This window comes from Pleurodeles waltl, chromosome 7 (assembly GCF_031143425.1).
Source record: "Pleurodeles waltl isolate 20211129_DDA chromosome 7, aPleWal1.hap1.20221129, whole genome shotgun sequence".
NCBI classification, from domain to species: Eukaryota; Metazoa; Chordata; class Amphibia; order Caudata; family Salamandridae; genus Pleurodeles; species Pleurodeles waltl.
The window spans coordinates 702,598,101-703,751,533 of record NC_090446.1 but is presented as its reverse complement, the minus strand read 5'-3'; the positions used below and the strand labels follow the sequence as shown (position 1 = coordinate 703,751,533).

The 1,153,433-nt window shown below is 46.9% G+C and overlaps 1 protein-coding gene across 4 annotated transcripts; it reads right to left on the bottom strand.

Moving 5' to 3' along the window:
* Positions 1 to 181,244: 181,244 nt before the first annotated feature.
* On the bottom strand, positions 181,245 to 1,083,612 carry AFF4 (ALF transcription elongation factor 4). 4 transcript variants are annotated; one of them, XM_069244725.1, is made up of 23 exons: positions 1,083,273 to 1,083,612; positions 1,043,047 to 1,043,140; positions 1,025,115 to 1,025,158; positions 967,652 to 967,778; positions 906,319 to 907,104; positions 880,646 to 880,690; positions 826,564 to 826,650; positions 813,826 to 813,862; positions 758,609 to 758,657; positions 654,000 to 654,054; positions 641,236 to 641,273; positions 605,759 to 605,921; positions 577,752 to 578,654; positions 542,247 to 542,335; positions 496,727 to 496,955; positions 486,351 to 486,448; positions 439,629 to 439,698; positions 432,188 to 432,324; positions 398,109 to 398,180; positions 341,198 to 341,291; positions 321,182 to 321,225; positions 256,553 to 256,773; positions 181,245 to 184,833 (listed from the first exon to the last, which is right to left on the bottom strand). In XM_069244725.1, exons 4-23 carry the CDS (start codon positions 967,772 to 967,774, stop codon positions 184,706 to 184,708), a joined length of 3,468 nt encoding a protein of 1,155 aa, XP_069100826.1. In that variant the 5' UTR covers positions 967,775 to 967,778; positions 1,025,115 to 1,025,158; positions 1,043,047 to 1,043,140; positions 1,083,273 to 1,083,612; the 3' UTR covers positions 181,245 to 184,705. The 4 variants fall into 4 exon arrangements, with proteins under 4 accessions (XP_069100826.1, XP_069100828.1, XP_069100827.1 ...); XM_069244727.1 differs by having other exon boundaries at positions 654,033 to 654,054; positions 1,083,273 to 1,083,372; XM_069244726.1 differs by lacking the exon at positions 1,025,115 to 1,025,158 and having other exon boundaries at positions 1,083,273 to 1,083,366.
* Between the last annotated feature and the right edge of the window lie 69,821 nt (positions 1,083,613 to 1,153,433).

The following is a 1,153,433-nucleotide window of genomic DNA, read 5'->3' as shown; positions in this document are numbered from 1 at the left end:
TATGCATTTTCTCTTCTGGTCTGTGCTTTGGACCTGAAAGAATAAAGACTCTGATGTGCTACTTAAAGCCAACCTGATGGAAACAAGTAATCTTTCTAGGACCAAAGCCCCTCAGCACCTTGTCCCAAGGCCTCGAAGAACGTATAAAGTCTTTTATACAATAAATGGCAACATCCAAGTGCATTTGCAGTTATACAGCGCATTCCTGCCCTCTCCCTATCATGCAACGCAGCAAAGTGACTTGCTGCGCTGTGCAGTGTGATTTTCTTTTAATAAATACTCCTCTATGTCTTTTCAAAAACCACTACCTGGCTCATATGAAATAAGTGTTACCGTGCGCTCCGGAACCAAGCTTCTATAGTATGTTCTGCAACATTAATTAAAATGATTTATTTTAAAAACATTTTTTTTTACCTCAAGTACCCCCCTACCCGGAACCCGACGGGGACCTTAGATGAAGGACTCCTGGGAGACCTGGGGACCTAGGGTTCGGAACTCCAGAGGGACCTAGTGTTTGGCACCCCCAGGGAACCCAAGGTTTAGGACCCCCAAGGGACCCATGTTTTGGTAGCCCTGGGGGATCCAGGGGTCAGTGTCCCAGGGCTCGGTACCCCCTGAGGACGTAGCATTTCGTGCCCCTGGGGGACCCAGTGTTTGGCACCCCTTTGGGGAATCCAAAGGTCAGTGTACCAGGGAACCCAGGTTTCGGTGACCCAGGGGGTTCCAGGGTTCAGTACCCCTAGGAGAACCAGGGTTCGGTGTCCCCAATGGGACCTAGGGTGTAGTATCCCAAGGGCACCTAAGGTTTGGTACCCCGGGAGACCCAGGGTTCTGTGCCCCAGGTGGAAGCCAGGGTTCGGTGCCCCTGAGGGACCCAGGGTTCTATGCCCCCTGGAGGACCCAGGATTCACTACCCGCAGGGGACCTGGGGTTCGGGGCCCCAGGGGGACCTTGGGTTCAGTAGTCCAGGGGCCCCCTAGGGTTCCCTATATAATTGCATGAGTATTGTTATACTTGCTACAAGCCATGTTAAGCAGCCATAGGACCAAGCACTCGGTGTCCCCACACTCAAACAAAACCTTTAACTCTGAGAGTGGTTTAAAGCAATGGTAAACTTCTCCTGGGGTCATGTTCTCGAGGCCCCAGAGAAGGCTGGACTGGCCATACCGGGCATCAGCCATTTCCCCCAGAGGCTGGAAGGATGGGGGGGCGCTATTGTTACTGGGGGCTGGTTTTGTAGCAGTGCAGCAGTTTTAAAAGAATTGCAGAGTTCTTTGTATATCCAGCAGTTTTCAGGCAAAAATAAAAGTGTTGCAGTAACTCTGTTGATTATGTACCTTCTGGAGAGAGACCAGAGTTTTGTCTAGTGGCAGTTTTGACTCATCTAAGGGAGCACAGAGGCTTAATATACCTGCTGCAGAGAACGTGTACATTGCAGCTCACAGAACAGTATTTTTTGTGCATACCTCAATGGGTTACTGCTTTTGTCACAGAGAACCTTTTCTTACTGTGCAGTTCATAAATTACAATCGTAATCTAAGTTAGAAAGTTATCTTTTTCCCCAGTCTTTCATTATCCTGATTTTGCTAACAAGTGCTTGGTTGGGTAGAAATAAATTTTTATTAGTAAAGTCAACCCTAACCACTGTGTTATGTTCTGAATCCCGAGTTTATGCTTCTCCAGACCAAGCACTCTTAAAAAATGCCCACTAGTGTGGATGACATGAATCCTACACCTTGTAGTCCCCTTTGCCTAACGTAACATTATCTATACACTGATTTACACACATTTGATTCATTGTCTTTGTATGTGTGTGCGATGTAAAGTTCTCCAACACCCTAAGCTGTTAAGAGAGGTGCCATAAAACAAATTAAATACATGTGGGGGAAGGGCTATGGAGAGGTGAGGGGCAATGTTGGAGGGTGATAGTTAGGGAATCATTGAAGAGCCCCAATACAATAAAGATTGCCCGTATCCTGGTGCACTGTAAAGTCATCATTTACTATGCTTTAAAATAAATACAACATATATATATATATATATATATATGTATATATATATATATATATATATATATATATACACACACACACACAACACGATATCCTCATACATCAAAGGAAATGCTCGGACACCTTTGAAATTGCGTACATTCTTTTACTAAAACGATACTTCCTCCCAACGCATTTCAGCCGTAGCCTTGATCACGAATGGGACGGCTGTGAAATTTACATATTAAATACTGAAATTGACACAGACATAGATAATGGACTAACACAAAAGTATTCACATAGTGCATTGAAAGGCTGCCGCCATGTTAAGGTGTCAAACCTTCTCCATGTCATTACTCTTTACCTAATGTTTATCCAATCTGAGAAACACTGGCTAACTACATGTTACCAATTCCATTGCAAAATTACTTTTATACAAGCCACTGTAAATTTCAGGACTGAAACATTTTCACCCACCATGTTGCACAGTATATACAATTTCAAGGACTACCTTACCAATGCAAATACATGTCCTCTTGCAAATTGTGTATAACCTAAATATCACCATTTGCTTGTAATACATATTCCTTCAATATATATACACAATTCTCATGTTAATCATATCAAATTCCTTTACATATATAATATCTGTCTTCCCGTTTCTTAGGAATTACTAGTAAAATATATTTCCATATTTGTTTGGATTTCCGGGTACACGCTCGGACCACCACAGATGCAAGCAAGGGCTATATATATATATAATAATGTGTTGTAGAATGCACCATTATCCCAAATTTTCTTGGGTTGGAGAACCCCCTTCTAATTCCCCTTGTAGTGGTCAAGCTCACTCACTGCATGTGCTCGCTTTGCACCATAAGGGGGCTGGTCTGACAAAATGTGCCAAGGATGCTTTGGGTTCCCAGTCCTGCCATGGGCCAACAACAAAAAAAACCACTGCTGCATAGTCCTGAACCCAGGTTATACCTCTCTTTAATCCATTGCCAGACTTTGCCTGTCCCTTTATCTCACTCTTACAGGTTCCTCCTTTCTTCCGTACTGATGGTTTTTCCACCTCTTTCTTCCTCAGTCTTTCCGTTTGTGTTTCTCTCTCTTGCTCTCGAGGAATGTCTGATGAAGAAAAATAAGCATTGATCCCCAAAAACGAGTGCTGGTGTCCCCCACCTGCTTATATTAAGCACTGGAAATGCCTTTCAAAACCTACATAGTCAACCATGAACTTTAAAGGTTAAAGTCTCAACAGATTCCATTCCTTTCTTGAAACATGGCAGACAAAATAAAGGACCTGCTGTGCTTGAGTTATTGTAGCTTGAAACTGCATGCAGATTTACCATTCTCGGTAGTGGCTTGAAAGATCAAAGATAGCCAGACTGTACTTCCTGAGCAACACGTCTGGTTTTAATAGGTGAGTTGTGTCCCCACTCTATAACAGTAACTAGCAAGGATACCATGGACCCTGGTGCAAGAAAGGAAAATAACCCTTTTAATTGCTGGGGTGGGAGTGGGGAAGTCATTTATAGCAGTTATCAATAAGTGTCCAACTGAGGTGGAGGTGAAATTAAGAATATATAGCAAGGGTGAGAAGAGACTTACTTTGAGGGGGGACCTCTCTTTGTCATCCTACAGAGGGACGGATGTATGGGTGAAGGACAGTACTTTGTAAGGGCTGTACGTCAGACTAACTAGGACAAAAATATCAACCGGCCAAAACACAGACAACCACTATATCGCGATGTCAGAACCCAGCACATGCTGTCTGCCAGACCACCTCATTTCTCACAGTCAGTACACACTGCTGTACCAGTACTGGGACCTCGGGCGCAGCTCCATCAGTGCACCTCAGTTCGAACATTCCAAGCCCCTCAGCAGTGCCAGAACCCCACACACTCTGTATGCCAGAGCAGCTCAGTTCTTACAGTCAGTACACACTGTTGTTCCAGTACTGGGATCTTGGGCACATCTCCATCAGTGCACCTCAATTCACACACACTCCAAGCCCCTCAGCCATGCCAGAACCCCACAGACGCAGTCTGCCAGAGCACCTCAGTTCTTACAGTCAGTACACACTACTGTTCCAGTACTGGGAACTTGGGTGCAACTTTATCAGTGCTCCTCAGTTCACACACTCCAAGCCCTCAGCCGTGCCTGTGCCAGAACCCCACACATACTGTCTGCCAGAGCACCTCAGTTCTTACAGTCAGTACACACTACTGTTCCAGTAATGAGCCCTCAGGCTCAGCTCCATCAGTGCACCTCAGTTCACACACTCCAAGCCCCTCAGCCGTGCCAGAGCCCCACACATGCTGTCTTCCAGAGCACCTCAGTTCCTACAGTCAGTACACACTACTGTTCGATACTGGTACTTGGGCGCAGCTCCATCAGTACACCTCAGTTCACACACTCCAAGCGCCTCAGCCGTAGCAGTGCCATAACCCCACACACGCTGTCTGCCAGAGCACCTCGTTCTTACAGTCAGTACACACTGCTGTTCCAGTACTGGAACCTCAGGCGCAGCTCCATCAGTGCACCTCAGTTCACACATTCCAAGCCCCTCAGCCATGCCAGAACCCCACATACGCTATCAGCCAGAGCACCTAATTTCTTACAGTCAGTACACACTGCTGTTCCAGTACTGGAACCTCAGGCGCAGCTCCATCAGTGCACCTCAGTTCACACTTTCCAAGCCCCTCAGCCATTCCAGAACCCCACATACGCTGTCAGCCAGAGCACCTCATTTCTTACAGTCAGTACACACTATTGTTCCTGTACTGGGACCTTGGATGCAACTCCATCAGTGCACCTCAATTCACACACTCCATGCCCCTCAGCCGTACCTGTGCCAGAACCCCACACATGCTGTCTGCCACAGAACCTCAGTTCTTACAGTCAGTACACACTACTGTTCCAGTACTGAGCCCTCGGGCTCAGCTCCATCAGTGCACCTCAGTTCACACACTCCAGGCCCCTCAGACATCCCCGTGGCAGAACCCCATACACGCTGTCTTCCAGAGCACCTCAGTTCTTACAGTCAGTACACACTGCTATACCAGTACTGGGACTCGGGCACAGCTCCATCAGTACACCTCAGTTCACACACTCCAAGCCCCTCAGCCGTGCCAGAACCCCACACACGCTGTCTGCCAGAGCACCGCAGTTCTTACGGTCAGTTCACACTGTTGTTCCAGTACTGGGACCTCGGGCACAGCTTCACCAGTGCACCTCAGTTCACACACTCCAAGCCCTTCAGCCGTGCCAGAACCCCACACACGCTGTCTGCCAGAGCACTTCAGTTCTTACACTCAGTACACTCTACGCTCCGGTACCAGGACCTGGGGTGCAGCTACATCAGTGCACCTCAGTTCTACACTGGCGAGGTCACTTCCTTTCCTATACCGGGACCACGCTCACATACAGTTCCATTTTTACAGCAGCTCAATTCTAATATTCAGTTCCACTCCCACACCAAAACTGGACCCAAAAGAGCAAAAAGACAGCTCAGCCAGTGCACCTCAAGTCTAACATCCTACGCCAGAATCTATCAATTCTAACATTCAGTACATATTTCTTCTCTGTACTAAGGCTCACATACACGCCTTTCAGGACTCCTCGCTTATGTGATTCAGAGGCAATGCCACTCCCATACTGAGCCCCATTCGCAGCTTCACCAGGGCACCGCCAGGCTAACACTCGGCAATACTGGCACATCAATACTAGGTTCCACACACAGCTCCATTAACATTCCTCACTTCTGCCTTTTTGTTGCTGTTACTATTCCAATACTGCAGCCCACATAAAACTCTGTCAGTGCATCTCAACCCTAACCTGCAGCACCCCATTATTCAAATTCCAGGAATTACACAGCGCTACGTTTCTCATTCCTCACCCGCTGCCTTTCTGTTATTCTAGCACTGGGCTGGAACACATCTCTGCCTATACCCCCAATCCTGATGTGAAGCACCCCAATATTGCTATATTGGGGTTCACATACAACTCTGCTGATGCACCTCCTGCTGTTCTGCAGCGCCCCTTGCTGTTTCACACTCTGAATTCTGTTTGAAGATGTTGGGGAGCCAATCAAATCTATTCTTATCTGACATTTTTATGTGGGAGGGTCTGTTCCACCTATCTCACTCCGTTCTTTCCTTTACTCTGTTTACTCTCATTGTTTTCCTTCTCCCCCACTTTTTTCTTCCCAGCTCTTAAAATCCAAACTTTAACAGTTTCGCTCTTCCTTTCTACTGTTTATTTTTACTCCTCTCCCTTTTTTTATTTCCCTCTTGCTACCTCCTCATTCAAACTTGCAAAAGCTTGGTTGTTTCTTACCTTGTTTCATTCCTCTCTTTTCTTCATCAGGCATTCATTCTTTCACGATTTTATTTCTCTTTCCTTCATTCTTTCTTTGTCTTTTTTATTTGGTCTCTCCTTCCTTTCTCTGGTGTTTTTCTTATCTTTATCTGTCAATTCACATTTTACTATAAATCCCTCTTTTTTCCATCTGTATGTGGAAGCCACAAGTTACTTGTCGGGCCCGCAGTGGTTTTCCCATTATGTGCCTGTGGGAAATGTGTCAGTACATATATGCCCTGGTTCTTTCGCTGCTTGTTTCTCTGGCCATCTCTCTTTTTTCTCTAATGTTCATTTTTCTCTTTCTTTTCATGCTTCTTTTATTTTTTCCTCTTTAACTTTCGTTCACTAACTTCCTTCCCTTTTTTCTTTTGTCTCACACATTTGCTCTATTTCTTCTCTTAGTTGTGTTTTCATTTTCTTGTTTTTTCTTTCTCTTCTTTTTTTATTTCTTTGCAATCCCTTCTTCTTCTTCCTTTTGTCTGTTGTATTCCTTTTGCTTCTCTTTTTCTACCCCATCCGCTTTCTCTCCTGAAGCCTAGTTATCAATGGAGCAACAGGTGCAGTGGCACTGGGGCCCAGAGACCTATGGAACTCACTCAACTCTAATTACTGCTATATTTTCCTTCTGAAATTGCAGCCAAACATTTTCCTTTCTTATTCCAGGGCTGATGACACCATTACTATGCCACTTGTCCTCTCCATCTTTACTCCCAACTCCCTTTTTCCTTCCACCCTCCAATCCGTCCCAAATGATATTTTTGATATGCTTGAGCATTACACTCTAATGCCAAAGGTTTATTTCTGCTGAAGGTTTATATGATAATTGTATATGTTTTAAAATAGAGGAAGAAGGTAAATGGAAGTGCTTTACTTAAATGCTGGGAACTGGAATTATATGGCAGGAAAAGATAAAATTATGAGGCAATTTATGTAGCAAGAAAAGTCCAGTGCCAATAGCTCTAACTCAAGAAAATGTGAGATCTATTACATTGCAAATGCTCATTTTGCTTTGGTGTAATTCCATCCAGTAGTTTTAGAGAAATTAAAGAAAATCCAAATTTGTATACCTAAGGACGCAAAGGATTCACAACCCATCCTGATCTTGTAAAGAGATCTTAGTAGCTGTTAATATTTCAATAACAGAAGCCAAGTCCTAAAAAAAAAAAAGTTAAAAAAGAAAGAAAAGGGGATAGGGTACAGGCACCCTGACCCCTTAGCTCTGGCGGTTGGGTCCCAAAGGGCTTAGGAGCTGAGTCGCAGTGGATCAATGGATCTGCAGTGAAACTAAAAAAAACTCCCGTGCTCCATAACTATAATGCCTAAAAGTGGGAGGGGGCCCCCTCCTGCTGCCCCGGGGACCTCCACCTCCCCGGGGCTTATTATTTGTATGTGGGGGCCATGTGCCCCCCTCCCCGCTGCCCCGGGGATCACCACCTTCCCAGTGCATTCACGTAATATATATGCAGGGGGCTCCCCTGTGCGCAGGGGACCACCACCCCTGGGGCAAAATGTAATTTATTTGTGGGTGCATGCACCCTCCCCCCCCCACCTCCCGCTGCCCAGGGGATCACCACCTCCCCAGGGCGTTCACATGTGCAAGGGACAGAGATTAAATGCTTCAGCAAACACGGAGCTGCTGTCAAAGCTTGCTTGCTGATGCAATGGCAATGTGGGGAAAGCCTTAAGGCTTCCCCTGGAATGCCAGGTAACCCATAAACCCATAAAAATATCTATAAATAAATAAATAGGGACCGCAGGGAAGCCCTTGAGGGCTTATTCACAGTTCCAGAAAGCCCATAAATCGCGATAAAAAAACATAGCTCAGTGTGAAGCTGAGCTTTGGGAGTTCGAGTCCAGCGGGGTTTTTAAAAATAGTTTTTTAAAAATAATATATATTTTTAAATCCAACACATATATCTCATTTTAAGTATATGAAATATTAAAGCCTAAAAATATATATCTTTCCCTCTCACTTTCTTTCTCTGTTTCTGACTCTCTTTCAATCAATTTCTCCCACTCATACACCCACTCAGACACTTACACACCCACTTACAGACCCACTCAGACACTCACGCACCCACTCACAGACCCACTGACACCATCATGCACCCACTCACAGACCTGCAACCACTAAAACACTGATGTATACAGTCTCACACCCAGACACCCAATCTGATGGCCACTCTCACCCCCAGATACACCCTCTCACACCTGTTCTTACACCAAGAGAAGCTGCAGGCCAGGTCTTGCGGGCAATCCCCCCTTCGCACAGGTGACGGCCGTGCACGGTGCAAGATTGGGTGCTTATGGGGGGGTTGGCCTTGCCTGGCCCTGTAGCCAACCACTGTTGCTCGCGGCCAAAGTCCGTGTGCCGTGGTGGTTGGATTAGTGTATAATAATTAATAGTACTACACGTTAAAAAATCCATAGAAATTGACTGAAAAACCAAAGGTTTCAGGGACGTTATAGTTAGGAAATAGTGACTATAACTCGCGGCCTAAGATAACTATAACTCATGCCCTCACCATGCACTGCTAATTACCCCACAAATTACGACACTCATACCATCTTTCATAACATAATTGATAATATCAGTGTAATATTTGCAGTGAAATTTGTGATGAAAAACTGTGCATGGCTGGCCCACGAATTATAGTTATTTCAGGTAACTAACTATGTGAGTCTGACTATAACGTCCCTGTAATCTTTGTTTTTTTCAGTTAAAAAAATAAATAATATATATATATATATATATATATATATATATATATATATATATATATATATATGCATATATATATATAAATATATATATGTATATATATATATAAAACTCAGTGGCAGTTTTAGTTAGGACCATGTTTCCATAGAAAAAGCGTTTTTTGACTTGCCTATATCTTTGGCACCGCTTGACGAAAGTTCATGAAATTTTCCAAAAGGGTACCCCGGTAATTCTTATTGCACACAAAATGTTTTGGGTGATCCGTTAAGCAGGGGCTGAGAAAAATGGGGGGTGGGGGGGCGAGGCAAAAATGTTGTGTTCCCCATGTTAATTCATATAGGGCCTTGAGATACGACTACAGCCTGAACCACTGGACGTAATTTGGAAATTTGGAATTTAGCAAATTTGGAAGAAAGCTAGCTTTCGGTTTGCATATTACGCTTTTGCTTATTTGATGTAAATATGTTTAGTAGTTTAGGAGCTATTAAAGAGAAAACAAGTTTGCATATCTAGGTCCGCGGATCCTTGTTGGTGAATTCACAAACAATAACGAGCTCACGCAGGAAAATGCACAGCTCTGATTGGCTGCCAACACTTCAACCTGGAAATGTTGGCAGCCATCTTGGGACTCAGCTTCAGGAAAGGAAAAGGGTTCAGAGTAGAGTCACCCTGACTCTTTAGCTCTGGTGTTGGAATCCCAGAGGGACCCCACAAGGGCAAAAAAGCACTTTAAAAATAATAAAAGTTTACCGCAAATTTGCAACTTCATTGCAAATTTGTGTTAAAAATAATTTTTAAAATGTGTCGTCTCCTGCACTTAATTGATTAAAGCCGAGCCAAATCCCAGAGGCATGTTTAAAATTAAGGAGGTGGGCGCATGGGGCACCCCTCCTGGGCTTATTTGTTATTTTAGGCAGGGGCCACCACCTCCCTGGGACTTAATACTAATTAAATGGAGGGGGACCATGCAGCCCCAGGGACTGCCACCTCGCCAGGGCTACCTCAAAAGAGTGAAGGGGATCCGTTTTGGACCCCCGAGTCAATGGGAACACCACCTCCCAGGAGCATGAAAACATTGCTGAAACAAGCAGGGAGCTGCTTTTTAAAGCAGCTCCTTGCTTGTAGGAGCAACGTCGGCTCCCGCAGAATGTGGAGAGCTAGCTAGGACTGCAGGGCCTTTAGGCCCCCCCCCAACAGTCCTCAGGCTCCAATCATGGCCCTGCCACTTTCTTTCTCTCTCTTCCATCCCATAACTGACATTGCAATGATCTCTCCATACAATTACTTCAGGAGTAAGAGTAGCAAGATGTTTGGGACGAATGCTATAGTTATGTTTGGATGCAGAGCGGAACAGAGTCACTTATGGGTAATGGTCAAGGTCTTGTGCTATCACTCAGACTGAAAGCTCCAATCCTAGTATGGCTTGGTAGTGAATTTGTTTATTTATAAGTGTTTTTGCTGTTAAACATTCCTAGTGATGAAACATTCACATTTCTTTCCAATCACATGTATGGGTTGACTGTCCTAGGTATGTCTGGAAGCATCACAGTAAGCAGTCACCTATGGCCTAAAGGTTAAGATCACAGACCCTCACACTGAAAGTTCAGGGTTCTACTCCAAGTGTGTCTGTGGTCATTTTTCTTCTTTAATTTCTTTTAAACTTCAAAAGTATAAGGTTCATACTGAAAAGCCATCTCACTCTTTTTAATTGACAAATACATTTTTCTTTTCAATTTGTCCAGAAATATCTCATTCTAAATATATCCTTTTGTCGTGCGCGGTGGTGGTTGGCTTAACGTATAGTAATGAAAATTGCTTTACTTTAAAAAAACATAGAAATTCACTGAAAAAAACACAAAGGTTACAGGGACGTTATAGTTCGGAAAAGGAATTAAAAAAACATAAATATTCACTTAAAAAACACTCGTTAAGGAGACATTATTGTTAGGCTCACATTCTAAACATACATAACCATAGATATTCATCTTTTTTAGTTAGTGTTATCTCAAGTAACTATAACTCGTGCACTATGGTAACAATAACTTGTGCCCTTGCCATGCAATGCTAATTATCCCACAAATTACAGCACTCATGACATCTTTGATAACATCATTGATAATATCAATTTAATATTTGCAGTAACAGTTTTTGACAAAAAAAAACTGTGCATGGCTGGGGCACAAGTTATAGTTACTTGATATAACTCAGACTATAACAGGTGAATTGCTCTAGTTTTGTATGTTTAAAATGTGATCCTAACGTCCCTGTAACTGTTGTTTTCTTGAGTGGATTTCTAATTGTTTTTAATTCTATTTCCTAACTGTAGGAATCTGGCCTGGTGTGTGGTAGGTACCTAAGGTACTTACTCCCTATACCAGGTCCAGATATCCCCTATTAGTGCAGTGTCTAGAAGCCAGGCTCTCAAGAGGTAGCTTTGGATGTGCAGCCAAAGCTTATCTAGGAGGCATGCAAAACTCATGCAATACACACATGAAAGAAAACACTCAGTGGTACGAAAATGAAGGGTCTTTACTACAGTAACACAGTACCAAAACAATAGATAGGCAACCCTCCAGTAGGAGGTAAGTTAACACACTAAATATGTACACTAGTTATCAGAATTAGGAATAGAAAGTGATAGAAAACAGTGCAAATGCAGTTAAACAGTAGTGACCCTAGGGGGACCCCAAACCATAAACTAAAAAAGTGGAATGCGAACACAGGACCCCCACCTAGGTAAATGAAATGTGTAGAGGGGAGCTGGGCTGGGGGTACTAGGAAACCCAAAAGGTAAGTAGCAGAGTGCCTCCTAGCGACCAGGAGGAAAGGTGAATTACTAGATTTTCCCCAAACCACCCAGCCTGCCACTTCCAGACAAGTTTCTGGCCACATGGGGTGAGTGCCTTTGTGAACTCTGTGACCAGGAACAAAGGCTGTCATGGGTGGAGGGGCTTCACACCTCTCCCTGGAGGAACTGTAACACCTGGTGGTGAGCCTCAAAGGCTCAAGCCTGGTGTTACAATACTCCAGGGTACTCCAGCTAGTGGAGAAGCCCGCCACCCCGGACACAGCCCCCACTTTTTGCAGCAAGTCCAGGGAGATAATGAGAAAAACAAGGAGGATTCCCCCCATTAGGATTAGGGATGTGCCCCCCTCCCCACATGGAGGAGGCACAAAAAGAGTGTAGTCACTCTCCAGGACAGTATCCATTAGCTACTGCTCCCCAGACCTAAACACACACCTAAATGTTGTATTTAGGCCAGACCCTGAACCCAGGAAGACAGATTCCTGCAACCTGAAACAAGAAGGACTGCTGACCTGAAAGCCCTGCAGAGACGACGGAGACGACAACTGACTTGGCCCCAGCCATACCAGCCTGTCTCCAGACTCAGAGAACCTGCACAACAACACATCCACCGGGACCAGTGACCTCTGAGGACTCAGAGGACTGACCTGCACCTAAAGGGCCAAAATAGTCCTGAGGACAGCGGCTCAGTCCAAAACTGCAACAAATAAACCATCTTCAAAGAGACTCCAGCCTCACTCCGGAAGTGTGAGTTTCCACACTCTGCACCCCATGCCCCCGGCTTGTGTCCAGAAGAACCAACACCGCAGAGAGGACCCCCAGGTGACTTTCACGATGTGGACACCCTGAGATGACCTCCCTGCACCCCCACAGTGACGCCTGCAGACATGATCCAGAGGCTCCCCTTGACCTCGACTGCCTGGTAACAAAGGAACCAGACGCCTGGAAGAAGCACTGCACCCGCAGCCCCCAGGCCCGAGAGGCACCAACTACCCGTGAAGGAGTGACCAGCAGGCAGCCCCCCTAACCCCCCCTAGCCCAGTCGGTGGCTGGCCCGGGGAGCCCCCCTGTGCCCTGCATGCAACGCCAGAGTGACCCCCAGGTCTCTCCATTGATTCCTATCTACAAACCGACACCTACTTTGCACACTGCACCCGGCCACCCCTGTTCCGCTGAAGGTGTATTTTGTGTGCCTGTTTGGGACCCACCCAGTCCTCTACAAAACCCCCCTGGTCTGCTCCCCAAGGACACAGGTACTTATCTGCTAGCAGACTGGAACCAGAGCACCCCTATTCTCCATAGGCACCTATGCTATTTGGGCCCTACTTTGACCTCTGCACCTGACCAGCCCTGTGTTGCTGGCACTGGGTGTTTGGGGTTGACTTGAACCGCCAGCGGTGGGCTGCCTATTCAGGAGACTGAACTTGTCAGTGCTTTACTTACCTGAGAAACTAACCAATACTTACCTCCCCCAGGAACTGTCGATTTTTGCAGTGTCCACTTTTAAAATAACTTATTGCCTTTTTGCCAAAACTGTGTTCATTACTGTTTTAATTCAAAGTTCCATACTTACCTGTGTCAAGTACCTTATAATTTATGTACTTTCCTAAATTCTGGATCTTGAGGTTCTAAAATAAATTAAGAAAATAATACTTTTCTATATAGAAACCTATTGGCCTTGAGTTAAGTCTTTGAGTGTGTGTTCTTATTTATTGCCTCTGTGTGTACAACAAATGCTTAACACTACTCTCTGATAAGCCTACTACTCGACCACACTACCACAAAATAGAGCATTAGTATTATCTAATTTTGCCACCATCAACCTCTAAGGGGAACCCTTGGACTCTGTGCACATTATCTCTCACTTTGAGATAGTATATACAGAGCCAACTTCCTACACCATCTTTATGCTAAGAAGGGATGGAATGGCCCTGTTTAAACTATCTACTTTGGCAAACAGACACTAAAAACCTTTAAGCAATTGAACTCTTGGAAAGTCTGTGTGTACCCTGGACACCTGAGTTTTGAAATCTGAGCCTTTGGAAATCTTATGCCCGTTTGGACACTCGTCTGCCAACCACTCACCAAACTAGCACTATTCATTTCAAATATTGGCAATGATGTTATTGACCTTTGCCTCACTTGAGAAACTACGGCATCCATTGGCTGTAATGTTTAGTGTCATATGCACAAATACAAACCAAACACGAAAAGGGGCCGAGGCAGGAGCAGAAGGACAAGTGCACCATGAATGGCTCTCAGCCTCGCTATCCAGATCCTCTCTCGTGCGCTCATAACTTCCCTCACTCAGAGCCCTCAAAGAGTTTTCAAAAAGAGTTTGCTTCTCATAGCAGTACCTGTTTGCTGAAAGCATGCAGGACTGTCTGACTTATCTAGATAGCCTCATGTTTGTGTTCCAGGTCGTTATTGCATGTTTCCTTATTATTTTACAAGAACTTCATCGGTCGTTATTATCGCCTTTATTTCCTATAATTGAACCTTATCTATCACCGGAATAGGTTCACATTTTGCAGGAGGTTAAGGAGGAAGTTTTGTTGAGGAGGCAAATGCCCATCAATTTCCTACAGTGCAATGAACTGCAGTTCAACTTTGCTCAAGATGACTTCGAGCCTCAGGGTCACCCGCAAACATGGACTACAAAGTATGGCATATTGAAGCATGGGTTGTCCACCCCAAAAGCACAAATTATCAGTGGATACCTACAACTCTGAAATGGCACGTTCATCCATGCTTCACATCCATGGATATGGGACCGGCCTGGACATATCTTAATGGAGTTTCTTGTGTTATGTTGATCATTGACACCTACTAAAAGTGGCTTGCTCTTAGAATTGCAACAGCCTTTATTCTAGTATCTCCACCATATTTTGTGTGTTATGCGATAAGCACTGCACCCCCTACATTTTTTTCCCAGGTAAATTTCGATAGGTCAAACCTGTCAAAATTTAATAACGGAAAAATGGCTGGTCAATATTGAGACAGGCAGATTCTTTTTTTTTTTTTTTTACTGTTATGACGTAGTTTTTAGTGCAGTTATCTTAACTGAGTAACATGTATTACAAATGATAAATTCCAATCATTCTGGTGTCAGAGTTTATTTGGTGCAATAATATTGCACCATTTCCCAGGCCAACTGTAATTCGGACCTTTGCCTCATACTCCATGGTCAATTGCTGAACTATCTTGCAAAACTGCCCGTCCCTTATCTGCTGACCGAAACCTCAGGACTTGTACAGGTAAACTGCCATTACATCAGGAGTCATTACATTGCATACAGTACATCAAGAGACTTTATCATGCAGGTCGGCACTAGTAAACAATTAAAAAAAGTAAAAGGTATATAATCCTTGTCTCTCTCTCTCTATCTCTCTGTATATATATATATATACACACATTATTTTAAAGATTAGGTACAACTGAAATATAATCTAATATAATGTAAAATGTTACATTCAAAATACTATATTATTTAAAATAACAATAAATATATTTATTAAAATGATATATTAATATATTGATGTATATTAATGTTATTAAAAGTAATCTTTTATTAAACACTTTCAGACACAATAGAAATGAAACATGGTTAAAGTAAAATAATTTAAAAAAGAAAAAGAAATGGGATTAGGGAACAAAAATATGTTAAGGAATTAAGTGTACCTGTGTATATATATATATATATATATACATATACATATTGGGCCGTATTTATACTCTGGTTGCGCCGAATTTGCGTCGTTTTTATCAACGCAAATTCGACACTAAACTAACGCCAACTAACGCCATATTTATACTATGGCGTTAGACGCTTCGGGCGCCAAAGTGCCCGGAGTGTGCGTCATTTTTTAGCGTGAACCCCTTCCTTGCGTTAATGATATGCAAGGGAGGCGTTCCCGTCTTAAAAAATGACTCCCAGGCCTTTACGTGGTATTTATACTCCCGGGCAAAAATGACGCCCGGGAGTGGGCGTGGCCAAAAACGGCGCATTTGCGCCGCTTTTTAACGCCTGGGTCAGGCATGGCGTTAAGGGACAAGTGGGCTCAAAATGAGCCCAGAGTGCCCTCCCCTGCCCCCAGGGACCCCCCCTGCCACCCTTGGCCACCCCAGGAGGACACCCAAGGATGGAGGGACCCATCCCATGGACATTAAGGTAAGTTCAGGTAAGTTTTATTTATTTTATTTTTTGTGGCATAGGGGGGCCTGATTTGTGCCCCCCTACATGCCACTATGCCCAATGACCATGCCCAGGGGACAGAAGTCCCCTGGGCATGGCCATTGGGCAAGGGGGCATGACTCCTATCTTTACAATGATAGGAGTCATGTTGATGGGGGATGGGCGTCGAAAAAAAATGGCGCAAGTCGGGTTACGACGATTTTTTCGACGTAACCTGACTTGCCCCATTTTAAGACGCCCATACGCCATTTTCCCCCTACGCCGGCGCTGTCTGGTGTACGTGGCTTTTTTCCACGCAAACCAGGCAGCGCCGGTCTGCTTGCGCCGGCTAACGCCATTCCATAAATACGGCGCCCGCATGGCGCTTCAGAATGGCGTTAGACGGCGCTAAATTTTTTGACGCTAAACTGCGTTAGCGCAGTTTAGCGTCAAAAAGTATAAATATGGGCCATTATCCTAAAAAATGTGGCAAGTTTGCCTCCAAGCATCCAATCAGATGTGGTGTACGGCTTCCCTGACGATCGCCACCCATGGTGTATTTAAAAAAAAAAAGTCCTCCCTGTCAGAATCAAGAAAGGCGCTGGCACTCTTCCAGTGCTTAATGCAGTATTTATTCAACTGTGGTGCAGTGACATCGACTCAACACGTTTTGGCTAACAAGAAGCCTTGTTCACGATAGTAGGCACCATTTTGAGCATAACATCATTAACCCCATGTGCTAACTATAAAGGATCATAATTAATATTGATATTTCAAAATTAGCACTCAGTCAATGTCCATTTTATTACCAATCTCATAGTTCATCGTTGCAGAATACATGGCAAAATAATGTTTTTTCAGAGACATAATAAAATTACCTGGTCCTGTAGAACAATCAAGCCCAAGTGGGCCAAGTAAAGTTGATTAAAATCATAATGATTCGATCTTGTTGATGGTTGTAACATTGAACATAGTTAACAAAGATAATAAGAGGAAACCAAATCTAATATTTAAATTATTCATACAATATTTTTTATACAGTATTGTTGTGGTTTTCTGGAAAGATGTGAGAATTGAAAACAAAAAATGATAAAACTAATTAATAATAAAACTGAATCACAAAATTATCACTACTTCTAAGACAGAGTAAATGACACATATTTCATAAGTGTATATATAACTCTTCGTCCACATTGAGACCAGTTGGATCCTTGGTATCAAATTCTAAAGTGTACAAGCATTCCAACTTCCAGAGAGCCTTCACTATATCCCCACCTCTGATTGTATGTGGGATCCCATCAATCACACTATATTGTAATAGGGATTTTTTACACTCATTTGTGGACCAGAAATGTCTGGCAAGACGGTGAGTGTTCTCATGGTGTTCAATCGTTCATAATATTGCACATTTCTTTTATAAACAGGCAACTTCAATATATATCTTTTGGCAAGGACAACCCATAGAATAAAATACATAATCATCTCTACAAGTGTAGTGTTATTTACACACTTTCATGGACAATGACTTTCTGATTGTTATTTTAGGTTTATTCTCAAGCTTTGTTCCTATAATAGGCTTATTTTTTAACTAAGGCCAGTATTTTTGGAGGATATGTCTTAGAGAGTAGTGTTGGGTACAATAGGTCGTTATCAACTTAAGTGACTCATATTGGTCTTTTACATTTCTTGATTGCTTTGACGAAGAACAAAATGTCCAGTCAGAAAGCCAGGGCAAGTAGGTTTCGTTTGTTAAAACCTCTACCTCAACTCTGGATAGCTGTGGCTCTGAGCAGCAAGGCTTACACAAAGGAACACATGTAAATCATTTAAGCAGCACCAAAACAATTGAAGAAGAAATATGTTAGACATTAAAGAAATCCTACACCAATTTATCAAAAAAGACTGTATTTTTATGTATCTTTAGACTCTGCAATGAATAAGATCCACTGGGGAGTCCTGGAGCTATAAATTTTAAAAAGTATAGTAAATATGCACTTTTACTCAACCGCAAACAAGCACTGCAAATCCAAAAATTTGACAAAAACCTTTTGATCTAAACCCTTGGCTGGTTGTATTGCGGTCAATCAGAGTTACGTTTGGTGACCAATTTTGACAGGGAGCCAGTCTGGGAGATCAGTAAGGTCCTCAGAAACAGTCATCTAGGCCAAGGAAGCAGTCTTCAGTCAGTTCCAGTTACTTTTATCTCTTTGCTGTAGGTCCTTATGGAGGTACTCCTGAAGGAAGGGATAGAGGATGCTGAAGATACTCAAGGCTGCTGTCAATGTGATGCGGTTGACAAGGGTCTTCCGGCGGCTACTCCTCGGTCCATGGAGGGGGTGAGGTGGTCCTCGCCAAGGGGTCAACTTCCCTCAAAGACCTGTGTGCCCTGGTAGAAGTCCAGTCACCACTGGCTACTAGTCACCCAATATTGCGGTCACAGCCAAATCCTTCCATGGGTGATAACTTATCTTCTCTGTGACCAAGCTGCACTGCAATGACTCTCCCAGGTCCAGCAGACTTGGGTGCAACATTGAGTTTCAGGTCCTGGTCTCTGGTACTGCATGGCGGTGGTTGACAGCTGTGTCACGATTATGGGCTACCAACTTGCCCCAGCAGGCTTCTTTAGCTGTTGCAGCCCTGTGCTGCAAACAGGAGGTCGCCAAATGGCCCTTGGAGTCTTTTGCTTCAGCTGGGCTCCAGAGATAACTTCTCCACGAGCAGGACATAGCAGGCACAGTCTCTTCTCCTCTGCTAACCATCAGGTTCAGTTTCTCTTTATCGGGTCCTTGGTGCAGCAGGGCTGTCCTTCGGTCCTTCTTTCGGTCCAGTCATGATCTGAGTTCTGAGTTTCAGGGGTGCCCTATTTATGCTCTGAAAATGCCCTCAGGGTTGTATGTGGCTGGTAGCTAGTGGGCTGCCAGGTTCCTTCCCTCCTGGTGACTGCTTCCTGCAAAGTGTGGCATTTAACTATCCCAGGATGCACTATTCTTCCCACTTCCAACATGGTAGAATCCCTCACTCAGTGTCCAGAGCTCTCTAGCGCAACTCAGAGGTGCATCTACCAAGGGGGGCTACACGCCCCTGGAAAACCAATTTGGCAACTGCTTTCCCTTTTCCATCCAGAGTGCCTGAGTGTCTCCCAAGTGTTAGTAATTTGCCCTTCAAAGCAGCTTCACCTTTGAAGCTCACCTTTTGGGCTAACAACTGTGTGCGTAACACTTCTCCTCCCATGCAGGTTTCCAATGTATTCTTTCCTGGGTGTCATTGGCAGGTCACCCGAGGAGGGCAAGAAGATGTCTGCATGACAGATCTGATGTGCAATTGTAGAAGGGCACTGGAAACCTTGGGCAAATAAAGTGGCAACTTCTGAAGTTGTGCTTTGCCCACCAGTGACATTAAATTCGATTTCACCATGAAATTTGATTAAATGCACTGATTATTTTGCTACCTTACCATACCAACTCTAGTAGTCCCATTCAGAAGTTAGCAGGACTGAGATGTCCGCCTTTATCTCTGTACTTGCCAATGGTGCTATTAACCTTTCCACTGTAAAAGCTACAATTTAGCTTTTTAATGTTGGGACATGATAATGTACATGTTCCACTTTTTAACATAAAGCAGCCTGCCTTAGGGCTGACAGGCCTACATTAAGGGTGACTTAAATATATTGAAAAGTGAGGGGGTTGGCTTTGCCGTTACTTTAAATAGCACAGTTGACTTAGCACTTTAAATTGCTCTTCCAGTATGTAGTGGCAGTGTGGGAGACATGTTTTACCTTGTCACACTTGTGATGGCACAACTAGTGTTGTAGTCCACAAGAGATACCTCAATCTACAGGCCATAGGTGTCTATGGTACCATGTACTGGGGACTTACAAGCAGTCTGAGCTATACCAATTGGGGACAAGCCAATAAACCATATACCATTTTAAGTATTGGGGCACATGCTCGGAGTCTTATTTTGCAGAGCTCAATGCATTTCAAAGCAATGACACCAGTCCCGAGTACTCAAAATGAGGCAGCAAGTAGGGTGAAACCTGCAAAAGGCCTGTATCCCTACAGTGTCACATTATACAATGTCATAGCAAACAGTGAAAACAGATTATGCTTTGAATCCCATTAGTCTCTCTACTAAATCAGACAGATTTTATCTCTATAACTAAATAGCATTGCTAGTCTTGCATTACCAAAATATAATTTGTGTGTAAAACACATGAATGAGTTTACATAAAATTCACTATCATAACATTCTCTGAGACCGACGCATTTTTTTTTACTTCACTACATAATCAAACGTAATGAAAAAACTTGTCAACTCAAAACATCTTCCAAATTTGGGGATTTTCATTGTACTTCAGTAAAAAGAAAATATATATATATTATTACAAACCTTCCTATAACAACTCAGGAAAAAGGGGCTTATAAACATTGAGCTAAAAATAAAATGTAAAATATATTAAAAGTACAAAATAAAAGCATATAACAATGTAACATAAAAACAAGATTCCATAAATAGACAAACTTAAATATTACTATGAAGAGGATAGTTTTGCGGTTCAAAGAGTCATCTGCTGAAGCAAAAATAATTATGAATACCAAAGTTTATTTGTTTTAAAAAAAAATCATCAGAATCCTATATTCAATTAGGGAAAATTCCATATAAAATTAAGATATTAAGTGCAAACAATACCAACACTTGTTTTGCGTTATTAATATTTAATTTGTCACTTTCTCGGAGCATAAACAATTACACTTCACTAGTCTAAACAGAGTATTGATGGTCCAGTGGTGAACCTTCTTATTTACCACTTAATATAATAGTTCCACTAAAATTAAAATTGAGCACTTTTCCTAAGAGTGAATGGTTCCGTAGTTGGAAATGTGCGATTGGCCACATTATAAGGACCCCCAATGTAAATAACGATAACCCTGGCAACAAGTGTTTATTGACTAATGCATGGACTAGAAGCAAGAGATTCTGCGACGATGTTCTATTTAAGGGCTCTTCCCTGTGAAATTCTTTGCCACTTCATGTGAGTATGAAATATGAAGCCCTCAAAAAGAGAGAGGTCCACTTCTTCTCCCTGGTATTTAGTTGATTCACTCATCCTCATGACATTCCTTTTAAGCAGTATCCTGTCCATGTCAGAAGCTTAAGAACAGCCCTTCCTTATTACACACAGGCATTCAAGATTCTTGCTGTTCTTCAAGGCAGAGCCATCTTTGGGTACATTTACGACCAGTAATATCATCTAGCAATGCCTTCCATTCTTGCCGGATGATCTAAAGCTCTCCACCAGAAGGTTCTTGCAAATATATGATATTGCAACTCCTTACTACCTATATGTTCCCAAAGTGCTATGAGGCCAATGAGGCGGGAGTATAATTGCTTTACAAAAACTCCAAATAAACTAAGGCCCATATTTGTACATTTTTGCACTGCGTTTGCATCACTTTCTGATGCAAAAGCAGCGCAAACTTACAAAACACAATTATATTTGTAAGTTTGCACCGCTTTTGCGTCAACAATGACGCAAATACAGTGCAAAAAAAAGTATAAATATGTGCCTAAATTTGCAACGTCTGATGACATTTGTTTACCACTAGACACTGCAGGAACTCAGATTATGAGCACCTGATTTACGTAAACTATAAGATCTTTACCTAGAGTCACTAAATAATGCATGTGTTGATACAACTACATTATGACTACCTGATGCATGCTGAGAATTTGAGCTCGCATCAGATGGCCATAATGTAATTGTAATGTCATTGTATGAAAACATGCATTTGTGCAGCCAAAATTAATCTAACTGTTGTGAATGTTGTACTCTGAGTACAATATAGTGACCACTTAGATATCAAGATGATTTAAATAACAAAATAATTATGGCAAGAAGGGTGAAGTGGGTAGGTCTGTCCAAAAAAGCATAAGAAGGTGATTGTATAGTGATTAACTTTACCAATCCTCATTTTGTTAACTATTTGTTGGCGACTCTGCCATTGTGTGCGAAAGGGGATGGTGGGATCAAAACTCACTCGTTAAGTTTTTTCTATGAGTCAACTGTTTCTCCAATTCCCTTTATGAAGGCTCCCTATGGACTAAATGTAGCCCTGCTAAAGGTGCCTCCACAAAACCCCATCCTTGACCTTGAGGGCAACCAAAATCTGCCCCTCCTTGATGCAATCGATTGACAAGTGGAGGGGATGGGGTTTCCAAATGATACTCCGAAGGAAATTGAGATGGCGGGAGGGTTTGTATCTTTGGAATCATCAATAGGGTCTGATGAGCAAGTTATTTTATTACAGAATACAACAGATATTGCCATAATTAAGGAGCCAGGGAATACGTCCCAGGAAAGCACAGAATCTTTATCCTTAATTAGCTGGAATATTGCAGGGCTTCGATCCAAAGCTGAAAACTCAGAATGGCTGGAGTTTGTATCCACTTATGATATTATTTGTCTCCAAGAAACTTGGTCTACGGCCTCTTTTTATTTGGATAGTTATTATTCCGTGTTCCAGCCAGCTCTTCCATCTATAGCAGGCAGAGCAAGTGGTGGGCTTCTGGTACTTGTGTCACTACTACTTCCAAAAATTGAGGTCTCTTTGATTTGGTCTTCTGCCTTTTTTATGATGGTCTTATTATCTATGACCGGGCGCAAGGATATTCTACTTTAAAAAGTTTATAATAATATTCCGAGCAACGCACTGTCACGAAGCCTCGAAGAGTTTACAGACTTTTTAGACTCTGCTGGAAAACTCCAGGACAGGGAATTTGATATGATTTGGGTCGGAGATTTTAATGTTCAATTGTGTAATCATGAATTACCTCATATATGTGGTGCCTCTATAGAAGGTAAAGAGTCACTTACACACTTCATACACTCTAATTTAGGTAACGCTCTTAATACCCTTATCTATAAATTTGATCTTGTTTTCGCGAAGGGATATGACAAATAGTCAGATAAGGGAAATACCCACCTATACAGGGAGCATGAATGATAGCATTATTGATTTCATCCTTATCTGCTCTTCACTTTCACGTTCAATTGTGGATTTTAAAATTATATCCCACTGTGCCAGTGACCACAATCCCTTGAGCATAAAATTAGCTCCTAAAACTAGGGCAATTTTACCTAGGACAGCATGCAAGGGGAAAGTGGTTTTTAAAAGAAATTTTGGCCCCCGTGTGAAGTGGGAGAGAGTAAATTCTAACACCTTTCATGAGGATCTTATAACACAAAATATGGTCCATATTAATACTTGTTTGTCTCTGCAACCTATTTGTGCCCATCTTATAGCTGCTTTTGAGTCTTTAAGCTGTGTTATTTCTGAGGCACTGACGTGTGCCGAACACTCTAAAGGCACAAAACCTCAACGCTGGTTTAATTCGGCCTGTACGCCGGCCCACAGAGATTTAAAAACAGCTATTAAAACTATTCCATTTAGCTGTGACTTAGTTAAACAGGCTAGGGGCCGACATAAGTTAGTCCTTGAGGAGAGGAAGAATGAAGTACGCACTAACGCATGGGAAGATCTCATGGCAGCCACGGAATTGAGGGACCCCTCTCAATTTTGGAAGGTGGTTAATCACCCATATTTTTCAGGACAGGCTAATAGGGAGGATGACTGTCTGATACCAGAGGGGGTCTGGGTAGAACACTTTTCATCTGTATTTAAGTCCGCAAATAACCCTAACTATGGTGTGGAGGCATGTGGCCTTTCATGTTTGGCTACTTCCATTCCAATCAAGAGTGGAATTTCACTTGAGACACATGAGATCACCATAGCAATAAATAAAATGAAACTAGGGAAAGCCCCCGGCCCTGACGGGGTTCCAGTGGACTTATTCAAATCTTTACCTGACTTGTGGGTCCCGCTAATCACAAATGTTTTGAATAGTGCTATTCAAAGTTCTATCCCTTCCTCATGGCTAACGGAAATAATTGTCCCGTAATTTAAAAAAAGGCAATAGGCTTGACCCCTTTTGCTACAGACCCATTCTCTCATTGACTCCACGGCAAAGATTCTGGGGAGTGTCATTTTGAATCGGCTTGAGGAGTGGGTGGCAAGGACAAATATTCTATTGCCAATTCAATATGGGTTTAGGCCTGGATAAGGTCCTAAATTTGCACCTTATTCTTAGCAAATATGTTATTGCGAAAAGGGAATCTATCCACCTAGCCTTTATAGATCTGTCCAGTGCATTTGATATGGTGAATAGAGTGAAATTGTGGGCACTAATGGACACAATGGGGGTTGAGCAAGATTTGTTGGATCTGATCAAACGTTTATACTCTGACCTCACTATCACAATTCAGTTTGGTCAACACAGCGAAATATCCCATCCCCTTGCATCCAATCGGGGTGTTAGACAGGGCTGCACTTTGGCACCTTTTTTATTTCTGTTGTACATTAATGGCTTGTATAGCTATTTAGCTCAAAATGATAAGAATTTCCCAAGGATGAGTTTTAGACAATTGCCGATTTTATTGTATGCTGACAACGCCGTTTTAATTGCCCGCACGGCCAATGGCCTACATACCCTTTTGGATCTTTTTTTAACGTACACACAAGAGCTTGACTTGAAAGTCAATTTTAAAAAGTCACATGTCATGATCTGCAGTCCTAGAAACACACGCACTAAGGAGGTCATTACAACATTGGCGGTAAAAGGCGCTTACCGCCGTGCAGAACACTGCCAATACACCGCCGCGGCTGCAGAATACCGCCACAGCTATTATGACCCACATCTCGGAATCCGCCGAAATTCAGACACCCACACAAGTCCGCCACACCAAAGGTCAGTGATAAACTGGCGAAAACAAAACCTCCACCGTCACGCCAACAGAAAACACGCCCATGCTATCACGACACACGAATCCACGCGGCGGTCTTTCAACCGCGGTATTCCATTGGCGGTACACACCGCCGCGCTCAAAATACACACACATCTCCAAAACACCGCCACATTGGACAATTTGAAATACACACGCCTGACACACATACAAACACCACTCCCACACACCCAACACAATATAAAACACACACCCACATCACCCACAAACCCCTACGACCAAAAAATCAGAAAGAAGGCCAGAGAGAGACTACAGCAATAGACAACCCTACCACACAGAGGCACACAACACCATCACCCATACAACATCCACGCTCAAAACACCCCACACCACCACACATCACCACACTCATCAACACATACACCACCCCACACATCACCTACACCACCCCATGTCACGCCAAAGACACCCCAGGTTTTCCGAGGAGGAGCTCAGGGTCATGGTGGAGGAAATCCTACGGGTAGAGCCACAGCTATTTGGAGCACAGGTGCAGCACACCTCCATAGCCAGGAAGATGGAGCTATGGCGCAGAATCGTCGACAGGGTCAACGCTGTGGGACAGCATCCAAGAAATCGGGAGGACATCCGGAAGAGGTGGAACGACCTACGGGGGAAGGTGCTTTCAGTGGTCTCCAGGCACAACATCGCGATTCAGCTGACTGGCGGCGGACCCCCACCTCCTCCCCCACAACTAACAACATGGGAGGAGCAGGTCTTGACCATTATGCATCCTGAGGGCCTCGGAGGAGTCGGTGGAGGAATGGACACTGGTAAGTCAAATCTTAACTCTCATATCCCCCACCCTACCTGCATGCTATCACACCCCCCCACCTTCACCCCCTCCCCTATCACTCCAACTCCTCACTAATGTACTAATAACACAAACCACACATCCCAACACCAAGCCCTGCATGACACAACTAAGCATGGACACCCAGCACTAACGCATGCACACTGCACATACCCATAACAACCCCCCAACCATCATAATACAAGCCCCCACACAGGAATGCTAGCACTGGGGTACACGCTCACCCACCCATTGCCCACCATGACACACACAGATGCAATAATCATGCTCTTATACCCCTGCAGGACCACTACGTAACGTCACCACACAGGAGGGTCCAGACATCTCCACTCCACCCACAGAAGAGGCCCACAGTGACGACAGCAGCTCTGGCCAACTGGATCCAGATGACCAGCCCGGACCATCGTGAGCCTCAGGACAGTCGGTTCCCCTTGCACAGGCACAGCCCAACACTGACCTTCCACCCTCTGGTAACACCAGCACAGCACCCACCCAGCGGGCCCATCCCTCCGTACCCAGGACACGTCAATCAGCTGTGTGTCCACCACTACAGGGAACCCAGGGTAAACCACCACCCCAACAACAACAGGGACCTGGGGGCAGTGGTAGTGGGCACACGGTCCAGGGGACGGAGGCACAGGAACACAGGGAAACTGGGAGGGCTGCTGTGCGACAGGGGGCGGACAGGCCAAGGGAACCCACTCTCCACAAGGCCCTCTCCTCCATCATGGGAGCATACCACCACTCCCAGGAGACGATGGCGACGGTCCTGGCCAAATTTCAGGAGACCCAGCGCCTGCAGGACGAACAGTATTTGGGATTCAGGGAGGAGCTCAGAACCATCAGCTCCACCCTGGGCACCATCGTAGGGGTGCTGAAGGACATACAAAAGACCATGAGGGACACTGTGGCACTCCAAGTGGCCCCTGACACTAGCATGGACGATGAACTGCCCACCACCTCCGCCGGCGCTAGTGGACAGGACGCCACACCAGCACCCAATCTCATAGTTCATCGTTGCAGAATACATGGCAAAATAATGTTTTTTCAGAGACATAATAAAATTACCTGGTCCTGTAGAACAATCAAGCCCAAGTGGGCCAAGTAAAGTTGATTAAAATCATAATGATTCGATCTTGTTGATGGTTGTAACATTGAACATAGTTAACAAAGATAATAAGAGGAAACCAAATCTAATATTTAAATTATTCATACAATATTTTTTATACAGTATTGTTGTGGTTTTCTGGAAAGATGTGAGAATTGAAAACAAAAAATGATAAAACTAATTAATAATAAAACTGAATCACAAAATTATCACTACTTCTAAGACAGAGTAAATGACACATATTTCATAAGTGTATATATAACTCTTCGTCCACATTGAGACCAGTTGGATCCTTGGTATCAAATTCTAAAGTGTACAAGCATTCCAACTTCCAGAGAGCCTTCACTATATCCCCACCTCTGATTGTATGTGGGATCCCATCAATCACACTATATTGTAATAGGGATTTTTTACACTCATTTGTGGACCAGAAATGTCTGGCAAGACGGTGAGTGTTCTCATGGTGTTCAATCGTTCATAATATTGCACATTTCTTTTATAAACAGGCAACTTCAATATATATCTTTTGGCAAGGACAACCCATAGAATAAAATACATAATCATCTCTACAAGTGTAGTGTTATTTACACACTTTCATGGACAATGACTTTCTGATTGTTATTTTAGGTTTATTCTCAAGCTTTGTTCCTATAATAGGCTTATTTTTTAACTAAGGCCAGTATTTTTGGAGGATATGTCTTAGAGAGTAGTGTTGGGTACAATAGGTCGTTATCAACTTAAGTGACTCATATTGGTCTTTTACATTTCTTGATTGCTTTGACGAAGAACAAAATGTCCAGTCAGAAAGCCAGGGCAAGTAGGTTTCGTTTGTTAAAACCTCTACCTCAACTCTGGATAGCTGTGGCTCTGAGCAGCAAGGCTTACACAAAGGAACACATGTAAATCATTTAAGCAGCACCAAAACAATTGAAGAAGAAATATGTTAGACATTAAAGAAATCCTACACCAATTTATCAAAAAAGACTGTATTTTTATGTATCTTTAGACTCTGCAATGAATAAGATCCACTGGGGAGTCCTGGAGCTATAAATTTTAAAAAGTATAGTAAATATGCACTTTTACTCAACCGCAAACAAGCACTGCAAATCCAAAAATTTGACAAAAACCTTTTGATCTAAACCCTTGGCTGGTTGTATTGCGGTCAATCAGAGTTACGTTTGGTGACCAATTTTGACAGGGAGCCAGTCTGGGAGATCAGTAAGGTCCTCAGAAACAGTCATCTAGGCCAAGGAAGCAGTCTTCAGTCAGTTCCAGTTACTTTTATCTCTTTGCTGTAGGTCCTTATGGAGGTACTCCTGAAGGAAGGGATAGAGGATGCTGAAGATACTCAAGGCTGCTGTCAATGTGATGCGGTTGACAAGGGTCTTCCGGCGGCTACTCCTCGGTCCATGGAGGGGGTGAGGTGGTCCTCGCCAAGGGGTCAACTTCCCTCAAAGACCTGTGTGCCCTGGTAGAAGTCCAGTCACCACTGGCTACTAGTCACCCAATATTGCGGTCACAGCCAAATCCTTCCATGGGTGATAACTTATCTTCTCTGTGACCAAGCTGCACTGCAATGACTCTCCCAGGTCCAGCAGACTTGGGTGCAACATTGAGTTTCAGGTCCTGGTCTCTGGTACTGCATGGCGGTGGTTGACAGCTGTGTCACGATTATGGGCTACCAACTTGCCCCAGCAGGCTTCTTTAGCTGTTGCAGCCCTGTGCTGCAAACAGGAGGTCGCCAAATGGCCCTTGGAGTCTTTTGCTTCAGCTGGGCTCCAGAGATAACTTCTCCACGAGCAGGACATAGCAGGCACAGTCTCTTCTCCTCTGCTAACCATCAGGTTCAGTTTCTCTTTATCGGGTCCTTGGTGCAGCAGGGCTGTCCTTCGGTCCTTCTTTCGGTCCAGTCATGATCTGAGTTCTGAGTTTCAGGGGTGCCCTATTTATGCTCTGAAAATGCCCTCAGGGTTGTATGTGGCTGGTAGCTAGTGGGCTGCCAGGTTCCTTCCCTCCTGGTGACTGCTTCCTGCAAAGTGTGGCATTTAACTATCCCAGGATGCACTATTCTTCCCACTTCCAACATGGTAGAATCCCTCACTCAGTGTCCAGAGCTCTCTAGCGCAACTCAGAGGTGCATCTACCAAGGGGGGCTACACGCCCCTGGAAAACCAATTTGGCAACTGCTTTCCCTTTTCCATCCAGAGTGCCTGAGTGTCTCCCAAGTGTTAGTAATTTGCCCTTCAAAGCAGCTTCACCTTTGAAGCTCACCTTTTGGGCTAACAACTGTGTGCGTAACACTTCTCCTCCCATGCAGGTTTCCAATGTATTCTTTCCTGGGTGTCATTGGCAGGTCACCCGAGGAGGGCAAGAAGATGTCTGCATGACAGATCTGATGTGCAATTGTAGAAGGGCACTGGAAACCTTGGGCAAATAAAGTGGCAACTTCTGAAGTTGTGCTTTGCCCACCAGTGACATTAAATTCGATTTCACCATGAAATTTGATTAAATGCACTGATTATTTTGCTACCTTACCATACCAACTCTAGTAGTCCCATTCAGAAGTTAGCAGGACTGAGATGTCCGCCTTTATCTCTGTACTTGCCAATGGTGCTATTAACCTTTCCACTGTAAAAGCTACAATTTAGCTTTTTAATGTTGGGACATGATAATGTACATGTTCCACTTTTTAACATAAAGCAGCCTGCCTTAGGGCTGACAGGCCTACATTAAGGGTGACTTAAATATATTGAAAAGTGAGGGGGTTGGCTTTGCCGTTACTTTAAATAGCACAGTTGACTTAGCACTTTAAATTGCTCTTCCAGTATGTAGTGGCAGTGTGGGAGACATGTTTTACCTTGTCACACTTGTGATGGCACAACTAGTGTTGTAGTCCACAAGAGATACCTCAATCTACAGGCCATAGGTGTCTATGGTACCATGTACTGGGGACTTACAAGCAGTCTGAGCTATACCAATTGGGGACAAGCCAATAAACCATATACCATTTTAAGTATTGGGGCACATGCTCGGAGTCTTATTTTGCAGAGCTCAATGCATTTCAAAGCAATGACACCAGTCCCGAGTACTCAAAATGAGGCAGCAAGTAGGGTGAAACCTGCAAAAGGCCTGTATCCCTACAGTGTCACATTATACAATGTCATAGCAAACAGTGAAAACAGATTATGCTTTGAATCCCATTAGTCTCTCTACTAAATCAGACAGATTTTATCTCTATAACTAAATAGCATTGCTAGTCTTGCATTACCAAAATATAATTTGTGTGTAAAACACATGAATGAGTTTACATAAAATTCACTATCATAACATTCTCTGAGACCGACGCATTTTTTTTTACTTCACTACATAATCAAACGTAATGAAAAAACTTGTCAACTCAAAACATCTTCCAAATTTGGGGATTTTCATTGTACTTCAGTAAAAAGAAAATATATATATATTATTACAAACCTTCCTATAACAACTCAGGAAAAAGGGGCTTATAAACATTGAGCTAAAAATAAAATGTAAAATATATTAAAAGTACAAAATAAAAGCATATAACAATGTAACATAAAAACAAGATTCCATAAATAGACAAACTTAAATATTACTATGAAGAGGATAGTTTTGCGGTTCAAAGAGTCATCTGCTGAAGCAAAAATAATTATGAATACCAAAGTTTATTTGTTTTAAAAAAAAATCATCAGAATCCTATATTCAATTAGGGAAAATTCCATATAAAATTAAGATATTAAGTGCAAACAATACCAACACTTGTTTTGCGTTATTAATATTTAATTTGTCACTTTCTCGGAGCATAAACAATTACACTTCACTAGTCTAAACAGAGTATTGATGGTCCAGTGGTGAACCTTCTTATTTACCACTTAATATAATAGTTCCACTAAAATTAAAATTGAGCACTTTTCCTAAGAGTGAATGGTTCCGTAGTTGGAAATGTGCGATTGGCCACATTATAAGGACCCTCAATGTAAATAACGATAACCCTGGCAACAAGTGTTTATTGACTAATGCATGGACTAGAAGCAAGAGATTCTGCGACGATGTTCTATTTAAGGGCTCTTCCCTGTGAAATTCTTTGCCACTTCATGTGAGTATGAAATATGAAGCCCTCAAAAAGAGAGAGGTCCACTTCTTCTCCCTGGTATTTAGTTGATTCACTCATCCTCATGACATTCCTTTTAAGCAGTATCCTGTCCATGTCAGAAGCTTAAGAACAGCCCTTCCTTATTACACACAGGCATTCAAGATTCTTGCTGTTCTTCAAGGCAGAGCCATCTTTGGGTACATTTACGACCAGTAATATCATCTAGCAATGCCTTCCATTCTTGCCGGATGATCTAAAGCTCTCCACCAGAAGGTTCTTGCAAATATATGATATTGCAACTCCTTACTACCTATATGTTCCCAAAGTGCTATGAGGCCAATGAGGCGGGAGTATAATTGCTTTACAAAAACTCCAAATAAACTAAGGCCCATATTTGTACATTTTTGCACTGCGTTTGCATCACTTTCTGATGCAAAAGCAGCGCAAACTTACAAAACACAATTATATTTGTAAGTTTGCACCGCTTTTGCGTCAACAATGACGCAAATACAGTGCAAAAAAAAGTATAAATATGTGCCTAAATTTGCAACGTCTGATGACATTTGTTTACCACTAGACACTGCAGGAACTCAGATTATGAGCACCTGATTTACGTAAACTATAAGATCTTTACCTAGAGTCACTAAATAATGCATGTGTTGATACAACTACATTATGACTACCTGATGCATGCTGAGAATTTGAGCTCGCATCAGATGGCCATAATGTAATTGTAATGTCATTGTATGAAAACATGCATTTGTGCAGCCAAAATTAATCTAACTGTTGTGAATGTTGTACTCTGAGTACAATATAGTGACCACTTAGATATCAAGATGATTTAAATAACAAAATAATTATGGCAAGAAGGGTGAAGTGGGTAGGTCTGTCCAAAAAAGCATAAGAAGGTGATTGTATAGTGATTAACTTTACCAATCCTCATTTTGTTAACTATTTGTTGGCGACTCTGCCATTGTGTGCGAAAGGGGATGGTGGGATCAAAACTCACTCGTTAAGTTTTTTCTATGAGTCAACTGTTTCTCCAATTCCCTTTATGAAGGCTCCCTATGGACTAAATGTAGCCCTGCTAAAGGTGCCTCCGCAAAACCCCATCCTTGACCTTGAGGGCAACCAAAATCTGCCCCTCCTTGATGCAATCGATTGACAAGTGGAGGGGATGGGGTTTCCAAATGATACTCCGAAGGAAATTGAGATGGCGGGAGGGTTTGTATCTTTGGAATCATCAATAGGGTCTGATGAGCAAGTTATTTTATTACAGAATACAACAGATATTGCCATAATTAAGGAGCCAGGGAATACGTCCCAGGAAAGCACAGAATCTTTATCCTTAATTAGCTGGAATATTGCAGGGCTTCGATCCAAAGCTGAAAACTCAGAATGGCTGGAGTTTGTATCCACTTATGATATTATTTGTCTCCAAGAAACTTGGTCTACGGCCTCTTTTTATTTGGATAGTTATTATTCCGTGTTCCAGCCAGCTCTTCCATCTATAGCAGGCAGAGCAAGTGGTGGGCTTCTGGTACTTGTGTCACTACTACTTCCAAAAATTGAGGTCTCTTTGATTTGGTCTTCTGCCTTTTTTATGATGGTCTTATTATCTATGACCGGGCGCAAGGATATTCTACTTTAAAAAGTTTATAATAATATTCCGAGCAACGCACTGTCACGAAGCCTCGAAGAGTTTACAGACTTTTTAGACTCTGCTGGAAAACTCCAGGACAGGGAATTTGATATGATTTGGGTCGGAGATTTTAATGTTCAATTGTGTAATCATGAATTACCTCATATATGTGGTGCCTCTATAGAAGGTAAAGAGTCACTTACACACTTCATACACTCTAATTTAGGTAACGCTCTTAATACCCTTATCTATAAATTTGATCTTGTTTTCGCGAAGGGATATGACAAATAGTCAGATAAGGGAAATACCCACCTATACAGGGAGCATGAATGATAGCATTATTGATTTCATCCTTATCTGCTCTTCACTTTCACGTTCAATTGTGGATTTTAAAATTATATCCCACTGTGCCAGTGACCACAATCCCTTGAGCATAAAATTAGCTCCTAAAACTAGGGCAATTTTACCTAGGACAGCATGCAAGGGGAAAGTGGTTTTTAAAAGAAATTTTGGCCCCCGTGTGAAGTGGGAGAGAGTAAATTCTAACACCTTTCATGAGGATCTTATAACACAAAATATGGTCCATATTAATACTTGTTTGTCTCTGCAACCTATTTGTGCCCATCTTATAGCTGCTTTTGAGTCTTTAAGCTGTGTTATTTCTGAGGCACTGACGTGTGCCGAACACTCTAAAGGCACAAAACCTCAACGCTGGTTTAATTCGGCCTGTACGCCGGCCCACAGAGATTTAAAAACAGCTATTAAAACTATTCCATTTAGCTGTGACTTAGTTAAACAGGCTAGGGGCCGACATAAGTTAGTCCTTGAGGAGAGGAAGAATGAAGTACGCACTAACGCATGGGAAGATCTCATGGCAGCCACGGAATTGAGGGACCCCTCTCAATTTTGGAAGGTGGTTAATCACCCATATTTTTCAGGACAGGCTAATAGGGAGGATGACTGTCTGATACCAGAGGGGGTCTGGGTAGAACACTTTTCATCTGTATTTAAGTCCGCAAATAACCCTAACTATGGTGTGGAGGCATGTGGCCTTTCATGTTTGGCTACTTCCATTCCAATCAAGAGTGGAATTTCACTTGAGACACATGAGATCACCATAGCAATAAATAAAATGAAACTAGGGAAAGCCCCCGGCCCTGACGGGGTTCCAGTGGACTTATTCAAATCTTTACCTGACTTGTGGGTCCCGCTAATCACAAATGTTTTGAATAGTGCTATTCAAAGTTCTATCCCTTCCTCATGGCTAACGGAAATAATTGTCCCGTAATTTAAAAAAAGGCAATAGGCTTGACCCCTTTTGCTACAGACCCATTCTCTCATTGACTCCACGGCAAAGATTCTGGGGAGTGTCATTTTGAATCGGCTTGAGGAGTGGGTGGCAAGGACAAATATTCTATTGCCAATTCAATATGGGTTTAGGCCTGGATAAGGTCCTAAATTTGCACCTTATTCTTAGCAAATATGTTATTGCGAAAAGGGAATCTATCCACCTAGCCTTTATAGATCTGTCCAGTGCATTTGATATGGTGAATAGAGTGAAATTGTGGGCACTAATGGACACAATGGGGGTTGAGCAAGATTTGTTGGATCTGATCAAACGTTTATACTCTGACCTCACTATCACAATTCAGTTTGGTCAACACAGCGAAATATCCCATCCCCTTGCATCCAATCGGGGTGTTAGACAGGGCTGCACTTTGGCACCTTTTTTATTTCTGTTGTACATTAATGGCTTGTATAGCTATTTAGCTCAAAATGATAAGAATTTCCCAAGGATGAGTTTTAGACAATTGCCGATTTTATTGTATGCTGACAACGCCGTTTTAATTGCCCGCACGGCCAATGGCCTACATACCCTTTTGGATCTTTTTTTAACGTACACACAAGAGCTTGACTTGAAAGTCAATTTTAAAAAGTCACATGTCATGATCTGCAGTCCTAGAAACACACGCACTAAGGAGGTCATTACAACATTGGCGGTAAAAGGCGCTTACCGCCGTGCAGAACACTGCCAATACACCGCCGCGGCTGCAGAATACCGCCACAGCTATTATGACCCACATCTCGGAATCCGCCGAAATTCAGACACCCACACAAGTCCGCCACACCAAAGGTCAGTGATAAACTGGCGAAAACAAAACCTCCACCGTCACGCCAACAGAAAACACGCCCATGCTATCACGACACACGAATCCACGCGGCGGTCTTTCAACCGCGGTATTCCATTGGCGGTACACACCGCCGCGCTCAAAATACACACACATCTCCAAAACACCGCCACATTGGACAATTTGAAATACACACGCCTGACACACATACAAACACCACTCCCACACACCCAACACAATATAAAACACACACCCACATCACCCACAAACCCCTACGACCAAAAAATCAGAAAGAAGGCCAGAGAGAGACTACAGCAATAGACAACCCTACCACACAGAGGCACACAACACCATCACCCATACAACATCCACGCTCAAAACACCCCACACCACCACACATCACCACACTCATCAACACATACACCACCCCACACATCACCTACACCACCCCATGTCACGCCAAAGACACCCCAGGTTTTCCGAGGAGGAGCTCAGGGTCATGGTGGAGGAAATCCTACGGGTAGAGCCACAGCTATTTGGAGCACAGGTGCAGCACACCTCCATAGCCAGGAAGATGGAGCTATGGCGCAGAATCGTCGACAGGGTCAACGCTGTGGGACAGCATCCAAGAAATCGGGAGGACATCCGGAAGAGGTGGAACGACCTACGGGGGAAGGTGCTTTCAGTGGTCTCCAGGCACAACATCGCGATTCAGCTGACTGGCGGCGGACCCCCACCTCCTCCCCCACAACTAACAACATGGGAGGAGCAGGTCTTGACCATTATGCATCCTGAGGGCCTCGGAGGAGTCGGTGGAGGAATGGACACTGGTAAGTCAAATCTTAACTCTCATATCCCCCACCCTACCTGCATGCTATCACACCCCCCCACCTTCACCCCCTCCCCTATCACTCCAACTCCTCACTAATGTACTAATAACACAAACCACACATCCCAACACCAAGCCCTGCATGACACAACTAAGCATGGACACCCAGCACTAACGCATGCACACTGCACATACCCATAACAACCCCCCAACCATCATAATACAAGCCCCCACACAGGAATGCTAGCACTGGGGTACACGCTCACCCACCCATTGCCCACCATGACACACACAGATGCAATAATCATGCTCTTATACCCCTGCAGGACCACTACGTAACGTCACCACACAGGAGGGTCCAGACATCTCCACTCCACCCACAGAAGAGGCCCACAGTGACGACAGCAGCTCTGGCCAACTGGATCCAGATGACCAGCCCGGACCATCGTGAGCCTCAGGACAGTCGGTTCCCCTTGCACAGGCACAGCCCAACACTGACCTTCCACCCTCTGGTAACACCAGCACAGCACCCACCCAGCGGGCCCATCCCTCCGTACCCAGGACACGTCAATCAGCTGTGTGTCCACCACTACAGGGAACCCAGGGTAAACCACCACCCCAACAACAACAGGGACCTGGGGGCAGTGGTAGTGGGCACACGGTCCAGGGGACGGAGGCACAGGAACACAGGGAAACTGGGAGGGCTGCTGTGCGACAGGGGGCGGACAGGCCAAGGGAACCCACTCTCCACAAGGCCCTCTCCTCCATCATGGGAGCATACCACCACTCCCAGGAGACGATGGCGACGGTCCTGGCCAAATTTCAGGAGACCCAGCGCCTGCAGGACGAACAGTATTTGGGATTCAGGGAGGAGCTCAGAACCATCAGCTCCACCCTGGGCACCATCGTAGGGGTGCTGAAGGACATACAAAAGACCATGAGGGACACTGTGGCACTCCAAGTGGCCCCTGACACTAGCATGGACGATGAACTGCCCACCACCTCCGCCGGCGCTAGTGGACAGGACGCCACACCAGCACCCACCCCCTGCAGACGGAAAACCACCCTGCAAGCGGTCCCTGAGATCCAGGAACAGGACAGAGCAAGATGGCAAGACCCCCGCCAGGAAATGAGACCACCCTGATTGTCCTCCCACTGTCTCACTATGTAACCCTGTCCAGATTGGAACTGCCCCAGCTCCACTTCCTATGCCCATATGGGCAGTGCACCTGTGAGACTTATAGACTGGACTCTGCCATGGACAAACCTCCACATCACCCATCACCATTTTGCCACCCCTCCAATAATTAGCACTTCAATAAACACCCTTGAACCAAAAAAACAATCTGGAGTCAGTCTGTGATTTGGAAAATGTATATTAGCAATGACAGTGACAAAATGCCTTTTCAAATGTAATGCCAACATACCTATGTCACACATCACAAGTCCATGAAGGATGCAAGCAGATGACACACGTTGGTAACCACACCTGTGAAACCGTAAGGGAAATGTACAACTCAGTTACCAAATACTGCTACTAATTGACAGACAGGATAGAGGTAGAAGTGTGAAAGTGAATGTAATAGTAAAACAATTGTTCTCACCTGTGTGTCACTGGAAATATTGCTGTATGACTGACTCCCTGTTGTCTATGTCTTCTTCCTCAGCTTCCTCCTCATCACTGTCCACAGGCTCCACAGCTGTCACAACTCCGTCATCTGGACCATCCTCCTGCAGAAAAGGCACCTGGCGTCGCAAAGCAAGATTGTGAAGCATCGAGCAGGCGATGATGATCTGGCACACCTTCCTTGGTGAGTAGAATAGGGAACCACCTGTCATATGGAGGCACCTGAACCTGGCCTTCAGGAGCAGGAGGCCGAAGGTGCGTTCGATCACCCTCCTAGTCTGCCCATGGGCCTCATTGTAGCGTTCCTCTGCCCTGGTCCTGGGATTCCTCACTGGGGTCAATAGCCAGGACAGGTTGGGGTAACCAGAGTCCCCTAATAGCCACACCCGGTGCCTCTGGAGTTGACCCATCACATATGGGATGCTGCTATTCCGCAGGATGTAGGCGTCATGCACTGAGCCAGGGAACATAGCATTTACCTGGGAGATGTACTGGTCTGCCAAACATACCATCTGTACATTCATGGAATGATAACTCTTCTGGTTCCTGTACACCTGTTCACTCCTGCGTGGGGGGACCAGAGCTACATGGGTCCCATCAATAGCACCTATGATGTTGGGTATATGTCCCAGGGCATAGAAGTCACCTTTCACTGTAGCCAAATCCTCCACCTGAGGGAAACCGATGTAGCTCCTCACGTGTTTCAGCAGGGCAGACAACACTCTGGACAACACGTTGGAAAACATAGGCTGGGACATCCCTGATGCCATGGCCACTGTTGTCTGAAATGACCCACTTGCAAGGAAATGGAGCACTGATAGCACCTGCACTTCAGGGGGTATTCCTGTGGGATGGCGGATTGGTGAGATCAGGTCTGGCTCCAACTGGGTACACAGTTCCTGGATTGTGGCACGGTCAAACCTGTAGGTGATGATCAAATGTCGCTCCTCCATTGTTAACAGGTCCACCAGTGGTCGGTACACCGGAGGATTCCGCCATCTCCTCAAATGTCCTAGCTGACGGTGCCTAAGAAGGACAACAGCGACCACAGAGTCAACAAATTCCCAGGTATGTACCCACAGCTACACAGAACACGACACCAAATACAAAACTCTTCCTGTATGTGTGTTGAGTGTAGGCCTAGGTATGTGTGACGCAGTAGTAATTGAAGCCATGTGGGCCCCTGAAATGGCGGCTGCCTGACCTCTAAACTGGGACAATGGGATGTGAGGTATTTGCGCTGGCGTTGTACACCGTTGCGGTAGGCGGTCGTAGACCGCGGCGCAATGCTGCATTGGTTAACATTGGACCCTATGGGTCCCAGGAGCCAATGATGAAATGCGCCGGCGGGGATGATACGCACTGCCGCGGGCGTCACCACCACGGACGTGACCGCCATTTTATATCTGTTCAATCACTCGATACCTGATCTTCGACAGGAGAGGACCTACACTGCAAGTGCTGCTGTGACCTCGGACTGGAAGAGACAATGGCTGCTGCGCCTGGGGAAAGGGCCCCTGCCTTCACTGCTCAGGAGTTGGAGAAGCTAGTCGACGGGGTCCTCCCCCAGTACACGCTACTCTACGGTCCTCCAGACCAACAGGTAAGTACACAGGGAGCCCCTTGAATGGGCTATGCCTGTGTGGAGAGGGCTGGTTGTGAGAAGGAAGGGGGCAGAGTTCAGCAAGCATGAAGGAGTGTGAATGCATGTGCCACATGGCAAGGGTAGGGATGGGGGCCACTCACTTCGACGGTGCAGTTGGTAATGACTTCTCTTCTTCCCCTGTACATGTCATGTAGGTCAGCGCCCACCAGAAGAAGGACATTTGGCGTGCCATCGCCAAGGACGTCCGGACCCTGGGGGTCCACCAGAGACGGGGCACCCACTGCTGTAAAAGATGGGAGGACATTCGCCCCTGGAGCAAGAAGACGGCGGAGGCTCAGCTGGGGATGGCCTCCCAACGTGGGAGGGGTGCCTGTCGCACCATGACCCCCCTGATGTTCCGGATCCTGGCGGTGGCCTACCCGGAGTTGGATGGGCGCTTGAGGGCATCACAGCAGACACAAGGGGGTGAGTACAACATCATTCAGCAGACTTTGCGCGCAGTGGAGGGGTCTGGGTGGGGGAGGAGGGCTGTGGGTTTCCCTAGGCCAGGGCGAGTTATGTAGGCTAGGCCCCTCCGGAATGCAGGCCATGTGGCACTCCACCCCACCTATGTAGAGTGCCAAGTACAGGAATACATGCCCCTGTGTCATCTATGTGTGCAGTTGTCTACCATAGCCATGTAGGCCAAATCCCAGGAATTGCATCTGTAGAGGCCAAGAGCACGGCGTAGTGCAGGGGGCTGCTGTGTCTGTATTGTCTGCCAACGGTAGCGGTAAGCCATGCACTCAACCTGTCTTTCTTCTGTTGTCCCCCCCCCCCTTTTTGTGCTCTCCCTGTTCTTTTGTGCATCAGCATCATCAGGCGGAGGTCAAGTGGCACCGGAGCACGAGGGAGGTGCAGCCCACATGACAGTGGAGGGCCACACCACGGACCATGAATACACCAGTGGGACGGAGGGCGAGGGGAGCTTCACGTCGGTCACCGGATCACCAAACAGCGACACGGACTCGTCCGCAGATGGGAGCTCCCTTGTGGTGGCGGCACCATCTGTGCCACCCCACTTCTACAGGTACAGCCGCCACCCCCCCTACCAGCACCGCCCTCCCAGCAGCCCCTCAGCCTTTGCCCGTGCCCGCTCACCCAGGAGGGTGGGCATCACCTTCGTCCCAGGCACCTCATCCCCTGCCCCTGTCACCCCTGCTGCCCTTAGTGAGGAGGCCATTGACCTCCTCAGGTCACTCACTGTTGGGCAGTCTACCATTGTGAATGCCATCCAGGGTGTATAAAGGGAGTTGCAACACGGTAATGCATTCCTGGAGGGCATTCATTCTGTTCAGGCTGCCCTTCATCGAACCCTGCAATCTCTGGCCTCAGCAATGATGGCAGCCATTGTCCCTGTGTCTAGCCTCCCCCCTTCAACTTCCTCCACCCAGACCCAGTCTCCTGTACCCCAGCCTATCCCAAGCACACCATCAGACAAGCATGCACACACCTCAAAACACAAAAGTAGCTCAGGCAAACATAAACACCACACAACCCACAGGCACTCACACAAGCATCACCCACATACAGACACAGCAACATCCACTACCTCCACTGTGTCCCCCTCCTCGTCGTCTCCCTCCTCCCTCCCAGTGTCGTCTACACTCTCACCTGCATGCACTACATCTACAGGCACTAGGACTCGCACCAGAACACCCAGCACCACACCCCGCTCACCTGCACTCACCACCCCCACTACCATTTACACGTCCCCTGCGGGCACCCACACACCCAACATCCATCCACCTCACGACAGCCTCCAGTACCTGCACATGCACCCAAATCACCTAAAGTTACACCTCCTACAACCACCTCCTCTTCCTCCACTCCTAGACCCCCTCCAGCTACCCGTCCCAGTGTTCCTAAGAAACTCTTCCTGAGCAACGTTGACCTCTTTCCCACCACCCCCACCTCTCCAATTCATAGGTTCCGTAGTAGCACCTCAGCCAAAAAAAGTCCGGTACCAGTGGTGCGTGTTAAAGGTGTGTGGAGTGCACCGGCCACCAGGGCAGCCAGTGTGACACGGAGCCAAAGCACTGCCAGTCCACCCCCTGTAAAGCACCTTAAGTTGGAAAGTGGCCGAAGGGAGAGGGTGAAGACTCCTGCCGGCAAAACAGCTCACAAGGGTCCCGGGGGGAGTGCCAAGTCAGCTGTGACTCCTCCCAAGGTGGTGAAGGGGCTGAAGAAGTCTCTAAAGTCTGGGAAGAGCAGCACGGCGGAGAAGGCCGCCATCCTCCCCGCCGGCCGGGACGCCACCGCCAGCAGTATCGTCACTGGTCCGGAGACCACCGCCAGAGTCAGTGCCCTGGAGGGCAGCAGTATCGTCACTGGTCAGGAGACCACCGCCAGAGTCAGTGCCCTGGAGGGCAGCAGTATCGTCACTGGTCCGGAGACCACCGTCAGAGTCAGTGCCCTGGAGGGCACCACTATCGTCACTGGTCCGGAGACCACCGCCAGAGTCAGTGCCCTGGAGGGCACCACTATCGTCACTGGTCAGGAGACCACCGTCAGAGTCAGTGCCCTGGAGGGCACCACTATCGTCACTGGTCCGGAGACCACCGCCAGAGTCAGTGCCCTGGAGGGCACCACTATCGTCACTGGTCAGGAGACCACCGCCAGAGTCAGTGCCCTGGAGGGCAGCAGTATCGTCACTGGTCCGGAGACCACCGTCAGAGTCAGTGCCCTGGAGGGCACCACTATCGTCACTGGTCCGGAGACCACCACCAGAGTCAGTGCCCTGGAGGGCACCACTATCGTCACTGGTCAGGAGACCACCGCCAGCGTCAGTGACCTGGAGGGCCCCGGCAGCCACAGCCCCGCTGGGCACTGAGGGACTGTAATGCCACACACCGCCCAACAGGGCAAAGACCGCCATGGTGAAGACCGCTGAACAGGGCAAAGCACCGCTGAACAGGTCAGAGACAGCAAAGGCAAGCACTGCTGAACAGGGCAAAGCACCGCTGAACAGGTCAGAGACCGCCAAGGTGAAGACCGCTGAACAGGGCAAAGACCGCCATGGTGAAGACCGCTGAACAGGGCAAAGCACCGCTGAACAGGTCAGAGACAGCAAAGGCAAGCACCGCTGAACAGGGCAAAGCACCGCCATGGTGAAGACCGCTGAACAGGGCAAAGCACCGCTGAACAGGTCAGAGACAGCAAAGGCAAGCACCGCTGAACAGGGCAAAGCACCACCATGGTGAAGACCGCTGAACAGGGCAAAGCACCGCCAAATCAAGCATCGTTAGCCCATGTGCAGCTGGGACAGTGACGGAACTGGGACCGTCACGGGGAGCGTGATGCACTCTGGGCACCATTCACCCTCCAGAACCAGTGGAGACCTGCATCACTCTGTCTGTCCTTCACAGGATGAAGCACTCTGGGCACCAGTCCCCCTCCAGAACCAGTGGAGACCTGCATCCACTCTGTCTGTCCTTCACAGGATGAAGCACTCTGGGCACCAGTCCCCCTCCAGAACCAGTGGAGACATGCATCCACTTGAGAGACTGTGGCTTTGCACTCCCCAGGATCGTACAGTGGGCAAGCCACCCACTGTAGAGACTTGAGAGACTGTGGCTTTGCACTCACCAGGATGGTACAGTGGGCAACCCACCCACTGTAGAGACTTGAGAGACTGTGGCTTTGCACTCCCCAGGATGGTACAGTGGGCAACCCATCCACTGTAGAGACTTGAGAGACTGTGGCTTTGCACTCCCCAGGATACATCAATGGGCATGGAGCCCCGTCGTGGATCTGGCGTGGTGCTCCTTCGTCGTGGAGTGTGTTAAGGTGAGCGTTTTCCCATTGCAAATGCTGTTTCCGCCGTGTTTTTATCCACGGTGAATCCGCCCCGGAAAAGGTGGCGGATTGGCGGGTTGTGATACTGTGGGCGGTACATTGTATTCCGCCTGTCTGTTGGCGGTGACCGCCGCGCCGCTTGTCTGTACCGCCGTGGCGGGCGGAGTGTTAAAGTGGCTGTCTTTGTTGGCGGTTTCCGCCACGGTCATAATTCCCTTTTTTTGTCCGCCGGCCTGTTCGTGGTATTACCGCAGCTTTAACACCGTCCGCCAGGGTTGTAATGACCACCTAAATGTTTTTAAATGGGGGGGAACACCTTAACAAAGGTAAAAGATTTTTGCTATTTAGGTTTGTACTTAACTTCCTCTCTGTCATGGAAATTCCATTTGAATTTTAAGCTCCAACAAATGGAAAGAAATGTTGAAGCAATCTTTCGCTTTGCTCGTAGATTAGGGCACAGACCAGTTCATCAGATCATCACGCTCTATAAATCCAAATGTGTCTCGGCGGCGATTTATGGGGGGGGGCATCTGGGGATATACCAGCTCAAGTACACTACAACGGGCAGAGAACAAATTTCTCCACCGGCTACCTATGGTACCCAAGAATGTAGCGAAATTATATGCCATGAGGAGTTGGGAATCCGCTACATTACAGATTTGATAGACATTGCCCCCCTTTTGTTATGGATAAAAGTATGGTCAAACCCGGCGGCTACTTTAACACATGATTGTGTAAAAGACTGTATTTCGTTAGCAAATCACAACAAAATTCCATGGTTAAATTTTATTCGAAATTGTTTTCGAAATTTGGACTTGGAGTTTATGTATTCTAAACCGGAGCTCATGCCCGCCAATGCGAAGGAAATTGTTAAATTCCAATATAAAGAGTACGCTACGAATCTTAGATACCAAGTGGCAGAGAAATTGAGTTCTTTTGATTTATATGTACAAATTTCATCATCAAATTCGATAGAACCTTATTTTGTCTGGTTTCCGTTTCCTTCCCTATATTCTTTACTTGTACTTTTTAGATTTAATATGATTCATTTTAGAGTGGCGTTTCCAATAAAATGCATGTGGGAAAAAACATTACCGCCATGCCCTTGTGACAATTTCTCGAAACAAAGTACCTGTCACTTTATTTTATTTTGTTCACTTTATTCAGTTCCTAGGGAAACTTTTTTACTACCTATTTTGCGCAATTTACACACTCTTTCTTTCAAAGAAGGATTGATTGGCATTCAAAGCCTTTCATCCAAACAAATGTGCAGCTGTATTTTAAGTTTTATCAAATCAGCTATCACCATTAGAAATCGATATGAATTAGTGATGTGACTATTTAATAATGTAATTTAAATACTGCTTTACTGTTGTATACAATTTTACAAGTATTAAATATTATATATTGACTTAGTAGGTTTAAGGGATACGCTTAGATTTTATAGATTTGCAGATCAAAGTGTCTCGCTTTTTGAATTAAGTTAAAATTACTGTATTTTATGATGATTCATATGTATGCATGTGTACTTTTTTGGCAATACGCCGAATAAAGTTATTTTGACTGACTGACTGACCACTTAGTGACCTTTTTGGTGCATAACGTATTCCATTAGTTAAGCATGTAAAAGGTCGGATGAGCAGTCACAGCATCTTTTCTGGTCTACAAGGTGTTTTCTAAGCCACCAGTAGAGAGATTTAACAACACCCTACTGACAATATACCCTCTTTGCTGTATTCCACAAGTTTTGAACTTTTGTGCTTCCTCAAGAAAGTAGACAAAACCCACACACATCAGTCTGACCAAACTCCAAAAGCAGCAGTTCTGTGGAAACAAATAAACTGTGTCTCTTATACTCAGTCTAACAAAATATTTCAAATGTGTTTCTGCCTATTCCAGCTCCACCAGTGAAGCTGGACAACCTAGACACAAATAGCGCAACATCTATGTAGGTATCCTCCTTTGTACTTAGATTTACACTATGTGTCTGTTATTGTGGCAGTTCCTGGAGGTCCTGAACCAGCCCCCCGTCGCTGTGCACCCCTAGTGCTCCTCTAGCACCGGCCAGGTAGTGCTTGCACCTGCTTCCAAGGCATTGGAAGGCGTTTGGGAGGGTTCTGTTGATGATATTGGGTTGGATAAGTGTTTAGTAAAAGGGGGCTCCGATGAGACAGATACTCCCCCTTTAGAGGCAGTGAGCGATGAGAATATGGTGGTAGGTTCAGGATCTAAATCGTTAATGTTACTTTGTTGGAACATTGCAGGGCTTCGGTCGAAGGCAAAAAATCCAGAATGATTAGAATTTATATCCTCTTATGACATAATTTGTTTTCAGGAGACCTGGTCAAAGGACCCCCTTTTTTTAGATGGATATTATTCTGTACATCAACCAGCAATCCCCTCCCCATCGGGAAGGGCAAGCGGGGGCCTTATGGTTCTTGTCTCTTTGCATCTCCCAAAACTGGAGGTTTCCTTAATTTGGTCCTCATCCTATTTTATGATTGTTTTATTGTTAATGAAGGGAGTAAAGGCCTCCTGATAATAAACTTTTATAATAACATTCCAAACGATCTTCTGAAGGAAAGCTTTGAGGAGGTTACAGATTTTCTGGATTTTTCTGACCAGCTCCAGGACAAGGAGTATACTATTATATGGGCTGGGGACTTTAATACTCCATTATGTAATATGGAAGTTTCAGATGCTCATTGTATTCTTATGGAGGATAGACAGGCTTTAACTCATTTTATTCATACTAATCAAGGGGAGGTCTTAAATACTTTTGTTTATAGACTTGACCTTGTATATGCTCGAGATAAGGCAAACGCATCTATCAAAAAATTACCAACTTTCACAGGGAGTTCCAAATGAGTATTATTGATTTTATTCTTATTAGTTCTGTTGACTTCCTTTTAATTCTCTATTTTAAGATAATACCTCATTGTGCCAGTGACCACAACCCATTATTTATTGAACTTGCATGTAATATTAACCAGTTACAAGTAACAGGGATTTAAACAGGACAACCACTTTTAGTAAAAACTTTGGTCTTCGTATTAAGTGGGAAAGAGTAGACCCTAAAATATTTAATCAGGAAATTATTGAACAAAATTTGGATTCTATTAATTTATGTCTGTCGCAACAAAGCACCCCTGATGAGTTAGCATTAGAGTATGTGAAATTATGTTCTGCTATCTCAGAATCTTTGGTAATTGATAGGCCTATTTGCGGTCCAAGGGCATGCCGCTGGTTCAATTCTGCTTGCACAAAGGCCCATAAAAATTTGAAAAGGGCTCTTAAATCAAGCCCTTTCTCCCACGATTTAGTACGAACAACCAGGGCATAATATAAGGAAGGCTTGGTAGTGAGAAAAAGTTAAATCAGGTCTAACGCATGGGACCAACTAATGGCAGCTACCGAACTGAAGGATACCTCACAATTCTGGAGAGTGATCAATCATTCTTATTTTTCGGATCAGAATAATAAGGAGGATGAATGTTTATACCAGAAACAATGCAGGTAACCCATTTTACTAAGGTTTTTCAGCCAGAGAACAACACATTGTCCTTAGGGGATGAAAGAGATAATCAGAGCCCTGTGGACTTTAACTCGACTACTGTTGATTTGTCGTTTGACCTGTGTGAGGTCAATAATGCTCTTGCTCGTTCGAGATCCAGGAAAGCCGCTGGACCGGACAGGGTTCCGATTGACCTCTTTAAGTCCATGCCAGACCTTTGGGGTCCTTTAGTTAATAATGTACTAAAGTGTGTAGTTATAAGTAAGATCCCCTCTTCGTGGATATTGGCTACTATTATCCCTATTTTTAAAAAGGGCTGTAGGAAAGATCTATCTTGTTACAGACCAATTTCCCTTATAGATTCCACAGCCAAGGTACTGGGAAGTGTCATTTTGACCCAATTGGAGGATTGGGCTACTGAGGCAAAGATTATCTCTCCAATCCAATATGGTTTTAGACCCGGTCTTGGCACTATTGAACAATTGTTGAACTTGCACCCAATTTTGAATAAATATGGGACCGCAAGGAAAGAATCTATCCACCTGGCTTTTATAGATTTATCTAGTGCTTTCGACCTGGTGAATAGAAAGAAACTTTAGTCAATTATGGAATCCTTGGGGTGGATCGGAACATCTTGGAGTTAATCAAATGTTTATATATAGATTTGAGGGTTTCAGTGCAATATGGATCACATGGCGAGAGGTCTGCCCCTTTCTCTTCTCTGAGAGGAGTTAGGCAGGGTCTGTATTTTAGCGCCATTTTTATTCCTGTTATATATAAACAGCCTTTATAGTTTTCTAATAGCAAATGGTAAAGAATTCCCTAGAATGGGTGCGAGACATCTCCCTGCATTATTGTACGCAGATGATGCAGTTTTGATCGCCCGCACTGCTAATGGTTTACAAAGTTTGATGGATAATTTTTTAATCTTTATACAAGATTTAGATCTGAAAGTAAATTATACGAAGACGTATGTAATGACATGCGGTCCTAGAAATACAAGATCTAAACGTTTTACCATGGGAGGGATCACTATAAATAAAGTAAAGGAGTTTTGCTATCTGGGTTTATATCTTAATTCCTCCTTACAATGGAAGTCCCATCGTACCTGCAAGACCCAACAGATGATGAGAAACTTGGAAGCAATTTTCTGGTTTGCTCGCAAACTAGGTCATATGCCAGTTTACTATATAATTAGGCTTTATAAAGCAAAATGTGTATCTGCAGCTACTTATAGGGCAGCTCTTTGAATAAAGCTGATTCTCTCCAATGTGTTGAGAATAAATTTGTACATAGAATATTGATGGTGCATAAGAATGTTGCTAATTTTATTTCTCATGAGGAATTGGGACTAAGTTATATCGGGGATTTGGTTGATGTTGCCCCACTTTTATTATGGCTGAAGGTCTGGTTGAATCCTGCAGCCGTTTTGGTACAAGACTGTCTTTTGGATTGTATACATCTGGCCAATTCCAGCAGGATCCCGTGGCTTTCTTATTTACAAACTAATTTTCGGAATTTAGAATATGTTTCCCATCCTGAGTCGCTGACCTCGAATGCTAAGGATCTGGTTAAAATTCGATACTCTGAATATAGCTCAAATAAGACATTACATGAGGCGTTGCAATTGAAAACCTTTGACCCCTATGTTCAGATCTCAACAACATCTTGGATGGAACCCTATTTATCTTGGTTCCCGAATTTCTCAGATTATTCTCTTCTTGTTTTATTTAGATTAAACCTGATTCATTTTAGAGTGGCTTTTGCTAAGCAATGTTGCTGGCAAAAAGCGCTTCCGAATTGTCCTTGTGACTCTATTTCTAAACAAAGTGCATGTCATTTTCTTTTATTTTGTTCACTTTATTCTGCTCCTAGATGTACATTTTTACTGCCATTTTTACGGAAATTACAATTTACATTCTATAATGACACTTTAACGTTTATACAGCAGCTGAATTCAATTGATATTTGTTATGCCATTTTAAATTTCTTAAGACTAGCTATTGCTATCAGAAAACGTTATGAATTAGTGGAGGCAGTTGTACTCTAATATAGTGAGATAGTGTACAGGATTGACCATTATGAGAATTTTCTTGTGGTTTAGGCATTTTATGTGATTAAGGAATTTATTAATTTGAAATAAGTCTGTAATCACTATAGATTATGTATTTTACTATTGATGTTTTTACGTCCTAATATTGTAAATAATATTATGTACAACAATTGAATTCGTTTGATTTATGTTATTTTAAATTTTTAAAGGGTAGCTTTTGCTATCAGAAAAGGTTATGAATTAGTGGAGGTAGCTGCACTTTAATTCAGGATGTTAGCTTATAGGACTTGATCATGATGAGAATCTTCTTGTGGTTCTTGTTTTTTTATGTGAATATGGAATTTATGAATTTGAAGCAAGTCTGTAACTAATATAGACGAGGCATTTTATTATTGATGTTTTATTTCATGGACTATATTGCATTGTAAATAATACTATGTGTAATAAATTCTGTGCTTTTATGGCAATTTGCCGAATAAATAATTTTGACTGGCTGACTGACACAAATAGCGCAACATCTATGTAGGTATCCTCCTTTGTACTTAGATTTACACTATGGGGGTGATTCTGACCGCGGCGGATGGCGGTCGCCGCCCGCCAAGCGGTTCCCGCCGAAAGACCGCTCCGCGGTCAAAAGACCGCGGCGGTCATTCTGGCTTTCCCACTGGGCTGGCGGGCGACCGCCGAAAGTCCGCCCGCCAGCCCAGCGGGAAACACCCTTCCCACGAAGAAGCCGGCTCAGAATGGAGCCGGCGGAGTGGGAAGGTGCGACGGGTGCAGTTGCACCCGTCGCGAATTTCAGTGTCTGCAAAGCAGACACTGAAATTCTTTGTGGGGCCCTCTTACGGGGGCCCCTGCAGTACCCATGCCATTGGCATGGGCACTGCAGGGGCCCCCAGGGGCCCCACGGCACCCCATACCGCCATCCTGTTCATGGCGGGCGAACCGCCAGGAACAGGATGGCGGTAAGCGGTGTCAGAATCCCCATGGCGGCGCAGCAAGCTGCGCCGCCATGGCGGATTCCCATGGGCAGCGGAAAGTCGGCGGTACCCCGCCGGCTTTCCGCTTCTGGCCGCGGCTGTACCGCCGCGGTCAGAATGCCCGGCGGTGCACCGCCAGCCTGTTGGCGGTGCTACCGCCAACCTCCGCCATGGCGGTAATTACCGCCAGGGTCAGAATGACCCCCTATGTGTCTGTTATTGTGGCAGTTCCAGGAGGTCCTGTATTGAACCAGCCCCCTGTGGCTGTGCACCCCTAGTGCTCCTCTAGCACCGGCCAGGTAGTGCTTGCACCTGCTTCCAGTGCCTGCTGCTCCTAATGTTTTCAGGCCCCCACTGCCTTCTTGCTCCTTGCTGGCTCCTCAGTTTCAGGCCCCGTTGCCTTCCCCACCTTATTTCCAGCTCTTTGGACTCCCACCCGTCTCCCCCCTCCCACCCCAGGACCTACTTAATGATGTTTGCTGCACAACCCCACTGAGCAGGTCCTGAACCAGCTCCCCCCTCCTTGTGCACTACTAGTGCTCCACTAGCGCCTGCCAGGTAGTGCCTCCACCTACTTGGTCCTGCTTCCAGTGCTTGCTGCCCCTGCTGTTTCCAGGCCCCCACCACCTCCCCACTCCTTCCTGCTGCCCCTGTAGTTTCAGGCTCCCACCGGCTCCCCTGCTGTTTTCCCGTGCTTCGCACAGTCGCCCACCCCACTTCCCCTACCCCAAGACTTATTGGCGGTTGCTGTGCAACTGTGCCAAAGGCACACCAAAGGCAAACCCATCTGGGCCCATCCATCCATCCATCCCCGGGATCACTGTCGGACCCTTCACCTACCTCCAATGCCACTTCACCTGCAACACCCAGACCAACACCGTACCCTCACTGTTGCCCTCCAACCCCTCAAAACAACTCCAGTGCCTGCTGATCACCGCACCTTCCCTCTGCAAACATGCCACCAAAATCTGGGACACCGTATCCACACTCCAGCTGGACCTGATGTTTATCACCGAGACTTGGCTCACACCTGTGTCAGCCCCCAACATCACCTGCACCACTCCAAAAGGACACAAACTGGTCCACAAAGACGCCACAACAAGCACGAAGAAGGCTTCGCCATCATGCAGAAGGTCAGCCTCCCATACACCACCTTTGAAGAGGAGTCCCATCTCATGGAACACCTAAACTTTTGAATCCAAACCAACACCAGAACAGCCTTCAGAGGAACCCTCACATACAGAACCCCGGACCCCACCCACATTCTGCAGAGCCATTGGTGACTCCATTGACCCCTAGCGATCAACTCCACAGACTACATATTCCTAGGAGATCTGAGCTTCCATCTAGATGATCCCAGCAACCACAACACCACCAGTCTCCTAGACAACCAAAGCAACATCGGACTCAAACAACTAATTACCAGCCCCACCCCCTGGATCTCATCTTCACAGCCAACGAAAAAATCAAGTTTACCCACACAACAGAGCTCACATGGACAGACCACCACCTGGTACACTTCACAATAACCAGCAGAACAGAACCTTCCAATGCACTTCCTCCTCTCCCTCTCCGCAGATGGGGAAAAGTCACAAAAAACACAATGGGCCTCTGCCCTCCAGTCCAACAAACACTTCCTCTCCGGCAATCTCGAACAAGACGCCGACAAGCTTTCAGAATGGATCATCTACATTGCCAACAAATTCGCCCATGCAAGAAGCTCTGCCTCCAGTAGATCCAGCAAGCCCGCAAGGTGATTCACCCCCCAAACTATGCATACAGAATAGAGAATGCAAAATGCTAGAAAGACAGTGGCGGTGCACTAGGGAAATCGATGACCGCACAACCTTCAAAGATGTGCTGAACAAATACCATCCTCACGTCAGAGAAGCTAAAAAGGTTGCCCTACTCAGCCACATCGAGGAAAGCCCCACCCACCCAAAGGAACTCTTCAAGATCGTCAAAGGGTTCTCCCGCCCAGCAGCACCCATAAACACAATGCAACCTACCGAGACCCTCTGCAACTCTCTAGCCGAATACTTCCACAAAATAAATCACAGCTATCTACAGCAACTTTCCCCCTCAACTCAGCAACATAGATCACCTTCTGACCTGTCTGAGGACTGCCCCAGCTACCTCATCACAGAATGGAATTCAATATCCATCCAAGGATCAGCGGCCCTCAATCCACTCCGGCCCACATTACATCTTCAACCTGGACCAGAAGAAGATCAGCAGCATTCTCTCTCCCACCTTCAACACCTCCATCAAGACTGCCACCATCCCAGAAGCATGGAGACAAACTACTCTTGAAGAAACCATCTGCCGACCCCAGTGAGCTAGAAAATTACTGCCTCATCTCTCTGCTCCCCTTTCCAATCGAGGTCCTGGAAAAAGTCATCAACAAGCAGCTCTCCGAACATCTGGAAAGATACAACCTACTGGACGTTTCCCAATGTTGTTTCTCCTCCAACCACAGCACCGAGACTGCCCTTATTGCCGCAATGGACAACATCAGGTCCCTCTTCGACCACAGAGGGAAAGCGGCCCTAATTCTCGTAGACCTCTCCACTGTGTTCGACACCATCTCCCACTTCACCCTCACCTCGAGACTCCACCATAATGGGATCCTTAGGAGCCCCCTCAAATAGATCCACGCCTTCATCACAGGCTGCACCCAGAGGGTCTGCCTCCCACCCTTCACTTCAGAACCTAAGAGCAACATATGCTGGATCCCCAGGGATCCTCTCTCAGCCCCACCCTCTTGAACGTCTACGTGATGCCGTTGGTCCAGATTGTTCGTTCCCATGGACTCAACATCATCTCCTACTCTGACGACACTCAACTAATACTCTCTCTTTCCGAAGACCATGCCACCCTCAAAGACAACTTCAGCAACCATGACACACGTCGCCGAATGGATGAGATCCAGCTGCCTGAAAGTGAATACAGACAAGATGGAGGAGATCATCTTTGGAAGCAACCCCTCCCCTTTGGATGGCTCCTGGTGGCCATCCAAGATCAGACAACCCCCGACCCCTACGGACCATGCCCGCAACCTCTGTATCATCATTGTCAGCCAACTCACCTTCAAACAGCAGAAAAACACAGTGACCTCCTCCATCTTCCATTACCTCTGCATGCTATGGAAGATTTTCGAATGGATTCCCATTGAAACCAGAAAGACGGTCATTCAAGCTATCATCACCAGCAGACTAGAGTACAGAAACACTCTCTATGTTGGACTCCCCACCCAGCTCCTCCCTCACCTCCAGACCATCCATAACGCAGCAGCAAGACTCTTCCTAGACCCCCCAAGAAGGACCCACATCACCCTACACCTCAGAGGGCTACACTGGCTGTTAGTGCACAAGAGGTGCAAATTCAAGGCTCTCACCATCATAACAAAGCTCTCCCCAACATCAGACCCAAGCTAATCAACCGCGGACTCTCCTTCCACCAGCCAACGAGGGAGCTTTGTTCAACAACTCTCACCCTCGTGCATGTCTCAAGAGTCCACCGCAGCCGCAGTGGAGGACACTCCTCCTACCTTGCCACCAAGACCTGGACTGACTCCCCCCCCAATCCCCCTCTCCTTCGCACCTCGGACGCCCGCCTTGACTTCAGGAAAATGCTCAAGGAATGGCTGTTTGAAGAGTAGCCACTGACGCACAGCAACATCTCAGAGCGCCTGGATACCCCCTGGGGAGATAAGCCGCTCTTTACAAATCCAAAGACTGAATGATTGATTGTGTGAGAAATAATTTATTGGATGGGTTATACTCTTGACAATGGACTGCAGGACTTGGGAAATATATCTTCTGAGTAACACATTGTGTACAAATTTACTTTAGACAATAGTAGGAAATGGTCATAAGGCTCAAAAACAAGACGGAAGCAGGCTACAACCAAAAGGCCTCAAATATTACCTTGTTGATAAGGAGGTGGAGGAGTCGGCAAAACTGCATTGTGTCTGGGTGTCTAAAAATCCTTGCCCTGAAGCTGGTTCAGCTCCACTCCACAGGGAACATCACAATTTGTCTGATAAGACGTGTCACAGTAATTTTAATGGTTTGTAGCTGGTCACTGAATTTGCACATATAATATCAGTCAGGGTGCACTGTTCCACACTAGTGAAAGAATATATAAGGCAACCTATGTTTGTACTGAGTATTCTCAGGAGAGCCCTCAAGCACCCACTTGGGTGACTGATATCATCATCGGGCTTACTCCTCGCCAGACTGGTGCTGCAATGCCTGGCGGGCAACCCAGCAATCTGGGTAGCACTCAACCATAGTGAAGTTATTAACAACACGGGTCTGAAAAAACTGAATAAAGTAAGGAGAGTGTAGAAAACAAGACAGAGTACTTAAAATTAGCTCTGACCCTAAGCTATTATTTTTAATGCGATAGAGGAAGGGTTCAGGCCAAGATTAAAAACAAAGATTTCAGAGTGTTAACTGGAAATAATGTACCAGAACATTCTATAATAAGGGAAGGTAGTTTACCTCATCCTACATGGTCAACATGTTTCGCGTCTATGGTTGGTCACAAAGTGATCCCGTGACGCTTCTTCAGGACCCACGAAAAAACAGTCTTTAATAATTAAACTACTTCTCCTATGTGTCAGAAATTAATTAAGTGCATTTATAGTCACTTACAGAGTAGGAGACAAAGTATGTCTATATCAGTTGGTCAGTACAGTCGCCCACACCTGCAAAATGTAAAGGTACAGGGCCTTTTTTTCTTAACCAGGTTCATTTCTAAGCCTTTTGCTGAATATAGGTAACCAAGAGTATCTGTTTCTCTACTCTAGACTTGTTCCAACGTAAAACTGGACTGTTGCACTGATACTTTCGTGTATTTCAGATTAATTGTGCAGTCTTACCGGCTCCAGATGCTCCACCAGCCGTAAGGCTGAGAAGGATGACTCCGTTCTGGAGAGGATTCTCTTTCAGGCCAATTGGAGCCTCGTGTAGAGATGCCACAGAATGCAGTTCTCGACTCTGCAGGTAACTCACCTGAGCAAAATGAAATGTGTGCTTTTGATTAAAACAAGTGAATGTTTTGCAAAACAATGGTCAAGTTGCAAGTTCTTTGTATGTTTTCAATTAGGACTAAGTTAACGAGAAATCGTAATATGTCAATGAATATTCAGTTACCACAATCAAGTCCAGTGCTTAATTTGAGCCAGTGTTTGCCTGTGCTCAGCACCACCACTTAATTCTCACCACTGGCATTTATGACAGTTTATCACATAGAGGCGCCTTTTGCCTATTGTTGAGGTGAGCACATCAACTGAGTATTTGCTAATACAATATACATTAACAAATGCTAGCAGCTGTCCAGATGATTTTAAAGTTTTGGATGGCCTGAAATAGTCCAAATTGTTACACTTTCAGGAGTGTAATGGTTAGCAGTTGTTTTGGTTAGCCTACTGTACCTAACAGTGAGGTGCATTTTGGCTGATGAGCTGGGTCTTTCGCATAAAATGACTCCAGAGTATCATACAAAGTATAAATGCTGGCTAAGTGACGGGTGGCATACAAATTTATGTTCTTGTCTTCAGCACCCGTTCTGAGAACACATGACACTCTATAAGAACAGAAGGGATCACTTGCAAGATCGTTGAAGACCACACTGAGAAGTGAATAAATAGACAGGGAGTTGCAGAATGCGTATCACTTATTTCCATTGCAACCTGTGACAATCTACAAAAAATCGGTTTAGATTAGAGTTGAAATTGCCAGAATCTCCTGCAGCGAACATGTTTTTTCTGCAGGTTCCGATAAAGTACATGAAACGTCCCTGACATATTTGTTCTGCACCTTGAACGGCTCAAAATGACCATTGTAGGATGCATAAATGTACATTAGTGCTGCAGCTTTCTGGATCTGACATTTGTATCCACTTTTTTGTTTACAGCCTCAAATGGGTATAGGTCAGGTTTGTCCTTTTCCTTTTTATTCTGGCCATGGAATTTTATTCATGTTTGGTTAGCCATAATACTACAAATAGTGTTTTTGTTTTAAATGTCTGCTTTTACTAAATATATTTTTGTTCTTCAACACTGGTTCTCCTTCTAGCGTTCTGATCTTGTTTGATTTATTGGAATCTTTGCATCCCTTTGGTTTCCAAAAGCAATTAGGGTAAGATTGAAAATAAGTGAATAGGCTACAGAAATAATGGTCTTTCTACATCCCTCTCCCTCCAAATCTCCATAAAAGACAATGGACCTCATTATGACACTAGCAGTCTACTGACCGCCAGGGCCACGGTGGCGGTATCACCACCAACAGGCTAACGGTGAAGATCTCCACATTTTGAGCCTCTGCCAACTCTCCACATCAGCGATCAGACCGCCAGGGCGGTTGGATCCGCTGGGCCGTAGAAGAGCATCTCTGACCCTGCAGTCCACAGAAGACTGCCGGCGGTATTAGGAGCAGCCTTTCCACCAGGGTTTCCGCTGCGGTAGCACCGCCCGAAAATCCTGGCGGAAAGGCTACCGGTGATAGGGAATCTCTTCCCTGTCACCGGCAGACGACTCCCCCAACCCTCCCAGCAAGCACAATACCCCCAACACCCTTCCGACCACCCCCCCACCCAGGTACAGCGCCCCCCCACCCCGCATACATGCACACGCACAGACTCCCACATGCACCCCGCATACACTTATTCACCAACACTGACACAAACACGCATTCACTCACATGCATCGATACACTCTTTTGCTTCAACACTCATACTGCATTCACCTCAACTCATACTCACATTCACCACAACACTCATACTCACATCCACCACAACACTCATACTCACATCCACCACCACACTCATACTACATTCACAGCAGAGGCTGTGTCAGTGGAGAAGTGACTAAAATCTGCTGCTAACACAGGGTTTAAGAAGACCTTAAATAACACATCCGTCCTCTGCACTTCGGCTAGATTTGCATAATACAGTTTCTTTATACATTCAGCATATTACAAGAGAACTGTCCTCTGTACCTAGCACTGGGAGCTTGTTAGCAGTCCTATTAGCACTATTTGGAGAAGACAGGCATCACACTAATTACCTTATCACAAACATGACTTGAGGTGTACACATCGACTGGGCATTTCAAAATGGTGGCACAGAATCCACGTAGAACACACAGGCACCTACAATACTACTTTTAAAACACATAATGGATCTGTTGAGAGCGTCTTGGTAAACACTTTTTGAGGCCGGATGTATTATGCAATTTTGCGATTGCAAACGGCCCAGTCGGGCCATTTGCGATCGCAAAAATGCATTTTGATATGTATTAATTCCAATTTGAGATTCAGTAACTTGTTACCGAGTCACAAATTGGAATTGTGACTACATCCCGATTCGGTATTAGGAAGGGGCGTGTCAAGAGAATCCCATCCTAATACCGAATTGCAGCGGTATGTAGAAATGTTTTGTGACCGAAATGCGGTCACAAAACATTCGCATTTTACCACCTACTTCAAGTAGGTGGTAACCCACTCGCAAATGGGAAGGGGCCCCCACGGGACCGCTTCCCATTTGTGAATGCATGCAAAAACATTTTTTAAGAGCAAGCAGTGCCTACTCTTAAAAAATTAAAAGAAATCTTTTCATTTTTATTTTATAAACTCATCCCGTTTTCCTGTAAGGAAAACGGGCTGCATAAAAAAAAAAAAAAAAAAGATTGCTTCATTTAAAAGCAATCACAGACATGATGGTCTGCTGTGCCTACTCTTAAAAAAATAAAATACATTTTTTCATTTTTCTTTTATAAATTCATCCAGTTTCCTTTAAGGAAAACGGGCTTTATTTAATTGCTTTATTTAAAAACAATCACAGACATGGTTCTCTGCGAAGCCCAGCAGGCCACCATCCCTGGGATTATAGCCATTCACAGTGGGTCGCAAATTGCGACCTACCTCATGAATAATAATGAGGTAAGTCAATTTGTGAATCATTGGAATCGCTAAATGAAACTAATGGAGTTTCATACATACAAATAGCGATTACGTAATTGCGCTTCGCAGATAATCGCAATTAGGTAATCGCTATTTGGTAAAATGATAAATCTGGCCCTTAAGTCCCTATGAAACATCCAGTCAATGAAGACAGGGAAACATGTTGCCCTCCATTAAAAGGTAAGCACATGCTCAAAATTGTTTAAATTATTTGCAAAAGCACAAAAAATAAATCAGAAAAAAGATGTATCAGTTTTTAGATTTCACACTAATTAAATTGCTTAGCCATAGACTCATCCACTCTGACCTCTACTCACTAAGTGAGGGACAGTATTATAAACAGATCTGGCTACACCGTGTCTGAAATGGACCTGGGTATGCTGGTGATACATAAAAACACGATGCTTCATCTGGACAAGTGTCTATACCACCATGAAGGGTGTGTACAATAGCTAATAAATCAGCACAGATTTCTTTTTAGCCAAATCAGTTATTTCAAAGTAGAAACTGTGTATACTTAGACTTGAAAAAAGTCAAAGGAATAAGGGCCAGATGTAGCAAAAGTCCAATTTGCGAGTTGCAAATTGCGAGTCCTTCCGACTCGCAATTTGCAACTCGCAAATTGGTATGCAGAACGGTGTCTCAGACACCTTCTGCAAGTCGGTATGGGGTCGCAAAGACCCACCTCATTAATATTAATGAGGTGGGTCGCAAATTGCGGCCCCATAGCAACTATGGGCACTCGCAAACATGGAGGCCTGCTGTAGTCAGCAGACCTCCATGTTCGTGACTGCTTATAAATAAAGCAGTTTTTTTTTTTTTTAAAGTGTAGCCCGTTTTCCTTAAAGGAAAACGAGCTGCACTTAAAAAAAAATCCGAAACCTTTAGTTTCGGTATTTCTTCAGGGCAGGTAGTGGTCCCTTGGACCACTACCTGCCCTGAAAAAATAATTTGTGGTCCATTCACAAAGGGGAAGGGGTCCCATGGGGACCCCTTCCAATTTGCGAGTGGGTTACCATCCACTTCAAGTGGATGGTAACTGCGACACCATTTGCGACCGCACATGGTATTGCATACCACTGCGAATCGCAAATGGGAAGGGAACACCCCTTCCTATTTGCGATTCGGAAATGCATTTTGCGAGTCGGTCCCGACTCGCAAAATGCATTTCTGCATAGGAAACACACATTTGCCAGTCGCAAACGGCAAATTTTGCCGTTTGCGAGTCGCAAAGTGTTTCCTACATCTGGCCCTAAATGAGCAGTCAATATCTTTAAAGAGCCCCATTTTAAAAAATATCAGAAAACAACTATTCGCTTAACTGAACTGCTTTTCTCACCACTTCTTTTACGATTGTTGGTGATGTTTTGTTTCTTACAACACTACACCCACACGAGCATCTGAACACTGCATCGTGCTATGAGAATCGATCAGATTTTCCATATAGAAATATTGGAATACAGATTTGTCTCTCACCACAGCCTCTATACATAATTTATATTTTGCACTAATTCATATGGCTTAAAAAGGAAACCTTGATGAATTATTCACTCATGTACACACCTTGAAAATTATCCAGATGAACCATTGTGTTTTGTAATGCTACGTGAGGTTACGGAGAAGACAGATGCTAATGATGTGAGGCAGTAGATGACTGGCACCCAAGTAGGAGCCAGATGTAGAGACAGTCACTGTGTCTCCCCACTTCCTTGCACAAACAGCAAGAGAAACTCCAATGACCAGAGTCCAGCATTGCAGTATAGTAAAGCCTTGGTGCCTCTGGGTGGGGTCTTCTATTTAGCAAGATTTATTTGCACTAACTTGCAGGCTGCACATACTACTGATTGAGACACTTTGCAGAGCAATCCTACACCACACGAAATCATGAGGGCGCACCATATACTGAAATGTTTATAGAGTAGCAGGTGACAGAGTAGGTTTCTACACATGTTGTCAGGGCCTTGAGACTTCCTAGTATTTTATGCGAATGACTACAAGAGGATCTTGGGCACTAACAGTGGGTACATTTATGCCACTTTTCATTGTACTGCAGTCTTGCTTAGTGTGATGAATGTGGGTTATTGTTTTTTGCCACTTTTATTCTTTCGCGATTTATCTGTTTGACCGTACATTAAATTGCTTTCTTCAAAAATCGATTAAAGTTTATAGATGAAAAATACAATTAACGTATTTAATATATTTTCATCTTCTGCTGTCTATTTGCAGAAACGGACGGTGTTCCCTGAGGCCCTTTGTGGATTGATTCCCTCCGACCGACAGCAATAAAATCAATTCTATCACCTGCATCAATATTTATTACAAAACAAATGCACTTCTGTACTGACATTTTTTAGAATCTATGCACCACCGGCACATATTTATTATCTAATACAGATGTTTATGTGCTATGCACATTCACTATGTTTTAAAATACACCGAAGTTTGCTTTGATTTATGCTGGAAAGACTAGATGCATGACTGTAGGTGGTATCTCTATAGTAACAGCAAATGGGAAAATCAGAGTTGTAAAATAAGGTACCATCAAGGTGGTATGAAAGTGGATTCACAATAAATATCGCAGAACTTATACTACCACAGAGATCACTGCTACACAGAATAGGTCAATCGGTTATCCACTCAATACTTGATTACTGCAAACCCTTTGCATGCCTACAGCAGTGATGGAGTAACTGGAAATCACGGGCTACATCCAGAGGGTGAAAGAGCTCCGCGAGCCCACTAGCACTGTCATTACCAACCTATTGGGGCATCCACCATTGGGGCCTGATTTTGTGTTCACCTTAGGTTTCACTAATGTAAAATAATACCTACACCTTCACACCATGTCCCAGATGGTCCCCATTGTTCTTGGACAGATCAATAAAACTGCCAACAGAAGTAGAAGACCACAAGGTGAAATAAAAACAAGGGATACTGCAGCTAAAAGTAACATCCTGGATAAGTGCCCGGCCACCCACCACTCATCCGTGAAAAAAAGGAAAAACTTCATACGAACTCGATGCCACCAAAAATAAATAAATAATTTGCAACTGGTGGAAGCCGATTAGTCACATATGATATTTTTTCACCGCCCATGGAACTCTGATTCACAACCTGGTGTTCTCGGACTGTCATTCTGGGATTGATCACTAGCAGCACATTTTGAGAAGAACAGCAAATTTACCCCAGAATCAAATACTGAACTAAAGTATTTCTATGTTAGATGGAATGATTTTCAATTTAAAGAGAAAGTATGCTCCCTGGACCTTGCGCAGAAGCTGCTATGCCCAATGAGTAATGTTGAGAGGAAGGCCAGCATGTTACACAGTGAACTAGAAATTAGAACCTAATATGAGGCTACAGTTTTTACAACCACGACCGCGATACAAAAAGCTTTTTTGTATGAGTAGTGATGTTTTACTCCTGTCTTAGATGTAAATTATCCTTGATCACCTAAGCATTATTCGCAAAGCTCTTTCTGTACGTATTTGTGTCATGTCAGACCCCTTAAAATTCATGAATAAGTCACACCTTTGCTTGGAGTGATTCGTAGCAACTCAGAAAAAGCCTTGTAAATTAGGCCCACTACATCTTGGCTGCATCCACCATTATGAATACCTTACAGTGCCACCTACAACTAATGGTGATTTCTTTGTACTACCAATTCTCAAGGTTCTTGAGGGGGGTATTGAAGTTCTGTGTATTTTGGAAATGATAGTGATAAAAGCGATTAAGATTTACCTGCAAAGACTTGTTAGCTTTCATAAATAAATAAAATTCACAGGTATACTTTTCGCAGTTTTGTCACTTGAATAACTGGAAGTCGACGTCTTCTTACAGCTTGTATAACTGAGGTAATCTGATGAAAAGTATCTAGACTTTCTCAAAGGAGCCAATCTCCCCTGACGCATAGTACATATACATTGGATGAAAGGTCACAAACCACCAGCCCTCCTAAATCCCCTAGTATCAATACAGTGGCAGAAAAAAAGGTATTGGCAGTAAATCATAGAAATAGGGATACAAGCCCCATTTGCAAACCACACCCTACTTCAACGGTGACACTCAGCTTTGAATGCGCCTAGCAAACACAACATTTCCAAGCAAGAGGAACAAACAACGTGAGAACACTGGACTGGGTAGGGTGCTTTTGACATTACGTGAGGTGCTCAGCGTGCACATCGTTTGAAGTGGGTGGGTGTATGGACGTCAATTCACTTAAATGCCAGGGGTAGCGGAAGTGATGCCACACGCCCTTTGACCTTCAATTTCACTCACATACACACATTCACACACGTTGTCACGTAAACACACACTCACCCTCAAGCACACACACAAAAAACATTTTAAAACATTTGGGGCCTGATTACAACTTTAGAGGAGGTGTTAATCCCTCCCAAATGTGACAGATATACCACCAGCCGTTTTACGAGTTCCATAGGATATAATGGACTCGTAATACGGCTGGTGGTATATCCGTCACTTTTGGGACGGATTAACACCTTCCTCCAAAGTTGTAATCAGGCCCTTGTTTTTTACTTACCTCAGCTGCCAGAGAGGCCCATAGTCCAGCTATTTGCATTCCATTTTTTTATTATACTAATAGTGAATAATTACACATTATGAACCATTAGTGTAATTAAAAAAATGAAAGAAAACAAAGAGAAAGGAGGCCAACCGACGTCTATAATGGCGAGCTGCCACTGTATTCCTGGCACTGATTTTTTCACCTCTGAATCCAGGGGCGCAAAGTCAGTGGCAGGGGTCACAGCTGCGACCTATGGCGACCCCTAAATGACGTCCATGGGTGGGTGTCCAAGAGGTACCATGTCATGCACAGCGTAGGACATTGCCTTTCCTCCCTGATGCTATCCTGAATGGAATTACTACACATTAGGAAAAGCAAAGGATCAAGTTGCAGTTTCTTCTGTTAGGAACATTTTATTTCCTGCTAATTGTTGGTGGGAGAAGGGGTGTTCTTTTCTCTATTAACTTTCGGTTCCTTCTGCTTAGAACATTTGATCCACAGGACCTGTGGCTGAGGGGTTACAGAATTCCAGTTACGTTGCTTTTCTGGGAGATAATTCCAAGCAAATTAGAGGATTCTTTTTGTAAAATGGAGCTTTACTGTTTTGTAAGTGCAGTGCGTCATGCGTCCCTGGACGTGGTTTACATTTTTGGAATACTAACCAGCTTGTTAACTGAAGCAAAGATATATTTGTTGAATGAAAAGTGAACTCCGCAGGGTGCTCTTTTTTTTTGTTAAGTATTTGAGATTTGCAAAAAAACTCTCTGTACAGATACTTAGCAGAAATCAGGATAATTTCGAGAGTGGGGTACTCATATTAACTAAATAATCACAATACGTTTAGGTTACCACAGTAATGCGAGAATTTCTGCTCAGCCCATGGTAAACATAGTATAAGCAAGCTTTTCCATAGAGATATGTGTTCAAGCATTAACAATCAACATTAAAGTCAAGACCACAACATGAAAAAAATGGCAAAAGAATGTAAAAAAAAAAAATCAACAACAACTGAAAAGCAAAAAGACGCCAAAATGATCAAAATTGGATTAGGGGAAATGGAGTTGTGCTGGTCAAACTTTTACAATCAGACTTAGGCCCATATTTATGAATGGTTAGCTTCGCTTTAGTGCCATTAATTTTGGTGCTAAAACAGCGCTAACCTAACTCCATATTTATATTTTGACACTCAACCCATCTAGCGTCAAAATATTGGAGTTAGCGCTATGTTTAGGATGCGTGAAACCACCTTGCATCAATGAGATGCAAGGTCGGCTTTCCCGTCCTAAACACAACGCTATCCCCCCTTGCACCATATTTATCTCCAGACTCAGAAACGATGTGAAAGAAGGAGGCGGACCTTAATAATGATGCTAAGCCCGCTTAGCGCCATTATTTAACGCCTGGGTCAGACCAGGCGTTAGGATGTAGGTAGGCCCAGTTCCATGGTGGAACTCCATGGAATGGGCACAAAGATGCCCACCCCAAGCCATAGGAACACCGCCACCCACACCACAGGGACATTACAGGAGGGGGACCGCATTCCAGGTAAGTTTAGGTAAGTATAATTTATATATTTTTTTGTAAGTACCATTGGGGATCCTTTACATGGGGTCCTCTGCCTAGCACTGAATATGTTGGGTTTGCCCAGGGGACACTAGTCCCCTGTGGTGGGCATTGGAGTGGTGGTAATGACTCCTGTCTACACTTAGACAGGAGTAGTTTTTGGCTGCTTGGGTGTCAAAAAAAGGACGTAAGGCTGGTTAGGGGCATACTTTTTGCCCCTAACCATCCTAACATAATTTCAGATCCACTAGCTCCATTTTCCCTAACGCCATCTCTGACCAGCCTGCGTCTTTTTTTTAGACGCTCGCCATTCCTTAGCACCATCTTACGTCATTTAATAAATATGGCACAAAGATGGCTCTAAGGAATGGCGTTAAGAAAAATGATGCAAAACTGAATTTGTGCAGTTTTGCGTCATTTTTATATATATGAGCCTTAGTTTCCAACTACTGGGAAGGCTTATTCTGGTCAGGGCTGCAGTACCTAGCTCTTCAGGGCAGTCTTTTGGGCCTCAGACCTCTCTCCAGTAATGCCTCATGGAGAGTTTAGTCCTCTGTGGTCAGCTGGGCCCTCTTGGAGTCAGGAGTCCTTCTGCTTTTTGTGTCGTTAGGGGGTAACCAGAAAGCCAACTACTTGACCCTTAGTGAGCAATTCCAGTCCCAGCTTGCCAGGAAGATTCAGAAGTCATTGTGAGAGTCCTATTCTTCCAGCTGGAGCCAAGAATCAAGATTCATCTTTCAGCATGGTCTTATGCTTCAGATGGAGTATTCCCAGGTCCAAGAAAGTTCTGAGGAGATGGCTGTGGAGGTACCAGATTCATACTGTGCACTAGTCAGTAATTGGAGGAACTCTACCACCCAATCGTAATATTTTTTTTGCAGTCCTACCACTTCCTTTTGCAGCAAGGTAACATTACCCAACAACCCCTCATTTCAAGGTGGCATAACCCAGCTGTCACAAGTTAGACCTGTCTTCAGCTTCTTGGTAACTTTCCTACCTGACAGGGTCAAAGCTGGCTTTCCCTCCTACTGTGGTTGGAACCTGCCTAGGAGGGTCCTGAGGAAGAATAGAAGAAGCCATATTTGGCATCGCCAAGTCAAAAGAGGTAGTGAGAGATCTGCATTTTTTCTGCCAACTGTTCCTGTCTACTCCAAATATAGCTAATCCCTGCCATTCGTCAGCAGTTTATGCCCATTGGTTAGTCCACAGGCAAGGAGGCAAAGCACTGTCCTCTAAGCCAGGGTCATTAACCCCCTCAGCCAAAAATGTATATTTCAGCGCTGGAGATATGATGAGCGACAGAACTGGGTTTAAGCCAGTTCTGGTTCAGGCAGCCTAAAGTAATTCTACAAAGTTACTTTTCTGCCTACGTTATCAAAAACCTGATCTTACAAAACATCAAAATTGTACTTTATTGTGTCTCAAAGCCATAAAAGAGTCATAAAATAAGATAAATACATTCTATAAATACATACTTAATCATACATTATATAAAACCGAGGTCATTAGTGAGAAGATAAAAACTACACATGCATTTTATCCTCAAATCAAATTAAAAAAACTAAGCAGGAAATGCAACTTTGAAGCATTTTTAAAGCCCCTCGATATACAAAGGTAGAAAATAAAGATTTTAAATGAACCTACGCCTATTAGAGAAACTTCTAGCCAGGTCTAGAATGTGAAATAGCTTTTGGCTTTCATTGCACTGAGGGCAGACATAAAGCAATATGTAGCATGCCCTATTTTTACATACTAGCAAAATGCTCTGTGGGCTTACAAGATGCACTTTAGAAGTGACATGGATATATAAAAACTGTTTTTTTCTACATGGCAAATGCCTTTTTATCAACCACATGTTGCTGCAGTGCACTTAAACTGCCTCTTTCATACCACCCGAGAATATACTCGAACACCCACCCCAACCGTTCGTCGACGTATGGAGCTAGCTAAAATGGAGCTCAACTGGCTCTATATGTCGCAAGAGGAATATGCCTTACAGAGATTGAAAGGCCGTCATTATGAACACAGCAAGAAGGCAGGTCGTCTACTAGCTGCTGAACTCCGTCAGAGGGAGGCGGCGCTGCCTATCTCAGCTTTACGCAATCCCGACGGTTTGTTTATCACTCATTTTTATCGGACCATATATACACCTACTGCAGATATTGGACGATTGGAGGCCTTCCTTGAGAGGGCAAACATACAGGGCCATATTTATACTCCGTTTGCGCCGAAATTGCGTCGTTTTTTTTGACACAATTTCGACGCAAAACTAACGCCAACTAACGCCATATTTATACTATGGCGTTAGAGGCGAATAGCGCCAAAGTTCCCGGAATGTGCGTCATTTTTTAGCGTGAACCCCTTCCTTGCGTTAATGATATGCAAGGGAGGCGTTCCCGTCTAAAAAATGACTCCCAGGCCTTTACGTGGTATTTATACTCCCGGGCAAAAGAGACGCCCGGGAGTTGGCGTGGCTAAAAACGGCGCATTTGCGCCGCTTTTTAACGCCTGGGTCAGGCATGGCGTTAAGGGACAAGTGGGCTCAAAATGAGCCCAGAGTGCCCTCCCCTGCCCCCAGGGACCCCCCCTGCCACCCTTGCCCACCCCAGGAGGACACCCAAGGCTGGAGGGACCCACCCCAGGGACATTCAGGTAAGTTCAGGTAAGTATTTTTTTATTTTTTTTTAATAATATTTTGTGGCATAGGGGGGCCTGATTTGTGCCCCCCTACATGCCACTATGCCCAATGACCATGCCCAGGGGACAGAAGTCCCCTGGGCATGGCCATTGGGCAAGGGGGCATGACTCCTATCTTTACAATGATAGGAGTCATGTTGATGGGGGATGGGCGTCGTTAAAAAATGGCGCAAGTCGGGTTAAGACGATTTTTTCGACGTAACCTGACTTGCCCCATTTTAAGACGCCCATGCGCCATTTTCCCCCTACGCCGGCGCTGTCTGGTCTACGTGTTTTTTTCCCACGCAAACCAGGCAGCGCCGGTCTGATTGCGCCGTCTAACGCCATTCCATAAATACGGCGCCCGCATGGCGCTTCAGAATGGCGTTAGACGGCGCAAAACTTTTTGACGCTAAACTGCGTTAGCGCAGTTTAGCGTCAAAAAGTATAAATATGGGCCACAGTGTCTTTCAGATGAGGGTAGAGCACTCATAGAGGGTGACATTAGCAAAGAGGAGATACAGCAGGCTGTGGCCAATCTTTCTTACCATAAGACACCCGGTGAAGACGGATTCACGTCAGAGTTCTATAAATGGACAGGAGCAGATACTGTAGATGCATTGTATGAGGCATTTTGAGGAGCTGATCAAATGGGTACATTACATCCTCTTTCCAACAAAGCCTCCATAGTAGTTCTCCCCAAGACCCTCTTCTATGCGGTAGCTGTCGACCTATATCTCTTCTTAATGGAGATATCAAGATACTGGCAGGGATTCTGGCTTCTCGCCTCAGGAAGGTCATCCCGTCTTTAATTCATCATACCCAAGTGGGTTTTGTTCCGGGCCGTTCGTCAAGGAATCATCTTCGCAGATTATACTATTTGGACTGCCCGGGACTCGCAGGAGGAGGCCCTTGCCCTTTCACTTGATGCTGAGAAAGCGTTCGATCGAATAGAGTGGTGGTACCTCTTCGAAGTATTGCGCTGTTTTGGTCTGGGGACGAATTTTATCAACCAAGTACGTTTGTTTTATGACTCCCCGACAGCCCAGGTAAACTGTGGTGGGTTCCTTTCTGATGTTTTTTCGATCAGTAGGGGGACACGTCAGGGCTGCCCTCTGTCCCCGTTATTATTTATTTTTGCTGTGGAGCTCTTAGCGGCACTGATAAGCAATTCCAATCTTATATCCGGTATCCAGGTCCCAGGCGGCTGATCCACCATTTATTGGTATGCTGATGATATTCTCCTCACTCTCACTGACTTATCCACTTCTCTTCGAGCTGTTCTGGCGGAGTTTGAACATCTTTCAGGCTACCGGATCAATTGGGACAAAAGTGAGGCGTTACCACTGTCTCCAGTAACAGTTCATGCTTCAGCCAGGGACACCTAGGTAAATGGAAACAGGCACATCTTTGTTATTTGGGCATTGATATCAACAGAGGTTTGGACAACATGGTGGCGGACAACCTGGATCCTTTAATTTGCAGTATGAAACGGGATTTTGCAAAATGGACCCATTTGGGCCACCAAACCACCCCCCAGTTAGGGATGACAGCAGAAGCACTTCCGCTGCCACCCCTCACAACCACCCCCCCTACCCGGGTGACATCTGATGACATGAGTGCGCATTCTACGCTGACTTCATCAGAGGTCGCCTCTGTTGCGCTGGAAGCTATGCTTCCAGGCGTCCCTGGGAGAAACTGATTAGTTTCTCCTCTAGAAGGTGGATGGTGGGGGGTGGGTCAGTGAGGCATGTCAGGAAAGAAAAGGCTTTTCCTTTCCTTTCATGTCTCTTTGAGCATTCCTGCAGCACAATCGCATAGCAATCGTGCTGCAGGAATGCCCACTAGACACCAGGGAGTTTTCATTTTTTTATAAATAAAATAAGGGGAGTGGCTCCTTAGGGCCCTTAGGCAAGGGTTGCTCCCCGGGGGAGGGGGCATTATCATTCAGGCCATTTCTGCACCCCTTCGGGGCAGATTGGCCTATTTTAATTAGGCCTATCTGCTCCTAAGGTGGGCATAGACCCCTAGACATCAGGGATTATTTTTATTTGATTTTTTTAAATAAGGGGAGCGGCCCAGGGGGGGATATTATTTTAGGCCAATTCTGTCCCCCTAGGGGGCAGACCAGCCTATATTTATTAGGCCCATCTGCCTCCAAAAGGGGCAGAAACCACTTAGGCACCAGGGATCGTTGTGTGTGTGTTTTGTTTTGGGGGGGCCCTAGGGCAAGGGTCGCTTCCCATTGGGGCACATTACTGATGGCCATTTCTGCCCCCCCATGGGGGCAGATTGGCCTATTTTTATTAGGCCCATCTGTCCCCAAGGGTGGCAGAAACTACGTAGGTATCAGGGATCTGTGTGTGTGTGTGTTTTGCTTGGGGGGGACGGCCCCTAAAGCAAGTGTCGCTCCCCATGGGGGCACATTACTGATGGCCATTTCTGCCCTTGGGGGGGAAGATCAGCCGATTATTGTAAGGTCCACCTGCCCCCAGGGAAGAATTTATAAAAATTTTTAAAAAAGAGGGTGGGGGTATGGCCAAACCCCTACCCCAAATAAATGGGGACAAAGTTGTTCTGCCCACTGGGGGACTGATGGGGTCATTACCCCCATCTGCTCCTGGGGGGAGGGTGACGGGGGTCAGAAAGCCCAGTAGATGTCAGGGAATAAAAAAATATATAGAGGAGTGGGGGCTGCCAACCACTATGGGCATGATTATATCCCCAAACCAACGGAAGAGGGTAACAGTCTTTCAGCCCCCCTTGCACACTAAAACATCTCATCACAATGGCAAGCGAGAGGACATTTGATTCTTTTGGCTTTTAATTTTACATCTGGAGAGCTTAGCTAACTCCCAAAATCGTCCTACTTGGAATGGTGAGCGGCTGCATTTTTGGACTTTGGGATGCTGCCACCTAGAAAAATCTACCAGACCTAGACACATCTGGAAACTAAACATCTGGGTGAGTCCAGGTTGGTGTGCTTCACATGCACCCCACATCATTTTCTTACCCTCCATGCCCTGCAAACCTCCAACTTTGCTTGAAATCATGCATTTTCCCTACATTTTTGTAATGGCACATTCCGGAATCCTCAGGAATCCACAAAATTCCTACCACCCACCATTGTTGCCTCTATACTGATAAAAATTCTGCCCCATCTGTCAGCCTAAAAACATTATTTTCCATACTGTCCTTTTCAACCTGCTTTGTTTCCCCCTCAATTTCGACATGTTTTTAGCCCTTCCCTGTCACGGGCTATTGGCCCACCTACACAAGTGAGGTATCATTTTTATCGGAAGACCGACGGTAAGAAATTTGTGCCAGTGTGGTGATCCCACACAGCAATGTGAGGAAAATGTGATTTGTTTTAGATAAATTTGAGGTTTGCAGGGGACTCTGGGTAAAAAAAATATAGGGTGATCCAAACAAGTCACACCTCCCCAGACTCTCTCGGGTGTCTAGTTTTCAGAAATGGCTGGGTTTGGTAGGTTTCCCTAGATGGCTGCCAAGCCAGGACCAAAAACACAAGTGCCACTCCTTGCAAAAATAAGTAGTTTTATAATAGATATTTTTGATGTGTCCATGTTGTGTTTTGAACCCTTCCCTGCCGCTGGCACCAAGCCTACTCACACAAGTGAGGTACCATTTGTATCAGGAGACATGGGAAAATGCTGGGTGGAAGGAAGTGTGCGGCTCTTCCCAGATTCCATAACATTGCAGCATTGAAATTTGAGGAAAATTTGTTTTTTAGCCAGATTCTGAGGTTTGCAAAGGATTCTGTGTGACAGAACCCAGTGAGAGTCCCACAAGTCACCCCATCCTGGTTTCCCCTAGGTGTATAGTTTTCAAAAATGCAAAGTTTTGCTAGATTTCCATAGGTGCGGCTGAGTTAGAAGCCAAAATCCACAGCTAGGCACTTTGCAAAAAAGTGTCTGTTTTCATTAGAAAAATTTGATGTGTCTATGTTGTGTTTTGGGCATTTCCTGTCCTGGGCACTAGGCCTACCCACACCAGTGAGGTACCATTTGTATCGGAGACTTGGGGGAATGCTGGGTAGGAGGAAGTTTGAGGCTCCCCTTAGCTTTCAGAACTTTCCATCAACGAAAAGGAAAAGGTGTTTTTTTGCCAAATTTTGAAGTTTGCAAAGGATTCTGGATAACCGAGCCTGGTGAGAGCCCCAAAAGTCATCCCATCCTGGGTTCCCCCTATGTGTCTTGTTTTAAAGAAATGACAGGTTTGGTAGGTTTCCCTAAGTGCCGGCTGAGCTACAGCCTAAAATCCACAGCTAGGCAGATTCCAAAAAAATACGTCAGTTTTCAATGTAAAAATGTGATGTGTCATGTTGCATTTTGGGTTTTTTCCTGTCACAGGCACTAGACCCACACAAGAGAGATACAATGTTTGTCGGAGTCTTGGGGGAACATAGAGTAGAAGAACAAGTGTTTTTGCCAATGGTCTTTCTCTACAATTTTTCCTTCCAAATGTAAGACAGTGTGTAAGAAAGAAGTCATTTTGAGAAATGCCCTGTAATTCACAAGCTAGTGTGGGGACCCCCAAATTCAGAGATGTGCAAATAACCATTGCTTTTAAACTCCTTATCTTGGGTCCATTTTCGAAATACAAAGGTTTCCTTGATACCGATTTTTCATTCTTTATATTTAACCAAATGAATTGCTGTATACCTGGTATACAATGAAAACCCATTGCAAGGTGCAGCTCATTTATTGGCTCTCGATACCTTGGGTTCTTGATGAACTTACAAGTCCTACATATCCTGCAACCAGAAGGGTCCAGCAGACGTAAAAGTATATTGATTTAAAAATCTGCCATAGCTGGAAAAAGTTATTGAAGAAAACGTAGACAGAAATGGCTGTTTTTTCCAACTCAATTGCAACATTTGTTTTTTTCAACTGTTACTTTCTATGGCAAAACCTTGAAGGATCTACCGGAATGACCACTTGCTGAATTCAGAATTTTGTCTACTTTTCAGAAATGTTTAGCTGTCTGGAATCCAGCATTGGTTTCACACCTATTTCTGTCACTAACTGGAAGGAGGCTGAAAGCACAAAAATAGGAGAAATAGACTATATCCCAGTAAAATGCCAAATCTTTGTTGAAAAATTTGGTCTTCTGATTCAGATTTGCCTGTTCCTGGAAGCTGGTAATTTTAGGACTGCAAACCCTTTTTTGTTGCCATTTGTAGGGAAAAAAAAAATTGATTTCTTCTGCAGCACTTTTTTCCCCATGAAACCCAAATTCTAGCTGTACTTTGACTCATTTCTTGGTCTCCTCCATGGGAACCCACAGATACCTTTAGAATCCCTAAGAAGTTGGAAAAAAAAGGACGCAAATTTGGCATAAATAGCTTATGTGGACAAAAGTTATGAGGGCCTAAGCTGGAACTACCCCAAATAGCTAAAAAAAAGGCTTAGTACAGAAAGGAGAAAATGCCTGGCAGCAGAGTGGCTAATTTGCTTCGTGATGTGGGAAAACATGCATGCACCAAACATTCATTTTAAAAGATCACACACGCATGCACATCCATTAACAACACTCATAACATTCAAACATGCACGCATGCACCAAACATTCATTTAAAAAAATTACACACACACTTACCTTCAGCCTCGAGGTCCCAGGAGAGTTGGTACTGTTTCCTTCCCTAATGAGGGAAGGCAGCAGTCCCAGCCTCATCACAGAGTGGGATGGGGCCAGTGAGACTGCTGACCCCACCCCACTCTGTGACAAAGTGTCACTGATTGACACTCGCCCTGGGCGCATCAGGGCTTAAACCTGAAGCGCCCAGGTCGAAGTCAATGGGTGACACTTTCCTCGTTACCCAGAGAAGGGCCTCGATGCACCTTTGCTGAGCCGAGGACGTCAAGCCCATAGGAGCTGTCACCTCCTCAGCCTAGCAAAGTTCAGCCCAGGCAGCCAGGAGTCTGCGCAAATCGCGCATGTCTCACTCCTGGCTGTCTGAGCTGAAAATGAAGAGTGTCTGTCAGGCTGACCCCATGTAAGTCCCTAGTGTATGGTCACGAGGTACACAAGGCATTGGGGTTCCAGGGGATCCCTATAGACTGCAGCAGTTATTCAGCCACCCATAGGAAGCTCATGCAAAGGGTTCTGCAAGCCTGCCATTGCAATCTGCGTGTAACACGTGCATGCACCAGTTTTCACTACAAGTCACTGCACCATGTTGCTATAAGTCACCCCTTTGGTAGGCCCTCTCAGTCAAGAGGGCAGGGTGCAGGTACCTGTGTGTGAGGGTACCCCAGCACTAGCAGAGGTGCCCCCACAAACTCCAGATCCATTTGCCTGTATTTTGTGAGTTCAGGGACACTATTTTACACATGTACTGGACCTATGTCCAGCTACATAATGGTAACTCCGAAACTGGGCATGTTTGGTATCAAACATGTCAGAATTATACCCCAATGCTGTTGCAAGTATTGGACGTATGGTTCCATGCACTCTTGGGGCTCCTTAGAAAAACCCCAGCATTGCTACCACCAGTCTTACATGGTTTTCCAGGCAGCCAAAGTTGCTTCCACCCCTCAGACAGGTTTCTGCCCTCCTGCTGCTTGAGATCAAGCCCAGGAGGGCAGAACAAAGGATTTCCTTTGGGAGAGGGTGGTAACACCCTCTTCCTGTGGAAATCAGTGTAACTGACTTTGGAGGAGTAGCCTCCCAAGTCGCTGGTATACTTTGAAGGGCACATTTGATGCCCTCCATGCATAAACCAGTCCACATCGTTTCAGGGACCCCAAGTCCCTGCTCAGGCACAAAACTGGACCCTGGCGTGGTGCTCAGTGCTCCTCCAGAGGGTCCCTGGGTTATGCCATCTTGTTTCCTAGGTTGGCAGGGAACTCTGGGAGCATCTGAGTGGCCAGACCAGGCAGGTGATGTCAGAGCCCCCTCCTGATAAGTGCTTACCTGGTTGGGTGACCAATCCCCCTTTCAGGGCTATTTGGGGTTTCTCTCTCTTGGGTGGGTCCTCAGATTCGACTTGCAAGACTCCAGCAGGATTCCTCTGCAACCTCCACTTCGACTTCTGGCCACTGGAACTGTGACTGGACCCCCCAGGAACCGATAACGCTGCAATCAATGAAGAAGACGCATCTGCAACTGTGTTTCCACATCTCCTGCCAGCTTTGCAACATTTCTCCAGCCGTACATCCTCAGAAGACAGCAACTCTTCAGCCTGCACAAGAAGAAGAAGGAATCTCCCTTGGAGTGAAGGAGTCACTCCTCTGCAACCGCAGGCACCTAAAGCAAATTACGACCGACTGCATGGATCTCCTCTTATCCATGGATCCTGCATCAGAGGTGGTGGTCCAAACTAGTTGTTTTGGTCCTTTCTGCCAGCTGTCCAACTTTGGTGGAGGTAAGGCTTTGCCTTCCCATGCAGAACAGTACCCCCATGCACCACATCTCTTGTAACTGCCAAGGCTTGTTTGCATCTCCTCCAAAGGATCTTCAGGCGAAGTGTAGCACCAGCCCTCAGCCCTCCTTCCTGCGACACTCAGCCCTCTGCATGGTTCTCCTGCGGCATGGGATCCCTTTGTGTAGTGTTGTGTGGGCTCCTTCTACGACTTCTGTGTTCCCATCCTCTGGGACTCCTGTGGGTGCTGCCTCTGTTCCTGTGGACTCTTTGTGACACCGAGGGTCCCCTGCGACTCCCCCTCCTGCGTTGAGTCCTCCTGGACCTTGCTGGTCCCAGCAGCACCACTTTTCCACTAATGGCAAGTTTCCCTTTGCCAAGGCTTGTTGGTGGAATTCCTGCACCGACACCCATCGGCAATCCTCATTCCAGCATGGGACATCTTCTGCATCCATCAGGAACTCTTCTCCTGCTCCAGGGCTGCAGTGCTGACCTGTTCTTCCTCACCATCGACCAACTCCTGCAAGTACAGCTGGGTGGAAAGTAGCTCCTATTCCTAATGGACTCCACTGTGGCTTTTGGAATTGGTCCCCTCTCTCCACAGGTCTTCTTCTTCAGGAATCCACCAGTAGTTTCTTGCAGTCTTGTCTGGGTGTCTTCTTTTTTTCTTTTCCTCCTTCAGGGAGGTTTGGGGAAAATCCAGTGATTTACTCCTGCTTCCCTGGTCGCGTGGGGGTATTGTGTTACTTACCTCTGTGGTTTTCTAGTACCCCCCAGCTCCCCTCTACACATTCCACTTACTTAGGTGGGGGTCCTGTGTACGCATTCCATTGTTTTAGTATATGGTTTGGGCTCCCCTATGGTCACTATTGGTTATTGCTATTAGCACTGTTTTCTAACCTTTTCTATGCCTATTTCTGATTACTAGTGTCCATATTTAGTGTATTACTTACCTCCTATTGGAGAGTTTCCTTTCTAGTATTTTGTGATGTTGTGTTCCAAAAATAAAGTATCTTTATTTTTGTACAATTGAGTGTTTTCTTTCATGTGTGAAAGTATTGTGTGACTACAGTGGTATTGCATGAGCTTTGCATGTCTTCTAGATAAGCCTTGGCTGCACATCCATAGCTACCTCTAGAGAGCCTGGCTTCTAGACACTGCCTACACTTCGGGAAAAAGGCGGATACCTGGACCTGGTATAAGTTGTAAGTACCTTAGGTACCCACCACACACCAGGCTAGCTTCCTACACCCGTGCACACTAATGTCAGGGTAATGAATAGACATTCTGCATCTTAGAACAGAACCGAGCCAAAAGACGGGGCCAGTTTTGCAAGGCCCTAGCACCACCGGAGCATCACTTTTTGCAATGTTCTGGTGGCGCTAACCACTTCTCCATATTTACAAGGAGGTGTAACACCACTTTTTGTGGCTTTACGCCTCCTTGTAAATATAGGCCCCTCCGACACAGTTTTCTGCATCAGAGGGGCATGCAATGGGTGTTGCCTTGGTTGCTCCACCACAACATCCATTGCTTTTGATGCTACCCCAGATTTACAAGAATTCGTAAATCTGAGGCGGTGGCATTACCATGTCACAACGATGAGGAATACTTTTATTCCTCCCTGTTTTTTGCTTTTTCTATGTGTGCTGCATTCTGCAGCACACATAGAAGAACCAATATACCATGGATGATTGTTTATGTGCAGGAAGGGACAGCTTTCTGCACATAAATAATCACACCCCTCAACGCAAACACTCTTGCACTATGGTGGAAGCATGCCTGTGTAGGCGCAGGTGCTTAATTTAGCACCGGCCCGTGAGGAAACCTGGGGGTACGCCATATTCTTGTAAATACGGCGCATCCCTGGGTTTCAAAACTGGGGCCGCGCGCTGCTGCTAATTTTGGCACAGCACCTCACTGAGCCAGTCTCTTGTAAATCTGGCCCTTGATCTTTCACTGGCAGCATGTGAAAGATAACCAGGGACCTTTTCAATATCGAAAAGTCCACTCCATGGAATGAGGAGGTGGGCAAGTTGTTAGGAGTAGCCACCAGGAAGAGTTTTACTGCAAATAAGTGGCTTATTTTTCTGATGAATACTTCTAACCACGGATTCATCACTTTGTGAATCAGCATCAAAGCAATAGCCTCTCCAATCAGGGAAGTCTTGGGAGTGGCCTGCGTACGGGAAGTTCTGCAGTACCAAGTTGGCAAAATTACCACATGTGCATTTGTGAGCTGATGCAGTAGTGCCTGGTGAAATTATGGAATAATGCCCATGTGCCTACCTGAATGATGTCTAAATCTTTAGCACCTGAAACTAAAGCAGTAGATGTGGCCTTAGCACTACTGGAATGAGTGTGATATACAATATCCAGAGGGATGTACAATATCAAGAGGCCGAGCAGCCTCAGACGCATCAAGGCTGGAACAGAAGCTCCTGCCAGATGCATAGGGACCACAATATGAAAGTCCCAGCATTATTGAAGGGGTGCAGGTCTTCAAGGCAACTGTGTTGAGACAGCACCAATAAAGGGAATTCCCTGCACTGGCTCCAGGTGAACTTTGGGCTTGTTAATGGCGAACCCTTGGGTTACAGCAATGACACTAACAGTTTGGCACTAGTGACCAGTGATGAGGAGTGTTGCCGCTGTTGTTGGTCTTGCCTCTTGGAACCTCCTTGCCCACCAACAAAAAGGTCTTAGCGGGTTGCTGTATAAGCTCAGAAAGTTTTCACTGGCAAATTTGCAAGTGTGGAAAATCCTTTTAATATCCTATATGTTTTAATAAAGTGGCAAACAGGGGAAAATAGCTTCAGGGAGTGACTCATAGCTCTGCTACTATATAAAGCCCTATCAGCCTTCTTGCCAAAGAGCCTAGATTCATCAAATTGACTGTCCATTAGGGAAGCCTGGAGGTGCCCTGAGAATCCAGTGGTTTTGTTAGAGGACATGCAGACACATCATCTAAGAATGATGCAGTGATCAGAAATAAGGGTGCCCGACTCCATAGAGTCCAGTCCAGATTATAAAACCTACCTTGTGTCATCTTGACCATCACATCTCTAGCAAGGCCAGCAACACAATCCAGGAAACAATCTGCGTTCAGGCAACCTAATGCCAGATTAGCAGGAGAAGACTTACTTGCCCATTGTGTAACAATTTTGGCTGTCTGATGGCAAAGTAAGTAAATAGTTGTGGTTTACTTTGCCAACATGGAGGCTTACCAAAAACATTCAGATCACCTGGCACTAGCCTCTGATGCCTCGCAGTGACATGACTCATAACCAGAGCTGAAAATGTCTTAGATCAATTAGCCAAGACAGATTCAGTAAGGGCGTCATTTAAAGGCAACAAGGGCTCATAGGCTGCCTAGGCTGCAAAATATCCATAAGTACATTAGCCTTAGTCTCTTCCTTGTGGAGTGGCATATGCAGGATTTCTAAAGCCATCTGAATCACTAATGCAAAGGAGGCACATGCCTCCATTAGAGAACTTAAAGGTGAATCTAGTACAGACTAAAGAAACGTACTGGAGCCCCAGGCATTTTGCAAATCCAGGTATAGGCCTAGCATCTGTATAATGGGGGTGAAAAAAGTATCTTCCTTTGTATTGTCATCATGCAGAACATGCTGAAGACCTTGAATAGTGTCTGATTAGGACCCCAAACTGTCCTTTATCCTTTGACAGTACATCACAATCACCAGGATTTTCTTTGGTAGTCCTGTACCTTGATGTCATCTGAAGATCTGCTGGAATCGCACACACTGTAGATAGAGGATTAGAAGGCAAGGCCGGAGGCATGGATATGGAGGCACGGTCTAGTGGCATTGGCAGAGCAAGCTGACTTCCTCCAGGGTCAATCGGTGCAAGGGGAGAGGGCAGTGGAGGAAGTCTCACTGGAGGCCTCAACAGGTCCACGGAGCCGGAAGGCTCACAGCACAGACTGCTTGAAGGCCGCAACTTACTGCAGCATCAATAAAGGCACAGGGAATCGCTTTGGGTTGGAGTTAGACACAGTGGACAGAGATGGGTACTGTGAGGGCTGTTTGATCTTCCCTTCTGGAATGTCATGCTGCAGCTCTTTAAAGTTAATCTTTGTGCGATTAATCCAGTGGGACCTCCAGTTATTGGGTGATCTGGACCCTGAAATATCCCATGCTTTAGCTATGTCCTTTAATTGATCTGTGACACCAGGGCCCAGATGGAACAAGTAGTAGATAACAGGGGAAAATGATCAGTGAGCTGGCTCCTTTCAGCTATGTTGTACTTGCTGGGATAGTGAAGCTGACCTTTAAAAGGGAGGCAGAGGGTCTCACGAAAGGAAGTCTTACTGCCTCAACAGAAGAAAGGGTAATATGTACCATGCTTGGTGGCTGCAACCCTGTACTTATATACTAGATCTTCTTCCCAGTATCTAACTCCTAAGCATTCAACATAGGCAGTTATGTAAAGACATTGTAATGATGGAAGTACACAAATCACATTTATGAATTAAATAACACAGATAATACAGGTCAGCTGTTGCATCAACTGAAAGAACGATACACATGACCAGACACTGAAGCATTGTGGCATAAGCTTCAGAAGTGCTCAGGGAACTGGTTAGGATACCTACATACAGGGATGGGCACATGCAGCATATGACAGTATGCAAGCAGATACAGAAACAGTGTTGAAAGATCTGTATTAAAACTGCTTTAGAAATTGATTTCTGTCCTGCAGCTAAGTGGCAAACATACCGATATATTGTGAAATGAAACAAGCCCAGACATGAAGAACAAGCTACTTACCTCTGGTAATGGACTTTCTGGTGAATACTTTATCTAACCTCAGATTCCTCACCCTGTGAATATCATCAAGGGCCAAACTGGATTGGGGAAAATTCAAAACAGAGCTCCTCCCAGCTGGTAGGTGGCACCGTGCAACTCCACATTTAAGTTTTTCTGTGATGCAAGTGACAAGCTAAGCCAAATATAAGCGCCACCCATGTGCTGTTAGTTTTTGTCTGACCTGTCCATGTCATGTCATGTCCCGACACAGAGTTCACAAGTATAATTTGAAGTGTATTTCGTATTTTATTTTTATTAGTTTGATATCAGGCCAATTAGGCCATACAAAACCAATATCTCATCAAATAATCCACAATACCCCATTTCACATAAATACAATAAATACAATGGTCTTAAAATTCATGGAAATGTCACTAAAACATCTTAATAATCATAAACAGATCCACCCCTCATACCATGGTGGCACTTGCATAAATAACATGATGTACAAAAAACACAAAGTGCCAATCCATTTTCAGATTCTGTAGGGGATCCTTTTTAGTTTTAGTGGGAATCAGGAGTTTAGCTTAGCCCTCTGGCTTGCAGGCCTGTGTCCCCAACACCTAGGCCCATATTTATACTTTTTTAGCGCCGCATTTGTGTAATTTTTTGACACAAAATCGGTGCAAACTTACAAAATACAATTGTATTTTGGAAGTTTGCTCTGCTTTTACGTCAAAAAATTACGCAAATGCGGAGCTAAAAAAGTATAAATATGGGCCCTAGTGTCTTCTAATCTACTTAGCTTGCTGTGTCTTAGCCCATTTATTTAACTATTTCTTTCAAAATGGCGGCTACGTTTGTAGGTAGTCAAATGTTTTGATTTTACGATACCACTCTGTGAAGATACATTATCAGCATCAAAGTTAAGTGAGATACGTACGTAATCACATCATGTCCCTTTCCCACTTACGTGTGACAGGAACATAATGTACTTTTAGAGGGAATTGTTTATATAATTGCTCCCCCAAACGTGCCTCCTTATCAATTGTTTGGGAACATGCCTGCATCAGGGGTCTTACAAGAATTGTATAAATGCATCTCATGCAAACAAGTTTATCAGAGGGATTTCTACCAGATGCCATCAACTCTATCTATGCTACATGTCACCTTGATGCAGACCCAGCCTTCGTGTCACCACAGAGTCTGATCTAGAGACCTCATTTCAAGGTAACAACGGTTGGGGGGCACTTCTAATGGATGTGATACAGGCAGATTAGTTTTATCACACAGAGCTCTCTTTTAGGTTATAGATTAGGTTCTCCATGCTAGGGTTTTAGGGATATTTTACAGTTCATGTTATTGCAAGATGGTGGAGGTCTTTGTATTCACGACTCTCGTCTTTACAATTCTGCTTCTTGCATTGTTCATTATCCTAACATTGCAGCTCAAGCATTTTACAGTAGATTGCAGTCTTGTTAATAAACCTATTGAAAACTTTACTGCATCTCCTTCATTGCCTGTGTTTGAGACTTATTGCTCATGTAAGAAAAGGGTGCTTTATGTTTAACCACGACTCCCCAGAGATGTCGCACTCTTGAGTCCACGTGGAAAGGCTGCTAGAAATCACCTTTTACTGTTTGGGTTTTTGGTGAGGTACTGCTTGTGACCCAGGAGGGTTGGACCAACATTTGCAACTTGTTGTAGGATTAGCTTAGTTGCCTACAAACAAAAGTGCTGTCACCCTTACACCTGTAGTCTCACCTAGGAGCAAGAGTACAACTACGACATGACGCCACCAATGATGATGTTTTTGCATGGATTTACGGATGCCCTGAGTATCTCTGTCTCACACACAACAGGTACCCTAAGTACCATTATAAGGAGACATCTGTGGCCTTGGGGATGATCCTTCTCACTGAACAGGGAGCACCTAACTAGGATGTAAGTTGTTCGAGCTTGAACTCTTAAAAGGACTTTGCTCCCTATTTGGTATTCCATCACTTTACCCATTTCGCAATATGGCTAATGCCATAGACATTCCCGAGAATGTCAGAAAAGCATTAACACTACATCTAATAGGCACTGCTAAACAGATGAGGGCGTTGATGTCACAATCTTTGTAGAAGCCATGAAGCTTACCAAACAGAAACATTCTATTTCTAGGACACCTGAGGGAGACTTTAAAACATGCACATTCCACACATACAGATTTGCAAACATACCACAACGGTACCAGGTATACCAGTATCTTGAAATACCGATTACTGATCAAGAACATCAGAACTGGTTTAATGGCTCCCTGCCACAAGTAATAAAACCTCTGAGATTAGGTCACTTAGGTAACGACTGACTGGCATGGCCAATGTTTGCCACATATACACCACACCCAGGTGTACAAAACATACAGGCAGCTGAACTGCGTAATCTTTACAATGAGCTAGTAACATTATATAGACGACTTGCTCAATTCGTAATGCGAACTTTGAACACAACACCAGCGTGTCCAGCACCACAAGCACCCACTGGAAACCAATTGGCCATTACTGAGATTAATCCACAAACAGTACATTTTATCATGGGCTTGGTGCCCGCGGAACAAGAGAAAATCACGTTCTGGATAACCCAGAAAACTAATCAGCTAGAAGCTGTGTTTCCCTCATACGGGACCACAGGAGAAACATAGAATTCTCACAATATGCTTGCCATTTAGAATGGTTCCTTCAGTGGACGATTGCACCACATGGGGTACAGTCTTTGCTGCATTATATACTACAACACATGGTGCCCCAACTCTTCACAATTTACCGGAAGTATTAAAATAAATTCAGAATGAACACAGGGCTACACCAGCCCTGGACTTGGGGATGAAATTGATGCGTAACTTTGAGGAAGTCTCCTCAATAATATTCAGTAAGATTAAAGGGGAAGCAATAGCATTGGCCATAAGTCAACGGCTCTGGGAGATTCCACACTTGGAACTGGAGAAACAGCTACCAAAACTTATTTCCAATACCTATACTAGTTTAGGACGGGATAGTTTGGGACCCAAGCCGAAAAAGCCTGAAAATTCAGAGTACCACCTCTAAGGAAGGTAACAAACAAGCATAGGAGGTTTCTAAAAAGCACTGAGTGTGTAAGTACAAAATACGTACACACGTGATAACAAATTTGGTCATCAGAATAATTGCTGGTGCCATTGGGTTCACTTATGTAACCTTTAATGAAGGTGACACCGTTCCTATAGCATATAAATCACATTTATACTCCAATGCAGAAAAACGCTTTGCACCCACAGAACAAATTCTGACTCCTGTACAGATAGCTGTCATTAAGGAGAGACCGCTTGCCCAAGGGAAACACATTATTGTCGTTACCCCAGTGCCAGCCTTAGAGGCTGTCACCAAAGCAAGCGTTCCTAATTCTAAAGCATTACATCCACGTTGGATCCAATTGGCAACCTCCCTGACTGCCACAGGTGTTGATTAATCTTTGACCCAAAACTTCAAACACAAGAATTTCTCCAATACAAACAGGAGTACCCCGCACCTTTTAATATCTTGCCACTCAACAAATATGATACTGTCATTTACACTGATAGTTCAACACAACAAACTGTAGGTGCAAAACATCAATACTCAGCCATTTGCACAGCTGTGAGTGGCGAGATGAAGGATTATGTATTCCACATTCACAATATCTTCACACAGACCCTAGGGGACTGCACAATTGGCTGAACTCAAAGCCTTCATCCTGGCATTGGAACATACAGATCCAAGACACCTTACATTGATAGTGTGTGATTTGTACTACTGTGCCCAGTCTTACAATGATTCTCTCAGTCACTGGCGGTTGAACGGGTTCAGAGACCCAAAGGGGAAACTATAAAACACAGAACTCTGTAGGGGAGGGTGGCTGCTCTTAAGGATAAGCTACCTGATGCTCATGTAGTCCATATATTGAGTCACCAACGTGTAGAAGTACACGTTATTGGAAACACTTTGGCTGACGAAGCGTCCAAATCTGCAGTTGCTACAGCTTCTGTTGCTGCAGTGACTTGTTCGCAGACAATATTGGATAATAAATGTCTGGCTGCCGTGAAAGCCTCGGCTGAAGGCAAGCCTCTCCCAAAAGCATACCCTACTAAATATTCTTACCACATCAGTGCACAGAATGCAGCAATTCCTGGGGTTGGAGATTGAATGATTCCTAACCAAGACCAGAGATTAGATCTAATCAAAGCAGCGTATGACGGTGTCACCTCTACACAGTCTGGTGTTACGGCCACACTCTTAAAGAAACGCTTCTGGTGGCCAGGTCTGTACAAACAAAATGTCCTTTGCTGCGACATTTGCCAGCAGATTAAGGGCTCAAACATCAAACACCCTCCACAGACATCCCTCGTAGTGTCCAATAGGCCACTGCAATGTGTGTACCTGGACCATTGTGGTCCCTTACAAACTGATGGTGCATACAAGTATATCTTAGTCGCTGTACATTCTTGTGCTAGATTCCTCTGGGTATGGCCTCAGTGGTCGGCTGAAGCTCGATCTATTATAAATGACTTGCTGATCTTTATCGGTACATATGTGGTTGCAGCATTCCATTCGGACCGGGGCCTTGCCTTTGTCTCTAAGGCATTCAGTGACACCATGAAGACGATGGATGTTGAAGTCCATTAGTCCTCACCCTACCATCCTGAGAGTAATTTGGTCGTGGAGAGGAGGAACAGAGATCTAAACAGTCCTTAACAGCTAGAGTATTAGGTTCAGGCCACAGGTGGCTTCATCACCTATATGGATTTTAGAGAGCACAGAATTATTTGCCAAGACGGTCCTTGGGAGGAAGCATGTAGGAAGCTGGCCTGGTGTGTGGTGAGCACCTATGGTATTACCACCCTAAACCAGGTTCAGGTGTCCCCCATTAGTGAAGTGTAGGCACTGTCTAGGAAGCCAGGGCTTTCTAGGGGTAGCTGTGAATGAGCAGCCAAGACTTATCTAGGAGACATGTAACGCTTATGCAATACCACTATAGTCACACAGCACTGTCACATTAAAAGAACCACACAGTGTTACAAAAATAAAGGTACTTTGTTATGGTTACCCAAACACTAGAATACTATAGGGAGTCCCCAAAACTGGAGGTAAGTAAACACACTATTAATAATTAGCAATCAGTAAAGAGCTCATACTAAGAAAGTGGAATGCGAGAAACAGTCCCCCACCCAAGGATGTGGAATCGTTATAGGGGAGCTGGAGGAACTAGGAACCCAAAGAGGTAAGTACCAGAGTGACCCCCAGCGACCAGAGGAGCAGAGGTAGGTACCTGGTTTTCCCCAAAACTAATGGGAGGATTTTGGAAAAGGATTGTGCAAGATCCAGACAAGACTAGAATATCTCAAAGGTGGATTCTGACAGAAGAGGACTTGCAAAGGAAGGGGACCAAGTCCAGTTTATGATGGAGTCTATGGTTGTGGCAGAGCCTCCACCAACCCTTCTGTGCATGCAGGACCAGGTCGATGGTGGACAAAGAAGGCCAGCACTGCAGCACCAAAGTTGAAGAGAAGTCCCACGAGTAATGTAGGTGGTGTCCTACGTCGGCGGTCCAGATGACGTCAATTAGTGGTGCTGGAAAACCACCAACAAGCCATGGCAAATGCAAGACATGGAGAAGACGTTTGGCAAGTCTGAAGAGGACCAGCAAGGCCCAGGGGACTCAACCCAAGGAGGAGAGTCTGGGGTGACCCTCAGCAGTCGGGAGAGTCACAAGAAGAGAAGGCAGCCCCCACAGGCAACCCACTGGCAGCAGTCGCAGTGAGGCCCACTCAGCACACATGAAAAGGAGTCCCATGTTGCTGGGGCAGCAGAGAGGAGACTGTGCTTGGCAGGAACAAAATGCTGGGGGCCGGGGCTACATGAAGCCTGAAGATCCCTTGGAAGAGGAACAAACAAGCCTTGGTAGCTGCAAGAGAAGTGGTGCACAGGGTTACTGTCCTGCAAAGAGAGGCAAGGGCTTACCATCTCCCAAGTTGGACAGCTGGCAGAGAAGACCAAGGGGAGTCTTCAAGACCACCACCTGTGATGCAGGATTCATGAAGATCTGAAGAAGAGAAGATCCACGCAGCCGGTCGTTGTTGCAGTTGGTGCCTGTAAATGCAGGGAGTGACTCCTTCACTCCAAGGGAGATTCCTTCTTATTTCTTGTGCAGGATGAAGATTCACCACCCCAGAGGATGCACAGCCAGGGAAATGTTGCAGTTGCTGGAAGAAGATGAAGTAAATGATGCAGAGGAGTCCTGCTGGAATCTTTCACATTGAATCTGAGGACCCACCCAGTAGGGAGACCCTAAATAGCTCTAAAAAGGGGATTGGTCAACTACGAGGGTGACCACGTATCAGAAGGGGGCTGTGAGGTCACCTGCCTGACCTGGCCACTCAGATGCTCCGAGGGGACTCTGTCCACCTTGGATTCAAGATGGCAGAATCAAGTGGCCACCTGGAGGAGCTCTGGGCACCACCCCTGGGGTGGTGATGGACAAGGGAGTAGTCGTTCCCCTTTCCACTGTCCAGTTTTGTGCCAGAGCGTGGACCAGGGGTTCCTGGACTGGTACAAACCGGTTTATGCAAGGAGGGCACCAAATGTGGCCTTCAAAGCATACTTGTGGCTTGGGGAGGCTACCCCTCCTAAGCCATGTAACACCTATTTCCAAGAGAGAAGGTGTTACCTCCCTTTCCCACACAAAATCCTTTGTTCTGCTTTCCTCTGCTTGAGCTGATCAAGCAGCAGGATGGCAAAAACCTGTCTGACAGGTGGCAGCAGCGATGGCTGCCCGGAAAACCCCAGAAGACTGGTAGGAGCAATACTGGTGGTCCTCTATGGAGACTCCAGAGTGCATGGAATCATATAACTAATACTGGCAACAGTATTGGTGTATGATTCGGACATGTTTGATACCAAACATGCCCAGGTTCGGAGTTACCACTATCTAGCTGGACACAGGTAGATGTCCAGTACAGGGGTAAAATGGCTTCCCCGCACTTACGAAGTCCAGAGTAATGGAGCTGGAGTTCCTAGGGGCACCTCTGCTCATGCAAGGGTGCCCTCTCACACAGGGACTCTCACTGTGCCCTCTGGGCTAGGAGGGCCTACCATAGGCGTGACTTACAGTGACCTGGTGCAGTGACTTGTAGTGAAAGGATGCATGCACCTTTTCACGCAGGCTGCTATGGCAGACCTGCAGACACATTTTGCATGGGCTCCCATGGGTGGCATTGTACATGCTGCAGCCCGTGGGGAAACTCTGGTGCCCTAATGCCCTGGGTACCTAAGTACCATATACTAGTGACTTATGAGGAGCACCGGTATGCCTATTGTGGGGTGTGCAAAGTCCTAGGCAACCAAATCTATAGGGAGAGAGGACGATCACTGGGATCCTGGTTAGCAGGATCCCATTGAAAACAGTCCAAGCATACTGATAGCAGTCAAAAAGTGGGGGTAACCATGCCAAAATAAAGCACTCCTTACGAGGCCGTCTTTGGTGATACCTATGTATGTCCTAGATCTAGATGGCCCTGGTTTGGTGGCAGCAGAGACACTTTCTGACATAAATGAACGTCTCACTGTCTTACAGGAGCTTAAGCAATTTCATGATGATAATTCATCCACCAATGCTACCACCTTAGGAATAAGGTATTTGCCAACAACTCCTTCAGGCTGGATTCCTAAAGTCGGGGATCTGGTTTGTGAGAAGATTCCTGTGAAAAAGAAATTCGGCCCATCCTACAGGGCACCAGTCCCAGTCCTGGGAATACAAGGCACCAGAACAATCATCTTATCACCGCTGCCAGGTTCCAAAGGCAACCGATTTGTCTCCACTGACAAAATCAAATTGCACACTGTGGCCAATCCTTCATAGTAGACGCTGAGGTCCCTTAAGTAGTTCCTGGTCCCCTCTTACTGCCCAACAGGACATACCTCTTTAGAGAAGAACCAACAACGCTTCTTACTACACCAGCATGTATTACGATGCTGCACATGATCCTCGGGCATGGGGAGCATGGAGAATGAGCTTCTGCTGATTCCTGTTACCACTTCACCGACAACAACTGTACAAGATGTGGCTGTTTTGTACTTCAACTCGACACAAACAGACAACATCGTCTACTATGAACACCTACGCAAAGTGGATCCATCTACCAGTATTGAACTGGCTCCTGTGTTTGCAGAGACTGCTTCTGGTTATTTCATCGACCTTGGTGACTTTTCTTCAACTTTGTTTGCACCTGCAACTGAAACAGTTTTAAAGTCACATAAGATGTACGTATGGCTTAAAAATAACTATTTGATTTATCCATGGAATTATCTGTGGATATTTCTGACATTGCTTACCTTTCTGTTATGGATTGGTTTTGGGAAAGTTTTCTTTCTCTTGATGAATGGTCATTATCTTCCTGAAAGCTCTTCTGTCGAGCCATAGAATGAAGTCTTAAATCCTTATCTTTCCTCTCATAAGGTCCGAAGAGACTTGCCCCTTGTGAACATTTCAGCAGTACCAATTCCAGATAGGATTGTTTGAGATAAAGGGGGTCATTCCGACCCTGGCGGTCATGGACCGCCAGGGCCGGGGACCGCGGATGCACCGCCAACAGGCTGGCGGTGCATCCATGGGCATTCTGACCGCGGCGGTACAGCCGCGGTCAGAAACGGAAAACCGGCGGTGTCCGCCGGTTTCCCGCTGCCCCAGGGAATCCTCCATGGCGGCGCTGCAGGCAGCGCCGCCATGGGGATTCCGAACCCCTTACCGCCAGCCTGGTTCTGGCGGTTTTGACCGCCAGAAACTGGCTGGCGGTAACGGGTGTCTTGGGGCCCCTGGGGGCCCCTGCAGTGCCAATGCCACTGGCATGGGCACTGCAGGGGCCCCCTAACAGGGCCCCACAAAGATTTTCAGTGTCTGCCAAGCAGACACTGAAAATCGCGACGGGTGCAATTGCACCCGTCGCACCCTTTCCACTCCGCCGGCTCCATTCGGAGCCAGCATCCTCATGGAAGGGGGTTTCCCGCTGGGCGGGCGGGCGGCCTTCTGGCTGTGGCCCGCCAGCCCAGCGGGAAACTCAGAATTACCGCGGCGGTCTTTTGACCGCGCAGCGGTATTCTGACGGCGGGAATTTGGCGGGCGGCCTCCGCCGCCCGTCAAAGTCAGAATGACCCCCAAAGTCTGCTTTGATATATACAGGCCTTCTGAGGTTATACCAATTCCATATGTGTTCAAAATGTCAATGACTGATGTAATTGCACCTGGTGTTGTTTCTGATGTCTGGGATGTTCAAACAGTTGATTCAATGCTTGCTGAGCTGCAAGATTAAACTGTAATTTGAAAGTGATGATGTGAACACTAACACAAAGAATTATGGGGAAATGTTCTGTTATAATAAATGTGGACATTACTACCTGCACCAAGTCATAGATCAGTATTTAATTACATACAGCGGTAACACTGTTCAACTCCACCTGTGTGGAGCCCAAAGCACTATTCAGATAAATGTGCATACTTTTCTGGGCATCACATTAAAAATACAGCATCATACTGCTTCAAGTTACCAGCTTCTAAAATTAGGAAGATTTTGCTAACACTAAATTGATTTATTCAGATTCCTTTGTTTCTGGACTTGCAGCTGAAGGGTAATAATACTGAAAGGACACTATTGATGTAAAAAGTGTAAGGGGAAAATGAGATTGAACAATTCAGGGTAGGGAGGCTTTGTTTAGATGATGCCTTATTCATGTTCAAATTATATTTTTTAAATGACACAGTTCAGAAGACATCCTGCCTAGGGTTAGCAAAAATGAAGGAAATGAATGTGCCCACTATTCCCACACCGGCTAAATTCACCAATCGGCACTCCTTCCTCATTGTAACAGAGGAGGAACTAAATGCAAAGGTTCAGGATGGTACCTACAATTTGTCACTTTACAGTCCCGGTGGATGGTTATTGTGGCCAATAGACACAAATGGGTGTCGAGCCAGTTTTGTTAATTCCTCAGAGGGTTTCAAGATTAGCCAGCTGGATCCTCGCTTCGTCTCGGGTCAACACTCGGGTATAGTTACCTCATAGAGTGCGGGTAAACTGTGCCAGCAATGGTTACATACTAATACCTTAGCAGCAGTGAAAGAACATCTTCATCTCCTTTCAGAGGAAATGGACTTGCAGGATTTCTTGCTAGTTCCCAGAAAGCCCCGCTCTAAGAGATTCTTGTACACCATATGCAATGAGATCAGGAAGTTTTCGCAAATAGAAGTGGCTGCACGTTTGAGGCAGGTAGATAAGGAAAATTTGGAAAAAACTTAAGCTGATGTCGACAATGGCATGAATACTCTGTCCACCAGAATATACACCCTTAATAACATTGACCCTCATTACAACCCTGGAGATCGGTGATAAAGCAGCGGTAATACCGCCAACAGGCTGGCGGTAAATACCGCCAAATTATGCCCATGGCGGAAAGAGCTCAGGCAGACAGCCACTTTACCACACCGACCACCAGGGCGGAATCAACAGGCAACACGGTGGTAGCCGCCAACAGCCAGACAGAAGCCAATGTTCCGCCCACTGTATTATGACAGGCCAATCCGCCACCTTTTCAAGGGCGGTAGCAATGACATCATAAGCTTGGCGGAAACACTGCACAGAAGGGAAACAACTCACTATTGGAGACTAAGAGAAGAACCACGCTGCCATGGAACCTGAACTGCAGATCTTCCCCATGATATTCTACGTCCTGCTCCACCACGAACAACAACAACGGCAAAGACGACCGCAGTGAGTTCAGCCGCCTAGCATACAGGGGAGGGAGGGAGGAAAAAGAGAGTGACACAAGCACCCCCAACCCCAACACCATACACACAAACACATGCAGTAACATAACATATTTACCCCGTACCCCTCAGGAATAATGCAAGGACCACAGGAATAGATGAAAGTGAGAGTAATAATATAAATACATCATAAATACGTACATCCAATCTAAAATTATATACATATGTACAAATCAAGGGACACTGCCCAGTCCTCAATCTCGGCCACATTACAAAGTCCAAGGCCCCACTTGACTCCTGCAACAACACGGAGAGAACACTGCAGGTGCATCAGTTTGAAAATAGACAGGCACCTCAGGGGGACAGGGAACGGGGGGCACCTCAGCCGGTAGATGGAACAACAACACTGGTCCTGGAGGGGGCAACATGCCCTGTGCTTGGTCCTGGGGCGTGCAAGGCCACAGCCTCTCAAGTGGGTGATTTGCCCACATGCTCTGGAGGAGGAAACATGCCCTGTGCTTGGTCCTGGGGAGTGCAAGGCCACAGTCTCTCAAGTGGGTGTCTTTACCACTGGTTCTAGAGGGGGCATCGTGCCCTGTGATCGTCATCCTGGAGAGGATGGGGTGAGTGGGTGTCTTTACCACTGGTTCTGGAAGGGGCATTGTGCCCTGTGATCTTCATCCTGGAGAGGATGGGGTGAGTGGTTGTCTTTACCACTGGTTCTGGAGGAGGCATCGTGTCCTGTGATCTTCATCCTGGAGAGGATGGGGTGAGTGGGTGTCTTTACCACTGGTTCTGGAGGGGCCATCGAGCCCCATGATGCAGATCTTGGGGAGTGCAAGGTCACAGTCTCTCAGGTGGGTGTCATACCCACAGGATTTGCAGGGGGCACGCTGCACAACAGGACATGGACACAGGACTACAGACTGTCCGCCAGTGGTGACGCCTGCTCAGTGGTGGTGGTGCTACTGCTGGTGGTTGTGGGGGGGGGGCTCCTGCCCATCCCCTGCAGCCTCAGAGGGCTGGCCACTGCTGGTGGTGGTGGTGCTGCTGCTGCTGCTACTGCTGGTGTTGGTGGTGGGTAGAGGCTCCTGCCCATCCCCTGCAGCCTCGGACGGCTGCGCACTGTTGATGGTGGTGCTGCTGCTGCTGGTGGTGGTGGGGGGAGGCTCCTGCACATCCCCTGCAGACTCAGACAGCTGCACCACCATGGTTGGGTGTGGGGGCACCGACTGAGTCCCAGCACCAGGCCCCTTGTCCTTTATGCCTGCTGGTGCAGGCCCCTTGCCCTCCCTGGCAGCAGCTGGGGATTGCTCCTTGCCCTTCCTGGCAGCAGCTGGGGGTGACACTTTGACCTTCCTTGCAGCAGCTGGGGGTGGCACCTTGACCTTCCGGCAGCAGCTGGGGAGGGCTCTTTGCCCTTCTTGGCAGCACTTGGGGCAGGCACCCTTTCTGGGTGGCCGCCTGGTGCCCGGGATCCTTTTCCACCAAGAGTTGCTGTGGACACTACTGGGCCCGTGGACTGAGTGGCTGAGGTGCTTGCCTGGTCTTTAGTCACCCTGGCCAGACATGAAGGACGGGGGGAGGGGTAGGGAAGAGGTCATTGGTGGAGAGGAAAAGCTTCTTAGGGACATTGGGGCGGGAAGAGGGAGAAGGTCTTGGAATGGAGGAAGAGGGAGTGGTTGTAGGAGGTGTCTGTCTGCTATGTTTGGGTGAAGGTGCATGGGCTGGATGCTGTTGTGAGGTGGATGGCTGTTGGGTGTCTGAGTGCTTGCGTTTGTGTACTTTGTGAGAAGGGGGCACAGACACAGTGGGAGAGGACACAGGGGACGTGTGCATGGAAGTGGGGGTGGTGACTGCCAGTGAGGGGCGTGTGCTGTTAGGTGTGCTGGTGATGGAGGTAGTGGATGAGAATGTAGTGCATGCAGGTGTGAGTGTAGACGCCACTGAGAGAGGTGGAGGACGAGGAGGAGGGGGCCACAGTGGAGGCAGTGGATGTTGGTATGTCTGCATCTGGATGGTGTTTGTGTGAGTGCCTGTGGGATGATGCGTGGTGCTTGTGTTTGCCTTGTCCACTCTTGTGGGTTGTCCTGTGTGCATGCTCGTCTGCCTGTGTGCTTGGGATAGGTTGGGGCTGAGGGGAATGGGATGGGGAAGAGGAAGTTGAAGGGGGGAGGGTGGGAACAGGGACAATGGCTGCCATCAGAGAGGACACCAGAGCCTGTATTGATCTCTGTTGGGCCGCCAAGCCAATGTGAATTCCCTCCAGGAATGCATTTGTCTGTTGCATTTGGGCTGCCAGCCCCTGGATGGCATTCACAATGGCTGACTGCCCAACAGAGATGGATATCAGGAGGTCAATAGTCTCCTCACTCAGGGCAGCAGGACTCACTGGGGCAGGGCCTGAGGGGCCTGGGGCGAAGGAGATGCCAACCCTCCTGGGTGAGCAGGCACAGGCAACTCGATGAAGGGCTGCTGGGAGGGCAGTGCTGGTACGGGTGGCGGCTGTACCTGTAGCTGGGGTGGTCACAGAGGTGTCCACCACCACCATGCAGCTTCCATCAGAGGAGGTATCCGTGTCCAAACTGTCCCCTGCAGTCTCCACCGTGGTGCTCCCCTCACCCTCCATCCACTGGGGCCCTCACTGTCGGTGGACTTTGCCTCCTGGGTCCTGTGGGATGCAGCTCCCTCCGGTGCAGGTGCCACTGCTCCTCCACCAGATGATGCTAATGCACATAAAGACAGGGTGATAAAACAAAAAAGGGGGGAGAGACAAAGGATACACTGGGTCAATAGCTGCACCAATAGCACCGTTGGCGTACATACCACCCTCACACACAGGGAACAGCCCTACGCACTATGCAATGCACTACCATAACAATGCTAGTCACCAGGGCATGGGGAGGGACACATACTGCCAACTGCAGCATACCTGGGACCCACACAGCCCTGCCCAGTAGTGGACGCATACTAGCTAGGTTGGAGGAATTTCACATCAGATCCCTACCCAACTTGGGACCTACTCTGCAATGTCAGGCCTGGTCTAGGGGCACCCACAGGGCCCACACCCCCCACCCGGATACCACCCCACCATGCATAAGTTGAAATGATGGGCACTCTACTCACCGGCTGTGGCCGCTGTGATGCCCTCAAGCGCCCATCCAGCTCAGGATAGGCCACCGGCAGTATGTGGGCCATCAGGGGGTTAGGGTTCGACAGGCACCCCTTCCTCGTTGGGAGGCCATCCCCAGCTGGGCCTTCCATCTTCCATGCCCAGCGTCTCAGGTCCTCCCACCGTTTCCGACAGTGGATGCTCCACCTGCCATAGACCCCCAGGGTCCGCACTTCCTTGAAGATGGCACGCCATATACCCTTCTCTTGATGGGTGCTGACCTGCAGAGGAAATATACACAGGGTAAGGTATTAGCTAGACCGTCCTGCCTGTTACACTCATGGCCCACCATAGCCCTTCCCATCCCCTTTCTCACAGACATGGCCCAGCATACATGCTGCATGCTTCCCAGGGCGCATTCACCAACCCCCCTCCGACACAAGTCCTTCACACACAGCACTCCATGCATTCATGTCCCATGCATCGTGCTCACGGTGTACTCACCTGTTGGTCTTGAGGCCCATACAGCAGTCCGTAGTGGAGTAGGACCCCATTCACTAGTCTCTCCAACTCCGCCGAGGTGGAGGCAGGGGCCCTTTTCCACAGTCACACGGGCCATGGTGGGTTCCAGACAGGTCACAGCAGCACATGCAGTGTAGGTCCTCTCCTGCTGAAGGTCAGGTAGCAAGTGAGTGAACAGGTAGGAAATGGTGGTGACGCCTGCAGCGGTGCACACTGTCACAGCCAGCATACATCACCATTGGCCACTGAACCCCATAGGGCCCAATATTATCTAATGAAGCCTTGCACGGCAGATCCCGACCGCCTCCCACAATGGCGCACAACGTCAGAGGAATTACCTCACTTCCACCTGTCTCTCCATACAGGTCAGGCAGATGCCATTTCAGGGAGGGGGGGGCAGTGCATGGAACATAACTGCATCACAGATCACAAATGTACATACAGGACATATGCCACTAATATATTTAAAATTCACATCATGCATTGAACTGTAGTGGCTACACAGTACATTTTATGACCGGCTCCACACTCTTTTGCCCCATAAATTGCAACCGCTGCGGATGAATAGGAGATGGAGACATCCTCCCACGTGCAGACCCCTGGTGGACTTGGCAACAATGGAGGACAGGCACATTATCCTCACCTACAGACTTGACATGGCCACAATCATGGAGCTGTGCCCCCAATTGGAGCCTGACCTGATGTCTGCAATCCGTCACCCAATGGGATCCCTCCCTCTTGTGCAAGTCCTATCTGTGCTCCATTCCTTGGCAAATGGTTCTTTCCAAGTGACAGTGGGCTTGGCAGCAGGAATGTCACAGCCAATGTTCTCAATTGTGCTGACAAGAGTGTTGGCTGCCCTGATTAAACACGTGCAGCTACATTGTTTTCCCCCAGGTTGAGAATTTGCCCACGGTGAAGGCTGACTTCTATGCAATGGGACATATCCCCAACATAATTGGGGCAATTGATGGAACACATATTGCATTTGTCCCCTCCCGGCAAAATGAACAGGTCTTCAGAAATCGAACAAGTTTTCACTCGATGAATGTGCAGATGGTGTGTTTCCTGAGCAATAGCAGCATCCCAAATGTGATGGCCCAACTACAGAGGCACTGTTTGTGGCTAATAGGTGAGCCCTGGTTCCCACCAAGGGGATGTTGGTACATGGTTATTGTGTGGGCCATAAGGGATAGTGTGTGGCTAACAGTTGTCCAATGATATTTGCAGGTGACTCGGGTTATCCGAACCTATCATGGCTACTGACCCTTGTAAGGAATCCCAGGACAAGGACTGAGGAACGTTAGAATGAGGCACATGGGCGAACAAGAAGGATCATTGAACATACATTTGGCCTCCTGAAGGCCAGGTTTCGGTACCTCCATCTGACTGGTGGATCCCTGTGTTACTCACCCAAGAAGGCCTGCCAGATAATCGTGGCATGCTGCATCTTGCATAGCCTTGCCTTGAGATGCCATGTGCCTTTTTTGCAGGTGGAGGAGGATTGAGATGGCCATGTGGCAGCAGTGGAACCTGTGGACAGTGAAAATGAGGAGGCAGAGGATGAGAATGAGGACAACAGATCTGCAGTGATTAGACAATACTTCCAATGACACACAGGTAAGACACTGTTACTTCACATTTCATTGTCAGTTTTTTGTTTCACATTGTCACTGGCAGGCTGTGATTTCCCTCTTCTATGGCCACTCACTGTACCCTTTGGCAACTCTTTTTGCAGATGTTGGTGCCCCACTATCGCTCCTGCTGTTGTCACTGCAGCCAACTACAGGTCTTTCCTATGTTGACATTATCGTTCAGTTAAATTGCAATGTTTAAACCTTGTTAAACAAATACATACTTCAATCATTTGACATACTCCATACTTGTATTTTTTCAAAGTGTGTTTATTGCAGTGCTATGAAGAAAAGGGAGAAGTGCAATGGACTGGGGTGACGATGGAAGAAAGTCCAGGGTATAGTTCCAGTCTATTTGTAGCACATTTGCATTGTCCAAGGGGGCATAGGAAGGGGAGCAATGGCAGTTCAAGGTGGGCAGGGTGACAGAGTGGGACACAAGGGTGACAATCAGAAGAGTCTCATTTCCTGGCGGGGTCTGGGCAATAGTCTCTGGCTAGATCGCAGGGAACGTTTGCGGGTGGTCATCCTTCTGCAGGGGGAGGGTGATGGTGGCCTGCTGGTCCTGCGGCGGGGCCTCCAGTCCACTAGCGGCAGCGGAGGTGGAGGTGGAGGGCTGTTCAGTAATCTGGCTAGTGGCAGGGGCCCGCTGGTGTGACACTGCCTCCCTCATAATATTGGCCATGTCTGCTAGCACCCCTGCAATGATGACCAGGGTGGTGTTAATGGCCTTCAAGTCCTCCCTGATCTCCTGGTACTGTCCCTCCTGCAGCCGCTTATTTTCCTGCACGTTGTCCAGGATTTGGCCAGTGTATCCTGGGAATGTTGGTATGCTCCCAGGATCTCGGTGAGTGCCTCCTGGAGAGTCGGTTCCCTAGGCCTGTACTCCCCCTGGTGCACAGCAGTCTTCCCAGCTTTCCTGTGCCTCTGTCCCCCGAACAGTGTGCCCACTTCCACTGACCCCAGGTCCCCGATTGTCTTCGGTTTGTGGTGTTCCCTGGGGTCCCTGTAGTGGTGGACACACTGCTGATTTACGTGTCCTGGGGAAAGAGATATGGGCATGCTGGGTGGGTGCGGTGGTGGTGTTTCCTGAGGAGGGAGACTCTGTGGTGATGTGTTACTGTGGCTGGGTAACCGACTGTCCGGAGATCCCTGATCGGCTAGGTTGGACATCCAGATCCAGGCGAGGAGAGTTGCTGTCATCACTGTGTGCCTCGTCTGTGGGAGGACTGGATGTTGCTGGCACCTCTTCTCTGGTGACATTGTCTGGGATACCTGTGGGTATGTAAATGGAGTGTTATTGTTTCTGTGTGTGACATATTGTGCATGGGTGGGTTGCCCTCTATGGTTGTTTCTGCCCTGGCAGCTTTCACTTGTGTACATTGGAGTATGGTGGGATGATTAGTTCTCTATTGTGTGCATGCTTTAGTGATGAGTATCCATGCTGGTCTGTGAGTGGTGTCCATGCATTGGTAGAGCATGCAGGGCTTGGCATTGGGATAAGTGAGATGTGATGGTGGGGTGTGTGGGAATGGTGGAGTGATGGGAGTGAGGGTGAGGGTGGGGGTATGTGATGGCATGCAGGTAGGGCGGTGATAGTAGTATAGAGTTGACCTACCAGAGTCCAGTCCTCCAGCTACTCCTGCTAGGTCCTCAGGATGCTGATTGCCAAAACTTGCTCCTCCCATGTTGTAAGTGGTGGGGGGGTCCACTGCCAGTCCTCTTACAGCGAGTTGGTGTCTTGCTGCAATGGAACGTACCTTCCTCAATAGGTCGTTCGACCTCTTCCTGATGTCATACCTTGTTCTGGGGTACGTTCCCACGGTGTTGACCCTGTCCACGATCCTCCCCCATAGCTCCATCTTCCTAGCAATGGATGTCTGCTGCATCTGTACTCCAAATAGCTGTGGCTCTACGCGCATGATTTCCTCCACCATGACCCTTAGCTCCTCCTCAGAGAATCTGGGGTGTCGTTGTGGGTGTTGTGTGAGAATTGTGGGTGAAGGTGTGTAGGGTGATGTGTTGCGGTGTGTGTTGTGAGATGTGTGTGTGGTGTATAGGTGATGGTGGTATGTGGCTCTGGTTGTGTAAGTGGTCTTGCTGTCTCTCTCTGGTGGCAATGGTTTGTAGTTGTAAAGGGTTGTAGGTAGTGTGGGTGTGTGTTTTATAGTTGTGTGGGTGTGGTGTGTGTATGGTCGTCAGGTGTGTGTTGTTTGAATTGACCAATGTGGTGTGGTTTTGGATGTATGTGTGTATTTTGAGCACAGCGGTGTGTACCGCCAATGGTTTACCGCCATTGACTGTCCGCTGTGGTGATTCGTGAATCATAATGTTGTGGGCGGTATGTTGGCAGCAGTCAGCATGGCGGTAAGTGGGATTTACCGCCAATGTCAAAATTGGTGCCCATAGTGTCATTTGCGATTGACACCATTCAGAATGACATGTCCCTTCTACATCATCGACCAAATCAGCTGCAATCCATCATGAAGTTAGGTTGGTCATTACAGATTCGGAGAAATGGTTGCGTTCCATGGAAATACATTAACACTAGTGACCTGTTTGCTGCTTTTAATTTATCCAGGGAATAAGAGATAATGACTAAAAGGGAAGCAAGTTTCACCATACTTCATTTAGAAAAACTGCCTTTCACAGATGCAGAAAGTCCATCAACAGTATGGCTTATACATGGCATTATAAATCTGCCCATTTCCACTTTTCGTTTCACAAAATCTTACACTTTTAGGAAGGTGGCCCTGTGCACAATCCTCCAAACCCTGCTCAGCAGGTTTGATAAATATGAAAATTACACTAAGATCATATATAACAATCAGAAAAATTCAAATGTGCTTTCAAAATTAAATACCAGACCTTCCCCGTTCCTGGTCTCCCCAATATATATATAAAATCACCCCCCCAAGTCCCCCTTGTTCTCAGTCATAATTAATTGCGACAAGTACATAACTTGTGAACATTTAACTTGATAGTACAGGATAAAAAGGTAGTGCGACTGTGTAAGTTGGCGACCAGTCTACAGCATACCTTCCCATAATCCACAATCTTGTGGAAAAATAGCAATCCAAATAAATGCAACCAATATATGGTGTGTGCACATTGAGCTTAATAGGGCAGGATAAACATAAAGAGCAACAGTGGAAGATGAATCTGAAGCATGCCTTCCCATAATCCTCAATCGCGTGCAAAAATGGCAATATCATAAAATCAAGTCATAGCCCCTAACCTATCAGAGACCATAGAAATAAAAGTGGGCCCATGGTCCAGCAAACCAGCATGTTGTCACACTTACTATTTAACCACTCTGAGCTTGATAGGGCAAGAAAAAAGGAAGTGTGATAGTGGAAGATGGCACTCAGTCTAGAGCATACCTTCCCATATTCCATGATCATGTGCAAAAAAAGCAATCCTAATAAATTGAGATCAGATTATGACTTGTGCACAATAAGCTTAATAGGAAAGGATAAACAGGGAGTGCAACAGTGGAAATCCGCAATCGTGCAAAAGATACCAGTATCATAAAATCAAGTAATATCCACTAGCCTTTCAGAGACTACAGACAACATTTAGCCATGGCCCAGCAAACCGCCATACTGTTGAATTGCATAATTAACCGCTCCAGATCTCTTACGGAGAGTACCTGCAACTTTTTGAAAACGGCACTAGCGTATTCCCTCGTATATTACAAAAAGAGTGACAAAAAACAAGGATATGCGCCAAATAAAAGTGATTCCAGGTTACAGAAAGGACAGTGATCCCAAACCATCCACTCCTAGCTAATACTCCTTCACCTAACAAAGGCAGGAACCTGGCCCGTCCTAGCCCCCAGGGCCCAACACCGTACAAAGCTGCTTTTCATATCCTTCAGGAAAGGCTGTAAATGGCTCGTATTTCCAACCTTCCATAAATGCTGCAACTTAATTCTCTTGCGGACGCCGGCCACATCGCAATTATGCACACACTCTTTTGTTAAACCTTTCAGTACTTGATTTTGGTGAGACACCAGCATCTTCAAAGGAGTATACTCAGCAGGAAAATTAAGAGCCGAATCGATGGCCTGTACATTATTTACCTATTCTCCCAGCTGTATCTCTTTTAGATGTGATTTTATTAAAAAAAACAAAAAGTCCCTACTTTAGCCTTTAGGAGCCCGGTCCAACAGTTGAGCACGCATGGTCTATATTTAAGTATTAAATCTGGGCGTCCAAGGCACTATTAACGCAATCCCTGGGAAAGCCTAACCAGCTTTTCCAAATGTTCGTTTCTATTGTTTGCATACGCTTCTCCTTTTTTTCAAGTAGTGCCTCACAGCCCTATAGCAACAGGAAGACAACTTTAGCAGTATTCACCTCCCTAAGTACTTCCACAGATTTCTGGCCTAAGGCAGAATCCAACCTCTGCAATGCCCCTGCTACCAACTTGGCGCCAGATTCTTGAGAGGAAATGTGAGCCCCAAAGTCCAGATTATATCTAAACAATAGGCCCAAGTATCTATACTCCTTAACTACCTCACCTTGCGAGACCTCCAACCACCCCCAGGACTGTCTCTCGCCTTTGGAGAAGACTATGGGCCTGATTACGACCTTGGCGAATGGGATACTGTCACAAATGTGACAGATATTGCACCTGCCGTTTTACAGGTTACACAGGATATAATGGAACTTGTAGTACGGCGGACCGGAGATCCGTCATGTTTGTGGTGGAGAATCGCATCCACCAAGGTTGTCATCAGGCCCCATAATCCTAGTTATAGCAGTGTTTATCCTTAGCTCATTTCTCTTACAAAACAGCGAGAAGGTCTCTAATTGCCTCTGCCATCCAACTGGTGTCAGGTATAATAGCACCATGTCGTCTGCGTGAAACAGATATGCTCTAGTTTCCATCTATAACTTGGGGGAAAAACATCTCCCCTGGTGAGCCCCCGCTGCATCTGCAATATAGATTTAAAACAGCAGTGGAGCCAAGATACAACCTTGCCTCAAACTATCAGGGGTACTGATCTTTATTGAGAGAGCCCAGTTACCCCCCTAACTCAATTCTGGTCCATGAACCCTCATATAGATGAGCTATCCATTTCAAAAGACCCCTTTGCCAGTTCCATTTCGCCATTGTTTCCCAAAGAAGGTATCAAACCGTTGTTAAATCAATGTATGCCACATAAAGTGGCTGCTTTCTTTAAGGGCATTATTTTCAGCCAACACTTTCAGTGTCACACAACCCTCTATGGTGGAATATCCTTTCCTAAAGCCCATTTGGGTCAAGGGGAGAACACTCGCTGAGCACACCCATCCTTCTAAAAGACCCAACATATGTTGTGCAAAACATTTTTTTGTGATATCCAGCAGTGATATCATATGATAATTACAGGGCAGGTACCGATTCCCCTTTTTGAACAGTGGTACCCTGATACTACCCTTCCAAGTATTGGGCACTTCATGCCCCTCTATTAGTTCGTCAAACACAGGTACCAGAGGCTGAGTCCACAACTGAGGATTAAGTTTCATGATGTTTGAAGGAATACCATCAGGCCTTTGCGCCCTTGAGCTTTTCAGACCCTTTATCACTGCTACAATCTCCTTAGCTGTTGGGGCGGGTACGCCCGCCTTCTTTTCCTCTCCCTTACTGGACATACTCCTTACCCGAGAATCAATAAACCTTCCCCTGTCAACTCTAGATTTATATAATTCCAAAATATACATGGCCCAGGTGTACTTGAAAATTAAGCTAGCTAAAATGTGTTTGACCACTCCCAGAGTGTCATTTATAACCCTCCAAAAGCTCTCAAAGTTACAGCTACGCAGGGAAGAGATTACTCTTGCCCAAAGGGTCTCTCTTTACTTCCCCTTAATGTGCCGCATCTGTTTCCTACAGTCTTTCCTATGGAGTTTGATCTGATTCTCCCTGCAAGGGCCCCCAACGCTAAATGCCTCTCGAAAATTCCTAAGAGTAGCCTTGGCCCTTAAAATCTCTGGATTCTGCATTGCCTTACCGTCGTCTCTTTTATTTGTTCCCAACTCCCCCATGACCCTTATGGAGGATATACATTTTTCAAAGTCCTGGACTCCATATTAAGAGGGTGAACTGGCATGCTCCTCTAACAACCTCCTCAAAGTATTTATTACATGTGTTTTCATTTGGCAGGCCACAATATTGTGTGGTTATTCTTATGTCGCAAATGCAAACTATTGGACCACTGATCCCTTTTCAAAGCTAACCTGGCAAGCAAGATGATAATGGGCTTATGGTTACTGACTTCCAGAGCCCCTACTACTAATCCCTTACCAATCTAAAATCCTCCGAAGCGATAATCGCACAGTCCAGCAAGGAAGTGACCTTCCCATTATCAAATGTTGATTGCGCCATCTGGTCACCTGGACACCTACCATTAATAATTGTCAGTTTAAAACTCTCAAGCAGGATCCCTAGGTGTCTACCTGCCACCTTCCCTCTCTGACTCCCCCACACCTGGCTGGGTATATTTAATGCACTGTCTTTAGCGCTATGAGCGCCCTCCCTTATCTGGCTCGAGGAGATTTTGACATTTAAATCATCCACGAAAAGGATAGGCACCAGTGGGAAGCCCTCTTGAATCATTTCAAGTAAGCGGTCCAACTCCTTGAATTGAGACTCTTTGCTAGAAGTCAGGGGCAGGTACGTATTAATAAATATCAGGCCTCAGCCCCCCCCAAGTGGCCACTGTAGCAGGGAAGAAGATTAAGCTGACAATAATAAAATCAAGAAGTTAACAGAATCCCAAGACATGGCGGAAACTCTTATATTACACTGTGCTGCTATCAAGAATGCAAGTCCTCCCGCTGGTCACCCAAAGTGCCCCTTCACTGCTCTTAAACTGAAAACAACAAATTCTAGTAACACCCATTCCTTCATAACCCAGTTTCTTGCAGGGATGCAACCACCACTTTATTGTCCTTAATAACGGGTATAAGCGTCTCAAAGTTCCCTCTCAGCCCAGCAATGTTCCAGGACAGAAAACTAACCCCTATGGTATCAGGAATTACAGAATGGGGGTTTTGGCGACTCCTTTTTTAATTACTTGCCCCAGCGATTCAATTCCAATTTGTTTTACTTTCCTCTACCGGCTCCACGCAATTGGAAACAATTTGTCCACCCTGAGCTGCTCCCTCCCAAAACCAACACAACTATTCTTGACCACAGGAGAAGACACAGGGGCCGGTAGGGAAAAACCATAATAATTAGGCCAGACCCTACTGCTTGAAGCTGACAATAACTGATGTGATGGGAGATCTTGAGGCATACACACCAAAGCCTGACCACCTAAGGTCATCCTGCGATTTCATTACCTCTTCCACCACTGCCCTAGAATGGAAATAAGCACAAACATGAGGCCAGTCTGATGCTGATACCCATACATGTGGCTGGACAACCAGAGTGATTTATTTAGAAGAGATCTTCCCATACTGGGGGTTAGAATGAGGGAGTGTTAATAACCATGATCTATTTAGGATCCTGTCTGCCTCCACATCAATGAAGATGACCACAAACTGAAGAGCCCAAATCTTATTGTCATAGGGATTTTCATTTGAGTTCATCGACCAGCATACATCCTCCACAGGACCCACCTGCAGCCTCTCACCCTCCACAGGTGGGGCCCCTTCAGCCCAGGGAGCCACACAACCCCTCTGCCCAGCTTTACCAAAATCCAGCACCACACCTGTCAGGGCCCCTACTGGGTGAGCTGGAATTACGGCCCCTTTAGAGGAAGCCAATAAGGACCGTCTGCCAGAGCCAAAGCCTGTGCCCTCACTAAAACCAAGAGGAGTTCAGCCTTGCTGGACTTATCATTAATCTGCACTAGAGAAGAATCAGGAGAAATGGCATCAGTCAAAAAAGTAACCTTCCTGGACCTTTCTTAGATATTCTTCTCACTTTTCTTTTACCTTATGGGAGGATTTAGCTCGTTTCATCAAGGAGACATTCTTCTTTTCTACATACTGAGATTTCTTCTTTTCTATATACCGAGGTAACTCATTACATGGAAGCTGGGATTTTTCCTTTCCTGGATGTTGATCATGATCTTTAATCAGAAATGCTGACCTGACTTTTACTACAGTTGTTAAAAAGAGGAAAAACTTCCCCTGCTTCCCAAAGAGCTGGGGAAAACCTACAGGTCCTGGACCATCACCTCCTTTCTCCAAAGCTGGTGCATGGTCCTCAGTAAAAAGAACTTCAAGATCACTTAGAATAAACAAATGGCCGCCTTTATTCTCCAGACACCAAGAGGCCCTAGGATCACCCACCCAATGTGATGGTAACGGAATCTGTTACATCAGACTTAGGCAGATCCCTACTAGAAGAAACCAGCAATACCTTTAATATTACTGATAAAATGTCTAACGTGATCCGAACTGTCAGTGTTCTTTTCTAGTATAGATAATATAGATCCCAAAATGTGTTCAAGATTCTGCAGGGGCGGGGAAAAAAATACATAGCCTTGGGAAATATTCTTTGGTGGGTTCAGCATTAAATCCGAGGAGGCAGAAAGAGTCCCCTGATCTCAAATGGACAAACTCGGCATGCTTGAAAACAGGGCCATAATTTGTTTCTGTTGCTCTAATACATCTGACGATGAGTCCTCCCTCCTGTTCAACACAAGAGACTCCTGTTTACATGGCAAGATCTCAGGTACAGATTAGTCCAGACTAAGAGAGGGTTGGGAACTGGGTGGGGATAGCCATCCCCTCCCCATCACTTCAAGTTACTAAGCATGTAGAGGGACGCTCTCCATATGAACGCTGGCTAAATACACCAAAAGAATCCACTTGAGTCTGCGTAAACAACAGGTTTGGTGAAGTGGTGATGGCCATTGTGGCAGGCACAGGGCTTCTCCCCCTGGCTGCCCAATCTTCTACAGAGACTGCTTTCACCTCTTCTGGCCCCTGAGGGATTAAGTGGACAACTTCTACCATAACTTAAGACGTAGAAGCTTTCTCCTCTGACACTCTTTGGAAGAAGGATGGTATTATGCCCCCTCCTTTTAGAATATCCAAATGGGAGGCTCTGTTCCTCATCAGATTTTCCTTTGTCTTTTGGCACAAAAGAATGCCTAACATACAGCCTGACCTCAATTTTTTTGCCGTCCTCTTTGCACCCACTCAAAAAGGCTACTATCACCACAAAACGTTTAAATCGCAAGAGATTGGGCTCCCAGACTTGACATTCCCAAATGACACGGCCCAGGTACTCCAGCCAGGTACTCAAGCCCCAATCTGACACTCTCACCGTCAGGCCGTTGATCCAATTAGTTGGATGTAGTAAAAATCAGGACCGAGCAGCGCACACTATATGCACGCAAGCCGCACCCGTGCCTAGCTGTACCGCCTCTGCGAACACCGGGGCACACACTCGCAGAGACTGACTACAGCCCCCATGCTCACCTCTACATTACTACTTCTTCTCTTACTGAGCACTGCCATATCTGCACTTTCTCCATTCTGATAGTCCTAACGGCAGGTGCAGGCGAAACGCAGGGGTAATTGAGGACCAACTATAAAGAGGCCACCAGCACTATCAGAAGATATCCAAGGGCACTTTCAGTCTTCAGTCTTTAAAGTGTCATTCATGCACCTTTGGCATATTCTACTGCAGAATATAACAGTGCCCCCAGAGCACCGCCTAAGCCCCCTGCGCTGTCTTTTACTCCTTGCCCTGGTGAGGCATGAGCACGCACTCGTTGAGGGTCCTGGTAATCCCATACTACTTATAAAACTTGGAAAAAGTATTTTAAAATCTCTGGGGCTCTTAAAGACCTTTTTTAGATCCTTAGAACTGGGGACCAGGTACTAACTCTGATTTTGGGGTTGAAGGGGGGGGCAGCGAGTTATGACATGGGAGCACCCGCATCAGCCTACTGCCGGCTGCTTCTGCTACACAAGCCCGACCTGGTCCACGGCTCTGAGCCTTCCCCCCCTCCACCACCCACTTCACTCACTGCGTGGACACCAGACATGCCAGAACGCCACCTCAGACCTCCGTGCGGCCTGCGCTCAAAAGGTCTCTTTTTCCTGGCCTCCTGCACTTCAAGCCTTCCACTGCCACCTGAAAAAAAGATGGTGGCTCGGGGTACAGGGCATGGGTGCAGCAGCGGTAGTGCCTGCGGGGGTTAATGGAGCGCTCCGAGTGCTGCCCTCCGAACCCTGACCTACATCTTGCTCTGCCTCCTCCTCCACACCTCATGCAACGTACAGCGTACAGACCACTCCTAAGGGATAGTACCAGTGAATTGTGTGAACCATTGTGCAGATTCCTAAACTAGGACTTTTTTTAGTTGGAAAGGAGACCATTCCATAGAACGAAGAGGTGGGAGTGCAATGAGGACTCTGCAGTTAGACTATCCACTAAAATAAGCAATACTGAGGGTGAGTAACTTATTCTTTTGATGGATAATTCTAACCGCAGATTCCTCACCTCCTGCATATATATATACCAAAGGAGTACCCCCCATGATGATGGATCTGTAGAATGGTACACCCTAAAAAGTCCTGCTGGGCTGAATAGCAAAAAACTGCCCATCTCAGCTGACCTGTTGAGGCAGTAGTCCTTCATGAACATGTGCACTGATGCCACGTAGCTGCCTGAGACATATTCAGGATAAGCACTCCACATGCCAATGCACTGGTAGCAGATTTAGCTCTAGTAGAGTAAGCCCTCAAACCATCTGAAGGCAGCTTCATAGCCAATGAGTAGCAGATCTTAAATTAGAGAACTACCCATTATGAGACGGTGTGCTTCTGAATTGCATTGCCATTCTTTGCCCCAGAGAACCCCATAAAGACTTGAAGATTTGAACATTCACCTGATGTTGCCTGGTCAGATTGATGTAACAGCCTATAGAGCCTCTTGAGGACAGGAGTGGCTCACGGTGCTTAACAGGGGTGGGGGCGCGCACGGGGGGGTAGGGGTGGGTTGGGTTACATGGAAAAAAATAAAATAACAAATAAATAAAAAAAACTTACCTGGATCGCCTCTGCCGTCACCACCACGCCACACCTCTGCTGCAGGCAGGCTGCAGACATAGGCTCCCAGCCTGCCCTGCAGCCAATCCCAACACTTCTCAGAGCAGCGTCAGGATTGGCTGGGAGCCTGAGCCTGCTCTCTCCAGCCCGGCAACACAGTGCTTGACTGGAGAGAGCCTACTGCACGTGTGTTTGGCCGGCCTGAGACGACCGGTCAAACATACATGCACAATGAGGGGGAGTGCTGTCCACTTCGCCTCAGTGCTCGTCGCAGCCTGTGGCCCCATCCCTTTTAATAAAAAACAATAATAAACTGTAGGAAGTTGGCTCTGTATATACTATCTCAAAGGGAGAGATAGTGTGCACAGAGTCCAAGGGTTCCCCTTAGAGGTAAGATAGTGGCAAAATTAGATAATTATAATGCTCTATTTTGTGGTAGTGTGGTCAAGCAGTAGGCTTATCAGAGGGTAGTGTTAAGCATTGGTTGTACAAACAGGCAATAAATGAGGAACACACACAAAGACTTAACTCCAGGCCAATACGTTTTTATATAGAAACATATATTTTCTTAATTTATTTTTAGAACCTCAAAATTCTAATTTTAGGTAAGTACATAAATTGCACAGTACTTCACACAGGTAAGTATAGAACTTTGATTTAAAACAGTAATACACACAGTTTTGGTTAAAATGGCAAATAGCTATTTTAAAAGTGGATACTGCAAAAATCAACAGTTCCTGGGGGAGGTAAATAATAGTAAGTTTCTCAGGTAAGTAAAGCACTTACATAGTCAGTCTCCTGGGCATAGGCAGCACACCATTGGGGGTTCAAGGCAACCCCAAGGCCACAGCACCAGCAACACAGGGTCGGTCAGGTGCAGAGGTCAAAGGAGGGCCCAAAACAAATAGGTGCCTGTGGAGAACAGGGGTGGTCCGATTCCAGTCTGCTAGCAGGTTAGTACCTGCGTCCTGAGGGAGCAGAGACCAGGGGGGTTTTGTAGAGCACTGGGGGGTACACACACAAGCACACAAAACACAACCTCAGCGGCACAAGGGCGGCTGGGTGCAGTGTGCAAATTAGGCGTTGGGTTTGTGTTGAAAACAATGGAGGGACCCGGGGGTCACTCTGGCGATGCAGGCAGGGCACAGGGGGGCTTCTTGGGCCAGCAACTGACTGGTCTAGGATGAGGGCCGCCTGCTGGTCACTCCTGCACTGGTAGTGGTTCCTCAGTCCTGGGGGCTGCGGGTGCAGTGCTTGGTCCAGGTATCGGGTTCCTTCGTTACCAGGCAGTCGCGGTCAGGGGGAGCCTCTGGATCCTCTCTGCAGGGGTCGCAGTGTCACGACTTACATGCTGCTTCACCCTGGAGGCCGCAGAGCGAGTGGTGTGGATCCTGTTCTGGAATGTTCGGCCTTGGCCCAAGTAGGGGTGACTCTTTCTGGTAGCCATGGTGCTGCAGGCAATGGGTACGCCAAGAGCAGGCCGTGTCCCTCAGAAGTAGTGCCAGAGGGAAAAAAAACCCTGAAAGGGGGAAAAAACCTCCAAAAAGATAGAATCCTGCAACAGGAACAAAAAGAATAGGTAACAGCAGGAACAAAATACAGGAAAATACACTGGAACCGACGAGAACCAGCACAGGAATACAAGGAAGCAGGAGCGAAGACACCTTCCAAACAGAAAGTGTTGCAGCACAAGGAGAGAAAGAAAAACAGCCCTTAAACTTAAATACCAACAAACATGAAACGACCAACAGGAAGTAAAAGGACACCATCTTAGATAGGGAAAAGCACATGGAACAGAATGGACTAGGAACCATAGAGAGTAGGGAACAAGGAAGGCTGGGAAGAGAAGGGTACTATGAGAAAGGGGGAAAAACATAAAAGAAGGCACAACCAGATGTCCAGAAAAAAGAAGAAAAGAACAGGTGAGTGGGGGGTCAGACCTGCCTAGACACACGGTGCGCTAAAAAAGAACAAGGCCCCATGCCCAATTTGGGGCCTCGTAAGGTACAGAGCAGACTGGGGGTGCGGTGCGTCTTATGACCGCATGCTGCGGTTCGAGCCGAATGTTCGGCTCGTGCCACACGCAGCGGCGCGACAAGCTGTGGGGGTGCAGAGAGGTTGACTCAGGATGTCCACGTCGTTGGAGTCACCTGGGAGTCCTCTCTGCAGTGTTGGTTTTCCAAACTCGAGCCGGGGGCGTCGACTGCAGAGTGTGAAGACTTACGCTTCTGGAGGGAAGTTAGAGTCTCTTTCAAGTTGGTTTCTTGTTGCTGTTTTTGAACGGAGCCGCTGTTCTCGGGAGGTTCTTTGAGTCTGGAGACAGGCCGGTAGGGCTGGGGCCAAGTCAGTTGTTGTCTCCGTCATCTCTGCGGGGCTTTCAGGTCAGCAGTCCTTCTTGTTGTAGGTTGCAGGAATCTGATTTTCTGAGTTCGGGGTCGCATCTAAATACTGAATTTAGGGGTGTGTTTAGGTCTGGGGGGCAGTAGGCAATGGCTACTGTCCTGGAGGGAGGCTACACCCTCTTTGTGCCTCCTCCCTGAGGGGGGAGGGGCACATCTCTATTCCTATTTGGCGAATCCTCCAAAACCAAGATGGTGGATTTCTTAAGGCAGGGGTCACCTCAGCTCAGGATACCTCAGGGGCTGTCCTGACTGGCAGGTGACTCCTTCGTGTTTTTCTCATTGTTTCCTCTGGACTTGCTGCCAAAAGTGGGGGCTGTGTCCGGAGTGGCGGGCATCTCCACTAGTTGGGATGCCCTGGGGCGATGTAACAACAGGCATGAGCCTTTGAGGCCCACCGCCAGGTGTTACAGTTCCTGCAGGGGGAGATGTCAAGCACCTCCACCCAGTGCAAGCTTTGTTCCTGGCCACGGAATGACAAAAGCACTCACCCCTTGTGGCCAGAAACCCATCTGGTTGTGGCAGGCTGGCAGGAACTGGTCAGCCTAACACTAGGAATTGGACTGATATACAGGCAGCATCTCTAAGATGCCCTTTGTGTGTATTTTTCAATAAATCCCACACTGGCATCAGTGTGGATTTATTGTGCTGAGAAGCTTGATACCAAACTTCCCAGATTTCAATTTAGCCATTATGGAACTGTGGGTTTCATAACTGACATACTTCCAGACCATACACTCTTTATGGCTACCCTTACACTTACAATGTCTAAGGTTTGCCTTAGACATTATAGGGGCATAGTGCTCATGCAACTATGCCCTCACCTGTGGTATAGTGCACCCTGCCTTAGAACTGTAAGGCCTGATAGAGGGGTGACTTACCTATGCCACAGGCAGTGGGTTGAGGGCATGGCACTCTGTGGGGAGTGCCATGTTGACTTAGGCGGTCATTATGAACACGGCAGGAAAGACCGCCGACCGCTGTGGCGACAGTGAACAGAATCCCGCCGTTGCCGGTGAATGGAAACCCGTCATATAATGAACGAAAATCCCAACCCCGCCAAAAATCACCAGACCACCACTCCCTGCCATGACTCTGTCGGCGGGAATCCCGGACCTCCCCACCCTGCCACTGCCAAGCACTCCCACATTCCACCGTCCAACTAATGATGCACAAATCACCTCGGCGGACAGTGGAGGCCAGACGACCATTGGCTGCTGCGACCGCCACAGGCGGCAAGTGGACTCAACAGTAAGAAGTGCACACATTGGATAGGCGTATGACCCACACATCCAGAACCCCATAAAACACCCCCAGACAAACCTCACAATCCCTTGCAATGAAAGCAGGACAAGAAGACAGAGAGCACTAGAGGCAGACAGCGAACGCCAGCATAAAGGATACGCACACCGTGCACATCTGCACTTTCTCCATTCCGATAGTCCTAATGGCAGGTGCAGGCGAAACGCAGGGGTAATGGAGGACCAACTATAAAGAGGCCACCAGCACTATCAGAAGATATCCAAGGGCACTTTCAGTCTTCAGTCTTTAAAGTGTCATTCATGCACCTTTGGCATATTCTACTGCAGAATATAACCGTGCCCCCAGAGCACCGCCTAAGCCCCCTGCGCTGTCTTTTACTCCTTACCCTGGGAGGCATGAGCACGCACTCTTTGAGGGTCCTGGTAATCCCATACTACTTATAAAACTTGGAAAAAGTATTTTAAAATCTCTGGGGCTCTTAAAGACCTTTTTTAGATCCTTAGAACTGGGGACCAGGTACTAACTCTGATTTTGGGGTTGAAGGGGGGGGGGCAGCGAGTTATGCCATGGGAGCACCTGCAGGAGCCTACTGCCGGCTGCTTCTGCTACACAAGCCCGACCTGGTCCGCGGCTCTGAGCCTTCCCCCCCTCCACCACCCACTTCACTCACTGCGTGGACACCAGACATGCCAGAACGCCACCTCAGACCTCCGTGAGGCCTGCGCTCAAAAGGTCTCTTTTTCCTGGCCTCCTGCACTTCAAGCCTTCCCCTGCCACCTGAAAAAAAGATGGTGGCTCGGGGTACAGGGCATGGGTGCAGCAGCGGTATTGCCTGCGGGGGTTAAGGGAGCGCTCCGAGTGCTGCCCTCCGAATCCTGACCTACATCTTGCTCTGCCTCCTCCTCCACGCCTCATGCAACGTACAGCGTACAGACCACTCCTAAGGGATAGTACCAGTGAATTGTGTGAAACATTGTGTAGATTCCTAAACTAGGACTTTTTTTAGTTGGAAAGGAGACCATTCCATAGAACGAAGAGGTGGGAGTGCAATGAGGACTCTGCAGTTAGACTATCCACTAAAATAAGCAATACTGAGGGTGAGTAACTTATTCTTTTGATGGATAATTCTAACCGCAGATTCCTCACCTCCTGCATATATATATATACCAAAGGAGTACCCCCCATGATGATGGATCTGTAGAATGGTGCACCCTAAAAAGTCCTGCTGGGCTGAATAGCAAAAAAATGCCCATCTCAGCGGACCTGTTGAGGCAGTAGTCCTTCATGAACATGTGCACTGATGCCACGTAGCTGCCTGAGACATATTCAGGATGAGTACTCCACATGCCAATGCACTGGTAGCAGATTTAGCTCTAGTAGAGTAAGCCCCCAAACCATCTGAAGGCTGCTTCATAGCCAATGAGTAGCACATCTTAAATTAGAGAACTACCCATTATGAGACGGTGTGCTTCTGAATTGCATTGCCATTCTTTGCCCCAGAGAACCCCATAAAGACTTGAAGATTTGAACATTCACCTGATGTTGCCTGGTCAGATTGATGTAACAGCCTATAGAGCCTCTTGAGGACAGGAGTGGCTCACGGTGCTTAACAGGGGTGGGGGCGCGCACGGGGGGATAGGGGTGGGTTGGTTTACGTGGAAAAAAAATAAAATAAAAAATAAATTAAAAAAACTTACCTGGATCGCCTCTGCTGTCACCACCACGCCACACCTCTGCTGCAGGCAGGCTGCAGACACAGGCTCCCAGCCTGCCCTGCAGCCAATCCCAACACTTCTCAGAGCAGCGTCAGGATTGGCTGGGAGCCTGAACCTGCTCTCTCCAGCCCGGCAACACAGTGCTTGACTGGAGAGAGCCTACTGCACGTGTGTTTGGCCGGCCTGAGACGACCGGTCAAACATACATGCACAATGAGGGGGAGTGTTGTCCACTTCGCCTCAGTGCTCGTCGCAGCCTGTGGCCCCATCCCTTTTAATAAAAAACAATAATAAACTGTAGGAAGTTGGCTCTGTATATACTATCTCAAAGTGAGAGATAGTGTGCACAGAGTCCAAGGGTTCCCCTTAGAGGTAAGATAGTGGCAAAATTAGATAATTATAATGCTCTATTTTGTGGTAGTGTGGTCAAGCAGTAGGCTTATCAGAGGGTAGTGTTAAGCATTGGTTGTACAAACAGGCAATAAATGAGGAACACACACAAAGACTTAACTCCAGGCCAATACGTTTTTATATAGAAACATATATTTTCTTAATTTATTTTTAGAACCTCAAAATTCTAATTTTAGGTAAGTACATAAATTGCACAGTACTTCACACAGGTAAGTATAGAACTTTGATTTAAAACAGTAATACACACAGTTTTGGTTAAAATGGCAAATAGCTATTTTAAAAGTGGATACTGCAAAAATCAACAGTTCCTGGGGGAGGTAAATAATAGTAAGTTTCTCAGGTAAGTAAAGCACTTACATAGTCAGTCTCCTGGGCATAGGCAGCACACCATTGGGGGTTCAAGGCAACCCCAAGGCCACAGCACCAGCAACACAGGGTCGGTCAGGTGCAGAGGTCAAAGGAGGGCCCAAAACAAATAGGTGCCTGTGGAGAACAGGGGTGGTCCGATTCCAGTCTGCTAGCAGGTTAGTACCTGCGTCCTGAGGGAGCAGAGACCAGGGGGGTTTTGTAGAGCACTGGGGGGTACACACACAAGCACACAAAACACAACCTCAGCGGCACAAGGGCGGCTGGGTGCAGTGTGCAAATTAGGCGTTGGGTTTGTGTTGAAAACAATGGAGGGACCCGGGGGTCACTCTGGCGATGCAGGCAGGGCACAGGGGGGCTTCTTGGGCCAGCAACTGACTGGGCTAGGATGAGGGCCGACTGCTGGTCACTCCTGCACTGGTAGGTGGTTTCTCAGTCCTGGGGGCTGTGGGTGCAGTGCTTGGTCCAGGCATCGGGTTCCTTCGTTACCAGGCAGTCGCGGTCAGGGGGAGCCTCTGGATCCTCTCTGCAGGGGTTGCAGTGTCACGACTTACGTGCTGCTTTACCCTGGAGGCCGCAGAGCGAGTGGTGTGGATCCTGTTCTGGAATGTTCGGCCTTGGCCCAAGTAGGGGTGACTCTTTCTGGTAGCCACGGTGCTGCAGGCAATGGGTACGCCAAGAGCAGGCCGTGTCCCTCAGAAGTAGTGCCAGAGGGAAAAAAAACCCTGAAAGGGGGAAAAAACCTCCAAAAAGATAGAATCCTGCAACAGGAACAAAAAGAATAGGTAACAGCAGGAACAAAATACAAGAAAATACACTGGAACCGACGAGACCCAGCACAGGAATACAAGGAAGCAGGAGCGAAGACACCTTCCAAACAGAAAGTGTTGCAGCACAAGGAGAGAAAGAAACACAGCCCTTAAACTTAAATACCAACAAACAGGAAACGACCAACAGGAAGTAAAAGGACACCATCTTAGATAGGGAAAAGCACATGGAACAGAATGGACTAGGAACCATAGAGAGTAGGGAACAAGGAAGGCTGGGAAGAGAAGGGTACTATGGGAAAGGGGGAAAAACATAAAAGAAGGCACAACCAGCTGTCTAGAAAAAAGGAGAAAATAAAAGAACAGGTGAGTGGGGGGGTCAGACCTGCCTAGACACGCGGTGCGCTAAAAAAGAACAAGGCCCCATGCCCAATTTGGGGCCTCGTAAGGTACAGAGCAGACTGGGGGCGCGGTGCGTCTTATGACTGCGTGCTGCGGTCCGAGCCGAATGTTCTGCTCGTGCTACACACAGCGGCGCGACACGCTGTGGGGGTGCAGAGAGGTTGACTCAGGATGTCCACGTCGTTGGAGTCACCTGGGAGTCCTCTCTGCAGTGTTGGTTTTCCAAATTCGAGCCGGGGGCGTCGGCTGCAGAGTGTGAAGACTTACGCTTCTGGAGGGAAGTTAGAGTCTCTTTCAAGTTGGTTTCTTGTTGCTGTTTTTGAACGGAGCCGCTGTTCTCGGGAGGTTCTTTGAGTCTGGAGACAGGCCGGTAGGGCTGGGGCCAAGTCAGTTGTTATCTCCGTCATCTCTGCGGGGCTTTCAGGTCAGCAGTCCTTCTTGTTGTAGGTTGCAGGAATCTGATTTCCTGAGTTCGGGGTCGCCCCTAAATACTGAATTTAGGGGTGTGTTTAGGTCTGGGGGGCAGTAGCCAATGGCTACTGTCCTGGAGGCAGGCTACACCCTCTTTGTGCCTCCTCCCTGAGGGGAGAGGGGCACATCTCTATTCCTATTTGGCGAATCCTCCAAAACCAAGATGGAGGATTTCTTAAGGCAGAGGTCACCTCAGCTCAGGATACCTCAGGGGCTGTCCTGACTGGCGGGTGACTCCTTTGTGTTTTTCTCATTGTTTCCTCTGGACTTGCTGCCAAAAGTGGGGGCTGTGTCCGGAGTAGCGGGCATCTCCACTAGTTGGGATGCCCTGGGGAGATGTAACAACAGGCATGAGCCTTTGAGGCCCACCGCCAGGTGTTACAGTTCCTGCAGAGGGAGGTGTCAAGCACCTCCACCCAGTGCAAGCTTGTTCCTGGCCACAGAATGACAAAAGCACTCACCCCTTGTGGCCAGAAACCCATCTGGTTGTGGCAGGCTGGCAGGAACTGGTCAGCCTAACACTAGGAATTGGACTGATATACAGGCAGCATCTCTAAGATGCCCTTTGTGTGTATTTTTCAATAAATCCCACACTGGCATCAGTGTGGATTTATTGTGCTGAGAAGCTTGATACCAAACTTCCCAGATTTCAGTGTAGCCCTTATGGAACTGTGGGTTTCATAATTGACAGACTTCCAGACCATACACTCTTTATGGCTACCCTTACACTTACAATGTCTAATGTTTGTCTTAGACATTATAGGGGCATAGTGCTCATGCAACTATGCCCTCACCTGTGGTATAATGCACCCTGCCTTAGGGCTGTAAGGCCTGATAGAGGGGTGACTTACCTATGCCACAGGCAGTGGGTTGAGGGCATGGCACTCTGTGGGGAGTGCCATGTTGACTTAGGCGGTCATTATGAACATGACAGGAAAGACCGCTGACCGCTGTGGCGACGGTGAACAGAATCCCGCCGTTGGCGGTGAATGGAAACCCGTCATATAATGAACGAAAATCCCAACCCTGCCAAAAATCACCAGACCACCACTCCCTACCATGACTCTGTCGGCGGGAATCCCGGACCTCCCCACCCTGCCACTGCCAAGCACACCCACATCCCACCGTCCAACTAATGATGCACAAATCACCTCGGCGGACAGTGGAGGCCAGGCGACCATTGGCTGCTGCGACCGCCACAGGCGGCAAGTGGACTCAACAGCAAGAAGTGCACACATTGGATAGGCGTATGACCCACACATCCAGAACCCCATAAAACACCCCCAGACAAACCTCACAATCCCTTGCAATGAAAGCAGGACAAGAAGACGGAGAGCACTAGAGGCAGACAGCGAACGCCAGCATAAAGGACACGCACACCGACCCACAGAAGAGCACCCTTACCTCGTTCCCAGCCCGACACCATTACCCACACTCACCATGTACCCCCCAAAAAATCCACGCTTCACCGAAAGGGAGTTAAGGACAATGGTGGATGAGATCTTGAAGGTGGAGCCACAAATATTCGGGGCCGAGGTAGAGCACACACCCATCGCAAGGAAAATGGAGCTGTGGCAGACCATTGTGAACAGGGTCATTGCAGTGGGACACCATCCACGCACCAGGGACGACATCCGGAAGAGATGGAACGACCTGCGGGGGAAGGTCCGGGGCATGGCATCAAGGCACCACATCGCAGTGCAGAAGACTGGGGGAGGACCGCCACCAACACCACCCGACTACACTGACTGGGAGGAAAAGGTATTGGCCACCCTGCACCTAGAGGGACTCACTGGACTCAGTGGAGGAATGGACTTGGATAAGTGATCTACAATTATCCCATATCCACCACACCTGTAATGCATGCACCACTACATCCCACCCAGGCATCAGCCACTACATCCAACCCCTTGCATGACCACAAACCCACTAACAGGCCCTCCCGCTGTGCACAGTCACCCACCCCTGCACGTACCCACAATGGAACAACACCCCCCACCACAATGTAACCCCACACTGGTGCAAAATGCAATGTCAACCTCACAAAGGCACCCTGGAAGGCCACAGAAAGTAACACCAGCACAAAATAGCCCAGTCCTGTGCACCCCATTACATTCATGCATTTGTAACTGACATGTCTATGTCCCCCAACAGGCACCACCACCCATGCAACCCTAACGGAGGGGACAAGGAGTGCCAGTGCCACCCAGGGAGACAGAGGCACCTCACAAGACACTGGTGAAGGATCCCAGGACACTGATGAGCAGGCAGGCCCCTTCCACAGTCCTGGACTTTCACCATGTAGAAGCCCCACCCAGGAAACCACTGTCGCTCCTACCACCCAGTCAAGACCAGCAGCCCAGGGCAGGCGTCCCCACACCAGTGTATCCAGGACACAGACTGGTGGAACACAGGTACAGAGGCCACAGTCTCCCACTCCCAACATGCAGGAAGGCAAGGGTCCCAGTACAAGTGGGGCTGCCACACCTGTGCAGGGGACAAAGGCACAGGGGGCTAGGGCAAGGGTCGCAGTGGGCCAGGGGAGAGGCCACAGGATGGATGCAGCAGCCCAGGATGTGATATCAGAGGTATTGGGGGCTTACCAACACACCCATGACAGGTTGGCACAGATTGTGTCCACCCTGGAGCACAGTCAGAGGATGCAGCAGGAACACCACCAACAGGTCATGGAGCAGTGGAAAGAGCACAATGCCACAATGGCCGCCATAGCAGGAGCACTGCTGCAGCTGGTCAAAAACCAGTCTGACACCCACCCCCCACATAAGGTCCCCACAACAGCACCGGACAACCAGCATCGGATGGCCCCAGCAGCAGAAACATCTCAGGAACTACCTTCAAAAGAAACACAAGGGCCTACCATGTTATCCCATGAAGCTCAACAGCAGGCGCCCAAACGGACCCTCAGGCCAAGATATGGCACTGGAACCCCAGCTAATAACAAGGTCCACTCCAACATTTAACTCTGCAACAAATGCAAAGCAACCATCCCACCCAATCACCAACCACACATTGCTAAGAGGCAACATGAAGTACTGTTAGACAAGATGGACCCATCAATACTACCAAAAAGGCTGCCACAATGTTGGTCTTGAGGACCCCCCCATCCTTACGACTTCCCATCACTGTAAATTGTACAATTCACTCACTTCAACCAATAAAACACTTTTCACACCTGTAACACTGTCCCCTGTGTTAAATTGTGAACAAAGTGGAGTATGGATGCAACTGGCAGAGAACAACTTTATTGTCAAATCTGTGCATGATGGGAGTCCTGTGTGCCCAAATGGTGGCAAGGAGTAAATGTGTATATGTTCAGTCAGGACCATGCAGAAGTGGGCCATGTTTTGCCTATCATTACCACCCCCCCCCCCCAATATGACAGAGCACACTGACAGTATTAGTCACTAACCCCAATGACAGGCCCAAGTCCCACATTACTGTTACTGGAAGTAGAGTTGTGTCAGTTGGTTCCTAGAATTGATATCTTCCCCTTCCTCATTATCACCATCACTCTCCTCACCTCTCTGAAGTAGCTGATCAGGACCTATAGCACCCTCCACCTCCAAGAGGGGGAAAGAATGTCTCACTGCGATGTTGTGCAGCATGCAGCAGGCCACCACTATTCTACACACCTTATCAGGCCCATAGGCCAGGGAACCCCCAGAGATATGTAGACACCAGAATCTAGCCTTCAGGAGACCTATAGTTCGCTCTATTACCCTCCTAGTATGTACATGGGCCTCACTTTAATTCCTCTCTGCATCCGTCCTGGGATTCCTCAATGGTGTCAGGAGCCAACGCAAGTTTGAATAGCCAGAATCACCTAGAAATGGTGCAATACAGACTTGTCATTGGTATTACCCTTAGTCAGACAGGCTGATTTCCTGCAATGTGTCAGTTACTGACAGGCACACTTACCTATGATTCACCCTCTGTCCTCTTGTAGTTGTTCCATCTTCTGTGGCACACTACTGTTTCTCAACACAAATGAATCATGGACTGAACCTGGAAACATGGCATTCACATGTGAAATGTACTGGTCTGGAGTACATACCAATTGGATGTTCATGGAGTGAAAGTTCTTTCTGTTTCTGTACACCTGTTCACTCACTCTTGTGGGGATGATAGCTATGTGGGTGCCATGTATGGCGCCTGTGACATGGGGTATATTGCCAAAGGCATAGAATTCTGACTTGATGGCAGGTAGGTCAGTACTTTGGGGAAACCTCACATAGGACTGCAGATGTCGGACAAATGCATTCAGAAATCTTGTCAGTACCCGGCTGAAGATTGGCTGTGAAAAACCAGCACCCATGCCCACTGTCACTTGAAATGAGCCTGTGGCCAGGAAATGGAGTGCGGAAAGCACCTGCACTTCAGTTGGAATGGCATGCTGATTACGAATTCCCCGAGTTAGTGCAGGATCCAGTAATGCACCAAGGTCCTGAATAGTTGCACGTGTGAGTCTGTAAGTGATTATGATCTGACGCTCCACCATGGTCCCCATATCCACAAGTGGTCTGTACACCGATGGTGCCCTTCCTCGCCACCTCGGTACCTACGAGGGGTTACAAAAAGGAGTGATGAAGACACATATATAGGCACATTTGACATCATTTGTGCACTGCATTGTTCATTGTAGTGTCTCTACAATAACTGCTACCTGACAGATATACATGTACATCACAAGGAGGGTACAGAGATTTTTCATGTGTGCTACAATACTGAGAGGACAGGGGCCTAGGTGGTTCATGTGGCTAGTAGGGCCTGCATTGTGAGTAGTAATTAATTCTAGATGCGTAGGGGATGGCAAAATGTCTGCCCACTGTAGATCTGTCCTTTCGTTGTGGAAGTGACCTCATACCACTAGCGGTTGACGTCACAGCGTAAGGCGGTGTTTACTGCTATTCGCACCCTCATTGGCTAACATGGATGCCAATGGGGAATCCTGGAGTATCATGATCGCCGCTGGCAGTGACAGTGCATACCGACGCAGAACGTACGCGCGTTCGTCATCATTTGATCACTTGACTCCCTGATCTCGTGAGGACAGGTACTCCACTCTGTGTACTTATGTGGCCTGCCTCTCACTATGGATGTGCCACATGTTGCAGGGGAAAGGGCCCCGGCCTTCAACCAGGAGAAGCTAGTTGACGGGGTCCTGCCCCTGTACGCGAAACTGTACGGACGGCCAGAGGTACAGGTGAGTCTGGGTTGGGGGTGCACTGTGTGTGTGTAATGGATGGTGTTGATTGCACATATGTGTGCACCTCTGAGCCTGCATGGGCCATGGTGCATGGCATGCTGCGTGTGACTCTCCTGTAAGTCTGAGAGTACTGTCTGTCCCATAGTGGACGTTTAGCCAGCTGTCCCTATCGTGCAAGTGCCTTACCTGTGTGTTCCATTTCTGTGTCACCCTTTTAGGTCAGCGCCCACCAGAAGAGGGCACATTGGCATGCCATTGTCAAGGAGGTGCGGACATTGGGGGTCTACAACCGGCGGAGCACCCACTGTAGAAAGAGGTGGGAGGACCTGCGGCGCTGGGAACAAAAGATCAGTGAAGCCCAGATGGGGAAGTCCTCCCAATGTGGAAGGGGTGCCTGTCGGGCACTGACCCCCCCTCATGCGACGAATCCTGGTGCTCGCGTACCCAGACCAGGATGGGCGCTTGAAGGCTGCACAGCAGTCACAAGGGGGTGAGTACTCATTTCACATACATCAGTCTGGAAAGATGTCCGGGTGTGCATTAGGGTTCATGCTGCTTAGAGGCAGGGACTTTCCCTGGTGTTCATCTACTTTATGGTCCCCAAAGGGTGTAGGGGTGGCTTTGTCAGGTCTCCTGTACGTCACCTCCTTAGGTAGTCCAGGGGATGGGTGTAGAGCAGTATTCTGGTCAGTAGTCAGGGGTATGGCCATTGGCATAGTGAACGGCGCTGCCTGTTGGATGTGTCTTCTGGGTGGGTGTAAGTCTGGTCATTATGTACCTGCATTAAGCTATTTACAAGTGTCTCTCCTCTTTTGTCTCCCATCCCTATTCTCTTGTGTTGGTTTGGTACAGCATCAACATCAGGGGAGGGAGCTGAGGCACCAGCAAGTGGGGAGGCAGCGGCCCACGGGTCCTCCGAGGCAGAGACAATCGACGCCCAGGGGACCAGTGAGTGGGAGGGCGATGGGAGTTCCACGGGGGAGACTACTACCACAGGAGGTATTGACTCCGAGACCTCCTCCGATTGGGGCTCCCTGGCAGTGGCGGACCCTAGTGCACACACCACTACCATGACATCTTCCGCCACCCCCATTTCATCACCGCCCTCCCTTCTGCTCCCCACCGAGTTGCTCGTGCCCGCCCACCCAGAAAGGTGGGCGTCTCCTTCGCCCCAGGCAGCTCCTCCCCGGCCCCAGTCAGCCCTGCTGCCCTCACAGAGGAGGCTATTGACCTCCTGAGAACCATCTCTGTAGTGCATACAACCATCGTCAATTAAATCCAGGGGCTAGCATCAGGGGTGCAGCAGACTAATTCCTATCTGAATGGCATTCACGGTGCCATGTCTGCCCTACAGAGATCTTTTCAGGCTCTGGCATCCTCTCGGACGGCAGACAGTTACCCTGGCCATTCCATCCCCCCTCCAACCTCCTCTACCCCTACCAGCAACCCACTCCCTTCACCCGTCCAAGGCACACATTCAGACACCCAGTTAAGCACATCAACACACAAGAAACACACTTCAAAACACAAGCACCACACCTCCCACCACAAGCATTCACACAGCCAACAGACACCTGCACACACAACAACATCCACTTCCCCCAGTGTGCCCACCTTTGCTGCCTCCCTGTCTGTCCCCTCTACATCCACACCCTCATGCACTGCACCTTCACTCACTGTTGCTGCTCATCTTCCTGCACTCACCACAGTAGCAGACAGCCATACATGCACCCCATACACCACACCTGCACTCACCACCACTACTGTAGTTGACACATGCATCACACTCACCAGACTTGCAGGCACCCATACAACATACATCCACACTAGCTGTCTGTCTTCTCCCACTGTGTCCACCCCCCTCCTCCCAAAACCCACAAACGCACCAAGACATGCACCCATCAGACATTCACCACACCACAGCATACTGAGCAGTCACCTGCACCCACAACACGCACCCCTACACCACATACATCCACACACTCTGCCTCCACTCCCACGCCCACCTCAATTGCTCCAAAGAAACTTTTCCTCTCCCGTGCTGACCTCTTCCAACCTACTGGCCCACCCAGTCTTGTCCCCAAACGTGCTCACCTTCTTGCCCTTTCCGCTCCTTCCACATCACAGCCCACCCCTGTCTGCCCTTCACATTCCCGTGCCCCTTCCCCAGATAAGAAAAAGGCCCGGACTGAGCGTAGGCCATCTAGCTCCACCTGATCCAAACAGCCCCAACCCCCTTCAAAGGACAAGCCCACCCCCTCCACCTTCCAAACAAAAGTCAAAGGCCCACTCCTGTTGAAAATCCCCACCCCCACCACCTCCTGCCCCCTTTCCTTGAGGTGCCTGATGCCCATATGGTGTCCCATGACGTGGAGTACCATGCACTTGTGGGAGTCAGGTTGGGCCTGTTGTGGCCCATGGCAATTGTCGCCATACGGATTGGCCATTGGCCCTGTTTAGATTGTTTGGCTCAGTGAGCTTCATATTAAAGTCTCTGTGTGGCCTGTGCTCGGGCTGCATGCCGTTGAACCCTGGGTTTTTGTTTCAATTGTTATGGGTGTGGGGCATTTGTATGTACTATGGTCATGTTGAATTAGCCTTGTGTCGGGTAAGTACCTCTTGCTGTGGGGGGTATGGGTTGTGCTGCTGTGAACGGTTGGGGGGCATTGCAGGGTGGGTGGAGTGGGTGGGTATGTGACTGTGCCCTTTCTTTCCTTGTTCAGAAGGTTGCGGTACTAACCGTCATCGTCTTCGTCAGCGGTCTCGGTCGAGGAGGTATATGGCAAGGAGTAGGGCTGGTATGATCTGCAGCTCTCTATCCATGTCTGCGGTGGCGCGTTCTGCGGGACTACGGTGGGTGTTTCCTCATATTTGGTTAATTTCCGCCTGGCTTTGTGTGGCGGTGGTTCCCGCCCTAGAACTGGCGGCGGAATGGTGGTTCTTAATTTGATGGGCGGGTTGGGCCTTTCTGACGACCTGTGGGTGGACTCTGCCATCATCGTCTGCACTCCCTCTGCTGGCGGTGGGTGGTTTGCGGGATGCCTGACTTTCGTTTGGCTCATTATTTGGCAGTCCGGCCCGCTCCTCTCTTGGCGGTTTCTACCGCCGCAGCCGGCGGAGTGGAACGGACCGCCATGTTCATAATGAGGGCCTTAGTCATTTTTCTCCCCACCAGCACACACACAAGCTGGGAGGCAGTGTGCATGTGCTGAGTGAGGGGTCCCCAGGGTGGCATAATACATGCTGCACCCCTTAGTGACCTTCCCTTGCCAAAGGGCCCTTGGTACCCGGGGTGCCAGATACAAGGGACTTATCTGTATGCCAGGGCTGTGCTAATTGTGGGAACAAAGGTACAGTTTAGGGAAAGAACGCTGGTGCTGGGGCCTGGTTAGCAGGATACCATCACACTTTCAATCATAACTAGAATCAACAAAAGGCAAAAAGTTAGGAGGTAACCATGCCAAAGGCTGCATTTCCCTACATAAACATAGTGTAATATTGTATTTTAGTAAAAGGTTTGCAGCTGTTGCTGCTGGCAGGGGTGGGGGCCAATGCTCCTCCGCCCTAGAGGAAAAGCCGCGCCTGGATGAGGAGGATCAAAGGTCAGAAGAGTAATGGCTTGTCAGATGTGGAAAGATATCACCACCTTCAGTAGGAACACTGATCTAGTACTTTACATTAGTTTGTCCAGAAAAAAGGTTTTATAAGGCAGAAAAAAGGTTTTGTAAGGCAGGACCGAGAGGGCCTGACGCTCACTCACATAATGTGCTGAAGTTATCTCAACCAGAAAGACGGTTTTAAAGGTAAGGAAATGCAATGGACAACTATACAAGTCTCTATCAGAAGGGATAGAAATGCGAAAAGTGAGGACAAAATTTAAGTTCCACTTTGGTATTCCAAAGGTCCTTGGAGGAAACATATGTTGAAAAGCTGAAGGAAAACACATCAAAACAGTTGATTTAAATAAGGACAGCTAATCTGGCAGATGTAAAAAAGGCTGTGTGCCAAGAGAAACTGCTTGTGGAGCCAAGAACAAAACAAATAACAATGCATCCAACAGTTTGGCATGTAACAAGTCCATATAGCAGGTACCGCACCATGCCACAACCTTATCCCAGCACCTGGCATAAACAGATTTCACAGAAGGGTGCCTGCCAGCCAGATGAAATCAACGACTTCGGAAAGGAAATTGAAAGAGATTAAGGGCCTGATTACGACCTTCGCCAAAGGATACTCCATCACAAATGTGACAGATATCCTTTTCGCCGTATTCCAAGTTCCGTTATATCCTATGGAACTTGTAAAACGGCAGGCGGGATATCCGTCACGTTTGTGATGGAGTATTCCATCTGTCATGGTCATACTCAGTCCCTAACGTTGCAGCATGCAAGTCCATGAAGGTGCAGGTTGTGCAGGCCCTGGGATAATGCCCTGCCACTGTACCAGACGATTCTCCAGAAGCAGAAGCCTGACTTGAGGTGGATGCTCAGACGCAGAAGTTCTGCGTACCACACTCTCCTGGCCCATTCTGTAGCCACTAGGATGTCTTGGGCCTGGTTGTTCCTGATCTTCCGAAGTCTGGGTAGGAGAGGTAGAGGCAAAAATGTGTACATGAAATCCATGCTCCACCGCATGCGGAACTGAGGGAGACCTTTCTTGAGAGCATGTAAAAGTATTGACAATGCATGTTTTTGGTGGGGGCAAAGAGCTAGAACCAGGTTCTCCCCAATACTGGAAGACTCCCTCTGTCACCTCCTGGTGTAACTGCCATTTGTGATCCGTGAAGGGTTGGCGCCTGAGCTCATCTGCTTTAACTTTTAAAATATCCCGCCAGGCGGTCGGTCCTCAAGCAAATGTACTGACAGCTCAGCCAGTTCCAGGAGAAAAGCCTGTGGTCCAGGATCCAAGACTCTGTCCTCCTTGTTGCAGTTCAACCTGGCAGTGATGTTGTTTGTGGGAATCTGAACCAGTCTGCCCATGATTAACAGCAGAAAGCGCTTCAACAACAAGCAAATAGCCAGCAGCTCCAACAGATTTATGTGGAGGCACGACTACACTACACCTTTCCCAAGTGCCCTTCCCAACACAGTGGTGATGAGTATGTCATCCTTGTCAACCATGGGTTGGTTAGGAAGAAGGGGTCAGCTACTGGTCCAATTCCGGTCAAGCAGCCACCACCTCATATCTTTTGTAGTCTCCTCTGACACCTGGATGGAATCCAAGAGGTTCTTCATGTGCTGGACCCACTTAGGCTTCGGAGCCCACTGCAAAGCCCACAATGCCACCAGGCATGGTTGACAAGCAGGATGCAGAAGGCAAGCAGGCCAAGAAGCCTCAAAGCTATCCACATTGAGACCCAGGACAGAGACTGAAACATCTGGATCATAGTTGAAGCCTCCAGGACTTTTTGGTCTAGTGGAAAGACCTACAAGTGCACATTATCTAGGATCGTGCTTATGAAGGAGAGCATCTATGAAGGAGTCCGATGTGACAGCAGCAGGTTGACTGAGAACCCCATGGGTGTCAAGAAGTTCGCTGTTATCTGGAGGTGAGTGTCACACAACCCACTTCAACTGTCTGTCTTTGAGGTAAGGTAAGACTGACAACTCTAACCTCCGCAGGTGGGATGCAACCACTGCTGTTACCTTTGTGAATACCATGAGGCAGTTGTGAGTCCGAAAGAGAGCATGGCAAACTAAAATTGTCATGGCCCACCGTGAACTGCAGGTAGCAACTCTGGGCCTGCAGAACAGACATGAAGAAGTAAATGGCATTACATCCACTACATGCTTCGCATGCCAGCACCGTCAACTATGGCTCCTTTGGCCAAAAGGCCTCCTGATGCAAATGTAACCAAATACCCTCCATGGGCTCCTCTGATGTAAGTGACAGGTGCTGTGAGTCAAGAAGGAATAACAGGACATTTCCCTGTAGAACAATTCAGATGACCTACCTGTCTGATATGCTGCTCTATAACCCTGAAAGGAAGTGCTTGATTCTGCCTCCTGGATGGCTGTGGACCATGAAGGGTACAGTAAATAGGATGTGAGGTTGTTGCCAGAAGGGCAGTGGCTTGAGAGGTATACTTCCCAGATAGTCTGCTGAGCCAGAGGCCCGACATCGAAAGGGCTAGGAAACCTGTTGTGCGGACAGTAGCGCCTGGCACTGTCAGTATGCCATGCCCCTGGTATATCTGTAAAACAAGCAAAATCTTTGGGGAGGATTAATAGACTGGTGGTGAAAGGCGCAAGGAGCATACAGTGGCTTGGCTCTCCTTAAAACACTACAGGGCTGATTCCACCTTTTCACCAAACAGGCAGATACTGAAGGGCATGTGCATTAAGGAAGCCTGTTGACTTTATCCATTTGTGCCACCTGAGCACCATGCATGTCTCAATAGCCCTCCCCAGGCAATCTGTGGTGTCTAGGCCCAAGGAGATTACAAACGTGGTTGCATCTTGCTCATCCCGAATGGTTTGGGCCAAGGAAGCATGCAGGTGTTCTGGGACTGCTGGTAAGATCTTACATACTTGAAATGCAAGACCTAAAATACTTGGGTGTAGCATCTAAGAAGGCAGCTGGAGCTGATCGAGCTCAAGGTAAGACTGGGCAAGGAGAACATTCTCTTGATAAACGTTTCCATACCTTTGGAATCTCTGTAAAAAGCCATAGCTGGAAAGGAGTTTGGGGTGATTCTGCAGGTGGACGCATGCACCACCAAATTCTCAGGAGTTGGATGCAGGGTTAAAAAGTCGGGGTTACCTGGAGCCACTCTCTAGCTATCTGCTAATTGATCTGAGGGGCAGAAAATGTTTTTTTCCAAGTGTCCAATAGTGTGTCTGAGACAGCCTCACTGGCTGGAGGGCCTGTGTGAGGACATTTGTTTTCACCTTCATAGTGGGGAGGTGGAGGTCAAGTGACTAGCTGAGCAGAATATAAGTGCCACCCATGTGCTGACATCAGTTTCTGCCTGACTTGTCTCTGCCCTCAGACATGGAGCCCATTAGTGAAATTGTATGAACCAGTGTGCAGATTCCTAAGCTGGCACTTTTTTTTTTAGGTGGAAAGGAGACCATTCCACATAACGGAGAAGTAGGAGGGCAATGAGTGATCTTCAGTTGGGATTTCAAACAAAATAAGCATTACTGATGGTAAGTAACATATTCTTTTGATGGATACTTCTAACCGCAGATTCCTCACCTCCTGACTATATATCAAAGGAGTATCTCCCATGGTGATAGGAATGTGGAATGGTACAGACTAATAAGTCCTACTGGACTGAAAGGGAAAAAAAGCCCATCTGAGTGGACCTGTTGAGGCAGTAGTGCTTCATGAACATGGCCATCCTGAGAGATAATCAAGACAGGCACTCCACATGTCAATGCAGTGGTAGCAGCTTTAGCTCTGGTAGAGTGAGCCCTCAAACCACCTGAAGGCTATTTTATAGCCAATGAGTAGCAGATCCTAATTGAAAGAACTATCCATTAAGAGATTGTCCGCTGCTGTACCACATTGCCATTCTTTGCCCCAGAAAACCTCATGAAGACCTGAACATTCACCTGATGTTGCTTGCTCCAATTGATGTAAAAGCTTAGTGCTCTCTTGGGGTCCAAATTATAGAGCCTCTCTTCTTTTGCGGGGTGAGGAGGAGTCACAGTGGAAAAAGATGTACTTTCTCCCGTAGCTGGTCCTTAGGATGGACACCAACTCGGTATCAGGTGAGGTATTCAACCCACCGGCATCCTGTAGATCCATATACCAATTGTTTTCTTCATAAGGGGAAGCAAACTCTTCCCATCCCCTCCACTGTCGACTACATATTGCTGGCTCTGGTCTCAGTCCGAGCCAAAAAGTTAGTGTATTGTCTCTGCAGTAAAGGAATAGTGTCTGAGGGCCCAAGTATTGGTGGACCGCATCAAGAATCTGGGTGCGACATTGGTCGAGATGAATTCAACTGCAGCTCCTCTTCTGGTGGCATCAGTTCCATCATCGACACCTGTGAGAAAGGCAAAGAGTTTGCACCAAAGCCAAACACAAGGTGGGTTCAAGGGTCACAGATGGTGCAGAGGGCAGGCCAGCTATCAGTAACCAGACTAGAGGTACTTGCAGATCCTTGTCCCCCAAAGTAACGCCAGAGGAGGTCGGAAGCGTGCCAACGATATGAAGCATGTCCCCTTGAAAAGCTTCAACCTACTGCAGTGTCTCTAACGGAACAGTGAACTTAAGGTACATTGAGACCAAAGATTGAATTGGCTCCTCAGTAGAATGGAACAAGATGTAAGGGCATGGTGGCATTCTTGCTTCTTTCCCAGAGAAAAAGAGTGGTGGGAAGGGGCTGAGTCCCGCTTGGACCTCAAGCTTTTTCTTTGACTTTCCTGAAGACTTCGACCATGAAGATTATCTGCCATGGGAACTGATCTATACTCGCTGAACCCAAACACCAGAGACATACCTCATGAGACCCTGTCACAAACATTTGTTTGCGACAATTTCTACAAGTTTTAAACCCTGTAGTCGTGGGGGAAGATATGTTCCCTTGCACACATTTTGAATGAAAACAATCACTTCAAAGAGTGAAGAAAAAGAGGAGCAGCACTTCAGATACTCATCTGAAGCACAGAAAAAAGGAACCAAGGACTGTGCACCTGGGTGACACTTATATGCAGCTCTGCTTGTCACTTCTGGAGCAGAACAGTATCAACACAGAGCCACCTCCTGCACCAAGAATCACTACTTTTGAGTTTTCCAGAACAAGTCTGGCACCTGGGGACATTCACAAGGTGAAGAATCTGCAGTTAGAAGTATCCACCAGAAAGTACCTTATACTACACTTTACTAGACGTATTTATAGAGTGTGTAATGACCCATAGGCATCCCAGCGCTAGATGAGCGGCACTGCCTATGACGATTGCTCATTTTGGGGGTTAGTTCTGAAATAACCAAGTTTTGAATATTTTGTGGAAGAAAAGTTCATTGTCCACTGTCTGGAGGGCCAGGGAAAGGGAGTTCCAGAGATTGAAGACATTGACACTAAAGGACCATCCTCCACTTCTTGATCTTCTAATAGGGCGAACCAAGGCTCAATGTGCATTGGAGAATCTGAGGACCCTCTTGGGGATATTTAGAACAATGAGCTGATGAGAAATGGCCAGTCCTTGCATTAGGAGCTCTCTGTGTACAATGCCCAAGATCTTTTAATTTGATTCTTAGGGCGACTGGTGGGGACTGTCAGTCCACCAGACCTTCCATGACTGAGGTGTGTCTAGGTATCTTTAACAAGGTCCATGCAGCTGGCGTTCTGCACAACTTATAATTTGCTAATGACTGCTTTGGGTGCACCTAGGTATAGCGAGTTACTGTAGTCCAGGCGAGACAGGATAAATGCCTGGACTATTAGCCTCCTGGAAGTCAAGGGGAGAAGGTGGAGGATTTTTCTTAGCATTTGAAGGATTCCAAAACAACAGGCCAAGAGTTTGGTAGGCTGGGTTTCCATTGGTAGAGTCTTGTCCAGCTATACCCCCAAACATTTTATAATTATTTTGGTGGTGGGCCTATAAATTCCAGCCAACACAGAGATCGTTGGGGTGTAGATTATCCCCTAAAATCACCAATTCAATCTTGTTTCCGTTCAACTTGAGGCACGATTTGTCCATCCAACGGACTACCAACTCCAGACATTGTCTCAGGGCCCAGGCCTGGGGTAAGTGAGAGTACCAGTTGGGTGTCATCCACATAGGATACTATGGAGATCCTGAATAGTGTTACAACATCGATGAGTGGCTGCATATATAGACACAAGGTGAAGAATCTGCAGTTAGAAGTATCCACCAGAAAGCACCTTATGTAAACATCTTGTACCAAAGATAACAAGATGAATTGCCTTTGGACTCCTTGTGTGATACTTTCATTCCTAGTCTTAAATTATTTGAATTTGTAGCGAACTCCTCTGTGTGGAAGTCCTCACTAATAAAATAAATAAGGCCAACAATTATCTGTGTGATTCTAAAGCATCTCTATGTGGAAACGTGCATAGGGGTGATGAAGTGGTCTAAAATAAACTCATCATACTTTGCCTGTTTTGCTGTTCATAGGTTTTGTAAATAAGTCATTGTCTCGTTGGAGAAATTCTGGTTAATATTCCCAACCTAGTCGGATGCATCTTAAGGTAGTCATGTGTACTAGTCGGATGCATCTTAAGGTAGTCATGTGTACTGTCCTCCGCTTTGACCATAACAGTTTGACAGAATTAGTAATTTTTGATCTGTGCTTGTAGGAGGCTGGACTGGCTTGTAGTGAGTACCAAGGGGTACTTGCACCTTGCACCAGGCCCAGTTATCCCTTATTAGTGTATAGGGTGTCTAGCAGCATAGGCTGATAGATAATGGTAGCTTAGCAGAGCAACTTAGGCTGAACTAGGAGACGAGTGAAGCTCCTACAGTACCACTAGTGTCACTTGCACAATATCATAAGAAAACACAATACACAGTTATACTAAAAATAAAGGTACTTTATTTTTATGACAATATGCCAAAGTATCTCAGAGTGTACCCTCAGTGAGAGGATAGGAAATATACACAAGATATATGTACACAATACTAAAAATATGCAGTATAGTCTTAGAAAACAGTGCAAACAATGTATAGTTACAATAGGATGCAATGGGGACACATAGGGATAGGGGCAACACAAACCATATACTCCAAAAGTGGAATGCGAACCACGAATGGACCCCAAACCTATGTGACCTTGTAGAGGGTCGCTGGGACTATTAGAAAATAGTGAGAGTTAGAAAATTAGCCCTCCCCAAGACCCTGAAAAGTGAGTGCAAAGTGCACTAAAGTTCCCCCAAGGACATAGAAGTCGTGATAGAGGAATAATGCAGGAAAGACACAAACCAACAATGCAACAACGATGGATTTCCAATCTAAGGTACCTGTGGAACAAGGGGACCAAGTCCAAAAGTCACAAGCAAGTCGGAGATGGGCATATGCCCAGGAAATGCCAGCTGTGGGTGCAAAGAAGCTTCTACTGGACAGAAGAAGCTGAGGTTTCTGCAGGAACGAAAAGGGCTAGAGACTTCCCCTTTGGTGGACGAATCCTTCTCGCCGTGGAGAGTCGTGCAGAAGTGCTTTCCTGCCGAAAGAACGCCAACAAGCCTTGCTAGCTGCAAATCGTGCGGTTAGCGTTTTTGGATGCTGCTGTGGCCCAGGAGGGACCAGGAGGTCTCAAATTGGACCAGGAGGTAGAAGGGACGTCGAGCAAGACAAGGAGCCCTCTTAGCAGCAGGTAGCACCCGGAGAAGTGCCAGAAACAGGCACTACAAGGATGCATGAAACGGTGCTCACCCGAAGTTACACAAAGGAGTCCCACGTCGCCGGAGACCAACTTAGAAAGTCGTGCAATGCAGGTTAGAGTGCCGTGGACCCAGGCTTGGCTGTGCACAAAGGATTTCCACCGGAAGTGCACAGGGGCCGGAGTAGCTGCAAAAGTCGCAGTTCCCAGCAATGCAGTCTGGCGTAGGGAGGCAAGGACTTACCTCCACCAAACTTGGACTGAAGAGTCACTGGACTGTGAGGGTCACTTGGACACAGTTGCTGGATTCGAGGGACCTCGCTCGTCGTGCTGAGAGGAGACCCAAGGGACCGGTGATGCAGCTTTTTGGTGCCTGCGGTTGCAGGGGGAAGATTCCGTCGACCCACGGGAGATTTCTTCGGAGCTTCTAGTGCAGAGAGGAGGCAGACTACCCCCACAGCATGCACCACCAGGAAAACAGTCGAGAAGGCGGGAGGATCAGCGTTACAGAGTTGCAGTAGTCGTCTTTGCTACTATGTTGCAGTTTTGCAGGCTTCCAGCGCCGTCAGCAGTCGATTCCTTGGCAGAAGGTGAAGAGAGAGATGCAGAGGAACTCTGATGAGCTCTTGCATTCGTTATCTAAAGTTTCCCCAGAGACCCTAAATAGCCAGAAAAGAGGGTTTGGCTACCTAGGAGAGAGGATAGGCTAGCAACACCTGAAGGAGCCTATCAGAAGGAGTCTCTGACGTCACCTGGTGGCACTGGCCACTCAGAGCAGTCCAGTGTGCCAGCAGCACCTCTGTTTCCAAGATGGCAGAGGTCTGGAGCACACTGGAGGAGCTCTGGACACCTCCCAGGGGAGGTGCAGGTCAGGGGAGTGGTCACTCCCCTTTCCTTTGTCCAGTTTCGCGCCAGAGCAGGGCTAAGGGGTCCCCTGAACCGGTGTAGACTGGCTTATGCAGAATTGGGCACATCTGTGCCCATGAAAGCATTTCCAGAGGCTGGGGGAGGCTACTCCTCCCCTGCCTTCACACCATTTTCCAAAGGGAGAGGGTGTAACACCCTCTCTCAGAGGAAGTCCTTTGTTCTGCCATCCTGGGACAAGCCTGGCTTGACCCCAGGAGGGCAGAACCCTGTCTGGGGGGTTGGCAGCAGCAGCAGCAGCAGCTGCAGTGAAACCCCAGGAAAGGCAGTTTGGCAGTACCAGGGTCTGTGCTACAGACCACTGGGATCATGGGATTGTGCCAACTATGCCAGGATGGCATAGAGGGGGCAATTCCATGATCATAGACATGTTACATGGCCATATTCGGAGTTACCATTGTGAAGCTACATATAGGTAGTGACCTATATGTAGTGCACGCGTGTAATGGTGTCCCCGCACTCACAAAGTCCGGGGAATTTGCCCTGAACAAAGTGGGGGCACCTTGGCTAGTGCCAGGGTGCCCTCACACTAAGTAACTTTGCACTTAACCTTTACCAGGTAAAGGTTAGACATATAGGTGACTTATAAGTTACTTAAGTGCAGTGTAAAATGGCTGTGAAATAACGTGGTCGTTATTTCACTCAGGCTGCAGTGGCAGGCCTGTGTAAGAATTGTCAGAGCTCCCTATGGGTGGCAAAAGAAATGCTGCAGCCCATAGGGATCTCCTGGAACCCCAATACCTTGGGTACCTTAGTACCATATACTAGGGAATTATAAGGGTGTTCCAGTAAGCCAATGTAAATTGGTAAAATTGGTCACTAGCCTGTTAGTGACAATTTGAAAGAAATGAGAGAGCATAACCACTGAGGTTCTGATTAGCAGAGCCTCAGTGAGACAGTTAGGCATCACACAGGGAACACATACTTATAGGTCACAAACTTATGAGCACTGGGGTCCTGACTAGCAGGGTCCCAGTGACACATAACAAACATACTGAAAACATAGGGTTTTCACTATGAGCACTGGGCCCTGGCTGGCAGGATCCCAGTGAGACAGTGAAAACACCCTGACATACACTCACAAACAGGCCAAAAGTGGGGGTAACAAGGCTAGAAAGAGGCTACTTTCTCACAGTGCTGCAATGTGAACTCTTATAAGACCAGCAGGTTACTATCCAAACCCCTTAAGAATAATGATTTATGTTTTCATTCTTGCCTTCATGTTTCGTATTTGGATAGTGTGCCCTCTGGAAACCACAAAGATCAATGTCGTCTGCAAATTGGGCTCCTCTGTTATGGAGTTACGTTTTTAAAAGCCCTTCATTTGATTTCGGCACCAGCGTGACTCATTTGCTTGGACAGCCATGTCATCATAACATGACTTCACAAGTATGTCTGGGCTCTTCCCTTCACCTAAAATATTCGGGGACTAACAAATAAGTTACTTACATTAGGAGAGTCTCTTTCTGATGTATATTCTAACTACATAGTCCTCAGCTTTTCCAGAAATTGTTGCCAGCAATTGCTCCAGCCTGTAAATAGGTGCTGTCATCTGACTCAATGATGACCTCGTCCCTTCTTCTGCAGAACAGTACAGAGCAGTACATAGGCTCCACCCCTGCAAAGCGATGTCAGTTACAACAAAGTATTCCACATCCTTAGGCAAGATATCAAAGCAGTACCTACTTAATGGTAGGTTTTGAGGAGTGAACCGCAAACCAGGGAAATCCAACAGGACGAGGGCAAAATGGCACTCCCTCCTGTCTTCGAAGTCAAGACAGCAATGCCTGTTGTAGGTGTGAACGGATGCCCATGTAGCCACCTCACAGATATCAGGCACCAGAACACTTCTGGCCAACGCAGAAGTGGAGGACTTAGCTCCGGTGGAATGGTCAGTAAGAGCCCCTGGAAGATCCTATTCAGACAATGGTATAGTACATTTTTATGCAAAGAACGATCATTTAGAATAAGGTCTGTTTTTGGACTGCCCTTCCCTTCTTAACTCCACAGACCTCCACAAAAGTTTGTGTAGGAAAGTGCCCCTTTTTGATGGTCACCCCCACTTTTTGCCTGATACACAATGCAATTTTGACTGAAAGTGTACTGGGTACCAGCTATCCAGGTCTCGAGTACTAGATCTCTTTCCCTAAAACTGTACAATTGATCTCCAATTGGCAACACCTTTGCCACCCCTGTAAGTCCCTAGTAAATTGTACCCCAGTTACTTAGTGCATGGGTACCAAACAGCGTCACCAAGGGCTGCATTATGTATTGTGCCACCCTCAGGAACCCCTCAAATTGCCCATGCAGACTGCCATTGCAGGCTGCATGTCTTGGTGCAACTAAAAGTGAAAACACAACCTGGCACACAGTCTGTGTGCCATGACCCCCTACCACTGAGTGCAATATATGTAAGTCACTCCCACAGCAGGCCGTACAGCATAAAGGTAGGGTGCATTATATTACGTGTGGACATATCTGCAAGAACAGATATGCCTCTGCCATGCCTTTGTCGATTCTTAGACAGTGATTGAACAGGGAAGACATTTTAAGTGCATGCACCAACACTGGTCAAAACATGTTTCCCAGCTACATGATGGCTTTACTGAACCTAGCAATGTTTGGTATCAACCATGTTGTTTACTAAATCCTCACTGATGCCAATGATCGATGTATTATTACATGCAGCTAGAGGGCACCTTAGAGGTGACCCCTTAAGCACCTACCAACAACCGGTGTGCTGACCACCTAGTTTTAGCCAGCCTGCCACCAACAGACATTTCCAGAGCCATTGCTCTCTGGTGGTCAGGAACAAAGCCTGCTCTGGGAGAGGTGTTTATACACCCTCCTCCCCCAACAGGACAACCTTCAAATCTGTATTCCAAGGCAGGTGGGTTCAAAGCAGCCCATTGCCCTTGGTATGCACATCCGGCTTTCCTCAGAAGCCAGATGCTGACCCCTTGCCCCAGGGCCCAATTGGCACCTAGACAGGTGGGAAGATTAATATTTAGCGAGGCATGCCCACTCTCAGGCTAGTTCCACCCCTAAGGTGGGCTACCTGATATGAACACTAAATTTAGAAATCTGCCATCTTAGAGGTGGTAGAACTAGGAATTATGGGAAAGGGTTATACCCACTTCCCACAGGAAGTGGTCATATATGGGTCATTGTAACCCCAGGGAAAGGCAGCTCATTGGCTACTACCCTATACTCCCATAAATGCCCCTAAAATACTATTGAGGGGAGCACCTGGCACCAGGAAATCAAATTTCTGCTGACCTATGAAGAAGGACACTCAAGAGTTGCGAAAGCAAAGACTGAGGAAGAAACAACTGACTTTGCATCAGCCCTGCCAGCTTGTCTGCTCTTCCCTCCGAATTGCGCCGAAGACATCTCGCCCTGCAAGCTGTTGTGCCTCCAAAAACCCGGAAGGACTGCCTGCCTTCAACAAAGACCCAGTAACTCCTGTGGAGCAGCGGAGCTGCTTGTATGCATCCTGCAGGCACCCCAAGAGACCTGAGAGGACTCCGGACCACCAAAACTAAACATTGGCAAGCACCACTGCACCCGTGCCACCTAGCCTGAGCAGAAGTGGGCCAATGGCGCCAGCGTGTCCCCCGACCCCCCATAGACAAAGCCTAACTTGGACTTGCCCACTGTGGACTCATTGACACCACTTGAAACCTCTGTTTGCAGGCCTCTTTGACCGCGTGTGCTCCCTGTGATGAAAATCCAACACCTCAAGTCACCTCTGCACCCATCACCCCTGTTCCATGGAGAAATTAGACCTAAGGTGTCCCCACATCACCGAGCATCATGAGAGCTGAGCCCACTTGTTGGTTCAGCTCGACTGGCCTTCCAGTCCAAACCTGCAGCCTTTTTTTAACCGGACCACTCCCCATTGACTAACATTGGGTACCCAATGCAGAAAGGCACCTCTGCACCCTGCCATCTCAGTGCGGCTCGAGGTGACCTGTTGGAGCTGCCTGGGACCTTTCCCCATACTTACCTTAAGTCCATGAGATTGTTCCTGTAAATCGCTGTGAAGTGCCCAAATGCAGTACGTTTTTCTCCCATAGGATAACATTAGGCACCAGATGCTGAAAAGCATCTCTGCACCCGGCCGCCCCAGTGGCTCCTGAGGTGACCTATTAGAGCTGCCTTGGTCCTTAACCCATCCTTACCTTTAGTCCAGTATTTGTTTTTCCTCCATAGGATAACGTTGCCGCTTATGAAAAATGCAACTTGTCGACTTATGAAACCTGAAAGTATTTCTCTTGCAAAACGTACTTACCTGATCGAATTGATTCTGGTGCCTAAGTATATATAAAGATACTTGTTATTTCTGTATATTGGTGTGGATCTTTTTATTGACTCATGTGTTTGTTTTAATGACTGCGTGCCTATGGTAAATGTCTAACACTCCTCTCTAATAAGCCTAAAGCTGCTTGATCACACTATCTTCTAATAGAGCACTTTGGAATTGTTAGAGCAAAACCCTGTCCACTAGTAAGGGAACCCCTAGATGATTTGCAAAGTATATCTCATTTTGATATACTATGTTTAAAGCCAGCTTCTTACATTGCTGGGGCAGCAGTGGGGTATAATAATTTATATTTACTGTACCACTCAGTTAATAGGTGATACCACTAAGGAATCCAAAATTGTCTCTAGTCAGGGAACATTATTCCAATTTTCTGTTAGGGCCTTGTGTTAAGTCCCCCAGTCTAACCTATTTAGAATATAAAATCGTTTAGCAAATTAAGTCTTTTTTTAAAGTGTACTTTTTTAAATGTTTTTCTAAAATGTTCCCAACTACTTTAAAACCACGACTGAGGCAGCATGTTCAACCCATGGGCTCAACATGGACCCCTACCAAAACCAAAAGTGGGCCCAACTTAAGGCCCTTTGCCAAGAATGGAAACTTGCCATGAGGTCTAAACTTACAAAAGGCCACCTGCAGCAGCTGCTTGTAGAAAAAGATAGAGCCACTGGCAAGCAAAGAAGCCCCTCATGAAAATAAAGTGAGAGGCATGGCAAGCCAAGAAGGCCCTCACGAAAATAAAGTGGAAGAGGATGATTAATCTCTCCACAACTCCACAGTACCACCACTGGGAGCACATCTGATACTACCCCACAAGATGGAAAAAGTGAAGATGCTGATTTGCAGAAGTGAGTTAGAGGATAGAATTAGAGACTAAACTCTTAGCTATGGAAAAAGAAAGAGCTGAGATGGGCCTAGGACTCATCTCTGGCCACAGCAACATTTTAAACAGGGAGAAAGAATAAGCCTTTGATCCTAAGATCCCCAAAGAGATCGCCCCCAAATATACAGAAGGTGATGATATCACCAAATGGAGTACAGCCATTGAGGGGCTTGTAAAATGAGAAAACTCAGCCAAACATATTGGGACTCTACTCTGGGAGCTGTTTTTAGGAAAGTGTAGGTATGGGCTCCTGACACTGAATGAGGCAGATGCTGAGTCCTATGACCGAATGAAGGACACTCTGATTGAGGGATTTGGACTCACAACTGAGCAGCACAGTATCAGCTTGAGGGAGACTAGGAAAGCCTCTAGTCCATCCTGGGCAGATTTTGCCAACTTCTCAGTCAAAACACTGGGTTGCTTGTTAAAAGGGAAACAGGTGCAAGACTATGATGGGCTTTATAATCTTATTATGAAAGAGCATCTCTTAAGTAACTGTGTTTCTGAAAAATTGCATTAGTACCTGATAGGCCTGGATCCAATTTCTCCCCAAGAATTAGGGAAGAAGGCAGGCCACTGGATCAAGGTCAGGGTATACAGGACAACTCATGGTGGAAGTGACCAAAAGAAAGGGGTTGCTAAGCCTCCAGAAGAGAAAGATGGTGACCAGGCTAAAGATAAAAACAAAGGGGGTCATTATGACCCTGGCGGTCACTAGACTGCCAGGGTCACGGTGGCGGTCAGACCACCGTGGTCGGTGCGGTCTGACTGCCAAATTAAGACCGTGGCAGAGCTGCCACCATCCAACCACCGATACTGCCAAGCTGCCGCCAGCCTGCAGCCTGGTGGTCCCGGCGGTTGTAATCCACCAGGGCAGCGCTGCCCTGGGGATTACAAGTCCCCGTCTGCCAGCATGTCCATGGCGGTAAACACTTCCATGGAAAGGTTGGCGGAATGGTGGACTCACCTAGACTGCCCATGCACTTGGCAGGGTAGTTCAGGGGTGCCCCAAGCACAACCCCATTGCGCATTCCACTGCCCCAATTATGGGCAGTGGAATGTGCAACAGGTGAGGCTGCACCAGTTGCACTCCCACACTGCAGCCGGCTCCATTAGTGCCGGCAGGGTTCAGGCCGCACAGCAGCCTGATGGTGGTATGGCAATGGAGGGTGGCCTCTGCAACCGGCCAATGCCATAACGAGGGCCAAAGAGTCTTCTAAAGACCCCCAAAAACCTGTTCAGGAGGGTGGGCGCAGAGGCAAGACACAGATCAAGGGTGGGTACCAGGGTAAAATCTGGGATCCTAAGAAGGCTTGGTGCTTTAATTGCAAAGTTAATGAGCACCAAACTCGAGACCCTGTCTGCCCTTAAAGGAATCCCCCTAATGCACCTGCAGCTCCTGCTGCAGTAGTAAGTCTCCAGATGGGATCCCAAGTGTGCCCTGACCATGTCAGAGCACACAGAAGCAACGTTAGTCTCTGAGGGACAATTGGATGTGGCTGCTGTGGCTCTCTGACCCAGTAACCTGGGGAAATACAGACAACAGCCACAAATCAATGGGAACAACGATGAAACACTAAGGAATATAGGCGCAAGTGTCACCATGGGGACTGAAAAACTGATACTCACAGAACAGTATCTTACTGGTGAAACCTTCACAGTCATCAATGCTGACAACCAATCTAAGGTCCATCCCATGGCAATGGTGCCCTTAGACTGGGGAGGGGTTACTGGTCAAATGAAGGTGGCGGTATTTTTTGTAATTCATGTAGCCTGTCTGCTAGGGAATGATCTGGAGTCCTCAGAATGGGCTGACGTTGAAATAAAGACCCATGCAGCTATGCTGGGTATACTTGAATGGGTGTGCGTGAAAACCAGCGCACAACACAAAGCCCAGGGTGAAAAAGAGGTGCAGGACCCTAGAATGATAGACCAGCCCTCCAAGGGAAAAGGCAGGAAGCCTGGTAAGTCAACTTCTGAGCAGCCACAAGCTCAGATCCCCTATCATCAGGGAGAAGACCTATCAGCACTTGAGGGTACTGAGCCCCAGGAACCTGGGCCTTACACGGCAGAGCTCATGGGTCCAGGAGCCCCTCTAGGGAAGAGCTGTGCCAGGGACAGAGGATCTATCCTACTCTTGAAAGCCTGAGAAACAAGGTGCTGACCATGAAAATGGAGATTATACCCACAAAAGTGGGGCAGGAGCTTCACTCACTATCGTATACTTGTCTAATGCCTACTGCGCTATCATGAATACTTCCCTTCTTTAGGGTGCATTTATAGTATCCAAATCATAGTTAAAAACTTATGGGAACAGTATTTTGGCATAATTTAGCATTCTCAATTCTTATCACACTCTCCTCCATGAACTCACTTTCTGGGTGTAGTCTCTAAATGGTCCTCACATACCTCTTGTTTCCTCATGTTCTCCCCTAATATGAAGTGACTCTTTGATACTATATTTTGGTGTGTCATGTCGGACACGTGCAACGCGGTCCATTGTCATCTTCAAGGCCCAGTAATTTCTGTATAATTATTTGTCCCCCCCATGCAGGGTTATGCATTCTTATTTTAATACTCTTGGACACTCATCATATGGCCCATTAAAATATTTCTGAACCATTCATATGCTGTAGGAAGTTGGCTCTGTATATACTATCTCAAAGTGAGAGATAGTGTGTACAGAGTCCAGGGGTTCCCCTTAGAGGTTGATAGTGGCAAAATTAGATAATACGAGCGCTCAATTTTTTGCGGTAGTGTGGTTGATCAGTAGGCTTATCAGAGGGTAGTGTTAAGCATTTGTTGTACCCACACAGGCAATAAATGAGAACACGCACTCAAAGACTTAACTCCAGGCCAATAGGTTTTTTATAGAAAAATATTATTTTCTTAATTTATTTTAGAACCACAAGATTCAGAATTCAAGTAAGTACATAAATTGTAAGGTACTTGGCATAGGTAAATATGAACCTTTGAATTAAAACAGTAATGCACACAGTTTTGTCAAAAATGGCAATAAGCTGTTTTGAAAGTGGACACTGCAAAAATCAACAGTTCCTGGGGGAGATAAGTACAAGTTAATTTATCAGGTAAATAAAGCACTTACAATTTCAGTCTCTGGGGAATAGGCAGCCCACTGTTGGGGGTTCAAGTCAACCCCAAACACCCAGCACCAGCAACACAGGGCCGGTCAGGTGCAGAGGTCAAAGTAGGGCCCAAATAACATAGGCGCCTTTGGAGACCAGGGGTGCTCAGGTTCCAGTCTGCTAGCAGGTAAGTACCTGCACCCTCGGGGAGCAGACTGGGGGGGTTTTGTAGAGCACTGGGGGGGTCACAAACAGGCACACAAAATACACCCTCAGTGGCACAGGGGTGGCCAGGTGCAGTGTGCAAACTAGGTGTCATGTTTTAGACAGGAATCAATGGAGGGGCCCGGGGGTCACTCTGGCGATGCAGGCAGGGCACAGGGGGGCTTCTTGGGCCAGCCACTGACTGGGCAAAGATGAGAGCTGCCTGCTGATCACTCCTGCACCAGTAGTTGGTTCCTCTCGGGCCGGGGGGCTGTGGATGCGGTGCTTCTTCTAGGTGTCGAGTTCTTTGTCACCGGGCAGTCGCGGTCAGGGGGAGCCTCTAGATTCTCTCTGCAGGCATCACCGGTGTGGGTGCAGGGAGGTAGTCTCAGGATGCCACGTTGTAGGAGTCACCTGGGGGTCCTCACTGCAGTGTTTTCTCTGGACCCGAGCCAGGGGCGTCGGGTGCAGAGTGTTGGGGACTCACGCTTCAGGAGTGAGGTTGGAGTCCCTTTAAAGATGGTTTCTTCTTTGTTGTTTAGAAAGAGCCGCTGTCCACGGGAGTTTCTTGGTCCATTGGGTTGCAGGGCAGTCCTCTGAGTCGGCAGAGGTCGCTGATCCCGCTGGATGCATCGCTGTTGCAAGTTCATTGAGTCTGGAGACAGGCCGGTAGGGCTGGGGCCAAGTCAATTGTCGTCTCGGTCTTCCCTGAGGGGATTTCAGGTCAGCAGTCCTTCTTCTTTAGGTCATCAGGAATCTGATTTCCTGGGTTCAGGGATGCCCCTAAATACTAAATTTAGCGGTGTGTTAGGGTGCAGGGCAGTAGCCAATGGCTACTGTCCTTGAGGGTGGCTACGTCCTCCTTGTGCCTACTCCCTTTGGGGAGGGGGCACATCCATAATCCTATTGGGCTAAATCCTCCAAAGCAAGATAGAGGATTTTCTAAGGAGGGGGTCACATCAGCTCTGGTCACCTTAGGGGTGGACGTGGCTGAGGGGGTGACTCCTCTTTGTTTTTCTCATTATCTCCCCTGACTGGCCGCCAAACGTGGGGGCTGTGTCCGGGGGGGGGAGCTGGTATCTCCACTAGCTGGAGTGCCCTGGGGCATTGTAACACAAAGCCTGAGCCTTTGAGGCTCACTGCTAGGTGTTACAGTTCCTGCAGTGGGGAGGTGTGAAGCACTTCCACCCAGTGCAGCCTTAGAGAGCACAAATCCTTTCACCCCAGGAGGTCAGAAACTCATCTCTCAGTTGCAGGCTGGCACAGACCAGTGGTCCTGCACTGAAGGATTGGGTTAAATACAGGGGGCATCTCTAAGATGGCATCAGTGTGGGTTTATTATTCTGAGAAGTTTGATACCAAACTTCCCAGTGTTCAGTGTAGTCATCATGGAACTGTGGAGTTCGTTTTGACAAACTCCCAGAGCATATACTTAATATGGCCACACTGTACTTACAATGTCTAAGAATGGACTTAGACACTGTAGGGGCATATTGCTCATGCAGCTATGCCCTCACCTGTGGTATAGTGCACCCTGCCTTAAGGCTTTAAGGCCCTGCTAGAGCGGTGACTTACCTTTGCCACAGGCAGTATTTTGTGTGCTGGGCATCCTGAGGGGGATGCCATGTCAAGTTTGCCTTTTTCTCCCCACCAACACACACAATCTGCAATGGCAGTGTGAATGTGTTAGGAAAGGGGTCCCTTAGGGTGACACAACACTTGCTGTGGCCCTTAGGGACCTTCCCTGGTCACAGGGTCCTTGGTACCACTGATACCTTTTACAAGGGACTTATCTGTGTGCCAGGGTGTGCCAATTGGGGAAACAATGGTACATTTTTAGTGAAAGAACACTGGTGCTGGGGCCTGGTTAACAGGGTCCCAGCACACTCTCAGTGAAGTCAGCATCACTATCAGACAAAATGTTGTGGGAGGAGGGTAGCTGCAACAAGGAGCCATTTCTCTACACATGCCCTCTGCCCATGATTTTTATAAGTATGTCCTCACAGCCACTCTCTTTACTCACATTACAGATCAGCGCAGTCCATGGGCATCTTCAAAATGCGCATAATCTCTGTATAATAGTTTGTCCCCCTATGTGGGGTTATGCATACATATCTTGTGCTCTCCCTGGGAGCTTTATACGTTTATACCCACATTCATTCTCTTCCCTTCTATACTTCTTATCATGCAGTGTGTACAATCATGTTTATATTTGACTAGCACAGGGTGGGGCTCAGTCATTTGCCCTTAGCCTTTCCGCCTGGGACGTGTTTCAATATGTTTCCACAGTCACACTCTGCACTCGCATAACCAAAGTTGTGTTGTACACACTACAAGGTTGTGGGCAATATGGAGCCACCGCCTTGCTCCTGCCTTATTTGGCCCGCAACGTTCCTTTTACTCCGTCAAAAGGAATCCTCCATTTGAGCCCCTATGTCGGGCTGCTTCTTAGGACTGCTGCTGCTTGGTCTCCTCATTGCTGGCTGGGCTATTTCTTCCCATTCCTCCCACTGCCAACACCCATGACACTCCTCTGGTTACATCATCAAACTGTGCTTGCTGTTTGGGGTGATGGGAATTGTAGTAGCTCTACTTGTATGGAACTGCTGTTGCCCTTTGGGGAGTGCTATCTTCCCTCTAACTGGATTAAGTGAAGGGGTCTCAGACAGAGACCCACTAAATAAGCATGATAAGGACAGACCAGTCACAGATACCACATGATGGTGGAAGGCTTATCCTATGATAAGGAGGTTGTAGCCTCCCTCTTGGTGGCACCGTCACTACTGGGGGGACACCAATACAAGTCAGAACATTTAAGAAATCGGTGACTGGGAAACCCCGACAGAGTTAAAGTGAAGCCAAGTGAAGACCTTACTACATGGAGTGGTACTTACTAAATATCTGAGGGCGAATGCAGCCCCACGAGGTTTGAAAGTGACCAATTCCCCCCAGATCTCCCTAGAGGATAGAGAATTCCACAGGGACTGGTGGATAATAGCCTGGAAATGCACCAGGGATTGGATTATCCTAATAATCAAGATGGCCAAAAGGCTGTCAGATGATCTTCTGGTTCACATAAAGAAGAGTGAGAACAACCTAAAGACTCTAGTTATCAATGAGTGCCTTCAAAAAGAAACTAGAGGAGAATAATAAACTGATAAATGAATTTAACAAAATCAAAGATCCCAAACTTTCAGAATGTACTGAAGAATTTCTCACAAGAGAAATGTTACTCCTGCATAAGGGATGATTCCACTGGGAAAGTTGACTGGAGTTTTAATGCATCATCAAGGAGCGATTCATCCTCTGATTCTGAGACATCTAGTCCCTCTACGGGTAGAGGCAGGAACTGGAGAAATAGACAACAGGGCAGGGGAGCTTATGGCCCAGTGGGCCCCACACACTGGGGACTGGGATAAGTGCTAGGACCATTGTCAAAGTTCTGTGATTGCTTCTTGAGACCCATAGTACAGAAAACCTCTACCTACATAAAAGACACTCAATAAGATGCCCTTTAGTCCAGAATCAGAACTTCTGACCGGGCCAGATGATGAAGCTCAGTATGCAACTATCCCCAAGGAACAGACACAGAGTAGTAGATACCATTGTGCAAGAGTCATCTGGGGATTCCATCATGCCAAAAGACTTTGTAATGGACTGCGCACACATGGCACTCACGCAATTATTTTGAGTATGAAGGTGAATTCTTCCTCCAGATTCATGGGGTATCTAAGGGGGTATATTTTTCCCAAGTCTGGCCTGTCTCTATGTCTATGTCTATCATCTTGAGAGAGATCTATGGTACGAACTGAGGAGAACCCATATCAACAGAGCATCTGAGTAAGGAAGACATAAATTGACGATGTACTACTCATATGGAGAGGGACAATAGATGGAGCAGCAGATTTCTGTACATTGGTTAACAATATCAATCCCTTCTTAAAATTTCACAGCAATATGAGTAACAGGAAATCAAATTTCCTCGACTTAAGGATCTTTGCAGATAAAGGATTGTTTCATATGGAAGTCTGGATAATAACAATTTACCCCGCTATAGTAGCTTTCACCCAAAGAGTCGGCGGGATAACCTCCCAGTAGGGCAATTCCTTCACCTCAGAAGATATTGCACACAGAGAAAAGATTACATAAAACATGCAGAATTCCTTACCAAGAAACTCAGAGAAAGAGGATACCCACATAGGGTCAGTGATAAAGCAGACAAAAGGGCATATAACAGTAATAGAGACTCTTTACTTGAAGACCTCCCCAAACAAACAAAGGAGAACCTCATATGCGTGATGACCCCTACCTAACACAGTAAAAAAGATTGCCAAAAAACACTGGAGATTCTTACGTACAGGTGGGTTGGACTTGGAAGCTCCGTTGTTTTCATTCAGACGCTCAGGAAGCATTAGTGACCAGAATATCCCTACTAAACCAAGGATTCTGAAAAAAACTCACAAAGGACTCTGTGGGATCTTACCTCTGTGGTAGGCCACCACCCATGTGGAAATTGCAATGTATGCCATTTAACAAAAAAAAAAAAATTCTGGGATTGGACTTTCACACACCCTGGGAGTTAAGGAGCTTTTCCAACTGCAATACCAAGAAAGTGGTTTATATAATTACATGTCATTGTGGACTTAGATATATAGGTAGAGCAATCGAGACACGCATTCATGAGCACCACAGCACTTCTAGGTGCAAAAAGACGACAACAAAGTTAATGCTCCATTTTCTTGAGAGAGGACATTGGGTAGATGACTTCATGTGATCTGTCCTCGAGCAGGTCACAACCACAACAGATACTGCCCAGACTTTATTTCTGAGGGATCAGAGATGGGTGTTTAGAATCCACATGGATGCATGGGGTCTGAATGATGAAATACCCTGGGCCCAGCTAAATAACAGAAAGGACATGGTGCATATTCTGAAAGATGGATGATAATACTAGTGGATTGGAACCAAAATGAACATCGACGTATGCAAGCCAAGCTGATTTACGCACCTCGACTGACTAAAGGATTTGGATATTAGGCCCCCAGAGGTGTATGAAGAATAAAATTTGAGATAAAATAAAAATGGAGGTTTAGGACCTTGTGGGTCCAGAAAGGATCATTAAATCAATACACGTATTGAACAGGGATTGAAGACTAAGATTCCCTTGGGTTCAGTGCCTTCAGAGCTAGGTTCCTTAATTAATGTTAGCACAGAGACCAAGGCACAGGTAAATAAATTGTTACCTATATAATCAGATAGTTACTAATATTCAAATTCAAAATTTCAATAATCCAATTCACATGAAACATATATATGAATAGAGATTCGATGGAGTCCTTGAGGTGAAGAATTCATCTTTAATGAAAGACAGAAACAGCCAACACGTGTTTCGTCATGGGAGCGAATACTCCCCCGTGACTTTTTCAAGGCTGCAAAGAATATTAAACATATAAGATATACATATAATGTACATACATAAAACAAAACATACATTACGCATAAGACACAAAACTTATATATACATCTCAACGTTCAATCAGGATAACCCATAATATCAAAACTGACACATTTACCAATTACATCAAAATGCTTATTATACAATCCAATATGTAAATATAATCTTACAGTAAACGTAAGGTCAACCATATCTAGTTTGGAAATTAAAGGGAGGAACCAAGGTACAAACCGCAAGGAAAATAAAGAGTATAAATAGTACTAGATAGAAAGAGTTCCAAATTATCAAAAGAACCTCAAAGCCTAGACCCACAACCGACCCCAAGGAAAAGGGAGTGCAGTATTCCACAGATACTTCACTTAATAGAAATACTATAGCCACATATACCCAGTGTGAACAAAAACACCAATCCTAACCACCGTAACCTCAAGTAAGACAAACCATACCTACATTGGGTATAGCACAAGCCAACTCTGTGCTCTGTTATTGACAGGAATACTTTATTGTGTCAACAAAGTCAAAAACGTGAAAAGGTAATGAAATAAATTATAAAAACCATGTGAATTCACCCAAGGTTAATCATAAAAAAACACCTACCAATCGCTGACCACGTGTAAGTGGGTACGTGCAACGTAATAATGTATAAACGACCCCTATAGCAATAAAAATTAACACAAATTTATAAACATTAGTAAAAATGTATCCCGTGGTGTCAGCCAGAAAAGCATCTATCCGCGCTGACAAGGCATAAACATACCGCCTGTGTGCCATGTTTCCTAACACTGCGTGCAATATATGTAAATCACCTATACAGCAGGCCTTACATCCCGTAGGCAGGATACAATATATTATATGTATGGACATCTTTGCAATAGCAGATATGCCCCTGCTTTGTCTTTGTCGATTCTCAGATATAGTGAGTGAATAGGGAAGCCATTTTAATTGCATGTGCTGGACACTGGTCAGTATTACTTCCCCTGCTACATGATGGCTTCATGGAATCTAGGGATGTTTGGGATCTATGGTATACAGATATGGCTTCCATCAGAAGGAAGATGCTAACAGGACCCCAGGGCCCATTTGGCACCTGATTAGGTGGGAAAATTAGTAGCCAGAGAGGTGTGCTCACTCTCAGGCTAGTTCACCGCCTTAGGTGGACTACCTGATATGGGCAAGAAATTTAGAAATCTGCCATCCTGGAGATGGCAGAATTAGGAACTCTGGGACAGGGTTCTGTCCACTTCTGTCAGGAATAGGTGCCTAGTGGGCTCAGGGGTAGGAACCCTACAGTCCCCTAAATTCAGTATTTAGGGGAGTTCCTGGCACCAGGAAATCAGATTTCTGCTGACCTACGAAGAAGGACTCTCAAGATTTGTGAAAGCGAAGACTGAGAAAGAAGCAACTGAATTGGCACCAGCCCTGCCAGTCTGTTTGCTGTTCCCACTGAATTGCGCCAAAGTCATCTGATCCTGCAAGCTGTCATGCCTCCAAAAGCCTGTCTACAAGAAAGACCCAGGAACTGCCATGGAATAGAGGAGCTACTTCCCTGCACCCCAAGAGACATGAGGACTCTGGACCTCCAAAACCAGACAACGGAGAGCACCACTGCACCTCTGCCACCTAGCCTGAGCTGAAGTAGGCCATTGGTGCCAGAGTGGTCCCCTGGCCCTACAGGGACAAAGCCCAGCTTGGACTTGCCCACTGTTGTCTCACCGATGCTGCCTATATCCTCTATTTGCAGGCCCCCTCAACTGTGCGTGCTCCCAGTGATGAAAATCCAGCACCTCAAACACCTCTGCACCCGTTGCCCATGGCCCGTGAAGAAGAGGCCCCAAAGTGTCCCCATATCCCGAGCATTGTGACAGCAGAGCCCATTTGCTGGTTCAGCCCACCTGGCCTTCCATACCTGAAGCCTCTTTTTAACTGGACTGAGCCCCACTAATATTGGGCACCTGAGGATGAAAAGCACCACCTCTGCACCCCTCCACCCCAATGCCACCCAATTTACCAGTTGGTGCTGCCTGGGACCTTGCCCATACTTACCTTAAGTCCAGGAGCTTGGTCCCATGCGTTGTTGTGAAGTGCCTGAATGCAGTACATGTTTGTTTCCCATCGGATAACATTGGGCACCCAATGCTGAAAATCACCTCTGCGCCTGGCTGCACCAGTGCCACCTGAGGTAGCCTGTTGGTGCTGCCTGGACCTTGCCCCATACTTACCTTAAGTCCAGGAGATTGACCCTGTAAGTCGCTGTGAAGTGCCCAAATGCAGTACATGTTTTGTCCCCATAGGATAACATTGGGCACCCAATGCTCAAAAGCACGTCTGTGACTGGTCGTCCCAGGTGACTTGTTGGTGCTGCCTTGGACCTCACTTCATACTTACCTTAAGTCAAGTAGATTGGTCCCATAGGTCACTGTATGTAGGATTTCTTTTTGCTCCATAGGATAACATTGCCGCCTCTGAAAAGTGTTGACTTTTGAAACCTGAAAGTATTTCTCTTGCAAAGCATTCATAACTTTCTATTGATTCTGGTACCTAAATTATACATAAAGATAAATTATTTTTGTAAATAGGTGTGGAATTCCTTACTGAGTCGTGTGTCTCATTTATTGACTGAGTGCCTACAGTAATGTCTAACACTCCTCTATGATAAGCCTAAGACTGCTCAACCACATTACCCCTAATAGAGCACCTTTGGATTGTTAGAGCAAGCCCAGGATCACCGGTAAGGGACCCCCTGGACTCGTTGCACAGTCTATCTCATTTTGATATACTATATAAAGAGCCAGCTTCCTACAGTTTGTCATCCCCTTGTTATAGTCCAATCAATAGACAAAGTAAAGCCTCTCATGGACTCCAAGTGCAATCTCATCTGCCCCTTTGAGGGATGTGGCAAAATTGGTACCAGAGTTCATAGAACCAGCTTGTTTTAAAAGAAAATTGTATATAGCGGTTGTACAGGCAGCACCTGCAGTTCACGGATACGGTGTGCAGATGTAGATTACCACGAGCGAGACAGTTTTAAGAGTCAGAGTACACAAAGAAAAGCTGTGCTTTGGCTTGAAACGCATGCACATTAAAAAGCGAATACCAAATTTAGGTCCCATTGCATCAAAACAAAAGGCTCTGGAGGAAACATAAGTAAGCCCTTTAAAAAACTCCTGACAACTGGTTACTTAAAGAGAAAGGGCTGATCATCAAATATAGAAGAACACCGTGGAAGACAGACAAAGAACCTTTAACAATGCCTACAGTAAATGCTTACAAGAGCCAAAGGCAGGATAAACAGAAGCACTGCAGTTCAGCCTGCAGTAGATTGACCAGATGGTCTTAGTACCAGGCCACAAACTTTGCCGAACATCCAAAATAGGGCGACTTTGTGGACAGGCGATGGGTAGTCAAGATGACATCTACCACTTCCTCAGGTATATTGAATCCATTCAGCTGGTTGAGGTCCATCCCTATCCATTGAATTATAGGTTGTGGATGTTGGGGTTTAGAATCTTGCCCTGTTGTTGGAAAAGCATGTATCCCTGAAGAAGTAGACAGACAAGATGCAGGCGCTCAGACTCAGAAGGGTGGAGCACCAGATTCGCCAAGCCCACTCTGGGCTAAAACTTACATCACAGCACCCTGCAGCCCTCCCTTTCCTCAGGACCTACTTAATGGCAGCTGCAACATAAATGTGCTGAAGGTGCGCCAAAGGCAAGCGAGTCTGCGCCTGAAACCTCGTGTAGTACCAGGAACCCTAATGCCCTGCAGGACTGCTTAGGTCATTAGACTCTGGATGGCGTTCCCCCAACTGCTGCCTTGTCGCGCCTCACACCACGATAGGAGCTTTCACCTGAACCTACAGCCAGTGCTTCAGCAGCCACAACCCCCCAACAACACCTTCATCCCACCCTACACCACAGCAAATCCGCATGTCAACACCCACTCGCATTCATGCTTCTCAACACACATTCACTCAACAAACACACAACCGAAATACAGGACCTGTTGAGTAGTGATGCACTTGACATTTTTATTACAGAGAGCTGGCTCAACCACTCATCGACTCCTGACAAAGACACAGCAATCCCATTGGGCTACAAGATTGCTCGACAGGACCGTCTTCACAAGCCAGGAGGAGAACTTGCTATTTTCTACATGGAATCCATCAAATGCACAGCTACATCGAACGCCACCTCGTTCATGAAACAGCTGTACTTTAAGCTGCAAATCCCAGAAAACCTCACCTTGACTGGAACCGTCGCCTACCTATAATCCGGACCATGAACCACCCTTTATCAACCTCATCAACTTCGTCGCTCTGCTCACCATCGATTCCAGAGCACACATTCTCATTGTGATGTAATCTTTCACCTGGAAGACCGAAACGACCCCTGCTCCACAGCACTCCTCGAAAACTTGAGCAACATCAGATTCATCCAGCTCGTCCCAGAACCACCATACACCACAGGACATACACTGAACCTAATCTTCACAACAAGCGACACTATCAAATACAACTCCACCACACCGCTCATATTGACTGACCACTCCATCATTCACTTCCAAATCAGCACACCCAAGGTCAACACCCCTACCAGGTTCAGCATTTGAAGCAGCAGCTGGAGAAAAAAATCACAGAAGCAAACTGCCTCAGCACCCTCAGCATTGATCAATGTAGCCCCACGGACAACCTCGACTAGGATATCAACAACTTCAATAATTGGATCAAGAACTGCGCGCACTACGTCACACCCATCAAACTTAAAAAGCATAGTATATCACACCAGCTGGTACACAGAAGACTTGCAACACAAAATAACAGTGTAAACAGCTGGAAAGGAAACAGAGAGCTAGCTACAACACCACCAACAGAACTACCTACAAGGCTGAATTCAGATGCTATCACCAGCAAATAAGACACCAAGAAAAAAAATACTAGCGGACCGCATCAAAGGAAGCTCCAACAGCTGCAAGGAACTCTTCTTGATCTTTAACTCAATCAATCAATCAACCAATCACCGATTTGTAGAGTCAGCTAATTACCCCTGAGGGTATCCAGTCACTAGTTTGAGGCTGCTCGCAGCTTCAGTTGAAGTGCCAAGTATAGGAAAATGGCTCCCTTTTGCAGTTACCCCCCCCCCCCCACACACACTTTGTGCCAGATATTGATGCTAGCTTGACTGAGTGTGTGCTGGGACCTTGCTAACCAGGCCCCAGCACCAGTGTTCTTTCACTAAAAATGTACCATTGTTTTGGCAAACCCCTGGCGCACAGATACATTTCTTGTAAAAGGTACCAGTGGTACCAAGGGTCCTGTGACCAGTGAAGGTCCCTAAGGGCTGCAGCATGTGTTGTGCCACCCTAAGGGAACTCACCTAACACATGCACACTGCCATTGCAGATTGTGTGTGATAGTGGAGAAAAAAAAGGCAAAGTCAACATGGCATCCCCCTGAGGATGCCATGCACACAAAATACTGCCTGTGGCATGGGTAAGTCACCCCTCTAGGAGGCCTTAGAGCCCTAAAGCAAGGTGCTCTATTCCACAGGTGAGGGCATAGCTGCATGAGAAATATGCCCCTACAGTGTCTAAGTCCATTCTTAGACATTGTAAGTACAATGTGGCAATATTAAGTATATGGTCTGTGAGTTTGTCAAAATGAACTCCACAGCTCCATAATGGCTACACTGAATACTGGGAAGTTTGGTATCAAACTTCTCAGATTAATAAACCCACACGGATGCCGACCCCCTGGGGTGAGAGCCTTTGTGCTCTCTGGGGTCAGAACCAAAGCCTGCACTGGGTGGAGGTGCTTCACATCTCCCCTCTGCAGGAACTGTAACACCTGGCGGTGAGCCTCAAAGGCTCAGGCCTGGTGTTACAATGCCCCCAGGGAACTCCAGCTAGTGGAGATGCCCTTCCCCCAGACGAGCCCCCACTTTTGGCGGCAAGTCCAGAGGAATAATGAGGAAAACAAGGAGTCGTCACCTACTCAGCCAGGTCCACCACTAAGGTGACCAGAGCTGAAGTGACTCTCTCCGTGAGAAATCCTCCATTTTGCTTTGGAGGATTAGGACCAATAGGTATAGGGATGGGCCCCCCTCCCCAGGGGGAGTGGGCACAAGGTGGGTGTAGCCACCCTCAGGGATAATAGCCATTGGCTACTGCTCCCTGACCCTAACGCACCCCTAAATTTGGTATTTAGGGTCGACCCTGAACCCAGCTCTTCAGATTCCTGACAACCTCACAAGACGGACTGCTGAGCTGAAAACCCAGCAGAGAAGAAAAGGAGATGACAACTGACTTGGCCCCAGCCCTACAGGCTTGTATCCTGCTTCAAAGACCCTGCAACTGAGAAGCGACACGTTTTTCAGGACCAGCGACTCCTGAAAAGCCTCCATGGGAATACCTGCATCACCGAGGACCAAGTACTCCTGTGGGGAGAGGCTCTGACCAACAGGAAGAAAAGACACCCATTTTTAGAGGGAAACCCACCTCTCTCCAGAAGTGAGAGTCCCCAACACTCTGTACCAGACGCCCCCAGTCCCTGTCCAGAGAAACCAACTGTCCAGAGAGGATCCCCAGGCGACTCCAACCACGTGTCCACCCTGGGCTGACCTCCCTGCACCCCCACAACTATGCCTGCAGAGGGAATCCAGAGGACCCCCATGACCGCGACTGCCCAGGACAAAGATATCCGACGCCTGGAAGAAGCACTGCTTCCGCAGCCCCTAGGTCCGTGGGAAACCGACCACCAGTGCAACAACGACCAGCAGGCGGCCCTCACCCAGCAGCTGTAAACCTTTCACTATAAAATGATAATAAACTATTATTGTTTCATAGTGAAAGGGGCAGGCCCATGAGACTGTGACGGGGAGGAGTGCGCAGCACTCCCCCTCAGTGCGCATGTATGTTTGGCCGGACATCTAGGGCCAGCCAAATATACATGTGCACTAGGCTCTCTCCAACCCAGCACTGCGTTGCCAGGTTGGAGACAGCAGGCAGAGACTTCCACTCTGCCACGGAGCACTGGGCGCTTCATCCAATCCTAACGCTGCTTTCGTGCTGCCAGTGTTAGGATTGGGCGTAGGACAGGCTGGGAGTCTGTGCCTGCAGGCAAGTCTAGGAGCAGATGGGAGCGGCGAGGCACAAAGCAAAAATATATGTTTTTTTTCTCCATTATATATATATATTTTTTTTTACGTTGTGTTTCCCCCCACTTCCCCACCAGCTGCGCCACCCGCCCCTTTTCCCTCCAGCTACTGCAAATATCTTGCACTTTTTGTGGCGGGGAGGGCCTGAAACTGCACTGTATCCAGGGTGGCTCAGATAAAAGGCTCCGAGTTAAGGAGTCAGAATGTCAACCATGTGAGGTTTGCCGTCATCTGGTGGTGGTCTATGACGGACTGTGGCAATTCGACTTTAAACAGCCAGTTGAGATAGGGGAAAAATGGAATTTTGTAATCAGCAAAGATGTGCTGCAAACACCTCTATCACCTTTGTGAACACCTGCGGAGAACTGGTGAGGCTGAAGGCAAGCATGGCAAATTAAAAATGGTCCTGACCCACTGTTAAAAATTGGGTCACTAGTTGGCAGAGTCCTGCACCCTGTCCAAGTAGGGACCACAAGCCTAGTTAGGGCAACATAAATTAGCCAGTGCTCACCCTCTGGTAGCTTGGTGCATTTCAGGCAGGCCTTACTTAGAAGGCAATGTGTAAAGTATTAGTGCAACACACACAAAAAGGAGGTACACCACAAAAAGACTCCACACAGATGTAGAAAAATAAAGCTAATTTGTCTAGTTAATTCGAGATCAGAACTACACAGATCCAGTTAGTAAATGGTTAAATATTTGCTTTGCATGATAAACAAGGTTGATAATCGATGAGATCAAAGAGGTAGTAGCGGGGACTCCTCTGCACAAATGCGTGTTTATTCTACAGATTGTGGTAATGCCCGGGCTGCGCTCCCCTCGGGGAGCAGTAGAGTGATTCCCTGGAGCGGTCACCAGGGAAGCCGGTGGGGACCACAGTGGAACTGTGATGTGGCCAGTTTTAGCAAGGCTGGTCCAGGTCCTTGAAGAAAGCAAGTGACTAAGGTTATGAGGGACACCCCGGGTGACAGAAGATGCAAGCAGCAAGGTTTGGGAAAGCTGCTTGGGGAGATTGAAGTGGCAAGCAGCAAGGCTAAACAGGGCAACTCCGGGTGATCGATGCAAGCAGCAAAGTTTTGCAAAGCTGCTCAGGCAACTGAAGCAGCAACAGGCAAAGCCTTAGCAGGGCTGCTCTGGGTGATCAAAGATGCAAGTGTCAATTTGGCAAAGCTGCTCAGGGAGATTCAAGTAGCGAAAGGCAAAGGTTTAGACAGGACACTCTGGGGGATCGAATGCAAGCGGCAAGGTTTGGCAAAGCTGCTCAGGGTGATTGAAGAAGTAGGCAGCAAAGGTTTAGCAGGGCCACTCCGGGGGTTCAAAGATGCAAGCTAGCGACAAAGGAAAGCAAAAACTGATCGGAGTCACTCTGTTTGATGAATGAGTCTTGGGCTACTGGGCAGAGACCATGAGGCAGCAGGGCAGCAAAGCAGGACAGCAGTTCCTAAGAGCAGTCAATCCTAGAAGAGTGGCAATCCTGGCACACAGCAGTCTTTACCCCAGCTGCGTTTCCTTGAGTTCAGAAGTATACTGATTTGCATAGGACCGGGGACCCAGTACTTATACTAAAAAGTGCCTTTGATGTGGGGGATGACTAGAAAGAGTTCTTTTGAAGTGCACAGGTCCCCCTTTCTGGTCAGCCTCGGCTCCAGACTATCAGTGGGACTATCAGTGGGAGGTAATCAGCCCCTTTGGGTGGGGCGCTGGTAACTCACCTAGCCCAAGCCAGAGGTGTATTGGAGATAGGCTGTAGGCACACAGGGCATTGAGTGCAGAGAAATGCCCACTTTCTGAAAGTGGCATTTCTAAAATAGCGATAATAAATCTGACTTTACCAGTGAAAATGATTTATTACCACCATTCCAATGGTACTAAACATGATACAGCTACTTCTCTCAGATTACGAATTACAGCTTAAAGGTATTATATGGAATTCCTAATACTGATCTATGAGAGGGTCAGGCCTCAGTAATTAGTTTTTTATTACCAAGACATGAAAACTTTCAATTTTATGTCCTGCCTTTTACGTATGTGGCACCCTGTCCTAGAAGGTCCCTAAGGCCTACCTTAGGGGTGATCTGTATATAGGAAAAGGAAAGTTCTGGGCTTGGCAAGAGGTTTTAGATGCCAAGTCGGGATGGCAGTGAGACTGCACACACAGGCTCCGCAGTGTCAGGCCTGAGACACGTTTATGGAGCTAAGTGGGTGGCACAATCAGTGCTGCAAGCCCACTAACAGCATTTAATTTACGGGCCTTGGGTATATGTATACCACTTTACAAGAGATTTAGAGGTAAATATGGCAATTGTGGATGCACCAATGTTACCATGTTTAGGGGAGAGGCATGGGCACTTAAGCAGTGGCAAAGTGCTCAGAGTACTGAGGCCAACAAAAAATGGTCAGACAAAATAGGAGGAAAACCAAAAAGTCTGGGGTAAGACCACCCTAAGGATGCCAGGTCTAAAACCCACCTTGAATGCAAGTAGTGCCTGCAGGAAGGGAATGTAAAAAGCATCCTACAGATCCAAAGCCATCATCCACTCACCTGAATCCAAGGCAGACAGAACCTAGGACAACGTGAGCATCTTTAATTTGTCCTCCCGTAAGAAGGCATTCAGAGGGTGGCAATTTAAAATGGGAGGAGACCTTCTACACTAGGAAATAGGGGGAGTAAAAGCCAATCCCCAATTCCTGGGCCAAAACCCTTTCTATCGCTCCTTTGTCCAAAAGAGCCAGAAATTCTTGGAGCAATACAGATAAGACAGGTGTTGCCTCCCACAAGATGGTCATGTGCCACTAAAGGCAAAACTAAAGCCGCTTGGAGGCTGATGCTGCAGGGGCAGCAGGCTTGGAGGTGCGCTGCCCATATTGGCCTGGGTGTTGTCTGCTTGATCCATGACAGGATTGGTGTGTCTGTTGCAGCGGTGATGGGCTTAAGTGCTGTTGATATCCCAACCTTCTGGAATAGCCTTGAAATGTACTAAACAGTTGAGGGTACTGTATCACAAGGGTAGAGAGGCCTACGTAACGCAGCATAGCTCAGCTTTCTTTAAAACGTTGCATTACTAAATAAATCTTCTTGCTAAACAAGCAAGATCTATCAAAAAATGGCCAACAAAGGTTTGCACATCTCCAAGAAGCCTGTGGATCTCATCCAAGCATGTCGCTGAAGCACCACTCCAGTGTCATCTGGTCTGCCCAACAGTCATAGGGGGTTATTCTAACTTTGGAGGAGGTGTTAAACCGTCCCAAAAGTGACGGAAAAGTGACGGATTTACCACCAGCCGTATTACGAGTCCATTATATCCTATGGAACTCGTAATACGGCTGGTGGTATATCCGTCACTTTACCGTCACTTTTGGGACGGATTAACACTCCTCCAAAGTTAGAATAACCCCCATAGTGTCTAGAAAGACCGGATAATATATTTTCCAACATCCTGACCATCTTGGATGGTTTACGACAGGTAGGCCTGAAGTTCCTCAGGGACTGCTGGCAAGATCTCACCAACCATATCACATAAAGCATGAGATTATCCTCAGCAAGCAGCTGGCATTGGCAAACACCAGTTATTGTCAGTAACACTTTTTCTGGTAGGGACTCTTTCTAGCTGCAAATATCTCACCTTCTGAATATTCCTCAGGCGTCACACTGGGTCCAGAAAATGTTTCGTAGTTCTTCAGCACACTGTAAGGTAACGCTCTGGACAGGACGTTCAGGGCTTATAAAGGCACCACTGCTGTACACTGACATTGGTTGCTTTAGAGACTGTCCGTGCCTCCAGACCCAAAAGCAAATCAATTTACCAGTGTGCACGTCTCGACTGGGAATCTTATTAATGGATAGAATGGGGAGTATGGAAGGGGTTGATGAGGAATCAGCAGATAGATAAAATCTTTATCAGAAAGAGCATTACAGAAAGTTAAGTACCTTGTTCTTCTAATAGAGACTTCTAGCTGCAGATTCCTCACCTTCTGAATAGAAGCCAAAGTAGTACCTGGGGCCGGAGGGCTGTGGATGAACTCAACCCTGAAAATCCTGCTGCACCAAGCAGTTAAAAAATGACCTTCCCGGCAGACTTGGCTGTTCAGACAGAGCTTTGTGAACGTATGGAGGGATGCCCACATAACCACCGGGCAGGTGTCTAGGATAGGGACGCTGCATGCTAACAAAGATTGGCCATGGCAAAATGAGCACACAGTTTTTTTTGGAGGCTGCTTCTTTGCCAGTGCATAATAGATATTGATGCTGAGCACGATTCAGCTTGAGATGGTACACTTCTGCACAGCCTTGCCTTTTTTGCACTCCAGCGAACACCACAAAGCCACTTGTCCAACCTGTGGTCTTTCATTAAGTCAATGTAGAAGCTGAGCTCTCCCTTAGGATCCAAGTGATGGAGCCTCTCCTCCTTAGAAGGGTGAGGAGGGGCAATAGAACACCAGAAGACAGACTGACAGATACGGAACAGCGTCACAACTTTCGTGAGAAAGGATGCCCTCGTATGGCAGAAACAGCTTGTCAGGCAAGAAGATGGTGTATGGATAATGAACATACATGGCCTGAAACACTCACATGCCATGCTGAAGTGATGGAGACTCTGAACACAGTTTTGATGGTGAGAAGCCATAAAGGAGAACTGTAGAGCGGCTTGATTGGAGTTCACATCACATATGAAAACACAAAATGGAGGTCCCATTGGGGCAACACAAACACAGCTGGGGGAACAGATGTTGCAGCACTTACAAAAACTCATCACAACAGGTGATTTCAATAAAGTGGGCTGACAACCGTAAGAAGACACAGAGCAGAAGGATAACCTTTAATGTGCCCAGAGAAAGCCCTTGCCAGGCAAGAGACAGCAGAAACAAAACATCAGACAATTTGCTCAAGGGGGTTTCAATGTGGCGAGAGCAGCACCAGACCACAAATTTTTCCCAACAGCATTATACCGTTTTTGTTGAGGGATGCCTGGCTGCCAAATTGAAAAAATTCACCTTCAGAGGAATTTCGGTATTGCTCAGCTGTCGCCACTCCATCTCCACACATGAAAGTGGAGATTGTGAAGGCTGGGGTGGATAACCTAACTGTTCTGCTATAACAGCAGATCCTCACGGAGGGGCAGCCTTGTTAGAGGACAGAAGCTCAACCCTAGGAGTTCTGGATACCATACTCTCAGTACCCAGTCTGGACACACTAGGTTGACTTGGGCCCAGTCTGTCCTGATCTTCTTGGGAACTTGGTGTAGGAGTAGCATTATCGGAAAGGAATACAGAGATCCTCTATTCCCATCGAGACTGAACACGTCAAGGCACCTTGGAGACTCCAATGTGCTGAAGTGCTGATATTGCTTATGGCAAAAAGATTGAGCCAAGGTTTTCTCCATTCGTGGAAAAGACCTGGCGCCACCTCTGGGTGTAACTGTCACTCATGATCTACTAGACGTTGATGGCTGAGTTAGTCTTCCCTGGCTTTCAGTGAGCCCATCAAATGGTTCACCATTAGTAAGATACCTTAGTGGTACAACCATTTTCAGAGGTGCGAAGCCTGTTGGAGTTCATTACCCCCACCCACACTTTTTGCTGCAGTACAACATGGGGGTGATGTTGTGCATGAGCACCTGCACAAGGGTTTCCTTGATGGATGGCAGGAAAGCTTTCAGCCTCAAATGGATGGCCCTCAGCTCCAGAAGGCTGACAAGAGGAGATGGAGCTGAGAGTCCACTGGAGACCAGAGGACTCTGACCTCCATTTCTCACAGATGATTGCACCAACCGAAAAGTGATGCATCAGTCACCTCAGTCAGTTCTGAGTAAGGAAGAGATGGGTATCTGCAGCAGACCTAATCATGGTCCAGTAGCCTTCAATGCAGATCTTTCATAGTCCCCTCTGAGATCCAACAGTGGTCCCCTCGATGTTGGGCCCACTGGGACTTCAGATCCCACTGCAGAGCCTGCATATGCCATTGGATGTGCTCGACCAGCAGGCTGCAATCAGTTTCAACAGCCTCAGAGTCGACCTCACTGAAATCCAGGACGGAGGGTGAAATATAATGATCCTATCAATGGCCTGGATGCTCCTACATGGAGGGAAAGAATTAAACTGAACCATGTCACGAATGGTTTAGATGGAAGGGAGCACCTGAGGATGAGTAAGGTGTGACTTCAGCACCTTTCCAGTGAACCCCAAAGACGGCAGGCTCACTATTGTCTGGAGGTCACTAACATCTGCCTTAAGCAAATCTGCCTTGAACAGCCAATCATCAAGGTAGGGGAAGACAGGCACCCTTGAACTCCAAAGGTGTGCTGCGACCACTGCCATAACTTTTATGAAAACCTAACTGGGGCTGTTGGGACCAAAGGGGAGCACAGTGAACTGAAGATGCTCCTTTCACACCACAATCGCAAGTAGCACCAAAGAGTTGGCAGGATGGGAATATGGAAATAAGAGCCCTGCAGGTACATCACACCATCCAGTATTCAGGGTCGAGGGCAGACAAGACCTGGGCCAGGGGGAGCGTTTATTGAAGTTCTTGCAGAGAAAGAAATTGAGAGGGTGCAGATCCTGAATAGGCCGAAGACCTTCACCTATCTTGGGCACCAGAAAGTAAACAACCACATCTCACTTCTGGCACCCTCTCTATAGCCCGTTAGCCAAAAGGGCTTGTGCATCCTGTCATAAAATGGAGAGATGGTCCACCATCAGTTGTTGTGTAGACGGTAGAAGGTGCAGTAACACCTTATCAGGTTGAGACGATCTGTGGAGAATTCTCTAGGCATCAGACTAGATCTGGAAGTTTGAGCAGTACCCCTGCGTGCCAGTAGGTATCATAATTTAGCTCTGCATTTGCAGTTTCCGCACCGGAAGTGACCAGAGCAGGCCCCTACCTGGCCAAATAAAGAACAACTAGCAGAACTTGGAAAAGGGGTGCAGACAGAGGGTCCATTTAACAGGAGGCACACTGTGTTACAAATTTATACCATTGGTAGGTGAGACACTTGGCTGCTAGAATAATATGACAGACACCACGAGGAAAGTTTAAAGTTGTCAACTGTTGCCACTCAATCTCCACGCATGAATGTGAAGGATGTGCAGTTTGGGGTGGAGAACCCTCCCCTGTTGTGACAGAAGATCCTCCAGAAGAGGTAGCCTGACCAGACTACCAATGTTTATGATACCTGACTCTCCTTGCCCACTCCAGAGCCACAAGAACGACTTGGGCCTGGGCCTTCCTGATTGTCCAGGGAACTCTGGGCAAGAGTGGTATAGGCAGGAAGGCGCACAATAGGCCAGAGCTCCACTCAAGACGATCCTCTTAGCGACAGCCTCCTCGGAAACTCCAGTGCGCAGGACTACTGGCATTGTGGATTCTTGGCTGTAGCAAACAGATCTAACCAAGGCACTCTCTATTCTTGAAAGAGACCTTGTACCACGTCTGTATGGAGATACCATTTGTACTGCGCTAGGCACCAACAGATGAGTTCGTCCACTCTAGCGCTCAGAGAGCCACCAGATGTTGGACCATCAGGGAAATGCCTTGACTTTCCAGCCATATCTAGACATGAAGGGCCTCTTGAAAAAGGGTCCACGAGCCCATTCTGATCAAAGGAAGAAAGGGTTTCAATGCCAATTGGATCGCCCAAAGCTCAAACAGGTTCCTATGGAGTCCAGATTCCGTGTAGACCAGAGTCCGTTGATCAGCACCTCTCCTAGATGGCCACCAGAACCCAGTAGTGATGTGTCTGTCACAACAGTCAACTCTGGTTGGGGAAGGGAGAGGGATCTGCCACTGACCATTGCAGATCACCAGGCACCAATACATATCATTCAGAGTTCCCTTTGAGCTCTGAATCAGGTCAGAGACATTCCTGTAATGTTGTGCCCGCTGGAACTTCAGGTCCCGCAGCAGAGCCCAATTATGCCTACGGTACAAGAAGGATGTAAGAAGCAATGAGGTCTAACAGCCTCAAAGGCCGTGTCACCAAAACCCAGGATAGAGGCTGAAACATTGATATTATAGGCTGAATACTGTGGACTCATTGGTCGGGTGGATTGGCCCAAACCTGCAGTGTGTCCAGAATGGCTTCAAAGAAAGGGAGCATCTGAGAAGGAGCCAGGTGTGACTTTGGCACATTCATAGAGAACCCCAGTAGGTGCAGGTTTGCTGGATGTGGAATATGACTGAATGAGTTGAGCCAGACATCAACAGCCAATCGTTGAGGTAGTGAAAGACTGGAATCCCTGAACTTTCCAGATGTGCTGCAGCCACCACCATCACCTGGGTGATTACCTGAGGGGTGCTGGTAAGACGGAAGAGGACCATAGCAAACAAAGTTGTCTTGGCCAACTATGAACAGCAGGTAACATCTGTGGGCAGGCAGGACAGGATGTGGAAATATGCAAAATATGTCCTGCAAATTTAATGCTACCATTAAGTCTCCCAGGCAGACCGGACTTGAGCAAGCATGAAAATTCTGAATTTCTTTTTTTTTCAGGAAGAGATTCAGAACGTTCAGATCTAGGTTAAGACGAAGGCCTCTGTCATTTATGGGCACCAGACAGTAGCGGGAATAGCAACCACAACCTACTTCTGATGCTGGCACCCTCGTGATGGCTTCCCTAGTCAAGATAGCCAACATTTCCAGATAGAGAAAGGAGAGGTGGTCCTCCATCAGCCGGTTGTAAGTGGAGGGTCACAAAGGGGATGAAGTACCTCCATCGGACTATCGGTAAAATGCAAAGGCAAGATGTTATCGACCTCCAGTGGTGCAGGTGATGGCCTATCCTGCCTTCCACTGGGTGCATGTGATGGTAGGAGAGCAAACTAAAGGAGGCTGCTGCTGCCAGAGGAGTGGTGTACTGGCCAGACATCTGGCTACATGTCCCACCTGTTGTCTGTTGGGGCTGGAAGGGTATGAACGTGGATGCAAACCCCTTCCATGGCCATAAATGGTGTCGAAGGCGGACTGTGGGTGACAAAGGGACACAGAAAAGCCAATGCAACAGGACGTAGCTCTGCTGTCAAATTGATCCAGTGTTGAGTCCACCCTCTCTCCAAAAAGAAAAGCTCCATCAAAGAGTATGTCCATGAGCGTGGCTTGGAAAACCCTTGAAAACAGTGTTTTCAAGGTGCCTGAGGGCCACCAATGATGAAATAGCTCTATCCAGCGAAAATGTTGAGTCAAGTCGACATCTTATGGTGAACTTTGCTGTGTCTGTCCCATCATTTGGGAGATTATGGCTCTGGTCTCCGAAGAAACCATAGGCAGCACCTGGGCAATATGGTTTTACAGGATCAAGTGGCATGTGGTGTTCACCGCCCAGAGTATCAGGATGTCAGAAGAGAATATCCTTTCCCCAAGAATGTTCAGTCTCTTGGATTCCCTATCTGGTGGAGTGGTAGGGAATGCACAAGAAATGACCCTTGAAGTGGAGGCTTGCCAACCAATATCTCTGTAGTGGGGTGCTGGGTAAGAAAATCAGGGTTACCAGCAGCAGGGAGATGGTGGTGGACAGCTGTCCTGTGCACAGAAGCCACTGTGCAGAGCTTGGACCAGACACAGAGTATGATTGTTAAATGCTTCAATAAGGGGAAGTAAGATGGGGCAACTCCCGGATTAAGCACCTATGTAAAGACATTCATCTTCAATGCCATGGAGGACAATCAAAGGTCCAAGACCTCCACCGCCCTATGCACCACCACAGCAATTGAGGCACCCTCCACCATAGCCATGGTAGGGCAAGAGACCAAGCCAGTGTCTGGTGAAGTCAGAAACCCGCCGGATTAATCTGCCAGTTCCTCATATCAGTTGTGCTAAGTATCTTCTACATGAGATACTGGCTTTGTTAACTAAATATTGTTATATCCATGTTGTTACAGAAAGTTAAATGAAAGCAAAAAAAAAAGTTGAAAGGCCAGTGTTTGACATGTCATATCGATTTTGTATAAATTATTGGTGGAAGAGAGGGCAGGGCAGAAGGCAACATGGAGGTAAGAAAATAGTAAGTATTTATGATGCTGCCAGCAGTGACTAAATCAAACATCAATTTGCAGAAATTATTTCTGCACCCTCCCAATAAAAATGTTTCCAGCACCATTGGCCAGGTGTACAAAGGGTTGAGAGCACTTGGAAAGTAAACACTGCTGTGTTGATTTTAACAAATAGGGTCAAGTCTGCCATTTTGTGAACATCTGCATAAGCACTGCAACAACAGCCGCCTCAGAGAAGCCTTTGGTACGTAATGATCATCATATGGAACCGTTCAATAAAACCATTATCGCTAATAGTAGAGTGATATGCCCTAAGCACAGAGAGACCAAATTGTCTAATGAACAACAGGGACGACTGGTATGAGTGTGTGAAGGCAGGTGGAGGGTTAAAACTGGCAGTCAACAATCCAGTATTTCACATGTGAAAATGATTATTGTTAGGACTGATGCATCCCATGTTCACAGATTCAGCACTTCCTTGTTGTGGGTTAAATGGAAAGGTGTGCCCAGCAGACGTCACTTGGGAGCACCAGGGTCTACTGACCGCAACATCTTGGTGAGTCCGATTAAAGCATACTTACTAAAAAATAAAAAAATAAATAAAATATACTAAAATGTATGTGGGTAAAATGCATATTTCCAATGTAAACTATTTTTCCCCAAATCAGGATACGATATATGGCCACACATTAAAATATTCTGTAGGAAAATGCCTCTGATGGCATGGTTACCCCATAATTTTTTGCCTTTTGTTGATGCTAGTTATGATTCAAAGTGTGCTGGGACCCTGCTCACCAGGCCCCAGCATCAGTGTTCTTTCCCTAAACTGTACCTTTGTCTCTACAATTGGCACAGCCATGGCACACAGATAAGTCCCTTGTAAACGGTACCCCTGGTAAGAAGGGCCCTGTGACCAGGGAAGGTCTCTAAGGGCTGCAGCATGTATTATGCCACCCTGGGGACCCCTCACTCAGCACATTCCAACTGCCTCACAGATTGTGTGTGCTGGTTGGAGAAAAAGACTAAGTCGACTTGGCACTCTCCTCAGAGCGCCATGCCCACAACCCACTGCTTGTAGCATAGGTAAGACACCCCCCTAGAAGGCCTTACAGCCCTAAGGCAGGGTGCACTATTCCACAGGTGAGGGCACAGCTGCATGAGCACTATGCCCCTACAATGTCTAGGCCAATTCTTAGACATTGAAAGTGCAGGGTAGCCATAAAGAGTATATGGTCTGGGAGTTTGTCAAATATGAACTCCACAGTTCCATAATGGCTACACTGAATACTGGGAAGTTTGATATCAAACTTCTCAGAACAATAAATCCACACTGATGCCAGTGTGGGATTTATTCAGAAATGCACACAGAGGGCATCTTAGGGATGCCCCCTGTATACCAGTCCAACTACTAGTGCTAGGTTGACCAGCTTCTGCCAGCCTGCCACATCCAGACGGGTTTCTGGCCACATGGGGTGAGTGCCTTTGTCACTCTGTGTCAAAGAACAACGCCTGTACTGGGTGGAGGTACTTCACACCTTCCCCTGCAGGAACTGTAACAACTGGTGGTGAGCCTTAAAGGCTCAAGCCTGGTGTTGCAGCGCTCCAGGGCACTCCAGCTAGTGGAGATTCCCGCCACTCTGGACACCGCCCCCACTTGTGGCGGCAAGTCCGGAGGAGATAGTTCGAAAAACAAGGAGGAGTCCCCCACCAGTCAGGACAGCCCCTAAGGTGTCCTGAGCTGAGGTGACCCCTGCCTTAGGAAATCCTCCCCCCCGGTGATTCCCACGACATGGACACTGAGACAACCTCCCTGCACCTCCACAGCGACGCCTGCAGAGGGAATCCAAAGGCTCCCCCCCTGACTGTGACTGCCCGGTAACAAAGGAACCAGACACCTGGAAGAAGCACCCGCAGCTCCCAGGCCCGAAAGAGAAACTAACTACCGGTGCAGCAGTGACCAGCAGGCAGCCCTCATCCTTGACCAGTCAGTGGCTGGCCTGAGAAGCCTCTCTGTGCCCTGCCTGCAATGCCAGAGTGACCCCCGGGTCTCTCCATTGATTCCTACATACAACCCGACACCTACTTTGCACACTGCACCCGGCCGCCCCTGTGCTGCTGAGAGTGTATTTTGTGTGCCTGTTTGTGATCCCCACAGTGCTCAACAAAAACCCCCCTGGTCTGCTCCCCGAGGACGCAGGTACTTACCTGTCTTCTCCATAGGCGCCTATGCTATTTGGGCCATACTTTGACCTCCGCACCTGACCGGCCCTGTGTTGCTGGTGCTGGGTGTTTGGGTTTACCTTGAACCCTCAACAGTGGGCTGCCTATGCCCCGGAGACTGAACTTGTAAGTGCTTTACTTACCTGAGAAACTAACCAATACTTACCTCCCCCAGGAACTGTTGATTTTTGCAGTGTCCACTTTTAAAATAGCTTATTGCCATTTTTGCCAAAACTGTGTATATTACTGTTTAAATTCAAAGTTCCATATTTACCTATGCCAAGTACCTTACAATTTATGTACTTACTTGAATTCTGAATCTTGTAGTTATAAAATAAATTAAGAAAATAATATTTTTCTATATAAAAACCTACTGGCCTGTAATTAAGTCTTTGAGTGTGTGTTCCCATTTATTGCCTGTGTGTGTACAACAAATGCTTAACACTACCCTCTGATAAGCCTACTGCTCGACCGCACTACCACAAATAGAGCATTAGTATTATCTATTATTGCTACTATCAACCCCTAAGGGGAACCCCTGGACTCTGTGCACACTATCTCTCACTTTGAGATAGTATATACAGAACCAACATCCTACATTTTCCTACTCACAGACAAACATGGTATGTTTGTAAGCATTCAGCGTTCTGAACTTTTGACCATATGGTATTGAAAACAGGTAGAAGCAGTACTTTTATTTACACCTTTTGTTGAAAACACTCCCTCCAGAACAAAACTAATCACATAAGAAATAGTTTTAAAGGAAGGCACGTTTTGCATTTGTATAACAACTTGTTTTTAAATTACACTTGTACCACAAGTGTGGACATCTCCTACCACTGCACATATAACAGATGCTCTATTACCCAATGTAATATGTCTCCGTACCAAAAATGAAGATGAAAGTCTGAGTTATGATGTTAGATCCTGTGATTGCAGGTAGCCACAAAACCTTATAGCAGACTCTTTCTAGATTGAGCCAATTTACAGTGTAGATCAGAACACACATTATATTTCATGGTCAGAAGTCTAGTTTATAAATTTTTTTGGTCATGACAGACAAGTGTGGAAGAGAAGCTGGGCCATACCGTATCAGAAAACATTATTAGGAAACCTGCCTGTGACCTGCAGCTACGGAGAATGAGCTAATATAAAAATAAAGCTCAGGTGTGGAGGCAGAATGAACAAGCATTTACAATGCATCGGGTCTCGCGTTTGCTCATGTTAGAGCTGATTGCGTTGTAAACTCCTAACCCGACTTTTCACCTATCGGGCAAAAGTGCATTTATGTACATAACCCAAAAAAGTGAAATCAAGTATGTAAAGCGCTCGACTTCTGCCAAGCGAGATCGGGCTCGTAAATTAGAGAAAAAAAAGTCCACGAGCACGATGGAAAACAGCGAGCCTCGCATGTTTTCTGCACTTGGTCACTGCGCTGGAGGAGGGCTAGCCACCGGAAAAGGCATGACATATGTGTGCTTTCGACTAATGAAAGCAAGCAGATTTTCATAGGGAAGCCCACCAACCAATAAAAAACACTGACGTGAAGTTGACAGGGCTCCGAGCCCTTTTCTAAATACAAAAGAGTCTCGCTGCGAAATGCATGCGCGAGCGCATGCAATGCAGTCTCGACCCTAAAAAAGTAAATGACATGTTGCTGGCCAGCACGTTTATTAATCTTCTGTCACGTTAAAAGGAGCCTGCCTTTAATGCTAATACCAAGTGTAGCATGCAATGATCTGTGCACACAAGGACAAATCGGAACCTGTAGGCATCTGTGATAGCAATCACGATTTGAATCACTTTTCACACACATGGTAACATTCAGTAGAGTAGCCACCAACATCACGCTGACATCAGAATTCCTGGTAGGGAGGGGTTCATTAACCTGTTATAAAAAAAGGATAGTGAACACGAAAAGTTGTTTGATATTGAAAAACGCTTGTCCCTTTAAAGGGTTCTTACATAACAGCAGGATACAATTTAAAAGATAAGATACCAAACACTGCCCAGCTAAGCCCACAGCAGCTTTGGAACAGAGCTTGTAAAAACACAGGCTCTTGTATACTCAGACAGGCAGAAAAATGCAGCTCCTTAAAAAAGGAGGAATGGAAGGATACAAGTACTTGATTCATGCTCTGGGGAAGGGCTAAACACAAGAGGAGGCATGACTCACGCAATCCATGGACAAATGGGAAGAAAGAAAATGAGACCAACAGTGGAGGAAGCAAATGGTAAGACTATGGGCAGGCTGAAGACCATAGACTGAAAACATGTTAACAGCACACACACTGTCTACCCAAGATCTAAAAAACACTGACTCCAACACAGTGGCATGGTCTTGGTCAGCACTGGAAACTGCTTTGGATGACATCCATTTAATCAAAGAGAGGGACTAGTGGCTAACAAAGGTCTAGCACCCACGCTCCTAACTCATTGTCGCTATGTAAGAAAAGGGTGCTGTTCTTAAGGAAAAATTTAAAAAGTGTCCGAACCAGAAAAGGGGATTGAAGATCTCTGTGATCAGAAGTGAGCCCTCGACACCAAAATGAGTTTCATGGTTCATCATTGGGCTGCTTCTCTTTGGACGGTGCTGCAAAGCCCAACCAGCCCTGCAGGGGAGGGGGTCTCTTTTTCAGAGATCTTTTGCCGCAATGATGTGTAGTTGGTAGTATTGTGAGTGCAGGGTAGCATGCTAACTGGATTAAAACTGTTCAAGGGGTAGAAAGTTAATTTTAATGTGGTGGTCCTCTTGACAGAGAAAAGCAAAATGAAGAATGTTGTCGTTAAGTGTGATGGACCTTAACAGCGTCAAAGTGAGTGATATAGGATTGACATGTTTCACGCTTTGCGCCCCAACTCGATCTTCAGCATTTCTTCAGGACCAAGAGGTTAATCCCTACCCTACACCTAGCTGGGATTTATAATGTGTGAAATGAGTGTCCCCAATCAATGTGTGTCAGTTATACCTGTTGTGTTACAGGACAATGGGGTCCCAACCTTTTTGGAGATTCAATATTGCCCCTTAGGTCTATGCAAAATACAGTGCTTAGCTGCTGAGAAAAGTGGTCCCACGCAGCATCTTCCAAAGAACTTACCATTCTGTAAGGAGGATGTGGTTAAAACACTGCGTGGGACCATGGGAACAGCATCCCTTCCCTGCGTAGTGGGCACCCGTCCAGCTTCGTGTTGGAAATAACAAAGGTGATTGTGCCTCTGTGGGGTGGCACCTGCGCTGGGAGCTTCAATATGGGATCCAGTGCAGAAGGTCTCGATCTTGCAGGCAATACTGCTCTGGCTCCAACACTGGATCAAAAGGCCCTACTGGCGCTGAGGGCCAACCCACTGATGTGGATCCAGTGGGGGCCCATCCTGAACCCACAGAGCCCAAAGGCAATCGATAGGGGCCAGGTAACCCAAATCTGCGAAGCATGGCCTCATAGAATTTGTTCAGTTGGGTGGGTGTCTCTCTGGCACCAGGAAAGTCAGGGAAGCACACAGTGGACCCTGTCTCAGGCTCTGCCGAAGCACAGGCCTGGAGTGCACACTCCCGCGTCTCGCCCAAGGATTTTGTCATCCGACTATGTAAGGTAGGTATACTGTTCCTATAAAAATGTGAAGCTGTCTGATAGGAATAAAGGATCTATTTTGGATTGAAACAATATCATGGCTCCCGCTTCATTTCAGAAAGACTGTATTTTTATACAATAAGACTTATAAGGAACGTTCAGAATTCTTTGACCATTCAAGGAAATTTCTTAGCACTCCCTTTTATTTATGTATCTTGATATCTAATGACCTGCCTATTGACTGGCTGTTCAGAACACCCAGGTGCCCAAAAGGGTATCCATGACTGCTTTGTTGAATGGCAACAGAGGTTTTGTATGTGCTTGCCCAGGCTAGAATAATTCAGACAAAACATTTGTCTTCACCTCCAAAGAGGGGAGTTGCAGGTGGTGTACTTCTCCTGCCCTCCTCCTAACTTGAACAAGGATGAGAATACCTCACAGAGAATGGTTTATATATGTATTCAATAAGAAACGGGAGCAAATCAGCTGATCAATAATAAATTCATCAATAAATATTTTTAAATTCTTGTCATGAATTTTCGGTTAGCAGACTAAGTGATGAAAAAGCAGTAGTATCCAGTCTCTGTCATGCAAATTATGTGTCCGGTCACCAATATGTTACATTTTTACACAAGAGTAAATCATGTAATGTAGAGGATGAAATCAAGTTGTCCAGGCTGTTTGAAATATATGCAAATGTTTGTTGGTTACAAAAGATACACAATCTTATTTTATGAAAACTCTTTAGCAAGTAGTACACCATTAAAGCTGCAAGAGATTCAGCAATAAGTAACAGAGAAATAGTCCAGATATAGCTGTCCCATAAGTGATAGAAATTGCCCCAGGAAACTATTTAAATGTCCCTATTTACCCCTTGGTGGAGTGTTAATGGGTGTAAAGCATCTTCCTTTTCAAGGGTCTCCTAAGGATGGGGGAAATAGTAGGTCCCGTATGTGAAAAGATGTGAAGGAATAGTTATTAATGGGTAAGAGTTTAAGGCTGCAACCACATGTGTTGGTGCAAAAGTGTTTTTTTGAAGGGTAACTTGAGTCCTTCCATATATCAGTGTAATGTGCATGCTTCTTTTAAGTGTTCCTGAATGGGGGATTGAAAAAAAGTCCATAGATTAAAAGTGAATAATTGAGATTGATACAAATACTTAAACTTGCTAAGCACAAAGTACAAGTTAGTTACTTCGGTAAAAAAAAAAATTCTGGTAGAGACATATTCTAGTTGCAGATTCCTTACCTTAGAATTTCCCCCAGATAGAGTGGAACCGGAGATTTTTTTTTTTTTTTTTTTAAATCAAGCAATACCCTTGCACATCGGTACGTGACATCGGTGGACTTCGCGGGCGTCATTGGCTTCGTAGTCGTCAGGAGTAGTACATAGATGCCGCCTCAGTGCAGTGATGTCAGTTTCTTTTAACGACTTTCCACGCCAAAGCGCAGAGCTGCTAAGAACACGGAGATTGGGGCGCCAGAGCTAAGGACCTGAAGGGGTAATCCCTGTCTCTAGAAATCAGTTCGCAAGCGGGGACGATGGGTGGGTCGGTAAGTAACCTGCAACTAGAATATGTCTCTACAAGATATTTTGTTACTGAAGGTAAGTAACTTGTACATCTGATAGAGACTTCTATTTGCAGACTCCTTACCTTAGAATAGATACCCGAGCAATGCCATCCTCAGTGGTGGGCTGCAAACCAAGATCATACTAGGAAGTCCTGTAGGACCGAACGATCAAAGTAGCTATCCCAACGGATCTGACTGCCCAAGAAGCAGTGTTTAGCAAACATGTGCAGGGACGCCGACATAGCTGCCCGGCAGATATCCAGGACACCAGGACAAGAACTCCATGTGCCAACACAGTGGAAGCAGGAGTCACTCTGGTGGAATGAGCACGCAAGCCCTTAGGGGGTTGCTTCTTGGCCAAAGCGTAGCACATCTTGATGCAAAGAAGTACCCATTGAGAGATGGTATGTTTTTGCACGGCTTCCACTTTTTTTGAACCCTCACACCGGAACAAAGAGTTGATCGTCCACACAGAAATCTTTAGTACGATTAAGATAAAACACCAACGCTCTTTTTGGGCCCAGACGATGGAGTCTCTCCTCCTCATGGGAAGGATGTGGGGGTGATTAGAAAGTAGGTAGGGTGATAGACTGACCTACATTAAAAGGTGTAACCAACCATCTTTGGAAGGAAGAAACCTTAGTGCGCAACACCACTTTGTCATGGTGCACAGACAAGTATGGAGGTTTGGACGAAAGGGCCTGAAGCTCACTCACCTTATGAGCAGAGGTGATGTCAACAAGAAAGACAGTTTTGAAGGTGAGGAGCCGTAAGGGACGATGGTGTGTCAGCTCAAAGGGAGTAAACATTAAATGAGTAAGGACAAGATTGAGGTCCCACTGAGGCATGATAAATGGAGTGGGAGAGAATAAATGGGTGAGACCTTTAAGGAATCTACTCGCAACAGGAGATTTAAAGAGTGAGGGCTGATCAGGTAACCTAAGAAAGGCCGAAATGGCAGATAAATACCCTTTAAGGGTGCCTAAAGCAAAGCCCTGTCGGGCTAAAGAAAGAATGAACAAAAGAAACTCGGATAGAGGGGATCAACAGATTTGTTGGTGCACCATGCCACAAATTTATTCCAACGACAGGCATACACAGTTTTGGTGGAGGGATGCCTGGCTGCCAAGATAACATCACAGACTTCGGGTGGATGATCAAAAGTCATCAACTGTCGCCGCTCAGTCTCCACGCATGAAGGCAGTGACTGAACAGGTTTGGGTGGAGAGCCGTCTCCTGTTGCTGTGTCAGAAGATCTGCCCGAAGAGGCACTCTTAGTGGAGGATCGATGGCCATGCTCAATAGCTCTGGATACCATACTCTCCATGCCCAGTCCTGAGCCACCAATATTACTTGGGCCCGGTTATTCCTGATCTTCTTTAGAAATCTGGGCAGAAGTGGTGTAGGCGGAAAGGCGTAAGGGAGGCCAGAGTTCCACTCGAGACGAAAAGCGTCTCCTAACGAGTGCCGCCTTGGAAACTCTAACACACAAAACAGCTGACATCGCGCGTTCTCTGCGGAGACAAACAGATCTAACCAAGGCTCTCCCCACTGCTTAAAGAGACCTTACGCCACCTCCGGATGGAGATGCCATTCGTGATCGGCTGTGCATCGACAGCTGAGTAAATCCGCTCTGGCATTTAGAGAACCAGCCAGATGTTGATCACCAGGGTAATGCCCTGATGTTCCAGCCATGTCCAGTGACATAGGGCCTCTTGACAAAGGGTCCAGGACCCTACTCCGCCTTGTTTGTTGCAATACCACATTGTGGTAGTATTGTCCGTGAACACCTGCACTATTTTCCCTTTGAGAGAGGGAAGAAATGCTTTCAACGTAAGCCTGATCGCCCGGAGCTCTAGAAGATTGATATGTAGCCCAGACTCCACCAGAGACCAGAGGCCTCTGATGTCTGCCTCTCCCATGTGGCCACTCCAGCCCAGAAGTGATGCACCTGTCACTATAGATAGATCTGGTTGAGGAGGGATCTGTCATGGACCCAGTGAGGATTCGAAAGCCACCACTGCAGGTCTTTTGTAGTCCCTTCTGAGATCGGGATCATGTCGGAAAGAGTCCCCTGATGCAGCAACCACTGGAACTTCAAGTTCCACTGCAGAGCCCACATATGCCATCAGGCATGTGTCACTAGCAGGATACAGGGGGCCATGAGGCCCAGCAGTGTCAGTCTCACCGAAACCCAAGACAGAGGCTGAAAGATCGGAATCGTAGCCTGAATAGCTTGGACTCGCTTTTCGGGAGGATAAGCCCGATACTGCAGTGTGTCCAGAACAGCTCAGATGAAAGGGAGTGTCTGAGAGGGAGTCAGGTGTGACGTCAGCACGTTTATAGTGAACCCCAGCATGTGCAGGAGGTTCGCCGTAGTCTGAAGGTGGGAGATGACTTTCTGGGGCGAGTCTCCTTCAACAGCCAGTTGTCGAGGTAGGGGAAGACTGATACCACTTAACCTGCGCAGATGAGCTGCAACCTTTGCCATCACTTTCGTGAACACCCGAGGGGCGCTGGTAAGGCCGAAGGGGAGCACAGTAAACTGATAGTGCTCGTGACTTACCACAAATCATAGGTAACATCTGTGGGCAGGCAGGATGGAGATGTGGAAATAAGTGTCCTGCAAGTCCAACCTACCATCCAGTCTCCTAGGTCTAAGGCAGACAGAACCCGAGCTAGGGTGAGCATTTTGAATTCCTCCTTCTTCAGGAAGTAGTTTAGGTCTTGAAGGTCTAGCATAGGATGTAAGCCCCTGTCCTTTTTCGGCACCAGAAAGTAGCGGGAATAACAACCGCAACCTACTTCGGGCACAGGGACCTTCTCTATAGCTCCCTTGGCCAAGAGAGCCACGACTTCCCGGCGGAGAAGTGCCAAATGATCCTACCGGGGGTGGCTGACTGATGGAGGCATGGCTGAGGGGGCAGATTGGAAAGGGAGGGAGCAGCCCTTTTGAACGTTCTGCAAAACCCACCTGTCCGTAGTGATGGATTCCCAGTGGGGCAGGTGATGGCCAATTCTACCGCCAACTGGAAGGGAGTCAGGGGACAGACTAGGAAGATTTGGAGGCTGCAGCGGGGGCAGAGGTGGAATGGGCAGACCTCTGGTTCCCTGTTCCACGTGTGATTCCACGTCCCCGGCCACACTGCGGCTGAACAGCATGGGTGGCATGTTGGGTGGGTGGGGGACGCAACAGGGAGCCCCTTCCGTGGCCACGAAAGGGGCACAAAGTGGACTGCGGGAGCAGAGGGGCACAGGAAAGACCAAGGGACCGAGCCGTGTCCCGGAAACCCTTGAATCTCTCCACAGCAGAGTCTGCTTTGTCTCCAAAGAGACGGGAGCCATCAAAGGGCATGTCCATGAAGGACTGTTGGAGATCCCCAGAAAAACCCTAAGTATGCAAGTGTGACGTCTCAAGGCTACAGTAGTAGCAACCGATCTGCCCAGAGTTAGTCTTGTCCAGCCCACAATAGATTCTGAACTTCGCTGCATCTCTCCCATCGTTGATAGCTTGGGAGACAATAGCACGGGCCTCCTCCAGTATTTGCGGCAGGACTTGCGCAACCGTATTCCACAGAGAGTGGGTATAGCAGCCCAAAAGGTATGCGGTGTTCACAGACCGTGGCGCAAGCCTGGAGGAAGAAAACAACTTCTTCTGAAATTGTTCCAGCCTTTTTGATTCCCTATCCGGGGATGAGGAAGGGAATATGCCTGAAGAAGAGAAAGCCTGGATGACAAGACTCTCAGACGTGGAGTGTTGGGACAGGAATTTAGGGTTGTTCGTAGTGGGCAGATGGCAGTGTGCGATAGTCCTATTAACAGAAGCCGCTGCGTTGGGTTTGGACCAAGTACCCAACAGGACATCAGTGAGGGCTTCATTGAACGGTAAAAGTGGCTCAGATGTGGAAACCCCTGGCTGAAGCACCACCGTCAGGAGGTTGGACCTGACCTTTCCAGTAGGAAGCTCAAGGCCAAGGACCTCAGCCGCCCTACTGACCACCATACCATAAGTTGCTCCCTCCGCCGTAGCTACGGTAGGAGGAGACAGCATGCCAGTCCAAAGATGGGTTATCCTGGTATTCATAAGGGTCCAGGGACCCCTCCAATCCTTTCCCGAATTTGTACCCATAGGAAAAAGGGTCAGAATCTAACCTTGGGTGAATAGGCCCCATCGAAGACAAAGGCCGACGCCGCTCTGAGTCGTCGGGGATAAGGATCAGGTCGACGTTGAAAGTGGGCACTACTGGCGTCAGGAACATCAACCCAGCGCCAGATCCGCTCGTGGAACCAGAGGGAACCTCGGTGGCAGAGCCAAAGCCATCGGTGTGAAACCCATAGGCCCCTCAACTGAACCCCTTGGGCCCAAAGGTGCCGTATTGGGGTTGGTCCGGCCAAAGATGAGGCGTATGGCCTCATAGAATTCCTTAAGCTGGGTGGGGGTTGCTCTGGCTCCTGGAAACTCTGGGAAGCACGGTGCGGACCCAGACACAGGTTCAGAGTATGCAGGCCTTGAGCATCGACGCTCCTCCATCGTCGGGTCAGCCGAGCGACGGGGCGAAGTCGAAGAGCGATGAGAACTCTTTGACTTCTTCTTTTTACCTGCACCCAAAGATGTTGAGGACAAGTGGTGATGGCTCCAAGAAGCGTCTCGAGACCTTCCTCTCAATTGAGACCGGGACCTTTGCCACACTCGGAGCACAACTTCGGGTTGTGGTCGCACTCGAGACACCACAAACCTGATGTGGATCCGTCACCGACATCATGCGGTGACAGTCCTCGCACGGCTTGAACCAGGTCTTCAGGGATATCCTAGATGCAGACAAAAGCTCATTAAAAAACTCAACAAAATGATCAAAAAGCAACCAGGGAAGCTCTATCAGGATCAGCGCGTGCCGCGGAAAGGAGAGAACTGACGTCACTGCGATGAGGTGGCATCTATGTACTACTCCTGACGTCATCACGGCGACTATGACACCAACAACGCCCGCGGAGTCGACCGACGCGCAAGGGTATTGCTCGAAGAAAAATCTACGGATCCAGTCTGACGCCTGGGGGAAATTCTAAGGTAAGGAATCTGCAACTAGAAGTCTCTATCAGATTTAGGCATATCCAATGTAGGTATGTTGCCAAAAAAGCACCCAAACTCACTGGGTGCAATAAAACCGAACCCATGATGTCAACACATACACACACATTGTTGCAACTTTCTTTAAGGTCTCCATACAATTCGGGAACCAAAACAGATGAGAACAGTTTAAATATTAAAGAACAAAATGTTTAGCAATACAGAAAATCTTTATTAAACTTACTTTTTATTACATTTTAGCGTTATACAAAGCATTTTTATGATCGCTAAAAAGATATTTTTTTACAAATTGAAATGTGGATACCCTTTTCTCCAAATATTTAAGTCTGGTTAAAAATACACATTAAACACATGTTTCGGACATTCTAAACGTTCTATAATCTCAATACCACAAAGTACATAGATATACAGATGTGGAAAAAAATCTAGTTAGTATATAATACTCCCCAATAACAATTTTAATACATGAAATGACCATACTGATTTAGAACGGATATTTGCGCTCAAGAGCATCCTTCTGATATTTTAATTGTATTGCAACAAACAGAACCACAGTTTTATTTTGGTTGAGAATACCAGACGCTTGATTATTTTGGATAAAGCAAAATGATAAAAATAAGTTTTGTCCAACGATTAAAGAAACAACACCAACTCGTCTGTCACCCCCAGTAATTTCTAAATGCTCCCCTGGTGCCTGATTGATAAATCATTTTATTTTAAACAGTCACACACTCATCCAAAATAAACATACCAAAAACAGCTCCCTGGAACCAAATTATTTCTAAACTAGATAAAGGATCTGTAATAAATATATAACTACTTTATCCTCCATATACAAAATGTATTAAAATTATTTTTAAGGACAAGCAGATAGAAATATGGTTACAAACACAGACCCTGGCCTATGGAGGCTGTCAGACGTGCATAAGAACTCCCACCGCATAAATATGAGTTGCCGAGTTACTGAATATTGTGTTCTTTAGAATTCATATTATGTAAAATATAAATAGGTGCATTGATTAAAGAGTTAGCAGACCACTAGTTAAATTTGTACACATGAAGGTATACTGTCAAAAGTCCTTCAAATTAGTTTAAAAACTACTGTGATGTGGGGATCAACTGACTAAGATAATTTCAAATAACTTGACTGATAAATGATAACTAATAGTTGGATGGATAACCTCAAAATGCTAGAAAAGTATGGTTCTTGTTGATTAGTGCAGATGAACCCCTTTCTAAAAGTGATGTTGGATTGACAAACAAATAAAAATCCTATGTTTTTTTTTATATTTGTTCAATTCATAGGTGTCAAGCAGCAGAACTACTTTGCAGGAGACAACATACACCAGTAGAGTGATGTGCTTGTTGTTTCTACCAAAGGTTGTTGAAAAGTAGATATACAGACATAACAATGAAGCAGGAAAGGCAATGTTATGTTTAACATTTTGATGTCAAATGCGATGCATGTTTAAAAAACATTTAGGAATATTTAAAGAACAGTAATGCAAATATTTGACAAAGGAAATATAGGCAAACCATTAAATTAGTGCCAACACAGGCATTCATCTCAAAACCATGCTTTCTCTAATGAAAAGGCAGCCACGAAAGTAGACAGCCACAATGATATAGCCTAGACATCACTGATTAAAATGTAGCTGTTTATAGAATTAAGAGACCATTGCTTCTTTATGTGATTAGGCTTCCTCACCAGCTTTTCCACCCATACCTGGTCAAAATCCATGCACAGAAATTAAAGACTCTTAGCTCCAAGTTTTGTGTCAGTAAGTGTTACTTTTAAAATGACTATTGAAAATTGCATAGCTCTCTACAAAATTAGTAATGGTTCATTAGGCAGGTAAGCAAAACAGCAGGTTGGCATGCCTCCATAAAGACATTTGTTTTACAGTAAACTGAACCCAAGGAAAATGTGAAAAATTATTTTGTCAACTCCTGTTAGGCTGTTTTTGATAATACTAGCCATATTTCATTTGCAAACAATTTGAACAATTTGCAGTTATTGGGCAGGATTCTCTTCACAATACTATTTCAATATATTTAAAACAAAGCATCCTTAAAACTAAAACTGCATTAAATATTTATCACTGAACTTCTATAGACATGCCTCTAAGCTTTGCTGAAAAATATAAGCCTCCCACGCAGAGCTATCCTTTGACTTGACAATTTTAAAGTATTCTTACAAAAATACTGCAGCGATGGGAAAAGTGAGGGAGTACAACTGCGAAGTCCATGGTTTCATACAGAACACTGTAAAGGTTGTAACTAGGTGCATGATATTGGAATGGGAAACAGATTTGTTTTAACAATCTATGGCTTTGCTAGATTGCAGACAAATGCTATTTAGATGGACAGTAAGGTACTGGTGTTATATGATGGGGCTTTAATCTACATGTGTGTATCATATCACTTAGCAATCAAACAAACTAAAGAAGCACATTGAACTTTTATAGATATATAGATTGATTTCCAGGCACAGATACCATAAAATGGTCACTCAAACATGCTTACATTTTTAATAAATAATTTAAGATGTGAAGTTATAATGGAAACTAAAAACAAACCATCATAAACATATATGATAAATTTAGAATATATCCTTTAAAAATACAATCTACACAATGGGCTAAAAACAACCAAGGTAATCAGGGTGAACTGGCTAAAAGTGAAATACAAATAGAAACATATTCCTGGTGTTCTAACTAAAATATAAAAACTAATGTTTCCAACAACAAAGCACATTTGCCACAACATGAAAAATTATTGGAGCTAGTCATCCTGCTCTTGTGTGGTAACTAGCAGCAAAGCACCTCACCAGACAGCTTTTGTTGCTACTTGCTGAGAAGTGATAAGAAAAATATATATGATGTGTTTAAATTGTCATGTATGCAATTATGTTTAATTAAAGTGGACATACAAAAGCAAGGCTGCTTAAAATATCATATGATTACAATTCCACAGCATGTCAAGCTTACAACTCAAGTGTGGTTTCTAGACACTTTCTTTTATGAAACTAAAACATGCTTCAACACGTTTTACCGATTGGCGATTCAGTTCCGAATGCATATTTGGATTTCATTTTTGCATATGCGGATTCAAACAAATATCTAACAGTCACTTCTAACCGGGTCATAAAGTAACCTGAAATTCTTTATGAGGAAAATGCAGCTGACACAGTGTTACCTTCACTCACTATTTTGAAATCAATCACATGACCCACCATATTCCCAATACCTTAGTGAAGTTTAGCTCAAAATTATACTTTAAACTACATCTGACAGAAACTTGCTACATTACTGCACATGTGGTTTATTTTGTAATCAACAATGACTTGGAATTAAGAAATCTCTTCATTGTGAATCCTAGTCCTTCTGCTTCTTCCTTCTAAAACATCTGGAATTGACCCTATAAGTAGGAATGGTCTGCATGCCTGCACAGGCAATTCCCATTCAATTAGGAAGAAAGAAGTGCAGCACGACAGAGTAACACTCCACACCTTTTAACAGTCTCCAACCATAGTTTTTTATACATACCTAGAAAAAGGTCACAGATGTGGTATAAAAAAGAAATGAAAATGCATGAGAAATATTAAACTGTAAGAGTTTTAGAGCTACAAGTCTGGAAGCCCCGCCAAGTAAGTGAAATATAACAATGAGGCCTTTCTTTACTCAAGATGTGTAACAGTTTAATGAAACATTCATTTATTACCAAGTTTAAAGTTCAATGTCCAAGTGTGTGAAAACTTCCAGCGTGTAAGGAAGTGACTGACTTTTTGGAAAACAAATGCTTCTATTGACAAGGATGCTATTTAATGTGTTAATTTTGTGCTAATATTTGTCTACACCTTTTATTCTCTATGAAGTTTGCAATTTAAACTAAAATAAAATACTCTGATTTTTGAGGAGGTCGATTATCTACCATAAAAGGCTCTTGCTTGAAAACAAGGCAACAGAACAACCTGAAACCATAATTAACTTCATCAAAATGTTTCTGCCTCTTTTCACTACCTTATGTACCATCACTGGGCATACATGCCCTATTGAGGACCCACTCCCCTTTGCAATCAACACAGGGTTTCCTTAACATAAAATTTAAACAAGTACACAGATGTCCATTTTTAACCACAAACATCATGACATCTACTCAGCTGGAAAGGTTATTTAAGGTACCCATAGTACAGCTTTTTCCAAAGTAAAGAGGTAAACATTTCTGTAAAAGGAAAACAGGAAACACTTCTGTAATGCATTTGCTGCACTTACACTGTGCATTACCAAATCCAACACAAGTTTGTGTTACCAAGAGAGTGAAAAAGGGTTAGTAGCAGAAAAGTATGAGGTTTCAAAACAATGCTATGGGGTTACTGGTAATTCAGCTAACTAAGTATTTGTCTACTCCATTAAAATGAAACAAATGTTTACAACTGAACCAATATTCCAATAAGGTAACTTTACATTATCAAAGATCTTCATTTAAGAGGAGATAAAAAACATTATAACCGATATATCACTAAACTGCATAGGAAAAACGAGGGGATAATAGGCTTTTTTGCACCAACAGCTAAGTAGCATGGCATGGCATGGAACACATGAGAGCGCTAAGACAATGAAAATATATATGTATTAACAAAACACTGAGTAGGTGTGAATGATCATGACATTTTCACAGAGTGATAAGAACACTGTGCATTGTGCATGCAGAAGAAATACTATGACTTCATAAAAATATAACTAAAGTAAAACTATTTTGTTCACTCTTCTTGGTATCACATCCATGCCAAAGGTGATGAGATCTGAGACCCCAAACTGGATAGGATGATATGATATGATGGGCAACACATTTTTTCCATGATTTGTTTCCAAAGAAATAGCCTAAAAATGCTATCAGTTTCCTATCAGTGAGGCATAAGAAAAGTGGATTAATGGGAGTGATAATTTGCACCTTAGTACCGGTTTAATGCAGAAACATCAAAACACTACTGTGCAACAGAAATATATGCCCCAAAACAAGTGTAACACCAAAATATGGAATGTGTAATTCCTATGGAAAATCATGCTGAATTTAATTGCTCATATTGTACGATGTGCTGATTCAGGTACCATTTTCAGTAACCTATTTCCTGAAGAATCCTTTTCAAGGCCCTACAGAAGGGGGGGGGTCAAAGAAAGAGATGCATACTGACAATATGTGAATACAATTAGAACTACTAATTTTCTGCCTAGTAGCACATTTATGCTGAAGTAAATGTATCTCTGATATAGGTGCAGTACTAGAAGTAACACTGTATTCCTTCTCTGAAACTGAATTGATTGGCACATACCCAAATGTCAAACAAATGTAGTGCAGTTATTTTGCTACATGAGAAAGTCAATACAAGCAGAATATGAAGTGAGAAAAACAAATTACTGAGAGGAATGGAATGGGGCAAAGTAACCCAGATCTACACTCTTGAATCTTACTGCACAGGTTAAATTTTCTAATAATGTGTGCTGGAAGTACACCCCATAATTTAACATAGATGAAAGACAGTTATAGAAAACTTGACAGTAGGAAAATAAATACTGCAACAGCACTGCAGGTTGTCAACCTGTATATGACACAACAGGTCTTAGTACAGATCTTCTGTTAACAGTTAAAAAATATTATGTCAGAAAATGACATATGACACAGAATAACCATTAAAATGCATCTAATGTACCTCATGTTTTTACAAAAGCAGAGGGCATAAAAAGGTACTTTGGTTTTAAAATATGTTATACACAGCATTTTAAAGCATAATATTTACAGGTGTTCATATTTAACCCCCTGAAACAAGTCACTTTAATAAATTCCACTGACAAAGGTCCTCAAGCTATCTGAATAAATCATGATATGTACATATTCTACAACATACGATATAGTGTTCACCGTAGTGAGTAATTTACAAACTATTGAGAATCTTAGTTTCCAATGGCTGTTGAATGATCATCTACAAGGAGTGATTCAGAACTGAAGAATAAGTTACTTATCAATAGGAATCTTACAAATCTGGATAGGCAAATGGCTGCTGGCTCAATTACATGAGCAGAAACTAAAAAGAATAGCTCTCATTTAACATATTCACAAGGTTGCCAACTGGCCTGAAGAAATCATGAGTACAGTTAGCTAGCGTTTTTTTAAATCCAGATTCAGTTTACACGCATAGACTTGCAAGCTAACATTTCAGGAAAATGAGAATTACAAAACATATAGCGCTGTTGACTACAAAAACAGGACAACTGAACAAACTCATGAAACTGGTCTGTGTTAACCATGTATCTTCGAAATCCTGAAACTGGGTGCTTTCTGTCCAGAATGTACTAGTATTTTTAGAAACCAAGAAGACAGGTAACCATTTTTAAAAGATCAGGCATGTGCATCCCTTAATACTTTGGATTTACTTCATTATTCTGTTTTTGTACATTGCAGAATGAGAAAATCTAGGAAGTGTAGGGATGCTGTAAGAATCTAAATACAACTTGAGTGAAACCTTATTTCAAATATCAATACTTTTAAGCAGGTAAAACAAAATATTTTTTAAAGTTTAATTTGATTCTAAAACTTATACAGTGTGCTATTACCCAAAAGGGTGTCTAAATTCCTAAATCTGAAAATGTCTTTGGACAATCGCCTAGAAACAACCACTACCAGTTAAATGTGCACACAAAAGAACTGCCAAAAATCAAAACCTCATTCTTGTCTGTATTAAGCCTGAGAGAATCTGCATTCATACAATTGGTGACTGATAGCAAGCAATGAAATGGTCCAGGAAAAGTTTGCCCTCTCCATTCAGTCACAGAATGATTTTGATATTGTCTACGTAAGAATAAAACTGAAAGCCATACGATGCTACAAGGTCAGCTTGGAAGCAACAAAGATTTAAGAACGAAGGGCTTAACGAGGAGCGTTGGGGAACCCCACAGTTTACTGTTTTGAATGTGGATGGATAATTGACCATAAAAACCGCTTAAGTATGTCCCTTCAGAACAGATTTAAACCAACTTATTAGTTGCCCAGTAGAGCAGCTGCAAATAATCTGTTCAAACGAATGTCACAAGAAATGCTACTGAGAGCAAATGAGAGTTTAACAAAGGTTAGGGCAGCAGAGTATAATCATCCATATTTAATTACTGGTAGCTGTCAACACATTTTTAGTGCAAAGACTCAGAAAATTGCCTTATATATTTTTGACAGTTGCATATTAATGCTTCTTTCCATGATTTGTGCTATTAGGATTAATAAGGGTAAAGGACAGTAGCTGGACAAAATTGCAGGATCAAGTGTGGATTTTTTTTTGCGGATGGAAAATAATCACTAGTTTCTAAAGATCAGGCACCTGACCAGAAGAGAAAGTGGCACTGCATACTGATGCTGCTACAGAAGAAGCAATACATTTCATAATCTTAGTTGGACAGGGATCTAGAAGGGAACTAGAAGAAATATGGTTAAGTTTAGAAAGGAGGACATCTTGTCCATGTATGCAAAATCTGATCAGGGTGCTGGAGGAGAAAGAGTACAACTTGAAGAGTCTTGCACAGAGTTAAGTGTACAAATATATGCTACACAAAAAAGCTCATATGTTGCACAACGTTATCCTGAAAAAAGGCTGCAAAATCAAAGCAGAATTTTGGTGTAGCAAAGACTAATTTATTAGTAGCTTCAGGATATGCAGAAGAATTTTGAAAATAGCTAAAATTTATTTAGCAGTATTTTTTGCAGCGGTAATATGGCTGAAGTGTTATATAATAACTTTTTGTAGACAAGTAATTCATGTGTATACATAAGTTTGTCCTCCGTTATAACTGCAGCACCACAGTGTTTCCTGCAATTGACATCATCTTTTAACCAAAGAAAGCTCTTCACGTCTGTTTTTTTGAAGAAAGGGTACCACCATTTAGGCTGATGCAACCCAGTCATTAAAAAGATCCATGGAGGTTTTGATCTTTCTGTAAAGTGGGACAGGTATTGTCTAAAAGAGTAATGAGCTTAGAAAAGTTTAGCGAGGACCGTGGACAATACAGTAATTTGGGTGGTTCTACAATAAGCTTTGGTATGATGTATTTTATTAGTAAGAAAAAGAATTGCCTAATGATCAGTCAAAGTAAGATCCAGTGCAGAGAAGGAGTCCGTTAGGCAATGTTGTGTAATTCTGGTCAAGTGTGCGGACGCCCGAATGGTTAGTCTCTTCGTTGAGAGATATCAAATACTGAACAAACATTGAGTAATTCCGATGCTGCCTTGTTCTGCTAGTTAGCAACATGACAGTTAAAATCACAAAGAATAGAACCCAGAGCTCCGTATATTAGTAATACTTAAATTGACCAATTAGAGGTCATGGAGATAATGAGGTAGAAATTCAGTATCTGAGAGCTGATCTGTTGCCCACATGGAAACAGAAAAAAACAGCTCTATAGACGACTGCAACACTGCTGCCAGGGTGTCCTGGACAATTAACTAGCATAATACGACATAGCTTGGTGGAGTTGCTAATGAGATGTCCGGGCAGAATCCTCTTTAAGGCAGGTTTTAGTAATAAAGTTAAACTATGTATATTGATTTCATGCACCCCATTCTATGTCTGCAGGTAGAAATCTGGTTAAGCAAAAAGTTGTCTCGTTCGTTTATTTTAAAGCCTCTGATGTGATCAGTCAGCAAAGGCTGAAGAGAACCATCCTATGACAAAACTGCAGCTGTAACTAGTTTGGAAACATTTCTGGAGCAGTGCATGTGAAAGCTGGGGTGGAACTTGGTTTACCTGTTAATCACCATATTTATCTGTTGGGAGTAGTTTCCTAAATATAGAAGGATACAATAGGCACATTTGTAGCACCCCTCACTGGCTTGTTTCAGGCATCTTCTTCATTTACTTGCAACAAGTCAAATGCCAGTGGTTGAAGACAAAGTCCAACAAAGATCCTTTTTGCAGATTTCAATGTACTTGTTTAAAAAAAAAATAATAATAAAAAATAAAAAAAATCGCAGGGACCATATGACCACTCCCTAATTAGTTCTATCTATACAAACATCTACTTTAGCATTTGCACCTTCAGAAAAAGTAATTAATACATTTTTTTGCAGCAAAGCTGACAAACACTAGTAATGTGTAGCACTCCCTTTAATGTGTTTCCTTATGGATGCGGTAAGTGAGAACAGTTCAACAGTAAGACTGCCACTTGTGAGTTAACTCCTGGAAAGTGGCAAGAAATCACACATTTTGTGTATATACTATTCTATATGAGTTAATACTTTGCTTCAATGGACAATTTATCCTGCAGTCTTGCATTAGGTATAGGCAATCCCTGGATCACCATACAAAATCTGGAAATGCCTGGTGCTTAAAATCCATATGTGAAAATGTTCAACCAACTAACCATTATTCCAAAAAACAGTGACTTTCAATTTCTATTGAGCAGACAAAGGATTTGAAAAAATGTATTACTTTCTTCTCATGCAGAAGCACACAAAATACAACATGAAAGTAGTTTGTCCATGGTGGAGAAGCATGTTTGCTTGTCTAAGTACTTCTTATCTATTTAGACTGAGAAACAAAAATTCAAGGTTTCAGTCTGATACATGCAAGCAAACAACTCAATATTTGTGTAATGATTATCTACTTCATGTCACTGAGAAGCAGAAAGTTATTTGGGGCAACCAGTTCTGTAATATCCTCTAACTGTGCATGAGGAGAACTTCTTTCAGCTCCTTTCATATATCTGATGTGTAAACATTTAAAGTCCATAAACACTGTGTTTAACTACTAACCATCTTTATATTTAGCTTATAGCCCAAATATATCACTATACTCATGCCCTTAAGATATCTACAAATGCGGTTTGTTTTTGAAAGGAAGGCTGTCCTTTCTTTAAAAAATTGATACACTAATGGCACATACGTTCAGAATCTCAAGGGTACATTGCTTATCCATGAGCCTCAAAGGGCAACAATTAATATTTTCTTCTAAAACCTCATATACCCTGTGTAAACCTTTTTATATTGCATCAAATGCACATAGTTTTATTAGCCTAGTGATTATTCTGGTGTTATATGACAGTTTAAATTTGTATTGGACAAGCCAGGCAAAACAAATACTTTTCCATATATGTGTGTGTGAATATATAAATATTTAAATTTTTATACTATAGTTAGACTGACTTTTTAATCTGTAGAAGAATATCTCTTAAAAATCCCTGCTTAACTTTTTGCACATATTGCAAGCAAAGTTTTCTATAGGAGCTGCATGTGCAAGTGTAACAATGACTGTCCCTACACTTTTACATTAATCGAACCAGGGGTTTTACACAATCTCCACCACAAAAAAGACATAATAATGCTTACAGATATAAAACAACAGCATGATTTTGTATGTTTGTTATGAAACCTGAAGTATAAATGTAGATAGTGAAGTTTTAAAATAGCCCAGTAGTTTGCTTTCTTCTTAAATAATAAAAAAATAAATAGGGGTCTGCATAATTATTTGTGCAATATGATAGAATCCATTTCCATTGCAGATTCATCCAATTAGCATTTCGTGTTCCAGAATTTTAAAATATTTAAATAACGTTTTAAAATGGAAAACACTAAAAGTTCTTTAAGAGTTCATAGAAGTGTAAAGGAAAAACACTGGAAAAGATGGAAAATAGTCCTTAATCTTAGTGTCAATGCAGCAATGAGTTATGGCAGTCATCCTCATCCACAGACACAGTGTTCAGGAGTAAACGAGAGGCAGCTTAAGTATCCAGCTTGAGATTCTCTGTTCCTTAAGAAATTAATTTGGCATCCAGTCGTAACCAATGTAGCCCTTGGCGGGTGAAGCGTACCAGTTCGGTCATGGTGCTCGTATTGAATATCAGTGGACCCATGACTTTGTCCAGTTCCACAAAGAATTCTAGAATAAAATAAAATAACTTTAAATGGATTCAGAACTTCCAAGGCAAAGACTGCATTTTCACTTAAAAACAAGTGTTGGCTTCTTAGTCAAAATTACTTACATGTGACTTGTTTTTGGGTGACAAGAATCACTATGGGCTAAAGAGCGTATGAAATGAAGCAAATAGGCTAAAAGGGCTACTTTGTTAATCCTTTTAAAATGGAGACAATGGGTGATTAAGGCTACATAGTGCTCTGGATATCAAGAGTAATGAAACCCCATTTCTACATCAATGTCCTTCACAAAAGAAGTAGCATTAAGAGTAGAAAAAATAACTGAAGACTATATGTTATGCTATGATTAGTTTCAAAAGTTAATGGATATGTTATTTGAAAACCCTGTTTCAGTTACACTCACTGCTTCAGATAATCAGATGACTGAATTACTAGCTCATAAACCAAGTATTAAAGAGCAAGTTACTTACCTGTAGAAAAAGCTCTTTCTGGTAGATACCCTTTTTAACCACAGATCTCTTGTCTTCTGAATACCCCCAGGCACCTGATTGGATCAGATTAATTTTCTCTGTAATGCCCTCATCCGACAGATCTGTCTAGCCCAGGATGTGACATTGGAGCTCAAACTTAGGTGCCACCTCTACACACTGACGTCCTTTTATTTACATCTGTCTGTGCCGTATGATGTGGAGACTTCAATAACCTGATTGTGCCAATGTGCAGATCTCAAGATGGGAATCTTTTTGGTATGGACTAGATGAGTCGATTCCACAGAATGGGGGGTGGGTGGATCTGTGAGGAATAGGTGGATAGACAGAGTATGCACGAGAAAGAGCATTACTGAAGGTAAGTAACATGTTCTGATGGTTACGTCTAATAGCAGATTAATCACTTTGCGAATAGATAAGAAAAAAAGTAGCTTACCAGGTGGCAGGTCTGTGAAATGGCTAGGCAAGGAAATCCTGGAGGACAGAATGGGCAAAATGCCCTTACCATCCGGCCTGGCTGTCCAGGCAACAGTGCTCTGGGAATGTGTGGAGTGATGCTCATGTAGCAGACGGGTTACAAAACGGACACAATGTGCGCCAGCACAGTGGTAGCAGCTTTTGCCCTCGTGAAATGAACATGCAGACCTTTTGGAGGCTTTTTCTTGGCCAGTCCATAAAAAATCTTAATACTTAGGACAACCAATCTTGAGATCGATCTTTTCTAAACAGCTTTCCTCTTTTTTCAGCCAAAAAATCCCAACAAAGAGCTGATTATCCACCGATGTTCTTTGTTATTGATGTAGAAGCTTAGGGCTATCTTTAGGCCAAGGTGATTAAATCTTACCTCTTCTTTAGATGGATGAGGCAGGCCAAAGAAAGCCGACAGGGTGACAGACCTGTCATGACAACCTTCGGGAGAGAATAATCCCTGAGGACTAGTCTGCCTGGGATGGTGGTGGTGTACAAGTAATGGACAGAGTGCCTGTAATTCACTCAGGCAACGATCTGATGTGATAGCTAAATGGAATGTTGTCTTCATCTTAGTAGGTGCAGAGAACAGCTGAGCATTCGTTCAACTGGGGTCCACATTTGGAAAGTGAGAACCAAATTAATTTCCCACTGAGGCTTCACAAATGGCGTTGGAGGAAATATATGGGCCAGCCCTTATAAAAATGTATCACAATAAGTGATTTGAAAAAAACGTACAGACGATTAGGAACATAGGAAGACCAAAAGAGCCGACAGAACCTTTAAATGTTGCCACAGCAGGGAATGCTATCCAAACTAAAAAACAAAACAACAGTAAGTCACACAACTGTGCCTGATGAGGATGGATATTTTGGCAGAGCACCACACAACAAACTTCCCCCACAGCACCACAAACTATTCCAATGGAGGGACACCTGGCTGCCACGCTGACCCCTACTACATCAGAAAGAAGATCAAATGTCATCAACTGCTGCTAAACAATTTTCATGCATCGAGATAGAGGTTGTTCAGGTTTGGGTTCGGGACCCTTCCCTGCTGCTGCAAAAGTAGGCAGCCGTATCAGAGGACAGATGTTCATGACCAGAAGCTCCAGGTACTTCACTTATCCCCCACTAAGACGACGATTTATACACTTCCAAAAGCTCAGCACTTTCCTGGCACAGCACCAACAAACCCACTCTGTCCTGTTTATTGCAGTACCATACAGCGGTAGTTTTGACTGAGTATCTGCACCCATTCCCCCTTGATGGACAGAACGAAGCTTTCAGTGCCAGCTGTGCCAACAAGGTGATGTGGAGACAGGCTTCCACCGAAGACCAGAATCCTCTGATCTCCACTTCTCCCAGGATAACCTCCCCAACACAAACAATGAATCTGTAACGACTGTTTGTTCTGGGAGGAGTAAGGCGAGGGGTCTGTCACAGGGCCAACTGCGTTCTCAGCAACCACCACAGCGGGTCTTTTGCAGGACTCTCAAACACCTTGATGTAATCTGGAATGTTTCCTTGGTGCTGAGCCCACTGAGACTTAAAACCCAACTGCAGAGTCCGCATATGCCACCTGTTGTGGTCCACAAGCAGACTGCAGGAGTCCAAGAAGCACCATCTCTCTGGTTCCCTTATCCAAGAGAGCCTGAACGTACACTTGAAGGCAGTGTGATGTCGGAGACATGTCAGGAGGGGTATAAAGGAAAGTGAAAGCGTATACATTCTGGATGATCTGGAGCATCTGCTGATCTGATATTATCTGCCACCAGTGGATCTAAAAGGTGATATGGTCTTCCAGCACTGTTTATGAGCCACACAGCGTAAATTAAAGTTATTTTGCAATGGCTGTGGAAGGAGCATAGGAGTCTGGGTAGTTTGTTGCCCCTGGGGGTCCTGGACACAGGCCCGCAGGATCCCTGCCTCTAAAGGCTTAGGAGGCCTGTTGATGGTGAGGCAGGGTCTAGTGCTAACTCTGTTAAAAACCCCTTTAGAAGTCTCAAAAGGGGCAAACTTTTCAGGGAAACCGCTGTGCTAGCAGTGTGAGCTCAAAGGAGCATGCTCTAACCTTGCTCCACTTGAAATGCTTCAATGTTGAGTCGGACTCTTTTTTGAAGAGGAGTGTGCCATAGCTAGGAAAATGTTTTTGCCCATCATTCAGAAATCATGCTGAGTAAAACTAAATGTGGCGCCAAAGCACCACATTGGTTCAGAATGTCCTTCACAAGTAGACAGTATTGTCCTGCCTCGAGCGAATGACATATTTCGCAGAGTCCTCACCATCCTGGGTGACACTCTAGAGGCTGGATCTGAGGTCTTGAGGGACTGCTAGTAAGATCTTGCCACAACATCAAACAACACATGAATTTCTGTGTCAATGCCTTGAGGGGTAGTAGGTGCTATATAAAAGCATTAACAATTACAGTCTGCCCAGGATGCAACCAAGGTTCATTGAGTGTAGGGCAGGACTAGTGGAGGATAATGTGCATTTGGATAAAGTTTTGATTCTTCTGTGTGTGGTGGCTGGAACAGCACTTGGGTTCAACCGGTTTGTTACCACCTGATCAACCAAGCTTTCAGTTTTAGGGTGTTGGAGAAGATTAGTGTCTCCTAAAGCAGGTCTGCTTCTCATTGCTATATGGTACTTTTATTGTGTGCAAGATCGGGGTTTTGCCCAGATGCCCAGCATTGTGTTAGTAAGATCCTCTACAATGGCCAGAAAGGCTCCTGTGACATCTTCCCTGGCAGTAGGGCCACAGTAAGAATGTTAGAATTGATTTTAGAGGTTGGAAGTGTCAAATCAAGGACCTCTGCTGCTCTCCTTATTCCTATTCCGGAAGAGGCAGACTCTTCTGTAGCTGGTCCTGGTGTGGGTAAATGGAGGCCAGTATCAGGAGAGGTATCAAGTCCACTGGCATCCTGTGGGTCGAAAAACAGATTTTTATCTGAGTGGGCCCTCACATTCATCATTGTCAGCATCAGAAATGTGTAGTGCTGGGGTAGTGTCTTGGATTCAAAGTAGGCAATTGGACGAAGTGGTTGCAGAATTTGTGGAGCTCATAGAGGATTCAACAGTTGGAAAAAAACTATAGGAAACCCTCTGATGGTGGTCCCAGTGTTGATGGTAAAGGGCGGATCAGCCTTGAGGAAGAGACTAGTCTGCATCCTCTACTTCAAACAGGAGTGGGCCTTCCTGGCCTTTCGCCAAAGTTCCGTTATGTATAACTTGGCCTCGCAGTTCCAGATGGCCTCTGGACTCATCTTTGCTCACATGTTACATGACATCAAGTCGTGTAAGGGTCCTAGACACTAGAGACAGATCTTGGGCATGTCCATCACCGATATCTGTTTGTGGCCATCTTTCAGGGTTTAAACAGTTGTTTTTGGGGATGAGAAGTACTTTCCACAGGCATCAGTGTATGGAGGTGACACCTGAGTAGGAGCTGCAACATCACATCTGGGGGAGGATGGAGCCATTTGACACCACCGACCTATGAGTGAGGGAATTGCTGAGAAAATTCTGATCCAGTCTGCTGTGTAGGGCTACTCATAAGGTGAGAAATCTGCATGTGCTTAAGTTATATACATGCATCTCTTATGTGGCTTCTTAAACACCCAAGTGAAAAAGGTACTTACCTTTAGTAACAATATTTCTCTTGGATGCATTATCTTCCCAGAGATTTGCCACTTTATGAATTATTCTTCCAGGATTCAGACTGGCCTGGAAAAGTTTTTACAGGTATCTCTCTAGCACCACTGGGTGGCTCCAACTGTAACTGCAACTGCAACTTCTCCCCTGGACATGATGACAACAGGAAAGTGGAGAAGAAAACAAGTTACTTACCTGTAACTAGTTATCTAGTATTGGTACCTTTCATAAATTCACATGCTTGAATCATCCCTGTCGAAGTAGGAGTCCCATGGTATCCTAAAAAAGCAGTAAGTAAGAATATCCATAGGCTATAATGCTAGCAAACCCAAACATACAACCTCCATGTCCTTTTGCAAAAATAAAACGAAAAAAAAACCTGACTTATGACCAATCAGAAGCCAGCATCCTCTAAAATATTCCCAAAAGAAGCGCATTCCCTCAGATTTTCTAGCACTAGAAGTGAAGATTATGTACTGAAAAAATAAGGTGAGCCTCAAAGGGGAGGACTGTGGGACGCATGTAAATTTATGAAAAGATACCAATACTGGATAATGAAAATGTCACTTACCCAGTGTACATCTGTTCGTGGCATCAGTCGCAGTAGATTCGCATGTTCTGCAATAGCTCGCCATCTGGTGTTGGGCCGGAGTGTTACAAGTTGTTTTTCTTCGAAGAAGTCTTTCGAGTCACGGGACCGAGTGACTCCTCCTTTTGTCTCCATTGCGCATGGGCGTCGACTCCATCCTCGATTGTTTTTCCCCGCAGAGGGTGAGGTAGGAGTTGAATTGTAGTAATGGTGCCCATGCAATGGAGTGACTAAGTATGCACTTATTTAAGGTTGAGATGATACATATATAAATAATTGAAGGTAACTTCCAAACTGCTACAGGCTCCCGGGGAGGCGGGTGGGCACATGCGAATCTACTGCGACTGATGCCACGAACAGATGTACACTGGGTAAGTGACATTTTCAGTTCGATGGCATCTGTCGCTGTAGATACGCATGTTCTGCAATAGACTAGTAAGCAGTTATTTCCCCAAAAGCGGTGGATCAGCCTGTAGGAGTGGAAGTAGTCTGAAATAATGTCCTTAATACAGCTTGACCTACTGTGGCTTGTTGTGCGGATAACACGTCTACACAGTAGTGCTTGGTGAATGTGTGAGGCGTAGACCATGTGGCTGCCTTACATATTTTTTGCATTGGGATGTTTCCTAGAAAGGCCATGGTAGCACCTTTTTTTCTGGTTGAGTGTGCCCTTGGTGTAATGGGCAGCTGTCGTTTAGCTTTAAGGTAGCAGATTTGGATGCATTTAACTATCCATCTGGCTATACCTTGTTTTGAAATTGGGTTTCCTGCATGAGGTTTTTGAAATGCAATAAAGAGTTGTTTAGTCTTTCTGATGTTCTTTGTTCTGTCAATGTAATACATTAATGCTCTTTTGACATCTAATGTATGTAGTGCCCTTTCAGCTACGGTATCTGGCTGTGGAAAGAACACCGGAAGTTCCACTGTTTGATTTAGATGGAACGGTGAAATAACCTTTGGCAAAAATTTAGGATTGGTCCTTAGGACGACTTTATTTTTGTGTAGTTGTATAAAAGGTTCCTGTATAGTAAACGCCTGAATCTCGCTTACTCTTCTCAGGGAAGTAATGGCGATGAGAAATGCCACCTTCCAGGTTAGGAACTGTATGTCGCAGGAGTGCATGGGTTCAAAAGGTGGACCCATAAGTCTAGTTAGGACAACATTTAGGTTCCATGAAGGAACAGGTAGTGTTCTTGGTGGTATAATTCTCCTAAGGCCCTCCATGAATGCTTTAATGACTGGTATTTTATATAGGGAAGTTGAATAGGTAGTCTGCAGGTATGCAGATATTGCTGCAAGGTGAATCTTAATGGAAGAGAAAGCTAGGTTAGATTTTTGTAAGTGAAGCAAGTAACCCACTACATGTTCTGGAGTTGTGTGTAATGGTTGTATTTGATTAATATGGCAGTAGCAAACAAACCTCTTCCATTTACTTGCATAGCAGTGCCTGGTGGATGGCCTTCTTGCTTGTTTTATGACTTCCATACATTCTTGGGTAAGTTGTAAGTGCCCGAATTCTAGGATTTCAGGAGCCAGATTGCTAGATTCAGCGATGCTGGATCTGGGTGTCTGATCTTTTGGTTGTGCTGTGTCAACAGATCTGGCCTGTTGGGCAATTTGATGCAGGGTACCACTGATAGGTCTAGCAGCGTTGTGTACCAGGGTTGCCTTGCCCAAGTTGGTGCTATCAATATGAGTTTGAGTTTGCTTTGACTGAGTTTGTTTACCAGGTAAGGAAGGAGAGGGAGAGGGGGAAAAGCGTAAGCAAATATCCCTGACCAGTTCATCCATAGGGCATTGCCTTGGGATTGTTTGTGTGGGTATCTGGATGCGAAGTTTTGGCATTTTGCGTTCTCCCTTGTCGCAAACAAGTCTATCTGAGGTGTTCTCCAGAGTTTGAAATAAGTGTTCAGTATTTGGGGGTGAATTTCCCATTCGTGGACCTGTTGGTGATCTCGAGAGAGATTGTCTGCGAGTTGATTTTGTATCCCTGGTATAAACTGTGCAATTAGGCGAATTTGGTTGTGAATTGCCCAATGCCAAATTTTTTGTGCTAACATGCTTAACTGCGTGGAGTGCGTCCCTCCCTGCTTGTTTAGATAATACATTGTTGTCATGTTGTCTGTTTTGACGAGAATGTATTTGTGAACTATTATTGGTTGGAAAGCTTTTAGTGCTTGAAAAACTGCAAGAAGTTCTAGGTGATTGATATGCAGTTTTGTTTGATGTACGTTCCATTGTCCTTGTATGCTGTGTTGATCGAGGTGTGCTCCCCACCCTGTCATGGAAGCATCTGTTGTTATTACGTATTGTGGCACTGGGTCTTGAAAAGGCCGCCCCTTGTTTAAATTTATGTTGTTCCACCACAGAAGCGAGAGGTAAGTTTGGCGGTCTATTAACACCAGATCTAGAAGGTGACCCTGTGCTTGAGACCACTGTGATGCTAGGCATTGTTGTAAGGGCCTCATGTGCAGTCTTGCGTTTGGGACAATGGCTATGCATGATGACATCATGCCTAGGAGTTGTAATACCATCTTTGCTTGTATCTTTTGTGTTGGATACATGCGTTGTATGATGGTGTTGAAATTTTGAATTCTTTGTGGACTTGGAGTGGCTACTCCCTTTGATGTGTCTATTATGGCTCCCAGGTATTGTTGTACCTTGCGTGGCCGAATCTTGGATTTTGTGAAATTGACGGTGAACCCTAGTTTGAAGAGGGTTTGTATGATATGATTTGTGTGATTTGAGCACTCTATTAACGAATGGGCCTTGATTAGCCAGTCGTCTAGATATGGGAACACATGTATTTGCTGCCTTCTGATGTGTGCAGCGACTACCGCTAGACATTTGGTAAAGACTCTTGGTGCGGTTGTTAATCCGAAAGGCAGTACCTTGAATTGGTAATGTATTCCTTTGAATACAAACCTTAGGTATTTCCTGTGCGATGGGTGAATTGGTATATGGAAATAAGCATCCTTGAGGTCTAAAGTTGCCATGTAGTCGTGCAGCTTTAGCAATGGCAATACTTCTTGTAGTGTGACCATGTGGAAGTGGTCTGATTTGATGAAAGTGTTGACTACTCTGAGGTCTAGGATTGGTCTCAGTGTTTTGTCCTTCTTTGGTATCAGAAAGTACAGTGAGTAAACTCCTGTGTTTATTTGTGTGTTTGGCACTAATTCGATTGCATTCTTTTGCAATAGTGCCTGCACTTCTATCTCTAGGAGATTGGAATGGTGTGTTGTTAAATTTTGTGCTTTTGGTGGTATGTTTGGAGGGAACTGTAGAAATTCTATGCAGTAACCATGTTGGATAATTGCTAGAACCCAAGTGTCTGTAGTGATTTTCTCCCATGCTCTGTAATAATGATCTATTCGTCCCCCCACTGGTGTTGTGTGGAGGGGGTGAGTGACATGTGAGTCACTGTTTAGTAGTAGGGGTTTTGGGGCTTTGGAATCTTCCTCTATTTCTAGGGAATTGCCCTCCTCTATATTGTCCCCGAAAACCTCCTCTATACTGTCCTTGGTAACTGGACGGTGTGGCTTGTGAGGTGCTGGCTTGTGTGCTTTGACCCCGAAACCCCCCTCGAAAGGGCGGTTTACGGAATGAGCTGTAATTCCCTCTGCTCTGCGGGGAGTAGAGTGCGCCCATGGCTTTGGCAGTGTCCGTATCTTTTTTGAGTTTCTCAATCGCTGTGTCCACTTCTGGACCGAACAGTTCTTTTTCATTAAAAGGCATATTGAGAACTGCTTGTTGAATCTCTGGTTTAAATCCAGACGTTCGGAGCCATGCATGCCTTCTGATAGTTACAGATGTATTAATTGTCCGTGCAGCTGTATCTGCAGCGTCCATGGAGGAGCGGATCTGGTTGTTGGAGATGGCCTGTCCCTCCTCAACCACTTGTTTTGCCCTATTTTGGAAGTCTTTGGGCAGATGTTCAATGAGATGTTGCATCTCGTCCCAGTGGGCTCTGTCATAGCGCGCAAGTAGTGCCTGGGAGTTCGCGATGCGCCACTGGTTTGCAGCTTGTGCTGCGACTCTTTTACCAGCTGCATCAAACTTGCGGCTTTCTTTATCTGGGGGTGGTGCATCTCCAGATGTGTGAGAGTTGGCCCTTTTCCTAGCTGCTCCTACAACAACAGAGTCTGGTGGCAGCTGTGTTGTGATGAAAGCCGGGTCTGTAGGAGGCGGCTTATACTTTTTTTCCACCCTTGGTGTGATTGCCCTACTTTTGACCGGGTCCTTAAATATGTCTTTTGCGTGCCGGAGCATACCAGGGAGCATAGGCAGGCTTTGGTAGGAGCTGTGGGTGGAGGAGAGTGTGTTGAACAGGAAATCATCCTCGACCTGTTCTGAGTGGAGGCTTACGTTGTGAAATTGTGCTGCTCTAGCCACCACCTGAGAGTACGCGGTGCTGTCTTCTGGTGGAGATGGTTTTGTAGGGTATGCCTCTGGGCTGTTATCTGACACTGGGGCGTCGTATAGGTCCCATGCGTCCTGGTCTTGGTCACCCTGGCTCATGGTGGTGTGAGCTGGGGAGTGTGATGGCGTTTGTGCTGGTGAAACGTTAATCACGGGTGGAGGAGAGGGTGGTGGTGTAACTCTTTTCACCACTTTTGGTTGTGGTGCTTGTTCCGTCTGGAACTCCAACCTTCTCTTTCTCCTAATGGGGGGAAGGGTGCTTATTTTTCCTGTCCCCTGCTGAATGAAGATACGCTTTTGCGTATGGTCCGCATCCGTTGCTTGTAGCTCTTCCTCAAACCTATGCTTCTGCATTTGGGAGGTTAGCGAGTGCTCTTCTGTATAAGAGCCTGAAGCTGGGTCGCTTGCAGTTTGTTTCGGCGTCGAAACTGTGTCTGCGTGTTTTTTCGGCTCCGAGGTGACTTTTTTCCTTTTCGGGGCCGAAACCTCTCGGCGTCGATCTGTTTCGGTGCCGCTGTCTCGGCGTCGAGCCGTGTCCACACCGGCATCTCGGTGTCGAGGCTTGTCTCCAGCACTTTCTCGGTCCCGAGAAGGCTGCGTGCCGGTGTCTCGACCGGAGTCGGACGATCTCGGCACTGTTTTGGCCTTTTTCGGTGCCGACGGTCGGTCACCGAATTTATGGGTGGAGCCATGGCCTGGTGGCAGTGGCGTCCCCTGGGCCTTGTAAATGTTTCTTTGTGTGGTTTTCGACGTCTTACTCACGGTTTGTGTGTCGTCGAATCCTTCGGAGTCTGAGTCTTGGATCGAGAAGGTACCTTCTTTTTCCTGTTCCTCGAACTCCCGTCGGGCTGTCGGTGCGGACGCCATTTGAAGTCTTCTGGCTCGACGGTCTCGGAGTGTTTTTCTGGACCGGAACGCACGACAGGCCTCGCAGGTGTCTTCGCTGTGCTCAGGTGACAGGCACAGGTTGCAGACCAAGTGTTGGTCTGTGTAGGGGTATTTATTGTGGCATTTGGGGCAGAAACGGAACGGGGTCCGTTCCATCGGCGTTCTTCAGCACGCGGTCGGGCCGACCATGCCCCGACGGAGGATCGAAAAATTACCCCGAAGGGCACCGGAGCTCTTCGATCTTCGATGCGGTGTTGAATGTAGGTATGCCGATCCCGAACGCAACAATACCGACGAAAATCTTCCGAAATTAACTATTTTTTCTGTTCCGAAACTCGGAGCGACAGGAACACGTCCGAACCCGATGGCGGAAAAAAAACAATCGAGGATGGAGTCGACGCCCATGCGCAATGGAGACAAAAGGAGGAGTCACTCGGTCCCGTGACTCGAAAGACTTCTTCGAAGAAAAACAACTTGTAACACTCCGGCCCAACACCAGATGGCGAGCTATTGCAGAACATGCGTATCTACAGCGACAGATGCCATCGAACCTGTAGTTACAGGTAAGTAGCTTGTTTTCTTATCCAGTACTGGATCTTTCATAAATTCACATGCTTGAAATTGAATAGCCAGCAGTACTCATAATAAGTTATGCCCGTAGTGGATGATGGGTGCGAGCATTATGGTGGGTGCGAGCATTTCATGTTGAAATTGCTCTTGAAGTGTGCTTTAGGCCGGCTGGTTAGTGGGTTTCCAGCCTTTGTATGACAAAACTGAATGGTGGATGCAAATCGTTGCTTTAGTAACTCCTGTGCCCTGACGACCTTGGCCGTAAGAGACTAGTAGTTGGTCTGTCTTATGGAGTTGTTTAGTACACTGAAGGTAAAATTTCAAGCATTGTTTGATATCCAGCGTGTGGAGAGTCCTTTCGGCCACAGTTAATGGATTTGGGAAGGAAGTTCTCAATATCACTGGTTTGTTTAGGTGAAAAGATAAAGGCACTTTAGGAATGTATCTTGGAGTAGCTCCGAGAAGAACAAAGTCGTATGAGAAAGTGAGGTAGGGTTCCTTGGTGGTAAAGGCCTGTGTGTCACTGACTCTCCTAGTGGACGGAAGTGCAAGGAGGGTTGCCACCTTCCATGTGAGATACTTCAGATCCACTCTGTGTATGGGCTTGAAATGAGCTTTTATCAATCGCGAAAGGACAATGTTTAGATGCCATCGAGGAAGAGGTGGTCGCAAAGGAAGAAAAGTGCGAAACAGACCTTTCAAAAATTGTTTTATGAGCCTGAATGACCCAAGGGAGGATGCATTTGCAGAGCATCTCTATGAGGATATAACTGCCAGGTGAACCTTAACTGAGGCATGTCTGACCCCAGTTTTGGATAGAGCAAGGAGGTATGATATAATTTGCTCTGGTAGATCCTTTAACGGATATTTATTTGTTTTGTTGGCACCACATACAAAATCACCTCCACTTGAACCTGTAAGTCTTGTTTGTACTGTCAGCGCGCGCTCTGGACAGAATTACTTTGCATTCTTCGTCAATGTTCATGCCCTGGAACTCATGGAACTCAGGAGCCTTGGGTGCAATTGGAGAAAGGTTGGTTCTGTATGAAATATCTGACTGTATCTCTTCGTTAGAAGGTTGTGCTTGCTGGAAAGTCGTAGGGAATTGGCTACCGACAGGAGAATGAGCCCCGTGTACCAATACTGTCTGGGCCACTTGGGTGCTATAAGTACGAGCTTGTAACCCTCTGATTTAATCTTCTTGAGAAGTCTGGAGATCAATTGGAAGGGGGGGAAGATCCTGGCCCATCGCATCGAAAGAGCATTCCCCCACGACCCTGGGAGTGGGTACTGACTGGCGTAAAACTGGCATTTGGTATTCTTGTTGGTGGCAAAGAGATCTAATGTTGGCCATTCCCAGCATTGAAAGATCTTGTCTATTTCCTTCTGATTGAGCTCCCACTCGTGGCAACTGTCATCCGTCCTGCCAGGGCATTGTGGATACCTGGAACGTGTTCTGCTCTCAGAGAAATCTTGTGATGAGTGAGCCATTCCTAGAGAGATTGTGCTTCTCTTGAGAGGGACAGAGATTGTGTTCCTTCTGGTTTGTTGATGTATTATATGCTTGTTGTGTTGTCTGTTTGGATCAACACTGAGGATCTTGAAATCCGAGGGAGGGACGCTTTGAGAGTAAGAGATATTGCCTTTAATTCTAACAGATTTATGTGCATTTAATTCTGAGAGTTGGACCATTTTCCCTGAATGCACGTCTTGCAAATGACCACTCCAGCCTTCCAGAGAAGTGTCCATTGTTATAATGAAATCTTGCATTGGCGCTAGGAAGCTCAATCCCTAAGAGATATGGCTGGTTTGGGACCACCACCATCTTTGGTGTAATATTGATACGTTTTCAAAGGATCCTTGAGACTGGGTCCATTGCAGTTGAAATTCCTCCTGTAATGGTCTCATTCTTAGTCTTGCTTGATGGACCAAGATGATTGATGAGTAAATCATTCCTAAAAGCAACTTGAATGTTGTACTGAAACAGACTTTCTTTTTGAGATCGTGGTAGCCATGTTGGCCAGCTTCTGTTGCTGTCCCATTGAGATAAAAGAGATAAGCCTTGCTTTTGACTGTGTCAAGTTCCGCACCCAAAAAGACTATTTTGCGTGTTGGAAGAGTAGATGATTTTTTTCAGTTGACCGTTAGATCTACGTTGTGAAAAAATGCTAGGCAGGCACTGATGGCCTTGGACACCTGCTGTGAAGTTGGTGCCTTTTTCAGCCAGTCGTCCAAATACGGGAAGATTTCAAAGCTCTTGTTACGGAGAGTGGCTGCAATCAGCGCAAACCATTTTGTTAAGATTTTTGGTGCCGACTTTAATACGAATGGGAGAACCTTGAATTGGTAATGAAGCGGAGGTATTTGTGATGCTTTGCATGTATGGGGATGTGGAAATAAGCATCCTGGAGATCCAACGATGTCATGTAATCTCCGGTGTTGAACAGTGAAGGATATCAGACAGTGTGATCATACGTAAGGATTGCTTCCTTAGAAATTTGTTTAATTGTCTAAGGTCCAGGATCGGTCTCCATTCCCTGACTTTTTTCTTATAAGAAAAAAAACAAGAATAGAGTTCTAGCCCCCTCTTGTGTACAGGGACCTCTTCTATCGCACCCTTGTTTAGCAAATGAAGATGAAGTTGATGCGATTTCCCAGGAGGGTGGTCTGGTGGTTTCAGTACAAATTCTAGCATATGACCATGAGCCACTATATCCAGCAACCATTTGTCTGATGTTATCTTTTCCCAATTCTGTTTATAATTGGAGACGTTCGCCCACACTGGATGAAATTGTGGGAAACATTGAACTGCAGCCAGTACTCAATGAGGATCATTGTTTATGGGGTTGATCGCGGGCTTGTGAGGTCTGTAGGAGGCTCGCCAGGTTTGTAGTGGGTACCTATGGTACTTACACCTTATACCAGGTCCAGTTATCCCCTATTAGTGAAATGTAGGCAGTGTCCAGAAGCCAGGCCGTCTAGAGGTAGATGTAGGCAGGGCAGCCAAGGCTGAACTAGGAGACATGCAAAGCTCTTGCAATACCACTGTAGTCACACAGTACTCACACACGACAATACTCAGTGTTACCAAAAATAAAGGTACTTTATTTTAGTGACAAGGCCAAAAATATCTTGGAGGCTATACTCCCTTAGGAGGTAAATAATACACACAAAACATACACTAGTAACCAAAGTCAGCCACAAAATAGGGCAAATAGTGAAAATCACCATAGGCTAGAATAGACCTAGGGGCAACACAAACTCTATACTAAAATAATGGAATGCGAAAATCAGTTCCCCACCTAGGCAAGATTAGTGTGTAGAGGAGCGCTGGGAGTTTACGAAAACACCAAATGTAAGTAAAGTACCCCACCCCAGAGCCCAGGAAAACCGAAGTAAAGTATAGCTAGTTTCCACAGAACACTCTAGGAGTTGTGGTAAAGGATGATGCAAAAACCAAGCAAGAATGCAAGACACTAACAATGGATTCCTGGACCTGAAGACCTGTGGAGAGAGGAGACCAAGACCAAGAACAGTCATGAAGAGTCCAGGAAGAACAGGAGCCCCTGCTTACCAGGATGAAGGTGCAAAAGTGGATTCTCCGGTTGGAAGAAAAAGTCAGAAACGCACCAAAGAAGACAGCTGCAGGTTTCTGCTGGGTGCAAGAGATGTCCCACATTGAGTCATTGGATGCAGGTTGATTTTTGTTGTGGATTCCACCAACAATCCTTGGCTTAGGCAAATGTCGCGGTTGGCGGGAAAGGGCACTACCTGGGCCCAGCAGGGACCTGGGGTCTCAACTCGGACTGAGGAGACATAGGGGGGTTCTCTCAGCACTTTAGAGAGCCCTCAGAAGACCAGGCAGCACCCACAGGAGTCCCAGGACACGGGGACAAAGGAGTTGCAGAACGCTCAGAGCTTCTTCAGAGTGTCCATGGGTTCTGCCATATTGCTTTCAGGATGGTCAGGGAACTCTGGGAGCATCTGAGTGGCCAGTGCCAGCAGGTGACGTCAGAGACCCCCTCCTGATAGGTCCATACCTGGTTAGGTGACCAATCCCCCTCTGAGGGCTATTTAGGGTGTCTCCTCTGGGTGGTTCCTCCGATTCGATTTGGAAGACTCCTCTGCAACCTCTGCTTCACCTGCTACTGTCGGAGAACCCCAATGCCCTGGGTACTTAGGTACCATACACTAGGGACTTATAAGGGGGTCCAGTATGCCAATTTGGAGTGGAATACTGGGTTACCAGTATGTAAGTACAAACTTGGAATCAGAGAGAGCATAGGTACTGGAGTTGTGGTTAGCAGGACTCCAGTGACAGTCAAGCATAGTGACAAAACAGTAAAACATACTGACATGTGGGTCACAAACTATGAGCACTGGGGTCCTGGCTAGCAGCATCCCAGTGAGACAGTAAAAACACACTGACAAACAGGACAAAAATGGGGGTAACCATGCTAGAAAGAGGCTACTTTCTCACAAGGTCTGTTTACTGTTTTCTTCTTCCACCTTGCCTGATGTAGGTTGCTGTAGATGGGTGTCTATAAGTGTTGATAAGCTGGCCTGTACTGTGACTGTTGGTACTGTCTATGGAACGGACCTCGAAACGACGAGAAACCTCTACCTCTGGCCCCCTGAAAGGGCTGCTTCTTGTACAGTAGCGTACCCAGAGAACGAGCAGTCTCCTCATCAGTCTTGATGGCTAGTAGGACGTCATCTATGTGTTTGCCGAAAAGAGATTTGCCATCATAAGCCATGTCTAATATTTTGGACTGGACTTGAGGCCTGAAAAAGGTTGCTTTTCACCATCCTTGGAGGGCGCAAAACCGCTGCTCCTGCCAGTGGTCAAAAGTCTGTGGCGGCTATGTCCAGGGTGCAGACGATTATCTCTGCCCAAGTACACTCTCCCTTCTGCAGTATCTTACATGCCTCAGGTTGTCTTCCGGGATGAGTATTCAATGAAACCATTCATGTCAGACCACACTTGACAGTCATAGCGACCTAAGATAGCCAGGGTGGTGGCAGCACGAATGGTAATAGCTTGCATGGATGAGAACTTCTTGCCAACGTTGTCCAGAAGTCTGCCTTCCTTATCTGGCAGGGAAGAAATAGGCATAGATGGATTCTAAGAATGTCTTTGGGCAGCCTGAGATATGACAATCTGGATTTGTGTGCCCTGTCAAACAGACTGGAGAGTCATGTGTAGCCTTGTGTTTTTTATGTATCTTTGGTGAGACTGGCGGAACTGTAGCTGGATTTCCCATAATTTTTAGACCTTCACTCCAGCTAAAGTCTATGAGGGGGATTGCCCTCACCAACTTTATTGCCTATTCTTTAAAATCATGGAGGAAGCACTCTAATTGAGAGACAGATGTTGGTAAATGGAAACGTGTGGCAGCTCTATCCATTAAATTATGGAAACCTCTTTTATCCTCCAGTGGAGAATCTGATGGATGAGGAGGTGGTGGCAATGCTGTAGGAGCTAAATAGTCATCCCATTCATTGTTAGGGTATTGGGGAGTAAGAATCTCTCATTCTTCCCTTTCATCTTCTGAGGAGGAAACGTCCTCTCTGTGGGGAGCGGCTATTGCTGACGTGGGTGCGAGCCTGGGCATTGCCGGAGGCAGAGGCATATTCCTCGGTGTAGCTTGGTAGGAGGGTTGTTGCAGCTGTGTCTCAGTTGCAGTTGGAAATCACCTTTTATAATCGTGTAACATGGATTGCAAGATCAGAATTAAGGAGGCAGGCATTTGTACTGTGTCTTGGCTGATGCAATGGCTCCTAGTAGCATCTTTGATATGGATAATAAGACTGGTACTGTTGCTCGTAATCATCATCCTCCTCTTGGTATTTGACATGTAACTGGGATGGGCTGTGTGTGTCACCAAACGGCCCTTCATCCTCCTACTCCTCCCAGTCTAACAGGTGACTAGGCAGTAAGGGTGTCACCTTACTAGGGGATGTATCAGCGGGATATATGGCAGACCTAGGAAGTGTTGTAATCTTTACCGTTGCCTGAAGGTCAGGAGAACCAGAAGAAATGGGGATCACGCTGTCTTGGCTGGTAGGAACTAGTGCTGTTGACGACGATGGTCTCGTGGACGGTGTTGTTGTTGCTCTATTCAATGGTGTAGCCGTTGACTGTTTTGTCGCCATCAACGGTGATGTTGAGTGAACTGTTTCTGTCAATGAGGCCCTCGTCGACGAGCCTCTCACCGTCGAAGGCTTTTCTGGAGGTGATTTTGTCGACTGCTCCAAGGATGAATGTCCCTTCTCACTGACTTGGACTGATAGAATTGGAGCTTTTAAAACAGATGTCGACGTTGTCTTAGTCGACAAGGGTCACGTCAATGAGAGGGTGGAGATGGTAACTGCAGTAACCTTCATTGTCAATGGTAGTGTCGTCATCAACTTGAATTTAGGTGGAACCTTTTTAGAAGTTGATGGTTCTGAGGAAGGAGAACGGTGGCGAAGCTCCTTCTTGCGACGTGAAGAAGATGGCTGGGAGGAGGATGAACCTTGTAAGGTTTTGTCGCCATCTTTATGGTTCGTGTTGTGGTGTTTTCTGCCTTCCTCAGCCTACCTTAGGTCTTTTATGAGGCCTTGTTTCTGAATCACTCTCCTCACCTGAAGGATCGGATTTTGCCTTTAACCATATCAGACGTCTCTTCTCTGTCTCTCAGGGTTTTAGCAGAGAAGGTGTGGCATATTTTACAGTCTTTCGCCTGATGTTTAGGATGCAGGCAGTATAGACAGTCCTAATGTGGATCATCCACATGTAGCCTTTTCTTGCCACAGGTATTACAAGGGCGAAAAAGGCCTTTCTTGGAGCTATCAGACATCTCCTGAAGTAGAAAGTTGTCTTGACAGGAAAAAAAAGAGCAGAGCTCAGGGAGACTTCCTTCACACGCCGTGCAGTAGAGAATATGAGGTAATGAGCCTATTTTGGGAATACTCTAGAGGGTGCTGGCGCCTGATTGGTCGTAAGTCACGTTTGGTTCTTTTATTTCATTTCAAAGGACATGGATAGGCTATATTTTGAGTTAGCTAGAATTATAGGGTATGGATATTCTTACTTACTGCTTTTTTAGGATACTCACTTAGACAACGGGGATGATTCAAGCATGTGAATTTATGAAAGATCCAGGCAAGCAAAAACCTTGAGGGCAGCCAAAAGCTCCAGAAATTAGGGTTTGACCAAAAGGCTGCTATGATGGAGTTTCAGCCAGGGCCGAGAGTCTGGGTTCTGAAGCCTCTGGCTCCAAGGGCACTTCAGGACAGATGGAGTGGCCCTTACCCAGTTCTTGAGAAAGAGAGCCAGGTCACCTCCCTGGTGGTCCTAGGCACTAGCAGGACCCCTAAGAGGGTGATCCGTGTGAACCGCCTCAAACTCTTTCATGATAGGGCAGATGTAAACATGTTAATGGTTACAGATGAGGACCAGGAAGTGGAGAGTGAACCTCTCCCTGATCTCCTCTCCACTGACCCTAAAGACGGCTCAGTAGATGGCGTGATCTATTCAGACACCCTCTCTGGCCAACAGCAGGCTGACAGCAGGCAAGTCCTCCAGCAGTTTGCTAAGCTCTTTTCTTTAACCCCTGGTCAGGCACACCTGTGTACCCATGATGTGGACACAGGAGACAGTATGCCTGTCAAAAACAAAATATTAAGACAGTCTGACCAAGTTAAAGAAAGCATCAAAGTGGAAGTCCACAAGATGCTGAGGTTGGGAGTGATTGAGCATTCTGAGAGACCCTGGGCTAGCCCAGTGGTCTTGGTCCCCAAACCTCACACAAAAGATGGCAAGAGAGAGATGAGGTTTTGTGTGGACTACAGAGGGCTCCACTCTGTCACCAAGACAGATACTCACCCCATTCCAAGGGCAGATGAGCTCATAGATAGATTTGGTGCAGCCAAATACTTAAGTACCTTTGACTTGACAGCAGGGTACTGGCAAATAAAAATGGCACCAGGAGCAAAAGAAAAGACAGCATTCTCCATACCTGATGGGCACTACCAGTTTACTGTGATTCCCTTTGGTTTAAAGAATGCCCCTGCCACCTTCCAAAGGTTGGTGAATCAAGTCCTTGCTGGCTTGGAGTCCTTTAGTGCAGCTTTTCTTGACGATACTGCTGTCTTTAGCTACAGCTGGCAGGATCACCTGGTCCACCTGAAGGTTTTGAAGGCCCTGCAAGCAGCAGGCCTCTCTATCAAGGCATCCAAATGTCAGATAGGGCAGGGAACTGTAGTTTACTTGGGACACCTTGTAGGTGGAGGCCAAGTTCAGCCACTCCAGCCAAAGATCCAGACTATTCTGGACTGGGCAGCTCCAAAAACCCAGACTCAAGTCAGGGCATTCCTTGGCTTGACTGGGTACTACAGGAGGTTTGTGAAGGGATATGGATCAATAGTGACACCCCTCACAGAACTTACCTTTAAGACAATGCCCAAGAAAGTGAACTGGACCTTGGACTGTCAAAGGGCCTTTGACACCCTGAAGCAAGCAATGTGTACAGCATCAGTTTTGAAAGCTCCAGATTACTCTAAGCAGTTCATTGTGCAGACAAATGCCTCTGAACATGGGATAGGAGCAGTCCTGTCCCAAACAAATGATGATGGCCTTGACCAACATGTTGCTTTCATTAGCAGGAGGTTACTCCCCAGGGAGCAGCGTTGGAGTGCCATTGAGAGGGAGGCCTGTGCTGTGGTCTGGTCCCTGAAGAAGTTAAGACCATACCTTTTCGGTACTCACTTCATAGTTCAAACTGACCACAGACCTCTCAGATGGCTAATGAAATGAAAGGAGAAAACCCTAAACTGTTGAGGTGGTTGATATCCCTACAGGGAATGGACTTTGTAGTGGAACACAGACCTGGGACTGCCCATGCCAATGCTGATGGCCTTTCCAGGTTATTCCACTTAGAAAATAAGTGGGGGGGGGGGGGTTGTGTAAGGAAATGCCTCCTTGGCATGGTTACCCTCTGACTTTTTGCCTTTGCTGATGCTAAGTTATGATTGAAAGTGTGCTGGACCCTGCTAACCAGGCCCCAACACCAGTTTTCTTTCCCTAAACTGTACCTTTGCTTCCACAATTGCCACAGCCCTGGCACTCAGATAAGTCCCTTGTAACTGGTACCCCTGGTACCAAGGGCCCTTATGCCAGGGAAGGTCTCTAGGGGCTGCAGCCTGTCTTATGCCACCCTGGGAACCCCTCACTCAGCACATGCACACTGCCACACAGCTTGTGTGTGCTGGTGGGGAGAAAAAGACTAAGTCAACATGGCACTCCCCTCAGAGTGCCATGCCAACCTCACACTGTCTGTGGCATAGGTAAGTCACCCCTCTAGCAGGCCTTACAGCCCTAAGGCAGGGTGCACTATACCACAGGTGAGGGCATATGTGCATGAGCACTATGCCCCTACAGTGTCTAAGCAAAACCTTAGACATTGTAAGTGCAGGGTAGACATAAGAGTATATGGCCTGGGAGTTTGTCAAACACGAACTCCACAGTTCGAGAATGGCTACACTCAAACCTGGGAAGTTTGGTATCAAACTTCTCAGCACAATAAATCCACACTGATGCCAGTGTGGAATCTATTGTAAAATTCAACCAGAGGGCATCTTAGAGATGCCCCCTGAATACCAATCGACTTCTAGTGTTAGGCTGACCAGTTTCTGCCAGCCTGCTACAACCAGACGAGTTGCTGGCCACATGGGGAGAGTGACTTTGTCACTCTGTGGCCAGGAACAAAGCCTGTACTGGGTGGAGGTGCTTCACACCTCCCCCTGCAGGAACTGTAACACCTGGCAGTGAGCCTCAAAGGCTCACCCCCTGTTACAGCGCCCCATGGCATCCCAGCTAGTGGAGATGCCCGCCCCTCTGGCCACTGCCCCACTTTTGGCAGCAAGGTTGGAGGAGATAATTAGGAAAATAAGGAGGAGTCACTCAACAGTAAGGACAGCCCCTAAGGTGCCCTGAGCTGAGGTGACCCCTGCCTTTAGAAATCCTCCATCTTAGTTTTGGAGGATTCCCCCAGTAGGATTAGGGATGTGCCCCCCTCCACACAGGGAGGAGGCACAAAGAGGGTGTAGACACCCTCCCAGACCTAAACACCCCCATAAATTTTGTATTTAGGGGCACCTCAGAACCCAGGAAATCAGATTCCTGCAACCTGAAACAAGATAAGGACTGCTGACCTACAAGCCCTGCAGAGATGATGGAAGACGACAACTGCTTTGGCCCCAGCCCTACCAGCTTGTCTCCTGACTTGAAAACTTGCAACCAGCGACGCATCCAACAGGGACCAGTGACCCCTGAAGCCTCAGAGGACTGCCCTTACCCCCAGGACCAAGAAACCCCCAAGAGCAGCAGCTCTGCTCAACAACCTGCAACAAGCTTGCAACTTTGACAACTTTAAAGACCTCACTCTTCCCGCCGGAAGTGTGAGACTTCACACTCTGCACCCAACGCCCCCGGCTCGAGATCTAGAGAACCAACACCACAGGGAGGACTCCCCAGCGACTGCGACCCCGTGAGTAGCCCGAGACGACCCCCCTGGACCACCACAGCGACGCCTGCAGAAAGAATCCAGAGGCTCACCCTGACCGCGACTGCCTGTAACAAGAGACCAGACGCTTGGACCAAGCACTGCACCCACAGCCCCCAGGACCTGAAGGAACCGAACATCAGTGCAGGAGTGACCCCCCCCAGGCAACCCTCTGCCTAGCCCAGGTGGTCGCTGGCCCAGGAAGTCCCCGCCTGTGCCTGCCTGCACCGCTAGAGTGAACCCCCCCCCCCCCCCCCGGGTCCCTCCATTGTTTTCTATACAAAACCCGATGCCTGCTTTGCACACTGCACCCGGCCGCCCCTGTGCCACTGAGGGTGTGTTTTGTGTGCCTACTTGTGTCCCCCCCCAGTGCTCTACAAAACCCCCCTGGTCTGCCCCCCGAGGACGAGGGTACTTACCTCCTGGCAGACTGGAACCGGAGCACCCCTGTTCTCAATAGGCACCTATGTGTTTTGGGCACCTCTTTGACCTCTGCACCTGACCGGCCCTGAGCTGCTCGTGTGGTAATTTTGGGGTTGCCTTGAACCCCTAACGGTGGGCTGCCTATGCTCAGGAACTGAGACTTGTAAGTGTTTTACTTACCTCACAATCTAACCTTTACTTACCTCCCCCAGGAACTGTTGAATTTTGCATTGTCTAATTTTAAAATAACTTATTGCCATTTTAACAAAAGCTGTATAGGTTATTGCTCTAATTCAAAGTTCCTTAATTACCTGGGTGGCGTACCTTGCATTTTATGTATTTACTTTTAATCTTGAACTTGTGGTTCTAAAAATAAATTAAGAAAATATATTTTTCTATCTAAAAGCTATTGGCCTGGAGTTAAGTCTTTGAGTGTGTGTTCCTCATTTATTACATGTGTGTGTACAACAAATGCTTAACACTACCCTCTGATAAGCCTACTGCTCGACCACACTACCACAAAATAGAGCATTAGAATTATCTATTTTTGCCACTATTTTACCTCTAAGGGAACCCTTGGACTCTGTGCACACTATCTCTTACTTTGGGATAGTATATACAGAGCCAACTTCCTACAGAAATTGTTATGTTTTTAGACATGCACAGAAATGATGGCATCATGGCTGACATTTTAATGTTTTAGTTATGGACGTCACCATAATATCTTGGCCATATTATGGACACACACTGTGGTAGCTGACATGATTTTATTGTTTTAGTTAGAAGTAGATTATAATTAGTTGGTGATTGAAGATGACACATTTATCACAATATCTTGTTAATACTTTAGTATTTGGTAGTACAACTGTCTTTTAGGACTATAACAATAAGATTGATGGTCAGATAGTATACAAAACCCAGGTATATGACCATAAGCTGGAGGGACTTGGGGCTACGACTAGCAGGCCAGAGGTCATGTCCGCTTGCAGCACCATCCAGCCCCAGTTGGGAGCACTGCAGAGAAATGGGATTCAGCTTAACATGCTAATTTTCCAGAGAACAGCCTTAGAGAATAGCTGAGTTGCTATATTTGTATCAAAAATGGGGATGCTGTGCAATCCATCTTAAACACACAACACAAGTTTGTTATTTGCTACTTTCGCTTAAATTTAGTGTAGCACCTACAAATGGAAGTAGGGTATTAGGATGTAGGAAGTAAAAGTTACTTACTTTCGGTAACAATATATCTGGTAAAGACATTCTAGTTGCAGATTGCTTACCTTAGAATTGGATTGGCTCCGGAGATTTTTTCTTCGAACAATACCCTTGTGCGTCAGTAGGTGGCGTTGGTCGACTCCACAGGAGAATCGATTGAAAATAGGAGGCTTAGGCAAGAGTGAAGGCTGATCAGGTAACCTAAGAAAGGCCGAACTAACCAATAAATACAATTTAAGGGTGCCCAAAGCAGACCCCTGCTGGGCTAAAAAATAGAATGAACAAAAGAACCTCAGAAAGAGGAGCAGAGAGGGGTCAGATTTGTTGGTACACCATGCCACACATTTATGACGACAGGCGTATACCGTTTTGGTGGAAGGAAGCCTGGCTGCCAAGATAACGTCACAGACTTCTGGTGAAAGGTCAAAAGCTGTCAACTGCCGACGCTCAATCTCCACATATGAAGGCGGAGATTGGACAGCTTCGGGTGGAGAACTGTCACCTTCTGCTGCAACAGAAGATCCTCCCGAAGAGGCAGTATGAGTGGAGGATCAATGGCCATGCTCAATAGCTTGGGATACCATAATCTCCCTGCCCAGTCCAGAGCCACCAAGATAACTTGAGCCCGGTCGTTCCTGATCTTTTTGAGAACTCTGGGCAGAAGTGGCAGAGGCGTAAAGGGGGGCGGAATTTCATTCGAGACGAAAAGCATTCTCAAGCGAGTGCCGGCTTGGAAAGTCCAACGCGCCAAACAGCTGACCTTGCGCGTTCTCTGCAGAGGCGAACAGATCTAACGAAGGCTTTTCCCACTGGTGAAAGAGACCATGCACCACCTCTGGATGGAGACACCATTCATGATCGGCTATGCATCAACAGCTGAGTTCGTCTGCTCTGGAGTTCGGAGAGCCTGCCAGATGTTGAGCCTGCCAGATGTTGAACCACCCATGTTGAACCACCAGGGTAATGTTGTGATGTGCCAGCCATGTGCAGAGGCGCAGCGCATCCTGAAAAAGTGTCCATGACCCTAATCCGCCCTGTTTGTTGCAGTACCACATGGCGGTAGTGTTGTCCATGAACACTTGCACTACTTTCCCATTGAGAGAGCAAAGAAATGCTTTCAACGCAAGCCTGATTGCCCGGAGCTCCAGAACATTGATATGGAGCCCAAATTCGCTGGAGACCAGAGGCCTCTGAGCTCCACCTCTCCCATGTGGCCGCCCCATCCTAGAAGTGACGCATCCCTTGCTATGGATAGACCTGGCTGGGGAAGGGAGAGAGATCTGCTGTTGACCCAATGCAGATTCGAAAGTCACCACTGTAGGTCTTTAGCAGTACCCTCTGAATCTGGACCATGTAGGAGAGATTTCCCTAATGCTGCGCCCACTGGAACTTTAAGTCCCACTGCAGAGCCAGCATATGCCATCTTGCATGTGTCAATAGCAGGATGCAGGAGGCCATGAGGCCCAGCAGCCTCAGAGTCAGTCTCACAGAAACCCAATGTAGGAAGTTGGCTCTGGCACTTAAAGTGAGAGATAGTGTGCACAGTGTCCAAGGGTTCACCTTAGAGGTTGATAGTGGCAACATTAGATCATACTAATGCTCTATTTTGTGGTGGTGTGGTTGAGCAGTAGGCGTATCAGAGGGTAGTGTTAAGCATGTGTTGTACACACAGGCAATAAATGAGAACACACACTCAAAGACTTAACTCCAGGACAATAGGTTCTTATATAGAACAATATATTTTCTTAATTTATTTTTAGAACCACAAGATTCAAATTTTAGGTAAGTACATAAATTGTAAGGTACTTCGCACAAATAAGTATAGAACTTTGAATTAAAACAGTAGTACAGACAGTTTTGGTTAAAATTGCAATAAGCTATTTTAAAAGTGGACACAGTGCAAAAATCAACAGTTCCTGGGGGAGGTAAGTAATAGTTTTTCAGGTAAGTAAAGCACTTACACGTTCAGTCTCCTGGGGATAAGAAGCCCACCGTTGGGGGGGTTCAAGGCAACCCCAAAGCCACAGCACCGGTAACACAGGGCTGGTCAAGTACAGAGGTCAATCAATCAATCAATCAATCAATGACACTTATAAAGCGCGCTACATACCCGTAGGGTCTCAAGGCGCTGGGGGGGGGGGGGTGCCGCTACTGCTCGAATAGCCAGGTCTTCAGCTTCTTCCTGAAGGAGAGGTGGTCTTGGGTCAGGCGCAGGTCGGTCGGGAGGGAGTTCCAGTTCTTGGCGGCCAGGTAGGAGAAGGACCTTCCTCCTGTAGTCGCTCTTCGGATGCGGGGGACGGCGGCGAGGGCGTGGTTGGCTGATCGGAGGTGGCGCGTGGGAGCGTAGAAGTTGACTCGGCTGTTGAGGTAGCTCGGGCCTTGGTCGTGTAGGGCTTTGTGTGCGTGGGTGAGGAGGCGGAAGGTGATTCTCTTGTTGACGGGGAGCCAGTGCAGGTCTCTCAGATGTCCGGAGATGTGGCTGGATCGTGGGATGTCGAGGATGAGTCTGGCTGAGGCGTTCTGGATCCGCTGGAGTCTCTTCTGGAGCTTGGCGGTGGTACCGGCGTAGAGGGCGTTACCGTAGTCCAGTCGGCTGGTGACGAGGGCCTGGGTGACGGTCCTCCTGGTCTCGGTGGGGATCCACCAGAAGATCTTCCGAAGTGTGCGTAGGATGTTGAAGCACGCCGAGGAGACGTTGTTGACCTGCCTGGTCATGGAGAGGGAGGAGTCCAGGATGAAGCCCAGGTTGCGTGCATGGTCTGTCGGTTTGGGTGCGGTGCCCAGGGCGGGAGGCCACCAGGAGTCGTCCCAGGCGGAGGGTGAAGAGCCCAGGATGAGAACCTCCGTCTTGTCCGAGTTCAGTTTCAGGCGGCTGGTCGTCATCCACTCGGCTACCTCTTTCATCCCTTCGTGCAGGTTGGCTCTGGCGGCGGCGGGGTCGTTGGTCAGGGAGAGGATCAGCTGGGTGTCGTCGGCGTAGGAGATTATGCTGAGGTTGTGTTTGCGTACGATGGCCGCGAGGGGGCTCATGTAGACGTTGAAGAGGGTGGGGCTCAGAGATGATCCTTGTGGGACGCCGCAGATGACTTCGGAGGCCTCTGACTTGTACGGTGGTAGGCGGACTCTCTGTGTTCTTCCGTCGAGGAAGGAGATGATCCATTCCAGCGCCTTGTCCTCGATTCCGATGTTGCTGAGGCGCCGTACTAGGGTGCGGTGGCAGACCGTGTCGAATGCCGCGGAGAGGTCTAGGAGGATGAGGGCCGCTGTTTCTCCATTGTCCATCAGGGCTCGGATGTCATCGGTGGCGGCGATGAGGGCGGTCTCGGTGCTGTGGTTGGCTCGGAAGCCGGACTGTGAGGGGTCGAGGGATCCGTTCGTCTCGAGGAAGGCGGCCATCTGCTTGTTGACGGTCTTCTCGATGACTTTGGCTGGAAACGGGAGAAGCGAGATGGGGCGGTGATTCTTGAGGTCGGTGGGGTCCGCTGTTGGTTTCTTGAGTAGAGCGCTGAGTTCGGCGTGTTTCCAGCTCTCGGGGAAGATGGTGGTGTCGAAGGATGTGTTGATGATGTCTCGCAGGTGGGGTGCGATGACAGCGTCGGCCTTGTTGAAGACGTGGTGAGGGCAGGGGTCGGTCGGTGATCCGGAGTGGATGGAGTTCATCGTGCGGATGGTGTCTTCGGTGCTGATCGGGGTCCAGGCGTGGAGGGTGGTGGTGGGGGGTGGTTGTTCGGTCATGGTGTGCGTTGGTTGGTTGTTGAAGCTGTTGTGTATGTCCGCGATCTTGTTGTGGAAGTATGAAGCGAGGGAGTTGCAGAGGTCTTGTGATGGGGTGATTTCGTTGTTTCCTGCGCTGGGGTTGGAGAGCTCATTCACGATGTTGAAGAGTTCCTTGCTGTTGTGTGCGTTGTTGTCCAACCGGTCCTTGAATGCTGTTTTCTTGGCGGCGCGGATCAGCTGGTGGTGTTTCCGGGTGGCAAGTTTGTAGGAGGTCCTGTTGTCCGGTGTTGGTTCCCTTTTCCAGACTTTCTCGAGGGCTCGGAGGTTCTTCTTGGAGCACTTGAGTTCGTCGGTGAACCATGGGGCCTTCTTGCTGCCGGGTCTGCTAGGCGGGGTCCTCAGCGGGGCGAGCTCGTCCGCGCAGTTGCTGATCCACTTCGTGAGGTTGTCGGCGGCCTGGCTGGGGTTCGCTGAGCTGGCAGGAGGGTGCTGGCTCAGGGAGGTGGCGAGCTGGTCTGCTGTGATCTTGTTCCAGCTTCTGTGGGCGGCTTGTTGCTGGTGTTGGTGGGTCGTCGTTCTCTTGAAGGTGAAGTGGACGCAGCTGTGGTCCGTCCATTGAAGCTCTGTGGCGTGGCTGAAGAGGATGTCTGTGCTGGATGAGAAGACGGCGTCGAGTGTGTGTCCGGCGAGGTGGGTGGGGGTGGACACCAGTTGCTTGAGTCCCAGGTTGGCGAGGTTGTCGAGCAGGGTGCTGGTGTTGTGGTCGTTGTTGTTCTCCAGATGGTAGTTGAGGTCTCCCAGGAGATGATCCATTCCAGCGCCTTGTCCTTGATTCCGATGTTGCTGAGGCGCCGTACTAGGGTGCGGTGGCAGACCGTGTCGAATGCCGCGGAGAGGTCTAGGAGGATGAGGGCCGCTGTTTCTCCATTGTCCATCAGGGCTCGGATGTCATCGGTGGCGGCGATGAGGGCGGTCTCGGTGCTGTGGTTGGCTCGGAAGCCGGACTGTGAGGGGTCGAGGGATCCGTTCGTCTCGAGGAAGGCGGCCATCTGCTTGTTGACGGTCTTCTCGATGACTTTGGCTGGAAACGGGAGAAGCGAGATGGGGCGGTGATTCTTGAGGTCGGTGGGGTCCGCTGTTGGTTTCTTGAGTAGAGCGCTGAGTTCGGCGTGTTTCCAGCTCTCGGGGAAGATGGTGGTGTCGAGGGATGTGTTGATGATGTCTCGCAGGTGGGGTGCGATGACAGCGTCGGCCTTGTTGAAGACGTGGTGAGGGCAGGGGTCGGTCGGTGATCCGGAGTGGATGGAGTTCATCGTGCGGATGGTGTCTTCGGTGCTGATCGGGGTCCAGGCGTGGAGGGTGGTGGTGGGGGGTGGTTGTTCGGTCATGGTGTGCGTTGGTTGGTTGTTGAAGCTGTTGTGTATGTCCGCGATCTTGTTGTGGAAGTATGAAGCGAGGGAGTTGCAGAGGTCTTGTGATGGGGTGATTTCGTTGTTTCCTGCGCTGGGGTTGGAGAGCTCATTCACGATGTTGAAGAGTTCCTTGCTGTTGTGTGCGTTGTTGTCCAACCGGTCCTTGAATGCTGTTTTCTTGGCGGCGCGGATCAGCTGGTGGTGTTTCCGGGTGGTCCAAGGGTCCAAACAACAGACAACTATGGAGAACAGGGGTGCTCTGGTTCCAGTCTGGTAGCAGGTAAGTACCTGTGTCCTCAGGGAGCAGACCAGAGGGGTTTTGTAGATTAACTGTGGGAGACACACACAAGCACACAAAACACACCCTTAACGGCACAGGGGTGACCGGGTACAGTGTGCAAAGTAGGTGCCGGGTTTGCTGTAGAAAATAATGGAGGGACCCGGGTGTCACTCTGACGATGCAGGCGGGGCACAGGGGGGCTTCTCAGGTGCAGAGTGTGAAGACTCATGCTTCTGGCGGGAAGTTGGAGTCTCTTTAAAGTTGCTTGCTTTGTTGTTGTTTCTGGACAGAGCCACTGTTCTTTAATGAGTCTGGAGACAGGCCAGTAGGGCTGGGTCCAAGTCAGTTGTTGTCGGTCATCTCTGCGGGGCTTGCAGGCCAGCAGTCCTCCTTGTTGTAGGATGCAGGAATCTGATTTCCTTGGTTCCGGTTTGCCCCTAAAAACTGAATTTAGGGGTGTGTTTAGGTCTGGGGAGCAGTAGTCAATTGCTACTGTCCTGGAGGGTGGGTACACCCTCTTTGTGCCTCCTAACTGAGGGGAGGGGGGCACATCCCTATTTCTATAGGGGGAATGCTCCAAAACCAAGATGGAGGATTTCTTAAGGCAGGGGTCAACTCAGCTCAGGACACCTTAGGAGCTGTACTGACTGGTGGGTGACTCCTCCTTGTTTTTCTCAATATCTCCTCTGGGCTTGCCGGCAAAAGTAGGGGCTGTGTCAGGAGGGGCGGGCATCTCCACTTGCTGGGATGCCCTGGGGCGCTGTAACAACAGGTGTAAGCCTTTGAGGCTCACCGCCAGGTGTTACAGTTCCTGCAGGGGCAGGTGAGAAGCACCTCCACCCGGTGCAGGCTTTGTTCCTGGCCACAGAGAGACAAAGGCACTCACCCCATGTGGCCAGAACCCCATCTGGTTGTGGCAAGCTGTCAGGAACTGGTCAGCCTAACACTGATGTTTGGACTGGTATACAGGGGGCATCTCTAAGATACCCTCTGTGTACATTTTTCAATAAATCCCACATTGGCATCAATGTGCATTTACTGTGCAGAGAAGTTTGATACCAAACTTCCCAGATTTCAGTGTAGCCATTATGGAACTGTGGAGTTCGAGTTTGATAAACTCCTAGACCATACACTCTTTATGGCTACCCTGCACTTAAAAATGTCTAAGGTTTGGCTTAGAGACTGTAGGGGCATAGTAGTCATACAACTATGCCCTCGCCTGTGGTATAATGCACCCTGCCTTAGGCCTGTAAGGCCTTCTAGAGGGGTGACGTACCTATGCCACAGGCAGTGTGAGGTTGGCATGGCACTCTGAGGGGAGTGCCATGTCGACTTAGTCATTTTCTCCCCACCAGCACACACAAGCTGTGATGCACTGTGCATGTGCTGAGTGAGGGGTCCCCAGGGTGGCATAATACATGCTACAGCTCTTATAGAGCTTCCTTGGCCACAGGGACCTTGGTACCAGCGGTACCAGTTACAAGGTGCTTATCTGTGTGCTAGGGCTGTGCCAATTGTGGGAACAAAGGTACAGTTTAGGAAAAGAACACTGGTGCTGGGGCCTGGTTAGCAGAATCCCAGCACACTTTCAATCATCACTAGCATCAATAAAAGAAAAAAGTTAGGAGATAACCATGCCAAGGGAGGCATTTCCCTACACACAAGACAGAGGCTGACAGATCGTAATCATAGCCTGAATATCTTGGACTTGCTTTTCGGGAGGATGGGCCCGAAACTGCACTGTGTCCAGAACAGCTCTGATGAAAGGGAGCGCCTAAGAGGGAGTCAGATGTGATATTTATCCCAGCATGTGCAGGAGGTTCACCATAGTCTGAAGGTGTGAGATGACTTTCTGGGGCGAGTCCGCCTTGAACAGCCAGTCGTCAAGGTAGGAGAAGACAAACTCCCAACTTGTGCAGATGAGCTGCAACCACTGCCATCACTTTCGTGAACACCCGAGAGGCACTGGGTAAGGCCGACCGGGAGCACGGCAAATTTGAAAGTGCTCGTGACCTACCACGAATCATAGGTAACATCAGTAGGCAGGCAGGAAGGGAATATGGAAATAAGCGTCCTGCGAGTCCAACACTACCATCCAGTCTCATGGGTCCAAGGCAGACAGGGCCTGAGCCAGGGTGAGCATTTAGAATTTTTCCTTCTTGAGGAAGAGATTGAGGTCCCAGAGGTCTAATATGGGACTTAAGCCCTTGTCTTTTCTAGGCACCAGAAAGTAGCGTGAATAACAGCCACAATCTACTTCTGGCGCAGGCACCTTTACTATGGCTCCCTTGGCCAAGAGAGCCACAACTTCCTGGCAGAGAAGAGCCAAATGATCCTCTGGAATACAGCTGACTGATGGAGGCAAGGGTGGTGGGACGGATTCAAAGGGGAGTGAGAAGCCCCTTCGAATGGTCTGAGAAACCCACCTGTCCGCAGTAATGGATTCCCAGTGGGGCAGGTAATGGCGAATCCTGCTGCTAACTGGACCGGGGTGAGGTGACGAACTAGGGGGGGTTGGAGGATGCAGGAGGGGCAGCGGTGGACTGGGCAGACCTTTGGTTTACTGTCCATGCCCACTTGGGATTCCACATCCCCTGCAACACAGTGGCTAAAGAGCATGGGTGGCACGGTGTCTGGGATAGGGACGTGACAAGGAGCCCCTTGATAGAGGTGAAAGGCAGACTGTTGGGGGCGAGGGGCAGGGGCAGTGGCAGTGGAAAGGCTGAGGGACCGAGCCGTAGCCCGGGAGTCCTTGAACCTCTCTGTAGGAAGCTGGCCTGGTGTGTGGTCGGTGCCTGTGGAACTTACACCTTTTATCAGGTCCAGGTATCCCCTCTCAGTTAAGTGTAGGCAGTGTCTAGAAGCCAGGCTCTCTAGAGGTAGCTGTGGATAAGCAGCCAAGGCTTATTTGGGAGACATGCAAAGCTCATGCAATACCACTACAGTCACACTGTACTTACACACAAGAAAGAAAACACTTGGTTGGGTAAAAATAAAGGTACTTTATTTTTGGAACACAGTATCATAAAATACTAGAGAGGCAACCCTCCAACAGAAAATATATATATATATATATATATATATATATATATATATATATATATATATATATAAAATGTCACTTACCCAGTGTACATCCGTTTGTGCATGTAGTGCTTCAGATTCACATGCTATGCACTGCTCTGCCATCTAGTGTTGGGCTCAGAGTGTTACAAGTTGTGTTTCTTCAAAGAAGTGTTTTAGGAGTCAGAGGTTCGAGTGACTCCTCCTCTCGGTTATACTGCGCATGGGAATCGACTGTTGTTAGATTGTTTTCCCGCAAAAGTGTGTAGGAAGGAGTGACAGAGTTTAAGAATATAAATGTTCTATAAAAAATATTAAGTAAAAATAGATGTCCAGACAATTGTAAATGTATATACATATGTGCAAATAAGAAAACTACAACGACCACATGCTTCCAGGGAGGAGGGAGTGTGCATGTCAATCTGCAGCACTACATGTCATGAACAGATGTACAGTGTGTAAGTGACATTTTCCGTTCAATGGCATGGTAGCTGCAGATACACATGCTGTGCATAGACTACAAAGCAGCTGTTCTCCCCATAAATTGCAGTGGCTAGCCTGTAGGAGTTGAAGTTGTTTGAAATAATGTTTTTAAGACTGCTTGACCAACAATGGCCTCTTGCTTTGAAAATACATCTACACGGTAACGCTTTGTAAATGTATGTGGTGTAGACCATGTGGCAGCTGTGCATATATCTGCCATTTGTATGTTTCCTAAAAATGCCAGAGATGCACTTTTTTTTTTCCTAGTGGAATGTGCTTTAGGTGTGACTAAAAGTTGTCTTTTTGCCTTAATATAACATGTTTGAATACTTTTAACAATCCATCAAGCTAACCCTTATTTAGAGATAGGATTACCTTTATGTGGTTGTTGTAAGGCAACGAAAAGTTGTTTAGTTTTCCTAAAATCTTTTGATCTATCCACATAATACATTAAAGCTCTTTTAAGGCCAAGAGTGTGAAGGGCTCTTTCTGTGGTTGAATCTCGCTGTGGGAAGAAGACTGGCAATTCCACTGTTTGGTTTATGTGAAAAGGGGAACAATCTTTGGCAGAAATTTTGGATTAGTTCTAAGTACGACTTTATATTTGTGTACTTGGAAAAAAGGTTCCTCAAGAGTGAATGCTTGTATTTCACTAACTCTTCTTAATAAAGTAATCACTACTAGCAAAGCAACTTTCCAGGTTAAAAATGTATTCTCACAGGAATGCATGGGTTCAAAAGATGGACCCATTAGTCTTGTGAGGACAATATTCAGATTCCAAGCAGGAACTGGTGGTGTTCTAGGTGGAATAATACGTCCTTCCATGCAGGCTTTTATAACAGGGACTCTAAAGAGTGAGGTATGTTGTATAGTCTGCAAATACGCTGATATGGCAGTAAGATGATTTTTAATAGATGAGAAAGCTAAATTTGACTTCTGTAAATGAAGTAGGTAGCATACAATATCTTTTATTGATGCTTTAATTGGTTCAATATTTTAGATTTACAGTAATAAACTAATAGTTTCCACTTGTTAGCATGGGATTGCCTAGTTGTAGGCTTGCATGCTTGTTTGAGAACTTCCATGCATTCTAATGGAAGTTGTAAGTATCTAAATTCTATGACTTCAGGAGCCAAATTGCTAAGTTGAGTGCACTGGGATTTGGATGTCTGATTTGTCCTTTGTTTTGTGTTAACAAATCCGGTCTGTTTGGAAGTTTGTAGTGAGGAACTATTGACAGGTCTAGGAGTGTTGTGCACCTATGTGTCGTGCCCACGTTGGGGTTATGAGTATCATGGTGATAGAGGTCTGACACAGTTTGTTGACCAGAAATGGAAGTAGTGGGAGAGGAGGAAAAGCATAAGCAAATATCCCCGACCAGTTTAACCATAGAGCATTCCCCTTCGACAGAGGGTGCGGGTGTCTGGATGCGAAGTTTTGGCATTTTGCATTTTGGGTTGTTGCGAATAGGTCTATTTCTTGTGTCCCCCACTTTTGAAAGTACTGATTAAGTCCCTAAGAGTGAATTTCCCATTCGTGTATCTGTTGGTGTGTTCTGCTTAGGAGATCTGCTAGCTGATTGTGTATTCCTGGGATGTTTTCTGCTAGTAGATGGATGTTAATGTGAATTGCCAGTTTCCATATTGTTTGGGCTAGAAGGGACAGTTGAGATGGATGTGTCTCCACCTTGTTTCTTTAGATAATACATGGTATTGTCTGTTTTTATCAAGACAGTCTTGTGTTTGAGAAGTGTTTGAAACACTTTAAGGGCAAGGGACACAGCTAATAATTCTAAATGTTTTATGTGATAATCTAGCTGTTTTGAATCCCATTTCCCTTGAACGGTAAGGCTGTTGAGATGAGCTCCCCAACCTATCCTTGATGCATCTGTTATTGTGCTCTGAGGCACAGACACAGGGTCTTGAAATGACCGCCCTTTCATCAAATTGCTGAGATTCCACCACTGAACGGACCTGTGCGTTTGCCGGTCTAACAACACTAGATCTTGCAATTGAACCTGTGCTTGAGACCATTGCTGTGAGAGGCACTTTTACAGTGTTCTCATGTTTAGTCTTGCATGCAGCACTTGCTATGCAGGATGCCATTATTCCCAATAGTTTCATGATACATCTTACAGTGTGTTGTTGATTTGGTTGTATTTGTGGCATGAGATTTTGGAAAGCTTGTATCCTTTGTGTACTTGGATAGGCTAAGGCTTTTTGCATATTGAGAGTAGCACCTAGGTAAGGTTGCACCCTGTGCTGGCTGAAGATGGGATTTTTGGTAGTTGAGTGAACCCTAGTGTATGTAGGGTTTCTACCGTGTATTGAGTGTGTTGTAGACACTGTATAAAATTGCTTGATTTTATTAGTCAGTCTTCTAGATAAGGAAAGACATGTATGTGTTTGCCTTCTTAGGCAAGCTTCTACTACCAATAGACATTTGTGAATACTCTTGGAGCTGTTATGCTGAATGGCAGAACTTTGAATTGGTAATGTTTTCCTGCTATCACAAACCGTAGGTATTTTCTGTGAGCTGGATGGATGGGTATCTGGAAATACGCATTTTTGAGGTCTAACGAAGTCAAGTTATCTTGTTTTTGTAGTAGTGGAATGACGTCCTGCAGAGTTACTAAGTGAAAGTGTTATGACACGATATATAGATTTAGTGGTCTGAGATGTAGAATGGCTCTGAGAGTGCCATTCTTTTTGGGAATGAGGAAGTATAGTGAGTATACCCCTGTTCCTTGTTGAGATTTTGGGACCAATTCTATTGCCTCTTTTAGTTGTAGCAATTGTACTTCTGCTTGTAATAGAACACTGCGTTCTGGGTACAACCTGTGATAACGTGAAGTAATGCTTGGAGGGGTATAAATCAATTCTAGGCAATATCCACTGCAGATAATTGAAAGTACCCATTGGTCTGTGGTGATATTTTGCCACTGGGAGTGGATTTGCTGCCATCTGCCCCCCACAGGAGATGTATGGGGTTGTGGCATGCTTAATAAGTCACTGTTTTGATGGGGTAGTGACTTGTTTTGAAGCCTGGAATTTGCCTCTGGCTCTAAAGTGTTGGCCTCTATAACAGTCTCTAAATCCCACTCTCTGGTACTGCTGTTGTTGCCCTTGTTTAGACTGGGAGGTAGAAACCTCTGTGGATTGTGGCTTGAATCCTCCTCTAAATTGCTGTCTACGAAAGGAGCCTCTGTAAGGTGTTGTATTTAAGGCTCCCATTGCTTTAGCAGTGTCTGAGTTCTTCCTGAGTTTTTCTATTGAGGTGTCAACCTTAGGCCCAAAAAGTTTTTAATAATCGAAAGGCATATTCCATACTGTCTGCTGTATTTCTGGTTTAAATCCAGAGGAACGCAGCCATGCGTGTCTGAGTATAGTGACAGCAGTATTCACATTTCTAGCTGCTTTATCTGCAGCATCAAGGGCAGACCGTGTTTGGTTATTACTTATGGCCTGACCCTCCTCAACAATTTGTTGAGATCTTTTTTGATGCTCTTTTGGCAGGTGTTGTAATAGCTCCTGCATCTTGTTTCAGTGGGCTCTATCATACTTTGCTAACAAGGCTTGTGAGTTCGCAATTCGCCATTGGTTAGCTGCTTGTGTAGCTATCCTCTTGCCAGCAGCATTGAATTTCCTACTCTCTGTCAGGGGATGGGGCATACCCTGACAACTGACTATTGGCCCTTTTTCTAGTAGCACTCACAATCACTGAGTCTGGTGGTACTTGGTGGGTAATGTATGCAGGGTCTGTAGGTGCAGGCTTATATTTTTTGTCAATGCGGGGTGTTAAAACCCTAGGTTTAACCGGCTCACTGAATGCCTCATCCACATGTTTTATTATGCCAGGTATCATTGGAAGGCACTGGTATTGTGAGCGCGTGGAGGATAAGGTATTAAAAAGGAAATCCTCTTCCAAACGCTCACTGTGCATAAGTACCCCGTGGTACTCTGCTGCCTGAGAAACAACCCGCCGTATCACCATGAGAATATGTTTGTGAATGAGTTGGTGAAAGTAAAGGTGGTAAAGGCTAGTGGGTGGTGGCGAAGAAGAAAGTTGTGAATGAGGGGGAGAAGTATGCACAGGTAATGGCTTCTCCTTCTGTTTGATAATCTTTGCTGTGGTGGAGCAGTATCTAAATGTTCCTGAAAAGCCAACTTTCTCTTAGTCTGTAGAGGAGGTGCAGTCATTATTCTGCCAGTCTCTTTATGGATATGGATCCTTGATTGTCACTCATCCATGATTTTCAAAATGGGTTGAATCTCTGTAAAATCTCTCTGTCCCCAGAAACATATTCAGATGGTTTCAATGGTTTAGAACACTGTTCGGCATAGGATTTAGAACTCTGCTTAAAATAGCCTGAAAGTCCTTGTTCTTCTGAATAAGAAGACTTTTTCGGCTCCAAAGATGACAGTTTTATCTGGCCCGAAAACGCAGCAAGTTGTTTCAGCTCTGAGGCAGGACGTTGAGGCTTCGACTCCAAAGAGTGTAATTGTTGGCTTGGGTTGGAAGTTACGCTTTTGGTGGACTTGCTTGACTCCGGTATCGAAGGAGGTGTGGCCTTTTTTGGCGCCGAACCCGAAGGTCGGTCGAGGAGTATTTTCTTAAGGCTCGAACCATGGCTCTCTGGCAGTGGTGCACCCAAGGCCTTCGAGGACTTTTTAGGAGTGGGCATAGGGGCAGTCGTACTCATGTGCTGACCGACAGTGAAGAGTATCTTCCTCAGAGTCTTTTTCGGAGTCAGTGTCTCAGATGGAAACTGCTGTCTGTGCATGTTCTTCCTCCATGGTGTCGATAAACTCTGTACTCTTCTAAGCCATTTCCAGTCTCCTGGCTCTCCGGTCACGCAAGGTCTTCTTGGATCGAAACGATAGACAGGCCTCACAATCCGCTTCTCGGTGATCGGGAGAGACACAGATTACATACAAGGTGTTGGTCTGTGTATGGAAATTTAGCGTGGCATCGGAGACATAATTGAAATGGAGTCGGATCCATTAGGCTTCTAAGTGGTAGGCCCGAACAGGCCCGAGTTGGGCCCTCACGCCCCAAAGGGCAAAATTTTGTTTTTGACTGTACTATCTGTTCAACTATGGGTGGAAACGCGATCAAAACAATTCTGACGGTCAAAGAAAGTTATCGAAGGTTTCCGAATCAAAATCTCAGAGTGAGAGTAACAACGTCAGAACCAGACAGTGGAAAGTAAACAATCTATCTATAGAGTCAATGTCCATGTGCAGTATCACAGAGAGGAGTCACCACTCGATCCTGTGACTCTGAAAACACTTATTCGAAGAAAAACAACTTGTAACACTCCGAGTCCAACACTAGATGGCGGAAGCAACGCACAGCATGTGTATCTGCAGCTACACATACCGTCGAACATAGATAGATATATGGAAAATGTCACTTACCCAGTGTACATCTGTTCGTGGCATGTTCGGCTGAAGATTCACATGCTGTGAATTAGTAGTCCACCATTTAGTGTTGGGTTCGGATTGTTACAAGTTGTTTTTCTTCGAAGAAGTGTTTTCAAGTCACGGGATCGAGTGACTCCTCTTCAGTTCCACTGCGCATGGGCATCGACTCCATTGTTAGATTGTTTTCCCGCAGAGGGTAAAGGAAGGAGTGATAGAGTATATAGGTAAAAAGTAAGAGATTTCCATGCTAATGTAAATTTATACACAAATGTTTGTAACTTAAATGACTACAAGCTTCCGAGGAGGAGGGAGGATGCATGTGAATCTGCAGCAGAACATGCCACTGACAGATGTACACTGGGTAAGTGACATTTTCCGTTTAATGGCATGTGTAGCTGCAGATACACATGATGTGCATAGACAACGTCATGTTGTCTGTTTTGATGAGAACATTCTTCTGTGTGAGAAGAAGTTGAAAGGCTTTGAGTGCTAGAAAGACAGCTAATAACTCCAAGTGGTTTATGCATAGCTGTTTGTGTTTGACATCCCATTGCCCTTGAATGTTATGATTGTTTAGGTGAGCTCCACAACCAATCATTGATCCATCTGTTGTGATTATGGTCTGAGGCACAGGGTCTTGAAATGGCCGCCCTTTTTGTTTTTTTTAGATTTGTGGAATTCCACCACTGAAGGGACATGTACGTTTGGCTGTCTATCAACACTGAATCTTGAATGACCGTGTGCCTGTGACCATTGTTGTGCAAGGCACTGTTGTAAGGGCCGCATATTTAATCTTGCGTGTGGCACAATTGCAATACATCATGCCATCATTTCTAAAATCTTCATGACAAATCTGACAGTGTATTGTTGATTTGTTTGTATTTGTGTGATTATATTTTGGAAAGCTTGTATCCTTTGTGTATTTGGATATGCTAGAGCTTGCTGAGTGTTTGGTATTGCTCCTAAATACTGTTGTATTTGCGCAGGTTGTAGGTGTGATTTTTGGTAGTTTATGGATAACCCTAGGTTGTGTATGGTTTGTATTACATAATGGGTATGGTTTTGACACTGTGTATAACTGTTGGATTTTATTAGCCAATCGTCGAGATATGGGAAGACATGAATGTGTTGCCTTCTTAGGTAGGCTGCAACTACTGCTAGACATTTTGTGAATACTCTGGGAGCTGTTGTTATTCCGAAGGGTAACACTTTGAACTGATAATGCTTTCCTTGAATCACAAACCTGAGATATTTTCTGTGCGCTGGATGAATGGGTATGTGAAAATACGCATCTTTGAGGGCTAATGTTGCCATGAAATCGTGCTGTTGAAGTATTGGGACAACATCCTGTAGTGTTACCATGTGAAAGTGTTCTAACGGGATGTAAAGATTGAGGGTTCTGAGATGTAATATTGACCTTAAGGTTCTGTCCTTTTCGGTAAGGAGGAAATACAGTGAGTAAACTCCTGTTCCTAGTTGATTTTGTGGCACTGGCTATTGCTTGTTTGAATAATAGAGATTTTACTTCCTCTTGTAACAGGGCGATATGTTGTGTGGAGAGGTTGTGTGGTTTTGGTGGAAATTTTGGTGGACTTTGTGCCAATTCTATGCAATAGCCATTGCAGATAATTGATAATACCCAGTTGTCTGTGGTGATGGGTAGCCAATTGTTGTGGAACTTTTGTAGTCTTCCACCCACAGTTGAGGTGTGAATTGGGAAAGGATTGATTAAGTCACTGCTTTGGCTATTGTGAGGCTTGTTTTGTTGACTAATATTTTCCCCTGCCTCTGGGGTACTGGCCTCTGTAAGTGCTTTTGAAACCACCACTTTGATATTGAGGTTGGTAGGCCGACTGTTAGTGAGGTGGATGCCTCAGGTGTTTGGGTTCTAAATCCACCTCTGTATTGGGGCTTACAAAAGGATTCCCTGTATTGTGTTGTATACAAAGCACCCATGGCTTTAGCTGTGTCCGAACCTTTTTTCATTTTTTTTCCCAATAGCTGTGTCTACCTCCGGGCCAAAAAGCTGTTTTTAGTTAAATGGCATATTGACGACAGCCTGATGTATTTCAGGCTTAAATCCTGAAGACCTAAGCCATGCGTGTCTTTTTATGGTGACAGCAGTGTTGATTGTTCTAGCTGCTGTGTCTGCAGAGTCTAGAGCTGACCTGATCTGATTGATTGTGATAGCTTGCCCTTCCTCAACTATTTGTTGCGCCCTTTTCTGTTGTTCTTTGGGGAGATGTTGTATTATGTCTCATCTCATCCCAGTGGGCTCTATCATATCTAGCCAACAATGCCTGAGAGTTGGCTGCCAGAGAAGCCACCCTTTTGCCTGCAGCATCAAACTTTCTGCTCTCCTTGTCTGGTGGGGGTGCATCACCTGATGACAGAGTTTGCTCTTTTTCTGGCTGCGCTTACCACTACAGAGTTCGGGAGGCAATTGTTGTGTGATAAACGCAGGATCAGGGGGAGGTGGCTTATATTTTTTCTCTACCCTAGTAGTAATTATTCTAGTCTTAACTGGCTCCTTGAATATTTAGTCTGCATGCTTTAACATTCCTGGGAGCATGAAAAGAGACTGATAGGTGGTGTGTGTAGAGGAGAGTGCATTAAAAAGGAAGTCATCCTCTAACAGCTCAGTGTGCATGGCGACATTGTGAGAGGATGCCACCCTAGCTATGACCTGAGTGTAGCCTGTACTATCCTCTGGTGGTGATGGCTTAGAGGGATAGCATTCTGTGTTATCTGGAATGGGATCTGGATCATAAAGATCCCATGGATCCACATTGTCGTGCTGTGAATCAAATGAATGTACAGGAGATTGCATAGGTGTGGGACTAGTAGGGGGAGAGATAAGCAAATGAGGAGAGTGATGAGGAGACTGAGGAGGAGAAAATTGAGGAGGTGGAGGTTTCTCTTTGGTTTTTGGCACTTTAGCTGGGGGCTGAGCAGTGTCCAGTTCTTTCTGAAAGGCTAATTTCCTCTCAGGCTTTAGAGGAGGTGCTGTTATAATTTTGCCAGTGTCTTTGTGGATGTGAATCCTGGCTTGCCTTTCGTCTATTGCCTCCATTTGTGAGTGTTCCTCATTTATTTTATGGCTTTGAGTGCTTGTGAAAGTCCATGTTCCTCCGTATAAACTGGCCTTTTCGGCTCCGGAGCTGTTTTTTTCAGTATTGAAAGGCTCGCGGTGGATGATGGCCTCAGCTCCGAAAACGATTTTCGAGGTTTCGTCTCAAAGGATCGATGCTTGGTGGACTCGGAGACAGAGCCTCTGCTCTAGTCCGAAGGCTGGGGTGGAGTGGCCTATTTCGGTGCCGAAGTTGTGGGTTGGTCACCGAAGGTCTTTTTACAGGTCGAGCCATGGCCTTCCGGCAGTGGCGTTCCCAAGGCCTTATGTTTGGGCTTGGCTAGGACTGGGCAGGCGTACTAAGGTGCTGTCCTGCCGTGACCGGTCTGTCCTCCTCGGACTCTTGTTCGGCGTCTGATCCTCGAATGGAGACAGCCGTGTGCATTATCTCCTCTTCTTCGACGTCGAGACGTTCGGTGCTCTTGGATGCTATCTCGAGTCTCCATGCTCTTCTGTCTCGGAGTGTTTTCTTGGAACGGAAGGATCTGCAGGCCTCGCAAATTTCTTTCCGATGGTCTGGGGAAAGGCAGATATTACAGACGAGATGTTGGTCTGTGTAGGGAAATTTTGCATGGCACCGTTGACAAAAGCGGAATGGGGTCCGGTCCATGAGGCTTCCACATGGTCAGCCCGACCAGGCCCGAGTTGGGCATGGGCACCCAGAAGGGCGAGTAAAGATGCTTGACCCGGCGGTACCGAAGTGTCGATAGAAGAATGGTACACGATCAAAACAATACCGACGAAAATTAGAGAGTTTTAAAACTTTTCCGACTCAAAATATCGGAGCGAAAAAAAAAAAACACGTCCGAACCCGATGGCGGAAAGAAAACAATCTAACATGGAGTTGATGCCCATGAGCAATGGAGCCGAAGAGGAGGAGTCACTCGATCCTGTGACTCGAAAACACTTCTTCAAAGGAAAACAACTTGTAACACTCCGAGCCCAACACTAGAAGGCAGACTATGCATAGCATGTGCATCTGCAGCTACACATGCCATTGAACACACATATATATATATATATAAATATATATATATTTATATGGAAAATGTCACTTACCCAGTGTACATCTGTTCGTGGCATGAGACGCTGCAGATTCACATGCTGTGCATTATCCTGCCATCTAGTGTTGGGCTCGGAGTGTTACAAGTTGTTTTTCTTCGAAGAAGTCTTTTCGAGTCACGAGACCGAGGGACTCCTCCCTTTCAGCTCCATTGCGCATGGGCGTTGACTCCATCTTAGATTGTTTTCCCCGCAGAGGGTGAGGTAGGAGTTGTGAATATACTAAAAGTGCCCATGCAATGGAGTAAGTATGTATGTACATAATGTGTATTAAAATAGTATTTATTTACAAATTTACAATTTTCATTCAACTTATAACGGCTACAGGCTCCCGGGGAGGGCGCATGTGAATCTGCAGCGTCTCATGCCACGAACAGATGTACACTGGTTAAGTGACATTTTCCGTTCGATGGCATGTGTAGCTGCAGATACACATGCTGTGCATAGACTAATAAGCAGTAATCTCCCCAAAAGCGGTGGCTTAGCCTGTAGGAGTTGAAGTTGTTTGAAATAATGTTCGTAATACAGCCTGTCCTACTGTGGCTTGTTGTGTTAACACATCTACACAGTAATGTTTTGTGAATGTATGAGGCGTAGACCATGTGGCTGCCTTACAAATTCCTGTCATAGGTATATTTCCTAGAAAAGCCATTGTGGCGCCTTTTTTCCTAGTGGAATCTGCTCTTGGTGTAATAGGTAGATCTCTTTTTGCTTTAATAAAGCAAGTTTGAATACATTTCACTATCCATCTGGCAATGCCTTGCTTGGATATAGAATTTCCTGCATGAGGTTTTTGGAAGGCTAAAAACAAATGTTTTGTTTTGCGAAACTGTTTTGTTTGGTCAATGTAATACATTAGTGCTCTTTTTATGTCTAATGTATGTAAGGCTCTTTCAGCTACTGAGTCTGGTTGTGGAAAGAAGACTGGGAGTTCCACTGTTTGGTTTAGGTGGAATGGTGATATAACCTTTGGTAAGAATTTGGGATTTGTACGGAGAACCACTTTATGTTTATGTATTTGTATAAAGGGTTCTTGTATAGTGAATGCTTGTATCTCACTTACTCTTCTAAGAGATGTGATAGCTATTAGGAAGGCTAGCTTCCAAGTTAAGTATTACATTTCACAAGAGTGTATGGGTTCAAATGGTGGTCCCAGAAGTCGTGTTGATACAATATTAAGGTTCCATGAAGGTACTGGTGGTGTTCTCAGTGGTATGATTCTCTTTAATCCCTTCATAAATGCTTTGATAACTGGGATTCTAAAAAGCGATGTTAAATGTGTAATCTGCAGATAGGCAGATATTGCTGTAAAATGTATTTTAATAGAAGAGAATGCTAGTTTAGACTTTTGTAAGTGTAATAAGTAACTTACAATGTTCTTTGCGGAAGCATGTAGTTGTTGAATTTGATTATTGTGGCAGTAGTAAACAAATCTTTTCCATTTATTTGCGTAGCAATGTCTTGTAGTAGGTTTTCTAGTATGTTTGATGACCTCCATGCATTCTTGTGTAAGGTCTAAGCGTCCAAATTCTAAGACTTCAGGAGCCAGATTGCTAGATTGAGCGATGCAGGATTCAGGTGTCTGATCTGTTGTTTGTGTTGAGTTAACAGATCTGGCGTGTTTGGTAATTTGACGTGAGGTACTACTGATAGGTCCAGCAGTGTTGTGTACCACGGGCGGCGAGCCCAAGTTGGTGCTATGAGTATTAGCTTGAGTCTGTTTTGACTCAGTTTGTTTACCAGATAAGGAATGAGTGGGAGAGGGGGAAAAGTGTGAGCAAATATCCCTGACCAACTGATCCATAACGCATTGCCCTTGGACTGAGGGTGTGGGTACCTGGACGCGAAGTTTTGGCATTTTGTGTTTTCTTTTGTTGCGAATAGGTCTATTTTGGTGTTCCCCAGCGTAGAAAGTAATCTTGCAGGGTCTGGGGATGAATTTCCCATTCATGTGTTTGTTGGTGATCTCGACTGAGATTGTCGGCTAACTGGTTTTGAATGCCTGGGATGTATTGTGCTATTAGGCGAATGCGATTGTGAATTGCCCAATGCCAAATTCTCTGTGCTAAGAGACACAGTTGTGACGAGTGTGTCCCTCCTTGTTTGTTGAGGTAATACATTGTCGTCACGTTGTCGGTTTTGACAAGAATGTGTTTGTGTGCTATCAGTGGTTGAAATGCTTTCAATGCTAGAAACACTGCCAACAGTTCTAAATGATTTATGTGCAGTTGTTTTTGTTGATTGTCCCATTGTCCCTGTATACTGTGCTGGTTGAGGTGTGCTCCCCACCTGATCATGGAAGCATCTGTTGTGATCACGTATTGAGGCACTGGGTCTTGGAATGGCCGCCCTTGGTTTGAATTTATAGGTTTCCACCATTGAAGCGAGAAGTGTGTCTGGCCGTCTACCAACACTAGATCTTGGAGTTGACCCTGTGCTTGTGTCCATTGTTTTGCTAGGCACTGTTGTAAGGGCCGCATGTGTAATCTTGCATTTGGGACAATGGCTATGCATGAAGACATCATGCCTAGAAGTTTCATTACAAACCTCACTTGGTAGTGTTGGTTTGGCTGCATGTTTAATGCTATATTTTGGAACGCTTGTACCCTTTGCGGACTTGGAGTGGCAATCGCTTTTTGTGTGTTGCTCCCAAGTATTGTTGTATCTGGGATGGTTGTAGATGTGATTTTTGGTAATTTATAGAAAACCCTAGTTTGTGTGTAGTTTCTATAACCTATTGCGTGTGAAGAAGACACTGTTGCTGAGTGTTGGTTTTTATTAACCAATCGTCTAAGTATGGGAATACGTGCATGTGCTGTCTCCTTATATGGAGAGGTGTGGCTCAATGGTTAGAGCGGCAGACCCTGAAGCAGAGATCTGGCTCAAGACCAGGATTCAAGTCCCGCTTCGGCAGGTCTTGGGCTCAATTCCCCTTGACCAGATAATTCTCGCCTCGGTGCCTAATCTAATTCATGGGTCCCACTCTGCAACTCTGGGCAATAGCTTGCTTAATCTCCACAACGGCCCCAACAGCGCTTGGATGCCTGGCTTCACCCTGGGGGTGCTCAGGAGTGGGCGCCTCACAGGGAAAAGCCAGGAGGGGTTCCATAGCGGTATGAGTACAGCGCCTTGAGACCCTAATGGGTGAGTAGTGCGCTATACAAGTGCTAATTTACATTTTATATGAGCGGCTACTACTGCAAGGCATTTTGTGAATACCCTTGGGGCTGTTATCCTGAACGGTAGCACCTTGAATTGATAATGCACGCCGTGGATTACACACCTTAAGTATTTCCTGTGCGAAGGATGTATGGGTATGTGGAAATATGCATCTCTGAGATCTAACGTTGACATGTAGTCCTGTTTTTTGAGCAAGGGAATCACGTCTTGAAATGTTACCATGTGGAAGTGATTTGATTTGATGTAGAGATTCAGCGTTCTGAGGCCTAATATGGGTCTCAATGTTTTGTCTTTCTTTGGAATTAGGAAATATAGTGTGTAGACACCTGTTCCTTTTTGATGGTTGGGTACTAATTCTATTGCTTGATTTTGTAACAATGCTTGGACTTCTAGTTATAACAGGTCTAAGTGTTGTTTGGACATATTGTGTGCTCTTGGGGGCACATCTGGTGGGAAATTTTTGAATTCTATGCAATAACCATGTTGGATAATGGCTAGGACCCATGAGTCCGTAGTTATGTTTGCCCAGTTTTTGTAGTATGCGCTAAGTCGCCCCCCCCCACTGGTGTTAAGTGTTGGGGGTTTGTGACATGGTAGTCACTGTTTGGTTTGACTTGTTTTAGGGCTTTGGAATTTTCCCCGTGCTCTTGGGAATTGTCGACCACTGTATGAGCCTTGAAACCATCCTCTCTGGTACTGCCGTGATTAGGTGGGTCTGGTTTGTGAGGTGGAAGGCTCTGGTGTTTGGGTACAAAACCCCCCTCTAAATTGTGGCTTTCTAAATGTGCCTCTGCTTTGTGGGGAGTAGAGCGCGCCCATGGCTTTGGCCGTGTCTGTGTCCTCCTTTAATTTCTCAATTGCTGTGTCCACCTCCGGCTCAAACAACTGCTCCTGGTTAAAAGGCATGTTTAACACAGCTTGCTGGATTTCCGGTTTAAATCCTGAGCTACGTAGCCATGCATTCCTGCGAATGGTCACCGCAGTGTTGACTGTCCGTGCTGCTGTGTCTGTCAAATCCAATGCGGACCTTATCTGGTTGTTGGAAATTGCTTGTCCTTCTTCAATAACCTGTTGGGCACGTTTCTGGTGTTCCTTGGGCAAGTGCTGTATAATGTGTTGCATCTCGTCCCAGTGTGCCCTGTTGTAGCGAGCCAGTAGGGCTTGCGAGTTTGCGATGCGCCATTGATTGGCTGCCTGTGTTGCCACTCGTTTGCCCGCTGCATCGAACTTCCTACTCTCTTTGTCAGGCGGTGGTGCGTCTCCTGACGATTGAGAGCTTGCCCTCTTTCTTGCTGCTCCCACGGCCACCGAATCTGGTGTCAGTTGCTGTGTTATAAACACAGGGTCCTTTGGGGGAGGTTTGTATTTTTTCTCCACCGTAGGCGTGATAGCCCTTCCTTTCACTGGCTCCTGGAAGACTTGTTTAGCATGCTTGAGCATGCCTGGGAGCATTGGCAGACTTTGGTAGGAAGTGTGGGTGGATGCCAAGTTGTTAAATAGGAAGTCATCCTCTATTGGCTCCGAATGCATTGCTACATTGTGGAATGTAGCTTCCTTTGATAATACCTGCGTGTATGCAGTGCTGTCCTCTGGAGGTGACAGCCTTGTCGGGTAACAATCTGGATTGTTGTCGGAGACCGGCGCATCATATAAGTCCCATGCATCCGGGTCATCCTGTGTCATCCCCGTATGTGTCAGTGACTGCATTGGGGGTGTTGTTACCGGGGACAGCTGTGGTGAATGTAGTGGAGAAGGCTGTGGCAAAAACCTTGGTGGTGGTGTTTTATCTCTTGCCACCTTTGCCTTTGGCTGCATTTCGGACTCCTGAAATGCCAGCTTTCTTTTGATTTTAATTGGAGGAAGAATTTGTATTTTACCAGTCTCTTTCTGGATATGCAGCCTCCTTTGGGTATGGTCTGGTTCCCCCATAGTTATTTCCTGCTTAAATCTATGTTCATGCATTTGGCCCGAAAGTCCTTGCTCTTCCGTGTAAGAGCCTAATTTTGGCTCCTAGGCTGCTTTTTTCGGTACCAAAGGTTTCAAAACAGTCTTTTTAGGTTCCGAGGTAACTGTTTTCACCTTGGGTGTGTCGAGCTCTTGGTACCGAGATCGTTCGGAGCCTGAATCTCGACCGGAGTCAGATGTCTTCGACAGTTGTGTGGCCTTTTTCGGTGCCGATGGTTGGTCACTGTGTTTTCGATGGGTTAAGCCATGGCCTGCTGGCGGTGGCATCCCCTTGGCCTTTGGGATCGTGGAGTGAGTCTTGGACGAGGCAGTTTTACTCACAGTTTTCTGCGTTGTCCCCAGTCGCTCACTTTCGGAGTCGTCTGAGTCCGTTCCCTGGATAGAGATTCTTTCCTCCTCTTCGACGTCGATCTGTTCTCTTGGTGTCGACGCCATTTGCAGTCTTCTGGCTCTTCGATCGCGTAGGGTCTTCTTCGATCGAAATGCCCGACAGGCCTCGCAAGTATCCTCCCTGTGTTCCGGTGATAGACACAGATTACAGACCAAGTGTTGGTCTGTATAAGGATACTTCGCGTGGCACTCCGGACAGAAGCATAAGGGGGTCCGGTCCATTAGTTTCAGCGATGGACACGGTCTGGCCGACTAGTCCCCGCTAAAGAGTGGAAGCCCCGAACAGCCGCCGGAGCGCTTCTACTATCGGTGTCGATATACTAACACTAAACCGGTACCGAGAGCAAACAATACCGTCAAATTTTCGATATTTAGCTAACTTTCCCGATTCGAAATACGGAGCGAAGAGGAACACGTCCGAACCCGATGGCGGAAAGAAAACAATCTAAGATGGAGTCGACGCCCATGCGCAATGGAGCGGAAAGGGGAGGAGTCCCTCGGTCTTGTGACTGGAAAAGACTTCTTAGAAGAAAAACCACTTGTAACACTCCGAGCCCAACATTGGATGGCAGGATAATGCACAGCATGTGTATCTGAAGCTACACATGCCATCGAACATATATATATATATATATATATATATATATATATATATATACACACACATATATATACATACACACACACACACACACACACACACACAAATAAACAGTAAGAGGCAAAAAAGGTTAGAAAACAGTGTAAAATAGGAATATGCAATAGAAGCCCTAGGGGGAGCCCAAACCATAAAACCATATACTAAGAAAGTGGAATGCAAACCCAGGGCCCCCACCTAGGTAAGTAAATCCTGTAGCGGGGAGCTGGGAGTACTAGGAAACCATACAAGTAAGTAATGCAATACCTTCCAGCGACCAGGAATGCAGGAGTGACACACTGGATTTCCCCCTAACCACCCTAAAGGATGAAAAGAAGAAAAAGAAGACACCCAGACCAGCCTGCAAGGAATACTGAAGATGGAGACCTGTGGAGAGAGGGGACCAAGTCCAGAAGTGTTTTGGTGTCCAGGGGGGAGAAGGAGTTGGTCGACGAAGAAGGAAGACAGGTCAGCACTGCAACACAGAAGCTGGTGTCCCGTGATGGAAGCTGTATTGCAGATGGGTGTCAAAGGATTTTCACCAAAAAGCCTTGGCAAAGGCAAACTCAAAGTTGGAGGAAAAGGGGTGCTCCCGGGAACCACCAAGGTCCAGGAGGACTCTACCCAAGAGGGGAAGTCACAAGGGACCCTCCACGTCACAGAAGGCCTGTAGGAGCAGAGGCAGCACCCACAGGTGTCCCACAGGACACAGAAGTCTCTGAAGCACCCCACGCAGCACCACAGAAGTTGCTCCCACGTCGCCTGAGGACCACACAGAGGACCAGGAGTTGCAGGAGGGAGTGCTGGAAGCTGTAGCTACTCGTTGCCTGAAGTTTCCCTTGGAGATGAAAAAACAAGCCTTGGAAGCTGCAAAGGACACAGTGCACGGAGTACTGTCTTGCGTGGAGTGGAAAGGACTTACAATCACCAAAGTTTGACAGCTGATGAGGAGGACCAAGGGAGACACTCCGGACCACCACCCGTGATGCAGGACACACACCACTTAGGATTAGGGGAGATTCAAACAGCCGGTCGTCGTTGCAGCCAGGTACCTGTAGTTACAGGGGAGTGATGCATACACCCCAAGGGAGATTCCATCTTCTTCTTATGCAGGCTATAGAGTTGCAGTCTTCTGAGGACGCACAGCTTGGACAATATGGCAAAGCTGGCAGGAATTCTGGATACAATGTTGCAGAAGAGTCTTTTCTCATGGATCTGCAGGTTCCTGGAGGGTCCAGACACAGTTCCGGAGGCCAAAAGTCAAAGCAGAGGTTGCAGAGGAGTCCTGCAAGCCAAATCTGAGGACCTACCCCAAAGGAAGCCCCTGTAAAGCCCAAAGAGGCGGCTTGGTTACCTAACCAGGTAACTACCTTTCAGAGGGTGCCTCTGATGTCACCTGCCTGGCCACTCAGATGCCCCCAGAGTTCCCTGCCAACCTTGGAATCAAGATGGCAGAACCCAGGGACCCTCGGGAGGAGCTCTGGGCATCACCCCTAGGGTGGTGTTTGTATGGAAATGGCTCCCTGTTGCAGTTACCCCCCACTTTTTGCCTGATGCTGACTAGACTGAGAAGTGTGCTGGGACCCTGCTAACCAGGCCCCAGCACTAGTGTTTTTTCACCAAAAATGTACCATCGTTTCCACAATTGGCACATAGATAAGTCCCTTGTAAAAGGTACCAGTGGTACCAAGGGCCCTGTGACCAGGAAAGGTCTCTAAGGGCTGCATCATGTCTTGTGCCACCCTTAGGGACTCCTCACCTAACACATGCACACTGCCATTGCAGATTGTGTGTGTTGGTGGGGAGAAAAAGGCAAAGTCGACATGGCATCCCCCTCAGGGTGCCATGCAGACAAAATACTGCCTGTGGCATAGGTAAGTCACTCCTGTAGCAGGCCTTACTGCCCTAAGGCAGGGTGCACTATACCACAGGTGATGGCATAGCTGAATGAGCAATATGCCTCTCATTGTAAGTACAGCATGGCCATATTAAGTATATGGTCGGGGAGTTTGTCAAAAACTAGCTCCATAATGGCTACACTGAATACTGGGAAGTTTGGTATCAAACTTCTCAGAATAATAAACCCACACTGATGCAGTGTTGGATTTATTAAAAAATGCACACAGAAGGCATCTTAGAGATGCCCCCTGTATGTTACGCAATCTTTCAGTGCAGGACTGACTGATCTGTGCCAGCCTGCTGCTGAGAGACGAGTTTCTGACCCCCTGGGGCGAGAGCCTTTGTGCTCTGAGGCCAGAAACAAAGCCTGCACTGGGTGGAGATGCTTAACACCTCCCCCCTGCAGGAACTGTAACACCTAGCAGTGGGCCTCAAAGGCTCAGGCTTCATGTTACAATGCCCCAGGGCACTCCAGCTAGTGGAGATGCCTGCCCCCTGAACACAGCCCCCACTTTTGGCAGCAAGTCCAGGGGGAGATAATGAGGAAAAACAAGGAGGAGTCACCCACCAGTCAGGACAGCCCCTAAGGTGTCCTGAGCTGCGGTGACCCCTACCTTTAGAAATTCTCCATCTTAGTATTGGAGGATTCCCCCAATAGGAATAGGGATATGCCCCCCTCCCCTCAGGGAGGAGGCACAATGAGGGTGTAGCCACCCTCAAGGACAGTAGCCAGTGGCTACTGCCCTCCCAGACCTAAACACACCCCTAAATTCAGTATTTAGGGGCTCCCCAGAGCCTAGGAAACTAGATTCCTGCAACCTTAACAAGAAGGATTGCTGACCTGAAGCCCTGCAGTGAAGACGGACAGGACAACTGCTTTGGCCCCAGCCTACCGGCCTGTTTCCCAACTTCAAGGAAAACTGCAACAGCGACGCATCCAACAGGGACCAGCGACCTCTGAAGCCTCAGAGGACTGCCCTGCAACCAAGGACCAAGAAACTCCAGAGAACAGCGGCCCTGTTCAACAACTTGCAACTTTCTGCAACAAAGAAGCAACTTTAAAGACTTCACGTTTCCCGCCGGAAGTGTGAGACTTTCCACTCTGCACCCCCGGTTCGACCTGCGGAAAACAAACACCTCAGGGAGGACTCCCCGGCGACTGCGAGCAACCAGAGTTGACACCCCTGATCCCCCACAGCGATGCCTGCAGAGGAAATCCAGAGGCCCCTTCCTGACCGCGACTGTCTGTAACAAGGGACCTGACCCCTGGAACCAACACTGCACCCGCAGCCCCCAGGGCCTGAAGGAACCGAACTCCAGTGCAGGAGCGACCCCCAGGCGACCCTCTGCCTAGCCCAGGCGGTGGATACCCCGAAGAGCCCCCCCCTGTGCCTGCCTGCATCGTTGAAGAGACCCCCGGGTCTCCCCATTGCTTTCAATACAAAACCAGACGCCTGGTTGCACTCTGCACCCGGCCGCCCCTGTGCCGCTGAGGGTGTACTTTCTGTGCCTGCTTGTGTCCCCCCCCGGTGCCCTACAAAACCCCCCTGGTCTGCCCTCCGAGGACGCGGGTACTTACCTGCTGGCAGACTGGAACCGGGGCACCCCTGTTTCCATTGAAGCCTATGTGTTTTGGGCACCTCTTTGACCTCTGTACCTGACCGGCTCGGAGTTGCTGGTGTGGTAACTTTGGGGTTGCCTTGAACCCCTAACAGTGGGCTACCTTGGACCCAACTTTGAACCCTGTAAGTGTTTTACTTACCTGTGAACCTAACAATTACTTACCTCCCCCAGGAACTGTTGATTTTTGCACTGTGTCCACTTTTAAAATAGCTTATTGCCATTTTGTCAAAACTGTACATGCTATTGTGATTAGTCAAAGTTGCTAGAATACCTGAGTGAAATACCTTTCATTTGAAGTATTACTTGTAAATCTTCAACCTGTGGTTCTTAAAATAAACTAATAAAATATATTTTTCTATATAAAAACCCATTGGCCTGGAATTGTCTGAGTGTGTGTTCCTCATTTATTGCCTGTGTGTGTACAACAAATGCTTAACACTACCCTCTGATAAGCCTACTGCTCGACCACACAACCAAAAAATAGAGCATTAGAATTATCTCTTTTTGCCACTATCTTACCTCTAAGGGGAGCCCTTGGACTCTGTGCACACTATTTCTTACTTTGAAATAGTACATACAGAGCCAACTTCCTACATTGGTGGATCAGCGGTGGGGTAAAAGACTTTGCATTTGCTGGACTACTCAGCCAATACCTGATCACACGACTAGATCCCCAAAATTGTCATTAGAAACTGATTTTGGAAATTTGAGCTATTTGTCTAAATTTTTAAAAGTCCTGCTAGGGCCTTGTGTTAGTCCCTGTTAGCATTTCATTTAGAATTTAAACGTTTTGAAAATGTTTGCATTAAGTTCTAGAGATAGTTTTAGATTCTTAAAAAGTATCCCAACTTTTAGAAAAGTAATGTCTAGCACAGAAGAGATGGTGGTGGAACTCAACCTCACCCCTTACCTGCATCTAAAGATGTCAGAGTTAAGGTCTCTCTGTAAGCTAAAAAAGATAAAAACTGGGTCCAACCCTACCAAAGTACAGCTCCAGGAGCTTTTGGCGGAGTTCAAAAGGGACCACCCCTCTGAGGATAATCCTTCAGATGGGGAAATTAGTGAACAGGAGGATGACTCCCCAACCCCCCTGTCCTAAATAGGGAGAACAAGGTCCCTCAAACCCGGATTCCTATAATCCTAGTCAGAGAAACAGCTCCTAGCCATAGAAAGGGAAAGAAAGAGATGTGTTTAGCTACCATCAATGGTGGCAGCAACATAAATAGGGTCAGAGAGAATACTGACATGCTAAAAATCCCCAAAGGGATTGTAACAAAATATGAAGATGGTGATGACATCACCAAATGGTTCACAGCTTTTGAGAGGGCTTGTGCACCCAGAAACCTAAACAGATATCACTGGGGAGCTCTCCTTTGCGAAATGTTCACTGGAAAGTGTAGGGATAGACTCCTCACACTCTCTGGTAAAGATGCAGAATCCTATGACCTCATGAAGGCTACCCTGATTGAGGGCTTTGGATTCTCCACTGAGGAGTACAGGATTAGGTTCAGGGGGGCTCAAAAATCCTCAAGCGAGACCTGGGTTGATTTTGTAGACTACTCAGTGAAAACAATGGATGGTTGGGTAACTGGAAATGATGTGCATGACTATGTCGGGCTTTATAATTTGTTTATGAAAGAACACATTTTAAGTAACTGCTTCAATGAAAAGTTGCATCAGTATCTGGTAGGACCTAGGTCCAATTTTTCCCCAAGAATTGGGAAAGAAGGCAGACCACTGGGTCAAGACTAGGGTAACCAAAACTCCCACTGGGGGGTGGCCAAAAGAAAGGGGTTACAAAGCCTCCCCAGGAGAAAGTGTGTGACACTAGAAATAAAGAAAAAGAGTCCTCTGTAGGCCCCCAAAAACCAGACCAGGTGGGTGGGTCCCAAGACACAAACCAAAACAAAGGTGGGTACCAGGGTAAGAACTGGGATGCCACTAAGGCATGGTACCAAAACTGTAGACAGACAGGACACCACACCAAGGACACTTCTTTTCCCAAAAACAAACCCCCTAGTAAAGTCCCCGGGGTGACTAGTATAGCCATTGGGGATGACTCCTCAGATGAGGAGGTCTTCATAGCCTTCAACTGGAAAAAGGGCCCAACAGGTGAGTTGGAGATTCCAGAGGGAAGTACACTTCCACCACCTACTGGTGAATGGAATCCCAGCCACTGCCCTGACAGACACTTGTGCCGGTCACACTATTGTGCATGCCAGGCTGGTGTTCTCAAACCAGTACATCCCAGGTGAGACTGCCAGAGTAAGAGTTAGCCCAGACAGGGTCACTGATAGGCCTGTGGCTTTTGTGCCCATAGAAGTGGGTGGGACTTTTAGCTGGAGAAGGGTGGTAGTCAGTACAGACCTTCCCCTTGATTGTCTCCTTGGAAATGACTACCCAGAGGTTAGTCAGAGCCCAAGAGAGGAACTGGTCCAGTGCCAGTCCTCTCCCAAGGATTCTAGAGGTGCTACCCCTGCAGTAACTGCAAGTAGACCCCAGAAGAAAAAGAAAAGAAAACAGAGTAGGAAGGGTGGACAACCTTTAGCCAAAGTTCCAGCAAGCCAAGGAGATTCTGCTCTAGAAGACATTAAAAGCACAGACAAGAGGCAATTCAGACTAGGTCCTATCACTGTGGAAGTGGGTCAGTACCCCAGAGGAAATGACCTGAACAGGAGGATGTAAGGCAGAGTAGGCCCTGCAACAAACCAGCCTATTTCCCCTACTCTTCCTCGCCTGACAGACTAGGAAGACTCTCCCATGTTTGGCTGAGTCTCCTGGCCTGTGGGGGGCTTGTGTAAGGAAATGGATCCCTGCTGCAGTTACCCCCCACTTTTTGCCTAATACTGATGCTGACTTGACTGAGAAGTGTGCTGGGACCCTGCTAACCAGGCCCCAGCACCAGTGTTTTTTCCACCTAAAATGTACCATTGTTTCCACAATTGGCACACAGATAAGTCCCTTGTAAAAGGTACCAATGGTACCAAGGGCCCTGTGACCAGGGAAGGTCTCTAAGGGCTGCAACATGTGTTGTGCCACCCTTAGGGACCCCTCACCTAACATGAACACTGCCATTGCAGATTGTGTGTGTTGGTGGGGAGAAAAAGGCAAAGTCGACATGACATCCCCCTCAGGGTGCCATGCACACAAAATACTGCCTGTGGCATAGGTAAGTCATCCCTCTAGCAGGCCTTACAGCCCTAAGGCAGGGTGCACTAAACCACAGGTGAGGGCATAGCTGCATGAACAATATGCCCCTACAGTGTCTAAGTCTATTCTTAGACATTGTAAGTACAGTTGTGGCCATATTAAGTATATGGTCTGGGAGTTTGTCAAAAACGAACTCCACAGCTCCATAATGGCTACACTGAATACTGGGAAGTTTGGTATCAAACCTCTCAGAATAATAAACCCACACTGATGCCAGTGTTGGATGTATTAAAAAATGCACACAGAGGGCATCTCCCCTGTATTTTACCCAGTCCTTCAGTGCAGGACTGACTGGTCTGTGCCAGCCTGCTACTGAGAGACGAATTTCTGACCCCCGGGGCGAGAGCCTTTGTGCTCTCTGAGGCCAAAAACAAAGCCTGCATTGGGTGGAGATGCTTAACACCTCCCCCCTGCAGGAACTGTAACACCTAGCAGTGAGCCTCAAAGGCTCAAGCTTCGTGTTACAATGCCCCCGGGCACTCCAGCTAGTGGAGATGCCCACCCCCTGGACACAGCCCCCACTTTTGGAGGCAAGTCCAGGGGAGATAATGAGAAAAACAAGGAGGAGTCACCCACCAGTCAGGACAGCCCTTAAGGTGTCCTGAGCTGAGGTGACCCCTACCTTTAGAAATTCTCCATCTTAGTTTTGGAGGATTCCCCCAATAGGAATAGGGATAGGAATATGCCTCCTCCCCTCAGGGAGGAGGCACAAGGAGGGTGTAGCCACCCTCAAGGACAGAAGTCATTGGCTACTGCCCTCCCAGACCTAAACACACCCCTAAATTCAGTGTTTAGGGGTTCCCCAGAACCTAGGAATCTGGATTCCTGCAACCTTAACAAGAAGAAGGACTGCTGACCTGAAGCCCTGCAGTGAAGACGGAGACAACAACTGCTTTGGCCCCAGCCCTACCGGTCTGTCTCCCAACTTCGAGTAAAACTGCAACAGCGACGCATCCAACAGGGACCAGCGACCTCTGAAGCCTCAGAGGACTGCCCTGCAACCAACGACCAGGAAACTCCAGAGAACAGCGGCCCTGTTCAACCACCTGCACCTTTCTGCAACAAAGAAGCAACTTTAAAGACTTCACGTTTCCCGCGGGAAGTGTGAGACTTTCCACTCTGCACCCGACGCCCCCGGCTCGACCTGCAGAAAACCAACACCTCAGGGAGTCTCCCCGGCGACTGCGAGCCCGTGAGTAATCAGAGACGACCCCCCTGAGCCCCCCACAGCGACGCCTGCAGAGGAAATCCAGAGGCTCCCCCTGACCGCGACTACCTGTAACAAGGGACCCGATGCCTGGAACCAACACTGCACCCGCAGCCCCCAGGACCTGAAGGAACCGAACTCCAGTGCAGGAGCGACCCCCAGACGACCCTCTGCCTAGCCCAGGCGGTGGATACCCAAAGAGCACCCCCCCGTGCCTGCCTGCATCGTTGAAGAGACCCCAGGTGTAAGGAAATGCCTCCTTGGCATGGTTACCCCCTGACTTTTTGCCTTTGCTGATGCTATGTTTTGAATTGAAAGTGTGCTGAGGCCTGCTAACCAGGCCCCAGCACCAGTGTTCTTTCCCTAACCTGTATTTTTGATTCCACAATTGGCACACCCTGGCACCCAGATAAGTTCCTTGTAACTGGTACCCCTGGTACCAAGGGCCCTGATGCCAGGGAAGGTCTCTAAGGGCTGCAGCATGTATTATGCCACCCTAGAGACCCCTCACTCAGCACAGACACACTGCTTACCAGCTTGTGTGTGCTAGTGAGAACAAAATGAGTAAGTCGACATGGCACTCCCCTCAGGGTGCCATGCCAGCCTCTCACTCCCTATGCAGTATAGGTAAGACACCCCTCTAGCAGGCCTTACAGCCCTAAGGCAGGGTGCACTATACCATAGGTGAGGGCACCAGTGCATGAGCACTGTGCCCCTACAGTGTCTAAGCAAAACCTTAGACATTGTAAGTGCAGGGTAGCCATAAGAGTATATGGTCTGGGAGTCTGTCAGACACGAACTCCACAGCACCATAATGGCTACACTGAAAACTGGGAAGTTTGGTATCAAACTTCTCAGCACAATAAATGCACACTGATGCCAGTGTACATTTTATTGAAAAATACACCACAGAGGGCACCTTAGAGGTGCCCCCTGAAACCTAACCGACTATCTGTGTAGGCTGACTGGTTCCAGCAGCCTGCCACACTAGAGACATGTTGCTGGCCCCATGGGGAGAGTACCTTTGTCACTCTGAGGCCAGTAACAAAGCCTGCACTGGGTGGAGATGCTAACACCTCCCCCAGGCAGGAGCTGTAACACCTGGTGGTGAGCCTCAAAGGCTCACCCCTTTGTCACAGCACCGCAGGACACTCCAGCTTAGTGGAGTTGCCCGCCCCCTCCGGCCACGGCCCCCACTTTTGGCGGCAAGGCTGGAGGAAACAAAGAAAACAACAAGGAGGAGTCACTGGCCAGTCAGGACAGCCCCTAAGGTGTCCTGAGCTGAGGTGACTCTAACTTTTAGAAATCCTCCATCTTGCAGATGGAGGATTCCCCCAATAGGATTAGGGATGTGACCCCCTCCCCTTGGGAGGAGGCACAAAGAGGGTGTACCCACCCTCAGGGCTAGTAGCCATTGGCTACTAACCCCCCAGACCTAAACACGCCCTTAAATTTAGTATTTAAGGGCTTTCCCTGAACCTAGAATTTAGATTCCTGCAACTACAAGAAGAAGGACTGCTGAGCTGACAAACCCCTGCAGAGGAAGAACAGAAGACACCAACTGCCTTGGCCTCAGACTTACCGGCCTGTCTCCTGCCTTCCAAAGAAACCTGCTCCAGCGACGCTTTCCAAGGGACCAGCGACCTCTGAATCCTCTGAGGACTGCCCTGCTTCAAAAAAGACAAGAAACTCCTGAGGACAGCGGCACTGCTCCAAAAGAACTGCAACTTTGTTACAAGGAGCAGATTTAAAGACCCCTGCAACTCCCCGCAAGAAGCGTGAGACTTGCAACACTGCACCCGGCGACCCCGACTCGACTGGTGGAGAACAACCAACTCAGGGAGGACCCTCCGGCGACTCTACGACTGTGAGTAACCAAAGTTGTCCCCCCTGAGCCCCCACAGCGACGCCTGCAGAGGGAATCCCCAGGCTCCCCCTGACCGCGAATACCTGAACTCCATTTCCCGACGGCTGGAAAAGACCCTGCACCCGCAGCCCACAGCCCCTAAAGAAACGGAACTTCTGTGCAGGAGTGACCCCCAGGAGGCCCTCTCCCTTGCCCAGGTGGTGGCTACCCCGAGGAGCCCCCCCCTTGCCTGCCTGCATCGCTGAAGAGACCCCTTGGTCTCCCATTGAAAACTGAAGGAAACCCGACGCGTGTTTGCACACTGCACCCGGCCGCCCCCGCGCTGCTGAGGGAGTACTTTCTGTGCTACTTTGTGTCCCCCCCCGGTGCCCTACAAAACCCCCCTGGTCTGCCCTCCGAAGACACGGGTACTTACCTGCTGGCAGACTGGAACCGGGGCACCCCCCTCTCTCCATTATAGCCTATGTGTTTTGGGCACCTCTTTGACCTTTGCACCTGACCGGCCCTGAGCTGCTGGTGTGATAACTTTGGGGTTGCTCTGAACCCCCAACGGTGGGCTACCTTGGACCAAAAACTGAAACCTGTAAGTGCCTTACTTACCTGTTGAAACTAACCATAACTTACCTCCCCCAGGAACTGTGAAAATTGCACTGTGTCCACTTTTAAAACAGCTTATTGTGTTTTATGTAAAAAGTAAACATGCTAAAGTAATGATTCAAAGTTCCTAGAGTACTTACCTGCAATACCTTTCAAAAGAGCTATTACATGTAAAATTTGAACCTGTGGTTCTTAAAATAAAGTAAGAAAATATATTTTTCTATAACAAAACCTATTGGCTGGATTTGTCTCTGAGTGTGTGTACCTCATTTATTGTCTATGTGTATGTACAACAAATGCTTAACACTACTCCTTGGATAAGCCTACTGCTCGACCACACTACCACAAAATAGAGCATTAGTATTATCTCTTTTTACCACTATTTTACCTCTAAGGGGAACCCTTGGACTCTGTGCATGCTATTCCTTACTTTGAAATAGCACATACAGAGCCAACTTCCTACACCAGGTCTCCCCACTGCTTTCAATACAAAACCCGACACCTGGCTGCACTCTTGCACCCGGCCGCTCCTGTGCTGCTGAGGGTGTACTTTCTGTGCCTGCTTGTGTCCCCCCCCGGTGCCCTACAAAACCCCCCTGGTCTGCCCTCTGAGGACGCGGGTACTTACCTGCTGGCAGACTGGAACCGGGGCACCCCTGTTTCCATTAAAGCCTATGTGTTTTGGGCACCTCTTTGACCTCTGTACCTGACCGGCCCTGAGCTGCTAGTGTGGTAACTTTGGGGTTGCCTTGAACCTCCAACGGTGGGCTACCTTGGACCCAACTTTGAACCCTGTAAGTGTTTTACTTACCTGTGAACTTAACAATTACTTACTCAGCAGTCCTCCTTCTTGTTTCAGGTTCCAGGAATTCCTCTGTTAAGGGTCGCCCCTAAATACTCAATTTAGGGGTGTGTTTAGGTCTGGGGGGCAGTAGCCAATGGCTACTGTCCTTGAGGGTGGCTACACCCTCTTTGTGCCTCCTCCCTGTGGGAAGGGGGACACATCCCTAAACCTATTGGGGGGAATCCTCCAAATCAAGATGGAGGATTTCCTAAGACAGGGGTCACCTCAGCTCAGGACACATTAGGGGCTGTCCTGACTGGACGGTGACTCCTCCTTGTTTTTCCCATTATCTCCTCCAGACTTGCCACCAAAAGTGGGGGCTGTGTCCGGAGGGGCCGCTATCTCCAGCTGGAGTGCCCTGGGGCGCGGCAACACCAGGCTTGAGCCTATGAGGCTCACCGCCAGGTGTTACAGTTCCTACAGGAGGAGGTATGAAGCACCTCCACCCAGTACAAGCTTTGTTCCTGGCCACAGAGGGACAAAGGCACTCACCCCATGTGGCCAGAAACCTGTCTGCATGTGGCAGGCTGGCAGAAACTATTCAGCTTAGCACTAGTAGTTGGGCTGGTATACAGGGGGTATCTCTAAGACGCCTTGTGTGTATTTCTCAATAAATCCCACATTGGCATCAGTGTGGATTCATTGTGCTGAGAAGTTTGACACCAAACTTCCCAGTATTCAGAGTAGACATTATGGAACTGTGGAATTCGTATTTGACAATCACCCAGACCATATACTCTTTATGGCTACTCTGCACAAACAATGTCTAAGAGTTAGTTTAGACGCTGTAGGGGCATAGTGCTCATGCAACTATGTCCTCACCTGTGGTATAGTGCACCCTTCCCTAGGGCTGTAAGGCCTGCTAGAGGGGTGACTTACCTATGCCACAGGCAGTGGGTTGTGGGCTTGGCACTCTGAGGGGAGTGTAATGTCGACTTTGTCCTTTTCTCCCCACCAGCACACACAATCTGTGAGGCAGTGTGCATGTGGTGAGTGAGGGATCTCAGGGTGGTATAATACATGCTGCAGCCCTTAGAGACCTTCCCTGGTCACAGGGACCTGGGTACCGTTTACAAAGGACTTATCTGTGTACCACGGCTGTGCCAATGGTGGAGACAAAGGTACAGTTTAGGGAAAGAACACTGGTGCTGGGGCCTGGTTAGCAGGGTCCCAGCAGACTTTTAATCATAACTAGCATCAACAAAAGGAAAACAGTTAGGGGGTAACCATGCCATCAGAGGCATTTTCCGACACTTCCTGGAGCATCCACAATTGAACCAGCGCTGGGGAAGGTCCAAATGGTACGACCGGCACTGGTACGGATCTGAGAGTGGACCCACAGGGGACCTCAGTTGCCGGAGCCAGGAAACCCGAAGGCTCCCCAGTCGTACCCCTTGGGCCCGAAGTCGCTTTATCGGGTCGGTCTGCCCAAAAATGAGGCGCAGGGCCTCATAAAACTCATTTAATTGGGCAGGGGTCGCCCCGGCTCCTGGAAACTCGGGGAAGCGCGGAGCGGACACACAAGCAGGCTCCAAAGATGGAGGCCTCGAGCTTCGATGCTCCTCCCGCATCCCATCAGCCGAGCCACAGGGTGAAGTTGAAGGCTGATGAGATCTCTTCGACGACTTCTTACCTTGACCAGATGACTTCAAAGAAGAAGAATGGTGGTGGCTCTGGGACCGGTCTCAAGGCCTTCCCCTCGAGCGAGACCGGGACCTACGTGGAGTTGAGCACTGGGACGCTCAACGCTTAACATGTCACTCTGTGGCCAGGAACACAGCCTGCACTGGGTGAAGGTGCTTTTCACCTACCCCTGCACGAAATGTAACACCTGGCGGTGAGCCTCAAAGGCTCCTGCCTGTTGTTACAGCACCCCAGGACATCTCAGCCAATAGAGGTGCCCGCCCCCCCGGACAGCCCCCGCTTTTGGTGGCAAGTCCGGAGGAGATAATGAGAAAAAGAAGGAGGCGTCACCTATCTGTCAGGACAGCCCCTAAGGTGCCCTAAGATGAGATGACCCCTGCTTTTAGAAATCCTCCATCTTAAATTTGGAGGATTCCCCGAATAGGGATGTGCCTCCCTCCTCTCAGGGAGGAGGCACAAAGAGGGTGTAGGCACCCTCAAGGACAGTAGCCATTGGCTACTGTCCCCCAGACCTAAACACACCCCTAAATTTATTATTTGGGGGCGACCCTGAACCAAGAAAATCAGATTTCTACAACCTGAAGAAAGAAGGACTGCTGACCTGAAAGCCCCGCAGAGACGACGGAGACACCATATGACTTGGCCCCAGCCCTACCGGCCTGTCTCCAGACTCAAAAAACCTGCACAGCGACGCATCCAGAGGGACCAGCGACCTCTGAGGACTCAGAGGACTGCCCTTCACCCAAGAAACTCTTGAAAACAGCGGCACGGTTCAGAAACAGCAACAACTTTGAAGAGACTCTCACTTCCTGCCAGAAGCGCGAGTCTTCACACTCTGCACCTGACGCCCCTGGCTCGAGTCCAAGACAACCACCACCGCAGAGAGGACTCCCAGGCGACTCCAACGACATAGACACCCTGAGTTGACCCCCCTGCACCCCCACCCTGATGCCTGCAGAGAGGATCCAGAGGCTTCCCCTGACCGCGACTGCCTGGTAACAAAGGAATCCGACGCCTGGACCAGGAACTGCACCCACAGACCCCAGGACCGAGAGGAACCACCTACTAGTGCAGAAGTGACAAGCAGGCGTCCCTCATCCTAGCCCAGTTGGTGGCTGGCCTGAGAAGCCCTATTGTGCCCTGCGTGCATCACCTAAGTGACCCTCAGGTCCCTCCATTGCTTTCTATAGCAAACGAGACGCCTACTTTGCCTGCTGCACCCTGCCGCCCTTGTGCCGCTGAGGATGTGTTTTGTGGACTTTTGTGTGGTATTAGTATAGGGTTCACTACACACGCTTTTGGTAACGTTCAGTAAGAAGGAGGTTACTTGATAGGTGGGAAAATGTAGTCAAACTTATTCCACCTTGTGGCATTTAAATGTGATGATCCTTTGCCTGGCGGTGGTAAATTGATGTGAGTGCCCTGATCAGTTGGATTGTGCCTGTGATATGAAAGTCTTGTGTGTGATGTGTGAATGACGTATGAATTAAGCTGTTGGTGCCATGAAGAGGCTTTATGGCTCACCTTCAGAAGGCTTGGTTTCAATATTCAAATACTTTGGTATTTGTGCCTTGAAGCCACAATTTCTGGAGGTTCTAAACAAACCATTTTGGAGTAGTGGATTAACTGTAACAAATTAGTACAAGATTTATATATGTGGTAGTAAAATGGCCTTTACTAGGAACTCCTTTTCTTTGTCATTATGTTTAGCTGTGGACTTTTGGCCCTAGCTCAGCTGGCACCTAGGCAAACCTGCACAATTTTTAAAACTAGAAAACCAGGGTAATCCAGGGATGCATGACTTGAATGGCTCTTACCAGCTGTTTACCCAGAATCCCCATGCAAAGCTCACACTTTGCCTAGAAACACATTTTCCTTACATTTCTGTGAGGAAAAGTCCTGGAATCTGCAAGCAGCCAAGCCCCCGAGAAAAACAGTACCTCATTTCTGTGAGTGGGCCAAGTGGCCACGACAGGGCAGAGCCCAAAACATATTGTGGCGATAATGATAACTAAGGTGGGTGTACTAATTAGTACTGGGATCGGGGACCACGTAGGGAAACCTATAAACCCCAAACATTTCTAAAAAACAGACAGCAAGGGGAGTCCAAGAAGGTATCGCTTGAGTTGATTTCCCAATGTTTTCTTATCCAGAATACCCTGCAAAGGTGAAACCCTGAACAAAAATACCTTTTCCTTGCATTTCTGTGACAAACTACAAGAATGTGGAGGAACCCACAAAATTCCTACGACCAGCGTTCCCCCACCACTACCCCACTGGAATGCCTGTGCCTAATGCCTGCTTCAGGAATGGATAAACCCAGGGTCAACAGCAGCCCTCATGCAAGGAGTCCCATTGACCCTTGTATGATCCATTCATGTCATGGGCACTAGGCCCAGGCATACCAGTGGGGAAACGTTTTTTATTGTGACAAGTTAAGAAACACTGGGGGTTAAGAAGTTGGTGGATCCCTCCATATTCCTGTAGTTCACGTCAAAGAAATACAAGGAAACAGTGTTTTTATTCAACATTTGACCTTTGAAGGCTATTCTATTCTAAAGGAAAACTTTAGGGTATCCTCACAAGTGATACCTCCCTAGACTCCCCTTGATATCTATTTTTCAGAAATGCCTGGGTTTGATATGTTTCCCTACATGGTACCCGATCCCAGGACTAACTAGTACACTCAGCTTAGTTATCATCGCTACAATCCGTTTTGGGCCCTTCCCTGTTGCGGTCACTTGGCCCATCCACACAAGTGAGGTACTATTTTTTCCCGGAGGCTTGGGTGAATGCTGGCTGGTAGAAAAATTGTGACTGCCTGCAGATTCCAGAACGTTCCGTCCTAGAAATATGGGGAAAATATGTATTTTTTCTTATTCAAAGTTTGAGGTTTGTAAGTGATTCTAGGTAAAAAAAAACGTGGTGTGAGCCATGCAAGTCAGCTCATCGTGGATATCCCTAGGTGTATAGTTTTCAACAATGTACTGGTTGGCTAGGTTTCCCTAGATGCCGGCTGAGTTAGTGTCCAAAATCTCGAGCTAACCACTTTAGAAATAAAGGGTGCGTTTTCAGTGGAAAAGTGCGTTTTGTCCACGTTACGTTTTGGGCCGTTTCCTGTCGCAGGCACTTGGCCTACCCACACAAATGAGGTACCATTTTTAGTGTGGGATTTATGGGAGCATAGAAATTACCTACTAGATTTCACTGCATTTGTGCCTTTCAAATGTAGGCCAGTGTATAAGAAAGATGACATTTTGAAAAATACCCTCCAAATCATACGCTATTACAGGTACCCACAAAGTAAGAGATGTAGAAATAACCACTGCTCCTGAACTCTATATTATGTGCCCATTTCAGAAATATAATGTAGGAAGCTGCCTCTGTATACACTATATCAAAATGAAATATAAAGTGCACAGAGTGCAGGGGTTCCTCAGAGGCTTACCAGAGGCTAAAGTAGATCATACTAATGCTCTCTTTTGTGGTAGTGTGCTTGAGCAGTTAGGCTTATCAGAGGGTAGTGCAAAGCATTTGCTGTACACACACAGACAATAGATAAAGCACACACTCAATAACCACTCCAGACCAATGTTTTTTTATACAGAAAAAATATCTTTTCTTAACTTATCTTTAGAACCGCAAGATTCAAGTTGCAGGTAAGCACTTCAATAGATTCGTATTTCACACTTGTAACAACAGTACTTTGTTTGAAATTGTAAGTTATACAGTTCTTGAAATATTGGCAATAATTTGTTTTAAAAATGGACAGTGCAATTTTCAAAAACAGTTCTAGGTAAGTACAACACTTACAGATTCAGTCTCCGGGTTTTAGAAGTCCACCGGTTGGGGTTCAAGTCAACCCAAAACATCCACCACCAGCAACACAGACGGTCGGTTGCAGAGGTCAGAGATATGAAAATTTAACGTGGGCTCCTATGGAGACGGGGGTACTCGAAATCAGGTCTGCCTGCAGGTAAGTACCTGCGACTTGGAGGGCAGACTAAGGGGATTAGAGAGGCACTAGAGGGGCCACCACAAGTAGGCACCAAACACACACCCTCAGAGGCACAGGGGCAGCCGGGTGCAGGGTGCAAACAGGACTTCGGGTTTCCAATGCTGGTCTATGAGGGGATCCCGTGAGTCACTCAAAGGCTGCAGGGGAGGTCCAGGGGGATGTCTCGGGTACTCCACGGTGGGACAGGGAGGAGGGCAGTCTACTGAACGTTGCTGCACTGGGTGTCGTTTTCTCCAACTCCTGGAGGTCGTGGGTGCAATGTGTCTTTAAGCACCGGATAGCTTCGTCTGGGACTTCAGTCAGCGGGGTCCTCTGGATTTCCTCTGCAGGCGTTGTCGTGGAAGAGTGGAGAGGTCAATCCAGGGTGGGCATTTGCTAATAATCGCTTGGGGACCCTCTCTAGCTGGGTGGAACACATGGACATGGGCTGTGGGCGTCAGGTGTAGAGTGGTCAGTATTCATGCATCGGAGTGAGGTTGGAGTCCTTAGTTGTTCGCTTTTCTTAGACAGGGCCGCTGTTCTCAGGAGTTCTTGGTCCTTTTGGGTGCAGGGCAGTCCTCTGGAGCTTGGCAGAGAGCGCTGCATCGCTGTTCTTTTGCAAGTTTTCTGAAGCAAAAGACAGGTCGGTAGGGCTGAGGGCAAAGCAGATGTCTTCCTTCTCAGCTGGGTGTTTCAGCTAAGCAGTCCTTCTTGTGGGTCACCAGGAATCTGGTGAGCTGGGTTCAGGGAGGCCCTTAAATCCTAGATTTAGGGGCGGTTTAGGGGTGAGAGAGCAGTAGCCAATGGCTACTGTCCCTGAGGGTGGCTACACCCTCCTTGTGTCCACTTCCTTTGGGGAGGGGAGCACAAACCTAATACTATTGGTCCCTGTCCTCCAAACCAAGATGGAGGATTCTGCAGGGAGGGGGTCACCTCAGCACTGGACACCTTAGGGGTGGTCCTGGCTGGGGTGGTCACTCCTCCCTGTTTTCCCTAATTTTCCCGCAGGAACTTGCTGCCAAAAGTGGGGCTTTGTTTGGGGGGCGGGCAGATCCACTAGCGTGAATGCCTTGAGGAACTGTATTCCGAGGCCTGAGCCTTTGAAGCTCGCCGCCAGGTGATACAGTTCCTGTAAGAGGGGGGGAAGGTGTGAAGCACCTCCACCGAGGACAACATTTACTTCTAACCACAGAGTGCACAAAAGCACTCTCCCCATGTGGTCAGAAACTTGTCTGAAAGTAGCAGGCTGGCACAGACCGGTCAGTCTTACACTAGCAGTTTGGCTAATATACAGGTAGCATCTCTAAGATGTCCTCTATGTGCATTTTTCAATAAATCCCACACTGGCATCAGTGTGGGTTTACTGTGCTGAGAAGTTTGATACCAAACTTTCCAGTATTCAGTGAAGCCATTATGGTGCTGTGGAATTCGTAATGACAAATTCCCAGACCATATACTTAATAAGGTTACACTGCACTTACAATGTCTAAGAATGGACTTAGACACTGTAGGGGCATACTGCTCATGCAGCTATGCCCTCACCTGTGGTATAGTGCACCCTGCCTTAGGGCTGTCAGGCCTGCTAAGGGATGACATATATGCCACAGGCAGTGGTTTGTGGGCATGACACCCTGAGAGGGGTTCCATGTCAACTTATTATTTTTCTCCCTGCCAGCACACAGGCTGCAAGGCTGTGTACATGTGCTGGGTGAGGGGTCCCCTATGGTGGCATAATGCATTCTGCAGCCTTTAGAGACCTTCCCTAGCCACAGGGCCCTTGGTACCATTACACTGGACTTAAATGTGTGCCAGGGTTGTGCCAAGTGTGGAACCATGTGTGTGTGTGTGTAGGTGTGTCAGGGTTTGTTTTTTTGGGGGGTGGGGGGGACTAACCATGCCAGCAGTGGTGTAAGTTTCCTTGACTTCCATTTTTCACTCTGCTTATTTTGCTGTAAGAATTGGTCTATACTTGCTACTCAATGAGAAACCATTTAATGATGCAGCTCAGTTGTTGGCTCTTGGTACTTTGAGTTCTTGGAGAACCTACAAACCCTATATATACCTACAACCAAAAGGGTCTAGCAGATGTAATGGTATGTTGCTGCTGTCAATTGGCCATCGTGGCAAAAAGTTAAAGATGAAAGTGTTGTCATAAATGCTCGTTTCCCCCTACTCATTTTCAATATTTCTTTATTTCAATGGTTATTTTCCTTAGCAAATACTTGTGGGATCTACGCATATGACCCCTTGCTGTATTCGGAATGTTCTCTACTTTCCAGAAATCTATAGCTTTTCTGGATCTCGCATGGGTTTCACACTGGTTTCCAACACAAACTGTAAATAGGTTGAAAGCACAGAAAATAGGGGAAAATAGACTACTGCTTAGAAAAATGCCAAAACTGGGGAACAAAATTACGTTTTTTGATTCAGCTTTTCATGTTTCTGAAAGCTGGGAAGATGAGGACTTCAGTACACTAAAACCATTAGTGGGTGGCATTCTTTGGGGGGTAAAAAAAGACACTTATTTTGAGTACATTTGCTATATTTTACTTATTTTCTCAGTCCCCTCCAGAGGAATCCACAAACCCTGGGTACCTTTACAATCCCCTAGGATGTTGCAAAAAAGACACAAATTTGGCATAGATACCATATGTGCAGAAAAGGTTATGGTGCTCTAAGCCCGAACTACACCAAATAGACTCAAATGAGCTCAGCACTTGGAGGGGTGGGGGGTTTGAATTGGATTGGGGTGGGGGAAGGCCCAGCAGTTAAGGGCCAACTTCTATTTTTCTGTAAAAAGAAATTACTATAGAAGATGTAAACAAATGAAAGAACACATGGAAATGGTGAAACAATGAAACACTGGAAATATAAAAACTACTGAGGCTCCATTAAACATTTGTAGAAAGACAACAAAAAAAAAACATGGTTTAGTCATTAGCTGGTACCAGAAGACTAAGCATAAGACCACCTGTTCCTAATTTTATCAAATCAAAAGGCACTTGTAAAGCGCGCAGCTACTCAGTGTCCCGCCGCTAAAGGTTCATTGACCACTGGCCCACAAAATAGAAAAAATTCTAAAAGGCGGCACTAAATTGCCAAGTGTTTTAAATGACATTTAAAGGAATCAACCTCCTTTATAGCACGAAGATGTAGAGGAAGCGCATTCTAACCAGAAGTAGCCAATGCAGATAAAGGTGCCACCCCATCTCTTCCTCTTTGTCTTAGGTATCATCACCAGCAAACCACTGGTTGAATTTAATACCCAAGATGGCTGATAATGGAAGATTCTATTCAGTAGGTGGGTCCAGGAGAAATCTCTATGGGCTAACACCAGCAACTTGAACCTCACTCTCTCCCGAATAAGCAGCCAGTGCAGCTCCTTGAGGTGGAGCCTGATTGATGTTCCTCGAAGGTTACCCAGGAGCCATGCTGCAGAGTTCTGAATCAGATGGAGTCTCTTAGGTTGATACATGGGAAGACCCCAGTATAATGCATTAGCATAATCCAGACGTGAGGTAATGAGGGCATGGAAAACCGTCTTCTGACAATAAGTCAGGAGCAGGAACAAGAACTTCCTAAGGAGCAGAAGCAAGCTGAAACAGGTCCCAACCACAGTTTCCACCTGAGGTTTAAAGGACAAATGTTAGTCATATCTCACTCCAAGATTCCGGACCACTTTAGCCAGAGTAGGAGTAGAGAAGCAGAGCTAGGCCAGACTTCACCACCACATAGAGGGAGGGGGGACCCAAAAAACAGAACTTCAGTCTTACTCGTGGCACATTCACTGAAACACAGCTGACAGACATGCTTCAAATCTATGATGGGTAATAGAGATATTCCGATCCCAAGTTAAAAGGATCTGTGAGACACCAGCACAAGAGAGGACATCCACTACAAAGGATTCCACCAGAGTAACCAAGGATGATATGTAGACATTAATAATGTTGGACTCAAGGACCCTGCGGAACCCCAAACTTTAGAGTTTTGGGGTCAGGCGCAAATGGTGGCATCCATACAGACTGGCACTTGTTCAACAGAAAAGAGCCCAGCCTTGACAAGGCAGTCCCATCTACCCCCATACCTGCAGGTGGTGCATCAAGATTGGATGGGAAACCATATCAAATGCCGTAGACAGATTTATTAACAGTAAGGCAACGTTCCTAATGTTGTCTAACTGCAGGGGTGATGGTATCAGAAACTTCCACCAGCATGGATTCGGTGCTTCTGTGAAGGATGGAACGACCTGCAGGTCTCAAGATAGCCAGAGAGTTGAGTATTCATCACTTTTTCAAGGATCTTAGAAAAGGCAGGCAGGAGAGAAATAGGCCTATAATTAGCCAGGACAAATTTGTCCGCTGAGGTTTTTTTTTTTTTTTTTTTAAAGTGGAATCAACTTCGCATTATTTCAGCAGCTGAAAACAGGGGCTTGGCAAAGTGAATTATTTAATAGAGAATTCAGGATGGGGTTTATAATCTCAGCATTTAGTAGCTAGAACCTAAGAGGGACACGATCTGTCAGGAAAGCCAGACTTGCAAGGTTTAAGAGCTTTCATGGAATCTTCCAAAGAGATGCTAGTAAACTGTCAAGAAGCAAGAATATACAATGGGAATTATTAAAGGCTGCTCCTCCAACCCTTTAACCTTGAATGAGAAAGCACTGAAGGACTAACAAACTTTTTTTTTAAATTTGAAAACCCTTTTTGGCTTTCTTATTAGAGCTGGCAATTCCCTCAGCAAAACACTTTGCTTGAGCTTTTTTCTTCACACGATGGTAAGAGTCCAGCTCCCTTTTATACTGCTCCTTGCCCTTAGGCAGATAAAACTTACACCATGCTCTTTCAAGATTTTACAATGTTGCCAAATTAATCTGAGCTCCTCATCAAACCAAGGGATGTCTCAAAGCTCCCGACCCAGACTTGATGGGTGCCACCTGATCAGCCATACTCTCTAGCCAGCAATTATTTGCCAAAGCATCTGTTTCCATCCTACATGATAGCACCAAGGCACTATTCATGAGGGTACACGTTATTTCCTCAGTATTCGCCTTGGCCCAATTGCGATGAGGAATCAAAGGACCAGGCCCTCCACAACTAGGGCCATGCTCCAGTGAAAGTGAATGGCACAGTGATCTGACCAGGTGTTGCTTAGAACCTCTACAGCCTTGATACAACCATTCAAAAACACGGGATGAAGTAGATGACCTGCAAATGAGTGGGCTTATCCACAAATTTAAATTCCAGGCATACAATGTACAAAACAAGGCTAGAATGATGATCCTCAGGCGTGTCCAAATAGATATTAATGTCTCCTAACACATAAAAGTTGGAAGATTTTAGAAGGTAAGTAGATAAACATTCATCCGGTGAGACCAGATATTCAGTTGTCAACCCAGGCGAACAATAGATTAACATTCCGGCTACAGATTTGTTAGCTGAGGGAGAAAGGTGAAAGTCCAGAGAATCAGCCCGTTAGAGTGCATTACCTAAAAATGAGTGAATTTCAAAGACCGCTTTTTTAACAATAGCAATTCCCCCACTTCTCTTACCAACCTCATCATGGTGGATAATCAAATAGCTCACAGGAATTGCAAAAGCAATTTCTAGTGATGAACTGTCGCTCATCTATATTTCAGCGAGAAAGAGGATGTCCAAATATTCTCCTCTAAGAAGTTAAAAAATGTGCAAAGTATTTTAGTGAAGAGACCAAACATTTACTACTGCAGCATTCATCTTCAGAGTGTTAGCAGAATGATTCCTAAGCCAGAGGGCGCTGATATTCAAGGGGGACGGACATATATTAGTTGCTAACAGAGAACTAATATCGCTGTGGATATCAATATTCAAAGAGACCTGAGAAGCGTAAGCACCCTGAATTTCTAAGGAACATAGATGACACGAAAGCGGCAGTGATGAGATGGGCACATCAAACTGGCAAGAGCAGGCTACACCTGGAATTTAAGGTAGGAAGCACATAAGAAGAATATATTCTACTTGTACTCCTATGGGAATACATTTAGGCAGCATGACTGACGCAGAGAGTGGGCAGAGTGTGGAAAGACATAGAAGGGCTAGCCTTAGGTGCAACTTTGGCATGATAGCGGTGCACCCGCTGTGCATCTGTGCACCAGCCTCCCCTTACATCACTTGCAGCCATGCGTCGCAGCAACTAGACCACATATTTCCAGACTGGCAGCTGCAAAGTTCAAGAGGCACAAAAACGCACTAAACACTTCGTTATCCTAGGAGCCAGCACAGTTTAGATAGGTAAAACACAGTCAAATAAGCACAAGTAAAAACCGATTGCTCATCCAACTAAATCACAAAATCGCTCAACATAGAATACTAAAATGCCCCAAAAAGGGCCAACTGACCTAGAAGCGCGTCTTTGCGTTCAAAAGTGTTTCTGATCTTCAACATGGACCTAAAGTTTCATAAGCTTGGAAACTGGATTAGTGAGTTGGTCAGAAAGTTAATTCAATACAATGACTATCTTCCAAGTTTGAAAAACCAGCCTGAACAATGTAATCTGCCTGGTACAAGGACTAATATAGCAATTACAAGTTACAAAGGTCTGAAATTGAGAATGAAAGACTTAAACAGTCTCTTGCACATTAACAGTCTCCAAGATCAGGGTTACTGATGTGCTAGAATGCCACTATACAGTTATGGATTAAAGATACTTTGTTGCTTATGACAGGCTTTGCACATAAAATAGATAGGAAACCTAGAAGTAAACACCCAAAAACGCGCAACTGTGATGCATGGAAACCGAAGTATCACCAAGGAAGTCAATGCAAACATCTTCTACACACTTTGCAGAGGCTCACCTTTTTGTTCCTTTGAGAGCTGCTCAGCTTGGTCCCAAATTTCAGTGGCAAAGAGGAAGTTTGATGTAACCTGAACATAGCTGGCTGCCATCTGGTGAATTCTATATGGAATAGTTACAGAAGAACTGCCCCCAGAGGGGTTGGTGGGCACAGAGGAATAATTTCCGGTATTGCCTGGCGATAGCTTTGGCGAGACCGGGGAAGGCATGCTGACTGTCTTACTGTTAAGAGAAAAAAAAAAAATCTAAAATGTGACAAATACAAAAGCAGGAGTATTTTTATTTTTACCTATAGCAAACTCTATACAAAACAAATCATTAGCAAAGTAACAGTATATTTGTATTAAGGGTCTTTCACAATTTCAGCAACAATAATTGTGACGATAAGAAATATAAATTTGTATGTAGTCTGAAAAAAATATAATAAAACTGTCAAGCATACTCTCTAACTTCAATCTCTGTTACTGCTCAACCGCTGTTGGGAAAAACCATCCAACTGGTGTCACCAAAAAGATCTTTTTAAACGTGTACTAATAATACAATTACTTGAGCCAGGTATTTAACTGTGATTAATTTTAAAAGGTGGGCAACTAACTGCTTGTGCTGTGTACTGCATTCAGCAAGTGCAATGTGGTGACAAGTTTATGTAATTTTTGCAGAGATTCAATAAATACTTTACTCAAGCAAGTGACATGTTGCAAGCAAGATGGATATCACATTTTATTTGCAGTATCAGTAACGGTTTTTGGCACCGTAACAACAGCGGTGTCATAGGCTACTTGAGGCTCAAGATGCATTGACAGGTTGCTCAGTCTGCCAAATGGCATTATCTCTCTCATCCCTATTGTCCTTGTTTTAATATATTTTTAGAACAGGGAGACTATAGCAAATATACATAATAGAAGATTCACACAATTGATCAATTCTAAGAATGAAGCATAGAATAACACTAAGCAAATCTATATATGATTGTAAAAATTATTAAATAGATTACAAAAATTGCAAAACAAATTCTCATAGCCCAGTAAATTGTTCTGCGGACACCCATCCTAGCCACAATCTTAAACACTGCTTGCATTTGTTCCTTTTGTTCTAACTATTCTGAAAAGCTACAACATATTTTCTGTAATTTTGCAGTATTAAATATCTGCTAATTTTCATAAAGTAAATGAGGAGTGAAGTTTTTCTGTTACCCCTTGGTACAACATAATTTATAGGTTTGGATGGTAGCTATGACCGAGGAACGCAACCAGAAACAGAATACTCCCCGTACATAGAATATAAATATACCAATAGGAAATATAAGCTGATGGAAGCCCCCTTACACCATGCTTTTAAGAGTTTTTCATTTGGGTATACTTGTCCTCATTGTATGTTTAAGGATTTCAGACTGACTTACACTTTTTCATTCTACTCTAATAGAGATTATAACCAGGAGGCTTAGCAAGGCTCCTTACTGGTTGCTACACAGGAACTGTGACGTACGACTTTACTGATTACTTTTGACTGTAAATCTAACTTTTGGTACTTTTTGAGTACAAAATGAGGGATTTCTTACCATTGTTCCAATGAAGGCTCTTTGACTTACACGTCTAGTAATTTGGAGGTTAGTGTTATATGGAAAATGTCACTTACCCAGTGTACATCTGTTTGTGGCATGAGACGCTGCAGATTCACATGCTGTGCATTATCCTGCCATCTAGTGTTGGGCTCGGAGTGTTACAAGTTGTTTTTTTCGAAGAAGTCTTTTTGAGTCACGAGATCGAGGGACTCCTCCCCTTTCGTCTTTATTGCGCATGGGCATCGACTCCATCTTAGATTGTTTTCCCCGCAGAGGGTGAGGTAGGAGTTGTGTATATAGTAATAGTGCCCATGCAATGGAGTAAGTATGTATGTACATAATGTGTCTAAAAGTGATAAATATTTACAAATTTACAAATGTACAAGTTTTATCAACACCTAATATATATAATTTTTATCAATTTATAAGGGCTACAGGCTCCCGGGGAGGCGGGAGGGCGCATGTGAATCTGCAGCGTCTCATGCCACGAACAGATGTACACTGGGTAAGTGACATTTTCTGTTCGATGGCATGTGTAGCTGCAGATACACATGCTGTGCATAGACTAGTAAGCACTTATCTCCCCAAAAGCGGTGGGTCAGCCTGTAGGAGTTGAAGTGGTTTGAAATAATGTCTGTAATACTGCCTGTCCTACTGTGGCTTGTTGTGTTAACAAATCTACACAGTAATGTTTCGTGAATGTATGAGGCGTAGACCATGTGGCTGCCTTACAGATTTCTGTCATAGGTATATTTCCTAGAAAGGCCATTGTGGCGCCTTTCTTTCTAGTGGAGTGTGCCTTCGGTGTAATAGGCAGGTCTCTTTTAGCTTTAACATAGCATGTTTGAATACACTTTACTATCCATCTGGCAATGCCTTGTTTGGATATTGGATTTCCTGCATGAGGTTTTTGAAAGGCTACAAACAACTGTTTTGTTTTGCAAAATTGTTTTGTTCTATCAATGTAATACATTAGTGCCCTTTTGATGTCTAATGTATGTAATGCTCTTTCGGCTACTGAGTCTGGTTGTGGAAAAAAGACTGGGAGTTCCACAGTTTGATTTAGGTGGAACGATGATATAACTTTTGGTAGAAATTTGGGATTTGTGCGTAGAACCACTTTATGTTTGTGTATTTGTATAAAGGGTTCTTGTATAGTAAATGCTTGTATTTCATTTACTCTTCTAAGAAACGTGATAGCTATTAGGAAGTCTACTTTCCAGGTTAAGTATTGCATCTCACAAGAATGCATGGGTTCAAATGGTGGACCCATGAGTCGTGTTAATACAATATTGAGGTTCCATGAGGGAACTGGTGGTGTTCTTGGAGGTATGATTCTCTTTAGACCCTCCATAAATGCTTTTATGACCAGGATTCTAAAGAGTGATGTTGAATGTGTAACTTGCAGATATGCAGATATTGCTGTAAGATGTATTTTAATGGACGAAAAAGCTAGCTTTGATTTTTGTAAGTGTAATAAATAGCTTACAATGTTTTTTGTGGACGCATGTAGTGGCTGAATTTGATTATTATGGCAGTAATAAACAAATCTTTTCCATTTATTTGAGTAACAATTTCGTGTAGTAGGTTTCCAAGCTTGTTTAATGACCTCCGTACATTCTTGAGTAAGGTCTAAATGTCCAAATTCTAAGACTTCAGGAGCCAGATTGCTAGATTGAGCGATGCTGGATTCGGGTGTCTGATCTGCTGTTTGTGTTGAGTTAACAGATCTGGTCTGTTTGGTAGTTTGATATGAAGTACTACTGACAGATCTAGTATTGTCGTGTACCATGGTTGGTGAGCCCAAGTTGGTGCTACTAGTATTAGTTTCAGTTTGTTTTGACTCAATTTGTTTACTAGATACGGAAGAAGTGGGAGAGGGGGAAAAGCGCAAGCAAATATCCCAGACCAACTCATCCATAACGCATTGCCCTTGGAATGAGGGTGTGGGTACCTGGACGCGAAGTATTGGCATTTTGCATTTTCTATTGTTGTGAATAGGTCTATTTGTGGTGTTCCCCAGTTTTGAAAGTAAGTTTGTAGTATCTGGGGATGAACTTCCCATTCGTGTATTTGTTGGTGATCTCGACTGAGATGGTCGGCTAACTGGTTTTGAATTCCTGGTATGTATTGTGCTATTAGGCGAATGGGATTGTGATGCCAAATCTTCTGTGCTAAGAAACACAGCTGTGATGAGTGTGTCCCTCCCTGTTTGTTTAGGTAATACATTGTTGTCATGTTGTCTGTTTTGACAAGAATGTGTTTGTGGACTATTAACAGTTGAAATGCTTTCAATGCTAGAAACACTGATAGTAGTTCTAGTTGATTTATATGAAGCTGGCTTTGTTGAGTATCCCATTGTCCCTGGATGCTGTGCTGGTTGAGGTGTGCTCTCCACCCTATCATGGAAGCATCTGTTGAGATCACGTATTGAGGCACTGGGTCTAGGAATAGCCGCCTTGGTTTAAATTTATAGGATTCCACCATTGAAGCGAGGAGTGTGTTTGGCAGTCTATCAACACTAGATCTTGAAGTTGACCCTGTGCTTGTGTCCATTGTGTCGCTAGGCACTGCTGTAAGGGCTACATGTGTAGTCTTGCGTTTGGGACAATGGCTATGCATGAAGACATCATGCCTAGAAGTTTCATCACTAACCTCACTTGATAGTGTTGGTTTGGATGCATGTTTAGTATTACATTTTGGAATGATTGTACCCTTTGTGGACTTGGAGTGGCAATCCCTTTTTGTGTGTTGATTGTTGCTCCTAAGTATTGTTGTATTTGACACGGTTGTAAGTGTGATTTTTGGTAGTTTATTGAGAACCCTAGCTTGTGAAGGGTTTCTATGACGTATTTTTTGTGTTGAAGACACTGTTTCTGAGTGCTGGTTTTTATTAACCAATCGTCTAGATACGGGAATACGTCTATGTGCTGTCTCCTGATACGTGCAGCTACTACCGCAAGGCATTTTGTAAATAATCTTGGTGCTGTTGTTATCCCGAATGGTAACACTTTGAATTGGTAATGTACTTCTTGGATTACAAACCTTAAGTGTTTACTGTGGGAAGGATGTATGGGTATGTGGAAGTAAGCATCTTTGAGGTGTAATGTTGACATGTAGTCCTGTTGTTTGAGCAAGGGAATCACGTCTTGAAGTGTCACCATGTGAAAGTGATCTGATTTGATGTAGAGATTTAGTGTTCTGAGATCTAAGATGGGTCTCAGTGTTTTGTCCTTTTTTGGTATTAGAAAATACAGGGAGTAAACACCTGTTCCTTTCTGATGGTTGGGTACTAGTTCTATTGCTTCTTTTTGCAACAACACTTGGACTTCTAGTTGTAATAGATCCAAGTGCTGTTTGGACATGTTGTGTGCTTTTGGGGGCACATTTGGTGGTAATTGTAGGAATTCTATGCAATAACCATGTTGGATAATGGCAAGGACCCACGAGTCCGTAGTAATGTTTTCCCAATTTTTGTAATAATCTGAGTCTCCCCCCCACTGGTGTTATGTGTTGGGGATTTGTGACATTGGAGTCACTGTTTAGTTTGTGGGGTTTTTGGGCTTTGGAATTTCCCTCTTGTCTTAGGGATCTGTCCACCCCTATACTGTCCCCGAAAGCCTCCTCTTTGGTATTGGCCCTGGTATGTGGGTCTGGCCTGTGAGGTTGAAGGTTCTGTGCTTTGGGCCCGAAACCCCCCTCTAAAGTGTGGCTTCCTTAAGATGCCTCTGCTGTGTGGGGAGTTAAGCGCACCCATGGCTTTGGCCATGTCCGTGTCTTTTTTTTTTAGCTTTTCTATAGCTGTATCCACCTCCGTCCCAAACAACTGTTGTCCATTAAAAGGCATATTCAGCACAGCCTGCTGGATCTCTGGCTTAAATCCGGAGGTGCGTAGCCATGCGTGTCTCCGAATGGTGACCGCCGTGTTTACTGTTCTGGCTAGCTGTGTCCACTGCGTCCATAGCCGATCTTATTTGGTTGTTGGAGATACTTTGGCCCTCCTCCACAATCTGTTGTGCACGCTTCTGAAACTCTTTGGGAAGGTGTTCAATGAAATGTTGCATTTCATCCCAATGTGCCCTGTCATATCTTGCCAATGAAGCCTGTGAATTGGCAATTCGCCATTGATTGGCTGCTTGTGCTGCAACCCTTTTCCCTGCCACATCGAACTTTCGACTTTCTTTGTCGGTGGTGGTGCATCCCCAGAAGTCTGTGAGTTTGCCCTTTTCCGGGCTGCCCCTACTACCACTGAGTCAGGTGTTAGCTGTTGAGTAATGTACACAGGGTCCGTAGGGGGAGGTTTGTACTTCTTCTCCACCCTAGGTGTGATGGCTCTGCCTTTGACTGGGTCTTGAAACACCTGTTTCGCGTGTTTTAACATGCCTGGTAACATAGGCAAACTTTGGTATTGGCTATGTGTTGATGACAGGGTATTGAATAAGAAGTCATCCTCTATAGGTTCAGAATGCAGTGCTACGTTATGAAAAGTAGCTGCTCTGGAAACCACCTGCATGTAAGCAGTACTGTCTTCTGGTGGCGATGGTCTTGCCAGGTAGCAATCCGGACTATTATCAGATACTGGTGCATCGTATAGATCCCATGCATCTGGGTCATCTTGGCTCATCCCTGTGTGCGTTGGTGATTGCATCATTGGGGGTGTTGCAATTGGGGACAGTTGCGGTGAGTGCTGTGGCGATGGCTGTGGTGAAAAACGTGGTGGAGTTTTTTCTTTAGTCATCTTTGCTTTGGCTGTTTTTCAGTTTCCTGGAAAGCGAGTTTCCGTTTCATTTTAAATGGGGGAAGAGTTCTTATTTTCCCTGTGTCATTTTGTATATGGAGCCTTCTTTGTGTAGTCTGGCTCTCCCATCTCTAGTTCTTGTCCAAACCTATGGCTTTGTAGTTGTGAAGAAAGGCCTTGTTCCTCGGCATAAGAGCTTTGTTTCGGCTCCGAGGCTGGATGTTTCGACACCGAAACCTTTTCAGCAGTCTTTTTCGGCTCCGAAGCAACTTTTTTCAGTTTCGGGGTGCCGATATCTCGGTGGCGAGTTTGGTCGGAGCCGGTATCTCGACCAGAGTCGGATGTCTTCGGCTCGTGTGTACCCTTTTTCGGTGCTGATGCTTGGTCACCGTGCTTACGTGTTAAGCCATGGCCTGTCGGCGGTGGCGTCCCCTGGGTTTTCATCATTTTGAAGTGAGTTTTGGGCGGGGCTGTTTTACTCACGGTTTGATGCCTCGTCGGCTGCTCACTCTCTGGCTCGTCAGAGTCCGAATCAGGAATGGAGAATGTCTCCTCTTCTTCGAAGTCGGGGTGTCCAGCCGGCGTCGACGCCATTTGAAGCCTTCGAGCTCTCCGGTCCCGTCGCGTCTTCGACCGAAATGCCCGACAGGCCTCGCACGTATCCTCTTTGTGTTCGGGGGACAAACACAAATTACAGACCAAATGCTGGTCTGTGAAAGGATACTTAGCGTGGCATTTGGGGCAGAAGCGGAATGGGGTCCGTTCCATGAGCCTTGAAGAAGCACGCGGTCGGACCGACCAGGCCCCGCCGGGGAGTGGAAGCCCCGAAGGGCTACCGGAGCTCTTCTGTTCTTCGGTGTCGATGTGCTATTACTAACCCGATACCGAGCGCAAACAATACCGCCGAATTTTCCGAATGTTAACAAACTTTTCCGAACCCAAACACGGAGCGAAGAGGAACACGTCCGAACCCGATGGCGGAAAGAAAACAATCTAAGATGGAGTTGACGCCCATGCGCAATGGAGCCGAAAGGGGAGGAGTCCCTCGATCTCGTGACTCGAAAAGACTTCTTCGAAGAAAAACAACTTGTAACACTCCGAGCCCAACACTAAGCAGGACCGCTTCAAACATGGAGGAGGTCTGAGACGCGGACGCTGTTAAATCAAGTACAGCGCAACAGTGTTTCCTTTGAGATTTAGACTATAAATGAAGGATTGCCTCAGAGTTAGAGGCAATTACAGAGGCAAGTATAGACGCGCGTACTGTATAATGAGTACAGCGCAACAACGAATTGCTTACAAACGAAGGATCGCTTCGGGGATAGAGGCAATTAGAGACACGCACGCTGTACAATGAAGCACAGCGTAACGGTAGCCTCTCCTCAATGTGGATTTTGGGTGAATGCGTGAGCAACAACAGTACGGTGTACATGAGGCTGCATTCAGAGGAGTACAAGGTAATAATATCTTGTGTCTTTTTGCCTTTGTGAACATTGTGATTATTGATATGCCGTTGCCGAGGCTCTGATTCTATTAAAGGAGCATAACAGCAATAGTGAATTACTCAGTATAGTAGAACAATCAGTTGCTTTGTTTTATATCAAAATGTATGCAATGAACTGCCCTCACCTCCCTTGGTAATGACTACTGCAGGAGTCGAGTGGATGATTTATGAGTGAAGTAACATTTGGTTTTTCATCCACATCCGTATATTGCGCAGTATAGTAAGAGTTTATCCAAGTCATCACCGCAAACATGGCTTCCGACTGGGAAGTCCGACGGAAGGAGAAATCTAGGAAGATGTTTTTTTTCCCAAATGGAGGGTTACAGCCCACTCAATCTGCTCAAGGCAGTATTGGAGATGAAGTGAAACTACAAACGCTATATGATAAGTTGGAAAGTTTACACAAAAGAGAGCTTTCCAAATGGTGTGCGGTAGAGTCTTTGCAAAAATATATCGAAGTTGAGCGAGTCCCAAGGGGTTTGAGAATCTACACCATACCAACGTATGAAGATTTTGATCAGGAAATGTTAGTAGAATGGGCTGAAAACTCTAAACAGAGTTCATTAAACATGATGCGGATACTAATTAAATATGCAGCTAAGGACAGGAGTAAAATATTAGAAGAGATTGACAAGATTCGTCTGGAGATACTAACGATTATTACACAAGAAACATTGGATGACTTCATGCGAAATTTGGAAAAGAAACTAATTTAGTTGGAGGAAGACATTACCACCAAAAACAAAGAAAGTTTATAAGAGATTTTAAGGATTATCAAGCAGGTCGTATCCTAACTTTTCATCGGAAATACGATCATATGTACAAGGAAGAGGTATCTGAATTAAGCTTAAAGAATTTAGAAAGTACAGCAGCATCCACAGAGGAACTAGTGGAGAGTGTGGTTTCAGACGGAAACCTGTCAGATGTATCGGATACAACACTGTCTAAGGGTCTGGTAGTTGACAAGGGAACGGAGAGATCTCATTTTTTTAAACAATTTCAACTTTTGAATCAGGGACGGATGGATCAGTACAACGATTTTCAGTCTCAGAGAGGCAGAGGGGGAGGGCCCAGGGGAAAAAGAAGAGGAACAGATAGGCAAAGAACAGAAGACGGAGAAGGAAACTCAAGATCGGTGGGAGTGGCTACCCGTGCCCGAAAGTAAATAACATGAATGTTATTAATTTGTCAAGCAGGATATTATCCAATGACGAAAAGAGCCTCCTGTCCCTGGGCCTTTCCTTTTCCCAACAGGCTGTTTCAATTATGTACAAACTAGAATAGACATCTTCAAATTAATTTGAAAGTTAAAATTGAAGAAATGGTATCAGACTAAAGTTAGTAACATGAAGAAAAAGGAAGTACAATGTGAATATAGCAACTTGTGTATTTCAGATATTGAGATTTTACATACACTTGCAGATTTGCATGATGGGATATCTGTACACGAGGATGCAATTTTGAATTTAAAGGGATTGGGTATTTCTTTAGATGATCCTTGCCCCAGTAATTTGAAGCCTAAGTCTACATTCCTACCGGCCATTCAATGTGATGCTATTAATGTATTTGAACGTGAAGTCATCAAACATCTAAAAAGATTGAGACATAAGGGGAGAGATGGTAAAATGAATTTATCCAAAGCACAGTGGAAAGCTCTTCAAGAATTAAAAAGAGATCGGACTATTGTTATCTGACAGTCCGACAAAGGTGGCAATGTAGTGGTCCAGGATGTCAGTAAATATGTGGCTGAAGGGTTAAGACAGTTGAGATCAAGCGAGTGTTATAAACAAATTTGCTATGAGGATATTAAATTGATGAATGATTAATATTATGGCATGTTGGTTGACTGGAGGGAGAAAGGTTTATTAGACTGGGATGAATTTTTGTTCCTTAAATGTGATCATCCCAGGATTCCAATATATCTTTTACCTAAGATCCATAAAAATAGGACAAACCCCGCCAGGTAGACTGACAGTTTCGGCCATGGGCTCTCTCTCTTAGAGAATACATCAAAGTACATAGATTATTTTTTTCGTCCTTTTGTTGAGGCATTACTATCTCATTTGAAGGACACAACACATTTTTTAAAGATTATTGAGGGTATCCAGTGGTAGGATAATTATCTCCTTACTCTAGATGTTACCAGCTTATATACCTGCATAGATCATGATCTAGGAGTGAATGCTACTAGACACTTTTTAAGGGCAAGATCATTGTCCTTTCATTCAGTAATGCTGTGTGATATGATGAGGTTCTGTCTCAGGAACAACCTATTTATTTTTGACAACAAACTGTACAAGCAGTTGCAGGGTACAGCTATGGGTACATGTTTTGCCCCCACAGCTACGCAAATTTATTCATGGGCTGGTGGGAGGAACAGGTATCAGAAACAATGACAGAATTTGATAAGAATGTAATTCTATGGTGTTGTTTTATAGATGACATCTTTGTAATTTGGAAAGGTGATGAGAAGTCAGCTGTGAATTTTGTGCAGGAACTGAATGAAAATGAATACAATTTGAGATTCACTAAACACTTACATCCTAGACAAGCGGAAATTTTAAGATGTGGCAATTACAGCAACCACAGATGGTTTGATTTCAAAATTACATAGGAAAGAAACAGCTGGTAACAGTTTACTGGATGCTCGCAGTGCACATCCGAGGAGTCTAATACAGAGTATCCCTTATGGGGAGCTATTAAGAGCTCGGAGGAACTGTGGTAATGAGTTGGATTTTCATCAAGAATGTGATAAGATGTGTGAGAGATTTAAAGAGAGGGGCTATGGGGCTAAGACTATTGAACAAGCCAGACGTAAAGTGTAGAAATTAAGGAGGGATAATTTACTCTACCATGTTGATAATAACAAGAATAGAAGTGAGGATAAGGTTAGACTTGTAACAACATTTAGTAACCTAGCCTAAGAGGTACAGAAGATATTTAGTAAGAGCTAAATAGGCAATAGAGAACGTATGTTGAGGATAATGGAGTCACGTTACATCATAGACTTTGAAACATTGGACCCTATGGGGCTGAATTCTAATGAAGAACTAAGCATACATTTGGGATGAATAATGTATGTTGTAGGTGTATTTAATTTAATTTTGAAATTTTGATGTGGGTTGAGTTATATTTCTTTCTTCTTATATTTTTTTCAGTTTCTTGGTTCATACAAGAAGAGGACTATATTAGATCCGAGAATAAGAGGAAGGCTAATATTGCGCATGAAAAATTAGGTACAGAACAGCAGCATGGTAAAGTAATCCTGCCCACTTGGGCAGTACTATATCGTTGGGTGTATGTTTATATAGGTCGTTTACATAATAATCATTAGTTTGATGCAGCAGGAGATGTATTATGTAGGAGATTGCCAAGAAATGAAAGTATTTTGATAATTTTGTTGAAAATGACCAAACTATAAAGATACAGTGTATAAATAAAGCTGCTATGTAGGTAAACATAGGTACACCAAGATGGCCGCCATTGGTATGGATCAAATTAGTCCTTCTTTTATGTTATTGTATTAGGATATTTAAATGAGATGAAGAAATGATGCTCTATCCGTGATCAAGGCTGATTGCCGAAACGTGTTGGATTTGTTTGATTTGCAGTGAATAAACTCTTGAAATTGCATACGGAGGTGTCCTGGTTCTCTTTGGAACAAGGAAAGAACGTTGGAGATATATATATATATATATATATAATGTCACTTACCCAGTGTACATCTGTTCGTGGCATGTTACGCTGCAGATCCACATGCTGTGCACTGTTCCTGCCATCTAGTGTTGGGCTCGGAGTGTTACAAGTTGTTTTTCTTCGAAGAAGTCTTTTCCAGTCACAGGACCGAGTGACTCCTCCCTTTCGGCTCCATTGTGCATGGGCTTCGACTCCATCTTAGATTGGTTTCCCCGCAGAGGGTGAGGTAAGAGTTGTTAAAGTAAGGATACTAGAGGTACCCATGCAATGGAGTAAATGTGTATGTACATAGAGTATTAAAACAAAATTATTTAGATATATACAATTTCAATTCAACTAAAACGGCTACAGGCTGCCGGGGAGGTGGGAAGGTGCATGTGAATCTGCAGCGCAACATGCCACGAACAGATGTACACTGGGTAAGTGACATTTTCCGTTCAATGGCATGCGTAGCTGCAGATACACATGCTGTGCATAGACTATAAAGCAGTAATCTCACCAAAAGCGGTGGTTAGTCTGTAGGAGTTGAAGTTGTCTAAAATAATGTTCTTAGTACAGCCTGTCCTACTGTGGCTTGTTGTGCTAACACATCTACACAGTAATGCTTAGTAAATGTATGAGGCGTAGACCAAGTGGCTGCCTTACAAATTTCTGTCATTGGTATGTTACCAAGAAAATACATTGTGGCGCCTTTCTTTCTAGTGGAGTGTGCCCTTGGAGTAATGGGTAATCCTCTTTTAGCTTTTAGGTAGCAGGTTTGTATGCATTTGACAATCCATCTGGCAATGCCCTGTTTGGATATGGGGTTACCTGAATGTGGTTTTTGGAATGCTACGAACAATTGTTTTGTTTTTCGAAATTGTTTTGTTCTGTCAATGTAATACATTAGCGCTCTTTTTATGTTTAACGTATGTAATGCCCTTTCTGCTACTGAGTCTGGCTGTGGGAAGAAGTCTGGGAGTTCTACCGTTTGATTTAGATGAAACGTGATATGACTTTTGGTAAGAATTGTGGATTTGTACGGAGAACCACCTTATGTTTATGTATTTGTAGAAAGGGTTCTTGAATAGTAAACGTCTGTATTTCGCTGACTCTTCTAAGTGAAGTGATGGCTATTAGAAAGGCTACTTTCCAAGTTAAAAATTGGATTTGACAAGAATGCATGGGTTCAAATGGTGGGCCCATGAGTCGTGTTAACACAATATTAAGATTCCACGAAGGCACTGGTGGTGTCCTTGGGGGTATGATTCTTTTTAGTCCTTCCATAAAGGCTTTAATAACTGGAATTCTAAAAAGGGATTTTGTATGTTTAATCTGCAGATAAGCAGATATTGCAGTGAGATGTATTTTAATGGAAGAGAAGGCTAGATTGGACTTTTGTAAGTGTAGTAACTTACAATGTTTTGTGTGGAGGCGTCTAGTGGCATAATATGATTAGCCTGGCAGTAACAAACAAATCTTTTCCATTTGTTAGCGTAACAATGTCTGGTTGTGGGTTTTCTTGCTTGTTTAATGAGCTCCATACATTCTTTAGAAAGGTTTAGATATCAAAATTCTAAGACTTTAGGAGCCAGATTGCTAGGTTGAGCGATGCTGGATTCGGGTGTCTGATCTGTTGTTTGTGTTGTGTTAACAGATCTGGTCTGTTTGGTAGTTTGATGTGGGGTACCACAGATAGGTGCAACAGTGTGGTGTACCATGGTTGGCGAGCCCACGTTACTGCTATAAGTATTAGTTTAAGTTTGTTTTGACTCAGTTTGTTGACCAGATAAGGAATGAGCGGGAGAGGGGGGAAAGCGTAAGCAAATATCCCTGACCAGCTGATCCATAGAGCATTGCCCTTGGACTGAGGGTGTAGGTACCTGGAAGCGAAGTTTTGGCATTTTGCGTTTTCTTTTGTTGCAAATAGATCTGTGTTTGGTGTCCCCCAGCGGTAGAAGTGATCTTGTAGAATCTGGGGATGTATTTCCCGTTCGCGAGTCTGCTGTTGATTGCTATGGTAACTTCAGAGTGGGGAGGGGTCAATGGCCTGAAACAGGTGGTGGTCTCCTCAAATATCCCTGTAGACTGTTTGCTTGGAAATTACCTGGAGTCCTCAGCATGGGCTGAGGTAGAACTCAAAACCCATGCAGTCATGCTGGGTATCCCTGAACTGGTGTGTGTCAAGACAAGGGCACAGTGCAAGGCTCAGGGTGAAAAAGTGGTGTTGGAGCCTGGAAAAAGGGCCCAACCCTCCAAGAGAAAAGGAAAGAAGACTGGGGAACCAGCTTCAACACAACAAGAGAAAGAGAACCTCTTCCCAGGAAGAAGTTCTGCCCTCTGAGGGAACTGAGCCCATGGAGTTAGAACCTTATCAGGTTGAGCTCCTAGGCCCAGGGGGACCCACAAGGGAACAGTTGTGTAAGGGACAAGAAACATGTCCCTCTCTTGAAGGCTTTAGGCAGCAAGCTGCTGAAGAGTGCAAAGGAAAAATCACTGGAACACAGAGTCTATTGGGAAGATGGACTCCTCTACACTGAGGCAAGATATCCCAAACCTGGTGCCACTAGGAGAATTGTAGTGCCCCAGGAGTTTAGGGAGTTCATTCTAACCTTAGCTCATGATATTCCACTTGCTGGGCATTTGGGACAGACCAAGATTTGGGAGAGATTAGTCAACCATTTCTATTGGCCCAACATGTCCCAGAAGGTAAAGGAGTTCTGTGTCTCCTGTGCCACCTGTCAAGCCAGTGGTAAGACAGGTGGACACCCAAAGGCCCCCCTCATTCCACTTCCAGTGGTGGGGGTCCCCTTTGAAAGAGTGGGTGTGGACATAGTGGGTCCACTTGAACCTCCCACAGCCTCAGGGAACCAATACATACTAGTAGTAGTGGTTCATGCTACTAGATACCCTGAAGCAATTCCCCTTAGGTCCACTACTGCCCCTGCAGTAGCTAAAGCACTCATTGGTATTTTTACCAGAGTGGGATTTCCTAAGGAGGTGGTGTCTGACAGGGGTACCAACTTCATGTCAGCATACCTGAAACATATGTGGAATGAGTGTGGGGGTGACTTACAAATTCACCACACCATACAATCCACAAACCAATGGTCTTGTAGAAAGATTTAACAAGACATTGAAAGGCATGATCATGGCGCTCCCAGAAAAACTCAAAAGGAGATGGGATGTCCTCTTGCCATGTCTGCTTTTCGCTTACAGAGAGGTGCTTCAGAAGGGAGTAGGGTTTTCCCCCTTTGAACTTCTGTTTGGCCAGTCTGTCAGGGGACCACTAGCTCCTGTAAAAAGACTGGGAGAGACCTCTTCATGAGCCTAAACAAGATATAGTGGACTATGAACTAGGCCTACGTTCAAGGATGGCAGAGTACATGGAAAAGGCAATCAAAAACCTTGAGGCCAGCCAACAGCTCCAGAAGATGTGGTATGACCAAAAGGCTGCTATGGTTGAATTTCAGCCAGGGCAGAAAGTCTGGGTTCGGGAGCCTGTGGCTCCCATGGCACTTCAGGACAGATGGAGTGGCCCTTACCCAGTGCTAGAGATAAAGAGTCAGGTCACCTACCTGGTAGACCTAGGCACTAGCAGGACCCCCAAAAAGGTGATCCATGTGAACCGCCTCAAACTCTTCCATGACAGAGCAGATGTGAATCTGTTGATGGTAACAGATGAGGACCAGGAAGCTGAGAGTGAACCTCTCCCTGATCTCCCCTCGCCAGACCCTAAAGATGGCTCAGTTGATGGAGTGATCTATTCAGACACCCTCTCTGGCCAACAGATATCTGACTGTAGGAAGATCCTGCAACAGTTTGCTGAGCTCTTTTCCCTAACCCCTGGTCAGACACACCTGTGTACCCATGATGTGGACACAGGAGACAGCATGCCTGTCAAAAACAAAATTTTCAGACAGTCTGACCAAGTTAAGGAAAGCATCAAAGTGGAAGTCCACAAGATGCTGGAATTGGGAGTCAATGAGCACTCTGACAGCCCCTGGGCTAGCCCAGTGGTCTTAGTCCCCAAACCTCACACCAAAGATGGAAAGAGAGAGATAAGGTTTTGTGTGGACTACAGAGGACTTAATTCTGTCACCAAGACAGATGCCCATCCCATTCCAAGGGCAGATGAATTAATTGACAAACTAGGTGCTGCCAGATACTTAAGTACCTTTGACTTGACAGCAGGGTACTGGCAAATCAGAATGGCACCAGGAGCAAAAGAAAAGACAGCATTCTCCACACCTGATGGGCACTACCAGTTTACTGTGATTCCTTTTGGTTTAAAGAATGCCCCTGCCACCTTCCAAAGGTTGGTGAATCAAGTCCTTGCTGGCTTGGAGTCCTTTAGTGCAGCTTTTCTTGACGATACTGCTGTCTTTAGCTACAGCTGGCAGGATCACCTGGTCCACCTGAAGGTTTTGAAGGCCCTGCAAGCAGCAGGCCTCTCTATCAAGGCATCCAAATGTCAGATAGGGCAGGGAACTGTGGTTTACTTGGGACACCTTGTAGGTGGAGGCCAAGTTCAGCCACTCCAGCCAAAGATCCAGACTATTCTGGACTGGGCAGCTCCAAAAACCCAGACTCAAGTCAGGGCATTCCTTGGCTTGACTGGGTACTACAGGAGGTTTGTGAAGGGATATGGATGAACAGTGACACCCCTCACAGAACTTACCTCCAAGAAAATGCCCAAGAAGGTAAACTGGACGGTAGAATGCCAACAGGCCTTTGCCACCCTGAAACAAGCTATGTGCACAGCAGCAGTTCTCAAAGCTACACATTACTCCAAGCAGTTCATTGTGCAGACTGATGCCTCTGAACATGAAATAGGGGCAGTTTTGTCCCAAACCAATGCTGCTCCCTACCTCCTGCTAATGAAAGCAACAGGCTGGTCAAGGCCATCATCATTTGAGTGCCATTGAGAGGGAGGCCTTGGCTGTGGTTTGGTCCCTGAAGAAGCTGAGACCATACCTCTTTGGTACTCACTTTGTAGTTCAAACTGACCACAGACCTCTCAGATGGCTAATGCAAATGAAAGGTGAAAATCCAAAACTGTTGAGGTGGTCCATCTCCATACAGGAAATGGACTTTATAGTGGAACACAGACCTGGGACTGCCAATGCAGATGGCATTTCCAGGTTCTTCCACTTAGAAAATGAAGAGGGGGTGGGGGGGGGAAGAGAGGGTTGTGTAAGGAAATGCCTCCTTGGCATGGTTACCCCCTGACCTTTTGCCTTTGCTGATGCCAAGTTATGATTTGAAAGTGTGCTGAGGCCTGCTAACCAGGTCCCAGCACCAGTGTTCTTTACCTAAACCTGTACTTTTGTTTCCACAATTGGCACCCCCTGGCATCCAGGTAAGTCCCTTGTAACTGATACCCATGGTACCAAGGGCCCTGATGCCTGGGAAGGTCTCCAAGGGCTGCAGCATGTCTTATGCCACCCTAGGGACCCTTCAGTCAGCACAGACACACTGCTTGCCAGCTTGTGTGTGCTGGTGGGGAGAAAATGACTAAGTCGACATGGCACTCCCCTCAGGGTGCCATGCCAACCTGACACTGCCTATGGCATAGATAAGTCACCCCTCTAGCAGGCCTTAGCCCTAAGGCAGGGTGCACTATACCATAGGTGAGGGCATAGGTGCATGAGCACTATGCCCCTACAGTGTCTAAGCAAAACCTTAGACATTGTAAGTGCAGGGTAGCCATAAGAGTATATGGTCTGGGAGTCTGTCATACCCGAACTCCACAGCACCATAATGGCTACACTGAAAACTGGGAAGTTTGGTATCAAACTTCTCAGCACAATAAATGCACACTGATGCCAGTGTACATTTTATTGTGAAATACACCCCAGAGGGCATCTTAGAGATGTCCCCTGAAAACATACCCGACTTCCAGTGTGGGCTGACTAGTTTTACCAGCCTGCCACACACCAGACATGTTGCTGGCCACATGGGGAGAGTGCCTTTGTCACTCTGTGGCTAGTAACAAAGCCTGTACTGGGTGGAGGTGCTTTTCACCTCCCCTTGCAGGAACTAACACCTGGCGGTGAGCCTCAAAGGCTCACCCCCTTTGTTACAGTGCCCCAGGGCACTCCAGCTAGTGGTGATGCCCGCCCCCTCCGGCCACGGCCACACTTTTGTCAGCAAGGCCGGAGGAGATAATGAGAAAAACAAGGAGGAGTCACTGGCCAGTCAGGACAGGCCCTAAGGTGCCCTGAGCTGAGGTGACTGACTTTTAGAGATCCTCCATCTTGCAGATGGAGGATTCCCCCAATAGGATTAGGGATGTGCCCCCCTCTCCTCAGGGAGGAGGCACAAAGAGGGTGTAGCCACCCTCAGGGCTAGTAGCCATTGGCTACTAACCCCCCAGACCTAAACACACCCCTAAATTGAGTATTTAGGGGCTCCCAGAGCCTAGCAAGATAGATTCCTGCAACCTAACACGAAGAAGGACTGCTGACCTGAAAGCCCTGCAGAGAAGACGGAGACACCAACTGCCCTGGCCCCAGCTCTACCGGCCTGCCTCCCCACTTCAAGAAAAACTGCAACAGCGACGCATTCCACAGGGTCCAGCGACCTCTGAAGCCTCAGGACTACCGTGCATCTAAAAAGACCAAAAACTCCCGAGGACAGCGGCTCTGCTCCAAAGAAGAAACATCTTTGCAACAAAGAAGCAACTTTTAAAGACCACACGTTTCCCGCCGGAAGCGTGAGACTTTGCACTCTGCACCCGACGCCCCCGGCTCGACCTGCGGAGAAACAACACAACAGGGAGGACTCCCCGGCGACTACGACCCTGTGAGTAGCCAGAATTGACCCCCCTGACCACCCCTAGCGACGCCTGCAGAGGGAATCCAGAGGCTCCCCCTGACCGCGACTGCCTGCTTCAAAGAACCCGACGCCTGGTAAAGACACTGCACCCGCAGCCCCCAGGACCTGAAGGATCCGACCTCCAGTGCAGAAGCGACCCCCAGGTGGCCCTCTGCCTTGCCCAGGTGGTGGCTACCCCGAGGAGCCCCCCCCTTGCCTGCCTGCTTCGCCGAAGAGACCCCTGGGTCTCCCATTGAAACCTATTGCAAACCCGACACCTGTTTGCACGCTGCACCCGGCCGCTGAGGGTATACTTTTTGTGCTGACTTGTGTCCCCCCTGGTGCCCTTCAAACCCCCCCTGGTCTGCCCTCTGAAGACGCAGGTACTTACCTGCTGGCAGACCCGAACCGGGGCACCCCCTTCTCCATTGAAGCCTATGTGTTTTGGGCACCACTTTGACCTCTGCACCTGACCGGCCCTGAGCTGCTGGTGTGGTGACTTTGGGGTTGCCCTGAACCCCCAACGGTGGGCTATCTTGGACCCAACTTTGAACTCTGTAGGTGGTTTACTTACGTGCAAAACTAACAAACACTTACCTCCGTCAGGAACTGTTGAAAATTGCATTGTGTCTAGTTTTAAAATAGCTTATTGCCATTTTTGTGAAAACTGTACATGCTATTTTGCTAATTCAAAGTTCCTAAAGTACCTACCTGCAATACCTTTCATTTGAAGTATTACATGTAAATCTTGAACCTGTGGTTCTTAAAATAAACTAAGAAAATTTATTTTTCTATACAAAAACCTATTGGCCAGGAATTGTCTTTGAGTGTGTGTTCCGTATTTATTGCCTGTGTGTATGTACAACAAATGCTTAACACTACCCTCTGATAAGCCTACTGCTCGACCACACTACCCCAAAATAGAGCATTAGAATCATCTCTTTTTGCCAATATCTTACCTATAGGGGGAACCTTTGGACTCTGTGCATGCTATTTCTTACTTTGAAATAGTACATACAGAGCCAACTTCCTACAAGGATATATAGTGAGTAGACGCCTGTTCCTTTCTGATGATTGGGTACTAGCTCTATTGCTTGTTTTTGTAATAGTGCTTGGACTTCTATTTGTAATAGGTCTAAGTGTTGTTTGGACAGATTGTGTGTTCTTGGTGGCACATCTGGTGGGAAATTGGTGAATTCTATGCAATAACCATGTTGGATAATTGATAGGACCCATGCGTCTGTGGTAATATGTGTCCAGTTTTGATAATATGCGGTTAGCCTCCCCCCACTGGTGATAAGTGTTGGGGTTTTGTGACATTGAAGTCACTGTTTGGTCTGGCTTGGTTTGGTTGCCTGGAACTTTCCCCTTCCTCTTGGGAATTGTCCTCTATAGGAACCACGAAACCCTTCCCTTTGATACTGTGCCTGATAGGTGGATCTTGTTTGAGAGGTAGAAGGCTCTGATGTTTGCTGTCGAAAACCTCCTCTGAATTGTGGTTTCCTAAAAGTGCCTCTGACTTGTGAGGAGTAGAGCGCGCCCATGGCTTTGGGCGTGTCCGTGTCTTTTTTTAACTTTTCAATTGCTGTGTCAACTTCCGGCCCAAACAATTGTTCTTAGTTAAATGGCATGTTCAACACCGCTTGTTGGATCTCTGGCTTGAATCCAGAGCTTCTTAACCACGCATGCCTGCGAATGGTTCGTTCGTGCTGCCGTGTCTGCAGAGTCTAGTGGGGACCTTATCTGGTTGTTGGATATGGCCTGTCCTTCTTCCACAACCTGTTGGGCACGTTTCTGGTGTTCTTTGGGCAAGTGCTGTATGATGTGTTGCATCTCGGCCCAGTGTGCCCTGTCGTAGCGAGCAAGTAGGACTTGCGAATTAGCAATCCGCCATTGATTGGCTGCTTGTGCTGCCACTCGTTTGCCCGCTGCGTCAAACTTCCTGCTCTCTTTGTCAGGTGGTGGATCATCTCCTGACAATTGAGAGTTTGCTCTCTTTCTTGCTGCTCCTACAACCACTGAGTCCGGTGTAAGTTGTTGTGTTATGAACACAAGGAGGCTTGTACTTCTTCTCAACCCAAGGCGTGATAGCCCTTTCTTTAACTGGCTCTTGGAATACTTGTTTTGCGTGTTTGAGCATACCCAGGAGCATTGGCAGACTCTGATAGGAAGCGTGGGTGGATGCTAAGTTGTTAAACAGGAAATCGTCCTCTATTGGCTCTGAATGCATTGCTACATTGTGGAACGTAGCTGCCCTGGATTGTACCTGCTTATATGCAGTACTGTCCTCTGGAGGTGACGGCTTTGTTGGATAACAATCCGGACTGTTATCCGATACTGGTGCATCATATAAGTCCCATGCATTAGCATCATCCTGTGTCATCCCTGTATGTGTGGGCGACTGCATTGGAGGTGTTCCCACTGGAGACATTTGTGGTGAGTGCGGTGGGGACGGTTGAGGTGAAAACCTTGGTGGTGGGGATTTGTCTCTAACCACCTTTGCCTTAGGCTGCATTTCTGTCTCCTGAAATGCAAGTGTCCCTTTAGACTTGACTGGAGGTAGAGTTTGTATTTTTCCAGTCTCTTTATGGATATGCAACCTCCTTTGTGTATGGTCCGGTTCTTCCATACTTAATTCCTGCTCAAATCTATGTCTTTCCTTCATTTGGCTGGAAAGTCCTTGATCTTCTGTGTAAGAGCTTCTTTACGGCTCCGAAGCCGCTTTTTTCAGTACCGAGGTTTCAGATATAGTCTTTTTCGGTTCCGAAGATATTTTTCTCACTTTGGGTGAGTTGAACTCTCGGTGTCGAGAGCGTTCGGTGCCGGAATCTCGACCGGAGTCTGAAGTCTTCGGCAAATCCCAGGCCTTTTTCGGTGCCGATGTTTGGTCACCTTCTTTTCGATGGGTTAAGCAATGGCCTGTTGGCGGTGGCGTCCCCTTGCCTTAAAGATCTTTGTGTGAGTTTTGGACGGGGCAGGTTTTCTCACTGTTTGCTGCACCGTCGAGGTTCAGTCACTTTCGGATTCGTCCGCGTCCGATCCCTGGATGGAAATGCTTTCCTCTTCTCCGACGTCGAGTTGCTCTCTCGGTGTCGACGCCATTTGCAGTCTTCTTGCTCGTCGATCTCTTAGGGTCTGTTTTAATCGGAACGCTCGGCAAGCCTCGCAAGTATCCTCCCTCTGTTCCGGTGATAAACACAGATTACAGACCAGGTGCTGGTCTGTATAGGGATACTTCGAATGACACTTCAGACAGAAGCGGAAGAGGGTCCGGTCCATTAGTCTTCGACGACGGGTGTGGTCGGGCCGACCAGGCCCGGTGAAGAACGGAAGCCCCGAAGGGCCGCCGGAGCGCTCTTGATGTCGGTGCCGATACAATAACACTAACCCGGTACCGGATGATAACAATACCGTCGAATTTGATACTTTAGCTAACTTTCCCGATTCGAAATACGGAGCGAAGATGAATACGTCTGAACCCGATGACGGAAAGAAAACAATCTAAGATGGAGTCGACGTCCATGCGCAATGGAGCCGAAAGGGAGGAGTCACTCGGTTCTCGTGGCTCGAAAAGACTTCTTCGAAGAAAAACAACTTATAACACTCCGAGCCCAACACTAGATGGCAGGATAATGCTACTAGGAGTTGCGTATTATAGTAATAGTGCCCATGCAATGGAGTGAATACGTATGTACATAATGTAGTTTAAAGTGATATATTTACAAATGTTCAAGATCAACTTCTAAACGGCTACAGGCTCCCGGGGAGGCGGGTGGGCGCATGTGAATCTGCAGCAACTAATGCCACAAACAGATGTACACTGGTTAAGTGAAATTTTCCGTTCGATGGCATGTGTAGCTGCAGATACACATGCTGTGCATAGACTAGTAAGCAGTTACCTCCCCAAAAGCGGTGGCTCAGCCTGTAGTAGTTGAAGTTGTTTGAAACAATGTTCGTAGTACTGCTTGGCCTACTGTGGCTTGTTGTACCGTTAACACATCTACACAGTAGTGCTTGGTAAATGTATGAGGCGTAGACCATGTGGCTGCCTTACATATTTCGGTCATTGGAATATTTCCTAGAAAGGTCATGGTAGCACCTTTCTTTCTAGTTGAGTGTGCCTTTGGTGTAATAGGCAGTTCTCTTTTTGCTTTAAGATAACAAGTTTGAATGCACTTAACTATCCATCTAGCAATGCCTCATTTAGAAATTGGATTTCCTGTATGGGGTTTTTGGAAAGCAATAAATAATTGTTTTGTCTTCCGAATTAGTTTTGTTCTGTCAATGTAGTACATTAACGCTCTTTTGATGTCTAATGTATGTAGTGCTCTTTCAGCTACAGAATCTGGCTGTGGAAAGAACACTGGAAGTTCTACTGTTTGATTCAAGTGGAACAGTGATATGACTTTTGGTAAGAATTTAGGATTTGTTCGTACGACTACTTTATGCTTGTGTATCTGAATAAATGGTTCTTGTATGGTAAATGCTTGTATTTCACTTACTCTTCTTAGAGATGTGATAGCAATTAGAAATGCAACTTTCCATGTTAAATATAGCATTTCACATGAGTGCATAGGTTCGAAAGGTGGACCCATGAGGCGAGTTAAGACAATATTGAGGTTCCATGAAGGAACTGGTGGTGTTCTTGGTGGTATAATTCTCTTCAGGCCTTCCATAAACGCTTTAATGACTGGTATCCTAAATAAAGAAGTTGAGTGTGTAATTTGCAGATAAGCTGAAATTGCGGTAAGATGTATTTTAATGGATGAGAAAGCTAGCTTTGACTTTTGCAAATGTAGTAAGTAGATTACAATGTCTTTAGCAGATGCGTGTAATGGTTGGATTTGATTATTGTGGCAACAATAAACAAATCTTTTCCACTTATTTGCATAGCAATGTCTAGTGGTTGGTTTCCTAGCTTGTTTTATGACATCCATACATTCCTGTGTAAGGTCTAAGTGTCCGAATTCTAAGATTTCAGGAGCCAAATTGCTAGATTTGGGTGTCTGATCTGTTGTTTGTGTTGAGTTAACAGATCTGGTTTGTTTGGTAGTTTGACATGAGGCGCCACTGAGAGGTCTAATAGTGTTGTGTACCAAGGTTGTCTTGCCCAAGTTGGAGCTATTAGTATGAGTTTGAGTTTGCTTTGACTCAGTTTGTTTACTAGATATGGAAGGAGTGGGAGAGGGGGAAAAGCGTATGCAAATATCCCTGACCAACTCATCCATAACGCATTGCCCTGAGACTGATCTTGTGGGTATCTGGATGCGAAGTTTTGGCATTTTGCGTTTTCTTTTGTTGCACATAGGTCTATTTGTGGTGTTCCCCGTCTCTGGAAGTAAGTGTTTAATATTTCGGGGTGAATCTCCCATTCGTGGATCTGTTGGTGATCCCGAGAAAGGTTGTCTGCTAACTGATTCTGAATCCCTGGAATAAACTGTGCTATTAGGCGAATGTGGTTGTGAATCACCCAATGCCATATTGTTTGTGCTAGGAGACATAACTGAGTTGAGTGTGTTCCTCCCTGTTTGTTCAGATAAAACATCGTGGTCATGTTGTCTGTTTTGACAAGGATGTGTTTGTGGCTTATTATGGGTTGAAATGCTTTTAGCGCTAGAAATTCTGCCAGCAGTTCTAAGTGATTTATGTGAAATTGTCTTTGCTGAGTGTCCCATTGTCCCTGGATGCTGTGTTGATTGAGATGAGCTCCCCACCCAATCATGGAGGCATCTGTAGTTATTACATATTGAGGCACTGGGTCTTGGAAAGGCCGCCCTTGGTTTACATTTTTGCTGTTCCACCATAGAAGCGAGGTGTATGTTTGGCGGTCTATCAACACTAGATCTAAAAGTTGACCCTGTGCCTGTGACCATTGTGATGCTAGGCACTGTTGTAAGGGCCACATGTACAATCTGGCGTTTGGGACAATGGCTATGCATGAGGACATCATGCCTAGTAGTTTCATTACCATCTTGACCTGTATTATTTGTTTTGGATACATGACCTGTATTACCTTGTGAAATGCTTGTACCCTTTGTGGACTTGGAGTGGCAACCCCTTTTGTTGTGTCGATTGTCGCCCCTAAGTACTGCTGTGTTTGGCACGGCTGAATGTGCGACTTTGTGTAGTTGAGTGAGAAACCTAGTTTGTGGAGGGCCTCGATAACGTACCTTGTGTGTAGTGAACACCGTTTTTGCGTATTGGTTTTGATTAACCAATCATCTAGGTACGGGAAGACGTCTATTTGCTGTCTTCTAATATGCGCAGCTACCACTGCCAGGCATTTTGTGAAAACTCTTGGCGCAGTTGTTATCCCAAATGGCAACACTTTGAATTGGTAATGTATCCCTTGGAATACAAACCTTAGGTACTTTCTGTGTGAAGGATGTATCGGTATATGGAAGTATGCATCCTTTAGGTCTAGTGTTGTCATGTAGTCTTGCTGTTTGAGCAATGGGATTACGTCCTGTAACGTCACCACGTGAAAGTGATCTGATTTGATGTAGGTATTTAACGTTCTGAGATCTAATATAAGTCTTAGAGTTTTGTCCTTTTTGGGTATGAGAAAGTACAGAGAGTAAACTCCTGTTCCTTTCTGATGAATTGGTACTAATTCTATTGCTTGTTTTTGTAACAACGCTTGGACCTCTAGTTGTAGAAGACCCATGAGTTGCTTTGACATATTGTGTGTTTTCGGTGGGACATTTGGTGGGAAATTGAGAAATTCTATGCAATAACCATGCTGGATAATTGCTAAGACCTAAGTATCTGTTGTTATCTCCTCCCATTGTTTGTAGAACTTGGTTAGTCTCCCCCCCACAGGTGTTGTGTTGGGGATTTGTGACGGGTAAGTCACTGCTTGCTTTGTGGAGTTTTGGGACTTTGGAATTTCCCTCAACTTTTTTGAAACTGCCCCCCTCTATATTGTCCCCGAAAACTTCCCCTCTGATATTGGCTTTGATAAGTGGGCCTTGTTTGTGAGGTTGTGGGTTCTGTGTTTTGTCCTCGAAACCCCCCTCGAAACGGTGTCTTTCGAAATGTGCCTCTGCTCTGTGGGGAGTAGAGTGCGCCCATGGCTTTGGCCGTATCTGTATCTTTTTTAAGCTTTTCGATGGCACTGTCCACCTCCGGCCCAAACAACTGCTGTCCGTTAAATGGCATATTCAGCACGGCTTGTTGTATTTCCGGCTTCAATCCTGATGTACGCAGCCATGCATGTCTCCTTATTGTCACTGCTGTGTTTACAGTTCTAGCAGCTGTGTCTGCTGCATCTATTGCTGACCGTATCTGATTGTTTGAGATACTCTGTCCTTCTTCCACTACTTGATGTGCTCTCTTTTGGAACTCCTTGGGCAAATGTTCTATAAAGTGTTGCATTTCGTTCCAATGAGCTCTATCGTATCTGGCCAACAAAGCCTGTGAGTTTACAATACGCCACTGGTTTGCTGCCTGTGCCGCTACTCTTTTTCCTGCTGCGTCGAATTTACGACTCTCTATCTGGAGGTGGTGCATCTCCTGAAGTGTGTGAGTTCGCCCTCTTGCGAGCTGCCCCTACTACTACTGAGTCCGGTGTTAGCTGTTGTGTGATGTACACGGGGTCAGTTGGTGGCGGTTTATATTTTTTCTCCACTCTTGGAGTAATGGCCCTTCCTTTTACAGGCTCCTCAAACAAACACTTGTTTGGAGTGCTTTAGCATTCCAGGAAGCATGGGGAGACTCTGGTACTGGCTGTGTGTGGACGACAGTGTATTGAATAGAAAGTCTTCTTCAATTGGCTCTGAATGTAGGCTGACATTATGAAACGCCGCTGCCCTAGACACCACCTGCGCGTAGGCTGTACTATCTTCTGGTGGGGACGGTCTAGCTGGATAACAGTCAGGACTATTATCTGACACTGGCGCATCAAAGATCCCACGCGTCTGGATCATCCTGACTCATCCCTGTCTGAGTCGGGGATTGCATCATTGGTGGAGTGGCTACTGGTGATGGTTGCGGAGAGCGTTGTGGGGACGGTGGCGGGCTTACTTTTTAGCCACCTTGGCCTGTGGCTGCTTGTCTTTCTCCTGGAAGGCAAGTTTGCGTTTCATTCTAATAGGAGGGAGAGTGCTGATCTTCCCCGTTTCTTTTTGGATGTGGAGCCTGGCTCATTGTCTCTAGTTCCTGTCCAAATCTGTGTGTTTTCATTTGTGAGGACAGTCCTTGTTCCTCTGTGTAGGAACTTGATTTCGGTTCAGATGCCGGATGTTTCGGTATCAAAACCTTTTCGGCTGCTTTTTTCAGTTCCGACGAAACCTTTTTTATTTTCGGCATCGTGGTCTCTCGGTGCCGACTTATTTCGGTTCTGCTGTCTCGGTGCCGAACTTGCTCGGAGCCGCTGTCTCGGGCCCGAGATTGCTGAGTGGCGGTATCTCGACCGGAGTCGGATGACTTCGACACTAGCGTGCCCTTTTTCGGTGCCGATGATCAGTCACCTATTTTTCGGGTTAAGCCATGGCCTGTTGGCGGTGGCGTCCCCTGGGGTTTTGTGGTCTTCTCGTGAGTTTTATGTTTCAACGTCTTACTCACAGTTTTCAGCGTTTCTTCTGGATCGAGCTCGTCCGAGTCCGACTCCTGGATGGAGAAGGTTTCTTCTTCCTCCTCGAAACGCCCTTGTCCTGTCAGCGTCGACGCCATCTGCAGTCTTCTTGCTCTTCGGTCCCTTGAAATGCTCGACAGGCTTCACAAGTATCTTCCTTGTGCTCTGGAGACAAACACAAGTTACAGACCAGATGCTGATCTGTATACGGATACTTGTTGTGACATTTTGGGCAGAAGCGGAATGGGGTCTGTTCCATCAGCCTTGAAGAGACACGTGGCCGGGCCGACCAGGCCCCGACGGGGGATCGAAAAAACCCCGAAGGGCCTCCAGAGCTCTTCAAAAATCAGTGTCGATCTGTTATAACTAACCTGATACCGAACGCAAACAATAGCGACGATTTTTCCGAGATTCTAACTAACTTTCCGACCCGAAACACGGAGCGAAAAGGAACACGTCCGAACCCGATGGCGGAAAAAAAACAATCTAAGATGGAGTCGACGCCCATGCGCAATGGAGCCGAAATGAGAAGAGTCCCTCGATCTCGTGACTCGAAAAGACTTCTTCGAAGAAAAACAACTTGTAACACTCCGAGCCCAACACTAGATGGCGGGATGTGCACAGCATGTGTATCTGCAGCTACACATGCCATTGAACATATATATATATATTTTGATTTAATTATTCTTGGTGTCTTTCAAGAAGGAACTTATACTTACCCTGTATACTTGTGTTATTATACAGAGAATTTACCAAAGAGAAGGATGTTACTAGGATCCATACTCCTCTTTCATCATTCTTACTGGTGATACATTTTACTGATAAGAACTGTGTTCTGTTTATATTTGGTAACTTTAGGAAACTATGGGCTGTTTCATCCTTTTAACTTCTTATATTCTGTGATTTCGAAGGTCATTCTCTTACATGCTTATTGATTCACTAACATTATTTCTACAATTATTAATTGGGAGTATGCAGTATATTTTCTCATCCTTAAACAAGTTGACCTAGACTTATGTTGTACGGTATTGTGTCTCCTTATCATTGATACTTGGCACTTCTTTTGGTGTGTGATTATATTCTTATTACTGAACAATGATTCTCAAAAAATGATAGTTATGAGTCAGGATACAAAGTTCACGTTAGTTGTGTTTATAGGGTGTGAAAACATATTATTGTTTCTTATTATCAGCCTTGAAGAAGTCTCTCATTAGGGACAAAACATTTGTCAGCTCAATCGTCAACTGGACTAGGATCATTTACACAGACTAATTGGATGGATACAAATTATTACTTATTTCATGGATAACATTTCTTGTAATATTGCAGCATAAATTTGGGTTCTATGTAGATTGATGTATCGCTACTGTACTATATTAATGTGCTCTTCTTATTCAATGTATATGAAATTAAAAGATAGTAAAAACAGAAAACGTCTTATTTACATTTTTTATGTAATTTGACTATTAATAATTCTTTACTAGAGTGCTCTGTTACTTTGCATTACTAAAGTGTCCATCCCTATGGAAGTGACTGCCCAAGGAATAGTGCTTTGTGAATGTGTACAAAGAGGATAACCTAGTGCTTGCAGCTTTAGCACTGGGTGAATGAGCTTGCAAACCCTCAGGGGGTTGGTATTGTGGCCAGTGCTTAGCAGATCTTTATGCAGAGTACAAACTCCATCTCCAGATGGTCTTCTGCACGGCCAATTCATTAATTGCTCCAATATAGCCCACAGAGTTTGTCACCCGCCTGGAACTCTTAGTCAATCAAGATAGAACGACAATGTTCTTTTTGGGTCCAGGTGGTGGAGCCGCTCCTCTTCTTTAGAGGGGTGTGGAGGAGCATAAAAAAGTAGGCAGGGTGATGGATTAGCCTATGTAAAATGGATTAACCACTTTCAGAAGACAGGAGGCTTTTGTGCGAAGCACCAGTTTGTCAGGATAGATGGTGAGGTAAGAGGCTTGGCTGAAAAAACCTGAGACTCGCTCACTTTTGGGCAGATGTGAACGCCATGAGGAAGGCTGTCTTGATAGTAGTAAGGAGCTTGCGGGGACAATTATGGAGAGGCTCAAAGGGAGCATACATCTAGAATGTCAGCACAAGATTAAGGTCCCACTGAGGCATGATAAATGGCAAAGGTGGAAAGAGATGTACAAGACCATTTAGAAACCTATTTACAACAAGGGCCTTGAAGATGGATGGCTGGCAGACAACTACAGAAGAGATAGAAGAAAGGTAGCACGTCCTCAGAGCAGAGCCCTGCTTGGAAAGAGAACAAAAAGGGGACCTGAAGAGGGGTGCAGTAAGGAGATCAACTTATACTCCTGCACACCATGCCACAGATTTTTTCCAAAAGCAGGCATATACAGTGTTAGTGGAGGGACGCATGGCTGCCAAGATGACATTACAGACTTTAAGAGGAAGGTCGAAAGCTGTCAACTATCATTGCTTAATGTCCACGCAAGAAGGCAGAGGCTAGAAAGGTTTGGGTGAAGGAACCTCTTCTGCTGCTGTGACAGAAGATCCTCTCAAATGAGCAACATGCTCGGAGGATCAATGGTCATGCTCAGAAGCTCGGGATACCAGACACCTTGTGCCCAGTCCGGAGCCACAAGGATTACTTGGGCCCGGTCGTTCTTTATCTTCTTGAGAAATCTGCGCAGATGCAGTACGGACAGACAGGCGTACACAGGAGGCCTGAGTTCTACTCAAGACTAAAAGAGTCGCAGAGTGATTGCCACCTTGGACGCTCCAACATACAATTCTGCTGACATTGCGCATTCTCTGCACTGGCAAGCATATCTAACCAAGGCTCTCCCCACTGCTGACAGAGAACCTGTGCCACCTCTGGTCCTTTTTGATCTTCTTGAGAACTCTGGGCAGGAGTGGTAGGGACAGAAAGGCATACAAAAGGCTTAAGCGCCACTCGAGATGAAAAGCGTCTCAGAGTGAGAGCTGCCATGGAAACTCCTGCATGCAAAACTGCTGACATTGCACATTCTTGGCAGAGGCTAACAGATCTAACCAAGGCTCTCCCCTCTGCTAAAAAAAAAAACATTGCACCACATCTAGGTGGAGAAGCAATTCATGTTTCACTAGGCATCTTTGGCTGATTTTGTCCAGCCTTGCTTTCCGAGAACCCGCCAGGTGTGGCACCACCAGGAATATACCCTGATGTTCCAGCCATGATGCAGGGCCTCTTGACAAAGGGTCCACAACCTCCTCTCGCTCTGTTTGTTGCAGTACCACATGGCGATGGTGTTGTCCATGAACACCTGCACTAGCCTTCCCTTGATAGAGGGTAGAAAGGCTTTCAATGTCAGTTGGATCGCTCAAAGCTCCAGCAGGTTGATAGAGTCCTGATTCTACCGGAGACCAGAGTCCTCTAATCATCACCTCTCCCAGATGGCCGCCCCATCACAGGAGTGATGCACCTGTCACTACTGTTAGATCTGGTTGGGAAAGGGGGTGGGGTCTGCTGCAGACCCAATGGTGGTTTGTTAATCACCACTACAGATCTTTAGCAGTTCCCTCCGAAATGTGGACTGTAGGAAGTTGGCTCTGTATGTGCTATTTCAAAGTAAGGAATAGCATGCACAGAGTCCAAGGGTTCCCCTTAGAGGTAAGATAGTGGCAAAAAGAGATAATACTAATGCTCTATTTTGTGGTAGTGTGGTCGAGCAGTAGGCTTATCCAAGGAGTAGTGTTAAGCATTTGTTGTACATACACATAGACAATAAATGAGGTACACACACTCAGAGACAAATCCAGCCAATAGGTTTTGTTATAGAAAAATATCTTTTCTTAGTTTATTTTAAGAACCACAGGTTCAAATTCTACATGAAATCTCTCATTTGAAAGGTATTGCAGGTAAGTACTTTAGGAACTTTGAATCATTTCATTAGTATGTATACTTTTTACATAAAACACAAATAGCTGTTTTAAAAGTGGACACAGTGCAATTTTCACAGTTCCTGGGGGAGGTAAGTTCTTGTTAGTTTTAACAGGTAAGTAAGTCACTTACAGGTTTCAGTTTTTGGTCCAAGGTAGCCCACCGTTGGGGGTTCAGAGCAACCCCAAAGTTATCACACCAGCAGCTCAGGGCCGGTCAGGTGCAAAGGTCAAAGAGGTGCCCAAAACACATAGGCTTCAATGGAGAGAAGGGGGTGCCCCGGTTCCAGTCTGCCAGCAGGTAAGTACCCGCGTCTTCGGAGGGCAGACCAGGGGGGTTTTGTAGGTCACCGGGGGGGACACAAGTCAGCACAAAAAGTACACCCTCAGCAGCGCGGGGGCGGCCGGGTGCAGTGTGCAAACACACGTCGGGTTTTCAATGGTTTCCTATGAGAGATCAAGGGATCTCTTCAGCGTTGCAGGCAGGCAAGGGGGGGGCTCCTCGGGGTAGCCACCACCTGGGCAAGGGAGAGGGCCTCCTGGGGGTCACTCCTGCACAGGAGTTCCGTTCCTTTAGGTGCTGGGGGCTGCGGGTGCAGGGTCTTTTCCAGCCGTTGGGAAATGGAGTTCAGGCAGTCACGGTCAGGGGGAGCCTCGGGATTCCCTCTGCAGGCGTCGCTGTGGGGGCTCAGGGGGGACAACTTTGGTTACTCACAGTCTTGGAGTCGCCGGAGGGTCCTCCCTGTCGCGTTGTTTCTCCACCAGTCGAGTCGGGGTCGCCGGGTGCAGTGTTGCAAGTCTCACGCTTCTTGCGGGGAGTTGCAGGGGTCTTTAAATCTGCTACTTGAAACAAAGTTGCAGTTCTTTTGGAGCAGGGCCGCTGTCCTCTGGAGTTTCTTGTCTTTCTCGAAGTCGGGCAGTCCTCAGAGGATTCAGAGGTCGCTGGTCCCTTGGAAAGCGTCGCTGGAGCAGGTTTCTTTGGAAGGCAGGAGACAGGCCGGTAAGTCTGGGGCCAAAGCAGTTGGTGTCTTCTGTTCTTCCTCTGCAGGGGTTTTTCAGCTCAGCAGTCTTCTTCTTCTTGTAGTTTCAGGAATCTGTTTTCCTAGGTTCAGGGAAGCCCTTAAATACTAAATTTAAGGGCGTGTTTAGGTCTGGGGGGTTAGTAGCCAATGGCTACTAGCCCTGAGGGTGGGTACACCCGCTTTGTGCCTCCTCCCAAGGGGAGGAGGTCACATCCCTAATCCTATTGGGGGAATCCTCCATCTGCAAGATGGAGGATTTCTAAAAGTTAGAGTCACTTCAGCTCAGGACACCTTAGGGGCTGTCCTGACTGGCCAGTGACTCCTCCTTGTTGTTTTCTTTGTTTCCTCCGGTCTTGCCGCCAAAAGTGGGGGCCGTGGCTGGAGGGGGCGGGCAACTCCACTAGCTGGAGTGTCCTGCGGTGCTGTGACAAACGGGTGAGCCTTTGAGGCTCACCGCCAGGTGTTACAGCTCCTGCCTGGGGGAGGTGTTAGCATCTCCACCCAGTGCAGGCTTTGTTACTGGCCTCAGAGTGACAAAGGCACTCTCCCCATGGGGCCAGCAACATGTCTCTAGTGTGGCAGGCTGCTGGAACCAGTCAGCCTACACAGATAGTCGGTTAAGGTTTCAGGGGGCACCTCTAAGGTGCCCTCTGTGGTGGATTTTACAATGAAATGTACACTGGCATCAGTGTGCATTTATTGTGCTGAGAAGTTTGATACCAAACTTCCCAGTTTTCAGTGTAGCCATTATGGTGCTGTGGAGTTCGTGTAAAACAGACTCCCAGACCATATACTCTTATGGCTACCCTGCACTTACAATGTCTAAGGTATTGCTTAGACACTGTAGGGGCACAGTGCTCATGCACTGGTGCCCCCACCTATGGTATAGTGCACCCTGCCTTAGGGCTGTAAGGCCTACTAGAGGGGTGACTTATCTATACCTGCATAGGCAGTGAGAGGCTGGCATGGCACCCTGAGGGGAGTGCCATGTCGACTTACTCGTTTTGTTCTCACCAGCACACACAAGCTGGCAAGCAGTGTGTCTGTGGTGAGTGAGGGGTCTCCAGGGTGGCATAAGACATGCTGCAGCCCTTAGAGACCTTCCTTGGCATCAGGGCCCTTGGTACCAGGGGTACCACTTACAAGGGACTTATCTGGATGCCAGGGTGTGCCAATTGTGGAATCAAAAGTACAGGTTAGGGAAAGAACACTGGTGCTGGGGCCTGGTTAGCAGGCCTCAGCACACTTTCAATTCAAAATATAGCATCAGCAAAGGCAAAAAGTCAGGGGGTAACCATGCCAAGGAGGCATTTCCTTACATGGACCATGCCAGAGACTCCCCAGATACTGTGCCCATTGGCAGGCATGCATCACTAGTAGGATGCGGGGGCGATGAGTCCCAACAGACTCAGGGTTTGTGTCACAGAAATCCAGGAGACAGGCTGAAATCAGTTTCAGCCTGAATATCCTGCACTCGCTGTCTTGGAGTAAATGACAGAGACTGCAGTGCCCAGAACAACTCTGATGAACGGGAGTGTCTGGGAGGGAGTCAGGTGTGACTTCAGCATGTTGATAGTAAACCCCAGTGAATACAGGAGGTACGCTGTAGCCTAGGAGCAGGAGACAACAGTCTGATGAGAGTTCGCCCACAACAGCCAGTAGTTGAGGTAAGTGAAGACTGGCACCCCTTACCTGCGCAGATGAGTTGGACCACTGCCATCACATTGGTGAACACCCGAAGGACGCTGGTAAGGCCAAAGGGGAGCATGGAAAACTGAAAGTGCATAACGCCTACTGTGAACCGCAGGTAACGCCAGTGGGAAGGCATTGCGGCAATATGGAAATATGTGTCCTGCAAGTCCAACACTATCATTCAGGGCAGATAGGACCTTCGCTAATGTGAGCATTGTGAACTTCTTCCTGAGAAAGTGGAGGAGGGACCATATGTCGGGGATAGACCAAAAGACGGTGTTCATTTTGGACACCAGAAAGTAGCGGATTAGCAACCATGACCCACTGGCGACAGCACCCTCTATGACTCCCTTGGCCAAGAGAGTTGTGACTTTGACAGAGAAGTGACAGACGATCCTCAGTCAGCCAGTCATAAGTTGGTGGCATGGGGGACAGATGGTTTTAAAGGTCAGGGAGTAGCCCCTTCGGATGATCTGCAAAACCCAGATGTCTGATGTTATGGACTGCCATTGTGGCAGGTGATGGTCAATCCTGCTGGTAAATGGGCACATTAGGAGTGTTTGGAGGCAGCGGCTGCATGGGAGTGGGGATAGGGAGGGGACTGATGTGACCCGGCCGTTGGTTGTCCGACCCATGCATCGGCTGGGCAGCATGCACAGCAGTGGCTGGGAGGGCACTGGCATGGATGGAAGGCCCTTCAGTAGCCACAAAAGGAGTGAAAGGTGGATTGTGGGCGACATGGGGCTATAGAAAAGCCCAAGGACATGGCAGTACCCCAACTATTCTTAAAGCGATCCAGCTCTCAATCTTACTTGTCTCCAAAGAATAGAGCCATCAAAGGGCATAAGCCTTCAGAGATGACTGGGCATTCCCTGAAAAGCCAGTTGTCCTTAACTGTGCGCCTCAAGGCCTCCGTTGATTAAACTGCTTTTCCCAGCGAGCCAGTCATGTTGAGTACAGAACTGTTAAAAATGGGGTTTCTGGATGGATAGGATAGGCACTTCAGCCAGCCAGACCCCCATCACTCTATTCAGGGCAAGGGAGCTACACACCCAAGAAAACTCCTGCTCACCCCCCTTGGTAGCTTGGCACAAGCAGACAGGCTTATCCCAGAGGTTATGTGTAAAGGGTTTGCACAACACACGTGACACAATAAATACACCACAAAGGAAATGCTACAATTTATATAAAAATAAACTTTATTGCATAAAACATCATTAGACCAAACATAACATGTATCAGTAATAACCTGCTACACAAGCAGTTGTCAGAACAGCACACATTACTATTACTCTGTGAAAGCAAGCAGTAGTCAGGTAAACATATAGGTTACTAGTAATATCCTGCAACCCAAGCAATAGTCAGGGAAACACCTAGGTTACTAGTAATACACTGCAACACCAGAAGTAGTCAGGTCATAATTATCACCAAAAATGCCTGTCCCAATAAACATGTTATAAGGAAACAAACCAGTGGGGCACACCAACAAAACAATATCTATACTTTGGAGATAAGATAATATCTTGATGAGATAAAATGAAAAATCATAATAAATTCAACTAGAATGCTTGTTTGGTCCTCTCTCTTCCTTAAACAAAGTAAACAATCACATATCTGACCAAAAAATATGATATACACAAATGTAAAACTACCCAAGAGAAGAGTATGTCCATGCAGATAGTCATTTTATCTCATCAAGATATTATATTATCTCCAAAGTATAGATATTGTTTTGTTGGTGTGCCCCACTGGTTTGTTTCCTTATTACTAGAACGGGTTTACTTGTATAAACCTGGTTTTACACATCAGGGCAACGATGTGTTTCAGTGTATGAGCACCCATAAGTTTCTTCTTACATAATTAGAATGTGCATTGATTTCAAATAATGAGTTGCCATTTGTTTTTGATCTAATAAACATGTTACCCTGAATGCCAAGACATTAACATGAATGCCAAGACATTGCTATGAATGCCCATAGACGAGAAACATTTCCAACTGGCATATGTCACAAATGCTGGGCTTATTATCCCATAGGATTAGTTATTCAGGCCAATTTAATGATTAGGGATTTGTCACATGACCCCCAGATTTTAGGCGCACCTGCACTCCTATTAGATTCTCTACAGTAATTTGTTATGTACACTGAAGCTGACAGTTACCAGGCCAAAAAAAAAAGTACATGTTGCGGGAGCACCAGCGTGTGTCCCAGGACATTTACGATAACCTCAGAGAGTCATCTGGAGGTGATTTCCTCCCCCAACTTCCTTTCCGCTGTGGGGATATTATCCCCTGGTTAAACAATATCCCAGTGCCTGGCCCAAGGCAAGGGAAGCTGGGGTGAGGGGGAGCAAGCACACAGGGGAAGAACTGCAGGAAGCTCTCCTGGCCCACTGAAGAGTAGCCAATACCGCCTGCCGGGTTAATGCAGTCGGATCAAAAGTCAGCAGAACGCGTGCAGCTTGTGCGCTCCCCAGCTCTTGGAGAAATGCGGAAATCCCCCCATGGTCCTTCCCCAGCCCCCACGAGGTCACAGTACCTGGTGCTGGTTCCTGGCAAAGGGCTAGGTAACAAGGTCCTGTTTCCAGATCATGGTGCTCTTTAGGGGTAATACCTGGGGTCTGGAGCATTTCCTAGTTTCTGCCCAGAATGCCCACAAAGACGCTCTTCTCACAGCCGGGTCGTGTGGTGATCCCCCTGCAGCGGTGAGGTGTCAAAGTCAAAACCACTTCCTTGCATGGGTCGTGGCTTCTCCCTTGTTGGATGGGCCAAGCTGAGGGGGATTTCTTTGTGTAGCAGCGGGCGCAGAATTTACCAAGTTGAGAGGAAATGTGCCAGCATTAGGCTTGGGAGGCTGCAGTCTTCTTTGGCGGTTGCGGCATCTCCCCCGGAATGCTGATGCAACAGCAGGACCAGGGGCTACTCCTCTCCTGAAGTCCCTGGGGGTGTGGTCCTCACTCAGGGACAGCCGCACTTCGACCACATGGGAGGGTCAAACGATAAATTCAAAGAAAAGCGCCCTTCACACGCTGTATGAGGGAACAAGTGGTATTAAAAGAAAAACGTGTTTACCGCGCACTAGACAAAAAGGGATGAGCACTCACCATGGACAGGATGAGCAGTAGGAAAAAGTGTTCCAGTGCTTCAAGGCATTACACAGATGCTCATGTCTTAAGGACAATACAAAGCACTTGCCAAGCTCTAGTGGCCAGTAAGCAGCAGAACTGTGCCCTTTCCACATTGGGCTCCCTGGGAGGGACTAAAGTGATGGGGGAAAATAAATGGGTGGCGGCGAAACAAAAGGGGCATGCAGGCCAGCACACAATATGTGGTTCCAGTGGCCGATCCTCCAAGCAGCCCCACAGAACCTAGGCAGTCCCTAGAAACGGAACAGGCTGGCAGCAGGGCAACATACCGAAAAGCAACCCAGAGGAGTCATTTGGGCCAACCAGCAGGCACTAGGCAGCAGGGCAACAACAGAAGAGCAGTCCAGATGAGTCCTTTCAGCAGTCCAGCAGTCCTTCTGACAGAGGTTTGGTCCCAGTTTCAAAAGTACTCTCTCAATCAGGGGGCAAGCCCCTTCTACTTATACTCATTTTACACAGCTTACACAAAGGGGGATGAGGGGTTCCTACCAGCCCTAACTGGTTTCAGGAATGTCCCCTTTCTCCTTCAGCACTGGCTCCAGACATCAGTAGGGGGTAACAATCCCTTTATGTGAGGCCAGGGCACAGCTTTTACAGATGCCTCTCCCAGACTGGGAAGAAGATTCAGTATTCTGATGTACTCTTGTTACACCTCCATACACCCTGTGCACAGGCTGTCTGAGAAGTATGCCCAAAGCCCAGCTGTCACTCTGCCCCCAGATGTGGACTGGAATCAAGCTGCTAAACACTAGAGTTATAAGCACAGAGAAAATCCACTTTCTAAAAGTGACATTTCTACAATGGTAATAAAAAACAACCTACACCAGAAAGCAGAATTTCTCACTACCATTCCAACCATGCCAAACTTGCCTACACCACCCCTCATAGATCAGACAATACCACTCAAACCTGTTAGGGCTTTTCCAATGCAATCCTATGAGAGGAGCAGCACTCACAGGAGTGAGAAATTAAATAGGCTGTTTGTCACTAATAGGACATGTAGTACATAAAGACATTTGTTCCACTTTTTACATACACAGCATCTTGCCCATAGGGCTTTCTAGGGCCTACCTTAGAGATGACTTAGGTGTACGAAAAAGGGAGTTTAGGCCTTGACAGGTAGCTTGACTTGCCAAGTCGGTGGCAGAAAACTGTGCATGCAGGCCCTGCAGTGGCAGGACTGAGACCGGTTTAAACGGCTACTTCTGTGGGTGGCATAATCTGCATTGCAGGCCCACTAGTAGCGTTTAATTTACAGGGCATGAGTATAGGTTATACAACCTTAAAAGGGACTTACAGGTAAATGAAAAAGGCCAAACAGGTTGTAGGAAGTTGTCTCTGTATGCACTATTTCAAAGTAAGAAATAGCATGCACAGAGTCCAAAGGTTCCCCTTAGAGGTAAGATAGTGGCAAAAAGAGAATTCTAATGCTCTATTTTGTGGTAGTGTGGTCAAGCAGTAGGCTTATCAGAGGGTAGTGTTAAGCATTTGTTGTACACACACAGGCAATAAATGAGGAACACACACTCAGACAATTCCAGGCCAATGGGTTTTTATATAGAAAAATATATTTTCTTAGTTTATTTTAAGAACCACAGGTTGAAGATTTACAACCAATACTTCAAATGAAAGGTACTTCACTTAGGTATCATAGGAACCTTGAATCAGCAAAATAGCATGTACAGTTTTGGCAAAAATGGCAATAAGCTATTTTAAAACTAGACAGTGCAAATTTCAACAGTTCCTGGGGGAGGTAAGTATTTGTTAGTTTTGCAGGTAAGTAAACCACCTACAGGGTTCAAAGTTGGGTCCAAGGTAGCCCACCGTTGGGGGTTCAGGGCAACCCCAAAGTTACCACACCAGCAGCTCAGGGCCAGTCAGGTGCAGAGGTCAACACTGGCTACTCACAGGGTCGCAGTCGCCGGGGAGTCCTCCCTGTAGTGTTGGTTCTCCGCAGGTCGAGCCGGGGCGTTGGGTGCAGAGTCGAAAGTCTCACGCTTCCGGCGGGGAACATGTGGTCTTTAAAAGTTGCTTCTTTGTTGCAAAGTTCCAGTCTTCGTGGAACAGGGCCGCTGTCCTCGGGAATTCGTGGTCCTTTTAGATGCAGGGTAGTCCTCTGAGGCTTTAGAGGTCGCTGGACCCTGGGGGACGCGTCGCTGTTGCAGTTTTTCTTGAAGTGGGGAGACAGGCCGGTACGCTGGGGCCAAAGCAGTTGGTGACTCCATCTTCTCTGCAGGGCTTTCAGGTCAGCAGTCCTTCTTTGTCTTCAGGTTGCAGGAATCTATCTTGCTAGGTTCTGGGGGCCCCTAAATAGTCAATTTAGGGGTGTGTTTAGGTCTGGGGGGTTTGTAGCCAATGGCTACTAGCCCTGAGGGTGGCTACACCCTCTTTGTGCCTCCTCCCTGAGGGGAGAGGGGCACATCCCTAATCCCATTGGGGGAATCTTCCATCTGCAAGATGGAGGATTTCTAAAAGTCAGAGTCACCTCAGCTCAGGACACCTTAGGGGTTGCCCTGACTGGCCAGTGACGACTCCTTGTTTTTCTCATTATCTCCTCTGGCCTTGCCACCAAAAGTGGGACCGTGGCCGAAGGGGGCGGGCATCTCCACTAGCTGGAATGCCCTGTGGCACTGTAACAAAGGGGGTGAGCCTTTGAGGCTCACTGCCAGGTGTTACAGTTCCTGCAGGGGGAGGTGAGAAGCACCTCCACCCAGTACAGGCTTTGTTACTAGTCACAGAGTGACAAAGGCACTCTCCTCATGTGGCCAGCAAAATGTCTGGTGTGTGGCAGGCTGGTAAAACTAGTCAGCCCACAATGGAAGTCGGGTATGTTTTCAGGGGGCATCTCTAAGATGCCCTCAGAGGTGTATTTCACAATACAATGTACACTAGCATCAGTGTGCATTTATTGTGTTGAGAAGTTTGATACCAAACTTCACAGTTTTCAGTGTAGCCATTATGGTGCTGTGGAGTTCGTGTATGACAGACTCCCAGACCATATACTCTTATGGCTACCCTGCACTTACAATGTCTAAGGTTTTGCTTACAGTGTGTGACACTGTAGGGGCATAGTGCTCATGCAACTATGCCCTCACCTGTGGTATAGTGCATCCTGCCTTGGGGCTGTAAGGCCTGCTAGAGGGGTGAATTACCAATGCCACAGGCAGTGGGCTGAGTCCCCTTGTAGTTGTCCCATCAAGTGTGGTACACTGCTGTTTCCCAGGACAAAGGAATCATGGATGGAGTCTGGGACCCTGGCATTGACATGTGAAATGTACTGTTCAGCAGTACACACCAATTGTATATTCATGAAGTGACAATTCTTTCGATTCCTGTACACCTGTTCATTCACTATATGTGGGTTCCATCAATGGCACCAATCACATGTGGGATGTTGGCAAAGGCATAAAATCCAGATTGGATGGCAGGAAGAGCAGACCTTTGGGGAAACTGGACATATGCTTGCGAGACCCCTGCACCCATGCCCACTGTCACCTGAAATGAGCCCGTACCCCAAACAAAAGGAGTACAGATAACCCTTCCACAGTTTTAGGGATGGCATGCTGATTCCAATTTGCCGGTTTCAGAACAGGATCCATTAATGCACTGAGGTCATGGATAGTAGCTCTACTTAGTCTGTAGGTGATAATGATGTGACGTTCCTCCATAATCAACCAGAGGTTTGTAAACAGAGGGGGCCCTCCCTCGCCACATGGGTCTGTTCCTATGGTGGAGGAAGGAACACATATTGAGTGTAAACATACACCTGCATCACATGATGTCACTGTATCTTTATAAGTGTGACACGTAGGTAACACACAGGTTTACACTGTCGTCAATGGGGAACCAGGGCCAATCGTGATCGCCGGCGGCGGTTATGGAGCACACCGCTGTGGTACCTACGCCATTTCGTCAGGCCCTTGACACTTGACCCCTGATTCCCATGCAGGCTAGTATTCCACTGCGTGTGCAGCTGTGTCCGGACACTGGTCCCTGAGATGACGCGGCTCACAGGGGAACAGGCCCCGGCATTCACCACAGGTGAGCTGGAGAAGCTGGTGGACAGGGTCCTACCCCTGTATGCCAAGTTGTATGGGCGACCAGAGGAGCAGGTGAGTTGGTGTCGGTCATCCTTAGATGTGTGTGATTGCGGTGGATGCCTGTATGGATGTGTGTTCGATGTGTGACTGCCCAAGCCATAGACTATCTGGCATTTACTGTATGCGAGGTGAAAACATGCCTTTCAACAACGGCTGTTCCATAGGGAACAACTTGTCATCTATATTCGGTGCATACATAATGACATCTGTTTATTTGCTCTGTGTGTCCCATTCAGGTCAGCGGCCATCAAAATAAAGGCCTGTGGCAAGCCATCACCAAGGAAGTGCAGACCCTGTGGGGGGTCTACAACTTGTGGAGCACCCACTGCAGGAAGCAGTGGGAGGCCCTGAGGCGCTGCGCCAGGAAGACCGGAGAGGCCCAGCTGGGGAAGGCCTCCCAACGAGGAAGGGGTGCCATGGGACACTGACACCCACCTCCCCCCCCCAATGGTCTGCATTCTAGCATGGGGCTTATCTGGACTCGGATGGACGCTTGAAGGCAGCACAGCAGCCACGGGGGGGCGGAGTACCAACACTGTTGTGATACTGCTTTGATGGATGTATGTTGGTGCTGTGGTATGTATGCATTCTAGTGGCAGGCACTTGGACGGGTGGGTTCCTGAATTCCTGCCGCCTCAAAGTCCATGGGAGGGTGTGAGGGCTAGTTTGGGCAGTCTCTATAGGCCCATGGGGGGTCCCCTTTCTGTTATGCTTTGTGGCCTTGTAGACTTGTAAGTGTATTGGCTGGGCATGGTTTCTCATGGGTATACTCCACACAGTGTATCAGGTCTGTATTTTCTGTGGGTATTGTGGTGGATTCTGGGGGTAATGGCCACTATTCAAGGGCCCAAGCATGACGTATGTTGTATGTGCTGCGTGTAAGTATGTGACCTGGATGGGAGTGTGTGTGAGCCAGAGATGTACATATATTCAATTTCTGACAAAGTTGTCCCTTGTTTTGTCTCTCCATCCCTGTGCTCGTGTCCTTTGTGTACATCAGAATCATCTGGCGAGGGAGCAGTGGCACCAGAGAGAGGTGCTGCAGCAGCCCATGGTTCCAAGGAGGCAAAGTTGGTGGATGCCAAGGGGACAAATGGGTTGGAGGGGAGTACCACAGCGGAGGCAACTACCACTGGAGGTAGTGAGACTGATACTTCCTCCGATGGGAGCTCCCTGGAGGTGGCGGATCCTACTGGGTACACCCATTCTATGCCATCCTCTGCCAACCCCCATACCATCACCGCCCTCCCAGTAGCTCCCCACCCAGTTGCCCCTGCGGCCCACCCAGGAGGGTGGGCATCTCCTTAGCCCCAGGCACCTCATCCCCTGCCCCAGTCATCCCTGCTGCCTTCACGGAGGAGGCTACTGACTTCCTGAGGACCATCTCTGTAGGGCAGGCAACCATCGTGAATACCATCCAGGGGCTGGCATCCCACGTGCAGCAATGCAATGCCTACCTGGAAGGCATTCACAGTGCCAAGTCTGGCCTACAGAAATTTTTTCAGGGTCTGGCCTCCTATTTGACGGCAGCCAGTGTCCCTGGTCTTTCGGTCCCCCCTCCCACCACCTCTACCCCTTCCAGCACCTCACTCCCTTCACCCATCCCAAGCAAACGTACAGACAGCCATGCACACACGTCAACAACATAAGAAACACACAGACAAACCCAAGCACCACACTTCCCACCACAGGCAGGCACACACACAACATACCCCAGCACACACAACAAAATCCACTTCCCAGAGTGTGTCATCCTCGCCCGCTACCCTGTCACCTCACCATGCACACCCACAAGCACTGCAGTCACTGCTGCTGCCCCCATTCATGCAGTCACCACAACATCTGACATCCAGACATGCACCTCAGGCACCACACCTGCACTCACCACAACTACATTGACGGACACTTGCAGCACACTCACCAGACCTACAGACACCAAGACAACATCCATGTACACTGGCAGCCTGTCTTCTCCCACTGTGTCCACCCCTGCCTCCCAAAAGATTCAAACATTCGCAGACATCCACACCACGTACATCCACCACACATGAGCATACTTTACAGACACCTACACCTGATAAAAAAAAACTCCCTCTACCTCCACTCCCACACCTGCCTCCAAATCCCCTCCAACTGCCCCATAGAAGCTTGTCCTCTCCCGTATTGACCTGTGCGAGCCCAACGGCCCACCCCGTCTCGTCCCTAAACATGCCCATCTCCTTGCCCTTCTCATTCACATGCCCCTTCCCCAGGGAGGAAGAAGCCCTGTGTTGCCCCAGGTCCCTCTGCCACCCCCTGGTCCAAGCCCGCTCCCCCTCCTTCCAAGGGCAAGCCCAAACCCCCTCCACCCCCCAAATCCCCCCACCCCTGTTTCCTGAGGTGTCTGGCGGCCCCACTGATGACACTTTCAAGTGGAGTACCCTTTGCACATGTGGGAGTCAAGTTCGGCCTATTTTTGCTCTTCAGGGTATTTGAAATGGACTGGCCAATGGCCTTATTTGCACAATAATTTTTTTTCATTCAATAAAACTTGAGTGCCAAGTGATGCTGTTGGCACAATACAGTGACGTTGTTCAGCGTTTCACTGTGGGGGTGTGGTGTGCACAGGTGTGTACACTGGTGCAGATCTTTGCTGCCTTGTGTCTGGTAAGTACATCTTGTTTTGGTATGTATGGCTTGGGATGGTGGGAGGGGTTGGGAATGCGTTGCAAGGTGGGCGGGGTGCGTGTGTAACTGTGCCCTTTCCTCCAATGTGTACTAGGTTGCGGTACTTACCGTCATCGTCTTTGTCGGCAGTCGTGGAGCAGCACAGGCATGATTTTCAACTCTCTCTCCATGTCTGCGTCGGTGTGTTGTGTGTGCCTGCGGTGAGTGTTTCCTTTTATATTGTTTGTTTCTGCCACTCTTTGCCTGGCGGTGGTTCCCGCCCCGGAACTGCTGGCGGTCTCGTTTTTTATTATTTGGTGGGTGGGCAGGACCTTTCCGCCGGCCTGTGGGCGGCCTCCTCCATTCTTGTCGGGACTACAAAGATGGCGGTGTGTGGATGGACCGGTACTTGTTTCTCACTGGCTTTATTATTTGGCGTTCCGGACCGCCAGTGTGTTGGTGTTAGTTGCCGCCACCACCGGCAGGGCGGAGTTTCCCACCATGTTCATAATGACCACCTTAGTCTTGTCAATGTAATACATAAGAGCTTGTTTTATGTCTAAGGTATGGAGAGCCATTTCTACAACTGAGTCAGGTTGGGGAAAATACAGGCAGGTCAACAGATTAATTAAGGTGGAATTGTGAGACCACCTTTGGAAGAAATAAGGGTTTGGTATGAAGTCCAAACTTATTATAGGCGCTGGTTTTCCAATGTGGTGCCCTAAAAAGAAGTACCACGTGCAGACAGTCCAGTGGATCCCCAATTGCTTGACAGAGGCAAAAGTAGATAATACTACTGCTCTCTTCTGTGGTAGTGTGGGCAATCAGTTAAACTCTGAGGGTAGTGCTAAGCATTTTTTGTACTCCGAGAGCCAATAAAGGACACCCTCAAAGAATAAATCAGAGACCAATTTAGAAAAATACCACTTCTTTTTATTTATGTTTTGAAACCAAGAACTTCATAAGAGAATAAGCACTGCTTTCATTATTATTATTTCTTACAAGTAGGTAAAGAGTTCAAACCTGTATGTCTTTATGTACAATGCATGTTTCTTAAAGGCTTCACTCGTGTTTCCTCCCATCCTGTTCATCGTGCCCCCCAAGTTGGATTTAAACTTGGTCCTCACACACCTCATGTGCATCCCTTTCGAGCCACTCCACAACTGTTCTTTACGGCTCTTAACCCTTAAAACAGCTTTCTTTGTTGCCATAACTTCTGCTTGCAGAGTAATTGAGCTTCAGGCCCTTTCTTCAAAGCCACCATTCCTAGCAGTGCATCGTGACAAAGTGTTGCTTTGTACCAGGGCTTACTTTCTTCCCTAAGTGGTAACCCCCTTTCACGTAGGCCAATCTATCACCTTGCCTACTTTTTATGCACCCCTGCATCCCTCTCATGAGGAGAGACTCCACCGTCTGGATAAAAAAAAAAGCATTGGCGTTCTACCTAGATCGTACCAAAGATTTGCGGATGGATGATCAACTCTTTGTGGGATATGTGGGTGCGAAGAAAGGGAAGGCGGTGCAGAAGAGGACCATCTTGCGATGGGTAGTCCTCTGCATCAAGATGCGCTATGCTTTGGCGAAAAAGCAACCCCCTGAGGGTTTGCGCACTCTTTCAACCAGAATAACTGCTGCTACCACAACGTTAGCCTGCGGAGTTCCAGTCCTGGATATCTGTCAGTCCGCAACGTGGACGTCCTTACATACATTCACCAATCATTACTGCCTAGACATTCAGGTCCGCAAGGACGACTATTTTGGCGGTTAGGTCCTGCAGGACATTTTAGTGTGATCTTAGTTCGCAGCCCACCACCAAGGATGGTATTGCTGAGGTATCTTTATTAAGGTAAGGAATCTGCAACTAGAAGTCTCTTTCAGATGTACAAGTTACTTATCTTCGGGAACGATATATCTGGTAGAGATATATTCTTGATGCGGATTCCTTACCGACCCACCCATCCTATGGACAGGTACTTCCCCCTCAGGGGTCCTACTTTTGGGGCACCATTCTCAGTGTTTTTCATGGCACTGCCCTACTGGTGTGTAAGTCGTGAAATGAAACTGATGTCAGAGCACCGGGGTGTGCCTATATACGACCGCAACGTCATCACTGCGACCACAATGCCAATGACACCCGCAGAGTCGTCCGATGCGACCTAACGGTGCACAGGGGTACTGCTGGAAGTAAACAAAATCGCCATATCCAGTCTGACACCTGGGGAAATTCTAAGGTAAGGAATCTGCAACGAGAATATGTCTCTACCAGATATATCATTACGACGCCGAGGTGGCGTCTACATAGGCGACATCACAGATGAAAGCCACGATGAGCCGGAGGACACACACGGAACCGAACGGCGCCACCCGACAGTGTGTGCAGGGTATTGCTTAGCAAAAAGATGGCGGATTCGAAGCTGACACCAGGGAATTCAAAGGTAAGGAATCTGCAGCTAGAAGTCTATCAGATATATCGTTACTGAAGGTAAGTAACTTGTACTTTTTGTTACCCTATGTAGTATAACAGACGGTACCCCCATCAATTACTGGTTTGCCTGAAGTGCTAAAACAAATTCAAAATGAATACGGGGGCACTTGCCCTTGACTTGGGGATGAAATACACTGGCAATTCTGCCATAGTGTCCTAAATTATTTCAATTAATAATAATATTAAAGGGAAGGCAGCATCATTGGCAATAAGCCAATGTCTCCCAGCAGTCGCTGCTACGGATCAGAAGCATAAGCTACCGAATTTTTTTTCAGACTTATGCATTTATAGGTTGTGATAATTTGGGAACCAGGCCTGGTAAACAACAATTTAAGAATAAATCAGATTCAGACACACCTGAGCCTTCTAAAAAGCATCAGGGTAAAAACAAAGAAAAACAGGCAACCAAGGAGTGGATCTCCGCAACCGGAGTCACTGAAAAACGTTACAACTTGTGTAAATGTGATACAATTAAAAAGCCTAATTGGTATCTGTAGGAAGCTGGCTCTGTATATATCGTATCAAAATGAGAAAAAGTGTGCACAGAGTCCAGTGGTTCCCCAGAGGCTTAACAGATGCTAAAGCAGATAATACTAATGCTCGCTTTTGTGGTAGTGTGGTCTAGCAGTTAGGCTTATTAGAGGGTAGTGCAAAGCATTTGTTGTACACACACAGTCAATAAATGAGGCACACACTCAATGACCAACTCCTGTTTTTAAATAGCAAAAATATATTTTTTTACTTTATTTACAGAACCAAAAAGGTCTTGTTGCAGGTACATACATTAGCAAGTACGTTTCAAGCATATGTATCAACAGCACTTTGTTTAGATTTGGCAAAGAAAACAGTTTACAGTCAAGTAACACTTTTCACTTTAAAAAGTGGACACTGCAATTTACAACACAGTCCTAGGGGGGAAAAGTGTTAGAGCAGTTTTGTAGTAAGTACATGACTTACAGTTCAAGTCTCCGGGGGTTAGGATGTCCACAGGTCAAGGTTCAGGTTGACCCCAAACGCACATCACCAGCTACATGGGGCCGGCCGGGTGCAGAGGTCAAAGTTGGTGTTGGATTTAAAATGGGATCCCATGGAGATTGGGGGCACTCTGAAACAGATCTGCTAGAAGGTAAGTACTCGTGACTTCAGAGGGCAGACCTGGGGGGTTTAGCTGAGCACCAGGGGACCACATGTTATTACCAAACACACAGCCTCAGCAGCACAGCGACGGCAGGGAGCAAACACACCTGCTCTAGACCGATGGGCCACCTGTACATGGGTCGTGGGCGTCAGGTGCAGAATGGGCAGGACTTCCAGATCCAGGGAAGTTCTGGAGTCCTTTTGGAGGGTTTCTTCTGGAAAGGGCTGCTGTCCTCTGGAATTCGTGGTCCACTGGTAGGCAGGCAGTCTTCTGGGTGGGGTTTGGAGAGGTTGCTGGTCATGCATCACCCTTTGGTAGCAGAGTCCTTGAAGCTGTAGACAAGCCGGTAGGCCTGGGGCCAAGTCAGTTGTCGTCTGGAGTCTTTACAGGGGTGGGGGTGGGGGAGGAGGGGGTCGGCTTAACAGTCTTGCTTTCTTCTTGTCTTGAGGTCACCAGGAATCTGGTCACTTGGGTTCAGGGGAGCCCTTAAATCCTAGATTTAGGGGCATTAAAGGGATCAGAGGGCAGTAGCCAATGGCTACTGTCCCTAAGGGTGGCTACTCCCTTCCTGTACACACTCCCTTTGAGGGAGAGGGGCACACTCATAACCCTATTGGTCCCTGTACTCCAAACCAGGATGGAGGATTCCACAAGGCGGTCACTTCAGCACTGGACACCTTGGAGGTGGTCCTAGCTGGAGTGGTCACTCATTCCTGTTTTACCAAATTTTCCAGCCAGACTTGCTGTCAAAAGTGGGCCTTTGTCTGGGGGGCGGGCATCTCCACTAGCTGAGCTGGAGTGCCCTGGGGCACTGTAACATGAGGCCTAAGCCTTTGCAGCTCACCACCAAGTGATACAGTTCAATCAGGGGGAGGTGTGAAGCACCTACACCCAACGCAGGCTTTGTTCCTGGCCTCAGAGAGCACAAAGACTCACCCCAGGAGGTCAGAAACCTGTCTTTTAGTGACAGACTTGCACAGACTTGGGTGGTTAAAATACAGGGAGCATCTCTAAGATGCCCTCTGGGTACATTGAACAATAAACCCAACACTGGCATCAATGTGGGTTTATTGTGCTGAGACGTTTGATAAACTTCCCAGCCTTCAGCTATGCCCTTCACCTGTGGTATAGTGCACCCTGCCTCAGGGCTGTAAGGCCTGCTATAGGGTGACTTACCTATGCCACAGGCAGTGGTTGGTGGGCATGGCAGCCTGGGAAAAATCCCATGTAGACTTTACCTTTTTAACCCCACCAGCACACATAAGCTGCAATGGCAGTGTTCATACGTTTGGTGAGAGGTTCCTTAGGGTGGCACAATACATGCTACAGCACATAGGGACCTTCCCTGGTCACAGGGCCCTTGATTCCGGTGGTAACTTTTACAAGGGTCTTATCAGTGTGCCAGGGGTGTACCAATTGGGGAAACAATGGAACAGTTGTAGGGAAAGAACACTGGTGCTGGGCCCTGGTTAGCAGGATCTCAGCACACACTCAAGCAAGCCAGCATCAATCTCAGGCAAAAAGTGTGTGTGAGGGAGGGGGGTGGTAACCATGCCAAAAGGGGCACTTTCCTACAGTATCAGTATACTGAGTCACGTCTTTCTCCTTTCTTTCAGGACTCTGACGAAGTCAGAAAGAGTGGGACAAGGCGAGCATAGACAGGAAGAGTACATGAAACTGTGAAAAGGACTCAGCGCTCTTCTGACATCATAAAAAAAGAGAAACTTCAACATCAAAAACTCCCAAATCAAAAAGTGGCATGAATTTTCGCTAACTAGGCCACAAATACTGACAACACTTCTTTTGAACAAAACGTGGAAGAAGACACTGTTTGACAGCACAGCAGAAATCATGATAGGTTGTCAGTCTCTTTAAGAATTTCTGATGGCAAAACCTACTACTGATTTCATTCAAGTCCAGACTCCAGATCAACAACTCTGCCCTCCAGATAGACGTTTTGATTTGGAAATCCCAAACAATGGTGATATACTGTGTGCTAAATAATATTCTGGTCACACTTGTCTAATGCTTATGATATTCACTTGGCTAAGGTAGATTGGCCACCTGAGTTTGTAATAGAAGTTTAACAAGGGGAGGATGTCATTTTACCAATCTCATCTAGTTTTGCTCCTGAGGAAGTTAAAGAAACAAATACCACAGAATGGGCTGCTGTGCAAGTTCCTGCATTATACTGCAATCAAGCAGACTGGAATAAAGACTCACGTTATCATATCATATCATACCATACCTATTAGGTCCAATCCGCAAGGGCAACCACAATACCCCATAAACATGAAGCTAAACACCTTGTTAGAGAAACTGTAACAGTTGGAATGTCAAGGTGTCATTGAAGCTTTTATCTCTTCAATGAATAATCCTTTATTTCCAGCATTGAAACCAGATCATTCCTAACGCATAGACTATAGACAAATAGTCATACATGCACTTTTGTAATACAAAATGCACACAGTACAGGTCTGCTTAGCACTGTTCTCAAACAATACATAACTGACATTTTTATTGTTTTTACTGTCAAAACATGGCAACCAAAAGCAGAGATTTGACAGCGTTTACCTCCCTACAGTCAGAGAAAATTCTGCAAGGGTATAAGAACAGTACTGGGCTGTTTGCTGCCCATGTGTCAATTCTACATGAAGTTGACTCAAAAGCTTTGTCATATGATGATTAAATTTACCTCACTGATGATTATTTAAATTCATATTTGGCCACATAGGACCTCAAAATTCTAGGGTTTCCAGTCAAAGGCTATACACTCAACTTTAGAAAATCAAAAATTGCTTTCCTTACTGTCCTGTTCTTAGGATCTGAATTATCAAATGAAGGAAGAAGCCTTGTAACACTTCTTAGAGAAGTGTGCTCTCCTATAACCCCCAAATACATTAAAAAGCTACAATCAAAATTTAAGCTTTCAAGATTTTCATAGAACATACATATCAGATTATGCACAACAGGTTAAACTGTTGCACAATTTTTTTTGGTCCTAATTTTTCAAACCAATATTGGACTACAGAACACACAGGTATTCTCAGAACATTGCAAACTGACAGGCTTGCACGCAAACATTTACACACTTGTGTTAACAAAAAATCTTTAATGATCCATATGTTTGCAGGTTTCACTGCCTATACACGTCACCTTTAATGAAGGTGAAACAGCACAGATGGCATAAAATAGCAGTTATATTCTATGGCAGATTTTTTTTTGCATTGATTGAAAAAAATCTGACTGCAGTTCAAACAGCTGTTCTTCAGGGGCGTCCACTGGCTCAGGGTAACACATGGCTGTGGTTTCTCCTATTCCAGCCTTAGAGGCTGGTACAAAAGACAAATGTTCCTTACAACCATGATGGATACAGTAGGCAACTTCCTTGACAGCTACTGATGTAGATTACTTTTTTGATCCTACATTAAGTAAACACTTTCTTAAGTATTATCAATAAAACTCCAGGTCGACTGACATTTTGCTTATACAACCGTATGATTTTGTAATGTATACAGATGGTTCATTACAGCCCAGAGTTGGTACTAAACAAATACTCGGCAGCATGCGCTGCAGTGAAGGGAATAATGAAAAATTGAGAATTTCAGGCACAAAAAACATACACAAACTTTAGTGGACTGTACCGCTCAGCTGGCTGAACTGAAAGCTTTGGTTTTGACACTGCAGAATATGGATCCTGAATTGTGTGTGATTCCTATTTCCTGCTTCAAGGCTAAAGAAAATTTACATTACTGGCGCTTGAAGCATAAGTTGCTTTAGGGAAAGGGGGCAGAACTAAAAGATGATCTGCCACAGGCTCATGTAATACACACATTGAGTCATTCGCTTGTTGGAACAAACGTACAGAATTCACTGGCTGGTAAAGCTGATAAGGGGGCCAATGTGTTTTTGGAATACACATTGTAGGGAATTCACTGGCTGGTAAAGCTGATAAGGGGGGGCTTTCAGACTGTACAAGTAGCTGTGATTACTTCTTCCCATGTGAGTGCTGTTGACATCATGGTGGCCACAGTCGCTAATTCGGCTAGTGGTGCACCATTACCAAAACATTTTTAAGCAAAATACTCCTAGCTGTTGAGTGCCCAAAACATTCCATTTGCCAGCAATCCCAGGGTGGGTGATCGAGTGACAACCAACCAGGACCGCATGTTGGAGCTAATAATGGCTGCCGGTGAAGCATTGTCTGCCCACGTTGGTGTGGCAGCTGCAGTTTCCTGGTTACAGAAACGCTACTGGTGGAAGGGTCAAAACAAACAGACTAAACAATATGTCCTCACTTGTGACATTTGTCAGCAAATCAAAGGTTTCACCATTGCCCGCCCACCCTTCTAATTTCTAATAAACCACTACATTATATCTATGTGGACCCCTGCGGACCACTCCATTCGGATGGCGCATTTAATTTTATATTATTGTCTGTTGATTAAAGTTCTCAGTTTCTACTGATGTGACCACAGTGATCAGCTAATGCTTTAACTGTTATCAAAGACATGCAAGTCTTCATCAGTACATATGCAGTACCAGCATTCCACTCTGACCAGGTTTCTGCCTCTAAGGCTTACTGGGACACTATGTGAACCCTCTGTGTTTCTGTCCATTTATTCCTCCTGGCACTCAGATAAGTCCCTTGTAACTGGTACCAAGGGCCCTGATGCCAGGGAAGGTCTCTAAGGGCTGCAGCATGTCTTATACCACCCTGGGGACCCTCACTCAACACATGCACACTGCCTCACAGCTTGTGTGTGCTGGTGGGGAGAAAATGACTAAGTCGTCATGGCACTCCCCTAAGAGTGCCATGCCAACCTCAAGCTGCTTGTGGCATAGGTAAGTCACCCCTCTGGCAGGCTTTACAGCCTTAAGGCAGGGTGGACTATACCACAGGTGAGGGCATAAGTGCATGAGCACTATGCCCCTACAGTGTCTAAGCCATAAAGAGGATTTGGTCTGGGAGTTTGTCAAACAAACGCCACAGTTCCATAATGGCTAGACTTAATTCTGTGAAGTTTGGTATCAAACTTCTCAGCACAATAAATCTACACTGATGCCAGTGTGGGATTTATTGAAAAATGCACACAGAGGGCATCTTAGAGATCATAGCGCTAGGCTGGCCAGTTTCTGCCAGCCTGCCACAACCAGATGAGTTTCTGGCCACATGGGGTGAGTGCCCTTGTCACTCTGTGGCCAGGAACAAAGTCTGTACTGGGTTGAGATGCTTCTCACCTCTCCCTGCAGAAACTGTAACATCTGGCGGTGAGCCTCAAAGGCTCATGCCTTTTGTTACAGCACAGGTACAGGTGCAGAGGTCAAAGGAGGGCCCAAAACACACATGTGCCTATGGAGAACAGGGGTGCTGCGGTTCCAGTCTGCTAGCAGGTAAGAACCTGCGTCCTAGGGGAGCAGACCGGGGGGGTTTTGTAGAGCACAGGGGGTGGAGGGGGGAGAAGGGGAACGACACACAAGCACACAAAACACCCTCAGCGGCACAGGGCCGGCAGGGCGCAGTGTGCAAAGTAGGCATCGGGTTTTGTATTGAAAACAATGGAGGGACCCGGGGGTCACTCTGGCGATACAGGGGGGCTTCTCGGGCCAGCCACCGACTGGGCTCGGATGAGGGCCGCCTGCTGGTCACTCCTGCACTGGTAGGTGGTTCCTCTCGGTCCTGGGGGCTGCGGGTGAAGTGTTTGGTGCAGGCATCGGGTTCCTTTGTTACCAGGCAGTCGCGGTCGGGGGAGCCTCTGGATCCTCTCTGCAGGTATCGCTGTGGGGGTGCAGGGAGGTCGACACTACTATAACACCCATGGGCAAAGAGAAATTTTGGGCATCACTGCACATGGCATTGATGCAATAAGCAGTCTACCTAGGGGTGGTAACAAGACCTCGTGACTTAGACTTCTTGAGAGTAGCTGGATCGTCAAACTGAGGGCTGTGGAAAAAGGCCTCAACATCGAGAAGGACCTACATGTATTCCTATGATTCTTTACCTATGCACATAAAATTGGTTCCTGTCCCCTATATGATTACGTTAACCTTCAAAAACTGTATGTTTATGTGTGATACTGCCATAATATTTCTCTTGTTATTTGACCATATACCCTCTGTATATATTTGATCATGCTGGCTCTCTCGTCAACACACTATCACCGTAACACGTGTTATTTTGTGATATATATGTTTATTAGTTCTGTTTACACTTATTTCCATGATCTTTACTATTGTTTTTGACAGGTTGGCCCAATAGTAAAACCACATTGGCTTTTATTATATTAATGTTTTTATTAGACGGGGTATAATAAGCTGGGATGCACGTATGTACTGCCTCTCATGTACATAGACACACGGAGACTGTTACATACTATAATCTCATCACTACTGTATATCTTTTTCTCTACATATACCCTCTCTCCACACTGTTATAATTCTAACATCCTGCCTTTCTGAACTATTTATCTATATTACCATGTTTTATATCTATACACTACCTCACTTAAAACACCACTATGTCTATTATAACACACTGACCCTTCCCTATATGGCGTCCATGGTTACAGTCCCATTGGTGCACCTCCTCAAACTTGCCCTTTTTCTACTTTCGAGGAATCATTAATCTAGACGGCCCATACAAGCCATACGTACGAGCATTTCCTGAACGTCCTGACATACAACCGACGTTAGCTTCTCGGTAAGATTTCATTCCTTCAAACTACTCCGTTTTGACCCATATTTTTTAATATGCATCCTCTGATTTAGCTATACCGACTCTAGTTTGTGCTAGCTGAACCAGCGGCAAGCGCTATTTTGGCCTTTCCTACCTGCCGGTTTCCCCACGTCAACGCACGTTTCATGGCATTTTACATGCCGCGTTTTAACTTTCCCAGCCGCACGATATACATCCCACTGTCTATGCAGTTATCGGTGATTCACACCCCCACATGTTTATAAGTTTAACATCCTTGTGAAGTCCTTGCTTGGTAGATTGCTCCTCGGACACCCTTTTAATTGTATCACACGGCATCATGGTTCATTATTTGTCTGCACTCATTAGTAGATCTCTTATCTGTTTCTTTCTGCTCACTTTGTCATTACGGCCATTATGGAAATACGTTCACTGAAACACAGGTTGTCCTTCAATATATTTAATATCAACCATGCTTCTCGGGTCCCCCTCCCTTTTTTATCTCAATATCGTCATATCACAACTTTTTTATCTTCAATAGTAACTAACTTCATATACCTCATTTTTTAATTTTTAGTTTTCCATGGGCTTATCATGGCCCTTTCCTCCAATACCTCACCTTGGACACATGATGCCATAACAACCTATTTTGGTTACTACATTTTTCACTAAACCGGAATAACTTACCTGGATCACCACAGGAACACCGATGGATTATATGATTTCCTCAACCTCTTATATCTGAACCTCCTTTACCTACAATTTTGGTACGGTGCCTCCTTACCTATATGGCATGATTACATCACCTCCCCACTGGGTGTGGATATTCTGACGTAATTTTTTAATTTATGGTTACAGAGGCACATGAACAAGCTTATTCAGCTTTTTGGCTTTCCTAGCAAGCCATGATCTCACCCACTTTCATCTGTGCTTGGTTCACGATTCTTACTTAGAGCACATTTGTTTGACCTGTGTGTTCACCAACTATGGTCTTCTCCCACCCCCTGTCTGTTTTTGATATCTATTTCACTCCCTCACAGATTTTAATCCCTTTCTTCTTACTCATTGAAATCAGACGCTCTGGGTTTTGCAACGGTACACCCTCACCTGCTTCCTCACCCATTCTTCTTGCTTCCGCTCACCCAATTTATTCTCCCTGTATACTTCTATTTCATATACTTTTTCTCTCTTCTCTTACTCCAGTGTCTCCAATTTCCAATATGCTCTACTACATTTCTGATCATTACATTCTCTGTTTATGATTTCTGATCCAGAGCCTTGAAAAAGTCCTTTGGACGAAACGTGTTGGCGGAATGTATATACTCACAAGGAATAAACCTTATTTCCTTGAAAAACACCATTGATTGAACCTTGGACTCATTTCTATTTTGGAATATACTGTTCGGACTACTTTCTGGAGTGCCCTGTTTTTGTTCCTTCAACAGGTCGACTCAGGGTGTCCACGTCATTGGAGTCGCCTTGGAGTCCTCTTTGCATTGTTGGTTTCTCCCAACTTGTGCCGGGGGCGTCGGGTGCAGAGTGTGAAGACACACGCTTCTGGCGGGAAGCTAGAGTCTCTTTAAAGTTGGTTTCTTGTTGCTGTTTAACAGAGCCACTGTTCTCAGGAGGTTCTTGGTTTTTTAGGTACAGGGCAGTCCTGAGTCCTCAGAGGTCACTGGTCCCGCTGGATGCTTCGCTGAGCAGATTCTTTGAGTCGGAAGACAGGCCGGTAGAGCTGGGGCCAAGTCCGTTATAGCCTCCGTCATCTCTGTGGGGCTTTCAGGTCAGCAGTCCTTTCTTCAGGTTGCAGGAATCTGATTTCCTGGGTTCGGGGTCACCCCTAAATACTGAATTTAGGGGTCTGTTTGGGTCTGTCCTGGAGGGGGGCTACGCCCTCTTGGTGCCTCCTCGCTGAGGGGAGGGGGGCACATCCCTAATCCCATTGGGGGAATCCTCCAAACTCAAGTTGGAGGAGTTCTAAAGGCAGGGGTCACCTCAGCTCAGGACACCTTAGGGGCTGTCCTGACTGGGGAATGACTCCCCCTTGTTTTTCTCATTATCTCCTCCAGCCTTGCCACCAAAAGTGGGGACAGTGGCCGGAGGGGTGGCCATCTCCACTAGCTGGGATGCCCTGGGGCGCTGTAACAACAGGCGTGAGCCTTTGAGGCTCACCACCAGGTGTTACATCTCCTGCAGGGGGAGGTGAGAAGCACCTCCACCCAGTACAGGCTTTGTTTCTGTCCTCAGAGAGCACAAAGGCTCTAACCCCAGGGGGGCAGAAACTCATCTCAGTGGCAGGCTGGCACTGACCAGTCCGTCCTGCACTGAAGGATTGGGTAAATTACAGGGGGCATCATCTAAGATGCCCTCTGTCTGCATTTTGTAATAAATCCAACACTGGCCTCAGTGTGGGTTTATTATTCTGAGAGGTTTGATACCAAACTTCCCAGTATTCAGTGCAGCCATTATGGAGCTGTGGAGTTCGTTTTGACAAACTCCCAGGCCATATTCTTAATATGGCCACCCGGTACTTACAATGTCTAAGAATAGACTTAGACACTGTAGGGGCATATTGCTCATGCAGCTATGCCCTCACCTGTGGTATAGTGCACCCTGCCTTAGGGCTTTAAGGCCTGCTAGAGGGGTGATTTACCTATGCCACAGGCAGCATTTTGTGTGCATGGCATCCTGAGGGGGATGCCATGTTGACTTTGCCTTTTTCTCCCCACCAACACACACAATCTACAATGGCAGTCTGCATGTGTTAGGTGAGAGGACCCTTAGGGTGGCACAATACGTGCTGCAGCCCTTAGGGACCTTCCTTGGTCACAGGGCCCTTGGTACCATTGGTACCTTTTAAAAGGGACTTACCTGTGTGCCAGGGATGTGCCAATTGTGGAACAATGGTACATTTTTAAGTGAAAGAACACTGGTGCTGGGGCCTGGTTAGCATGGTCCCAGCACACTTCACAGTCAAGTCAGCATCAATATCAGGCAAAGTGGGGGTTAACCAACAGGGAGCCATTTTCCTACACCTGTATTTACCCAGGTTGAGGGGACAGGCAGCAAAGGTGGCAAGATCAATGACCCCATCCAAGACTAAAACAGCCTCAATAATCTTCCTAACTAAGCCAGCCCCCACCACACTCCCTAAAGGGAGCCCAGCTACACCCTTGAATTGGCTGTTACCTGACCCATCACTACCGCTGTTACTATGAGAACTAGTAGCAGAGGTGGGGGTTGCACTGATGGGAGGCTTGGTTCTTTTCTTGGGGCAGGATGTGTCTTCTGGCCTATGGTCCTACAAACAAAATACCAAAGCTTCTTGTTATGGGAAGAGGAAGAGGTTGTGGACCCACCCCCAGAAGAATTTTGTGGGCCTGGTGAAGACTCTTTTGGTTTGTTTTTGTCCCTACCCTTGTCCTGAGGCGTACCGGTTTCCTTTCTTTGTCACCCCGTGTGAGCTTTTCTGCTCACCCTTGTTCTGACCCATTTGTCTGCCTTCTTTCCCAGTTCTTGGGAAGAGGTCAGATCTGAGTCTACCAAGTAGTGGTGCAACAAGTCAGGCACACAATTATTAAGTATATGCTATCTAAGAATCAGGTTGTATAAGCCCACATTATCCGTGACCTTGTTACCATGTAACCAGCCTTGCAAAGCCTTCACAGAGCAATCCACAAAATCAACCCAATCTTGTGAGGACTCTTTCCTGGTCTCCCCGAACCTTAACCTGAACTGTTCTGTGGTGACACCAAAACCATCCAAAAGAGCAGATTATAAAACTGTGTAGTTATCCACATCTTTCTCTCTGACAGTAAGGAGTTTATCCCTACCCTTGTCAGAGAAGGCAAGCCAAAGGATAGCAGCCCACTGCCACTGGGGGACCCTCTGTAGTTTACAGGCCCTCTCCAGAGCAGAGAACCACTTATAGATGTCACCCCCCACCTTGTAGGGGGAACAACTTTACTAAGGTTTCTGGAATCGAAAGAGTCCTCCCTGACCCTGGTTCCCTGAAACCAAAGCTGCTGCCAAGATGGGGTACTAACCCCAAACCCTGTCACTTCCTCTCCACTGCCAATGCCTCCCTACCTATCTAGGGCTAGCTGTTGCAGTCTCTGCTTGGCCTCCTCCAGTCTCAGCTTCCTGAGCTCCCTGCCTTAGGAGTCTTCTTCTGGATTTGAGCAGCATGTCCCCTCAGATACTGAGGTGACGTGTGGGCAGAGGGGGGATCAGTCCCTTGTGTCACTAACCCTCGGAACTAGCCCTCTGGGCACAAAGGTGGGCCTACTAACATGGCTTCCCCTCACACTACCTGTAGTGCTCCCAGCTGTACTAGTGGGTTTACTAGGGACCCTGAGAACCTCGGAAGCACCCTCCTGACCTTCCTCAGTGTCTGGGTATTCCCTTTTTAACACTTGAGGGCTAAAGTCTACACCCTCCTCCCTCTCCTCCTGGCCACCAGCATGGTCCTGGTCATCCTGGAGGAGAAGGCCTAGGAGCAGACTCTTGTAAGGGGCCCTCCCTGACTTCAGTTTCCTGCTCTTACACACTTCCCTCAGTTGGGGAACCCCTGGTGCCCAAAGCCCTGGGTACCTAAGTACCATATACTAGGAACTTATAAGGGGGCACCAGTATGCTAACTGTGGAGTGCACAAAAGTCCTACCAACCAAATTTAGAGGGAGAGATCACAGGCACTAGAGTCCTGGTTAAGAGGATCCCCGTGAAAACAGTCTATGCGCACGGACAACAGGCAAAAAAGTGGGGGTAACCATGCCAAAAAGAGGGTACTTTCCTACACCAACTGTCTTCAGAATCTCCATTTCCACTTTCATTTTTGCCATCTCAACATTGGTGTGGCTTCCGGAAAGTGTGATACCGGAAAATGGCAGATTAGATATTCTCTGCTGTGATTCTGGCTTGAGAGAGATAAGATGAAGCCAAGAGTGCCTTCCGAGAGCGACCCCGTGGCAGTACTCATGTGCTGCTAGTAGTGAAGAATGTGCAGCAGCACTAATTATTTGATTAGGCATCAGTAATCCCTCATTGAGGATTTCAACAAAGTCTTCCTGTTTCTCTCGTGGGAGATGATCAACAAAGTGTTGCATGGGGTCCCATACAGCCCTGTCATACCGGCCTAAAATAGCGGTTGAGCTCGCCGGTTTCATTGTGGTTGCTGCTGTACTGCAAACCTTTCGACCCATTGAATTAACTTCAGACTTTCTTTATCAGGAGGAACAACTGAAGTGGGAACAGTGGCACAGTGTTTCTTTGCTGCTACTACAATGAGAGTCAGGTGTTTTGTATGTACGCAGAAAGGCAGGATCTTGCTCCATAGGGTATTATTTTTTCTGAGGCCTGAATGGAGCTGGCTTCACAGAGGCTGGTGTTAAGAGAAGGTCCATAGCCTGTTCTAATAGTCCTGGCAGTAGTGGCAGCAAAGGTTTTGATGCTGACCTATGTTGAAGGGCTTCAAAGATTATGGATGTCGATGGAGCTGGAGTTGACATCACAATGTTCAGTCTTGCAGCTCCCCTCACCAAGACTTCCTGAAAGGTGGTGAACTCATCCACTGGAGATGTGCGTGAAGGTGGGGCGTCTAAAAGAGGTGGAGAGTATCGTCCTGTAGATGTTTCCGTAGTGTGTCTGGACCAGGATCATTGTGGGTGGTGAAGATTATGGGAATGTCTGGATAACAGAGTTGAGCGCCTTGAGCTGTCTCGGTGTCGCCTAGAGTGATAGCACAATGTAGGCCGAGATGTAGGCCTCGTTGTGGGAGCAACTGGTGCCAGTGAAGGAGGGGAAAGGGCAGGCGGTGGAGGAGGTTGAGGAGAGATGGCACTGGCAGAGGAGAACCTGGTGCGTCCCTTGAAGGGGAGTATGTTCTTGAATACTCTGAATCTGGAGAGGTATAAATGTGCCTCCTCTTTCCTATCGCCTTGTGGACAGTGAGAGGGTTCTCAACACCTCTACGTAGACCTGTTTGTGGACTGTGACTGATGTCAGTGCCTCGACGACAGGGTGGATCTTGATGTCATTCTTCTGCAGAGCCTCGACTGAGATCTGTATCTCGGCGCTGAGCGTATTGTCCTCGATTGATAACTAGGTCTGCGAGTCAATGGTGTGAATGACGTCGACACCCCATGTCTTGACGCTGACTGGCGACGTTTCCTCAACATCGAACCATGGATAGACAGCGAACAAGTAGGTGCTGCACCTCACCTCGACAGGTGGTGTTTTTCTGCTGTTTTCTTCCTGGCACACTCTCCAGAGATATTTGACAGAGCCCTGGTAGAGGTCTGACCCTCTCCTTGCTCTGAGGTCCCACCTTATGACTTCATCTGTTGTATTCTTTGCCACTCTATACCATGGAGGTAAATTTTCTCGGTCTTTCAGGGTGCGTTTAGAAAAGTTCCTACAGTGATGGCAAGACACAGGAACATGATTCTCTGGGAAGCAGAGACTACACACCTCATGAGGGTCTGCTTAGTTGTTTTCCTCCCACAGGCTGGGCATTTGTCAAAGAGAGGGCCCCCCCCCCTCTACCTTGACTGCTACGGTAAGGAATAACAGATGCCTGAAGACTCCATTGGACCCGTAAACCCTGGGCAGTAGAGAAGATGACCAGAGATTTCTACCTGTGTCCAAGCATCATGAGGCCTGAGCCCTGCTGTTGGTTCAGCACCACTGGCTTGTTGGCTAGAGTTTGCAGCCTCTTTTCCCAGTGACCGATCTCCGCTGAAATGCATTGGGCACCCAACGCTGTTTTGCACCCTGCATCCAGCGGCCCCTGTGCAGTTGGTGGTGTACTGCTGGTGCTACTTAGACCTTGTCCACCACTCACCTTAACTTCTGGAGATTGGTCTTGTAAGTACTCTACTTGTTTGCAGAACTTGTTTTTGCTCCAATAGGATAACACTGCAGAACTCAGAAATTGCACTGTGTCCACTTTTTAATGTGAAAATAATTTCTATTTAAAAGCGTACTTACCTGAACAATTCTTTTCTGATGCCTTAACATATATAAAGGGAAACCTGCTATTTTTAAAAATTGGTGTGCATCTCCTTTTTGATTTGTGGCTCATTTATTGACTAATGTATGTATTTGTAGATGTCTTGTACTACTCTGTGTTAAGCCTAAGGCTGCTCAACCACACTACCTCCAAATAGAGCACTTTGGGATTTCATAGCATGCCCTGTCCGTTCATTAGGGAACCCATGGACTCTTAACTCTGTGTATCTAGTTATTGATTTACCACATAAAGAGCCAACTTCCTACATGTACCCTCAATGACACATAATTGACCTTCTACTCTACCAAATGTGCAAAATACCCAAGTCATTTTCACTAGTTAACTGATCCTGAATATTGTTCTGAGAACATTGATAAAGTATGTTATCCATTTAAATATGTAACATTACCCTGTTAAGGGCCTATGTACACCCCTTATAAAAATCATATTTTTTCAACAAGGTTAAGTGACTGAGTTTGCTACTTCAGGATTCAAGCTGCTTGTTGTACAGCATTTGCAACAGGAGGCAATATACCCCCCTTGCATTAGTACATCCATGTGGCAGGCATTATAATAACATTCTAATGTGCTATTTGCATGAGAGACGAAAGCCACACCCAAAGTATACTTTTGGATGCTCTGTAATTATCACCTTGAAAAAGGCACAAGCAAGTATTCCGCACCAGCTTATCAATGGTACATTTCCCCATGACGCGGCATGGTAGTGCCTAGATGCGAAGATTTAACTTTTTTCCTGTGGCAAACAAATCTATGTTTAGTGGTCCCTCAAAATTTCAGGATCATTTGGACTTTTTTAGTTCCCACTTATGGGAGGTGCTTGTCCATCTGCTTGATTAGTAAGCAAGAATGTTGACCAGCCCTGTGTGTGGTTTGCCACATTGGAGACCTTTCTGGCTATGATTCTTTCCTAAATGTCCAGCACCAACTTTAACAGGGGATATGAAACTGTGCCTCCCTGTTTGCCAAGCAGAAATACTGCAGTGGGTTGTCTGTCAATGCATACACTGTATTGTTTATTTGGCCTTGGAAAGCATTCAGAGACAGAAATCAGTCTGCTGAGCCAGGTAATTTAACATTTCAGAGGAATTCTTGCTAGGGCCTCGGACTCCTAATTATTTACTTTTCAACATGCACCCCAGCATAAATTTGATGTATCCACTATGATGGCTTGAAAGATGGGTGTTTTGAATTAACTAACTATTGTCATATTGTCTTTGTTCCACCATTTTTGCTATTTGTGGACACCATACTTGTAATGACCACTAGGTACACCCAAGTCCCACTGTATCTGTGCTCAATCATTCCCAGATGGTTTCCTATATAGTCTTGCAAAATAAATAAAAGTATGGCACCAAACTAATTAGGTTCATTACTGTCCTCCCTGCTAGAACAGATATCTGGTATAAGAGAATTTGATCATCCAGTGTTTTCACCAACCATGGTATTGGTAGGCTAAAGCGTGTGCTATCAACTCTCAAAAGGTTATCATATGGAACCTACGCATTTTGTTGCATTTTCACACATTGCCGATCCAGTGTTAGTCTCAGTTATATTTTGCTATGTTAAGGAAAAGTAGAATACATTAATGTGTCTACTTTGTGGAGTGAAAAAAACAGATTTTGCATTCATTAGACAGTTACTGAATCTCTTGTTGCAGAATGCATATTTGGTCTGCTTTGCAGTTTTGTCTATTTGATTTTATTGTGGATGGTGTCTTTTGGAATTCTATGAAATAAGTAATACTTTTATGGGCACCCACTTGTCTGATGTTATTTTCTGCTAGATGCTATAAGCCATTACTCTGCACTCTTATCGGGATAGATGTTGCTCTGGGGGTGGAAGTGGTGTAAAGGATGAGGTCTGTTCATTGTGTGAGAAAGCCCAACCCATTCCCTGGAGGATGACCTCTGCTTTTTCCAACACCTCAAAAATGAGTTTGGGGCAGATGAGGCAGTGCCACTAGGCTAGAGGTGAAAACATGCTTCCTAAAGACTGTCTCAAACTGTGTGGTGTAAGGTTGCCTCCTCCCACCCCAACACCCCTATCCGATAAACCTGCTCTTCTAAATGTACCTTTCATCCCCTGTAATGCCCTGATAGCGATAGCCGTTTCACTAGCCTTACCTTGTGCGACCGGTCAACTTCTGGACCAAGTAGGTGATTACCTTCGAAAGGCATCTCTAGTATTTCCAGTATATTGGCTTATACATCTTGCTTACAGCCTGCAATACAAGTCTAAAAGGGTCTACGTAAAACTATACCTGTAAGCTGTCTGTCAGTAGCTGCTAAATATAATGCAGATTTTAGCCCAGCGTGGTCAACTGTTTCACCTTCTTTCATTATAGATTATGCCTTTTTGTTTTTCTTCAGGCAGGTGCTCAATTTATCTGTGTCCTTCCTTTGTTGGTGCATATACCTAAAGGGGAGCCCACTGGATTTAGCTATGCCCCTCCTGCATAGCCAGAGATTTTCATTTTTTTGCTCAACACCTCCAGTTATTTTTTACTGTCCTGTCTGGATGAGTACTTTGAGTAGCTGGATACAATGACCTTTTCCTCATTGTTACAACAAAGTCTAATTTTACATCTGAATTCTGTAAATGATCACTGCTCCCTCATTCACTGATGATATATTGATATATCATCAGGTGGAGATGGTTTAGTAGGATATTATGTTCCTCGGGGGGAGGGAAGCTTGGTTGGGGGGGAGATGGTGTGACTGAGTCAGCATCAGCATTGTGACATATTTTATCATCTTCCTAAATGTGGTAGATGGTGCCATCTTCAACCTCTGGTACAAACTGCGATATCTTCTGCAACTGAGTCTTTCTAACAATACACCTCTTTTGGCACAACTGGGGGTTTACTCTTCTGTTCAATTGGCTGTATCACCCCTTTTTCTTTTGATCACTAAAGATCTTGATATTTTGTATACAGCAATATTTATTTTCTTTTTCAACATTCAGTGCTGCTGTTCTTTTCTGCCTTGGTAAAATGGGTTTTCAGGGTGCCATGTTGATCTTTCTTAGTTAATGCTCTTCCCCTTCAATCCTGATAGTCATCAGAATTCAAGTGCAAGCATTTCAGTAATTACTCTGTGGCTGTCTTTTCTTTTGAGCCATAAAGATAGGATTTATTAATGTCTGCAACCTTTTATGTGCCCCCAAAGGTTTTGGTTTTGACGGTTTAAGGGTAGACTTAGATGCCTTCTCTTTGAACAGTTTTAGAAGTCTGAGTTTAAGGCAATCTAAAGAAATTTGGACATCACTTTGAGTTTATTCACGTACCTAGACATATGAGGAAATCTCTTTGAGGTCAGCATGTTAGTGATGTTCCTCGGAAATATAAACCGCTGAGCGATATCCTCTTCCCCAGAGAAACTGGTCTCCTCCATAGATGGATCCTCCCTTATTTGTTTTTCATGTTCTCTGTGACCAGACATGTCTGCTTTTGTTCAGTGTGCCAGAAGTAGTTTATTTCTATGGACTAAGTCTTAGGCTTGGAGTTAGCCGTCCAGCTCTCTCTCTGGAGGAACTTACATCAACAATACTACCAGCCGTGAGAAAGCCAAGGGGTGTACTCTTTCTTATTATTTGTCCGGCTCTCAGCCGTCGGTAAAGGACACTCAATTATTGATCCCCTAGAGACAACGGCAGGGTGCCAAAAACATTTTAACAAGACCTGTGTAACTGCCTCAGTAATAGACAATATTATTATAGATTGTCATCTTACGCTAAAGTGAAAGAAAAAGCCATCCAAATTTTAAAGAAAAACAAAAACAAACAAAAAAGCGCATCTCAATCAAAATGCCCTATTTGCTATTGATCAATGATTACTAAACATTGGTTATTTAAACAATGTGCAGGTTGTCTTTTTACAAACAATGAACAGAATAAATTCAAATTATTTCTCACCTTCCTAACCCAGGCGATGGAGCTTGAGAATTGTTGTACGAATTCTGTTGAAAGAACTCAAGTCTGTCAGACAGTACAGATTTATATGAACAGTACATTCATAGGTCTTATATTTGCAAAGCAACTTTTTAGCTTCATGAACCAGAGGGAAAGCCAAATAATACTACAAATGCACATTTCTGCAAAGGTACACAGGATGTTTTTATAGAACAACAAAGAAAAAAATGTAGAAATCTAAAAATATAACCTTAAACTTATTAAACATCAGTGAGTAATGAAAATTTACATCATTGAAAGAAACAGGATTGCTAAAAAGGGTGTAGACACGCCTCTGTCTTCAGCTTGGTCTGTGGCTGAGCACCCAAATGTAAACGGAGCCTAAAATTAAAAGAAGCTTTCTGTGAGGAATCCATGAACCACATCTGGTAGCTTGCCACAAGCGGACAGCACCAAAAACAACACTAAAGTTAAGAAATAAATATGGTTCAAACAAATTTAGAAAAAACTGACAGAAGGCAAAAATGAAGCAATCAAGTGTAGGGATGAGAAGCTATCCAAAATTTGAACTTCACGTTGTTGTAATTAAAATGGAATTTGAGCACTTAAGAGCAACTGTGCAGTTTAACAAAAGACCACAGAGCATAAATATGTTTTTTAAATTCTGAAACCAAGCAATAATTCTGCTCTTACAAAAGACATTTAAATTTCCAGGTAATTCCACCCTTCAAAAAAAGGTGTCCATTCACTTGCACCAGCGAATTTCACAATTGAAAAAAAAACGTAAATGAAGCCGACTGACAAAGCTTTCGGAACCTGCAGGAAAAATTGTTAACTCCCAGTCTGGTAATCTAACTTTTCCCCAAACTGTCATGGATGTTTTTCCAGGGCTCCAGCCTTCTCATTTCCAACCTGGGACCCAGAGCTGCGTAGTTTCATGCAGACATCACGGTTCTATCTTACAAAACAAGTTATTTACCTTTGTTTACACTCATTCTCGTAGAGACTACCACAACCAGAATTCTCATAGAGATTTCTAACTTTTTAAATATTTGCCAGGCATCAGACTGGGTCCGGCACCATTTTCAGCAGTGTCTTTGTGTGCTCGTAGGTAAGGTGTGTGGCTCCGCACTGACCCTGTTCCATGCCTTAAAGGATGTGCAGAAGCTACATAAGCACTGCTCTTGTGTGCTGATAGTTACTTAGAAAGCTCCCCGTGCCCTGAGACACAGCCCGAACAGCAAATTGACTGTGACCAGTGTGCATATTCCTAGACTTGGGATCTTATTACCTGTAGATTCCTCACCTTATTAATTCTAACAATGTGCCAGCATTCAATGGAAATTCTTTCCCTAGGTCTCCACGTCGACGAGGACGTCACAATTGCATGGCTCCGCACGCAACTCCGTCTGATGTCACTGGAGTCATAAAAAGTTCTTGCTGGCCTGCTGACATCAATTTCACCACTTTTTACCATTCCTTCGAGGCAAATAGGTGAATACCGACATCAGAAGCACAACATGTGCCAACTCAATATGAAAAATGTCTCTTTCCTAGTGTACATCTGTTTGTGGCATGTAGTGCTGCAAATTCACATGCTTTGCATACGTTTGCCATGTAGTGTTGGGCTTGGAGTGTTACAATTTGTTTTTCTTCTAAGAAGCTTTTTTGAGTCACGAGCTCGAGTGACTCCTCCTCTCGGTGATAGTGTGCACGGGCATCGAGTCCTTTGTTAGATTTTTCCCCCGCAGGAGGGTGAAGTAAGGAATGAAGTACAAGTTACTTACCTTTGATAACAAAATATCTGGTAGAGACATCTTCTAGTTGCAGATTCCTTACCTTAGAATTTCCCCAATGCATCAGACTGGATGCGGAGATTTTTCTTCGAGCAATACTCTTGCACATCGGTAGGTGGCGTTGTAGTCGCCGTGATGTCGTCAGGAGTAGTACACCGATGGTGCTTTCGCGCAGCGACATCAGTTTCTTTTAATGACTTTCCACATCAAAGCACAGAGCTGCTAAGAACACTGAGATTGCTGCGCCCGAGCTAAGGACCTGAGGGGGAAATCCCTATCCCTGGAAATCAGTTCACAAGCGGGGAGGATGGGTGGGTCGGTAAGGAAACTGCAACTAGAACATGTTTCTACCAGATATTTTGTTACCAAAGGTAAGTAACTTGTACATCGGATAGAGACTTCTAGTTGCAGATTCCTACCTTAGAATAGATACCCAAGCAATGCCATGCTCTGTGGTGGGCTGTAACCTAAGATCATACTAGGAAGTCCTGCAGGACCGAACGACCAAAATAGCCGTCCCGACAGACCTGACTGTTCAGACAGTAGTGTTTAGCAAATGTGAGCAGAGATGCCCACATAGCTGCCTGGCAGATATCCAGGACAGGAACTCCACTCCACTCCAAGCAGCAGTTGCCCTGGTGGAATGAGCACACAAGCCCTCAGGGGATTGCTTTTAGGCCAAAGTGTAGCACATTTTGATGCAAAGAAGTACCCATCGAGAGATGGTATGTTTTTGCACCGCCTTCCCTTTTTTCGCACCCACATATCCAACAAAGAGTTGATCGTCCACCAGGAAATCTTTAGTACGATTAAAATAGAACGCCAACACTCTTTTTGGGTCCAGAGGGTGGAGTCTCTCCTCAGGAGAAGGATGTGGGGGTGCATAGAAATTAGGCAGGGTGATGGACTGGCCTTCATGAAAAGGCGTAACCACCTTTGGAAGGAAGGAAGCTTTAGTGCACAACACCACTTTGTCAGGGTGCACAGATAAGTATGGAGGTTTGGACGAAAGGGCTTGAAGCTCACTCACCCTCCGAGCAGAGGTGATGGCAACAAGAAAGACAGTTTTGAAAGTGAGGAGCCATAAGGGACAATTGTGCATCGCCTCAAAGGGATTACACATTAAATAAGTAAGGATAAGACAGAGGTCTCACTGAGGCATGATAAATGGAGTGGGAAGAAATAAATGGTGAGGCCTTTTAAGAATCTACTCACAATAGGAGACTTAAAAAGTGAGGGCTGATCAGGTAACCCAAGGAAGGCCGAAATGGCAGATAAATACCCTTTAACGGTGCCCAAAGCACAGCCCTGCTGGGCCAAAGAAAGAATGAACAAAAGAACCTCGGCTAGAGGGGTAGAGAGGGGATCAACCGATTTGTTGGTGCACCATGCCACAAATTTGGTCCAACAACAGGCGTATACAGTTTTGGTGGAGGGACGCCTGGCTGCCAAGATAACATCGCAGACTTCGGGTGGAAGATCCAAAGTCGTCAACTGTCGCCGCTCCATCTTCACGCATGAAGGCGGAGGTTGGACAGGTTCGGGTGAAGAACCGTCCCCTGTTGCTGCGACAGAAGATCCGCCCGAAGAGGCACTCTGAGTGGAGGATCGATGGACATGCTCAATAGCTCTGGATACCATACTCTCCGTGTCCAGTCCGGAGCTACCAAGGTGACTTGGGCCCTGTTGTTCCTGATCTTCTTGAGAACTCTGCGCAGAAGTGGTATAGGCAGAAAGGCGTAAAAGAGGCTGGAGTTCCACTCGAGATGAAAAGCGTCTCCGAGCGAGTGCGCCTTGGAAACTTCAACATGCAAAGCACCTGACATTGCACGTTGTCTGCAGAGGCGAACAGATTTAACCAAGGCTCTACCAACTGTTGAAAGAGACCTTGTACCACCTCTGGATGGAGACGCCATTCGTGATTGGCTGTGCATCGACGGCTGAGTTCATCCACTCTGGCGTTGAGAATCGCCAGATGTTAAACCACCAGGGTAATGCCCTGATATTCCAGCTATGTCCAGAGGCGTAGTGCATCCTGACAAAGGGTCCAGGACCCTACTCCACCCTATTGCACTATCACATGGCAGTAGTATTGTCCGTGAACACCTGCACTACTTTCCCTTTGAGAGAGGGAAGAAATGCTTTCGACGCAAGCCTGAACGCCCGAAGCTCCAGAAGACTGATGTGGACTCCAGACACCTCTGATCTCTAGCCTCTCCCATGTGCCCTATCCCAGGAGTGACGCATCTGTCACCACTGTAAGATCTGGTTGGGGAAAGGAGAAGGATCAGCCACTGACCCAATCCTGATTCGAAAGCCACCACTGGGTCTTTCTCAGTCCCCTCCGAGATCTGGACCATGTCTGAGAAATTCCCCTCATGCTGTGCCCACTGGAACTTTACGTCACACTGCAGAGGCTGCATATGCCATCTGGCATGTGTACGAAAGTGCCTTCTTTTGTGGCATGGTTACCTCCATTTTCTGCTTGTTGTCTGCATATTTGACTGTGTCCACTGGGATCCTGCTATCCAGGACTCCAGTGGTTATGCTCTCACCGTTCTAATTTGCTAGCTGTACCTTTTTCTCTAGTATATGGTACCTAGGTACCATGAGCATTGGGGTACCAGGGGATACCTATGGGCGTGCAGCACTTATTCTGACAGCCACAGGGAGCGCATGCAAAGGGTTCCACAGGCCTACCATTGCAGTCACTACAGGTCACTGCAGCAGGTCACTAAGTCACCCCTATGGTAGGCCCTCTCAGCCAGAGAGCAGGGTGCAGGTAACTGCGTGTGAGGGCCCACCTCCACTAGCAGAGGTTCACCTAGGAACTCCAGTTTCATTTTACTGGACTTTATGAGGGCGGGGACGCCATTTTAAATGTGTACTGGACATAGGTCACTATGTATGTCCAGCTACATAATGTTATCTCCAAACCTGGGCATATTTGGTATCAAATATGTCAGAATCATACCCCAATACTGTTGCAAGTATTAAAAGGAGGATTCCGTGCACTCTGGGGGCTCCTTAGACGACCCCAAGCATTGCTACCACCAGCTTTACAGGGTTTCCAGACAGCCCAAGCTGCTGCCACCCCTCAGGACAGGTTCCACAACTAAGCCTGCATCGCATGCTATTAAGCAAAATCAGCAGAAAGCTAAGGAAAAGACAAATGCATCTCCACTAGCTGGAGTGCCCTGGGGCACTGTAACAAGAGGCACGAGCATTCTAGGCTAACTGCCGGGTGTTACAGTTCCTGCAGGGGGAGGTGTTACACACTATAAGGGCATGTTGCACCTGCAGCTATGCCCTCACCTGTGGTATAGTGCACCCTGCCTTAGGGCTGTAAGGCCTGCTAGAGGGATGACTTACCTATGCCACAGGCAGTGGTCTGTGGGCATGGCACCCTGAGAGGGGTTCCATGTCGACTTTGCCTTTTCCTCCCCAACAACACACACAATCTGCAATGGCAGTGTGCATGTGGTGGGTGAGGGGTTCTGTGGTGTCGCATAATATATGCTGCAGCCCTTGGGGACCTTCCCCGGTCACAGGGCCCTTGGTACTATGTGTTCCTTTTACAAGGGACTTAACGGTGGACAGGAGTGTGCCAATTGTGGGAGCAATGGGTCAGTTTTTGGGAAAGAACACCACTGGTGCTGGGGTCTGGTTGGCAGGATCCCAGCACACACACAGTCAAGTCAGCATCAATATCAGGCAAAAGGTGTGTGGTGTTGGGGGGGTAACCATGCCAAAAGGGGTACTTTCCTACAGTATCAGCAAACTGATTTACGTCCTTTTCGTTTCTTTCAGGATTCTGACAAAGTCGGAAAGAGTGGGAAGAGGCGAGCAGAGACAGGAAGAGTACATGAAACTGGAAATCCGACATCATAAAAAAAAGAAACCTCAATCAAAAACCCCCAATTCAAAAAGTGGCATGAATTTTTGCTAATTATGCAGAAATATTGACAACACTTCTTTTGAACAAAACGTTGAAGAGCACACTGCTTGAGAGCACAGCAGAAATCTTGACAGGTTGCCAGTCTCTTCAAGAATTTCTGATGGCGAAACCTACTTATGATTTCTTTCAAGTCCTAACTCCAGATCAGCAACTCAGCTCTCCAGATAAGAAGCATCTATGCCAGAGAAGAGGTTGAGTCCTGGGCTCGGTGGGGTAGGGGTGTTACTCCCTATCTCGGACCTTCCTAAGGCAAATCGGTTTGCCTTACTTGCAATAGAGGCTTCAGAAGAGATCGCCTCAGTGAGCCCAGAAGAAATAGAGGACCAGCATGCTTTGAGGCCTCTCAAGTGACTGATCCGGAAGGAGACTCCCCCTCAGGATATTGCCTCCGAATGCAGAGACCAACCTGGGTGGCAAAAAGTTTAGGAGATGACTGGGACCTTGATGGAAGAAGGAAAGTACAGATTTCCTATTTCTGAAACAGATCTCGTCCTCATTTGGCCTTCTGCACAAAATTCAAAGGGTACAACGAGATCCATTCAAGCTGAAGCCATGTCACAACTAACCCCATAAAATCTGAGTTAATTTCCTGTTAAGGTGGCGGTTCAGAGATATAGAGACTCAAACACAGGAAAGATGGGTGACCAGCAGTGCAATTCAGTCCCCTTCTATTCTGTGCTGTAATGTTAAAGGGTTGTGAGTGGCAAGGAGACAGCGGATGACAGTACAATACATGAGGGAGTCAAAGGGAAATATAATGCTACAAGAAACCTATCTGTAAATGCGTGATTGCAGAAACCTCATGCTGAAATACACCTGGGTGGAGAAACTAGTAGCCACTGGGCAGCACTGTACAAAGGGAGTAGTCCTGGTGATTAGGTCAGATTCTGGGGTAGAACTTGTGAGATACAAGTTAGATGAAGGGGGAAGGGTGCCAGGTGCAGAAGTCAGAAGTTACTAACCTTGGCAAGTTACAATGGCCCCAATATTGATGAAATCGATCTACCGACCCAGCTCCTCACTGTATTCCTGGAATTTAAGGGCCACCTAATATTTGAAGGTGATTTTAATATCTTGTTAGACAATTTCCTGGATAGGTGATCACAACTCCTCCAATTAAGCACCCTGAAGATGAGGGCCTATTTACACTTCATAATAGAGGTTCTGAACTTGTGCGATGCCTGGAAAAATTAATGGCAAACACAGATTACACATTTCATAGCAAGAATTATGTCAATCTCTCTCGCATAATCCTTTTGTAGATCGCAAAGAGGCAGATAGGAGTCTAACAATAGACCACATCTCCCTACACATTTATCAGATCACGCTGCCCTAATATTGAAAATTAAGATTTAAAACCAGAAAGGATGTGGGAGATTGACACTCAATCGAAAGTTTCTCATTAAGCCTGAGATAGCAGAGGAGCTGAAAAAGGGGATGGGGGAGGTTTTTTATCTATAACTTGACCTCTGCCCCAATTCGTATAACTTGGGATGCTTATAAAGCTTGGCTAAGATTGACCCTTCTTGGTATATCCACCTCCTGGAGTAGGAAGGAGAGGCTGATGAAAGAGCAGCTAGAAGAGGAGAGCACCAGAGTGGATGCTGCCATGAAAACAGACATTTTGGAAGAAGACTCAAAAGAGGTGCTAGAGAAAACACCAACTTCGCTTCAGTTGGAGTTTAGGTTATTGATGGAGGGGAGAGTGAGGTAGCAGGGGAAGGTAAACATGATCAGGAATTATGAATATGGAGAAAGTGAGAGACATTACTAGCATGGAAAGCAAGAACAGAAAGAAGCAGGAACCACTCAGGGAGATACAGGATTTGACATCAGGAGTCATCATAGCAGATGCCGAAGGCATTGAGGAGGCGTTCCATAGGTACTTTCAGGACTTATATGAGGAAGATTTATCCTGTGATATGGAGAAGCTATAAAAGTGGCTGTAAAGTAAACATCTGCCTACGCTAACATCAGTTCATATGCACGTTTTAAACCATGCGCTCACAGAGGAGCGATTTTGAATGGTGTTAAGAAATTACATAGGGGTAAAGTTTGGACTAGACTGTTCAATCTATACTTATTATTTGTGCACTCATACCCGAGTCACAGAATGAGGCAACAATCTCTTTAATCATGAAACCGGACAAAACTCCTGCGGAATATCAGTCGTATCGTCTGATCTCGCTGCCAAACTGAGATTATAAGATCTGCCAGTTTTCTGGCTTCGCAGGTGAGAAGTGTGGTTGAAAGTGTCACACATTAGAAGGGCTTCCTTCCCGGGATACACTTACAGGAATTAACACATTCATTGATAGGCTGCACTGATTTAGCAGTAACGTCAAAGGCTCTGTTGGTTATTATGACTCTTGACGGGGCCAATGCATTTGATGGAGTGAACTGTGAATACTTAATGCCTACTTTGTATCACTATGGGGTAGAGGGCCAGTTTCTGAAGGTCATTTGTCAATTTTATAGTTCTCAGAGGGCACGTGCGTTAGTTAATGAGAGCTTGTCCTTACTGGTCAAGATAGAGAGATAAGTTAGGTGTGACCCTGCTCCCTACATCTTTTCGATCTTTATATAGAACCCCGGGCCCGAAGTCCGAGAATAAGGAAGAAGATTTAGCCCTTTGCTTTCGGTGAGGTCTCCAAGAAAATAACACTAAATGCTGATTGTAGGAACTTGGCTCTGTATATACTATCTCAAAGTAATTAATAGTGTGCACAGTCCAAGGGTTCCCCTTAGAGGTAAGATAGTGGCAAAATTAGATAATTCTAATGCTCTATTTTGTGGTAGTGTGGTCGCGCAGTAGGCTTATCAGAGGGTAGTGGTAAGCATTTGCTGGACACACAGGCAATAAATGAAGAACACACACTCAAAGACTTTACTCCAGGCCAATAGTTTTTAAATAGAAAAATGTATTTTCTTAATTTATTTTTAGAACCACAAGTTCAAGATTTGAAGTAAATACATAAAATGCAAGGTACTCCACACAGATAAGTTAGGAACTTTGAATTAGAGCAATAACATATACAGTTTCTGTTAAAATGGCAATAAGCTATTTTAAAAGTAGACAGTGCAAAAATCAACAGTTCCTGGGGAGATAAGTATTGGTTAGTGTAAAGAAATGGCTCCCTGTTGCAGTTACCCCCCACTTTTTGCCTGATACTGATGCTGACTTGACTGAGAAGTGTGCTGGGACCCTGCTAACCAGGCCCCAGCACCAGTGTTCTTTCACCTAAAATGTACCATTGTTTCCACAATTGGCACAACCCTGGCACCTAGGTAAGTCCCTTGTAACTGGTACCTCTGGTACCAAGGGCCCTGATGCCAGGGAAGGTCTCTAAGGGCTGCAGCAAGTCTTATGCCACTCTAGGGACCCCTCACTCAGCACAGACACACTGCTTGCCAGCTTGTGTGTGCTGATGGGAGAAAATGACTAAGTTGACATGGCACTCCCCTCAGGGTGCCATGCCAACCTCCCACTGCCTGTGGCATAGGTAAGTCACCCCTCTAGTAGGCCTTACAGCCCTAAGGCAGGGTGCACTATACCACAGGTGAGGGCATATGTGCATGAGCACTATGCCCCTACAGTGTCTAAGCAAAACCTTAGACATTGTAAGTACAGGGTAGCCATAAGAGTATATGGGCTGGGAGTCTGTCAAAAACGAACTCCACAGCTCCATAATGGCTACGCTGAATACTGGGAAGTTTAGTATCAAACTTCTCAGAATAATAAACCCACACTGATGCCAGTGTTGGATTTATTAAAAAATGCACACAGAGGGCATCTTAGAGATACCCCCTGTATTTTACCCAATGGTTCAGTGCAGGACTGACTTGTCTGTGCCAGCCTGCTGCTGAGAGACGAGTGTCTGACCTCATGCGGTGAGAGCCTTTGTGCTCTCTGAGGACAGAAACAAAGTCTGCTCTGGGTGGAGGTGCTTCACACCTCCCCCCTGCAGGAACTGTAACACCTAGCAGTGAGCTTCAAAGGCTCAAGCTTCGTGTTACAATGCCCCAGGGCACTCCAGCTAGTGGAGATGCCCGCCTCCTGGACCCAGCCCCCACTTTTGGCGGCAAGTCCAGGAGAGATAATGAGAAAAACAAGGAGGAGTCACTGGCCAGTCAGGACAGCCCCTAAGGTGTCCTGAGCTGAGGTGACTCTGACTTTTAGAAATCCTCCATCTTGCAGATGGAGGATTCCCCCAATAGGATTAGGGATGTGACCCCCTCCCCTTGGGAGGAGGCACAAAGAGGGTGTACTCACCCTCAGGGCTAGTAGCCATTGGCTACTAACCCCCCAGACCTAAACACGCCCTTAAATTTAGTATTTAAGGGCTCCCCTGAACCTAAGAATTTAGATTCCTGCAACTACAAGAAGAAGGACTGCCTAGCTGAAAACCCCTGCAGAGGAAGACCAGAAGACAACAACTGCCTTGGCTCCAGAAACTCACCGGCCTGTCTCCTGCCTTCCAAAGAACTCTGCTCCAGCGACGCCTTCCAAAGGGACCAGCGACCTCTGAATCCTCTGAGGACTGCCCTGCTTCGACGACGACAAGAAACTCCCGAGGACAGCGGACCTGCTCCAAAAAGACTGCAACTTTATCCAAAGAAGCAGCTTTAAAGAACCCTGCAATCTCCCCGCAAGAAGCGTGAGACTTGCAACACTGCACCCGGAGAACCAACACCTCAGGGGGGACCCCCGGACTACTCTACGACTGTGAGTACCAAAACCTGTCCGCCCTGAGCCCCCACAGCGCCGCCTGCAGAGGGAATCCCGAGGCTTCCCCTGACCGCGACTCTCTGAAACCTAAGCCCTGACGCCTGGAAAAGACCCTGCACCCGCAGCCCCCAGGACCTGAAGGACCGGACTTTCACTGCAGAAGTGACCCCCAGGAGTCCCTCTCCCTTGCCCAAGTGGAGGTTTCCCCGAGGAAGCCCCCCTTGCCTGCCTGCAGCGCTGAAGAGATCCCTTGATCTCTCATTGACTTCCATTGCGAACCCGACGCTTGTTCTAACACTGCACCCGGCCGCCCCCGCGCCGCTGAGGGTGAAATTTCTGTGTGGGCTTGTGTCCCCCCCGGTGCCCTACAAAACCCCCCTGGTCTGCCCTCCGAAGACGCGGGTACTTACCTGCAAGCAGACCGGAACCTGGGCACCCCCTTCTCTCCATCGAAGCCTATGCGTTTTGGGCACCACTTTGAACTCTGCACCTGACCGGCCCTGAGCTGCTGGTGTGGTAACTTTGGGGTTGCTCTGAACCCCCAACGGTGGGCTACCTTGGACCAAGACCTGAACCCTGTAAGTGTCGTACTTACCTGGTAAAACTAACAAAAACTTACCTCCCCCAGGAACTGTGAAAATTGCACTGTGTCCACTTTTAAAATAGCTATTTGTGAATAACTTGAAAAGTATACATGCAATTGAAATGATTCAAAGTTCCTAATGTACTTACCTGCAATACCTTTCAAACAAGATATTACATGTTAAATTTGAACCTGTGGTTCTTAAAATAAACTAAGACAAGATATTTTTCTATACAAAACCTATTGGCTGGATTTGTCTCTGAGTGTGTGTACCTCATTTATTGTCTATGTGTATGTACAACAAATGCTTAACACTACTCCTTGGATAAGCCTACTGCTCGACCACACTACCACAAAATAGAGCATTAGTATTATCTATTTTTACCACTATTTTACCTCTAAGGGGAACCCTTGGACTCTGTGCATGCTATTCCTTACTTTGAAATAGCACATACAGAGCCAACTTCCTACAGTTAGATTGTGAGGTAAGTAAGACACTTACAAGTCTCACTTCCTGGGCATAGGCAGCCCACCATTGGGGGTTCAAGGCAACCCCAAAGTTACCACACCAGCAGCTCAGGGCCGGTCAGGTGCAGAGGTCAAGGAGGTGCCCTAAAACACATAAGCGCCTATGGAGAACAAGGGTGGTCCGGTTCCAGTCTGCCAGCAGATAAGTACCCGTGTCCTCGGGGCGGCAGACCAGGGGGGTTTTGTACAGCACTGGGGTGGGGTGGTGGGGGATTGGGACACCAGTAGGCATACAAAACACACCCTCAGCTGCACAGGGGGCGGCTGGGTGCAGTGTGCAAAGCAGGCATTGGGTTTTGTATTGGTTTCAATGGAGGGAGGTCACTCTAGCGGTGCAGGCAGGGCAAAGGGGGGCTTCCCGGGCCAGCCACCACCTGGGTTACGCAAAGGGCCACTTGGGGGTCAATCCTACACTGAAGTTCGGTTCCTTCTGGTCCCGGGGGCTGCGGGTGCAGTGCTTAGTCCAGACGTCAGGTCCCTTGTTACAGGCAGTCGCGTCAGGGGGAGCCTCTGGATTCTCTCTGCAGGTGTCGCTGTGGAGGTCCAGAGGGGTTCGTCTCGGGCTACTCACGGGGTCGCAGTTGCCTGGGAGTCCTTCCTGTGGTGTTGGTTCTCTGGGTCTCGAGCCGGGGGCGTCGGGTGCAGTGTGTGAAGTCTCACGCTTCCGGTGGGAAGAGTGAGGTCTTTGAAGTTGTAGAAAAGTTGCAAGTTTGTTGCTGGTTGTTGAGCAGAGCCGCTGCTCATAGGAGTTTCTTGGTCCTGGGTTTCAGGGGAGTCCTCTGAGGCTTCAGAGGTCTCTGGTCCCTGTTGGATGCTTCGCTGGTTGCAGGTTTTCGAGTCAGGAGACAAGCCGGTACGACTGGGGACAAAGCAGTTGTCTTCCGTCGTGTCTTCAGGCTTGTAGGTCAGCTGTCATTTTTAGTTCAGGTTGCAGGAATCTGATTTCCTGGGTGCCCCTAAATACTAAATTTAGGGGTGTGTTTAGATCTGGGGGGGCAGTAGCCAATGGCTACTGTTCTGGAAGGTGGCTACTCCCTCTTTGTGCCTCCTCCCTAAGGGGAGGGGGGCACATCCCTAATCCTACTGGGGGAATCCTCCAAAACTAAGATGGAGGATTTCTAAAGGCAGGGGTCACCTCAGCTCAGGGCTGTCCTGACTGGTGGGTGACCCCTTGTTTTTCTAATTATCTCTTCCAGCCTTGCTGCCAAAAGTGGGGGCAGTGGCCAGAGGGGCGGGCATCTCCACTAGCTGGATTGCCCTGTGGTGCTGTTACAAAAAGGGTGAGCCTTTGAGGCTCACCGCCAGGTGTCACAGTTCCTGCAGGGGGAGATGTGAAGCACCTCCACCCAGTACAGGCTTTGTTCCTGGCCACAGAGCGACAAAGGCACGCTTCCCCATGTGGCCAGCAACTCGTCTGGTTGTGGGAGGCTGGCAGAAACTGGTCAGCCCCACACTAGAAGTTGGATTGGTATGCAGGGGGCATCTCTAAGATTATGGAACTGTGGAGTTCGTGTCCGACAAACTCCCAGACCATATACTCTTATAGCTACCCTGCACTTACAATGTCTAAGGTTTGGCTTAGACACTGTAGGGGCATAGTGCTCATGCACATATGCCCTCACCTGTGGTATAGTGCACCCTGCCTTAGGGCTGTAAGGCCTGCTAGAGGGGTGATGTACCTATGCCACAGGCAGTGTGAGGTTGGCATGGTACTCTGAGGGGAGTGCCATGTCGACTTAGTCATTTTCTCCCCACAAGCACACACAAGCTGTAAAGGCAGTGTGCATGTGCTGTGTGAGGGGTCCCCAGTGTGGCATAAGACATGCTGCAGCCCTTAGAGACCTTCCCTGGCATCAGGGCCCTTGGTATCAGGGGTACCATATACAAGGGACTTATCTCAGTTCCAGGGCTGTACCAATTTTGGAAGCAAAGGTACAGTTTAGGGAAAGAACACTGGTGCTGCTGGGGCCTGGTTAGCAGGGTCCCAGCACACTTTCAATCATAACTTAGCATCAGCAAAGGCAAAAAGTCAGAGGGTAACCATGCCCAGGAGGCATTATCTTACATTGATGGCTTAATGGTCTACATCTCTGAGGCAGACAGTGCAGTATCTCAAGAAACATTGGAAGTAAGGCAATTTGGTAATTTTCTGGATCTAAGGTCAATGTAGCTAAATCTGAAATAAAGACCTGGAACTCTGTATGGGAAGGAGCGTAGCACAAAGAAAAGATAACATACCTGGGAGTAAGGATTGTGCAGAATTTAGAGGACATCGCGAAGGTCAATCTAAACAGAGTCAGCAATGAGGTGGAAAAGTTGCTGAAAAAATTGAAAAATCTGCCACTCACTATTTATAGATGGGTAAACCTGGCAAAAAATGTCCATTTATCCGAGACTCAACATTTTTATTCGACCATTTTATTGAATTTAGCAGGAAAGAGTTGGGGAAGATTCAAGGGAAGATCACCTCCTTTGTCTGGGTGGGTAAGGCCATACAGCTGTCCTGGAAAAATCTTAGGAGGAGGCTGGAAAAAGGGGGCCTTGAGCAGTTGTACTGTTGGGCGCTCCGGCTGAAGAACTGCAGCATGATCTTCCTTCCCCCGGGTGAGTATTCTTCAGTAGGAAGTCATGTCAGTAGGCCATTCAGGGAGGGATTTTCCCACAAATCTAGTGTGTGAAAATTCTTTAAAAGGTGCAGCTGAAATGCCTCCACTTAGCTGCAAGCCTATGGTTTGAGATCAGATCATTTTTGAGAATCCCATACTATAGCAAGTTATCACCAATATGGGACTTCTCAGGAACACCTGAATGTATGGGAGACTGTTGAGGAAGAACCTTAAGAGTGTGGTGTAAATAAGTGGGGGTAGTTAGTACAGGAAGGCAAAGCATTAATGTGGGACACCTGGGAGAGGATTAATAGGGGAATGCTATCAAGGTGTAAATACTATCAAATGACTGCCTGGTTGGGAGCCCAAGGGTGAACTCAGTTGGAGATCCACATATTGGAGGAGAAACTGCAGGATACTAACAAAGAAGAAGAAGGTAGCCCTGTAGTATCAACATCTGTAAGACGTGGCAGAGGGGAACATGAAAATGGCCCATCATGTCTGAGATGGATGCTTGCTGGACGCGGACTTCTGTGTGTTATGGCACATATTAAAGAACTTACTTTATTGAGTGAAATCTGCGACTTTAAAGAAGAACCACTTTTTTACTCTACACAGAACTTTTTTGGTCCCCGTGGAAGCTGGCCACATTCAGTAAGAGCGACAATGCCAGCTATAAGAGAAGCAGTGTTCAGGGTGCGGATGGTGTACATATATTTGTCAGCTAATCTGTGTAAGGAAATGCCTCCTTGGCATGGTTGCCCCCTGACTTTTTGCCTTTGCTGATGCTATGTTTACAATTGAAAGTGTGCTGAGGCCTGCTAACCAGGCCCCAGCACCAGTGTTCTTTCCCTAACCTGTACTTTTGTATCCACAATTGGCAGACCCTGGCATCCAGATAAGTCCCTTGTAACTGGTACTTCTAGTACCAAGGGCCCTGATGCCAAGGAAGGTCTCTAAGGGCTGCAGCATGTCTTATGCCACCCTGGAGACCTCTCACTCAGCACAGACACACTGCTTGCCAGCTTGTGTGTGCTAGTGAGGATAAAACGAGTAAGTCGACATGGCACTCCCCTCAGGGTGCCATGCCAGCCTCTCACTGCCTATGCAATATAGGTAAGACACCCCTCTAGCAGGCCTTACAGCCCTAAGGCAGGGTGCACTATACCATAGGTGAGGGTACCAGTGCATGAGCATGGTACCCCTACAGTGTCTAAACAAAACCTTAGACATTGTAAGTGCAGGGTAGCCATAAGAGTATATGGTCTGGGAGTTTGTCAAACACGAACTCCACAGCACCATAATGGCTACACTGAAAACTGGGAAGTTTGGTATCAAACTTCTCAGCACAATAAATGCACACTGATGCCAGTGTACATTTTATTGCAAAATACACCCCAGAGGGCACCTTAGAGGTGCCCCCTGAAACTTAACCGACTGTCTGTGTAGGCTGACTAGTTCCAGCAGCCTGCCACACTAGAGACATGTTGCTGGCCCCATGGGGAGAGTGCCTTTGTCACTCTGAGGCCAGTAACAAAGCCTGCACTGGGTGGAGATGCTAACACCTCCCCCAGGCAGGAGCTGTGACACCTGGCGGTGAGCCTCAAAGGCTCACCGCTTTGTCACAACCCAGCAGGGCACTCCAGCTTAGTGGAGTTGCCCGCCCCCTCCGGCCACGGCCCCCACTTTTGGCGGCAAGGCTGGAGGGAACAAAGAAAGCAACAAGGAGGAGTCACTGGCCAGTCAGGACAGCCCCTAAGGTGTCCTGAGCTGAGGTGACTAACTTTTAGAAATCCTCCATCTTGCAGATGGAGGATTCCCCCAATAGGGTTAGGATTGTGACCCCCTCCCCTTGGGAGGAGGCACAAAGAGGGTACCCACCCTCAGGGCTAGTAGCCATTGGCTACTAACCCCCCAGACCTAAACACGCCCTTAAATTTAGTATTTAAGGGCTACCCTGAACCCTAGAAAATTAGATTCCTGCAACAACAAGAAGGAGGACTGCCTAGCTGAAAACCCCTGCAGAGGAAGACCAGAAGACAACAACTGCCTTGGCTCCAGAAACTCACCGGCCTGTCTCCTGCCTTCCAAAGAACTCTGCTCCAGCGACGCCTTCCAAGGGACCAGCGACCTCTGAATCCTCTGAGGACTGCCCTGCTTCGAAAAAGACAAGAAACTCCCGAGGACAGCGGACCTGCTCCAAAAAGACTGCAACTTTGTTTCAAGGAGCAGCTTTAAAGACCCTGCAAGCTCCCCGCAAGAAGCGTGAGACTTGCAACACTGCACCCGGCGACCCCGACTCGGCTGGTGGAGAACCAACACCCCAGGGAGGACCCCCGGACTACTCTACGACTGTGAGTACCAAAACCTGTCCCCCCTGAGCCCCCACAGCGCCGCCTGCAGAGGGAATCCCGAGGCTTCCCCTGACCGCGACTCTCTGAAACCTAAGTCCCGACGCCTGGAAAAGACCCTGCACCCGCAGCCCCCAGGACCTGAAGGACCAGACTTTCACTGGAGAAGTGACCCCCAGGAGTCCCTCTCCCTTGCCCAAGTGGAGTTTTCCCCGAGGAACCCCCCCCTTGCCTGCCTGCAGCGCTGAAGAGATCCGTTGATCTCTCATAGACTAACATTGCAAACCCGACGCTTGTTTCTACACTGCACCCGGCCGCCCCCGCGCTGCTGAGGGTGAAATTTCTGTGTGGGCTTGTATCCCCCCCGGTGCCCTACAAAACCCCCCTGGTCTGCCCTCCGAAGACGCGGGTACTTACCTGCAAGCAGACCGGAACCGGGGCACCCCCTTCTCTCCATTCTAGCCTATGCGTTTTGGGCACCACTTTGAACTCTGCACCTGACCGGCCCTGAGCTGCTGGTGTGGTGACTTTGGGGTTGCTCTGAACCCCCAACGGTGGGCTACCTTGGACCAAGAACTGAACCCTGTAAGTGTCTTACTTACCTGGTAAAACTAACAAAAACTTACCTCCCCCAGGAACTGTGAAAATTGCACTAAGTGTCCACTTTTAAAGTAGCTATTTGTGAATAACTTGAAAAGTATACATGCAATTGAAATGATTCAAAGTTCCTAATGTACTTACCTGCAATACCTTTCAAACAAGATATTACATGTTAAATTTGAACCTGTGGTTCTTAAAATAAACTAAGAAAAGATATTTTTCTATAACAAAACCTATTGGCTGGATTTGTCTCTGAGTGTGTGTACCTCATTTATTGTCTATGTGTATGTACAACAAATGCTTAACACTACTCCTTGGATAAGCCTACTGCTCGACCACACTACCACAAAATAGAGCATTAGTATTATCTATTTTTACCACTATTTTACCTCTAAGGGGAACCCTTGGACTCTGTGCATGCTATTCCTTACTTTGAAATAGCACATACAGAGCCAACTTCCTACAATCTGCCTTGCAAGGTTTCTGGCTGAAAGAAGGCAAGGTAATATCACATCTTTCAGAAATAGCAGTGGAGGTAGGCCCCATTACTATTATATCTGGTTTATTCTGGAAAGATGGAGATGTGGAAAAATTGGCACCGACCCAATCTAAATTGTTTTTTCTTGTGTCTCCTGATGAGGAAACGAATATGTAAGAAATGGTGTCGCTCAGATCCTCTTCACTGTTGTGAGTTGTGGAGCTAAGTTGTTTCTATAAAACATATAAGAAAATTGAAGGGGAAAGTGGGGGAGTGCATATTTCTTTTGGGGACTGGCCAAGCATTCGTTACAGCAGAAGATAAGTCCAATGATTAGACCAAAGTCAGTAACAGCAGGAAGGAATTTTATGGAGCCATTACCCATATTACCAACTGTCTCTGAACCTTGGACAGAGCACTTGGGACAGTCATATTTATGAGATTGTGCTCTTTGAGGTGGAATGAGGGCAGAAAAAACAAACAAAAAAAAGACCGATAAGGGGGCCTTCCATCAGACTGTCCAAGAGAATTGTTGGATCCTGCAAACAAATGGGGGTGCTGAGAAACAAATGTGGGATCACACCAGGAAGGTTGATGGAGTTTTGAAATCGGAGGAAGGGGAGGAGAGGGGGGGGGGAGGTTACCAGAGCAATGTGTGACCCAGCCCCATAGAAGACTATCTATGAGTACTTCAAAGCTTAGTAGGGGTTCAGTAGTGGTTTGTCTCAGTCCACACATTTAGATCATAAGAAGAAGAGCTGGTGGTAAGAGCTTTGGCTGTTCTCTGCATGGCCACTGCAAATGAAGCACTCTTCAGTAGCTGAAACATGGGGGTGTATGAAGACCACAGTTCGGAAAGGTATCAAGGCCACTGACATCCTGGAGGTCATCACACCAATTTTCCTCATAGTAGGTTTGGTCAATTCACCTGCATCATAATCATTTTTTAAATCTGTGCCAAACAAAGAATGCAGTGTATGGGATCTTCATTGTGGCTGTGGGCCGTCAAGCGGTGCAGGATGTGTTTTGATGGAAACAGAGCACAGGCTTGGTTGAGACTGTAGACGGTTTACAGTTTGAGAGCACAATGGGAACATCAGCTGGTGTCGATCCAGTCCCCATCGGCGTTAATGCTGTGGGAACCAGGGTGTATCATGGAGGTGGAGTCAAATCCAGTAGCCAGAGTAGGCTCAGTGGAGGCTTCAAGACTGTCCAACTGGTGCCGAGGGTGAACTTGCCACAGTATCTGAGCTGGAGGGCCTCCCAGCTCCCTGGAGCTTGCAGGGGCACTAGAGAGAATCAGAAGGGATATGGAGAATAGAAAATCGCTTTGTGGATGTCCTCAATCTGCCTCGGCGTCGCAGACAGCCACGGAAATTCAGCTTGTGGTTGACTGATTAGCTCCAAAGGCGACCAGCTGCAAGAGTGAGATTGAGAGGTATAGTGACACCCTTGTGCGTTTTCAGGAGTATGCGAATGACCGAAAGGGGGTAGAGCCCCACTTGGACGTTTTATATTTTTTTCTTTGACTTACCCCAAGATTTGCTTAACGAGGACAAACTACCTCTAGACTTTTTTGACTTCTGTACAGGGAACGGGACTGAGACTGACCTTTAGACATGGACCGTTCTCAACGAGGAATGTTCCAGAGCATGGTGATGTACAGATTCACCTCGCAGGCCAATATGGCGTCTGGTTCATGGAGGCGCTGTCACTGAAGGCCGTAGAGTCATGACTCGACCCCAGCACCACAGGCAAGCCTGATGATGATCTATCACAGACATTTGTTAAAGGCATTCGATACAAGGTTTAAACCCTGTCGTTTTGAGGTGACATTTCTGTTGCACTGTAAATTTGTGAGGTAAAAGAGGTCTCGGAGACAAGAGACAGCTCCATATCCATGTCTGATGAAGCAGCAAGAAAGGAACTGATATCAACACAAGGATGGTGCCTATATCGGCTCCACAAGGCATTTCTGGAACAGAACAGTGTCAGTGCAGGGCTGCATGGTGCCACATACCCGCACAGAGGGGTACTGCTGAAAATATTTCCGGATTCAGTCTGACACCTGTGGAATATTCAAAACGTGAGGAATCTGCCATTAGAAGTCTCTATCAGATATTATGACAATTTAAGTACATACAAATGAAAGAAAAAAATAGAGAATACATGAAAAGGGCAGACTGGAACACCCATAAACTGACAAAGTGCTCTATTCCTTTACAACATAAATGCAAATAAACTGAAAAACATAGCACACGTTTTTCATGGAAAACATGTGAAAAGGTGGGGAAGGAACACCTTGAAAGTTAGCTTTAGGTGAATTAAGTGAATGGTCTAGAGATAATAAAACAAAGGTAATCAAATTATAAGACAACAAAAGTCCTTACCTTTAAATGCTCTGTGAGAGTTTTAGAATACTTCAATGCACTCTCTTTCTTTAGTTTGAAGAGTCGTAGGTACAGAAGTGACTTACATCTAAGACTAACAAAGGAAAAGAGAACATTTATTAGAGGTGCCCATGGTCTCACCAATCCAGGTACTTGACACAAATTATCCAATGGATCTCACAGAAGATAATGAAAAGGTGCATTGTGCTGACCATAATATAACTTCATCAAAACCATTATATATTTTTGCATATGTCGTATGATAAATATTTTCATCTTATCCATAATATCATAGTATTACAACAATGGAATCCCACAGTGCATTTTAAAATTCTATATATTTCCTTGCCTGCCATTCTCACAGGCTACTTAAGTAAGACGTGCGCAGCTAGATCAGCTGCAAGTCATCTTGATGTTAATCGGGGGTCATGATACATATAGCCCAAAATACGCTTACATTTGCCAGGAGACAATCACCAACAGGGATGGGAGAGCTTTGTTGTAGGTGGAGGCACACACTATCAACAAAGTGAAGGGAATGGCTATCTCTCCTGCTGCACCCTCATCCAAGTGTTCAGATTCATTTGGCCCTTAGATGAGGGATATGCAGGATACCCTGGATTAAGAAACGGAGCTTGCACGAAAGCTACTTTATTGTGCCACCAAACGGTGTCCAAAATGTAAACTTTTCATTGATTATTATATAGTGAAACAATCATACACATGGGCATGGAAGTCCTGCTGAGGGCCTGGTATTTTTCAAAAGATTCACATGCTTGAATCTTTCCTGCAGTGGGAGCCTCCTGGAATTATGGAAAACACATTGCCATAGAACCAAGTGAAAAAATATTCCTGAACATCAGGAAATTAGGTTGAAAGGCCATGAACACCAATCCATCCAGGTTATAAAGCATAAGTGATGCATACTATGCCCAAAGTGGGGAAGGAGGGACACGTGAAACTATGAAAATGGTCAACAATAGAAAGGAAAACGTTACTTACCTTGTAAGCATGTGTTCGTGGCATGTAGTGCTGAAGACTCTTGTTGTGCATAATCCTACCATTCAGTGTTGGGCTCGGACATAAGCAAGTTTTTTTTTCTTTTTCTTTTTCTTAAGAAGCCTTTTCGAGTCAAAGTACCGTAACTCCACCTATTGCTGATAATGCACATGGGCTTCGGCTATGTGAGGATACAGATGGAGAATTGAGAAACAGAAAGATGGCCATGCAAAGGAAAGATTATAGATTAAATTTAAAGATAGAACCTCTGCAAAACCAAAAAGCGACTGGGGAGGGTGGGCAAGTGTCAATCTACAGCACTACACGCCACGGACAGATGCTTACAAGCGAAGTAACATTTTCTGTTTGTGACATGTGTAGCTGTACATACACATGCTGTGCACAGACTGAAGCAGTGACTAGCCTGAGGGTTGTTGCAGAAACTTGGAACAGTGTGCGGAAAAAACCCTGATCAACTTTGGCTTGTTGGCATGCTGAGACATCCACGCAATGTTTTGTGAAAGTGCGTGGTGTAGAACAAGTAGCTGCTATGCAAATGTCAAGTATAGGAATATTACCGAAGAAAGCCATAGACACTCCTTTCTTGTGAGATGATTTGGGTTTAAGAGGATCTGGCAAAAGGCACTTGGCTTTGGCATAACTGGTCTGTATACATTTGAGTTTCCAGTGCGCAATAACTGCTTGGATAGTGCACACCCCTTATGCAGCATGGAGAAAGACAATTTGTTGAGTTTTGCAGAAGTGCTTCGTCCTTTCAATGTAATACTTGAGCGCTCGATTAACATCTAGCGAATGGAGAGCTCATTCTGCTACAGATTTTGGATGTGGAAAGTACACTGGAAGCTTGATGGTATGATTAAGGCGGAAGCTAGACACCACCTTGGGTAGGAATTTAAGGTTTGTTCTGAGGTCCAACATATCATGATGTAGTCAGAAAAAATCCTCTTCCGGGTAAGTGCTTGTATTTTGCTTACCCGTCGAATGGGTGTAATAACTACTAGTAAGACTACTTTCCAGGAAAGGAACTGGCAACGACAAGAACGTAAAAGGTTGAAAGGAGGGCCAATTAGACTAGCGCAAACGATATTTAGGCTCCACAAAAGGGCGGATCAAGGTTGATATAACCCATTTGAGCCCATGAAGGCTTCAATTACGTTTCTCTGAAAAGAGACGTGCTGTCTCTTTTGTAGGTAAGCTGTGACTGCAGTTAAATGAAGTCAATTAGAAGTAAATGCTGGGTGTGAAGGTCGCAAATGCAAAAGTTAACAGACAATGTGTAGGAAGTTGGCTCTCTATACAGTGCACCGAAATGAATTACACTTTGCAGAGAGTCCAGTGGATCCCCATTTGATAAGGTAGAAGCAAAAGTAGATGGGACTAATGCTCTATTTGTGGTAGTGGGGACGAGCAGTTAGTGCTAAGCATTTGTTGTACTCAAAGAAGCAATAACTGAAAGATTGAGTCTGAGACCAATTTAGAAAAATAACAATTCTTTTTAAATATGTTCCAAACCCAAGAACTAGGGAATCAGGTAGGTAGACTTTTAAACTTGTATACTTCGCAGTTTCAAATATAGACATTGCAATTTTCAGAGTTCTTTCAATGTTATCCTATGAAGGAAAAACTAAATTCAGCGATCACAGGGTTAACGACTTACAAAGATAATTTCAGCGGGTTAAGTACTGGGCACTGTTCAGAACCACACCAACAGGTCACACCAGCCGGCACTGGGACGGCCGGGGGCAGAGGTGCAATAAGGTGTTGGGTGCCCAATGGTTTCCTTCAGGAGTTTGACCTTGTGACAAACAGGCTGCAGGCTCTGGATGGAAAGTCAGCAGGGGACAACAGGTAGGTAGTAGACTGAGGGCTCAGAGACGTAGCTGCACCTTTGGTCCTCTTCTCTTGCGCCCTATGGGATGGATGTAGGGGTGTATTTTGGTGTCTGTTTTTCTCGTCCAGGAGCACTCGCGGTCAGGGGGTCCTGTGAGTTGAAGTTGCAGGAGTTGTGAGGAAGTCCGGCAGGGGTGGACCTAGGGTGGACTTGTGCTCTCAGGAGATGAGTGACATTGTTGGCACCGATGAACCACCTCAAGTGGGGTCATGGGTGCAGTGGTTGCTGTAGGTGTAAGGTTTTCTCTCACCACCAGGCTGGGGAATAGGGGGTCCACATGTAGGCGCTGCAGGCGACTTGGAGGAGTCCAGGATGGGTGAACTCGGGCTCAGATCAGCTGGGGAAGCCCTGCTGGCACTGTTGGTGGGCTTCTCACCGGTTTGAGGTCGTCGGGTGCAGAGGTCTCTTCAGGTGTTGGGTTTCCAGGCTGCTGTCCTTGTTGGATACTTCGCTGCTGAGCAGGTCCTCTGCTCATGGGAGTTTTAGTATTTTTTAGAAGGTAGGCAGGCTTCCTAGGTTTCTTGAGTTACAGCTTCAGGACAAGTCTGTATGTGCAGAGTCCGGTGAGGTGAGCAGGTAAGCAGCAAGGGCTAGTACTGGGTTCAGCTGCTTCTTCTTCCTCTTCTGTGGGGTTCATGGGTGCCATCTAAATACTCAATTTAGGGTGTTACAGGAAGTGCCAGGTGGTAGCCAATGGGCTAACCACTTTTAGAGTGACTACACTTCTTATGATCACTTCCGCTGGGAAATGGGTGTAGGAAGCTGGCCTAGTGAGTACCTATGGTGAATACATCTTATACCAGGCCCAGCGTTCCCCTATTAGTGAAGGGTACACAGTGTCTAGTAGTCAGGCTCTCCAGAGGTAGCTGTGGATGAGCAGCGAAGGCTTGTTTAAGAGACATGCAAAACTCATGCAGTACCACCGTAGTCACACAGCACTTACAAACATGAAAGAAAATGCTATGTTACAAAAATAAATGCACTTTATTTTAGTGACAGAATTACCAAAAGCACTAGATAGGTAACCTTCCAATAGGAGGCAAGTAAACACACTAAATATGTACTCTAGTAATCAGCAATAGGCATAAATAGCAATAGAAAAAAGTGCAATAGCAATAGAGACCCTAGAGGGAGCCCTAACCATATACTAAAACAAGCATTTGGAATGCACTGGGGTCTCACGTTTGCTCGCGTTAGAGCTATTAGCGTTGTAAACTCCTAACCAGACTTTTCGTGCCACAAACTAATAATGGAAAGTAGAACTATTTCTCATATGCGAGCCGATGGGTGCCTTGACCTTTGAATAGATACCCAAGCAATACCATCCCCGGTGGTGCACCTGCGAACCAAGATCACACCAAAAAGTCCGGCAGGACCGAACGGCCAAAGCAGCCATCCCTTCGGACCAGACTGTCCAGGCAGAAGTGATTAGTAAAAGTGAGCAGAGAAGCCCACGTTGCTGCCTGACAAATATCCAAGACTGGAACACCCCTTGCTACTAGCAGTATCTCTGGTGGAGTGAGCTCGCAAACCTTCAGGAGGTTGCTTCTTAGCCAGAGCGTAGCACATCTTGATGTATCTCCACGTAAGTCGCAGAGTTGACAGGTTCGGGTGGAGGACCTTCCCCTGCTGCTGCCACAGAAGATCCTCCCGAAGGGGCAGTCTGAGTGGAGGAGCAATGGCCATGTTCAAAAGCTCAGGATACCAGACTCTTCTCACCCAGTCCAGAGCCACCAGAATTACTTGGGCCTGGTCTTGTCTGATCTTCAGAACTCTTGGCAGAAGTGGTTTTGGCAGAAGGCGTACAGGAGGCCTGAATTCCACCTGCGATGAAAAGCGTCGCTGAGCGAGTGCCGCCTTGGAAACTCCAACGTGCTTAACAGCGGACATTGCACCTTCTCTACGGAGGCGAACAAGTCTAACCAAGGTTCTCCCCACTGCAGGAAGAGACCTTGCATCACCTCCGGATAGAGATAACATTTGTGGTCAACCATGCATCATCGGCTGAGTTTGTCTGCTCTGGCATTCAAGGAGCCTGCAAGGTGTTGAACCACCAGGGAAATACCCTGATGTTCCAGCCAAGTCCAGAGACAAAGGGCCTCTTAAAGGGTCCACAACCCTACTCCGCCTTGTTTGTTGCAATAACACATGGCAGTGGTGTTGTTTGAAAACCTGCACTGCTTTCCCTTTGACGGAGGGAAGAAATGCTTTTAATGCTAGTCAAATCGCTCGGCGCTCCAGATGACTGATATGAAGCCCAGTTTCCGCAAGACCAGATGCCTCTGACCTCTGCCTCTCCCATGTGGCCGCCCCATCCCAGGAGTGACGCATCTGTCACGACCGTAAGATCTGGTTGGGGAAAGGAGCTGGATCTGCCCTTGACCCAATCCTGATTCATTAACCACCACTGCAGGTCTTTCACAGTCTCTTCCGAGACCTGGACCTTGTTGGAGAGATTTCCCTGATGCTGCGCCCACTAGAACTTCAGGTCCCATTGCAGAGCCCGCATATGCCATTTGAACCAGCAGGATACAGGAAGCCATGAGGCCCAGCAGCCTCAGAGTAATTCTCACTGAAATCCAGGACAGAGGCTGAAACATCGCTATCGTAGCCTGAATATCCTGGACTTGCTTTTTGGAAGGATATGCCCGAAACTGCACTGTATCCAGAACAGCTCTGATGAAAGGAAGCGTCTGAGAAGGAGTCAGGTGTGACTTTGGCACGTTGATAGCGAACCCCAGCGAATGCAAAAGGTTTGCAGTAGTCTGGAGGTGGGAGACGACTGGGGAGTTCACCTTCAACAGCCAATCGTCGAAGTAGGGGAGAAGACTGGGACCCCTAAGCTGCGGAGTTGAGCTGCCACCACTACCATCACTTTCGTGAACACCCGAAGGGCACTGGTAAGGCCAAAGGGGAGCACAGTAAACAAAGTGCTTGTGACCTACCACGAATCGTAGGTAACATCTGTGGGCCGGCAAGATGGGAATGTGGAAGAATGCATCTTGCAAGTCCAATGCTACCACCAAATGTCCGGGATCCAGGGCAGACAGGACTTGAGCCCATGTCAACATTTTGAACTTTCTTTTTCAGGAAGAGATTGAGGGACTGAATATCTAATATAGGTCAAGACCTTTGTCCTTTTTCTGAACCAGGAAGTAGCGGGAATAGCAACCACGACCTACTTCTGGCAACGGGACCCTCTCTATAGCCTTTGGCCAAAAGGGTTGGACTTCTTCGCGGAGAAGCGCCATATGATCCTCCGATATATGATTGTATTAAGGTGGCATGGCTGGAGGAGATGTCTCGAATGGGAGGAAGTAGCCCCTTCGGACAATTTGGAGGACCCAACTGTCTGAGGTAATGGATTGACATTGGGGCAGGTGACGGAGCACCCTGCCACCTACTGGCTCCTGATGTACCTGCGGACTAGGAAGGTGTAGGAAGTTGGCTCTGTATATACTATCTCAAAGTAAGAAATAGTGTGCACAGAGTCAAAGGGTTCCACTTAGAGGTAAGATAGTGGCAAAATTAGATCATTCTAATGCTCTATTTTGTGGTAGTGTGGTTGAGCCTTAGGCTTATCAGAGGGTAGTGTTAAGCATTTATTGTACACACACAGGCAATAAATGAGGAACACACACTCAAAGACTTAACTCCAGGCTAATAGTTTTTATATAGAAAAATATATTTTCTTAATTTATTTTTAGAACCACAAGTTCAAGATTTGAAGTAAATACATAAAATGCAAGGTACTTGTAAGGAAATGCCTCCTTGGCATGGTTACCCCCTGACTTTTTGCCTTTGCTGATGATAAGTTTTGATTTGAAAGTGTGCTGAGGCCTGCTAACCAGGCCCCAGCCCCAGTGTTCTTTCCCTAACCTGTACTTTTGTTTTCACAATTGGCACACCCTGGCATACAGGTAAGTCCCTTGTAACTGGTACTCCTGGTACCAAGGGCCCTGGTGCCAGGGAAGGTCTCTAAGGGCTGCAGCATGTCTTATGCGACCCTGGGGACCCCCCACTCAGCACAGACACACTGCTTGCCAGCTTGTGTATGCTGGAGAGGACAAAACGAGTAAGTCGACATGGCACTTCCCTCAGGGTGCCATGCCAACCTCACACTGCCTATGCAGTATAAATAAGTCACCCCTCTAGCAGGCCTTACAGCCCTAAGGCAGGGTGCACTATACCATAGGTGAGGGCACAAGTGCATGAGCACTGTGCCCCTACAGTTTCTAAGCAAAACCTTAGACATTGTAAGTGCAGGGTAGCCATAAGAGTATATGGTCTGGGAGTCTGTCATGCACGAACTCCACAGCACCATAATGGCTACACTGAAAACTGTGAAGTTTGGTATCAAACTTCTCAGCACAATAAATGCACACTGATGCCAGTGTACAGTTTATTGTAACATACACCCCAGAGGGCACCTTAGAGGTGCCCCCTGAAACCTAAACCGACTATCTGTGTAGGCTGACTAGTTCAAGCAGCCTGCCACACACCAGACATGTTGCTGGACACATGGGGAGAGTGCCTTTGTCACTCTGTGGCTAGTAACAAAGCCTGTACTGGGTGGAGGTGCTTCACACCTCCCCCTGCAGGAACTGTAACACTTGGCGGTGAGCCTCAAAGGCTCACCCCCTTTGTTACAGCACCACAGGGCACTCCAGCTAGTGGAGTTGCCCGTCCCCTCCGGCCACGGCCCCACTTTTGGCGGCAAGGCCGGAGGAGATAATGAGAATAACAAGGAGGAGTCACTGGTCAGTCAGGACAGCCCCTACGGTGTCCTGAGCTGAGGTGACTCTAGACTTTTAGAAATCCTCCATCTTGCAGATGCTAGGTGTTACAGTTCCTGCAAGGGGAGGTGTGAAGCACCTCCACCCAGTGCAGGCTTTGGTTCTGACCCCAGAGAGCACAAAGGCTCTCATCCCAGGGGGTCAGAAACTCATCTCTCAGTGGCAGGCTGGCACAGACCAGTCAGTCCTGCACTGAAGCATTGGGAAAAATACAGGGGGCATCTTCTATGATGCCCTCTGTGTGCATTTTTTAATAAGTCCAGCACTGGCATCAGTGTGGGTTTATTATTCTGAGAGGTTTGACTTCTCAGTATTCAGTGTAGCTACAGGGAGTGCAGAATTATTAGGCAAGTTGTATTTTTGAGGATTAATTTTATTATTGAACAACAACCATGTTCTCAATGAACCCCAAAAACTCATTAATATCAAAACTGAATATTTTTGGAAGTAGTTTTTAGTTTGTTTTTAGTTTTAGCTATGTTAGGGGGATATCTGTGTGTGCAGGTGACTATCACTGTGCATAATTATTAGGCAACTTAACAAAAAAAAATATATACCCATTTCAATTATTTATCATTACCAGTGAAACCAATATAACATCTCAAAATTCACAAATATACATTTCTGACATTCAAAAACAAAACAAAAACAAATCAGTGACCAATATAGCCACCTTTCTTTGCAAGGACACTCAAAAGCCTGCCATCCATGGATTCTGTCAGTGTTTTGATCTGTTCACCATCAACATTGCGTGCAGCAGCAACCACAGCCTCCCAGACACTGTTCAGAGAGGTGTACTGTTTTCCCTCCTTGTAAATCTCACATTTGATGATGGACCACAGGTTCTCAATGGGGTTCAGATCAGGTGAACAAGGAGGCCATGTCATTAGATTTCCTTCTTTTATACCCTTTCTTGCCAGCCACGCTGTGGAGTACTTGGACGCGTGTGATGGAGCATTGTCCTGTATGAAAATCATGTTTTTCTTGAAGGATGCAGACTTCATCCTGTACCACTGCTTGAAGAAGGTGTCTTCCAGGACCTGGCAGTAGGACTGGGAGTTGAGCTTGACTCCATCCTCAACCCGAAAAGGCCCCACAAGCTCATCTTTGATGATACCAGCCCAAACCAGTACTCCACCTCCACCTTGCTGGCGTCTGAGTCGGACTGGAGCTCTCTGCCCTTTACCAATCCAGCCACGGGCCCATCCATCTGGCCCATCAAGACTCACTCTCATTTCATCAGTCCATAAAACCTTAGAAAAATCAGTCTTGAGATATTTCTTGGCCCAGTCTTGACGTTTCAGCTTGTGTGTCTTGTTCAGTGGTGGTCGTCTTTCAGCCTTTCTTACCTTGGCCATGTCTCTGAGTATTGCACACCTTGTGCTTTTGGGCACTCCAGTGATGTTGCAGCTCTGAAATATGGCCAAACTGGTGGCAAGTGGCATCGTGGCAGCTGCACGCTTGACTTTTCTCAGTTCATGGGCAGTTATTTTGCGCCTTGGTTTTTCCACACGCTTCTTGCGACCCTGTTGACTATTTTGAATGAAACGCTTGATTGTTCGATGATCACGCTTCAGAAGCTTTGCAATTTTAAGAGTGCTGCATCCCTCTGCAAGATATCTCACTATTTTTGACTTTTCTGAGCCTGTCAAGTCCTTCTTTTGACCCATTTTGCCAAAGGAAAGGAAGTTGCCTAATAATTATGCACACCTGATATAGGGTGTTGATGTCATTAGACCACACCCCTTCTCATTACAGAGATGCACATCACCTAATATGCTTAATTGGTAGTAGGCTTTCGAGCCTATACAGCTTGGAGTAAGACAACATGCATAAAGAGGATGATGTGGTCAAAATACTCATTTGCCTAATAATTCTGCACTCCCTGTATTATGGAGCTGTGGAGTTCGTTTTGACAGACTCCAGACCATATACTTAATATGACCCCACTGTACTTACAATGTCTAAGAATAGACAGACACTGTAGGGGCATATTGCTCATGCAGCTATGCCCTCACCTGTGGTATAGTGCACCCTGCCTTAGGGCTGTAAGTGGCCAGGGGTGTACCAACTGTGCATACAATGGTACATCTTTAGTGAAGGAACACTGATGCTGGAGCCTTGTTAGCAGGGTCCCAGCACACTTCTTAGTCAAGTCAGCATCAATATCAGGCAAAAAGTCGGTTGTAACTGCAACAGGGAGCCATTTTCCTACACTTCCTATCTGTTACCACTTTGGACAGGAGAGTCCGGGTCTCCTGCGGACCTGCAGGCAGCACTTGCGCGACCATATCCCAGAGAGTATGGGAATAGCGGCCCAAAAGGCATGTGGTGTTCACGCAGCGCTAGACTGTTGGAAGAAAACATCTTCTTTCCCAAACTATCCAGTCTTTTTGATTCCCTATCCGGGGGTGCGGAAGGGAATGTGCCAGATGAAGAACAAGCCTAGATGACAAGGCTCTCAGGCGTGGGGTGTTGGGTCAGGAATTTCGGGTCTGACAGCGCAGGCCGATGACGGCAGGCAATTGTCCTATTCACAGGTGCCCTCTTGCTGGGTCTGGACCAAGTACCCAAAAGGACGTCAGTCAGTGCTTCATTAAAGGGTAAAAGGGGCTCGGAAGAGGAAACCCCGGCTGAAGCACGTCGGTTAGGATGTTAGGCCTAACCTCCAGGGAAGGAAGCTCGAGGTGCGGGATGTCAGCCGCCCTTCTCACCACCACAGAATAAGAAGCACCCTCCTCCATAGCCACGCTAGAAGGCGAAAGCATACCAGTGCCAGGGGAGGTGTCTAAACCACTGGCATCACGCAAATCCTGCACTCAGTCCATTTGGAGGTCAAGCTGGTATTCTAAAGGGTCCAGCATACCCTCCATACTCTCCCCGTATCCATACCCAAAAGAATAAGGGTCTGGATCAACCCTGGGCCCTGGAGAGCCCATAGAGAATGGAATCAGCGTCGATCAATGTCGGTCCAGTTCCGGGCCATCGAGTATGAGGATGGGATTGACGTCGATTGTGGACCCAACCGACGTTAGGAGCGTCAATGTCTGACCAGATGCCGGGGAAGGTCCATGTTTGGATCGGGAGGGGCCCTACGGAGCGGAGGCCAAAGCAGACTGCTTTGAAACTGAGGGAACCCCAATAGACTCACCTGCGCCCGAAAATAGGTTGGACCGCCCAAAAATGAGGCGCATGGCCTCGTAAAATTCCTTAAGTTGGACGGGGTGGCTCCGGCTCCTAGGAACTTGTGTAGAAGCGCAGAGCCGACCCAGAAGAAGGCTCCGTTGATGAAGGCCTAGAGTGTAGACACTCTTCCTGCATTGTATCATCCGATCGACGGGGTGAAGTCTAAGAACGCTTGTCCTCCTTCAACATCTTTTTGTGACCCTAAAGCGTTAATGACTTGGATGACGAAGAGTGGTGGGGACTTCGCGGCCGGATTCGAGATCTTCCTCTCGAACGGGACAGTGAGCACCGTGGAGTAAGGGGTCGAGCCACCTTGAGCTTTAGGGACCGCTCCCTCAAAGCCTTCAGATTCATGGCCCGACACTCTGAGCACGACTTGGGGTCGTGATAGCTCTCCAGGCACCAGAGACACACAAAGTGCGGATCAGTCACTGACATAGTTTGGTGACAGGAGTCACAGGGCTTGAATCCGGTCTTGCGGGACATCCCTCGTCCCATCCACAAACTCATCAAAAATTCGACAAAAGGGTTGACGTAGTCAAAAAATGGTTGAGGTAGCTCTTCTCCGGATCTGCGCGTAAGCTGACTTGGAAAGGAAAGAACTGACGTCAGCGCGCCGGGGTGGCCCCTATATACTACCACGACATCACCACGGTGAAGCTCCCGCGGAGTCGACAGTCGCCACCGGATGGCGTGCAGAGGTACTGCTCAAAGAAAAATCCCTGGATCCAGTCTGACGCCTGGGGAAATTCAAAGGTAAGGAATCTGCAACTAGAAGTCACTATCAGATACCAGATGAAAACGGAGCCTCGTATGTTTTCAGTAGTTTACCGGTGCGCTCGATGGGGGCTAAACACCGGAAAAGGCAGGACGTTTCCAATGCCTTTCACAAATGGAATCAATTGATTGACGGGCATGACACGGGCATGGTTAGAAGCCCACAGCGAGATTACATGCGTGCTTGACCCTAGAAAATAGAATATAGATGCCGAGACCGCACCCAGGTAAGGGGAATCTGTAGAGAGGAGCTGGGGGAACCAGGAAATCCGAAAAGTAAGTACCACAGTGCCCTCCCCACCTCAGCAACCAGGAAGAAAAGAGTAAGTTACAGTTTTTTTCCCAAAACCACCAAAAGGACGAAAAATAAGGACATGCAACACCCAGATGTAGGAAGTTGGCTCTGTATGTGCTATTTCAAAGTAAGGAATAGCATGCACAGAGTCCAAGGGTTCCCCTTAGAGGTAAAATAGTGGTAAAAATAGATAATACTAATGCTCTATTTTGTGGTAGTGTGGTCGAGCAGTAGGCTTATCCAAGGAGTAGTGTTAAGCATTTGTTGTACATCCACATAGACAATAAATGAGGTACACACACTCAGAGACAAATCCAGCCAATAGGTTTTGTTATAGAAAAATATATTTTCTTAGTTTATTTTAAGAACCACAGGTTCAAATTTAACATGTAATATCTTGTTTGAAAGGTATTGCAGGTAAGTACATTAGGAACTTTGAATCATTTCAATTGCATGTATACTTTTCAAGTTATTGACAAATAGCTATTTCAAAAGTGGACACAGTGCAATTTTCACAGTTCCTGGGGGAGGTAAGTTTTTGTTAGTTTTACCAGGTAAGTAAGACACTTACAGGGTTCAGTTCTTGGTCCAAGGTAGCCCACCGTTGGGGGTTCAGAGCAACCCCAAAGTCACCACACCAGCAGCTCAGGGCCGGTCAGGTGCAGAGTTCAAAGTGGTGCCCAAAACGCATAGGCTAGAATGGAGAGAAGGGGGTGCCCCGGTTCCGGTCGGCTTGCAGGTAAGTACCCGCGTCTTCGGAGGGCAGACCAGGGGGGTTTTGTAGGGCACCGGGGGGGACACAAGCCCACACAGAAATTTCACCCTCAGCAGCGCAGGGGCGGCCGGGTGCAGTGTAGAAACAAGCGTCGGGTTTGCAATGTTAGTCTATGAGAGATCAACGGATCTCTTCAGCGCTGCAGGCAGGCAAGGGGGGGCTTCCTCGGGGAAACCTCCACTTGGGCAAGGGAGAGGGACTCCTGGGGGTCACTTCTCCAGTGAAAGTCCGGTCCTTCAGGTCCTGGGGGCTGCGGGTGCAGGGTCTTTTCCAGGCGTCGGGACTTAGGTTTCAGAGAGTCGCGGTCAGGGGAAGCCTCGGGATTCCCTCTGCAGGCGGCGCTGTGGGGGCTCAGGGGGGACAGGTTTTGGTACTCACAGTCGTAGAGTAGTCCGGGGGTCCTCCCTGAGGTGTTGGTTCTCCACCAGCCGAGTCGGGGTCGCCGGGTGCAGTGTTGCAAGTCTCACGCTTCTTGCGGGGAGATTGCAGGGTCTTTAAAGCTGCTCCTTGAAACAAAGTTGCAGTCTTTTTGGAGCAGGTCCGCTGTCCTCGGGAGTTTCTTGTCTGTTTCGAAGCAGGGCAGTCCTCCGAGGATTCAGAGGTCGCTGGTCCCTTGGAAGGCGTCGCTGGAGCAGAGTTCTTTGGAAGGCAGGAGACAGGCCGGTGAGTTTCTGGAGCCAAGGCAGTTGTCGTCTTCTGGTCTTCCTCTGCAGGGGTTTTCAGCTAGGCAGTCCTTCTTCTTGTAGTTTGCAGGAATCTCATTTTCTAGGGTTCAGGGTAGCCCTTAAATACTAAATTTAAGGGCGTGTTTTAGGTCTGGGGGGTTAGTAGCCAATGGCTACTAGCCCTGAGGGTGGGTACACCCTCTTTGTGCCTCCTCCCAAGGGGAGGGGGTCACAATCCTAACCCTATTGGGGGAATCCTCCATCTGCAAGATGGAGGATTTCTAAAAGTTAGAGTCACCTCAGCTCAGGACACCTTAGGGGCTGTCCTGACTGGCCAGTGACTCCTCCTTGTTGCTTTCTTTGTTCCCTCCAGCCTTGCCGCCAAAAGTGGGGGCCGTGGCCGGAGGGGGCGGGCAACTCCACTAAGCTGGAGTGCCCTGCTGGGCTGTGACAAAGGGGTGAGCCTTTGAGGCTCACCGCCAGGTGTCACAGCTCCTGCCTGGGGGAGGTGTTAGCATCTCCACCCAGTGCAGGCTTTGTTACTGGCCTCAGAGTGACAAAGGCACTCTCCCCATGGGGCCAGCAACATGTCTCTAGTGTGGCAGGCTGCTGGAACTAGTCAGCCTACACAGACAGTCGGTTAAGTTTCAGGGGGCACCTCTAAGGTGCCCTCTGGGGTGTATTTTGCAATAAAATGTACACTGGCATCAGTGTGCATTTATTGTGCTGAGAAGTTTGATACCAAACTTCCCAGTTTTCAGTGTAGCCATTATGGTGCTGTGGAGTTCGTGTTTGACAGACTCCCAGACCATATACTCTTATGGCTACCCTGCACTTACAATGTCTAAGGTTTTGTTTAGACACTGTAGGGGTACCATGCTCATGCACTGGTACCCTCACCTATGGTATAGTGCACCCTGCCTTAGGGCTGTAAGGCCTGCTAGAGGGGTGTCTTACCTATACTGCATAGGCAGTGAGAGGCTGGCATGGCACCCTGAGGGGAGTGCCATGTCGACTTACTCGTTTTGTCCTCACTAGCACACACAAGCTGGCAAGCAGTGTGTCTGTGCTGAGTGAGAGGTCTCCAGGGTGGCATAAGACATGCTGCAGCCCTTAGAGACCTTCCTTGGCATCAGGGCCCTTGGTACTAGAAGTACCAGTTACAAGGGACTTATCTGGATGCCAGGGTCTGACAATTGTGGATACAAAAGTACAGGTTAGGGAAAGAACACTGGTGCTGGGTCCTGGTTAGCAGGCCTCAGCACACTTTCAATTGTAAACATAGCATCAGCAAAGGCAAAAAGTCAGGGGGCAACCATGCCAAGGAGGCATTTCCTTACACAACCCCCCCCCAAACGAAAGAGGATGAGACTAACCTTTCCCAAGAGAGTCTTCATCTTCTAAGTGGAAGAACCTGGAAAGGCCATCTGCATTGGCATGGGCAGTCCCAGGTCTGTGTTCCACTATAAAGTCCATTCCCTGTAGGGAGATGGACCACCTCAACAGTTTAGGATTTTCACCTTTCATTTGCATCAGCCATTTGAGAGGTCTGTGGTCAGTTTGAACTAGGAAGTGAGTCCCAAAGAGGTATGGTCTCAGCTTCTTCAGGGACCAAACCACAGCAAAGGCCTCCCTCTCAATGGCACTCCAACGCTGCTCCCTGGGGAGTAACCTCCTGCTAATGAAAGCAACAGGCTGGTCAAGGCCATCATCATTTGTTTGGGACAAAACTGCCCCTATCCCATGTTCAGAGGCATCTGTCTGCACAATGAACTGCTTAGAATAATCTGGAGCTTTTAGAACTGGTGCTGAGCACATTGCTTGTTTCAGGGTGTCAAAGGCCTGTTGGCATTCCACAGTCCAGTTCACTTTCTTGGGCATTTTCTTGGAGGTGAGTTCAGTGAGGGCTGTCACAATGGATCCATATCCCTTAACAAACCTCCTGTAATACCCAGTCAAGCCAAGGAATGCCCTGACTTGAGTCTGGGTTTTTGGAGCTACCCAGTCCAGAATAGTCTGGATCTTGGGTTGGAGTGGCTGAACTTGGCCTCCACCTACAAGGTGTCCCAAGTAAACCACTGTTCCCTGCCCTATCTGGCATTTGGATGCCTTGATAGAGAGGCCTGCAGATTGCAGGGCCTTCAAAACCTTCTTCAGGTGGACCAGGTGATCCTGCCAGGTGGAGCTAAAGACAGCAATATCATCAAGATAAGCTGTGCTAAAGGACTCCAAGCCAGCAAGGACTTGATTCACCAACCTTTGGAAGGTGGCAGGGGCATTCTTTAAACCAAAGGGCATAACAGTAAACTGATAATGCCCATCAGGTGTGGAGAATGCTGTTTTCTCTTTTGCTCCAGGTGCCATTTTTATTTGCCAGTACCCTGCTGTCAAGTCAAAGGTACTTAAGAATTTGGCAGCACCTAATTTATCTATGAGCTCATCAGCTCTAGGAATTGGATGAGCATCTGTCTTGGTGACAGAATTGAGCCCTCTGTAGTCCACACAAAACCTCATCTCTTTCTTTCCATCTTTGGTGTGAGGTTTGGGGACTAAGACCACTGGGCTAGCCCAGGGGCTGTCAGAGCGCTCAATTACTCCCAATTCCAGCATCTTGTGGACTTCCATCTTGATGCTTTCTTTAACATGGTCAGATTGTCTAAAGATTTTGTTCTTGACAGGCATGCTGTCTCCTGTGTCCACATCATGGGTACACAGGTGTGTCTGACCAGGGGTTAAGGAGAAGAGTTCAGGAAACTGTTGTAGGACTCTCCTACAATCAGCTTGCTGTTGGTCAGAGAGGGTGTCTGAGTAGATCACCCCATCTACTGAGCCATCTTTTGGGTCTGATGACAGAAGATCAGGGAGAGGTTCCCTCTCTGCCTCCTGATCCTCATCTGTTACCATCAACAGATTTACATCAGCCCTGTCATGGAAGAGCTTAAGGCGGTTCACATGGATCACCCTCTTGGGGCTCCTGCTTGTGCCCAGGTCCACCAGGTAGGTGACCTGACTCTTCCTTTCTAGCACTGGGTAAGGGCCACTCCATTTGTCCTGGAGTGCCCTGGGAGCCACAGGCTCCAGAACCCAGACTTTCTGCCCTGGTTGGAACTCAACCAGTGCAGCCTTTTGGTCATACCAAAACTTCTGGAGCTGTTGGCTGGCCTCAAGGTTTTTGGTTGCCTTTTCCATGTACTCTGCCATTCTAGAGCGAAGGCCAAGTACATAGTCCACTATGTCTTGTTTAGGCTCATGAAGAGGTCTCTCCCAGCCTTCTTTAACAAGAGCAAGTGGTCCCCTTACAGGGTGACCAAACAGAAGTTCAAAGGGTGAGAATCCTACTCCCTTCTGTGGCACCTCTCTGTAAGCAAAAAGCAGACATGGCAAGAGGACATCCCATCTCCTTTTGAGCTTTTCTGGGAGCCCCATGATCATGCCTTTTAATGTCTTGTTGAATCTCTCAACTAAGCCATTAGTTTGTGGATGGTATGGTGTAGTGAATTTGTAAGTCACTCCACACTCATTCCACATGTGTTTTAGGTATGCTGACATGAAGTTGGTACCTCTGTCAGACACCACCTCCTTAGGGAAGCCCACTCTGGTAAAGATACCAATGAGGGCCTTGGCTACTGCAGGGGCAGTAGTCGACCTAAGGGGAATAGCTTCAGGATACCTAGTAGCATGATCCACTACTACTAGGATGTACATATTTCCTGAGGCTGTGGGAGGTTCCACTGGACCAACTATGTCCACACCCACTCTTTCAAAGGGGACCCCCACCACTGGAAGTGGAATGAGGGGGGCCTTTGGGTGCCCACCTGTCTTACCACTGGATTGACAGGTGGGGCAGGAGAGGCAAAACTCCTTAACCTTCTGGGACATATTGGGCCAGTAGAAGTGGTTGACTAACCTCTCCCACGTCTTGGTTTGTCCCAAATGCCCAGCAAGGGGAATATCATGGGCTAAGGTCAGAATAAACTCTCTGAACGACTGAGGCACTACCACTCTCCTAGTGGCACCAGGTTTGGGGTCTCTGGCCTCAGTGTACAGGAGTCCATCTTCCCAATAGACCCTATGTGTTCCATTTTTCTTGCCCTTGGACTCTTCAGCAGCTTGCTGCCTAAGGCCTTCAAGAGAGGGACAGGTTTCTTGTCCCTTACACAGTTCCTCCCTTGAGGGACTCCCTGGGCCCAAGAGCTCAACCTGATAAGGTTCAAGCTCCAAAGGCTCAGTTCCCTCAGAGGGCAGAACTTCTTCCTGAGAAGAGAGGTTCTCTTTTTCTGACTGTGTTGCAGTTGGTTTCCCAACTGACTTTCCTTTTCTCTTGGTAGGCTGGGCCATTCTTCCAGACTCCAGCTCTACTTTTTCACCCTGTGCCTTGCATTGTGCTCTTGTTTTCACACACACCAGTTCAGGGATAGCCAGCATGGCTGCATGGGTTTTTAGTTCTACCTCAGCCCATGCTGAGGACTCCAGGTCATTTCCAAGCAGACAGTCCACTGGGATGTTTGAGGAGACCACCACCTGTTTCAGGCCATTGACCCCTCCCCATTCTAAAGTTACCATTGCCATGGGATGTGCTTTAGTTTGATTGTCAGCATTGGTGACTGTATAAGTTTTTCCAGTCAGGTATTGGCCAGGGGAAACCAGTTTCTCTGTCACCATGGTGACACTGGCACCTGTATCCCTCAGGCCCTCTACACTTGTCCCATTAATAAAGAGCTGCTGCCTGTATTTTTGCATGTTAGGGGGCCAGGCAGCTAGTGTGGCTAAATCCACCCCACCCTCAGAGACTAGAGTAGCTTCAGTGTGGACCCTGATTTGCTCTGGGCACACTGTTGATCCCACTTGGAGACTAGCCATTCCAGTGTTACCTGGATTGGAGTTTGGAGTGGAACCTTTCTTGGGACAGGCCTTGTCTCCAGTTTGGTGTCCAGACTGACTACAGTTTCGACACCAGGCCTTTTTGGGATCAAAGTTTTTACCCTTGTACCCAGGATTGTTTTGTGAAGAGGCTCTGGGCCCACCCTCCTGTGCAGGTTTTTGGGGGCCTTTAGAAGACTCTTGACTATTTTTATTTTTGGCTGTCTCACCACCTTTCCCCTGGGGAGGTTTTGTGACCCCTTTCTTTTGGTCACCCCCTGTGGAAGTTTTGGACACCCTAGTCTTGACCCAATGGTCCGCCTTCTTTCCCAATTCTTGGGGAGAAATTGGTCCTAGGTCTACCAGATGCTGATGCAGTTTATCATTGAAACAATTACTTAACAGGTGTTCTTTCACAAATAAATTGTACAGCCCATCATAATTACTTACACCACTGCCTTGAATCCAACCATCTAGTGTTTTTACTGAGTAGTCTACAAAGTCAACCCAGGTCTGGCTCGAGGATTTTTGAGCCCCCCTGAATCTAATCCTATACTCCTCAGTGGAGAATCCAAAGCCCTCAATCAGGGTACCCTTCATGAGGTCATAAGATTCTGCATCTTGTCCAGAGAGTGTGAGGAGTCTATCCCTACACTTTCCTGTGAACATTTCCCAAAGGAGAGCACCTCAGTGAGATCTGTTCACTTTTCTGGTTACACAAGCCCTCTCAAAAGCTGTGAACCATTTGGTGATGTCATCACCATCTTCATATTTAGTTACAATCCCTTTAGGGATTTTCAACATGTCAGGAGAATCTCTGACCCTATTTATGTTGCTGCCACCATTGATGGGTCCTAGGCCCATCTCTTGTCTTTCCCTCTCTATGGCTAGGATCTGTCTTTCCAAAGCCAATCTTTTGGCCATCCTGGCTAACTGGATGTCCTCTTCACTGGAGTTATCCTCAGTGATTTCAGAGGTGTTGGTCTCTCCTGTGAGGGAACCAGCATCTCTGACTATTATTTTTGGAGTCAGGGTTTGAGAGACCCTGTTCTCCCTAGATAGGACTGGTAGGGGGGAATTTTCCTCCAAGTCACTATCCTCTTCCTCTGAGTTGCCACCCTCAGAGGGGTTGGCCTTTTCAAACTCTGCCAAAAGCTCCTGGAGCTGTATTTTGGTAGGTTTGGGGCCCATTGTTATTTTCTTTATTTTACAGAGTGACCTTAGCTCCCTCATCTTAAGATGGAGGTAAGGTGTGGTGTCGAGTTCCACCACAGTCACATCTGTGCTAGACATTTTGCTTCTAAAAGTTGGAATACTTTTTAAGAATCTACAACTAGTTCTAGGTTCTAATTAAAACTTTTACAAACTTTTAAACTCTAAAAGAAATGCTAAACAGGATCTAACACAAGGCCCTAGGTCTTTTAAGAATTTAGAAAACTTTTCAAATTGCAAAATCAATTTCTAATGACAATTTTGGAATTTGTCGTGTGATCAGGTATTGGCTGAGTAGTCCAGCAAATGCAAAGTCTTGTACCCCACCGCTGATCCACCAATGTAGGAAGTTGGCTCTGTATGTGCTATTTCAAAGTAAGGAATAGCATGCACAGAGTCCAAGGGTTCCCCTTAGAGGTAAAATAGTGGTAAAAATAGATAATACTAATGCTCTATTTTGTGGTAGTGTGGTCGAGCAGTAGGCTTATCCAAGGAGTAGTGTTAAGCATTTGTTGTACATCCACATAGACAATAAATGAGGTACACACACTCAGAGACAAATCCAGCCAATAGGTTTTGTTATAGAAAAATATATTTTCTTAGTTTATTTTAAGAACCACAGGTTCAAATTTAACATGTAATATCTTGTTTGAAAGGTATTGCAGGTAAGTACATTAGGAACTTTGAATCATTTCAATTGCATGTATACTTTTCAAGTTATTGACAAATAGCTATTTCAAAAGTGGACACTTAGTGCAATTTTCACAGTTCCTGGGGGAGGTAAGTTTTTGTTAGTTTTACCAGGTAAGTAAGACACTTACAGGGTTCAGTTCTTGGTCCAAGGTAGCCCACCGTTGGGGGTTCAGAGCAACCCCAAAGTCACCACACCAGCAGCTCAGGGCCGGTCAGGTGCAGAGTTCAAAGTGGTGCCCAAAACGCATAGGCTAGAATGGAGAGAAGGGGGTGCCCCGGTTCCGGTCGGCTTGCAGGTAAGTACCCGCGTCTTCGGAGGGCAGACCAGGGGGGTTTTGTAGGGCACCGGGGGGGACACAAGCCCACACAGAAATTTCACCCTCAGCAGCGCGGGGGCGGCCGGGTGCAGTGTAGAAACAAGCGTCGGGTTTGCAATGTTAGTCTATGAGAGATCAACGGATCTCTTCAGCGCTGCAGGCAGGCAAGGGGGGGCTTCCTCGGGGAAACCTCCACTTGGGCAAGGGAGAGGGACTCCTGGGGGTCACTTCTCCAGTGAAAGTCCGGTCCTTCAGGTCCTGGGGGCTGCGGGTGCAGGGTCTTTTCCAGGCGTCGGGACTTAGGTTTCAGAGAGTCGCGGTCAGGGGAAGCCTCGGGATTCCCTCTGCAGGCGGCGCTGTGGGGGCTCAGGGGGGGACAGGTTTTGGTACTCACAGTCGTAGAGTAGTCCGGGGGTCCTCCCTGAGGTGTTGGTTCTCCACCAGCCGAGTCGGGGTCGCCGGGTGCAGTGTTGCAAGTCTCACGCTTCTTGCGGGGAGATTGCAGGGTCTTTAAAGCTGCTCCTTGAAACAAAGTTGCAGTCTTTTTGGAGCAGGTCCGCTGTCCTCGGGAGTTTCTTGTCTGTTTCGAAGCAGGGCAGTCCTCAGAGGATTCAGAGGTCGCTGGTCCCTTGGAAGGCGTCGCTGGAGCAGAGTTCTTTGGAAGGCAGGAGACAGGCCGGTGAGTTTCTGGAGCCAAGGCAGTTGTCGTCTTCTGGTCTTCCTCTGCAGGGGTTTTCAGCTAGGCAGTCCTTCTTCTTGTAGTTTGCAGGAATCTCATTTTCTAGGGTTCAGGGTAGCCCTTAAATACTAAATTTAAGGGCGTGTTTTAGGTCTGGGGGGTTAGTAGCCAATGGCTACTAGCCCTGAGGGTGGGTACACCCTCTTTGTGCCTCCTCCCAAGGGGAGGGGGTCACAATCCTAACCCTATTGGGGGAATCCTCCATCTGCAAGATGGAGGATTTCTAAAAGTTAGTCACCTCAGCTCAGGACACCTTAGGGGCTGTCCTGACTGGCCAGTGACTCCTCCTTGTTGCTTTCTTTGTTCCCTCCAGCCTTGCCGCCAAAAGTGGGGGCCGTGGCCGGAGGGGGCGGGCAACTCCACTAAGCTGGAGTGCCCTGCTGGGCTGTGACAAAGGGGTGAGCCTTTGAGGCTCACCGCCAGGTGTCACAGCTCCTGCCTGGGGGAGGTGTTAGCATCTCCACCCAGTGCAGGCTTTGTTACTGGCCTCAGAGTGACAAAGGCACTCTCCCCATGGGGCCAGCAACATGTCTCTAGTGTGGCAGGCTGCTGGAACTAGTCAGCCTACACAGACAGTCGGTTAAGTTTCAGGGGGCACCTCTAAGGTGCCCTCTGGGGTGTATTTTGCAATAAAATGTACACTGGCATCAGTGTGCATTTATTGTGCTGAGAAGTTTGATACCAAACTTCCCAGTTTTCAGTGTAGCCATTATGGTGCTGTGGAGTTCGTGTTTGACAGACTCCCAGACCATATACTCTTATGGCTACCCTGCACTTACAATGTCTAAGGTTTTGTTTAGACACTGTAGGGGTACCATGCTCATGCACTGGTACCCTCACCTATGGTATAGTGCACCCTGCCTTAGGGCTGTAAGGCCTGCTAGAGGGGTGTCTTACCTATACTGCATAGGCAGTGAGAGGCTGGCATGGCACCCTGAGGGGAGTGCCATGTCGACTTACTCGTTTTGTCCTCACTAGCACACACAAGCTGGCAAGCAGTGTGTCTGTGCTGAGTGAGAGGTCTCCAGGGTGGCATAAGACATGCTGCAGCCCTTAGAGACCTTCCTTGGCATCAGGGCCCTTGGTACTAGAAGTACCAGTTACAAGGGACTTATCTGGATGCCAGGGTCTGCCAATTGTGGATACAAAAGTACAGGTTAGGGAAAGAACACTGGTGCTGGGGCCTGGTTAGCAGGCCTCAGCACACTTTCAATTGTAAACATAGCATCAGCAAAGGCAAAAAGTCAGGGGGCAACCATGCCAAGGAGGCATTTCCTTACACCAGACAAGACTGCAAAAAACAGTGGTTGATTCCTGAAGAGGAAGACCTGAAAAAGAAGGGGACCAAGTCCAGAACTCAGAGAAGTGTCCGGTAGTGGCAAGAGTCACTACCCACCCATTTGTAGTTGAAGGAGTTGGTCGACGGTACGATGAAGACGGTCAGCAATGCAGCCCTGGATCAGTGAGGAGTTCCTGGAGGATGCAGTCGACGTCCCACGCTGGATGGAAGATTGCGGTGTGTCTGTGGCGTGCAAAAGCCACCAACAAGCCTTGGCAAAGGCAAGAGTCACAGTAGATGAAAAGTGGAGCTGCTGGGGACCAGCAAGGTCCAGGGGGACTCAACCCACGGAAGGGAGTCCCAGGGGACCCTCAGCAATGCAAAGAGTCAACAGAAGAAGAGGTAGCCCCCACAGAGGACCCATTGTAAGAGGACCCAGGAGTCGCAGAGGAGCCCATGCAGCACAACTGAAGAAGCGTCCTGTGCCACAGGAGAAGCACGCAAAGGGCTGGGGGTCACAGGGAAGACTGCTGGGGGCTGAGGCTACACAGAGCATGAAGATCCCTTTGAGGAGAAGCCAACAAGCCTTGGTAGCTGCAAAAGACACAGTGCACAGGGGTACTGTACTGTGTGGGAAGGTAAGTGCTTACCTTCGCCAAAGTGCAACAGCTAGTAGAGAGCACCAAGGGGACTACTCCAGACCACCACCTGTGATGCAGGATCAAAGCAGCTAGGATAAGAGGAGATCCACGCAGCCAGTTGTTGCTGCAGTTGGTGCCTGCGGATGCAGGGGAGTGACTCCTCCAGTACAAGGGAGTTTCCATCTTGTGCAGGTTGAAGACTTGCTGCCCTCAGGGGATGCACAGCATGGAGAAATGTTGCAGCTGCTGGAAGTGCTTTGGTTATCTAGGCACCAAAACACTATCACTAAGGGTTGCCTGGACTAAGTATAGAGTGCCACTCCATAGGTGGACACCATAACTGAGCTAGCCTCCTATTGACACTTACCATGAACCTGAGGTAAAGCGGCATGAAACCGAGGTAACACCGATTTCCTGGGTGTATTAGTATGTGGAAGTAGGTATCCTTTAAATCCAGGGCGGTTATGAAGCCATCTTGCCTTAATAGCAGTATGACATCTTAGAGCGTTATCTTATGGAAATGTGCTAACCCAATGTATTTGTTGAGAGTCTGCAGGTCTAAGATGGGTCTGGGAGAACCATCCTTTTTGGGGATCAAAAACACAGTGAGTACACCCATGTGTTTCTGTGATGGTGCGGCACTGGCTATATGGCTCCTTTTTGTAGGAGAGCTTTTACTTCCTCTATGAGAAGGTGCAGATGTGGGGAAAGTGGGTGTGTTCGTGGTGTTGCAGTGAGCTCTAGGCAATATTAGTGTTCCACAATATCCAAGACCCACTGGTCTGATGTTATGTTGCACTATTGTGGGAAGAACCCCTGCAATCGTCCCTCAACATGTGTTAAATGGTCAGGGAGGAAGGTTAATGGAGTCACTGCTTGGAAGAGGAGGCTGTGCCCCTATCCATTCGTTCCTTCTGCTTCTCCTTTTCTTCAAAAAGTGGGTTCTCTTTTCCAAGGAAGAGTCTGCTGCATATGAAGTGGGGCTTGGTGATGATTTTCCCTGTATGAGGATGAATTGCCATGAGTTGCCGAGAATCCAGCTCCTCCTGAAGTCAATCCAGAATAAGTTGCTGCTGAGGGCCAACTGTGATGTGCCGGAATATCTGGTCTTCGAAGCAGTTTGGAGCGAGATTCTTGTTTGGACTGAAGTGCTTTTGTCAATCAGCAGTTGCTTCGACTCCGATGCTGGCTTCGGAGTCAAGCTTGTTTTTGGTGCAGATGGAACTTATGGCTGCGTCACAGTTTTCAGTGCCAATGGATGTTTTGGCTTTAAAGTCTGCTTTGGCGTTGCTATGCCTGCTGGCATCGAAGATCCATTGATGTTCATCAAGATTTTGTTTTGTGGTTCTGACTGAGTCAGGCCCAATGACTGAGCTGTGTCAGCACAGTCAACAGTTAATGAGGTCTCAAAGCTTTGGCCCCAGAGGTGCATTGAGTGCCATGGTCTGGGGCAGTACTCACTCCGTGGGTAGCGATATCTTTGTATGGAAGCCGGCTGCAGACCTGCTTCTTCAGAGTCTAACTGCGACTCTGGGCTGAACGGTGCTAGCTGCCCGGAGTCAATATCCTCCTTGACCTCCTCCATTTCAACATCTTCACCAAAGATACTGGGCCTCTCTTCATCTTTCAAATGCTCAGTCACAGGTTGTGCAAGGCGTGAATCCAGATGGTTGAGGTCAAACCTGAAGGCAAGGCAGGTGGCACAAAATGCCTTTTTGTAGTCTGAGGAAAGGCACAGGTTAGAGACTGTGCGTTTGTCCACAAATACCTGGAGTGGCACTGTGGATAGTATCAAAAGTGTTTTTTCCATAAAGCTGCAACCATTTTCAAAGGCGAGCGATGCTGAAGGAAAAAAGGCACAGTCGGGCCACGACCCTGGCTGAGATGTCCCACAACGCATAAGCTGTCGACTATGGCATCGTTGAGGAAAAAAACTGGTGCAGGAATTGTTCTTCAGCTATTGGAAGCAGAGAAATCCTGACAGACCTCGACAAATGTTGCCACGTGCCTTTGACTCAGAGCCTTGAGGAAGCACGACAAACCCGATAAGGAAAAAAAAAAAATCTGAAGATGGATCCAGTGTTCATGAGCAATATTGCCAGAGGGAGGAGTCACTACACCTCATGGCTCGTAAGACTTTCTTCTAACAAAAACAAGTTGTACACGTCCAAGCCCAACACTAGATGGCAGGAGTAGGCATAGCATGTGTATGTACAGCTACACATGCCACAAACATATTTTTTTCTTCCACCACCAACTCCCAGCGACATTTTCTGTATTGCTCAGAAAGTTCCTGAACCAGAGCTTTCTTCCACTTTGTCCAAGTTGGTGTGGGCGTAGCAAGACAGCAGGCCCACTGAAATGATCCGCAAATGTGTGTCAGACTGAGCAGCGACATGCCAGCCAGCTGCATCAATCGTCTTACTCTCCCAGTGTGAAGCGGGGGGGAGGGGTTTGACTGTGGGTGGACTGGGGGGGCTGGGAGCATCACTTGTACTTTGTGAGTTAGCACACACTTCTGTGTATTAACAGTCTGGTGGAAGCCTTACATAAGGGGGGTGGGTGTCAAAAGAGGAAGCTTTCAGTTTTTTTTTTTTAACCACCCTAGGGGTGACAACACGCGCTTTCATTGGCTATTTGAAGATGTCCTGCGCAGGCTGTAGCATGCCTTTCAACATAGGAAAATATTGCATTGACCTATGCGTGGAGGTGAGGAAGTCTTCCTCAGGGTATTTGTGCATTTCCACATTGAGGAAGATGGCTGCACACTTGTGCACTTCATGATACGAAGTGGTGCCACCTGGGGGTGACAGCTGAGCAGGATAAAGATCTAGGTATCTATAAGCTGGGGTTCCATGTCGTAATCATCCCAGAGGTCCTTATGTGATTGTGTTACGTAAGAGGTGTCAGATGGGTCATAGAGAGAACTTGGACTTTACCCACCCCCAAAGGAGATTCCAATGGTCAGTGGTCATAAAGGTCCACAGAGAGGTGCGTTGTGGTGCAGGAGGCACATAAGAAAGGGGAGGAAGAAGAGGAGTCAACAGTGGTGGAGGGGTGCTGGCCCTGGTGACGATACTAATGCTTCCAGGGCACCTGTTCTGACTGCTGGTTTCATGCCTCCTCAAAAGCTAATTTCTTTTAAAAAGGAACATGGTCTTTAGAATTGTACGGAGGCTCAGCAAGGGAATGAACTATGCCTGGCTGTATGAGTATTTGACACGGTCTAGCATCGAGTTCCTTACGTAAGTGCTGAAGTATAGGCTGCTCAAAGTACTCCAAAGCACAGGAAGATGCCGGGGTAAATGGCACCTTCCTCTGAGCCGACAGTATTGAGAGCCATGCAGCATTGAGGTTGATTACCAGTCTTGCGGCCCTGGGTCTGAAACAGGTATCTTCTGTTTGATGCCTCACAGTTGTTGATGAGTGGCCATCCTGTATACAGGGCTGAGATGGACACTCCTCTCTGGGTGGTCAACAGCCCTCTGTTGTACTTTTGAAAACACAGGTAGTGCTGCTGCAATCCATCATAAAACCCCTTGCTTGTCAAAACGTTCTACATTTGCTTGGATAGCTAAAGGAAACTAACAGCTGATCAGGGGTAAACTTTCTTGTCTTTGCTTGGTAAAATTTCAAACACCTACTCACATACAGAGAATGTCATTGACATATGTGAAATATGGCTCTTTCATGGTTAATGCCTCTGGATCTTTTATTCTCCTAAATTATGTAGAAGTCAGCAGTAACGCTGTTTTCCAATTCCAATTTTGCCTTATGCGTGGGCTCAAAGGGGCTCTTCATTAATTTAGAGAGCAAAGCTCAACTCCCAGGTCACTGTTTTTTTTTTTTAATTGGTGTCAATGTCCCGAAAGGACTGATCAGCAATTCGTTAAAGGCTCTAGTGGAGGGACGGGATAGAGGGGCAAATTCAAGCTCCATAATCTGAGGATTGCTGACAGATGGACTTTGAAGGAACTGTGTAAGAGGCCAGAGCTGTGGAAGATATGGAGGTACTTGTGGTAAAATGTACAATGGATTAAGTCCTTTTATTTAGAAGTCCAGAAGAAACAGCAACCCTTCCACTTTCCATGATGTGTTTCATGTTGGATGGTGCTATGACCAGAGTGAGGTATTTCCTACAGTGCTCCAGAATGTATAATCCTGTAAACCTATGTTCAGGAGCAATGGTGTCAAAGTCAATGACTCAATATCTGAAAGGACTAACTTGCCTTTCTGGCATGATGAAAGGATCAAGCTCCTGCCTACATAAATCAGTGGCACCAGCAATAGGCTCACAAACCTATAGACTCTGGTGATTGTCCATGGAACAATGAGAAATGGCAAAACGTTAAGTGAACTTTTCGTTCCCTGTCAATGAAAACATATCCCCTCTCGTCCGTGGTTGTGTCTGCTGCTAAAGACCAGTCGTTTTGTGCTCACTTTTACCACAAACAGGTCAAAATTTGGTGACATCGAGTCCTGTATTTCCATTTGTGTCACTCTTCTACACTAGCCTACTGAAAGACTTTGCCCACTTGTTATGACTTGGGGAAGCACCTCAGCACTTAGATATGCCATTGAGGTCTGCCCATGCCTATAGTGGCTGGGTTAACTGGGAGAGTGTTGGTGACCTAGTCCCTCTATTGCAGACTTAATACATGGACATAGTGTGGTCCATCCCTATTAGCAGAGATGAATGACGAATCCTTGGATGGAATGAAGTAAGCCCTTTATAAATTACTCTGAGCTTGAGGATTCAGAAGTGGAATGGCGTCTGTAAGGAAATGCCTCCTTGGCATGGTTGCCCCCTGACTTTTTGCCTTTGCTGATGCTATGTTTACAATTGAAAGTGTGCTGAGGCCTGCTAACCAGGCCCCAGCACCAGTGTTCTTTCCCTAAACCTGTACTTTTGTATCCACAATTGGCAGACCCTGGCATCCAGATAAGTCCCTTGTAACTGGTACTTCTAGTACCAAGGGCCCTGATGCCAAGGAAGGTCTCTAAGGGCTGCAGCATGTCTTATGCCACCCTGGAGACCTCTCACTCAGCACAGACACACTGCTTGCCAGCTTGTGTGTGCTAGTGAGGACCAAACGAGTAAGTCGACATGGCACTCCCCTCAGGGTGCCATGCCAGCCTCTCACTGCCTATGCAGTATAGGTAAGACACCCCTCTAGCAGGCCTTACAGCCCTAAGGCAGGGTGCACTATACCATAGGTGAGGGTACCAGTGCATGAGCATGGTACCCCTACAGTGTCTAAACAAAACCTTAGACATTGTAAGTGCAGGGTAGCCATAAGAGTATATGGTCTGGGAGTCTGTCAAACACGAACTCCACAGCTCCATAATGGCTACACTGAAAACTGGGAAGTTTGGTATCAAACTTCTCAGCACAATAAATGCACACTGATGCCAGTGTACATTTTATTGTAAAATACACCACAGAGGGCACCTTAGAGGTGCCCCCTGAAACTTAACCGACTATCTGTGTAGGCTGACTAGTTTTAGCAGCCTGCCACAAACCGAGACATGTTGCTGGCCCCATGGGGAGAGTGCCTTTGTCACTCTGAGGCCAGTAACAAAGCCTGCACTGGGTGGAGATGCTAACACCTCTCCCAGGCAGGAATTGTCACACCTGGCGGTGAGCCTCAAAGGCTCACCTCCTTTGTGCCAACCCAGCAGGACACTCCAGCTAGTGGAGTTGCCCGCCCCCTCCGGCCAGGCCCCACTTTTGGCGGCAAGGCCGGAGAAAATAATGAGAATAACAAGGAGGAGTCACTGGCCAGTCAGGACAGCCCCTAAGGTGTCCTGAGCTGAGGTGACTCTAACTTTTAGAAATCCTCCATCTTGCAGATGGAGGATTCCCCCAATAGGATTAGGGATGTGACCCCCTCCCCTTGGGAGGAGGCACAAAGAGGGTGTACCCACCCTCAGGGCTAGTAGCCATTGGCTACTAACCCCCCAGACCTAAACACGCCCTTAAATTTAGTATTTAAGGGCTTCCCTGAACCTAAAGATTTAGATTCCTGCAACTACAAGAAGGACTGCCTAGCTGAAAAACCCCTGCAGCGGAAGACCAGAAGACGACAACTGCCTTGGCTCCAGAAACTCACCGGCCTGTCTCCTGCCTTCCAAAGATCCTGCTCCAGCGACGCCTTCCAAAGGGACCAGCGACCTCGACATCCTCTGAGGACTGCCCCTGCTTCGAAAAGACAAGAAACTCCCGAGGACAGCGGACCTGCTCCAAGAAAAGCTGCAACTTTGTTTCCAGCAGCTTTAAAGAACCCTGCAAGCTCCCCGCAAGAAGCGTGAGACTTGCAACACTGCACCCGGCGACCCCGACTCGGCTGGTGGAGATCCGACACCTCAGGAGGGACCCCAGGACTACTCTGATACTGTGAGTACCAAAACCTGTCCCCCCTGAGCCCCCACAGCGCCGCCTGCAGAGGGAATCCCGAGGCTTCCCCTGACCGCGACTCTTTGAACCTAAAGTCCCGACGCCTGGGAGAGACCCTGCACCCGCAGCCCCCAGGACCTGAAGGACCGGACTTTCACTGGAGAAGTGACCCCCAGGAGTCCCTCTCCCTTGCCCAAGTGGAGGTTTCCCCGAGGAATCCCCCCCTTGCCTGCCTGCAGCGCTGAAGAGATCCCGAGATCTCTCATAGACTAACATTGCGAACCCGACGCTTGTTTCTACACTGCACCCGGCCGCCCCCGCGCCGCTGAGGGTGAAATTTCTGTGTGGGCTTGTGTCCCCCCCGGTGCCCTACAAAACCCCCCTGGTCTGCCCTCCGAAGACGCGGGTACTTACCTGCAAGCAGACCGGAACCGGGGCACCCCCTTCTCTCCATTCTAGCCTATGTGTTTTGGGCACCACTTTGAACTCTGCACCTGACCGGCCCTGAGCTGCTGGTGTGGTGACTTTGGGGTTGCTCTGAACCCCCAACGGTGGGCTACCTTGGACCAAGAACTAAGCCCTGTAAGTGTCTTACTTACCTGGTTAACCTAACAAATACTTACCTCCCCTAGGAACTGTGAAAATTGCACTAAGTGTCCACTTTTAAAACAGCTATTTGTGAATAACTTGAAAAGTATACATGCAATTTTGATGATTTGAAGTTCCTAAAGTACTTACCTGCAATACCTTTCGAATGAGATATTACATGTAGAATTTGAACCTGTGGTTCTTAAAATAAACTAAGAAAAGATATTTTTCTATATAAAAACCTATTGGCTGGATTTGTCTCTGAGTGTGTGTACCTCATTTATTGTCTGTGTGTATGTACAACAAATGCTTAACACTACTCCTTGGATAAGCCTACTGCTCGACCACACTACCACAAAATAGAGCATTAGTATTATCTATTTTTACCACTATTTTACCTCTAAGGGGAACCCTTGGACTCTGTGCATGCTATTCCTTACTTTGAAATAGCACATACAGAGCCAACTTCCTACATTGGTGGATCAGCGGTGGGGTACAAGACTTTGCATTTGCTGGACTACTCAGCCAATACCTGATCACACGACAAATTCCAAAATTGTCATTAGAAATTCATTTTTGCAATTTGAAAGTTTTCTAAATTCTTAAAAGTCCTGCTAGGGCCTTGTGTGTTAAGTCCCTGTTTAGCATTGTCTTTTTAGAGTTTAAAAGTTTGTTAAAAGTTTGAAATTAGATTCTAGAAACAGTTTTAGATTCTTTAAAAAGTATTCCAACTCTTAGCAAAATAATGTCTGATACAGAGATGCAGGTGGTGGAACTCGACACCACCCCTTACCTCCATCTTAAGATGAGGGAGCTAAGGTCTCTCTGTAATATCAAAAAAATAACCATTGGCTCCAGACCTACCAAAATTCAGCTCCAGGAGCTGTTGGCAGAGTTTGAAAAAGCCAACCCCTCTGATGATGACCTCACAGAGGAAGAAATTAGTGACTTGGAGGCCAATGTCCCTCCTCCAGTCCTAAATAGGGAGAACAGGACCCCTCAAGTCCTGTCTCCAACTGTGTTAGTCAGAAATAGTGAGTCCCTCACAGGAGGGTCCCACATTTCTGAAATCACTGAGGATGCTCTCAGTGAAGATGACCTCCTGTTAGCCAGGATGGCCAAAAGATTGGCTTTAGAGAGACAGCTCCTAGCCATAGAAAGGGAAAGACAAGAGATGGGCCTAGGACCCATCAATGGTGGCAGCAATATAAATAGGGTCAGAGATTCTCCTGACATGTTAAAAATCCCCAAAGGGATTGTGACAAAATATGAAGATGGTGATGACATCACCAAGTGGTTCACAGCTTTTGAGAGGGCTTGTGTAACCAGAAAAGTGAACAGATCTCACTGGGGTGCTCTCCTTTGGGAAATGTTCACTGGAAAGTGTAGGGATAGACTCCTCACACTCTCTGGAAAAGATGCAGAATCTTATGACCTCATGAAGGGTACCCTGATTGAGGGCTTTGGATTCTCCACTGAGGAGTACAGGATTAGGTTCAGGGGGGCTCAAAAATCCTCGAGCCAGACCTGGGTTGACTTTGTTGACTACTCAGTGAAAACACTAGATGGTTGGATTCAAGGCAGTGGTGTAAGTAATTATGATGGGCTGTACAATTTATTTGTGAAAGAACACCTGTTAAGTAATTGTTTCAATGATAAACTGCATCAGCATCTGGTAGACCTAGGACCAATTTCTCCCCAAGAATTGGGAAAGAAGGCGGACCATTGGGTCAAGACAAGGGTGTCCAAGACTTCCACAGGGGGTGACCAAAAGAAAGGGGTCACAAAGACTCCCCAGGGGAAGGGTGATGAGACAACCAAAACTAAAAATAGTAAAGAGTCTTCTACAGGCCCCCAAAAACCTGCACAGGAGGGTGGGCCCAGAGCCTCTTCACAAAACAATGGGTACAAGGGTAAAAACTTTGATCCCAAAAAGGCCTGGTGTCATAGCTGTAAACAGCATGGACACCAAACTGGAGACAAGGCCTGTCCCAAGAAAGGTTCCACTCCAAACTCCCATCCAGGTAACACTGGTATGGCTAGTCTCCAAGTGGGATCAACAGTGTGCACAGAGCAAATCAGGGTCCACACTGAAGCTACTCTAGTTTCTGAGGGTGGGGTGGATTTAGCCACACTAGCTGTCTGGCCGCCTAACATGCAAAAATACAGACAGCAACTCTTAATTAATGGGACTAGAATAGAGGGCCTGAGGGATACAGGTGCCAGTGTCACCATGGTGACAGAGAAACTGGTTTCCCCTGGCCAATACCTGACTGGAAAAACTTACACAGTCACCAATGCTGACAATCAGAGAAAAGTACATCCCATGGCAATGGTTACTTTAGAATGGGGAGGGGTCAATGGCCTGAAACAGGTGGTGGTCTCCTCAAATATCCCAGTGGACTGTCTGCTTGGAAATGACCTGGAGTCCTCAGCATGGGCTGAGGTAGAACTAAAAACCCATGCAGCAATGCTGGGTATCCCTGAACTGGTGTGTGTGAAAACAAGAGCACAATGCAAGGCACAGGGTGAACAAGTAGAGCTGGAGTCTGGAAGAATGGCCCAGCATACCAAGAGGAAAGGAAAGTCAGTTGGGAAACCAACTGCAACACAGCAAAAGAAAGGGAACCTCTCTTCTCAGGAAGAAGTTCTGCCCTCTGAGGGAACTGAGCCTTTGGAGCTTGAACCTTATCAGGTTGAGCTCTTAGGCCCAGGGGGACCCTCAAGGGAGGAGCTGTGTAAGGGACAAGAAACCTGTCCCTCTCTTGAAGGCCTTAGGCAGCAAGCTGCTGAAGAGTCCAAAGGCAAGAAAAATGGAACGCATAGGGTCTATTGGGAGGATGGACTCCTGTACACTGAGGCCAGAGACCCCAAACCTGGTGCCACTAGGAGAGTGGTAGTGCCTCAGCTGTTCAGGAAGTTCATCCTAACATTGGCCCATGACATTCCCCTTGCTGGACATTTGGGACAAACCAAGACGTGGGAGAGGTTAGTCAACCACTTCTACTGGCCCAATATGTCCAACATGGTTAAGGAGTTTTGCCTCTCCTGCCCCACCTGTCAAGCCAGTGGTAAGACAGGTGGGCATCCAAAGGCCCCCCTCATTCCACTTCCAGTGGTGGGGGTTCCCTTTGAAAGAGTGGGTGTGGACATAGTTGGTCCACTAGAACCTCCCACAGCCTCAGGAAATATGTATATCCTGGTAGTAGTGGATCATGCTACCAGGTATCCTGAAGCTATTCCCCTTAGGTCGACTACTGCCCCTGCAGTAGCCAAGGCCCTCATTGGTATCTTTACCAGAGTGGGTTTCCCTAAGGAGGTGGTGTCTGACAGAGGTACCAACTTCATGTCAGCATACCTAAAGCACATGTGGAATGAGTGTGGAGTGACTTATAAATTCACTACACCATACCATCCACAAACTAATGGCTTGGTTGAGAGATTCAACAAGACATTAAAAGGCATGATCATGGGGCTCCCAGAAAAGCTCAAAAGGAGATGGGATGTCCTCTTGCCATGTCTGCTTTTCGCTTACAGAGAGGTACCACAGAAGGGAGTAGGATTCTCACCCTTTGAACTTCTGTTTGGTCATCCTGTAAGGGGACCACTTGCCCTTGTTAAAGAAGGCTGGGAGAGACCTCTCCATGAGCCTAAACAGGACATAGTGGACTATGTACTTGGCCTTCGCTCTAGAATGGCAGAGTACATGGAAAAGGCAACCAAAAACCTTGAGGCCAGCCAACAGCTCCAGAAGTTTTGGTATGACCAAAAGGCTGCACTGGTTGAGTTCCAACCAGGGCAGAAAGTCTGGGTTCTGGAGCCTGTGGCTCCCAGGGCACTCCAGGACAAATGGAGTGGCCCTTACCCAGTACTAGAAAGGAAGAGTCAGGTCACCTACCTGGTGGACCTGGGCACAAGCAGGAGCCCCAAGAGGGTGATCCATGTGAACCGCCTTAAGCTCTTCCATGACAGGGCTGATGTGAATCTGTTGATGGTAACAGATGAGGATCAGGAGGCAGAGAGTGAACCTCTCCCTGATCTTCTGTCATCAGACCCAAAAGATGGCACAGTAGATGGAGTGACCTACTCAGACACCCTCTCTGGCCAACAGCAAGCTGATTGTAGGAGAGTCCTACAACAGTTTCCTGAACTCTTCTCCTTAACCCCTGGTCAGACACACCTGTGTACCCATGATGTGGACACAGGAGACAGCATGCCTGTCAAGAACAACATCTTTAGACAGTCTGACCATGTTAAGGAAAGCATCAAGGTGGAAGTCCACAAGATGCTGGAATTGGGAGTAATTGAGCGCTCTGACAGCCCCTGGGCTAGCCCAGTGGTCTTAGTCCCCAAACCTCACACCAAAGATGGAAAGAAAGAGATGAGGTTTTGTGTGGACTACAGAGGGCTCAATTCTGTCACCAAGACAGATGCCCATCCAATTCCAAGAGCTGATGAGCTCATTGATAAATTAGGTGCTGCCAAATTTCTAAGTACCTTTGACTTGACAGCAGGGTACTGGCAAATAAAAATGGCACCTGGAGCAAAAGAGAAAACAGCATTCTCCACACCTGATGGGCATTATCAGTTTACTGTTATGCCCTTTGGTTTAAAGAATGCCCCTGCCACCTTCCAAAGGTTGGTGAATCAAGTCCTTGCTGGCTTGGAGTCCTTTAGCACAGCTTATCTTGATGATATTGCTGTCTTTAGCTCCACCTGGCAGGATCACCTGGTCCACCTGAAGAAGGTTTTGAAGGCTCTGCAATCTGCAGGCCTCTCTATCAAGGCATCCAAATGCCAGATAGGGCAGGGAACTGTGGTTTACTTGGGCCACCTTGTAGGTGGAGGCCAAGTTCAGCCACTCCAACCCAAGATCCAGACTATTCTGGACTGGGTAGCTCCAAAAACCCAGACTCAAGTCAGGGCATTCCTTGGCTTGACTGGGTATTACAGGAGGTTTGTGAAGGGATATGGATCCATTGTGACAGCCCTCACTGAACTCACCTCCAAGAAAATGCCCAAGAAAGTAAACTGGACTGTGGAATGCCAACAGGCCTTTGACACCCTGAAACAGGCAATGTGCTCAGCACCAGTTCTAAAAGCTCCAGATTATTCTAAGCAGTTCATTGTGCAGACTGATGCCTCTGAACATGGGATAGGGGCAGTTTTGTCCCAAACAAATGATGATGGCCTTGACCAGCCTGTTGCTTTCATTAGCAGGAGGTTACTCCCCAGGGAGCAGCGTTGGAGTGCCATTGAGAGGGAGGCCTTTGCTGTGGTTTGGTCCCTGAAGAAGCTGAGACCCTACCTCTTTGGGACTCACTTCCTAGTTCAAACTGACCACAGACCTCTCAAATGGCTGATGCAAATGAAAGGTGAAAATCCTAAACTGTTGAGGTGGTCCATCTCCCTACAGGGAATGGACTTTATAGTGGAACACAGACCTGGGACTGCCCATGCCAATGCAGATGGCCTTTCCAGGTTCTTCAACTTAGAAAATGAAGACTCTCTTGGGAAAGGTTAGTCTCATCCTCTTTCGTTTGGGGGGGGGTTGTGTAAGGAAATGCCTCCTTGGCATGGTTGCCCCCTGACTTTTTGCCTTTGCTGATGCTATGTTTACAATTGAAAGTGTGCTGAGGCCTGCTAACCAGGCCCCAGCACCAGTGTTCTTTCCCTAAACCTGTACTTTTGTATCCACAATTGGCAGACCCTGGCATCCAGATAAGTCCCTTGTAACTGGTACTTCTAGTACCAAGGGCCCTGATGCCAAGGAAGGTCTCTAAGGGCTGCAGCATGTCTTATGCCACCCTGGAGACCTCTCACTCAGCACAGACACACTGCTTGCCAGCTTGTGTGTGCTAGTGAGGACCAAACGAGTAAGTCGACATGGCACTCCCCTCAGGGTGCCATGCCAGCCTCTCACTGCCTATGCAGTATAGGTAAGACACCCCTCTAGCAGGCCTTACAGCCCTAAGGCAGGGTGCACTATACCATAGGTGAGGGTACCAGTGCATGAGCATGGTACCCCTACAGTGTCTAAACAAAACCTTAGACATTGTAAGTGCAGGGTAGCCATAAGAGTATATGGTCTGGGAGTCTGTCAAACACGAACTCCACAGCTCCATAATGGCTACACTGAAAACTGGGAAGTTTGGTATCAAACTTCTCAGCACAATAAATGCACACTGATGCCAGTGTACATTTTATTGTAAAATACACCACAGAGGGCACCTTAGAGGTGCCCCCTGAAACTTAACCGACTATCTGTGTAGGCTGACTAGTTTTAGCAGCCTGCCACAAACCGAGACATGTTGCTGGCCCCATGGGGAGAGTGCCTTTGTCACTCTGAGGCCAGTAACAAAGCCTGCACTGGGTGGAGATGCTAACACCTCTCCCAGGCAGGAATTGTCACACCTGGCGGTGAGCCTCAAAGGCTCACCTCCTTTGTGCCAACCCAGCAGGACACTCCAGCTAGTGGAGTTGCCCGCCCCCTCCGGCCAGGCCCCACTTTTGGCGGCAAGGCCGGAGAAAATAATGAGAATAACAAGGAGGAGTCACTGGCCAGTCAGGACAGCCCCTAAGGTGTCCTGAGCTGAGGTGACTCTAACTTTTAGAAATCCTCCATCTTGCAGATGGAGGATTCCCCCAATAGGATTAGGGATGTGACCCCCTCCCCTTGGGAGGAGGCACAAAGAGGGTGTACCCACCCTCAGGGCTAGTAGCCATTGGCTACTAACCCCCCAGACCTAAACACGCCCTTAAATTTAGTATTTAAGGGCTTCCCTGAACCTAAAGATTTAGATTCCTGCAACTACAAGAAGAAGGACTGCCTAGCTGAAAAACCCCTGCAGCGGAAGACCAGAAGACGACAACTGCCTTGGCTCCAGAAACTCACCGGCCTGTCTCCTGCCTTCCAAAGATCCTGCTCCAGCGACGCCTTCCAAAGGGACCAGCGACCTCGACATCCTCTGAGGACTGCCCCTGCTTCGAAAAGACAAGAAACTCCCGAGGACAGCGGACCTGCTCCAAGAAAAGCTGCAACTTTGTTTCCAGCAGCTTTAAAGAACCCTGCAAGCTCCCCGCAAGAAGCGTGAGACTTGCAACACTGCACCCGGCGACCCCGACTCGGCTGGTGGAGATCCGACACCTCAGGAGGGACCCCAGGACTACTCTGATACTGTGAGTACCAAAACCTGTCCCCCCTGGGCCCCCACAGCGCCGCCTGCAGAGGGAATCCCGAGGCTTCCCCTGACCGCGACTCTTTGAACCTAAAGTCCCGACGCCTGGGAGAGACCCTGCACCCGCAGCCCCCAGGACCTGAAGGACCGGACTTTCACTGGAGAAGTGACCCCCAGGAGTCCCTCTCCCTTGCCCAAGTGGAGGTTTCCCCGAGGAATCCCCCCCCCTTGCCTGCCTGCAGCGCAGAAGAGATCCCGAGATCTCTCATAGACTAACATTGCGAACCCGACGCTTGTTTCTACACTGCACCCGGCCGCCCCCGCGCCGCTGAGGGTGAAATTTCTGTGTGGGCTTGTGTCCCCCCCGGTGCCCTACAAAACCCCCCTGGTCTGCCCTCCGAAGACGCGGGTACTTACCTGCAAGCAGACCGGAACCGGGGCACCCCCTTCTCTCCATTCTAGCCTATGTGTTTTGGGCACCACTTTGAACTCTGCACCTGACCGGCCCTGAGCTGCTGGTGTGGTGACTTTGGGGTTGCTCTGAACCCCCAACGGTGGGCTACCTTGGACCAAGAACTAAGCCCTGTAAGTGTCTTACTTACCTGGTTAACCTAACAAATACTTACCTCCCCTAGGAACTGTGAAAATTGCACTGTGTCCACTTTTAAAACAGCTATTTGTGAATAACTTGAAAAGTATACATGCAATTTTGATGATTTGAAGTTCCTAAAGTACTTACCTGCAATACCTTTCGAATGAGATATTACATGTAGAATTTGAACCTGTGGTTCTTAAAATAAACTAAGAAAAGATATTTTTCTATATAAAAACCTATTGGCTGGATTTGTCTCTGAGTGTGTGTACCTCATTTATTGTCTGTGTGTATGTACAACAAATGCTTAACACTACTCCTTGGATAAGCCTACTGCTCGACCACACTACCACAAAATAGAGCATTAGTATTATCTATTTTTACCACTATTTTACCTCTAAGGGGAACCCTTGGACTCTGTGCATGCTATTCCTTACTTTGAAATAGCACATACAGAGCCAACTTCCTACAGCGTCCTATCAGGGTTCCTGGGGCAACATGACGGCAATCTGTGCATATGCACCCACATCCTTCCACAAAGGCATTTGTTATCAAAAAGATGAAAGGAATGGGAAAGTAGCAAAGGCCTTGAGACATTCTTTTTTTTTTGTCCACAAAGACTTTACCATGTAATTTTGAAAATATTCTCAGATGTTCCTTCACATTGGATTCACTGTTTTAAGTTTCTCTGGAAGTTGTCTAAGTAGATGGCAATTATGCATGGAAGGATGATCCTGTTCATGGACTGTTCTAGTAAGAAGTAGATGAAATTGATTAAGCCATTTGAAGATAGGTGGCACGGTCTTCTGAAGGGTAGCCTTTCCCCGTAACTCTATCCTGAACAAGCCCTATGAATTGTAACCTGGTTGTTGGTGTTATGGAAGATTTTGCTGTAATTATGGCTGTAGGAAGCTGGCTCTGTATATATTAGATCAAAATGAGATATAGTGTGCAGAGTCCAGGGGTCCCCAGAGGCTTAACAGAGGCTAAAGCAGATAATAATAATGCTCTCTTTTGGGGTAGTGTGGTCGAGCAGTAGGCTTATCAGAGGGTAGTGTTAAGCATTTGTTGTACACACATACACAACTCCAGACCAATAGTTTTTATATAGAAAAATATACTTTCTTAATTTATTTTAGAACCACAAGATTCAAGATTTGAAGTAAATACATAAAATGCAAGGTACTCTACACAGGTAAGTTAGGAACTTTGAATTAGAGCAGTAACATACACAGTTTTAGTGAAAATGGGCATAAGATATTTTAAAAGTGGACACAGTGCAAAAATCAACAGTTCCTGGGGGAGGTAAGGAATGGTTAGTTTGTCAGGTAAGTAAGGCACTTACAAGTTCCAGCCCACCATTGGGGGGTTCAAGGCAACCCCAAAGTCGCTGCATCAGCAACACAGGGACGGTCAGGTGCGGAGGTCAAAGGAGGGCCCAAAACACATAGGCGCCTATAGAGAACAGGGGTGTGTGGGGGGGGGGGGGGGGTGTGTGTGTGGGGGGGGAGGGGGGGGCGAAACACAAGTAAGCACTCAAAACACACCCTCAGCGACACAGGGATGGCCAGGTGCAGTGTGCAAAGCAGGTATCAGGTTTGTAATAGAAATCAATGGAGGGACCCGGGGGGTCACTCTAGCGGTGTAGGCAGGGCACGGGGGCTTCTCGGGACAGCCACTGACTGGGCTAGGCAGAAGGTTGCCTGATGATCACTCCTGCACTGAAGTTCGGTTCCTTCTGGTCCTGGGGGCTGCGGGTGAAGTGCCTGATCCAGGCGTCGGGTTCCTTGTTACAGGCAGTCGCGGTCAGGGGGAGCCTCTGGATTCTCTCTGCATGCGCTGCTGTGGGAGTCCAGGTGGGTCGTATCAGGTTACTCACGAGGTCGCAGTTGCCTGGGAGTCCTCCCTGTTTTGTTGGTTCTCTGGAGCTCGAACTGGGGGCGTCGGGTGCAGAAGGTGAAGTCTCACGCTTCCAGCGGGAAGTGTGAGTTCTTTAAAACTCGCTTCTTTGTTGCAAAAATGTTGCTGTGGGTGAACAGTGCCGCTGTTCTCAGGAGTTTCTTGGTCCCTTGGTTTCAGGGCAGTCCTCTGAGGCTTCAGAGGTCGCTGGTCCCCGTTGGATGCGTCGCTGTGCAGTTTTCTTTGAGTCTAGAGACAGGCTGGTAGGGCTGGGGCCAAAGCAGTTGTCGTCTCTGTCGACTCTGCAGGGCTTTCAGGTCAGCAGTCTTTCTTGTTTCAGGTTGAAGGAATCTGCTTTCCTGGGTTCTGGGGTGCCCCTAAATACTAAATTTAGGGGTGTGTTTAGGGCAGTAGCCAATGGCTACTGTCCTGGAGGATGGCTACACCCTCTTTGTGCCTCGGGGGGGGGGGCGAAAGGGTGGGCACATCCCTAATCCCATTGGGGAATCCTTCAATCCTAAAATGGAGGATTTCTAAAGGCAGGGGTCACCTCAGCTCAGGGCACCTTAGGGGCAGTCCTGACTGGTGGGTGACTCCGCCTTGTTTTTCTCATTATCCCGTCAAGCCTTGCTGCCAAAAGTGGGGGCAGTGGCTGGTGGGGCAGGCATCTCCACTAGTTGGGATGCCCTGGGGTGCTGTAACAGAAGGCATGAGCCTTTGAGGTTCATCGCCAGGTGTTACAGTTCCAGCAGGGGGAGGTGAGAAACACCTCCACCCAGTACAGGCTGTGTTCAAGAGTAACAAAGGCACTCTCCTCAAGTGGCCAGCAACTCATCTGGTTGTGGCAGGCTGGCAGAAACTGGTCAGCCTAGCACTAGGAGTCGGACTGGTATTCAGGGGGCATCTCTAAGATGCCCTCTGGGTGCATTTTACAATAAATTCTACACCGGCATTTATTGTGCTGAGAAGTAGGAGACCAAACTTCCCAGATTTCAGTGTAGCCATTATGGAACTGTGGAGTTCGTGTTTGACAAACTCCCAGACCATATACTCTTTATGGCTACCCTGCACTTACAATGTCTAAGGTTTTGCTTAGACACTGTAGGGGCATAGTGCTCATGTACATATGCCCTCACCTGTGGTATAGTGCACCCTGCCTTAGGGCTATAAGGCCTGCAAGAGGGGTGACGTACCTATGCCACAGATCCGATGAAAAGCGTTGCCAAGTGAGAGCCACCTTGGAAACTGCAAGCACAAAACAGCTTATGTGTGTTCTCAACAGAGGTGAACAGATCTAACCAAGGTTCTCCCCACTGCTGAAAGAGACCTTGCGCCACTTTCAAATGGAGATGCCATTTGTGATGTGCTAAGCAACAGTTGCTGCATTTGTCCACACTGGTGCGCAGAGAACCTGCCCAGTGTTGAACCACCAGGGATATGCCAAATGTTCCAGCCATGTCCAGAGATGTAGGTCCTCATGACATAGGGTCCACAACCCCACACCGCCCTGTTTGCAGCAGTACACATGGCGGGGTGTTGGCTGAATACCTGCACCAGCCCCTCCTTGCTAGAAAGTCAGAAGGCCTTCATTATTAGTAGGATCACCCACAACTCCAGCATATTGATGTGGAGTCTGGATTCTGCTAGAGACCAGAGCCCTCTGACCTCCACCTCTCCCAGTTGGCCGTCCCATCCCAGGAGTGACTCATTTGTCACTACTGCCATTTCTGGATAGGTAAGGGCGAGGGAATCTGCCATTGACTCAATCACAGTTTGTTAGCCACCACTGCATGTCTTTTGCAGTTCCCTCTGAGATCTGGACCATGTGGGAGAGATTTCCCTGATGCTGTGCCCAATGGAACTTCAGGTCCCACTACAGAGCCTGCATCTGCCAACGTGCGTTTGTTGCTATCAGAATACAGGAGGCCATCATTCCCAGCAGCCTCAGAATTTGTCTCACAGAAAATCAGGATACAGCCTGAAACATCTGTTTCATAGCCTGAATATCTTGGACTTGCCACTCAGAAGGATAAGCCCAAAATTGTACTGTGTCCACAACAGCTCCAATAAAAGGGAGTGTTTGAGAAGGAGTAATGTGTGACACTGGCGCGTTTTTAGTGAACCCCAGCAAGTGCAGGAGGTCCACCATAGTCTGAAGATTGGAGAAGACAGCCTGGGGCACGCCCACCTTCAACAGCCAGCCGAAATAGGGGATTACTGGCACTCCTGGTCTCTGCAAGTGAGCTGCAATTACTGCATCACCTTGGTGAACATCCTAGGGGCGCTGGTCAGGCCAGAGGGGAGCACGGCAAACTGGAAATGCTTGTGGCCAATCGTGAACCGCAGGTCCAACGCTACCATTCATCCTCCCGGGTCCAGGTCAGACAGAAAATGAGCTAATGTGAGCATTTTGAATTTCTCCTTCTTGAGGAAGTAGTTGAGGGATTGCAAGTCTAGGATAGGAGGAAGGACTCCATCATCCTCTGGGACCAGGAAGTAGCAGGAAAAGCAACCACAACCTACTTTTGGAATCAGGACCCTCTCTATAGCTCCCTTGGGCAAGAAAGCTGCAACCTCCTCACGGAGAAAAAAAAGATAATACTCTGTCAGCCCGTTCTGAGGTGGTGGCATGGGGCAGGGGAATGAAGGGAAGGGGAGGCAGTAGTCCCTTCAGACTATCTGCAAAACGCACCTGTCCGATGTTATGGACTGCCAGTGGAGCAGGCGATGGCATATCCTGCTTCCAACTGGATCCCTGAGATGGCATAAGGGCAGATGAGGAAGGTTTGGAGGCTGCAGCTGAAGAGCTAATGGTGGACTGACTTGACCTTTGCCTGCCTGATCCCGAGGTCTATGAATACCACACTCTCAGCCACACAGGGGCTATGAAGCATGTGCAGCATGATGGCTGGGTAGGTATTGGTGTGGTTGGTAGCCCCTTCCATAGCAGCGAAAAGGTGACTGAGGATGGCGTGGGGCTGCAGGACAGACCAACAGATCATAGCCAGACTACCCTTAAAACGATTGGGTACGAATCCGCTATGTCTATAACTAAACAGGCGCCATAGAAGGGGATGTCCAACAAAGAAGATGTGACATCCCCCCAAAAGCCAGTAGTTCGAAGCCTGGTATGGCACCTAAGGGCCACCATTGATGAAACTGCTCTACCCACTGAGTCAGTTACATCAAGTATAGGAGATTGAGGTTTTGTTGCATTAGTTCCCTCACTTTTTGCCTGATATCTGAGGCAACTTTGACGCGAACTGGGCTCCTGCTAACCTGGTCCATAGTGCCAGTGTTCTTTCCCTAAAACTGTACAATATCTTTGGCACCCTTCTAAGTCCCAAGTAAATGGTACCCCAGGTACCTAGGGCACATGGGCTCCAAAGAGAGCTCGTAAGGGATGTAGCACAGATTTGTCCACTCTAGGGGACCCCTCACCTAGCTCATGCAGAGTGCCATTGCAGGCTGCGTGTCTTGTGCAGCTAAAATGTGAAACCACGATGTGCCATGCCCATTGACACTGCATGCAATATACATAGATCACCGCTACAGAAGGCCTTCCAGTCCTAAGACAGTGTGCATTATATTATATATGCGCCCATATCTGCAAGAGCAGATGTGCCCCTGCAATGTCTGTCGATTCTTAGACATAGTAAGTGACCAAGGAAGCCATTTAAGTACATGTGCTGGACACTGGTGTAGGAGGCTGGCCTGGCTTGTAGTGGGTACCAGTGGTACTTACACCTTGTGCCGGGTCCAGTTATCCCTTATTAGTGTAGAAGAGGTGTTTCTAGCAGCTTAGACTGACAGAAGGTAGCTATGGCAAAGCAGCTTAGGCTGAACTAGGAGACACGTAAAGCTCCTACTATACCACTGGTGTCATATGCACAATATCATAAGAAAACACAATACACAGAAGTACTAAAAATAAAGGTAATTTATTTTTATGACAATATGCCAAAAGTATCTCATTGAGTACCCTCAGTATGAGGATAAGTCATATACACAAGATATATGCACACAAACTAAAATTATGCAGGTAATAGCAAAAGGAAGTAATGCAAGCAATGTAAAGTTACAGTAGATTGCAATAGGAGCACATAGGTATAGGGACAACACAAACCATATACTCCAAAAGTGGAATGCGAACCACGAATGGACCCCAAACCTATGTAAGCTTGTAGAGGGTCACTGGGACTGTAAGAAAACAATGAGGGTTAGAAAAATAGCCCACCCCAAGACCCTGAAAGGTAGGTGTAAAGTGCACCTACTACCCCCAGAGAGCACAGAAGTCGTGATAGGGGGATTCTGCAAGGAGAACAAACACCAGCAATGCAACAACAGTGGATTTCCGGACTTGAGTACCTGTAAGACAAGGGGACCAAGTCCAAGAGTCGCGACAGTGTCGAGAGTGGGCAGGAGCCCAGGAAATGCCAGCGGAGGGTGCAAGGAAGCGGCCACCGGTTGGAAGAAGCTTGGTGTTCTGCAAGAACGAAGAGGACTAGGAACTTCCCCTTTGGAGGATGGATGTCCCACGTCGTGAAGAAGCTTGCAGAGGTGTTCCCACTCAGAAAGACCACAAACGAGCCTTGCTAGCTGCAAGGGTCGCGGTTAGGGTTTTTGGGTGCTGCTGTTGCCCAGGAGGGACCAGGATGTCGCCACTTGGATGAGGAGACAGAGGGGGCACCCAGCAAGTCAGGGAGCCCTCACAGAAACAGGCAGCACCCGCAGAAGTACCTGAACAGGCACTTAGAAGAAAAGTGAACCGGAGTCCACCCGAAGTCACAAAAGGGAGTCCCACAACGCCGGAGGACAACTCAGAAGGTTGTGCACTGCAGGTTAGAGTGTCGGGGACCCAGGCTTGGCTGTGCACAAAGGAAATCCAGGAAGAGTGCACAGGAGCCGGAGCAGCTGCAAATCACGCGGTACCCAGCAATGCAGTCTAGCGTGGGGAGGCAAGGACTTACCTCCACCAAACTTGGACTGAAGAGTCACTGGACTGTGGGGGTCACTTTGACAGAGTTGCTGAGTTCCAGGGACCACGCTCGTCATGCTGAGGGTGGACCCAGAGGACCGGTGATGCAGTCTTTTGTTGCCTGAGGTTGCAGGGGGAAGATTCGGTCGACCCACGGGAGATTTCTTCAGAGCTCCTGGTGCAGAGAGGAGGCAGGCTACCCCCAGAGCATGCATCACCTGGAAACAGTCGAGAAAGCCGGCAGGATGAAGCGATACAAGGTTGCTAGTATTCGTCTTGCTACTTTGTTGCGGTTTTGCAGGCGTCCTGAGCAGTCAGCAGTCGATCATTTGGCAGAAGGTGAAGAGGGAGATGCAGAGAAACTCTGGTGAGCTCTTGCATTCGTTATCTGGTGAGATCCCCAAAGCAGAGACCCTAAATAGCCAGAAAAGGAGGTTTGCTACCTAGGAAGGAGGATTGGCTACCAAGAGAGGTAAGAGCCTATCAGAAGGAGCCTCTGACGTCACCTGCTGGCACTGGCCACTCAGTGCAGTCCAGTGTGCCACAAACACCTCTGTTTCCAAGATGGCAGATGTCTGGGACACACTGGAGGAGCTCTGGGCACCTCCCCTGGGAGGGGCAGGTCAGGGGAGTGGTCACTCCCCTTTCCTTTGTCCAGTTTCGTGCCAGAGCAGGGCTGGGGGAATCCCTGAACCGGTGTAGACTGGCTTATGCAGAGATGGGCACCATCTGTGCCCATCAAAGCATTTCCAGAGGCGGGGGAGGCTACTCCTCCCCAGCCTTCACACCTATTTCCAAAGGGAGAGGGTGTTACACCTTCTCTCAGAGGAAGTCCTTTGTTCTGCCTTCCTGGGCCAGGGCTGCCTGGACCCCAGGAGGGCAGAAACCTGTCTGAGGGGTTGGCAGCAGCTGCAGTGGAGACCCCGGAAAGGCAGTTTGGCAGTACCTGGGTTCTGTGCTAGAGACCCAGGGGATCATGGAATTGTCTCGCATTGGGGTGACAATTACATGATCTTAGACATGTTACATGGCCATGTTCGGAGTTACCATTGTGACGCTATACATAGGTAGTGACCTATGTACAGTGCACGCGTGTAATGGTGTTCCCGCACTCACAAACTCCGGGGAATTTGCCCTGAACGATGTGGGGGCACCTTGGCTAGTGCCAGGGTGCCCTCACACTAGGTAACTTAGCACCCAACCTTCACCAGGTGTAGGTTAGACATATAGGTGACTTATAAGTTACTTAAGTGCAGTGGTAGATGGCTGTGAAATAACGTAGACGTTATTTCACGCAGGCTGCACTGGGAGGCCTGTGTAAGAATTGTCAGAGCTCCCTATGGGTGGCAAAAGAAATGCAGCAGCCCATAGGGATCTCCTGGAACCCCAATACCCTGGGTACCTCAGTACCATATACTAGGGAATTATATGGGTGTACCAGTATGCCAATGTGAATTGGTGAAAGTGGTCACTAGCCTGTTTAGTGACAAATCTGGAAAGCAGAGAGAGCATAACCACTGAGGTTCTGGTTAGCAGAGCCTCAGTGAGACAGTTAGGCATCACACACGGAACACATACAGGGCACATACTTATGAGCACTGTGGCCCTGCCTGGCAGGGTCCCAGTGACACAAGGACTAAAACAACATACATACAGTGAAATATGGGGGTAACATGCCAGGCAAGATGGTACTTTCCTACAACTGGTCAATATGAGTTTGCCAGCTACATGATGGCTTCACTAAAACCAGGGATGTTTGGTATCAAACGTCCTGTATTATTAAATCCTCACTGATTCCAGTGACAGACTAATACATGCAACCAGAAGTCACCTAAGAGGTGCCCCTTGAAAAATCTACCAACAACTAGTGTGCTCATGACCTGGTCTTAACCAGCCTGCCCCCACAGGCAAGTTTCTGACCTCCAGGATTGACAGCCTCCACTCTCGGGCAGTCATGAACAAAGTTTGATCTGGGAGGGAAATTACACACCCCTTCCAACAGGATGAATTGCAAATTAGCATTCCAAGACAAGGGGGTTCAAAGGGGTGCTGCATTTAGTGTGCACAACTGTCTTCTGTCACAGGTAAAGGGGAGCCGACCCCCGATCAGGCCCAATTAACCATTAGAACAAATAGTAGTCAGAAAAGCATGTTAACATTAAGGCTAATTTCACCTTTAAGGTCAGCTACCTGATGGGGACAAGACATTTGAAAGTCTGCCATCTTGGTGATGGCGGAATTGGGAACTCTGGGACAGGGCCATGCCTACATCCCATAGGATATGGTCATATAAGGTGCGCAGTGGCCACAGGGGTACGTGGCCTATTGGCTACTACCCTACAATGCCCTAGAGCCCTTAACTCCAGTATTAAGGGGAGCCCTAGGAACCAGAGAAGCAGATCCTGTCAACCTGAAAGAAGAAGACTGACACTGAAGAGTGTCAATAGCAAGAACATATGACTTGGCACCAACCCTGCCAGCTGTCTTTGACAACTGCACCAAAGACGACTCATCCTTCAGCTGCTTGTGCCTTGTGCTGCTTGTGCCAAAAGCCTGGGAGGACTGTCAGCCTTCAACCAAGAGCCAGGAACTCCCGTAGAGTAGTGGAGCTGCTTCCCTCTATCAACCAGGCATTCCAAGAAGAACTGCGAGGACTCCGGACTGCCAAAAACCTGACACCAGACAGCATCACTGCACCTGTACCCTTGAATTCCGAGTTGAAGGGGGCCAACAGTGCCAGCATTGTCTCTAGACACTTCAGTGACAAAGCCCACCTTGGGTTTGCCAACTGTGGACTGTCAGATGACACCTGCAGCCTCTTTGTGCAGGCCCCCCTCTAGAACGAGTGCCCCGGTGACAAAGACCCAATGCCTTAAGACACCTACGCACCGAGGACCGAGTAGAAGAGGACCAAAGGAGTCCCCACATCCCTGAGACTCAAAAGACCTGAGCCCTCTTGTTGGTTAAGCTGGACTGGACATACAGTCCCAGCCTGTAGCAGCTTTCTGCAAGCCCCTTATACGTGACTGTGCCAGTGACAGAAACAAGAGGCTTCAGGACACCTTTGCACCCTGGCCCCAGGAGAAGAGGCCCAAAGGTGCCCCACACCCCTGAGCATCACAAGACCTGAACCTCCTCTTGTTGGTTGAGCAGGACTAGCGCCCCTCACATCCCCACCCTCCAGTCCCAACGTGCAGCATCTTTCTGACTGGACTGATCCCCATTGATTTCAACAAGGCACCTGGCACTGAACTGCACCTCTGCAACCAGCTGCACCAGTACCGCCAGAAGTGACCTGTTGGTGTGCCCTAGGACACTGCCCTATACTCACCTTAAGTATAGTAGATTGGCCCTGTATCTCACTGTTGAGTATCTGTTTGCAGAACACCTTTTTTCTCCATAGGTTAACATTGCCACTTCAGAAAAGAATTTCTATTTCAAAACATACTTACCTGATTGTGTTGATTTTGGTGCCTAATATTATATAAAGATGCAAGTTTTATAAATAGGTGAGGATTTCCTTATTGAGTTGTGTGCATCTTTTATCAGCTGTGCGCCTATAGCAGATGTCCAACACTCCTCTCTTAGGAGTCCAAGGCTGCACAACCACGCTACTCCCTTAAGAGAGCACCCAGGAAGTGAACAAACCCCTATCTACCTATAAGGGAATACCTGGACTTTTTGCACAGTATACCTCATTTTAGTATACTATATATAGAGCCAACTTCCTACATCGAGACCACAGCAAAATGTGAATTTTGCTGCATCCCTCCCATCTCCACAGCTTGAGAGAGTACGGCCGGAACTCCTACGGGACCGTAGGCAGCACTTATGCAACCATATTCCATGGAGGATGGGAGTAGCAGCTCAAAAGGCATACAGTTTTCACATACTGCAATGCCAGGCTGGGGGGAAGAAAATATCTTCTTCCCAAGTGTCTCCAGCCTCTTGGATTCCCTATCCAGTGGAGCAGTATGGAAAGCACCAGGGTTAACATGGGTGGTGGAAGCTTGACCACCAAATTCTCAGGGGTGAGGCTGTTGAGTGAGGAATCGTGGGCCCCCCAGAGTGGAACGGTGGTGACGGGTAATTGTCCTATTCACATGAGCCCCGGTGTTGGGCCTGGACCTGGAACACAAAAGGACATTGTAGGAAGTTGGCTCTGTATATACTATCTCAAAGTAAGAGATAGTGTACACAGAGGCAAAGGCCACCGACTGGGCAAGGATGAGGGCCACCTGATGGTCACTTCTGCACCAGCAGTTGGTTTCTCTCAGGCCTGGGGGCTGCAGGTACAGTGCTTCTTCCCGGCGTCGGGTTATTTGTTACCAGGTAATCGCGATCAGGGGGAGCCTCTGGATTCTCTCTGCAGACGTCGCTGTGGGGGTGCAGGGGGGGGGGGGGGGTCATCTCAGGGTGTCCACATCGTGGGAGTCGCCTGGGGGTCCTCTCTGAAGTGTTGGGTCTACTGGTCATGAGTCGGGGCTGTTGGGTGCAGAGTGTTGGTGACTCACGATTCCGGAGTGAGGCTGGAGTCCCTTTAAAGATGGTTTCTTTGTTGCTGTTTGGAGAGAGCTGCTGTCCACGGGAGTTTCTTGGTCCTTTGGTTGCAGGGCAGTCCTTTGAGTCCTCAGATCACTGGTCACGCTGGATGTGTCCCTGTGCAGGGTCTTTGAGTCTGGAGACAGGCCGGTAGGGCCGGGTCCAAGTCAGTTGTCATCTCAATCGTCTCCGCAGGGCTTTCAGTCCTTCTTGTTGTAGGTCGTCGGGAATCTGGTTTCCTGGGCTCAGGGGCGCCCGTAAATACTGAATTTAGGGGTGTGTTTAGGTCTGGGGTCCTGACTGGAGGGTGACTCTTCCTTGTTTTTCTCATTATCTCACCGGACTTGCCGCCAGAAGTGGGGGCTGTGTCCGGAGATCGGGCATTTCCACTAGCTAGAGTGTGCCCTGGGGCAATCTAACACCAGACGTGAGGTGTTACAGTTCCTGCAGGGGGAGGTGTGAAGCACCTCCACCCAGTACATGCTTTGTTCCTGGCCATGGAGTGACAAAGGCACTCACCCCAGGCGGCCAGAAACCTGTCTGGATGTGTCAGGCTGGCAGAAACTGGTCAGCCTCGCACTAGTAGTTGGACTGGTATACAGGGGCATCTCTAAAATGCCTTCTGTGTGCATTTCTCAATAAACCATACACTGGCATCAGTGTGGATTTATTGTGCTGAGAAGTTTGATACCAAACTTCCCAGTATTCAATGTAGCCATTATGCAACTGTGGAGTTCGTAACTGACAGACTCCCAGACCATATACTTTTTAAGGCTACCCTGCACGCACTTACAATGTTAGGCCTGCTAGAGGGGTGACTTACCTATGCCACAGGCAGTGGGTTGAGGGCATGGCACCCTGAGGGGAGTAGCATGTCGACTTAGTAATTTTCTCCCCAGCAGCACACACAAGCTGTGAGGCAGTGGGCATGTGCAGAATGAGGGGTCTCCAGGGTGGCATAATACATGCTGCAGCCCTTAGATACCGTCCCTGGCCACAGGGCCCTTGGCACCAGGGGTACCAGTTACAAGGGACTTATCTGTGTGCCAGGGCTGTGCCAACTGTGGGAACAAAAGGTACAGTTTAGGGAAAGAACTGGTGCTGGGACCTGGTTTGCAGGGTCTCAGCACACTTTCATAACTGGCATCAACAAAAGGCAAAAAGTTAGGGGGTAACTATGCCAAGGCCCCAGAAGAAAAAGAGGAGAAAACAGTACAACAAAGTTGGACAACCTTTACCCAAGGAGTATCTGCTCCAGTAGGGGAGGACTCCAAAAGGTGGCACTGATAAAGTCCAACCTGACCCACAAGAAGTCCTGACTAGTCAGGCAGCTGTTAAGCATGAGTGGGAGGCCCCTCAGCTAACAGAAGAAAGAGTGGAAGAAGGGTGTTCACTACCAGAAGTGCCCCCCCCCCCCCCCCCACTCCACCACAGTATATAGGCACCGTGAACCCAAAGAAGCCTGTAACTTAGTCCCTTCCCTTGTTGGTGAAGAGCTAAAGTTGTGGTTCTGGGCACTGACAGCGGTCAGTGGCCTCTGCTGGGTGTTAGCATTTATGGCTGCACTGTCCTTGGCATTATGGTCTGAACCCATGCCAAATAGCAAGTTAGGCCCTCTGACCCTGTTGGTCATGGTGGGGTTACTCCAGCTATGGGTAACCTCTTTGGGTCAGCATGGGGTGACCCTGGCTAAGATAAGATTAGCAGAGGTGGATACCTCTAACCCCAAAATAAAAATAATGAATGAAGACACTAAAAACACAGACAAGAGGCAATTCAGACTGAGTCCTATCACTGTGGAAGTAGGTCAGCTCCCAAGAGGGAATGACATGAACAGGATGTAAGGCAGAACAGGACCTGCAGGAAACCAGTCTGTTTTCCCTACTCTTCCTCGCCTGACAAGACTAGGAAGTCTCTCCCAGCTTTGGCTGAGTCTCCTGGCCTGTGGGCTGAAGGGTGTGGGGGCGCATTGTGTAGGAAAATGGCTCCTTGTTGCAGTTACCTCCCCCAACATTTTGGCTGATATTGATGCTGACTTGACTGTGTGTGCTGGGACCCTGCTAACCAGGCTTCAGCACCAGTGTTCTTTCCCTACAAATGTACCATTGTTTCTACAATTGGCAAACCTCTGACACACAGAAAAGTCTCTTGTAAAAGGTTCTAGTGGTACCAAGGGCCCTGTGACCAAGGAAGGTCCCTAAGGGCCGCAGCATGTGTTGTGCCACCCTAACGGACCCTTCACCTAACACACGCACACCTTCCATTGCAGATTGTGTGTGTTGGTGGGGAGAAAAAGGCAAAGTCGACATGACATTACCCCCAGGGTGCCATGCACACATACCACTGCCTGTGGCATAGGTAAGTCACCCCTCTAGCAGGCCTTAAAGCTCTAAGGCTGGGTGCACTATACCATAGATTAGGGCATAGCTGTATGAGCAATATGCCCCTTCAGTGTCTAAGTCTATTCTTAGACATTTTAAGTATAGTGTGGCCATATTAAGTATATGGTCTAGGAGTTTGTCAAAACGAACTCCACAGTTCCATAATGGCTACACTGAACACTGGGAAGTTTGGTATCAAACGTCTCAGAATAATAAACCCACACTGATGCCAGTGCTGGATTTATTTAAAAGAAAATGCACACAGAGGGCATATTAGAGATACCCCCTGTATTTTACCCAATCCTTCAGTGCAGGACTGATTAGTTGTGCTAGCCTGCCACCGAGACGAGTTTCTGACCCCCTGGGGTGAGAGCCTTTGCGCTCTCTGGGGCCAGAAAAAAAGCCTGCACAAGGTGGAGGTGCTTCACACCTCCCCCTTGCAGGAACTGTAACACCTAGCAGTGAGCCTCAAAGGCTCAGGCTTTGTGTTACAATGCCCGAGGGCACTCCAGCTAGTGGAGATTCCCGCCCCCTGGACGAGCCCCACTTTTGGCAGCAAGTATAGAGGGATAATGAGAAAAACAAGGAGGAGTCACCCCCTCAGCCAGGTCCACCCCTAAGGTGACCAGAGCTGAAGTGACCCCCTTCTTGAGAAATCCTCCATATTGCATTGGAAGATTAGGACCAATAGGGATAGGGATCTGCCCTCCTCCCAGAGGGAGTGGGCATAAGGAGGGTGTAGCCATTGGTTACTGCCCTCTGACCCTAACACACCCCTAAATTTAGTATTTAGGGGCGACGCTGAACCCAGATCACCAGATTCCTGATGACGTACAAAGGACTGCTTAGCTGAAAAACCTCGCAGTGAAGAAGGAAGACGACAACTGCTTTTGCTCCAGCCCTAGCAGCCTGTTTTCAACTTCAGAGAACCTGCACCAGCGACGCATCCTGCGGGCCCAGCAACATCTGCCGACTCAGAGGACTGCCCTGCAACTACAAAGGATCAAGAACTCCTGTGGAGACCGGACCTGTCCAACCAAAGATAGAAGAAACCATCTTTAAAGGGACTTTCACCTCACTCCAGAAGAAAGAGTCCCCACCACTCTGCACCTGACGCCCCTGGCCCGTATCCAGTGAAACCAACAACCCAGAGAGGATACCCAGGCTACTTTGACAACGTGTCCACCCTGGACTAATCTCTCTGCACCCCCACGACGACACCTGCAAAGGGAATCCCGAGAACCCCCCTGACCACAACTGCCTGGGACGAAGAAATCTGACACCTGGAGAAGCACTGCACCTGCTGCCCCCAGGCCCGTGAGAAACCGACCACCGGTGCAGCAGTGACCAGCAGGCAGCCCTCATCCTTGCCCAGTCGGTGGCTGGCCCGAGAAGCCCCCCTGTGCCCTGTCTGCAACATCTGAGTGACCCCCAGGTCCCTCCATTGAATCCTATTACAAACCCGATGCCGTGTTTGGCCACTGCACCCAGCCGCCCCTGTGGGTGTGTTTTGTGTGCCTACTTGGGGGCCCACCCAGTGCTCCACTACCGCCCCCCCACCCACCAGTCTGCCCCAGAGGACACAGGAGAACTTTCTTGCCAGCAGACCAGAACCAGAGCACCCCCTTCCTCCATAGGCGCCCATGTTATTTTGGCGCCTCTTTGACCTCTGCACTTGACTGGCCCTGTGTTGCTGGGTGTTTGGGGTTGACTTGAACCCCCAACGGTGGGCTACCTATGCCATGGAGACTGAACTTGTAAGTGCTTTACTTACCGTATTAACCAGACTGTACTTAACTCCCCCAGGAGCTGTTGAGTTTTGCACTGTGCCCACTTTTGAAATAGCTTATTGCAATTTTATGAAAAACTGTGTACATTACTGTTTTGGTTCTAAGTTCTAACTATACCTATGCAAAGTACCTTACTTTTAATGTACTTACCTGCAATTTGAATCTTGTGGTTCTAAAATAAAGAAAATAATATTTTTCTATATAAAAGCCTATTGGCCTGGAGTTAAGTAATTGAGTCTGTGTTCTCATTTATTGATTGAGTGCGTACAACAAATGCTTAACACTACCCTCTGATAAGCCTAACTGCTCGACCACACTACCACAAACAGGGCATTAGTATTATCTATTAGTGCCTTTGTTAAGCCTCTTGGGGAACCCCTGGACTCTGTGCACACTATTTCTCATTTTGATATAGTATATACAGAGGAAGCTTCCTACAGCATCCAATCACGGAAATACAATATCTATATCCTGGACAAAGCAAACCTCTTAAGATATCTTAACAGTGAAGGAACCTGTATAGAATTATGAACCTGCTGTAAAGTTAAAGCAGCAGAACAAGGGTGTGTAGTCTACTGCAGTAAAGAATTGCCATGCTTAAGTGCAAACAAATCAATTACAACAGACAGAACATTCGTAATTTGTGAATTTATTTATAAAGCACATGTAGGAAGTTGGCTCTGTATGTGCTATTTCAAAGTAAGGAATAGCATGCACAGAGTCCAAGGGTTCCCCTTAGAGGTAAGATAGTGGCAAAAAGAGATAATACTAATGCTCTATTTTGTGGTAGTGTGGTCGAGCAGTAGGCTTATCAAAGGAGTAGTGTTAAGCATTTGTTGTACATACACATAGACAATAAATGAGGTACACACACTCAGAGACAAATCCAGCCAATAGGTTTTGTTATAGAAAAATATATTTTCTTAGTTTATTTTAAGAACCACAGGTTCAAATTTTACATGTAATATCTCATTTGAAAGGTATTGCAGGTAAGTACGTTAGGAACTTTGAATCATTTCATTAGCATGTATACTTTTTACATAAAACACAATAAGCTGTTATAAAAGTGGACACAGTGCAATTTTCACAGTTCCTGGGGGAGGTAAGTTCTTGTTAGTTTTAACAGGTAAGTAAGTCACTTACAGGTTTCAGTTTTTGGTCCAAGGTAGCCCACCGTTGGGGGTTCAGAGCAACCCCAAAGTTATCACACCAGCAGCTCAGGGCCGGTCAGGTGCAAAGGTCAAAGAGGTGCCCAAAACACATAGGCTTCAATGGAGAGAAGGGGGTGCCGCGGTTCCAGTCTGCCAGCAGGTAAGTACCCGCGTCTTCGGAGGGCAGACCAGGGGGGTTTTGTAGGGCACCGGGGGGGACACAAGTCAGCACAAAAAGTACACCCTCAGCAGCGTGGGGGCGGCCGGGTGCAGTGTGCAAACACGCGTCGGGTTTGTAATGGTTTTCAATGAGAGACCAAGGGGTCTCTTCAGCGATGCAGGCAAGGGGGGGGGCTCCTCGGGGTAGCCACCACCTGGGCAAGGGAGAGGGCCTCCTGGGGGTCACTCCTGCACAGGAGTTCCGTTCCTTTAGGTGCTGGGGGCTGCGGGTGCAGGGTCTTTTCCAGCCATCGGGAAATGGAGTTCAGGCAGTCGCGGTCAGGGGGAGCCTGGGGATTCCCTCTGCAGGCGTCGCTGTGGGGGCTCAGGGGGGACAACTTTGGTTACTCACAGTCGTAGAGTCGCCAGAGGGTCCTCCCTGAAGCGTTGTTTCTCCACCAGTCGAGTCGGGGTCGCCGGGTGCAGTGTTGCAAGTCTCACGCTTCTTGCGGGGAGTTGCAGGGGTCTTTAAATCTGCTCCTTGAAACAAAGTTGCAGTTCTTTTGGAGCAGTGCCGCTGTCCTCGGGAGTTTCTAGTCTTTCTTGAAGCAGGGCAGTCCTCAGAGGATTCAGAGGTCGCTGGTCCCTTGGAAAGCGTCACTGGAGCAGGTTTCTTTTGGAAGGCAGGAGACAGGCCGGTAGGACTGGGGTCAAAGCAGTTGGTGTCTTCTGTTCTTCCTCTGCAGGGGTTTTTCAGCTCAGCAGTCTTCTTCTTCAGGTAAGTTGCAGGAATCTAAAGTTTTAGGTTCAGGGAAGCCCTTAAATACTAAATTTAAGGGCGTGTTTAGGTCTGGGGGGTTAGTAGCCAATGGCTACTAGCCCTGAGGGTGGGTACACCCTCTTTGTGCCTCCTCCCAAGGGGAGGGGGTCACATCCCTAATCCTATTGGGGGAATCCTTCATCTGCAAGATGGAGGATTTCTAAAAGTTAGAGTCACTTCAGCTCAGGACACCTTAGGGGCTGTCCTGACTGGCCAGTGACTCCTCCTTGTTGTTTTCTTTGTTTCCTCCGGTCTTGCCGCCAAAAGTGGGGGCCGTGGCCGGAGGGGGCGGGCAACTCCACTAGCTGGAGTGTCCTGCGGTGCTGTGACAAAGGGGTGAGCCTTTGAGGCTCACCGCCAGGTGTTACAGCTCCTGCCTGGGGGAGGTGTTAGCATCTCCACCCAGTGCAGGCTTTGTTACTGGCCTCAGAGTGACAAAGGCACTCTTCCCCATGGGGCCAGCAACATGTCTCGGTTGTGGCAGGCTGCTGGAACCAGTCAGCCTACACAGATAGTCGGTTAAGGTTTCAGGGGGCACCTCTAAGGTGCCCTCTGTGGTGTATTTTACAATAAAATGTACACTGGCATCAGTGTGCATTTATTGTGCTGAGAAGTTTGATACCAAACTTCCCAGTTTTCAGTGTAGCCATTATGGTGCTGTGGAGTTCGTGTAAAACAGACTCCCAGACCATATACTCTTATGGCTACCCTGCACTTACAATGTCTAAGGTATTGCTTAGACACTGTAGGGGCACAGTGCTCATGCACTGGTGCCCTCACCTATGGTATAGTGCACCCTGCCTTAGGGCTGTAAGGCCTACTAGAGGGGTGACTTATCTATACCTGCATAGGCAGTGAGAGGCTGGCATGGCACCCTGAGGGGAGTGCCATGTCGACTTACTCGTTTTGTTCTCACCAGCACACACAAGCTGGCAAGCAGTGTGTCTGTGCTGAGTGAGGGGTCTCCAGGGTGGCATAAGACATGCTGCAGCCCTTAGAGACCTTCCTTGGCATCAGGGCTCTTGGTACCAGGGGTACCACTTACAAGGGACTTATCTGGAGGCCAGGGTGTGCCAATTGTGGAATCAAAAGTACAGGTTAGGGAAAGAACACTGGTGCTGGGGCCTGGTTAGCGCAGACCTCAGCACACTTTCAATTCAAAACATAGCATCAGCAAAGGCAACAAGTCAGGGGGTAACCATGCCAAGGAGGCATTTCCTTACAGCACAATAATGTCATTTTTTATCTACATAGTTTACCAATTTATTTCAGAGTTAAAATGGCACCTACCAAAGCACTGCAAGCCTTTTATCTGCAACAGTGGCATCTGGGGCCAAGTAGTTCTTCAGTTTCATAGTGTACCTGTCAAACAACATAATTTTTAGTGACGCATATCAGTATAAACATACAAGTATTACTAGTTTCTCTTTTTTACTTATCTTCATTACTCATTTAGCTTCAGCATTTTAAAAGAAAATTCTGCAACTCAATATGTAGTCCCAATGTATTTTGTGAAGGGAGTTTGCTTGATGGAGTAGTGGAGCCATTTAATTTACTTTGTTACAAAACAGTAAGTTTAGGCCTATTTATTTCTTTAGTTTACATTTCACATAAGCATTACCCATGCAGAGCAAAGCCTAAAATATCAAAGTTTTTAGAGAAACGCTCAATTAAAAACGGATATAAACCTCAATAATAAAATGTCAGAATAAATGTAATACCATGTAAAAGCAAACAAAAGTGGCTAAATTCAAAAAGACAAGCTCCTTTTTAATATTCCAAGGAAAAGGCAAACTTCCTTGTACTAAACCCAATAGCATCTGCAGAAACTCAATGTAGGAAGCTGGCCTGGTGTGTGGTGAGCGCCTATGGTGTTACCACCTTAAAGTAGGTCCAGGTGTCACCTATTAGTGAGGTGTAGACAGTGTCTAGGAAGCCAGGGCTCTCTAGAGGTAGCTGTGGAGGAGCAGCCAAGACTTGTCTCGGAGACTTGCAAAGCGTATGCAATAGCACTACAGTCACACATCACTTACACCCATGAAAGAACCCACAGTGTTACGAGAAAGAAAGGTACTTTATTATACTAAATACTAAAAAGAGAGAATCCATGCAGCCGGTCGTCACTGCAGTTGGTTCCTGCGGAGGCAGATGAGTGACTCCTTCATTCCAAGGGAGATTCGCTCTTACTCCTTGTGCAGGCTGAAGACTCATCGTCCTCACAGAATGCAAAGCCTAGGAAACGTTACAGTTGCTGGAAGGAACCGGAGAAACAATGTTGCAGAACTGAGACATCCGTGGAGTCGGATACTCTAGGTTCCTGAAGGGTCTAATTGCAGTCCCAGTGGCCAGAAGATAAAGTAAACGATGCATAGGAGTCCTACTGGAATCTTGCACGTGGAATCTGAGGAACCACTCAAAAGGGTGACCATAAGTAGCCCAGGAAGGGGGAGTGGTCACATAGCAGAGTGACCACCTATCAGAAGGGGGCTGTGACGTCACCTGCCTGACCTGGCCACTCAGATGTTCCTAGGGGCCTCTCCCCGCCTTGATTCAAGATGGCAGAATCAAGAGGCCACCTGGAGGCGGTGTGGGCACCACCTCTGGGGTGGTGATGGACGGGAGAGTGGTCACTACCCTTACCATTGTCCAGTTTCGTGTCAGAGCAGGGACAGGGGTTCCCTGGACTGGTGAAAACTGGTTTATGCAAGGAGGGCACCAAATGTGCTCTTCAAAGCATACGGGTGGCTTGGGGAGGCTACCCCTCCCAAGACATGGAACACCTATTTCCAAGGGAGACTGTGTTGCCTCCCTCTCCCACAGGAAATACTTTGTTCTACCTTCCTCTGCCTGAGCTGGTCAAGCAGCAGGAGGGCAGATACCTGCCTGAGGGGTGGCAGCAGCACAGGCTGCCGGAAAACACAAAAAGACTAGTAGGAGCATTGTTGGGGGCCCTCTAAAGAGCCCCCAGAGAGCATGGAATCATAGAACCAATATTGGAAACAGTATTGGGGTATGATTCCAACATGTTTGATCCCAAACATGCCCAGGTTCAGATTTACCATTGTGTAGCTGGACACAGATAGTAACCTGTGTCCAGTACATGGGTAAAATGGCTTCTCTGCACTTACGAAGTGCAGTGCAACAGAGCTGGAGTTCATAGGGGCACCTCTGCACATGCAGGGGAGGCTTCACACACACAGGTACCTGCAGCACCCGTTCCTCAGGGCTAGGAGGGCGTGCCACTTGGTGACTTACAGTGACCTGTGCAGAGACCTGTAGTTAAAGGGTGCATGCACCTTTTCACGCAGGTTGCAATGGCAGGCCTGCAGACACTTTTTGCATGGGCTCCCATGAGTGGCACAATACATGCTATAGCCAATGGGGAACCCTTGCTAACCCAATGCCCTGGGTAGCTAAGTACCATGCACTAGGGACTTATCTAGGAGCACCAGTATGCCAATTGTGGGGTGTGCTTAGTCCTAAGCAACTAGGTTTAGGGGGAGAGAGCAATCACTGGGGTCCTCGATAGCAGGATCCCAGGGAACACTGTCAAAACACACCGATAGCAGGCAAAAAGTGAGGGTAACCATGCCAAAAAGAGGGTACTTTCCTACACTCAAGAGCAAATCTCAGTTCCTAAATCAAAGCTTGAAAGTCTTACTGAACCAGGCAAGAGTGAGATATCAGCCTTTTCGTACAGCAAAATGTTTTTAGATGTAAGCAAAGAAGGAACATAGCATTAGTCAAACTGTATGGATTGAAGATTTTAAAGCCAAACTTTGGTACTCAAAAATACCATGTGAAACTTCTTTAATACTTGGATGTAACAGATACTATTGTAATTGGTGTAATGTTCCCCTAACGATTAAAAGTGTTGGAATTTTAGTGTACTAAGTCACTGACATCCTACAAACAAAAAAACAGCTCATTCAGATATCAAAACCAACAAGCATTGGCAAACATTCTAAGTCTTGTTCTTAGGACCTACTGCTTTGCCTAATGGATTTTAGTCAAGCTGCACAGCATCTGATGCTGTGCACCATGTGTAGGAAGCTGGCTCTGTATATACTATATCAAGGGGTTCCCTAAGAGGCTTGACAGAGGCAATAATAGATAATACTAATGCTCTATTTGTGGTAGTGTGGTCAAGCAGTAGGCTGATCAGAGGGTAGTGTTAAGCACTTGTTGTACACACACAAGCAGTAAGTGAAAACATATACTCAATGGCTTAACTCCAGGTCAATAGTTTTTCTTTTCTTTTTTAAATACAGAAAAATATTCTTTTGTCAATTTATTTTTAGAACCACAAGATTCATTTAGATGGTAAGTACATCAAATGAAAGCTACTTTGCATAGTAATACTTTGGACTTTGAAAATAATCAATAATGTACACAGTCTTCTTTAAAATGGCAAAAAGCTATTTTAAAAGTGGACAGTGCAATTTTCAACAGTTCCTGGGGGAGGTGCAGGAAAATGCCACTGGTTACCCCCTAACCTTTTGCCTTTTGTTGATGTCAGCTTTAATTTGAAGTGTGCTGGGAAGATGCTAACCAGGCCCCAGCACCAGTGACCTTTCCCTAAACTGTACCTTTGTCTCCACAATTGGCACAGCCCTGGCATACAGTTAAGTCCCTTGTAAAAAGGTACCCCTGGTACCAAGGGCCCTGTGGCCAGGGAAGGTCTCTAAGGGCTGCAGCATGTATTATGCCATCATGGGGACCCCTCACTCAGCACATGCACACTGCCTCACTGCTTGCGTGTGCTGCTGGGGAGAAAAAGACTAAGTCGACATGGCACTGCCCTCAGAGTGCCATGCCCACAATCTACTGCCTGTGGCATAGGTAAGTCACCCCTCCAGCAGGCATTACAGCCTTAAGGCAGGGTGCACTATACCACAGGTGAGGGCATATGTGCATGAGCACTATGCCCCTACAGTGTCTAAGCAAAACCTTAGACATTGTAAGTGCAGGGTAGCCATAAATAGTATATGGTCTGGGAGTGTGTCAAACACGAACTCCACAGTTCCATATTGGCTACACTGAAATCTGGGAAGTTTGGTATCAAACTTCTCAGCGCAATAAATGCACACTGATGCCAGTGTGGAATTTATTGTAAAATGCACCCAGAGGGCATCTTAGAGATGCCCCCTGAATACCAGTCTGACTCCTAGTGCTTATCTGACCAGTTTCTGCCAGCCTGCCACAACCAGAAGAGTTGCTGGCCACATGGGGAGAGTTCCTTTGTAACTCTGTGGCCAGGAACAAAGCCTGTACTGGGTGGAAGTGCTTCTCACCTCACCCTGCAAGAACTATAACACCTGGTGGTGAGCCTCAAAGGCTCACCCCTTTTGTTACAGCGCCCCAGGACATCCCAGCTAGTGGAGATGCCCTCCCCTGCCACTGCCCACACTTTTGGCAGCAAGGTTGGAGGAGATAATGAGAAAAACAAGGAGGAGTCACCCACCAGTCAGGACAGCCCCTAAGGTGTCCTGAGCTGAGGTGACCCCTGTCTTTAGAAATCCTCATAAGTTTAATCCGCAATAGGATTAGGGATGTGACCCCCCCCCCCCCCCCTTTTTCAGGGAGGAGGCACAAAGAGGGTGTAGCCACCCTCCAGGACAGTAGCCATTGGCTACTGCCCCCAGACCTAAACACACCCCTAAATGTAGTATTTAGGGGCACCCAAGAACCCAGGAAATCAGATTCCTGCAACCTGAAACAAGAAGGAGGACTGCTGACCTGAAAGCCCTGCAGAGACGACAGAGACAACAACTCCTTTGGCCCCAGCCCTAAAGGGCTGTGTCCTGACCTGAAGAAAACTGCAACAGCGACACATCTGACAGGGAAGCAGCAACCTCTGAAGCCTCAGAGGGCTGCCCTGAACCAAAGGATCAAGAAACTCCAGTGAGCAGCAGCTCTGCTCAACAAAAGTAACAACTTTGCAACTTTCAAAGACCTCACTCTTCCCGCCAGAAGCGTGAGACTTTACCCTCTGCACTAGACGCCCCTGGCTCGAGTTTGGAGAAACTAACAATGCAGAGAGTACTCCCAGACGACTGCAACGATGTGGACACCTTGAGTTGACCTCCCTGTAGCCTGCAGAGAGGATCCAGAGGCTCCCCCTGACTGCGATTGCCTGGTAACAAAGGAACCTGACACCTGGACCAAGCACTGCACCCACAGCCCCCAGGACCGAGAGGAACCACCTACCACTGCAGGAGTGACCAGCAGACAGGCCTCATCCTAGCCCAGTCGGTGGTTGGCCCGAGAAGCCCCCCTGTGCCCTGCCTGCATCCCCGGAGTGACCCCTGAGTCCCTACATTGTTTTCTACAGCAAACCCGACATCTACTTTGCACACTGCACCCAGCCGCCTGTGTGCCGCTGAGGGTGTGTTTTGTGTGCCTGTGTGCTCCCCCCAGTGCTCTACAAAATCCCCCTGAGTCTGCTTCCCAAGGACGCAGGTGCGGTGCTTCCCTGCTAGCAGACTGGGACCGGAGCACCCCTGTTCTCCATAGGCGCCTAAGTTGTTTCGGCCCTCCTTTGACCTCTGCACCTGACCGGCCCTGTGTTGCTGCTGCTGTGGTTTTGGGGTTGCCTTGAACCCCCAACGGTGGGCTGCCTACGCCCAGGAGATTGAACTTGTAAGTGCTTTACTTACCTGAGAAACTAACCAAAACTTACCTCCCCCACGAACTGTTGATTGCACGGACTACTTTTAAAATAGCTTATTGCCATTTTAGCAAAAATTGTATATGATATTGCTCTAATTCAAAGTTCCTAACTTACCTGTGTGGAGTACCTTACATTTTATCTATTTACTTCAAGTCTTGAACTTGTGGTTCTTAAAAAAATGCAAGGATATATATTTTTCTATATAAAAACTATTGGCCTGGAGTTAAGTCTTTGAGTGTGTGTTCCTCATTTATTGCCTGTGTGTGTACAACAAATGCTTAACACTACCCTCTGATATGCCTACTGCTCGACCACACTACCACAAAATAGAGCATACTCTGTGCACACTATCTCTGTGCACACTATCTCTTACTTTGAGATTGTATATACAGAGCCAACTTCCTACATCTGGTCTTCGTTGGGGATTGCTCGATCTCCAAACCCGGGAAGTGTTGCATAAGCAACATTCTGTGCACTGATGTGGTAAGAATATTTTGTAGGGTACCCTTTCGGGAGAGACTTGCCTTCAACCAAAGCTTTCAGGGCAGTCACTATTTCATTATCCAATCTCATATGCGAATGAGTCACTGCAGCTACAGAAGCCGCAGCTACTGAGGATTTGGCTGCTTCGTCAGCCAAAGTATTAACGATAAGGTGTAGTCCTACACGTTGGTGGCCCAATGTATGTACTACATGGGAGCACAGTAGCTTATCCTTAAGATCAGCCACTCTCCCCTACAATGTCTTGTGTTTTATAGTGTTCCCTTTAGAATCTCTAAACCCGTTCAGTTTCCAATGATTAAGATAATCATTGTAAGACTGAACACAGTAATATGAATCAAAGTCAGTCTTCCTGTCTGTTTTTTCTAGCGCCAAAATAAGGGCTTTGAGTTCGGCAAATTGAGGTGTAGGTGTTAGGACGGTGGAAGACTCCATCTTTCAGCACTCCACTCACGGCTGCGCAAGCGTCTCAATATTGATGTCTGGTACCTACAGCTGGTTGAGCTGAACCATAAGTATAAATAACAGTATGGTAGCTGTCTAAAGGCAAAAGATGTTGAGGAGGGGGCACTCCTGCTCGTATTGGAGAAATTCTTGTGTTTGGAGTTTAGGGTCAAAGATGTAGTCAACATCAGTAGCGGTCAGGGATGTTGCCCACTGAATCCAACGTGGATGTAATGTTTCAGCGTTAGGAACGCTTGCTTCGGTGGCGGCCTCCAAGGCTGGCACCGGGGTAACAAAAATAATGTGTTTCCCTTGGGCAAGTGATCTCTCCTTTATGACAGCCATCTGAACTGCAGGTAGAAGTTTTCTGTGGGTGGAAAACGTTGTTCTGCATTGGAGTATAAATGTGATTTATATGCTATGGGCATTGTGTCATCCTCATTGAAGGTGACATAAGTAAACCCAATAGCACTAGCAATTATCCTGATAACAAAATTTGTTTTATTGTAACGTGTGTGTAAGTGTTTAGCTTCTAGCATGTCCTGTTGCAACTCCCTAAGGATGCTTGTGTGTTCAACTGTCCAGTGTCTGCTAGAAAAATCTGGACGTATGAAGTCGTACAGTGGCTTGATATGTTCTGCATAGTCAGGAATATATGTTCTGCCAAAGTTGAAGAAACCAAGTAAAGACTGTAGTTTCTTCAAAGTGTTCGGTGGGTGCTGTGCACATTTCTCTAGAAAGTGCAGGGCCAGGCTCTTCCCCTCGTTCAATAGTTGTATCACAGGAATAGTACATTGAGAAAGGCTATTTCTGTTTACTTAAAATTAAATTTGTATCCAAGGACTGCAAATCCTAAAACGATCCGATCGACCCTGAGAAGATGAATGTTGAGGTCGTCATCCGTGAGATAGATGTCATTCACATAGGACAACGCCTCAGAATCAACCTCATGTAATATTGATGTAACACGGGTTGAGAACAGCCCTGGCCTATTCTTATAGCCTTGGGGCAAACTGTAAAAGCGTTTTTGGGAGCTAAATGAGAATGCCCTCAAGTCCCGACTTTCTTCAGCTAAGTTCTGGCAGAAAAACCTGTTGGAGATATCCAGCATTGTTTTATATTTTTTACGTACTATATTGTTTATTAGTGCTGTACCATGTGGATTTTGTATAGCATATGTGCGAGAATGACTGTTTAAATGTTTGTAATTCAAGACGAGCCTATGGGAATGATCTGGATTCGCAACCAGGAATAATGGATTATTCAATGCAGAGACACAGGACTCAATTACCCCCTGATATTCTAGTTGAGTGAGGATCTCTCTCACTGGAGCTTAAGCCTCGTGTTTGACTGGATATTGTGTCTGAGGCTGGGGGGTAGACCTGATAGTTATTACATGACACGGAGAATCCCTGTACCAACCTACATGATTGCGATATAATGCAGGTGCTTGCGCTAGAGCCCATCTGACAGCATAGGCTTCCTTTTCTGCCTCTGGAACAAGATTAGAGAAAGAAGGCAAAATTACATTTTCCCCATGTGGGAGCTTACAGACGTGTTCGGGCGGCCGATCTCTTTCGGCCAATAGGATGTCACAATTAATTTCGTCCCAAAAAAAAAAAATTACATCAATGGTGCGTTTCAAGTCTCCCTCAATTTGGATCTTTAAATCATAAAGTCTAACAGGTGGGAGTACGCGCCCGTCCGCCGTTTCAACTGCAACAAAATCGCTAGTTGGTGTCGCATCTAGATGATCTTTCATACTCTGGCGACATATCGTGATCTCTGCTGCACTGTCTAGCAGCGTCACTGCCCATGTCTTGTTCTTCAGCAACATTCTCAAGTGTATTGGCATTCTTAACTGATATTGCTGCCACCTTTTTCTTTTTAAAGTGACGTTTCTGTTGCGAAGTCTTATCTTGTTTTTGGACTGTAGACTGTGACAAGTCTTTTTTTGTTTCACGTTTTCAGGATGTCGGCCAGGATGCCTTCCCCCACCCTCCCTCGCTACACCTATCCGGAGCGTCCTGAAAGGAACGCAAGGGAAGTGAATCAGTATATCTATCAGGAGTTCTAATATTCTCCCCATTTCTCAGAGTATATCTCCTTTCGGAGTTCTCCGGATGCGGAGAGTCTGCTCTCGGTTTCTGTCTCTCTTTAAATTGTTTTGGCTTCTCCCAATGCTTTTTCAAACTCTCTTGTGTCTGGTTCGTACCTTCCTTAGGGGTGGTACTCTGTACTTCCAATTTCTTTGGCTTGGCTCCCAGACTATCCTGTCCTATACTAGTATAGGTATCGGAAATAATTTTTGGTAACTGTCTCTCTTGATCCAAATGTGGAGTTTCTCGGAGAAGCTCACGTATAGGCAGTGCTACCGCTTCCCCTTTAATGTTACTGAGTATTATCGAGGATACAGCGGTAAAAAAATTACGCATTAATTTCATCCCCAAATCTAGGGCAGGTGCTGCCCCATGCTCGTTCTCTATTTGTTTTAACACTTCCGGTAAATCGGCAAGTGTCAGGGTACCATGTGTGGTAGTATATATTGCAGCGAAGACTGTCCCCATGTGGCACAGTCATCCACAGAGGGAACCACCCCAAAGGGCAAGCACATTGTTAGAATTCTATGTTTCTCCTGCAGTCCTGTATGGGGAAACACAGCTTCCAGCTGATTTGTTTTCTGGGCTATCCAGTAAGGTATTTTTACCCGCTCTGTGGGTACTTTACCCATAACAGCATGCACAGTTTGTGGATTAATCCCAGTAGCCAATTGGTATCCAGCAGGTACTGGACGCGCTGGTGTTGTGTTCAAAGTCCGTAATACGAACTGAACAAGCCGCCTATGGAAAATGTCACTTACCCAGTGTACATCTGTTCGTGGCATTAGTCGCTGCAGATTCACATGCTGTGCATAGTCCGCCGTCTGGTGTTGGGTCGGAGTGTTACAAGTTGTTTTTCTTCTAAGAAGTCTTTTCGAGTCACGAGACCGAGGGACTCCTCCTCCTTTGTTTCCATTGCGCATGGGCGTCGACTCCATCTTAGATTGTTTTCCCCGCAGAGGGTGAGGTAGGAGTTGTGTATGTTAGTAATAGTGCCCATGCAATGGAATGAATAAGTATGTACAAAATCAAGGTTAAGGTAATATATTTACAAATGTACAAATGTTGGATATTACTTCCAAACGGCTACAGGCTCCCGGGGAGGCGGGTGGGCGCATGTGAATCTGCAGCGACTAATGCCACGAACAGATGTCCACTGGGTAAGTGACATTTTCCGTTCGGTGGCATGTGTAGCTGCAGATACATATGCTGTGCATAGACTAGTAAGCAGTTATCTTCCCAAAAGCAGTGGTTCAGCCTGTAGGAGTGGAAGTAGTTTGAAATAAAGTTCTTAGTACAGCTTGACCTACTGTGGCTTGTTGTGCAGATAGCACGTCTACACAGTAGTGCTTAGTAAATGTGTGAGGCGTAGACCATGTTGCTGCCTTACATATTTCATTCATTGGAATGTTTCCTAGGAAGGCCATTGTGGCGCCTTTCTTTCTGGTTGAGTGTGCCTTTGGTGCAATAGGCAGCTCTCTTTTTGCTTTAAGGTAGCAGGTTTGGATGCACTTAACTATCCATCTGGCTATACCTTGTTTTGATATTGGGTTTCCTGTATGAGGTTTTTGAAATGCAATAAATAGTTGTTTTGTTTTTCTAATTGGTTTTGTTCTGTCAATGTAGTACATTAGTGCCCTTTTGACATCTAATGTATGTAGTGCCCTTTCAGCTATTGAGTCTGGCTGTGGAAAGAACACTGGTAGTTCTACAGTTTGATTTAAGTGGAACGGTGAGATAACTTTTGGTAAGAATTTTGGATTGGTTCGTAGAACTACTTTATTTTTGTGTATTTTAATAAATGGTTCTTGTACAGTAAACGCTTGAATTTCACTTACTCTTCTTAGAGATGTAATGGCAATGAGAAATGCAACTTTCCACGTTAGGTATTGTATTTCGCAAGAATGCATGGGTTCAAAAGGTGGACCCATGAGTCTTGTTAAGACAATGTTGAGGTTCCATGAAGGAACAGGTGGTGTTCTTGGTGGTATAATTCTCTTTAGTCCCTCCATGAATGCTTTAATGACAGGTATTCTAAACAGTGAAGTTGAATGAGTAATCTGCAGGTATGCAGATATTGCTGCAAGATGTATCTTTATGGAAGAGAAGGGCAGATTTGATTTCTGCAGATGTAGTAAGTATCCTACTACATCCGTTGGAGATGCATGTAATGGTTGAATTTGATTGTTATGGCAGTAGCAAACAAATCTTTTCCATTTACTTGCATAGCAGTGTCTAGTGGATGGTCTTCTAGCTTGTTTAATGACCTCCATACATTCTTGTGTGAGGTTTAAGTGTCCAAATTCTAGGATTTCAGGAGCCAAATTGCTAGATTCAGCGATGCTGGGTTTGGATGCCTGATTTGTTGTCTGTGCTGTGTCAACAGATCTGGTCTGTTGGGTAGTTTGACATGAGGCACTACTGACAGGTCTAGTAGTGTTGTATACCAAGGTTGTCTTGCCCATGTTGGTGCTATTAGTATACGTTTGAGTTTGTTTTGACTTAATCTGTTTACTAGATATGGAAGAAGAGGGAGAGGGGGAAAAGCGTACGCAAATATCCCTGACCAATTCATCCATAGAGCATTGCCTTGAGACTGCTGGTGTGGGTACCTGGTTGCGAAGTTTTGGCATTTTGCGTTCTCTTTTGTTGCAAATAGGTCTATTTGAGGTGTTCCCCAAATTTGGAAGTAAGAGTTTAGAATTTGGGGGTGAATCTCCCATTCGTGTATTTGTTGGTGATCCCGAGAGAGATTGTCTGCTAGCTGATTCTGGATCCCTGGAATAAACTGTGCTATTAGGCGAATGTGGTTGTGAATTGCCCATTGCCATATCTTTTGTGCTAGGAGACACAGCTGTGTCGAGTGTGTTCCCCCCTGTTTGTTTAGATAATACATTGTTGTCATGTTGTCTGTTTTGACAAGAATGTATTTGTGGATTATGATGGGTTGAAATGCTTTTAACGCTAGGAATACTGCTAACAATTCGAGGTGATTTATATGAAGCCTTTTTTGATGTACGTCCCATTGTCCTTGGATGCTGCGTTGATTGAGGTGTGCTCCCCACACTGTCATGGAAGCATCTGTGGTTATCACGTATTGTGGCACTGGGTCTTGGAAAGGCCGCCCTTTGTTTAAATTTACACTGTTCCACCATTGAAGCAAGATGTATGTTTGGCGGTCTATCAACACCAGATCTAGAAGTTGACCCTGTGCATGTGACCATTGTGATGCTAGGCACTGTTGTAAGGGCCTCATGTGCAATCTTGCGTTTGGGACAATGGCTATGCATGAGGACATCATGCGTAGGAGTTTTAACACCATCTTTGAATGTATTTTTTGTGTTGGATACATGGCTCGTATGACTTTGTGAAAATTTTGAACCCTTTGTGGACTTGGAGTGGCAATCCCTTTTATTGTGTTGATTGTCGCTCCTAAGTATTGCTGTGTTTGGCACGGCAGAATGTGTGATTTTGTATAGTTGATGGAGAACCCTAGTTTGTAGAGGGTTTGTATGACATAATCTGTGTGGTGTGAACAACTTGTTAGGGAGTTGGTCTTGATTAGCCAATCGTCTAGGTAGGGGAACACGTGTATTTGCTGCCTTCTGATATGTGCAGCAACTACTGCTAGACATTTTGTAAAGACTCTTGGTGCGGTCGTTATACCGAACAGCAACACTTTGAATTGGTAATGTATTCCCTTGAATACGAACCTTAGGTATTTCCTGTGCGAGGGATGTATCGGTATGTGGAAATACGCGTCTTTTAGATCTAAGGTTGTCATGTAGTCTTGCTGTCTCAACAGTGGTAACACGTCCTGTAGCGTGACCATGTGAAAATGTTCCGATTTGATGTAGGTGTTTAGTATTCTGAGATCGAAGATTGGTCTCAGTGTTTTGTCTTTCTTTGGTATTAGAAAGTACAGTGAGTAAACTCCTGTGTTTCTTTGTGGACCTGGTACGATTTCTATTGCGTCTTTTTGTAGTAATGCTTGAACTTCCAGATCTAGCAGGTCTAAATGCTGTTTTGACATCTTTTGTGCTTTTGGTGGGACGTTTGGAGGGAATTGGAGAAATTCTATGCAATAACCATGCCGGATAATTGCTAAGACCCAAGTGTCTGTTATCGCCTCCCAAAATTTGTAGAACTGGCTTAGTCTTCCCCCCACTGGTGTTGTGTGAAGGGGTTGAGTGACTTGTGAGTCACTGTTTGTTTGGCTGGGTTTTGGGACCCTGAAATTTTCCCCGGTTTCTAGGGAATTGTCCACCTCTGTATTGGCCCCGAAAGCCTCCCCTTTGGTACTGTCCCTGGTAGGTAGACGGTGTTGTTTGTGAGGTACTGGCTTGTGTGGCTTGACCTCGAAACCCCTCTCTGAAGGTTGTTTTACGAAAGGTCCCGAAAATGCCTCTGCCCTGCGGGGAGTAGAGTGCACCCATGGCCTTAGCTGTGTCCGTGTCTTTTTTCAATTTCTCAATTGCCGTGTCAACTTCGGGTCCAAACAATTGTTGCTCATTGAACGGCATATTGAGCACTGCATGTTGTATCTCGGGCTTGAAGCCGGATGTGCGCAACCATGCATGCCTCCTTATGGTTACCGCGGTGTTAATTGTTCTTGCAGCTGTATCCTCTGCATTCATAGAGGAACGTATCTGGTTGTTGGAGATATTTTGTCCCTCCTCAACCACTTGTTTTGCCCGTTTCTGGTGTTCTTTGGGTAGATGCTCGATGAGATGCTGCATCTCGTCCCAATGGGCTCTGTCATAACGCGCTAGGAGCGCCTGCGAGTTAGCGATGCGCCACTGGTTTGCAGCTTGTACTGCAACCCTTTTCCCAGCTGCGTCGAACTTGCGGCTCTCTTTGTCCGGAGGTGGTGTGTCGCCTGATGTGTGCTAGTTGGCCCTTTTACGAGCAGCTCCTACTACAACTGAATCTGGTGGCAGTTGTGATGTGATAAAAGCAGGGTCCGTGGGTGGTGCTTTATATTTCTTCTCCACCCTTGGAGTTATCGCTCTGCTTTTGACAGGTTCTTTAAAGATCTGTTTTGCGTGCCTTAGCATTCCTGGGAGCATAGGAAGGCTTTGATAATTGCTATGGGTGGAGGAGAGGGTGTTGAAAAGGAAGTCCTCCTCGACGGGCTCCGAGTGTAATGACACGTTATGGAACTCTGCTGCCCTAGCTACCACTTGTGCATACGCTGTACTGTCCTCAGGTGGTGAGGGCTTGGTAGGGTACGCCTCAGGGCTATTGTCTGATACTGGGGCGTCAGAGATCCCACGCATCTTGGTCATCTTGGCTCATGGTGGTATGAGCTGGTGAATGTGACGGAGTTTGTGCCGGTGATGTATGAGTTATTTGTGGTGGAGAGGGTGGTGGAGTTACCTTCTTTACCACTTTTGCTTGTGGTGTCTTTTCATGAGTTTGGAAATCAAGTTTCCTTTTTCTCCTGATTGGGGGAAGAGTGCTGATCTTCCCTGTACCACTTTGTATGAAGATCTGTTTTTGGGTATGGTCTACATCTGTGGTTTGTAACTCTTCTTCAAACCTATGTTTGCGCAGTTGGGAGGACAGTGATTGTTCCTCTGAGTACGAACTGGCTGTTGGTTCGGTTGCTGGGTGTTTTGGCACCGAAACTGTGTCTTTGGTTGTTTTCGGCTCCAACGAGAATTTTCTCTTTTTCGGCGTCGAACTATCTCGGCGTCGACCATCCTCGGTGCCGCTGTCTCTGGGCCGAGCAGCCTCGGCTCCGGTGTCTCGGTGCCGACTTTTTTCAGCAGCACTTTCTCGGTCCCGAGAGTGCTGCGTGCCTGTGTCTCGACCCGAGTCGGATGACCTCGGCACCAGTTCGGCCTTTTTCGGTGCCGATGGACGGTCACCTACTTTATGGGTTGTGCCATGGCCAGCCGGCAGTGGCGTCCCCTGGGCCTTGTCTGTTTTAGCGTGTGGTGCTTGCTTCGACGTCTTACTCACTGTTTCCTCGACGTCGAATTCTTCCGAGTCCGATTCATGGATGGAGAAGGTTTCTTCTTCTTCTCCCTGTTCCTCGAACCCTCGTTGTCCTGTCGGCGTGGACGCCATCTGCAACCGTCTGGCTCTTCGGTCCCGGAGCGTTTTCCTCGACCGAAACGCTCGACAGGCCTCACACGTCTCTTCCTTGTGCTCGGGCGACAGGCACAAGTTACAGACCAAATGTTGGTATGTATATGGATATTTATTGTGGCATTTAGGACAGAATCGGAACGGGGTCCGTTCCATAGGCCTCGATGTTAAACGCGGTCGGGCCGACCAGGCCCCGACGGGGGATCAAAATTACCCCGAAGGGCTACCAGAGCTCTTCAAGATTCGGTGTCGACTCTAATCTAACCCGATACCGAACTAAACAATACCGACGTAGTTTTCCGAAGTTATGACTATCTTTCCGTCCCGAAACCCGGAGCGAAAAGGAACACGTCCGAACCCGATGGCGGAAAAAAAACAATCTAAGATGGAGTCGACGCCCATGCGCAATGGAAACAAAGGAGGAGGAGTCCCTCGGTCTCGTGACTCGAAAAGACTTCTTCGAAGAAAAACAACTTGTAACACTCCGACCCAACACCAGACGGCGGACTATGCACAGCATGTGTATCTGCAGCTACACATGCCACCGAACATAATGTTACTATTTCATTATGTAAGCTTCGTAGATCTGCTGCTTGCAAATTTTGTATGTCCAGGTGAGGTGTGTATGTGGCAAACATAGGCCACGTTGGTCCATCATTACCTAAAGGACCTAATCTCACTTGTTGTATTACATGAGGTAGGGCGCCTTCAAACCAGTTCTGATGCTCTTGGTATGTGAGCAGTATTTCATGATACTGGTTGCTTGGTACCGTTGAGGTACGTTTTTAATTCTATATGTGTGAAATGTTACTGACCTGCGGTCTTCCTCAGGAAAGGTGACCCAGGAGTAGAATGTTTCTGTTGAATAAGCTTCATTAGCTTCTACTATGAAAGTGACTCCTCCGTCCTCATCTGTTAAGCCATGCGCGACTAGATGTAATGTTAATGCTTGTCTAGCATTCTTAGGAATGTCTATGTCCATGTAGGAGGCTGGACTGGCTTGTAGTGAGTACCAAGGGGTACTTGCACCAGGCCCAGTTATCCCTTATTAGTGTATAGGGTGTCTAGCAGCATAGGCTGATAGATAATGGTAGCTTAGCAGAGCAGCTTAGGCTGAACTAGGAGACGAGTGAAGCTCCTACAGTACCACTAGTGTCACTTGCACAATATCATAAGAAAACACAATACACAGATATACTAAAAATAAAGGTACTTTATTTTTATGACAATATGCCAAAGTATCTCAGAGTGTACCCTCAGTATGAGGATAGCAAATATATACAAGATATATGTACACAATACCAAAAATATGCAGTAGAGTCTTAGAAAACAGTGCAAACAATGTATAGTTACAATAGGATGCAATGGGGACACATAGGGATAGGGGCAACACAAACCATATACTCCAAAAGTAGAATGCGAACCACGAATGGACCCCAAACCTATGTGACCTTGTAGAGGGTCGCTGGGACTATTAGAAAATAGTGAGGGTTAGAAAAATAGCCCACCCCAAGACCCTGAAAAGTGAGTGCAAAGTGCACTAAAGTTCCCCCAAGGACAAATAAGTCGTGATAGGGGAATTCTGCAGGAAAGACACAAACCAGCAATGCAACAACGATGGATTTCCAGTCGAGGGTACCTGTGGAACAAGGGGACCAAGTCCAAAAGTCACAAGCAAGTCGGAGATGGGCAGATGCCCAGGAAATGCAGCTGTGGGTGCAAAGAAGCTGCTACTGGACAGTAGAAGCTGAGGATTCTGCAGGAACGACCAGGGCTAGAGACTTCCCCTTTGGAGGATGGATCCCCCACGCCGTGGAGAGTCGTGCAGAAGTGTTTTCCCACCGAAAGACCGCCAACAAGCCTTGCTAGCTGCAAATCGTGCCGTTAGCGTTTTTGGATGCTGCTGTGGCCCAGGATGTCCCCAATTGCGTCTGGGGACAGAAGGGGCGTCGAGCAAGACAAGGAGCCCTCTCAGAAGCAGGCAGCACCCGCAGAAGTGCCGGAACAGGCACTACGAAGAAGAGTGAAACGGTGCTCACCCGAAGTTGCACAAAGGAGTCCCACGTCGCCGGAGACCAACTTAGAAAGTTGTGCAATGCAGGTTAGAGTGCCGAGGACCCAGGCTTGGCTGTGCACAAAGGATTTCCGCCGGAAGTGCACAGAGGCCGGAGTAGCTGCAAAAGTCGCGGTTCCCAGCAATGCAGTCTGGCGTGGGGAGACAAGGACTTACCTCCACCAAACTTGGACTGAAGAGTCACTGGACTGTGGGAGTCACTTGGACAGAGTTGCTGGAATCAAGGGACCTCGCTCGTCGTGCTGAGAGGAGACCCAGAGTACCAGTAATGCAGTTCTTTGGTGCCTGCGGTTGCAGGGGGAAGATTCCGTCGACCCACGGAGATTTCTTCGGAGCTTCTAGTGCAGAGAGGAGGCAGACTACCCCCACAGCATGCACCACCAGGAAAACAGTCGAGAAGGCGGCAGGATCAGCGTTACAGAGTTGCAGTAGTCGTCTTTGCTACTTTGTTGCAGTTTTGCAGGCTTCCAGCGCGGTCAGCAGTCAATTCCTTGGCAGAAGGTGAAGAGAGAGATGCAGAGGAACTTTGATGAGCTCTTGCATTCGTTATCTAAGGAATCCCCAGAGACAGAGACCCTAAATAGCCAGAAAAGAGGGTTTGGCCACCTAGGAGAGAGGATAGGCTAGCAACACCTGAAGGAGCCTATCAGAAGGAGTCTCTGACGTCACCTGGTGGCACTGGCCACTCAGAGCAGTCCAGTGTGCCAGCAGCACCTCTGTTTCCAAGATGGCAGAGGTCTGGAGCACACTGGAGGAGCTTTGGACACCTCCCAGGGGAGGTGCAGGTCAGGGGAGTGGTCACTCCCCTTTCCTTTGTCCAGTTTCGCGCCAGAGCAGGGCTAAGGGGTCCCTGAACCGGTGTAGACTGGCTTGTGCAGAAATGGGCACCATCTGTGCCCATGAAAGCATTTCCAGAGGCTGGGGAGGCTACTGATTCCAAAGTGGCCAGGCCCCTTTACCACGTTTGTAAGTCCCTAGAAAATGGTACTTCTGCTACCTAGGGCCTAGGTTCTCTAGAGGGACCCTACGTGTTGCAGCCTAACTTGTGCCGCTCTAAGGGACCCAGCGCCAACCTCATGCAGCCATTGCAGACTACGTGACAAAGTGCTCCCAAAAGTGAGAACACAACATGGCAAACAAACACTGCATGTAATATATGTAAGTCACCCCTACAGCAGGCCTTACAGCTTTAAGTCAGGGTGCATTATATTACATGTCTGGACATATCTGCAAGAGCACATATGCCCCAGCTATGACTTGGTAGATTCTCAGACATAGTAAGAGTACAAGAAAGCCATTTAATATGCACTTGCTGGACCCTGGTTAATGCAAGTACCCAAGCTACATGATGACATCACTGAAAATAGGGATGTTTAGTGCAGTCCGTGCCTGCAGCCTGTGTCGGTGGGACCCCCTCCAACCGTGAGTAACTCCGGCACCGGAACAGATGCTAAAAGACACCACTGTACCTGAGCCCCACAGCCCGGGGAGAAGTGGACCAATGGTGTCCCCTCATTCCTGAGGACCTCAAAGGTCAACCCCCGTTGGTTATCCCAAACTGACCTTTCAGTCCCATCTTGCAGCACCTTCCCAACAGGACCACTTTCCATTGAAGTGAATGCGACACCCAATGCTGTAACACACCTCTGCATCTGGACACCCCAGAGCCTCCCAATGTGACCTGTTGGTGTGGGCTTGGACTTTGCCCCATACTCACCTCAAGTCCAGGAGAACAGTCTTGTAAGTCTCTGTGAAGTGTCCGAATACAAGCTTTTTCTCAATACGATAATATTACAGCACCCAAAAAAATTTAACTGCCCACTTTCTATGAAATGCTGAGTTTTCCTTCCAGTTGAACACCAACTTTTTGGTGACAAATTTCAGTTGTCTGTGTTATCCATCTCTGGTGGTTTTCTTTGTAACTGGTTCACCTGTATTGCCATTTGCAATGAAGAGTTGTTTTCCCTTACTGATGGTGTTAGATTTTTCTAAGCAACATATTATTGCCCTACAGGCACCCAAAGTATGTAAACATTTCACTGCTTGAGTCTTAAGATTTAGAAAAAAACCTGTATTTGATTTGTTTGATTTATGTGAAATTATGATATGACCTTTGAAAGGAATTGTGGGTTATTTCTCAAGACTACCCAGTCTTTGTTATGCACGGTTCCTATATGGTGAGTGCTTATAGCTCGGTTACTCTGCAAAGCAAAGTCATGGCTGTTAGAAGCGGTGTTTTTAGTGTGATACATTTCAAGGTTGCTTTACAGATTGGCTTGAATGGTTCTTTCATTAACTGCATGAGCACCACATTAAGATAGGGTGATGTGGCACTCCTAGGTGGTGCTGGTCTTTTAGCCCCTGTAGGAAGCTGGCTCTCAATAAACTACACTAAAATGAGTATTTGTTGTACTCAGAGAGACAATAAATTAGACACACTCAAAGAATAAATCGACAGCCGATTAAGAAAAATAATTCTTTGTATATATGTTTAAAACCCAAGAACTTTGTAATAGGGTAAGTAGAGTTTTAAGCATGAATACATAGTAGTTTCATGAAATCAACATTTGGTGCAATTTTCAGAGTCTCTCAATGTTATCCTATAGAGGAAAAACTATTTTCAGTAAACACAGGGTTAACAACGACTTATGAGGTGGAGCTCAGGAAGCAAAGGTAACCGGGCAGCTCTGCGACAGCAGGGTGCAGGGGTGCAGTGAGGTGTCCGGTGCCCAATGGTTCTTTATGGGAGTTGGACCTCGTGACAAAAAGGCTGCAGGCTCTGGCTAGGAATCCAGTCAGGGACAACAAGCAGGTAGGTAGTAGACTTCGGGTGCTTGGGGACATAGGTGCACCTTTGGTCGTCTTCTCCTGCACCCAGGGTCGACTGATGCAGGGGTGTCTTTAGGCATTGGGTTTTCTCATCCAGGAGCACTGGTAAGGGGGTGGTCTTTGTGTTGAGACTGAAGGCATCCTCGGGGAGTGCGGCAGGGGTGGACCCAGGATGGACCCGAGTTCTTAGGAGCCATGGGATGTAATTGACACCAGTGACCACCTTAGATGGGATCAGGGGTGACAGGTGTAATGGATGCTGGAGGTGTCAGGGTTTCTCTCACTACAAGGCTGCAGGAGAGGGGGTATGTATGTACAGGCTGTGGATGTCTCAAGTGAGTCCAAGATGGGTGAGACCACACTGGACTTGGTCTCTGGACAGCCGAGGACCCGCATTGGTACTGTTGGTTGTGGAAGTCGGGAATAGTGGTCACGTCAGATGTAGGGTTTCCAGGGTTCCAGCAGCTGCAGTGTTTTCCTTGGATTATCCGTTGCAGAGCAGGTCTGCTGCTCATTGGAGACTTGAGACTTTGTTGACAGTTGGACGAGTTGGCCTCTTGGGCAGAGTCCTTTGAGGTCAGCAAGCAGTTCAGCATGGTCAGCTACTTCTTATTTTCCTCTTCGGCTGATGCAACTCTTCTTTGTACTAATCTGCGTAGGTCGCTAGGATCCAAGTTCTAGGGTTCAGGACTGACATATCTGCACATACATATAATGCCCTCACGTGGCTTGATGCACCCTGCCTTAAAGGTGATTTACACCTGGCACATGCAGTGACAGGGGACCTGGCACACAGGTGTGTGTGACAGGTCATGCTTTCAATTTAGCCTGCACCAACTATAGCAGCACTGCGTGGGTTTGGTGAGGGGTCTCTGGGAGTGGCACAACTGGTGTTGCAGCCCTCAGAGACCTTCCTTAGAACCCAAGGCCCTCTGTACCAGGGGTACCAGTTACTAGGGGCTCATGGTGGTAGCTAAAGAGTTGGCCATTTGTACAAAACAACTGTGAAGTTTTCGGGAAAGAGATCTGGCACTGGGGACCTGGTTAGCAGGGACCCAGTGAATTGACAGTTAAAGCCACATCAGAAACCAGACAAAGTGGGGGCTAACCATGTCAAAGGGTGCTTTCCTTAGCCCCTTCCAGAAATCGTTATTGGGGCAGTAAAACAACTTCTTCCTATGTAGCCCCTTGTGTAGGCTACAATTGCTGCCAGTTGTACTTTTAGAGAATCAAAAGTTAGGCATTCTCCTAACAGGTATTATAGGAATCCGATTTGCATAGTTTCAAGTCTTATTTTGAAGTAGATTGTGTCTTCAGCATCTATGTGTGAACCTTTCCTATTTTGCGGTGTAATATTCTTGTTCTTGGTTTTCTTGCTTTCTGAGTACTGACATTGATTTTTGAGGCAGCTCTACTCTAGATTACCAAATTCTAGGTCTGCAGGAGCCATGCCGCTAGACTCAATGTGTTTGGTTATGGATGAAGTACATTTATCTTTTTTATGGAGAGCAGGTCTTATAACACTGGCAGCCTGTGCCACCTCCATTAGACCAGGGTACCAAGTCTGTCCTGCCCACTGTGGAGCTATGAGTATGATTGTCATCTGTGATCGCTTGCATTTGATGATTTCTCTTGAGAGCAGTGGTATCAGGGGAAAAGAGTAAGCAAATTTCCCTGAACAGTTCATTGATGGGAGCAGGGGTGGTGGGTTGTCAGGAGAGAATCGGGGCCAGTCGTCCACTATCCTGCATCTATATGCCCCACAAGCCCCCTCAAAATGCAGGCAAGTCCCTTACCCGCTGCCACAGCCTAGTGTGGGAGCATCAGAGTCCTCGCCTGGTGAAGCTGGCAGAGCATTGTCCATCCAGGCAGTGATTTGGCTGTGCGGGCTGCTGCACTAACAGATAAGGCTCACCTCTGAGCTCAGCACTGGGAGTCTGCAGCACTTATCAATCATGACGTGAACCCACAGCTCAGACCGTAATAACACCCTCGGCCACATGAGTGCTTTGGGTGCTCTGTGACCAGTAAGCTGTATTGACGCATGCACAGCCGCCGTGCAGAAGACCCAGTGTTTTCCCAAACAGGACACGTGATGAGCGGGCAGCTTGAGACCTAAGCCTGAATCTGTCCTGTAACCTTTGCTTAAAGAAGGCGAGCCATAAGAGACCAAGGAGGTGAGCGCATTACCGCCCTATCACGGCCCAGATACAGTAAGCGCACCAGCGCTGGGGGACTGCAAGGATTGGGTCATGCACTAGGGGTTGGTCAGACAGTGGAGCCTGTTCTGGCACTGGCCACCACTTGGAGGTTGATTGAGAAGCTGCCTTCGGTGACGGTGAGCTGCTGGTCACCCAAAGGGGAGACTTGCCTTGATGCTTTGTGGGAGCTGAAGCCACCAGCAAGGGTGTGGTGGCCAACAGACTGATACTGAACCTTATGACACTGTCCTAGCTTTACCTGTATGATTAGGAAGAAGGGGACTGCTCCAAGGCCACCACTGATGTATAGCCCAATGAAAGAGTAAGGGATGCCATCTAAATACTCAATTTAGGGTGTTGCAGGGTGTGCCTGGTGGTTGCCAATGGGCTGATCAATTTTTAAGGTGACTACATCATTGTTATAACCACTTCCGCTGGGATGTGGGCATAACCCTTACCTTAGTGGCCTAATTCCTTCTGAAAAGATGGAGGAATGTAAAAAGTTGTGCCTAGTTCAGCTTGTCCACCCTAGGGGTGGGAGTGGCATGAAGTGAGCACACCTCCAATGAGGCTAAATTTCTCACCTGTTCTGCTGCCAAAAGTGGCGTCAGGACAGAGGGTCGGCCATCTCCCCCAGCTGGAGAGACTTGGGACGCATTACAAAGGCAGCTGGGCCTTTGAAGCTTCCCGACTTTGAATCCATCCTGCCTGGGTGAGGTGTTAACATCCCCACCGAGTCCAGGTTTTTGTCTCTGGCCCTCAAGGTTGCAAGGTTTCAGTCTTGGCCTAACAGATTCTCCACCCCGGGAGCTCCCAGCACTGGAGTAAGATGATCGGCTGCCACGATCTGTTTGATCAGTCAGTGTGGACAGCAGCCTTTGGGGCAAGCCCACATCGAAAGCCTCCACCCACTCAGAACACAATAGTGGCTTTGCTGGCGGCTTCCCCCGCTGGTGTATTCTATCGGACAGCTGGAAAGCACCCTTGAAAAACATACTGGGATGTTTGATAGAGTACTGCAGGCCAGCAAAACTGGGCTATAGCGAGCAGACTACATCAAGCTTGTGGAAAGCGTGGACAAGGCAGAGTCTTTCTTGACTACAATAGGGTTCTCCCTGATGGCAATGCAGCATTAACCAAAACTACTACAGACTACAGCCCCCAGGACCGAGAGGAACCACCTACCAGTGCAGGAGTGACCAGCAGGCGGCCCTCATCCTAGCCCAGTTGGTGGCTGGCCCGAGAAGCCCTCCTGGGCCCCCCGGATCCCTCCATTGCTTTCAATAACAAACCTGTTGTGTACTTTGCACACTGCACCCAGCCGCCCCTGTGCCGCTGATGGTGTGTTTTTTGTGTCCTCCCCCCCCGTGCTCTACAAAACCCTCCTGGTCTGCTCCCCAAGGACGCAGGTACTTACCTGCTGGCAGACTGGAACTGGAGCACCCATGTTCTCCATAGGCACCTATGTGTTTTAGGCCCTCCTTTGACCTCTGCACCTGACGGGCCCTGTGTTGCTGGTGCTTTGGGGTTAACTTGAACCCCCAACGGTGGGCTGCCTATGCCCAGTAGACTGTACTTGTAAGTGCTTTACTTACCTGAGAAACTAACCAATACTTACCTCCCCCAGGAACTGTTGATTTTTGCAGTGTCCACTTTCAAAATAGCTTATTGCCATTTTTGCCAAAACTGTGTAAATTACTGTTTGAATTCAAAGTTCCATACTTACCTGTGGGAAGTACCTTAACAATGTATGTACTTACCTAAATTCTGAATCTTGTGGTTCTGAAATAAATTAAGAAAATATTTTTTTTCTATATAAAAACCTATTGGCCTGTAGGTCTTTGAGTGTGTGTTCTCATTTATTGCCTGTGTGTGTACAACAAATGCTTAACACTACCCAAGAGCAACTATTTTCACACAATGTCCCTGTGATAGTGTTGCAACTCAGTCTACGATGCACTTTATGCTCTATTTTGGGGCTATTTTCTTCGGCCCATTTAAAACGCATGCACTTTACTTCTCATATGCATGACAATCCGCTGCCACACCCGAAGTTTGCCATATTGTTTCATTAGGGTCGCGTTAAAATGACGTAAGTGATACGGCGCTGGGGCTTGAATGTTTAGACTGTTAATATATTATGTTTAAGATAAATGTTGTAAGTAATTTTAGAATGTGTCTTACTGTTTTTTTTTGTGTAAATTGCTAGGGTGGATGTTATACCTTTTTTCTTATTATCTTTTCATAAGGCCTATATAGTCTGAGACATTGATAATTGTTTTTAACGTTTGGAGATGACACATTTTTATTATTTATATGGTGGGCCAAACAAAGTTTTACAACGATGACAAATGTTCTGTGTCGGCTTAGTTTTTATGGGTGAAATGTAACACATTTAATGTCAAAGTGACCTGCTCCTATTTTGACTGTTATATATATATATATATATATATATATATATATATATATATATATAAAATGTCACTTACCCAGTACATCTGTTCGTGGCATGAGACACTGCAGATTCACATGCTGTGCACATCCCGCCATCTAGTGTTGGGCTCGGAGTGTTACAAGTTGTTTTTCTTTGAAGAAGTCTTTTTTCAAGGCACAAGATAGAGGGACTCCTCCCCCTTTCGGCTCCATTGCGCATGGGCGTTGATTCCATCTTAGACTGTTTTCCCCGCAGAGGGTGAGGTAGGAGTTGTGTATATAGTAATAGTGCCCATGCAAAGGAGTAAATATGTATGTACATAATGTGTTTAAAAGTGATATATTTACAAATTTACAAATGTACAAGTCTAATTTTTGTCAACTTAAAACGGATACAGGCTCCCGGGGAGGGCGCATGTGAATCTGCAGCATCTCATGCCATGAACAGATGTACACTGGGTAAGTGACATTTTCCGTTCAATGGCATGTGTAGCTGCAGATCCACATGCTGTGCATAGACTAGTAAGAAGTTATCTCCCCAAAAGCGGTGGTTTAGCCTGTAGGAGTTGAAGTTGTTTGAAATAAAGTCCGTAATACTGCTTGTCCTACTGTGGCTTGCTGTGTTGTTAACACATCCACGCAGTAATGCTTGGTAAATGTATGAGGCGTAGACCATGTGGCTGCCTTACAGATTTCAGTCATTGGTATGTTTCCTAGAAAGGCCATGGTAGCACCTTTCTTTCTAGTTGAGTGTGCCTTTGGTGTAATAGGCAGTTCTCTTTTTGCTTTTATATAACAGGTTTGAATACATTTAACTATCCATCTGGCAATGCCTTGTTTGGATATTGGATTCCCTGTATGAGGTTTTTGGAAAGCAACAAACAATTGTTTTGCGAATTTGTTTTGTTCTATCTATGTAGTACATTAGTGCCCTTTTAATGTCTAATTTATGTAATGCTCTCTCAGCTACCGAATCTGGTTCTGGAAAGAATACTGGGAGTTCCACTGTTTGATTTAAGTGGAACGGTGATATGACCTTAGGTAAGAATTTAGGATTTGTTCGTAGAACTACTTTATGTTTATGTATCTGAATAAAGGGTTCTTGTATAGTAAATGCTTGTATTTCACTTACTCTTCTGAGAGATGTGATAGCTATCAGAAATGCTACTTTCCATGTTAAGTACTGTATCTCACATGTGTGCATGGGTTCAAAAGGTGGACCCATAAGTCGTGTTAAGACAATGTTGAGGTTCCACGAAGGAACTGGTGGTGTTCTTGGTGGGATAATTATTTTCAGACCCTGTAAGGAAATGCCTCCTTGGCATGGTTACCCCCTGACTTTGTTGATGCTAAGGTTTGATTTGAAAGTGTGCTGAGGCCTTCTAACCAGGACCCAGCACCAGTGTTCTTTCCCTAACCTGTACTTTTGTTTCCACAATTGGCACACCCTGGCATCCAGGTAAGTCCCTTGTAATTGGTACCCCTGGTACCAAGGGCCCTGATGCCAGGGAAGGTCTGTAAGGGCTGCAGCACATCTTATGCCACCCTGGGGACCCCTCACTCAGCACAGACACACTGCTTGCCAGCTTGTGTGTGCTGGTGAGGCCAAAACGAGTAAGTCGACATGGCGCACCCCTCAGGGTGCCATGCCAACCTCACACTGCCTATGCAGTATAGATAAGTCACCCCTCTAGCAGGCCTTACAGCCCTAAGGCAGGGTGCACTATACCATAGGTGAGGGCACCAGTGCATGAGCACTGTGCCCCTACAGTGTAAGCAAAACCTTAGACATTGTAAGTGCAGGGTAGCCATAACAGTTTATGGTCTGTCAAACACGAACTTCACAGCACCATAATGGTTACACTGAAAACTGGGAAGTTTGGTATCAAACTTCTCAGCACAATAAATGCACACTGATGCAGGTGTACATTTTATTGTAACATACACCCCAGAGGGCACCTTAGAGGGGCCCCCTGAAACCTTAACCAACAACCCGTGTAGGCTGACTGGTTTTAGCAGCCTGCCACACTAGAGAGATGTTGCTGGCCACATGGGGAGAGTGCCTTTGTCACTCTGTGGCTAGTAACAAAGCATGTAATGGGCGGAGGTGCTTCACACCTCCCCCTGCAGGAACTGTAACACCTGGCGGTGAGCCTCAAAGGCTCACCCCCTTTGTTACAGCACCACAGGGCACTCCAGCTAGTGGAGTTGCCCGCCCCCTCCGGCCACGGCCCCACTTTTGGTGGCAAGGCCGGAGGAGATAATGAGAAAAACAAGTAGGAGTCACTGGCCAGTCAGGACAGCCCCTAAGGTGTCCTGAGCTGAGGTGACTAACTTTTAGAAATCCTCCATCTTGCAGATGGAGGATTCGCCCAATAGGGATAGGAATATGCCCCCCTCCCCTTGGGAGGAGGCACAAAGAGGGTGTACCCACCCTCAGGGCTAGTAGCCATTGGCTTCAAACCCCCCAGACCTAAACACGCCCTTAAATGTAGTATTTAAGGGCTCCCCAGAACCTAGGAACTTAAGATTCCTGCACCCTAAGAAGAAGAGGACTGCTAAGCTGAAAAACCCTGCAGAGAAGACGGAGACACCAACTGCTTTGGCCCCAGCTCTACCGGCCTGTCTCCCCCCCTTCTAAAGACACTGCTCCAGCGACGCTTTCCCCAGGGACCAGCGACCTCTGAATCCTCAGAGGACTGCCCTGCTCTAGAAGGACCAAGAACTCCCGAGGACAGCGGCCCTGTTCACCAAAGACTGCAAGTTTGAAACAAAGCAGCATCTTTGAAACAACTTGCGTTTCCCGCCGGAAGCGTGAGACTTGCTTCTCTGCACCCGACGCCCCCTGCTCGACTTGTGGAGAACAATCACTTCAGGAGGACTCCCCGGCGACTGCGAGACCGTGAGTAGCCAGAGTTGCCCCCCCGAACCCCCACAGCGACGCTTGCAGAGGGAATCCCGAGGATCCCCCTGACCGCGACTGCCTGCTCCTCAGATCCAGACGCCTGGTAAAGACTCTGCACCCGCAGCCCCCAGGACCTGAAGGATCCGAACTCCAGTGCAGGAGTGACACCCAGGAGGCCCTCTCCCTTGCCCAGGTGGTGGCTACCCAGAGGAGCACCCCCCTTGCCTGCCTGCATCGCTGAAGAGACCCCTTGGTCTCCCATTGATTTCAATTACAAACCCGACGCTTGTTTGCACACTGCACCCGCCGGCCCCCGCGCTGCTGAGGGTGTACTTTCTGTGTGGACCTGTGTCCCACCCGGTGCCCTACAAAACCCCCCTGGTCTGCCCTCCGAAGACGCAGGCACTTACCTGCTGGCAGACTAGAACCGGGGCACCCCCTTCTCCATTGAAGCCTATTTGTTTTGGGCACCACTTTGACCTCTGCACCTGACCGGCCCTGAGCTGCTGGTGTGGTAACTTTGGGGTTGCTCTGAACCCCCAACGGTGGGCTCCCTTGGACCCAAACTTAAACCCCGTAGGTGGTTTACTTACCTGCAAAAACTAACAAATACTTACCTCCCCCAGGAACTGTTGAAAATTGCACAGTGTCTAGTTTTAAAATAGCTATATGTGATTTATGTGAAAACTGTGTATGCTATTTTGATTATTCAAAGTTCCTAAAATACCTACCTGCAATACCTTTCATTTGAAGTATTACATGTAAAATTTGAACCTGTGGTTCTTAAAATAAACTAAGAAAAGATATTTTTCTATACAAAAAACAATTGGCCTGGAATTGTCTTTGAGTGTGTGTTCCTCATTTATTGCTTGTGTATGTACAACAAATGCTTAACACTACTCCTTTAATAAGCCTACTGCTCGACCACACTACCACAAAATAGAGCATTAGAATTATCTCTTTTTGCCACTATCGTACCTCTAAGGGGAACCCTTGGACTCTGTGCATACTATTTCTTACTTTGAAATAGTGCATACAGAGCCAACTTCCTACAGACCCTCCATAAATGCTTTTATGACTGGGATCCTGAAAAATGAAGTTGAGTGCGTAATTTGCAGATAAGCTGAAATTGCGGTGAGATGTATTTTAATGGATGAAAAAGCTAACTTTGACTTTTGTAAGTGTAGTAGGTAGCTTATGATGTCTTTAGCAGATGCGTGTAATGGTTGAATTTGATTATTATGGCAGTAATAAACAAATCTTTTCCACTTATTTGCATAGCAATGTCTTGTGGTTGGTTTTCTAGCTTGTTTTATGACCTCCATGCATTCCTGTGTAAGTTCTAGATGTCCGAATTCTAAGACTTCAGGAGCCAAATTGCTAGATTCAGTGATGCTGGATTTGGGTGTCTGATCTGTTGTTTGTGTTGAGTTAACAGATCTGGTCTGTTTGGCAGTTTGACATGTGGCACTACTGAAAGGTCTAGTAGTGTTGTGTACCAAGGTTGTCTTGCCCAAGTTGGTGCTATTAGTATGAGTTTGAGTTTGTTTTGACTCAATTTGTTTACTAGATATGGAAGGAGTGGGAGAGGGGGAAAAGCGTATGCAAATATCCCTGACCAACTCATCCATAACGCATTGCCCTGAGAGTGAGCCTGTGGGTACCTGGATGCGAAGTTTTGGCATTTTGTGTTTTTTGTTGCAAATCGGTCTATTTGCAGTGTTCCCCACCTTTGGAAGTAAGTCTTTAGTATTTGGGGATGAATTTCCCATTTGTGGATCTGTTGGTGATCCCGAGAGAGATTGTCTGCTAACTGGTTTTGAATTCCAGGTATGAACTGCGCTATTAGGCGAATGTGGTTGTGAATCGCCCAATGCCATATTTTCTGTGCCAAAAGACACAAATGTGTTGAGTGTGTTCCTCCCTGTTTGTTTAGATAATACATTGTTGTCATATTGTCTGTTTTGACAAGAATGTGTTTGTGGGTTATTATAGGTTGAAATGCTTTCAGCGCTAGAAATACTGCTAGTAGTTCTAAGTGATTTATGTGAAGCTGTCTCTGCTGAGTGTCCCATTGTCCTCCTTGGATGCTGTGTTGGTTGAGGTGTGCTCCCCACCCTATCATGGAGGCATCTGTAGTTATTACGTATTGAGGCACTGGGTCTTGAAAAGGCCGCCCTTGGTTTAAATTTATATTGTTCCACCATTGAAGCGAGGTGTATGTTTGGCGGTCTATCAACACTAGATCTAGAAGTTGACCCTGTGCTTGTGACCTTTGTGATGCTAGGCACTGTTGTAAGGGCCGCATGTGCAATCTTGCGTTTGGGACAATGGCTATGCATGAGGACATCATGCCTAGGAGTTTCATGACTATTTTGACTTGTATTCTTTGGTTTGGATACATGACCTGTATTACATTGTGAAATGCTTGTACTCTTCTAGACTTGGAGCGGCAATCGCTTTTGCTGTGTCGATTGTTGCCCCTAAGTATTGCTGTGTTTGACACGGCTGAAGGTGTGACTTTGTGTAGTTGATTGAGAAACCTAGTTTGTGTAGGGTTTCTATGACGTACTTTGTGTGTTGTAAACACCGTTCTAGTGTGTTGGTTTTGATTAACGAATCGTCTAGGTATGGGAACACATGTATTTGCTGCCTTCTGATATGCGCAGATACTACTGCCAGGCATTTTGTAAAATCTCTTGGAGCAGTTGTTATTCCGAATGGCAACACCTTGAATTGGTAATGTACCCCTTGGAATACAAATCTTAGGTACTTTCTGTGTGAAGGATGTATTGGTATATGGAAATATGCATCCTTTAGGTCTAGTGTTGTCATGTAGTCTTGTTGTTTGAGCAGTGGGATTACGTCTTGTAATGTCACCATGTGAAAGTGGTCTGATTTGATGTAGGTATTTAATGTTCTGAGATCTAATATAGGTCTCAGTGTTTTGTCCTTTTTGGGTATGAGAAAGTACAGAGAATAAACTCCTGTTCCTTTCTGTTGAATTGGTACTAATTCTATTGCTCCTTTTTGTAGCAATGCTTGGACCTCTAGTCCTAGAAGATCCATGTGTTGTTTTGACATATTGTGTGTTTTCGGTGGAACGTTTGGAGGGAATCTGAGAAATTCTATGCAATAATCATGCTGTATAATTGCCAGTATCCAAGTGTCTGTTGTTATCTCCTCCCAATGTTTGTAAAAATTGCTTAGTCTCCCCCACAGGTGTTATGTGTTGGGGATTTGTGACTTGGAAGTCACTGCTTGTTTTGAGGAGCTTTGGAACGTCCCTCTATTCTTTTGGAATTGCCCCCCTCTAGATTGTCCCCGAAAACTTCCCCGCTGATACTGACTTTGATAAGTGGGCCTTGTTTGTGAGGTTGTGGGTTCTGTAGCTTGTACTCGAAACCCCCCTCTAAACCGTGTTTTGCGAAATGTGCCTCTGCTCTGTGGGGAGTAGAGTGCGCCCATGGCTTTGGCCGTATCAGTGTCTTTTATACGTTTTTCTATAGCAGTGTCCTCCTCCGGCCCAAACAACTGCTGTCCATTATAAGGCATATTCAGCATGGCTTGTTGTATTTCCGGCTTGAATCCTGACGTACGCAACCATGCGTGTCTCCTTATTGTTACTGCAGTATTTACTGTCCTCGCAGCTGTATCTGCTGCATCCATTGCAGACCGTATCTGATTATTTGAGATACGTTTGTCCTTCCTCCACCACCTGTTGTGCCCTTTTCTGGAACTCTTTGGGTAAGTGTTCTATGAAATGCTGCATTTCGTCCCAATGAGCCCTATCATATCTTGACAGAAGTGCTTGTGAGTTGGCAATGCGCCATTGGTTTGCTGCTTGTGCTGCAACCCTTTTCCCTGCAGCGTCAAATTTGCGACTCTCCTTGTCTGGAGGTGGTGCGTCTCCCGAGGTGTGAGAGTTTGCTGTCTTGCGAGCTGCCCCTACTACCAGTCTGGTGTTAATTGCTGCGTGATATACACACGGTCTGTAGGCGGTGGCTTGTACTTTTTCCTCCACCCTTGGAGTTATGGCCCTGCCCTTCACAGGCTCCTGAAACACCTGTTTGGAGTGTTTTAGCATTCCAGGTAGCATAGGTAAGCTCTGGTATTGGCTATGAGTGGAGGATAGTGTATTAAACAAAAAGTCATCCTCAATCGGTTCTGCATGCAAGGTGACATGAAAAGCCGCTGCCCTTGAAACCACCTGCGTTTAGGATGTACGGTCCTCAGGTGGGGACGGTCTCGCTGGGTAACAGTCTGGGCTGTTATCCGATACTGGCGCATCATAAAGGTCCCATGCGTCTGGATCGTCCTGACTCATTGCAGTATGCGTTGGGGATTGCATCAGTGGTGGAGTGACTACCGGTGATGTGTGCATTGATGGTGGTGGAGATGGTGGTGGAGTTGTCTGTCTTGCCACCTTTGCCTGTGGCTGCTTGTCCTTTTCTTGAAAGGCAAGTCTTCTTTTCATCTTAATTGGGGGAAGAGTGCTTATCTTCCCTGTGTCCTTTTGAATGTGGAGCCTCCTTTGAGTGTAGTCTGGCTCCATTGATTCTAGTTCTTGTCCGAACTTATGTCCTTGCATTTGGGAGGACAATTCCTGTTCCTCTGTGTAGGAACCTGATTTCAGTTCCGAGGCTGGATGTTTCGGAATGGAAACCTTGTCGGTAGCCTTTTTCGGCTCCGACAACACTTTCTTTATTTTCGGCGTCGTGATCTCTCGGTGCCGACCCATTTCGGTGCCGCTGTCTCGTTGCCGAACTTGCTCAGAGCCGCAGACTCGGGCTCGTGATTGCTGTGTGCCGGTATCTCGACCGGAGTCGGATGACTTCGACACAAGCGTGACCTTTTTCGGTGCCGATGATCGGTCACCTATTTTACGGGTTAAGCCATGGCCTGTTGGCGGTGGCGTCCCCTGGGCTTTTGTGGTCTTCTCGTGAGTTTTATGTTTCGACGTCTTACTCACGGTTTTAGGCGTTTCTTCAGGATCGAGCTCGTCCGAGTCCGACTCCTGGATGGAGAAGCTTTCCTCTTCCTCCTCCAAATGCCTTTGTCCTGTCGGCGCTGACGCCATTTGCAGTCTTCTCGCTCTCGGTCTCTTAATGTCTTCCTCGACCGAAACGCTCGACAGGCTTCACAAGTATCTTCTTTGTGTTCTGGAGACAAACACAAGTTACAGACCAGGTGCAGATCTGTACACGGATACTTGTTGTGACATTTTGGGCAGAAGCGGAATGGGGTCTGTTCCATCAGCCTTGAAGAGACACGTGGCCGGGCCGACCAGGCCCCGACGGGGGATCGAAAAAACCCCAAAGGGCCACGGGAGCTCTTCAAAAGTCGGTGTCGATCTGTAGTAACTAACCCGATACCGAACGCAAACAATGCAGTCGATTTTTTCCGAGATTCTAACTAACTTTCCGAACCGAAACACGGAGCAAAAAGGAACACGTCCGAACCCGATGGCGGAAAAAAAACATTCTAAGATGGAGTCGACGCCCATGCGCAATGGAGCCGAAAGGGGAGGAGTCCCTCGATCTGATGACTCGAAAGACTTCTTCAAAGAAAAACAACTTGTAACACTCCGAGCCCAACACTAGATGGCGGGATGTGCAAAGCATGTGTATCTGCAGCTACACATGCCATCGAACATATATATATATATATATATATATATTTTTTTTTTTTTTTAAGGTGGGTGTGGGGGGGGGGAAGAGAGGGGGAAACACTCTTTAGCCAGTCGGCTATTAAATATTTGGATGGCTCATACCTTTGATCATTATGCATAAAATGTCTGCCTTTAATCATGTTCAGCTTCGTGTTCATTTAAAAAAAGTTTATGAATATGTTGATGTCTTTTCGTACTTTCATGGTCTAACCTGGACTGAATAAAGTTATTGACTAAAAAAACGAACTTTCTCCTGGACCAGAAATTGATTGAGTATACCATGTGTAGTAATACTGAATAAAATACAACTAACTGCAATACTTACAAATAACATGACCAAGTAGGCCTGGGCTCCAGGAAGTAGAGTGCTACCAATCTGCAAAGCGCTTCAATGCTTGTCAAGGGTAGTAAGCTCTAAACAAATCTACAGTACAATCTTTCTCTCCTTCACATCATCCATAATATTTCAATGTGGAGTCTTCATGATCAAATCACCCTGCTTTTGCTCCATTCTTAAAAAAGACAGAACATCCCCTCTTCACAGGTCACTTAACAGAGATGTAAGTAATGATGTTTGCGGTTCGTACTTAGCAACGCGTCCTGGTGAGTACATTGCTAAATGCACTCAGGCATTTTAAACGGAGTTCAAACCACCTCAGCTCACCTCTTCTTAATTAATTGTATTACTTTCAACTGAAAGCAGAATCCAAGTTGAAGTTTGCTTTTCCGGTAGAAAGACAAAGGGGGTCATTATGACCTTGGCGTGCGGCCGCACTCACGCAGCCCCCATTATGACATTCCCGCTGGGCCGGCGGGAACAAACCAAGTTTGCGCACGCCGGCCCAGCGGGGATGAGGCCGCAACATAGGAGCCGGCTCCTAATGGAGCCGGCGGTGTTGCGGCCGTGCAACGGGTGCAGTTGCACCCGTCGCGCTTTTCACTGTCTGCTATGCAGAGAGTGAAAAGCTGGCCGGGTCCCTGTTAGGGGGCCCCTGCACTGCCCATGCCAGTGGCATGGGCAGTGCAGGGGCCCCAGGACACCCCTTACCGCCAGCCTCTTCCTGGCGGTGCAAACCGCCAGAAACAGGCTGGCGGATTATCACTGCCGGGCTAAAACGGCAGGAAACCGCAGGCCCCGGCGGTGCAACCGCTGCGCGTCCGCCGCGGTCATAATAGGGCTGGAAGCACCGCCAGCCTGTTGGCGGTGCTTCTGTCCTTTTAGCCCTGGCGGTCTCGGACCGCCATGGTCAAAATGACCCCCAAACTCTTTTACGATGAAATGCAGTACATGGACTAAACAGATTATAAAATGTACTTGCATGCCAAAAGCTTGATTTAGATTGCCTGGTTAAATGTAATGCACATTTAAAACATTCAACAAGTTAAAAATCTGGCATTTTATGTTGCACTTTTCATTTTTTAAAGTAGCAAAACAAAACTTACTTGATTAATTCCACAGTTTCAGAATACATAGGGAACGGGGACTTGGATTCCTGAGAACTTTCTTCCAAAGCATTCCCACATTCAATGAATGAAACCACAGCATCCAAGTAGTAAACCGCTTTCTCAAACCTATCAGACTAAAGTGAAAGAAAATTACCAGATAGAAAGGGGGAATATACAAAAATGAAAACTTGGAGGGTTTTATTTTAATTTTTAAACAAGCCAGCATGTGGTGTGATAGTCCCCAAGTTGCTGTCCCACTCCATTACCCTAACAAAAATCAGTATGTTGCTCTGTCCAGCTAGTATACCAAACAGACATAATGAATGTTAAAATCATATACATATATAGAGACACACACACTAAGATTGTTTATTTTATTTTAGACTTTCACTTCATAGTGACTATTTACTGCAAAACAAAATTAAGTAATACTTAATTTTGTGACAAGCAGCAGAGCAAATCATAAAACACCACAATATCACCCTTAGGTTAAGTAGTCATGACAGGATAAGACAGTTTCCAAAAGCTGGAAACTACAAAGAAACTTAAGCCAACTGTGAACTGTTGAGGAGGTCTGCAAAGTCGTTGGCTAACCCTGGAAGTTACTCCACCAACAGATAGATTCTGGAGTTGAGAGTACACCCCCCCCACCCCCAAACGGTCTGAGCTCGCTGATAAGAGTGAGTGCCTCCCATTTACTGTATCTAATACATAGTTGTCATGTTGTTTGTCCAGATGAGGACTACTTTGCCCCCAATTTGGCGAAGGGAGGCCTTGATGCACAAACAACACTGTGAGAGATGTGTCCGTTGTGATGGTAATCTCAGGAACTTCATCAAGAAAGGCCGCCTGGCAACAAATTGTTGGTGTTTCACCACTCCAGAGAGTTATGTGTACAACAGCTCATCAACACTAGATCGCCCCAATGATGTCCTGCCTAAGACTACTGATGCATCAAACATTCTTACAGCTAACATGTGTAACCTGGTGTGGGGAATTAAGGCAATGCAGGAGGCCATCGTCCCAAGGAGGCTCAAGGTGTTGACGGTGTGGCATGTCACTGCTTTGTGGGTGCTGTTCTTTTAGGAGAGCCGCCCTTACCTCTACCTTTGGAGCTGCTACCATGGTATGTCCCTCGGAAATAGACCCTTGCTGAGTGTGGGCTGCTGAGCCTGGTGATGTGGGAAGGATGTAGAGGGATCTGTGGGGAGACCTTTGAGCTGCCTTGGTAGGTTAACCAGTGAAAGAACCCTGTCGGGGTTGCAGAACAAGTTATCTGGGCATTCCCAAGGGCCACTTGGTAGGAGGAAGCGCTGAGGCCAGATTATCTTTGATCCAGCAGCACAGCTCTGAATGCGGCCTAACTCTCAGGTGAATGCAGGGCTGATTTGAGAGCTGCTGTGGTAGCACCCCACCCCAAGACATGAGGCATATGGGGACGAGCTGGAAGAATGCAGACTGCTTCCCAAGGGGTGCCTTGCACTGACTGGGCTCACTGAGAAAGGCCATATGATCATGGTCAGTCGGGACAAGGAATGGAGGCCTCAAACTGCACCCACCTGCTTTCCAATGATGTCAGAGTTATGTCCTGAGGGATAGCAGGGCCTAGACTATTGCAAGGCGCATTCAGCATCAGGCTGCACGGGAGCAGGCTTGCTTCCTGGACAGTGCGGTCCGGGCATGGAGGACTAATTACCCACATGCTGGAGGCACTTCAAGGTCCAGTGAGCTGCTGTTCTACTGGGGTGAAATTCTACATGCATCCCCTCCCCCCCTTCCCCATCCACTCAACAGCTCAATGTGGGGGCAAAGAGGGACCTGGTCCTATCCCCACCTAATGGACACCTCTGAACTGGGCTGCTGCCTCTCTGGCTGTTGTTGGTGGCACTATTTTTCCACTCCTTGCTGTGTGGCATCGCTTCAGTGACTTGCACATTGAGGTGCAGATCTCACTGTAATGGGCAAATCAAAAGGTCGCCAATTCTAACTCCATTTTGGCTTTCGTTGTGTCCCGTGGGTGTATGATGCTGGGCCGGTGGTGTCTGATGCAGCCGGTCTGTCCTAGGTGGCATGGCTGATTTGAGGACCTTGCTGGTGGCAATGCAACAAAGCCTCAAATGAAACAAACTCCATGAGCACCAGAATGGACATTACTACTCTGAAGATGGAGGAACATGACCGTCAACTACGGGAGGCTAAGCAGCACATCTCAAAGGTTGAGCACATCGTGTCTTCCTAGGGCGACACCCTTCTTAACATGGAGAAAGTCCTCAAGGTGATAGCAGTGAAGAATGAGGATCTGAAGGTGCACTCATGCTGCAATTATATCCGCATTTTAGGAGTGGCAGATTCTACCAACACAAGCGATTTAGAGAGGTATGTTGATAACATGTTAGTAGCCCTCTTTGGAGCAGACTCCTTCTCTCGACTTTCATTGTCGAGGGTGCCCATAGAGCAGTGGCTGCTCGACATCCACCAGAAGCCCCAGCACACACGATCGCTGCTGCCTCTTAAATTTCTGTGATCGCAATGCTGCTCTTTGAATGGCTTGAGAGAAATGGACCTTGAGCTTCGATGGCAACGACCTCTCACCATTCCCATACTTTACGGCGGTGGCCCAGGAGGTGCGCCCCAAGTTCATTCAAATCAAACAAAAGCTTCAACAGGCTGCTATCCTTTACCATTTGTGTTACCCAACTCGACTTTGGATCACATTTCAAGGTGAAGCAACATTTCATTAGCACCCCTCAATATCAGAAATCTTACTTAAATTTCCTGCCTGTGACTCCAGAGGGATACATGCTGCTGTTTTATCCTGAGCTGCTTTCCCCATCGACTAGAATGGGTTAGAATTTGTGTGAGTAAACTGTGACATGATCAAATATCTTGAGGCTCTAGTATGGACCGGCCTTGCATCTTAGTAGTTCCTCCTGCACCATAAGTCTTCTTTGCATATCCTTCTTAATGCATTATCTTCAACAGGTAGGGTTTTGTTAATTTTCCACTAACACCCTCAGCACAACTAGGATGAGCCTCACTGGCTGTACACCCTGCAGGTTACTCCTCAGTTTTGGTTTACTTTTTTTTTTTTTTTTGCATAAGCTATTGGGTGAGCTGCTTTACATCCACTTGTCTTAGGGTGTGTGGGATAGGTGGGGGTGTTGTCTTGACTGGATTGGGACATCAGTGTGAGAGGATTACGTTCAGTCTTCCACCTTTGCGTCCTACAGCCCATCTACCATCAATCTGACCTGAATGTCAAAAGAAGCTCCTACCTCTCCACACATACTGTATAACTATTACCCAGAATGTTCATGGTCCAAGCAACCCTCGCAACTGCAGGTATATACCATCCTACCTAGACAGACATGGGATTCACATAGCCCTTTTGCAGGTAACCCACCTGACTGTGCACAACCATCATTTGCTGTGAAAAGGGCATCCTATAGCGTGTTTTGCTCCTACTCCTAATATGCAAGGTGTAAGGTAATTCTTGTGCAGGGCGGGTGATCGGGGTAAGTGTGATCATGTGAGGGAAGCTACTCTCGCACACGATTAATGTAGTTAACTGCTATAGGCCAAATGCAAGGACCAAGCTTTTTTTCACTACTGTTTGTCTTGACCACTCACACGTATCACCTAGTTAATACAGCATTGCCTCATACCATCACCATATTATGAGGGACCAGTATCTTTTGGACACAATGCTTGCTCTCCACCCTCTCACTAGAGAAAGTACTTTTTATTCAGAGGAGCATTGGAACTGGTCCCAGATGCCTACTAAGCAGTTTACCTGGGGTGGGCCCATGGACATGTGAGATTAAACCCCTTGCACAAACATTCTCTAACCATTTCTGCTCTTGATTACAATGCCCATCCCCACACAAAAGGCCCTTAGTGCTAACTGCACTTCTCCCTACTTGTACTGTTGGACCACCAGTTTAAGGAGGAACTTAGATAGGACTTCTGAGTACTGAAATGATGGGACTGTACTGCTGGTCTGCACAGTCTGGAGGCCTTCTGGGTCACCGTTATAGAGGTGTGCCTCACCAACAGTTTAGGGGGTTAGGGTGTAGGTAAGATGCCCTCTCTAAGGAATCATCTATACAGGCTGGAGAAAGACCTTATGAATTTAGAAGCACAGCAAGCCGCAGGATCATTTACTAGCACAACAATTGAAATCTGTGCCGTCGGAATATCACAACATGGCCGCTAGGGAAAGCCTCTTCCGTGACAAGCATGTCACTGCATGGGCCTATGGGGAGGGTGAGCGTCTGGGGAAAACTAGCTAGTATGATCAAGCGCTGTTGGGCTTCTAATGATGGATTAGGCTTTCCAGGGAGTAGGATCAGAAGTATATTGACACCCGCAGCATACCGCAGACTTTATTGGATTTGCATCTCCCAGCAGAGCGAGCCTGTTAGGTGGGTTCTTACCTGGAGACTGTAGCCCTGGGATGGTTAAGTGATAATCAGCACACATTACTCAAACAGAATACCTCCATTGATTAGGTCTTTGAGGTGATACAACAGTTACAGGCTAGTAAGGCACCAGGGTCTGATGGGCTACCTGCTGAATACCCTTAACTGGGATGTTAAAGTATTAGCTGAATTACTTGCTACCCTTCTGACCCTCTTCAAGATATTTCTGGCCCACCCGTATCAGTTCGGATTCATACCAGGACGATCTACCGCCTATAATTTGCAAACATTGTTCACAGTTGACCTTGACGAGGCAACGGTCTTTTTAGATGGTACTAAAGCCTTTGCTTCTCTCGAAGGGGACCATCTGAAAGCCATTCTCTGAAGGATGGGATTCCTATATACATTTCTGTCCTGGATAACAAGTGAGCTCCCGGCTGCCATACTGGGTCAACAGTATCATGACTACGCACTGCCCTAACCCAGTTGACACATTTTATTTCTCTATACGCGGATGACAGTACATTATTTCTCAGGGACCCACATCAGAGTATACATGTTATATTAATGTTATATTGAGAGAGTTCATTGGATTTGTGGGTTGTTGGGCATTCAAATCAACTAGGAGAATTTGCAGCTCTTCCCCTCTCACGCAGGCCACAAAACCTTTCACCCCAGACTTTCCATTACAGTAGTGCAGTACAGCTCAAGTACGTGGGTATAGTAATATCCCGTGACAGTGAGGAGATACTTAGTCCTAACGATGGAACTGCACTTACTACATTCACTGATTAAATTACCCACTAGATCTCTCTCCCATTGTCACTTGAAGGGCCTATTGCATTAAGGAGATGGTGCTCCTGCCTATGCCGCTGTACCTTTCTAAACATCTGTATCCCTTCAACTCAAAATTTCTTTTGTGCACTGACAACACAGTTGATTTGGTTAGCCTATATGGGAAGAAGCCTGTATACAACAGGACACCCTCACATTACCATTTCAGGAGGGGGGCTTTCAAGATCCAGATATGGAGCTTTAGTATCTGTGCGAACAAGTTCATCAAGCTGTCCATTGGTACCGTCCCACTCCGTTCCTTCCCCATTTGGCTGTTGAACAAGGATATAAGGCACAGATATCTCCTGCTTCCCTCAAGGGCACCCCTTTATGGAAGATTTCAGGTGCCTTTTCTACAGTGAAGTGCACAACAGGTGCATGGTAGAGACTATGCTGCAAATATTCTCCACAGATCCCTCTAGGCTATCATTCGCTGCTGCTGGTCTCACATGAATCCCCCTGTAGACTCCAGCAAAAAAGACGGCGCTTCAGTCACTGGAGATATCTGTATTGTGAAGGCCTTTTTATAATACAAGCTGATTAAACAGTAGATGAGCTAGTCTCTCCCATGGTTGTAGTCACATACATCTGTTAGAAATGCAAACATAAGGTGGCTGTAGTTGATTTCTCTGCTGAACCTCATACCTTTGTCATACTACATAAGATGCTTCATGCCACTAGTACTAAACATGTGATATCCTCAATTTATCGTTCTGCACAGGTAGAATTTCCAGGCTATCGGTGAGAGGCACAGCAACACTGGGAAACCTCACTGATAGGCAGTGGTGCTACTGCTGTGCACAGACAAGGCAGATATCATTCAGTAGTAGACTCAATTATTTATTACAAGTTCCTTCAGAGGCCATACAACACTCCTGTCAAACTGCATAAATTCGGACTCAAACAAGACTACTGATGCACAGATGTGTGATGGTTGGCTCAGATTTCTTCCGTTTGGCTTAGTCTTGTGGGGTGGTACAATCCTATTGGCAGGAGGTTCGAGCCGCCCGCTCCATTATGATAGAGAAAGAGCTACCGGTGACTCCTCTCATTGTTTTCCTTGGGTACGTAAACGACTTGGATGCTACTTACAGGCGATACATGGCGCTGGCCTTACTGCTTTCTAAGAGACATGTTGCCTGTCACTGGGGGAGAAGACAGGCGCCTCCTAGTTCATGGACTGGACTACGGACTGAATATACTGTAATAAACAGTTAACCCTGTATGTCAGACTCCTACCCCAACCCCTACACAGTCCCCTTTCCTCTTCACGGGCGAGGGGTATACGTCTACCTCTACATATCTACCTTTTAGCGCAAGCACTTGATCCAGCTCAGAATGCAGCATCTCATGACACATGACCTCACAGTGCAGTCTAGAATTACATTTGCAGGAATGTGCCTTTTGCCATTATGACTGCTGAATTTGTAAATGCCACCGTCTTGAATTATAGCCTCCTTGTGACTGTTAAACCCTTGCTACATCTGCTGTTGCTGCATGTGTGTATAGTGGTTTGGGAGGTAGAAACATTCCACAGGGCATATCGCTGTATGTGGAACAAGGAGGGGAGACAAAACAATGTGTTATGCATATTTTGAATTTGTGGAGCAACCGTTGTTGTTCTCATTTTTATTAAATAAAATTAAAAGAAGAGATTTGCTCTCCAAATAGAAGAAATGAAAATAATTTAGAGAGCATCCACTACAGTGTAGTATAGATATCTTTTCAGCACTATGGGCATCCTACCAAGCTGACAAATGTGGCTCGGACAGAGATCATTACAGCTAGGGCTGTAATAGAGCTGGATGACGGGCAGAAGCATCTTATAGAAGGTAGATGTATATGTGTTGCTACAGGCTTACATAGAGCGCTGTAGTTTTCAAGTTAACAAAACACAAGTATTAACAATATTAAACTTTTCTCAAACAAAATGACCCAGCTGCAATTAGAGAGACCTGAATTCTTACATCATAATTCAGCTCAAAATTTCATAGCACTAACCAACCCCCAAACCCTTACTGTGAATGTTCTTTCTGTTGAGAGCACACACAAGCATTGCTCAATCGCAGTAGGCCAATAATGTCTTGGAATTAAGTTCAGATATAAATCGAAGGAAATCATGGATTATATGAAGAAAGATTCAACAAAAGTTGAGATTATCAAACATAATGATGGCCCCATACCAATGCATCTGCGTTGTGCTTCAGCTTTTTTGCTTCTTGCAGGTAATGATCTGCCGAATAACTGCTGCTGCTGCAAAAAAATAAATAAAAATAAATTAGAAATATTATAAATGCTAAGACAGTAAAAGAAAATAGAAATCAAGGTTGTACGCAGCCATAACTCAGATAAAAATCATGAACTCCCACTAACTAACATTAGGAAGTTGGCTCTTTATAGAATATACCAAAAAGAGATATGCTGTGTAAAGAGTCTAGGTATCCCCTTAGAAGTAGACAGGGCTTTTCTTAAAAATCCCAAGAGCTCGAACTGTAGTAGGATGGTCGAGCAGCTTAGGCTAATTAAAGGGGAGTGTTAGACATTTGATGCATACACACACTATAAAAGGAAATGGACACCAATTTACAAAAACAACATGTTTTTAAATATATTGAAAATGTCACTTACCCAGTGTACATCTGTTCGTGGCATCAGTCGCTGGAGATTCACATGTTCTGCATATCTCGCCATCTGGTGTTGGGTCGGAGTGTTACAAGTTGTTTTTCTTCGAAGAAGTCTTTCGAGTCACGGGACCGAGTGACTCCTCCTTCTGTCTCCATTGCGCATGGGCGTCGACTCCATCTTCGATTGTTTTCCCCGCAGAGGGTGAGGTAGGTGTTGTGTTGTAGTAATAGTGCCCATGCAATGGAGTGACTAAGTATGTACCTATTTAAGGTTAAAATAATATATATACAAATGTACAAAGTTGAAGCTAACTTCCGAACTGCTACAGGCTCCCGGGGAGGTGGGTGGGCACATGTGAATCTCCAGCGACTGATGCCACGAACAGATGTACACTGGGTAAGTGACATTTTCAGTTCGATGGCATCTGTCGCTGTAGATACACATGTTCTGCATAGACTAGTAAGCAGTTATCTCCCCAAAAGCGGTGGCTCAGCCTGTAGGAATGGAAGTGGTTTGAAATAATGTTCTTAACACGGCTTGACCTACTGTGGCTTGCTGTGCAGATAGCACGTCTACACAGTAGTGCTTGGTGAACGTGTGTGGCGTAGACCATGTGGCTGCCTTACATATTTCTTGCATTGGGATGTTTCCTAGAAAGGCCATGGTAGCACCTTTTTTTCTGGTTGAGTGTGCCCTTGGTGTAATGGGCAGTTGTCGTTTTGCTTTAAGGTAGCAGATTTGGATGCATTTAACTATCCATCTGGCTATACCTTGTTTTGATATTGGGTTTCCGCCATGAGGTTTTTGGAATGCAATAAATAGTTGTTTAGTCTTTGTGATGTTTTTCGTTCTGTCAATGTAGTACATTAATGCTCTTATGACATCTAATGTATGTAGTGCCCTCTCAGCTACGGAATCTGGCTGTGGGAAGAACACTGGTAGTTCCACTGTTTGATTTAGGTGGAACGGTGAAATAACCTTTGGTAAAAATTTAGGATTAGTCCTTAGGACGACTTTATTTTTGTGTAATTGTATAAAAGGTTCTTGTATTGTAAACGCCTGAATTTCGCTTACTCTTCTTAGAGATGTAATGGCGATGAGAAATGCAACCTTCCAGGTTAGGAACTGTATTTCGCAAGAGTGCATGGGTTCAAAAGGTGGACCCATGAGTCTTGTTAAGACAACATTTAAGTTCCATGAAGGAACAGGTGGTGTTCTTGGTGGTATAATTCTTTTAAGGCCTTCCATGAATGCTTTAATGACTGGTATCCTATATAGGGAAGTTGAATAGGTAGTCTGCAGGTATGCAGATATTGCCGCAAGGTGTATTTTAATGGAAGAGAAGGCTAGGTTAGATTTTTGTAAGTGAAGCAAGTAACCCACTACGTCCTTTGGAGTTGCGTGTAAAGGTTGGATCTGATTATGATGGCAGTAGCAGACAAACCTCTTCCATTTACTTGCATAGCAGTGCCTAGTGGACGGCCTTCTGGCTTGCTTTATGACTTCCATACATTCTTGGGTAAGTTGTAAGTGTCCAAATTCTAGGATTTCAGGAGCCAGATTGCTAGATTCAGCGATGCTGGATCTGGATGTCTGATCTGTTGGTTGTGTTGTGTTGTGTTGTGTTAACAGATCCGGCCTGTTGGGCAATTTGATGTGGGGTACTACTGATAGGTCTAGCAGTGTTGTGTACCAGGGTTGCCTTGCCCAAGTTGGTGCTATTGTAAGGAAATGCCTCCTTGGCATGGTTGCCCCCTGACTTTTTGCCTTTGCTGATGCTATGTTTACAATTGAAAGTGTGCTGAGGCCTGCTAACCAGGCCCCAGCACCAGTGTTCTTTCCCTAACCTGTACTTTTGTATCCACAATTGGCAGACCCTGGCATCCAGATAAGTCCCTTGTAACTGGTACTTCTAGTACCAAGGGCCCTGATGCCAAGGAAGGTCTCTAAGGGCTGCAGCATGTCTTATGCCACCCTGGAGACCTCTCACTCAGCACAGACACCCTGCTTGCCAGCTTGTGTGTGCTAGTGAGGACAAAACGAGTAAGTCGACATGGCACTCCCCTCAGGGTGCCATGCCAGCCTCTCACTGCCTATGCAGTATAGGTAAGACACCCCTCTAGCAGGCCTTACAGCCCTAAGGCAGGGTGCACTATACCATAGGTGAGGGTACCAGTGCATGAGCATGGTACCCCTACAGTGTCTAAACAAAACCTTAGACATTGTAAGTGCAGGGTAGCCATAAGAGTATATGGTCTGGGAGTTTGTCAAACACGAACTCCACAGCACCATAATGGCTACACTGAAAACTGGGAAGTTTGGTATCAAACTTCTCAGCACAATAAATGCACACTGATGCCAGTGTACATTTTATTGTAAAATACATCCCAGAGGGCAACTTAGAGGTGCCCCCTGAAACTTAACCGACTATCTGTGTAGGCTGACTAGTTTTAGCAGCCTGCCACAAACCGAGACATGTTGCTGGCCCCATGGGGAGAGTGCCTTTGTCACTCTGAGGCCAGTAACAAAGCCTGCACTGGGTGGAGATGCTAACAGTTCCCCCAGGCAGGAATTGTCACACCTGGCGGTGAGCCTCAAAGGCTCACCTCCTTTGTGCCAACCCAGCAGGACACTCCAGCTAGTGGAGTTGCCCGCCCCCTCCGGCCAGGCCCCACTTTTGGCGGCAAGGCCGGAGAAAATAATGAGAAAAACAAGGAGGAGTCACTGGCCAGTCAGGACAGCCCCTAAGGTGTCCTGAGCTAAAGTGACTCTAACTTTTAGAAATCCTCCATCTTGCAGATGGAGGATTCCCCCAATAGGGTTAGGATTGTGACCCCCTCCCCTTGGGAGGAGGCACAAAGAGGGTGTACCCACCCTCAGGGCTAGTAGCCATTGGCTACTAACCCCCCAGACCTAAACACGCCCTTAAAATTAGTATTTAAGGGCTACCCTGAACCCTAGAAAATTAGATTCCTGCAACTACAAGAAGAAGGACTGCCTAGCTGAAAACCCCTGCAGAGGAAGACCAGAAGACGACTACTGCCTTGGCTCCAGAAACTCACCGGCCTGTCTCCTGCCTTCCAAAGATCCTGCTCCAGCGACGCCTTCCAAAGGGACCAGCGACCTCGACATCCTCTGAGGACTGCCCCTGCTTCGAAAAGACAAGAAACTCCCGAGGACAGCGGACCTGCTCCAAGAAAGGCTGCAACTTTGTTTCCAGCAGCCTTGAAAGAACCCTGCAAGCTCCCCGCAAGAAGCGTGAGACTTGCAACACTGCACCCGGCGACCCCGACTCGGCTGGTGGAGATCCAACACCTCAGGAGGGACCCCAGGACTACTCTGATACTGTGAGTACCAAAACCTGTCCCCCCTGAGCCCCCACAGCGCCGCCTGCAGAGGGAATCCCGAGGCTTCCCCTGACCGCGACTCTTTGAATCCTAAGTCCCGACGCCTGGGAGAGACCCTGCACCCGCAGCCCCCAGGACCTGAAGGACCGGACTTTCACTGGAGAAGTGACCCCCAGGAGTCCCTCTCCCTTGCCCAAGTGGAGGTTTCCCCGAGGAACCCCCCCCTTGCCTGCCTGCAGCGCTGAAGAGATCCCGAGATCTCTCATAGACTAACATTGCGAACCCGACGCTTGTTTCTACACTGCACCCGGCCGCCCCCGCGCCGCTGAGGGTGAAATTTCTGTGTGGGCTTGTGTCCCCCCCGGTGCCCTACAAAACCCCCCTGGTCTGCCCTCCGAAGACGCGGGTACTTACCTGCAAGCAGACCGGAACCGGGGCACCCCCTTCTCTCCATTCTAGCCTATGTGTTTTGGGCACCACTTTGAACTCTGCACCTGACCGGCCCTGAGCTGCTGGTGTGGTGACTTTGGGGTTGCTCTGAACCCCCAACGGTGGGCTACCTTGGACCAAGAACTGAACCCTGTAAGTGTCTTACTTACCTGGTAAAACTAACAAAAACTTACCTCCCCTAGGAACTGGGAAAATTGCACTAAGTGTCCACTTTTAAAACAGCTATTTGTCAATAACTTGAAAAGTATACATGCAATTTTTATGATTTAAAGTTCCTAAAGTACTTACCTGCAATACCTTTCAAATGAGATATTACATGTAGAATTTGAACCTGTGGTTCTTAAAATAAACTAAGAAAAGATATTTTTCTATACAAAAACCTGTTGGCTGGATTTGTCTCTGAGTGTGTGTACCTCATTTATTGTCTATGTGTATGTACAACAAATGCTTAACACTACTCCTTGGATAAGCCTACTGCTCGACCATACTACCACAAAATAGAGCATTAGTATGATCTATTTTTACCACTATTTTACCTCTAAGGGGAACCCTTGGACTCTGTGCATGCTATTCCTTACTTTGAAATAGCACATACAGAGCCAACTTCCTACATTGGTGGATCAGCGGTGGGGTACAAGACTTCGCATTTGCTGGACTACTCAGCCAATACCTGATCACACGACAAATTCCAAAATTGTCATTAGAAATTCATTTTTGCAATTTGAAATTTTTCTAAATTCTTAAAAGTCCTGCTAGGGCCTTGTGTGTTAAGTCCCTGTTTAGCATTGTCTTTTAGAGTTTAAAAGTTTGTTAAAGGTTTGAAATTAGATTCTAGAAACAGTTTTAGATTCTTTAAAAAGTCTTCCAACTTTTAGCAAAATAATGTCTGATACAGAGATGAATGTGGTGGAACTCGACACCACACCTTACCTCCATCTTAAGATGAGGGAGCTAAGGTCTCTCTGTAATATCAAAAAAATAACCATTGGCTCCAGACCTACCAAAATTCAGCTCCAGGAGCTGTTGGCAGAGTTTGAAAAAGCCAACCCCTCTGATGATGACATCACAGAGGAAGAAATTAGTGACTTGGAGGCCAATGTCCCTCCTCCAGTCCTAAATAGGGAGAACAGGACCCCTCAAGTCCTGTCTCCAACTGTGTTAGTCAGAAATAGTGAGTCCCTCACAGGAGGGTCCCACATTTCTGAAATCACTGAGGATGCTCTCAGTGAAGATGACCTCCTGTTAGCCAGGATGGCCAAAAGATTGGCTTTAGAGAGACAGCTCCTAGCCATAGAAAGGGAAAGACAAGAGATGGGCCTAGGACCCATCAATGGTGGCAGCAATATAAATAGGGTCAGAGATTCTCCTGACATGTTAAAAATCCCCAAAGGGATTGTGACAAAATTTTAAGATGGTGATGACATCACCAAGTGGTTCACAGCTTTTGAGAGGGCTTGTGTAACCAGAAAAGTGAACAGATCTCACTGGGGTGCTCTCCTTTGGGAAATGTTCACTGGAAAGTGTAGGGATAGACTCCTCACACTCTCTGGAAAAGATGCAGAATCTTATGACCTCATGAAGGGTACCCTGATTGAGGGCTTTGGATTCTCCACTGAGGAGTACAGGATTAGGTTCAGGGGGGCTCAAAAATCCTCGAGCCAGACCTGGGTTGACTTTGTTGACTACTCAGTGAAAACACTAGATGGTTGGATTCAAGGCAGTGGTGTAAGTAATTATGATGGGCTGTACAATTTATTTGTGAAAGAACACCTGTTAAGTAATTGTTTCAATGATAAACTGCATCAGCATCTGGTAGACCTAGGACCAATTTCTCCCCAAGAATTGGGAAAGAAGGCGGACCATTGGGTCAAGACAAGGGTGTCCAAGACTTCAACAGGGGGTGACCAAAAGAAAGGGGTCACAAAGACTCCCCAGGGGAAGGGTGATGAGACAACCAAAACTAAAAATAGTAAAGAGTCTTCTACAGGCCCCCAAAAACCTGCACAGGAGGGTGGGCCCAGAGCCTCTTCACAAAACAATGGGTACAAGGGTAAAAACTTTGATCCCAAAAAGGCCTGGTGTCATAGCTGTAAACAGCATGGACACCAAACTGGAGACAAGGCCTGTCCCAAGAAAGGTTCCACTCCAAACTCCCATCCAGGTAACACTGGTATGGCTAGTCTCCAAGTGGGATCAACAGTGTGCCCAGAGCAAATCAGGGTCCACACTGAAGCTATTCTAGTTTCTGAGGGTGGGGTGGATTTAGCCACACTAGCTGTCTGGCCGCCTAACATGCAAAAATACAGACAGCAACTCTTAATTAATGGGACTAGAATAGAGGGCCTGAGGGATACAGGTGCCAGTGTCACCATGGTGACAGAGAAACTGGTTTCCCCTGGCCAATACCTGACTGGAAAAACTTACACAGTCACCAACGCTGACAATCAGAGAAAAGTACATCCCATGGCAATGGTTACTTTAGAATGGGGAGGGGTCAATGGCCTGAAACAGGTGGTGGTCTCCTCAAATATCCCAGTGGACTGTCTGCTTGGAAATGACCTGGAGTCCTCAGCATGGGCTGAGGTAGAACTAAAAACCCATGCAGCAATGCTGGGTATCCCTGAACTGGTGTGTGTGAAAACAAGAGCACAGTGCAAGGCACTGGGTGAACAAGTAGAGCTGGAGTCTGGAAGAATGGCCCAGCCTACCAAGAGAACAGGAAAGTCAGTTGGGAAACCAACTACAACACAGCAAAAGAAAGGGAACCTCTCTTCTCAGGAAGAAGTTCTGCCCTCTGAGGGAACTGAGCCTTTGGAGCTTGAACCTTATCAGGTTGAGCTCTTAGGCCCAGGGGGACCATCAAGGGAGGAGCTGTGTAAGGGACAAGAAACCTGTCCCTCTCTTGAAGGCCTTAGGCAGCAAGCTGCTGAAGAGTCCAAAGGCAAGAAAAATGGAACGCATAGGGTCTATTGGGAAGATGGACTCCTGTACACTGAGGCCAGAGACCCCAAACCTGGTGCCACTAGGAGAGTGGTAGTGCCTCAGCTGTTCAGGAAGTTCATCCTAACATTGGCCCATGACATTCCCCTTGCTGGACATTTGGGACAAACCAAGACGTGGGAGAGGTTAGTCAACCACTTCTACTGGCCCAATATGTCCAACATGGTTAAGGAGTTTTGCCTCTCCTGTCCCACCTGTCAAGCCAGTGGTAAGACAGGTGGACATCCAAAGGCCCCCCTCATTCCACTTCCAGTGGTGGGGGTTCCCTTTGAAAGAGTGGGTGTGGACATAGTTGGTCCACTGGAACCTCCCACAGCCTCAGGAAATATGTATATCCTGGTAGTAGTGGATCATGCTACCAGGTATCCTGAAGCTATTCCCCTTAGGTCGACTACTGCCCCTGCAGTAGCCAAGGCCCTCATTGGTATCTTTACCAGAGTGGGTTTCCCTAAGGAGGTGGTGTCTGACAGAGGTACCAACTTCATGTCAGCATACCTAAAGCACATGTGGAATGAGTGTGGGGTGACTTATAAATTCACTACACCATACCATCCACAAACTAATGGCTTAGTTGAGAGATTCAACAAGACATTAAAGGGCATGATCATGGGGCTCCCAGAAAAACTCAAAAGGAGATGGGATGTCCTCTTGCCATGCCTGCTTTTCGCTTACAGAGAGGTGCCACAGAAGGGAGTAGGATTCTCACCCTTTGAACTTCTGTTTGGTCATCCTGTAAGGGGACCACTTGCCCTTGTTAAAGAAGGCTGGGAGAGACCTCTCCATGAGCCTAAACAGGACATAGTGGACTATGTACTTGGCCTTCGCTCTAGAATGGCAGAGTACATGGAAAAGGCAACCAAAAACCTTGAGGCCAGCCAACAGCTCCAGAAGTTTTGGTATGACCAAAAGGCTGCACTGGTTGAGTTCCAACCAGGGCAGAAAGTCTGGGTTCTGGAGCCGGTGGCTCCCAGGGCACTCCAGGACAAATGGAGTGGCCCTTACCCAGTACTAGAAAGGAAGAGTCAGGTCACCTACCTGGTGGACCTGGGCACAAGCAGGAGCCCCAAGAGGGTGATCCATGTGAACCGCCTTAAGCTCTTCCATGACCGGGCTGATGTCAATCTGTTGATGGTAACAGATGAGGATCAGGAGGCAGAGAGTGAACCTCTCCCTGATCTTCTGTCATCAGACCCAAAAGATGGCACAGTAGATGGAGTGATCTACTCAGACACCCTCTCTGGCCAACAGCAAGCTGATTGTAGGAGAGTCCTACAACAGTTTCCTGAACTCTTCTCCTTAACCCCTGGTCAGACACACCTGTGTACCCATGATGTGGACACAGGAGACAGCATGCCTGTCAAGAACAAAATCTTTAGACAATCTGACCATGTTAAAGAAAGCATCAAGGTGGAAGTCCACAAGATGCTGGAATTGGGAGTAATTGAGCGCTCTGACAGCCCCTGGGCTAGCCCAGTGGTCTTAGTCCCCAAACCTCACACCAAAGATGGAAAGAAAGAGATGAGGTTTTGTGTGGACTACAGAGGGCTCAATTCTGTCACCAAGACAGATGCTCATCCAATTCCAAGAGCTGATGAGCTCATAGACAAATTAGGTGCTGCCAAATTCTTAAGAACCTTTGACTTGACAGCAGGGTACTGGCAAATAAAAATGGCACCTGGAGCAAAAGAGAAAACAGCATTCTCCACACCTGATGGGCATTATCAGTTTACTGTTATGCCCTTTGGTTTAAAGAATGCCCCTGCCACCTTCCAAAGGTTGGTGAATCAAGTCCTTGCTGGCTTGGAGTCCTTTAGCACAGCTTATCTTGATGATATTGCTGTCTTTAGCTCCACCTGGCAGGATCACCTGGTCCACCTGAAGAAGGTTTTGAAGGCTCTGCAATCTGCAGGCCTCTCTATCAAAGCATCCAAATGCCAGATAGGGCAGGGAACTGTGGTTTACTTGGGACACCTTGTAGGTGGAGGCCAAGTTCAGCCACTCCAACCCAAGATCCAGACTATTCTGGACTGGGTAGCTCCAAAAACCCAGACTCAAGTCAGGGCATTCCTTGGCTTGACTGGGTATTACAGGAGGTTTGTGAAGGGATATGGATCCATTGTGACAGCCCTCACTGAACTCACCTCCAAGAAAATGCCCAAGAAAGTGAACTGGACTGTGGAATGCCAACAGGCCTTTGACACCCTGAAACAAGCAATGTGCTCAGCACCAGTTCTAAAAGCTCCAGATTATTCTAAGCAGTTCATTGTGCAGACTGATGCCTCTGAACATGGGATAGGGGCAGTTTTGTCCCAAACAAATGATGATGGCCTTGACCAGCCTGTTGCTTTCATTAGCAGGAGGTTACTCCCCCAGGGAGCAGCGTTGGAGTGCCATTGAGAGGGAGGCCTTTGCTGTGGTTTGGTCCCTGAAGAAGCTGAGACCATACCTCTTTGGGACTCACTTCCTAGTTCAAACTGACCACAGACCTCTCAAATGGCTGATGCAAATGAAAGGTGAAAATCCTAAACTGTTGAGGTGGTCCATCTCCCTACAGGGAATGGACTTTATAGTGGAACACAGACCTGGGACTGCCCATGCCAATGCAGATGGCCTTTCCAGGTTCTTCCACTTAGAAAATGAAGACTCTCTTGGGAAAGGTTAGTCTCATCCTCTTTCGTTTGGGGGGGGGGGGTTGTGTAAGGAAATGCCTCCTTGGCATGGTTGCCCCCTGACTTTTTGCCTTTGCTGATGCTATGTTTACAATTGAAAGTGTGCTGAGGCCTGCTAACCAGGCCCCAGCACCAGTGTTCTTTCCCTAACCTGTACTTTTGTATCCACAATTGGCAGACCCTGGCATCCAGATAAGTCCCTTGTAACTGGTACTTCTAGTACCAAGGGCCCTGATGCCAAGGAAGGTCTCTAAGGGCTGCAGCATGTCTTATGCCACCCTGGAGACCTCTCACTCAACACAGACACCCTGCTTGCCAGCTTGTGTGTGCTAGTGAGGACAAAACGAGTAAGTCGACATGGCACTCCCCTCAGGGTGCCATGCCAGCCTCTCACTGCCTATGCAGTATAGGTAAGACACCCCTCTAGCAGGCCTTACAGCCCTAAGGCAGGGTGCACTATACCATAGGTGAGGGTACCAGTGCATGAGCATGGTACCCCTACAGTGTCTAAACAAAACCTTAGACATTGTAAGTGCAGGGTAGCCATAAGTGTATATGGTCTGGGAGTTTGTCAAACACGAACTCCACAGCACCATAATGGCTACACTGAAAACTGGGAAGTTTGGTATCAAACTTCTCAGCACAATAAATGCACACTGATGCCAGTGTACATTTTATTGTAAAATACACCCCAGAGGGCACCTTAGAGGTGCCCCCTGAAACTTAACCGACTATCTGTGTAGGCTGACTAGTTTTAGCAGCCTGCCACAAACCGAGACATGTTGCTGGCCCCATGGGGAGAGTGCCTTTGTCACTCTGAGGCCAGTAACAAAGCCTGCACTGGGTGGAGATGCTAACACCTCCCCCAGGCAGGAATTGTCACACCTGGCGGTGAGCCTCAAAGGCTCACCTCCTTTGTGCCAACCCAGCAGGACACTCCAGCTAGTGGAGTTGCCCGCCCCCTCCGGCCAGGCCCCACTTTTGGCGGCAAGGCCGGAGAAAATAATGAGAAAAACAAGGAGGAGTCACTGGCCAGTCAGGACAGCCCCTAAGGTGTCCTGAGCTGAAGTGACTAACTTTTAGAAATCCTCCATCTTGCAGATGGAGGATTCCCCCAATAGGGTTAGGATTGTGACCCTCTCCCCTTGGGAGGAGGCACAAAGAGGGTGTACCCACCCTCAGGGCTAGTAGCCATTGGCTACTAACCCCCCAGACCTAAACACGCCCTTAAAATTAGTATTTAAGGGCTACCCTGAACCCTAGAAAATTAGATTCCTGCAACTACAAGAAGAAGGACTGCCTAGCTGAAAACCCCTGCAGAGGAAGACCAGAAGACGACAACTGCCTTGGCTCCAGAAACTCACCGGCCTGTCTCCTGCCTTCCAAAGATCCTGCTCCAGCGACGCCTTCCAAAGGGACCAGCGACCTCGACATCCTCTGAGGACTGCCCCTGCTTCGAAAAGACAAGAAACTCCCGAGGACAGCGGACCTGCTCCAAGAAAGGCTGCAACTTTGTTTCCAGCAGCCTTGAAAGAACCCTGCAAGCTCCCCGCAAGAAGCGTGAGACTTGCAACACTGCACCCGGCGACCCCGACTCGGCTGGTGGAGATCCAACACCTCAGGAGGGACCCCAGGACTACTCTGATACTGTGAGTACCAAAACCTGTCCCCCCTGAGCCCCCACAGCGCCGCCTGCAGAGGGAATCCCGAGGCTTCCCCTGACCGCGACTCTTTGAATCCTAAGTCCCGACGCCTGGGAGAGACCCTGCACCCGCAGCCCCCAGGACCTGAAGGACCGGACTTTCACTGGAGAAGTGACCCCCAGGAGTCCCTCTCCCTTGCCCAAGTGGAGGTTTCCCCGAGGAACCCCCCTCCCTTGCCTGCCTGCAGCGCTGAAGAGATCCCGAGATCTCTCATAGACTAACATTGCGAACCCGACGCTTGTTTCTACACTGCACCCGGCCGCCCCCGCGCCGCTGAGGGTGAAATTTCTGTGTGGGCTTGTGTCCCCCCCGGTGCCCTACAAAACCCCCCTGGTCTGCCCTCCGAAGACACGGGTACTTACCTGCAAGCAGACCGGAACCGGGGCACCCCCTTCTCTCCATTCTAGCCTATGTGTTTTGGGCACCACTTTGAACTCTGCACCTGACCGGCCCTGAGCTGCTGGTGTGGTGACTTTGGGGTTGCTCTGAACCCCCAACGGTGGGCTACCTTGGACCAAGAACTGAACCCTGTAAGTGTCTTACTTAACTGGTAAAACTAACAAAAACTTACCGCCCCTAGGAACTGGGAAAATTGCACTAAGTGTCCACTTTTAAAACAGCTATTTGTCAATAACTTGAAAAGTATACATGCAATTTTTATGATTTAAAGTTCCTAAAGTACTTACCTGCAATACCTTTCAAATGAGATATTACATGTAGAATTTGAACCTGTGGTTCTTAAAATAAACTAAGAAAAGATATTTTTCTATACAAAAACCTATTGGCTGGATTTGTCTCTGAGTGTGTGTACCTCATTTATTGTCTATGTGTATGTACAACAAATGCTTAACACTACTCCTTGGATAAGCCTACTGCTCGACCATACTACCACAAAATAGAGCATTAGTATTATCTATTTTTACCACTATTTTACCTCTAAGGGGAACCCTTGGACTCTGTGCATGCTATTCCTTACTTTGAAATAGCACATACAGAGCCAACTTCCTACAGCTATTAAAATGAGTTTGAGTTTGTTTTGACTCAATTTGTTTACCAGATAAGGAAGGAGAGGGAGAGGAGGAAAAGCGTAGGCAAATATCCCTGACCAGTTCATCCATAGGGCATTGCCTTGGGACTGCCTGTGTGGGTATCTGGATGCGAAGTTTTGGCATTTTGCGTTCTCTCTTGTTGCAAACAAGTCTATTTGAGGTGTTCCCCTGAGTCTGAAGTAAGTGTTTAGAATTTGGGGGTGAATTTCCCATTCGTGGACCTGTTGGTGATCTCGAGAGAGATTGTCTGCAAGTTGATTCTGGATCCCTGGAATAAACTGCGCTATTAGGCGAATGTGGTTGTGAATTGCCCATCGCCATATGTTCTGTGCTAGAAGGCTCAACTGCGGTGAGTGTGTCCCCCCCTGTTTGTTTAGATAATACATTGTTGTCATGTTGTCTGTTTTGACAAGAATGTATTTTTGAGTTATAATTGGTTGGAAAGCCCTTAATGCTTGAAAAACTGCTAGCATTTCTAGGTGATTTATATGCAGCTTTGTTTGATGTACGTTCCATTGTCCTTGTATGCTGTGTTGATCGAGGTGTGCTCCCCACCCTGTCATGGAAGCATCTGTTGTTATTACGTATTGTGGCACTGGGTCTTGGAATGGCCGCCCTTTGTTTAAATTTATACTGTTCCACCATAGAAGCGAGAGGTAAGTTTGGCGGTCTATCAACACCAGATCTAGAAGGTGACCCTGTGCTTGTGACCATTGTGATGCTAGGCACTGTTGTAAGGGCCTCATGTGTAGTCTTGCGTTAGGGACAATGGCTATGCATGAAGACATCATGCCTAGGAGTTGTAATATAATCTTTGCTTGTATTGTTTGTGTTGGATACATGCGTTGTATGATCTTGTTGAAATTTTGAATTCTTTGTGGACTTGGAGAGGCTACTCCTTTTGTTGTGTCTATTATGGCTCCCAGGTATTGTTGTACTTTGCACGGCAAAATGTTGGATTTTGCAAAGTTGACGGTGAAACCTAGTTTGTAGAGGGTTTGTATGATTTGATTTGTGTGTTGTAAGCACTTTGTTAGTGAATTGGTTTTGATTAGCCAGTCGTCTAGATACGGGAATACATGTATTTGCTGCCTTCTGATGTGTGCAGCCACTACTGCTAGACATTTTGTAAAGACTCTTGGTGCGGTTGTTAAACCAAAAGGCAATACTTTGAATTGGTAATGTATTCCTTTGAATACGAACCGTAGGTATTTCCTGTGCGACGGATGTATTGGTATATGGAAATACGCGTCTTTGAGGTCTAAGGTTGTCATGTAGTCCTGTAGTTTTAGCAATGGTAACACTTCTTGTAGCGTGACCATGTGAAAGTGGTCTGATTTGATATAGGTGTTTAGTATTCTGAGGTCTAGGATTGGTCTCAGTGTTTTGTCCTTTTTTGGTATTAAGAAGTACAGTGAATAGACTCCTGTGTTTGTTTGTGTGTTTGGTACTAATTCGATTGCATTCTTTTGCAATAGTGCTTGAACTTCTATTTCCAGAAGTTCGGAATGTTGTTTTGATAAATTCTGTGCTTTTGGTGGTATGTTTGGAGGGAATTGTAGGAATGCTATGCAATAACCATGTTGGATAATTGCTAAGACCCAAGTGTCTGTAGTTATTTCCTCCCATGCTTTGTAATAATGACCTATTCTTCCCCCCACTGGTGTTGTGTGGAGGGGGTGAGTGACATCTGAGTCACTGCTTGGTTGTAGGGGTTTTGGGGCTTTGAAATTTTCCTCTATTCCTAGGGAATTGCCCTCCTCTGTATTGGCCCCGAAAGCCTCCCCTGTACTGTCCTTGGTAGCTGGACGGTGTTGCCTGCGAGGTGCTGGCTTGTGTGGCCTGACCCCGAAACCCCCCTCTAAAGGGTGTCTTGCGGAAGGTGCTGTAGGTTCCTCTGCTCTGCGGGGAGTAGAGTGCGCCCATGGCTTTAGCAGGGTCAGTGTCTTTTTTAAGTTTTTCGATTGCCGTGTCCACTTCTGGTCCGAACAGTTGTTTTTCGTTGAATGGCATATTGAGCACTGCCTGCTGTATCTCTGGTTTGAACCCAGACGTTCTTAGCCATGCGTGCCTTCTAATGGTCACAGATGTATTAATTGTTCTTGCAGCTGTGTCTGCTGCGTCCATAGAAGATCGTATCTGGTTATTTGATATGTTCTGTCCTTCCTCAACCACCTGCTTTGCCCTCTTTTGTAGTTCCTTGGGAAGATGCTCGATGAGGTGTTGCATCTCATCCCAATGGGCTCTGTCATAGCGCGCAAGTAGTGCTTGAGAGTTAGCGATGCGCCACTGGTTTGCAGCTTGTACTGCGACTCTTTTCCCAGCTGCATCGAACTTGCGGCTCTCTTTATCTGGGGGTGGTGCATCCCCAGATGTGTGGGAGTTGGCTCTTTTCCGAGCTGCTCCTACTACGACGGAATCTGGTGGCAGCGGTGTGGTGATGAAAACAGGGTCTGTAGGAGGTGCCTTATATTTCTTTTCCACCCTTGGCGTTATTGCCCTACTTTTGACCGGCTCCTTGAAGATTTCCTTTGCGTGCCGAAGCATACCTGGCAGCATAGGCAGGCTTTGGTAGGAGCTGTGGGTGGAGGAGAGGGTGTTGAATAAAAAGTCATCCTCGACTTGTTCTGAGTGGAGGTTTACGTTGTGGAATTGTGCTGCTCTAGCCACCACTTGAGAGTATGCTGAGCTGTCTTCTGGTGGTGAGGGCTTTGTTGGATATGCCTCCGGACTGTTGTCCGACACTGGGGCGTCATATAAGTCCCAAGCGTCTTGATCCTGGTCACCTTGGCTCATGGTGGTGTGAGCCGGGGAATGTGACGGAGTTTGCGCTGGTGAGACGTTAATTACAGGTGGAGGAGAGGGTGGCGGAGTCACCTTTTTCACCATTTTTGTTTGTGGCGCCTGGTCTGTTTGAAACTCCAGTCTCCTTTTTCTCCTAATAGGGGGAAGGGTGCTTATTCTTCCTGTTCCCTGCTGTATGAAAATACGTTTTTGCGTATGGTCCACTTCGGTGGATTGCAGCTCTTCCTCAAACCTATGCTTTCGCATCTGAGAGGACAGTGATTGCTCCTCTGTATAAGAGCCTGGACCTGGGTCGGTTACGGGTTGTTTCGGCACCGAAACCCTGCCTGTATCTTTTTTCGGCTCCGAGGTGGCTTTTTTCTTTTTTGGAGTCGAAACCTCTTGGCGTCCATCTTCGTCGGTGCCGCTGTCTCGGCGTCGAGCCGTTTCTACACCGCTATCTGGGTGTCGTTGCTTTTCTCCAGCACTTTCTCGATCCCGAGAAGGCTGCGTGCCGGTGTCTCGACCGGAGTCGGACGATCTCGGCACTGTTTGGGCCTTTTTCGGTGCCGATGGTCGGTCACCGAATTTATGGGTGGAGCCATGGCCTGGTGGCAGTGGCGTCCCCTGGGCCTTGTCACTTTTCTTATGTGTTGTTTTCGACGTCTTACTCACGGTTCTTTGATCGTCGAATTCCTCGGAGTCCGATTCGTGGATCGAAAAGGTTTCTTCTTCCTCTTGTTCCTCGAACTCTCGGTGTGCTGTCGGCGTGGACGCCATCTGAAGTCTCCTGGCTCGACGGTCACGGAGTGTCTTTTGGGACCGGAACGCGCGACAGGCCTCGCAAGTCTCTTCACTGTGCTCAGGTGACAGGCACAGGTTACAGACCAAATGTTGGTCTGTATACGGGTATTTGTTGTGGCATTTGGGACAAAAACGGAACGGGTCCGTTCCATCGGCGTTGTTCGACACGCGGTCGGGCCGACCAGGCCCCGACGGGGGATCGAAAACTACCCCGAAGGGCACCGGAGCGCGTCGATCTTCGATGCTGTGTTGAATCTAACTACGCCAATCCCGAACGCAACAATACCGACGAAAATCTTCCGATATTTACTAACTTTCCGTTCCGAAACTCGGAGCGACAGGAACACGTCCGAACCCGATGGCGGAAAGAAAACAATCGAAGATGGAGTCGACGCCCATGCGCAATGGAGACAGAAGGAGGAGTCACTCGGTCCCGTGACTCGAAAGACTTCTTCGAAGAAAAACAACTTGTAACACTCCGACCCAACACCAGATGGCGAGCTATGCAGAACATGTGTATCTACAGCGACAGATGCCATCGAACATATATTTTTTCAACACCAAGAACTTTGTTACTGGGCAAGTACTTTAAGTTTGCAATGTTAAATTATACAGCAAATACACCTGCACTTACTTTAATGCGGTAACATTATCCTACAGGAAAAGAAGCATATACTGCATACTGGTACTTGCCAACGACTTACAGGGCTGTTCTTCACAAAGCAGCACCAACAGATCACTTTCAGAGGCATTGGGGTGTCCGGGTGCTGAGGTGCTTTACAGAGTAGGGTGTCCCATTCACTTTAACGGGAAACGGTCATGGGGAAATGAGAGGCTTAAAGTGGAGATGGGTGATCAGTCCAGCTGAACCAAGAAGAAGGGGGCTCAAGTCCCGAGGGTCTTTGCCACGCAGACGCACAGTCAGACCACAGCAACTCAGGCTGTGGGGCTCATGTGCAGTCGGCCTTTGTCCAGCAGGGCCGCTTTGTAATGACGCCTTGTGGTTCTTCGTTTCTGCACTAAAGAGACTGCAGGTAGTGACTAGGGGACCAGTCTGGCTAAACCCAAGTGTCTTAGAACCTAACTGGCACCACTGGCCCACTTCGACTTGCATGTCGGATTTTGAGGTCCGGGGCTCTCACGGTTCTTCTAGGGAGCCTGCAGGGTGCAGGGGCGTAGTTCTGCTACTCCACTGGAGTTTTCTTGTTGTTCCTAGAAGTGCTGGCAGTCCTCCCAGGCTTTTGGAGACAGAGCAGCAGCAGAAAAATCAACTTTGGCAGAATTGTCGGGGACAGCAGATAGGCCGGCAGGGTTGGGGCCAAGTCAGTTGCTGCTCTTCAGCTATTGCTTTTTGTGGCTCTTTGGTGTCCTTATCAGGTCGGTAGAATCTGAGTTCCTAATGACAGGAGCCACCAAAATACTGAATTTAGGAGCATTAAGGGGAGTGAAGGGTTGTAGCCAATGGACTACGTACCTTTAGTCACTAAAGCTTCCTGTGGAAAGTGTGCACAACTCTGTCCCAGAGTGCCTAATTCCACTACACGCAAGATGATGGAATTCCTAATTTTGTGTTCACCTAAGGTAGCCCACCCTAGGGGTGTGACTAGCCTGGGAGCGTAGCACATCTACAGACTATCTAATTTCCAACCTGTCCTGGTGCCAAATGGGTCTCAAGGCAAGGGGTGGCATCACCCAGGACTAAGGGAAGCCGGGGGGGGTCGCATATCAAAGGTGGCAGGGACTTTGAAGTCCCTGGCTTGGTATGCTTCATCACTAGCCATCCTAATTTATGAAGCGTTAACACCTTCCTTCGGAGTAGGCATTGTTTCTGGCCACCAAGAGCATGGGCTTTCACCTGCAGGGAGTCAGCAACCAGTCTCTGGTGGAAGGCTGAACTGTACCAGTCAGCCAGCACATTAGAGGACTAGTAGGTTTCCGAGGTATCTCTAATGTACCCTTTGGGTGCATGTATTTATAAAATTGATCACTGGAATCAGTGTGGGTTCATTAATACAAGCAGTTTGATACCAAACACCATAGGTTTCAGTGAAGCTATTATTTATCTGGGAAAATCGGTTTGACCAGTGTAGGAAAGTGCCCCTTCTGACATGACGCCCCCCAACCAGTCCTCCACAGACCCCCAGCCCCCATCTCCGCCACATTTTTTGCCTGCTATTTATGCTGACTTGCCTTAAAGCGTGCTGGGATCCTGCTAACCAGGCCCCAGCACTAGTGTTCTTTCCCTAAACTATCACTGTTCCCACAACTGCCACACAGCTAAGTCCCACGTAAAAGGTACCAGTGGTACCAAGGGCTCAGTGACCAGGGAGGGTCCCCTAAGGACTGCAGCATGTATTGTGCCACCCTAAGGAACCCCTCACCAAGCACATGCACACTGCCTTTGCAGATTGTGTGTGCTGGTAGCGAGAAAAGGTAAAGTCAACATGGTATCCCTCTCAGGGTGCCATGCCCACCACCCACTCACTGCGTTTGGCATAGGAAAGTCACCCCTCTAGCAAGCCTTACAGCCCTAAGGCAGGGTGCACTATACCACAGGTGATGGCGCCGCTGCATGAGCAATATGCTCCTACAGTGTCTAAGTCCATTCTTAGACACTAAGTGCAGTGTGGTCATATTAAGTACATAGGCTGGGGGTTTGTCATTACGAACTACACAGCTCCATGATGGCTCCACTGAAGGCTGGAAAGTTTGGTATCAAACTTCTCAGCACAATAAATCCAAACTGATGCCAGTGTTGGATTTATTGTACATATCTTAGAGATGCCCCTTGTATTTTAACCAACCTTTTAGTGTAATGCTGACCAGTCTGTGCCAGCCTGCCACTAAAACACAAGTTCGTGGCCCCATGGAGTGAGGGCCTTTGTTCCCTCTGCAGTCAGAAAAAGTATGCTCTGGGCAGAGGTGCTTCACACCTCCCCCCGCACGAACTGCAACACTTGGTGGTGTGCCCCAAAGGCTCAGGCCTCCTGTTACAGCTAGTGGAGATCTCTAAACCCCCCCCCCCACCCCCCCCCACAAACAAGGCCCTATTTTTGGCAGCAAGTCTGGCTAGAAAATTAGGAAAAACAAGGAGGAGTGACCACTCTATCTAGGACCACTCCTAAGGTCCAGAGCTGAAGTGACCTCCTCCATGCAGAACCCTCCATCATGGTTTGGAGGATAGGGACCAATAGGGTTAGAAATGTGCCCAAAGGGAGTGGGCACAGAAAGGGTGAAGTCACCCTCATCCCAAACCAAGGATTTAAGGGCACCCCTAAACATAGCTGACCAGATTCTTGGTGACCTCAAGAAGACAAGAAGGAAGAAGGAAGAAGCAAGAAGAGGGACTGCTAAGCAGACACCAGCAGAGAAGACTCCAGACACCAACTGACTTAGCCCCAGCCCTACTGGCCTGTTTGCAGCTTCAGAAGCTATGCTACAAAAAGGTGACATCCTGCAAGACCAGCGACCTCTCCAGACCCCTAGAGTCTGCTCACCAGAAGAGGAAGAACTCCTGAGGACAGCAGCTCTGTCCACAAGAGCCACTGAGGGTGTGTGTTTGGTGCTAACCTGTAAGTCGAGTACTTACCTCAAAACTGCACAAATGCTCCCCCTCCCCCCAGGACTGTTCTGAAAATTGTCAAGAGTGAAATGTTACTTGACTGTAAACCGTTTTATTTGCCAAACCTAAACAAAGTACATTTGATACATGCTTACAACTTTACTTACTTGCAACAAGAATCTTTTGGTTCTAGAAATAAAGTAACAAATATATTTACCCATATAAATACATTGGCCTGGAGTTGGTCATTGAGTGTGTGCCCTTATTTCTTGACTGTGTGTTTACAACAAATGCTTTGCACTACCCTCGGATAAGCCTAACTGCTCAACCACACTACCACAAAAGAGAGCATTAGTATTATCTACTTTAGCCTCTGTTAAGCCTCTGGGGAACCCCTGGACTCTGTGCACACTCTATCTCATTTTGATATAGTATATACAGAGCCAGCATCCTACAACCAGTGCCCAGTAAACACCTTAAGATGGCTTCCCTGTTCCACTGTAATGTACAAAAATGTACTTATTGCACTGCCTTAGGGCACCAAGACCAGCTGTGGGGGTGACTTACATATTGCCCATGTAGTGTCTTTGGCATGGCATACTGGAGTGTGCCAAGTCATGTTTCAAACATGGTTTGCACCATGTTACTCATCCTGCGTTGGCAGTCTAGAGTGTAATTTTGTGTGTGGGTTCCTTAGGGTGGCATAAGATGCTTCAGCCCTTCGGGAGCGTCTTTAGTACCCATGTCCTAGTACCAGAGGTACCAATTACTAGGGACTTGCAGGAGTGCTAAAGTCCATGCCAGTTGGGTTACAATTACTTGTTTTAGGGGGAAGAGCACTGTCACTGAGGTCCAATTAGCAGGCCTCAGTGCGTCTTCAGAGTTGAAAACCAGAATACAGTAGTTCTAAATGGGGCAAAAAGTAGAGGGACATCTGCAAAGAAGTCCTGTTTTCTACACAAACAATCAAGGCCAGAGGGCCTTCACAATGCCAATGACTCGCCTCACCCAAAAAATTAAGTCACTGATTTGGTTTTTTAAACAGTTCTGCTTCTAACTGAGACTAGAGTGCAAATCATTTTCAGTTCATTAAGTCGAATTACTACTGTCAAATTTCAATTATTTATTTTTTAAGAAACGTACATTTGCAGCAGAAGTTTACATCTTGCGGCACTCTACACGGTTAGAGAAGGACTGATTTTTTATTGACAAAAAAAGGCAGCCCCAAATTATAATAAACAACAAAGTCAGAAGATTCTCACATTATCAGTGACTCAGAGAGATATAAATGCAATTGTTTTTGTGTTTTCATGTTAGGTTCTAGATTTCGACAGCACTGGCCCTATGTCCAATGTTCGCCTGTAGGCATGCATTTGAGAGGACTTGTTCAATTTACTATACTTTAGCAGAACATGCAGACAATTTCAGAGAATATTTTGAGAAAACTGATGACAACATTTGGAAAAGTCGGTGGAATATTGCTCAATAGGCTAACTGGGTCAGATCCAGAAAACTGCCTTTTACTAATCATAGATAGCTAAAGGCAATGCTGTAATTGCAAGCACTACTGGTTTTGTTGGGCTACTGTTACCTCTTAGTATGATTCAGAGGGACTATGTAAACCCAACTTGGTACTTTACGCACAAACTTCCTAATGGAGCCTCTCACTTTTCCCCCCCTCGCTGAAGATGACTAACTTCGTTACATGCTACTTCTTACGTCCATCAAAGAAGCAGCTTAACTACTTTTGATATCCAGTAATGGATAACTGCATCATGTACAGTACATAAACAGCAATACGTATATGCTGTGTTATCTGTCCATTAAACTTCACTTGTTTAATCTCAGAGCATTCGAATTTGAGGTACACAACATTATAGTTGATAAAGACTGTTAGAAGAATTGCACGTGCTGCCATCGTATGCTTGCAAAGAAAAACGTGTTTACCTTTGATAAAAATAATTCTGGTGGATCCACCTGCAGATAACTCGCCTGCAAAACAATCCCAGAGAGCAAACTGGATTTGGAAACTACACAGTTCTTAAGATACTGGTAGGGGGCACTGGCTTCACATCAGCACTGGAAATGAAGTTGGATGACATCACTGAAGCTATTAAGTGTCCAGCATAACACAACTATGTCTTTTTCCATCCATTCTTCCCAAGACTTTGGGGTGAGTAGATGGAGTGAAATCGACAAGAACTGTTGCAGCAGTACCAAATTCAGACTGGGATCGTATTAAGTCTTTCCCGATTATACATCCATCAGATGGAGATGTGGGCAGTATCGGTGAGGACTCTGTAAGAAGGCAGAGTATCCACCAGAAAGATAGTTACTGAAGATAAGTAATGTTTTCTTCTGATGGATACTTCTTCCTGCAGATTTCTCACCTGGAGAATATATTCCCAGGCAGTACCTTTTCCCAGAGGAGGGCTGATGGATCATCAAACGAGGAAGACTTGCAGGACGGATCTGGCAAACAGCCATCCCCTGCGCACTTCAAAATCAGGGCAGTAATGCTAAGCAAAAGTGTGCAGGGATGCCCACATATCTCTCTTACCTCTGGCAAGAGTGGAAGAAAATGAATTGGTTCTGTTTGACTGAACTCAGATTCTCTCAGGCGGCACAGTCTTGACAAAGTGCAAAAGGTCATAAAATAGAGCATGATCCTTCTGAACAATGTCCGCTTTAGGAAAGTTTTCTCTTTCGTGGGACCACAGTGCTCAACGCAAAAGCTGGTCATCCAATTCTATATCCTTTGTGCGGTCCAGGTAAAAACTGAGCTCTTCCTCCTTTGTGGGATGGGGCAGGGGAAAGAAGTTTTGCAGGGTGACAGACAGGTCTAACTGGAACCTTATGAAGGAAGGCAGCTTTGGTTTGCAATACCAATTTGTCAGGGAAAAAGTAAGTTAACAGCAGACTGGCACTAGGCGCCTTCAAATCACTGACCTGGCTGACTGAGGTGACTGCCGCTAGAAACACTTTTCATGGTCATCAACTATAACTGAAAACTATTAAGAAGCTCACACAGCAACAGCATCAAAAAAGTTAAAACAAGGTAAAGGTTTCACTGCAGAACAACAAACGGTTTGGTCAGTACCTTAAGAAACCACATTACAATGGGGGGATCAGAGCAAGCAAGGCTCACCTAAAAGGCAGAGGACCGCTGACAATGCAGCTAGGTAGCCCCTTACAAGGGGTTGTGCGGTAGCACACCGCACAACCCCTTTTTGCTAGGGTGAATGCGCTCTGAGGACCGAAGACAACTGGGCTTGCTAAGGGTCCACACTGCTGTTTGCGCACTATTCTACAAAGCTGTTCCACCTCCTGGAGCTGGCAGAATTGAGGTGACCACCACAAATGGCAACTGAAAGGAGCTTTACAGTCCCTGCTCAATCGCCAGGCATTAGGGTGTGAGCCTCAGATTGGAGTGAGGAACGGTCCCCTCCTGACTGGGAGAGGAGGACTCGTCTGAATGGCAGTCTGACCACAGGACAGTGAGAAGCGCCAAAGATCTGCATACTACACCCTCCTTGGCCAGCCCAGGGCAAATAGAATTACTCAGGCCCGGTCTTGGTGAATATCACTCAGAATTTGAGGAAGCAAGGGTGTGAGGAGAAACACGTATTGCAGCTTAATGTTCCACTTCAACTTAAATGGGTCCCACAAGGCCCCTCTCATTGGATACTGGAGTGAAGCAAATCTCCTGGCACTGAGCAGTTTTTGAGGAGGCCAACAAGTCTACCTGAAAAGTGCCCCACTTGGCACAGACATCCTCCTGGACTACGTCCGGTAGAAGATGCCACTCATGATCAGCAAGACAACACCGACACAGGCTCTTAACTCCAACATTTAGAGACACCGCCAGGTTATTGTCTGACAACCAAATCACTTGACAGTGTGCCCAAGACCGCAGTTCTCAACACTTCAAGACAAAGGAGTGGAGAGACTACTACACCTTGCTTGGTCACATAGCACAACGCAGTCATTGTCTGCCAAGATCTGGACAGACCGACATGGATAGAGAGGACGAGGGCCTTGAGCACAAGCCAAATCGGGTTGTTATGAAGCACCTACTTCTCTGAAGAGCAGATCTCCAAATAAACTCCTCACCCCAGGGTGTCATCAACTGTGGAAAAGACTAGAGGGGGGCCTGACGGGCATTCTTCTGTGAAGGTTCACCTTCACCTCACTCCCCATCAAGTTGAGGAGTCAGACTAGAGAACCCCGCCAACCCCTAGTTGGAATTCCTTAATGGACAGTCACCACTGTAGAGCCCTCATGTGCATGTATGACCAGTAGTATGCAGGAAGAAAACCTACCTAACAGGCTTAAAACCTTCAGGACTAGGACTCTCAGACCTTCTGGACAGGATGGATCTCCAGATTTGAGCAACCGTCCAGATATAAAGAGCTGGGAATGCCGACCTTCTGACATGAGCTATAACACCGCCACCACAGGCCAATGACAAGCCAGACTAAAGCACTGCAATTTGGTAACGGGTAGAACTTACCACAAAGTTCAAGTGCTTCTGGTGGGACCGCATGACTGGAATGTGAAAATACACATCCTGCAGGTCAAGAAAGACCATTCATTCTCCTACTTCAAATGCCAAAAAGCTATAGATCAAGGTCAGCCGCTTGAAGTTCTACTGCCTGACTAAAAAAACAAGTCCCTGAGATCTAGGATTGGACGTAGACCATCAGCTTTTCTAGGGTTCTAGAGTAACAACCTTGCCCAAGATGTGATCTGATACAAACTCCAGAGTTCCTTTTAAGAAAAATGATGTTACTTCTTGCTATATGATAGAAAGGCGATCTTCTGGCAGGAAAGAGGGCAGGTGTAGAGCTTGAAGGAAGGTTAGAGTTTAACAACTTTCTATTATCTGAAAGATCCACTGGTCTGTAGTAGTGGCTTTTCAGACAAGTAGAAATAAAGACACCCACCCTACCACAGGTACCCTGTGGGCTTGAATAAAGAAATTAGACCTACTTTCCCAGTGGGGCAGGGGAAGAAACATTTTGATAGAAGGATCAACATCCTCTGCCTCTAGAACTACCCACATACAGTTTAATCAAATGATTCTGGGGTTGCTGAGCCCAAGCTTGGAAGGGCTGATAGAGTCAGATTGAATAGTCTCTTGAGAAGATTCAGAACTACCAGTAATCTCTTAAGGGTTGATTCTGCTGGAGGCCCGAAGACCTGGCTGTGGCCTTGCTATCTTTCAAACGCTCAAAAGCAGCATCGGCTGTCAAACAGACATGCCCCATCAAAGGGAACATTCCGCAGGTTGGATGTAAATCCAAAAATGCCTTATGGCGATTGTAGGAAATTTCCATCTTGCCTGGCATGTTACCCCCATTTTTACTGTATGTATGTTTGTTTTTGCCTATGTGTCATTGGGATCCTGCTAGTCAGGACCCCAAGTGCTCATAAAGTATGCCCTGTATGGTGCCTAACTGTATCATTGAGGCTCTGCTAACCAGAACCTCAGTGTTTATGCTCTCTCTGCTTTTAAAATTGCCACTGCAGGCTAGTGACCACTTTTACCAATTCCTATTGGCACACTGGAACATCCTTATAATTCCCTAGTATATGGTACCTAGTTACCCAGGGTATTTGGGTTCCAGGAGATCCCGATGGGCTGCAGCATTTCTTTTCACACCCATAGGGAGCTCGACAATTCTTACACCTGACTGCCACTGCAGCCTGAGTGAAATAACGTCCACGTTATTTCACAGCCATTTTACACTGCACTTAAGTAACTTATAAGTCACCTATATGTCTAACCCTCAATTAGTGAAGCTTGGGTGCAAAGTTACTTAGTGTGTGGGCACCCTGGCACTAGTCAAGGTGCCCTCACATTGTTCAGGGCAAATTCCCCAGACTTTGTAAGTGTGGGGACACCATTACATGCGAGCACTACATATAGGTCAATACCTATATGTAGCGTCACAATGGTAACTCCGAACATAGCCATGTAACAGGTCTAGGATCATGGAATTGTCACCCCAATACCATTCTGGTATTGGGGGGGGACAATTCAAGGCATCCCCAGGTCTCCAGCATAGAGCCCGGGTACTGCCAAACTAACTTTCCGGGGTCTCCTCTGCAGCTACTGCTGCTGCCAACCCCTCAGACAGGTTTCTGCCCCCCCCCCCCCCGGGGCTTGGGCAGCCTCGTCCCAGGACAGCAGAACAAAGGATTTCCTCTGAAAGAGGGTGTTACACCCTCTCCCTTTGGAAATAGGTGTTAAGACCTGGGGAGGAGTAGCCACTCCTGGCCTCTGGAAATGCTTTGAAGGGCACAGATGGTGCCCTCCTTGCATAAGCCAGTCTACACCGGTTTGGGGATCCCCCCCCAGCCCTGCTCTGGCTCGAAACTGGACAAAGGACAGGGGAGTGACCACTCCCCTGACCAGCACCTCCCAGGGGAGGTGCCCAGAGCTCCTCCAGTGTGTCCCAGACCTCGGCCATCTTGGATGCAGAGGTGTGAGGGCACAATGGACAACTCTGACTGGCCAGTGCCAGCAGGTGACGTCAGAGACCCCTCCTGATAGGTGCTTACCTTTCTCTGTAGCCAATCCTCCTCTGTGGGCTATTTAGGGTCTCTCCAGTGGGTATCTCACCAGATAACGAATGCAAGAGCTCACCAAAGTTCCTCTGCACTTCCCTCTTCGACTTCTGCCAAGGATCGACCGCTGACTGCTCCAGGACGTCTGCATAACCGCAACAAAGTAGCAAGAAGACTACCAGCAATATTGTAGCGCCTCATCCTGACGCTTTCTCAACTGTTTCCTGGTGGTGCATGCTTTGAAGGCTGTCTGCCTTCACCCTGCACTGGAAGCCAAGAAGAAACCTCCCGTGGGTTGACAGAATCTTCCCCCTGCTAACGCAGGCACCAAACTTCTGCATCACCGGTCCTCTGGGTCCCCTCTCATCCTGACGAGCGTGGTACCTGGAACACAGGAGCTGGGTTCAAGTGTCTACGACAGTCCAGTGGCCCTTCTGTAAAAATTATGGTGGAGTTAAGTCCTTGCCTCCCCACGCCAGACAATAATCCTGTGTACTGCGTGAACTGCAGCTGCTAGGGCTTCTGTGCACTTCTGCAAGACTTCCTTTGTGCTCAGCATAGCCCAGGTCCCCAGCACTCAGTCCTGCATTGCCCAACTTGCTGAGATGGACTCCGACGTCGTGAGACCCTCTTTTGTTGCTCTGAGTCGACCGTCGTCCTCAGATCTTCTAAGTGCCTGTTCAGGTGCTTCTGCAGGTGCTGCCTGCTTCTGCGTGGGCTCTCTGTGTTGCTGAGCGTCCCCTCTGTCTCCTTCTCCTAGGGGCGACCTCCTGATCCTTCCTGGGCTCTAGCAGCATCCAAAATCCTCGACCACGACCCTTGCAGCTACCAAGGCTTGTTTGCGGTCTTTCTGCGTGGAAACAACTCTGCATCCTCCAGCACGCCAGGGGACATCTTCTGACCAAAGAAGAAGTTCCTGGCACCTTCCATTGTTGCAGAATCTTCTGCTTCTTACACCCGGAGGCAGCCCTTTTGCAACTTCATCCATGGTTTAGTGGGCTCCTGCCCCCCCTGGACACTTGCGTGACTCTTGGACTTGGTCCCCTTCCTTTACAGGTCCTCAGGTCTAGGAATTCGTCTTCAGTGTTTTGCAGTCAGTTGTTGTCCTTGCAGAATCAGCTATCCCGACTTTACTGTCTTTCTAGGGTAGTAGGGTAACTTTACTCCTACTTTTCAGGTCCTTGGGGTGGGGTATCTTGGACACCCTTAGTTTTTTCTTACACTCCCAGCGACCCTCTACACCCTACCCTAGGCCTGGGGTTCATTCGTGGTTCGCATTCCACTTTTGGGGTATATGGTTTGTGTTGCCCCTAGGCATATTTCTCCCTATTGCATTCTATTGTGTTCTACATTGTTTGCACTACTTTTCTAACTGTTACTTACCTGATTTTGGTTTGTGTGTGTATATTTTGTGTATATTACTTACCTACTAAGGGAGTATATCCTCTGAGATACTTTTGCCATATTGTCACTAAAATAAAGTACTGTTATTTTTAGTAACTGAGTATTGTGTTTTCTTGTGAAATAGAACTAAGTGATATAAGTGGTATAGAAGGAGCTTTGCATGTCTCCTAGTTCAGCCTAAGCTGCTCTGCTATAGCTACCTCTATAAGCCTAAGCTGCTAGAACACCTCTAATCTACTAATAAGGGATAACTGGACCTGGCACAAGGTGTAAGTACCACAAGGTACCCACTATAAGCCAGGCCAACCTCCTACAGCGTTGTATTGGACTTGAAGTCCCAACAGCGCGCTAGAGAATCTGCTGTATCCAGGCCTGATTTTAATATATGATGTGAGGAGTTCTGGCATGGTCTTCCACAACATGTGGGGAAACCAGATGGGTCATGTCTCATAATGCGGATATGTACCGCAACAAGAGGCAGGTGGCTTTTAGAGACTTCAGTACCTTGCTGCTCTCTAATAACACATTAAAGCCATAAGTTTAGACTCTCTACTCAAGGGAACCAACTGTAGAGTTCTCGCTACCTGTCTTGAGGAGCATGATTCTTGCATGACTAGGCTTTCTGCAGTCTGATGTTCTACAGGAAGCAAGGGTTTCTTGAAGCAGGACGATGGCGTGTTGCCAGGAACACATTCACAGCTTTTACTGAGGTGGGCTTCTCCCAAGCTACCAATAAAGGTCCAAAAAGTATCATTAAAAGAAAGCAGGGGTTCCGAAGTTGGTACGTAAAGGAGCAGGACCTCCATGAAGCCATTACTTTGGCTGCCCAATGAGTGAAGTAAATCCAGCACCTCCACCGCCTTATTCGCCACATAATGGAAGGACAGGATTCTTGATTTTGGGGGTGCCCCGGAATTGTCATCTCTTGTTTGGTCGTGCAATTGTTCCACTTCAGGGTCGCCCCATAGACAAAGATTAAGGGATCCAAATCGGATTCAAACACTAATAACTAATAGATCATGTCATACTCTTCTTCTTTCAGAAGCATGTGAACCATTGTCTGGATCTGTGGTAAGTCAAAGTCTCTATTTCCTGGAGAGATGTTGGTTTTGAGTCTGGAACCGGAGGAGGCGGTGTCAGCAGTCCCTGACGCAGGGACGGCCACAGTACCAGTGGTAGAAGTGGAGTGTCATATCTCTGCACGGGAATAGTCAAGTCGAAACAGGTGCAGGAGTTTAGGTATGGCGCTGAACAGCATGTATACTGGAGTCAGGGGCATGCACATTAGCATGGCATACAAAATAGTGGGGCCCATAGGTGCATCAGATGGAGCCGGGGCCCAGGGAACTCCTGGTATGATAAGCCAGCACTGGGAAACCCAGGTATAATAGAGCCAGCAGTGAAAAGGGTTTTAGAGGTCAGTTCGGGCAGCTGCACTGGGGTGGGACACTCAGGGGAGGTGAGTCAGTCAGCTCCTCAACTACAAAAACCCTGGTCAAACAGTAACGACAGTTGACTACAGATGGCATGTTACAATCTTTGACAAACCAACTTCGAGCAGCCAGTCATTCAGGTAAAGAAAGATAGGAATATCAAAATTTATTAGCTGGGCTGGTTTCAAGAAAGAGGGAGTCTGGGTGACTTACCACTGCCAGGCTTTTTGTGCTTTTATTACTGGAGTAATAGAGGAAAGCGGCCTTGAGTGTGGCATAAAGCAACAATGGCTCTGCTGGTTACTGCGGGCCCTAGTCATGAACAGTTTGGTCTCTCGCCCCCTGATTGCCTTAGGAAGCATACTAAGGCCTGAGTTCCAGGCATAGGAGTCATGGCCCAACCAAAGGCAAATCAAACAGAGTGGGGAGGTAGGGTCGACAGACATCTGTTCCTCACAATCCTTAGAGGGTTGAAGCCTGGAGGTTTTGGAGAGATGATTATATTACCAGACTTTGGTCTTTGAGGAAATGTCACTCTCTACGAGACTGAGCTCCAGGTCAAAATCAAAGGTGCGGAGAAGAGGTTACTGAAGCTGTACAGGGGTGTATGTTAAATGGCTCATGTACAAGAAATAAATCAACACCTGAATCGCACCCGAGGCACAGGGAAAATAAATAGCAGTTATTTAAAGATAATATTAAAAAAGCACACTTCAAACCAGCTTTGTCACTTTAATAGAAATTAACTATTTTTAAGAAGATACGAACAATGTGCCCAAGCTTTGTGCAGCTATTCAATGTGAAAGGAGGCAAAAAGTAAAGTGAATGGACTTACTGCCCCACCCCTTATGCTGCGGTGGTGGCAGCAAAATGTGAATGAGTTTAACAGGCCACTAAGTGACGTCTGCTGACCAAAAGCCCTTCTATTTATGTGTATAATTTTTGGGGAAAAACAATTGTCTGGCAGTAACAACTCAAAAAGTCTCAAAGGCTGTACTTAAGAAATGGCATTAATAATATGCATGCTATTGCATACTGTACCATAGTTGCTAGGCATTCAATATTACAATTCTCAAAGAAGTTTAAGCGCCCACACCCTAAAAAACGAGAAAAAAACCCACTGAAATTCACTGAATTAAGCTGGCCTGGTGAACACCTATGGTATTATCACCTTAAACCAGGTCCAGGTATCCCTTATTAGTGAAGTGCAGGCAGTGTCTAGGAAACTAAGGCTCTCTAGAGGTAGCTGTGGGTGAGCAGCCAAAATGTATCTAGGAGACATGCAACGCTTTTTTTAATACCACTACAGTCAAACAGCAACTTATCACACATGAAAGAACCACACAGTGTTACAAAAATAAAGGTACTTTATTATAATGACACCACACTACAATACTTAAAGGCAGGTCCCCCCAATTGGAGGTAAGTACACACAACCAATAAACGCAATAGTAAATCAGTAAAATAGCATGAAAGCAACACGCATTGGCAATACGTAGTAAAAAGAGAAAGGGCCCTCGGGGTGGGACAAATCATATACTAGGAAAGTGGAATGCAAGATACAGTCCCTCACCCAAGGATGAGGAGTTGTTAGAGGGGAGCTGGAGGAACTAGGAACTCCAAGAGGTGAGTACCAGAGTGACCCCTAGCGACCAGGAGAGCAGAGGTAAGTACCTGGTTTTACTCACAACTAACAGGAGGACATAGCAAAAGGATTGTGCCAGACCCAGACCAGACTAGAAGAACCCATGAGTGGATTCTGGCAGAAGACGTCCTGCAAAGGAAGGGAACCAAGTCCAGTTCTTAATGAAGTCTCTAGTTGTGGCAGGAGCCAGTACCCACCCCTTTGTGGATGCAGGGCCAGATCAACGGGGGAACATCTGTGCAGCGCAGGAGGTGAAGAGGAGTCCTTGAAGCAATGCAGAGAGTGTCCCAGATAGGCGGTTGGATTGATGTGAGTCACTGGTGCCTGGGAACAATACTGCAAAGTAGAGTTGTCGCTGAAGTTGCAGTTTGTCGGTTCCTGAAGAGTCTAGTTGCGGTTCCAGTGGGCAGAAGATGAAGTAAACGATGCAGAGGAACCCTGGTGAAATCTTGCACGTATAATCTGAGGACCCACTCAAGAGGGAGGGGGCTGTGACATCACCTGACTGGCCACTCAGCGGCTCCCAGGGGCCCCTACACATCTTGGTTCAACGATGGAAGAATCAGGTGGCCACCTGGAGGAGCTCTGAGCACCATCCCAGGGTGGGGGTGGGGGGTTGGGGGGGGGGGGGGTGGTCATTCCCCCTTTCTTTGTCCAGTTTCACACCAGAGCAAGGACCGGGGGGGTCCCTGGACTGGTGGAAACCAGTTTATTCAAGGAGGGCACCAAATGTGCCATTAAAAGCATGCCGGTGGCTTGGGGAGGCTACCCCTCCCAAGCTATGTAACACCTATTTCCAAGGGAGAGGGTGTTATCTCCCTCTCCCACAGGAAATCCATTTTTCTGCCTTCCTCTGCCTGAGCTGGTCAAGCAGCAGGAGAGCTGAAACCTGTCTGAGGGGTGGCAGCAGCTCAGGCTACCTGGAAAACCTCAGAAAACTGGTAGGAGCAATAATGGGGGTCCTCTAAGAAGCCCCCAGAGTGCATGGAATCATACAACCACTACTGACAACAGTATTGGGGTATGATTCCAATATGTTTGATACCAAACATGCACAGGTTCTGAATTACCATTATGTAGCTGGACACAGGTTCAGTGACCTGTGTCCAGAACAAGGGCAAAATGGCTTCCCCACACCTAGGAACTGGAGTTTGTAGGGGCACCTCTGCTCAGGCAGGGGTGCCTCACACACAGGAACCTGCATCCTGCCCTCTGGGCTAAGAGGGCCTACCACCGGGGTGACTTACAGTGACCTGGTGCAGTGACCTTTGGTGAAAGGGTGCATGCACCTTTTCACAAAGGCTGCAATGGCTTGGCAGTGCAGACTGTGAAGGTTTGGGAGTGGGACCCTGAGCTGCTGCTGCTGCAACAGAAGATCCTCCTAAAGTGGTATCCTAAACGGAGGACAGATGCTCATGCCCACAAGTTCTGGGTACCACACTCTCATGGCCAAAATTGGAGGCACTAGGATGACTTATGTGAGTTATTAATCTTCTTCGGAACTGGAGGCAGGAGTGGAACTGGCAGAAAGAGTTACAGGAGTGCTATGTTCCACTCTATCTGGAATGTTTCTCTGTGAGTGAATGTTCTTGGAAACTCAAGCATACAAAAGTGCTGACATTGCTACCACTGAGAATACACAAAGTGATAAAGCCAAGGCTCTGCCCACTGTTGGAAGATATTCCGTATGTAACTGCCATTCATGATCCGGCAGGTGTTGTTGGCAAAGTTTGCCACACCACCCTGCGCTTGTTGTACTACCACATGTAAGTGGTGCTGTCTGAGTACCTGCACCAGGCTACTTTTGATAGCGGACAGAAGACCTTCAAAGTCAAGCTAATTGCCCACCACTACATCAAACTGAAGTAGAGGTAAGTATCTGCCAGAGATCTCTGATCTTCACTTCTCCTACATGGCCTCCCTAAGCCAGCAGTGACCCATCAGCCACCACCATCTACTCTAGGCAGGGTAGTGAGAGAGGTCTGCCATGGGTCTGTGTACAAGCAGCCCACACTGCAGATCTTTTGTAGTCTCCTCCCACACCTTATTGGAATCAGACAGGTCCTGGGACTGGGCACACAGACCAGATCCTGTTGCATCTTGCATGTGCCATCTGGCATGGTTGGTGAGCAAGAGGAAGGAGGTCAAGAAGCACTGAGTCCCAGAACAAAGGATGAAACAGACAACCCTAATGTCCTGGACTCAGTATTAAGGGGGAAAGACCAGAAAGCACACCATATCAAGGATGGCTTTGATGAAAAGAAGCCTCTGCGAAGGATCAGCAACCACTGATAACGTAATGAAAATGTCACTTACCCAGTGTACATCTGTTCGTGGCATCAGTCGCTGTAGATTCGCATGTTTTGCATAGCTCGCCATCTGGTGTTGGGTCGGAGTGTTACAAGTTGTTTTTCTTCGAAGAAGTCTTTCGAGTCACGGGACCGAGTGACTCCTCCTTTTGTCTCCATTGCGCATGGGCGTCGACTCCATCTTCGATTGTTTTTCCCCGCAGAGGGTGAGGTAGGAGTTGTATTGTAGTAATAGTGCCCATGCAATGGAGTGACTAAGTATGTACCTATTTAAGGTTAAAATAATATATATACAAATAGTTGAAGGTACCTTCCGAACTGCTACAGGCTCCCGGGGAGGCGGGTGGGCACATGCGAATCTACAGCGACTGATGCCACGAACAGATGTACACTGGGTAAGTGACATTTTCAGTTCGATGGCATCTGTCGCTGTAGATACGCATGTTTTGCATAGACTAGTAAGCAGTTATCTCCCCAAAGCGGTGGCTCAGCCTGTAGGAGTGGGAGTAGCCTGAAACAATGTTCTTAATACGGCTTGACCTACTGTGGCTTGTTGTGCGGATAACACGTCTACACAGTAGTGCTTGGTGAATGTGTGAGGCGTAGACCATGTGGCTGCCTTACATATTTCTTGCATTGGGATGTTTCCTAGAAAGGCCATGGTAGCACCTTTCTTTCTGGTTGAGTGTGCCCTTGGTGTAATGGGCAGTTGTCGTTTAGCTTTAAGGTAGCAGATTTGGATGCATTTAACTATCCATCTGGCTATACCTTATTTTGATATTGGGTTTCCTGCATGAGGTTTTTGGAATGCAATAAATAGCTGTTTAGTTTTCCTGATGCTCTTTGTTCTGTCAATGTAATACATTAATGCTCTTTTGACATCTAAAGTATGTAGTGCCCTCTCAGCTACGGAATCTGGCTGTGGGAAAAACACTGGAAGTTCCACTGTTTGATTTAGATGGAACGGTGAAATTACTTTTGGTAGAAATTTAGGATTAGTCCTTAGGACGACCTTATTTTTGTGTAGTTGTATAAAAGGTTCTTGTATTGTAAACGCCTGAATCTCGCTTACTCTTCTTAGAGAGGTAATGGCGATGAGAAATGCAACCTTCCATTTTAGGAACTGTATTTCGCAGGAGTGCATGGGTTCAAAAGGTGGACCCATAAGTCTAGTTAAGACAACATTTAGGTTCCATGAAGGAACAGGTGGTGTTCTTGGTGGAATAATTCTTTTAAGGCCCTCCATGAATGCTTTAATGACTGGTATCCTATATAGGGAAGTTGAATAGGTAGGCTGCAGGTATGCAGATATTGCTGCAAGGTGTATTTTAATGGAAGAGAAAGCTAGGTTAGATTTTTGTAAGTGAAGCAAGTAACCCACTACATGTTTTGGGGTTGCGTGTATTGGTTGGATTTGATTAATATGGCAGTAGCAAACAAACCTCTTCCATTTACTGGCATAGCAGTGCCTGGTGGATGGCCTTCTGGCTTGCTTTATGACTTCCATACATTCTTGGGTAAGTTGTAAGTGTCCGAATTCTAGGATTTCAGGAGCCAGATTGCTAGATTCAGCGATGCTGGATCTGGGTGTCTGATTGTTTGGTTGTGTTGTGTTAACAGATCCGGCCTGTTGGGCAGTTTGATGTGGGGTACTACTAATAGGTCTAGCAGCGTTGTGTACCAGGGTTGCCTTGCCCAAGTTGGTGCTATTAATATGAGTTTGTTTTGACTGAGTTTGTTTACCAGATAAGGAAGGAGAGGAGGAAAAGCGTAGGCAAATATCCCTGACCAGTTGATCCATAGGGCATTGCCGTGGGACTGCCTTGTGTGGGTATCTGGATGCGAAGTTTTGGCATTTTGCGTTCTCTTTTGTCGCAAACAAGTCTATTTGAGGTGTTCCCCAGAGCGTGAAGTAAGTGTTCAGAATTTGGGGGTGAATTTCCCATTCGTGGACCTGTTGGTGATCTCGAGAGAGATTGTCTGCGAGTTGATTCTGAATTCCTGGGATAAATTGTGCTATTAGGCGAATTTGGTTGTGAATTGCCCAACGCCATATCTTTTGTGCCAGCAGGCTCAATTGCGTTGAGTGCGTCCCCCCTTGTTTGTTTAGATAATACATTGTTGTCATGTTGTCTGTTTTGACGAGAATGTATTTGTGAACTATTATTGGTTGAAAAGCCTTTAGTGCTTGAAAAACTGCTAGTAGTTCTAGGTGATTTATATGCAGTTTTGTTTGATGTACGTTCCATTGTCCTTGTATGCTGTGTTGATCGAGGTGTGCTCCCCACCCTGTCATGGAAGCATCTGTTGTTATTACGTATTGTGGCACTGGGTCTTGGAAAGGCCGCCCTTTGTTTAAATTTATACTGTTCCACCATAGAAGCGAGAGGTAAGTTTGGCGGTCTATTAACACCAGATCTGTAAGGTGACCCTGTGCTTGTGACCACTGTGATGCTAGGCATTGTTGTAAGGGCCTCATGTGCAGTCTTGCGTTTGGGACAATGGCTATGCATGAAGACATCATGCCTAGGAGTTGTAATATCATCTTTGCTTGTATCTTTTGTGTTGGATACATGCGTTGTATGATGTTGTTGAAATTTTGAATTCTTTGTGGACTTGGAGTGGCTACTCCTATTGTTGTGTTTATTATGGCTCCTAGGTATTGTTGTACCTTGCGCGGCAGAATGTTGGATTTTGCGAAGTTGACTGTGAACCCTAGTTTGTAGAGGGTTTGTATGATTTGATTTGTGTGGTGTGAGCACGTTATTTACGAATGGGTCTTGATTAGCCAGTCGTCTAGATACGGGAATACATGTATTTGCTGCCTTCTGATGTGTGCAGCGACTACTGCTAGACATTTGGTAAAGACTCTTGGTGCGGTTGTTAAACCGAAAGGCAGTACCTTGAATTGGTAGTGTATTCCGTTGAATACAAACCTTAGGTATTTCCTGTGCGATGGATGTATTGGTATATGGAAATACGCGTCTTTGAGGTCTAATGTTGTCATGTAGTCGTGTAGTTTCAGCAATGGTAACACTTCTTGTAGTGTGACCATGTGAAAGTGGTCTGATTTGATGTATATGTTTAGCATTCTTAAGTCTAGGATTGGTCTTAGCGTTTTGTCCTTCTTTGGTATTAAGAAGTACAGTGAATAAACTCCTGTGTTTATTTGTGTGTTTGGTACTAACTCGATTGCGTTCTTTTGCAATAGTGCTTGAACTTCTATCTCCAGGAGCTCGGAATGATGTTTTGATAAATTTTGTGCTCTTGGTGGTATGTTTGGAGGGAATTGTAGAAATTCTATGCAATAACCATTTTGGATAATTGCTAGAACCCAAGTGTCTGTAGTGATTTCCTCCCATGCTTTGTAATAATGACCTATTCTTCCCCCCACTGGTGTTGTGTGGAGGGGGTGAGTGACATGTGAGTCACTGCTTAGTTGTAGGGGTTTTGGGGCTTTGAAATTTTCCCCTATTCCTAGGGAATTGCCCTCCTCTATATTGGCCCCGAAAGCCTCCCCTGTACTGTCCCTGGTAACTGGATGGTGTTGCCTGTGAGGTGCTGGCTTGTGTGGCCTGACCCCGAAACCCCCCTCTAAAGGGTGTTTTGCGGAAGGTGCTGTAATTTCCTCTGCTCTGCGGGGAGTAGAGTGCGCCCATGGCTTTAGCAGTGTCCGTGTCCTTTTTAAGTTTTTCAATCGCCGTGTCCACTTCTGGACCGAACAGTTCTTTTTCGTTGAATGGCATATTGAGAACTGCCTGCTGAATCTCTGGTTTAAACCCAGACGTTCGTAGCCATGCATGCCTTCTGATGGTCACAGATGTATTTATTGTTCTTGCAGCTGTGTCTGCTGCGTCCATGGAGGAGCGTATCTGGTTGTTTGAAATGTTCTGTCCTTCTTCAACCACTTGCTTTGCCCTCTTTTGTAGGTCTTTGGGTAGATGTTCAATGAGATGTTGCATCTCATCCCAATGGGCTCTGTCATAGCGCGCAAGAAGTGCCTGTGAGTTAGCGATGCGCCACTGGTTTGCAGCTTGTGCTGCGACTCTCTTTCCAGCTGCATCGAACTTGCGGCTTTCCTTATCTGGGGGTGGTGCGTCCCCAGATGTGTGGGAGTTGGCCATTTTCCTAGCTGCTCCTACAACGACAGAATCTGGTGGCAGCTGCGAAGTTATGAAAATAGGGTCTGTAGGAGGCGCTTTATACTTTTTTTCCACCCTTGGTGTGATTGCCCTACTTTTGACCGGCTCCTTAAAGATGTCTTTTGCGTGCCGAAGCATACCAGGGAGCATAGGCAGGCTTTGGTAGGAGCTGTGGGTGGCAGAGAGGGTGTTGAATAGAAAGTCATCCTCGACTTGTTCTGAGTGGAGGCTTACATTGTGGAATTGTGCTGCTCTAGCCACCACCTGAGAATATGCAGTACTGTCTTCTGGTGGTGATGGCTTTGTAGGGTATGCCTCCGGACTGTTATCTGACACAGGGGCGTCGTATAAGTCCCATGCGTCCTGATCCTGGTCATCTTGGCTCATGGTGGTGTGAGCCGGGGAATGTGATGGTGTTTGTGCTGGCGAGACGTGAATTATAGGTGGAGGAGAGGGTGGCGGAGTAACCCTTTTCACCATTTTTGTTTGTGGTGTTTGGTCAGTTTGAAATTCCAGTCTTCTCTTTCTCCTAATAGGGGGAAGGGTGCTTATCTTTCCTGTCCCCTGCTGTATAAAAATACGTTTCTGCGTATGGTCTACATCGGTGGATTGCGGGTCTTCCTCAAACCTATGCTTTCGCATTTGGGAGGTCATTGATTGCTCTTCGGTATAAGAGCCTGAAACTGGGTCGGTTGCAGGTTGTTTCGGCACCGAAACCCTGTCTGCATCTTTTTTCGGCTCCGAGGTGGCTTTTTTCTTTTTCGGAGTCGAAACATCTCGGCGTCGATCTTCATCGGTGCCGCTGTCTCGCCGTCGAGCCGTGTCTACACCGCTATCTCGGTGTCGATGTATGTCTCCAGCACTTTCTCGGTCCCGAGAAGGCTGCGTGCTGGTGTCTCGACCGGAGTCGGACGGTCTCGGCACTGATTGGGCCTTTTTCGGTGCCGACGGTCGGTCACCGAATTTATGGGTGGAGCCATGGCCTGGTGGCAGTGGCGTCCCCTGGGCCTTGACAATCTTCTTATGAGTGCTTTTCGACGTCTTACTCACGGTTCGTGGATCGTCGAATTCCTCGGAGTCCGATTCGTGTATCGAAAAGGTTTCTTCCTCTTCCTGTACCTCGAAGTCTCGGTGCGCTGTCGGCGTGGACGCCATTTGAAGCCTTCTTGCTCGACGGTCTCGGAGTGTTTTTCGGGACCGGAATGCACGACAGGCCTCGCAAGTGTCTTCACTGTGCTCAGGTGATAGGCACAGGTTACAGACCAAGTGTTGGTCTGAATAGGGGTATTTTTTGTGGCATTTGGGACAGAAACGGAACGGGGTCCGTTCCATCGGCGTTCTTCTACACGCGGTCGGGCCGAGCAGGCCCCGACGGGGATCGAAAACTACCCCGAAGGGCTCCAGAGCTCTTCGATGCGGTGTTGATTCTGACTACGCCGATCCCGAACGCAACAATACCGACGAAAATCTTCCGAAATTTTGCTGTTTTTCCGTTCCGAAACTCGGAGCGACAGGAACACGTCCGAACCCGATGGCGGAAAAAAAACAATCGAAGATGGAGTCGACGCCCATGCGCAATGGAGACAAAAGGAGGAGTCACTTGGTCCCGTGACTCGAAAGACTTCTTCGAAGAAAAACAACTTGTAACACTCCTACCCAACACCAGATGGCGAGCTACGCAAAACATGCGTATCTACAGCGACAGATGCCATCGAACACTTTCTTACCTGTAAGTGTACTTTTGCAGCTTGGAGAATTTTCTGGATTCACATGCTGTGCATTATTCCACCATCTAGTGGGTTGGGTCTGGAATTCTTCACTGTTTAATGGTCCTTTTCTTGATTTTTTGTTTGAAGGTGAGCATCAACTGAACCACCATTTGGTGTCCCTTTGTGGCGTCATCCTACTTTCTATGGATGCTCCCACCTTTAGTCGCCATCTTCAGATTCCTATTTTTTATTATTATTATTCTTTTTTTCTTCTTTTATCTTCTTGGTGGAGGTGGGTGGGTCACTTCTGAATCCAGAAAATTCTTCAAAATGCAAAACTACACCTACAGGTAAGAAACTTTACATTTTGCATTGTGAATCTTTTCTGGATTCACATGCCGTTGATTAATTTTAAAGTGGTTTTACTCCTCTGGTGGCTGGACTGAAGATGGACATTGATTTGTAAACAGATGTTGCATAACCCTCTGACCTACTTGTGCTTCTTTGTTCATTTGGAAATCAATACATTACTCTTTTGTGAACGTATGTACTTATGACCGTGTTGTTGCCATGCAGATTTGCGGTAGTGGAGTATTCACAGAAAAAAAAAAAAGTAAAAGCAACGGTTGCTCCTTTCTTCCGTGTAATAGGTGTTCTTGGTGCCCCTCAGCAAGGTTTCACCCGTATTTGTATGGCACAATGGAACTGTTTGAGCAATCCATCGTGCTAGTTACTGGTTTTACCAAATAACTATGGGCAAATGACACAAATAATTGTTGAGTTTTCTGCAAAGGCTTTGTTTTTTCAATGTAGTACATGATCAAACATCTTCCGTCCAATGTACGCAAAATTCTTTCAGCATGGGTCTTTGGATTTTGAAAGAAACTTAGTTTATGTATACTTTGATTGATCTGAAACAGCGACACCACCTTTGGTACGAACTGTGGATCTGTTCTCATGACAATTCTGACCATGTGAATTTGAAAATTCAGTTCCTGTATAGTGAATACTTGTAACTCACTCTGAGTAGTGAGGTAATGGACAAGGAAAAGGAAGTTTTTAAACTTAGCATCTGCAAAGTAGCCTTATGTAAAGGTTCAAAAGTTATTTTCATGATTTGAGTTAGTACCACATTTAGGTTCCATGTGGCTGCTTGCATTCTCTTTCGGTAAGCTATTCTCTTTGCTTCTTCTAGGAATCTCTTTACTACTTGTGCCGTAAAGAAGCTTCTTCCTATATATCCCCTGGTGTTTGCCACTATTGCTGCTAGACAAACCTTTAAGGACACATATGCAAGACGTTCTTGTAAGAGATGTGTTAGGTATTTTAAAACTGTCTTTACTCTTGTGCTTTTCTTCCCTAATCCTCCTTTTATACACCAAAGTGAATATCTTTTCCATTTTGCCATGTAAGACTTGTTATTGGTTTTCTTGCCTCTCTCAATACTGTTGTTGTCTTTTTAGGTAGTTTTAAAAGTCCGAATTCAAAGTCTTTAGGAGCCATACCGTAGGTTCATGGATTCTGGGTCTGGGTGCAATACCTTCACTCCTCCCATTCACAACAGATCCTGGTGCCTTGGTAGCGTTTAGACTCCTTGAGCTAATTGATTAATCTCCTAGTACCAAGTTTGCCTTGTCGATATTGTGCAATTAGTATTAAGGTCATGTGACTCCTCTTGCATCCGTCGATTCCTCTACCAGGATTGGGGGAAACGTTATGCAAATTAATGCAAATGTCCCTGACCAGTTTATCGAAAGGGCATTCCCCAGTGACCGATGACGCAGTAGTCTGGAGGCCGAGTAGTGGCATTTCGTGTTTTGTGAGGTTGCAAACAGACCTAATGTTGGTGAGCCCCATCTTTGAGAGATCCTTTCTACTACTGATTGGTTGAGGTTCCATTAGTGGGAGCATGAGGCTTGTCTGCTCAGCCTATCTGCCTCAACATGGTTTCTTCCTGGCAGATATAATCACCTGAATTTCCATGTTCCTTTATATAGACCATTTCCAGAGTTGCTGAGCTACCCATGAAAGGGGCAGGGATTGAGTACCTTCCTTTTTATTGATGTAAAACACTGTGGTTGGATTGACTGTTTGAATCAATATTGTCTTCCCTGGGAGATGATTCTGCAATGCTTTGAGGGCTACAAAAAGTGTCCAGTTATACAAGGTTGATGTGCTGATCCGCATCCTGTTCCTTCCAGATTCCCCTTATTTTGAGGGATCCTGTGTATGCTCCCCATCCCATCTGAAAGGTGTCTGTGGGTATTGCCATAGATGCAGTTGGTTGTGTAAAAGGTCTCACAGTGAAATATTTTCTGTTTCACAATGCAATTTCCTCATGTATCTTCTGGGTAGCAACCATTAAACCTCCCCAACTCCCCGTTGCCTGCGACGATTGATTCTGTAGGCACTCATGGATCAGTCTCATGTGAAGTCTTGCATACAGGATTAAAGGAATGCATGATGCCATCTTTCCTAATAGTTTCCCTACCATCCTCGCCATCAGAGCTTGCCCCTTGCGGTAATGGTGAATCTCTCCCAAAAGTGACTGTATTCTTTTCTCATTGGGGGAAGGCTTTTTCTTGTACTGAGTTTACCCTTGTATTTTCCTGTTCTGGCTTTGGAGACGACCTTTCTATTTTCAATGAGAAACCTAGTGGGTACGGTGTCTTCATCACCCACTGAATGTCCTGTTTGCATTTTTTGGTATATATTTCTCATACTAACCAGTTCGTCAAAGTACGAATATACATGTATTCCCATTCTTCTGAGCTGTGCAGCTACTGCTGCAAGACATTTTGTAAACACTCGATGTAGATTTTGTTCCAAATGCTAACACTGTGAATTTATAGTGTATTCCGCTAGCCACAAACCTCTGTATTTCTTGTGCTTTGCATTCACTAGGATTTGCAAGTAGGCTTTCTTACGTCTATGGTTGTAAGATTGTCATTTTGAATTTGAGTTTTTATAAACTGGTTTATGAACCGGAGGTCTAATATTGGGTAGAACGATCCACCTACCTCTGGAATTAAGAAATATGTTGAGTAATTGCCTTTGTTGATTTCCTGTTTAGGAACTAGTTCGAAGTTCTATTGTCCGATTCTCCAATCACTCCTTGATAAGACAAGCCATTTCCACTTTTGAGTGTATCTTCTTTTTTGTCCCCTTATTGGATTTATAGGAATTGATTAGTTGTATGCAATATTCGAATAGAATTGTGTTTATGATCCATTTGTCTGAAGCTATTATCCTCCAATCGTGGAGGGAGTCTTTTAACCTTCCACCAACTGGTATGCTGTGTTTGAAGTCTAACTGAATATTCTTTTCTTTCACTGAAGTGTTTTGTGAAAGTCTTGAATTTCTTGTGCAGTCACTTATTTGAGGGGATTGCACCCCCTCTGTCTTTCTTTTTCCTCGGGTTTTTCCTCAAAAAGAACCACGGCTGTTGTTGATCCTGCTAGCTTTGTTGAGTTGCGGCAGTTCAGGTGCCACTCTGGAAGCCTTGATGAGTGCTCCCTGCCTGGAAGTTAACTCTGAGGTTGGATATTGTGTCGCAAATGTTCCCCATCTTAATCCACCTCGAAACTGCAGTGCGCCCAAGGACTTTGCTGTTTCATTGTCCTTTAGCTGGCGGCTCAATGTGTCTGCTGAATCTAAAGCAAATTTCAAGAATGTATTGACAATTGTTTTCCGCCTCTAGCAAGATGTGCTGCCCTTTCTCTACACTGTTCAGGGAGGTGTTTTAACAGATCTTCCATCTCATCCCAATGCTAATGAGCATGTCAATTTAGTAGTGAATTTGAGTTTGCAATGCATCACTGGTTTGCAGCACTAAGCTCAATTCTGCGCCTCATGCGTTCCATCCTCTTACTCTCCTTTTCCAGTGGAGGCCCCAAGGTCGACAGGATGTTGGGCCTTTTTCTGGCTGTCGATGTGATTATGGAGTCTGTAAGCACAGTGTCTTATATATGCAGGGTCTTTGGAGGAATACTTATATTGCTTTTTAGCCCTTGGAGTCACAGTTAGGCAAGTGGCTGGTTCCTTAAAAGCCTCCCTCCCCTGGTTGAGGATGCTCGGGAGCATGGATACAAACTGTCTCCTTGCCTGACTTGGCACCAATGTTTCCAGTAGGAAACATGATTGTGATTTATCCCCCTCTAGCTGCACATTAAATCAGTCAGCTGCATTCCTTGTGACCAGACTGCACATTCCAACATCATCTGGAGGTGAGCGCTTTGATGGGTATGATTCTACACCCTCTTCAGTTGAGTCTGCCCCTTAGTCTTCCCACTGTTGATCAATATATTCACGTTCCCCTGAAGCCCGATCGATTCCAATTTGATCTTCTTTCTCCTCATAGAAAAGCTCTTCTTCTTGACGTTCTGGTGTGAGTGGAGGCTGTATTTCCTAGAGTTCCATCTCACATGTGTGTTTTGGCAACAAAGCCTTCTGTGAAATTCTGAAATCTTTAAGGCTTTTGTCTAATTCCTTTTTCCTTTGCAAGAATGTGGATGTAGGAAAGTACCCTCTTTTTGGCATGGTTACCCCTACTTTTTACCTGATTTCAGTGTGTTTTTACTGTGTTTACTGGGATCCTGCTAACCAGGACCCCAGTGACTGATCTTTCCCTCTTAATTTGGTTGCTTAGGACTTTTTACACCCACAATTGGCATACTGGTGCCTAGTATATGGTACCCAGGGCATTGGGTCACCAGAGGTTCCCCATGGGCTGCCTGCAGCATTTATTGTGCCACCTATGGGAGCCCGTGCAAAATGTGTCTCTTTATTCATAAACCACCAGAAGGGTTTCTTTACTTTCCTGCCAACAATAATCACTTGTTTTCTTTAGATTTGTCTCCATTTCGTAAGAGTTGGTATAGAGGTTTAGGTCTATAATGAGTCTCTGTAGAGCTATTGGAAATTTACTTAAGAGAACTATACCCTCATTATATTGTACACTGCCACTAGCTTTAGTAAGTGGGATGGTACATTATTTAAGTTGTCATCCTTATCTGCAATATACAGGTTAAAGAGGAGATCCCCAAGAAGGCACCACTGCTTTAAACTATTTTTGTTATCTTTATTTCCAGAAAATGATTGCTCTGCACTCACATTCACTCTTACCTATTCCTTTGTGGAAAGCATCTGTACTGCTCACAGTAGTTGTGATGGTATACCCCACTTATTTTCATAAAATTATTTCTGGATACTTTGCCAAAAGTCAACTTAAAATCAATAAAGCAAGCATTTGCCAGAGTTTTTAAGTTGAGGGATTTTTCTTTTAGTACAGAAAATGTGAGAATATTTGTGATGGTTCATAAACCAGCAAGGTTGTCTGATTACAAACAACCAGCTGTATTTATTGCAAGAACAGGTTAGCACAATATTTTGCCTCGATATCTAGAAGGGCAATCAGCCTGTAATGTGTTTGACACAAAGCCTTTTTTTTAAAAATATATAAATAAGTTGGAGGAGTGAGCCAACGTATTCCGAAATAACTTGTGCCCAAAAGAGTGTGTTCTGTCTGAACAAGTGAACAGGAAGGGCATTATTAAGGCCATACACCACACATATACACTGACTTTTTAATATAGGTGACCTGCATGCTTTGATAGAAATGCAATTTTGCAAGAGATCTGAAACTGCTTCGGAAATAACGCAATGCTTGACTGACAAGCCTTTGTAAAAGGCATTGAGATGTCTAATCCAAACTTTCTCCATGACACTAGTGTTTCATGGTTTGTGAAAAGTTCTACTTTATTTACAAAAGTCCAAAATTATTTTGGATTCCTTGCATTACCAATGATGAAGTAAGTTTCCCATAGCTTTCTACTGTCCATGATGTCCTTTCGTAACTTTTCTTTAGTTCTTAAACGTTTTTGCTTGACCAATGTAGAGGTGAACTATGTGCAAAATTCTATTTCTCTAATCAACTGTTTGCCCCGGTCTGTAAGGATTTGATGTACCATTTACTGCTGCTGGCCTTTACCTGGCAGAATGTGGCTCCATTTTCCTGGCTAGATGGCTGAACTTGACAATGATCAGTGTTGTAACTTTCTCACATTCCTCAGAGTAGCTGGTTTGGCTGCACCTCATAGCTGACCTTTTGGTAGGCCATGAATGTAGTTGTGTTGTGCAATAATCAAATAATTTCATTAATATTTTGTCCCATTTATTTCTTTTTACATTTGTGACAAAGTTTTGAACATTTATCTTAATTATGGTGCATAATGGAGATTTGACAAGAAAAAAACCTTAAACATACATGTACTTTTGTTTCTTTTTGAAATTCAGAATCTCTGATGTTGAAGAATAATTCAAACATGTGAATCTATTAAAGATCCAAAGCAGAAGAAATAATCACCATGAACCCTGATGAGAAAACAATACAGAAGCAAAGGCCTTTGAAATGTCAGCAACAATTTAATAAAGTGTCTCCTTACTCCACCAAAAACAATCATGCAAGAGAGCAGAAGATTAAAGTCAAGACAGTAAAAGTGTAAAACTTTTTAGGATAAAAGCGTATATATAGGTACTGAGCCACCAAAAGGGTGGAAACAGCATACATGCACTGACACAGACCATTAAAGCCCTGAACTGGAGACGTCACGTTCCAGTTTCTCAACTTGAAGACTGGCAATCAATAATGCAAGAAAATAAGGGTCACCCTAGACTCTGGCACTGATAAAAAAGTGCTTGAATTCAACCATCATTTAAGAATGGAACAATATAAAGTGAACTTTACAAAAGATTAGTTTCTGCTCATTATCAAATGCCTATTGCGTTCAAGAAGTATCTTGTGTCTCGTATTTTTTTTTTTTACAGCATGCTCTCTTTGCATTTAGTTGTAGTTACTTACAAGGTACTGGTTTTTATGCAACGCTAATCAAAAACAATTAAGGAGATTATTAAATACTCCAAGTCTTAGCATTAGATTGCCCTTGTTCGGTGTCATCAAGCTTAGAGGTTACAGCCCAAAATTAGGGCAAAAATGATGCACAAATGACACTGGAGACTAAATGTTTTTTGAGGTCCTACAGTTAAAGACTGCTAAAAAGTATTACAAAATAGTTATTTCTGATCAACACATTAGGGAACCTTTCTTCTGGTTAGCATTGCTAAATGTAAATACATAACGCTAAAACAGCAAAGGTTGGAAACATGCTCAAAACTAAAGGCAGTGTAAACCACTTTAGTATAACAAAACCACTCCCTACTTTAATCGCCTTTCCTCTTGCCAACAGGTTTTTAATATCAGTCCTGTTGCACCAAGAGAAGCGTTCAAACATTATCGAGTAGAACATACATACTAATTAGAACATGTAATGCCACCCCTATTTAATAGTTAAGCTGTGGATTCCCTCAGACCTTTCAGGACAGACTCTACTCCCAAGTCCACCACTATAGCATAGTTTTAACTCTTGTGCCCCTTCCAGCCAATTCAGCTCAACTTGTCAAGGAAGCTTACTGAGATAGTACCTGACTCTTCAAAGTGGTACAGCTCTGAAGAGGTAGGGTAGGAAAATGGAACAGACAAAGAAAGGATAGCAATTAAACAATTAATTGGAACAGGACACCTTAAAAAAAAAAAAAAAAAAAGATGACCCATAAAAGGTCTTACTAATGTATTTAGCATCAATTGAAATAACCCCTATTTGGTAAAACCACAAAAAAACATAATTTGCAGGTTATGTTACCGTTCTTCAAAGGTCAACCTTGCTCGCCGTGATTTTGAAGTGTCTGGAGGTGGGATAGGTATGGGAGGATAACTAGCTGAGTTGCTTGAAGCTTTTTCCTAAAAATGATGACAAATAATCCTCTTACAAAGTTATTTCATGAATAGTGTGGCAGTATAACCCTTTAGTTCATACATATTAAATGTTATGCCTAACATTTTTTTTTTTTCTTTCTGGGCAGTTCCTAATCACATGATGGGATCATTCGAAATATTTGAATTTTCAGCAAAACACTCATTACAAAATGAAAGAATCATAATACACATGCAAACAACCAAGATGAATATAATACACAGGAAAACAGAGAATAATACAGAACCCTTGCCATAAAAATTTATGACTTTTGCCTGCAGGCAAGATTCTTTTGAGCCAGAGGTACTGATGAGCTTGCACTTCTTGTAAGGAGGTGGAGCATCCCTGGCAGCTTCGGAATTACCCCACTTACTGGCATTGGATACCACTAAAGAATCCGTGTGATTTACTCTGCTAAAAAAAGGGTCAGAGGGTGAGGCTTTATTTTTTTCTCCAACCTTGATATGATCTTGCACTGCCGTAGCAAGCTGTTTGAAAATGTCGTTTGAGAGCCTCAACATTTGTTTTAGCATAGATAAGTCCTGTGTTGAACTATGTGCAATAGAGAGGGTCTCGAATAAGAGGTCATCCTTAAGAGACTCTTTATCTAAGAGTACCTATTGGTAAGTGGCTGCCCTACCAATAAGATCTTGGAAAGAGGTGGTATCATCTAGAGGAGGCTGCCTAGTGGAGTCAGTGCCATAAGCTGACCATAGGTCAGAGGGTTGTGGCACATCAAAGGTGTTGTCCCTCGTTCCCCAGTGAAAGCGTGTGGGGACCCTGGAGGGGTGATATCAAAGGGTCACCCTTTGAAGGAGGGGCGAGGGTGAAGGTTGTGGAGGAGAATGTAAAGTGGTACACGCTTTCAGTGCTCTTCTTCTTGGTAGCAGTTACTGGCAAATCAATGGCCTCTTTAAAGGAAAGAGGTCGCTTGGATGCAGAAAATGTGGTAATAACAGTCTTTGACAAAATCCGACCAGTTTGAGGCTGTGTATTTGTTTGGCATTGAGTTTTTCCTTCAGTCTGAAGAACTGGCTCTACCGAAGTATTTGGTTCCGACTGAGGTGTCAGTTTTTTCAGAGTTGAAGGGAGTGTGTGTTTCGGAGCCAAAAGAGTTGATGCCAAAACTGGCTGTGGCATGTTTGTTGATGCAGAAGTGGTCAGTGATAACTGTGGAGCAGAGGTTGTCAGTGTCGAATGTGCAGCTGGTCTGCTTGGCACCAAGGTATTTGGCTTAGGCTTGTGCTTGTGCTTTCCAATTATCCAATGTTGATTATTGGTGCAGAACAATGGCAAGTTGGCACTAGAGGCCCAGCAGCCTTTGTTTTTGGAGGAACTTGGGTGTTTTTTTGGCAGGACGAGAATATATGCACTTACAGCATGCCATACAGGCGTTTTGAGGTCTATCTCTACCACTGATTCAAAATCCTTGATAGAAAAGGCCTCTTCCTCAGCTGCAGAGGCCTCGAGTCCCTACTTCTCTTACTAGACATCCTGATTGTAGGAAGTTGGCTCTATATATACTATATCAAAGTGAGATGTAGTGTGCACAGAGTCCAGGGGTTCACATACGCTTGACAGAGGCAATAATAGATAATACTAATGCTCTAATTGTGGTAGTGTGGTCAAGCAATAGGCTTATCAGGGGGTAGTGTTAAGCATTTGTTGTACACACACAGGCAATAGAAGAAACACACACTCAATGACTTAACTCCAGACCAATAGGATTTTATATAAAAAAAAAATCTTACTTTATTACTAGAATCACAAGATTCAGTGCAGAAGGGAATACTGTTGAAGGTATTAGCATAGACATTAATGTAACTGTTTCACTTTAGTCAAGTAAACACTTTGTAAGAAAACAGAGAATATCTATTTTAAAAGCGGACAGTGCATTTTCTGAACATAAAAAGATAAAGTACAGTTTTAGAGGTAAGTACACAACTTGCAGTTCTACTACCCGGGTTATAGGCAGCCCACCGTTGGGGGTTCAAGTTAACCCCAAACACCCACCACCAGCAACACGGGACCGGTCAGGTGCAGAGGTCAAAGTTGAGCAATCTTAACGTGGACTCCTGTGGAGACTGGGAATTCAGTCTAAAGTACGTATTTGTGGCTCGGAGGGCAGACCCGGGTGGTTCAAGAAAGCACTGAAGGGGCCCCAAGTAGGCACCAAACACACACACCCTCTGCGGCACTAGGGCGGCAGGATGCAAACAGGGCGTCTTGTTTCCAATGCAACTCTATGTGGGAACCTCAGGGGTCACTCTGAGGCTGCAGATGAGGTTCAGGGGGGCTTCTCGGGCAAACCACTGGCTGACAGGGAAGAGGGCCGCCTGCTGGTCAATGCTGCACCGGAGGTCAGGTTCTCCAAGGCCTAGGGGCTGCGGGTGCAGTGTCTCCTTTAGGCGTCAGATATCTTCATCTGGGATTCGCGGTCAGGGGGGTCCTCTATATTACCTCGGCAGGCATCACCGTGGAGTTTTGGAGGGCTCAACCCAGGGTGGGATCTTGCTCCCAATCACCTGGCGACCCTTTTTTGCTGTGTGGACCACCTGGACACGGGCCTTGGGCGTCTGGTGTAGAGTGGTCAGGACTCACGAGTCTGGAGTCCTTCAGAAGAGGTGGTTTCTTCTGTTCCTTTTACAGGGCCGCTGTCCATGGGAGTTCTTGAGCCTCTGTGATGCAGGCACTCCTCTGCAGCTTTTTCAGAGGTTGCTGGAGCTGCAGGGCGTTTCGCTTTTCTTCTGCAGGTTCTTTGAAGCAGAAGACAGGCCGGAAGGGCTAGGGCCAAATCAGCTGTTGGAGGAGTCACCCACCAGTCAGGACAGCCCCTAAAGTGTCCTGAGCTGAGGTAACCCCTGCCTTTAGAAATCCTCAGGGTGGCAAAATACATGCGGCTGCCCTTAGAAACTTTCCCTGGAATCAGAGCCCTTGGTACCAGGGGTACCAATTACAAGGGACTGATCTGGATGCCAGGGTTGTGCCAATTGTGGGAACAAAGGTACAGTTTAGGGAAAGAACACTGGTGGTTAGCAGGGTCCCCACACACTTTCAGTCATAACTGGCATCAACAAATGGCAAAAAGTCAGGTGGTAACCATGCCAAGGAGGCATTTCCTTACAACCACGTCCACAATTTTTCTTAAAATGGCGGAAAGCTATTTTAAAAGTGGACAATACAATTTTCAACAGTTCCTGAGGGAAGAAAGTAAGGTACAGTTTTGGAGGTAAGTAATCAACAAAGTTTCAGTCTCTGGAGCACAGGTAGCCCACTGCTGGGGGTTCAAGCCAACCCCAAACACCCAGCACCAGCAACACAGGGCCCGTTACGCGCAGAGGTCAAACAGGAGCCAAAATAATGTGGGCCCCTATGGAGACAGGGGGTACCCTGGTTCCGGGCTGCATGCAGGTAAGTACCCGCTTTGTCGGAGGGCAGATAAGTGGGGTTTAAAGGAGCACTAGGGAGTCACCAAAAACAACCTCAGCGGCATGTTGGGGGGACTGGGGTTTAGGTGCAGTGTGCAAACAGGGCATTGGGTTCCCAATGGAACTCAATGGGGGGACACCAGGGGTCACAGGCGAGGCACAGAGAGGATTCTCGTGCAAGACACCGACTGGACAGGAAGGAGGGCCGCATGCTGCCAACTGCTGCACCGGTGGTCAGTTTCTCCCAAGTCTGGGGGCTGCGAGTGTAATACTTCTCCAGGCGGAGGATAGCTTCATCCCGGGCAGTTGCGGTCAGGTGGGGTCCACGGGATTTCCTCTGCAGGCGTCGTCATCGAGGTGTCAGTCCAGGGTGGACACTTTTTCGGAATTGGGTGGGTGTGGGGTGGCACAAGGAATTGTCCTCTGGCTGGTTGGTTCTTCTGGACACGGGCCACGGTTGTCGGGAGCAGAGCTCTGGAGTGAGGTGGCAGTCACTTTAACTTTGCTGTCCACATGAGTTTCTTGGTCCTCGGTGATGCAGGCAGTCCCTGGAGGCTTTCAGTGGTCACTGGTCCTGCAGGACGCATCGCTTTTCTTTTGCTTTGAAGCAGGAGACGGGCCGGTAGGCCTGGGGACGAGTCAGTTGTTCTCTCCTTCTCTGCAGGGTTTTCAGCTCAGCAGTCCCCCTTTTCTTGGAGGTCGTCAGGAATCTAAATCTCTTGGTTCAGGGAGCCCTTAAATACAGGATTTAGGTGCGTTTTTAGGGTCAGGGTGCAGAAGCCAATCTCTAACGTCCCTGAGGGTGGCTACATCTTCCTTGTGCTCACTCCTCTTTGGGGAGGGGAGCACATCCCTATCCTTATTGGTCCTAATCCTCCAAAGCAAGATGGAGGATTTCTCAAGGAGGGGGGTCACTTCAGCTCTAGACACCTTAGGTGGGGTCCAGGCTGAGAGGGTGTAGGAAGTTGGCTCTATATATGCTATCTCAAAGTGAGACAGTGTGCACAGAGGTTGATAGTGGCAAAATTAGATAATACTAATGCTCTATTTTGTGGTAGTGAGGTCGAGCAGTAGGCTTATCAGAGGGTAGTGTTAAGCATTTGTTGCGCACACACACCCAGGCAATAAATAAGAACACACACTCAAAGACTTAACTCCAGGCCAATAGGTTTTATATAGAAAAATATCTATTCCTAATTTATTTTAGAAGCACAAGATTAAAGATTTGAGGTCAGTACATACAATGCAAGGTACTTCGCACAGGTAAGCATAGAACTTAGATTTAAAACAGTAGTACACACAGTTTGGGTTAAAATGGCAATAAGCTATTTCAAAAGTGGACAGTGCAAAAATCAACAGTTCTTGGGGGAGGTAAGATTGGTTAGGTTTCTCAGGTAAGTAAAGCACTTACACAGTCAGTCTCCTGGGCATAGACATCCCACCGTTGGGGGTTCAAGGCAACTCCAAAGCCACCGCACCAGCAACACAGGGCCGGTCAGGTGCAGAGGTCAAAGGAGGGCACCTATGAAGAACAGGCGGTTCTAGTCTGCTTACAAGTAAGTACCTGCGTCCCAGTGGGATCAGACTAGGGGGCTTTTCTAGAGCACCGGGTGGGGGGAGGGGCACACAAAACACACCCTCAGCGGCACAGGGTGCAGTGTGCAAAGTAGGCTTCGAGTTTGCTATAGAAAGCAATGGAGGGACTCAGGGGTAAGTCTAGTGATGCAGGCAGGGCACAGGGGGGCTTCTCGGGTCAGCCACCGACTGGGCTAGGATGAGGGCCGCCTGCTGGTCACTCCTGCACTGGTAAGTGGTTCCTCTCGGTCCTGGGGGCAGTCGGTGCAATGCTTGGTCCAGGTATCGGGTTTCAGGCAGTCGCGGTCAGGGGGAGCCTCTAGATCCTCTCTGCAGGTGTCACTGTGGGGGTGCCGAGGGGTCGACTCAGGGTGTCCATGTCGTTGGAGTTGCCTGGGAGTCCTTTCTGCGGTGTTTGTTGTCCTTGACTTGAGCCGGAGGTGTTGGGTGCAGAGTGAGAAGACTAACGCTTCAGGCAGGAAGTGGGAGTCTCTTTAAAGTTGTTTCAAAGTTACAAAGTGCAGGCTTTGTTCTTGGCCACAGAGTGACAAAGGCACTTACCCCATCTAGCCAGAAACTCATCTGGTTGTGGCAGGCTGGCAGGAACTGGTCAGCCTAACACTATGAGTCTGACTGGCATGCAGGGGGCATCTTTAAGATGCCCTCTGTGTGCATTTTTCAATAAATCCCACACTGGCATCAGTGTGGATTTACTGTGCTAAGACGCTTGATACCAAACTTCCCAGATTTCAGTGTAGCCATTATGGAACTGTGGAGTTCGTAATTGACAGACTCTCAGACCATATACTCAGTATGGCTACCCTGTACTTACAATGTCTAAGAATAGAATTGAATTAGACACTGTAGGGGCATAGTGCTCATGCAAGTATGCCCTCACCTGTGGTATAGTGCACGCTGCCTTAGGGCTGTAAGGCCACCTAAAGGGGTGTCTTACCTATGCCACAGGCAGTGTTTTGTGGGCATGGCATTCTGAGGGGAGTGTCATGTCGACTTTGCCTTTTTCTCCCCACCAAAACGCACAATCTGCAAAGGCAGTGTGCATGTGTCAGGTGAGGGATTCCTTAGGGTGGCACAAGACATGCTGCAGCCCTTGGGGACCTTCCTTGGTCACAGGGCCCTTGGTATCTTTGTGCCAGGGGTGTGCCAATTGTGAAACAATTGTACATTTTTAGTGAAAAAACACAAGTGAGGGCATAGCTTCAAGAGGAATATGACCCTATAGCGTCTAAGTCTATTCTTAGACATTGCAGGTACAGTGTGGCCATATTAAGTATATGGTCTGGGAGTTTGTCAAAACGAACTCCACTGAATACCAGGAAGTTTGGTATCAATCTTCTCAGAATAATAAACCCACACTGATGCCAGTGCTGGATTTATTAAACAAAATGCACACAGAGGGCATCTTAGAGATGCCCCCTGTATTTTACCCAATCCTTCTGTGCAGGACTGACTGGTCTGTGCCAGCCTGCCAGTGAGAGACTAGTTTCTGACCCCCCTAGGGTGACAGCCTTTGTGCTTTGTGAGGCCAGAACCAAAGCCTGCACTGGGTTCACACCTCCCCCTCCAGGAACTATAACACCTAGCAGTGAGCCTCAAAGGCTCAGGCTTCGTGTTACAATGCCCCATGGCACTCAAGCTAGTGGAGATGCCTGCCCCCCGGACAAAGCCCCACTTTTGGCAGCAAGTCCCGGGAGATAATGAGAAAAACAAGGAGGAGTCACCCCCTCAGCCAGATCCACCCCTAAGGTGACCAGAGCTGAAGTGACCCCCTCCTTGGAAAATCCTCCATCTTGTTTTGCAGGATTTAGCCCAATAGGGATAGGGATGTGCTCCCCTCCCGAAAGGGAAGGAGCACAAGGAGGGTGTAGCCAGCCTCAAGGACAGTAGCCATTGGCTACTGCCCTAGGACCCTAACACACCCTTAAATTCAGTATTTAGGGGCGACCCTGAACCCAGGATTTTAGATTCCTGATGACCTACAAAGAATAAGGACTACCTAGCTGAAAAACCTTGCAGGGAAGAAGGAAGACTATAACTCCTTTGGCCCCAGCCCTAAGGGCCTGTCTCCAACTTCAAAGAACCTGCAACAGCAACACGTGTGCCCAGTGACCTCTGCCGACTCAGAGGACTGTCCAACAACTACAAAGGACCAAGAAACTCCATGGACAGCGGACCTGTCCAACCAAGCAAGAAGAAACCATCTTTAAAGGAACTCTCACCTCACTCCAGAAGCGTGAGTCCCCACCACTCTGCACCGATGCCCCTGGCCTATGTCCAGAGAAACCAACGACCCAGATCCCTAGGCGACTGACGACGTGTCCACCCTGGGCTAACCTCTCTGCACCCCCACGACGACACCTGCAGAGGGAATCCCGGGGACCCTCCTGACCGCGACTGCACGGGACAAAGCTCTCAGACGCCTGGAAAAGCACTGCCTAGGCCCATGAGAAACTGACCCCGGTGCAGCAATGACCAGCATGCAGCCCTCAACCTTGCCCAGACGCTGGCTTGCCCAAGAGGCCCCCCGTGACCTGCCTGTAGCACCTAAGTGATGCAGTTCTAGTGGCTAGAAGTCGAAGTAAGGTTGTGGCGGAATCCTGCTGGAATTCTGCAAGCAGAATGAGGACCCACGCAAGAGAGAGGCCCTAAATAGCCCTGGAAGGCGGACTGGTCACCTAGCCAGGTGACCATCTATCAGGAGGGAGCTCCAACGCCACCTGCTTGGCGTGGCCACTCAGATGCTCCCAGAGGTTCCTTCCAACCTTGGATTCCAGAAGGTAGAACCCAGGGCCCCTCTGGAGGAGCTCTAGGCACCACCTCTGGGGTGGTGATGGATAAGGGAGTGGTCACTCCTTTTGATTGTCCAGTTTTGCGCCAGATCAGGGACTGGAGGTCCCTGCACCGGAGTAGACTGGTTTATGCAGAGAGGGCACCAAATGTGCCCTTCAAAGGATACCAGTGGCTTGGGGAGGCTACCCCTCCCAAGCCAGTCAAACCTATTTCCAAAGGGAGCGGTAATTAACCCCCTTTTTCTTTGATAACTAAAGCTCATCCCCTAGGTCTACCTGTGTTCCCCTATTTTCCAAATAGTTCATTATGGATCCTCCTTGAGTGCAACTTAGTGGTTCCTTTTTGGGAAGTCTGGCAGTATCCCTTCCTGTCCTTACATTAGTACGCACTTTCTCCTTGTTCTCCCCAGATTTTGCCCTTTTCTAGTCATTTTTGTATGTGGCATGTATTGCCTATACATTGCAGGCTACACCCATTTTGTTATTAGCATATGGTATCTAGAGGTAAATAGTGCTGTATTCCTTTCCTCTTAACACATATAAGTAGTGGTGCATACATCTGCCTCAGAAGTCACGGATTTCCTGCTTACCTCTATTAGTCTAACAACATTTGGCATATGCTCTCTTATTTGCTTTAGCTCTGTGGCTATAGACTGCAGATGAGCGTTTCTGGGATTTTAAAATATTGTTATTTAACACAGTCACCTTAAAAATACCTTGCAAGTTTTTTGCATAATGATCAATATATTCAGCATTGAGTCAGAGGGTAAAGCTGTAACACCTAAGTTTAGTGTAGAATGTTGTTCAGGCCCTCCCATTTGTTCAAATACCAGCAATTGGTTCTGTCCCAGATTTTTGCTAATTGCCTCTTTCTTCTTGTGCCCCATCCCTGTGTCCTCCACCACTCATGTTCTCTTGCCCACAGTTTTGCAGAAACATATTTTCCAATAGGGAAAACAGCTGTGGGGAGGAGGACAGTCTTGGCTCTGGCAAGGGTCGGTCTTCATCCATACAGTCTATGTTGTTTATACTTGGGATGCTTGCATCCAGGGACAGCACACTTAATTTCCTTGAGAGCTACCGACTGTGGTGTCTCTCCTTTTAATTGGAGACTCGTCCATTTGTGCTTCCTGGTTATAAAAATGATTGCCCACAACAAAATCGTTAATTGATTTAGTGACTGATTGTCGCTGCCACAAACCCCCCCCCCCCACCCTCTGCTTCCCTCATCGGCATTTTATAGGATTCTTGCTTGATGAGTTTCCTGCTACATCTCTTACTTGCTCCACAGGTTCGCCTGATTAGGGCTTCCCCTCTGTGCCTTTCCTCCCCCATGTTTGAGGATTTTGTCCTTGACCTGTCTTGGGTCTTGTAAGGGCCATACTTTTCTTCCTCTGCTTCAAGCTCCTAGAAGTAGGTATTTATACCACTGATTGTTTTAAGGGAAGGGTGGCACCTATGGAGCTTGACTTAAATATCTTACCTTGCCCCGTGTATATCAGTTACACAGTTCGGTAAGTGTTACTAGATCATTCATATACACCCAGTCAAGAAGAACTTAACTCACCCTCCTGACTATCAGATTCTGAGGCTGCCACCACTACCACCACCACCACCCTTATACTCCTTCTGTCCTGTTCCTGCCAATAATCCTAAAGTACTTTCTGGGCTCCTCTATATTTACTTTCCATATTTTGCCTGCAATGTTTTGTTACTCTTGAATCTAATTCCAGGCCCACACAGTTCTTAATCGCCACCTTTTCACGTGCCTTCCAACACTCTATCTAAAACTACCCTCCAGAGGCCACATGCCAGCTCTGCTGCACACCAAACCCAGCACACCATCTTTACACCTGGTTTCTGACCCCAACCCCGCGCTTTTTCATGCTGCGTCGTACCAGCAGGAGTCTGGGGGGGGTTGGGGGGCTGACTGTAGGAAGGGAGGTCTTGTCAAGGTTAACGTCAGGCACTTTGTTGTCCTTCGATGTTTTTAACGGATCCGAGGGTTTCGCAGGGTTCTACGAAGTCTGCCAGCATACGTCTGTGTGTCTCTGTATCTATGGCACCGTACTTCAGAGTTGCCGGTGACAAGCAGGCATGAGCATGGCAGCGTAGCGTTGCTAATCAGGGGATGGGCTCTCAGCAGTGACTCCAGAGGTCATCAAGAGTCCCCTTGTAACCCCTTGCTTTGTCAGTAACCAAAATGGAACCTGAAGGCAACAGCTCAACTGTATTAACAAAGCTGGTGGGGTTATCCTGCCAATGTAGTAGGAGAACAAAATGTACAATCCATTCTCTTAATAAAGGGCATGAAGAAATCCGCTCTCCAACAGATATGAGACAGACAGGGTTTTCATGACAATCAGAATTAGAACAACATTTGCTAGTATTTAAAAAAAATAATTATCTTCTAAAAACATAACATAATCAAAAGCCATAGTACAAACCATACCTTTGTCTCTTTTGAACTGCTAGATGGCTTCCCTTCAATCTTTTTCTGCTTAGAAGAGCTGCTTTTGTTGCTGCTGTTGTCTTTGTTACTACTGCTGCTTGATTTTAGGGATGATGACTGACTGACTGTTCTTTTCCTTGATGCATTTTCCACTTTGGGATCTTTCAGAGGCACTGGTGCTGGGGAAGGAAGTGGGTCTTTTTCTTTCACTGCACTTGGTTTGGATGACCTGCAAATAAGATTAATAAACATTTATTTGGAATCAATATATAACAGAAATGTTACTTAGCCTGTAAGCATTTGGTCGTGGCATGGAGTGCTGAAGGTTCACATACTGATTATACTCCTGACATCTGGTGTTGGGCTCAAATGTGTAACAACTTGTTTTCCTTCCAAGACACCTTTATGAGTGACACCCCTGCGCCCCCCCCCCCAACCTACTGCTGGTAATATGCATGAGCATAGACACCACTGTTAGATTGTTTTCCCACACAAAGGGCGAGATTGAAGATGCAGAGCTAATGTTAGTAAAGAATGCTGCAACAAACTGGTGACAGGGGAGAAGGGTAGGTGTATGGGAATCTACAACACTACATACCATGAACAGATGCTTGCAGGGTAACATTTTCCAGTCATGGCATGTGTGCTGTAGCTACAGTTATGCACAGACTGTAAAGCAGTTCTCCCAAAAACAGTGGCTTAGCCCAAGGATGTTGCAGATGATAGGAAAAGTGGCTGCAATAGAGTCAGACCAACCTTAGCTTGCTGTTGGGTCAGGACATCCACACAGTAATGTTTAGACAAGGTGTGTGAAAAGTGTAGCTGCTTTGCAAACCTCAGCTAGAGGTGTTACATAGGGAAGCCAGTTTCTTGCAATTGGAATAGAATGTGAGAGGGGAAGCATGAATATTTTAATGTGGGCATCGCAGGTCTGCATGTGCTTGGGGAGCCAGCATGCAACACCTGCGTTGAAAATGACACCACTTTTTTGGCTTGGAGTGGTGTAGGAAAGTTCCACTGTTGGCATGGTTACCCCGTAACGTTTTGCCTTTTGCTGATGCTAGTTATGATTACATGTGCTGGTATCCTGTAACCAGGCCCTCGCACTAGTGTTCTTTCCCTAAAACTGTACCTTTGTCTCCACAATTGGCACAGGCCTGGAACACAGATAAGTCCCTTGTAAATGGCACCCCAGGTACCAAGGGCCCTGTGGCCAGGGAAGGTCTCTAAGGGCTGCAGCATGTATTATGCCACCCTGGGAACCCCGCACTCAGGACATGCACACTGCCTCACAGTTTGAGTGTGCTCGTGGGGAGAAAAGGACATGGCACACCCCTCAGAGTGCCATGCCCACAACCCACTGCCTGTGGCATAGGTAAGTCACCCCTCTAGCAGGCCTTACAGCCCTAAGGTAGAGTGCACTATACCACAGGTGAAGGCATAGCTGCATGAGCACTATGGCCCTCCAGTGTCTAATCCAATTCTTAGACTTTGTAAGTGCAGGGTAGCCATAAGAAGTATATGGTCTGGGAGTTTGTCAAACACAAACTCCACAGTTCCATAATGGTTACACTGAATACTGTCAAGTTCGGTATCAACTTTCTCAGCACAATAAATCCACACTGATGGCAGTGTGGGATTTATTGAGAAATGCACACAGAGGGCATCTTAGAGATGCCCCCAGTATACCAGCCCAACTACTAGTGCTAGGCTGACCAGTTTCTGCCAGCCTGCCACATCCAGACAGGTTTCTGGCCACATGGGGTGAGTGCCTTTGTGCACTCTGTGACCAGGAACAAAGCCTGTACTGGGTGGAAGTGCTTCACACCTCCCCCTGCAGGAACTGTAACACCTGGCCCTGAGCCTCAAAGGCTCAGACTTCGTGTTACAATGCCCCAGGACACTCCAGCTAGTGGAGATACCTGCCCCCTGGACACAGCCCCCACTTTTGGCAGCAGGTCCAGAGGAAATAATGAGAAATACAAGGAGGAGTCACCCTCCAGCCAGGACAGCCCCTAAGGTGTCCTGAGCTGAGGTGACCCCTGCCTTAGAAAATCCTACATCTTGATTTGGAAGATATCCACCAATAGGATTAGGGATGTGCCCCCTCCCCACAGGGAGGAGGCAGAAGGAGGGTGTAGCCAACCTCAAGGACAGTAGCCATTGGCTACTGCCCTTCAGCCCTAAACACACCCCTAAATGTATTATTAATATTTATTTATTTATTAATTTAATAGTATTTAGGGGCGACCCTGGATCCAGGAAATCAGATTCCGGACGACCTGAAAGAAGGACTTCTGACCTGAAAGCCCCGCAGAGACAACTGACTTGGCCCCAGCCCTGCCGGCCTGTCTCCAGATTCAAAGAACCTGCAACAGCAACGCATCCGGTGGGACCAGCGGTTGGGATTTGCTTCTGAGAACCACTAACACGATGGCCCTGAAAGAAAAGTTCTTCCAAGTTAAGGGCGTTAGTCCCTCTGGTCGCCCTGGGGGAAGTTATGGCTACAAGGGAAGTCACCTTCCAAGAAAGGGATTAAAGTGAGTGTAGGAAACTGACCCCTTGTCGGCAGTACCTCCCACTTTTTGCCAGATACAGTATGCCAACTTGACTGAGTGTGTGTTGGGATCCTGCTAACCAGGACCTAGCACCTGTGTTATTTACCTAAAAATGTACCATTGTTCCACAATTGGCACAAGCGTGACCCACAGCTAAGTCCCTTCTAAAAGGTACCAGTGGTACCAAGAGCCCTGTGTCCAGGGAAGGTCCCTGAGGGCTACGGTATATATTTTGCCGCCCTAAGGGACTCCTCACTGAACACATGCACACTGGCAGTGCAGCTTGTGTGTGAAAAAGGAGAAAAAGGTAAAGTCGACCTGGCATCCCCCACAGGGTGCCACGTCCACTAACCACTGTCTGTGGCATAGGTAAGTCACCCCTCTAGCAGGACATACAGCCCTAAGGAAGGATGTAGTATCTCACTATACGCCTCTACAGTGTTTATGTCCATTCTTAGACATTGTAAGCACAGTGTGGAACACTGAGAATATGGGCTGGGGGTTTGTTATTACGAACTCCACAGCTCCAAAATGGCTTCACTGAAGTCTGGGAAGTTTGATATCAAACGTCTCAGCACAATAAACCCACACAGATGCCAGTGTTGGATTTACTGAAAAATGCACCCAGGGGGCATCTTAGGGATGCCCCATTTATTTTACCCAATCCATTAGTGCAGGACTGAGTGGTCTGTGCCTGCCTGCCACTGAGAAAAAATTAAAACCCAACTATCCAAGCGAAAACATCAATTTCTCACTGAAACGTAATTTCTTTTAATATAGTCAAAATAATTAAATCATAGTGTCAACGAATTACCTGTGCACCTAGAAAGACTAAAACACCAATAAAATCTAAATATATACAAGTCTTATACATAAAGCACCACACCCAACAAATTAATTCAGGCACCGTAATATATAAAGCAAAAGGCTGCTTAAACCATCTAGTGGCAAGCAGTAACAGTAACAGGTAGTACCTTAGTCCAAATAAAGTATCTGGCCTCAGTGAGAGAAACCAATCACTGGAAAGAAGTCCGATACAATCCTCAAATTATAAATCCAATAATTCAGGAATTCCATTGGTCACTCCTTTGAAATAACAGTCTACGTGTTTCGGCCTTAAAGAATCCAGCCTCTTCAGGACAATGGAGAAGGTGCCTAGCAGCAGAAGATGCATAAATGCATCAACTATATGCGCGGTAGAAAACAACTGTAAACTCGAGTGCTCAATCAGCGGCAGCCCGGCTCACTAAATTCCCGGGGACCTGCTTATAGACAAGCAGAAGAGACCAGATTCTTTAAGGCCGAAACGCGTCGACTGTTATTTTAAAGGAGTGATTTAATTATTTTGACTATATTAAAAGAAATTAAGTTTCAGTGAGAAATTGATGTTTTCGCTTGGATAGTTGGGTTTTCATTTTTTCCTTCTGGATATTTTCTCTGATGTACAGTTTTTGTCCCTGTTCCAGTGGGGTCATAGGGACGCCCCCTCCCTTTGCCTGCCTGCCACCAAGAGACAAGTTTCTGACCCCAATGGGGTGAGAGCCTTTGTGCTCTCCGAGATCAGAAACAAAGCCTGCACTGGATGGAGGTGCCTCACACCTCCACCCCCACCTGAAGGAACTGCAACACTTGGCGGGCTCAGGCGCCTGTTACAATACTCCAGGGCACTCTAGTTGGTGGAGATGCCCCCCTCCCCCCACCAGGCAAAGCCCCACTTTCGAAGGCAAGTTTGGCGGGAAACTTAAGAAAACAAGGAGTGACCATTTCAGCTAGGACCACCCCTAAGATGTCCAGAGCTGAAGTAAACCCCTTCCTTGCAGAAACCATCCTCCACTTTAGGTAGGAATTTTGGGTTTGTGCGAAGAACAACTTTATGTTTGTGTACTTGTATAAAGGGTTGTTCAATAGTGAATGCTTGTATTTCACTAACTCTTCGTAATGAAGTGATTGCAAAGAGGAATGCTACTTTCCACATTAGATATTGAATTTGCCACAAATGCATGGGTTCAAACGGTGGACCCATGAGCCGTGTGAGTACAATATTGAGAGTCCATGAAGGTACTGGTGGTGTTCTTGGAGGTATGATACGTTTTAGGCCCTCCATGTAGGCTTTGATGACAGGCACTCTAAATAGAGACTTGTTTTGTATATTTTGTAAATAGGCTGAAATAGCTGTGAGATGTATTTTAATGGATGAAAAAGCTAAATTTGCTTTTTGTAGATGAAGTAAGTAACTTACAATGTCTTGTATGGATGCGGAAAGAGGTGTTATGTGTTTGGATTGGCAGTAAAAGACAAACCTTTTCCATTTGTTTGCATAGCACAGCCTGGTAGTGTTTTTTTTTTTGCTCGTTTGATTACTGCATTACATTCTGGTGGAAGATGTAGATATCCAATCTCTAAGACTTCGGGAGCCAGATTGCTAGATTGAGTATTACTGGATTGGGGTGCCTGATCAGTTGTTTTGTGTCAACAAATCCGGCCTGTTTGGTAGTTTGATATGTGGTACTAGTGACAGGTCTAACAATGTCGTGTACCATGGTTGACGTGCCCATTTTGGCACTATAAGTATGAGTTTGAGTTTGTTTTGACGCAGTTTGTTGACCAGAAATAGAATGACTGGGAGAGGGGGAAAAAGCGTAAGCAAATATCCCTGAGCAGTTGATCCATAGAGCATTGCCCTTAGATAGAGGGTGTGGGTACCTGGATGCGAAGTTTTGGCATTTTGCTTTCTGGATGGTGGGGGAATAGATCTATGTCTGATGTTCCCCATTGGTGAAAGTACTTGTGAAGTACTTGGGGGTGAATTTCCCACTTGTGTGTTTGCTGATGATCCCGGCTGAGACCGTCTGCTAATTGATTGTGAATCCCTGGAATGTACTGTGCTATAGGGTAAATGTTGTTGTGAATTGCCCAATGCCAAATTTTTTGTGCTAGAAGACAAAGTTGTGATGAGTGGGTTCCTCCCCGTTTGTTCAGGTAGTACATTGTCGTCATATTGTCTGTTTTGATGAGAATGGTTTCGTGAACAAGAAGAGGTTGAAAACTTTTAGTGCTAGGAATCGCGCTAGTAGTTCTAAGTGATTTATGTGAAGTGGTTTGTGTTTGGTGTCCCATTGTCCCTGAAAGTTGTGATTGTTGAGGTGTGCTCCCCATCCAATCATTGATGCATCTGTTGGAAGAATGGCATGAGGCACAGGGTCCTGAAATGGCCGCCCTTTGTTTAAATTTGTTGAATTCCACCACTGAAGAGAGATGTGTGCTTGGCGGTCTATCAACACTTGATCTTGAAGTTGACCATGTGCCTGTGACCATTGTTTTGCAAGGCACTGTTATAAGGGCCGCATGTTTAGTCTTGCATTTGGGACAATGGCGATACATGATGCCTTCATGCCCAACAGTTTCATGACGAATTTGACTGTGTACTGTTGGTTTGGCTGGATTAGTGGTAATAGGTTGTGGAATGAATGTACCCTTTGTGGACTTGGGCTTGCAAGTGCTCTTTGGGTGTCTAATGTGGCTCCTAAATACTGTTGAACCTGCGCTGGTTGTAGGTGTGATTTTTGGTAGTTTATTGAGAACCCTAGTGTGTGTAGGGTGTTTATTACATAATGTGTATGGTATTGGCACTGTGTTTGAGTGTTGGCTTTTATTAGTCAGTCGTCGAGATATGGAAAGACATGGATATGTTGTCTTCTTATGTAGGCTGCAACTACGGCAAGGCATTTTGTAAATACCCTGGGAGCTGTTATCCAAAAAGGTAACACTTTGAACTGGTAATGTTTCCTTGTATTACAAATCAGAGATATTTTCTGTGCGCTGGATGGATGGGCATGTGAAAATACGCATCTTTTCGATCCAGTGTTGACATAACATCTTCTTGTTGTTACAATGGGACTTCATCCTGTAGTGTTACCATGTGAAAGTGTTCTGATAGGAGGTAAAGATTGAGAGTTCTGAGATCTAGTATTGGTCTCAATGTTCTGTCTTTTTGGGGAATGAGGAAATACAGGGAGTAAACCCCCTGTTCCTCTTTGATGATGTGATACAAGCTCTATGGCTTGTTTGAGTAATAGTGACTGTACCTCTGTTTGCAACATTGAAATGTGTTGATAGGAGAGTTTGTGTGGTGTTGAAGGTATAACTGGAGGGGTTTGTGTGAACTGTATGCAGTAACCATGTTGGATAACGGATAAGACCCAATTGTCTGTTGTGATGGGTAATCAGTGTGTGTGGCACTTGCAGTCTTCCTTCCACAGGGGAAGTGTGGTGAGGGAAGATGTGGATGAAGTCACTGTCTGGTATGTGTGGGTTGCTTTGAGGGCTGATATTTTCCTCTGGTTCTGGGACATTGTCCTCTGTAGGTTCCCTGAAACCCCCCCTCTTTGGTATTGTGTCTGGTAAGAGGGTTTGGATTGTGAGGTAGATGGCTCAGATGATTGGGGTCCATAGCCTCCGCTATATTGAGGATTTCGAAATGAGCCTCTGTATTGAATTGAGTAAAGCGCCCCCATGGCTTTGGCTGTATCGGCGTCTTTTTTTTCATTTTCTCAATGGCAGTATCAACCTGTGTGCCAAATAGTTGGTTTTAGTTAAAAGGCATGTTAAGAACAGCCTGCTGGATTTCAGGTTTAAAGCCTGACCTACCTAAGCCATGCGTGTCGCCTAATGGTGACAGCTGTATTAATAGTTCTTGCGGCTGTGTCTGCGGAGTCTAACGCCGACCTGATCTGATTGTTGGTAATTGCCTTTCCCTCCTCTACTGTTTTCTGGGCTCTTTTCAGTTGTTCTTTGGGGAGATGCTGGATAATGTCTCATCTCATCCCAGTGGGCCCTGTCGTATCTGCCCATTAGCGCTTGGGAATTGGCTAAACGCCATTGATTAGCTGCTTGTGATGCTACTCTTTTACCAGCAGCATCAACTTATTTACTTTCTTTATCTGGTCCGGGTGCATCCGGTGACCACTACGAAATCTGGGGTTAGCTGATGGGTAATAAAAGCTGGGTCTAAAGGAGGCGGCTTCTATTTCTTTTCTACCCTAGGAGTGATCACTCTTGCTTTAACTGGTTCCTGAAAGATTTGATGCGCATGTTTTAACATGCCAGGAAGCACGGGTAGACTCTGGTAGGTGGTGTGAGTTGAGGACAACGTATTAAATAAAAAATCATCCTCAAGAGGTTGTGTGTGCATGGCTACGTTATGATATGATGCTGCCCTAGCTAGAACCTGCGTATATGAGGTGCTATACTCTGGAGGTGATGGCTTTGACGGATAGCACTCTGGACTATTGTCAGAAATGGGATCATCATAAAGGTCCCATGGGTCAGTCTCATCTTGGTATGACTGTGCAGAGTGTACTGGAGACTGTGCAGTGGGGGTAATAGGTGGGGAGACAGGTGAGGAGAATGAGGAGACTGGTGAGGTGAGAACTGAGAAGGCGGAGATTTTTGTCTCGGTTTTGGCACTTTAGCCGGTGGCTGGTCAGTGTCCAAATGTCCTTGAAAGGCCAGCTTCCTCTTTGTTTTTAGAGGAGGTGCAGTGAGGATTTTGCCAGTGTCTTTATGAATTTGGATTCTGGCCTGTTTTTCATCAAATTCCTCTATTTGCGTAAGTTCTTCTGCAAATCTATGGTTTTCTTTCAATTGCTTGGAAAGTTCATGCTCCTCTGTATATGTGTGTTTTTTCGGCTCCAAAGCCGGTTTCCCCGGGATTGACAGGCCTGGAGTAGTTGTTGGTCTCGGCTCCAAGAGGGATTTTCAGGGCTTCGACTCGATGGGTCGGTGCTTGAGGATTTCAGAGCCTGTGCTTCGGCTCGAGTCCGAAGGCTTTGGTGGTGTGGCCTTTCCCAGTGCCGAAGATGTTGCTTGGTCACCGGTAGTTTTCTTACGGGTGGAGCCATGGCCTTCTGGCAGTGGCGTCTCCGAAGGCTTGTGTTTAGGCTTGGACTGGGTCGAGGCAAGTGTACTCACTGGTCAGACTCATGCTCGGAGTTGGACCCCCGGACGGAGACTGCGGTGTGGATCATCTCCTCCTCTTCTGCATCGAGGCGTTCGGTGCTTCTCGATGCCATCTCTAACCTTTGCGCTCTTCGGTCTCACACAGTCTTTTTCAAGCAGAAGGATCTGCAGGCCTCGCAAGTATCCTCTCGGTGTTCTGGAGATAGACACAGGTTACAGACTAGATTTTGGTCCGTGCAAGGGTACATGGCATGGCACCGAGGGCAGAATCTAAACGGGGTCCGGTCCATGAGGCTTCGATTACACTTTTGGTCGGGCCGACCAGGCCAGAGTTGGGTGCAGGTGCCCTGAAGGGCAAGTAGAGATCTGTGTCCGCCGGTACCGAGGTGTCGAAGATAGATGGTACACAATCGAAAACAATACCGACGAATTTAGAGAGTTTGTAGTACTTTTCCGACTCGAACAACCGGAGTGAAAAGAAACACGTCAAAACCCGATGGCGGAAAGAAAACAATCTAAGATGGAGTCAATGCCCATGCGCAATGGAGCCGAAAAGGAGGAGTCACTCGGTCCGTGACTCGAAAAGCCTTCTTCGAAGAAAAACAACTTGTAACACTCCGAGCCCAACACTAGATGGCAGGACCTGTGCATAGCATGTGTATCTGCAGCTACACATGCCATCCAAAACATATATATATATATATATATATATATGTATATATGCATATACATATATACATACATATGTACAAATAAGAACTGCAACGACTACAAGCTTCCAGGGAGGAAGGAGGGTGCATGTGAATCTGCTGCACTACATACATTCGGCTTTATTGCACATGGGCGTCTATTCCATCTTAGATTGTTTTCCCCGCAGAGGGTGAGGTAGGAGTTGTGTATATAGTAATAGTGCCCATGCAATGGAGTAAATATGTATGTACATAATGTGTTTAAAAGTGATATATTTACAAATTTACAAATGTACAAGTCTAATTTTTGTCAACTTAAAACGGCTACAGGCTCCCGGGGAGGTGGGAGGGCGCATGTGAATCTGCAGCATCTCATGCCACGAACAGATGTACACTGGGTAAGTGACATTTTCCGTCCGATGGCATATGCAGCTGCAGATACACATGCTATGCATAGACTAAAAAGCAGTCCTTCTTCCAAAACAGCAGAGGTTAGCCTGTAAGAGTTGAAGTAGTTGGGAATAAAGTTTTAAGTGTAGCTTGACCAACACTGGCCTGTTCCTTTGAAAAAACATCCACACAGTAATGCTTTGTAAATGCATGTGGAGTGGAACATGTGGCAGCTTTGCATATGACTGCCATTGGTATGTTTCTTAGAAAAGCCTTGGAAGCATCTTTTTTCCTACTGGAATGTGCTTTAGGGGTAATTAAAAGTTGTCTTTTTGCTTTAATGTAACATGTTTGGATGCATTTTACGACCCATCTAGCTAATCCTTGTTTAGAGATTGGATTTCCTTTCTGTGGCTGTTGAGAAGCTACAAAAAGCTGTTTAGGGTTTGTAGGAAGTTGGCTCTGTATATACTATTTAAAAGTAAGAAATGGTGTGCACAGAGTCCAAGGGTTCCCCTTAGAGGTAAGATAGTGGCAAAAAGAGATAATTCTAATGCTCTATTTTGTGGTAGTGTGGTCGAGCAGTAGGCTTATCAGAGGGTAGTGTTAAGCATTTGTTGCACACCCACAGGCAATAAATGAGGAACACATACTCAAAGACAAATTGCAGGCCAATAGGTTTTTATATAGAAAAATATGTTTTCTTAGTTTATTTTAAGAACCACAGGTTCAAGATTTACAAACAATACTTTAAATGAAAGGTATTTCACTCAGGTATTCTAGGAACTATGAATAATCACAATAGCATGTACAGTTTTGACAGAAATGGCTAAGCAATTTTAAAAGTGGACAGTGCAAAAATCAACAGTTCCTGGGGGAGGTAAGTAAATAAGTTCACAGGTAAGTAAAACACTTACAGGGTTCAAAGTTGGGTCCAAGGTAGCCCATCTCCTCCAGCCTTGCCACCAAAAGTGGGGGCAGTGGCCGGAGGGGCGGGCATCTCCACTAGCTGGGATGCCCTGTGGCGCTGTAACAAAGGGGGTGAGCCTTTGAGGCTCACCGCCAGGTGTTACAGTTCCTGCAGGGGGAGGTGGGAAGCACCTCCACCCAGTACAGGCTTTGTTCCAGGCCACAGAGTGACAAAGGCGCTCTTCCCCATGTGGTCAGCAACGTCTGGTGTGTGGCAAGCTGGAAGAAACTAGTCAGCCCACACTGGAAGTCGAGTATGTTTTCAGGGGGCATCTCTAAGATGCCCTCTGGGTGTATTTTACAATAAAGTGTACACTGGCATCAGTGTGCATTTATTGTGCTGAGAAGTTTGATACCAAACTTCCCAGTTTTCAGTGTAGCCATTATGGTGCTGTGGAGTTCGTTTTTGACAGACTCCCAGACCATATACTCTTATGGCTACCCTGCACTTTACAATGTCTAAGGTTTTGCTTAGACACTGTAGGGGCATAGTGCTCATGCACATATGCCCTCACCTGTAGTATAGTGCACCCTGCCTTAGGGCTGTAAGGCCTGCTAGAGGGGTGACTTACCCATGCCACAGGCAGTGTGAGGATGGCATGGCACTCTGAGGAGAGTGCCATGTCGACTTAGTCATTTTCTCCCCACCAGCACACACAAGTTGGCAAGCAGTGTGTATGTGCTGAGTGAGAGGTCCCTAGGGTGGCTTAAGACATGCTGCAGCCCTTAGAAACCTTTCCTGGAATCAGGGCCCTTGGTACCAGGGGTACCAGTTACAAGGGACTTACCTGGGTGCCAGGGTTGTGCCAATTGTGGAGACAAAGGTACAGTTTAGGAAAAGAACCCTAATGCTGGGGCCTGGTTATCAGGGTCCCAGCACACTTTCAAATCATAACTAGGCATCAGCAAAGTCAAAAAGTCAGGGGGTAACCATGCCAAGGAGGCATTTCCTTACAGGTTTCCTAAAATCTTTTGTTCTATCAACACAGTACATTAGAGTTCTTTTAAGGTCAAGATGTATGAAGAGCTCTTTCAGCAGTTGAGTCTGGCTGTGGAAAGAAGACTGGCAATTCCACTGTTTTGTTAATGTGAAAAGGAGAAACTACTTTTGGCCAGAACTTTGGATTTGTCTAAAGTACTACTTTAGGTTTGTGTACTTGGAAAAATGGTTCCTCCACAATGAATGCTTGTATTTCACTAACTCTTCTTAATGAAGTAATTGCTACTAAGGAAGCAACTTTCCAAGTGAGAAATTGAATATTGCATGAATGCATGGACTCGAATGGTGGTCCCATTAATCTTGTGAGTACAATATTGAGATTCCATGCAGGAACTGGTGGGGTTCTTGGTGGAATAATACGCTTAGGTCCATCCATAAAGGCTTTTATGACAGGGACTCTGAAGAGAGAAGTATGTTGTATGGTTTGTAGGTATGCTGATATAGCAGTAAGATGAATTAATAGAGGAGAAAGCTAAATTTGCCTTTTGTAAATGAAGAAGGTAGCATACAATATCTTGCATTGATGCTTTAAGTGGGTCTATATTTTTGGTCTGACAGTAGTAAACAAAACATTTCCACTTGTTAGCATGGCATTATCTAGTTATAGGTTTGCATGCTTGTTTTAGAACATCCATACATTCTAATGGAAGGTGTAAACATCCAAATTCTATGACTTCAGGAGCCAAATCGCTAAGTTGAGAACACTGGGATTGGGATGCCTGATTTGACCTTTATTGTGTGTTAACAGATCTGATCTGTTTGGAAGTTTGCTATGTGGTACTACTGACAGATATAGGAGTGTTGTGTACCAATGTTGTTGTGCCTACGTGGGAGCTACGAGTATCATGGTGAGACAGGTATTACACAGTTTGTTGACCAGAAATGGAATTAACGGTGAGAGGGGGAAAAGCGTAAGCAAATATTCATGTCCAGTTGATCCATACACCAATGCCCTTGGACAGAGGGTGTGGGTGTCTGGATGCGAAGTTTTGGCATTCTGCGTTTTCACTTGTTGTGAAAAGGTCTATGTCTGGTGCTACCCACATTTGAAAGTACTGTTGAAGTACTTGAGAGTGAATTTCCCATTTGAGCATTTGTTGCTGCGTCCTGCTTAGTAGGTCTGCTAGCTCATTGTGTATCCCTGGGATGTATTCTGCTAGCAAGTATATGTGATTGCGAATTGCCAATTTCCATATTGTTTGGGCGAGAAGGGACAGCTGAGATGGAAGTGTTCCTCCTTGTTTCTTCAGATAATACATTGTTGTCATATTGTCTGTTTTTATTAAGACTGTTTTGTGCCTGAGAAGAAGTTGAAAAGCTTTTAGGGTGAGAAACACAGCTAACAATTCTAAATAGTTTATGTGATATGTTAACTGCGTTGAATTCCATTACCCTTGTATGGTATGGTTGTTGAGGTGAGCTCCCCAACCTGTCATTGATGCGTCTGTTATTGTGGTCTGAGGCACAGGGTCCTGAAATGACCACCCCTTAATTAAATTATTGTGATTCGACCATTGAAGAGATTTGTGAGTTTGGCAGTCTAACACGAGATCCTGCAGTTGACCCTGTTCTTGAGACCATTGTTGTGAGAGACACTGTTGTAGTTTTCTCATTTTTAATCTTGCATGCGGTACTATTCCGATGCATGATGCCATCATTCCCAATAGTTTCATGATAAACCTTACAGTGTAACATTGATTGGGCTGTATCTGTGATATAAGGTTTTGAAAAGCCTGTATCCTTTGTGGATTTAGATAGGCTAAGGCTTTGTGGGTATTCAGAATAGCACCTAGGTAAGGTTGAACCTGTGCTGGTTGAGGATGGGATTTGTGGTAGGTGAGAGTGAACCCTAATGTGTGTAGGGTTTCTATTGTGTATTGAGTGTGTTCCTGACATTGTATAATGTTGCTTGAATTTATTAGCCAATCGTCTAGATAAGGAAAGACATGTATGTGTTGTCTTAAGTGAGCTGCTACTACAGCTAGACATTTTGTGAAAACCCTTGGAGCTGCTGTTATGCCGAAGGGAAGAACCTTGAATTGGTTGTGCTTTCCTGCTATTACAAACCTTAGGTATTTTTGATGAGCTGGATGTATAGGGATATGAAAGTAAGCATCTTTGAGGTCTAAGGCAGTCATGTAATCTAGTTTTAGCAGTAGGGGAATTACGTCCTGCAGAGTTACCATGTGAAAATATTCTGACAGGATATACAGATTTAGAAGTCTGAGATCCAGAATGGGTCTGAGTGTACTATCCTTTTTGGGTATGAGGAAATATAGTGAATATACTCCTGTTGAGATTTTGGGACTGTTTCTATTGCTTCTTTTAGTAATGAAGATTGCACTTCTTGCTGTAACAGAACATTATGTTCTGGGGACAGTCTGTGAGAGCGAGGGGGAATGTTTGGAGGAGTAGAAATGAGTTCTAGGCAGTAACCATTGCGGATAATTGAAAGCACCCACTGGTCTGTGGTGATGTTTTGCCACAGAGTGGTATCACTGCAGTCTACCCCCCACAGGAGATGTGTGAGGTTGTGGTATGTTGAAGAAGTCAATGTTTTGGGGGAGTGGTGACACTCTTTGAGGCTTGAAATTTGCCTCTGAAGTGCTGACCTGCATAAGAGCCTCTACATGATCCTCTTTGATAGTACTGCTGGCTTTGTTTAGACTGAGGTGGAAGCCTCTGTAGTCTGGAACTTGAAACCTCCTCTAAACTGCGGTTTAAGGAAGGAACCTCAGTAAGGTGTAGTGTATAGGGCTCCCATGGCTTTTGCAGGGTCAGAGTCCTTCCTGAGTTTTTCAATAGTTGTGTCAACCTCAGATCCAAATAGATGTTCTCTATCAAAGGGCATATTGAGCAATGCCTGTTGGATTTCTGATTTGAACCTGTAAGATCTTAACCATGCATGCCTAGGGATTGTTAGGCAAGTGTTTACGCTTCTAGTTGCAGTATCGGCTGCGTCAAAGGCAGATCTTATTTGATTATTGGTGATTGCTTGTCCCTCCTCAACAATTTGTTGTGCTCTCTTTTTGTGATGTTCTTTTGGTAAATATTGCAAGAATTCCTGCATTTCATCCCAGTTTGCCCTGTCATACCTTCCTAACAGGGCTTGGGAATTGGAAATACGCCATTGGGTAGCTGCTTTTACCAGCTGCAACAAACTCTCTGCTTACCTTATCAGGGGGAGGGGTATCCCCTGAAGACTGGCTATTGGCCCTTTTCCTTCCAGCACTGACTACAACAGAGTCTGGTGGTACCTACTGTGTGACATAAACATGGTCTGCTGGCGCAGGCTTGTATTTGTCTATTCTCAGGGTAAAAATCCTATCCATAACAGGTTCTTTGAATATGTCATCTGCATGTCTAAGCATACCAGGCAGCATTGGAAAGCACTGGTAGTGTGAGTGGATGGAGGACAATGCATCTGAACTCCATGGTATGCAGCTGCTCTCGAAATGACCCGAGTATAAGCTGTACTGTCCTCTGTTGGTGAAGGTTTGGACGGACAGAGGTCTGGGTCATTTAGTGGTATGGGATCTGGGTCATACAAGTCCCAGGGGTGAACTGTATCTCCATGTGAACATGTATGAGAACGTGCTGGTGAGGGCAACAGTGGTGGGGTAGTATGTGGTGGAGAGAGAGAAAGATGTGGCGAATGTGGTGGAGAATTCTGTAAACGTGATAGTTTCTCCTTCCTTTTAAATATCTTTGCTGGTGGTGGAGCAGTGTCAAGAGTCTCTTGAAACACCAGTTTTCTCTTGGTTTGTGGAGGAGGTGAAGCAATGATTGTCCCCCGTCTCCTTTTGGATATGTATCCTTCATTGTTTGGTGTCCATGACTTCAAGGACTGGCTGAATATCAGAGTCCTCAGAATGATATTCTGATGTTCTAATTCTTTTAGAGGATTGATCATCAATCGCCTTTGAGCTGTGTTTTAATAGGCTCCAAAGTCCTTGTTCCAGTGTATAAAAAGATTTTTTTCGGCTCAAGTGGTGGCTCATTTTTTGGGCCCGAAGATACAGCCTGTGGTTTTGGCTCCGAAGTCAGACGTCTAACTTTTGACTCCGAAGAGTGTGGATGTCGGCTCAGCTTGGATGTGGAGCTTTTAATAGACTTGCTTGACTCCAGTATCGATACAGGTGTGACCTTTTTTTGGCGCCGAACCTAAAGGTCGGTAGCCGACAATTTTCTTTCGGGTGGAACCATGGCTCTCTGGCAGTCGTGCACCCAATGCCTTAATAGGTCTCTTGGAAGTGGGCGTAGGGGCAGGTGTACTCATATGCTTAGCTGTAGTGATCGGTTGGCTGTCTTCATCCGAGTCTGCTTCGGAGTCAGTGTCCTGAATCAAAACAAAAGTCTGTGCCTGCTCTTCTTCTAAGGTGTCGGTGGACTCTGTATGCTTCAACGCCATTTCAGGTCTCCTAGCTCTCTGGTCACGCAGTGTCTTTTTTGACCGGAACGACCGACAAGCTTCACAATCTTCTTCTCATTGTCTGGGAAAGAGACAGATTACATACCACATGTTGATCGATGTAAGGGAATTTTGTGTGGCATCGAGGACAGAATCATAATGGAGTCCGAACCATCAGGCTATGGTGTTGTAGGCCTGAACAGGCCTGAGTAGGGCGCGGACGCCCAAGAGGGTGTTTTTTTGTTTCCAACGGTACTATCAGCTCGATTACAGATGGAAGCGCGATTGAAACAATACAGACGGTAGAATAAAGTTAGTATAAAGGTTCCGAATTGAAAGTATCGAAGCAAGAGGAAACGCGTCCGAACCCGACAGCGGAAAGAAAATCTAACAAAGGAGTCAATGCCCATGCGCACTATGACGGAGAGGAGGAGTCACTCGATCCCGTGACTCCAGAAAAGACTTCTTCAAAGAAAAACAACTTGTAACACTCCCGGCCCAACACTAGATGGCGGACTGTAGGAAGGTAGCCTCTTGCTAGCCTTGTAACCCCCACTTTTGGCCTGTTTGTGAGTATATGTCAGGGTGCAGGGTATTTTCACTGTCTCGCTGGGATCCTGCTAGCCAGGGCCCAGTGCTCATAGTGAAAACCCTATGTTGTCAGTATGTTTGATATGTGTCATTGGGATCCTGCTAGCCAGTACCGCAGTCCTGCCCAGTCCAAGCCATGACTTTGTGGCCTATGTGTGTTCCCTGTGTGGTGCCTAACTGTATCACTGAGGCTCTGCTAACCAGAACCTCAGTGTTTATGCTCTCTCTGCTTTTGGAACTGTCACTGCAGGCTAGGGACTAATTTTACCAATTCTCATTGGCACACTGAAACACCCTCCCTAGTATATGGTACCTAGGTACCCAGGGTATTGGGGTTCCAGGAGATCCCTATGGGCTGCAGCATTTCTTTTGCCACCCATAGGGAGCTCAGACAATTCTTACACAGGACTGCTACTGCACCCTGAGTGAAATAACGTCCACGTTATTTCACAGCCATTTTCACTGCACATAAGTAACTTATAAGTCACCTGTATGTCTAAACCTCACTTGGTGAAGGTTAGGTGCCAAGTTACTAGCACTAGCCAAGGTGCCCCCACATTGTTCAGGGCAAATTCCCCCGACTGTGAGTGCGGTGACACCATTACACACTTGCACTACATATAGGTCACAACCTATATGTAGCGTCACAATGGTAACTCCGAACATAGCCATGTAACATGTCTAGGATCATTGGGGGGGGGGGGGGGAACAATTCCATGCATCCCTGAGTCTCCAGCACAGAACCCGGGTACTGCCAAACTGCCTTTCCGGTGTCTCCACTGCCGCTGCTGCCAATCCCTCAGACAGGTTTCTGCCCCCCTGGGGCCTAGGCAGCCCAGTCCCAGGAAGGCAGGACAAAGGATTTCCTCTGAGAGAGAGTGTTACACCATCTCCCTTTGGAAACTGATGTGAAGGGCTGGGGAGGAGTAGCCTCCCCCAGCCTCTGGAAATGCTTTGATGGGCGCAGATGGTGCCCATCTCTGCATAGGCCAGTCTACACCGGTTCAGGGATCCCCCAGCCCTGCTCTGGCACGAAACTGGACAAAGGAAAGGGGAGTGACCACTCCCCTGCCCAGCACCTCCCCTGGGAGGTGCCCAGAGCTCCTCCAGTGTGTCCCAGACCTCTGCCATCTTGGATACAGAGGTGTTGGGGCACAATGGACAGTTCTGAGTGGCCAGTGCCAGCAGGTGACGTCAGAGACCCCCTCTGATAGGTGCTTACCTTTCTCAGTAGCCAATCCTGCTTTTTGGGCTATTCCTCAGATACCGAATGCAAGAGCTCACCAGGGTTCCTCTGCACTTCCCTCTTCGACTTCTGCCAAGGATCGACCGCTGACTGAATCATGCAAAACCGCAACAAAGTAGCAAGACGACTACCAGCAACATTGTAGCGCCTCATCCTGCCGGCTTTCTTGACTGTTTCCTCGTGGTGCATGCTCTGAGGGCTGTCTGCCTTCACCCTGCACTGGAAGCCAAGAAGAAATCTCCCGTGGGTCGACGGAATCTTCCTCCTGCCAACGCAGGCACCAAACTTCTGCATCACCGGTCCTCTGGGTCCCCTCTCAACCTGACGAGCGTGGTCCCTGGAACATATGAGCTGGGTTCAAGTGTCTCAGACAATCCAGTGGCCCTTCTGTCCAAATTTCGTGGAGATAAGTCCTGGCCTCCCCACGTCAGACAGTAATCCTGTGTACTGCGTGATCTGCAGCTGCTCTGGTTTCTGTGCACTTTTCCAAGTATTCCTTTGTGCACAGCCTAGCCTGGGTTCCCAGCACTCCTTCCTGCATTGCCCAACTCGCTGAGTTGGACTCCGAAGTCGTGGGACCCTCCTTTGTGACTCCGAGTCAACTGCTGTCCTCAGATCTTCTAAGTGCCTGTTCCAGTACTTCTGCGGGTGCTGCCTGCTTCTGAGTTGCTGAGCGCCCCCTCTGTCTCCTCCTCCAAGGGGCGACATCCTAGTCCTTCCTGGGCCCCAGCAGCACCCAAAATCCTCAACCGCGGCTCTTGCAGCTAGCAAGGCTTGTTTGCAGTCTTTTTGCGTGGAAACAACTCTGCATCCTCCAGCACGCCGGGGGACATCTTCTGACCAAAGGAGAAGTTCCTGGCACCTTCCGTTGTTGCAGAATCTTCTGCTTCTTCCACCTGGAGGCAGCCCTTTGGCACCTTCATCCGCGGTTTAGTGGGCTCCTGGCCCCCCTGGACACTTGCGTGACTCTTGGACTTGGTCCCCTTCCTTTACAGGTCCTCAGGTCCAGGAATCTGTCTTCAGTGTTTTGCTGGCAGTTCTTGCAGAATCCCCTATCTCGATTATACTGTCTTTCTGGGGTAGTAGGGTAACTTTACTCCTACTTTTCAGGGTCTTAGGGTTGGGTATCTTGGACACCCTTAGTGTTTTCTTACAGTCCCAGCGACCCTCTACAACCTACACTAGGCCTGGGGTCCATTAGTGGTTCGCATACCACTTTTGGAGTATATGGTTTGTGTTGCCCCTAGGCCTATGTCTACCTATTGCATTCTATTGTGATTCTATATTGTTTGCACTACTTTTCTTACTGTTACTTACCTGATTTTTGGTTTGTGTACATATAATTTGTGTATATTACTTACCTCCTAAGTGAGGGTATCCTCTGAGATACTTTTGGCATATTGTCACTAAAATAAAGTACGTTTATTTTTAGTAACTCTGAGTATTGTGTTTTCTTGTGATATAGTGCTACATGATATAAGTGGTATAGAAGGAGCTTTGCATGTCTCCAAGTTCAGCCTAAGCTGCTCTGCTATAGCTACCTCTATCAGTCTAAGCTGCTAGAACACCTCTATTCTACTAAGAAGGGATAACTGGACCTGGCACAAGGTGTAAGTACCACAAGGTAACCACTATAAGCCAGGCCAGCCTCCTACACGGACCTAATGCATAGCATGTGTATCTGCAGCTACACATACCATCGAACATATATTTACAAATAAAGTACTACAGCGACTACAGGCATCTGGGGAGTAGGGAGGGCACATGTGAATCTACAGCACTACATGCCACGAACAGATGTCTACAGAATAAGTAACATTTTTTGTTCTATGGCATGTGTAGCTGCAGATACAAATTTCATAGACTGTAAAGCAGTCCCCTCCCAAAATGAGCGGTGGCTAACCTGTAGGAGTTGGAGTAGTTTGAAATAGTGTTTTAAGCACTGTGTCCCCAACATTTGCTTGCTGGTGAGATAAGACATCCACACAGTAGTGTTTAGTAAATGTGTGTGGTGGGGACCATGTGACTGTTTTACATATCTACAACGGGTATATTTCCTTAGAATGCCATTGAAGCTCCTTTGTTTCTCATAGGATGTGCTTTAGGAGTTACTAGTAACTGTCTTTAGCTTTAAGATAGCAAGTTTGAATATACTTAACTATCCTTCTGGCTAATCCTTGTTTTGAAATAGGATTACCCTTGTGAGGTTGTTGAAAAGCCACAAAGAGTTGGTTAGACTTTCTGAAATTTTTTGTTCAATCTATAACCCTTTTAACATCAAGGGTATGATGAGCTCTTTCAGGAACTGAATCTGGCTGTGGGAAGAAGACTGGCAATTCCAGTGACTGACTGATACAAAATGGTGAAACTACTTTTGGTAGGAATTTTTGGTTTGTCCTAAGGACTATTTTATTTTTGTGAATTTTGGTGAATTTGAAAGAAAGGTTCTTCTAAACTGAATGCTTGAATTTCACAGACTCTTCTTGAGGAAGTAATTGCTAACAAGAAAGCAAACTTCCATGACAAAAACTGGAGGGGGAAAGAATGCATGGGTTCAAATGGTGGACCATATGTCTTGTGAGCATAATGTTAAGATTCCAGGCAGGATGGCGTGGCTAGGCGCCAAGCAAGATGGCTGCATAGTTGAGGGGCTCCGCAACGGCAACTTAAAGGCCCGTAAATCTGTTTTATAAATCTGGACCAGAGGCAGGGGAAAGCATCGGCTAGAGTCAGGGGTCCTCCTAGGCCACCAACGAGTGAAAACAAGAGACAAAAGGAGGCACAGGGCCGGGAAGACTGTGCAGCCCGCAGGCAGGAGAAAGCATTGGGACAAAATGCCAGGCGGAAAGAGCATACGAGGCCAGGAGCGGAGTCACCGAAGAGCATGTTTCCCTCCACCCACCCTCCCCCCAACAAGGAGCAGCGTCAGTAGAGCCAAGTAAGCACCAGAGGAAGCGCTCCAGATCCAGGAGGCGTCAGAAGGGGAGGAAAATGGCCCCAACGCCTCCACGGGGCCTGCAAGACTGTGCATGCACGGAGCAGCACTGTAGGGCAAGGAGGGCACCAGGAGATCAGAACTAGCAGGCAGGGAGGAGACGCACCCCTGGGGGCCAGAGCAACCAAAACGGCCAGAAAGGGACAGAAGCGGAGGTGAGAACAGCAGATAGCTGGAGCAGTGAATGCCTGGTTCCCAGGGTCAAGTGAAGCATGCAGGTAAACGGGAGCGGCAGCAGAGCACAGACAGACTGCTACAGCCTGATTTGGGGGGGGGGGGGTAAAATGATACCTTGCAAGAGAGATAACCGAGAAAGAAGTTGCCCAATCGGATAGCATCTGGGAGGGAGAGTAGAGCCCCAAAATGCTATGGAGTCACAACAGCCCTCCTTGAGGATAGGAGAGGCCCACGGGGATCAAGCCTGTAGAACCAGCGATGGTAGGAACAGGAGGGCACCCCTATGAACACAGGGGTCTGCAGAGAAGACGGGACGGCAATCCCAACAGAAAGTGCCCCATTGGAGACAACCTGAGGCACGGTGGCAGAAACTAGACCACTGGGACCGGGCCAAGAGATGGATTGAGCGGAGAGAAGCAGTTTAAATGCCTGAGAGGAGACACCTCAAGTGGGACCCAAAAGACATTGACCAGTGAAGCAACCCACCACAGTGGGTCCAACAGAGCACCCCAGCAGGGGGGCCTGACAAGATGGAGCGCAACCAAGGCCCACAAGCAACGCAGACTAATAACTTAACCAAGTAAACAGTTCAGCTGAAACCAGCTGGATCGGAGAGGGACGTTCTAGATTCTAAGGGGGAAGGCCCAGGGAGTGGAGACCCTTTGCTGTGTGAAATCAGATTCCATACAAGCACTAAGGAACAATATCGAGCCGAAAAGCGATGCAGTGACATTAGATGTCAACTTATTGCGTGCAGACCTTCGCAAAGTTATAGACAAGGTCACCACGGCAGAAGGTCCTATAAACAGGCTCCTGGCCATCAACAAACAACTAGAAAAGCAAGTACAAGACCTGACAAAGAAGCAGGCCGAGATGAAGGCGAAGCTGGAGGGTCAGGCGGGTAGGGCTCATCGCAACATCAGGATCAATGGAGTTCTGGAGACAGCAGAAGGGCACTGTACAGAACTGTTCGTAGAAGACCTCAACCTGAACAAATTGAATACCAAATGTTTGTCTAACCACTTTACCATTTAAATAGCGCATAGAGTGCAGTCACGACCATTCCTATCAGCACCCCCACAATAATCGCTAGAGTATTCAACTTCAGTGACCGTGACGCAGTCCTCCAGACAGCCAAAGCGAAGGGAGATCTGAAATGGAAAAAAGCATTGATTTGTTTCTTTCCGATCTTCACTCTTCAGGTCCAGAGGTAGAGACACCATTTTGAGGAGGTCAAACGGGCCCTTCAGACCAATGACATAAAATATTGAAAATGTCACTTTCCCAGTGTACATCTGTTCGTGGCATCAGTCGCAGTAGATTCGCATGTTCTGCAATAGCTCGCCATCTGGTGTTGGGCCGGAGTGTTACAAGTTGTTTTTCTTCGAAGAAGTCTTTCGAGTCACGGGACCGAGTGACTCCTCCTTTTGTCTCCATTGCGCATGGGCGTCGACTCCATCCTCGATTGTTTTTCCCCGCAGAGGGTGAGGTAGGAGTTGAATTGTAGTAATAGTGCCCATGCAATGGAGTGACTAAGTATGCACTTATTTAAGGTTGAGATGATACATATATAAATAATTGAAGGTAACTTCCAAACTGCTACAGGCTCCCGGGGAGGCGGGTGGGCACATGCGAATCTACTGCGACTGATGCCACGAACAGATGTACACTGGGTAAGTGACATTTTCAGTTCGATGGCATCTGTCGCTGTAGATACGCATGTTCTGCAATAGACTAGTAAGCAGTTATTTCCCCAAAAGCGGTGGATCAGCCTGTAGGAGTGGAAGTAGTCTGAAATAATGTCCTTAATACAGCTTGACCTACTGTGGCTTGTTGTGCGGATAACACGTCTACACAGTAGTGCTTGGTGAATGTGTGAGGCGTAGACCATGTGGCTGCCTTACATATTTCTTGCATTGGGATGTTTCCTAGAAAGGCCATGGTAGCACCTTTCTTTCTGGTTGAGTGTGCCCTTGGTGTAATGGGCAGCTGTCGTTTAGCTTTAAGGTAGCAGATTTGGATGCATTTAACTATCCATCTGGCTATACCTTGTTTTGAAATTGGGTTTCCTGCATGAGGTTTTTGAAATGCAATAAAGAGTTGTTTAGTCTTTCTGATGTTCTTTGTTCTGTCAATGTAATACATTAATGCTCTTTTGACATCTAATGTATGTAGTGCCCTTTCAGCTACGGTATCTGGCTGTGGAAAGAACACCGGAAGTTCCACTGTTTGATTTAGATGGAACGGTGAAATAACCTTTGGCAAAAATTTAGGATTGGTCCTTAGGACGACTTTATTTTTGTGTAGTTGTATAAAAGGTTCCTGTATAGTAAACGCCTGAATCTCGCTTACTCTTCTCAGGGAAGTAATGGCGATGAGAAATGCCACCTTCCAGGTTAGGAACTGTATGTCGCAGGAGTGCATGGGTTCAAAAGGTGGACCCATAAGTCTAGTTAGGACAACATTTAGGTTCCATGAAGGAACAGGTAGTGTTCTTGGTGGTATAATTCTCCTAAGGCCCTCCATGAATGCTTTAATGACTGGTATTTTATATAGGGAAGTTGAATAGGTAGTCTGCAGGTATGCAGATATTGCTGCAAGGTGAATCTTAATGGAAGAGAAAGCTAGGTTAGATTTTTGTAAGTAAAGCAAGTAACCCACTACATGTTCTGGAGTTGTGTGTAATGTTTGTATTTGATTAATATGGCAGTAGCAAACAAACCTCTTCCATTTACTTGCATAGCAGTGCCTGGTGGATGGCCTTCTTGCTTGTTTTATGACTTCCATACCTTCTTGGGTAAGTTGTAAGTGCCCGAATTCTAGGATTTCAGGAGCCAGATTGCTAGATTCAGCGATGCTGGATCTGGGTGTCTGATCTTTTGGTTGTGCTGTGTCAACAGATCTGGCCTGTTGGGCAATTTGATGCAGGGTACCACTGATAGGTCTAGCAGCGTTGTGTACCAGGGTTGCCTTGCCCAAGTTGGTGCTATCAATATGAGTTTGAGTTTGCTTTGACTGAGTTTGTTTACCAGGTAAGGAAGGAGAGGGAGAGGAGGAAAAGCGTAAGCAAATATCCCTGACCAGTTCATCCATAGGGCATTGCCTTGGGATTGTTTGTGTGGGTATCTGGATGCGAAGTTTTGGCATTTTGCGTTCTCCCTTGTCGCAAACAAGTCTATCTGAGGTGTTCCCCAGAGTTTGAAATAAGTGTTCAGTATTTGGGGGTGAATTTCCCATTCGTGGACCTGTTGGTGATCTCGAGAGAGATTGTCTGCGAGTTGATTTTGTATCCCTGGTATAAACTGTGCAATTAGGCGAATTTGGTTGTGAATTGCCCAATGCCAAATTTTTTGTGCTAACATGCTTAACTGCGTGGAGTGCGTCCCTCCCTGCTTGTTTAGATAATACATTGTTGTCATGTTGTCTGTTTTGACGAGAATGTATTTGTGAACTATTATTGGTTGGAAAGCTTTTAGTGCTTGAAAAACTGCAAGAAGTTCTAGGTGATTGATATGCAGTTTTGTTTGCTGTACGTTCCATTGTCCTTGTATGCTGTGTTGATCGAGGTGTGCTCCCCACCCTGTCATGGAAGCATCTGTTGTTATTACGTATTGTGGCACTGGGTCTTGGAAAGGCCGCCCCTTGTTTAAATTTATGTTGTTCCACCACAGAAGCGAGAGGTAAGTTTGGCGGTCTATTAACACCAGATCTAGAAGGTGACCCTGTGCTTGAGACCACTGTGATGCTAGGCATTGTTGTAAGGGCCTCATGTGCAGTCTTGCGTTTGGGACAATGGCTATGCATGATGACATCATGCCTAGGAGTTGTAATCCCATCTTTGCTTGTATCTTTTGTGTCGGATACATGCGTTGTATGATGGTGTTGAAATTTTGAATTCTTTGTGGACTTGGAGTGGCTACTCCTTTTGATGTGTCTATTATGGCTCCCAGGTATTGTTGTACCTTGCGTGGCCGAATTTTGGATTTTGTGAAATTGACGGTGAACCCTAGTTTGAAGAGGGTTTGTATGATATGATTTGTGTGATTTGAGCACTCTATTAACGAATGGGCCTTGATTAGCCAGTCGTCTAGATATGGGAACACATGTATTTGCTGCCTTCTGATGTGTGCAGCGACTACCGCTAGACATTTGGTAAAGACTCTTGGTGCGGTTGTTAATCCGAAAGGCAGTACCTTGAATTGGTAATGTATTCCTTTGAATACAAACCTTAGGTATTTCCTGTGCGATGGGTGAATTGGTATATGGAAATAAGCATCCTTGAGGTCTAGAGTTGCCATGTAGTCGTGCAGCTTTAGCAATGGCAATACTTCTTGTAGTGTGACCATGTGGAAGTGGTCTGATTTGATGAAAGTGTTGACTACTCTGAGGTCTAGGATTGGTCTCAGTGTTTTGTCCTTCTTTGGTATCAGAAAGTACAGTGAGTAAACTCCTGTGTTTATTTGTGTGTTTGGCACTAATTCGATTGCATTCTTTTGCAATAGTGCCTGCACTTCTATCTCTAGGAGATTGGAATGGTGTGTTGTTAAATTTTGTGCTTTTGGTGGTATGTTTGGAGGGAACTGTAGAAATTCTATGCAGTAACCATGTTGGATAATTGCTAGAACCCAAGTGTCTGTAGTGATTTTCTCCCATGCTCTGTAATAATGACCTATTCGTCCCCCCACTGGTGTTGTGTGGAGGGGGTGAGTGACATGTGAGTCACTGTTTAGTAGTAGGGGTTTTGGGGCTTTGGAATCTTCCTCTATTTCTAGGGAATTGCCCTCCTCTATATTGTCCCCGAAAACCTCCTCTATACTGTCCTTGGTAACTGGACGGTGTGGCTTGTGAGGTGCTGGCTTGTGTGCTTTGACCCCGAAACCCCCCTCGAAAGGGCGTTTTACGGAATGAGCTGTAATTCCCTCTGCTCTGCGGGGAGTAGAGTGCGCCCATGGCTTTGGCAGTGTCCGTATCTTTTTTGAGTTTCTCAATCGCTGTGTCCACTTCTGGACCGAACAGTTCTTTTTCATTAAAAGGCATATTGAGAACTGCTTGTTGAATCTCTGGTTTAAATCCAGACGTTCGGAGCCATGCATGCCTTCTGATAGTTACAGATGTATTAATTGTTCGTGCAGCTGTATCTGCAGCGTCCATGGAGGAGCGGATCTGGTTGTTGGAGATGGCCTGTCCCTCCTCAACCACTTGTTTGGCCCTATTTTGGAAGTCTTTGGGCAGATGTTCAATGAGATGTTGCATCTCGTCCCAGTGGGCTCTGTCATAGCGCGCAAGTAGTGCCTGGGAGTTCGCGATGCGCCACTGGTTTGCAGCTTGTGCTGCGACTCTCTTACCAGCTGCATCAAACTTGCGGCTTTCTTTATCTGGGGGTGGTGCATCTCCAGATGTGTGAGAGTTGGCCCTTTTCCTAGCTGCTCCTACAACAACAGAGTCTGGTGGCAGCTGTGTTGTGATGAAAGCCGGGTCTGTAGGAGGCGGCTTATACTTTTTTTCCACCCTTGGTGTGATTGCCCTACTTTTGACCGGGTCCTTAAATATGTCTTTTGCGTGCCGGAGCATACCAGGGAGCATAGGCAGGCTTTGGTAGGAGCTGTGGGTGGAGGAGAGTGTGTTGAACAAGAAATCATCCTCGACCTGTTCTGAGTGGAGGCTTACGTTGTGAAATTGTGCTGCTCTAGCCACCACCTGAGAGTACGCGGTGCTGTCTTCTGGTGGAGATGGTTTTGTAGGGTATGCCTCTGGGCTGTTATCTGACACTGGGGCGTCGTATAGGTCCCATGCGTCCTGGTCTTGGTCACCCTGGCTCATGGTGGTGTGAGCTGGGGAGTGTGATGGCGTTTGTGCTGGTGAAACGTTAATCACGGGCGGAGGAGAGGGTGGTGGTGTAACTCTTTTCACCACTTTTGGTTGTGGTGCTTGTTCCGTCTGGAACTCCAACCTTCTCTTTCTCCTAATGGGGGGAAGGGTGCTTATTTTTCCTGTCCCCTGCTGAATGAAGATACGCTTTTGCGTATGGTCCGCATCAGTTGCTTGTAGCTCTTCCTCAAACCTATGCTTCTGCATTTGGGAGGTTAGCGAGTGCTCTTCTGTATAAGAGCCTGAAGCTGGGTCGCTTGCAGTTTGTTTCGGCGTCGAAACTTTGTCTGCGTGTTTTTTCGGCTCCGAGGTGACTTTTTTCCTTTTCGGGGCCGAAACCTCTCGGCGTCGATCTGTTTCGGTGCCGCTGTCTCGGCGTCGAGCCGTGTCCACACCGGCATCTCGGTGTCGAGGCTTGTCTCCAGCACTTTCTCGGTCCCGAGAAGGCTGCGTGCCGGTGTCTCGACCGGAGTCGGACGATCTCGGCACTGTTTGGGCCTTTTTCGGTGCCGACGGTCGGTCACCGATTTTATGGGTTGAGCCATGGCCTGGTGGCAGTGGCGTCCCCTGGGCCTTGTAAATGTTTCTTTGTGTGGTTTTCGACGTCTTACTCACGGTTTGTGTATCGTCGAATCCTTCGGAGTCTGAGTCTTGGATCGAGAAGGTACCTTCCTCTTCCTGTTCCTCGAACTCCCGTCGGGCTGTCGGTGCGGACGCCATTTGAAGTCTTCTGGCTCGACGGTCTCGGAGTGTTTTTCGGGACCGGAACGCACGACAGGCCTCGCAGGTGTCTTCGCTGTGCTCAGGTGACAGGCACAGGTTGCAGACCAAGTGTTGGTCTGTGTAGGGGTATTTATTGTGGCATTTGGGGCAGAAACGGAACGGGGTCCGTTCCATCGGCGTTCTTCAGCACGCGGTCGGGCCGACCAGGCCCCGACGGAGGATCGAAAAACTACCCCGAAGGGCACCGGAGCTCTTCGATCTTCGATGCGGTGTTGAATCTAAGTATGCCGATCCCGAACGCAACAATACCGACGAAAATCTTCCGAAATTAACTATTTTTTCTGTTCCGAAACTCGGAGCGACAGGAACACGTCCGAACCCGATGGCGGAAAAAAAACAATCGAGGATGGAGTCGACGCCCATGCGCAATGGAGACAAAAGGAGGAGTCACTCGGTCCCGTGACTCGAAAGACTTCTTCGAAGAAAAACAACTTGTAACACTCCGGCCCAACACCAGATGGCGAGCTATTGCAGAACATGCGTATCTACAGCGACAGATGCCATCGAACATGATATTATTCCCAGCCAAACTAAAGATAGTGCAAGATGGCAGGTCCAGACTCTTCCAGTCTCCGGAGGAAACATGGGATTGGTTGGAGGGTTGGCACAACACGGAATGGTGAGGGCCTGGGGCCCGAGAGAGCAGCAAGAGAGATCGAGAGAGAAGGGGGCTCCAAGGCAGGCCCTGACGAGTCCCACCAGGACAAACAGAGACCAACAAGGCAGCCCGAATGCAAGTGAAGGACAGAGGGACCGATCCACGCCCGAGAGAGAATCAGACCGGGAGGGACTAGACTCGAGCCAAGCAACAGGAGGAGAGTTAAGTTGAGCCTGAGGCAGGAATCCCTCTTGGGAGCTCAGGTTGAAACTAAAGAAGAATCCTGCCGCCAGACTGGTTATACAGCAACAAATTAACAGGGTCAGAAGAGAGCCAGGGACGAATGGCAGACCATCTGCTATGGTTTGCCTTCCACATCCATGAATTGGTTGGAATGTTTTGGGGCAACAGACACTCTGCCAGGTTGTGAAGCAGGTTGTTGGGGTCTCGCAGGGCAGGGTAGCAGGGAGGGAGCGGGTTAGCTGGGGGGAGTAAAGTGCAACTGGGGCAGTTGACGAGTTTCATTGTTCGAAGCGTGCATGCAAAAGCTGGGGTCGGTGAGATGGGGCTTCTAGAGTGAACTAAACCACCAACGCAGGGGTCCAACGGCTGGTGAGAAGGTACTATAGAGATCAACCCAATCACATACAATGGCTAGTAGTTCACATAAGGGACTGAGTATATTGTCCTGGAATGTAAATGGGCTGGGGGGGTAAAATTAAGAGGACGACAATCCTACAGCACCTCAGGCGAACAGAACTAGACGAAGTCCTAGTGCAGGAAACCCACCTTACAAGGCCCTAAAACGATTCGGAAACACTTTGGTGGCACACACAGGATACTCCTCGGATGCCAGGGGGGCAGACATTCTGCTTCGGAGGACACTACCATTCACACTAACATGCTCCTGGGCAGATCCAAAGGGCCAATTCGCTGCAATTATGGGACAGTAGGAAGGGCTCACGCTAAATATATGTTCAATATACATTTCACCGCGCCTGCACAGGGCAACGCTGCCAGAAGTCGGGACTCTGACGATGGAGTTGTTGGCTGGGATCCTCATCATGGAAGAGATATGAATGCGGTTTCAGACACACAGGGGGACACACAGACAAGATCCCCCACCTCTGGCGAGGGCGGACCACTGAGATCATTTATAGAAACGGTGGGCTGGTGGACATTTGGAAGGCACTACACCCACATGGGAGGGCATATACATATTATTCTGCCGCACATGGCAGTTTTTCCAGGATAGACCACATATACACTCACAGATTACACATAGGTCACTTTGGGGAGGCCTGAAAAGAGGCACGAGGAATCTCTGATCACTCGCCAGTGATGCCACTAAAGGGACTGCAACAAGATTATGCCACCCTAAGACCACTGTAGGAAGCTGGCTCTGTATATACTATTTCAAAGTAAGAAATAGTGTGCACAGAGTCCAAGGGTTCCCCTTAGAGGTAAGATAGTGGCAAAAAGAGATAATTCTAATGCTCTATTTTGTGGTAGTGTGGTCGAGCAGTAGGCTTATCAGAGGGTAGTGTTAAGCATTTGTTGTACACACACAGGCAATAAATGAGGAACACACACTCAAAGACTTAATCCAGGCCAATAGGTTTTTGCAGGAAGTTGGCTCTGTATGCACTATTTCAAAGTAAGGAATAGTATGCACAGAGTCCAAGGGTTCCCCTTAGAGGTAAGATAGTGGCTAAAAGAGATAATACTAATGCTCTATTTTGTGGTAGTGTGGTCGAGCAGTAGGCTTATCAAAGGAAAAGTGTTAAGCATTTGTTGTACATACACAAGCAATAAATGAGGAACACACACTCAAAGACAATTCCAGGCCAATAGGTTTTTGTATAGAAAAATATATTTTCTTAGTTTATTTTAAGAACCACAGGTTCAATATTTACATGTAATACTTCAAATGAAAGGTATTTCAGGTAGGTACTTTAGGAACTTTGAATTAGCAAAATAGCATATACAGTTTTCACATAAATCACATATAGCTATTTTAAAACTAGACACTGCAATTTTCAACAGTTCCTAGGGGGAGTAAGTTTTTGTTAGTTCTTGCAGGTAAGTAAACCACCTATGGGGTTCAAGTTTGGGTCCAAGGTAGCCCACCGTTGGGGGGTTCAGAGCAACCCCAAAGTTACCACACCAGCAGCTCAGGGCCGGTCAGATGCAGAGGTCAAAGTGGTGCCCAAAACGCATAGGCTTCAATCGAGAAGGGGGCGCCCCGGTTCCAGTCTGCCAGCAGGTAAGTACCCGTGTCTTTGGAGGTCAGACCAGGGGGGTTTTGTAGGGCACCGGGGGGGGACACCAGTCCACACAGAAAGTACACCCTCAGCGACACGGGGCGGCCGGAAGCAGTGTGCAAACAAGCGTCGGGTTTTCAATAGAAAGCAATGGGAGACCAAGGGGTCTCTTCAGCGATGCAGGCAAGGGGGGGGGTCCTCGGGGTAGCCACCACCTATGCAAGGGAAAGGGCCACCTGGGGGTCACTCCTGCACTGGAGTCTGGATCCTTCAGGTCCTGGGGGCTGCGGGTGCAGTGTCCCTACCAGGCGTTGGGTTCTTAGAAGCAGGCAGTCGGGGTCAGGGGGAGCCTCGGGATTCCCCCTGCAGGCGTCGCTGTGGGGGCTCAGGGGGGACAACTCTGGCTACTTACGGTCTCGCAGTCGCCGGGGAGTCCTCCCTGAAGTGTTTGTTCCCCACAAGTCGAGCTGGGGGCGTCGGGTGCAGAGTGCCAAGTCTCACACTTCCGGCGGGAAACTCAAGTTGTTTCAAAGTTGCTTCTTTGTTGCAAAGTTGCAGTCTTTGGTGAACAGAGCCGCTGTACTCGGGAGTTCTTGGTCCTTCTAGATGCAGGGCAGTCCTTTGAGGCTTCAGAAGTCGCTGGTCCCTGTAGAAAGCGTCACTGGAGCAGTGTCTTGAGAAGTGGGGAGACAGGCCGGTAGAGCTGGGGCCAAAGCAGTTGGTGTCTCCGTCTTCTCTGCAGGGTTTTTCAGCTCAGCAGTCCTCTTCTTCTTAGGTTGCAGGAATCTGAGTTCCTAGGTTCTCGGGAGCCCTTAAATACTAAATTTAAGGGCATGTTTAGGTCTGGGGGGTTAGTAGCCAATGGCTACTAGCCCGGAGGGTGGGTACACCCTCTTTGTGCCTCCTCCCGCTGGGAGGGAGGCACATTCCTATCCCTATTGGGGGAATCCTCCATCTGCAAGATGGAGGATTTCTAAAAGTGAGAGTCACCTCAGCTCAGGATGCCTTAGGGGCTGTCCTGACTGGCCAGTGGCTCCTCCTTGTTTTTCTCATTATCTCCTCCGGCTTTGCTGCCAAAAGTGGGGCCGTGGCCGGAGGGGGCGGGCAACTCCACTAGCTGGAATGCCCTGGGGTGCTGTAACAAAGGGGGTGAGCCTTTGAGGCTCACCGCCAGGTGTTACAGTTCCTGCAGGGGGAGGTGATATGCATCTCCACCCAGTACAGGCTTTGCTACTAGCCACAGAGTGACAAAGGCACTCTCCCCATGTGGCCAGCAACATGTCTGGTGTGTGGCAGGCTGCTAAAACCAGTCAGCCTACACGGGTAGTCGGTTAAGGTTTCAGGGGGCACCTCTAAGGTGCCCTCTGGGGTGTATGTTACAATAAAATGTACACTGGCATCAGTGTGCATTTATTGTGCTGAGAAGTTTGATACCAAACTTCCCAGTTTTCAGTGTAGCCATTATGGTGCTGTGGAGTTCGTGCATGACAGACTCCCAGACCATATACTCTTATGGCTACCCTGCACTTACAATGTCTAAGGTTTTGCTTAGACACTGTAGGGGCATAGTGCTCATGCACTTATGCCCTCACCTATGGTATAGTGCACCCTGCCTTAGGGCTGTAAGGCCTGCTAGAGGGGTGACTTACCTACACTTCATAGGCAGTGTGAGGTTGGCATGGCACCCTGAGGGGAGTGCCATGTCGACTTACTCCTTTTATCCCCACTAGCACACTCAAGCTGGCAAGCAGTGTGTCTGTGCTGAGTGAGGGGTCCCCAGGGTGGCATAAGATATGCTGCAGCCCTTAGAGACCTTCCCTAGCATCAGGGTCCTTGGTACCAGGGGTACCAGTTACAAGGGACGTACCCGGATGCCAGGGTGTGCCAATTGTGGAAACAAAGGTACAGGTTAGGGAAAGAACACTGGTGCTGGGGCCTGGTTAGCAGGCCTCAGCACACTTTCAAATCAAAACTCAGCATCAGCAAAGGTAACAAATCAGGGGGTAACCATGCCAAGGAGGCATTTCCTTACAGCTTTTATATAGAAAAATACATTTTCTTAGTTTATTTTAAGAACCACAGGTTCAAGATTTACAAGTAATACTTCAAATTAAAGGTATTTCACTCGGGTATTCTAGGAACATTGAATAATCACAATAGCATGTACAGTTTTGACAAAACTGGCTATAAGCTATTTTAAAAGTGGGCTCTGCAAAAATCAACAGTTTCTGGGGGAGGTAAGTAAATGTTAAGTTCACAGGTAAGTAAAACACTAACAGGGTTCGAAGTTGGGTCCAAGGTAGCCCACCATTGGGGGTTCAAGGCAACCCCAAAGTTACCACACCCGCAGCTCAGGGCCGGTCAGGTGCAGAGGTCAAAGAGGTGCCCAAAACACATAGGCTTCAATGGAGAACAGGGGTGCCCTGGTTCCAGTCTGCCAGCAGGTAAGTACCCGCGTCCTCGGAGGGCAGACAAGGGGGGTTTGTGGGGCACTGGGAGGGGGGGGGTGAGGGGGGGGGGGGTATGGGGGACACGGGGTGGCTCAAGCAGGCACAGAAAGTACACCCTCAGCGGCAAAGGGGCGGCCGGGTGCAGAGTGCAAACAGGCGTCGGGTTTTATATTGAAAGCAATGGGGAGACCCGAGGGTCTCTTCAACGATGCAGGCAGGCACGGGGGGGCTCCTCAGAGTAGCCACCACCTGGGCTAGGCAGAGGGTCGCTCCTGCACTGGAGTTCGGTTCCTTCAGGTCCTGGGGGCTGCGGGTGCAGTGTTGGTTCCAGGCGTCGGGTCCCTTGTTACAGGCAGTCGCGGTCAGGGGAGCCTCTGGATTTCCTCTGCAGGCGTCACTGTGGGGGGCCCAACTCTGGCTACTCACGGGCTCACAGTCGCCAGGGAGTCCTCCCTGTAGTGTTGGTTTTCCGCAGGTCGAGCCGGGGGCGTTGAGTGCAGAGTAGAAAGTCTCATGCTTTCGGCGGGAAACGTGAAGTCCTTGAAGTTGCTTCTTTGTTGCAAGAAAGTTGCAGATGGTTGAACAGAGCCGCTGTTCACAGGAGTTTCTTGGTCCTTGGGTGCAGGGCAGTCCTCTGAGGCTTCAGAGGTCGCTGGTCCCTGTTGGATGCGTCGCTGTTGCAGTTTTCTTCGAAGTTGGGAGACAGGCCGGTAGGGCTGTGGCCAAAGCAGTTGTCGTCTCTGTCTTCACTGCAGGGCTTCAGGTCAGCAGTCCTTCTTCTTTAGGTTGCAGGAATCTAGTTTCCTAGGTTCTGGGGGCCCCTACATACTGAATTTAGGGGTGTGTTTAGGTCTGGGAGGGCAGTAGCCAATAGCTACTGTCATTGAGGGTGGCTACACCCACTTTGTGCCTACTCCCTGAGGGGAGGGGGGAGTGGGCACATCCCTAATACTATTTGGGGAATCCTCCATCCACAAGATGGAGGATTTCTAAAAGTAAGAGTCACCTCAGCTCAGGACACCTTAGGGGCTGTCCTGACGGGTGGGTGACTCCTCCTTGTTTTTCTAATTATCTCCTCCAGCCTTGCCGCCAAAAGTGGGAGCAGTGGCCGGAGGGGCGGGCATCTCCACTAGCTGGGATGCCCTGTGGCGCTGTAACAAAGGGGGTGAGCCTTTGAGGCTCACCGCCAGGTGTTACAGTTGCTGCAGGGGGAGGGGTGAAGCACCTCCACCCATGACTGGCTTTGTTTCTGACAACAGAGTGCACCAAGGCACTCATCCAATGTGGCCAGAAACTAGTCGAAGTGGCAGGCTGGCAGAGACCGGTCAGCCTAGCACTAGAAGTTGGACTGGCATGCAGGGGGCATCTCTAAGATGCCCTCTGTGTGCATTTCTCAATAAATCTCACACTGGCATTAGTGTGCATTTATTGTGCTTAGAGGTTTGATACAAAACTTCCCAGTTTTCAGTGTAGCCATTATGGAACTGTGGAGTTTGTGTTTGACAAACTGCCAGATCATATACTCTGTATGGCCACACTGTACTTACAGTGTCTAAGAATAGACTTAGACACTGTAAGGGCATATTGCTAACTGCAAAAAGGGCCATTTTCCTACAGTAACCATTTTGTTTTGCAGCTTCAATCCTCCTGGAGTCACACAATGTGCATGTAATATGTAGCCGTGATCTCCTATTTGCGGGTACGTTGGGTAGAGATCAAGCGTGACTTTGCCTACTTGTAATTAAGTAATTTCAGTTCCACCAATGCTTCCTTGCTTGCCTGGATGCTGATACAGTAGTGCTTCATGAAGGTGGGCACAAAGGACAATGTGGTCACTGTAGGAAAGTGCCTCTTTTTGGCATAGGTACGCCCACTTTTTGCCTGAATTCAGTGTACTTCTACTGTTTTTACTGGGATCCTGCCAACCAGTACTCCAGTGATTGTGCTCTCTCCACTAAATGTTGTTACCTTGGTATCCTTTACACCCCACAATTGGCATACTGGTGTACCCCCGTAAGTCCCTACTACATGGTACTTGGGTACCCAGGGAACTGGTACACCACTCGTCCCCCATGGGCTGTACAATGTATTATGCCACCCATGGGAGCCCATGCAAACTGTGCTTGCACCCTTTCACTGCTGGTCACTACACCAGGTCACTGTAAGTCACCCCTATGATAGGCCCTTCCAACCAAAGGGCAGGGTGCAGGTCCCTGTGTGTGTGTGTGTGTGTGTGTGTGTGTACTACTGCATGAGCATAAGAGCCCCTACGAACTCCAGTTCCAATTCCTTGGAGTGCGGGGAAGCCATTCTAACTATGTACTGGCCACAGCTGCGGCACAGCTACATAATTTAAAATCAGAACCAAGGCATATTTGGCATCAAACATGTCAGTAACATACCCCAATACTGATGCCAGTACTGGTGTCATGATTCCATGCACTCTGGGGGCTCCTTGGGCAACCTCCTGTACTGCTCCTACCAGTCTCTCAGGGTCTGCGAGCAGCCCACCCTGTTGTAGCCCCTCAGACAGGATTCTGCCCTCCTGCTGCTTTACCAGCTCAAGAAGGTTAAGGCAGAACAAAGGACTTCCTGTGGGAGAGGTGGATGTGACCTTTTATCCCTTGGAAATAGGTGAAACTGGCCTGGGGAGGCGTAGCCTCTTCACGCCACCAGACTGCTGTGAAGGGCACATTTGGACTCCCGGTCCCCCCTCTGACGCGGAGCTGCACAAAGGACAGGGAAGTGACCAACTCCCTGTCCAGCTCCTCCACTAGGGAGGTGCACAGAGCTCTGACAGGTGTACGGTTGTTTCTGCCATCTTGGAAACAAAGTAGGCAGAGGCCCCTTGGAGCATCTGACTGGTCAGGCCAGGTAGATGACGCTCCGGACCTCTTCTGATAGGTGGATCCCTACAGAGAGTGACCAACCCCCTTTTGGGATTACTTCAGGGCTTCCCCCGAGGGTGGGTCCTCAGGTTCATCGAGCAAGACTCCACAATGAACACTCTGCAAGACATCTTCTGCTCCTGGCCTCTGGAACCACTGCTGGTCTACTTTTGGAGTTGAAACAAAACTGTATCCAGTTGGGAGGGCTCTGACAGCAACATTGTTTCTCCAGCTCCTGCAAAATTTCTGCAACATTCCTGGCTGTGTTTCCTCCACGGTCACAAGGACTCTGTCTGCATCCAATAAGCAATAAGGAATCTCTGTTGGAGTGAAGGAGTCACTTTCCTGCATCCGCAGGCACCTCTTGAGGACAACGACCGGCTGGTGGATCCTGCTGTCCCACAGATATTGAAAGGCTCTGTAACACAGATGGTGGTTCTATGGTCCTCTCTGGGTCCCTCTGGTCTTCTGACCAACATGAAATGTGGCCCCTTGCTGCAGCCACTGTAACAGAACCCCTGTGCACAACGACTGTTGCCCTTGCCAAGCCTTGTTGACTTCTCCTCCAGGAGATCTTCAGTCTCTAAGAACCCCCCAGTCTCCAGCAACACACCTGTACAGCACCACACGCAGGGTGGTGTCCAGAGCTCCTTCAGGTGGCCACTTGATTCTGCCATCTTGGAAACAAGATGTGCAGAGGCCCCTAGGAGCATCTGACTGGCCAGGTTAGGTAGCTGATGTCAGTAACCCCCCTCCAATAGGTGGTCACCTCAGAGTGACCAAGTCCCTTTTAGGGTTACTTGAGGGCTCCCCCTGGGTGGGTCGCTAGGAAGGCCAGCTTTGCCCCTTTTTCCTTGTAGAGTATGCCCTTGGTTGTTCTCCTAGTGCCACTCCTGCAGTTGTATGGTACCTTTTTATCATCTGGACTATCTACCCTGCTGCAGTTTTCTTTGCAATTGGTAACCCTTTGGTTGCTGCTTTGATAAAGAAAAAAATATATATTTCTCGTCCTTATTTTAGTTTTTAGATCCCAATGTTTTTTTTAGCTCCTTATGTTCAGCATTTGTAGGGCTTGTTCTGCTCGTGATTTTGGGTTTCTATGTCTTAAGGAGCCACACTGCCAAGCTGAGTGATACTGGTTCAGGGTGGAATATTTTCTCCTCTAATACGGTTACTGTCCTGCCAGGTTGGCAGCATCATGTTTCACCACCGTCAATTCCACTAGATTTGAGACCCAAGTTTGTCTGGCCCCTTACTGTGCTACGAGTATGAGGGTCATGTTCCCCTGCTTGAATCTCTCTATTATGAGGAAGATCCGGAGAATTGGTGGAAAAGTGCATACAAATCTCCCTGACCATTTTATCAAAAAGGTATTTGTAAGGAAATGCCTCCTTGGCATGGTTACCCCCTGACTTTTCGCCTTTGCTGATGCTAAGTTTTGATTTGAAAGTGTGCTGAGGCCTGCTAACCAGGCCCCAGCACCAGTGTTCTTTCCCTAACCTGTACTTTTGTTTCCGCAATTGGAACACCCTGGCATCCAGGTAAGTCCCTTGTAACTAGTACCCCTGGTACCAAGGGCTCTGATGCCAGGGAAGGTCTCTAAGGGCTGCAGCATATCTTATGCCACCCTGGGGACACCTCACTCAGCAAAGACACACTGCTTGCCAGCTTGTGTGTGCTGGTGAGGACAAAACGAGTAAGTCGACATGGCACTCCCCTCAGGGTGCCCTGCCAACCTCACACTGTGCAGGGTAGCCATAAGAGTATATGGTCTGGGAGTCTGTCATGCACAAACGCCACAGAATCATAATGGCTACACTGAAAACTGAAGTTTGGTATCAAACTTCTCAGCACAATAAATGGACACTGATGCCAGTGTACATTTTATTGTAACCTACACCCCAGAGAGCACCTTAGAGGTGCCCCCTGAAACCTTAACCAACTACCCGTGTAGGCTGACTGGTTTTAGCAGCCTGCCACACTCGAGACATGTTGCTGGCCACATGGGGAGAGTGCCTTTGTCACTCTGTGGCTAGTAACAAAGCCTGTACTGGGCGGAGATGCTTCTCACCTCCCCCTTGCAGGAACTGTAACACCTGGCGGTGAGCCTCAAAGGCACCCCAGGGCATTCCAGCTAGTGGAGTTGCCAGCCCCCTCCGGCCACGGCCCCACTTTTGGCGGCAAGGCCGGAGGAGATAATGAGAAAAACAAGGAGGAGTCACTGGCCAGTCAGGACAGCCCCTAAGGTAACCTGAGGTGAGGTGACTGACTTTTAGAAATCCTCCATCTTGCAGATGGAGGATTCCCCCAATAGGGATAGGAATGTGACCCCCTCCCCTTGGGAGGAGGCACAAAGAGGGTGTAGCCACCCTCAGGGCTAGTAGCCATTGGCTACTGCCCTCCCAGACCTAAACACACCCCTAAATTCTGTTTTTAGGGGCTCCCCTGAACCTAGGAACTCAGATTCCTGTAACCTAAGAAGAAGAGGACTGCAAAGCTGAAAAACCCTGCAGAGAAGACGGAGACACCAACTGCTTTGGCCCCAGCTCTACCGGCCTGTCTCCCCACTTCTAAAGACACTGCTCCAGCGACGCTTTCCCCAGGGACCAGCGACCTCTGAATCCTCAGAGGACTGCCCTGCTCTAGAAGGACCAAGAAACTCCCGAGGACAGCGGCCCTGTTCACCCAAGACTGCAACTTTGTTTCAAAGGAGCAACTTTAAAACAACTGTGTTTCCCGCCGGAAGCGTGAGGCTTGCTACTCTGCACCCGACGCCCCCGGCTCGACTTGTGGAGAAACAACACTTCAGAGAGGACTCCCCGGCGACTGCGAGACTGTGAGTAGCCAGAGTTGCCCCCCCGAGTCCCCATAGCAACGCCTGCAGAGGGAATCCCGAGGCTCCCCCTGACCATGACTGCCTGCTTCCCAGATCCCGACGCCTGGTAAAGACTCTGCACCCGCAGCCCCCAGGACCTGAAAGATCGGAACTCCAATGCAGGAGTGACCCCCGGGAGGCCCTCTCCCTTGCCCAGGTGGTGGCTACCCCAAGGAGCACCCCCCCTTGCCTGCCTGCATCGCTGAAGAGACCCCTTGGTCTCCCATTGATTTCTATTGGAAACCCGACGCGTGTTTGCACACTGCACCCTGCCGCCCCCGTGCCGCTGAGGGTGTACTTTGTGCTAACTTGTGTCCTCCCCGGTGCCCTACAAAACCGCCCTGGTCTGCCCTCCGAAGACGCGGGTACTTACCTGCTGGCAGACTGGAACCGGGGCCCCCCCCTTCTCCATTGAAGCCTATGCGTTTTGGGCACCACTTTGACCTCTGCACCTGACCGGCACCTCTGAACCCCCAACGGTGGGCTACCTTGGATCCAAACTTGAACCCCGTAGGTGGTTTACTTACCTGCAAAAAGTAACTAACTCTTATTCCCCCCAGGAACTGTTGAAAATTGCACCAAGTGTCTAGTTTTAAAATAGCTATATGTGATTTATTTGAAAACTGTGTATGCTATTTTGATTATTCAAAGTTCCTAAAGTACCTACCTGCAATACCTTTCATTTGAAGTATTACATGTAAAATTTGAACATGTGGTTGTTAAAATAAACTAAGAAAAGATATTTTTCTATACAAAAACCTATTGGCCTGGAATTGTCTTTGAGTGTGTGTTTCTCATTTATTGCCTGTGTGTGTACAACAAATGCTTAACACTACTGCTTTGATAAGCCTACTGCTCGACCACACTACCACAAAATAGTATTATCTCTTTTTGCCACTATCTTACCTCTAAGGGGAACCCTTGGACTCTGTGCATACTAATCCTTACTTTGAAATAGTGCATACAGAGCCAACTTCCTACAGTATTTCCCATGGGTTAGCAGCTTGAGTACCCGGACGCTAAGTCTTGGCAATTTGGCCTCTCTTGTGTTGCAAACAAGTCCACCTGTGTGGTTCCCCACCTGCTGAATATCCACTGCAGCACTTGCTGATTCAGTTCCCATTCGTGGGACATGTTACTTCTGGTTAGTCTGTCTGCTTCTGTGCAGGAGGATGGCCTCAAGTGTTTTATTCCTCTGCTGTGTCCATGACCATTTCCATATCTTCTGTGCTAGGGGGGATGGCCCATGTGATCTTGTGCCCCCATTTGTTTAGAGATAACATGGTTGTAGAGTTCCCCATTTGTATCTGTACCGCTTTCCATTTGATTCGGGATTGGAAGGCTTTGAGAGCTAGGAACACTGACATGAGTTCCAAAATGTTTGTATGTTTTATTGCCTTCGTCTGGCTCCACAGGTCTCTGATGTTCAGTCTGCCCATGTGTGCTCCCCAACCCATGTGGGATGCATCCATTGTGATGGTCACTGATGGAGGTGGATACTTGACTGGTCTGCCCACTTTGATTATGTTGTTGTTCGACCACTGTATTTCCTTGTGTAGTTTTCCTGTTCTAACAAACAGATTTTCCCAACTTGCAGTCACTTGTGGCCAGTATCTCTGCACAGACTCCTGGAGCGGTCTCATGTGGAGAGTGGCATTTGGTATTAAAGGTATGCATGATGACAGCATGCCAAGTATACCCACTGTTCTCGCAGTTAAAGCTCACCCCTTCCTATAAAGGTGAACTTGTGTCACCGGCTGTACTCCTTTTCTGTATTAGGAAAGCTTTTCCCTCAGTGCGAGTACAGTGTGGCTCCCAAGAAGGTTATTTGTTTTTTTGGTTTCCAGTGCCAGCGTGTTAAACTGAGGAGTTGTGAGGAAACAAAGTTGTAACACCATGTAACACACTGCCAACCCTTGCAGGACCAGCTAGGCTTCATTTCAAATCTTAGCTCAACCTTGGGTAACTGTGACTTCGAGTAGTCAGGCTTCAAAGGAACAAGTATGAAGAACACTACTGCAGAATAAACAAAACACAACTTATGAAATCCAACTCCAATTTATAGAAATAGTTTTTATTTTTATTAAGACTGAAACAAAAAATATCCAAGGGAGGGTTCAAGAGATATGGACTTTACAGGGAACACTAAGCTAAACTGCGAACAAGCACTGTAAGGGTCGGCGTCCCTCAAAGTCCACTGGGCAAAACAAAACCAGTGGTTCCCTTCTTGTAGTGATAATTTTCCTTCTGGGCAACCAAACTGCAGACAAACAACCCTCCTGTGTTCAGCGGACTCCGGTGCAACTTTCAAGCTTTGGGTCTTGGTCTCCTGGACTGTGCTGCAACGAGGAGGGGCAATCTGGTGATTCGGACTACCAACTCATCCAAGTATGCTTCCTCAGCTTTTGTGGCCCCGTTCTACAAACAAGAAGGCAACCAAGTGACTCTTGGGAGTGTCTGCTTCTGGCAGGGCACAGGGGACTAATTCTGTGCAGGACATCACAGGTACAGACCTATTTTAGCTAGCCAGAGGAGCAGCAGGTGGAACTTAACTTTGGTGCAGCTTCTTCTTTGCTGGGTCCAGGGTCAGCAGGCCAGTATTTTTCTCCAGTCCAAGCAAGACTTGAGTTCTAGGTGTCAGGGAAGGTCCTTTTATACCCAGAAAATGCCATTAGGGGTGGTCACAGTCACTAGCCCATGGGCTACATGGTCCCCTCCTACCTACTGACAACTTCCTGCGAGGTGTGGCACCTAGCTATTCCAGAGGGCTCCTTTTTGCCCGCTCCCAAGATGGCTGAACCAATCTTGTGTGTGGAGCTCTGTAGCCCGCCATAATGATGTGGCTACCTGGGGGTTACACGCTCATGAAAAAAATTATTTAGTCAGTGTTTCTCACTCTGTCCCCTACCTCAGCCTGTCTAGCGAGACAAAACAAAAAGTGTGGTTACCATTTGCTCTTGAAAAGGTGTCTTCCCCTTTGAAGCTCGGTTTCTGAGCTAAAACCCCATTTGGCTACCTTCCAAGAGGAGGCACCACCACCTCCAGTGGCAGGCCTCTACTGTCAACTATTCTGCAAGTCATTGACACGCCTCCCAAAGCTAGCAGAAGGTCATTGCTCTTTCGCTCTAGAGTCTTACTCATGAAAGCTTTGATCGCCAAGCTCTCAGTGCTAGGGTGCAGAATCAGCACGGCCAGGCCTCCTGGATCGGACCTGTCTCACTTAGCTACTGTGTGAACTATAATGGGAATCAAACAGAGCTTTCTACGTGATTCCATCAGCTTGTGTCAGGGGGCAATTAGATGGTAACAAATGCTCTGACTTATCAGCACAGGCTACAAGATCTCCCTCCATAATTTGACTTTTCTCTCAGTAGGTGGAAATTGTAGGTCTAGTACTTCTGCAGACAGTAACCACAAAGAAGGCACTTTTCTCAGAAGGGGTCCTGGTGAATACTAACTTCATCTCAGGATACATTTATAGGCATTGGCATTTTGTAAATCGAAGTATACTCAAGCATCTGTATAATCTGAGGTGAGGGTATGCTGTCCATCTCCTCCATCATAATGTGGAACACTGGGGGTGCCCTTTAAGTGCATCTGAAGCTTGGGCGAACAAGACACCCATCAAACAGTGGTAGTATTGTCTAGAAGAGGTGGGGTATAATCTAAGGTTGGTGGACATGCTTTAGTTATTGCACAGCAAAACATGGGCCTAGTGTAAGAAGACATCTACTTTGGCTCAGAAATGGGCTTCTGAAATCCAGCTCAGTGCCTGAGAGATGAGGACCAGTGTGGCTTCCGAAGCTGGAGTGAAGGCATGAGTCAACAACAGCAAGATGCCAGGAAAGGGCACAACTAGGTCAAACAGCACCAAAGGACAGACTATCAAGCAACTGGGGTCCTGCTAGCATCAGGGAACGTGAAGGAACACCAGATGGAGCCTAAATCACCTTAAAAATATTCAACCTAGCTGTTTTAAAGATCTCTTGTGACTGTAGGATCAATGACAGCCTTGGAAACTTGGGGCATGCCAAGACCGGCTTCAGGATGGACTCTGAGATAGACAACAATTATAAAGTCGCATCCTTGGAATGTTGCAATTTGTTACTTCCACAGCAGCTGTTAGAGGGAATTTAGCCCTGCTTGGCCTTTGAGTTTATTGTGTGAACTAGACATTGATGTAACAGATGGCATGGGGCAGGAGAGTCTCCCTGATTTGGATCAAAGCAGGTCTGTTTTAAGCAAGATCTCATCTGCTTTTTGTGTTATGCAACACAAAGTTTGGTTTTCCACTCCCCGATTACATTCCTGACTGCCTCTAAATGCAACAAGGAGTGTTTTTCGCACTACTTCTAGTCATGACCAGAAACTTAACAGCACAGGCAAATGTGGGTCAGTGACTAATCTGCTTCCTGCAGTTGTGCCACACTTAAAGCCTGATGTCTTGCAGGGTATACATTTCCCTTGCCACACATTGAAGATACCAAAGAATTTTATTTGGGGTCAGTAGAAATGGCAAAGTCAAAGAGCATGGAAAGAAAGAAAAAAGGTGTGCATGGGCAGCACCTATTTGAAGATCTGCATCAATTCCAGAGGGTCCATCATGGAGGCTACTGGCAGTACCTATGAGCTTGCTGAAGCAACAGCTTTCATAAGATACTAATACAGTTTGGCCTCTGGAGATGTTCAAAAGACGAGAAATACACAGGTGTATCCGTCAGCAGAGTCAGTATTTTTCATGCAAAAGTCATCTGAATGAATGGGTGGAGCTGCGCCACCCAGCCTTCGAACAGTTTCTGGATAGCCCTGTATGTTATGAACAGTGAGCTCGACAATCCTGAAAGCTCACTGGCTCACCTTCTTGCAGTATGTTTCGAGTCAACATCAGAGTTGGTTTCTGCTGTTACAGGACATCCAGATAGTAGTCATTCATATGTGAGTCACTACTGCCTGCTTTAACCAAGCAATGCTAAGACTGACAGTGGTGCTGGGTATCTTGTCAGAAGCACAGGTCTTTACCTGAACCCTGGTAACTAGACTGCCAGTCTCACCATGTAAATGATATTTTAGCCTCCCTATAACTGGGGTCATAGCCTTCCTCAGGTTTGGGGCATGGTTAAAGATGCCTGATGTGAGCAAATGAGTTCACATATGTGCATCTGGACTGCAGTGCTGAATTTCACTGGATTTACTGTAGCTCTTTGTTGCAAGATGGTGGGTGTCTCTTGCTTTTCTTTTAATGACCACCCCAGACATTCTAGCCTGTGCACAAACCAGCATGCTCTACTCCCCAAAGCGGGTTTCTTGTGGGTAGGAACAGTACTATCCAGTTTCCTGTGTTGCATCCTTCTACCTTGTCAACAGGAGATACTTTAAAAGCATATATGAATAGCACCTGAGGCAGCCCAAACCAGATTGGGTGTGACCACTAGAAGAAGCATCAGGCACAAATTCCAAATGTCCATCCAAGATTAGAGGGGCCATAAGTTTTAAAAACTGGGGACAATGGGACTGGCTCTAGCATGCTGCCTTGGTCACCAAAGGAATACAAGTGATGATCTTTCCGGCCAATATTTAGTTCACCTTAGCTGACTCGGCATTGACAAGGCTTGTACACTCCTTTGTGTAAGGAAGCAAGCTCTTCTGAGCAGGAGTGGAGTGATGCTGTCTTTCTACCGCAGACTGGGTCCAAGCCCAGCAAAGCCTGTGTAAATGGCTTGCTAACTGACTTGTTAACAGAAAGACATACCTGCCTGCTAGCCAAAGGAGCTGCACTCCACCTGCCAGGCAAAGTGGTGATTGGATACACTGGAAGCTCTATGACAGCTCAATGGACAAAGCCCCTTGGAACCCACAAAATATCAAAACCTGACATGTACAGGAGAAGAGAGAGACATTCAGGAACTGCTTTATCGCCGCCAAAAAAAGTTACGTCTATTTCAGCCATGACCATCCACAGCGAGTGTCACTACTTACCTGCTTTACTGCTCCAGTATGGCTTGGAGACTGCCTATCTTCAACCCTCAGGTGAGGAATTCAGGCTCATCAGCTGGAAGAGGTCTGATTAGTTCAAATTGTAGAAGTAGATCTTGATCTAGCAGCTTAAAGGTGCAGCCCAGATGCCAATCTATCTGATGAGAAACCCTTGACTACCAGTGAGACTTTGGACTGCTGTTGGTGATTCCAGTCCCAGTGGGTGCTTTCAGTCTCTTACATTTTAGGTGCCCCAGCATGGACATTTTTGTGACCAGTAGCAAAAGAAGCGTCTCAACTATTGGGTACTAAGTTTGGAACACAGTGGGATCTACCAAACCATTTGAACTTAGAGAACAGGTAAGCCTTCATATAAAGGCCTAATTGTCATTTGGTTAACTGTTACATATCATACATATATATATGCCTTTCGCATGTGGTTCATGCCACGGTCCCAAAAGCCAACTCAGTTACCCTTATTCAATCTCTGAGAACTTGTGGAAATTTCTATTTGGGCAGAGTAAGAGTTCTGTCACAGAAGACATCAAGACGGCCTTTTCTGCCCTATAGCCCACCTGCCCCCTTCCAATAGGACTTCGTGTAATCTTAGGGCAAATGCTATTTTTTAAATCTGCCAGCTCAAAAGTCTAACAAAAGAAGTTCATAAATTGACTTTACTATCATTATGTTGACACATGGTTACCATTTAAGCAGCAGGCAAAGATATCTGAAGACACTGAATCATCTGATAGCTGGCACGTCATATCTGAAAGCCACCAGACTGTCTGAGGGACAAAAGGCAGAGCAAAATATGTCAGTTTTCAGCATGATACTTACTCTCTGTTACTGGTTGTCTTCTGGCTTGAAGAGTTCTTTTCTTCCAATTTTGGTTTCTTATTTTCTCCACAACGATTTTCTTCCTCAGTCTGAATAAATGGTAAAAACAAGTACTAGTCAATGCCAAAAAAGGGTGTTCAGATGCTACTCTCCTTCCAAATGAAGAAACCATTTTACTAGTTCCTCCATAGCTCACCACTTACCAGATTTCAGGTCAAATTGTTTGAATCTCTTAAACATTGCCCCAAAAGTTTCAGAACATAACTATTATTCAACTTTTATTCAAACACCCTTTCTCAAACAGATGAGGAAAAACTACACTGATTCATCTCCAAGTACGTTCATTTTTTTTTAAAAAAAGGGCTAGCCATTACACATCCTTTTTAGACCAGAATCTATCCAAATACTAAGTCAAATTTCTTATGGGAGATTCAGATTCATGAGAACCATAAACGTACACATATTAGAAAAATAAAATACACTAGATCAGAGTGTACATGACATCCATTAAAATTAACAATAGAATAAGTAAAACCTATTGATCTTTCTGCAAACTTCTAGGATACAAGATGCATTTTTAAAAAGCAAACAACATTAAAAATCAGAAATTCATGAGTCAACCACAGTAAGGATATAACCTTTACCCTTCAATAGTGGGATGTAGGAAACTGGGTTTTGGTTGCAGTAGTCCCTCCACTTTTTGCCTGGTTTTTGATGCAATTCTGATTGAAGTGCACTGGGTCCCTGCTAACCAGGTACCCAGTACCAGTATTGCGTCCCCAAAAACAAGACAACTGGTCACTTGATCCCCAAGTGGCTAGGCCTTTAGGACATCTATAAGTCCTTAGTAAGTGGTACCTAGGGCACAGGTACAGAAGGAAGGGTTCCTAGGAGCTGCAGTATAACTTGTGCCACTCTAAGGGACCCAGCACCAAACCCGTTAGGACTGCCACTGCAGGCTGCGTGACAAGGTGCTCTAAAAAAGTGAAAAACACGACTTGACACACAATTGAGTGCCATGTCCCCTAACACTGCCTGTAATATTTGTAAGTCACACATACAGCAGACCATCAGCCCTATAGCAGGGTGCATCATTTTTCAGGTGAGGACATACCACTGCATGACCAGACATGCCCCTACTAACTCTCTGTCGATACGTGGACATAGTAAGTGATCAGGGAAGCCATCTTAAGTGCATGTGCTGGACACTGCTCAATAGGAGTTTCCCCAGCTACATGATGGCTTCACTGAAACTAGTGATGTTTGGTATCAAACATCTCGTATCAATAAACCATCACTGATTCCAGTGATGGATTTAACACATGAACCCAGAGAGCAACTTTAAGGTGTCCCCTGAAAAACCTACCAACTGCTGGTGTGCTGACTGGTTTCCACTAGTCTGCCACCAACTGACAAGTTTCTGACCTCCAAGGGTGAGAGCGCTTGCTCTTGGGCGGTCAGGAACAAAGCTTGCTCTGGTAGGGGTGTTACACACCACTCCCAACAGGATGACCTACATTCCAAGGAAGGAGGCTTCAACGAGCCCACCACCTTTGGTATGCAGATCTGGCTTCCCTCAGGAGGAGAGGGGATGCCAATCCCATTGACCAGGGCCCATCTGGCGTATAGACAAGCGGGGAAAATTAGCTACGCAGGAGGCGTGTTACACTTGCAGGCTGGACACACCTCTAGGGTGACCAGCCTGAAGTAAACACAAAATTATATTATCTACCATCTTGTGTGTGGTGGAATTAGGAATTCTGGGACAGGGTGAAGCCCACTCCTCAAAGGAAGGGGTCATTTAGAAGGCGTAGTGACCTCAGGGATAAGAAGCCCATCAGATATTACCCCTGGGTCCCCTTAACACCCCTAATATGAGTATTTAGGGGACCCCCGATACCAGGACCTCAGTTCTCTGCTGGACGTAAAAGAAGGACTGAACAAAAGAAGACTGGTTACCCAGGAACCGAGAAGCACGAATAACTTGGTGCTAACCCTCTCAGACTGCCTGCTGCACCCCGACACTCGTGGAGAGACAGACTCGTCCTGCCATTGGGCAGCTTCCAAGAAACCTGCAGATCTGTCAGTACCTCATAAATGGGTAGAAGAATCTCCCTTGGAGCAGATGAGCTGCTTCCCTGCATCTGCAAGCAATGCCAGTAAAGTCCAGTACTCTGTTCCATTGGCCATGGTGCCATCAAAAGGATCAACGAGCCAGGAGAAGACTGTATGGAGCCCAGGAGGTCAGACCCTCCACTTCACCGAAGTCCCGAGATGCTGATCCCACAGGAGGCTTTCTGCACCTATACCTTGGGTATTAAAACCCTAACAGCAATGGAGGCTTGTTGGTGGTCCACTCCAGACTCCAACGGCCCCAAAGCAGAACTACCATCGAGGGAAATCAGGGACTCGGGAGAGCGGCCCCACTGCCTTGTTTCCCCTCTTTTCATGTCACCATGACCCAGGGCCAGTCTCTGACCACAACAACCTGATACCTCAAAGCACTTCTGCACAGAGCCCAGCAGCCAGAGTCCGAGGGTGTTGGCTGTGCCCACAGTTTTGAGACCCTCTGGAGCTGAGCCTACCCTTGGGTATGGCAGGACTGGACTGCCAGTCGCCACCTGCAGCCTCTTTCTGCAGGCCCCCTCTACTGTGACCGTCTCTGGTGACAGAAACCAGACGGTCCACTGCACCTCTGCACTATGTTGTCATTAACCAAGGAGAAGAGGACCACTGGTGTTCTTATGTCCTTGAGCCTCGTGAGGTCCAGGCCCACTTGCTGGTTCAGACTGAACCCCCAGTCCACACCTGCAGTGTCTTTCTGCAGGTCCCCCTCTCGGGACTGGCAGTACCGGACTGCCAGCTGCCGCCTGTACCCTATTTGTGCAGGCCCCCTCTACTCTGACTGCCTCTGGTGATGGAAACCTGACGGTCCACTGCACCTCTCCGTCCTGGACAGAGGAGAAGATGACCACAGGTGTCCTTACGTCCCCGAGCCTCGTGAGACTCAGGCCCACTTGTTGGCTCAGTCAGACTGAACACCAAGTCCATACCTGCAGCATCTTTCTGCAGGCCCCCTTCTACCCCGACCACCACCGGGTCTGCCTGGACTCTAAAAACATTGTACCTCTTTTTTTGGTCCACTATATAAAGTGTCAGCTTCCTACATGGGATAATGAAAGTTCTTCTTGGCTCAACAAAGAATTTACAAAACAATACAAAAAAAGGTATCCAAATACTATCAACCATTTGAAGTGAATCACTCCTTTCAGCATTGGGTGATTGTGGGACAGATGACAAAGCTTTGAAAAACACATTTGATGGGGAGTTTGATAGCCTCCTTTATTAAATAAATTAAAACCTATGCTTAAAGATAACAATCTGATCAGGAAATTAATTTTCCACTAAATAGTTCTGATATACTGCGATTCTAGAATATTTTAAACATTTGTACTCTTTCTTCAAGTCAACGTAGATCAAATATCTCAAAGATGAAGGATTTCTTTCTGAACAAAGGTCAATTGTAAACTCATAAGAATCCAAAAAAGTCTATTCCAACCATAGCCCAGTCTTACTTAACAATCAAAAGATTCAGCAGCTTTGGCAAGGCCAAACACTGAATTTGACCTCTTCGATCTCATACTATCGTGCTTGCTTGTTTGTTTGTCATACAGTAATGGTCTTTCCAAATCATTTCCTGCATTCCATACATTTTTTAAAAGACTAGACTAACTACCCTAACCCTAGAACATTAATGTACAGCTTAGTCTCCCCAGAGATGCAATGCCATTGATGTAAATATGCCCTAAACTGCCACCTAACCCAACACAACAATTACGTTTTTTGAAAATTACTAGTTGGGAACAGTCTTCAACGTTCTCTAAGCAGGACCACAGCAAATAGCCCACACTCTGTCTGATCACAACTGTCACACGTTGCTGCTGCTGCCTTCATTCAATCAATCAGGATTTACATAGAGCTGCAAATCACCCAATGGGACATCCAGGCACTTGCGGGTCCTGGAAGGCTTTTTCAAACACCCAGTTATTGAGGGTCCTTCTGAATTCTGGAAGTGAGATGATGGTCTGGAGGTGCATGGGGAGGATGTTCCAGGTTTTTGTATCAGTATAGGAGAAGTAGCGTCCTCCACTTCTGCTTCGGCAGATACAGGAAGTGTGGGAAAATGCAAGGGCGGCAGAGCGTAATCTTCTCAGGTTGGTGGAAGTTCAGGCTGTGGTTGATGTAGGCGGGGCCTTGGTTGTGTAGGGCCTTGTGTGCGTGGGTAAGCAGGTTGAATTGGCATCTCTTCTTTCCTGTCAGTCTGTATAGTTTCTTGAGGTGGGGTGTGATTGGGGCTATCGGGGGAGGTCAAGGATGAGTCTGGCTACAGTGTTCTGTTTGTTGAAGTCTCTGCAGGAGGTGAATGGTGCTTACTATATAGAAAGGGTTTCCCTACTCCAGTCGACTGGCGATGAGGGCTTGTGTCATGGGGTCTCTCAACTTGCAAATCTTACATAGCGTGCACAGGATAAGAAAGCAGGCGGAGGAGACAGTGCTGATCTGTGATCTTGTTATCAATGATGAACCAGAGACTTTTGGAGTGGTTGGTGGGGGTGGGTCTTCGATCTGGTGGCCACCAGGAGTCATTCCATGGGTTGCTGCTGGTACTGGAGATCAGTACTTCCGTCCTGTCTCTGTTCAGCTTCAGGCAGTTGTTCTTCATCCAGTCGTCAACAATTGTCATTCTTTTGTGGATGTTGGTTCTGATGGTGGTAGAGTCATCGGGAGTGAGAAGATGAGTTGGGTGTCGTCTGCGTACGACATTATGTTGAGGCAGTGAGATCAGACGATGTTGGTCAGCGAGGTCATGTATACGTTGAAGACCGAGGGGATGAGGGGCAAGGGTGACCCTGCAGGCCATATTCTTGAGTTATGAGGTGAAAGGTGGTAGGCAGACCATCTGGTTTCTTCCAGTGAGAAAGGAGGCGAGTCGTCTGAGAGCATTTTCTTGAATGCCAATGTTGAAAACTGCCTAGGGGCAGAGGAGTATCAGATGTTTCTCCTCCATCAAGGAGGGTTTGGATGTCATCGGTCGCTGAGATCAGGACAGTCTTGGTGCTGTGAAAGTTGGATGGGAAGTTGTTGAGTAGCTGGTTCTGCTCCAAGTGTGTCATGAGTTGCATGTCTATACACCTTTTCTAGGACCTTGGCTGGGAATGGGAGCAAGGAGACTGAGTGGACTTATTTTAGTTCGTTGGGGTCGGGGCAAGGTTTTTTGAGTAGTGGTGCAACTTCAGCGTGTTTCCAGGCATTGGGAAATGTTGGGGTGGTGATAGAGGTGTTGAGTAGGGCTGAGAGTTCGTGACCAATCCTTTGGTTTCTGAGCTTGAAGATGTGGTGAAAACACGGGTCTGTGGGAGCTTCCGAGTGAATGGGTTTCATGATGGAGGTGAAGTCCTGAGTGGAGAGGAGGCTCCAAGTGATGAATCTTTGGTTTATGCCTGTTGCAGTGAAGACGACTATGTGGAGGAAGTCTGTGCAGATTGGGGTTCAAAGTTTCTCTATATGGTTGTGATCTTGTCCTAGAAGTAGTGGCACAGCTCTTGAGGGTGCAATGTTTTCACTGGCAGCCGGGCTGGAAAATTCCTTGACGATCTTGAAAACTTCCTTGCTGTTGTTGCCGCTGGTTTTGATGCATGCAGCTAAGGATGTCTTTTGTCGCTCTCAGCAAGCTGTGGTAGCAGTTCAGGGAGGTCTTGAAGGCCCTCCTGTCTGAAGTGTCCATGCTGGAGCGTCATTTCCTCTCCAGCTTTTTGCTGTCACGTTTTGCTGATCTGAGTTCTTGGGTGTACAAGCTGGCAATTTTGGAGAATCTTCTCCAATTGTTGCTCTTGATGGTGGTGATGGTGTCAAAGTTGGTGATCCAGGTGCTGGAGCTCTTGATTACCACCAGCTTGGTGGCAGTAGCTGGCTGGAAGGTATTGAGGGTGCCTGTCCAGCTGGACTCTGAGACTTTGCTCCAGCTGTAGGTGGGGGGGAGGGGGGGTACTGGTCATCTTGGGGGTGGTCGTGTGGAGGCTGGAGATGCTGAAGTGGACTATAAAATGGTCAGTCCAGATGAGTTATGCCTCCACACAAGCTATTGCTAGGAGCCATTAACATGAAAGTTGAGGTCGCCAAGGAAGATGTAGTCCTGGGATGCCAGGGTTAAGGGAGCAATGAAATCTGTAATGTTGCTGCAGAAACTGGAGTGTAAGTTCGGGAGTTGGCAAGCAAGGATGTCTTTGATGATTTTTGTGCCATCCATGTGGAGCGTTAAACTGAGGTGTTGCATGAGGGTAGTGGTGTTTTTGGTAGCGGTGGTACACTGTGGAAACTCTGTGGATGATGGCTATTCCTCCACCTGGCTTGTTGGTGCAGTCCTGGTGAATGATTTTCTATCACTTGGAGTGGATGCAGTTGTTGAGCCAGGTCTTAGTTAGAAAGAATGTCGGGTGTTCGTGGGGCGATGACGTCTGATAACACAGTGGAGAGCTTGCCGACAGAGTGCATGTAGAGGAGTAGGCAGTGGAGCTGGAGGGTTGCTTCTGGTGTGGCGAGGGGTCTGTATGCTGCTTTTTTAGAGTGTCTGTGGGCTTCCTATGCAGAGGGTTCTTCTACCGCAGGAGAACAGTCCTACAGTAGAATGGGGTGTGGCGTTGCAACAGTGTTCGCTGGGCATTGAGTGTTCAGGGAGCAAACGGAGGCGTATGTCTAGGTGGTCCTGGTTCCAGGGGTCCTGGCGCTGTGCACAGTTCAGGCACAGACTGGCTTGCCCTTGGCAGGCCCGCTGCAAGCATCTGCCTTCAATGCATTTTGAGAAATCTAAACCCTGACCCATGGTCTAGGAAAATCTCATTAGCTGGAGGAGACCATATTGATTCTAGAACAATTGTAATCAGCTTCCTTGGGGTGTTTGGTTACAGCAACCCATTGGTTCAAATCACATGGCAGACGCCCTTCTGTTGACAAGTAGCCAGGGGGCCATTGGTCCTGCTGGTGCCCACTGCAGGTGCCCCTGCATAATCCCAATTGAGATAGGCAGCATCAAGAATGAAGACTGTGCCCAATGATCATATCCAAAAGGTAGGAGCCAGTCACTGTTTGCCATCTTTAGAGCCCAGTGATTTGACTGTGGTTACTAAAGGGGATCAGGAACAAATACAGAACTTGCAGAATTGGCACTTCTTTATCAGGGTGTGAGCTTTCTGTAGCCTGAAACGTTAACATTGCTGAGAGGACAGACTATTCATAAAGCACTGAAACAGGGGTCCTACCTTACAAAAGGTTAACATTATCTTTCTATTTTCTATCCATGATCTATTGACTTTCACTGTGGGATCAAATCCTCAGAGCACTAGTACAACCTACTAGAGATACAATGTAATATGTATTGCTAGTGCCTAGGAGGAACAAAACGATACAAATTGAATTTTTTGGCCCGACTAACCTAATCATTTCTGTTATTTTGTATCTTCGTCATATAGATAAAAAGTTATGGCTGTAGGAAAGACAGTCAAGTCAGGCTCTCCTTTCGACCCTGCCCCCCTAGATATTCTACTGAAAGGGGAGGAAGTGATGCTTTCTGCCCTGAATCAACTTTTTAACTCTTTTCTAAGCAAAAGTAGTGCCCGGACACATGGAAGCATGCCATAGAGTGCCCTCTGTTGAAGAAATCTAAAACAAACCCAAGGTTGCAGGAAGCAATAGGCCATATCGCTGCTTCTTGGGGAGAGTGGGGAATGTTTACTAAAATTCTAGAGAAGATAATAAATTGGCACCTGGTAGAATATCTAAAAGCGAACAACATCTTGCATCCTACACAAACAGGTTTTCGTACAGGATACAGCACTGAAACCACACTTCTGTTAGCTACCACAAATCTCTAAGATGCCCTCTAGGTGCACTGCACAATAAATCCAACACTGGCGTCAGTGTGGGTTTATTGTGAACAGAAGTTTGATAGCAAACTTCCCAGCTTACAGTGAATCTACCATTGTTGTAATGACTAACTCAAAGTCTATGTACTAAATACGGCTACACTGCACTTACAATATCTAAGAATGGACTTAGACACTGTAGGGGCATAGCGCTCATGCAGATATGCTCTTACATGTGGTATAGTGCACCTTGCCTTAGGGCTGTAAGGCCTGCTAGATGGTTGATTTACCTAAGCCATGAGCAGTGGTTGGTGAGCATGGCACGCTGGGAGGGATGCCATGTAGACTTTACCTTTTTGTCCCTACCAGCACACACAAGCTGCAGTGTGAATGTGTTTGGTGAGGTGTTCCCTAGGGTGGCATAATACATGCTTCAGCCCTTGGGGACCTTCCTTGGCCACAGAGCCCTTGGTACTATGGGTACCTTTCACAAGGGACTTAGCTGTGTGCCAGGGGTGTGTCAATTGGGGGAAAATGGTACAGTTTTGGGAAATAAAACAGGTGCTGGGAGCTGGTTAGCATGATCCCAGCACATTCTCAGTCAAGTCAGGATTAGTATCAGGCAAAAGGTGGCGAGGGTAACCATGCCAAAAGGGGCACTTCCCTACAATGCACCTGTCCTAAAAAGAGCACCAAGCCTCCTACCACTTCTACCCTAGTGCTCCTAGCAGTAACAGCAATAGTGGTTGAAGGAAGCTGGCTCTGTATATAGTATTTCAAAGTGAGAGATAGTGTGTACAGAGTCCAGGAGTTCCCCTTAGAGGTTTATAGTGGCAATAATCGATAATACCAGAGGGCAGTGTTAAGCATTTGTTATACACACACAGGCAATAAATGAGAACACACACTCAAAGACTTAACTCCAGGCCAATAGGTTTTTATATAGAGAAATATTATTTTCTTAATTTATTTTAGAACCACAAGATTCAGAATTCAAGTAAGTACATAAATTGTAAGGTACTTGGCATAGGTAAATATAGAACTTTGAATCAAAACCGTAATGTACACAATTTAGCATAAAATAGCAATAAGCTATTGTACACTTTTACAAAGTGCAAAATTCAGCAGTTCCTGGGGAGGTAAATTTTGATTAGTTTTTCAGGTAAGTAAAGCACTTACAAGTTCAGTCTCCGGGGCAAAGGTCACCCACCGTTGGGGGTTCAAGTTAACCCCAAACACCCAGCAACACAGGTCCAGTCAAGTACAGAGGTCAAATAGGGGCTCAAATAACATAGGCGCCTATGGAGACTAGGGGTGCTATGGTTCCAGTCTGCTAGCAGGTAAGTACCTGCGTCCTTGGGGAGCAGACCAGGGGCTTTTGTAGAGCACTGGTAGAGTCCAAAACAGGCACACAAAATACACCCTCAGCGGCACAGGGGTGGCCAGGTGCAGTGTGCAAACAAGGCCTCTGGTTTTGTATTGGAATCAGTGGAGGGACCCGGGGGTCACTCTGGCGATGCAGGCAAGGCACAGGAGGGGGAGGGCTTCACGGGCCAGCCAACGACTGGGCAAAGATGAGGGCCGCCTGCTGGTCACTCCTGCACCGGTAGTTGGTTCATCTCGGGCCTGGGGGCTGCGGGTGCAGTGTTTCTTCCAGGCGTCGGATTCTTTGTAACCGGGCAGTCACAGTCAGGGTGAGCCTCTGGATCCTTTCTGCAGGCGTCGTCACAGGGGTGCAGGGAGGTCATCTCAGGGTGGCTCTTCGGAGTCGCCTGGGTGTCCTCTCTGAGGTGTTGGTTTCTCTGGACACGGGCAGGGGGCATCGGGTGCAGAGTGGTGGGGACTCACGCTTCGGGAGTGAGGTGGGAGTCCCTTTAAAGATGGTTTCTTCTTTGTTGATTTGGACGAAGCTGCTGTCCACTGGAGTTTCTTGGTCCTTTGGATTTGCAGGGCAGTCTTATGAGTCAGCGGAGGTCGCTGGGCCCGCTGGATGTTTTGCTGTTGCAGGTTCTTTGAATCTGGAGACAAGCCAGCAGGGCTGGGGCCAAAACAGTTGTCTCCTTCTCTGCTGGGTTTTCAGGTCAGCAGTGCTTCTTGCGAGGTCGTCAGGAATCAGATTTACTGGGTTCATGGTGGCCCGTAAATACTAGATTTAGGGGTGTTTTTAGGGATAGAGGGCAGAGGCCAATGGCTACTGTCCCTGAGGGTGGCTACACCCTCCCTGTGCCTCCTCCTTTATCCTACTGGGCTAAATCCTCCATGCCAAGGAGGAGGATTTTCTAAGGAATGGTCACCTCAGCTCTGGACACCTAAATGCCCAGGTGATACAGTTCCTGCAGGGGGAGGTGGGAATCCACTTCCTCCCAGGACTGGCTTTGTTCCTGGTCACAGAGTGCACAAAGGCACTCCTTGTTGCCAGAAACCCGTCTGGATGTGGCAGGCTATCAGAGACCGGTCAGCCTAGCACTAGCAGTTGGGCTGGCATGCAGGGGGCATCTCTAAGATGCACTCTGAGTGCATTTCTCAATAAATCTCACAATGGGCAGTCAGTCAGGGGGATTCTCTGAATTCTCTCTGAAGGCGTCCGTGTAGAGGTGCAGGGAGGTGTCTCAGGGTGTCCACGTCAAGGGAGTCGCCTGGGGGTCTTCGCAGCAGTGCTGGTTTTTCTGGACACGAACCGGGGCAGTCGGGTGCAGTGTTTTGAGGACTCACGCTTCCAGAGTGAGGCTGGAACCCCTTTAAAAAAAATTTTCTTCTTTGTTCTTTAGACAGAGCCACTGACCACAAGAGTTTACTTGGTCCTTTGGGCTGCAGGGCAGTCCTTTGAGTCGGCAGAGATCGCTGGTCCCACTAAATGCATCGCTGTTGCAGGTTCTTTAAGTCTGGAGACAGGCAGGTAGGGCTGGGACCAAGTCAGTTGTCTTCTCCTTCGTCTCTGTGGGGCTTTCAGGTCAGCAGGCCTTCTTCTCTAGGTCATCAGGAAATCTCATTTCCTGTGTTCAGGGTCGCCCCTAAACACTAAATTTAGGGGTGTGTTGGGGATAAAGGGCAGTAGCCAATGGCTACTGTCCCTTAGTGCGGCTACACCCTCCTTCTGCCTCCTCCCTTTTGGGGGCGGGGGCACATTCCTATCCATATTGGGCTAAATCCTCCAAACCAAGATGGAGGATTTTCTAAGGAGGGGGTCACTTCAGGACTGGTCACCTTAGGGGTGGACCTGGTTGAGGGGATGACTCCTTGTTTTTCTCATTATCTCTCCCGACATGCCGCCAAAAGTGGGGGCTGTGCCCGTGGCCGGAGGGGGGGCTTGCATGTCCACTAACTGGACTGCTCTGGGGCATTCCAACACAAAGCCTGAGCCTTTGAGGCTCACGGCTAGGTGTTACAGTTCCTGCAGGAGGGGAGGTGTGAAGCACCTCCACCCAGGGCAGGCTTTGTTTCTGGCCTCAGAGCACAAAGGCTCTCACCCCATGGGGTCAGAAACTCGTCTCAGTGGCAGACTAGCACAGACCAGTCAGTCCTGCACTGGACAATTGGGTAAATCATTTTTTTATGAATCCAACACTGGTATCAGTGTGGGTTTATTATTCAGAGAAGTTTGCTATCAAACTTCCCAGTATTCAGTGCGGCCATTATGGAGCTGTCGATTTCGTGTTTGACAAACTCCCAGACCATATACTCTTTATGGCTACCCTGCACTTACAATGTCTAAGATTTTGCTTAGACACTGTAGGGGCATAGTGCTCCTGCAGCTATGCCCTCACCTGTGGTGTTGTGCACCCTGCCATAGGGCTGTAAGGACTGCTAGAGGGGTGACTTACCTATGCCACAGGTAGTACTTAGTCATTTTATGCCCACCAGCACACACAAGCTGTGAGACAGGAAGCATGTGCTGACTGAGGGGTCCCCAGGGTGGCATAATACATGCTGCGGCCCTTCGAGACCTTCTCTAGCCACAGGGCCCTTGGTACCAGGGGGACCTTTTTACAAGGGACTTATCCGGTTGCCACGGCTGTGCCAATTGTGGAGATAAGGGACAGTTTTAGGGACAAAACACTGGTGCTGGGGCCTGGTTAACAGGGTCCCAGCATACTTTCAATCAAAGCTGGCATCAACAAAAGGCAAAACGTTAGGGAGTAACCATGCCAAAAGTGGCATTTTCTACACAACCCGCCCCCCACCAAACGAAAGAGGATGAGACATTTTCTAAGTGAAGAACCTGGAAAGGCCATGTCCACAAAGTCCATTACCTCTAGGGATATGGACCACCTTAGGATTCTCTCCTTTCAGACAGAGCCATCTGAGAGGTCTGTGGTCAGTTTACATTATAAAGTGAGTACCAAACAGGTATGGTCTCAACATTTTCAGTGACCAAACCCCAGCAAAGGCCTCCCTCTCAATGGCACTCCAATGCTGCTTCCTGGGGAGTAGTGATAACAACAAGGGATGACCAAATAAGGGGAGTGTATGGCGCTACTTGTCAAAAATCGTTATGTATCAATTAGTTCTGGTGGTACACTTAAAAGGAGGTCATGCTAAACTCCTAACACTCAGTGATAGGTCACTGATAACAATTTTGTTTTATATAAGGCACACATCCAATATTAGGTCCATTATGAGTCAATGTTCATGTCTTTATTATCCACATTTCAGAAGCGAATACTTATATCTTCAGTTCTTCAATTTTTATTGTCCAAATTTAAAAAAAACGAATGCTCATATCTTCAGTTCTGCAATTTTCCAGCTGTTAATTGTAAATAGCCTTAAAAACTGGCCAACACGTGTTTCGTCAGGGGTGTACCCCAAGACTTCATCAGAGCTGTAATGATATATATAGCATATTGTCTATATACTATTTTTAAACCCCAAAGATATTCCATAACAAATAATTTTATACATTTCTCTTGCAAAGAGCGGGATCATACTATGTAAATATTTAGTGTCACTTACCATAATAAGTGAAATTAAGTAAAGTTTTGCATTCTGACTGACTTCACAATTAGATCACCGCAAATGAATATTTCACAGTAATGTTGGATTCTTTAGCTAAATAACTAATTGTATATAACAGTCAGAATGCAAAGCTTTACTTCATTTCACTTATTATGGTAATTGGCACTAAATATTTACATAGTATGATCCCGCTCTTTGCAAGAGAAATGTATAAAATTCTTTGTTATGGAATATCTTTGTGGGTTAAAGAACGAGTTACTTACCTTGGGTAACAACTTTTCTGGTGGATACATTAGCTACCTGTGGATTCCTCACCTATTGAATACTCCCATTGCGCCAGCATTCGACGGAAATAATCTTCCTAGCTTCTGCACGTCGACGAGGACGTCACAATTGCCCACACAACGCCGTCTGACGTCATACAGGCAATAAGAGGTCCTCGCCGACGTGCCGACGTCAGTACCAACATTTTTTACGTACCTGAGAATAATAGGCCATTGAGATAAAAGAACAAATAGCAATATTTAATGACATTCAAAATAAATACATCATTTCAAGAACTTAATTTTTTTTTTTTAAACAAATGAATACACCAATAATTAAAATATATATATATATATATATATATATATATATATATATATATATATATATATATATATATATATATACACATACACATATATACAGTATATGTACAAGTCCTCAAAAACCAAGAGGAGCCCACCCAAGAACAACTTGGTTAGACCAGACAGGCAACGGGGAGGCGGGTGGGACCGTGAGGAATCCACAGGTAGCTAATGTATCCACCAGAAAAGTCGTTACCGAAGGTAAGTAACTCGTTCTTCTGATGGATAGAACTACCTGTGGATTCCTCACCTATTGAATAGAGTCCCAAAGCAGTACCGCACTCGGTGGTGGGTGCCTGAATGGTCAAACCAAGAAATCCTGCCTCACTGACCGTGCAAAATGGCCATCCCTCCTAACCTCAGAGTCCAAGCAGTAATGCTTCGCAAAAGTGTAGAGGGATGACCAGGTTGCGGCCTTGCAGATGTCAACCACAGGAACACCTCTAGCCAAGGCCGAAGAGGCCGACTTAGCTCTGGTGGAATGAGCTCTTATACCATCAGGGGGTACTTTCTTTGCTAAAGAGTAACACATTTTAATGCAAAGAATGACCCACCTGGAGAGTGTTCTCTTGTGGACTGCCTTTCCTCTCCTCTTTCCCACGTACCCGATGAAGAGCTGATCCTCCAGCCTGAAATCCTTTGTTCTGTCCACATAAAAGCTTAGCACTCTCCTTAGGTCTAAGCGGTGTAGTCTTTCTTCTTCTTTTGAAGGATGAGGCGGAGGATAAAACATGGAAAGAGTAATCGTTTGGGCCATATGAAAGGGTGAAACAACCTTCGGTAGGAAAGCAGCCTTGGTCCTCAACACCACCTTATCCCCATAAAAAGATGTGTAAGGGGGTTTTACAGATAGAGCCTGCAGCTCACTCACTCTCCTTGCTGAAGTAATTGCAACCAGGAAAACCGTCTTTAGGACCAATAACCTTAAGGGGCAAGAATGCATAGGCTCGAATGGGGAACCCATAAGAAAAGTCAGAACCAAGTTTAAATCCCACTGAGGCATAATGAAAGGAGTGGGAGGAAATTTGTTTATAAGACCTTCCAAAAATCTAAGTACTATAGGGGATTTGAATAGAGAAGGCTGGTCTGGAAGACATAGAAAGGCTGACAGGGCACACAAGTATTCCTTAACCGTAGCCACTGCACAACCCCTCTGTGCCAGAGACAATGCAAAAGACAAGATATCTGATAAGTGAGCACGTAAGGGATCAATTTGCCTCTCTCCACACCAAATCACAAATTTAGCCCACCTATTAGCGTAGATAGATTTAGTGGAGTGTCGCCTGGCCGATAAGATAACATCCACTACATCAGGCGGGAGAGAAAAGGAACTCAGGTTGCCTGGTTCAATCTCCAGGCATGAAGGTGCAGGCTCTATAGGTGGGGGTGTAAAACCTGCCCCTGCGACTATGAGAGGAGGTCTGCCCTCAGAGGGAGACGGAGCGGAGGGCACAGTGAGAGTTGGAGAAGGTCCGTGTACCATACCCTCCTCGGCCACTCCGGAGCTATTAAGATGACTTGGGCCCGGTCTTGGCGAATTTTCCTCAAAACTCGAGGAATCAAGGGTATGGGGGGGAAACGCGTAAAGCAACTGGTCGCACCAGGTCATCTGAAACGTGTCCCCCAAAGCTCCTTGTCCCGGATACTGGAGGCTGCAGAATAACGGGCAGTGCGAGTTCTCCCGAGTGGCAAACAGATCTATCAAAGGAAACCCCCACATCTGAAGGATTAGACGGACTTGATCCGGATGGAGACACCACTCGTGATCGGCCGAGAAATGGCGACAGACTGTCCGCACGTACGTTCAAGACTCCGGCCAGCTGATTTGCTACTAAGCAAATCTGATGGTCCTTTGCCCAGGACCAAAGCCTTAGAGCTTCTCTGCAGAGAAGGTACGACCCTACTCCTCCCTGCTTGTTTATATACCACATTGCAGTAGTATTGTCCGTCAGGACCTGAACTGACTGACCGCGAAGGGATGGGAGGAAGGCCTTGAGAGCCAGACGTACAGCCCGCAACTCCAACAGATTTATATGAAACTTCTGTTCTACTGGAGTCCAAAGACCTTTGATCTCCAGGTCCCCCACATGAGCTCCCCACCCTAGAGTGGAAGCATCCGTTATTACTGTGACCACAGGCGGAGCTTGCGAAAACGGCCTTCCTCGGGAAAGATTGCAGTCCGCAATCCACCATTTCAAATCCGTGGCAGCATCTCTGGAGATCCTCACCGAACCTTCGAGATCTCCTTTGTGTTGAGACCACGGCCTTCAGAGGCACCACTGAAGAGCCCTCATGTGCCAGCGAGCGTGAGTGACCAGCAGTATGCAAGAAGCAAACAGACCGAGCAGGCGCAGGACCTTGAGGACCGGAATGACCGCTCCACTTCGAAACATTGGAACCAACGCCTGAATGTCCTGAATCCACTGAGGCAGAGGGAAGGCTCGATTCAATGTTGTATCCAGAACTGCCCCTATGAACAGGAGGCACTGAGAGGGCTCTAGCTGAGATTTGGGCACGTTCACTGAAAAACCCAGGTCGAACAACAACTGAATTGTCGACTGAAGGTGATGCAACACGAGCTCCGGAGACTTGGCTTTGATTAACCAGTCGTCCAGATAAGGAAATACTGCTATCCCCTTCCTTCTGAGCTCTGCCGCAACCACCGACATCTTTGTGAAGACTCGAGGTGCTGAAGTAAGACCAAACGGGAGGACCGCAAACTGATAGTGCTGCGACCCCACCACAAACCGGAGATACTTCCTGTGCGACTTGAGTATCGGGATATGAAAGTAAGCCTCCTGCAAGTCGACAGACACCATCCAATCTCCATCGTTGAGAGCCAAAAGCACCTGAGCTAGGGTCAGCATCTTGAACTTTTCCTGTTTGAGGAACCAATTCAAGATCCTCAGGTCCAGGATTGGCCTCAATCGACCATCCTTCTTGGGGATCAGGAAGTATCTCGAGTAACAACCCTGACCCCTTTCCTGCTCTGGAACCAACTCCACCGCGCCCTTTGAAAGGAGGACTTGAACCTCCTGTTCTAGTAACTGGAGGTGTTCTTCTGAACAGTACGAGGGACGGGGCGGAAACTCCCAAAAGGGTATGGCATAGCCTTTTCTCACAATGCTGGTAACCCAGGAGTCCGATGTTATGACCTCCCACTTGTGGAGAAAATTCAGTAACCTCCCCCCTACAGGAGTGGAGTGAGAAGGAATTGGCGGAAGCCTAAGGCTGCTTCCCATGCTGCACCCCTCCAGAGGATGAGGAAGAGGCAGAGTGCTGCTGAGTGGCTCCCCTGGTGCGGACCCTACCCCTCCCTCTGAAAGATCTATAGGAGAGAGCAGAGGTGGGTTGCTGGAATTTTCCTCGAAAGGAGGAGGAACCAGGACCAAATCCTCGAAACCTCCCAAAAAATCTGGAGGAAGCAAAAGAAGAGGCTTGCAAGCCCAACGACTTGGCAGTAGCCCTACTCTCCTTGAACCTTTCTAAGGCCGAATCCGCCTTGGCGCCGAAAAGCTTGTCGCCATCAAAAGGAAGGTCCAAGAGGGTCGATTGTACATCAGAGGAAAAACCAGAGCTACGAAGCCAGGCCTGCCTCCTCTTAGCCACAGCAGTACCCATAGCTCTAGCAACAGAGTCAGATGTATCCAACCCAGATTGAATAACCTGGGTTGCTGCTGCCTGAGCATCAGAGACCAGGCTCAATAATTCTTGAGGAACCTCAGTGTGCGTTGACTTAATCTCGTCCATCAGGGCGTAAATGTATCTCCCTAAGATGCACGTAGCATTGGTGGACTTCAAAGCCATGCTACATGACGAGAAAACCTTCTTCGATGACATGTCCATCTTTTTAGAGTCTCTATCCGAGGGCACAGCTGGAAAGGACCCAGGAGCAGATTGAGCTGAGCAAGAAGCCTGAACTACCAGGCTTTCAGGTGTTGGATGCCTGGAAAGAAAGCCTGGGTCAGCCGGTGCAACCCGATATCTCCGAGCCACAGATCTATTCACGGCCGAAGATGACACCGTCTTCTTGCAGACTTCCATAATGGGGTCCAGTAGTGCCTCATTGAAAGGCAAAGTGGCTCTGCAGTTGTTGAGGCAGGATGCAACACTTCTGTCAAGATGTTTGGCGGGGTCTCAGTCACTGGCAAAGGGAGGTCCAAAAAGTCAGCTGCCTTTCTAATGACTGAATGAAAAGTCGTTGCCTCCTCTGTGTACTCCCCAGGTGATGACAAGTCCCATTCAGGAGAGGTGTCCAGACCACTAGCAGTGTCCAAGCCATGGAGACCTTCACAAGAGTCCTCGATCTCCCCTTCCTCCAATGCCTGTCTCCGGTATTCCTGCTCTTCAAGGAGGCGAAGAGCAGGCCTCCTCGAATGCAGTCTCTCCTCTATCCTCGGCGTCGGCATGGCGTCAGCAGATGACGAAGCTTGATGCCGATCCTCGGATCGGTCAGACGCCGGATCTAACGGCACCATGGTTTTCTTCGGCGCCAAACGTGGAGCAGGACGGACTGAAGACTGTTCCAGAGTCGGTGGAGGTTTAGTCGGCGTCGCTGGCTGAGATGCCGAAGCCACAGGAGCCGATACCGGCGCCGAGCCCACATTTCCCAAAGGAAGAAAGGGGATAAAGGGTGCCGGTCGAAGTGGAGCACCCATGTTGAAGGCCAAAGGGCCTGACGGACCAGCCGGTCCACCACCTGGAGACATCTGTTAGAAGATGGAGAACATCGCATTTAAGAATGCGGTACTATCAGCTCCAGGGGCCAGGAAAGCCGGGTATTGAGGTGCCTGGTTCGAGGGCGACATCGACACCGGTCCCGACGTCTGCATAGGAGGAGAAAACACCTGAGGCTGTGGAACCTCGAACACCGAAGGAGGTTTTAACCGATGACATTGGTGAAGTCGGAGAAGGTAACGGCGTCGGCGGCTGGGGAGAGACAGTGGGACTAACTTCCCAAGTCTTTCGACGTCAAGTCGATGGTGACCTCGATCGAGACCTCTCCTTACTCGACCGGCGCCGAGATTCTCGACGACGCCGGGAGTCCTGATGACGCCGATGTGACTTCGGTGAAGACGACTTTCGGTGATGTCTTTTCTCCTTCTTCTTTGACTTCGCAAGAAAAAGTTTGGCTTCACGTTCTTTCAAGGCCTTTGGATTCATACATTGACAAGAATCGCACTTGTCAACATCGTGGTCGGAACTAAGACACCACAAACAGTCAGAATGTGGGTCTGTTACCGACATTTTGCCTCCGCACTCTCGGCAGGGCTTGAATTGTAATATCTCAAAGCAAAAATAGCCAAAAAAAAAACCACACTGTAACTACGTCGAGTAGCAACAGTAGCTCCCCCGAAGATAACCGGTTCGAATGGCACGTCAGCGAGGACCTCTTATTGCCTGTATGACGTCAGATGGCGTCGCGTGGGCAATTTTGACATCCTCGTCGACGTGCAGAAGCTAGGAAGAAGATTTCCGTCGAATACTGGCGCAATGGGAGTATTCAATAGGTGAGGAATCCACAGGTAGTTGTATCCATCAGAAAATTGTATACAGACAATATGCTATATATTGTAACAGCCCTGATGAAGTCTTAGGGTACACCCCTGACGAAACACGTGTTGGCGAGTTTTTATGACTATCTACAATTAACACCTAGAAAATTGAAGAACTGAAGATATGAGAATTCGTTTTTTGAAATTTGGACAATAAAAATTGAAGAACTGAAGATATGAGTATTCGCTTCTGAAATTTGGATAATTAAGACATGAACATTGACTCATAATGGACCTAATATTGAATGTGTGCCTTATATAAAACAAAATTCCTGGGGAGTAACCTCCTGCTAATAAAAGCAACGGCCTGGTCAAGGCCATCACCATTGGTTTGGGAAAGGACTGCTCCTATCCCATGTTCTGAGGCATCAGTCTGCACAATGAATTTCTTAGAATAATCTGGAGCTTTCAAAACTGATGCTGAGCACATAGCTTCTTTCAGGGTATCAAAGGCCTTTTGACAGTCCAAGGTCCAGTTAACCTTCTTGGGCATCTTTTTGGCGGTGAGGTCTGTGAGGGGAGTCGCTTTGGATCCATATCCCTTCACAAACTTCCTATAGTACCCAGTCAAACCAAGGAATGCCCTGACTTAAGTCTGGGTTTTTGGAGCTCCCAAGTCAAGAGTTGTCTGGATCTTGGGTTGTAATGGCTGCACTTGGCCTACACCTACAAGGTGTCACAAGTAAAGCACTGTACCCTGCCCTATCTGACATTTGGATGCCTTGATAGAGAGTCCTGCTGCTTGCAGAGCCTGCAAAACCTTCCTCAGGTGGACCAGATGATCCTGCCAGTTGGAGCTAAAGACAGAAATATCATCTAGATATGCTGCACTAAAGGACTCCATGCCAGCGAGGACTTGATTCACCAACCTTTGGAAGGTGGCAGGGGCATTTTTTTAAGCCAAAGGGCATCACTGTAAACTGATAATGCCCATCAAGTGTTGAGAATGCGGTTTTCTATTTTGCTCCAGGTGCCATTTTGATTAGCCAGTACCCTGCTGTCAAGTCAAAGATACTTAAGACTTTGGCTGCACCTAATTTGTCAATTAGTTCATCTGACCTTGGTATGTGGTGAGCATCTGTCTTGGTGACATAGTTAAACCCTCTGTAGTTCATACAAAACCTAATCTCTCTCTTTCCACCCTTGGTGTGAGGTTTGGGGGACGAAAACCACTGGGCTAGCCCAGGGACTGTCAGAATGCTCTATCTCTCCCACTTCCAGCATCTTGTGGACTTCCACTTTTATGCTTTTCTTGACTTGGTCAGACGGTCTGATTATTTTCTTCTTGACAGGTAAACTGTCTCCTGTGTCCACATCATGGGTACACACGTGTGTCAGACCAGGTGTCAAAGAAAAGAGCTCAGCAAACCGCTGGAGGACTTTCCTGCAGTCACCTTGCTGTTGGCCAGAGACTGTGTCCGAATAGACATCTCCAGCTGCAGAGACATTGTTAGGGTCAGTTGAGACGAGGTCAGGGAGAGGTACCCTCTGCTTCCTGATCCTCATCAGTAACCATGAACATGGTTATGTCTGCCCTGTCATTGTAGAGTTTAAGGCGGTTAACATGGATCACCCTCTTGGGTGTCCTGCTAGTGCCCCGGTCCACTAGGTATGTGACCTAACTCTTCTTTTCTAGCACTGGGTAAGGGCCACTCCAACCGTCCTGGAGTGCCCTGGGAGCCACGGGCTCCAAAACACAGACTTTCTGCCCTGGCTGGAATTCAACCATTGCAGCCTTTTGGTCATACCACAACTTCTGGAGTTGTTGGCTGGCCTCAAGGCTTTTGCCTGCCTTTTCCATGTACTCTGCCATCCTGGAGCGGATATAGTCCACTACATCTTGTTTAGGCTCATGGAGCGGTCTCCCCCAGCCTTCCTTCACAAGTGCCAGTGGTACCTGTAGGAAAATGGCTCCATGTTGCAGTTATCCCCCCACTTTGTGCCTGATAATGATGCTGACTTGACTGAGAAGTGTGCTTGGATCCTGCTAACCAGGCTCCAGCACCAGTGTCCTTTCACTTAAAAATGTACCATTGTTTCCACAATTGGCACACCCCTGGGACACATATAAGTCAGTTGTAAAAGATGCCAGTGGTACCAATGGCCCTGTGACCCGGGAACGTCCCTAAGGGCTGCAGCATGTGTTGTGCCACCTAAGGGACCCCCTCACCTAACACATGCACATTGCAATTGCCGATTGTATGTGTTGGTGGGGAGACAAAGGGAAAGTCGACATGGCATCCCCCCTAGGATGCTATGCACACAAAGTACTGCCTGTGGCATATGCAAGTCACCCCTCTAGTAGGCCTTAAAGCCCTAAGGAAGGGTGCACTATACCACAGGTGAAGGCATAGCTGCATGAGCTATGTGCCCCTACAGTGTCTAAGTCCATTCTTAGACATTGTAAGTAAAGTGTCGCCATATTAAGTATATGGTCTGGGAGTTTGTCAAAACCAACTCCACAGCTCCATAATGGCTACACTGAATACTGCGAAGTTTGGTATCAAACTTCTCAGAATAATAAAACCACACCGATGCCAGTGTCGGATTTATTAACAAATGCACACAGAGGGCATCTTAGAGATGCCCCCTGTATTTTGTCCAATCCATCAGTGCGGGACTGACTGGTCTGTGCGAGCCTACCACTGAGGGATGATTTTCTGACCTCCTGGGGTGAGAGCCTTTGTGCTCTGAGGCCAGAAACAAAGCCCGCACTGGGTGGAGGTGCTTCACACCTCCCCCTGCAGGAACTGTAACACCTAGCAGTGAGCTTTAAAGGCTCAGGCTTTGTGTTACAATGCCCCAGAGCACTCCAGCTAGTGGAGATGCACCCCCCCCCCCCAGACAAAGCCCCCACATTTGGCAGCAAATATGGGAAGAGAATAAGAAAAACAAGAAGTCACCACCTCCTCAGCCAGGCCCACCCCTAAGGTGACCACAGCTGACGTGACCCCCTCCATGGAAAATCCTCCATCTTGTTTTGGAGGATTTTGCCAATAGGAATAGGGATGTGCCCCCTCCTCAAAGGGAGGAGGCCCAAGGAGGGTGTAGCCACTCTCAGGGACAGTAGCCACTGGCTACTGCCCTCTAACCCTAAAAAACACCCCTAAATTCAGTATTTAGGGGTGACCCTGAACTTCAGATTCCTGACGACCTACAAAGAAGGACTGTTGACCTAAAAATCCAGCAGAGAAGAAGGAAGACAACTGCTTTGGCGCCAGCTCTATCCGCCAGTCTCAAGATTTAAAGAACCTGCAACAGCGACACATCCTGCGGGCCCAGCAACCTCTGCCGACACCTCTCAAATTTTCTGCCCATTAAATACACCTTTTTTCTTTCCTTGTCCGCCAATGGTCAAGACATTGTAGGAATATTTGCTGTTTTCCTGGCTGTGGATGAAATAATGGAATCAGCTGGCACTGTTCCTCCAATCTAGAGCGTCTTTAGACATGTTTGTACTTCTTTTCTGCTCTTTGTCACAGCTCTGCAAGCTCCTTGAATGCCTCTCTTCCTTGATCCAGGATACTAGGCAGCACTGGGAGGAACTGGTGCTTTGTGAAGGCATCAAAGTTTCTGGGAGGAAGCAGTATTATATACATTTTCCTCCTCCTTTGTACCCAATATCTTTTCACAGCCTTCTCCTTCAGCCCTTTTGGTCATGTTTTCCTCCTTGTCGCTTGACAAGTCCAGTTCTTTAAGCGATTAAGTTACTTTTGTCCCTGCATGGCGTAGTGTGCCTGCCTCGCTCTCTTGCCCTCAGCGTTTTCAGCTTCAACCCCTCACAGGCTTCGCAGTCGTCAGTCCTATAGTCGAGCGGGATACAGAATACACACCTGATGTTGATCCTTCTGTGCAAATTTATGGTGCCACTTCGAGCAAAATTGGAAAATAGTCTTCTCCATCATGCGGAACAGGGGAGGGAGCCTCCTCCCCCCGTTTGGCAATCTCTGAAATTGGTCTCCGATTCTCCAGGTGTCCAGAATAATTCTCTATGGTACCTCTATTTGGTTGTCTACTTTCCATTTTTCGACAATCAACTTTGTCCAAACTTATTTTTTTTCAGATTTGAGAGCCTTCAGCTACGCTTACAGGGGAAAAAAGAATTTGAAGATAGCAACCAAAGTAGGAGCTTCCAGGGAGGGGATATGGCGTCCGAGGAGGGTGGATAAAACAACAGTTGGTGGGACCATCAATGCCAAATAACAAAAAAAAGAGATAAAAAGGACTACTACTAAATTGGAGAATTCCGGACCTAACCACTAGCTGGCAGAATTATCCCTTGAATTAACTGCCTCAATATTTGCAAGTCATCCAATTAAAAGTTTATGTACGTGAAGAAAGCAGCTTGCCTAAGAGATAAAAAAGTTAATGGTTTTAATATAATCTTGATACTATCCTTCCAAAAGTGTAGCAGCGCAGGGAATAGGAGAGTAAATGTATGCAACATTTTGTGTCAGAGGATTACCTCTACAAGTAAGAATACGCCACAGTCTTCTTAAATTCAGGTGGACTATGGTGCCAGTCTGTCCCCACAATGGATATTGTAACTACTCAATTTATTTTTAACATTATGTTATGCTTGTTCAGTGTTCGCTCACAAATGGAGATATGACCTATTTGAAACTAACCATTTTAATGTATTGTCTGCTACAGAAGCATGGCTTGCTACTCATTCAAAGCCTTAACTTAAATGATCCCATTTTTTTTTAGGTAGATCGGGAAAATAAACAGCAATTATAGATGGTTATTATGCATCAACCCACTAAATAAACCATCACTACATTTACATGAAAACTTACCCATCGCCATTAAATTAGACTATAATTCCTTCTTGATATCTTGCCCGCGTTATGCCTTCGCGTTTGATTTGGTTAATTTGGCCAAGTAACTTAGGTTTTTCTGCTTAACAAAAATGTGACTTTGCTTAAGATATCTTCATTTCATTCACTGTTAGAAAGGCAATGGATTCGACCCTTTTATCTAAAGAAGCATTAGAGATTTTCGAAACTTACTATCTTGTGAAACAGCGCCTGATAAAGGCTACATTGTTGAACCCTACATTTCAAGATGTAAAAAATTATTTCTTTAAGATTTAATTCCTTTGATTTGGTCTGATCAAATCATCCTTTCTCCCACTGCTTCATCAGACTCTTAAATCACTTCTCATGGTTAAAGAGGAACTTGAGGGGGCTTGGCCAAGATGGCGGCGTGAGCAGACGTGTGTCTGTGAGCACCGCCGCCCGGGCCTCTGCAACTGCATAGCGGTCCCGGGCCTCACCAGTGAGGGCTTCCCCGAGTGTCAAGGGGCACCAAGAAGACCCGGGGACCACGCTGAGCAGCCGGACGAGTGACCGGCAGGCCGGCAGGGGCTGCTGGGCTGAGTGGGCCTAGGCCGCGCTCGCTATCTGTTGGCGCGGCGGCCTGACGCTGCGGCCGTGTAGAGCGGCCTGGTGAGCGGTTGCCGGACTCTGAGCCCAGCAGTGGCACAGAGCGAAGCGGTGGCAGAGGAGGATTCGGCAGCTGCTGTTGGGCCGCGGAGGTATGGGACAGGGGGGAGGGTCCACAACAGGGAAGGGGCAACACGTGGCCTCAGCCTCTCGGGCCGGGTGGTGGCCTCCCAGCGCTCAGAGAGGCCCGGTTGGGGCCGTGACGAGTCTGTGGGGGTGAGGCTGGAGCCCCTCCCGGTCCCCGTGGTGGCAGAAGAGTGGAGGACCGAGGTGTGTGGAGAGGGGCGTAGGTACGGGACTCGGCGGGACATCTCGGCCTGCGGCGTGCATGGGCTAGCAGCAGCCCTGAGGGACACTGGTCACTGGATTCGGGCCTCTGGAGGGCCTTGCAGCATGGTAGCAGCATGATGGGTTGGCCTCGAGAGAGCAGAGGTGGCGGGGACGGCCGCTTTCCTTTGAGTTGGATCAAGTGCCCAGAGCAGGAGCGAGGTGCCCCAGCGGAAGGTGGAGGCCCGGTGGGGGAGCCAGATTGCAGTGAGGCATTGAGGGAGGCGGCGGGTGCTGGTCTTATTCCTGCGACGGCTGGTGTGCAGGGTTCTGATGGCGTCCTCCAAGCCGAAGAGGGACCAGTCGTTGAGGGAGATGCTGACAAGATCTCACCCATCACAGGGCAAGCCTGCCGAAGGGGCTGCCCAAGCGAGAGGGCCTGATGACCGGGGTGAGGCGGAGGACGACGGTGGGGCCCCAGTCACGAAGGGTTTTCTTAAACTCCTTGTTTGACTCTGAGAATGTATCTGCAGGAACTGCAGAGACATATTTCCCAGGAGATGCGGGATATGCGTGCGGACATCACCTCGTTAGGGAAAGGGTGTTGAGTATGGAGGACAACGAGATCACCCGGGGGAAGAAGTAGAACAACTGCAACAGGAAGTCCTGCGTCTTCGTGAGCAATAGGAGCAACTGCAGATTGCAACGGAGGACTTGGAAAAACGTTCTAGACTACATAATATAGTTATCAGGGAAGATTAGAGAGTTTGTCACGGAGCTGTTCCGCTCCATCCTGGGCCTGGATAGCAGTCAAGAGATCACACCAGACCGGGTCCACAGGGTAGGTCAGGTGGGGTGCCAGGGTGCGCCCTTCGGACATCTTAGCGTGTGTAAATAATTTTACGACTAAAGAAAGTATCCTGCAGAGAACAAGAAATCTCCCTCAGGTCCAGTTTAGAGGGCACACGCTACAGCTATTCCAGGACCTCTCGCTGCAGACATTGCAGAGGCGAAGAGAACTTATCCCATCACAGAACTCCTCCGGGCGAACTCTACGCCTTACACTTGGGGCCACCCATTTCGCCTTGTGTTCCAATGGGGGACCAGCTGCGCCAGGTGAAATCACTGCAGGAAGCTCGTCGGATCCTAAACTTAGAGGGGGCGGAGCGAAGCGCTGGGCCACACGAGGAGGCCCCTGCTGAGAACCATCCGCGATGGGGACGGAAAGATAAGAATCGGAAGCAACCGCGGCAGTCATCGACCGAACAAGCACTCGAGAGACAATCTGTATTGAACAGTCTTGCGGCAGGGACCAGTGCCTAGATGCAGATAGTCCCCGGAGGATGCTGCAGTGGTCTGGGTGGTGGGGTCCAGAACAAGTAGTGAAGATGCTGGAGTTAGGCCTGGGCGGTGGGGTCTCTGGATGCCACGTGACTACTTCGGGAGGTGTTGTCGACCCCTGTCTGGGACTTGCCTCTTCTTGGACTTTCGATAGATGTTTGTGTTAGATGTGCACCCGTTAAGCACCTTTGTCTTATTCTGTTGTGCTTCCCCTAAAGGTTTTACGTGCCCTTGTCATGATCCTTGTTCTCCTGTGTGCTAGCCCCACCCCCGAGCCGTTTCTGGCTGCTGCCCCTGGGTGGGGGGTCGTCGACTAGGGCGCTTTATCCGCTCAACTACTCATGTCCTTTAAATACCTAAGCCTTAATGTCCGGGGTCTTAATAGCCCCGCAAAGAGGTTGGCGATCCTCTCTGCCCTTGAGAGATCTGAGAGCCATATCTGCCTACTACAGGAAACGCATTTGTTAGCTACAGACACATATTGTATGCACTCAAGATGGTTTCCCCGGCAGTTTTGGTCTTCTGCCCCTATGAAGCATGCCGGAGTGGCGATCTTGATATCAAGGGCCTTTCCCGGGGAGGTAGTTTCCAAGATACATGAGGTTAGGAGTAGGTTCCTGGCCCTTAGATTGCGCATAGAGTCATTCCACTTCACTATCGCCACGTTATATGCCCCTAGCGCACGGCAGGAAACATTCATGAGACAGGCTATATCCCCGATACTCACTACACCAGACAGGGCTATACTTGTAAGAGGGGACTTCAATCTGGTCATGGATAACGATCTGGACCGCTCCGGACACGTTCCGGGCAGACGGGGGCACGGACTCCTGTGGGGTGACAGTGGCTGGCTGATTGTGATCTTAACGTCTGGCGGAAGGCGCATCCGACTCTCCGGGACTATTCGTTCTATTCAGTGTCCTCCAAGACTTACACGCACATAGACTTTTTCCTGGCCTCCTCAGAGCTTAGTTCCCGAGTTAGGGAGACCACGATTGAGCCTCGGGCTCTGACGGACCATGCCCGATTACTTTGGTGGCCCGCCTTCATGGTGGTCAAGTCAGGGTCCTGGGATTTCGGGACACAATACTGCAGTTCCGGGCGGCGGAAGAGACGCTGCGACGAGCGATCCTTGATTATCTTAGTTACAATGATGATGGGAGGACTAGTCTAGAGACACTTTGGGAGGAGTTGAAAGTAGTCGTCCGTGGAGAGGTGATCTCACTCTCGGCCAAGGAAAATAAAGCCAGGAGAGAGCAGAGAGCGATGTTAGAACAGAAAGTGTCGGCACTAGAGCGCTCCCACAAACACACTGGCGTCCCCAGAGTATGGAGGGAATTGGAGAAGGCGTGCCATCAGTTGAAACGACTTGTTTGGGACCGGGCGGAGTATGCTGTAGCCCGGCTTAAACACTAATTCTATATAGGGGGTAACTGCTGTGGGAAACTCCTGGCTCATAAACTGAGGTGTAAGGAAATGCCTCCTTGGCATGGTTGCCCCCTGACTTTTTGCCTTTGCTGATGCTATGTTTACAATTGAAAGTGTGCTGAGGCCTGCTAACCAGGCCCCAGCACCAGTGTTCTTTCCCTAACCTGTACTTTTGTATCCACAATTGGCAGACCCTGGCATCCAGATAAGTCCCTTGTAACTGGTACTTCTAGTACCAAGGGCCCTGATGCCAAGGAAGGTCTCTAAGGGCTGCAGCATGTCTTATGCCACCCTGGAGACCTCTCACTCAGCACAGACACACTGCTTGCCAGCTTGTGTGTGCTAGTGAGGACAAAACGAGTAAGTCGACATGGCACTCCCCTCAGGGTGCCATGCCAGCCTCTCACTGCCTATGCAGTATAGGTAAGACACCCCTCTAGCAGGCCTTACAGCCCTAAGGCAGGGTGCACTATACCATAGGTGAGGGTACCAGTGCATGAGCATGGTACCCCTACAGTGTCTAAACAAAACCTTAGACATTGTAAGTGCAGGGTAGCCATAAGAGTATATGGTCTGGGAGTTTGTCAAACACGAACTCCACAGCACCATAATGGCTACACTGAAAACTGGGAAGTTTGGTATCAAACTTCTCAGCACAATAAATGCACACTGATGCCAGTGTACATTTTATTGTAAAATACACCCCAGAGGGCACCTTAGAGGTGCCCCCTGAAACTTAACCGACTATCTGTGTAGGCTGACTAGTTTTAGCAGCCTGCCACAAACCGAGACATGTTGCTGGCCCCATGGGGAGAGTGCCTTTGTCACTCTGAGGCCAGTAACAAAGCCTGCACTGGGTGGAGATGCTAACACCTCCCCCAGGCAGGAATTGTCACACCTGGCGGTGAGCCTCAAAGGCTCACCTCCTTTGTGCCAACCCAGCAGGACACTCCAGCTAGTGGAGTTGCCCGCCCCCTCCGGCCAGGCCCCAATTTTGGCGGCAAGGCCGGAGAAAATAATGAGAATAACAAGGAGGAGTCACTGGCCAGTCAGGACAGCCCCTAAGGTGTCCTGAGCTGAGGTGACTCTAACTTTTAGAAATCCTCCATCTTGCAGACGGAGGATTCCCCCAATAGGGTTAGGATTGTGACCCCCCTCCCCTTGGGAGGAGGCACAAAGAGGGTGTACCCACCCTCAGGGCTAGTAGCCATTGGCTACTAACCCCCCAGACCTAAACACGCCCTTAAATTTAGTATTTAAGGGCTACCCTGAACCCTAGAAAATTAGATTCCTGCAACTACAAGAAGAAGGACTGCCCAGCTGAAAACCCCTGCAGCGGAAGACCAGAAGACGACAACTGCCTTGGCTCCAGAAACTCACCGGCCTGTCTCCTGCCTTCCAAAGATCCTGCTCCAGCGACGCCTTCCAAAGGGACCAGCGACCTCGACATCCTCTGAGGACTGCCCCTGCTTCGAAAAGACAAGAAACTCCCGAGGACAGCGGACCTGCTCCAAGAAAAGCTGCAACTTTGTTTCCAGCAGCTTTAAAGAACCCTGCAAGCTCCCCGCAAGAAGCGTGAGACTTGCAACACTGCACCCGGCGACCCCGACTCGGCTGGTGGAGATCCGACGCCTCAGGAGGGACCCCAGGACTACTCTGATACTGTGAGTACCAAAACCTGTCCCCCCTGAGCCCCCACAGCGCCGCCTGCAGAGGGAATCCCGAGGCTTCCCCTGACCGCGACTCTTTGAACCTAAAGTCCCGACGCCTGGGAGAGACCCTGCACCCGCAGCCCCCAGGACCTGAAGGACCGGACTTTCACTGGAGAAGTGACCCCCAGGAGTCCCTCTCCCTTGCCCAAGTGGAGGTTTCCCCGAGGAATCCCCCCCTTGCCTGCCTGCTGCGCTGAAGAGATCCCGAGATCTCTCATAGACTAACATTGAAAACCCGACGCTTGTTTCTACACTGCACCCGGCCGCCCCCGCGCCGCTGAGGGTGAAATTTCTGTGTGGACTTGTGTCCCCCCCGGTGCCCTACAAAACCCCCCTGGTCTGCCCTCCGAAGACGCGGGTACTTACCTGCAAGCAGACCGGAACCGGGGCACCCCCTTCTCTCCATTCTCGCCTATGTGTTTTGGGCACCACTTTGAACTCTGCACCTGACCGGCCCTGAGCTGCTGGTGTGGGGACTTCGGGGTTGCTCTGAACCCCCAACGGTGGGCTACCTTGGACCAAGAACTGAACCCTGTAAGTGTCCTACTTACCTGGTAAAACTAACAAAAACTTACCTCCCCCAGGAACTGTGAAAATTGCACTAAGTGTCCACTTTTAAAACAGCTATTTGTCAATAACTTGAAAAGTATACATGCAATTCTGATGATTTGAAGTTCCTAAAGTACTTACCTGCAATACCTTTCGAATGAGATATTACATGTAGAATTTGAACCTGTGGTTCTTAAAATAAACTAAGAAAAGATATTTTTCTATATAAAAACCTATTGGCTGGATTTGTCTCTGAGTGTGTGTACCTCATTTATTGTCTATGTGTATGTACAACAAATGCTTAACACTACTCCTTGGATAAGCCTATTGCTCGACCACACTACCACAAAATAGAGCATTAGTATTATCTATTTTTACCACTATTTTACCTCTAAGGGGAACCCTTGGACTCTGTGCATGCTATTCCTTACTTTGAAATAGCACATACAGAGCCAACTTCCTACATGAGGGCTCAGCGATCTGCCAATGCCATAAAGATGGTGCGCTCCCCTTCCCGGGGTGAGGCACGGACGGATATGCAAATGGCCAAGGTGTTTGCCGATTTTTACACAGAGTTGTATGCCCCGGACCTGGAGATCGGTTCAGACCCATCATCTTATCTTGCGGATTGTGCCGCTCCGTGAGCAGGATGCAGCCTGCCTTGACCAGCCCATAAGGATAGAGGAGGTAATCTCGGCTGTTTCTCGCCTTACGGTTGGGAAGTCACATGGCTTGGACGGCTTCACCGTGTTTTTTTTTTTTTTTTTTTTTTTTTTAAAAAGACCTTCTATCCAGAACTGTCCGCACTCCTAACTCGGCTCTTAAATTCCTTCCTACTGACCGGAGCCCTCACGCCCAGCATGCTGGAGGCCACCATCACAGTCATTCACAAGCCTGGGAAGAATCCGGAGGACTGTTGTTCGTACCGACCCATCTCGCTCCTAAATACAGATGCCAAGTTATTCACTGGCATCCTGGCGCAGTGCCTTAATCCTTATATGCCTGGACTCCCTGACCCGGGCCAGGCGGGCTTCATACACCATAAACAGTGCGGAGACAACACAAAGCGGCTTTTACACTTAATAGACAAAACAAATAGATCTCAGAGAGGCGCTCCTCCTCTCCATCGATGCAGAGAAAGCGTTCAATATGGTGCATTGGCCCTATCTCTTCCGGGTGTTGGAGCGCTTTGGTGTTGGACCGGTGCTCCTGACCTGGATCAAATGCATATATCAGGAGCCCAAGGCAGCAGACAGCATTAATGGGACTAGGTATGGGTGCCCGCTCTCCCCTCTGTTGTTTGCGTTTTATATGGAGCCCCTAGCTCAGCGTCTTCGCGATGACTCTCACATCTCCGGCGTTAAATTTTGGGGAGACCACCACCTCATTAGTCTATATGCGGATGATGTGATTCTTACTTTGGCGGAACCCATGGTCTTGCTACCTGCGCTCATGGATGCCCTTAGTACATTTAATAGAGTCTCTGGGTTTAAAGTGAACACACAGAAATCTTAATTCTTAAATTTGTCAGTCCTTCCTGCGCACGAGGAGGCCTTATGGTCTAAATACCCCTTTATATAGTCAGCGTCGCATGTACCTTACCTAGGCATAGCTTTGGCAACGTCGGCGGCCAAGACGTCTAGGCTGAACTACGCTTCCCTACCCCGGGAGATATTGAAGGACCTAGAAAACTGGGGGAAACATAAGCTCTCCTGGTTCAGTAGGGTGTCTGCAGTCAAGAAGACAGTATTGCCGTGCATACTCCAAGTGTTTCAGACGCTCCCTCTGACTCTGCAGCCACATACCATAGCGATGCTCCAGACGGCGATCTTGAAGTTTATATGGGATGGGAGGCCTGCGCGGATGCCGCGTCACACACTGTACCGTCCTAAGGAGGGGGGGGGGGGAGAGAGATTAGCGGTCCCTTGCCTGTTGAGGTATTATCAAGCTGCCCAGCAGTGCTTTCTGCTGGAGTGGAGTCGCCCGCTTACGGAAAAGCAGTGGTGCTTTATGGACCAGGCGGTCACTGGGTCTCACATTATGGAAGGAGCCCTGGCTCCAGTGTAGGCATAGAGCACCGGGGCTCTATTCCTCTCCGATCACAGGTGTGACGCTCCGGGTGTGGGATGCGGTGGCGATGAAGCACGGTTTGACGACCTTCCCCTCTCCCATGTCACCGATTTGTGAGAACCCAGACTTCGCCCCAGGTCTGCAGACAGAGAACTTTCGCGGCTGGTATTTGCAGAAGGGTGGGGAGTCTATTTGATGCAGATGGAGTAATTCCTTTTGACCAGATGAGAGATACTTATGGACTTACGGAGGCAGACAGGCTGATGTACTATCAGGTTCGACATTGGGCCCTCCAGTCGGCGGTCAGGCCCTTGGTAGATAGACCGCTTACGCCTTTTGAGAAATGGCTCCTGGTAAAGAAAGATGACAAGTGGGTGATATCGGAACTATATAGACTCTTGCAGGAGGTAGCGCTGCCTTCTAAAACCAAGGGGCAGAGGAGATGGGAGGAAGAGTTAGGGAGGGAGCTGACGGCAGAGGAGTGGAAGAGTGTCCACTTTAGAGCACATCACACAGCTCACAACACGTCAGGGGCAGAGACTGCCTATAAGCTGGCTACATACTGGTACTATACCCCGGCAAGGGTGCATGCGTGGGATCCCTCTAAGTCGAGGCTCTGCTGGAGGGGATGCGGCAACACGGGCACACTCATACACCTGCTATGGCACTGTCCCAAGTTAAACATATATTGGAAGTGCATCCTTGACAATATAGACAGTATTCCATACGAGATTCCTAGAATGCCATCATATGTTATTCTGGGTTTATCCAATCCTCTCACCTTGCCTCTTCGCTCATTGAGAGGCCGGCAGATGGCCCTTGCTCTCAATGCAGCGCATCAGACGATATTAGCTCTGTGGGGCTCGGACAGGGTCCCGACTTACACCTCCTGGCTTCATAAACTTTGGTTCATCCTGGCAATGGAGAAACTAACACTGGCGTCTAGGCAGAGGGCTGAGGACGTCTATAGTCTCTGGAGACCGTTTATTCAGACTCTATCAACGGAATTCAACAAATTGATGTGTCCTGCATATTTAAGGGTTTTGGGGCTATTAGAGGATGCCTGATGGTAGGGGGCTGGCTGGTGAAGCAGAGAGATGTTGGGATTAGGGGGCCTCTTGTGTGGGGGGTTGGGAGGGATAGAGAGGCACTGTTGAACGTTGCACAGGGAACACTGTTCTGTATTTTGTGTTTCTTGTATGTTTTTGTGGTTATTAGTTCCACCATGGACCGGGTTGACCTGCCATATGTGCTGCGGGCGTCAGCTCCTAGGGGCTGGGCTGAGGGGATAACGGCATATGTTTATCTATGCCAATCAGCACTCTCTGCCGGTCCGTCCTTTGGTTTGTGCGGCAAGGGATACTGCTATGTTTGTTTTGCTGCCGGCAGATGCGGTTGTATCTGGTCCAATAAACAGATTTGATCCATAAAGAGGAACTTGAGAATGGGGTTTCGCTGATTTAATTGAGCCTTGCACTAACTGTAAAGAAAAATCCAACTATAATTTTAATAACAAGGACTCCAGCATCTTGGGCATGGATTTAAATGTATCCTTACAAGAGAGCCTTGATAAATTCATCACAGTACAAGCCAAGGAAACAAATTTCTGACAAAAGACATCCACAGTTCACACAGGAACTAGCAAGTCTAAAACTTGTGACATGCTTTGGAGCGGTTATGGAGAAGGGACTATAGCACAGGTTTAATATTCTGCTAACACATGTAAATACCAGATTAAATCAGCAAAGATGGTAGATTAGAATAGCCAAATAATCTGGGTTAATCATATGCAGAAAGACCTACTGTATTATTAATAATAATAAATCACAGTCTCTAGACACAATGTCAACCCAATACCTTTGGAAACCTTTTGTGAAGCTGTGACAGTCTTTCAAAATAAAATCCCCAAGATTAGAGATGGTATAGTTTTTGAAGAAATCTTAAAGCCTACATTTTTATTTACAGGAATCTCAATTTAAAGTAATCCCCAAAGTAAGTTTGGAATGTTTCACTCAATAACAAACATTCACTGGAAACTAGTCAAAATAACCATACTTCTGGGCCTCATACAGAAAAATTACAGAGAACACTGAACCACTTCTAACTGTAAGGCCACTGTTTAATAAACATCTTTGGACGCCACACACTTGAATACATTTAGATCCATCTACTTGTTTCCCTACCGGTCCGAATTACTTGACAGATTTTTTTATTTTTTTTATAAACTTCAAGGCTCTGTCAAAAACACAATTTCCTTGAAACATTTAAAGCCTGTTAAGAGCTGGTAAAAGCACGGTTCTGGTTGATGGCTGTTTAGAATTGCCTGCGTAGGTCCTATTGAGCCTTTCTGCAGCATTTGACAACAAACACTATCTTATCTAACAGGCTTTTGGACTTTGTTATCCTTGGTACAGTGCTTAAATAGGTTGTTATGCTTCTTACATTTAAATCTAAACCTATAAGCCCCAACTATAGTGCATGGCAAGGATCCATTCTCTTGCACTCCTATTTCAAGAATATACATGCAGCTGTTAGACCACAATCTGAATCAAAAAGGGATGAGAATGTACTTGTATTTGGAGACCATCCAGCTGGTCAGTGGGCTTTTGTAGACATCTTTAAATGATTCTGCCAAAGCATTAAGTCTATGTTCGATCAGTTGCTGGCTGTCAAACATTTATGAAGCTAAACCCAACCAAAACAGAATTAATAATAATCCCTCAAGCACAGCTATGTCCAGTGCCATGAACTGAACATCTTTATGGATGCACATGACCAATCAATCAAAATATTCCCGACTTCATCACTCCTAAATTCAGCCTACATAAACTGTCATTCGCTTTACTTATGCTTCTCTTACTTCTGAAAGTGCCTGGATCCAAAACAGTAACTCGCGTAGACAGTACTATTTCTATTGCTGCGGCTAAAACATGTAACTCTTTATAATTTCATCTGCAAACAGAGTCCTCACACTCTTGCATTAGCAAAATCCTACAAACATACTTTTTTGTTTAGATGAAAGATGTTAAGTGATGTAATGTTATACTGATTGTTACACATCAAAAAAAGATTCAATAAACTTACTCTATAGAAAAATATAACAAATCATAACATTATGGAGTATCATAAATGTGACTGATGAAATATCATTCTCAAGACAGCCTTTTAATGTGAAGAGTGTTTGTTACAGGCAAACAACGTTTCCGTTTACAGCATGTGCTTCTGTAGTTCACAGGCTTTGCACAGAAAAGTAGTGCCCTCCCTTCTAAAACAGTAGTTTGCAAGTAGTAGTAGAAAAGCAGTGGATCGTGAGAGCAGTAGATGTGTTTGGAACAAAGTTTTAATTTAGGCTGGTCCTACTCATAGGAACTCTCAAGGCATAGCCAGAGCAGGTATCATTAAATGAACAAAAACACCCATCATTCTCAACTAAGGCGATGGTAATGGACATGAAAAAAAGGGAAGTTACGAAAAAAACAAGACATTTGCCAACATTCAGAAAACAGTTTAACGGGCAAACTGACATTATCTGAAAGCATCCACACAATACTTCGTAAGCTCAAGAAAACACATTTTTTAGATAAAGGTTCTCAGTGCAGCTATTCACAGTGTTATTACAAATAAACGCAACACACCTTGTGCTTCCTCTTGACTTTGTTAATGTTTTTGTCAGAGCTTTGCTTCTGGGACTCTCGTATATGTTTTTCTGGTACAGAGGTTTTTTCAATTTTCGGCTGCTCAACTTCCTTGTAAGGCTTCCCTGGTATTCGGGATAACAAGTTCAAGTCAATCTTTACAATAAGCGGATACCTGTCTTCAGGCTCACTAAGAGGTGAAAGAAGTTCTTTCTCTTCCATAGGAGAGAATCTTTGTCGAAAAAAGTTGTCTTCCTCCTCAATGGAGGTTTTAACAGGAGTCCTATTGCTCTCAATATATTTGGGTGTTTGGGATGATGGAGGAAGGCTCTCATTTTCATCTGAATCAGAGGATGAGGTATCTGTTTCTATAAATTCCCTGGATTTCTGAGAAGGTTTAACAGGTGCCTTAATTTTCTTTTTCTCCACTGCAGGTCGAGGAGATAACTTAGGTTCCTTCTTGATACTGGGCTTCCTGGATCCTTTGGTGGCTGCCTTATGCCTGTTGGATGGTATGCTTGTTGTTATTTCTACTGTTTCACTTTTAATTTCAAGTCCTCCCCTAGGCTCTTCAATTGCTTTTTCAGTCTTTTTGGGTTGTTTTTTACCTACGTTTCGCCTCTGTGTCACACTCTCACTTTGAGCAGGTGACTTTTGTCTGCTGCGACTGCTGTCGCTTCCCTTCTGGGTGGTTTTAGAATCTCGCCCAGGAGTGGAGACACTGGCATTCTTCGATACACTTGGTTCAGAATATCCACTTCCTGCACTTTGATCCAGACTTTCTTTGTGTCCTTGAGAAGACGGGATGTTACTGTCCACTGACGAAGCAGGCGATACCTTATGCGGATTAACTTTATTCAACCAGTTATCCAGCTGCCACTTATTTGTTGGAGGAGGTTCAGGCTGAAAATAAGTTATTAAATAATGCATTAATTCCAGCTTGTGATATTTTTTGCATAAATTATTCATATGTAGGGAAAATAATAACTATATCAGCAAAAACAAATCTTCGACAATCCTGTTTTTTCTAGTGCACAGAATGAGGCATTCAGACAAATAACTACCAGTTATCTTACAAAAATAGGCAAATACACATACTAGCTTACAGAGCACTGACTACTAACAGATTTCAATCGGTTCTCTCAGAAGACAGCAAAGAATCAAACGTGTTGTTGGCAACCACTAACATTTTCAGTTGTATTTTGTGCAGGAAGACGTAACCACAATTGTTATACATCACTTTGAAACATACCGGCTTAAAATGTAATGACAGTAAAAGAACAACTTACAGATATAAAAAAATAAACCATTTATCTGTTACATTCTGCTTGCAGCTTGTGCAGTTGTAGATTCACAAGCTTTGGTACACTCCTTTCATCTAGTGTTGGGAGTGGGGACATTACAAGTTGTTTTTCTTTAAAGTAAAAGTTTCAATTTTTAGATGATTCGTGACTCTCAGAAACCCACAATGCACCAGCACAATGATTCCATAGATCATGTTGTTTTTGGGCTCATGTCTTGCGTTTGCTTGGGGTAGAGCAATTAGAATTGTAAACTCCTAACCGGACTTTTCTTGCCACAAATTGAAAATGAAAATAAAACTAAGAAGTGTGCAGGGACCCTGCTAACCAGGCCCTAACACCAGTGTTCTTTCACTTAAAAAAGTACAATTGTTTCCACAATTGGCACACCCCTGGCACACAGATAACTCCCTAGTAAAAGGTACCAGTGGTACCAAGGGCCCTGTTACCAGGGAAGGTCCCTAAGGGCTGCAGCATGTGTTGTGCCACCCTAAGGGACCACTCACCTAACACATGCACACTGCCATTGCAGATTGTGTGTGTTAGTGGGGAGAAAAAGGCAAAGTCGACATGGCATCCCCCTCAGGAAGCCATGCACACAAAATACTGCCTGTGGCATATAAAAGTCACCCCTCTAGCAGGCTTTAAAGCCCTAAGGCAGGGTGCACTATACCACAGGTGAGGGCATAGCTGCATGAGCAATATGCCCCTACAGTGGCTAAGTCCATTCTTAGACATTGTAAGTACATTGTGGTCATATTAAGTATATGATCTGGACGTTTGTCAGAACGAACTCCACCGCTCCATAATGGCTAAACTGAACACTGGGAAGTCTGGTATCAAACTTCTCAGAATAATAAACCCACACTGATGCCAGTGCTGGATTTATTTTTTAAAAATGCACACAAAGGGCATCTTAGAGATGCCCCCTATATTTTACCCAATCCTTCAGTGCAGGACTGACTGGTCTGTGCCAGCCTGCCACTGAGACGAGTTTCTGACCCCCTAGGGTGAGAGTCTTTGTGCTCTCTGGGGCCAGAAACAAAGCCTGCACTGGGTGGAGGTGTTTCACACCTCACCCCTGCAGGAACGTAACTGTAACACCTAGCAGTGAGCCTCAAAGGCTCAGGCTTTGTGTTACAATGCCCCATGGCACTCCAGCAAGTGGAGATGCTTGCCCCCCGGACACAGCCCCCACTTTAGTCGGCAAGCCCGGAGGTGATAATGAGAAAAACAAGGCGTCACCACCCACCAGTCAGGACAGCTCCTAAGGTGTCCTGAGCTGAGGTGACCCCTGCCTTAAGAAATTCTCCATCTTGGTTTTGGAGCAATTCCCCAATAGGAATAGGGATTTGCCCCCACCCCCGGGGGGATAAAGTGTAGCCACCCTCCAGAACAGTAGCCATTGGCTACTGCCCCCCCAGACCCAAACACACCCCTAAATTCAGTATTTAGAGGCGACCCTGAACCCAGGATATCAGATTCCTGCAACAACAAGGACTGCTGACCTAAAAGCCCTGCATAGATGACGGAGACGACAACTGACTTGGCTCCAGCTCTACCAGCCTGTCTCCAGACTCAAAGAACCTGCACAGCGACGCATCCAGCGATCTCTGAGGACTCAGAGGACTGACCTGCACCTAAAGGACCAAGAACCTCCTGAGGACAGCAGCTCTGTCCTGAAACAGCAACAAATTGCAACTTTAAAGAGACTCTCACTTCCTGCCAAAAGCGTGAGTCTTCACATTCTACACCCGACACCCTGAGTCGACCTCCCTGCACCCCACCAGCGATGCCTGCAGAGAGGATCAAATGGCTACCCCTGACCGCTGTCTGGTAACAGAGGAACCAGCCACCTGGACCAAACACTGCACCCACAGCCCCCATGACAGAGTGGAATCACCTACCAGTGACGGAGTGACCATCAGGCAGCCCTCATCCTAGCCCCCCCCCCGGTGCTCTTCAAAGCCTCCCTGGTATGCTCCTCTGAACTGGAGCACCCCTGTTCTCCATAGGCGCCTATGTGCTTTGGGCATTTCTTTGACCTTTGCACCTGACCAGCCCTGTGTTGCAGGTGCTGTGGCTTTGGGGTTGCCTTGAACCCCTAACGGTGGCTGCCTATGCCCAGGAGACTGACTGTGTAAGTGCTTTACTTACCTGAGAAACTAACGTTTACTTATCTCCCCCAAGAATGGTAGATTTGTGCACTGTGTCCACTTTTAAAATAGCTATTTGCGATTCTAATCAAAACTGTGTGTACTACAGTTTTAAATGAAAGTTCTATGCTTACCTGTGTGAGTAACTTGCATTTTATGTACTTACCTCAAATTTGAATCTTGTGGTTCTAAAATAAATTAAGAAAATACATTTTTCTATATAAAAACCTATTGGCCTTGAATTAAGTCTTTGAGTGTGTGTTCCTCATTATTGCCTGTGTGTGTATAACAAATGCTTAACACTACCCTCTGATAAGCCTACTGCTCGACACACAGCCACAAAATAGAGCATTAGTATTATCTAAATTTGCCACTATCAACATCTAAGGGGAACCCTTGGACTCTGTGCACACTATCACTTTGCGATAGTATATACACTGCCAACTTCCAACAGTGTGTTTGATGTATTCACTGGGATCCTGCTAACCAGGACCCCAATGATTATGCTCTCTCCCTTTTAACTTGGAAATGTACCATTTTCACACCACATTTGGCATACTGGTGCTCCCATGTAAGTCCCTAGTATATGGTACCCAGGTGCAGAGGGCATTAGGGTACCAGGGGATCCCCATGGGCTATAGCATGTATTAAACCACCCATAGGGAGCCCATGCAAAGTGTTCTGCAGACCTGCCATTGAAGGCACTGCACTAGGTCAATGTAAGGCACCCCTATGGCAGGCCCTCCTAGCCTAGAGGGCAGGGTGCAAGTACCTGTGTGTGAGGGCGCCCCTGCACTAGCAAAGGTGCCCCCACAAACTCCAGTTGTATTTTCCTGGACTTCGTGAGTGGGGGACGCCATTTTATGTGTGTACTGGTCATAGGTCACTACTCATGTCCAGTTACATAACGGTAACTCCTAACCTGGGCATGTTTGGTAAACATGTCAGAATCATTCCCCAATACTATTGCAAGTGTTGGAAGTATGAACTCATGCACTCTGGGGGCTCCTTAGAAGACCCCCAGCATTGTTTCACCAGTCTTCTGGGGTTTTCCAGACACCCAAGCTGCTGCCATCCTCAGAGCAGTTTCTGCCCTTCTGTTGGTTGATCTGATCAAGCTCAGGAAGGCAGAACAAAGTATTTCCTTTGGGAGAGGGAGTTAACACCCTCTTCCTCTGGAAATAGGTGTGACTGGCTTGGGAGGGATAGCATCCCCAAGCTACTGATATGCTTTGAAGGGCACATTTGGTGCCCTCCATGCATAAACCAGTCCACACTGGTGCAGGGACCCCCAGTCTCTGCTCTGGCACAAAACTGGACAATACAAAAGGGGAGTGACCACTCCCCTGTCCATCACCATCCCAGAGGTGGTGCCCAGAGCTCATCCAGAGGGCCCCTGGTTTCTGCCATCTTGAATCCAAGGTCGGCAGGGACTTCTGGGAACATTTGAGTGACCAGAACAGATAGGTGACGTCCAAGCCATCCCTGAATAGGTGGTCACCTGGCTAGGTGACCAATCCCCCTTTCAGGGCTATTTAGGGTCTCTCTCTTGGGTGGGTCCTCAGATTGGGCTTGCAAGATTCCAGCAGGACTCCTCTGCAACCTCTACTGCGACTTCTGCCCACTGGAACAGCTAATGGACCCTCCTGGGAACGACAATCTGCAACAACAACGAAGACTCTGCTTGCAACATTGTTTCCATGGCTTCTTCCAGTTTCTGCAACATTTCCCCTGCTGTGCATCCTCTGAGGGCGGGGAAGTCTTCAGCCTTCATGAGAAGAAAGAAGGAATCTCCCTGGGAGTGAAGGAGTCACTCCCCTACATCGAGACAACCAGCTGTGTGGCTCACCTCTCATCCAGAGTTGTGTGGATCATGCATCAAGGGTGGTGGTCCGCAGCAGTCCTCTTGGTCCTCTCTGCCAGCTGCCCAACTTAGGTGGAGTTAAGCCTTTGCCTTCCCATGCAGGACAGTATCCCGTGCACTGCATCTCTTGCAGCTACCAAGGTTTGTTTGCATCTCCTCAAAGGGATCTTCAGGCTACGTGCAGCTCCAGCCCCCAGCACTCCTTCCTGCAACACACAGCCCTATCCGTGTTTCTCCTGCGGTGTGGGACCCGTCTCCAGTAATGCTGCGTGGGCTTTTCTGCAACTCCTGTGGCCCCTCCTGTGGGACCTCCGTGGGTGCTGCATCTGCCCCTGTGGGCTCTCTGTGTTGCTGACGGTCCTCTGTGACTCCCCCTCCAGGGCCTTGCTGGTCCCCAGCAGCTTCACTTTCCGCCAACCATGACATTTGCCTTTGCCAAGGCTTGTTGGTGGCATCCTTGCACCAGAACCAGACTGCATTCTTCTTCCAGTGTGGGACGTCATCTGCATCCCTCAGGATCTCTTCATCAACTCCAGGGCTGCAGTGCTGACCTCCACAACAACGGCGACCAGCTCCTGCATTCCTAGACAGGGGGGCAGGGGCTCCTGCCCCCACTGGACTCTTCTGTGACTTCTGGACTGTCTCCTCTCACAGGTCTCCCTCTTCAGGAATCCACTACTGGTATATTCCAGTATTGTCTGGGTGTTGCATTTTCTTCTTTTCCTTTCTTTTCAGTTGTTTGGGGAAATCCAGTAACTTACTCCTTTCCTCCTGGTCGCTAGGGGGCACTGAGGTACTTAACTTTGTTGTTTCCTAATACATCTGGCTCCCCTCTACAGAATCCACTTACCAGTGTGGGCTCCTCTTTTGTGGTAGTGTGGTCGAGCAGTTAGGCTTATCAAAGGGTAGTGGAAAACATTTGCTGTACACACACAATAGAAGAAGCACACACTCAACGACTTAATTCCAGACTGTAAGGAAATGCCTCCTTGGCATGGTTGCCCCCTGACTTTTTGCCTTTGCTGATGCTATGTTTACAATTGAAAGTGTACTGAGGCCTGCTAACCAGGCCCCAGCACCAGTGTTCTTTCCCTAACCTGTACTTTGGTATCCACAATTGGCAGACCCTGGCATCCAGATAAGTCCCTTGTAACTGGTACTTCTAGTACCAAGGGCCCTGATGCCAAGGAAGGTCTCTAAGGGCTGCAGCATGTCTTATGCCACCCTGGAGACCTCTCACTCAGCACAGACACACTGCTTGCCAGCTTGTGTGTGCTAGTGAGAACAAAATGAGTAAGTCGACATGGCACTCCCCTCAGGGTGCCATGCCAGCCTCTCACTGCCTATGCAAGTATAGGTCAGTCACCCCTCTAGCAGGCCTTACAGCCCTAAGGCAGGGTGCACTATACCATAGGTGAGGGTACCAGTGCATGAGCATGGTACCCCTACAGTGTCTAAACAAAACCTTAGACATTGTAAGTGCAGGGTAGCCATAAGAGTATATGGTCTGGGAGTTTGTCAAACACGAACTCCACATCACCATAATGGCTACACTGAAACCTGGGAAGTTTGGTATCAAACTTCTCAGCACAATAAATGCACACTGATGCCAGTGTACATTTTATTGCAAAATACACCCCAGAGGGCACCTTAGAGGTGCCCCCTGAAACTTAACCGACTGTCTGTGTAGGCTGACTAGTTCCAGCAGCCTGCCACACTAGAGACAGGTTGCTGGCCCCATGGGGAGAGTGCCTTTGTCACTCTGAGGCCAGTAACAAAGCCTGCACTGGGTGGAGATGCTAACACCTCCCCCAGGCAGGAGCTGTGACACCTGGCGGTGAGCCTCAAAGGCTCACCCCTTTGTCACAGCCCAGCAGGGCACTCCAGCTCGCTGGAGTTGCCCGCCCCCTCCGGCCACGGCCCCCACTTTTGGCGGCAAGGCTGGAGGGAACAAAGAAAGCAACAAGGAGGAGTCACTGGCCAGTCAGGACAGCCCCTAAGGTGTCCTGAGTTGAGGTGACTAACTTTTAGAAATCCTCCATCTTGCAGATGGAGGATTCCCCCAATAGGGTTAGGATTGTGACCCCCTCCCCTTGGGAGGAGGCACAAAGAGGGTGTACCCACCCTCAGGGCTAGAAGCCATTGGCTACTAACCCCCCAGACCTAAACACGCCCTTAAATTTAGTATTTAAGGGCTACCCTGAACCCTAGAAAATTAGATTCCTGCAACAACAAGAAGGACTGCCCAGCTGAAAACCCCTGCAGAGGAAGACCAGAAGACAACAACTGCCTTGGCTCCAGAAACTCACCGGCCTGTCTCCTGCCTTCCAAAGAACTCTGCTCCAGCGACGCCTTCCAAAGGGACCAGCGACCTCTGAATCCTCTGAGGACTGCCCTGCTTCGACGACGACAAGAAACTCCCGAGGACAGCGGACCTGCTCCAAAAAGACTGCAACTTTGTTTCAAGAAGCAGCTTTAAAGAACCCTGCAACTCCCCGCAAGAAGCGTGAGACCTGCAACACTGCACCCGGCGACCCCGACTCGGCTGGTGGAGAACCAACACCTCAGGGAGGACCCCCGGACTACTCTACGACTGTGAGTACCAAAACCTGTCCCCCCTGAGCCCCCACAGCGCCGCCTGCAGAGGGAATCCCGAGGCTTCCCCTGACCGCGACTCTCTGAAACCTAAGTCCCGACGCCTGGAAAAGACCCTGCACCCGCAGCCCCCAGGACCTGAAGGACCGGACTTTCACTGCAGAAGCGACCCCCAGGAGTCCCTCTCCCTTGCCCAAGTGGAGGTTTCCCCGAGGAAGCCCCCCCTTGCCTGCCTGCAGCGCTGAAGGGATCCCTTGATCTCTCATAGACTAACATTGAAAACCCGACGCTTGTTTCTACACTGCACCCGGCCGCCCCCGCGCTGCTGAGGGTGAAATTTCTGTGTGGGCTTGTGTCCCCCCCGGTGCCCTACAAAACCCCCCTGGTCTGCCCTCCGAAGACGCGGGTACTTACCTGCAAGCAGACCGGAACCTTCTCTCCATTCTAGCCTATGCGTTTTGGGCACCACTTTGAACTCTGCACCTGACCCTGAGCTGCTGGTGTGGTGACTTTGGGGTTGCTCTGAACCCCCAACGGTGGGCTACCTTGGACCAAGAACTGAACCCTGTAAGTGTCTTACTTACCTGGTAAAACTAACAAAAACTTACCTCCCCCAGGAACTGTGAAAATTGCACTAAGTGTCCACTTTTGAAATAGCTATTTGTCAATAACTTGAAAAGTATACATGCAATTGAAATGATTCAAAGTTCCTAATGTACTTACCTGCAATACCTTTCAAACAAGATATTACATGTTAAATTTGAACCTGTGGTTCTTAAAATAAACTAAGAAAATATATTTTTCTATAACAAAACCTATTGGCTGGATTTGTCTCTGAGTGTGTGTACCTCATTTATTGTCTATGTGTATGTACAACAAATGCTTAACACTACTCCTTGGATAAGCCTACTGCTCGACCACACTACCACAAAATAGAGCATTAGTATTATCTCTTTTTACCACTATTTTACCTCTAAGGGGAACCCTTGGACTCTGTGCATGCTATTCCTTACTTTGAAATAGCACATACAGAGCCAACTTCCTACACAGACCAATGGTTTTTATACACTAAAATACATTTTCTTCATTTATATATAGAATTGCAAGATTAAAGTTGCAGTTAAATACTTCAATAGATTCGTATTTCACACATGTTTGAACAGTACTTTGTTTGAAATCGAGGTTATACAGTTTTTGAATTATAGGCAATAATCTATTTTTAAAACGGACACTGCAATTTTCAGAAACAGTTCCTGGGGGAAGAAATTATCATTTTACAAGTAAGTACAACTCTTACTGTTTCAGTCTCCGGGTTCTAGGAAGTCCACTGGTTGGGGTTTCAAGTTAACACCCACCACCAGCAACACTCGTCCGGCCGGGTGTAGAGGTCAAAGATGAGCAAAGTAACGTGGGCTCCTATGGAGACAGGGGGTACTCTAAATCAGGTCTGCCTGCAGGTAAGTACCCGTGATTCGGAGGACAGACCAGGGGGGATTAGAGGGGCACAAGTAGGCACCAAACACACACCCTCAGAGGCACAGGGGCAGCAAGGTGCAAACAGGACGTCGGGTTTCCAATGCTGGCCTATGAGGGGATTCGGGGGTCACTCACAGGTGAGGTCCAGGGGGGTGTCTTGGGCACACCGTCGGTTGGACAGGGAGGAGGGTCGCCTGCTAAACGTGGCTGCACTTGGGTGTCAGTTTCTCAAAGGCCTGTGGGCTGCAGATGCAGTGGGTGCTTAAGCGTCATATCTTCATCCAGAGCTTTCGCAGTCAGGGGGGCCTCGGGATTCCCTCTACAGGCGTTGTCGTGGAGGGGTGGAGAGGTCAACCCAGGGTGGGTACTTGCTCAGAATCGCCTGCGGATTCTCTCTAGCTCGTTGGACCACCTGGACACGGACCGTGGGCATCGGGTGTAGAGGGTTAGGACTCACGCCATCGAAATGAGGCGAGAGTTTTTGGTTGTTGGTTTTGTCTGACAGGGCCACTGTCCACAGGAGGTCTTGTCCTTTTGGGTGCAGGGCCGTCCTCTGGAGATTGTCGGAGGTCGCTGGTCCTGTTGGATGTGTCCCTGTTCTTGTGCAGGTTCTTTGAAGCAGGAGACAGGATGGTAGGGCTGGGGCCAAAGCAGTTGTCTTCCTTCTCTGCTGGGGGTTTCAGCTAAGCAGTCGTTGTCAGGTCGCCAGGAATCTGGTGAGCTGGGTTCAAAGAGGCCCTTAAATCCGAGAATTAAGGGTGTTTTAGGGGTCAGAGGGCAGTAGCCATTGGCTACTGTCCTCGAGGGAGGCTACACTCTCCTTATGCCCACTACCTTTGGGTAGGGGGGCACAAACCTAATCCTATGGGTCCCTGTCCTCCAAACCAAGATGGAGGATTCTGCAGGAAGGGGGGGTCACCTCAGCTTTGGACACCTTAGGGGTGGTCTTGGCAAGGATGGTCACTCCACGCTGTTTTCCGGCTGAACTTGCCACCAAAAGTAAGGCTTTGTCCGGGGGCAGGCAGCTCCACTAGCTGGAGTGCCCCGGGGCACTGTAATCCAAGGCTTGAGCCTTTAAGGCCCACCACCGCCAGGTGTTACAGTTCTTGGGGGTGGATGTGAAGCACCTCCACCCAGGACAGGCTTTGTTTAAGACCACAGAGTGCACAAAGGCTCTCACCCCAAGTGGTCAGAAACTGGTCTGGAAGTGGCAGGCTGGCATAGACCGATCAGTCCTACACTAGCAGTTTGGCTAACATAAAAGGGGCCTCTCTAAGATGCCTTTTGTGTGGACGTTTCAATAAATCTCACACTGGCATCAGAGTGGGCTTATTGTGCTGAGAAGTTTGATACCAAACGTCCCAGTATTCAGTGAAGCCATTATGGAGCTGTGGAGTTTATAATGACAAACTCGCAGACCATATACTCAATATGGCTACACTGCACTTACAATGTCTAAGAATGAGCTTAGACACTGTAGGGGCATAGTGCTCATGCACATATGCCCTCATCTGTGGTATAGTGCACCCTGACTTAGGGCTGTAAGGACTGCTAGAGGGGTGACGTACCTATGCCACAGGCAGTGGTTTGGGGGCATGGCACCCTGAGAGGAGTGCCATGTCGACTGTTTCTCCCCACCAGCACACACATCCTGCAAGGCAGTGTACATGTGCTGGGTGAGGGGCCCCCTAGGGTGGCATAATAAATGCTGCAGCCCTTAGAGACTTTCCCTGGCCACAGGGCCCTTGGAACCATGGGTAGCTTCTACAAGGGACTTAACTGTGTGCCAGAGCTGTGCCAATTGAGGAAACACAGGTACAGTTTTTAGAAAAGAACACTTGTAGGAAGTTGGCTCTGTATGCACTATTTCAAAGTAAGAAATAGCATGCATAGAGTCCCAGGGTTCCCCTTAGAGGTAAGATAGTGGCAAAAAGAGATCATTCTAATGCTCTATTTTGTGGTAGTGTGGTCGAGCAGTAGGCTTATCAGAGGTAGTGTTAAGCATTTGTTGTACACACACAGGCAATAAATGAGGAACACACACTCGGAGACAATTCCAGGCCAATAGGTTTTTATATAGAAAAATATATTTTCTTAGTTTATTTTAAGAACCACAGGATCAAGATTTACAATCAATACTTTAAATGAAAGGTACTTCACTCAGGTATCATAGGAACTTTGAATCAGCAAAATAGCATGTACAGTTTTGGCAAAAATGGCAATAAGCTATTTTAAAACTAGACAGTGCAAATTTCAACAGTTCCTGGGGGAGGTAAGTATTTGTTAGTTTTGCAGGTAAGTAAACCACCTACAGGGTTCAAAGTTGAGTCCAAGGAAGCCCACCGTTGGGGGTTCAGGGCAACCCCCAAAGTTACCACAACAGCAGCTCAGGGCCGGTCAGGTGCAGAGGTCAAAGTGGTGCCCAAAACGCATAGGCTTCAATGGAGAAGGGGGTGCCCCGGTTCCAGTCTGCCAGCAGGTAAGTACCCGCGACTTCGGAGGGCAGACCAGGGGGGTTTTGTAGGGCACCAGGGGACACACAACTCAGCACAAAAAGTACACCCTCAGCGGCACGGGGGCAGCTGGGTGCAGAGTGCAAACAGGTGTCGGGTTAGCAATAGGTTTCAATGGGAGACCCCGGGGTCTCTTCAGCGAAGCGGGTGGGGGGGGGGGGGGGGTTTGAGGGGGTCGGGGTCTCCTCGGGGTAGCCACCACCTGGGCAAGGGAGAGGGCCACCTGGGGGTCGCTTCTGCACTGGAGGTCAGATCCTTCAGGTCCTGGGGGCTGCAGGTGCAGTGTCTTTACCAGGCGTCGGGTTCTTTGAAGCAGGCAGTCGCGGTCAGGGGGAGCCTCTGGATTCCCTCTGCAGGCGCCGCTGGGGGGGCTCAGGGAGGGTCAACTCTGGCTACTCACAGGGTCGCAGGCGCCGGGGAGTCCTCCATGTAGCGTTGGTTCTCCGCAGGTCGAGCCAGGGGCGTTGGGTGCAGAGTGTAAAGTCTCACGCTTCCAGCGGGAAACGTGTGGTCTTTAAAAGTTGCTCCTTTGTGGAACAGGGCCGCTGTCCTCTGGAGTTCTTGGTCCTTTTAGATGCAGGGTAGCCCTCTGAGACTTCAGAGGTCGCTGGACCCTGGGGGACACGTCCTTGTTGCAGTTTTTCTTGAAGTGGGGAGACAGGCCGGTAGGGCTGGGGCCAAAGCTGTTGGTGTCTCCGTCTTCCCTGCGGGGCTTTCAGGTCAGCAGTCCTTCTTCTTCAGGTTGCAGGAATCTGTTTTCCTAGGTTCTGGGGGCCCCTAAATACTCAATTTAGGGGTATGTTTAGGTCTGGGGGGGGTTAGTAGCCAATGGCTACTAGCCCTGAGGGTGGCTACACCCTCTTTGTGCCTCCTCCCTGAGGGGAGGGGGGCACATCCCTAATCCTATTGGGGGAATCCTCCATCTGCAAGATGGAGGATTTCTTAAAGTCAGAGTCAACTCAGCTCAGGACACCTTAGGGGCTGTCCTGACTGGCCAGTGACTCCTCCTTGTTTTTCTCATTATCTCCTCCGACCTTGCTGCCAAAAGTGGGGCCGTGGCCGGAGGGGGCGGCATCTCCACTAGCTGGAATGCCCTGTGGCGCTGTAACAAAAGGGGTGAGCCTTTGAGACTCACCGCCAGGTGTTACAGCTCCTGCAGTGGGAGGTGAGAAGCACCTCCACCCAGTACAGGCTTTGTTACTAGCCACAGAGTGACAAAGGCACTCTCCCCATGTGGCCAGCAACATGTCTGGTGTGTGGCAGGCTAGTAAAACTAGTCAGCCCACACTGGAAGTCGGGTATGTTTTCAGGGGGCATCTCTAAGATGCCCTCTGGGGTGTATTTCACAATAAAATGCACACTGGCATCAGTGTGCATTTATTGTGCTGAGAAGTTTGATACCAAACTTCCCAGTTTTCAGTGTAGCCATTATGGTGCTGTGGAGTTCGGGTATGACAGACTCCTAGACATATACTCTTATGGATACCCTGCACTTACAATGTCTAAGGTTTTGCTTAGACACTGTATGGGCATAGTGCTCATGCACCTATGCCCTCACCTATGGTATAGTGCACCCTGCCTTAGGGCTGAAGGCCTGCTAGAGGGGTGACTTATCTATACCATGGGAAGTGTGAGGTTGGCATGGCACCCTGAGGGGAGTGCCATGTCAACTTAGTCATTTTCTCCCCACCAGCACACACAAGCTGCCAAGCAGTGGGTCTGTGCTGAGTGAGGGGTCCCCAGGGTGGCATAAGATGTGCTGCAGCCCTTAGAGACCTTCCCTGGCATCAGGGCCCTTGGTACCAGTTACAAGGGACTTACCTGGATGCCAGGGTGTGCCAATTGTGGGAACAAAGGTACAGTTTTAGGGAAAGAACACTGGTGATGGGGCCTGGTTAGCAGGCCTCAGCACACTTTCAAATCATAACTTGGCATCAGCAAAGGCAAAAAGTCAGGGGGTAACCATGCCAAGGAGGCATTTCCTTACAACACTTGTTAGCAGGATCCTAGTACACTTTCAATCAAAGTTGGGATCAACACTAGGCAAAAAGTGGGGGGAGGGGGTGTAACCATGCCAACATTGGCACTTTCCTACACATTTCATTTACTTAGTATATGGTTTGGTCTCTTCCTAGGGTCTCTATTGTTTACTGTCATTTCGCTGTTTTCTATTGATTTTCATGCTCATGCCAGATTAGTAAGGAGTAAATAACAGTGTGTTTACTCACCCGTTATTAGTATTCTAGTATTTGTGTTACCATAATAAAGTACCTTTATTTTAGTAACACTGTGTGGTTCTTTCATGTGTGACACTGCTGTGTTGTGTGACTACGGGGTATTGCATAAACTCTGCATGTGTCCTAGATACATCTTGGCTGCTCATCCAAAGCTACCTTTGCTTCCTAGACACTGTCTACACCTCACTGATAAGGGGTTACCTGGTATAAGGGGATAACATTATAGGTGCTTACCACACACCAGGCCAGTTTCCTACAGTGGAATTATTCAGATTCATCTAGCATTGTTGGAGCTGTCTGTGATGTCAGTGTCTCCTATCAAGGCTCCACCGAGGCATGCGACCCCCCCGTTTCAGTATGATTTTGTGCACTCAGGGGGCTCCTTAGAGGACCCCAGCATTGCTCCTACCAGTCTTCTGGGGTTTTCCGGGCAGCCCGTGCAGTTGCCACCCCACAGTCAGGTTTCTGCCCTCCCGCTGCTTGACCAGCTCAGGCAGAGGAAGGCACAACGATAGACTTCCTGTGGGAGAGGGAGGCAACACTCTCTCCCTTGGAAATAGGTGTTACATGGCTTGGGAGGGGTAGCATCCCGAGCCACTGGTATGCTTTGAAGGGCTCATTAGGTGCCCCCCTTGCATAAACCAGTTTGTATCAGTCCAAGGACCCCCGGTCCCTGCCCTGGCGAAAACTGGACAAATACAATGGAAGTGACCATTTCACTGTCCACCACCACCCCAGGGGTGGTGCCAAGAACTCCTTCAGGTGGCCACTTGATTCTGCCATCTTGAATTCAAAGTGGAAAGAGGCCCCTCGGAGCATCCACGTGGCCAGGACAGGAAAGTGATGTCACAGCCCCCTCCTGATAGGTGGTCATCCTGCTGGGTGACCAATCCCCCATTTCTGGGCTTTTTAGGGTCTCCCTGTTGGGTGGGTCCTCCAATTCAAAGTGCAAGATCCCAGCAGGACTCATCTACATTGTTTACTTCATCTTCTGGCCACTGGGACTGCAGCTGGACCGTCCAGGAGCCAACATCCTGCAACTTCAGCAACTACTTCAGTTTGCAACATTGTTTCTCCGAGTCCTACTGGCAACTGCAACAGTTGCCTGGCTGTGTATCTTCTGAGGGCGGCAAGTCTTCAGCCTGCATAAGAAGTAAGAAGGAATCTCCCTTGGAATGAAGGAATCACTCCCCTGCATCTGCAGGCACCAACTGCAATGACAGCCGTTTGCATGGACCCTGTCTCCTCCGGGAACTGCATGGATCCAGCATCACAGGTGGTGGTCTGGAGTGGTCTCTTTGGTCCTCTCTGCCAGATATCCAGCTTGGGAGACGGTAAGTCCTTGTCTCTCCTTACAGGACCCTGTACACCGCAACTCTTGCAGCTATCAAGGCCTGTTTGTTCCTCCTCCAAGGGATCTTCTGGCTTCGTGTAGCCTCGGCTACCAGCACTTCTTTCTCCCAAGCATAGTCTCCTCTTGGCTGCTCCAGCGATGTGGGACTTCCTTTCTGGTGTGCTGAGTGGGCCTCACTGCAACTGCTGTGCCTACTGCTGGTGGATCACCTGTAGGGGCTGCCTCCTCGTCTTGTGATCTTCCTGACTGCTTAGGATCACTCAGTACTCCCCTCCTTGTGTCGAGTCCCCTGGACCCTGCTGGTCCTGTTCAGCCTTGCCAAACTTCTTCGTCCAGCTTTTGAATTTGCCAAGGCCTATTGGGGGGTTTCCAGCACCACTGACCGACTGCAACTCAACCGCTGATGTGGGACATCACGATCATCACTTCTGGGACTTCTCTTCGTCTCCTGTGCTGCATGGCTGACCTTCTTCGTCCACCGTCGTACTGGTCCTGCATCCACAGAAGGGTGTATAGTGGCTCCTGCCACAGCCGGACACTCCACGACGAACTGGACTCGGACCCCTTCCTTTGCAGTTCCTTTTCTGTCAGGTTCAACCTTTGGGTTATTCCAGTCTTCCTTGGGTCTTGCATAATCCTTTTCAAAATTCCTCCTGTTGATTTGGGGGAAAACCTGGTATTTACCTCTGCTCTCCTGGTCGCGGGGGGGTGTCACTCTGGTACTCACCTCACAGGGTTCCTCGTTCCTCCAGATCCCTGCTACCAATTCCACTTCCTTGGGTAAGGGACTTCCTTTCACACTCCACTTTTTTTTAGTATATGGTTTTGCCCTCCCCTAGGGCCCTCACTGTATGCTTTTGCCAATGCTTTCAATGCTCTTCACTGATTGCTAAGGAAAATGTCACTTACCCAGTGTACATCTGTTCGTGGCATGAGACTCTGCAGATTCACATGCTTTGCACATCCCGCCATCTAGTGTTGGGCTCGGAGTGTTACAAGTTGTTTTTCTTCGAAGAAGTCTTTGAGTCACGAGATCGAGGGACTCCTCCCCTTTCAGCTCCATTGCGCATGGGCGTCGACTCCATCTTAGATTGTTTTCCCCGCAGAGGGTGAGGTAGGAGTTGTGTATTATAGTAATAGTAATAGTGCCCATGCAATGGAGTAAATATGTATGTACATAATGTGGTTTAAAGCGATATATTTACAAATTTACAAATGTTCAAGATCAACTTCGAAACGGCTACAGGCTACCGGGGAGGCGGGTGGGCGCATGTGAATCTGCAGCGTCTCATGCCACGAACAGATGTACACTGGGTAAGTGACATTTTCCGTTTGATGGCATGTGTAGCTGCAGATACACATGCTTTGCATAGACTAGTAAGCAATTATCTCCCCAAAAGCGGTGGCTCAGCCTGTAGGAGTTGAAGTTGTTTGAAATAAAGTTCGTAGTACTGCTTGTCCTACTGTGGCTTGCTGTGTTGTTAACACATCCACGCAGTAATGTTTGGTAAACGTATGAGGCGTAGACCATGTGGCTGCCTTACATATTTCAGTCATTGGAATGTTTCCTAGAAAGGCCATAGTAGCACCTTTTTTTCTAGTCGAGTGTGCCTTTGGTGTTATAGGAACTTCTCATTTTGCTTTGAGATAACAGGTTTGAATGCATTGAACTATCCATCTGGCAATGCCTTGTTTGGATATTGGATTCCCTGTATGAGGTTTTTGAAAAGCAACAAACAGTTGTTTTGTTTTCCGAATTTGTTTTGTTCCATCAATGTAGTACATTAAAGCTCTTTTGATGTCTAATGTATGTAGTGCTCTTTCAGCTACAGAATCTGGTTCTGGAAAGAACACTGGTAGTTCTACTGTTTGATTTAAGTGGAACGGTGATATGACTTTTGGTAAGAACTTAGGATTTGTTCGTAAAACTACTTTATGCTTGTGTATTTGAATAAATGGTTCTTGTATGGTAAATGCTTGGATTTCACTTACTCTTCTTAGAGATGTGATGGCAATTAGAAATGCTACTTTCCATGTTAAATATTGTATCTCACATGAGTGCATGGGTTCAAACGGTGGACCCATGAGCCGTGTTAAAACAATGTTGAGGTTCCACGAAGGAACTGGTGGTGTTCTTGGTGGGATAATTCTTTTTAGGCCCTCCATAAAAGCCTTTATGACTGGGATCCTAAAGAGTGAAGTTGCGTGCGTAATTTGCAGATAAGCTGAAATTGCGGTGAGATGTATTTTAATGGATGAAAAAGCTAGCTTTGACTTTTGTAAGCGCAGTAAGTAGCTTAGGATGTCTTTAGCAGATGCGTGTAAGGGTTGAATTTGATTACTATGGCAGTAATAAACAAATCTTTTCCATTTATTTGCATAGCAATGTCTTGTGGTAGGTTTTCTAGCTTGTTTTATGACCTCCATACATTCATGTGTAAGGTCTAGATGTCAGAATTCTAACACTTCAGGAGCCAAATTGCTAGATTCAGCGATGCTGGATTTGGGTGTCTGATCTGTTGTTTGTGTTGAGTTAACAGATCTGGTCTGTTTGGCAGTTTGACATGAGGCACTACTGAAAGGTCTAGTAGTGTTGTGTACCAAGGTTGTCTTGCCCAAGTTGGTGCTATTAGTATGAGTTTGAGTTTGTTTTGACTCAATTTGTTTACTAGATATGGAAGGAGTGGGAGAGGGGGGAAAGGCGTACGCAAATATCCCTGACCAACTCATCCATAACGCATTGCCCTGAGCCTGATCCTGTGGGTACCTGGATGCAAAGTTTTGGCATTTTGCGTTTTCTTTTGTTGCAAATAGATCTATTTGTGGTGTTCCCCATCTTTGGAAGTAAGTGTTTAGTATTTGGGGTTGAATCTCCCATTCGTGGATCTGTTGGTGATCCCGAAAGAGATTGTCTGCTAACTGGTTCTGAATTCCTGGAATGAACTGCGCTATTAGGCGAATGTGGTTGTGAATCGCCCAATACCATATTTTCTGTGCCAGGAGACACAACTGTGTTGAGTGTGTTCCTCCCTGTTTGTTCAGATAATACATCGTTGTCCTGTTGTCTGTTTTGACAAGAATGTGTTTGTGGGTTATTATAGGTTGAAAAGCTTTCAACACTAGAAATACTGCCAGTAATTCTAAGTGATTTATGTGAAACTGTCTCTGTTGAGTGTCCCATTGTCCTTGGATGCTGTGTTGGTTGAGGTGTGCTCCCCACTATCATGGAGGCATCCGTTGTTATTACGTATTGAGGCACTGGGTCTTGGAAAGGCCGCCCTTGGTTTAAATTTATAGTGTTCCACCATTGAAGCGAGGTGTATGTTTGGCGGTCTATCAACACTAGATCTTGAAGTTGACCCTGTGCCTGTGACCATTGTGATGCTAGGCACAGTTGTAAGGGCTGCATGTGCAATCTTGCGTTTGGGACAATGGCTATGCATGAGGACATCATGCCTAGTAGTTTCATCACTATCTTGACCTGTATCTTTTGTTTTGGGTGCAAGCCTGTATTACATTGTGAAATGCCTGTACCCTTTGTGGACTTGGAGTGGCAATCCCTTTTGTTGTGTTGATTGTCGCTCCTAAGTATTATTGTATTTGACACGGCTGAAGGTGTGACTTGTTGTAGTTGAGTGAGAAACCTAGTTTGTGAAGGGTTTCTATGACATACTTTGTGTGTTGTGAGCACTGTTCCTGCGTGTTGGTTTTTATTAAACAATCGTCTAGGTACGGGAACACATGTATTTGCTGTCTTCTGATATGAGCAGCCACTACTGCCAGGCATTTTGTAAAAACTCTTGGCGCAGTTGTTATCCCGAATGGCAACACTTTGAATTAGTAATGTACCCCTTGGAATACAAACCTTAAGTACTTTCTGTGTGAAGGATGTATCAGTATATGGAAGTACGCATCCTTTAGGACTAGTGTTGTCCTGTAGTCTTGTTTGAGCAAAGGGATTACGTCCTGCAGTGTCACCATGTAAAAGTGATCGGACTTGATGTAGATATTTAATGTTCTGAGATCTAATATAGGTCTTAGTCTTTTTTGGGTATGAGAAAGTAGTGAGTAAACTCCTCTTCCTCTCTGATGAATTGGTACCAACTCTATTGCATCTTTTTACAACAACGCTTGAACTTCTAGTTGTAGAAGATCTATGTGTTGTTTTGACATGTGTGTTTTTGGTGGGACATTTGGAGGGAATTCTAGAAATTCTATGCAATAACCATGCTGGATAATGGCTAGGACCCACGTGTCTGTTGTTATTTCCTCCCAGTTTTTGTAGAAGTTGGTTAGTCTCCCCCCCACTGGTGTTATGTGCTGGGGATTTGTGACATGGAAGTCACTGTTTATTTTGTGGAGTTTTGGGACTTTGGAATTTCCCTCTACTCTTTGGGAACTGTCCCCCTCTATATTGTCCCCGAAAAGTTCCCCGCTGGTATTGGCTCTGATAAGTGGGCCTTGTTTGTGAGGTTGTGGGTTCAGTGCTTTGTCCTCAAAACCCCCCTCGAAACTGTGATTTTCGAAATGTGCCTCTGCTCTGTGGGGAGTAGAGTGCGCCCATGGCTTTGGCCGTATCAGAGTCTTTTTTTTAAGTTTTTCGATAGCAGTGTCCATCTCCAGCCCAAACAACTGCTGTCCGTTAAATGGCATATTCAGCACGGCTTGTTGTATTTCCGGCTTGAATCCAGATGTACGCAGCCATGCATGTCTCTTTATTGTTACTGCTGTATTGACAGTCCTAGCAGCTGTGTCTGCTGCATCCATTGCTGACCGTATCTGATTATTCAAGATACTCTGTCCTTCGTCCACCACTTGTTGCGCTCTTTTTTGAAACTCCTTGGGCAAATGTTCTATAAAATGTTGCATTTCGTCCCAATGAGCCCTGTCATATCTCGCCAACAAGGCCAGTGAGTTGGCAATCCGCCATTGGTTGGCTGCTTGTGCCACCACTCTTTTCCCAGCCGCGTTGAACTTACGACTCTCTTTGTCTCGAGGTGGTGCATCGCCTGAGGTGTGTGAGTTCACCCTCTTGCATGCTGCACCTACTACCACTGAGTCTGGTGTTAACTGTTGTGTGATGTCTGTTGGTGGCGGTTTATATTTTTTCTCCACCCTTGGAGTTATGGCCCTTCCTTTGACAGGCTCTTCAAACACTTGTTTGGAGTGTTTTAGCATTCCAGGTAGCATGGGGAGGCTCTAGTACGGGCTACGTGTGGACGACAGTGTGTTAAATAGAAAGTCGTCTTCAATTGGCTCTGCATGCAGGCTGACATTATGAAATGCTGCTGCTCTTGACACCACCTGTGTGTAGGCGGTAGAGTCCTCAGGTGGTGATGGTCTAGCTGGATAACAGTCGGGACTTTTATCTGACACTGGTGCATCATAAAGATCACACGCGTCTAGATCATCCTGACTCATCCCTGTATGAGTTGGGGACTGCATCATTGGTGGAGTGACTACAGGTGATGGTTGTGGAGAGCGTTGTGAAGATGGTGGCGGGGCTACTTGTTTAGCCACCTTTGCCTGTGGCTGCTTGTCTTTCTCTTGGAAGGCAAGTTTTCGTTTAATCCGAATCGGAGGGAGAGTACTGATCTTCCGTTTCCTTTTGGATGTGGTGCCTTCTTTGGGTGTAATCTGGCTCCATTATCTCTAGTTCCTGTCCAAATCTATGTGTTTGCATTTGTGAGGACAGGCCTTGTTCCTCTGTGTAGGAACTTGTTTTCGGTTCCGAGGCCGGATGTTTCGGTACCGAAACCTTTTCGGCTGCTTTTTTCGGTTCCAACGACACTTTTTTGCTCTTCGGCGTACTGATTTCTCGGTGCCGACTTGCTTCGGTGATGCTCTCTCGGTGCCGAGATTGCTCTGACCCAGTGTCTCGGGGTCGAGTCTGCTCTGTGCCGGTATCTCAACCGGAGTCGGATGACTCGACACATGCATGCCCTTTTTCGGTGGAGATGCTCGGTCACCTAATTTTCGGGTTAAGCCATGGCCTGCCGGCGGTGGCGTCCCCTGGGCTTTACTGGTCTTTGCGTGAGTTTTGTGTATCGACGTCTTACTCACGGTTTTCGGCGTCTGTTCAGGATCGACCTCTTCCGAGTCCGAATCCTCTATGGAGAAGGCTTCCTCTTCTTCCTCCATGTGTTTTGGTCCTGTCGGCACCGACGCCATCTGTAGTCTTCTTGCTCTTCGTCCCTTAAGGTCTTTCTGGACCGAAACGCTCGACAGGCCTCACAGGTATCCTCCTTGTGTTCTGGAGACAAACACAAATTACAGACCAAATGCTGATCTGTATAAGGGTCAGAAGCGGAATGGGGTCCGTTCCATTAGCTTTGAAGATGCACGTGGTCGGGCCCGACCAGGCCCCGCCAGGAAATCGAAAACCCCGAAGGGCTGCCGGAGCTCTTCAAAATTCGGTGTCGATCTGTTGTAACTAACCCGATACCGAACGCAAACAATACCGTCAAATTTTCCGAGATTTTCACTAACTTTCCAAACCAAAACGCGGAGCGAAAAGGAACACGCCCGAACCCGATGGCGGAAAGAAAACAATCTAAGTTGGAGTGGACGCCCATGTGCAATGGAGCCGAAAGGGGAGGAGTCCCTCGATCTCGTGACTCGAAAAGACTTCTTCTAAGAAAAACAACTTGTAACACTCCGAGCCCAACACTAGATGGCGGGATGTGCAAAGCATGTGTATCTGCAGCTACACATGCCATCGAACAGTGTATATAACAGTGTGCTTACTTACCTCCAGTTGTGGGGACTTCCTAATAGTATTCTAGTGTTTGCCTTACCATAATAAAGTACCTTTATTTTTCTAACACTGTGGTTCTTTCATGTGTGCCAGTGCTCTGTGACTTTAGTGGTATTACCTAAGCTTTGCAAGTCTCCAAAAAGTCTTGGCTGCTCATCCAAAGATACCTCTAGAGAGCCCTGCCTTCCTAGATACTGCCTACACTTCAGTAATCGAGGATACTTGGACCTGGTATAAGGTGATAACACCATGGGTGCTCACCACACACCAGGCCAGCTTCTCACAATGGTGGTGCAGCAGTAGGATGAGAAACTTGCAATTGCCTTACCACTCTCTCACTACTCACTTTCCACAGGAAAGACTATCACTAGTTGTTAGGTACACACTGCACTTAGAGATCAGTATCTCTCTAGTCTCCTAGTTTGGCTACGTTAGGGGTCTAGTATACCCCTTGCTGCAAACTTTTCTAGTTAGAACAGTTGGGTGCACCCACACCACTCTAGTAGGATGTCTTCAGTGGATCACACAGTTCAGGTCTCAGATTCTCCATATGAGAATTCCACCTTCAGGAAATGGGGAAATGGGGCAGTCCTCAGAGGATGTCGAGGTCGCTGGTCCCTTTGGAAGGCGTCGCTGGAGCAGGATCTTTGGAAGGCAGGAGACAGGCCGGTGAGTTTCTGGAGCCAAGGCAGTTGTCGTCTTCTGGTCTTCCTCTGCAGGGGTTTTTCAGCTAGGCAGTCCTTCTTCTTGTAGTTGCAGAAATCTAATTTTCTAGGGTTCAGGGTAGCCCTTAAATACTAAATTTAAGGGCGTGTTTAGGTCTGGGGGGTTAGTAGCCAATGGCTACTAGCCCTGAGGGTGGGTACACCCTCTTTGTGCCTCCTCCCAAGGGGAGGGGGTCACAATCCTAACCCTATTGGGGGAATCCTCCATCTGCAAGATGGAGGATTTCTAAAAGTTAGAGTCACCTCAGCTCAGGACACCTTAGGGGCTGTCCTGACTGGCCAGTGACTCCTCCTTGTTTTTCTCATTATTTTCTCCGGCCTTGCCGCCAAAAGTGGGGCCTGGCCGGAGGGGGCGGGCAACTCCACTAGCTGGAGTGTCCTGCTGGGTTGGCACAAAGGAGGTGAGCCTTTGAGGCTCACCGCCAGGTGTGACAATTCCTGCCTGGGGGAGGTGTTAGCATCTCCACCCAGTGCAGGCTTTGTTACTGGCCTCAGAGTGACAAAGGCACTCTCCCCATGGGGCCAGCAACATGTCTCGGTTTGTGGCAGGCTGCTAAAACTAGTCAGCCTACACAGATAGTCGGTTAAGTTTCAGGGGGCACCTCTAAGGTGCCCTCTGTGGTGTATTTTACAATAAAATGTACACTGGCATCAGTGTGCATTTATTGTGCTGAGAAGTTTGATACCAAACTTCCCAGTTTTCAGTGTAGCCATTATGGTGCTGTGGAGTTCGTGTTTGACAGACTCCCAGACCATATACTCTTATGGCTACCCTGCACTTACAATGTCTAAGGTTTTGTTTAGACACTGTAGGGGTACCAGGCTCATGCACTGGTACCCTCACCTATGGTATAGTGCACCCTGCCTTAGGGCTGTAAGGCCTGCTAGAGGGGTGTCTTACCTATACTGCATAGGCAGTGAGAGGCTGGCATGGCACCCTGAGGGGAGTGCCATGTCGACTTACTCGTTTTGTCCTCACTAGCACACACAAGCTGGCAAGCAGTGTGTCTGTGCTGAGTGAGAGGTCTCCAGGGTGGCATAAGACATGCTGCATCCCTTAGAGACCTTCCTTGGCATCAGGGCCCTTGGTACTAGAAGTACCAGTTACAAGGGACTTATCTGGATGCCAGGGTCTGCCAATTGTGGATACAAAAGTACAGGTTAGGGAAAGAACACTGGTGCTGGGGCCTGGTTAGCAGGCCTCAGCACACTTTCAATTGTAAACATAGCATCAGCAAAGGCAAAAAGTCAGGGGGCAACCATGCCAAGGAGGCATTTCCTTACAGTGTGCTTCAAGGAAACTGAAGACCGAGAAATCCCAATAAAAGTCTACTTCTGGGGTTACTGCTCCAGGCTGATCAAGACAACACAGGTAGCCTGGAGGAGGAGGAAGTCTAAACTGACCCTCCCATCTTAGACCGGGTAGATTTAGGCTAGACGAAGGAAGGTCAGGAAGAATCTGGGGAACACCACGGACCTGTTAGGAGCACTGTATAGGTGAAAAGTGGGGGTCACTCCAGAAGGCCCACTTTTTCTCCAAGAGGGTTGGTTCAGAGAGTCCCCAGAATGAGGAATAGCCTACCCTGTCAATACCTTCAGTATCCGAAGGGACCAACTGCTCCAACTCAGAGGAAGATTCCTTAGACAGGGAACTTAGGAAACTGAGATTGAAGGAGGCCAAGCTGAGGATGCAGAAGCAGCTAGCCCCAGATAGGAAGGCCTTAGCAGTGGAAAGGGAGAGACAAGTTTTGGTGTTCGCTTCCCTTGGTGGCACCAATCTTAGCTTTAAGGACACCAGGGTCAGGGAGGACTCCTATGATTCCAGGAGCCTGAGCAAGATAGTGCCACCTTACAAGGTGGGAGATGATATTCATAAATGGTTCACTGCTTTGAAGAGGGCCTGTAAAGTATAAAAGCACCCCACCCCCCCAGGACAGTGGGCAGCAATCTTGTGGCTCTCCTCTGACAAAGGCAGAGGCAAACTCCTCACTGTCAGAGAGGAGGATGCAGACAATTATACAGCACTGAAAAATGTTCTCTTAGATGGTTTTGGCCTAACCACTGAACAATATAGAATTAAGTTCGGGGAGACAAAAAAAAGTCCTTCTAGGATTGGAAAGACTTTGTGGACTGCTCTGTTAAAGATCTGGAAGGCTGGTTGCATGGGAGTAAACTGAGTGACTACCAGAGCTTATACAATATGATTATGATAGAGCACATTTTGAATAACTGTATTTCAGATCAGCTGCATCAATACCTAATGGACTCTGATTTGAACTCACCTCAAGAATTAGGAAAGAAGGCAGATAAGTGGGTCTGCACTAGGGTGAGTAGCAAGACTCACACAGGGGATGACCACAAAAAGAAGGAAGCAGGTAAGCATCAGGACAAAGGTGGGGACAAAGAAAACCAGTCTTCATCAGGCCCACAAAATTCTTCTGGGGGTGGGACTACACCCTCTTCCTTTAAAAAATCTTGGTGCTATATGGGTAAGCATAAAGGCCATAGGGCAGGAGACAGCATCAGTCCTGAAAAAGGCACCATGCCCCATACCACTACTAATACCACTTCTCCTCCTAGTGCCCCTAGAAATAGCAATAGTAGTGGTAACAGTAATAATAATAGTCAGTCCAAAAGTGTAGCTGGGCTAACCTTGGACACTGTAGTGAGCCCGGGCTAGTCAGGGAGACCTTTGAGGTTGCGTTTGTCTCTGATGGGGGCATTGATTTTGCCACCCAAGCTGCCTAGCACTTTAATATGGGAAAGTACTGGTCCCCTTACTTGTGGTCAATGGGTCACCTGGGCACTGGAGTGTCATGAAGTGCAAGCGGCCCTGCTCCCTCGGCAATCTGACCTAGGTTGTAGATATTGTCCTTCACTCATGTCTATGAGACTGCTCCTTCACTGAGTTACCGATATGCACTGCTTGTTATATTTCATGTTGATGTGTTAAATCATGACGGATAACAAGTGATAAAAATACTAATCATGCAATATTTAAAAAATATATATATATATGTGTGTGGTTAGGTACAGGCAGCATCCCTTAATCAATGATGTTGCGGCTGAGGCCTGCAGGGACACAGGTGCCAGTGTCACTATGGTGAGTGAAAAACTGATTTCACCTGAGAAACACCTACTTGGTCACACGTATCAAGTGACTAATGCTCACAATAACTTTGTGCCACCCCAGGGCAGTTGACTTTAGATAGGGGTAGGGGAGGTTTACTGGCTCTAAAAAAGTTTGTAGTGTCCTCTGATCTACCGGAGAGTGTCTCATAGGTAATGATTTGGAGACTTCAGCTTGGGCTGAAGTGGAATTGGAAGCACATGCAGCCATGCTGGGCATCCCTGGGCACATCTTTGCCCTGACCAGAGACAGGCCAAAAAGAAAAGGGAACAGGAGTCCCTGGAGCCTGGAAAAATGCCCCAAAAGGCTCCTAAAAAAAAAAGAGCAGACAGGGTAAAAAGTTACTCCCTACTCCAGCTTCCAGTAAAGATTCTACTCCTGAGGGAGCTCAAAGCTGACACAGGCTTTGAAAGAGAGCAGCTTCAGTTTTGGCTTATAAACCCCTTTTACAAAAAGAAAACACAAACTCCTGGACCAGTGACCTCTTAAAAGCCTCAAGAGGACTGCAGAGGAATGCCGTGGGTGTCGGGTGCAGAGTGGGGAGGACTCGCGGATCCGGTGCGGCTCTGGAGTACTTTGGAGTTTCTTTCTGGACAACACCGCTTAGGACTGGAATGATTAGTCACCTATCAGAAGGGGACTGTGACGTCAACTGCCTAAACTGGCAACTCAGATGCTTCCCGGGGCCTCTGCCTACCTTGTATTCAAGATCGCATAATCAAGTGGCCACCTGGAGGAGCTCTGGGCACTACCTCTGGGATAGTGTTCGACAGGGGAGTGGTCACTCCCCTTTCCTTTGTTCAGTTTCGCACCAGAGCAGGGACTGGGGGTCCCTGGATGGGTGCAAACCGGTTTATGCAAGGAGGGCACCAAATGTGCCCTTCAAAGCATCCCAGTGGCTAGGGTGTTATCAACCTCTTCCACAGGAATAGCTTTGTTCTGCCTTCCTCTGCCTAAGGTCAAGCATCAGGAGGGCAGAAACCTGTCTGAGGGGTGGCAGCAGCTCGGGCTGCCTGGAAAACCCCAGAAGATTGGTAGGAGCAATGCTGGGGGTCCTCTAAGGAGCCTCCAGAGTGCATGGAATCATACAACCAATAGTGGCAACAGTATTGGGGAATGAATCCGACATGTTTGATACCAAACATGCCCAGGTTCAGAGTTACCATTATGTAGCTAGACAAAGGTAGTGAGTGACCTGTGTTCAGTACACGGGAAAAATGGCTTCTGCGCACTTACGAAGTCCAGTGTAATGGAGCTAGGGTTCGTAGGGGCACCTATGCTCATGCAGGGGTGCCCTCACACACAGGGACCTGCCCTCTGGGCTAAGAGGGCCTACCATAGATGTGACTTACAGTGACCTGGTGAAGTGATCTGTATTGAAAGGTTGCATGCACCTTTTCACACAGACTGCAATGGCAGGCCTGCAGGCACATTTTGCATGAGCTCCCATGGGTGACAGAATACATGCTGCAGCCCATAGGGAACCCCTGGTGCCTCAATTCCCTGGGAATCTGAGTTCCATACACTAGGGACTTATATGGGGGGACTAGTATCTCAATTGTGGGGTGTGCAAAGTCTTAAGCAATCAAATTTAGAGGGAGAGAGCACAATCACTGGGGTCTTGGTTAGCAGGATCCCAGTGAAAACAGTCAAAGCGTACTCATAGCAGGCAAGAAGTGGGGGTAACCATGCCAGAAAGAGGGTACTTTCCTACAGTAACTACTTAGGAAGTCACCAAAGAACAGTCTCACATAACTAATAAAACCGTTTGCATTTTTGTATGTGACTTTGGAACCAAATGGCATTCTTAAGAATATATGCATGAAGTTGCAACTAAAACACACTGTAACGTTACTGTGAGGATTAAGGTGTTTATTAATAGAATCACTCAAGTCTTACCTCAGGTGACGCACTTCGCGATGGCTCATTAGCTTCACTGTCACTTGAACTGCTTTCACTCTCAGAATCCGATCCAGAGCTGCTTTCTGAACCACTGCGACTGCTGGATTCATCCCTGGAGTTCTCTGCTCCTTCACTATTGTGCTGTGATGGCTCAGAGTGACTGAAAAACAGGATAAGCAGAGATCAGAGTATCTTCTAGACATGTTGATACAGCCAAAAAGCAAATGAAAATCTACGTACCTGAAGAGAAAGCACCCTCCAACATACCACAGACAAGACTGAATTAAGGCATTTTTTATTTAAAACGGGAATGTGGGAAACAGGAGCTTTAACCAGCGGTGATATACATTTGTTTGGCAACATTACTGAAAATACATAAAAGTTTGCAGTTTTTTTGTTTTGGAGCACCAGACAAAAAAATCATGCAATATTTCATGTTGCACGGATCCTTGTCAAATGCTACAAAGGGGTTATGCAGAAGATACATAGTACAGAAAACACTGTGTTCTTGGCAGTGTCACTGTCCAGAAAGTATTAATCAAGCTTCAAGGTTGCTTATGACTAAGGCACAGTTTTGTTACTTCAGCCATAAAAAAGGAGGGAACAAAAAAAAAAAAAAAAAAAACTTTCCAAGCAGTGCAAAAGAGTGAAATTGAAAATGTAAAAACTTTACTGCCCAAAATAATACATTAATAAAAAGGTGGTGCTGTGCAGTCTTTCTGCGAGTCTATGTTGTTCAATCCCAGTTCATTAAGAGCACAACTTGACCTTTCAGCCCTGCCATTATACCAAACTTCTACAATTCTGTAGGCCCCAATACCTTGAATTGGCCACACACCGGCCTCACACCTCATAAGCATGAGCACCATGCCTTTATCAATGTTATGTAGACCAAAGCAATGTTTTTGTGCTTCATGATCAACAGAAGCTTACTGTTTGTTAAAACCAGATTTTTTGTTAAAGAAAAGGTTACTTATCTTTGATAACAGTATTTCTGGTTGATACATAATCTTGTGCATATTATTACACCTTATAAATTTCTTTCCAGGTTTCAAGACAAGTCTGGAAAGATTACCCTGCCAACAGCTCTCCAGCATAGCCCTGTTGCACCATGGTTCTTTAGTCACAACATGACCTCGTTTGACATAAACACATCAGAGTATATTAGGTACCATCCAGCATGCTAGTGTAAATATATGGTACTTTTTTTTTTCACCCGTCAAGGCATGCAGAGAGAACAAAGCAATAATCAAGCAAATTATGTTTCCATACCATGAGATCTTACAACAGTACTAACTAACTAGGGAGAAGAGAGGGCACAGAAGTATCTATTGGCGACTGCGTGCCCAACAGAAGGAAAGTGCTACTTACCCTCTATCTGCTTGTACGATGTAGTGCTGTAGATTCACACGGTTAGCATACTCCTACCATGTAGTGTTGGGCTAAGATGTTTGCAACTAGTTTTTCTTTGAAGAAATCTTGAGTCATGGGATGTGGTGCGACTTCTCTTGGTATACTTTGCATATCCATTTGCGGCTCCATGTAACATTTAATTTTTTTCACACAGCAAAGGAGTGTGTATGGAGTCTGAACTCAAATAAGGTGCATCAAGCGCAATGTGGGTGAAAAACAGAAAGCTAGTGATCTTAAAAAAAAAAAAAAATGACTTCCACGGAGAGGGGGCGCAAGTGAATCCACAGCACTGCATACTGCGAACATATGCTTAGAATAAGTAGCTTTTTACATTTGCAGCATGTGTGGCTGCAGATAGACTTTTTGTATAGGCTGTAAAACAGTACCCCTCCAGAAGCAGTTGTCAGCGTGAGAATTAGGCAGATATCTGAAATAAAGACCTTAAACCAGCTGGTCCAAAATGGCTGTTGAGGGCTAAGATGTCCACACTGTTGTACTTGGTGTAGGAAGGCTGGCCTGGTGTGTGGTGAACACCGTTGGTGTTTGCACCTCATACCAAGTCCAGACAACCCCTTATTAGTTAGTGAACTGTGTCTAGGAAGACATGGCTCTCTCATGGTAGCTGTGGTGAGCAGCTAAGACTAATCTAGGAGTGTAAAGCACTTGCAATACCACAGTAGCCACACAGTAGCTTATCTCACATGAACAAAACTACACAGTGTTGCAAAAATAAAGGTAATTTATTACAGTAACACTGAACTAGATTACTATAGGTAGACTGCTTACTGGGGATAAATATGCACAGTAAGTACTAGGAATTAGCATAGAAAAACAACAAGCATTGTTAAGAAAAACAAAAAGTAGCTTGCGCTCTATAGGGGAGCCAAACCATATAATTAAATGGTGGAATGCAAAGTCAGGTCCCACACCCAAGGATGTGGAGTTGTTAGTAGGGAGCTGGGAGAGCTTGGAGAGTCATCTAGGTGAGTACCTAGATGATCCCCAGCGACCAGGAGAGCAGAAGTAAGTTACCTGGCCTTCCCACAGACTAACAAAGGGACCCGGAAAAGGACGTTTTTAGTAACAGGACCAGTCCAGTAGAACCCAACAGTGGATTCCGGCTGAAGAGGATTTGCAAAAGAAAGGGTCAGAGTCCAGTCCACACAGATGATGTCCCAGGTTGGTCGCAGGGTAGCAGTCGGGTCAGTGGTCAGGTAGACCACCAACAAGCCTTGGCAAGTGCAAACCGGGCAGAAGAAGATTTGCAGAGCTGAAGAGGCCCAGCAAGGACCGGAGGACTCGACCCTTGGAGGGGAGTCCGGACTCACCCTTAGCAGTCGGGAGATCCAGCAGAAGCAATCGTAATCCCCACAGGCACCCCACTGGCAGCAGGCACAATAAGTTGCAGTGAAGCCCAGTCAGCACACCTGGAGAGGAGTCCCACATTGCTGGAGCAGCAGAAAGGAGATTGTCCTTGCGAGGATGAAGTGCTGGAGGCCGGGGCTACTTGGAGCCTAAAGATCCCTCGGAGCAAGACTCAACAAACCTTGGTTGCTGGAAGAGTCGTGATGCACAGGGATTCTGTCCTGCAGAGAGAGGCAAGGGCTCATTGTCCCCGAAGTTGGACAGAAGGCCGAGAGGACAGAGAGGACCACTCAGAACCACCACCTGTGTTGGGAGATCCACGCAGTTCCAGCGGAGAGCAGATCCCAGCAACTGGACGTCATTGCCTTAGGTGCCTGCGGATGCAGGGGAGGGACTCCTTCACTCCAAGGGGATTCCTTCTTGCTTCTTTGGTGCAGCTGAAGTCTTGCTGACCCCACCATGGAAATGTTGCAATTGCTGGAAGGAGCTGGAGAAGGAAAATGGTACTTATATAGTAGACATCTGTTCGCGTCATGTAGTGCTGTACATTCACATGCTTTGCATTAGTCCGCCATCTAGTGTTGGGCTCGGAGTGTTACAATTATTATTTTATTTTTTATTTTTTCGAAGAATGTTTTCGCGTCACAAGATTGAATGACGACTCTTCTCAGTGGTACACTGCATGGGCATAGAGTCCTTTGTTAGATTGTTTTCCCGAAGGCTGGTTAATTTAAGAGTGTGTATATATAGATGGTAAAAGAGAGGGATACAATGTATATACATATTTACAATACATTGTACTACAACAACCACAGGTTTCCGGTGAGGAGGGAGGGCGCAAGTGAATCTACAGCAGTACATGCCACAAACAGATGCATACTGGGTAAGTAACATTTTCTATTTGATGGCATGTGTAGCTATAGATACACATGCTTTGCATTGACTGTAAAACAGTCCCCTCCCAAATAAGGGGTGGCTAGCCTGTAGGAGTTGGAGTAGTTTGAAATAATGTCTTAAGTACTGCTTGTCAAACATTTGCATGTGGGGAGCTAAGACATCTACACAGTAATTTATAGTAAATGTGTGTGGTGTAGACGATGTAACAGCTTTACATGTATCTGATATTGGTATGTTCCCCAAAAGGGCAATTGAAGCTCCTTTTTCTAGTAGAATGTGCTTTAAGAGCTACTGGTAGCTGTCTTTTAGCTTTAAGACAGCAAGTATGAATACACTTCACTATCCATCTAGCTAACCCATTTTATGAAATAGTATTACCTTTGTGAGGTTGCAAAAAAGCTACAAACAGTTATTTTGATTTCCTAAAGTCTTCTGTTTTTTGATGTAATACATGAGAGCTCTTTTAACATCAAGGGTATGTAGAGCTCTTTCAGTGACAGAATCTGGTTGTGGAAAGAAGACTGGTAATTCCACTGATTGACTAACATGAAAAGGTTAAACTACCGTAGGTAGGAACTTTGGATTTGTCCTCATGAATTTGGAAGAAAGGTTCAATTTCACTAACTCTTTTTAAAGCAGTTATGGCTACTAAAAAAGCAACCTTCAGTGAGTGGAACTGTAAAGTACAAAAATGCATGGGTTCAAATGGCAGACCCCATAAGTCTTGTGAGTACAATATTAAAATTACATACCAGAGGTGGAGGAACTCTAGGTGGAATGACTCTTAAGGCCCTCCATGAATGCTTTGATCACAGGAATTGTAAAGAAAGATGTTGTCTATTTTGAAGGTAAGCAGCTATGGCCGCTAAATGAAGCCTAATGGAAGAGTATGCTAGATTCGCTTTTGTAAGTCTAACAAATAGCATACAATGTCTTGCACTGAAGCCTTAAGTGGATCAATATTTTGGGGTTGACAATAATATACAAAAAGTTTCCATTTAGTAGTATAACATTGTCTAGTTGTGGGTTTGCGTGCTTCGGTTGGAATATCCATACATTCAGATGGAAGCTGTAAGTAATCAAATTCTATTACCTCAGGAGCCATTTTGAAAGAGTGAGTGTGCTGTGATTTGGATACCTGATTTAGCCTTACATTTGAGTCAACAGATATGGTCTGCTTGGAAGCTTGGTACTACGGACAGATCCAATAGTGCTGTATACCAATGTTGATGTGCCCATGAGGGGGCTACAAGATTCATAGCAATTGAAGTTTGTTTCAGTTTGCGTATCAAATGAAATGAGTGGGTGAGGAGGAAAAGCGTAAGCAAATATCCCTGACCAATTCATCCATATAACATTCTCCTTGGATGAGGGTGCGGGTCTCTGGATGTAAAGGGCATTTTGAGTTTTCTTGTGTGGCGAAGCAATCCAAGTCTGGAGTTCCCCATTGTTGAAAGTATTTTTTAATTACTTGTGGGTGAATTTCCCATTCATGGACTTGTTGCTGAATCTCGCTTAATAGGCCCGCTAGTTGAATGTGATTGTGAACTCCCCACTTCCAAACTGTCTGAGCTACAAAGGACAATTGAGATGAGTGCGTCTCCCTCGTTTTTTTTTCAGATAATTCATTGTCGTCATATTGTCTGTAGGTTTTAATACCACCTTGTGTGAGATTTGTGTCAGAAATGCTTTGAGTGCTAGGAAGACTGCTATTAATTCCAAGTAATTTATATGGTAAATCTGTAGGATGGAATCCCATTTCCCTTGTATGGTGAGTTTGTTCAGGTTAGCTCCCCAACCTATCGGTGATGCACCTGTTGTAAGAGTGGCCTGAAGCACAGGGTCCTGAAAGGGCCGCCCTTCTGAGAGGTTGGTGTGATTCCACCATCGCAGAGAGAGTTGTCTGGCAGTCCAACACTACTAGATCCTGAAGTTGACCTCACGACTGAGACGACTGTTGGGAAAGACACTGCTGCAGTGGCCACATGTGCAGTTTTGCATGTGGACCTATGGCTATACAGGAAGCCATTGTTCCTAATAGTTTCATCACTAGCTTCATAGTATAATTGTGACTGTGTTGTAGTTGAGAGATCAGATTGTGAAATGCTTGAATTTTTATTGGGTTTGGATATGCTAATCCTGACTAAATGTTTCAGAATTGCTCCCAGATATGGCTTATTTATGATGGCTGCAGGTGGGGTTTGAGGTAGTTGATTGTGAATCCCAAACTGTGTAAATGATCTACTGTGTACTGAGTCTGTTACAGACAATCATGAATTGTACTGTTTTTTTTATTAGCCAGTCGCCTCGTTATGTGAACACGTGTTGTCCTCTTAGGAATGCTGCAACTACTGCTAGAAATTTGGTGAACACCCTTGGTGCTTTTACTACCCACGAATGTAAGCACCTTCAAATCGGTAGTGCTTTCCTGCAATGACAAATTTTAGGTATTTGCGATGTGCTGGATGTATGGGACTGTGGAAATAGGCATCCTTAATGTCTAATGCTGTCATGTAATCCCCTTGCTGTAGTGGGGGGAATAACGTTGTGGAGTGACCAGATGAGTGTTCTGAAAGAATGTATAGGTTGAGAGGCCTGAGATCTAAAACTGGTCTTAATGAGCCGTCTTTCTTTGGTATGACGAAGTATAGTGAATATACTCCTGATCCTTCTTGTATATGTAGGTACTGGCTGTATTGCCCCTTTGTCAAGGAGGGAATGTACCTTTCAGTAGAGTGAGAGGTCTTGAGAGAGTTTGTGTGAGCGAGGTGGAATGTTTGACAGAGTGGAATTGAGTTCTAGACAATAGCCATTTTGGATAATTGACAGAGCCCACTGGTTTGTAGTGATGTGCTTCTGTGGAAAGATGTTTGCCAGTCTTCCACCCACAGGAGATATATGCGCTGTGGGGATGTTCAGGAAGTCACTGTTTGGTTGCAGTAAAGGAACCTATGGAAGCGTATGCTTTCCTTCTTCCTCTATATTTGGATCCTCTATAAGACCCTCTAAATGACCCTCTATTATAAACATGTGAGGTCACTAAATTGAGGCCCACAAAAATTGCCTCTAGTTGGTGGGTGTATAGTGCACCCATTGCTTTAGAGGTCTACCTTTTTTGAGTTTTTCTATTGTTGTATCCACCTCTGGTCTGAATAGATGTTCCCTATCAAAGGGTATATTTAAGACAGCTTGCTGTATTTCAGATTGTCCCCGTTTTTTTGATGTTAAGATGGAAGATACTGTAAAAGCTCTTACATCTGGTCCCAGTGGGCCCTATCATATCTTGCTAAGAGTGCCTGTGAGTTTGCTATCCTCCAGTGATTTGCAGCCTGGGAAGCTACCCATTTACCTGCTGCATCTAACTTTTTGCTTTCCTTGTCTGGAGAAGGAGCATCTCCTGTGGACTGACTATTTGCCCTTTTCCTGGTTGCACTAACTACTATGGAATCAGGTGGTAACGGAGTCCTGATAAAAACTGGGTCTGAAGGTGCAGGTTTATATTTCTTATCCACCCTAGGTGTGATCATTCTGGCCCTGACTGGCTCTTTAAAAATGTCAGATGAATGTGTGAGCATGCCTGGAAGCATTGGAAGGCATTGGTATTCCTTATATGTAGCTGTTAATGTATTGAATAGAAAATGCCCCTCAATGGGATCTGTGTGCAGCTGAACATTATGGTAGGCAGCTGCCCTAGCTATAACTTGGTTAAAGGCAGTGATATCTTCTGGAGGAGATGGTCTGGCAGGATATAAATCTGGATTGTTATAAAGAATGGGATATGGGTCATATGGGTACCATGGATTTGTATTTTACTGAACGTCACTAATATCATCCCTGTGAGGTAATGCTGAGAATGTTTGTGGGGAAAACTGTGTGTCTTATGTGGGTGACTGTGGTGGTAGTGGAGTGGAGTGGAAGGACGTAAAGGAGGACAAGGTAGGGAAGGTTAATGTTGCTATGTAGCTGTTTCTCCTCTGTTGAAACTTTCGTTGGTGAAGGCCCAGCAACTAAAGTCTCTTGAAAAGTCAATTTTCTTTTAATAGTTGAAGGAGAAGTAATTATCTTTCCTGTGTCCTCCTGAATATGAAGTTTGTGCTGTTTCGCATCCATAATCTCTAAAATAGGTTCTATAGTTGATGAGTCCTCTGTAGCTGTAATGTGTTTGCTACTGAAGGTTTTCAGTTCAGAAGACTTTGACACAAAGTGTTTGATGCGAACCAAAAGTGTCGGCTCCGAAAGCAGTATGTTTTTTTCCGGCTCCGAGGTCTCAGATTTTTGGCTCGATATGAAAACAGCTGCAGCAGTGCGTTTTGTTGGTACCGAATGCACTTTGGTCTTAGATGCGGAGGTTGACAATCCGGATACATTTTTCGGCTCCAACCATGGCCCGAAGGCAGTGGAGGACCAATGACCAGTGCAGGAGTCCTTTTGACTGTCTTTGGGTGGTGTGACTTGGCAAGTGTACTCATGTACTGTGACGGAGGTATGGACTTGCTGTCGACTTCAGAATCTTGATCGGAGTCTGAATCTCTGATGGATAAGGCTGTGCGCTGTCCCACCTCTTCCTGCGCGTGCTCTCCGAAACTATCGACGTTTCTTCTGTGGACTTGGACACCATCTCTAACTGATGTGCTCTTCGGTTCCGGGTGGTCTTCTTGGATCAAATTATCTGCAGGCATCGCAGGTCTCTTCTCGATGGTCGGGAGATAAGCAGAGAATGCACACCAGATGCTGGTCGTGTATGGGAATTTGGCAGGACATCAAGGACAGAATCGAGCCCCCCCCCCCCCCCCCCCCAAGGGTGCAAAATCGAACCAGACGATCTAAATCAGATCTACTATAGAGTAGAAACGTGAAAGAAACTATATAGATGCAAACAGAACAAGTTAGAATAGAGTTCAGAAATACCAAACCGAGATCCACCGGGGGGGGGGAAGGGAAACATGTCTGAACCAGACGGCAGAAAGAAAACAATCTAACAAAGTACTTGCTGCCCATACACAATATCACAGAGAGGAGTAGTCACTCGATCTCATGATTCAAAAACCTTATTCAAAGAAAAACAAGAAAATTAGTTACTTACCTGTAACTTTAGTTCTCCAGTATTGGAATCTTTCATAGATTCCCATGCTTGAACCATTCCCTGTCGTCAAGATGGGACCCTCAGGTATATTTAACCAAGTAGTATTAACATAGGTTTAAACCTAGAGGCCCTTAGGCCTCTCAGTTTAACACTCTATCAGAGTCCTTTTAAGGACCAAACTTCAAGGTCCACCAATCATCGGGCAACACCACCCTTTAGGACCTTCCTGAGAGAAGCTCCAGCACCTCAGATTTTCTAAGCACAAGTGCGTATAAGATATAAAAGAGAAAAGAGAGGTGAAGGTGAAGGTGAGCTTCTCCGGGGAGGTCGGCGGGTCACATGTGAATCTTTAAAAGATTCCAATACTGGAGAACTAAAGTTACAGGTAAGGAACTAATTTTCTTATTCCAGTATTGAAACTTTCATAGATTCACATGATTGAATCAGAGTAGTAAGCAGTACTGATGCACATTGTATTACGCATTTATCTTGTTCAATACATACATTAATAGCATGTTAAAATACACCTATACATAGGAAAAAAATCTGAACATTATAGGCAACGCTGTAATGAGAATTTGGCATGCATTTCAAATGTCTTATAGGCAATGTGCATATCTGAATTTAGGATGAAAGATGTAGCTCATCTTCACTGGAAAAGATTCCTGAGGACTTCAATCAGTAATGTCTAGTAAAAGTATGGCAGGTCTTACAAGTTGTTGCTCTACAACTGTCTTGAAGCGGTACACCTGCAAACAGCACTGCTGACGAAGAAACTGCCTGCGTTGAGTGTGCATGGACAAATGTTTGCAGTGGCTTGTCCGCCGCCTGATAGCAATATTGAATTGCTGAAGAGATCGATCTAGCAATGCTCTGTTTAGAGAGCGGTTGACCCCGTGTGGGTTCACTGAGAGCTACAAATAGTTGGGTGGTTTTGCAAAATGGTTTAGTCCGGTCTAATTAGAATTTAATACATCTTTTAATGTCTAAAGCGTGTAATGCCTTCACCGCTGGAGTTGTAGGATTTGCAAAGAATGTCCTAAAAACTAAGGGCTCATTCAAATGAAAATCTGAGGGGACCTTTGGAATGAAACACAGATTAGTGCGCAAGCTTATTATATCCTTTTTAATCTGTAAGAACGGATCCTGTATGGAAAGTGCTTGTATCTCACTGACACGCCTGGTTGATGTCAGGGCAATAAGGAGGACGACTTTCCAGGAAAGCAATTTCGTAGAAGCTCCATGGATTGGCTCAAATGGCAGCTATATAAGTTGCACGAGAACAATATTTAAATTCCAGGAGGGAGGAGGAGGTCTGAATGGTGGCGTACTTGTGGAATGGTTCTTTAAAATCATATAGAAAAGAATCAGTTTGCTTAGATGGCATTGGAAGTGCAAAACGCTTAGCTGCTCTTTCCAAAAGATTATGGAATCCTCCGATGTCATCTGGAGGTGAATCTACTTTTGTATGAAAAGGAGAAGGAGGAGCTGGAATAATATATTCATCCCACTCCGACTGGTTCCCTCTGAAATGTCAGTGTCGTGTGGTGTAGGCATATCTGGCATGGCCACATTCGCTAGGGGTAATGTGGTTGGAATGGGGTGGTTACCCTTGAAAGAGGCAATGAAGGAGGTTGCGGTTGCACCTGTTCTGAAGGAGGAAAGCACCTAATGTAGCTGGCTAGTATCGCTCTGCGGTCAGATAGTAATGAGGTTGGAATATACACATCCTCCTGATATGGCGGATCACCTGCATAATACTGTGGATCATAAGTTTCGCCTAACTCCTCACCGTCATCCTGATATTTTACGTTCAACTGTGAGGGGCTGTGAGCTGTCCCAAATGGACCCATATCATTCGAGTCGTCATCACCCTCCAAAAGATATATTGAATTAGAGGAGTTATCTTAGTAGGAGAAGTATGCTCGGGAGTAATTCTTGCTGTTTCCTGACTTCTGCGTATTTTTTCCCTTATCGACAGTGTCGTCGACTAGCTGGCCAACCGAGTCTTAGATGCCTTCGTTGACTGTGTAATCAATGTTGATGTTATCAGCATGGAAATTTGAACCATCGACAGATTCAAGGTGGGAGCTACCGACGATGAGGGCATCAACAATGAAGCCTGCAATGAGGAGACCATAGTCACGGTCATCGACAAAGACTACGTGTAGGTCACAATCAACGATTACGCCGTCAACTTTGTCCTCGTGGAAGACTGGTCGTCGATGTCATCGTCAGCACCACCGTCAACTGTATTACTGTAGAAATCTCCTTTGACAGTGAAATGGCACTCACCGCTATCATCAACGATGAGGCTGTCGTCGACGGTATAGTCTTTGTCAATGGTCTGTCAACTGTATGAGCAAAAGGCAGCCTTTTAAAAGGTCAGCAGACTTAGATGGAGGCAAAGAAGATGATTTTCTAGGCCTTTCCGAAATGCGCACATGTCCTCTTTCCCCTTTTTTGGAGAGTTTGTGAGGTGATGAAGAAGGGCTGCGGCCTTTGTGAGACCCTAAGGTGTTTTTTTGTGGACCTTTCTTGGCTGCTCTGAGGAAGACCTTGAATGATTTCTAGGTCTCTTAGATTACTTTCTGGAAGATGTGGAGGAATCATCACTGTCTGAATCAGAGACTGGGTTGTCTCTAGAATTAAGTTTCAGCAGCCATATTAATAATCTGCCCTCTCTATCCTTCAGGGTCTTCGAAGAGAAGGTACAACATACCTTGCAGTCCTTGGCAGAGTGGTCTGGGTAAAGGCAGTATATGCAGTCCTGATGAGGGTCTTCAGAGTGTAATCTCTTTTTCCCCACAGGTCTTGCAGGATCTGACAAAACCTTTCTTTTCCTTTTCAGACATGTTGTAGGACCACAAACAGTCAGAACAAGTTTTGAAAAGTATACCCTTGAAGTTATGCCAAAAGATGTGAATAGAGCAGAGCTCTGAAGAAACTCCCTAGCACGACGTACAGTAGAAAATCTGAGGTGCTGGAGCTTCTCTCAGGAAGGTTCTAAAGGGTGGTGTCAACTGATTGATGGACCCTGAAGTTTAGTCCTTTTTCTTAGAAGGACTCTGATAGAGAGTGTTAAACCGAGAGGCCTAAGGGCCTTTGGGTTTAAACCTATGTTAATAATACTTGGTTAAATATACCGGGGGCTCCCATCTCGACGACGGGGAATGATTCAAGCATGTTAATCAATGAAAGTTCCAATACTGGAGTAACCTTGTAACACTCCGAGCCCAACACTAGGTGGCAGACTTATGCAAAGCATGTGCATCAACAGCTACACATGCCATCGAAAACAATGTTGCAAGGCAAGGTCCTCTCAAGTGTTACAAGCTTGTTTGGTTCCTGAGAAGTCCAGCAGCGGTTCCAGTGGCCAGGAGCAGAAGAAACCGATGCAGAGGAGTCCTGGTTGAGTACTGCATGCCGAATCTGCAGACACACCCACAAAGGAGTCTGTAAATATCCGTAACAGTGGGCTTGGTCACTCAGCACGGTGACCATCTATCAGGGGAGTTGGGGGGCGGGGGGGTGGGGGTTCACTGAAGTCAGTTACCTGTCCTGACCCTCCAGATGCTCCCAGGGACCGCTGCACATCTTGTTTCCAAGATGGCAGAATCAAGTGCCCATCTGCAGGAGCTCTAGGCACCATCCCTTGAGTGGTGATTGACAGAGGAGTGGGTCATTCCATTTCCTTTCTTCAGTTTCAAGCCAGAGCAGGGACCTGGGTCCCTTGACTGGGGCAAACTGCACTATGCAAGGAGGGAACAAATGTCCTCTTAAAAGCAGTCTGGTGGTGCGGGGAGGCTACCCCTCCCCAGCCCAGTAACACCTAGTTCCAAGGGAGAGGGTGTTGCACCCCCTCTCCCAAAGGAAATCCTTTGTTCTGCTTCCCCCTGCTTGAGCTGGTCAAGCAGCAGGAGGTCAGAAACCTGTCTGAGGGACTGAAGTAGTGTGGGCTGCTTGCAAACCCTGTGAGACTGGCAGGAGCAATACTAGGGGTCCTCTAAGAAGCCCTCACAGTGCATGGAATCATGACACCAATACTGACATTAGTATGGGGGTATGATTCCAGCACGTTGGTTACCAAACATGCCCGGGTTCAGAGTTACCATTATGTAGATGGACCAGTGGCCAGTACACGGGTAAAACGGCTTCCCTGCACTTACGAAGTCCAGGGCATTGTAACTGGAGTTCACAGAGGCACCTCTGCTCATGCAGGGGTGCCTTCACACACAGCGACCTGCACCCAGCCTTCTGAGCTGGGAGGGCCTACCATAGGGGTTACTTACAGTGATCTGGTGTAGTGACCAGTAATGAAAAGATGCATGCACCTTTTCATAAAAGCTGCAAATGGCAGGTCTGCAGACACAGTTTGCATGGGTTCTCTTGGGTGGCATAACGCATGAGGCAGCCCATGAGAGACCCCAGGTGTAGCACTGCCCATATTCTAGGGACTTACAGGTGTACACCAGTATGTCAACTGTGGGGTGTAAAGGGTATCAAGGCCGCGAAATTTAGAGGAGAGCGCGCAATCACTGGGGTCCTGGTTAGCAGGATACCAGGGAAAAAAGTCTAAGCATACTGATAACTGGCAAGAAGTGGGGTGTAACCATGCCAAAAAGAGTGACTTTCCTACAACCTGTGTTCGCAGCAGACCTACCTGCCAGCTCCAGACAAAGACTAATACACTCTGACAAGACCATGGCTTTGCCTAGGAGCTGTCCATCTATGTTGCAGCAACTGTTCACATTAGACTCTGACCAGAGCCAAACACAGCTACCACTACAGAGCCTTGGCTTCCTAGACAGTGTCTTACTTACTAGTAGGGGGTTACCTGAACCTGGTATAAGGTACAAACACCATAGGTGTCCACCACACACCAGGCCAGCTTCCTACACAGGTGATATATTTTTTGGCATGATTGCAAAGACTAATTCGTTGAGAAGTAGTATAACTTTTTGAGCTTGGGAGGTATTCTACCAGTCAGTCATCCAGATATGTTAACGCATGTATTTAGTGGTGCTGTAAGTGCACTGCCAAAACTGCTATATGCTTGGTAAAGACTGGTTGCGCTGGCATACCACAATGCGGTAAAAGTTTGAATTGAACTGGTAATGCATTTGTTACCACAAATATCAGGTACTGCCAATGAGTATGGGGATGTGGAAGTAGGCATCACCAAAATAGAAGGCTGCCATAAAGTCTGCTGGGTTGTCATCTTGAAGTGGTTGCATAGAATTAAATTGTTAAGGGGTCTCTAATTCAGGACTGGCTGCAGAGTTATGCTTGTGGTGATTACAAAAGTTCAAGGATTACACTCCTTGTTCCCTCTGTTGCCCTGGAACTAGCTTTATTGTACCTTTTAGAACAAGCACAGGCACTGTCTCCATTAACAATATGTAATGATATTAGCTTACTTGTGACTGCAGGGTAGGAGATTTGGAGGGACAGTGTGGAATTTCAATCAACAGCTGTGGGCAATGGTGGATAGCATCCACTGAGGGGCGATTATATTGTCCCAATGAGGAAGGAAAATGTCAATTACCCAGTGTACATCTGTGATTCACATGCTATGCATATCCATTCCGACATCTAGTGTTGGCTCGGAGTGTCACAAGTTGTTTTTCTTCTAAGAAATCTTTTCGGAGTCAAAGGATCGAGTGACTCCTCCTCTTGGTTCCATGGCGCATGGGCATCGACTCCATTGTTAAGATTGTTTTCCCACAGAGGGTGAAGAAAGGAGTGAGAGTATGTAAGAGAAAAGAGATGTCCATGCAAATGTAAATGTATATACATATGTACAAATGTTAGTAATTTAAACGATTACAGGCTTCCAGGGAGGAGGGAGGGTGCTTGTGAATCTGCAGCACTAGATGTCATGAACAGATGTACACTGGGTAAGTGACATTTTCCGTTCAATGGCATGTGTAGCTGCAGATACACATGCTATGAATAGACCACAAAGCAGTTATTCCTCCCAAAAAAGCAGTGGCTAGCCTGTAGAAGTTGAAGTTGTTTGAAATAATGTTCTTAAGACAGCTTGTCCTACAGTGGCTTGTTGTTGTGAGAAAATCAACACAGTAGTGTTTAGTAAATGTATGAGGGTTGACCATGTTGTTGCTTTGCATATATCAACCATTGGTATATTCCCAAAAAAGCCATTGTTGCACCTTTCTTTCTTGTGGAATGTGCTTTAGGTGTGACTAAAAGTTGTCTTTTTGCTTTGACATAACATGTTTGTATACTTGTAACAATCCATCTAGCTAAACCTTGTTTTGATATAGGATTGCCTGTATGTGGTTGTTGGAAAGCAACAAGTTGCTTAGTTTTCCTAAACTGTTTAGTTCTGTCTATATAGTACATAAGAGCTCTATTTAGATCTAGGGTATGAAGAGCTCTTTCTGCCACAGAATCTGGTTGTGGAAAGAAGATCGGAAAGTCCACTGTTTGATTAATGTGAAAAGGAGAAACTACTTTTGGTAGAAATTTTGGATTTGTTCTTCGTACAACCTTATGTTTGTGTACTTGGAAAAAAAGGTTCTTCAAGAGTGAATGCTTGTATTTCACTAACTCTTCTTAAAGAAGTAATAGCCACAAGGAAGGCAACCTCAATGTTAATTGAATTTGGCAAGAGTGCATGGGTTCAAAAGGTGGTCCCGTAAGTCTTGTAAGTACATTATTTAAATTACATGATGGAACTGGTGGTGTTCTGGGTGGAATAATGCGTTTTAATCCCTCCATAAGGGCTTTGATAATAGTAAGTCTGACTAAAGAAGTATGTTGAATAGTTTATAAGTATTCAGATATTGCAGTAAGGTGTATTGTTTTGGAAGAAAAAGCCAAATTTGATTTCTGTAAGTGAAGTAAAGAACATACAATATCTTGTATAGATGCTGTAAGTGGATCTATTGTCGTAGGTTGACAATAGTAGACAAATATTTTCCACTTGTTTCCATAGCACTGTCTAGTAGTGGGTTTTCGTGCTTGTTTAATGACTTCCATACACTCAGATGGAAGATTTAAATATCCAAATTCTATGACTTCAGGAGCCAAATCGCTAGATTGAGAGCATTGGGGTTTGGATGCCTGATTTGACCTTTGTTTTGTGTTAACAAATCGGGTCTGTTTGGGAGTTTGGAGTGAGGTACCACAGACGTTTGACGCAACTTGTTGACCAGAAATGAAAGGAGTGGGAGAGGGGGAAAAGAGTAAGCAAATATCCCTGACCAATTGATCGATAGAGCATTGCCCCTGGACAGGGGACGTGGGTGTCTGGATGCAAAGTTTTGGCATTTAGTGTTTTCGCTTGTTGCGCATAGATCTATGTTCTGGTGTTCCCCACCTTTGAAAATACTTTTGAAGTACTTGGGGGGTGAATCTCCAATTTGTGTGATTGTTGGTGATTTCTGCTGTGGACATCTGCCAACTGATTGTCTTTTCCTGGAGTGTATTGTGCTATCAAGTAAATTTGATCGTGAATTGCCCAGTTCCAAACTGTTTGGGCTAGAAGGGACAGTGGAGATGAATGTGTCCCTCCCTGTTTGTTGAGAGAATACATGGTTGTCATGTTGTCTGTCTGTATGAGAACATTCTTCTGTTTGAGAGGTTGAAATGCTTTTAGGGCAAGGAGTACAGCTAACGATTCTAAGTGGTTTATGTGTAGCTGTTTCTGTTTGATATCCCATTGTCCTTGAATGATGTGATTGTTTAGGTGAGCTCCCCAACCAATCATTGATGCATCTGTTGTAATCATGGTCTGAAGCACAGGTTCTTGAATTGACCGCCCCTTCATTAAATTGCCGCGATTCCACCGCTGAAGGGACATGTGTTTTTGGCGGTCCATCAACACTAGATCTTGAAGTTGACCATGTGCCTGTGACCACTGTTGTGCAAGGCACTGTTGTAAGGGCCTCATGTTTAATCTTGCATGTGGGACTATTGCTATGCAAGATCCTATCATTCCCAAAATTTTCATGATGAATCTTACCGTGTATTGTTGATTTGGTTGTATGAGTGGAATTAGATTTTTGAAAGCTTGTATCCTTTGGATATTTGGATACGCTAGAGCTAGTTGACTATTTAGGATAGCACCTAGATACGGTTGTACTTGTGCTGGTTGAAGGTGTGACTTTTGGTAGTTTATGGAAAATCCTAGTGTGTGCAGTTTTTCTATCACATAACGTGTATGTTTTTGGCATTGTGTACGATTGTTTGATATTATTAGCCAATCGTCCAGCTATGGAAAGACATGGATGTGTTGTCTTCTTAAGTATGCTGCAACCACCACTAGACACTTGGTGAATACCCTTGGAGCTGCTGTTATGCCAAAAGGTAACACTTTGAAGTGGTAGTGTTTTCCTTGTATGACAAATCCGAGGTATTTTCTGTGAGCTGGATAGATGGATGTAAGGAAATGCCTCCTTGGCATGGTTACCCCTTAACTTTTTGCCTTTGCTGATGCTAAGTTATGATTTGAAAGTGTGCTGGGACCCTGCTAACCAGGCCCCAGCACCAGTGTTCTTTCCCTAAACTGTACCTTTGTCTCCACAATTGGCACGGCCCTGGCACTCAGGTAAGTCCCTTGTAACTGGTACCCCTTGTACCAAGTGCCCTGATGCCAGGGAAGGTGTCAAAGGGCTGCAGCATGTCTTATGCCACCCTAGGGACCCCTCACTCAGCACATGCACACTGCTTCACAGCTTGTGTGTGCTGGTGGGGAGAAAATTACTAAGTCGACATGGCACTCCCTTCAGAGTGTCATGCCAACCTCACACTGCCTGTGGCATAGGTAAGTCACCCCTCTAGCAGTCCTTACAGCCCTAAGGCAGGGTGCACTATACCACAGGTGAGGGCATATGTGCATGAGCACTATGCCCCTACAGTGTCTAAGCAAAACCTTATACATTCTAAGTGCAGGGTAGCCATAAGAGTATATGGTCTGGGAGTTTGTCAAGCACGAACTCCACAGTTCCATAATGGCTACACTGAAAACTGGGAAGTTTGGTATCAAACTTCTCAGCACAATAAGTGCACACTGATGCCAGTGTGCAATTTATTGTAAAATACACCCAGAAGGCCCCCTGAATACATAACCGACTTCTAGTGTAGGCTGACCAGTACCTGCCAGCCTGCCACACACCAGACATGTTGCTGGCCACATGGGGAGATTGCCTTTGTCACTCTGTGGCCAGGAACAAAGCCTGTACTGGGTGGAGGTGCTTCTCACCTCCCCTGCAGGAACTATAACACCTGGAAGTGAGCCTCAAAGGCTCACCCCCTTTGTTACAGCGCCCCAGGGCATCCCAGCTTGTGGAGATACCCGCCCCTCTGGCCACTCCCCCCACGTTTGGCGGCAAGGCTGGAGGAGATAATGAGAAAAACAAGGAGGAGTCACCCACCAGTCAGGACAGCCCATAAGGTGTCTTGAGCTGAGGTGACCCCTACCTTGAGAAATCCTCCATCTTGAGTTAGGGGGATTCCCCCAATAGGATTAGGGATGTGCCCCCCTCCTCACAGGGAGGAGGCACAAAGAGGGTGTAGCCACCCTCAAGGACAGTAGCCATTGGCTACTGCCCTCCCAGACCTAAACACACCCCTAAATTCAGTATTTAGGGGCGCCCCAGATCCCAGGAAATCAGATTCCTGCAACCTGAAGAAAGAAGGACTGCTGACCTACAAGCCTGCAGAGAAGGAGGAAGACTGCAACTGATTTGGCCCCAGCCCTATGGGCCTATCTCCAACTTCGAAAACCTCCTCCAGCGACGCATTCGACAGGGACCAGCGGCCTCTGAAGACTCAGAGGACTGCCCTGGACTAAAGGACCGAGAAACTCCCCTGAACAGCGGCCCTGTTCAAAACCAGCTACTTCTTTAAAACAAAGAAGCAACTTTCAAGGACTGCACGTTTCCCGCCGGAAGCGTGAGACTTCACACTGCACCTGACGCCCCCAGCTTGAGATCCAAGGAACAAACACCACAGGGAGGACTCCCCGGCAACTGCGAGCCCGTGAGTAGCCATAGACAACCCCCCTGAGCCACCACAGCGACGCCTGCAGAGAGAATCCAGAGGTTCCCCCTGACTGCGACTGCTTGTAACAAGGGACCCAACGCCTGGAACCAACACTGCAACCGCAGCCCCCAGGACCTGAAGGAACCGAACTTCAACTCAGGACTGACCCCCAGACGACCCTCTGCCTATCCCAGGTGGTGGCTGTCCCGAGAAGCCACCCCCCTTGCCTGCCTGCACCGCTAGAGTGACCCCCGGGTCCCTCCATAGATTCCTACCTGAAACCCAACGCTTGCTTTGCTCACTGCACCCGGCCGCCCATGTGCCGCTGAGGGTGTACTATGTGTACCTTCTCATGTCCCCCCCCCTTCCCCCACCCCCGGTGCTCTACAAAACCCCCCCTGGTCTGCCACCCCAAGGACGCAGGTACTTACCTGCTGGCAGACTGGAACCGGAGCACCCCTGTTCCCCATAGGCGCTTATGTGTTTTGGGCACCTCTTTGACCTCTGCATCTGACCGGCCCTGAGCTGCTGGTGTGGTAACTTTGGGGTTGCCTTGAACCCCCAACAGTGGGCTGCCTATGCCCCAAGCTTGAGACTTGTAAGTGTTTTACTTACCTCCAAAACTAACCTTTACTTACCTCCCCCAGGAACTGTTGATTTTTGCACTGTGTCCACTTTGAAAATAGCTTATTGCCATTTTTACAAAGACCGTACATGATATTGTTTTCATTCAAAGTTGCGAAAGTATCTAAGTGAAGTACCATACATGTAAAGTATTAACTGTAAATCTTGAACCTGTGGTTCTTAAAATAAACTAAGAAAATATATTTTTCAATATAAAAACCTACTGGCCTGGAGTTAGTCGGAGTGTGTGTTCCTCATTTAATGCCTGTGGGTGTACAACAAATGCTTAACACTACCCTTGATAAGCCTACTGCTCAACCGCATTACCACAAATTAGAGCATTAGAATTATCTACTTTTGCCACTATCTTACCTCTAAGGGGAACCCTTGGACACTGTGCACACTATTTCTTACTTTGAAATAGTATATACAGAGCCAACTTCCTACAATGGGTATGTAGAAATATGCATCTTTTAGGTCTTGAGCTGTCATAAAATCGTATTTTGGTAGTAATGGAATAACATCTTGCAGAGTTACCATGTGAAAATGTTCTGACAAGATGTAAAAATTGAGGGGCCTGAGGTCTAATATTGACCTGAGGGTGCCATCTTTTTTGGGAATTAGGAAGTATAGTGAGCATACCCCTGTTCCTTCTTGGGGCTGTGGATCTAATTCTATTGCTTGTTTGAGTAGTGGCGATTGAACCTCTTGTTTTAACAGAAGTGTATGTCCTCGGGATAACTTGATATGTTGGTAGATTATTTGGAGGGGTGTTTATCAATTCTAGGCAATAGCCATTGCGGATAATTGATAATATCCAGTTGTCTGTGGTGATATTTTGCCAATGAGAGTGGAACTGCTGTAGTCTTCCCCCCACAGGAGATGTGTGGCGTGGAAGGGTGGGAAGGAAGTCACTGCTTTAGTTGCGTTGCTGGCTGTTTAGACGTTTGAAATTTACCTCTATTTCTAGAATATTTACCTCTGTATGTTCCTCTAAACCCACCTAGTTGGTACTGGGTTTGATATGGTTGCTTTGTTTGTGAGGTAGAGGCCTCGGAGGATTGTGATCTGAAACCTCCACGAAATGGAGGCTTACGAAATGACCCCCTATATGGTGTGGTGTACAAAGCATCATTGCTTTAATGTATCAGAGTCGTTTCGTAATTTCTCAATTGTAGAATCCACTTCTAGCCCAAAGAGGTGCTTTTTATCATGTTGAATTTCTGTTTTAAAACCAGAGGAGCCTAGCCATGAATGTCTTCCGATTGTAATGGTCGTGTTAACGCTCCTTGCAGCTGGGTCAGCAGCATCAAGGGCAGATCTTATTTGATTGTTACTAATGGCTTACCCTTCTTCTACCACTTGTTGTGCCCGCTTCTGGTGTTCGTTTGGGAGATGCTGTATAATATCCTGCATCTCATCCCAATGTGCTCTATCACAGCGGGCTAGAAGTGCTTGTGAATTAGAAATTCTCCATTGATTTGCTGCGTGGGAAGCAACTCTTTTCCCTGCAGCGTCAAATTTTCTGCTCTCCTTGTAAGGAAGGGGTGCATCTCCTGAAGACTGGCTATTTGCCCTCTTTTGTGCTGCACTAACCACCACTGAATCTGGAGGCACCTGATGAATAGTATAATCTAGGTCAGAGGGTGCAGGCTTATATTTCTTTTCTATTCTAGGTGTAATGATTCTAGATTTCACAGGCTCACTAAAAATTTGGTCTGCGTGTTTTACCATGCCTGGTAACATTGGGAGGCACTGGTACCTAGAATGTGTTGAAGATAATGTATTAAATAAAACAATCTTCTTCCAATGGCTCAGAATGCATTGTTACCCCCATGATAAGCTGCAGCCCTGGCTATGACCTCGTTGTATACTGTGGTATCCTCCGGTGGAGATGGTTTAGATGGTTAAGTATCTGCGTCATTATCTGGGATGGGATGGGATCAGGGTCATAAAGGTCCCATGGGTCTACTATGCCTTCTTGCGAATAAAAAGAGTGTGTTAGAGAAGGCATTGGTGGAGGGCTGGTGTAGAGAGAGACAGATAGTTGTGGAGAATGAGGAGGAGAAGAATGAGGAGGTACTCGCTTCTCCTTTAACACCTTTGCTGGTGGCTGTACAGTGTCCAGTTCCTCTTGGAATGCCAGCTTTCTTTTTGTTTTTAAAGGAGGTGTAATAACAATCCTTCCTGTTTCTTTATGGATGTGTATTCTAGATTGTCTCTCATCCATAATTTGTAGAATGGGCTCAATGTCCGACTCTTTTTATGGCTTTCTCTTAATTTCTTGCAAAGTCCTTGCTCCTCTGTATATGATGTATTTTTGGGTTCCGAAGTTTGTTGTTTTTTCGGTACCAAAAATGTTGTGGAAGGTCTCTGCTCCGAAGCGGACTTTTGAATTTTCGACTCGAAACTTGGGGTTTCCTGCTGGAGTCCGAAATGGAGCCCTTTATAGTTTTACTTGACTCCGAAGTGGACGGAGGAGTGGCCTTTTTCAACGCCGATCCCGAAGGTCGGTCGCAACAGTCTCTTTTTGGGCCGAACCATGGCCTTCCGGCAGTTGGGTACCCAAGGCCTTAGGATGTTTTTGTGTGGGGGGTGCAGACGTACTCACATGCTGGCCAGCTGTGATGGTTCTGTCGTCTTCTGATTTCTGTTTGGAGTCTGTGTCTCGGATGGAGACTGCTGTCTGCGCCTGCTCTTCAGTGACGTTGAGATGTTCACTGCTTTTTGACACCATTTCAAGTCTTCGTGCTCTTCGATCTCAGAGTCTTTTTTGATCGAAACAAAAATCGACAGGCCTCACAGTTTTCCTCCCGATGGTCTGGAGAAAGGCACAAGTTGCAAACCAAATGCTGGTCTGTATAGGGGTACCGAGGGCAGAATCGGGATGGTGTCCGATCCATCAGGCTCTCCATGCGGTAGGCCCAAATAGGCCAGAGTTTGGCACGCGTCCCAAAGGGCGAACAAAAGTGATTTTCCGACGGTACTACCGGTTCAATGCTAGATGGAGAACGCGGTCGAAGCAATACTGACGAAAAGGAAGGTTTTCTAAAGTTTTCCGAATCGAAATCTCGGAGCGAGAGGAAACACGCCCGAACCAGACGGTGGAAAGAAAACAATCTAACAATGGAGTCGATGCCCATGCGCAATGGAACCGATAGGAGGAGTCACTCGATCCCGTGACTCCGAAAAGACTTCTTCGAAGAAAAACAACTTGTAACATTCCGAGCCCAACACTGGATGTCGGAATGGATATTCATAGCATGTGTATCTGCAGCTGCACATGCCATCGAACAGAATGATCCCAATCTACTACAGACACGTGCTGGGCAGCAGACGGAAATGAGAGTAAGATAACTGCTTGGTATCTGGTGCCTCATCCTTGCTGCGGCCATTGCCACATTAATTGCTTGGGAGTACTGTGCCCTCATTCCTGATTAATGTACTTCCGTAAAGGTTTGTTTTTTGCTGGTAGAGTTGCCTTGCATTGATCAGGCCTGCCTTTTATAAGCTGGTCACATCTGGACCGTGCGAAAAAACTGTTTTTATGTTGCCAATGCTGCAGTACCAGGAGTTCTGCCATGTTGGAATTATTATTTTTTTTTTAGCATCACCTTGCCTACCTGCAGTCCAAAAAAGTCCTGCCTATCAAACTATAGGCCAATGAGGGGGCGTTGAACCTCTAGCTCTAATCCAAAACCAAACTCCAAAGCCAAGCATGTCATTATACCAAGATAATGGTGTTCATTTATCCTGAGGCTGTATCTGCTGCATCTAAGGCACACGCAGAAGGTAATGTTCCCTTCACAAACTACCTTTGTCCTTCTCTTATGTGTTGCAGGCAGAGGTTGAATTTCTTCTATTTCATCCCACAGATGCATATTATAATAAGCCAGAAGGCCTAAGACCACTGCACTGCTGTTATGTTATGCAGATTTATAAAGCACATGGCTACCCGAAGGCCTCCCAGCACTAACTGCGGGACACTTGGAGTCGACAGAAAATTATACTTTAAACAGCCGGGTTTTAAGAGCCTTCCAGAAGGATGGTTCATGGCTGATCAGGCGAAGGCTAGGTGGTAATGAGTTTCATAACTTGGCCCCCTGGTATGCCAGAGAGTTTCCACCCCATCTAGACTTCTTTACTCTGGGAACCATGGCTAGAAATGACGTAGAAGACCTAAGTTGTCTAGTAGGTGTGTTAAAAGAGGCCAATGTCCTGAACAAGGGGTGGCCTCTCCTGTGCAGAGCTCTATGAATATAGCACAGGGACTTAAACTCTATCCGGCGTGCCACAAGAAGCCAATGAAGAGAAGAAATTTCTGCGTTTACAGGTTCATGTCTTGATATATTAACAAGCAGACGAGCTGAGGTATTCTGTACCACCTGCAGCTTTTTTATCACAAATCTGGGAGATCCAGTATACAGAGCATTTACATTATCCAGCCATGAACTGATCACGGCCTGTACAATTAGTCTTTTAGCAGCAAAAGGAAGGATTCTAAAAACCTTCCTCAGAAGCCTAAGCAAACCAAAAGAGGTTGCAGAGACTTTATTGAGCTGCTGAGCCATAGTGATTTGGGGGCCCAACTCTTCCAAGATAAAGGGATTAGATCTAAGCTGTGACTGATGTTCAAGTAACATCACTTCAGTTTATTATCGTTGAGTTTCAGCCTACTTTGTGACATTCATGCTGCCACAGCTTGAAGGCAAGGGGCAAGTGGTGAGTCGCTGACACTGGAGTTCGTGGAAAGTAATACTACCAGCTGTGTGTCATCCGCATACGAAACTAGGGACATCCCAAACTGCTTGAGAACTACTGCACTGTTGTCCTCACTACCACACGTTTTCCTGAGGCTTAATTTTTCTTGGGGTTTGTCTAGAAGTGTACTGGGCATGACCCTGCATTAATGCCCTTTTTGTGGGGTGTGTGGATGACATAAGTGTCTGCAACAGGGAGAAGCCTTATATATTTTTCCCAATCTTGAGGTTATGACAGTCACCTTTACAGAGACTTTAAAGTTCTTCCCACAACATTTTAGTATAGTCTGAATGATGTGCAAGGACCTAATGTTTGAGGATATCATCCTTCTGTATGCAGCAGGACTTTATGATGAGCTATCATTCTAGCTGTCACAGCATAGTATTCAGAGCTATCACCACGCAAGGAAGTCTTCACTGGCTCCAAGAGTAATCATCCTGCATATACCCTGTAGTTATGCCAAGCATCTGCCTGGTGAGCTATTGGCCCTTATCCTAATAAGGAACCACTGTCTTTGCCCAGTTTACTTACTCTGACTCAGAGGACAGAGTGTGGTGGTGGAGAGAGTTATGATGTTGGAGTTTGTGGGGTTGTATCAGTTTTTCTCTGTTTAGGATTGAGAAAGCCCACATTTGCTGTGAAATGGTGTTCTCAAAAGTGTGTCTATGCTTACTTGGCTGTGTGGATTTAAAGGATGAGCACCAATTTGAATGGACTATGGGTCAATGTATATTGTCCTCTGAGTCTGGCTGTGATGGTTTCAGTAGATCTTCCCACTGTGGCTTTTGGGTAGAGAGGGACAAGGGCTTTTTCAGCTTTGAAGCAGGCTTTAATGCCAAAAGGTCTGAGAGATCTCCCCACTACAAGGTACCAGTTTCCGATCGAGAAGCCTCCTTGTCAAAAGGTGCTTTTTGGAGTCCAGCAGTCTCAAACAGTGAACAGTGCTGGTTGTGGAGCCTTTGCTTTGTTGGAGTTCTTCAGTCATGACATGGAGCTCTTGTGGCTGTTATTTGTCATACCGCTGTGGCTCCTTTCAAGGTCGAACCCCCCATTGCATATATAGTATGCTTGTGGCCATGGTGTGCCTTTTAGAGTGCAGTGCAACCTGTCCTCTGAGTGGGACCCTGAAATCCACGTGTAGTTATACTGAGGTACCTGAAGAATCTTTATTTCGAGGGTGACAGAATGACCTTGCTCAGGACTGATTTGTGTCCTACAGGAAGGACTCTTAGATCATCTGAGGTGAAATCCTTGACGTATTCAGATACTCACAGGTGAGGACTCCGAGTCCTTGAGCTGCATAACTGCAAAGTGCACAGATCTTTGGTCCAGTCTATGCAAAATAGTCTCCTGGATAAGGGCAGGTCCTTTCATCATGTTCTTTGGGAAGAAAGAGATAACTCACCCAGTGTAGGTCCGACTACAGAAACTTTTTTTTGCAAGAGGGATAGAATTTAAACAGGGCGTTCCAAACATTCTCTCCAAACTACTCATTCTTACATAAGATGCCCACCGGCTCTTCAGAACATGTGATCCTAAGTTTTCAGTTTATGCTCAAATACCAAATCCGACATGTCCCGCAGCAATACATTTCTTGATAAATGCACAGCAGTACCAGAGAAGTCTAAATGTCCCATCTCAAAGGTAGAGAAAGAAAACTCCGAAGTGGGGTTGCAGTGCACTGTGGGATTTCAGGAGAGGTACCACAAGTCTACTAGAATCTGAAATGAAATGGCTACTTACCAGCAGTAGTTTTACAGCTTGAAGACTCTTCTGTATTCAAATGCTGTGCATTATTCCACCATCTACTGGCTGGGTCCGGAATTGGCTTTTACTTATTTTGCTTTCATTTTTCTTTTTTGTGGGAATCATCGACCTCCATTTGGTGGTATGTCCATCCCCGTGTGTGATGTCAGAGGGAACCTCAGATGTTCCTGTGCATAGTCACCATCTTCGGATTCTTTTATCTTCTTCTTTGGTACATCTCCTGCTTATTGCTATCTTTCCCACTGGATTGCAACCTCTCCAATTTCCGGGGAGGTGAGTGGGTCGCATGTAAACCCAGAAAACTCTTCAAGATGCAAAACTATTCCTACTGGTAAGTAACCATTTCCTTTTGCAGCATGGATAATTTTCTGGATCCACACGCTGTGCATTATATTATGTAGCTGTAGCCCTTTCTGTGGGATGAAATGTGGAAGTGTTAGCAAACAGGTGCGGCAGTATTTTTTGCCCCACCTCTGCTTCCTTGTTCACTTGGATATCTACACAATAATATTTAGCCAAAGTGTGTGGTGATGACCATGCTGCTGCTGTGCAGATTGCCTCCATTGGTATGTTTTCTAGGAACGCCAGTTTCGCACTCTTTTTCCGAGTTGAGTGGGCTTTTGGACATGCGGGCAGTGTTACGCCTGACTTAAAATAGCAAGTCTGTATTGTTTCCACAATCCATCTTGAAATTATTCCCTTGGTTACTGGAGAGCCCTTGTCTGCTTTGGCAATTGAGGCAAATAACGGATTTCCTTTGAGAAACTTTATTTGTTGCAGGTAGTACATTAAAGTCTTTGAGGAAGGATGGTAGCTAAATACTTCGGTTAACATGAAACTGGGTTATCACCTTTGGCATAAACTGTGGGTTAGTTCAGACTATCCCTTTGTCTTTGTGTATTTGCAGGTATGGTTCCTGGATTGTTAATGCTTGCAATTTACTTAATCTGTGTTGCAATGCGATTGCAATTAGGAAGGCTGTCTTGAGCATTAGTGATTTTATCTCGGTTTTGTGCATAGGTTGGTAGGGCTTTGTCATTAACAGCATTAGCACACTACTAATGTTCCATAATGGTGGTAGTAATGTTCTTGGTGGAGTAATTCTTTTTTCCCCTTCTGAGATTTACTTCACCACTGGGGATATGAACAAGATGGTAATTGAAGTGCCCTGGTGCAGGCTATTATAGCTGCCAAATGCACCTTTAAGGTGAATAGGTTAGCTCGTTATCTAACAGATTAGTGAGGTACATTAATACCATTTCTTATTTTGTCCTCGTCACCAAATACCTGTTGTTAGAGGACTAGTGAACTTATCTTCCCCGTTTTTCTGTGTTACATTTTCGTGTAGTAGCTATTCTTGCTTCCTTAAGAATTTCAATTGTCCTAGGCAGAGGTCTGAGGTGTCCAAATTCAAGTATTCAGGAGCCAGGCAGCTAAACTGAGTGTTATTGGCTCTGGGAGGTACACACTCCCTCTTTCTGTATTAGAAGATCTCGTTCTGCTTTGACAGTCATCCTTTGCCCCCTTGCACATCTCTAAGTAACAGTACCAGCTTTGTCTGGCTCATTATGGTGTAATAAGGATGAAATGTGTCCCTGGTTGCCTGGCCTTTTCTTTGGTATATGGGTTTTGGAGGAGAGGCCTAAGCAAGTCTCCCTGACCAGTTTGACAAGGTATTTCCCAATGAATGGTGGTGTTGAAACCTGGAGGCAAAGCATTGCATTTTGTGTTCTTTGCTTTGCAAACAGGTATTTGATTTGCCTCAAGCCTTGAATATTTTCCCCAACATTTTGTTTTAGTTCCAATTGCGGGAACTCCTTTCTTGTCTGTTTTTTTTGTCTGCCTCTGTGCTTTTTACTCTGGTAGGTGGAATATTTGCAGTGGGACTGTCAGTTATTGTGCATTGCCTTATCTCTTGAGCTAGTTTGCTCAGGGTGAATGACTTGGCTCTGCTCGGTTTGTTGAGGTAGAACACCGTTGTTTTGTTATCCGCTTGTATTAGTACAGCTTGACTTGTGATGTGTGTTTAGAATGCTTCGAGTGCTAGGAAAATAGTTTTCATTTCCAGGTAGTTGATACGTTTTAGCGCATCTGTGTTGTTCTCGAACATTCAGGTTATCTGTGTGTGCTCCCCAACCCTTGTGGGATGCATTTGTTCTGATGGTCACCGTCGGAGTTGGCATCTTGAATAGTCTCCCTACTGTCACCCTCTTGGACTTTCACAATTGTGCTTCCTTTTGTATCTTTGCTGTGACAACCCCTAAATCCTCCAAACTCCCACTGGCTTGTGACCATTTGTTGCAGATCCATTCCTTGAAAGGACGCATGTGCAGTCTTGCATGTGTTATAACTGGCATGATAACTTCAGAAATACCGATTAGCTTCATGACTGTCCTCATTGTCAGCAACTGCCCCTTCTGGTATAGGTGAATTAGCTCTGTGACCACCCGTACGCTTTTCTGGCCATGATATGCTTGGGCTGTCCTTGAGTTTAGTGTTGCTCCCAAAAACACCTTCTCTTGTTCCGGTTGACTTGATGATTCTTTTTTGAGAAACCCAGGTGCGGTAGTGTTTCGATTACTGTTTGAATATCTTTGTAACATTTTTGTATTGATTGCTCCTTTACTAGCCAATCATCTAAGTATGTGTAGACAAAGACACCCTGTCTTCTTAGGTGTGCCACAACTGCAGCGATACACATTGTAAAGACTCATGGTGCTGGTTTTATATTGAAGGGAAGTACTGTGAACTGGTAATGCATCTTGTCTAAGACAAATTTGAGGTATTTTTCTCTGTCTTTGATTTATTGGGATCTGTAGGTAAGCGTCCTTTATGTCTAAGGTTGCTATATGATCTCATTTCTTTGGCAGTGGTATAACTCCTTGGAGTGCTGTTATCTTGAAGTGGTGGATGCTAATGAATTTAGGAACCTGAGGCCTATGATTAGTGTAGGAAGTTGGCTCTGTATGCACTATTTCAAAGTAAGGAATAGTATGCACAGAGTCCAAGGGTTCCCCTTAGAGGTAAGATAGTGGCAAAAAGAGATAATTCTAATGCTCTATTTTGTGGTAGTGTGGAAGAGCAGTAGGCTTATCAAAGGGTAGTGTTAAGCATTTGTTGTACACACACAGGCAATAAATGAGGAATACACACTCAGAGACAATTCCAGGCCAATAGGTTTTTGTATAGAAAAATATATTTTCTTAGTTTATTTTAAGAACCACAGGTTCAAGATTTACATGTAATATTTCAAATGAAAGGTGTTGCAGGTAGGTACTTTAGGAACTTTGAATTAGCAAAATAGCATATACAGTTTTCACATAAATCACATATAGCTATTTTAAAACTAGACAGTGCAATTTTGAAGAGTTCCTGGGGGAAGTAAGAGTTTGTTTGTTTTTGCAGGTAAGTAAACCACCTACGGGGTTCAAGTTTGGGTCCAAGGTAGCCCACCGTTGGGGGTTCAGAGCAACCCCAAAGTTACCACACCAGCAGCCCAGGGCCGGTCAGGTGTAGAGGTCAAAGTGGTGCCCAAAACGCATAGGCTTCAATGGAGAAGGGGGTGCCCCGGTTCCAGTCTGCCAGGAGGTAAGTACCCGCGTCTTCGGAGGGCAGACCAGGGGGGTTTTGTTGGGCACCTGGGGGGACACAAGTCCACACAGAAAGTACACCCTCAGCGGCACGGGGGCGGCCGGGTGCAGTGTGCAAACAAGCGTCGGGTTTTCAATTGAAATCAATGGGAGACCAAGGGGTCTCTTCAGCGATGCAGGCAGGCAAGGGGGGGCTACTCGGGGTAGCCACCACCTGGGCAAGGGAGAGGGCCACCTGGGGGGGTCGCTCCTGCACTGGAGGTCGGATCCTTCAGGGCCTGGGGGCTGCAGGTGCAGTGCCTTTACCAGGTGTCGGTTCTTTGAAGCAGGCAGTCACGGTCAGGGGGAGCCTCGGGATTCCCTCTGCAGGCGTCGCTTTGGGGACTCAGGGGGGGTCAACTCTGGCTACTCACGGTCTCGCAGTCGTCGGGGAGTCCTCCCTGAAGTGATTGTTCTCCACAAGTCGAGCCGGGGGCGTCGGGTGCAGAGTGCCAAGTCTCACGCGTCCGGCGGAAAACGCGTGTTGTTTCAAAGTTGCTTCTTTGTTGCAAAGTTGCAGTCTTTGGTGAACAGAGCCGCTGTCCACGGGAGGTCTTGGTCCTTCTAGATGCAGGGCAGTCCTCTGAGGCTTCAGAGGTCGCTGGTCCCTGTGGAAAGCGTCGCTGGAGCAGTGTCTTGAGAAGTGAGGAGACAGGCCGGTAGAGCTGTTGGTGTCTCCATCTTCTCTCCACGGTTTTTCAGCTTAGCAGTCCTCTTCTTCTTAGGTTGCAGGAATCTGAGTGCCTAGCTTCTGGGGAGCCCCTAAATACTGACTTTAGGTGTGTGTTTAGGTCTGGGGGGTTAGTAGCCAAAGGCTACTAGCCCTGAGGGTGGCTACACCCTCTTTGTGCCTCCTCCCTGAGGGGAGGGGGGCACATTCCTAGCCCTATTGGGGGAATCCTCCATCTGCAAGATGGAGGATTTCTAAAAGTCAGAGTCACCTCAGCTCAGGTTGCCTTAGGGGCTGTCCTGACTGGCCAGCGACCCCTCCTTGTTTTTCTCATTATCTCCTCCAGCCTTGCCGCCAAAAGTGGGGCCATGGCCGCAGGGGGCGGGCAACTCCACTAGCTGGAATGCCCTGGGGAGCTGTAACAAAGGGGGTGAGCCTTTAAGGCTCACTGCCAGGTGTTAAAGTTCCTGCAGGGGGAGGTGAGAAGCATCTCCACCCAGTACAGGCTTTGTTACTAGCCACAGAGTGACAAAGGCACTCTCCCCATGTGGCCAGCAACATGTCTGGAGTGTGGCAGGCTGCTAAAACCAGTCAGCCTACACGGGTAGTCGGTTAAGGTTTCAGGTGGCACCTCTAAGGTGCCCTCTGGGGTGTATGTTACAATAAAATGTACACTGGCATCAGTGTGCATTTATTGTGCTGAGAAGTTTGATACCAAACTTCCCAGTTTTCAGTGTAGCCATTATGGTGCTGTGGAGTTCGTGCATGACAGACTCCCAGACCATATACTCTTATGGCTACCCTGCACTTACAATGTCTAAGGTTTTGCTTAGACACTGTAGGGGCATAGTGCTCATGTACTTATGCCCTCACCTATGGTATAGTGCACCCTGCCTTAGAGCTGTAAGGCCTGCTAGAGGGGTGACTTATCTATACTTCATAGGCAGTGTGAGGCTGGCATGGCACCCTGAGGGGGGGGTGCCATGTCGACTTAGTCTTTTTTATCCCCACTAGCACACACAAGCTGGCAAGCAGTGTGTTTGTGCTGAGTGAGGGATCTCCAGGGTGGCATAAGACATGCTGCAGCCCTTAGAGACCTTCCCTGGCATCAGGGCCCTTGGTACCAATTACAAGGGACTTACCTGGATGCCAGGGTGTGCCAATTGTGGAAACAAAAGTACAGGTTAGGGAAAGAACACTGGTGCTAGGGTCTGATTAGCAGGCCTCAGCACACTTTCAAATCAAAACTTAGCATCAGCAAAGGCAAAACGTCAGGGGGTAACCATGCCAAGGAGGCATTTCCTTACAATTAGTCTCAAGAGTTAGATCATGTTTCGGGATCAAGAAGTATGGAGAATAGTTTCCTTTGTTGGGACCCTTTCGATGGCTTTTTTTTGCAAGAGATCTTTTATCTCTCCTTATTTGAATGATGTCTTCCCCATAAAATGTCTTGGCTTTTGGGGGACTTTGAGGTGGTTCCCTGAGAAGTTCTATTCAGTATCCGTGATGTATCATGTTTAAGATCCATTTGTCTGAGGTGTTTTTTTCCCCCACTCCTATGGGAACTCTTTTATTCTGCCTCCCTGGTGTTATGCAGGGGCTGGTGTGGATGGGACAGTCACTTGCTTGTAGCTCCTACTCTTCAGGGAGCTTGTACTCTTCCCTTTTCTCTTGCACGTAAAGGCTATCTAGCTGGATGTGCTCTGCTGTGTGGTTTGGTGAGAGCTACCTTTCGGCTAGTGCTGGCCAATGAATAGGGTGCTCTGCCAGAGGGTCTTCGGGCTATGTTTCCTCCCCTTCTGAATTTGCCTCTAAATTGTAGAGCCCCCATTGCATTGGCTATCTCATTGTCCTTTTTGAGTTGCTTCAAATACTCGACTGTCTTTTGAATAAGGTATCTCCTTTGAAGGGCATATTGATGACAGAGGCCTGTAACTCTGGTTTCAAGCTGAGTACCCAGAGTCAAACATGGCGCCTTAGTGTAGTGCCTGTGCACATTTGCCTGTTTGTAGTGTCTGCAGCGTCCAATGCCAACTTCAGGTAGGTGTTCGCAATGTTTTTCCCTTCCTGCATCTTGGCCTTGGCTCTTTTTTTATACTCGTCTGGGAGATGCTGCATGAGGAACTCGATAACGTCCCACTGCTGGTGTCTGTATCGGTTCAGTAGGGCACTGGAATTGACAATCTGCCACTGGGTTGCAGCCTCCCTCTCAATTTTTCTGCCCACCAGGCAGAGTTGTTCTAAAGGGCTAGGTCATCTGGTGGGTGATGGTTTCAAAGGAAAGCTGTCAACTCCTTCTGGTAAGTTGATGTTAAGGTCCTGTCATGACTCCTTGCTGCCGTTTCGCACCCTTTGAGTTTTTAGATTTCTTTTTGTTCCTCTTTGTGAGGTTTCGTTGTTGCAGGGCCTCCGGGGCAGACAAGTACTCTTCTGCCTCGGTCCAAGTTGAAGGCTTGGTAGGAATTCTAAAAACCTTCAGAGATTCATCAAATTCCTTCTTATGCTGTAGGAGAAAAACCAATTCAACCTCAATCCTTCTCTTTTTTCATTTGACCTCGGGTCCTTTTTGTTCGGTGTCAAGCATCTGCAACGTTCTTTTTCAGCTTTGACGGGTCTGTTGACTTTCACCTCCTCCTTTGGTAGCTCTCAACCAGATGGTGCCATGAGGGTTTCACTGTTACACGGGCCCCATCGGTCTTCCTCGTTCTGGGCCCATGTGGTTATTTATGCTTCAGCTAAACTCGAGTCGTGGAGTGCTTCAACACGGAGGCTGACCTCTGGTGTTTACTGTCTGAGGCTTTCAGTAGTCTCATTACCTTTTTTTTAAAAAAAATGTGGTCTTCTTCGAGGGGGTCTCTGCCGGTTGCCTTTTTGCAACATCCACCTAATAGATCTCGAAATCAGAGTCTTATCCTTGGGCATTCTCTGCCTCTTCGACGTTCTCCTCACCTTCGCTCGACAGGCAGAGGTCCTTAAGCAAAACTTGTTCCTTCTGGATGCTAGTCATGGTGTAATGTTCTAGCTTCTGGCCTTGAAGTACTTTTAGGGTCCTAGGTACCAACACTGCACAGCCCTCACATTCCTCATCTCGATCTTTGGGGCGATAAATTGCAGACCTTCCTTGTAGGGGGTCTCTCTAGACAAAATGGTGGTGGCAGTTGGGGAAGAATTTGAAGGAGGTGTTCTCCATGACCCGAACCTACCTTCATTCTCTGACCACGTGGCTAGTACTGGCGGGATATATTGCCAAGGATAAAGAAGAAGGGTCCACTTCTGATGTCACACAAGGGGATGACATACCACCAACTGGGTGATGACACCCCCCCAAAAAAAAGAGAACAATTCCAGACCCAACCACTAGATGGCGGGATAATGCACACCCTGTGAATACAGAAAAGAAGCAAACTAAATTACACAAAACCCTGGTTGAAGGCTTCAAGGGCTACTGTGAAGAGGTAAATTACTAATTAAATAAGATACACAAGGAGGCCTGAGCATCTCTTCTGGAGTCAGAATATAAGTAGTAATGCTTAGAGAATTTGTGCACCAATTTTTAGGTTGACGCTTGGCAAATTTTTATCAAGATCTTTTAAGGAAACCTTCTTATGGTTGAAAACCAGATATAGTTCGTCTGTACACAGATTCTGAAACTCTCACTATTCTGTCCAATTCTATGGAAAAAAGAAGAGCCACTTTCTATAAAAAAGTGTGCTACATATGCTTTGCGCATGGGTTTGAAAAGGGACTCATTAGATGGAAAGAACAATATTAAGTTCCCAAGGAAAGGCAAGCCTCCTGACCAGAGTAACACTTTCACCAGACCCCCAAAGAAATCCTTAATGAATGGGATGGTGAAAAGGGATTTCTGAGATACATCCTTCTCTAATCTGCGACAGCAGTCAAACGCAATTAAACCGAGGAGAATTGAACAACAGATTTTTATCATCTCTTTGTGACAAGTTCTCGGGCCCACCTGTCTCTAAAAGCACCATTCATAGTACCTCTTCACTTGAAAGCATATGAACAATGATAAAAATGGTCTTGATCTCAAATATGCTCTAGGATCCTGCCTGCAAAGACATGGCATTTTACATTTTCTCGTTGAATAAACAAGTCTAACCGTGAAGTTCTCAATTCATCAAAGTTGTGTTAAAGAACGTTTAGCTCCATTTGACATGCTCTGCTCTGGAAGAAGCCTGTTGAACTTGCTCGCTTTAGAGTTCTGTACACCTGGGAAGCGTATTACCATCAGAGAAATGTTCCTCACCAGAAACCAGTGCTGGATCAATTTTTCCTTCCTTGACAAGACTTTTGACTGTGTTCTATCTTGATTTGTGATACAGGGCATGATTATTAAATTGTTTGACTACATTAGTATTGCCTTTACAAAGGATTGACGGAAGAATCTAAGGTCCAGATGAGGCACTTAACTAATGGTGGCCATCTGTCCTGTGCAGACAGCTTTCCCATGTGCAATCCTAAGCCTTCCAGTGATGCATCTATGAGAATCAACTCCCTGCAGCATGATCCTTGTCTTTCACCACCACCCGAAATAATGAGTAGCAAAGATTTTCAGTATTACTGTTTTTTCCCAGTCTCCCACCTTCTGACACCACTGCTCTACAAGCATGCTTGTAGTGGACCCTTACGCAGTCTGGCAATGGAAGCCAGAAAAATACACACAACAGTGTCTCCCAGGAGAGGTTTTTGTCTGACTGATGCTACTGTCATCGTTGTTAGATTAACAATCGTAAATCATACAGATGAGTCTTCCAAAGGGGGCAATTTTGCCTGAGGTAGCTATCCTGATCCTTAAGTACTGCATTCTTTGCTCTGGGTTTAAAATTGACTTGAAAGAGTTCATTTATAGACCCAGATTGGAGTTGACAAACAGGATAGTCTCCATGTTTAGCAAAAGTTATCTTTCGACCTACAATGTTTTGTACGGTTACGGCTGTCTTAAATATCTTGGGTACCACATTAGTACATTATAATACCATAAAGCATTATCTTTTATCTCACCTTAATGTGATCTTTCCAATTAATGATACAGATCTATTGTATTAATCCAAAACATACGAAGTCCTTCTGTATTATAAAATATGCTCTTTAAAAGGGAAAAAAACACTACTATAACTTCTTGATTTGACAAAAGCACTAAATTGAGCCTCTTGTTTTAGGGGTAATTTAGCAAACAATTTGGCAAAAATGTTGGTTATCACAATCTACATTGCAGGAAATTAACGAAGTTTACCTTCCAGGTGTGTTCCGTGGTACAGTTTTATCGCAGTCCTAAAAACAAGATACATTGTCACAGAATTAGTTATTAACCATGAATCATATGCCATGCAGACTTTAAATGATTTGCCTCACACCACCATCATGAATGGGGTCTGCTAGAACAAGTATGGCTATTTCTTCACAAGCAAAAATGAATGGCTCGTTGTACAGAATGCTTAGAAACCTAAATGTGTTGGTATGCACAACTGGAATGTGTCAACTGAAAATCCTAGTCCGAAAACACCTGTTAAGTTAATTTTGTGGTGATAATTCGAGTTGTGATGCTTAAAACATAGACATAAACATGGACTGAAAGAGGAAGCCTCCAACTCCAGAAATGGAACATTGTTCATGACTGTAGGAAGTTGGCTCTGTATGTGCTATTTCAAAGTAAGGAATAGCATGCACAGAGTCCAAGGGTTCCCCTTAGAGGTAAAATAGTGGTAAAAAGAGATAATACTAATGCTCTATTTTGTGGTAGTGTGGTCGAGCAGTAGGCTTATCCAAGGAGTAGTGTTAAGCATTTGTTGTACATACACATAGACAATAAATGAGGTACACACACTCAGAGACAAATCCAGCCAATAGGTTTTGTTATAGAAAAATATATTTTCTTAGTTTATTTTAAGAAAAACAGGTTAAAATTTAACATGTAATATCTTGTTTGAAAGGTATTGCAGGTAAGTACATTAGGAACTTTGAATCATTTCAATTGCATGTATACTTTTCAAGTTATTCACAAATAGCTATTTTAAAAGTGGACACTTAGTGCAATTTTCACAGTTCCTGGGGGAGGTAAGTTTTTGTTAGTTTTACCAGGTAAGTAAGACACTTACAGGGTTCAGTTCTTGGTCCAAGGTAGCCCACCGTTGGGGGTTCAGAGCAACCCCAAAGTTACCACACCAGCAGCTCAGGGCCGGTCAGGTGCAGAGTTCAAAGTGGTGCCCAAAACGCATAGGCTTCAATGGAGAGAAGGGGGTGCCCCGGTTCCAGTCTGCCAGCAGGTAAGTACCCGCGTCTTCGGAGGGCAGACCAGGGGGGTTTTGTAGGGCACCGGGGGGGACACAAGCCCACACAGAAATTTCACCCTCAGCGGCGCGGGGGCGGCCGGGTGCAGTGTTAGAACAAGCGTCGGGTTCGCAATGGAAGTCAATGAGAGATCAAGGGATCTCTTCAGCGCTGCAGGCAGGCAAGGGGGGGCTTCCTCGGGGAAACCTCCACTTGGGCAAGGGAGAGGGACTCCTGGGGGTCACTTCTGCAGTGAAAGTCCGGTCCTTCAGGTCCTGGGGGCTGCGGGTGCAGGGTCTTTTCCAGGCGTCGAGACTTAGGTTTCAGAGAGTCGCGGTCAGGGGAAGCCTCGGGATTCCCTCTGCAGGCGGCGCTGTGGGGGCTCAGGGGGGACAGGTTTTGGTACTCACAGTCGTAGAGTAGTCCGGGGGTCCTCCCTGAGGTGTTGGTTCTCCACCAGCCGAGTCGGGGTCGCCGGGTGCAGTGTTGCAAGTCTCACGCTTCTTGCGGGGAGATTGCAGGGGTCTTTAAAGCTGCTCCTTTGGATAAAGTTGCAGTCTTTTTGGAGCAGGTCCGCTGTCCTCGGGAGTTTCTTGTCGTCGTCGAAGCAGGGCAGTCCTCAGAGGATTCAGAGGTCGCTGGTCCCTTTGGAAGGCGTCGCTGGAGCAGAGTTCTTTGGAAGGCAGGAGACAGGCCGGTGAGTTTCTGGAGCCAAGGCAGTTGTTGTCTTCTGGTCTTCCTCTGCAGGGGTTTTCAGCTAGGCAGTCCTTCTTCTTGTTGTTGCAGGAATCTAATTTTCTAGGGTTCAGGGTAGCCCTTAAATACTAAATTTAAGGGCGTGTTTAGGTCTGGGGGGTTAGTAGCCAATGGCTACTAGCCCTGAGGGTGGGTACACCCTCTTTGTGCCTCCTCCCAAGGGGAGGGGGTCACAATCCTAACACTATTGGGGGAATCCTCCATCTGCAAGATGGAGGATTTCTAAAAGTTAGAGTCACCTCAGCTCAGGACACCTTAGGGGCTGTCCTGACTGGCCAGTGACTCCTCCTTGTTGCTTTCTTTGTTCCCTCCAGCCTTGCCGCCAAAAGTGGGGGCTGTGGCCGGAGGGGGCGGGCAACTCCACTAAGCTGGAAAGCCCTGCTGGGCTGTGACAAAGGGGTGAGCCTTTGAGGCTCACCGCCAGGTGTTACAGCTCCTGCCTGGGGGAGGTGTTAGCATCTCCACCCAGTGCAGGCTTTGTTACTGGCCTCAGAGTGACAAAGGCACTCTCCCCATGGGGCCAGCAACATGTCTCTAGTGTGGCAGGCTGCTGGAACTAGTCAGCCTACACAGACAGTCGGTTAAGTTTCAGGGGGCACCTCTAAGGTGCCCTCTGGGGTGTATTTTGCAATAAAAAGTACACTGGCATCAGTGTGCATTTATTGTGCTGAGAAGTCTGATACCAAACTTCCCAGTTTTCAGTGTAGCCATTATGGTGCTGTGGAGTTCGTGTTTGACAAACTCCCAGACCATATACTCTTATGGCTACCCTGCACTTACAATGTCTAAGGTTTTGTTTAGACACTGTAGGGGTACCATGCTCATGCACTGGTACCCTCACCTATGGTATAGTGCACCCTGCCTTAGGGCTGTAAGGCCTGCTAGAGGGGTGACTGACCTATACTTGCATAGGCAGTGAGAGGCTGGCATGGCACCCTGAGGGGAGTGCCATGTCGACTTACTCGTTTTGTTCTCACTAGCACACACAAGCTGGTAAGCAGTGTGTCTGTGCTAAGTGAGAGGTCTCCAGGGTGGCATAAGACATGCTGCAGCCCTTAGAGACCTTCCTTGGCATCAGGGCCCTTGGTACTAGAAGTACCAGTTACAAGGGACTTATCTGGATGCCAGGGTCTGCCAATTGTGGATACAAAAGTACAGGTTAGGGAAAGAACACTGGTGCTGGGGCCTGGTTAGCAGGCCTCAGCACACTTTCAATTGTAAACATAGCATCAGCAAAGGCAAAAAGTCAGGGGGCAACCATGCCAAGGAGGCATTTCCTTACAATGACCGCAGAGGAAAATAAGCTTTTTTTCACACTGTACATAACTGCAATTAAAAAACATTCCGAAAAAACTATTTACGTCAGTTATGACATAACAAACAAGTGTGACATTTATAACAAACTGTACGTCCTAAATGTTCTTATCAGTAGGATTTAACCATAGTTCACTTATATGTTGGACCCAATGCCTCATCCAGAAGGGAAAGATTTAGGGATTTAAGACCAAACTATTCAAAATGATTTTGTTAATCTATCACTCAGCTTTGATTTATTGTGCTATTTTACAGCTAAAAGCATCAAGCACAAATCAAAAAACCTAAGTGGCTCTGGAAAAGAATCCAACATCTTTCTTCTAGAACGCTGTCTTTGTTAGGTTAGTCGAGAGAAGTTTCATTTGGTGAAAGTACCATGCTCACTGGCAGAATGTATATAAATTTGTCTAGCAGGACGGGATAGGCGAACAAAGTGAAGGGGGTGGTCAGACCTTACACTGAGCAGTTCAGACCCCCCCCCCCCCTTTTCATTTTTCATGTTGTCCACCCGGACTAGGATAGCCTAGTGAATGAGGTGAGGAAGGAATGCTTTTAAGGCTAAGTGAACAGCTTGAAGCTCCAGGTAGGCGATAAGGAAAACATGTTCGAAAACAATACCGATGTTTAAAGGAAAGATGAAGAAGTTCAGACAGTACCAACCCAAGATCTACCGGAGCAAGAGGGAACACGTCAGAAACTCTACGGCAGAAAGAAAACAATCTGAGAAAGGACTCGATGCCCATGTACAACATCACAGAGTAGTCACTCGATCTCGTGACTCAGAAAAGCTCCTTCGAAGAAAAACAACTTGTAACACTCTGAGCCCAACACTAGATGGCGGGCTTAAGCAAAGCATGTGTATCTGCAGCTACACATGCCATCGAACATAAAGGATTCTTTATTACAGCACTAACTACAAGAATAGCATTGGTATCTCTCTCTTTGGAGATATCTACACACAATCTTTTCATAGAACAACAACCAGAAATAGCATCAAATATACAGGGGCGATTTGGGGTGGGGGGGTGTGTGTGTGGGGGTTAGGAGTGAAACCACACACTAAGTAAGTGGAAGGCGAAATAGTGAACCCAACCAAGGTAAGTGTAGTAGTTAGCTAGGGGCTGGATGAGAACACCAGAGGTAAGTATGGGAAGTGCAAAGTAGTTACCTACCCAGTCATCCCATTGACTAACACATGGAAGTAGTGGTTGGAGTTTGTTTGTTTCAGCACCCTTCCCAGTGGACCCAGGGGAAACCAACAGACACAAAGGAAGGTTGAAGAGTGCCCCCACCCCAGGATACCCAGAAGACAGGAGTACCTACACCAGGGGACCCGGATCTAGAGAAGAGAAGGGACTCTCTCTGAAGTCAGTGGAAGCCTTGGATTGTCCGGCTGCTGTCACAACAGGGGACCAGGCTGGTTAAACGCAGAGACGGATTCTAGACCTGGAAGCCCTGAAAGGGACAGAGTGCAGCACCCTCTGAGATGCCCAGGTGGCACTGCCCACCTTCCTAGAGGTAAAGTTACTGTAAGTCGGTGGAGGAAGAAGTCCAGCTGCAAGGGTCCAGGAGCCTCAGAAGATCCTAGGAGTTGCCTACGAGCTGTCCCTAGATGGTCGCCAGATTGCAGGAGGTTCAGTGGTCAGCCAGGTCAGCAGCAAGCGCCGGCAAATGCAAGCAGGAGCTGAAGATGTGTTTGCAGAGCAAGGTCGGGGAGACTCTACCTTAGAGGGGGAAGTCAGGGCTGGCCCTCAACAAGAAGGAAGGCCAGCATTGATCGTAGGAGCCCCCAGGAGTGACCCACGGGCAAGGACACAGGGGCGTTGAACATATAGAGTCACAAGGAGGCTTCAGCAGCAGAACAAAACTGAAGTGCTATGTTGCAGGAGTTAAAGGACAGGGGTTGATCTTTGAGTTGCAGAGTTCTGGAGGCCAGGACTTCTTGGCGCCTGAAACCTCCTGGAGGAAGAGTCAAAAAGCCATGCTAAGGACAACAGTCACAGTGCACAGGGGTGACTGTCCAGTGGCAGGGGCCTATAGTCTCCCGTACTGATCAGAAGGCAAGCAAGACCCAGAAGTGGCCTCAGACCCACCTCCTCTGTAAAAGAGCCTTTTGATGTCCATGGGACAGCAGATCCCCACCAGCCGGTCAACACTGGCTTGAGGTGCTTGTGGATGCAGGTGAGTGACTCCTTCACTCCATGGGAGACTCCTTCGAGTTTCCAGGTGCAAACTGAGTCCTTTTGACCCTGGAGGATGCAGAGCCTTGGACATTGTTTCTCTGGATTCTGCAAGAATTCTGCAATGTTCCAATCAGAAGCAGACCAGCAGTAGTTCCAGAAGCAATAAGCAGAAGATGTCTTGCATGGAGTTCCTTGTAGAGTCTTGCCTTAAGAATCTGAAGACCAACCCTTGCCGTAGCCCTTAAGTAACCCTAAAAGGGGGTTGGTCACTCTCTGAAGTGACCCAACTTTCAGATGGGGTCAGCGACGTTGTTTACCCGACCTCACCAGTCAGATGCTCCCAGGGGCCTCTGCCCATTTTTTTCTAAGATGGCAGAATCAACTGGCTACCTGGTAGAGTTCTGTGCACCTCCCCAGGGGAGGAGCTGGACATGGGGGTATACACTCCTGTCCTTTGTGCAGTTTCGCGTCAGAGCAGGAACTGGGGGTTCCTGAACTGGTGCCAACTGGATTATGCAAGGAGGGCACTAAATGTGCCATTCAAAGCAGTCTGGTGGCACTCAGAGGTCACCCCAGCCTTGGACCCTAATACACAGGAAATCCTTTGTTCTGCCTTCCTGTGCTTGAGCCAGGCTCACCAGCAGGAATGCAGAACAGTGTCTGGTGTCAGCCAGACCTCGAAAGGCTGCACAGGCAGAACTGGGGGATCCTCTAATGAGCCCCCAGAGTACAGGGGATCTGGACTCAGTGCAATTACATGATTCCAACATGTTTGATACCAAACATGCCTAGGTTCGGAAAAGCCATTATGTAGTTGGACCACTTGTGTTGACCAGGGTCCACTACATACCTTAATATGGCTTCCCTGCACTTACAAAGCCCAGGGAATGGAGGCTGGGACTTGTAGAGGTTCCCTGATCTTGAAACAGTACCCTCACACTTAGGGACAAGCACCCTTTCCTTAGGTTGAAAGGTCTACCAGAAGGGTGACTTATTGTGTCGAAGTGCAGTGACCACGATATAAGCCTTATATCTGTGGTGAAAGGGTGCATGCACCATTTCACACAGGCTGCAATGGCAGGCCTGCAGGCACAGTTTGCATGGGCTCCCAAGAATGACAATACATGCTGCATCCCATGGGAGACCTATGGTGTACCAATGCCCTCGGTAACTAAGTACTATATACTAGGGACTTAGGTGAGTGCACCACTATGCCAATTGAGGGTGAAAAAAGTTACCAAGCAACCAGATTTAGAGGAGAGAGCACAGCCACTGGGGTTCTGGTTATCAGGATCCCAGTGAACTACAGTCTAAATACACTGACATCAGTCACAAAATGGGGATAACTCTGCTAGAAAGATGGTACTTTCCTACACTATGCGCTTGTTGTCCCATATACCCTGTATCGCGAGATCCTTCAGATGTGCACCTCATCCCATTAGTGATGTGCACCTCATCCCATTAGTGATGTGTCCCTAGTGACAGTGAGCTGGAGAACAGGTAAGAGAAAAGGTCCCCCTTTTCAACAGATTGTTGGTGTAGGAAAATGGCTCCTTGTTGCAGTTATCACCCCCCCCCCCCCCCCAGACACACACACACGTTTTGCCTGATATTGTTGCTGAATTGACTGAGAAGTGTGCTGGGATCCTGCTAACCAGGCCCCAGCACCTATGTTCTTTCCCTAAACTGTACCTTTGTTCCCACAATTGGCACAGTCCTGGCAAGCAGATAAGTCCCTTGTAACTAGTACCCCTGTTATCAAGGGCCCTGTGGCCAGGGAAGGTGTCTAAGGGCTGCAGCATGTATTATGCCATCCTGGGGACCCCCACCCAGCACATGCACACTGCCTTAAAGCTTGTGTGTGCTAGTGGGGAGAAAATGCAAAGTCGACATGGCACTCCCCTCAGGGTGCCATGCCCTCAACCCACTTCCTGTGCCATCTGTAAGTCACCCCTCTAGCAGGCCTTACAGCCCTAAAGCAGGGTGCACTATACCACAGATGAGGGCATAGCTGCGGGAGCACTATGCCCCTACAGTGTCTAAGCCAATTCTTAGACATTGTAAGTTCAAGGTATCCATAAAGGTATATGGTCTGGGAGTTTGTCAAACACAAACTCCACAGTTCATAATGACTATACTGAATTCTGGGAAGTTTGGAATCATGATGCCAGTGTGGGATTTATTTTGAAATGCACACCGAGGGCATCTTAGTGATGCCCCCTGCATACCAGCCCAACCAGTTTCTGCCAGCCTGCCACATCCAGACGAGTTCCTGGCCATATGGGGTGAGCGCCTTTGAGCACTCTGTGACCAGGAACAAAGCCTATACTGGGTGGAGGTGCTTGACACCTCCCCCTGCAGGAACTGTAACACCTGGTGGTGAGCCTCAAAGGCTCCAGCCTGGTTTTACAACGCCCAGGGCACTCCAGCTAGCCCCCCGGGCACAGCCCCCACTTTTGGCAGCAAGTCCGGAGGAGATAATGAGAAAAACAAGGAGTCACCACCCTCCAGCCAGGACAGTCCCTAAGGTGTCCTGAGCTGAGGTGACCCCTGCCTTAGGAAATCCTCCATCTTGCTTTGGAGGATTCCCCCCAATAGGATTAGGGATGTGCCCCCCTTCCCACAGGGAGGAGGCACATGGAGGGTGTAGCCACCTTCAGGGACAGTAGCCATTGGCTACTGCCCTCCAGCCCTAAACACACCCCTAAATTTTGTATTCAGGGGCGACCCTGAACCCAGGAAAACAAATTACCTGACGACCTGAACAAGAAGAAGGACTGCTGACCTGAAAGCCCCACGGGGGACGACAGACAACTGACTTGGCCTGAGCCCTACCGGCCTGTCTCCAGACTCGAAGAACCTGCACAGCGACGCATCCAGCGGGACCAGCGACCTCAGAGAACTCAGAGGACTGACGTGCATCTGAAGGACCAAGAAACTCCTGAGGACAGCGGCTCTGTCCAAAACTACAACAAATAAACCATCTTTGAAGGGACTCCAGCCTCACTCCAGAAGCATGAGTCCCCAGCACTCTGCACCCAACGCCGACCCGTGTCCAGAAGAACCAACACTGCAGAGAGGACCCCCAGGCAACTCCAACAACTTGGACACTCTGAGACGACCTCCCTGCACCCCCACAGCGACGCCTGCATAGAGAATCCAGAGGCTCCCCCTGACCATGACTGCCCAGTAACAAAGAACCCGATGCCTAGAAGAAGCACTGCACCCGCAGCCCCCACACCCAAGGGAAACCAACTACCAGTGCAGGAGTGACCAGCAGGAGACCCTCATCCTTGCACGGTCGGTGGCTGGCCCGAGAAGCCCTCCTGTGCCCTGTGCCTGCAGCGCCAAAGTGACCCTGGGTCCCTCCGTTGAAACCAATGCAAAATCCCACACCTACTTTGCTCACTGCACTTGGCAGCCCGTGTGCCACTGAGGGTGTATTTTGTGTGCCTGCTTGTGACCCTCCCCAGTGTTCCACAAAATGCCCCTGGTCTGCTCCCCAAGGACGCAGATACTTACCTACTAGCAGACTGGAACCGGAGCACCCCAAGTCTCCATAGGTTCCTATTTATTTGGGCCCTACTTTGACCTCTGCACCTTACCGGCCCTGTGTTGCTGGTGCAGTGACTTTGGGGTTGCCTTGAACCCCCAATGGTGGGCTGCCTATGGCCAAGAAACTGAACTTGTAAGTGCTTTACTTACCTCAGAAACTTAACCATGCTTACCTCCCCCAGGAACTGTTGATTTTTGCCCTGTGTCCACTTTTGAAATAGCTTATTGCCATTTTAACCTATACTGTGTGTCCTACTACTTTAATTCAAAGTTCCTTACTTACCTGTGTGGAGTACCTTGCATTTTATGTATTTACTTCAAATCTTGAATCTTGTGGTTCTAAAATAAATTAAGAAAATATATTTTTCTATATAAAAACCTATTGGCCTGGAATTAAGTCTTTGAGTGTGTGTTCTCATTTATTGCCTCTGTGTGTACAACAAATGCTTAACACTACCCTCTGATAAGCCTACTGCTCGACCACACTACCACAAAATAAAGCATTAGAATTATCTAATTTTGCCACTATCAACCTCTAAGGGGAACCCTTGGACTCTGTGCACACTATCTCTCACTTTGAGATAGTATATACAGAACCAACTTCCAACAATATCTCACTAACAGGATTCAGACAACTGTCAGGGGCAGCGGTATTGTGAAGACAGGGCTGATTAAAATCTACTTCTTTTAGGCTGGAGGTTCAAAGTAGGATAATTGACATGGTATATGATGGGGAAAGTCTCTTCAGCAAACATGTGGATGACAGGCCTGAGGGGAGGGGGGCACATCCCAAATCCTACTGGGGGAATCCTCCAATCTCACGATGGAGGATTTCTAAAGGCAGGGGTCACCTCAGCTCAGGACACCTTTCACAATAAATTCCACACTGGCATCAGTGTGCATTTATTGTGCTGAGACGTTTGATACCAAACTTCCAAGATTTCAGTGTAGCCATTATGGAACTGCAGGGTTCGTAATTGACGGACTCCCTGACCATATACTCTTTATGGCTAACCTGCACTTACCAAGGTTTTGCTTAGACACTCTAGGGGCATAGTGCTCATGCACATATGCCCTCACATGTGGTACCATTTACAAGGGACTTATCTGTGTGCCAGGGCTGTGCCAACTGTGGGAACAAAGGTAAAGTTGAGGGAAAGAACACTGGTACTGGGGCCTGGTTACCAGGGTCCCAGCACATTTTCAATCATAACTAGCATCAACAAAAGGCAAAAAGCCAGGGGGTAACCATGCCAACGAGGCATTTCCTTACAGATATCAATCGCACAATCAATCACTTCGGCTGAGATCTGCTCTCCTTCCTGCAACACCTTCTTTGCTTCTAGTTTAGCATCCGCGGGCAAAAGGTCAACGTAAGAGGACATGTCTGCCCACATTTGCCGATCATATCTGCCTAATATGGCTAACGAGTTGGCAGCTTTGACTTTTACTGCTGCTACTGAAGAGAACCCATTCCCTACGTTGTCCAGCCGACGTCCTTCACTATCTGGCAGGGATGTTGTTGGTGTTGAAGGACTTTTTGAACATTATTGTGCAGCTTGAGATACCACAGAAACCAGCTTTGGTTGCATAATTTAACAAGCTGGAGTATCCTCCGGGGCTTTATACTTTCTCAAAATGTGGGATTTGGGAAGATATTGTAGCTGGACTTCTCATTGCCTTCAATCCTCCTTCCTGCCATATGAAGTCCACTATAGGGATAGCTCTTACTGACTTTTGTTGGTTCCTTAAAGTCATATAGGAAACAATCAGTTTCCCTAGAAAGAATGGGCAGTTCAAAACATTTAGCCGCTCTTTCCATCAAATTATGGAATCCCCATATGTCCTGTGGGGGTGAACCCACCGGTCCTGCCACCTGTGGTGACGGCGTAGGAATCAGGTATTTATCCCACTCACTAAGAGTGGTTTCAGGTATTTCTCCCTCTTCTCTTTCTTCGTCTGTGGGTCATCCTGAGGCGGCTGTACGAAAGGGATGTTCGTATCCGTTCTGGGTGGTGTTTTTGGATAGCTAGGGAGGGGAGTGCACAGTCCCGCTTGTAAGTTATGCTGCTTCGTGAACGTAGTCGCTGGTAGTGAGGGCGGAAACCTTCAGGAATAGTCCTGCAACATAGTCTGGAGGTCTGCTATCAAAGACCTTGATATAGGGACAGAGTTGACTATGTTTCCATCTGTAGAATACAACGGATCCGGTTGGACTCTGGATGAAGAATAGCTGTCCTGATACTCATCATCACCATAGTCATCCAGGTCTTGACATTTGACGTTAAGCTGTGACGGACTGTTGGCCACTCCAAACATTCCATCATCCTGAGTAAGAACATCATCGTCGTCATCAAATAAGTGTTGAGGAGGTACGGTAACACCTTGTTTGGGGAGGTATGCATTGGTAGGACTGGAGATGTCTTCTTTCCTACTGTTATTAGCGAGAGAGGAAGGAACTTTCCTGTTTCCTAAGTGTACATGGTGAAATCACTCGCAGACGTTGCCCCTGCTGTGTCCGTCGTCAGGTGTGCCGTCGACGAGGCTGCCGTCGATGAAGATATTGTGAATGGTTGCATCTTTAATGGTTCCCTCTTCAACAGTTCCCTCGGAAGCTTTGCTTCGAGTCTTGTTGACGGGTCGGATGACGAGTGAGTTTTTGGTGGCTTGTCTCTCGACGATATCCATGTCGTCAACAGTGCCTTTTTGTATATCCTAGATGTGATGATTATTGTCGAAGAAAATGGCGACGACGCAAGTATCGTAGGGAGCACTGCCGTGGTGAACATTGAAGTTGTCGTCATCATTGTTGCTGTAGACGTGGTCGTTGACAGTGATGTCGTCGATGAGCCTTTTCTGTCAGAGTCTGAAGAATATCTTCCTGGTTTTTTTCTTCGGTGACTTTTTGGAGGTGCCTTTCCCCCCGCCCAAAGGTGTTGTTGGCTCTGAGTGAACCTTTAAGGGCTTAACCCTGGTTTCTGATAATGATGAGGCAGAGCTCCCTTGACCTTTCTATGTTTCCACAAAAAGGTTTTTAGATTTTGTTTTAAACTTTCCATGGAGGTTCTGCAGAAGGTTTCTCTTCACCTTTAGGCCTTTTTAGGGACTGAGTAGTCTGCGAGGAGGTTTCATCCTCTTCAAAAGGAGGGTATTCCATGGCTTTCTGCTTTTGGAGCCATAACAAAAGTCTACCCTCCCTGTCTTTCAGGGTTTTTTGACTGAAGGTGTGACGAATCTTACAATCCCTCACCTTATGGTCTGGATGTGGCAGTAGATGCACTTCTTGTGGGGGTCATCAATATGAAGTATTTTTCTCCCACAACTGTCACAATCTCTTTTTTGGTTTGCTGGGAAATCCTGTCCATTGGAAATCCAAATTCTGAGAGAAAACTGTCTGTCAGAAAAAAAAACAGAGCAGAGCTCAGGCAGACTCCCTTCACATGACGTGTGGTAGAAAATCTGAGGGAAACCGCCTCTGTGGGGAGTGTTCTAGAGGGTGCTGGCGCTTGATTGGTTCTTTTTTTTTATATAAAAGAACATTGATAGGCTATAACAGTGCCTATTTGAGCCATTGTGGCCTAGTGTAATACACTTACTGCTATTTATATTTAAAGTTACCGTGAGGCTCCCACCTCGACGACGGGGATGACTCATGCATGTGAATCTATGAAAGATCCAATACTGGAGAACATAGTATTCTGCAACTGGTAAAAGGAATATGGTTAAAAGTAATGGTCTAATCAAAGAAGCAGATAGAAAAGCTTTTTTTTCAGTATAAATTAATAGGAAAATACAAAGTCTATTTGTGTAATCATGACTCAAATTTCTTCTGGCCAGTCATTTGAGTTTATCATCATGCACTCGTTCACATAAGCTATGTTAAAAAAAAAAAATTAAAAATAATGAACTCAAATGAGCAAACCTGTTCTGCATCACTATCTTCACTGCTGCTTACTTTTAAATCTGCTTTAAGCAACCTGTGGGCAGAAAGAACAATTTATATTATCATTCTATATTTATGTATAAATATATATTTATATTATATATATTTATATCATCTTTCTGTAGGAAGTACTAAGACTAATGCTCATAATACTCAGCAGTAATCACCATTCTATGGATCAAGCTCGTCACCTTTACAGCCCTTGTTACTTAAACGGTGAATTGTGCTGCTCAAGCAGGAGCCCCTGCCTTTACCCAAAATTAAAATTAAAAAATCCCACCAATCAGTAAAACATGTACACGTATGCTATCATCAGGTCCAACAACAGCATTTAAATGGTCTTTAATTTCAATTATACAAGATGTGCTAAAGCCAAAGATGGATAAGTGTTAAAAAATTACTAGTCAAATATCATGGTTACTATATTGTCACTACAATTTCAACAATCCTTGCTTTATGAAATGTCTCAATTACATCTGATTTACAAGCATTACCAAAAATATTTGTACAATCCATATAGTTTGAGACAGATTTAGTTCCAATGTATTCCACTAGAACAAATTAAAATGGTTTTATGGCTGCCCTTAACCATAAAACCCTGTCAACATCTGCAAAATCTGCTGCAAAAAAGGAAAACAAATCAACTGCAGATACGGACAAAGGTCGGACAAGCAAGAACTTCAGGTGAATAGCAAAGTATGTCTCAGAAACACCATGAGATTTTTTATGACTTCAACCAAAATAATCGTTGGGCAGATTTCATGCTAATGGACAGAACGACCAGGTTATTTACTACCCAGAGAATGATGCAATGATTAAGTGATGGACTTCTTGAGACAAAATAGTACATTAAGCAGGTGCGGCCAGCCCTTTAGGGTGTAGGAGTCCCACCCCCCACCTTTTGCCCCTCATGAAGAGTGGCTGTCAGGCTTAACAAAGGTCAGCCTGACAGACACTCTTCATGTTCAGGTCAGGCAGCCAGGAGCAGACATGCGCGATTTGCGCAGACTCCTGGCTGCCTGAGCTGAACTTTGCTGGGCTGAAGAGGTCAAAGCTCCTGTGGGCGTGACCTCCTTGGCTCAGCAAAGGTGCCTCAAGGCCCTCTGCCAGGTGATGAGGGAAGCGTCACTCATTGTCTTCAACCAGGCCCTTCAGGTTCAGCCAGTGAGGGAAAGGCAGCAGTCCCAACCCTCCTGGGACCTCCGAGGCTGAAGGTAAGTAAGTGTGTGTGTGTGTGGTGTGATCTTTATAAATGAATGCTTGGTGCGCATGCGCATGATTGAATGTTTATGAGCGATGTTAATGGATTTGCATGCGTTTGTGTGTTAAAAGTGTGAGTGTGCTTCTCGCCCACCTACCTCCCTCCCTCCCTCCCTCCTAAAACTGCCGGCCGCCACTGACATTAAGGTAAGGGTGACGGGGGCAAAGTAAATGTGTTAACAACTTAGGGCAAGCATAATGAAGGTGGGGGATACACATACGCGGAGAACAGGATATCTTCTTTAATCTACAATACTACTACTTTTCCTCACCTGGAAGGTAACATGGATGCGGTCTGCCAGAACCAGACAACCTTTTCTTAACAGTACCTTAGTGTAAAGAAATGGCTCCCTGTTGCAGTTACCCCCCACTTTTTGCCTGATACTGATGCTGACTTGACTGAGAAGTGTGCTGGGACCCTGCTAACCAGGCCCCAGCACCAGTATTCTTTCACCTAAAATGTACCATTGTTTCCACAATTGGCACACCCTGGCATCCAGATAAGTCCCTTGTAACTGGTACCTCTGGTACCAAGGGCCCTGATGCCAGGGAAGGTCTCTAAGGGCTGCAGCATGTATTATGCCACCCTAGAGACCCCTCACTCAGCACAGACACCCTGCTTACAAGCCTGTGTGTGCTAGTGAGAACAAAAGGAGTAAGTCGACATGGCACTCCCCTCAGGGTGCCATGCCAGCCTCTCACTGCCCATGCAGTATAGGTAAGACACCCCTCTAGCAGGCCTTACAGCCCCAAGGCAGGGTGCACTATACCATAGGTGAGGGTACCAGTGCATGAGCACTGTACCCCTACAGTGTCTAAGCAAAACCTTAGACATTGTAAGTGCAGGGTAGCCATAAGAGTATATGGTCTGGGAGTCTGTTTTACACGAACTCCACAGCACCATAATGGCTACACTGAAAACTGGGAAGTTTGGTATCAAACTTCTCAGCACAATAAATGCACACTGATGCCAGTGTACATTTTATTGCAAAATACACCCCAGAGGGCACCTTAGAGGTGCCCCCTGAAACTTAACCGACTGTCTGTGTAGGCTGACTAGTTCCAGCAGCCTGCCACACTAGAGACATGTTGCTGGCCCCATGGGGAGAGTGCCTTTGTCACTCTGAGGCCAGTAACAAAGCCTGCACTGGGTGGAGATGCTAACACCTCCCCCAGGCAGGAGCTGTGACACCTGGCGGTGAGCCTCAAAGGCTCACCCCTTTGTCACAGCCCAGCAGGGCACTCCAGCTTAGTGGAGTTGCCCGCCCCCTCCGGCCACGGCCCCCACTTTTGGCGGCAAGGCTGGAGGGAACAAAGAAAGCAACAAGGAGGAGTCACTGGCCAGTCAGGACAGCCCCTAAGGTGTCCTGAGCTGAGGTGACTCTAACTTTTAGAAATCCTCCATCTTGCAGATGGAGGATTCCCCCAATAGGGTTAGGATTGTGACCCCCCTCCCCTTGGGAGGAGGCACAAAAAGGGTGTACCCACCCTCAGGGCTAGTAGCCATTGGCTACTAACCCCCCAGACCTAAACACGCCCTTAAATTTAGTATTTAAGGGCTACCCTGAACCCTAGAAAATTAGATTCCTGCAACAACAAGAAGGACTGCCTAGCTGAAAACCCCTGCAGAGGAAGACCAGAAGACAACAACTGCCTTGGCTCCAGAAACTCACCGGCCTGTCTCCTGCCTTCCAAAGAACTCTGTTCCAGCGACGCCTTCCAAAGGGACCAGCGACCTCTGAATCCTCTGAGGACTGCCCTGCTTCGACGACGACAAGAAACTCCCGAGGACAGCGGACCTGCTCCAAAAAGACTGCAACTTTATCCAAAGGAGCAGCTTTAAAGAACTCTGCAATCTCCCCGCAAGAAGCGTGAGACTTGCAACACTGCACCCGGCGACCCTGACTCGGCTGGTGGAGAACCAACACCTCAGGGAGGACCCCCGGACTACTCTACGACTGTGAGTACCAAAACCTGTCCCCCCTGAGCCCCCACAGCGCCGCCTGCAGAGGGAATCCCGAGGCTTCCCCTGACCGCGACTCTCTGAAACCTAAGTCCCGACGCCTGGAAAAGACCCTGCACCCGCAGCCCCCAGGACCTGAAGGACCGGACTTTCACTGCAGAAGTGACCCCCAGGAGTCCCTCTCCCTTGCCCAAGTGGAGGTTTCCCCGAGGAAGCCCCCCCTTGCCTGCCTGCAGCGCTGAAGAGATCCCTTGGTCTCTCATTGACTTCCATTGAGAACCCGACGCTTGTTCTAACACTGCACCCGGCCGCCCCCGCGCCGCTGAGGGTGAAATTTCTGTGTGGGCTTGTGTCCCCCCCGGTGCCCTACAAAACCCCCCTGGTCTGCCCTCCGAAGACGCGGGTACTTACCTGCTGGCAGACTGGAACCGGGGCACCCCCTTCTCTCCATTGAAGCCTATGCGTTTTGGGCACCACTTTGAACTCTGCACCTGACCGGCCCTGAGCTGCTGGTGTGGTAACTTTGGGGTTGCTCTGAACCCCCAACGGTGGGCTACCTTGGACCAAGAACTGAACCCTGTAAGTGTCGTACTTACCTGGTAAAACTAACAAAAACTTACCTCCCCCAGGAACTGTGAAAATTGCACTAAGTGTCCACTTTTGAAATAGCTATTTGTGAATAACTTGAAAAGTATACATGCAATTGAAATGATTCAAAGTTCCTAATGTACTTACCTGCAATACCTTTCAAACAAGATATTACATGTTAAATTTGAACCTGTGGTTCTTAAAATAAACTAAGAAAAGATATTTTTCTATAACAAAACCTATTGGCTGGATTTGTCTCTGAGTGTGTGTACCTCATTTATTGTCTATGTGTATGTACAACAAATGCTTAACACTACTCCTTGGATAAGCCTACTGCTCGACCACACTACCACAAAATAGAGCATTAGTATTATCTATTTTTACCACTATTTTACCTCTAAGGGGAACCCTTGGACTCTGTGCATGCTATTCCTTACTTTGAAATAGCACATACAGAGCCAACTTCCTACACTTAGCTACTGTTCTTCACAATGTTCTTACTGCAGAATCTCTCAAGGTAGTTCTATTTGCACCTTACTGTGTATGGAGTACAGCACAAACTAAAATCTGAAAAATATGGACGCTGCCAGGAGTCATCTAATGAAACCAGGTGAAGATTATACTTTCTTGCTGACAAGACTGTAATTAATGGCAGCTTTTTGGTGTGTGAGGAGAGAGGCAGTCTATATCAATGAAAATGGCACGGTCTACAAAGACTTGTCAAGAGTGGATGTTTTTGATAACAAAAACTTTGTTAAAGGGAAATTCCATAACCTAGCATTCGATTAGGGTACCACGAACGGCCTGGTCACTGATGTGAAGGTATATGATGAAAAGGTATATGATGAATTGAAGCAGGGTGCTGTGTTGAACTAGCAAATTAGACGACATTCAACTTTTGGCACCCTGTCTAACTGACAGGAAGGAGAGCTTGATAGATGGAATGATTTTCACTGTTTATAGACACTGACAATTAATACACTAATTATTTTATCCCCAGCTGCATGGGGCACCAACGAACAAGTTACTTAACTCCGGTAACGCTTTTTCTGGTGGATACACTAGCTACCTGTGGATTCCTCACCTTATGAATTCGATCCTTGCGCCAGCATCCAACGGAAATTCTTTTTCCTAGCTGTCCACATCGACGAGGACATCATAATGGCACGGCTCCACGTGACTCCGTCTGACGTCAACGTGCCAATAAGAGGTCCTCGTCGGCGTACTGACGTCAGTTTCACCTCATTTTTTTCGTGCCCTTAAGGCGAACAGGTGAAAACCGACCATGAAAAATGATATATATATATATATAAACATATACGCACACAAAAATCTTGTCCATTGAATCCATATATTCACATTATCACCTTAAATACACGAATATACAAAAATATGTAGAGAAATATAAATATATATATATAGAAATATACAAATATAAGAAGAAATATTAAACCAAAAATTGCAAGATAACTGTGAAATCAGGCAGGCAACGGGGAGGCGGGAGGGACCGTGAGGAATCCACAGGTAGCTAGTGTATCCACCAGAAAAAGCGTTACTGAAGGTAAGTAACTTGTTCTTCAGATGGATACAACTACCTGTGGATTCCTCACCTTATGAATAGAGTCCCAAGCAGTACCGCACTTGGTGGTGGGTGCCCGCATGATTGCACTAAGAAATCTTGCAATACCGAGTGAGCAAAATGACCGTCCCTCCTCATCTCAGAGTCTAAACAATAATGTTTCACGAAAGTATGGAGGGACGCCAAAGTTGCCGCTTTACATATATCTATTAATGGAACTCCTCTCGCTAGAGCCGAGGATGTATATTTAGCTCTAGTAGAGTGGGCCCTGATACCTTCAGGAGGAACCTTTTTTGCCAAAGAGAAACAAATCTTAATACACAAGATGACCCACCTGGAGAGAGTTCTTTTCTGAACCGCTCTGCCCTTTCGCTGTCCAGCATACCCAACAAACAGTTGATCATCTAAGCGAAAGTCCTTAGTCCTCTCTAGGTAAAAACTCAGGGCCCTCTTAGGGTCCAACCTATGGAGTCTCTCTTCTTTAGACGGGTGGGGAGGAGGGTAAAACGCAGGTAGGGTGATAGTTTGCTCTATATAAAAAGGGGTGACAACTTTCGGTAGAAAAGCAGCCCTGGTTTTTAGAACCACTTTATCAGGGAAAAACATGGTAAAAGGAGGCTTAACAGAAAGTGCCTGAAGCTCTCCAATCCTCCTTGCAGAAGTGATTGTGATTAAGAAAACGGTCTTCAAGACTAAATATCTCAATTGACATGAATGCATGGGCTCAAAAGGCGAACCCATTAAGAATGTCAAAACAAGATTTAAGTCCCACTGAGGCATGTGAAAGGCAGTAGGAGGAAACCTATTCACCAAACCCTTAAGGAACCTATTTACAATTGGAGACTTAAATAAAGATGGCTGGTCCGGAAGGCAAAGAAACGCCGACAGAGCTGCCAAGTAACCCTTAACTGTAGCTATCGCACAGCCTTTCTTTGCCAAACTAAGAACAAACAAAAGTACATCTGAAAGGTGGGCCTTTAAGGGATCTTTTTGGTTCTCTCCACACCACAAATTTTGCCAACCTACCGGCATAAATAGATTTAGTGGAGTGTCGCCTGGACGATAGTATAACATCCACTACATCCGGTGGGAGAGAAAACGAACTCAGATTGCCCCGTTCAATCTCCAGGCATGAAGGTGCAGGCTCTAGAGGTGGGGGTGTAAAACCTGCCCCTGCGATTGTGAGAGGAGATCTGCTCTGAGCGGGAGACGGAGTGGAGGGCACGGAGAGAGTTGAAGCAGGTCTGTATACCTTACCCTTCTCGGCCAGTCCGGAGCCACCATGATGACTTGGGCCCGGTCCTGACGAATCTTCCTCAGGACCCGAGGAATCAAAGGTATGGGAGGAAACGGGTAAAGGAACTGGCCGCTCCAGGACATCTGAAACGCGTCCCCAATGCCCCTTGCATCGGATACTGGACGCTGCCGAATAACGGGCAATGCGCGTTGTAGGAAGTTGGCTCTGTATGTGCTATTTCAAAGTAAGGAATAGCATGCACAGAGTCCAAGGGTTCCCCTTAGAGGTAAAATAGTGGTAAAAATAGATAATACTAATGCTCTATTTTGTGGTAGTGTGGTCGAGCAGTAGGCTTATCCAAGGAGTAGTGTTAAGCATTTGTTGTACATACACATAGACAATAAATGAGGTACACACACTCAGAGACAAATCCAGCCAATAGGTTTTTGTATAGAAAAATATCTTTTCTTAGTTTATTTTAAGAACCACAGGTTCAAATTCTACATGTAATATCTCATTCGAAAGGTATTGCAGGTAAGTACTTTAGGAACTTTAAATCATAAAAATTGCATGTATACTTTTCAAGTTATTCACAAATAGCTGTTTTAAAAGTGGACACTTAGTGCAATTTTCACAGTTCCTAGGGGAGGTAAGTATTTGTTAGGTTAACCAGGTAAGTAAGACACTTACAGGGCTTAGTTCTTGGTCCAAGGTAGCCCACCGTTGGGGGTTCAGAGCAACCCCAAAGTCACCACACCAGCAGCTCAGGGCCGGTCAGGTGCAGAGTTCAAAGTGGTACCTAAAACACATAGGCTAGAATGGAGAGAAGGGGGTGCCCCGGTTCCGGTCTGTTTGCAGGTAAGTACCCGCGTCTTCGGAGGGCAGACCAGGGGGGTTTTGTAGGGCACCGGGGGGGACACAAGCCCACACAGAAATTTCACCCTCAGCAGCGCGGGGGCGGCCGGGTGCAGTGTAGAAACAAGCGTCGGGTTTGCAATGTTAGTCTGTGAGAGATCAACGGATCTCTTCAGCGCTGCAGGCAGGCAAGGGGGGGGTTCCTCGGGGAAACCTCCACTTGGGCAAGGGAGAGGGACTCCTGGGGGTCACTTCTCCAGTGAAAGTCCGGTCCTTCAGGTCCTGGGGGCTGCGGGTGCAGGGTCTCTCCCAGGTGTCGGGACTTAGGATTCAAAGAGTCGCGGTCAGGGGAAGCCTCGGGATTCCCTCTGCAGGCGGCGCTGTGGGGGCTCAGGGGGGACAGGTTTTTGTACTCACAGTCTTAGAGTAGTCCTGGGGTCCCTCCTGAGGTGTTGGATCGCCACCAGCCGAGTCGGGGTCGCCGGGTGCAGTGTTGCAAGTCTCACGCTTCTTGCGGGGAGCTTGCAGGGTTCTTTAAAGCTGCTGGAAACAAAGTTGCAGCTTTTCTTGGAGCAGGTCCGCTGTCCTCGGGAGTTTCTTGTCTTTTCGAAGCAGGGGCAGTCCTCAGAGGATGTCGAGGTCGCTGGTCCCTTTGGAAGGCGTCGCTGGAGCAGGATCTTTGGAAGGCAGGAGACAGGCCGGTGAGTTTCTGGAGCCAAGGCAGTTGTCGTCTTCTGGTCTTCCTCTGCAGGGGTTTTCAGCTAGGCAGTCCTTCTTCTTGTAGTTGCAGGAATCTAATTTTCTAGGGTTCAGGGTAGCCCTTAAATACTAAATTTAAGGGCGTGTTTAGGTCTGGGGGGTTAGTAGCCAATGGCTACTAGCCCTGAGGGTGGGTACACCCTCTTTGTGCCTCCTCCCAAGGGGAGGGGGTCACAATCCTAACCCTATTGGGGGAATCCTCCATCTGCAAGATGGAGGATTTCTAAAAGTCAGAGTCACCTCAGCTCAGGACACCTTAGGGGCTGTCCTGACTGGCCAGTGACTCCTCCTTGTTGCTTTCTTTGTTCCCTCCAGCCTTGCCGCCAAAAGTGGGGGCCGTGGCCGGAGGGGGCGGGCAACTCCACTAAGCTGGAGTGCCCTGCTGGGCTGTGACAAAGGGGTGAGCCTTTGAGGCTCACCGCCAGGTGTCACAGCTCCTGCCTGGGGGAGGTGTTAGCATCTCCACCCAGTGCAGGCTTTGTTACTGGCCTCAGAGTGACAAAGGCACTCTCCCCATGGGGCCAGCAACATGTCTCTGGTGTGGCAGGCTGCTGGAACTAGTCAGCCTACACAGACAGTCGGTTAAGTTTCAGGGGGCACCTCTAAGGTGCCCTCTGTGGTGTATTTTACAATAAAATGTACACTGGCATCAGTGTGCATTTATTGTGCTGAGAAGTTTGATACCAAACTTTCCAGTTTTCAGTGTAGCCATTATGGTGTTGTGGAGTTCGTGTTTGACAGACTCCCAGACCATATACTCTTATGGCTACCCTGCACTTACAATGTCTAAGGTTTTGTTTAGACACTGTAGGGGTACCATGCTCATGCACTGGTACCCTCACCTATGGTATAGTGCACCCTGCCTTAGGGCTGTAAGGCCTGCTAGAGGGGTGGCTTACCTATACTGCATAGGCAGTGAGAGGCTGGCATGGCACCCTGAGGGGAGTGCCATGTCGACTTACTCGTTTTGTCCTCACTAGCACACACAAGCTGGCAAGCAGTGTGTCTGTGCTGAGTGAGAGGTCTCCAGGGTGGCATAAGACATGCTGCAGCCCTTAGAGACCTTCCTTGGCATCAGGGCCCTTGGTACTAGAAGTACCAGTTACAAGGGACTTATCTGGATGCCAGGGTCTGCCAAGTGTGGATACAAAAGTACAGGTTAGGGAAAGAACACTGGTGCTGGGGCCTGGTTAGCAGGCCTCAGCACACTTTCAATTGTAAACATAGCATCAGCAAAGGCAAAAAGTCAGGGGGCAACCATGCCAAGGAGGCATTTCCTTACACGCGTTCTCCCGAGTGGCGAATAAATCCACCTGAGGAGTACCCCACATCTCGAAGATGTGGAGGACTAGATCCGGATGGAGACGCCACTCGTGATCTAATGAGAAGTGATGACTGAGACCGTCCGCACGTACATTCAGCACCCCGGCCAAATGATTTGCTATTAAGCAAATCTGATGGTCCTGAGCCCAGGACCAGATTTGCAGGGCTTCTCTGCAGAGAAGGTACGACCCCACTCCTCCCTGCTTGTTTATATCCCACATCGCGGTAGTGTTGTCCGTCAGGATCTGAACTGACTGCCCGCGAAGGGAAGGGAGGAAGGCCTTGAGCACCAAACGTACCGCCTGCAATTCCAACAGATTGATATGCAACATCTGTTCCGCTTGAGACAAATGACCCTTGATCTCCAGGTCCCCCAGATGAGCTCCCCACCCTAGAGTGGAAGCATCCAAAATCACTGTGGCCACTGGAGGAGGCAGTGAAAACGGTTTTCCTTGGGAAAGGTTGCCGTCCTCTGCCCACCAAAGAAGATCCTCTACAGCATCCCTGGAGATCTTTACTGAATCCCTGAGATCCCCCTTTTGCTGCAACCACTGTCTGCGGAGGCACCACTGAAGAGCCCTCATATTCCAGCGAGCATGAGTAACCAACAGAATGCAAGAAGCAAACAGACCTAGCAGGTGTAAGACCTTGAGGACTGGAACTGCCACTCCAATTTGAAACAACGGAATCAGCGCCTGAATGTCCCGAATCCGCTGAGGCGGGGGGGTAGGCCCGAAACATTGTCGTGTCCAGTACTGCCCCTATGAACAGGAGGCGTTGAGAGGGCTCCAGGTGAGATTTGGGCACATTTACAGAAAAACCCAGATCGAACAACAACTGGGTTGTCATTCGCAGATGAGACAACACAAGCTCTGGAGACTTGGCTTTGATCAACCAATCGTCCAGGTAGGGAAAAACCGCTACTTCCCTCTTTCTGAGATGTGCTGCAACAACTGCCATCACCTTTGTGAAAACCCGAGGTGCCGAAGTAAGTCCAAACGGAAGGACCGCAAACTGGTAATGTTGCGATCCGACCACAAAACGGAGATACTTCCTGTGCGACTTGATTATGGGAACATGAAAGTACGCGTCCTGCAAGTCGACAGACACCATCCAGTCTCCTTTGTTCAACGCCAATAGCACCAGCGCTAGGGTCAGCATTTTGAATTTTTCCTACAAATTCAAAATCCTCAAGTCCAGGATCGGCCGCAACCGACCGTCCACTTTGGGAATCAGGAAATATCTTGAATAACACCCCTGACCCCTTTCCTGCAACGGCACCAACTCTATAGTGCCCTTTGCCAACATGGTGACAACCTCCTGTTGCAACAACAGAAGATGGTCTTCTGAACAAAAGGAGGGACAGGGAGGGGAAGGGAGGAGGCAATTCCTGAAAGGGGAGAGCATAGCCCTTTTCCACAATTCCTAGCACCCACAAGTCCGTTGTAATTGACCTCCATTTCTGTAGAAAAAGACTCAATCTTCCCCCTACAGGAGAAGTATGGCTGATAAAGGGGGGAAAACTAGGGCTGCTTCTGCTGTTGTCCACCAGAGGAGGATGAAGAAGAAGAGAGCTGCTGGGCTGGACCTTTAGCCCTACCCCGCCCTCTAGAGGTACGATAGGGAGGATTATGCTGGGCATAAGATTGAGACCTTCGAAAGGCAGAGCCTCGAATAAATCCTCGAAACCTATGAAAAGGTCTGTAAGGCGTTGTAGAAGAGGCCTGTAATCCCAGGGACTTCGCTGTAGCCCAACAGTCCTTAAACCGTTCAAGGGCAGAGTCTGCCTTTTCCCCAAACAGCTTTTCCCCATCAAATAGAAGGTCTATTAACATGGATTGTACATCTGATGAGAAACCAGAGGACCTTAACCAGGCATGCCTCCTCGTAACCAGCGAGGTTCCCATGGCCCTCGCAATAGAATCCGAGGTATCCAGGCCAGATTGTATAATCTGCTGTGCAGCAGCTTGAGCGTCCAAGAAAAGGGACCCAAAAGATTTCTGCATCTCCTGTGGCAGATCCCTTGCCATCTCCTTAGCAGAGTCCATTAGGGCATGGATGTATATGCCTAGCACACAGGTGGAATTGGTAGCTTTAAGGGCTGCAAGATGAAAAAATCTTCTTTGAAGACTGCTCCATCCTCTTGGATTCCCTATCAGTCGGAACTCCAGGGAATGTTCCAGGGGCAGTCTTTGCAGAACATGACGCCTGAACTACCAAGCTCTGCGGAGTCGGGTGACGAGACAGAAAAAACGGATCTCCTGGGGCACTTCTATGCCTCCCCGCCACTGCCCTGTTCACAGCAGGAGATGTAACAGGCTTTTTCCACAGCTCCAAAATAGGCTCAGTCAAAGCCTTATTGAAAGGCAGCAAAGGGTCAGCACTGGAGGAAGATGGATGAAGTACCTCTGTGAGCAGGTTAGTTTTTACTTCTGCCGCGGACAAAGGCAAATCCAGATACTCAGCTGCCTTCCTCACCACTGCATGGAAGGAAGCGGCCTCCTCAGTAAACTCCCCCGGAGACGCAATGTCCCACTCCGGGGAAGTATCCAAATCACTTGCAGTGGCAAGACCCTGGAAGTCATCAGAAGGCTCGATCTCGCCTTCCTCAAGCCTTCTGTATTCCTCTTCCTCCAGAACTCTCAATGCATTCCTCCGAGATCTAAGATGTGTTTCCAGAGCCGGCGTCGACAAAGAATCCATCGACGCCGATGATCTCGAACCCTGAACAGGGCCAGGAAGGCTCCTAGATTCAGCCGGTGCCGGCCCAAAGTCGGCAGATGACCTTCACGAAGCCGAATGGACGGAAGGAGATGGAGCCGGTCTGGATGGAGACAACAACGGCGCCGGATGGCGCGGAGAAGGAGACGGTTGACGTGCCGACGGATCCACAGTCACAGGCGAAGGACTCCTGCCAGGGGAGACGCTCGGCGCCGAACCACCAGTCTCTGTAGGGCAGAAGCCCTGTACGACGCCGGCGAGCCCAAATTGAATGCCAGTGGCCCGTTGGGACCCGCCGGTGCCCCAGCAGGGGCCATGGATTGAAAAACAGCATATATTGCATTCAAAAATGCGGCCGGATCCTTCCCTGGAGTCGGGAAAGCCGGGTACTGCTGTGCTGATGTCTGGTGAACATCAGGATCCCTCGGCGAAAAGTGAGGGCTACATTGAGTGACCTCATAAACTGAAGGCGCCGGAGACAACCCCGGACTCTCCGGCTGAGGCATGACAGTAGGACTCATCTCCCATGTCTTCTGGCGTCGTGATGAACGAGACCTCGACCGACTCTGCTCCGAACGGCGCCGAGAGTCATGACGGCGCCGAGAGTCATGATGACGCCGCTTCTTATGTTTTTTGGGAGAAGCATGGGAGGAATCCTTCTTGTGTTCCTTCTTCTTTGCCTTGAATAAGAAGAGCTTCACCTCGCGCTCCTTCAGAGCTTTTGGATTCATGCTCTGACACGAAGAACAACCTTCCACATCATGTTTGGAACTAAGACACCAAATACAGTCCGAGTGGGGGTCGGTCACTGACATCCGACCCCCGCATTCTCTACACGACTTGAAACTGGACTTCTTCCGAGGCGACATTGTACCCTCCAAAAATCGTTACAGTTACCAACAGGCCAGGAAGAAAAACCGTTGGCGTCGAAGGCACGGAAAAAAGGAAAACTGACGTCAGTACGCCGACGAGGACCTCTTATTGGCACGTTGACGTCAGACGGAGTCACGTGGAGCTGTGCCATTATGACGTCCTCGTCGACGTAGACAGCTAGGAAGAAGACTTTCCGTTGGATGCTGGCGCAAGGATCGAATTCATAAGGTGAGGAATCCACAGGTAGTTGTATCCATCAGAAATGGCTTATTTGTTGCTCCTTTAGTTGTAGGAGCAGTAGCACCCCTGGAAGATAAAGCTGCCTGTCAGGGACCAAAAAAGCCTTCAGGTTAAAAAGGACTAGCATAGGTCCTACTCCCAGGGTAGATGCTCAGGAAATAAGTAGTAGTCCTCCAAATGCAGATGAAAATTGGGATTTTTCTTCTTAGTACACGGCTTGGCCACGCTGAGAATGAAGGTTTTAACTAAATGGAGGTATGTTAAGCTTGCCCTCTAAGATTTAACTGGGTGAAGGAAAGACTGAGGGAAAATTAAAAAAAAAAAACACTATTGCAAACTGATGCAGGATGTTCCATTTACAGCAATTGTAATCTTCTGATTCTGGGAAAGCAGGGAAATACTGAGAACACTTAAATGGATTTCCATCATACTGCATGCAGTGAAGGACAACAGGTATGCACCTTTTAGGAGTGGCATTCCAAAAGAATAAGTTACTTACCTTCGGTAACGCTTTTTCTGCTGGATACAATAACTACCTGTGGATTCCTCACCTAAAGAATTCTCCCCTTGCGCCAGCCTCGACGGAAATTTCTTCTAGCTCTGCACGTCGACGATGCCGTCACAATTGCCCGACTCCACGCGACGCCACATGACGTCATCCAGGCAATAAGAAGCCCTCGTCGACGTGCAGACGTCAGTTATCACCATTTATTTACATGCCATAGAGGCGAACAGGTTAAACCTAAAGAGTACACATTCATCCAGAATAGATGAAAATAAAACATTTAATATAAAACTCAATAAAAATCACAGTTATGAATGCTCAATCCGAGACAGAAATAAATATATGGAAAATGTCACTTACCCAGTGTACATCTGTTCGTGGCATGAGACGCTGCAGATTCACATGCTTTGCACATCCCGCCATCTAGTGTTGGGCTCGGAGTGTTACAAGTTGTTTTCTTCGAAGAAGTCTTTTCGGGTCACGAGATCGAGGCTCCACTGCGCATGGGCGTCGACTCCATCTTAGATTGTTTTCCCCGCAGAGGGTGAGGTAGGAGTTGTGTATCACAGTAATAGTGCCTATGCAATGGAGTAAACATGTATGTACATAATGTAGTTTAAGGTGATATATTTACAAATTTACAAATGTTCAAGATCAACTTCGAAACGGCTACAGGCTCCCGGGGAGGCGGGTGGGCGCATGTGAATCTGCAGCGTCTCATGCCACGAACAGATGTACACTGGGTAAGTGACATTTTCCGTTCGATGGCATGTGTAGCTGCAGATACACATGCTTTGCATAGACTAGTAAGCAGTTATCTCCCCAAAAGCGGTGGTTCAGCCTGTAGGAGTTGAAGTTGTTTGAAACAAAGTTCGTATTACTGCCTGGCCTACTGTGGCTTGTTGTGCTGTTAACACATCCACGCAGTAATGTTTGGTAAACGTATGAGGCGTAGACCATGTGGCTGCCTTACATATCTCAGTCATTGGAATGTTTCCTAGAAAGGCCATGGTAGCACCCTTCTTTCTAGTTGACTGTGCCTTTGGTGTAATAGGCAGTTGTCTCTTTGCTTTGAGATAACAGGTATGAATGCATTTAACTATCCATCTAGCAATGCCTTGTTTGGAAATTGGATTTCCTGAATGAGGTTTTTGGAAAGCAACAAATGATTGTTTTGTTTTTCGAATTTGTTTGGTTCTGTCAATGTAGTACATTAACGCTCTTTTGATGTCTAACGTATGTAGTGCTCTCTCAGCTACAGAATCTGGTTGTGGGAAGAACACTGGTAGTTCTACTGTTTGATTCAAGTGGAACGGTGATATGACTTTTGGTAAGAATTTTGGATTTGTTCGAAGAACTACTTTATGCTTGTGTATTTTAATAAATGGTTCTTGTATGGTAAATGCTTGGATTTCACTTACTCTTCTTAGAGATGTGATGGCAATTAGAAATGCAACTTTCCATGTTAAATATTGCATTTCACATGAGTGCATGGGCTCAAAAGGTGGCCCCATGAGTCGTGTTAAGACAATGTTGTGGTTCCATGAAGGAACTGGAGGTGTTCTTGATGGTATAATTCTTTTTAGGCCTTCCATAAAGGCTTTAATGACTGGTATCCTAAACAATGAAGTTGAGTGGGTAATTTGCAGGTAAGCTGAAATTGCGGTAAGATGTATCTTAATGGATGAAAAAGCTAGTTTTGACTTTTGCAAATGTAGCAAGTAGCTTACGATGTCTTTAGCAGATGCATGTAAAGGTTGAATTTGATTATTGTGCCAATAATAAACAAACCTTTTCCACTTATTTGCATAGCAATATCTAGTGGTTGGTTTCCTAGCTTGTTTTAGGACTTCCATACATTCTTGTGTAAGGTCTAAGTGTCCAAACTCTAAGACCTCAGGAGCCAAATTGCTAGATTCAGCGATGCTGGATTGGGGTGTCTGATCTGTTGATTGTGTTGAGTTAACAGATCTGGTCTGTTTGGTAGTTTGACATGAGGTACTACTGAGAGGTCTAGTAGTGTTGTGTACCAAGGTTGTCTTGCCCAAGTTGGTGCTATGAGTATGAGTTTGAGTTTGTTTTGACTCAACTTGTTTACTAGATATGGAAGGAGTGGGAGAGGGGGAAAAGCGTATGCAAATATCCCTGACCAACTCATCCATAATGCATTGCCCAGAGACTGATCTTGTGGGTACCTGGATGCGAAGCCTTGGCATTTTGCATTTTCTTTTGTTGCAAATAGGTCTATTTGCAGTGTCCCCAAATTTTGGAAGTACGTCTGTAGTACTTGGGGGTGAATCTCCCATTCGTGGATTTGTTGGTGATCCTGAGAGAGATTGTCTGCTAATTGATTCTGAATTCCTGGAATAAACTGTGCTAATAGGCGAATGTGGTTGTGTATCGCCCAATGCCATATTTTCTGTGTCAGGAGACACAACTGTGTTGAGTGTGTCCCTCCCTGTTTGTTTAGGTAGTACATCGTTGTCATGTCTGTTTTGACAAGAATGTGTTTGTGGCTTATTATTGGTTGAAAAGCTTTTAACGCTAGAAATACTGCCAATAGTTCTAAGTGATTTATGTGAAACTGTTTTTGCTGAGTGTTCCATTGTCCATGAATGCTGTGTTGATTGAGGTGTGCTCCCCACCCTATCATGGAGGCATCTGTAGTTATGACGAATTGAGGCACTGGGTCTTGAAAAGGCCGCCCTTGGTTTAAATTTATATTGTTCCACCATTGAAGCGAGGTGTATGTTTGGCGGTCTATCAACACTAGATCTAGAAGTTGACCCTGTGCCTGTGACCATTGTGATGCTAGGCACTGTTGTAAGGGCCGCATGTGCAATCTTGCGTTTGGGACAATGGCTATGAATGAGGACATCATGCCTAGTAGTTTCATTACTATTTTGACTTGTATCCTTTGGTTTGGATAGATGACCTGTATTACATTGTGAAATGCTTGTACTCTTTGTGGACTTGGCGTGGCAATCGCTCTTGCTGTGTCGATTGTTGCCCCCAAGTATTGCTGTGTCTGACACGGCTGAAGGTGTGATTTTGTGTAGTTGATTGAGAAACCTAGTTTGTGTAGGGTTACTATGACGTACTTTGTGTGTTGTGAACACCGTTTTAGTGTGTTGGTTTTGATTAACCAATCGTCTAGGTACGGAAACACATATATTTGCTGCCTTCTGATATGCGCAGCTACTACTGCCAGGCATTTTGTAAAGACTCTTGGCGCAGTAGTTATTCCGAATGGCAACACTTTGAATTGGTAGTGTACCCTTTGGAATACAAATCTTAGGTACTTTCTGTGTGAAGGATGTATTGGTATATGGAAATATGCATCCTTGAGGTCTAGTCTTGTCATGTAGTCTTGTTGTTTGAGCAGTGGGATTACGTCTTGTAATGTCACCATGTGAAAGTGGTCTGATTTGATGTAGGTATTTAATGTTCTTAGATCTAATATAGGTCTTAGTGTTTTGTCCTTTTTGGGTATGAGAAAGTACAGAGAGTAAGCTCCTGTTCCTTTCTGTTGGATTGGTACTAATTCTATTGCTCCTTTCTGTAGCAATGCCTCGACCTCTAGTCCTAGAAGATCCATATGTTGTTTTGACATATTGTGTGTTTTCGGTGGGACGTTTGGAGGGAATTTGAGAAATTCTATGCAATAACCATGCTGGATAATTGCCAGTACCCAATTGTCTGTTGTTATCTCCTCCCAATGTTTGTAAAAATTGCTTAGTCTCCCCCCCCACCCACAGGTGTTGTGTTGGGGATGTGTGACTTGGAAGTCACTGCTTGTTTGGAGGAGTTTTGGGGCTTTGGAACTTCCCTCTATTCTTTTGGAATTGTCCCCCTCTATCTTGCCCCCGAAAACTTCCCCGCTGATATTGGCTTTGATAAGCGGGCCTTGCTTGTGAGGTTGTGGCTTCTGTAGGTTGACCTCGAAACCCTCCCCTTAATTGTGTCTTGCGCAATGTGCCTCTGCTCTGTGGGGAGTAGAGTGCGCCCATGGCTTTTGCCGTATCAGTGTCTTTTTTGAGTTTCTCAATAGCAGTGTCCACCTCCGGCCCAAACAACTGCTGTTCATTAAAAGGCATATTCAGCATGGCTTGTTGTATTTCCGGCTTGAATCCTGACGTACGCAACCATGCGTGTCTCCTTATTGTTATTTCAGTATTTACTGTCCTTGCAGCTGTATCTGCTGCCTCCATTGCAGACCGTATCTGATTATTTGAGATACTTTGTCCTTCCACCACCACTTGTTGTGCCCTTTTCTGGAACTCTTTGGGTAAGTGTTCTAGGAAATGCTGCATTTCGTCCCAATGAGCTCTATCGTATCTTGCCAGAAGTGCTTGTGAGTTGGCAATGCGCCATTGGTTTGCTGCTTGTGCTGCAACCCTTTTCCCCGCAGCGTCAAATTTGCGACTCTCCTTGTCTGGAGGTGGAGCGTCTCCCGAGGTATGAGAGTTTGCTCTCTTGCGAGCAGCCCCAACAACCACAGAGTCTGGTGTTAATTGCTGCGTAATATAAACAGGGTCTGTTGGCGGTGGCTTGTACTTTTTCTCCACCCTTGGAGTTATGGCCTGCCTTTCACAGGATCCTGAAATACTTGTTTGGAGTGTTTTAGCATTCCAGGGAGCATAGGTAAGCTTTGGTATTGGCTAGGAGTGGAGGATAGTGTATTAAACAAAAAGTCATCCTCAACTGGTTCTGCATGCAAGGTGACGTTATGAAAAGCAGCTGCCCTTGAGACCACCTGCGTGTAGGATGTACTGTCTTCAGGTGGCGACGGCCTCGCAGGGTAACAGTCTGGGCTGTTATCTGATAACAGAGCATCATAAAGGTCCCATGCGTCGGGATCATCTTGACTCATTGCAGTATGAGTCGGGGATTGCATCAGAGGTGGAGTGGCTACCGGTGATGTGTGCATTGATGGTGGTGGAGATGGTGGCGGAGTTGTTTGTCTTGCCACCTTTGCCTGTAGCTGCTTGTCCTTTTCTTGAAAGGCAAGTCTTCTTTTCATTTTAATTGGGGGAAGAGTGCTTATTTTCCCTGTGTCCTTTTGAATGTGGAGCCTCCTTTGAGTGTAGTCTGGCTCCATTGATTCTCCGAACTTATGTCCTTGTATTTGGGAGGACAATACCTGTTCCTCTGTGTGGGAACCTGTTTTCGGTTCCGAGGGTGGATGTTTCGGAATCGAAACCTTTTCGGTCGCCTTTTTGGGCTCCGAGGAATTCTTTATTTTTGGTGTCGTGGTGTCTCGCTGCCGACCCATTTCGGTGCCACTGTCTTGGTGCCGAACTTGCTCGGAGCCGCTGTCTCGGGCCCGAGATTGCTGTGTGCCGGTATCTCGACCGGAGTCGGATGACTTAGACACAAGCGTGCCCTTTTTCGGTGCCGATGATCGGTGTAAGGAAATGCCTCCTTGGCATGGTTGCCCCCTGACTTTTTGCCTTTGCTGATGCTATGTTTACAATTGAAAGTGTGCTGAGGCCTGCTAACCAGGCCCCAGCACCAGTGTTCTTTCCCTAACCTGTACTTTTGTATCCACAATTGGCAGACCCTGGCATCCAGATAAGTCCCTTGTAACTGGTACTTCTAGTACCAAGGGCCCTGATGCCAAGGAAGGTCTCTAAGGGATGCAGCATGTCTTATGCCACCCTGGAGACCTCTCACTCAGCACAGACACACTGCTTGCCAGCTTGTGTGTGCTAGTGAGGACAAAACGAGTAAGTCGACATGGCACTCCCCTCAGGGTGCCAGGCCAGCCTCTCACTGCCTATGCAGTATAGGTAAGACACCCCTCTAGCAGGCCTTACAGCCCTAAGGCAGGGTGCACTATACCATAGGTGAGGGTACCAGTGCATGAGCATGGTACCCCTACAGTGTCTAAACAAAACCTTAGACATTGTAAGTGCAGGGTAGCCATAAGAGTATATGGTCTGGGAGTCTGTCAAACACGAACTCCACAGCACCATAATGGCTACACTGAAAACTGGGAAGTTTGGTATCAAACTTCTCAGCACAATAAATGCACACTGATGCCAGTGTACATTTTATTGTAAAATACACCACAGAGGGCACCTTAGAGGTGCCCCCTGAAACTTAACCGACTATCTGTGTAGGCTGACTAGTTTTAGCAGCCTGCCACAAACCGAGACATGTTGCTGGCCCCATGGGGAGAGTGCCTTTGTCACTCTGAGGCCAGTAACAAAGCCTGCACTGGGTGGAGATGCTAACACCTCTCCCAGGCAGGAATTGTCACACCTGGCGGTGAGCCTCAAAGGCTCACCTCCTTTGTGCCAACCCAGCAGGACACTCCAGCTAGTGGAGTTGCCCGCCCCCTCCGGCCAGGCCCCACTTTTGGCGGCAAGGCCGGAGAAAATAATGAGAATAACAAGGAGGAGTCACTGGCCAGTCAGGACAGCCCCTAAGGTGTCCTGAGCTGAGGTGACTCTAACTTTTAGAAATCCTCCATCTTGCAGATGGAGGATTCCCCCAATAGGGTTAGGATTGTGACCCCCTCCCCTTGGGAGGAGGCACAAAGAGGGTGTACCCACCCTCAGGGCTAGTAGCCATTGGCTACTAACCCCCCAGACCTAAACACGCCCTTAAATTTAGTATTTAAGGGCTACCCTGAACCCTAGAAAATTAGATTCCTGCAACTACAAGAAGAAGGACTGCCTAGCTGAAAACCCCTGCAGAGGAAGACCAGAAGACGACAACTGCCTTGGCTCCAGAAACTCACCGGCCTGTCTCCTGCCTTCCAAAGATCCTGCTCCAGCGACGCCTTCCAAAGGGACCAGCGACCTCGACATCCTCTGAGGACTGCCCCTGCTTCGAAAAGACAAGAAACTCCCGAGGACAGCGGACCTGCTCCAAGAAAAGCTGCAACTTTGTTTCCAGCAGCTTTAAAGAACCCTGCAAGCTCCCCGCAAAAGGCGTGAGACTTGCAACACTGCACCTGGCGACCCCGACTCGGCTGGTGGCGATCCAACACCTCAGGAGGGACCCCAGGACTACTCTGATACTGTGAGTACCAAAACCTGTCCCCCCTGAGCCCCCACAGCGCCGCCTGCAGAGGGAATCCCGAGGCTTCCCCTGACCGCGACTCCTTGAATCCAAAGTCCCGACACCTGGGAGAGACCCTGCACCCGCAGCCCCCAGGACCTGAAGGACCGGACTTTCACTGGAGAAGTGACCCCCAGGAGTCCCTCTCCCTTGCCCAAGAGGAGGTTTCCCCGAGGAATCCCCCCCTTGCCTGCCTGCAGCGCTGAAGAGATCCCGAGATCTCTCATAGACTAACATTGCGAACCCGACGCTTGTTTCTACACTGCACCCGGCCGCCCCCGCGCCGCTGAGGGTGAAATTTCTGTGTGGACTTGTGTCCCCCCCGGTGCCCTACAAAACCCCCCTGGTCTGCCCTCCGAAGACGCGGGTACTTACCTGCAAGCAGACCGGAACCGGGGCACCCCCTTCTCTCCATTCTAGCCTATGTGTTTTGGGCACCACTTTGGACTCTGCACCTGACCGGCCCTGAGCTACTGGTGTGGTGACTTTGGGGTTGCTCTGAACCCCCAACGGTGGGCTACCTTGGACCAAGAACTGAACCCTGTAAGTGTCTTACTTACCTGGTAAAACTAATCAAAACTTACCTCCCCTAGGAACTGTGAAAATTGCACTAAGTGTCCACTTTTAAAACAGCTATTTGTCAATAACTTGAAAAGTATACATGCAATTTTGATGATTTGAAGTTCCTAAAGTACTTACCTGCAATACCTTTCGAATGAGATATTACATGTAGAATTTGAACCTGTGGTTCTTAAAATAAACTAAGAAAAGATATTTTTCTATATAAAAACCTATTGGCTGGATTTGTCTCTGAGTGTGTGTACCTCATTTATTGTCTTGTGTATGTGCAACAAATGCTTAACACTACTCCTTGGATAAGCCTACTGCTCGACCACACTACCACAAAATAGAGCATTAGTATTATCTCTTTTTACCACTATTTTACCTCTAAGGGGAACCCTTGGACTCTGTGCATGCTATTCCTTACTTTGAAATAGCACATACAGAGCCAACTTCCTACATTGGTGGATCAGCGGTGGGGTACAAGACTTTGCATTTGCTGGACTACTCAGCCAATACCTGATCACACGACAAATTCCAAAATTGTCATTAGAAATTGATTTTTGCAATTTGAAAAGTTTTCTAAATTCTTAAAAGACCTGCTAGGGCCTTGTGTTAGATCCTGTTTAGCATTTCTTTTAGAGTTTAAAAGTTTGTTAAAAGTTTGAATTAGATTCTAGAACCAGTTTTAGTTTCTTAAAAAGTATTCCAACTTTTAGAAGCATAATGTCTAGCACAGATGTGAATGTGGTGGAACTCGACACCACACCTTACCTCCATCTACAGATGAGAGAGCTAAGGTCACTCTGTAAACTAAAGAAAATAGCAATGGGCCCCAAACCTACCAAAGTACAGCTCCAGGAGCTTTTGGCAGAGTTTGAAAAGGCCAACCCCTCTGAGGATGGCAACTCAGAGGATGAAGATAGTGACTTGGAGGGAAATTCCCCCCCTCCAGTCCTACTTAGGGAGAGCAGGGCTTCTCAAGCCCTGACTCCACAAATAATAGTCAGGGATGCTGGCTCCCTCACAGGAGGGACCAACAACCCTGAAATCACTGAGGATAACTCCAGTGAAGAGGACATCCAGTGTAAGGAAATGCCTCCTTGGCATGGTTGCCCCCTGACTTTTTGCCTTTGCTGATGCTATGTTTACAATTGAAAGTGTGCTGAGGCCTGCTAACCAGGCCCCAGCACCAGTGTTCTTTCCCCAACCTGTACTTTTGTATCCACAATTGGCAGACCCTGGCATCCAGATAAGTCCCTTGTAACTGGTACTTCTAGTACCAAGGGCCCTGATGCCAAGGAAGGTCTCTAAGGGCTGCAGCATGTCTTATGCCACCCTGGAGACCTCTCGCTCAGCACAGACACACTGCTTGCCAGCTTGTGTGTGCTAGTGAGGACAAAACGAGTAAGTCGACATGGCACTCCCCTCAGGGTGCCATGCCAGCCTCTCACTGCCTATGCAGTATAGGTAAGACACCCCTCTAGCAGGCCTTACAGCCCTAAGGCAGGGTGCACTATACCATAGGTGAGGGTACCAGTGCATGAGCATGGTACCCCTACAGTGTCTAAACAAAACCTTAGACATTGTAAGTGCAGGGTAGCCATAAGAGTATATGGTCTGGGAGTCTGTCAAACACGAACTCCACAGCACCATAATGGCTACACTGAAAACTGGGAAGTTTGGTATCAAACTCCTCAGCACAATAAATGCACACTGATGCCAGTGTACATTTTATTGTAAAATACACCACAGAGGGCACCTTAGAGGTGCCCCCTGAAACTTAACCGACTATCTGTGTAGGCTGACTAGTTTTAGCAGCCTGCCACAAACCGAGACATGTTGCTGGCCCCATGGGGAGAGTGCCTTTGTCACTCTGAGGCCAGTAACAAAGCCTGCACTGGGTGGAGATGCTAACACCTCTCCCAGGCAGGAATTGTCACACCTGGCGGTGAGCCTCAAAGGCTCACCTCCTTTGTGCCAACCCAGCAGGACACTCCAGCTAGTGGAGTTGCCCGCCCCCTCCGGCCAGGCCCCACTTTTGGCGGCAAGGCCGGGGAAAATAATGAGAATAACAAGGAGGAGTCACTGGCCAGTCAGGACAGCCCCTAAGGTGTCCTGAGCTGAGGTGACTCTAACTTTTAGAAATCCTCCATCTTGCAGATGGAGGATTCCCCCAATAGGGTTAGGATTGTGACCCCCTCCCCTTGGGAGGAGGCACAAAGAGGGTGTACCCACCCTCAGGGCTAGTAGCCATTGGCTACTAACCCCCCAGACCTAAACACGCCCTTAAATTTAGTATTTAAGGGCTACCCTGAACCCTAGAAAATTAGATTCCTGCAACTACAAGAAGAAGGACTGCCCAGCTGAAAACCCCTGCAGCGGAAGACCAGAAGACGACAACTGCCTTGGCTCCAGAAACTCACCGGCCTGTCTCCTGCCTTCCAAAGATCCTGCTCCAGCGACGCCTTCCAAAGGGACCAGCGACCTCGACATCCTCTGAGGACTGCCCCTGCTTCGAAAAGACAAGAAACTCCCGAGGACAGCGGACCTGCTCCAAGAAAAGCTGCAACTTTGTTTCCAGCAGCTTTAAAGAACCCTGCAAGCTCCCCGCAAGAAGCGTGAGACTTGCAACACTGCACCCGGCGACCCCGACTCGGCTGGTGGAGATCCGACGCCTCAGGAGGGACCCCAGGACTACTCTGATACTGTGAGTACCAAAACCTGTCCCCCCTGAGCCCCCACAGCGCCGCCTGCAGAGGGAATCCCAAGGCTTCCCCTGACCGCGACTCTTTGAACCTAAAGTCCCGACGCCTGGGAGAGACCCTGCACCCGCAGCCCCCAGGACCTGAAGGACCGGACTTTCACTGGAGAAGCGACCCCCAGGAGTCCCTCTCCCTCGCCCAAGTGGAGGTTTCCCCGAGGAATCCCCCCCTTGCCTGCCTGCAGCGCTGAAGAGATCCCGAGATCTCTCATAGACTAACATTGCGAACCCGACGCTTGTTTCTACACTGCACCCGGCCGCCCCCGCGCTGCTGAGGGTGAAATTTCTGTGTGGACTTGTGTCCCCCCCGGTGCCCTACAAAACCCCCCTGGTCTGCCCTCCGAAGACGCGGGTACTTACCTGCAAGCAGACCGGAACCGGGGCACCCCCTTCTCTCCATTCTAGCCTATGTGTTTTGGGCACCACTTTGAACTCTGCACCTGACCGGCCCTGAGCTGCTGGTGTGGTGACTTTGGGGTTGCTCTGAACCCCCAACGGTGGGCTACCTTGGACCAAGAACTGAACCCTGTAAGTGTCTTACTTACCTGGTAAAACTAACAAATACTTACCTCCCCTAGGAACTGTGAAAATTGCACTAAGTGTCCACTTTTAAAACAGCTATTTGTGAATAACTTGAAAAGTATACATGCAATTTTGATGATTTGAAGTTCCTAAAGTACTTACCTGCAATACCTTTCGAATGAGCTATTACATGTAGAATTTGAACCTGTGGTTCTTAAAATAAACTAAGAAAAGATATTTTTCTATATAAAACCTATTGGCTGGATTTGTCTCTGAGTGTGTGTACCTCATTTATTGTCTATGTGTATGTACAACAAATGCTTAACACTACTCCTTGGATAAGCCTACTGCTCGACCACACTACCACAAAATAGAGCATTAGTATTATCTATTTTTACCACTATTTTACCTCTAAGGGGAACCCTTGGACTCTGTGCATGCTATTCCTTACTTTGAAATAGCACATACAGAGCCAACTTCCTACATCCAGTTAGCCAGGATGGCCAAAAGATTGGCTTTGGAAAGACAGATCCTAGCCATAGAGAGGGAAAGACAAGAGATGGGCCTAGGACCCATCAATGGTGGCAGCAACATAAATAGGGTCAGAGATTCTCCTGACATGTTGAAAATCCCCAAAGGGATTGTAACTAAATATGAAGATGGTGATGACATCACCAAATGGTTCACAGCTTTTGAGAGGGCTTGTGTAACCAGAAAAGTGAACAGATCTCACTGGGGTGCTCTCCTTTGGGAAATGTTCACAGGAAAGTGTAGGGATAGACTCCTCACACTCTCTGGACAAGATGCAGAATCTTATGACCTCATGAAGGGTACCCTGATTGAGGGCTTTGGATTCTCCACTGAGGAGTACAGGATTAGGTTCAGGGGGGCTCAAAAATCCTCGAGCCAGACCTGGGTTGACTTTGTTGACTACTCAGTGAAAACACTAGATGGTTGGATTCAAGGCAGTGGTGTAAGTAATTATGATGGGCTGTACAATTTATTTGTGAAAGAACACCTGTTAAGTAATTGTTTCAATGATAAACTGCATCAGCATCTGGTAGACCTAGGACCAATTTCTCCCCAAGAATTGGGAAAGAAGGCGGACCATTGGGTCAAGACAAGGGTGTCCAAGACTTCAACAGGGGGTGACCAAAAGAAAGGGGTCACAAAGACTCCCCAGCAGAAGGGTGATGAGACAACCAAAACTAAAAATAGTAAAGAGTCTTCTACAGGCCCCCAAAAACCTGCACAGGAGGGTGGGCCCAGAGCCTCTTCACAAAACAATGGGTACAAGGGTAAAAACTTTGATCCCAAAAAGGCCTGGTGTCATAGCTGTAAACAGCATGGACACCAAACTGGAGACAAGGCCTGTCCCAAGAAAGGTTCCACTCCAAACTCCCATCCAGGTAACACTGGTATGGCTAGTCTCCAAGTGGGATCAACAGTGTGCCCAGAGCAAATCAGGGTCCACACTGAAGCTACTCTAGTTTCTGAGGGTGGGGTGGATTTAGCCACACTAGCTGTCTGGCCGCCTAACATGCAAAAATACAGACAGCAACTCTTAATTAATGGGACTAGAATAGAGGGCCTGAGGGATACAGGTGCCAGTGTCACCATGGTGACAGAGAAACTGGTTTCCCCTGGCCAATACCTGACTGGAAAAACTTACACAGTCACCAACGCTGACAATCAGAGAAAAGTACATCCCATGGCAATGGTTACTTTAGAATGGGGAGGGGTCAATGGCCTGAAACAGGTGGTGGTCTCCTCAAATATCCCAGTGGACTGTCTGCTTGGAAATGACCTGGAGTCCTCAGCATGGGCTGAGGTAGAGCTAAAAACCCATGCAGCAATGCTGGGTATCCCTGAACTGGTGTGTGTGAAAACAAGAGCACAATGCAAGGCACAGGGTGAAAAAGTAGAGCTGGAGTCTGGAAAAATGGCCCAGCCTACCAAGAGAACAGGAAAGTCAGTTGGGAAACCAACTGCAACACAGCCAAAGAAAGGGAACCTCTCTTCTCAGGAAGAAGTTCTGCCCTCTGAGGGAACTGAGCCTTTGGAGCTTGAACCTTATCAGGTTGAGCTCTTAGGCCCAGGGGGACCCTCAAGGGAAGAGCTGTGTAAGGGACAAGAAACCTGTCCCTCTCTTGAAGGCCTTAGGCAGCAAGCTGCTGAAGAGTCCAAAGGCAAGAAAAATGGAACACATAGGGTCTATTGGGAAGATGGGCTCCTGTACACTGAGGCCAGAGACCCCAAACCTGGTGCCACTAGGAGAGTGGTAGTGCCTCAGCTGTTCAGAGAGTTCATCCTAACATTGGCCCATGACATTCCCCTTGCTGGACATTTGGGACAAACCAAGACGTGGGAGAGGTTAGTCAACCACTTCTACTGGCCCAATATGTCCAACATGGTTAAGGAGTTTTGCCTCTCCTGCCCCACCTGTCAAGCCAGTGGTAAGACAGGTGGGCATCCAAAGGCCCCCCTCATTCCACTTCCAGTGGTGGGGGTGCCCTTTGAAAGAGTGGGTGTGGACATAGTTGGTCCACTGGAACCTCCCACAGCCTCAGGAAATATGTATATCCTGGTAGTAGTGGATCATGCTACCAGGTATCCTGAAGCTATTCCCCTTAGGTCGACTACTGCCCCTGCAGTAGCCAAGGCCCTCATTGGTATCTTTACCAGAGTGGGTTTCCCTAAGGAGGTGGTGTCTGACAGAGGTACCAACTTCATGTCAGCATACCTAAAGCACATGTGGAATGAGTGTGGAGTGACTTATAAATTCACTACACCATACCATCCACAAACTAATGGCTTGGTTGAGAGATTCAACAAGACATTAAAGGGCATGATCATGGGGCTCCCAGAAAAACTCAAAAGGAGATGGGATGTCCTCCTGCCATGTCTGCTTTTCGCTTACAGGGAAGTACCACAGAAGGGAGTAGGGTTCTCACCCTTTGAACTTCTGTTTGGTCATCCTGTAAGGGGACCACTTGCCCTTGTTAAAGAAGGCTGGGAGAGACCTCTCCATGAGCCTAAACAGGACATAGTGGACTATGTACTTGGCCTTCGCTCTAGAATGGCAGAGTACATGGAAAAGGCAACCAAAAACCTTGAGGCCAGCCAACAGCTCCAGAAGTTTTGGTATGACCAAAAGGCTGCACTGGTTGAGTTCCAACCAGGGCAGAAAGTCTGGGTTCTGGAGCCTGTGGCTCCCAGGGCACTCCAGGACAAATGGAGTGGCCCTTACCCAGTACTAGAGAGGAAGAGTCAGGTCACCTACTTGGTGGACCTGGGCACAAGCAGGAGCCCCAAAAGGGTGATCCATGTAAACCGCCTTAAGCTCTTCCACGACAGGGCTGATGTCAATCTGTTGATGGTAACAGATGAGGATCAGGAGGCAGAGAGTGAACCTCTCCCTGATCTTCTGTCATCAGACCCAAAAGATGGTACAGTAGATGGAGTGATCTACTCAGACACCCTCTCTGGCCAACAGCAAGCTGATTGTAGGAGAGTCCTACAACAGTTTCCTGAACTCTTCTCCTTAACCCCTGGTCAGACACACCTGTGTACCCATGATGTGGACACAGGAGACAGCATGCCTGTCAAGAACAAAATCTTTAGACAGTCTGACCATGTTAAGGAAAGCATCAAGGTGGAAGTCCACAAGATGCTGGAATTGGGAGTCATTGAGCGCTCTGACAGCCCCTGGGCTAGCCCAGTGGTCTTAGTCCCCAAACCTCACACCACAGATGGAAAGAAAGAGATGAGGTTTTGTGTGGACTACAGAGGGCTCAATTCTGTCACCAAGACAGATGCTCATCCAATTCCAAGAGCTGATGAGCTCATTGATAAATTAGGTGCTGCCAAATTTCTAAGTACCTTTGACTTGACAGCAGGGTACTGGCAAATAAAAATGGCACCTGGAGCAAAAGAAAAGACAGCATTCTCCACACCTGATGGGCATTATCAGTTTACTGTTATGCCCTTTGGTTTAAAGAATGCCCCTGCCACCTTCCAAAGGTTGGTGAATCAAGTCCTTGCTGGCTTGGAGTCCTTTAGCACAGCTTATCTTGATGATATTGCTGTCTTTAGCTCCACCTGGCAGGATCACCTGGTCCACCTGAGGAAGGTTTTGAAGGCTCTGCAGTCTGCAGGCCTCTCTATCAAGGCATCCAAATGCCAGATAGGGCAGGGAACTGTGGTTTACTTGGGACACCTTGTAGGTGGAGGCCAAGTTCAGCCACTCCAACCCAAGATCCAGACTATTCTGGACTGGGTAGCTCCAAAAACCCAGACTCAAGTCAGGGCATTCCTTGGCTTGACTGGGTACTACAGGAGGTTTGTGAAGGGATATGGATCCATTGTGACAGCCCTCACTGAGCTCACCTCCAAGAAAATGCCCAAGAAAGTGAACTGGACTGTGGACTGCCAACAGGCCTTTGACACCCTGAAACAGGCAATGTGCTCAGCACCAGTTCTCAAAGCTCCAGATTATTCTAAGCAGTTCATTGTGCAGACTGATGCCTCTGAACATGGGATAGGGGCAGTTTTGTCCCAAACAAATGATGATGGCCTTGACCAGCCTGTTGCTTTCATTAGCAGGAGGTTACTCCCCAGGGAGCAGCGTTGGAGTGCCATTGAGAGGGAGGCCTTTGCTGTGGTTTGGTCCCTGAAGAAGCTGAGACCATACCTCTTTGGGACTCACTTCCTAGTTCAAACTGACCACAGACCTCTCAAATGGCTGATGCAAATGAAAGGTGAAAATCCTAAACTGTTGAGGTGGTCCATCTCCCTACAGGGAATGGACTTTATAGTGGAACACAGACCTGGGACTGCCCATGCCAATGCAGATGGCCTTTCCAGGTTCTTCCACTTAGAAAATGAAGACTCTCTTGGGAAAGGTTAGTCTCATCCTCTTTCGTTTGGGGGGGGGTTGTGTAAGGAAATGCCTCCTTGGCATGGTTGCCCCCTGACTTTTTGCCTTTGCTGATGCTATGTTTACAATTGAAAGTGTGCTGAGGCCTGCTAACCAGGCCCCAGCACCAGTGTTCTTTCCCTAACCTGTACTTTTGTATCCACAATTGGCAGACCCTGGCATCCAGATAAGTCCCTTGTAACTGGTACTTCTAGTACCAAGGGCCCTGATGCCAAGGAAGGTCTCTAAGGGATGCAGCATGTCTTATGCCACCCTGGAGACCTCTCACTCAGCACAGACACACTGCTTGCCAGCTTGTGTGTGCTAGTGAGGACAAAACGAGTAAGTCGACATGGCACTCCCCTCAGGGTGCCAGGCCAGCCTCTCACTGCCTATGCAGTATAGGTAAGACACCCCTCTAGCAGGCCTTACAGCCCTAAGGCAGGGTGCACTATACCATAGGTGAGGGTACCAGTGCATGAGCATGGTACCCCTACAGTGTCTAAACAAAACCTTAGACATTGTAAGTGCAGGGTAGCCATAAGAGTATATGGTCTGGGAGTCTGTCAAACACGAACTCCACAGCACCATAATGGCTACACTGAAAACTGGGAAGTTTGGTATCAAACTTCTCAGCACAATAAATGCACACTGATGCCAGTGTACATTTTATTGTAAAATACACCACAGAGGGCACCTTAGAGGTGCCCCCTGAAACTTAACCGACTATCTGTGTAGGCTGACTAGTTTTAGCAGCCTGCCACAAACCGAGACATGTTGCTGGCCCCATGGGGAGAGTGCCTTTGTCACTCTGAGGCCAGTAACAAAGCCTGCACTGGGTGGAGATGCTAACACCTCTCCCAGGCAGGAATTGTCACACCTGGCGGTGAGCCTCAAAGGCTCACCTCCTTTGTGCCAACCCAGCAGGACACTCCAGCTAGTGGAGTTGCCCGCCCCCTCCGGCCAGGCCCCACTTTTGGCGGCAAGGCCGGAGAAAATAATGAGAATAACAAGGAGGAGTCACTGGCCAGTCAGGACAGCCCCTAAGGTGTCCTGAGCTGAGGTGACTCTAACTTTTAGAAATCCTCCATCTTGCAGATGGAGGATTCCCCCAATAGGGTTAGGATTGTGACCCCCTCCCCTTGGGAGGAGGCACAAAGAGGGTGTACCCACCCTCAGGGCTAGTAGCCATTGGCTACTAACCCCCCAGACCTAAACACGCCCTTAAATTTAGTATTTAAGGGCTACCCTGAACCCTAGAAAATTAGATTCCTGCAACTACAAGAAGAAGGACTGCCTAGCTGAAAACCCCTGCAGAGGAAGACCAGAAGACGACAACTGCCTTGGCTCCAGAAACTCACCGGCCTGTCTCCTGCCTTCCAAAGATCCTGCTCCAGCGACGCCTTCCAAAGGGACCAGCGACCTCGACATCCTCTGAGGACTGCCCCTGCTTCGAAAAGACAAGAAACTCCCGAGGACAGCGGACCTGCTCCAAGAAAAGCTGCAACTTTGTTTCCAGCAGCTTTAAAGAACCCTGCAAGCTCCCCGCAAAAGGCGTGAGACTTGCAACACTGCACCCGGCGACCCCGACTCGGCTGGTGGCGATCCAACACCTCAGGAGGGACCCCAGGACTACTCTGATACTGTGAGTACCAAAACCTGTCCCCCCTGAGCCCCCACAGCGCCGCCTGCAGAGGGAATCCCGAGGCTTCCCCTGACCGCGACTCCTTGAATCCAAAGTCCCGACACCTGGGAGAGACCCTGCACCCGCAGCCCCCAGGACCTGAAGGACCGGACTTTCACTGGAGAAGTGACCCCCAGGAGTCCCTCTCCCTTGCCCAAGAGGAGGTTTCCCCGAGGAATCCCCCCCTTGCCTGCCTGCAGCGCTGAAGAGATCCCGAGATCTCTCATAGACTAACATTGCGAACCCGACGCTTGTTTCTACACTGCACCCGGCCGCCCCCGCGCCGCTGAGGGTGAAATTTCTGTGTGGACTTGTGTCCCCCCCGGTGCCCTACAAAACCCCCCTGGTCTGCCCTCCGAAGACGCGGGTACTTACCTGCAAGCAGACCGGAACCGGGGCACCCCCTTCTCTCCATTCTAGCCTATGTGTTTTGGGCACCACTTTGGACTCTGCACCTGACCGGCCCTGAGCTACTGGTGTGGTGACTTTGGGGTTGCTCTGAACCCCCAACGGTGGGCTACCTTGGACCAAGAACTGAACCCTGTAAGTGTCTTACTTACCTGGTAAAACTAATCAAAACTTACCTCCCCTAGGAACTGTGAAAATTGCACTAAGTGTCCACTTTTAAAACAGCTATTTGTCAATAACTTGAAAAGTATACATGCAATTTTGATGATTTGAAGTTCCTAAAGTACTTACCTGCAATACCTTTCGAATGAGATATTACATGTAGAATTTGAACCTGTGGTTCTTAAAATAAACTAAGAAAAGATATTTTTCTATATAAAAACCTATTGGCTGGATTTGTCTCTGAGTGTGTGTACCTCATTTATTGTCTTGTGTATGTGCAACAAATGCTTAACACTACTCCTTGGATAAGCCTACTGCTCGACCACACTACCACAAAATAGAGCATTAGTATTATCTCTTTTTACCACTATTTTACCTCTAAGGGGAACCCTTGGACTCTGTGCATGCTATTCCTTACTTTGAAATAGCACATACAGAGCCAACTTCCTACAATCGGTCACCTATTTTTTGGGTTAAGCCATGGCCTGTTGGCGGTGGCGTCCCCTGGGCTTTTGTGGTCTTCTCGTGAGTTTTATGTTTCGACGTCTTACTCACTGTTTTCGGCGTTTCTTCGGGATCAAGCTCGTCTGAGTCCGACTCCTGAATGGAGAAGGTTTCTTCTTCCTCCTCGAAACGCCCTTGTCCTGTCGGCGCCGACGCCATCTGCAGTCTTCTCGCTCTTCGGTCTCTTAATGTCTTCATCGACCGAAACGCTCGACAGGCTTCACAAGTATCTTCCTTGTGCTCTGGAGACAAACACGAGTTACAGACCAGATGCTGATCTGTATACGGATACTTGTGACATTTTGGGCAGAAGCGGAATGGGGTCCGCTCCATCAGCCTTGAAGAGACACGTGGCCGGGCCGACCAGGCCCCGGCGGGGGGGGGGGGGGAGGGTTATGGGGGGGGGGGGGGGGGGGTCGAAACAAAAACGAAGGGCCACCGGAGCTCTTCAAACGTCGGAGATTCGAACTAACTTTCCGACCCGAAACACAGAGCGAAAAGGAACACGTCCGAACCCGATGGCGGAAAAAAAACAATCTAAGATGGAGTCGACGCCTATGCGCAATGGAGCCGAAATGGGAGGAGTCCCTCGATCTCGTGACTCGAAAAGACTTCTTCGAAGAAAACAAATTGTAACACTCCGAGCCCAACACTAGATGGCGGGATGTGCAAAGCATGTGTATCTGCAGCTACACATGCCATTGAACATATATATATATATATATATATATATATGTATAAATCCAGTCCAAAATGTCCCTTTCACTATCTTAATGTGCAAAGGAAAAGTATATACAATGAATACAACTATATGCATGAAACAGCTATATACATATATTACAAGACCAAGGATGCGCACCCAAAGAGATCTTGGTTTGACCAGTCGGGCAACGGGGAGGTGGGTGGGACCGTGAGGAATCCACAGGTAGTTATTGTATCCACCAGAAAAAGCATTACCGAAGGTAAGTAACTTATTCTTCTGATGGATACACCTACCTGTGGATTCCTCACCTAAAGAATAGAGTCCCCAAGCAGTAAAACCTCCGGTGGTGGGTGCCCGAATGGTCAAACCAAGAAATCTTGCAGCACTGAGCGAGCAAAATGGCCATCCCTCCTAACCTCAGAGTCCAAACAGTAATGCTTGGCAAAAGTATGGAGGGACGCCCAAGTCGCTGCCCTGCAGATGTCAGCCACAGGAACACCTCTAGCCAAAGCTGATGAAGCTGCTTTGGCTCTGGTGGAATGGGCACGAATCCCCACAGGTGGATCCTTCTTCGCCAAAGAATAGCAGATCTTAATACATAGAATGACCCACCTGGATAGCGTTCTCTTGTGGACCGCTCTACCTTTCCTCTTCCCCACATATCCAACGAAGTGCTGTTCATCCTGCCTGAACTCTTTCGTCCTGGTGACGTAGAAGCTCAGAGCTCTTCGCGGAGCCAGCCGGTGGAGCCTCTCTTCCTCTTTGGATGGGTGAGGTGGAGGGTAAAAGGAAGAGAGAGTAATCGACTGCCCTAGGTGAAAGGGTGTAACAACCTTCGGTAGGAAAGCCTCCTTGGTCCTCAACACCACTTTGTCCTTAAAGAAAGAAAGGTATGGGGTTTCCACTGAGAGAGCCTGAAGCTCACTAACCCTTCTGGCAGATGTTATGGCCCACCAGGAAAACAGTTTTTAATACTAGGTACCGTAAAGAACAAGAATGCATTGGTTCGAACGGAGCCCCCATAAGAAAAGTTAAGACTAAGTTAAGGTCCCACTGAGGCATAACGAATGGCGTGGGTGGATACCTATTAGTGAGCCCCTTTAGAAACTTTAAAACAATTGGTGATTTAAAGAAGGACGGTTGATCAGGAAGGCACAGAAAAGCAGATAGTGCAGACAGATAAACTTTAACAGTGGTAATTGCAAAACCCTTCTGTGCCAGATGGAGTGCAAATGACAAAATGTCAGACAAACCAGCTTTTAAAGGATCTAAACTAATCTCTCCACACCAGCTTGTAAATTTAGCCCAACGATTAGAATAGATTGACTTGGTGGAGTGTCGCCTGGCCGATAAAATAACTTCCACCACATCTGGAGAGAAAGAAAAGGAACTCAGATTGCCCCGTTCAATCTCCAGGCACGAAGATGCAGGCTCTGGAGGTGGGGGTGTAGAATCTGGCCCTGCGACTGCGAGAGGAGGTCCACCCTGCAAGGGAGACGGAGCGGAGGGCACTGAGAGAGTTGGAGTAGGTCCAAATACCACACCCTTCTCGGCCAATTCGGAGCTATTAAGATGACTTGAGCTCGGTCTTGGCGGATCTTCCCGAGAACTCGAGGAATCAAGGGTATGGGGGGTAAACGGGTAAAGCAACTGACCCTTCCAGGACATCTGAAATGCGTCCCCCAAAGCTCCTTGCACCGGATACTGGAGGCTGCAAAATAGCGGGCACAGCGCATTCTATTGAGTTGCAAACAGATCTATTTGTGGATATCCCCACATCCGGAAGATACCCAGAACTAGATCTGGATGATGACGCCACTCGTGATCGACCGAGCTGCGTCAACTGAGAATGTCTGCACGCACGTTCAGGACTCTGGCCAATTGACGTGCAATCTAGCAGATCTTGTGTTCCTGAAGCCAGGACCAGAGACAAAGAGCTTCTCTGCAGAGAAGATACGACCCCACTCCTCCCTGTTTGTTTATATACCACATCGCGGTCCGTTAGAACTTGGACTGATTGACCGCGAATGGAAGGGAGGAAGGCCTTGAGTGCCAGACGTACTGCCCGCAACTCTAACAGATTGATGTGTAACTTCTGTTACCCTGGAGACCAAAGGCCTTTGATCTCCAGGCCCCCCAGATGAGCTCCCCACCCTAGAGTGGAAGCATCCGTTACCACTGTGGCCACTGGAGGAGGCAGCGAGAACGGCCTTCATTGAGACAGGTTGTCCATCGCTGCCCACCATCGAAGATCCTCCGCAGTGTCTCTGGAGATCTTTATCAAACCTTCGAGATCCCCTTTGTGTTGAAACCACTGCCTGCGGACGCACCACTGGAGAGCCCTCATGTGCCAGCGTGCATGAGTGACCAACAGTATGCAAGAAGCAAACAGACCGAGCAGACGAAGGACCTTGAGGACTGGAACTACCGCTCCATTTCGAAACACTGGAATCAAAGCCTGGATGTGCTGAACCCGCTGGGGCAGAGGAAAGGCCCGATTCAATGTCGTGTCCAATACTGCCCCTATGAACAGGAGGCGTTGAGAAGGCTCCAGGTGAGATTTGGGTACATTGACTAAAAAACCCAGGTCGTACAACAATTGAGTCGTCGACTGGAGATGGCACCGCACGAGCTCCGGAGTTTTGGCCTTGATCAACCAATCGTCCAGATAGGGAAACACAGCTATCCCCCTTCTTCTGAGCTCTGCTGCTACCACCGCCATCACCTTCATGAAGACTCGAGGTGCTGAAGTAAGACCAAAGGGAATGACCGCAAACTGATAATGCTGTGATCCCACTACAAACCGGAGATACTTCCTGTGCGATTTGAGGATCGGAATATGAAAATACGCGTCCTGCAAATCGACCGACACCATCCAGTCTCCTTCGTTCAACGCCAAAAGAACCTGTGAGAGGGTCAGCATTTTGAACTTTTCCTGCTTGAGGAACCAATTCAAAATCCTCAAGTTCAAAATCGGTCTCAGTCGACCATCCTTTTTGGGAATCAGAAAGTATCTTGAATAACACCCCTGACCCCTCTCTTGCTCTGGAACCAACTCTATTGCACCTTTTTGTAGTAGGCATAATACCTCCTGCTGTAATAGGAGAAGATGGTCTTCCGAACAGAAGGATGGGTGGGGAGGGAAGGTAGGAGGGAATTCCCGAAAGGGAAGAGCGAACCCCCTCTTCACAATGTCGATGATCCAGGAGTCCGATGTTATGACCTCCCACATTGGAAGAAAAGAGACAAGTCTCCCCCCTACCGGAGACAAATGGACAGGGAGTGGTGGAGGACTACGGCTGCTTTCCTTGCTGCACCCTTCCCGAGGAAGAGGAAGAGGCAGAGGCAGAGTGCTGCAAGGTGGCTCCTCTTGTACGGACTCTGCCCCTGCCCCTGAAGGATCTGTAAGGCAAGGAAGAAGTGGATTGTTGTGGTCCTTGCAATCTTCCCCGAAAGGAACCACATCCAAATCCCTTAGATCTCCAAAAGCCTCTAAAGGAGGATGAGGCCGACGACTGGAGTCCCAAAGATCTAGCAGTCGCTCTGCTTTCTTTAAAACGTTCCAGGACAGAGTCAGCCTTTGTACCGAAGAGCTTCTCTCCATCAAACGGAAGATCAAGGAGTGTGGCCTGCACGTCCGACGAGAAGCCAGATGACCGAAGCCAAGCCTGCCGCCTAGAGACTATGGTCGTGCCCATATCCCTAGCCACTGAGTCCGAAGTGTCCAATCCAGACTGGATCACTTGCGTCGCAGCCGTCTGAGCATCCGCTAATAGTTGCAGCATCTCCTGGGACAAATTAGGATGGCCCTTCGCCTCTTCCATAAGGGCATGGATGTAACGCCCTAGTATGCATGTGGAATCGGAAGATTTTAGGGCCATACTGCAAGATGAAAATGTATTTTTAGCAGTATGATCCATCTTTTTTGACTCTCTGTCCGCAGGAGCCCCAGGACACGAGCCAGGAGAGGATCTGGATGAACATGAAGCTTGCACCACTAGGCTTTCCAGAGTTGGTCGTCTGGAAAGAAACACCGGATCCCCAGGTGCCGTCCTGTATCGCCGAGCCACCGCTCTGTTGACCGTAGCAGTGGACACAGGTTTCAGCCAGATGTCCTTAATGGGGTCCAGCAGAGCTTCATTGAATGGTAGAAGAGGCTCAGCAGAAGCAGACGTCGGATGGAGGACTTCTGTTAATAAATTCCTCGACCTCTGCGGTAGGAAGGGGAAGATCCAAAAAGTCTGCAGCCTTACGAATAACTGCATGGAAAGAAGCAGCTTCCTCCCTGACCTCTCCAGGGGAAGCCAGATCCCATTCCGGGGTAGTGTCTAAGCCACTAGCTGAGTCCAGTCCCTGGAAGTCACCAGAGGGCTCTATAACTTCACCTTCCTCCAGGTGTTGCCTCGCGTACTCCTCTTCCTCCAAGAGACAAAGAGCCAGGCGCCTTGACCCAAGTCTTGACTCCAAGCTTGGAGTCGACAAGGCGTCGGCCGACACCGAAGATCTTCGTCGGCGCCGAACCTCGGATCCGTCCGAAGCCAGAGGCTCTGGCTCCAAAGGGTTCTTAGACGTCGATCGGATCCGAGGCGGATCCGACGGCGCCGTAACAGGTGCAGCCATCCTGGGCGACGTCATAGGCATTGGCGCCGCTTCAGGTGCAGCAGATAGAAACGGGGTGAACGGCGCTGACCTGTAAGACGCCAGAACACCCAAATCATAGGCCAGAGGGCCAGACGGACCTGCATGACTTCCACCCGGCGTCATGGAAGTAAAGATGTTATACACAGCGTTTATAAACGCTGCAGGTTCCGATCCCAGAGTCGGGAAAGCCGGGTACTGCTGCTGCTGCACCGGCAAAGCTGCCCAAGAGGGTCCAGGTAACTCCTGGCCAGGAGAACCCTCAGGCCTCTGGGGAGGCTCAACCTCAAAGACCGACCCGGGTGACGTCAGAGGCGGAGGGGTGACGGTCGGGCTTATCTCCCACGTCGGACGACGCCGAGCCGACGGAGAAGCCGATCTAGATCTGGACCGCCCCTTGCTCGATCGGCGCCGTGATCCATGACGGCACCGAGAGTCACTATGATGGTGACGAGACCTCGAGGATCTCGACGAAGACTCCCTCCTATGACGCCTCTCCTTCTTGGACCGGGCCAAGAATAACTTCGCCTCCCTCTCCTAAAGTGCCTTGGGGTTCATATGTTGACAGGAACCGCATGCCTCGACCTCATGGTCGGAACTAAGGCACCAGAGGCAGTTTTCGTGGGGGTCAGTAACCGACATCCGACCCCCACACTGGCTACAAGGTTTAAAGCCGGATTTTCTAGGCTGCGACATCGTAACCGCCGCTGGAAACAGTAGCTCCCTGTGAGCCTCGAAGAAATAACCGTTATTCGGGCACGGAAAAAAGGGAACTGACGTCTGCACGTCGACGAGGGCTTCTTATTGCCTGGATGACGTCATGTGGCATCGCGTGGAGTCGGGCGATTGTGACCTCATCGTCGACGTGAGGAGCTAGAAGAAATTTCCGTCGAGGCTGGCACGAGGGGAGAATTCTTTAGGTGAGGAATCCACAGGTAGGTGTATCCATCAGAAACACTGACTTCTCAAGCAAACAGACTAGCAGCATAGGCTTAAAACACTATTTCCTTCAGTGCAATATTTTATCAGGGACTGCCATCCTGAAAATATACAACTCAAAGCAAGGAGGATGTAATGATGAGAAGGCCTAATGGCCCAGGTATCAAGGTCCCTAAATACAGTTATTTTCACCACCATTAAAAGAAAGATACCACACGGTCTGATTTTGTTTTCAAATACATACAGTTGAAACTGATGAATAAATAAATGAAATAACAATGAATAGAAAAATAAAGAAGGAAATGATGCTGCATGCATCAGCTGCTTTGAGCGTAGACATTTCATTAAACATTCCAGAAGCTGCAATGAGGTGCTATCATGCACAACACAATTTCTGTGGCACTATGTATTTGAGGGTCAGCTTTAGGAAGGAACTGTGAAGACCCCGATAGCACCTACAATCCCAGGTCTCTAGGAAAGAGGAAATGCATATTCAAAGATAATACATGAAAGAAATTAGGAGCATAAGTACACAGCATCTCTGTTTTCAACATAGGATTCTCCCTGCATTTTATGAAAAGAAAAAAATAATATGCTTAAACCACACCCAATTAGTAGGCCAGAAATTGACAACTACAGTTTTAAAAGTTTATGAAAGGAAAATCTACCAGGACCTTGCTTAGGAGTTGAAATGAATGGTTGCCAAAGACATGGACAGGTATCCAGGTGGCATCTTAACATTTCTCATTTAAGCATAAGTTTCTCCAGGGAGCAAAATATATCCAGGAAGAGCCTGTTGGCTTTCTGGCAACGTTATCTTATGAAAATGTATAGAGCGCATAGCTACCCGAAGACCTCCCAGCGCTATACAGAAAAACCTTTGAATATATGGCTGAGACACAAACTAAAAGAACGAGTTACTTACCTTCGGTAACGACTTTTCTGGTGGATACATTAGCTACCTGTGGATTCCTCACCTGATGAATACTCCCATGGCGCCAGCATTTGACGGAAATCTTCTTACTAGTCTCTGCACGTCGACGAGGACGTCACTCTAGCCCACGCGACGCCGTCTGACGTCATACAGGCAATAAGAAGTCCTCGCCGACGTGCCGATGACAGTACCAACATTTTTTACGTGCATGAGAATAATAATAATAACCCAATGCAATGAAAGAGCAAAGCAACATCTCTTAATATTGTAAATCACACAACATTGCAATAAAATAGCTGTAGATTTAATATAACCTTTTTTTTTTTTAAACAAATAAATATATTTATACATACGAATCATGTATATACCCAATATATATATAGATTTATATATAAATATACACATATATACAAATATCATACATGCAAAATGTATTGCAACTTTGAAGACCAAAAGGAGCACACTCAAGGATTGCTTGGAGAGACCAAAAAGGCAACGGGGAGGCGGGTTTGACCGTGAGGAATCCACAGGTAGCTAATGTATCCACCAGAAAAGTCGTTACCGAAGGTAAGTAACTCGTTCTTCTGATGGATACAACTACCTGTGGATTCCTCACCTGATGAATAGAGTCCCAAAGCAGTACCACGCCCGGCGGTGGGTGCCTAAATGGTCAAACCAAGAAATCCTGCAGCACTGACCGTGCAAAATGACCGTCCCTTCTGACCTCAGAGTCCAAACAGTAATGTTTCACAAAAGTGTGAAGGGACGACCAAGTTGCGGCCTTGCAGATGTCAACCACAGGAACACCCCTGGCCAAGGCCGAAGAGGCCGACTTAGCTCTGGTGGAGTGAGCTCTAATGCCCTCAAGCGGATCCTTCTTTGCCAAAGAGTAACAGATTTTAATGCAAAGAACAACCCACCTGGAGAGTGTTCTCTTGTGGACTGCCTTTCCTCTCCTCTTGCCCACGTATCCGACAAACAGCTGATCCTCCAGCCTGATATCCTTCATTCTGTCGATATAGAAGCTCAACGCCCTTTTTGGGTCCAGGCGATGTAGTCTTTCTTCCTCCTTTGAAGGATGAGGCGGAGGATAAAACGTGGACAAAGTGATTGTCTGAGCCAAATGGAAGGGTGAAACAACCTTCGGAAGGAAAGCAGCCTTGGTCCTCAACACCACCTTATCCCCATAAAACGTTATATAAGGGGGTTTAACCGATAAGGCCTGCAACTCACTCACTCTCCTTGCAGATGTTATAGCTACCAGGAATACTGTTTTAATAACCAAATACCTTAAGGGGCAAGAATGCATAGGCTCAAAAGGGGACCCCATAAGGAAAGTCAGGACCAAGGACAAATCCCATTGAGGCATAACGAATGGTTTTGGAGGATATTGATTCAGAAGACCTTTCAAGAATCTGAGAACAATAGGGGATTTAAATAACGATGGTTGGTCTGGAAGACAAATGAAGGCTGACAAGGCCGACAAATAACCCTTAATGGTAGCTACTGCACAACCTTTCTGCGCTAGAGACAGTGCAAAAGACAAAACATGTGACAGATGAGCATGTAAGGGATCAATCTGTCTCTCTCCACACCACATAACAAATTTAGACCACCTATTAGCGTAGATAGATTTAGTGGAGTGTCGCCTGGCCGCTAAGATAACATCCACTACATCAGGCGGGAGAGAGAAGGAACTCAGGTTGCCCCGTTCAATCTCCAAGCATGTAGGTGCAGACTCTGGAGGTTGGGGTGTAAAACCTGCCCCTGCGACTGCGAGAGGAGGTCTGCCCTGAGAGGGAGACGGAGCGGAGGGCACAGTGAGAGTTGGAGAAGGTCGGAGTACCATACCCTCCTTGGCCAATCCGGAGCTATTAAGATGACTTGGGCCCGGTCTTGGCGAATTTTCCTCAACACTCGAGGAATCAAGGGTATGGGGGGAAACGCGTAAAGCAACTGGTCGCACCAGGTTATCTGAAACGCGTCCCCCAACGCTCCCTGCATCGGATACTGGAGGCTGCAGAATAACGGGCAATGCGCGTTTTCCCGAGTGGCAAACAGATCTATCCGAGGAAACCCCCACATCTGGAAGATTAAACAGACTTGATCTGGATGGAGACGCCACTCGTGGTCTGCCGAGAATTGGCGACTGAGACTGTCCGCACGTACATTCAAGACCCCGGCCAGATGATTTGCCACCAAGCAAATCTGATGGTCCTTTGCCCAGGACCATAGCCGAAGAGCTTCTCTGCAGAGAAGGTACGACCCTACTCCTCCCTGTTTGTTTATGTACCACATCGTGGTAGTATTGTCCGTCAGGACCTGTACCGACTGACCACGAAGGGATGGGAGGAAGGCCTTGAGAGCCAAACGTACAGCCCGTAACTCCAACAGATTGATATGAAACACCTGTTCCTCTGGAGACCAAAGCCCTTTGATCTCCAGATCCCCCAGATGAGCTCCCCATCCTAGGGTGGAGGCATCCGTTATTACCGTGGCCACTGGTGGCGACTGCGCGAACGGCTTCCCCTGTGAAAGATTGTTGCCCGCAATCCACCACTTCAATTCCACAGCAGCATCTCTGGAGATCTTGACAGTACCTTCTAAATCTCCCTTGTGTTGAGACCACTGCCTTCGGAGGCACCACTGAAGAGCCCTCATGTGCCAGCGAGCATGCGTGACCAACAGAATGCAGGAGGCGAACAGACCGAGCAGACGAAGGACCTTGAGGACTGGAACTACCGCTCCATTTCGAAACATTGGAACCAATTCCTGAATATCTTGAATCCGCTGAGGCGGAGGAAAGGCTCGACTCAATGTTGTATCCAGTACTGCCCCTATGAACAGGAGGCGCTGAGAGGGCTCCAGGTGAGATTTGGGCACGTTCACCGAAAAGCCCAGGTCGAACAACAACTGGGTTGTTGACTGCAGATGATGCGACACAAGCTCCGGGGACTTGGCTTTGATCAACCAGTCGTCCAAGTAAGGGAATACTGCTATCCCCTTCCTTCTGAGCTCCGCCGCAACCACTGACATCACCTTTGTGAAGACTCGAGGTGCTGAAGTAAGACCAAACGGGAGGACCGCAAACTGATAGTGCTGCGACCCTACCACAAACCGGAGATACTTCCTGTGCGACTTGAGTATCGGGATATGAAAGTAAGCATCCTGCAAGTCGACAGACACCATCCAATCTTCCTTGTTCAACGCCAAAAGCACCTGTGCTAGGGTCAGCATCTTGAACTTTTCCTGTTTGAGGAACCAATTCAAGATCCTCAGATCCAGGATTGGTCTCAACTGACCATCCTTTTTGGGAATCAGGAAGTATCTTGAGTAACAACCTCGACCCTTTTCCTGCTCTGGGACCAACTCTACCGCGCCCTTTGAAAGGAGGACTTGAACCTCCTGTTCTAGCAACAGGAGGTGTTCTTCTGAACAATAAGATGGGCGGGGCGGGATGAGGGGCGGGAACTCCCGAAAGGGAAGGGCGTAGCCTTTTCCCACAATGCCGAGAACCCAAGTGTCCGTTGTGATAGACTTCCACTTGTGGAGAAAACGCTGTAATCTTCCCCCTACAGGAGAGGAGTGAGTGGGAAACGGTGGAAGCCTAAGGCTGCTTCCCCTGCTGCACCCCTCCAGAGGACGAGGAAGAGGCAGAGTGCTGTTGAGAGGCTCCTCTGGTACGGACCCCACCCCTCCCCCTCCCTCTAAATGACCTATAGGGGAGGGAAGAGGCGGGTTGCTGGAACCTCCCCCGAAAGGAAGAGGAATAAGAGCCACGCCCAAATCCCCGAAACCTCCTGAAAATTCTAGAAGAGGCAGAGGAAGAAGGAGCTTGCAGTCCTAACGATTTGGCTGTGGCTCTGCTCTCCTTAAATCGTTCCAAGGCTGAATCTGCCTTGGCTCCAAACAGTCTGTCCCCATCAAACGGGAGGTCCAGCAGGGTCGACTGCACATCCGCAGAGAACCCTGAGTTTCGGAGCCAGGCCTGTCTTCTTGCCACCACAGCCGTGCCCATCGCCCTGGCCACCGAGTCGGTCGTGTCCAGCCCAGACTGGATAATCTGGGTCGCGGCAGCCTGGGCGTCCGAGACCACATCCAAAAGACCCTGGGGAAGCTCCGTGAATGAAGACGAAATATCATCCATCAGCGCATGGATGTACCTCCCCAGAATGCACGTGGCGTTGGTGGCCTTCAACGCCAAACTGCATGACGAAAATATTTTCTTGGACTGCGCATCCAGTTTCTTGGAGTCTCTGTCTCCAGGCACCGTCGGGAAGGAACCAGGCGCTGACTTTGAGGAACAGGAGGCTTGCACCACCAAGCTCTCCGGCGTAGGGTGTCTAGAGAGAAAGCCAGGGTCAGATGGTGCAGCTCGATACCTCCTGGCCACAGCCCTATGAACGGCCGAGGAAGACACCGGCTTCTTCCACACCTCCAACACCGGATCCAGCAAAGCCTCATTAAATGGCAAGAGAGGCTCAGCTGCAGCAGAGGCCGGATGCAATACCTCTGTCAGCAAATTCTGCTTTGCCTCTGCCACCGGCAAAGGCAGGTCCAAAAAGCTCGCTGCCTTCCTCACCACAGCATGAAAGGAAGCAGCCTCCTCCGTATATTCCCCTGGAGATGAAAGGTCCCACTCAGGGGAAGTGTCCAGCCCACTGGCTGTATCCAGACCATGCAGTCCGTCTCCAGAGTCCTCAATCTCTCCCTCCTCTAGGACTCGCTGGTACTCTTGCTCTTCTAAAAGACGGAGAGCACGCCTCCTCGAATGAAGTCTCTCCTCGATACGCGGAGTCGACATGGCCTCCGCCGACGTCGAAGAACGGCGCCGATCTCCAGAAGCATCTGACGCCGCGTCCGGCGCCACAGGCAGCTTCGGCGCCGAGGCAGGAGCCGGAGGACGAGGTCTTGGAGCCGATGGACCAACCGGAGTCACAGGGCAAAATCCTGACTTCGACGGAGGGGCAACCTCCGGGGCCGAAACATCCGAAGCCACCGGAGCGGCCACCGACGCCGGCACCGGCGCCGAGCCCACATTCCCAAAAGGGAGAAAGGGCATAAAGGGTGCCGGCCGAAGAGGCGCAGGATCACCCAACGAAAAGGCCAAGGGCCCCGAAGGACCAGCCGGAGCAGCTCCTGGAGCCATCTGCTGAAAGATGGTATACATCGCATTAAGAAACGCGGTACTATCGGCTCCAGGAGTGGGAAAAGCCGGATACTGGGGTGCCTGGATCGAGGGCGACCCCGACGCCGGCCTCGACGTCTGCGACGCCCGGAGAAAACACAAGAGGCTGCACCACCTCAATCACTGACGCCTGACCAGGTGAAGTCGGTGACGCCGGAGAGGGCAACGGCGTCGATGGATGCGGCGTGACCGTGGGGCTGACCTCCCAAGTCCTCCGACGCCGAGCCGAAGGTGACCTCGAACGAGACTCCTTGCTGGAGTGACGTCGTGAGTCTCTACGGCGCCGGGAGTCTCGATGACGCCGGTGAGACCTTGGCGAAGAAGACTTCTTATGATGTTTCTCCTTCTTCTTTGACTTTGCCATGAATAACTTGGCCTCGCGCTCTTTGAGGGCCTTCGGATTCATGTGTTGACATGAATCGCAAGTCGAGACGTCGTGGTCGGAGCTCAAACACCATAGACAGTCGGAGTGAGGATCTGTAACTGACATCTTGCCCCCACACTCTCGACAGGGCTTGAAACCCGACTTCCTCTGAGACATTGTTACCGCAGAGAAGACTACGCAGCAGACAATACACTGTAACCACGAAGGTAACAGTAACTCCCTCGAAGATAACCGTTTCGAATGCACGGAAAAAAGGGAACTGTCATCGGCACGTCGGCGAGGACTTCTTATTGCCTGTATGACGTCAGACGGCGTCGCGTGGGCTAGAGTGACGTCCTCGTCGACGTGCAGAGACTAGTAAGAAGATTTCCGTCAAATGCTGGCGCCATGGGAGTATTCATCAGGTGAGGAATCCACAGGTAGTTGTATCCATCAGAATAACCACGTTTTTAATAGCCGCCGGAATGACAGTTCATGGCTGGTTTGACGTAGATTCAGTGGTAATGAATTCCACAGTCTAGCTCCAAGATACAATATTGATCGTCCTCCCCATTTGGCCTTTTTTACTGGGGGAATGACAGCTAGGGCCATGGAGGATGGTCTTAGATGTCGGATAGGTTTGTAAAAAAAAGGGCAGAGTTCGCAATATTGGTGGGCCATTGTTATATATCACTCTATGAATGTAACAAAGATTTAAATTTTATCCGTTGCTCCAAAGGAAGCCATAGCAACACTGATAAAGCTGATCTGCCCGATTCATGCCTTGGTAGATTGAAGAGAAGGCGGGCAGCAGTGTTCTGTTGTGATTTTTTTTATCAATTTCTTTTGTACTAAGTCCTTGTGGGCTTTTTAGGGGGGTTTCATTTTGCAATTTTATGAGACTGTGTTATTAAATAATTTTTAACAGATTCCTTTATTTGAGATTGATCATTGGAGTGATAGAGTGTTTGAGATTGTGGTTGAACAGTCCTTTATTCCCTCTGGGGAGTTTCTTCTTTCTTTCGCAGTGTTCTGCACCACCTGCAACTTCTTCATAACATATTTTGGTGCACCAAGAAATAGGGCGTTCCCATAATCTAGTCAAGAGATTATTAAGGCTTGTATGATGAGTCTCTTTACAATGAAAGGAAGCATTTTGAAAATCTTTCTAATGAGTCTGAGTATGCCAAAACAGGAGGAGGATATTTTTTTAACTTGATGATCCATGGTCAACCATGGATCAAACCATACACCCAGACTCTTAATGCTTTCTTTGGGCAATGGAAGATCTTCTAATGGTTGTAAGACTGGGGAGATTAAGCTTGGTTTTGCCTGATGACCCAGAAACATAACCCCTGTCTTGTTTCAGTTCAACTTAAGTCTACAGCTGGACATCCACTTGGAGATTGCCTGTAGACCAGGAATGTGCAGAGAATTGGTTGAGTTCTGATCGGTAGAAAAGGATACCACAAGCTGGGTGTCATCTGCATATGACACTACAGAGAGTCCATAGGGCTCCACTACTTTTGCGAGAGGGGCCATATAGATACTAAATAAAGTAGGGCTCAAAGAAGAGCCCTGAGGCACCCCCCACTTACTCTTAAAACAGCTTGAATAAAAGCAAAAGTCCAAAACTTGAAATGATCTTGCTTCCAAGAATGAGGGAAACCAACTCAGCATTGCCTGAGACTCCACTTTACCTGATTCTCTGGAGTAAAATATTGTGCTCCACCGTGTCAAAGGCAGCACTAAGATCAAGAAGCACGATTGCCGAGACTATCATTCAAGAGACGATCCATTTGTCTATCATGTGTGCCAAAAAAGTGACTCACTTCTTCGGCTCCGTTACTGCAAAACCACAGACCCATTTTAACATTTAGGCCCTCATTACGACACTGGTGGTAAGTCCTGCTTACCGCCATGGTGACAGCCACCAACATACCGCAACCGCTGCGGTATTACCGCTACCCATATTATGACACACGCATAGCAATCTGTCACTCTACAGACACACGCACAAGTCCACCAGCCCAAAGGTCAGTGATAAACTGGCAATAGCAAAACCCACACCGTTATGCCAACAGAACTACGCCCACAATATTATGACCCACGAATCACCGCAGCGGACATTCAACCGCGGTAAACCATTGGTGGTACATACTGCCGCACTCAAAATACACACACGCATACAAAACACCACCACCTTGGACAATTCAAACTACACACACCTGACACACCACACCCACACCACTATAAAACACACACCCACATTACCTACATCCCTTTACGACTAACAAAAATTGCCACTAGAGAGATACAGCAAGAGCACCCGCACAACCAAAGCCACAGAACACCATCACCCATACACGCACCTCACAGCACACATCTCAACACATCACCCCACACACCACTCACACGACACCCATGCACCACAAAGACACCACAGGTTCTCAGAGGAGGAGCTAAGGATCATGGTGGAGGAAATCATCCGGGTGGAGCCACAGCTCTTTGGATCACTGGTGCAAAAGACATCCATTGCTAGGAAGATGGAGCTATGGGGGAGAATCGTGGACAGGGTCAAAGCCGTGGGACAGCACCCAAGAACAAGGGATGACATCAGGAAGAGGTGGAACGTCCTATGGGGGAAGGTGCGTTCCATGGTAGCAAGACACCAGATAGAGGACTGTTGTGCTGCTGAGTTCTGGATTCGTTGTAGTTTGCGTTTGAGTTTTTGTGTGGTGCCGGCGTAAAGGGCATTGCCGTAGTCAAGCCTACTGCTGACGAGAGCGTGGGTGACTGTCTTTCTGGTCTCGGTGGGGATCCATTTCAATGTTTTCTTCAGTGTGCGGAGTGTGTTGAAGCATGAGGAGGTGAGAGCGTTGATTTGATGGGTCATAGAGAGGGAGGGGTCCATGATGATGCCGAGGTTGCATGTGTGGTTTGCAGGGGTGGGTGCGGGGCCTAGTGTGTTGGCCCACCAAGAGGGGTCCCAAGTGTTTTTGTGAGGACCAAAAATGATAATTTTGGTTTTGTTGGAGTTGCGTTTCAGGTGGTTGGCTGTCATCCAAGCAGGGGTGTGTCAAGGAGTGCAGCGTGTAGGTTGTTTTTGGAGGTGGAGGGGTTGCGGGTGAGGGAAAATATGAGTTGTGCGTCATCCGCGTATGAGAGGATGGTGGTGCCGTGGGGTTTGAGGATGTTGGCTAGTGGGGCCATGTAGATGTTAAAGAGGGTGGGGCTGAGGGAGGAGCCTTGTGGGACGCCGCATGTGATTCCCATAGCAGAGGACTGGCCGTGGACCCCCACCTCCTCCCACACAACTAACATGGGAGGAGCAAGTCTTGGCAATTCTGCATCTTGAGGGCCTAGCAGGAGTAGCAGGAATGGACTCTGGCAAGTCAAATCTCTATTACTATCACCCCCCCCCCACCTGCATGCCATCACATACCCACAACCCCTACTCTCAGCCCCATCACCCCACAACCTCACATACACCCCACCATCACAACCCATCCACCCCAGTACCCAGCACTGCATGCACCACCAATGCAGACACCACTCGCAGCCCTGCATGGACACCTATCACCACAGCATCCACACTAGAGAGAATCACCTAGCCCACAAAATAACTACTCACACAAGGCAAAGCTGACAGGGCACTCACAAGCGGAGAGACCAACACACCCATGCACAAGATGCCACACGCAGAAACAATAACACTGCTTTTACATCCCCACAGGTCCCCCCCCACAATGTTACCGGAGAGGAGGTGCCAGAAACATCCAGGTGCCCCCACCACCCACAGAAGAGGCCCACAGTGATGACAGCAGCTCTGCTCACCTGGATCAGGATGACCAACCTGGCTCATCAGGGACCTCCGGACAGTCGGTAACCCAGGCACAGTCCCATACTACCACAACCACAAAGCTTCATCCCTCAAAAAACAGCACCCACCCAGCGGGCCCATACCTCTGCCCCCCCGGACACGTCAATCAGCAGTGTGTCCACCACTACATGGACCCCATGCCACACCACAAAGGGACCTGGGGGTCCGTGGCAAGGGGACACTGTTCAGGGGACAGAGGCACAGGACAACAAGGAAGATAGGAGGACTGCTGTGAGACAGGGGAGGACAGGCCCAGGGAACCAACTGTCCACGAGGCACTCTGCAACATCCTGGGAGCATACCACCATTCCCAGGAGACGATGGGCCAGATACTGGACAAGTTGAAGGAGACCCAGCGGCTGCAGGAGGGACAATACCTGGGGGATCAGGGAGGACCTCCACCTTGAACTGCCATTGCTCCACTTACTATGCCCCCTTGGACAATACACTTGTGATACAAATAGATTGGACTCAATCCTGGAGTCTCCACCACCACCACCCCACCATATAGCAATACCCCATCCACTTATTAGCACATGAATAAACATCCTTGTAAAAAATACAAGTATTGAGTCTGTCAAGTGATTGAACTACGTATTTGTTTCACAATCTGTAGACATTGCAGTGTAACTGTACAGTAATGTATACTTAGGTATGACCTGTAGTTTGCTGCAGTCAATACACCAGGAGCCAGAGTGGGGCACAGATATCTGTAAATAGACATGTCAAAGGGTACAGTAAGTGGCCATAGTAGTGGGAATATCAGCCTGACAGTGAACATTTACAATACAAAACTGCAATGGAAGGTGAAGTTACAGTGTCTTACTTGTGTGTCACTGGAAGTAATGTCGAATGACTGCTGTTCTGTTGTCCACATCCTCATCCTCTAGCTCATCTTCGTCACTGTCCACAGCGTCCACCGCTGCCACACGCCCATCTGCAGCCTCATCCTCCTGCAGAAAAGGCACCTGGCGACGTAAGGCAAGGTTGTGCAACATGCCACGATGATGGTGACAAATGCAATATGTGTACCATCAATTGCCCCAATAATGTTGGGGATATGTCCTATTGCATAGAAGTCAGCTTTCACTGTGGCCAAATTCTCCACCTGGGGGAAAACGATGTAGCTGCGCAGGTGTTTCATCAGGGCAGACAACACTCGTCAGCACTACTGAGAACATTGGCTGTGACATTCCTGCTGCCAAGCCCACTGTCACTTGGAAGGAGCCAGTTGCCAAGAAATGGAGCACAGACTTGCGCAAGAGGGGGGATCCCAGTGGGGTGACGGACAGCAGAGATCAGGTCTGGCTCCAATTGGTCACACAGCTCTTGGGTTGGGGCCCTGTCAAGTCTGTAGGTGAGGATAATGTGCCTGTCCTTCATTGTTGCCAAGTCCACCAGGGGCCTGTACACGGCCGGATGTCTCCATCGCCTATTCATCTTCCTCAGTTGTAATCTAGGGGACAAAACGATGAACATCTGGTCAATTTTCAACATTTCCTAAATGTACAGTGCATTGCATGTCGTGACAAACAGTATGTTGATGTATAGGCCCGAAAGGTGCCTATGTGTGCTGTAACACCACAAACACCCCCACATATGCTACCTCACACCACAACAACCACACCACCCGCAACCACCTCAGCTGTCTGCTACTAAACACCCGCTCCCTACACAAACATGCCATAGAACTCTTGAGACCTCATCACATCACACTCACCCGACATCGTCTTCCTCACAGAAACATGGACAAACCTCACATCCGAGCCAGACATAGCCACAGCCACCCCGGAGGGCTACAAACTCCAACGCAAAGACCGCCTCAACAAACCTGGAGGCGTCATTGCCATCCTCTACCGAGACACCATCAAGGTCACCACCAACACCCTTGACACCCTCAACAACGCAGAACACATGCACTTCCTCTTCCACATCAACACCACCACCACCACCACCACCCTCAGAGGCACACTCATATAAAGACCCCCCTGGACCATGCCCCCCCCCCTTCTGCGACACCATCGCTGACAACATCAGCACACACGCTCTCACCTCCACAGACTACATACTGCTCGGCGACTTTAACTTCGACCTGGAATACCCCCTAGACCACAACTCCTCCTCCCTCCTGGATAACCTCACCAACCTGGGACTCAAACAAATGGTTACTGCCCCCACCCACTCGGCTGGACACACACTAGACGCCATTTTCACCACAAGCCAACACGTCACCTACACCCACACCACCAAACTCCAATGGACAGACCACCATTGCGTCCACTTCTCCTACAACAAACTACCCACAGACCATTACCAACACACCACCCCCTACCGCTTGTGGGACAAGATCCCCACGGAACACCTGAACTCCCAACTGACTCAAACTCCCCCACCCAACACCACCAACCCCAACATCGCCGCACACAACCTCAACAAATGTTTCACCACCTGTGCCGACGCTCTTGCGTCCCTCAAAAAAAAAACAGCACTACCCGCAATATCAAGAACGCCCCATGGTTCACCACTGAACTCCACACGTCCAAACGCAAATGCCGCAAAGCAGAGAAAACATGGAGACAAGAACCCTCCGCCACAAACCTCTCCGCCCTCAAAACCACCACACGCATCCACCACCAACTCATACGCACCACCAAAAGAGCACACTACAAGGAACGTATTGACAACAACTCCCAAAGTAGCAAAAAAACTCTTTACTATCATCAAAGAGCTCCCCAAACCAAAAGCCAGCAACCAAGACCCCACCCACTCACAAACCCTCTGCAACTCCCTCTCAAATTATTTTCACCGCAAAATCCAAGACATACACAACAGCTTCATACCACACACACCCTCCACACACAACCCCCACCCACCCAACAAAACCTAACACACACACCCCACAACCTACTCACCACCTGGGCCCCCACCACAGACAAAGAAACTGAAAAGACTATGAACTCCATTCACTCTGGCTCCCCCTCCAACCCATGTCCCCACCGAATATACAACAAGGCCAGTCCCACCATAGCCCCTATACTCCGAGCCATAATGAACAGCTCATTCGCAACCGCCACCTTCCCTGACCTCTGGAAGTCACTGCCCTCCTAAAAAAAAACAAAGCCAACCCAGACGACCTCTCCGACTACCGCCCCATCTCCCTCCTCCCTTTCCCAGCCAAGGTGACGGAAAAACTAGTCAACTCCCGCCTATCCCACTTCCTCGAGACAAATCACACACTTGACCCCTCCCAATCTGGGTTCTGCAAGAACCACAGCACGGAAACCGCTCTCATCGCTTGCACCAACAAAATCAGATCCAGAGTCGACATGGGCGACACCATAGCACTCATACTCCTCAACCTCTCCGCAGTCTTCGACACTGTCTGCCACCACACACTCCTTACACGACTCCACAACGCCGGGATCCGCCACCTAGCCCTAGACTGGCTCACCTCCTTCCTTACCGACAGAACCCAAAAAGTCTGCCTCCCACCCTTCCAATCCTCTGCCACCAAAGTCCCACAAGGCTACTCCCTCAGCCCCCACCCTCTAACATCTACATGGCCTCACTAGCCAACATCCTCAAACCCCACGGCACCACCATCCTCTCATACGCGGATGACACACAACTCATCTTTTCCCTCACCCGCAACCCCTCCAACTCCAAAAACAACCTACACGCTGCACTCCTTGACACCGCTGCTTGGATGACAGCCAACCACCTGAAACTCAACTCCAACAAAACCAAAATTATCATTTTTGGTCCTCACAAAAACACTTGGGACCCCTCTTGGCCCTGCACCCACCCCCGCAAACCACACACGCAACCTCGGCATCATCATGGGCCCCTCCCTCTCTATGACCCATCAAATCAACGCACTCACCTCCTCATGCTTCAACACACTCCGCACACTGAAGAAAACATTGAAATGGATCCCCACAGAGACCAGAAAGACAGTCACCCACGCTCTCATCAGCAGCAGGCTTGACTACGGCAACGCCCTTTACGCCAGCACCACACAAAAACTCAAATGCAAACTACAACGAATCCAGAACTCAGCAACACGACTCATCCTCGACCTGCCCCGACATGAACACATCTCACCACACCTCAAATCCCTCCACTGGCTCCCCATAGACAAAAGGATCACCTTTAAGATCCTCATCCACGCGCACAAATCCCTCCACAACACCGGCCCAACCTACCTCAATGAGAGAGTGACCTTCCACACTCCCAAACACCACCTCTGCTCCGCCGACCTGTCCCTCGCCTCAGTCCCCTGCATCAAACACACCACCACGGGGGGCAGATCCTTTTCCTATCTGGCCCCCAAAGCCTGGAACTCCCTCCCCACCCACCTCCGCAAAACCCAGGACCTCGTACTCTTCAGAAAAAAACTTAAAACCTGGCTTTTTGAACAGCGATCTACCCTCTCTCCGCCCCCCTCCAGTGCCTTGAGACCCTAACGGGTGAGTAGCGCGCTCTATAAATCTCTTTGATTGATTGTGACGCAGTTATGTGCCATGGCCTGCTTCCCCCCCCCCCCCCCCCCCCTGAAATGGCACCCACCTGTCCTGTGTGGATGGACAGGTGGAAATGAGGTAATGTCGCTGATGTGCACAGTTGCCGGAGGCGGTGGAGTACCGCCGTGCAACTCCCCATTGGTTAACATTGGGCCATATGGGTTACAGTAGCCAATGGTGATGTATGCTGGTGGTGACAGTACGCACTGCCGCGGACGTGACCGCCATTTTCTACCTGTTCCCTCACTTGCTACCCGATTTTCAACAGGAGAGGACCTACACTGCAAGTGCTGCTGTGACCTGTGTCTGGAACCTACCATGGCTCGTGTCACTGGGGAAAGGGCCCCTGCCTTCACCGCTGCGGAGTTGGAGAGACTGGTGGATGGGGTCCTACCCCAGTACTGAATGCTGTATGGGCCTCCCGACCAACAGGTGAGTACACTGTGAGCAGATGCAAGGGACATGAATGCATGGAGTGCTGTATGTCAGGGCCACATGTAAGGGGGGGGTGTTGGGCTGCGTGCTGCATGTATGGTGGGCAATGTATGTGCATAAGAGGATGGGAGGGATAGGGTGGGCCATTAGTGTAACAGGCCGGACGGTATGATTGATACCCTTTTTCTATGTGTGTTTCCTCAGCAGGTCAGCGCCCATCAGAAAAAGGATTTATGGTGTGCCATCGCAAAGGATGTGCGGACCCGGGGGGGGAGGGGAGCTACAGCAGGCGGAGCACCCACTGTCGCAAACAGTGGGAGGACCTGAGACGCTGGCCACGGAATACGGCGGATGCCCAGCTGGGGATGGCCTCCCAACGAGGAAGGGGTGCCCGTCGAACCCTGACCCCCCTGATGTTCCGCATACTGGAGATGGCCTATCCTGACCTGGATGGGTACTTGATAGCAGCCACAAGGGGGTGAGTACAGAGCCCCAATAGACTACTTGCACATGGTGGGGTGGTCTCTGGGTGGGGGATGTGCGTCTGTTGGTGCTCAAAGGACAGGCAGGACATTGCAGGGTAGGTTCCATGTTGGGCAGGGGCTGATTAACTCCACCTCCAACGTAGCTAGTGGGCATCCACTACTGGGCAGGGCTCTGTGGGTCTCAGGTATGCTGCAACTGGCGTTCGGTATTACTGTCCATAGCATGGTGACTAGCATTGTGACTGGTAGTGCATTGCCTAGTGCGTAGGGCTGTTTCCTGTGTATTGTGTACGCCAACGGTGGTGTTGTTGCTGCCACTGACCAAGTGTATCCTCTGTCTCTTTCCCCCCTTTTTGTTTTGTCATCCTGTCCTTATGTGCATTAGCATTATCTGGCAGAGGAGCAGAGGCACTGGCGAAGGAGGGAGCTGCATCCCACATGGCCCAGGAGGTTGAATCCACTGACAGTGAGTGCACCAGTGGTATGGAGGAAGAGGGGAGCACCACGGCGGAGACAGTTCGGACAGTGATAGCTCCTCCGATGGAAGCTCCCTGGTGGTGGCGAACACCTCTGTGGCCACCCCAACTACTGGTCCAGACGCCACCCCTGTACCAGCACTGCCCAGCCAGCAGCCCCTCAGCAAATTTCCCCTCAGCAAATTTCCCGTGCCCGCTCACCCAGGAGGGTGTGCATCTCCTTCGCCCCAGGCACCTCAGGCCCTGCCCCAGTTAGCCCTGCTGCCCTGAGTGAGGAGGCTATTGACCTCCTGCGCTCCATTTCTGTTGGGCAGTCAACAATAGTGAATGCCACCCAGGGCCTGGCAGGGCATTTGCAACATACAAACGTGTTCCTGGAGGGCATTCACTTTGGCGTGGCGGCCCAAAAGAGATCATTCCAGGCTCTGGCCTTCTCCCTGATGGCAGCCATTGTTCCTGTCTCTAGCCTTCCCCCTCAAACTTCCTCTGCCAAGTCCCATTCCCCTGAATCCCAACCTATCCCAAGCATACATTCAGACCAGCATGCACCCAAGGCAACACACAGGAGCGGCTCAGGCAAACAAGCACCACACATCATCCCACAGGCACCCACACAAACACCAACCAGATGCTGAGCTAACATCCACTGCTGCCACTGTCTCCCTTCACCTCATCATCCACCTCCCTCCCAGTGGCGTCTCCACTCACACCTGCATGCACTACATCCACACCCACTGCCTCCATCACACCTATCACTACACGCCCCTCACTGGCAGTAACCACCGCCACATCCATGCCCACTCCCGTATCCTCTCCCACTGTGTCTGTGCCCCCTCCTCCCAAAGTACATAAACGCAAGCACACACCCACCCAGCAGCATCCCGCTCATGCACCTGCACCCAAACACAGCAGACACCTCCTATAACCACTCCCTCTTCCTCCACTCCCAAACCTTTACCCTCTTCCCACCCTGGTGTCCCTAAGAAGCTTTTCCTCTCCACCGTTGACCCCCCCCGTCCTTCACGTCAGGCCAGGGTGGTGCTGAACCTAGGCTAGCACCTCAGCCACCCAGTCCACAGCCACTGTAGTTTCAGCAGCTACTGCAGGTGTGAGAGGCTTCAAGGAAACACCCATCAGCACTGCCAGTGTGCCTGCACCAACTGCCAAGGGGAAGGGCAAGGATGTACCACCAGTTGCCAAGGGCAAGAAGGCACCATCAGCTTACAAGGGGAAAGGCAAGGAGGCACCACCAGACAGCAAAGGCAAGGAGGCACAACCAGACAGCAAGGGCAAGGAGGCACCACCAGATGGCAAGGGCAAAGGGCCTGCCCATGCAGGCAGGAGGTAGGGACAGGCCTGGTGCTGTGACTGAATCTGAGCCCCCAACACCAACAATGGCGCTTCAGCCATCCAAGGCTGCAGGGGATGGGCTGGAGCTTCCCCCCCACCACAGCCAGCACCGTCACAAGCACCGTCACCAGTGCCACTGCCAGCAGTAGCAGCCTCAGTGGGCAGCCGTCCGAGGCTGCAGGGGATGGGCTGGTGCATTCCCCCAACTACTGCCAACACCGCCACCAGCACCACTGCCAGCAGCAGCCCCAGTGGGCAGCCGTCCGAGGCTGCAGGAGATGGGCTGGAGCCACCCCCCACCACTGGCAGCACCAACATCAGCACCGCCACCAGCGCCACTGCCAGCAGCAGCAGCAGCCCCAGTGGGCAGCCGTCCGAGGCTGCAGGGGAAGGGCTCGAGCCTCCCCCCACCACTGGCAGCATTGGCACCGCCACCACTGAGCAGCCATCGCCGGAGGCGGGCAGTGTGTAGTCCTCCCTCCATGGAGTGCAATGCATTCTGCCCACTGCAAATCCTGTGGGTCTGATATCCAGGTGAGTGACTGTGACCTTGCACTACCCAACATCTGCATCACAGGGCACAAAGCCCCCTCCAGAACCAGTGGAAGACGACATCCACTCAACCCCTCCTTGCCAGGATGAAGCACACTGGGCACAAAGCCCGCTCCAGAACCAGTGGAAGAAGGCATCCACTAGAGAGACTGTGGCTTTGCACTCCCTAGTACCAAGCAGTGGGCAAGACCACCCACTAGAGAGACTGTGGCTTTGCGCTTCCCAGGACATCGCACAGGGAATGTTGCCCCCTTCAGGACAAGTGGTGTTGTACTATCTCCCAGCTGAGGTGCCCCCCTACTCCCCATCCCCCTGAGGTGCCTGTCTATTTTCGACCTGATGCCCCAGCACTGTTCTCTCCGTGTTGATGCAGGAGTAAGGTGGGGCCTTGGCCTATGTGATGTGGCCCTGTGGCGACGGACATTATGGACTGGGCAGTGTCCCTCCATTTCAATATATGTAAATACTGTTTGGAATTTTGAGGACGTATTTCTAGAATTGTATCTCATTACACTCACTTCAATCACTTTCTTTTGTCCATGCATTATTCCTGAGGGGTACGGGGTGGATGTGTAATGTTGTTGTATCTGTTTGTGTGTATGTTGTTAGGGGTCGTGGTGGTGGTGGTGGTGTGTGTGTGTATGTTGTTAGGGGTCGTGGTAGTGGTGGTGGTGTGTGTGTGTGTATGTTGTTAGGGGTCGTGGTAGTGGTGGTGGTGTGTGTGTGTGTATGTTGTTAGGGGTCGTTAGTAGTGGTTGTGGTGTGTGTATGTTGTTAGGGGTCGTGGTAGTGGTAGTGGTGGTGGTGTGTGTATGTTGTTAGGGGTCGTGGTAGTGGTGGTGGTGTGTGTGTGTGTGTGTATGTTGTTAGGGGTGGTGGTAGTGGTGGTGTGTGTGTGTTAGGGGTGGTGGTAGTGGTGGTGGTGGGGTGTGTGTGTATGTTGTTAGGGGTGGTGGTAGTGGTGGTGTGTATGTTAGGGGTGGTGGTGTGTGTGTGTATGTTGTTAGGGGTGGTGGTGTGTGTGTATGTTAGGGGTGGTGGTGTGTGTGTATGTTAGGGGTGGTGGTGTATGTGTGTATGTTGTTAGGGGTGGTGGTGGTGTGTATGTTGTTAGGGGTGGTGGTGTGTGTGTGTGTATGTTGTTAGGGGTGGTAGTGGTGGTGGTGTGTGTGTATGTTAGGGGTGGTAGTGGTGGTGGTGTGTGTGTATGTTGTTAGGGGTCGTGGTAGTGGTGTGTGTGTGTATGTTGTTAGGGGTCGTGCTAGTGGTGGTGGTGTGTGTGTGTGTATGTTGTTAGGGGTGGTGGTAGTGTGTGTGTGTGTGTGTATGTTGTTAGGGGTGGTGGTAGTGGTGGTGGTGTGTGTGTGTGTATGTTGTTAGGGGTGGTGGGTGGGTGGGTGTGTGTGTGTGTGTCACTCTTTTGCCTTCCCCTCCCCTGTGTGCTAGGCAGCAGTACTCACCGTGGTCGTCGTCGCCGGTGTTGGTATTCCTGGTGTAGGAGGTGGTAGACCAGCATGGGGAACACCTAAAGTTCGGGCTCCATGGTGGCGTGGTTCTTCCCCGAATCTCCAGAGGTGAGTCCTTTGACTTCTGAGATCGGTTTCCGCTGTGCTTTTGTTGTCATTGGTACCCCTCCCCCCCCCCGGAAAAGATGGCAGATAGGCCTATTGTAATATAGTGGGCGGTACACTGTCTTCCGTCTGGCTGTTGGCGGTTACCTCTGCGGTGCTTGTTGCTACTGCCATGACGGGTCAGTGTGTTAAAGTGGCTGTTTGTGTTGGTGGTTTCCACCGTGATCATAATTCTATTTCTTTTACCACTGGCTTGTTGGCGGTATTACCGCCACTTTATCACCGACCGCCAGGGTTGTAATGAGGGACTTAATCTCTACAAGCTCTCTGCCAGAGAAGATGGGTTTAAAACAAAGGTAGGAGGGTATTATCTGACTGATATGCAAATCACAAATGACTTGACAAAATAAATAAAGCATTAGTCTCCATGAAAAACGGTGTATGGATCCTTGGTGTAGATACGCTCATGCAACCACTAAGAAAGTGACTTTTCAAGACAGATGCTGGAAACCTGCTTTGTGCATATGCTTGAAAGATAAATGCTTTAACCTCAATAATAGTATATCCTGTCTTGAGACTGGAATTTGAGGTAGATGGCTTCTCACTGGGAGCAAAATACCCGCACAGGGAATCTAATAACTATGATTGTGGAAAAAGATGCTTAATGAAGGCTATTGGCATTAAGAACGAATGGTAGCCAAACGTATGTTAGTGACAGAAGCATTTCAGGATCTCGAGGGAGGGCTTTAGTAAGAAACAATTATCCGTCCTCTGTGCACCTTGGATCCATGTCGTCAAGTTCAGTTTTACAAGGCTAGGGCATGAATCTTAACTGGCATTTGGCGAGAACCATCCAGCCACCACCAAAGCCATGTGCTGAACAGCTGACGCAGATCTAGGTACCATCACTGATAGGGCTAATTGTGATCAATCACAATCATCTTCGCTTTCACTGTCTGTAGTTAAAGCCTTACGAATTAGAGGGAACGACAAGAACATTGCAGAGGAAGGTCATTAACCATTCTAACAAAAAGGAGTTTCCTAGACCAAGGCTTTGAGAGGCAAAATGTTGGCCTGTTTTTCTATGGCAAAAATGTCTATCACTGGAAATACCCACAAAGAAAGACTTGACAGAGCAATAATCATTGCCAAAGGTGTCTGGGGAGGGCCTCGGACTAGATTTTGAAGGCAAGGTGCGGTAACCTAAATGTTCCTGGCCAGGAGCCTATGCTGGATCAACTAAGTCCCTCGCTCTCTTAACTCAATGCTCCCTGTCAGTTGGAAGAATCAATAGAGGTGTAAAGTGGGAGGCAGTACTTCACAGGTGGTTGGACTCCAGTGAGATCCAACACGCTGAAGTGTTTAGTTGTCTTCACACCACTTTGCCCAAATTATCAGGTCATATATATATGCACCCTCTGTCCCATGTGGGAAAGGTTTAACATATGGATGATTTGAAATAGAAATATCTAACATGTCCCTCCTGTTTCCCTACTATTGAAGTTACTGGGATGAATTTTTGTTCAGTCATATTCTATCATCCTGCGCCCCATTACTTTGGTTCAACTGGTCCCCTAGACCTTTTTTCAGTGTCTGGGGATACAAGGTATACATTTGGTGACATAAAACCCAGAAGTGATCTTGCAGACTGTGAATATATTCAGTACAAATGGTGTTGGCTTCAGTCTCTTATCTAACTAAAGCACCCTTCTTTACGAATAGCAATATGCCCATACATCGTGTAACTGGTCTGCAGTCCAACAGAAAACTAGGTGATGCACAGGTTCCATTATTGTATTTAAATTCTGATACGTTGAGTCTGCCTTTAGGGGCTAATTGGTTTGTTACGGGTAGATGTTAGAGTTCGATTATGGCAAAGGTAAGTAGCTAACATTTTTATGCATTTGAGTAACACATAAAAAGAAGAATTTACGTCAAGCAAAGTAGTCTGTATGGATTATTGTTGCTAATCCACAATCTGAGGAAATGTCTAAGTTTTGTGCATAATGGAATGTGAAAACGTGCACATGCCAAAACTATGACACATCCAGTCATCCTCAGGGGAAAGAAAAATCTGATAAAGCACTATAATTGCAACTCATTTCTCTTGAAATGTGCACAGCCCTACTTTTAGAATAGGAATTAGAGGGAGATGCCCTTCTCTATTTGTTGCCTTTTAGTTAAGTGCATTCATTTTCAGCAACATGTTCACCTTATGGATCAGATTGCCCCAAGGGTAATGCTTCAGCTCTGTTGGACGGCTAGATGTTGGCTGTTGGATTTAGTGTGCCATGCTTAATACACATATGTAGTCAAGTGTCCCTTTTTTCACACGGTCACCCCCACTTTTTGCCTAGTGTTCAATGCAATTCTGACAGTAAAGTGCACTGGGTTCCTGCTATCCAGGTCCCCAGTGCCCTTTCCCTAAACGGTACAAATGTTCCCCCAATTGGCAGTACATTTGGCACCCATATAGGTCCCTAGTAAAAGGTAACCAGGTCCCTAGGGCATGGATACTAAAGAGGGTCCAAAAAGGGCTACAGCATGAATTCTGCCACTCTCAGGGACCCCTCACCTAGCTCACGCAGACTGCCATTGCAGCCTGCACGTCTTGGTGCAGTTCAACACAGGATGGCACACAGCCTGTGTTCCATGCCCACTAACACTGCATATAAACTATTTAAGTCACCCCTACAGCAGGCCTTACAGCCCGAAGTGAGGGTGCATTATATTACATGTGTGGGCAAATCTGCAACAGCAGATATGCCCTGCTCTGTCTTTGACGATTCTTAGACATAGTGCATGAGTTATTTTCACAGTAGTATCACCATGGGTATTTGAGGTATGTTTTTACTTATTACCGATGTAAACAAACTGCTTCTTTGGGACATTTGTCTGATTTATATTGTGAACTGTTGTAGGAAGTTGGCTCTGTATGTGCTATTTCAAAGTAAGGAATAGCATGCACAGAGTCCAAGGGTTCCCCTTAGAGGTAAAATAGTGGTAAAAATAGATAATACTAATGCTCTATTTTGTGGTAGTGTGGTCGAGCAGTAGGCTTATCCAAGGAGTAGTGTTAAGCATTTGTTGTACATACACATAGACAATAAATGAGGTACACACACTCAGAGACAAATCCAGCCAATAGGTTTTGTATAGAAAAATATATTTTCTTAGTTTATTTTAAGAACCACAGGTTCAAATTTAACATGTAATATCTTGTTTGAAAGGTATTGCAGGTAAGTACATTAGGAACTTTGAATCATTTCAATTGCATGTATACTTTTCAAGTTATTCACAAATAGCTATTTTAAAAGTGGACACAGTGCAATTTTCACAGTTCCTGGGGGAAGTAAGTTTTTGTTAGTTTTACCAGGTAAGTAAGACACTTACAGGGTTCAGTTCTTGGTCCAAGGTAGCCCACCGTTGGGGGTTCAGAGCAACCCCAAAGTCACCACACCAGCAGCTCAGGGCCGGTCAGGTGCAGAGTTCAAAGTGGTGCCCAAAACGCATAGGCTTCAATGGAGAGAAGGGGGTGCCCCGGTTCCGGTCTGCCAGCAGGTAAGTACCCGCGTCTTCGGAGGGCAGACCAGGGGGGTTTTGTAGGGCACCGGGGGGGGACACAAGCCCACACAGAAATTTCACCCTCAGCGGCGCGGGGGCGGCCGGGTGCAGTGTTAGAACAAGCGTCGGGTTCGCAATGGAAGTCAATGAGAGATCAAGGGATCTCTTCAGCGCTGCAGGCAGGCAAGGGGGGGCTTCCTCGGGGAAACCTCCACTTGGGCAAGGGAGAGGGACTCCTGGGGGTCACTTCTGCAGTGAAAGTCCGGTCCTTCAGGTCCTGGGGGCTGCGGGTGCAGGGTCTTTTCCAGGCGTCGGGACTTAGGTTTCAGAGAGTCGCGGTCAGGGGAAGCCTCGGGATTCCCTCTGCAGGCGGCGCTGTGGGGGCTCAGGGGGGACAGGTTTTGGTACTCACAGTCGTAGAGTAGTCCAGGGGTCCTCCCTGAGGTGTTGGTTCTCCACCAGCCGAGTCGGGGTCGCCGGGTGCAGTGTTGCAAGTCTCACGCTTCTTGCGGGGAGATTGCAGGGGTCTTTAAAGCTGCTCCTTTGGATAAAGTTGCAGTCTTTTTGGAGCAGGTCCGCTGTCCTCGGGAGTTTCTTGTCGTCGTCGAAGCAGGGCAGTCCTCAGAGGATTCAGAGGTCGCTGGTCCCTTTGGAAGGCGTCGCTGGAGCAGAGTTCTTTGGAAGGCAGGAGACAGGCCGGTGAGTTTCTGGAGCCAAGGCAGTTGTGGTCTTCTGGTCTTCCTCTGCAGGGGTTTTCAGCTAGGCAGTCCTTCTTGTTGTTGTTGCAGGAATCTAATTTTCTAGGGTTCAGGGTAGCCCTTAAATACTAAATTTAAGGGCGTGTTTAGGTCTGGGGGGTTAGTAGCCAATGGCTACTAGCCCTGAGGGTGGGTACACCCTCTTTGTGCCTCCTCCCAAGGGGAGGGGGTCACATCCCTAATCCTATTGGGGGAATCCTCCATCTGCAAGATGGAGGATTTCTAAAAGTTAGAGTCACCTCAGCTCAGGACACCTTAGGGGCTGTCCTGACTGGCCAGTGACTCCTCCTTGTTGCTTTCTTTGTTCCCTCCAGCCTTGCCGCCAAAAGTGGGGGCCGTGGCCGGAGGGGGCGGGCAACTCCACTAAGCTGGAGTGCCCTGCTGGGCTGTGACAAAGGGGTGAGCCTTTGAGGCTCACCGCCAGGTGTTACAGCTCCTGCCTGGGGGAGGTGTTAGCATCTCCACCCAGTGCAGGCTTTGTTACTGGCCTCAGAGTGACAAAGGCACTCTCCCCATGGGGCCAGCAACATGTCTCTAGTGTGGCAGGCTGCTGGAACCAGTCAGCCTACACAGATAGTTGGTTAAGTTTCAGGGGGCACCTCTAAGGTGCCCTCTGTGGTGTATTTTACAATAAAATGTACACTGGCATCAGTGTGCATTTATTGTGCTGAGAAGTTTGATACCAAACTTCCCAGTTTTCAGTGTAGCCATTATGGTGCTGTGGAGTTCGTGTAAAACAGACTCCCAGACCATATACTCTTATGGCTACCCTGCACTTACAATGTCTAAGGTTTTGCTTAGACACTGTAGGGGTACAGTGCTCATGCACTGGTACCCTCACCTATGGTATAGTGCACCCTGCCTTGGGGCTGTAAGGCCTGCTAGAGGGGTGTCTTACCTATACTGCATAGGCAGTGAGAGGCTGGCATGGCACCCTGAGGGGAGTGCCATGTCGACTTACTCATTTTGTTCTCACTAGCACACACAGGCTTGTAAGCAGGGTGTCTGTGCTGAGTGAGGGGTCTCTAGGGTGGCATAATTCATGCTGCAGCCCTTAGAGACCTTCCCTGGCATCAGGGCCCTTGGTACCAGAGGTACCAGTTACAAGGGACTTATCTGGATGCCAGGGTGTGCCAATTGTGGAAACAATGGTACATTTTAGGTGAAAGAACACTGGTGCTGGGGCCTGGTTAGCAGGGTCCCAGCACACTTCTCAGTCAAGTCAGCATCAGTATCAGGCAAAAAGTGGGGGGTAACTGCAACAGGGAGCCATTTCTTTACAACTGTGCACAGAGATATTTCCTCAGTTTCAGTGATATTGCGAATAAACCAGTCTCTTTTTCTATCCTATAGTGCTCAAGGCAGTAGGTGTCAGATGTCTGTCTGCACAAGTTTAGAATCTCATTTTGTTAAATTACAATCAGAGTTTGCTTTCAAGTCCACAAAGCAGCAGCATGCATCTGCAGCTATAGATATTCAGACCTAGCACAGAGATTCCAGTTCTGCTTTGTTAAGACAATCTAGCAGTTGAGCCCTGGTGTGTTAAGGCATGCCAAGCCCTTTAGCAATGTTAAAATATTTCAGAAGAAAATTGGTTACTTACCTGTAACTATGGTTCTCCAGTATTGGTATCTTTCAAAGATTCACATGCTTGAATCATCCCCGTCAAGGAGGGAGTCCCACAGTAACTTTAAATATATATATATATATATATATATATATATATATATATATATATATATATATATATATAGCAGTAAGTGTACTACTCTAGGCCTCAATGGTGTAGACAGGCACACCTATAGCCAAATCCACGTTGTTTAAAAAAAAAAAAAAAAATCAAAAACAAACTACAACCAATCAGATAACAGCACCCCCACCAAAGATTCCCTCAGATGTTCTAGTACGAGTGTGAAGTACATGGTTTCATATTTGAGGGGAGCCTCTAAGTGGAGAAGGGTGAGTCGCATGTGAATCTATGAAAGATACCAATACTAGAGAACCATAGTTACAATTAAGTAATCAATTTCCTTCTCTGTTATTGTATCTTTCATAGATTCACATGATTGAATTGGAATAACAAGCAGTAGTTAATATCTAATAGCAATGTAAGTATAGATAATAATAACAAAAGTAATAACAATAACATTAGGCAAGTACTGATAACATACATATTAAGTGGAAGGTGGGGAAAAAAAAAAAACAGACAGGCTCACCTTAATTGAATAGATGTCTTAGCACAGCTTGCCCAACAGCTGTGTCCATTTTGGACGTCTCACCCAGGCAGTAGTGCTTCGCAAACTTATGCTGACTGGACCATGCTGCTGCCCAGTGTAAGGAAATGCCTCCTTGGCATGGTTACCCCCTGACATTTTGCATTTGCTGATGCTATGTTTTGAATTGAAAGTGTGCCGAGGCCTGCTAACCAGGCCCCAGCACCAGTGTTCTTTCCTAACCTGTACTTTTGTATCCACAATTGGCACACCCTGGCATCCAGGTAAGTCCCTTGTAACTGGTACCCCTGGTACCAAGGGCCCTGATGCCAGGGAAGGTCTCTAAGGGCTGCAGCATATCTTATGCCACCCTGGGGACCCCTCACTCAGCACAGACACACTGCTTGCCATCTTGTGTGTGCTGGTGAGGACAAAACGAGTAAGTCGACATGGCACTCCCCTCAGGGTGCCATGCCAACCTCACACTGCCTATGCAGTATAGATAAGTCACCCCTCTAGCAGGCCTTACAGCCCTAAGGCAGGGTGCACTATACCATAGGTGAGGGCACCAGTGCATGAGCACTGTGCCCCTAGTGTCTAAGCCAAACCTTAGATATTGTAAGTGCAGGGTAGCCATAAGAGTATAAAGTTTGGGAGTCTGTCAAACACGAACTCCACAGCACCATAATGGCTACACTGAAAACTGGGAAGTTTGGTATCAAACTTCTCAGCACAATAAATGCACACTGATGCCAGTGTACATTTCATTGTAAAATCCACCCCAGAGGGCACCTTAGAGGTGTCCCCTGAAACCTTAACCAACTACCTGTGTAGGCTGACTGGTTCTAGCAGCCTGCCACACTCGAGACATGTTGCTGGCCACATGGGGAGAGTGCCTTTGTCACTCTGTGGCTAGTAACAAAGCCTGCACTGGGTGGAGATGCTATCACCTCCCCCTTGCAGGAGCTGTAACACCTGGCGGTGAGCCTCAAAGGCTCACCCCCTTTGTTCCAGCACCACAGGGCATTCCAGCTAGTGGAGTTGCCCGCCCCCTCCGGCCACGGCCCCACTTTTGGCGGCAAGGCCGGAGGAGATAATGAGAAAAACAAGGAGGAGTCACTGACCAGTCAGGACAGCCCCTAAGGCAACCTGAGCTGAAGTGACTGACTTTTAGGAATCCTCCATCTTGCAGATGGAGGATCCCCCCCAATAGGGATAGGAATGTGACCCCCTCCCCCTGGGAGGAGGCACAAAGAGGGTGTAGCCACTCTCAGGGCTAGTAGCCATTAGCTACTGCCCTCCCTGACCTAAACACACCCCTAAATCCTGTATTTAGGGGCTCCCCTGAACCTAGGAAAACAGGTTCCTGCAACTTAAGAAGAAGAGGACTGCTGAGCTGAAAAACCCTGCAGAGAAGACGGAGACACCAACTGCTTTGGCCCCAGCCCTACCGGCCTGTCTCCCCCGTTCGGAAGAAAACTGCTCCAGCGACGCTTTCCCCAGGACCAGCGACCTCTGAATCCTCAGAGGACTGCCCTGCTCTAAAAAGACCAAGAAACTCCAGAGAACAGCGGCCCTGTTCGACAAAGACTGCAACTTTGTTTCCAGAGGAGCAGCTTTAAAGACCCCTGCAATCCCCGCCAGAAGCGTGAGACTTGCAACACTGCACCCGGCGACCCCGACTCGACTGGTGGAGAAACAACGCTACAGGGAGGACCCTCCGGCGACTCCAAGACTGGGAGTAACCAAAGTTGTCCCCCCCGAGCCCCCACAGCGACGCCTGCAGAGGGAATCCCGAAGCTCCCCCTGACCGGGACTGTCTGAATCCAAAATCCCGAAGCCTGGAAAAGACCCTGCACCCGCAGCCCCCAGGACCTGAAGGATCGGAACTCCAGTGCAGGAGTGACCCCCAGGAGGCCCTCTCCCTTACCCAGGTGGTGGCTACCCCGAGGAGCGCCGCCCTTTCCTGCCTGCATCGCTGAAGAGACCCCTTGGTCTCATTGAAACCTATTGAAAACCCGACGCGTGTTTGCACACTGCACCCGGCCGCCCCCGTGCTGCTGAGGGTGTACTTTCTGTGCTGACTTGTGTGTCCCCCGGTGCCCTACAAAACCCCCCTGGTCTGCCCTCCGAAGATGCAGGTACTTACCTGCTGGCAGACTGGAACTGGGGCACCCCCTTCTCCATTGAAGCCTATGTGTTTTGGGCACCACTTTGACCTCTGCACCTGACCGGCCCTGAGCTGCTGGTGTGGCAACTTTGGGGTTGCTCTGAACCTCCAACGGTGGGCTACCTTGGACCCCAATTTGAACCCCGTAGGTGGTTTTCTTACCTGCAAGAACTAACAATAACTTACCTCCCCCAGGAACTGTTGAAATTTGCACAGTGTCCACTTTTAAAATAGCTATATGTGTTTTATGTAAAAAGTATATATGCTATTGTGATTATTCAAAGTTCCTAAAGTACTTACCTGCAATACCTTTCAAATGAGATATTACATGTAGAATTTGAACCTGTGGTTCCTAAAATAAACTAAGAAAATATATTTTTCTATACAAAAACCTATTGGCCTGGAATTGTCTCTGAGTGTGTGTTCCTCATTTATTGCCTGTGTGTATGTACAACAAATGCTTAACACTACTCCTTTGATAAGCCTACTGCTCGACCACACTACCACAGAATGGAGCATTAGTATTATCTCTTTTTGCCACTATCTTACCTCTAAGGGGAACCCTTGGACTCTGTGCATACTATTCCTTACTTTGAAATAGTGCATACAGAGCCAACTTCCTACACCCAGCAAGTATGTTGTAGGGGCCCTCCCGCAAACGGTGTAATGAGCTTTAAGCTTACTGCATAAAGGCTTCCCTGCCTGAGAATGGCAAAACCGTATAGTCAGTCCAATCCATCTGGCGATGGTCTGCTAATATAGAGCAGAGCCTTTCCTTACATCTCCATATGATACGATTAGCTGGTCTGATTTTCGTATTTGATGTGTTCTTTGAAACTTTAGACATCTCTTTAAATCTAGCGAATGTAGAAGCCTTTGCGCTACTGTTTGCAGATTAGGGAAAAAAACGTTCCTAAAATCACTGGCTCATTCAGATGGAAATTTGATGGTACCTTCAGTATATACTTAGGATTTGTTCGAAGTATAACACTGTTTGGAGTAAACTGAAGAAAAGGATCCTTGTTGGTGAAGGCTTGTATGTCACTCACCCTCTTCGCTGATGTGAGAGCTACTAAAAGCGATATCTTTGAAGTAAGGAATTTTAATTCTGACATGTGAATCAGTTCAAAGGGTGGCTTCGTGAGTTGTCTTAGCACTACATTTAAAATCCATAACAGTGGTTGTTTTAGCACCAAAGGGAACACTCTAAAAATACCCTTGAGGAATTGTTTTACAATCCTGGAAGAGTATAACGAGGGACCATGCGGAGAGCATCAGAATCTTGAAATTGACACTACATGTATTCATTGATGAATAAGAAAGTCTGGATTTTGGCAAATATAACAGAGAAGGAAGTATTTCCTCTGTCGGTGATGTCATTGGATGAATTCCTGAAGTAACACCACAACAGAAGTGCTTCAATTTAAGCTTATATGTTTTATTGGTAGGGTTGGCCCTGGCTTTCGCTAATATTTCTCTGCATTCAGGAAGAATGTTTAAGGTGGAAAACTCATCCAATTCAGAGCCAGGCCGAAAAGTGCAGAGACAATGGGTCCGGATGTTTGACTTGGCCCTGGTTCATGGTCAGCAGGGCTGGCTGGCTGTCTGAGTTGAACATGTGGCTGTTTTGAGTATAGAAGGAGTTCTGTGAACTGTCCAGGCTATTTGGGTGCTACGAGGGGGAGATGGCATCCCTATTTTCATTCTGCTGATCACTCTGGGAATCAATGTAATCAGGGGAAAAGCGTAGGCATAGATTCCAGACCATCTCATCAAAAAATCATTCCCCACTACCATTTTTGGGGATGCCAACTTGGGCAAAATGGGCATTTCTTGTTTTCACTTGTAATAAAAAATTTCTAGATTCAGGATGCCCCATTTGGATAAAAAGCTGGTCCAGAACCTGTTGGTCAAGTTCCCACTTGTGATCTGGGAGGATCAGTTTGCTTAATGAGTCCACCAGGAAGTTGGACTGTCCCGACATGTTCGGCTTTCAGAGAAATTTGATTCTCTATGGTCCAATTGCAAATGCTCTAGGCTTGATGTGAGAGCCCAAACGATTTCGTTCCTCCCTGTTAGAACATGCTTGTTGTGTTGTCCGTTCTTATGAGGACTTTTGATTCCTAGATTTTTGGCAAGAAAGTCCTTAGTGCCAGATCGACTGCCTTCAGCTCCAGAACGTTTATGTGAAGCTTTTTGTCCCTTTGCGTTCAGTTGCCACTTATTTACAATTCCTGACGGTGGGCACCCTAACCTTCAAGGGACACATTTGTTGTTATTATGAAATTAGGAACTTGCAGCAGAAATGAGAGGCCCATGGATGGACTTGACGTTTTTTTTTCCACCAAGACATGGCACCTTTCATTCTTGATGTGATCTTAATTTGATCTTCGAAGGAGCCATTCACCCCACACCACTGACTGTCTAACTGCTCCTGCAGAGGTCTCATATGTAGTCTGCTATTTTGAACCAGTGGAATACATGAAGAAATCATTCCTATGAATGACTTGTAGATTCATACTGAAAAAAACGTATTTGCTTACAGCTTATGAACCATCAGGCAAATTTATTGCTGTCTGTCCTGGAATAGAAAGGCTTTTCTTAGTGAAGTATCCAGTAGTGCTCCCAGGAAATTCAATCTTTTTGTGGGATGGAAGTGCAACTTTGATAGTTGATGGTAAGGCCCGGACTTCTGAACAACTGTAGGCAAATTGACGTGTGCTGCACCACCTGATGTCTTGTGGATGCCTTTATGAGCCAGTCATCCAAGTATGGAAGACCTGCATCCCTAGTTGCTTTAGATAAGCTGCTAATGGGGCTAGCATTTTGGTAAAAATTCTGGGGGCTGATTTTAGCCCGAATGGGAGGCCCCGAAACTGTAGATGCATACCAGCTACCCTGAAACAGAGATATTTTCAATTACTTCGATGTATTGGGATTTGGAAGTACGCACCCCGGAGATCTAGAGATGTCATGTGATCTCCTGTAATCAAGAGGCATAGAATGTCCTGAAGCATTACCATACGAAACGTCTGTTTTTTCAGAAACTTGTTTAGGGCTTGCAGATCTAAGATGAGACACCAATCCCCCGAAGTTTTTTTCACTAGAAAAAAGTGGGAATAAAACTCCCGGCCACTTTGCAGAGTTGGGAGGAGCTTCAATACCCTTGTGTATCATGGAAGGTATTTCTACGAGGAGTTACCTTAAACGTGGAGGTGGTGGTCCTGATGGAGGAGTATTTGGAGGCTCCTGGAGGAATTTTAAAGTATGCCCGTTGGATACTATATCTAGTACCATTTGTCCGATGTTATCACTGACCATTGAAGGATGCGGAGGTGAAGGATGTCGTACCTTATGCAGCCTCCAATCTTCAATTCGAAAGTGGGTTAAGCAGTTGGCACGAATGTGCGATCATTGTTTTCTGCCTGTTTCTCTGACACGGGTTGAAGGTCTCCCTCTTGTGGGGTGCCAGTAGGCAGCTGTTGGTAGTAACCTGTATTGCTGTTGACCATACTGCAGTCGAAAGCCTGTTTGGCCAGTTTGATCTTGTTGCCTACATGGTTGGTATCCACCGCGAAAGGGATAAGTTCCTCTCCCTTTGGCCCCTCGAAAGGGTTGTCTTTTGTCTTTTGTACTTCAGAGATCTGGCTGGGTCTGTGTCCACCTTGAATGATTGCAAAGCTTCATCCAGATGTTTGCCAAAGAGGCATTCACCATCATATGCCATATTGAGTATCTTGCTCCATACCTCCAGTCTAAAGGAGGAAGATTTCAGCCAACCCTGCCTGCGCAACAGTGCTCCCCCTGCCAGCTGCCTGAATCCAGTCAGGAAGATGTCAATGGCACAATCAATTATTTCGGCTGCAATCCGTTCCCCCTCTTGCATTACCTTCTTCGCCTCCAGCTTAGCGTCCACAGTTAAGTGGTTGATGTATGTGGATATACCCGACCACATTTGTCAATTGTATCTGCCTAGAATGGCTAAAGAAATTGCAGCTTTGACTGTCATTGCTGCAACTGAGGAGAACTTTTTGCCAATATTATCTATGCGACGTCCTTCTCTATCTGGTGGGGAGGATATTGGCATGGAGGGATTCTTTGAGTGGCGTTGTGCCACAGAATCCGGCTTAGGCTGTCCTATTAAGCAAGTTGGATAGTATTCTTGGGCTTTATACTTCATCTATAAGCATGGTATTCGAGAAGATTTTGTAGCTCGATTCTTCATAGCCTATAGGCCTTCTTGCCATATGAAGTCCACAATAGGTATAGCTTTCACGGACTTCTTTGAGGGCTCTTTAAAGTCATAGAGGAAACAGTCCGTCTCCCTAGATAGGATGGGTAACTCAAAGCATTTAGCTGCTCTCTCCATTAGGTTATGGAACCCGCCTATATCTTCAGGAGGGGAATCTACAGGTTCTGCGAAAGGTGGTGATTGAGTAGGTATTAGGCATATGTCCCACTCACTAGGTGTAGTATCTGATACTTCTTCCCTTTCATCATCTGTGGTCTGAGGGTCATTCTGAGGCGGTTGATCGAAAGGCATATCCATAACTGGTCTGAGTGGCGTTACCGGATGGATAGTGTAGGAAGTTGGCTCTGTATGCACTATTTCAAAGTAAGGAATAGTATGCACAGAGTCCAAGGGTTCCCCTTAGAGGTAAGATAGTGGCAAAAAGAGATCATACTAATGCTCTATTTTGTGGTAGTGTGGTCGAGCAGTAGTCTTATCCAAGGAGTAGTGTTAAGCATTTGTTGTACATACACACAGGCAATAAATAAGGAACACACACTCAGAGACAATTCCAGGCCAATAGGTTTTTGTATAGAAAAATATATTTTCTTAGTTTATTTTAGGAACCACAGGTTCAAATTCTACATGTAATATCTCATTTGAAAGGTATTGCAGGTAAGTACTTTAGCAACTTTGAATAATCACAATAGCATATATACTTTTTACATAAAACACATATAGCTATTTCAAAATTGGACACAGTGCAATTTTCACAGTTCCTAGGGGAGGTAAGTTATTGTTAGTTCTTGCAGGTAAGTAAACCACCTACGGGGTTCAAATTGGGGTCCAAGGTAGCCCACCGTTGGGGGTTCAGAGCAACCCCAAAGTCACCACACCAGCAGCTCAGGGCCGGTCAGGTGCAGAGGTCAAAGAGGTGCCCAAAACACATAGGCTTCAATGGAGAAGGGGGTGCCCCGGTTCCAGTCTGCCAGCAGGTAAGTACCCGCGTCTTCGGAGGGCAGACCAGGGGGGTTTTGTAGGGCACCGGGGGGGGGACACAAGTCAGCACAAAAAGTACACCCTCAGCAGCGCGGGGGCAGCCGGGTGAAGTGTCTAAACCAGCGTCTGGTTCGTAATAGGAATCAATGGGAGACCAAGGGGTCTCTTCAGCGGTGCAGGCAGGCAAGGGGGGGGCTCCTCAGGGTAGCCACCACCTGGGCAAGGGAGAGGGCCTCCTGGGGGTCACTTCTGCACTGGAGTTCCGATCCTTCAGGTCCTGGGGGCTGCGGGTGCAGGGTCTTTTCCAGGCGTCGGGAGTCAGGCAGTCGCGGTCAGGGGGAGCCTCGGGATTCCCTCTGCAGGTGTCGCTGTGGGGGCTCAGGGGGGACAACTTTGGTTACTCACAGTCTTGGAGTCGCCTGGGGGTCCTCCCTGTAGCGTTGTTTCTTCACCAGTCAAGTCGGGGTACCGGGTGCAGTGTTGCAAGTCTCACGCTTCTGGCGGGAATTGCAGGGGTCTTTAAAGTTGCTCCTCTGGAAACAAAGTTGCAGTCTTTGTTGAACAGGGTCGCTGTTCTCAGGAGTTTCTTGGTCCTTTTAGAGCAGGGCAGTCCTCTGAGGATTCAGAGGTCGCTGGTCCTGGGGAAAGCGTCGCTGGAGCAGTTTTCTTCCGAAGGGGGGGAGACAGGCCGGTAGAGCTGGGGCCAAGGCAGTTGGTGTCTCCGTCTTCTCTGCAGGGGTTTTCAGCTCAGCAGTCCTCTTCTTCTTAGGTTGCAGGAATCTGAGTTCCTAGGTTCTGGGGAGCCCCTAAATACTGAATTTAGGGGTGTGTTTAGGTCTGGGGAGTTAGTAGCCAATGGCTACTAGCCCTGAGGGTGGCTACACCCTCTTTGTGCCTCCTCCCTGAGGGGCACATCCCTAATCCTATTGGGGGAATCCTCTATCTGCCTTAGGGGCTGTCCTGACTGGCCAGTGACTCCTCATTGTTTTTCTCATTATCTCTCCTGGACTTGCCGCCAAAAGTGGGGCTGTGTCCAGGGGGGCGGGCATCTCAACTAGCTGGAGTGCCCTGGGGCATTGTAACACGAAGCCTGAGCCTTTGAGGCTCACTGCTAGGTGTTACAGGTCCTGCAGGGGGAGGTGTGAAGCACCTCCACCCAGAGCAGGCTTTTGTTTCTGTCCTCAGAGAGCACAAAGGCCCTCACCGCATGGGGTCAGAAACTCGTCTCTCAGCAGCAGGCTGGCACAGACCAGTCAGTCCTGCACAGAACAATTGGGTAAAATACAGGGGCATCTCTAAGATGCCCTCTGTGTGCATTTATTAATAAATCCAACACTGGCATCAGTGTGGGTTTATTATTCTGAGAAGTTTGATACCAAACTTCCCAGTATTCAGTGTAGCCATTATGGAGCTGTGGAGTTCGTTTTTGACAGACTCCCAGACCATATATTCTTATGGCTACCCTGCACTTACAATGTCTAAGGTTTTGCTTAGACACTGTAGGGGCATAGTGCTCGTGCACCTATGCCCTCACCTGTGGTATAGTGCACCCTGCCTTAGGGCTGTAAGGCCTGCTAGACGGGTGACTTACCTATGCCACAGGCAGTGTGAGGTTGGCATGGCACCCTGAGGGGAGTGCCATGTCGACTTAGTCATTTTCTCCCCACCAGCACACACATGCTGGCAAGCAGTGTGTCTGTGCTGAGTGAGGGGTCCCTAGGGTGGCATAAGACATGCTGCAGCCCTTAGAGACCTTCCCTGGCATCAGGGCCCTTGGTACCAGGGGTACCAGTTACAAGGGACTTACCTGGGTGCCAGGGTTGTGCCAATTGTGGAGACAATGGTACATTTTAGGTGAAAGAACACTGGTGCTGGGGCCTGGTTAGCAGGGTCCCAGCACACTTCTCAGTCAAGTCAGCATCAGTATCAGGCAAAAAGTGGGGGGTAACTGCAACAGGGAGCCATTTCTTTACAGATAGGGACAGGAGTCTGTGGTTCCCCTTCTAGTTCATAAGGTTGCGGGACAGGTGTTGCTGGTAAAGAGGGTGGAAACCATTTATAGTAATTGTCCAACATGTTTTGAAGACTCAATACTAAGGACATTGGCATAAGTATGGAGGTGTCTCTATTGTCATATTCAGAATGAGAGGAATTCACTTGGTCTCTTGCGAGCAATAGTTGTCCTGGTAGTGATCGTCATCTTCCTTATTTATATCTTGACATTTGACGTTGAGGTGTGATGGACTGTTGGCTACCCCAAACATTCCTTAGTCCTGAGAGTATACATCATCCTCGTCGTCTAAAAAGTGTTGAGGAAGGTACAATAACTTTACTTGGCAAAGTATACAATGTTAAAATTGTAGAGGATCTTTTCCTAACAGTTATCAATGATAGTGGCAAAAATGATGGTTTTCCAGTGTTTGTCGTCGACGGTTTGCTTATCGACGAATCTTTAGTCGACGGGTCCCTCGTCAACAGACTGTTACTGTGTTTCTCGTCAGCATGCCCCTCGTTGACTATTCCCTCGTGGATGCAAGTGTCGTCGTCGACTGAGCAGTCGTTGATGGTGCCTTCCTACATATTCTAGCAGTTCTAATCGTCGATGACAGTAGGGACGATGTGACAATCATGGGAGACAACGCTGTGATAAACGTCACTGTCGTTATCATAGACGTGGTTGTCGAAGCCTGTGTCAGCAACAATTTTTTCATCAACCAGGCTTTTTTGTCAGACTCTACAGGTAATTTCTTTAATTTTATAATCAATAGCAAAGACAGTGAAGCACTTTTTGGGGAAGCTTTCTTCACTGATGGAGTTTTAGACTCTGAGTGAACCTTTTTTAAAGGCTTTTAACGGAGTTTGTCGATGAGACATAACTTTCCTGACCTTTCTGTTGTTCCAATGAAAGGCGTTTCTTAGGTGGTTCTGAAAAACGTTTCTCCTTACTTTTAAGCCTTTTAATAGATTGAGAGACCTGTGAGGAGGCCACACTCATCAAAAGAAGTATTCCAATGCTTTTTGCATCTGCAGCCATAATAAAAGTCTCCCTTCTCCGTCTTTAAGAGTCTTGAGACAGTATATACATTTCTTGTGTGGGTCGTTATAAAGCCTTTTTTTCGCACAAGTGTCACAAATCCTGAAGAGTCCGTTTTTAGTTTGTTGAGACATCTTGTCCAATGAAAATAATGATAAATTTGCTGAAATTTTCCTGTTAGAGTAGCTGTAGAGAACAGAAGCTGAACAGAGCTCAGAGACACTCCCTTCACACGAAGTGCGGTACAAAATCTAAGGGAATCAGCCTCTGTGGGAGTGTTCTAGAGGGTGCCGTCGTCTGATTGGTGCTGGTCCGGATTTGGTTCTGTTTTGAAAAAGAACATGGATAGGCTACAGCAGTCCCTGTCTATACAATTGAGGCCTAGTGTAGTGCACTTACTGCTATATATTTAAAGTTATTGTGTGACTCCCACCTTGAAAAGGATGATTCAAGCATGTGAATCTATGGAAGATCCAATACTGGAGAAACCACCTTTCTGCCCCATCTAGCAGTTAGAGCCCTTGATAGTGAGGCCTGCCCTCTGAAGAGCCTCTAAAACATTCCCTAGGTGGACCAGGTGATCCTCCCAGGTGGAGCTAAAGACAGCTATGTCTTCCAGAGCTGCTGCACTGAAGCTTTCCAACCCTTGGAGGACTTTATTTACCAGTCTCTGGAATACAGCAGCTGTATTTTTCAGCCCAAAGGGCATCACAGTAAAGTGGTAGTGGCCACTAGGGCTGGTAAATGCTGTTTTTGGCCTAGCATCCTTTGATAATCTGATCTGCCAGTAGCCAGCAGTCAGCAGTCCAGTCAAAAGGTGCTGAGATACTTGGCAGATGCGAGAGTATCTATGACCTCATGTGTCCTAGGGATAGGATGAGCATCTGTCTTAGTAACAGTGTTAAGACCTCTGTAGTCTACACAAAACCTAATTTCTCTTTTGCCATCTTAGGAGTGAGGTTTTTGGACGAGCACTACAGGGCTATCCCAAGAGCTATACAAGGGATCAATTACTCCTAGGGTCAAGCAGGCTACGGAGTTCAGATTTTATGCATTCCCTTACATGGTCAGGTTGATTCTAAATCTTGTTTTTAACAGGCAAACTGTGTCAATGGTGTGTTCACACCATGTGGTGTGACTAGGTGTTAGAGAGAACAGTTCTGAGAACTGCCCTAGGACGTTTCTGCAGTCCTCCTTTTGGGACTCAGAGGCAGTACGCTAGGACTACCCTATCAACTTAGCCATCAGTTGCACTGTGGGAGAAGTGGTCAGGGAGAGGGTCACTCTTCTTCCTGTCCCTCATCAGTAGACACGAGCAGAGTCATATTTTACTTGTTTGAGGTGCTTCACATGAAGCACCTGGTGGGGGGCTTCTGCGAGTCCTAAGGTCTAACAGGTGGATAACCTCATACTTCTTCCACAATGGTGTGGGGCCACTCCACTTGCCCTGGAGTGCCCTGGGAGCCACAAGCTCCAGGACCCACACTTTCTATCCTGGCTGGTAGACAGTTAGGACACCCTTTTGGTCATGCCATTGTTTCTGTAACTCTTGGCAGGCCTGAAGATTTTTGCTAGCCCTCTTCATGTACTCAGCCATCCTTGATCTGAGGCCAACCAAAAAAAACAATATGTCTTCTTTGGGAGGCTTGAGAGGTTGCTCCCAGTCTTCTCTAACAAAAGCAAGGGGACCTCTAACAGAGTGCCCAAACAGAAGTTCAAATGGGATGTAGCCAACACCCTTCTGAGGGACCTCCCTATGGGCAAAGAGGAGGCATGGTAGCAGTACATCCCATATTCTTCTGAGCTTTTCAAGGAGTCTCATTATCATATCCTTGAGAGTTTTATTAAACCGCTCTACTAAGCCATTTGTTTGTGGGTGGTAAGGAGTGGCAAACTTGTAACTCACACCACATTCCATACACATGGCTTTCAGGCACGCAGACATGCTTTGCACCTCTGTCTGATACCACCTCTTTAGGAAAGCCCACTCTTGAAAAGATACCAAGAAGGGCTGTTGCCACTGCAGGAGCTGTAGTGGTCCTAAAAAGAATGGCTTCTGGGTAGCCTAGTGGCATGGTCCACTACCACCAGTATAAACCTGTTCCCAGAGGCTGTTGGAGGGTCCAAGGGACCCAACAATGTCCATCTCAACCCTCTCCAAGTGAACCCCAAACACAGGAAGTGGAATTAAGGGGGCCTTTAGGGTGCCACCTGTCTTGCTACTGGCTTGACAGGTAAAACAGGAGTGACAAAACTCCTTTGTGTCTTCTGACATGTGGGGTGTAAAGAAATGGCTCCCTGTTGCAGTTACCCCCCACTTTTTGCCTGATACTGATGCTGACTTGACTGAGAAGTGTGCTGGGACCCTGCTAACCAGGCCCCAGCACCAGTGTTCCTTCACCTAAAATGTACCATTGTGTCCACAATTGGCACACCCTGGCATTCAGATAAGTCCCTTGTAACTGGTACTTCTAGTACCAAGGGCCCTGATGCCAAGAAAGGTCTCTAAGGGCTGCAGCATGTCTTATGCCACCCTAGAGACCCCTCACTCAGCGCAGACACACTGCTTACAAGCCTGTGTGTGCTAGTGAGAACAAAATGAGTAAGTCGACATGGCACTCCCCTCAGGGTGCCATGCCAGCCTCTCACTGCCTATGCAGTATAGGTAAGACACCCCTCTAGCAGGCCTTACAGCCCTAAGGCAGGGTGCACTATACCATAGGTGAGGGTACCAGTGCATGAGCACTGTGCCCCTACAGTGTCTAAACAAAACCTTAGACATTGTAAGTGCAGGGTAGCCATAAGAGTATATGGTCTGGGAGTCTGTTTTACACGAACTCCACAGCACCATAATGGCTACACTGAAAACTGGGAAGTTTGGTATCAAACTTCTCAGCACAATAAATGCACACTGATGCCAGTGTACATTTTATTGTAAAATACACCACAGAGGGCACCTTAGAGGTGCCCCCTAAAACTTAACCGACTATCTGTGTAGGCTGAGTAGTTCCAGCAGCCTGCCACACTAGAGACATGTTGCTGGCCCCATGGGGAGAGTGCCTTTGTCACTCTGAGGCCAGTAACAAAGCCTGCACTGGGTGGAGATGCTAACACCTCCCCCAGGCAGGAGCTGTGACACCTGGCGGTGAGCCTCAAAGGCTCACCCCTTTGTCACAGCCCAGCAGGGCACTCCAGCTTAGTGGAGTTGCCCGCCCCCTCCGGCCACGGCCCCCACTTTTGGCGGCAAGGCTGGAGGGAACAAAGAAAGCAACAAGGAGGAGTCACTGGCCAGTCAGGACAGCCCCTAAGGTGTCCTGAGCTGAGGTGACTCTGACTTTTAGAAATCCTCCATCTTGCAGATGGAGGATTCCCCCAATAGGGTTAGGATTGTGACCCCCTCCCCTTGGGAGGAGGCACAAAGAGGGTGTACCCACCCTCAGGGCTAGTAGCCATTGGCTACTAACCCCCCAGACCTAAACACGCCCTTACATTTAGTATTTAAGGGCTACCCTGAACCCTAGAAAATTAGATTCCTGCAACTACAAGAAGAAGGACTGCCTAGCTGAAAAACCCCTGCAGAGGAAGACCAGAAGACGACAACTGCCTTGGCTCCAGAAACTCACCGGCCTGTCTCCTGCCTTCCAAAGATCCTGCTCCAGCGACGCCTTCCAAAGGGACCAGCGACCTCGACATCCTCTGAGGACTGCCCCTGCTTCGAAAAGACAAGAAACTCCCGAGGACAGCGGACCTGCTCCAAGAAAAGCTGCAACTTTGTTTCCAGCAGCTTTAAAGAACCCTGCAAGCTCCCCGCAAGAAGCGTGAGATTTGCAACACTGCACCCGGCGACCCCGACTCGGCTGGTGGCGATCCAACGCCTCAGGAGGGACCCCAGGACTACTCTGATACTGTGAGTACCAAAACCTGTCCCCCCTGAGCCCCCACAGCGCCGCCTGCAGAGGGAATCCCGAGGCTTCCCCTGACCGCGACTCTTTGAACCTAAAGTCCCGACGCCTGGGAGAGACCCTGCACCCGCAGCCCCCAGGACCTGAAGGACCGGACTTTCACTGGAGAAGTGACCCCCAGGAGTCCCTCTCCCTTGCCCAAGTGGAGGTTTCCCCGAGGAATCCCCCCCTTGCCTGCCTGCAGCGCTGAAGAGATCCCGAGATCTCTCATAGACTAACATTGCGAACCCGACGCTTGTTTCTACACTGCACCCGGCCGCCCCCGCGCCGCTGAGGGTGAGATTTCTGTGTGGGCTTGTGTCCCCCCCGGTGCCCTACAAAACCCCCCTGGTCTGCCCTCCGAAGACGCGGGTACTTACCTGCAAGCAGACCGGAACCGGGGCACCCCCTTCTCTCCATTCTAGCCTATGTGTTTTGGGCACCACTTTGAACTCTGCACCTGACCGGCCCTGAGCTGCTGGTGCGGTGACTTTGGGGTTGCTCTGAACCCCCAACGGTGGGCTACCTTGGACCAAGAACTAAGCCCTGTAAGTGTCTTACTTACCTGGTTAACCTAACAAATACTTACCTCCCCTAGGAACTGTGAAAATTGCACTAAGTGTCCACTTTTAAAACAGCTATTTGTGAATAACTTGTAAAGTATACATGCAATTTTTATGCTTTAAAGTTCCTAAAGTACTTACCTGCAATACCTTTCGAATGAGATATTACATGTAGAATTTGAACCTGTGGTTCTTAAAATAAACTAAGAAAAGATATTTTTCTATATAAAAACCTATTGGCTGGATTTGCCTCTGAGTGTGTGTACCTCATTTATTGTCTATGTGTATGTACAACAAATGCTTAACACTACTCCTTGGATAAGCCTACTGCTCGACCACACTACCACAAAATAGAGCATTAGTATTATCTCTTTTTGCCACTATCCTACCTCTAAGGGGAACCCTTGGACTCTGTGCATACTATTCCTTACTTTGAAATAGTACATACAGAGCCAACTTCCTACATGGGCCAGTGAAAGTGTGGGACAAGCCTGTCCCAAGTTTTGCTTTCCCCAGGTGACCTGTCATGTGCCAAAGTCAAGAGGAACTCCCTAAACTTCAGAGGGATCGCCAATCTCCTGGTGGCACCAGGTTTGGGATCCCTTGACTCTGAGTAAAGGAGACTGTTCTCTCAGTACACCTTATGGGTGCCACCAACATCCCCTGCCTGTAGTGCTGTAGCTTGCTGCCTTAACCCCTACAGTGTAGGACAAACGTGTTGTTCCTTACTGAGCTCTTCCATGGTGCCTGCCCCCTGCACCCAAGAGCTCAGCTTGCAGCTCTTCTGGTGTAGGTTCCACCCAACAAGCAGATTTCTGTCCCTCAGGAGTGGAATCTACACTGGAGGCTGGAGTAGGAGGTACCTTCTTACCCCTCCTGCCCTTGGGTTTAGGAAGCTCTTGGGCCATGGTTTCAGGACCCAAGGTCCCTTGCTCTTTTTGGCATGTGCTCTTGTTAGGGCAAATATATGCCCTGGGATGCCCAGCATTGCTGCATGGACTTCCAACTCTACCTCACCCCAAGCTGAGGTCTCCAAGTCATTTCCTATCAGGCATTCTACAGGTACGTCTGAGGAAACCACAACTTTTTTAGGACCAATAACACCCACCTCCCAACCAGCTAAAATCAATAACTGCCATGGGGCGGCAAAAAGGTGTTATTATGAGCATCAGCTACTTGGTACATGTGACCAAGTAGGTACTGCTCAGGAGACACCCATTTCTCAGTAAAAACAGTGACACTGGCACCTGTGTCCCTGTAGGCCGCAGCCTCAACACCATTAATTGGGGATGCTGCCTGTACTTAACCATGTTAAGGTGACAGGCAGCGAGGGTGGCATAGTCAATACCCGCACCAGAGACCAAGAAAACCTCGGTGGTCTCTCTAACAAGCCCAGACCTCACTACAGACCCTATTGTGAGCCCAGCTACACTCTATGACTGATTACTATTTGTAGTCCCACCACTACTGCTACTGCTAGAGCACTAGGAGTAGAAGTGGAGTTGGTAGTGGTAGTGGTTGAAGGACTGGTGCTTTTCTTAGGGCAGGAGCTGTCCTCTGCCCTATGGCCTTTGTTTGGCCAAACATAGCACCAAGGCTTTTTTAAATTAGAAGAGGAGGAAGAGGTTTTGCTCCTACCACAGATGAGTTTTGTGGGCCCGATGAAGACTCTTTCTGTTTATCTTTGTCCCCACCCTTGTCTTGAGACGTACCTGCTTCCTACTTTTTTGTGGTGACCCCCTCTGTGATTCTTCCTACTTACCCTGGTGCGGACCTAGTTGTCTGCCTTCTTTCCCAATTCTTGGGGAGAGGTCAGATTAGAATCCACCAGATACTAATGCAGCTGATCAAAGTGAGTGTTATTCAAAATGCGCTCTCTCAGAATTAGGTTATACAAGCCCGTGTAGTCACTAACTTTGCTCCCATGCAACCAGCCTTCCAGAGCCTTCAAAGAGCAGTCCAGAATATCAACCACATCTTGGGAGGATTCTTCTCTGGTCTTTCTGAAATGAATCCTATACTGTTCAGTAGTGTAGGAAAGTGTCCACTTTCGTGGTAAGATTACCCCCATTTTCTGTCTGTTGTCAGTATGTTTGCCTGTGTTTGACTGTCTACTTAGTTCCTGATAACCAGGACCCCAGTAGTTTTGCTCTCTCCTCTAAATTGAACCTTTTACTTCCCACAATTGGCAAACTCCCCCCCCCCCCCCAACCCCCCATGTAAGTCCATAGTATATCGTACATAAGCACCCAGGGCACTGGGGTCCCAGGGGATCCCTATGGGCTGCAGCAATTCTTCTGCACCCGTAGGGAGCCCATGCAAAGGGTTCTGTAGGCCTGCCATTGCAGCCTGCATGAAACAGGTGCATACACCAGTTTTCACTATAGACTACACCAGGTCACCATAAGTCACCCCTATGGTAGGCCCTCTCAGCCCAGAGGACAGGGTGCAGGTACCCGTTGTGAGGGCACCCCTGCACTAGCAGAGGTGCACCCCACAAACTCCAGATTCATTTTACTGGACTTTGTGAGTGCGGGGACGCCATTTTACAAGTGTACTGGACAAAGGACCTATGTCGAGCTACATAATGGTAACTCCGAACCTGGGCATGTTTGGTATCAAACATGTTGGAATCATACCCCAATACTGTTGCAAGTATTGGAAGTATGATTTCATGCACCCCAGGGGGCTCCTTAGAGGACCCCCAGTATTGCTACCACCAGTCTTACAGGGTTTTTGGGCAGGCCAGCTGCTGCCATCGCTCAGACAGGCCCTCCTCCTACTTGATTTGATCAAGGCCAGGAAGGCAGAACAAAGGGGGAGAGGGAGCTGCTTGCAAGAAGAAAGGACTCTTCAGCAACATGGTTTCCAGGGCTCCTGCCAGCTTTGCAACAGTTCCCTCATCGTGCATCCTCAGAAGATTAACTCTTCAGCCTGCACAAGAAGAAGGAATCTCCCTGGGAGTGAAAGAGTCAACCCCCTGCAACCAAAGGGACGTCCAACAAGTGACGACCAGCTGTGTGGATCTCCTCTCTTGCGGAACTGCGTAGATCCTGCATCACAGGTGGTGGTCTAGAGTAGTCCTCTTGGTCCTCTCTGCCAGCTGTCCAACTTTGATGGAGGCAAGCGTTTGCCTTCCCACACAGGACAGTATCCCAATGCACTGCATCCCCTGCAGCGGCCAAGGCTTGTTGGCATCTCCTCAGAGGTATCTATAGGCGACGTGTGGCTCCAGCCCCCAGCACACCATCCTGCAAAGTACAGACTCCTGCGTGGTTCTCCTGCAGCGTGGGTTCCTCTTTCGTAGTGCTGCACGGGCTCCTTCAGGAACTTCTTTATCCCCACCCTGGGGGACTCCTATGGGTGCTGCCTCCACTCCTGTGGATTCTCTGCGACGCTGAAGGTCCCCTGTGATGACTCCCTCCTGGGCCTTGCTGGTCCCCAACAGCACCTCTTTTCCACTAACCGCAAGTTTGCATTTGCCAAGGCTTGTTGATGGAAATCCTGCACCGACACCCATCTGCAATCTTCCTTCCGGCGTGGAACATCTTCTGTATCCATCTGTAACTCTTCTCTGCCTCCTGGGCTGCAGTGCTGACCTGTTGTTCATCACCATCGGCCAACTCCTGCATCCACAGCTGAGTGGGTAGTACCTCCTACTCATCCTGGACTACACTGTGACTCTTGGACTTGGTCCCCTCTCTCCACAGGTCTTCTTTCTTGAGGAATTCACAGCTGGTTTTCTTGCAATCTTCTCTGGGTGTCTTCTTTTTCTTCTTTTCCTCCTTTGGGTGGTTTGCGGAAAATCCAGTGTCTTACTCCTGTATTCCTGGTCGCTGGGGGGTGATGTGTTACTTACCACTGTGGTTTTCTATTACTCCCAGCTCCCCTCTAGATATCTTACTTACCTAGGTGGGGTACCTTGTTCGTATTCCAGTTTTTTAGTACATGGTTTCGGCTCCCCCTAGGGTCACTATTGGTTATTACTGTTTGCACTGTTTTCTAACCTTTTCTATGCCTATTTCTGATCCCAAGTTTATATATTTAGTGTATTACTTACCTCCTAAGGCTGGGTCACCAGTCTAGTATTTTGTGGCGATTTGTGCCAAAAAATAAACTACCTTTATTTTTGTACAATTTAGTGTTTTCATTCATGTGTTTAAGTGCTGTGTGACTACAGTAGTATTACATGAGCTTTGCATGTCTCCTAGATAAGCCTTGCCTGCTCATCCACAGTTACCACTAGAGAGCCTGGCTTCTAGACACTGCCTACACTTCACTAAGAGGGCAAAGCTGGACTTGGTATAAGTCACTCACCAGGCCAACTTCCTACAAGCAGTCAGACCAAACCCATCTAACAGTGCAGATTTAAAAACTGGGCAATTGTCTGCATCCTCTTCTTTGACAGTGAGGAATCAATCCCTACCCTTGTCAGTGAAGAGCCACAATATGGCTCTGAGGGACCCTCTGCACGGTACAGGCCCTTTCTAGAGCAGTGAACCACTTATAGCTGTCATCAACCACTTTGTTGGAAATGGCCCTTTTTGCAGGGTTATCCCCAAACTTTTTGCCTTCTTCCTCCTAGTTTTTGACGTGTCTTTGCTGGTTTATTGTCTCTGCACACTTTACCACTGCTAATCAGTGCTAAAGTGCAAGTTCTCCCAACAGAAATTGTACGGTTGATTGGGTTATCAATGATTGGCATATTTGATTTACTAGTAAAGTGAACTAGAGGTGCCCAGGGTCTGTAAATCAAATGCTACTAGTGGACCTGCAGCACTGGTTAATGCCACCCATATTAGTAACCCTGTAAACATGGCTCAGAATTGCCACTGCAGTGTCTGTGTGTGTCGCTTTAAGCTGCCAATTCGACTTGGCAAGTGTACCCACTTGCCAGGCCTCAACCTTCCCTTTTACTACATGTAAGGCACCCCTAAGTTAGGCCCTAGGTAGCCCCATGGGCAGGGTGCAGTGTATATTTAAGGTAGGACATATATGAGTGTGTTTTGTATGTCCTAACAATGAAATACTGCCAAATTCGGTTTTCACTGTGCAAGGCCTATCCCTCTCATAGGTTAACATGGGGGCTGCCTTTAAATATCCTTCAAGTGCAGATTTCCATTGAGAGCAGAAACAAATGTGGAGTTTAGGGTCTCTGAACTCCCAATTTAAAAATACATAGAAAGTAGGCATTTTCTTGCTTATACAATTCTGTGACTCTGCCTGTTTGTGGATTGTCTGTCTGGGTCAGTTTGACAGCTGGACTATTCACACCTTTCTTCTAGACAGTGACACAAAAGGGGCTGGGGTGTAGCCTGCATACCCTGTTTAGCCATCTGTGCTGGAGGGGAGGAGTGGTCACTCACACCTGAAAGGAATGTGCCTGCCCTCACACAATGCCGCCTCCAACCCCCTGGTAAGTGTCTGGGGCCTGGCCTGGAGAAGGAAGAATCTTGCAAACACTTGAGACTTTGCTTAGAAGTTTGCCAACTTCAAAGGCAGAACTGGGTATAAGAAAAACCCCTGACTTTTAGAATCTTTCTGGAATCAAGAGGAACCTCTGCCCAGGAGAAGAGCTGAAGGAGGAGTACTGCCCTTTGCTGTGTTGCTTGGCTGGACTGGCCTGCAGCTGCTGCTTCTGCCTGAAAAGAGTGCAAAGGGTGAAGTTTGCTGTGTGTCCTGCTTGAGAAAAATTCTCCAAGCGCTTGGAGTAGAGCTTGCCTCCTGTTGGAATTCTCAGGGACACCAAAGACTTCAGTTTCCTCGACCTGCAGCACCTGGAACTGTGTGTTTTGTGCTATTCAAGAAGAGAAACCACTGCGATGCCGTCAAAGATGCCACACGGAGTCGCATTGCCCTGCTTAGCACTGCGACCTGGTCTCACCGACGCTGTCATCAGATGACTTCACTGAGCCACTGCTCGCAACGAGACCTGTGGGGCCCGCCCTCCGGCATTGCCTGCTCACACCACAGCCTGGGCATTGTCGACGCCGACTCTCCTGCTGACACCGGCACCCACTGCCAGCACAGTAGCCTGTGGACACCGCTTGTGAGGTACACGAAGCACCGTCCCATCCCGCACCACAGCCCCGGTCCACCGACCCCAGCACCATCGACTCCTGTGTCGTCACCAGGCATCCTGCCTGCACCGTGTCCTGTGGACACCACTCGTGAGGGTCACGAAGCACCGTTCCGTCCCACACCGCTGGCTTGGGCCTACCGACAGCGCTTCAGCAACGAGGACGCCACTGCCTGCACCGTGACCTGTGGACGCAGCACAACGCACCGCCCGCAGCCCTGGTCTCTCCGACACCGATGGACGCAGTCACCGAGCCGCTGCTTGCACTGTGACCTGTGGACACCGCACGTCGCATTGTCACGCTTTGCACCTTCGCCCAACGCCATCCACGCCAGCGCACCTGACTTCATCAGCCTGGAGTTCTATCTGCAAAGCGTGTGACCTCAAGGGCTCGACGACTCCTGCACCGACTCCGGAACAGACACCGCGACGTCAGTGACGCCACTCTCCTGCACTCACCGCCAGGATCACGGCGCCCTGCAAATCCAAGGTACTGTTTGCAGGTCTTCCCGACACCAAAGATGGCCCACAACGCCGCGGGCGGCCTGAACTGTTGGTTTTGTTGATCACGACGCCGTGATAGCCCCAGGTGGAGCTACTGACGTCAAGGAACTGTAGTTTTGAGTAAATCTTGCACAATTCATATTTTATTTTACTGTATGTTGGATTTTTATCATATTTGGTCTTTTTTCATATAGATAAACATTGGCTATTTCTCTAAAACTGGTGTGGTGTCCTTTTGTGGTGTTTTCACTTATTACTGTGTGTTATCTCAGAAGCAATGTGTAAAGCATTTGCACATAAGCCTGACTGCTAGTGCCAAGCTACCAAGGGGGTGAGCAGGGGTTCTCAGCGGGTATCTCCCTTATCCTGACTAGAGTGAAGGTCCCAATTTGGACAGGGTGCAAACCGACTGCCTAGAGACCCCATTTCTAACAAGCAGCCCTCTAGGAACAATGGTGGACTTACTTGTGTAACCCCCCTCCCCCCCTTTTCCACTACCATTAGTGCTCCTAAAAGGACTGAGTGTTTCTGGGATTTCTCGGATCCTCCCTGGGTACTACCTGACCCACCTCAATGTCTAATTCTACTCTCTCTAGCACTGGTGTGAGGTGGTAGGAGGTGGGGGCGGATTCTACATCTTCCCCCTCCTCCTCCTGGCTTAAAGCATGGTCCTCGTCATCCTGAAGGAGTAGGCCCAGAACCAGACTTTTGTTGGGATTGCCCTACTCTTCAGTTTCTTATCAGCACACATTTTCCTTACCTCTTGGAAAGTTAACCCCTCATTCTGAGAGTTCAGGGTCTGAGATGTGAGCTTTATTGAAGACACGATGTCTAGCTAGAGTGGTGTAGGAGTCCCTAACTACTGTAACTCTAGGCTCCTAAAGACATTTGTAGCAAGGCTATTCCAGACTTTGGCTTACCCAAACTTAGGAGACTAGATCCCTAACACTAAGTGTGTATTGAACCTAATAATTACTAAACGGTCTTTCTTGTGGAAAGCACTCCGTGACAAAGTGGTAAGACAAGTACTTATACCATCGCTGCACCACCAATATAGGAAGCTGACCTCGTGTGTCATGAGCGCCTATGGTGTTAGCACCTTATACCAGGTCCTGGTATCTCCTATTGGTGAAGTGTAGGCAGTGTCTGGGAAGCCAGGCCCTCTAGAGGTAGCTGTGTATGAGCAGCCAAGGCTTATCCAGGAGACATGCAAAGCTCATGCAATACCACTTAGTCACACAGCACTTACACAAATGAAAGAACTACACAGTATAAAAAAAATAAAGGTACTTTTATTTAGTGACACAAATACTAAAATACTATATAGGCAATACTTTACGAGCAGGTGAGTAAACACTATTATATATACCTTAGTAATCAGGAATAGGCATAGAAAGCAATAGATAATAGTGAAATAACAGTAAACAATAGAGACCATAGGGGGAGACCAAATCATATCCTCAAAAAATGGAATGCGAAAATCAGACCTCCACCCAGGTAAGTGGAATCTGTAGAGGGGAGCTGCAGGAACTAGGAACCCCAAAGGTTAAGTACCAGAGTGCCCCCCCAATGACTAGTAGAACAGAGTTAAGTACCTGGTTTTATCCAAACCCACAGAGAAACTTTGTGAAAGGACTGTGCAGGACCCAAGCAAGACTGTAAAAAACAGAAGATGGATCCTGACAGAAGAGGACCTGCAAATGAAGGGGAACAAGTCCAGTTCCAGCTGGAGTGTCCGGTTAGGGTAGGAGCCACTACCCACCCTTCTGGAGATGCAGGACCAGATTGAAGGATAAGACCAGGAATCGGCTACGCAGCATAGGATCCGAGGAAGAGTTCCAAAAGTAATGCATTTGATGTCCCACATCGGAATAAGAGTTGCAGTCTGCCAGTGGTGTGGAAAAACCACCAACAAGCACTGGCAAAAGCAAGAGTCAAGAAGAGGAGTTGCAGAGCTGCTGGGGACCAGGCAGGTCCAAGGGGACTCAACCCAAGGAGGGGAGTCCCAGGAGACCCCCAGCAGTCAAGGGAGCAAGAAGTTGTGGATACAACCCTCACAGGAGACTCAGGCAGCAAGCACAGGAGTCACAGTGAGGCCCAATCAGCACACCTGTAAAGGAGTCCCACGTCGCTGGTGCAGCAGGCAGGAGACCACGCGTTGCAGGGGAGAGTGCTGGACGCTGGAGCTACACAGGTCCTGAAGATCCTTTGGAAGGAGAGCCAACAGGTTTTGGCAGCTGCAATAGTGTAATAGGCACACATGCACCATCCTGGAAGCAGAGGCAAAGACTCACCACCTCCAAAGTTGGACAGCTGGTAGAGGGGACCAAGGGGACACTCAAGACCACCACCTCTGTTGCCAGATCCACACAGAGTTGCAGGAGAGAGGACCCACGCAGGTCATTGTTGCAGTTGGTGCCTGCAGATGCAGGGGAGTGACTCCTTCACTCCAAGGGAGATTCCTCCTTGCTGCAGACTGAAGACTTGCCACCCTCAGAGGATGCACAGTAGGGGAAATGTTGCTGTTGCTGGAAGGAGCAAGAGAAACAATATTGTAGAGAAAAGTCATCGCTGGAGCTGCAGACTGTAGGTTCCAGTGAAGTCTTGTTGTGGTTCCAGTGGCCATAAGTCAAAGTAAACGCTGCAGAGGAGTCCTGCTGGAACCTTGCACATCAAATCCAAGGACTCACCCAAGAGGGAGACCCTATATAGCCCTAAAAGGGGGATTGGTCACCTAGCAGGGTGACCACCTAGCAAGAGGGGGCTGTGACATCACCTGCCTTATCTGGCCCCTCAGATGCTCTCAGAGGCCTCTGCCCACCTTGGATTCAAGATGGAAGAATCAAGTGGCCACCTGGAGGAGCTCTGGGCACCACCCCTGGAGTGGTGGACAGGGGAGTGGTTGGAGGTTCCTGAACCGGTGCAGACTGGTTTATGCAAGAAGTGCATCAAATGTGCCCTTCAAAGCATACCAGTAGCTTGGGGAGGCTACCCCTCCCAAGCCATGTAACACCTATTTCCAAAGGGAGAAAGTGTTGCCTCCCTCTCCCAAAGGAAATCCTTTGTTCTGCCTTCTTGGGCTTGAGCTGTTCAAGCAACAGGAGGACAGAAACCAGTCTGTAGGATGGCAGCAGCACGGGCCGCTCGGGAAAAACCTGCAAACTGGTAGGAGCAAAGCTGAGTGCCCTGTAAGGAACCCCCCCGAGTCCATGGAATCATACAACCAAAACTGGCAACAGTATTGGGGTAGGATTCCTACATTGTTAATACCAAACATGCCTTTGGTGGGGGAGGCCAAGGGGGGTGTGGCGGTTGGGGTTCCAGTCAACTAGTTCAAGAGACCTTAGACATCAATTTAAGGTCAACACGAAGAGACAGAACCATGGTAACAGGTGCAGTCTAAAGGGTGCTTATTGTCTTTAAGTAGAAGGATGACGAGTGCTTTAATGGCCATGGCCCCCACAGCGATTTTCCTTCCATTGCCTCGTTAAAGGCAATGATAAGGGGAGGTACAAGGATGTCACACCTGGTCTAAGAGTTTGATGGGAAACCCATGTTCCTCAGGTGACTTCTAGGTGAGGAGCTCTGCTATGAGCATCTGAGTGGCCAGGTGAGGCAGGTGACGTCACAGCACCCTCCTGATAGGTGGTCAGCAAGCTAGATGACCAATCCCCCTCTTCCAGCACTAATTAGGGTCTCCCTCTTGGGCGGGTCCTCAGATTCGATGCAAGATTCAAGCAGGACTCCTCTGCAACGTTTACTTTGACTTCTGGCCTCTGGAACTGACTTCACAGGAACCTACAATCTGCAGCTCCAGCGTTGACTTCGCCCTGCAACATTGTTTCTCCAACTCCTTCCTGCAACTGCAACATTTCCTCGGCTGTGCATCCTTTGAGGGCAGCAAGTCTTCAGTCTGCAGCAAGAAGGAATCTCCCTTGGAGTGATGATGTCACTCCCCTGCATCTGCAGGAACCAGCTGCAAAGACGAGCGGGCTCCATCCGCAGGCATCAGCTGCAAGGACGATCCTCTCTCCTGCAACTCTGCGTGGTTCCTGCAACAGACGTGGTGGTCTAGAGTGGGCCCCTTGTTCCCCTCTACCAGCTGTCCAACTTTGGAGGTGGTGGGTGGGTATTTGCCTATCCTCCCTGTGCACCATGACTCTTTCAACTACAAAGGCTTGTTGGCTCTTCTTCCAAGAGATCTTCAGGGTCCGTGTAGCCCCAGCCTCCAGTACTCTTCCATGCAACAGGTGGTCTCCTGCTTGCTGTTCCAGCGACGTGGGGCTTCTTTCTGGACAGGCCTCATTTGACTACTGTGTCTGCGAGTTGCTGAATGGGTTGCATCCACGACTTCTTGCTCTCCTGACTGCTGGGGGGGGGGGACGACTGCCCCCCCCCCCCCCGCCTCCACGGGTTGAGTCCCCTTGGACCTTCCTGGTCCCCTGCAGCTCTACGTATCTTCTTCTGCAACTTTTGCCTTTGCCAAGGCTTGTTGGTGGTTTTTCCACACCACTGGCAGACTGCAATTCTTCTTCCAACATCGACTGCATCGCTTCTGGAACTCTTCCTCTGCTGTATAGCAGACTCCAGGTCCTCACCATCTACCTGGTCCTGCAACTCCAAAAGGGTGGGTAATGGCTCCTGCCCCAACCGGACACTCCAACTGGAACTTGACTTGGTTCCATACATTTGCAGGCCCTCTTCTGCCTGGATTTATCTTGTTTCTTGCAGTCTTGCACAGTCCTTTTCCAAAGTTTCTCTGTGGATTTGGGAAAAACCAGGTACTTACTACTTTTCCCTCCTGGTCGATGGGGGCACTCCGGTACTTACCTTTTGGGATTCCTAGTTCCTCCAGCTCCCCTCTAAAGATTCCACTTACCTGGGTGGGGGTCCCTCATTTGCATTCCATTTCTTTAGTATATGGTTTGGGATCCCCCTAGGGTCACTATTATCTATTGTTATTGCACTGATTTTCTATTGCTTTCTATTCTCAATCCTGACAACTAAGGTGTACAGGGAGTGCAGAATTATTAGGAAAGTTGTATTTTTGAGGATTAATTTTATTATTGAACAACAACCATGTTCTCAATGAACCCAAAAAACTCATTAATATCAAAGCTGAATATTTTTGGAAGTAGTTTTTAGTTTGTTTTTAGTTTTAGCTATGTTAGGGGGATATCTGTGTGTGCAGGTGACTATTACTGTGCATAATTATTAGGCAACTTAACAAAAAAAAATATATACCCATTTCAATTATTTATTATTACCAGTGAAACCAATATAACATCTCAACATTCACAAATATACATTTCTGACATTCAAAAACAAAACAAAAACAAATCAGTGACCAATATAGCCACCTTTCTTTGCAAGGACACTCAAAAGCCTGCCATCCATGGATTCTGTCAGTGTTTTGATCTGTTCACCATCAACATTGCGTGCAGCAGCAACCACAGCCTCCCAGACACTGTTCAGAGAGGTGTACTGTTTTCCCTCCTTGTAAATCTCACATTTGATGATGGACCACAGGTTCTCAATGGGGTTCAGATCAGGTGAACAAGGAGGCCATGTCATTAGATTTCCTTCTTTTATACCCTTTCTTGCCAGCCACGCTGTGGAGTACTTGGACGCGTGTGATGGAGCATTGTCCTGCATGAAAACCATGTTTTTCTTGAAGGATGCAGACTTCTTCCTGTACCACTGCTTGAAGAAGGTGTCTTCCAGGAACTGGCAGTAGGACTGGGAGTTGAGCTCGACTCCATCCTCAACCCGAAAAGGCCCCACAAGCTCATCTTTGATGATACCAGCCCAAACCAGTACTCCACCTTGCTGGCGTCTGAGTCGGACTGGAGCTCTCTGCCCTTTACCAATCCAGCCACGGGCCCATCCATCTGGCCCATCAAGACTCACTCTCATTTCATCAGTCCATAAAACCTTAGAAAAATCAGTCTTGAGATATTTCTTGGCCCAGTCTTGACGTTTCAGCTTGTGTGTCTTGTTCAGTGGGGGTCGTCTTTCAGCCTTTCTTACCTTGGCCATGTCTCTGAGTATTGCACACCTTGTGCTTTTGGGCACTCCAGTGATGTTGCAGCTCTGAAATATGGCCAAACTGGTGGCAAGTGGCATCGTGGCAGCTGCACGCTTGACTTTTCTCAGTTCATGGGCAGTTATTTTGCGCCTTGGTTTTTCCACACGCTTCTTGCGACCCTGTTGATTATTTTGAATGAAACGCTTGATTGTTCGATGATCACGCTTCAGAAGCTTTGCAATTTTAAGAGTGCTGCATCCCTCTGCAAGATATCTCACTATTTTTGACTTTTCTGAGCCTGTCAAGTCCTTCTTTTGACCCATTTTGCCAAAGGAAAGGAAGTTGCCTAATAATTATGCACACCTGATATAGGGTGTTGATGTCATTAGACCACACCCCTTCTCATTACAGAGATTCACATCACCTAATATGCTTAATTGGTAGTAGGCTTTCGAGCCTATACAGCTTGGAGTAAGACAACATGCATAAAGAGGATGATGTGGTCAAAATACTCATTTGCCTAATAATTCTGCACTCCCTGTATAAAAGTGTGTTTATTCACCTAATAGAGTACTGCCTATATAGTATTTGTGTCACTAAAATAAAGCACCTTTATTTTGGTAACACTGTGTGGTTCTTTCATGTGTGTAAGTGCTGTGTGACTACAGTGGTATTGCATGAGCTTTGCATGTCTCCTAGATAAGCCTTGGCTGCTCATCCACAGCAACCTCTGGAGAGCCTAGCTTCTAGACACTGACTACATCTCACTAATAGGGGATACCTGTGCCTAGTAAAAGGTGATAATGCCATAGGTACTCACCACACACCAGGCCAGCTTCCTCCAAATTCATACTCCTAGAAATATATTTTCCCTCTCCAGCTCCAGTGATGATTTGTCTAAGCTCATCATAAACCCCAGTGCAGTTTGTCCACAACTGTCCTGATGCTCCTTCTGCATTGAGAGAACACGCTTGCTTTTACTAGCCAGTAGCCTAGGGATGGGGTATGTGCATCCCCTTACTGCTCAAGTATGTTGCACCTCTGCAGCCAGGCATTTTGTGAACACTCTAGGTACTGATATTATACCAAAGGATGGCACTCTGAATTGGTACAGTACTTTGATGATTTTTTTTTTTTTTACAGCGCAGGAAGCTCTTGTGCCTCTGGTTCAACTGAATAAATTGGCAGCTATGGACCAAAAGGACTCTAGCCTAAGTCTTTCCCACAGTGTAAGGAAATGCCTCCTTGGCATGGTTACCCCCTGACTTTTTGCCTTTGCTGATGCTATGTTTTGAATTGAAAGTGTGCTGAGGCCTGCTAACCAGGCTCCAGCACCAGTGTTCTTTCCCTAACCTGTACTTTTGTATCCACAATTGGCACACCCTGACACTCAGGTAAGTCCCTTGTAACTGGTACCCCTGGTACCAAGGGCCCTGATGCCAAGGAAGGTCTTTAAGGGCTGCAGCATATCTTATGCCACCCTGGGGACCCCTCACTCAGCACAGACACACTGCTTGCCAAGCTTGTGTGTGCTGGTGAGGACAAAACGAGTAAGTCGACATGGCACTCCCCTCAGGGTGCCATGCCAACCTCACACTGCCTATGCAGTATAGATAAGTCACCCCTCTAGCAGGCCTTACAGCCCTAAGGCAGGGTGCACTATACCATAGGTGAGGGCACCAGTGCATGAGCACTGTGCCCCTACAGTGTCTAAGCCAAACCTTAGACATTGTAAGTGCAGGGTAGCCATAAGAGTATATGGTCTGGGAGTCTGTCAAACACGAACTCCACAGCACCATAATGGCTACACTGAAAACTGGGAAGTTTGGTATCAAACTTCTCAGCACAATAAATGCACACTGATGCCAGTGTACATTTTATTGTAAAATACACCCCAGAGGGCACCTTAGAGGTGCCCCCTGAAACCTTAACCAACTACCTGTGTAGGCTGACTGGTTTTAGCAGCCTGCCACACTCGAGACATGTTGCTGGCCCCATGGGGAGAGTGCCTTTGTCACTCTGAGGCCAGTAACAAAGCCTGCACTGGGTGGAGATGCTAACACCTCCCCCAGGCAGGAGCTGTAACACCTGGCGGTGAACCTCAAAGGCTCACCCCCTTTGTTCCAGCACCGCAGGGCACTCCAGCTAGTGGAGTTGCCCGCCCCCTCCGGCCACGGCCCCACTTTTGGCGGCAAGGCCGGAGAAAATAATGAGAATAACAAGGAGGAGTCACTGGCCAGTCAGGACAGCCCCTAAGGTGTCCTGAGCTGAAGTGACTAACTTTTAGAAATCCTCCATCTTGCAGATGGAGAATTCCCCCAATAGGGATAGGATTGTGACCCCCTCCCCTTGGGAGGAGGCACAAAGAGGGTGTACCCACCCTCAGGGCTAGTAGCCATTGGCTACTAACACCCCAGATCTAAACACGCCCTTAAATTTAGTATTTAAGGGCTTCCCTGAACCTAAGAATTTAGATTCCTGCAACTTACAAGAAGAAGAGGACTACTGAGCTGAAAACCCCTGCAGAAGAAGAAAGAAGACACCAACTGCTTTGGCCCCAGTCCTACCGGCCTGTCTCCTGCCTTTCTAAAGAAACCTGCTCCAGCGACGCTTTCCCCAGGACCAGCGACCTCTGAATCCTCAGAGGACTGCCCTGCTTCAAGAAAGACTAGAAACTCCCGAGGACAGCGGCCCTGTTCCACAAAGACTGCAACTTTGTTACAGAGGAGCAGATTTAAAGACCCCTGCAAATCCCCGCAAGAAGCGTGAGACTTGCAACACTGCACCCGGCGACCCCGACTCGACTGGTGGAGAAACAACGCTACAGGGAGGACCCTCCGGCGACTCCAAGACTGAGTAACCAAAGTTGTCCCCCCTGAGCCCCCACAACGACGCCTGCAGAGGGAATCCCGAGGCTCCCCCTGACCGCGACTGCCCGACTCTAAAATCCCGACGGCTGGAAAAGACCCTGCACCAGCAGCCTCCAGCACCTGATGGATCGGAACTTCAGTGCAGGAGTGACCCCCAGGAGCCCTCTCCCTTGCCCAGGTGGTGGCTACCCCGAGGAGCCCCCCCTTGCCTGCCTGCACCGCTGAAGAGACCCCTTGGTCTCCCATTGATTCCCATAGGAAACCCGACGCTTGTTTGCACACTGCACCCGGCCCCCCCCGCGCTGAAGGTGTACATTTTGTGCGGACTTGTGTCCCCCCCCGGTGCCCTACAAAACCCCCCTGGTCTGCCCTCCGAAGACACGGGTACTAACCTGCTGGCAGACTGGAACCGGGGCACCCCCTTCTCTCCATTGAAGCCTATGTGTTTTGGGCACCTCTTTGACCTCTGCACCTGACCGGCCCTGAGCTGCTGGTGTAGTGACTTTGGGGTTGCTCTGAACCCCCAACGGTGGGCTACCTTGGACCCCAATTTGAACCCCGTAGGTGGTTTACTTACCTGCAAGAACTAACATTACTTTACCTCCCCCAGGAACTGTGAAAATTGCACTGTGTCCACTTTTAAAACAGCTAAATGTGTTTTATGTAAAAAGTATATATGCTATTGTAATTATTCAAAGTTCCTAGAGTACTTACCTGCAATACCTTTCGAATGAGATATTACATGTAGAATTTGAACCTGTGGTTCTTAAAATAAACCAAGAAAATATATTTTTCTATAACAAAAACCTATTGGCTTGGAATTGTCTCTGAGTGTGTGTTCCTCGTTTATTGCCTGTGTGTATGTACAACAAATGCTTAACACTACTCCTTTGATAAGCCTACTGCTCGACCACACTACCACAAAATAGAACATTAGTATTATCTCTTTTTGCCACTATCTTACCTCTAAGGGGAACCCTTGGACTCTGTGCATGCTATCCCTTACTTTGAAATAGCACATACAGAGCCAACTTCCTACACACAGCCACACATTAAATTATGTAGCATTGCTATCTTGAATTTTAGTGGTTTTATTTATTTAGGGAGCGAAGATCCAGGATTGGAAGTAGTGTTTGTCTGGCTTTGGCACTAGAAAATACATTTTGTAGTGTTACTGGTTAAACTCTGCTGGAGGTACTTTTGTTCCCCACTTTTGTAATAGTTCCTTTCTTTTGTGTTACAGATATACTGTAGGAAAGTGCCCTTGTTGACATTTTGCCTGATGTTGATGCCAACTTGGCTGAGTATGTGCTGGGATCCTGCTAACCTGCTAACCAGGCCCCAGGACCAATCTTCTTTCCCAAAAACTGTACCATTGTTCCCACAATTGGCACACCCCTGGCACATAGTTAAGTCAATTATAAAAGGTACCCATGGTACCAAGAGCCCTGTGCCCAGGGAAGGTCCCCAAGGGCTACAGCTTGTATTATGCCACCCTAGGGGTCCCCTCACAAAGCACATGCACACTGCATTTGGAGATTGTGTGTACTGGTGGGGATAAAAAGTCAACATGGCACCCCTCAGGGTGCCATGCCCACAAACCACTGCCTGTGGTATAGGTATGTCACCCCTCTAGCAGGCCTTACAGCCCTAAGGTAGGGAGCACTATACCACAGGTAAAGGCATAGCTGCATGAGCACTATACCCCTACAGTGGAAAGTCCATTCTTAGACACTGGAAGTATAGTGTGGCCATATTACGTATATGGTCGGGGAGTTTGTCAAAACGAACTCCACAGCTCCTTCATCGCTACACTGAACACTGGGAAGTTTGGTATCAAGCTTCTCAGAATAATAAACCCAGACTGATGCTAGTGCTGGATTTATTACAAAATGCACAAAGAGGGAATCTTAGAGATGCCCCCTGTATTTTACCCAATCCTTCAGTGCAGGACTGACTGGTCTGTGCCAGCCTGCCACTGAGATGAGTTTCTGACCCCCTGCGGCGAGAGCCTTTGTGCTTTGAGGCCAGAAACAAAGCCTACACTGGGTGGAGTTGCTTCACACCTTCTCCCTGCAGGAACTGTAACACCTGGCGGTGAGCCTCAAAGGCTCAGGCCTCTTGTTACTGTGCCCCAGGGCACTCCAGCTAGATGCCCACCCCCCAGACTAAGCCCCACTTTTGGCAGCAAGTCTGCCAGAAAATTTGGGAAAGCAAGTAGGAGTGACCACCTCAGCTGGAGCAAACCCTAACTTGTCCAGGGCAGAGGTGATCCCCTTTTGCAAAATCCTCCATCTTAATTTGGAGGACAGTGACCAGGAAGGGTGTAGCCACCTTCAGGGACAGTAGCCATTGGCTACTGCCCTTTGACCACTGCAGAGACCTTCTGACACCCAGCAGAGAATACTGAAGATGCAAACAGACTTGGCCCCTAGCCCTACCGGCCTGTCTCCAGCTTCTAAATCCCTACTAAAAGAAGGTGACACATGATGCAGGACCAGCGACCTCTTAAAAGCCTCAAGATGACTGCCTGCGCCCCAGAGGACTAAGAGCTCCTGTGGAAAGCGGACATGTCCAAGAAGAAACTCCATCCAAGGACTCCAGAGTCTCCCTGGACCCACGAATCCTGTCCACTGTGTACCAGACACAGACTGCCTGTGTCCAGGTGGCCCAACCGACTAGAGCTGGTCCTCGGGTGATTCTGAGCAAATGCACACCTTGGGTTGACCCCTCCTGTCCAACAGCCTGAATCTGGAGTACCCCCCTGCCTGCGCAGAACAAGACAGACGCCAGACACCAAAATGTACTCCTGCATTCACGGCCCCCTGGCCTTCGGTAATCAGACCTTCAGTGCACCAACATCTAGCAGGCGGCCCCCCCTCCTTGTCCAGCCTTTGGTTTCCCAGAACCGACCCCCCCCTGGACTTCACCTGCAGCATATTTGTGACCCAGCAGTCCCCCTGTAGAAAAGCTTTTGGAGCCGGATGCTGTGTCTGCACTCTGCTGTCCCTGTCCCACTGAGGGTGTGCGTTGGGTGCACACCTGCCCCCCCCCCCCCCAGTGCTCCTCTAAACCTCCCAGATCTGCCCTCCGAAGACGCGGGTACTTACCTGCAAGTAGGCATGATTCTGAGTGCCCCCGGTCTGCATAGAAACCCGCCGGGCCAAGTGCTGCTGGTGGTGGATGTTTGGGTTAACTTGAACCCCAACCTGTGGACATCCTAATCCCCGGAGACTGGAACTGTTAGTCTTGTATTTACCTTGAAACTGTGCTAACTTTTCTTACATCTAAGACCTGTTTCTGAAAATTGCACTTTCAACTTTTAAAACAGATTATTGCTATTTCTTAAAAAAAAAAGAATAACTTGCCAATTTGAAACAAAGTGATACTTATACATATGTTCTTGCAAATGTAGTTACCTGCAAACTGAAGCCTGTGGTTCTAGAAATACACTAACAAAATATATTTTTGCTATACAGAAACAATTGGCCTGGAGTTGAGACACTGAGTGTATGCTTCATTTATTGCCCGTTTGTGAACAAATGTTTTGCACTATCCTCTGATAAGCCTAACTGCTAGACCACACTGCCACAAAAGAGGGCATTAGTATTATCTGCTTTAGCCTCTGTTAAGACTCTGGGGAACCCCTGGACTCTGTGCACACTATATATCATTTTGATACAGCATATATAGAGAGAGCTTCCTACACATATCCTTTCTTCTTTCATGTGTGGTTGTGTCTTTGGACCGAGACTAAGTGGTGTTTTTACAAGTTCTTTGCAGTAACTGTGTTGGATCATGTTGCAACTCTGACGTGATCCCCCTACATTCCAATAGAAATACTCATTCTGCCCCCAATGGTGTCCTGTGGGTGCTGCTGCTCCGAGTCTCATGCTTGAGGAGGTCATCCCTATGGGAGGCAGTCCAATCCCCTCCTATTTTGCCACGATTAAGCTGGTGCAGTGCTGTTTGGAACTCCTACTTCTGCAGTGTCCCTTGCTCCTGGCTTACATATTGGTAGGACAATGGTGGTGTAGTGGCTTGAAAGCTCCCTCTTCCAGGCTGTTACCTCAAGGGGGTTTGTCCCTCTTTGTTCCTGTCCTCAAAATTCCAATGCCCCGTAGCTTCTGTCGTGACATTGTCCTTTCTTGCATAAGCCATGTATGTCTCCTCAGGGTTGTCTCTGTGACCACCCACCTTCTAGCTGTATCTACAGCACTTAGTGCAGACTTCATGGATGTGGTGGCAATAGTATTTCCCTCCTCTGTAAGTAAGGCTGCCCATTTATGAAACTACTCCAAGAGATGTTTTATTAGCTTCCCCACTTATTACCAATGTTGGTGGGCCTAAACGTTCAGGAGGACGATGGAGTTAGCAATCCTCCACTAGGTTGCATATCCTCTTTCTGCCTTATGACCTATTATCTCCACAAGCTTGCTCTCCTTCTCTAGGGTGGTCTAGATGATGTGGGAACACCGATTCTTTCTTGCAATGGCCACTATAAGTAAATCCACTGTTGTATGTCTAAGGGTCTGTGGATGAGTGTTGTTATTTCTTCACTCTTAGGCAGGCTGCCTGTCCTCAAAGTCTTCCCTGGTCTAGAATGCTGAGAAGCATCAGGAGGTAATGACTCTTGATCTGGGAGGGGAGGAGAGTTTCCAGCAGAAGGCAATGTTGTGCCTTTTCTTCTTTCAGCTGGATTCCATATTTGTCCCTCTTCACCAAAGGGTAGGAGTCAACTCCCTTCATTGCGGATTCAACATTGAGGTCTTCTCACTGGTCAATGCTATTTCTGTCTTGAAGTATTCCCTGAACCTCCAAGTTTTCTTCGAAGATCATCTCCTGTTATTCCTCTTGTGGCTCTGTAGTGGTGGGCATTTCGAGTTTGACAAGCTCCAACTTGTCTTGGTTCTGCTCCCTGTTGGTTTCAACAGGATTCAAAGCTCCTGAGTGATTCAAAATCCCTATTTTTCTGAAGGATCCCCGTTCATTCCGGCTACGAGCAGCCTCTTCTTACAACTGACATAACACTTTTTTTGGCGTCAAGTCCAGCAGGTGTCCTTTTCGTCGGGGCTAGGGGTTCAGCTGCTATCTTTTGCACACAATGGTCCTTCCAAGTAGAAAGTTTCTGTGAGGGACATCCTCCACTGCAGATCATGTGTTGCAACATGTGGGGATTTTTTGAAAGCTGCTGTGACCCAGCGTTGACAACCACTCCTTCGGCATCTGATCCTTCCACCTATAACACCTCTGTGTCCTAGATGGCAGTGTCCTCTTCGCTTGACAAACCTATGACCCTCAGTGACCAACTTTCCTTCTTTTGAGTCTGCATGATAGATTAGTGTGCCAGCCTCTGTTTCTCCGGTCTTAGGGTTTGTGGCTGGTACTCTGCAATCAATTCACAACCCTCAATTCTGTGGTCTACAGGTAAGCATAGGTTGCAGTCTTAATGGGCCTCTGGGCAAACTTGTGGTAGCATTTGGAACGGAACCTAAAAGGTGTTGTAGGAAGTTGGCTCTGTATGTGCTATTTCAAAGTAAGGAATAGCATGCACAGAGTCCAAGGGTTCCCCTTAGAGGTAAAATAGTGGTAAAAAGAGATAATACTAATGCTCTATTTTGTGGTAGTGTGGTCGAGCAGTAGGCTTATCCAAGGAGTAGTGTTAAGCATTTGTTGTACATACACATAGACAATAAATGAGGTACACACACTCAGAGACAAATCCAGCCAATAGGTTTTGTTATAGAAAAATATCTTTTCTTAGTTTATTTTAAGAACCACAGGTTCAAATTCTACATGTAATAGCTCATTTGAAAGGTATTGCAGGTAAGTACTTTAGGAACTTTAAATCATAAAAATTGCATGTATACTTTTCAAGTTATTGACAAATAGCTGTTTTAAAAGTGGACACTTAGTGCAATTTTCACAGTTCCTAGGGGAGATAAGTTTTGGTTAGTTTTACCAGGTAAGTAAGACACTTACAGGGTTCAGTTCTTGGTCCAAGGTAGCCCACCGTTGGGGGTTCAGAGCAACCCCAAAGTCACCACACCAGCAGCTCAGGGCCGGTCAGGTGCAGAGTTCCAAGTGGTGCCCAAAACACATAGGCTAGAATGGAGAGAAGGGGGTGCCCCGGTTCCGGTCTGCTTGCAGGTAAGTACCCGCGTCTTCGGAGGGCAGACCAGGGGGGTTTTGTAGGGCACCGGGGGGGACACAAGTCCACACAGAAATTTCACCCTCAGCAGCGCGGGGGCGGCCGGGTGCAGTGTAGAAACAAGCGTCGGGTTTGTAATGGAAGTCAATGGGAGATCTCGGGATCTCTTCAGCGCTGCAGGCAGGCAAGGGGGGGATTCCTCGGGGAAACCTCCACTTGGGCAAGGGAGAGGGACTCCTGGGGGTCACTTCTCCAGTGAAAGTCCGGTCCTTCAGGTCCTGGGGGCTGCGGGTGCAGGGTCTCTCCCAGGCGTCGGGGCTTTAGGTTCAAAGAGTCGCGGTCAGGGGAAGCCTCGGGATTCCCTCTGCAGGCGGCGCTGTGGGGGCTCAGGGGGGACAGGTTTTGGTACTCACAGTATCAGAGTAGTCCTGGGGTCCCTCCTGAGGTGTTGGATCGCCACCAGCCGAGTCGGGGTCGCCGGGTGCAGTGTTGCAAGTCTCACGCTTCTTGCGGGGAGCTTGCAGGGTTCTTTAAAGCTGCTGGAAACAAAGTTGCAGCTTTTCTTGGAGCAGGTCCGCTGTCCTCGGGAGTTTCTTGTCTTTTCGAAGCAGGGGCAGTCCTCAGAGGATGTCGAGGTCGCTGGTCCCTTTGGAAGGCGTCGCTGGAGCAGGATCTTTGGAAGGCAGGAGACAGGCCGGTGAGTTTCTGGAGCCAAGGCAGTTGTCGTCTTCTGGTCTTCCGCTGCAGGGGTTTTCAGCTGGGCAGTCCTTCTTCTTGTAGTTGCAGGAATCTAATTTTCTAGGGTTCAGGGTAGCCCTTAAATACTAAATTTAAGGGCGTGTTTAGGTCTGGGGGGTTAGTAGCCAATGGCTACTAGCCCTGAGGGTGGGTACACCCTCTTTGTGCCTCCTCCCAAGGGGAGGGGGTCACAATCCTAACCCTATTGGGGGAATCCTCCATCTGCAAGATGGAGGATTTCTAAAAGTTAGAGTCACCTCAGCTCAGGACACCTTAGGGGCTGTCCTGACTGGCCAGTGACTCCTCCTTGTTATTCTCATTATTTTCTCCGGCCTTGCCGCCAAAAGTGGGGCCTGGCCGGAGGGGGCGGGCAACTCCACTAGCTGGAGTGTCCTGCTGGGTTGGCACAAAGGAGGTGAGCCTTTGAGGCTCACCGCCAGGTGTGACAATTCCTGCCTGGGGGAGGTGTTAGCATCTCCACCCAGTGCAGGCTTTGTTACTGGCCTCAGAGTGACAAAGGCACTCTCCCCATGGGGCCAGCAACATGTCTCGGTTTGTGGCAGGCTGCTAAAACTAGTCAGCCTACACAGATAGTCGGTTAAGTTTCAGGGGGCACCTCTAAGGTGCCCTCTGTGGTGTATTTTACAATAAAATGTACACTGGCATCAGTGTGCATTTATTGTGCTGAGAAGTTTGATACCAAACTTCCCAGCTTTCAGTGTAGCCATTATGGTGCTGTGGAGTTCGTGTTTGACAGACTCCCAGACCATATACTCTTATGGCTACCCTGCACTTACAATGTCTAAGGTTTTGTTTAGACACTGTAGGGGTACCATGCTCATGCACTGGTACCCTCACCTATGGTATAGTGCACCCTGCCTTAGGGCTGTAAGGCCTGCTAGAGGGGTGTCTTACCTATACTGCATAGGCAGTGAGAGGCTGGCATGGCACCCTGAGGGGAGTGCCATGTCGACTTACTCGTTTTGTCCTCACTAGCACACACAAGCTGACAAGCAGTGTGTCTGTGCTGAGTGAGAGGTCTCCAGGGTGGCATAAGACATGCTGCAGCCCTTAGAGACCTTCCTTGGCATCAGGGCCCTTGGTACTAGAAGTACCAGTTACAAGGGACTTATCTGGATGCCAGGGTCTGCCAATTGTGGATACAAAAGTACAGGTTAGGGAAAGAACACTGGTGCTGGGGCCTGGTTAGCAGGCCTCAGCACACTTTCAATTGTAAACATAGCATCAGCAAAGGCAAAAAGTCAGGGGGCAACCATGCCAAGGAGGCATTTCCTTACAGGTGTGTTCTCCACGTTCTCAGACAAATTCAACCAGACTGTGCATCCCTCTTCCATGTGGTCAGTTGTCCATGTGTTACATCTCCTTTTAGGTGATCACTGGTTGTTTCGGTTATTTTTTTGTCCTTCTCTACACAGGTGTAATAAACGATCTGTCAGCTATCTTCAAGTTCCTCTTTCAGTGTCAGCTGATGCTAAGAGACCCAATGGCAGAAAAAAGAAGCTTAAGATAACACACAGCGGTTTCCTGGAGCACATGTGTGGCCTTACAAGGGGACAGACATAGAACCAAGTGGTAACAGCAGCAAAACAAAAAAATAATAATTATGCACAGCACGATGCCCAAACACATTTTTAGAACAGACACTAGCAGTTTTTGTAACTCCAATGCACAAAGTAATTTTTGCTTGACAATTTATTGTTAACCTGATAGGTGGAACAACATCCCCTTTCCACAACTGCAGGTCATTTTTGAAAACCTAGCAACTACAACCACCAAATTAGAGGTAGACAAGATAAATACCAATCAATCAGTCTCCTCAATGTTCAGAATGTTTAAAGTTACAAGGTAGTAAGATTACTTTCTAAAAGTGGCAAAGCATTCCATGAAATCAAAAGCCCACACTAGAGTTGTCAATCATTTTACTTTGTGCTTCAATGCACATCCTGCTGTGTAACAAAAAAGCTGTAAAGAGACAAGTATTCCACTCCTCCATCCCACATTGCTGCCAAAACAGGAGGGAAGGCTGACACATTGGCAAAACACAGAAGAGCCTTCACTTAGGAATTGCTCCAAAGGGCACTTCCTTGAGACTAGGTGATCACTGTTACCAAAAGGTTAAGTGATAAGAACCAGAAATCATTGGAAGAGAAGTATTGGCAAGACTAAAAAAAAAGTATTGTATTTACGATTTGGGTTGGTGTCCATTGGATGTTTTTGAAGACGGGTTGTACCTTTCTGCAAAGAAAAAAACAGGAAGCTTAAAACAACATTGTCAATTGAAAAAAATATTTCCAATCCTCATTTGCAAATGCCAAGTCAAAATTACCAAGAATCTCCACTGAAAAAATTATTTGGGTGAATAAACCAATTTTTTTTTTTTTTGCACTGAGTTAGGTTTCTAGATTATTAAGATATGTTTAAAAGTGAAATCTGTAATCTGAATTGCCATTCACACAGGTCAATGTAAGAAAATTCCAATATATTCTACTCAATAAACCATACATTTGACTACCTCATAGCTGATGTTATGAGAAAATTTAAAAGTAAACTTTAAAATGTCTTATGACTCAAGCATACACCTCTGCTATACAATATTGCAATTTATGAGCTAACTAGGCTTTTACATAAAATTAATGTATTAATTCATTAGCGCTTTAATACAAATGTGATCCTGAATAGGAATATCCATATTTTATAGACCATATCAATGACAAAATGTACACAAGGGCAGAATTTTCTTACTAAGGACTATTTGAAAAATTATATACCTGTGATTCAAGTTCTCCATCACAGGAATAACTGAAGTTTCAAAAGCTTCACTACTGCCGCCTGAGTGCAGGATGAAAGCACACATGTACATTATATAGTAAAAAAAATAAAACATCTACTATAGTCTAACCTAGCCACATTGTTTTACCTTGATGCATCAGCATAAAAATACTAAAAATCTATAACACATAATGCAGCATATGAACTACCCTTGCAAGACGTGAGGAAAATCAGAAAGATGGGGAGTAGTTATGAGACATTAAAAATTTATACTGTTACATTAAGGGTGTCAGTAGGATATTTTATTACATGACCTGGGTCTGTCAGACACTGCAAAACTACTGGATGACGGTGGTGGACAGGCTCTACTCTATTATCGGCGACAGTGCACTTGACAGACATCTAAACATTTCCTTCTTGGACTAATGCCCCCACCAACCTAACTGTAAAACTATCTGTACTAGTTTTGCATACTAAGCTTCCTCTTCACCCAAAAAAAAAGAATTGCTACATACTGAACTACAAACACACCACCACACCTGGACAGGTGGAAGATAGATTTGCAGCAATGGAAATCTCTGAAGAATGTCAACTGCGTTAATTGAGACAAAAAAAAAATGTGGATAGGGTTCTAGACCTGTGGGACGGGATGACAGATCGGGGATTCAGGATTCCCGAAATATGTTAAATGACAGGCAGTTTCGGGTAGCTTAGTTGCTTCAGTTCTTTTTTAGAAGGATTTAAGGATCCCTGCTTTCTACCTTTTATTATGGTCACTGGTGGAGAGGCGGGGCTTTATTTAGGACTTTGATTAAGATTTCAAGGATGAAGATAAGAATTTGTTACTTACCTGTAACTGAAGTTTTCCAGTATTGGTATCTTTCATAGATTCATGTGCTTGAATATTCCCCGTTGTTGAAGTGGGAGTCCCACAGTACCTTAATAAAGCAGTATACATTAGTATCATAGGCTATGATGGGAATGAAAATTCAATTTAATAGCCTATCAACATCCTTTTCCAGAAAAGGACAAACCTTGACCTGTAATTAATAAGACAACGGCACCCTCTGGAACACTCAACATAGACTGACGCCCTCAGAGTTTTGAGCAGCAGTGAGATTTTCATACTCGAGTGACAGGAGCCTCCAAGGGGAGAAGGGTGGGTCGCATGTGAATCTATGAAAGATACCAATACTGGAGAACTATAAAAACGGGTAACTTACTTTCTTCACCAGTATTGGATCTTTCATAGATTCACATGCTTGAAAAGGAGTAACAAGCAATACAGTAAGAAAAATAAAACAGATTGTCATCGCAAAAAACACAACTAGCGGATAGAGGGAAAGGAAAGAGGCTCACCTTATTTAAAGAGATGTCCTAACACTGCCTGTCCCACAGCTGCATCAGTTTTATGGCTCTCGACCAGGCAATAATGCTTTGTGAATGTAAGCCTGCTGTCCCATGTTGCCGCAATGCAAATTTGTTCAATTGCCACTCCAACAAAAAGAGCTGTTGATGTGGCCAAAACTGTGGTGGAGTGGGATATTACTCTGTCCAGCAAAGGCTTTTCAGCTTGTGAATGGCAAAACTGTACACTGTCAGCAATCCATCTAGGGACAGTCTGTTTGGTTACTGAGAGACCTTTTCTGATACCTCAGTATGCTCGAAATAACTGGTCTGATTACCTTATGTGATGTGAGGCATCATTTGACGTCTAGAGAGTGCAGGGATTTCTCTGCTGGTGTCTGAGGATTTAGGAAAAAGTTCTCACAACCACTGGCTCGTTAAAGTGGAAGTCTGATGGTACTTTTGGAATAAACTTAGGGTTTGTTCGCAGGATAACACTGCCTGTTGGAAACTGTAAAAAAAAAAGGGTTGCTTCACAATAAAAGCTTGTATGTCGCTTACTCTCTTAGCAGAAGTGAGAGCCAGTAGGATTGCCGTTTTCCAGGTTAGATGTTATTTCTGATTTATGAAAAGGTTCAAATGGCTGCTTCATTAGCTGCCCCAGGACTACATTGAGATACCACATTGGTGGGGATTTTCAAACAGGTGAAAAAGCCATGAAGAGTCCCTTAAGGAATTGTTTAATAATACGAGAAGACCACAAGGATGGTGCATTACTGGTGCTTCTGAATCTTGAAATTGCCACCAGATGAATGTTTATTGAGGAATGAGACAACCCAGAGCTGGCTAAGTGTAGAAAATACGGAAGAATCTGTTCTGGCGGTGCTGTGAGTGGATGGATGTCACAGGATATGCACCAAAGGCAGAACCATTTGAATGTATAGCTTCTCTTTGTTGTGTCTGCCCTTGCCATGGCCAGTATTTCTCTGCAATCTGATGAAAAGACTAATTAGGAGAGTTCATTGAATTCAGGATCAAGGCAGATAAATCCAGCGATTTTGGGTCTGAATGCTGTATCTGGCCTTGGTTCATTGTCAGCAGGTCTGCTATTACCCAGAGTTGTATATGAGGTTACTCAGAGGAGTTCAGTGAACCAGAACTGTCTAGTCCACCTGAGAGCTAGGAGAAGTCTGCAAAGTCCCCTTCTCCATTTTGTTGATCACCTTTGGGATCAACTTAATCTGTGGAAAGGCATAGGTATTTACCCCTGACCACTGCATCGAAAATGCATTCCCCCACGATCCCTTTTAGGAATGCCAATTTGCAGAAAATGGGCATTTCTTGTTTTTCTTCGCTGCAAACAGATCCAAGTTCGGTTTTCCCCACCCATGAAATAGCTCTTCCAGTATATGTTGATTTAGCTCCCATTTTTTGGTACAGAATGGTGGCCCTGCTCCACAAATCTGCAAGGAGATTGGATACTCCTGGTACATGCTCTGCCTTGATGGATGTGCGATGCTGGAAGTATCCAGTTCCAGATGCCCTGTGCCTGAGCAGAGAGCACTTAAGAGCGGGTTCCTCCTTGTTTGTTTAGATAGAAAATATTGGTGGTATTGTCTGTTTGTGTGAGGACCGATGAGCATTTTATAGTGGGAAGACAAGTTTTTAATGCTAAGGTGAAAGCTTTGATCTTCAGCCGACTGATATGACGTTTATTTTCCTCTGTGGACCACTTCCCACTGATCGGTAAGTCATGAAGGTGGGCCAGCCCAGCCTTCCAAGTGAAGCATCTGTTATGATGAAGCTGGGGATATCCTGTAGATATTCAAACCCTTTCGATAGATTTGAGGGCTGTTCCTGTAGGAAAGTCACTCTTTCTGGCATGCTACCACCACTTCTTGCCTGCTATCAGTATGCTTTGACATTTTTCACTGGGGTCCTGCTAACCAGGACCCCAGTGATTGTGCTTCCCACTCTATATGTAGTTGCTTAGGACACCCCACAATTGGCAAACTGGTGCCCTTTTTAAGTCCCTAGTATATGGTACTTAGGTACTCAGGGCACTGGAGCACCAGGGGTTTCCCTTAGGCTGCAGCATGGATAAGTTACTTATCTGTAAATCCTAGTTCTATTCCAGGGATATCCTCAAAGTCATAAACACTGAATATTCCCGCCCACGTGCGGCGACCCCGGAGCATACACAAACACACGTGTGTGTATGAAATATCTATGAAAAATAGCATTTGGGTAGAGAGTTTCAATACAAACATAATATATACATGAGTAAACAGGCAATGCAGCCTTTTAATTTTTTTAAGAACATAAATTGAAATCTCCAATTAAATATAAAAACATTCTGTAGTCAAAGTAGCAGGCATAGAAAGTGTAAACAATCCACTTTAAAAGAGAAAAACTCCACTGAGAATAAAGGAGCATTATTAGCCAATAGGATGCATGCAGGTTAACACAGCAGAACCAAAATAAACTGGCACCATGCCTTTAAGACCCTGAGCACCTCCAGTATCCCACCATGCCTCAGGGGTGAGAGTGAGGTGACAGTTCGTTCACAGTTAGGTCAGTACTTTTTTTTTTCCTCCTCAATGGCAAGGAGACATAGAAGAGACAAATAAGTAGTTCTGCACTTCTAAAAATCACATCCATGGAGGAGGGTGGGTTGTTTATGACTGATGAGGATACCCCTGGAAGAGAATGAAAATGTCACTTACCCAGTGTACATCTGTTCGTGGCATCAGTCGCAGTAGATTCGCATGTTCTGCAATAGCTCGCCATCTGGTGTTGGGCCGGAGTGTTACAAGTTGTTTTTCTTCGAAGAAGTCTTTCGAGTCACGGGACCGAGTGACTCCTCCTTTTGTCTCCATTGCGCATGGGCGTCGACTCCATCCTCGATTGTTTTTCCCCGCAGAGGGTGAGGTAGGAGTTGAATTGTAGTAATAGTGCCCATGCAATGGAGTGACTAAGTATGCACTTATTTAAGGTTGAGATGATACATATATAAATAATTGAAGGTAACTTCCAAACTGCTACAGGCTCCCGGGGAGGCGGGTGGGCACATGCGAATCTACTGCGACTGATGCCACGAACAGATGTACACTGGGTAAGTGACATTTTCAGTTCGATGGCATCTGTCGCTGTAGATACGCATGTTCTGCAATAGACTAGTAAGCAGTTATTTCCCCAAAAGCGGTGGATCAGCCTGTAGGAGTGGAAGTAGTCTGAAATAATGTCCTTAATACAGCTTGACCTACTGTGGCTTGTTGTGCGGATAACACGTCTACACAGTAGTGCTTGGTGAATGTGTGAGGCGTAGACCATGTGGCTGCCTTACATATTTCTTGCATTGGGATGTTTCCTAGAAAGGCCATGGTAGCACCTTTTTTTCTGGTTGAGTGTGCCCTTGGTGTAATGGGCAGCTGTCGTTTAGCTTTAAGGTAGCAGATTTGGATGCATTTAACTATCCATCTGGCTATACCTTGTTTTGAAATTGGGTTTCCTGCATGAGGTTTTTGAAATGCAATAAAGAGTTGTTTAGTCTTTCTGATGTTCTTTGTTCTGTCAATGTAATACATTAATGCTCTTTTGACATCTAATGTATGTAGTGCCCTTTCAGCTACGGTATCTGGCTGTGGAAAGAACACCGGAAGTTCCACTGTTTGATTTAGATGGAACGGTGAAATAACCTTTGGCAAAAATTTAGGATTGGTCCTTAGGACGACTTTATTTTTGTGTAGTTGTATAAAAGGTTCCTGTATAGTAAACGCCTGAATCTCGCTTACTCTTCTCAGGGAAGTAATGGCGATGAGAAATGCCACCTTCCAGGTTAGGAACTGTATGTCGCAGGAGTGCATGGGTTCAAAAGGTGGACCCATAAGTCTAGTTAGGACAACATTTAGGTTCCATGAAGGAACAGGTAGTGTTCTTGGTGGTATAATTCTCCTAAGGCCCTCCATGAATGCTTTAATGACTGGTATTTTATATAGGGAAGTTGAATAGGTAGTCTGCAGGTATGCAGATATTGCTGCAAGGTGAATCTTAATGGAAGAGAAAGCTAGGTTAGATTTTTGTAAGTGAAGCAAGTAACCCACTACATGTTCTGGAGTTGTGTGTAATGGTTGTATTTGATTAATATGGCAGTAGAAAACAAACCTCTTCCATTTACTTGCATAGCAGTGCCTGGTGGATGGCCTTCTTGCTTGTTTTATGACTTCCATACATTCTTGGGTAAGTTGTAAGTGCCCGAATTCTAGGATTTCAGGAGCCAGATTGCTAGATTCAGCGATGCTGGATCTGGGTGTCTGATCTTTTGGTTGTGCTGTGTCAACAGATCTGGCCTGTTGGGCAATTTGATGCAGGGTACCACTGATAGGTCTAGCAGCGTTGTGTACCAGGGTTGCCTTGCCCAAGTTGGTGCTATCAATATGAGTTTGAGTTTGCTTTGACTGAGTTTGTTTACCAGGTAAGGAAGGAGAGGGAGAGGAGGAAAAGCGTAAGCAAATATCCCTGACCAGTTCATCCATAGGGCATTGCCTTGGGATTGTTTGTGTGGGTATCTGGATGCGAAGTTTTGGCATTTTGCGTTCTCCCTTGTCGCAAACAAGTCTATCTGAGGTGTTCCCCAGAGTTTGAAATAAGTGTTCAGTATTTGGGGGTGAATTTCCCATTCGTGGACCTGTTGGTGATCTCGAGAGAGATTGTCTGCGAGTTGATTTTGTATCCCTGGTATAAACTGTGCAATTAGGCGAATTTGGTTGTGAATTGCCCAATGCCAAATTTTTTGTGCTAACATGCTTAACTGCGTGGAGTGCGTCCCTCCCTGCTTGTTTAGATAATACATTGTTGTCATGTTGTCTGTTTTGACGAGAATGTATTTGTGAACTATTATTGGTTGGAATGCTTTTAGTGCTTGAAAAACTGCAAGAAGTTCTAGGTGATTGATATGCTGTTTTGTTTGATGTACGTTCCATTGTCCTTGTATGCTGTGTTGATCGAGGTGTGCTCCCCACCCTGTCATGGAAGCATCTGTTGTTATTACGTATTGTGGCACTGGGTCTTGAAAAGGCCGCCCCTTGTTTAAATTTATGTTGTTCCACCACAGAAGCGAGAGGTAAGTTTGGCGGTCTATTAACACCAGATCTAGAAGGTGACCCTGTGCTTGAGACCACTGTGATGCTAGGCATTGTTGTAAGGGCCTCATGTGCAGTCTTGCGTTTGGGACAATGGCTATGCATGATGACATCATGCCTAGGAGTTGTAATACCATCTTTGCTTGTATCTTTTGTGTTGGATACATGCGTTGTATGATGGTGTTGAAATTTTGAATTCTTTGTGGACTTGGAGTGGCTACTCCCTTTGATGTGTCTATTATGGCTCCCAGGTATTGTTGTACCTTGCGTGGCCGAATCTTGGATTTTGTGAAATTGACGGTGAACCCTAGTTTGAAGAGGGTTTGTATGATATGATTTGTGTGATTTGAGCACTCTATTAACGAATGGGCCTTGATTAGCCAGTCGTCTAGATATGGGAACACATGTATTTGCTGCCTTCTGATGTGTGCAGCGACTACCGCTAGACATTTGGTAAAGACTCTTGGTGCGGTTGTTAATCCGAAAGGCAGTACCTTGAATTGGTAATGTATTCCTTTGAATACAAACCTTAGGTATTTCCTGTGCGATGGGTGAATTGGTATATGGAAATAAGCATCCTTGAGGTCTAAAGTTGCCATGTAGTCGTGCAGCTTTAGCAATGGCAATACTTCTTGTAGTGTGACCATGTGGAAGTGGTCTGATTTGATGAAAGTGTTGACTACTCTGAGGTCTAGGATTGGTCTCAGTGTTTTGTCCTTCTTTGGTATCAGAAAGTACAGTGAGTAAACTCCTGTGTTTATTTGTGTGTTTGGCACTAATTCGATTGCATTCTTTTGCAATAGTGCCTGCACTTCTATCTCTAGGAGATTGGAATGGTGTGTTGTTAAATTTTGTGCTTTTGGTGGTATGTTTGGAGGGAACTGTAGAAATTCTATGCAGTAACCATGTTGGATAATTGCTAGAACCCAAGTGTCTGTAGTGATTTTCTCCCATGCTCTGTAATAATGATCTATTCGTCCCCCCACTGGTGTTGTGTGGAGGGGGTGAGTGACATGTGAGTCACTGTTTAGTAGTAGGGGTTTTGGGGCTTTGGAATCTTCCTCTATTTCTAGGGAATTGCCCTCCTCTATATTGTCCCCGAAAACCTCCTCTATACTGTCCTTGGTAACTGGACGGTGTGGCTTGTGAGGTGCTGGCTTGTGTGCTTTGACCCCGAAACCCCCCTCGAAAGGGCGGTTTACGGAATGAGCTGTAATTCCCTCTGCTCTGCGGGGAGTAGAGTGCGCCCATGGCTTTGGCAGTGTCCGTATCTTTTTTGAGTTTCTCAATCGCTGTGTCCACTTCTGGACCGAACAGTTCTTTTTCATTAAAAGGCATATTGAGAACTGCTTGTTGAATCTCTGGTTTAAATCCAGACGTTCGGAGCCATGCATGCCTTCTGATAGTTACAGATGTATTAATTGTCCGTGCAGCTGTATCTGCAGCGTCCATGGAGGAGCGGATCTGGTTGTTGGAGATGGCCTGTCCCTCCTCAACCACTTGTTTTGCCCTATTTTGGAAGTCTTTGGGCAGATGTTCAATGAGATGTTGCATCTCGTCCCAGTGGGCTCTGTCATAGCGCGCAAGTAGTGCCTGGGAGTTCGCGATGCGCCACTGGTTTGCAGCTTGTGCTGCGACTCTTTTACCAGCTGCATCAAACTTGCGGCTTTCTTTATCTGGGGGTGGTGCATCTCCAGATGTGTGAGAGTTGGCCCTTTTCCTAGCTGCTCCTACAACAACAGAGTCTGGTGGCAGCTGTGTTGTGATGAAAGCCGGGTCTGTAGGAGGCGGCTTATACTTTTTTTCCACCCTTGGTGTGATTGCCCTACTTTTGACCGGGTCTTTAAATATGTCCTTTGCGTGCCGGAGCATACCAGGGAGCATAGGCAGGCTTTGGTAGGAGCTGTGGGTGGAGGAGAGTGTGTTGAACAGGAAATCATCCTCGACCTGTTCTGAGTGGAGGCTTACGTTGTGAAATTGTGCTGCTCTAGCCACCACCTGAGAGTACGCGGTGCTGTCTTCTGGTGGAGATGGTTTTGTAGGGTATGCCTCTGGGCTGTTATCTGACACTGGGGCGTCGTATAGGTCCCATGCGTCCTGGTCTTGGTCACCCTGGCTCATGGTGGTGTGAGCTGGGGAGTGTGATGGCGTTTGTGCTGGTGAAACGTTAATCACGGGTGGAGGAGAGGGTGGTGGTGTAACTCTTTTCACCACTTTTGGTTGTGGTGCTTGTTCCGTCTGGAACTCCAACCTTCTCTTTCTCCTAATGGGGGGAAGGGTGCTTATTTTTCCTGTCCCCTGCTGAATGAAGATACGCTTTTGCGTATGGTCCGCATCCGTTGCTTGTAGCTCTTCCTCAAACTTATGCTTCTGCATTTGGGAGGTTAGCGAGTGCTCTTCTGTATAAGAGCCTGAAGCTGGGTCGCTTGCAGTTTGTTTCGGCGTCGAAACTGTGTCTGCGTGTTTTTTCGGCTCCGAGGTGACTTTTTTCCTTTTCGGGGCCGAAACCTCTCGGCGTCGATCTGTTTCGGTGCCGCTGTCTCGGCGTCGAGCCGTGTCCACACCGGCATCTCGGTGTCGAGGCTTGTCTCCAGCACTTTCTCGGTCCCGAGAAGGCTGCGTGCCGGTGTCTCGACCGGAGTCGGACGATCTCGGCACTGTTTTGGCCTTTTTCGGTGCCGACGGTCGGTCACCGAATTTATGGGTGGAGCCATGGCCTGGTGGCAGTGGCGTCCCCTGGGCCTTGTAAATGTTTCCTTGTGTGGTTTTCGACGTCTTACTCACGGTTTGTGTGTCGTCGAATCCTTCGGAGTCTGAGTCTTGGATCGAGAAGGTACCTTCTTCTTCCTGTTCCTCGAACTCCCGTCGGGCTGTCGGTGCGGACGCCATTTGAAGTCTTCTGGCTCGACGGTCTCGGAGTGTTTTTCTGGACCGGAACGCACGACAGGCCTCGCAGGTGTCTTCGCTGTGCTCAGGTGACAGGCACAGGTTGCAGACCAAGTGTTGGTCTGTGTAGGGGTATTTATTGTGGCATTTGGGGCAGAAACGGAACGGGGTCCGTTCCATCGGCGTTCTTCAGCACGCGGTCGGGCCGACCAGGCCCCGACGGAGGATCGAAAAATTACCCCGAAGGGCACCGGAGCTCTTCGATCTTCGATGCGGTGTTGAATGTAGGTATGCCGATCCCGAACGCAACAATACCGACGAAAATCTTCCGAAATTAACTATTTTTTCTGTTCCGAAACTCGGAGCGACAGGAACACGTCCGAACCCGATGGCGGAAAAAAAACAATCGAGGATGGAGTCGACGCCCATGCGCAATGGAGACAAAAGGAGGAGTCACTCGGTCCCGTGACTCGAAAGACTTCTTCGAAGAAAAACAACTTGTAACACTCCGGCCCAACACCAGATGGCGAGCTATTGCAGAACATGCGTATCTACAGCGACAGATGCCATCGAACCTAGGATTTACAGGTAAGTAACTTATCCTTCTCTTCCAGGGGATCCACATCAATAGTCATAAACACAGAATAGATTAGCAAGCCCATCCCAAATCCCTACGGACGGAATGATAGAAGTGCAAGAAAAATACACATCTTATGCAAATAAATTTCTTAGAGAAGCCTGACCCACTTGCGTGTCTGTTTTGGCATCTGAATCTATACAGTAATGCCAGGTAAAAGTATGTACGGATCTCTTTGTAGCAGCTTTGCAAATCTTGGAGATGGGTACATTCCTAAGAAGGGCTGCAGTCGCCGCTTTCCCTCTCGTGGAGTGAGCCTTAGGTTTAGTTGATAATGGCTTGTTAGCCAATTGGTAAGCAGTCAGAATACACAAAACTATCCATCTAGAAATAGTCTGTTTTGAAGCAGCTTCCCCTGTCCTCATTTGTCCATAATTAACAAACAGGGAATCAGATTGTCTGACTGACTTAGTCTTATCAAGGTAAAATATGAGCACCCTCTTAAGGTCCAGGGAATGCAAGGCTTTCTCCGCCAGAGTAACAGGTTAAGGGAAGAACATTGGAAGTGATATCGTTTGGTTAATGTGGAAGTCTGACACCACCTTAGGCAAAAATGATAGGTGGATTCTTAGAACTACCTTGTTATAGTGGAAAACCGTGAAAGGTTCCCTCGAACATAGAGCCTGAATCTCACTGATCCTCCTAGCAGAGGTAATGGCTACCAGAAAGCTGTCTTCCACGTAAGGTGCTGTAAAGAAGCTTTGTGGATGGGCTCAAAAGTAGCGGCCATAAGCCTAGACAAGACCACATTCAATTCCCATGGAGGTGAGGGTTTCTGAATCGGCGGGAAGACTTTTTTCAAGCTCTCTGAGAAATCCTTAACCACTGGCATGGAAAAGAAAGACATTTGAGAGGGCGACTTATGATAAGCTGTAATGGCAGATAAATGTACCTTAATTGAGGAAAACTGCAGTCCTGACTTCGCAAGATGCAACAGGTAAGGTAACAACAGAGTTGTAATCAGGCTGCCAGCACAAGTAAAACCTTTTCCATTTGAACGCATGGGAGCATCGTGTAGATGGTCTTTTAGACTCCTTTAAAATATCATGCATTTCTGAGAGAGTCCTAGATGTCCATACCATGGAAATTCAGAGGCCATGCTGTCAAGCTCAGAGAGAGAAGGTTAGGATGCAGAATTCCTCCCCTGCCCCCCCCCCCCCCCACTCTCCAATCTGTGGAGAAGATCCGGTCTGCATGGCAGCCTCTTGTGAGGTTGTTCTGACAACTGGAGGTCTGTGTACCAGTATTGCCGAGGCCATTGTGGGGCTATACGTATCATCCTCGTTTTGGACCTGAAGAACTTGCTGATCACCGCAGGTATCAGGGGGAACAACTCAGGAGCGTAGAGAAATATCCCTGACCAGTCTATCAACAGGGCATTCCCTTTCGTCCCTGGAAGGTAGAACCTGAATGTGAAGTCTGGGCATTTTTTGTTGACGTCGTCTGTAACATGTCTGTTTGAGGCTGACCCCACAGTTGGAAGATGTCTGCTATGACATCGTCGTGAAGAACCCAGTCGTGGGAGTCTATTAGACTTTGACTTAGGAAATCTTCTTTTAAGTTTTGTTCTCCCGGAAGGTGGACCGCTGTGAGAGACATCCCCCACACTATTAGCCAGTGCCAGATGGTTTGAGACTCTCGGGACAGAGAACGAGATCTCGTCCCCCCTGTCTGTTCAGATAATACATCGAGGTTGTATTGTCCATCTGCACCAGAATGGACTTTCCCTTGAGAGATGGAGCAAACGACTTGAGAGCAAGATGGTCCACTCAGTTCCAGCAGATTGATGTGGTAACTCTGTTCCTTGCTGGACCATAAGCCATGAGCTTGGAGGGGCCCCAGGTGAGCTCCCCAGACTTGTAGTGATGCATCCATTACAAGGGTCTCGGAAGGAGTGGTCTGGTGAAGAGGAACCCCCACCAAAAGGTGTTGTCTGAGCATCCACCGCTGTAATGATGCTTGAGTCTCAACTGAAAGTTATTCTGTCTTCCCATTTGGCTGTGTGCTGACGCCACTGATACTCTAGATTTTCTTGAAGAGGTCTCATGTGCAATCTGGCGTTCGGGACAATGAAAATGTAGGAGGCCATGGAGAGGAACAGAGATGCTATTTGACGGACCGTAGACCTCTGAGTGTGGAGAAGTGTGTGGCACTTCTGTGCTATTGATGATAGTCATTCCCCCGAAGGATACACTCTTTCTAGCTTGGTGTCTAGCATTGCCCCCAGATAATGGAGCGTCTGAGATGGAGTGAGAGTGGACTTCTGGAAATTGACCTGCAGACCCAGAGAGCTGAAAGGGTTCAGAACTACGTTGAGATGCTTCACAGTCTGCTCTGCGTTGATGGCTTTTAGCAGCCAATCGTCTAGGGATGGATAAATAAAGATATTAATTTTTCTTAAGTGTGCTGCTATTGTTGCTACACATTCGGAGAATGTCCGAGGGGATAATTTTAGTCCAAAAGGAAGCACCTTGCATGGTAGTGTTGCGATGGCACTATTTAGCAAAGTAATTTTCCATGTTTTGTCATGATCGGAATGGAATGTGAAAGTATGCATCCTGTAGATCTATGGCGCACATCCAGTCCCCTTGATGTAGTGGAGGGAAAATCTGATGAAGGGCCACCATTTTGAATTTTTCTTTTCAGATGTATTTGTTCAGATGCCTCAGATCTAAAATGGGTATGAAAACCCCTTCTTGGCCTTTCTTTTTCACCAGGAAATATCGGGAGTGCACTCCTTTTCCTCTTCGAGAGGATGCAACCTTTTCTATCGCTCTTTTTTGCAACAGGATGCAAACTTCCTTTTGTAGTAATGAATGGTGAGCAGGCATTTACCTCGTTGGCGCCAGAGGAGGTGGAGGAGATTTGAAACGAAGAGAGTATCCATTCTCTACAATGTTTAGCACCAATTTGTCTTTTGTTACGGCGTGCCATTCGTGAGCGTAATTCGTAATACTTCCCCCCCCCCCACTCCCGCACTGGAGTGGTGGACAGCATTAGGGGTAGCGAATTCTCATTGTTTGCCTGATGCATTGGGGCTAGACTGATGTGGTGTGCTTGGTGCACAATCTCTTGCAGTTTTGAGTCACTGAAAGAAAGGTCTCCCTTGTTTTTGTTGAGGCCTTTAGGACCAATGAAGGGTTTGAACCCTCTGTTGATAACGGTGCCTATACTAAGGCCTGTACCTCCTTCTGTACTCTTTTCCCCTATCTAACCCCACTGCTTTCATAGTGTCGACCTCAGATTTCATTTTCGCCATCTCATCATCAGTATGAAATCCAAATAATGAGCTCCCATTAAAAGGCAGGTTCAGGATGCGGTGTTGTGCTTCCTGCCTCACCCCGCTAAGACGAAGCCATGAGGACCTCTTTGCACAAATGCCATGTGCGTAGCCATGAGCCGCCAAATCTGCGCTGTAGGAAGTTGGCTCTGTATGTGCTATTTCAAAGTAAGGAATAGCATGCACAGAGTCCAAGGGTTCCCCTTAGAGGTAAGATAGTGGTAAAAAGAGATAATACTAATGCTCTATTTTGTGGTAGTGTGGTCGAGCAGTAGGCTTATCAAAGGAGTAGTGTTAAGCATTTGTTGTACATACACACAGGCAATAAATAAGGAACACACACTCAGAAACAATTCCAGGCCAATAAGTTTTTGTTATAGAAAAATATATTTTCTTAGTTTATTTTAAGAACCACAGGTTCAAATTCTACATGTAATATCTCATTTGAAAGGTATTGCAGGTAAGTAATTTAGGAACTTTGAATAATTACAGTAGCATATATACTTTTCACATAAAACACAAATAGCTGTTTTAAAAGTGGACACTGCAATTTTCACAGATCATGGGGGAGGTAAAGTATTGTTAGGTTTTGCAGGTAAGTAAACCACCTACGGGGTTAAGATTGGGGTCCAAGGTAGCCCACCGTTGGGGGTTCAGAGCAACCCCAAAGTCACCACACCAGCAGCTCAGGGCCGGTCAGGTGCAGAGTTCAAAGTGGTGCCCAAAACGCATAGGCTTCAATGGAGAGAAGGGGGTGCCCCGGTTCCGGTCTGCCAGCAGGTAAGTACCCACGTCTTCGGAGGGCAGACCAGGGGGGTTTTGTAGGGCACCGGGGGGGGGACACAAGTCCACACAAAAAGTACACCCTCAGCAGCGCGGGGCGGCCGGGTGCAGTGTAGAAACAAGCGTCGGGTTTCCAATGGGAGTCAATGGGAGACCAAGGGGTCTCTTCAGCGGTGCAGGCAGGCAAGGGGGGGCTCCTCGGGGTAGCCAACACCTGGGCAAGGGAGAGGGCCTCCTGGGGGTCACTCCTGCACTGGAGTTCCGATCCTTCAGGTCCTGGGGGCTGCGGGTGCAGGGTCTTTTCCAGCCGTCGGGATGTTAGAGTCAGGCAGTCGCGGTCAGGGGGAGCCTCGGGATTCCCTCTGCAGGCGTCTCTGTGGGGGCTCAGGGGGGACAACTTTGGTTACTCACAGTCGTAGAGTCGCCGGAGGGTCCTCCCTGAGGTGTTGGTTCTCCACCAGTCGAGTCGGGGTCGCCGGGTGCAGTGTTGCAAGTCTCACGCTTCTTGCGGGGATTGCAGGGTCTTTAAATCTCCTCCTCTGTAACAAAGTTGCAGTCTTTCTTGAAGCAGGGCCGCTGTCCTCGGGAGTTTCTAGTCTTTCTTGAAGCAGGGCAGTCCTCTGAGGATTCAGAGGTCGCTGGTCCTGGGGAAAACGTCGCTGGAGCAGGTTTCTTTAGAAGGCAGGAGACAGGTCGGTAGGACTGGGGCCAAAGCAGTTGTTGTCTTCTTTCTTCTTCTGCAGGGGTTTTCAGCTCAGCAGTCCTCTTCTTCTTGTAAGTTGCAGGAATCTAAATTCTTAGGTTCAGGGGAGCCCTTAAATACTAAATTTAAGGGCGTGTTTAAGTCTGGGAGGTCAGTAGCCAATAGCTACTGTCCTTGAGGGTGGGTACACCCTCTTTGTGCCTCCTCCCTGAGGGGAGGGGGGCACATCCCTATTCCTATTGGGGGAATCCTCTTTCTACAAGATGGAGGATTTCTAAAAGTCAGAGTCACCTCAGCTCAGGACACCTTAGGGGATGTCCTGACTGGCCAGTGACTCCTCCTTGTTTTTCTCATTATCTCTCCTGGACTTGCCGCCAAAAGTGGGGGCTGTGTCCAGGGGGCGGGCATCTCCACTAGCTGGAGTGCCCTGGGGCATTGTAACACGAAGCTTAAGCCTTTGAAGCCCACTGCTAGGTGTTACAGTTCCTGCAGGGGGGAGGTGTGAAACACCTCCACCCAGAGCAGGCTTTGTTTCTGTCCTCAGAGAGCACAAAGGCTCTCACCGCATGGGGTCAGAAACTCGTCTCTCAGCAGCAGGCTAGCACAGACCAGTCAGTCCTGCACTGAACAATTGGGTAAAATACAGGGGGCATCTCTAAGATACCCTCTGTGTGCATTTTTTAATAAATCCAACACTGGCATCAGTGTGGGTTTATTATTCTGAGAAGTTTGGTACCAAACTTCCCAGTATTCAGTGTAGCCATTATGGAGCTGTGGAGTTCGTTTTTGACAAACTCCCCAGACCATATACTCTTATGGCTACCCTGCACTTACAATGTCTAAGGTTTTGCTTAGACACTGTAGGGGCATAGTGCTCATGCACCTATGCCCTCACCTGTGGTATAGTGCACCCTGCCTTAGGCCTGTAAGGCCAGCTAGAGGGGTGACTTACCTATGCCACAGGCAGTGTGAGGTTGGCATGGCACCCTGAGGGGAGTGCCATGTTGACTTAGTCATTTTCTCCCCACCAGCACACACAAGCTGGCAAGCAGTGTGTCTGTGCTGAGTAAGGGGTCCCTAGGGTGGCATAAGACATGCTGCAGCCCTTAGAGACCTTCCCTGGCATCAGGGCCCTTGGTACCAGGGGTACCAGTTACAAGGGACTTACCTGGGTGCCAGGGGTGTGCCAATTGTGGAGACAATGGTACATTTTAGGTGAAACAACACTGGTGCTGGGGCCTGGTTAGCAGGGTCCCAGCACACTTCTCAGTCAAGTCAGTATCAGGCAAAACGTGGGGGGGTAACTGCAACAGGGAGCCATATCTTTACATGCGCCAACTGCAGCAGCAGTAATAACTTGGTTGGACCCTAAACTCCCCTCCTGAAAATCTTGCCTCTCTTCCCTAGGCAATTTTTCTACGAACCTGTTCATCAAGTCCCACAAACAACGTATCTTCCCAAAAGTGCAAAGGCACTGGAGCCCTTCATGTATGCTGCTGAAATGCCACACAGTTTCCTGCCCAATGAATCCAGATGTTTATTCTCCTTATTTGGAGGGACCAGCAATGATGACGCCACTGAATGAGTCTTACGGGCAACAGCTAAAATCACAGTCTGGAGGTGGATCAACCCTGAGAAACAAAGGATCCTGGTCTGGGGCTTTATACTTTTTTAGTATCCTAGCCGGAATTGAGCGTAGGCTAGCAGGGGTGAGAAAAGTGTCCACAGCCGGTTGTAAATGACCAGGAACCAGTAGCAATAACCGTCTGGAGGAGGCACGATGATGTAGGGTCTCATAAATTACCAATGATTAAGTAGTCGGCTCTGGAATATCTATATTAAGTTTGTGGGCCCCTCTGACCAACACCTCTTTGAAGGTTGTAATATCATCGACTGGCGATACTCTTGCCGGAAGGGAGTTAGTCAAGGTAGGCGAATATTCTTTGATGGAAGACTCCAATGCCATAGACCACGAAGGAGACCTGCGGCGCCACTGCAGGGATCTAGATACAGACCTCCTCCTGGATCGTGACCTACTGCTGATGGATGACCTTGACTGTCTGCGCTGGCATCTGAGTGGGCTGGACCAAAGTTGGACTTGCACGCTCGACGGGTGTCGTTGGCAAAGGCGTTTGAGGTAAAGGCGCGAATATTGAGAGTGTGAAGAAGCTGGTGTTTTATTAAGGCTTTCCAACCACCTCGGAGACAAGTTTATAGGGGAGAGGTGTCCTACCGATGATAATCTTGATGCCCCCTGAAGATCCACTCTGAATAGTGACTACCGGGCCTTGGTGAAAAAGAGCAGTCTCAGAAGTCTGTTGCAGACCTATAGGTGACTTTTGATGGGGGCTGGTACGTAGAGCAACTCTTTGTGAGACAGATGTCACAGGTGATGGTTGTCTGTACGTCGATCGACGTTGTACTGCCGTCGACAGAGATCTAAGAGTTCCTGACGTCGAGCGAGACTTCCCCCATCTTCTCCGGTCTCAACATCAAATGCCTCGACGACAAGCGGTGGCCCGTTGCAGGAATATGCCTCGACGTTGAGTGCTTTGACGTCGAGCAATGGGCAGACAGAGACGAGTGTCTCAACATCTCATGATGAGGACCTCGACCTAGTTCTTGAGGCAGACTTCAACGGTGGGTGACCCGACGTCTGAGGATGAAGACTAGCTTACGATGGCGTGTGAGTACTGATGTTCCTGCCCAACGTCAATCGGTGTGTGACTGTCGACGGAGAACTACCCCGATGAGGGAGTGGAGTCTTCGACGTCAGGTCTTTTGACGCCGCTTGAGTCGACGGCGGTGTGCTCTTCGACTCCCGGTGATGCGACGATGAAAGGGATGACGTCGAAGGTGAACAGACAGGAACTTTCCTACCAACCGATGTCGATCTGGCTCGCCGTTGTACAGAAAAGTCCTTAGAAATCTTCTCCCTTTCATGCAGACCATGTAGTCGAATCCTTTATCTGTCCTTGAGAGTTCTTTTGGACAGATTCTTACAATGTCTGCAGGTGTCTGGACAGTAACTGAGGCAAACATACTATGCACACAGAGTGTGGGTCTGACTGGGCCTTCTTCCGACAAACACATTTCACAAGAAGTTAAGGCATATTTGTGAGAAAAAATAATCCCTCTACTCCGGAGGTCTTCAAAACTGGGGGGCGGGCCCCCCTAGGGGGGCCGCAAGTGGTCCCAGGGTTGGGGGGGGGGGGACCAAACTCTGGCCAAAAGAAGCATTATAGAGATAACAGGCCTTTGTTTTAAACAAAAGAATGTCATTGCATTTTTTAAAAGGTAACAGTACGTAACTGCAATGTTTAAATAGGTCTTGACATATTTAGGCATTGCCATCTTTATAAAATATTTGTGAAAAATTCTGAGGGGGGCCTATAGATTTTTATTTTTCAACTGGGAGGGCACAGCTTTAGGAAGTTTGGAGGCCACTGCTCTACTCAGTAAAAATGAAGAACCGTAGAGTAAAGCAGAGACAAAAATAGCTTTGGATAATTTTTCAGGCCGAATAACCAGAAAAATGAGAGCTCAATGCTCCAGGATCCTCATAGGACAGTTCTTTTTTCTGACTTCTTCGAACTGTGAACCAACAGTCACCTCACGCTCACCCCTGAGGCATGGTGGGATACTGGAGGTTCTCAGGGTCTTAAAGGCACGGTGCCCATTGTTTTGGTTCTGCTGTGTGAACCTGCATGCATCCTATTGGCTAATAATGCTCCTTTATTCTCAATGGAGTTTTTCTCCTTTAAAGTGGATTGTTTACACTTTCTATGCCTGCTATTTTGACTACAGAATGTGTTTATCTTTAATTGAAGATTTCAATTTATGTTCTTTAACAAAAAAAAAAACATTTTTAGCATGTTTCTCAACATAGGCTGCATTGGCTGTTTAAACATGTATATATTATATTTGTACTGAAATTCTCTACTCAAATGTTATTTTTCATAGAGATTTCATACAAATACATGTGTGTTTGTATATGCTCCGGGGTCCCCACACTTGGGCAGGAATATTCAGTGTTTACGACTCTGATGAGGATCCCTTGGAAGAGAATGAAAATGTCACTTACCCAGTGTACATCTGTTCGTGGCATTAGTCGCTGCAGATTCACATGTTTGGCACAGTCCGCTGCCTGGTGTTGGGCTCGGAGTATTACAAGTTGTTTTTCTTCGAAGAAGTCTTTTTTGGTCACGGGACCGAAGGACTCCTCCCTGTTCGGCTCCATTGCGCATGGGCGTCGACTCCATCTTAGATTGTTTTCCCCGCAGAGGGTGAGGATGGAGTTGTTTGGTATAAATAGTGCCCATGCAATGGAGTGAATATGTATGTACGTTAAGAGTTTATAATAATTATTTACAAATGTACAGATGTTTAAGATTTATGATCTACTTCTAAACGGCTACAGGCTTCCCGGGGAGGTGGGAGGGTACATGTGAATCTGCAGCGACTAATGCCACGAACAGATGTACACTGGGTAAGTGACATTTTCAGTTCGATGGCATATGTTGCTGCAGATACACATGTTTGGCATAGACTATAAAGCAGTTACCTCCCCTAAAAGCGGTGGTTTAGCCTGTAGGAGTTGAAGTAGTTTGGAATAATGTTCTTAGTACAGCTTGGCCCACTGTAGCTTGTTGTGCATTTAGTACGTCTACACAGTAGTGTTTAGTAAACGTATGAGGCGTAGACCAGGTTGCAGCCTTACATATTTCGCTCATAGGAATGTTTCCTAGAAAGGCCATTGTAGCACCTTTCTTTCTGGTTGAGTGTGCCTTTGATGTAATAGGCAATTCTCTTTTGGCTTTAAGATAGCATGTTTGAATACATCTGACTATCCATCTAGCAATGCCTTGTTTAGATGTTGGATTTCCTATGTGTGGTTTTTGAAAAGCTATGAACAGTTGTTTTGTTTTCCTGATTAGCTTTGTTCTGTCAATGTAATACATTAGTGCTCTTTTGATGTCTAATGTATGTAGTGCCCTTTCAGCCACAGAATTTGGTTGTGGGAAGAACACTGGCAATTCTACTGTTTGATTTAAATGGAATGGTGAGATTACCTTTGGCAGACATTTTGGATTTGTTCTTAGAACTATTTTATTGTTGTGTATTTGAATAAATGGTTCTTGTATGGTAAATGCCTGTATTTCACTTACTCTTCTGAGGGATGTGATTGCAATGAGAAATGTGACCTTCCAGGTTAGATATTGCATTTCACAGGAATGCATGGGTTCGAAAGGTGGACCCATGAGTCTTGTTAAGACGATGTTAAGATTCCATGAAGGAACTGGTGGTGTTCTTGGTGGTATAATTCTTTTTAGCCCTTCCATGAATGCTTTAATAACTGGTATTCTAAATAGAGACGATGAATGAGTAGTTTGTAGGTAAGCAGATATTGCTGCGAGGTGTATTTTTATAGATGAAAAAGCGAGATTTGCTTTTTGCAAATGTAGTAAGTATCCTACTATGTCTTTAGTAGAGGCATGTAATGGTTGTATTTGATTGGCATGGCAGTAGTAAACAAATCTTTTCCACTTAGATGCATAGCAGTGTCTAGTGGAAGGTTTTCTAGCTTGTTTTATGACCTCCATGCATTCTTGTGTGAGGTCTAAGTGTCCGAATTCTAGGATTTCAGGAGCCAAATTGCCAGATTCAATGATGCTGGGTTTGGATGCCTGATCTGTTGTTTGTGTTGTGTTAACAGATCTGGCCTGTTGGGTAGTTTGACATGCGGTACTAGTGAAAGGTCTAGTAGAGTTGTATACCAAGGTTGTCTTGCCCATGTGGGTGCTATCAGTATGAGTTTGAGTTGGTTTTGACTCAACTTGTTTACTAGATATGGAAGGAGAGGGAGAGGGGGAAAAGCGTACGCAAATATCCCTGACCAACTCATCCATAGAGCATTGCCTTGTGATTTGCGGTGTGGGTACCTGGATGCGAAGTTTTGGCATTTTGAGTTTTCTTTTGTTGCGAACAAATCTATCTGGGGTGTTCCCCAAATTTGAAAGTACTTGTTCAGAACTTGGGGGTGAATTTCCCATTCGTGGACTTGTTGGTGGTCTCGCAAAAGGTTGTCTGCTAGTTGGTTTTGTATTCCTGGAATAAATTGTGCTATTAGGCGAATGTTGTTGTGAATCGCCCACTGCCAAATTTTTTGTGTTAGGAGGCACAATTGTGTTGAGTGTGTTCCTCCTTGTTTGTTTAAATAATACATTGTTGTCATATTGTCTGTTTTGACAAGAATGTATTTGTGTGTTATTATGGGTTGGAAGGCTTTTAACGCTAGAAATACTGCTAACAGTTCTAGGTAATTGATATGAAATTTTGTTTCGTGTATATCCCATTGTCCTTGAATGCTGTGGTGATTGAGGTGTGCTCCCCACCCTGTCATGGAAGCATCTGTTGTTATAACGTATTGAGGCACTGGGTCCTGAAATGTCCGCCCTTTGTTTACATTTTTGCTGTTCCACCATAGAAGCGAGAGGTATGTTTGGCGGTCTACCAACACCAGATCTTGAAGTTGACCCTGTGCCTGTGACCATTGTGATGCTAGACACTGTTGTAAGGGTCGCATGTGTAGTCTTGCGTTTGGGACAATGGCTATGCATGATGACATCATGCCTAGAAGTTTTAGCACAAATTTTGCTTGTATCTTTTGGTTTGGAAACATAGCACTTATTACCTTGTGGAATGCCTGCACTCTTTGTGGACTTGGAGTGGCAATTCCTTTTGATGTGTTGATGGTTGCTCCTAGATATTGTTGTGTCTGACACGGTTCTAGGTGTGATTTTGTATAGTTGATGGAAAACCCCAGTTTGTGAAGGGTTTGTATGACAAATGTGGTGTCGTTTGTGCATTTTTTTACTGTGTTGGTCTTGATTAGCCAATCGTCTAGGTAAGGGAACACATGTATCTGTTGTCTCCTGATGTGTGCTGCTACTACTGCTAGACATTTTGTGAACACTCTTGGTGCAGTTGTTATTCCGAATGGCAACACCTTGAATTGGTAATGTATTCCTTTGAATACGAACCGTAGGTACTTTCTGTGAGAAGGGTGTATTGGTATATGAAAGTACGCATCCTTTAGGTCTAATGTGGTCATGTAATCTTGCTGTTTGAGCAGTGGAATGATGTCTTGTAGTGTGACCATGTGAAAATGGTCCGATATGATGTAGGTATTTAGTGTCCTGAGATCTAATATTGGTCTTAATGTTTTGTCTTTTTTTGGAATTAGAAAGTACAGGGAGTAAACTCCTGTGTTTTTTTGTTGTACTGGTACTAACTCTATTGCATCCTTTTGCAGTAGTGCTTGAACTTCTAGTCCTAAAAGTTCTAAATGTTGTGGTGACATTTTGTGTGTTTTGGGAGGGATGTTTGGTGGGAAGTTGTGGAATTCTATGCAATAGCCATGTTTGATTATTGCTAATACCCAATTGTCTGTTGTAATCTGTTGCCAAGATTGGTAGAATTGGCTTAGTCTTCCCCCCACTGGTGTTGAGTGAAGGGGTTGCGTGACTTGAAAGTCACTGTTTAGGTGGAGGTGTTTTTGGAGTCTGGAATCTTCCCCTACTCCTTGGGAATTGACCCCCCCTATATCCCCTGAAACCTCCCCTTTGGAAGGAACCCTGATATGGTGTGGTTCTTGTTTGTTGGCTGGTGGTGTCTGTGGGTTGGCCACGAAACCCCCCTCTAAATGGAGTTTTTCTGAAAGAGCCTCTGCTCTGCGGGGAGTAGAGTGCGCCCATGGCCTTGGCCGTGTCTGTGTCCTTTTTAAGTTTTTCAATGGCTGTATCCACTTCAGGGCCAAAAAGTTGTTTTTCGTTGAAGGGCATATTAAGGACAGCCTGCTGGATTTCAGGTTTGAAGCCTGAAGTGCAGAGCCAAGCGTGTCTCCTTATGGTGACAGCAGTGTTGACTGTTCTCGCTGCAGTATCGGCTGCGTCCAGTGAAGAGCGGATTTGATTGTTTGAGATCGTTTGTCCCTCTTCAACTATTTGCTGCGCCCTTTTTTGGTATTCTTGGGGAAGATGGTCTACGAGAAGTTGCATCTCATCCCAGTGAGCGCGGTCATATCTGGCCAGCAGCGCTTGAGAATTTGCGATGCGCCACTGGTGGGCTGCCTGTGATGCTACTCTTTTTCCTGCCGCATCAAATTTTCTGCTTTCTTTGTCCGGAGGTGGGGCGTCACCAGATGTATGGGAATTTGCTCTTTTGCGAGCTGCCCCTACTACTACGGAGTCAGGTGGTAACTGCGAAGTAATAAACACTGGATCTGTGGGTGGTGGTTTGTATTTTTTATCCACCCTTGGGGTGATGGCTCTTGATTTTACGGGCTCTTCAAAAATTTGTTTTGCGTGCCGTAACATCCCCGGTAGCATTGGGAGACATTGATATTGGCTGTGTGTAGCCGAGAGGGTGTTAAATAAAAAATCATCCTCTATAGGATCTGAATGCAGTTGGACATTGTGGAATTCTGCAGCCCTAGCCACTAGTTGTGAGTATGAGGTACTGTCCTCTGGCGGTGACGGCTTTGTGGGGTATGAATCTGGATCATTGTCCGGCACTGGGGTGTCGTATAGGTCCCAAGCGTCTTGATCCTGATCATCTTGACTTATGGTAGTTTGCGCTGGTGAGTGCATTTGTGGCGGTGTTTGCGCTGGCGATGCCTGTTGTAGTGGAGAGGGCGGAGGCGTGACTTTTTTGACCACTTTGGCTTGTGGTTGTGCGTCATCCTTGAGGAGACTGATCCTTCTTTTCCTCATTATTGGGGGAAGGGTTGATATCTTCCCTGTGTCTTGCTGGATGTACAGTCTCTTTTGTGTGTAGTCTGATTCTACACTTTGGAGCTCTTGTCCAAATCTGTGCATCTGGCCACTTATTCCTTGTTCCTCTGAGTAGGATGAAGGTGTGGTATTTTTCGGCACCGAGAGAGAATCTTTTTTCGGTTTCGGCACCGACAGAATTTTTGTTCCTTTCGGCATGGATTCTCGGTGCCGATGTTTTTCGGTGCCGGTATCTTGTTTTTGTCTCTCGGAGCCGCTTTCTCGGCTCCGAGGTTGCTCCATGGCGGTCCCTCGACCGGAGTCGGGTGTCTTCGCTATGGGCGTGCCCTTTTTCGGCGCCTTCGACGGGTCGCCTGTTTTATGGGTCGAGCCATGGCCTGTTGGCAGTGGCGTCCCCTGGGCTTTCGTTTTGTCGATGGTTTTACTTTGACGTCTTACTCACAGTTTGTTGCTGTTGTTCGACGTCGGAGTCTCCGGATACTGATTCCGGAACCGAGAATGCTTCCTCTTCGTCGTCGAAACGTTGTTTTGTCGGCGTGGACGCCATTTGTAGACGCCTGGCTCTTCGGTCCCGGAGTGTTTTTCTGGACCGGAAGGCTCGACAGGCCTCACAGGTATCCTCCTTGTGCTCGGGGGACAAGCACAAGTTACAGACCAAGTGCTGATCTGTATAAGGATACTTACTGTGACATTTTGGGCAGAAACGGAACGGGGTCCGTTCCATCGGCTTCGATGTCGCACGCGGTCGGGCCGACCAGGCCCCGATGGGGGAATCGAAGCTACCCCAAAGTCTTCCGATGATCGGTGTCGATGTACCTAACTATCCCGATACCGAACGGAACAATACCGACGCTTTCTTCCGAGATTCTGACTAACTTTCCGAACCGAAACACGGAGCGAAAAGGAATACGTCCGAACCCGACAGCGGAAAAAAACAATCTAAGATGGAGTCGACGCCCATGCGCAATGGAGCCGAACAGGGAGGAGTCCTTCGGTCCCGTGACCAAAAAAGACTTCTTCGAAGAAAAACAACTTGTAATACTCCGAGCCCAACACCAGGCAGCGGACTGTGCCAAACATGTGTATCTGCAGCAACATATGCCATCGAACATATTATTCCACCCATGGGAGTCCATGGAAAGTGTGTCTGCAAGTCACTGCAGCCTGTGTGAAAAGGTACATGCACCCTTTCACTACAGGTCACTACACCAGATCACTGTACGTCATCCCAGTAAGGCTCTTCTAGCCCACAGGGCAGGGTGCAGGTCCCAGTGTGTGAGGGCACCCCTGGCATGAGCAGATGAGCCCCTACTAACTCTAGCTCCATTACAATGGACTTTTATGAGTGCGGGGAAGCCATTTAACCAGTGTACTGGACACATGTGTCTACCTGTGTGTAGCTACATAACAGTAACTCCAAACCTAAGCACGTTTGGCATCCAACATGTCGGAATCCTAACCCAATACTGTTGCCAGTATTGGTTGTTTGATTCCATGCACTCTGCGCGCTCCTTAGAGGACCCCCAGCATTGTCCCTACCGGTCTTCTGGGGTTTTCGAGCAGCTTGTGCTGCTGTCACCCCTGAGACGGGTTTCTGCCGTCCTTCTGCTTGACCAACTCAGGCAGAAGGCAGAACAAAGGATTTCCGGTGGGAAAGGAAGATAACACCCTCTCCCTTAGAAATAGGTGTTCCATGGCTTGGGATGGGTAGCCTCCCCAAGCCACCAGTATGCTTTGAAGGGCACATTTGGTGCCATCCTTGCATAAACCGTTTTGCACTTGTGCAGGGTCCCCTGGTCTCTGCTGCTGCTCTGGCATGAAATGGGACAAAAGAAAGGGGAGTGACCACTCCTCTGTCCATAACCACCCCAGGGGTGGTGCCCAGAGCTCCTCAAGATGGACAACTGATTCCGCCATCTTGAACTCAAGGTAGGCGGCGGTCCCTGGGAGCATACGAGTGGCTAGGACAGGTAAGTAATGCCAGAGCTCCCTCCTGATAGGTGGTCACCATGTTAGGTGACCAATTATAGAAAACAGATGGGAGCACCCTGCCTCACTCTCCAGCATGCAACATGGTAAATGCAGTATAAGTTTGTTTTTACTCCATAAAGTAGTGTAGGAAGTTGGCTCTGTATGTGCTATTTCAAAGTAAGGAATAGCATGCACAGGGTCCAAGGGTTCCCCTTAGAGGTAAAATAGTGGTAAAAATAGATAATACTAATGCTCTATTTTGTGGTAGTGTGGTCGAGCAGTAGGCTTATCCAAGGAGTAGTGTTAAGCATTTGTTGTACATACACATAGACAATAAATGAGGTACACACACTCAGAGACAAATCCAGCCAATAGGTTTTTGTATAGAAAAATATCTTTTCTTAGTTTATTTTAAGAACCACAGGTTCAAATTCTACATGTAATAGCTCATTCGAAAGGTATTGCAGGTAAGTACTTTAGGAACTTCAAATCATCAAAATTGCATGTATACTTTTCAAGTTATTGACAAATAGCTGTTTTAAAAGTGGACACTTAGTGCAATTTTCACAGTTCCTAGGGGAGGTAAGTATTTGTTAGTTTTACCAGGTAAGTAAGACACTTACAGGGTTCAGTTCTTGGTCCAAGGTAGCCCACCGTTGGGGGTTCAGAGCAACCCCAAAGTCACCACACCAGCAGCTCAGGGCCGGTCAGGTGCAGAGTTCAAAGTGGTGCCCAAAACACATAGGCTAGAATGGAGAGAAGGGGGTGCCCCGGTTCCGGTCCGCTTGCAGGTAAGTACCCGCGTCTTCGGAGGGCAGACCAGGGGGGTTTTGTAGGGCACCGGGGGGGACACAAGTCCACACAGAAATTTCACCCTCAGCGGCGCGGGGGCGGCCGGGTGCAGTGTAGAAACAAGCGTCGGGTTCGCAATGTTAGTCTATGAGAGATCTCGGGATCTCTTCAGCGCTGCAGGCAGGCAAGGGGGGGATTCCTCGGGGAAACCTCCACTTGGGCAAGGGAGAGGGACTCCTGGGGGTCACTTCTCCAGTGAAAGTCCGGTCCTTCAGGTCCTGGGGGCTGCGGGTGCAGGGTCTCTCCCAGGTGTCGGGACTTTAGGTTCAAAAGAGTCGCGGTCAGGGGAAGCCTCGGGATTCCCTCTGCAGGCGGCGCTGTGGGGGCTCAGGGGGGACAGGTTTTGGTACTCACAGTATCAGAGTAGTCCTGGGGTCCCTCCTGAGGTGTTGGATCGCCACCAGTCGAGTCGGGGTCGCCGGGTGCAGTGTTGCAAGTCTCACGCTTCTTGCGGGGAGCTTGCAGGGATCTTTAAAGTTGCTGGAAACAAAGTTGCAGCTTTTCTTGGAGCAGGTCCGCTGTCCTCGGGAGTTTCTTGTCTTTTCGAAGCAGGGGCAGTCCTCAGAGGATGTCGAGGTCGCTGGTCCCTTCGGAAGGCGTCGCTGGAGCAGGATCTTTGGAAGGCAGGAGACAGGCCGGTGAGTTTCTGGAGCCAAGGCAGTTGTCGTCTTCTGGTCTTCCGCTGCAGGGGTTTTCAGCTGGGCAGTCCTTCTTCTTGTTGCAGGAATCTAATTTTCTAGGGTTCAGGGTAGCCCTTAAATACTAAATTTAAGGGCGTGTTTAGGTCTGGGGGGTTAGTAGCCAATGGCTACTAGCCCTGAGGGTGGGTACACCCTCTTTGTGCCTCCTCCCAAGGGGAGGGGGTCACAATCCTAACCCTATTGGGGGAATCCTCCATCTGCAAGATGGAGGATTTCTAAAAGTTAGAGTCACCTCAGCTCAGGACACCTTAGGGGCTGTCCTGACTGGCCAGTGACTCCTCCTTGTTTTTCTCATTATTTTCTCCGGCCTTGCCGCCAAAAGTGGGGCCTGGCCGGAGGGGGCGGGCAACTCCACTAGCTGGAGTGTCCTGCTGGGTTGGCACAAAGGAGGTGAGCCTTTGAGGCTCACCGCCAGGTGTGACAATTCCTGCCTGGGGGAGGTGTTAGCATCTCCACCCAGTGCAGGCTTTGTTACTGGCCTCAGAGTGACAAAGGCACTCTCCCCATGGGGCCAGCAACATGTCTCGGTTTGTGGCAGGCTGCTAAAACTAGTCAGCCTACACAGATAGTCGGTTAAGTTTCAGGGGGCACCTCTAAGGTGCCCTCTGTGGTGTATTTTACAATAAAATGTACACTGGCATCAGTGTGCATTTATTGTGCTGAGAAGTTTGATACCAAACTTCCCAGTTTTCAGTGTAGCCATTATGGTGCTGTGGAGTTCGTGTTTGACAGACTCCCAGACCATATACTCTTATGGCTACCCTGCACTTACAATGTCTAAGGTTTTGTTTAGACACTGTAGGGGTACCAGGCTCATGCACTGGTACCCTCACCTATGGTATAGTGCACCCTGCCTTAGGGCTGTAAGGCCTGCTAGAGGGGTGTCTTACCTATACTGCATAGGCAGTGAGAGGCTGGCATGGCACCCTGAGGGGAGTGCCATGTCGACTTACTCGTTTTGTCCTCACTAGCACACACAAGCTGGCAAGCAGTGTGTCTGTGCTGAGTGAGAGGTCTCCAGGGTGGCATAAGACATGCTGCATCCCTTAGAGACCTTCCTTGGCATCAGGGCCCTTGGTACTAGAAGTACCAGTTACAAGGGACTTATCTGGATGCCAGGGTCTGCCAATTGTGGATACAAAAGTACAGGTTAGGGAAAGAACACTGGTGCTGGGGCCTGGTTAGCAGGCCTCAGCACACTTTCAATTGTAAACATAGCATCAGCAAAGGCAAAAAGTCAGGGGGCAACCATGCCAAGGAGGCATTTCCTTACACAACCCCCCCCCAAACGAAAGAGGATGAGACTAACCTTTCCCAAGAGAGTCTTCATTTTCTAAGTGGAAGAACCTGGAAAGGCCATCTGCATTGGCATGGGCAGTCCCAGGTCTGTGTTCCACTATAAAGTCCATTCCCTGTAGGGAGATGGACCACCTCAACAGTTTAGGATTTTCACCTTTCATTTGCATCAGCCATTTGAGAGGTCTGTGGTCAGTTTGAACTAGGAAGTGAGTCCCAAAGAGGTATGGTCTCAGCTCCTTCAGGGACCAAACCACAGCAAAGGCCTCCCTCTCAATGGCACTCCAACGCTGCTCCCTGGGGAGTAACCTCCTGCTAATGAAAGCAACAGGCTGGTCAAGGCCATCATCATTTGTTTGGGACAAAACTGCCCCTATCCCATGTTCAGAGGCATCAGTCTGCACAATGAACTGCTTAGAATAATCTGGAGCTTTGAGAACTGGTGCTGAGCACATTGCTTGTTTCAGGGTGTCAAAGGCCTGTTGGCAGTCCACAGTCCAGTTTACTTTCTTGGGCATTTTCTTGGAGGTGAGTTCAGTGAGGGCTGTCACAATGGATCCATATCCCTTCACAAACCTCCTGTAATACCCAGTCAAGCCAAGGAATGCCCTGACTTGAGTCTGGGTTTTTGGAGCTACCCAGTCCAGAATAGTCTGGATCTTGGGTTGGAGTGGCTGAACTTGGCCTCCACCTACAAGGTGTCCCAAGTAAACCACAGTTCCCTGCCCTATCTGGCATTTGGATGCCTTGATAGAGAGGCCTGCAGATTGCAGAGCCTTCAAAACCTTCCTCAGGTGGACCAGGTGATCCTGCCAGGTGGAGCTAAAGACAGCAATATCATCAAGATAAGCTGTGCTAAAGGACTCCAAGCCAGCAAGGACTTGATTCACCAACCTTTGGAAGGTGGCAGGGGCATTCTTTAAACCAAAGGGCATAACAGTAAACTGATAATGCCCATCAGGTGTGGAGAATGCTGTCTTTTCTTTTGCTCCAGGTGCCATTTTTATTTGCCAGTACCCTGCTGTCAAGTCAAAGGTACTTAGAAATTTGGCAGCACCTAATTTATCAATGAGCTCATCAGCTCTTGGAATTGGATGAGCATCTGTCTTGGTGACAGAATTGAGCCCTCTGTAGTCCACACAAAACCTCATCTCTTTCTTTCCATCTGTGGTGTGAGGTTTGGGGACTAAGACCACTGGGCTAGCCCAGGGGCTGTCAGAGCGCTCAATGACTCCCAATTCCAGCATCTTGTGGACTTCCACCTTGATGCTTTCCTTAACATGGTCAGACTGTCTAAAGATTTTGTTCTTGACAGGCATGCTGTCTCCTGTGTCCACATCATGGGTACACAGGTGTGTCTGACCAGGGGTTAGGGAGAAAAGCTCAGGAAACTGTTGTAGGACTCTCCTACAATCAGCCTGCTGTTGGCCAGAGAGGGTGTCTGAGTAGATCACTCCATCTACTGTGCCATCTTTTGGGTCTGATGACAGAAGATCAGGGAGAGGTTCACTCTCTGCCTCCTGATCCTCATCTGTTACCATTAACAGGTTCACATCAGCCCTGTCATGGAAGAGCTTAAGGCGGTTCACATGGATCACCCTCTTGGGGCTCCTGCTTGTGCCCAGGTCCACCAGGTAGGTGACCTGACTCTTCCTCTCTAGCACTGGGTAAGGGCCACTCCATTTGTCCTGGAGTGCCCTGGGAGCCACAGGCTCCAGAACCCAGACTTTCTGCCCTGGTTGGAACTCAACCAGTGCAGCCTTTTGGTCATACCAAAACTTCTGGAGTTGTTGGCTGGCCTCAAGGTTTTTGGTTGCCTTTTCCATGTACTCTGCCATTCTAGAGCGAAGGCCAAGTACATAGTCCACTATGTCCTGTTTAGGCTCATGGAGAGGTCTCTCCCAGCCTTCTTTAACAAGGGCAAGTGGTCCCCTTACAGGATGACCAAACAGAAGTTCAAAGGGTGAGAACCCTACTCCCTTCTGTGGTACCTCCCTGTAAGCGAAAAGCAGACATGGCAGGAGGACATCCCATCTCCTTTTGAGTTTTTCTGGGAGCCCCATGATCATGCCTTTTAATGTCTTGTTGAATCTCTCAACTAAGCCATTAGTTTGTGGATGGTAAGGTGTAGTGAATTTATAAGTCACTCCACACTCATTCCACATGTGCTTCAGGTATGCTGACATGAAGTTGGTACCTCTGTCAGACACCACCTCCTTAGGGAAACCCACTCTGGTAAAGATACCAATGAGGGCCTTGGCTACTGCAGGGGCAGTAGTCGACCTAAGGGGAATAGCTTCAGGATACCTGGTAGCATGATCCACTACTACCAGGATATACATATTTCCTGAGGCTGTGGGAGGTTCCAGTGGACCAACTATGTCCACACCCACTCTTTCAAAGGGCACCCCCACCACTGGAAGTGGAATGAGGGGGGCCTTTGGATGCCCACCTGTCTTACCACTGGCTTGACAGGTGGGGCAGGAGAGGCAAAACTCCTTAACCATGTTGGACATATTGGGCCAGTAGAAGTGGTTGACTAACCTCTCCCACGTCTTGGTTTGTCCCAAATGTCCAGCAAGGGGAATGTCATGGGCCAATGTTAGGATGAACTCTCTGAACAGCTGAGGCACTACCACTCTCCTAGTGGCACCAGGTTTGGGGTCTCTGGCCTCAGTGTACAGGAGCCCATCTTCCCAATAGACCCTATGTGTTCCATTTTTCTTGCCTTTGGACTCTTCAGCAGCTTGCTGCCTAAGGCCTTCAAGAGAGGGACAGGTTTCTTGTCCCTTACACAGCTCTTCCCTTGAGGGTCCCCCTGGGCCTAAGAGCTCAACCTGATAAGGTTCAAGCTCCAAAGGCTCAGTTCCCTCAGAGGGCAGAACTTCTTCCTGAGAAGAGAGGTTCCCTTTCTTTGGCTGTGTTGCAGTTGGTTTCCCAACTGACTTTCCTGTTCTCTTGGTAGGCTGGGCCATTTTTCCAGACTCCAGCTCTACTTTTTCACCCTGTGCCTTGCATTGTGCTCTTGTTTTCACACACACCAGTTCAGGGATACCCAGCATTGCTGCATGGGTTTTTAGCTCTACCTCAGCCCATGCTGAGGACTCCAGGTCATTTCCAAGCAGACAGTCCACTGGGATATTTGAGGAGACCACCACCTGTTTCAGGCCATTGACCCCTCCCCATTCTAAAGTAACCATTGCCATGGGATGTACTTTTCTCTGATTGTCAGCGTTGGTGACTGTGTAAGTTTTTCCAGTCAGGTATTGGCCAGGGGAAACCAGTTTCTCTGTCACCATGGTGACACTGGCACCTGTATCCCTCAGGCCCTCTATTCTAGTCCCATTAATTAAGAGTTGCTGTCTGTATTTTTGCATGTTAGGCGGCCAGACAGCTAGTGTGGCTAAATCCACCCCACCCTCAGAAACTAGAGTAGCTTCAGTGTGGACCCTGATTTGCTCTGGGCACACTGTTGATCCCACTTGGAGACTAGCCATACCAGTGTTACCTGGATGGGAGTTTGGAGTGGAACCTTTCTTGGGACAGGCCTTGTCTCCAGTTTGGTGTCCATGCTGTTTACAGCTATGACACCAGGCCTTTTTGGGATCAAAGTTTTTACCCTTGTACCCATTGTTTTGTGAAGAGGCTCTGGGCCCACCCTCCTGTGCAGGTTTTTGGGGGCCTGTAGAAGACTCTTTACTATTTTTAGTTTTGGTTGTCTCATCACCCTTCTGCTGGGGAGTCTTTGTGACCCCTTTCTTTTGGTCACCCCCTGTTGAAGTCTTGGACACCCTTGTCTTGACCCAATGGTCCGCCTTCTTTCCCAATTCTTGGGGAGAAATTGGTCCTAGGTCTACCAGATGCTGATGCAGTTTATCATTGAAACAATTACTTAACAGGTGTTCTTTCACAAATAAATTGTACAGCCCATCATAATTACTTACACCACTGCCTTGAATCCAACCATCTAGTGTTTTCACTGAGTAGTCAACAAAGTCAACCCAGGTCTGGCTCGAGGATTTTTGAGCCCCCCTGAACCTAATCCTGTACTCCTCAGTGGAGAATCCAAAGCCCTCAATCAGGGTACCCTTCATGAGGTCATAAGATTCTGCATCTTGTCCAGAGAGTGTGAGGAGTCTATCCCTACACTTTCCTGTGAACATTTCCCAAAGGAGAGCACCCCAGTGAGATCTGTTCACTTTTCTGGTTACACAAGCCCTCTCAAAAGCTGTGAACCATTTGGTGATGTCATCACCATCTTCATATTTAGTTACAATCCCTTTGGGGATTTTCAACATGTCAGGAGAATCTCTGACCCTATTTATGTTGCTGCCACCATTGATGGGTCCTAGGCCCATCTCTTGTCTTTCCCTCTCTATGGCTAGGATCTGTCTTTCCAAAGCCAATCTTTTGGCCATCCTGGCTAACTGGATGTCCTCTTCACTGGAGTTATCCTCAGTGATTTCAGAGTTGTTGGTCCCTCCTGTGAGGGAACCAGCATCTCTGACTATTATTTGTGGAGTCAGGGCTTGAGAAGCCCTGCTCTCCCTAAGTAGGACTGGAGGGGGGGAATTTCCCTCCAAGTCACTATCTTCATCCTCTGAGTTGCCATCCTCAGAGGGGTTGGCCTTTTCAAACTCTGCCAAAAGCTCCTGGAGCTGTACTTTGGTAGGTTTGGGGCCCATTGCTATTTTCTTTAGTTTACAGAGTGACCTTAGCTCTCTCATCTGTAGATGGAGGTAAGGTGTGGTGTCGAGTTCCACCACATTCACATCTGTGCTAGACATTATGCTTCTAAAAGTTGGAATACTTTTTAAGAAACTAAAACTGGTTCTAGAATCTAATTCAAACTTTTAACAAACTTTTAAACTCTAAAAGAAATGCTAAACAGGATCTAACACAAGGCCCTAGCAGGTCTTTTAAGAATTTAGAAAACTTTTCAAATTGCAAAAATCAATTTCTAATGACAATTTTGGAATTTGTCGTGTGATCAGGTATTGGCTGAGTAGTCCAGCAAATGCAAAGTCTTGTACCCCACCGCTGATCCACCAATGTAGGAAGTTGGCTCTGTATGTGCTATTTCAAAGTAAGGAATAGCATGCACAGGGTCCAAGGGTTCCCCTTAGAGGTAAAATAGTGGTAAAAATAGATAATACTAATGCTCTATTTTGTGGTAGTGTGGTCGAGCAGTAGGCTTATCCAAGGAGTAGTGTTAAGCATTTGTTGTACATACACATAGACAATAAATGAGGTACACACACTCAGAGACAAATCCAGCCAATAGGTTTTTGTATAGAAAAATATCTTTTCTTAGTTTATTTTAAGAACCACAGGTTCAAATTCTACATGTAATAGCTCATTCGAAAGGTATTGCAGGTAAGTACTTTAGGAACTTCAAATCATCAAAATTGCATGTATACTTTTCAAGTTATTGACAAATAGCTGTTTTAAAAGTGGACACTTAGTGCAATTTTCACAGTTCCTAGGGGAGGTAAGTATTTGTTAGTTTTACCAGGTAAGTAAGACACTTACAGGGTTCAGTTCTTGGTCCAAGGTAGCCCACCGTTGGGGGTTCAGAGCAACCCCAAAGTCACCACACCAGCAGCTCCGGGCCGGTCAGGTGCAGAGTTCAAAGTGGTGCCCAAAACACATAGGCTAGAATGGAGAGAAGGGGGTGCCCCGGTTCCGGTCCGCCTGCAGGTAAGTACCCGCGTCTTCGGAGGGCAGACCAGGGGGGTTTTGTAGGGCACCGGGGGGGACACAAGTCCACACAGAAATTTCACCCTCAGCGGCGCGGGGGCGGCCGGGTGCAGTGTAGAAACAAGCGTCGGGTTCGCAATGTTAGTCTATGAGAGATCTCGGGATCTCTTCAGCGCTGCAGGCAGGCAAGGGGGGGATTCCTCGGGGAAACCTCCACTTGGGCAAGGGAGAGGGACTCCTGGGGGTCACTTCTCCAGTGAAAGTCCGGTCCTTCAGGTCCTGGGGGCTGCGGGTGCAGGGTCTCTCCCAGGTGTCGGGACTTTAGGTTCAAAAGAGTCGCGGTCAGGGGAAGCCTCGGGATTCCCTCTGCAGGCGGCGCTGTGGGGGCTCAGGGGGGACAGGTTTTGGTACTCACAGTATCAGAGTAGTCCTGGGGTCCCTCCTGAGGTGTTGGATCGCCACCAGTCGAGTCGGGGTCGCCGGGTGCAGTGTTGCAAGTCTCACGCTTCTTGCGGGGAGCTTGCAGGGATCTTTAAAGTTGCTGGAAACAAAGTTGCAGCTTTTCTTGGAGCAGGTCCGCTGTCCTCGGGAGTTTCTTGTCTTTTCGAAGCAGGGGCAGTCCTCAGAGGATGTCGAGGTCGCTGGTCCCTTCGGAAGGCGTCGCTGGAGCAGGATCTTTGGAAGGCAGGAGACAGGCCGGTGAGTTTCTGGAGCCAAGGCAGTTGTCGTCTTCTGGTCTTCCGCTGCAGGGGTTTTCAGCTGGGCAGTCCTTCTTCTTGTTGCAGGAATCTAATTTTCTAGGGTTCAGGGTAGCCCTTAAATACTAAATTTAAGGGCGTGTTTAGGTCTGGGGGGTTAGTAGCCAATGGCTACTAGCCCTGAGGGTGGGTACACCCTCTTTGTGCCTCCTCCCAAGGGGAGGGGGTCACAATCCTAACCCTATTGGGGGAATCCTCCATCTGCAAGATGGAGGATTTCTAAAAGTTAGAGTCACCTCAGCTCAGGACACCTTAGGGGCTGTCCTGACTGGCCAGTGACTCCTCCTTGTTTTTCTCATTATTTTCTCCGGCCTTGCCGCCAAAAGTGGGGCCTGGCCGGAGGGGGCGGGCAACTCCACTAGCTGGAGTGTCCTGCTGGGTTGGCACAAAGGAGGTGAGCCTTTGAGGCTCACCGCCAGGTGTGACAATTCCTGCCTGGGGGAGGTGTTAGCATCTCCACCCAGTGCAGGCTTTGTTACTGGCCTCAGAGTGACAAAGGCACTCTCCCCATGGGGCCAGCAACATGTCTCGGTTTGTGGCAGGCTGCTAAAACTAGTCAGCCTACACAGATAGTCGGTTAAGTTTCAGGGGGCACCTCTAAGGTGCCCTCTGTGGTGTATTTTACAATAAAATGTACACTGGCATCAGTGTGCATTTATTGTGCTGAGAAGTTTGATACCAAACTTCCCAGTTTTCAGTGTAGCCATTATGGTGCTGTGGAGTTCGTGTTTGACAGACTCCCAGACCATATACTCTTATGGCTACCCTGCACTTACAATGTCTAAGGTTTTGTTTAGACACTGTAGGGGTACCAGGCTCATGCACTGGTACCCTCACCTATGGTATAGTGCACCCTGCCTTAGGGCTGTAAGGCCTGCTAGAGGGGTGTCTTACCTATACTGCATAGGCAGTGAGAGGCTGGCATGGCACCCTGAGGGGAGTGCCATGTCGACTTACTCGTTTTGTCCTCACTAGCACACACAAGCTGGCAAGCAGTGTGTCTGTGCTGAGTGAGAGGTCTCCAGGGTGGCATAAGACATGCTGCATCCCTTAGAGACCTTCCTTGGCATCAGGGCCCTTGGTACTAGAAGTACCAGTTACAAGGGACTTATCTGGATGCCAGGGTCTGCCAATTGTGGATACAAAAGTACAGGTTAGGGAAAGAACACTGGTGCTGGGGCCTGGTTAGCAGGCCTCAGCACACTTTCAATTGTAAACATAGCATCAGCAAAGGCAAAAAGTCAGGGGGCAACCATGCCAAGGAGGCATTTCCTTACAAGTAGTCTGTAGTTTTTCACCTTAGTGGGTGCAGCTAGTGCTGTATATCTCTGAACAGGTGTTTCTGGATTTAGCCCTTCATCAGCAGAGAGCGGCTTTGCTTTGCGTTGCTGGAAATGCTGCCAAAATTCCTCTCAGGTTTCTGTACCACTCACTGGCACGCAGGTGCTCCAACCAGAGCTCGTCAAGGTGACCAATTATACTTACCTTCAGTTGGGGGACTCCCTATAAGTAGTCTAGTGTTGTGTTACAAAAATAAAGGTACTTTATTATAGTAACATTGTGGTTTCTTATATGTGAAAAGTTACTGTGTGACTACAGTGGTATACATAAAGCTTTGTATGTCTCCTAGATAAGTCTTGGCTTCTCATCCACATCTACCTTCTAGAAAGCCCTGGTTTTCTAGACACGGTCTACATTCACTAATAGGGGACGCCTGGATCTGGTATAAGGTGTCAACACTATAGGTGTCCACCACACACCAAGCCAGCTTCCTACACTGGTGGAGCAGCAGTGGAATAAGACACTTGCAATTGCCTTACCACTTTGTCACTAGTAACTTTCCACAGGAAAGCCCACCACTAGTCTTTAGGACACGCTGCACTTAGTGATAAGGTTCATTAGCCTCCTAGTTTGGGTAAGCTGAGAGTCTGGCATATACCCTTCTCCAAATTGATAGGAAGTCTAGTTACTTAAGAGTAGGTAGGTGTACCCACACTACTCTACAAAGAATGTCTTCAATGGAAAACACAACTCAGGTCCCAGACTCTCAATATGAGGGCTGCAGGAGATGTGTGCTTCCAGGAAGCTGAAGACAGAGAAAAAAATCCCAGCAAGAACCTACTTCTGGAATTACTACTCCTAGTTGACCAGGAAAACTTAGTCAGCCAGGGGGAGAAAGAAGTAGAGGCTGACCCTCATATCTTAGGCAGGATAGGAATTGGGGAACACCACAGCCCTGTTAGGAGCACTGCAGGTAGTCCGGAGGGGTCACTCAAGTAGGCCCACTTTTACTCCTAGAGAGCTGGTACAAAGGTTCTCCAGGAGGAGCGATAGGTCCTCCTCATCTGTCAACACCCATGTCTCATTAGTGTCTGATAGGACCCACCACTCTAATTAAAGGGGGGGGTGGTCCCCCAGACTGAAATTACACACACATTAGGCCAGGCCAAACAGACTGCAGAAGCAACAGTTAGCCTTAGAAAGGGAGGTCCTGGCAGTGGAGATGGGAGAGAGAGAGTTTGGGGCTAGCTCCCCATGGTGGCACCAACAGTAACTTTAGGAACACCAGTGCCAGGGAGGACTTATGACTTTAGGAACCTAAGTAATACAGTTCCACCATACAAGGTGAAAGATGACATCCACAAGCGGTTCACTGCCTTGGAGAGAGCCTGTAAAGTACAGAAGGTCGATCAAAGACAGTGGAGGTAAACTCTTGATGCCAGAGAGGAAGAGGATTATCAAGCACTAAAGAATGCACTCTTAGATAGGTTTTTGGCTAACCACAGAACAATGCAAGATGATGTTCAGAGTGACTAAAAAGGAGTCCTCCCAGGATTCGGTAGATGTTGTGGATGGCTCTGTTAAAGCTCTGGAAGGCTGGTTGCATGTAAGCAAAATAAGTGATTTTCAGGATTTGTACAATCTAATTTTAAGAGAATACATTCCCAACAACTGCATTTCTGTTCAGCTGCATCACTATCTGCTGGACTCTGATCTGACCTCTGCCCCGGAATTGGGAAAGAAGGAAGATAAATGGGTCAGAACCAGGGTGGGTAGGAAAGCTGGCAGGGACCACAAGAAGGACTTTGCAAAAAGTCAAGACAAGGGTGGGGACAAATAAAGAAAAAGAGTCATCAGGCCCTCAAAACTCTTCTGGGGGTGGGTCTAAGTCCTCTTCCGACAAGAAACCTTGGTGCTATATATGTAGACAACAAAGGTCATAGGGCAGGTGACAGCACCTGTCCTAAAAGAGCACCAAGCCTCCTACCAATATTGTTACCACTATAGCAACAACAGTGGTAGTAGTAGTTGTCCACACGTTTAGCTGGGGTCACCTTGGGGACCATAGTGTGGCTCTGGGCTAGTCAGAGAGACCACTGACGCTGTTTTGGTCTCTGAGGATGGCATGGACTTTGCCACCCTAGCTGCTTTTCCCCATAATATGGATAAGTACAGGTGGCATCCCTTGATAAAAGTTGTTGAGGCTGAGGCCTACAGGGACACAGGTGCCAGTCTCACAATGGTGACTGAAAATCTGGTGTCACTTGAACAACACCTAGGTGTCACTTGAACAACACCTACTTTTTTTCACACATATTAAGTGACCGATGCTCCCAAGAACACCAAGTGCCACCCCATGGCAGCTGTTGACTTTAGCTGGGGAGGCTACTGGCAAATAAAGTTGTAGTGCCCTCTGATTTACCTGTAGAATGTCTATTAGGTAATGACTTGGAAAATTAATGCTTGGACTGAGGTGGAGTTGGAGTTCTATGCAGCAATACTGGGCATCCCTGGACATACCTGACTTGACCAGAGCACAGGCCAAAACACACAGGGGGGCAAGGAGCACCGTAGCCTGGAACAATGGCCCAAGTGGCTCCTAAAAAGAGGCAAGCAGGTTAAAAAGTTACCCCCTGTTCAAACTGCCAGTAAGGTCCCCACTCCTGAGGGAGAGGAACCTACTACATGTGTGGAACGGACAACAGAGGACTTGAAGCTGACACAGCTGAGCTCTTAGGTGTGGGGCGCCCACCAGGGAGAAACTCATTTTAGAACAGCACACCTGCCCTACTCCGGAAAGGGTGATGCAGCAAGCTGCTCCACAGAAATGCAGGTGATGTCAATTGACCACAGAGGGTCTACTGTGACAACAGACTCCTTTATTCAGAAGCCAGGGACCCTAAACCTGGTGCCACCAGGACATTGGTCATCCATCTGAATTGTAGGCTGTTCCTATTAACTTTGGCCGATGACATTCCCCTTGCAGGCCATTTGGGGAAAGGCAAGACTTGGGACAGACTTGTGCCTCACTTTCACTGGCCCCAAATGTCAGAAGACACAAAGGAGTTTTGTCGCTCCGGTGTAACCGGCCAAGCTAGTGGCAAAACAGGTGGCACCCAGAAGGCCTCATTAATCCCACTACCAGTGGTTGGGGTATCCTTTGAGAGGGTTGGGGTGAATATTGTTGGCCCTCTGGACCCTCCAACAGCCTCTGGAAACAAGTTTATTCTTGTGGTGGTGGACCATGCCCCCAGGTACGCACAAGTCATCCCTCTTAGAACCACTACAGCCCCTGCAGTGGCCAGAGCTCTCCTGTGAATCTTCTCCAAGGTGGAGTTTCCTAAAAAGGGGGTATCAGACAGAGGAACAAACTTCATGTCTGCTTACCTGAAAGCCATGTGAAAGGTGTGTGGTGTCACAAATCCACCACCCCTTATCATCCACAAACAAATGGGTTAGTTGACAGATTCAACAAAACCCTCAAAAGCATGATCATGGGACTCTCAGAAAAACTCAGAAGGAGGTGGCATGTCCTATAGCCTGGCCTCCTCTTCGCCTACTGGAGGTTCTTCAAAAGAAGAGGGCTACAACCCCTTTGGGCTTTTGTTTGGACACCCTGTTAGGGGTCCCCTTGTCCTTGTGAAGGAAGACTGGGAGCAACCTCTTTAGCCTCCCAAATAGGACATTGTAGATTATGTATTGGGCCCAAGATCCAGAATGGCCGAATACATGAAGAGGGCATCCAAACATCTTCAGGCCTGTGAAAGCAGAGGTATGACTAGGCGGCAGTATGGACTGTGTACCAGCCAGGACAGAAGGTGTGGGTCCTAGAGCCTGTGGCTCCCAGAGAACTCCAAGATAAATGATGTGTTCCCCACACTATTGTGGAGAGAAAAGGCGAGGTCACTTACTTGGGCACTGTCAGGAGCCCCCACAGGGTGCTTCAGTCCTTCATGTGAATCGCCTAAAACCTTATTATGACAGGGCTGGGATGACTTTACTCACGGCCACTGATGAGGGTCAGTAAGAGGAAAGTGACACTCTCCCTGACCTCTTCTCTCACAATACAGTGGATGGTTCAGGAGAGGGAGTTATTCTTGTTGACTGCTGCTCTGACCAACAAAAGCATGTTTGCAAAAACCTCCTAGGCCAGTTCTCTTAACTGTTCTCCTTGACCCCTGGTCAAACTACATGGTGTGAACACACTTTTTACACAGATGACAGCCTGCCCATGTCAGGGAGTGCATCAAAGCAGAAGTGCAAAAGATGCTTGACTTGGGAGTTATTGAGCCTTCAGACAGCCCTTGGGCTAGTCCTGTAGTCCTGGTACCAAAACCCCACTCTCAAAATGGCAAAACAGAGATGAGGTTCTCTGTGGACTACAAAGGCTTCAATAAGGTAACAAAAACCGATGCTCATCCAATCCCAATGCAGATGCACTGATAGATACTCTAGCTGCTGCCAAGTATCTTAGCACGTTTGATTTAACTGCTGGATACTGGCAGGTCAAATTTTCAGAGGATGCCAAACCTTAAACTGAATTCTCCACTCCTAGTGGGCACTATCTCTTTACAGTGATGCCTTCTGGATTGAAGAATGCACCTGCCACATTTCAAGCGTTGGTGAAAAAAGTTATCCAAGGCCTGGAAAGCTTCAGTGCAGCTTACCTTGATGACCTTTAGCTCCACCTGGATCACCTAAGTCCACCTTGGAAATATATTGGAGGCTCTGCACAGAGCAGGCCTCATTGTTAATGCATCACAATGCCAGATAGGGCAGGGCAAATTGGTTTATCCGGGCCACCTAGTAGGTGGAGGCCAGATCCAGCCACTCCAAGGCAAAATCCAGACAATACTGGATTGGACTGCCTCTACAACTCAGGCCCAAGTCAGAGCATTTCTAGTCCTGACTGGGTACTATATGAGGTTCGTTAACTATGGCTCCATTGTGGCCCCCTTAAATGACCTCACATCGCTTCCAACACTTATTGAGTTGTTCCTGAAGTGGCCGCAGACATAAGCGACAGTTTCGGACCAGCTGGATGCACAAGCAGATCATTCCAATGAATGATTTGTAAATCTGCAGAGAAACCGACTTTCTTTTAGATAGAGTGACTGCTAGTTGATACATTTTTGCTAGTCTGTCCTTGGAAGGAAAGGATCTGTTCTTTACTGTGTCTAGAATGGCCCCCAAGAACGTTAATCTTGTTGTTGGTTCTAGTTGAGGCTTGTGGTAATTTGTTTAGCCTTCGAAGGTCTTGTATGATAAATCATTCACCTGAGGGTTTACTAACAAGAAAGAAGCGTGAGTAGAATCTTATTCCCTTTTGGGTTTTTGAAATGATCTGTATGGCTCCTTTTTCCATCATGTTGGATATCTCTTTTAGGAGTTGTTTTAATTGAGGTGGTGGTGGGCCGGACGGTGGGTTATTCTGAGGTTTTTGGAGAAACTCCAGTGAATGCCCTCACAAGATAACATCTAGAGCCCACTTGTCTTAAGTAATAATTTCAGACCATTGCTGGAAATGATTTACTTTTCAACCTCCGATCCGTTATGTTAGTGAGGTAGTTGGTATCTCTAGCAAGTAATTGTTTTCTAGTATCGTCGTCTCTTGTAGTCAACTTTCCTTTGGAAGTGTGCTTATATGCAGCTGCTGGAGGTTGCCTGTAGTATTGTTGACTGTATTGTGGATGGTATTGCGGCTGAGGAGACTGGTGCTGCCAGTAGGGTTGTAACTTCCCCGAAATTAAGAGCTTTCCCTTCCCCTAGCTCCTTGAAAAGGGCGGTGTCCGGTATTGGGAGCGTGCCGAGGGACTTGGCTGTGTCTGTGTCAGCCTTTATTGACTGCAGGGCATCATCTACATGTTTGCTGATTAACAACTCTGTCAAAAGGCATATCCAGAACCTTTGTCTGGATCTCCAGGCGGAAGGAGGTGGACTTCAACCATCTCTGTCTGCGGAGAACCACTGTACCTGCTAGCTGTCTGAATACTGCGGATACACACTCACCCTTCTGAAGGATCTTACATGCCTTTAATTTCGCCTCCTCAGGTAACAGGCATATGTATGGTGACATATCCGACCACATCAGGAGGTCATTACGGGCCAGAATAACTAGGAAGTTTGCTGCTCTTACTTTAGTGGCCGCCATTGTGGAAAATCTTTTTCTGATGCTATCCAGCCTACGGCGATCTCTGTCCGGAGGAAAGGTTATCAGTGCGGAGGGATTCTTGGAACGGCATTGGGCTGCTTGCTATATCATCGAACCTGGTTTTAGCTGACCTAAAAGGCAAGTCAAAGAATTGTCTGGTGCCTTATAATTCTTATCCAAACATGGAATAACTGGAGACAAAGTAGCTGGGTTTTTCATGGCCTTCCTATCTTCCTGCTAAATTAATACTGGGATAGCTCCTATTGATTCCTTTGCCAGGTCTTTGAAGTCGTAAAGAAAACAATCTGTTTCCTTTGTTAATAGAGGCAGTTCCAATCTCTTAAATGCTCATTCCATCAAGTTGTGGAATCCACCAATGTCTTCCGGTGGGGAATCCACTGGTGCCGCTGGGGGTGTGGGAATGAGGTAGTCATCCACTCATCTTGCTCGGTCGTCATGTACCTTATCTCCCATTCATCTCTATCTTCATTTGATGATGGCTCATCCTCAACAGGGGGTTGCATTTATTAAGTTGTCACTCCTTGTGTAGAAACAATAGGCATTGTGACTAGCGGGTTGGGTGCTGGTAAAGGAGAAGGTGTCTGAAAGAGCTGTACTTGACGTGCCCCTTGCGTCATACGTGTGGCAGGAGTTGATGGTGGGGACCTAGGGTGGTAGTCCTGCAACATACACTGAAGATTTATTAGGGAGGCAGGCACAGGAATAGACTGCTCCTGTTAGAGTGCTGAATATCCAGATGGAATGGTTCTGCCTGTTCACCTGCCAAGTAGTGCCCTTGATCATCTTCATCCTCATCTTCCCCAGAATCCTGGCATTTGACTCTCCGTTGAGATGGGCTGATTGCCACGCCAAAAAGCCCCTCATCCTTAGAATCATCATACCGTGTTCAAGAGGTGCATCGCTGGGTATGGCAGAACTTTACTTGGGAATGTATGGACTGGTAGAATGGCCGATCCGGATGACTTTCCTTTTAAGGGTATAAAGGATAGCAGTGGAAATGTCTTTTTCAACTGTGTAGGTGGTGTTTGTGTATTCTCTCACTCTTTCACTGACAGATTTGTCGTAGTGTCTTGTTCTGTGGACGGCAAGTCTGTGGTTGACTGCGTCGACAATGGTAACATCGTCATTTCTATGTATGGAGTTCTCGTTGATGCAATCTTCGTCATCAAGGAAGCTATCATCAGTGTCGTCGTCGACGGGGACAACAATGATAGCATCGTCGACGAGCTCCTTGTCAATTTTATCGTCGATGAGTCCTTTGCGGGTGAGTCACGCGTCGACAACGTTGTCTTCAGCAGCAATGCACAATTCTAATTAGCTGTCATGGTCAATGAAAGCAGTGATGATGACGATCATAGTTTAACTTGCCATTGTAAACATAGGTGCTGCCATCATCGTTGCCACTGTGGACGCAGTTATCGACAAGCGCGTCGTCGACGGTAACCTCGTCAACGATGTAGGAAGTTGGCTCTGTATGTACTATTTCAAAGTAAGGAATAGTACGCACAGAGTCCAAGGGTTCCCCTTAGAGGTAAGATAGTGGCAAAAAGAGATAATACTAATGCTCTATTTTGTGGTAGTGTGGTTGAGCAGTAGGCTTATCAAAGGAGTAGTGTTAAGCATTTGTTGTACACACACAAGCAATAAATGAGGAACACACACTCAGACAATTCCAGGCCAATAGGTTTTTGTATAGTAAAATATCTTTTCTTAATTTATTTTAAGAACCACAGGTTCAAATTTTACATGTAATACTTCAAATGAAAGGTATTGCGGGTAAGTACTTTAGGAACTTTGAATAATCACAATAGCATATATACTTTTCAAATAAATCACATATAGCTATTTTAAAACTAGACAGTGCAATTTTCAACAGTTCTTGGGGGAGGTAAGTATTTGTTAGTTTTTGTTGGTAAATAAACCACTAACGGGGTTCAGGTTTGGGTCCAAGGTAGCCCACCGTTGGGGGTTCAGAGCAACCCCAAAGTTACCACACCAGCAGCTCAGGGCCGGTCAGGTGCAGAGTTCAAAGTGGTGCCCAAAACACATAGGCTTCAATGGAGAAGGGGGTACCCCGGTTCCAGGCTGCCAGCAGGTAAGTACCCGCGTCTTCAGAAGACAGACCAGGGGGGTTTTGTAGGGCACTGGGGGGGGGGGGGGGGGGCGGTGACAAGTTAGCACAGAAAGTACACCCTCAGCAGCACGGGGGCGGCCGGGTGCAGTGTGCCAACACACGTCGGGTTTCCAATGTAAATCAATGGGAGACCAAGGGGTCTCTTCAGCGATGCAGGCAGGCAAGGGGGGGGGGGCTCCTCGGGGTAGCCACCACCTGGGCAAGGGAGAGGGCCTCCTGGGGGTCACTCCTGCACTGGAGTTCCGATCTTTCAGGTCCTGGGGGCTGCGGGTGCAGAGTCTTTACCAGGCGTCGGGAACTGGGAGTCAGGCAGTTGCGGTCAAGGGGAGCCTCGGGATTCCCTCTGCAGGCGTCGCTGTGGGGGCTCAGGGGGGGGGGGCAACTCTGGCTACTCACGGTCTCGCAGTCGCCGGGGAGTCCTCCCTGAAGTGTTAGTTCTCCACAACTCGAGCCGGGAGCGTCTAGTGCAGAGTTGCAAGTCTCACGCTTCCGGCTGGAAACACAGTTGTCTTGAAGTTGCTTCTTTGGAAACAAAGTTGCAGTCTTGGGTGAACAGAGCCGCTGTCCTCGGGAGTTTCTTGGTCCTTCTAGAGCAGGGCAGTCCTCTGAGGATTCAGAGGTGGCTGGTCCTTGGGAAAGCGTCGCTGGAGCAGTGTCTTTTAGAAGTGGGGAGACAGGCCGGTAGAGGTGGGGCCAAAGCAGTTGGTGTCTCCGTCTTCTATGCAGGGTTTTTCAGCTTAGCAGTCCTCTTCTTCTTAGGTTGCAGGAATCTAGTTTCCTAGGTTCTGGGGAGCCCCTAAATACTGAATTTAGGGGTGTGTTTAGGTCTGGGAGGGCAGGTACACCCCCTTTGTGCCTCCTCCCTGAGGGGAGGGGTGCACATCCCTATTCCTATTGGGGGAATCCTCTTTCTACAAGATGGAGGATTTCTAAAAGTCAGTGTCACCTCAGCTCAGGACACCTTAGGGGCTGTCCTGACTGGCCAGTGATGACTCCTTGTTTTTCTCATTATCTCTCCTGGACTTGCCGCCAAAAGTGGAGGCTGGGTCCAGGGGGGCGGGCATCTCCACTAGCTGGAGTGCCCTGGGGCATTGTAACACGAAGCTTGAGCCTTTGAAGCTCACTGCTAGGTGTTACAGTTCCTGCAGGGGGGAGGTGTGAAGCACCTCCACCCAGAGCAGGCTTTGTTTCTGTCCTCAGAGAGCACAAAGGCTCTCACCGCATGGGGTCAGAAACTCGTCTCTCAGCAGCAGGCTGGCACAGACCAGTCAGTCCTGCACTGAACAATTGGGTAAAATACAGGGGGCATCTCGAAGATGCCCTCTGTGTGCATTTTTTAATAAATCCAACACTGGCATCAGTGTGGGTTTATTATTCTGAGAAGTTGGATACCAAACTTCCCAGTATTCAGTGTAGCCATTATGGAGCTGTGGAGTTCGTTTTTGACAGACTCCCAGCCCATATACTCTTATGGCTACCCTGCACTTACAATGTCTAAGGTTTTGCTTAGACACTGTAGGGGCATAGTGCTCATGCACCTATGCCCTCACCTGGGGTATAGTGCACCCTGCCTTAGGGCTGTAAGGCCTGTTAGAGGGGTGACTTACCTATGCCATAGGCAGTGTGAGGTTGGCATGGCACCCTGAGGGGAGTGCCATGTCGACTTAGTCTTTTTCTCCCCACCAGCACACACAAGCTGGCAAGCACTGTGTCTGTGCTAAGTGAGGGGTCCCTAGGGTGGCATAAGACATGCTGCAGCCCTTAGAGACCTTCCCTGGCATCAGGGCCCTTGGTACCAGGGGTACCAGTTACAAGAGACTTACCTAGGTGCCAGGGTTGTGCCAATTGTGGAAACAATGGTACATTTTAGGTGAAAGAACACTGGTGCTGGGGCCTGGTTAGCAGGGTCCCAGCACAGCACACTTCTCAGTCAACTCGGCATCAGTATCAGGCAAAAAGTGGGGGGGTAACTGCAACAGGGAGCCATTTCTTTACAAACGATGTCAGAGATTTCTTAGTCATTGACGGTACAGACTGAGAAGTGCGTTTCAGTATTGATTTCTTCAGGGAAGGAGTAGTGAGCACAGACCTAACCTTTGAGATAGGCGTGTCCTGCTTGGAGGTTGAGGAGTGATCCTTATGCCTCCTTTCTTGCCCAATGTGTAGGATGCTGGCCTGGTGTGTTGTGGACACCTGTGGCAACCCATATTAGTGAATGAAGACAGTGTCTAGGAAGCCAAGGCTCTCTAGAGGTAGCTGTGGGCGAGCAGCCAAGATTTATCTAGGAGGAGTGTAAAGCACTTGCAATACCACACCAGTCACACAGCAACTTATCACCACTGAAAGCAAAAACAAAGTGTTGCAAAAAATAAAGGTACTTAATTACAGTAACACTGAACTAGATTACTTGTAGGCAGTCCCCCAACTGTAGGTAAGTACACACTATATATATCAATAATTACTAGAAATTAGCACAGAGAAACAACAAGCATTGGCATGACAGTAGAATATACTAAAGGCCTGAGGGGAGGGCCAAACCATATACTAAAATAGTGGAATGCAAAGTTATGTCCCCCACCCAAGGATGTGGAGTAGTTAGTAGGGAGCTGGGAGACCCTGGAACCCCAAGAGTTGAGTACTTAGATGACCCCCACCCCATAAAAGACCAGGAAAGCAGAGTTAAATTACCTTGTTTTCCCATAGAGTAACAAGGGGACTTAGAAAAAGAATATTGTAAGAACTGAACCAGACCAGAGGAAACCAAAGGTGGTTTCTGGAAGAAGAGGACCGGTAAAAGAAGGTAAAGTCCAGTCCAAGATGGAGTGTCCAGCCGGGACAGGAGCTACTGCCCACCATTCTGTGAGTGAAGATCTGTTTCGACGAAGGAGGATGAAGACCAACTGTGGAGTTCAGGAGCTGCAGAGGAGTCCTCCAAGGTGTGCAGATGATGTCCCACACCATTCGTCGGGTCGCAGAGAGGTCAGCAGTCCGGAGGACCACCAACAAGCCCTGGCAAATGCAAACCAGGGCAGAAGAAGAGTTGCAAGGCTGAAGAGGACCATCAAGGTCCTGGGGACTTGACCCTTGGAGGGGAGGTTCAGGCTGTAGCTCAGCAGTCGGGAAAGCCAGCAGAAACAGTTGCAGACCCCACCGGCAGCCCACTGGCAGCAGGCACAGTAAGTTGTAGTGAGGCCCAGTCAGCACACCTGGAGAGGAATCCCACATCCCTGAAGCAGCAGAGAGAAGTCTATCCTTGCAAGGATGAAGTGCTGGAGGCTGGGGCTACCTGGAGCCTGAAGATCTCTTGGAGCAGGTGACAACGAGCCTTGGTTGCTGCAACAGTCATGGTGCAGAGGGGTACTGTCCTGCAAGGAGAGGCAAAGGCTCACTGTCTCCCAAAGTGGACAAAGAACAGAGCAGCCCGAGAGAACCACTCCGGACCACTACCTGTGTTGTTTGTAGGATCCACGAAGTTCCAGAGGAGAGCGGATCCATGCAGCCAGATGTCTGTGCCATAGGTGTCTGCAGATGCAGGGGAATGACTCCTTCACTCCAAGGGAGATTCCTTCTTGCTTCCTAGTGCAGCTGAAGTCTTGCCGACCCCACAGGATACACAGCTGTGAAATTGCTGCAGTTGCTGGAAGGAGAAACAATACTGCAAGGTGAGGTCGTCTCAGGAGTTTCAGTCTTGACGTTTCATTAAGTGTCCAGTTGCGGTTCTGGTGGCCAGGAGCATAATATGTTGATGCAGAGGAGTCCTAGTGAAGTCTTGCACGCCCCATCTGGGTACCCACCAGCAAGGGACTGCCTAAACAGCCCTAACAGGGGGCTTGGTCACTTTGAACAGTGACCATCAATTAGGGAGGGGGGGGGGGGTTACTGATGTCACATGTCTGACATGGCCAATCAGATGCTCCCAGGGGCCTCTGAACATCTTGTTTTCAAGATGGCAGAATCGAGTGGCCACCTGGAAGAGCTTGAGGCACCACCCCTGGGGTGGTGGACAGTTGTGCCACAGCAGGGACCTAGGGTCCTGGGGTCCCTGCGCTAGTGCAAACTGGTTTATGCAAGGAGGGCATCAAATGTGCTTTTCAAAGCAAACTGATGTCTTGGGAAGCTTCCCCACTTCCCCAGTCTTGAAGCACCTATTTCCAAGGGACAGGGTGTTGCTTCCCTCTCCTACAGGGAATCCTTCCCCGCCTGAGCTGGTCAAGCAGCCAGGGGCAGACATCTGTCTGAGGGGCTGCAGAAGCATGGGCTGCCCGCAAACCCTGAAAGACTGGTAGGGGCAATATTTAATCCTCTAAGGAGCCCCCAGAGTGCATGAAATCATGCCCCTATTACTGGTATCAGTATTGGGGTATGATTGTGACATGTTTGATACCAATCATACCTAGGTTCAGAGCTACCATTATGTGGCCAGGACATGGGTAAAATGGCTTCCCCACACTTGCCAAGTCCAGTATACTGGAACTGAGGTTCGTAGTGGCACCTCTGCTTGTGCAGGGGTACCCTAATACACAAGGATCTGCATTCTGCCCTCTGGGCTAGGAGGGCATACCATAGGGGTGACTTTCACTGCTGGTCACTGCACCAGGTCACTGTAAGGGTGCATGCACCTTTTCACACAGGCTGCAATAGTAGGCCTGCAGACATTTTGCATGGTACCCCCATGGGTGGCATAATACATGCTGCAGCCCAAGAGGGACCCCTGGTGTAACAATGCCCTGGGTACCATAGTACCATATACTAGGAACTTATAGAGGTACACCAGTATGCCAGCTGTGAGGTGTAAAGGGTACCAAAGCAACAAAATTTGGAAGGGAAAGCACAATCACTGGGGTCCTGGTTAGCACGATCCCTTTGGAGACAGTCTAAACTTATTGACAAACGGGCAAAAAGTGGGGGTAACCATACCAAATAGAGTGACGTCCCTATACAATGTCAGTATGCTTAGATTTTTTATTGACCTCTGCCAGTGGCTCTGAGGGAAGTTTCTCTTCAGTTTTTTGCCTCTTACTGGTAGTTGTGGCTTGGGAGGAATCGTCACTGCCCTCTGATGAAGGGCATTCTTTTGTCTTGAGCTTTTTGGAGCCACAGTAAGAGGCTGTAGGAAGTTGGCTCTGTATGCACTATTTCAAAGTAAGGAATAGTATGCACAGAGTCCAAGGGTTCCCCTTAGAGGTAAGATAGTGGCAAAAAGAGAATACTAATGCTCTATTTTGTGGTAGTGTGGTCGAGCAGTAGGCTTATCAAAGGAGTAGTGTTAAGCATTTGTTGTACGTACACACAGGCAATAAATGAGGAACACACACTCAGACAATTCCAGCCAATAGGTTTTTGTATAGAAAAATATCTTTTCTTAGTTTATTTTAAGAACCACAGGTTCAAATTCTACATGTAATATCTCATTTGAAAGGTATTGCAGGTAAGTACTTTAGGAACTTTGAATAATTACAGTAGCATATATACTTTTCACATAAAACACAAATAGCTGTTTTAAAAGTGGACAGTGCAATTTTCACAGTTCCTGGGGGAGGTAAAGTATTGTTAGGTTTGGCAGGTAAGTACACCACCTACGGGGTTAAGATTGGGGTCCAAGGTAGCCCACCGTTGGAGGTTCAGAACCCCAAAGTCACCACACCAGCAGCTCAGGGCCGGTCGGGTGCAGAGTTCAAAGTGGTGCCCAAAACACATAGGCTTCAATGGAGGGAAGGGGGTGCCCCGGTTCCAGTCTGCCAGCAGGTAAGTACCCGTGTCTTCGGAGGGCAGACCAGGGGGGTTTTGTAGGGCACCGGGGGGGACACAAGTCCACACAAAAAGTACACCCTCAGCAGCGCGGGGGCGGCCGGGTGCAGTGTGTAAACTGGCGTCGGGTTTCCAATGGGAGTCAATGGGAGACCAAGTGGTCTCTTCAGCGGTGCAGGCAGGCAAGGGGGGGCTCCTCGGGGTAGCCACCACCTAGGCAAGGGAGAGGGCCTCCTGGGGGTCACTCCTGCACTGAAGTTCCGTTCCTTCAGGTGCTGGGGGCTGCGGGTGCAGGGTCTTTTCCAGCCGTTGGGATTTTAGAGTCAGGCAGTCGCTGTCAGGGGGAGCCTCGGGATTCCCTCTGCAGGCGTCGCTGTGGGGGCTCAGGTGGGACAACTTTGGTTACTCACGGTCTCGGAGTCGCCGGAGGGTCCTCCCTGAGGTGTTGGTTCTCCACCAGTCGAGTCGGGGTTGCCGGGTGCAGTGTTGCAAGTCTCACGCTTCTTGCGGGGATTTGCAGGGGTCTTTAAATCTGCTCCTCTGTAACAAAGTTGCAGTCTTTTTGGAGCAGTGCCGCTGTCCTCGGGAGTTTCTTGTCTTTCTTGAAGCAGGGCAGTCCTCTGAGGACTCCGAGGTCGCTGGTCCTGGGGAAAGCGTCGCTGGAGCAGGTTTCTTTAGAAGGCAGGAGACAGGCCGGTAGGTCTGGGGCCAAAGCAGTTGGTGTCTTCTTTTCTTCTTCTGCAGGGGTCTTTCAGCTCAGCAGTCCTCTTCTTCTTGTAGTTGCAGGAATCTAAATTCTTAGGTTCAGGGAAGCCCTTAAATACTAAATTTAAGGGCGTGTTTAGGTCTGGGGGGTTAGTAGCCAATGGCTACTAGCCCTGAGGGTGGGTACACCGTCTTTGTGCCTCCTCCCAAGGGGAGGGGGTTACAATCCTATCCCTATTGGGGGAATCCTCCATCTGCAGGAGTGCCCTGTGGTGCTGGAACAAAGGGGGTGAGCCTTTGAGGCTCACCGCCAGGTGTTACAGCTCCTGCCTGGGGGAGGTGTTAGCATCTCCACCCAGTGCAGGCTTTGTTACTGGCCTCAGAGTGACAAAGGCACTCTCCCCATGGGGCCAGCAACATGTCTAGAGTGTGGCAGGCTGCTGGAACCAGTCAGCCTACACAGATAGTCGGTTAAGGTTTCAAGGGGCACCTCTAAGGTGCCCTCTGGGGTGTATTTCACAATAAAATGTACACTGGCATCAGTGTGCATTTATTGTCCTGAGAAGTTTGATACCAAACTTCCCAGTTTTCAGTGTAGCCATTATGGTGCTGTGGAGTTCGTGTTTGACAAACTCCCAGACCATATACTCTTATGGCTACCCTGCACTTACAATGTCTAAGGTTTGGCTTAGACACTGTAGGGGCACAGTGCTCATGCCTGCTAGAGGGGTGACTTATCTATACTTGCATAGGCAGTGAGAGGCTGGCATGGCACCCTGAGGGGAGTGCCATGTCGACTTACTCGTTTTGTCCTCACCAGCACACACAAGCTGCCAAGCAGTGTGTCTGTGCTGAGTGAGGGGTCCCCAGGGTGGCATAAGATATGCTGCAGCCCTTAAAGACCTTCCCTGGCATCAGGGCCCTTGGTACTAGGGGTACCAGTTACAAGGGACTTACCTGGATGCCAGGGTGTGCCAATTGTGTATAACAAAAGTACAGGTTAGGGAAAGAACACTGGTGCTGGGGCCTGGTTAGCAGGCCTCAGCACACTTTCAATTCAAAACCTAGCATCAGCAAAGGCAAAAAGTCAGGGGGTAACCATGCCAAGGAGGCATTTCCTTACAGAGGCTAACACCGCTGTCCTTCAATGTCTTTTGAGAAAAGGTGCAACACATTTTACAGTCCTTCACCTTACGATCCGGATAAAGGCAATAAATGTATGGTTTGTGTGGATCTTCTGAATAGAGCCCTTTCTTTCCACGTGTCACATGCCCTAAGAAGGCTTTTTTTTTTTTTTTTTAAGTATGGGACATATTGTCCAGTCAAGAATAAGTAGGTGGACGAATTAATGCTTCCCCAGAAGCAAATTCATTTGGAAAACTGTGAGAAACAGGTAGTTTGAGCAGAGCTCAAGGAGACTCCCCTCACATGAAGTGCAGTATAAAATCTGAGGGAATCGCTCTGTTATGAGTGTTCTAGAGGGTGCTGTTGTCTGATTGTTTACGGGTCAAGTTTGATCTTTTTTGGAAAAAGGATTTAGCCGGGCTATTAAACTGAATTTGTATTCCTCTTATTGCCTACGATACTAATGTATACTACTTTATTAAGGAACCAGGGGACTTCCACTTCGATGATGGGGAATATTCAAGCATGTGAATCTATCCAAGATCCAATACAGGAGAAATAGGACAACTCACTTTTCATTCATCTTGGGAGCTGAAAGATGGCCAAAAGCTTTAAGTGAATATCAAGAAAATATCCGTAACAAATGAAGACAACAACACTGTAAACTTGGGTACTTGCACTGGGGTCAGGAGTCTAGGTAATGTTGATGCTTTGAAGATTAACAGCAACTGCAATATTAAGTAAAGCAGCACTGGCTTAAATCAATAGAAAAGGTTATATACCTTTTAGATTTAGACATTCTTATCTTAACAGTTAAGGAGTCTAAACTTTCAAAAATCTTTTGTTTTGTTAAGCAGAATCTGAAAACTCGCCTCTTAAACATGTACAAACTTTTCTGCAGGAGAGGGGATTTCTGAACCAAACCGTCATGGTAACTCTTTTGTTCACATACAAATCTAAGTTAACTTTTGGAAAAAAAAACACAGACCGTTCTTTAGGACCACTCTTTGGAAAACTCTACAGGGTGCCTGAGAATACAAATCTTCGATTTCACAAGACAGTTCAAACTGAAGTGATAGCTCCTAGAAAGGATGTCTTCGTGGAAAGATTCTAAAGGGAAGCATTGTGTACAGGCTTAAACGGAGAACCCTTCAATTTTGCCAAAAACAAATAACATGTGCAATTAAGGGGGCAAAACTATCTTTAAAGCTTCCAGAAAATTCTTTATCAGATGTGGAGTGAAAATGTGTTTGAGATGAATGCATTCTGCAGGCTTGAATGGCCACACAGTGAATTGCAGGCCCTGATGTTACCAGAAGCAGTAATTATGATGAAAACTGCTTATGTGAAAGAATTACGTTTTTCTAAAGACAGTATGCTTCCACATAAGTTATGGGTTGCTTTCGTCGACAGACATTTTACTTTCATGAATGTTTATAAATTCCTTTAGAAGATTCACAGAGCTGTATTGCATGCATTCAGGAGTCATGCTGGAAATTTCCACGAAGGAAGGATCAGGAAGAATGTCTGCTGTTGCCACCTGTAAAGCAGATTCATTCTGCACAGCTACGTTTTGTGAGGCTTTCTTACACATTAATATTTGTGCCCCACCCACTGCCTTCGTCACTTGAATGAGATCAGCGTCATTCAGGCTCTGGATAGTCTCAATGTGAGAAATTGATGGAATTAGGGAAATTGCCAGAAAATGTTAGACATAACTGACAAACAGATCAGAAGAAAATTGCACATTTTTATTAATCAGATACCAGGATGCCAAGTTTGGTAATTCTTTTGTTGTCTGCCGTCAACAGGTATTCATTGTCAAACCACAATCACAGTGTGAAACACTGAGGTGAATGTCATAGTCCAAGATCCACTTGTGGTTTTCTTGGAAAATTATACTCCAATCATTGCTTCAAACACTTGGAAGGTGTCTTTCATTGACAGTCCTTGGAAAGAGTCTCTTTCATTAGCGCTCTGCATCCTAAAGACTATTCTCAATAATGTGAACTCATTATTATTCCAGTAACACATGGTGGTTATGTTGTCTGTCTGAATCTGAACATAGTTTATACGACATGGTAGAAAAGCCTCATGGGTCGGAGGCATCACCCTGTAGCTTAATATGGTATTGAGTTTCTTTTTGAGAGCAGGTGCCTTGCAATGGCTGTGCACCTGTTCCTCAACCTGTTAAGACGTCAACAGTAACAAATACTTGTGTGGGCAACCTGGTAAAATTATCTCTTGCAAGTATGCTATTTAGCAGATACTGCCATGAAACAGGGAGAACAGCTTATGTTTCACAGACTTCACTATCCACAGTGGTGCAGGCTATTGAATAGGGGCATCCCTGGAACAGTGTGAAAGCCAGTCGGAACATGTAAAGCAATGAACTATTTTCACCCAGTACTTTTATTAAACACTCAAGTACTACAGTTTTGTTGCTAAAATCTATCATTTTTTAGATGATACATTTGAAAAAGTGTACTAAACCATGCAAAATATTTGACACCATTTGTTTGAAAAGTTTTGTTTGACTCAATATTTTGTTAACTGTGCAACAGAAAGAAAAAGCAATGTGATGGAAAGTAATGAAAGCCAACCCTTGTAAACACTCACTTTGTTCAGTGGAGCCGAAACTTGATTGCTGCGAATCCTGTAAACAAAGAATTTAGACATGAACACTGCATGGCATTATGACAATTGCTAAAGCATTTAGTCCACATATTTAGCCACTAATTATACTTAAAAGTATAGCTCAATAGAATCCCAAAGAACCAAATGTTTACCCAAGATGCTAGTTTGGTGAAATGAAAATAAATAATATCCACTCAATTCAGGCTTAAATAGCATGGAATTAAATGTAACATGTACAGAGAATAAACAACATCCAAGGAAGAAAAACAACATTCTAGGCAGGGTCAGAGGCAAAAGTTATGGTTTTCTGCCTTTACAGCAAATATACAAGCACCATGTAGTACCTTGAAACAAAAACAAAAAAAACTGATCTTACAGCAATCTATATAACTCAGTCAATCAGCCACTTTCCAGTTCTAGAAAGTCTTCAGTGTTTAGTCCAGCAACCACTGAAATAGCCATTTGGCTGTCTATTTTAACTCACTGCCCCCTGTCCGATCTAGATAACCTGAATAATTTGTTTTGAGAGTTTTGTGGTCTGGCTACTTTACCGCAGTGTTTCAGTTTATGTTTGTGCAGCCATATGAGGTTTGCTAAAAAAAAAATCAAATCCATAGAATTGAAGGCTTCAATGTATGTTTGGTTTAAGGAAGAGTTGCTGATGGGGGCAGCATCAAAATTCTGGCTTCATCTCCTGTGGCTTGTTTTAAAAAGTGTGGGCCAGATCAGCATTCTTATATTCCATCTAGATTGTATTAAACATCAACTAACAGACCTAAACCCCGCCAGGCATACTGGCTTTGTTAACAGTCATTATCAGTTTAAAATAAACAAGTAACAATGGTTTAATTGTAAATAGTGAAATAGTTGAAATTCTCAAACTGAGATTGAGAGTCTTCTGTACTGTGGAAGGGAGTAGAGTTCTTCAGTGTGTCTTAATTCTGTTATGTTCATTCTTCATCTCGTCCAGCTGCATATCTTAACCTCATCTCTTTCCTCTTTAACCCCCTATTTTCACTCCACCGAATGCACTTCCGGACATCTCCTTCACTTCACACCACCACCACCACCCAAACACACAACACATCCACTTACCTGTAAGCACTCCATTTAAGTCTGCTTGTGCCTTTTCAATAATTTCACAACAGTCCATCTCCTTCACACACATTTATAGAGTCACAAATGTGCACTCGTCTGAGAGGCCAAGGCTTCCATGACCATGTATTCTGAACACCTATGGCCCACTGACAGGTACTGTGAGAAACTCGCTCTCAAACATGGCCAGTTATAAATACTAGGGAAGCGAGTCACTGCAATGTATGCACCATACAAAATGAATATACTACATGAAAACAACATACAGAAACACATCCTGGAAATAACTACCACTCTGAGGGAATGTAAGATTAGGTAAAACATGAAAAACACTAAATTGCCAACGAGGATTACCCTTAATGTTGTTTACAATAAATGTTCAGAAACCAATCTGAATTTTTACCCGTAAAGTTAAGGACAATGATACTGGGGCCCGATAGAGACCAGTTTCAATGTTCGTTTTTAATTACTAATGGGTCTTCAGACCATAGGGAGCTAGGCAGATTTCGGACACAACATTTTGGAGGAAAAATTTGGTATTAACGTATTAGAAGGTCAGGTCCTAGGACTAGGCACAGATCGGTCCAGTTTGGTGTATGCACAGCAGGTCGCCCTTTTTTGTTTCCTGGGAAGAATGGTTCTGTTGCCCGTGTTGTCCAGAGCAGCATACATCTGAGGCTAGAGAAAGCATGGAACAAGTGACCATAGGAGTGCAGATAATGAAATCTGGTCAAGGGAGGGCACATGTCCTATGTTCAAAGGCAATACCCCCAAAACAGTAAGGATTGCAGTACACACTTCTGTTGATTATGATTTAACAGGTCGTGATGGCCACTGGTTATACTATGAAAATCATGAATCCGGGAGTTTAAATAAGAGAAATAATTAAGCCCATGATTGTGGGCCCTCAGTTCATTAATCACTCTCTTTGGTATGAACACCGGCTCAGTGTCTGAGGACACGAAGCAGTTTGGGAAATACAGCTATAAGCTTTCTACCTACTGGCCCCTTCTACCACTTAGCGCAAGGAAAAAATACTTACATGGAATGGGACAGGAGCCTATCCCCATAAAACGCTGGTATGCCAAAGCTCCCCCACCTACAGAGACCTGTCCATTCCAAAAGCCGAAATAGGCGCAATGCAAGCAGAGCATCAGACATTTTGTTTGGAAGAGCAAGCCAACCCCAAACAGTTACACATTTCTGCTTAACTGCATGCCCAAGATTAGAGGAGGTAAAGAATTCTTCTGATTGACAGAGAGGGAGCCAAAATGTATCTAGATTGGCATTGGCTCAGTGTAGGCAAAACAAAATAGAGGAAACTAGTGGTTAGTAAGAAAGGCTGGAAGTACTTAAGGATCTGTTTATTTCAGATGACCTTTCACTGAAGGACCTCTAATTGGCCTTCTATGGTAAAGGGGGCAAGCAGTTTAAGAGCACAGCTAAGCACACCTCACTATAAAGAGGTGAGCAGTGCTTACAAAATACAGTGCCCAAGATCCTCAATGGAGACCAAAGCATCAATTACCTCAAGGTTGCTCTCTACAGTGGCCACTTTCATGGAGTAAACTTGGCTTAGAACGTAAAAAGGTGCCTGAGAAAGCTGAGTTTAAGTTAGTGGGCTTATAACAACCGCTAACTGTGGGAAAGTACCCTCTTCCCTTGCATGGTACCCCCATCTTTTGCCTATTGTCAGTGTGTTTGATTGTGTTCACTGGGAACCTGCTAACCAAGACCCCAGTGATTATGCTCTCTCCCTTCCAACTTGTTTTTTACACCCCACATTTGGCACAGTGGTGCCCACATGTATGTCCCTAGTAAATGGTACCTAAGTACCCAGGACATTGGGGTACCAGGAGATTCCCCCATGGGCTGCAGCATGTATTATTCCACCCATGGGGAGCTCATACAAACACTTCTGCAGGCCTGCCATTGCAGCCTGCATGAAATTGTGCGTGCACCCTTTTCACTACAGGTCACTGCACCAGGTCACTGTAAGTCACCCCCTATGGCAGGGCCTCCTATCCCAGAAGGCAGGGTGCAAGTACCTGTGTCTGACAGCACCCCTGCACTAGCAGAGGTGCCCCCACAAACTTAAGTTCCATTTTCCTGGACTTTGGGAGTACAGGGACACCATTTTATGCGTGTAATGGACATAGGTCACTACCTATTTCCAGCTACATAATGTTAACTCCGAACCTAGGCATGTTTGGTATCAAACATGTCAGAATCATACCCCAATACTGTTACCAGCATTCAGTACTATTCTATGCACTCTGGGGGCTCCTTAGTGGACTACCAGCATTGCTCAAAGACAGGATTTCCTTTAGGAAAAGGGGGGGTGGGATTATAGGGGGCTAACCCCCTCTCCCTTTGGAAACTGGTGCTACATGGCTTGGGGGGGAGTAGCCTTCCTAAACCACTGGTATGCTTCAAAGGCCACAATTGGTGACCACGATTCATAAACCAGTCTGCACCGGTTGAGGAACCTCCAGTCCCTGTTCTGGCGTGAAACTGGACAATGGAAAGGGGAGTGACAACTCCCCTACCCATCACCACCCAAGGGGTGCAGCTCAGAGCTCCACCAGAGGGTCCCTGGGTTCTGCCATCTTGAATCCAAGGTTTGCAGGAACTTCTGGGAGCATGAGTGGCCAGGCCAGGTAGGTGACATCAGAGCCCCCTCCTAATAAGTGGTCATCTGGCAAGGTGACCAATCCCCCTTTAAGCGCTATTTAGGGTCTCTCTCTCTTGGGTGGGTCCTCAGATTCGGCTTGCCAGATACCAGGACTCCTCCTCTGCAACCTCACTTGGAATTCTAGCCACTGGAACCACGACTGGACCCTCCAGGAACCAACAATCTGCATCCACGAAGACCCTTCTTGCAACATGGTTTCCATGGCTCCTTTCAGCATCTGCAGCATTTCGCAGCCTGTGCATCCACTGAGGGCATCAAGTCTTAAGTCTGCATGGGAAGGAAGAGGGAATCTTCCTTGGAGTGAAGGAATCACTCCCCTGCATCTGCAGGCACCTACTGCAATGACAACCGGCTACGTGGATCTCCTCTCATCCTGAGCTGAATGGATCCTGCATCACAGGTGGTGGTCCGGAGTAGTCCTCTCTGCCAGCTGTCCAACTTTAGTGGTGGTAATCCCTTGCCTTCCCACACAGGACAGTATCCCCATGCACCGTGTTTCTTGCAGCTGCCAAGTCTTGAATGCATCTCCAAGGGATCTTCAGGCTGCGTGTAGCCCCAGCACTTCTTCCTGCGATGCACAGCCCGCTTCATGGTTCTCCGGCGGCGTGAGCTCTTCTGCGACTGTCCACATTCTGCGGGACTCTGGTGGGTGCTGCCTTTGCTTCTGTGGGCTCTGTGTCGCTGAGGGACCCCTCTGACTCTCTCTCCTGGGTTAAGTCCTCCTGGGCCTTGCTGGTCTCCCGAAGCTCCACTTTTTGCCAACAACGACATTTGCCTTTGCCAAGACTTGTTAGTGGAATTCCTGCACCAACACCAAACTGCAATTCTTCTTTCAACATGGGACGTCGGCTGCATCTCTCAGGAACTCTTCACAAACTCCAGGGCTGCAGTGCTGACCTTCACATCACCGTCAACCAACTCCTGCAACCACAGCTGGGTGGGTATAGCTCCTACTCCTCCTGGACTCTGGACTTGGTCCCCTTCTTCCACAGGTCTTCCTCTTCAGGAATCCACCACTTGTTTCTTGCAGTCTTGTCTGGGTGTTGCATTTTCTTCTTTTCCTTCCTTTTGGGTGGTTTGGAGAAAATCCACCAACTCACTCCTTTGCTCCTGGTCGCTAGGGGCACGGTGAATTTACCTTTGGGGTTTCCTAGCACCCCCAGCTCCCCTCTAATACACACATTCCACTTACCTAGGCGGGGATACTGTGTTCGCATTCCACTTTTTAGTATATTGTTTGGGCTCCCCTTAGGGTCACTATTGTCTAAGTGCATTTGCATTGTTTTCTATCACGTTCTATGCCTATTTCTGGTAGCTAGTATATATTTAGTGTTTTACTTACCTCCTATTGGAGGGTTGCCTCTCTAGTACTTTTTGGTATTGTGTCACTAAATGAAAATGTCACTTACCCAGTGTACATCTGTTCGTGGCATTAGTCGCTGCAGATTCACATGTTTGGCACAGTCCGCTGCCTGGTGTTGGGCTCGGAGTATTACAAGTTGTTTTTCTTCGAAGAAGTCTTTTTGGTCACGGGACCGAAGGACTCCTCCCTCCTCGGCTCCATTGCGCATGGGCGTCGACTCCATCTTAGATTGTTTTCCCCGCAGAGGGTGAGGATGGAGTTGTTTGGTATAAATAGTGCCCATGCAATGGAGTGAATATGTATGTACGTTAAGAGTTTCTAATAATTATTTACAAATGTTCAGATGTTTAAGATTTATGATCTACTTCTAAACGGCTACAGGCTTCCCGGGGAGGTGGGAGGGTACATGTGAATCTGCAGCGACTAATGCCACGAACAGATGTACACTGGGTAAGTGACATTTTCAGTTCGATGGCATATGTTGCTGCAGATACACATGTTTGGCATAGACTATAAAGCAGTTACCTCCCCTAAAAGCGGTGGTTTAGCCTGTAGGAGTTGAAGTAGTTTGGAATAATGTTCTTAGTACAGCTTGGCCCACTGTAGCTTGTTGTGCATTTAGTACGTCTACACAGTAGTGTTTAGTAAACGTATGAGGCGTAGACCAGGTTGCAGCCTTACATATTTCGCTCATAGGAATGTTTCCTAGAAAGGCCATTGTAGCACCTTTCTTTCTGGTTGAGTGTGCCTTTGGTGTAATAGGCAATTCTCTTTTGGCTTTAAGATAGCATGTTTGAATGCATCTGACTATCCATCTAGCAATGCCTTGTTTAGAGATTGGATTTCCTATGTGTGGTTTTTGAAAAGCTATGAACAGTTGTTTTGTTTTCCTGATTAGCTTTGTTCTGTCAATGTAATACATTAGTGCTCTTTTGATGTCTAATGTATGTAGTGCCCTTTCAGCCACAGAATTTGGTTGTGGGAAGAACACTGGCAATTCTACTGTTTGATTTAAATGGAATGGTGAGATTACTTTAGGCAGAAATTTTGGATTTGTTCTTAGAACTATTTTATTGTTGTGTATTTGAATAAATGGTTCTTGTATGGTAAATGCCTGTATTTCACTTACTCTTCTGAGGGATGTGATTGCAATGAGAAATGCGACCTTCCAGGTTAGATATTGCATTTCACAGGAATGCATGGGTTCGAAAGGTGGACCCATGAGTCTTGTTAAGACGATGTTAAGATTCCATGAAGGAACTGGTGGTGTTCTTGGTGGTATAATTCTTTTTAGCCCTTCCATGAATGCTTTAATAACTGGTATTCTAAATAGAGACGATGAATGAGTAGTTTGTAGGTAAGCAGATATTGCTGCGAGGTGTATTTTTATAGATGAAAAAGCGAGATTTGCTTTTTGCAAATGTAGTAAGTATCCTACTATGTCTTTAGTAGAGGCATGTAATGGTTGTATTTGATTGGCATGGCAGTAGTAAACAAATCTTTTCCACTTAGATGCATAGCAGTGTCTAGTGGAAGGTTTTCTAGCTTGTTTTATGACCTCCATGCATTCTTGTGTGAGGTCTAAGTGTCCGAATTCTAGGATTTCAGGAGCCAAATTGCCAGATTCAATGATGCTGGGTTTGGATGCCTGATCTGTTGTTTGTGTTGTGTTAACAGATCTGGCCTGTTGGGTAGTTTGACATGCAGTACTAGTGAAAGGTCTAGTAGAGTTGTATACCAAGGTTGTCTTGCCCATGTGGGTGCTATCAGTATGAGTTTGAGTTGGTTTTGACTCAACTTGTTTACTAGATATGGAAGGAGAGGGAGAGGGGGAAAAGCGTACGCAAATATCCCTGACCAACTCATCCATAGAGCATTGCCTTGTGATTCGCGGTGTGGGTACCTGGATGCGAAGTTTTGGCATTTTGAGTTTTCTTTTGTTGCGAACAAATCTATCTGGGGTGTTCCCCAAATTTGAAAGTACTTGTTCAAGAACTTGGGGGTGAATTTCCCATTCGTGGACTTGTTGGTGGTCTCGCGAAAGGTTGTCTGCTAGTTGGTTTTGTATTCCTGGAATAAATTGTGCTATTAGGCGAATGTTGTTGTGAATCGCCCACTGCCAAATTGTTTGTGTTAGGAGGCACAATTGTGTTGAGTGTGTTCCTCCTTGTTTGTTTAAATAATACATTGTTGTCATGTTGTCTGTTTTGACAAGAATGTATTTGTGTGTTATTATGGGTTGGAAGGCTTTTAACGCTAGAAATACTGCTAACAGTTCTAGGTAATTGATATGAAATTTTGTTTCGTGTATATCCCATTGTCCTTGAATGCTGTGGTGATTGAGGTGTGCTCCCCACCCTGTCATGGAAGCATCTGTTGTTATAACGTATTGAGGCACTGGGTCCTGAAATGTCCGCCCTTTGTTTAAATTTTTGCTGTTCCACCATAGAAGCGAGAGGTATGTTTGGCGGTCTACCAACACCAGATTTTGAAGTTGACCCTGTGCTTGTGACCATTGTGATGCTAGACACTGTTGTAAGGGTCGCATGTGTAGTCTTGCGTTTGGGACAATGGCTATGCATGATGACATCATGCCTAGAAGTTTTAGCACAAATTTTGCTTGTATCTTTTGGTTTGGAAACATAGCACTTATTACCTTGTGGAATGCCTGCACTCTTTGTGGACTTGGAGTGGCAATTCCTTTTGATGTGTTGATGGTTGCTCCTAGATATTGTTGTGTTTGACACGGTTCTAGGTGTGATTTTGTATAGTTGATGGAAAACCCCAGTTTGTGAAGGGTTTGTATGACAAATGTGGTGTCGTTTGCGCATTTTTTTACTGTGTTGGTCTTGATTAGCCAATCGTCTAGGTAAGGGAACACATGTATCTGTTGTCTCCTGATGTGTGCTGCTACTACTGCTAGACATTTTGTGAACACTCTTGGTGCAGTTGTTATTCCGAATGGCAACACCTTGAATTGGTAATGTATTCCTTTGAATACGAACCGTAGGTACTTTCTGTGAGAAGGGTGTATTGGTATATGAAAGTACGCATCCTTTAGGTCTAATGTGGTCATGTAATCTTGCTGTTTGAGCAGTGGAATGATGTCTTGTAGTGTGACCATGTGAAAATGGTCCGATATGATGTAGGTATTTAGTGTCCTGAGATCTAATATTGGTCTTAATGTTTTGTCTTTTTTTGGAATTAGAAAGTACAGGGAGTAAACTCCTGTGTTTTTTTGTTGTACTGGTACTAACTCTATTGCATCCTTTTGCAGTAGTGCTTGAACTTCTAGTCCTAAAAGTTCTAAATGTTGTGGTGACATTTTGCGTGTTTTGGGGGGGATGTTTGGTGGGAAGTTGTGGAATTCTATGCAATAGCCATGTTGGATTATTGCTAATACCCAATTGTCTGTTGTAATCTGTTGCCAAGATTGGTAGAATTGGCTTAGTCTTCCCCCCACTGGTGTTGAGTGAAGGGGTTGCGTGACTTGAAAGTCACTGTTTAGGTGGAGGTGTTTTTGGAGTCTGGAATCTTCCCCTACTCCTTGGGAATTGACCCCCCCGATATCCCCTGAAACCTCCCCTTTGGAAGGAACCCTGATATGGTGTGGTTCTTGTTTGTTGGCTGGTGGTGTCTGTGGGTTGGCCACGAAACCCCCCTCTAAATGGATTTTTTCTGAAAGAGCCTCTGCTCTGCGGGGAGTAGAGTGCGCCCATGGCCTTGGCCGTGTCTGTGTCCTTTTTAAGTTTTTCAATGGCTGTATCCACTTCAGAGCCAAAAAGTTGTTTCTCGTTGAAGGGCATATTAAGGACAGCCTGCTGGATTTCAGGTTTGAAGCCTGAAGTGCGTAGCCAAGCGTGTCTCCTTATGGTGACAGCAGTATTGACTGTTCTTGCTGCAGTATCGGCTGCGTCTAGTGAAGAGCGGATTTGATTGTTTGAGATCGTTTGTCCCTCTTCCACTATTTGCTGCGCCCTTTTTTGGTATTCCTGGGGAAGATGGTCTACGAGAAGTTGCATCTCGTCCCAGTGTGCGCGGTCATATCTGGCCAGCAGCGCTTGTGAATTTGCGATGCGCCACTGGTTGGCTGCCTGTGATGCTACTCTTTTCCCTGCCGCATCAAATTTTCGGCTTTCTTTGTCCGGAGGTGGGGCGTCGCCAGATGTATGTGAATTTGCTCTCTTGCGAGCTGCCCCTACTACCACGGAGTCAGGTGGTAACTGCGAAGTAATAAACACTGGGTCTGTGGGTGGTGGTTTGTATTTCTTATCCACCCTTGGGGTGATGGCTCTTGATTTTACGGGCTCTTCAAAAATTTGTTTTGCGTGCCGTAACATCCCTGGTAGCATTGGGAGACATTGATATTGGCTGTGTGTAGCCGAGAGGGTGTTAAATAAAAAATCATCCTCTATAGGATCGGAATGCAGTTGGACATTGTGGAATTCTGCTGCCCTAGCCACCAGTTGCGAGTATGAGGTACTGTCCTCTGGCGGTGACGGCTTTGTGGGGTATGACTCGGGATCATTGTCCGGCACTGGGGTGTCATACAGGTCCCAAGCGTCTTGATCCTGATCGTCATGACTTATGGTAGTTTGCGCTGGTGAGTGCATTTGTGGCGGTGTTTGTGCCGGCGATGCCTGTGGTGGAGAGGGCGGAGGCGTGACTTTTTTAACCACTTTGGCTTGTGGTTGTGCGTCATCCTTTGGAAGTCCGATCCTTCTTTTCCTCATGATTGGGGGAAGGGTTGATATCTTCCCTGTGTCGTGCTGGATGTACAGTCTCTTTTGTGTGTAGTCCGATTCTACACTTTGGAGCTCTTGTCCAAATTTGTGCATTTGGCCACTTATTCCTTGTTCCTCTGAGTAGGATGAAGGTGTGGTATTTTTCGGCGCCGAGAGAGAATCTTTTTTCGGTTTCGGCACCGACAGAATTTTTGTTCCTTTTGGCATGGATTCTCGGTGCCGATGTTTTTCGGTGCCGGTATCTTGTTTTTGTCTCTCGGAGCCGCTTTCTCGGCTCCGAGGTTGCTCCATGGCGGTCCCTCGACCGGAGTCGGGTGTCTTCGCTATGGGCGTGCCCTTTTTCGGCGCCTTAGACGGGTCGCCTGTTTTATGGGTCGAGCCATGGCCTGTTGGCAGTGGCGTCCCCTGGGCTTTCGGTTTGTCGATGGATTTACTTTTCGACGTCTTACTCACAGTTTGTTGCTGTTGTTCGACGTCGGAGTCTCCGGATTCTGATTCCGGAACCGAGAAGGTTTCCTCTTCCTCGTCGAAACGTTGTTTTGTCGACGTGGACGCCATTTGTTGACGCCTGGCTCTTCGGTCCCGGAGTGTTTTTCTGGACCGGAAGGCTCGACAGGCTTCACAGGTATCCTCCTTGTGCTCGGGGGACAAGCACAAGTTACAGACCAAGTGCTGATCTGTATAAGGATACTTACTGTGACATTTTGGGCAGAAACGAAACGGGGTCCGTTCCATCGGCTTCGATGTCGCACGCGGTCGGGCCGACCAGGCCCCGATGGGGGATCGAAACTACCCCAAAGTCTTCCGATGATCGGTGTCGATGTACCTAACTATCCCGATACCGAACGGAACAATACCGACGCTTTCTTCCGAGATTCTGACTAACTTTCCGAACCGAAACACGGAGCGAAAAGGAATACGTCCGAACCCGACAGCGGAAAAAAACAATCTAAGATGGAGTCGACGCCCATGCGCAATGGAGCCGAGGAGGGAGGAGTCCTTCGGTCCCGTGACCAAAAAGACTTCTTCGAAGAAAAAAAACTTGTAATACTCCGAGCCCAACACCAGGCAGCGGACTGTGCCAAACATGTGTATCTGCAGCAACATATGCCATCGAACATAAAGTACCTTTCTTTCATGTGTTTAAGTGCTGTGTAACTACAGTGGTATTGCATGAGCTTTGCATGTCTCCTAGATAAGCCTTGGCTGCTCATCCACAGCTACCTCTAGAAAGCACGACTTATAGACACTAACTACACTAATAGGGGATACCTGGTTTAAGGTGTAAGTACCTTAGATACCCACACCAGGCCAGCTTCCTACACTAACAAATACTAGAAATGGCAGAGGCTGCAAAAGAGTACATCAAAGATACTCTAGGGTCGGGTGAAGTGGACCCTGTGCCTGTTAGTTAACTCCAGCTGTGACACATACAAATCAGCACACTGACAGCATTTCATCTTTACAAGAGTAGATTTTAAACTCTGGGATCTTGCATTTTTAGATCCGGGAGCTCTGCGGGGGACGTTTCGTGAATGTACGAGGCAAGTACACTCAAACCTTTGCTGAGCTGGCTAAGTTGCACAGCTCCATGTTTGAAGTGTTTATGTCGAAGATTTTTTGCAGGGACAGGAGGCACTCATTTAACCAAGGATGCAAGACCACACAGGTGCAAAGGCGAAGGACAAAATGTCAGATGAAAGATTTATGAACACCTTCACCGACTTTGGGAACATTGGGCATCAGGGATGCTAGATCTTAAAAATAACCAGAAGCAAACTACTTACAAATTATTAAGTCAAATTAGAATAAATGACACACTGACCTAGTGTGCAGGAAAACAGAAGAGGCAGAACAATTATTGTCATAACTATTAGGAAAGTGAATGCGGAAAAAAACAGCAAGCTACATCAAGAACTAAAAATGCATACTCTTAATGAAAAAGTGACCAGTTGCCATATAAAATGACTGTCGTTCTAGGGGAGCAAAGGTGATAAAGGATATACTCCTTCTCCACTAGACAATGGGAAACCAATCAGTATGTTATGTTGCAAAGTAGTATGGATCGATTTCAACACTTACAACACAACAGGTCCAATTTTTGTGATAAGTAATCAATTAAATATTGTTTGGCAACAGCCCTTGCTATCCCTGGTTAATAATCGACTACACTTGCAAAAATGTTTCATTTAAATATAACGGAATTCTGGAACCCCGAGTATGCAAGTGGCTATGCCCATTGCAGCTCTAGAACTACCCATGCATCAACTAACTACCGCACTCCATTTCTACGTGTTTTTCCGACATACAAAGGTGCAAGTTGCAGGGGCATGGGTGTATTAATCAGGGAGAAGTAGAATCAACACTAACTTCCCAAGGAGAATCCAAGTAACACAAATATGCACTGGCCACTAGTATGAGCCAAAATTAACTCAAAATCACTATCAATTTTCGCTAATCTCTGGTTCTCTTCTCCTATCCTTGAACTGTGAATGCAGTTCAACAGATCATTATCCATTTGGAAGGAGGGATTTAAAGAAAACGAGTTGTGCCTACATTCCACCTGAAAGTTGCAGATTTTCTAGTTCAAGTACCCAATTGGCAATGCTTCCAGAAAGTTTGCCCTCCTCTATGGATTACATCTATAGATTAACCATATTCTGCCTCCTGAGTGCAACAGTAGTAATAAAACAGTTCAAAATCAGTCTGCTATAGCCATGCTCTATGTTCTAGCTCTGTCCAGTCAGTGAAGTGAATAAGTAGGATTAGCTTTCAGTTAAGCATAGGGCGTGTGTAGGGCAAACAAAAAACTTAGCACTGACCTTGGTGGGGAAAGGAAATTTCGATGGTTCAGTTTTGCAGGGTGTGTGAATAGCTGTCAGGGGAGGCGGCCAAGAATGGGTCATCTCCTAAGAAGAAAATACATAAACATTTTACATGAGGCTAATAAATAACTATGTGAATCTCATTAAATAACTATCACATTAGTGACATATTTTTGTAAGGTAACCCTAAAGGTGCTGAGACATCAAGCTAGGAAGCAAAAACATTATGGACCATGGCCTAGAGTAATTGCCAATGGCTGAGATAAATTAAAACATATTATCTTCAGTGAAACTCTTTAACCACACAAGAGTAATTAAATGCTTACTTTCCTGTAACTGTAATGTTGCACGTTGAAGAAATTTCCATATTAACATGCTGTGCTTACTCCACTACCTGGTGGTTGGGTCTGGAGTTCTCTTCTCTGTTTTTTGGTTTTTTTTTGCACGTTGTTGTGCACCATCTTCTGGCATGTGGAGACATACTTCCAGTAGGCCCCTGTGCATAGTTGCCATTTTAAGATTCCTTTGTTATCCCCTGATAACTTGCTCAGTCCTTTGGCTTCCAGCTTTCCCTGTATTCAAGTCCATCAGTCATTTAAGCCTTAAACACAATTTCTGGTTAGGTGGAATGGTCACATACGAATAAAGAAAACGGTTCAAGCTGCAGAACTACTCCTTGAGGTAGTAATCATTTGCAGGGTGGATCTTTTCTGGATTCCCATGCTGTGAATTATTTTAGTAGCAGTATATTTTCCTGGGGGCAGGACTGAAATGTGTTTGTGCTAGCCAGATGTTTTAATACCTTCTGTCCCACCTGCACTCTCTATTTACTTGAATGGCCGCAGAACGACATTTTGTGACGGTATGTATGAATGGATGACCATGTAGCTACCATGGATATATCGTTAATGGAGATGTTTGCTAAAAATTCAAATGATGCCCAATTGTTCCTCGTTGCTTCAGCTCTCAGTTTCTCCTCTAGTGTTATGCCTGCTTTTTTTGTAGCATGTGTGGATTGTCTGTAATATCCCCCATACAGTGGGCCCGTTTGGACACAGATATGCCTCGGATTGTTGGTGTAAAGGAAATAAACGTGCTCACCGTTCTGATCTATTTAGTTTCTTGGAGGTACTACATGACTCCGTTCTGTGCTTATAATGTAATCAATGCCCTTGCTGCATAACTCTGCCACTGAAGGAAGCCCAGCAGCTGGATAGTTTAACGTGTAAGCGTGAGATAGCACTGGGAAGGAAAAACTTGTTACTTACCTGTAACTCTCGTTCTCCATTATTGGATCTTTGATTTGCATGCTTGAATCATTCTGTCGTCGAGGTGGGAGTCCCACAGTAACTTCTGAAGCAGTGAAAGTAACATACCTGGCTTACAACGGTAGAAGACATTGACTTTAATAGCTTAGCTACATCATGTATAAAGAACCAAACTTCAGGCAAATCAGGCGATTTCACCCTTTAAGAACACTTCCAGCAAAGGCATCGTCCTTTCGATTTTCAAGCATTAGTGGAAAAGAGTCACAACTTACCAAAAAGGAGAGCCTGTTGTAGTCTTGTTGTTTGAGCAGTGGGATTACGTCCTGTAATGTCACCATGTGAAAGTGATCTGATTTGATGTAGGTATTTAATGTTCTGAGATCTAATATAGGTCTCAGACTCTTGTCTTTTTTGGGTATGAGAAAGTACAGAGAGTAAACTCCTGTTCATTTCTGTTGGTTTGGTACTAATTCTATTGCTTCTTTCTGTAGCAATGCCTGAACTTCTAGTCCTAGAAGATCTATATGTTGTTTTGACATATTGTGTGTTTTCGGTGGGACGTTTGGAGGGAATTTGAGAAATTCTATGCAATAACCATGCTGGATAATTGCCAGTACCCAAGTGTCTATTGTTATCTCCTCCCAATGTTTGTAAAATTTCTGCTGTGTGTTGATTTGTGGAGTTGTATGTCGGAAAGTTATCATATGGTGGTCTGATCAGGTGATTGGCGTGATGCTATGAATAGTAACTAGTTCAGGCTTGGCAAAAATGACATCTAGGATGTGACCAGCGATGTGTGTGGGATTGTGTACAATCTGATGTAGGTTCAATGCGACTAGGCCAGTGGTGATAGCTTTTGGATGGGGCATATTGGGGTTGTCAAACCAAATGTTTAGATCCCCAAGAATGCATAGATTGGAGTATAGTGTAATAAGGTTTGAGACTGTGTCTAGAAAAGCATCTGGGAATGTGGAGTTGTTAGGTTGAGGTCTGTAAAGGAGGAGAAAGTTACAGGAGGAAGTTGGAGTAGGGTGGCATCTGGTAAGGAGGGCTTCACAACCTTGTATGGAGATGTTGTCTGTTTTACTGAGGTTCATTGCCTGTTTGAATATAATAGCTAGTCCACCTCCTCTCTTGCCTATACGGTTTTGAGTGATGGTTTGATAGCCCGAAGGAACGGCTTTGTGCAACACTGGTGCCATGTCATCTCCCAACCAGGATTCAGTAATGAATAGTAAGTCAGGTTGTGTGTCTGTGAGCAGATCGTAGATGTGGTGTTTGTTTTTTGAGAGTGATCGAGCATTTATGAGCTGGCAGTTTAGAAAAAGTGTGTGAGTGGTAGTGTTGTTTTGTTTAGGAGAAGGGTAAGTAGTATAATGTGAGCTTGAAGCAGGAGTGTTGCTAGTTGTGATAACTATGAGGCTCACAATAGTCTTGCTTTTCAATATAGTGTTCCTCTTCCAGCAGGGAATACAATACTGTGTTCAATTGCCAGGTTGGCAGAGGTGACTTCAGAGGGAAAACCCTAAATAAGCTATTGAGAAATTTCATGATCAATCTGTTGGACCATAGAGAAGGAGAGTCTGACTTCTTCGGTTCTTGAAATGGCCACTAGATGCACTGTAATGAAAGAATGTACCAGGTCAGAGAGAGGCAAGGCAAAACCTGTTCAGGATGTCGTGAAATTGGACAGAAGTTGGGACTATTGACACAATAGACAGAAGTGCTTTCATTTCAGCCAATACGTTCTGTTGGTCATGCTGGCTCTGGCTCATACCAAGATCGCCCTACAGTCCTCTGGGACATCTAGATATTTCAGCTTAAGGTATTCAGGAACCAGGCCGATAAATGCAGCAAAGTCGGGTTTGGGTGAAGGACCTGCTTGTAGATCATTGAGAGAAAATCCTTCCGGGGCTTCAGCTGAATGTGAATGTCTTACGATAGCAGCAGAAGCTCTGTGAACCAGTGATGTCTTAGCCACAGTGGAGCAATGAACATTAGCCGGCATAGTTTCCTTTTCTTCTTACTCAGAAGCCTTGGAATGAAATGGAATGGGGAAAAGCATACACATAGATCCCAGACCATCTGATCAATAACGCATTTCCCCACGACCCTTTTTGAGGTTCCTAGCTTGCATAGAACAGGCATTTTTGATTCTCTTTTGAAACAAAGAGATCCAGTTTTGGTTAGCCCCATCATTGGAATATGATCTTCAGAATTAAATGATATAGCTCCCATTCGTGACGGTCTGATTTGTTCTGCTTAAGTTGTCCACTAAATTGTTGCTCACCCCCGGCAGATGTTGTGCTCTTATGGATACTTGGTGTGTTAATACCTATTTCCATATTTCTCGTGCTTCCAGCGACAGGATCTGAGATCTTTCACCTCCCGGTTTATTGACGTGATGGTGTTGTCTGTTTTGTATCAATACAATAATCCTCGTATTCTCAGCAAGAAGGCCTGAAGGGCAAGGGAAATCAACTTGAGTTCCAGGAAGTTTATGTGCATTTTGGAATGTGAGAAATTCCATTTGCCATTTACTAGGAGCTCTTCTAGATGGGCTCCCCACAGAAGCGTCTGTTGTGATCATGTATTCAGGAACTGTAGAAAGGAATGTTTACCCTGATGAGAGATTGTAGGAGTTTTTCTACCAAGGGACCGCTGCAGGAAGCTGGCCTGGTGGACACCTATGGTGTTGGCACCTTATACCAGGTCAAGGAAACCCCTATTAGTGAATGTTGACAGTGTCTAGGAAGCCAGGGCTCTCCAAAGGTAGCTGTGAATGAGCAGTCAAGACTTATTTAGGAGACTATGAAAAAGTATGCTATATACACAGTAAATTATCACACATGAAAGAACCACACAGAGTCACAAAAATAAAGGTACTTTATTACAGTAACACTTCACTAAATTACTTATAGGCATATACCATATAAATATACACATAGATATACATCCTCCAAAATGATGAGGTTCCACTCATCATACGGCTGCACCAAAATATAGTTCCACAGCTTCCATCGCACAAAAGAGCCGATATTTGTATTCTTCAATGTTCATATTTTTTTATTTCAGATAAAGTGCAAATATGGTGCTGCTCCCAAACAAACTGGAGTGTCAACGCGTTTCGGTTGACGCCTTCTACTGGACACTCCCCCCCCCCCCATGACTTGAGCTACCTCAAATATTACATTAGTCATTGGTCTATTCTTACTGATACACAATGCGAGCTACTGGGGCGGCCATCTTGTAATGTATAAAGTGCTACATTGATAATCTTTGCATTTAATATTCACTTTTGGTACACGGTCATCACAGTAATATAAATGTGTAATATATTAAAAATTATCAAATGAATCATAATAAGAAATTTAAATAACCGATGATATCAGGCACAGTCAAACTTTCATTATTAAATAATATATGGGTTTAAATATGTGCACATATATAAAATCATCAATTTTACCTAATATATGTGCATTAATAACAGAGTTAAAGTGACATATGCATAAATATAGTCCTAAAAGTTGAAAATGTAATGACGAGATGATTTCATAACATATAACATCCTCAAATAATATATTTGTTATATATATATATATATATATATATATATATATATATATATATATATATATATATATATATATATATATATATAATGTCACTTACCCAGTGTACATCTCTTCGTGGCATGAGACGCTGCAGATTCACATGCTGTGCATTATCCTGCCATCTAGTGTTGGGCTCGGAGTGCTACAAGTTGTTTTTCTTCGAAGAAGTCTTTTCGAGTCACGAGACCGAGGGACTCCTCCCTTTCGGCTCCATTGCGCATGGGTGTCGACTCCATCGTAGATTGTTTTCCCCGCAGAGGGTGAGGTAGGAGTTGTGTATATAGTAAAGGTGCCCATGCAATGGAGTAAGTATGTATGTACATAATGTGTATAAAAATAGTAAGTATTTACAAAATTATAAATTTACCAGTTTCATTCAACTTATAACGGCTACAGGCTCCTGGGGAGGTGGGAGGGCGCATGTGAATCTGCAGCGTCTCATGCCACGAACAGATGTACATTGGGTAAGTGACATTTTCCGTTCAATGGCATGTGTAGCTGCAGATACACATGCTGTGCATAAACTAGTAAGCAGTAATCTCCCCTAACAGCGGTGGCTTAGCCTGTAGGAGTTGAAGTTGTCTGAAATAGTCTTCGTAATACAGCCTGTCCTACTGTGGCTTGTTGTGTTGTTAACACATCTACACAGTAATGTTTTGTGAATGTATGAGGCGTAGACCATGTGGCTGCCTTACAGATTTCTGTTATAGGTATATTTCCTAGAAAAGCCATTGTGGCCCCTTTTTTCCTAGTGGAGTGCGCCTTTGGCGTAATAGGTAGATCTCTTTTTGCTTTGATATAGCAGGTCTGAATAAATTTCACTATCCATCTGGCAATGCCTTGTTTGGATATTGGATTTCCTGCATGAGGTTTTTTGAAGGCTACAAACAATTGTTTTGTTTTGCGAAACTGTTTTGTTCTATCAATGTAATACATTAGTGCTCTTTTAATGTCTAACGTATGTAAGGCTCTTTCGGCTACTGAGTCTGGTTGTGGAAAAAAGACTGGGAGTCCCACTGTTTGGTTTAGGTGGAACGGTGATATAACTTTTGGTAAGAATTTGGGATTTGTACGGAGAACCACTATATGTTTATGTATTTGTATAAAGGGTTCTTGTATAGTAAATGCTTGTATTTCACTTACTCTTCTAAGAGATGTGATAGCTATTAGGAAGGCTAGCTTCCAAGTTAATTATTGCATCTCACAAGAGTGCATGGGTTCAAATGGTGGACCCATGAGTCGTGTTAACACAATATTGAGGTTCACCGAGGGGACTGGTGGTGTTCTTGGGGGTATGATTCTTTTTAAACCCTCCATAAATGCTTTGATGGCTGGGATTCTAAAAAGTGATGCTGAATGTGTAATCTGCAGATAGGGAGATGTATTTTAAATAGAAAAAAATGATAGTTTAGTTTTTTGTAAGTGTAATAAGAAGCTTACAATGTTTTTTGCGGAAGCATGTAGTGGTTGAATTTGATTATTATGGCAGTAATAAACAAATCTTTTCTATTTGTTTGCGTAACAATGTCTTGTAGTAGGTTTTCTAGCTTGTTTAATGACCTCCATACATTCTTGTGTAAGGTCTAAATGTCCAAATTCTAAGACTTCAGGAGCCAGATTGCTAGATTGAGCGATGCTGGATTCGGGTGTCTGATCTGTTTTTTGTGTTGAGTTAACAGATCTGGTCTGTTTGGTAGTTTGATATGAGGTACTACTGACAGGTCTAGTAGTGTTGTGTACCACGGTTGGCGAGCCCAGGTTGGTGCTATTAGTATTAGTTTGAGTCTGTTTTGACTTAATGTTTTACCAGATAAGGAAGGAGTGTGAGAGGGGGAAAAGCGTAAGCAAATATCCCTGACCAACTCATCCATAACGCATTGCCCTTGGACTGAGGGTGTGGATACCTGGACACGAAGTCTTGGCATTTTGCGTTTTCTTTTGTTGCGAATAGGTCTATTTCTGGTGTTCCGCAGCGTAGAACGTAAGTTTGTAGTATCTGGGGGATGAATTTCCCATTCGTGTGTTTGTTGGTGTTTGTTGTGTTTGTTGGTGAGCTCGACTGAGATTGTCGGCTAACTGGTTTTGAATCCCTGGGATGTATTGTGCTGTTAGGCGAATGTAATTGTGAATCGCCCAATGCCAAATCTTTTGTGCTAAGAAACACAGTTGTGATGAGTGTGTCCCTCCTTGTTTGTTTAGGTAATACATTGTTGTCATGTTGTCTCTTTTGACAAGAATGTTTTTTGTGGGCTATTAGTGGTTGAAAAGCTTTCAATGCTAGAAACACTGCTAACAGTTCTAAATTATGTATATGCGGTTGTTTTTTGCTGAACATCCCATTTCCCTGTATACTGTGCTGGTTGAGGTGTGCTCCCCACCCCATCATGGAAGCATCTGTTGTGATCACGTATTGAGGCACTGGGTCTTGTAATGGCTGCCCTTGGTTTAAATTTATAGGGTTCCACCATTGAAGCGAGAAGTGTGTCTGGCGGTCTATCAACACTAGTTCTTGAAATAGACCCTGTACTTGTATCCATTGTGTTGCTAGACACTGTTGTAAGGGCCGCATGTGTAGTCTTGCGTGTGGGACAATGGCTATGCACGAAGACATCATGCCTAGAAGTTTCATTACAAACCTCACTTGGTAGTGCTGGTTTGGGTACATGTTTAATATTATATTTTGGAAGGCTTGTACTCTTTGTGGACTTGGAGTGGCAATCGCTTTTTGTGTGTTGAGTGTTGCTCCCAGGTATTGTTGCATTTGGCACGGTTGTAGATGTGATTTTTGGTAGTTTAGAGAGAACTCTAGTTTGTGTAGGGGTTCTATGACGTATTGTGTGTGTAGAAGACACTGTTGTTGAGTGCTGATTTTTATTAACCAATCGTCCAAGTAAGGGAATACGTGCATGTGCTGTCTCCTGATGTGAGCGGCTACTACTGCAAGGCATTTTGTGAATACCCTTGGGGCTGTTGTTATCCCGAATGGTAACATTCTGAATTGGTAATGCACGCCTTGGATTACAAACCTTACGTATTTCCTGTGGGAAGGATGTATGGGTATGTGAAACTATGCATCCTTGAGATCTAATGTTGACATGTAGTCCTGTGTTTTGAGCAAGGGAATCACGTCTTGAAGTGTTACCATGTGAAAGTGATCTGATTTGATGTAAAGATTCAGTGTTCTGAGGTCTAATATGGGTCTCAGCGTTTTGTCCTTCTTTGGAATTAGGAAATACAAGGAGTAGACACCTGTTCCTTTTTGATGATTGTGTACTAGTTCTATTGCTTGTTTTTGTAACAATGCTTGGACTTCTAGTTGTAACAGGTCTAAGTGTTGTTTGGACATATTGTGTGCTCTTGGAGGCACATCTGGTGGCAATTGTAGGAATTCTATGCAATAACAATGTTGGATAATGGCTAGGACCCATGCGTCTGTAGTTATGTTTTCCCAGTTGTGGTAGTATGCGGTTAGTCTCCCCCCCACTTGTGTTGAGTGGTGGGGGTTTGTGACATTGAAGTCACTGTTCGGTTTGCAGGGTTTTTGGGCTCTACAATTTCCCTTTTGTCTTTGGGAATGGTCCACCCCTATATGTTCCTCGAAAACCTCCTCTCTGATACTGGCCCCGTTATGTGGGTCTGGCTTGTGAAGTGGAAGGCTCTGTGCTATGGGAACAAAACCCCCCTCTAAAGTGCTGCTTTCTAAAAGTGCCTCTGCTCTGTGGGGAGTAGAGTGCGCCCATGTCTTTGGCCGTGTCTGTGTCTTGGTCCTTTTTGAGTTTTTCTATTGCCGTATCCACCTCCGGTTCAAACAATTGTTCTTGGTTGAACGGCATATTCAGCACAGCCTGCTGGATTTCTGGTTTAAAACCCGAGCTCCGTAACCATGCATGCCTACGAATGGTTACTGCAGTGTTCACTGTCCTTGCAGCTGTGTCTGCCGAGTCCATGGCCAAACTTATTTGGTTGTCTGAAATAGTTTGTCCTTCCTCAACAACCTGTTGGGCACGTTTTTGGTAGTCCTTGGGTAAGTGCTGAATGATATGTTACATCTCATCCCAATGTGCCCAGTCGTATCGAGCCAGTAGAGCCTGAGAATTGGCAATCTGCCATTGATTGGCTGCCTGTGCTGCCACCCTCTTGCCTGCTGCATCGAATTTCAGACTTTCCTTGTCAGGTGGTGGTGCGTCTCCTGAGGATTGGGAGTTTGCCCTCTTTTGGGCTGCTCCCACTACCACCGAATCAGGAGTTAATTGCTGTGTTATAAACACAGGGTCCGTTGGGGGAGGTTTATATTTCTTCTCCACCCTAGGAGTGATGGCTCTGCCTTTTACTGGGTCCTGGAACACCTGTTTGGCGTCTTTTAACATGCCTGGTAGCATTGGCAAACTTTGGTATGCGCTGTGAGTGGATGCCAAGGTGTTAAACAAAAAGTCGTCTTCAATGGGCTCTGCATGCATTGCTACATTATGAAATGTAGCTGCCCTTGAAACCACTTGCATATATCCTGTGCTGTCTTCTGGTGGTGACGGCCTTGCCGGGTAGCAATCTGGACTATTGTCTGAGACCGGTGCATCTTATAAGTCCCATGCATCCTGGTCATCTTGTGTCATCCCCGTGTGCGTCGGCAACTGCATTGGGGGTGTCGCTACCGGGGACAGGTGTGGCGAATGCAATGGTGAATGCTGTGGCGAGAACCTTGGTGGTGGTTTGTCCTTTGCAACTTTTGCTCATGGCTGCATTTACGTCTCCTGGAATGCTAGCTTTTGCTTGGTTTTTATTGGAGGAAGAGTTTGGATTTTCCCCGTGTCCTTCTGTATGTGCAACCTCCTCTGGGTATGGTCTGGCTCTCCCACGCCCAGTTCTTGTTCAAATCTGTGCCCTTGCATTTGACTTGAAAGGCCTTGCCCTTCTGTATAGGAGCCTGTTTTCGGCTCAGAGGCTGCATGTTTCAGCACCGAAGGTTTCTGTACAGTCTTTTTCGGCTCCGAGGAAGCTTTCCTGACTTTAGGGGTGTCGAACTCTTGGTGCAGAGATTGTTCGGAGCCGGTATCTCGACCGGAGTCAGATGTCTTCGGCTGCTGGGAGGCCTTTTTCGGTGCCGATGTTTGCTCACTGTGTTTTCGGGTTAAGCCATGGCCTGTTGGGCGGTGGCATCCCCTTGGCCTTTATTATTTTCGAGTGAGTTTTTGCCGGGGCTGGTTTACTCACAGTTTGTTGCTGTGTCTTCGGCTGCTCACTTTTGGACTCGTCAGAGTCCGAATCTCGAATGGAGAATCTCTCCTCTTCCTCGACGTCGATGTGCTTGGCCGGTGTCGACGCCATCTGGAGTCTTCTTGCCCTCCGATCGCGGAGTGTTTTCTTCGATCGAAATGCCCGACAGGCCTCGCAAGTATCCTCCCTCTGTTCCGGAGATAAACACAGATTACAGACCAAGTGTTGGTCTGTAGAAGGATACTTTGCGTGGCAATTGGGGCAGAAGCGGAAGGGGGTCTGGTCCATGAGGTTTGTAGATGGACGCGGTCGGGCCGACCATGCCCCGCTGAAGAGTGGAAGCCCCGAAGGGCCGCCGGAGCGCTTCCTTTTTCAGTGTCGATGTGCTAACACTAAACCGGTACCAAGCGCGAACAATACCGCCGAATTTTCCGATAACTAGCTAACTTTCCTGATTCGAAATACGGAGCGAAGAGGAACACATCCGAACCCGATGGCGGAAAGAAAACAATCTAAGATGGAGTCGACGCTCATGCGCAATGGAGCCGAAAGGGAGGAGTCCCTCGGTCTTGTGACTCGAAAAGACTTCTTCGAAGAAAAACAACTTGTAACACTATGAGCCCAACACTAGATGGCAGGATAATGTACAGCATGTGTATCTGCAGCTACACATGCCATCGCACATATACACACATATATATATATACACACATGGAAAATGTCAATAACCCAGTGTACATCTGTTCGTGGCATTAGTCGCTGCAGATTCACATGCTGTGCACAGTCCGCCATCTGGTGTTGGGCTCTGAGTGTTACAAGTTGTTTTTCTTCGAAGAAGTCTTTTCGAGTCACGAGGCCGAGGTACTCCTCCCATTTCGACTCCATTGCGCATGGGCGTCGACTCCATCTTAGATTGTTTTCCCCGCAGAGGATGAGGTAGGAGTTGTGTATGCTAGTAATAGTGCCCATGCAATGGAGTGAATATGTATGTACATAATGAAGTTTAAAGTAATATATTTACAAATGTACAAATGTTCAAGATCTACTTCTAAACGGCTACAGGCTGCCGAGGAGGCGGGTGGGCGCATGTGAATCTGCAGCGACTAATGCCACGAACAGATGTACACTGGGTAAGTGACATTTTCCGTTCAATGGCATGTGTAGCTGCAGATACACATGCTGTGCATAGACTAGTAAGCAGTTATCTCCCCAAAAGCGGTGGTTCAGCCTGTAGGAGTTGAAGTAGTTTGAAATAATGTTCTTAGTACAGCTTGACCTACTGTGGCCTGTTGTGCAGTTAACACATCCACACAGTAGTGCTTGGTAAATGTATGAGGCGTAGACCATGTTGCTGCCTTACATATTTTGTTCATTGGAATATTTCCTAGAAAGGCCATGGCAGCACCCTTCTTTCTGGTTGAGTGTGCCTTTGGTGTAATAGGCAGCTCTCTCTTTGCTTTAATATAGCAGGTTTGAATGCACTTAACTATCCATCTAGCAATGCCTTGTTTAGAAATTGGATTTCCTGTATGAGGTTTTTGAAAAGCAATAAATAGTTGTTTTGTTTTTCGAATTAGTTTTGTTCTGTCAATGTAGTACATTAGCGCTCTTTTGATGTCTAATGTATGTAGTGCTCTTTCAGCTACAGAATCTGGCTGTGGGAAGAACACTGGTAATTCTACTGTTTGATTCAAGTGGAACGGTGAGATTACCTTTGGTAAAAATTTTGGATTTGTTCGTAGGACTATTTTATTTTTGTGTATTTGAATAAATGGTTCTTGTATGGTAAAAGCTTGAATTTCACTCACTCTTCTTAGATATGTGATGGCAATTAAAAACGCAACTTTCCACGTTAAGTATTGCATTTCACAAGAATGCATGGGTTCAAATGGTGGACCCATGAGTCGTGTTAAGACAATGTTGAGGTTCCATGAAGGAACAGGTGTTGTTCTTGGTGGTATAATTCTCTTTAGGCCTTCCATAAACGCTTTTATGACTGGTATTCTAAATAATGAAGTTGAATGAGTAATTTGCAGGTAAGCTGATATTGCAGTAAGATGTATCTTTATGGAAGAGAAAGCTAGATTTGATTTTTGTAAATGTAGTAAATATCCTACTATATCTTTTGGAGATGCGTGTAATGGCTGGATTTGATTATTATGGCAGTAATAAACAAATCTTTTCCACTTATTTGCAAAGCAGTGTATAGTGGTAGGTTTCCTAGCTTGTCTTATGACCTCCATACATTCTTGTGTGAGGTCTAAGTGTCCGAATTCTAGGATTTCAGGAGCCAAATTGCTAGATTCAGAGATGCTGGATTTGGATGTCTGATCTGTTTGTGTTGTGTTAACAGATCTGGTCTGTTGGGTAGTTTGACATGAGGTACTACTGAAAGGTCTAGTAGTGTTGTGTACTAAGGTTGCCTCGCCCATGTTGGTGCTATTAGTATGAGTTTGAGTTTGTTTTGACTCAACCTGTTTACTAGATATGGAAGGAGCGATAGAGGGGGAAAAGCGTACGCAAATATCCCTGACCAGTTCATCCATAGAGCATTGCCTTGGGATTGATCCTGTGGGTACCGGTACCTGGATGCGAAGTTTTGGCATTTTGAGTTTTCCTTTGTTGCAAATAGATCTATTTGAGGTGTTCCCCAAATTTGAAAGTAAGTGTTTACTATTTGGGGGTGAATCTCCCATTCGTGGATTTGTTGGTGATCCCGAGAGAGATTGTCTGCTAACTGGTTCTGAATCCCAGGAATAAATTGTGCTATTAGGCGAATGTGGTTGTGAATCGCCCAATGCCATATTTTTTGTGTAAGGAGACACAACTGTGTCGAGTGTGTCCCTCCCTGTTTGTTTAAGTAATACATTGTTGTCATGTCTGTTTTGACTAGAATGTATTTGTGGGTTATTATGGGCTGAAATGCTTTCAGCGCTAGAAATACCGCTAACAGTTCTAAGTGATTTATGTGAAACTGTCTTTGATGTATGTCCCATTGTCCTTGGATGCTGTGTTGATTGAGGTGTGCTCCCCACCCTGTCATGGAAGCATCTGTTGTTATGACGTATTGTGGCACTGGGTCTTGGAAAGGCCGCCCTTGGTTTAAATTTATACTGTTCTACCATAGAAGCGAGATGTATGTTTGGCGGTCTATCAACACCAGATCTAGAAGCAGACCCTGTGCTTGTGACCATTGTGATGCTAGGCACTGTTGTAAGGGCCGCATGTGCAACCTTGCGTTTGGGACAATGGCTATGCATGAAGACATCATGCCTAGCAGTTTCATTACCATTTTGACTTGTATCCTTTGTTTTGGATACATGGCCTGTATTACATTGTGAAATGTTTGAACTCTTTGTGGACTTGGAGTGGCAATCCCTTTCGTGTGTTGATTGTATCTCCTAAGTATTGCTGTGTTTGACACGGCATAAGGTGTGACTTTGCGTAGTTGATCGAGAAACCTAGTTTGTGGAGGATTTGTATGACATATTTTGTGTGCTGTGAACACTGTCTTAGCGTGTTGGTTTTGATTAACCAGTCGTCTAAGTACGGGAACACATGTATTTGCTGCCTTCTGATATGTGCAGCTACTACTGCCAGGCATTTTGTAAAAACTCTTGGCGCAGTTGTTATTCCGAATGGTAACACTTTGAATTGGTAATGTATTCCTTGGAATATGAACCTTAGGTATTTTCTGTGTGAAGGATGTATTGGTATATGGAAATACGCATCCTTTAGGTCTAGTGTTGTCATGTAGTCTTGTTGTTTGAGCAGTGGGATTACGTCTTGTAATGTAACCATGTGAAAGTGGTCTGATTTGATGTAGGTATTTAGTGTTCTGAGATCTAGTATTGGTCTCAGACTGCCGTCCTTTTTGGGTATTAGAAAGTACAGTGAGTAAACTCCTGTGTTTATTTGCAGTTTTGGTACTAATTCTATTGCTTCTTTTTGTAACAATGCTTGAACTTCTAGTCCTAGAAGGTCTATATGTTGTTTTGACATACTGTGTGTTTTCGGTGGGATGTTTGGAGGGAATTTGAGAAATTCTATGCAATAACCATGCTGGATAATTGCTAAGACCCAAGTGTCTGTTATTTACTCCCAATGTTTGTAAAATTGGCTTAGTCTCCCCCCCCACAGGTGTTATGTGATGGGGTTGTGTGACTTGTAAGTCACTGTTTATTTTGAGGAGTTTTGGGGCTTTGGAACTTTCCCCTATTCTTCTGGAATTGGCCCCCTCTATATTGCCCCCGAAAACCTCCCCGCTGATATTGGCTGTGGTAAGTGGGCCTTGCTTGTGATGTTGTGGTTTCTGTTGGTTGACCTCGAAACCCTCCCCTAAAAGGTGTTTTGCGAAAAGTGCCTCTGCTCTTCGGGGAGTAGAGTGCGCCCATGGCTTTGGCTGTGTCAGTGTCTTTCTTGAGTTTCTCAATAGCAGTGTCGACTTCCGGCCCAAACAACTGCTGTTCATTATAGGGCATATTTAGCACGGCTTGTTGAATTTCCGGCTTGAACCCCGAAGTACGCAGCCATGCGTGCCTTCTTATTGTTATTGCAGTGTTTACTGTCCTTGCAGCCGTATTTGCTGCATCCATTGAAGACCGTATCTGATTATTTGAGATACTTTGTCCTTCTTCCACCACCTGTTGCGCCCTTTTCTGGAACTCTTTGGGTAAGTGTTCTATGAAATGCTGCATCTCATCCCAATGAGCTCTATCATAACTTGCCAAAAGTGCTTGTGAATTGGCAATGCGCCATTGGTTTGCTGCTTGTGCTGCCACCCTTTTGCCCGCAGCATCAAATTTACGACTCTCCTTGTCTGGAGGTGGTGCGTCCCCTGAGGTATGAGAGTTCGCTCTCTTATGAGCTGCCCCGACAACTACTGAATCCGGTGTCAATTGCGTTGTAATATAAACGGGATCTGTTGGCGGTGGCTTGTATTTTTTCTCCACCCTTGGAGTTATGGCTCTGCCTTTAACAGGATCTTGAAAGATTTGTTTTGAATGTTTTAGCATTCCTGGGAGCATAGGTAGGCTTTGGTACTGGCTATGGGTGGATGATAGGGTGTTAAACAAAAAGTCATCCTCAATTGGTTCGGAATGCAAGGTGACGTTGTGAAAAGCAGCTGCCCTTGCGACCACCTGTGTGTAAGATGTACTGTCCTCAGGTGGCGACGGCCTTGCAGGGTACGAGTCTGGGCTGTTGTCTGATACTGGGGCGTCGTAAAGGTCCCATGCATCGGGATCATCCTGACTCATTGTAGTATGAGCTGGGGAGTGCATCAGTGGTGGAGTTGTTACTGGTGATGCATGTATTGATGGTGGTGGAGACGGTGGTGAAGTTGTTTTTCTTGCCACTTTTGCCTGTGGCTGCTTGTCTTTTTGTTGAAAGGCAAGTTTTCTTTTTATTTTAATTGGGGCAAGAGTGGTTATCTTCCCTGTGTCCTCATGAATGTGGAGCCTTCTTTGTGTATAGTCTGGCTCTACAGCTTCAAGTTCCTCTCCGAATCTATGCTTTTGCATTTGGGAGGTTAATCCTTGTTCCTCTGTGTAGGAACCTGTTTTCGGCTCCGAGGCTGGATATTTCGGAACCGAAACTTTTTCGGATGTCTTTTTAGGCTCCGAAGAAACCTTTTTTATTTTCGGCGTGGTGTCTCGGTGCCAAACTTCTTCGGTGCCGCTGTCTCGGGTCCGAGGTTGCTGTGTGGCGGTATCTCGACCTGAGTCGGATGACTTCGCCACAAGCGTGTCCTTTTTCGGTGCCGATGATCGGTCACCTATTTTCCGGGTTAAGCCATGGCCTGTTGGCGGTGGCGTCCCCTGGGCTTTTGCTGACTTCTCGTGAGTCTTATGTTTCGACGTCTTACTCACGGTTTTTGGCGTTTCTTCGCCCTCGAGCTCTTCCGAGTCCGACTCGTGGATGGAGAAAGCTTCTTCTTCCTCTTCGAAACGCTCTTGTCCTGTCGGCGTCGACGCCATTTGCAGTCTTCTGGCTCTTCGGTCTCTTAATGTTTTTCTCGACCGAAACGCTCGACAGGCTTCACAAGTATCTTCCTTGTGCTCGGGAGACAAGCACAAGTTACAGACCAGATGCTGATCCGTATACGGATACTTGTTATGGCATTTTGGGCATAAGCGGAATGGGGTCCGTTCCATCAGCCTTGAAGTCACGTGTGGCCGGGCCGACCAGGCCCCGACGGGGGATCGAAAAAAACCCCGAAGGGCCACCGGAGATCTTCAGAATTCGGTGTTGATTTGTTCTAACTAACCAGATACCGAACACAAACAATACCGACGTTTTTTTCCGAGATTGTAACTAACTTTCCGACCCGAAACACGGAGCGAAAAGGAACACGTCCGAACCCGATGGCGGAAAAAAAACAATCTAAGATGGAGTCGACACCCATGCGCAATGGAGTCGAAATGGGAGGAGTCCCTCGGTCTCGTGACTCGAAAAGAGTTCTTCGAAGAAAAACAACTTGTAACACTCCGAGCCCAACACCAGATGGCGGACTGTGCACAGCATGTGTATCTGCAGCTACACATGCCATCGAACATATCAATATGAATGTATATACAGAATATATACAAGTCCTCAAAACCAAGAGGAGCACACTCAAGAATTACTTGGCTAGACCAGACAGGCAAAGGGGAGGCGGGTGGGACCGTGAGGAATCCACAGGTAGCTAATGTATCCACCAGAAAAGTCGTTACCGAAGGTAAGTAACTCGTTCTTCTGATGGATACAACTACCTGTGGATTCCTCACCTAATGAATAGAGTCCCAAAGCAGTACCGCGCTCGGTGGAGGGTGCCTGAATGGTCAAACAGTCCAAACAGTAATGTTTCGCAAAAGTGTGAAAGGACGACCAAGTTGCGGCCTTGCAGATGTCAACCACAGGAACAACCCTAGCCAAGGCCGTAGAGGCCGATTTAGCTCTGGTGGAATGAGCTCTTATACCATCAGGGGGTTCTTTCTTTGCTAAAGTGTAACACATTTTAATGCACAGAACAACCCACCTGGAGAGTGTTCTCTTGTGGACTGCCTTTGCGCTCCTCTGTCCCACGTACCCGATGAAGAGCTGATCCTCCAGCCTGAAATCCTTTGTTCGGTCTATATAAAAGCTTAGCGCCCTCCTTGGATCTAAGCGATGAAGTCTCTCTTCTTCCTTCGAAGGATGAGGCGGAGGATAAAACGTGGAAAGAGTATTCGTCTGGGACATATGAAAGGGTGAAACAACCTTCGGAAGGAAAGCAGCCTTGGTCCTCTACACCACCTTATCCCCATAAAAAGATGTATAAGGGGGTTTTACAGATAGAGCTTGCAACTCACTCACTCTCCTTGCAGAAGTAATTGCAACCAGAAAGACCGGCTCCTCGAGTGCAGCCTCTCCTCTATCCTCGGCGTTGACATGGTATCAGCGGACATCTACGAATGACGCCGATCCTCGGATCCGTCAGACGCCGGGTCTACAGACACCATAGGTCTCTTCGGCGCCGAACGAGGAGCCGGACGGTGTAAAGACTGCCTCGGAGTCACAGGAGGTCTAGACGGCATCACTGGCTGAGACATCGAAGCTGCAGGAGCCGAAGCCACCGGAGCCGATACCGGCGCCAAGCCCACGTTCCCCAGGGGGAGAAAGGGCATAAAGGGTGCCGGTCGAAGAGGAGCCGGAGCACCCATGTTGAAGGCCAAAGGGCCCGAAGGACCAGCCGGTCCACCACCTGGAGCCATCTGTTGGAAGATGGAAAACATTGCATTCAGGAATACGGTACTATCAGCTCCAGGGGTGGGGAAAGCCGGGTACTGGGGTGCCTGGTTCGAAGGCGACACTGACGCCGGTCTCGACATCTGCAAAGACGGAGAAAACATCTGAGGCTGCGGAACCTCAAACACTGAAGGCGGATGGCCCGATGACATGGGCGAAGTCGGTGAAGTCGGAGATGGCAACGGTGTCGTCGGCTGGGGAGTGACAGTGGGACTGACTTCCCAAGTCTTCCGACGTCGAGTTGATGGAGACCTCGATCAAGACCTCTCCCTACTCGACCGGCGCTGTGATTCTCGACGACACGATGAGACTTCGGTGAAGACTACTTTCGGTGATGTCTCTTCTCCTTTTTCGATTTCGCAAGAAAAAGCTTGGCCTCACGCTCTTTCAGGGCCTTAGGATTCATATGTTGACAAGAATCGCACTTATCAACATCATGGTCGGAACTAAGACACCACAAGCAGTCAGAATGTGGGTCCGTTACCGACATTTTGGCCCCCCCACTCACGGCAGGGCTTGAATCCTGACTTTCTTTGCAACACTGTAATGTCCCAAAGTAAAAATAGCCAAAAACACACTGTAACTGTCGATACAGCAACAGTAGCTCCCTCGAAGATAAGTTTCGAATGGCACGGAAAAAAGGGAACCAACGTCGGCGAGGACCTCTTATTGCCTGTATGACGTCAGATGGCGTTTCGTGGGCAGTTGTGACGTCCTCGTCGACGTGCAGAAGCTAGGAAGAAGATTTCCGTCGAATGCTTGCGCAATGGGAGTATTCATTAGGTGAGGAATCCACAAGTAGTTGTATCCATCAGAATCATGCTTTTAGGTGTGGCAGGTGAGAAAAAGGATGGAACTGCTCCATATATTGTGGTCGGTTTTCTACATACCTGTCATTGATACACCTGCTCACAGTTTTCACCATCATCATCACCATCTTCCTGGGATTTCACATGCAGCTAGATGGGCTTTAAGATGGGCTTTGAGCTGGTCCAAAAGGTCCTTAAAAAAGGTCTATCAGATTCCTCTAAGTCTAATAAGTGCCTTGTTGGTAAAGGAGACACTTTACTAGAAGAGGTGTGCTCCGGGTGTAGACTATCATGTGCAGGTTGTCTAATAGTGTAGCCAACTGGAGAGTGGAGGTCAACTACGGCATGAGAATTAAACTTGGAGGATTCTTTGGTTCGACTTCTTAGTTGATGGTGTGGTCATAAACAGCGGTGGCTTAGTGAACTTCATTATCGTCAACGAGGTGGTGGTCAGGATAGTCGTAGACCATGTGATTGTTGGCGTCTTGGTTCTCATCGGTGACAATGAGGTTGACTGTCAGTTTATGCTTAACTAACACTGGATCTGAGAAGGATTTGAAGGCTTCAAAACAAAGGCAGAGGATGGAATGGAGGGTTCAGATTTTGCATCAGAGGGAGCAGTCATTTGCCTTTTTTATGTGAGGAACCTTTTGAGGACTCATGTCTTTTAAAAGCTTTCTTGTGCCACTGTGGTAAACCTTTCTCTATTCTAGCTTTTTCATTTCAGGTGATAGAATCCTCACTGTCTTCCACCTCAGCGACAACAGTGGTTTTTGCTTTGCGTTTTTGGAGCCATAACAAATTTCACTCCATCCTTGAGAGTTTTATAAGAAAAGGTTCTACAAATTTTACAGTTTTTTCTTTTTTACCTTGTGAATAGGATGAAAGCAATATATACATTACTTATGAGGATCAGTGCAGTCTTTTTTTTCCCACAGGTCCCACAAGTTCTAAAGTGTCCTTTCTTCAAATGTTGTGACATGCTGAAACAGAAGTAATTTGGTTATACCAATTCTGAGTAAAAGCTGAAGAACTGAGCAGACCTCAGGGAGACTCTCACACGAAGTGCGGTAGAAAATCGAAGGGACAATGTCTTTTCTGGGAGTATTCTGAAAGATGCTATCACCTGATTGTCTGGTGTTTGTTGTTTTTGTCAATGATGTAGATAAGATATTCAAGCCAATGTCTTTTGCCCCTAAAAGCTATGTATATTACTTTCACTGCTTTAGAATGTACTGTGGGGTTCCCACCTCGTAGACCGAGATGATTCAAGCATGTGACTCTATCCAACATTGGAGAACTATGGGGTTGTCCTTAAAACCACTCTGTACTGGGATATCTAAATAGGGTTCCTGTGCTATGAGTGATAATAGCTTGACAACCCTGCATAGCAATGTGATGGCTATCAAGAAGGCTGTTTTTCGTGTTAAGAATTTAAGCTCTGCGTTATACACTAGTTCAAAGGGTTCCTTCATTATCTGTGTTTAGGTTCTGCATGGGAATGGGTCCTTCCGTAGTGGTGCTACCCTCTTTGATCCAGCTCAAAATCCTTTGCTGACTAGTGTAGAAAATAAAATAAACATTCCCCTACGGGTGTCCTAGTGAATGCTACTATGGCTGCCACGTGAACCTTCAGTGATGTGTTCTTCAGATGATGATGACCTAGCAGGTTAAGCTAGGCACCTAATGACTGTCTTATTTTTCATGACTGCTTCCCAGTCGCAGCAGTGAAAATATTTGTTTCATTTTGCAGAATAACCCTTTTGTGGGCTTGCTCTTCTAGTGTCCATCAGAACCTTTTATGTGGAAGACTCAGGAGTATGAATTCTAAGTCTTTAGGAGCTAAGCTGACAGGATGAGACTGGCTAGCTCCATGTGGCATACATGTTTCTCTTACATGGTCAGTAGGTCTTGTGAAGCTGGTAGCTTTATTACTGCCTTCTAGGGGACCTCCACTAAGTTGAAAACAATGCCTACCTTCCTGGTTTTGATGCTACAGAGATCATAGTCATGGGCAACTGATTGCACTCGTTTATCAGAGGTATTGAGGTAGGGTGATAGGAAAAATGGAGCACATTTCAAGGTTTTCTTTTGGGAGAAAAGAGGCTCTAGTACAAAGCACCACTTTGTCAGGATAGACAGAAAGGTATGTAGGCTTGGATGACAAAGCCTGCAGCTCACTCACTCTGTGGGCAGATGTAATGGCCACAAGGAAGGAAGTCTTCAAAGTAAGAAGCCCGAGAGGGCAAGCGTGGAGAGGCTCAAAAGGCACATCAAAAACTAAATTCAGATCCCACTGGGGCATAATGAATGGGGATGGAGGAAACACATGTGTAAGACCTTTAAGGAACCTATGTAAAATAGGAGACAATCAAAGAAGGGTGATCAGGCAACCTGAAAAAATAAGAAATTGCAGACAAGTAACCTCCGAGTGCTCATAGCAGAGCCCTGCTCGGGCTAAGAAAGTATAAACAACAGAACCTCACATAGAGGGGGTTAATCAGACTTGTCGGTGCACCATGTCACAAATTCCTTCCAGCAGCATGCGTATACAGTTGTGGCAGAGGGACGCCCGCCTGACAAGGTAACATTACAGACTTTGGGCAGAGGGTCAAAAGCTATTGTAGGAAAATAGCTCCCTGTTGCAGTTACTCCCCACTTTTTGCCCTATATTGATGCTGACTTCACTAAGAAGTCTGCTGGGACACTGCTAACCAGGCCCCAGCACCAGTGTTCTTTCACTAAAAATGTACCATTGTTTCACAAATGACACACCCCTGGCACACAGATAAATCCCTTGTAAAAAGGTACCAGTGGTACCAAGGGCACTGGGATCAGGGAAGGTCCCTATGGGCTGCAGTATGTGTTGTGCCACCCTAAGGGACCCCTCACAACACATGCACACTGCCATTGCAGGTTGTGTGTGTTGTTGGGGAGAACAAGGCAAAATAGACACGGTATCTCCCTCAGGATGCCATTCACACAAAATACTGCCTGTGGCATAGGTAAGTCACCCATCTAGCAGGCCTTAACACCCTAAGGAACAGTGCACTATACCACAGGTGAGGGTATGGCTGCATGAGCAATATGCCCCTACAGTGTAAGTCCATTCTTCGACATTGTAAGTACAGTGTGGCCATATTATGTATATGGTCAGGGAGTTTGTCAAAGCGAACTCCACAGTTCCATAATGGCTACACTGAAAACTGGGAAGTTTGGTATCAAACTTCTCAGAATAATAAACCCACACTGATGCCAGTGCTGGATTTATTACAAAACAAATGCACACAGAGGGCATCTTATAGATGCCCCCTGTATTTTACCCAATCCTTCAGTGCAGGACTGACTGGTCTGTGCTAGCCTGCCACAGAGACGAGTTTCTGACCCCCTGGGGTGAGAGCCTTTGTGCTCCCTGGGGCCAGAAACAAAGCCTGCACTGGGCGGAGGTGCTTCACACCTCCCCCTGCAGGAACTGTAACACCTAGCAGTGAGCCTCAAAGGCTCAGGCTTCATGTTACAATGCCCCAGGGTACTCCAGCTAGTGGAGATGCCCGCCCCGCGGACACAGCCCACACTTTTGGAGGCAAGTCCGGAGGAGATAATGAGAAAAATAAGGAGGAGTCACCCTCCAGCCAGGACAGCCTCTAAGGTGCCCTGAGCTGAGATGATCCCTGCCTTAAGAAATCCTCCATCTTGTTTTGGAGGATTCCCCCCAATAGGATTAGGGAGGTGCCCACCTCCCCACAGGGAGGAGGCACAAAGAGGGTGTGGCCCCCCTCAAGGACAGTAGCCCCCCCCCCTCCCCAAGTGCTCTACTACACCCCCCTGGTCTACTCCCTGAGGACGCAGGTACTTACCTGCTAGCAGCCTGGAACCAGAGCACCCCTGTTCTCCATAGGCAACTATGTTATTTGAGCCCTCCCTTGACCTCTGCACCTGACCGGCCCTGTGTTGCTTTGGGGTTTCCTTGAACCCCCAACGGTGGGCTGCCAATGCCCCGGAGACTGAACTTGTAAGTGCTTTACTTAACTGAGAAACTAACCAATACTTACCTCCCCCAGGAACTATTGATTTTTGCTCTGTGTCCACTTTGAAAATAGCTTATTGCCATTTTTGCCAAAACTGTGTATACTACTGTTTTAATTCAAAGTTCCATGCTTACCTGTGTGAAGTACCTTACAATTTATGTACTTACCTCAAATTTGAGTCCTGTGGTTCTAAAATAAAGAAATGAAAATGTCACTTACCCAGTGTACATCTGTTCGTGGCATTAGTCGCTGCAGATTCACATGTTTCGCACAGTCCGCTGCCTGGTGTTGGGCTCGGAGTATTACAAGTTGTTTTTCTTCGAAGAAGTCTTTTTTGGTCACGGGACCGAAGGACTCCTCCCTCTTCGGCTCCATTGCGCATGGGCGTCGACTCCATCTTAGATTGTTTTCCCCGCAGAGGGTGAGGATGGAGTTGTTTGCTATAAATAGTGCCCATGCAATGGAGTGAATACGTATGTACATAAAAAGTTTATAATAATTATTTACAAATGTTTAAGATTTAAGATCTACTTCTAAACGGCTACAGGCTTCCCGGGGAGGCGGGAGGGCACATGTGAATCTGCAGCGACTAATGCCACGAACAGATGTACACTGGGTAAGTGACATTTTCAGTTCGATGGCATATGTTGCTGCAGATACACATGTTTCGCATAGACTATAAAGCAGTTACCTCCCCTAAAAGCGGTGGTTTAGCCTGTAGGAGTTGAAGTAGTTTGGAATAATGTTCTTAGTACAGCTTGGCCCATTGTAGCTTGTTGTGCATTTAGTACGTCTACACAGTAGTGTTTAGTAAATGTATGAGGCGTAGACCAGGTTGCAGCCTTACATATTTCGCTCATAGGAATGTTTCCTAGAAAGGCCATTGTAGCACCTTTCTTTCTGGTTGAGTGTGCCTTTGGTGTAATAGGCAATTCTCTTTTGGCTTTAAGATAGCATGTTTGAATACATCTGACTATCCATCTAGCAATGCCTTGTTTAGAGATTGGATTTCCTATGTGTGGTTTTTGAAAAGCTATGAACAGTTGTTTTGTTTTCCTGATTAGCTTTGTTCTGTCAATGTAGTACATTAGTGCTCTTTAGATGTCTAATGTATGTAGTGCCCTTTCAGCCACGGAATCTGTTTGTGGGAAGAACACTGGCAATTCTACTGTTTGATTTAAATGGAATGGTGAGATTACTTTGGTAGAAATTTTGGATTTGTTCTTAGAACTATTTTATTTTTGTGTATTTGAATAAATGGTTCTTGTATGGTAAATGCCTGTATTTCACTTACTCTTCTGAGGGATGTGATTGCAATGAGAAATGCGACTTTCCAGGTTAGATATTGCATTTCACAGGAATGCATGGGTTCGAAAGGTGGACCCATGAGTCTTGTTAAGACGATGTTAAGGTTCCATGAAGGAACTGGTGGTGTTCTTGGTGGTATAATTCTTTTTAGCCCTTCCATGAATGCTTTAATAACTGGTATTCTAAATAGAGACGATGTAGGTGTAAAGAAATGGCTCCCTGTTGCAGTTACCCCCCACTTTTTGCCTGATACTGATGCTGACTTGTAAAGAAATGGCTCCCTGTTGCAGTTACCCCCCACTTTTTGCCTGATACTGATGCTGACTTGACTGAGAAGTGTGCTGGGACCCTGCTAACCAGGCCCCAGCACCAGTGTTCCTTCACCTAAAATGTACCATTGTATCCACAATTGGCACACCCTGGCATTCAGATAAGTCCCTTGTAACTGGTACTTCTAGTACCAAGGGCCCTGATGCCAAGGAAGGTCTCTAAGGGCTGCAGCATGTCTTATGCCACCCTAGAGACCCCTCACTCAGCACAGACACACTGCTTACAAGCCTGTGTGTGCTAGTGAGAACAAAATGAGTAAGTCGACATGGCACTCCCCTCAGGGTGCCATGCCAGCCTCTCACTGCCTATGCAGTATAGGTAAGACACCCCTCTAGCAGGCCTTACAGCCCTAAGGCAGGGTGCACTATACCATAGGTGAGGGTACCAGTGCATGAGCATGGTACCCCTACAGTGTCTAAACAAAACCTTAGACATTGTAAGTGCAGGGTAGCCACAAGAGTATATGGTCTGGGAGTCTGTTTTACACGAACTCCACAGCACCATAATGGCTACACTGAAAACTGGGAAGTTTGGTATCAAACTTCTCAGCACAATAAATGCACACTGATGCCAGTGTACATTTTATTGTAAAATACACCACAGAGGGCACCTTAGAGGTGCCCCCTGAAACTTAACCGACTGTCTGTGTAGGCTGACTAGTTCTAGCAGCCTGCCACAAACCGAGACATGTTGCTGGCCCCATGGGGAGAGTGCCTTTGTCACTCTGAGGCCAGTAACAAAGCCTGCACTGGGTGGAGATGCTAACACCTCCCCCAGGCAGGAATTGTCACACCTGGCGGTGAGCCTCAAAGGCTCACCTCCTTTGTGCCAACCCAGCAGGACACTCCAGCTAGTGGAGTTGCCCGCCCCCTCCGGCCAGGCCCCACTTTTGGCGGCAAGGCCGGAGAAAATAATGAGAAAAACAAGGAGGAGTCACTGGCCAGTCAGGACAGCCCCTAAGGTGTCCTGAGCTGAAGTGACTCTAACTTTTAGAAATCCTCCATCTTGCAGATGGAGGATTCCCCCAATAGGGTTAGGATTGTGACCCCCTCCCCTTGGGAGGAGGCACAAAGAGGGTGTACCCACCCTCAGGGCTAGTAGCCATTGGCTACTAACCCCCCAGACCTAAACACGCCCTTAAATTTAGTATTTAAGGGCTACCCTGAACCCTAGAAAATTAGATTCCTGCAACTACAAGAAGAAGGACTGCCCAGCTGAAAACCCCTGCAGCGGAAGACCAGAAGACGACAACTGCCTTGGCTCCAGAAACTCACCGGCCTGTCTCCTGCCTTCCAAAGATCCTGCTTCAGCGACGCCTTCCAAAGGGACCAGCGACCTCGACATCCTCTGAGGACTGCCCCTGCTTCGAAAAGACAAGAAACTCCAGAGGACAGCGGACCTGCTCCAAGAAAAGCTGCAACTTTGTTTCCAGCAACTTTAAAGAACCCTGCAAGCTCCCCGCAAGAAGCGTGAGACTTGCAACACTGCACCCGGCGACCCCGACTCGGCTGGTGGCGATCCAACACCTCAGGAGGGACCCCAGGACTACTCTGATACTGTGAGTACCAAAACCTGTCCCCCCTGAGCCCCCACAGCGCCGCCTGCAGAGGGAATCCCGAGGCTTCCCCTGACCGCGACTCTTTGAACCTAAAGTCCCGACGCCTGGGAGAGACCCTGCACCCGCAGCCCCCAGGACCTGAAGGACCGGACTTTCACTGGAGAAGTGACCCCCAGGAGTCCCTCTCCCTTGCCCAAGTGGAGGTTTCCCCGAGGAATCCCCCCCTTGCCTGCCTGCAGCGCTGAAGAGATCCCGAGATCTCTCATAGACTAACATTGCGAACCCGACGCTTGTTTCTACACTGCACCCGGCCGCCCCCGCGCCGCTGAGGGTGAAATTTCTGTGTGGGCTTGTGTCCCCCCCGGTGCCCTACAAAACCCCCCTGGTCTGCCCTCCGAAGACGCGGGTACTTACCTGCAAGCAGACCGGAACCGGGGCACCCCCTTCTCTCCATTCTAGCCTATGTGTTTTGGGCACCACTTTGAACTCTGCACCTGACCGGCCCTGAGCTGCTGGTGTGGTGACTTTGGGGTTGCTCTGAACCCCCAACGGTGGGCTACCTTGGACCAAGAACTGAGCCCTGTAAGTGTCTTACTTACCTGGTTAACCTAACAAATACTTACCTCCCCTAGGAACTGTGAAAATTGCACTGTGTCCACTTTTAAAACAGCTATTTGTCAATAACTTTAAAAGTATACATGCAATTTTGATGATTTGAAGTTCCTAAAGTACTTACCTGCAATACCTTTCGAATGAGATATTACATGTAGAATTTGAACCTGTGGTTCTTAAAATAAACTAAGAAAAGATATTTTTCTATAACAAAACCTATTGGCTGGATTTGTCTCTGAGTGTGTGTACCTCATTTATTGTCTGTGTATGTACAACAAGTGCTTAACACTACTCCTTGGATAAGCCTACTGCTCGACCACACTACCACAAAATAGAGCATTAGTATTATCTCTTTTTACCACTATTTTACCTCTAAGGGGAACCCTTGGACTCTGTGCATGCTATTCCTTACTTTGAAATAGCACATACAGAGCCAACTTCCTACATTGGTGGATCAGCGGTGGGGTACAAGACTTTGCATTTGCTGGACTACTCAGCCAATACCTGATCACACGACAAATTCCAAAATTGTCATTAGAAATTCATTTTTGCAATTTGAAATTTTTCTAAAATCTTAAAAGTCCTGCTAGGGCCTTGTGTGTTAAGTCCCTGTTTAGCATTGTCTTTTAGAGTTTAAAAGTTTGTTAAAAGTTTGAAATTAGATTCTAGAAACAGTTTTAGATTCTTTAAAAAGTCTTCCAACTCTTAGCAAAATAATGTCTGATACAGAGATGAATGTGGTGGAACTCGACACCACACCTTACCTCCATCTTAAGATGAGGGAGCTAAGGTCTCTCTGTAATATAAAGAAAATAACCATTGGCTCCAGACCTACCAAAATTCAGCTCCAGGAGCTGTTGGCAGAGTTTGAAAAAGCCAACCCCTCTGAGGATGACTTCACAGAGGAAGAAATTAGTGACTTGGAGGGCAATTCCCCCCTTCCAGTCCTAAATAGGGAGACCAGGGCCTCTCAAGCCCTGTCTCCAAAAATGATAGTCAGAAATGTTGCTTCCCTCACAGGAGGGTCCAGCATTTCTGAAATCACTGAGGATGCTCTCAGTGAAGATGACCCCCTGTTAGCCAGGATGGTCAAAAGATTGGCTTTGGAAAAGCAGCTCCTAGCCATAGAAAGGGAAAGAAAAGAGATGGGCCTAGGTCCCATCGATGGTGGCAGCAACTTAAATAGGGTCAGAGATTCTCCTGACATCCTAAAAATCCCCAAAGGGATTGTAACAAAATATGAAGCTGGTGATGACATCACCAAATGGTTCACAGCTTTTGAGAGGGCTTGTGTAACCAGAAAAGTGAACAGATCTCACTGGGGTGCTCTCCTTTGGGAAATGTTCACTGGAAAGTGTAGGGATAGACTCCTCACACTCTCTGGAAAAGATGCAGAATCTTATGACCTCATGAAGGGTACCCTGATTGAGGGCTTTGGATTCTCCACTGAGGAGTATAGAATTAGATTCAGGGGGGCTCAAAAATCCTCGAGCCAGACCTGGGTTGATTTTGTAGACTACTCAGTAAAAACACTGGATGGTTGGTTAACTGGAAATGAAGTGTGTGACTATGTTGGGCTTTATAATTTGTTTATGAAAGAACACATTTTAAGTAACTGCTTCAATGAAAAGTTGCATCAGTATCTGGTAGACCTAGGTCCAATTTCTCCCCAAGAATTGGGAAAGAAGGCAGACCACTGGGTCAAGACTAGGGTAACCAAAACTTCCACTGGGGGTGACCAAAAGAAAGGGGTTACAAAGACTCCCCAGGAGAAAGTGGGTGACACTAGAAACAAAGAAAAAGAGTCCTCTGTAGGCCCCCAAAAACCAGAACAGGTGGGTGGGCCCCAAGACACAACCCAAAACAAAGGTGGGTACCAGGGTAAGAACTGGGATGCCACTAAGGCATGGTGCCACAACTGTAAACAGTCTGGGCACCACACCAAGGACACTTCTTGTCCCAAAAACAAACCCCAGAACAAGATTCCAGGGGTAACCAGTGTAGCCATGGGAGATGACTCCTCAGATGAGGAGGTCTTCATAGCCTTCCACTGGAAACAGGGCCCAACAGGTGAGTTGGAGATTCCAGAGGGAAGTAGACACTTCCACCACCTACTGGTGAATGGAATCCCAACCACTGCCCTGAGAGACACTTGTGCCAGTCACACTATTGTGCATGACAGGCTGGTGCTCTCAAACCAGTACATCCCAGGTGAGACTGCCAGGGTAAGAGTTAGCCTAGACAGGGTCACTAAGAGGCCTGTGGCTTTAGTACCCATAGAAGTGGGTGGCACTCTTAGCTGGAGAAGGGTAGTAGTCAGTACAGACCTCCCCCTTGATTGTCTCCTTGGAAATGACTACCCAGAGGTTAGTCAGAGCCCAAGAGAGGGACTGGTCCAGTGCCAGTCCTCTCCCAAGGATTCTGGAAGTCCTGCCTCTGCAGTAAATGCAAGTAGGCCCCAGAAGAAAAAGAAAAGGAAACAGAGTAGGAAAGGTGGACAACCTTTAGCCAAGGTTCCAGCAAGCCAAGGAGATTCTGCTCCAGTAGGGGAGAACTCCAAAAATGGCTCTGATAAAGTCCAACCTGACCCACAAGAAGTCCTGGCTAGTCAGGCAACTGTTAAGCCTGAGTGGGTGGCTCCTCAGCTAACAGAAGAAAGAGTGGAAGAAGGGTGTTTACTACAAGATGTGGTGACCCCCCACTCTAATACAGCAGACAGGCACCCTGAACCCAAAGAAGCCTGTAACTTAGCCCCTTCCCTTGTAGGTGAAGAGCTAAAGGTGTGGTTCTGGGCACTGACAGCTGTCAGTGGCCTCTGCTGGGTGTTAGCCTTTATGGCTGCACTATCCTTGGCCTGGTGGTCTGACCCCATGCCAAATAACAAGTTAGGCCCCCTGACCCTGTTGGTCATGGTGGGGTTACTCCAGCTCTGGGTAGCCTCTTTGGGTAAGCTAGGGGTGACCCTGGCTAAGATAAGATTAGCAGAGGTGGATACCTCTGACCTCAAAATAGAGAGAATGGGTGAAGACATAAAAAGCACAGACAAGAGGCAGTTCAGACTAGGTCCTATCACTGTGGAAGTGGGTCAGTTCCCCAGAGGGAATGACCTGAACAGGAGGATGTAAGGCAGAGTAGGCCCTGCAACAAACCAGCCATTTCCTCTACTCTTCCTCGCCTGACAGACTAGGAAGACTCTTCCAGCGTGGGCTGAGTCTCCTGGCCTGTAGGCTGGGGGGGGGCTTGTGTAAAGAAATGGCTCCCTGTTGCAGTTACTCCCCACTTTTTGCCTGATACTGATGCTGACTTGACTGAGAAGTGTGCTGGGACCCTGCTAACCAGGCCCCAGCACCAGTGTTCCTTCACCTAAAATGTACCATTGTATCCACAATTGGCACACCCTGGCATTCAGATAAGTCCCTTGTAACTGGTACTTCTAGTACCAAGGGCCCTGATGCCAAGGAAGGTCTCTAAGGGCTGCAGCATGTCTTATGCCACCCTAGAGACCCCTCACTCAGCACAGACACACTGCTTACAAGCCTGTGTGTGCTAGTGAGAACAAAATGAGTAAGTCGACATGGCACTCCCCTCAGGGTGCCATGCCAGCCTCTCACTGCCTATGCAGTATAGGTAAGACACCCCTCTAGCAGGCCTTACAGCCCTAAGGCAGGGTGCACTATACCATAGGTGAGGGTACCAGTGCATGAGCATGGTACCCCTACAGTGTCTAAACAAAACCTTAGACATTGTAAGTGCAGGGTAGCCACAAGAGTATATGGTCTGGGAGTCTGTTTTACACGAACTCCACAGCACCATAATGGCTACACTGAAAACTGGGAAGTTTGGTATCAAACTTCTCAGCACAATAAATGCACACTGATGCCAGTGTACATTTTATTGTAAAATACACCACAGAGGGCACCTTAGAGGTGCCCCCTGAAACTTAACCGACTGTCTGTGTAGGCTGACTAGTTCTAGCAGCCTGCCACAAACCGAGACATGTTGCTGGCCCCATGGGGAGAGTGCCTTTGTCACTCTGAGGCCAGTAACAAAGCCTGCACTGGGTGGAGATGCTAACACCTCCCCCAGGCAGGAATTGTCACACCTGGCGGTGAGCCTCAAAGGCTCACCTCCTTTGTGCCAACCCAGCAGGACACTCCAGCTAGTGGAGTTACCCGCCCCCTCCGGCCAGGCCCCACTTTTGGCGGCAAGGCCGGAGAAAATAATGAGAAAAACAAGGAGGAGTCACTGGCCAGTCAGGACAGCCCCTAAGGTGTCCTGAGCTGAAGTGACTCTAACTTTTAGAAATCCTCCATCTTGCAGATGGAGGATTCCCCCAATAGGGTTAGGATTGTGACCCCCTCCCCTTGGGAGGAGGCACAAAGAGGGTGTACCCACCCTCAGGGCTAGTAGCCATTGGCTACTAACCCCCCAGACCTAAACACGCCCTTAAATTTAGTATTTAAGGGCTACCCTGAACCCTAGAAAATTAGATTCCTGCAACAACAAGAAGGAGGACTGCCTAGCTGAAAACCCCTGCAGAGGAAGACCAGAAGACGACAACTGCCTTGGCTCCAGAAACTCACCGGCCTGTCTCCTGCCTTCCAAAGATCCTGCTTCAGCGACGCCTTCCAAAGGGACCAGCGACCTCGACATCCTCTGAGGACTGCCCCTGCTTCGAAAAGACAAGAAACTCCCGAGGACAGCGGACCTGCTCCAAGAAAAGCTGCAACTTTGTTTCCAGCAACTTTAAAGAACCCTGCAAGCTCCCCGCAAGAAGCGTGAGACTTGCAACACTGCACCCGGCGACCCCGACTCGGCTGGTGGCGATCCAACACCTCAGGAGGGACCCCAGGACTACTCTGATACTGTGAGTACCAAAACCTGTCCCCCCTGAGCCCCCACAGCGCCGCCTGCAGAGGGAATCCCGAGGCTTCCCCTGACCGCGACTCTTTGAACCTAAAGTCCCGACGCCTGGGAGAGACCCTGCACCCGCAGCCCCCAGGACCTGAAGGACCGGACTTTCACTGGAGAAGTGACCCCCAGGAGTCCCCCTCCCTTGCCCAAGTGGAGGTTTCCCTGAGGAATCCCCCCCTTGCCTGCCTGCAGCGCTGAAGAGATCCCGAGATCTCTCATAGACTAACATTGCGAACCCGACGCTTGTTTCTACACTGCACCCGGCCGCCCCCGCGCCGCTGAGGGTGAAATTTCTGTGTGGGCTTGTGTCCCCCCCGGTGCCCTACAAAACCCCCCTGGTCTGCCCTCCGAAGACGCGGGTACTTACCTGCAAGCAGACCGGAACCGGGGCACCCCCTTCTCTCCATTCTAGCCTATGTGTTTTGGGCACCACTTTGAACTCTGCACCTGACCGGCCCTGAGCTGCTGGTGTGGTGACTTTGGGGTTGCTCTGAACCCCCAACGGTGGGCTACCTTGGACCAAGAACTGAGCCCTGTAAGTGTCTTACTTACCTGGTTAACCTAACAAATACTTACCTCCCCTAGGAACTGTGAAAATTGCACTAAGTGTCCACTTTTAAAACAGCTATTTGTCAATAACTTGAAAAGTATACATGCAATTTTGATGATTTGAAGTTCCTAAAGTACTTACCTGCAATACCTTTCGAATGAGATATTACATGTAGAATTTGAACCTGTGGTTCTTAAAATAAACTAAGAAAAGATATTTTTCTATAACAAAACCTATTGGCTGGATTTGTCTCTGAGTGTGTGTACCTCATTTATTGTCTGTGTATGTACAACAAGTGCTTAACACTACTCCTTGGATAAGCCTACTGCTCGACCACACTACCACAAAATAGAGCATTAGTATTATCTCTTTTTACCACTATTTTACCTCTAAGGGGAACCCTTGGACTCTGTGCATGCTATTCCTTACTTTGAAATAGCACATACAGAGCCAACTTCCTACATGACTTGACTGAGAAGTGTGCTGGGACCCTGCTAACCAGGCCCCAGCACCAGTGTTCTTTCACCTAAAATGTACCATTGTTTCCACAATTGGCACAACCCTGGCACCTAGGTAAGTCCCTTGTAACTGGTACCCCTTGTACCAAGGGCCCTGATGTCAGGGAAGGTCTCTAAGGGCTGCAGCATGTCTTATGCCACCCTAGGGACCCCTCACTCAGCACAGACACACTGCTTGCCAGCTTGTGTGTGCTAGTGAGGACAAAACGAGTAAGTCGACATGGCACTCCCCTCAGGGTGCCATGCCAACCTCCCACTGCCTGTGGCATAGGTAAGTCACCCCTCTAGTAGGCCTTACAGCCCTAAGGCAGGGTGCACTATACCACAGGTGAGGGCATATGTGCATGAGCACTATGCCCCTACAGTGTCTAAGCAAAACCTTAGACATTGTAAGTGCAGGGTAGCCATAAGAGTATATGGGCTGGGAGTCTGTCAAAAACGAACTCCACAGCTCCATAATGGCTACACTGAATACTGGGAAGTTTAGTATCAAACTTCTCAGAATAATAAACCCACACTGATGCCAGTGTTGGATTTATTAAAAAATGCACACAGAGAGCATCTTAGAGATACCCCCTGTATTTTACACAATTGTTCAGTGCAGGACTGACTGGTCTGTGCCAGCCTGCTGCTGAGAGACGAGTGTCTGACCTCATGCGGTGAAAGCCTTTGTGCTCTCTGAGGACAGAAACAAAGCCTGCTCTGGGTGGAGGTGCTTCACACCTCCCCCCTGCAGGAACTGTAACACCTAGCAGTGAGCTTCAGAGGCTCAAGCTTCGTGTTACAATGCCCCAGGGCATTCCAGCTAGTGGAGATGCCCGCCTCCTGGACCCAGCCCCCACTTTTGGCGGCAAGTCCAGGAGAGATAATGAGAAAAACAAGGAGGAGTCACTGGCCAGTCAGGACAGCCCCTAAGGTGTCCTGAGCTGAAGTGACTCTAACTTTTAGAAATCCTCCATCTTGCAGATGGAGGATTCCCCCAATAGGATTAGGGATGTGACCCCCTCCCCTTGGGAGAAGGCACAAAGAGGGTGTACTCACCCTCAGGGCTAGTAGCCATTGGCTACTAACCCCCCAGACCTAAACACGCCCTTAAATTTAGTATTTAAGGGCTACCCTGAACCCTAGAAAATTAGATTCCTGCAACAACAAGAAGAAGGACTGCCTAGCTGAAAACCCCTGCAGAGGAAGACCAGAAGACAACAACTGCCTTGGCTCCAGAAACTCACCGGCCTGTCTCCTGCCTTCCAAAGAACTCTGCTCCAGCGACGCCTTCCAAAGGGACCAGCGACCTCTGCATCCTCCGAGGACTGCCCTGCTTCGACGACGACAAGAAACTCCCGAGGACAGCGGACCTGCTCCAAAAAGACTGCAACTTTATCCAAAGAAGCAGCTTTAAAGAACCCTGCAATCTCCCCGCAAGAAGCGTGAGACTTGCAACACTGCACCCGGCGACCCCGACTCGGCTGGTGGAGAACCAACACCTCAGGGAGGACCCCCGGACTACTCTACGACTGAGTACCAAAACCTGTCCCCCCTGAGCCCCCACAGCGCCGCCTGCAGAGGGATTCCCGAGGCTTCCCCTGACCGCGACTCTCTGAAACCTAAGTCCCGACGCCTGGAAAAGACCCTGCACCCGCAGCCCCCAGGACCTGAAGGACCGGACTTTCACTGCAGAAGTGACCCCCAGGAGTCCCTCTCCCTTGCCCAAGTGGAGGTTTCCCCGAGGAAGCCCCCCCTTGCCTGCCTGCAGCGCTAAAGAGATCCCTTGATCTCTCATTGACTTACATTGCGAACCCGACGCTTGTTCTAACACTGCACCCGGCCGCCCCCGCGCCGCTGAGGGTGAAATTTTTGTGTGGGCTTGTGTCCCCCCCGGTGCCCTACAAAACCCCCCTGGTCTGCCCTCCGAAGACGCGGGTACTTACCTGCAAGCAGACCGGAACCGGGGCACCCCCTTCTCTCCATTGAAGCCTATGCGTTTTGGGCACCACTTTGAACTCTGCACCTGACCGGCCCTGAGCTGCTGGTGTGGTAACTTTGGGGTTGTTCTGAACCCCCAACGGTGGGCTACCTTGGACCAAGAACTGAACCCTGTAAGTGTCTTACTTACCTGGTAAAACTAACAAAAACTTACCTCCCCCAGGAACTGTGAAAATTGCACTGTGTCCACTTTTGAAATAGCTATTTGTGAATAGCTTGAAAAGTATACATGCAATTGAAATGATTCAAAGTTCCTAATGTACTTACCTGCAATACCTTTCAAACAAGATATTACATGTTAAATTTGAACCTGTGGTTCTTAAAATAAACTAAGAAAAGATATTTTTCTATAACAAAACCTATTGGCTGGATTTGTCTCTGAGTGTGTGTACCTCATTTATTGTCTATGTGTATGTACAACAAATGCTTAACACTACTCCTTGGATAAGCCTACTGCTCGACCACACTACCACAAAATAGAGCATTAGTATTATCTATTTTTACCACTATTTTACCTCTAAGGGGAACCCTTGGACTCTGTGCATGCTATTCCTTACTTTGAAATAGCACATACAGAGCCAACGTCCTACATTGGTGGATCAGCGGTGGGGTACAAGACTTTGCATTTGCTGGACTACTCAGCCAATACCTGATCACATGACAAATTCCAAAATTGTCATTAGAAATTGATTTTTGCAATTTGAAAAGTTTTCTAAATTCTTTAAAGTCCTGCTAGGGCCTTGTGTTAGTCCCTGTTAGCATTTCTTTTAGAGTTTAAAAGTTTGTTAAAAGTTTGAATTAGATTCTAGAACTAGTTTTAGTTTCTTAAAAAGTATTCCAACTTTTAGAAGCATAATGTCTAGTACAGATGTGAATGTGGTGGAACTCGACACCACACCTTACCTCCATCTTAAGATGAGGGAGCTAAGGTCACTCTGTAAAATAAAGAAAATAACTATGGGCCCCAGACCTTCCAAACTACAGCTCCAGGAGCTGTTGGCAGAGTTTGCAAAGGCCAACCCCTCTGAGGATGGCAACACAGAGGATGAAGATAGTGACTTGGAGGAAAATTCCCCCCTACCAGTCCTATTTAGGGAGAGCAGGGCCTCTCAAGCCCTGACTCCACAAATAATAGTCAGAGATGCTGGTTCCCTCACAGGAGGGACCAACAACTCTGAAATCACTGAGGATAACTCCAGTGAAGAGGACATCCAGTTAGCCAGGATGGCCAAAAGATTGGCTTTGGAAAGACAGATCCTAGCCATAGAAAGGGAAAGAAAAGAGATGGGCCTAGGACCCATCAATGGTGGCAGCAACATAAATAGGGTCAGAGATTCACCTGACATGTTGAAAATCCCCAAAGGGATTGTAACAAAATATGAAGATGGTGATGACATCACCAAATGGTTCACAGCTTTTGAGAGGGCTTGTGTAACCAGAAAAGTGAACAAATCTCACTGGGGTGCTCTCCTTTGGGAAATGTTCACAGGAAAGTGTAGGGATAGACTCCTCACACTCTCTAAAAAAGATGCAGAATCTTATGACCTCATGAAGGGTACCCTGATTGAGGGCTTTGGATTCTCCACTGAGGAGTATAGAATTAGATTCAGGGGGGCTCAAAAATCCTCGAGCCAGACCTGGGTTGATTATGTTGACTACTCAGTGAAAACACTGGATGGTTGGGTAACTGGAAATGAAGTGTATGACTATGTTGGGCTTTATAATTTGTTTATGAAAGAACACATTTTAAGTAACTGCTTCAATGAAAAGTTGCATCAGTATCTGGTAGACCTAGGTCCAATTTCTCCCCAAGAATTGGGAAAGAAGGCAGACCACTGGGTCAAGACTATGGTAACCAAAACTTCCACTGGGGGTGACCAAAAGAAAGGGGTTACAAAGCCTCCCCAGGGGAAAGTGGGTGACACTAGAAACAAAGAAAAAGAATCCCCTGTAGGCCCCCAAAAACCAGACCAGGTGGGTGGGCCCAGAGACACAACCCAAGACAAAGGTGGGTACCAGGGTAAGAGCTGGGATGCCACTAAGGCATGGTGCCATAACTGTAAACAGACAGGGCACCACACCAAGGACACTTCTTGTCCCAAAAACAAACCCCCTAGCAAAATTCAAGGGGTAACGAGTGTAGCCATTGGAGATGACTCCTCAGATGAGGAGGTCTTCATAGCCTTCAACTGGAAAAAGGGCCCAACAGGTGAGTTAGAGATTCCAGAGGGAAGTAGACACTTCCACCACCTACTGGTGAATGGAATCCCAGCCACTGCCCTGAGAGACACGTGTGCCAGTCACACTATTGTGCATGACAGGCTGGTGTTCTCAAACCAGTACATCCCAGGTGAGATGGCCAGAGTAAGAGTTAGCCCAGACAGGGTCACTAATAGGCCTGTGGCTTTTGTGCCCATAGAAGTGGGTGTAACTTTTAGCTGGAGAAGGGTGGTAGTCAGTACAGACCTCCCCCTTGATTGTCTCCTTGGAAATGACTACCCAGAGGTTAGTCAGAGCCTAAGAGAAGAACTGGTCCAGGGCCAGTCCTCTCCCAAGGATTCTGGAGTGCCTGCCTCTGCAGTAAATGCAAGTAGGCCCCAGAAGAAAAAGAAAAGGAAACAGAGTAGGAAAGGTGGACAACCTTTAGCCAAGGTTCCAGCAAGCCAAGGAGATTCTGCTCCAGTAAAGGAGAACTCCAAAAGTGGCTCTGATAAAGTCCAACCTGACCCACAAGAAGTCCTGGCTAGTCAGGCAACTGTTAAGCCTGGGTGGGTGGCTCCTCAGCTAACAGAAGAAAGAGTGGAAGAAGGGTGTTTACTACAAGATGTGGTAACCCCCCACTCTAATACAGCAGACAGGCACCCTGAACCCAAAGAAGCCTGTAACTTAGCCCCTTCCCTTGTAGGTGAAGAGCTAAAGGTGTGGTTCTGGGCACTGACAGCTGTCAGTGGCCTCTGCTGGGTGTTAGCCTTTATGGCTGCACTATCCCTGGCATGGTGGTCTGACCCCATGCCAAATAACAAGTTAGGCCCCCTGACCCTGTTGGTCATGGTGGGGTTACTCCAGCTCTGGGTAACCTCTTTGGGTAAGCTAGGGGTGACCCTGGCTAAGATAAGATTAGCAGAGGTGGATACCTCTAACCCCAAAATAGAGAGAATGGGTGGAGACATTAAAGACACAGACAAGAGGCAATTCAGACTAGGTCCTATTACTGTGGAAATGGGTCAGTTCCCCAGAGGGAATGACCTGAGCAGGAGGATGTAAGGCAGAGTAGGCCCTGCAACAAACCAGCCTATTTCCTCTACTCTTCCTCGCCTGACAGACTAGGAAGACTCTCCCAGCTTTGGCTGAGTCTCCTGGCCTGTGGGCTGGGGGGGGGGGCTTGTGTAAAGAAATGGCTCCCTGTTGCAGTTACCCCCCACTTTTTGCCTGATACTGATGCTGACTTGACTGAGAAGTGTGCTGGGACCCTCCTAACCAGGCCCCAGCACCAGTGTTCTTTCACCTAAAATGTACCATTGTTTCCACAATTGGCACAACCCTGGCACCTAGGTAAGTCCCTTGTAACTGGTACCCCTGGTACCAAGGGCCCTGATGTCAGGGAAGGTCTCTAAGGGCTGCAGCATGTCTTATGCCACCCTAGGGACCCCTCACTCAGCACAGACACACTGCTTGCCAGCTTGTGTGTGCTGATGGGGAGAAAATGACTAAGTCGACATGGCACTCCCCTCAGGGTGCCATGCCAACCTCCCACTGCCTGTGGCATATGCAAGTCACCCCTCTAGTAGGCCTTACAGCCCTAAGGCAGGGTGCACTATACCACAGGTGAGGGCATATGTGCATGAGCACTATGCCCCTACAGTGTCTAAGCAAAACCTTAGACATTGTAAGTGCAGGGTAGCCATAAGAGTATATGGGCTGGGAGTCTGTCAAAAACGAACTCCACAGCTCCATAATGGCTACACTGAATACTGGGAAGTTTAGTATCAAACTTCTCAGAATAATAAACCCACACTGATGCCAGTGTTGGATTTATTAAAAAATGCACACAGAGGGCATCTTAGAGATACCCCCTGTATTTTACCCAATTGTTCAGTGCAGGACTGACTGGTCTGTGCCAGCCTGCTGCTGAGAGACGAGTGTCTGACCTCATGCGGTGAAAGCCTTTGTGCTCTCTGAGGACAGAAACAAAGCCTGCTCTGGGTGGAGGTGCTTCACACCTCCCCCCTGCAGGAACTGTAACACCTAGCAGTGAGCTTCAAAGGCTCAAGCTTCGTGTTACAATGCCCCAGGGCACTCCAGCTAGTGGAGATGCCCGCCTCCTGGACCCAGCCCCCACTTTTGGCGGCAAGTCCAGGAGAGATAATGAGAAAAACAAGGAGGAGTCACTGGCCAGTCAGGATTCCCCCAATAGGATTAGGGATGTGACCCCCTCCCCTTGGGAGGAGGCACAAAGAGGGTGTACTCACCCTCAGGGTTAGTAGCCATTGGCTACTAACCCCCCAGACCTAAACACGCCCTTAAATTTAGTATTAGTATACTTAAATTATCTAATTTTGCCACTATCAACCACTATCAACCTCTTAGTGGAACCTTTGGACTCTGTGCACACAATCTCTCACTTTGAGATAGTATTTACAGAGCCAACTTCCTACAGCTGTCAACTGACAAGGCTTAATCTCCACACAGAAAGGCGGAGACTGGACCGGTTTGGGTGTAGAATCCACCCCTGCTGTTGCGACAGAGGATCCTTCCGAAGGGGCAGTTTGATCAAAGGATCAATGGACATGCTCAAAAACTCGGGATACCAGACTTTCCTTGGCAAGTCTGGAGCCACTGGGACTATATGGGCCCGGTTGTTCTTGAGCTTCTTCGGAATCCTGGGCAGAATTGGGAGGGGCGGAATTGCGCACATGGGGCCTGAGTTCCATTCGAGACGAAAAGTGTCTCTGTTTACTGCCTTGGAAACTCCAACATGCAATACTGCTGACATTGTGCATTCTCTGCGGAGGCGAATGAATCTAACCAAGACTCTCCCCGCTGCTGAAAGAGACTTTGCGTCACCTCCGGATGGAGACGCCATTCGTGATCCTGTAAGCAGTTTCAGATGAGTTTGTCTGCTTTGGTGTTCACAGAGCCCGACAGATGTTGACCCACCAGGTATGTACCCTGCTGTTCCAGTCATGTCCAGAGGTGCAGCACCTCTGACAAATAGTCCACGACCCCACCCCACTCTGCTTGTTGCAGTACCACCTGGCAGTGGTGATGTCCGTAAACACCTGCACTGTCTGTCCCTTCACAGACGGAAGAAATTCTTTCAATGCCAGCTGGATCACACAAACTCCAACAGGTTGATGTGGAATCCAAATGCCTCTGATCTCCAAAACTCCCTGATGGCCACCCCATTTTGGGAGGGACATCTGTCAAAACTGATGGGGAAGGGAGAGGGATCTGCCACTGACCCAATTGTGATTCCTGAGCCACCACTGCAGATCTTAAACAGTTCCCTCCGAGATCTGGACCTTGTCGGAGAGATTCACCTGATGCCAGGTCCACTGGAACTTCAGGTACCACTGCAGAACCTGCATTTGCCATCTTGCATGTGTCACCAATAGGATGCAGGGGTCATAAGGCTCAGCAGCCTCGGAGCCAGTCTCAACAAAATCCAGGATAGAGAAATCAGTATCATAGCCTGAATATCCTGGACTTGTCGCTCAGGGAAATAAGCCTGAAATTGCACTGGGTCCATAACCGCTCAGTTGAAAGGGAGCGTCTGACAGGGAGTCAGGTGGGACTTCAACATGTTTATAGTGAGCTCCAGCAAATACACAGGGTCTGCCATAATCTGGAGGTGGGAAACGACAGCCTGAGTTGAGCCTGCCTTCAACAATCAGTCGTTGAGATAGGGGAAGACTGAAATCCCTGATCTGCACAGATGAGCTGCAACCACCGCCATCACCTTGGTGAACACCAGAGGGGCACTGGTAAGGCCAAAGAGGAGCACAGTGAACTGAAAGTACTCCTGGCCAACTGTGGGCAGACAGTTTATGCCTGTGGGCAGACAGGACAGAAATATGAAAGTAAGCGTCCTGCAAGTACAACACTACCATCCAGTCTCCTGGGTCCAGGGCAATAAGCAACTGAGCCAGAGTGAGCATTTTGAACTCCTTCTTGAGAAAGAAATTGAGGGACCGAAGGTCTAGCATCGGCCATGGCCCTTGTCCTTTTTGGGTACCAGAAAGTAGCACCAATAGCAACCATGACCTACTTCTGGAACAGGAACCCTCTCTATGGCTTCCTTGGCCAAGAGAGCCGTAACTTTGTCTCCGATAAATGCCAAGTGATCCTCCTCATCCAAATCGGAGAATGTTGGCATGGATGGAAGAGAAGTCTTGAAGGGGAGTGGGTAGCCCCTTCAGACTACCTGCAAAACCCACCTCTCTGACGTGATGTTGTTGTGTAGCCATTTTAGTTATAGCTCCATACACTTTAAGCACGCTAGGCCTGCCGCTGTACACTTTCACCTAGATATATTTTATTCAGCTTTGTTTATTATTTCAACAATAGCCACATTTGCGGTCTTGTTTTATTTCTCTTTATCTAGCTGTTCTTTGCCTAGGCCAGCACTGCGTTCTTAACCAAGACATTTCTTTCACTCTGTGCTTCTCTCAAGGTTGCAGTAAGATAGGTTGCAGGTAGACGTGGTAACGCTTTGTCACTGATATTCATAGAAACATACATCCTTACGTAGGGACATTTTCTTAGAACGTTAGCCGTTTTATTTTAAAAACACCTCACTGTCCCATACACGTTAGAGGGAGAATGCAGCCAGATGACCACAACTGCATGCTTATTGCTGAACGCTTTGCTACAACTGCTTATGCACACTTCAGGCCTCTTGCTCAGGTATGAGGGATGATGTCTTCCCAGGGGAACCTGAAGGTAAGAACTAGAGTTTAACATGCTGTGCTCTAATACAGCCTAGGTAGGAATTAATTTAATGAATCAAGTGACAATATGGTAGCGTTATTTTTATGCTTTACTTTGCTCATCTCTATTTTAATTCTGTCATGCTTCATCATCTTGGTTATTGCAGTACATGCTTTATTATCCAAGGTGCAGTTGCTCCATTAAAACCTTATTGAAACATACACTGCCTCCGACTGTCCTTGTATATGCGGGACTCATGGAACTGAGAGAAACGGATGCGATCTGAGTGACCAAAATTTCCCTGAGGCGTCAATTGTCTCATGTGCTCGGCTGCCCAATCATCCCTACTCTAGGTTCGAGATGTGGCACTGCTAGGTAGCCGGAGCAAAACCCGGATTAGGGTGACAGGTATCACTATGACTTATTGCAACTTGGTCATTTCGAACCATGAGTCTTAATTTATCTGTTTAGCAGTTGGACTGCTTTTAATGACTGATCTGGTTTTGTTACTACAAAAGTACTCTTGCAGCTACCAAGGCTTGTTGGCACTTTTTTGCACGGAATCTTCAGGCTTAATGTATCCCCGGCCCACAGCACTCTTCCCTGCAAGGCACAGACCCCTGCCTGCTGCTTCAGCGATATGTGAATCCTCTGCAGGTGTGCTGAGTGGGCCTCACTGCGACTCCTATGCCTACAAGTTGCCTGTTGGGGGGGCTGCATCCTCAACTTCTGGCTCGCCTCACTGCTGAGGTTCGCCTGGGACTCCCCTCCTCGGATTGAGCCCCCCCTCAGACCTTCCTGGTTCCCAATACCTCTGCAACTCTTGGCTTTGCCATGGCTTGTTGGTGTTTTTTCCACACCACTGACTGACTGGACTCCTCTTACGACGTAGGACATCGACTGCATCACTTCTGGAACTCTTCTTCTGCTCCTGTGCTGCATAGCAGACTCCTGGTCTTCACCCTTGACCTGGCCCTGCATCTCCAGAAAGATGGGTAGTGGCTCCTGCCCCAACCAGACACTCCAACTGGACTTGGTCTCCTTCATTTGCATGTCCTCTTCTGTCAAGAGACATCTTGTCTTTCTTCCAGTCTTGCACAGCCCTTTTACAAAGTTTACCTGTGGGTTTGGGGAAAAACCAGGTACTTACCTCTTCTCGCCTGGTCATGGGGAGGAAGGGAGGCTTTCTGGTACTTACCTTTTGGGGTTCCTAGTTCCTTCAGCTCCCCTCTACAGATTCCACTTCCAGGGCGGTGCGGGATTTGTGGTGGTGGTGAAGTTTGGAGGGGGGAGGGGTCTCTATTATTTTCTGTTATTTCACTGTTTTTTGTCCCTTTCTATGCCTATTCTGGATTACTAATGTGTAATTAATAGCTTGTTTACTCACCTGCTAGTAGAGTATTGACTATATAGTATTTGTGTTACCATTATAAAGTAAGTGTGTAAGTGCTGTGCAGCTGTAGTGGTATTGCATAAGCTTTGCATGTCTCCAAGACAAGTCTTGGCTGCTCATACCCAGCTACCTCTAGAGAGCCCTGGCTTCCTAGACACTGTCTACACCTCACTAATAGGGGATACCTGGACTTGGTATAAGGTGATAACACCATAGGTGCTCACCCCACACCAGGCCAGCTTCCCACAAACACAATGAAACTCCCTCACAAACCCCTTTTGCATGATGGAGACGAAAGAAAGGATGACAGAGTAGCCCCATAGGCTGCCATTATATGGCTAAAAAAAGAGACAGTCTTTAAAACTCAGAGACCACCAGTATCCATTCATTCACAGCTGGTGGCAGTTGCTTCAGTTCTTTTGAAGGCGATGTTGGACTTGAACAGTGTGTCTCGATACCTCTGTCTATTCTACCAGGGAGGAGGGAGGATTGCTTATGGCTTATCATGGAAATTCCTCTACGAGGGAACTGGAGTGACAGGTAAGAAACCGTTTCTTCTCTCGTAGGAGATTTCCATGTATAGTCATAAGCACTGATTAAAATAGCATGCCCATCCCCACGGAGAGCGGGGGAAGAGAGAGAACTGGAAGATTTCATGCAGATAATTTTCTGAGGGAAGCATGCCCTACGTTAGCGCCTGCTCTAGCATCTTAATCTAGGCAGTAGTATCCAGTGAATGTGTGAACTGACTTCCATGTTGCAACTTTGCAAATCTCTGGTATAGGAATATTGCATTCTAGTAGTGTGCGCTTTGTGTCTCATAGGTAGTGTTTTGTTAGCTTTTTAATAGCATAACAAAATACACAATACCATCCATCGCAAAAGGGACTGCTTAGTGGTGGCTAACCCAGTGAGAAGAGCAACGTAGTTGATAAACAATTGGTCCGATTTGCGAATGTTTCTTATTTTCTCACGGTAGACTGAGAGCTCGTTTCACATCTAGGGAATGGAGACATCTTTCTGCTGGGGTGGAATGATTCTGAAAAAACGTAGGCAAGGAACTAATTTGGTTGACATGGAAGTCCGAAATCACTTTTGGGAGGTATTTTGTATGAGTTATCTATCATGACTACTTTGTTCGAGTGAAACAAGGTGTATTGTTGGTGTGAACAGAGAGCCTGGATTTCACTAACTCTGCGGGCAGATGTTATTGCCACCAGCAAAGCAGTTTTCCAAAATAAGTGTTAGAGAGATGCCTTATGTATGGGTTTGAAAGGTTCTTGCATAAGGCGTGCAAGGACTACATTTAACACCCATGTTGAGGAGAAAGACACAAAATGGGAGGAATGACCTTTTTCAAACCCACTAAGTAATCCTTGATGACTGGAATTTTGAAAAAAGAGATTTGTGAAGGACATTTTCTGAATGCAATAAGAACTGCCATGGTGGACTTTTATTAGAGAGAACTGCAAGCTGGATTGTGTCAAATGGTGCAGATATGGAAGAATGACATCTCCTTGGCAGGTGGTAGGATCTTTGTTTTTGGATGCAGAATCTCTTCCATTTGAAAGCATATGCAGCTCGTGTAGAAGGTCACTTTGCCTCTTTAAGAATGTTCATGCAGTCTTGTGGAAAATGTAGGTGTCCATACTACACTAGCTCAAGATTCATGCTGCCAACTCAAAGAGGAGAGATTGGGATGCACCATCTAGACTCTGAATTTCATCAGCAGATCTGGTCTGCATGGCAGTTTGAGAAGTCATTGGTTGGACCGGTGAAGGAGTTCTGTGAACCACTATTGGCGTGTCCACTCTGGAGGTATGAGTATCATCCTGGTTCTCGAATGGGATAGTTTGGTGAGGATTGCTGGAATTAAAGGAATTGGCAGAAAAGAATAGAGAAATCTGCTGGACCAGCTGATCCATAGGGCATTCCCCAGAGTCCCTGGTTGGAAGCACCTCGATGAGAAGTTTTGGCATTTAGTGTTTTCTGCTGTTGCAAATAAGTCAATGTCTGGAATTCGTTTTAAACTACCTCGTCATTTACAACTCATTCATTGTTTTCCTGAAGGAGTCTCCTGAGAGAATGGGCTTGAGTGTTTCGTACTCCTGGAAGGTGAGTGGCAGTTATTCACAAGTTCTTGGCCATACGTCCTCTTCAGATTGTCTGGGCTTAGAGTGACAAGGGCCTAGACCTCGTTCTTCCCTGCTTGTTGAGGTAGTACATGGTTGTTGTACTGTCAGTCTTTACAAGCAGGGAGTTGAAGCTGAACGATGGATGGAATGCCTCCAGCGTTAGATGAACTGCACGCAGTTACAAGAGGTTGATATAATACGTGGATTCTCTCTGAGACCACTCGCCCTGACTTTGTAGAAGGCCCATGCGGGCTCCTCATACCAAAAGGGAGGCATACGTGACCATGGTTTGCGGTGGAATCTCCTGATAAAATGGGGTTCCCCTGTAGAATGTTGGTTGGAAAGCACCAACATTTCAGCAACCGTTACGAATGTTGGGACAGATGAATCCTGTTGTCTGCCAACTGGTCCCACTGGTCGTCGAGGCACTCCTGTAACGGTCTAATATGAAGATGGGCAATTGGTGTGAGGAATATGCAGGACGCCACTGAGCTGTAGAGAGAGGATACCTTTCTCACAGATGGATGAGATTGTCATGAGAGCCTGAGACTTCTGAAGGACTGATTGATAAGAGTCTCTCCTCCGAAGGAGACACATTTGCTCTGAGGGCAAACGTGTATCCTTCGGAATGCTCCCGGATAGTGAATTGTTTGCACTGGGACAGAGACTGACTTCGCATAGTTTATTTGAAATCCCAGTCTATGTAGATCACAAGTCCAATTGTAATGGAGTTGTGCTTCTTGGAACATGGATGCTTTGATTACCCAATCGTCTAGGTACGGGTGAACAAATACTTTATGCTTTTGTAGGTTGGTTGCCAATACAGTATGCATTGGGAAAAAAGTCTGGGTACTGACTTCAGAGCAAACGGAAGCACTTGGTACTTTTAGTGATTGTACCTCACTACAAACCTCAAGAATTACCTACGTTTCCTCACCCCTGGAATATGAAAATATGCATCTTGGTGGTCGATGGAGCAAAGCCAGTCTCTTTTGTGTAGTTGATCTGATCTGGTGTAAAGCCAGCATCCAGATTTTTTCTCGATGGATCCATCTGCTGGTCAATTTGAGGTCGAGAATGGGCCTGAATTCATTCTTGTCTTTATTCTTGATTAGAAAATATCTGGAATAAATCCTGGTTCCTCACTGATGACTGATGGGCTCCACTGACTGCTTTTAAAATAAAACATCTACCTCTGCTTGTAATTAAAGAATGTGGAAGTTTTCAGTGGAATGGATGATGGAGGAGTGGAACATATGAGACAGTATCCACTGTGAACAATATTCAAAACCCATGCAGCTTGCGGGTTGTTTTGACACACTGCCAGATAATGACAAATGCTTCCCCCTACCAGAGTGGATAACGGAAGAGGGAAAAGAGTTTATTCAGGGCTTTGCTCCTCATGGCTGCTTACCTCCCTGTAGAGGTAGTGGACTCGCTCTTCCTCTAGCCTGCTTTCTTTCATAAGGCTGGTAGGACCTCTGATATTGTTGGAACTGAGCACCAGTATGCTGGTGACCTTGGTTCCAGTGAGGGTCTTGAACCCTCTGTGACAAGAAGTGGCGCTGGAAAGGCCTGAAAGATCTCCTTGAATTTTTAGGTTTTTCTAAACCAACAGCTTTTAATGTCTCCAATTCGGATTTCATTCTTGCCATTTCGTCATCTGTAAAAGATCTGAAAAGGGTGGTGCCAGAAAAAGGTCAATTGAGAATTCGCTGTTGAGATTCCAGTTTCAAAGCAGTAAGGCAAAGCCATGAAGGTCTTCAAAAGTTCAACTCTGTGGCAGTACTCATGTGCTGCTAATAGAGAAGAGTCTGCTATTGCATTAGTGATTTGATTTGAACCCATTAGGTCTTCATTTAGAATTTCTTTAAAATTCTCTGAGATGTTCAATAATAGTTGTATAAACTTCCATAGGGCCCTATCAGAATGGCTTAACAAGGCTCTGGTGCTTGCTGCCTTTACTGATATTGCCGCTGTGTTATAAACTTATCTTCCTACAGAGTCCACCTTACAGTTCTCTATCAGATGGCACTGTCGAAATGGGAGCTGTGGCATGCTGTTTTCCAGTGGCTACTATCACCACAGAATCTGGTGTCGGGTCAGATCACAGGAAGGCCGGATCTTGATCAGGCAGTCTATATTATTTGTGAAGCCTGTAAGGCGTAGCTTTGATGGATGACCGAGTCAAGAACCGGTCCATTGGAGGTTGGAAGTAGAGGTAATAGCGGACGCGAAGCTGACCTCTGTTGTAAAGTTTCAAAGATGCATGATGTCATCAGTGTCGGTGCAGATAGAAGAATATTTAACTTGTTTGCACCTCTAGCTAGTACTTCCTGGAATACTGACACGTCGTATACTGGAGAGGTAAGTGGTATTGAGAGAGTTAGAGAATCGCTCGCTGTACCAGACGAGGAAGTCTCTGAGGTGTGTCTAGAATGAGATCTGGTATAATGGCATCAATGATGTGACCGACTTGGTGTGTGACGAGCCCTTTGACGATGTTGACATTGCTGTCTAAATGATGTCTTGATGGAGAACAGGATCTGGTTCCCACATATGAGGTTGCCGTTGGTAGTTCTGTTGTTGGTAATGGAGGGGGTGTTGGTGATGGAGGAGGTGGTGTAGCAGGTAATGGCGCAAGAACCACACGAGGCCCTCCGGATGGAGAATAGATACAAGAGTAGTCGGAGTCTGGAGAGCTATAGATTCGCCTCCGCTTTATGCACACTTCTTGAGGTGAGGAGTCTGAAATTGTGATGAACTTTGCTCTTCCTCGCCCCATTAACATCAACCTACTTCTCGATATCGTACGACTTAGACGTCTCAAAGTTGGAGTGTGTCTTGCTGACGTCCACCTTGATTTTCACGACGACTGACCATGATGAACTGATGTCTGTAAGTTCCTTGAGGGAGACCGGTGAGAGTGTCTTGGCGTCAAAGGGCTCCTCAACGTTGATTGTCTTCTATGTGACAACGGTGTCGCCGTCACCATCGGTCTTCACTCCGATGTCGATATGCGCTGTCTCTTCGATGCTGACCCATGGTCAGCGCTGCACCTCTGCGACATCAACCAGGAACTATTGTGTTTTTCAGAGCTTTTTGGACTGGAGCGCACTCCAGAGGCCGATGACAGACCTGGTAGAGGGCTGTGCCTCTCCACACCACGAGGTGTCACCTGTAGACAAGGCTTCTGTTTTTGTTTCTCCTCCATACCGTGAAGGCAAATCTTCTCCCTATCACATAGGGTGCACCTGGAAAAGGTTTTTACAAATCTTGCAGGTGTCAGGAATGAGGGTATGTGGAAGACAAAAGATTACACACTCCGTGAGTATCAGTTTTAGCCTTTTTCTTCCCACAGTCTTGACACTTATCAAAAAGAGATTGCATTTTTGATAATAAAATACAACTTTCAGGAATTAAGAGTTGCCCTGAATCGGCTGGGGAGCCTCTCTAGCTAGATGGGCCAAATGGACACGGGCCATAGGCATCAGGTGCAGAGTGGTCACCCAAGGTTTGAGTCCTTGGTTGTTGCTTCTTCTTGGACAGGGCCGCTGTCCACAGGAGTTCATGGTCCTTTTGGGTGCATGGCAATCCTCTGGAGCTTGGCAGAGGTCGCTGGTCCCGCTGGATTTGTCGCTGTTCTTGTGCAGATTATTTGAAGCAGGAGACAGGCTAGTAGCGCAGGGGCCATGTCAGTTGTAGTCTTCCTTCTTCGCTGCTGGGGTTTCAGCTATGCAGTCCTTGTCAGGTTGCCAGGAATCTGGTGAGCTAGATTCAGGGAAGCCCTTAAATACTATATTTAGGGACATTGCAGGGGTCAGAGGGCAGTAGCCAATGGCTACTGTCCCTGTGGGTGGCTACACCATTCCTGTGCCCACTTCCTTTGGGGTGGGGGCACATTTCTTACCTTATTGGTCCATGTCCTCCAAACCAAGATGGAGGATTTTGCAAGAAGGGGGTCACTTCAGCTCTGGACACCTTGGGATGGTCCCAGCTGAAGTAGTAACTCCTTGGTTTTCCTATGTTTCCTGCTGAACTTGGTTGGGCTTTGTTGTGTGTGTGTGTGTGTGTGTGTGTGTGTGTGTGTGTGTGGGGGGGGGGGGGGGGGGGGGGCATCTTCACTTGCTGGAGTGCCTTGGGGTACTGTAACAGGAGGCCTGAGGCTCACTGCCAGGTGTTACAGTTCCTATAGGGGGGAGGTGTGAATTACCTCCATCCAGAGCAAGCTTTGTTTTTGGCCTCCGAGAGCACAAAGGCCCTCACCCATGGGGTCAGAAACTTGTCCGCTAGGGGCAGGCTGGCACAGACCATTCAGTCCTACACTAGAAGATTGGGTAAAATAGATGGGATATCTCCAAGATGTCATCTGTGTGCTTTTTAGAATGAATCCAACACACGCTTGGGAGTTTATTGTGCGGAGAAGTTTGATATCAAACTTCCCAGTATTCAGTGAAGCCGTTATGGAGCTGTGGAGTTCGAAATGACAAACTCTCAGACCATATACTTAATATGGCCACACTACACTTTATAATGTCCAAAAATGGTCTTAGACACTGTAGGGACATATTGCTCATGCAGCTATGCCCTCGCCTGTGGTATAGTGCACCCTGCCTTAGGGCTGTAGGGCATGCTACAGGGGTGTAGGAAGTTGGCTCTGTATGTGCTATTTCAAAGTAAGGAATAGCATGCACAGAGTCCAAGGGTTCCCCTTAGAGGTAAAATAGTGGTAAAAATAGATAATACTAATGCTCTATTTTGTGGTAGTGTGGTCGAGCAGTAGGCTTATCCAAGGAGTAGTGTTAAGCATTTGTTGTACATACACATAGACAATAAATGAGGTACACACACTCAGACAAATCCAGCCAATAGGTTTTGTTATAGAAAAATATCTTTTCTTAGTTTATTTTAAGAACCACAGGTTCAAATTTAACATGTAATATCTTGTTTGAAAGGTATTGCAGGTAAGTACATTAGGAACTTTGAATCATTTCAATTGCATGTATACTTTTCAAGTTATTCACAAATAGCTATTTCAAAAGTGGACACTTAGTGCAATTTTCACAGTTCCTGGGGGAGGTAAGTTTTTGTTAGTTTTACCAGGTAAGTAAGACACTTACAGGGTTCAGTTCTTGGTCCAAGGTAGCCCACCGTTGGGGGTTCAGAGCAACCCCAAAGTTACCACACCAGCAGCTCAGGGCCGGTCAGGTGCAGAGTTCAAAGTGGTGCCCAAAACGCATAGGCTATAATGGAGAGAAGGGGGTGCCCCGGTTCCGGTCTGCTTGCAGGTAAGTACCCGCGTCTTCGGAGGGCAGACCAGGGGGGTTTTGTAGGGCACCGGGGGGGGACACAAGCCCACACAGAAATTTCACCCTCAGCGGCGCGGGGGCGGCCGGGTGCAGTGTTAGAACAAGCGTCGGGTTCGCAATGTAAGTCAATGAGAGATCAAGGGATCTCTTCAGCGCTGCAGGCAGGCAGGGGGGGGCTTCCTCGGGGAAACCTCCACTTGGGCAAGGGAGAGGGACTCCTGGGGGTCACTTCTGCAGTGAAAGTCCAGTCCTTCAGGTCCTGGGGGCTGCGGGTGCAGGGTCTTTTCCAGGCGTCGGGACTTAGGTTTCAGAGAGTCGCGGTCAGGGGAAGCCTCGGGATTCCCTCTGCAGGCGGCGCTGTGAGGGGCTCAGGGGGGACAGGTTTTGGTACTCACAGTCGTAGAGTAGTCCGGGGGTCCTCCCTGAGGTGTTGGTTCTCCACCAGCCGAGTCGGGGTCGCCGGGTGCAGTGTTGCAAGTCTCACGCTTCTTGCGGGGAGTTGCAGGGTTCTTTAAAGCTGCTTCTTGAAACAAAGTTGCATTCTTTTTGGAGCAGGTCCGCTGTCCTCGGGAGTTTCTTGTAGTCGTCGAAGCAGGGCAGTCCTCAGAGGATTCAGAGGTCGCTGGTCCCTTTGGAAGGCGTCGCTGGAGCAGAGTTCTTTGGAAGGCAGGAGACAGGCCGGTGAGTTTCTGGAGCCAAGGCAGTTGTTGTCTTCTGGTCTTCCTCTGCAGGGGTTTTCAGCTAGGCAGTCCTTCTTGTTGTTGTTGCAGGAATCAGATTTTCTAGGGTTCAGGGTAGCCCTTAAATACTAAATTTAAGGGCGTGTTTAGGTCTGGGGGGTTAGTAGCCAATGGCTACTAGCCCTGAGGGTGGGTACACCCTCTTTGTGCCTCCTCCCAAGGGGAGGGGGTCACAATCCTAACCCTATTGGGGGAATCCTCCATCTGCAAGATGGAGGATTTCTAAAAGTTAGAGTCACTTCAGCTCAGGACACCTTAGGGGCTGTCCTGACTGGCCAGTGACTCCTCCTTGTTGCTTTCTTTGTTCCCTCCAGCCTTGCCGCCAAAAGTGGGGGCCGTGGCCGGAGGGGGCGGGCAACTCCACTAAGCTGGAGTGCCCTGCTGGGCTGTGACAAAGGGGTAAGCCTTTGAGGCTCACCGCCAGGTGTTACAGCTCCTGCCTGGGGGAGGTGTTAGCATCTCCACCCAGTGCAGGCTTTGTTACTGGCCTCAGAGGGACAAAGGCACTCTCCCCATGGGGCCAGCAACATGTCTCTAGTGTGGCAGGCTGCTGGAACTAGTCAGCCTACACAGACAGTCGGTTAAGTTTCAGGGGGAACCTCTAAGGTGCCCTCTGGGGTGTATTTTGCAATAAAATGTACACTGGCATCAGTGTGCATTTATTGTGCTGAGAAGTTTGATACCAAACTTCCCAGTTTTCAGTGTAGCCATTATGGTGCTGTGGAGTTCGTGTTTGACAAACTCCCAGACCATATACTCTTATGGCTACCCTGCACTTACAATGTCTAAGGTTTTGTTTAGACACTGTAGGGGTACCATGCTCATGCACTGGTACCCTCACCTATGGTATAGTGCACCCTGCCTTAGGGCTGTAAGGCCTGCTAGAGGGGTGACTGACCTATACTTGCATATGCAGTGAGAGGCTGGCATGGCACCCTGAGGGGAGTGCCATGTCGACTTACTCGTTTTGTTCTCACTAGCACACACAAGCTGGTAAGCAGTGTGTCTGTGCTGAGTGAGAGGTCTCCAGGGTGGCATAAGACATGCTGCAGCCCTTAGAGACCTTCCTTGGCATCAGGGCCCTTGGTACCAGAGGTCCCAGTTACAAGGGACTTATCTGGATGCCAGGGTCTGCCAATTGTGGACACAAAAGTACAGGTTAGGGAAAGAACACTGGTGCTGGGGCCTGGTTAGCAGGCCTCAGCACACTTTCAATTGTAAACATAGCATCAGCAAAGGCAAAAAATCAGGGGGCAACCATGCCAAGGAGGCATTTCCTTACAAGGGGTGACTTCCCTATGCCACAGGCAGTGTTTTGTGGACATGGCACACTGAGGGGGATGCCATGTCGACTTTGCCTTTTTCTCCCCTCCAACATTCACAATCTGTAATGGAAGGGTGCATGTGTTTGGTGAGAGGTCCCTTACGGTGGCACAAAATATGCTGCAGCCCTTAGGGATCCTCCCTGGCCACTGGTACCTTTTACAAGGGACGTATCTGTGTGCCAAAGGTGTGCCAGTTATGGAAATAATGGTACATTTGTAGGGAAACAACACTGGTGCTGGGGCCTGTGTGCCTGCTGCCCTTTTCAAGAGTTGTAGACACCCAGGACATCTAGTGACAAGGGTCTATCTAGAAAGTTAGGAGTCTACTCCCTCCTCTGAAGAGTCAGTGTTTAAGTCTTCTCGGTGCTCCTTATGTGTACCCTGTTCTTTGAAGGAGACATCTTCGATGTTATGTTTCTCTAGTCGTGTGTTTCAAGCTTAGTCAGACTTGAGCCCTGGGTTCTCTTCCTGGACTACTTTCAACTCGGTTGGTCTTGGTGGGATTTAAAAACCCTTCAATCACTGGTCAGCTTGTTTTCACTTTGCAAAAGTGCCACAATTTCAGCTTTGAGTAAAAAAAAATTTAAGTCAACCTTACGCTCCCGCTACTCATCATCCAACGCTGGTGTATACTTACTCTTTGATGTCCGTGGTTCCCAGACCTTCACATACAACCGCTCACAAAAGTTCAGGTTTTCATTTTTCCTGGGGGGTTGGGGGGAGGAGTTTGGTTTGCTCAAAGTACCTTGAAGTACTGGATTACTAAATAAGCAGCAAGTAATGCATAGCTTTCAGCCAATTCCTTTGAAAATGGCTTCTAAAATTCTTTATATCTATTTTCCAAAAAGACCTGGCTTTATTGGATGTATACCAAATCTTATCTAAAATGGTGAGCTGATACTAGATGAGCTGGGCTCAACTATAATACGACAGCAGAAAGTCTAACATACAAATTTCACATATTAAACGGAGCTGGTGCAGGACAACATGAAAAAAAACCTTTCGCTTTCCTAGCTAAAATTCTTTCAACCTTTTAGGATCTGTGTGCCTATAAGAGTTAGGTTTTTCTCTGCACTACATCAATCCTAGCATTAGATTTAAGAAACACAGAAACAGAGGTTGCAGTTAAAAATATATTTCAGTTAATTGTTTTTAAAAAGGGACTGGGCAGAGAGGCTGCGGCCAAGTGCTTCAGATACCTTTAACACTACAGAGAAGTTTTTCAGCCTGCTGAAAGCAATGTTTCAGATTACGCTGGGGAAGAGGGCGGACATAAAGTAGCAGAACATCAACATTTAAAGAAACCTTGAATTTTATATATAAACATATATCTCTGAAATAAATGTTTTGCTTAACCAAGTGGGTCATAGACTTCAAATACATGTGCCAGCCAGCAACTTATAATTTACATAAATCACACCTTTCAAACATCTCACCAGTAAATATACTGGTTACATTCTGCATGAACTTAAGATAAGAAAGGTATTTTAAGTTTGCAATAACACAATTGCTACAAAAGAAGGGAAAAGAGCAGTACATCTTAACATACTTCATTTCACAATGGTGACTTGCTCAGGTTTTAAACGATAGTTGTTCTACCAGTTTAAATTTGCAGATAAAGCCAATACTTTAAGCTAAATCCTTTAAATCACTGTAACAAACAGGAGAAACTTTAAAACAAATAATTTTAGGAGTACAGTTGTATTCCACCTCAATGCCTTAAGTTTCTACAAATATTTCAAAATTAAAGAGGCAACAAAATATCAAATTAACTTACTTTAAGGATTTCATCCACACAGCTCACATCACCAGATCCGGAAGCCTAAAAAACAAAATCCACATCAGTTAACTAATAAAATGGTAAATGTCATTCATCCTTTACCTGTACAATACTGGGATTCAAAAGTAATAAAAAAAATCTCAGTTTAACTCCAAGCCTGAACTTCTATATAACTTAAAACCTTATGAACAAGTTGGAGTAATAATATCTGCAACTGCTGAGAGTACCCATCATTTCTGCTTCTGCCACAATTGACAATCAAGTCAAAGCTGTCCTGACATTTCTGGATAATGAACACATTATAACCATTCTGGTGAAACCAGAAACTGATGTATGTTTTCTTTCATACATCCTAATGAATGAACTTGTCCAACAAAATATTCTTTGACTCAATGGCACTCTTGTACCATCGCCATCATTTACCATTCTGCAGTCCATGGTATCCTTTGGCTTTCAAATATCTTTATCTATAATCAAAAGTTACCTGGACTCTGGCTCCATACATTTGCTTTCTCTTGGCTTATACTTTTAGACATTCTGGCTTTGTGTAGCACTTTCACACACAGTATCTTATTGTATTGCAACAGGCCACTGCCACCTTTGCAACTTCTTGATGAAAATGTTTCTCACTCAAGGGAGTTTGCGGCATTCACCTAGTGTTGGAACAGAAGAGGTCCCATGCATTCATCTGGTAAGAGCACACCACAGGAAGCTCTGCAGGTTCTTTGACATTTTATTTTAACATACTCTACAGTCAGGTATGTGCACGATAATTTTCTGCAATATAGAATGTGAACCCGAGTGCAGATCTCTGGGATGGAGAAGAGACCATTGTGTGCACACTTCTTTATTGAGCATTAGCCCTCAGTAGTCCTGTGAACTAAAAGTGTTGGCAGTAACAGATTTCAGTGGCAGGACAGGCCTTTATAACTGTCACCTGCCATGGAGAGTTGTCTACCGACTTCTTCAGTGCCTTTAAATCAGTCTTTAGTTCCCTTTTACCAACGCCTTCACTCCATCCAAGTGAAAAACTGAGGACAATGGTGTGTATAACCCATGCGTACATACAGCAGGCTCTGCGTGGAGTGTTTGCAACATGTGGCTGTAGACACACAGGAATCAGTTTTGATTTCCTGCACTGAAGTGGAACCTGGAGGATTGTAGAGCTACAGACAGCAATATGAATGCACAGCTAATACATAGTACTTTTGTGAGATTTTAAAATCGACCAGACACCAGGGTGTTGTTGACTGTAGAAAGGGCACACTGTGGTGTAGTAAACACCCCCAACCTTTATTCTTCATTCTTTCACAGAACTGTTACCTACAACAAGTAGTGGTTAAACGAGGAAGCATCTCATTATTTTATGCTTTTGGCCTGGGTCACACCTACCAAGAACTCCAAAACTCTCACTTGTCATGCTTTAAGATGAATACCATGGCTGGAACAGTCTGGGAGGAACATGGGAGGGCAAAGGTGAAATGTTACTTACTTGCATTCCAAAACAGGCATGGTAGGCATCTTCATTAATTATATTATTGTTACAATCATGCCACTTGCATGTGGGGATCTAAAATTTTTTACCATAGTTTAAACTTTTAGGAGCTTACCTGTCATTATGCACTGCAGATAACCACAGGATAGCCTATGGTTTTTCTAGAATTCTTTGAGTAATTTAAAGAACCAATAAAGTGGAAAACCTTACACAAAATTAGACTGGAAGCATAGCCTCAATGTTGAGAACTGAAAAACGTGAAGAAAAAGGAAGAAAAATGTTGTGGTCATATTGGGAGCCCTAAAAAGATGAATGGCAATAGTATGTTGTTCTTTTAGAAAACCAGCCGTGTCTCAGCCCCAGCATGCCTTGTAACATGCCTTTTACTAGCAGTTGGATCATATAGTCAAAATATTTTTGAAAGGTTTAATGTAGAGATGTAATTGGGGAAGCACAGTACACGAACTGGAAAGAGTGGAGGAGGGAGAGCATTAATCACTTCTATCTAGATACATACAATGCAGAACATGGAATACAAGTAACTTTAGCCTGCACTACAGTATGTCCACTGATAACCAGAAATCTTAGACTAAAAAAGAAGCACAACCCCACTAGATTGCAGTACCCAGTAGAAAATCGAAATAAAGCAAGGCTAAACATGAAAATGCTAACCAATCTGTTCTTGTTTTTCAAAGCAGCTTATCCTACTGCTACATCTACTCTGATGTAGTGTCTAAACATTTCTATTTATCAAACGTATGAAGGAATTTCTAAGTAGCAGCATCACATATTTGATCGAGTTATATCTGCTTTTTCCCAGTGGAATATGTCCAGGCTTTACAGATAACAGATTGTTTGCTAGCTAGTAGCAAACAAGCAGTGCACGAAACAGTCCATCTGGCTAGTGGCCGCTTTAAATTGAGAAAACTCTAAAGCAAGGATTACAGTTAACAAAGAGGACCAGATTGAGATTCCATGGTGGGGAAGGTGTGCTCGTAAGAGGAAACAAGTTTCAGACCTTCTATAAATCCTTTATCTATGATAGGCTCAAAGATGACCCTTGAGAGTGGCCTATACATTTATAACTGCCAGCTCGGTCAACCTTCATCAATCAAATCTATTATTCCATTTGACTGGTGTAGAAGATAAATAAAATATTTTTTGGCAGAATTAAATAAAAATATGTTTGTCATCATAAGAAAAAATTTCTTCATTTAAAATAGTAAGATGACCTATTGGAAGGTCACTGTCTTTCGTAAGACATCCATACACTGAGGTGGTAGATTCAAATGCAGATAGTGTACGAATTCAGGAGTCATACTACCAAGTGCAATGTCAATATGCTGGGATGGAACATGTGGCCCTAGAGTCGGACAGGAGATTCGGTCTTGGTGGAAGCTTCTTGTATCATCTTAAAAACATGCAGAGAAGATCTAGACCCTTCTGGAACAATCAAAATAAACTTTGCTCTGGAGCAGCGCAGTTTTATTGGAATACATGGAAGTGGTGGAAAACGGTAAAGAAATCTCCCAGTCCTTTTCAGTTCATGGAAGCGTGATATCCATGTAAGCAAGCGCTGACATCAAGAGCCTCAATGCTCCACATAAGGGTAAGACCTGTATATATCCTGCTATACATAATATAATAAATTCCATAACAACATGCAATCAACCAAAACATAAGTGTTGGAAACTTTCCCACCGAAAGTAAAACAACAGTTCCCATTATTTTGATGTAATATTGCGGGCATGGAAGGTGATTTCGGGTATTGAATAATTCTGGATTTAATGCAATGTATAATAGTAGTTTCTCTATTTAACAGGTTAGATGCGGTCCGGAAATCAAACTCATATGCACCCTACACTGGGAACAATGCAGAAGGCCACTGATCTTAGGGGAGATAAAACTTCGTGAACTGGAGTATTGGATGACCTTTCTGACAAAACAGATGATAATCTCACCACGGAAGAGGGCACTTGTCCTTCCTTAAAGCCAGAGTCACAACTAGATAAGAATGTTGCAAATGGTTTGACATAGAATTCGTTAGATTGATATGCAGACATAATTGATTTAGCAGACAGGCTGTGTTTAAGTACGTTAAAGCTTTATCAGGACTGATGTTTCTTTAGTGAGAAACTATCCTGATAACAGTAAATTTAATGTACCTATTTTCTTAAATGTGCTGCTGCTACAGATATACACTTGGACAATGTTCCTGGTGCTAACTACAGACCAAAGGGCAGGACCATATAATACTAATGTCACTACCCCTCCACGAACCTCAGATACTTTGTGCTTCCTTACAATATAGAAAAATGAATCTTTGAGGTATACTACGCACCACTCTGTTTCAGTTGCAGAAAATATGATGCATTGCTAGTATACATATTTTTTTCTCTTTTGATCCAGTTGGAGGGCTGGTTTCAGATGTAGGATAAGTCTGAATTTTCAATCAGACCCTTTTTTTCCAAACCAAATGAATCCCACTTTCTCTGTTTAATAGAGGGACTGGGTCTAGCATTCGTTTGTCCCAGATTATGGAAGTTTTCAACAGGAGGAACATTCAGTGGAATGGATGGATGTGGAATTCTGAAATGCATATACAGGAAAAATTTCTGGAAATCGTAAACAGCTTTATAAGTTATTTAATCAATGTGGGTTCCAGTGTCACAACTTCAATAGTTGGGTGTGATACCCAATGTCTTCACTGTGCATAGTGCAATCCTTCTTCCTCATTCAATCTGAATTACTTTTTACAGTCTGATAAAGGCTGGACACATCCTTGGAAATACATGTCACGCACTTCAAGACAGTCACTCCTACGACAAGCATCAAAAGACCCTGATTTTAGTTGTAAGGAAATGCCTCCTTGGCATGGTTACCCCCTGACTTTTTGCCTTTGCTGATGCTATGTTTTGAATTGAAAGTGTGCTGAGGCCTGCTAACCAGGCCCCAGCACTAGTGTTCTTTCCCTAACCTGTACTTTTGATTCCACAATTGGCACACCCTGGCCTCCAGGTCAGTCCCTTGTAACTGGTACCTCTGGTACCAAGGGCCCTGATGTCAGGGAAAGTCTCTAAGGGCTGCAGCATGTCTTAGACCACCCTGGAGACCCCTCACTCAGCACAGACACACTGCTTGCCAGCTTGTGTGTGCTAGTGAGAACAAAATGAGTAAGTCGACATGGCACTCCCCTCAGGGTGCCATGCCAGCCTCTCACTGCCTATGCAGTATAGATAAGTCCCCCCTCTAGCAGGCCTTACAGCCCTAAGGCAGGGTGCACTATACCATAGGTGAGGGCACCAGTGCATGAGCACTGTGCCCCTACAGTGTCTAAGCCAAACCTTAGACATTGTAAGTGCAGGGTAGCCATAAGAGTATATGGTCTGGGAGTCTGGCAAACACGAACTCCACAGCACCATAATGGCTACACTGAAAACTGGGAAGTTTGGTATCAAACTTCTCAGCACAATAAATGCACACTGATGCCAGTGTACATTTTATTGTGAAACACACCCCAGAGGGCACCTTAGAGGTGCCCCCTGAAACCTTAACCAACTACCTGTGTAGGCTGACTGGTTTTAGCAGCCTGCCACACTCGAGACATGTTGCTGGCCACATGGGGAGAGTGCCCTTGTCACTCTGTGGCCAGTAACAAAGCCTGCACTGGGTGGAGATGCTATCACCTCCCCCAGGCAGGAGCTGTAACACCTGGCGGTGAGCATCAAAGGCTCACCCCCTTTGTTCCAGCAGCACAGGACACTCCAGCTAGTGGAGTTGCCCGCCCCCTCCAGCCACGGCCCCACTTTCGGCGGCAAGGCCGGAGGAAATAATGAGAATAACAAGGAGGAGTCACTGGCCAGTCAGGACAGCCCCTAAGGTGTCCTGAGCTGAAGTGACTCTGACTTTTAGAAATCCTCCATCTTGCAGATGGAGGATTCCCCCAATAGGGATAGGAATGTGACCCCCTCCCCTTGGGAGGAGGCACAAAGAGGGTGTACCCACCCTCAGGGCTAGTAGCCATTGGCTACTAACCCCCCAGACCTAAACACGCCCTTAAATTTAGTATTTAAGGGCTTCCCTGAAACTAAGAATTTAGATTCCTGCAACTTACAGAAGAAGAGGACTGCTGAGCTGAAAAACCCTGCAGAGAAGAAGACACCAACTGCTTTGGCCCCAGTCCTACCGGCCTGTCTCCCTCCTTCGGAAGAAAACTGCTCCAGCGACGCTTTCCCCAGGACCAGCGACCTCTGAATCCTCAGAGGACTGCCCTGCTTCCAAAAGACCAAGAAACTCCCGAGAACAGCGGCCCTGTTCAACAAAGACTGCAACCTTGTTTCCAGAGGAGCAGATTTAAAGACCCCTGCAATCCCTGCAAGAAGCGTGAGACTTGCAACACTGCCCCCGGCGACCCCAACTCGACTGGTGAAGAAACAACGCTACAGGGAGGACCCCCAGGCGTCTCCAAGACTGAGTAACCAAAGTTGTCCCCCCTGAGCCCCCACATCGACGCCTGCAGAGGGAATCCCGAGGCTCCCCCTGACCGCGACTGCCTGACTCTAAGATCCCGACGCCTGGAAAAGACCATGCACCCGCAGCCCCCAGGACCGGAACTCCTGTGCAGGAGTGACCCCCAGGAGGCCCTCTCCCTTGCCCAGGTGGTGGCTACCCCGAGGAGCCCCCCCCTTGCCTGCCTGCAACACTGAAGAGACCCCTTGGTCTCTCACTGAAACCTATTGGAAGCCCGACGCGTGTTTGCACACTGCACCCGGCCGCCCCCGCGCTGCTGAGGGTGTACTTTTTGTGCTGACTTGTGTCCCCCCCGGTGCCCTACAAAACCCCCCTGGTCTGCCCTCCGAAGACGTGGGTACTTACCAGCTGGCAGACTGGAACCGGGGCACCCCCTTACCTCCATTGAAGCCTATGTGTTTTGGGCACCTCTTTGACCTCTGCACCTGACCGGCCCTGAGCTGCTGGTGTGGTAACTTTGGGGTTGCTCTGAACCCCCAACGGTGGGCTACCTTGGACCCTAATTTGAACCCCGTAGGTGGTTTACTTACCTGCAAGAACTAACAATAACTTACCTCACCCAGGAACTGTGAAAATTGCACTGTGTCCACTTTTAAAATAGCTATATGTGTTTTATGTAAACAATATATATGCTATTGTGATTATTCAAAATTCCTAAAGTACTTACCTGCAATACCTTTCAAATGAGATATTACATGTAGAATTTGAACCTGTGGTTCTTAAAATAAACTAAGAAATGAAAATGTCACTTACCCAGTGTACATCTGTTCGTGGCATCAGTCGCAGTAGATTCGCATGTTCTGCAATAGCTCGCCATCTGGTGTTGGGCCGGAGTGTTACAAGTTGTTTTTCTTCGAAGAAGTCTTTCGAGTCACGGGACCGAGTGACTCCTCCTTTTGTCTCCATTGCGCATGGGCGTCGACTCCATCTTCGATTGTTTTTCCCCGCAGAGGGTGAGGTAGGAGTTGAATTGTAGTAATAGTGCCCATGCAATGGAGTGACTAAGTATGCACCTATTTAAGGTTGAGATGATACATATATAAATAATTGAAGGTAACTTCCAAACTGCTACAGGCTCCCGGGGAGGCGGGTGGGCACATGCGAATCTACTGCGACTGATGCCACGAACAGATGTACACTGGGTAAGTGACATTTTCAGTTCGATGGCATCTGTCGCTGTAGATACGCATGTTCTGCAATAGACTAGTAAGCAGTTATTTCCCCAAAAGCGGTGGATCAGCCTGTAGGAGTGGAAGTAGTCTGAAATAATGTCCTTAATACAGCTTGACCTACTGTGGCTTGTTGTGCGGATAACACGTCTACACAGTAGTGCTTGGTGAATGTGTGAGGCGTAGACCATGTGGCTGCCTTACATATTTCTTGCATTGGGATGTTTCCTAGAAAGGCCATGGTAGCACCTTTCTTTCTGGTTGAGTGTGCCCTTGGTGTAATGGGCAGCTGTCGTTTAGCTTTAAGGTAGCAGATTTGGATGCATTTAACTATCCATCTGGCTATACCTTGTTTTGAAATTGGGTTTCCTGCATGAGGTTTTTGAAATGCAATAAAGAGTTGTTTAGTCTTTCTGATGTTCTTTGTTCTGTCAATGTAATACATTAATGCTCTTTTGACATCTAATGTATGTAGTGCCCTTTCAGCTACGGTATCTGGCTGTGGAAAGAACACTGGAAGTTCCACTGTTTGATTTAGATGGAACGGTGAAATAACCTTTGGCAAAAATTTAGGATTGGTCCTTAGGACGACTTTATTTTTGTGTAGTTGTATAAAAGGTTCCTGTATAGTAAACGCCTGAATCTCGCTTACTCTTCTCAGGGAAGTAATGGCGATGAGAAATGCCACCTTCCAGGTTAGGAACTGTATGTCGCAGGAGTGCATGGGTTCAAAAGGTGGACCCATAAGTCTAGTTAGGACAACATTTAGGTTCCATGAAGGAACAGGTAGTGTTCTTGGTGGTATAATTCTCCTAAGGCCCTCCATGAATGCTTTAATGACTGGTATTTTATATAGGGAAGTTGAATAGGTAGTCTGCAGGTATGCAGATATTGCTGCAAGGTGAATCTTAATGGAAGAGAAAGCTAGGTTAGATTTTTGTAAGTGAAGCAAGTAACCCACTACATGTTCTGGAGTTGTGTGTAATGGTTGTATTTGATTAATATGGCAGTAGCAAACAAACCTCTTCCATTTACTTGCATAGCAGTGCCTGGTGGATGGCCTTCTTGCTTGTTTTATGACTTCCATACATTCTTGGGTAAGTTGTAAGTGCCCGAATTCTAGGATTTCAGGAGCCAGATTGCTAGATTCAGCGATGCTGGATCTGGGTGTCTGATCTTTTGGTTGTGCTGTGTCAACAGATCTGGCCTGTTGGGCAATTTGATGCAGGGTACCACTGATAGGTCTAGCAGCGTTGTGTACCAGGGTTGCCTTGCCCAAGTTGGTGCTATCAATATGAGTTTGAGTTTGCTTTGACTGAGTTTGTTTACCAGGTAAGGAAGGAGAGGGAGAGGAGGAAAAGCGTAAGCAAATATCCCTGACCAGTTCATCCATAGGGCATTGCCTTGGGATTGTTTGTGTGGGTATCTGGATGCGAAGTTTTGGCATTTTGCGTTCTCCCTTGTCGCAAACAAGTCTATCTGAGGTGTTCCCCAGAGTTTGAAATAAGTGTTCAGTATTTGGGGGTGAATTTCCCATTCGTGGACCTGTTGGTGATCTCGAGAGAGATTGTCTGCGAGTTGATTTTGTATCCCTGGTATAAACTGTGCAATTAGGCGAATTTGGTTGTGAATTGCCCAATGCCAAATTTTTTGTGCTAGCAGGCTTAACTGCGTGGAGTGCGTCCCTCCCTGCTTGTTTAGATAATACATTGTTGTCATGTTGTCTGTTTTGACGAGAATGTATTTGTGAACTATTATTGGTTGGAAAGCTTTTAGTGCTTGAAAAACTGCTAGAAGTTCTAGGTGATTGATATGCAGTTTTGTTTGATGTACGTTCCATTGTCCTTGTATGCTGTGTTGATTGAGGTGTGCTCCCCACCCTGTCATGGAAGCATCTGTTGTTATTACGTATTGTGGCACTGGGTCTTGGAAAGGCCGCCCCTTGTTTAAATTTATGTTGTTCCACCACAGAAGCGAGAGGTAAGTTTGGCGGTCTATTAACACCAGATCTAGAAGGTGACCCTGTGCTTGAGACCACTGTGATGCTAGGCATTGTTGTAAGGGCCTCATGTGCAGTCTTGCGTTTGGGACAATGGCTATGCATGATGACATCATGCCTAGGAGTTGTAATACCATCTTTGCCTGTATCTTTTGTGTTGGATACATGCGTTGTATGATGGTGTTGAAATTTTGAATTCTTTGTGGACTTGGAGTGGCTACTCCTTTTGATGTGTCTATTATGGCTCCCAGGTATTGTTGTACCTTGCGTGGCAGAATTTTGGATTTTGTGAAATTGACGGTGAACCCTAGTTTGAAGAGGGTTTGTATGATATGATTTGTGTGATTTGAGCACTCTATTAACGAATGGGCTTTGATTAGCCAGTCGTCTAGATATGGGAACACATGTATTTGCTGCCTTCTTATGTGTGCTGCGACCACTGCTAGACATTTGGTAAAGACTCTTGGTGCGGTTGTTAATCCGAAAGGCAGTACCTTGAATTGGTAATGTATTCCTTTGAATACAAACCTTAGGTATTTCCTGTGCGATGGGTGTATTGGTATATGGAAATAAGCATCCTTGAGGTCTAAAGTTGCCATGTAGTCGTGCAGTTTTAGCAATGGCAATACTTCTTGTAGTGTGACCATGTGGAAGTGGTCTGATTTGATGAAAGTGTTCACTACTCTGAGGTCTAGGATTGGTCTCAGCGTTTTGTCCTTCTTTGGTATTAGAAAGTACAGTGAGTAAACTCCTGTGTTTATTTGTGTGTTTGGCACTAATTCGATTGCATTCTTTTGCAATAGTGCCTGCACTTCTATCTCCAGGAGATTGGAATGGTGTGTTGTTAAATTTTGTGCTTTTGGTGGTATGTTTGGAGGGAATTGTAGAAATTCTATGCAATAACCATGTTGGATAATTGCTAGAACCCAAGTGTCTGTAGTGATTTCCTCCCATGCTTTGTAATGATGACCTATTCTTCCCCCCACTGGTGTTGTGTGGAGGGGGTGAGTGACATGTGAGTCATTGTTTAGTAGTAGGGGTTTTGGGGCTTTGAAATCTCCCTCTATTTCTAGGGAATTGCCCTCCTCTATATTGTCCCCGAAAACCTCCTCTATACTGTCCCTGGTAAGTGGACGGTGTTGCTTGTGAGGTGCTGGCTTGTGTGCTTTGACCCCGAAACCCCCCTCGAAAGGGCGTTTTACGGAATGTGCTGTAATTCCCTCTGCTCTGCGGGGAGTAGAGTGCGCCCATGGCTTTGGCAGTGTCTGTATCTTTTTTGAGTTTCTCAATCGCTGTGTCCACTTCTGGACCGAACAGTTCTTTTTCATTAAAAGGCATATTGAGAACTGCTTGTTGAATCTCTGGTTTAAATCCAGACGTTCGGAGCCATGCATGCCTTCTGATAGTTACAGATGTATTAATTGTCCGTGCAGCTGTATCTGCAGCGTCCATGGAGGAACGGATCTGGTTGTTGGAGATGGTCTGTCCCTCCTCAACCACTTGTTTTGCCCTATTTTGGAAGTCTTTGGGCAGATGTTCAATGAGATGTTGCATCTCGTCCCAGTGGGCTCTGTCATAGCGCGCAAGTAGTGCCTGGGAGTTCGCGATGCGCCACTGGTTTGCAGCTTGTGCTGCGACTCTCTTACCAGCTGCATCGAACTTGCGGCTTTCTTTATCTGGGGGTGGTGCATCTCCAGATGTGTGAGAGTTGGCCCTTTTCCTAGCTGCTCCTACAACAACAGAGTCTGGTGGCAGCTGTGTTGTGATGAAAGCCGGGTCCGTAGGAGGCGGCTTATACTTTTTTTCCACCCTTGGTGTGATTGCCCTACTTTTGACCGGGTCCTTAAATATGTCTTTTGCGTGCCGGAGCATACCAGGGAGCATAGGCAGGCTTTGGTAGGAGCTGTGGGTGGAGGAGAGTGTGTTGAACAAGAAATCATCCTCGACCTGTTCTGAGTGGAGGCTTACGTTGTGAAATTGTGCTGCTCTAGCCACCACCTGAGAGTACGCGGTGCTGTCTTCTGGTGGAGATGGTTTTGTAGGGTATGCCTCTGGGCTGTTATCTGACACTGGGGCGTCGTATAGGTCCCATGCGTCCTGGTCTTGGTCACCCTGGCTCATGGTGGTGTGAGCTGGGGAGTGTGATGGCGTTTGTGCTGGTGAAACGTTAATCACGGGCGGAGGAGAGGGTGGTGGTGTAACTCTTTTCACCACTTTTGGTTGTGGTGCTTGTTCCGTCTGGAACTCCAACCTTCTCTTTCTCCTAATGGGGGGAAGGGTGCTTATTTTTCCTGTCCCCTGCTGAATGAAGATACGCTTTTGCGTATGGTCCACATCAGTTGCTTGTAGCTCTTCCTCAAACCTATGCTTTTGCATTTGGGAGGTTAGCGAGTGCTCTTCTGTATAAGAGCCCGAAGCTGGGTCGCTTGCAGTTTGTTTCGGCATCGAAACTTTGTCTGCGTGTTTTTTCGGCTCCGAGGTGACTTTTTTCCTTTTCGGGGCCGAAACCTCTCGGCGTCGATCTGTTTCGGTGCCGCTGTCTCGGCGTCGAGCCGTGTCCACACCGGCATCTCGGTGTCGAGGCTTGTCTCCAGCACTTTCTCGGTCCCGAGAAGGCTGCGTGCCGGTGTCTCGACCGGAGTCGGACGATCTCGGCACTGTTTGGGCCTTTTTCGGTGCCGACGGTCGGTCACCGAATTTATGGGTCGAGCCATGGCCTGGTGGCAGTGGCGTCCCCTGGGCCTTGTAAATGTTTCTTTGTGTGGTTTTCGACGTCTTACTCACGGTTTGTGTATCGTCGAATCCTTCGGAGTCTGAGTCTTGGATCGAGAAGGTACCTTCCTCTTCCTGTTCCTCGAACTCCCGTCGGGCTGTCGGTGCGGACGCCATTTGAAGTCTTCTGGCTCGACGGTCTCGGAGTGTTTTTCGGGACCGGAACGCACGACAGGCCTCGCAGGTGTCTTCGCTGTGCTCAGGTGACAGGCACAGGTTGCAGACCAAGTGTTGGTCTGTGTAGGGGTATTTATTGTGGCATTTGGGGCAGAAACGGAACGGGGTCCGTTCCATCGGCGTTCCTCAGCACGCGGTCGGGCCGACCAGGCCCCGACGTAGGATCGAAAAACTACCCCGAAGGGCACCGGAGCTCTTCGATCTTCGATGCGGTGTTGAATCTAAGTACGCCGATCCCGAACGCAACAATACCGACGAAAATCTTCCGAAATTAACTATTTTTTCCGTTCCGAAACTCGGAGCGACAGGAACACGTCCGAACCCGATGGCGGAAAAAAAACAATCGAAGATGGAGTCGACGCCCATGCGCAATGGAGACAAAAGGAGGAGTCACTCGGTCCCGTGACTCGAAAGACTTCTTCGAAGAAAAACAACTTGTAACACTCCGGCCCAACACCAGATGGCGAGCTATTGCAGAACATGCGTATCTACAGCGACAGATGCCATCGAACATATATTTTTCTATACAAAAACCTATTGGCTGGAATTGTCTGAGTGTGTGTTCCTCATTTATAGCCTGTGTGTATGTACAACAAATGCTTAACACTACTCCTTTGATAAGCCTACTGCTCGACCACACTACTACAAAATAGAGCATTAGTATTATCTCTTTTTGCCACTATCTTACCTCTAAGGGGAACCCTTGGACTCTGTGCATACTATTCCTCACTTTGAAATAGTGCATACAGAGCCAACTTCCTACAAGGAAGTTTTTATGTCTTAATCTGTGTAGGAGCTGTTACTTTAGTTGCTTCCACTTACAGAAATGGTTCTTGTGCCATTTCTTCAAAGAACCTAGAAGCAAAAGAGTGCATTGAGAAAGTTTGGGCTGTAGGGTCCCCAAAATCCCAAAGAAGATGCACATGTAGTACCTAGTAAATTATTTAGTTTGGAAGCACTTGCCACAAAAACATCACGAAACATTGCGATGTGATCAACAGTCAAAATTTTCAAAGGAGATTCTGAAAGAAGTTAGCATTTAAGATGCTGAAGACAAATCTGTGTGAGACATCTTAATTTAAATTCCTTCTGTATACAAAGGATGGAAGTGCTCTCCTTCTGCTTCGTTTAGATGGAGGTTATTTAGTTCAGTGTGCAGCAAGTTCAGGTACTGTTCAGGTTTTTGTGCCAATACCGTAACAGTAAGTTCAGGTATTGGCGCAAAATAATGTTTAAAAAGCTGTAGGCGAAGCAGTATGCCTTGATGGACTGCTCCAGATGAATTTGAAGGGGATCCTCTGGTGGAACAACCAATGCTGTGCAAGGAAAGGTACGAGGATGAACGGCCAAAATTTGAGGCAGAAACCATTGGTGCGGTTTCACCTCAAGTGAAGGAGAGGATCTGTAACAAGATGCTGACCTGTAGAACGTCAAGCGATGTGACAACGATCTACAAGACAGAGAAAGGATTGCATGCCTTGACAATGCCACAATTGCAGGAGAATGTGGCATAAAGTCCGTAACGTCTGACTCTACTCCTGTCAGACTCCCAACTCCATCTCGGACCACACTCCTCCCAAATTTTGTCAATTCACTGTCATATTTGTTCTAAACAATAATAACAAGAATTTTGTCCACCCTTATCATTCGTAGAACTGAAAGTGTCAAGTCATTCTGAGATGGCCCGGATATAACATTCGATGAGAGACAGATTCTTGAAAAAGTGTTCCCTTACCAATGCCAAGGCCAACAAGAAACATCCCCAGATAATTATTTAAAGTGTAGTTTGAATTAACTTCCCCACGTTTCCCATCTTCTTGAAGATATTCTTAGGACCCTTTCTTTGGTGCTCATGCTATGGAAAGGGATTATGGAAGGCACACTGTAGAGGCTGAATGAGGTCACTTCTTGCTTTTTCTATTTCATAGAAGGGCCACATCAAGAGCGTTGGGAGGTTTTCTCACAGAAAGATTAAACAGTTGAATATAAAAAAGGTGGGAGGTCTTTGCAGATGTGAATGATGTTAAATGCAATTAAAAAAAGTGAGAGAAAATCCTGTCAGTGCCAGTGTTCATAAAGCCTTTGCATAGGAGAACGAAAAAAAGAAAAAAGAAAAGAAAAAAAAAAACTTACTATTTGCACTCACCTTCTCACAGCTGCTTAACTGGCTATATTGTCCCTCATGGTTTTCAGGTCGTTTAATGTGCTGCTTTGCGTAAGGTTTTTTACTACATGGAGCCTTTCTCAAAATAAAAACGGTTAAACTTAGACTTAGATAAACAATGGCATTGCTTCTGTACGTTATGCCAGCCTATGAAGTTAAGTTCTCAGATTCCCATGCACAGGCTGCAATTACTATAACCCTTATGGCTATCAAGGAAGATCCTACAGGACAGAACATAACTTTCTGAAACCTGTGCATGGGATGGACTTATGGAATAAATAAACTGTTTCTGTTCCATACTTATTCCAAGTTTCCAGCCAACCAGCCAGGGAGTCAAAACATCTCTAGCATTATCGAGAACTCCCCAGCAGTTACAACAGAGAAATTCTTGTTTGCCAGACTATGGAATCTGTGACTACCGCCTAACCTTTGCAGGTTCAGAATCAGAAACCTAGGGATTCCAACAAACTTTCAAAATGAGGATACGGTGGCCAAGCAAGATGGCCAACTAGATATCTCTCCCCGAGCTCCTATCCCCATCTAATAAATATCCTTAATAAATCCTGTTCTGATGTGGACATCCATCCACTGTCGTGCCTTCTGACACCACCTGCTGTCTGCCTGGGGGAGCCAGCCAGTGCGGTGAGGACTTCATTCATGCACCATGCCGCACTGCCTGGATGCAGACCGCGAGGGCCAGTGAGTGGACGCTGTCATGCAGAGTGGTGGAGAAGAGGAGTCCCATGCGCTGGGACTGGAGTATGAGGCACCACCCACTGATAAAACTGCTGTATTGATTCTCCGGAGCCTGTAATCAGCAGCCTCCATTGGGCAGCACTGGTGGAGGTCTAACAGCGGGCCGCAAGGCTATTCAGCAGTGTCGGCTGTGAGTTCACTGAGGAGCTCTGGAGGCCTAGAGCCCTGTGTGGACAGAGGAGCGTATCTCGCCCGAGGCGAGGACCGCCCCACTGATAGTCTCCGTGGGAGCCCCCTGGGGCCATCGGGCCGTGGGGACGAAGACGTGAGCATGGGCCGCCTGGGCCGGAGGTGGAGTAAAGTGGCCATTTTGACACGGTTATCCCCCACTTTTTGCCTGATATTGATGCCGACTTGACTGAGTATATGCTGGGAGCCTGCTAACCAGGCCCCAGCACCAGTGTTATTTCCCTAAACTGTACCATTGTTTCCATAACTGGCACACAGTTAAGTCACTTGTATAAAAGGACCAATGGTACCAAGCACTCTGTAGCCATGGAGGATCTCTAAGAGCTGCAGTATGTATTATGCCACACTAAAGAACCCCTCACCAAACAAATGCTCCCTGCCACTGTGTGTTTTGGTGTAGAGAAAAAGGTAAAGTCGACATGGCATCCCTCCCAGGGTGCCATGCCCATAAACCACTGCCTGTGGCATAGGTAAGTCACCCCTCTAGCAAGCCTTACAGCCCTAAGACAGGGTGGACTATACCACAGGTGAGGGCATAGCTGCATTATCAATGTGCCCCTACAGTGTCTAAGTCCATTCTTAGACATTGTAAGTGTAGTATGGCCATATTAAGTACATGGAATGGAACTTAGTTCCATGATGGGTCTACTGAAGACTGGGAAGTTTGGTATCAAGCTTCTCAGCACAATAAACCCACGCTGATTCCAATGTTGGATTTATTTTAAATTGCACACAGAGGGCATCTTAGAAATGCCCCCTGTATTTCCACAGCCCTCTAGGATAGGGCTTACTGGTCTGTGCCAGCCTGCCACTAACAGACAAGTTTCCGGCCCTGTTGGGTGAGGGCCTTTGTACCCTCTAGCATCAGGAACAAAGCCTGCTCTGGGAGGAGGTACTTCACACCTCCCCCTCTGCAGGAACTGCAACACTTGGTGGTGAGCCTCAAAGGCTCAGGCCTCCTGTTACAGTGCCCCAGGGCACTCCAGCTTGTCCAGCTGGCCCCTCCCCCCGACCAAGCCCCACTTTTGGTGGCAAAACAAGCAGGAGTGACAACTTTGGCTAAGACCACCCCTAAGGTGTCCAGAGCTGAAGTGACCGCCCCCTCCTTGCAGAAGCCTCCATCTTGTTTCGGAGGTGAAGGACCAATAGGGATAGCAATGTGCCTGCCTCCCCAAAGGGAGTGAACCCAGGAAGGGAGATGTCACCCTCAGGGACAGTAGCCATTGGCTACTGCCCTCTGACCCCTATAACATCTTTAAACTGTTTAGGGGCATCCATTAACCTTTCTCTTCAGATTCCTGGCAAGCTCAAGAAAGAAGGACTGAAGAGCCGACCCCCAGCAATAAAGGTTCCAGATGACAAATGACTTGGCCCCAGACCTACCGGCCTCTCTGCAGCCTCAAGACCCCTGCTACAAAAAGGAGACGCATCCTGCAGGTCCAGCAACCTCTACGAACCTGGAGAGGATTGCTTGCCCAGCAGAGGACCAAGAACTCCAGAGGATAGCGGCCCTGTCCAGAAGAAACCTTCCAAAAGGACTTCAGAACAGTCCTGGATACATCCACTCTGCACCTTACGCCAACAGTCCGTGTGGCTTACCGGTAGAAAGGAGGTCCACAGGCGACTCAGAGTCCACTCTGGGTTGACACCTCCTGGCCAACATGACGATGTCTGCAGCCTAAATCCACAGGACCTCCCTGGCCGCGACCAGATCCAACGAAGGTGCCTGGTGCCCAAAGGTCACCTGCAGGCCCCTGGCCTTGGGGAAACTGACTGATGATCCAGCAATGTCCAGTGGGCGACTCTCATACTTGTCCAGCCTTTGGGTTTCTAGAACCGACCCCCACGACCTAGCCTGTAGCATCTTTGTGACCCCTCACAGGGTGCCCCCCTCCCCCAACTGAAAAGCATTGGGCACCCAACGCTTTGTTTGCACTCTGCACCAAGCCGCCCCAGTTCAGGTGAGGGTGCGGGTTTGGTGCGGAACTGTGGCTCTCTTCGGAGCTCATCTAAGACCCCCCCCCCCCAAGGTCTGTGCCCTGAAGGTATATTTTTGCTATATAAAAACACTGGACGGGAGTTAGTCATTGAGTGTGTGCCCCATTTATTGACGTGAATATACAACAAATGCGTTGCACTACCCTCTGATAAGCCTAACTGCTCGACCACACTACCACAAAAGAGAGCATTAGTATTATCTACTTTAGCCTCTGTTAAGCCTCTCGGGAGCCCCTATACACTGTGCACACTTTACCTCATTTTGGTATAGTATATACAGAGCCACCTTCCTACAGCTGCAACCAGCCATCTTAGCAAGAGTCTGCGACAGGTGGGGGCCCTGCACGCTCAAGACTATCAGAGGCGGGAGCAGCTGTGGAGGAGTCCCCGACAGCAGTCAGGGTGGCCCAAGGAATGGGAGGCCACCCTGGGAGATACTAAGCAGAAGCGCAAGGCCTTGGAGGACGGCCTACCGCCGCGGCCTGGAAAGTGAGTCTGGACTTCCTCAGGTATTGGTGGAGGGACCAAGGAGGTGGCTGACAGGGAGAAGCTGCTTGGTGTCTGGAGCCGGCTTGGCCCCCTGGGTCCCCCCGCGTAGCCGTGGACTGCTGGAGTGAGGGGAGCTGGCGCCAGATCTGCTGGAGATTGCTTGTTGGCCCTCCCACCACCATCAATCCCCTACTCCTCCCGATCCTACCAGCACCAGAGAGTTGATAGCGGCGCTTGGGCGTAGTGATGTGGGTTCTGCCTTGCTCCTCAAGTGTCTACATTATCACATGAGTGAGACTGCCCGGGTTAGAGTGGGCATCGGGGGCATGACTTTCCTGACTAAGATTCGGAGTCGTGGACTACACCTTAGACATAGCCCCTGGAAAGGTGAGCAGCCCTCTGGAGCTGCTGGTTAGTGCAGGCCACCATGGTCAAACATAAATATTTTAAGATGCAACAGGTGAACAAAACTGGCAATTATACACAGGTCCTGCCACCTTGTGTCGTGTCTGGATGAGTGCATTGTGGACTCAGATGGGGGCTCCCGAAGGAAAAACCTCCGCTTGGTTAGTTTTCCTTTGAAGGCAGAGGGACCGTCAGATGAATTATACCTTGGAAGAGTGGATAACCACATCTCTCATTCCCAAGAAGCTCTCTAAATTTTTCACAATGGAGCGGGCCCACAGGGCACTGGTCCCTCCGCCAAAGCCCAAAGCACCCCCCCAAAAGGCCATTATTGCTCAACTCTTTAATTTCCAAGCTAGGTATGCTATTTTGTAGTGGGTCAGAGTGCACGGTCCTCTGAGGTTCCTGGGGCGGTCGATATCAATTTTCCCAGATAACACCCAAAGCGTACAAGACCAGAGAAAGATATTTTTGGCTGTAAAAAAAAAAAAGCCTAGTATTCCCAGCCAAGCCCTGAGTGCAACATAGAGACTTGGTACTCTTCTTTTGCCCAGTAGAGGCTAGTGACTGGCTGGATGCTTTCTTTGAGCCTGCGGGTCAGTGTGTGGACCACCAGGATTGGGACGCCTCTGCTATTCAGAACTGGACTGCCTGTCCTTTAAGGCGGAAAGGCAGACTGAGTCAGGATTTCAGCCAATCACTTAGTTGAATAATGTTCAGATGGTACCTTGAGGGTGACTGCTGATGTGCCTGACCAGGAAAAATCCTTTCAGCAGTGCGCAGTGCTCCTGAGGCATCTAGTGATAGCACCGGCATGGATTGATCCTAATCACTAAGTTGAGGCTTTGCTTTGGGACTGCTGGGCACCTTGGGAGGGGCTGCCGTTTTCTGAATGTGCTCTGGAATTACAAACTTCATGGAGTTATTCCTCTAGGGGGGTGTCCACACGACAACCAGGGGAAAGCGACTCCTGGCAGGTGGCGATTGGCTGCCTGGCGGGCTCTGGGGAGGAGTTGACTACACAAAAGGTTCGTAATGTTGGATATCGATTTTTTTCCCTTAGGTTTATAGTGTGAGGCCGAGAGTATCTAACAGCGAGTTGGGAGATGCAGGGGGGACCTTGAGTGTTTTGCCTTGCACCCTCTCTGGTATCTACACATCTTCCGAAGCAGACGAGTTTTAATACTGTTTGATCATTTGAAGTAATTGTTTTTTCAGTTGGGGTAATGGGGCCGTCTAGGATGGGCTGTAGCTGGGTGGGAGGACATGGCAAGACTGTCTGGGGGGGAGGGCGGGGGAGGGAGTTGGGGGAAATCTAGTACCAACGTTTGGTTTGAAGATGTGAATTTCTGCAATTATGATTAAGCGTATTGCAATTGTGTAATGTGGATCTACTTGCAGTTTCAGGATCGGCAGACCAAGAGGCTGCGGGGACGGGCGCGGTGGGTCGGAGTGAGAGGGAAGGACTACTAACTCTGGAAGCTGAAGGACCCTACGACTAAGTGTATGACATTTTGAGTGTCCGCAGTATTGACCAGCTGGAAAAACGTAAAAGGGCACATGCCTATCTAAAACGCTATAAGACCTCAATAGCATTTTAAAGGGAGACATATCTGGGGGGGGACTGCATATGATTTCTTGGACGGTGATGGAGGGGACAGATATATGCCACCTCTTACTCAGGTAGATATGACAGAGGAGTGTTAATTTGGGTGGGTCTGGGGGTGCCTTTCCTAAATAGAGACCATGTGGTGTGTTCAGAGGGTCAATAAGTGATCCTATATGGATTGCTAGAAAGCCGTAAGGTACGCTTGATTAATGTATACGCACCTAACACAGACAGTCCCTCATTTTTCACTTCCGTTCCTTACTACTGACATCATCTAAGCAGGAATTGTAAATGTGGTCTAGATGGCGACAAACCTGTATCTACCCCGCCAACACACCAAACGCCATATGACTAAGGCCCCTAGCAATATGAAGTGTGAATTGCGGCTTAGGGATATCTGGAGGGCCCGTATTCCACAAAGCATGCAATTTTCATGCTACACCCCTGCCGCTGGCTCCTATAGCCGATTGAATTATCTCACTTCGGAGGACCTAGCTCCCAGTGTGTACAATGTGGCATACTTGCCGCCGTTCCTCTCAGACCACTCCCCGGTGCTCTTGACCTTTGTGAAGACCACCGGGAGGACACAGATCCCACTATGGCACCTACAGGCGGAGGGTGCTGTCGGACCCCACTTTTGAGCACACAGTTGCAAATTCATTGATCCTTTTTTCCCAGGAAAATTCAGGAATGTCGAATACCAAGTTCACCTATCAGGAGGCTATGAAGTCAGTCATTACAGAAGTCTGTCTTAAGATGGCATATGGGGTTCGCCAACTGGTAAGAGACATCCAGAACCTTGAAAGAGATCTGGGGGACATTGTCCAAGTCTGAGTGACTAGGGGAGTGGCGCAATGCCCGTAAATCCTTACTTGTTAACTGGTATAGATTGTAAGAACACCTTTATACAACATAACGCCATCAGCTCCACGCAGAGGGTGATAAAAGAGACACCATGTTAGCCTGGGTGGTTAAGCAGAAGGAATCCCACACCCCTATCCTCATGACTGATGACAGTGGACATTTAGTCTACACGCAAAGGGCTATTAATGAGGTGTTTTGCTCACATTTCAGTCTGAGCTATGCTCACCTGAATCAGATAAGCACAAGTATAATGGAGGACTACCAGGTGTCTCTTACCACTATCACCCCGAAACCAGGGAAGGCCTAGATCAGCCTCTAACTAGAGAAGAGATAATAGCAGCGATCCGCTCCCCAAGAACGTCGAAGGCTCCTGGGAGAGGCCGTTTTCCTGCCGAGGTTTATAGTAGGTGTAAGGGAAAGTCACTATGGCAGGGACGTTTACCCTCCACTATGCTGGAAGCTATAATAATGGTTCATAAACGAGGTAAAGACTCCACTATACCCTCAGCATATAGACACATTTACCTCTTGAACTTAGATGTTAAGCTGCTGAGCTGTGTGTTAGCTTCACATCTCCTTTCATGCTTTCCTTCCCTGGTGCATCCCGACCAATCCGGGTTTATCCCTAAACGTAGTACCCTAAATACCATATGACGACTCGTCCATATTTATCACTCCTCACAATTACTTACTGAGGCTTTGGCCCTCACATTCTTAGATATTGAACAAGCTATTGATTCCCTAAACTGGTCATACTTATGGCAAGTTTTGCAGAAGTTTGGGATTGGCCCCAAATTTATTTAATGGGTCAAGCTGTTATATACTGACCCAAGTGCCCAGGGGAGAACTGGAAGGGAGGTATCTACATTATTTACCCTTGGCATGGGAACGCGCCAGGGGTGCCCTTTTCACCAATCCTTTTTGCATTGGCTACGGAGCCTCTGGCAGAGAGCCTTCAACACACATTGAGTCCCTGGAGCATTACCACTGGGGACCACTCATGTGGCAACAATACCTTAATATACCTTAGAAGACCATCAGCGTCGGTACCTATTTGCAGGCCTGTGATAGGCGAATTTGAGAAAGTGTCTGGACTAACAGTACACCCTTCTAAGTCCAAACTGTATCTCCTGGGATCACTGTCTGGACAACCGCAAGAAGCTCTATCCCCCCCCCCCCCCCACCAACACCCCCACCCACCCCCTGAGAACTTATAGATGGCCGATAACTACAGATCCGGGTGGCACTCACTGAGAAAATCTTACCTAGACGTTAATATAGGCAGGGTGGTGCAGGGGACTTCAAGTTTCTGTAAATTTCGGGCAAGAATTTCAACTATCCCTTATGGGGAGGATTGCTGTGGCTAAAATGATACTGCTCATTTGTTGCCTTTATACACTCCAGGGATCCTTTTATATTATCCCCAGAGAGTACTTAAAGATGATTACCAGTATCATCATAGATCTACTATGGGCGGATAAACGCCAACGCGCAAGTCTCCTCATACTGCAACAGACATGGGTGAAGGGGAGGACTGGAGGTTCCTAACGTAGAGTTAGATTACATTATATGGGTGCACATTTACAATATGCTATCCCTTGGCTTGATCCAGGGGTTTCCTGAGAGAAAGCCTTGTTGATAGGCTCCTACATGGAGGGTGAGCCTCCAGTGCTTCTAAAGCAGGGTTTCAGCCCCTCCCCCCCCCCCCCAGGCTGATAAGACAAGTGGCGGACATTTAAGAAGGTGCTATTAAGAGGGTTATCCGGCAGGCTCCATTTGCCTCTGACATGCCCCTTTGGGTCCTCCAAACATTTCGCAAAATAGCAGGATTAATGCCAGTCCAAAGATGAAAGGATGGAGGCTGCACTACTCCGGGTGACCTCTACCCTGAGGGGTGCTTTATAACGATGACAGAGGTGTTAGATACATTCGAAATGGGGCAGGGCCAATTCGTGCAGTATAGCCAAATCTCTGCAACAGTGAGGGAACTCTGGCCCACCTTCCCGGAGGCCCCTCCCCGCTCGGCCATGTTAACCACACTTCTGATGATGGCAGTGGCAGACGCGCAATGCTCCGTATATATGAGAGAAAAGGTGAGGACTTGGCAGGGAAGCCTCTGCCAGTTCAGGCTAGGCAGTAGGAGATGGTGCTGGAACCCACATCAGATCGGGGTTGGGATCATATTCATTAGAGGGGTTACGTCTGGCTACTTCTAATGCCCTTTTCAAATTTATACAATATAGGTTTATCCACCAAACATCTCTCTCTCTTTCTCTCTCCTAGGACACTTCATGCAATACAGCCTACCCACCCTGACGAGTGTCTGCGATGTCATGAACCTAGATCAGATTTTGTCCATATGGTGTGGGAATCCAAGGCTCTCTTGAATTACTGAAGCTTGATTCTAGAAACTATTAACAGAGATTCGAACTGGAAGCTGCAATTAACGGTACAACAACTTATACTAGGCCTTATCCCCTCTTCCGTCACCAAAACACTCAGTAGGAAGTTTGTTCTTCTAAGCCTTATGCTGGCAAAATGCCAAACAGCCATATACTGTCTGAATCTGGAGCCCCCTAACCCCGAGGCTTGGTTGCAGGATGTCAGTGAACGGGACGTCGCTGAAGAAATCCAAATGATACAGTCCGCACAGATAAGGTGGGTGAGGATTTGCAGGGATGGGCAGCAATACTCTACGACCTCAAACATCCTCCTGGGGAGATCACAGAAAGTACGGCTCAAGACTAACTCCACCATAGTATTGACATTTCCACACCATAACCCACTCACAGCTAAATAACCTATTACCTCCTCTACATAATGCTTCCTCTTCAGCTCACACCAGGATCCATTGACACAAGGGTTGGGAGGAGGGGATGGAAGGGTCGTTTGGGGGGGGGATTTGTTTGGAAAGTTTACATACAAGATAAAATGTGCATTTTTAAGGTGAGAATGTATAGATTAACACCTTGGGGAAATACGAAAGGACTATGTATTCCTTATATCCATCTATTGCATAAAATCAAGATTTAATTTTTCAAAATTGTACAAATGAGCTTAGTTCTGCCTTGAAAGAAAGAGCTGACTGCTTAAGAGGAGCAACAAAGGGACTGCTAGAGGCCGGGGCAAGATTAATTGACCCTTTCTAGTGAGTCAAGGATAGGATCTGCATCACTGAGCTGAACAGACTATGGTTACCAAGTGTGTTTTTGAGATTTCCTAAATAAAATCTGTTTTCACAAGGTCTGTAGCATGATGTGCTCTACCTTGTATAATTGGTCTTTTCTATTACTGAAAGCTGACCCAGTTACCTATTAAAAATCAGTTTCAAAGGGGGAGGGAAATAATCTGTATTCAAAATTTAAAAATAAACTAAATTTAAATATCAGTAGTCATTTAATACTTATTTCAAAAAGTATTTTCAATGTATAAAGCCTGCAAGAAATGTATGGGGTACTCAAAATATGATGCTTGCCAACCATCCTGGACATGATATCTTTATTTACTCAGATGAGAAGCTGAATAGTTATAAGTGCTTACAATAAAAATGGCAAGATCATCTTAACTGCATCTAAGTTTAAAGATCATGAAAATGCGCAGAGTGGCAATGTGTTTGGGCTGTAGCGCCTTACCTGCTGTTAAAACACTAGCTCCAAGATGCTGCATATTTCCACTAACAATTGGATCCCTTTGGGTACTGGAGCTGATGAATCTGCAATCGACCATGAATTCTGCAATCTGCAATCTAAAGATATTTAGGGGCCTTTTAGGGCAAACCTAGTTCTGCATTGGAAGAATAAGTGTCCAGGGCCAGCAGCCGGGCCTGATGAGTAATTGTGCCACATCGACACCCAGGGTGCAGGGGTATACTGTTTGTTCCTCCCAGTGGCAGTGCCGGGATCAAACTGATGGATTGACAACTGTAAATATGCTAGCATGCCTCCTTTGTGTGAGACAACAATCAAATGTATTTCTACTATGCGAGTTGGGACGATAAAGGCTGGACTCAAATGGTCAATTCGATTCATCAAATATGTTGCACATTCACTAATGTTGAATTGATTGTCCAGTAGTGCATACATATCAATTTGCTTCTGTTGCTATGCCTTGATCTTATTAAAACTCTATTAAAACTAGGGGCCATGACTACAGTTGTCTAACTTTAGGGATCGGAGAGGAAGCACACAGGATAGGGTTTTTGTTCAGGGAGATTGTTGATATCCGAAACATATGCTACAAGGCTCCATGGAATGTTGGCACTGACAGCACGTGGTCATAAGGGGAGGCACAGAGACATCTTATGCAACTTGATAAGTTACATAGATGAGGGAGTTGATAGGGTGGGAATAACAGATGGTTTAAGTGATACTGTGGCTGCAAGTCTAGGGTTCACCAAGGACCTGGCATCTTGACGCTGGAGCCAGGTACAGTGACGGAAAATGCTTGTGCTGACAGCAGAGTTAATAAGGCATTCTTCCAGAGTATGGACAGTCTGAGAAACTGATGCAGACGCTGGATTATTCTGAGACATTCTTTCAGAATATGGACATTCTAAGAAATCGATGCAGAAGTAGGATTTTTCTCTAGAGAGCAACAACTCCAAAACAAATGATTTTTTCAGTTTTGATAACTACACCTGACCAAAATAAGTTAGAATAAACGTTTCTATAGAATGGCCCAACCATGTTTTCATTAATAAAGGGACATAAACCATCCTCTTAACACACTATTGCAGGTTTGTTAGTGTAGATCAGAGTTGTTTTCAATATACTAATAAAATGTACAGCAAACCCGAAAACATTTGCAGTAGGACCTTAGTAATGCATCACACAAGGAGCTTGTAATTGACATTTTAGTGGACCCTAGATTTGTTATGCTCAACACAGATGGGGCCGTGACATGCATTAGCTGAAGGTATTGATAACTTTAGTCTCTAACTGAAAGGAAAACATAATTTGACAAAAGCAGTGTGATTTTCAACTTTAAAGCTTACTTATATCTACATGAAAAAAAAAAATCAGTTTTCAAACAAAACAAGCAATAAATTCACTTACATCAAGTGATTGAGAAGGTATCTTGAGCTTTGTCAGATGTGATTTGCTGCTGTGCTTTAGCTCATTCATGCTGCTGCGTGAATGGCTGTTGTAGTGTTCAGAGGGAAGCTTTGGTTCCATGGACTCCAGTCCATCCATTGGACGGACATAGGCAGTGGGCTTTTGCAGCATTGAACTGGACTTGGACATCAATGAAGGCGGAAAGGATTGAGAGCTACTGTGCTGTCCACTTGAAAATGAAGGGACACGTGAGGGAGAATCCCAATTTACATCTGGGTCCCTAGGGGATTTTGAGCGCTGCCGTTCTTTGCTGTGGTGTTCACTACCATGAGACCTTGAGTGGCTAGAGCTTAAAGAAGACCCTGTGGATGGCTTTCCTGGGCTAACAGAGCGGGTTTTGGAGTGCTCTGATCCATGCTGGCTTTTTTTGCGGCTACTGCTATGTGACTCTCGATCATGTTTTTGTCCACTACTGTTGGTGCTACTGCTACTCGTCCTTTGATTACTGTGGCCACCCTGTAAACTGGAACTTGACCGCTTCTGTGATTGAGATGAAGTGCTAGCTGCCGGACCTACAGGAGTCCATTTACTGCTCTGGTGAGAGTTTTTAGGTCTCTGTTCACCAAAAAAGCTTTGGCTTGACTTTTCATCCCCCGTGGTGGGAACTGCTGGCTTGGGTATTGCAACTAGCTTTTGCAGAGATCTCTCACTTATAATTTCCTTCATTTCATCGTAGTTTCCAAGCATACTCTGTATACGACTTGACAATTTGTCTTCTTTGCTAGTCTGTAGGGAGCAAAATAGAAACAAACCAAAATTAAACTCATTAAAAAAAAAAGCATGCTAATGTTGGTAAACATCTGTGTCTGTAAATTAACACAAAGCACTGTCACAAGGAAAAAAAAACTTTATATCACAACATTGAGATTATGGTAATCTAAACACTATTAGCATTATGGAGTTATTTGCATTCAGGAATGTCCACCATTTAAATTGAGCATGTTTAAAAAGAAAGGTCATCAAAATGTTTGAATAGCCGTTTTTAACATGGACTGAAGGCTACCTTTCGAGACAAAGGCAAATTAACCAGAACAAAGTTTTAAAAATACAACAAATGTAAAAGAGTAAAAAAAATAAAAAAAACACAACTGTACTTTCCAGATGCACTATACAATGCACAGTAGCCCAAAGAATGTCTCTCAAATCAACAAACGTTTGAAAGATAATGTTGAACATATACTGTCACGTAAGCTCTCATTATCCTAATGAGGCTGCTGGATTTGGACGGCAAAATCATCTGAATTGCGAGAAACCAAGTCCAATACCACACCATGTGACAACTGTCGGCCTAATCCGGGTTTCTGGCTCACAAGCAGGGCTGCACCTCTGCCCAAGAAGATTGTGGCAACTGGGCGCATGACGGAAAGGACTCATCCAGGAAATCATGGTCGATCAGATATCATCCTTTTCTCTCAGTTACATTAGACTCACATATGCAAAGACAAACAGAGGCCGAGAATGGTTCAATAAGGTTTACTGAATTAGTTGCATTTTAAGATAAAATGGCATGACTTGAAATAACTGGAATGATAAAGCACACTAGAAGCAAAATGATGCCAAGAAGAGTGACAGAAAAAGTTCAATCATACTATCACTAGGAGTAATGTATGTATTTACTACCTAAGCTACGTTACAGCACAGCATGATAAGCCCTAATCTGCCCTTCATGTGCCCTCCTGGGAAGATGATATCCCCCAAACCTGAGCAAGGAAGCCTGCTGTCTAGAAAGACACCATCCCCATGTGACCCAGGGATCCAGTAGACTAAGCAAACAGCTGTAATGAAGGCAATCAGAATGAGGTCATGGTCATCTGGCTGGAATCTCGCTCTAACATGTATGGGACAGAGAAGTGTTTTTATAATAAAACAACTGATGTTCTGAGACAACGTCCCCACGTAAGGGTGTCTATGTTTCTATGAATGTTGGTGACGCAGCACACCACTTTGCCACTAACTCTGTCTGGCTGCAGCCGTGAGGAAAGCACAAACTGAAAATAACGTCTTGCTAGAAATGCAATGCTTTCCTAGGCGAAAAAACAAGTAGATAACGAAAATAAAACAGCACTGCAAATGTGGCCTATGCTAAATAATAAAATGAAGCCCTTCCTGCGCTTTAGTCGTTCAAGCAGGCAGCAGGAGGAGGAGGGCAGAAACCTGTATGAGGGGTGGCAGAAGCTTGGGCTGCCCGGAAAACCCCAGAAGGCTGGTAGGAGCAATACTGGGGGTCTTCTAAGGAGCCCCTAGAGTGCATGGAAACCTACTTCCAATTCTGGTAACAGTATTGGGGTAGGATTCCGACATGTTTGATAGCTAACATGCCCAGGTTCAGTGTTACCATTATGTATCTGGCCATAGGTAGTAACCTATGTCCAGTACATGCATAAAATGGCATCCCCACACTCACAAAGTCCAGGAAAATGGAGCTGGAGTTTGTGGGGGAACCTCTGCTAGTGCAGAGGTGCCGCAAGGGTGCCCTCACACACAGGTACTTGCAACCCGCCCTCTGGGCTAGGAGGGCCTACCATAAGGGTGACTTACAGATACCTGATGCAGTGACCTGTAGTGAAAAGGGTGCCTGCACCCTTCCACGCAGGCTGCAATGGCAGGCCTGCAGATACACTTTGCATGGGTTCCCTATGGGTGGCATTATTCATGCGCAGCCCTTCTATCCTTTGTGCTCGCTTTATAACATCAGAATGTCATGCACAACTACCAAAAGTTTTTGGCAAGGTCACACACAACCTGTAAATGAAAAACGTTTTACACCCTCAAAGGTACATTTCCTTTCTAAAAAACAGAATCTATAGTTTTAGATTTAAAAAAAAAGCTCTTCAAGAAGAAAACACTTAGCCATGTTACATCTTACAAGGTTACCAGGTTGCATCTTGTAAACTTAGTAAAGAGTTAAACCACTGTAATTTACAGGGAAAGCAAGGATCTTTGTAAGCCTCCTTGTTGATGTAGTAACTACTACAAAGAAAGCAGTCCAGGATAGAAGATAAACTCTCAAGAGACCATGTGTTCTAATGGTCTTTGGTATCAAGTGCATGCCGCACTTTCAAATTCTACTGTGGGTGATGTTCCATTTCTATGTGATTGCATGCAATAATCCAAGCAAATTACATAGGGCTGTCTCCTTTTGTAAGTAAGTAAATCTCATTAACATTAAGCTGCCATGGGTCAGATGGTACATTGATTCCTGTAGCTATTAGACCACAAGCAGAAAAAGCTACCTACCTGAAAGTGCAATGCGCCAGTGTTGCTAAAATGAACAGATTAACTCACTTGAATTATATTCTCTGGTCAGACTGAGAAATCATTTCACATTTTGATGAAGAGGAGTGATGGAAATGCATTCACGGAGTGCAAACTATTGCAGAGTTCCAAGCAGTATGCTCAGCTCATTATGCTTGTTCGAAATCCAATAATGTGTGGATATGCTACGACCTCCACTCCTCTCCCTTCAAATGTCATTACACTTCAGGCATTCTTTTCAGATATGTGAGCAATGGTTTAAGGTGTCTCATTAATACAAGAGGAAAAACATTTAAATTTGAATCTATGAAAAAAGGAAATCTAAGTTAAAGTATTGCAGCTACAGATAGGAAAATGTTACCCTGCAGACATCTGTTCAACATACGTAGTGCTGTAGATTCACATGCTACGCATATTCCCGCCATTGAGTGTTGGGCTCAGATGTGTACAACTTATTTTTTGTACAAAGAAGTTGTTTGAGTCACAAGTTTGAGTGACTCCTCCTTTAGGTAGTATTGCGCATGAACATCAACTCCATAGTTAGATTGTTTTCCCTCCATCTGGAGTCAGGTAAAGTGAGGCATAAAGATTCATGCAGTAAGAACAGCAGCTGAAGAAAAAAAGCTATCTGCTACGAACAAAGGCTTCCCGGGATAAAGGTGGTCACATGCCATGTGCAGATGTCTAAAAGTTAACGTCTCCGTTCGTGGTATGTGTAGCTGTGGATGCATATGCTGGGCATAGATTAAGAAATAAATAAATAAATAGTTACCCTTGAGGTAGTGGATAGCCAAAGGATGTTGCAGAACACTGGAAAAGTGTATGCAAAACAGCTTGACCCACCTGGGCCTGCTGTCTTGCTAGAAGGTCCACACAATGTTTAGTAAAGAGTGTTGTGTGATATGACCAGGTGGCAGCTTTACAAATGACAGCAATTTGAATGTTCCATACAGCAGACATTGATGCTGATTTTGTAGGAGTAGAATGTGGCCTTGGAGGTGTTAGGAGCTGCCATTTAGCTTTGGTGTAGCAGGTCTGAATACACAACTAGCCAACAAACAATTCCTTGTTTTGAAATAGCAGTCCCGCTACAGGTTTTGGAAAAAGCCACAAACAGTTGTTGAGACTTACAAAATGGATGTGTCCCATCTAACTAGTACATGAGGGCTCTATTTACATCTAGTGTATGAAGTGCCTGCTCTGCCACTGTTGGTGGATATGAGAAGGAAATTGGCAGTTCTGCGGTTTAGTTAAGCTGAAAAGAAGTTATCACCTTGGGTAGAAATTCTGGATTTGTTTTAAGGACTACCCTGTCAGTATAAATTTTGGAAAAAAGGTTCCTCTAAAGTTAACGCTTGAATCTCGCTTATATGTCTTAGTGAAGGAATGGCAACCAGAAAAGCCACCTTCAAGGACATAATTGTAGAGGGCAAGAATGAAGGGACTCAAAGGGTAGGCCCATTGGTCTTTTGAGGTCTATATAGAGATTCCAGGATGGGATTGGAGGTAGTCTGGGAGTGATGGCTCTTTACTTCTCACCATGAAAGTTTCAATTACAGGGACTCAGATAAGCAATAAGTGGTCCCGGTACTTCTACTGCAGGTAACTGTAGACTAATAGATCCGTATGCTAGTCCTGGGTGTTGCAAGTAAAACAGGTAGCAGACAATGTCCTGTATTGTTGGTTTCAGGGGATTGATATGTTTGGGGAAACAACAGTGGACAAACCTCTTTCACTTTGCTGAATAACAAGCCCTAGTAGTGGGTCAACAAGCATCCCTGAGACTGTCCATGCACTCAGAGGTTACATTTAGGTAACCAAACTCTAGGATAACAAGAGCCAAATCACTAGGTGGTGTTGTTTCGGGTTAGGATGTATTAAGTTTCCCTCGTGCTGTGTACAAAGGTCTAGCATGTTAAGGAGCTTCTCAAGAGAAATTACTGACAGCTCGAGGAGGGTAGTGAGTCAAGGTTATCTGGCCCATGTGGGAGTTACCAGAATGAATGTGATGGAGCCCTGCTGTACTTTCTTCAGTACATATGAGCAAGTGGCGGAAAAACATAAGCAAATTTCCCTGACTAGCTCATCCATAGTAAATTTCCCTTGGAATGTGGATGTGGGAACCTGGAGGCAAAGCTTGGGAATTTTGCGTTTTCGGTGGTTGTGATTAAGTCCATGTTGGGAAAACACCCAACATTGGAAATATGAGAGTTTTACCTGGGGATGGAGTTCCTACTCATGGACTTGATGCTGCATCCTGCTGAGCAGGCAGGTCAGCAAAGGTGCTGTCCACTCCAGTAGACACTCCGCTACAAGGTGAACTTTGTGGTGCATTGCCCACAGCCAAATGCTTTGTGCTAGTGTGGCAGCTGGGGCGAGTGTGGGCCACCCTGTTTCTGGAGATAATACATGGTAGTCATGTTATCTGTTTTGATGAGGACTGTTTTGTGATTAAAGTAGCAGAGTTCTGGGATGGGATGGGCCCGAGTCAATCATCCTTTTTAGGAATTAGAAAATGCAGTGAGTACACCCACTTGTTTCAATAGTGTTGGGGCACCGGCTCTATGGCTCCCATTTGTAAAAGGGCCTTTCCTTATTATTACAGAAGCTGTTGCTGTTGAGAGTAAAAGGTATTGTGGGCGTGGTGAAATGCTTGGTGGTTTAGCAGTCACTTCCAAGCAGTACCCCGTGATCCACAATAACTAGGACCCATTGGTCTAAAGTGAAGTTGCACCATTGTGGCAGGAACCCTTGCAGTCTCCCACCGACAGGTGTTGTGTGGTTGGAAGGGAAGGGGGAAGGGAGACACCGTTAGGTAGGGGCAGCTGATTTATCTGCTCCACCTCTATCTCTTCCTTTAGTGTTGCGCCCTCTGTATGAACCTTTATAATACCGCCTGGTGGGTTGTGCGCTGATGCTGCATCTGGTAAGAGGTGTCCACTTCTGGGGAGGTGTTTTTGGAATTTCCACAAAACTGTGTGGAAAGAAAATTTGCCTGAGGGGATGGAGACTAACGCTCCCATGGCTTTGGTAGTAACAGTATACTTTTTTGATTTTTTCCAGCATCTGATCTACTTGAGAGAAAAACAGATGGCCTCCATCAAACAGCATATTGATCAGGTGCTGCTGAACTCTTAGCTTAATCAGATATCTAGAGCCAAGCATGTCTCCTTATAAGGATGCAGGAGTTCACACCCCTAGTAGCATTGTCTGTCATGTCAAGGGCACATCTAATAAAGGTATTTCAGATAGCCTGCTCCCTAATACAATTTCTTGTGCTCTTTGTGTAGGAAAGTAGCATCTGTCTGGCAGAGTTAGCCCCACTTTTTGCCCAGTGTCACTATGTTTAGACTGTAGTACACTGGGATACTGCTAATCAGGACGCCAGTGTCTGTGCTCGCTCCTCTAAATTTGAATGCTGGTAAATTTTTACACCCACAATTGGCATACTGGTGCACCCCTTTAAGTCCTTAGTATCCCAGGGGACTGGTACATCAGAGATTTCCCATAGGCTGCAGCATCTATTAGGCCACCCACGAGAGCCCATGCAAACTGTGCCTGCAGGCTTGCCATTGCAGCCTGCATGAAAATGTGCATGCAACGTTTCACTTCAGCTATTACTTGCCTTATATCATGATCACTTAGACACCAAGTCACCCCCTCTGGTAGACCCTTCAGCCCAAGGACAGGGTGCATGTCCGTAAAGGTGAGGGTACTCCTGCAAGAACAGGGTACGCCTACAAACCCCAGACTCCATTCCCTGGGCTTTGTAGGTGTGGGTAAGCCATCTTAAGGTATGTAGTGGGCACTGGTCAACAAAAGTGGTGCAACTACATAATGGCTTCTCCGAACCTAGGCATGTTTGGTATCACACATGTTGGAATCCTGCAACTACACAGGTTCCAGTGTTAGTTGAATGAACCCTTGTACTCTGAGGGGTCCTTAGAAGATCCCCCAGTTATGCCTGTGCAGCCTTATGGGGTCAGGCTGCCGGCCCACAATGCTACTAACTCCGGACACTGTTTTGCCCTCCTACTGATGGGCCTATCTGAAGCAGGGGAAGGCAGAACAAAGGATTTCCTGCAAGAGAGGTGTGACCACCTCTCCCTTTGTAATAGGTGTCTATAGGCTGGGGTGGAGTGGTCTCAGAGTTCCAAAAGACTGCTCTGAAGGACACATTTGGTGTCATCCTTGCAAAATCCGGTTTGCACCAGTCCAGGAATCCATAGTTCCCGTTCTGCCACAAAAGCACACGAAGGACCAGTGAGTGACCACCCCCTAGTCCAGCTCCTCCTCTAGGGAGGTGCACAGAGCTCTGCCAGGTGGCTGGTTGATTCTGCTACCTTGGAAACAAGGTAGGCAGAGGCCCCTGGGAGCATCTGACTGGTCAGGCTATGTAGAGGAAGTCCCTGACCCCCAATGATGGGTGTGTCACTACAAAGAGTGACCAATCCCCTTTTAGGGATAATTAAGCCCCCCAGTGTGTGGTGTCCTCAGATTCATCAAGCAAGACTCTCCATGAAACTCTGCAAGACATCTTCTGCTCCTGGCCTTCGGAACCGCTGCTGGTCTGCTTCTTGAACTGAAACAAGACTGTATCCCTTTGGGAGGGCTCCCACTGCAACATTGTTTCTCCAGGTCCTGCAAGATTTCTGCAACATCCGTGGCTGTGCATATTACAGGGCATCCAAGAAGCAAGATGGAATCTTCCTTAGGGTAAAGCAGTCCTTCCCTTGCATCTGCAGGAACCTCAAGACGACAACAACCAGTTGGTGGATCCTGCTGTCCCTCGGATGGTGGTGGTTCTGTAGTCCTCTCAGAGTCCAACTTGTCTCCCGACCAACTTGGTAGATGGTGGACCGTTGCTGCAGCCACTGGAACGGAACCCCTGTACACAGTGACTGTTGCTCTTGCCAAGGTTTGTTGGCTCTTCCTCCATGAGATCTTCAGGCTCCAAGAAGCCCCAGCACTCTGCAACTCCAAGTTCAGCTTCCACTCTGCAGCTCCTGCGATGTGGGACTCCTCTTTTGTTGTGCTGCTGAGGCCTCCCTGTGACTTCCTGTACCTGCTGCCAGTGGGTCACTTGTGGAGGCTCCTCTGACTTCGGCTGCCTTTCCTTCCTGCTGAAGGCCTGACCTGACTCTCTTCAAAGGGTCAAGTCACTAGAACCTTGCTGGTCTCCAAAAACCTACTATATTCCTTGCAACGACAATTTGCATTTGTCAAGGCTTGCTGGTGGTCCTACTGGCCACTGACCCTCCTGCAATCCGGCGACTGACGTGGGGCAGCTCGTGGGAGACTCCAAAGACTTTCTACATCCCTTGAACTCCACAGCTGGACTTCATCCTTCACTGTCCTGCAGGAACTTTACATCAAAGAGGGTGGTCTGGACACAGTCCCCTTCCTTTTCAGGTTCTTCACATGTGTAATCCACCTTTGGGTGCCACTGGCCTGATCCACATGTCGTGACAGCAGCTAGACAACAGAGGCCTCCACTGACTCCAGTAAGAGTTTCCGATACCACTTCACCCCTATGCACCTGGGCTTCCGGTGTAGGTACTCCAGTCTTCTTGGTATCCACGTGTGTGGGCACTCTCCAACCTTCTTTGTTCCTTGGGGTCCACTGGGAAGGGTCCTAAATCCATAAAAATCCAACTGCGAAAATCCTGAGTTAGACTATGGCATACCCGGTTCAATAACAACTCTGCAACCCAGGTGCCTGTGGGATTTCTAGTACTTAGGTAATTTCTTACTCCCCCCCCATCCCCTAGGATTCTAACATATTTACCTTGGTTGAGCACCTTCATTCTTATACCACTTTCTTAGTACGTGGTTTGGTCCCCCCCCCCCCATAGGGTCCCATGTATATCTGTGCTTCTCCTGCCTGTTGCTAATTGTATATGTTGTCTGTAAATGTCTAAGTGGAGATATACCAATGTTAGTATAGTCTTAATGTTGTAATTAAAAACACTTTATATATTTGCAACACCTGCTGTGGTTCTTTGTTGTGAACAGTTACTGGCTGACTATTGAGGTATTGCAAGTGCTTTACACTCCTCCTGGATAAGCCTTAGCTGCTCACCAAAGATACCCTTAGAGAGCTTTTGCTCTCTGGACACCTAAACTATATCACTAAGGGTTGCCTGGACTCCGCATATGGTGCCACACCAAAGATGTACACCATAAACTGAGCCAGTTTCCTACACTTCGTTTGTACTGCTCCCTCACTTCATCCCTCTGGGTGCAATCATATCTTGCTAACAATCCTACTGAATTGGAAATATGCCACTGTGTTGCTGATTGGGCCGCCACCATTTTTCCTGATGCATATTTTTTACTTTCTTTCCCCCATGGCGGGCAATCCCCAGTACCCTGGGCATTTGCTCTAACGTGCTGCACCACCTGCCTCCAGTGAGGTGGGTGGGAGATGTCCTGTAATATATGGTGGGTCAGGAAGAGGAAGGCCTAACATTTTTATCAACCCTTTGTGTTATGTTTCGGGTCTTCAATTGGTGTTTCAATAGTTAATGTACTGGCTTAAGCATGCCTTTAAGCACTGGCAGGAATTGGGTGGCCTGCTGTGTATGAGAGAGGATTTATAGAAAGAAAGCTTCTTCCACTGGCCGCTTTATGGTTCACTTTATGAATGTTAGCTGCCCTTTCAATAACCACGTGATATGACGTGGTGTCATAAGGGGGTGAAGGTTTTGCAGGGTACAAATCTTTATCATCAGGCACTGGAGGTACCACTTCATAACTATTTCATGGATTATCTTGTGGGCCCTGGGTATACATGGCTTCATGAAAAATCTGGGGGAGAGACTTCCTTCACCATACTATGAATGATAGAACCGCTGAGGTGACGTGGGTTCTTTCGGAGATGGTATTGGTGAATAAGAAGGAGGAGCATGTGGAGGAGGAGGGTGGAGGAGGAGGAGGAGGGTGGGTAAGTGCCAAGGGTAGAGGGCTGGTGCCCCTGACATGTCTTGCTCAGCTTAGGAGGCAGTGGTGGCTTCATCATTTAACTGTTCCTGGAAACGAAGCTGTCTTTTTTGGGGGAAGGGTCTGCTGAATCAAAGAAGGAAGTTTAGTGATGATTTTGCCTGTGTGGGGATGGATACATATGCACCGCTGGTGAAAGTCCAGCTCCTTCTTAAGGCGTTCATGGATTGGTTTTTGTACATCAGAATCTGCTGCTGATGGGCGACTGAGCTGTGTTGGCCTTTTGAGCCTTGTAGCCACGTAAGATTCAGATGTCTATCAGCTCCAAATTTGTTTTCCCGATGGACGCAGGTTTCAACTCTGAAGCCTGTTTCAACATAGAGCCTTGGCTGGACTCCGAAGCAGTTTGACACCGACAGCTGTTTTGGCTCCAAAAGGTAACTTGATGCCATCCCACAAGTTACTGGCATCAAGGAAAGCTTGAATTGGAGGTCCTGATTCTGTGCCAGAGCAGGATCCTAAGTCTGCTCCAAAGCTTTGAATCAGTGGAGATCATGGCTGGAAAGCAAGAGTGACCCCGTGGATTCTGATTAAAGGGCTCAAAGCTCTGCCCCCAGAAGAGCGACGAGTGCAAGGTTGAGATACGATATTCACTATGTGCAAGCAGTGCTGGTTGGGTAAGGCGGTTATGGATCTGGATCCTCTGACTCGGACAGTGACTCCGATTCCAGGCTGAAAGCTGTTACTTGCCAAGAGTTGATATCCTCTTAGACGCCCTACTGTTCAACATTCTCCCTGAAAATATCATGGATCTCCTCATCTTAGCTGTTCCATGGCATGTCATGCGAAGAGCCCGTTCTGACAATAACGAATGGTCTTCTTGGATTCGAACACAAGGCAGGCAGAACAGGAGGCCTTGTGTTTTAGGGAGAGGTACAAACTGCAGACTGTGCGCTTGTCTGTCCAGGAGTACCTGGAATGGCACAGTGGACAGTACCGGAAAGGTGCTTTCCCCATCATGCTGCAACCATTCTCGAAGACTAGCAACACTGAAGAGGGCCCAGTCAGGCCCCGACTCCGTCCAAGGACATCGACCTTGACACTGAACAGTCGACTGCAGTGTGGTTGACGGAAAAACGTGTGCACAGATTGTCTGTTTGAATATCTGAAGCGGAGAAACTTGCGAGGCTCGACAAATGTTGTTCATGTGCAAAACTACCCACGGGAGCAGTCACTAAACCTTGTGATTCCAAAGACTTCAAGCAAAAACAAGTTGTACACATCCGAGCCCAACACTAGATGGCAGGACTATGCACTGCATGTGTATCTACTTCTACACATGACTTGACCGCCAAGTTTTGCTTCACCAGCAATGGACCTTTCATAGGTTTACATTTCTGAATAAAGATCAATGAGCAGCATCTACCATGATAACAAAAAGCTCAGCGCACACAGCTTTCCAAAAGAGACTCATGTTTAGTTTCAAGGATGAAGCAGTGAAGTGTAAGCCGCACCACGACTCGCTGTGAAACAGACTTGCTCACCTTAAAATAGCTAAGCAGGCAACAGGCAACCATTTAACAATGCCCTTATTGGAGGAGTGAACTTCAAGACTGTCCAGATGTGGCAATTAGTCTATTGTCCTGAAGGATTTCATTTCCACTAAACAGAAATTCAAGCATAACTTAATCAAGGAACAATAATGTATTTATGTTGAAGGCACTGGATTTGAGCAAAATGTTATTTAAACAAAAAAGGAATGACGACTTGCTTCACATTATTTAAACTATTGTAGGAAGTTGGCTCTGTATGTGCTATTTCAAAGTAAGGAATAGCATGCACAGAGTCCAAGGGTTCCCCTTAGAGGTAAAATAGTGGTAAAAATAGATAATACTAATGCTCTATTTTGTGGTAGTGTGGTCGAGCAGTAGGCTTATCCAAGGAGTAGTGTTAAGCATTTGTTGCACATACACAAGACAATAAATGAGGTACACACACTCAGAGACAAATCCAGCCAATAGGTTTTTATATAGAAAAATATCTTTTCTTAGTTTATTTTAAGAACCACAGGTTCAAATTCTACATGTAATATCTTGTTCGAAAGGTATTGCAGGTAAGTACTTTAGGAACTTCAAATCATAAAAATTGCATGTATACTTTTCAAGTTATTGACAAATAGCTGTTTTAAAAGTGGACACTTAGTGCAATTTTTACAGTTCCTGGGGGAGGTAAGTTTTTGTTAGTTTTACCAGGTAAGTAGGACACTTACAGGGTTCAGTTCTTGGTCCAAGGTAGCCCACCGTTGGGGGTTCAGAGCAACCCCAAAGTCACCACACCAGCAGCTCAGGGCCGGTCAGGTGCAGAGTTCAAAGTGGTGCCCAAAACACATAGGCTAGAATGGAGAGAAGGGGGTGCCCCGGTTCCGGTCTGCTTGCAGGTAAGTACCCGCGTCTTCGGAGGGCAGACCAGGGGGGTTTTGTAGGGCACCGGGGGGGACACAAGTCCACACAGAAATTTCACCCTCAGCAGCGCGGGGGCGGCCGGGTGCAGTGTAGAAACAAGCGTCGGGTTTTCAATGTTAGTCTATGAGAGATCTCGGGATCTCTTCAGCGCTGCAGGCAGGCAAGGGGGGGATTCCTCGGGGAAACCTCCACTTGGGCAAGGGAGAGGGACTCCTGGGGGTCACTTCTCCAGTGAAAGTCCGGTCCTTCAGGTCCTGGGGGCTGCGGTTGCAGGGTCTCTCCCAGGCGTCGGGACTTTAGGTTCAAAGAGTCGCGGTCAGGGGAAGCCTCGGGATTCCCTCTGCAGGCGGCGCTGTGGGGGCTCAGGGGGGACAGGTTTTGGTACTCACAGTATCAGAGTAGTCCTGGGGTCCCTCCTGAGGTGTTGGATCGCCACCAGCCGAGTCGGGGTCGCCAGGTGCAGTGTTGCAAGTCTCACGCTTCTTGCGGGGAGCTTGCAGGGTTCTTTAAAGCTGCTCGAAACAGAGTTGCAGCTTTTCTTGGAGCAGGTCCGCTGTCCTCGGGAGTTTCTTGTCTTTTCGAAGCAGGGGCAGTCCTCAGAGGATGTCGAGGTCGCTGGTCCCTTTGGAAGGCGTCGCTGGAGCAGGATCTTTGGAAGGCAGGAGACAGGCCGGTGAGTTTCTAGAGCCAAGGCAGTTGTCGTCTTCTGGTCTTCCTCTGCAGGGGTTTTCAGCTAGGCAGTCCTTCTTCTTGTAGTTGCAGGAATCTAATTTTCTAGGGTTCAGGGTAGCCCTTAAATACTAAATTTAAGGGCGTGTTTAGGTCTGGGGGGTTAGTAGCCAATGGCTACTAGCCCTGAGGGTGGGTACACCCTCTTTGTGCCTCCTCCCAAGGGGAGGGGGTCACAATCCTAACCCTATTGGGGGAATCCTCCATCTGCAAGATGGAGGATTTCTAAAAGTTAGAGTCACCTCAGCTCAGGACACCTTAGGGGCTGTCCTGACTGGCCAGTGACTCCTCCTTGTTATTCTCATTATTTTCTCCGGCCTTGCCGCCAAAAGTGGGGCCTGGCCGGAGGGGGCGGGCAACTCCACTAGCTGGAGTGTCCTGCTGGGTTGGCACAAAGGAGGTGAGCCTTTGAGGCTCACCGCCAGGTGTGACAATTCCTGCCTGGGAGAGGTGTTAGCATCTCCACCCAGTGCAGGCTTTGTTACTGGCCTCAGAGTGACAAAGGCACTCTCCCCATGGGGCCAGCAACATGTCTCGGTTTGTGGCAGGCTGCTAAAACTAGTCAGCCTACACAGATAGTCGGTTAAGTTTCAGGGGGCACCTCTAAGGTGCCCTCTGTGGTGTATTTTACAATAAAATGTACACTGGCATCAGTGTGCATTTATTGTGCTGAGAAGTTTGATACCAAACTTCCCAGTTTTCAGTGTAGCCATTATGGTGCTGTGGAGTTCGTGTTTGACAGACTCCCAGACCATATACTCTTATGGCTACCCTGCACTTACAATGTCTAAGGTTTTATTTAGACACTGTAGGGGTACCATGCTCATGCACTGGTACCCTCACCTATGGTATAGTGCACCCTGCCTTAGGGCTGTAAGGCCTGCTAGAGGGGTGTCTTACCTATACTGCATAGGCAGTGAGAGGCTGGCATGGCACCCTGAGGGGAGTGCCATGTCGACTTACTCGTTTTGTCCTCACTAGCACACACAAGCTGGCAAGCAGTGTGTCTGTGCTGAGTGAGAGGTCTCCAGGGTGGCATAAGACATGCTGCAGCCCTTAGAGACCTTCCTTGGCATCAGGGCCCTTGGTACTAGAAGTACCAGTTACAAGGGACTTATCTGGATGCCAGGGTCTGCCAATTGTGGATACAAAAGTACAGGTTTAGGGAAAGAACACTGGTGCTGGGGCCTGGTTAGCAGGCCTCAGCACACTTTCAATTGTAAACATAGCATCAGCAAAGGCAAAAAGTCAGGGGGCAACCATGCCAAGGAGGCATTTCCTTACACAACCCCCCCCCAAACGAAAGAGGATGAGACTAACCTTTCCCAAGAGAGTCTTCATTTTCTAAGTGGAAGAACCTGGAAAGGCCATCTGCATTGGCATGGGCAGTCCCAGGTCTGTGTTCCACTATAAAGTCCATTCCCTGTAGGGAGATGGACCACCTCAACAGTTTAGGATTTTCACCTTTCATTTGCATCAGCCATTTGAGAGGTCTGTGGTCAGTTTGAACTAGGAAGTGAGTCCCAAAGAGGTATGGTCTCAGCTTCTTCAGGGACCAAACCACAGCAAAGGCCTCCCTCTCAATGGCACTCCAACGCTGCTCCCTGGGGAGTAACCTCCTGCTAATGAAAGCAACAGGCTGGTCAAGGCCATCATCATTTGTTTGGGACAAAACTGCCCCTATCCCATGTTCAGAGGCATCAGTCTGCACAATGAACTGCTTAGAATAATCTGGAGCTTTGAGAACTGGTGCTGAGCACATTGCCTGTTTCAGGGTGTCAAAGGCCTGTTGGCATTCCACAGTCCAGTTTACTTTCTTGGGCATTTTCTTGGAGGTGAGTTCAGTGAGGGCTGTCACAATGGATCCATATCCCTTCACAAACCTCCTGTAATACCCAGTCAAGCCAAGGAATGCCCTGACTTGAGTCTGGGTTTTTGGAGCTACCCAGTCCAGAATAGTCTGGATCTTGGGTTGGAGTGGCTGAACTTGGCCTCCACCTACAAGGTGTCCCAAGTAAACCACAGTTCCCTGCCCTATCTGGCATTTGGATGCCTTGATAGAGAGGCCTGCAGATTGCAGAGCCTTCAAAACCTTCCTCAGGTGGACCAGGTGATCCTGCCAGGTGGAGCTAAAGACAGCAATATCATCAAGATATGCTGTGCTAAAGGACTCCAAGCCAGCGAGGACTTGATTCACCAACCTTTGGAAGGTGGCAGGGGCATTCTTTAAACCAAAGGGCATAACAGTAAACTGATAATGCCCATCAGGTGTGGAGAATGCTGTCTTTTCTTTTGCTCCAGGTGCCATTTTTATTTGCCAGTACCCTGCTGTCAAGTCAAAGGTACTTAGAAATTTGGCAGCACCTAATTTATCAATGAGCTCATCCGCTCTTGGAATTGGATGGGCATCTGTCTTGGTGACAGAGTTGAGCCCTCTGTAGTCCACACAAAACCTCATCTCTTTCTTTCCATCTTTGGTGTGAGGTTTGGGGACTAAGACCACTGGGCTAGCCCAGGGGCTGTCAGAGCGCTCAATCACTCCCAATTCCAGCATCTTGTGGACTTCCACCTTGATGCTTTCCTTAACATGGTCAGACTGTCTGAAGATTTTGTTCTTGACAGGCATGCTGTCTCCTGTGTCCACATCATGGGTACACAGGTGTGTCTGCCCAGGGGTTAGGGAGAAAAGCTCAGGAAACTGTTGTAGGACTCTCCTACAATCAGCTTGCTGTTGGCCAGAGAGGGTGTCTGAGTAGATCACTCCATCTACTGTGCCATCTTTTGGGTCTGATGATAGAAGATCAGGGAGAGGTTCACTCTCTGCCTCCTGATCCTCATCTGTTACCATCAACAGATTCACATCAGCCCTGTCATGGAAGAGCTTAAGGCGGTTCACATGGATCACCCTCTTGGGGCTCCTGCTTGTGCCCAGGTCCACCAGGTAGGTGACCTGACTCTTCCTTTCTAGTACTGGGTAAGGGCCACTCCATTTGTCCTGGAGTGCCCTGGGAGCCACAGGCTCCAGAACCCAGACTTTCTGCCCTGGTTGGAACTCAACCAGTGCAGCCTTTTGGTCATACCAAAACTTCTGGAGTTGTTGGCTGGCCTCAAGGTTTTTGGTTGCCTTTTCCATGTACTCTGCCATTCTAGAGCGAAGGCCAAGTACATAGTCCACTATGTCCTGTTTAGGCTCATGGAGAGGTCTCTCCCAGCCTTCTTTAACAAGGGCAAGTGGTCCCCTTACAGGATGACCAAACAGAAGTTCAAAGGGTGAGAATCCTACTCCCTTCTGTGGCACCTCTCTGTAGGCGAAAAGCAGACATGGCAAGAGGACATCCCATCTCCTTTTGAGCTTTTCTGGGAGCCCCATGATCATGCCTTTTAATGTCTTGTTGAATCTCTCAACCAAGCCATTAGTTTGTGGATGGTATGGTGTAGTGAATTTATAAGTCACTTATCACTCATTCCACATGTGCTTTAGGTATGCTGACATGAAGTTGGTACCTCTGTCAGACACCACCTCCTTAGGGAAACCCACTCTGGTAAAGATACCAATGAGGGCCTTGGCTACTGCAGGGGCAGTAGTCGACCTAAGGGGGATAGCTTCAGGATACCTGGTAGCATGATCCACTACTACCAGGATATACATATTTCCTGAGGCTGTGGGAGGTTCCAGTGGACCAACTATGTCCACACCCACTCTTTCAAAGGGCACCCCCACCACTGGAAGTGGAATGAGGGGGGCCTTTGGATGCCCACCTGTCTTACCACTGGCTTGACAGGTGGGGCAGGAGAGGCAAAACTCCTTAACCATGTTGGACATATTGGGCCAGTAGAAGTGGTTGACTAACCTCTCCCACGTCTTAGTTTGTCCCAAATGTCCAGCAAGGGGAATGTCATGGGCCAATGTTAGGATGAACTCTCTGAACAGTTGAGGCACTACCACTCTCCTAGTGGCACCAGGTTTGGGGTCTCTGGCCTCAGTGTACAGGAGCCCATCTTCCCAATAGACCCTATGTGTTCCATTTTTCTTGCCTTTGGACTCTTCAGCAGCTTGCTGCCTAAGGCCTTCAAGAGAGGGACAGGTTTCTTGTCCCTTACACAGCTCTTCCCTTGAGGGTCCCCCTGGGCCTAAGAGCTCAACCTGATAAGGTTCAAGCTCCAAAGGCTCAGTTCCCTCAGAGGGCAGAACTTCTTCCTGAGAAGAGAGGTTCCCTTTCTTTTGCTGTGTTGCAGTTGGTTTCCCAACTGACTTTCCTGTTCTCTTGGTAGGCTGGGCCATTTTTCCAGACTCCAGCTCTACTTTTTCACCCTGTGCCTTGCACTGTGCTCTTGTTTTCACACACACCAGTTCAGGGATACCCAGCATTGCTGCATGGGTTTTTAGCTCTACCTCAGCCCATGCTGAGGACTCCAGGTCATTTCCAAGCAGACAGTCCACTGGGATATTTGAGGAGACCACCACCTGTTTCAGGCCATTGACCCCTCCCCATTCTAAAGTAACCATTGCCATGGGATGTACTTTTTTCTGATTGTCAGCGTTGGTGACTGTGTAAGTTTTTCCAGTCAGGTATTGGCCAGGGGAAACCAGTTTTTCTGTCACCATGGTGACACTGGCACCTGTATCCCTCAGGCCCTCTATTCTAGTCCCATTAATTAAGAGTTGCTGTCTGTATTTTTGCATGTTAGGCGGCCAGACAGCTAGTGTGGCTAAATCCACCCCACCCTCAGAAACTAGAGTAGCTTCAGTGTGGACCCTGATTTGCTCTGGGCACACTGTTGATCCCACTTGGAGACTAGCCATACCAGTGTTACCTGGATGGGAGTTTGGAGTGGAACCTTTCTTGGGACAGGCCTTGTCTCCAGTTTGGTGTCCATGCTGTTTACAGCTATGACACCAGGCCTTTTTGGGATCAAAGTTTTTACCCTTGTACCCATTGTTTTGTGAAGAGGCTCTGGGCCCACCCTCCTGTGCAGGTTTTTGGGGGCCTGTAGAAGACTCTTTACTATTTTTAGTTTTGGTTGTCTCATCACCCTTCCCCTGGGGAGTCTTTGTGACCCCTTTCTTTTGGTCACCCCCTGTTGAAGTCTTGGACACCCTTGTCTTGACCCAATGGTCCGCCTTCTTTCCCAATTCTTGGGGAGAAATTGGTCCTAGGTCTACCAGATGCTGATGCAGTTTATCATTGAAACAATTACTTAACAGGTGTTCTTTCACAAATAAATTGTACAGCCCATCATAATTACTTACACCACTGCCTTGAATCCAACCATCTAGTGTTTTCACTGAGTAGTCAACAAAGTCAACCCAGGTCTGGCTCGAGGATTTTTGAGCCCCCCTGAACCTAATCCTGTATTCCTCAGTGGAGAATCCAAAGCCCTCAATCAGGGTACCCTTCATGAGGTCATAAGATTCTGCATCTTGTCCAGAGAGTGTGAGGAGTCTATCCCTACACTTTCCTGTGAACATTTCCCAAAGGAGAGCACCCCAGTGAGATCTGTTCACTTTTCTGGTTACACAAGCCCTCTCAAAAGCTGTGAACCATTTGGTGATGTCATCACCATCTTCATATTTAGTTACAATCCCTTTAGGGATTTTCAACATGTCAGGAGAATCTCTGACCCTATTTATATTGCTGCCACCATTGATGGGTCCTAGGCCCATCTCTTGTCTTTCCCTTTCTATGGCTAGGATCTGTCTTTCCAAAGCCAATCTTTTGGCCATCCTGGCTAACTGGATGTCCTCTTCACTGGGGCTATCCTCAGTGATTTCAGAGGTGTTGGTCTCTCCTGTGAGGGAACCAGCATCTCTGACTATTATTTTAGGAGTCAGGGTTTGAGGGACCCTGTTCTCCCTAGATAGGACTGGTAGGGGGGAATTGTCCTCCAAGTCACTATCCTCTTCCTCTGAGTTGCCACCCTCAGAGGGGTTGGCCTTTTCAAACTCTGCCAAAAGCTCCTGGAGCTGTATTTTGGTAGGTTTGGGGCCCATTGTTATTTTCTTTATTTTACAGAGTGACCTTAGCTCCCTCATCTTAAGATGGAGGTAAGGTGTGGTGTCGAGTTCCACCACAGTCACATCTGTGCTAGACATTTTGCTTCTAAAAGTTGGAATACTTTTTAAGAATCTAAAACTGGTTCTAGAATCTAATTCAAACTTTTACAAACTTTTAAACTCTAAAAGAAATGCTAAACAGGATCTAACACAAGTCCCTAGCAGGTCTTTTAAGAATTTAGAAAACTTTTCAAATTGCAAAAATCAATTTCTAATGACAATTTTGGAATTTGTCGTGTGATCAGGTATTGGCTGAGTAGTCCAGCAAATGCAAAGTCTTGTACCCCACCGCTGATCCACCAATGTAGGAAGTTGGCTCTGTATGTGCTATTTCAAAGTAAGGAATAGCATGCACAGAGTCCAAGGGTTCCCCTTAGAGGTAAAATAGTGGTAAAAATAGATAATACTAATGCTCTATTTTGTGGTAGTGTGGTCGAGCAGTAGGCTTATCCAAGGAGTAGTGTTAAGCATTTGTTGCACATACACAAGACAATAAATGAGGTACACACACTCAGAGACAAATCCAGCCAATAGGTTTTTATATAGAAAAATATCTTTTCTTAGTTTATTTTAAGAACCACAGGTTCAAATTCTACATGTAATATCTTGTTCGAAAGGTATTGCAGGTAAGTACTTTAGGAACTTCAAATCATAAAAATTGCATGTATACTTTTCAAGTTATTGACAAATAGCTGTTTTAAAAGTGGACACTTAGTGCAATTTTTACAGTTCCTGGGGGAGGTAAGTTTTTGTTAGTTTTACCAGGTAAGTAGGACACTTACAGGGTTCAGTTCTTGGTCCAAGGTAGCCCACCGTTGGGGGTTCAGAGCAACCCCAAAGTCACCACACCAGCAGCTCAGGGCCGGTCAGGTGCAGAGTTCAAAGTGGTGCCCAAAACACATAGGCTAGAATGGAGAGAAGGGGGTGCCCCGGTTCCGGTCTGCTTGCAGGTAAGTACCCGCGTCTTCGGAGGGCAGACCAGGGGGGTTTTGTAGGGCACCGGGGGGGACACAAGTCCACACAGAAATTTCACCCTCAGCAGCGCGGGGGCGGCCGGGTGCAGTGTAGAAACAAGCGTCGGGTTTTCAATGTTAGTCTATGAGAGATCTCGGGATCTCTTCAGCGCTGCAGGCAGGCAAGGGGGGGATTCCTCGGGGAAACCTCCACTTGGGCAAGGGAGAGGGACTCCTGGGGGTCACTTCTCCAGTGAAAGTCCGGTCCTTCAGGTCCTGGGGGCTGCGGTTGCAGGGTCTCTCCCAGGCGTCGGGACTTTAGGTTCAAAGAGTCGCGGTCAGGGGAAGCCTCGGGATTCCCTCTGCAGGCGGCGCTGTGGGGGCTCAGGGGGGACAGGTTTTGGTACTCACAGTATCAGAGTAGTCCTGGGGTCCCTCCTGAGGTGTTGGATCGCCACCAGCCGAGTCGGGGTCGCCAGGTGCAGTGTTGCAAGTCTCACGCTTCTTGCGGGGAGCTTGCAGGGTTCTTTAAAGCTGCTCGAAACAGAGTTGCAGCTTTTCTTGGAGCAGGTCCGCTGTCCTCGGGAGTTTCTTGTCTTTTCGAAGCAGGGGCAGTCCTCAGAGGATGTCGAGGTCGCTGGTCCCTTTGGAAGGCGTCGCTGGAGCAGGATCTTTGGAAGGCAGGAGACAGGCCGGTGAGTTTCTGGAGCCAAGGCAGTTGTCGTCTTCTGGTCTTCCTCTGCAGGGGTTTTCAGCTAGGCAGTCCTTCTTCTTGTAGTTGCAGGAATCTAATTTTCTAGGGTTCAGGGTAGCCCTTAAATACTAAATTTAAGGGCGTGTTTAGGTCTGGGGGGTTAGTAGCCAATGGCTACTAGCCCTGAGGGTGGGTACACCCTCTTTGTGCCTCCTCCCAAGGGGAGGGGGTCACAATCCTAACCCTATTGGGGGAATCCTCCATCTGCAAGATGGAGGATTTCTAAAAGTTAGAGTCACCTCAGCTCAGGACACCTTAGGGGCTGTCCTGACTGGCCAGTGACTCCTCCTTGTTATTCTCATTATTTTCTCCGGCCTTGCCGCCAAAAGTGGGGCCTGGCCGGAGGGGGCGGGCAACTCCACTAGCTGGAGTGTCCTGCTGGGTTGGCACAAAGGAGGTGAGCCTTTGAGGCTCACCGCCAGGTGTGACAATTCCTGCCTGGGAGAGGTGTTAGCATCTCCACCCAGTGCAGGCTTTGTTACTGGCCTCAGAGTGACAAAGGCACTCTCCCCATGGGGCCAGCAACATGTCTCGGTTTGTGGCAGGCTGCTAAAACTAGTCAGCCTACACAGATAGTCGGTTAAGTTTCAGGGGGCACCTCTAAGGTGCCCTCTGTGGTGTATTTTACAAGAAAATGTACACTGGCATCAATGTGCATTTATTGTGCTGAGAAGTTTGATACCAAACTTCCCAGTTTTCAGTGTAGCCATTATGGTGCTGTGGAGTTCGTGTTTGACAGACTCCCAGACCATATACTCTTATGGCTACCCTGCACTTACAATGTCTAAGGTTTTATTTAGACACTGTAGGGGTACCATGCTCATGCACTGGTACCCTCACCTATGGTATAGTGCACCCTGCCTTAGGGCTGTAAGGCCTGCTAGAGGGGTGTCTTACCTATACTGCATAGGCAGTGAGAGGCTGGCATGGCACCCTGAGGGGAGTGCCATGTCGACTTACTCGTTTTGTCCTCACTAGCACACACAAGCTGGCAAGCAGTGTGTCTGTGCTGAGTGAGAGGTCTCCAGGGTGGCATAAGACATGCTGCAGCCCTTAGAGACCTTCCTTGGCATCAGGGCCCTTGGTACTAGAAGTACCAGTTACAAGGGACTTATCTGGATGCCAGGGTCTGCCAATTGTGGATACAAAAGTACAGGTTTAGGGAAAGAACACTGGTGCTGGGGCCTGGTTAGCAGGCCTCAGCACACTTTCAATTGTAAACATAGCATCAGCAAAGGCAAAAAGTCAGGGGGCAACCATGCCAAGGAGGCATTTCCTTACAACTATAAATTCATGAACATGCATGTTATAACAGAAAGCATGCATCTCATTTATTTGCCTGTAATGGGTTGCTGTCAGTGAAAAGGCAATTTTTCATGTAAGGTATTCAAAGTCTGCTTTCAAGAATCTCTATCACATTGTTCAAAGGCAGCAACTTTACTACTGAGGAGTAAAAGTAGGTGAGGACTTGAATACATTCTTTCATAAACAAATGGGAGAACAGCAATTTTGTTTGACAGATGTAAGGAAATGCCTCCTTGGCATGGTTACCCCCTAATTTTTTGCTTTTGCTAAGTTATGATTTGAAAGTGTGCTGGGACCCTGCTAACCAGGCCCCAGCACCAGTGTTCTTTCCCTAAACTGTACCTTTGTCGCCACAATTGGGACAACCCTGGCACTCAGATAAGCCCCTTGTAACTGGTGCCCCTGGTACCAAGGGCCCTGATGCCAGGGAAGGTCTCTAAGGGTAGCAGCATGTCTTATGCCATCCTATGGACCCCTCACTCAGTACATGCGCACTGCTTCACAGCTTGTGTGTGCTGGTGGGGAGAAAACAACTAAGTCGACATGGCACTCCCCTCAGAGTGCCATGCCAACCTCACACTGCCTGTGGCCTAGGTAAGTCACCCCTCTAGCAGGCCTTACAGCCTTAGGCAGGGTGCACTATACCACAAGTGAGTGCATATGTGCATGAGCACTATGCCCCTACAGTGTCTAAGCAAAACCTTAGAAATTGTAAGTGCAGGGTAGCCATACGAGTATATGGTCTGGGAGTTTGTCAAACACAAACTCCACAGTTTCATAATGGCTACAATGAAATTTGAGAAGTTTGGTATCAAACTTCTCAGCACAATAAATGCACACTGATGCCAGTGTGCAATTTATTGTAACATACACCCAGAGAGCATCTTCGAGATGCCCCCTGAATACCTACCCGACTTCTAGTGTAGGCTGACCAGTTTCTGCCAGCCTGCCACACACCAGACATGTTGCTGGCCACAACTTGAGAGTGTTTTTGTCACTCTGTGGCCAGGAACAAAGCCTGTACTGGGTGGAGGTGCTTCTCACCTCCCCCTGCAGGACCTGTAACACCTGGCGGTGAGCCTCAAAGGCTCACCCCTTTTGTTACAGCACCCCAGGGCATCCCAGCTATTGGAGATGCCCGCACCTCCGGCCACTGCCCCCACTTTTGGCAGCAAGGCTGGAGGAGATAATGAGAAAAACAAGGAGGAGGAGTCACCCACCAGTCAGGACAGCCCCTAAGGTGTCCTGAGCTGAGGTGACCCCTGACTTGAGAAATGCTCCATCTTGAGTTTGGAGGATTCCCCCAATAGGATTAGGAATGTGCCCCCCCCCCCTCCCCACAGGGAGGAGGCACAAAGAGGGTGTAGCCACCCTCAAGCACAGTAGCCATTGGCTACTGCCCTCCCAGACCTAAACACACCCCAAAATTCAGTATTTAGGGGCTCCCCAGATCCCAGGAAATCAGATTCCTGCAACCTGAAGAAAGAAGAAGGACTGCTGACCTACAAGCCTGCAGAGAAGGAGGAAGACGACAACTGCTTTGGCCCCAGCCCTACCGGCCTTTCTCCAACTTTGAAAACCTGGTCCAGCGACGCATCAGACAGGGACCAGCGACCTCTGAAGCCACAGAGGACTGCCCTGGACTACAGGACCAAGAACCTCCCATGAACAGCGGCCCTGTTCAAAACCAGCTACTTCTTTGCAACAAAGAAGCAACTTCCAAGGACTTCCCGTCGGAAGCGTGAGACTCTACACTCTGCACCAGACGCCCTCGGCTCAACCTGCAGAAAACCAACACCTCAGGGAGGACTCGCCGGCGAATGCGAGCCTGTGAGTAACCAGAGATGACCCCCCTGAGCCCCTACAGCGACGCCTGCAGAGAGAATCCAGAGGCTCATCCTGATCGCGACTGCCTGTAACAAGGGACCCGACGCCTGGAACCAACACTGCACCCGCAGCCCCCAGGACCTGAAGGAACCTATTCAAAACCAGACGCCTGCTTTGCATACTGCACCCGTCCGTCCCTGTGCCGCTGACGGTGTGTTTTGTGTGCCTACGTGTGCCTACTTGTGCCCCTGCCTGCCTCCCCCCCCCCCCCAACCCCAGTGCTCTACAAAACCCCCCTGGTTAACACCCCGAGGAAGCAGGTACTTACCTGACCGGCCCGGAGCTGCTGGTGTGGTAACTTTGGGGTTGCCTTGAACCCCAAACGGTGGGCTGTCTATGCCCCAGGACTGAGACTTGTAAGTGTTTTACTTACCTCCTAATCTAACCTTTACTTACCTCCCCCAGGAACTGTTGATTTTTGCACTGTGTCCACTTTGAAAATAGCTTATTGCCATTTTTACAAAGACTGTACATGATATTGTTTTCATTAAAAGTTCCTAAAGTATCTAAGTGAAGTACCTTACATTTAAAGTATTAACTGTAAATCTTGGACCTGTGGTTCTTAAAATAAACTAAGAAAATATATTTTTCAATATAAAAACCTACTGGCCTGGAGTTAAGTCTTTGAGTGTGTGTTCTCATTTATTGCCTCTGTGTGTACAACAAATGCTTAACACTACTGTAAGGAAATGCCTCCTTGGCATGGTTACCCCCTGACTTTTTGCCTTTGCTGATGCTATGTTTTGAATTGAAAGTGTGCTGAGACCTGCTAACCAGGCCCCAGCACCAGTGTTCTTTCCCTAACCTGTACTTTTGTTCCCACAATTGGCACACCCTGGCATCCAGGTAAGTCCCTTGTAACTGGTACCCCTGGTACCAAGGGCCCTGATGCCAGGGAAGGTCTCTAAGGGCTGCAGCATATCTTATGCCACCCTGGGGACCCCTCACTCAGCACAGACACACTGCTTGCCAGCTTGTGTGTGCTGGTGAGGACAAAACAAGTAAGTCGACATGGCACTCCCCTCAAGTGCCATGCCAACCTCACACTGCCTATGCATTATAGATAAGTCACCCCTCTAGTAGGCCTTACAGCCCTAAGGCAGGGTGCACTATACCATAGGTGAGGGCACCAGTGCATGAGCACTGTGCCCCTACAGTGTCTAAGCCAAACCTTAGACATTGTAAGTGCAGGGTAGCCATAAGAGTATATGGTCTGGGAGTCTGGCAAACACGAACTCGACAGCACCATAATGGCTACACTGAAAACTGGGAAGTTTGGTGTCAAACTTCTCAGCACAATAAATGCACACTGATGCCAGTGTACATTTTATTGTGAAATACACCCCAGAGGGCACCTTAGAGGTGCCCCCTGAAACCTTAACCAACTACCTGTGTAGGCTGACTGGTTTTAGCAGCCTGCCACACTCAAGACATGTTGCTGGCCACATGGGGAGAGTGCCTTTGTCACTCTGTGGCTAGTAACAAAGCCTGCACTGGGTGGAGATGCTATCACCTCCCCCTTGCAGGAGCTGTAACACCTGGCGGTGAGCCTCAAAGGCTCACCCCCTTTGTTCCAGCGCCACAGGGCATTCCAGCTAGTGGAGTTGCCCGCCCCCTCCGGCCACGGCCCCACTTTTGGCGGCAAGGCCGGAGGAGTTAATGAGAAAAACAAGGAGGAGTCACTGACCAGTCAGGACAGCCCCTAAGGCAACCTGAGCTGAAGTGACTCGGACTTTTAGGAATCCTCCATCTTTCAGATGGAGGATCCCCCCCAATAGGGATAGGAATGTGACCCCCTCCCCTTGGGAGGAGGCACAAAGAGGGTGTAGCCACCCTCAGGGCTAGTAGCCATTGGCTACTGCCCTCCCTGACCTAAACACACCCCTAAATTCAGTATTTAGGGGCTCCCTTGAACCTAGGAACTCAGATTCCTGCAACCTAAGAAGAAGAGGACTGCTGAGCTGAAAAACCCTGCAGAGAAGACAGAGACACCAACTGCTTTGGCCCCAGCCCTACCGGCCTGTCTCCCCCCTTTTGAAGAAAACTGCTCCAGCGACGCTTTCCCCAGGACCAGCGACCTCTGAATCCTCAGAGGACTGCCCTGCTCTAAAAGGACCAAGAAACTCCCGAGAACAGCGGCCCTGTTCAACAAAGACTGCAACTTTGATTCCAGAGGAGCAACTTTAAAGACCCCTGCAATTCCCGCCAGAAGCGTGAGACTTGCAACACTGCACCCGGCGACCCCGACTCGACTGGTGGAGAAACAACGCGACAGGGAGGACCCCCCGGCGACTCCAAGACTGAGTAACCAAAGTTGTCCCCCCTGAGCCCCCACAGCGATGCCTGCAGAGGGAATCCCGAGGCTCCCCCTGACCGCGACTGTCTGAATCCAAAATCACGACGCTTGGAAAAGACCCTGCACCCGCAGCCCCCAGGACCTGAAGGATCGGAACTCCGGTGCAGGAGTGACCCACAGGAGGCCCTCTCCCTTGCCCAGGTGGTGGCTACCCCGAGGAGCCCCCCCCCCCTTGCCTGCATCGCTGAAGAGACCCCTTGGTCTCCCATTGAAACCTATTGAAAACCCGACGCATGTTTGCACACTGCACCCGGCCGCCCCGTGCTGCTGAGGGTGTACTTTCTGTGCTGACTTGTCCCCCGTCCGTCCGTCCCCCCCCCCCCCCCCCGGTGCCCTACAAAACCCCCCTGGTCTGCCCTCAGAAGACGCGGGTACTTACCTGCTGGCAGACTGGAACCGGGCACCCCCTTCTCCGTTGAAGCCTATGCGTTTTGGGCACCACTTTGAACTCTGCATCTGACCGGCCCTGAGCTGCTGGTGTGGTAACTTTGGGGTTGCTCTGAATCCCCAACAGTGGGCTACCTTGGACCCAAATGTGAACCCCGTAGGTGGTTTACTTACCTGCAAGAACTAACAATAACTTACCTCCCCTAGGAACTGTGAAAATTGCACTGTGTCTAGTTTTAAAATAGCTATATGTGTTTTATTTCAAAAGTATATATGCTATTGTGATTATTCATATAAAGTTCCTAAAGTACTTACCTGCAATACCTTTCAAATGAGATATTACATGTAGAATTTGAACCTGTGGTTCTTAAAAATAAACTAAGAAAATATATTTTTCTATACAAAAACCTATTGACCTGGAATTGTCTGAGTGTGTGTTCCTCATTTATTGCCTGTGTGTATGTACAACAAATGCTTAACACTACTCCTTTGATAAGCCTACTGCTCGACCACACTACCACAAAATAGAGCATTAGTATTATCTCTTTTTGCCACTATCTTACCTCTAAGGGGAACCCTTGGACTCTGTGCATACTATTCCTTACTTTGAAATAGTGCATACAGAGCCAACTTCCTACAACTACCCTCTGATAAGCCTACTGCTCGACCACACTACCACAAAAGAGAGCATTAGAATTATCTAGTTTTGCCACTATCTTACCTCTAATCAATCAATCAAAGAAATTTGTAGAGCGCGCTACTCACCCGTGAGGGTCTCAAGGCGCTGGCGGGGGGGAGGGAGGGTCACTGGTCGAACAGCCAAGTCTTGAGGTTCTTTCTGAAGACTAGTAGGTCTTTGGTTTTGGGAAGGTCGTGGGGAGGAAGTTCCAGGTTTTGGGGGCGAGGTAGGAGAAAGACCTGCCTCCTGTGATGGTGTGCTGGATGAGGGGGACTGTGGCTAGGGCGAGGTCGGCTGATCGGAGGTTGCGTGTGGAAGTTTACTCTTTAATTGAGGTAGGTTGGGCCGGTGTTGTGGAGGGATTTGTGTGCGTGGATGAGGATCTTGAATGTGATTCTCTTGTCTGTGGGGAGCCAGTGTAGGGATTTGAGGTGTGGTGAGATTCGTTCGTGTCGGGGGAGGCCAAGGACGAGGCGCGCTGCTGTGTTCTAGATTCTTTGGCGTTTGAGTGTGGTGCCGGCGTAGAGGGCGTTGCTGTAGTCCAGTCTGCTGCTGATGAGTGCATGGATGACAGTCTTTCTGGTCTCTGGGGGGATCCATTTGAAGGATTTTTTTAGGGTGTGGAAGCAGGAGGAGGTTAGAGCATTGATTTGCTGTGTCATGAAGAGGGCGGGGTAGAGGATGATGCTGAGGTTGCATGCGTGGGTTGCAGGGTGGGTGCGGGGCCTAGGGCGGTGGGCCACCAGGAGGCGTCCCATGTGGTTTTGGTGGGGCCGAAGATGATGACTTCGGTTTTGTTTGAGTTGAGCTTGAGATGGTTAGTGGTCATCCAGTTGGCGGTGTCTAGGAGAGCGGCGTGTAGGTTGGTTTTGGCAATGGATGTTCCTGTGTGCAATAGCCATGCTCTGAATTTTTTCACCTCTTCTGGCAACTTATAGGTATGGTGCCTGGACTTACTCCCCGATATATTGTTGACTCTGCCTGTTTGGCCCCGTCATTTCTGGAGGAGGCGCTTGGGTGTCATTTGAATGAAGAAATCTCTTAGGCTGCAAAACTACGCAGGTTAATGGGATGGCCACACAGTATTATTTTATGAAGGTGTGTAAGGAGGACCATGAATGAATGAAAAATTATTTATAAAAGCGCAAAACAGTTGCTTCCAAAGGAAGCATTCCAACGCTAAGCAGATATGTGACAGCCACAGTATGCACACGAATACCCCAGAGTTTTAACGCAAATGGATATTTGAGATAATTGCTACTGCTGTTCTGTTTCGACCAGTAACTGTAAATGTATGCAGATGACACCCTGAGCTTTGTTTAAATAAAAAGTTTAAACAAAAAAGTAATACCACAGAGAGATCAATATGACAGTCAAGTTTTCAAATTGGCCTTAAAAACTGGCTTCAAATGTGGTCGGACAAAGAGTTCCATAACTTAGTTGCCTGGATAGCTAAACACCTCACCCCTGTTCCGCTCTTGTATATTCTGGGAATTACTAAGTCAATTTTGGTATACTGAGCATAGGCCCAATGATGTGTATATCTATTAACTTTTTCCTGAATATAACTGGGATCCTTTCTGTGTATGGCTCTATGTGATCATTAAAGCTTCGAATGTTATTCTTTGCTTAACTGATAGCCAATGAAGTTGATTTAGGACTTTTTGAACCAACTGACTTTCATTAATATTTAAAACTAGTCTTGTTGTCGCATTTTGCACTCATTGAACAATCTCATTTGCACTCCCAAATATAGAACATTTGCATACTTTAACCTAGAGATGATTAAGACATGTACGATACCCTTCCTTGAGGCAAGAATTTTATCATATTTTGGAGCCTTTAATAAAGCGAAGCAAGCTGCAACAGTTGCTTGTACCAGAAGTTGAAAGAAATAAGTTCATTACCTGTAACTATAGTTCTCCAGTATTGGAAGCATTCATAGATTAATATGCTTGAATACTTCCCCCTCGTCAAGATGGGAGTCCCCGATGGAATATAAAAAATAGGCCTGAAGATGTATGCACACAATACATGGACTAGGCCTCAGTAGAATAAACTAGCATAGTCGTTTTGTAAAATAGACCCACACTCAAACTTGAACCAATCAGATTAAGTGCTGTAATTATAAGAAAACTGAGAAAAAAGAGAAGGCGAGCTCCCTATGGGAGGTGGGTGGGCTGCATGTTAATCTATGAAAGCTTCCAATACTGGAGAACTAGTTACAGGTAAGTAACTTATTTCGTACTCCAGTACTGGAACTTTCATAGATTCACATGCTTGAATAAAAGTAGCAAGCAGTAACTAATACAGTTCCTGTATTAACCAAGACTGACTGTCTCATCATAAGAGAACGTTAGCATTAGACAGTTAAATGCAAAGCAATAAAAGTAAACCTTTTTAAAACATAAATGAATATGCATGAGAGATACATTAATACTGAACAGAAAATGTGATATTATATCAGAAGCAGATGGTGGGAAACAAACAGCTCACCTTATGTGAACAAATGTCTAAGAACTGCTTGACCCACCGTAGCATCACAGAGCATCTCAGCATCCAGGTAGTAATGCTTTGTGAAGGCGTGAGTTGTTCTCCACGTGGCTGCCCGACAGATGTCTGGCAGAGATACCCCAGAGAAGAGTGCACAGGAAGTAGACACTGCCCTGGTAGAAGGTGCACGAACCTTAGCAGCCAGGGGCCGACCAGCCTTCTGGTGGCAAAAGGCTATGGCGCTTGAGATCCATCTAGAAATGGTATGTTTAGTAACAGGATGCCCTCTTCTGGGTGCACTAAATGCTACAAACAGCTGGATTTGACTTCCGGATGGAGGATGTTTGCTGCAAATAACATTTAAGGCATTTTTTGACGTCCAAGAAATGCAGCCATCTTTCTGCCACAGTCTGAGGCCGTTGAAAGAAACTCTTTAGCACTACTGGCTCATTAACGTGCAAGTCAGATGGTACTTTAGGGATACATTTAGGGTTTGTACGTAGGATGACTATCATCTGCAAACTTAATGAAAGGTTCCTGGATGGTAAACGCTTGGATCTCGCTTACTCTACAAGCAGATGTTAATGCTAAGAAGAGCGCTACCTTCGAGGTGAGATACTTAATGTCTGACCTATGAATAGGTTCAAATGGTTCCTTCAACAGCTGACCCAGGACTGTATTGATTGGCCAAGTTCGAGGAGGTAATTTGACTGGAGGAAAGGATCGGTACAACCCTTTAATGAACTGCTTGATAAGCCTATGGGACCAGAGGGATGGTCCTTTGGATAGTCGTCTATATATGGAGATGGCGGCTAGGTGAACCTTAATGGGTGCATGCGCGAGACCAGACCGCGCCAGATGGAGAAGATATGCTAAGACCCGCTCTGGAGCAGATGTAACCGGATGAATGCCATTTGCAGCACACAATAAACAACACGGTTTCCATTTTAAGGTGTACATCATACTAGTGCTATCAGCTCGCGCTTTGGTTAAAATGGTTTGACAGTCAACAGGAATATTCAGATGTCCTAACTCAGAAGCCATGCACATACTCTGAGAGACTTGGGATCCGAATGCCTCACTTGGCCCTGGCTGATGGTGAGCAGCTCCGGTATACTTGCTAACCTGATGGGAGGACACGAAGACAGCAACAGAAGTTCTGTGTACCACGGTTGACGTGGCCAGGCTGGAGCAATTAGAATTATCTGGCAGAGCTCTGATTTGATCTTGCTGATTACCCATGGAAGAAGAGGTATCGGAGGAAAGGCATAAGCATAAATCCCTGACCATGCTATCAAAATGGCATTTCGCCAGGACCCTGGTTGGTGACGCCAGCTTGCATAAAAATGGGCATTTCGCATTCTGTGACGTCGCGAAGAGGTCCAGGTTTGGTTTTCCCCACCTGCAAAATATTGCATTCAGCGTTGTCTTGTTCAGGTCCCACTCGTGGGAAGATGTACAGAGCTTGCTTAGTGATCTGCTGTGGTGTTATTCACTCCAGGAAAATCTTCTGCTCGTGTGTGCACTGAATTCTGAAGGCACCAGGTCCGGATGATTTGACCTTCTGTGGACAGCAAATGAGCGAGTTCCTCCTTGTTTGTTTATGTAGTGCATAGTGGTTGTATTGTCCATCCAGACAAGCATCGATGAACCTCGGATTCACAGCAGAAAAGCCTGCAGTGCCAGGTACACAGCTCTGAGTGCAAGGAGGTTGATGTGCAGAGTAGCATGAGAGCGGGGCCACCTGCCGCTGACTTGAAGATATTGCAGACATGCACCCCATCCCTCCATCGAAGCATCCGTTGTAACCATAAACGGAGGGACCTGAGCTAAGAACTCTAGACCCTCGGAGACGTTTGCCGGTGTTGACCACCAATGGAGGGAGTCAATCATCCTTGCCATTATCTGTATGATGTCCCCGAAGGAACCTTGCGTCTGCTTCCACTGTTTGTCGAGCTCTTCCAGAAGAGGGCGCCTCCGAAGGAGACAGTGGGGAACTAGATTGATACAGGAGGATATCATCCCCAGTAATAATTTGAACTTTCGAACTGAAAGAAACTTTTATCTTCGAACTGTGTATCCGCTAGGGTCAGAAGCTTCAGTTTACCTTCCTCCACTGGGAATGCCTTCACTTGAGTCATGTCCAATATAGCACCCAGAAAGACTATTCTTCTGGTAGGCTGATGCTGGGACTTCTCTGTTGAGAGACCTAGTTGCTGGAAGAGACGTAACGTGGTCTTGAGAGAGTGGCGCAGGGTACGGATGTCTGGAGCCTTCAGCAACCAGTCGTCCAGATATTGGAATATCTCGTGTTGGAAACGTCTCAGATATGCTGCAACAGGAGCTAAGCATTTTGCGAAAATCCAGGGAGCGGATTTGAGTCCGAAGGGTAGCACTTTGAACTGAAAGTGCCGGCCGGCTACCATGAATCTTAAAAAGTTTCTGTGTTTGGGATGAATGGGTATGTGGAAGTAAGCATCCTGCAGATCTAGGGAAGCCATGAAATCATCTCTGTTGGGAAGCTGCAAGACATCCTTCAATGTCACCATACGGAAGGTTTGTCTCTTGAGATATTTGTTGAGCTGCCTCAGATCCAGGATGGGTTTCCACAAACGAGACTTCTTTCTGATGAGGAAAAAGCGAGAATAGAAACCGCTTCCTTTTTGAGAAGAAGGGACTACCTCTAACGTCCCTTTGGATAACATGACAGCTATCTCCAGGAGGAAAAAATGAAGATGTTGTTGACATTCCCGGGAAGGTGGAGTCTCGGGAGGCTTGCAAGTGAACTCTAGTAGGTGACCATAAGTTATGGTATCCAGAACCCACTTGTTTGTGATCGGCCGCCAACGTTGCAGGTGAAGTGTCAAGGAAGGAGAGGTAGCTGGCCCCTGGAGGTTGTCATTGTCTACGTGGGGCGTCCTTAGACTGTCTCCCCGACTTTCCTCTAAGAGGTCTGTTGTATGCTGCCGTTGGAGGTTGCCTCTGGTGGTACTGGGATCTGGAAGACTGAAACTGGGAGGAATAGGTTGGATATCTGAAAGATTGGTAGCCGCCTCAAAAGGAAGACTGTTCTCTGCCCTTGGCACCTCGAAAGGGTGTGCCCTTATACTGCAGCGACCCTAAAGACCTGGCAGTATCGGTATCCGCTTTAATTGCCTGAAGAGCATCGTCTACATGCTTACCAAACAGGTCTTGGCCATCGTAAGGGAGGTCCAGATCTTGGTTTGGACATCTGGTCTAAAATGTGTGGCCTTAAGCCGTCCTTGATGTCTTAAGACCGCTGAACCAGCCGGTAGCTGGAACCCCATCGCTGCAATGTCGAGAACGCAATCACCTCTGCAGATGGCCGCTGACCTTACATGAGGATCTTTCTTCAGACTTGCTGGAATCCGGAAGATCATTGACAGAGTGCGAGATGTCGGACCACAGCTGTCTGTTGTACCTGCCCAGGAGCGCCAGGGAATTTGCGGCATGGACCACAATGGCAGACAAAGAAGAAAACCTCTTACCAATGTTATCAAGGCACCTTCCGTTCTTGTCAGGAGGTGCCAATGGGTTTCTGGAGCGTCTCTGGGCAGCTTGAGAAACCACAAAGTCAGATTTTTGATGGCCCACTAGACAAGCAGGAGCATCCTCTGTCGCTTTATATTTTTGTTCAGTTTTGGAAATACCGTTGGCACGGTCGAACGAGTTACTTACCTTCGGTAACGACTTTTCTGGTGGATACATTAGCTACCTGTGGATTCCTCACCTGATGAATACTCCCATGGCGCCAGCATTTGACGGAAATCTTCTTACTAGTCTCTGCACGTCGACGAGGACGTCACTCTAGCCCACGCGACGCCGTCTGACGTCATACAGGCAATAAGAAGTCCTCGCCGACGTGCCGATGACAGTACCAACATTTTGTACGTGCATGAGAATAATAATAATAACCCAATGCAATGAAAGAGCAAAGCAACATCTCTTAATATTGTAAATCACACAACATTGCAATAAAATAGCTGTAGATTTAATATAACCTTTTTTTTTTTTTTTAAACAAATAAATATATTTATACATACGAATCATGTATATACCCAATATATATATAGATTTATATATAAATATACACATATATACAAATATCATACATGCAAAATGTATTGCAACTTTGAAGACCAAAAGGAGCACACTCAAGGATTGCTTGGAGAGACCAAAAAGGCAACGGGGAGGCGGGTGGGACCGTGAGGAATCCACAGGTAGCTAATGTATCCACCAGAAAAGTCGTTACCGAAGGTAAGTAACTCGTTCTTCTGATGGATACAACTACCTGTGGATTCCTCACCTGATGAATAGAGTCCCAAAGCAGTACCACGCCCGGCGGTGGGTGCCTAAATGGTCAAACCAAGAAATCCTGCAGCACTGACCGTGCAAAATGACCGTCCCTTCTGACCTCAGAGTCCAAACAGTAATGTTTCACAAAAGTGTGAAGGGACGACCAAGTTGCGGCCTTGCAGATGTCAACCACAGGAACACCCCTGGCCAAGGCCGAAGAGGCCGACTTAGCTCTGGTGGAGTGAGCTCTAATGCCCTCAGGCGGATCCTTCTTTGCCAAAGAGTAACAGATTTTAATGCAAAGAACAACCCACCTGGAGAGTGTTCTCTTGTGGACTGCCTTTCCTCTCCTCTTGCCCACGTATCCGACAAACAGCTGATCCTCCAGCCTGATATCCTTCATTCTGTCGATATAGAAGCTCAACGCCCTTTTTGGGTCCAGGCGATGTAGTCTTTCTTCCTCCTTTGAAGGATGAGGCGGAGGATAAAACGTGGACAAAGTGATTGTCTGAGCCAAATGGAAGGGTGAAACAACCTTCGGAAGGAAAGCAGCCTTGGTCCTCAACACCACCTTATCCCCATAAAACGTTATATAAGGGGGTTTAACCGATAAGGCCTGCAACTCACTCACTCTCCTTGCAGATGTTATAGCTACCAGGAATACTGTTTTAATAACCAAATACCTTAAGGGGCAAGAATGCATAGGCTCAAAAGGGGACCCCATAAGGAAAGTCAGGACCAAGGACAAATCCCATTGAGGCATAACGAATGGTTTTGGAGGATATTGATTCAGAAGACCTTTCAAGAATCTGAGAACAATAGGGGATTTAAATAACGATGGTTGGTCTGGAAGACAAATGAAGGCTGACAAGGCCGACAAATAACCCTTAATGGTAGCTACTGCACAACCTTTCTGCGCTAGAGACAGTGCAAAAGACAAAACATGTGACAGATGAGCATGTAAGGGATCAATCTGTCTCTCTCCACACCACATAACAAATTTAGACCACCTATTAGCGTAGATAGATTTAGTGGAGTGTCGCCTGGCCGCTAAGATAACATCCACTACATCAGGCGGGAGAGAGAAGGAACTCAGGTTGCCCCGTTCAATCTCCAAGCATGTAGGTGCAGACTCTGGAGGTTGGGGTGTAAAACCTGCCCCTGCGACTGCGAGAGGAGGTCTGCCCTGAGAGGGAGACGGAGCGGAGGGCACAGTGAGAGTTGGAGAAGGTCGGAGTACCATACCCTCCTTGGCCAATCCGGAGCTATTAAGATGACTTGGGCCCGGTCTTGGCGAATTTTCCTCAACACTCGAGGAATCAAGGGTATGGGGGGAAACGCGTAAAGCAACTGGTCACACCAGGTTATCTGAAACGCGTCCCCCAACGCTCCCTGCATCGGATACTGGAGGCTGCAGAATAACGGGCAATGCGCGTTCTCCCGAGTGGCAAACAGATCTATCCGAGGAAACCCCCACATCTGGAAGATTAAACAGACTTGATCTGGATGGAGACGCCACTCGTGGTCTGCCGAGAATTGGCGACTGAGACTGTCCGCACGTACATTCAAGACCCCGGCCAGATGATTTGCCACCAAGCAAATCTGATGGTCCTTTGCCCAGGACCATAGCCGAAGAGCTTCTCTGCAGAGAAGGTACGACCCTACTCCTCCCTGTTTGTTTATGTACCACATCGTGGTAGTATTGTCCGTCAGGACCTGTACCGACTGACCACGAAGGGATGGGAGGAAGGCCTTGAGAGCCAAACGTACAGCCCGTAACTCCAACAGATTGATATGAAACACCTGTTCCTCTGGAGACCAAAGCCCTTTGATCTCCAGATCCCCCAGATGAGCTCCCCATCCTAGGGTGGAGGCATCCGTTATTACCGTGGCCACTGGTGGCGACTGCGCGAACGGCTTCCCCTGTGAAAGATTGTTGCCCGCAATCCACCACTTCAATTCCACAGCAGCATCTCTGGAGATCTTGACAGTACCTTCTAAATCTCCCTTGTGTTGAGACCACTGCCTTCGGAGGCACCACTGAAGAGCCCTCATGTGCCAGCGAGCATGCGTGACCAACAGAATGCAGGAGGCGAACAGACCGAGCAGACGAAGGACCTTGAGGACTGGAACTACCGCTCCATTTCGAAACATTGGAACCAATTCCTGAATATCTTGAATCCGCTGAGGCGGAGGAAAGGCTCGACTCAATGTTGTATCCAGTACTGCCCCTATGAACAGGAGGCGCTGAGAGGGCTCCAGGTGAGATTTGGGCACGTTCACCGAAAAGCCCAGGTCAAACAACAACTGGGTTGTTGACTGCAGATGATGCGACACAAGCTCCGGGGACTTGGCTTTGATCAACCAGTCGTCCAAGTAAGGGAATACTGCTATCCCCTTCCTTCTGAGCTCCGCCGCAACCACTGACATCACCTTTGTGAAGACTCGAGGTGCTGAAGTAAGACCAAACGGGAGGACCGCAAACTGATAGTGCTGCGACCCTACCACAAACCGGAGATACTTCCTGTGCGACTTGAGTATCGGGATATGAAAGTAAGCATCCTGCAAGTCGACAGACACCATCCAATCTTCCTTGTTCAACGCCAAAAGCACCTGTGCTAGGGTCAGCATCTTGAACTTTTCCTGTTTGAGGAACCAATTCAAGATCCTCAGATCCAGGATTGGTCTCAACTGACCATCCTTTTTGGGAATCAGGAAGTATCTTGAGTAACAACCTCGACCCTTTTCCTGCTCTGGGACCAACTCTACCGCGCCCTTTGAAAGGAGGACTTGAACCTCCTGTTCTAGCAACAGGAGGTGTTCTTCTGAACAATAAGATGGGCGGGGCGGGATGAGGGGCGGGAACTCCCGAAAGGGAAGGGCGTAGCCTTTTCCCACAATGCCGAGAACCCAAGTGTCCGTTGTGATAGACTTCCACTTGTGGAGAAAACGCTGTAATCTTCCCCCTACAGGAGAGGAGTGAGTGGGAAACGGTGGAAGCCTAAGGCTGCTTCCCCTGCTGCACCCCTCCAGAGGACGAGGAAGAGGCAGAGTGCTGTTGAGAGGCTCCTCTGGTACGGACCCCACCCCTCCCCCTCCCTCTAAATGACCTATAGGGGAGGGAAGAGGCGGGTTGCTGGAACCTCCCCCGAAAGGAAGAGGAATAAGAGCCACGCCCAAATCCCCGAAACCTCCTGAAAATTCTAGAAGAGGCAGAGGAAGAAGGAGCTTGCAGTCCTAACGATTTGGCTGTGGCTCTGCTCTCCTTAAATCGTTCCAAGGCTGAATCTGCCTTGGCTCCAAACAGTCTGTCCCCATCAAACGGGAGGTCCAGCAGGGTCGACTGCACATCCGCAGAGAACCCTGAGTTTCGGAGCCAGGCCTGTCTTCTTGCCACCACAGCCGTGCCCATCGCCCTGGCCACCGAGTCGGTCGTGTCCAGCCCAGACTGGATAATCTGGGTCGCGGCAGCCTGGGCGTCCGAGACCACATCCAAAAGACCCTGGGGAAGCTCCGTGAATGAAGACGAAATATCATCCATCAGCGCATGGATGTACCTCCCCAGAATGCACGTGGCGTTGGTGGCCTTCAACGCCAAACTGCATGACGAAAATATTTTCTTGGACTGCGCATCCAGTTTCTTGGAGTCTCTGTCTCCAGGCACCGTCGGGAAGGAACCAGGCGCTGACTTTGAGGAACAGGAGGCTTGCACCACCAAGCTCTCCGGCGTAGGGTGTCTAGAGAGAAAGCCAGGGTCAGATGGTGCAGCTCGATACCTCCTGGCCACAGCCCTATGAACGGCCGAGGAAGACACCGGCTTCTTCCACACCTCCAACACCGGATCCAGCAAAGCCTCATTAAATGGCAAGAGAGGCTCAGCTGCAGCAGAGGCCGGATGCAATACCTCTGTCAGCAAATTCTGCTTTGCCTCTGCCACCGGCAAAGGCAGGTCCAAAAAGCTCGCTGCCTTCCTCACCACAGCATGAAAGGAAGCAGCCTCCTCCGTATATTCCCCTGGAGATGAAAGGTCCCACTCAGGGGAAGTGTCCAGCCCACTGGCTGTATCCAGACCATGCAGTCCGTCTCCAGAGTCCTCAATCTCTCCCTCCTCTAGGACTCGCTGGTACTCTTGCTCTTCTAAAAGACGGAGAGCACGCCTCCTCGAATGAAGTCTCTCCTCGATACGCGGAGTCGACATGGCCTCCGCCGACGTCGAAGAACGGCGCCGATCTCCAGAAGCATCTGACGCCGCGTCCGGCGCCACAGGCAGCTTCGGCGCCGAGGCAGGAGCCGGAGGACGAGGTCTTGGAGCCGATGGACCAACCGGAGTCACAGGGCAAAATCCTGACTTCGACGGAGGGGCAACCTCCGGGGCCGAAACATCCGAAGCCACCGGAGCGGCCACCGACGCCGGCACCGGCGCCGAGCCCACATTCCCAAAAGGGAGAAAGGGCATAAAGGGTGCCGGCCGAAGAGGCGCAGGATCACCCAACGAAAAGGCCAAGGGCCCCGAAGGACCAGCCGGAGCAGCTCCTGGAGCCATCTGCTGAAAGATGGTATACATCGCATTAAGAAACGCGGTACTATCGGCTCCAGGAGTGGGAAAAGCCGGATACTGGGGTGCCTGGATCGAGGGCGACCCCGACGCCGGCCTCGACGTCTGCGACGCCGGAGAAAACACAAGAGGCTGCACCACCTCAATCACTGACGCCTGACCAGGTGAAGTCGGTGACGCCGGAGAGGGCAACGGCGTCGATGGATGCGGCGTGACCGTGGGGCTGACCTCCCAAGTCCTCCGACGCCGAGCCGAAGGTGACCTCGAACGAGACTCCTTGCTGGAGTGACGTTGTGAGTCTCTACGGCGCCGGGAGTCTCGATGACGCCGGTGAGACCTTGGCGAAGAAGACTTCTTATGATGTTTCTCCTTCTTCTTTGACTTTGCCATGAATAACTTGGCCTCGCGCTCTTTGAGGGCCTTCGGATTCATGTGTTGACATGAATCGCAAGTCGAGACGTCGTGGTCGGAGCTCAAACACCATAGACAGTCGGAGTGAGGATCTGTAACTGACATCTTGCCCCCACACTCTCGACAGGGCTTGAAACCCGACTTCCTCTGAGACATTGTTACCGCAGAGAAGACTACGCAGCAGACAATACACTGTAACCACGAAGGTAACAGTAACTCCCTCGAAGATAACCGTTTCGAATGCACGGAAAAAAGGGAACTGTCATCGGCACGTCGGCGAGGACTTCTTATTGCCTGTATGACGTCAGACGGCGTCGCGTGGGCTAGAGTGACGTCCTCGTCGACGTGCAGAGACTAGTAAGAAGATTTCCGTCAAATGCTGGCGCCATGGGAGTATTCATCAGGTGAGGAATCCACAGGTAGTTGTATCCATCAGAAACTGGATTTTTCAGAATTGTAAGTCGCTGATTCCAGACATGGTCAATATTAGGGACTGCCCTGGCCGATTTCCTGTGTGGCTGTTTAAAGTCATATAAAAAGCAGTCACGTTGCGTAGATGGCATCTGGAGCTCAAACCTCAATGCCGCTTTTTCCAAGAGGTTGTAAAAAGAGCCAATATCCTCAGGAAGAGACTCAATTGCCATTGGCTCAGGTGAAGGTGGTGCACCACATCATCCCATTCACCCTGGTCTGAAAGAACTTCCCCTTCCTCAGCCACCTCATCTGAAGAGACCTGGAATTGGGGACTCTGGAGCCTGAGGAGCAATTTGTGGCGCCGCAGGAAAAACTGGCAGAGGTGCTAGAGTAGCTGGAGCAATCACTGTTGGTGTGGGATAAGTCATCGACTGAGGATGGAAGCGCTCTCTATAATCTGCCAGCATGGCCTGGAGATCGGAAACAAGACCAGAAGGCAAGCATACCATTCCCTGTTGTTGCTGTGGGACTGGGTCAAAATACTGCAGACCATAATAGGAGTCATCATCCGAGTACTCCTGGCATTTAATGTGCAACTGCGAAGGGCTCCTAGCCACCCCAAATAATGCGTCCTGATTGGAGTCTTCATCATCATTGCCATCCAAAAACCTAGATGGCAAGAGCCTTGACACCTTGCTTGGTGATGTAACAGACTGTGTCAAATGAGTCTTTGAGAGCCTTTTGAGAGGAGTATGCTGTGCAGATTGATACGAAGGCAATGTAAACGGTCTTTGCCGCTTTGTTCGAAACATTTTAATAGTTTAAGATAAGAAACCGGCTGTCATCGACGGGGGCGTTGACGATACCGTCACTGGAAACACCATCAACAGTATAGCAGACGACAGTAGTGCCGCCGACTGAAGCGTTGTCGACGGAGGCACTGTAGACGGGAGTGTCGTCGGCGAGAAAAGCGTTGACGAGATGGGGTGCCCGGTCGACGAGAATGATAACGACGTGGACGAAGTTCCTGCAGCCGCCGACACTGAAATAGGGACTATAACCGGCATCACAGCTCAAACAGTAGTCAACAAGAGTACCGTCGACGATGACGCCGTCGATGGTGCTGAACTAGGCTTCTTAAATTTGTGGAGAACCTTAGTATTAGGAAGCTCATCGTGCTTTGTCTGCGTCCCTTTGTACAAAGCGCCCCATCAAAAGGTGTAGGAAAATATAGGATATTGCACTGTTCTTATGGTTAGGACTTGTCCCTTGTAGTACACCCCCTGGAGTATAGAGAATACTTCTTTGTTATTGTTTTGGGGTGAGTGTTTGTGTTGCTGATTATACAAAAAGCCTGCTGGTTCTTTCTCAGTGCACAAACCATGCTAAATTCTTCCCCACAAAGTCTTCAAACGTGATACTTGTGACTCATCATCCTTGGCACGTGTGTTTCCACCTGCTTGGCTCCCGTGTCTAACAATGTGAGTAAAAAGCTATTTAAGCCAAATCAATCATCTTTTCATTGCTTGGTTTCGAGAGTTCTGTAGTGTCAGAAGTGTTCCTGCGACGATCCTTGAAGTCTTGGTGTGAGTGAGCAGATTTCCTGCAAGAAGGGATTTTGGTTCATCTCTTTGTTCAATCCGGAAAAGGCAAAGCCCAACACCTTCACTAGTAAGATTCTTATCCTGCCCCCTGTGCCCCTGGGTGCTTCAAGGTCAGTGTTAGCAGATTTATTTTCAGAGAAAGAGAGAAATTAATGCGGCTTTCTCAGGGAAAGACTGTTTATAAAGGTGAATATTTATTTCAAAGAAACTGCTGTCTTATTTTTTGAACTTTGGAACATTATGGTAAAAGATAATCAGGAAATGTTTTTGAATTGACTATGCAGTAATAGTCTTTCTTTTTTACTTGCTCAGTTTGTTGGTAACTTATAAAGGATGGAAAATGTCACTTACCCAGTGTACATCTGTTCGTGGCATTAGTCGCTGCAGATTCACATGCTGTGCACATCCCGCCATCTGGTGTTGGGCTCGGAGTGTTACAAGTTGTTTTTCTTCGAAGAAGTCTTTTTCGAGTCACGAGACCGAGGGACTCCTCCCATTTCGACTCCATTACGCATGGGCGTCGACTCCATCTTAGATTGTTTTCCCCGCAGAGGGTGAGGTAGGAGTTGTGTATGCTAGTAATAGTGCCCATGCAATGGAGTGAATACGTATGTACATAATGAAGTTTAAAGTAATATATTTACAAATTTACTAATGTTCAATATCAACTTCTAAACGGCTACAGTCTCCCGGGGAGGCGGGTGGGCGCATGTGAATCTGCAGCGACTAATGCCACGAACAGATGTACACTGGGTAAGTGACATTTTCCGTTCGATGGCATGTGTAGCTGCAGGTACACATGCTGTGCATAGACTAGTAAGCAGTTATCTCCCCAAAAGCGGTGGTTGAGCCTGTAGGAGTTGAAGCTGTTTGAAATAATGTTCGTAGTACCGCTTGACCTACTGTGGCTTGTTGTGCGGATAACACATCCACGCAGTAGTGCTTGGTAAATGTATGAGGCGTAGACCATGTTGCTGCCTTACATATTTCGTTCATTGGAATATTTCCTAGAAAGGCCATGGTAGCACCTTTCTTTCTGGTTGAGTGTGCCTTTGGTGTAATAGGCAGCTCTCTTTTAGCTTTAAGATAGCAGGTTTGAATGCACTTAACTATCCATCTAGCAATGCCTTGTTTTGAAATTGGATTTCCTGTATGAGGTTTTTGAAAGGCAATAAATAGTTGTTTTGTTTTTCTAATTAGTTTTGTTCTGTCAATGTAGTACATTAGTGCTCTTTTGATGTCTAATGTATGTAGTGCTCTTTCAGCTACAGAATCTGGCTGTGGGAAGAACACTGGTAATTCTACCGTTTGATTCAAGTGGAACGGTGATATTACTTTTGGCAAAAAATTAGGATTTGTCCGTAGAACTACTTTATTTTTATGTATTTGAATAAATGGTTCTTGTATGGTAAATGCTTGAATTTCACTCACTCTTCTTAGAGATGTGATGGCAATTAAAAATGCAACTTTACACGTTAAGTTTGCATTTCAAAAGAGTGCATAGGCTCAAAAGGTGGACCCATGAGTCGTGTTAATACAATGTTGAGGTTCCATGAAGGCACTGGTGGTGTTCTTGGTGGTATAATTCTCTTTAGGCCTTCCGTAAATGCTTTTATGACTGGTATCCTAAATAATGAAGTTGAGTGCGTAATTTGTAGGTAAGCTGAAATTGCAGTAAGATGTATTTTTATGGAAGAGAAAGCTAGTTTTGACTTCTGCAAATGTAGTAAGTATCCTACTATATCTTTTGCGGATGCGTGTAAGGGTTGAATTTGATTATTATGGCAGTAATAAACAAATCTTTTCCACTTATTTGCATAGCAGTGTCTAGTGGCAGGCCTCCTAGCTTGTCTTATGACCTCCATACATTCTTGTGTGAGGTTTAAGTGTCCGAATTCTAGGATTTCAGGAGCCAAATTGCTAGATTCATCGATGCTGGATTTGGATGCCTGATTTGTTGTTTGTGTTGTGTTAACAGATCTGGTCTGTTTGGTAGTTTGACATGAGGTACTACTGAGAGGTCCAGTAGTGTTGTGTACCAAGGTTGTCTTGCACATGTTGGTGCTATTAGTATGAGTTTGAGTTTGTTTTGACTCAACTTGTTTACTAGATATGGAAGGAGTGGGAGAGGGGGAAAAGCGTACGCAAATATCCCTGACCAGTTCATCCATAGCACATTGCCCTGAGACTGATGTTGTGGGTACCTGGATGCGAAGTTTTGGCATTTTGAGTTTTCCTTTGTTGCAAATAAATCTATTTGTGGTGTTCCCCACATTTGAAAGTAAGTGTCGAGTATTTGGGGGTGAATTTCCCCATTCGTGGATCTGTTGGTGATCTCGGGAGAGATTGTCTGCTAACTGATTCTGAATTCCTGGAATAAACTGTGCTATTAGGCGAATGTGGTTGTGAATCGCCCAATGCCATATTTTCTGTGTCAGGAGACACAACTGTGTCGAGTGTGTCCCGCCCTGTTTGTTTAGGTAATACATTGTTGTCATGTTGTCTGTTTTGACAAGAATGTATTTGTGGGTTATTATGGGTTGAAATGCTTTTAGCGCTAGAAATACCGCTAACAATTCTAAGTGATTTATGTGAAACTGTCTTTGCGGTATGTCCCATTGTCCTTGGATGCTGTGCTGATTGAGGTGTGCTCCCCACCTTGTCATGGAAGCATCTGTCGTTATCACGTATTGTGGCACTGGGTCTTGGAAAGGCCGCCCTTGGTTTAAATTTATACTGTTCCACCATTGAAGCGAGATGTATGTTTGGCGGTCTATCAACACCAGATCTAGAAGCTGACCCTGTGCTTGTGACCATTGTGATGCTAGGCACCTTGTAAGGGCCGCATGTGCAACCTTGCATTTGGGACAATGGCTATGCATGAAGACATCATGCCTAGTAGTTTCATTACTATTTTGACTTGTATCCTTTGTTTTGGATACATGGCGTGTATTACATTGTGAAATGTTTGAACTCTTTGTGGACTTGGAGTGGCAATCCCTTTTGCTGTGTTGATTGTTGCTCCCAAGTATTGCTGTGTTTGACACAGTAGAAGGTGTGATTTGGCGTAGTTGATTGAGAAACCTAGTTTGTGTAGGATTTCTATGACATATTTTGTGTGCTGTGAACACCGTTTTTGCGTGTTGGTTTTGATTAACCAATCGTCTAGGTACGGGAACACATGTATTTGCTGCCTTCTGATATGTGCAGCTACCACTGCCAGGCATTTTGTAAAAACTCTTGGCGCAGTTGTAATTCCGAATGGCAACACTTTGAATTGGTAATGTAGCCCTTGGAATACAAACCTTAGGTACTTTCTGTGTGAAGGATGTATTGGTATATGGAAATATGCATCCTTTAAGTCTAGTGTTTTCATGTAGTCTTGTTGTTTGAGTAGTGGGATTACATCTTGTAAAGTAACCATGTGAAAGTGGCCTGATTTGATGTAGGTATCATCACGTTCTGAGATCTAGTATAGGTCTGAGTGTTTTGTCTTTTTTGGGTATCAGAAAGTACAGTGAGTAAACTCCTGTGTTTAATTCTTGTTTTGGTACTAATTCTATTGCTTCTTTTTGTAGCAATGCTTGAACTTCTAGTCCTAGAAGCTCTATATGTTGTTTTGACATACTGTGTGTTTTCGGTGGGACGTTTGGAGGGAATTTGAGAAATTCTATGCAATAACCATGCTGGATAATTGCTAAGACCCAAGTGTCTGTTGTTATTTCCTCCCAATGTGTGTAAAACTTGGTTAGTCTCCCCCCCACAGGTGTTATGTGTTGGGGGTTTGTGATCTTGGAGTCACTGTTTGTTTTGAGGAGTTTTGGGACTTTGGAATTTTCCCCTATTCCTTTGAAATTGTCCTCCTCTATATTGTCCCCGAAAACCTCCCCGCTGATACTGGCTCTGGTAAGTGGGCTTTGTTTGTGAGGTTGTGGCTTCTGTGGTATGCCCTCGAAACCCCCCCTCAAAATTGTGTCTTTCGAAATGTGCCTCTTCCCTGCGGGGAGTAGAGTGCGCCCATGGCTTTGGCCGTCTCAGTGTCTTTTTTAAGTTTTTCTATGGCAGTGTCCACTTCCGGCCCAAACAACTGCTGTCCGTTGAATGGCATATTTAGCACAGCTTGCTGTATCTCTGGTTTAAATCCTGATGTACGCAGCCATGCATGTCTCCTTATTGTTACTGCTGTGTTGACAGTCCTAGCAGCTGTGTCTGCAGCATCCATAGCTGACCGTATCTGATTATTAGAGATACTCTGTCCCTCTTCTACCACTTGCTGCGCTCTTTTTTGGAACTCTTTTGGTAAATGCTCAATAAAGTGTTGCATCTCATCCCAATGGGCCCTATCATATCTGGCTAACAAAGCTTGGGAATTTGCAATGCGCCACTGGTTTACTGCCTGTGCCGCCACTCTTTTGCCTTCTGCATTGAATTTTCTACTTTCTTTATCTGGAGGAGGTGCATCTCCAGAAGAATGTGAGTTGGCTCTTTTGCACGCTGCTCCCACTACAACAGAATCTGGTGTTAGCTGTTGTGTGATGTACACTGGGTCTGTTGGCGGCGCTTTATATTTTTTATCTACTCTTGGAGTAATGGCTCTCCCCTTGACAGGTTCTTCAAACACTTGTTTGGAGTGTTTGAGCATTCCGGGTAACATCGGAAGACTTTGATATTGACTGCGTGTAGACGACAGTGTATTAAAAGGAAAGTCGTCTTCAATGGGTTCTGAATGAAGGCTGACATTGTGAAATGCTGCAGCTCTTGATACCACTTGAGCGTAGCCTGTACTATCCTCTGGTGGCGATGGCCTTGCTGGATAGCATTCAGGGCTATTATCTGACACTGGTGCGTCATAAAGGTCCCATGCGTCAGGGTCATTTTGACTCATTCCAGTATGAGTTGGTGATTGCATCATTGGTGGAGTGGCTACAGGTGATGGTGGTGGAGAGTGATGTGGGGATGGTGGTGGTGTCACTTGTTTAGCCACCTTCGCGGGTGGCTGTTTGTCCTTGTCTTGGAAGGCAAGTTTACGTTTCATCTTGATCGGAGGAAGAGTGCTGATCTTCCCCGTATCTTTTTGAATAAAGAGCCTTCTTTCTGTGTGATCTGGCTCTTTTATCTCTAATTCTTGTTGAAATCGGTGTGTCTTCATTTGTGAGGACAGTCCTTGTTCCTCTGAATAGGAACTACTTTTCGGTTCCGAGGCTGGATGTTTCGGTACCGAAACCTTTGACAGTCTTTTTCGGCTCGGACGAAACCTTTATTTTCGGCGTCGTGCCTTCTCGATGCCGGGCCATTTCGGTGCCGCTGTCTCGATGCCGAATCGTCTCGGACCCGCTATCTCGGACCCGAGAGTGCTGTGTGCCGGTATCTCGACCGGAGTCGGATGACTTCGACACCAGCTCGCCCTTTTTCGGTGCCGATAGACGGTCATCTATTTTTCGGGTTAAGCCATGGCCTGTTGGCGGTGGCGTCCCCTGGGCTTTAGCGGTCTTCTCGTGAGTTTTCTTTTCCGACGTCTTACTCACAGTTTTCGGCGTTTCCTCGGGATCGACCTCCTCCGAGTCCGATTCCTGGGTGGAGAATGTTTCTTCCTCCTCTTCGAAACGCCCTTGTCCTGTCAGCACCGACGCCATCTGTAGTCTTATGGCTCTTCGGTCCCTGAGTGTCTTCCTGGACCAAAACGCTCGACAGGCCTCACAAGTATCCTCCTTGTGTTCTGGTGACAAACACAAGTTACAGACCAGTTGTTGATCTGTATATGGATACTTATGGCATTTTGGACAGAAGCGGAATGGGGTCCGTTCCATCAGCCTTGAAGAGACACGTGGCCGGGCCGACCAGGCCCCGACGGGGATCGACAAAAAACCCCAAAGGGCCACCGGAGCTCTTTTTAATTCGGTGTCGATCTGTTGTAACTAACCCGATACCGAACGCAAACAATACAGACGATTTTTCCGAGATTCTAACTAACTTTCCGACCCGAAAACCGGAGCGAAAAGGAACACGTCCAAACCCGATGGTGGAAAAAAAACAATCTAAGATGGAGTCGACGCCCATGCGCAATGGAGTCGAAATGGGAGGAGTCCCTCAGTCTCGTGACTCGAAAAAGACTTCTTCGAAGAAAAACAACTTGTAACACTCCGAGCCCAACACCAGATGGCGGGATGTGCACAGCATGTGTATCTGCAGCTACACATGCCATCGAACACTGGAATTCTGTTGAAAGAATAGAGAGAAATGGAAAGACAATATTGCTTACATCAATGAAAAGAAGTGAACATTAATGCAACTTTAAATTTTACCTGTCAGCACTCATTGCCAGCAATGACTACGGTGTGTGAATGTGTATTTTGATTTATGTTACATTGTTTTCCACACACTAAAGGGCTATATTTATTTTTGTTCATGGTCTCTCCCATAGGCATTGTGATATACTATAAAAGAGGCACGTTCTTTTAGACTGGATGTCATAGGTGCTTCTGATATCAGTTTATCTCTTTCCTCTCCCATCTTCCCTATGCCTACCCGTCCCCCCATGAGTTATTCCATCAGTAGCGGTTAATCTTGGCTTTGAGAGAATAATTTATAGGGGTGTGGGTTACCTCTTTACTCCCGCGGATACCTGGATTTCAGGTGAGTGGTCCTGGCATTGTCACTTAGGAGGTGGAGTAGCTGGTTCAGAGGCAGTCTTTTTAGCCGATTTTGTGAGGGTTTATTTTTAGTGCAGAAATAGAAGAGGAGACACTGTCCTCAGAGGCAGAAAGTCCAGTCTTACCTCTCTGAAGCCACAAAAGCAGGCGACCCTCTCTGTCCTTTAAGGTCTTTGTAGAGAATTTTCTACATATTTTGCAGTCCTTTGTCTTGTGGCTGGGATACAGGCAATAAATACATTCCTCATGTGGATCCTCCACATATAGGGCCTGATTACAACTTTGGAGGAGGTGTTAATCCGTCCCAAAAGTGACGGATATACCACCAGCCGTATTACGAGTCCATTATATCCTATGGAACTCGTAATACGCCTGGTGGTATATCTGTCACATTTGGGACGGATTAACACCTCCTCCAAAGTTGAAATCAGGCCCATAGTCTTTTCTTCAGACATGAGGCACAGGATCTAGAAAGGCCCTTCCTTGGTGTCTATGACATGGCAGCCAGTTTGAAGCACCAGAGTAGAAAAGAAATGCCCAAAAGCTGAAGTAGTAGATCTTTTGAGAGAACATATTGAGCAGAGCTCAAAGGAGACTCCTCAGCACAACGTACGGTGGAAAATCTGAGGGAAGGCAGCTCCTAACAGGAGGATCTAAGGGCAATCTGATTGGTTTGAGTTTGGGTCTATTTTACAAAACGACAATGATGGGTTAATCTATTGAGGCCTAGTTCATGTCCTGTGTGCATACATCTTTAGGCCTAGTTTTTATATTCAATTGGGGACTCCCATCTCGACGACAGGGAAGTATCAAGCATGTGAATCTATGAAAGTTCCAATACTGGAGTATTCAATGTTCCATAGCCAATTTCCCCAAGTTCTAATAGTCAAATTCTTTGTATGTCTAAAGGAGACACATTTCCAAAGCCTAAAATTTCAGATTTGCCTGAATTTAGCTGAAGACAATTAATATGCATCCAGACTGCAACTGCTGACAGCCTGGAAAATGTGTAATAGTAGTGGCTAGTTGTTCAAATGCAATAATCAATAGGTGTCATCAGCATAGTTTATTATATTAAAACCCCAAGGTGCCACTAAAGAAACCAAAGGAGCCATTAAACAGGGTGTGGGTGAGAGCTGACCCCCGAGAACACAACATCTTATTTCTCTTAAACAAGTAAAACGTGGTAAAAATACTGACTGGGGTCAATTTGTTGACAAAGAACTAATACACTAAGGCAATATCCAAAAATGCCTGCATTCTTTAGCAGCAAGGGGTCATGACTAACCGTACTGAATGCCGCAAATAAATTAAGGAGAATGACCGCCATTTTTTCCCCAATGTCAAGGTTATTTTTAATACATTCTGTAACCTCTAGAAGTGATGATTCAGTACTGAAACCCTCCCAAAAGCCAGACTGAGACCTGTGAAGGATACCATTTCTTTCTCAATGGTTAATAATCTGGCCATTCACTATGCTCTAGCTGGCAGTACATAACCAGGTCTGCAAATACTCAAGATGGAGTTGGTCTGTTCCAAAAAAAAAAAAAAAAAATGGCCAAACTAGAGTTTTCCTCCACACATTCGGATATTTTTCTTGCATGAGTGACATTTCAAATAAAGGAGTTGAACAAGCCAATGAAGGAAGATGCTGCCCTGGACAAAATAAAGGGGGACCTCCATCTAGTAGACTGCCTGATTTAAGTTTCTGATTCTTCTAAAGATATAGGTTTAAACGTTGTCAGTAAGGAGGAGACTGTGCGCTTTATAGCGGACTCCTGAGAAGAAGTTTTGATCTGAATCCTTGACCTTTCAAAGCTTTAATAGATCTTTTCTACTTTGTCAAAAAATAAAGATAAATCATCCAAAAGGGATATGCTAAATTCTCTTGTTTAGCTTCTCTTGGTGCAGTGGTTCCCATGGCTTTAGTATACCCTTGCCTGCCTTTGTATAGTTTAGCTAGTATGAAACAGCCATAAAATGCCTTCAGGGATAAACTGAGGATTAGTTCTTATGACTAATCTGTCCTCATGTACATAGGGTTCAGGGGAGGTAAGCGCTTGAAGTTAACTGACCATAAGCAGAAGTGAGGGCTACCAGGAAGGCTGATTTTAGCATAAGAAATTTGAGTTATGGCTTGTGTGTGAGTTTTAATGGTTCCGTCACTAGCTGAGTAAGCACAGCATTAGTGGGGGAGAGGGTCTTTTTTGCTCCCTCCAGGAATCTCTTTAAAAACTAGTGAGATGAAGTTGTACTGCACGAGTTCCCTAGTGTAATCCACAATGGCAGTCTGAACCTTGAGTGACGCATAGGTTAGATCGTTATCCAGAAGGTGGGTTGGTTACGTAAAGACTCTGGCGTTTCCTGCTCTCTTTTCCATGAGACCTTGTTTTTCAATTGTATAATGGATGTACTTGCTCCACTTGGTGTAGCACTTACGTCTACTTGGGCCTTTGGCCTCTTTGAGAAACTTTATTGGTCTCCTTAAAAGGTGGAGCTAACTGAATTCTAGCTACTCAGGAACCAAGATGCTAGCCTGAAACTGGCTGGTTCCAGGTGACAAATCAGTCCTCAATACATTGTGGGCGGGACCTGCATTGGTGGTAGGGCTATACTCTTCTTTTGAGAAATCAACTAAGTCTGAGAACCTAGTTTCTCCGGCTCAGTGTGGGGCTGTCAGGATAAGGGTCACGACTGAGTGTCTTAACATGTCTATTACCAATGGTATTTGGGGAAATTGGTGAAAGGCATATGCAAATGCCTGACCAGTTTACGAATAGGGAATTCCTCTTGGACCGCTGGCATGAACACCTCGACGAGAAGTCTTGGAATTTTGTGTTGCCCTGACTCTTGAAAATGTCCTCTAGGGCTTCTTATTTTAGCTCTCATTTTTGGGATGCACTTGCTTGTCTGCTTCAATGTTTTGGACGTTCTGGTAGATAGATGTATTGTCACCAGTGTTTCTCTGTCTTGCACATTTTCCGTATTTCCTGTGCTAGTACTGAGAGCTTTTTAGTTGAGGCAAAACATTGGAGTTGTGCTGTCAGTTTGGATGAGTACGGTCTCCCCATTTACATGCGCTTCAAAGGCCTTTGTGCATGAACACAAACCTGAGTTTCAACATGTTTGTGACTCGCTCAGCCTCAGGCAGGCTCCCAAGAGCCCCAGTTTTTTAGGATTTCCATGTGCGCTCACCCAATATTTGTGGCACAGGTCCATAGCAATGGTCACTTTTGGAGTTGGTAATTTTAAACGGCTCATTATGGGAGCATGTTTCATGTTTCACCACTTATCTCCTTCGGAATTCTTTGAGAACCACAAGATCCTCCCAGCTGCCTTTGGCTCCTGACTTTCTGCTTGGATTGGGTGCATGTGTAACCTGGCCTGTGGTATAAGCAGGATGCATGATGCCATCATACACATTAGTTTAATTTGTTTCAATACTGTCCTCACTTTCAGAGACTGTCCCTTCTGGTACACCACCGCCTGTTCGGAGCATGGTGATTACTTCTCTAAATTCAAGAAAACCCCCAGTTTATGAGGGAACTCCATCACAGTGTGCTTGTTCTTTTGACACCCACACTGTGGTCTTGCCTTTACTAGCCAGTTATCTTGGTATGGGCAGACATGTATGCTGTGTCTCCTGAGGTGTGTGGGTATTGCTGCCAGGCATTTTGTTAACTCCTTTGGTGCTTACTTTATGCCAAAATACAGCCCCTTGAACTGGTAGTGTACCTGGTCTAAGGAAAATCTCATATAGTGCCTGTATTTTAATCTTTCAGTATTGTCATTTTGAATCACAGAGTTAGTTATGAACTTGTGTAGAAATCTTAGGTCCAGGATAAGCCTTAATCTAGTCTCCTGCTTTGGGTTGAGGAGACGAGTAAACCCCCTTTCAGACTTTTAAGGGAACTCTTGTTGTTTGACAAGCTCTTTTACTTCCCAGAGTTTCTCCTTTGTTTGTGTCATTTCCCTTAGCGGTAGAAAGGGTGGACATAAGATGGGTTTGATGCTTTTAGCTATTTATATTATATTTTAAATCATTATGAACTGATTAACCCCTCATTCCTGGAGGAATCCTCAGTCTTCACCAACACTGGTTAACCGTGTTGGGGGTGTAATCCGTAGGAGTCACTTTTTTGCTTCCCCACCCCCTCCCGCTCCCCCATTTGCCCTTCCTCAAAAGGGCTGTCTTCCCAGATAGTGACAATGTTGGCACAAGTCTGAGCTTTGGTCAGTTGACTGGACCCTTTTAGCGGAGGAGCAGTGGCGTGTTGGAAGGCCCTCCTACTTCATAGTCTAGTTGGCAGGCCTCCCCGTTTGAAAGACCCATGGATTAACACTGTTCCCGCTGTTTTCGCCATCTTTCTCTCGCTTATCTACTCTAATGTATCCTCCACTTCTAGTCTGAAGAGGGCGTCCTCTAAGGACGACATATTGATGCAGTGTGGTTGCACCGCAGTCTTAAATCCAGAAACTCAACAAGGCATGTGTAAAGAAATGGCTCCCTGTTGCAGTTACCCCCCACTTTTTGCCTGATACTGATGCTGACTTGACTGAGAAGTGTGCTGGGACCCTGCTAACCAGGCCCCAGCACCAGTGTTCTTTCACCTAAAATGTACCATTGTTTCCACAATTGGCACAACCCTGGCACCTAGGTAAGTCCCTTGTAACTGGTACCCCTGGTACCAAGGGCCCTGATGCCAGGGAAGGTCTCTAAGGGCTGCAGCATGTCTTATGCCACCCTAGGGACCCCTCACTCAGCACAGACACACTGCTTGCCAGCTTGTGTGTGCTGATGGGGAGAAAATGACTAAGTCGACATGGCACTCCCCTCAGGGTGCCATGCCAACCTCCCCCTGCCTGTGGCATAGGTAAGTCACCCCTCTAGTAGGCCTTACAGCCCTAAGGCAGGGTGCACTATACCACAGGTGAGGGCATATGTGCATGAGCACTATGCCCCTACAGTGTCTAAGCAAAACCTTAGACATTGTAAGTGCAGGGTAGCCATAAGAGTATATGGGCTGGGAGTCTGTCAAAAACGAACTCCACAGCTCCATAATGGCTACACTGAATACTGGGAAGTTTAGTATCAAACTTCTCAGAATAATAAACCCACACTGATGCCAGTGTTGGATTTATTAAAAAATGCACACAGAGGGCATCTTAGAGATACCCCCTGTATTTTACCCAATTGTTCAGTGCAGGACTGACTGGTCTGTGCCAGCCTGCTGCAGAGAGACAAGTGTCTGACCTCATGCGGTGAGAGCCTTTGTGCTCTCTGAGGACAGAAACAAAGCCTGCTCTGGGTGGAAGTGCTTCACACCTCCCCCCTGCAGGAACTGTAACACCTAGCAGTGAGCTTCAAAGGCTCAAGCTGCTTGTTACAATGCCCCAGGGCACTCCAGCTAGTGGAGATGCCCGCCTCCTGGACCCAGCCCCCACTTTTGGCGGCAAGTCCAGGAGAGATAATGAGAAAAACAAGGAGGAGTCACTGGCCAGTCAGGACAGCCCCTAAGGTGTCCTGAGCTGAGGTGCCTCTGACTTTTAGAAATCCTCCATCTTGAAGAAGGAGGATTCCCCCAATAGGGATAGGAATGTGACCCCCTCCCCTTGGGAAGAGGCACAAAGAGGGTGTACCCACCCTCAGGGCTAGTAGCCATTGGCTACTAACCCCCCAGACCTAAACACGCCCTTAAATTTAGTATTTAAGGGCTTCCCTGAACCTAAGAATTTAGATTCCTGCAACAACAACAAGAAGGACTGCCTAGCTGAAAACCCCTGCAGAGGAAGACCAGAAGACAACAACTGCCTTGGCTCCAGAAACTCACCGGCCTGTCTCCTGCCTTCCAAAGAACTCTGCTCCAGCGACGCCTTCCAAAGGGACCAGCGACCTCTGAATCCTCTGAGGACTGCCCTGCTTAGACGACGACAAGAAACTCCCGAGGACAGCGGACGTGCTCCAAAAAGACTGCAACTTTATCCAAAGGAGCAGCTTTAAAGAACCCTGCAATCTCCCCGCAAGAAGCGTGAGACTTGCAACACTGCACCCGGCGACCCCGACTCGACTGGTGGAGAACCAACACCTCAGGGAGGACCCCCGGACTACTCTACGACTGTGAGTACCAAAACCTGTCCCCCCTGAGCCCCCACAGCGCCGCCTGCAGAGGGAATCCCGAGGCTTCCCCTGACCGCGACTCTCTGAAACCTAAGTCCCGACGCCTGGAAAAGACCCTGCACCCGCAGCCCCAGGACCTGAAGGACCGGACTTTCACTGCAGAAGTGACCCCCAGGAGTCCCTCTCTGTAGGAAGTTGGCTCTGTATGTGCTATTTCAAAGTAAGGAATAGCATGCACAGAGTCCAAGGGTTCCCCTTAGAGGTAAAATAGTGGTAAAAATAGATAATACTAATGCTCTATTTTGTGGTAGTGTGGTCGAGCAGTAGGCTTATCCAAGGAGTAGTGTTAAGCATTTGTTGTACATACACAGACAATAAATGAGGTACACACACTCCGAGACAAATCCAGCCAATAGGTTTTGTATAGAAAAATATCTTTTCTTAGTTTATTTTAAGAACCACAGGTTCAAATTTAACATGTAATATCTTGTTTGAAAGGTATTGCAGGTAAGTACATTAGGAACTTTGAATCATTTCAATTGCATGTATACTTTTCAAGTTATTCACAAATAGCTATTTTAAAAGTGGACACTTAGTGCAATTTTCACAGTTCCTGGGGGAGGTAAGTTGTTGTTAGTTTTACCAGGTAAGTAAGACACTTACAGGGTTCAGTTCTTGGTCCAAGGTAGCCCACCGTTGGGGGTTCAGAGCAACCCCAAAGTTACCACACCAGCAGCTCAGGGCTGGTCAGGTGCAGAGTTCAAAGTGGTGCCCAAAACGCATAGGCTATAATGGAGAGAAGGGGGTGCCCCGGTTCCAGTCTGCCAGCAGGTAAGTACCCGCGTCTTCGGAGGGCAGACCAGGGGGGTTTTGTAGGGCACCGGGGGGGACACAAGCCCACACAGAAATTTCACCCTCAGCGGCGCGGGGGCGGCCGGGTGCAGTGTTAGAACAAGCGTTGGGTTCGCAATGTAAGTCAATGAGAGATCAAGGGATCTCTTCAGCGCTGCAGGCAGGCAAGGGGGGGCTTCCTCGGGGAAACCTCCACTTGGGCAAGGGAGAGGGACTCCTGGGGGTCACTTCTGCAGTGAAAGTCCGGTCCTTCAGGTCCTGGGGGCTGCGAGTGCAGGGTCTTTTCCAGGCGTAGGGACTTAGGTTTCAGAGAGTCGCGGTCAGGGGAAGCCGCGGGATTCCCTCTGCAGGCGGCGCTGTGGGGGCTCAGGGGGGACAGGTTTTGGTACTCACAGTCGTAGAGTAGTCCGGGGGTCCTCCCTGAGGTGTTGGTTCTCCACCAGCCGAGTCGGGGTCGCCGGGTGCAGTGTTGCAAGTCTCACGCTTCTTGCGGGGAGATTGCAGGGTTCTTTAAAGCTGCTTCTTGAAACAAAGTTGCAGTCTTTTTGGAGCAGGTCCGCTGTCCTCGGGAGTTTCTTGTCGTCGTCGAAGCAGGGCAGTCCTCGGAGGATTCAGAGGTCGCTGGTCCCTTTGGAAGGCGTCGCTGGAGCAGAGTTCTTTGGAAGGCAGGAGACAGGCCGGTGAGTTTCTGGAGCCAAGGCAGTTGTTGTCTTCTGGTCTTCCTCTGCAGGGGTTTTCAGCTAGGCAGTCCTTCTTCTTGTTGTTGCAGGAATCTAATTTCTAGGTTCAGGGAGAGCCCTTAAATACTAAATTTAAGGGCGTGTTTAGGTCTGGGGGGTTAGTAGCCAATGGCTACTAGCCCTGAGGGTGGGTACACCCTCTTTGTGCCTCCTCCCAAGGGGAGGGGGTCACATCCCTAATCCTATTGGGGGAATCCTCCATCTGCAAGATGGAGGATTTCTAAAAGTTAGAGTCACCTCAGCTCAGGACACCTTAGGGGCTGTCCTGACTGGCCAGGGACTCCTCCTTGTTGCTTTCTTTGTTCCCTCCAGCCTTGCCGCCAAAAGTGGGGGCCGTGGCCGGAGGGGGCAGGCAACTCCACTAAGCTGGAGTGCCCTGCTGGGCTGTGACAAAGGGGTGAGCCTTTGAGGCTCACCGCCAGGTGTTACAGCTCCTGCCTGGGGGAGGTGTTAGCATCTCCACCCAGTGCAGGCTTTGTTACTGGCCTCAGAGTGACAAAGGCACTCCCCCCTTGGGGCCAGCAACAGGTCTCTAGTGAGGTCTCTAGTGTGGCAGGCTGCTGGAACCAGTCAGCCTACACAGATAGTCGGTTAAGTTTCAGGGGGCACCTCTAAGGTGCCCTCTGTGGTGTATTTTACAATAAAATGTACACTGGCATCAGTGTGCATTTATTGTGCTGAGAAGTTTGATACCAAACTTCCCAGTTTTCAGTGTAGCCATTATGGTGCTGTGGAGTTCATGTAAAACAGACTCCCAGACCATATACTCTTATGGCTACCCTGCACTTACAATGTCTAAGGTTTTGCTTAGACACTGTAGGGGTACAGTGCTCATGCACTGGTACCCTCACCTATGGTATAGTGCACCCTGCCTTGGGGCTGTAAGGCCTGCTAGAGGGGTGTCTTACCTATACTGCATAGGCAGTGAGAGGCTGGCATGGCACCCTGAGGGGAGTGCCATGTCGAATTACTCATTTTGTTCTCACTAGCACACACAGGCTTGTAAGCAGTGTGTCTGTGCTGAGTGAGGGGTCTCTAGGGTGGCATAATACATGCTGCAGCCCTTAGAGACCTTCCCTGGCATCAGGGCCCTTGGTACCAGAGGTACCAGTTACAAGGGACTTATCTGGATGCCAGGGTGTGCCAATTGGGGAAACAATGGTACATTTTAGGTGAAAGAACACTGGTGCTGGGGCCTGGTTAGCAGGGTCCCAGCACACTTCTCAGTCAAGTCAGCATCAGTATCAGGCAAAAAGTGGGGGGTAACTGCAACAGGGAGCCATTTCTTTACACTCTCCCTTGCCCAAGTGGAGGTTTCCCCGAGGAAGCCCCCCCTTGCCTGCCTGCAGCGCTGAAGAGATCCCTTGATCTCTCATTGACTTCCATTGCGAACCCGACGCTTGTTCTAACACTGCACCCGGCCGCCCCCGCGCCGCTGAGGGTGAAATTTCTGTGTGGGCTTGTGTCCCCCCCGGTGCCCTACAAAACCCCCCTGGTCTGCCCTCCGAAGACGCGGGTACTTACCTGCTGGCAGACTGGAACCGGGGCACCCCCTTCTCTCCATTGAAGCCTATGCGTTTTGGGCACCACTTTGAACTCTGCACCTGACCGGCCCTGAGCTGCTGGTGTGGTAACTTTGGGGTTGCTCTGAACCCCCAACGGTGGGCTACCTTGGACCAAGAACTGAACCCTGTAAGTGTCGTACTTACCTGGTAAAACTAACAAAAACTTACCTCCCCCAGGAACTGTGAAAATTGCACTGTGTCCACTTTTGAAATAGCTATTTGTGAATAACTTGAAAAGTATACATGCAATTGAAATGATTCAAAGTTCCTAATGTACTTACCTGCAATACCTTTCAAACAAGATATTACATGTTAAATTTGAACCTGTGGTTCTTAAAATAAATTAAGAAAAGATATTTTTCTATAACAAAACCTATTGGCTGGATTTGTCTCGGAGTGTGTGTACCTCATTTATTGTCTATGTGTATGTACAACAAATGCTTAACACTACTCCTTGGATAAGCCTACTGCTCGACCACACTACCACAAAATAGAGCATTAGTATTATCTATTTTTACCACTATTTTACCTCTAAGGGGAACCCTTGGACTCTGTGCATGCTATTCCTTACTTTGAAATAGCACATACAGAGCCAACTTCCTACAGCATGCCTCCTGAGGTTTGTACCAATACACAGCTGCCTGCTGGTTGTTTCTGCTGCATCCAGATCGGATTTGAGGCAGTTTGGCAATGGTCGCCTTCCTGTATCACTACATATGGCGCTGTTATACACCTTAGGCACTCTATATTGTTCTTGGACCCATGCAGCTCCTTTTGTTTTGCCATCCTAGGACTGTCTAATGTTTCAACGTCGAGGCAGACTTTGACGACAGAGTCTGAGCTTTTAGGTTGCTTTGTTACATTTTGCCATATCTTGCAGTCTGTCAGCCTCTCGACGTAGAGGACTCTTTTCACTAAGTCAGACTCTCCTACTTGTGCCAGTGCTGTGTCTTCGATGCTTTCTTCTTCAGTATCACTGGGCAGTCGAACTCTTTCAGGGAGGGCTGCTTCTTCTCAGTATGGACAGTGTCACAGTGCACCCAGTGTTGTGTTTCACCTTCAGCAACTTGAGCTGAAATTCCACGCAGACCTCGCTGTCCTTGGCACTATGGTCCACAGGGAGGTACAGAATACAATCCTGTGCAAATATTTCTGTGCAAGTTTGTAATGGCAGTTGGAGAAGAATTTAGAAGGGTGTATTCTCTTTTTCACCTCGCTGCCTCACCTCTTTGTATTCTCTAGCAAAGATCTCATGCTCCATGATAAACCTTTTGCCTAGAAAGCCTCGTTACTGGGCCTGCGTGTTGCCCAGACTTTGCAGACCACATCTTCCTGAGTACTTCAGCAGTGGCATTTGCGGAATCCCTGTTCTTTTGCCATCTATTCCTACAGAAAGGTTTTCTGGATCTGTTGCCAATTGGAGGAGTTACACTCTCGTGCATGGCTTTCTGCTTGAACGACTTCAGTTTGGTACGGTCAGACAACTAAGCATATTTTCTGGAATGTGTTTCTCAGCGGGCCATGACCTGCAGATTATGACAGTCTCCGGAGGTACTATTCTAGGTAGTAAACCACTCTGCACTCTTATTTGAAGTATGGTTCTCTGCCAGATCAGTTCTTAAGAGAAAGAGGTGAAGCCAACCTAAAATATGTCACCCATTAGTGTACATTGCTTTTGCAGTTTGTCTTACATCTATAGAATCAATTATTTTTTTCTACCATGCAGTACTGTGACATACAGATCATCCAACCACTTAAGTTGTATGCTTCTAGTGTCACGAGAAAGGCTTGACTTTGCACCATGGACCTTTTTGCCAAGGCTTGGGTTTATGGTAAATACCACTCGCTCTCTGGCCATTTGGGAAACAGTTTGCTTGGTCTATGCAAAGCCCTTGCTATTAAGGGCATCCTTGACAATTTCCTTTAGTAATCCAGAGTGTACAGCCTATGGCTAAATAGCAGTTGATGTCGTTGGGTTCACAAAATGGCAGAAAGGACTTGGTTAGAGGTATCAGGAGGTAGGGTTTAAAAGAACTAGGATAGAAGTACAGCTCCTCGTGGCCCTTTCCTGCACCAACCTACCATAAAACCAGGGTGAAAACTAGCAAACTGCAATTACTTCCTTCCCCTCAATCCTACATTATAGTAGCCAGCAACACTTGTAAAGACCTTCTTGAGAACTTTCGTGTCTGTGGAGAAAGAATTAAAAGCAAATCCTTGTCTGAAAACATGTCCAAAGTGAACAATACCTTGGAAATACCAAGTATTACCCACCGTTCTTCACCAGGTGCACTTGAGGATATCCCCGATAGAATAACTAGGTCCACTGGTAAATAATTAAGGAAAACCACTTGCATGTCATAAAAATTAAGTTGCATACCCCGTAAAAGAAGGGAAACAAAGTAATCACACAAGAACATATGAGAGAAAACCAACTGAATGTATAGCCTGTGTCAAGGAATCCTGTTCAGAACTAGAGAAAAAAGCTTGGAGTAGTTGTCATTGTGCAGAACGGGAGGATTCTGGAAATCCCTTAACAGATTAGTAACACTGAAATTGGAGCAGATGAAAAATATCCACACAGCAATGTTGTGATAGGTCTTCAAAACGTTTTTAATTTTATACCTATATAAAAAAAATGTTGCTTTTATGTAAGTATTGTTTTCTGTTATCTGGAAATATTGTTTTTTTTCTATTTTACAGGTATTTCAGGATTACATTATTAATTAAGATTCCATGAAAGCACATATAGTTGCTTTTGTAGAGACAAAGAAATCTTCACCAGAGGGTAGAAACGAGTCTGCACTGTTTATATCGGAGGTTCCTGACTTTATTTACAACTTGTGCTGCTAACAGTATCAGTGGAAAAAATAGGCTAATATTGAATCAATCACAAATGCATTCCCTTATGAGAGAGGGGAGCCACTTCTCTCCAGGTCATTATGGGCACATCTTTCAGTCCTGGAATCGTTTGAGGGCATAACAGATTCCGCGTACTGCAATCTTGTTTTGCTTCCATTGAACTAATACATCTAAATTAAATGAATTGTAGGTGACAATTCCAGGACCAGAGACATTGTTCCTATTCATCTACAATGAGTGGTCACAATAACTGTGTCCATGTTATTGATTAAGATACTAACAGGTTTGATTTTCACTTAATGCAAATACCTTTACTTTGGGTACAATCAGGTCTTTGTAAAGAGGTGATTATGTACTAAAAGGATTTAACGGGAAACAGTCTGTAAGATCCACTTACAGTCTTGCTGGGAGCCCACAATGAAACAGACAATATATTCAAACTCAATTGGAAGGAAACCAATAATACATGCTTGTTGCATAGCAAACTAACAATAGCTTTCCTATCACCTTAGATCCCAGAGGCTCCCAGAAATTCGTTGGAACAAACTGTGGTCCACCCTAGTAGCTGTTATACATCTGTCCTATTCACAGGAACTATAATACATTCTCCTTAAACAAGAGATATCAGCAACAGTTTCCAGACTAACCCAGGTGTACAGCGATATTCCTTAGTAAGAATCTAGATGGCTTACTAGCTCTAAACAATGCCGGTTTATACAGGAGTGTGACAATGATTGCAACTCATTAGCCATATTTTATGTATTGCTGTGCCTTTCTATTAAACCATTGAACCAGATTACAAAAAGTACAGTAGTTACAAAAAAAAAAAAAAAAAAAATGAAAAGTACAAAGACAACCTGGAATTGGTTAGCTATTTAAAGATACATTGGACAAAAACGAACTCAACCAACAATAAGCAATAACTCACAACTTTATAGGGTTCAGCAAACAGAGGAGAGTGTGTTGGAAAGGCTTCTTCGCCCTGTTGAATTTCTTGATTTCGCCTTTCCCTTTCTTTCATACGCAGGACGTTCCGGTCTTCACGGTTCATATTGCTATTAACAAAAACAGTTTTGGAGCATGCATAAGAAATAAGCAGCATACATTCAATACAATCATTACTGATTTAAATATTTCATTTCACAACTTTAAATTATCAAATGACATGTGAAAGTGCATGTCCACTTATTCCTAAAATTGACTTTAACATCATCCCTTCTCAAAGCAGTAGAAACCCAATAAAAAACACGTTCATGGTAAAATATATTTATGCCCCATTTACCACCCAAACAATGGCTTCATTTTGGGGTGTATGTTGTGTTCTGTTCCAAGTTCCATGATACTGGAAAAACAGAACAAAAAAAAAACAATAAAAAAAAAAAAACAATGACCCAGGTTATCACCATCAGATCAAGACCAGCACACAGTTTCATTTGTTCTATTAGATCTGGCCACGCTTCAAACAGAAAATAACCCTTTTGGAAAAGGGAAAAAAAAAAAAGATTCTCTGGATAGTATTAATTTAACCAGAAATTTGATTTAATAACTTCAGTGGCAGAACTTTCCTTTGAGACTTTTGCCAAATTAACCCTTTTGGTGCCGAGGATGGAAGGGTTATGTCCTCAGCCATGTTGGGCATGTGCTAAGGACGGAACTGTTCCGTACTAGCACCCGCCCACGAGGAAAACGCTTTCACTCCCCGTGGGCTGCCATTACAAATCAGCCAGCCACCCACCCTCACCACCCAAAAAAAAAACAGGGACGGTAGCAGTAAGCAGTACCGTTTCCTCTGCCACAATCTAATCCCCATCTCCCCCATCCAAACGCCACCCCCAACCCCCTCCTCCTCCCACTCCATTCCGGAGTGAAAATCAATCCACTAGACCACCAGGGATTTTTTGTTCTGCAGTATTCTAGGGGACTGACCCATTAGGCAAGCTCACTAGGCGCCAGGGATTTTGTATTTGGGATACTAACGGAACCAACCCCTTGGGCAGGGGTCGCTGCCCTGGGGACACATTTTTTTTTCTCCATGTTTCAGCCCTTTCTGGGGGCAAGAGCAGCCCACTAGACACCAGGGATCTTCTTTTTGACATATCGAGGAGGCTCCGTAGGGTCCTTTAATGGGGAATTGGCATACCTATGGCTGTTATCTTTCCCTTCTGAGGGCAGACTACCCATATTTGTAGGCCAATCTGCCCTCAAGGGAGGTATAAAGCCACTAAACAACAGGAAAAGTTTATGTGCATGTGAACTGGAGTTCGTCTGGCGGTCTGCATGTATTGGCATTTGACTAGCAGTGTGGGTGGAATGTTGCTTGGCTGGCAGTGCGTGTGTGTTTGAACTGGGGATTTCGATGACGGTTAGTGTCGACTGGCTTCTGGCTGACGGTGTGTTGAATGGCTTCTTGCTGGCAATGTGTGTGTCAGGCACTTGGTTGGGGATGGGTAGCGCTTTATCGTGTTAACTGTTTTATCATTGACATGACTGTAATGTATTATTTCTTATTTTTATTCCAGTGCAAAGCTTTCGGTTTCCTTTGCTGAGACTCCTGCTTAGGTTGAATGAGAATGGTCTCCTTGTATGAATGTGCTTTTTGTGAGTGGTATAACAACAACAGCATATGAAGCTTCTGTTTTATTGTGTGTGAAAGTCTCCTTGAATTTGTACATGACGTGTATTGTGTTGTCTTGTGTGTAATTTTCTTTAGTTTTTTCCTTTCTAGTAGTATATCGTTGTTTTTTGCTGTGTCTGTACAAAGTAGGTGCTGGTGAGTCTAGTGGTCTCTCGCAAGTGAGTGGTACAGTTTTTGAGTAGATAAGTCTGTGTGATAAAGCCACACTTTATTAATTATTTCACACAGTGTTAGTCATTGTTGACTTATTTGTCAAATTACTTTTATTAGTAAGCATTATGGCTAGACACAGGATTACCGCTCAGCATGTTGTTTGTATGCTTTTTAAATTTTCCTCTAACTATGATTATGAGACTGCTTTTGCTTCTGAGGCAGAGGCAGAAGTGCAAGATTCTGACAGTGAACTTTCTGCCCAAGAGGACTCATCTCATGAAGCCACTCTCAGTGCAAAGAAAGAGCCTGTCTTAGAGAACACTGGATTGCAGCTGGGGCTGAAAGGTGTCCCATTGTAAGTGCTGAACTCAAACATGGTGCCAGCACTGCCTGTCTTTACTGGTGTCGCAGGGTGTAGAGTGAATATTGAAAACGTTTGCCTATCATTTTTTTCAGTTGTTTAGGGTCAATGTATTTCTGAATGAGACTGTTGTCAAGACTAATTTGTATGCTGGACAGTATTTGAGGGGAAACCAGTGCCAGATTAAACCCTCACTCTAAAGCTAGCTGGTGGACTCCCACAAATCTGGGTGAGTTGAAGTTCTTTGGTTTAGCTTTTTTGATGGGCTTGATAAGAAGCAGTCACTGTATCCATATTGGTCTATTAGTCCCCTGATGGCAATGGCAACATTTCCTGCACAAGTCATAATTGGTAATTGTTTCTTGTTCGGATGCTGCGTTTTGTTGATAATGCTTCAGAGTTGCCACAAGATCACCCTTATTTGTGACAGTGTTTTTATAATTCAGCCTGTCCTTGATCACTTTGTTGATCAATTTTCAGAGATCTATTTTCCAGGGTAAGAAATAGCTACAGATGAGCCTTTGGTCCTGTGCAAGGGTTGTTCGGGTTTTAGGCAGTACATTCCTAGCAAGAGGGCACATTATGGAATTAAGATGTATATGCTGTCAGAGTAGGATTGGATATCTATAATTTCAAGGTGTAGGGATTCCAGTATTGACACCACTTGGTTGCACTTTCACAGTTAGTGCGAAAATTGTGTGGTTACTTGGTAGAGGACTTTTAAACAAAGGTCACCATTTAGATGTGTGTATACAACTTCAACACTGGTGTGCAATCGTTGAAATGTTAAGTGGACACTTGCTTGTGGCACATTCCACTGTAACCATAAAGATTACCCACAAGAGTTTGTTTATACAAAACTAAAGAGGGGACAGTGCAGTGCCTTGTGTAGTGACAAACTTCTAGCTGTGAAACTTGCAGAAAGGAGAGATGTCTACATACTGACTACAATCCATGATGAAAGTACTTCACCCATAATTGATGGTCCGGTTGTTTAAGTGCACAAACCTGCATGCATTTTAGACTATAATCAGCACGAGTGGTGTAGATAGAGTAGATCAACCGTATAATCTTGTTCGTAAGGCTTACATTTGGTACAAGAAGTTGGCTATCCATTTGTTTAATCTTGTAGCCTTCAAAGGTTTTGTGGTATTTAAGGGTTGTTCTCCACAGTCAAAGATGACATTTGTTCACTTTCAGCAGTCTATGATAGGCAGCCTTGTTGTAGTGGAACAGGCAAGTGTTCCTAGAGCTGGAGTGGTGGAGGATGTGGCTAGATTGACAGATCAACACTTTTGCCGATCACATTCCTTCCAGGCCCAAAATACTTTCCCAGCAGAAGATGTAGAGTATAAACCCGAAAAGGTGTGCAGAAGGAGAATTGTATGTACTGCCTGAGTGTCCTTCTAAACATGGGTTGTGTGTGCCCAGGTTTTAAATTGTACTATGTGCAACGGAGATAATGGGAGCAAACATGATTGTCAAAGTAAACTGAATGGTCTGTATTATTTTATATCTTTTGTTCTTTTGTTCAGATTCCATGGTGCATTAGTATAATGTATTTAGTTATAGTTTTGTATTACTCACAATTGTTTTTTTTTTTTTGTTAAAAGAAAATGTGATGGTGGTGTGAGAGGACTGGCGCGTGGCTGGAGGTCTGTGTAGATTGACGGGGTGCGTGGATTATTGCTTGGCCGATAGTATGTGTGTGTATAGTGACTTGCTGCTGATCATTACACACACTGCTAGCCTAACACCAGTCCACACACTTTGTCAGCAGCCAGCTAGTGTAATTGCTGTCTAAGTGACATGGGCGTATGAAAGTGATGGGTCCCTGAATGTCGCACTCTCTCGAGGAGTGTTGTAATGTGCTGCACAGCGGCTGGCACTGTGAATGGTCTTGTGTGTGTGTCTCATATGAAAGGTGTGTTTTGGGGAAATATCTTGTTGGTAATATTTTACGTTTTGAATCTTCACTCACCTTGTATGTGTGAGTGTTGGAGGAAAGGATGGTTGTAAAGTAGTGTTGGTCTTTTCTGCATTTCTTTGGCAGGGTTACATTCTCAAGGAACAAACTACCACCTCTAGATAGTTTTGTAAGCTAGACACTCAGGAAAGTACACGGTGGTGTGGATACCAACAGGTTTTTTACCCACAATGCCCTGAAAACCTCACAATGTGACTAAAATCGCTAATTTCCCTTGCATTCCCATGCCATATTCTTCCAGAATCAGAATGAAACCACAGAATTCTTACCAATGAGCATTTTCCCACTTTTCCCAATACAAATGCTGCCCCACTTGCGTGACACGAACTGATCAAACTAACATCAATGGGCGTCATCACAAAGGTACCCTTCCTTGATCTTGGTTTGATTTACTCTAGTGCAGGCACTAGGCCCAGCCACATAAGTCAGGCACCACTTTTATAGCGAGAAATGCCATGTGGAGAGAAGTTTGAGGCTCACAGCAGATTCTAGAACTTGCCATCACAGAAATGTTAGGAAAATGTGTTTGTCAAAGTTGGAGGTTTGCAAGGTGTATAGTTTAAAAAAAAAATGTACAGGTTGGCTAAGTTTCCCTAGGTGGAAGCTGAGCTAGGGTCCAAAAACTAAAGCTACTCACACTGGAAAAAGAAGGTCAGTTTCTGGGGGAAAACAGTGCTTGGTCCATGTTGCATTTTGGGCAGTGTCCGGTCGTGGGAACTAGGGCTACCCACACAAGTGAGATACCATTTTTATCGGGAGACTTGAGGGAGCATAGAATAGTGCAACATTTGTTATTACAGAGTGGATTTCGGTGCATATGTGCCTTTCAAATTTAAACCAGTGTATAAGACAGATAACATTTTGAAAAAAAATACCCTCCAAATAACACACAAGTATATGGAAATAACCACTGCTCCTAGATTCTGTATCTTGTGCCTATTTCAGAAATACATAAGTGTAGGAAGTTGGCTCTGTATGCACTATTTCAAAGTAATGAATAGTATGCACAGAGTCCAAGGGTTCCCCTTAGAGGTAAGATAGTGGCAAAAAGAGATCATACTAATGCTTTATTTTGTGGTAGTGTGGTCGAGCAATAGGCTTATCAAAGGAGTAGTGTTAAGCATTTGTTGTACATACACACAGGCAATAAATGAGGAACACACACTCAGAGACAATTCCAGGCCAATAGGGTTTTGTATAGAAAAATATATTTTCTGAGTTTATTTTAAGAACCACAGGTTCAAATTCTACATGTAATACTTTGCATGAAAGGTATTGCAGGTAAGTACTTTAGGAACTTTGAATAATCACAATAGCATATATACTTTTCAAATAAAACACATAGCTATTTTAAAACTAGACAGTGCAATTTTCACAGTTCCTAGGGGAGGTAAGTAATTGTTAATTCTGCAGGTAAGTAAACCACCTACGGGGTTCAAGTTTGGGTCCAAGGTAGCCCACCGTTGGGGGTTCAGAGCAACCCCAAAGTTACCACAGCAGCAGCTCAGAGCCGGTCAGGTGCAGTGTTCAAAGTGGTGCCCAAAATGCATAGGCTTCAATGGAGAAGGGGGTGCCCTGGTTCCAGTCTGCCAGCAGGTAAGTACCCGCGTCTTCGGAGGGCAGACCAGGGGGGTTTTGTAGGGCACCGGGGGGACACAAGTTAGCGCATTAAGTACACCCTCAGCAGCACGGGGGCGGCCGGGTGCAGTGTGCAAACACACGTCGGGTTTTCAATGTAAATCAATGGGAGACCAAAGGGTCTCTTCCGCAGGCAAAAGGGGGGGGAGGCTCCTCGGGGTAGCCACCACCTGGGCAAGGGAGAGGGCCTCCTGGGGGTCACTCCTGCACTGGAGTTCCGATCTTTCAGGTCCTGGGGGCTGCGGGTGCATGTTCTTTTCCAGGCGTCAGGATCTGGGAGTCAGGCAGTCGCGGTCAGGGGGAGCCTCGGGATTCCCTCTGCAGGCGTCGCTGTGGGGGCTCGGGGGGGGTGGGGGGGTGCAACTCTGGCTACTCACGGTCTCGTAGTCACCAGGGAGTCCTCCCTGAAGTGTTTGCTCTCCACAAGTCGAGCCGGGGGCGTTGGGTGCAGAGTTGCAAGTCTCACCCTTCTGGCGGGAAATGCAGTTGTCTTTAAGTTGCTACTTTGGAAACAAAGTTGCAGTCAGTCTCGGGAGTTTCTTGGTCCTTTTAGAGCAGGGCAGTCCTCTGAGGATTCAGAGGTCGCTGGTCCTGGGGAAAGCGTAGCTGGAGCAGTTTTCTTCCGAAGGGGGGGAGACAGGCCGGTAGAGCTGGGGCCAAGGCAGTTGGTGTCTCCGTCTTCTCTGCAGGGTTTTTCAGCTTAGCAGTCCTCTTCTCCTTAGGTTGCAGGAATCTAGTTTCCTAGGTTCTGGGGAGCCCCTAAATACTGAATTTATGCGTGTGTTTAGGTCTGGGAGGGCAGTAGCCAATGGCTACTGTCCTTGAGGGTGGGTACACCCTCTTTGTGCCTCCTCCCTGAGGGGAGGGGGGTACATCCCTATTCCTATTGGGGCAATCCTCCTTCTACAAGATGGAGGATTTCTAAAAGTCAGAGTCACCTCAGCTCAGGACACCTTAGGGGCTGTCCTGACTGGCCAGTGAATCCTCCTTGTTTTTCTCATTATCTCTCCTGGACTTGCCGCCAAAAGTGGGGGCTGTGTCCAGGGGGCGGGCATCTCCACTAGCTGGAGTGCCCTGGGGCATTCTAACACGAAGCCTGAGCCTTTGAGGCTCACTGCTAGGTGTTACAGTTCCTGCAGGGGGGAGGTGTGAAGCACCTCCACCCAGAGCAGGCTTTTGTTTCTGTCCCCAGAGAGCACAAAGGCCCGCACCACATGGGGTCAGAAACTCGTCTCAGCAGCAGGCTGGCACAGACCAGTCAGTCCTGCACTGAACAATTGGGTAAAGTACAGGGGGCATCTCTAAGGTGCCCTCTCTGTGCATTTTTTAATAAATCCAACACTGGCATCAGTGTGGGTTTATTATTCTGAGAAGTTTGATACCAAACTTCCCAGTATTCAGTGTAGCCATTATGGAGCTGTGGAGTTCGTTTTTGACAGACTCCCAGACCATATACTCTTATGGCTACCCTGCACTTACAATGTCTAAGGTTTTGCTTAGACACTGTAGGGGCATAGTGCTCATGCACCTATGCCCTCACCTGTGGTATAGTGCACCCTGCCTTAGGGCTGTAAGGCCTGCTAGAGGGGTGACTTACCTATGCCACAGGCAGTGTGAGGTTGGCATGGCACCCTGAGGGGAGTGCCATGTTGACTTAGTCATTTTCTCCCCACCAGCACACACAAGCTGGCAAGCAGTGCGTCTGTGCTGAGTGAGGAGTCCCTAGGGTGGCATAAGACATGCTGCAGCCCTTAGAGAACTTCCCTGGCATCAGGGCCCTTGGTACCGGGGGTACCAGTTACAAGGGACTTACCTGGATGCCAGGGTTGTGCCAATTGTGGAGACAATGGTACATTTTATGTGAAAGAACACTGGTGCTGGGGCCTGGTTAGCAGGGTCCCAGCACACTTCTCAGTCAAGTCAGCATCAGTATCAGGCAAAAAGTGGGGGGTAACTGCAACAGGGAGCCATTTCTTGACAATAAGTTTCTTTGATACCAATTTTTCACTCTGCCTACTCCGTTATTAGAATTAGTGTAATCCAATGAGCCAAAAGGAACTGCACCACCCCCTTATCCACTGTGTATCTGTATGTTGTGTTCCCAAACAGAGCACCTGCTGCTCCAAAGGCATGATCAAGTGGGGCCAATGTTCACATATGAATGGAGGGACACCAACCAAATTCACAACAAATGTCAGAACATCCAAATATGTTGCTCCAGTGTAGCTTTTATTAGGTTCAATATGCCAAACGGAAAACAGCCAACGCATTTTGTTCACCATCCGTGAACTTCATTAGGGCTTTTTAGTGGCTTCAAGTTCTGTGGGGGTGATGATTAAGAAAGTCCAATGGTACTCGCCATTTCTGATTGAAGACACAGGAGGTTTAATTTCTGGAACTTTGTCAATGGGAATCCTCTATATTTCCACCTAGAACGGGCCGCTCAGTAGGAGTGCAGACGCAATGGTATATTGCTTTTGTCAATCGGCCATGGTGAAAAACAGTTACAGATGAAAATGTTGCCACAAATGTCTTTTTTCCTACTTATTTTAAATATTTCTTGTCCTCAAAAGATATTTTCCTTTAGAAAACCTTGAGGGATCTACACATTTGACCCCATGATAAATCTGGAGGTTTTGTCTAGTTTTCAGAAATCTATAACTTTTCTGGATACCCCATGGGTTTCACACTGGGGTTCCACCACAAAGTGGAAGTAGGTTGAGAGCACAAAAAATAGGGGAAATGGGCTACCTCTCAGAAAAATGCCAGAAATGTGATACATAATTAGTTTTTTTGATTCAGTTCTGCATGTTCCTGAAAGCTGGAAAGACAGCGACTTTAGTATAGGGAAAAATCTGACACTTATCTGGAGCACTTTTTTCCCTATTTTTCTTCTTTAAAAACTCAAAATGTTGTTATATTTTGCCTATTTTCTCGGTCCCCTCCGGGGGAAATCCACAAACACTGGGTATCTTTAGAAACCCCAGGATGCTGGGAGGAAATAAGGCTCAGCACAGTGGAGAAAAAGGCCTAGCAGCGAAGGGGTTAACAAGTAGACTACACATCATGAATGCTATGCAGAGTGGGGTATTTTTTTCTGCAAATCAACAGGGCAGGAGTGGATTGCTCAAATACTTTTTTTTTTTGGACTCATGCACCTCCGATCTCAAGCCAACTTCATTGCTTGACCTTTCGCACCCTTTCGCAAATGGAGGTAGCTTATACCAGGGGCACCACTTCTCTCTCACTTAGCCTTCCCATAGAGAAAGGCAGACCAACACAGCTGGAGAGCGGGGAGAGGTGGGTAATCATTGGACTACTACTTACACCAAAACCTTGACCCCCCACCTCCAATACCTCCCCATTCTACCATGGGAATCCAGTGTCTCTCCTTTTTCGAGCCTCACACCGCTACATTCATTTCTGACACGTGAAAAAGAGCATTAAGCCAATCTATAAGTGATGGGGATAGCATACCCACCTATCTCCTGCAAATTTCTCTTCTAGCTAGTAAAACAGAAGAAAAAAGCAGATTCCTCCAGTCTCTACTCCCTTCTCTCCTCCTCGGTTCCAATTCTTGTATTTGCCCGAATATGTTCAAAGAAGGCTTATAGTAATTTTACACCGTAATATACTTGAGAGCTTTACATATTTCTTCCCAGAAAAGATGTACACCTGGACACGCCAAGAACATATGAACATCCGTTGGATTAAATGCTTCACAAAAATTAAAACAGGCATCTCACCTTCAATAACATATGGCATAGTATTAGTTAGGACAGCCACATGTCATATCTTCTAGACCAGGTGTCTCCAACAAGTAGCTTGTGAGCTACTAGTAGCTATCGAGCTACCCATAAGAAACTCCCATGTGTGCAGCCGAGCCTACAAAAACTGAAACGTGTATATTTAAAACAAACATGTCTGATGTGGTCAGTATTAAAATTACAATAATGATAGCTCTGGATGATTTTCATTGAACTTAAGTAGCTTTCACAACAGAAAAGGTTGGAGACCCCTACTCCAGACTACCCTAGTTTTAACAGGTAAAATGGCCTAGGGTAGACTATCAAAGTTACTCTATCATTTAAAACCTCTTCAAAACAGAGAAAAGTCTTGAAAAGTGGCAAATTTGTGGTTAGCTGACATTATAAGCCTCTGGAGTAGACGCTTTTTTCTTTTAGTGGAAAAGGGGTATGAAACGGCTGCAAATTTACTAAAAGGTGAGTAAATACTATTCTGCCTAAATCAGGAAAGTATATACCAACTAACCAGATACTTTTTGGGACACATGTTTTGTTACTGTAACGGCTGTTTACTTCTGACCACGTGGCACAGCAAGACTCTCAAGCTTGCACTCACAGTAAAGTGTGGAAAAACAAGTAAAGACATTTATAGCTGTATTTTGTTTAATTTATTTTTTTGTTTAATATATTTTTTTCTAAGACTATGGAAGCGGTCTGTACGTACAAGGGGAGGGCAAATTCTTTTGGTGGGGGTGGGCTGAAGTTGTCCTAATGTCCTAGATGTTAGCTAAAGAGCATTACATATGGGATTGCTTCTCTGCTACCACCCCTGCAAACCATTCCCACACTCCAAAGTGCAATCGCAACGGTGATCACAGAATTGGGCTTTATTCCATTTAACCATGTACATGTTGGCCGGCTATTAGATATTGCTTGCCCTTTACTTGCTATATGTTGTCCCCTCTTTTGTTGTTCTGGAGGAAGGTACTATAATAGTTCTTTCATTTCATCCCAGTGGGCCCCCATCATACCTACCCAAAAGAGCCTGTGAATCGGCTATCCTCCAATGATTTGCAGCCTGTGAAGCTACTCTTTTACCCTTGGCATCTATTTTCTTAATCTCCTTGTCTGGAGGAGGGGCATCTCCTGTGGACTGACTGATGGCCCTTTTTCCTGCTGCACCAACTACAACTGAGTCCGTGGTAGTTGAGTTTTTATGAACACTGGGTCTGAGGGCAAAGGTTTATATATATTTTTTTTTATCTACTCTAGGGGTGATAATTCTGGCCTTTACAGGTTCCTAGAAAACATCAGAAGCATGTCTGTGCAGACGCTCGCATGTCAAAAAGGAAATTGTGTTCTATCTGATCTGTATGCATCTGCACATTATGATAGGCAGCAACTCTGGCCACTACTTGATTGTATGCAGTAATGTCTTCCGGCGGTAAGGGTCCGCCAGGACATAAGTCTGGTCATCTCTACAATCATCCCTGTGTGGTGATAATGAGTATATGTGTGGTGATAACTGTGCTTCATATGTAGGTGATGGAGGTGGTGTGGAAGGAAGAACAAGAGGATGTGGTGAAGGCTGTTTGTGTTTTGTAGCCTCTTCATGCTGTTTATCCTAGGAGATCTATTTTGCTACAAGTGTCTTTAAAAGTCAATTTCCTCTTAAAGGACATTGGAGAGGAGGCAGTTATTCTTTCTATGTCCTTCGGAATGTGTCTTTTTCGCTGTTTAGAGTCCAACACCTATAAAATAGGTTGTATGTCCAAGGATTCATGGGTAGAAGTAGTTTGCTGCCTACCTGAGTCTTTAGACTCCGAAGGTTTGTGTATGGAGAGCTTTGCTCAAACCAAAAACATTGGCTCCAAAGGTGGTATAGATTTTAGTTTGCTTTGAAGATGTCCCTTCTGACTTTCGACTTGATTTCGAGACTGGTGTCGGAGTCTGTTTGGTCGATGCTGAATGCACTTTAGTCTTTAATATCGGTGCCGAACCCGAAGGTTGGTCATCAGGACTTAATTATCGGATCCAGCCATGGCCTGAAGGCAGTGGAGGACCAATGACTAATGCTGGAGTCTTGTTTTTAGTTTTAGTGTGGAGTTGTACTCACGTAGTGTGCTGGAGGTATGTAGTGGCTATCATAATCAGAGTGCTGATTGAGTCTGAGTATTGGATAAAAAAATGTTGCCCCTTGTTCAACTTCTTCCTGTGCGTGTTCTTCACTGAAGATATGAGCTGTGTCTTCTGTGGATTTCGGCGCCATTTTGAGACAACGAGCTCTACGGTCCCAGAGAGTCTTTTTAGATCAAAATGATCTGCAGGCCTCACAGTTTTCCCGATGATCTGGAGATAAAAAGAGATTGCACACAGAACGTTGATCGGTGTATGGGAATATAGCGGGACACCAAGGACAAAATCGAAAGTTTCTTTCATCAGCCCAACACCGATGTAGGCCCCAAAAGGGCAAAGCCCTTTTAAGGGCGAGAATTCAACCCAGACGGACTAAATCTGATTGAATACAGATGGAAACGTGATGAAAACAAAACGGACGATATTAAAGAAAGGTGAAAAAAAGTTCAGAAATACTGACCTGAGATCCAGCGGAGCGAGAGGGACCACGTCGGAAAGAAAACAATTTAACAAACAACTCAATGTCCATGCGTACTATCACCGAGAGCAGGAGTCACTATCTCCAAAACCTTCTTCAAAGAAAAACAACTTTTAAAACTCCGAGCCCAACACTAGATGGTAGACTTATGCAAAGCATGTGCATCTACAGCTACACATGCCACTGAATATATATATATATATTAGTCGCTGCAGATTCACATGCTGTGCACAGTCTGCCATCTGGTGTTGGGCTCGGAGTGTTACAAGTTGTTTTTCTTCGAAGAAGTCTTTGAGTCACGAGACCGAGGGACTCCTCCCATTTCGACTCCATTGCGCATGGGCGTCAACTCCATGTTAGATTGTTTTCCCCGCAGAGGGTGAGGTAGGAGTTGTGTATGCTAGTAATAGTGCCCATGCAATGGAGTGAATACGTATGTACATAATGAAGTTTAAAGCAATAAATTTACAAATGTTCAAGATCTACTTCTAAATGGCTACAGGCTGCCGGGGAGGCGGGTGGGCGCATGTGAATCTGCAGTGACTAATGCCACGAACAGATGTACACTGGGTAAGTGACATTTTCCGTTCGATGGCATGTGTAGCTGCAGATACACATGCTGTGCATAGACTAGTAAGCAGTTATCTACCCAAAAGCGGTGGTTCAGCCTGTAGGAGTTGAAGTAGTTTGAAATAATGTTCTTAGTACAGCTTGACCTACTGTGGCCTGTTGTGCAGTTAACACATCCACGCAGTAGTGCTTGGTAAATGTATGAGGCGTAGACCATGTTGCTGCCTTACATATTTCGTTCATTGGAATATTTCCTAGAAAGGCCATGGTAGCACCCTTCTTTCTGGTTAAGTGTGCCTTTTGTGTAATAGGCAGCTCTCTCTTTGCTTTAATATAGCAGGTTTGAATGCACTTAACTATCCATCTAGCAATGCCTTGTTTAGAAATTGGATTTCCTGTATGAGGTTTTTGAAAAGCAATAAATAGTTGTTTTGTTTTTCGAATTAGTTTTGTTCTGTCAATGTAGTACATTAGCGCTCTTTTGATGTCTAATGTATGTAGTGCCCTTTCAGCTACAGAATCTGGCTGTGGGAAGAACACTGGTAATTCTACTGTTTGATTCAAGTGGAACGGTGAGATTACCTTTGGTAAAAAATTTGGATTTGTTCGTAGGACTATTTTATTTTTGTGTATTTGAATAAATGGTTCTTGTATGGTAAAAGCTTGAATTTCACTCACTCTTCTTAGAGATGTGATGGCAATTAAAAACGCAACTTTCCACGTTAAGTATTGCATTTCACAAGAATGCATGGGTTCAAATGGTGGACCCATGAGTCGTGTTAAGACAATGTTGAGGTTCCATGAAGGAACAGGTGGTGTTCTTGGTGGTATAATTCTCTTTAGGCCTTCCATAAACGCTTTTATGACTGGTGTTCTAAATAATGAAGTTGAATGAGTAATTTGCAGGTAAGCTGATATTGCGGTAAGATGTATCTTTATGGAAGAGAAAGCTAGATTTGATTTTTGTAAATGTAGTAAATATCCTACTATATCTTTTGGAGATGCGTGTAATGGCTGGATTTGATTATTATGGCAGTAATAAACAAATCTTTTCCACTTATTTGCATAGCAGTGTCTAGTGGTAGGTTTCCTAGCTTGTCTTATGACCTCCATACATTCTTGTGTGAGGTCTAAGTGTCCGAATTCTAGGATTTCAGGAGCCAAATTGCTAGATTCAGAGATGCTGGATTTGGATGTCCGATCTGCTGTTTGCGTTGTGTTAACAGATCTGGTCTGTTGGGTAGTTTGACATGAGGTACAACTGAAAGGTCTAGTAGTGTTGTGTACCAAGGTTGCCTCGCCCATGTTGGTGCTATTAGTATGAGTTTGAGTTTGTTTTTACTCAACCTGTTTACTAGATATGGAAGGAGCGGTAGAGGGGGAAAAGCGTACGCAAATATCCCTGACCAGTTCATCCATAGAGCATTGCCTTGGGATTGATCCTGTGGGTACCTGGATGCAAAGTTTTGGCATTTTGAGTTTTCCTTTGTTGCAAATAGATCTATTTGAGGTGTTCCCCAAATTTGAAAGTAAGTGTTTAGTATTTGGGGGTGAATCTCCCATTCGTGGATTTGTTGGTGATCCAGAGAGAGATGGTCTGCTAACTGGTTCTGAATCCCTGGAATAAATTGTGCTATTAGGCGAATGTGGTTGTGAATCGCCCAATGCCATATTTTTTGTGTAAGGAGACACAACTGTGTTGAGTGCGTCCCTCCCTGTTTGTTTAAGTAATACATTGTTTTCATGTTGTCTGTTTTGACTAGAATGTAGTTGTGGGTTATTATGGGCTGAAATGCTTTCAGCGCTAGAAATACCGCTAACAGTTCTAAGTGATTTATGTGAAACTGTCTTTGATGTATGTCCCATTGTCCTTCGATGCTGTGTTGATTGAGGTGTGCTCCCCACCCTGTCATGGAAGCATCTGTCGTTATGACGTATTGTGGCACTGGGTCTTGGAAAGGCCGCCCTTGGTTTAAATTTATACTGTTCCACCATAGAAGCGAGATGTATGTTTGGCGGTCTATCAACACCAGATCTAGAAGTTGACCCTGTGCTTGTGACCATTGTGATGCTAGGCACTGTTGTAAGGGCCGCATGTGCAACCTTGCGTTTGGGACAATGGCTATGCATGAAGATATCATGCCTAGCAGTTTCATTACCATTTTGACTTGTATTCTTTGTTTTGGATACATGGCCTGTATTACATTGTGAAATGTTTGAACCCTTTGTGGACTTGGAGTGGCAATCCCTTTTGCTGTGTTGATTGTCGCTCCTAAGTATTGCTGTGTTTGACACGGCATAAGGTGTGACTTTGCGTAGTTGATTGAGAAACCTAGTTTGTGGAGGATTTGTATGACATATTTTGTGTGCTGTGAACACTGTCTTAGCGTGTTGGTTTTGATTAACCAGTCGTCTAAGTACGGGAACACATGTATTTGCTGCCTTCTGATATGTGCAGCTACTACTGCCAGGCATTTTGTAAAAACTCTTGGCGCAGTTGTTATTCCGAATGGTAACACTTTGAATTGGTAATGTATTCCTTGGAATACGAACCTTAGGTATTTTCTGTGTGAAGGATGTATTGGTATATGGAAATACGCATCCTTTAGGTCTAGTGTTGTCATGTAGTCTTGTTGTTTGAGCAGTGGGATTACGTCTTGTAATGTAACCATGTGAAAGTGGTCTGATTTGATGTAGGTATTTAGTGTTCTGAGATCTAGTATTGGTCTCAGACTGCCGTCCTTTTTGGGTATTAGAAAGTACAGTGAGTAAACTCCTGTGTTTATTTGCAGTTTTGGTACTAATTCTATTGCTTCTTTTTGTAGCAATGCTTGAACTTCTAGTCCTAGAAGGTCTATATGTTGTTTTGACATACTGTGTGTTTTCGGTGGGATGTTTGGAGGGAATTTGAGAAATTCTATGCAATAACCATGCTGGATAATTGCTAAAACCCAAGTGTCTGTTATTTCCTCCCAATGTTTGTAAAATTGGCTTAGTCTCCCCCCCCACAGGTGTTATGTGATGGGGTTGTGTGACTTTTAAGTCACTGTTTATTTTGAGGAGTTTTGGGGCTTTGGAACTTTCCCCTATTCTTCTGGAATTGGCCCCCTCTATATTGCCCCCGAAATTGGCTCTGGTAAGTGGGCCTTGCTTGTGATGTTGTGGTTTCTGTTGGTTGACCTCGAAACCCTCCCCTAAAAGGTGTTTTGCGAAAAGAGCCTCTGCTCTGCGGGGAGTAGAGTGCGCCCATTGCTTTGGCTGTGTCAGTGTCTTTCTTGAGTTTCTCAATAGCAGTGTCGACTTCCGGCCCAAACAACTGCTGTTCATTAAAGGGCATATTTAGCACGGCTTGTTGACTTTCCAGCTTGAACCCCGAAGTACGCAGCCATGCGTGCCTTCTTATTGTTATTGCAGTGTTTACTGTCCTTGCAGCCGTATCTGCTGCATCCATTGAAGACAGTATCTGATTATTTGAGATACTTTGTCCTTCTTCCACCACCTGTTGCGCCCTTTTCTGGAACTCTTTGGGTAAGTGTTCTATGAAATGCTGCATCTCATCCCAATGAGCTCTATCATGTCTTGCCAAAAGTGCTTGTGAATTGGCAATGCGCCATTGGTTTGCTGTTTGTGCTGCCACCCTTTTGCCCGCAGCATCAAATATACGACTCTCCTTGTCTGGAGGTGGTGCGTCCCCTGAGGTATGAGAGTTCGCTCTCTTACGAGCTGCCCCGACAACTACTGAGTCCGGTGTCAATTGCGTTGTAATATAAACGGGATCTGTTGGCGGTGGCTTGTATTTTTCTCCACCCTTGGAGTTATGGCTCTGCCTTTAACAGGATCTTGAAAGATTTGTTTTGAATGTTTTAGCATTCCTGGGAGCATAGGTAGGCGTTGGTACTGGCTATGGGTGGATGATAGGGTGTTAAACAAAAAGTCATCCTCAATTGGTTCGGAATGCAAGGTGACGTTGTAAAAAGCAGCTGCCCTTGCAACCACCTGTGTGTAAGATGTACTGTCCTCAGGTGGCGACAGCCTTGCAGGGTACGAGTCTGGGCTGTTGTCTGATACTGGGGCGTCATAAAGGTCCCATGCATTGGGATCATCCTGACTCATTGTAGTATGAGCTGGGGAGTGCATCAGTGGTGGAGTTGTTACTGGTGATGCATGTATTGATGGTGGTGGAGACGGTGGTGGAGTTGTTTTTCTTGCCACTTTTGCCTGTGGCTGCTTGTCTTTTTGTTGAAAGGCAAGTTTTCTTTTTATTTTAATTGGGGGAAGAGTGGTTATCTTCCCTGTGTCCTCATGAATGTGGAGCCTTCTTTGTGTATAGTCTGGCTCTACAGCTTCAAGTTCCTCTCCGAATCTATGCTTTTGCATTTGGGAGGTTAATCCTTGTTCCTCTGTGTAGGAACCGGTTTTCGGCTGTGAGGCTGGATGTTTCGGAACCAAAACTTTTTCGGATGTCTTTTTAGGCTCCGAAGAAACCTTTTTTATTTTCGGCGTGGTGTCTCGGTGCCGAACTTCTTCGGTGCCGCTGTCTCGGTGCCGAATTTTTTCGGAGCCGCTGTCTCGGGTCCGAGGTTGCTGTGTTGCGGTATCTCGACCGGAGTCGGATGACTTCGCCACAAGCGTGCCCTTTTTCGGTGCCGATGAACGGTCACCTATTTTCCGGGTTAAGCCATGGCCTGTTGGCGGTGGCGTCCCCTGGGCTTTTGCTGACTTCTCGTGAGTCTTATGTTTCGACGTCTTACTCACGGTTTTTGGCGTTTCTTCGGCCTCGAGCTCTTCCGAGTCCGACTCGTGGATGGAGAAAGCTTCTTCTTCCTCTTCGAAACGCTCTTGTCCTGTCGGCGTCGACGCCATTTGCAGTCTTCTGGCTCTTCGGTCTCTTAATGTCTTTCTCGACCAAAACGCTCGACAGGCTTCACAAGTATCTTCCTTGTGCTCGGGAGACCAGCACAAGTTACAGACCATATGCTGATCCGTATACGGATACTTGTTATGGCATTTTGGGCAGAAGCGGAATGGGGTCCGTTCCATCAGCCTTGAAGTCACGTGTGGCCGGGCCGACCAAGCCCCGACGGGGGAATCGGAAAAACCCGGAAGGGCCACCGGAGATCTTCAGAATTCGGTGTCGATTTGTTCTAACTAACCCGATACCGAACGCAAACAATACCGACGTTTTTTTCCCGAGATTCTAACTAACTTTCCGACCCGAAACACGGAGCGAAAAGGAACACGTCCGAACCCGATGGCGGGAAAAAAAACAATCTATTGACGCCCATGCGCAATGGAGTCGAAATGGGAGGAGTCCCTCGGTCTCGTGACTCGAAAAGACTTCTTCGAAGAAAAACAACTTCTTGTAACACTCTCTGCAGCTACACATGCCATCGAACATATTATATATATATATATATATATATATATATATATATATATATATATGGAAAACATCACTTGCCTAGTGTACATCTGTTTGTGCCATGTTGTGCTGCAGATTCACGTGCTATGCATATTCCTTCTGACATCTAGTGCTGGGCTCGGAGTGTTACAAGTTGTTTTGTTTCGAAGAAGTCTTTTAGAGTCACGGGATCGAGTGACTCATCCTCTCGGTTCCATTGTGTATGGTCAGCGACTCCACTGTTAATTGTTTTCTTGCAGAGGGTAAAGGAAGGAGTGATAAAGAATATAAGTGAAAAAGGAGATGTCCATGCAAATGTAAATATATATACATATGTACAAATGTGTTAACTTAAACAACTACAGGTTTCCGGGGAGGAGGGAGGGGGCTTGTGCCTCTGCAGCACAACATGCCACAAACAGATGTACACTGGGTAAGTTACATTTTCCGGTCGATAGTATGTGTAGCTGCAGATACACATGCTATGAATAGACCACAAGGCAGTTTGTCCTCCCAAAATAGGGGTGGCTAGCCTGTAGGACTTGAAGTTGTTTGAAATAATATTCTCACAACAGCTTGTCCTGTTGTGGCTTCTTGTTGTGATAATACATCCACGCAGTAGTTTTTAGTAAATGTATGAGATGTTGACCATGTAGCTGCTTTACATATTTCAGCCATAGGTATATTGCCTAAAAAAGCCATTGCTGCACCTTTCTTTCGTGTAGAATGTGCTTTAGGGGTGATTACAAGTTGTCTTTTTGGTTTGGTATAGCATGTGTGTATGCACCTTACAATCCATCTTGCTAAACCTTGTTTTCATATAGGATTGCCTGTATGTGGTTGTTGAAAAGCAATAAAAAGTTGTTTTGTTTTCCTAACTTGTTTAGTTCGGTCTATGTCGTACATTACAGCTCTTTTGAGGTTGAATGTATGTAGAGCTCTTTCTGCCACAGAATGTGGCTGTGGGAATAAGACTGGGAGTCAACAGTTTGATTGATATGAAATAGTGAGAAAACGTTTGGTAGAAATTTTGGATTTGTTTTTAGTACAACCTTGTGTTTGTGTACTTGGAAGAAAGGTTCCTTAAGAGTAAAAGCATGTATTTCACTTACTCTTCTTAAAGAAGAAATTGCCACCAGGAAGGCAACTTTCCATGTTAGGAATTTAATTTTACAAGAGTGCATGGGTTCAAAAGGTGGTCCCATAAGTCTTGTAAGCACTATATTTAAATGCCAAGATGGAACTGGTGGTGTTCTTGGTCGAATGATGCGTTTTAAGCCTTCCATGAAAGCTTTAATGACAGGAACTCTAAATAAAGAGCTATGTTGAATAGTTTGTAACTATGCAGATATTGCATTAGGGTGTATTTTTATTGAGGAAAATCCTAAATTAGATTTTTGCAAATTAAGTAAATAGCATACAATGTCTTGTATTGATGCTGTAAGAGGATCTAAGTTTTTAGATTGACAATAACAGACAAACCTTTTCTATTTGTTTGCGCAGCACTGTCTAGTAGTGGGTTTTCATGCTTGTTTAATAACTTCCATACATTCTGATGGGAGTTTTAAATATCCAAATCGCTAGATTGAGAGCATTGGGGTCTGGATGTCTGATTTGACCTTTGTTTTGTGTTAACAGATCTGGTCTGCACAGGAGTTTGGAGTGTGGAACTACAGACAAATCTAGTAGTGTTGTGTACCATGGCTGGCGTGCCCATGGAGGTGCAATGAGTATCATGTTGAGTGAAGTTTGACGTAACTTGTTGACCAGAAATTGAAGGAGTGGGAGAGGGGGAAAAGCGTAAGCAAGTATCCCAGACCAATTGATCCACAGAGCATTGCCTTGGAGTAGGAGATGTAGGTGTCTGGATGCAAAGTTTTGGCATTTTGTGTTTTCGCTTGTTGCGAATAGATCTATGTTTGGTGTTCCCCTCTTTTGAAAGTACTTTTGAAGTACTTGAGGATGAATCGCCCATTTGTGTGTTTGTTGGTGATTTCTGCTGAGGACATCTGCCAACTGATGGTCTATCCCTGGAATGTACTGTGCTAACAGATGAATTTGATTGTTAATTGCCAATTTCCAAATGTTTTGGGCCAGAAGGGACAGCTTAGATGAATGTGTCCCTCCCTGTTTGTTGAGATAATACATGGTAGTCATGTTGTCTGTCTTTATAAGAACATTCTGCTGTCTGAGAAGAGGTTGAAAGGTTTTGAGGGCAAGAAACACGGCTAATAACTCTAAATGGTTTAGGAGTAGCAGCTTCTGTTTGACATCCCATTGCCCTTGAATATTGTGATTGTTTAGGTGAGCTCCCCAGCCAATCATTGATGCATATGTTGTAATTATGATTTGAGGCACAGGGTCTTGAAACAAACGCCCTTTGATTGAGTTGACTGTGTGCCTGTGACCATTAATGTGCAAGGCACTGTTGTAAGGGCCTCATGTTTAATCTTGTGTGTTGAACTATTGCAATGCAAGATGCCATCATTCCTAGGATTTTCATGACAAATCTTACAGTGTATTGTTGATTTGGTTGTATAAGTGGAATTAGATTTTGAAAAGCTTGTATCCTTTGTGTATTTGGATACGCTAGAGCTAGTTGAGTATTTAGGATAGCACCTAAATACGGTTGTACTTGTGCTAGTTGATGGTGTGACTTTTGGTCGTTTATAGAAAAACCTAGGGTGTGCAGGGTTTCTATCACGTAACTTGTATGATTTTGGCATTGTGTATGATTGCTTGATTTTATTAGCCAATCAATATGGAAAGACATGGGTATGTTGTCTTCTTAGGTAGGCTGCTACTACTGCTAACCACTTTGTGAATACCCTTTGAGCTGTTGTTATTCCAAAAGGTAACACTTTGAATTGGTAGTGTTTTCCTTGTATCACAAATCAGAGGTGTTTTCTGTGAGCTGGTTGGATGGGTATGTGGAAATAAGTATCCTTGAGGTCTAAGGCTGTCATAAAGTCTTGTTTTTGTAGCAGCGGGATAACATCTTGCAGAGTAACCATGTGGAAATGTTCTGATAGGATGTACAAATTTAGTGGCCTGAGGTCTAACACTGGCCTGAGGGTGCCATCTTTTTTTGAAATTATAAAGTATAGTGAACAAATGAAAATGTCACTTACCCAGTGTACATCTGTTCGTGGCATTAGTCGCTGCAGATTCACATGTTTGGCACAGTCCGCTGCCTGGTGTTGGGCTCGGAGTATTACAAGTTGTTTTTCTTCGAAGAAGTCTTTTTGGTCACGGGACCGAAGGACTCCTCCCTCCTCGGCTCCATTGCGCATGGGCGTCGACTCCATCTTAGATTGTTTTCCCCGCAGAGGGTGAGGATGGAGTTGTTTGGTATATATAGTGCCCATGCAATGGAGTGAATATGTATGTACGTTAAGAGTTTCTAATAATTATTTACAAATGTTCAGATGTTTAAGATTTATGATCTACTTCTAAACGGCTACAGGCTTCCCGGGGAGGTGGGAGGGTACATGTGAATCTGCAGCGACTAATGCCACGAACAGATGTACACTGGGTAAGTGACATTTTCAGTTCGATGGCTTATGTTGCTGCAGATACACATGTTTGGCATAGACTATAAAGCAGTTACCTCCCCTAAAAGCGGTGGTTTAGCCTGTAGGAGTTGAAGTAGTTTGGAATAATGTTCTTAGTACAGCTTGGCCCACTGTAGCTTGTTGTGCATTTAGTACGTCTACACAGTAGTGTTTAGTAAACGTATGAGGCGTAGACCAGGTTGCAGCCTTACATATTTCGCTCATAGGAATGTTTCCTAGAAAGGCCATTGTAGCACCTTTCTTTCTGGTTGAGTGTGCCTTTGGTGTAATAGGCAATTCTCTTTTGGCTTTAAGATAGCATGTTTGAATGCATCTGACTATCCATCTAGCAATGCCTTGTTTAGAGATTGGATTTCCTATGTGTGGTTTTTGAAAAGCTATGAACAGTTGTTTTGTTTTCCTGATTAGCTTTGTTCTGTCAATGTAATACATTAGTGCTCTTTTGATGTCTAATGTATGTAGTGCCCTTTCAGCCACAGAATTTGGTTGTGGGAAGAACACTGGCAATTCTACGGTTTGATTTAAATGGAATGGTGAGATTACTTTTGGCAGAAATTTTGGATTTGTTCTTAGAACTATTTTATTGTTGTGTATTTGAATAAATGGTTCTTGTATGGTAAATGCCTGTATTTCACTTACTCTTCTGAGGGATGTGATTGCAATGAGAAATGCGACCTTCCAGGTTAGATATTGCATTTCACAGGAATGCATGGGTTCGAAAGGTGGACCCATGAGTCTTGTTAAGACGATGTTAAGATTCCATGAAGGAACTGGTGGTGTTCTTGGTGGTATAATTCTTTTTAGCCCTTCCATGAATGCTTTAATAACTGGTATTCTAAATAGAGACGATGAATGAGTAGTTTGTAGGTAAGCAGATATTGCTGCGAGGTGTATTTTTATAGATGAAAAAGCGAGATTTGCTTTTTGCAAATGTAGTAAGTATCCTACTATGTCTTTAGTAGAGGCATGTAATGGTTGTATTTGATTGGCATGGCAGTAGTAAACAAATCTTTTCCACTTAGATGCATAGCAGTGTCTAGTGGAAGGTTTTCTAGCTTGTTTTATGACCTCCATGCATTCTTGTGTGAGGTCTAAGTGTCCGAATTCTAGGATTTCAGGAGCCAAATTGCCAGATTCAATGATGCTGGGTTTGGATGCCTGATCTGTTGTTTGTGTTGTGTTAACAGATCTGGCCTGTTGGGTAGTTTGACATGCGGTACTAGTGAAAGGTCTAGTAGAGTTGTATACCAAGGTTGTCTTGCCCATGTGGGTGCTATCAGTATGAGTTTGAGTTGGTTTTGACTCAACTTGTTTACTAGATATGGAAGGAGAGGGAGAGGGGGAAAAGCGTACGCAAATATCCCTGACCAACTCATCCATAGAGCATTGCCTTGTGATTCGCGGTGTGGGTACCTGGATGCGAAGTTTTGGCATTTTGAGTTTTCTTTTGTTGCGAACAAATCTATCTGGGGTGTTCCCCAAATTTGAAAGTACTTGTTCAGAACTTGGGGGTGAATTTCCCATTCGTGGACTTGTTGGTGGTCTCGCGAAAGGTTGTCTGCTAGTTGGTTTTGTATTCCTGGAATAAATTGTGCTATTAGGCGAATGTTGTTGTGAATCGCCCACTGCCAAATTTTTTGTGTTAGGAGGCACAATTGTGTTGAGTGTGTTCCTCCTTGTTTGTTTAAATAATACATTGTTGTCATGTTGTCTGTTTTGACAAGAATGTATTTGTGTGTTATTATGGGTTGGAAGGCTTTTAACGCTAGAAATACTGCTAACAGTTCTAGGTAATTGATATGAAATTTTGTTTCGTGTATATCCCATTGTCCTTGAATGCTGTGGTGATTGAGGTGTGCTCCCCATCCTGTCATGGAAGCATCTGTTGTTATAACGTATTGAGGCACTGGGTCCTGAAATGTCCGCCCTTTGTTTAAATTTTTGCTGTTCCACCATAGAAGCGAGAGGTATGTTTGGCGGTCTACCAACACCAGATTTTGAAGTTGACCCTGTGCTTGTGACCATTGTGATGCTAGACACTGTTGTAAGGGTCGCATGTGTAGTCTTGCGTTTGGGACAATGGCTATGCATGATGACATCATGCCTAGAAGTTTTAGCACAAATTTTGCTTGTATCTTTTGGTTTGGAAACATAGCACTTATTACCTTGTGGAATGCCTGCACTCTTTGTGGACTTGGAGTGGCAATTCCTTTTGATGTGTTGATGGTTGCTCCTAGATATTGTTGTGTTTGACACGGTTCTAGGTGTGATTTTGTATAGTTGATGGAAAACCCCAGTTTGTGAAGGGTTTGTATGACAAATGTGGTGTCGTTTGCGCATTTTTTTACTGTGTTGGTCTTGATTAGCCAATCGTCTAGGTAAGGGAACACATGTATCTGTTGTCTCCTGATGTGTGCTGCTACTACTGCTAGACATTTTGTGAACACTCTTGGTGCAGTTGTTATTCCGAATGGCAACACCTTGAATTGGTAATGTATTCCTTTGAATACGAACCGTAGGTACTTTCTGTGAGAAGGGTGTATTGGTATATGAAAGTACGCATCCTTTAGGTCTAATGTGGTCATGTAATCTTGCTGTTTGAGCAGTGGAATGATGTCTTGTAGTGTGACCATGTGAAAATGGTCCGATATGATGTAGGTATTTAGTGTCCTGAGATCTAATATTGGTCTTAATGTTTTGTCTTTTTTTGGAATTAGAAAGTACAGGGAGTAAACTCCTGTGTTTTTTTGTTGTACTGGTACTAACTCTATTGCATCCTTTTGCAGTAGTGCTTGAACTTCTAGTCCTAAAAGTTCTAAATGTTGTGGTGACATTTTGCGTGTTTTGGGGGGGATGTTTGGTGGGAAGTTGTGGAATTCTATGCAATAGCCATGTTGGATTATTGCTAATACCCAATTGTCTGTTGTAATCTGTTGCCAAGATTGGTAGAATTGGCTTAGTCTTCCCCCCACTGGTGTTGAGTGAAGGGGTTGCGTGACTTGAAAGTCACTGTTTAGGTGGAGGTGTTTTTGGAGTCTGGAATCTTCCCCTACTCCTTGGGAATTGACCCCCCCGATATCCCCTGAAACCTCCCCTTTGGAAGGAACCCTGATATGGTGTGGTTCTTGTTTGTTGGCTGGTGGTGTCTGTGGGTTGGCCACGAAACCCCCCCTCTAAATGGATTTTTTCTGAAAGAGCCTCTGCTCTGCGGGGAGTAGAGTGCGCCCATGGCCTTGGCCGTGTCTGTGTCCTTTTTAAGTTTTTCAATGGCTGTATCCACTTCAGAGCCAAAATGTTGTTTCTCGTTGAAGGGCATATTAAGGACAGCCTGCTGGATTTCAGGTTTGAAGCCTGAAGTGCGTAGCCAAGCGTGTCTCCTTATGGTGACAGCAGTGTTGACTGTTCTTGCTGCAGTATCGGCTGCGTCTAGTGAAGAGCGGATTTGATTGTTTGAGATCGTTTGTCCCTCTTCCACTATTTGCTGCGCCCTTTTTTGGTATTCCTGGGGAAGATGGTCTACGAGAAGTTGCATCTCGTCCCAGTGTGCGCGGTCATATCTGGCCAGCAGCGCTTGTGAATTTGCGATGCGCCACTGGTTGGCTGCCTGTGATGCTACTCTTTTCCCTGCCGCATCAAATTTTCGGCTTTCTTTGTCCGGAGGTGGGGCGTCGCCAGATGTATGTGAATTTGCTCTCTTGCGAGCTGCCCCTACTACCACGGAGTCAGGTGGTAACTGCGAAGTAATAAACACTGGGTCTGTGGGTGGTGGTTTGTATTTCTTATCCACCCTTGGGGTGATGGCTCTTGATTTTACGGGCTCTTCAAAAATTTGTTTTGCGTGCCGTAACATCCCTGGTAGCATTGGGAGACATTGATATTGGCTGTGTGTAGCCGAGAGGGTGTTAAATAAAAAATCATCCTCTATAGGATCGGAATGCAGTTGGACATTGTGGAATTCTGCTGCCCTAGCCACCAGTTGCGAGTATGAGGTACTGTCCTCTGGCGGTGACGGCTTTGTGGGGTATGACTCGGGATCATTGTCCGGCACTGGGGTGTCATACAGGTCCCAAGCGTCTTGATCCTGATCGTCATGACTTATGGTAGTTTGCGCTGCTGAGTGCATTTGTGGCGGTGTTTGTGCCGGCGATGCCTGTGGTGGAGAGGGCGGAGGCGTGACTTTTTTAACCACTTTGGCTTGTGGTTGTGCGTCATCCTTTGGAAGTCCGATCCTTCTTTTCCTCATGATTGGGGGAAGGGTTGATATCTTCCCTGTGTCGTGCTGGATGTACAGTCTCTTTTGTGTGTAGTCCGATTCTACACTTTGGAGCTCTTGTCCAAATTTGTGCATTTGGCCACTTATTCCTTGTTCCTCTGAGTAGGATGAAGGTGTGGTATTTTTCGGCGCCGAGAGAGAATCTTTTTTCGGTTTCGGCACCGACAGATTTTTTGTTCCTTTTGGCATGGATTCTCGGTGCCGATGTTTTTCGGTGCCGGTATCTTGTTTTTGTCTCTCGGAGCCGCTTTCTCGGCTCCGAGGTTGCTCCATGGCGGTCCCTCGACCGGAGTCGGGTGTCTTCGCTATGGGCGTGCCCTTTTTCGGCGCCTTCGACGGGTCGCCTGTTTTATGGGTCGATCCATGGCCTGTTGGCAGTGGCGTCCCCTGGGCTTTCGGTTTGTCGATGGATTTACTTTTCGACGTCTTACTCACAGTTTGTTGCTGTTGTTCGACGTCGGAGTCTCCGGATTCTGATTCCGGAACCGAGAAGGTTTCCTCTTCCTCGTCGAAACGTTGTTTTGTCGACGTGGACGCCATTTGTTGACGCCTGGCTCTTCGGTCCCGGAGTGTTTTTCTGGACCGGAAGGCTCGACAGGCTTCACAGGTATCCTCCTTGTGCTCGGGGGACAAGCACAAGTTACAGACCAAGTGCTGATCTGTATAAGGATACTTACTGTGACATTTTGGGCAGAAACGAAACGGGGTCCGTTCCATCGGCTTCGATGTCGCACGCGGTCGGGCCGACCAGGCCCCGATGGGGGATCGAAACTACCCCAAAGTCTTCCGATGATCGGTGTCGATGTACCTAACTATCCCGATACCGAACGGAACAATACCGACGCTTTCTTCCGAGATTCTGACTAACTTTCCGAACCGAAACACGGAGCGAAAAGGAATACGTCCGAACCCGACAGCGGAAAAAAACAATCTAAGATGGAGTCGACGCCCATGCGCAATGGAGCCGAGGAGGGAGGAGTCCTTCGGTCCCGTGACCAAAAAGACTTCTTCGAAGAAAAACAACTTGTAATACTCCGAGCCCAACACCAGGCAGCGGACTGTGCCAAACATGTGTATCTGCAGCAACATATGCCATCGAACCTCTTGTTTCTATTTGAGACTGTGGAACTAACTATTGCGTCTTTGAGTAGTAGAGAACCTCTTGTGTTAACAGAACTGTATGTTCTTGGGTTAACTTGTGATACCTTGGTGGAATATTTGGAGGAATGTTTATCAATTCTAGACAATAGCCATTGCGGATAATTGACAACACCCAGTTGTCTTTGGTGATATTTTGCCAATGTGTGTGGAACTGTTGTAGTCTTGCCTCCACAGGAGATTTGTGGAGTGGAAGGGAGTGTGAGAAGTCACTGTTTGGTTGTGTTGCAGGCTGTTTAGAGGTTTAGAATTTACCTCCATTTCTAGAGTATTGTCCTCTATATGTGTGTTTAAATCCATCTCGCCGGTACTGGGGTTTGATAAGTTGGTTTTGCTTGGGAACTTGATGCCTCTGAGGGTTGTGGTCTAAAAACTCCTCAAAACTGAGGCTTACGAAGTGATCCTCTATTTGGTGTAGAATAGAGTGCACCCATTGACTTGGCTGTGTCTGAGTCTTTTCGTAGTTTTTCTATTGTTGTGTCAACCTCTAGCCCAAAAAGCCTGCTGTATTTCTGGTTTAAGACCAGAGGAGCACAGCCATGCATGTCTGCGAATAGCAACTACTGTGTTCACACTCCTTGCAGCTGTATCAAGGGCAGACCTTATTTGGTTGTTACTAATAGCTTTCCCTTCCTCTACTACCTGTTGTGCCCTCTTCTGCTGCTCTTTTGGGAGATGCTGTATGATATCCTGCATCTCATCCCAATGGACTATCATAACGTGCTAGTAGTGCATGGGAATTAGCTATCCTCCATTGGTTTACTGCTTGGGACGCAACTCTCTTTCCTGCAGCATCAAATTTTCTGCTCTCCTTATCAGGAGGGGGTGCATCTCCTGAGGACTGGCTATTTCCCATTTTTCTTGCAGCACTAACCACTACTGAATCGGGTGGCACCTGATGGGTGATGTAATCAGGGTCCGAAGGTACAGGTTTATACTTTTTCCTCTATTCTAGGCGTTATTATTCTTGCTTTCACAGGCTCATTAAAAATTTGGTCTGCGTGTTTTACCATACCTCGTTGCATTGGGAGGCATTGGTACCTAGAATGGATTGAGGATAATGTATTAAACAAAAAGTCTTCCTCTAGTGGTTCTGTGTGCATTGTAACCCCATGATAGGCTGCAGCCCCGGCTATAACCCGATTATATACAGTAGTATCTTCAGGTGGAGATGGTTTAGAAGGGTAGGTGTCTGGGTCGTTGCGTGGGATGGGATCAGAGTCGTAAAGGTCCCATGGATCAACAATGGCTTGTTGTGAATTAAAAGAATGCGTTGGAGATAGCACTGGTGTAGGACTTGTGTGAGAAAAGGTTGGCAGGTGAGGAGAATGAGGAGAAGAAGACTGAGGCGGTGCTGGCTTCTCTTTTTGTTTTGGCACTTTAGCTGGGGGCAGTGTAGTGTCCAATTCCTCCTGAAATGCCAGCTTTCTCTGTTTTTAGAGGAGGTGCTGTGATGATTCTCCCTGTTTCTTTATGGATGTGTATCCTAGACTGTCTCGCATCCATAATTTGAAGGATTGGTTCAATTTCTGTCTCTTCCTCAGAGGTTTTATGGCTCTCAGTCTTTTGGAAAGTCCTTGTTCCTCTGTATAACCTGCCTGTTTCGGTTCCGAAGTTTGGTGTTTTTTTCGGTATCGAAAATGATGAGGAAGGTCTTTGCTCCGAAACAGATTTTCTAATTTTCGACTCTGAAAATTGTTGTTTTGTGCTGGGGTCTGAAATGGAGCTTTTAATAGTCTTTGTCAACTCCGAAGTCGTCGGAGGCATGGCCTTTTTCGGTGCCGAACCAGAGGGTTGGTCACCGACAGTCTTTTTTTTGGCCGAACCATGGCCTTCCGGCAGTGGTGTACCCAAGGCCTTCTGTTTCTTGTGTGGGGGTGCAGGGGCAGACATACTCATATGCTGGCCGGCTGTGATGGGTCTGTCTTCTTCGGATTCCTGCTCCGACTCTGTGTCTCGGTTAGAGACTGCTGTCTGCATTTGTTCCTCTTCTGTGACGTCGAAATGTTCTCAGCTCTTTGACGCTATTTCTAGCCTTCTTGCTCTTCAGTCTCTAAGAGTCTTTTTCGATCAGAACAATCGACAGGCCTCGCAGTTTTCATCCTGATGGTCTGGAGAAAGGCAGAGGTTGCAAACCAGATGTTGTCTGTGCATGGGTACTGTAAGGAAATGCCTCCTTGGCATGGTTACCCCCCGACTTTTTGCCTTTGCTGATGCTATGTTTTGAATTGAAAGTGTGCTGAGGCCTGCTAACCAGGACCCAGCACCAGTGTTCTTTCCTTAACCTGTACTTTTGATTCCACAATTGGCACACCCTGGCATCCAGGTCAGTCCCTTGTAACTGGTACCCCTGGTACCAAGGGCCCTGATGCCAGGGAAGGTCTCTAAGGGCTGAAGCATATCTTATGCCACCCTGGAGACCCCTCACTCAGCACAGACACACTGCTTGCCAGCTTGTGTGTGCTGGTGAAGACAAAACGAGTAAGTCGACATGGCACTCCCCTCAGGGTGCCATGCCAACCTCACACTGCCTATGCAGTATAGATAAGTCACCCCTCTAGCAGGCCTTACAGCCCTAAGGCAGGGTGCACTATACCATAGGTGAGGGTACCAGTGCATGAGCACTGTGCCCCTACAGTGTCTAAGCCAAACCTTAGACATTGTAAGTGCAGGGTAGCCATAAGAGTACATGGTCTGGGAGTCTGTCAAACACGAACTCCACAGCACCATAATGGCTACACTGAAAACTGGGAAGTTTGATATCAAACTGCTCAGCACAATAAACGCACACTGATGCCAGTGTACATTTTATTGTAAAATCCACCCCAGAGGGCATCTTAGAGATGCCCCCTGAAACCATACCCGACTTCCAGTGTGGGCTGACTAGTTTTGCCAGCCTGCCACACACCAGACATGTTGCTGGCCACATGGAGAGAGTGCCTTTGTCACTCTGTGGCTAGTAACAAAGGCTGTACTGGGTGGAGGTGCTTCTCACCTCCCCCTGCAGGAACTGTAACACCTGGTGGTGAGCCTCAAAGGCTCACCCTCTTTGTTACAGCGCCACAGGGCATCCCAGCTAGTGGAGATGCCCGCCCCCTCTGGCCACGGCCCCACTTTTGGTGGCAAGGCCGGAGGAGATAATGAGAAAAACAAGGAGGAGTCACTGGCCAGTCAGGACAACCCCTAAGGTGTCCTGAGCTGAGGTGACTGACTTTTAGAAATCCTCCATCTTGCAGATGGAGGATTCCCCCAATAGGATTATGGATGTGCCCCCCTCCTCTCAGGGAGGAGGCACAAAGAGGGTGTAGCCACACTCGGGGCTAGTAGCCATTGGCTACTAACCCCCCAGACCTAAAACACACTCCTAAATTGAGTATTTAGCCCCCCCAGAACCAAGCAAGATAGATTCCTGAAACCTGAAGACGAAGAAGGACTGCTGACCTGAAAGCCCTGCAGAGAAGACGGAGACACAAACTGCTTTGGCCCCAGCCCTACCGGCCTGTCTCCCCACTTCAAGAAAAACTGCAACAGCGACGTGTCCCCCAGGGTCCAGCAACCTCTGAAGCCTCAGAGGACTACCCTGCATCTAAAAAGGACCAAGAACTCCAGAGGACAGCGGCCCTGTTCCACAAAGACTGCAACTTTGCAACAAAGAAGCAACTTTTAAAGACCACACGTTTCCCGCCGAAAGCGTGAGACTTTCCACTCTGCACCCAACGCCCCCAGCTCGACCTGCGGAGAACCAACACTACAGTGAGGACTCCCCGGCGACTGCGACCCTGTGAGTAGCCAGAGTTGACCCCCCTGAGGCCCCCCAGCGATGCCTGCAGAGGGAATCCAGAGGCTCCCCCTGACCGCGACTGCCGGCTTCAAAGAACCGGACGCCTGGTAAAGACACTGCACCCACTGCTGGTGTGGTAACTTTGGGGTTGCCCTGAACCCCCGATGGTGGGCTACCTTGGACCCAACTTTGAACCCTGTAGGTGTTTTACTTACCTGCAAAACTAACCAAAACATACCTCCCCCAGGAACTGTTGAAAATTGCACTGCCTAGTTTTTAAATAGCTTCTTGCCATTTTTGCTAAAACTCTACATGATTGTGTTGGTTCAAAGTTCCTAAGATACCTGAGTAAAATACCTTTCATTTGAAGTATTACTTGTAAGTCTTGAACCTGTAGTTTATTTTAAGAACCAAGAAAATATATTTTTCTATATAAAAACCTATTGGCCTGGAATTGTCTGAGTGTGTGTTCCTCATTTATTGCTTGTGTGTGTACAACAAATGCTTAACACTACCCTCTGATAAGTCTACTGCTCGACCACACTACCACAAAATAGAGAATTAGAATTATCTTTTTTTGCCACTACCTTACCTCTAAGAGGAACCCTTGGACTCTTTGCATGCTATTTCTTACTTTGAAATAGTACATACAGAGCCAACTTCCTACAGGGTTCCACTCCAGCCTAAGGACGAATAAAGGAGGAAACATGTGAGCATCACATAGGTGGGACTTCCAGGCTCCAAAGAGATTAAGCTTCTTGAGAACTCCCTTGCAACACCATTTCAGAGACAGAGAAACTTGTGGATTAAGTGAATCATCAATGATATGGCATCTCGAGTAGAAGGGAGTCTTGCTGCTTTTACATTGGGATCCCCAGAGCAATCTGAGAGTGCTGCATGCTGCCAAAACCTTCGCTGACAGCCTCCACTGAGACCATAGATCCAAAAGTGTGCCAGAAATAGGCTAAGCCCGGAAATTCAGACTTAGGTGGCTACTGGAGGTGCCAATTAGCACCAGTTGACTAAGACAAGGCAGCGGACTACGAAACATAACCGGGAAATTGCAAAGGGCCTAGTGCCGCTCAACAGTGCTCACCATTCTGCTTGCCTTGTGGTGCACGCAAAGAAAAATTCTCAACTCAAATCACTCTTGCATCACTGATAAACGGGTCAAAAAAGACTCCAGCCAACTCCAACATATATACCTCATCACTGGAGACTTGCTACTTTAATCAATTGTTAAAGACCAAAAACACAAGAAAAAAACATTTACAATCTGTACAGTACCTATATGCGCTTATAAACACAGCTGGACTTTATGAAGCACTGCAAATATCCCCCTCCTTGGAGTTGCTAGGATGAAATCTACTGAGGGCCCCCTTTGACCAACTGATTCGAGGGTTCTTAGAAGGCAAGGGTCATCCTGTGGGCACCCAACTATAAAACCTATAGACTAACAACTAGAGGCCTGAAGGGATCTTTAGATTGCAAAGTGGAAATGGGTATCTCTAGCTCATACTAATGAAGCCAGGAAAAGAAGTGTCACCACATTCTACAGTAGTATTAATTTTTCAGGACTATTCCCCAGGAAAACAGCAAAAAACACAAGCCTTTACACAGCAATAGGTCTTGCATTGGTGAGAGTTAGAGCTATTGGCACTGTAAGTGGCAATGTCTTTTACCTATGTGTTATGGTTTCGAATGTAGTGGATGTATGCCAAGTACCACAGCAACCCTCCCAGGCCTGTCGCTGCAGGAGAGGACACAACAAGGACACCATCTTGGCAGTATTTTTGTCTCTTTCCTACAGATTGGCTGTGATACCCTAGAGATGCAACCCCCTCTAGTGTTTTTACCTTAACTTTTAAAGCACCAAGCAAGCCACAAAGATGCTCCTGCATGGCATTTAACCCGGAGAATGAGGGGGTCAAAATAGTTAGGAGAAAAGAAAAAGGAGCCGCCATATACTTCGGTGTGTTAAAGTTTTAAAGGGATTATTCCTCTACACTGGCAATACCAGCCTAACTGTTAAAAATATAAACTGTATACAAAGAATACCGGAAGAAGGATGTGGCGAAAGGGCCAGAGCTGCTGACCTTGGACCTGGGGAACATGGCACGATTCTTGGCACCGGTTCAACATCCTGTGATTCTGGGCAAATCATCTAATCTCCCCATGATGCCAAAAATCAATGTGTTCTGGTGTAACGTAGCCGGTGCTCATGTAAAGTGCTTTTAATACCTTTGTATCAAGTTCGCGCTAACTGAACTCTAATTTCAGAGGCCAAATTTGCACCCAAAGGCTAGATGTTTTTTGCTATCAAGCTTGAGGCTGTGAAGTGCTTGGGTCTAGAGTTATTACTCCCTTTCCACCATTTTAGAGACAACACCTTTCACCACATTCTTGCATGGTGCACCTATGTGCTTGGTTAGTGACCGTCCAGAGTTTATCAAGAGCACATGCTAAAGCCTAGTGTTGAGCTCTACTCAAGTCAGTTGGTTAATGCAACCACTGCAGAGGTCCTGACAGAATGACAATGTCACAGATTACAATCCTGACATAGTTTTTTTTACCTCTTCATCTATGCAAGGTCGAACCAAATGAATAATAGCGATTTTGTTAAGAATGTCACCTGCTTTGCAACGTTATGAAACTTCAGAACCTATATTACAAAGTGCTATATAAAAAAACGAGTTATTCCCAGACAACCCCAACACGCACCACTCAAAGAACTCTAGGGGAGAGGATATGGCCTAAGGGCCAGAGCTGCCGACTTTGGAGGTAGGGAATACAGTTCGAGCCTCGGCGCCAGCTGAACATCCTGTGATTCTGGGTAAATCACTTAATCTCTCCTTGCTACCAAAAATGGATGTGTTCTTGTGTAATGTAACCAGTGCTCAAGTAAAGTGCTCCAATACCTTCATGTCAAGTGCTATAAAAAACTGCAAAAAAACAAATAAATACATTTAAAAACGTCCCACAGACATCGCAAAGAAACAGCAAGATGCCCAAAACCAAGGAAGACTAAGAAACAATATACCGCCATGATCGAAGCTGTGAGGCAAAAGCAAAAATACTGCGCCATCAAGAAGCTACCTGGCCGATCATGCAATAATCCATGTAACAGGGTCAGACTCGAAAAAGGTAACAAAATCAGCCTCAAGGCGGGACAAACGTAAAGCATTTACCAACATTACGGGATTTTTGAAAGGCAGGAACCAATAAAAAAAGTGATGAGCGTGGTTACAGCCCTCAAAACAGATTACAACATATCAAAAATAGCAGCGTTTGCGCGCTGCTATGCTCAACCTAATAATCACCAAAGGTGTCTTAAAAATGAACTTCTCCAGCTGAAACGCAAGACATCTCTGTGCAACCTGCAAACACTTACACAATGGAAAGCAACACTTGTTTACACAAGTGTTTGGAAACCGCCTTCGAGTGACTTCAAAGTGAAATTGGAGGCACTGACTGAGAATGGCTTGAACAGATACCTTTCTATGATATTCATACATGTGATTCAGGCATTACTTCACTCCTTGTATATTAGCAGGTGTTGGTCATTTTGAGGCATACTCTCAGGATTGTAGACTAGAATTTAAGTCAAAAGTTTAGATTTAGTATTGGGGTGTTGTAGTGATTCATTTCTACCTTTCCTCTACCCCACTTCATTCCCTGAATTGTTCTTGGGGGGGGGGAGACTACTGTTTTTGTTGATTTGGAAAGTAGCATGTTTGATGGTACTGTGATATTCAATGTACTGAGTTCCTGAAGAAAAGCATTTGGAACATTTTAAAAAACATTTTTTTAAACCCAAATATCACAAACAGTTATCTGAATAATGACGGCTGATCCAGCAAACTAAGAAAGGCCTGTTAAGTAATCCCCAACTGTGACAACAGCAAAGCTTTAAAGAGCCAGAGACAACACAGCAGAACATCAGACAGTTTCACCTGTAGGGCGGTCAACCTGATTCTTCTCCCAACATGCAAAACGTGTAGACCAATAGTCCGCAAATAGACTTTTAGGGAGTGAAGTGAGTAGTCAGAATGACACCAGCAATTCTGAAGGAAGACTGAAAGCCTTCAGTTTGTTCCACTTCATCTCCACGTGTGGGGGTAAGCTATTCCTCACTTTTTTAATAAATACTAGAGCAGCATCTCACAAAGGTAGAGGGTCTGGTGAGAGGACTCTGATGAGGAAGTCACGGAGGGCCAAACAGATAAGAGGCCCTCCCGTAAGGACAGGCTGCAAAGGCAGTAGTGTTTCATAAACATGTGCACTGATGCTCATGTTGCAGTCTGGCAAATGTACAGAACCAGCACCTCTTTATCTTTCTCAACGCAACCCGAGGCTCGGACCCTGATGCAATGGCTCTGCAAGACCTTTAAAGGTTCCTTCTTAGCCAACGGATAGTAGATGTTAGTGCAGAGGACTATCAACCTAGACAGTGTCCTCTTTTGGAACACCTTGCCGTTCCTGGTCCAAGTCAACCCCACAAAGAGATGTTCATCCACATGATGGCCTCTTGTACAGTCAATGCAGAAAGTTCACATAGGGTCAAGTCGATAGAGCAACCGTCTCTTTCAAGGTGTGTGGCACAGCGAAAAAAGTCAATGGAGAATTGAATGACTAACATGAAAAGGGGATGCCAACTCTGGCATGAAGGGAGCCAGAATCCGCAGCACCAATTTGTTCGGGAATAAAGTGAAGCATGGAGGTTGCAGAAAAGACACCTTAATGATCAGAAGCCTTAGTTCACGCACAGACTAAACTAGATTTAGGTTCCACTGAGGCTGCCAATTGGTCTTGGAAGGAACATATACATCAGGCCTTTCAGAAAATGCATCACAAATGGGAGATTTGTATAGAGGGTTGATCACCAAATATAATAGGCTAAAAGGACCAACAAGTAACCCACTACTAGGACACCCTGGGCCAATGACAAAACAAAAACACATCAGAGAGTTAGGCCTGCAGAGAGTCAAGATGGTGTATTCCAGGCCACAAACTTTAGGCACCTGGGATAGATTGACTTTGTGAATGGCTGTCAGGCTGTAAGAAAACCATACCACTTCAACTAGCAAGTCAAATTAACAGGTGGTGAGTCCAGCTCCCTCTAGCTGGCAAAGTGTCTGGCTCACTGAAACTTTAAATGTCTAAGTGCAGCCCTTCTTCAGTGTGGGGGGGGGGGGGGGGGGAGGGGGGGGGGAGAGTGGGGGGGATGGCTGGTGTCCACCTCCTAGTCATCATTATTGCTGAGACACACATTACAATTTCCCAGGACTACATCAGATTCAGAGCAGAAGAGGGCCTCTACCCTCCGATTATACTGGAGTTCAGGTAGAGCCGAAGGAATAGTTATACATCAAGCTGCACCTTTGTTATTTCATAGCATTTCTAAGAGAGAGCAGCATCAAGACAGGAACCAGTACAAGCAAAACTATAATCTGTGCAAAAGAAAATGGGGTGGACCCAGGGACCTGGAGTGAAACTCTGGATAGACCAGTAAGGGCTTACTTGCAAAAGTCCAACTGGATGCCCCTGCAGCTCTGTGGGCTAGAAGGCTCACGAGAGCAAGGAAGAAAAATCAGTACAGTCTGAAAGCACCATTTGCTCCAGGTTCACATTAGCATGGGAAATTTGTGTCGTGCCAGGAACAAAAGCAGGACCGACTAGGAGTTATACTTTTCAAGTGTTGCCCAAGTGACTTCCTGCACGACACAGTGGTGCATGGTCCAAGTCCCACTTAGAGTTCTTGCACTTTCAACATATTTTCAGTGTCCAATTACAAGAAAACTAAAGCAGGAAGGGGATTTCATGCAGGACTGAACTGATCACAGAGAGTGGTCCTGAGGCTTGGACTGGTAATCTGTTTTGAATCTCTGCTTATGTTCTGTGGCTTAATGCTTCACCTCCCACTCCCAGACTGTCTCTGGCTGCACGAGTGCACCCTTATAGCAGAATTTAGTAGTCGGAGCCCAAACAACAAAAGCACCTGTATTGCTGGTCACTGATCGACATTTGTTTCCTACAGTGAGGACAAGGTTTGAATCCTTTTGTTTTCTTGTACAACATCTTTCCTAACATATCTCAATTTTTCAAGATAGAGAACAAGTGACAAAGTTGGGAGAGCAGCTTCGAATCCACATTGAAGAGCAGAGAAAGGAAGGAAGGAACTGATGTCAGTGCACAAGGGTGGATTTGCATGCAGCTCTCCTCCATGACTTTCAAGGGAATGTGAAGTAACGGCAGAGCCAAAGGACACGGAGTATTCTAAAGGTGAGGATTCTGCAGTCCATCTGAACTGAACTCTCTGTTCACTGTCAATACAATGGAATATTTCTGGCTTTAAATGCCTCCAAATAGTCATAGATGCCCTTTTTCCCCACTTGAGAAAGAATTTTTAAGTTGTAGAAGAATGAACATTTTGCCATCCTCTATTTTAGACATCCAAAGCCTCAAACACTGTTTGCACAACATCTAGGACTGGATGTCCAGTGCCCATCTGAAGCTCATCTCAACCAAGACAGAATTCCTGTTATTTGAAGAAGAATAAACAAGATACAGTACAAACCTAGTTGAATGACATGACTGCTTCGAAACTCAACTTTCATTGAACACTTAACCACTTGGATTCACCCTGGACAACATCACCACCCTCAAGAAACACACTGCCTCAAATTAGGGAAGAGTTGAAAACTTGCGTCTTTAAAGACAATCACTAGAACATGCATTAACCATCACCAATCCAGCTCCCTCTCCTATAACGCATTAATTTTATGCTAGTCTTTGACCATCTACAGCCATCCGCAGCCTTTCTGTTAGATTAGCTAGAGATTATATATATATAAATATAAATATAAAGAAATCTATGCTTTGTCCTGAATGAGTTCCTAAAGTAATTAAGTTTTAGCCAATCAGGTCTGCAAGCATGCTGAATCATTCCGGACTGTGACAGATACATGCCATGTCCTTGAGGATTTGAGCTATTTCAAGGAAACTTCTTTGGATATACAAGTATTTTCAGAAGGGGCACCAGAATGGGAGTGATGATCAAACTGTAACAGACCGACTGTGCTGAAGGGCATACTAAAGCAGCCCCCCAATGCGTCCTAAGTAAATGTGACGGGTGGCTGTGTCACAAACTTAACGCTCTCCTGGAAAGCTGAACCAGCCTTTGACCTGAGCAAAAGTATAATTTTTTTGGGGAAAAAAAAAAAGTTACTTACCAGTAGGAGGAGTTTTGCAGGTTGAGGGGTTTTCTGGCATCACATGGTGTGCAGTTATTCCCACATCTAGTGTTGAGACTAGAATCATATTTATCTTCCTTTATAGGCATCGTCCACCATTTGCTGGTGAGTCCATCCTCTGTGTAAAGTGAGACGTGACGCACAGAAGTTCCAGTGTGTGCTTGTCATCTTTACATTCTTTATTCCCCTTGGTGACTTTAGTAGTTATAACATTCCATTATCTTGATGTGTTGTTCATCTTGCCTGCTAGTCTCCCAACATGTCTGGGGAGGATATGGGTTGCATGTGAATTCGGAAAATTCTTCAAGATGCACAACTAATGCTAATGATAAGTTACTATTTTGTTTTGCCGCATTAATTATTTTCTGGATTCCTAAGCTGTGCATTTATTTTGTAGCAGTATTTGCATCCCTGAGGAGGCCGGATTAAAATGTGCTTAAGTTTGCTAATAGGAGTTTTAGTACTCTGTCCCACTTGTGTTTCCTTGTTTATCTAGATGTCCATACAGTAGTGTTTGGTGATGGTGGGCACGGACAACCATGTTGCAGCCATGCAAAAGTCATTCATGAGCATGCTGTGCCCAGTGTCTTGTAGACAAAGATTTCCCTGCCTTTGTGTAGCAGGGTTGATTGTCTCCATCCATCAGATGGTTCCCTTTGCTACTGGTTCGTCTTTCTGTCCATTGCAAAAAAAAAAAAAAAGGCAATTTGTAGTTCCCCGTCCTTGGTGTTTTGGTCTCTTATAGGTAATACATTAGTGCTCTTTGCTCATCCAAGGTGCGCAGCATTCTCTTGGCCAGAGTCTATGGTTCCTGGAAGAAAGCAGGTAGTTGGATGCTTTGGTTTGTGTGTAATTGTGACACTACCTTTGGTAGGAAATTGAGGGTGTGTTCTTAGTGCCACCTTGTCCTTGTGGAATTGTATGTAGGTTCTCCGGAAAGGTGAGCCTTGTGAATTGCTCCCTCTGCGTAGTGACATGATTGCCATTAGGAAAGCAGTTTTTAGAATTAGAAACAGTAGTTCTGCCTTGCGAATAAGCTCAATGGGTACTGTCATCAGCTGTGCAAGGCAATGTTTAAGGTTCACATTTATGTTGGAGCAGTTCTTGGTGGAGCTACTTTCTTGGCTCTTTCGAGGAATCTCTTTGCCTTCAGTCGGGTGAAGAAGCTGTTCGCGATTAGTCCTCTGGGGAATGTGACTATGGTGGCTAGGTGACCCTTCTATGATGCAGAGATCAAGCCATTGGCCAGTAGATGGGTGAGGTATATTAGGACCCTGGTGTTCTCAGTTCTTCTCTATAGCTTCTTGTGGTCTTTGCACCAGTAAATGTATTTGACCCACTTAGCTGTATTGTACTTTTGAGTACTTAGTGTTCTGGTCTCCTTGGGGATTTACATTATACTGGAGAGAACATGGAGGTGAAGGAGCTCTAGGTATCCAGGAGCCAAACTACTAGTCTGAGCATAGCTGGTGCTGGGTGTCATGCCATCATGTTCTGCATAGTTAGCAAGTCTTGTGAGGCCCATATGGGTATGGTCTGTCCTCTAGCAGATCTGATTATCATGTCAGTTTGGCCCACTAAGAAACGATGAGTATGAGTGGCATATTTGACTGCTTGAATTTGTCTAGCACTCTTGGGATCGGGGGGGAAATCAGTGGAAAGGCAAATGTCCCTAACCAGTTTATCAACAGGACATTCACCTTGGACTGGTGGTGTGGTTACCTGGACGTGAAATCTTGTCACTTTGTGTTTTCTGGAATTGTGACCAGATCTATACTTGTGATCCAGCTCCTGAAAATGTCTTCCAGCATCCTATTCTTTAGCTTCCATTTGTGGGAAGTGTTTGCTTGCCTGCTTCAATGTTCTGTTTGCCTGGGCAGTATATCGCCATCATAGTTGTGCTCCACTGGATTGTCAATTTCCTTATCTCCTGTTCAAACTTTGTGACCCCCCACCCCTTGGTTTTTTAGATAGAACATCACTGTTGTGTTGTCTGGTACTCCATGGAGATGAACGTTTGTTTGTTCTGCTGGCACTTCTGTCTCAAACTTGCTTTTTCAAGCCAGACATCCAGAATGGGTTGACATGTATGCCTTGTTGCCTCAGGTGTTTGTTCACTGCTGCCAGACATATTGTGAACACCCTTGGTGCAGATTTTATGCTCAAGGGTAGCACCCTGAACAGTAAGTGTACCTTGTCTATCAAATCTGAGGTACTTCCTAAGTTTATTGGTATGGTAGGTAGGTATCATTTAGGTCGATGGTGGCCATCTAGTCTCCACTAGGATTTCAAGTACTCCTTGCACCGTTGTCATCTTGAAATGCTTTGTTCGTATGAATCTATTTAAATATTCGAGATCCAGCATTGGCCTCCGTGACATGTCCTGTTACTAGGCAGTACCCTGAGTGGATGCCTCTTCCAGACTCCTCCTGAGACGGTTTCTGTGGCTTGTTTCTTTGATGAGCTCTTTGACTTCTAGTCATAGTTGTAATAGCTACTGCTCCCTTAATAGTCGTCTTCTTTGTAGGCGGTGGGGTCTCTTGAGTTCTATGCAGTAACCATGTTTTATTATGTTTAGCATCTAAATGTTCGAGGTGATTAACCACTACTGGAAGAAGCCCCTTACTCTTTCTCCCACTGATGCTCTGTGGTGAGGTTGCGGCCAAAGAGTCACTTTTTTACGTGGCCCCCTTCTCCTGCGGGTTGGCCTCTCCTGCTCAGGACAGTCTAGCTGAGTGCGGCACTGCTGATACAAACTACTGACTGAATCATTGTTTGGAATGTGGTGGGAACCTTCCCTGCTGGCCTGGTATCCTTGTAGGCATGCCTCCTCTCGAAGGTTCCCCTGAACTGCAATGTGTCCATTGCCTTCGCAGTTTGTGTCTTGTTTAATTTGATATAGTGCCCTATTCACAGCCAGTCTGAAAAATGGCTTCTCCTGTGAAGGGCATGAGGATGCCTGCAACTATCTGAAAACTGAGACACTTAGCAACGCGTGCATCCTTAGGGTTTTTACCTGTGCACAGTTGTCTGCTAGCCATACAGAGCACGGACTTGAGGAAGGAGTTTGAAATGTTCCTGCCCTCCTAGACAACTGCCTTGTATCACTTCTTGAATTCCTGAGAGAGGTGTTGCACGAGTCCCCTCCCTCTCAACCCACTGTTGGGGCTATAGTAGTTGAGGAGAGGACTGAAGTTGGCAATCCTCCATCTTCCTGCCTACCATGCTCTCCTATCTGGTGGCAGCCCAGTTAATGTCGGTGTTTTGCCCCTTTTCCTGGATGTTACCACAATTATAGAGTCAGCAGGCACATTTCCCTTGATGTATAGAGGGTCTTGTGTGGAATGTTTATATATCTTCTCCACTCAGGTGTGGGTTTTTGTGGTCACAGCCCTTGTTGTGGTTGGCTCCCAAAAGACCGTTTTACCCTGGTCCAGAAAGCTAGGTGGTATATGCAAGTACAGGTTTGTCATTTGTGATGGAATGAATGTTTTTTAAGGAGGAAAAATGAATCCTCCGCCATCCCCATAAGATGTTTACAGGCAAGGTCCCCCATCAGAGTTAAGGCTCCCCTCCTCTGCTCCTTGAAATTTCATGGCCACTGGTCATCTCCGGTCTTTTCAGTGGAAAATCCTCAGTGGTCAGTCATTTTTGTTGAAGTCTTCAGAGCTTCTCCGTCGTGCTCACTAACCCAACGGCAGAAAAAAGACCCTGAAGATGGAGATCATGCACAGGAACCGCTTATGTGCACGTCTGATGATACACAGAATGGACTCACCATCAAATTGTTGTAGACTACGCCAATGAAGAAAAAAAAAAACACGAGAATGTACAAGCAACTCCAGATCCAAACAACAGATGGCAGAATAAAGGCACAGCAGTGAATCAAGGAAAGGATTCATACTGCAAAACCTCAGTTGCATTACAGAAAGCCGCATTATAGAAAGTACAGCTTTCCAGTGTCTGGACTATTCCCCAAAGCAGCTATAAGTTGGACAACCGCAGAGAAGCTACTGTACTGAATACATTGCTTGAAGCAGAATAAATAAGAGGAAAAAACGTTTACATTTTATACTACATATAAAGTCATTCAGGATTAGAGAAAACCAGGTTAAACACTTTTGCTGAAAGGAAGATTGCAAAGTCCGAAAATGTTGGAGGAACCCTTTCCTTCGACCTGTCAACAAGTGGACAAAACAAGAAATGGGATAGCACTATCATGCAGTTATAGGGCAGGACCAGTACTCTGGTAAAGAGATGCACCCACTGGGTACTCATAGGGATTTATTTTGCTGTAATAGCAGTTAAAGTATTTCCCTGTCCTGTCTGTCCAATTAAATGGAGGAAATTTAGCTGAAACTGAGGTAATCAACTCGTATGCTAAGGGAATAAAAGAACCTGGGGAATACTACAACAATATTAGTCAATATAATGGGTAAAGTTGTACATTACAGCTACCAATGTCCAAATATACTGCAAGACTATTTTAGAATGACGTATCCCACTACATAAAGGAAAAGGGCCATCGACAGAAAGAACCACAGATGGCCATTTAAACAGAGCAGGGTATAAAGCACAAACCCTCATTAGCTCACTTATGATGAACTTAAAGCTTGATAACAGCACAGCCCTGAGGCAACTTTTTCAATGCAGTGTTGATGCATCAATGACAGGGAGGGGTGTGCAATAAGGGTGAGCCAGTTGTCTGTTTCGGAATTAGGCCTGTGGGAGGAGATCAGCACAGGAAGTCTGTAGCTATATGATGTAACAAAATGGTTGCTTAACAGTAGGAGTAGTTTTGCCGCTGTAGGAATTTTCTGCATTCACAGGCTGTGCATTATTTTGCCATCCAGTGGTTGACTCCAGAAAGTTCTCGTTAGTCCTATGATCTCCCCCCATTCCCCAGTCCTCTGAAGTCATTTGGTGCTATGGCCATCCTCCTGTGATGTCTGATGTGCACCCCAGAACGCTCTGTGTATAGTGCCATCTTCAGATTTGTTTTCCTCTATGGCAACTCCTGTATTCACTGGCTTCACTTCAATCTTTTGTTATTGTAGCATCCTTCCTACCTTGTCTCACCTAATTTCCTGGGAATAGTGGAAGATTTCATGTGAATCCAGAAAATGAATCAAGCTGCAAAACTAATCCTACTGTTAAGTAACCATTCTGGTGTTAAGCATGAATCCTTTTCTGGATTCTCATGCTGTGCATTATTTTTTAGCAGTCGTCTGAGTCACTCTTGGTGGTGGTGTTAAAACGGAGGCTGAGCTTGCTAATAGATGCTTCAACCCTATGTCCTTCATGTGCTTCCCTGTTTATTTGGTTATCCACATAATAGTGTGCAAAGGTGTGGACTGAGGACCATTTGGCTGACATACATGTGTCATTTATCAGCACATTTGCTAGAAACGCCACACAAAACTATCATTGTGGAGTGTTGTCTGGGCTTCTCTTCTAAGTGTATTCCTATGTTAAGGTTGCACTGTTGAATTATTTTAACTATCCACCTTGCGATGTTCCCCTTTGTTAACAGTGAGCCCTTAACAGGGTTTGCATATGATACTTAGAACGGACTTCCTTTTCTAACCTCCTTTGTCCTGTTTAGGTAGTCCATCACAGCCCAGAGCACGTTTAGTGTATGCAACATTCTCTCGGTTTGCGTTATTGATTGCTGGAAGAACCCCAGTAACTAGATATATTGCTTCATGTGGAACTGCAGTAGTCTTTGGGAGAAAAAATATGTTTGTTCTCATAGCTTTCCTATCCTTATAAATGATCAGGAATGGTTCTTCAGTAGTTAGTGCTAGCAGTTTTCTCACTGTTAGCGGCAATATGACTGCGATTAGTAAGGTAGAATTCCAGTTTAGGAACCGCAGCTCTGGTTTATGCAGTGATTCGAACAGTGCTTTAATGAATGCATTAGTACCAAGCTGAGATACCACACACGCGTTTATGCTCTTTGCTCCTCTCAGAAATTACTTGATAACCAATGTGAAGAAGCACCTTACTATGTGACCTTTTGTAGGCTACAGTTACCGCCAAATGGACATTTAAAGTGTATGTCGAGTTTGTGGTTTAGAAGGTGGGTGAGTTACTTGATCCCTGTAGTGTCCTGAATTCTGCTGAGGAGCTGCCCCTTGTCTTTGCACCTTAAGACATATCAATGCCATTTTGCCTTGAACCATTTCCTTGTGCTTAGCCTTCTCACTTTCCTTGGACCACCCACTGAACGTTTTGGGAGAAACAAGTGTCCAAACTTATGTTCTCAGGAGCCAGGTAACTAGACTTAGCCTGTTTAATTCTGAGTGGCCGCCCTTGCCTCCCTGTATGGAGAGAAGGTTGTGCTTTAATTACCTTTTTTTTTTTTTTTTTTTTAAATAAACATTTCCTTGCACCTTCACCACCAGGTCTTAGACCCATGTTTGTCTGGCCCACTGTCAAGCAATTAGGATTACTGTCATTTGAAGGAGCCAAGATGGCGGCCGGGACGGTCGCTTGATCCGAGCGCTCCGTCTCCGGCCACTTCGAGTCATCCTGGAAGGCGCCCCCCCAGCGGCCTGGTAGCAACGGCCGGGACGGCGACCTGACCGGGGAAGACCGGTGCATTTAACGGACGCCGCGAGCGCTCCTCGGATCGCGAACGGGGCGAGATTGGGACTCGCCGGTCCGCGACGGGAGCAGTACGGAGCGAAGGGAGCTGCGGTTGCACTCCCGGTCGCGATATCGCTGGGCGCGGCCGCCTCCTGCCTCCCCACCAACCCGCGGCTGGGGGAGTAGGGAAGACGCGGCCGGCAGTGAACCGGGCAGTTCATCCTACCAGGCGCCCCGGCTCACCGACACGAGGAACCGGGGCACCATCTTGGATTTCGGCGACCGGCACGGGCAAAAGTAGCAGTGGGGCAGCGAAGAGGCCCGGAAAAGTGGACTCGAAGCGGCGGTGGCCCAGCGGGCAGCGGGGATTCCAGGTGTAGGCACATTTTTAACATCAAAAAAAAAAAAAAAAAGAAAGAAAAGAAGAAAAAGGAAATTAAAGAATAAGGTGAGGAGGGCGCATATGAGGTGGGGAACACTAATTCTACACGGAGGAGGTACACCTCGGGAACGGCAAGCGCCCCCCCCCTACACCCCACCGCTCCATCCTCGCGATTGGGCAAATAAGAAGCGGACCACGCGCTCCTGGGAGCACAGCTTACTTAATAAACGCAGAATGGATGGCTGGGCTGGACTGTGGATATGGGGCCTGCCCTGGGGTCCTTAACGGAGGGTCCCTGCCGCAAACGCTCCTAGCGGCGCACGGTATATTCGCAGTGCCCTGCGAGCGTCTCAACCTGTGTCTTCTCCCGTGTCTTGGCGCCTCACCCGACCGTCCAGCACTTCTTCCCTCTTTCGGAGGGAAACTTCTGGCACCAAGCCCTGCCGCCACACAATAAGGAACAAGTGTTCTTCCCCAACGACTGCACCCTCTGCACACCTCAGTGGGTTTGGTGGACAGCCCCACAGGAACGTATAGGTGGATCAAAGAATTCATCAATGACTGCAGTGTTAGTCACTAAACACTCAGGTCATAATAAGCCAAACTAGGACTAGATGTTCCTTTGCTTTGCTGCCTAACTACAAGCCCACCAGTGCGAAGTCCCTGCAGTTCGGGAGGCAATCTCATAGCAGCCAAAATGGCCGGTAGAGCCAAGTCAACCAAGAACCCAGATCGAACTACCCAAGCGACAACGCCCACAGATCAACAACCTGGCCCATCCCTACAATCCTTGGAAAGCACACTTCTAGCGCACTCTACTCAATTCGAGAAAGTATTGCAGGCAATACTGGACACTAAGTCGTCCCTGGAGGGCAGAATTGATGCAGTGGCGCAGGACCTGAATCTTCTACGAGTGGATCACCGTAGCCTAGCCGAGAAAGTAAAAACAACTGAAGCTGAAATAGCGGAACTAACTCCAATAGCGCAAGGGAACCAAAAACAAATTCAGCGCATGGATGAAGAGCTGAAGATACTCTGGAGAAGATCCGAGGAAATGGAGAGCAGGGCGCGCCGAAATAACGTGAGATTTCTGGGTTTCCCGGAAAGTATGCGTCAACCGGAAACAGAAATTTCCCTAGAGCAGTGGCTAATCAAGGAAGTGTTGAATGGGGCTCCATCCAAGTTTTTCTCGATTGAAAGGGCCTATAGAGTCCCGGGCAGACCTCCAGCCCCCGGCCAGCCCCCTAGACCACTGATTGCCAGGTTCCTGAATTACAGAGACCGAGACGCAATATTGCAACAATTCCGCAATAAGGGCCCGTTCAAGTATGAAGACTCGAACATCAATGCCTATCCAGACTTCACGCAAGAGGTGCAGAATCAGCGCAATTCTTTTGTTAAAATCAAGCAACGCCTACGAGAACAGAACATAAAATATGCCCTGCTCTTCCCAGCCAAGCTAAGGGTAGTGATGGAGGACCGCACTCATATATTCACCAGCACCGAGGATGCCTGGACATGGCTCCATGCCAAGCGACTTGCACATCCCCGGGAAGACGCACAGGAGGACGAGGAACGGCGGAGACCCACTGCAGGGAAGCGATTCAAACGGCGCACCAGAGGCCAGCCCAATGACTGGCAAGCAGCAGAGGAAAGAGCGAAAGTGCTTAAAGAGACGCCGCTGCACATGCAAAGCAGCAGTATAATTCCCGGCGGGCTTGTGGGAATGGAACCGGATTCACACACAGCCAGCTCCGTATCCACGGCAACAAGAGAACTAGGTGGGCCGAAGGTCACCCCAAGATCTGCCGATGAACTATAAACCACCTGCTTAGGTCCAGAGTGAACACCAGAGATGGCGGCAGCATCTGGGAAAAATTATAGAGACTTCACGACACTGCCGAGATGTGGGGATAAAGTGCTTCCGACAATATACATCTTTGATATAAATACTAAGCTAAGTGATTTGGGGTACAAACAGGTGGCAGGTGGCGGGTGGGTGGGGCCAGAGGGAACGGAAATATGCCAAGGGGGGGCGCCTGAAGATATTGGCAGACTCAGTCTGCGGCATGTTGTGAGCCCCTTATAAGAGCCACATCTGTAAGTTATGAGAATCCCAATGTGCGAATCCAACTGGATAAAAGTTATGTTACACATTTTTAAGTTTTGTAGTTTCACCGTAGTTGGGAGTAGAATAGGGGGTTTAATCAGGGGGGAGGGGGATTAGTAGTTTAGTAGAAATGCAGCGATCGGAATTACTTAATGCACAAAAGATGGACCGGCACCCGCTATATCTAAATATTAGCAGTAGAAAGGCAGAGACCAGGTGGGCCAATATTAAAACCAGGCCCACGATACAGCAACATACCCCCTGCACCCTACAAGATGTCTTCTAGAAGTAACATGGGGAACCAATATATCATATTAACATGGAATGTCAGGGGCCTTGGGACGCCGAGCAAACGGGCTAGAGTGTATGCTCGACTTAAGAGACAAGGAGTGCATATCGCTATTTTGCAAGAGACACATATACTAGAGGGGGATCTACGAGACCTGCGCGTGAAATGGGGGGGGCAAGCTGATAGGCACAACGTATTCGACTTTTGCGAGAGGGGTGCTGATTTGGATAGCAGCGGGAGTTCCATTCCTCATGTCAGCACACAAGATAGACCAGGGAGGGAGGTACGTAGTAATGGAGGGCAAATTAGATGGCAGACAGCTGGCTGTGGTTGGGGTATATGCCCCCAACAGTAACATTACAGGCTTTCTTACCACTCTCACCCCAATGTTGCTGTCCCACCCCATGCCTCTAGCCATTTGGGGAGGTGACTTTAACAGCACCCCAGTAGCAGCATTAGACAGAAACAGCGCCCACCAGAGCGCATCAACCAACAGGAAGCATACAAGCCCCCTACAAGAATGGGCAAACGTTATGGGCCTATTCGATGTATGGCGGTTAGGCCACCCAGAGCAAAAAGAATATTCATTTTATTCGGTTCCACACAACACCCACACTAGAATTGACATAGTATGGGGCACCCGCGAAATAGGGGCGCTAACCACTGAGTCCGAATATTTGGCAAAGACAGTTTCAGACCATGCGCCTCTGCGGGTAACTCTGAACTGGGGCAGGGCACGTCAGGCAATTCCCACTTGGAGATTCCAGGCGGAGGCTTTACAAGACCAAGCATTTGCTGCAACACTGGGGAAATCTATAGGCCATTATTGGGAAATAAACGCTATGTCTGCAATAACCCGGGCGATAGAATGGGACGCCCACAAGATAGTGGCCCGCGGAGTATGTATGTCCACTACGTGGGGAGCGAGACGCTCCTTACAGACGGAAATTAGCAAACTTGAGAAGGAGCTGAGAGATGCGGAGAAAGCGGTGGCACGGGGGGAAGTTGCCAGCACTGTCCTTAAAGAAAAGCGCTTAAGATACAACGAGGCAGATAGCAGGCTCCGTTGCCACGACTATAAATATTACTTAACCAGGTTGCAAACGGAAGGTGATAGATCAAGCAGAATGCTAGCGTGGCTACTCCGCGAGGATAGACAGCAAGCTCCAATAGGGGCCATCCGGGTGGGCGCGCAAGAGATGGCTACTACACAAGCAGAAATTAACGAGACGTTTAGGAATTACTACTCTAACTTATACACTAAACGTACTTCGTGCACAGCTACACAACTAGAGGCCTTTCTGGCGGACTCCTTCCTACCCCAACTACCACAATCAGATAGAGATGGAATTGAAACCCCTATAACAGCAGCAGAAATAGAATTAGCCCTTGCACAGCTGCCCAGGAAGAAAGCGCCCGGCACGGATGGCCTCCCCTCGGAGTATTACAAAGCTTATTTACCCAGTCTGAAATCCCATCTGCTGGGAGTGTTTCAGGAGGCGTGGACTAAAGAAAGCCTACCCACATCCCAAAGGGAAGCTATGATAGTGGTACTCCCTAAACAGGGTCGTGACCACACGGATGTGAAATCTTATAGACCACTATCGCTGTTAAACACAGACTGCAAAATATTAGGCAAAATACTGGCCAACAGGTTAGCCCCCCTCATGCAATTATTGATACATCCAGATCAAAGCGGCTTCATCCCCAAGCGTAACACCTTCCTAAATATTCGTAGGCTGCTGAGTATAATAGGAGATACCCCCAAGAACGCACAGGAGGAAATGGTGCTCTCATTGGACATAGAAAAGGCCTTTGATACGCTCGAATGGGACTTCCTGTTGGCCACGATGGCCCGCATGGGAATAGGCCCTAATTACATCCGCTGGGTTCGGACATTGTACTCTAATCCGAGCGCGAGGGTGAAGTCAGGTGGGGTGATCTCTGATAGTTTCCCGATCTCCAGGGGGACACGGCAGGGCTGTCCATTATCCCCGCTACTGTTTGCCATAGCAATGGAACCGTTAGCGGCAAAAGTTCGCCACATGGAGCACAAATGGGGAATTGTTAGAAATGGATTACATCCCACGATCTCACTATATGCTGATGATGCTTTGATATATATTAGGAACGGTTGTGCAGCTATTCCACCTGTAATATCCTTATTGGCTGAATTCGGAGGCCTGTCTGGCCTTGTGGTAAACTGGGAGAAGTCGTGTGTCTTTCCCCTGGTTAAAAGGGCTCCCAGCAACCATGATCCTCCAGAGGTAGGACACCTTAAGTGGTGCCCTACAACATTTAAATACCTAGGGATAAACATATATCATGCCACGGAAGACTTAAGAGATGGGAACTTGGGGAAGGCGCTAACTTCTATAAAAGGCTCCTTACAATTCTGGAACAAGCTCCCTCTCTCGCCACCCGGCAAGGTGGCGATTGCTAATATGTTGATTCTACCTCGGCTTTTATATTACTTTGCGGCCCTGCCGATAATCATTCCCAAACGCTTCTTTAGCAATCTAAACACAGCATTACTGCAGCTTATTTGGGGAGGTGGCAGAGCACGAGTGGCGCTATCCACAATGCAGCATCCGCTGGATAACGGTGGCCTAGGAACTCCGAATTTTGAAAAATACTATGCAGCTGCACAACTTCAATGGGTCCAACATTGGATCCACAGACCAGAGCAAGCGGAACCTATGAGCCTCGAGCCCCGGCGGAATGGGATCCCCCTTTTAAATTGGCTATCGTCAAAGCCCCCCAGAGTGACACGGGTCAACCCTTTGCTTGCAGCTGCGCATACGTGCTGGGCCAGGTTTGTGCAAAAAAGAGCGGATAAGCTCCCATACTCTCCATACGTTCCGCTGAACTTCCTATTGGTGGGAAATGCAGCGAGGATGCAAGCCGTAAAGCAGTGGAATGAAGCAGGAATACTGACCGTAGGGGATTGCTATGAAGACGGTAAATTAATGACGTTCGAGGCTATCCAGGCCCTTACGGAGATAAATCCGGGGCAGTTCCTGACATATCATGCCGTATGTCACGAAATCAGGAGAATATGGGGAATGGGCACCTCGGAACCAGAGATCTCCCCTGTGTTTCACCAGCTTCTACAATATAGTGATCAAACAAAAATAATATCCAATCTATACAGAACCCTCAACAGGACACCGGATACACAAACAGGGAAAGCATGGGGTAGATGGAATGCAGTACTCCCCACTCCGATACCACTGGATGACTGGCCCAAGGTCCTATCCCACATCAGAGGTGTGTCAAGGAATCCCAGATTTAGATATACCCAATTTAATTACACGCATCAAACATATCTCTCCCCAGCCAGAATAAAGCGCATGTTCCCTGATGCAGTAACAATATGCCCTAGATGTAGATCAACGTCGGCATCCTTTTATCATATGGTATGGGACTGCCCGAATATACAAACGGCCTGGGCAGAGGTGGTAGAGGAGGTATCTGGGCTAACGGGACTTGCACTAGTAGCAGACCCCGGGTCCTGTCTGCTGGGACTTGGGAAGAGACCAAAAAAACAAAGACATTTACACAAATTCATAGACCTGGCCTTTTTAATGTACAAAAGGTTATTAGCAATGCATTGGAAAGCCGCTAAGGCTCCTGACCTGAAATCCTGGCACTCTCTAATAATACGCTGGGCTCGCACTGAATATCAGGTACTAAAAAGATTGGTGCGCGAAGGGCGACAACACACAGGATGCTCTACATGGGAGGATATGGTGACAAAGCTGGAGGCCAAAAACGATGAGAAGCCGCCTTGAACCGGGGCACGCGTATTTGCAACAACCACAGCATAAATTTCTCTGCACCCCCCACCTAGGAAACAAAATCCATAGTACACCCAGGCACCACAGAGTAAGCACACCATCTCCCCCCATTTGTCCAGTAATAGTCGCCCACTAAATCTATGTCACCACAGTTTTAGCGACGCGTGGAGAGCAGAAAACCAGGGGAGCCACCCGCACACACTAATTAAGTTGAGGCCCCCCTCAGACATTTAGGGAACTCATGCACGCAAAGCAAGGTCCACACTGGTCTCAAGCGAATGCCTATATAAAATGAACAAGGAAGGATAAACCCATGGAGGGTGCAGCCAGAAATGATACCGCAAGATTAGAAGTGTTCCGTGAAGTGCATATTGGGGGGGGGGGGGGGGTGGGGGGGGGGGTGTAATTGTTACATGACTTAGATAATTAGTCATTGTTTTGGTTCATCCTGCGGTTGCAAATTGTACAATTTGTATCATATTTTGGTAAATAAAACCAATAAATATATTTTTTTTAAAAATGGATTACTGTCATTTGGGACTATTTAAATTGCTAAAGCCATGAGGGGAATTATTTGAAAAAGCGTACACAAAATGTCCTGACCAGTCTGTAGCCAGGGCTTTCTCCTGGGAGAGCAGTGTGGTTGACTGGATCAGTCATCACACTTTGTATTTTCCAGGGTTGAGAAAAGGTCAATCACTAATCCCCCACTGCTGAAAGACCTTTAATTTGTTATACAAATGCTTATCTACTTAGTCTGTCTACCTCACAGTTTTTTTATACCCGGCATATGGACTGTTATCCGGTCTATTCCTCTCTGAATGGCCCATCTCCAGATCTCCTGTGTTACTTTTGACAGCATATGTGATCTTGTCAGTCCTCCTCTGTTCAGACAGAACATTGTGGTTGTGTTGTACGTCTGAATTTGCACTGTCATCCCCATCACTTGTGTCTGAAAGGCCTTTAGGGCAGGACACTGATGTGTTGGACCGCTTCCCCCACCCTCCATATTCATCTGATGATTAGCTCTTGCATGTGCACTCCCCGGACCATGTTGGACATATCTGTGGTGATGGTCTCTGTAGGAGTTTGTTCTAAGAGGCCCTGCCTACAGTTATGTTGCCCGAGTTCCACTAGGTTATCTCTTCCGGTTCTCTTAACGTTACAACTACTATATCTTCCCAACATCTCGTCTGTGGCCAGTGGTTTTGTATCAACCCTACTACTGCAGTGGTCTCATGTGTAGCCTTGGATGTGGAATCCGTGCAATGCCAGGCATCTTTGTCACAGTTCTCACTGTCAGAGTCTGTCCCTTGCGGAACCGACGAGCCTGGTCTGTTATTGCTTGAATCCTTTTAACCGTAGGGAAAGCTTTTGCGGTCACCGTGTGGATTCATGCATCCAGGAAGATAATTTCACTCTCCAGTTTCGTGGAGGAATTTTGGATTTTCATTGTGAAACCTAGAGTGCAGCGAGTGTCCATGATTGTCCTGGTGTCCTTTTCGCACCATGCATATGAGTTTGCCTTCATTATTCAGTCGTCTAGGCATTTGTTCTCATCTTAGGTGAGCTGGTCATTCTCTGAATAGTCTGAGTCCCGACTTAATCTTGAATGGGAGCACTATGAATTGGTAAGTGTCCTGTCGGCTATGAACCAGAAGTACTTTGGGTTTGCGGTTCATGGGGATGTGTAGATAACAATCTTTTAGGTCCATGGTTGTCATATATTTTTTCCTGCAATTGTGTGAAGACCTCTTGCACTGTAGTCATTTTGAACTTGTGTCTTTATCATTTTTTTTTTTTTTTTTAAGTAGCGAGGTCCAGGAATATTCTTAATGGCTTTTCCAGTTTTGGGACAAGTAACTATGCAGAGTAATTTCTGTTGTGGGCACCCTCTCTGTTGCCCTTTATTGCAGTGGTTCCTGAACTGTGTTTTGCAACACATTTCCTCCTCTCGATATAGTCTTTTCTTTGGATTGGCTCCAGTCTATGCAGTAACTAAGCTGGATGATGTTGGGGATCTATTTGTCTATTGTGACTTTTCCCACTCCTGAAGGAAGACCTTTTAACACTCTCTTACTTTCATTCTCTGAAGGAGGTCATGTGGATGTTGGGCCATTTGCCCTCTTTCTTCCGTGGCTACAATGATGGACTCTGCCATTACATTACAGCCTGCCCTGTTCGAGAAATGTTTATTTTTCATCTGTATCCTGGGTGTTTTTGCCTTGCAAGATGCTGACTCTCAAGTCTTTACTCCCTTGATCTGGAATCCTTGGCACCACAGGGAGGTATTGGGTTCCTACTCTGGGATGGTAGGAGTGTCTCTAGGAGGAAACAATCATGCGTCCTCTCTTCCTTTACCTATACACAGCACTTATCTGTAACCCAATTCTCTATAACATTGCGAGGTCATCAAGTGGCAAAGGTCTCGAGGGGTAGGTGTGGATGACCTCTTCCCGCAAATCAGTTTCCAGGACTTACTCACTGTTTGGCGCTGCTTCTGGTGCCCTGGAATGTCCAGTGGTCCCCGGTTTCCTCCTCATAAAGAAACATCTCCTGCCCCTGCTACTCCTCCGGAGGTTCAGCAGTAGTTAGTGAATTTAGGTCACTGTGCTGGTCCTACTCACCACTCTCTTCCTTTCATAGAAGCCTCGAAATCTTTCTTCTGTATGATTGCTGCAATTTTTGCCTCAACCCTTTTCATCCATCCAATTTCAAAGTCCTGCTCTTCAAAATCAAGATGCCCCTTAATTCAGGTCCAGCATCTCTACTAAGCCTTCCTTTGCCTTCACTTCTTCTCGATCACCGTTCAACGTCTATGGCTCCTTTGAGAAACAACCTTTATCTGTGTCCTTTCCTTTAGTGGTGGAGGCAGTCTTTTGTGGCTTAGATTCCGAAGCCTTAGGGTCAGCTGCAGATCACTTTTTCAATGTTACCTGGTGTTTTCACGGTCCCCAATCCCTGGGTTTCTTTGTAAACTGTTTTGCTTACACTTGGCCAACCTCTTCCACTACAACATCGAGCCTTCTGCCGGAGCCACGTTTGTCAAGTGAGGAGTAGGACACCTTTTAGGAGGCAGAGATCCCTCAGCAACGATCCCCCCTTCCTCCAAGTCTGCATGATTGTCTCGTGAGCACACCTCTGCCTCTCCCTAGCTTTCAAGGTTTGGGCTCAACTCTGCACCCACTTCACAACTCCAAGTATCATGGTCCTCTGGTACTAGATGGTTGCCTTTTTTTGAGCAACCGTTTGGTGGCACTTGGGGCAAACTCTAAAGGGAGTGTTCTCCATTTCCCTTGGTGGTTCTCTTACTCCTTCCACGCAATTCTACGACTTTAGTGGTCGGCCGCTAACATGGTCCAGCTCTTTCCTTCAGTGATAAGCTGGGCACCTTTTTGATGATTTTCGGTGCCCTTCGGTTTTCAATTTTTTGTTCTTTATCTTTCGTCCTTCCTCTGATGATCCAACATATCATCTTAGGTGCTGCCTTCAGCCATAGAGCTTGAGCTATTGCTTTCAGATCCACTGGCAAAAAAACAATCTTAAGATGGCGACAACACAGCGAGGTTTTCTGGGTGCACGTCTGACATCAAAGGAGGATGAACACTGCACCAAATGGTTACAGACAACACCCACGAAAAGGGGAGGCAGGGAGAGAGATTAGGATCCAACCACTAGATAGCAGAATAACACACAGCATGTTAATACAGAAAAGGAATAATGCTGCAAAAATGATATGTTTCTTTAAACACCATCAACTTAACATTTCAAATGGCCCATCTATCCAGGTCACTCTTAAATGGAGAATCAAAATGGTGGTAGACACTCACTCCTTTCCCACACACCTGTGGCAAAATAGGATTTGGTCATGCCACCCCCCATATGAAAAATATGCGCTGAACATAAAAGAGGCACCCATACTACCACTGCAAAAGATAGGCTTCTGGAATGAGAGTAATACCCAGAGCCATTCAACCCAGGTAGAAGCAAGAGTAGTGTACCCTTGCTTAGCTAGACGTAGGAAAAGAAAATATACGGCCACCACATAGCCTGGAAAACTACTGCTTGCTTTGAGCTGCAACCTTCAAGGAAAAAGCCATCCCCTTCCAGGTGTTGTCAAAGCTCTTCTAGGAATGCTCAAGCATCGAATTGTGTGGCATTTGAAGTATTGTTCCTTCCAACTGTGCAGTACTAAATTTGTAAAAGGATAAGTGCTGGTGCCCAAATCTCTGTCAGATGCTCTAAATACCAAAGCTGCTTAGTCTTAATTTCACCTCATGCCTCTTTATGTTATGTATTTGTAGAGCACATGACTACCATGGGGCTATCCAGCACTTTAATACACAACCAGGCACTCCCTGCACCTTGCTAGTTTTTGCAGGTTCCCACTTTGTCCGTTTGTGAGTTTTTTGTCTTTCCCTTCCTCCTTGTTACTGTTTTGTGTATTTTACCCTCTTTTGCTCGCTCACAGTAAATGTCTAATGCAGAAAAATAAGTGCCAGTCCACAAAAATGAGTGCTACCGGTTCAAGCACTGCACCTGTGATCCAAGTAGTAAGCAGATTCTTCTCCAATACAACTAAATGGACTAGGATTTAGTTTCGACTAAAAAAGTAACTTGCACTACAAGCACACCAAAGTTAATGAAATAAAAAAAAACGTAGCCACCACACACCCTCAGCCCACCCTCCTCCATGCTGTTATAGTACAAGTTCAGCCATTGCCATCTACCCACGTTACCACTGGCTTCACTAGCCTCATCTCCTTAGGGTGATTTACCAAAAGGTAACCAAAGGTAACCAAGGCCATGCAGAGCAATCTAATCGGCATAGTGAAATCAGCAACACCAAGATGCTAATGACAATTACCCATACACCCTGCGCCAGAGAAAGCTTCTAGAACCTCACAAACCCAATGCATTTATCCAATGATTGTGTAAGATACCTTCTACTTCCCTAGTGTGCCTCAAGGCACTACCCCATTGATGTAGTTGTATATTCAGATAGTACCACTGCTATCTATGCTCAAAATATTTAAAGCAGACAATATCTTCAGCTCTCCAACATCATAATAAAACACTTGAAAAAGTTCTGTGAAGCAGTTCACAAATCATCTGTAGAATGTTTTCACTATAAAGGCTGCACAAAGTAGGGTGTACCCAATTGTAACTCAGGATAAACATTTCAAGATGTACATTTGTATGTGAACGATCAATACTAAATAATGGATTATAATAGATAGAAAGGAGCTGCAATACTACGTGGTGGTAGTATTTATTCCATAGAAGAGTAACTGTCAGCTTAACTGTTTACCTCCCGAGGTGAAAGACCATTGGTAACAAATGAACAAATGAGAAACACTGGTTTTGGGCAAAAAAGTAAACCTAGAGCACCATTGGAATCTGCAACTTTAGGGATCAACAGCTGGGGTCATATTATAAATTGTACCATAAACTGCGCAAAGGGCTTGTGCTTCTGAGGGCATAATGGCATTACATAAGAGGTAACAGGAAACTGATAGCGATGGTGCACATTTACGGCCCTGTTGGACTGAATTAGCACAGAAGCATTTAAACCACTGATGTGGACTTCAAAGCCGCAGTTGTGTATCTTTAGTTTTAATTGTTGCATATCTTTCCATTAGGTAAAATGGTGTATGTTAAACTAAGGTTTTGTGCAGTGACCGAAAATGTTGAGATTTGTAATAAACGTGACTGCATGTAGTAAGTATCAAACAGATGAAAAATAAACCAATGCTGGAAACAATATACATGGGTTTGCAGACTACCGAAACTGTTTTCATTAAACAAAAACAAGACCAAAAAAAAAAAAAAAACACATGCACAAAAACTTTCACATTTCTCATACAGACTGGATGGCAGCATACACTTCTTACACAGATTCATCAAATCAAATTGAGATCTTAATGTTTACCAATGTGATATTGTTATCACATGGTAGCAGCTATTGTAACAGAAGCAGACTTCATCAAATCGGACCTTTAAATTATCTAACAGATCTAGATGTTATACACAATTTAAATGCCTTTCATAACGAAGAAACAAAAGTAACTTACTTTAGAAGCACAATTTAAACTCTTTCTGAAGCACAAAAGTCCATCTACAAAATATGCGAAGAGAAATTGTTAATGGTTCCCACAGGTTTAAAAACAAGGCTCAAAGAGGACTAACATTGTCTGCGGGGTAAATTATAATCTTTAATTAATTTAGGGAATTTAACAAGTGTATATTCATAACAGAGTTGATTGAGAGCAGTTTTCGACATGCATATCTGATCATTATTATCCCGGCACTAACAATGCATCACCCATTTGAAGTGAATCTGTAATGTTCACAACTCAAGGTTAAGCCTGAATCTTGGCCAACATATGCCACTATGACCTGACCCGAGGCGGAGGACATAAGTGAGAAGTGTACACTCTAAAGCAAGGTCATTATGGCCAAGTTCGTGTAAACCTGGTACATGGGCGATTTAAAATTAAATCACAGAAGGGAAAACGCGGGGTTGATTTAACACTTTCACTACTGTCCTGTGTATATTTATTTTCTTTCAATTGTACACTTTGCAAAGGACATGTAACTGAAAAACTACTAACTTGGATTTCTTTATAATTGTTCTAAACTCGACTTGACGTTTCCAAAGTAATAAATAACAACCTCTTAAGCCACATAAAAAACATTTCTAATTAGCATTTGGATTGTGTTGGTTAAGATATGTTAACTAATCCCAGGGAAAATTTTAATTATGCTGGTGTAATTAAAGTTGTGTTTTTTGCACTTTTTAAGTCGAGCATAGCAGTGCGCAAGCTCTGCTTTTCCGACGTGTTGGTATTCATGTGGGCTTTTAACCACACCCACCTCTTTCACATGTTCGTGGGCTTGCCTTTCAAAAATTCTTTGATGACATTGATAAATGCTTTGTTTGTCCCGCCTTGGGGTGGTTTTGATACCGCCTTGGCCATCGACCCAGTTACATGGATAATTGCATGTTTGGCAATATGTTTAACTGCAAGCAAACTTCCTTTTCCTTTTGTGTCTCTCCTTTGCGCTCACGGCGGCCGTGGCACTTTGAATCGGCTTGCTTAGGTTGACTGTTTTACTTTTCATTTTCAATTCATGAGGCACGAAGAGTCCAGTTAGAAATTTACAACGCTAATAGCTCTAACTCAAGCAAACGCGAGACCCATTGCATTGCAAATGCTTCTTTTTTTTCCATGTAGAGCACAATGCACCCTCACATCAAATATTGACAGCTTGCATTTCACAATATAGCGCTAAATGACAGATTTGCATTTCATGAAATTATACACACCCCGAAATTTGATGTACTCAAACTATGTAATTTCACATTGTTGGACCTGGCTTTTTGACAGGGTCATCCCCAAACTTTTTGCCTTCCTCCTTTTCTTTTTCTGACCTCATTTTTGCTGGTTTTTAGACTCTGCGCACTTTACCACTGCTAACCAGTCCTAAAGTGCATATGCTCTCTCCCTTAAAACATGGTAACCTTGAATCATACCTGATTGGACTATTAATTTACTTATAAGTCCCTAGTAAGGTGCACTTTATGTGCATAGGGCTGGTAAATTAAATGCTACTAGTGGGCCAGCAGCACTGGTTGTGCCACCCACTTAGGTAGCCCCTTTTCCTTGTCTCAGGCCTGCCATTGCAAGGCCTGTGTGTGCAGTTTCACTGCCACCTCGACTTGGCATTTAAAAGTACTTGCCAAGCCTAGAACTCCCTTTTTTTCTACATATAAGTCACCCTTAATGTGTGCCCTAGGTAACCCCTAGAGCAGGGTGCTGTGTAGGTAAAAGGCAGGACATGTACCTGTGTAGTTATATGTCCTGGTAGTGTAAAACTCCTAAATTCGTTTTTACACTACTGTGAGGCCTGCTCCCTTCATAGGCTAACATTGGGGCTGCCCTCATACACTGTTGAAGTGGCAGCTGCTGATCTGAACGGAGCAGGAAGGTCATATTTAGTATGGCCAGAATGGTAATACAAAATCCCGCTGACTGGTGAAGTCGGATTTAATATTACTATTCTAGAAATGCCACTTTTAGAAAGTGAGCATTTCTTTGCACTTAAATCCTTCTGTGCCTTACAATCCACGTCTGGCTGGGCTTGGTTGACAGCTCCTTGTGCATTCACTCAGACACACCCCAAACACAGGGTACTCAGCCTCACTTGCATACATCTGCATTTTGAATGGGTCTTCCTGGGCTGGGAGGGTGGAGGGCCTGCTCTCACACAAAGGACTGCCACACCCCCTACTGGGACCCTGGCAGACAGGATTGAACTGAAAGGGGACCTGGTGCACTTCTTAGCCACTCTTTGAAGTCTCCCCCACTTCAAAGGCACATTTGGGTATAAAACAGGGCCTCTGCCCTACCTCATCAGACACTTGCTGGAGAAGAAACCTGAACCAGAAACTACATCCTGCCAAGAACAACTGCCTGGCTGCTCAAAGGACTCACCTGTCTGCTTTCTACAAAGGACTGCTGCCTTGCTGTTGCCCTGCTGCCTTGCTGAACTCTGGTCTGGCTGTGAAAGTGCTCTCCAAGGGCTTGGATAGAGCTTGCCTCCTGTTCCTTGAAGTCTCAGGACCAAAAAGACTTCTCTCTTTTACTTGGACACTCCGTGCGCCGAAAATTTCGACGGCGAGAAAAACGCCGCACTCCGACGCTGATCGACGCAACGCTCTTGGGACGATCGAAGATCCGACTCACGGCCTCGCAAGGACAACGCCGCCCGACCTCTAGAGGAGAAATCGACGCGACACCTGCCGTGAGATCGTAAGTTCAACGCGCAGCCCCGCAGATCGAAGTCTAGAGGAGAAATCGACGCGACGCCTGCCGTGAGATCGTAATTTCGACGCGCAGCCCCGCAGACCGACGCGCAGCCGGAGAACAAGCAGGAAAATCCACGCACAGACCCGGGACATCTGGTAATCCCCGCGATCCACAGAAAGAGACTGTCCGCGCGCCGGAAAACGACACACGACTTCCCCGCGTGGAAAATAACGACGCAAGTCCATGTGTGCTGGGGAGAAATCGACGCACACACTCTTTTTCCACGCACCTCTTCTCTTGTGGCCCTCTGAGGAGATTTTTCCACTGTAAACCAGGTACTTGTGCTTGAAAGAGACTTTGTTTATATTCTAAAGACTTAAGACACTTTATATCACTTTTCAGTGATATCTCTACAATTTCCCATTGCAACTTTATTCTTTTTGACCTACAATTATCCTGATAAATATTATATATTTTTCTAAACACTGTGTGGTGTATTTTTGTGGTGCTATATGGTGGTATTGTATGATTAATTGCACAAATACTTTACACATTGCCTTCTAAGTTAAGCCTGACTGCTCGTGCCAAGCTACCAGAGGGTGGGCACAGGCTGATTTTGGATTGTGTGTGACTTACCCTGACTAGAGTGAGGGTTCTTGCTTGGACAGAGGGCAACATGACTGCCAACCAAAAACCCCATTTCTAACACACATACTTTTAAAAGTTAAGTACTAGCTTCAAGCACAGCAATGGAAAATATGGATTTCATTTAAGGGAATGAAACGAAATGGTTACTTACCCGTAGGAGTGGATTTGCAAATTGAAGAATTTTCTGGATTCACTTGTTGTGCAATATTGCGCCATCTAATGGTTGAGTCCGGAATAGTCTGTTTCTCTCTCTTATTTTTTCCTCCTCTCTTCGGGCGTCGTCGACCACCGTTTGGCGTCCTAGTCCGTTCCCTGTATGACGGGCAACAGCTCCCCGTAAGTCCCTTTGCATGGTAGCCATCTTCAGGTTCCCCTTCCTTGGGTCTTTCGGGGTGTAATGAGGATGAACTCCTAAACAGGTGCTGTAACACCTTCTGTCCCAAGTGCACTTCTTTATGCATTTGGACATCCACACAGTGGTGTTTAGTGAATGTGTGAGGGTACACCCTTGTTGCAACTGCGCAGATTGTGTCTATAGGCACATTTGCCATTAAAGCTAGAGTTGTGCCCTTCTTTCTTGTTAAGTGTGCTTTTGGGTGGAAAGGTAGAGTTCTCCCTGTGGTGTGGTAACGTGCTAGTATTGTTTCCACCATACATCTTGCGACCGTACCCTTGGTGACAGGCAACCCCCTCATTAGCCTTGGCATAGGACACAATTGATTATCGTTCTGGAAATGTTTCTTGTAAATAATACGGGAAGGCTCTCCTCACATTAAGTGTGTGTGTGTAATGCTCTTTCCAGTTGTGTGAGAGTTTCTGAAGAACACCAGTAGTTTAATGCTTTGATTAACATGAAATTTACTTTTCACCTTTGGTAGGAATTGAGGGTTTGTTGTGAAAATTACCTTATCCTCGTGAATTTGTATATATGGTTCATGAATTGTCAATGCTTGAAGTTCACTAACTTTGTAATGATGTGGCTGCCATCAGGAAAAAAAAATCGCCCTTAAGCTGATGTTTCGGAGTTCTGCTTTGGGGATAGGTTTGAATGGACTGGTCATTAACTGTGTTAAGGCTGTGGTCTGGCTCCACATTGGAGCTGGTGCCCTTGTTGGTGGAGCTATTCTCTTTGTGCCTTCTAGGAATCTTTTGATAACATTTGCATGATGCTCCCTTAGTAAAGGCCATGGTTGCGACTAAGTGGACTTTGAGAGATGATTAATTGATTCTGCTGTCTAGTAGATGAGTTAGATAGGTTATGACTGGATTCTGTGTAGATATTGTCTAAGTGGTATTGTTTTTTGTGCACTATATGAGGTACCTTTTCCATTTGACAGCATAGCATTGCCTTCCTGTTGGTTCCCTTGCTTCCTTTAGTATTTCCATAGCTCTAGGTAGTAGCAGTAGATGCCCAAATTCTACGTATTCAGGCCCAAAGCTGTTAGGATGAGTGCTGCTGGTTCCGGGCGTAAAATGTGTCCCATGTGCATATTGAGGAGGACCCGCTCCACCTTGATCATTTGTCCATTGGACAGTTGAAGTAGGTTTGTGTGCCATGTTTGCCTAGCCTACTGGGGGGCTATGAGGATTAGATGTGTTTCTGGTTGCTTGGCCTTCACCAAGACCCTTGGTATCAGGGGACTCAGTGGAAAAGCGTAAGAAAATCTCCCTGACCAATTTAGTGACCAAGCATTCCCTTCTGATTGATGGTGTTGAAACCTGGGGCAAAGAGTTGGCATTTTTTGTTTTCTGCGGTCGCAAACAGGTCTATTGTTAGTGTGTCCCAGAGCCTGAAGATCCCTTGTAGGGACTTTTGCTTTAGTTTCCATTCATGTGAGCGGCTTTCCTGTCTCCTCAATCTGTCAACCTCTATGTTATCCTTCCCCGGTAGGGGGATTGCATATAAGTTGATTCTCCGCTTTATTGCCCATTTCCAGATCTCCTGGGATAGTTTACTTAGTGCGTATGACTGTGTGTGCCCTTGTTTGTTCAGCTAGAACACTGCTGTTGTATTGTTCGTTTGGATTAGTACAGTCTTCCCTGTTGCGTGTTTGAAAGGCCTTCAGGGCTAGCATCACCTTTATTTCCAAGAAGTTGATGTGCTTTACTGAGCCTGTGTGTTACACTGACCTTGGATTTTCAGTGCTCCTGTGCGTGATCCCCAACCTTTGTAGTTACAGTCACAGATGAAAGATCTCCCTATGGATATGTGTTTGGATGCCCACCATTGTATCGCCTCTTGTATTTTCGCTGCTACAACCACTAGATCCTCCCAACTCCTAGTGACCTGTGATCAGTGTTGCATAGCCATTCCTGGAATAGGTGCATGTGTAGTCCTACATGAGGTGTCAATTGGATACATGATGCTACATGCCCATCATTTTCATGATCGTCCTAGTCGTCAGTGATTGCCCCCCCTGGTAAAGGAGAGTTTGTTTTGTAATCATCCGCACTCTCCCCTAAGAAAGGCATGATGTTGCTCTCTTTTTGATCCTATCTTGCTCCAAGAAAGGTCTTTTCCATTTATGGTTCTGGTGACGATTTCTTGAAATTTATGGGAAACCCCACTTTGTAGAGCTGAGATCGCTATTTGAATGTCTTTTTGGCATTTTTCCCTGGTTTTCGCCTTCACCAGCCAATCGTCCAGATTATTTTAGACATGGGCTCCCAGTCTTCTTAGAAAAGCAGTGACTGCAGCTAATTATTTTGTAAAAACCCTTGGTTCAGACTTTATTGCGAAGGACAAGACTTTGAATTGGTAGTGTACATCCTTGAAAAGGAATCAGAGGCACTTCTTGTGTGCTTGATTTATAGGTATGTGCAGATGGGCATCTTTTAAGTCTATCGTTGCCATGTAGTCCCCCTTCTGTAGAAGAGGAATTACCTCTTGTAAGGTTGTCATTTTGAAATGTGTGCAGATGAATTTGTTTATAAACCAGGGGTCCAAGACTGGCCTCAGTGTGAGGTCTTGTTTTGGCACCATAAAATAGGTTGAGTAGTTTCCATTGTTGAGTCTCCTTTTGGTACCTTTTATATTGCATCCTTGCAAATGTGTTAGTTCACATCATCCCTCAGTTGTATCAGTTCTCTTTTTTGGTACTTTTTCTATTTTTAGTAGTCTTGGTATAGGGGGTTTTACTAGTTCTAACAAGAAGCGTGGCGAACCACTTTTAACACCCACTTGTGTGTTATCTTTTCCCATTCTTGTGAGTAATACGCTATTCTGCCTTGTGTATATAGGTCTGAGGCCGATTTCAAGTAACTGAGGTTCCTCCACCTCATCTGGGAGTTTGGCCTCTAGCCCTTACTCTATCAAGGAAAGGCTGCCTTATGTGGTCTTGCCATGGCTGGTAACGGAATTGTTGTACCGCTTGCTGAGTGGTGCCTTGACTTTGATGTTGTACCGTTGAGAAGAGTCCTCTCCCTGAGGGTCTTTTGGGTGTCTCCTTTCCTGAAAGTACCCCTGTAGTGTCAGTTTTTACCTGTTGCAAGGATTCATCCACTTCCCGCCCGAATAAGGCCTCTCCTGCGAAGGGCTTGTTAATAATGGTAACTTGGACTTCGGGTTTGAAGCCTGAGATTCTGAGACCGGCATGCCTTCTGAGAGCAGTGCCCATACACATGTCTACAATCTGTATCCGCTGTAACCAATGCTGATTTCCAACAAGTGTTGGTGATGTTTTTCCTCTCCTGGATAACTGCCTTGGTTCTTCTCCTGTCCTCCTCTGGGAGTTTTCATGATTCCTTCAATCTCGTCCCACTGTTGGTGGCCATATCTGTTGAGGAGGGAAGTAGAATTAGCTATACGCTATTTGGTTGCGGCTTCCCTTTCCATCTTCCTCCCTACTATATCCAACCTTTTATTTTCTTTTTCAGGAGGTGGTCCTGTGGAGGTATGGCATTGCTCCTCCTTCTTGCTGTAGTGACAATGACAGAGTCTGACACTGTGCTTACCTGCATGTATTTTTGATCTTTTAAGGAAGGTGTATACTTTATCATCTATCCTTGGTGTTCCTCCTTCACTGGACTCCTTGAAGGCTTCCTTGTCCTCATCCAATAAGCTAGGTAGCATAGGGAGATATAGGTTTCCCCTACATGCTGGTATGAGGGCTCCCAGGAGAAAACACAAAGCCCCTATCTTTTCCTCCAAGAGAACTCCATATGTCTCAATGGCTCATCTGATGAGGCCATTAAAGAAAGTGATGACATCTGGTGGCGAAGGTCTCGAGGGGTAGTTGTTGACCTAATCTTCTGGGCTCCCCATTTCAAGCTCATTCCAGTCTTCCTCAAAGACTCCCATTGCTTCCTCCCCTTAGGGACGTTGAACTGTTCCACAGCCTCCTCTTCGCGCGGGTCTGGCATGGCAGGGGCTTCGAGGGCCGTTTCTTCCTCCTCAACATCTGTGATCGTGGATGGCTTACTTGGTATTAGGAATTCTTTCAGTGCCTCATTGAATTCCCTTTTTTCACTGAAGAAGTGCCACCATTTCGTCCTCCAGTCTTTGCCATTTCTTCTTCACCTCAGAGAGTTTTTCAGTCTCCTGCGTTGGGGATACTCTCGCCCTTGGCATCCCTTGTTCCTCCTCAGAGTGCATGGGGGGCCTCTTTCAGGTGTTCCAGTCACATGGCGGCTTCCGCCCGTTTTGACATTTTGCCCTCATTGGTTTCCCTGTGCAGGGATCCGTGGGCCTGTATGGTCTGCATCTGACCATTGATCACTATTTTCCTGGACATCAGGTTGCCTAGTGCAGCTTTTTCTCTGAGTGTAGAGTCTCTGAGGGCTTGAACAGTCTTTTTACCTTTTCAGATTTTTCCCTCTGCATCCTTTGATTTCTTCGGCAGCCATTTCTTCTCAGTGTCCCCTTTGAGGATTTAAGTCTGACTCGCTGTGGGTCGATTCTCCACCTCTGGCCTGCTCCTCGTCATCACTGGAGAGGCCCAGGTTCTTCAGGGACGTTTGTTGTTTTGCGCAGGACATCGCTGCATGATGGTTGTCTCTGCTTTTGGCAGGCCTTAAGGGTTTTTGGCCCAAATTGGGTGCAAGCCTCGAGTCCTCGTCTCTGTGGTTCCTCAGGAGGCAGAGGTTGCAGACCTCACGTAGGCCTCGATGTGCGAACTTGTGGTGGCTGTTCGGGCAGAACTTAAAAGGGGTGTTTTCCATGACCCTTTCCATCCATGGGGGGTGACCGTTCTCTTCTCTTGCTCTCCTCCATCTGATTTTAATGATTTTCCGCCCCAAAAAAAATCTTTTGTCTTGATTTTTTGCCATTGTTCCCAAAATAACCTCAGAGTTCATCCAATTTACTTCCAGACTCAAAAACAGAAAAAAAAAAAATCTGAAAAAGGCTACCACACAAAGGAACTTCCGGGGTGCCGTCTGACGTCATTCAGGAGACAGACTAGGCCACAGACGCATGAAGAGAGTAAGAAAAAAAAAAAAAAAGAGAAACAGACAATTCCGGGCCCAATCACTAGATGGCAGAATAATGCACAGCATGTGAATCCAGAAAAGGATTCATACTGAAAAACTACATATAGCTTAGTGGAAAGAGTTTCAGACAGAGTTTACCCAGATTAAGTTATACTTTGAAATTCTGCTTGATGTTTGTCAACAGTATACAGGCAGACATACAGATTCTCTGTTAGAACATGCAAATAGAAAAAACGCGGATGACAAAACGAAAAATAATGTTTAACTCGTCCAAGACAATCTGCTTTTGATACGTTACAAGGCACGCACATGCAAATTATTATCTCTTCACCTTAACGGATGTAAATATGTAACATGCAAGATCCAATTCAATAAAATTGCACATTCAACCTTCTAAATTGTAGGCAGATAATATGGAATAATTTCAAACTTGTGGTGCAGTAGAAACCTTCTAATTTTTCAAACAAACCCTGCTTTTTTTGTTTGTTGTGGAACAGACTAAGATGATTAAATAGAGATGCGTCATAATCACTGGATCCCTTTTCTACCATGGATCCTCTGTTTTTAATTAAAAACACTTTTGTATAAACCAATACAGCATGGATCAAAACACAGTCTAACTTTAACTCACAGCAATACCAAACAACCGTCTCAGAGCAAAACAATCAACCCTAGGCACTTGCTGCTCCTTCAGCAGAAAACATCATGCATCAATTCTCAATAGAATTGCTTTCTCTTTTATGCAAAGGCACAAAAGATAAAACCCACAAGGTACACAAGGGGTGGTTAGTAAGAGTGAGGGAGTCATTTGGGTGAGTGGCAAGTAGGGAGAGTGATTTAAATGAAAAAAAAAACAACAAAAAAAAAAAGGAAGGAACATGAATTGCAATGCACTAGGTCTCACCTTTGCTTGAGTTACGGCTATTGGCATTGGAAATGCATAACTGGACTTTTCTTGCCACATAAACTGGTCATCCCTGCCGCATAATTTGGTCCTCTCTGCCACATAATTCGAGTGGCCCTACATATAACTAAAGCACTTACATTTACCTTTTTCCTCTACTTGCAGAAAAAAATGAATATATTGCCATAATTCATTATATTTTTTATATTACTATTCTGGGGTTCCCCTCCAACCTAGTGTGGGGACTCAGATGACCTAGACAGAAAGAGCACATTGTGTGGTGAGTTATGGGGAAAAAAAGTTTAATAGAAGGAATGCCCTGCAAAGCATTATTGGGTGAGTTTCCAAGTGCAGCGAATATTGTGATATATTGACTGTAATGATCAGAACTGGCCCCTAGAGGACACAACTATAAAAATAACATTTGTGAGAAACATGGTCATTTAACCATATAGTCAGCCCCTAGAGGGCATCACAACATGAAAACAGAATGGCAGAAAGTAATTTAGTGTAACCATATATGAAGCCCCTAGAAAGCATAGTGCCTTAAACATTTTCAGGCCTAGCAGGCCTATTGAAATATTATCACAAACAAGGCTCTTAAACACAGACTATTACCAGCAGTAAAACAAAAGTTCCAGCCATGAGAGAGCTATAAAAAAAATAAAAAAATACAATGAACGGTGAGGGAGGTTACTATTTTGGAGTCCCCTCTAACCTAGTGTGGGTACCCAGAGATGACCTAGACAGAAAGGGCATGTTGTGCCGAGCCGTTCGGTGGTGGTACCATTGTCATAGGACCACCACAGCTGAGTTATGGGCAAAAATGTTTTGGAAAACAAATGCCACGCAAAGCATTATGGGACGAATTTCCCAAGTGCAGTCATTATTGTAAGTAACTGCTCTCCCACTGTGTTGACTGAGCCGCACTGAGGATTTGTGTATTTCCTTTTCTGTGTTAAATGCTCCAGTTTGCATATTTTCCAACTGCTAAACTTATTAAGTGGTACTCATGTAAAGCACTCCTCCGATTGAGTTTGCACTATATGAACCTTTAAAAAAAATATATATATATATATCTCTCTTAAATAAAATAAAACTAACCCCCCCCCCTCCCCCCCCACCCTCCAGCTTGCAGCCTTTGTGCACAGACACCACAAAGAAACAGTGGCATGCCCAAAACAATCAAGAGGAAGAAAGAACATACGGGCACTAAGCAGTATGGCAAAAAAAAAAAAAAAAAATGTAATAAAAAAGTAATGCGCCACACTAAGGTATAAGGCAGATCATGCAATAATACATGCAACGGGGGCAGTCTCCAAGGCGGTAACAAAACAGCCTCAAGGTGCAGCAAACGTTGAAATTTTGAAAGGCAGGCCAAGGAACGAATGAAAGTGATGGGCATGTTGGAAGCCCACAGATGCAGATTACAACATGTCAGCACTGCCTAGACTCGATCTAAAAAGGGATACAAAATTACAAATTGGTGTGGAGGATAAAATTACTTAAAATGCCTTACCACAGTACAACACAAAGAAGCCTATAATCTTCCAAATGGGATCCATATGCCCAGCAGCGGGCTGAAGAAGAGTCTAGTCACAATTATCCATCAAAACTATTTTCATAATCCCTTAGTGTCTGCCCTGACAAATTCGGTTTGATATTTACCAGAAATGTCGAAGTAGCTTAGATCTCTAAAAAACACAATATTTACCATCCCTCAAAGCCTTTATCTAAAAGGAGGCACCCCCATAATCTGGATCCTTTCACACCACCTTTTTGCATGTGTTGCCAAATTTAGGAATGGAAACAGAATTACTTAACAGCCCTTCATCTGTGAGTCATGCATCTGTGTCACTGCTTTCCCAACAAGCATGGCAATGCCAATAGGTCTCATCCCGTCTTTTAGCCATGTTGTAGAGCAGGGTGGTTGCTGTGACATACGGTTAAATTCATAAAACAATAAGCGTTTGCTATGCAATAGGTATTGCATTTGCTTCAGTTAGAACTATTGGCATTGTGAATTCATAACTGGACATTTCTTGCCACATAAATTGGTCAACCCTGCCTCATAATTTCGTCTTTTGCTGCCATATAATTCCAGTGGCCCTGCAGATAAAGAAAGCTTCTTGTACCTGCAGCAAAAAATTAAAATGTTGCCATTAACCATCCTGATCCTAAATAAATCTGCCACAATTCCAATAGAATACAACATTCACCAACACACCATCAGAGTTGCTGGCTAACACAATTTCCCAATAAAAGACACAAGACAGTAAAAGAGGATAAATAAACTAGAAGGGTCACCCAAACATATCACAAGATTATTCTAACAGTCATAGTGCAATAAGGATGTTAAATTGGCCTGAATTATGGTCATAACTGTAATAAGGAGAGATTACAACATATACAATTATCATAGCCTTGATCAGATATACACTTCTCGCACTAGACTGTAATGCTCAAAACAGACCCTAGAGAGTACTTAACAAAAGTATGATTTGTAAGAAACATGGTCACGTTACCATATTGTTAGCCCCTAGAGGGGATAAGCACACAGAAAGAAAATGGGAGTAAACAATGCAGTGCAACCATACATTTAGCCCCTAGAGGGCATACTGCATTACAAATATACAGAGGGAGCAGGCCTTTAACAATGATATTACAAACAAGGCCCTTGAAACACAAGCAACTCCCAGCTGTAAAACAAAAGCTCCAGCCATGAAAGAGCTTAAACAGTCATTAAATGGTGGGAGAAGGTATTTTTTTGGGGCCCCCCCATTAACCTGGTGTGGGGACCCAAAGATGATGTAGACCGAAAGAGCACGTTGACATGAATGTTTTGGTGGTGGTCCTATTGTCCTCGGACTACCACAGGCTGAGTTCAGGGATGTGGAATTCCTATCGCCTGACGCCCGGAACAAATTGTTTGGTGTTAAGGGCACTAAGTTTAATGTTTATTTTGTCCATGGGACAAGTAGTCCCATTCCCCTGCAGCACAAACCCTTTGGCTGCCAGTTTACAAAATGGTCTAGAAAAAGAGGTATTATATATTTTAAAGCATACACAATCATGATATCTTGATCAAGGAACGACAACGTAGACTCGTGAAGGGCAAAAGACAGATATTGGGGAAGAACACTGAAAATCCATTATTAATGAAGAATTTATTTCCCTATGCACTTCAACCTTTTTCACTCGAAGTACTATCATATACTTGAAGAAGGGCCATGTATGCTGTCAAAATCCCCAAGCAGTCTAGAGGCAGATCAAATTTTTAGCATTTTGGAAGAATGCTCTTACTATGATGACGGGTTGCCGCGAAGCAATCTGAACTGCGTTCACAGTAGGACGTTTGGTACAGGTGCCCAAACTGGTCAAGCACAGTCAGTGACTAAAGGAACCTCAGATGCTGGACGACTCACGAGGCTGAGGCACTGAGCCTCTCTAAGAGAGGAGGAAAGCCCCGGCATTCAGAAACTAGGTTGACTTCATAATCGGCAACGCCTCGACTCAGCACTTAACCTCAGTAAGAGGATGCAGAAAATAAATTACATTGACCCCTGATGCAGGCCACATTCTCACTCTACCCCCTTTCAGCACACAGTCATCCTACGAGCCAATTCAAAGATCCATGGCCGCCATGAACACGAAGGAGAGACACCGAAAGAAAAATAAGTCTGCTCGCAGTCAAACTTATCACCAAACATGCAATTATCCATGTAACAGGGTTGATGGCCAAGACGGTAACAAAATCAACCAAAGGAGGGGCTAACGCAAAGCATTTAGCAATGATAAAGGTTTTTGAAAGGCAAGCCCATGAACAAGTGATAGTGATGGGCGTGTGGTGAGCGTGGTTGAAAGCCTACAGATAGGCAACATGTCAGAGCGCTTGCCCACCCGACCATAAAGCGATACGTTGAGGAAACAGGTAAGTGAAAAATAAAGTGCTATGACGCGGCATGCGCTTGTCGGGTCATATCGCTTTTTTTCTTATGGTGGGACAGCACAGAAACAACACAAACAACAGGGTGGGAGCTGAAGGCACGAAAGATCACAGAAAACAGGGTGGGGGTGAGTGGGAAAGAGCAACACATACAATTTGGATGTGAGGGATGGTCTGACTGCACTAGCTAAAAAGAAAAATAGGGACTCAATCTCAGTGCCAGCAGCGGAAAGACCCTAATCAAGATGAGGCACTCAATACTTGGTCCATGCTCCAGACGAGAGAAAAGGAAGTGAAGCAGGCACACAGTGCCCAATTATGAGGCAGTAATAATGACAACAATGAAACCAGCGAATGGTAAGCAATGGGCAGGATCCATGCCACTAATATTAGTCAATCACTTTCACACAAGAGCACATGTGCTAGCAAGTGCATGCGCTGTCACAAGAGAGATCTAAAGATTGTATTGTAAAATACTGCATCGTGTGATGGTTGTACTAGCACCTTTTTTCTGATGGAAAACAGGGACATCTCAAAAGGCAGCTTGCATGTTGTGCTACCAATAAACCAAAAACGTTATTGGAGAGGTATTTCAAAAATAATAAACAGGAGTAAACAACGGGGAATCCCAGCACTCTCTCATATGCCAGAGGCATCAAATTCATAGGAGTTTCACCATTACTATGACGAGGTAAACCTTACTTAGAGGCCATACCTTTAAACCGTGTTAGAGCTCAGTTCATTCTCCACTGGAATCACCCAGCACTTCACCTGCTGTTCCCGTACCAGTTACCACATCTTATTCAATGCAGACTCTACTCTAGTCAGCACTTTGCAGTTCATGTGCTCCAAGCAGGGCTCACAGACTACTTTCTCAAGTTTGCTGAATTTCGTTAGAATCTTGCTTAGTGCGCCACTACTTCCTCAGCACCGTCCCTCTAATTCCTACCCTCCTCTTCAGTAGCGTCCCTCTTCATCCATTCATTGAAGAGATTAAAAAAAAAAAAAAAAAAAAAAAAATACCTCCCTCTATCGAACGCAAAGAAACAGAGCAATGTCGGAGCTCCATGGCAATCAAAGCCAACCTCTGTCACAAGCAATCCTGAGACCTGTGGCACCCATCACAAACTTAGACCCCCATCTTCTCCTCACCACCCATGCAGGGGAATGCTGCTCCACCAATGTTGGGCCTGCCTCCCACAAGCCCTTTGGTCTTCAAGTTATCTCTGCTTCTTTATCACATTCAGACTTCTACAACAGTAGCCCACCCTCCCCAGAAGCTCTGTAACGGAGCTGAGCACCAAAGTTAATGAGAAGCAGTGTATGGTCACCTCCAGTATCCTGCTGTTTTGAAATTCAACTTCACTATTTCAACTCCTTGACACCAAAAGAAACGAGTAATGCCCTCAAACATGACAAAATCTTCCTCTAGATAAATGCTTCATAAAACATAAGTCAGCAATGTGCAACACCCAGTCCATATAACCCTGAGAGATACATTTGCATTAGCATTACCTGACAGTCATATAATTTTGACATACTCAATGGTTGAGCGGGAAGGAATTAGATATGGCGTATGTTAAAAATAATCACAAAAGTACATCAAGCTAATATACCAGCTGGGTCCAATTTGTTTATGACATGGAATCAAAACTGGGCCTCTGTCCTGTGTCCATGTTTCTTATTGTTACCTACCACCCTCCTCTATATATGTGCAAAACTGAACTTGAAATTGCATTGCCATCCTAGAAAACAAGAAGCAATAACAAATAGAGAAAAGGGGTCAGATGCAGAGGGTTGTTTGTACTGGATATTAATTAGTATTCATTTAAAAAATGACAAAATTGGAAAGTGTGTTCAATACAACACACAAAATAAAGGTCATGAACTTTCCTAATTAAGTAACTAAAATATGTGGTGTTAGCTAGAGAATGTTGTAGACTTTACACAGAGGTTCTTACATAATACTGGGAATGCTACATAGAGTGCTTTCCTGCCACATTGGCATAGGGGACATGAAATTATCACACAAAAATAATATTTTCTGTAGAGTGACAAAATTGACACCGGTCACCTACTTCTATGAACATATAGTGAACTCCTAATTAATTTTCTAGAGAAGTTCTTAAAACCATTAACATCCTCCTGCTCTATTTGAAGACCTTCAACTGGGGTTTCAAGCAGTAAGGCGGCCTCAATTCCTTTCACATATACAAAAGATGACTATAAAATACTGGGTCAGAGTGAAGATGTCATTTCAGTCAATTAGCCAATAGTAGCTTTAGGCAACCTGGATGACTACTTTTAGTCTAGACCATCTAATGATTGACTGGGTGATTTAGGTCAGAACAGGTTGGTACCTGTCCTTGTCTACCAGTGAGCTTGCTGACACTAGTCAACTTCTCTTTCAAATAGTCTCCTTGTAACTAAATCTCACTGCACTCATGGCCATCACCTGTTAAACGTCTGTAAACATCCTCTACCTACATGTGTTGTTCTGGACACAAGGCATGCACTGCCATACAAAGGATGACATGCAAATAATTTAGAAACCATAAAAGGTGACTTTTTACTTTTATAGACTTTTTTTGGCCATGTACTATAGCAAGAAAGCTAACATCAAAGATGATCCTAGTCAGACAAAACGAATTTTCTGCATCACAGTGGCAAAAGTATTTATCAGTGAAAGAACATCACCTCCTTCCACCCATCAGCGGTCACCCACACGCACAGCTTTAACTCATACTAAACTGTTCTCACCACTGTTTCCACTTTTATTAACCTTTTTGGGGACAGTTCGGCCCTTCAGGCGCAAGTTTATTATTAAGACGAGACATGTCTTCCTACTCCTAATCACTCATCGTGTGAGGGGGGTCACTCATCTTCTAGTGCTGTGCAATGTCTCTCTTAATAACCAAACCCAGATGGATCAGGGCTTTATGATACCTAATGGTGTCAATATCGCACAGAATATGAAGCAAGATGTGCCTGTGGGAAAGCACTGGTAGCCAGGCCAGGCCAGGCCAGCAGAAGACAATACTTTTCTATCTATGGGCCCAGGATCTGGAGCCCAGTATCCATCAAGAATGCCACAAAGATACTCCAACTGAAGAAATAATTGGGATTCACCCCTTTAAAGAACACAACATCACAATGAATTACCCATCCACAATCAATTCTATTTTTTTTGGGGGGGGGGGGCAGGAGAGATTATGCAGTGGATGTTTTTGGAGGACATACTTTTAGGAGAGATGTCTTTTATTGCTACCCATCCTATCAGCACCAGGGTTGTAGGGAAAGGTGGACAGTGCTCCTAATCCCTCTGAAAGGATTCAAGTTAAGAGTTTACATTATAGGTCTGAAGCCTGCAAAAATCATTCAGAAATTGGCACAATCCTGTGGCCAGAAACAAATTGTTTTCTCAGGAATATCGGACGGTCAAAAACATAATGATGGCAGTCTTCATTTCTGCTGACACCAGTAATCTCTGATATTCTCATTTGGCTGAAACAATTGCATCAATGGCCCAACAGCCACAGGGAACAGTAAGATAGGGTCAAGGGGGCAGTCATGATGATTGCCCCTGTCAATTGGCAAAACATGTAATATGTATGTTAGGAACTAAGCCCAAATCCCAAACTTGCAAGGACTTCGAACATAAATTCCTACCATGCCAAGTAAATAAAAAAAAAGTCACTTTATGTACTAGAATGGCTAGCAGGCCCTTCAGATGTGGTGCAAGGTCCAAAGCATTATCTAGACACCCAAGGTTATGCTTGGTTTATTTGCCCACAGCCTTATTGGTTTGCATGGCCAGGGTAGTGCATACACAGAACCAATCTTTTAGCCACACCACACAAACGGGAAGCCAGAGAGTGTTCCCAAAGCAGAATTGTAAGGGTAGCTGTAGCCCACAAAGAGATCATTCTGACGGTCTATCCAGCTCTCTACATTCCATACTGGGTGTCAATTTAAATTCTAGGCTTTAAATGTTGAACAGGGAGATCACATTCTAATAGAAACGAAATCAGATATACCGAATTCATATCCAGAAAATAACAAGTCAAGGACACTACCCCCAAAGAACTACAAAGCCAAATAATTAACCACTAGCTACCCTACAGTTTGAGTCCCAGATGCAATTTGAGAATTTCAAAGATATATGTATGAGGTTACACAACAGACCCGGAGTAGATTCTAAACCAGCCTAAACCAAACAATTTCTTTAACCCATACTAAAAAGAAACAACTAGTAACATTCTTACCAGTGATCATCACCACGACAAACGCTTTCTGAAAGAACTGCGGTGCGACAAACATGCTTCTTCCTGGTCAGTCTTTTCTTTCCAAACTGGGGACCTGAAAAGAAATTGACACTTGTTAACATAACTTTCCAGTCGCTTTCATCTATAGATTGTGACCAACAAATCATTTAGGACCCAAGGTACAAAATGCTTAATAATTCTGCTGTTATGATCACTGTTGGTATTAGGCACCCGCTAAACGGAAAAGGTCTACAGGAGGCTCCAACAACTATCTTTGGTGACTTGAAAATTTGCCATTTACAAGAGCAGATATTACATCACTGTGTGAGGTGCTTATATCAGGACATAAGAGGACTACCTCAAAATAAAATATATAAACAAAATCTAATTAGTCTTGAGTTCAATGAGCAAACCCAATTTAAGTCACAGGGCAATTCAGTACGCTGAACCCTTTACCTGAAATTCTGGCACCAAGATACCACAAACTATGTACACATTTCTGAGATATATTCTCCAGTATGCACTATTAATTGTACTACAAATATCTAGACTACAGAAGCACAAATATGCCAGATGAAACCTTTAGATTGATATTCAAGTCTGCACAATCAGGATTGTCATAGACCAAAAGCATACCTTGTAGAGCTAGGCTGTGTGAATCTTCCCTCAGTTTGCAAGGGTCTTCCAATTCATGTCTATTAGCTTGTAGCCACTAATAAACATGAAGAACCAAATGTAGATCTGGGGTAAAAGAGATTTGAATGTGCTTGGTACAGAGCTTGAAGATAACTCAAGGGTCAACAACTGTCTTTCCTTGCTAGCCTCCACTGCTTCACAGTATTCACTATGTCAAATAACTCATTTTCTCTTAAAATAAAATACATTTAAAAAAAAGTTTAATTCCAATCAACCTCTCTCTTATATTAAAGTATGCACATTAAAGTACTTTAGAGTCTTGCCACTGTTTCTCAAACCAGAATAATACAGGGAAAGTCTCTCTGCAGTCTTCCCAGAACAGTATTCTTTCATTTGATGCTTATTTCTTTCAGAGATCCTTTCTTCCCCAGTCTTATCAAGGTCTTAAATCAAGAAGATATGGGCTCAGTTTCTAGGCAGTCTTGCAATAATTTCACAACCATTTTGAAGGGACGTGACAAGGTTTGTTTAGGACCTCAAATCTTGTAGCTGCCTTCGCCATCCTAACTGTACAATTGGGATTTGGTGTTCTAGAGGAATCCTCTTCGCCCTTTGTTTTTGTCAAACAGACGTGAGTGACAGGCCCACACAGATCATGCCCTCTTAATTACCAAACTACATGTGCCTGATCATTTTTAAAAGAGGCTCCTTCGTCCCTCCATCCAAGTCTTGACAAAAAGCAGAGATGGATTCCTATGCAACACGCCCGAGTAGGCTGTAGGATGCACCATCCCTGTTAAGTAAGCCACCCCCCTTATCCACTACCACTCCTGCTGTTTGAGCCGGCATGGTTAGGAACAGTTACTTCCAAACTAGTAGTGGGAAGATGCAGCAACTGGCAAAGTTATCACAGAACTCCAGGCCAGCATACAGCAAGAGGGGGGATTGGATGAATAGGCAGGTCCTGGAATTTCATTAAGCAAGATAATGGATTTTATTTAATAAACACCAATCTGCGATTCTGTCTTGACATCTCCAGACGCACAACCACCCTCAAAAGGAGTTACATCAATTTAGTTCTAGATCTGAGACTTGGAGGTATGATTCCTTTTTATAACGTTCAAGTTAAGAGTTAGGATTTTGCAGTCTACTGAAGTAAATTACCTTCTTGAGTTCGCCTTATTCTGAAACAACAGATGATGGACAGAATGCAGAGCAAACTTTCACCCCCCCCCCCCCCCCCCCCCCCCCAGTCACAGATCTGGGTTTAATCCATCAGTTTTGTTTTTTTTGCTTTTCATGCCATTCCAGTTTGGACCCAGCCATATGCTAATCAGGCCTGACCCTGTTACCCATGGGAACAGTCCAGCCCGAACGGCCAGGTCCTCCCTGGACCAGAAACAAGCATCATGGGACTGGCTTCAGGGTATCACCCTTCATCAGCCAGGCTAGCTTGAATTTATACTAAGCAGAGTTTATCTGCTTCAGCAATAGTGGGCCATGGTGAGGCAGTTGCAATAAGTATTGCTTTAAAGGTGTGCTGGGAGGCATTGGGCTGAGTGGTCAGAGTGAGCCAAAGTTTAAGTTCCCTAAAGATGTACTATTTCATGACTGATCCAACAATGATTATACTATCTATGTATGACCATTATGATAGTGTGAATGCGGATACTGTATCACTTGTTTTTTTTTTTTGTTTTTTTTTTGCCATAAAAACAGAGACAAAAATGTGGGTAGTATCAGTTTCAAAACCAGGCACAGATCAGGGAAAATCATGTTTTTTGGAGAACGTTCCCTTTATGGGAAGAAGTACTGTTGAGCTGCTGTTTTCTGTAAAGCGTTGAGGAGCACACGCCTCATCATGTCACCTTAACAGAACCTTGTTTAGTGACAGTCATGTTTGCATTTGGATGTGGAAATCTTTGCTAGAGGCTGGGGAGAAGAAAAAAAAAACAACAACAAAAAAACACAGCAGCAGTGTAAGAGAACTCCCCCTTAAGTGAGTATTGAGTTGTTTTTTTTTAATTCTATTTCCTAGCTGTGATGTCCTTGTAACCATTGGGTTTTTTTCAGTGAATTTCTAGGGTTGTTTTTAACATTAAGATGCCCATCACAATGTACAGTGAGCAGCCCTTGGAAGCCCCACCCGAACGCAAATCATCTGCATCCCGTTCAACAGCCTCAGGAGTGCTGAACAAGAGACATTAAGGGGTTTAAAGAGAAAAACACAAGGTAAGAGACAAAGGCCACACAGCACGGCAGGAGATATTGTGACAAGGTACACACGCAACTTATATTGACCTGAAGAGGCCTTTAGATACTAGGCAGAAACACATCAACACATTTATGAAAAGAACGAGCCCAGTCTGAAATATCAAGACATTGCATAGAAGTATTAAGAAGCCCGTCAGCCAGTACCCACAGTGTGTGTGTGTATTAGAAGAGACGATAAGGTCATGAGAATATAGACTACCTCGTAGACAGCCAAATGTGTACAGTCCATCTTGTTTGGTCAGTCAATGTTTGAACTACAGTATAAGGAATTGTGTGTAAAAAATAAACAAGAGTTATTATTTATTTGGTTTGATGAGTTATGTGGAAAAATCACAGTGGTTTGAATCTTCTTCTGCATAGTGTCTATGATGCTTTCAGTCAACGTATTACAATATAAAAGATAACACAAATGAAAGTGCCTCAATAATAAATTACATATTATTGGTTGAAAGGTGATGTATTTGTCCCCTTAAGCAATTGCTTTAGTTTTGTGAATGAGAAACACCTACGATTCTAAAGGGTTATGTTGGGTAGCCCCTTTTGTGGCTCGGCTTCTGCAAGGTCCTATGGGCTGCCATTACCCTACATTTAGCTTAATATCCCTGGCCATTCCTCCTTCCATCATTGCCCTCCTGCTTAGCTTGCTGGCCCTGCCCTCATCCCCCCACCCCTTCCTTCTGATGTCCATGCGTCTACTCCCTCCTTTTTGCACACCATGTTCCATGGACCCGCTGTTGCCCCTCCTTTCTACTTGTGGTGTTCTGTTGAGCGGACACTTCCTCTCCCACCTGCCTAACATGGTCAGTTGGCTGTTGACTGTTCCATCCAACTCCACCCTGCCTGACCCAGTTCTATGCCCCCATCACCTCACTCCTGTCCTCTATGGTCCATTTTGCTGCCACTCCCTTCTGCCCTTGTGCTCAGTTGTGCTGCAACTGCTCCTCCTGCCTGCCCAGCCAGGTCTGCTGTGAAGCTCCTTCCGCTGCCATCTTTTGTCTACGTCCAGCCCTACCCTTTTCTTCTGTCCTCTATGGTCCTTTGTGCATGCCACTGCCCCCTCCACCTTTGTTTCCCACCATGTCTTGTGTGCTTCCACTAGCCCTCCTGCTTACCATGCATGGTCTCCTGTATTGCCACAGCCCCTCCCACCTATCCTGTGTGGTAAGCTTGCTGTCCATGATCCCCTCCCACATTCCCTCCACTGTTGGTATGTAAGCCATTATGGTTTCACTGTTGCCCTCTTGTGCTTTCAGTGCATTTCCCCCCCCTGCCCTCCATGGCGAGCTTGCTGCGCCCTTGCCCCCTGCCCTCCGCTTTCCATGTGCAGTCCCCTATCCCCTTCCTCATGCCTGGTCTGGTGTGTTGTTGTGCCCATGTAACCTCCCTCCTGTCCTTCATGGACTGTTATTCTGCAACTGTCCCTTTTGTCTGTCAGGTATGACCAGCTTGGAGCTCTTGTCACTTTCACTTCTGCTCTCTGTTTATGTGCATGACCCGGTCTCCTCCCTATTGCTTTTGCTTTCCATGGCCCATCTGCGGCATGGCCGTACCGCTTGCCCTGTGTGGTGTATTGTGCTGCTGCAACCCGTGACGCCTAAGGTCAGTCTGGTAGCCCTGCCCATCTCCCTCTTGCCCTTATCCGAGTCAATATCCCTACCCCACTCCACTGGCCCTCCGTGATCCAACTCACCAAACGTGCTAACATCATGAACTTGGTAAGAAGGAGATTTTAAGAAATGAAACCCTGAGGAATTGATCTTCCCGACTGACTTACATTGAAAGAGAAGATTTTATGCAGGGGACAGATAAAATAAAGCCCTTTTGGGCTTACAAACACTGGGAATCTCGCACCTGAATTAGGTCTGTTGGAATGTATGGTTGCACTACTACTGCCCTTAGTGTTCTGTTGCCGCAGCCTCTCTTGCCAGGTCTGCAAAGTTGCTTTGCTTCTCCTGCCCCACTTTTCCCTGCCCTCCATGGTCCGCTGTGCTGCCACTGCCCCCCCCCCCCAACGACTGCCCAGTGTGCTCAACTTGTTGTCTCTGCACCCTCCTCCCTACCCTCAAACATCAGTCTGAGCCCTAGACCTCAGCCTTCCCACAGTATTCTAAGAAACAACTAGATTGCTAACATTCTAATTTGTTACAAAATTGTGACACACCTGACGTCATCTTGATGCAATCAAAATTAATACCTAAAGCATTTCCTTTAGAAATTAGAAAAAAATAAAGGGTCTTATTCCCACAGAAATTACGGTTAGTGCTCTAAAAAAACAAAATAATCTCATATTTTCTGAGTTCTCAAATAGTGTCAAAGCTCCTTTAAATTATCTTTGTTTTTTTATCCAGTTGATCTCTTGATTATACGTTAAACTTAGGGGACAAGATTTGGTTGTATGGCCAGAGCTGCAGACCTTGCAATTGGGGAACCAGAATTAAGTTTCGGCATCAGCTCAACATCTTGTGATTCTGGGCAAACAACTTAATCTCCCCAGTCCTAAAACCAAAATGAGTGTGTCCTATAATGTAACTGATGCTCATAAAAAGCACTCCATCACCTTCGGATAAAGGCAGTGCTATATAAAAGTGGAAAAAGAAACAAAAAAGTGTTTTGCACACTTTTGCTGTTGGGTTATACTTGGGTGATATTTGTGCTACGTTTTGGCTCTTTTCCCTGGTGGCGATCTTGGTAGACTTATTTGTTATGAATTTCCTCATTTACTGCAGTATCCACAGTAGAAAATGGTTTCCGTTTTCCACTCTGATTCCCTCAAGAGGGCGAACAGATGTGCCACACTTAAACTCAAAATGTTAGCACTCTAGTTCCTCATTAGAACACTATTAAAGCTGCCATTCACCAGGAGTTAAATGGCAGTCTGCTGTCTGTGTTGAAAGTGCATGTGTCAGTCTGCATGTCAGAATGTTTTTATAAAATAGAAGAGGAAGATATTTGACAATTGACTGAAAACAAGCCCTAATTTTTCTCTGTACAGCACTAACCGTAATTTCTATAACAAAATGCGCCCCTTATTTTGATTGGTTCTAAATTAAATGTTCTAAGTTTTACCAGTTTGATTCAATCAAAATGGCTTTAGGTGTGCAACACCTTTGTCCTAACGAAGACTGTTAGCTCTCTAGTTGCTCTTTAGAACACTCTGGGAGGCTGCAGTAGAACACAAGTGAATCAAGTTGCAGGCAGGCTAAAGTACATGTTTTACGGAGAATGTCAGACTTCATTCTCATATGACTGAGAATGTGAATTTACATTAAAATTGATCTCATTTTATCTTCTGGAGCACCTTCCATAACTTCTACGGGAAAATCATGTAAAAACAGTTTTCTCAACATAATCCCAGCAGAAGACTTTTTCACAGGGTAAAATCACCTTAGAAGACACCACAATTTCTAAAATTGGTATGGTACCATGAATAAATGATTTATATTGTAACTAAAATATGGTATCACTATATATATATATATATATATATATATATATATATATATATATATATATATATATATACACACACACATATATATATATATACACACACACACATACACATACATACACACAAATACACACACACCACTTTTTGCGACCCTCAAAACCTGCCATTCACTACAATGCTTTTCAATGGGGTGCTAGCATGTATATTGGTGCCCACATGGCTGCCAATACTTCCTGGTTGAAGTGCTGACAAACAATTAGATCTCACCATGAGATCTGTGCTTCGGCTCCTCACAGATCTCTATTTATTTTTCCTTTAATAACTCCAAAACTACTGAATGGATTTACACAAAATAACAAAAAGCATTATCTACATAGCAAGATCTTGCTTCCTGCCAAACTTGGTAAAGTTCTGTTCAGTGGTTCAGGCTGTAGTGGTGTCTAAAGAACCAATGGGAAAATACACTGGGAAAAGCTGTTTTGGGAGACCCCCCTCCCCTTTTTCTCAGCCCCTGCTTGACGGATCACCCCAAAACTTTAAAGAAATTAGATGAACTTGTTGGCAGTGTTTGATAAATCTTCACAAAAATAAAAACATTGGTACAACAAAGTTATTGGCAAAACAAAAAACGCTTTTCCTGTGGAAACTAGGTTCTAACTACCTACTGGCGACCGCCAGTAGGAGATATATATCTCCTGTAAACATCTGTTTTTGGCACATGTAGTGCTGTAGATTCACATGCTTTGCATACTCCTGCCATCTAGTGTTGGGAGTTATGCAAGTTGAATTTCTTAGAATAAGTCTTTCGAGCCACAAGGTTGAGTGACTCCTCTTGGTGATACCGCGCATGGGCATCAACTATTGTTAGATTATTTGTTTTCCCCCAGGAGGGTGAGAAAGGATTATAAAGTTTGTACAAGTAAATGAATAACGAAACTGCAACAGCCACAGGTGTCCAGGGAGGAGGAAACGTGCATGTGAATTTACAGCACTACAGGTCACAAACAGATGCTTGCATGGCATAAGTAGCATATTCCGTTCAATGGCACGTGTACCTACAACCACACATGCTCTGCACAGGCTGTAAAGCAGTGCCTTCTTAGAAGCTGTGGCTAACTTGTGGGCGTTGCAGTGGTTTGAAAAATGGTACGTAGTACTGCCTGTCCTACACTAGCTTGTTGGCATGCTAGAACATCCACAGAGTAGTTTTTTGTGAAGGTGTGTGGTGTGGACAATGTAGCTGCCTTACAAATGTCAGCTATAGGGATGTTTCTTAAATTGGCCATGGTTGCTCCCTTTTTGCGAGTGGAGTGAGCTGTGCCAGAAACAGGTGAAGGTTTTTTGGTTTCATGATAGCAGGTTTTGATACATTTGACTATCAATCTAGCTATGCCTGGTTTGGATATGGAGTTGATTTTATGAGGTGGTGAAAAAGCAACAAAGTTGTTTAGATTTTCTAAATGTTTTTGTTCTATCTATGTAGAACATAACTGCCCTTTAGACATCTAGAATGTGAAGAGCTCTTTCCGCAAGTGAATCTGGTAGAGGGAAAAAAAATGACAAATCAATAGATTGGTGGAGGTGAAATTGAGAGACTACCGTAGGTAGGAACTTAAGGTGGGTGTGGAGCACCACCTTAACTCTTTATTTAGAAGAAGGGTTCTACTAAAGTTAAAACTTGGAGATAACTAACGTGATAGTTAAGAATGCCACCTTCCAAGAAAGAAATTGAAGAGGCCATGAGTGTAGGGGTTCAAATGGGGAACCCATGAGTCTGGTAAGAATTACATTAAAGTTCCAGGATGGTGCTGGAGGTACCCTTGATGGAATTAGCCATCTAAGTCCTTCCATGTAGGCTTCGATGACTGGATGTTAAATAAAGATGCCGTCTACTCTGGAGGTGGGCAGTTATTGCAGTGAGGTATATCCCTATGGAACTGTAAGCTAAATTTCCCCTTTTGTAAGTGAAGTAGGTTGCAGACAGTATCTTGCACCATGGCTTTGAAAGAATCAATTTGTTTGGATTGACAGCAGCAAACAAAATGTTTCCATTTTACTGCATAACAGGCTCGTGTGGTGGGTCTACATGCTTCCTTTACAATGTACATATTTTCTGAGGCTAAGTTAAGGTAGCCAAACTTCTAGGTTGAGAGTTTTAGGGTCTGGGTGCGTGATTAGTCCTTGATTTTGAGAGAGAAGGTTCAGCCTGTTGGGGAGCTTCTAGGGTAGAATTAGTGGTTATGGTCTTGGCTCGGTGGGGGGGAGGGGGGAGCTGGTTGTTTAAAGACATAGCTATTATTATAAAAAATATTATATTAAGCTGTGTTAGTACAGTGCTTACCTGCTTTATGTTCCTGTTTAAAATTGTGTAAAGTTCCTCCAGTTAAAATACTAGAAACAAATCTAACTATGATGCAGAGAGAAGAGATAAATTCCCTAGTGGCTATTGATCCCACTATTCTCACTACAGATACTGGTTGCTCATACCCATCGGTTGTTTATGTCATCATGAATGTCAATTGCAAGGAAGTAGGAGTAAAATTCGACATATATGAGGAAATTTAGAACTTAAGAAAAACGTTGGTTATGTTCAGGGAGAAAAACTCAAAGAGGGTTGTTTGTAAAAATCCATTTTGTATTGCTCCTTTTCCTTAAGCACATGTAGTTGTAGTTCTCTCTCTCTCTCGCTCTCTGAACGCACTGCCTATCGCATATGTTATCTTATGTATATTTGTTTAAGTAAAATAAGCCTGGTTCCACACCACAGGCTTGCAGCTGGTTTCTTTCCCTAGCTGGGGCAGGTTACTCATTATAATCATGTGGTAAAAATAACTAACCGACCTCGGCTGTTGTATTTTGGGGAGGGAAAGGCTGATATCTATCCCTTTGAACCACACAATCATTTGAAGGGTCTCAAGAATGTGGGAAGTCAGGCAGCTGCAGAAGGGAGTCGAGGACAAAGCAGGGAATGGAACCGGTGTGTGGAAACTGATTCCCTCCTTAAAATATCTGTATGATGTATATCATTATTTACTTACTTTAAATATCCTTTGATATAAGAGTATAAATATCACTGTTAAACGCTCCATGCTAGCACACTTTACTTCAGGCCAGGGATGCCAGTTGTAAATCTGTCCTCTTTGCTGCAGCAAAAATAAATAGACCTTTGGTCATTGATTTTTAACTCCGGCTCTCCGTGTCAAAACTCCTTTGTAAATGCATTTGTAAATATATTTAAAACGTGCTTTACAAGAGGACATATAGAATGGAGAGGGCTATGAGGTCATGGAGAAGGTTGGGGCATTCTAAGTAGACGAAGGCAGGAAAGAAGTGCTGTGACTTAATAGATCATCTTCAAATATTTCATCTGACTGTAACTCTAATCCTTACAAATTTGGCGACGAGCTACCAGGAAGTACACCGGCTACGAGACATTACAGAACAGCACAGGAATGGTGTTACTTCCTTTGGAACCCATGAAGGATTAACGAGAAATATTTATTTCAGCCGTATCGTTTGGCGCCATGCCGATATTGTGTGTTGTTTACCGCACATAGGAACCTTTAAACGTTTACTTTGTGTTATTTTGGGTAATTTCTCATTTTCAATGCGTGACGGTTCTTCAACGCACGTTGTGTTTCTCCGTTACTGCTAGCGTGATTCCTTCTGGAGGCTGGGGTTGCTAAGTAAAATCTGTCCAATACACTGAAAAAAACAAAAATTCAGAGTTTGAAGTTGTAAGAGCGATCGGAGGAAGTGTCCCGGGTAATAATGCAAGTACCAAGAATGTTGCATTTAACAGGCAAGAGGACAAGAATGGGAAGAATGAACGTTTGGCGTTTTATCGTTGTGGGAATGGGAACCATTTTGCTGATTCTCTGCAGTGCCCAGCGATAGGTAAAGAATGCAAAACATTTGGTAAAATGGGACATTTTGCTAGAATTTGTAAGGAGGTTAGAAGGAATAATAGCAACAACAAAAGGAAAATTTCTTATCTGAGTGAGGAAGGGGAAAGAGGTGTTGTGTTCTCCCTCAAAAACAGGGATGGCGACAAGGTCAAAGACAACAATTTGGGGGGGGGGGGGGGGGACACAGTGAAACAGCGTCAGTGCAAAGTGTTTATTGAAGGTCTGGAACTCGAGGTTATGGCTGACTCAGGGTCGCCCTGGACAATTATCACATGTAATTATTTTGTACAAAAATTGGAAAATTTGTGGAAAATGTCTGATTTCGAAAGTCCAGATATTGTCACAGAGGCCTTTGATGGTTCTGCAATCAATATCAAGGGATATGTTGAGACTGTGATTCATTTTAAAAGAAGATCTGCTAACATTAAGTTGTATGTAACAGAGAAGGGGGGTGTCAATGTACTAGGTTGGAGAGATCAAGCAAAGTTAGGGATAATTTTGAGCCCTAGATCTTGTGAATCTGTATTGACAATTGAAAATGGAGACGAGAAAAAATGGATAATATCCAATTTTCCATATGTAGTCACAGAAAAGTTAGGTAAACTACATAATTACAGTCACAAAATCAGGTGGAGAGAAAATGCAAAGCCTGTAACACAGAAATTAAAGAAACATTCCAATTGGAGTACGTGAGGAGTTGAAGGAGACTTTAACCATTTCTGCTAAACAAAATGTCATAGAATCACCTGAATGGGTAACTCCCATAGTTTTAGCTCGGAAACCTGATAAACCTTTGCGGTTATGTGTGGATTTGAGAGCGGTCGATTCCAACATTATTATTAATTGTCATCCTTTACCTAATATAAATGAGGTGGCCAGTATGTTAGATGGTGCGAAGATTTTCTCCACACTAGACTTCAGATCTGCATTTCATCAGATTGACCTTACTGAGGAATCCAGACACCTCACCGCTTTCATCACACTGCAGGGGTCGTTCCAGTTTAAACGTATGCCTTTTGGGTTGGCCACTGTGGCGTCAGTTTTTCAGAGGACAATGTTTATATTGTTTAAAGAAATGGAAACCTTTGTGAAATGTTTCCAAGATGATGTGTTGGTCTATCCAAAGAATGAGAAGGAACACAAAGATCACATGTTAAAGGTGTTTGATGTCCTCAGTAAGAATGGGTTAACCTTAAATATAAAAAAATGACATTTCTTTGCTAAATCTGTAGATTTAGGACACACAGTATCGGGGGAAGGAGTAATATCAAAGCAATCACTGGCTGACGCTGCTGTTATATTTCCAGCTCATCGAGAAAAGTTATTGTCCTTTGCAGGCTTAAGTGAATATTATAGCAAATTTATAGAAAATGTTGCAACAAAAATTGAACCACTGAGGGAACTGACAAGAAAAGGTGTGGAGTATGTGTGGTCAGAGAAGCAGAGGAGTGCATTTGAAATAATCAACCAAGAGATTGCGGATGCACCTACTCTCAAACCTTTTAAGTATAAAGTGCAGTGTATTGTAACGGTTGATGTGAGCATGTACGGTATTGGAGGAGTGTTGTCTCAAATCTGGCATGGATGTGTGGAATGTTACATTTACCTCTCGTACCTTATCTGATGCAGAAAGGAGGTATGCTGTTATTGAAAAATAATTGTTGGCTTGTGTGTGGGCGATTGAACATTTCAGGAACTATATTTGGGGCTCACGTTTTGTACTTCAAACAGATCACAAACCTTCAGTTGTCATTCTTTCTCCTGGAGGTGGCTGGAATGCCACTGCTCGCATTGCAAAGATGGCCTGCAGGTTACAGGAATATTCCTTTCAGGTTGAATATGTGCCGGGAAGGAATAATTCTGTTGCTGATTGTTACATCTTCCACAAAATGGAACTAACGATGCATGTACGTGTGGTACTTTAGAAATGGATGTTGTATCTGTTGTGTCAGAGTATATGTCTGATGAGTTCAGGACAATAGAAAAAAAAAAGAAGTGGCTAGAATGTGATCAGGAAGATTTGGTGCTGTAAGAGGTTAAAGAATATGTGAAGTATGGCTGGCCGGGGAAGGGCAAGAATTTGGAAGAGATCGCACCTTTCTTTAAAGTGAGAGATGAATTGGAAATGCTCTTGTGTTCAAAAGGGTTAAGTGTATTCCACCAAAAGGTGTGCAAGCTGTTATTTTGAAATTAGCGCATGAAGGTCATCCTGGTATGTCCTTGATGAAAAAAAGACTTACACGGATGTGTTTTTGGTGGCCAGGTATGGATAAAATGACTGAGAGGATGGTCAGAGAGTGTTGTGTCTGTGTAAATGCAGAGAAAATGTTGAACACAGTACCACCTCATTTACGTCTAGTGCCATGGCCAGACTCTCCATGGCAGAAATTGGGATTCAAAATTATTGGTCCTTTCTATTCCTTGCCTGTTGAAGCTTGGTATTGGTGGACTATCATTCTAAGTGCCCTGAAGTGAAACCAGTGTCCCAGTTCACATCTAGCATTATCATTGAATTCTTTAAGGAAGTGTCTGCAAGAGAAGGGTATCCAGAGACTGTGGTATCCGACGATGGTGTTCATTTGGTGTCCAAAGAAATGCAAGGATTTTTAGGTATAGTAATATCAAACATGTTACTACTTCTCTATATGAGCTGCAAGAGAATGAGCAAGTTGAAAGGTTCAACTGTGTCATGAAGGAAAGAATTTGTTCGGCACAGAGTTTTAGAGAACACTGGAAGGAAAGGGTAAGGGAAAAATTGTGGTATTACCGCATTACTCCCTGGCGTACTACTGGAGTGAGTCCCTTCAAGTTGCTAAGAGGAAGGGATCCTGTTTCTAAGCTTGGTCCATGGAGGTTTACAAAAAAACAAGAAGAGAGTTGGAAAGGTTGAGTATAGAAGAGATTAAGGATAAGATGAGAGTAAAACAGGAGAAGTATAAAGAGGCGTATGATAATAAATGGAAAGTAAAGGAACCATCATCTGAGATTGGAGATTGGCTCAGAGTTAGGAAACAAGGGTTAATCAGGAAAGGTATGTCCATGTTTGGAAAGGCCATGAAGTTGTTTATTAAGACTGTGGTTACAAAAGATTGCCGAAATGTAAAACTGGACATAGTTGTGCACGAGGGAGAGGGAGAGAGAGAGAGAGAAAAAAGATGCCAGTAGTTGAAGATATGGAGAGGGGGTGGTGTGGGGAAACTTCATTTGCAGGTGATGCTCAGAATGCAAATGAGAGTAGTAAAGAAGAGATCCTGAGAGAAGATTCTATAGCTTCAAGAGTCAAGTTTGAGGCTCGTACAAGACAGGTGTCTTCAAAATTGGCAGATTGTGTAATTCGAATTGTGTTTTCTTTTTATTTTGTGTAAATGCATTTTCTGTAAATATTGTATAGTTTTACCATAGTTTTGGGATTCTTTTGGTTGTTTAAGGGGGAAAATGTGTTGTATTTTGTCATTAGGTTTGTGTAGGTTTCCTTTATGGAACCTGTGGAGGGAAATGTAGAATGAAGAGGGCCATGAGGTCATGGAGAAGGTTGGGGCATTGTAAATAGAAGAAGGCAAGAAGGAAGAAGTGCTGTGCTGTTACTTAATAAATCATCTTAAAATATTTCACCTGACTGGAACTGGAATTCTTACAAAAGGTCAAAACAAAAATTATTATATTGTGTTTACACTGTGCAAATAAGTGACAAAGCTATAAAGACATCCACAGGCCCACCTGAAAGAAGAGAAAATAAGGAAAAACAAGAGGAAAAAAATCCAACACCACACACACAAACCGATTACATTACTGGGATGTTCAACCTTCAATTCAGAAGTATTTACCTTACCATTCCTGTACACGAAGGAGAATAACAACATAAGAAGCCACAGCCCATCGCAAGGGGTGGACTGGCCCATTCCTTCACCTTTTCCCAAGCAGGAACTTTTCATGGTTGAGTCAGTCAGGCATCTGGCTGCCTGAGCTGAAAGCTGCCGGGCTGAAGATTTCACAGCCCAGAGGAGTGACCTACCCAACCCAGCAAAACCTTCTCTGAGCATTACTCTCACAACTAGGGGGGAGTGTCAATGGCACTTGAACAGAGACGCTTCCGTTTTAAGCCTTAAATTGTCCAGAGCAGAGTGCCCATCAGTGATGCTCGTCAGAGTGACGTGGGGTCAACTTACTCGTCATAGAGTGGGATGGGTAGTGCCCCATACAGATACAGGAGACACAAACACACAAAAAAATAAAAACACACAAACGCATCAACTTGATTACAATTCTGTCTTGGAACATGGCTGGGATTAGTTCCAAGTTGATGGATACCAGACTGGGGGCAGCTTATTGACAGGCATGATACTGGGCTCTTCCTGGAGACTTGGAGTACAAGCTCAGTCTTTAGAATAGGTTTACATCATTTTGTACTAATGCAGCACAGGTACCAAGGCCTTTTGAGGTGGGCGGTGGGGGAGGAGGGGTTGCAGCTAGTGATCTAGGTGAGGACAGAATTGCAATGTTCTAACAGAGTTTCAACAATCAAATCTATGGATGTGTTGACAAGAGGGTGGATTTCTATGCTGGTAATTCCCTGGTGTTATTCAATGAGTTCAATCAGGTGGATGGGCGAAATGAGGAAAGTGAAACTATAGGCTTACTCGAGGATTTCCTCTTAAGAGTACAACGGCACAGTGAAGGTCATAGTGGCTGGAGATCTTAACTCCACCTTTAAACCATTAGTGTTCGCCCCTTTAGATTTTACAACTGAACAGAATATCAATTGGAAAATTCCTTCCCTGAACCTCACCATAGTGAAATGGACTCCAAAGGCAGCTGAACAGTTTGCAGTGTCCTTAAAATTTGATCTTAGGGAAGGAATTGGGAGAACTGTCCTACACTGAGGGCAGGCACACGTTTAACAGCTCAGGCTATCTAGCCAGATTATTTATTAACTGATGTGACTCTCTGGCCATTTGTGCATGATGATTATTAATAAAGTTGATAGCAACTACAACGCTGCTGGGCACCTTATCAGACAGTCCGTGAATTTGATGTAATACAAAAATCAGAGATGCTGTACTCACTAACAATGGGAAAGCTATTAGGAGGAAATGGGTTGAGAAGCACCCAGAAGCCCTGGGACTGGCAGTTACAAAAGTTAAGGCAAAGTTGGAGGTACTAGATGGCTTAAGTATGAGGGGGTGGGGAGAACACTGTAACAGAAAACCACTAAGTCCTCTTTGCCAGTATAAGAGATCTTCTGGTGCAGGATAACAAGTGTGTAGGAAGTTGGCTCTGTATATACTATCTCAAAGTAAGAGGAAAGATAGTGGCAAAATTAGATAATTCTAATGCTCTATTTTGTGGTAGTGTGGTCGAGCAGTAGGCGTATCAGAGGGTAGTGTTAAGCATTTGTTGTACACACACAGGCAATAAATGAGGAACACACACTCAAAGACTTACTCCAGTCCAATAGGTTTTTATATAGAAAAATATATTTTCTTAATTTATTTTTAGAACCACAAGTTCAAGATTTAAAGCAAAAACAAAGTGCAAGGTACTCCACATAGGTAAGTTAGGAACTTTGAATTAGAGCAATAACATACAGTTTTGTTAAAATGGCAATAAGCTATTTTAAAAGTAGACATTTAGTGCAAAAACCAACAGTTCCTGTGGCAGGTAAGTATTGGTTAGATGGTGAGGTAAGTAAGACACTTAGAAGTCTCAGTTCCTGGGCATAGGCAGCCCACCGTTGGGGGTTCAAGGCAACCCCAAAGTTACCACATCAGCAGCTCAGGGCTGGTCAGGTGCAGAGGTCAAAGAAGTGCCCAAAACACATAGGCGCCTATGTAGAACAGAGGTCCTCCGGTTCCAGTCTGCCAGCAGGTAAGTACCCGTGTCCTCGTGGTGGGGGGCAGACCAGGAGAGTTTTGTGGAGCCTTGGGGGGGGGGGGGGGGGGGGGGGGGGGGCACACAAAACACACATTCAGCGGCACAGGGGCGGCCAGGTGCAGTGTGCAAAGCAGGCGTCGGGTTTTGTATTGGATTCAATGGAGGGACCTGGGGTCACTCTAGCGGTGCAGGCAGGACAACCACCGACAGGGCTAGGCAGAGGGTCGCCTGGTGGTCACTCCTCAACTGAGGTTCGGTTCCTTCTGGCCCAGGGGGCTGCGGTGCAGTGCTTGGTCCAGATGTTGGGTCCCTTGTTACAGGCAGTCGCGGTCTGGGGGAGCCTCTGGTTTTTCTCTGCATGTGTCGCTGTGGGGGTTCAGGGGGGTCGTCTCAGGCTACTCACGGGGTCGCAGTCGCCTGGGAGTTCTCCCTTTGGTGTTTGTTCCATGGATCTCGAGCTGGGGGCGTCAGGTGGAGAAGGTGAAGTCTCACGCTTCCGGCGGGAAGAGTGAGGTCTTTGAAAGTTGCAGAAAAGTTGCAATATTGTTGCTGTTTGTTGAGCAGAGCCACTGCTCACTGGAGTTTCTTGGTCCTTAGGTTCAGGGCAGTCCTCTGAGGTTTCAGAATGCGCTGATCCCTGTTGGATGCATCACTGTTGCAGAGTCAGGAGACAGGCTGGTAGGGCTGGGACCAAATTAGTTGTCGCCTCTGCAGGGCTTTCAGGTCAGCAGTCCTTCTTGTTTCAGGAATCTGATTTCCTGGCTTCTTGGGTGCCCCTAAATACTAAATTTAGGGGTGTGTTTAGGTCTGGGAGGGCAGTAGCCAATGGCTACTGTCCTGGAGGGTGGCTACACCCTCTTTATGCCTCCTCCCTGAGGGGAGGGGGGGCACATCCCTAATCCTATTCGGGGGAATCCTCCAAAACTATTATGGAGGATTTCTGAACGCAGGGGTCACCTCAGCTCAGGGCACCTTAGAGGCTGTCGTGACTGGTGGGTGACTCCTCCTTGTTTTCCTCATTATCTCCTCCAGCCTTGCCACCAAAAGTGGGGGCAGTGGCCGGAGGGGCGGGCATCTCCAGTAGCTGGGATGCCCTGTGGCATTGTAATTAAGGGGGTGAGCCTTTGAGGCTCACCACCAGGTGTTACAGTTCCTGCAGGGGGTGGTGAGAAGCACCTATACCCAGTACAGGCTTTGTTCCTGTCCACAGAGTGGCAACGTCACTCTCCCCATGTGGCCAGCAACTCGTCTGGTTATGGCAGGCTGGCAGAAACTGGTCAGCCCCACACTAGACGTCAGATTGGTATTGAGGGGGCATCTCTAAGATGCCCTCTGGGAGCGTTTTACAATAAATTCCACACTGGCATCAGTGTGCATTTATTGTGCTGAGAAGTTTTATACCAAACTTATCAGTTTTCAGTGTAGCCATTATGGAGCTGTGGAGTTCGTGTCTGACAAACTCCCAGACCGTATACTCTTACGGCTACCCTGCACTTAAAATGTCTAAGGTTTTGCTTAGACACTGTAGGGGCATAGTGCTCATGCACATATGCCTTCACCTGTGGTACAGTGCACCCTTCCTTAGGGCTGTAAGGCCTGCTAGAGGGGTGACTTACCTATGCCACAGGCAGTGTGAGGTTGGCATGGCACTCTGAGGGGAGTGCCATGTCGACTTAGTCATGGTCTCCCCACCAGCATACACAAGCTGTGAGGCAGTGTGCATGTGCTAAGTGAGGGGTCCCCAGGGCGGCATAAGACACGCTGCAGCCATTAGAGACCTTCTCTGGCATTATGGCCTTTGGTACCAGGGGTACCATTTACAAGAGACTTATCCGAGTGCCATGGCTGTGCCAATTGTGGAAGCAAAGGTACAGTTTAGGGAAAGAATACGGGTGCTGAGGCCTGGTTCGCAGGGTCCCAGCACACTTTCAATCATAACTTGGCATCAGCAAAAGGCAAAAAGGCAAGGGGTAACCATGCCAAGAAGGCATTTCCTTACAAAGTGTGTCGCCGAGAATCGGAAAGAAGCACCATGGTATAGGAGAGCTTGTCGGATAGCCAAGACAGGGATATTAACTCCAGCTAAAACTAAGAATAGGCTTGAGCATATTCTCTATAAAGCAAACTACAAAAGGGAACTGGAAAAGCCAAAAAGGACTGGGAGAATGTGCTCAGGAAAGACTTGTTCCCTGCTATGAGCACTAACGATAACAGAGGATTTTGAGTGTGGATTGGGGTGGAGTGGATCGGACTAGATGGGGTTGATGTGGGGGAGGATTGGATTGTTTGCGTGTGGACTGATCGGAGAGTGGTGAACTGAAATGAAGTGGGCAAGATAAAAGTGGTTTGGAGTGGGGTGAATTTAAGTGGATTGTATTGAGTGAGATCAACTGTACTGGAGTGAGATGGACTGGGTAGCAATGGACTTGATTGGAATGGGGTAGATTGGACTGGAGTGGGGTAGGTGACTGGAGTGGGCGGAATGATAGAAGTCAGGTGGGTTGCATAGGTACAGGCTGGGGTGGGTTGGAGTACGGTGGACCGGACTGCAGTGGGTTGGACTGGACTGGACAGGACAGGAGTGGATTGGGGTGTGGTGAAGTGTGGTGAAATTTACTGGATTGAAGTGGGGTAGACTGAACTGGGCAGGATTAGGGTGGACTGAACTGTCTGTGGGGTGGATTGGATTGGTGTGCGGTGGACTGGACTACAGTGTAGTGGGGTGGTTTGGGGTAGGGTGAGATGGATTGGAGCAGATTTTTTTGGCATTGTAACGGGGCAAGTTGTTTTGGATTAGAGTGAGACAGAAATGGATTGGAGTGGGGCAGATTGTTTTCACCTGGAGTGGGGCAGATGAACAAGTTACTTATCTACGTTAACGCTTTTTCTGGTGGATACAGTAGCTACCTGTGGATTCCTCACTTAATGAATTCTCCCAATGCGCCAGCACTCAATGGAAATTTTCATCCTAGCTCTCCAAGTTGACGAGGACGTCACTGTTGCACGGCACTGAACGCGACTCGTCTGACGTCATTGTGGCAATAAGAAGTCCTCGCCATCGTGCTGATGTCAGTTTCACCATTTTTTACGTGCTTTCAAGGCGAACAGGTCAATACTGACCTCACAAGAACAGTATATACCAATCCAAATATAAACCACAATATTTGTTTTTATAAAAAACAGCAAAAACGTATATACATTTATAATAAAAAGTCTTGGCATGACCAGACAGGCAAACAGGGAGGCTGGTGGGACTGTGAGGGATCCACACGTAGCTACTGTTTCCACCATAAAAAGCGTTACCGAAGGCAAGTAACTTGTTTGTTTGATGGATACAACTACCTGTGGATTCTTCACCTTATTAATATAATCCCAAAGCAGTCCCGCACTCAGAGTGGGTGCCTAACCTGTCAAACCAAGAAATCCTGCAAAACAGAACACGCAAACTGGCCGTCCCTCCCAACTTCTGAGTCTAAGCAGTAATACTTCACGAAAGGGTGGAGGGCAGCCCATGTTGTGACCTTACAAATTTCAGCAACTAGGACCCCTCAAGCCAAGGCCGAAGTAGCAGACTTAGCCCTAGTGTAATGGGCCCCAATACCCTCAGGAAGAACCTTCTCTGTCAGTGAATAACAAATCTTTATGCAAAGAATAACCCACCTGGAAAGGGTTCTCTTGTGGACAGCCTTGCCCCTCATCCTGCCCGCATACCAAAGGAAGAGTTGATCATCAACTCGTACGTCTCTTGTCTTCTCAATGTAGAAACTCAGAGCCCTTTTTGGATCCAAGCGATGAAGTCTTTCCTCCTTCTTTGATGGATGAGGAGGGTAAAAGGATTAGAGTGTTATAGACTGGCCCATATGAAAGGGACTGACTACTTTAGGAAGGAAAGCCTCCCTGGTTCTCAGCGCCACCTTGTCAGCATAAAAGGAGGTTTCACACTAAGAGCCTGAAGCTCACTCCCACGCCTAGCCGACGTGATAGCCATTAAGAAAACTGTTTTTAAAACTAAAAGCCGCAATAGGCAAGAATGCATAGGCTCAAATGGGGAACCCATCAAGAAAGTCAGAACCAAATTCAAATCCAAATCCCACTGAGGCATGACAAACGGAGTGGGAGAAAACTTGTTAGTCAAACCTTTCAGGAATCTAATAACTATAGGGGACTTAAATAAGGAAGGCTGATCAGGAAGGCACAGAAAGGCCGACAGCGCGGATAAATAACCCTTCACAGTCGCAACTACACAACCCTTCTGTGTCAAGGAAAGGGCAAAAATCAGAACATTAGACAAATGGGCCTTTAAGGGATCAAATTGCTTCTCTCCACACCAAGCGACAAATGTTGCCCATCTGTTAGCATAGATATTCTTGGTAGAGTTGTCTGGCCGATAAGATAACAACCACCACTTCTGGAGGGAGAGAAAAGGAACTCAGATTGACCCGTTCAATATCCAGGCATGTAGATGCAGGCTCTGGAGGTGGGGGTGTAGAACCTAACCCTGCAACTGGGAGAGGAGGTCTGCCCTGTGATCGAGACGGAGCGGAGAGCACAGTGAGAGTTGGAGAAAGTCTGTGTACCACACCCTTCTTGGCCAATCCGGAGCTATTAAGATGACTTGAGCCCAATCTTGGCGAATCTTCCGAGGAACCCCAGGAACCAAGGAAATGGGGGGGGGAGCAGGGGGGGTTAGGGGGACACGTAAAGCAACTGATCGCACCAAGAAATCTAAAAAGCATCCAGCAATGCCCCCTGCACCGGATACTGGAAGCTGCAGAACGGGCAGTGCACGTTCTCCTGAATGGCAAACAGGTCTATCTGTGGAAATCCCCACATCTGAAAGATGTGAAGAACCAGGGACGGATGGGGACGCCACTCGCGACTGACCGATAAATGTCGACTGAGACCGTCCACACATACGTTGAGAACTCCGGCCAGACAGATCGCTATTATGCAAATCCGATGGTCCTGTGCCCCGGACCAGAGCCTCTCTGCAGAGAAGGTACGACCCTAAACCTCCCTGCTTGTTGACGTACCACATTGCAGTAGTGTTGTCCATCAAGACTTGAACTGACTGACAGCGAAGGGACACGAGGAAGGCCTTGAGAGCCAGACGTATTGCCCATAATTCTAGCAGACTGATGTGGAACATCTGTTCCACTAGAGACCAATGGCCCGTGATCGCCAAATCCCCCAGATGAGCTTCCCACCCTAGAGTGGAAACATCCGTTATGACCGTGGCCACCAGACGTGGGAGGCAAAACAGCATTCCATGGGAAAGGTTGACATCCACAGCCCACCATCGTAGATCCGCTGCAGCGTCTCTGGAGATAGTTATCGACTCCTCCAGAATCTCTTTGCCTTGAAACCAATGCTTGCGGAGGCACCACTGGAGAGCCTTCAAGTGCCAACGTGCAGGAGTGACCAACAGAATGAAAGAAGCAAACAGACTGAGCAGACGTGGGACCTTGAAGACCGAAACAGCCGCTCCCTTTTGAAACATTGGAATCAACGCCTGGATGTCCTTAATCCACTGAGGGGGAGGGTAGGCCCGATTCAATGTTGTATCCAGTACTGCCCCCATGAACATGAGGCGCTGAGAGGGCTCCAGGCGGGACTTGGGCACGTTTACCGTAAAGCCCAGGATGAACAACAACTGTGTTGTCATTTGCAAGTGATGCAGCACAACCTCTGGTGACCCGGCTTTGATCAGCCAATCGTCCAGGTAAGGAAATACAGATACTCCCTTCCTTCTGAGGTCCGCTGCAACCACCGCTATCGCCTTCGTGAAGACTCGAGGTGCAGAAGTAAGACCAAAAGAAAGGACCACAAACTGCTAATGTTGCGACCCTACCACAAACCGGTGATACTTTCTGTGAGACTTTAGAATGTCGACTTGCAGGTTGCCTATTTTCATATCCCCAGACCTTGTTCAACGTTAGACGAACCTGTGCTAGGGGTCAGCAGTTTGAATTTCTCATGTTTGAGGAACCAATTCTAAATACTCAGGTCCAGGATAGGCCTCAATCGACCATCCTTCTTGGGATTCAGGAAATACCTCAAACAGCATCCCGGACCCTTTTCCTGCTCTGGAACCAACTCCACTGCACCCTTTGACAAAAGGATATGCACCAAAAAGCTGCAGCAACAGATGATCTTTCATACAAAACGAATGATGGGGAGGGATGGGAGGAGGAAACTCTCGAAAAGGAAGGGCATAACCTTTCCCCACAATATTCAGCACCCAAGAGCCCTATGTGATTAACTCCCACTCGTGGAGAAAATGAAATAACTTCCCCCTACGGGAAAAATATGCTGCAAGATTTAGAGAAAACTAGGGCTGCTTTCCTTGATGGGTTCCCCAAGAGGAGGCAGATGAGACGGGAGGCTGCAGAGTGGCTCCTCACGTTCTAACCCTCCACCACCCTCTATAAGACCTATGGAAAGAGTTGGCAGGCTGCTGAATCATGGACTGTGGAGTCCCACGAAAAGAGGACCCACAGCCAAAACCCCTGAACCTCCGAAAAGATCTAAAAGGGTGTGGACACTGAAGCCTAGAGTCTCAAGGACTTTGCAGTAGCCCTGCTGTCTTTAAAATGTTCCAAAGCTAAGTCGGCCTAGGATCCAAACAACTTCTCGCCCTCAAACGAAGTTCCAACAAAGTTGTCTGACCATCTGTGGAAAAGCCAACAGACCTAAGCCACGCATGCCTACTGGTCACCACTGAAGTGCCCATTGGCCTGCTAACTGAATCTGTCATATACAAACCAGACTGAATAACCTGCTTGGCCGCCATTTGAGTGTCCAAGAGGAGTTCATCAAACTGCCCCTGCACATCCTGAGGCAAGCTTGGCACAACAGCTCTTGCCATGTCCATCAGGGTATGAATATACCTCCCCAGCACAGGTAGCATTGACAGACATCAAGGCTATACTGCACAAGGACAAGCCTTTCTGTGCTGTTGGCTCCATTTGCTTAGACTATCTGATGGAGTAGCAGGGAACGAACCAGATGCATACCAGGCAGAACAAGAGGCTTGCACAACCAAGCTCTCAGGTGTTGGATACCGAGACAAAAACTGTGGATCCCCTGGAGCAACTCTGTACCCCCTAGCCACAGTTCTGGAAACCAGAGTCGTGAAAGGCTTCCTCCAAATGTCTAAAATGGGCTCAGTAGGGGCATCATTAAAAGGTAGTAGGGGCTCCGAAGACATAGAGGAAGGATGCAACACCTCAGTTAGAATGTTCGTCTTCACCTCCGATGCTGCTAAAGGAAGGTCCAAGAACTCAGCAGCCTTTCTTATCACGCTGTGGTAGGATGCTGCCTCCTCTGTGAGCTCACCATGGGATTAAAGATCCCACTCAGGGGGATGTATCTAGGCCACTTGCAGAGTCCAGGCCCTGAAATTCACCCAAAGGCTCAGAAATCTCCCCTTCCTCAAACAGTTGTTGCCGATAATCCTGCTCCTCCAAGAGCCTCAAAGCCCTCCTTCTCGACATCAGTCCGGCCTCCAACCATAGCGTCAGAGAATTTTCCAATGTCAGCAATGCCAGTTTCAAAGCAGATGGACACTCCAGTGGAGGAGAGGGTGGAGAGGCACTGCGTCCTGGTCGGGACCCATCCGGCGCCAGCATCGACAACATCTGGGACTGACGACATCATCGGCGCAGAACCAACACCTTCACCTGGATAGAAGGGTACAACCGGGGCCCGTTTGTACAGCGCTGGTGAACCCAGCGTGAAAGCTAATGGGCCCTTGGGACCAGCAGGTGCACCAACAGGGGCCATAGCTCTGTTGAAAATGCTAAACATAGCATTAAGGAACACTGCTGGATCCGCTCCCGGAGTCGGGAAGGCAGGAAACCTCTACTCGTACTGAGGCTCTTGAACCGAATCCAAAGCTTGTACCCCCGACACTTGACCATGAGTTGACACAGGAGAAAAGTGAACCGGAGGACTCTAAGACCTCTATCAACGTCGGCACCGGAAAAGCCTATGGACTCTCAGGCTGAGGAGTGACCGTTTGACTGACCTCCCAAGCCATACGGCGCCGTCTCGGAGGGGACAGAGACAGAGACCGATCACTGGACGAATGTCATAGAGAATCGTGCCAGCGCCGCTTCTTATGCGACCTTGGGGACTTATGTGAAGAGTCCCTCGCCTTAGATCTTCGATGACCCTTATGCTCCTTCTTAGCTTTTGCCAAGAAGAGCTTAGCCTCTCTCTCCTTCAAGGCCTTAGCGTTCATCCACTGGCAGAACAAGCACCCTTCCACGTTGTGGTCTGAGCTTAGGCACCACAAGCAGTCCTCATGAGGACTTGTAACCAAAATGCAACCCCCCACACTCATGACAAAGCTTAAAGCCCGATTTTTTTGGTGGAGACATTGTAAGTCAACAGCTCCTTCAAAACAGTAACTGTTCGAGAGCCAGGAAAAAGCGTTGAAGGTGCGGAAAAAAAAGGGAACTGACGTCCGCACCCCGGCGAGGACTGTTTATTATCACAATGACATCAGACGGAGTCGCATGCGGAGCCGTGCAATTGTGACGTCATCGTCGACGTGGAGAGCAAGGAAGAACATTTCTGCTGAATGCTGGCGCATTGGGAGAATTCTTAAGGTGAGGAATCCACAGGTAGTTGTATCCATCAGAATGTTTTGGATTGGAATGAGGCAGATTGTATTAGGGTGGACTGGAGTGGGGTGGATTGGGTTGGTGTGGGTTTGACTAGATAGGAGTGGGGTGGGTTGGAGTGGGATGGAGTGGGATGGAGTGAGGCAAGGTCGATTGGATTGGAGATGGACAGACTGAAGGTGGGCGGACTGTTTTTAATTGCAGTGGGGAAAAATGGAGTGCGGCACCTGGGAGTGGGCCAGATTGTTTCAGATTGGAATGCAGCAGATTACATTGGGGCGGATGGTGTTGGACTGGGGCAGATTGAAGGGGGCATATTGTATTAAAGTGGGGCAGATTGCTTTCGAGTGGACTAGATTGGGGTGGACTGGTGTGGGGTAAAGTAGGTTGGATTGGGGTATAATGCATGATTATGTGTTAAAGCATCATTTTCAGAGATTACACATAATAAAGAAATGCTCTTGCTTTGGAATATTTCGAAGACATTAATTGTCATCGTTTGACAACAGTGCCCACAAGCAAAAACAAAAGAAGATTTAAGTGGAAACTGAACAAAGGTGATTTGGCAAAATAAAATAAAGTTAGCCTTAAAAATAAAATTTTGATTTTGTTTATCCTACCGGGCATGTTTTTGCCAGTCACAAGCCTTCTGTTCGGGGCACTAGAAGTTAAGAAGAACAAATAGTAGCTCAATCTTGTCAGGAGCAGCAGAGTGGGACTAATTAAATTGAATCAATTAGTGCTTGTTCCTTGCTCCACACAGAGGAACAGAAATTATGCCAGGCGTGCCTTGATGAATTACAAGGCAGTAAAGAAGAGTGCCACGCAAACAAATGGTGAGCGACTGACAGGCTCCAAGCCCTTTACTGAATACAAGTCTCGCAACTGAGAAGCGTGCGCTTACACATGCACTCGCAGGCTCGACCCTAAAAACTTTTCCCCCGCGCTGAAGTTTATCAGTAATCATGCAATAATCCATGTAACAGGGTCAGTCTGCAAGACAGTAACAAAACCGCCCTGAAGCAAGACAAACGTACATCAATTACCAATGATATGAAGGGATTTTTTTGAAATGTAAGTCCACGAACAAATGAAACTGATAGGCAGGAGGTGGGCCTGGTTAAAAGCCCACAATACTTACAACAGGTAAAATCGCTTGCACGCTCGAACCAAAAACTGGAATTATTTTATTTGTAAAGATGGACACACCATGAAAATATTAAGTTTACTTCAACAAGTGCATGACAAATATGCTGTGTGTGATTCAGGTTCTGTCAATTCTCAAAAAGCTAATTTTGTTACAAGACAGCAGTATCTAAATGTTTGTTTCTGTTTTGGGGGGCGGGAGGGGGCAAAAAGTTAACTATTCCAAGGTACAAATTGTTGCATAGTTAAGTACAGACAAAGGGAAGCATTTCACACTTGTTTACGAGAAAGGTTCTCCCAAATTTGACTAACAGCTGCAACTCAAAAAATCCCTCACGGACAACACATTTACAAAGAGACATTGGTAGAAGAGGACAAGCATTGGCAAAGCCAATGGGTCACGCCTATGCAAAAGCTATTGGCTTTGGCAAGGTGTTTTGCCATGTTGTTACACCAGTGTGACTGCTGTCGAGCATGGCTAAAAGTTAGTGGCGTGGAACATCAGAAAAGATTAGAATGTTGTAGGCTGGATAAGTTGTAGATTGGAGTGGGGGAGGTAGAGTCGTAGAGTGGAGTAGAATGAGTTGGAGGGGACTGAATTAGAGTGAGTTGGAGTATACCGAAGTAGAGTGGGCTGGACCGGATTGCATTGGTGTGGGGTAGACAGGATTGCATTGGTCTGTAATGGACTGGATTGGAGGGAGTAGAATAAAGTGAACTGGATTTTATTGAGTGGGATGGACTAAGGTGGACTGTACTGAAGTGTGGTCAACTGGATTGCACTGGAGTGGGGTTTCCTTAAGCGGATTGTATTGGAGTGGGGTGGAGTGGGGTGAGTTGGAGTGGGATGGACTAGATTGGAATCGGGTGGATTAAAGTGGAGTGGTGTGGTTTAGGATGAGGTGTAGCGTGTTGGAGTGGGTTGTTTAGAATTGGAGTGGGGCAGATTGTATTAGGGTGGATGGAGTGAAAAGGGACAGATTTATTTTGGATTGATGTGGGGCAGATTTTTAGAATTAAAGAAGGGCAGATTTGAGTGGGGCAGATTGTTCTGGATTGGGGAGAATGGAGTGGGGCGTGTTGTTTTGGATTGGAGCATATTGTATTAGATTGGGGTGGGGCAGATTGGAGTGGAACTGATTGCTTTGGATTATGGTGGGGTAGACTGGAGTAAGGCAGATTGTTTTGGAGTGGGGTGAACTGGTGTGGGGCAGATTAGAATGGGGTGGGTTGGGAGGATTGGGTGGGGTAGATTGGGGTCGATTGTAGTGGGGCGGATTTGAGAGGAGTGCACTGCACGATTATGTGTTAAAGCATAATTTTCGAAATTACACATAAAGAAACAAACAATGTCTCTTTGCAACATTTAGAAAAAGATAAATCGCCATCTTTCCAGAACAGTGCCCACAAGCAAAAAAAAATACAAAAAATAAAACACATGTGAGCGCAAAGTGAAAAAAGACAACTTGGCAAAATAAAAAATAAAGTTAGCTATAAAAAAAAGTTAGCAATTTAGTTTGTCCTGCAGGGCACATTTTTGCAGTCACAAGCCTTCTGTTACAGAGCGCTAAACGTTAAAAAGGACAAAATAGTACTTCAGACACGTTGGGAGCAGAGGTCAGGCACTGATTAAGTTGAATCAATCAATGTTTGGGCCCTGCTCCACACAGAAGAACAGAAACTATGCCAGGCCTGCAGTGCTGCATTATGAGGCTGTAAAGCATAGTGCCACAACAAGGGAACAAATGGTGAACGACAGGTGGGCTCTAAGCACGCGCAAGCTCAATCTTAAAAAACTGCACACAAAAAAACGTGCATGCTAAAGTGACGCTGAGCGCAACGCCAGAGTTAACAATTAACGCTGTCGGAAAGCACGGACCTGACTAGGCTGTCTGTCTGCCATGCTGAGTGTCGACGGCACATTCTCCTCCTGAGATGCAATACATGGTGGCAGTAGGGAAGATGATTTTGGCAATTATCCGTGGCACCCACTACATTCCTGTACCATTCAAAAGAATTCCAGCTTCGGAATTCGGTTTCGTATGGACACCGAGATGGCAGCATCGACTGTTTTTCTTGCTTCCTTTAACTTACAAACATAGTATACTTACTGACGTAAAATAATACCCGACAGTGAGCGATAATGCAAAGTGTTTGTATTTCTTCCTTGACAGTGTACAACCAAATCATTACGGATGTGAGATTTTAGAGGCTCATTATATTATTTTCCTCACTAGAAAGTTTAAAGGTGTATGTTGTTATTCAGGTAATGTGTCATTATGTACATAATACCATCTTTCAGTTTTATTTAGCTTCTAGAGGGAGAGGAAGTGGTCTTCGAGACTCCGCAATGTCATATTACTTTTCTTGCCGGGGACAGATCTGATTGATTGCTTTGATGCAGGCTAACAAGAAAGCAGGAATGGCAGCCAGTAAACAATTTTCACGGTCAACTTTTGATAGAACCAATGTCTGTACAACCGATTTAACACCTTTGGATTTGGTTTGGAGAAAAGGTTTGGTTTTTATCATTTATTTATTTATTTTAAACAGAAAAACAATGTAGACCAGCTTCTGAGGCTATTTCTTGGCGTGACAAGCCATTGACAGATGTAAGTCTATCCAAAAGGCCAAAGATAACTTGGGGAGGACACTGTTCGGAGCCAGAGGCTTGCAATGCAAATTGACAGTGCTAACTTTCTGAAGAACCACTTCTTCGTCCTGTGTGACGAAGATTGGACACCAGGCAAGCACCTATTCTACAATTGGTCTACAAAAGTACTTATCAGAACCCGTGGCCATGCTGGTGCAAGTGCATGGTAAAAGGTTCAAATGTTGCGAAGGTACTGCTACTACCCTTAGACTGGTGGTTCCCAAGCGTTTTAGGACAATGACCCACTTTTTAGAACAACAAACTTTTGCGACACACCTAACTTTAATGGACATGAGATGGGAAGATTTTTAATTTAACTAAAGCATCGTGTGGTAGCACACTCATTCAACAGACAGCACACTTTCTATTGAATTCATAGATATACTGTTTTACTGATAAATATTTACTGAAGCCAGATTTCTATACACTAATATTTATCATTTGTGCCTCCCAAATAAAGCAGTTTGATTTTTTTTCGTCCTAGTAAAATCTGTTTCCAGCACATTTCAGATTTTCAAACAAATATGCTTCATTTTTGCTTTTCGTAACTGCTAAATTAATCTAGTTTATTTATAGGGGTCTACATTCTGTTCTTTTTTTTGCAACACGACATCACTCTTTCCTGTGCACTAAAAAGACTGTCACGTATTTCACTTGAAAAACTGCTCTCACTTTGCAGTCAGTGAAAAACAAAGTACACTCTAATCCCATAAACAGAAATTTGCCAGAAGACATATAGTCTTTCATTTGACATGTGTCTTTGAAGCAATAAATGTGAATGATAAACACAGAATTAAAAGACATCTTTATTTATTGCTCAGACGTTCGAGACCCACTAAAAATTGTCTGGCAACCCACCAGTGTGTCAGGACCCATAGCTTGGTAAACACCGTTTTAGACTGTTACACCAGACATTTACAATGGCACAAAAATCATGTTCAATCAACAAACAGAAAGACCTTTAAAAAAGCAACCGTCCTGAAGCACAATCTACCACTCAGGGACATAACCCCTGAATCAATAGGTTCACCATAGTGGTACTATTAACTCTGATATGATGACCCACAGGAGGAGGTACTATATTAAGGGAAAGTCCTAGGAACATGAAAGTCATAGAAACGAGAAAGGTTCTAGAACAGCAGCAACCAAAGAATGAATAAAAGGAAAAGGCATTGTAAACTGGTGTGAGATGCAAACCGATTCATCGCTGGGCGGCCAAAACAGACATCTATGAACACCACTAGGATATTAATTTACCTCTGTAATATCAAAGGACCAGATAAAACTAGCAGCTTGTACCTTCTCAGGGTATGGAGTATTAACCGTAATCTATCGTACATTTTAGTGCTTCACCGATTATTTCAGATTAAGGAGGGCTCAGATATGCACTTAACGACTGGATAAGTGAGAGAGAATTAAGACACATTATGGTTAACTGTGTAATATGATCCTAAAATGCTACGAAGGGGTTCTGGTGACAAATCACACGGACGAAGGCAGAGCGGTTTATGAATAGCACCTAAACAGAGAGATGGCATTATGGGACAAGATTACACATTACTCACAATGTACGTTTTATTTTACATGATCCATTGATTATAGTACTCTTTGAAAAGAAGTGGAGCATTTAAGCATCATCCCCTGTTCAATTCTTTATTCTTTGCCTAAGACGGAAGAAACGTCCGTTAGTGTTTTGAGAAATGTGTTATTTAGTTGGAAAATAAAGTGCTCAGCAAGACTTCCATTAAACAACATTATAAGCGCAATTTTAAATGGACAGCAGCACTGAAAGGAATTAAAAAAATGTAAGTTACATTTCCTTTTGTAGCACATTGATATTATTACAGAGTAGTATTAAGACTGAAAAACTGCAGCATGGGACATTGTATTCAACGTTTTACTGCCAACGTTCTGCATTTACAACTACAATGTTTATTGTTGCACAATGGAACGGATTCATTGGTACACACTTGCATCAAATATTGTCCTGCAAGGGCGACCTTGTCGTGTGTGCAGATTAAAGCTTTGAGAGCAGCAATGACACTGAAAACTTTTCATTTTATTATTTTTCTTACCAACCCTGTAAGAAGGAATACATTCTGCATTAGCCATGATTTACTGGCTTAGGAAAAACTGTGTTTTCTGTAAATAAAGTTTGCACTATGAAATACAAAAATATATTTTGTGAAATAAAAGCTTAGAAATCACTGGCAGAATTTCAATAAAAAGGTTTGCATATACAAACCACGCAACTAGACCATGGGTGTACGGAGGGCTGGTGCAATTGTTGACACTAACTATAAAAGGAATAGTGCAAGTCTTAAGGAGATCACCTTTAACCCCTTCACTGCCAGGCCTTTTCCCCCTCAGGTGCCAGGCCTTTTTATTGACTATTTGGGGCAGTTCGCACTTAGGCCCTCATACCTTTTTGTCCACATAAGCTAACCACACCAAATTTGCTTCCTTTTTTCTCAACATCTTAGGGATTCTAGAGGTACCCAGGGTTTGTGGATTCCCTAGGGGGAGACTAAGAAATTAGTCAAAATACAGCGAATATCTTGTTTAAAAATAAATAAATAATGGCTGTAGAAGAAGGCTTGTGTTTTCTCTGAAAATGGCATCAACAAAAGGTTTGCAGTGCTAAAATCACCATCTTCTCAGCTTTCAGGAACAGGCAGACTGGAATCAGAAAACCACATTTTCCAACACAATTTTTGCATTTTACTGGGACATACCCAATTATTATTATATTTTTAGCTTTTTGCCTGCTTCCAGGTAGTAACAGAAATGGGTGTGAAACCAATGCTGGATCCAGCAAAGCTAAACATTTCTGAAAAGTAGACAGAATTCCGAGTTCATCATGCGGTCATTTGAGTAGATCCTACAAGGTTTTTCTACAGGAAATAACAGCTGAAATTTTTAAAAAAAATTGAAATTGAGGTGAAAAATAACCTCAGCCATTTTTCTCCACATTTTACTCCAACTTTTTCCTGCGAAGTCAGTTTAAAAAAAAAAAAAAAAAAAAATCTAAAAAAATAAATCAATATACTCTTACGTCTGCTGGAATCTTCTGGTTGTAGGGATATATAGGGCTTGTAGGTTCGTCAAGAACCCTAGGTACCCAGAACCAATAAATGAGCTGCACCTTGCAATGGGTTTTCTTTCTGTACCGGGTACCAGGCTATTCATTTGCTAAAATATAAAGAGTGAAAAATAGGTATCAAAGAAACCTTTGTATTTCCAAAATGGGCACAAGATAAGGTGTTGAGAAGTAGTGTTTTTTTGCTCATCTCTGAAATCCAGGGTCCCCATATTAGCATGTGAATTACAGTGCATTTCTCAAATAGACATCTTTTTTTTACACACTGTCTTACATTTGGAAGGAACAAATGTAGAGAAAAAGACAAGAAGCAATAACACTTGTTCTTCTATTCTATGTTTCCCCAAGTCTCCCAATAAAAATGGTACCTCAGTTGTGTGGGTAGGTCTAGTGCCTGCGACAGGAAACGTAAAATGGACACGTCACATTTTTACATTTTAATCTTATGTGTTTTTTGCAAAGTGTCTAGCTGTGGATTTTGGCCTCTAGCTCATGCAGCACCTATGGAAACCTACCAAACCTGTGCATTTTTTAAATCTAGACACCTAGAGGAACCCAAGATGGGGTGACTTGTGGGGCTCTCACCAGGTTCTGTTATCCAGAATCCTCTGAAAACCTCAAAACTGACAAGTGGGGCAGTTTTCTTATCGGTTTAAATGCAACAATGCTGGATGGTTGGAATTTTGTGGATTCCTGCAGATTTCGGAAGGTTCCATCACAAAAATGTTGGCAAAATGTGCGATTTCCAGCAAAGTTGGAGGTTTGCAGGGCATTGCAGGTAAGAAAATGGTGCAGGGTGCATGTGAAACACACCACCCTGGACTCACCCAGCTGTTTAGCTTTCAGATGTGTGTAGTCTTGTGGATTTTTCTACATGGCAGCGTCCCAAGGTCCAGAAAGTGTAGCCCTCACTGTTCCAAGTGGGACGATTATGAGTGTTAGCCAAGCTGTCAGGACCCAAATGTAAAACCAAAACACAAAATAATCAAATGTCCCCTTTCTTGTTGTGTGATAAGATGTTTTAATGTGTGGGGGAGAGCTGAAAGACAGTTGGGGGTGGGGGGTATAACCATGCCCATACTGGTTGGTAGCCACCACCCCACTATTTTATTTTCCCCTCCCCCTGGCATCTAGTAGGCCTAATGCCACCACCCCATGGAGTGGATTGGGGATAACAGTCCCATCTGCTCACCGTTGGGCAGAACAACTTTGGCCCCATTTTTTCAGGATGGGGGTATGGCCATACCACCCTCTTTTTTTGAGGGGAAAAAAAAAAATCTTCTCTGGTCTCAGGTGGGTTTTCTGCCCCCCTTGGGAGCAGATGGGCCTTCTAAAAATAGGAAGTCACGTGGACCCATGGGGAGTGACCCTTGCCCAAGGAGCTGTCCCCCGCTAAACAAAATACACACCCACACACCAATCTCTGGTGCCTAAGTGGTTTCTGCCCCCCTCTCCCCCGGGTGCATATGGGCCTAATAGAAATAGGCTGATCTGCCACCAAGGGGGACAGAAATGGCAGAAAATAACCCCCTCCCCCCACCCCCCCCCCAATGGAACAACCCTCAACTAAGGGGCTGCTCCCAATTTGTAAAAAAATAAAAAAAATAAAAACAAATCCCTAGAGCCTAGTGATTTCTACCCCCCTTGGGACAGATTGGCCTAATTCAAATAGTATGACCTGTCCCCAAGGGCAGAAGTTGCCCAAAATTAATCCCCCCCCCCCCCCCCCCAGAAATGGCCTATTAAATAACAGTTTCCCTGGGGAGCGACCCTTGCTCAAGGGGTGGGCTCTCTTTCATTCACAACATGTAAAAAAAAAAAATAATAATAATAAAAAAATAAAAAAATAAAAAATCACTTCCATCCCTGCCCATGGGAGGGTGTTCTGCTTTCCTTCTCTTATCTTATGACCGAGCTTACAAAACTTCTCTGGAATGAACTTCTTAGTTTAAAGAAGACATTTATTGTTATTATTACTTCACCACAAGGTTCCTGAAAGACGAGATTAGTAGGTTGGAAGCACAAGTTTAAAAGTAGTCGCAGCAATGAAAGCAAAATATATCAAAGTACTTCTCAGTTGCAAAGTACACAGCAAATACATGTGATTATATTATAGCATAACTTCAAAGCAAAGCATAAAGTCAAAATTGCATCACTGTAGGGCCTATCACTCCGCTTCATCTTTCTTATGCCTGCAAGTTGATGACTCCGGTTCAACTGCGAGAAAGAGACTTTCCACCCAAACGGGAGACAGGCAGCTGACGTCCGCTCCTGCCCGAAGTCCTGAAAGATCTCTCCTCGCTGCTGCCCAGGGCCACTGTTATAAAAATGTGCCCCTTCCTCTCAGACTCGGGAAATGAAACAAGCCATTGGAGACTGGCCAGATCTTCGAGACCCCTAATGTCAAATCCCAAGTTAAAGCCAATAGGCAGCTAAACTGAATACAACACGTAATGTGCTACTGGTGAACATTGAGCAACTAATATGCGCAGTGGTGAAACAAAGTCATTGGTCAAACACCATTAATAACATAACGGAGGGGGAAAGGGAGCTAATGGACATAATGGTTAATTCCTGGCACCTCAGCGCCGCAGCCAAGGACGTAACCATTACGTCCATGGTGGGTAAGGTGTTAAGTCTCGCATGAAAGCACATCCACCACAAAACCTTATGCGATTAACAGAAAAAGAGCTAAAAGAAGCACAACTGAGAGAGGCATTGTTCTACCAAAATGTTGATTCTCTTCAGTGTAGAATTTTATATGAATTTGTTCCGCTGGAAGTGCTTATATTGCACTTTTTGCTTTGTAGGAAATCTTACACTCAAAAGAGCACAGCACGACTGAGCTGGTTATGGTGACAGTACAATTCTCAAGGTTATAGGTCTGATCTGTTTATTAGCAACACTAGAACAAAGAAGGATTGTTGATATGCTTTGTGTTAAAGTCTCTAAACAGGTATTTTGCTACATGGATTTAACAAGCCACATGCCTGTTTTTTGTTATCTGCCAGACAAACCTCTGGGTATGAAAGATCCTCACTGTGAGAATTCTCTCCCTCTGAAGGGTCTTCATCTTTTTTGCCAGTACTAATTGTTGACATTTCCAATTTATGCTTTACAAAAACTACAACAAAGGTAGTAGGATCTGACTTACTTTTTATTTAAGTCATATGTTATAGCCCAAAGGCAAGCAGGGGTGGCTAGTTATTCCTCAATATAAAAATACTGCAGAGGTGCGTTTTGACATACAGAATCTTTCATATCAGTGCAGTAATAAAGGATTGTTATGCTGGCTCATTGTTTTGACAAACTATGTGGGGGTTGAAGATTTGTACTGTGATAACCCTTGGTAACCAATTTCAGGAGAGCCTGTTAGGGGTAGTTGTCTGTCAGGTCCGTGTAATAAAAAAATATATATTTTTTTAATATTCTTCAGCAGTCAGCGTACCACATTCTGGAAGCCACTTGTGTATAGTGAATAATTAGCCGTAGGTTATCATTGCTTTATTGCTCCAAGCAGCCCCCAGGATTAGAAGCATTAAGCATGCCCCCTTTCAACAGGACATCAATGATACACTACTCAAAGATAGCTTTGTGCAATGTTTACTGAGCTTCCATTTTGAAGTATCATTGTTTTCACTGATCCAAGATCACCAACACATTGCCCCAAACTAGGCAGCTATGTAAGAACTTTAAAACAATGATACACTAAGTACAATACCACTGCAGGCTGAATGCAGTCTGCTATGTTTAATTAATTTTTTGTATTTTCAAGTATACGCCACTCAAGTGTTGGTGGCAGCGTGTTTCATTTTTTCAACTTTTATTCTTTTAATCTGCCTTGCATACACTGGTTGGGTATGTGTGTCTCTGTTGTATTGTGAGTAAGTCACTGAGTGTATGACTTGATGTACAAGTGTAAGTATGAGTGGCAGAACGCATGTATGCTGAGTTGCTAAAATCAATTACTGAAGAGGCACCAACAGTTCTGAGCCACACCTATTGGTACTGTCAATGCGCATTTCTATATTGAGTTCATGTGTTGGAAGAGAAACTAGGCATATAAAACAAACTTTAAAAACAATAGTGCTACCTTAATAGTAGCATATTTCTGTAAAAGATTATACCATCAGTGACTACCTTTATTGAGTCATGCGAGTCTTTTTCTCCCTACTAATCTGACTTACCCCCTTCAATGTGGGGACCTCACCAGTGCAGAGGACATTAACATTTTGTCTCCAGTGTAGGGCTGCAGAGCCATCTCCAGGGCTTGCAAAAGAGGCTTCTCCCATTAATACCCCCACTGTGGTCTGTAGTGGTTCCAAGCTGGCTCCCCCTACGCAAAATCCATTTAGCCAGCGTGGACAGGGCACGCTGAGGTCATCACCGCACCAATAGCAAGCATGGCTGGTGGAGACTGGTGTAATCTTGCAGTCTGAATCTCCTCCCACTCCCTCCAGGCATACCCAAAGCACATGAGAACCATCAGAGGAAAAGGAAACAAGGTGACTTCTTTCAATGTTGAAGTATAGGTCTTTTTCACTAACTGTGCTATAATAAATTTAATCATTTCTAGATCATTAAGGTTGCTCTCTAGCCCAAATAGTTAAAACAATTAAGAATAGACTTCATCAAACCTATGTCATTGGTATCTTTGACTGATAAAACATCTTGGAAAGCAGCCCTATTGGGAGTGATATCAATATTACTCAACACCAAGGGAACACATATAGGGAGGGGGAAGGAGTTGAAGGCATGCAGCCTCCTCCCTTGCCGCACTTGGCTCCGGGGACCACCACCTCCCTGGGGCAGGCCCTACCAAATAAAAAAAACGGAGGGGGGGGGGGCACAGCCCTCCCTCCACCCCTCTCCTGGAGCCATTAATGACACAGGGACACTGGGCACCATCACTCCCCAGTCCCAGCTCCCAATGGCCTGAGATGCCCACCCTTGGGACAAAGTAGTTTGCTGCTGATTGGCAGGAGGTAAGACAGCACCTGCCAAGCAAGAGTAAACAGTAAGTCTGTTCCCAGGGGGTGGAAGAGGAAGCCTGCTTTTGCTAGCTGAGTCGACTTTTCCTATGTTTTCTTGCCCACTGTGAAGAGGGGGAGGGGGAAATAAAAAAAAGTGTGTTTCCCAAGTTAATTCCCCTTGTGGTATTTGAAAACGACGGCACTCCAAACCAGTGGATGGAATTACGCCTAATTTGGCATAAAATTAGACTTCGGTATGCAGATAACGCTTTTGCATATTTTATGTGAATCTGTTCAGAAGCTTTTAAGATATTAAAGGGGAAATAAATTTGTATATCTAGGGATGTGGATCCATCTTGACGTTTCCGCAGTAATCGTGGCAAGTTTGCAAAAGCGCGAGACACAAGGAATGCTGTGATTGGTCACAACCTGACCAGAAAGTTGCAGCTGCCATTTTAGGTAACGGGACACGGTCCCTGGGGCAGAAAAATAAAATTAAAAGTGGCATAATGGGTCAGGGTGGAGGTACCATCACCCCAGGGCTGTGATATACGGGGTTTGAGGGTGAAATCATGACCATAATTTTTTTAATGACACGCGATATTCGTAAACATGTTAAAACATTTAATTTAGAAAGGAACAAAATGACAGGTTTTCTTTTGCCATAGAGATAATGGATAGTACAGTAGAAAGAATAATTAGGACATGTTTAAGTGAGTTCTCAAATATTTTCCTCTTCTATTTCATTAAAACATTCTGAAATACGAAATGAAACATGCACTTTCAACACCAGCACCAGACTGCCACTTAATTGCATGTTGACTGGCAGCTTATTGGGCGAATGTGCAAACAGAGTGCCAACATTCTGAATTTATGCCAAAGGTGTGGCACATCTGAGCATCATCTTGATGAAATCGGAGTGAAAAACTGAAATCATTTTCTAATGAGAAAACTGCAGTAAATAAGGGACCTTCAAGACAAACAAGTGTGCCAAGAAGGCCCCCAGAGAAAAAGAGACCAAATGTAGCACACAATACCCAAATGTAGCCCAAGTATAGTCAAATGACAAGTGGGCAAAACACTTTTTTTTTTTTTTTTTCAGTTTCATATGGCGCAGACTTGACCCAAACGTGTTGGAGTTCTTTGCATGCGCATCAGTTACATTACACAAAGACACATTCATTTTGGTTTTAGGCATTGGGAGATAAAGTACTTTGCCCAGAATCACATAATATTGAGCGGATGCCAAAACTCTTTATTTTATTTGCTTCCTGCCTAAAATCTCCTTTTTCCAATGTAAGTCAATGGGGAAAGTCAAATCTCCAGAGGTTTTTTTTCCCCCAAAACTTCCTTCTTACCGAATTCACATTTTGACAAGTATGCTACATTGGACCATGGAGGGCGGGAGGAATAGTGTCCGATAACATAGGCTGGATGTGGCAGCAAGCTAACTTTTCAGGGCAAGCGGGAATGGGAAGGAGTAGAACTAGGGCAACATAGGACTATAATGAGGAATCAGGGGCATGGACTTGGACATCGGATGGCAAGGAGGGGGGGCGGAGAGGCAGGAGCAGCAAGCTTGAGTGGGGGCTGCACACTACCTGGCCAGGCCCCAAGTCCACCCCCCCCCCCCAACCCACAGTGCATTGCGGCAGACATCTTACCTAACATTACTAACAAAACAAAAAAAAAAAAAACACATTCAAACTCTAAAAACAACAAAGATTACCGGTGCGTGATAGGTTCAGATTTTAAACTCACAAACCAAAGAAATTCAGCTGTTACAGTTATTTCAATTAACAGTAACTCACACCCATGCCATGCACAGCTAATGACATCATGCGTTTCTTCTTTGACATCACAGATAATATCACTAACATTTGCAATAAAATTATCTATGAGAAAACTGCATGGCGAGGGTGCGAGTTATAGTGACCTTAGAGAGACAAGTTATAGTTACTTGAAATAGCTGTAGGATCAGAATTCCGATGGTTGTGCGCTCATAAAATCTAAACCTAACTATAACCTTTGTTTTTTTTGGTGAATGTATATACATACACATTAACGTAGTTAGGGCATCAACTCCTTCTATACAATACTAACCCCTGTAACACGGTCTCAAAATAACATCAATTTCTTTGTTGGAACACTAAAAATCTATTGCTGAAAGGAAAAAAAGAGTCCACGTCAAAGAGCAATACAGGTAGAAACTGCAAACAGAACACATAAAAGGTACATGTTAACTGCTGATCTGCTATCTGTGCTGTAAAATACTGCCCTTGCACATCCAGAACAACAACAAAAAGTTGTCTTCGTGTCTTTTAAGTACTACTCCCCTCGAAAAGCAGAGCATTATCTATGAGATCAAAATGTTAAGATTAGCAATTATGGTATTATACGTCGCATATACAAACTACCTGAACGTCTGTATCTCTTTTTTGTGAAATAACCGAAACGCCACCCGAACAAAATCCATTGCTAAGTGTAAATATCAGCAATTTGTAAGCTATATGCAATTTTATTTTAAGCGATTATACAATAAGCTACCAATCTGAAATTGAACCACAGTAAACCCACACATTTCTAGCTATCAGATTTCAAAATAGTTCAATCCATCCCTGGCCAGTAAGATTCTCCCATCAACCACCGCAAGAGCTTCACTTCCCAGCAGCAAATCAGGCAAACAATAAGGAACAGAAAGGGGGTTAGCTGACCTCAACGAACACTGATGCACCAGGCTTCCCAAGAAGGACCGCCCACCCCGGAGGATTCGCTGCCCAAAACCTGCGAAAACTGCACGAACAAAGCCAAGGCGTCAAGTACACGGAGCGATTGATTCCAAGTAGGCCACAACAGACAGGTCAGCAGCTCCAGGCAACGAAAGCACCCTATCAATGATCCTCCTGCCTTTGTGCTTTCTGGTTTTTAAAACCCAGCACACTAAGTTAGTCATTGGTATAGCACCAAACAGTCTTCAAATCAAAAACAAACCGGATGCACGAGAAACAGCGAGGTGGTATTCCAAGAAAAGTGAGTCTGGTGATTAAAAAAAAAAAAAAGGGACAGAAGAAGAAGAGGGCACAATCGCTCATAAAAGTATTTATGCGCACAAACTAAGGCACACAATTGAAAACAAGTGGAGTGTTGCATACACATTAAAGAGGTGCTGGTACATCCACTCGCATCCAGTGAGAATGGAGAAGACCGCAGCAACTCAAGCTGCATCAAGTTACAAGACATTCACAAAAAACATTGACTAAACCCCAGACACTTAAGAGTAGGGGCAACCACAGACCCTCAGAAGAGATATGCAAGTCACATCCAAAACTAAGAAAAGGGAGACAGCCACACACACCCGAAAGACATACGGAAGTAAAAAGGGCCAAGAGACAGGACAGTCACTGTCCTTGTAAAATCCTCAAACACCCAAGAGGGAATATTCTGGGACAGCATTGACAGAGAAACTGTTTCCACAAAAATACTCGTGAAGCGCTATCCACGGGCACTGCCCCCTCCCATAACCATTCACATTCCGGACAGTAGGAAAGCCTGGCTGTGTCCCAGCCCTGTGACCCCTTGCCTACCTCCTGCTTCCAGGCCCGCCCTGTGACCTCCGCACGCAGTCTCTTTGTGCGTCCGCTTTACACACGGTTTAAAGGGGGGGGGGGGGGGGGGGGGGGGGGGTTACCAGAGGCGGCCCCGCGCACCCGCTGTCTCACAGAGCCGGGGCCGCGACCACAGATCTTAAAGCCGCCGCCGCCATCTCTCGCCGTCAGAGACGGGGGTGCACTGCGCGCGCACACAGGGGCGCGCGGCGATCACTGCCGTTTGTTGTTGTGATTTGGGAGGCCTAGAAAGCCCAGCTGCTTCCAGGACCCCCGACGGCAGCGGCGTCACTCCGCCAGCCACGCCCTGTCGTTCACTACCACCGTCACGTGACCAGCAAGCAGTTTCCCTCCTACTGGGAAGAACCCTGACAAGAAAGGGGGCGGGGACGTGTGTCTGTCGTCACATGTTCCGTCTTTAAAGCCAACCCGTGGAAATCACGCGCATCATAGACACTAGAATGCGAGAATCTGTGCGACGGCAAGGGGACCTCCATGTTAAGTGTTTTAAACCTGTAAACATCTTGTGCGGATCGAGACGTGCAGCTTTTACTGACCCCTCGTGTACCCAGAGCCCCAGCAGCTATATAAAGTGGTCGGACAGAGCTATAAAGCTTTATGAATTCTTAGGGGCGAAAAGTAACATATTTAACTCCGATGACGCCCACAAGCATAGGATATTAAAAATTAAGAAAACATTCAGTGTCGTCAAAGACCTACCTCGCCTGTTGACAACTGTATCACTACCGCCCAACAATGCTGCATTAATCTGTCCAACTTCTTTCATCGTCACAAACATTTACAGCAGCATAATTGCAATCATCTACAGCAACTTCGCATAGCATCTCCAGAGAGCTCAGTGCCAGCATATGCATGCTAGCGCGCCTGGTCCTTAGTAAGTAAACTTACAAGGGAACGTGTATAGGCCGATGAACCTTTTGGATCGCGTGGAGTATCCTAGTCATATAGTGATCAAGGTTATCAATATTCAATATAACCAATCATTAACCACTAAGAGAATCATTAACTATTAAACAATTATATCGACATTTCATGAATAAGCACAACTCAATATACGTTTAACAATTTTTATTTCCCTATTAGTTACATTTCTAGTGCATAAGGTTAACTCAAACTTTATTACATCGGCTGACAATTAGTTTATTAGCAACCACCAATAACACAATCTAATCAGAACTTGAGAAAACGTGCTCAAAAGCTTCAGCATGAGCCAACAAAGATTAATATATCGTCATTAATAGCAGAGTTTAGCAGTCAGTTTGTCAATCATTTGTCACTGTCAACGTCACCCAAAGAATCCTACCTAACCCAGATAAGCATCAGCATGTTGGGACTTCATGCGAAAACAATTTAGAAAACTTGAATTTGGAAAACATCTAGCTAAGAGAAAAACTATAAAACAGCGCAGTTGATACCTAGAAGAATAGGCACAAAAGTTAATCAGTCACATTGTCATAGCTACCTATCCAAGGAATGGATCAGCAACAAAGTCAGTCTTCATCTTTAGGTCATCAATTGATCAGCAATGCATCAGGCTTTTAGCGCATAAGCCCAGTAACAGAATCTCGAACCGTGTCTCTCGATGTCAGCATTTCACCCCTCGCACCTGAGGTTTTAGCCCCTTGTCATGACGTTTTATTAGAGTTTCCCAGTCCATCCCCCTAATTTCTAATTGGTCAGTTAATCTTCATAAGTGACGCTACCCAATACATTCGATTCTACATATCTATGAGTTCTAGTATGTTGTAGTTCCCAGTTCATTGATTGGTTCACTGTACAATGTCCTCATCACCCGGCTCTTCAGGGATTGAAAATGTTGCATCTTCCTCTTCAGTCAGTGTCTCTATTGTTCGAGTCCTGGGAAAGTACATCTCCTCTACTCTACACATAATTGAAACTATTTGGTTCCATCATCTCCTGTCCGTCGGTACATTGTAGAAAATTCTAGCTAAGCAAACTTTAACATTGAGTGGTTCAGGGTCAGTTTAGGATCTCAACTTCTCTCCAGCATGCTCTAATAATTCAGCTTCTGCATGAGGCCTGGCAAGACTAGGCCACAAATTCGGCTAAGTTAACTCTACGATATAATGCAAAACATAGGTTATACATCTCATTATGGCACATTACTGCATTATTATGACACATTTTCATTATTTTAATCATTTTTAATCATTTTAGAACAACTTTCATATAAGTGGCTGACATTCTCCGTGGGCACATTTTCAAACATGCACGTTATTTTCTCTATGATTAATTTCTCTATGAACTTTTGTTAATCAAATCACATAAACATTTATTAATAATTTCTAATTAGCATATCTGCTTCAACACTCACAAGCAAAAAGAAAGCCTCTTGACCCAATAGACAATCCTCACCAACACAACACCGCAAACCATCGCTCAAGGGCCTTGCCCCCACTACATTTACAATTTGGGAACATCACCATCCAGACACATATCATCAACACATCCATCACAACTACCACCTTCCCAAAGGAATGTAAACCTGTAGAAATCAACACCTTACTCAAGAAGCTCATTGCTGACCCAAATCAACTGAGCAACGTCCAACCCTTCTCCCTACTGCCCTACCAAGCCAAAGTGATCAAGAAGGCCTTCTACAAGCAACTGACATCTCACCGCAAGCTCTACCAGCTGCTAGACAACACCCAATCAGGATTCAGAAAATCCCAGTGCACTGAAATAGCTATAACCATGGCAAACAATGACATTCAGACCAAGGTGAAACAGCAGCCTTCATCCTGCTTGACTTCTCCGGGCTTTTCACACTGTCTCCCACAACACCCTCATTAGAAAGCTCCACAAAACTGGCATATAAGGATCCACACTCGAATTGGTCTGCTCCTGCCTCTCAGGAAGAGCCTGCTGAAGCAAAATTATTAATTCAAAATTATTAATGAATGTTTATGAATTTTGAATAATGAAAATGTGTAGAAATCGAAGTAACATAGAAAATTAATGTGCACGTTTGAAATTGTGCCACGAAGAAGTGGTTGCCATGATTCACGAATTATATTAAAAGTGACTAAAACATGTATAATAACAATGTAGTAATATGTCATATTGAGATATATAGTATATTTTTCGTATTATATTGTAGAACTTAACTTAGCCAAAGTTGTGGCCTACTTTTGCCAGGCCTCGTGCAGAAGCCGAATATTAACACTTAAAGTAGAAATGCTGATGTGTTGAACTGACCATGAACCGCTCCATGTTTAATAGAATCTGCTCAGCTAAAATCCTATGTGTGAACCGACGGACAGGAGATGAGGGAATTGAATTTTGTATCAAGGACTGTGTAAAGCAGTCAGAGTGTACTTTCCCAGGACTTGAACATTGGAGACACTGACTGGAGAAGAAGATGCAACATTTTCAATACCTGACGGGCCGGATGATGAGAACATCGTAAAGTGAACCAATCAACTGCATGGGACTGTGTAATGCTAGAACTCATAGATTTTGATTATAAAGACTACTGTATTGGTTAAAGGGAAATCGTGTGATTAATTGACTAATTAGGGATTGGGGGATAGTCTGGGCAACTTTGATATAATGCTGTGACAAAGGGGGGATGCTAGAGAGATGAGGAAAGAGAGATGTTAGGTGCAGATGTCCAGAGAGAGACTACAAGATTGAAGAGATTTGAGGCTCATGTTCTTGAGAGCCTGATGCGATGATGATCGATGAATGACCTGAAGACGAAGACCGACTTTGTTGCTGATCCAGTCTGTGGATAGGTAGCTATGACAATGTGACTTAATTACCTTGAGCCTTTTCTTTCTAAGTACCAACTGCGGTGTCTAAATAGTTTTTCTTTTAGCTAGATGTTTTCCAAATTTGTGGAAAAAACTGTTTTTGCATGAACTCCCACATGCTAATGCTAATTTGGGTTAGATGCGGTTCCTATTTTAAGACGTTGACGTATACAGTGACAAATGATTGACGGACTGATTTGCTGAACTCTGCTACTCATGTTGACATATTCACCTTTGATTCATGTGCTGGCTTATGCTGACGCGTTAGAATGTATTTTGTCTCAAGTTTTGATTAGATTATGTTATTGGTGGTTACTAATGAATTAATCGTGATTTGATTTGAATAAAGTATGAATTAATCCTATGACTTAGTATTGTAACTAATAGGAAAATAAAATTGTTAAAACTTATATTGAGTTGTGGTTATTTATGACTGAAATATCATGGTGTGATGTTATTAACTACTGATTGATGGTCTGCTTAGGGGTCATTGATTTGTGTTTTAATTATTGATGGACATTGGTTACACCATAACTAGGATACTCCATGCGAATCAAAAGGTTAATCGACCTATACACGTCCCCTTGTAAGTTTACTTACTAAGGATCAGGCGCGCTGGCAGTTTTTGGTAGCAGCTTGATGGTTAGTTTCCTTGGAGAACTAGTTATGTGGTGACTGATGGTTATGGTAGTAGTTTGAGTTGAGGTTAGTTGTTTATTATTATTGTGATTTGGATTTTGTTTTTTGAATGGCAATTGTAGTAAGAATGATGTCCCCTTAAGGCCAGAAATGACTTTCCCAGATCCTGGATCCTGCAAGTAGAGTTGGGTATGTTCTCGGCGTTTTAGTGATAGTGTAAAAGTGATAGGTTGCGCTTGCAGAGGCTTCTGCAAATCGCAGGTGAATTGTGCCATATGTGAGCGAAGTAGGGAGTCTGCATACTCCAGGTGAAGTTTAGTTGGAGTGTAGGTACTCCGCAGTATGAGAGTAGGGAAGTCGTCTAACTTCACATGAGTGTGGTGCTTTGTGCACAAAAATTGTCCATGTGGTTGTTGGTGATGTACAGACCCTGTGTGGGCTAAGACTCCGCAAGTATATTGACAAGTTGTAGGAGGCTGGACTGGCTTGTAGTGAGTACCAAGGGGTACTTGCACCTTGCACCAGGCCCAGTTATCCCTTATTAGTGTATAGGGTGTCTAGCAGCTTAGGCTGATAGATAATGGTAGCTTAGCAGAGCAGCTTAGGCTGAACTAGGAGACGTGTGAAGCTACTACAGTACCACTTAGTGTCATATGCACAATATCACAAGAAAACACAATACACAGTTATACTAAAAATAAAGGTACTTTATTCTTATGACAATATGCCAAAGTATCTTAGAGTGTACCCTCAGTGAGAGGATAGGAAATATACACAAGATATATATACACAATAGCAAAAATATGCAGTATAGTCTTAGAAAACAGTGCAAACAATGTATAGTTACAATAGGATGCAATGGGGAAACATAGGGATAGCGGCAACACAAACCATATACTCCAAAAGTGGAATGCGAACCACGAATGGACCCCAAACCTATGTGACCTTGTAGAGGGTCGCTGGGACTATTAGAAAATAGTGAGAGTTAGAAAAATAACCCTCCCCAAGACCCTGAAAAGTGAGTGCAAAGTGCACTAAAGTTCCCCTAAGGACAAAGAAGTCGTGTTAGAGGAATAATGCAGGAAAGACACAAACCAACAATGCAACAACTGTGGATTTCCAATCTAGGGTACCTGTGGAACAAGGGGACCAAGTCCAAAAGTCACAAGCAAGTCGGAGATGGGCATATGCCCAGGAAATGCCAGCTGTGGATGCCAAGAAGCTTCTACTGGACAGAAGAAGCTGAGGTTTCTGCAGGAACGAAAAGGGCTAGAGACTTCCCCTTTGGTGGACGGATCCCTCTCGCCGTGGAGAGTTGTGCAGAAGTGTTTTCCCGCCGAAAGAACGCCAACAAGACTTGCTAGCTGCAAATCGTGCGGTTAGCGTTTTTGGACGCTGCTGTGGCCCTGGAGGGACCAGGAGGTCGAAAATTGGACCAGGAGAGAAAGGGGACGTCGAGCAAGACAAGGAGGCCTCTCAGCAGCAGGTAGCTCCCGGAGAAGTGCCAGAAACAGGCACTACAAGGATGCGTGAAACGGTGCTCACCCGAAGTTGCACAAAGGAGTCCCACGTCGCCGGAGACCAACTTAGAAAGTCGTGCAATGCAGGTTAGAGTGCCGTGGACCCAGGCTTGGCTGTGCACGAAGGATTTCCGCCGGAAGTACAGAGGGGCCGGAGTAGCTGCAAAAGTCGCGGTTCCCAGCAATGCAGCCCAGCGAGGTGAGGCAAGGACTTACCTCCACCAAACTTGGACTGAAGAGTCACTGGACTGTGGGGGTCACTTGGACAGAGTTGCTGGATTCGAGGAACTCGCTCGTCGTGCTGAGAGGAGACCCAAGGGACCGGTAATGCAGCTTTTTGGTGCCTGCGGTTGCAGGGGGAAGATTCCGTCGACCCACGGGAGATTTCTTCGGAGCTTCTAGTGCAGAGAGGAGGCAGACTACCCCCACAGCATGCACCACCAGGAAAACAGTTGAGAAGGCGGCAGGATCAGCGTTACAGAGTTGCAGTAGTCGTCTTTGCTACTATGTTGCAGGTTTGCAGGCTTCCAGCGCGGTCAGCAGTCGATTCCTTGGCAGAAGGTGAAGAGAGAGATGCAGAGGAACTCGGATGAGCTCTTGCATTCGTTATCTAAAGTTTCCCCTGAGCCAGAGACCCTAAATAGCCAGAAAAGAGGGTTTGGCTACCTAGGAGAGAGGATAGGCTACTAACACCTGAAGGAGCCTATCAGAAGGAGTCTCTGACGTCACCTGGTGGCACTGGCCACTCAGAGCAGTCCATTGTGCCAGCAGCACCTCTGTTTCCAAGATGGCAGAGGTCTGGAGCACACTGGAGGAGCTCTGGACACCTCCCAGGGGAGGTGCAGGTCAGGGGAGTGGTCACTCCCCTTTCCTTTGTCCAGTTTCGCGCCAGAGCAGGGCTAAGGGGTCCCCTGAACCGGTGTAGACTGGCTTATGCAGAATTGGGCACATCTGTGCCCAACAAAGCATTTCCAGAGGCTGGGGGAGGCTACTCCTCCCTGCCTTCACACCATTTTCCACAGGGAGAGGGTGTAACACCCTCTCTCAGAGGAAGTTCTTTGTTCTGCCATCCTGGGCCAGGCCTGGCTGGACCCCAGGAGGGCAGATGCCTGTCTGAGGGGTTGGCAGCAGCAGCAGCTGCAGTGAAACCCCAGGAAGGGCAGTTTGGCAGTACCAGGGTCTGTGCTACAGACCACTGGGATCATGGGATTGTGCCAACTATGCCAGGATGGCATAGAGGGGGCAATTCCATGATCATAGACATGTTACATGGCCATATTCGGAGTTACCATTGTGAAGCTACATATAGGTAGTGACCTATATGTAGTGCACGCGTGTAATGGTGTCCCCGCACTCACAAAGTCCGGGGAATTGGCCCTGAACAATGTGGGGGCACCTTGGCTAGTGCCAGGGTGCCCTCACACTAAGTAACTTTGCACCTAACCTTTACCAGGTAAAGGTTAGACATATAGGTGACTTATAAGTTACTTAAGTGCAGTGTAAAATGGCTGTGAAATAACGTGGACGTTATTTCACTCAGGCTGCAGTGGCAGGCCTGTGTAAGAATTGTCAGAGCTCCCTATGGGTGGCAAAAGAAATGCTGCAGCCCATAGGGATCTCCTGGAACCCAAATACCCTGGGTACCTTAGTACCATATACTAGGGAATTATAAGGGTGTTCCAGTAAGCCAATGTAAATTGGTAAAATTGGTCACTAGCCTGTTAGTGACAATTTGGAAAGAAATGAGAGAGCATAACCACTGAGGTTCTGGTTAGCAGAGCCTCAGTGAGACAGTTAGGCACCACACAGGGAACACATACATATAGGCCACAAACGTATGAGCACTGGGGTCCTGACTAGCAGGGTCCCAGTGACACATAACAAACATACTGAAAACATAGGGTTTTTACTATGAGCACTGGGCCCTGGCTAGCAGGATCCCAGTGAGACAGTGAACACACCCTGACATACACTCACAAACAGGCCAAAAGTGGGGGTAACAAGGCTAGAAAGAGGCTACTTTCTCACACAAGTGTAGGAGACACTTGGTTATATGTTGTAATCTGTCTGGTTTAGTAGGTTGATCGGGCGTGGTCAACAAGTCGGTGTGTCAGTTAAAAGAGTAAGATACATTTTCGACTGAGATTTGGCAAGTTCTTTGTGCACCAGGACACACCCATTGATCAGTCAAAAGTGAAATTTGTGGGTCAAATTTTGCTTACGAATGTGGGAGACTGAGAAGAGGAATAGCTGTATGAGCGAAAGGCCCATCAGTGAAAAATCCTTAAGGTCTCTGTCTCTGAAGTGATTATGTACCTTCCTGTAGTAAACCAGCAGGTTTGCTTTTTGGTTATTGTTTTTTGGTCAGTGATCGCAATAATTTGCATTAGTTTTGTGTGAGTCAAGATTAGGAGGACGAGCCGCAAGAGTTTGTCAGCCGCAGTGTGTGAGTATGACGTCAGAGTGAGCCGCACTGGGATAGGTTGGTTAGTCAGAAGAGTCGCGAGCAGATTGGCAGCTGTCCGAGAGACAATTGGTTGAGAAAGCAGGTGAAGGGAATCTTGGGAGTAAAGGTAATTTTTATTGAATTGAATAAATACAACAGAAAAAGATGAAGTTTTTCAAAGCGTTTAAGAGTGCCATGAAGGGTGATACATACATTAAGGCAACAGTGGGGGTGCCTATCCCACCAGAACATTCTCTGGCATATATTGTGATAGAGGAGTGAGGTGTTGCCCATGTCTGTGGTTAAAGCAGTGGTTCAAATTGACAGAGAAACATGGAGCCTTGTCGTTTCCAGAGCATTGAACGTTTAATTTGAGAACTTTGGATACGTTGCGAATGACACTGTGTGAGACAAAGCCTCTTCCTAGACCAGCACAGTTTGAGGCATTAGCAGTTTGGGAGCTCGTAGTGAGACAGCAACAAGAAATCAAATTCCAGAAGAGAATAAGGAAGGTAGAAAAGTCCCTAGCAGAGGCAAGATGGGATTGGGAACAGAAGAGGTGGAGAACAGCGACATTGCAGGACGTTAAATTGTTTCCTGCTATCACAGAGGAAGATGAGACAGAAGGGAAAGAGGAGACTAGCGAAAGTCATAAGAGTTTGTCGGGGAATAAAAAGAAGAAAAAAGCTTATGTAGAAGAAGAAGACTCAGATGTTGAGGACCTTATTACTCAGGTGCTGAGGGACCATCCCCCACAATATGCAGTGCACGAGGGGGGCCCAAGTACTAGTTCTGCTCCAACTGCCCCAGCCCAAGTGTCGGGGACAGCGGGGCCAGTGCAAACAGATAATGGACAGGTACAAGGGGTAGTAGAGAGTACTCCCAATGCAGTGACTGCTTTGGTAGTACAGGCGCAGACGCACCCACCACCGGTATAGAGAATTTATCCAGAAATACCAATTCTTGAGACAACTTCGAACTTAGTGGTGCCTACGGAGCAAGTGGTTGTAAGGCCAATGCTAGTTCAGATTGAGCGGACTCCAATGTTGATGCCTCAGGCACAACCACAGGGTTTGCCGAAGTTCACACCAATGACAGGGACACAGTCAGATGTAACACCAGTGATGAATCAGAGCATGGGAGTAGCCCTTCCACAAAATGCGGGTGTCAGAGCGACACCAGATGCAATATCGTTGCCAATTACTGTTGGTCCAGCAGTACCATTGTTTGCACAGAAGCCAATTAGAGGAGAACAGGGCGAAATGTCACAGAGCCTCGTGAGGAGGGGGTGAGAGAACATGTACAGGTGAGAGAGCATGTACTGGTAGTTTCGTCTATGGGACTGTCCTTTGAGGGATTTAGGCTATTAATGGACCTTAGTCCACTTGTTGCGCTTCCAGATGCTGTAAATGGCCCGAGTGGAAGTCAGAGCTTGAAGCTTTTGACACCACAAACTCCAGGTGCAGTGGTACAACAGGTACCATTGCCGAATGCAAGTAATGTGTCATTACAGGGATTGACAGCACAGCAATTAAATGAGTGGTAAACAGTTTGAATACACCGCAAAACACATCCAAGGGTGAACAGCAGACTGATCGCGTGAGGCTGGCTACAGAAATAACGGAACTATTCGAAGGATCAATGGGAGTGAATAGGATAGAATCCTATACTGAAGAAGAACCAAGATACTTGTGTCTAAGAATTACGAGAGAAGTGGGTAAGATACATCAGAAATTGGCAGATTTGGCAGAAAAACATGACGTAGAAATTGAGAAAACAAAGCACTTGAAAAAGAGTTACAGATTAAATTTTGAGGCAAAAGATTTTGAACACATGAGGTCAGCTGGGATAAAAACGCATCTAAAAGATCTAATGTTGAGTGCTCAGATTTGGGGAGCATTAGAAAAGTGGGAAGGCAGATGGGCAAAAAAGAAGGATGAACGGAAATGAGATTCACAAGAAGGGTCTGAAAGTGTGCAGAAAGAAAAGGATCCAGTAAAAATTCTACCAATGAGGGAAATTCCAGGAGGGCAGTTTGTTCATGTTCCTTGGCACAGGAGTGATATTTTGTCATTCACAAATGATTATCCAAAGCTGAGGGAGAAACCGGTTGAATGGTACCAGCAGACAGATAGATTTGTGAAGCTTTCGAAATGTCTGTGGGAAGACCTGAATACTCTGCTCGAAGATAGTTGTGCCAGATGATTTGTGGGTTGAATGCAAGAAAGCAGTAGATTAGCCGACGAGTAAACCAGATAGAGATAGAATTACAGGCGCACCATCACCCGAAGTAATGAAACATTATTATAAGGTGGTTGAGTGTAGGAGGCTGGACTGGCTTGTAGTGAGTACCAAGGGGTACTTACATCTTGCAACAGGCCCAGGTATCCCTTATTAGTGTAGAGGGGTGTCTAGCAGCTTAGGCTGATAGAAAAGGTAGCTTAGAAGAGCAGCTTAGCCTGAACTAGGAGACGAGTGAAGCTCCTACAGTACCACTAGTGTCACTTGCACAATATCATAAGAAAACACAATACACAGATATACTAAAAATAAAGCTACTTTATTTTTATGACAATATGCCAAAAGTATCTCAGTGAGTACCCTTAGTATGAGGATAGCAAATATACACAAGATATATGTACACAATACCAAAATATGCAGTAATAGCAATAGAAAACAGTGCAAACAATGTATAGTCACAATAGGATGCAATGGGGGCACATAGGGATAGGGGCAACACAAACCATATACTCTAGAAGTGGAATGCGAACCACGAATGGACCCCAAACCTATGTGACCTTGTAGAGGGTCGCTGGGACTGTAAGGAAATAGTGAGGGTTAGAAAAATAGCCCACCCCAAGACCCTGAAAAGTGGGTGCAAAGTGCACCTAAGTTCCCCAAAGAGCACAGAAGTCGTGATAGGGGAATTCTGCAGGAAAGACCAACACCAGCAATTCAACAACGATGGATTTCCAGACGAGAGTACCTTTGGAACAAGGGGACCAAGTCCAAAAGTCACGATCAAGTCGGGAGTGGGCAGATGCCCAGGAAATGCCAGCTGTGGGTGCAAAGAAGCTGCCACCGGATGGTAGAAGCTGTGGATTCTGCAAGAACGACAAGGGCTAGAAACTTCCCCTTTGGAGGATGGATGTCCCACGTCGTGAACAGTCGTGCAGAGGTGTTTTTGTGCAGAAAGACCACCAACAAGCCTTGCTAGCTGCAAAGGTTGTGGTTTGGGTTTTTGGATGCTGCTGTGGCCCAGGAGGGACCAGGATGTCGCCAATTGTGTGAGGGGACAGAGGGGGCGTCCAGCAAGACAAAGAGCCCACTCAGAAGCAAGCAGCACCTGCAGAAGTGCCGGAACAGGCACTACGAAGTGGAGTGAACCGGAGCTCACCCGAAGTTGCACAAGAGGGTCCCACGAAGCCGGAGGACAACTCAGGAGGTCGTGCAATGCAGGTTAGAGTGCCGGGGACCCAGGCTTGGCTGTGCACAAAGGAAATCCTGGAAGAGTGCGCAGGAGCCGGAGTAGCTGCAAAACACGGGGTTCCCACCAATGCAGTCTAGCGTGGGAGGCAAGGACTTACCTCCACCAAACTTGGACTGAAGAGTCACTGGACTGTGGGAGTCACTTGGACAGAGTTGCTGAGTTCAAGGGACCTCGCTCGTCGTGCTGAGAGGAGACGCAGAGGACCGGTGATGCAGTTCTGTGGTGCCTGCGGTTGCAGGGGGAAGATTCCGTCGACCCACAGGAGATTTCTTCGGAGCTTCTAGTGCAGAGAGGAGGCAGACTACCCCCACAGCATGCACCACCAGGAAAACAGTCGAGAAGGCGGCAGGATCAGCGTTACAAGGTCGCAGTAGTCGTCTTTGCTACTTTGTTGCAGTTTTGCAGGCTTCCAGCGTGGTCAACAGTCGATTCCTTGGCAGAAGGTGAAGAGAGAGATGCAGAGGAACTCTGATGAGCTCTTGCATTCGTTATCTAAAGAATTCCCCAAAGCAGAGACCCTAAATAGCCAGAAGTGGAGGTTTGGCTACCAAGGAGAGAGGGCAGGCTAGCAACACCTGAAGAAGCCTATCAGAAGGAGTCTCTGACGTCACCTGCTGGCACTGGCCACTCAGAGCAGTCCAGTGTGCCAGCAGCACCTCTGTTTCCAAGATGGCGGAGGTCTGGAGCACACTGGAGGAGCTCTGGGCACCTCCCAGGGGAGGTGCAGGTCAGGGAAGTGGTCACTCCCCTTTCCTTTGTCCAGTTTCGCGCCAGAGCAGGGCTGAGGGATCCCTGAACCGGTGCAGACTGGCTTATGCAGAGATGGGCACCATCTGTGCCCATCAAAGCATTTCCAGAGGCTGGGGGAGGCTACTCCTCCCCAGCCCTGACACCTTTTTCCAAAGGGAGAGGGTGTAACACCCTCTCTCTGAGGAAGTCCTTTGTTCTGCCTTCCTGGGCCAAGCCTGGCTGGACCCCAGGAGGGCAGAAACCTGTCTGAGGGGTTGGCAGCAGCAGCAGCTGCAGTGAAACCCCGGGAAAGGTAGTTTGGCAGTACCCGGGTCTGAGCTAGAGACTCGGGGGATCATGGAATTGTCTCCCCAATGCCAGAATGGCATTGGGGTGACAATTCCATGATCCTAGACATGTTACATGGCCATGTTCGGAGTTACCATTGTGACGCTATACATATGTCGTGACATATGTATAGTGCACACGTGTAATGGTGTCCCCGCACTCACAAAGTCCGAGGAATGTGCCCTGAACAATGTGGGAGCACCTTGGCTAGTGCCAGGGTGCCCACACACTAAGTAACTTAGCACCCAACCTTTACCAGGTAAAGGTTAGACATATAGGTGACTTATAAGTTACTTAAGTGCAGTGGTAAATGGCTGTGAAATAACGTGGACGTTATTTCACTCAGGCTGCACTGGCAGCCCTGTGTAAGAATTGTCAGATCTCCCTATGGGTGGCACACGAAATGCTGCAGCCCATAGGGATCTCCTGGAACCCCAATACCCTGGGTACCTCAGTACCATATACTAGGGAATTATAAGGGTGTTCCAGTATGCCAATGTAAATTGGTGAAATTGGTCATTAGCCTGTTAGTGACAATTTGGAAAGAAATGAGAGAGCATAACCACTGAGGTTCTGGATAGCAGAGCCTCAGTGAGACAGTTAGTCATAACACAGGTAACACATACAGGGCACACTTAGGAGCTCTGGGGCCCTGGCTGGCAGGGTCCCAGTGACACATACAACTAAAACAACATATATACAGTGAAATATGGGGGTAACATGCCAGGCAAGATGGTACTTTCCTACACAACCCCCCCCAAACGAAGGACAATAAGACTAGCCATGACCTGATGAGTCTTCATTGTCTAAGTGGAAATATCTGGAGAGTCCGTCTGCATTGGAGTGGGTACTCCCAGGTCTATGTTCCACAGTATAGTCCATTCCCTGTAGGGATATGGACCACCTCAACAATTTAGGGTTTTCACCTTTCATTTGTTTTAGCCAAAGTAGAGTGTAAGGAAATGCCTCCTTGGCATGGTTACCCCCTGACGTTTTGCCTTTGCTGATGCTATGTTTTGAATTAAGAGTGTGCTGAGGCCTGCTAACCAGGCCCCAGCACCAGTGTTCTTTCCTTAACCTGTACTTTTGTTTTACACAATTGGCACACCCTGGCATCCAGGTAAGTCCCTTGTAACTGGTACCCCTGGTACCAAGGGCCCTGATGCCAGGGGAGGTCTCTAAGGGCTGCAGCATATCTTATGCCACCCTGGGGACCCCTCACTCAGCACAGACACACTGCTTGCCAGCTTGTGTGTGCTGGTGAGGAAAAAACAAGTAAGTCGACATGGCACTCCCCTCAGGGTGCCATGCCAACCTCACACTGCCTATGCAGTATAGATAAGTCCCTCCTCTAGCAGGCCTTACAGCCCTAAGGCAGGGTGCACTATACCATAGGTGAGGGCACCAGTGCATGAGCACTGTGCCCCTACAGTGTCTAAGCCAAACCTTAGACATTGTAAGTGCAGGGTAGCCATAAGAGTATATGGTCTGGGAGCCTGTCAAACACGAACTCCACAGCACCATAATGGCTACACTGAAAACTGGGAAGTTTAGTATTAAACTTCTCAGCACAATAAATGCACACTAATGCCAGTGTACATTTTATTGTAAAATACACCCCAGAGGGCACCTTAGAGGTGCCCCCTGAAACTTTAACCAACTACCTGTGTAGGCTGACTGGTTCTAGCAGCCTGCCACACTCGAGACATGTTGCTGGCCCCATGGGGAGAGTGCCTTTGTCACTCTGAGGCCAGTAACAAAGCCTGTGCTGGGTGGAGATGCTAACACCTCCCCCAGGCAGGAGCTGTAACACCTGGCGGTGAACCTCAAAGGCTCACCCCCTTTGTTCCAGCACCGCAGGGCACTCCAGCTAGTGGAGTTGCCCGCCCCCTCCGGCCACGGCCCCACTTTTGGCGGCAAGGCCAGAGGAAATAATGAGAATAACAAGGAGGAGTCACTGGCCAGTCAGGACAGCCCCTAAGGTGTCCTGAGCTGAAGTGGCTCTAACTTTTAGAAATCCTCCATCTTGCAGATGGAGGATTCCCCCAATAGGGATAGGATTGTGACCCCCTCCCCTTGGGAGGAGGCACAAAGAGGGTGTACCCACCCTCAGGGCTAGTAGCCATTGGCTACTAACCCCCCAGACCTAAACACGCCCTTAAATTTAGTATTTAAGGGCTTCCCTGAACCTAAGAATTTAGATTCCTGCAACTTACAAGAAGAAGAGGACTGCTGAGCTGAAAACCCCAGCAGAAGAAGAAAGAAGACACCAACTGCTTTGGCCCCAGTCCTACCGGCCTATCTCCTGCCTTCTAAAGAAACCTGCTCCAGCGATGCTTTCCCCAGGACCAGCGACCTCTGAATCCTCAGAGGACTGCCCTGCTTCAAGAAAGACTAGAAACTCCCGAGGACAGCGGCCCTGTTCCACAAAGTCTGCAACTTTGTTCAGAGGAGCAGATTTAAAGACCCCTGCAATCCCCGCAAGAAGCGTGAGACTTGCAGCACTGCACCCGGCGACCCCGACTCGACTGGTGGAGAAACAACGCTACAGGGAGGACCCCCAGGCGACTCCAAGACTGTGAGTAACCAAAGTTGTCCCCCCTGAGCCCCCACAGCGACGCCTGCAGAGGGAATCCCGAGGCTCCCCCTGACCGCGACTGCCTGACTCTGAAATCCCGACGCCTGGAAAAGACCCTGCACCCGCAGCCCCCAGGACCTGAAGGATCAGAACTCCAGTGCAGGAGTGACCCCCAGGAGGCCCTCTCCCTTGCCTAGGTGGTGGCTACCCCGAGGAGCCTCCCCCTTGCCTGCCTGCACCGCTGAAGAGACCCCTTGGTCTCCCATTGACTCCCATTGGAAACCCGACGCTTGTTTGCACACTGCACCCGGCCGCCCCGCGCTGCTGAGGGTGTACTTTTTGTGTGGACTTGTGTCCCCCCCGGTGCCCTACAAAACCCCCCTGGTCTACCCTCCGAAGACGCGGGTACTTACCTGCTGGCAGACTGGAACCGGGGCACCCCCTTCTGTCCATTGAAGCCTATGCGTTTTGGGCACCACTTTGAACTCTGCACCTGACCGGCCCTGAGCTGCTGGTGTGGTGACTTTGGGGTTGCTCTGAACCCCCAACGGTGGGCTACCTTGGACCCCAATCTTAACCCCGTAGGTGGTTTACTTACCTACAAAAACTAACATTACTTTACCTCCCCCAGGAACTGTGAAAATTGCACTGTGTCCACTTTTAAAATAGCTAAATGTGTTTTATGTAAAAAGTATATATGCTACTGTGATTATTCAAAGTTCCTAAAGTACTTACCTGCAATACCTTTCAAATGAGACATTACATGTAGAATTTGAACCTGTGGTTCTTAAAATAAACTAAGAAAATATATTTTTCTATACAAAAACCTATTGGCTGGAATTGTCTCTGAGTGTGTGTTCCTCATTTATTGCCTGTGTGTATGTACAACAAATGCTTAACACTACTCCTTTGATAAGCCTACTGCTCGACCACACTACCACAAAATAGAGCATTAGTATTATCTCTTTTTGCCACTATCTTACCTCTATGGGGAACCCTTGGACTCTGTGCATGCTATTCTTTACTTTGAAATAGCACATACAGAGCCAACTTCCTACATAGAGGTTTGTGGTCTGTCTGAACAATGAAGTGAGTGCCAAACAGGTATGGCCTCAACTTCTTCAGTACCCAGACCACAGCAAAGGCCTCCCTCTCTATGGCAGACCAACGCTTTTCTCTAGGGGTCAACCTCCTGCTGATAAAAGCAACAGGTTGATCCTGGCCCTCAGAATTAAGTTGTGATAAGACTGCCCCTACCCCTAATTCAGATGCATCAGTTTGGACAATGAATTTTTTGGAGTAACAGGGGCTTTTCAGGACAGGTGCAGAGCACATGGCCTGCTTCAGCTCCTCAAAAGCTTTCTGACAGTTTGCTGTCCATAATAACATTTTAGGCATTTTCTTAGATGTGAGGTCATTAAGAGGGGCTGCAATGGAGCCATAGTTCTTTATTAACCTCCTGTAATACACAGTGAGGCCTAAAAAGGCTCTCACCTGAGTCTGAGTTGTAGGGGGAACCCAATCTATAATAGTTTGGATTTTCCCCTGAAGTGGTGCAATCTGTTCTCCACCTACCAGGTGTCCCAGATAAACCACTTTCCCCTGCCCTATCTGGCACTTTGAAGCCTTGATAGTGAGGCCTGCCTTTTGCAGGGCCTCCAAAACTTTCCATAGGTGGACCAGGTGATCATCCCAGCTAGAGCTAAAGACAGCTATATCATCTAGATATGCTGCACTAAAAGCTTCCAGCCCTTGCAGGACTGTATTCACCAACCTTTGAAAAGTGGCAGGTGCATTTTTCAATCCAAAAGGCATTACTGTGAATTGGTAATGGCCTCCAATGGTTGAAAATGCAGTTTTTGCTTTTGCATCCTCTGATAACTTGATCTGCCAATACCCTGCAGTCAAATCAAAGGTGCTTAGATACTTGGCAGATGCCAGTGTATCTATTAGCTCATCTGCCCTGGGTATAGGGTGAGCATCAGTTTTGGTTACCTGGTTGAGACCTCTGTAGTCAACACAAAATCTCATTTCCCTTTTACCATCCTTGGAATGAGGTTTTGGTACAAGTACCACAGGAGAGGCCCATGGACTTTCAGAGTGCTCAACCACTCCCAGTTCAAGCATTTTCTGCACTTCTTGCTTTATGCAGTCTCTGACATGGTCAGGCTGCCTATAGATCTTACTTTTGACAGGCAAGCTGTCTCCAGTATCTATAGTGTGCTCACACCAAGAAGTGGTGCCTGGCACAGTAGAGAAGAGTTCAGAAAACTGACCCAGGAGATTTATGCAGTGGTCTTTCTGCTCAGCAATAAGACAATCTGCCAGTACTACACCTTCCACTAGAGCATCTTGTTCTGTGGAAGATAAGAGATCAGGGAGAGGGTCACTCTCTTCTTCCTGTCCCTCATCTGTTGCCATGAGCAGGGTGAGATCAGCCCTGTCATAGTAGGGTTTCAGGCGATTGACATGGAGCACCCTAAGGGGACTCCTGGCAGTGCCTAAGTCAACTAAGTAGGTGACTTCACCCTTCTTTTCAACAATTATGTGAGGTCCACTCCATTTGTCTTGGAGTGCTCTTGGGGCCACAGGCTCCAAGACCCACACTTTCTGCCCTGGTTGGTACTGAACCAAAAAAGCCTTCTGGTCATGCCATTCCTTTTGGAGCTCATGGCTGGCCTGAAGGGTTTTACTGGCCTTTTTCATGTACTCAGCCATCCTAGATCTTAGGCCACGTACATAGTCCACTATGTCTTGCTTAGGAGCTTTTAAAGGTTGTTCCAAACCCTCCTTCACAAGTGTTAGAGGACCTCTTACAGGGTGTCCAAATAGGAGTTCAAAGGGGCTGAAGCCCACTCCTTTTTGGGGTACCTCCCTGTAAGCAAAAAGGAGGCAAGGTAACAGGACATCCCATCTCCTGCGGAGTTTGTCATGGTGTCCCATTATCATTCCTTTGAGAGTTTTATTAAACCCCTCAACCAGTCCATTTGTTTGTGGATGATAGGGTGTGGTGAACTTGTATGTAACACCACATTCCTTCCACATGGCCTTTAAGTAAGCAGACATGAAATTGCTTCCCCTGTCTGATACCACCTCTTTTGGGAAGCCCACCCTGGAAAAGATTCCCAGGAGGGCCTTTGCCACTGCAGGAGCTGTAGTGGTCCTTAGAGGAATTGATTCAGGATATCTGGTGGCATGGTCCACTACCACCAAGATAAACCTATTGCCTGAAGCAGTAGGAGGGTCAAGGGGGCCAACTATGTCAACCCCTACCCTTTCAAAGGAAACCCCAACCACAGGCAGTGGAATAAGGGGTGCCTTTGGAGTTCCACCTGTCTTGCCACTGGCTTGACAGGTTTCACAGGACTTACAAAATTCCTTTGTGTCCTCTGACATTCTAGGACAATGAAACAAGGAGACAAGTCTGTCCCAAGTTTTCATTTGCCCCAAATGTCCAGCTAAGGGAATATCGTGGGCTAAAGTTAGGAGGAACTTTCTGTACTCCTGAGGAATCACCAATCTCCTGGCAGCTCCAGGTTTTGGATCCCTTGCTTCAGTATACAAAAGGTTATCCTCCCAGTAAACTCTGTGAGAGTCACTGACATCCCCATTTGCTTGTTTGACAGCTTGCTGCCTTAGACCCTCTAGTGTGGGACAGGTATGCTGTGCCACACTCAGCTCCTCCCTGGCAGGCCCCCCTCACCCAAAAGCTCAGCAGTGTCTGCTTCCAGCTCCTCTGGTGTAGGTTCTGCACAGGGTGGAAATTCTTCTTCCTCAGACGTTGAATCCACTGTAGAGGGAGGGGATAGTAGGTAGTGTTTTACCTTTACTAACCCTAGCTTTAGGGAGCACTTGGTCCATTCTTCCAGGATCCAAGTCACCCTGTCCTTTTTGCTTTTTGGCCTGAGCCCTGGTCAAAGCAAAAATATGCCCTGGAATGCCCAGCATTGCTGCATGAGCCTCCAACTCCACTTCTGCCCAAGCTGATGTCTCTAAATCGTTCCCTAGTAGACAGTCTACAGGTAAATCTGAGGCAACCACAACTTTCTTTGGACCAGTAACCCCCCCCAGTTGAGATTCACAACAGCCATGGGGTGGCTAAGAGTGTTGTTATGAGCATCAGTCACTTGGTACTGGTGACCAAGTAGGTGTTGTTCAGGGTGGACCAGTTTCTCTATTACCATGGTAACACTGGCACCTGTGTCCCTGTAGGCCTGAACCTCAACACCATTTATTAGGGGAAGTTGCTTGTACTTATCCATGTTAAGGGAACAAGCAACTAAGGTGGCCAAATCAATGGCCCCCTCAGAGACTAACACAGCCTCTGTGGTCTCCCTAACAAGACCAACCCCAACTAAATTACCAAAAGTGAGCCCAGCTACCCCCTTGGATTGGCTATTAGTAGGTTTGCTCCCACCACCACTGCTATTGATAGGGGCACTAGGTGTAGCAGCAGGGGTTGTAGTGGTAGGAGGCTTGGTGCTTTTCTTTGGGCAACTGGGATCAGTTGTCCAATGGCCTTTTATTTTACATAAATAGCACCATGGTTTCTTTTCTTTGTTTTGATATAAAAGGATTTGGGCCCACCACCCCCACCAGAGTGTTTTTGTGGGCCTGATGAAGACTAATTTTTAGATTTGTCCCCACCCTTGTCAGAAGACTTACCATCCTTCTTCTTGCCATCCTTGTCACCCCCTGTATGGACTGTTCTGTTCACCCTTGTTCTGACCCATTTGTCTGCCTTCTTTCCCAATTCTTGGGGAGAGGTCAGATCAGAGTCTACAAGGTACTGGTGTAACAAATCAGACACACAATTATTAAGAATATGCTCGCTCAGGATTAAGTTATACAGGCTTTCATAGTCAGAAACTTTACTGCCATGTAACCACCCCTCCAAGGCCTTCACTGAATGGTCAACAAAGTCTACCCAGTCTTGTGAAGACTCCTTTTTGGTTTCTCTGAACTTCATCCTGTACTGTTCAGTGGTTAAGCCATAACCATCTAGGAGTGCATTCTTAAGAACTGAAAAATTATTGGCATCACTTTCTTTAACAGTAAGGAGCCTATCCCTACCCTTTCCACTGAAAGATAGCCATAGGATAGCAGCCACTGCCTTTGACGGACCTCCTGTACAACACAGGCCCTCTCAAGTGCAGCAAACCACTTGTTAATGTCATCCCCCTCATTGTAAGGGGGAACTATCTTGTGCAGATTCCTAGAATCATGCTCTTTTGCAGGATGACTATTTGGAATACTGCTGCTGCCACCATGGGGTCCTAACCCCAACCTCTGTCTTTCTCTTTCTAAATCAAAGGACTGCCTATCTAAATCCAGCTGTTGCTTCTTGAGCTTCAGCCTGGATTCTTCCACTCTCAATCTATTGAGCTCCCTTTCTAACACTCTGTCATCAGGGTAGGTGGGTGGGGCATGCCTTGACACAGAAGTATGGTGAGAATGAACAGAGGGAGACGTGGCCCTAACAGATGGCACCCCAACATTCTGGCCTACAGAAGTAACACTCCTACTGTGATGAGAAGTAACACTATTACTGTGATGTGAATTCACATCAGTACCAGCTATGCTAGGTGGCCTGCTATGGGGCAGGTTGGAAAGATTCCCTCCCAAATCTTTCACTGGGGGTGCCCCAGAATCAGAGTGGGAACCATCAGCTAATTTCTCACCAGAAGTGCCAACTAAGGTCTTATCTTGTTCAATGAGCATATCAACTAACAGTTGTCTTGAGGGATTCTTCCCTACCCCTAAACCTCTATCTATGCAGAGACTCCTTGCTTCCTTCCAGCTAAGGTTGTCATAAGCTATGCTGGCCAGATCAAGAGTTTGGCCTGTAAGAGACATGATAGACAAGAGTTTATGGGACAGAAAAAGAAAGAAAAAGTTTCAGAACTTTTAAAGAACAGAAAAAAAACTTTTAAAACTTTTTAAGAACTTTTTGAAAGTTTAGAGGTACTTTTCAGCACTTAGCAAAGAAGTGTGAGAAGAAAAGCAAAACTTTTTCGTTAGGTGTACATACACTGAACTTGTTTTGTATATTTTTCTCTTATGAAAAGTACAAAATGACAAAAGTGGTAAGTAGTTGCAAAGTACTTATCCCACCGCTGCACAACCAATGTAGGAGGCTGGACTGGCTTGTAGTGAGCACCGAGGGGTACTTACACCTTGCACCAGGCCCAGGTATCCCTTATTAGTGTAGAGGGGTGTCTAGCAGCTTAGGCTGATAGAAAAGGTAGCTTAGCAGAGCAGCTTAGGCTGAACTAGGAGACGAGTGAAGCTCCTACAGTACCACTAGTGTCACTTGCACAATATCATAAGAAAACACAATACACAGATATACTAAAAATAAAGGTACTTTATTTTTATGACAATATGCCAAAAGTATCTCACTGAGTACCCTCAGTATGAGGATAGCAAATATACACAAGATATATGTACACAATACCAAAATATGCAGTAATAGCAATAGAAAACAGTGCAAACAATGTATAGTCACAATAGGATGCAATGGGGGCACATAGGGATAGGGGCAACACAAACCATATACTCTAGAAGTGGAATGCGAACCACGAATGGACCCCAAACCTATGTGACCTTGTAGAGGGTCGCTGGGACTGTAAGGAAATAGTGAGGGTTAGAAAAATAGCCCACCCCAAGACCCTGAAAAGTGGGTGCAAAGTGCACCTAAGTTCCCCAAACAGCACAGAAGTCGTGATAGGGGAATTCTGCAGGAAAGACCAACACCAGCAATGCAACAACGATGGGTTTCCAGACGAGAGTACCTGTGGAACAAGGGGACCAAGTCCAAAAGTCACGATCAAGTCGGTAGTGGGCAGATGCCCAGGAAATGCCAGCTGTGGGTGCAAAGAAGCTGCCACTGGATGGTAGAAGCTGTAGATTCTGCAAGAACGACAAGGGCTAGAAATGTCCCCTTTGGAGGATGGATGTCCCACGTCATGAAGAGTCGTGCAGAGGTGTTTTCGTGCAGAAAGACCGCCAACAAGCCTTGCTAGCTGCAAAGGTCGCGGTTTGGGTTTTTGGATGCTGCTGTGGCCCAGGTGGGACCAGGATGTCACCAATTGCGTGAGGGGACAGAGGGGGCATCTAGCAAGACAAAGAGCCCCCTCAGAAGCAAGCAGCACCTGCAGAAGTGCCAGAACAGGCACTACAAAGTGGAGTGAACCGGAGCTCACCCGAAGTTGCACAAGAGGGTCCCATGAAGCCGGAGGACAACTCAGGAGGTTGTGCAATGCAGGTTAGAGTGCCCGGGACCCAGGCTTGGCTGTGCACAAAGGAAATCCTGGAAGAGTGCACAGGAGCCGGAGTAGCTGCAAAACACGCGATTCCCAGCAATGCAGTCTAGCGTGGGGAGGCAAGGACTTACCTCCACCAAACTTGGACTGAAGAGTAACTGGACTGTGGGAGTCACTTGGACAGAGTTGCTGAGTTCAAGGGACCTCGCTCGTTGTGCTGAGAGGAGACCCAGAGGACTGGTGATGCAGTTCTTTGGTGCCTGCAGATGCAGGGGGAAGATTCCGTCGACCCACAGGAGATTTCTTCGGAGCTTCTAGTGCAGAGAGGAGGCAGACTACCCCCACAGCATGCACCACCAGGAAAACAGTCGAGAAGGCGGCAGGATCAGCGTTACAAGGTCGCAGTAGTCGTCTTTGCTACTTTGTTGCAGTTTTGCAGGCTTCCAGCGCGGTCAGCAGTCGATTCCTTGGCAAAAGGTGAAGAGAGAGATGCAGAGGACCTCTGATGAGCTCTTGCATTCGGTATCTAAAGAATTCCCCAAAGCAGAGACCCTAAATAGCCAGAAAAGGAGGTTTGGCTACCTAGGAGAGAGGATAGGCTAGCAACACTTGAAGGAGCCTCTCAGAAGGAGTCTCTGACGTCACCTGCTGGCACTGGCCACTCAGAGCAGTCCAGTGTGCCAGCAGCACCTCTGTTTCCAAGATGGCAGAGGTCTGGAGCACACTGGAGAAGCTCTGGGCACCTCCCAGGGGAGGTGCAGGTCAGGGGAGTGGTCACTCCCCTTTCCTTTGTTCAGTTTTGTGCCAGAGCAGGGCTGAGGGATCCCTGAACCGGTGCAGACTGGCTTATGCAGAGATGGGCACCATCTATGCCCATCAAAGCATTTCCAGAGGCTGGGGGAGGCTACTCCTCCCCAGCCCTGACACCTTTTTCCAAAGGGAGAGGGTGTAACACCCTCTCTCTGAGGAAGTCCTTTGTTCTGCCTTCCTGGGCCAAGCCTGGCTGGACCCCAGGAGGGCAGAAACCTGTCTGAGGGGTTGGCAGCAGCAGCAGCTGCAGTGAAACCCTGGGAAAGGTAGTTTGGCAGTACCCGGGTCTGAGCTAGAGACTCAGGGGATCATGGAATTGTCTCCCCAATGCCAGAATGGCATTGGGGTGACAATTCCATGATCCTAGACATGTTACATGGCCATGTTCGGAGTTACCATTGTGACGCTATACATATGTCATGACATATGTATAGTGCACGCGTGTAATGGTGTCCCCGCACTCACAAAGTCCGGGGAATTTGCCCTGAACAATGTGGGAGCACCTTGGCTAGTGCCAGGGTGCCCACACACTAAGTAACTTAGCACCCAACCTTTACCATGTAAAGGTTAGACATACAGGTGACTTATAAGTTACTTAAGTGCAGTGGTAAATGGCTGTGAAATAACGTGGACGTTATTTCACTCAGGCTGCACTGGCAGGCCTGTGTAAGAATTGTCAGATCTCCCTATGGGTGGCACAAGAAATGCTGCAGCCCATAGGCATCTCCTGGAACTCCAATACCCTGGGTACCTCAGTACCATATACTAGGGAATTATAAGGGTGTTCCAGTATGCCAATGTAAATTGGTGAAATTGGTCACTAGCCTGTTAGTGACAATTTGGAAAGAAATGAGAGAGCATAACCACTGAGGTTCTGGATAGCAGAGCCTCAGTGAGACAGTTAGTCATAACACAGGTAACACATACAGGGCACACTTATGAGCACTGGGGCCCTGGCTGGCAGGGTCCCATTGACACATACAACTAAAACAACATATATACAGTGAAATATGGGGGTAACATGCCAGGCAAGATGGTACTTTCCTACATTGAGTTCCTGAAGATGAGAATCTCGCCTAAAAATATCGATTGGCAGAGAGTTGACAGGCCAGTACAGGAAGTAAAAGAGTCGATACATACATATTATGATAGATTTTTGAAGGCATTCAAGGAGTACAGTGGTAAGGAAGCGATCAAGCCAAAAGACATGTTGCACTTTGTGTTCCGGTTTGTGGAAGGATTGAGACCTAAAGTAGGTCAGATGACTAAGAGTAATTTGATTTGCTGGCAAGCGAAGCCGATTGATGAGGTGTTGCAGTATGCAAAATACTGTAGTGACAAGATTGAGTTGAAGCAGAAAAAGTTGAAGGAAAAAGCGATGGTGATGCAGATTAAGGCAGCTCAAGCAGGAGTACAGGGAACTTTTGTGCAGCAGATACCGCAGCAGCAGGGAACTGTTATGTTCCAACCCCAGGAAAGAGGTTGAGGACATGGAATCAATATGAATCACAGAGCGGATTTGAGTACTGGTGTGGTTCACAATGATGTGCACGGGATGAAAAAGATGTTACCATGTCATCTTTGCGGAAACGTGGGACACTGGAAGCGGGAGTGTCCGATGATGGTGCAGGATAGTGTTGTTCAGCAAAAGGTGATGTCAATACATTTCCGAATGTAAGAGTCCAGAGAATGAGAGGACTTAACCCACATTTTCAGAATAACCTAAATCAACTGCAGAATTTTTAACCCATGCAGCAGGTGCAAATGCCTTGTGCACAAATGACACAGTTGCAACCAATGCAGCAGCAGGTTCCTATGGTACCTAGGCAGCAAATGGAGATACCTCAAGCCCCAATGGAACAGCAACAGATGATGCTTACTCAGCAGGTCACAGGTCAGAGAAAGACAGAGGTAATGACACAGTGCACCAATTCCCATTTGTAAGGAAATGCCTCCTTGGCATGGTTGCCCCCTGACTTTTTGCCTTTGCTGATGCTATGTTTACAATTGAAAGTGTGCTGAGGCCTGCTAACCAGGCCCCAGCACCAGTGTTCTTTCCCTAACCTGTACTTTTGTATCCACAATTGGCAGACCCTGGCATCCAGATAAGTCCCTTGTAACTGGTACTTCTAGTACCAAGGGCTCTGATGCCAAGGAAGGTCTCTAAGGGCTGCAGCATGTCTTATGCCACCCTGGAGACCTCTCACTCAGCACAGACACACTGCTTGCCAGCTTGTGTGTGCTAGTGAGGACAAAACGAGTAAGTCGACATGGCACTCCCCTCAGGGTGCCATGCCAGCCTCTCACTGCCTATGCAGTATAGGTAAGACACCCCTCTAGCAGGCCTTACAGCCCTAAGGCAGGGTGCACTATACCATAGGTGAGGGTACCAGTGCATGAGCACTGTACCCCTACAGTGTCTAAGCAAAACCTTAGACATTGTAAGTGCAGGGTAGCCATAAGAGTATATGGTCTGGGAGTCTGTTTTACACGAACTCCACAGTACCATAATGGCTACACTGAAAACTGGGAAGTTTGGTATCAAACTTCTCAGCACAATAAATGCACACTGATGCCAGTGTACATTTTATTGCAAAATACACCCCAGAGGGCACCTTAGAGGTGCCCCCTGAAACTTAACCGACCATCTGTGTAGGCTGACTAGTTCCAGCAGCCTGCCACACTAGAGACATGTTGCTGGCCCCATGGGGAGAGTGCCTTTGTCACTCTGAGGCCAGTAACAAAGCCTGCACTGGGTGGAGATGCTAACACCTCCCCCAGGCAGGAGCTGTAACACCTGGCGGTGAGCCTCAAAGGCTCACCCCTTTGTCACAGCACCGCAGGACACTCCAGCTAGTGGAGTTGCCCGCCCCCTCCGGCCCCGGCCCCCACTTTTGGCGGCAAGGCCGGAGAAAATAATGAGAATAACAAGGAGGAGTCACTGACCAGTCAGGACAGCCCCTAAGGTGTCCTGAGCTGAGGTGACTCTAACTTTTAGAAATCCTCCATCTTGCAGATGGAGGATTCCCCCAATAGGGTTAGGATTGTGACCCCCTCCCCTTGGGAGGAGGCACAAAGAGGGTGTACCCACCCTCAGGGCTAGTAGCCATTGGCTACTAACCCCCCAGACCTAAACACGCCCTTAAATTTAGTATTTAAGGGCTACCCTGAACCCTAGAAAATTAGATTCCTGCAACAACAAGAAGAAGGACTGCCTAGCTGAAAACCCCTGCAGAGGAAGACCAGAAGACAACAACTGCCTTGGCTCCAGAAACTCACCGGCCTGTCTCCTGCCTTCCAAAGAACTCTGCTCCAGCGACGCCTTCCAAAGGGACCAGCGACCTCTGACTCCTCTGAGGACTGCCCTGCTTTGACGACGACAAGAAACTCCCGAGGACAGCGGACCTGCTCCAAAAAGACTGCAGCTTTATCCAAAGGAGCAGCTTTAAAGAACCCTGCAATCTCCCCGCAAGAAGCGTGAGACTTGCAACACTGCACCCGGCGACCCCGACTCGGCTGGTGGAGAACCAACACCTCAGGGAGGACCCCCGGACTACTCTACGACTGTGAGTACCAAAACCTGTCCCCCCTGAGCCCCCACAGCGCCGCCTGCAGAGGGAATCCCGAGGCTTCCCCTGACCGCGACTCTCTGAAACCTAAGTCCCGACGCCTGGAAAAGACCCTGCACCCGCAGTCCCCAGGACCTGAAGGACCGGACTTTCACTGCAGAAGTGACCCCCAGGAGTCCCTCTCCCTTGCCCAAGTGGAGGTTTCCCCGAGGAAGCCCCCCTTGCCTGCAGCGCTGAAGAGATCCCTTGATCTCTCATTGACTTCCATTACAAACCCGACGCTTGTTCTAACACTGCACCCGGCCGCCCCCGCGCCGCTGAGGATGCAATTTCTGTGTGGGCTTGTGTCCCCCCCGGTGCCCTACAAAACCCCCCTGGTCTGCCCTCCGAAGACGCGGGTACTTACCTGCAAGCAGACCGGAACCGGGGCACCCCCTTCTCTCCATTGAAGCCTATGCGTTTTGGGCACCACTTTGAACTCTGCACCTAACCGGCCCTGAGCTGCTGGTGTGGTAACTTTGGGGTGCTCTGAACCCCCAACGGTGGGCTACCTTGGACCAAGAACTGAACCCTGTAAGTGTCTTACTTACCTGGTAAAACTAACAAAAACTTACCTCCCCCAGGAACTGTGAAAATTGCACTGTGTCCACTTTTGAAATAGCTATTTGTGAATAACTTGAAAAGTATACATGCAATTGAAATGATTCAAAGTTCCTAATGTACTTACCTGCAATACCTTTCAAACAAGATATTACATGTTAAATTTGAACCTGTGGTTCTTAAAATAAACTAAGAAAAGATATTTTTCTATAACAAAACCTATTGGCTGGATTTGTCTCTGAGTGTGTGTACCTCATTTATTGTCTATGTGTATGTACAACAAATGCTTAACACTACTCCTTGGATAAGCCTACTGCTCGACCACACTACCACAAAATAGAGCATTAGTATTATCTCTTTTTACCACTATTTTACCTCTAAGGGGAACCCTTGGACTCTGTGCATGCTATTCCTTACTTTGAAATAGCACATACAGAGCCAACTTCCTACATTGGTGGATCAGCGGTGGGGTACAAGACTTTGCATTTGCTGGACTACTCAGCCAATACCTGATCACACGACAAATTCCAAAATTGTCATTAGAAATTGATTTTTGCAATTTGAAAAGTTTTCTAAATTCTTAAAAGACATGCTAGGGCCTTGTGTTAGATCCTGTTTAGCATTTCTTTTAAAGTTTAAAAGTTTGTAAAAGTTTGAATTAGATTCTAGAACCAGTTTTAGTTTCTTAAAAAGTATTCCAACTTTTAGAAGCAAAATGTCTAGCACAGATGTGACTGTGGTGGAACTCGACACCACACCTTACCTCCATCTACAGATGAGAGAGCTAAGGTCACTCTGTAAACTAAAGAAAATAGCAATGGGCCCCAAACCTACCAAAGTACAGCTCCAGGAGCTTTTGGCAGAGTTTGAAAAGGCCAACCCCTCTGAGGATGGCAACTCAGAGGATGAAGATAGTGACTTGGAGGGAAATTCCCCCCTTCCAGTCCTACTTAGGGAGAGCAGGGCTTCTCAAGCCCTGACTCCACAAATAATAGTCAGAGATGCTGGTTCCCTCACAGGAGGGACCAACAACTCTGAAATCACTGAGGATAACCCCAGTGAAGAGGACATCCAGTTAGCCAGGATGGCCAAAAGATTGGCTTTGGAAAGACAGATCCTAGCCATAGAGAGGGAAAGACAAGAGATGGGCCTAGGACCCATCAATGGTGGCAGCAACATAAATAGGGTCAGAGATTCTCCTGACATGTTGAAAATCCCTAAAGGGATTGTAACTAAATATGAAGATGGTGATGACATCACCAAATGGTTCACAGGTTTTGAGAGGGCTTGTGTAACCAGAAAAGTGAACAAATCTCACTGGGGTGCTCTCCTTTGGGAAATGTTCACAGGAAAGTGTAGGGATAGACTCCTCACACTCTCTGGAAAAGATGCAGAATCTTATGACCTCATGAAGGGTACCCTGATTGAGGGCTTTGGATTCTCCACTGAGGAGTATAGGATTAGATTCAGGGGGGCTCAAAAATCCTCGAGCCAGACCTGGGTTGACTTTGTAGACTACTCAGTAAAAACACCAGATGGTTGGATTCAAGGCAGTGGTGTAAGTAATTATGATGGGCTGTACAATTTATTTGTGAAAGAACACCTGTTAAGTAATTGTTTCAATGATAAACTGCATCAGCATCTGGTAGACCTAGGACCAATTTCTCCCCAAGAATTGGGAAAGAAGGCGGACCATTGGGTCAAGACAAGGGTGTCCAAAACTTCCACAGGGGGTGACCAAAAGAAAGGGGTCACAAAACCTCCCCAGGGGAAGGGTGGTGAGACAGCCAAAAATAAAAATAGTAAAGAGTCTTCTACAGGCCCCCAAAAACCTGCACAGGAGGGTGGGCCCAGAGCCTCTTCACAAAACAATCCTGGGTACAAGGGTAAAAACTTTGATCCCAAAAAGGCCTGGTGTCGAAACTGTAGTCAGTCTGGACACCAAACTGGAGACAAGGCCTGTCCCAAGAAAAGTTCCACTCCAAACTCCAATCCAGGTAACACTGGAATGGCCAGTCTCCAAGTGGGATCAACAGTGTGCCCAGAGCAAATCAGGGTCCACACTGAAGCTACTCTAGTCTCTGAGGGTGGGGTGGATTTAGCCACACTAGCTGCCTGGCCGCCTAACATGCAAAAATACAGGCAGCAGCTCTTTATTAATGGGACAAGTGTAGAGGGCCTGAGGGATACAGGTGCCAGTGTCACCATGGTGACAGAGAAACTGGTTTCCCCTGGCCAATACCTGACTGGAAAAACTTATACAGTCACCAACGCTGACAATCAGACTAAAGCACATCCCATGGCAATGGTAACTTTAGAATGGGGAGGGGTCAATGGCCTGAAACAGGTGGTGGTCTCCTCAAACATCCCAGTAGACTGTCTGCTTGGAAATGACCTGGAGTCCTCAGCATGGGCTGAGGTAGAACTAAAAACCCATGCAGCCATGCTGGGTATCCCTGAACTGGTGTGTGTAAAAACAAGAGCACAGTGCAAGGCACAGGGTGAAAAAGTAGAGCTGGAGTCTGGAAAAATGGCCCAGCCTACCAAGAGAAAAGGAAAGTCAGTTGGGAAACCAACTGCAACACAGTCAGAAAAAGAGAACCTCTCTTCTCAGGAAGAAGTTCTGCCCTCTGAGGGAACTGAGCCTTTGGAGCTTGAACCTTATCAGGTTGAGCTCTTGGGCCCTGGGGGACCCTCAAGGGAAGAGCTGTGTAAGGGACAAGAAACCTGTCCCTCTCTTGAAGGCCTTAGGCAGCAAGCTGCTGAAGAGTCCAAGGGCAAGAAAAATGGAACACATAGGGTCTATTGGGAAGATGGACTCCTGTACACTGAGGCCAGAGACCCCAAACCTGGTGCCACTAGGAGAGTGGTAGTGCCTCAGTCGTTCAGAGAGTTTATTCTGACCTTAGCCCATGATATTCCCCTTGCTGGGCATTTGGGACAAACCAAGACGTGGGAGAGGTTAGTCAACCACTTCTACTGGCCCAATATGTCCCAGAAGGTTAAGGAGTTTTGCCTCTCCTGCCCCACCTGTCAATCCAGTGGTAAGACAGGTGGGCACCCAAAGGCCCCCCTCATTCCACTTCCAGTGGTGGGGGTCCCCTTTGAAAGAGTGGGTGTGGACATAGTTGGTCCACTGGAACCTCCCACAGCCTCAGGAAATATGTACATCCTAGTAGTAGTGGATCATGCTACTAGGTATCCTGAAGCTATTCCCCTTAGGTCGACTACTGCCCCTGCAGTAGCCAAGGCCCTCATTGGTATCTTTACCAGAGTGGGTTTCCCTAAGGAGGTGGTGTCTGACAGAGGTACCAACTTCATGTCAGCATACCTAAAACACATGTGGAATGAGTGTGGAGTGACTTACAAATTCACTACACCATACCATCCACAAACTAATGGCTTAGTTGAGAGATTCAACAAGACATTAAAAGGCATGATCATGGGGCTCCCAGAAAAACTCAAAAGGAGATGGGATGTCCTCTTGCCATGTCTGCTTTTTGCTTACAGAGAGGTGCCACAGAAGGGAGTAGGATTCTCACCCTTTGAACTTCTGTTTGGTCACCCTGTAAGGGGACCACTTGCTCTTGTTAAAGAAGGCTGGGAGAGACCTCTTCATGAGCCTAAACAAGACATAGTGGACTATGTACTTGGCCTTCGCTCTAGAATGGCAGAGTACATGGAAAAGGCAACCAAAAACCTTGAGGCCAGCCAACAGCTCCAGAAGTTTTGGTATGACCAAAAGGCTGCAATGGTTGAGTTCCAACCAGGGCAGAAAGTCTGGGTTCTGGAGCCTGTGGCTCCCAGGGCACTCCAGGACAAATGGAGTGGCCCTTACCCAGTTCTAGAAAGGAAGAGTCAGGTCACCTACCTGGTGGACCTGGGCACAAGCAGGAGCCCCAAGAGGGTGATCCATGTGAACCGCCTTAAGCTCTTCCATGACAGGGCTGATGTAAATCTGTTGATGGTAACAGATGAGGATCAGGAGGCAGAGAGTGAACCTCTCCCTGATCTTCTGTCATCAGACCCAAAAGATGGCTCAGTAGATGGAGTGATCTACTCAGACACCCTCTCTGGCCAACAGCAAGCTGATTGTAGGAGAGTCCTACAACAGTTTCCTGAACTCTTCTCCCTAACCCCTGGTCAGACACACCTGTGTACCCATGATGTGGACACAGGAGACAGCATGCCTGTCAAAAACAAAATTTTTAGACAGTCTGACCATGTTAAGGAAAGCATCAAGGTGGAAGTCCACAAGATGCTGGAATTGGGAGTAATTGAGCGCTCTGACAGCCCCTGGGCTAGCCCAGTGGTCTTAGTCCCCAAACCTCACACCAAAGATGGAAAGAAAGAGATGAGGTTTTGTGTGGACTACAGAGGGCTCAACTCTGTCACCAAGACAGATGCTCATCCAATTCCTAGAGCTGATGAGCTCATAGACAAATTAGGTGCTGCCAAATTCTTAAGTACCTTTGACTTGACAGCAGGGTACTGGCAAATAAAAATGGCACCTGGAGCAAAAGAGAAAACAGCATTCTCCACACCTGATGGGCATTATCAGTTTACTGTTATGCCCTTTGGTTTAAAGAATGCCCCTGCCACCTTCCAAAGGTTGGTGAATCAAGTCCTTGCTGGCTTGGAGTCCTTTAGCACAGCTTATCTTGATGATATTGCTGTCTTTAGCTCCACCTGGCAGGATCACCTGGTCCACCTGAAGAAGGTTTTGAAGGCTCTGCAATCTGCAGGCCTCTCTATCAAGGCATCCAAATGCCAGATAGGGCAGGGAACTGTGGTTTACTTGGGCCACCTTGTAGGTGGAGGCCAAGTTCAGCCACTCCAACCCAAGATCCAGACTATTCTGGACTGGGTAGCTCCAAAAACCCAGACTCAAGTCAGGGCATTCCTTGGCTTGACTGGGTATTACAGGAGGTTTGTGAAGGGATATGGATCCATTGTGACAGCCCTCACTGAATTCACCTCCAAGAAAATGCCCAAGAAAGTGAACTGGACTGTGGAATGCCAACAGGCCTTTGACACCCTGAAACAAGCAATGTGCTCAGCACCAGTTCTAAAAGCTCCAGATTATTCTAAGCAGTTCATTGTGCAGACAGATGCCTCTGAACATGGGATAGGGGCAGTTTTGTCCCAAACAAATGATGATGGCCTTGACCAGCCTGTTGCTTTCATTAGCAGGAGGTTACTCCCCAGGGAGCAGCGTTGGAGTGCCATTGAGAGGGAGGCCTTTGCTGTGGTTTGGTCCCTGAAGAAGCTGAGACCATACCTCTTTGGGACTCACTTCCTAGTTCAAACTGACCACTGACCTCTCAAATGGCTGATGCAAATGAAAGGTGAAAATCCTAAACTGTTGAGGTGGTCCATCTCCCTACAGGGAATGGACTTTATAGTGGAACACAGACCTGGGACTGCCCATGCCAATGCAGATGGCCTTTCCAGGTTCTTCCACTTAGAAAATGAAGACTCTCTTGGGAAAGGTTAGTCTCATCCTCTTTCGTTTGGGGGGGGGTTGTGTAAGGAAATGCCTCCTTGGCATGGTTGCCCCCTGACTTTTTGCCTTTGCTGATGCTATGTTTACAATTGAAAGTGTGCTGAGGCCTGCTAACCAGGCCCCAGCACCAGTGTTCTTTCCCTAACCTGTACTTTTGTATCCACAATTGGCAGACCCTGGCATCCAGATAAGTCCCTTGTAACTGGTACTTCTAGTACCAAGGGCTCTGATGCCAAGGAAGGTCTCTAAGGGCTGCAGCATGTCTTATGCCACCCTGGAGACCTCTCACTCAGCACAGACACACTGCTTGCCAGCTTGTGTGTGCTAGTGAGGACAAAACGAGTAAGACGACATGGCACTCCCCTCAGGGTGCCATGCCAGCCTCTCACTGCCTATGCAGTATAGGTAAGACACCCCTCTAGCAGGCCTTACAGCCCTAAGGCAGGGTGCACTATACCATAGGTGAGGGTACCAGTGCATGAGCACTGTACCCCTACAGTGTCTAAGCAAAACCTTAGACATTGTAAGTGCAGGGTAGCCATAAGAGTATATGGTCTGGGAGTCTGTTTTACACGAACTCCACAGTACCATAATGGCTACACTGAAAACTGGGAAGTTTGGTATCAAACTTCTCAGCACAATAAATGCACACTGATGCCAGTGTACATTTTATTGCAAAATACACCCCAGAGGGCACCTTAGAGGTGCCCCCTGAAACTTAACCGACCATCTGTGTAGGCTGACTAGTTCCAGCAGCCTTCCACACTAGAGACATGTTGCTGGCCCCATGGGGAGAGTGCCTTTGTCACTCTGAGGCCAGTAACAAAGCCTGCACTGGGTGGAGATGCTAACACCTCCCCCAGGCAGGAGCTGTAACACCTGGCGGTGAGCCTCAAAGGCTCACCCCTTTGTCACAGCACCGCAGGACACTCCAGCTAGTGGAGTTGCCCGCCCCCTCCGGCCCCGGCCCCCACTTTTGGCGGCAAGGCCGGAGAAAATAATGAGAATAACAAGGAGGAGTCACTGACCAGTCAGGACAGCCCCTAAGGTGTCCTGAGCTGAGGTGACTCTAACTTTTAGAAATCCTCCATCTTGCAGATGGAGGATTCCCCCAATAGGGTTAGGATTGTGACCCCCTCCCCTTGGGAGGAGGCACAAAGAGGGTGTACCCACCCTCAGGGCTAGTAGCCATTGGCTACTAACCCCCCAGACCTAAACACGCCCTTAAATTTAGTATTTAAGGGCTACCCTGAACCCTAGAAAATTAGATTCCTGCAACAACAAGAAGAAGGACTGCCTAGCTGAAAACCCCTGCAGAGGAAGACCAGAAGACAACAACTGCCTTGGCTCCAGAAACTCACCGGCCTGTCTCCTGCCTTCCAAAGAACTCTGCTCCAGCGACGCCTTCCAAAGGGACCAGCGACCTCTGACTCCTCTGAGGACTGCCCTGCTTTGACGACGACAAGAAACTCCCGAGGACAGCGGACCTGCTCCAAAAAGACTGCAGCTTTATCCAAAGGAGCAGCTTTAAAGAACCCTGCAATCTCCCCGCAAGAAGCGTGAGACTTGCAACACTGCACCCGGCGACCCCGACTCGGCTGGTGGAGAACCAACACCTCAGGGAGGACCCCCGGACTACTCTACGACTGTGAGTACCAAAACCTGTCCCCCCTGAGCCCCCACAACGCCGCCTGCAGAGGGAATCCCGAGGCTTCCCCTGACCGCGACTCTCTGAAACCTAAGTCCCGACGCCTGGAAAAGACCCTGCACCCGCAGTCCCCAGGACCTGAAGGACCGGACTTTCACTGCAGAAGTGACCCCCAGGAGTCCCTCTCCCTTGCCCAAGTGGAGGTTTCCCCGAGGAAGCCCCCCCTTGCCTGCCTGCAGCGCTGAAGAGATCCCTTGATCTCTCATTGACTTCCATTACAAACCCGACGCTTGTTCTAACACTGCACCCGGCCGCCCCCGCGCCGCTGAGGATGAAATTTCTGTGTGGGCTTGTGTCCCCCCCGGTGCCCTACAAAACCCCCCTGGTCTGCCCTCCGAAGACGCGGGTACTTACCTGCAAGCAGACCGGAACCGGGGCACCCCCTTCTCTCCATTGAAGCCTATGCGTTTTGGGCACCACTTTGAACTCTGCACCTGACCGGCCCTGAGCTGCTGGTGTGGTAACTTTGGGGTGCTCTGAACCCCCAACGGTGGGCTACCTTGGACCAAGAACTGAACCCTGTAAGTGTCTTACTTACCTGGTAAAACTAACAAAAACTTACCTCCCCCAGGAACTGTGAAAATTGCAGTGTCCACTTTTGAAATTGCTATTTGTGAATAACTTGAAAAGTATACATGCAATTGAAATGATTCAAAGTTCCTAATGTACTTACCTGCAATACCTTTCAAACAAGATATTACATGTTAAATTTGAACCTGTGGTTCTTAAAATAAACTAAGAAAAGATATTTTTCTATAACAAAACCTATTGGCTGGATTTGTCTCTGAGTGTGTGTACCTCATTTATTGTCTATGTGTATGTACAACAAATGCTTAACACTACTCCTTGGATAAGCCTACTGCTCGACCACACTACCACAAAATAGAGCATTAGTATTATCTCTTTTTACCACTATTTTACCTCTAAGGGGAACCCTTGGACTCTGTGCATGCTATTCCTTACTTTGAAATAGCACATACAGAGCCAACTTCCTACATTGGTGGATCAGCGGTGGGGTACAAGACTTTGCATTTGCTGGACTACTCAGCCAATACCTGATCACACGACAAATTCCAAAATTGTCATTAGAAATTGATTTTTGCAATTTGAAAAGTTTTCTAAATTCTTAAAAGACATGCTAGGGCCTTGTGTTAGATCCTGTTTAGCATTTCTTTTAAAGTTTAAAAGTTTGTAAAAGTTTGAATTAGATTCTAGAACCAGTTTTAGTTTCTTAAAAAGTATTCCAACTTTTAGAAGCAAAATGTCTAGCACAGATGTGACTGTGGTGGAACTCGACACCACACCTTACCTCCATCTACAGATGAGAGAGCTAAGGTCACTCTGTAAACTAAAGAAAATAGCAATGGGCCCCAAACCTACCAAAGTACAGCTCCAGGAGCTTTTGGCAGAGTTTGAAAAGGCCAACCCCTCTGAGGATGGCAACTCAGAGGATGAAGATAGTGACTTGGAGGGAAATTCCCCCCCTCCAGTCCTACTTAGGGAGAGCAGGGCTTCTCAAGCCCTGACTCCACAAATAATAGTCAGAGATGCTGGTTCCCTCACAGGAGGGACCAACAACTCTGAAATCACTGAGGATAACCCCAGTGAAGAGGACATCCAGTTAGCCAGGATGGCCAAAAGATTGGCTTTGGAAAGACAGATCCTAGCCATAGAGAGGGAAAGACAAGAGATGGGCCTAGGACCCAGAAATGGTGGCAGCAACATAAATAGGGTCAGAGATTCTCCTGACATGTTGAAAATCCCTAAAGGGATTGTAACTAAATATGAAGATGGTGATGACATCACCAAATGGTTCACAGCTTTTGAGAGGGCTTGTGTAACCAGAAAAGTGAACAAATCTCACTGGGGTGCTCTCCTTTGGGAAATGTTCACAGGAAAGTGTAGGGATAGACTCCTCACACTCTCTGGAAAAGATGCAGAATCTTATGACCTCATGAAGGGTACCCTGATTGAGGGCTTTGGATTCTCCACTGAGGAGTATAGGATTAGATTCAGGGGGGCTCAAAAATCCTCGAGCCAGACCTGGGTTGACTTTGTAGACTACTCAGTAAAAACACTAGATGGTTGGATTCAAGGCAGTGGTGTAAGTAATTATGATGGGCTGTACAATTTATTTGTGAAAGAACACCTGTTAAGTAATTGTTTCAATGATAAACTGCATCAGCATCTGGTAGACCTAGGACCAATTTCTCCCCAAGAATTGGGAAAGAAGGCGGACCATTGGGTCAAGACAAGGGTGTCCAAAACATCCACAGGGGGTGACCAAAAGAAAGGGGTCACAAAACCTCCCCAGGGGAAGGGTGGTGAGACAGCCAAAAATAAAAATAGTAAAGAGTCTTCTACAGGCCCCCAAAAACCTGCACAGGAGGGTGGGCCCAGAGCCTCTTCACAAAACAATCCTGGGTACAAGGGTAAAAACTTTGATCCCAAAAAGGCCTGGTGTCGAAACTGTAGTCAGTCTGGACACCAAACTGGAGACAAGGCCTGTCCCAAGAAAAGTTCCACTCCAAACTCCAATCCAGGTAACACTGGAATGGCTAGTCTCCAAGTGGGATCAACAGTGTGCCCAGAGCAAATCAGGGTCCACACTGAAGCTACTCTAGTCTCTGAGGGTGGGGTGGATTTAGCCACACTAGCTGCCTGGCCGCCTAACATGCAAAAATACAGGCAGCAGCTCTTTATTAATGGGACAAGTGTAGAGGGCCTGAGGGATACAGGTGCCAGTGTCACCATGGTGACAGAGAAACTGGTTTCCCCTGGCCAATACCTGACTGGAAAAACTTATACAGTCACCAACGCTGACAATCAGACTAAAGCACATCCCATGGCAATGGTAACTTTAGAATGGGGAGGGGTCAATGGCCTGAAACAGGTGGTGGTCTCCTCAAACATCCCAGTAGACTGTCTGCTTGGAAATGACCTGGAGTCCTCAGCATGGGCTGAGGTAGAACTAAAAACCCATGCAGCCATGCTGGGTATCCCTGAACTGGTGTGTGTAAAAACAAGAGCACAGTGCAAGGCACAGGGTGAAAAAGTAGAGCTGGAGTCTGGAAAAATGGCCCAGCCTACCAAGAGAAAAGGAAAGTCAGTTGGGAAACCAACTGCAACACAGTCAGAAAAAGAGAACCTCTCTTCTCAGGAAGAAGTTCTGCCCTCTGAGGGAACTGAGCCTTTGGAGCTTGAACCTTATCAGGTTGAGCTCTTGGGCCCTGGGGGACCCTCAAGGGAAGAGCTGTGTAAGGGACAAGAAACCTGTCCCTCTCTTGAAGGCCTTAGGCAGCAAGCTGCTGAAGAGTCCAAGGGCAAGAAAAATGGAACACATAGGGTCTATTGGGAAGATGGACTCCTGTACACTGAGGCCAGAGACCCCAAACCTGGTGCCACTAGGAGAGTGGTAGTGCCTCAGTCGTTCAGAGAGTTTATTCTGACCTTAGCCCATGATATTCCCCTTGCTGGGCATTTGGGACAAACCAAGACGTGGGAGAGGTTAGTCAACCACTTCTACTGGCCCAATATGTCCCAGAAGGTTAAGGAGTTTTGCCTCTCCTGCCCCACCTGTCAATCCAGTGGTAAGACAGGTGGGCACCCAAAGGCCCCCCTCATTCCACTTCCAGTGGTGGGGGTCCCCTTTGAAAGAGTGGGTGTGGACATAGTTGGTCCACTGGAACCTCCCACAGCCTCAGGAAATATGTACATCCTAGTAGTAGTGGATCATGCTACTAGGTATCCTGAAGCTATTCCCCTTAGGTCGACTACTGCCCCTGCAGTAGCCAAGGCCCTCATTGGTATCTTTACCAGAGTGGGTTTCCCTAAGGAGGTGGTGTCTGACAGAGGTACCAACTTCATGTCAGCATACCTAAAACACATGTGGAATGAGTGTGGAGTGACTTACAAATTCACTACACCATACCATCCACAAACTAATGGCTTAGTTGAGAGATTCAACAAGACATTAAAAGGCATGATCATGGGGCTCCCAGAAAAACTCAAAAGGAGATGGGATGTCCTCTTGCCATGTCTGCTTTTTGCTTACAGAGAGGTGCCACAGAAGGGAGTAGGATTCTCACCCTTTGAACTTCTGTTTGGTCACCCTGTAAGGGGACCACTTGCTCTTGTTAAAGAAGGCTGGGAGAGACCTCTTCATGAGCCTAAACAAGACATAGTGGACTATGTACTTGGCCTTCGCTCTAGAATGGCAGAGTACATGGAAAAGGCAACCAAAAACCTTGAGGCCAGCCAACAGCTCCAGAAGTTTTGGTATGACCAAAAGGCTGCAATGGTTGAGTTCCAACCAGGGCAGAAAGTCTGGGTTCTGGAGCCTGTGGCTCCCAGGGCACTCCAGGACAAATGGAGTGGCCCTTACCCAGTTCTAGAAAGGAAGAGTCAGGTCACCTACCTGGTGGACCTGGGCACAAGCAGGAGCCCCAAGAGGGTGATCCATGTGAACCGCCTTAAGCTCTTCCATGACAGGGCTGATGTAAATCTGTTGATGGTAACAGATGAGGATCAGGAGGCAGAGAGTGAACCTCTCCCTGATCTTCTGTCATCAGACCCAAAAGATGGCTCAGTAGATGGAGTGATCTACTCAGACACCCTCTCTGGCCAACAGCAAGCTGATTGTAGGAGAGTCCTACAACAGTTTCCTGAACTCTTCTCCCTAACCCCTGGTCAGACACACCTGTGTACCCATGATGTGGACACAGGAGACAGCATGCCTGTCAAAAACAAAATTTTTAGACAGTCTGACCATGTTAAGGAAAGCATCAAGGTGGAAGTCCACAAGATGCTGGAATTGGGAGTAATTGAGCGCTCTGACAGCCCCTGGGCTAGCCCAGTGGTCTTAGTCCCCAAACCTCACACCAAAGATGGAAAGAAAGAGATGAGGTTTTGTGTGGACTACAGAGGGCTCAACTCTGTCACCAAGACAGATGCTCATCCAATTCCTAGAGCTGATGAGCTCATAGACAAATTAGGTGCTGCCAAATTCTTAAGTACCTTTGACTTGACAGCAGGGTACTGGCAAATAAAAATGGCACCTGGAGCAAAAGAGAAAACAGCATTCTCCACACCTGATGGGCATTATCAGTTTACTGTTATGCCCTTTGGTTTAAAGAATGCCCCTGCCACCTTCCAAAGGTTGGTGAATCAAGTCCTTGCTGGCTTGGAGTCCTTTAGCACAGCTTATCTTGATGATATTGCTGTCTTTAGCTCCACCTGGCAGGATCACCTGGTCCACCTGAAGAAGGTTTTGAAGGCTCTGCAATCTGCAGGCCTCTCTATCAAGGCATCCAAATGCCAGATAGGGCAGGGAACTGTGGTTTACTTGGGCCACCTTGTAGGTGGAGGCCAAGTTCAGCCACTCCAACCCAAGATCCAGACTATTCTGGACTGGGTAGCTCCAAAAACCCAGACTCAAGTCAGGGCATTCCTTGGCTTGACTGGGTATTACAGGAGGTTTGTGAAGGGATATGGATCCATTGTGACAGCCCTCACTGAATTCACCTCCAAGAAAATGCCCAAGAAAGTGAACTGGACTGTGGAATGCCAACAGGCCTTTGACACCCTGAAACAAGCAATGTGCTCAGCACCAGTTCTAAAAGCTCCAGATTATTCTAAGCAGTTCATTGTGCAGACAGATGCCTCTGAACATGGGATAGGGGCAGTTTTGTCCCAAACAAATGATGATGGCCTTGACCAGCCTGTTGCTTTCATTAGCAGGAGGTTACTCCCCAGGGAGCAGCGTTGGAGTGCCATTGAGAGGGAGGCCTTTGCTGTGGTTTGGTCCCTGAAGAAGCTGAGACCATACCTCTTTGGGACTCACTTCCTAGTTCAAACTGACCACTGACCTCTCAAATGGCTGATGCAAATGAAAGGTGAAAATCCTAAACTGTTGAGGTGGTCCATCTCCCTACAGGGAATGGACTTTATAGTGGAACACAGACCTGGGACTGCCCATGCCAATGCAGATGGCCTTTCCAGGTTCTTCCACTTAGAAAATGAAGACTCTCTTGGGAAAGGTTAGTCTCATCCTCTTTCGTTTGGGGGGGGGTTGTGTAAGGAAATGCCTCCTTGGCATGGTTGCCCCCTGACTTTTTGCCTTTGCTGATGCTATGTTTACAATTGAAAGTGTGCTGAGGCCTGCTAACCAGGCCCCAGCACCAGTGTTCTTTCCCTAACCTGTACTTTTGTATCCACAATTGGCAGACCCTGGCATCCAGATAAGTCCCTTGTAACTGGTACTTCTAGTACCAAGGGCTCTGATGCCAAGGAAGGTCTCTAAGGGCTGCAGCATGTCTTATGCCACCCTGGAGACCTCTCACTCAGCACAGACACACTGCTTGCCAGCTTGTGTGTGCTAGTGAGGACAAAACGAGTAAGACGACATGGCACTCCCCTCAGGGTGCCATGCCAGCCTCTCACTGCCTATGCAGTATAGGTAAGACACCCCTCTAGCAGGCCTTACAGCCCTAAGGCAGGGTGCACTATACCATAGGTGAGGGTACCAGTGCATGAGCACTGTACCCCTACAGTGTCTAAGCAAAACCTTAGACATTGTAAGTGCAGGGTAGCCATAAGAGTATATGGTCTGGGAGTCTGTTTTACACGAACTCCACAGTACCATAATGGCTACACTGAAAACTGGGAAGTTTGGTATCAAACTTCTCAGCACAATAAATGCACACTGATGCCAGTGTACATTTTATTGCAAAATACACCCCAGAGGGCACCTTAGAGGTGCCCCCTGAAACTTAACCGACCATCTGTGTAGGCTGACTAGTTCCAGCAGCCTTCCACACTAGAGACATGTTGCTGGCCCCATGGGGAGAGTGCCTTTGTCACTCTGAGGCCAGTAACAAAGCCTGCACTGGGTGGAGATGCTAACACCTCCCCCAGGCAGGAGCTGTAACACCTGGCGGTGAGCCTCAAAGGCTCACCCCTTTGTCACAGCACCGCAGGACACTCCAGCTAGTGGAGTTGCCCGCCCCCTCCGGCCCCGGCCCCCACTTTTGGCGGCAAGGCCGGAGAAAATAATGAGAATAACAAGGAGGAGTCACTGACCAGTCAGGACAGCCCCTAAGGTGTCCTGAGCTGAGGTGACTCTAACTTTTAGAAATCCTCCATCTTGCAGATGGAGGATTCCCCCAATAGGGTTAGGATTGTGACCCCCTCCCCTTGGGAGGAGGCACAAAGAGGGTGTACCCACCCTCAGGGCTAGTAGCCATTGGCTACTAACCCCCCAGACCTAAACACGCCCTTAAATTTAGTATTTAAGGGCTACCCTGAACCCTAGAAAATTAGATTCCTGCAACAACAAGAAGAAGGACTGCCTAGCTGAAAACCCCTGCAGAGGAAGACCAGAAGACAACAACTGCCTTGGCTCCAGAAACTCACCGGCCTGTCTCCTGCCTTCCAAAGAACTCTGCTCCAGCGACGCCTTCCAAAGGGACCAGCGACCTCTGACTCCTCTGAGGACTGCCCTGCTTTGACGACGACAAGAAACTCCCGAGGACAGCGGACCTGCTCCAAAAAGACTGCAGCTTTATCCAAAGGAGCAGCTTTAAAGAACCCTGCAATCTCCCCGCAAGAAGCGTGAGACTTGCAACACTGCACCCGGCGACCCCGACTCGGCTGGTGGAGAACCAACACCTCAGGGAGGACCCCCGGACTACTCTACGACTGTGAGTACCAAAACCTGTCCCCCCTGAGCCCCCACAACGCCGCCTGCAGAGGGAATCCCGAGGCTTCCCCTGACCGCGACTCTCTGAAACCTAAGTCCCGACGCCTGGAAAAGACCCTGCACCCGCAGTCCCCAGGACCTGAAGGACCGGACTTTCACTGCAGAAGTGACCCCCAGGAGTCCCTCTCCCTTGCCCAAGTGGAGGTTTCCCCGAGGAAGCCCCCCCTTGCCTGCCTGCAGCGCTGAAGAGATCCCTTGATCTCTCATTGACTTCCATTACAAACCCGACGCTTGTTCTAACACTGCACCCGGCCGCCCCCGCGCCGCTGAGGATGAAATTTCTGTGTGGGCTTGTGTCCCCCCCGGTGCCCTACAAAACCCCCCTGGTCTGCCCTCCGAAGACGCGGGTACTTACCTGCAAGCAGACCGGAACCGGGGCACCCCCTTCTCTCCATTGAAGCCTATGCGTTTTGGGCACCACTTTGAACTCTGCACCTGACCGGCCCTGAGCTGCTGGTGTGGTAACTTTGGGGTGCTCTGAACCCCCAACGGTGGGCTACCTTGGACCAAGAACTGAACCCTGTAAGTGTCTTACTTACCTGGTAAAACTAACAAAAACTTACCTCCCCCAGGAACTGTGAAAATTGCAGTGTCCACTTTTGAAATTGCTATTTGTGAATAACTTGAAAAGTATACATGCAATTGAAATGATTCAAAGTTCCTAATGTACTTACCTGCAATACCTTTCAAACAAGATATTACATGTTAAATTTGAACCTGTGGTTCTTAAAATAAACTAAGAAAAGATATTTTTCTATAACAAAACCTATTGGCTGGATTTGTCTCTGAGTGTGTGTACCTCATTTATTGTCTATGTGTATGTACAACAAATGCTTAACACTACTCCTTGGATAAGCCTACTGCTCGACCACACTACCACAAAATAGAGCATTAGTATTATCTCTTTTTACCACTATTTTACCTCTAAGGGGAACCCTTGGACTCTGTGCATGCTATTCCTTACTTTGAAATAGCACATACAGAGCCAACTTCCTACATTGGTGGATCAGCGGTGGGGTACAAGACTTTGCATTTGCTGGACTACTCAGCCAATACCTGATCACACGACAAATTCCAAAATTGTCATTAGAAATTGATTTTTGCAATTTGAAAAGTTTTCTAAATTCTTAAAAGACATGCTAGGGCCTTGTGTTAGATCCTGTTTAGCATTTCTTTTAAAGTTTAAAAGTTTGTAAAAGTTTGAATTAGATTCTAGAACCAGTTTTAGTTTCTTAAAAAGTATTCCAACTTTTAGAAGCAAAATGTCTAGCACAGATGTGACTGTGGTGGAACTCGACACCACACCTTACCTCCATCTACAGATGAGAGAGCTAAGGTCACTCTGTAAACTAAAGAAAATAGCAATGGGCCCCAAACCTACCAAAGTACAGCTCCAGGAGCTTTTGGCAGAGTTTGAAAAGGCCAACCCCTCTGAGGATGGCAACTCAGAGGATGAAGATAGTGACTTGGAGGGAAATTCCCCCCCTCCAGTCCTACTTAGGGAGAGCAGGGCTTCTCAAGCCCTGACTCCACAAATAATAGTCAGAGATGCTGGTTCCCTCACAGGAGGGACCAACAACTCTGAAATCACTGAGGATAACCCCAGTGAAGAGGACATCCAGTTAGCCAGGATGGCCAAAAGATTGGCTTTGGAAAGACAGATCCTAGCCATAGAGAGGGAAAGACAAGAGATGGGCCTAGGACCCATCAATGGTGGCAGCAACATAAATAGGGTCAGAGATTCTCCTGACATGTTGAAAATCCCTAAAGGGATTGTAACTAAATATGAAGATGGTGATGACATCACCAAATGGTTCACAGCTTTTGAGAGGGCTTGTGTAACCAGAAAAGTGAACAAATCTCACTGGGGTGCTCTCCTTTGGGAAATGTTCACAGGAAAGTGTAGGGATAGACTCCTCACACTCTCTGGAAAAGATGCAGAATCTTATGACCTCATGAAGGGTACCCTGATTGAGGGCTTTGGATTCTCCACTGAGGAGTATAGGATTAGATTCAGGGGGGCTCAAAAATCCTCGAGCCAGACCTGGGTTGACTTTGTAGACTACTCAGTAAAAACACTAGATGGTTGGATTCAAGGCAGTGGTGTAAGTAATTATGATGGGCTGTACAATTTATTTGTGAAAGAACACCTGTTAAGTAATTGTTTCAATGATAAACTGCATCAGCATCTGGTAGACCTAGGACCAATTTCTCCCCAAGAATTGGGAAAGAAGGCGGACCATTGGGTCAAGACAAGGGTGTCCAAAACATCCACAGGGGGTGACCAAAAGAAAGGGGTCACAAAACCTCCCCAGGGGAAGGGTGGTGAGACAGCCAAAAATAAAAATAGTAAAGAGTCTTCTACAGGCCCCCAAAAACCTGCACAGGAGGGTGGGCCCAGAGCCTCTTCACAAAACAATCCTGGGTACAAGGGTAAAAACTTTGATCCCAAAAAGGCCTGGTGTCGAAACTGTAGTCAGTCTGGACACCAAACTGGAGACAAGGCCTGTCCCAAGAAAAGTTCCACTCCAAACTCCAATCCAGGTAACACTGGAATGGCTAGTCTCCAAGTGGGATCAACAGTGTGCCCAGAGCAAATCAGGGTCCACACTGAAGCTACTCTAGTCTCTGAGGGTGGGGTGGATTTAGCCACACTAGCTGCCTGGCCGCCTAACATGCAAAAATACAGGCAGCAGCTCTTTATTAATCGGACAAGTGTAGAGGGCCTGAGGGATACAGGTGCCAGTGTCACCATGGTGACAGAGAAACTGGTTTCCCCTGGCCAATACCTGACTGGAAAAACTTATACAGTCACCAACGCTGACAATCAGACTAAAGCACATCCCATGGCAATGGTAACTTTAGAATGGGGAGGGGTCAATGGCCTGAAACAGGTGGTGGTCTCCTCAAACATCCCAGTAGACTGTCTGCTTGGAAATGACCTGGAGTCCTCAGCATGGGCTGAGGTAGAACTAAAAACCCATGCAGCCATGCTGGGTATCCCTGAACTGGTGTGTGTAAAAACAAGAGCACAGTGCAAGGCACAGGGTGAAAAAGTAGAGCTGGAGTCTGGAAAAATGGCCCAGCCTACCAAGAGAAAAGGAAAGTCAGTTGGGAAACCAACTGCAACACAGTCAGAAAAAGAGAACCTCTCTTCTCAGGAAGAAGTTCTGCCCTCTGAGGGAACTGAGCCTTTGGAGCTTGAACCTTATCAGGTTGAGCTCTTGGGCCCAGGGGGACCCTCAAGGGAAGAGCTGTGTAAGGGACAAGAAACCTGTCCCTCTCTTGAAGGCCTTAGGCAGCAAGCTGCTGAAGAGTCCAAGGGCAAGAAAAATGGAACACATAGGGTCTATTGGGAAGATGGACTCCTGTACACTGAGGCCAGAGACCCCAAACCTGGTGCCACTAGGAGAGTGGTAGTGCCTCAGTCGTTCAGAGAGTTTATTCTGACCTTAGCCCATGATATTCCCCTTGCTGGGCATTTGGGACAAACCAAGACGTGGGAGAGGTTAGTCAACCACTTCTACTGGCCCAATATGTCCCAGAAGGTTAAGGAGTTTTGCCTCTCCTGCCCCACCTGTCAATCCAGTGGTAAGACAGGTGGGCACCCAAAGGCCCCCCTCATTCCACTTCCAGTGGTGGGGGTCCCCTTTGAAAGAGTGGGTGTGGACATAGTTGGTCCACTGGAACCTCCCACAGCCTCAGGAAATATGTACATCCTAGTAGTAGTGGATCATGCTACTAGGTATCCTGAAGCTATTCCCCTTAGGTCGACTACTGCCCCTGCAGTAGCCAAGGCCCTCATTGGTATCTTTACCAGAGTGGGTTTCCCTAAGGAGGTGGTGTCTGACAGAGGTACCAACTTCATGTCAGCATACCTAAAACACATGTGGAATGAGTGTGGAGTGACTTACAAATTCACTACACCATACCATCCACAAACTAATGGCTTAGTTGAGAGATTCAACAAGACATTAAAAGGCATGATCATGGGGCTCCCAGAAAAACTCAAAAGGAGATGGGATGTCCTCTTGCCATGTCTGCTTTTTGCTTACAGAGAGGTGCCACAGAAGGGAGTAGGATTCTCACCCTTTGAACTTCTGTTTGGTCACCCTGTAAGGGGACCACTTGCTCTTGTTAAAGAAGGCTGGGAGAGACCTCTTCATGAGCCTAAACAAGACATAGTGGACTATGTACTTGGCCTTCGCTCTAGAATGGCAGAGTACATGGAAAAGGCAACCAAAAACCTTGAGGCCAGCCAACAGCTCCAGAAGTTTTGGTATGACCAAAAGGCTGCAATGGTTGAGTTCCAACCAGGGCAGAAAGTCTGGGTTCTGGAGCCTGTGGCTCCCAGGGCACTCCAGGACAAATGGAGTGGCCCTTACCCAGTGCTAGAAAGGAAGAGTCAGGTCACCTACCTGGTGGACCTGGGCACAAGCAGGAGCCCCAAGAGGGTGATCCATGTGAACCGCCTTAAGCTCTTCCATGACAGGGCTGATGTAAATCTGTTGATGGTAACAGATGAGGATCAGGAGGCAGAGAGTGAACCTCTCCCTGATCTTCTGTCATCAGACCCAAAAGATGGCTCAGTAGATGGAGTGATCTACTCAGACACCCTCTCTGGCCAACAGCAAGCTGATTGTAGGAGAGTCCTACAACAGTTTCCTGAACTCTTCTCCCTAACCCCTGGTCAGACACACCTGTGTACCCATGATGTGGACACAGGAGACAGCATGCCTGTCAAAAACAAAATTTTTAGACAGTCTGACCATGTTAAGGAAAGCATCAAGGTGGAAGTCCACAAGATGCTGGAATTGGGAGTAATTGAGCGCTCTGACAGCCCCTGGGCTAGCCCAGTGGTCTTAGTCCCCAAACCTCACACCAAAGATGGAAAGAAAGAGATGAGGTTTTGTGTGGACTACAGAGGGCTCAACTCTGTCACCAAGACAGATGCTCATCCAATTCCTAGAGCTGATGAGCTCATAGACAAATTAGGTGCTGCCAAATTCTTAAGTACCTTTGACTTGACAGCAGGGTACTGGCAAATAAAAATGGCACCTGGAGCAAAAGAGAAAACAGCATTCTCCACACCTGATGGGCATTATCAGTTTACTGTTATGCCCTTTGGTTTAAAGAATGCCCCTGCCACCTTCCAAAGGTTGGTGAATCAAGTCCTTGCTGGCTTGGAGTCCTTTAGCACAGCTTATCTTGATGATATTGCTGTCTTTAGCTCCACCTGGCAGGATCACCTGGTCCACCTGAAGAAGGTTTTGAAGGCTCTGCAATCTGCAGGCCTCTCTATCAAGGCATCCAAATGCCAGATAGGGCAGGGAACTGTGGTTTACTTGGGCCACCTTGTAGGTGGAGGCCAAGTTCAGCCACTCCAACCCAAGATCCAGACTATTCTGGACTGGGTAGCTCCAAAAACCCAGACTCAAGTCAGGGCATTCCTTGGCTTGACTGGGTATTACAGGAGGTTTGTGAAGGGATATGGATCCATTGTGACAGCCCTCACTGAACTCTCCTCAAAGAAAATGCCCAAGAAAGTGAACTGGACTGTGGAATGCCAACAGGCCTTTGACACCCTGAAACAAGCAATGTGCTCAGCACCAGTTCTAAAAGCTCCAGATTATTCTAAGCAGTTCATTGTGCAGACAGATGCCTCTGAACATGGGATAGGGGCAGTTTTGTCCCAAACAAATGATGATGGCCTTGACCAGCCTGTTGCTTTCATTAGCAGGAGGTTACTCCCCAGGGAGCAGCGTTGGAGTGCCATTGAGAGGGAGGCCTTTGCTGTGGTTTGGTCCCTGAAGAAGCTGAGACCATACCTCTTTGGGACTCACTTCCTAGTTCAAACTGACCACAGACCTCTCAAATGGCTGATGCAAATGAAAGGTGAAAATCCTAAACTGTTGAGGTGGTCCATCTCCCTACAGGGAATGGACTTTATAGTGGAACACAGACCTGGGACTGCCCATGCCAATGCAGATGGCCTTTCCAGGTTCTTCCACTTAGAAAATGAAGACTCTCTTGGGAAAGGTTAGTCTCATCCTCTTTCGTTTGGGGGGGGGGTTGTGTAAGGAAATGCCTCCTTGGCATGGTTGCCCCCTGACTTTTTGCCTTTGCTGATGCTATGTTTACAATTGAAAGTGTGCTGAGGCCTGCTAACCAGGCCCCAGCACCAGTGTTCTTTCCCTAACCTGTACTTTTGTATCCACAATTGGCAGACCCTGGCATCCAGATAAGTCCCTTGTAACTGGTACTTCTAGTACCAAGGGCTCTGATGCCAAGGAAGGTCTCTAAGGGCTGCAGCATGTCTTATGCCACCCTGGAGACCTCTCACTCAGCACAGATACACTGCTTGCCAGCTTGTGTGTGCTAGTGAGGACAAAACGAGTAAGTCGACATGGCACTCCCCTCAGGGTGCCATGCCAGCCTCTCACTGCCTATGCAGTATAGGTAAGACACCCCTCTAGCAGGCCTTACAGCCCTAAGGCAGGGTGCACTATACCATAGGTGAGGGTACCAGTGCATGAGCACTGTACCCCTACAGTGTCTAAGCAAAACCTTAGACATTGTAAGTGCAGGGTAGCCATAAGAGTATATGGTCTGGGAGTCTGTTTTACACGAACTCCACAGTACCATAATGGCTACACTGAAAACTGGGAAGTTTGGTATCAAACTTCTCAGCACAATAAATGCACACTGATGCCAGTGTACATTTTATTGCAAAATACACCCCAGAGGGCACCTTAGAGGTGCCCCCTGAAACTTAACCGACCATCTGTGTAGGCTGACTAGTTCCAGCAGCCTGCCACACTAGAGACATGTTGCTGGCCCCATGGGGAGAGTGCCTTTGTCACTCTGAGGCCAGTAACAAAGCCTGCACTGGGTGGAGATGCTAACACCTCCCCCAGGCAGGAGCTGTAACACCTGGCGGTGAGCCTCAAAGGCTCACCCCTTTGTCACAGCACCGCAGGACACTCCAGCTAGTGGAGTTGCCCGCCCCCTCCGGCCCCGGCCCCCACTTTTGGCGGCAAGGCCGGAGAAAATAATGAGAATAACAAGGAGGAGTCACTGACCAGTCAGGACAGCCCCTAAGGTGTCCTGAGCTGAGGTGACTCTAACTTTTAGAAATCCTCCATCTTGCAGATGGAGGATTCCCCCAATAGGGTTAGGATTGTGACCCCCTCCCCTTGGGAGGAGGCACAAAGAGGGTGTACCCACCCTCAGGGCTAGTAGCCATTGGCTACTAACCCCCCAGACCTAAACACGCCCTTAAATTTAGTATTTAAGGGCTACCCTGAACCCTAGAAAATTAGATTCCTGCAACAACAAGAAGAAGGACTGCCTAGCTGAAAACCCCTGCAGAGGAAGACCAGAAGACAACAACTGCCTTGGCTCCAGAAACTCACCGGCCTGTCTCCTGCCTTCCAAAGAACTCTGTTCCAGCGACGCCTTCCAAAGGGACCAGCGACCTCTGACTCCTCTGAAGACTGCCCTGCTTCGACGACGACAAGAAACTCCCGAGGACAGCGGACCTGCTCCAAAAAGACTGCAGCTTTATCCAAAGGAGCAGCTTTAAAGAACCCTGCAATCTCCCCGCAAGAAGCGTGAGACTTGCAACACTGCACCCGGCGACCCCGACTCGGCTGGTGGAGAACCAACACCTCAGGGAGGACCCCCGGACTACTCTACGACTGTGAGTACCAAAACCTGTCCCCCCTGAGCCCCCACAGCGCCGCCTGCAGAGGGAATCCCGAGGCTTCCCCTGACCGCGACTCTCTGAAACCTAAGTCCCGACGCCTGGAAAAGACCCTGCACCCGCAGTCCCCAGGACCTGAAGGACCGGACTTTCACTGCAGAAGTGACCCCCAGGAGTCCCTCTCCCTTGCCCAAGTGGAGGTTTCCCGAGGAAGACCCCCTTGCCTGCCTGCAGCGCTGAAGAGACCCCTTGATCTCTCATTGACTTCCATTACAAACCCGACGCTTGTTCTAACACTGCACCCGGCCGCCCCCGCGCCGCTGAGGGTGAAATTTCTGTGTGGGCTTGTGTCCCCCCCGGTGCCCTACAAAACCCCCCTGGTCTGCCCTCCGAAGACACGGGTACTTACCTGCAAGCAGACCGGAACCGGGGCACCCCCTTCTCTCCATTGAAGCCTATGCGTTTTGGGCACCACTTTGAACTCTGCACCTGACCGGCCCTGAGCTGCTGGTGTGGTAACTTTGGGGTGCTCTGAACCCCCAACGGTGGGCTACCTTGGACCAAGAACTGAACCCTGTAAGTGTCTTACTTACCTGGTAAAACTAACAAAAACTTACCTCCCCCAGGAACTGTGAAAATTGCACTGTGTCCACTTTTGAAATAGCTATTCGTGAATAACTTGAAAAGTATACATGCAATTGAAATGATTCAAAGTTCCTAATGTACTTACCTGCAATACCTTTCAAACAAGATATTACATGTTAAATTTGAACCTGTGGTTCTTAAAATAAACTAAGAAAAGATATTTTTCTATAACAAAACCTATTGGCTGGATTTGTCTCTGAGTGTGTGTACCTCATTTATTGTCTATGTGTATGTACAACAAATGCTTAACACTACTCCTTGGATAAGCCTACTGCTCGACCACACTACCACAAAATAGAGCATTAGTATTATCTCTTTTTACCACTATTTTACCTCTAAGGGGAACCCTTGGACTCTGTGCATGCTATTCCTTACTTTGAAATAGCACATACAGAGCCAACTTCCTACACCATTACATAGCGAGAATGAAACAAATGGTGAATGGATGTATGATAGTTCGGATTAGAAGCCATGTATGCTTGCAGCCTCATTAGAAGTAGATCAATGAGGAACCTTTGTGAAAGGGAAGGTGATTGGTCATAGGGTCTCATTTCTAGTGAACACAGGAGCTACGCGCTCTACAGTGAGAAGTGCAGAAGTTCCGAACTTACCCCTTTCAAGCAGAATAGTTCAGGTTGTAGGGGTAGCGAATAGACAGTTGATAAATCCGATTACAGATCCAGTACAGGTTGAGATTGGCAACTTTCAGGGATTGCATAAGTTCTTAGTCTGTGACTCAAGTCCAGTATCCCTACTTGAGAGGGACTTATTGTGACAGACCAGATGTTCGATTAATTGTTCAACTACTGGAATAGAGGTCCAGACGAATAGTGACGATGAAGAGGAACAAACGCCTGAAATTGAGAATGAAATCACTAATGAAGAATACCCGTTGATTGAGTTTTTTCTGATCTTTACTGTGAAAGAATTGCATGCAGATTTGCAGGGAACAGTACAGGAGAATGTGTGGGACTTGACAGGTAAAGAAGTAGGTTTGATCAAAGGAGTAGAGCCGATTGAGATCACTTTGAAGCCGAATGTAGTGTTTCTGCAGCTTCCACAGTATAACATGGCACAAGATGTGCTGATGAAAGTGGCACAGATAATTGGAGATTTTCTGAAACACAGGGTTCTGAAAGAAGTGTTGAGCAGTCCATGTAATTCACCGATAATAGGATTAAAGCAACCTTGTGGGAAAGTGCGAATTGTGCAAGACTTGCAAAAAGTGAATGACATGATGGTCAAGTGTTGTCCTGTGGTGGGGAGGGGCGTGGCTTGAGGCCGATGGAGCAGCACGCGTAGAGTGGAGCTCCTGGCGGCCTCCGTCTATCCAACTTTATCCTGCACCCCCGGCTTACAAAAATCAGAACCGGGGCATAGCCACACGAAGAGCGATCTGTGTTTTTGAAAACACGGTGATCAGGAGATTTGGTGTGGCCTGTGGAACCGGCAAGAGCTGTGTGCGAGGAGCACCGTGGAACAAAATAGCGCCTATGCCGCAAGGTGGTGGAAAGCTCCGGCGATAGCGCCGAGATCCTGGAGCGCGGACGAGAGCTCCTGGAAATCTGAGGCGGCCTGCTTGCGGAGAACCCCGCTGGGGAGGGGGCGGCCGAGTGAAATGTGGAAATGGTCCATTGACCGGCGGCCTCAGGAGGATCGGTGAACGCGGTGAGTGGCACCCTGGGACAACACGTAACATTGCCCGCGGTGGTGTGGGTGGCCTGGCCACTGCCGCAAGGGGTCTTGGGGGTGTCTCTGGCCCCCTCCTTCCCTTCCCTGGCTAGACCGTGTGGGGCCCGTGAGGTGTGGGGGGTGAGGGGGCTCGCGGTTGGAGCTGCAGAGTGCGCGGCCCGGTCTGCGGGGTGGCTGTGGCCCCCTTCTGGAGCAACTGGGGCCGACGGAGATCGGACGGATAGAGGATAGCGGGACCGGGGCTGATCTTCCTGCAAATCATCAAGTTTCAAGTTTAAGTTTATGGACTAGGTTAATTAAAACCATCGCAATTCCAAAATGCATAATAATAATATAAATACTTTGCCTAGTCATTATGTTAATAGAAACCCATAATAAAAACATAAATGCTTATTTGAAACTAAAACATATCATGGTAAAGAGTTGTGCATAGCTAAAATGTTCTCCACTTAATTCCAACCTTGGTCTAAAACTTAACTTTAGGACTTTCTTACTCCCTTACGAACACTATAATAGTAAATGAGTGAAGCTGAGTGAGAATCCTAAGTAGTACCTAGGGCTGTTTCCTGGCTGGAATTAAACTTTCGGAGCTTTACTAATCATAGAATGATGGCCCTTGCACACTCGGCTTCAACTTTATTCACTAATTCTTTCTGAGCCTGTACCATGAATTTGGTCCCTCGACAGAAAACCGTGATTGAAAGTCCGCTAAGCCAGCTTATAATGGCCTGTCTGCATGAGCGTATGTTCAGTGTCTTAAAAATGTTTTTTAGATATAATATCCTGAGGCCTAGCAAATCCGGGCACGCACAAAAAATGTGTTCTAATGACTCTTGTCTGTACCCACACAGTCGACAGGGATGTTTCAGATCCTGCTGTCTTCATGAAGGGAACATATCCTTCGTTTCCATCAACCCAAAGTGGAAAAGTATGAACCGATGTTTCAGCGACTGGTTGAAGGTTGCTGCTAGGTATTCTTATGCCCGTAAAGTTTTGTATGCTGTTATTATAGTCCAGGCGTGCTCTCTGCTTGCCAGTTTTTGTTTATCAGAATTTAAACATTTCTTCTTAGTGACATCGTTTGCCTTCCGAAAAAACTCCTTTTTGTTCGGGTTCTGGTCCCAGGCTTCTAACAAACCTAGTGCTTTAATGCAGTTATTTAAGTGATGACCCCAGGTGCTTTTATCATTGTGTCGCTGTTGCTCCTTAATTTCCATCCAACATAGGTTGTTTAGAGTACCAGTCTCACCTGCACGCAACCTCCAGCATAGTTTAATGAAGGCACATCTACTCTGAAATTCATAGCTTTTCAGACCCAATTCTAAACGAACCTGAGCTGGAGATGCTGGTTGTGGTATCCGAAAAACTGTTTTGTAGTCCTTCGTCTGGACTTGATTGAAAAAAACTGCCTCCTTCCCCAGCATAATTTTGGCGCCATAAGTGATCGTGGGTATTAGCCGCGCTGCCATGACAGAAAGCAGGTGGGAGTATGAAGGGCAGCTCAGTTTTTGTTCTAGAACTTTAAAACCATAGGTCAATGAGAGGGCTTTTGCTTGAGCGACAGCAAACTGTGGCTTGAAAGTCAGGAGGCGGTCCATAGTGAATCCCAAGTAATTATATGTGGGTGCAACCTCTACCCGGGATCCATTTATGAACCATGAAGCAGATTTAAACTTCCTGTGAACTAGGCGGACAACCTTAGTTTTACTCAAATTCAATTCTAGGCCTTGCATAGTTATGTATGTATAAACTGCATTGATGCTATGCTGTAGCCCAACAGGTGTTTGGCTGAGTAGAACTATGTCATCTGCGTACTGTAGCCATGCAATTCCTTTCTTGGCCAATACTGGCGGGTGGCTATTTACGGGAGCTAGAGCCTCAGCTAGGTCTGCAAGATATAAGTTAAACAGCGTGGGAGCCAATACACACCCTTGTTTGAGTCCTTTTGCTGTTAATATTCTGTTGGTGAGGTTGCTACCCTCTCCAATTTTTACTTGCGCCCAAGTACCTGTGTACAAGTCCATCATTGCGCCAAGGAGGCTGCATGGTAAGCCCCACCCTTTCAGTTTCTCCCATAGGAGGTGTGGCAAACCAAGGCAAATAATAACACGGGATTCGGTCGTCAAGCAGGTAAGTGATGTTTATTGAGTATGATTTGGTATTGTCTGTGGGGTTTTCCTCTTTTCTCTGATGGTGTTACTCAGGTTCCTGATTCTTATGCTCCTCCTTGGATCTCTCCGTCTCTTAGGTCTCCCGGGAAGCACATGTAGAGAGAAGAAGAACAATACCAGTAAGTGTTTTGTTTCTCTCGTTGGGGTTTTTATCCCTATCTATCTGTTTCTTGCTTCCACTCTTATTGATACTTTTAACTTTCTTTCTTTGTCTATATCTTTTCTCACGTTCTGTGCTTTCCTGGCCTCTTGGGCTCCTCTTTTCTTTCCCTTCCTGCCAGTGGCTTTCCTTAATCTTCTCCTGTCTTCCTTTTTCTTCCTGTTCTCATGCTTCTGGACCCTGTTGACTGTCAAATATATGCTCTCTTTGGTTTATGGCTTGTGTGGCTTTCGGTGCTTTTCCCTGCCAAAACCCCTCTTTCCCTCCCCTCCAGTGCTAACAGAACTTAATTCCCCAGTGCTCGTCCCTCGTTTCCCTTTTCTTTCTCCACCCTCCACCCACCAACCCCCTTTCTTCTCAGTAGTCACTCCTCCCGTCCTCCCTTCCCTCAGTCCGGTGTCCCCACACACCTGGCTATGCCACACTTCTCCAGAAGCAAGGCAGGATTCTGCGCTCTGCCTTCCAGGGTTGCGGCGGTACTCCAACCTCCGTCTGCCACTTCGTCCTCCTCTTCTCCCTGATTGGGGAGAAACCACACTCCAATCTCCGTGTTCCTCTGGCCTGGTGTAACCTCCTCGTCTCCCTCTTGGTCCGTGATTCCGCCGTCTCGTCCCTTCTCGTCACCATCCTGCTCCTTGGCGTTCTCCTCCTTTTTTGGCTCTGCCAACGTCGACCTTCTTGACCCTCCTCCTTCCCGCGTTGAGCCAGCATCTTGCTTCTCATTGGTAGCTTCCCTGAGGTGTTCCTGCACACCACAGGCAGCGGCAGCACAAGTCGGGCTTGTGTGCGGGCGGGTTCCAGCCAGCCCATCACATACACTCCCACTAGAGAGAGGCTGATCGAGACGCGCGGTCGCTGGATAATGGGATAGAAAGTCTGCGTTCATCATTTGGTTACCCGGGGAGTGTTGTATCTGAAAGGAGAAAGGCTGTAGTGAGAGGAACCACTGTAGGATACAGGAATTAGTATCCTTGTTGTGAGCTAGCCATGGGAGGGGAGCATGATCGGTTATCAGGGTAAAAGTCCTGCCTGTGAGATAGTATCTTAGAGATTCCACTGCCCATTTAATTGCCAAGCATTCTTTTTCTATTATGGGATAGTGTTGTTCCCTGGGGAGGAGTTTCCAGCTGATGTACAAAATGGGATGCTGGGTCTCATCACTGTATCTCTGGGAAAGTACTGCCCCAAGACCTACATCGGAGGCGTCAGTTTGCAAAATAAAGAGTTTCTGAAAATCCGGACAACACAACACTGGACCGGATGTCAGTGCTATCTTCAGTTGTTCAAAGCTCTGATGTTCTGACTGAGAGAGAGGTGGAAGGGTGTTGGGACATGACTTCCGTAGAAGATTCGTAAGTGGTTCTGCTAATGTGGAAAATTGTGGAATGAAACGCCTATAATAGCCTACCAGACCTAGGAAGGCTCTAATGTCTTTCTTCTTCCGTGGAAAAGGTATGTTCATGATGGCCTCTATTTTCTCTACCTGGGGTCTGATCTGCCTTTCTCCGAATACATAGCCCAAATATCTGATACTGGTATGTCCTAATCTGCATTTCTCAGGATTTTCTGTTAGGTTCGCTGTTCTCAATGCCTGCAAAATGTCGCCTAAATGTTTCATGTGTTCTTCCCAGGTCATACTGTATATAACAATATCATCAAGATATGCTGCTGCATATTGTTGATATGGACAAAGGATCCTGTCTATGAGCCTCTGGAAGGTGGCTGGTGCCCCATGAATCCCAAACGGAAGGAACGTGAATTGATAGAGTCCAGATGATGTTGCAAAGACAGTCTTTTCTTTGTCTTCTATTCTCAAGGGTATCTGCCAATATCCTTTTGTCAGGTTCAGTGTGGACATATATTGGGCTTGGCCTAGTCTTTCAAGGAGTTCATCAATACGTGGCATGGGGTATGCATCAAAGTGTGTCAGGTCGTTGACCCGTCTGTAATCCACACAGAAACGGGTGCTTCCATCAGGTTTGGGTACTAGTACGACAGGGGAACACCAGGGACTACTTGATGGTTCAATAATTCCAGCTTCTAGCATGGACTGGACTTCTTGTTCTATTATTTCTTTTTTAGCTTCCGGGGAACGGTATGGTCGCTGTCGGGAAACTCTATCTATTTTTAGCTGAATGGGGTGTTGCACTAAGTCTGTTTGACCTGGACTCTTGGAGAAGACATCTCGGTTCTCATCTATCAGTTGGGTGAGTTGTGTACGATAGGGTTCTGCGAGTGCGGGATTTATCCGAGGGGGATGAGTCCCACAGGGAATTCTTGAGGGAACAGAAGTGAAGGGGATCTCCTCAGTGGTATCATGTGTGATATACCTAACAGGCTGTTCACCCGAGGGTTCCTGCCATTTCTTGAGGAGATTTATATGGTATATTTGTTCTCTTCCTGGTCCTTGTGCAATGGCAAGTTTATAGGTGGTGGGGTTGATTTGTTCAATAACATCATAAGGTCCCTGCAACCGGGCCAATAGTTTGTTTTCACAACTAGGTAGTAAGACTAACGCCTAGTCTCCTACCTTCAAACTACGATAAACACTCTTAGCGTCATACAATTGTTTCTATTTTCTCTGGGCATCTCGTAGGGTGGTGTGGGCCTCTTCCCACACCGTATGGAGATTTTCTCTTAATTCGCGTGTATATGTCAAGAGATCTTTTACTTCGTCCTCTGTTTCTTCCCACTGTTCAGCCAACATTTCTAGCAGGGTACGAGGTTGTCTGCCGAACAACAACTCGAAGGGGCTATGTCCCGTGGAGGTCTGAACATGGGTGCGTATGGCGTATAATACTAAAGGCAGTTTCTTCTCCCAATCTTTTCCCGCCTCTGAAATGCTTTTTAGGAGGAGGGATTTAATTATCTTATTATACCTCTCTACTAATCCATCTGTTTGTGAGTGATAAACAGATGTCCTAATTTGTTTTACCCCGAGGGAACGGCTTACTTCTGTCATGAGTATGGACATGAATGGGGTCCCCTGATCGGTAAGTATTTCTTTAGGAAATCGTACCCTGGAGAAGAATTCTATCATTGCTTGTGCAATGGCTTTTGTGTGCATGCTGGGAATGGGGATTGCTTTGGGATAACGGGTGGCATAGTCCACCAAGACCAAAACGTATTGTCGTCCCCTTATTGAGGGTGTAAGGGGTCCTATAATATCCATACCTACTCTGGAAAATGGGGTGTCTATGATAGGAAGGGGTTGGAGAGGAGCTGGTCGGTCTGGAGAGGGGTTCAAGATTTGGCATTTTGGGCAATCTGAGCAGTGCTTACGTATCTCCCCAAACACTCCATGCCAATAGAAGCGCCGTAGTACTGCTTCCTCCGTCTTCTCCCTTCCAAGATGCCCTTCCCCATTGTCCCCATGTGCTAGATGTAAGACCTGCTATCTGTGACTCATGGGGACAACTAATTGTAAGTCTTTCCCTCCAGCTGTGGTGGGTCTTCTATATAGTAGGTTGTTTTTTATTATGAACTTGGGACCTACCACATGATCTTCCGGATTCAAAGCTTGATGCCATACATGTTTTAGGGGGGGTCATTGTGTTGACTCTCCCGGAAATCCCCCGTAATGGTACAAACACTACTGGTAGCTTCTGGGGTGTCGAATGTCGGGGCTTTCTGAGTCTGGGCGTAGTTTTGCAGCTGTTCCCTTTTTTGCTTCCTACTGAGGATGACTCTAAGTCTTCGGCTCTCCTCTTCACCTGCTCCAATAGGTACCTCCTCCCACCAGGTCCTAAGGATGTGACCCTGTCCCGCTTTGGTTAAGAGGGAGGGTAAATCCTCATAGTCAATCCCGAGGATGATATCCTTGTCCAGATGGGGAAGCACTCCCACCCGTATTGTCTCATTATGTCCTCTCCAATTCAGGCGTACAGTGGCTACCGGGTAATAACGGTGATCCCCATGTAAGCATGCGATTAATACCCGTGCCTGTGGGTCCCCTTGACCTGGCAATACTAACTTCTGCTTGATTACGCTCTGACTACACCCGAAGTTGATTAACGATGTTCTTTCAATGTCATTGATGAGGATAGTCAGGGTATATGTAGGTCTTTCCCCTTCGGACTTGAATACCCACCCCCTTGCTAACCCAATCTCCATGGGTTCCTCAGGATCTTTTTTTAGTGGGCAATGCCTAGCAATATGGCCCCATTTGGAGCAGTGGTAGGATTGGGGTCCTGCGGTCGGATAGCTAGGAGTCGCCGTTGCTGCAGGCAGGGGACGCTCAGGACGATGTATCACCACGGGTCGTTGAGTGGTACTTTTTGCTATGGTTGGGCGGATAGGGGAAGGGAGATGATGTCTGCTGGATGTAGCCCGGAAGTCTGGGGCCCAGTGATATGAACACGCGAGGTCTACTGCGGTCGGATTAGTCAGTCCTGGGTGTTGTCGGACCCAGTTGTGGTTGTTAGAGGGTAAGACATCCAGATACTGTTCAAGCACTATAGTGTCAAACATTTCTTCCCGGTTCTTTTCTGTCGGATGTCACCATCTCCCTGCTGCATGCTGAACTCTATAGTATAAGGTGCTAGGGTTCTTTTGATGCTGCCACTTGATTTGGTGGAACCAGGTGCGATAGCTTTCACTATCCAACCTGACGCGTTCCAAGATAGTTTTCCTTATTTCTCTGTAAGGAAGAGTGCCACGGGGTTAATAGCATGGTAGGTGACTTGCAAATGTCCTGTGAGTAGTGGCGCTATATATTGGCCCCACTTTTCCTCTGGCCAATTAGCCGTGCTGGCAACTCTTTCAAAGTTCATAAAGAAAGAGTCCGGATCTTCCTGTTCTTGATATCGCTGCAGCACACTACTCGGTACATTTGGATGAAGCTTTGTATGCACGATAGTATCCATAAGTTTCTCTAAGGCCGTTTCATGCACCACCTGGTTATTCGCTATTATTGTCGCCTGACTTTTGAGAGCTGTCTGCAAGGCCTCGCGTTCTTCCTTGGGTTCTGTCATCTGTTGTTCCCATACGATCTGTAAGTGACGCTGACCCTCAGCCAGCTGGGCGATCATGCCTGCCATAGTCGGTTTCTCTTCCATTGTGGCGTGTTTCTCTTAAATCCCACTTCTGACACAACTTGTGGCGAACCAAGGCAAATAATAACACAGGATTCGGTCGTCAAGCAGGTAAGTGATGTTTATTGAGTATGAATTGCTAGTGTCTGTGGGGTTTTCCTCTTTTCTCTGATGGTGTTAGTCAGGTTCCTGGTTCTTATGCTCCTCCTTGGTTCTCTCCATCTCTTAAGGTCTCCCAGGAAGCACATGTGGAGAGAAGAAGAACAATACCAGTAAGTGTTTTGTTTCTCTCGTTGGGGTTTTTCTCCCTATCTATCTGTTTCTTGCTTCCACTCTTCTTGATACTTTTTCCTTTCTTTCTTTGTCTATATCTTTTCTCACGTTCTGTGCTTTCCTGGTCTATTGGGCTCCTCTTTTCTTTCCCTTCCTGCCAGTGGCTTTCCTTAATCTTCTCCTGTCTTCCTTTTTCTTCCTGTTTGCGTGCTTCAGGACCCTGTTGACTGTCAAATATATGCTCTCTTTGGTTTATGGCTTGTGTGGCTTTCAGTGCTTTTCCCTGCCAAAACTCCTCTTCCTTCCTCTCCAGTGCTAACAGACCTTAATTCCCCAATGCTCGTCCCTCGTTTCCCTTTTCTTTCTCCACCCTCCGCCCACCAACCCCCTTTCTTCTCAGTAGTCACTCCTTCCATCCTCCCTTCCCTCAATCTGGTGTCCCCACACACCTGGCTATGCCACGCTTCTCCAGAAGCGTGGCAGGATTCTGCGCTCCGCCTCCCAGGTTTGCCGCGGTACTCAGACCTCCGTCTGCTGCTTTGTCCTCCTCTTCTCCCCGGTGGGGGAGAAGCCACACTCCAATCTCCGCGTTCCTCTGGCCTGGTGTAACCTCCTCGTCTCCCTCTCGGTCCGTGATTCCGCCGTCTCGTCCCTCCTCGTCCTGCTCCTTGCCATTCTCCTCCTTTTTTGGCTCTGCCGACGCCGACCTTCTTGACCCTCCTCCTTCCCGCGTTGAGCCAGCATCTTGCTTCTGCCCCGTGGTGTTCCTGCACACCACAGGCAGCGGCAGCACAAGTTGGGCTTGTGTGCGGGCGGGTTCCGGCCAGCCCGTCACAGGCGGGTTCTTGGTACACAATCAAAAGCTGCCTTTAGATCAATAAAGCATGCAAGTAGCCTTTTTTTCTTAAGCCTGGCTTTGTTTCCCAGCAGGGCCAGGGTTGCCAGGTTGGTGGAAGCACCCATACCAGCTCTGAAACCTGTCTGGCATTGTGGAATTAACTGTCTGTCATGAATCCATTCTGCTAGTTGCTGCAGTAGGCAGGATGCGCAGAGTTTTGCTTCCACGTCTATCAATGCTACTAGCCTGTAGTTTGAAGGATTTGCGGGGTTACCTGCTTTGTATATAGGGTGAATAATGCTGCCTTTCCATGCATCTGGGAGACCCGTAGTGCCTTGGAGCTTGTTAAAAAAACAGCACCAAATAATACGCCCAGAATGAAGGGTCTCCTCTAAACAAGGCGTTTGGAATACCGTTCTGACCATCTGCCCCTTCCATTTTTAGTTTCTTGATAAGGCTTTTCAGCATTTCTATGTCAGTGGTCATTAGTGCGTGCTTTCCTTCGTTTCCGTTTAGAGTTAAGTCTGTTTGCGTTGTAACCCTGAAGCCAAAATTAATCTTACTTCAGTCATTGGCTATCTGTGAGGCCTCCTCCTTCGCATGGTGCTCTGGGAGTGAGAACATTGTCTGTACGTGGGCTTCCCACATGGCTGCATCGATACCTGCATTCGTGTGTCGACTTTGTCCCTTAGTTAGCCCGTTTATTAGTTCCCAGAACTTTTTGTTATTTTTCTGTTTGTTGGACATGAGCAGCTTGGTCCACAGATCCTCGTGATAACTCTGTTTTGCCATCCAGCAGTTTTTCTTATATTTAGCTCTTAATTCAGAAAGCCTTGTGTCATCAGATTTCCTCCCCCAGTGTACGTCCTTCAGGACTTTTTTTGATTCTCTAGATACTTGATTTTTCAAATTGTGCAATGTCCTGTTGAACCATGGCTTTTCTTCTTTGCGACTCTTGACTTTGTTTTTTGACTCTATGACCGCAATTGGGAGATGTTTTTAGATGGAAAATGTATTTATTAAAGAATCACACAAGTGCATCCAAGCGATCACTCGTTCTCCTTGGGGGTGGTCTTCTAGTGCCTGCACTCTTAGTGATTCTTTGAGCTCTTTAGTTGCGCCTGCACTGTGGTACACTACTTCCATTACTTTGTCGAGGCCCGGCCCCTTCCATTTCAGTTTTTTTGTATCATAAGTCACTGGGGCTGAAATTATGATATTAGCAGTGGGGAGCCGATTTCATTCATTCCGGATCTTAATAAGTTGTGGAAAGTGATCGCTCTCTGTGCGTTGTTGAATCCTATATGCTGAAACCAGTGGCAATGAGGTTTAGTTTATTAATGTAAAGTCGATTTTGGATTTTTTTGTGCCACTTGAAAAGGTAACTTGTGTGGATGAGGCATCCTCAGGGAGAGGCGTCAGGCAGCGCAATCCCAGGGTTTCAAATTTTATATATGTGCGTGTTCCGTTAGAGTGTTTTGTGCTGCCTTTTCTCAAATCAAGGTTGAAATTACCAGATAAAATGAGGATTGCGTCCTTATTTTGTTTCTGCAGCATTTTTAGAATATTGGTCAGTGTTTCCACTGTTTTGGATTTTGTTAGGGTGTACATATACGTTGATCAATAGTAAAGTTCTGTTGTTGCCTGATGGCGCCTGATGTTCCCATTTTATTGGTAGCAGCCAGTCAATTCCCAGGTCGATCTGTTTGATCACCCTGTGGATTTTTGTGTAACAATACGTTGTGAGGCCCACCTTGGGGTGTCCATGTTTTTGAGGTTGTTTTGCAGGCAGAGACGTCTGTGCCAGAATAACCCGAAATTTTTATCGGCTCCATGCACCATGTTTCCTGCAACATGATGATTTCAAACTGCTGAAGGAAACTCAGAGCCGAACTGTTGGTAACCAGATTTTTTAAACCGTGAGTGTTCCAGGAGCAAATACGGATAGGGTTTTTGTCAGGACCATTTGTAATTGCTGTCATTTAAATTTTGCCTTCCAGCCTGTTTGATTGTTGAGGGAGTACCAATGAAGATCTGTTGGGGCGTGCTTTGGTGCTTTACAATTGTAATGTGGTCCCAACTGTTTAGGGAGCTTTCTCCTCCCACGGCCCATTTTAAGATTGAGCCGCCCTTCTTTTGTTGCGGTACCAAAAGGTTAGGATATCTGGGCAGTTCTAGTTTTTTCAGAGCGATGCCCCATGCGTTAAACGTATCTTGATGTGCTAGAATTTGGTCAATAACGGCGGACGTGGCCCAGGATGTCAGCGTTGCCTCTTTATCTTTATTGTTTGGATGTGGAGTGAACTCCACAGTCATCAATTCTGTTGTTGAAATGTGAGCCATGGGCAAAATCGCATTTATTAACTTCAGTATGGTGCCTCTATTTAGAAGGTCAAAAGCCCCCTTCGAATTATAGCAAGGGATGAAAAGTAATTTACTTTCCTCTGTGGCCGTATTGCCCTGCGTTGTCTGGTGTCCTGGGGTTCTTTTTTGTGCCACGCTGTTTGTGCAATCATCTGACCAAGGATGGTAACCATGATCTGATATCTGTTTGTTGTTGCCCGCGGGTTGATTTATTACGGTCATGTTGTGTTTGGAGCTTGTGCATTGAGGGTTATGTTCCCAGGGTTTGCCCATTTCCTGCCTGTCAGTAGACCGCTGAGTTCCCTGTTCTGGGCACTGCCTGATGATAATTCCATTTCCCTGGAATTCTCTTAAGGCTGTCTCTCCTTGCAAAAGGCTGCTACCCTTCTTGTTGCTAAAACAGGTTTTTTTCGGAGACTGTTGCTGTGATGTTGATTGATTAACAAAAGTGCTTGGTTCGCCCGTAGAATTGTCCTCGCTGGCTGGCCGTTCTGCCCTGCTCTGTCTAGATTGGCAGATCTTGTTTCTGTTTTCAGTGCTTTCTGATTCCTCGGACTGCGTGCCATTTGATTTAGCAAACGATTTTCATATGCCGATCATCGAGGAGCTCCAGAGGGCCTGTTGTCTTACTTTGCAATTGAGCGTGCCCACAGAGTGCCGACACCCCCCCCCCTCGGGTGCAAAACCACGGCCAATAATTGCCAAGCTGCTTCACTTTAAGGACAGATATCACAACCTGGCACAGGCACGGCTGAAAGGGGAGCTCAAAATGGGGGACCAGCACATAATGATCTTCCCGGACTTCACCAGAGACACACAGAAACAGAGAGCGTCCTTTCTTAATGCAAAGAGACAACTCAGAGAGAGAGGACTCCAATATACAATGCTATTCCCAGATAAATTACAAGTAGCCACTAATAACGAAATCCTTTTCTTTACAACACCACAGCAGGTTAAGGAATGGCTAGAAACTTTGGGCCCTGCCACAGTTGAGTCCATGATAAACAATAATTGATCACGAACTAGGGCGTGTAGAAGAACTGGAAGACTATAGACTTCCGCGGCCCCGTCGCGCAAACAGGCCCTACAGGAAATGCGAGAAGCAGTGGACATTGCGGTGTCCCTGAATAATAGAGGCTCAGGATCGCAGCACCCATACAAGATTCTCTCGGACCATGAATCTACATCTGGAAGTGCATCCATCTCTTCACACGACACTTCTGACATCCCCTGAAAGTAACTCCAGGGACCTCAGACAAAATTGCATAATGGATACCAGCCTGTGGGGACAAAAATTGACTTTCTCTAGGAGCATGGGTAGAACACGGACAAAAATTGTTATGCCTTCACATGTGGCAGTTGCTCAGATGGCAACTAAGTGCACTCTGCAAGTATGGTAAGATGGCAGAAGCTGAACTGCCTTAGCACTACACGCCCGCCAAGCGCATTAGAACTGTCTACATTAAAGCCGGAAAGGAGACGTTTCACTGGCACTATCAGATGGTGGGGGCTCGCCGGAGAGCCTGCTCCTGGTCTTTCGCACCTCACCCCAACCACATTGTTAATGATGTTATTGATAGTTTGGACGGGAATAGTTCTGATGCTGGTCCTGGGGACAGGGAGTTGGGAAAACGGGACACTGTTTTGTTTACTTATATACAAACACATATAGATGTATCAGCTCCACATCAGTTATCCACACATAAACTCACTCTCCAACTTTGTGTGGAGCCTGACCAAGGAGTAGAACAGACAGCACTACAAGACATCACAACACAGTATGGCCTGCCCCCTACCCTATAAATTCCTAACCTGGAATGTTAGGGGACTGAACAGCATTAATAAGAGGTACACAATTTACAGCCAACTTAAAAGACGAGGGGTACATATTGCTGTCCTTCAGGAAACACATCTCACTAATCAGGAAATCAAGGCCATAACTAAAAGATGGCACGGTCAAGTCTATGCTACAGCCTACTCGGCATACGCTAAAGGGGGTCCTTATTTGGATCTGACCAGGAGTCCCGTTTCAAAAACTGAAGGAAATCATAGATAAGGAGGGCCTCTTTGTCCTGGTGGCTGGAAGACTAGAGGGTAGAGATATCACACTAGGGGGGGTCTACGCACCAAATCAGGAGCAGGGCGATTTCCTGTCATCGCTGTCACACAACCTTGGATCATATCTTACACAAATAACTATCATAGGCGGTGATTTTAATTGCATTGCAGACACAGCACTAGACAAATCCCACCCGCTACAACACTCCCCTGCTGACAGGCTGGCCAAGACTTTCCTTAACTGGCAACGACACTGGGGATTCACTGACTGTTGGAGACACCTCTACCCTACGGAAAAAGATTATTCCTTTTACTCTCACTTACACGATTTACATGTCCATCTAGATGTCTTTATAGCTACCCCGAGGTTAATTGCACGACACTGGCAGCAGAATACTTATGTCGCACAGTATCAGATCATACTCCATTACTATTAATGCTAGACCGGAGAAGGGGTCGCCCTCGTATGCCGGACTGACAACTCAGGGTGGAGTCACTTGATGATAACGCCTTCCGACAATCTCTGAAAACCACAATCCAAGACTACTTTACACACAGTCAGGGAACTACATCATCCCACGCACTGGAATGGGAGGCCTTTAAAACTGTCATCAGGGGCCAGTGCATAGTAGAGGTGGTGGGGGGGGGGTCTGGAAAACTCTGGAAACTGAGATTGACAAACATGAGAAGGAACTTCGAGAGTTGGAACGATGGAGGCCTGGGGCCCCGGATGTGGCTCCCTTGCTCACAGGGACCAGGGAAAAAGTAGCGATGGCAGTTGAAAAGCAACAATGCTTTGACTATAAAAAATACATAACGCGCAGACACGCATAGGGGGATAGGGCTGGAGCACTGTTGGCCTGGCTTTCAGCTCCGCCGTGGCAACATTCCCTGGTGATGGAAATTTAAAATGAGTCTGGGGTGCTGCTTTACTGGCAGGGAGAAATTAATGACACTTTTACAACCTACTACTCTTTGCTATATAGCCACCCGAAAGAGCCTATACCCCCTGAACACTTGCGGATCTTGGATGACCTTCGCTTCCCAGTGCTGGGGGAGGAGGCTCAGCAAGCTTTGGGGGAATCTATCTCCCCCACAGATATATCCACAGCAGTGAGGGCGATGGCTAGAGGGAAAGTACCCGGCTCAGACGGACTCCCCGCAGAGTTCTATAGCACTTACAAAGATATTCTAGCTCCACAGTACACTCTACTCAGAGGCACTGGAACACGGAGTGCTGCCCCCATCCACTAATGAAGCAATCGTGATACCACTCTTAAAACCAGACTACCCCGCAACAGACGTGCGCTCCTACCGTCCTTTGTCCATGCTCAATATGGACTATAAGATACTCAGCCGCATCCTAGCCACAAGACTCCTACCTCTTATGCCTGTGCTGATTCACCCAGACCAGACAGGGTTCATCCCTCATCGCAGCACTGCCATTATTATCAGACATCTGATCACGATCTTACAGTCCAAATCCCTGAACTTACAAAGAGCAGCGCTCATAGCTGTAAACATCAAAAAAGCTTTTGATAGTCTTAAATGGGATTTTCTGGAGCACGTGATGGTACAGATGGGTTTAGACTGGGGTTTCATTAAGGGGACAAAACTGCTGTAGGAGGCTGGCCTGGCTTGTAGTGGGTACCAGAGGTACTTACACTTTGTGCCAGGTCCAGTTATCCCTTATTAGTGGAGAAGAGGTGTTTCTAGCAGCTTAGACTGATAGAAGGTAGCTATGGCAAAGCAGCTTAGGCTGAACTAGGAGACATGTAAAGCTCCTACTATACCAATGGTGTCATATGCACAATATCATAAGAAAACACAATACACAGAATTACTAAAAATAAGGGTACTTTAATTTTATGACAATATGCCAAAAGTATATCAGTGAGTACCCTCAGTATGAGGGTAAGTTATGTACACAAGATATATAAGTACACAACTCAAAATTAGGTAAGTAATAGCAAGAAAAGTAATGCAAATAGTGTAGAATCACAATATGTTGCAATAGGAGCACATAGATATAGGGGCAACACAAACCATATACTCCAAAAGTGGAATGCGAACCACAAATGGACCCCAAACCTATGTGAGCTTGTAGAGGGTCGCTGGGACTGTAAGAAAACAGTGAGGGTTAGAAGAATAGCCCAACCCAAGACCCTGAAAGGTAGGTGTAAAGTGCACCTACTAGCCCCAGAGAGCACAGAAGTTGTGATAGGGGGATTCTGCAGGAAGAACAAACACCAGCAATGCAACAACAGTGGATTTCCGGACCTGAGTACCTGTAACACAAGGGGACCAAGTCCAATAGTCGCAACAGTGTCGAGAGTGGGCAGGAGCCCAGGAAATGCCACCTTAGGGTGAACGGAAGCTGCCACCGGGTGGAAGAAGCTTGGAGTTCTACAAGAAAGAAGAGGACTAGGGACTTCTCCTTTGGAAGACGGATGTCTGACGTCGCGATGAAGCTTGCAGAGGTGTTTCCACGCAGAAAGACTGCAAACAAGCCTTGCTAGCTGCAAGGGTCACAGTAAAGGTTTTTGGGGGCTGCTGTGGCCCAGGAGGGACCAGGATGACGACACTTGGAGGAGGAGACAGAGGGGGCACCCAGCAACTCAGAGAGCCCTCACAGAAGCAGGCATCACCCGCAGAAGTACCCTAACAGGCACTTGGAGAAGAGTGAACCGGAGTCCATGCAAAGTCACAAAAGGGAGTCCCACAACGCCAGAGGACAACTCAGAAGGTTGTCCACTGCAGGAAGGAGTGTCGGGGACTCAGGCTTGGCAGTGCACGAAGGAAATCCTGGAAGAGTGCACAGGAGCCGGAGCAGCTGAAAATCACGCAGTACCCAGCAATGCAGTCTAGCTTGGGGAGGTAAGGGCTTACCTCCACCAAACTTGGACTGAAGAGTCACTGCACTGTGGGAGTCACTTGGACAGAGTTGCTGAGTTCCAGGGATCACGCTCGTCAGGATGAGAAGGGACCCAGAGGACCAGTGTTGCAGTCTCTTGGTGCCTGCGTTAGCAGGGGGAAGATTCCGTCTGGTGCAGGGTGAAGGCAGGCTATCCCCAGAGCATGCACCACCTGGAAACAGTCGAGAAAGCCGGCAGGATGAGGTGCTACAATGTTGCTGGTTGTCATCTTGCTACTTTGTTGCGGTTTTGCAGGCGTCCTGAGCAGTCAGCGGTCGATCCTTTGGTAGAAGGTGAAGAGGGAGATGCAGAGGAACTCTGATGAGCTCTTCCATTCGTTATCTTCCCCAAAGCAGAGATCCTAAATAACCAGAAAAGGAGGTTTGGCTACATGAAAGGGGGATTGGCTACCAAGAGAGGTAAGAGCCTATCAGAAGGAGCCGCTGACGACACCTGCTGGCACTGGCCACTCAGAGCAGTCTAGTGTGCCCCCAACACCTCTGTTTCCAAGATGGCAGAGGTCTGGGACACACTGGAGGAGCTCTGGGCACCTCCCCTGGGAGGTGCAGGTCAGGGGAGTGGTCACTCCCCTTTCCTTTGACCAGTTTCGCGCCAGAGCAGGGCTGGGGGATCCCTGAACCGGTGTAGACTGGCTTATGCAGAGACAGGCACCATCTGTGCCCATCAAGGCATTTCCAGAGGCTGGGGGAGGCTACTCCTCCCCAGCCCTCACACATATTTCCAAAGGGAGAGGGTGTTACACCCTTTCTCAGAGGAAGTCCTTTGTTCTTCCATACTGGGCCAGGGTTGCCTGGACCCCAGGAGGGCAGAAACCTGTCTGAGGGGTTGGCAGCAGCAGCAGCTGCAGTGGAGACCCCAGAAAGGCAGTTTGGCAGTACCTGGGTACTGTGCTAGAGACCCGGGAGATCATGGAATTGTTCTCCCAATACCAGAATGGTATTGGGGTGACAATTCCATGATCTTAGACATGTTACATGGCAATGTTCGGAGTTACCATTGTGACGCTATACATAGGTAGTGACCTATGTATAGTGCACGCGTGTAATGGTGTCCCCGCACTCACAAAGTCTGGGAAATTTGCCCTGAACGATGTGGGGGCACCTTCGCTAGTGCCAGGGTGCCCACACACTAAGTAACTTTGCACCCAACCTTCACCAGGTGAAGGTTAGACATATAGGTGACTTATAAGTTACTTAAGTGCAGTGGTAAATGGCTGTGAAATAATGTGGACGTTATTTCACGCAGGCTGCACTGGCAGGCCTGTGTAAGAATTGTCAGAGCTCCCTATGGGTGGCAAAAGAAATGCTGCAGCCCATAGGGATCTCCTGGAATCCCAATACCTTTGGTACCTCAGAACCATATACTAGGGAATTATATGGGTGTACCAGTATGCCAATGTGAATTGGTAAATTTAGTCACTAGCCTGTTAGTGACAAATTTGGAAAGCAGAGAGAGCATCACCACTGAGGTTCTAGTTAGCAGAGCCTCAGTGAGACAGTTA

What these genes read in the sequence shown, in the direction of transcription:
- AFF4 (XM_069244725.1), bottom strand. Translation starts at nt 967,774, where the DNA reads ATGAACCGTGAAGACCGGAACGTCCTGCGTATGAAAGAAAGGGAAAGG. An exon ending in AAGACAACCAGTAACAGAGA is followed by an intron (nt 496,956 to 542,246) that starts GTAAGTATCATG and finishes TCTTATTTGCAG; the next exon opens with GTCATCCAAACCAAGTGCAG. An exon ending in GAAACTGTGGAATTAATCAA is followed by an intron (nt 398,181 to 432,187) that starts GTAAGTTTTGTT and finishes GTTGTTTGACAG; the next exon opens with GTACACTATGAAACTGAAGA.